Source organism: Syngnathoides biaculeatus, chromosome 18 (genome assembly GCF_019802595.1).
Source record: "Syngnathoides biaculeatus isolate LvHL_M chromosome 18, ASM1980259v1, whole genome shotgun sequence".
NCBI lineage: Eukaryota > Metazoa > Chordata > Actinopteri > Syngnathiformes > Syngnathidae > Syngnathoides > Syngnathoides biaculeatus.
The window spans coordinates 4,424,093-5,567,517 of record NC_084657.1 but is presented as its reverse complement, the minus strand read 5'-3'; the positions used below and the strand labels follow the sequence as shown (position 1 = coordinate 5,567,517).

Genomic DNA, 1,143,425 nt, shown 5'->3' with positions numbered 1-1,143,425 from the left:
GAGACACAGGTTGCTTCCAATGGATACCGCCACATGACGAACCCAGCCATTGATGAATTGGTTGGAAGCCTCCAGACCTTTGTAATTCTTGAGTTGGTCCACGGTATAAGCGCTTGTCGAGAAGAGATAGTGGACGATGTCTGGATGGGTTACCGACGCCCACAGTCGTGTGCTCCATTTGTGTTTCTCCAAGGCATATGGGTCGATATTGTCGATCAAAGCACACTTCTTGTCGTGACGGTTTCTTGAAACATCGAATGAGCCCCGATAACTTCCAAAAGTCTTTTTAGCCATCATGCGTCACTTTTAACAGTCGTACAAACATTTGTGTAACTCCTGTCTGTATGCAAAAACCATAGAGTGAATGGCTCATCAATAGAGTGAACCCATCCGACATGGCCAGGTGCCCCGGATGTTGTCACATGGTCAAAAACGGTCTATAGAAGTGACAATTTCTTTCACCATTCTCTTTTAAAAGTTGTCCGCACAGGGCCAAAAATGTCAGTATTTTCCTGTCCTCTAATTGGTTGGTCAGAGCAAAAACTGTTCCAGTCAATTATAACTAGCAAAATATTTATACTATAGTTAGCGTCATTTGATTGTCAGTTGATTCCCAGAACTTTTAATCTAACACTGATCCTTTTAATTTAGCCACTATTGTGTATTATCCTTAGAACAGCAAGATACATTCAGACAAAAGGATTGGCAAAAAAATACCGCACTCACTGAAACTAAGATTTGTCATTTGTACAAATTCCATTGCTTTTGTTTGACGTTAGTGAGCGCTATTCCTCTGTAAATTCACTTCTAACACAACTTTTATCACAAGGCAGCAAACAATCTGTGCACTTGCTACCTTCGATGATCCACTAGAATCATGGGTGTCAAACTCATTTTTGTAGCAGGCCACATTGTAGTTAGCTTTTTTCTCAGGGGGACGTTATGACTGCGAAACCATAAAAATCTTTAACCGCCTCAGTATATTTACACATGAAATTTATGAACCAATTTTGGAATCAGATAATAAGGGTGGTAGGTATTGTTGATGTTTGGCAATATGAAATGCTTTCAATGTCGCAACGTTATCATTTATATTGACAATTTGAAAATTTGGCACAGATTTTCGCAAAAATGATGGAAGTTGATGCATATGATTTGCATTCGCTGGCCACATTAAATCATGCGGCGGAACGAAGCTGGCCCCCAGGCCTTAAGTTTGGCACCTGTGCAATAGATAAAAGAGAAAAGTGGAAAAACTCATAATCTGATTGGTTACTGTAGCTTTCCGTTAGCAACAAATCTAGATCCCTCTCTCAACTGGCAACACATGGCTCGAATTGATTTGGCAATTTAGGGAGACTAAATGGAAAGGTAAAAAGAATAGACTCATGTTAATTTAAAACATATACAATGATGTACATATAACTAAGAACCATCCAGTATAATGCTGGTGTGGTTGTCAGCTGTAAAATGAATAATGTATACGCATAATTGTTTCATCATCATCATCAAAGTCAAGACTCGAGTTGAAATGTTCAACTGCAGTGTCCCCTTGTGGTAAAACGGCACGCTTCACTGAACAACCAGACACAACTTCATTATTGGTATCACTCAGCATTTGAAAACAGCAGTCTTGTTTTGTTTTGTTTTTTTTTAAATACAAACCATCAGTGTGGCCTCTCTTCAAAACAGAAAACATTGGGCAACAAAGTGGATTTGCTGCACAAGCAAGAGCGAAAGTGAAGTCTAAACACACATCGCGGCGAGATTTACGGCCCAAGTCAAGCTTCTTTTCAGCTCTTGTGTTTGTGTCCCAGGCCTGACTCCATCCTGCGCTCCAGCCCCAAATAAAGACACAGCCCGGCACGATGTTGTCATCATAAGTCCTCCCAATGTCAGCGCAGGGAGGAGAAAGCATTTTTCTTTGGCTGGTGTTTAGGAAAAGAATTATACGGGCAAAGTCCATGGAAATGAAATGTTTGTATGGTGGTGTCATACTGGACTGTATTGTGAATAAATGTCACCCCCACAAACGCCACTACATTATTTCCCTTTTAAGAATTCTCAGATGATGACATGGCAAATACATCTTCCAGTTGTGTGTACTGTCTACTTCCTTTAAGCGCCACATTGTTTGGCTTGTGAGTTGAATGAATTTTCAGATTCGATTTATTTGCAAATTCAACGGCTATAACTGAGTACTGAAAAACAAAAGGACATTCAAAGACATTTGTGTCTGTTTCCACTTGATGGCAACGCATCAAGTCCCACAAATCAGCCTTTTCCACTTTAATTCAGGTTTAGAAATCATAAGTCACTCACAACTCCAGTTGTCAAGTCTCACAGCTTAAACCAACGACGACACACGTCGTCATCTCAAATCAGTTTTGGGCACACAGCAGATGAAAGATCAGATGTTAAGATGGTTCATCTGCAACTGAAACCTCAAGTCAGTGCAACCGTGGGAGAAGAAATGACAAAAGTAAGCTGGCTTAACATACGTACATACATTTTCAGGTAGGCACAAAGTCAGAGAACTCACACTTTGACCGTCCCGTCAGGATGTTGCTCATTAAGGCGTACCTAATGGTGTTTAAGACCTTGTAAAAGCTAGAATGCAAGCTTTACAGATATGATTTCATCATTGCTGGCTTCCTATGATAAAACAAAGTCACATTTTAACTCAAGCATACATTTCCTCTCTGCTCTAGTTCTTTTTTTTTTTTTTTTTTAACAACAACCACCCGTTAGGTTTAAACAGCTACAGTAAAATCCACATTTGCATGAGTAATAAGTTACATTTTGAGACACCCACACATACATACACATACGGGTGGGGTGGGGTGGGGGGTGGCTGGATGTTGCTTGGCACATTCACATGCTTCACCGACCTCTTACAATCTAAACAACAATACGAGACACAGTAAGACAGGTCTTCCCCACACCAATAGTTCAGTCTGGAAGCTTCAGCATGTCCACAAGATGATAAATCTATATAACAGGAGCTGTACAGAGCATCCTGACATAGTGATAATAAAGATTAGATTCATAATTTAATCTGTATATACTGTATCTTAATATGCTGGTACCAAGTATTCACAGTGACTCTAAAATAACATTACAAGAGAAAGTTTTTTTTTTTTTATATACTAACAAGAGCATTGAGAGTCTTGAGTGGATGTTTGTAACACAATTGATACAAGGGTCTCATTTCGGCTGGAACTCGGAAGAGCTGCCTAGGTGTAAGTTGGCACTGAGGAGAAAGAAGCAGTCAGTCTCTGTCAACACACCTTGTTAGTGGTGCCTTCAGCAGTGGGCACAGAAAAGGTGAGGTAAGAGGGCAAGAAGAGTACAGGCAGGAAAAAAAAAATTACAATACGTGCCTCTGTCCAGTGCTGATTTGACCCCCCCCAAAAAAAGTGCAAGAATGAATCCAGCAAAACACAAAAACGCACATTGTTTGGAAGATTTCCTCTCATTGCTACCACTCATAAGCCAATACAATATTATCGTTGGATTATCGTGTGTTCCACTATCAGGTGTTTCATTGACACCGAAAGCTATAAAAGCTGCCGTTTGGGGTGGTGAGGCCAGCAGGAGAACTTCTACAGTGTGGCTGCTACAAGACTGAGTGAGGTTAGAGGAAAAACAAATTTGTGAAGGAAGTCCTTCTTTCCTGCCATTGTGTCTTCCAGTGCACGTACACATCGGCTCGGCTTGTTTTTCCTCACATGTGCAAGCGTCCTCGTTTTCATCTAATGAAGGGATTATTAGGAGAATCCCTTTCTAATAGTTGAATACAGTTAGAACTGAGAAGCAAGAGATTGGCAACTTTACATATGTAATCTCGTGGTTGCCGACAGAGACTTGTAAATTGCCTCCTTTTTATAGTTTTTTTAAAATATTGTGTCTTTTGAGACCTTCCACACTAGAAAGCAATACTATTCTTCACATTTTAAGTGGTACACACACACACATACACACTAGTGTATGTGATACTATATTTTGAACGTGTACACTTTTGGTCTATTTTCAGATAAACATGCTATACGGTGTCTCTCAGTCGTAACTTAAAATGGAAGAGCTGATCAGCCCAGGTTGTCAAGTATTTGAAGCAAAGTACAGTAAGAGATGCACGCGCATGCTGCTAACACGCACGCACGCACGCGCACACACACACACACGAGATCACACTGGCATTGCACACTAACAGCAGCCAGAAGTACACACTTGTAAGGGAATGTCGTTACTTTGCATACACCTTAACCAGCAGGCAGGTCCAGCCGTCACTGTTTACGGAGGATGCGCACGTGTGTTCCAAGGACACACGTGACATCATTCTGTTGATTGTTGTTGGCCGAGGAGCATTTAGTCGAGGCGGCGTATTTAACAGGGCTTGTTGACGTTGCACAGTAGCTCCGTGACTTTGATGAGCCGCGCCACCGTGCTCTGCGACTCTTCCTGCAGCCGCTGGTTGTTCTGCCGCAGGCTCTGCACCTCGGCCTGCAGCACCGCCTTGTCCTCCTTCTCCTGAAAGACAGGGGCACACAGACAAAAACAGAAAGGCCGTCTCTCAGATCGCTGTGTGTGCCAGGGACGACAAAGAAAGGGAGGCGGAGGCGGAGTGGAAGTTGAACTGAAACAATACACAAAGTGAAGCAGTCAATCACATTACTCTATGATCAATGAAAAAGGGTGCGGAGAGAAAAACAAAGTAATTATTTTTATGGTAGGTCTCTGCTTTTATCATATCTACACTGCTGCTTAGTTTCAATTGAATTGCAAACAGACGAACATTTTCAGTAAATCTCGACACAGTTGGATAGGGGAATTTTCAAATGGACAAGCTGAACATTTTTAATGGGCATTAACAAGAACTACTGGCAAATAAAGGTGTTATTTTCAGTTTATAAATGAGAAAAGCCACTGCACCCGAGGAAGAACAACCTATCAGAAACTGATGGTGTGACTGACAAGGTGTTAATCATTTGCCAGTCGCACACCCCCACAGCCTTGCACGGACTTCACAACTACAGACTTTTTTAATTGAAGCCTTTACGAACGTCCATACTTGAAACTTGTCAGTGACGGGCACTTGGGTTGGGCCTGACGGGTGAGGGATTAGTGAGAAGAGGCTATGTTCAAGTCTCACACTGAAAGATAAAGTTAAAAGTTGTAGTTTACAAAGTATCTGGTGATTCGCATAAACTCCCCATGTTTTTGCTGGTCTGTAATTCCCTCTCGTGCCCATTGAAAAAAAACTGGAGCTTTAAAATTCCTGGAATTTGGCAACCTTATTCCTCAATGGCAAGCAGTCACTAATCAAGTGGAAATGTATTGTTGTACATTACAACGATGGAGCCCACTGAGCATCCTCCAGTTTGTTTGTGCTGGAGACCTTAGGTGTCTAACTAAAATGATTTGGTTAGGTTACATTAAACGGTTAACTGTGTTATACTACATACAATAAACTGACAGTTACAATCGTCGTACACAAAATATGAATATTATGGTTAGGTATCGCATCAGAAACAACTCTTCCTCTGATGCTTGGTCGACGATACCCCCCCCCATAAAAAAAAAAATTACATATTTTTAAATGACTACAACTTGTGTGTTCTCATTGTGCCAAGTATACCAAGGCAGGGCTGGTGTCAAATAATTAAAATCATCAAACAACTTATTGTATATTATTTGAAAGCACTCCGGGTTCTCCGACATCTCGATCTATTCAATATACTCATATATGAACAAACTATTAATCCGCTGTCAAAACCACTTTCATTAGCTGTCAATCGTTCCATCAAAATGTGTTTCTATAAGACAAGTTTTAACACTAATAAACAGGCTAATCAATGAAAGTCACCAGTATGATGAGTCAAAATTGAAGAGTCACAGTAGCGGTCCCAGTCAAGAACTTTTATAAATAACTTTCCATATAAATTATAGGAAGAAATGAAAGGTTTGTACACACATAAGATAGACACACATTCTGTACAATATTGACAATTCTCAATGCAAGGCAACTTTGTGTTCAAAGTATTGTTGTCAAGCAGCAGTTTGCTGAATGAAAAAAGTCCATAGAAAATATTCCGCTTTAACACGTACAGTTTTCCAAACAATTTTCTACATGAGCATAACATGGACTAGGTTCAACCGAATGTAAAAGTAAAATATTGATAACAGCTTTCGAGATATTTAAATTACAACAGGTGTGAACATTTTACATTATTAGTGCAAAAAAACAACAAACAAACAAAAAAAAGAACACATTTTGCAATGAGTTAGCTGTCTCGAGAGTAAACGTTGCCGTATTGGCTGGGAGGCCTTGAACATATAAACAAGACACAAAATCATCCACCTCAAGCCCAAGAATTGAAAAATGTTAGTTCCCACCTGCAGACTCTCCTGTGCAATTCATTGGATATACTACTACAGTACAGCCAACATGAAACTCAAAGCACCTTTTGCAGGTCATCCTGCAGCTTCTTCAGCATGGCCTCCAGCTGGGACACCTTCTCTTCCAGGTGGCCTGGAGAGTCACTGCAGCACAGACGAGCAGTGGCACGTCAGAAAAGTGATGCCACGGATTGCTCTAAATTAGACTTTACAACGATCTGATCGGCTTGAATGGTATCGCCTCGTCATTAGCATTAAATACATGTTGATCAGCTTTAATGTCATAACTGGGTGATCCAATCATTTGCTATCACTGGGCTTTGTTAAATAAATGTAACCGGATACACTCGTTATCACAGCCACAAGAACAACAATGGATCACACATGTATTGTGTTGGTCCAAAAAGAACAAAATGGGGGAAATCGTGGAGGTCGCTGGGGCTTGGGAGAATGCGTTCGTTCAAGGATTGCTTGAGATATGTTCACGCTCTTTTAATATGATACGGCTCACAAGTAGCCAACAAAATGTTCTGCAGCCTAGCAAGTTAGTGTTAGCACTCACGGTTGACGCTACATGTATGGTGTCAATGATTTATGCTCATCTGTTTTTAAATGCTTTGCCGGCATTTTCTGTCATGAATATGTAAATACCTTTACAGGCCCCTTTTAAGAAGGGTGTCAATTTAATAGTCTAAGATTTGTAGATTTTTGCTATCCGTGGTGGATAGAGATGGAAATTAGTCCACTGTATGGATGCATTCTAATTTCAAATCACTATAGCAGTCATAAAAGGGTAAGGGGAAAAACAATGACATGGACGATACATTTAAGCAATTGACGTTCTTCTGCAGTCTCTTGTGCCGCTTATGTTCCAGCCGTCACACTCAAACCTTCACGTTGGCATCTTGGTGACATTAAACTGCTGTGATTTGTTTCAACTGAGTGAATGCTGTTATTTTTTCTAGAGTGGGGTAGACATCCATCTATGCATCCATTATCTGAGCCGCTTATCTTCAAAAGGTTCGCGGGAGTGCTGGAGCCTATCCCAGCTATCCCTGGGCAGGAGGCGAGGTACAAACTGGACTGGTTGCCAGCCAATCGCAGGGGACATAGAGACAAACAACCGTTCGCAATCACAATCACACTTTAGGCCAATTTAGACTCTCCGATTAATGCATGTTTTTGGAATGTGGGAGGAAACTGGAATGCCCCGAGAAAAAACGTGCAAACATGGATGGGGAGTACTTGGAAATTCCACACAGGGAGGGACGGGATTTGTCACGCCACCGTGCCGGCATTGTGTAAACATATTCCATCCATCCATTTTCTTTGCTGCTTATCCTCTCGTGGGTCGCGGGAGTGCCGGAGCCTATCCCAGCTGTCAACGGGCAGGAGGCGGGATACACCCTGAACTGGTTGCCAGCCAATCGCAGGGCCCATCGAGACAGACAGCCGCACTCACAATCACAAATAGGGGCAATTTAGAGTGTCCAATTAATGTTGCATGTTTTTGGGATGTGGGAGGAAATCAGAGTGCCCGGAGAAAACCCACGCAGGCGTAGGGCGAACATGCAAACTCCACAAAGGCGGGGCCGGGATCGAAACAGAGTCCTCAGAATTGTGAGGCCAACGCATTACCAGCTGATCCACCGTGCCGCCTGTAAACATATTGTCTATAAAATTTATAGAGAGATGATGTAGGTACTGAGTTAGACGTGTGAGTGTGTTATTGTATGGGTGTGCGTGTGTGTTTGCATTCAGCAGGATGGTTCTCCCACTGATACAAGGTAACTCAAGAGACTATCTGTCTCGACAGAGAAAGAGATATCTGTAACTGGGACAGTATTTGTTGCGCTGCAAATGTGACTCACCTCTCCCTTGCGTTCAACTTGCCATCTGTATGATCGGCTCCTTGTTGGTCTCCAGCTTTACGATCTGTGGCAAAAGAGACATTTATTTGCAGTCCACTCCAAAAGTATTGCAAGAGCAAGGTCCATTCTTTTGAGTGACACAAACAACAAAAACGAAGAAATTAACCTTGCCGTTCCAGTACTTTTGGAGGGAATTGGATCACAACCTAACAATATGTATATATATATATATTAGCGTTTCTCCTCAACAGCGAGTGAGCAAGTGAGCTGGAGCCTATCCCAGATGACTTGGGAGAGAGCTGGGCTACAGTGACTCACAGGACACATATCGGCAAACAACCGTTCACACTTAACCGTAACACGACCAATGAATTTAAGAGTCTTCAAATAACCTAACGGATGTTTTCTGACTGTGAGCAAAAGGCCGAGATTTGAACCCAGAATCTAAGAATTCAAATGTGGACATGCTATCCAGTACACCACTGTAATGCCCTCCTAATTTAACATCCATCCATCCATCCATCCATCCATCCATTTTCTGTACCGCTTGGGATCAGAAGCACGCTGGAGCCGATCCGAGCAGGGTACACGATAAAGTGGTCGCCGGCCAATCGCAGGGCACATCCAAAGTATAAACAAACAACTGTACACACACATTCACAGCGACAGACAACTTAGAGTCTTCAGTCAACCTGCCATGCATCTTAATTTTGGGGCCACCATTATTTGGGCAGTTCACATCAATAATGACTGGTCACCACTTGCTTTAAATACAGCATTGGAGTTTTGCTAAAAAACGAGCATGATTATTTTTATAATTCTGTAAGTATAACTAATATTTTGGCTAGTGAGTTTGTGTGTACAGAACACAGACAGGATTACTGATTGAAAAGCCATTCCCTTCTTTTTAAAATAGTTTTTTTATTGCACACATTATAAGACCACAAATTAGTGGACATGATGATGTCAGTAACAGCCCCCCCCCCGCCCCCCAATGATTATTTGGCATTCAAATCAATGCACGGTTAAATAGTTGCTCACCCTCGCGTGACAGAGCCTCTAGGATGCTGCGGCAGGCCGTGGCCAGGTCGGCGATGGACTGCCACTCTTCTTCGGTGGAATCTGTCGTTTCTGAGAGAACTGAGAGCAAGGTTCTATGATCAGTTCAACTGCAGTATGAAACACGTCTTAATAATATAATGCATCTGGGGCACGAGAACACTGCGACAACAATTTTTCGAGCTGCTCTCATTTTGAGTTTTTTTATGCCACCACCAGGTGGTGCTGCCATGTTAATGCTGACCATTCAAATCAACGGCTTGATTCTTCTGCAGATGTTTTAGCCCATTCTAGACTAAATGTAGGGCAAATTGTAAAAACAATTTGTGTTAGAGGATATGTAAAATGAGGATTTTAATATTCTGTTATTGAGATATGTTACGTATGGCCACCATAACTGGACAAAATTAATTTTTATTGGCATAATTATTATTATTATTAATTAGGTACATCATAATTAATGATGTACCTTATTGACATTAAGGTTAAAAAAAAAGGAAAAAAAAGAGGTTTTGTTGATGGGCCCCACCCATATGATTATAAATCTACAGAGGGGGTGTCAACTGATGGCTGTTAAATGGTGAGGTTGATAGTCTCAGTGGAGGCACAGCAGATGGTATTAGGAGTGTGTCTTGAACTAAAACTCAACCCCTCCCACCACCCATCTGTCCCCTTTTTTTATCCCAGCCCTGGCAGGGGGTGGCAGCAGAGTAGGGGTGAAATTAGATTAGCAAAAAAAGGGGGCAGTGTGGATGGGAGTATAGGAGGAAGGACAAAGGCGATGCAATGGGGAGCAGAGGGATAATAATGAAGAGAGAGGTTTAACACAGAAAGGATATGGGGGGGGGGCTTTTGAGGCACAAATCAAGCAGAGATGACTTGCAAACATGCCTAATCGTTTCATTTGGACCTCGAGCTCAGGGTCAAAATCGGACTTTTGTTTTAAAGCACTGGACATTGTTAGAAAAACAGCACAGATAAAACACTGGTTTATAAAACATTAATTACACACCTACGTTAATGAGAGACAATAAAAGACTGATATTAAACGATCTCTCTTTTTTCTTTAAAAATGATATTTAATTGTTAAGTGTGGTAATGTGATGTAGGCCCTGATAATCTAAATTGTGGATTATATATGTAAAAGCAGATTTTTCTTTCTCTTGTAGTGGAACTAATTGTCCAGTGTGTGTGTGTTGTTTCAATTGCTTAGCTTTGAAAGTCTTACTCTTGGTGATGGAGTTGTGAAGACTTAAGGCCCGTGAATTCCTCTCTGCGCGGTCCACACATGACAACCTTGAGGAGGAGAGAGGGGATTCGCTCGCTGAAGCTTTGTCATCGCCGAAGTCTGCAATGAACTGTTGACATAGAAATGGAGACCAAGATGGAGATAAAGGCAAAGGGCAGTATTTAGCAGAGATCTAGAACATCTCTCTGCGTCTATCTTGCCAATTCACCTCTTTCTCTTCTGGGGCAAATTTGGGCTTGACAGCCAAGATTAGATCAGGTGTGGCATCTCTCAGCTCGCCGACATTCTCGTAGATGCGGTGGTCCTCTTTTAAGGGCACATTGTCGTAAATGTGTCTTTAAGAGACATAGATGTGGCATGGGAAGGAAAAAAAAAAACAAACAAATGCAATGTTAAGGAGTGATGACATTTGCATCGACTGCAGGCATCAGAGGTCAACAGAATTTGAGGCACTCGAGCAAGTAATCCACAGGAATGGGTTCTACATGTGCTTCTTCTCTTAGACCTGTTTTCCTATCCTGCTCTGTGGAATTATCTTCTCTGAAAAAAAAAAAACCCAAAAACATTGCAATGCGCTTGTTTTATTGTACCTATCAAAAAATACAGCCTTGTAAATAAATGTGTGTTTCTGATAGCTTGGAATCCCCTTTTGCTTAAAACCAAACAGTATTCTTCAAAAAGCAGTTCATTTTTCATGTTCTACTCCTTATTATTCTGAATGTAATCATGCCATCATCATTATTTTATTAATTAAAAGAATTGGCAAGTCTTATTTCTGAACATAGTCGATACCCACACTTTGGTCCTTTGCATGAAAAATGACACAGGATTAAATTTCAATGTATCACGAGCGGCATGGGGAGACCTTCAGGCCTGCTATTAGATGGATCCTATTATGAAGTTGTGTTTACAACCTGAAGCAATTCTCCTTATTTTTCTGTCGGGGCCAGTACACACATCAAGGTAATCGCATTGCTTTTGTTTTTGACCATTCACCACCAAGGATGACAAAACCAAGACCACATTATGTTTTAAAAGATCATCATATAAAGCTGTCATCTGATTTGAAGTTTGTGAAGAATAAAGTTTTCCCAACACTCTAACCCAAACCACATTATGCTTAAAATTGTTCAATCTGCATTTAAAAAAAAAAAAAAAGTGATTGTTCCTTAAGACTCACCTCTCATAAGAATCTCCGCAGGATGAATCCCTCTCTAAAGAGAAGCTACGTGTGAGTTGCGAGCTCTCGTGGTCCTGATGGGAGGTTTGGTCCTGCAGGGAAGTGGCCCGCAACAAAGGTAGGCTTGGCGGCGCCAAAAGCAAGTCAGTATCACCTCTCTCACTTTGCCCTTGATGCTCTTCTGCCCCGTCGGCTTCCACCTGGACCCCCACCGTGTCTGCTTCGATGACACTATCCCGCTTTATCAGGTTGTCCCGCTTTTGCTGCTCTTCCTGCCTCTCATCAAGTACCCAGGCCTCACCGGACTGGTCCTCGCCGGGCTTACACTCTGCATCTTTAATGGCTTTCTGGTACAGCTCAGAGAAGCTCCTAATGAACACAAAATAAGTCAATGATACTTTTCTCTTCTTGACATTTCACCAGGAAATTCTTATTCCCTCAGAGATGGTGTCAAATACATGGAAGACTCTAACGCTCGTTGATGAGTCACAGCCCACAGCGTTGTGAGCGGCATACGCATGATGCCAGAAGAATCTATAAATTCTATGCTCCTTAAAAGTACTGAATGCTGTGGCATATTTCTGTCTCATGTAAATGGGCCACAACCCCCCCCCCCCCACACACACACACACACCACTGCGTGTTGCGCTAACATGAGAGAGGCTATGATTGTCAATACGTGATAAATTCTAGTGGTGTTCAGACCAATGATATGCTCACTCATCTTCTATTTCTGCTCTAAATCTTGTTTCACTTAAATGCAAATTGGGATTGGGATTGATTAGTACCAGTAATGGGCGGCACAGTGGAACGACTGGTTAAAGCGTCTGCCTCACAGTGCTGAGGAGCAGGCCTCCCCAGTGTAGAGTTTGCATGTTCTTCCCGTGCCTGTGTGAGTTTTCCCCGGGCACTCCGATTTCCTCCCACATCCCAAAAACATGCATTGATTGGAGACTCTAAATTGCCCAATGGGTATGATTCTGAGTGTGCGTGGTTGTTTGTCTCTATGCGCCCTGCAATCGGCTGGCAACCAGTTCAGGGTGTACCCTGCCTCTTTCCCGAAGAGAGCTAGAATAGGCTCCAGCACTCCCGTGACCCTTGTGAGGATAAGCGGCTCTGAAAATGGATGGATGGATCATACTATTCAATCAGCCAGCTGGTTTTAACCCTGAGAAATTATTGATGTTAACATCCTTCCTAGCTTGTTTTGTCAAAAACAACCTCTATTTACACACTCCCTTGCTTTGTTTTGCTCTTATTTCATGGATTATTCTTCCCATCATCTCTTTCCCCATCGACCCTGCAGCTTCACCCACCTGCGGGGTTTCCCATTCTCATCTGGCGGGATGACGGTGATGTGGATCTTGTGCGCCGTGCGGAGAAGCCTGGTCCTCTCTTCCGTGCTAAGGTGGACCAGGGAGCGGCCGCACAGGCGCACCACCCGAGCCCACAGCTGCAGGCCGCCACTCTCGGCATAGCAGAACCGCTGCAGCTCTGTCACAAAGCCCTCCTCGTTCATCAGAAAGCCAGGCTGGCCCACACCGTCACGTAGTGGGGTAACTTCCAGGGCCTCGCACCCACGGGTAACCAACTGCAGATCGAAGGAGGATGCAGACTTTAATGGGCTAATATTATGCTGCCCTACAAATCCGACCTCACGGGCAAAAGCAGTTATAGACTGAAATGCTGATTAAAAGACATGACAATATGAAATGAGATCTTTAATTGCCTAAAGGTGTGAATGTGGGTGAGATGAGTTCTCTGTCTATATGTACCCCGACCAAAGTCAGATGGGAGAGGCTCGAGCTCATTCGTGACCCTCAACGGGACTGGAAGTATGCAAGGATTTGATAGACAGACTTGATTCCAAAACATTTTTCATCATTTCAATGCCAGACCAAATACATTCAAGGAAAAATATGGAAAGCAGTTGCAGGAGAGGTGAAGGTTCCCTCAAGACAATAAACTGCCAACTGGGTGGTTGTGGGACACTGGTTGCATATCCTTCGTAATCGGACATATTGCAATGTCAGCCCTAACACAGTGGAATACAGCAATTAAATACACCTTTCATTAATGTGAGTATTTTACTTCTTGGGTGGGCTGGTACAAATTTTATGGTTCGGCTGTCTCATAGTAAGGCATCAAGGATTCATTTTAATCTAATTGAGTAACCAGCGGTGTGTTAAACGCTACGGATGTAATGAATGAGTCATAACGTGACGATCACCCACCTCCAGCCTCTGAACCACCTCTCTTAAATCCTCAGCTTGGCTCTCCATCACGCTGATGGACACTGACTCGCCACGCTCATAGAAGATATCCAAGAAGGGCCCTCCCTCTTTTGTTTCGGCCACCGCCTTCCAACCGATGACGTCCCTGCATGAGCAGTTGAACACCACCCTGCGCGTGTACCTCTCGATGAGCACCACAGACTCAGCTGAGATCCCCAGCAGACAGGGCAGTTTGTGCTCTCCTGCCTCCCCGTCTTCCCCACCGTCCACCAAGACGGCCCATACCAGCGCCCCGGCACTGTGCAGCTCCGCCCCCTTGGCGCCCTTCAGCTTGTCTTTTCGCTTGCCTCCGAGGGAGAGCAGCGGGAACTTGGTGGAGGAGTCGATAGGCGTTGTAGTCACGTAGTTTTCAGCTAAGTCCTTCAGGTATTCTTGTCGCGTGCGAGTGGCCATGGAGCGGAACTTCTCAGACTTTTCTGCGGCATTCTCAGCGTTGACTGCCTTGGCCAGGAGAAAGTCTCTGAAGGCTGCTGAGCGAGGGAAGAGAGCGCCCTTAGGGAAAAGTGGGCCAAACAATGGCATGTCTTTAGAGCGTGTCACAGCCACCCTGTGAGAGAAAGAGAAAAATTAGAGTTAAATTACATTATTCATTCATTTATTCATCTCCAGTTCCGCTTATCCTCACTAGGGTTGTGGGCGTGCTGGAGCTCATTCCAGCTATCTTTGGGCGAAAAGCCGGGTACACAATGAACTGGTTGCCAGCCAATCAGAGGATAAACACCCTATAGACAAACGACTCATCGCACTCATATTTACATTTACGGGCAATTTTGAGTCTTCAATTAACCTACTATGCAAGTTTTTGGGATGTGGAAAGCAACCAAAGTACCCAGAAAAAAAACACCAGTCTTCAAAACTGGAAGGCAGCTGTGCTAACCAGTCGCTCACTGCACCGCCTAAATTTAATGAAATCAATTAATTATAGCAATTAAATCAAAAGACAGGCAGCGTTTGCGCTGTTTGCATTTGAGAGGTTTGTGTGCAACTCCTCTTAGTTCATCCTTTATTAGCTCACTTCTCATTCGACACTGAGATAATCATTTGAAAACATATTCATTATTGGGGCTTTAGTACAATGCATATGCTACATTTACTGCTTTCCCCCCCAAATGTTTGTTTAGCTACATGAGCATAGTTGTCACGATCCTGCCGCTCCAGCCCGGGCTGTGCGGGTGCCCGCTCGCTCGTGCTAATTGGGAGGCACACACCTGCGCCTCATGCGGGCTGATTATCCCGTGTATATATAGGACCCCGATGACGACTGGTGCTCCACCAGATCGTTAAGGCTCATGTCCCGTTCCAGCACTTTCGTATCCCTGATCGTCAACCCGTGTGTACCGACCTTCGCCTGTTCTCCGACCAAACCCGTAAGCCTGACTCCTTTGAGACTTCTGCCTGCCTTGATCGATCTCCCGTCTACCGACTCCTGCCTGCCCGCTCACCTGCTCTCTTCGCTCGACGTCCCAACTACCGCTGCTGCACCTGTCTGCCTGCCCGATCCCCGACCATTTAATAATAAACGTTTTTCCCCAAACGACCTTGCATCTTCCGTGTCCTCCTGCATTTGCGTCCTACCTCCGTTCCGATGGGTTGTGACAGAACGATCTGGCCAAAACAGGACCCAGCAGGAAAGACCCGACGCAAGGTAGACCGACTGCCGGAGGACCAAGCCTGTCCGATCTGGGTAGGCTCCATGACGTCCTCCGCTTCCGTGCCATATGCTCCGCCGGCGGGCTACGAATACGTCCCGACCACGACCTGTCCGGCACCGCATATTCTTCTGGACTCTGACTTTTCGGACTATGAGGAGAACCTTGATTTGTATGACCGGCTGCCAGAGTACGACTACGAATCTCTTCGCCCGATTTTCAATCCCTGCCAGTTTGTTTCACCTCCTCGCGTTTCCAGCACCCGAGCGTCTTTGCCCGGTACACCAACCCGTTTGTGGGAACCCGCTTGGCCATCTACCCAGGACCTCCGCGTGGCGGCCAGAGGAGACGCCCCGGCCGGGCGCTCCCTTGTGCCTCCCGCTGCGCGGCAACTAAGACACCGTCCCACTCCTCGCCGGCAACGGTGAAACCGGCAGACCCGCAGCTGGTGGCGAAGCTTCCAGCCCAGAGGGAGGAGGAGCCGCCAAATCACGAGGTGTTCTGACGCGAAATGCGGGCGGAGATAGAGCGGCAGAGCACCAAATTGGCGGCTTTCACGGCCCAGGTTCAGCAAGGATTGAAGAACCAGCCGGGCTACGCCGATGTCACGACTACTACTGACTCGCTGCTGACGCAGATTCATGCTGCGGTGGGAACGGTTTCGCCACTTTGCCAAGCGCACGTTGCAGTTTCGACGGACTCGTTACTGACTTTTGCTCACGCGGCAGTGGCAACTGATCCACTACCAAGACAAGCGCTCGCTGCAGTGGGAACTGATCCACCACCTCAACACGCACACGTTGCGGTTTCAACGGACTCGTTTCTGACTCATGCTCACGCGGCAGTTGGAACTGACCCGCTCCCGAGACACGCCCACGTGTCAGTTTTGACTGACTCTCTGCCTACTCTCGTTCACGTCGCCGTGGAAACGGACCCGCCACCGCCGCACGCCCACGTTGTTTTATCAACTAATGCACTGCAAGCACACATGACAGTGGGAATGGATCCGCCTCCTCGCCATTCCCACGTCGAAGTTTTGGCTGTTCTGAGCAGAGCTCAAGTGGCAGTGGAGACCGATCCGCCGCCGCCTCACATTGCTGTCCAGGAGGTGGCGACGTCTCTGCAGCCGCTTCTCGTCCGTGCCCTGGAGTACCGGTGGCGGCCGCTCCACGCTCCTGCTTCGTCGGCAACCGGTCCGCGGTCGCCCCCTGTTCCTGCTCCAACGGCGACGGGCATGTCCATAGGTTCCCGTCCAACAGGTGGCGATGGTGCCGCCGCCTTCTCACGTTGGCGTCCAGGAGGAGGTGGCGATGGTGCCGCTGCCTTCTCACGTTGGCGTCCAGGAGGAGGCGGCGATGGTGCCGCTGCCTTCTCACGTTGGCGTCCAGGAGGAGGCGGCGATGGCGCCGCTGCCTTCTCCCGTTCCCGTACAGGAGGAGGTGGTGAGGACGCCGCCGCCTTCTCAGGTTGCTGTCCAGGAGGAGGTGGCGATGCCACTGCCGCCGCCTTCTCACGTTCCCGTTGAGGAGGACCGGCGGCGACCCATCCGCGGCCGTCCCACGCCCCTGTCTCGACAGCGACAGGAGCTGGGGAGTTCTGTTGAGCTAACCCGGAGCTGGAGAGACTTCAGGGTGGCGGTCATGGCTCTAGTCCTTCTTTCCATCATCCTCTTCGCTCCTGATGGCTCCCAGCCGCTTCATGATATGGCCTCGTTGGTGACTAATCCACAGCTGCCTCCTGACCAAGCCTCGGTGGCGACCAATCCCTGGTCGTCTCGCAATAACAGCGTGGGAGGTCCTCATTTGGCATAGTTGCCTCCCTTGGTCTGGTTCCTGCTTCGCCGTTTGGTTCCTCACCGCGGTCGTCCACCCCGAACGCCTCGCGTTTGGTGGCCTGGATGGCCACCAGACTGGGGTTGGGGGAGGGGGGGTGCGTGCCCTCCTCCGGACCCCCTTCTGCCCACCCCTGCATGTGTTAATTGTCTGTGTTTCTTTCGTTTAGCCACATCTGGGTGCCGTGGCTTAGAGGGGGGGTACTGTCACGATCCTGCCGCTCCAGCCCGGGCTGTGCGGGTGCCCGCTCGCTCGTGCTAATTGGGAGGCACACACCTGCGCCTCATGCGGGCTGATTACCCCGTGTATATATAGGACCCCGATGACGACTGGTGCTCCACCAGATCGTTGAGGTTCATGTCCCGTTCCAGCACTCTCGTATCCCTGATCACAACCCGTGTGTACCGACCTTCGCCTGTTCTCCGACCGACCCCGTAAGCCTGACTCCTTTGAGACTTCTGCCTGCCTTGATCGATCTCCCGTCTACCAACTCCTGCCTGCCCGCTCACCTGCTCTCTTCGCCCGACGTTCCAACTACCGCTGCTGCACCTGACTGCCTGCCCGATCCCCGACCATTTAATAATAAATGTTTTTCCCTGAACTAGCTTGCATCTTCCGTGTCCTCCTGCATTTGGGTCCTACCTCCGTTCCGATGGGTTGTGGAAATAGCGAAATATTACATACTGGAATGATGCAGTACAGATACACATGAAAGCATGTCATTGTGTAGTTTTTACTATTGTTGTAACTGGAGAGTGTTTGATGTGTATGACTGTATAAGAACTTTTATACACTCATGACAGCAATAGAATGTAATAAAAGGCACCACACCAGACCTGTAATAGGTGTTGTCTGTGCAGGGCTCATGAACCTGGACAATAATGAAGACGTGTTGGAAGTGGGAACGGATAGACTTTGGCGTGAAGGGCAAAGCGCCCGGCTCCTGGAACACAATGGTCACGATGTCGTTTCCAATGTGTCGTTTCCTCAGCAACTAAAAATGAAAAAATTGTATTAGTAGACAAACATGACCTAATTAAATGACAACAATGAAAGTAATCCAAATGCTTTTTTTTTTAGCTATCCCTAATAAGTCACTAATTAAACAAAAGTCAAACATCACCAATATGCATTCGAAACTACAAACAGAAGACACCGACAGCTATAAATAGATTGAAATGTAAACCATGAGTACACCTCTTCTTCTTCTTTTCCTTTCGGCTTGTCCCGTTAGGGGTCGCCACAGCGTGTCATCTTTTGCCATCTTAGCCTATCTCCTGCATCTTCCTCTCTAACCCAAACTGCCCTCATGTCTTCCCTCACCACATCCATAAACCTTCTCTTTGGTCTTCCTCTCGCTCTTTTGTCTGGCAGCTCCATCCTCAGCACCTTTCCACCAATGTACTCACTCTCTCGCCTCTGAACATGTCCAAACCATCTAAGTCTGCTCTCTCAAATCTTGACTCCAAAACATCCAACTTTGGCTGTCCCTCTAATGAGCTCATTTCTAATCCTATCCAACATGCTCATGAGTACACCTGTACAATTTAAAAAATCTAATGAAAGAACTGAATAAGAAAAAGTATCACTTTCTCCCCTTATAATGATAATAATGAAAAATATTGCTGTCAAGGAACTACTAATTGAAAAATTGAACTGAATTATGACTTGCTAAAACCAATAAAGTTTATCAGTTTGAACATTTATCTTGTTTTTGTAGTGTATTCAGTGAGATACAGGTTGACCATGATTTGCAAATCATTGTACTTTGCTACTAACACATCTCAATTTAATTAGAATTGGGTTTGTAGAACTGCACTGTCAGACTGAACCATTGCGAGATGGGTTTCGACCCACTGAACCGCGATAACAATCACATTGTTGAGAGAATATTTCTCTAGGTCCACTGACGTTGAGCAAAATTATTTTGTAATGGTAACTTGTTGCTGCGGCTCTTGGCGTTAACGCCCCTTCAAGAGTATTGGAACAGGGAGACAAATTCCTTAATTTTTAGTAAAAACTGGAAACCCAAATGTGCAAGTCTACAGCAAAAACAAAGGAATTAGCCTCACGGTGGATTTTGAGTTTATGTAAAAGTATCAAACCATACGACCTGAAAATGCCAATCTGCAGCGGCCTCTTCCATTTTTTTGCATCTATTTCAGCATCTCATCTCAACTCAATCTGTATTATTTTTGAACGTCAAGAGACCTCGGAATGTATTTCTGCTTGGAGTGAACACTGGGGGGCAGGATTTTCATCTGATGTCCTATTGCATACTACAAAGACTCTTAAGAAATAAGTCTATCGAAATTATGAGTTGCCTTAGTTCCATGTTATAAACATGTTAAGTGTAATGTCACTGTCATGTCACTGTTTTAATTTTACCTGTTGAGTGTTGTTGGCGGTGTACGGAAGCATGGTGGAGACATGGAACATAATCTCATAGTCCTGGTAGCGTGTGTAGAGGGAATGTGTCCCCGTTGAGTCAGCTGTATGAATTCAAGAAATACATGTCATGCAAAAACGTGGTAATGTCATATTTTCAGCTTGTCGCAATTGTGGATGTAAACAGACTGTGAGATAATCAGCAAGACGTGAGTAAAATGATGTCTTCAGTCATGTCAGAGTTACACTGATGCTCTTCTGATAGTGGTGTTCTAATAAACAGTGAACACCCAACGAGTAGATCAAAGTATAGTGAGCGTTTTCACTCACTCTTGTTGTCCAGCTGAGCTCGGTATTTCTCCCAGCCCTTCAGTCGCACGCGATCACCGAGCAGGTCCAAAAACTCCTCAAACGCCGGCCCAGAGCTCTCATTGTTGTACATGTCCTCCTCGGAGCTCTGTCCAGCCCGGCAGTACATGACGCCGACCTTGCGCTGGAAATTTAGCTATAGTCCAAGATAGGGGAGGTGAGAATTGTTTCGGATAAACACATTTTTAATGTATTGAGACTCCATATCTTCACTTCTTTCAATACCTTGTTTTAAGTCTTTGCTCAAGAAACACCACTTTTATTTGTTTTAATGTACTGGAACAGACAGACTAAAAGGATAATAATTTGTAATTCGTAACAAATCCTTGCCTCCCAAGAACCCCGTCCAGCCTGTGACGCTTTGACAGTCATTGACTTTCCCATTTTTCTTTTGTGATGCTTTTCCAGGCATTCATTGCAGCCTCATCCAGTTGTTTGTTTCATTAATGGTAGGTCTGCAAGTCACCTCTGTAGCTGTTACAATGCATGCGCTTAAAGGTTTAAGGCAACATCTTGTAGAAAATGTACTTAAACGCCATATATAATTCAGAGTCTTCTTCTCCTTTGGGCTTGTCCCGTTGGGGGTCGCCATAGCGTGTCATCTTTTTCCATCTAAGACTATCTTGTGCATCTTCCTCTCTAACACCCACTGTCTTCATGTCCTCCCTCACAACATCCATCAACCTTTTCTTTGGTCTTCATCTCACTCTTTTGCCTGGCAGCTCCATCCTCAGCGCCCTTCTACCAATATACTCACTCTCTCGCTTTATGGACATGTCCAAACTATCGAAGTCTGCTCTCTCGAACCTTGTCTCTAAAACATAAATTGGTGAACGCTCATAATGTCTTTGGCACAGTTTTATGCTGACACAACCCTTTGCATTTATCTGGGCTTGGGACCGGCCTACCGATTGCACTGACTTGTGCCACCCATAGGGCTACAGATAGTCAAATAAAGACAATCAAATAAACAAAGTTCAACACACAAGGTACACAATTCACATCCTACCTAGGCTAAGTTTAAGGGTCTGAACACAAACGAAGATAGAAAAAAAAAAGGGGGGCTAAAAGAGATTCAAACAACAATGTCCCTGCAGTGCAAATATTATGTATCTGTAATTGGTCTGGACACTGAGCCGTTCTGATTTGCGCTGGATTATGACAGAATAGTGCAGACAAGTATAGTTTGAAGGTGATAAAGAAAAACAATTCATGCTGTTTTTGTGGATGCTCGCGTAAACTTCGCAGTGCACACCTGCTTTTTTAAACCTGGGGTTCAACGTGCAAACCCTAACCCTAGATACAACATTTTTGTCATGGTGATGACATCCTCACTTGCTATTGGCCCCGCATTATTTGGGGCTGGGTGAGTGGTCGCTCACTTGCATGACGCAGGGTTGCCCCCACAAAGTGGCAACATTGTCTGCAAAAAATATCATAAACTGTACTTCGATTTTTGATCATTGGGCAGTTTTGGCGAAATCACGTTGGAAACATGTAAATGAGAACAGAGCTGTAAAACTGAGCTTCTGTAGTGCGGAAAAAAAAAAAATGCAAAATATGCTTTCTTTAAGTCTGAGTACTGACTTTTTAATTCTCTGAGTACTCTTCTCAACAATAGCTTTTTAGATTTTACCTCCCAAAAACCATTCTTTGTCATAAATAAATATTTGGACCTATTTTCAGATCAAAAGCCTAATCCTACAGCAAATATGTGCACCTGTGTAGCTCACATAATTCCATCTAATCCCCATCATCTTCGACTTCCAACAACTGCAAAAAAAAAAACAATTTACTTGTTCCAGTTCATACAGCAGTTTTATCCACAGAGAATGTCAGCTTTGTGTATATGTATTTTTGTCAAATAAAATACATGCACAAGAGCACTCAAAGCGTTTTTAACATTTGTTAACTGAAAAATAAAAAAAAATTGGATCCAAGGGAAGAGCTGCTACCTACATAAACATAAAATATTCAAACCCAATCTGAGCATGTTTCATTGGATTTTAATTGCTACATTTAAATCTGGCATTGAATGCATAACTTGGATGAAAGTTGGTTTGGCAGAAATTCGATAAACCTTGTAAATCGGAATTATATGGAGGAATTATAACCCTAACAACCCTAACCCTAATATTAAAAAAAAACATAAAATAATGAATTTGACAATAATTGACTGATGCAATCAATGTAAAGAAAAAGAGACAAAAACAAAGTTTGCAATACTCAACAACGGGTATTCCAAATGCTTCAGGTTTCTCTGGTTCCCCTTTACTTACCCCCTGTTCATCCAGCTTCAGCAAAGTGTCGCGGACCTTGGGGGAGTTTGAGGCCAAGCGAAGGCAGTGCAGGTTGAGTTCGGGCATGATGAACTCCAGCAGCCGCTTGGGAGACAAACCTCGAGGGGTGGTGTGACGGGCGGCAGAGGGAACAGACTCTTCCAAGATGGACCCTCGCAGTGTCTTCATCTGAGGAACGGATTCAACCCAGAATGCAAGTTCCGTCACCTGGTCACTACAGTTTGAACTCAACAGAGTAGGACGTTTACCTCTGTGGTGCGAAAGATGATTCTGTAATTGTACTGAGCTCCACTGGTGCCTTCTTTCTCCTCCCTGCGGAAACTGATAGCCACTGGCCCAAGGCGATCATCCATGCCAAAGAAATTCTGATGTTCTGCGACCAAAATACACACACACATTTATTGACCACAACATCATGTACTCGAATACAATAAGCCAATAAGAGTCTACGCGCTATTAACTTCTCAATGTGTGGATTATTGTGACTACGGTTTTCTTCAGGAGAATTTATATTTGAATTGTCCGAGTGTACCTGGTAAAGTGACTGCTTTAGTGAGTGTACCTTTATTCACTGAGTCAGATTTGAATATTTTAATTTTCTTTCTGTTTCTTACCTTTCATGTAGAAATATTTACGATAGTAATGCGCTCCCAGATCTGCATGTTCTATAAAGTAGTTGCTTTTGCCCTGTTGCTGGACGTGACTTTCTCTGGGCTCCTCCAGGACCGATGCTGCATCGTTGGGAGTCCGCGGGCTCAACCACATCCCCCGCTTGGCCTGCGATCGGCCCAGGCCAACCTGTTCCTCTCCGCCAGTCTCATTTCGAAAGTGGGGGCAACTGAGCAGGAGCTCATTGTCGTTGCCGTCACCTTCATCCAGTAGCAGCGACTGCTCGGGGTCGTCCATGCCACCCCCGTTACCCACTCCGCCCTGTGCAGGTGAGGAAGGGGTCCCCTGGGAGAGGGGTCGCATCTGGGAAGCAGCGGAGGCCCCTGAGGTTATATTCTTTTTGCGGCCAATGCTGTCTCTGTTGGTGGCTGCCTCTGTGAGGTCAAACAGGATGCTCTGAACGTCATAATGGGCAAAGTTCCTCACCCACGCACCACCCCCGATGTTATCATAAGGACTAGGTTGAGGGATTTGAGGGGGCACAGGTTTCGACTTCTTACTAAGACCTTCAGGCTTGGGCGGCTTTACTGGTTTTGGGGAGTCTCCTGTGGCAGAAGACAGGCCTCGGAAGAAGCCATCAGGTTCTGGTGGGTTGCCTTGTAGTCCTAAAAGCAGGAAGGGGTCTTTAAAACGGAGGGCATTTGGACTAAGGGGCCCCTGGTTTGTACTTCCTGGATCCTGGATTTGAGTCTGTCTCTCCAGTGAAGATAGACTGCCATATTCCCTGTGTAGCAGCACCCCAGAGTCCCCCTGAGCCCCTACCCCCACCTTCTCACCAACTGCCCGAGCAGTTTTGCCTCCAGCCTTCCCGCCGGAGTCCAAATCTCCTAAAGTCACATCGCTGTTACTCCTCTGCATGATGTGGCCACGGCCCACTGCACGCAGGGTGAGGCCCGCCCGGCTCGGGGTCAGGTTGTCTGCATCTGACCCATCTCCCCCCCTCCTGGGTGGCCACTCCACCAATCCCACCTCTCGTTTGGGATCGAAATTGACGGCTGCGACAGGTGGCCGCACATTCTGGCGCCGAAATTTACGGACGAATAGGTCGTCGGACTGCATGTTGCCTGTGAGATTCCCTCCAATCCAACAATAAGCTCCCCAATGACCCAGATGTGAAATGGGAATGCTTCGAAGGAGAACCCACACTCAGTGGAAGCAAAACATAAAGTCCTCCTTCAAATGGTCTCAACTGTACACAAACAGGGCAGTTCTGGCATATGAATGGTTAAGACCGGAGCAGTGAGAATGCAGCAGAGGGTCATCCGGGTGTGCAGCTGGGTGTTTTGTGAGGTGCCACTTTCTGCAGACTGAGGTGGACCATCACTGTGGCCCGATTCGTCGTCCTCCTAGACAAGGCCCTGCCTGCACCCCCAACATGGCATCCACTGATTTTTCAGCAACTGCAAAGAAAGAATACATCTTTAATATTTTCCATATTGTCATCACTTAATATTTAAAGTAAAATTGACAAAACAAGAGAAATTGTTATTGCATTAAGTTGCCAGCACCCTCAGACCACTGAATGTGTCACATGGGTATGTTACGACAGTCCAGTACTAAGACTTTTGGGGTTAAGACGCCCACTGTACTTCAAGTTCATCTTCATCTGAGCCAAAACAAGACAAAGTCCGCCCATGTAGTAACAAGCCACGGAAAATGGCATCAAAGATGTACCTTTAATGGCGTGGGATCTTTAACTACAATTGTTTTAAAAAATAGCGTTTCCATGCAAAAATATGCTCATCAATGATTAGATTTTTCCTTGATTTACTGTCATTACAATCATATTAAATACACTATTACAATTGACTAAAAACAGAAAATCTATCACGTTTGAGCTGAATGTGTTTGTTGCAGTGATAGTGTCATGGAATTTGAAAAAAAATGGTTGCAAAGTATCTCTAACTAGCTTCATAAGTCTGAATATAACCAGCCCATTAGTGCAGACTCAGTCTTAACACTGGGAGGGACTGGAAGTGAGTGGGGCGGGGGGGTCTTCCTGGCTCATTGGAAGCCCGCCAACATACAATAAAAGAAGACTTGTCTTACTTATTTATTCCATCAGAGACGGATGCATAGCTTTAATTCATGCATGTGCAATCAAATCTACAACTACTATATTACAATGTATTTCAAGGTAGACTTCTTTTAACTGTGATAAACCCATCCTCATTTGAACTCCTTAGATTACAGTATAAAAAAAAATAAATACTGCGACACCCATTTCTGGTCATATATTTTCTCTTCTCTGCCTGTGTTTTTACCACACAAACGTCAACCACCTAAAGCTGAAACCTTGTGAGGCTTCTTCCTGTCACGCTTTTTCACAAGCATTGCAGCGCTCAAGACTTGCATCCTGAAGAGCAGGTGCAGTGATAAACACACACACACACGCGCGCACACACACACACACACACACACACACACACTATACTGTTCAAAGAATATACGTCACAGTGGTCTGCTCTGTTACACTTTCCATACAAGTTCAAAGAGATACAGAGGAAGCTTTATATTTTGGTAAGATGCATTAAAAAAAACAAAAAACAGAAGTTGTGTAAAGTGACACGATCAGCAGTTTCAGTCGTGCAGCAAGATATGCAAACGTGCCGTGGCGATTCCTTGAAATCCTGATGAAAAGATTGAGCAGGAAGTGCTGCTGACTTCATATTGTGTGTCAGGTCCATGTGGACTGTTGATTCGCATCATATGACTCAGCATTCAGGCACCCAGCTTTGTGTTCTATGACTCTGCAGTAATTAGTAACCTTGGTGTGGGAAAACTCACTGTTTAGTGTGATACTGTAACTCCATTGCGAGAAAGAAAACAATACGAGAAATAGTCTACCACAGTCACGTATGTATAGGTATACATACTGTATGCATATCATGTTCGAGTGTATGCGAAGTGTTATTCGAATCAGGTTTTATTCAATCTACTTTGAAGAGAAAGATTCCAAGGGTCCGGCCATTATAAGCAGCACTTCAGCTGTAACCCTTTTTGCTCAGCTATTAATTCTTTTCGTCTAGGTTATTGATTGTCCTACTTACGATTTATAATTGAGACCAGAATAAATCCCACTCACATGGCTGAATTAGTACCTCTGCACTGGAAAACATGGGCACCCTTTATGAGTTTGTTCACAATTCTTTTAGGGATCAATAAACTGCAATAAATGGAAAGTACTGCATTGTTTTGCCAACTAAGTTCACATTTGACTTTAGGCAGCACGGTGGATCAGTTGGTAAAGCGCTGTCCTAACAGTTCTGAGGTCCCGGGTTCAATCCTGGACTAGCCTGTGTGGAGTTTGCATGTTCTCCGGTGTCTGCGTGGGTTTTCTCCGGGCACTCTGGTTTCTTCCCACATCCCAAAAACATGCAACATTGATTGGACATTCTAAATTGCCCCTCGCTTTGATTGTGAGTGCAACTGTTTCCCTGCGATTGGCTGGAAACCAGATCAGGATGTACCCCGCCCCCTGCCCGCTGACAGCAGGGATAGAATCCTGCACTCCCCGCGACCCTAGTGAGGATAAGCGGCTAAGATAATGCATGAATGCACGGATGGATAATTATTATTATTTCACAGCACTGCACATGTACAATATGTAGTAATGACAAATGGTGGCTGTTGCAATACAGTAGTACAGAGTATTTATAAAAAAAAAAAAAATCATAAAAAATGTAAAAATATACCTTCAGAAGCTAGCTTCCATTCTAAACCATGTCATCATATTGGTCCATTATCATTATATTATTAAAAAATGAACCGCACAGTTTGAAATAGTACTTTGAAATTGAGTGAGTCTCAATCAAGATAGATGTCATAAATTTTAGGATAATACTACAAAAGGTTGCTGGAAAGTGGCCTAAATGTTAGCACGTCTGCAGTTTAGCTCACAAAACTACTGGTGTCTGTAAGCCCACCAAATCAAAATCAACCAGTGCAGTCAACGGCGCTGAATCAATTTTGAGCATATGTGCATGTAGCAAGTCTTTTCAACCACAAGTTAGTCCAATCACATTTTTCATGTCATTCCAACAACCAGAAGCTGTGGAACTCTCCACCACTTTAAAGCTACTTTGAAACTGCCTTTGACACAGAACATATGCCCAAATTTCTTAAAACCCTCCACCCCACACATCCCATAAATTCCTGGTAACTCTTGTTTCCATGACAACATGTCTTGTGTCAACTCTAAATGAGGTATAGTGTCCACCAGGACTTGGTGATCACACAACCTCACACTCACTGCTTTGAATTGAGCGATCCTACCTATTCAAGATGGTCAAAATCGATCATTTAGAACTGAAACTTTGATTTCACAACAATAGGAGCTGCTGGTCTAATTGGCAGCATGCCTGCAACTGTTTAACTTTATTAAAAAAAAAATTAAAACATAACTTCAGATTTACACTGAAATCTGTAAGACATTCACGACAGCACTAAATGCATAGTCAGCCTAATAAACAGGACAAATAGATCTCAAGTGGATTTTGTAAGGCCAATATAAAAAGAACTGTGTACTGTGCCGCCTTTCTACCTATTAATATGTACATTTTTTGTCTGGACACCTCTTTAAATTCTACGTATTTTTTTATTGAATGGAAGAAAGTGTTGCATTTAACATTACTTTGTTAGGATGATTAAAAAGACTAAAAAATTTAAAAAAATAATAACCAGTCAAATATTTCCCAGCAAGCAGTGTTGCACGAGTCTGGCTTTAACCATGCCCCGATATAAACAGATCAATGAGGGATAGCAGGAAGGGCTGAGTGGCAATAAAAAACAACTTAAGGACATTATGGGAATAAACAGCAAATGCATTTTGAAAGGCTCCTAATACTACAGGCTACAAGTTGCGCCTTCACAGCAAGCTCATACCGCTTCTTATGACGTATGGACTACGGCTAAAGCTACAATAAACACCGATGTTATTGCGGTATGCGCATGTTTTTATTATACTACCTAATGATTTCACTTCCCGTGTTATGCCTGTGAAGAAATTGTTGTAGGTGATGTGGTCATTAGCAAACATCACTTCATGCAGACACGGTATAGTCCAGTAATAGGAGTGCTCTCACAGTAACTCCACTTCGTCAGTGTGGTGGATGATGAGAGTGGAGCATGACCCCTCACGCCATTTAAGCCACAGGTCAACAGCCAGATCAACATTAACTCAACACCGGCTTTTAAATAAACCAGAGAAGGAAGTGCACTAAAGAATGCTCAACTTCTTGATTTTGACGCATCACTAGTTCCACCTGCACATTATAATGCAATCCAATGTAAGATCACAAATTCGCGGCGGAACATGCATGGTGAGAGACGACCAAAATGCAACCCATTGGGCAACCTACAGCTTTTCATATGCATTACTGTATTTATTTTAAATTGTGCAGGTTGATCACAACACAATTAAGAACGCAACTGCTCGACCCATCCATGCATCCATTTTCTGAGCTGCCTATCCTGACGAGGGTCACAAGAGTGCTGGAGCCAATCCCAACCGTCAATGGGCAGGGAGGCGGGCTATGCCCGGAACTGGTCGCCAGCCAATCGCAGGCCTTATGGAGACGGACAACAGTCACACTCACAATCACACCTAGGGGCAATTTAGAGTGTCCAAATAATGTTGCATGTTTTTGGGATGTGGGAGGAAACCGGAGTGCCCAGAGGAGACCCACGCAGGCAAGGGGAGAACATGCAAACTCTACACAGGTTGGGTCCGAAATTTGAACCCCGGTCCTCAGAACTGTGAGTCCAACGCTTTACAGCTGCGCCAACATGCCGCCCCAATTGCTCTACAACCATAATGATAAATGTTTGCCTCTATAACTAAACGGAGTATTATTGTTAGGGTTGGAGATAGTTTGAATTTGAGAGATTCCCATTCCGACTTTGGTTACTTATTTCGATTCCAGTTCCAAATGATTCTTGTTTCCAATTGTTTTAGGGTCAAAAGAGTTTCCATGGTTCAAATAAAGGGTGTCCACATTATAAACATCCATTTTCTTGGCACCCAGTAGCATAGACTAAAATGAAAGTTTGACTTGGGATTCCTTTTAACCAGTAGCAATATCAAACGGTAAAGGCAAAGTTTGTGGAATGAAACCAAATGGCTTAATGCTCATTTATTAATCTTTCAGATAAAAGTTAAATATGGCATTCTTAAAATAGTTATTTGGGACTATTTCATCACATCAAATGGTTTCTATGTGCAAGTAGTATTAATTTGACTTTGTTTTCAGCTTGGAGCCTTTTCATTCTGAAGGGTACCCACTGGAACTCAGCATTTTGATATGAAAAGTAACTTCACAAATCACCGGGTGATTTTTCTTTTTTTTTTTTTTTCCCAGTGGATAGAAGCAAACCCTATAAAACACTGATTCCCTTCCCTTTCCACCGATGAACACAGGGTTAGTGTTTGTGATAAACTGAGACATTTATGTCGATTTTGTCCCAATTCATTGTGATGTAAAGTTGCTACGGTGAAGTTTTAGCCCAAAGTTAAGCCCCCCCCCCCCCCGTCATTGCCGCTGATGTTGGTATGAAGACCAAAACCCATCAATCCATCCATTTTCTGGACTACTCATCATCAACAAGGCCGTGGGCGTGCCGGAGCCTATTCAAGCTATCTTCAGGCGAGAGGCAGAGTACACCCTGAACTGGTCGCCGGTCAATCTCAGCGCACATAAAACCGAATCAGCTTTCACACTCACATTTGAAGACTAAAATAAACGTTAAAAACCATCAGTGCAAAAGTGCAAACAACTGTTTTTCTTGTTAGCGGTCTCAATGTTGGCATAGACGTATTTTAATGTTTTACTCACCCAATTGACTGAGACTTGATGACACTGAAGCTTTGTGCAGTGGACGCTGAGGCTCGGAGCGCGTCAGACGCTACACGTTGCGAAAACCACCTTTGCGCAATATAATCTAAAGAGATGTAAGGCATGCATTTGGTTGTATCCTGAAACTCCTCAAACACACGCAGTACTCACACACACCATCTCAACGATTTGCTTATGCTAAAAATCACAAACCTTTCGTCTTTTAATACATTTAATTGGAAGAGTGCAGACATGCACACCATTTTGGGGAAGTCAGTGTCACTTGACATCTTTTGTACACCACAACCGTGCGTCCTGTGAAACAGGAAGAGATGACTGACAATTGAACCCAGAAAGGATGACTGTCGTCATCATTTGGACTCCAAACTTCCACACCTATAGCAACGGACCACCAGAATCATCTGTCATAATCAAATCAGTTTTGTCTTGAGGTGAACCCGTGGAAAATGTCTTGAATGCTTGACGGCAATTACAGTCACACAATGTAGAGTTCTCTATATTGCACATGAATATCCCCTGCTGACCATTTTGCATGTCAGTGTTAATCAAACATGGGATTCCTACAGTGCACATTCTTAGCCATTTGACCAAAACTGCTCCAAAGTCAATTTTCAATGTTGAATGTGTTCATAGTAGTAAAATGCTGCCCCATCAGTTCTTGGGTCTAACAAAACAGATTGATTGCAAGAAATATAAAACCAGCACTATTTATTGATCCGACGCAACAATGTTACATTAGATTCAGTTGCACCTCTGCATTACTGCTCAACCTTTTGACACTGGCTTAATCTGTTGGTGATGCTTTTAGATAAAGTAAAAGTGTATTAATGTAACGGTTTGACGGTCAAATTTAGTCCAAAGAACGCCCCACGGCTCCCCTCTCCTCACAAGCCCCACCCCTTTGAAGCCACACTGCGGACAGTGAACTGGACCCCTTCCAAAAGCTGTTCAGTCGATTGGACTGCACTACTCTCTTTTTCTGTGGACAGTTGCCTCCCCTGTTTTGCTCCGACAGTTTTGCCAGTGTCAGTCTAAAATATAAACACAAACGCCTCTACGGTATTCCAGTGCACCTGAGAGTGAAAGGATTTTAGATAGAACTTTTACCAAGATGCCAAAAGGTTTCATATGACAACCGCAATCCTGTTCTCATCGTACCTTTTCTCATCTTCTGGGATTTTTATACTAAATACAAAATATACACTGTCCATAGATATTTTGTATATTTGCTTTAATATTTCTAAAAAAAAAAAAAAAATCAATGCTTTTTCTGAAATGAAAGGAAATTATGATTTTTTTCTCCCAAATGAACTATTAGAGTGCGGGGGATCTGGATGAAGACGCAGATACAGGATTTCATTTTCATCATGTGAGTCACTATGGCTTCAGTGGAGTTTAGAATCCTAATGGCGCATTCCCGTCTGTTCATCGCGACCCTCTAGGAATCGGGAAGTAGTCTGCTGACTAACAAACAGATGGACAATAAAACAGAAACATGATGCTCCAGGTTTATCTCACAATTTTCTAAACAGTTTAGACTCATAGAAGGTCTGCAGTGTTTTTGGTGACATTTGAGGTAAAGATGGTCGCTGCGGCATTTAAAAAAAAAAAAAAAAAACTGAAACAATGGTGCCTAAGAGTTGAACGCTATTGTTGGCGTTTTCACTGGAGAGTCATGTGTGCAGACTGTTTGCCTTGGTGGAAAAGTCTGGTGCCACAGAGCAGATGCTGTATAGATGGAAGTACAGTATATCTGTATGCAGTGGTGTACAACTGTACAGCGTCATACTAACAGACGTGTCTCACGTTTGGTTTAGCTACAGTAAATGAGGTAGGAGCGCAATCCCCTACATTCTGGTCGTTGCACAAAAATACATAGGCTGTTCCACAAGTCTTCCACATATTCCCACTTCTTGTAAATCTGGGATTATTTATTTGCGCATGTTCCCCCAGAAATGTTTCCCTTTGCAAAATTTAAAAATCTTAGGCGTGGTTTACAGATACGTTTCGCTGCATGTTAATCAAGTACAGTACGATGTTACAAATTAAGTGAAAGAAAAAAAAAAGCACAGTACAGTGCATACTGAATCAGTCAGAGTTACATATTTTTGTAAATTTGGGCCCCAGCGAGGAAACACATTTCTAGTTTGGGTCTTGATCTGAAATGCTTGGGAAACTCTGCACTACTGTATGCGTCGCATGTGTAAACCACTGAACGAGAAATTCTCCTTTACATTAGACTTCAGTCGTGCCTGCTGCAGTTTCAGTTCTGTATCGGTAATTTTTTGTGTGACATAAGGCGATTTTAATTCTCTCTCTCTCTCACACTATCTACGTATATAAGGTTTTGCTGGGGGGCTAGGAAGGTAAACGATAGATACTGTATTTCCACAACATACAGGCACATAGAGCAGTTACATGATCAGTGAACCTCTTGCATCAATAAAAACACAAAGCAGGAAGCAAGGTAAAAGACGCTCTTTCTACAGCACTGTGGGTATTAATAACTACAGTAAGTTCCTCTTAAAGTTAAAAAAAATAATAAATAAATCAGCCAAGCTTAGTAAAAGCTATTGTTTCCAACGTGGCCTTCGTGCTGTGGGTAAAAGAAAGCACCTCTATTGTTTGATGTGAATTTGCCATGACATCAACATGGCACTGTGACAGAGAACCACCACTTCCTCTCTGTATCTTGAAATATACATTGCAGCAGGCAGCGTGTGTGAGATGTGTGTTTGCGTGAGGGACACTATCAAAAAGTGTCCAATGGATGTGGTGCACGGTCCTCGTGGTGACAGGAAGAGCAGCTGTCCTGTCCCTCTGTGACTTCGTGTTTGTGTGTTGAGGGGCGTGGCTGACTGGCAAAAAAAGACGGGAAAGAAACTCACCCTCGACTTCATGACTAAATCTATTATGCTGATTTGAAATGCTTCTCTTTTACTCATTACCATGCAGAGGAAGAGCGCGACTCGGGCTTTAACACTGTCCTTCTGCTCCATCCACTTCCCGAGGAAGACAAGCAGGCCGCCTTTGCTTCCTCTTTGTTTAATCCCATAACGTGATTGCAACTGTTCCTCATCATAAAATTTTCATTGGCCTGAGGAAATCAATTTGTTTACTCTCTGTGAGTCTTAGGACTCCCTAAGTGTTTGACTTAAACTGATGTTGTCTTCAGTTTGTGCAGAATAGGTTTCTATTAGCCCGCCAAAGGGGGGATTCTGTCGTGTTTTTTTTTTTTTTTTTTTTGTTCAGCATGATCCGAGAGGATGTCATTATTTGAGGAGACTGACTCTTTTGTTGACTTCCACAGGCAGATTTTTTTATCCTGTTTGTGTGACGTGAAATGTTTACGATAGTGCATTGGATGCACTTTCCCTTTGAAAACTCCCCATTACCCGTGGCTTGTGTGGCTATAAAACAAATTGCTGTCCAACATGATTACAATTTAGATTTAATACAAATAGATTAATCGCACGTTCCCCCGGAAATAGTCGTTTACAAGGAAATTGTGAATGCGGAGAAGAAATCAAGTGAGGACTACGACGCTGGTCAATATATAGCATAAAGAAACACTGTGCAAAAATGTTTTGCTGTATTTGCGATGTTATGGCTTCAGAATCGAGGAAAGCTTTTGACGTAAATGAATCGCATACACACATCATATTCCATTAAACTGTAGATATTGTGCAAAAAGTGTATGTACTCAAATGGCTACAAACAGAATAGGGCTGACATGATAGCATGCTTAAGCAAATACTACTGACATGAGAAATTTACATCATTGCGTTATCATTGCTTTTTTTGTCCAGGAGAAAATATTGAGAATGGACATCTGGTATCTTTGAATCCATACATCCAAATCAGTCTCTTGTTACTAAAACAACCTTTTCAGCGCACAATCACACGTGTTCAAAGGCAGACAATTAAGCATCATTCCAGCGGCTTAATATAACGCATCAGCTGTGTACCTTCTGACCTACATATCGCATGAGCTTGCATGCTCACAATGGTGCTGCGCAAATCAAATGGTTTATTGAAGTATTCCATAAAGATAGGACCACGCTGCCTCGTACATACAGGATGCAGAGTTGACGAGTGCTTTTAAATGCATTTCAGAGCAAATGTGGCCCCCCTTTGCCACTATGGCCGCGTGTCTGTTTTGTGCAGACAGACACAGGCAGCAGTGCAACGCATCTGCTCCAGCTGCCGTGTCCTCTCGTTGCTGGATAAACGACATCTTAGCATGGGAGGGAGGCAAGCGGCTGCCTAATAGAGGCCTCTGTGCATTGGCTGACAATCTATTATTCTTGCAAAAATGTATTTTTACATTGGTCTCCGGGCAGGATGTTTTGTGCCCTTTCGATTTGCAGCTATTTGCAGGTGGTGATGTGCTCTCTTTCAGTGGCTCTGAATGGCCTTGAGTGCACTTCTCCTGTGTAATGGCAACTTGAACAATGAGAAGGACCGCCACTGCGGGGCCTAATGGTCTAATGTATGTATGCGGGACATTATTGAGAGGGACTTTTGAGAACACACACAATGGATCTCTCTAAACGACTTTTTCCAAATATAGTGAGGTTAAGCAGTATTTAGATGGAAATAGACATGCTGTGTCCATGCATTCATTTTAATGGTGAATGTAAAAGGAGGAAATGGACATTTTAAAATTATTCCTCATTTTGAATAGATTCGCCGATAGAACACTCACCGGCTACAACGTTAGGCAATAATCTAATAACTAATGGAAAATGAGCGGCATCTTTCCAAAGATGGTCAGTTTGGACAGACGCTGTCAGAGAGGTACTCACTTAGTGACGGTTTTATTATTGTGGTTGGTAGTTTGCAGCGCTGTAGAACGACACTACATCAGACCGAGCTGTTCCTAATATTTTGGTTATTCTGCAAAAATGAGAGGAAACCACCAAAGCCATGATAACATCACATACAGAGCTTCTTAACAAAAGAGATACTGTACCTGGGGAGTTGTTCACATTTTCCTTCCTACTGCAGGTTTGTGCAACATTGCTGATTAATGGCTGCAAACTATTGGTGCTGTTTTAGTAGTCAGGGCGATAACAGGACGAACCATTAGAGCTGAAGTTTATTTCCCCTGAGAGTGACTCACTTTTACTGCACATTGCAGCTACAAGACACAGAGCACACCATTGTTTACACAGAGCAAACAATAATGGATGCTGATGATTGGCAGAAAAACTTCAAAATGACACTTGACGGGGTGCCCTTGGGGAGTTTCAACACGCAAATGAAGTGCTCAGTTGGCCCTGAACAGTAACTTCCTGAGAAAGTCTGCTTCTACTGACTCATGTGAAAAGTACACTGAGTCTACATTGGGTATACCTGTATATTTCATTACTGCTAAAAACCCACGAGTAGACAACTACAATCTAATATGTTAATAGCTAAAAGGAGCTACAGTTCTATCAAGGAGAACATGGAATAAAAACCATAAACACGAGGAAGTACCACTACTAGTACAAAATTTTAATTTTTAAAAAAAAACTGTTTATATTTGTTGTTATTTTAATTGTTCCTCCCCCCCCCCCGTTTTAAATGTTTTATTTTGTTGTATTTGAATCCTTTTAAATCATATAGAGCACATTGAGTTACCTTGTGAATGAAGTGTGCTATATAAATACATTTGTCTGATGACATGATCAATTTCAATTACTGCCAAATAACTAAATTAGTTTTACATTTTGACTTTTAACCTTGTATATAGTTAGCTAATTTCATACCGTCAATCCAACCATCCATCCATTTTCTGAGCTGCTTATCCTCACAACGGTCGCAGGCAAGCTGGAGCTTATCCCAGCGATCTTTGGGTGTCTGCTCGATCAATGATTATCAAAGTGTGGTTTTCTCTAGTGGTAAAACCTTGACCGCACACAATGAATTTAAATGTGCATAAAGATCGCACTAATAAACTATGAATTGCAGAAGATTTGCACCTTGCCTGCCGTAAAACGGTCTTCAACGCTGTAAATTTGAGAGACATAATTAAAGACCGTCAATGTCAAAGTTGACAGAGTACTACGCAAAACACCACTCCACCAGTCCAGAATTCCGCAGATCCACAGACCTTTAACAGTCCCACGAGATGCCTGAAATCAGGTCATTAGAATTTCTCGGGCTTATTGACGTCCCCGGTGAAAATCTCTGCCTACCTCACGAGCCAGCGCTGTCAACATACCAAATGCGTGCACTCACAAGTTTCTCTTTAACACAGAGGCTACCGATCCTACATAAATATGGACAAAGTGGACACAAAACTGGGTCAAACAGAAGTAGATGTAAGAGGGGCCTTTTCTGGACACACCTGTGACAAAACTAAGGCTGTTTTTGGAAATGATATGACATTTTTAAGTTTATTTAGAGTCACTCAATAAAGGTCTAACTAGACAAAATAAGGGAACTTTTTTTCAAGGCAACAAATTTGAATTTAAGAACAACATTTTATGTACAGCTTTTATGTGCAATACAGTATAATTGAATAATTATTAATAATGATTAGTAGATCTATTCATTTTCTTAGCTGCTCATCCTTTGTTTTTTACATTTTCCTGTATTTATACACAGGGTTAATGTACTTTTTAGGACCAGACCTCCAGCTACATCTTAGAGTTGGTCATGATGGAGTTACTTGAAGTTTGTATTTTTAGGTGGTACTTGGTGGAAAAGGTTCGAGAACCGGTGTGTACAGTACAGCTCCGTTTATTTGATCTTTTAGTGTTTCTAAAAGCCAGAACTGCAGAGCTCAATGCGGACCCAAAAATAATCTTTCTTCTATGTACAACATTTGTGTTCAAGACTTCATGAAACAGTAATTTAGCAACGTCCTTGCTATTTAAAGTAAGAGATATAACCTTATTTTGTCACAGTATGTTTTGTACAGAAAAAAAAATCCTGCTGTACTGAAATGAAACATGGTTGTGAATCTAAAATGGATGAGAGTGGTATTGGGTGGGATATATTGTGGCTTCCGTAAAAACAAAAAAAGTCCTAAAAAAATAAAGTTTGCAAGATCAAAAACTGTAAAAACGACGTTGAAACCAATGGAAGCGTCGCTTAAAAGTGAAAACAGAAACTCATTACATCTTAATTTTAAGTAACTCAATAAATAATTATGGTTCAATTGCACATCAGCAGGCCGAGCTACAATGTCAGGGCAAACTTTGTAGCAATAATATTCATGTATTTTTTTTTTAACCTTTAGCGAGTCCTTCTGTCATTGTAGGTCAAAATGCATTTTGCGGCCTAAAACGTTGATGTCAACCACAATGAATAGCAGTGGGAGAGTGCGGCTCAATGTAAATTAAATGCCCTGTCCTTTGAGTGGCCTGCCTTATGTAAGTGACTGCTGCTGCTGCTGATGTTGTTTTGTCTCTATCACTGCATGCTAAATCCTGCATCTCTGCATCTTTTCTCCCTACAGCATCAATCTGAAAGCCCCAGGTCTCTCTTTCTCTCTCTCTCTCTCTCTCTCTCTCTCTCACGTGTGCATGCGCGCACACACATACAAGCCCCATCTTAAATTACATCAAAGTGGAGGAGGGTGGTGTTGGGGGGGGGGGGTGTACCTGACTCCACCATCCCTCATTCTGTGCCACCTTGAAAACAACACCCCCATTCATTTCATTAATCATTGTCTTTGGACGTCACATGCAATGATATCACCACATGACCTTTAATGCGCATAAAATCTTGCAAGCGAAAGATGGAAGTTCATTTTTGTTGTTGTGATTGTCTTTGAAAAATAAGGATTAGGGACCAAATCCCACTGCTGTTTTTAGCCATGAATGTTCGGCTCATCTTGTCTGGCGCTCGCTCTCCATCCCCGCCTCGATCCACCGCACCGCAAGGCTTTTTTTTTTTTTTTTTTGCACTGACTCCTTGACTGTGTCATAGTGCTGCTTTTTAAAAGACAATTGGGCCTCACAATAGAGAGACAGAGAGAGATGGGGGTAGGTTGGGGGGGCAGTGATGAAATGCGACAAAGGGTTAAATCCCTCAATTTTGGGTACAAATGACACACAAGGTGCTGTGGGATGGGGTGCGGGGGCACCTTAACTCACTCAAACACCTCATAGTTAACGCACCAACTGGAGAGACAAAAGATGAGATGAGGGGATTGTATTTCATGCCCTCTTGGCTCATACATTTTCTGTGGCTGGATCGTGTGCATGCCGACACACACTCTAGTTGTGTGTGCACTTTCAAACGTGCGCACCCATTACGGTCAGAAAGATGACATGGCCGAGGCTGAAACACGAAGAAAAGGCTCTTACCTCCCAACATTTCAGCTCCGCTCCACCCGGTCTCGTTTCATCCTCTTCCTCTCTGCCGACTCCCTCCCCTTTTCTCCCCATGGCAGCATTTTTCTGCTATCTATCTCCACGGTCGGGCTCGCTCACCTCCTCCTCCTCCTCCTCCTCCACTTGGCTTAGTTCCTCCTGTCTGCTGCTCTCTTCCTCTGTCCCAAAATAAAATACACACACACACACACACAAAATAGCAAACAATAACACACACTTCCCAATACGTGTGGCTCTTTTCTGGTCGCTTAGTCAAGAGGCAGGTTGATGTGTGTCGTCCTCCTCCCTTGCTCCCTCTCTCTCTTGTGCCGATTCTATTCCATTCACATCACACTAAAGCCAACCCCCTCTTTCTCGTCCTCCTCGCTCCCTCCGTCTCTCTCTCTCTCTCTCTCTCACACACACACACACACACACATCTTAGCCTCAGTCCTCCCCCTCTTCGTCTCCTTGACAGAGAGAGGCAGCAGTGGTCAGCTGGAGCCAAAAAGAGAGCTCATAAATGGAAATAAGCGATTGGTGAGAAGTGTTATATTTAAAAGCAGGACACACTGAGTGATGTCACTTGCCATGATGATGTAATGTTGTGTCACATCCTGCAGTCAACAAAGCATTTTTTTCATGCTGCTTATTAATGCAACTAATCAATCTGAAACATTGACATTCCTCTTAAATCTTGATTCCCCGCTACCAAAGTAATTTTAAGATGTGTATTTGTGTTTAGCAGGATCTTATCACCTTTATAATCATGTGGATCACACGATTGATTTAAAAAAAAATTTTCCACTTTTGTAAAACATGCATAGTTTTGTGTTTATCCAAACAAGCATAACTGTGTCATCGAATGATTATTTTTTGGGGTGAAAGATTTTTTTCACTTCTGAACAATAGATTATTCCAAACCGATAATATTGAAATTAAATAATTTTTTTTCTGCAAAACCCAATGCAACTTTGTGGTGGGAATCTATAAAAGTGGAGAATGTGGTTCTTTTCAATTATATGATATTTTTGGGGTCTGTGGTCGAACAAGCAGGATTATACAAAAACCTGACAAAACTTTGTGGAGGACATATTAAATTTAAGACATGATCAGTATAAAAAAAAAAAATTGTATGCAAGCTTTTTTTCTTTACACAAATCTTCATGTTTGTGTCATTCTGAAGTACCGTACAGTATATACGGTACCTTAATGACAAAATGGAGGCATCCGGTGAGTATGAGATGCTCCTGTCTGCACGCTATGGCCCATTCTAGTTTTCTCTTGACATTTCTGCATAGACTAGATAAAGGCTGAAAATGGGGAAGAGTTTAGAATAGTGCACGTGTGTGTGAGAAAGACACTGTTTGTTTGAAGATACTTTTGCGTACTCCCCAAACGAATGGCTGAGATCATTCCAAACAATCAACCTGCCCAAGGAAAATGAAAGCACTGACTGGATCCGGACAATGTTTTTTCTTTGACTCCACATCAGTAGATAAATCTACTTAAAAACCCACCAACACCTTATAAGATTTAAATTAAACATTTTAGAATATTCCAGGGGAGGGGGGGGGGCAGTTTGCAATTCCCCCCCCCCCCAGCCCGCCTCCCTCCCAACCCCTTAATTACTGTACGCAGTCCCACCCTGGTCAGACCATATGGCTTTTGTGTGCTAGCAGGTCAGTAGTGCTGGTCAAGCTCCAAGCGGCCTGTGCGTCTGTGTGTGTGTGTGTGTGGGGAGGGGAGGGGCGGGGTGTAAAGGAGATTGGGGGCAGGGAGGGGAGTGAGTGGGAGGCTGTGTTGTTGGTGCCATGAGTGTCATGAACAGATAACCATTAAAAAAAAAACACACACATACACAGCCATGTGTTGATAGAAGCAAAACCGTTTAAAAACATTCATATTGTCGCATCGCTTGGTTGTCGGTACTACTGTGAATCTAAAATGTTTTTTTAATCATTTATTAATGTGATTAGTATCTTACTGCATTACCACCACATGTGTAGTCTACACACTTTAGATCACGATACTGCGGATACAGTACTAGCTAAGCAATTAAGTCATGAAGACAACCTAGCTTTGTTATTGAGTGGACAAATTAAGTTCCCACAGTAAATGTAAGCCGCCAATATCTAAAATATTTTCGGACAGAAATTTTCTTAAGCAAATGTTTTTATGACCAATTTTCATCACCAATTGAGCAATTCTTCCATCTTAACAAAAATAGTTCAGTATTACTTTTGATATTCTAAATTATAGTTTGGATTGACATTTTTTAAGTTGTTTCATGTAAGATGGTAAAATGTTTAATATGCGTACCAAACAGTATCAGTGCAGTCCTGTACTAATCCAAACTAAAAATATGACAATGAAACTGTTGTTAATTTATGGCCAAAAGTCGATATGAAAGTCTACACACCCCTGTTCAAATGGGCAGTTTTTGTGTTATAAAAAATAAACCATCCATCCATTTTGTGAGCTGCGTATCCTCACGAGGGTTGAAGAGTGCTGGAACCAATCCAGCTGTCATCAGGGAGAAAAACCCTGAACTAGTTGCCAGCCAATTGCAGGGTACATGAAGCCAGACAACAGTCGCACTCACAATCACACCTCGGGGCAATTTTAGAGTGTACAATTAATGTTGCATGATTTTCGAAAGTGGGAAGAATCTGGAGTGCCCGGAGAAAACCCACCCAGGCACGGGGAGAACATGCAAACTCCACACAAGCGGGGTTCGGGATTTGAATCCGGTCCTCAGAACTGTGAGGCCAACGCTCTGCAGCTGCTCTACCGTTCCACCCAGGATAAATCATTGAGGGCAAAAAAATTCCACCACGTAGGTGACCTAGCAATCACATTCAACTCACAACAGCACAAAAATGCCAGCAGCTGGGATAGGCAGCAGCAGTCCCGTGACCCTTGTGAGGATAAGTGGGTCAGAAAATGGATGGATGGAATTTTCAGGGCATTAAATCCACCACGGACCACATGAGAAGAGGGTCATCATCAACTTGAGAAAATGTGGTACAACAGTGATATTACCAAGAACTGGACATCCCTCCAAAATTCATAAGAAAACTGGTCAGGGAGGCTGCCACAGAGCTATAGCAGCAACACTGAGGGTAGTGCAGGAATTTCGAACAAGTGTCCTGTTTAGTACATGTGACAGCAAGACAGTACTGTATTTTCTTCTTCTTCTTCAGTTGTCTGGCCTATGGCAAAGGGAGCAAGACAAAAGCCTTTCTGACATCTCTAATTTATCACATGTGGGAAAATATTATGCTCTGATGAAATCAAGGTTGATCTGTTTAACCATGATTACAAAAGTTATGATTGGTGGAAAAAAAAAAAAAAAAATCTTGCTCATAACATGAAGAACACCATTACAGTAAAGGTTTGGGGCTGTTTGTCTTCAGGTGGAATTTGCCTGAAGTCAAGGTGGTGGGAATTAGACAGTATTACCAAACATCAGTCAGTGTCTGCTTGAAAGCAAAACATGTCCTCACCCCCAAAAAGGCACTAAAAGGATTGATGTCCACTGAATCCTGGTTAATATAAAGGTGAATGTCATGTGGTGAATTCTGACCACCACATCCCCGGTTGTAAGATGTGTTCAGGTACGACCACCTTATCTCAGTTTTCTTTTCACTCCCCCCTCCAATCCACTTTATCTTGGTTCTCGGTCACATCAATGCTAGAAAAAGCTTTGAAATTAATGATCGTCTAATTTCTTTACGTCACAAAAACAAGGTATTTGAATAAGATATATGCTGTGACCAAAAATCTGATTTGATGTTTCGATACAGTTCTGGTATTGGAGTTTGACAGAGTACATCTTAAAACACAGAAATGCCCGAACTGAAGTCATTTTCCTGATTGAGTGGTTTGCAAATAATTTAATATAAAAAGGCCGATTACTCACTAATCCTCCACGAGACTAAACGTTCCCGAAATGATTCCAGAGAAGCAGAATATCATCGAGCAGCTGTCCGAGATGCAGTATTTCTAGCACGCATTTATTAGACTGTGTGAATTGCTACCGCCCAGGCCCATTTAAAGCCAATTGAGTGCGAGACGTCACGCGAGCTTCATCCCGGCAAAGGCCTTCTGAACAAAGACACACTTCAAACCTTACCTTTGTATAACATAACATAACTGAGTAACGCTTATTTGGAACTGCGCACGAGCTATTTTTACTTTGGTTTCACACAACCGTCATTAGCAACCGCCGATTCATTCGGAGAGATGAGGCCGGATTAATGCAACGAAAATTGAAATGTTATGCCTGAAGTGACTTTTACCCATTTGGTGTTGAATCTCATCCAACTGTTTCTCCTCAGCGTCAACGGAAGATACATCATGCATCATTTGAACTTCAGCAAATGGTCACACATGCAATAAAATGTAAAACGCTCTTCCACCTGATGGCGATTACACGAAGAGCCACTCGTGAAATCAAAGGTTAGAAAAACAATAGCGCCACCCCGTGGTCACTTATCAAACTGCGATGACAAACAGAATTTAGTTTATTCTGCCATAAATGTCACGCAGGGTCACGCGAAGGACGCTTTCATTCATTTCATAGATGATGAATGATAACATTTGTCAAAAATACTAAAGTAAAATTGAAATGGAAAAGTACGTTAAACCAGACTTTCAACTCGTTTTTGAAACCCCATGAAACAATTGATAAACTGTTCCGCTGGGATATACTGACACGGTTTCAAGAGCAAACGCAACAACTTTTCAGACAGGCATAAATCACACACTAATAGATCACGTCTCTTCTCCTAGTGCGCAGTTGGTTTACTTAAAAAAACAAACAAAAACAAAAAAACAACCACACAACTGTACACAAATGTACATGACTTTTTACAGTTCAAATGGCTTGTTAGGTATACAATCAAATCTCGTATGGAGTTACAAAACATGGAAGTTATTTCCCATTGTATATTGAAAACGAATGATAATGGATCAAGATGGAAATAACCACCATAAGGGATGCATAAAACTCTTAATGTAAGGAAATGTGATTGTTTTACCACTATGGAAGTATAAAATATTGACGATACGGGTGCTTTAAAATTCACAAAATTATATTTGCTTTAAGTACAGTGAAGAAAACAAGTATTTGAACACCCTGCTATATTGCAAGTTCTCCCATTTAGAAATCATGGAGGGGTCTTAAATTTTCATCGAAGATGCATGTCCACTGTGAGAGAGAATCTAAAAAGAAAAATCCAGAAATCACAATGTATGATTTTTCTACCTATTTATTGGTGTGATACAGCTGCAAATAAGTATTTGAACACCTGTCTATCAGCTAGAATCCGAACCCTCAAAGACCTGTTAGTCCGCCTTAAAAAGTCCACCTCCACTCCATGTATCCTGAATCAGATGCACCTGTGTGGGAGGTTGGTAGCTGCATAAGACACCTGTGCACCAGTAAGACTCAAACTTGTAACATGGCCAAGACCAAAGAGCTGTCCAAAGAAACCGGAGACAAAATTGTACAACTGCACACGGCTGGAAAGGGCTATGGAGAAATTGCCAGCTTGGTGAAAAAAGGTCCACTGTTGGAGCAGTAATTAGAAAGTGGAAGAAGCTAAACATGACAGTCAATCTCAATCGGAGTCGAGCCCCATGCAAGATATCACCTTGTGGGGTCTCAATGATCCTTAAAAAGGTGAGGAATCAGCCCAGGACTACGCGACAGGACTTGGTCAATGACCTGAAAAGAGCTGGGACCACCGTTTCCAAGGTGACTCTTGGTAATACACGAAAAGGTCATGGTTTGAAATCATGCATGGCACGGAAGCTTCCCCTGCTTCAACCAACACATGTCAAGGCCCGTCTTAAGTTTGCCAATGACCATTTGGATGATACAGAGGAGTCATGGGAGAAGGTTTTGTGGTCACATGAGACCAAAATGGGACTTTTTGGTTACAACTCCACTTACCGTGTTTGGAGGAAAACGAATGATGAGTTCCATCCCAAAAACACTATCCCTACTGTAAAGCATGGAGGCATCATGCTTTGGGGTTGTTTTTCTGCACATGGGACAAGACGACTGGTATGTATGAAGGAGAGGATGACTGCGGCCATGTATTGTGAAATTTTGGGGAACACCCTCTTTCCCTCAGTCCGAGCATTGAAGATGGGTCGTGGCTGGGTCTTTCAACATGGCAATGACCCGAAGCACACAGCCGGGAAAACCAAGGAGTGGCTTCGTAAAAAGCATATCAAGATTCTGCCGTGGCTTAGCCAGTCTCCTGACATAAACCCAATATCAAATCTTTGGAGGGAGCTGAAACTCTGCATTTCTCAGCGACAGCCCAGAAACCTGTCTGATCTAGAGAAGATCTGTGTGGAGGAGTGGACCAAAATCCCTCCTCCAGTGTGCAAACCTGGTGAACAACTACAGGAAATGTTTGACCTCTGTAATTGCAAATAAAAGCTACTGTACCAAATATTAACATTGGGTTTCTCGGGTGCTCCAATACCTATTTGCAGCTGTATCACACAAATGAATAATTAAAAAAAAAAAAAAAAAAAAAAAAATCATACATTGTGATTTCTGGATTTTTCTTTTTAGATTCTCTCTCTCAGAGTGGACAGGCACCTACGATGAAAATTTCAGACCCTTCCATGATTTCCAAGTGGGAGAACTTGCAATATAGCAGGGTGTTCAAATACTTATTTTCTTCACTGTATATGTACAGTTGAGACAGCCTCCAGCAAATAATTTCTTAACTTCTGAGACATCTAAAATAGCCATCATAAGTGGGAATTCAAGAACAAATATGCCTGAAGAATTCCTAAACAACATAAGGTGCCGAGATGATTTGAAGGCTGAACACATGGAGAAAAGTTCGAGAAATGTGGCACATGATTTTGTTGCACACTCAAGGAATGAGCCTCAGAAGAATGCTGAATTTTCAATTGGTTAAAACATTTCTTTTTAGAGGCGGGACAGTAGACCAGGTGGAAAGTGTTGGCCTCACAGTTCTGAGGACCCGGGTTCAATCCCAATCTGCCTGTGTAGAGTTAGCATGTTCTCCCAGTGCTTGCGTGATTTCCTCCCACATCCTAAAAACATGCATTAATTGCACACTCTAACTTGTCCATAGGTGTGGCTGTGAGTGTGACTGTTGTCTGTCTCCATGTGCTCTGCGATTGGCTGGCAACCAGTTCAGGATCTACCCTGCCTCCTGCCTGATGACAGCTGGGATTGACTCTTGTGACCTTCATGAGAATAAGCAGCTCACAAAATGCATGGATTTCCTTTTAGAAGGAGGTCAGGTGGTATGGATGCTGCTGCCCCACTAAGAAATTCATTCCATTCATGAAAGTCATTTCAAAAATTCGTATCCAGAACTTCCCTCACATTAGATACTGAGCAAGTTTGTAATTTGATGTACAGTACATTATTTCACACTGTGTATGAATTGTAGACACTTCTTAGTTTGGTGAAGGTATGTACACAGCAGAGGGAGTTTTGAAGGTTTTGCAGAAGTCATTGTTCATGTCTCTACATTTTAGATTCCCATTATACAGTATAGAACAGTCACAATAAAAACCTATGCAGGTATATTTTCAACTTGTCCTCTCTTGTCCACTTTGATCCCAGCTCGACATCTTCTCTCCAAATGGAGAGAATTTACCACTTGCCCCTCTTGCTCCAGTCCTTGGGTGTGAAATGAAGACATTTTGGATCTATACGGGTGTGTCTCTTCTGCATGGCTCTTTCGTGTCCATCCACAATGTCCTCTGACAGTGTCAGGATGTACTGGCCCTTCATTAGAGGCAAAACAAACAGGAAAATGGTACACGTAATTCTACATTACAGCTCGGACAGGAAAATGCCAATTCTTCCATCAATAAATAGATACATAGATGGTATACCATGTGATATCGACGACATAAAAGTTCACGTAATTGGCATTTTTGTTTCTGTGGTTAGCAGTGAGATTTTCCCCATTAAAATTGCCACCTTAGCTCCCCTCCAAAAAAGGCAGGAAAACACTGATCTTAAACATCACTCTTCTAAATAAAAGCTCAAGTTATGAAATAAATCTCATGTGCTACAACTAGACTAACATGCTCATACGGACGGAGAAATTTCCAGCCAAGTGTCATATTTCAACAAGATCGCTGGTGGATAAAATAAATGATTTTGAACTCCGTTTTATGCACCACACCAGAGATACTACGTTAGAGAGATACAGACTCATTAAACTACCGTATTTTCCGCACTATAAGGCTCACCTAAGAGCCTTTAATTTTCCCAAAAGCTGACAGTGCGCCTTATTATAATTCAGTGCGCCTTATACATGGATCAATATTGAGCTGCGACAGGTCTCGCAACTACAGTAAGCAACCGCCGACTCCATTTTCCCCTGTAGAAGAACGAGCGGAACGTGGTGCATGCTGGGATATATGACTGCACAAAGCATGCCATTTCATTTCCATTCGTGTGTTTGTGTAAAGACCCAAAAATGACTCCTATACTACACTACTACAATACTAAGTCACTGTCTTTGTTTCGGGGAAAATAAAACTGTTTATTCATTTTGGGAGTGAACAGAGTTGTCAGAACGCTTTGTAATCTATTAATAAAGTTTAACTGACATTCCCTTTAGCGCAGCGCCATCTAATGAATGCTTAACGTAACCTCAGCCTCTACTGTAGCCTCTATTCTATGCGCCTTATAATGCGGCGCACCTTAGATATGAATAAAGTTTTACAATAGGCCATTTATTGAAGGTGCGCCTTATAATCCAGTGCACCTTACAGTGCGGAAAATACGGTAGTCTCGCGGTCATCTGGGATGCTATGCGAGTATATAAAATCTGATGTGATAGTATCTGATGACTGTCACCAATATCTTCTCGGTCTTGGTGGGTGGAGCGAATGTTCAGTTCGCTTGCATGAACAAGCTTGCTCCTCTTCGGTGAAGAGGAGAGCCATATCCTGCTGCAGCATGATTGGAAATTCCACTTGAGTACAGTACTACGTAGGACGCACCAAGCTGCAAAATGGTTGGCTGCTGTATTGCTCGTAGAGCATGATGCAAATGGTCTGTCTTGCCTCGGGTGCATTCAGAAATTCAATACGACACACTAAGTGAGAGTGCACACGTTGAGCCATCATCATCAAGGCTAACCTAATGCAACCGTATGACATACACAAATAATGAAAACAAAGGAAAAAAAGGAAAAGGAGTTGCATGAGCCGAACCGAACGGGTCATATGGTTCCAATTAAAATGGGTTACCTAGCCTGTTTGGACAGTATTCAAAATAATACAAAATTCCTTGATCGCTCACCTTATAATAGTTGATCAGATTGAGGTACTGCAGTGTTGAAATAACATCTTCTTTCTTAACACTTGTGATCTCACTGATCTCACTACAGGTAATTAAAAGAAAAAAGAAAAAAAAAAAAGAGTTGGGAAATTGTGCTTCACAATCAAAATGTTGATTAAAATCCAACGCTTGTGTACTTGATGGTAATCTGGGGCCTCTCGCCATTGTCAGGTTTCAGGTCCATGAGAATCTCCAAAATGGTCTGTGACCAGTAGGAGCGATAAGACAACAGGCCGAGGTCCGAGAGGGGCTTCTCTGGCGTGCCCGTCTTTCCCTCAACCTTGGACAGCTCGTAACCTGAAGGACAAGATGAGGTAGCGTTTCGGAAAACATGCCCATTTGCTGATCACAACTCTTTGTGCACTCACTAAACTCGATGAGCAGTTTCCCATAACCTCTCCGCTGATAAGGAGGCAATGTCAGGATACAAGCCACATTATAATCCTCAGTTGACTCTTTTTCCTAAAGGAAATAAAAAAATAAATAAATAAAACACAATAGGAATGTATCCATGTGTACTGCAGATGAACAAGTGCATACCTTTGAGAAGTATCCAACTATATGGAAGCCTTTGGAGTCATATTCTGTCATTACATAGAACAGGAAAGGGTCTGTGTCGTAGTACAATGTTTTGTGGTCCAGGAAACACTTCGCAAGTAAACACAAGTTCTGGGAATAATTCTAAAAAGATTTGATAGATGTAGTGAATGAGCAGTGGAGAAACTTATAATGCAGTTTAAAAGGCAGAATATTAAATATCAGAACTAACTTTATTTTTTCTGCCATCAATCTCAAAGAATGAGATGGTCCCTTTGCGGTAGATCTCGTTGCCTGGAGGATGTCTGAGGTTACATTTTGTCTGATCAAAGATAGAGGAAAATGCAATCAGACTAACCAGCAGGATTTGGAAGATTCAACCAGTTTTCTAAAGATGTTTTGTTTACCAAATGTCTCTGGAGACACTTTAGACTTTTGAGGTACTTGAGGCAGAATTCACAGAGGTAGAGAATGGGCAGTGACGTAAGTTCCTGTGGGTATGGAGAAAAGTACCACGGCTTCAGCCGGTGACGACCGAGTTCTATACACTCAATGTTTTTCATTCGGGTGACGATGTCGTCGTGGCTGCGATCCGACACCAGACTGCCTGTCATACGGGGTGCAGAAGGGATGCCATCAGAACTGTCCTGTGAATCCTGTGGGGGGGGGGAGACATTGGCTATTAGACCAAAGCATAATTTCTCAGATTTTTGGGACATTTCTTACCCCCCAAATTAAAATGTTTCTTCAATAAATTAAATGTTTTGTTTCTTTGAGCCACATGTAGAATCACATTGGTTGTACATGTTACCAAAAACACTACACTTGGACCCAATTGGGCACAGCATCATTTGGCAGCAACACACAAATTGTCAATAACAGGAAATCAAACAGACCTCTGGCGGTGGTAGAAAGACACTGGCACTTTGAGGCTTGTTATACTGCAAAACCTTTATCATCTAGCAGAAAGAGACACACAAAAACACGGGCTTTTGGAAACTAAAGGGGAATGTAGTTATTTGTATTTTACACCGTCAACAGTTTGGTGACTGGGGCAGATGGAGATCAGTCTGTCAATCAAACATTGCTGTAGAATATTTAAGAAGGGTTATCAGGAATGGGTCTGCATTGCGGATAAGGAGTCTGGATTGGAACAGTTTTCTACCTTGTGATGTTAAATTGTCTTTGGTGGCTATGTTTACATGAGCCCAAAATGAGACAAGCTCCTCTTAGTGTTTATCACGTAGTACTGCAGTTTGAAGTCATGTTTAGTAGAAATATTATTCATCGTAAACGTTAGCTTCATCATGAGAGTCAAAACTACATTAAAAATAGCAACAAAAGATTCAACTAATAAACAATGCTGGGAACTGGAGACAAACTAGTAAGTACAGTAACAAAATAAAAATCAAATCGCGATGAAGGATGTATGCTTCCTTTTGTGTGGGTAAGCATTTTTAAAACTATACTCACATCATTAGTCATAAAGTAATGAAATCCAAGAGCTGTATTAATTCTGCAATAAAAAATGTTCAGTATATGATTAGATATTAATTTGTCACGTCTATTTTTGTATTTTAGAATGGCAGAGAACATTACTGCATAAACCAGGGAGGGTGTTCAAACTTGTTGCTGCCTATCATAAAACACCAACATTTTTGTAGTGGAATAATTTTTAGGGGCTCACGGGGGTAATTAATATGAACATTAAGTGTAAACGAAAATGTTGTTTCTCTAATTATGAAAGACTGCTTCTGTCTTTGTAGGGCATGTCCAACAAACCAAAGAGGCAATCTGCTACAATGCTAGCCTTGATCAAATTTATTTTCAAATGTTTCCGGTATGAGTGAGGTAAGGAAGCACTCGTGTTTAATCTCCTTTTACCACAGATGACCAATAAGGACAAATATCTTCATGTTATCTAAACTATGAAGAACAATCTTGTTTTGCAACACTGTGAGAATTCATATTTACGTGGAGAAAGAAGCAGCACATCCTGACTCATCTTTGGACAGTCCTCATGTTTATATCGCTAAATGTTTATCTTATGTTGGGCAATCTATTTTGGTTTGCCAGAGAGAATTGTGACATGACTGTTTCACCAATGTTATGCAAATAAAAGTGATGCTTCACTGCATTTTACAAAATCAAATGGAGCCAGGAAGTCACGTCTGTACTCTCTGCGCAGCGGCATGGGCCACACAGAATCCCACTTTTTTAAGATGACTTATTTACATGAAACATGGAAGGAATCTGTTTACCTTAAAAAATAGGCTTACCTGTGACCAGAGTAAGGATAAGTGGTAGGGAAAATGGATGGATGGATTACAAAAAGAACACCCATGCACAGTCATGATAACCTAAAATGTCACCATTTCATCTTACAAGAATCCACTTGAGAAAAATGAGACTTTTTCAGTCTGCATTTGCAAATTTAAATGCACAGGGGAATACAACCACCAGGTCAAACACAGTACATAAATGCAAACTGCAGCTCACTTGATCCAATCAAGACACAAAGTTAGTTTGTTTGGTGCGGTTGAAAGGTCTGTCTGTGCATTCAAAAGGAGCAGGGAGAAAAACAATCTGCAACCTCCACACAGCATCAAATATGTATATTTTTTCACTGAAATGAAATTTCCACTTGTTTCTCATCTACTGTACTGATTGAGGATTACTTTTTTCTTTTACTTGAATCATATTATCCTAAAGGATAAGTAACTGTTACTCGGGATCAATTTTTGGCTACTCTACCCACCTTTTTATGCGTGTTGAAAAATGAGGCGCCAGATGAGACAAAATAACCAATCATCTTTAAAAAAAAGTCATTCAATTACAACTATCATATTTAATCATTGAGGAGACCAGCAATTTCTTTTTCTCAGGATTGTGACTGGTGAGATCGGCACCAACACACCTGTCCTCCTAGTGAGGATAGGTGGTTCAGAATATTAATGAATGGATATTGTAGAGTAATTTCCCTTTGTATTGAATAAAGGTCTAAATATCGTATGGTGTCCATTGTTCTGCAAATATTTGTAATGAATGCAGAAAATATCCACATGGATATAACATCACACCTCTACAAGGTGAAAAATTAATGGACAACCAACAGGCACGCAAGTAATCATACCCTAGTGGCATACCTCATCTGTGGGTCCACAATTGGCTTTCCTTTTCCTGCCGGGTTGAGAGGGGATGAGCCTTCGAGCAGTGCCATTCTTCAGAAACAACAAAGGCATTATGCAGGTGAAATCTTTTTAAAAAGATCTTAAAATATAAGATGGATGTTTATTACTGTCGTGAGGGAAGATATCTGGTCATGGTCTTCTCGGGTCTTGAAGGTGTTGGTCTCTCTCACAGCGGGGTAAACAGCTGCCGGAGAAGCCTCAGTTGAAGCTGGCAGGGAGGGCACAGGGGGGGCAGGCGGCACCTGCGGTACCAGAGGGACCGGCTCCACTTTTCTCTTCTGCAGTGAACAAGTTGTTACGACAGACTGCTTCATTCATGATCGGCAGCGATATGCATCTTTCCAAACAAAAAGGTAACTTAATGAGATGTTGGCCCGTTTTAGTTGGCATCAAGGAGTACAACCTGCAGCCTACGTGAGCTGAGAATGAGTCTGATTCATTGCCACAGCTGATTCAATCAAGTATCTTAATTTGTTTTGGCTGTCTTTGGGTTAAATGGAAATGGCACCTTATTTACATCTGGTGTTAAGATATGATAAAAACAGGTCAGGTACAGTGTAAAAACATTAAAAATGTCAGAAAAATGTACTCGCTGGATTTAAATATAATTCCCTAGTAGAGTGTGCCCTTGCCCATTCGCAGTTTACCATTCGCAGCCCTGCTTATTCACAGATTTTGGGCCCCAATTTTTGTAAAGTTTTTTTTTTTTTTTTAATGTACCATTTTTCATGATCATAGAGGTCTTAAATTATTTTCTGAATAGACGAGGTGCCACATTAAACATGGCGACTTACAACGTGGCGCAATTTATGTGCACACTTTGAGTTCCGACATTTGCAAATGTTGTGTGACTTTTCCAACAAAGTACACTCAAACACACTTGTTACACAATTAGCAAGCATGCTAGCACGTGTACGTAAGCTACCATATGATGGAGGCACTGCTGGCACAAAGAGTTCCGCAAAGCATGCTGGGAGGAAGTAAATAGCGCTTAAAGTGCATGTTTTCTGTCAATTATTTCTTGAGTCATTCTTTTATGTTTCATCATTTGCTAGTTATGCTATTCTCTTTGCTGTTGTGTGACAATTTTAGTTTCGATGTCACACAGTGAGTGTGTACAAATTTGTCAGTAGTGGCCTGTAGGGTAACATTAACTTCTTCTGCGAACAGGTGAGAAGTGCAATTCTTCTTTGCTGCCTCATGAGTGCCACCACATGTTAACTAACATAGATGCTATAACACATGCTGGCAGGCATGCTCAGAGTATAACCAGTGTGTTCAAGTATACATCATTGGACAAGTCACACAACAACTGTGCACAAAAGGTATGTTGTCCATTTTGGAGAAAAAAATTTAAGACTTAAATGCATCCTATGGTTGCAAGAATATGGTACATATGATACATTAGTATATTAATACTGCATCCATTTTTTCGCAGATTTTTGTTATTCGTGGGGGTGTAAGGAATGTAACCCCATCGTGAATAACGGGGACCACTGTATTGTTAATGTTGTAATGTTCAACTGTAATGTCTCAAAATAATGTATGAATACTCATAAAGTGTTTACTAGGGGTTATACAGACTAGTCGAGCTAACTTCTCAACAGTTATGATTGTGAATTTTTTTCCAGCCCACACTATCAAAGTAGGAGAGTAGGAAATTACTACACTGCACAAGAAGAGGTCCTTGATTACTTGCAAAGACTGTAAATTTCCACCATACAGAATTCGCTGGCGTGGTGGGCGCAGAACGAGGACAGGTTCCTCCACTTGTCCAAATTGTTCAAATGGCACCTGGCTGTACCAAGAGGCAAGATCTCTGTCAGTGACTATAGATTACTGCAATGCATCCCCCTCTCCTGTGACCCCCCCCCCCTCCCAAAATGAAAAAAGTTATAGTACATCACTCCTAACTTGTCAAAGTTTAATCACCTCAACGCTAACTTAAAAAACTCAAGCTTTAAAAAAAAGCTTGTACATACTGTACAAATGACGGGATCAGATCTTGGTCACTTACATCAGGACTTCCTACAGTGTACCCTGACCCGTTAATATACGGTAAAACAAGATGCATGTTAACACCAGGAGTAAACAGGGTCTTTTGCTCTTTCGGTAATGGTTAAATTCAAGTTGTACCGGAGTGGGGAGGGTTTTGCCTCTGGAAGGAGCTGTGGCAGATTGTAGGTTGAGATCTAGACTCTTCCTCTGAATTGAACAGAAAGGAAGAGAAGCAGGTTGGGTTAACTGACATTCGTATGGGCCTTGAGGTCATTACTCTGATGGACGCATAGTCCAACTGGTGGTTGTTATTCACCATTAATACAGCATTAGTAACGGGTACGTTCAGAAACTCAATCTGACACTGCGCTCTTCGAGTGCAGTGTTCAGAGAAGCACAGCGCGCTCCATATTGTGTGATTTCATGATAAAGCCAGTTAGGCATTGGCAGGGACAGGTCAGTCTATGCGCCGTACTGAATCTGTCAGTTCCGTGACTTCGATCTCGTCCTGCTTGACGCTCCGGCCGCTCTCAGTCAGAGCGGCAGGAGTGTGCACCAGTGCTCGCAGAGTGCAGTGCTCTGAATAACCAAACTTTTTAAAAGTTCCAGGGTGTAGAGAGCGCTCTTGAAGTGAACTTCTGAACATACCCAACATCTCTAAGCACTTAATACCAAGGCACAAATAATGGCCTTCCACTCAAACAACACATTTTACTTAGATAACAATGGTTGAGATACACAGTGACAGGACCAACTACCAACAGATGAACCAGCTTTTAAATTACTCAATTTTTCTTACATTAGTAGCTGTATATAACGTTGATAATTTTAATCCAATTCTCTACATAGAAGGTGTGTCTAAAATAAAGCTGTTAAAGATAAATTGTTAACGCTTGATTAATCACTCCCCAAAAATGATTCCATTAATATAGTCAGATTAATCACAATTTCTTCTTCCTATACTTAAATTGCAGATGGATATCTGAACTGCAGCGCCGGGTGCTAAATGGTCAGTGATCAGCTCAATGCTTAAGCCGGTGCAAAGATAAGCGACTCCAACGGGTGTGCTCAAGAAATTTTGCTTCAAAAGTCAACCCGCATGGTGAACAACTGGTTAGCACATCTGCCTCACAATTCTGAGGACCTCGGTTCAATTACAGCCTTACCTGTGTGGAGTCTGGCTGTTCTTCCTGTGCCTGCATGGGTTTCTCTGGGTATTCTATTTTCCTCCCACATTTCAAAAACATACAGCATAGCTTGATTGAGGACTCTAAATTGTCCAAAGGTCTGCATGCGAGTGTGAACGCAATAATATACATAATTATTATTCTTATATACAATCATATAAATGGTGATCTTCCAAACAGACAGCATTCAAATGGCAGTCTGACACTTAAATTCTCTGTCTGTACGTAACAAAAAAGCAGCTGGTCCATCACAGAATTCCCTTTAAATGTGTGAATGGCCTTGATCTAAGCAGTGAACGCATAGTTCAGTATAACCATTGGAAATAACTTAAACATTTAAAAGTGGCATACATGAAAAGAAATCCACTGACCAATTCAGGTGAACTGGGCCGGGAGCCTGGAAGCCCATTCTTAGTTGGAGTTTTAGCTTCCTTTTTTGGAAACTGGAGTTTCTTCATGTCCAGCCTGTCTGCTGTGACCCACTCATCCAGACGTTTATTGACTGTGAACAAATGTTTTTCTGAATTGAGCCAACTCAGTTGTTTGAGACAATATCAGAGATGTGAAACAACAGATACTCACAGTCAATGTAGTGAACATAGTAGAGCTTTCTTCCCGACACTTCTTTCACACTTAAAATCTCAGCCAATGCTAGACAACGAGAGAGAAGTTTAAATAAAATACACAGTGTGTACAAGACCCATTTGCGCCCTAGCTTTCAACTTCCTGGCTCTGTCTAGAGATGTTGCTTTGGTATTTCCACATAATGGTCTTTTCTTTTGATGCCATCCATTTTTTGATGTGCACTCGTCTCTCTTCCTGCAAAGCACCAGAACAACATGATGCTACCACCTCTGTATTCAGTGGCATTCTCAGGCTTGCTAGCTTTCTGCTTTTTTTTTTTTTTTTCTTCAATGATGCTCATAATGATCAAACAGCTCAATTTTGTTTCATCAGAGCAGAGGACATGGTCTTTTTTATGTTTCTTTTGGAGTAATGGCCCCTTCCTGTCAAAGGCCTTTGAACCCATGTCTGTACGATACTTGTTTCACTCTGGATAATGACACTTTTTCCAGCTTCAGCCAACATCTTCACAATGTCTTTTACTTTTGGTCTTGTGTTGATATGCACATTTTGGGGGAAAAAAGTATGTTTATCTCTGAGCACAAAACGCTACAATCCTTCCTGAGCTATACGATGGCTTGACAGTCCCATGGCATTTTGACTTTAAGTATAATTGTTTGAACAGATATTCGTGACACCTTCAGGCATCTGGAAATTCCATCCAAGAATGAACCAAACTTGTGCAACTTCACAAATTCCTATCCTGATAGCTTGGCTGATTTCTTTAGACTTTTTCCAATTATTTTACACAAATAAGTAATGGGCTTCAGATGTGCCTAGTTTCAATACATCCACAGGTGTGCCTCAAATTCACTAAATGGTTGACAATAAACCAGTGAGAAGCTTCTCAAGCTATGCCATTGTTATCTGGGGCTTCCCAAATTGTTTAAAGGCATGGTGGTCTGTATCTAAATTTCTGACATTGAAGCAAATAATAAAATTTGTCTTAAAAAAACTAATTTCATTATTCTGACATTTAGTAAATAGAAATAATGTTGGTAATCCTAATTTACATAAAACAGGACAAGTCTGTTTTTGTCAGACATTAGGGGGGGGTGTATGTCAACAACATTTTCGAACTGTAAATACACATTAATGTAATGACTGATGATTGTAGTAGTGGTACATGGGAGGGGGCAATGTATTGTAGTCCACAATAACTGCCGTAAAACACTGGCAACGACATGAAATTTAGAGTTGGCGAAAAATGAGAACTGGATAGTGTCAAGAGTACCGTGATGCTGACACTGAACGAGACGACGAGTGAGTATTGTCCTCCAACTTTTAACTAGGTAAATCAATTAGAAATAATGACCACAAACAACACAAACAGACCAAACGTCAAACGACATCGATTGTTTAATTCATACATTTATAGCCAAAGTCAGTAATGGCTTTGCATGCCCCTTTTTGAGTCGAATGCCGGTGAGATTTGGCCATCTCAGCCACAAGAGACTTTACAAATGTCCTGAGCCAATAAAAGGTTATTACGAGACTGGAGCAACAACCTGGAGTGTATTAAAAACAACCGATGTCCGCTAGTTAGCGTTAGCTCGTTTAGCATGTAGGAAAAACAACCGAACAATGCTTACGCCACTCGTCTTCGTGTTCCTGGTTCTTACGAAGAACGGGAAGGCGACAACCCTCGACAATTTCGACCTGTCGAAAATAATGAGCTCGTGTTACACGCAGGGAATGGGCAATGACTGAATAATAACAGTACTTCGCTAGGAAACTAACCGATGATCCGCCGTCCGCCATTTTCGTCATCCTTGCTAGCCGGAGTGGGGTGTTGTGGGAAAATGCCGGTCGACGTCAAAGGTAAATAAACCAATCAAGAAATACGCTGACAGTATACGCGCTGAGCGGAAGTCAGCTAAAAACAAAACAACAACAAAAAAGTCAGTGTGCGTGCCAAGTTAAAATGTATTGCGTTCATTGTTTACATTTTATTTTTTAATCCATCTTAAAATAAAAATAACAAATTAAGAATTAAATTCAGAGTTAAGTATTTCCGGAAAGCATTTACTTACCATTTCAACAACTACGAGTAGGTTTTGCACCAAGTTTACCTCCTGAGCTAATATGGGAGCAAAACTGGATTTTGGATTGAATGAAATGTAATAGTTGGTGATGCAAAACGACATTCAAGATACAATATTCCATTGAGTTGTACCAATGATTGAAGAGGTACTTGAAGGTGAAAAGTGGCTGTGTTTTTTTTGTCCAAAACGTTTAGCTTCATTCAAGATCATGAACCATCCATTTATGCACATAAGATAGATGGACAGTTTTATCATAAGTGTTTGTGTGGAAACCCACATATTTGTCCTCTAGTTCAGAGGCACGCCGCAATCTTCAACTCCGACACATCTCTACAGAGAACAGAGGATGCGGATTACGACAACACTCCGCATACAATGCAATCCTGTAGACAACACTAAAGTCACAAAAAGTGGATCCACAGGTTGGTTAAGTACCACTGACATCAATGGCAAGAAAGTTTGATTGTTCTACTTGTCACGATACATTACTGGCATAGATGAGCTAGGATACATCTTCTGCAGTAAATTTCTTTTATCATTTTCTGCGAAAAAGTGAAAGTGGACAATGTACTGCAACAAACCTGATGATCTTTCACGGCACACAGACATCGGTAAGAATCACTAGTTTTATAGTGGTTGGCACATTTGTCTCACAGTTCTGAGATTTGTTGTTGAAATAGTGGCTCCAGCATTTCAGTGTTGAATACGCATACTCTCCCCATGCTCGTGTGGGTTTTTTCGAGGTTGTCTGGCTTCCTCACTCACTCACAGATTTTGCATGCAGATCAGGTTCGAAGACTAAATTGTGTGGGTGTGAGTGTAAATAGTTGTCTATTTGTGCCCTGGAATTGACTGGCGTCTAACCAGTCTAAAGGGAAACGATAAGGAGAACAAGCGCAAAACAAAATGGACGGACGGTTGCTGGGCTTCTTCCTATTTTTATGAGTGTAGCTTTGTAACTTCATGTGCAGTACATGCATCCATCCATTTTTGATACCACATCATGTATTTCCCTGGACTAGTCATCAGACGATAAAAGGCCACATATAGACAAAGAAAACGTTAACACTCACATTCAAATGGATACTTCAGACTCTTCACTCCAAGAGATTAATCTCACATGCATGCTCTGGGAAGATGGGCAGAACCCTGAGTACTGTGAGTTTTGAGGGTGCAATTGGACCTAAAATCGGATTCTGACACCAAAGTAGCAAATGAATCTTTAATTCAATAAAGATACAAAGTATCAAAAAAGCCTCGCTCTCTTCACGGTGGGTCTGAAAAAGAAGTACAAGAAGCAATCAGTCCAAGCAGACATTGCTGAGAAAAATCAAGGGGGAAAAAACGCTCAAAATTCCAACAAAGTAATGAACTGAAAAGCACTAATGAACACTAAAACCAAAAGTTAAACTAAGGGAGGTATTACAACTCGAAGCAAGCAATTCAAACAACTGAGAAGATAAGCAATGGGAACCAATACTATGCAAAGAACCAGCATCTTCTGGTGAGGAGTGGAAGTCAGACAGGAGGTTAAATGCAGGGGCTGATGAGTAATGGGGGACGGGGACAGCTGTAAGAGGAGAGCAGCGGACTTGGCCGGCCCTATCCAGCCCTGATACAAAAAGACAGAGGCAAAACAGGAAAGAGAACAGAACCGAAAATGACTCACAAGTATGTCGAGATAACCCACATAGGCAGATGTAAACTCCACATAGGAAGGCTGGAGGTGAGATTTAATCCCCAAGCATCAGCTGTGAGACAGAGGCATCAACCACTACCCCAACGTGCTCCCAATACTCCATGTAACTGTGTTTAGTAAAACAATTCCCTATTTACAAGCAATGGCAAAGGTTATAAATGAGCTTTATTTTTTATTTTTACAGATTTTAGTATGCAGAACTACATTTTCAATGAAAATGAACGTTAAATGAGACTCAAATCATAGACAAAAATCGGTCCTCACAAATCTGTGTGTATGACAACGTGTACACAAACAAACCATACATGACAGAACATCTGGTGACTTTGCAAAGTTATCAGGGGCAATAGTAAACATGACACGTAAAAGTATGTGAAAAGATACTTTCTGACTTGAACGTGCATTTACAGTAAATGCTGCATCCCTCCAACCTTTATACGTAGTCCCTTAATACAGCTGATATGATAAATGATATGATTCAATTAATAGATCTAAATAAATACTTTGGAGCATCACCCAGTAAGCTACAGAATAACACAAATTTAGGACAGTATAATCCTTTTGCATTTTGAAAGAGCATCCTTATGAATGTTGAATTATTTATTTTTTTGTCATTTTTGCTTTTCTTCAGAACTGCAGAGGCCAAGACTCTCAGGTTAAATGGTTCATGACTGGTGAGCACGGATTAATGACTTCAGCGCTACTGCTTTGTTCCTGTGTTGTGTTTCCTCCCCCCGCCCCCACAATCTCTGCATGTTACTTTCTTTCTTTCTTTCTTTACTTCTTTCTTTCTTTCTTTCTTTCTTTCTTTCTTTCTTTCTTCTTTCTTTCTTTCTTTCTTTCTTTCTCAAAGAGATCTTGCAGAGTCAGCAACCAGCTATGGGTTTTGATCTAATTTGAGGATGGTGAAAACGCTTATCTGTTGTGTTGGCAGTAAAATGACTCTGCATTATCTCCTTTTCAGTCACAATCTCCTGCACATGAGAGGCAATTATCTTGACAGGATCTGGCATTAAAGGCAATACCTTCCCTGTGGCATTAACATTTACATTTTTGCTTCCTCTCCTTAAAAGCATCGATTAACGTGTACATTAAATTGCATTTTTACTGAGCAGTCACAACTTTAAAAAAAAAAACATTTTCCTTACTGAGATGTGTCATTGAGCGTTACGTTAGAAATGCTATTGCAAACAATGCCATTGGCAATAAATTAAAGTGCTTAAACAGAGTTTGTATTTTAAAACATACAAGTGATGATCGTGAGGTGTCATGTTTGACAATCAAACGTCACAATATTTTCTATTGCTATCAATGACAAAACCGAACCCCCTGCTACCGTAATATTTTACCCAATTTCTAGAAAGGGAGTTACAATTCTTTTCATACCTGTGAAATGAACCGCCATGTACGAACCAGTGAGAACCACCTCTACGCTTCACACTTTTCACCTTAACACATTTTAAAAATAAAATGTATGATTGTTATTACAGTTATGATTATATCATAACAATACTGTATTTGTTGCTGTTATTATTACATATCCTCTTTTCACCAAATGCATCTCACAGACATCTGCAATGTCATATTTTTACTTCATTTCCCATTCACAGCAGTAATCCATCAGCTTTTTTTTCTTTTTAAATGTGATGCAAACCTGCCAACATTGCAAGATGATTACATTTAGATGGGATCATTATTATAACATGAAATTTCAGGTCCTATAGCGAACAGGAAACACTCTGTTTACTTTACAAGTAGCGCTCATCAAACTTTAAACGATGAAAAAAAAATGAAATATAATACAAATAAATAAGATATTAAAACATATACTGAAAAGTGCATTGTACTTGTATTTTTTCACAGCATAACATATCCACTGTACAATCATTGATTAAATACCTACATTACTTTATACATTCTAATAAGGATTACTAAGTAGCATAGATTGAGTAAGAAATATTTCATAGCAAGTCTACAGGAAAATAGTTGCATTGCCCTGAAACAAGGATGCGTGTGTGTGTGTGTGTGTGTGTGTGAAAGAGAAAGAGACAGACAGACAAACATGTATGGTGATATACTGTAAATTGTGTGCGCAAACATCCAGCACTGAAGCAGACAAAGCTTGTATCATTCTAGTTCAGAGGCACACAATCAGCCCAGCCAGCATTTCAAGTATCGAGCATTGTTTTGGAAAACGCGCATCGGTCAGACATCAGCAACGCCGAGTGATGCAGAGGAGAAAGAATAATTCCATCGTAGCTCATAGAGGGGTGGGAGGCAAAGGAATCAAACAAATACTTACACGGACTGCTTCAGAGTACAGAGTAACAGCGATTAGACGAGCATCTCTTTTTCTTTTTTTTTTTCCTGACCAAAGCTATTGCACTTCTCCTAAGTGCAGCCAGTACATTTAGGATAGCCCTCTGTGTCCGACTGAAAGGCGTACTCATGCCTGTTTTCTCCAAGGTTGTCTCCATGCTTTCTGGATGCTTCAGAGTACAAACGAGAAGTTATTGTCCTGGCAGCAAATGAGTAAGACTCACGAATGACATCTTTTACAAATCCTTAGTCCTCATCCGGTTGTTCATGTTCATGGTCCATCGAGGGGAGGGAGAAGTCATCCAGTGGCAGTTGGTACGTTACGATTGTATCCTCGAAAATGAGACACAGGATTCAAGGAAAGTGAGAAGCTCATAAAAGGTCTGGCACTTGAAGTTTCCACTTTCCCTGGTGACAACAGGAATGTATTTTTCATGAAAGACAGGCATCTTTGTTTCAAACAGAGGAGATGGGATTTCCAAAGAATCCAGGATGATGATCTAGACATTGAGAAGCAAGAAGTACTTTCTGTGCCACTTTTCTCTGAAATGAGTACACATTCCAAGCCTTTAGTTTAAATGAACATGCTTTCCATATCGTTCATCAGGATTCATATGTATGGTGTGGATGAACAGTCTTTCTGAATTGTGATGATGGCTGTGGATGAAATCCAAGCTAAAGGACAGTTTATGAGAAGAATATTTACAGGAAATGTTCATGAATAACAAGCAGTTTCATGGATAATGATCTGATATTTCAACCTGATACTGAGTTGATCTCCTCAACGCTCAGACTTGACTTTGTACCGCAGAACAAAGTAAGTGGCAAGTCTGAGAATGAGAAAGAAAACGCCCAACACCATGAAGTCTACATAGAGCTTTGCATCCTCCACATCGAGCAGCTGCAGGACCTCCTCTGGCTTTTGAAATTTACACACCAGACCCGGACATTCAAGCTCAGTGCGATTCATCCCGTAGATGGAGAGTATCACTCCCTCGAAGCCGTACCTGGAAGCGGCAAATCATAATGAGTATAGGTGTTTATCTCTCAATGATTGTGTAAAAGTCAGAACATACCTGACATAAGATACGTAGGAGCTCCACTGTAAGTATTTAGGAATGGTGTCAAAATTTACAAAGAAGCCAGAGAATAATAGCACAGGTATGGCTGTGACTGGACCGACAAACGTCGCTACCTGTGGTAAAAACATGACATGTAATTTTCCCAAAACGGTTCACCTCGTAGCGAGATACTTTACCGACCGGAAGACTTGCACCAGGGTCTTACCTGCAGAGATGTGGATGCAGCGCCAATAAGTAGTCCCAGGGACTGAGCTACCAGGGCTGTGGATGTGGACAAGGCCATGAATAGCAGGTAGCGACCAGCCTCTGGAGGCTGTTCTGTCATCCAATACACAATACTGCAGTACATGATTGGACAAATCACCTGTGAAGGATGATGTGCATTGTTAAGCTTTTGGTATATGCCATAAGTGAAAAAGTAAAGTGGCAACTCATGTCTTCTGGGATCTGACACTGTTATTATAAGAGTGTTTAGAAGTTTCTATGGAAGCCATTTTATAACAATTAGCTTTATATCAATTTCTGGCAAGTCCAAATCACTAAGAACCAAATATATGAAATATTACCTGGAATGGTACGTCCGCCATTGTTTTTGCTAAATAGTAGGCCTTTAAGCTGTACCAATAGTTGAGGTGTTCTCTTACAAACACAGACATTTCCAGAGGAACTGTGGGGGGAGGGGAAAAAAAAAACATCCATGGGACTGTCCACATCAACAGGAATAATACGGTGTCAGTATTTCCAGGCCACAGCGAGATGTCTTACAGGTTAGAACGGTGGGCATCAGGGCCGCAAACATGAGAAAAAGCATGGAGAAGAAGAGGAAACCCGTGTTGTTGAAGACTTTACTGGCGTCGTTTCCAATTTTGAGATAAAGTAGCCCGATCAGCACGCCAATACACAGATGGGACATCACTCTGAGATGGGTTAGAACCTATGACACCATGACAAGTGGTTTTAGTTGAACCTTTACATCAAATGCTCAACAAGTCTTCCCAACTTGCATGTATACATTATACAGTCCTGCTATTGGATTCAGTGTTTTAGGATGCAAACCGATAGGCATGCCATTATGATTCTGAGAAATCTGGGCTTCGATAATGACACTGATGCCATTGGGACTTATGAATCCGAACATTCATACAAATACTCACTGTATCTAACTGTAACTAAGCTGTACAGCATGTATGTCAGTCACACAAACTGGATACAGTATGCATGTAATTTTGCTGTACTGTCAACTTTCTGTATCCTATTGCCTATTGAGTTAGCGTGTTACAGTGATAAAGCTGATAAATTTGGCGCTAGTCTTATTTTACTGATACATCGGTGAATTTGACATACTGCACAATATGTCGTTGGAAACATTTTACCGTGTCTCTGCATATTGTAATGAAGGTTCTTTTGAAGAGGATGCAGAACTGCGTGAAAGAACTGGTGGCAAAGCTATGTTTCTCAAGGGTCCCCGTGTCCTGTCACGAGAAAGAGAAGCCATCTAAATGTAGAAACATCAGGAAAGACCTTTGTACAAATTTTGTCGATAGTTTGCAAATAAACACTCTTTCAAACTAAATACATTGTGATACACACAAAAGCATTTGGAGACAGTTGCCAAATTATTATCAAGAAAACAATACTTTTGTCTAGAGTTATCAGCAGTATTTGAAAAAGTATTAGAACACGCATTTGTCATTGTGCACATTCCAACACAGGGGTTTGGCAGCTCATAGTGCATATTGTATATAAATTAGTCACATTTGTTGGTTAATTCATCCAGCAATTATCTGAGCTGCTTACCCTCACAACGGTCACAAGCGTGCTGGAGCCAATCCCAGCGATCATCGGGCAGGAGGCGGCGTACACTCTGAACTGGTGGCCAGCCAATCGCAGGGCACAAAGAAACAGGCAACAGTCACACTCACAATCACACCTCGGGGCCATTTAGAGTGTCCACTTAATGTTGCATGTTTTTGGGAGGTGGGAGGGAACTGGAGTGCCTGGAGAAAACCCACACAGGCACGGGGAGAACATGCAAACTCAACACATGCAGGGCCGGGATGAAATCCCTGTCCTCAGAACTGTGAGGCCAATGCTCTAAGCGGTTGCTCCACTGTTCCACCTGGTTATTCCGTTCATTCCTTTTCCGTACCGCTTATCCTCACTAGTGCATAATGGAGCCCGTTTTAGCTATTTTCAGGGACGAGGCGGGGTACACCCTGAACTGGTCTGCAGCCAATCAGAGGGCACATACTGTATAAACAAACAACCATCCCCACACACATTCACACCTATGGGCAATTAACCTACTAAACATGTTTTGGACGTTGGGCAAAACCTGAGTACCTGGAGAAAAGCCACAAAGCCACAGGGAGAACATGCAAACTCCACACAGGTGAGACCGGATTTGAACCCAGGTCCCCAGAACGGTGAGGCAGATGTATTAAACATTCGCTCCATCATGCCGCCTGACATCCGTTAATGGATGCTCCTAAATCAAATCTGATTCATATGCACTCTCCTGTCCCACTACTTCTTGGAAGTAAACAAATGCAAACCAGAAAGACCCGATCTTATAATATCCTTTCTTTTGTGCCCGTAGTGCTATATTTTCCAAAACCATGTATTGTTCTCATGGATTCCACTGTGTGCAGTAAATGACACGGCCAGCATCCCTCACACTGTGGCACTGAGAAGGACAGGAAGAGTCGCTCTTGTCTCTTGAGTTCTTCTTGCCCTCCTCGGAGCACAGTCCACCTTGGACCGCCTCAAACAACACTGGGTTCAAGTCTCCATATTCTCCTGATGCCACCTCGATGACTGGAGGGAGATGAGAGCAGCAGGTTTTAGACATCCTGAAAGATGACGTCACGTCAAGGTGTAAATGAGGAGAATTTTGACTCACTGAAATCAGCGGGATTGTGATATGTGGGGCAGTGGAGGCCCAGGTTCTTCAGATATGGAATGAGGTAAGGGACTGTGCCCTTGTAGATGCATTGACCTTGACTGAGGATGTACAACTAAGGGAAGAGATATACCACTGACAGTTGGGTAAATTAACTACACATGGGCATTAATTCCAATACAGTAACTATCAAACGTGATCAGTAGAATCTCAGCAGATCCAACAGAATACATACAAATATTTTAAAACGTGTCATTTTGATTTTGGATTAGACTATAGTATTCATGCAAATCTAACTCCAATAGAAGAAAAAAGGAACGATCAATGAATAATGAGTCACAACTTTATCCGGACAAAATTTGATGGATTTAAAAAAAAAAATAAATCAACCATTATCCTAGGCCTCAACAAAGTTTCGCAGAAATCAGTCAGGTCGTTCTTGAATAACCACTAAAAATTCACCAACCGACAAATGGTGCTCAAAACGTAACATTGTTAGGTAGACAGTTGACAGTTTGAGAGTGGTATTCATTTTTCGTTAATTTAGTTAGCTACAACAGAGGAGCAAAATATTAGGAACAGCTTTCATTTAAAACACAGTGCATTTTTACACTACACTTAACTATGCCCACAATTCCATTACTATATTAGTACATGACTTTTCTTCAAAACTAAGCATTATGAGCTTTATGAAAGCAGAATATAAAATGTCGCTTGTACATCATCTCATTAGTGTATCACTATTGTCATGGTCACATGTTAGACAAACAAGAAATCTGGTCAACGATTGTACTTCTCCCTTTGTCAGATAACATCACTCAAACATTACTTAGTCTTATCTGAGCAGCAGCTAACAGAAAGAAAGCAGTGGAGGCACTCATCATACCTTATCAAACATCTCAAAGAGCTTGGCACTGGGCTGATGAATGGTACAGATGATTGTTCGTCCTCCCTGAGCCAGAGACTTCATGAGAGAAACCACCTGGAAGCACGACGCGCTGTCCAGTCCGCTGGAATGTGACACAATAACGAAAGGTGCGCGCTTAAAGATGGTTTGGTGTGGAGATTATGCATACTGTACTAGAGATAAATTGATGTCATACCTGGTGGGCTCATCAAAGAACATGACGGGAGGGTTGTTGACCAGCTCAAGGGCAATTGCCAGTCTTTTGCACTGACCCCCCGAAAGAGAGTTGGTACGCGTTTGAGCACAGTCTAGAAGCCCTAGAGCTGTCAGTATCTCATGCACCTGAAGAATAAGAAATGTGATCATATGTCTCGACCTATATCATGTACTGCACCAGCCATCTTTCCAAATTCTGATCTGTTGACGGGACTTACTAGTTCCTTTTTGACCTGCATGCTCTCATTGAGTTTCAGGTTGGCAGAGACCTGAAGGAAAGAGAAAACAACAATAACGAACATCCATCCAGTTTCTGTAGCGCTTACAAGATGATTATGAAGCATTAAATTACAGGCTAGCAGGCGTGAGCTCACCATCATGGCCTCCCTGGTTGTAAGATGCGGCAGCAGCATGTCGTCCTGCATGATGTAGCAGGACATCTTCCGGAAAGTCCGCAAATCCCTCGGGCGGCCATTCACCAGGATTTGACCCTTCATGCCTGTCTCCCTGCATCCGAACAAAACCAATGAGTACCAGTGCAGATGTAACTGCTGATAGACAATCGTCTCACCTGTACCCCGCCAGGATATTCATTAGGGTGGACTTCCCAGCCCCAGACGGCCCCATGATACCAATCAACTCTCTGCTGTTAAATCTTCCAGAGAGACACTTGAGGAGGGCTTTGTACCCTGATGAAGAGGAAAAGGACCAATTCATTTTGCTGCACGTTGTGTTGATCAATTGGTCAATGAAACTTTTATTCAATTTTGGGATCACTATGAGAAAACCTCTTTGGAAAATTGAGCCTATCTCAGCTGAATTTAGCATTTTGTCTAAATGGCTGCTGTGTGTGTTGGGGGGGGGGATGTAAGAAAAGCAACAAATTGTAATGGTGTAAGGTGTAGGACTAATGAGACATATACTTTCAATCATTTATAATATAATTTCCGTCACTCATAATGAATGGATACTCTTCTTAATCAAAGATGCTTATAACATGAGCATGCCAACATGAAAATTTGATCTATTCTCACATAAAATAAACAAATGCTGAATATATGCAAGAATGTAAATTTACAGAGGTTTATTTGATCCTTGTTGTGAAGGGATCATTTCTCCTTTTCTACGTGGCGCATACTGATGCGTCAGACGACTGCTGGAGCTTGCGCATAATAATGGTTTTATCTGTGTGACACTGCAGGGACATCTTGATCATCGTGTCTTACTCAGCCACTTGGCTCAGTGTCCACTACTGACTGCAAAAACATTTACAGTCAAATATACTAGCATACAATGAACCTAATATTGTAGTAATGGCTTGCAGTGGCCCAGAATTGCACTGCAACATATTGAGTAGTATTCCTAAAATTCTCAAGTGAAACTATTAGGAGATGATAATATTGCTTCACAAACTAGGAATATGTCACTCACAGCTGTGATATAATGCCTGATCTCTCTTTCGCTAGAGGAGCGTGACACTCCAGCCTGACTCATGAGACAATCAGGTAATATCTACATTCCACGTCACTATTCCCTGCAGGGCAAGGGCATTGCTTTATCATTATTAGATACTTTCTCAGTAAATTGATAGGGAGGTACATGAATTATGCAATACGCTGTCTACGCGTCCTTTTACAGCAATGATCTGATTGTCCCACCATCTAGTGAAAAAGGCTCAATATTTTGCTACTGCCAGGGATTCTCTACCTGTTTAACCCCTTTCACAACTGAAGGAGTGTTCCACGTCCTACCTCCCCCGAGGGTCACCTCTTAAGATGGAAGCAGGTTTTAGCAGTTTTATGCTTAAAAAAAGACAATGACTCGTGTCACCAAATTCAGTTGAAATATCAGTCCGTCAGCTTGTACATCACTTCAGTTGCCGTACTGTACCACTCCGACAAAGGGAGTGAACGTAGCATTATTCCACAGAGCAGGATGATTATCATCCATAGCACTTTCTGCGTATTCTCCATTTGCCATAGTCATCTCTTGAAATAACTCACAAGCGATGTCATTGAGATAAAGATGTCTGATCTGTTTGTCCCGTCTGACATCACAGGCTCAAGGCTGGCGCACGTCATCCTTCTGTGCTCTTGTATACCAATGAAAGGCCAGCATTTGGCTTTTGCAATAATTCGATGATAGGATAAAAGAACCACAGGCTACATAAATGTCTACTGAATAACAATCAGGATATGCTTTCTTTTATTGCAGCTTTTTTAGGTACTACAACAAAGACCACAGGGCCTGATTTAATAAAGGATTGCGTGTGCAAAAATGGTCTCAAACTTGATTGCACACGCAAAGAAGCTGAGCTCCTAACCGGGGACAAGCAGGATTGCATCTGTCAAATGCCGTAAAATGTGACGCAATTCAGTTTGGAGCATAGTACATGCAAATAGATTTAATTTAGCACATAGACAAACTGTGGTGGTTGATTTTTGTATCGTTATATAGCGTAGCTGCAAAGCAGCACGCGAAAGGAGTGGCAGGACAGGCTAGTGCGGCCAAAATGAGGGGAGGCCAAAAGAACTTTTCTTCTGATGTAAACATTTTTGAAACACAAACAAAAATGATCAACAGATCGTGTATTCAGCAACGCAATCTTTGAGCTTTTGAGGGCGGACTTGGAGTCAATCACAAAAAAATCCATCCATTTTCTTAGCCACTTATCCTCACAAGGGTCGCGGGAGTTCTGGAGCCTATCCCACCTTATTTTTTTATTTGCATTACAGTATGTCGCTGTGAAGGTTATATACAATATAATTTTGCTAAATCAGGTCACGGCTGTATATGGAAAACAGAACCTCACTTTTCAACATACAGCATCCATTCATCCATCCATTTTCTTAGCCGATTTTCCTCACAAGGGTTGCGGGGAGTGCTGGAGCCTATCCCAGCTGTCAACGGGCAGGAGGCAGGGCACACCCTGAACTGGTCGCCAGCCAATCACAGGGCACATGGAGACAAACAGCCGGAGTGCCTGGAGAAAACCCACGGAGGTACGGGAAGCGCATGCAAACTCCACACATGCGGGGCCGGGATCGAACACGGGACCTCAGAACTGTGAGGCCAACGCTTTACCAGCTGACCCACCGTGCCGCCTCACAGGAAAATGTCATTCCATATAATCAACTCGATGTCAAAACTTCATCCAAGTCTGCATTTCCTTGCAGTCTTCTATGCCAAGTCTCAAATGTAATATTATGCAGGATGGCCAGATATATGCATATGTATCCAAGTGCCATGGATACGTGTCGAGTTATCCAAAACATAACGTGGCTTTTGGGGCATTTTAGATAATGCTGATGGGTTATAAATTGCTTTGTGCTTATGATGAGGGTAAGAAGACATAGTGAGCCTAGTTCTGAAAGAGTCTGCTTAATTAGGGAACAAGTGGAAGACTTCCTGTTCGCACATCCTCCGCATGATGAGCCGAAGAGCCCGTAGAGAAAACACAAGCACATGCGGAGAGCGCAGGCTGGATTTGATGACCGAAGGAAAAACTGTATTGACTTCTGCTCAATACTACCCGTCTGTTCTGCTCTACTTTATCAAGACGACCCCCCCCAACCCCCCAATAAATACGCTTGATGGGACAACACATTATTATTGCAGCCACTGCCTTAAATAAAAAATGTCTTGCCCCTCATAAGCGCACATGAATGGACTGTAACCCTACCCGGCTTGTTAAACCGACAGAAGAGGCAAACATCAAATACAGAGTAGGTAGACTGTTCCATCAATCATGACGACCTCATGTTGGACATCCTTTCATCGTTAGTATGGGTGTTGTTTCAATGCTGTTCATATTTCATGAGGAGATCAATCATGTCTGACTCACTGACAACACAGGAAAAAGAGATGCAAACAGTGTGACAATCTGGGAGTGTGAATTATTTACTACGGCTGAACTTTGCTGAGCACTGCAAAGGCACAGGTTGCTTTGCGCACGTCAGTGTGTGTATGTGAGAGGAAGAGAGAGCAAGACAGACAGGGAATTAGTGAACACAGCGAGGCGAGAAATAACAAAAAAGAAAATATTTTCCACCCAAATGTGACAGTGTTTAAAACCATCTCCATGACAGTGTGTACTGAAACTATTGATCAACATCCATCACTTTTACTCAGAGCGGTGCACTGTACCTCTCCTCCTCCACCAGGGACCCTCGCGGATGGTGTATGACAGCTCATTGAATTCCAGGTCCACGGCGGAACGACGTGGGAGGTGGGAAAATCGCTGGGCCTCAGTGATGTGATTTTCCACTTTCTTTAGGTGGGTGAGCAGGGGCGCCTCCGGAGGTGCCCCGCTGTGGAGTTTGGTCTCCTCCATGGGGATGCTGACCGAGACCTGGTCCGTCTTTTCGGCCATGCTGAAAGAGTTATGCAGACAATCAATGCAGTTTACATATCTGCATGATTCAAAGAGTCAAAAGACAGAGGGGGCACCAAGAAGTTGGTCTTTACATCATATTCTTGCTGGGACATGGAAACTTGTCACACACAGACTCAAATAATATGATTTTAAATCTTACTGTTGGCCTATAAAGTTCTGAATGTTCAAGGACCTAAATATATTTCATTTAATTTTGATTGACACTGACATAGAGGTATTACTTTCACAATATGTTCATCATTGCGGTTATAATGTGCAGTGGTGTGATGTAGAAGTATTATCATGTGCACTCATAAAAATTACATCTTGTGGTGCTTTTTGTGCGTTCATTTTTACAGTGTCAGAACTGTTTTTGAGCCATGGAGTACAGTAGATCTATACTGTCAAATAAGATGCACATTATTGTGGATAATACCTTATAGATGAGAAATGCTAAACAGATATGGAATTAAAACCAAAATGAATATAATGGGTGGTTATATTTATGAAAGCAGAAGCCGTCATGCACATCTTGTACTGGATCCAATTAGACACATTTGAAAATATACCTGAATCATTTGGGACGGCTGTTAAATGAACGCAAACAATCAATTTGATTTCAATATGATTCAGTTGATTAACCAATTAGCCTCACCCACTGGTGTTGGATGGAAATGAGTCACCCTGTCAAAAATGGTGCTGGGCATGATGTGATTACTGTTAATTGGGTTAACTGGTTGCTTGAAGGCAATGGAATTGCCAGGGTTAAGAGCTGGGTTCTGCTTTCAGTCTGTGCTAATTTAAATATACATTTCCTGTCTGTAATATCTGCCAATAAATATGCTCAACAACAATTTGAACAAGGAACAAAGTGTTCACAGCTATCACAGGAGTCTTTTTATGCTGCCACCATCAATTACATCATTTTTTTTTTTTTTTTTTTTTACTAGTACACTAAGGATGCTGTTTTTTTAAGATTCTAGAAACTTATACATCATATTGACACTAATTCAGGACCTACTGTGACAGTATACAATTTGCAGTACAGTTAGCCTACATTCTCTCTCTAACAATTTTTTTCTTCCTAAAGGCAAAGGGTCATTTTGTGTTTCATAAACATATGATGGGATTGACTGGCGACCACTCTAGAGTATACCCTGACTCCCACCCAAAGGCAGCTGGCATTAGACTCCAGCTCACCCATGAAGCTAATGAGGAAAAGGTGCTATATGAATGGATGGAATATACACACAACAAAATAAGATATATAAATAATAAGTTTTGCTAAACTGGCTTGTGGTGGCACAGTAGATCATGTTATTAAAATAACATTCAAACCATTTTTGCCCTTGAGGGCACGCATTAAGACATGAAACTAGTATTGCATCACAATTGTCAATATGGTACCCAAAGATGGAATATTTTCAGTTTAATTACATTGGCATTTAAAAGGCCACCATTTTCCCTTATAGTCACTTATTTTCTCCACCGGTTGGCAGCAGAGAAATCACATGGGTCAATTATTTGAATTAAGGCCAATAATTTCCATGTCAAATCAAATCCGTGACTGACTTCACAGGGGGGGGGGGAGTATCCATTTTTTTGTATCCACATTCTTACCACAAGACACTTCCTCACATCTAACATAGTCACATATAAAGATAAAGTTGGATTTCTCAATGGACATGCATCCCAATTAAGTATATAATTTCAATAATAATTGAGGTCAGAACGTGGATCTCATATTGTCCATTGTGTGGATTTACTACAAACTGTGTGAAATATGTCATGATTGTAATTTTTATGATTATATGTTCAGCTCATGAAACCCTGAAATTCACAGATTCAATAAATTTGAATATTACATAAGAAACAATTTGTGATATCTACAGAAATGAATGTAGGAAATGACCGTTCAAAAGGTATTTATCATCAAAGATTCTGTGAGTTTCGAATTTAAATACCAAAATATTTTTTTTCCTTTAATATTTTACTGTCATTTACTGAAAGTTATGGGAATGTAACACAAGAGTTTGTGTACCTTTGAGAAAAGTGCAGTTGTTGACCAAATCTGTGTCTATGTGTACAAAATATGCACTCCCGCCTGTCTTGTCTTTTATAAAGTGTACTAAAATATTCCCACATTAAGAATCTTGACCATGACTCTTATTGATCACCATGCCATTAGTGCATTTCCATTACCAGGCTGCATATAAGCCCTGTAAAAGTGACTTTAATGGCCTCTTACGCAGATGACGGCCTCCCTGTTTTGTCATCATGTGTGGCCCGCACAGCCAAGACACGTGAGCACACCAACCCCATAGTAGAAAGTCCACTAGACACGGATGACATACTATTAATGTATGCTGATTAATCATCATCACTCCATCTTTAGTTGAAACTGATCATCCTGGGGGCTGAGCTGGGGCCTGTCAGCTGACTTTGGGCAAGAGGTGGAGTACTCGGCGGACTGATCAACAGCCCGCACACACTGTATAGCGAAAGAACTATTTACGTTCACAATCACACTTAGATTTACGATGAACCTAAAAAGCACATTTTGGAATGTGGCGAAAAGCCGGGTTACCACCCAAGCACTGGGTTTGACATACAAACTCCACACAGGAAGCCCAGAGCCCGGATTCAACCCATAATCTCCAAACTGTCAGGAGGATGTGCTAACCACTAGTCCACTATGCCAGCCCATATGTGATTATTAGTTCAGCTGTACGACATGGATAGAGAAATTCATGTAAGCGCCAATGGTCATAACTAAAACACTCTACGTAGCGGAAAATGTATTAATTACGACAGACTAATCATGAATATTTGTACTGAGACCACAACAGTCTTAAGGTAGACATTCCTATGCATTCCTGCATCCCACACGCTCACTGCACTTACTTATCGTTGTGTGTTGAATTGGGAAAGTGAGACGCCTGTTTTCCCTCTTTGGGTGGGATAGCAACAACCCACAGGAGATCCCGTCAGGTAAAAAAAACAAAACACCCAAAACAACAACACAATCCCAGCACATCAGAAGCGCCAACAAACAGTCTCTGCAGCCGGCGCTGTGATGGAAAGTCCAGGGCAGAAACAATCCAATTGGCTTAAGGGTGCAAAAGGAGGACAGCTGCTTCTCGTCAAAAGATCTCCCGGGGTGCGGCAGCCGCTCATGGTGTCATCATCATCCTCATCCCGCATCCTCCGCACAGGCAACTCCCGAGATTAAAATCATGTCTACCGTCAAACTACAGCTGCATCCCACTGAGACAACCTCGCTTTATCTTTGAGCATATCCACCCGCATCACAGTTCTCGCTTGATCTTGTTGATGGAGGATGCTTGACAATCCTCCGGCCGGCTACTGGGATGGAACCAAAGTGCTGCAACAGTAGCTCGTCGTGCGGACGTCGGACGCTCCGTCGGTCGGCGAGCATGTGAAGGGCGGTGGGGGGTGGGGGGTGGGGGGTACGCACTCGGGTCTGCGAGGTTGCAGGGCGTTGCTGCCGGAGATGGAAGAGTAGAATGGATTAAAAAAAAAATAAAAAGCAACATAAATACGACTGCGTCGTTTCCTACGTGTGCGTTCGCTGCGCGCTAATGCGAAGACTAACATTTACATGAAAATACAATGACTTAAAAAGACGATTGAAATCCTACTCGCTTGATTGTATTTCTTTTTTTTTTTTTTTTTTTTTTAAAGCAAAAGTGCATAAACATTGACGGTAAAGAGTTGGAGATTTGCTTGCTCCACTGTCTCTTTAACCGCCGCACCTGCGCAGCTGCCCGGTGCTGATGCTGCAGTGGCCGGGTTATTTTCGGTACGTCAGCCGGGGTTACTCGCGTTCAAGTGGGCTCAACATGCCTTACATCACCCCCCTTTGAGGACGCCAATATCCTCTTCTAACATAAGCTTACACACCTGTCACCATGTGAACAATTTCACATGTATCTGATTTGATCGCCACATTATTTTAAATGGCCCAAAACCATATCACGTCTATTTCAAGTTTCTTGCTAATCGTTTTCACTTTTACAATAACTATGATATGGAATTTTTTTTTTTTTTTTTTTTTTGTTGTTACCCAAACCCATTTTTTTTTTCTAATAAATTGTAGGAATCATTTCCAGAGACTTGATTTTAGTAGTTTGGTGTGAATTTCAGAACTTGTCCCAATTTCCTGAGCTGAATAAAGTCCTATCATGCTTGAGTGCTTGCTTGCTTTTCATTATTAATCAACAGTAGTATTTCAACCAGTTTAATACTCACATCTTAATGATGAAACGTGGGAGTCGTGTCACTCTCCACCTTAATAGCTACTGCATCGCTCTTGTCCGACGCTGACAGCAGTGCTACCACAACCTTATGTTGTTCGTGGAACGAAGATATATTGTATTATTCGGATAGTTTCCATATTGGAATCACTGGTTGCAAATCACTGTCCTAAAGAATACATTTTAAACAAGTGAAATAAATATATGAGACACATAACCGCCGCTTGCACAGTTTTGTGAAAGCTATGGCCCGAAAATATCTGTGATAAATATATGAATGCTCATTTTTTAATTTGCATTACAGTATGTCACTGTGAAGGTTATATACAATATACTTTTGCTAAATCAGGTCACGGCTGTATATGGAAAACAGAACCTCACTTTTCAACATACAGCATCCATTCATCCATCCATTTTCTTAGCCGATTATCCTCACAAGGGTTGCGGGGAGTGCTGAAGCCTATCCCAGCTGTCAACGGGCAGGAGGCGTGGTGCACCCTGAACTGGTTGCCAGCCATTCGCAAGGCACACTGAGACAAACAGCCGCACTCACAATCACACCTCGAGGCAACTTAAAGTGTTCTATTAATGTTGCATGTTTTTGGGATGTGGGAGGAAATCGGAGTGCCTGGAGAAAACGCACGCAGGCACGGGGAGAACATGCAAACTCCGCACTGGGATTGAACTGTGAGGCCAACGCCTTACAAGGTGAGCCACCGTGCCGCCAACTTACAGTATATTATTTGAATTTACTGAATGAATCTATCCATAATGTTTTTCATGTACTGTTAACGGAATTAAAGTTGCGGGTGTGAAGATAACTATCTGAGTTGACTTTGGGTGAGACGCAGGGTTTATCTCAAACCAATTGCAAGCCAATCACAGAGCACCTCAACACAAACAACTACAGTACTCACATTCACATCGATGGACAATTTTGATGAAGCTATCATGCAAGTTTTTGGAATGTAGGAGGAAGCCACAGTACAACACACAAACTCTACTCAGGAAGGCCTGAGCCAGGTTTTAAACCCCAAAGCCCCGAATTGGGAGGAGGTCACACTCACCACTATTTTCACCATCCAGCATGTGTGATGCAAAAAGCAGTGGAATTACGAGGCAGTGTACAACTTCCTTCTATTATGTTCAAAGGCGTAAACCTGATTGCATTTTGACGTTTTGGAAATCAAAAGATAGCATTTGTTTGCTTCTTTTTGCAACGACACACCTTTTTATCTTATAGGTAGGTGGAGAAATAACTCAACCTGCTATAAAGATTGAAAGTAATTACTTTTAGATAGGGTGGTTTAATATTCAACAAAGGATGTATTTGTAATGTGGTGATTGCGTAACCAAAGGCGGTTGCTGTACACCCCCTCCGGCCAAGTCCAGTATAAATACAGTACAAGTGAAATGGAAAGACAGGCTCAAAGATGGTATCAGCAAGAGTGGCACTCCTCAGCGTGGGCATCCTGCTCCTTTCCATTCAAGGCACGCGCACAACTGAAGGTGATTTTATTGCAATAATTAATCACATTCTTAAGAACCTGCACAAGAACAGTTGAAAAAAAAATTCCAAGGACAATATACAGTTAATTGACACTGCTCGTGACTTATCTTTGTTTATTACTGTGGAGTGGCACGGTGATGACTGGTCAGGACCGCTTCCTCACATTCTGAAGACCTGGGTATGTGACGTAACATGACTAAGAATGCGTAACTGGATTGGCTGGGTGTTGGGTTCTGATATGCTTTGGTCTGTGACCTGGAGAGACCCTCCCTGTTTTACACTGAATTTAGACGTTGAATTTCAGACAGCCAATTTTACCCAGTTGAATCTCAGGAGACTGAAAATATTTCGTTTGAATTTTGAAAGGTTGATTTTTTTTTTTAATATGGCAAATTTTTTAACATTGAAAAGTCAAACTGAAATACAGCTATTGAAAATGTGATAACTTTGAAATAATGTGAATTTTAAAATGTCAACATAGATATATATATATATATACAAAACTACAACATAAAATTTTCAGTGGTATTTTTAATTAAAATCCTAGTGGCACATATTTACTTCCATAGTTCCCTGGTAAAATTCTGCAAATAGGTGATTCGCAAATTCCAATCTGCATTTTATTGTTTTATTTTTAAAGTTTAGTAACTTTTTGAGACCATTTGTATGTACTGAGATGCACTTTTGTGTCATGCAACTTGCTCTGCAGGACAAGCAGCTGTTCCTATTAAACTGTCTGTTGTGAATGACGTGTCCAACCTGCCCGCTGAGACCTATTTCACCCATGTTGTGGAGAAAGGGGTGCTGCTGGGGGCTCTGAACCGAATCCAGGAGACACAACCTGGTTTCAGGTAAGACATACAACTCTGATATGTTCTTCCAACAGACTGCAGCACATGTGTTGCACCCACTAGGTTCACCACAACGGTGAATCCAAACTTCGGCCTGTTTCTGGAGAGCGTGAATGGCGTGGCTGGAAGTGACAGCGAAAAAACTTACTGGCAGCTTTTGTCAGAAGACGCAGGGCACCAAACGCCGTTGAGTGTGGGTGAGTACCCCTCCTCCCCCCAGAGTAAATCACATCTGAGGGAGACTTAATGAGCTGCAATGAGACAAGTGGGCTTTGGTTTTCATCAACCTGCAATGTTTGGGACACTCATTACTGTGACACTTTGGCTGTAATCAGTAATGAACAGGTTTAGGTACATCTGAATAATGAATTACATTAATAATCTTAGATCTGCATGAAATAAATATACCTTTACAAAGACTCAAATGTAGTATAACCTTTTTTCAAATAAGGTGTTACATACTTATTTACATATCTAAAAGGGTCTTAGGGATTTGAAAAAAAAAAGATTGCAAATTGTGGATACGCAATAACTGGTGTTATGGCTAATGAGTGTATTACTTCATTTTATTGGTGGATATGGTTTTTCTTCTTCTTTTTTCCTTTTGCAGTAGTCGCTGAAAACCACATAAGTGATCATTCAGATTTTTTTTTTTGCTCGATTGTAATGTGTATGTAAGTAAACGGAATAGGCAGAACTATGCTTATTTGCTTTGAAGGAAAGTTTTGGCAGCCAATGGAGATCCTGGTTAAAACAATGGTGTTTAATTTATTTTTTTTAAATTGCCTACTTTAGGTCACTTAGCAACACTTTTAATCAGAATCAGCTTTATTGACCGAGTGTGTAAGAACACACGAGGAATTTGTCTCTGGAGGAAAAAAAAATCCTTTTGTGTTGTTTAGTACATACTTGGCCAATAAAACTGATTATGAGTCTGCTTGGTTTTGAAGATGAGCAAAGACTCAAAACGTGGTGAAGACCAAAGGCGATCGCAGTGACTTTATTTAGGATCATTCATCTTGGATAAGGAACATGTGTTATAAAGCCATGTACTGTGTAACACTATCCAAGCATATCCGTTGGCCTTAAGAAATATCCTTCAAAACATACATAGTTCTTGTTTAGACCATAACAGTTTGAAAGTTGATCACTGTTACCTAGTTTGAGTAAACAATGTCCCTCATTTATTTCATGTTTTCACAGGAATTGGCTGCTATATTCCATCAGCAAATGAACACATTGTGCTGAAGTTCACCACGTGGGACAAATAGTTAAGAAAGACCTCCTCAACAAGTCATCTGAATGATTTGCAAGAGTGACAAAAGATGATATAGCATTAAGAAAAACCAAAACAGCATCATTTGATGGTTGACAGCGGCAATATATGATCGTGAGGTACACAAAGCCGTCTTTTAACCACAATGTAAAACCAACATGCATTTAAAGTGAGGTGAGCTGCAACTGTGCCTCGGCTTTAACATAACATATTGACGAATGACATTAAAAATACACACTTTGCAAACCAAATAATTGTTTTGGTGCCATTTTTTCATACCTTTCTGTGGCTTGCTGCATATTGGTCAACATTTTCTGTGTTAAATGTGAACCCTGAGCTTGCATTGATGCTCCTCCCTTTTGTAATGAGATTAAGGTTTCAGCTCTCAGAGGGACAGATGGATGAAGCGCTGAAGCCACGAAGCGACACCATTTCATTCCTCTCTTGTATGTTTAGCATTAACTCACAATAAACCACAGCGTGCGCTACACATCATGGTGTATCCTATGCTAGTTACATTATCATGAATACTGTATATTTAATGAGGTTAAAACAACAACAACAACAAAAAAAACCAGATCTCTTGGGATATTTTAATTTTTTTCAAAAGAGTTCGGAATATAGAAATAAAGAAATGAAATGACTCAATGTCAAACATAACTCGGCTCAACTCTACAGAACACTACACACCAGGTGAACAATAGTTGTCTTTGTTTTTTCCATGTGATGTCTCCCTTCTTTATTTTAGCCTGTAAACACTGAAACACACAGAAAAGAAGTTTGGGTTCACCCGGGACTAGTTGCCAGGCCATCACATGCACATTCAAAACTTTGTACAATTTACAGTATTAATTTGATCAAAGGTGTGTTTTTAAACAAATGCAACTATGGTCAGAACATGCAGACCCCACACAGAAGGGCTTGAGTCAACTTTTGAACCCAGAACCTCTCGTCTGTGAGGTAGAGATGCTAACCGCATGCGCCACCGTGAAAAATGCAGTGCTTGCATAAATTAAAAATACATGAATTTCAATATTTCTATACTCAACCACAACGAACTTCATTGAGGTACTACTTACATACCGGTTTAGGACCACAGTCTTACAAACCAGTGCTAAAGGGAAAAAAAACAGTAGCAATGGGGAGTATATTTGACTTAATTAACTACTAAAAATGGGATAATTACAACAACTCGTCGTGACAAAAACAGTACTGCTCATAATAGTTGTAGCTGTAGACACATACAGTAGGTACATATTTGAGGGAAGAATTTATTGGATTTGTAGTATATTAAGGTTCGAAAGCTACTCACGGCATGATAAAGCACAGTCACAGATGCAAGGGACACACTGAGCAAAGAACCGCTTCCAGCCAGTCTCCTTCTTCTTGCAGTTGTGTATCTGAGTACAGCCTTGCTTTGGAGGGCCCGAGTAGCTTTTCTGTGCACAGCTCGAGTTGCATGTTCCATTCAGTTCTCGCTCACTGATTTCAATGGAGCCCTTTTTGCACATTCCTGCAAATAAACATTTTCAAAAAGGCTGTGATAATAAAAGGTGAAAGGTGGCGGTGCTTCGTACCATTTTGTCAACATACTGAGGCATGAAGGTTTCGGAGTCCAGAGACCATTTGCTTGGCAGGTCCCGGTGGCGTTTCCAACTAGCATGAAGCCAGGACGACATGAGTACCTCAGCACAGATCCCACCCACCAGTCATTTCCGTAGACGATGCCATTATAATCCACATCTGGCTTCCCGCAGTTCACTAGCATAAAATGTAAAGCACGCACACACACACAACACACACACACACACACACACACACACACACACAATATGACATCAAGATGCATTTGAACTTTGACTGTTCAGTATCCCTTCACTCTTGTATTACCTCGGCAAAGGGACTTGTAGCCCAGCCAGCAGCAGCTGGAGTCTCCACAGGGGTCTCGCCCAAGCTCATGGTGGCGCGCCTTGCAGCCGGCCAGGCAGAGTGGAGCTGTCCCGGACCAGTAGATGTCTCCCAGGAAATCTGGCTCCGCAATCCATTCTGTGTCCCCTACTGGAAACGCTGATTACTTTTCCCCCAAAATACCCAAACAGTACAAAACTTCTATTACAGTGATCCCTAACCACTGTGCCTTTGCACATTAGTGGAAGATCATTAAGTCTTCCCAGAAAACTACTGTATTCAAATTCACATCATGGGTCTTAATATTGTTTAAACATTATATAAAATATTGTTTTTTTGTTCTTCATTTTTTCCCCAAGTGATAGGTGACCAGATGACAAAGCTGCTGCAGATCTTTGTGTATTTCTTAAATTCCGGCAAGTACATCAACTTTGAGTTCAAGTAAACAGTCCTAGATTTTACACTCAGCAAGTACATTTGTGAGTAAACTGAGAAATAATCATTTAGTATACAAGTGATTTAAGAGACAAAATATAATTGTAGCTGTTGTAAAAGTGATTCAAAAATATTAAACAAATAGCATCTAAAACAGCCTTTTCCCTCCCCCATTCTTTTGATGACCAACTTATTTTTTAAAATACGTTTGTCTAATTTTGTCATATCTTTGTAATTGTTAAAAATATGTTTCACCATACACTGTACTTGTATCTTAATATTTCAGCAGTGTCTCTCCATATATAAGCAATGCACTGAAACTTAAAAAAAAAAAAATCCAATTAAGTGTAGAAAAAAAAAGCAAGCACGTCACATCAACAAGCCAATTGCTATGATCATTGGTACGGCTAAAGTAACTCCTCTCCTCTTTTTTGTTTTCAGACATAATGGAGTATGGCCCTCAAACCAGCACAATCCTGTTGGCCTTGTAACATAAAAAAGAAAAAAAAAAACAAACAAAACCGCCAGTTAGCACAGAAGCTAACTCAGGTAGCCTGTATTCGAGAGCAAAAACACTAAAATTAGCATTGATTAATTTGGAACCCTTCTACTTGTGAGCCCATGACTGTAATTAATACGAAGTAGTCCAGGTAATACAAAAACAGAGTTAGTGTTCAAAACAAAATGTAACATTATTTAATTACAAAGGTCTTATTGTGCAATATTTGAGAACTGTTTTTCAGGAGGCTCAATATCTTCACAAGTGTTCATGACAAAATCTCATTAAAAATATAGCATTGACAGATGATCCGGATGAATAAAATGTGACGAGCGTTTACGACCTGTCTTTCTTCCAAACAAAAAAACCCAACTCATTTTTTCTCAAAATATTGGTGCCTAAATTTTCCTCCAACTATGCAAAGACAATACACCTGATGTGAGACAGGATGTGTGTTTGGTGCTATGAGATTTACCTTATGAAGTTTGGGAACTTTGACTCATCACATGGCAAAAAGTCTTACAATCTCATCAAACCCATGGTTCCCATTATGAAAGAAACGTTGTCAGCGAAACAAACGTGGCAGCATAATAGATCTTACCACTAACTTCTACCTCTTCGATCCATTCAGACACCTGAGAAGTTGCCCTCTGCAAGGACGTTAAGAACAGCAGCAGCAGTGGATTAAACCTCATGGCTTTTACGCTCCTTTGCAACATTTCTTGCAAAAACCCTGGAGACCTGGGAAGTCAGTCAAGTCATCATGTCCAGTAAGGAGTCAATACATTCCTGTCCTCGCATATTTAGCTGAGCCAGAAGGGCTGCGCAACGACGATGAGATGAGAAACACACTAATCTTTGTGTGTTGCTTAATCTGCTACACGCAGCCAATACCACTAAGATTGTGCAAAAGGAGCATGCGGTGTTAAAATCGTATTTGCATTTCACTACAATTACATTTTAAAGTTGACATGGATCAGTTTGCTTGTACATACATCTCAGAAAATGCTTTCCTTAGCACTGTTCGATTGGGTTAAATTGTTGAGCTGTATGGAAGCAAATAAGTGCAACCAGGATTTGAGTTTGAAATGCCACAAAAAAACAGGATTTGAATTTGAAATGTTAAGCGATCACATTTTCAATAGTTGCATTTCATTGTAACTTTTCAATGTTAACAATTCAACTGGGTACAATTTGCTGTCTGAAATTCACAGCCAGCCAATCCAGTTACGCTTTATTAGTATGTTACATCACGTGACTAATAAAGCGGAACTGCGATTGGCTGGGTGTTCGGTTCTGACCCTGAAGTAACCCTGCCTGCTGGCACAGCCGGTGAATTTCAGACAGCGAATTGTAGCACCTATTGAAAATGTGATCACTTTACATTTCAAATTCAAACCCTCTTTTCTGTGGCATGTCAAATTCAAATCCGATTTCACTTACACTTCAAATTCAAATCCTGGTGGCACTAATCTACTTCCATACTAATTTCCTTCCATAGAGCTGCACTAAAAGAAAGGATCTGGGTCAAGCAAGACACCGATCCTGCATAGTTGTGTGTTCTGGAATGTACAAACACTTGAACCTGGAAAACAATCAAATATAATGTAGGAGCTGTCAATTTTGACTGCCACTTCAGGGGTCAACATTTATAACAGAAATAATGTGTTTGGCACTGTATAGCAAGGAGAGTTTTTAATCATTTACCTCTCTGGCATAGCAAGAAAAGGTAAACAAATACCACTCTGGTCTGTGCCACTGTACTCGAGAAAGTCATAATCCAATTTAATACCCTAATTTTTCAAAAAGTTTGTTAAAAAACCATTTTGGGGTGTAGTCACCTGGGATAGGCTTCTGCTCCTTGCAGCTCTGAACAGGATACGCTGTATAGAAAATAGATGGATTGATGAAAAACAAACCTTCCACTGCTTAATATTTGAAACCACGTTTTAATGTAGGTTTTGTATACATAAATAAAGATGTGGTGGTTGTTAAACATCACATCATACGGTGGATGTCATTCATCATTAAGTCAACAGTCATGTGAAAGAAAATTATCATACAACTATGTGAGGTTTCTATGTAGTAGGTAGGACGCATTCACATTGGATTAATTACAATTATAAATATACAAAAATAGACAATCCAGTTGTCCACATTTGCAAGCAAGATGTGGGGGCAGGGGGTTGCCTAATTTAGGCTCGTCATTTTGATGAATAAAATAATTCCATTTCAAGACAACATTTTACTGAAACCAGGTTTCCGTTGAGTGAGAAACAAAATGTATACAATGGTGCTGCAAAATACAAGTTTAATCCATTCTGAGATCGCGCTTGGAACCAAAACGCTCATATTGCAGATTATATTTCCCCATGAAATGATTAGAAATGCTGTTAATCAATTCTGTCCCAAAAAAAAAAACAACCCAAAATTAACAATGTAATAGCAATCTATAACACTGGACTTTACAAAAAGAGTCATAAAGACAACGCAAAGAATTTAGAAGTTTGTGCATCATGAGTCAGTGCTTGAATTCAATTAACTGTGCTCCACATTCTCGTGTGCCCACTGTGGCCACTGGGCGGCACAATATCCATGCATTTTCTAAGCCGCCTATCCTTACAAGGGTCATGGAAGGGGGCAAATTTAATACAGTCAAAATGACACTAACGAAGTCGCCACTTCTCTCAGTGACTCACCAAGGTCGCAATAATAATAGCCCATTTCCACAGAAGATAAAGAACGCATGCGAGTATCATCCAAATTTGTTCCTTCATTGCTTGTCTTCAAATATCTGTTTCAAGGTCGTCTGTCAATATTTTTGATTATGGGTTTGCAGATTTTTTTTGTCTTCCTCATCTTTCTTTTTCTTACGTCCCCCTTCTTTTTCTCACTCTTATTTCAAGGGACCACTGTATTAACATTTGGATCACCCAAGTGGTGGAGGAAGTCAAACTGTCTGCATGTCTTGTTCTTGAGCAGTGTCTTGATACTGGAGTATGACAGCATTGTCCGCTACCTGTGCCAACCCCCCAGTAAGGACGCAGTACAACATGCTCTCTTCCTGACTGCCCTCATCACAGTTGACGGCGGGGGCTTCAGTCCTCTGCCCCTCCAGCCTCAGCTCTACCTGAATCTCTGAAGGAGCGGCCAGCGGAGACTCTTCGCCCCCTTCGGTGTGTCCACTTTGCTTCTCTCGCATCAGCTGCTCGGTCAGCTCCACGCTCTCGTAACGGATCAGCTGCAGCCGCAAGAAGCCGTCTTCGTGCTCCTTGTACCTGGTAGCATTGAGTAGGAAGGTCAACAGGACATTCCACACATCATTTCTGTATGCACTTTGATATCAGCATCGTTGGGAGTTGAGACATACCTGAAACGTGGGTGTCCAGATGGCCATTTGAATTGGTGCTTTTTGTGTAGGTGGATCGTAAGGTTATTGCCCCTGGTGAAGCACTGATCGCACACGTGGCACTTGTAACGAGCTATAAAATTCCCCTGAGGAAGACAATTTGCGTATGAATATATGCTATATTACAGTTACAGTTCATTACTGCAGATACGGTCCAAACCTACTCGCTGTTAATTTTGTGAAAATAAATACAATCCAGCAGGTTAAATATCAGCACAAATCTCCAAAATAATAATGACACTACATCTGAAGCCAACCAGGTAAAACTATTGCCCTGTAAAGTGTAAAGAAAAAGGTTCAGCTGAAACCATCAACGAGCTGTCTTGACTCAATATCATCTAACTTTTTTTTTTTTTTTTTAATGCTACTGCAAACTTTTTACTAGCTGATTTGGAGAAAATAATCAACTGTTCAGTTTTTTTTGGCAAGTTTCCTAAAGCTCTTATAGTAGCTGCCATTAACCCTCTTCTGGAAAAAAAAAAAAAAAAAAAAAAAAAAAATAGAACGCTTGGAAGTTCTCACATTAGCATCTCAAATCTCCCTTTCATAGAAAACACTGTCGTGAAAGTTATTTGGAATCCACTCAGCAAGCACACGTACTGAAATGGAATTCTTTTTTTTTTTTTACAAATTCCAATCAGATTTACAAACTCATCACAGTATAGAATCTGCTCTTATGAAAGTGTTAAATGATATTTGGTTGAATACTGACTCAGGAAATTTTTGGATGGATCTCAGTGCGGCTTTTGATATGGTGGATCACAATATACAGCTGAACAGGTTGGAAACTTGGGTAGGACTAAATCAGGGGTCTCGAGCTGGTGTCTCGTTGGGTCGATATAGACGTTAGTGCGGCCCTTTAGTTTTATATGAATGGCACTTTTACGGTGTTTTGTCTGCGGAGCTGACGAGCCTACCAATCACAGCAGGTTATATGGCTCTCGGGGGCGCGATATCGACCGGGCTTGATGTAAGCAGAAAAACAATTTTTCAATGAGCGTTGCCATGGAGAATTTTATTAGTTTTGCACACAACATGTTTACACCAGCATTCTTGTTTATCATATCTTGTGTTTAAAAAAAAAAAAAAAAAAAAGAAAAGTGGTTTCAGACGATTGCATTTTGTTAAAATTTTTCATTTAAATTGTGCTTGCGTGCATGCGTGCTGAGGCTCCCGCCCAGCCTCAGCCAGAAAAAAAAAAAAAAAAAAGTTTCAGACCCCTGGACTAAATGGAACAGTGCTTGAATGGTTCAATTCTTATCCGGAGGAAAAGAGTTATTTTGTAACCATTGAAAGTGCTCAATCTTAAAACACGGTAATGATCTATGGCAGGGGGGCTCCATGCATCAACCGCAGTAGATCGCGAGGCAGTTATTGGTCGATCGCGGGATGGCGTGCCACGAAAGGAAAAAAAAAAAAAAAAAAAAAAAAAAGATATCAGCCAAAGTTCTCGCTAAACTGCGCACGTGTTCCAGTACTTACACAGCCCATCAATGTGGTTTATAATAATAATAATAATGAATTAGTTGGCAACACAGTCTGGGCAACGTAGAGCAAAGACGAGCTAGACACGCTGCTGATGTTTACTCTCGATATTAATGGCAAAAGTTAATCAAGAAATGCTGTTGTCTTAAGTTGCAATGACTGTGGGAGTATGTGCATAATCAAAGAAAAAAATGGTGAAACTGGACGAGATTCTTTCTTTTTCAAGTGAAAAAGGACTGGTCTGAAGCCAAAGTAAAAAAGTACAGGATGAGATGGTGTGTAATTTTAAAATTCCACCTTGGCACAGGCTGATCGAGGATGAAAGCACAGACAATACAGTGCACAAAAAGCTAATTCTGTATTTTAAATATAATAGGCAACATAACATTAACCTTAAAAATGTTAGGGACCAATCATCATTATCCCCCACCCCCTCACCCCCACTCGCCGTCGGTAGCTCGCGAGAGGCTGGCTGCTTGAAAAGTAGATCTTGGGGTAAAAATGTCTGGGCTGGACCCCTGGACTAGACACGCCCTAACTCACGAAATTGTTGCGGAACCCCGCCACTGTTGAGGGTTAAGGCCAAACTCAACTGAACTCTCGCACGGTATATGGCAGGCTTTAGGTGTATTTGAAGTGTCTCCGGGCATTCAAAACACTTCAAACACATTTAAACTTGATAAAACACACTTTGGACATATTGTTAAACATACTCACACACATACACAAATTGCAAGCACAAAACGTACAGACAATATTGAGCGTATTGTAATGGCTGCCAGATAAGTGCTTTTAAGTGGCAGGGCCTGGTGGGATGGTGTGTGACATCCGCGATTCTCAGGATGAGTGGGCACCAGCTGCTGCTGACAACAGCTACTGTTTAGGTAAGACTCAATCTTTAGAGGGGGGAGAATGACATTGATGCAATTTCAGCTGTTTATCAAATAAGAAAATCTTTTGTAAAATTGTACTATGTTATTGTTAATGGAATAATTCTTTTTTTACTAAAAAAAAATATGAAAAATGGGTAATTTGTTATGAGGGATTAAAAGGTTTTGGTATATGAATAATCAGAGTTATGAAACCCCATTAAAATAAAAAAAATTGCTATGCACCAAGATTTCTGCAATATGCATAAAAATTCTTTCCACAGAAGAAAAAATTGCAGTTGGCGAATTGCAATACAGCGGGGAACACTGTAATGCCTCTCTCACCTCATGCTCCTTTTTCTGGTGAAACTTCAAGGTGACAGGGGTCCGAGAGGAGAAATTACAGCCAGGAACGTGACAGCGGTAACCAGGTCCGCTGCTGTGACTGTCCAGATGTTTACGCAGATCCACCAGATTCTTACACCTGCAAAAAGAATATCAAGTGCCGAATTAGGGCTTTTCAATGAAGAGAAAGCTGTAGATACACTTTCCTCAAATTTTAAAAACAAATGACAGTATATCCTTGTGGGAAGTGGTACCTGTATTCACAATATTCACAGCTATATGGCTTCTCGTTACTGTGCCGGAATTTAATATGGTTGCGCAGCGCTGACGGCGATGGACAAGTCATGTCACACAACGGACACTTGTAGTAACTCACTAAATAAAGCAGAGAAACAATAAGGTCATTTTGGTCAAATTCTTGTGAGGATAAGCGGAACGGAGGATGAATGAATGAATCATATGGTTCATGGCATGGAAAAATTTACATTTTTAATCATTGTTCCAATCAATCAATATAACTGGCTCGTAGTGTTCATCTGTTACACACATATTGGCAACAGTGACCAGTTAAATTCAAATTAAAAAAACGCAATCATTCTTGGAAAAACAAAAACATGTATGCTTTTAGATACGCTCTTTGCATGGCTTGTGGCGGCTGCCCAGCAAGTGGCTCGCTTTCTTCAAACCTAGATATGCACTACTGTATATTATTTCACAGAGCCATTCTCCATGTAATAGGTCCCAACAAAGAAAATTTCTTGTTCCTAAATGCTTTGGAATTACTCCCCTCCCACCCCCGAAATGCAAAAATGTATCTGTATTACTGATTCAAAAATGTAATAAAAAGACTAATAGTCAACATGCAACAATTCCTCGGGTATAATGCATACGCACCCCCAAAAGTTGACGCCAAAATTCTGGATAACTGTTCTATGTATAATGAATCTTTACAAACAATGAATTTGCTAATAACCATATGATCAAACGATGAATTATTTTAATTTTGTTAGATTTTGTTAAAAATAAATAACTTTATTTACTTGCTCTTACATTTAAATTCACGGCCCTTCTTTTATTTAGTAAAATACAGAGTTGTGCTCATGTTGGATTACACAGGCAAAATTCGGAAGATGGGTACAATTCTTTAGAGAAAACATGAAGGACCAGGTGAAATACATTTTATTGGCATTTCAATTAAACGGTCAAGTGATCATCTATCTCATAACCTCTAGATCACTTTGGCACTTTGGAATGAATGTGTACCGTTTTTAAATCACTTCTTGATGTGACATACATTTACAAAAGCAAAGTATTTTTCCATTTTTCCTCTATACTTATGTATAATGAGCACCATTGACATTTGACATGTTTGTGGATAAAAATGTGCATTATACATGAGAAATTACACTAATTGGTATTTTTATGGTTTCCATGGTATCAACATACACTCCAGCATCACCTCACTTTTGCCTCATTTCCAAAAGTAGAGTATTATTAAGGTGGAATGGATGCAGTACCCTTCTAACCCTGACATGAATATGAAGTTTAACACCAGGGACCAGGTCCTCATGTCTCACGCCCCCTTGGGTGTGACGCATTTGGTGGTGTCGCACTAGAATTGGAACCCCTTCAATTATCATCATGGGGTGAACCCCAAAGGCCGTGTGAACCTTTACTTTGGACACAGCAATGTCCCTCTATGGTGAGTTCTTACAAAAAGGGAAACCAAATAAATCCCAGCTCTATTGTTATGACTCTGATGTGGAGCCACTTGGGAAGGCAGTGTGAAAGCATGATTATGATTAGAATTTTCTTATATTCAAGAAAACTACAACAAGGATTATTTTTTTTTACGACGTGGCTATGGAACGTGGTTACTAAAAAATTTTGAATGAGCAGTCAATTATTCTTCCTTCTAACCCCTGAAGGTCATCACAAGTGCCCAAAAAATGACTCTGAGGCATGGAAGTATTTAAACTACTAGCTAGCTACTGACCGTGGTTCCTCATGTGGTCTCTGAGCAGTCTCTCTGTAGCAAAGCATTTGGAACAGTGGGAACACTGGAATCGTTGACCTAAACCAAATATAAATCCACGGAAACAATGCTAATGGTCAGTAGATGCAACTGAAAAATTAAATATCTTGCTTATGCATGTCCTTGTCTGGTGTCTACATTTTCACCTTCCATGGCACTCTGTCGAATGATGTGGTCAAAGAACTTTGTGTTATTGGCATACATCCCTCCACAAACTGGACAGGCCACTACCTTCTCCTGGGTGTGGCTGCGTAGATGCTCCCGTAATTTATAACGCCCTTTAGCAGTAGCTTCGCAACCTATACAATGAGTAGCAGGAACTTACAATACTATTGTATTACTCTACATAGAAATAAACAGGCATTTCTCACGAATTATAGATAAGAGTTAATAACTTACCCTTCCAACCACAACGTACTGGGAATTCACAGCCACCTGCAGGAATGTCTATCGAGAAGCTGTGAAGTTCCACATGTCTGTAGAACCACTCTGGATTCTCATAAGGTGGTTGCTTTAACAAACATGCAGAAAACGACGCATACATTTTAAAACCTGACATATTCTGTGAGATCTATCACAGATTAGGGTTTGGATATCACAAATATTTGATCAATATTTCAGGCTTACCTCACACTCATCCCACAAACAGATAAAACTGTCAGGGATTTCAGGGACAATGTTGTGGTTCTGGTGGCCAAAAGTGCACGTGCCAATTTCTGCCTGCCCATCAAGCGCCTGTTGACCCAACTGTTTCAGCTTGGTATGGTAGCAGTGAAAGAAGAGATGTCGCCGGAACTCTTCGGGACCTTCCACAGAGCAAAACCCGCAGTCTCTCCAAAGACAGTTTCTCTCCCCTGGTCAGAAAAATAGTACAATACAGTACTGAAAACAACAGCAGCCTGGGAGAAGAGGTCTCTACTGATGTCTACAAATTTATAAAAGAATATCAATAAATCTGATTTTAAATTGAAGTCAGATGTAAAGTCTGAGTCAAATTTTTCATTAATTGCATAGACAGACATTCACAGGTACCTTCTATATTTTTCTACTCATGTGTGTGTATTTCAAGGAGTTGTTCATCGAGCAGTTTTCAAATGTAATGGAAGCGTTTCAAATGACATTGCACCGATGAGAGATAATGTAAAACTTAAAGAGGTATGGAAAATGGTGGAATGGATGTTTAGTAAATTATTTCTAGCACCATCAAAATGTGTACTGGTTTCTTAACAAAATTTGATGATGCCTCATTTACTGTCTGGATTGAATTTGGACTCTTTAAACAGGATTACTTATTGTTTGGTCAAACAGTAAGTACTTAATGAATTTGTATTATATTGATTATATTAATTGATCTACTTTGCTCTAATACATTCTTAATTTTTGTATTTTTCATTTTATATTATTCTTTTAATCCCATAAAGTGACCTTGAGTGACATGAACGTTGTCCAAAATAAAATGTACAGTTAAAGCCACTGTTACATACACTGTGCAATATATATATATATAATATCTCAAATATTGGGGAAGGTGCACAAAAGAATCTGCTGATAAAAATCAAACTCCTTGAAGGAAAATCGTACAAGAACTGTACTCCCATTTGTTGCAGAATTTAATACAAACGGTAAGCACTGTTCTCGGGCTTTCTAGAAGCATTAGTGTTGACTTTTCAAGGGTTAGGCTCGTATAATGTACTCTGCCATGGTTTTAATCAATGCAATACTGTATGTAGGCTTCCGTTTGCGTAGTCCTTCATTTTCAAGCAGCACACTAGCCAGTGAATAAGTACAGATAAAGACCATACGGGTTTCAACTCACCGAGTGGTTCTTCTTCATCCTCCGCCATGTTCAGAGCATCCAAGTGAACCTCCACATGCTTGCAGAATTTTTCCATTTGACTGAACGACTCCTGACACGAACCCCACTCACATTCTAATTCTAGCGGTTTTTTCTGTAGCCGTTTATTGGGAGGCATCTCCTAAAACGACTGTTTGATGAAAAATAACAGAAAGAAAACCTAATCTCAGACAGGCTACACTAACACCTGCCGTAACAACAAGGCGCGACGTTCGTAAAATTTTACATTGCCTCTACAAAACTCAGAGACTCGACGAAGAAATGACAACTGAATAAGAAAAAAATGTTCGAAATTATTAGAGAAATACAAGCTCTCCTGTCGAGTCCATCTGCTTGATACCAACATCCATGACAAGTTGCCGTTCACTAGCTGTGCAACGCTCTTAATGGTTCGGCGGAAACAAGAGTATTTATTAGCTCCCTGTGGTAAATGTTCCGCAGGAATGAACTGGCTCAGAGGCGTGCTAAGCATCAAGTCGTAAACGTTTTGAGTTAAATACAAACGACATTATATTCACAAAACTTGGGAAAAAAACGGAACAGAAAATACTGATGTCTGAGCCTTTATTTTACAGTTTGAGCGATCCATATTTACAACCACCAGTATTCCATTTCAAGTTACATTCCAGAACATAGTAGTCCAGTGCCTTCTGACAAAATATTTAGTGCTTGGTGAAGAAGAAAAAAAACAATAAGAGATCAGAGAATACCTTTACCCTTTTCAGTAACTTATAATGTTATGTTAATGTTTAATGACATTATTTCCTAGTTGCATATTCTTCTGCTCACTATGCAAGTTAAATATAGCTACCCACCAGAGACCATGATTTGTAAGTAACTTTTGTATTTTGTGCTTAGCGAGTTGTTTTGTTTTGATAATCATGTGTTCAGTCTGCTCTTCAGTTTGGTGCTGGGACGTGGATTTCCCCAATGTACAGGTAAAAGAAACAATCAAATTAAAGCCCCTTCTATTTACATTACATCCCCATATGGTGACTGAAAGTAACAGGTACAACTGAAGTGTACTTGCTGCTTTCTATATAATTTCACATTGAATTTTTTTCTATGAATATCATGTAGGTTGGTTCAAAGAGTAAAACACAGCATTCCTTACAAACAGAGTATAAAAATAGACATTTTTTGGTGGAAAGAACAATTACACCAGTAAGATGGTGTTAAACATTTCACATGGGAATTGAAATTAGAGTTACAAACTGTAGAATGATTTATATCATGACACTTGAGCATGATGTGAACATATTCTTGCCAAAAGTAATCACACAGACACTGGGTCTTTGTTGTTCTGTAAGACTGAGAAACAAATGTAACTGAGGTAATAGAATATTTGAAAAGGCACACAAACAAAGAGCCTTTAAAATTGTTTCAGAAATAGAGTTTCCCTGCCATCCTCCTCCTTGTGTTCTTGTGAGTTGTCTAAACGTCATAGAAGAGGCGCACCAAATGGTAACGGATTGCAAAAGCCAATGTGCTTCCCATCACCTGGAGGAAAAAAAAAAAAGAAACATTCATGTTCTCCATAAAGGTAGAAGAGTGTTCAGGCTGTTTTGGGTCTACCTGTATCAGGAGCATGATGGCAGTGAGGTTTCTCTCGTGGGTTGGGCCAAGGAATTTCAAAACCAGATTTATTATGGTCATGTTATTACACTCAATAAATTCATCCTCATCTTTTTGGCCTCTGCGCACCTCAAGAAGTTTTAGGAACTCTGCAACCTGTCGAGGAGAAAAGGCATTTTTTTATTTGATAAAATCAAAAATGGAAAAAAAAAGCAACAAGAAGGCTTGCATTTCATGGTTTGTATTGGCACTTACAAATTATCTTGACTTTACAAAATAAGCAAAACCTCAACCACTTAAGGTACAACCGCAAATGTCAATCACCTCTATTACAAAAGATTCTGCCTTTACTGGAGTAAAAATGCTCAATCAGAATCCACCCTATAATTTCCAGTTTGTGTTTGCGGCGTACACCAACACTGCCTCATCTCAACTAGTAAGTTTCAAATATTTTTCTCCATCATGATTTAAACTACAACCTTTAAGATAAAAAACAGCACAGTATGATGCAGTGCAGTATTACACCACTGTTAACTACAACTGATAAATAACATTAACTCTCTGGCAGTGTCACATGAGCTCTTGTATTGAACGTTACCTGCAGAATGAGATGTCCTAGTTTGGAAAGGTCCTTTTTCTTAAATTTTGAGTAACTCATCCCTAGTTTGCCCGTGTCTGGATTCAACCTTTCATGCGCATTATATAATGACAGAAAAGGGGAGAAAGGATCAAAGAAGATATCACATTGATTTATTTTTTTTCATTTCGATTAATTAGAGGAAATGTACCTGGGAAGTCTATGTCTAGGACATGGGATGATGTGGAAAAGCTGAGGCAATGAATAGATAAAGTTAATCACTTGAGGAATAAAAAACAATAGCATTGTTTTGCTGAAGTGTCCCAGGATGCCAACAACAGCAAACGTCATCCCTGCAAAGTAGCAGAAAGTGTCTCCTACAAATACGGACGAGGGGTACCTGTGACAAAAAAAAAAAAGACCTGAGGAATATAAAAACAATAGTGTGTTGTTTTTCATAAACTGCACAAGATGATAGTTGACGTACCAGTTGTGGTAAAAAAGTGCTAACGTGGTGAAGAAGAATGGCATCATGAAATAGAGAGAGAAAACATGGTCATCATGGTAGTCCCCTAAAATTTAAAAAAGATGACAATAAAAAAAAAAGTTTAAACTCCATTTCCCAGACAAAATAAACTTTGTGGGGCAGATAAACTGTGACACACCGCTGAGCTCCAACAAGTTGAAGATGATGATGGAGCCCGAGATAAACAGAGCTTGGCCTGACTCAATGCCGTTTATACCGGCCAGGATGTTGATGGCATTCGTGCAGAATACTGCCAGCATACCCATGTAGACGTAATAAAGAATACCTGTCAAAGAATGAGCAGTTCAATGGATCCTTTGTCAATCAACTGTGAGAAGCATGAGGGACAAGGGACAGTATTATATAGTCACCCAAAATATTTTTCATGGTCAAAGAGCAACAACAACAACAACAACACAACAACAACAACAACAACAAAAGGCTTGGATAGACTGTTTTTGACAAGGTGACTACATCCGGGGCACCTGGCCTTGTTGGATGGGTTCACTCTAATGCTTTTGGGGTTACACAAATGTTCGTACGACTGTTAAAAGTGACGCATGATGGCTAAAAAGACTTTGGAAAGTTATCGGTGCTCATTAGATGTTGTTCCAAGAAACCGTTCCGACAAGAAGTGTGCTTTGATCGACAATATCGACCCATATGCCTTGGAGAAACATGAATGGACCACACAACTGTGGGAGTCGGTAACCTATCCAGACATCGCCCACTATCTCCTCTTCTCGACAAGCTCTTATACCGTGGACCAACTAAAGAATTACAAAGGTCTGGAGGCTTCCAACCAATTCATCAATGGCTGGGTTCGTCATGTGGCGGTATCCATTGGAAGCAACCTGTGTCTCCACAGGTTAGTTTCCCGCACAAAGCAATCGAAATATGTACCGTGTGATTATAGTCAGCGTTGTGTTAAATTATGTTGATTATACCAACGAAAGAGCTGTAGATTGTTATTTTCGTTTTTGTTACCGAGAGGGGGAGAAAGAGAGGTTCGACCGGGCCGAGTCCCAAGTGGAGCCCGCACCTTTTTCACCACTTCCACTAGTACATTTTTAACTCAACTCACAAAACAGCTAACTCGTTTTTGCAAACTTATTATAATGAAACAGAAAATACAGCTTTTGGAGACATGCATTCCATTCACACACGAGTATTGTGCTAGGCTGCTAGATCGGCTCTGCTAATACGAGACAGCCACAGTTGTCGCCGTTTGGTTGCGAACTGCTCCGTTTTCTCGCACTGGTTCTTGATCATAGCTAGCAGTCGAAAGAAAGACGCTTTACAACGCCCGTTTGAGCAACCGATAACAAAGCAGCGTGCCCCCATTCATACGCCTTTCCAAAATGATTCGTGGTTAGTTATGTGTATTTACGTGAATTCACCAAACCAAGATGGCGACCGTGTTCTAAATTGGAAGGTGTGTGACGTCAATCGAAAACAGTCTATAGGTTGTTATTTAAGTCGTCAATGAAAAGGACGTGCGTGCATCTGGCTAGCCCATTTTTCCGTCATGTTAATGTTATCTTAATTTGAATGAATACACTAGGTGCGGAGAAGCAAAATCTCCCTCCTTCATCTTCTGACGTCATGATTCTGATAATGTGCGTATAAAAAAACGCCAACAATAGTCAACACTTTATGAAACAAAAACCTTAAAGTTGATGTCAGCCAAACTGAACTTCATTATCTTTGTAAATGCATATTTTCTAATACAGCAGTATTGGCTTTCATCATTTGGAGAAGATGTACCAAATGCTTTGGCTGGTGAACCCTCAGCCCAACTCACCTAGATCCAGATGCAGCCCCAACAGTGCTCTGAATGGTTTGGGCACCAAAATGACCGTGTTGCCAAAGTTGGTGAAATAGACCATGAGGAGTGGCAGCGAGGCCATGGTGGGAAGCAGGAGCTTGTGCCTCCAGCGCAGGTTCAGCACGTCATCAGCAAATCCAAGGAAGATCATGCAGCAGATGGCGAGCAGTGCACCGATCAACTGCACAAACTGAAAAAAAAACAAAAACACCCAACTAAGAAGGGGTCGGAGTTGGAAATGATCTAATTTAATCAATGTTGATATGCATACTACTTAGAAGTACAGATTCAACTGTTGAACAGAAGTAAAAGTCAAAAAGTAGAGACTCTTGAAATGTATTGGGCAGGAGGCAGGGTACACCCTCAACTGGTCGCCAGCCCATTGCAGAGCACGTTGAAACAATCAAGTATTCGCACTCATAATCACAATTAAGGGCAATTTAGAATTCCAACTTAATGCATGATTTTGGGATATGGGATAAAACCAGAGTGCCTGGAGAAAACCCACGCAGGGACGGGGAGGGCATGCGAACTCCAAAGAGGCGGGGCCGGAATTTGAACCCTGGTCCTCAGAACTGTGATGCAGATGCTCTAACCAGTCATTCACTGTTCCGCCTAATTTGACGCAACAGAAAAAAATAGTTTACTTTTCTGAAATACTTATTGCCAATGGGCAGAGGTGTGAAGAAATGGCATATTGTACTTTGTTACTATCCTTGGGTGTTTAGAACATTAGCCCGTTGAAGTCTGTCTCGCTGAAACGTTTGAGCATTAACAAAATATTTCCAATACATTTTTTCCCCCACTGCCTTCCCTCCTCCTAAAAGAAGGCAAACACAAAACAAAAAATAAACTTCCAGATAAAATTAGCCTTAATTTGCTTTTTTTTTTTACTTGGTTCAGTCATTTAATTTTTATTGAGCCACACACAACATGGCACAACTGTCAAGGAAGAACTGAATTTTCCAAGCCAGTGTAGCTATACTGTAAGAATTACGGATGTGCCAATCACATCTTTTAGCACTCAAAACCAGGTCACTTGAGTTTGAGTACCGGCTAATACCAAGTCTCTATCTGCTATGTCTGCAATGCATCAACAAGAAAAAAAGACAGCAAATCCAAATTGCTTCCACTATTTTTTTGTTTTGTTTTTTCAACCAGAGGTATCCCAAAACAATAACTTTATACATGCTTTAAATTTAGTGCAGCCAGTGGTTGAAAATAACAATGCAAATAGCATATATTTAAATATCCTTCCTGCTTTAAAAAATCTTTAAACTATAAATCAGAAGTTCAACTATGCAGAGCTGTTCTAAAAATGGTTTGGATAATGTAGTTTTCTTACTGTTGCTGAGGAACCATGTCAGTAGGCACCATGTGATGGTTGGACGCATCTGATATAGTGCCTCCTTTTTTTGTCTATCAACTGAAATGTAATCCTACTGAGCATGTGGTTTGCTGTGTGAACAAATAGATGTACAATTGGTCTTAAAAACATTTGCAGCTTGAATAAACAAGTATTTTCATATATTCCCAGCAATGCTGACGATGTGGTTTTCTTCCTCATGTTTTGTTTTGTTTTGTTTTTTTAAACCCTGAAATGTTACATTAGGTATGTAAAATGAAGGGATCACTCTTCTAATTGGGAATATCTTTGTACATCAGGATTTTGCTGTTGCTTTAATGCATTTAAAAAGTAAGAAACTAAACAAATGTGATTTTTTTTTTTCAACCCAATACCAGTCAGAGGAAAATGAACTAATAACAGTAAACTTCTTTTTTTTCTTTCAGCTAGGAGTCGCCACTGCGTGTCATCTTTTTCCATCTAAGCCTATCTTGTGCATCCTCCTCTCAAACACCCACTGTCCTCATGTCCTCCCTCACAACATTCATCAACCTTTTCTTGGGTCTTCCTCTCACTGTTTTGCCTGGCAGCTCCATCCTCAGCACCCTTCTACCAATATACTCACTCTCTCGTCTCTGAACGTGTCCAAACCATCGAAGTCTGCTCTCTTTTACCTTGTCCCCAAAACATCCAACTTTGGCTGTCCCTCTAATGAGCTCATTTCTCATCCTATCCAACCTGTTCACACCGAGCGAGAACCTCAGCATCTTCATTTCTGCTACCTCAGGTTCTGCTTCCTGTTGTTAATAGCAGTAAACAATTATCTTAAATAGCGTCACACTGGTTGATGCTCCTCTATTTTGCTGGGAAGTAACAGTAACAACAAAAGTACTTGGTTACTTCTCACCGCTGACTTAGTGTGGACCTACCTCATCATGTGGGAAGCCGTTGCACTGATCGCCCACAAGGCAACTGAGGAAAGGCACTGGGATGAAGCAAAAGAGGATGATGAGGAAGACTGTCCCACTGATGACACCTTGCGACTCCGGACTGGATGGAGAAACATTAAGTGGATCAATAGTATATTTTGATATATAATGTATTTTCGTCTGAACACCATCAAGAGCAAGAAAACGTTACTCACACTTGATATTTTGTTACTTTGTTGAGGTCCATCCCGTACAATCTGGCCGAGATGAAATGTTCTCTGAAAGCCGGAATCAGCTTCATCGTGGCCAAGCAGCCGAGCGCTGACATGAAGCAATTGGTGGCCAGCGGTAGGAATGGTGACGGCGACATTTTCTAGGCGGTTTTGGTGCTTCTTCCCGAGTCTTTAAGGGTCACTGGACTGCAAACTTAATGTGACGTCGCGCAATGAACTAACTACGGCTGACTTCACCCGAGTAAAGATACGTCATGCTTCCATTTCAGGACAGTACACTACAGCGTTTAGCAGGTACAAAAAAAGGAATAGGTCCATATATCAAAACAGTAAATCATACTCGCTCCCTTCGGGTGTTTTTATGCTAACACCTGAGCCCAGGTTTGATAAAAATCTACGACTAATTATTTACACTGACCGGTTCCTAATAGCAGACGGACAATATACTTCCGGATGTTTTTTTTTTTCAAAATAAAAAAACACCGTTTACCCACTCAAATTAGTCCAGATAGTACGCGCTGTACAAAATTGCACGAATTGTAAAGTAAGGCTTTAAAAGACAAAATATATCGCCATGTATCATACTGAACGGGGTTTCAAATGTTTTGTTAGAATTTCCAATAAAAATGGTGACACAACAAACCACAGTGATAAACATACTCCTAAATTGGGAATGGAATTAGTAAAAAGGACTAAAGTTATTTCTGTAAACGCAGAATAGTCCTATATTCAGTTGATTTCCCCGAAATCTTGATTTATAACAAACCAGTGGTCCAACATAAAACGTCCCTGAAAAAAATAGGTCATGGGAGGGCAAAGTATGGGCCATAATAATCAGTTGTTTTTGTGATTTAATAAAGCCCTTTTACATACACATTTTCATCTACAAATGACCTGGTAAATCTGTCCGTTTCAAAATGTATTTGTTCACATTTGAAAGTTTGCCCATACCGTAATCGTCTCATTGCAGGATGTGTCGAGCGCTTTTATTGCAAAAACTGGTTTCCTCTTCCCTTTCACCTTTCGCATTCCGTTCCTGCAGCGCCACCTGCAGGTTGACGTCATTCTTCCCGTGTTCTCATTGTAGCGGTCGTGGTTAGTCTCGTCTGTCACCCGGGGAGATCAGCGGAGATTTGAAACGGAGTGGAGATGGTACTTCACGAACATTGAGCGTTGTATGTGAAGTCAAACGGTCGTTTTTGTCCGAGAAATACAGTGGCACGAGGAATGCTGAGTCTGCGATGGGACAAAGTCATGTGTTGTTTGCGCCGCTGTTTATCGCCATGAAGGCAGCAGCTTCATGTTACTGCGACTTGCTTTCGATTCCCTGCATGCTGCAGCCAGGACCGACCAAGTTAAAAGGTGGGGGTTCTTTTAAATCTTAACATCAATAACACATTTGACCTCCATAGCTTCTAATGCACCTTAAACACGCCTTACGCATTGATGCACATTCCCACCATATATATATATATATATATATTTTATATATTCTGACCTCAAAAAGCATGGTAGGATACTTCAAAAGCACCACCTTTCATGTTGTTGAGTCATATTTTAGCACATTATGTTATTCCAAAGTGGTGCAAGGCTAACACTCTGTTAACTGCCTTTCACAGGTTAAAGGCTGCTCGTTTGCCCTCCTCTGACAGTCCCTAACATTTCTACACAGAGATGAGAGGCTGCTGGAGATGGTAATGGAGCTCCAGGATTTGGGCTGGCTGGCTCTGGTGGGGCTCTTCCTGGCCTCCCTGCTCATCGTGTTAGCTTGGCTGTTCCAGTTCTTGCTGAGCCTCCTACGCCCGTGGAGAACCAAGGAAACAGAGCAACATCAGCGGTGCCTCTCCCTCAGGCAGCAACTCTATCACGGGTGGGCCGCAGTTGTGTGGGGCTTCCTGCTCAAGATACGCCTGGCTCGGGATGGAGGAGCTGCGTCCGAGGCCGGGGTTAAAGGGTTGTTGACCTCCCTGTTCTCCTTCAAGTCCTTCAGGGAGCAGTGTCGCAGGAGCTGGGTCAAAACTCTGAATGAGCAAGCTTGCAGGAATGGGGTGAGTGAGAATTCATTTTAGCTTCACCTGAGGAGGCACTCAAGCGCTGAATACGCATGCTGCGAGTGTGTAGAAAAGCAGCACAGGTGTCAGTTTTGATGTTCTATGGGTGCTGGAAATGTGTGTAGAATGAAGAAGTGGGTGGTGGAGTGTCAAATGGGTAAGAGGATGGGGTGGGTTGGGGGGGGGAGTGAACAGCCTTGCGTAACAGCTCTGAAGCATAAGAGTGTAGAGGCAGGAACAGCCAACATAATCGCAGTATGAACGCCCACACCTTGTAAAAATAGCCTGCTTTTCCCCCTGCCTGGTATGAAGTAGTGGGCTCTCCTTTTCAGAATTATGCCCAGGACAGAGGAATGTCTGTCTGTTTGCCCCCCAGCATAACCTTTGGGACAGGTTGCATAAAAGCTCAAATCTCTCTGATATTGTATTACATACACGTTGGGAATTTCGACTTTGGGCTGAAATTTCAGGATGAACATAAAATACATTGGTTTTGTACCAGCAGGTTACAACAGATACACAGAGACTTGACGTGGATGTCCTTGGAAATTTTCATGGATTAAATACATGTATATTTTTCACTTCCTTGTTATTGAACCACAAGTTGTAGCAAAAATACTCAAACACTGAACAGACCTTTAAAGCTTGTAATGCATTTTGAGTTCATCTTGAAATGTCACCATAAAGCCAATTATCTCAAATATTTCTGAGTATGTTTTGGAACTGCGGTGAATGCACGTTTGAGGCTTCTTGAACAGTTCCATAAAGGCTTCTGGCCTTTTGAAATTGTTCATTTTATCCGTGAATCAAAGTCCGATGTTTGACCCGCTGTCTTATAAAGTGTTTGAGTCAGGTGATTCTACACAGCACTTTACAGTCATACAGGGGTTAATTAAATACTGGATGGAAAAGGTCCACCTTTTTTGAGGCAAAACGCAGATCCCACCCAGAAGAAAATCAAGTCAAAAAGCCTAAATAAAAAGGAAGTCTGTGGAGAAAATAAACGGGGCTTTCTGAGAATAAAAGAGGATAAGTTACCTCCCCTGCAAAAAAACAAAACAAAACTGTCCACTGTAATAAGTAAAAAAATGTGAAAAGGTCCCATTCCATCAAGATCTACAGCACTAGAATGACAATGGTGGCACGGTGGAGTGACTGGTGAGAACGTTTGGATCACTGTTCTGAGGACCCGGCCCCCACCGTGGCTGTTGGGGTTTTCTCCGGGCACTCCGGTTTCCCCCCAAATCCCAAAAACATGCATTCATTGGAGACTCTAAATTGCCCTTAGGTGTGATTGTGAGTGCAAGTGGTTGGTTGTTTCTATGTGCCCTGCGATTGGGTGGCAACCAGTTCAGGGTTTACCCCGCCTCCTGCCCAAAGATTGCTAGGATAGGCTCCACCACCCTTGTGAGGTTATGTGGCTCGGAAAATGGATGGATGTCCATTAGTTGCACACTGTTAGTCCACCTGTTTCTTAGTTTGCAGGCTACTTCCTAGTTCATGTAGGGGTTAAAGACAGCGTTGGTACCATTAGATGCTGGGAGATGGTATCAGCATATGCATCCTGTGAGTCAAGTCAATCACTGGCGATGAGAAAAAGATATTATTCACTCAGCAATAATGAAAACGGATCATTTTTCAAACAGAATTTCAGGAATGGTAAACAAGCTGGTTCACCACAGTGTGTCCTTGTGATAACTCCGGACACTTTTTGAACTGAGTGCGAGCCAAGGCATTTTTACTTGTTCATTAGTAGAAAAACATTTTCTCATCATTATGCGTCTGTGCACAGCTGTGTTATTCTAGATGCGTCTGCAACATAAATGCTAAAATCACTTGGCTGCAAATGATACCGGATCATATTACTGGCTGAGATTACAAAACACAATCATGCTGCCCCATTAATTTGATACGCTGACAAAGGCTAATATGGGTGGAATGGAATGTTGTTGACTTTTAACTTGAAAAACCTGCTGTGAGACGTCACCAATAAAAGCACATCAGTCACACCCCTTTCTTTGCCTGTCATGTTGAATGTTTTGCTGTGCATGTTGTCATGGCCACTCACCCAAAAAAAATAAATAAATAAATAATGACACCGATGATGGTCCCTGAACTTTCTCCACTGCTTCCCATTTGCCGATTGTGGCTGAGCCACAGATCAGAAAAACAAGAGTCCCCTTGAGGCTGTGCTTTGAGGATACCCGCTGCACGAGGGATTAGCATGTCAATCCCCTAACTTTAGCAGTTCTCTAGTATTGACGGTCTGCCTAGCTCTTGAAACATTTGTATTATTGCTTAGAGAGGTAAGCACTTAACACACATAGAGTATATGATATCCAGGTATTTAAGTGAGAGGTTATCTCAACATTATTACTCAGTTCATTTCTTCATTGTTATCTCAAATAGGCATCATCATTACGGATGTTTCCTGATTGTCTACTCCCCAACATATTTTTTTTATTAAAGGAATACGGGTCACGGTTGTATTTGTATGACATTTCCATTTTGTCGTAGTAATTATCTTAATGTTTAACATGGGCAAAAATCAGTTTCTCTTTCTTCAAGTTAGATAAAGTTGAAGTAAAATGACTTTATGATTATCTATCCATCCATTTTCTTAACCCCTTATCCTCATAAGCGTTGGGGGAGTGCTGGGGCCAATCCAATCATCGGGCAGCTGAACTGGTTGCCAGCCAATTGCAGGGCACACAGAGACAAACAACAGTCACAGTCACAATCACACCTAGGGGCAATTTAGAGTGTCCAATTAAATGTTGCATCTTTTTGGGGTGTGGGAGGAAACCGGAGTGCCTGGAGGAAACCCACGCGGGCACTGGAGAACATGCAAACTCCACGCAGCCGGGTCTGGAATTGAACCTGGGACCTCAGAACTGTGAGGCCAACACTTTACAGCTGAGCCACCATTCCGCAACTTGTAAAAATATCAATTAAAAAAAATGTTTTTAAACTATTTGCATGTGGAAGGGCAACAGAAAAATGTCTGGAACTCGGGAATGCCACGATGATTTTAATTCATATTTCACATTTACAGAGGAACCTTAGGGACAATATTACATCACAAATATGGAAAAAAGGTCGTTGGGCAAAATGTGGGAACTTTAACAGAACAAAGTGTTAACTGTTAGAACCTCAGCATCCAAGCTAATGCGTGTTTGAAGGTTTATGGGCTCAGTGCTTAAAAACAAGATTCAATCTGTTTATTTCACTTGAACAACTGTACTCAGAAAAAAAACCCATCCATCTTTGTGGCATCCCATGATGCAGCTTGTGTCATGATTCACTTGGATAGAAAATGTCTGGTGACGTATTGCCACAGGAGATACAGGATACACTGTTTCTTTGGCAAAGGGCTTAATGGGGACTCATTTGGATGGTTGTTGCTGGATTGGCTGGAGGCTGGTTGACCTTTTTTCTTGGCTACAGACCATAATAGCGTCATTTAATGGTGTTTTTACGCGTAATTTTGACATTGATTAAAGGTGATTGATTCTCATTGAACAAAATAGAAGATTTTGGTCCATCTGTGACATGCAAATATAAAGTGACAGGGGAAGAACTGAAGCCCGCAGTTCATGTCATCCTTCACTGCCTCCGTGCTGCTGGTAGATGATTAATGGCCTGTGATTATGCACAAGTAGTTTCATCTTAAACGGCAGGGGACATTAAGCACTTACCACTCATTTACTATGATAGCACAGGAAACGGACGTTTTCATCTTGATTTATCACAGCTGTGAATCACGACTGCAAGCCAAGATTCAATCTGTTTAGTTCCCACTTGGTGACCGAATATGAGTGTGAATGGTTTTATCTCTATAAAGTGTTTGACCGGCATCCAATCCAGAGTCCAGTCTGTCTTTTGCCCGAAACCAGCAGCAACCCTAAACAGAAAAAGCGATCTAGAAAATAGTTCCTTCCATGTTCCAGGTTGCTCCAAGTAGAAGTCTTGTAAACAAGAATCGGATATGGCGTGGCAAAACCCACCTTTTAATTAACTGCTGAAAAAGAAGTTGATTACACCCCATTTGCATGTCTTTAATTGCAGAAAACAAGGATTAGTAATACAGATGTTACACTTTGCATGTGGTCAAAAACTGTTTGGTGCAGTAGAATTTGGCCTGCATGCTCACTGGAACACCAGGAGGTGGGAATGCTGGGAAGTGGCGTAAACCCAGCTGCACATATAGACCATTGTTAGCAAATGTACATGCCCGAAGTACAACATAATGAGCAAGTATTTAAAAGGGGGGAGGATAATAAAATTTTATAGCATTAGAACTATGGCTCCTTCAGATAACGGTATGGTTGCATTTGTCAGTTCTCAATATATGTGGAACATACAGAGAGCTAAAATCAATTTTCCAAATGACCACTGTCCAAAACTGATACAAATAAATAAATAAATAAATAAATCGCCCCTCCAATCTGGAGGTCTGGAGTCTCCCACTTCAGTTGATCATAGATGTGGTGATCACATCCTGCGTGAGGTCACTCCCGTTTGCCACAAGCAAAGTTCAGACTGACCAAGCAACTGTAGAGTCGAGTAACATACATACAGTACAAACAGAATGTCTCAATATCCAGTCGACATAACTGTGTGAAAATATGCCCTGTAATGAAAATGAGTTTGACACCCCTGTAAATTGATATATATATATATCTATATTATCAGTATTAAATCTACTTTTTTTTCTTTTTTACCAGTATTTCAGAAACTAAATATAGAAAGTCACTGTTGTGACCAGAGCTTCTCATTGAGAAACTAAAAGGACATGGCAGGAAAGCCAACTGAAGGTCAACAGAAGCCACGGGCTGAGTGTATTCCTGGTTTACCCTCATGCTTTTCAGAAGTGTGCAGCCCGCAAGTCCAAAAGCAAATGTTTCTGACAAACCTGAAGTGACACAGTAGTAGTCCTTGGGGTATCCCACAAATAAACTTCCACATACACATGAGCAAAGACAGAGGTCACAAGGACAAATCAGTGGATGTGGCGCAAGCATTGGGCTGGTGATGACAAAATGTGCTGGAAGGCTGCACAGCGCAGAGTTGCACCAGTTGGCGATGTGGGAACCCGATGGAGTTTACTGACTCGCAGCTGTGTTTCCACATAGTGCTACAGTTTTGTTTAGTGCAGTTCACCACAGTGTGGTTTGGAACAGTAAACCCTGATTTGGATTGTCTTCCCGTTTGAGCAAGGGTGTCAAACCAATTTTTATCGCAGGCCACATTGTAGTTACGGTTTCCCTCAGAGGGCTGTTATGACTGTGAAACCATAAAAATATGTAATTGCCTCATCATATTCATTTCATCATATGAACTAGTTTTGGAATCAGAAATCAAATATAATGGATTTCTCAACTGTTGTTCACTTTTTGTAGCATAACATGCTTGTAATATCTCAATGTTATCATTTATGGTATCTGACAATTTGAAATTTTGGTACAGATTTTCACAAGAATCATGAAGGCTGACACAATAGATGTGCTTTTGCGGAGCACATACAATCATTTAGTGGGCCGTATCTGGCTCCCGGGCCTTGAGTTTGACACCTGTGCATTTAGAGGGTGTGTGAGTGTAAAATTAATAGTACTGCGTCATTTAACTCAAGTCACGTGGTGTAACTCACTGATTAATTTTAAAAGGAGAAATGCACCACAGATAAAGTGTTACAATGGAGGGGATCCATCATTTTGTGACATTCTTGGCGTGTAAATTGTTGGAGAGAAAACTTTGTGTGTTTGTTATTGCATGGAAGTTGTCAATTAGGTGAATTAACCCTGACTGAGTGATTTCGAATTACTGACCCAGTGCACATTGAAGACCAGTTACCAAAACCTCAACAGTAACGACTGAAGTATGGTTTTGAAAGGGTTGTGATAGTCTCATTGCAGTCTGTTTATTCCATTCATCTCTTTTAGTGAGTTGGAGCCAAGCCGATCATACTTTGGGGGGAAAGGTGAGGCGCAATCTGGATAGTGCACTCCTTTTGAAGCAAAAACTTTTCTGCCTTTCTCAGTGAACATAAGAACAATCTGCAGAAAAAAATGTGAATTCAGAAAGGACATTCGAAGTGTTCTAACAAAAGGCTGTTTCAATTAAAACCCAGTTGCATGATATATCTTGAAAAAGCCACTTAAAGGATGCGAGCACATAATTTTTTTTCTTTTTGCCTGTTCATGTGAACAAGAATAATTGTGACGTGTGCACATACTAGATTGTCATGTAAAAATACCCATTCCCCTGTCCATGAGCAATTACACTGATATAAAGTCCTTCATCTGACCCATCTTTCTTACAGACATTGACTAATCCAGGCAACCCTACCCCCTGCGTCTTAATTTGCTATTATCTCATGGGGTCACTTTGTCTTGTCTAAGCATGATTAGCACTGATGTTCAGGGGAATTTGTTCACGATGTCATAATGATCCTAATTAGCCTCACTGCAAATGCCAGTGCTCTTTGGCTGATTGGCACGCAAACTTTTTGTAATACACTTATGTGAGTGTGCACACAACCAGAACCCTTTTCTGGACGCCACACAATCCGAGATACATCACTTTGTATTTGCTCCGCTCTTTGAATGCGATGAATGGTTGGCTGACTGAGCAGTTTTAGAGGCTTCGGCCAAGCAAAGTAAACATCGCTGTTTGTAGTGTGTAGTCATGTGATTGTAGTGTTGGTCCAGACCTACGTCAGCCTGCAGCATTGCACTTTGCTTCCTGCCACTTTCGCACATACACAGCACAAACTACTGTACAGTATATTATATCATCTTCCCACTTTTGCCCCACCTCCGCTTTTCAGTTTGGAAGAGATTGGACTTGGATCTAGAGAGACATATGCTCTGACAATGGGGGATTTGTTTCTCACACTTACATCTCCTGAGCCAGACAACACTGTCCACTGAAGCAGATATTTCGGCACTTACACATAAACATAAAAAAAAACATTGATATGATGATCTGGCCACCAGTGTGAACATATTTCTATTAACGCCGTTTGATTTTGAAAGAGTGTTGAGGAGTTACGGGCCATGCATTTGACACCTGGGCCATCAAGCGGAGATTTACCTGACTTAATCAACACAAAACTATTTTATTATAGAGCAACTGTGTCACATACATCCTCTGGAGTGCTTCACAATCGGTATCTTTCTTAAAAGAGAAAAATGTAACCCTTCTACTCTACCCGATGAACACTTGGGTAAAGTAGATGCAATGATTATTGAAAATGTTGCTTATTTTTCAGAAATGAGAACATTGGAAGGGGTGACAATAGCTATTTGACAATATCTTAACTTGATTTTTATTTCATTCTATTGTAATCCTGTCCAGTTTGTTGCTTTTTCTTATAAAACCATTCTTACATGTTCAAATTAAAGCATTAAAAAAAGACCCTGAACATATTGAGTGACATGGCAGCATGTCGGTCATGTAATACATCTTAATTTTGAAAATTCTATAATATATAAAATTGCACTTTGAAACGACAGCAAAGTAATAGTCTATATACAGAGTTTTTGGGGAGAATCTTGCTCAGCACTGTTTCAGCTGTAGTGCAGGGAAGTCATTGGAATCTGCAACTGAAGCTTGGTCTCAAATGAACTCGAACCTGCTCCCTACCAGCCTTTGGTCAAACATATGTTGTTATTTTCGTGCCAGCATCCTCGGGCACCGATCATCATTATGACTGCACAAGTGCAAATTGCCACTGCCCATACCACGGTTGATAGTCCCATGTCATGCACAGTGACTGCAATAATCTCTTGGGGTTTTTTTTTTCATAAGAGAATTAAATTGATTGCATAAAGATGTTTATCTTGGTTTGCCGTATTAAAAAAAAACAGGAACCTTTGGCATGAGATGTTACTTTTAGGTAGTATTGTAGTCATGCCGTAGCAATGAAATGAGATCAGTGCAGTTCTTGGATGCCTGACACCATACGTGCTTAAAATTCATAAATTGCCCCAGTTAGTTGTCGTTCTCGTGATACAGAGGAAGTTTCATTAGCCAGCTGAGGGGAGAAAATATCCTTAATGACTAATTGCTCACTCGCTGCAAGCAAGTCTGTATATCACTGCAGTCGTTAATGTTTTTTGTCATCCACAAGTGTCTTTGGTCTTCGTGTTGATGAACACTTATATAATATTTATTATATTTTGTTTGTTCTCTGGCTTCCTCTGTCTCTCCTAGAGCTCAATCCAAATCACTTTTGACAGCAGTTTCCAATTTACTGCTAACCCTGCAATAGAGAGTGTGAGCTGCACTCACCAATCAGCAGAGAGAACGGTGGGTAATTATCTTCTCCTTTTAAACGAATAACTTGGGTTGAACATATTTGTGCATGTGTGTACAAATGTAATGTGTACATGAATACCCCACCCTGTCAGTCAGTAGAGTGCTGTGTATGTGTATAGTACCCACCCTCTCTATCAATAGAAGTCACTAAGCGTGGTTTAAGATTATAAAAATGCACTAAAGTTTGGCGTTTTCTCTCCTGGTATATCCCTCACACTACCACAAAGTCTTATGGAACTTAGGCTAGTTTGGTCTCATCTTGCTCACGCACTTAAAAAACCCAAACGGCTGAAAGAGGTTGAGGTAATTATATGGCACACATCCAAATACTGAATGGGAACCATCACTATAAACTGAGGTTAGAACCACTAAACCAACTTTAAAATGCAGTGTGCCCAATGCCCATTCGCGTTTCACCGTTCGCGGCCCTGCATATTCACTGATTTTTCTCTCCCAAGTTTTTTTTTTTTAAATGTACCATATTTTGACGATTGTAGAGGTCTTGAATTCTCGTATAAATAGACGGGACGCTACGTTAGAGATAGCGCCTTACAATGTGGTGGACCTTATGTGCACACTGAGTTACAACATTTGCAAATGTTGTGTGACTTGCCCAACAAAATAAACACACTGGTTACACTGTCAGCATGCATGGTAGCATGTATTTTAGCACATACGTAAGCGAGGCTCTGATGCAGTGAGGAACAATTGCATTTTACATCTGTAAGCAGAGCAACCTTACATTGGCCCAAACACTGCCTGTGTAGGCAGGTCATTACTGATGATGTTGTACACACGGTGAAATACATGCATTTATGAACATATCCATAACAGCATAAAATAAACATGGTTAATTGTACTATATTTTGGCATAGATTTTTTTGTCTTAGAATTATTTTAAAAACAAATCTACAATGAATTACTATGCCACTTAGAATCAGAGGCATTTAACCTTGGTGACCATCTGCATTATGTACATAAGTGCTTGTGGCCAAATGAAGAACAAATTACATCTTTCAGTCGACTTGTTGATGCTACTCCACAGCTACTACTCATAATCAAAAAAGGAACAGTCCTTCACTGTCATTTAAGGGCTATGAATGCGTAAGTAGGTCACAAATACAGTACACCTGTGTACACCCAACTATGGACGTACTCTAAGGGAAAGACATCAGAGTATTTTTGTTGTTTTTGTTTATCGGCATACTGTGAAGTCTAGCGTAGTAAATTGTGATTTTCTATGTAAAATAGAAAAAGACAGGCTTGACAGCTCATCCGTGTGAATCTCTGTTTTTATGCATGATAGGTTTTACATTGTAAATGTCGGGTGGACACTGTGGTATTTCCTGTGACAGTCACACAGCAGTCCCCCGCTGCCGTTGCCATGGACACCTATCAGATTACGATCGCACCTACAGTTGCAAAGGTACTGAGGCACACCACCTGGTTTCTTTGGGTTTGCATGACACTTTTTCAGGGGAGCACATAAGATCATTTGCTTTGTCAAATATCAGTCAAGTATCTACTTTGACGAAAGAAAGTTACAGTCCCAAAGTCCCTATTACATAAACAACTATGGAACACTATTATAGGCTCCACGTCATGTACACTCCTTATCAGTATACTCTACACTGCCTGTCGACAACAACTCAAATCAATTAATAACATCCCGACAGGTAATACTGTTGTAAAAATGGAATTGTGAATATACTCCACCCAATGAAGTATCAAATTTCGTTTTTGCTCCCTCAACTTCCTCTAGCAATAGATTTCTTTCTATCTTGTAAATATTGTGCCTGCAAGAAAACATCATTTGACTTGTAAACTTATTGTGGAAAGATTAATCTCCATGGAATAGTCATAATATTATTGACAGTATTACTTATTAATACGGAAACTGCACAGGGTCTACAGTCTGCCTCCGTGTCTAACGTTCTCTGACCACGCAACCTGTGTCTGACTCCATCATCAGGTGGTCATATGTCTGGAGGAGGCGGAGGACGAAGGACTCTTGGTGTCCTGGACTCTTTCCAAACAGCTGTCATTTAAACTGACTGTGTCACGTTGCAAACAGCAGAGACACGTGAGAGAATTAAATATCAGCAGTCTTGTTGATATCAGTTTTTAAAGAGAAACTTTATGCACTTTAAACATACAGGAAATGGCACCGCTATTGGGTTTTGCTTGACCTTCTCAACATCAAATTTGACAGTTTGATTTCTCAAAGCTAATAAGAAAATGTTAATAATGAAAAATGTTTTCCCTCTTGTGTACTCTGCCAAAATAAAGGTCCATCTTCTGTAAAATGTTGTATAAAAGGATACAAAATGTTGAAATCTGATATCATTCAAGCTAAAGTTTCACAAATCAGTTAAAGGGGAAATCCAGTGATTTGCATGAACAGTGTATCCAACAGGTCATGTAATATGTACCCTATTTTGATAATGTGATGTTAAATCCTCTCTCATTTAATAGTGTTTTGAGAAGATTTTTATCGAAAATTATGAATTTTCAGGGACGCTGCCGTTTTCGCGAGTCACATGACCTACATGTGACGTGGACTGTGCCGCAACAAAGGCTCGATTACATGGGACACCATTTATGCCCAGCGCCGATTTCTCTGATTTGTCCTCATCTGATGAAGAAATAGCAGTATCGGTTGATTGGGAAGACAGAGGAATACTTCCATACAGATTTGAACCTGTGGCTGTAAATTAATGTTGAATATTCGAATGGTTCTCCGGACAGGAATGACACGGAGTCTGATGAGCGAGCTCCGACGGAGGCCTTTAGCCGAGCTTTGGTGGTGGCGGAGGCCTTTAGCCTAGCTTCGGCGTCCGGGGGTAACGGCCTCCGCCGCCTGGAAGCTCAGCTTGCGGCCCGCCGCCGGCCCTCGCTAGTCAGACTCCGCGTCACTCCCGTCCAAAGAACCATCAGCGGCTGCTGGCCCGGAGCTCTGGGGCCTTTGTTTACGCACTTATGTCCCGCGCGTAGGCCTCTGAGTAGTCAGACTCTAATCGAGCCTTTGTTGCAGCACGGTACACTTCACATCCACGCACGTAGGTCATGTGACTCGTGAAAATGGCAGCGCCGCTGAAAATTCATGATTTTCGATTAAAAGTCTTCTCAAAACACTATTAAATGAGAGAGGATTTAACATCATATTGTCAAAAGAGGGTACATATTACATGGCCTATTGGATACACTGTTCATGCAAACCACTGGATTTCCCCTGTAATGTAGAAAAGTATGATATATTGTTTTTACTGCCGTATTTGTTGTCTTGTCAATGTTTTCATTGGTTGCTACTTCCCTTTAGGGCACCGATGACAAGGGAGATTTGGATGTGATCAGGAGTCTTATAGAGGACACTTTGTTCAGCTCTCATCCAGCCGTGATCCTCAACCTCAGGACTTGTGCAACTAGTTTTCCAGTAATTTTTCTCCTTCCTTTCTCTCTTTGCAGTAAAAAGTACAATATGCGTAATTAAAATAGGGTTCATGAAATTTATTGCAGACTCTCAATCCATAGGTTGGAATGTTAGACTGAATAAAATGTCATCATTATCTCGTCCAAAGTCAATAACAGACTCTGGCTTACCCCTGAACCTAAAAGCGGATGAGCAATATGGAAATGGATGTTTTTAATGCCTTTACAGTTATTTTCTGCCCACAGGTCCCTGCGGAACATTTATCAGTAGGATTAAAGCCTGTACCCCATAGTGTCTTTGTGCGGCGATTACTTCTACGGCAGCTCAGAGCGACCTTAAGTAAAGGTCAGATGCATTCCCTCGGTGGCTTTTGATCGTTTCTATTTAACTTTCTGCAAATTCCTTGCGCCTCATTGAGTGTGCATGTGTTTTCAGACCAGTGGTGTAGCTCAGAAGAGCTGTGCTGCGTCCTCAGCTTGAACCAACCCCCCTCAGAAAGGACAACCTGCTTCCTGCCTGTACCCTACAACCCAAAGATCCCAATGGAATGGCGAGAAGAAATTACCCTGTGAGAAGACATCTGTGATGTCATTTTAATAAACAAGGATTTTTCATACGTGGCAACATTAAAAAGAAGTGAATGTTTCTTTTCTATATTGAAAAGTGGAATTTCATCCATGATAACTCTTACACAGCTGCACCCTTTGTGTTGAAGGGAGCTAAGCCCAGAAACCAAAGAGCTGAGAGTGAGACTTCTGGAGCGGAATGGCAGACATGAGCGTAAGGCACAGTGTACTCTAGAGCTTCTGTCCAAAAACAAATTTAGCATTAATGCTCAGACCACTACAGTATAGTTACATTAAAGTCGAGCTATACAATTCGCAATGAAATGCTATTTGTAGGCATTTTGAAATGGAGGGATGTGTTATCATGGCTTCACGAATACAGTCACACAGTTACAGTTAGTATTTGGACAATTTCAGTGGTTTTATGAATCAGCCTTAATACAGAACCACCACCTGTAATACGGATAGAAAAAAAATAGAGCATAGGTCTTTTACTGTTTAGGAATGCTATTACATATGTACAACAGAGCATCATAAGAAATTTGAAAGTACATATTTTGTTTTCAAGCATACATTTAGGTACTCTTTTTTTATTACACTTTTACATGAAATACAGTGCAGAAAATAAGTATTTGAACACCGTGCTATATTCCTAGTTCTCCCACTTAGAAATCAGGGAGGGATCTGAAATTTTCATCGTAGGTGCATGTCCACTGTGAGAGAGATAATCGAAAAAGAAAAATCCAGAAATCACAATGTATAATTTTTTTCATTTGTGTGAATCAGCTGCAAATAAGTATTTGAACACCTGTCTAGCTGTATTACACAAATAAAGCGTTAAAAAAATCATATATTGTGATTTCTGGATTTTTCTTTTTAGATTATCCCTCTCACAGTGGACATGCACCTATGATGAAAATTTCAGACCCCTCCATGATTTCTAAGTGGGAGAACTTGGAATATAGCACAGTGTTCAAATACTTATTTTCTTCACTGCACTTAATCATTGTTTAAGTAGTCCCCCCCCCTGCATTTAAGGTTATGGATAATCTTCTAACTGCATCTTAGTTACTTGCATTGGTATTAAATTGATTCTATTTAATGTTGGGTCATTTTGGTGGTTCTTGGTGTAAAACAAAATGCTGTATTAGCGTATAAAGACAAAATCACCATCTTCTTTAGCTTACTCTATGTTGTTTTGTTCTTTTCCCTTTGGTCTGCTAGAATTCCTTCCAGGCCATGCCTCCTTCACCTTGGACCTCCAGTCCAAAGTTCCTACCTCTGTCGTACTCACAATAAAGCCAAGCCACGCCTTGGAACCTATTGCCACAATCACTGCAGAGGTTCGTGACAAGCTGTTGAATGCATGGCAACCTTTACAAAAACATGGAATAATTTATTTTACAAGTGTTATAAAGCAGCTGATAGGGAGCCCAGTTTTACCTTTTCAGCAGCTTGTGATTTTAGGTTACTAAATGCAAAATAACATTGTTCAAACACAAGAAAGGCTTCCCTGCAAATTCCTCTTGTCTGATCTCAGTGCACACTTAATTGCTAAACGAGACGTTCACAGCCTGATTTGCTGCAACGACGTTTTAATTCACTCAGCTGCTTTATGTGGAAACTGAGGAAGTTCGCTCACCACTGCGTTCCTCGCTCACCCCCACCAAAAAGGTCGATGTGGACAGGACCGTCATGCCGGACGGAACAATCGTCACCACTGTAACGACGGTCCAGTCCAGACTGAAATTGGAGCACAGTCCAGGTATATTTGAAACATGAATCATTGTGTTGGTTACACAACAAATAACAGGAGTTAATGTTTTAGGGGATTCTCCTTTGCGGTCTCCGTCCAAAGTTGAGGTGACAGAGAAGAAGCCCACCATTCTGTCTGATGGAAGAGGGACCCCAAGCCCTGATCCGAGTAGTGAGTTAGAAACCATAAAGACAACTGTACATGGATGAAAAGTACTGGGACGTGCCTCTTAAAAATACTATTAATCATTTGGGGATTGGACCAGAACCCTTAGATCTTGGATAGTTCTCAGCTTTTTTAGAAACTGTTTTTAGAAGGCCCTTTTTTGTTCAAGCATTGTCCTTAGACGCTGAATGAATTTCGTGTTTGAGAACTTGAGTGGCCCATGAAACACTCAGGGGTAAATTAGAGATTGTAAGCGAGGCCTTGTTGATATGCCACACAATGAATTTATTGGAAAGAGTAGTGAAAGGTAGACTCAGGACAGTAGACAGTATCTGTCCGCAACAGTATGGTTTCATGCCTAGAAAGAGTACCACAGATGCATTATTTGCCTTGATGCTCGTAGAAAAGTACGGAGAAGTTCAGAAGGAGCGACTTTGTGTCTTTGTGGATCTAAAGAAAGCCTATGACAGAGTACCAAGAGAGGAACTGGGGTATGGCATGCGTAAGTCTGGTGTGCGGGAGAAATATGTTAGAATAGTACAGTACATGTTGAGGGCAGCAGAAGAGCGGTGAGTTGTGTCGTAGGTGTAACAGAAGAATTTAAGGTGGAGCTGGGACTGCATCAATGATCAGATCTGAGCCCCTTCCTGTTTAATGTAGTCATGGATAGGCTGACAGATGAGGTTGGACAGGACTATGATGTTCGCAGATGACATTGTGATCTGCAGTGAAAGTGATCTGCGTATTGCATGCCCAACTTTTCAGGTTTTTATTTGTTAAAAAAAGTTCAAGATATCGAATAAATTTCATTCCACTTTATGATTGTGTCCCACTTGTTGTTGATTCTTCACAAAAAAAAAAAAATTATATCGTTATGTTTGAAGCCTGAAATGTGGCGAAAGGTTGAAAAGTTCAAGGGGGTCGTTTACTTTCACAAGGCACTGTATGTGACAGAAGAGTCTCTGCTAGGATGAAGGGCAAAGTTTATAAAATAGTGGTGAGGCCGGCCATGGTGTACGGATTAGAGACGGATGGTGGCACTCGAGAAATGACAGGAAGCAGAACTGGAGGTAGCAGAAATGAAGATGCTGTAGTTTTTGCTTGGAGTGAACAGGTTGGATAGGATTAGAAATGAGCTCTTTAGAGGGACAGCCAAAGTTGGATGTTTTGGAGACAAGATTCGAGAGAGCAGACTTCGATAGTTTAGACATGTCCAGAGGCGAGAGAGTGAGTATATTGGTAGAAGCGTGCTGAGGATCGAGATGCCAGGCAAAAGAGCGAGAGGAAGACCAAAGAAAAGGTTGAGGGATTTTGTGAGGGAGGACATGAGGACAGTGGGTGTTGGAGAGGAAATTGCATGAGATGAGCTTAGATGGAAAAAAATGACATGCTGTGGCGACCCGTAACAAGACATGCCGAAAGAAAAAGAAGAAGAAAGAAGAAGCGAGGCCTTGTCTGACCTGAACAAAATTTCCACAGACACACTTGAGAATCTTCCACATAATACTAATCTTGAATGTGTAACGGTCATGTGTCCCTCCCTGTACTTTAGTCCATAAAGTGCGCTGAGAAACAACGCAGTATAGGCTTTTTTTTTTTTTTTAACACAGAAGGCAGCCGCTTGTCTAATGGATTGGATCCTGTTGCAGAAACAGCCATTCGACAACTGACTGAGTCCAACTCCAAAATGGCTCGAAAGACTCCAACAAAGAGAAGCACACTGATCATATCAGGCGTCTCAAAGGTCAGACAATTAAGAGTTGTAATTATAGACGGAACATAGTGGGATGACAACTAACTGCATAGAAATCAAAAACGAATTTTAACAAAGACATGGGGCCGAACAAAATGAGGTACTGTATACCTAAATTTAAGTGGTAGTCTCAGGCACTTCATTACCCCAGCCCCACCCCTCCCCCCACCCTTTCAGATCACATTACAGCAGTCTTCTGACCTGATTTCTGACTGAAAGACTTTGGATACTTTGAGGCTGCAGTGGCAAAAGAAGTCACTGCCGATAATTCCACTACAAACGAATGTAACCATAAAAAAAACATCTTTATCCTTATGAATTTCTGCCAAATTATATCTATACAGGCGGCACGGTGGATCAGCTGGTAAAGCGTTGGCCTCACAGTTCTGAGGTCCTAGGTTCAATCCCGGACCCGCCTGTGAGGAGTTTGCATGTTCTCCCCGTGCCTGCGTAGGTTTCCTTTGGGCGCTCCAGTTTCCTCCCACATTCCAAAAACATGCAACATTACTTGGACAATCTAAATTGCCTTTAAGCGTGATTGTGAGTGTGGCTGTTTGTCTCTATGTGCCCTGCGATTAGCTGGCAACCAGCTCAGGGTGTACCCTCCCGTTGACAGCTGGGATAGGCTCCAGCACTCCCCATAACCCTCGTGAGGATAAGCGGTGAAGAAAATGGATGGATATATCTATACATGTGTATTTTTGGTCCTGTCCTGTATTGGAACGGTGGTCTGATGTATGAGCTATGCCTTTTTGTGGCAGAACAGATTTGCAGTGGCCTCCTGTTTGGATTAAGCACCACTGAACAGCACGTGATGACAATTACAGCAGAAAAAAATAACAGTCATGCCCGATATAACATTACATTAGCATCAGAATATCTTTCATGTACAAATGTTTGTCATCCCATTAGTGCAAATAGTAAGATTGCCTAATGCTACAAATTATTTGCACGTGTTCAAAGTTCAGACACATTATTTTAAACTGAAATTTATTACATAGTCAATAATGGTGGCACAAACACTGTAGTGTGTAATAGAGTTCAGTCCAATAAAAAGCAAGGATAATAAAGTTTAATTGCATCTTTCCATGCAAAGTCTATCATTAATGATTTTAAATCAGGATTACTGAAGCAGAGCTTCAAACCCTGAACCTAACCAGGAGGTAACTATGCAGTTTGACAGTATGTTTTACATACAGTATTTAACTTTATTTATTTTGGAAGGGTTGTCTTTTTGTTTTGTTGTTGTTTTGTGATTATCTTATTGAGTAAGAACACATTACCTTTTTTTTTTTTTTTTGCTGACCTTATAATAAAATAAAAAAAAAAAACCTAGTCAAATGAAAATTATGGATTACTCCTCTTCAGGTTCCACTCTCTAAAGACGACTGCACGCTGTCAGGTGGCTATGCCGCAGCAATGGACGCAGCCATGCAGAGCAACCATTTTGGGGCACGACCTCAGCAAGATCCAGATGAAACCACACCTTCCGATGTCTCAGAGCGTCCCTCCGTGGATGATGTGGAATCGGACACTGGCTCCACCAGTGCTTTGGAAACACGCAGCCTCAAGGATCATAAAGGTGACACGATCCTCCAGATTTTGTTTTAGCATTGCAGGTGTGAATAAACCCTCAGCAATTGGACTGTTTCTTTAAGCAATCAGATCTCAAAAGTGCTTTCCAATCAAATTAACTTTTTTCAATCTTCTGGTTGGTTGGTCAGAGCAGGGGAATTTCAACAAAGAAAACAGGGCATTCATACATTTAATAACATCTCCGGTGAATGTTTTTGTGTTATTAAGTAAGTACTGATTCTGAACTGCTCCAAATGATGAACGCACAATCTCATGCTCTTGTATTGTTTTTGCAAATTATTGATTGCATCTATAACTGCAATGTGACAATGGTGATATTAAAAGGTGGATTAAGTCATCTAAATCCCTGCTGAAGCCCAGGTACCAAAGTCAAAAGGTCTTGCTAAAGAGCAGTTCCTCAATTTTGAGTTTGTACTACATGTTTTAATTTAGCCTACTTCAACCCCCCCCCCCCCCAATTTTCTCTATCCGATATCATTTGGGCTTTTACGATGTAGTTGTCATGTAATAGTTGCCTTTTTAGCACTAATTGCTTTTATCCTCTAGCTCTATCAGAACTTTATTTCAAAAGTGCTTTATGAATTATTATGTGGCTACAATTAAGACATTTTGCTGCCACCTGTAAGCCAATATTGATAATATACAGATTTAAGGGCAGGACAGTGAAGCAATTGGTTCACGATCTGCCTCACTGTTCTGCTGTTTGGGGTTCAAACCTCACATCCCTCAAAGGTAATCTGCAATAGCCTCCAATTCACCTGTGACCCTGATGAGTATGCGCAGTGTAGAAATATGATGGGTGGACATTTGAAGCTATATTCTGTCTACATCCCCCAGTGGGATTTCTGCAGAGCGGATCAAAGCTGTTGTTCCGCAGAAGACATCGGGAGAAGGAGCCCTGCCTCAGCCAGTCCCACGAAGATGTCTCCAAACTGGGCAATAACTTTGCCGCTGCAGCGGACAGCAGTCGAAAGAAGTCCGGCAGCTTCTCGCGACGTCTCATCAAACGCTTCTCCTTTCGCTCATCAGGGAAATGGAAAGGCAAAGCTTCAAGCACCAATGGAGGAGCGAGCTCAGCCCATAATTGATCGTTTCGGCTGTCATCCTCTATCAGTAGTCTCGAGCACACGACTATTTATTCTCTCCCATTCGAAAGTCTCTTGGATGGAAGACACCTCTGTGAGTGCTTTTTGGATTGGAGAAATATTACTACTTCAGGACAGAAGTGGTTATTTATCAAATGATTAAAGCTGAAACAAGATGAATTCCATTCTTTGGAAGTTTTTTTTTTTGTGGGATGGGTACAAGGGAACAGTTGCAATGAAATGCTGTTTATTTTTTATTGACAGATGGTGGAAGAATGATGTCAGTACAGTGGCATTGGTGCACTTTGGACTACATTTTTATTTTACATTCTACATACACGTAGAATAATGAAGGTAATTTATGATTATGTGAAGTGCTATTTATTTCATCTAGACCATGGGTTGTCATAGTTGCATTATTCTGTAAAGTAGAGAAACTACTGTGATTGTTTTCCACGCAGAGGTAGTTTTAAAAATCAAGTTGAATTCCATGTTAAAATAGTTGTATTTACCTCTAAATTGCATTAAGACATTGTTCAGTGTAGGTTTAAAATAGGAAAGGTTTTTGTACTCACTCTTAAATGATTTTCAGTTGCCCAAGTGCATCCTCAGGAGGAAAGCAAGCTGGCTTAATATTAAAACAATGTATGCAGTCTATGATGAGAAACTGTTTTTGTTTTTTTAAGATTTTAAAAATGTAATTTCCTGGAATATTTTTCAATAATAAAAATTACTATTACTGTGATTGAACAACTGCAGTCATAAGGACAGTGACTGATATGTACAATGTGCTTTAAGAAGCTAGGATCAATTCTTGATTAGTAGAAAGACACATTGCCTGGCTGGAATGTGACACCAGAAGTGGTAGCTACAACAGGTGGCGTGTGATTTCTGCTATGTTTACTTTATGTTTAATTTATTTCAAATAAATTATTTAAAAAGCAATTTGTGTTTAGATTTGGCTCTTAAATAGAATAGTCTTAAAATTGTCAGGCACTGGTTGATTGCTTCATAGTCGTCAACAGCAAAAGGCACTACGTCAGTGCTGCATGATGCCAGGGCTGCCCCTAAAGGTTTTCTCCGCTCATAAAGCCTATAGAGCAGGGCACAAGTGCTGTTCCATCTGGCATCGTTGTCTTGAACAAGCTTTTTTGGGGGCATGCCAATATTAGCTCAAACAGAGCACAACTATTCCTTTGCTTTTGAGCTGAACTTGGAAGTGTGCCACTATTTTGCAGGCTCGACTTCACATTTTTCAGCTGAGAAGTGTGACAGATTTTTTTTTTTAGACAATGACATTCACCATATGGGCAAAGCAATAAATACTGTTTGTCAAAAATTTAACTGAGTAACACTTGCTACAATATCGTGAGCTCCATCAGTAACCATCTCACAGACCTTTTCAGTGATTCTGCACTCCATCAATAAATTGACAGTTGCAAGTGAAATATTAGTTGCTGAGTGGGTCAAAAGAAATCACGCAAAAGCACAGTATCCGGAGCTTGGCTGTGTGACACATGTACTGGCAAGTGACACAAATGTATGCATCCATGTTGACTGATGTTCACATCCTGGGTTATCCTATGAACTCATTGCGTGTGCAATGTGCAGTTTACTAATCTGCAATCCGAATTCCTGCAATCCGAGTTCCAGCAATCCTTAATATGTCTAAAAGTACTCACGTGTTACACGTTGCACTGTTTGGGGCACAGTCAGACCCAGTACTCCATACTCACAAGAATGTTGTCGGACTGAGGTTCTGCTACTGCCAAAGGCAGGGAACAGTACATTGATGGGCTTGGAGGTGCTTCAGTCATAAACTGTTTCGATGTCTTTGCTTTCATTGCTATTGTACAGGAAGCTGAGAGGCTCTCAGATGTTGCAATCTTTAACCGTTTTGATGTCCGACTTGCCCTGGACTTCACTGGCTGTAATGGAAAAAATCAAAACCACAAAAAAAAAACCCACTTCAAGTCCAGATCTATGCCTCATGCAATGTCTTCGAAATACTTATCTAACTTTATTCTTCAACATGTACCTGACAAAATATCTTGGAAAACTGTAGAATTGTTTGATCTTCGTCACGTAGTGATGCATCTAATCTTTGAAGTTGAAGACTGATGGCACTGATCTGGAGAGCCTGGCCTGTCCTGTTGAAGTCCTCTTCTCTGGAAATCCTGGAAGGTGGACTGGCGGTTGAAAGCCTTCCTTTCTTCTTAACCCTTGGGAAAAATAAAATAACCTTTGGTTGAATGATTTTTTAAAAAAAGTTCCTATTTCATGCACTGACAAAACCAGCCCCAATGGTTACACCACAGACTACGCTACTGCACATTTGTATTTGAGAATCCATGGCTGAATGGGTCCTTAAAGTAGTCATTCAATGTGTTTTTCCCCTTCCTAAATTTTGAGTTAGCAACCCCTTCTCAAAAACTTTGGGTAAGGTCAGTTTTTCAAATTCATAGCCTGGTATTTATCATATTTTATCTACATTTCTGACCAATTTGATGGGAATTGCTTGAGAAACAATCTTCTGGACTCGGAGCTGGCCAGGCCCCTTGTGTGTCATCTGACCTCCCATGATGGCTCATATTTTGTCACAAGAAACTGTATTTAATGATTTTTTTAATCAACAAGTGCCTCTTAATTGTGGTATATTTATACCTTAGTATGTATATTAACAACTTAAATGCTTACTCATTCGTAAACGTTTGGTTTTTTTTTCTATGGATGGCACGTGTTATAAAAATTACATATGTACAGCATTAAGTTATTATGCAGTCTTATGTTTGTTTATATTACTTTGTATTTGGAAAAATATTACGTCAAAAATGAGCTCTTCAGATTATTTTACGATTAAATTTAACATTGTAATTTTCAAACTAAGATTGCCATTTTTTAAACCTGAGATTTAATAATTTCTGAAACGCGATGACTGGTAGTAGACATCTCAAACATTTTATCCTATCTATTTCTATTTGTATTAAGAATTTGACCAGAAATAGGTCAATTCTCACCGGGTTTAAAGAGTCCTAATGTTGTTAATATTCGTCAGAGTAAAATAAGACTCATACCATTGGAATTTTATTTAAAACATGTCTTATATAATGCTGCGTTTTGCGTTCGTACATCAAAGCAGGTATATCGTGTTCAGCTTGAAGAAAAGAAAGGATAAGACAAAGGAAAAGGTCCTCACATGTTGTTCAAATGCATTTGTTTCTTCCTAACATCAACGCATCAGTGTGTATCTTTATCTGATCTTTTAAGCAGACGATGTTGGCGCAGCTTTTCCATCTTCGTGATTAAAGACCTATGACTGCAGCAAGATGGCGGACACTTTGACATAGCTTCACAAGGCGGCGGTCACCATAGCCCCAGACGAATGACTGCAGCAAGATGGCGGGCACGTCGTCATATCTTGTTCCTCGTATTTAACGACGCTTTACACAATAAAATAAAATGTGTGCTTTACCGCCACCACGAGACTGCACTGATGAAGGCGTTGGTTTAAAATGTATTATCTAGAATCGTTGTTCTATTTATTCTATTCTATCACATAGTTTACATTTTCCTGTTTTTACTCAATGAAGTTTTATTTATGAATGGATTTCCAGTGACGTCACCGCCACCCTTCGACCAATCGGATAAATTAACGATAGAAAAAAAACTTCACGCTTCACCTAACACCTGTGTTGTTTGCCCTCCTTGACACACAAGATGGCGTAATCGGAAACCTATCTTTACCGACATTCTTATTTCTCACTACCTTGCCAGATCTCAATTCTTGTTTTCTTTTCTGCTTATTTCTTTTCTCATAACTAAAACGTTTCAATTATTAACCACTTGCTAAACGTTTCCCAAGCTTCCATTTGATTTTAGAGTTGTGATTTTATTTTGATACACCCCCCCCCCTTCCAATCGATTGGTTCAGAATTTGTGCTTATTTTTTCTTCCTGTTTTCTTCTTATATTAGTGAGTACAGTTGCACACTTCAGCAATCCAAGACAATAAATTATTTTTAAATCCTGTACCATCCGAGAGGTGACAGGACATATTATTTAACATTATAATTCATGTATTTTATATTTATTGAGCTGGGACTTTTCCTACCATAAAACTCAACTAATACAGGTCATCCACTTTTACCACTTTCCACCAGTTTTTCATTCCCTTCAAATTTACTACATTCTTTTTATATCTTATTTCCATGTGTTAATCTTTTGTGATACTTAAACTAATTTATAATTACTTGTCTGTTTAACCCTAATTATTTGTGTTCTGCGTTTGTATTTGAATTGAATAGTTTTTCCACGTTTTCCTCATTTGTGCATAATTGTCAACAAATTCTTCTCTCGCGTTTCTTATTATTCCAGGTGTGACTTGCAAATATTCCCATTTTTCAGAATTTCATCATTATTTTTAATCTTTCCTTAGAATCAAGTCTCTCATTCTCGGTGTCTTTTTCAGTTTTACTTTCATGCGCTTCTTTCCTGAGCGCCAAAAATTTGAAACGGGAGGGAATTCACACCATTGGCTACAGAGTCCGCGAGGAACGGAAAGGAAACACAAGAGCCAATCGTCTTTCTTTTTTCTGTGATTCGACGGAATTAAGACACAGTTGACCAATCGCTGCTGACTCGTTTTTTTTCTTTAACTCAACCAAGCCAACCACACGATGCGCCCCTTCGTCATAGAAACCAATCACGTAAATAGGCGTGACAATAGCAGTGTTTTATATCCGGGTAGTAGCTCGGAGTAACGTTCCATTTATTCTGGAGAACGCCTGCGTGTAGGTGTAAAAGCGAACTATGTCTGGAAGGGGAAAATCCAGCAAGGCCCGTGCCAAGTCTAAATCTCGCAGCTCCCGTGCAGGACTCCAGTTCCCTGTCGGGCGAGTCCACCGTCTTCTCCGCAAAGGTAATTATGCCGAGCGTATAGGCGCCGGAGCGCCGGTATACTTAGCCGCCGTGCTGGAATATCTAACGGCGGAGATCCTCGAGTTGGCCGGAAACGCGGCCCGGGACAACAAGAAAACCCGCATCATCCCTCGCCACCTCCAGCTGGCTGTTCGGAACGACGAGGAGCTCAACAAACTTCTCGGCGGCGTTACTATCGCCCAGGGCGGTGTCCTCCCCAACATCCAGGCCGTCCTGCTCCCCAAGAAGACCGGCCAGTCTGCTCCGAGCTCCGGCAAGGGGGGAAAGAAGGCTTCATCTCAGTCTCAAGAGTATTAGCCACATGGCTGGTCATTTCCCTCACAACGGCCCTTTTAAGGGCCACCCACGCTGCATTGAAAGAGCAAATGTTCTTTGTGTTGTTTTCATGCCAATAAACTGATTTTGTTAAAGGTGAATATGGTGAGTAGGCTGCTGCATTTACGTTATGTATCGACATTAGCCTAGCATACCTGTCTGTACCGTCAAGCTAGCTAAGGTTTCTCCCTTGCAGACTCAAGGAGTATTTAAAAGACCAAATTAAATGTTTTCCCCTAATCTTACCACAGCAGACAGCCGACTGAGCCCCGGTAGGCTTTAATAGTATATTTTTAGAGTGGGTTGCTGCAATCCTTCTACATTTGCCTTTTGTCTGCTGTGCTGTAGATAAAGCAGAGCCCATGACGTCCTATTCCTGCGCCATAGACTAATCAAAAAGACTTAATATAAACCCAGATAATGGCGTTGCGAGCGATCCAAAGGACTTGTAATTTTTTTTTAATTAGTTTGAAAGTGGCAAATTAGGATCAGTGTTGTGACGTATACGTATGTGCCTTGACAAGCACTGGGCCATCAGCTTTGTGAAGTTGGAAAAGACCATTGGGGTGCATAAATCTGATTTATTTTATATTCCGACGTCACATGCACTGCACTTAAAATGAATGCGTGAGATGTTTAACTTTAGGTTCACAGTATGCCTTTAAATGGCAAAGTGCTAAAAGCAATAAAACTGGATAAATAGATACAAAAGCAGTTTAGGCAAAAAATGTGAACCTATATTTGAACTGTGGCCCTTTCTGCCACCATACTTACTGCACTCAACACCTAACTTTTCTCTCCCAATTCCTTGACTACTTTTATTTCCAGTTTTGTTTTGAGGTTTTGTGCATTCAAACTCCATGGCGTTTCCTGTGGGAATGTACTACAGTACTGTGCCAACACCTGTCGAGCTTCTCCCCAATTTCGTCCCCTCATGGTCACTACTCTAATTGTGAGTCACATTGGAAAATGCTTTACAGTACAGTGTTGTCTTGGAAAAAATGACACGTTGTAATTGTTTACTAATACCTGAGCTGCTTCAACATGAAGGACAGACTGCCTCTTGAGAATTCAAAACTCAAGCAAGACAATTTTGGGAGACTGTCCAGCGGGCGCCACTGAAGCCCACAGGACCCAGGGATCTCCTCAGCCCAACCAGTCTCAAAGGAGGGGAATGGGCCCCGACTTTGACTTTTGTGAATATGTAGAAGTTGTTTGGACAGCACTGCTGTCTAGTGTTGTTGAAACTGAACACAAATAGATGACCTTTGTTTTCCAACACTTTCAGGCGCTGTTTTCCAGACGTTTGAGGGAACCGCGGTAGAGTACACAAAACAGAAGCCTCAATTGAATTTTTGTAGCTGTCGAAAGATAATTCTCATTAATACGGTATATAATGCTTCCTTCTTAGAACTAAATGTTAAGTGAATGGACTAGTATCATCTACTAAGTCAAGTCTGGTTTTATAGACTTATCTGGGCAACACACACTGTCTACAATGTAGGACATATTTGCATTTCTAAATCTTTTTAGAAATGTAAATGTTGAAGTATGTTAGAGTGTGGCCCTGACCCCTGTACGTCAGTACCTCCAAAATATAAACATGATTGACCACAAATATTGGTATATTTGTACATTCAGTGCAAGACAGTTGACTGCAGGAATAAATTTGTATGCACAGTTCCATAAAACCACTAATTTGTTCAACAAATTTATTAGAAATGTTGCCTTGGTGAGTAAAAAGTGATTGTTTTGTAGTATGCCCACTTTTTCACTAGATGGTGTAGTAGAGTGAATTAAAAAGTGATTCCCAATGACGTGGAATAAAAACTAGACTGCGCACAGACTCTTTCACGTGGTAATTCGGCCTCGTCTTCCGGTCAGGGCAAAACGTTGCTTTGGGTACTACTTCACGTGAAAGTTGATATCCTTACAATTGTACATTGTGAAATGTAATATTGAAATACGTTAGGTTTTGCTTTTTTGGTGCCAATATGGTTATTTCCTGTTGCACTGTTAGCTGTCAAAACCGTGCAGGTGGTCCCAAAGAAGTAACTTTTCACCAGTAAGTGTATTTCAGTTTAACATTCATAACTATCCATCCATTTTCTTAGCTGCTTATCCTCACGAGGGTCGCGGGAGTGCTGGCGCTTATTCCACCTGTCAACGGGCAGGAGACAGGGTACGCCCTGAACTGGTTGCTAGCCAATCGCGGGGCACATCAAGACAAACAACCGCACTTACAATCCCACCTCGGGGCAATTCAGTGTCCAATTAATGTTGCATGTTTTTGGGATGTGGGAGGAAACCGGAGTGCCCGGAGAAAACCCACGCAGGCACAGGGAGAACATGCAAACTCGACACAGGCGAGGCCAGGATCGAACCCGGGTCCTCAGAACTGTGAGACCAACGCTTTACCATCTGAACCACCCTGCCGCCCCTTCATAATTAATTATTATAATTACAATTTAATGAAGGTCTGTCTAGGGAAGCCGTTTTGAAGATGTGGACGACAAGTTCCAGGGGTATTACGTGGAAATGGAAAACTTGTAGTTTGGATTTTAAATGTATCTTTTGTGATACCAATTGTGGAACTTTTGTGACACAGCCTCTACCTTTGAAAACGCAGGCCACACCATCCTCCCATTTTCTATACTGCTTGTCCTCACAAGAACTGGAGCCTTTCCCAGCTGACTTTGGTGGGGCAAACCATGAACCAGCTGCCAGTCGATCGCAGGGCACACATAGAAAAACAACCATTCACGGACATATTCACAAGTTAATCCAGAGTCTTGAATTAATGCAGGAAGCATTGTTTTGGAATGTGGGAGGAAGCCGGAGTAGTCGGGAAAGAATCTACTGCCACATCACAAAATAAAAATGTCACAAAAATTACACAGTAGTCAAAGCTGATACACTCACAGAAAGCCATGACTTTTTCTGTCTTATTGGCTGCAGAATACACATTTGTACGTTTTTTCCATCTATCAAAGAGCATTTTGTTGTTTTATCTCTCACATTACAGTGTTTGTAGTAAATGAAGTATATTTACATACGTGATAATTGGCTTATTAGATACTGTTAAGTGGTGTACTGTATGTCTCTCTTAGGGTTTGGAGCAGTATGATAGGGCTTGTCTCCAAATGACATTATTTGACTTATTTTTAATCCAAAATGTGACAAACGTTGACATCTTCCACTTGATTAAGCGCTTTAATACACATTTGAGTGGCGCAATGATGAACAGCGTCAATATGCAAACAAGCTATGTCATGGGACAGCAGGAGGCGGAAAAATAGAGTAATAGCTGTGATTGAGCACCATGTGCAATACAGATGCCGCGTTCCCTCTAATGGCTTTTCCAATGGGTGTAGCTATTGCAGACGTTTCTGACATCTCTGTTTTATTAGCAGAAAAAGCAACCTGAAACGCTCTCAGAAATAGTTAGCGCTAAGTACCGGACAGACTGAACCAATTACGCCAAACTTGACAACGTGTCCACGAGCACAAACTGCCAAGCTAAAAATTCCAGCCGGGGAGGAAATTTCAAAATATCTTTTGGCCGCAATGACCGCGATTTCCAGCTGGGCACTTGTCAACTGTGACAAAGCAAAAGTCTGGGTTGTTACATGAGAGTGTCTGTTTCACGCAAGTTGCAGACGGTGCAGGTCCTAATAGGGTAAACGTTCTCGTAAATGTGATAAAAAAAAAAATCATTGACTAAGGAGAGCAAAGGGCTTTTGAGCACATATCCGGATAAGGAGACCACAGGGTGGATTTAACAATAGCATATAAATGATAGGTGAGGGGAGTGAGAGTTGGAAAGAGGGACGGGCCTGGCAGCAATATGCATGTGGATGTGCTGAGCGGAACATAACATTTTTTCCTCCTCTGGAAGAGTGAGAGACTTGCAAGGATTTGAACGGCTGTCTCATCTTGTTTGTTCATCATTTTTCATCTAAATCGCTTGGCAGGCCACAGGACGATGCTTCCAGCCAGATAAGGTAACGAGAAGTTGAAACATTTGCTTGTTGGCGTATGGCAGATTGCATGTGGGAGAGAGATGGGATAATAGGGCTATTGTACTACTAGCTTGACATTATACTGATGGTTTTCATACAATTATGACCCATTCACCATTTTACTTCTGTGAAATGTTAATGTACCATTGATCTATCATTCATTTCTATATATTTTTTGCCCATCTTGCAGATGTTTTGACAACTTAAAGTGAATTTCGAGCAGATGGAATCCTCTCATTTCTGCGAGTCAGATCATGAGCCGGAAGCTCTATGAATGGACGCTTTTGTTATAAGCTTGCATTCTCTTCAGGCTGCCTTTGGAGCTCATGGATTCAGTAATGCACTATTGAAGAATTTGCTCCAATAGGATTATGAGGCGCACACGTGCCTGAGTGAGTTCAGTCTATTTTTTTCAAAGCAATTTTATGTTGCAAGTACTGTGAATATTTTGTGAATGGAAATGTAATCTCTTAGCGTAATGGACCTAATTAACTCGATCTGGTTGAGTACATTGCTGTGCTGTATTATAAGAGTCAATAATGCCTCAAAAAACAAAAATGGAGGGATGCCATTGAACTTCATATTCATTGTATGTTTACACTGTTAGAGATGCAGATTGGTCCAGATTCCACACTTTTATATAACTAGATAACTGCAAGCAGGCAATGTACATGCAAACAGCAAAATATGTGAGCTTGCTGAGAGCTTGGCGAATCAGAGGGTAGACATTTTCGGCTAGGATTATAATTTTATGAGGACCTTTAGCAACATATTACTTTAAAGTGGGCATATCAAGTTTGACAACATCCACTGCTTCATCCTTTATTGAAGAAAGACAAAATGATGGTGGTAATGTCACTGCAAACATCCTCTCTATCATAACATGGTGGACAGCAATTTCAAATGCAAAATGTCCAATATGATTATGAAAATAGAATAGAAAATTCAATAGATTTTTTTTTATCATGTAACAGGCTGTGGACGGTAAAACCATGTCGATTTTTTGGTCATTTAGTATGATTTAACCACTTATTACACACACTGTAATTAGCAGCCTTTATGAAGTTAATGTATGTACCACCCTGATAGCGTCGTGCACAGCTGCTGTCATAAAAGGCCCTTCACCATCTGGTCTTGTGCATCCAGCCTTCTTTCACCTTTCTGTGGTCGTTCTTGCAGACATCCAGTGCACATCTGGTCTCCTGCTCAGCGAGGAGCACTTTGCGACAGCAGGTCACACAAGTTCAACAGCTTTAATATCCCGCTGGAAACATCATTCCTCAGAAACCTCAGAAACCACTGTAACCAGTTGGCATGCACAGTAGTCCAGTTCAAAGTTCAAAGACTATGCAAGGATGAAGGTTTTTGATAGCTATGTGATCAAGATCATAGTGCAATCACCGTTTCATACCTTAATCATTATAAAAATAGGACTCTACCAGTTTAGAACCAGTACATTAAATCGTCATTTCATATAATATTGAGGGTAAGCCACTGATTAGAGTTTTGCTCTGGAAATGATATTTGTCCTTCAATTTAAGTAATGTTACCTATTTTAGCTTGCATTCACTATTTCATGCAGCATTTCTTTGCAAGTGTGTGCTATACCGATTCAAAATGTTTTATACTATAGAATGGAAATAGATTGAAACTATGCACTGCATAAACACTGTCGTTACGCCCAATAGCACTTTCACAGCTTCACATGGAGCTGAGAAAAGGATGAGAAATGAGGGGAAAAAAGCTCAGCTATAAAGTATGATAAAATAAAGAAATAATGTACAAAAACCCCCCCAAGAAAATAAAGTGCATCTTAAATATGCATTATTAGTTTGTGGTAAATAAGATGGTGTTAATATTATCACACAAAGTTTATGACAATTAGAAGCCTCAATGATGATTTAAAACACTTTCATCTAAATCTTATTTGTGGGGCTTTCAGCTCCATAATGGGCATTTCTTTTATAAATATGTCTGGCTTCTTCACTCATTTTTGGTGGTGTAGTTTTCCTCCATGACTCATCATCTGTTTCATTTCCTCCATCTCCCCTCTGGCCCTGACCATGGGAAAAGACTAGCGGGACCAATCGTGGGCTCCCACTCACTTCCACTCTCGTTTATTGGCCTTTGAGCCCATCCCTTCCCGGGGGATCTTTGGAAAGTTTGAGCATAAATTTGCTCCCTACCGGTGGCTTCTCTTTCCTATCTTGCATAATTATGTCACCATGGATTATCAATTCATCATTTTAAGAAGAAAACTCCCCTTTTTGTTGCCTCAGACTCGGGGGTCTGAAGTCATATTTTTTTTTTTTTTAATCTTCTCCTTCAGCACATGCTCTTCCCATCATGTTAAGCTGTTGACACCTGCTCCACTATCAAACAATTCACGGAGAATGATTTGGCTTGAGCCCCTTCTGATCACCTGGGGTGGTCCTTGAATGTTCTCACATGGGATTTTCTGTCATCAAAGAGAGGAGAATTAAAAAAAAAAAGTTGTGTGAGTCAGAGAAGTAACTCTGCACCAGGATGGGGAGGAGAAGTGACTGGGAGGAGGGAAAATAGTCAAGGAACTCAGTGGGAGAACGAAAACAGCTTTAGGCCAGACATTCATAACAATGTGGACGCTGCTGCGTGGAATACTGAGCTGCAGACTAATTCATGGATACATATAACTCTTTTCAGGACTTTGTGAGAGTAGCGAGATGGTACGTGTTGCATGTGGATCAGTGTAGGTAAGAAAACCGCTTGCAGAATGCTGAGCTGCTTGCTTTTCTATTCTACGGAATTATCTCCAGAATTCATAATTCAAAGCATATATTTCCTCCCATTTCTCCCTTGTTTTGCCACCCGAAGCAGATGTGATTTCTCTTTAAAAGTCACAGCCCAGACTGTGCGGCTGGCGGTGTCTATTTTCAGAAGCTCTTGGCTGCTCTGAAGGACATAACCGGCCCAATAATGACAGGTTGCTGTGGAAGGACCCGCATTTGCACGCATTTAAAAACTCCTCCATGGCTTTGGGTGTGTTCGTTGAAATGAGGGAGGCTTGTGGGAGGTGGCGGGTGCATATGTGTGTGCATGTGTGAGTCACACAGACAAGACAGACCGACTGGCCTGGCCGCACTATGCTGCTGCGTGACTGCGTGGCGTGCATGAGGGTGCAAGCGTTGACAGCTAGTGGGGGAGAGACGTGAAGGCTCCGATGTCAAGGCACGCTCTGTTCTATGTGTCACTGGGTCCACTCGGACTGAGAACACACTGGACGGGATTGTCATGTAAAGCGGTTTCGCCCGGCATTCTCATCTGGAGTGACATCAGATGCAGACACAACTCCCTGTTGTCTCACCCAGTGCAGGCTAAACTTAGAAGGGCAGCTGTAGTTGGTTTGGGGCTTTTTAATGCATTTCTGTCAGTCACCGATGTTGGGATACAGCAACAAAGTGCTCTGATATTTGGTTTGATGTAACAGTCATGTGATGTTGCGTCATGAAGCTGCTGCGGTCATTTAGTGACTCTTGCAAGATCACTGGAAAATGTATTTCATCAAGAGAGCCATTCACATTGATGCTACTCTGTGTCAAAGCCTAACGATTTTCTTGATGGACTGTAAACAAGCGTATGAGAATACTCATCAATTCAACTTAAATACGATCTTAAATACTTCTTTCTTCACTGACATCCCAGGTGCGTTTATTATCCAAGGCCTCAGGAGTTTACATATTTTTAAACTTGTATGACGCTTAAAAATGGAAAAAAAAATATCTCTTTTCCACCGCATAACACGTTCTCTGCTCGACTTGGCTGTACCCATAGTTGATCATTTACCCTGGCAAAAAAAAAAAAAAGTGGGTCCCACACGACGTTATTTCTAGTACAAGGTCAACTGAGGTCCGCAGCGCTTCAAATGGATTCCATATATGTGACATAAACAATTCCTGGTCACTGATTGGTCGAGCTGTCATTCGCCCTCCTTTTTGTTGTTGTATGCTAGCCTGTCTTGTTTTGGAATCGTCAATGCAACACTGTTTTCACAGTTTCCCTCTGTGCCCAAGCAAAGAAAAATTTCATACACAAAGTAACTCACGTGATTAAAAGCTATTAAAAGCAAAGAAAAAACAGCTAAAACATTTCAAACAAAGCAAAAAAAAAAACAAAAACAACAACCCAAAAATACAATTTTAAAGCCTACAATACAAGAAAAATGATTTAGAACTGGAAATACTGAAAAAACCATGAGAAAAACAAAGAAAAGCTTTTAACCAGGACTTAAAAATATTGACACTTGGGGCTGACTTCACGTCTGTTGGTAACTTCTTTCGTTTGTGTGCAACATAACATCTAAATGTTGCTTCCCCATGTTTGCTTTGAACTCTGTGCTCCACTATTTGAACTGAGTCTGTACATCTCAGAACCCTACTGGGTTTATATCACCAACATCCTGGAAAGGGTTGTGTTCAATTTAATAAAAGCATACACAGTATTACGCAAAGTTGACTTTTTAATTCATTTTAGAATCTACTGAAACATTGTCAGAAAGTAATCAGAGCTCCATCGAGCTTTCCTGGATCCTTACATTAGCATTGCCTAGAAGATTCAGATTCTGATAAGTGACACAAACACATACGAGATTGTTGGATAAAGGTGTTGTGGTGAGATGTTTTTGTTTGGTACACCCACATTCACGGATTGAACAAACACATGTAATTCAGCGGCATGGCGATAAAGTGCTGACTCCACCAAAAATAAAAAATAAAAATACAATCCATGCTGACTTTGTGAGGGCTTGCCTGTGTTTGGGAGGTTGCATTACTTATTTTTTTTTTCCTGCATGGGTGCCTAACACGAAGCCAAACGTAACTCTGCTTCTAGTCATCAAGCTAATGAAATCCTTACCGGCCATTGGCCCAGCAGTTTATGGGGGCGGGTGACCAGTGACTCATTTCCGTGAGAAAGGGCTAATTTCATCAAGACAAAATAGAGGGTGTCTAGCATGCAAAGATTCTTGGTCCTTGTGGTCTTTTGATGAAAGCATGTCACAGATTTGTTATCAAGACACTCAGCAACTGTTTAAATAGTGGGGGGAAAAATTCTAACAACATTGTGGACATACAAAAATATTTAGTGTCCAGGCCAGTTACTCTGATGTCATTCCAAAACTTCTCAAAGCACCTGGGGGAATGGTTAGGGGTTAGGTGCATGATAACTGGGGGGTTGCCATTTAAACTACAGTCTTCAGTTTTGGGGTTTTAAATTTCCTCAGTAGAATCAGACAGATGCACTATAGGTGAAATGTTCACCATTTTCTATTAATCATCCTATATATCTTACTAAGACTTAAATTGTTTGTGTTTATTGTTAATCTGAAGGTAGTGTGAGTGAAAGATGCAGCTGTCAGTTATGAATAGAATATTTTGAGGAGTAACAAGGGTGTTTATGTGTCCACATGTGGCGGTTTGAGTCATGTCTGGATCTTGTCGAAGGTTGTTTCCCCTGTCTTCCTCTCTTCTGATGTGACCATGATGTGCAGACAGCCGGGTGTAATCTGCAACATCTGTCTCCAGATAGTTTGCATCTATGTGAGTCATCTTAGGTGGGCAATATGGGATGTGAGCCTCATGTGTTAAGCAGCTACAAAGCAAGTCCTGGAATGCCAAAGTGCAACACTCCAGCTGTGTTATCCAATCTATGTCTATCATCAGGAATGTTGCTTGGGTTGAAGCGTAAATCAGTGCCACCATTCTACCCAACAAGCTCTGGAGAAACAATCCCCCAGTATAATGGGCAGTGTCACGTGGCTTTAGAACTAGGGCATGAGGCTCTCTATGGAAGGCACTGTTCCCATTGTAGTACAACTGTAGTGGCAGGATTCCCAGCTCTGCCGTTTATTTCCACTCATCTCTTTCCATGTGCATCCATCGCCGCGTCGCTTTCAGGAGCATCAGGTGTCAGATAATTTGGACATCGGCTCAGCGGACATGGAACGCAGGGGCGGGAGTCAAGTGGCGTCTGGACGGGAGTCACACCAAGTCCTGCAGGTGAGTCATTTGTCACGTCAGGGAAGATGCAATCGGGACAAAGCAATGCAATTTCCCATCCAAATCAATCAAATGTGCAATAAATTGAAGATTGTCGTCAACCTGGCAGAGCTAGCTCCAGTGATGTTCTGACAATAGGGACTGCAGTTTTTGTGCATCAGTTTACATGGCATATTTATATGGTGGGGGTGAGGGGGGGTATCAACAATCAATTACTCCAATTAATCTTGTTTTGACAGGGTACTCCCCTAGATCTGATTGAGACTGGCAAGTCCCTGAAAGTCCAAGCGGAGCGCCCCCACCTGGTTAGTTTGGGAAGTGGACGCTTGAGCACAGCAATCACGTTGCTGCCATTGCAGGAAGGTAAAAGATGTGTGTTGCATGTTGCATGCGTGTTACATTTGCTTATTAATATATTTATATTGATTTACATGAATGTATCTACCTACACACACCTAACTAACTTCCTCAATCAGTCTGTTGTTTTATCTGTCAGTCTGTTTAAAATAAAACAGCGATTCCCGAACAGGTTGCCGTGAGCACACCAGTGTGCCATGAGAGATCATAAGGGGTGTTGAAGGAAATTTTCCAATTTCCCTTAGTTTGTCCAGAATGTATTTATTCATTACAAATATATGTTTGTTCCTCTATCAATGTCACTGATGTATAGTGACCGGCAGAACAATGAAATCCTCTTCCATGAAATGGCAAATGTCACGATAAACTTGTGCATGCATCTGTTGCCATTTATGCAACACAAAAATATCAGCTTCCTGTTAGCATATCATAGTTTTCAATGAAAGTAGGCCCAGATTTCACACAGAGTACTGTAAGTACATCTATGAGAACTCATCACGTCATGGTTTTTGCGATGTATTTAATTATTATTTTGGGGTGTTGGCAGGCCATGACATTTTTAGTTGGGAAACCCTGGTACAAAACATTATACTGCATAATGTAGCAGCAACACAATGCATTGGTTCACCAAAGGAGCAATTCTATTTACAGTCAGTTTTATTTCACACACAAAATACACGTAGGCCCATATATGTGTTGACAGCACAGTGCTCAGGAAAATAAATACGATAGGTCACTTTCGAGAAAATAGTCTCACTTCTGAGAGCCCCCACTTTGCTGACTGAGTCACTCAAATGACATCAGACAGTGCCATCCCTGGCATAACTCCACAGCGTGCCACCTGTCACTCCCCACTAAACTACTGTATGTGTTGACGACATTTATGACTCCGCCCATGTGGTCTTGACCTCTGTTACGAGCGATCACCAGCGCTGGCTTTGAGCTGCGTGTCTAAAAATACATCATAAAGGTATTCACGGCTGCACGTGGCCCTCCAGTAAGTGATGCTGGGAAAATGTTGTTTTTGTCGCAGGGAGAACCACACTGGGAAGTGGAGGCACAGACATCTCTCTACTGGGTCCTGGCATTAAAGTTCAACATTGCTACATCGAAAACGTGGCTGGCACCATTACCTTGTATCCATGTGGGAACCAATGCGCCATAGATGGACTCCCCATCAACAAACCTTATCGTCTGTCGCAAGGTAGAAGAAAAACACCTTCCTTAAAGTAACACACACAAATATGTACAGTAAGCATTATTGAATATAACTTATCCTTTAGTTTCCAAACCTCTTACATTCTCGAGTGTCCCAGTCTAAGGACTCTGGTTTACAATCACACTCATACTTACAGTAAAGCACAGTCCCGCCCACTCAGTTGAACTTTTCCTTGGGATCTGAGCCAGCAGCTACACTGAATGGCATTCGAACCCAGCTATCAGGCGATGTTGTGTCGTGGCAGCAGCTGCTCAACAACAACAACAAAAAACTTTTTTTCACCCTGAGGACCAACGCATCAAGAAATGCGGAATCTGTTTCTTTTTATTTGAACACGAGGAACTATGTCTCGATAATGCCACCTGAATATATAATGCCTTTTTTTTATTTCTCATGCTGAATGTCAACTGGATGTAAACCATCATCTCAGGAAGTAGACACACCACTGGAAATGCTGAGCAAGGAGCACGCATATTCACTTATTGATTGCTTACACGTGAGTTTAAAGTATTTGATGACCAAAGGACTTTGGCAAGACAATTTAGAAAAAACTGTTAATATTAAACGGCATGTTATGCTGTTTGCCAATTTACTTTAGCTAAGAGCACAACATTAGGGCACAGGTAAATCTGCACTCTCAGATCGAATATTCTGGCTTTCCAAGAAAGGCTACTGCTTGCTTTTGATGTAGAATACTTTGGTGATTTATCTAGGTACCTGACAGTGGTCAGGCAAGGTGTTGGGTCTAATCGTTAATGTACAGTTTTTGTCACCTTAATGCTTAAATTGGTATTTAAATGAGGGTTATTTTTTTTTTTATTTTTAGCCAAATGAATTGAATTAACTTGCTTATTGCAATGTATGCACACGTAGACCTAACGTAAACAATGTGGATTCAAGTATTGGAAGGATGTATCTAAGTTGGCATAAAAGGACGGATTTAAGATGTCAGTGACATCTTGCTACCTGCATGATCTTTTTCCTCTCTTGACAGGCTGCATGCTGTGTTTCGGTCAGTCAACATTTTTCCGCTTCAACCATCCAGAAGAGGCCCTGAGGATGAAAAACATGCTGCCTGGAGGAAGCCATGCACTCAGCACATCAAAAACCCAGCACTCTGGTAAAGATTCTGTATCTATATGAGAGCAAGATGGTCAGGAACAAATGTGCGGATAATTAGTTTCTTCTGGGCATTTGCTCTTATTTTGTAAAAGCGTCACTTCTCGCAAATGCTCGACAGGTATTTTATTTGTGTTGATTTTAATTACTACTTATGCTAGCATGGTACCAAGACTCAATGTCATGCTTAAAAGCAAAGAATGGATTAGTTTCATAACATCGGATGAATGTGCCTCAAATTATAATTTCTATGCATCTGGTGTAGCTGGTTTTAGGATTTAGAAGAACCTTTGGGCGTCATCCATGAATTGATTCCAAAATAGCTCGTTGAGAACTAATTATCTGCGGCCCAGATTCATTGGGATCCGGTCCATTTAAATAGCTGCTTTACACCCGAGGTGTGTGCCCATTGTTAAACACGATAATTGTTCCGGAATGGGCTACAAACTCAGGATTTACATGCAAAATGTGACATTTTTCTTTCTTTATACAATTATTGGGCACTTTCTCAGGCGTAATTTAATAATCTTTCAAATAATAACATCCATTTCCACTTTTACAAGGCTTTGTTGTGTTTGTTTCAGAGCACAATTAAGTTTCTTTAATATTTTTTTTAAAAAAGCTGTTCCTTTTACAATGTTTGTTATTGACGTAGTTTGCTGTGGGCTACAACTGCACTGTGTTATAGTGATAGCAAAGGAACATAAGTTATCCAATACAAGAAACAACTTTGAGTATGATGCTATGATCTACACAACTGCAAACTTTAGCCACAATGATTTAAAAAAATCTTGGAGCCTGTTAAACTGGGACATACTTAAGTGGCTGGTGTGTGTAACCTATTGTGGCTGCAACTGCTTCTCTTTTGCACTCAGAGATATTTAGTATATTCTACACTGACCTTATTGGACATAAAGAACCATTTTAGGCACCACACCCTGTCTAGTGTTGGACCCGTTCTTTCCTGACCGAGCCCTGATTTCATGTGAGGCACATGGCTGCAACTGTTATATTTAGCCACTCCAGATCCCTGAAGGATTACTACACAACTGAACAGCATAACATCCCCACCACAGAACATGGGCCCCTAGACATTTATCACTACCTTAGCCAACAGAGAAACAATGTCTGTACATGTGTGCAGTAACAGTTCTAAGCAGGAATATTCTTCCTTTTAAGGGGTTGCCAAATGCGACAGAACAGATTCCTTCTCTGTTTGTTTACCCATCTTTGCGCAACTGTTCTTCCGAGTGTGCCTTGTTGTTTATTTAACAGCAATCCTCATGCACAGGTGTTTCTTGCCCTCCTCCTGCAGACTCCAGTAGCATCCTAAATGGGACACATCAGTCTATTTCCAGAAATGAGAGCTCAAAAATCAACAACTTAGCAAAGGACATCCATGGAAGCCTCTCGCAGAAGGTGCCATCATCCCCCAAAACAGCTAGAGCGTCACCGCATCCGCCCTCTGACAACGTGCTCAATGGTAGAAGCAGGACCAGCAGAGAAGAGAGCAATAGCTCTGTGGGAAATGTGCCACTTGTGCTTCCCCGGTCCAACATCCCTGTGCCCCATCCACGGACATCCCTCTCTATGACCTCAAGTTGTACTAGCGACGGGCAGCGAGCACAAGACAGCCCAAAGCTTCTTAGGAATCCAAGATCAGAGATGATATCAAGCAACACATTGCCCGCCGGGGGGTCCGTACAGGCCTTAAGTCACAACTCTTCACCGGCGGCTCCATCCAGCCCTCGAGTGAGAGGTTCCTCCCTCCAGAGGAGACACCCAAGTCCCAGGCGAGACGCGCTCCCACATGCTGACGTCCCTCAGAGCCTCAGGACGCCCGAGCCGACAGGATCCACCAGTCTTCCTCCTCTGAGTCCTTACATGTCCCGCAGAGGGACTCCAGGATCCCAGAGTTTGACCACCAAATTAGTCCAGCAGAGCCCGAAGACCCATCGGAAACCCGCAGTCCCTTCTACAGCTGACGCTATGAGGGTGTTGTACGCCCAGAATCCATCCTCTGTGACCGCACTGGAGACTGGAGGCAGACCTCAGACTACCAGCCTCATCTCAACACCTCTTTCTGGTTCATCTCCTGCCACTAGCCCTCAGAGCCAACGAAAGATCTTCTGTGAGAACACTATTGCATCCTCCAGCAAGGACTCCAATTTTATGAAACCGTATCCCCGAGGACGCAAGAACAGCATATCTGCCATCAGCGACAATGAGGATGAACTGCTGGAATACCACCGCTGGCAGCGAGAGGAGAGGTTACGTGAGCAGGAGATGGAGAAGCTGGTGAGTGAGGAACCACAGAGTAGACACCAGAAGCACTTAAATATAAAATACTTGATTACAGATCTAATCCTGATTGGAGCTTTACTCTTTTGGGTGTCCCAGTATCTCTTGCAATGTTTGTGAATGCATCAAATTGACTGAAAATGTAGCCAAGTATGTGCTTAGTACGTTTGACTCACAGTCCAGATTTTCTCTGTTGGAATTCTGGCTTTGACCTTCCTGTATGCATCATCGATTGGTTTATACATTCTCCCTATGCTGACATTTCAAAAAGTTAATTGGAGACCCTAAATTTCCAATGGGTGTTAAGCTGTAGAAAATGGAAGTGTGGACAATACAACCGACAGAAGACAGGCACCACTACTACAAATTAAACCCTCAATAATAAACATTGTTAAATAAATGGCTGATGGTAAAAATCCATCTATTCGTTCAGTCATCTACATTGCTTGCCCTCATTAGGATCACGGGTGACCTGGAGCCTCGCGGAACAGCTAATTGCAGGGCATCCACAGTAGAGCACATTCACACTGAAGGAGGATGTAGAATTTTCAATGATCCGAACTCTTTTGGGAGAAAGCAGGAGTTCCTAGAAACAACTCATCCAAGAAAATTCCCTGCAGGAAGGCAAGGATCGCAGATTCAAACCCCCAACCTCAGACCTGTGACCTGAATTTATGCTAACTACGTGCCACAGTGTTGCCACAGTGTAACCCAACACTTATCATTACTTAATGCTGGCTAGTTGGGGCTACAAAGCTATCTCAGCTGAACTATTTAAAATCACTTTTCAAATCATAGTAGTGACACAAGAGTGGCCCGAGTGTCACTCGCACCCAGAAATCACAAGAGTGCAGTGGGCGGGGCTGCTTATTGTTTAACACTATATTTACTAGCAACATGAAATGGCGTTTATAATTTTAAAGCGGTGTTTATTTGACCGAGAGCCAATACCCAAGTGTCATAGACTAGAGATGACATACTGGCTCGCCTTCACCCATCAATCCACGCCCACTGAAGCCCCCGCCCCAGCTGGCTTTTGACAGCTGAGGGGTGGATGATAGCTATTTCAAGAACTCAGAGGGCTCTAGTTACTGGCAATATGCAATTGAATTGTACAGGCAAACACGTGAAAGCCATATTTCACACTCACAAGCCACAACATTAAAGTCATCGCTATGTTTTGATCGCTGCTCTCATGCAATAATAAGATGAATTAAAAAGGAAATGTTATGTACAGTACTGTATATAGTATTCTATACTGTACTTGTTGTATAACATTCTCAGTGTACCCATTTTTCATCTTGACATCCAGATGCTTGATCAGCGGGATTTTCCGCTCCTGGCGATGCTGGTAGTAAATGTAAACAAAGGATGTTTATTATGCAAGCAGTAAACCACTCCATTCTGGGCTTATTGGAACTGTTAGCAAGAGCAGAATATGAGAAAACAATTTAGAGGAAATATTTTCATTCTGTTGGGACACAAATTCCGAATTTTACAACCAAATTAACCAGTCAGAAAACAAATCGGGAAAATGCATTTATTGACTCACTTGTATGGAGTTAGAAATTCAAACTTTGGAATGGATTAAGAACATGATACGCATTATACAAATAAGAATAACAGGACCTTATAACCAATGTGTAACATAAATTCGGCTAAATTGTGAGAAAGCTAATTTGGAACTTAAGTTTACATGTGTGCAGCTGTTCTAAACACATTTAATGATACTGTTTGTGTCGTAAACATCTTTGAGAGAAAAATAGATTCAGAATAAATGGCAAAACTATAGGGGAGGGGATAAAGAGAGGATTTCCTCATAGTTTGCACAACCTCTAGGCTGTATATGCATGTTGCACTTCACCTCTTGATAAAAACCAAAGGTCACTCACTGCAAGGGAGAAATTGACGGAATAAAAAAAAAGTTAATTTTAGAACAATATCCACGGGGAAATTCCCTAACTTGCGACTCCGTCTGATATTTCAATTCTTACAAAATGACTCATGATTCTTAAATGAAGGTTAAATGTTACAACCTATTGAATCCAAAGAGGTCTCTATCTTCATGACTTATTGACTTAACATTTCAGTCCGCAAGACAAGATGTCATTTTATGACCACTTTTTATAATAAGACTGGACCTGAACGCTTTGAAGTGTTCATTTTGCTCTCAACTTAGTGGGTATTTTAACAACGTAGGTCACTTAAAAGCCAGCTGCTAAAAGTAGTTGTTTGTTTTGCTCGTCCATTTATTCTTGCCTGGACTCTAATTTGTGTGCAACAGGAATGATAATTACATATTCGCTTCTCCTATTTTGGTAAATGAGAGCATTTACAATTTTTGGGAGGGACGACTGTCAACCAATTGTCACTTTAACGCTTGAAAGGGCAAATGGGATTTAAAAATCTCAACTTTGAACATTTATTACCTTACCTTAATACATTTTTGTAACAGTGCCAATAAATAGGATGATTGTTAGTTCAATATTGTATAACAACTGAACAAAATCATAGTTATACATATGCACACTGTTCGGTTATATAATATTTGTGTTATATTGTAATAATAATAGTTCAAGTTTGTATAGTAGTTTTATTGGTAATTTTAATAAAGCACTATTATTCATTATTATCATTTGATGATCATCATTATTATTCTTCACTTATTGGCTTGGGCGATAAAGTTTTTGAAGCCAGTCCAGTGTTCATTTGAACACTTGGTTTCCAAAAATGGTGCTTTCCCTGATACACGACTCCAGTATAGTACAATTGACATCAAAATAAACAAAATTAAGCATTCAGACTGAATTTTTAAATAACACTACAGTACCCTTGTTAGAAATTCAATAAATTTTCATTGAGCAATCAAATCAAATCCCGGCAAGGTTTAGTCATGACAAATTCATATTGAATTCACTACGCTTAGCCCCTCCTCAGACAAAATACACCATCTTTGGGCCTCCCACTATCACATTACCGGCGTCTAGCCGGCACAGCTTTGGGACAGCTGCTCAAATGCGACAGCGTGTCTCAAGCACTCATCGCAATAGGATCTACTCTATGTACAGTATGAAGTCCTCTCAATGTCTCGCCGCTCTTCTCTAGGAGCAGCAGAGGCTGGAGACCATCCTGAATCTGTGCGCAGGCTGTATCCATGAGGACAGCGGGGTGGAGCCGGCGGAGGTGGTGAGGAGCGGACTGCTAAGGGGAGGGAGAGGCGCAGGTGGAGATATGCAAAGAGGGAAGGAGAACGACGAAGAGGCCCAAGCAGAGGAGTCCAGCAGCACGGAGAGCACACACCAAGAGGTGATGTTCTTTAATTGGGAAACGCCACATTCGAAACTTTCGAGAGATCACGACATATTGGACAGAAACAAAACAACGTCAAGGCGCACTTTTACATATGAAAGCAAAATGCTTCTTGACCACATTCCGTTTGAGTCACTGTAGCAGTGGTTCTCAAAGATTTTACAGCAAGTACTTCCCAAAAAAATACTTAGCTCCTCCAAGTACCACTATTATAATCAACAGCAAAATGCAGTAGTGTAGTAGGCCTCCATGTTTCTCTAAAACAAGACAGAGATTTTATTACTAAACAGTATATTTATTATTATCGCAAAATATTGTTAGATTAAGCACAGTTTGAACATTAACAGGGCTTCGATATATTGGAGTTTTTAAAGAAATGACTGAAATAATGATTCACTTCAAATGTGTTGCACACAATGTAATTGCTGAATGTAAGTAAAGGGACGTTTATGGACTAAAGTACAGGGAGGGACACATGACCGTTACACATTCAAGATTAGTATTATGTGGAAGATTCTCAAGTGTGTCTGTGGAAATTTTGTTCAGGTCAGACAAGGCCTCGTTTCTTCTTTCTTCTTCTTTTTCTTTCGGCATGTCTTGTTACGGGTCGCCACAGCATGTCATTTTTTTCCATCTAAGCTTATCTCCTGCATCTTCCTCTCTAACCCCAACTGCCCTCATGTCTTCCCTCACCACATCCTTCTCTTTGGTCTTCCTCTTGCTCTTTTGCCTGGCAGCTCCATCCTCAGCGCCCTTCTACCAATATACTCACTCTCTTGCCTATGGACATGTCCAAACCATCGAAGTCTGCTCTCTCGAATCTTGTCTCCAAAACATCCAACTTTGGCTGTCCCTCTAATGAGCTCATTTCTAATCCTATCCGACCTGGTCACTCCGAGCGAGAACCTCAGCATCTTCATTTCTGCCACCTCCAGTTCTGCTTCCTGTTGTTTCTTCAGTGCCACCGTCTCTAATCCGTACATCATGGCCGGCCTCACCACTGTTTTGTAAACTTTGCCCTTCATCCTAGCAGACACTCTTCTGTCACATAACACACCAGACACCTTTCGCCAGCTGTTCCAACCTGCTTGGACCCGTTTCTTCACTTCCTGACCACACTCTCCATTGCTCTGTATTGTTGACCCCAAGTATTTGAAGTCGTCCACCCTCGCTATCTCTTCTCCCTGTAGCCTCACTCTTCCCCCTCCACTTTTCTCATTCACGCACATATATTCTGTTTTACTTCGGCTAATCTTCCTTCCTCTCCTTTCCAGTGCATGTCTACATCTCTCTAATTGTTCCTCTGCATGCTCCCTGCTTTCACTGCAAATCACAATATCATCTGCGAACATCATGGTCCAAGGGGATTCCAGTCTAACCTCATCTGTCAGCCTATCCATTACCACTGCAAACAGGAAGGGGCTCAGAGCTGATCCCTGATGCAGTCCCACCTCCACCTTAAATTCCTCTGTCACACCTAAGGCACACCTCACCGTTGTTCTGCTGCCATCATACATGTCCTGTACTATTTTAACATACTTCTCTGCCACACCAGACTTCCGCATGCAGTACCACAGTTCCTCTCTTGGTACTCTGTCATAGGCTTTCTCTAGATCCACAAAGACACAATGTAGCTCCTTCTGACCTTCTCTGTACTTTTCCACTAGCATCCTCAAGGCAAATAATGCATCTGTGGTACTCTTTCTTGGCATGAAAGCATACTGTTGCTCGCAGATACTTACTTCTGTCCTGAGTCTAGCCTCCACTACTCTTTCCCATAACTTCATTGTGTGGCTCATCAACTTTATTCCTCTATAGTTCCCACAGCTCTGCACATCCCCTTTGTTCTCAAAAATGGGAACTAGAACACTTTTCCTCCATTCTTCAGGGATCTTTTCGCCCGCTAGTATTCTGTTGAATAAGTTGGTCAAAAACTCCACAGCCATCTCTCCAAATTGCTTCCATACCTCTACCGGTATGTCATCAGGACCAACTGCCTTTCCATTTTTCATCCTTTGTAGTGCCTTTTCTGACTTCCCCCTTAGTAATCATTGCCACTTCCTGGTCCTTCACACTTGCCTCTTCAACTCTTCCTTCTCTCTCATTTTCTTCATTCATCAACTTTTCAAAGTATTCTTTCCATCTATTTAGCACACTACGGGCACCAGTCAACACATTTCCGTCTCTATCCTTAATCACCTTTACCTGCTGCACATCCTTCCCATCTCTATCCCTCTGTCTGGCCAACCTGTCGAGATCCTTTTCTCCTTCTTTCGTGTCCAACCTGGTGTACATGTCTTCATATGCCTCTTGTTTAGCCTTTGCCACCTCTACCTTTGCCCTACGTCGCATCTCGATGTACTCCTTTCGCCTCTCCTCAGTCCTCTCAGTATCCCACTTCTTCTTCGCTAATCTCTTTCCTTGTATGACTCCCTGTATTTTGGGGTTCCACCACCAAGTCTCCTTCTCCCCTTTCCTACCAGAAGACACACCAAGTACTCTCCTGCCTGTCTCTCTGATTACCTTGGCTGTCGTTGTCCAGTCTTCCGGGAGCTTCTGCTGTCCATCGAGAGCCTGTCTTACCTCTTTCCGAAAGGTCGCACAACATTCTTCCTTTCTCAGCTTCCACCACATGGTTCTCTGCTCTACCTTTGTCTTCTTAATCTTCCTACCCACCACCAGAGTCATCCAACACCACCATCCTATGCTGTCGAGCTACACTCTCCCCTACCACTACTTTACAGTCAGTAACCTCCTTCAGATTACATCGTCTGCACAAAATATAATCTACCTGCGTGGTTCTACCTCCGCTCTTGTAGGTCACTATATGTTCCTCCCTCTTCTGGAAATAAGTCTTCACTACAGCCATCTCCATCCTTTTTGCAAAGTCCACCACCATCTGCCCTTCAAAGTTCCTTTCCTGGATGCCGTACTTACCCATCACTTCTTCATCATCCCTGTTTCCTTTACCAATATGTCCATTACAATCTGCACCAATCACAACTCTCTCGCTGTCTGGGATGCTCAGAACTACTTCATCTAGTTCATTCCAGAATTTCTCTTTCAACTCTAGGTCACATCCTACCTGTGGTGCATAGCCGCTAACCACATTTTACATGTTGTTGTTTTCCTTTCGGCTTGTCCCTTTCGGGGTCGCCACAGTGTATCATCTCAGATGAACGCATATATATGTTTGGCACAATTTTTTTACGCCGGATGCCCTTCCTGACGCAACCCTTCTCAGGGAGTGGAGGCCCCAGTGGGGTACGAACCCACAACCCCTGGTTTACCAAACCAGTGCTCTAACCACTGAGCTACGGGGCCTCTGTAAACTTCTAGCCTTACTACCTTTCCACCTGCTCTCTTGGATGCACAGAATATCAACCTTTCTCCTAATCATCATGTCAACCAACTCCTGAGCTTTTCCTGTCATAGTCCCAACATTCAAAGTCCCTACACTCAGTTGTAGGCTCTGTGCATTCCTCTTTTTCTTCTGACGCTGGATCCGGTTTCCTCCTCTTCTTTGTCTTCGACCCACAGTAGCTGAATTTCCACCGACGCCCTGCAGGTTAGCAGTGCCGGGGGCGGGCGTTGTTAACCCGGGCCACGACCGATCCGGTATGGGATTCTTTCGATGAACGCTCATATTTGTTTGGCACAGTTTTTACGCCGGATGCCCTTCCTGACGCAACCCTCTGCATTTATCCGGGCTTGGGACCGGCCTACAGATTGCACTGGTTTGTGCCCCCATAGGGCTGCATTGTCTTTTAAGTATATTGTCGTACAGATAAAGGTTTCTGTCCATTGATGACTGGAATAGTTGATAATACTAGTAATGAATCAGAACACAGTCCAGTAGGTTTAGCGTGGAGACAGAGACAGGTCTACAGTGTACAATTGAAACCAGAATTTTACATACACTGTGCAAAAGCATTTCGTTTTTTGTCTCACTGTCTGAAGTCAAATCAGACTCAACCAGGTCAGTCAGGATTACCACAATTAGGTAATTTTGTTAAATGCAACAAAAATGACAAATAATTTCCAAGATAATTTTATATTATTTTCATCAAAGTCAAAAGTTTTTGGCAGTATGCTTATGGTCATTGTCCATCTGGAAGACACATTTGCACCCAAGTATTTGCTTCCTGGCTGATGTCTTGATATGTTGCCCAAATATTGCCATATCATGTTCTTTCTTCGTGATGCCGTCTATTTAATGAAGAGCTCCAGTTCCTGCTGAAGCAAAAATGTCCCACAACATGATGCTGCCACCTCCATGCTTTGCAGTTGGCATGGTGTTCTCAGGTCTACGAGCTTCCCCCTTTTTCCTCCAGATGTAACCTTGGTCTTTATGGCCCAACACCTCAACTTTAGTTTTATTTGACCACAGGACATATCTCCGGAAGTTAAGGTCTTTTCGCAAACTGGAATCTGATTTTTTTATGTTTCTTTAGGAGTAATGGTTTCATTTTCGGTGATTAGCCTTTCAGCCCATGTTGGTCTAGAATTCATTTTTCTGTGGATAATGACACTTTCCTACCAGCTTCATCCAACATCTTCACGAGGTCTTTTGCTGTGATTCTGGGGTTTATTCCCACCTTTCAGATTGAAACACATTCATCTCTGGGACACAGAGCCCTGAGTGGTGTGATGGCTGGATGTTCATCATTGTGTAAAACTGTTTGAACAGATGAATGTGGCCCCCTCAAGTATCTGGAAATTGCACCCAAGGATGAGTCAGACTTGTGGAGCTCCACGATTCTCTCTCCGATGTCCTGGAAAATTTCTTTTGAATTTCCAATGATTTCAAACAAGGACGTTTTTTGAGGTGTGGCCTTAAATACATACCAAGATGTGCCGTCAATGAAATCACATGTTGTTAGTTAATGTATCAGGAGCTTCCAAAGCCATGATCTCATCATCTGGACCTCCCCATGTTCTCTAAATAAATAGTGTTTTTATGTATGTACACCTTTGGCCTCGAAGAAAATAACATAAAATTCTCTAAGAAATTCTCTCTTTCATTATTGCTGCATTTAACAAAAAAAAAATGTATTTTTGGCTGACCTGAAAGAGGAGAGGTTTAGTCAGATTTGACTTCAGACAGTGAGACAAAAAATTAAATGTGTGTGTTTTTTGCAGTGTATGTAAACCTCTGGCTTCGACTGCAGGTAGTTTTGGCACAATCCGAAACTAATAAAAAGACAGCTTCAACCAGCTGCTTTCTAGCAGGCACTGAAGGCAGAGGCAAATTTGTTTTGTTATGGTCTAAATATTCACTTTTGGTCTCACCAAGTGACCAAATATTTGCATTGTGACTCGTCTGATACTGTCTTCTGTTAGCCTGGTTGTACTCTGACCGCTCTCAATATCTATTTGACATCAGTGTGAGGATGTGTGGGTGGGCCAGGAGCAGATCTACCTGGAAGAGGAGAGGAGCAAGATGTTGGCCAGGGTGGATGACCTGAGGCACAGAGTCAGCGAGCTGGAGCAGCAGCTTAAGGAAACAAAACAAGAGGTCGACGCTCATACACCATTTATCAATTCAGTCTCAAAGTTAGCCATCCTGTGTGTGCAGACGGTGACTCCTCATGCGCCCCCTCAGGTGGAGATGGAGCAGGCTCTGCTTCAGGCCGAGAGGCAGACAGAGCAGGAGCAGGCGGAGGCCGAGCGGGAGCTCATTGCTCAGCTCCAGCTCAAACTCAGCCAGTTGAACAAGTCCACCCAGAGGGAAAAGGAGAAGGTTTGCGCTCTCGACCACAACACTGCGGAGCAGAATAAACAACACACAATTCACTGCTACTAAATTGTATGCATGTGACTGTTTGATATGTGCTGAAAATTTAATAGAGCACCACTTTCTCAGTTCTCAACTGATCGCCTGTTTTGTGGTCAAAAACAGACATTTCTCTTTACATCTTTAACTGGATTTGATTAACACTTAAGTGGTGATTCAGAACCTTGTAAGTTTTTAATTTATATTTCCATCCCATGAGCAATTTTACTAAAGCTTATCAACCACTAACAATGTGACAACAAGCTTCATTCGATTGACTTAAAGTACTTTGGCCAGCAATGCTAGGTTGCATGCATTTGAGTTGACTTTTTTTTTTTTTTAATTGTCTTTTCAGATTTATGTGTGAGACTAGAGATGGGCATTTATACATAATCCCATGGTCGGTTAAAAAAAGGGAAGTTTAAAAGATTGAAATACACTCATTTTTTTCTATCATTATTTTTGGATGCCATAAAATACTAAATATTGCATAAAATATTAAGCATCCATGCATTTTCTGAACCGCTTATCCTCGCAAGGGTCGCGAGAGTGCTGGAAACTATCCCAGCCATCAATGAGCAGAAGGCAGGGCACACTCTGAACTGGTCGCCAGCCAATCACAGTTGCACTCACGATCACACCTAGGGGCAATTTAGACTATCCAATTAATGGTATTGCAATCCCTACAACAAATTCAAAACGTTCTCTAAATAATCTTTGCTTACTTTATTCCAAGTTATGTAGATATAAAGAAAATACTAAATTTGCCTGTGCGCTCTATCTGCCCGGCCTCCGTGACTTGCTTACGTGGCTGCCACATTAGTAGGGGCAATGCATGTCCATCGAAACTAAATCAGAATTTGCTCATTTCTCAACTGCTTTTCATGAGCTTTACTTTTTTTGTCAACACCAAAGCATGTGGCAATATTGAACATTTGAAAAGAAGATCCCACAAAATATTTTCTCTGTGAAAGGTTATCACGAACTGTAGTTCATTTTTTGTGATTGTACAGCATTGTATGAAACTGTATGCGGGTGTAGGACAGGAGCCCTTATGGACAGGAGCCCTTAGGACATACGTCCTTAACCCTTATTTCAAATCTGGACATGAGCCCTTATGACTCCCAGTATAATCGTAATTTAAGAAAAATAAGAACTAAAACTTACTGTTTTGGACATTTATTTTTAATGATAGCACAAATGAGTAAAACCACATATTGGCACACTTTCGCCCTTTTTGAGACGGAGTTAAAATAAAGCACAAATGACAGCGGTAAAGAAATCTGTGAGGTGGCATGTAACATTTAACCCATTACATATTACAACACATTTAGGACTGTTCACAAGATGTTGATATTTGAATTATAATTTATTTATATTTCCTTCACAAATCTTTTAAGTGATATTGAATGAAAATTATTAATTTTTGTTTGTTTACCAGCATAATATTGAAGACATACAGGAAGTAAAAATTCAGACAATAAAACAAGCTTCAAACAGACTATATTTGACAAGCAACATTTATTTTGTATGTTGAAAATAATTACGTTTTTTTTTTTGTGAGCGTTTGATTTATTTTATCAGACAAAATAAATACTTAAGAGCTTAATGTTCAGATTTGAAATAAGGGCTAAGGACGTATGTCCTTAGGGCTCCTGTCCATTAGGGCTCCTGTCCTACACCCGCATACAGTTTCATACAATGCGCTTAAGTCCTTAAGGACAAATGTCCTTTACCCGCAGCACAATGTGTTGGAATCTTTGTTATTTTGTTAAGAGTTCTTGCCTTCCATAAAGATGGACGGCACCGGTGCTTTGCTTTGATGTTTTCATAGCCTCAATGGGGCATGTCGTATCTACCTATCGTACATAACTATGATTGGAAATGCCGCAGAAAATGTTTCATTTCCTGTTTCAATTTGTCCCCCTTATGGCTTATTGCTTCTGCAACTGAACAAAACACTATATAACTATTGAGCAGATTTATCGCGCCCATCCCTAGTGTGGACACAATCCTTTTGCCTGTGCGTGTGTGTGTGTGTGTGTGTGTTTTTAGGGGAGGGCTAATGTCTCGGCTGAGCGGAAGGTCCTGGAAAAGCAGAGGAATGAGTACAATGAGCTGAAGAGGCAGTTTGATAAGTGCCCCTTGTCTCTAAGGGAACAGTTACAGGAGCAGCTCAGCAGGGTCAGTGTTCTCACGCAGCCCACTGGCTGGCAACAGTGAGTTTACCATATACTGAACACCCAAAACAGAGCCATATGCAGACAGACTTAATACAGTAGAATATATCTTGTATAACATATGAATTATGATAAATGTGTGTTATTTCTTCCTTTCCCCCCCTGTCTATCATTTTTTAAATATCTTACTAGTCAATGCCTTTCGTAAGTATGACGGTGAAGGCTACGCTTTTGCTTCTCCAGCTGCTTCACTTCTGCTTCTTCCCTCGATTGGAATGAAAAGAAATAAATGCATAAAACATCCGCTTTTAATCATTAATCTTATTAACACATTTGCTCAAAAACTGCATGCACCTTACTACAATAATCACTTCGAAAGATTTAATATCTTCAGGTAATGACAGATATTATTTGCATTTACAGTAATGGAAAATGTCAATACTTTGCCAACTGATCTTGGAGCAGGATATGCAAAATTAGCACATTTCGTCACAGATGGGTGATGTTTTGCGATTACTGATGATTCTTAGCGGAATCCTTCATTCAACGTCGTGTTTCTGGGTGTTAGAAAGCTGATGCGCTGGAAGCTGGAACAAAGCAATTTGAGGAACTGGAGTTCTGCCAACTGGAGGAAGAGAGCAGTCTAGAGGAGAGAAAGGAAACCCAGTACTCACAGTTTCTTCAGGAGCAAACCGAGTACCACTGCAGCGTGGCCAGGCGGAAGGTGAGAATTGCGAGAAAAACAACTCATGGCAGATTTTGAAACAATTGATTATTTTTTTTCCGTGTTTTTACATCATACTCAATGTAATGCCCATGTGGAAAAAAGCATCACGGTCGCACTTTTCACCCATGTATCGATTGCCGGAAGAGTAGTACATCATACAAAATGGGCATGCTGCTGTTGTCCACAGTTCACGTGCATCTATTCAGGCCCCGCCTCTTAAATACATGTGCATGTATTTTACACAGCCGCTTCGTTATGTGCAGTATTTATGTCGTATGTTAACAATGTGTTTAGAAGAGGGGCAGGAATAAAAGTTTTTTTTTTTTTCAAACAATCTATTGCTACATTGCAGATTTTCATCTATTGTGAGTAGGAACACTGCAAACGAAAACTAGCAGGCATTCCAACAGCTTCTTCCCTCTTGCAATTAACTTCTTGAAGAGTTAACATACAATTCAACTTTTCTCCCTTGAGTTTGTTCCCACATTCTGCCGGGCCAAATACCATATTTTCCGCACTATAAGGCGCACCTAAAAGCCTTCAATTTTCTCAAAAGCCGACAGTGCGCCTTAGAATCTGGTGCGCCTTATCTATGGCTCAATATTGAGCCTTGAGTGCAACTCCATCTAATGGATGCATAACGTAACCCCGGCCTCTACTGTAGTGTCTATTCTATACGCCTTATAATGCGGTGCACCTTCTAATCTGCTCCACCTTATATATGAAAAAAAAAGTCTTAAAATAGGCCATTCATTGAAGGTGCACCTTATAATGCGGTGCGCCTTATAGTGCAGAAAATACGGTAGTATTATTTATCTTAGCTTAATCGTGGGCTCACTGTGGTGTTCTGAACCACTCTGCACCATCTGCACCTCTGTTGTTGACCAATACTAGCCTCGTGTGCATGAGTAGCATCTGTACCACTTGCACAATTTGACTGAAGAGACCCTGCAACATTTACCCACTCGACATTGTCCCAGACTATCGCACAACTAAGCACGTTAAAGAGTACACACTTGAGTCTTAACACCCTTTGCACAATGATCATTACACTGCACCGTTGCGCTCATTGGCATTCCGACTTCTCTAAATTCTAGAAGACTCTGCATCCTTTCCAAAAATGTGACTTAAAAATAATTTTAAAAAGTGGCAATTGACTGTCTGTCTGCTGTCGTACTAAACATGTACATCGTACTAGGGCGGCTCCAACTCTTCTTCTTTTCCTTTCGACTTGTCCCGTTAGGGGTCGCCACAGCGTGTCATCTTTTGCCATCTTAGCCTATCTTCCTCTCGAACCCCAACTGCCCTCATGTCTTCCCTCACCACATCCATAAACCTTCTCTTTGGTCTTCCTCTCGCTCTTTTGCCTGGCAGCTCCATCCTCAGCATCCTTCTACCAATATACTCACTCTCACCTCTGAACATGTCCAAACCATCTAAGTCTGCTCTCTCGAATCTTGTCTCCAAAACATCCAACATTGGCTGTCCCTCTAATGAGCTCATTTCTAATCCTATCCAACCTGGTCACTCCGAGCGAGAACCTCAACATCTTCATTTCTGCTACCTCCAGTTCTGCTTCCTGTTGTTTTTTCAGTGCCACCGACTCTTCTGTCACATAACACACCAGAAACCTTTCGCCAGCTGTTCCAACCTGCTTGGACCCGTTTCTTCACTTCCTTACTACACTCACCATTGCTCTGGATTGTTGACCCCAAGTATTTGAAGTCGTCCACCCTCGCTATCTCTTCTCCCTGTAGCCTCACTCTTCCCCCTCCACTTTTCTCATTCACGCACATATATTCTGTTTTACTTCGGCTAATCTTCATTCATCTCCTTTCCAGTGCATGTCTCCATCTTTCCAATTGTTCCTCTGCATGCTCCCTGCTTTCACTGCATATCAAAATATCATCTGCGAACATCATGGTCCAAGGGGATTCCAGTCTAACCTCATCTGTCAGCCTATCCATTACCACTGCAAACAGGAAGGGGCTCAGAGCTGATCCCTGATGCAGTCCCACCTCCACCTTAAATTCCTCTGTCACACCTAAGGCACACCTCACCATTGTTCTGCTACCATCATACATCTCCTGTACTATTTTAACATACTTCTCTTCATCAACTTCTCAAAGTATTCTTTCCATCTATTTCGCACACTACCGGCACCAGTCAACACATTTCCATCTCTATCCTTAATCACCCTTACCTGCTGCACATCCTTCCCATCTCTATCCTTCTGTCTGGCCAACCTGTACAGATCCTTTTCTCCTTCTTTCATGTCCAACCTGGTGTACATGTCTTCATATGCCTCTTGTTTATCCTTTGCCACCTCTACCTTTGCCCTACGTCGCATCTCGATGTACTCCTTTCGCCTCTCCTCAGTCCTCTCAGTATCCCACTTCTTCTTCGCTAATCTCTTTCCTTGTATGACTCCCTGTATTTTGGGGTTCCACCACCAAGTCTCCTTCTCCCCTTTCCTACCAGAAGACACACCAAGTACTCTCCTGCCTGTCTCTCTGATTACCTTGGCTGTCGTTGTCCAGTCTTCCGGGAGCTTCTGCTGTCCATCGAGAGCCTGTCTTACCTCTTTCCGAAAGGTCGCACAACATTCTTCCTTTCTCAGCTTCCACCATATGGTTCTCTGCTCTACCTTTGTCTCCTTAATCTTCCTACCCACCACCAGAGTCATCCAACACCACCATCCTATGCTGTCGAGTTACACTCTCCCCTACCACTACTTTACAGTCAGTAACCTCCTTCAGATTACATCGTCTGCACAAAATATAATCCACCTGTGTGCTTCTACCTCCGCTCTTGTAGGTCACTATATGTTCCTCCCTCTTCTGGAAATAAGTGTTCACTACAGCCAACTCCATCCTTTTTGCAAAGTCCACCACCATCTGTCCCTCAAAGTTCCTTTCCTGGATGCCGTACTTACCCATCACTTCTTCATCGCCCCTGTTTCCTTCACCAACATGTCCATTGAAATCACAACTCTCTCGCTGTCTGGGATGCTCAGAACTACTTCATCTAGTTCCTTCCAGATTTTCTCTTTCAACTCTAGGTCACATCCTCCCTGTGGGGCATAGCCGCTAACCACATTATACATAACACCCTCAATTTCAAATTTTAGTCTCATCACTCGATCTGATACTCTTTTCACCTCCTAGACATTCTTAGCCAGCTCTTCCTTTAAAATAACTCCTACTCTATTTCTCTTCCCATCTACTCCATGGTAGAATAATTTAAACCCTGCTCCTAAACTTCTAGCCTTACTACCTTTCCACCTGCTCTCTTGGATGCACAGAATATCAATCTTTCTCCCAATCATCTTGTCAACCAACTCCTGAGCTTTTCCTGTCATAGTCCCAACATTCAAAGTCCCTACACTCAGTTGTAGGCTCTGTGCATTCCTCTTTTTCTTCTGACGATGGATCCGGTTTCCTCCTCTTCTTTGTCTTTCGACCCACACTAGCTGAATTTTCACCGACGCCCTGCAGGTTAGCAGTGCCGGGGGCGGGCGTTCTTAACCCGGGCCACGACCGATCCGGTATGGGATTCTTTCGATGAACGCTCATATTTGTTTGGCACAGTTTTTACGCCGGATGCCCTTCCTGACGCAACCCTCTGCATTTATCTGGGCTTGGGACCGGCCTACAGATTGCACTGGTTTGTACCCCCATAGGGCTGCATTAGTAGGGCGGCTCCAACTACTGGAGGCAAATTCCTTGCGTGTTGTTTACGTACTTGGCCAATAAAGATGATTGTGAATCTCAGGTTTGGATCCTCTCCTCCGCAAAGTACATGGGTTCACTGTACTACATTAATCAGCAACTGAATATAACACGACATCACGTCTTCCCAGGAGAAAATGGCGACTCTGGACGCTCAAGTGAAGCAACTGGGCCTACAAGCTACTCACGAGTGCGACAGGATGGCGAAAGAAAGGGCAGCCGCTTTACAGCTATTACACAAGGTCCTAATAGAGCCGCACTAACTGCAACTGAGACCCACGTTGTACGATACCGCATTCACACTATAATGCCGTTACATTTAGGAGCGGGAGAGGTTATGCGCCCTGGAGAACAGATACCACACCATGACTGGTGGCAGAAACTTCCCAAAGTGCAACAGCAAAATGAAAGAGGTGAGGTGGAACACAAGAGTGTGTTGTTATGGAGGAAGAGCTACACACGCACACGCACACACACGCGCACACACATTCATATGCTTTAATGTTTGAACTCAATGACCTTTTTGAACAGGATTGTCTCCATATCAACGAACCTGACCTTGTTTATGAGGACGACCCCTCTCATAGCCCCTGTACCTCCTCTACCTTAAACATCCCTTCCCCTGAAATCTACCCTGTTAGACTACAGGAGGTAAAAGCAAACAACAACAAAAAGAACATAACACAAATTTACTTCCAGGCATCTTCATTTTACATAAATCCAGCCGGGTGTTTGCTTTCTGGTTGGTGGCATGTCTTATCGACCACACTGGCTGCGATATTAGATGTACCAGCATACAGAAATGAGATTCAATACAAGAGCGCTCAATTTAATGTGGAAAATTGACATTGTCACAATAATTCTTATAACAAAAAATCACGATATCTATTCCCATTGAAATTCATGGCAATGACATTCATTGTTGTAAAGTTTATTTTCAATGTTGAAAAATAGCACTCCATATTACTGTCTTTGCATTGTGGACAAAAACATACAGTAATGCCGTAACTATGAAATTCAAAATTTCATGCTGCTCTTAGTGTCAATTCTTCTACATGCGTAACACATACAGAGGATTTGAAATTAGGGTACTCAAGGGCCCGCGGTGTTATAATAGACTGTACAAATAATATCAATACAAAATGCTAAATCGAATGTGCAAATATCAAAGCTCTGGTGACGTGTGCAATATAGTCAAGATCAGAGAACGAAGGCAAATAGAACATACAGTGTATAAATTAGATGACAAAACCCTCTAATCGATGGAAATAAAAAGTTTTTGTCACATTGCATCATTGTATGGCCATCGTGCTGCTCTTTCTGATATGCCCACCAGGGAAAGTATAATGCAGACAGAGAGATTGAGTGGTCTCAGCAACTCTCACCGTGTAGATAGTGCTAATATTAGTTGTTCTTCACAGTAGATAAAGAATACATGACTTAAGTGTTGATATATTTTCTGTCTAAATGTGGTGCTGCACCATTTGTTTCAGTCAGTTGCTTAAATGATTAATGCTGTGCTAAATAGATTATATTTAGCTTCAGCATTAGACTAGCCGCCTAAAAGGCTAAGATACATGGCTCTTTTAAGTACACAAAGTGTAATTCTTTTTGCGTTATGTATTAAATTGAGAGTTAGCTTCAACTGGGAGGTGCGATGAACAGCTTGAAGCCTCTATTGTGAAGAAATGTTCAGTCTTCGCCCAAGTGCTACTTATTGTCAAGTGAGTTGAGTTTACTACCATCATACAGTGCTCGGATCTCAAATCTTCGTTCGCATCTCAAAGCAAAGGAATGAATGGCAGATTGTATGTCAAAAAACTAGACTTTTGGTTTACCTTTGTTCTACACTCATCTATGTGACATGCTATTTGCTGTATATTAAACACAGAATGTTTGACACAACTCTTGTATTGGATCTCACGGGATGATGTCGCCGTAGTTGTGGATAGCGGTTTATCTCTGCTTATGGTTGGCTGTCGATGCAGGAGTACCTCAGGATGTCTGATGTCTATAAGATGTATGGAAATGCTTGCGTGCACCCTCCCTCTTCTTCCCCTGCTGCTCTTGACTGCCTCCCGCTTGCTGTCGCTGAGGCCGTGCATTGTGAGGTAGACAGCCTACCTGATCTTTGCCCTTGGGCTACGTGTAATTAGTCCTCCTAATGGTAGCCTCCTCCTTTTCCCTACTTTCTGCTCTTCCCTTTTTGCTCTCCCCTCATGTGTCCGTGTGAAGGACTACATCACGGTCGGCCAGTTAAGCCACATTATTGGAGTGCAGAGACTTGCTCCCGCCTCTTCCTCATCTATTGCATTATTTCAACTTACCTCCTCTGACTCCAACTTCACGTGCCACCCTAGTGGCCCTTCCTCCCTTCTCTCTGCAAAGGTTTGTTGTCCTCCGCCAGGCGCGAACTTCTCAACGTTTCTCAGAAGCTACGGCCTAAATGAGTCACCCGTGTTTATGTTGGCACTCCTGCTGCTTTATGGGCTCTTTTCTCCTTTGGCTGTTCTGCTTTTCATCACTTCAGAGCCAGCCTGACCTGAGCAGGAATGCAATGCCTCCTATTAACCTCGAACGCTGGTATCAGGACATCATGGCTGCGGGAGAGCCTCGGTCCTGCCCGCCGCCGCTGCCTGTGAAATCTTTTTCTGCACGTAGACATGGGCAGGTAAACTCATGACGTGCACTCACCTCCTGCTTTTGGTGCTGTAATCAGTGGTTGTGGTATAATATGCCCCTAAGAGCAAGCTCAATGAAAAGGAACATGACCACAGCAACAAAGTCTGTTTTTTATATTAAGATAGTGTGTGGTCACAACTTCCATTTATTAGGTTCTTTTGATGTCCACTCAGAATAAGAAAAAGGAAATGAATCAATGAAAAACGTCACCTAACAGTGTTATTCATGTTTTAATCAAACAGGAATTGGTTTACAGTATCTTCGGGTGCATGGATTGTTCTGACGTTCTGTGAATGTGGTTACAAACCACACAGTCTTGTAAAAAAATTACGGGTCTGGGGTTTTTAATCATTTGAAACTGTTTCAAGCACTGGTTCTCAAACAGGGGCGTGTGGACTCCCAAGGGTTCACCATGTAATCTCTCCAGTCTTATAAACATTACAACCCCCCCCCCCACCCTCCCCAGAGGACAGATAATTCATTTTCATTGAATAACAACAACAAACAATCTAATATAAAATGTATTTGGAATCAAGTATAACATCTTTCTTAGTGTGCATCATTTGAAAGTGCTGCTTTTCTGAGATAAAGCACTTCATCCCTTCAGAGACAATGATCATAAGTTTAAAGTCAAGTATTTACGCTATAGTGTATTTCTGTGCCTCAGTGGTTCCCTCATAGTTTGAATAAAGAAGTGTTTTTTTAATCAGCTGCTGAAGTCCAAATCAGACGGTGAAGTTGGTCACACGGCATCGTGTCCTCCTGAAAGCAGTGTGACAACTGAGCTTCACTCCACACTTACGCGTGATAAAACCTCAAAGGTGAGTAGGTCAAGTGACGCAAGTCAAACAGGACCAGGTGTTTACATTGTGAATGCCTCTCGCCATCTCTTAGGGGTTACAGTTAATGCTGAGAGAGGTGCCAAACCTATTGGACCTGGACTCCAGGAAGCTGGGCAAAGGTACTTTGAGTACTCTTGAGCAAACGTATCAAACTCAACAACCTACCTCAAGGTCCCCCTTGTCATTTTCAGTGGACTGCGGAAGTTTGCCACAATTTTCAAAAGTAACCACAATTGCTGTATGATAATAACAAAATGTATGTAATATGATTGAGTTATTATTAGGGTTACAAGATAAATGATCAAACTCTCATGTCGTACACTTGTGGGAATAATTTGACTTCACCAGTAGATGGCACTATGCGTCTATGACAGCCGACTGCCCATTTTCCTCTTGGCAGATCCATCTCCCACACTACATCATTCCATCCTGCATCATCAGTGTCCTCCTGGCATCAACCAGGCCTACGACACTCTGAGCTTGGAGAGCTCAGACAGCCTGGAGACCAGCATCTCCACGAGCAACTCAGCATGCACCCCAGAAAGGTGAGAGACAGATTCCATGGCCGTGTCCCTCATCGCGCGCTGGTGACTTGTACTCTGTTTGCTTGTACTAAGTGTAAAGTTGGGATAGCGGTGTTCATTAGCTTTGGTCCTTAGGCTCCAATCTATTTTGTGTGAGCTGTTTTTTTTTTTTTTTTTTTTTTTTTTTTTCCTAGCGCTTCTGGGTTGGAGACTCAGAGGTTAGAGGAGATGGAGAAGATGCTGAAGGAGGCGCAGCAGGAGAAAGCCAGGATCATTGAGCACAGAGTAAGATTTCAAAATATACCCCTGTAAATCCTGCCGTGGGATAGCGTCACTCTTTTTGTGCTCAACGTGGAATACCTTATTAAACTAATTTATCATATTTGCTACCGTACAGCCCCGTTCATCCATTTATACATTTTGTTCTTGTTGTTGTTTTGTTTTTTGAGCTTTTCCACAATACCACAATTGGGTCACAGCTGAACTGGATCCTGCCCCAGCTAACTTTGGGCAAGAGGTGGCGTACACCCTGGACCTGTCCTCGACCCATCACAGTATGGCACATACAGAATAGATTAACAAGCATTCACCCTCACATTCACACCAATGGACAATTTACAGTCTGCAATGAACTTAACATGCATGTTGTTGGAATGCTGGAGGAAGCACTACAAAAAAGAAAACAACAACATGCAAACTCTTGAGAGGAAGGCAGGAGGCAGATGTCCTTCTTGTAAAGTAGTCATCAGTTGAAAGACTTAAAATCAAGCACTATTCAGAACCTCAATTGATTTTAGTTTACACAAGAACTTGCTAATGAAGTTTTCCCAACAGTCAAACAATTTCAATAAATTGGGAATGTCATGTTTCTGAGTAGCTTAAAGTAAAACTCCTTCCCATTGTATTGGGCCGCGTCAAGGTGGTGAAATGCCGTTGTAAGTTTGATTTTGCGTCTTTGAATTGTTTCTACATGTTGACACAGAGCACTTTCAGCCCTGAAAGAAGCAAAGGATTAGTTTACATCAGCAAAGCATCCTCTTTTGTACACAGACTTCAGGGATGTATTTGACAAATCCTGCGACTGGGACTTCAACTCTCATGTGGCCCCCATTCACTTTGTATTGCAATATTTCCCTAGCATTAACATATTCTCTGCGTTTCTCCTGTGTTTTCTGTTCTCCTCTCCCCACCGGCTTCTCAACGCTCCCAGGAGAGGGAGGCGCAGACTAGGCGGCACCTGCTGGAGGAGGAGCGGAAGAGGCGCGAGGAGGCCGAAAGGAGGCTCCTGGATGAGACGGCCCACAGGAGGAGGCTGGTAGAGGAGGAGGTGAAGATGAGGGAGAAACACTATTCCCAGGTCAGTGGTGGGAAGGAGAGATTGGACAATAACACGAAGGGGAAAGAACAAAGAAAGATGGCAGCGTTGAAAAAATAGACATCATAGATTAATACAGTATTTCCATTTAATGGTCTGGTTCTCTTTAATGACCAACAAGGGGGAAAAAAATTCTCTCAACAGCAACAGCAAATACATTCATCCCAAATATGAATAAATGAAAAAGGTGTACAAACGACATTATTCTAACTAATATCATTTGAATAATATTACTGAACAAAACGCGATGGGGCATGTTGACTTCTTACAACAATTAAATTAACAGGCACTTTATTAACATCTACAAGCCAATGAGAGCAATCCAAGATATGGAAAGAAATTCTGCGTTTACAAAGGGGAAAAAAAGCTCAGTTGTTATTGTCATCGTGATATTGATTTAAATGTTTATTGCTTTGGTTGTCGTTTATAATTCGCAACACACGAGACTTAATAATAGAACTACACTTTGTATTTTGTATGAAAATTAAAAAAAAAACCGTGCATAGATTTGCATGTATGTATGCTTCTCATTTCACTGCGACAAATATATTGTTGGAGGTATCATCAAATTTTGTTCTGTTTCAAAAATGTATTCTATAAACTGCATGAAGGACTCACCCTACAGTTCTAGCAAATTATTTACAATTAGGTTAATGCCTAGCTGATGAATATACAAATATCATCAAAGTTATCTGTCTTCAGAACATAATTTCTTGAAATAAACATTGTATGATAATGTAAATGTGGAGCTAGTTTTTTAAACACACTGCACCCAACGTTGAACATTAACGCTGATGCAAAAGCAAATACAATAAGGATAGTATTCTAGCTGGTTGTAAGAAAACACAAGCAAACCACCCAAGTCCCGATCGAAATGATAAAATACTCAAGTAATGTGTAGTTGCTTTACTTTTTTAAGAACACTTGAACCAATTTATAAAATTAATAGTTAAAAATTAAAAAGCTCATTGATCATTGCAAGCCTCTTATGATGCCACCGATGAGTAATAAATGTATAAGGTTATGAACTTTAGGATTTGGAGTCCTGTGACAAAAATATATCCCCGTTCAATGGTACACATTTCTAAGGCCCCGTCAGTCATAAATGCTGCGATTAGTGTCGTTTCTCCCCTTTCCCGCCGTCATGGTCCCCCCTGGCCTCCGGCGTCAAATATCCAATGTTTTGCTATGCAGGCCCGTCCGATGACGCGCTACCTGCCCAACCTGAAGGAGGAGTTTGACTTGCGGGCCCACGTGGAGTCGTCGGGCCACAGCATCGACACGTGCCCCTTCGTCATCCTCACCGAGAAGATGTGCAAGGGGCATCTGGTCAAGATGGGCGGCAAAATCAAATCATGGAAGAAACGCTGGTTCGTTTTCGACCGCCTTAAGAGGAACTTCTGCTATTACGTGGGTAAGTGTGGCGACACTGCAGGACTACATATGGGATTACGTTCAGTGTTTTCTAATCTTCATTGAGCTAAGGCACATTTTTTTTTTTACACTTTAAAAATCTCATACCACCAAAACAAAAATTCCAGAAGCTGTATACAGTATTCCCTCATAATATGGCAGTTGGGGATTCAGGGCATTCCACATGTTTTTTTCCTATTCATATTATGATACTTTGCAGTATGCCAGGATTTTTTTTAATGTATTCTGTAAATTTTCATTAAAACCTACTACTTCATAGATTTCAGCCATGGCGTACCTACGATAAACGATGGATTACAACATGATGATAATAATAAATGATTATCCTATTGTACACAATGAAAACATGTGGATACACAAGTTCAGTGTACCTTTTAGCATCTAGTGGGACATTGTTCTGCCTGTCACTATTTGTATACCTGTATATGTGACTGGCTTCCATACATAGCTGAACAAAGATGCACTGTTTGTCGTAAATAAAAAAAAATTTCTGGACCATGAAGTGAAATGGCATGGTTTCAACTAAAAAGTGTAGAGAAGAAGTGCATTCTTTTCTTCTGAATAACTCCAATAGCTCCATCAGGAGCCCAGACGAAATTACAGAAAAGGTTTCAGATTAAAAGGGTCAATGTTGGAATCCGATCTTCATTCTAAACTTTGAACTTTCTGTTCAAAACTTTGGTCCTTCACCAATGTGATGCATCCAATAGAGCCAACAGCAACACAGAGGCTGTTCCGAAGCTCGTTATGTTTTCTCCTATGTCAACCAGCGTCTGGAAGCAGACACTAATTAAATCTCCACTCAGCGGACTTTTCTCGCATTTGTGATTCCAAATGGATCCCATCGAATTATCATCCGGATTTGGCATGAGAGCAAAGTGATCGGAACAACTCATCTGCGTGCTTGGACGCGTTGCTCTACAAGGCCAAAAAGAAAGTGCGCGTGTATTGAAATCATTGGCGGCCATGTTCTTGCGTGCCTGAGCTTACTTGTCTAGCCCTTTCACCCAGCTCACTCCTGACGAAGACGATGGTGATGATGATGGTGATGAAATAAGATGCAATGGTTTCCTGAGAAGTGTTTTTCTTGGGTGAAGGCTAGCTCCTGGCTTGTTCGTGACTGATAATATGAAACTTGCGTTTGAAAAACATTTATCTCATTACTAAGCACTTTTGGCTCACGGAAAAAAAGCAAAGCGGGAAAAAAAAAAAACGGCCGTTAACATCATTTCAAAAGGTTGCCTTTAATTGTCGTTGGATGTTTGTCTCTTCTTCATGCATGCTTTTTTTTTTTTTTTTTTTTTTTTGCTTATTTGAACAGTAGTGTAATCTCAAAACACTTTTTGTTGACAAAAAAAACATCTGGGAGCCTCAGATGCTTCATCCTTGGAGCATCTTTGGGTTTGACAACGACATTGTTTGAATGAGGGAAAACAAGTCAGATTAATGGGATGTATTGGTCTTCAGGCTAGGCTTGAAATAAACTTGTAATTAACTTTCACCCTGGCTCAGCATAGATTGTATCTTCTAAAAAAAAAAAACAACTTACCCATCAACCTCTCTTTTTATGTCTCATGTTTATCCTCCCACAATATTTAACTATTATCTTTTACGTTAAGGAGCGTATTCATGTGTATAATAAGAGCACTTAACATTTGTTGTTGAGTCGAAACATCATCTTTAAAAAAAAAATGTTCATGATCTTGATTTTCTCTTCCTTCCCAGACAAACATGAGACCAAGCTGAAAGGACTCATTTACTTCCAGGCCATTGAAGAGGTTTACTACGATCACCTGCGTATTGCTACCAAGGTAACAAAACAATAGTGGGTTTGATTTCCAAATTTAATTAGTGATGACAACATCAATCCACAAATGGATCTGTAGTTCATTAGACCACTTCACAAGGCACAAGCCATTGCAAAAAAAAAAGGTTTACATTTTCTTTATGGTAATCTGTATGAGGATCTATTAATACTGCATGTTAATTACTTTAATTGAATTAAATATCTCTTGGAACCGGAAGCAGCCGGGAAGCATTGGCCTCACAGTTCTGAGATCTCTGGTTCAATCCCGGACCCGCCTGTGTGGAGTTTGCATGTTCTCCCCGTGCCTGCGTGGGTTTTCTCCAGGCACTCCGGTTTCCTCCCACATCCCAAAAAACGTGCAACATTAATTGGACACTCTAAATTCCTAAGTGTGATTGTGAGTGCAGCTGTTTGTCTCCATGTGCCCTGCGATTGGCTGGCAACCAGTTTAGGGTGTGCCCCGTCTTCTGCCCGTTGACAGCTGGAATAGGCTCCAGCACTCCCCGTGACCCTTGTGAGGACAAGCGGGTAAGACAATGGATGGCTGAATCTCCTGGAACCTAATAAATGACCAATATTATTACTTTTGGTTAAGATTAGGCTGGTTTGAGTTCCTTTTGCTCCTTCTCAATTCAAATTACTTGAACTTGTGCTGATTTAAAAAATAAAAATCAAAACAAAAATGTAAATGTGTCACTTTAGGTCAGGATTTGCCGGACCTCATCCACCTCTTAATACCACCAAGATCACATTGCAATCAACCATCAGCATTACAATGTTAAGAAAAAAAATGCAACAACATGCAACTGTGCCACAGCATATTTAGAATCAATATTTTTATGACGGTTGGCATGATGGTTCAGCTGGTAAAGCGTTGGCCTCACAGTTCTGAGGTCCCGGGTTCAATCCCGGATCCGCCTGTGTGGATTTGCATGTTCTCCCGGTGCCTGCGTGGGCACTCCAGTTTATTCCCACATCCCAAAAACATGCAACATTAATAGGACACTCTAAATTGCCCCTAGGTGTGATTGTGAGTGCGGCTGTTTGTCTCTATATGCCCTGCGATTGGCTGGCAACAAGTTCAGGGTGTACGACAACTCATACCTCATGACACGTGGGATAGGGTCCAGCACTCCTTGCGACCCTTGTGAGGATAAGCAGATGAGAAAATGAATGGATGGATATTTTTATGACAATGTGACATTAGCAACAAACTGAACTATATCACTGTGTGAAAGATCACGACAGACGCATTTTGCTAGTTGAACTTGGCTCGCTGTGCCCGACCAATCAGAGGACAGAGAGCGCTTCTGTTATTGTTGCCCTTGGGCCAATTGGAAACCTGCTCCCATTGGTTCCGTCAGCCAGCATTAATGATTCGTAATCGCTACGGGCTGAAATGTGATTGGATGAAAAAGATCTAACACGAGCCTACACGCACTGGAAGCAGTGCAGCCAAGCGGGCCGAACATCGGGACTATCCAAATAAAGTTACATGGAAGTAGTATTTGAGCTGAGGTTGTAAATGTAGGTCAGCGCTTCTGGTAGTGTTGATGCCAGCAGAGGAGACCTGAGTACCCACCAGTGGAAAAATATTCCAGGGGCCCCTAACATAATGATTCCATAAGGTTTGATATTTTCCTGTTGTCAAACGTCTCATAGAGAAAACATGCAGCAGGTGCATGCTGCTTTTTTTTTTTTTTAAGACGAAGAATGAAAGAATCTCCCTCTCTCCATTAAATCCTTCAGAGCCCCAACCCGTCTCTGACCTTCTGTGTGAAGACTCACGACCGCCTTTACTACATGGTGGCGCCTTCCCCGGAGGCCATGCGCATCTGGATGGATGTCATAGTAACAGGCGCCGAGGGCTACACGCAATTCATGAGCTGAGGAGACCTTGTGGAAGGATGACAGAGGGCGCCGAGCCTGAAAGCAAGATGGAAGGTGAAATGGATGTCACGGAGGACGCCGGCTATGTGAAGACCTGATGAACCGCTGAGGGCTTTGAGTCCCGACTGAAGTGCTCCAAAAGAATTCAGGAGGGGGTTTCAGCATCCACGAGGGAGGGCTTTCACTCCATCCATCACATTTTGGATAATTACAACATTGTTTTATACACAAAAAAAGGAAAAAAAAAAACACTTCAACAACGCCAATCTTTTGATTGCAGTGTTTTCTTTTTTAAATAAATCTTTTCTATACCCACTTGTGTTACGTTTAACCAATTTTTAACACTACCAAGTAAAAGAAAGTCAGTAAATATTTTTTTTGTCATGTTGCTTATTCATTTTGAAACTTCCTGCCAAATGTGTTGCTTGCTTAATCGTTTTATCCCAGCTATATGACATCGCCCAGAAAATAAATTATCACACGTCTGCATTCTACACAAATATGTGAAAAAAATTATCCAGATTACATTTTAAAGTCTTATAATTGTAAATCCACATATTTCAAAAAAATAAATAAAAATGATGGTGCTTCTCTTTTGTCTGATAAATGGGGTTTTGTTGCAAGCAAAAGTCTCAATTAGTGTTGCACAATAGTCTAGAAACTGGTTGTTGATTATCACATTACTAATAATAACTTCAAGTAATCTGTTGAGCGGCATGTTTTCTCATTTGAATAAACACACACACAGCGTAAATTATTAACATAGTATTTGCATCAAAACAACGAGGTTATTTAATGAGTTACTAGTTTGCTCCATCTGCAGTTGTCTACATTGACCTTGTGAATCCAATTGAAGTGTAAGCTTCACTAATAACTCACTGATAATACTTCAAGAATGCTGAAAAACAAAAGAAACTTCAATTAACCTAACACATGATTCAATAGCAAGTAATTTGAATGAAATATCAATACAAAATGTCTTTTCCATCCTTTCTTTCAGCAAATAGAAGGAAAAAAAGAGCATGCCACTATTCCCAGGTGTAGTTCTTTTTTTTTTTTTTGGGGGGGGGGTGTTCTAGTGCAAATCTCTGAAAGTTGTATATCATATGTGGTCTGTAATGAACTCATAGCAGTGCAATATCTGAAGAGACGCGAGAGCCGGAAATCACACAGACACACATCTGACAGGTGCGAATTAAATTGTGCACACGGAATGTTACGTTTTCCGAGTTTGCACTGAAATCGGTTGCTGAGGATTTATTCATTTACCTTGAATGAGCACCAAACCAGGGTAATGACCATTAAAAAAAAAAAAAAATCTATATTTCTATATACTACTATATATTTCCGATTTCTTTCATATGTACCCATAAGTGAGTGACTTTCTGACCAGCGTGTATTTATCGGTGTCCCTGCAGCCCAGTTCGGCATCACTTGACTTTCCTTTGACCTTGGGAGAGGTTTGGCACATCTTTGAGCCTCATGCCGCAGCCGGCGGAATAACAAACAGATCTTTAAGAGGGACGTGTGAGCTTATTAGCCGTGTGATAAGTAGGACTGACAGCCGGGCTTATGGCTGGTGAAATACACGCACCGGCCACAACATTTGGTACGCCTACGCAATCTAACGAGATTTAACACAAGAGCTTTATCATGTTGTTCGTGTGTTTATGAGTGTGATTGCAGCGGCGTAGTTGTTTAAAATATTTGGAGGACCATATTCAGACACATGAGAGGGTCAAAATATTAGAAAGTATGCATCACAAATGACATGCACAGTAGTAACCGTGTTATTAATGTCTAAATACCAAAAGATGCTGAAGGAATAAACGAAGAGCTCTAATGATGGTTAATACAATACAGCAAGACATGCAAATTACTAAATTCTGTCATTGCAAAATCTATTCTGTCAAAATTCTCACTTTTGCTCTTCCTAGAGAAAAAAAAACCCCACATTTTCTAAATTTGGATCTGTCTTTAAAAATGTTAATAACAACCATCCAGTCCTTAAATTAACAGTGTTCTGTTTTGAATAGCATTTATTAATATTTGGGAAAACTATTGCAAAGTAGGGGTTTCAAACTCGTCTTCTTCGGGGAGCACATTGTGGTTCTGGTTTCTGTCAGAAAGCTGTTATGAGTGTGTAGCATAAATATGAATAATCACCTCTTTATATTACCACATATATGAAATTGCCCCAGCATTTAATTTGACTTTGGTGTTGATTTCCTGGCAAAATTTAAAGAACAAACCCATTTTGCAAGATGATTGAGATTTATTTCGCGGGCCAAATCTGGCACCTCTGCCCTGAGTTTACCCACATGGTGTAATTACATGTAATGTACAATTTTACATAAAAGGGCAGCACAGGACTTGGGCTTTGAACACAAAGGACATTTGTTTGAGGACCAACCATCACAGAACCAGAAAGGAAACATTTCATTTCCTCGTGGGAACTAGATGTTGCCGAAAGGATAGTTTGCTTGCTGGCTGCCGAGATGCCCTTGAGCAAAGCATCATCAGCTCAATAGGCGCAAGATGACTGGAATTGAATTTCCTTTTGATGGGTACCAATGAGTACATAATAATAACCAGTCCAGCACAATGTGTAACTCAATTTAGTTCAGTCTAACAGAATGTTGTCACCACTGACACGTAAAATAGAATAACATTTTATTTACTAAGAAATAAATAAAAAAATTACTGACGCAATGGAGCTGTCATCGTAATCAGCTGTCAAAGATTTCCTTTCTGACATCCTTCATGGTTCTACACCTCAGACATTTGTAACATAAGAAAGCTCGACATCTCAACATGAGATGAGACTCATTAGGGTCATTAAAGAGAAATATTTTCTACCTCGCCCAGACAAGCCCCTCCATCCTCCCCCGCCACACGCACACACACACACACACACACACACACACACACACACACCAGATGAAAGCATCTCGCACCAAACGCAACGAATACCGTTCCCCTCGCTCCCCTTTTGAAGGCGAAACTAAATAAATGTCATTAATTCAAAATGGGATACACAAATCATTAAATCACAATACAAGAGACCTGTTTTTGGATTTCATGGCAACAACAGTGTTATTTTATCCGGGGGCCAAGTAACACGCACCACGCGGCACTGACCTAATGAGGCCAACCAAAACATCTTTACGGAACAATACGGCTGCACGCACTGCTGACACTTTTTAACTTCGCTCACTTGCGGATATAAAAGTGGAGAACTTCTTGACACCAGTATCGGAAACAGAGCTTCGGGTATTTGCTTCATCCATTATCTATCTATCTATCTATCTATCTATCTATATCTATCTATCTATCTATCTATCTATCTATCTATCTATCTATCTATCTATCTATCTATCTATCTATCTATCTATCTATCTATCTATCTATCTATCTATCTATCTATCTATCTATCTATCTATCTATCTATCTATCTATCGCAGCAAGTTGTGACGCGATCCATCCAGTGGCTATAAAATGTCAACACACCCACCCAGGGCTCATATTTTATTGTTTTTTTGGGGGGTGATATGAAAATGGGACCAAGTTCAATCATGTCCAAAACCTTTTTCATAATTCCTGTGACCGACGAGCTATACTTTTATGCAAGTCCAACTCAATCGAAGTAAAAACAGTTTGAGAGCAGGAGTTAAAAGAAACAATTGACACTCTGTTTGCAAAAAATGCACACACCCTCGTATAACTGAGCTGTGGCTCTGTTCATACTTATTTGAAATAGTACACAGCACATAACGTTCCTCTGATTTACCTAAAATAAGTGCCCTTGTTTTAGCAGACTTTTCCTGACATCTTAATATTTGGAACTGTTCATCCTTCCAGTCACCTCGACTCAGTTCCAACCAAGGAAAAACAGCACCAAAGCACAACACCACCGCCAACAATGCTTCACTGTCGCCATGGGGTTATGTTGGTCATAAGTAGTACTGTATATGTTTGCATAGAAGATACCTTATGAAATGACTGCCAAACAGTTCAACTTTTGTTTCATCTGAGCAAGTATTTTCTGGTATGCGTTTATAGGATTTCACGTGCGTTGTTGCGCAATGTTTTGGATGTTTTAAGGCTTCCATTTCATCACACTAATAACCCTTAACCCAAACGTACTGTATGAAGTTGATGGGAGATTATTGTCACATGTACTTTAAAGCCAGTCCTAGACCACATTCCTGAAGATCCTTCAATGTTGATTTTAGCCTCTAAACAGCCTCCCTAATGAATTTTCTTTCTTTTTTTTTTTTTTAAACAATTTTAGAGAGAAGTCCGGTTTATGGTAATGTCACTGTTGTACCACAGTTTTTCCACTTGATGGTGATTGTCTTCACGGTGTATTGAAGGCCTTGGAAATGATTTTTGTACCTTTGTCCTGACTGGTAACAACGAGACGCTTCTCGTCAGAGGCAGTGGCACAGGGGTGGGGGGGAGGCGGTTGGGAGGCGGTTGGGGTTGCACTGGAGACACCAACCGCCCAACATCTTGTACCCCATTTACTCCTTTTATCACATGTGCTTTCACACCCATAACTGATGGTGTACTTGTGTTAGAATTGCCTGATTTAGGGTGCAGCATGGGCTCGTTTCCCACTCTGTAACGGTGTGAATATGAGATCAAATTTGTATGTGCCCTGTGAGTGATTGGCGATCACTTGAGGGTGTCGTCCGGCTTTCACCTGAAGTCAGCTTGAATAGGCTCCTGTGACCGGTGATTAGCAGTATTAACAGTGGATAGATGGATTTCTTATTTATTGCACTGAGTGGTGCCCACCTGACAATTTGCTGCTCATCACTTGCATGATTATAGTACAATTTGTTCATGGAAGAACGCATTCACATCTTCATCATCGAAAATGTCTATTCAATTTCTCAGCATGATGGCTCTCTTCATTCACACACATTTTTTTCCACTGCCTCTGTTTTTAATGCTGTGGATTCTCTTTTGTTTTCTAAATGTGACTAACATGTTAGAAAAAGCCACCTAGGGATTCTGAACTTTATTTGGGGATAATTAATAACATTAAAATAGTGCCAGGAGTGTGGGGACTTCCATTCAACATGGGTTTGAATGCGAGAGGTTACTGTAATTCCTGGCCTACAGAGCGCACCCGGCTATAAGCCTCAGTACACAGAGAGTTTAACTCTAGTGCAGCGCTAACGCTAGCGCAGCGCCAACGCTAGTGGGGCACCTCATAAACCAGAGGGCTGAAAGCGTGTGAAAAAAGTGGCGGCTCGTAGGCCGTGAATTATAGTAATTCTGAACACAGTCGTGTTACAGTTAACAGGGTGTGCACACTTGTGCAACCACATAATTTGTGTTGTATTTTGTTTGAATTTCTTCTCTTGAAAATATATTTTGTATCCCACTGTGTTTTACAGGTTCTAAGTTCCATTAATGGTGGGGAAAAAATATGTATTGAAATGATTTATGTGGGTCTCATTTCTTTATATCACCCAAATCTGACAATACATTTTTGTTGTTTGTTTACATTTACAGTACACGTTTTCTTTCTAGTTATTGTGAGGTCCCCTAGTATATTCCAGTGTCTTAATCTTTGTGCTGGGTACGCATATGGTCACATTTGACAGGAGAGTTTCCGTTTTTGTGCTGATTTCATCTTTGAGATTAAACAGAGTTCAACTGTAAATATATCCTTTGTCAAACGCCACCGGTTACATCAGGCTGGGGTGTTTCCGACATGATGGTCCTGACGACACGATATGACACAATTTCCCAGGGAGTGGCCTGCTGGAACAGTAGCATCTCGGTTGATGACACAAGAAATCTGGACAGGCTGATAAGGCAACCCAGTACTGTCCTTAAGTGTCTTGACTCAATGTAAGGGGAGGGGGGAATAGGAGCCAAGCTTGGTAATCTCTGACACACTGACAATGACTCCCACCCAAAACATTACACCATTAACGTATACTCGGCAACTCTTTTAGTGACACAAAAGCCTGTATATTTTCACTTCGGGGTGTACTCACTTTTGTTGCCACTGGTTTAGATATTAATGGGTACGTATTGTGTGATGGTGAGGGGACAGTAATTGTACAGGGTCGTACAAACGCTGCATTTACATTGTAGCAAAGTGTCATTTATTCACTTGTGACGTAAAAATACTGTGTAGAATCAAATATTGACAAAAATATGAGGAAAATGCTCACTTTGCGCATCCTATGTAATAGTCATGTACTTTTGAGGGGACCCATAAATATAAAAAAAGTGTCATTTATTCACTTGTGACGTAAAAATACTGTATAGAATCAAATATTGACAAAAATGTGAGGAAAATCCTCACTTTGCGCATCCTATGTAATAGTCATGTACTTTTGAGGGGACCCATAAATATAAAATAATCATTCTATTCTACTGAAAAGAAGAAAGAAGAAAAACAACAAAAAGGATGAGAGAGTATTTTGTCATGTTCTTCTTTCTCCAGTGTTTCCATTGCAGATCTTGTGGCCTTTTGTTGTTGTTGTGTATTTAGGGGACACTTAAATGTGTTTTCCATATACGGTATATGTGCAACTTGTGTTTTAACTGATTGAATAGGGCGAGGGGATGATAATACAAACTTATGCCATGATTGGACTACTATTACATGTTGTGTCATGTGCATGAAGCGTATGTGATGAATGAATATTGTCTGTGTAAAATTCAAACGTGACAGACGATAAGTTTCTGGGGATTCGTTGAGTGTTACAAGAGACTTCCAAGGACCCTCTGGGACCTTTCCCCCCGTGTTGCGTGCAGCAAGTTTTAAAACTGAGAACAGTGCAAAACTCTCCAACCAGTACGTGCAATCGTGTTTGACCTTTTTCATCGCAGAATTGTTGGCTCCATCAATCAGTGACTAGCAAAAAACAAACAAATAAATAAAAAATGTGTGTTTTTTTCTTGGATACGAGTAGCTTTGTTTCATATGCTATATCAGTGTAACTATCTGGCAAATAAAGTTGAGAAATAATCTTCTTCCCTTTTAAGGAGTCTATATATAAAAAGACAATCTAAGAAATGTTTATACACATTCTGGTCCTTTTAAGAATGCAGAAAATTCAATTAATTCAATCTTGTTCAAAACTTTTCTATTTTAAAAATGTAGATTAAAACGCCATTCCATTAAAGACATTGCCCTCAATTGTACCGTACGCTTAACGTTTAAAAATACTAAATGAAAATTGTAATACTTGTCACATGTGTCGGCTGGACACCCTAAATAAAACAAAAAAACAAAAACAAAATTGACAAGTTGCAAGGGTGCTGTGCTTTCACCGTGTGTTCAAAGAGTGGCAAAAGTTGAGGACAATAAATTGTGAGAGCGCCGCTGATGAAACCGTGGCGTAACTTTCACTAACGTGCCATACGTGCACTTGGCATGCAGCATCCAATCTGCTGCCTTCTCCTGCCATCTTCCACAACCAATAAGCCTTAGGTCACACAATTTTTTCTTGGGCCTAATCCACAATTACTGCGTTGTTTAGCAGGAGGCTGAAATGTATCAGCAAAAAAAAAAAAAAAAGACCAAAAAAAAAAATGTTGCTTTTGGATCCTGGTATAACCCACACCACTATATAACAATACTAAGTGGCAAAATATTTTTTTTTTTCTCAAAAGGAAATTTAAGCGATCGTATGAACAGCACCTTGGTTTTCTCTTACGATACGCAAACATGAATCTCCCAGTGGACCAATTAATGTGGACTCGCAAAGCAGTCCCGGGAGACTTAAATCTACAACCCATCTCAATCTCATCTCCGTTACAAATGCATCTTTCTTGATTGCGTCAGGTCTTTACAAATCTCGCTTCGTTTGTAGTAGTTACCGTGTACTGGATGTAACACTTGAGCTACTCTTTTGCAATTAATCAGAACTAGACTCCATCTTAATATGGACACTGAAGATTTGACTTTTGTTTCTGATGTTATTTGTGAATGATTTAATGTCCTAAACACGATGTTAAGACATTAATCTAATTCTGTCAAACAAAAACAACTTAATTCAAAGTTATCTCCCGAATCCATCTGTATTCAAAAATTTTCATTCCGCCAAGCCACAGTGGACCATGTGACTTTGTGCAATCAATTCAAGTGAGACAACTCAATTTTCCTCACTGTAATCAATACATAGACAAACTAATTGACGGCTAAAGGCTTCCTGGCCATAAGATTATTATGAAGACTGCTGCAAAGTTGGTGGAAAGGAGCCATTATTTTTGGCAACTTGATAATTGCACCGAGATGCAACTCAGCAAATGCGGGTGTGGAACGGAAACAGAGGTGAGGTGGGAAGACAAAGACCATCCCGGGCGAGGAATGCAAATCCCATGGCAACAGCAACCGGAAAACAAGTCGAAAATAGGGGCAGTGTCCACTATTACTATAGCAACAGAAGAGAAGCATGGCGTTTGCTGAATGGAGGAAAAACAAATAGGGCTCACGTCTTTGTTACTTTGAGTTCACTGCATAACAATACACAATACAGCATATAGATAAACTCTGATGTAAATAATACAAACAACAACAACAAAAATGTTCATATGAACCCACTCTATTGTAGATAACGCTAGATTCCATTGCAGCAAAGGGCTACTCTGATAACCTACGATACTATTCACTTTACTCAATCGAACTACTCGGGGGGGGGGGGGGTTATTATTGTTTTTTCTAAATAAACATCAACAAGTGAAAGCTTTCGCTGGATTAAAAATCTCCACCGCGGGTTTGTTTACGCGCACCATGTGCGTGTGTGCACCCGCTGCACTCGCAAGTCCTTCTCCTTGCCGACCAACCACCAATCACAATTTACACACGGACCTCTTCAACCAATCACGGTCCGGTAACTTGGCCAGGCGCGGCCAATCGGCGCTCGGTTCCGACCACTGATGCAATAGCGATGCAACAGCTCTCCCACTTTACACTTTTTTTACTCACCGACAAAGTGTTGGAGAAGTTTGAAGTGATGACGGACACTTTAAAACAATAATAGCGTGCGTTAATATGTAAAATGTGGGCTCTAATCGCGCCCGTAGTTGTGTTCTCGCGAGGATTGTTTCCCGGAAGTGAAGGTGAACACACGACACAGAATCCAGTAACAAGCTTCCGTCGTAGAAAGTCTGGGAAGTAAATGCATCCACACACAAATAAATGAATACTTGAAAATTAAATCTTGATACATTTCATCTTGCAATGACGACGTGATTGATGTTATTAGGTCCCATTGCCAGAGTTTAACACGAAAATGAGTCGATTACTTCTCCCTTTACAGCTTTTGTGTTTTCCTGACGTACGAAACGTGGCTTATTTATGTAAAATGAATACAAGCTTCTTGTGTTATTTTGGCGAAAAGCCGCACGTAATTGGACGGTTGAGCTTGTACGGGAAACTGAGGAGGTGGAGGGATACGGAGCTCTGTAGCGATGATGTCATTGGTTGCTAGGTGAAAGTGTCCCTGATGCTCTCACGAAGATGCTTGTTGCTCCCTCAGTTTACTCGTCGAGCGCAACGCTGCAAGTACCCCTACACGCCGTCGTCTGGGCCGAGCTGACACGATGGCTTTTTGACTTTTGCAAGACGTTTTAGCCCGAGAAGACGCCGTGCTTTGCTTTGGCAACGCACTCCCAAGCTCTCTAAACTATTTCTCTGCAAGAATGGAGTAAGTAACCCTCACTTTGTCTGATTTGTCATTGTGCAACTTTTTTTTTTTTTTTTTTTTTTAAACATGCTCTCTTCTCACATTACGTCGCTTCATATCGTTTACTTTGCTTTTTGACAAGGTTCCTGTTTGGGCAGTTTTGATAACACCTCAATAATATGTTTTCAATGTAATATAAGTGCATTATATTTATATACACAAAACTTTTAGCTTTCGTCATTCCTGGTTTAGCTAAAATGCTGTCACATGGTCATTACTGTAACTGATAAAATGCTTACGTGATTAATTTGAAATGACGAACAAGCAGCTTTAATCCAATTTAAAGATCATCTCACCCTTTGTGTGCGTTGCTCACTCACAGGGATCTCCTTGGCAACCATTAGGCCCTCGACAGCCTCATAGTTCCCAAGTGGCTTTAGGATGTCATATGTCAAGTTAGATAAAGAAGCCCACGGGACAGTAGTACTCTGTTGCTCTCAAATTTTTGTGCGCTGTAAATGGACCTCATTTGTCATCCTTGTCTACGTGCATCATGTTTTTTTTTTTTGCACCCCCACCTGTTTCTCAACACTGTTTTCGGTCTCTTGCCCTCCTCCAGGTTTCACTATGCCCACCCAGCTCTGCTCTCTGAGGCCCAGCTGTCCGACCCCGACTGCCCCCAGCACATGCTCCGACTTGGACTGAACCGAAGCGCCGATGGACAGAATGATGATGGTGACACAGGCTCCTGTTTGGAAGACGCTTCGTGCGTGCCAGGGAGACCCCCTCGCTCTCTCTCACCCACAGGCTAACCACAGCCAATCACAGGGGTGCAGGGGGGAGGTGTCAGAGGGGAGTCAGCACTTAATTGGTGAGTTGCACTAAGTGAGGTTTTTTATATTTTGCTACATCTCAGGTGGGCTTGGCACTGCAGCACATACTTCCTTGCCAGCGAGTAAGTAACATTGGTCAAATACACTGGGCCTTGCTTTGACTTTCTATAAATTTGCTGTATTTTTACATAATATTCGAATTGCTTGGTATTTATGGCATATTTACATAGTTTTTTTTATTGTTTTTAATGTGCTTATTTGCAACAGGTGATGTTCTCACCGACTGGATGACGGAAGAAGTGGATTTCTCCTCGTACCTCCCAAACCCTCCCTCCCCTCCTACATCCACCAATGCCTCCCTTCCCCCGTCACCCCTTCACAATGATATCCATGTGCCCTCTGACTTAGAGGTTATGACCTCTCTGCTGCAAGAGGAACTCGCCCAACTGGAAGACTACTTCCTATCGGAGCCACTACCGGAGAAAGGTCCGAGGCTGGGGAAATGCGACCGGGGACCTCCGCTGACGGTTCCTCAACCGTTCGGACAACTTCCCTACACATCGTACTCCACACCCAGCCAATCGGAATCCAGCCCATTTCTTCTCACCTTGGCAAGCGGAGAACTGGACTTGCTTGGCGTGTGCGGTGGGCCTGTTGTCCGATCAAAAATTCCCAGGCACACCCCGTATAGCTGCGGCCGCCCCAGCCCGTGCGTTAGGAAAAGAATCCCAGACACGGTGAGGTTAAGTGACAGTTATGACAACAGTTCAAGTTCCAAAGCAAGCAACTCAGGTAACTCGGCACTCACTTATTGCTGCGTGGAAGAGGAGCAGTTAATCGGGAAAGGCTACTGTCTGGGCAGTGCGGCCGAGCTCCGAAAATGCGCCACTCTAGCGAAAGAAGAGAAGAACTGCTGCTTCAGTCACAACGCCGTTGGCAACGCAAAGGTCGCCGCTGCCGCTGGTGGATTCCATTTTGGCGCATCACTTGACGACACGCCAAAGAAGGAAGATCTGTTGATGTATAGCATGAGAGAAGTGAGTGCCGGCACTGGCAACAGCGAGGTGCTCGCCAGCATCAAAACCGGTGTGGAGGTGGCAAAAGCCACAGTTTCCTGGAAAGCCCAGAGCAGCGAAAGTTGTTATCTTTCGGGAGCACCCCAGTCCGAGACCTATCACAGCTTCTTCACCGAACAGGTCAAAGCAGAAAATCTGCAGATTGGGCAGCATGACTTGCACTGTAATTTCCTGGAGGAACCGGGCCCAGAATGTCTTCTGATGGCGAGGGACAGTCTGAGCTTAGAATCTTGCAGGCTGAGGGAAGACCACTGTGCTGTGAAATATCAATTTGATGTCATTCCCGCAGAAGGTGGAGGGGAGCGCAAACAGAAGAAGCGAGATCAGAACAAAACAGCTGCTCACAGGTAAACTACAGATTCTCCTTGAACAAATGTAATTTTTGGGTATGGATCTGCCGGAGGTGTCATCTTTCATTTTCTTGATGCAGGTATCGGCAAAGAAAAAGGGCAGAATTAGATTCTTTGGAAGAACAGCTGCATTGCTTGGAAGGGAGGAACCGTGAGCTGCGGGACAAGGCAGAGTCTGTAGAGCGTGAAATCCAGTACGTCAAAGACCTCTTGATCGAAGTTTACAAGGCCAGAAGCCAAAGGCTAAAGCAGGACACAGGATAATACCAAAGTCCAGCCAAGAAGTCAGCACAGGGAAGTTGTGGAGCTTTCAGTGTCATTTTGATTGTACAGGATATCATTTTGCTCTTCTTTTATTTCATGCTGAATGTGTGTGTTAGTAATGAGAAAAAAAAGGCAATAGAAGTGATATTGCCGACACACACGCGCCACCGCTTGAGGCCAGCAATGCTCCGATGACAATCATTTTCATGCTGTTACTCGACTTGTTTAAAAAGAAAACAACATTGATTATGCGGGTTTAAGATTTTACCAGCCTTACATTAAAATTGATGTCAACAGTGAATCTTTTTTTTCCCCTCAATTTTCTTTTTAGCCATTTTCTGTAGAAAAGCCAAATGCCTCAATTTATTCATTCAAACTTAAAAAAATGTTTCTACTGCTCTCTTTTCAATTGTATGTGACTTCTTTGCAATATTTTAAACTACAGCAATTGTTTTGGAATAGAAATTTACCTCATTAAAAAAAGTCATCTACTTTTTTTCAAATGTTTAATTATTAATAAATTAATACATTGTATTATATTACAGTGTTTAATTCACAACAATATTATAAGTTAGAGAGCACTTCTTGACTTGAGCTTTAAGGAAGGACTCCTAAATAATATTTTATTGTTATGAGTTGGATTTTCATTTTTGTAGTTTTATGATTACTCGTATTTTGAACCCGTTTTGGTATGACATTGCCTCCCAACCAGTCATATGACAAATTATACAATATATTCATGCAGCTCAGGATTTACAATTTGCTCTCCAATAAATCTTCTTAGTGACAGAAGAGGAAAATATTCTTAAAAAAAAAAAAAAAAAAAAGTCTTCCATTTAACCTGGGAAATATTCCACATAAGCATTCTATTGTAAATACATTTCTGCTGCATCTTTTTGAAGGATAAATTTAAAAAAAGGTCAATTTTGGGATGAATCAGGATTATTATCAACGCAATATGTCTCATGCGCCTCAGGCTAATCTGCACTAATTTATACAAACTTTTATATTTTAAGTGAATAGAGTGTAATAGTCCTCACTTAATAGCAAATTAAATGAGAAAAGCCTCATTCGATAGTTTGTTAACAATGAGCCAGCATGCATAAGTTTGATTCCCACTGCTTGCAGAATCGATTCTTAGTGGGCATCTCTTCCTATGCATTTATTTGAAGACAATCTTGAATAGAAGATTGAAAATTATTTCGTCAATTTAGAGGACACAAAATCCCATGAATTTGTCTCCTCGCTGTGTACGATCAAGTCAAGTTGTGTCAATACTGGACCAAAAATGTTCTCATTTAAATTCCATTTCACTGCCAAATCAGTCTAGTTGTTAATCATGTAATTTTTTTTTTTTCTGTTGAAAATAAAAGTGTGGCTTTACAAATCGTGTGTGTGTGCTTTTTAAAAGCTGAATGAATTACAACATTTCATTCTAGAGAATTCCAAAAAACAAGAATGATCACATTAAAAATTTTTTTGCATTTTACTAAAAACAAACAAACAAAAAAAAAGGATTATTTAGGGGGAGGAAAAACACAGACAACAGGCCTGCTGAAAGCAGCCAACGAGGATCTAATACAGCGAGTTGGTGTTTCACACTAATTTCATTTGGCAAACCCTCTGAAAACCATGGTCACCTAGCTTATCGTGGACTGGTTCCCAGTCAGTCACTCACAGGAGGTCACATGGACAATAGACCAGAGTTCACGCTCACATTTTCACTATTTTCAAGACAGAACTGATCCCAGACTGCCCGCGTCTATGATCTGCAGCACCACATTTTGTTCCTCATCCACATTTGCAATAAACAGTCCTTTCAATTTTACATGGCAAATTATAAAGTTTTTCTCTTTTAAAAATTTGCAACATTTTTAAAATCATGGATCTTAGATCTTATATTTACCAGATTTTTTTTTTTTTTTGCGGCATTTGTAAACCTGTATAAATGTTTTGACAAGAATTACATTTTCGAGACCAAAATGGTTTTTATTAGTGATATTATTAGTGCATAAACTTTGAAACATGCTTGATTTAGTCGTTTTCTGGCAGAAACAACAACGGTAACTCACTTATCTGTCTGGACCTGTCTAATAAGGGGAAGATAGTCACATTGAAGAAGTGCCTGTTGGGTCTGAAGTAGTTTCCGTCTGGCATCCAGTGATACTAGCACCTTCAAATAAAGTAAAAAGAGAGGATACAATCAGATTTGACATTTAAAACTTGCTTTCCTTGTCTTTTATTACCTGCCGTGATGCCTTCCGTTGAGCGTACAAGCGTAGAGTTGCAATGGCGGCTTCTCTCACTGCATTGTGGGAATCTGTGCATGCGGTTCTCAGAAGTAATTTGGACGCGTTCTCTTCCAGCAGCTCAGGTACGGCGCCTTCAACGTGTAGCAGGTTTCCCAGAGCCGCACAGGCGTAGAGACGAGTGTGGGCATCAGGGTCAGAGGTCAAGGATGCCAGTGTTGCCCCCGTCATCCTGGCTTCTTCAAGCCACGGTCTCATCTCATCATCAGCTAATGTGTTCATTTCTGTCTCCACTGCGACGCAGCTCTCGTTGCCTGAACACTTGTGTGTATCTTCATCAATCCCATTCAGTTTAAACCAGTCTGGAGCGTTGGCTACATTTCCATTTGGCTTTCTTGTGTTCGCCTCCAGTGCAATAAAAGCCAACCATTTCCCCACTGACAAGCAAGCTGCCCGCCGCACATGGACATTGCAATCATCAAGAAGCTCTATCATACTTTTAAAAATGTGAAATTGTAAATTGGGAGTTTTGGAAGACCACAATGGGTACAAGTTTCCCAAAATCTTGCAAGTGGCAGTCTTGATCGGCTCATAAGAGTGAGTGAGTGCCTGGTGTAACACAGAAGATTCAAGCTGGAGGCGACCGGGGTTAGGGCAAAAACGCGTGATGAGGTAGAAGAGCGATAGGAGCTCCACCGCAGAGTCCCCCAGCTCATCCAGCTGCAGCAAATCAGAGAGCAAAGAACTGGCAGTTCTGGTCGATATCTGCTGACACGATGGAGTGAGCGCCGGTGCAGAGAAAAAGCCATGAGCAGCCTGACTGAGGTGGGAAACAAGACGTTGACGGTCACACAGCAACAAGCGGCGCAGAAGTGACAGTGGCAGCTCCACTAATGAAACGGGAAGCATTTGAATCACCTGCCAAAGAAAGAAATAGAAGAAAGAAACAGACATCAAAATCAACAGATCAAAAAGAAGACTCAATATAACCGAGACATACAGACACAATAATATGCCTGATGTGAGTTGTTTTTTTTTTTTTTGAAATGTTATCCTTTGTTGCATCACTGAATGATGTTTGCTCCAACAGTCAGCAAGGTCCAAATTGAGCATCTCTGTATCAGCCTCAACGAACCCTCAGGGAGATCCAAAATGGTCCCAACATTCCTTGTGCTAAAGCAATATATTTCAATTGCACTAAAGTGTTGTGTTCCTAATGATATGAAACATTATGTTCACATTTTCGGATTTGGATTGTGATTTTTGTTGTTGTTTTGCGAGAGCATCGGGACAAACTAACCTGCAGAAGCCCTTGAACAACACGACAGCTGTCGTACATGTGCAATATCCGCGAAGTGGTGTGTGAATTCAAGTCCAAAGCAAATGGAAGGCACAGCAGGTGACAGCTCAACTCGACAAAGCCCTCGTGACTCAAACCCTCCTCAAATGTACCTGAATGGCCTTCGGCAAATATAGAACTGTCGGGGGGAGGGAAATAGGTCACTTTTTACTTTTTGTGATGCTTTACTCCTGTCAAAAATGAAACTTGAACCAGACATCTGAACAAAATTATGAATGCCAACCATTCAGAGCTCAGCAGCCAGCCAAGTGTATATACAAATGTTGATTTGCTCTCATAAAAGAGTGAAATATATGAATATGGATCCTTGGAGAACACCAACAATGAGACATTCATAATAAGATGCAGTCCTGAAAGAAGAGCAAGGAGAATGAAGACAGTATTCTCAAGTCTAGTGTAGTTTGTTTAATGAATTCCATGTTTACCATTTGTTGAACAGAATTCAATGTCCGGTTTTGTCTTTGCCAGTGTGGTGCCGATGCCTTCCCAAATGTGATTAAAAGTGAGTGGATCCCAACATAGAGAGGCACCATCATGCTGTGAGGAGAGAGTTTTACAAGGACGCCATATATACTCTCAAAACATGTTAACAATTTGCTGCGGCTGATTGGTGCCAAGTGCTATTCAGTTATCAATGAATATTTCTCAAGACGGCATCCAAGAACAGCATTTATTGACTGACCTCAGAGAGAGTGTGTAGTAGTAAAGAGAGGAGGCCATCACAGAGTCCCCAGCCAGGTGGCAGTGGAAGCCGGAGCTGGCGAGGTAGAAAAAGTGCAAGTGAGACAAACCAAAAATACATCGCAGTAAAAAGATTGTGTACCTGATGTGGACCAGAGACAAGCGCTTTCAGCAAGGAACTGAGCCTGTTGACATCGGCCTTAACAGCAACATCACGTTGACTAAAGAGAGATAAAATACTTGCAGCCAAAGGCTAGAGGCAGAAAGATAACATAATCAGCTGTGGACAAAGAAAGGCAAGATGACTGTTTACTGTTTATTGCCTACTTACGGCTAAGGGGTCGAGGTCTGCTTGATTAAGAATTGTCAGGAACGGCTTGATGAATTGTTCAGGCCTTTGTGCAGAAACAATGAATGAGCTAATATACAGTGGCTAAGAAAAAGTCTTCACAACAAAACCTATGTTTATATTTATTATAATAATATTATATTATATTAAAAAAAGAGACAAGGATAATCATTTCCAAACTTTTTCCACTAAATTTCCCAAACACAAGAAAATGTGTTATTGTCTGAAGAAACAAAAAATGGGCTCTTTGGTCATAATTCTAAAAGGTTGTGTAAACATGACACTTTTTGCCACGAAAAGAACACCATACCAAAGTGAAGCGTGGGGGTGGCGGCATCACGTTTGGGCCTAACTTTCTTCAGATAGTTCTGGAGCCTTATACGAGGAAGAGGGAATTATAAAAACTTCAAAATAACAGTTAAGTGTTACCACAAATCCTTCAGGCTTTTCCTACAAGAAAATCAAATGTCAGGAAAAGCCTACTAGAACAGCTGAACTTTATGGGGGTCATGGCAGACACTAAAGGGAGCCTGGTGCAATCTTTTTTTCCCCCCAAAACATAGTTCTATGTCTTTTAGAACATGATCATCTAATCCCACAGATGTAGTTTCATGCCTTTTACGTTCCTGTGTGTCATGGGTTTTAGAAGGGGGCTGACGTCACTTCTCGCCATTGGATTTTTGGCCTGAAAGCAATTTTAATCCCCATAAGAACAAACATAAAATGGCAGCAGAGCAAAATACAAATTAGGATTTTGGTATGATCTGCAATTGGCTGGCAACCAGTTCAGGGTGTACCCTGCCTCCTGCTCGTTGACAGCTGGGATAGGCTCCAGCACTCCTCGCGACCCTTGTGAGGATAAGCGGCTAAGAAAATGTATGGATGGATGGATTTTGGTATAATTTAGTTTAGTTTCCCTACAGTATGTTCCAGCACAAATGACCAAGTAATGGAAACGGTTAAGATCATTCTCTTTTTGTACTGCGGGTAGTGCTACTGTAGTGTACTGCTACTACGTACTAAAGAGTTACTGATTAATCTGAGTTACAGTTGAAATAAAATAATCAGTACAGTAACCAAGTTACTTTTATTCGCAAGTAAGCTGCAAAGTAACTAAGTTGCTTTTTCAAGGTAACTGTGCCAACACTGGTTATTAGAGGGTGTGCACAATTGTGAGACCCCGTTATTTCAGTTGTTGGAAAAGATGATACAAAATCTATTGAGTTGTACAGGTGATATGTCACATGACATGGTGGACAAAGTTTTGAAATGATTTATCTTGCTTTCAGTTTTTTTACATCACAAAACCTAGCATGACTGTATAGGAATATGAATGATCAAACCTATTTTCTGCTCTCAACCCATCATGGTTCTTCTCCCAGTAGACGAGCAGAACGACAATCATTCCTCTAAGTGTTGGCAGACTCAGTGGTTGCTTGCTCAGTTTGAAAAAAAAAAAAAAAAAAAAAAAAGGTTGGATAATAGTTTTGATTATCAGTAGTAACAAAATGTACAGAATCTGTTTCTACTTGCCACCTTGATGAAATCGCTGTTTATCACGGAGTCGTGAACCAAGCCAACGAGGAGACACGGCAGTCCAAGTTCAGCGCCGATGTGCTTCGTCGTGGCAAGGTCTGAGGTCAGAATCAGGTTTTCCAGGACCTTCAGCGCAAGGCAAATGGACCGCACGTCTTTTAGCAAGCCATCCCCTATCTTACCATGGAGACAGGAATGAATTAATCAGATGAAATGAAATGGCTAATTTCACATTTTGTTTCAAAACTGCCAAATTACCTGCTGCTTCAACACGACAATTGTAGATTTCAGTTTAACAATAACGGTGCTGTAGTTTAATGGTTCTTGCTTTTGTCGGTTTGGATCCGACTCCTCAATAAGCTTCTCCCAGCATTCCTCACTGTCGACTGTCTGAAATGAGTTTTATTTGACAAACGAATCAATTCACGAGGCTGGCATTTTTTAAAATGAGCAGAACATGAATTAATTAATTGCCCTTACTGTAGAACTCAAAATATTTTCAGTGATTTCAGTTTCGTTCTTGGGTGTCCTTAGTTTTAGTCGTGGCCCAACCTCTATTGAGGGGAACTCTCGTTCGTAGTCCTGACTAATTGGACCCCTTCAGAGATGAGTGAGTGAGTGAGTGAGTGAGTTAGTACACACGGCTATAATGGTAACACACCATCTTTGGTACCATTCACATGTTTGATAATCACCTTTTTTGTATACTTGCTCTCACACCAATATGATTGTTGGGATATGTATTTGTTGGAGTGACAGTCAAAGTTGACCGAAAGGAGGCGAAAGAAGTCGTCCTCTGGGGGGCACAACTTTGCAGTTCATCAGTCATATCCTGTAAATGGACATATATCAGGTACAAGTTTTTCTTTCTTTCTTTCTTTTTTTTTTTTTTAATTAACAATGTTCTCACTTTAGCATCGTCAGCTGGATCCTTTGTGTTAATTTTACTTCTCTGTTCCTTGACCTTTCTCAATATTCTGCTCTCCCCAGAGTTCAGTGACATCTTTTCTGCCATTTGCTTCAGTTTCAGTGCCAGCATGTCTTGGTCAGGCGTGACAGTTAGAGGACTGACAACATCTGTGTCTGGAATTACTGCCAACAAATCGCTCTGTTAAGTATTAAACTCGATACGCAGCAAATAAATAGAAATGTCATTGTCAACACCTTGAACACCATCGGCAACAAAAGGATGGTGCAGGAGGTCTGGCCATGACAGTCGCTTCTGAGGGTCTTTGGTCAACAAACCTTTCAGGAAACTCTGAACAGCAACAACAAAAAAAACGTTAAAATACAGTATATCAATATGCATTTTAAATTGACAGGGTAAATACAACTGTAGTTGCATAGTACCATGCATGTGCTGCTCATAGTGTCTGGCCATTTGACAGGGTCTTTCACGATGAGCTGCACCAGCTGGAAGATGGAATTGGTGTAAAAGGGGGGCGCCCCTGTGTGGAGTTCATAAAGAATGCAGCCCAGCGACCAGAGGTCAGCGGTGTGGTCGTAAGGCTTCTCTGCCACTAACTCAGGGGACATGTACAGGGGGGTTCCCTTGATAGAAGTCAGCACCATGGTGGAGACGCTCATTGCCCTTGCAAACCTAGTCAAGAATTTCTTTTTTACAAGTCTATGCGGATGACAAACAGCCACGTTTGCCGTTGAGTCGATTAATGTGCATACCCAAAGTCGCACAGTTTCACCACACCGTTTTTATCAAAGAGAATATTTTGCGGTTTCATGTCTCGATGAAGAATACGGCGGGAGTGCAAATAATACAGAGCTGAGACTAGCTGGCAGGCAATCTCGCGAACCTCAAAGAAAGAAAGAAGAAGAGAATGTTACAAATATGAAATCATGCTCTAAGCCGTAGGTGTTATGAGTGCATACCTGACTTTCTGGTAGACTGCCGTCATCTTCAATGATCTGAAACAATTGACCCTCTGCGTACTCGGTCACAACAACAACCTATTAAAAAAAGGTCACTTATGATCATGGAGTAGCAAGCTTTGATTTGGTTTGAAAGCAGCTTTGCGTTCAACGAGCCAAGATTTCACACTCAGTAAATTTGAAAGTCAATTGAGAAAAAAATCCATAGATTAAGAGCCATCAAAAATATTGGGCCTATTTCATATTTTTCCATAATTTTCCCATTTCAATGTTTAAGATGTAAACATAGGACAATGTAACTTAAATGAACATAAAATGCTGTTTTTAAATGGTGATTTCATTTATGAAGGAAAAACAAAACAAAACCCATGTGGCCCTGTGTAAAAAGTAACTAGAAGAATATTATATGGACCAACAAGATGAAAGTTGAGCTTTTTGGAAGGTGTGTGTCTTGTGACATCTGGTATAAATGTAACACGGGATTTAAGATCAATTAACATCTTACCAACAATCAGACGTGGTGGTGCTAGTGTGATGGTCTTGGGCTGCTTTTTTTCCATCAGGACCTGGACAAGTTACTGTGATTGATGGAACCATGAATTCGGCTATTTAAACAAAATCCTGAAGGAGAATTTTGCGACCTCAAGCTGAAGTGCGCTTGGGTTCAGCAACAGAATAATGATGCAAAACACTCAAGCAACTCAAATTCTAAATGGATTTTTTTTTTAAAAATGAAGGCCGATTTAAATGTTTTATTTTAATTTTTTGCTGAATTCAAACCGTTGTGTAAGGTCGAGTGGACCTAAAAATCTCTACAGAGATGTGAAAGACTCATTCCCAGTCATACAGTATGTGCATATGCAGTTGTTGCTGCTGAGGATGCCCCAACCAAGCCGTTACTTTTTCACACAAGGCCAAGTAACTTTGAATAGTTTTTTCCCCCCTCTTTGTAAATAAAATTGCCATTTAAAAGAAGGCATTTTCAGTTCACTTGGGTTATATTTGTATATTTACATTTGTTTGAAGATCGTAAAGTGGGGAAACTATGCACACACACACAATGATTTAAAAATGGGAACAGTACTCTTTCACGACACTGTATATTGTATGAAAAGTACCTTTTGTGATATTTTTATTTTATGGTGTACCAATTTTCTTTCTAACGTAAACTAAAATATGTGTCTTGGATCAATAATGTTTGAGAAACTTGAATTAGGCAAATACATATAGAACACACCTCCGTTTCGGTTTCAAAGCTATCACAAAACTGTACAATGTTTGGATGCTGAAGTTTACTCATGATTTCAATTTCCTTCTTTAGACTTTGCAGTTCTTTCTTTGAGCGACCCATCTTCGGCATTAACTTTAGAGCCACCACCTGGACATGGATATGCAAGGAACATTATTTTCCTAAGAGGGGGGAAAAAAATGGTGTGTAAATCAAGATTTTCAGACAACTTACTTGGCCTGTAAATTTCCTCATTCCTTTATGAACCCGTCCAAACGAGCCCTCTCCCACAAGTTCCAAAACGTGATAGGAATTCATTTTAATTTATAGTAGATAATAGGCTCGTTGGAATCGTTGGTAAAATGGAAACCTAAATGAAATAACGGATTCCGTATCTAATCGTTCACACCCCACGAAAAATAGTTTAGTCCCGTATATATTGCCTGAAGCTGACGTTATCATTAGCGCGGTGACAGTTTTTACAGTTGACGCTGTCATTACAACTTGAATCCTATAAATCTTTAAAAAAGAAAAAAAAAAATGTTGGTGTGCAAGAGCTGCCATCTCACAAAATCACTGGCATAAAAATTCAAATACATTTGTACTTGAACAATTTAGATTAAAAAAATACCATGTGGTGGTAATATATAAATGTGTTTTTACGAAAGACCCTTGCATAGACTACTTACTTTAGGTAGTAGGTGACAATTAAGTCAGGCTCTTTTATGGGCAGCTAATAATATGGGGTCCTTAGCATAACAACCGAAGGTGCGTTCCCAGCAACAGCCTAAAATTGTAAACAAACCCGGCGGCTACCTTCGGGCTACTCGTTTCCTAGATGAAAAAAAATTCAAATAAACCTTGAAAACAGTTAAAATTGATATGCTGATACTAGTCCCTGTGCATATATCTGAAGTCGTTTTCGAAAAGAAAATCAGTGTCCGTCGTCAGAACGAACAATGAACATTTGTAATGTATTTTATAAATATAAACATGTCTCACATTTCTAATAAGTCATCTAAAATCGGATCAAACAATTGGAAGATATATAGTTGAATATGATTCTATGATGTGTTCGAAATACGATCGTCAACTCGGGACTTTTGAAAATTCTTAAAATGTCCACAAGATGACGTGCACGTCCCATGTACAGGAATGCAAAGAAACACTCCGGACATACAGTAAAACCATGTGGAATATCCGTTCATTCATCCATCCATTTTTCATTTATTTGTTTTTTTTACTGAAAAGGGGAATCATAAAGGACCCAGTGTGATAGATTCAGGCAACCTGTATAAAATATCGTGGTTTATTTGCGTCTTTACAATGCAATTTTGGGTTGGATTTGACATAGAGCTATTATCAAATAATCTATATAACAGCCATGGTTTCCACAGTAGCTGTCTCAGTTGCCTTTGAGTTGTCTGATGAAAGATTCACATTCAAAAGGTACATGCTCTGATGCCAGAAGAAGTTTCTTTCCAGCACTTTGGGATTGCAGAACCTTCAAAACAAAAAAAACAAAAAAAAAAAAAAAAAAAAAACAAACAAAAACAAACCAAACATTTTAGTTTAGTCCAAATAGGAGAGCAACGACGATTCAGTAAAACTGTGGTGTGCGACGATGGAGAGAGGTATGTGTTTGCACATGACGAGTTGGTAGGTTTTTTTTATTAAAAGCCAATAAATAACTTTACTGGTTCAATTTCGTACCTGTATTATTGATTCTTGCTGAGTGTACAGGTTCAATGTTGCAATGGCAGCTTCTCTCACTGCCTTGTGGGAATCTGTGCATGCGGTTCTCAGAAGTAATTTGGACACGTTCTCTTCCAGCAGCTCAGGTACTGCACCTTCAATGTGTAGCAGGTTTCCCAGAGCCGCACAGGCGTGTAGACGAGTGTGGGCATCCGGGTCAGAGGTCAGTGATGCCAGTGTTGCCCCCGTCATCCTGGCTTCTTCAAGCCACGGTCTCAACTCTTTAGGTAATTCTTTTTCTACTGTCACCATGGCAATGTGTGTTGCCCTGCTTGAACCCCTGTGTGCATCGTTGTGCTCTGCTTTTAATCTCTCTGGATTGTTGCCTACATTTCCATTGGGACGTCTTGTGCTAAACCCTGCCTCCAGTGCAATATAACCCAACCATTTCCCAACTGATAAGCAAGCCGCCTGCCGCACATGGACATTAGAATCCTCAAGAAGGTCTACCATACTTTTGAGTATGTTAGGATGCAAATTGTGCGGTTTAGGAGAGTTGAATGGATGCAGCTTTCCCAAAACCCTGCATGTGCCAGCCTTGATCGGGTCATAAGAGTGAGCGAGCGCTTGGTGCAACACAGAGGGTTCAAGGTAAACATGGAGGCAACCAGAATTAGGACAAAAGGAGGTGATGAGGTATAACAGAGATAGTAGTTCTACAGCAGAGTCCCCAAGATCATCCAGTTGCAGCAAATCAGAGAGTAAAGAACTGGCGGTTCTGGTCGATATCTGCTGACCCGATGGAGTGAATGCCGGTGCTGAGAAAAAGCCATGAGCAGCCTTAAAGAGGCGGGAGAGAGCATGCTGATGGTCACACAACAACAAGCGGCGGAGAAGTGAGAGTGGCAGCTCCACTGATGAAACAGGTAGTGTTTCAATAACCTGCCAAAGATTGAAATGGAAAACAGAAAACAGAAAATGATCACAAAACAACAACAACAACTACAAATTGGATGTTTCTATAAATTACTGAGGCCTGTCTTTGCCTCATTTCCTTGCAAGGGTTATCCTTTGTTTCACCATTGAATTATGTTTGCGGTGCGTTTAACCTGCAAAAGTCCTCTCACAACACCACAGCTGTCATACAACTGCAGTATCCTGGAACCATTGTGTGCAGTTATGTCCAAAGCAAATGGAAGGCAAAGGAAGTGGCAGCTCAACTGGATAAAGCTCTCGTGTTTGGAACTCACTTCTGATTTCACTGGATTGGAGTCAGCAAACAACGAAAGACTGAAAAAACAAGACACATTACTATGATTAACATTAGAATGAATGTATGATGTAGAACCAAAATCAACACGAACCATTGAGAGCTCAGCACCCAGCTTAGAGTGTATATGAATGTTGATTTTCTCTCGTAAAACAGTGAAATATATGAATATGGGTCATTGCAGAAGACCAACAGTGTGGCAGACATGAGAAAATAAAGTCCTAAAAAAGAAAATAGGAAAATGGAATGACCTGCTACAGTGTAAATATTTTCCATTTGAAGTTTGCATAAATAATCATGTATGTTTACCGTTGATGGAACAGAAATCTGTGTCTGGCGTAGTCCATGCTAATGACGTTCCAGTCCTTTTCCAAAGATGATGAAATGTACATGGATCCAAACATGAAAATCCAGAGCCATCCTGAGAATGGTTATATGTAAAACTAGTTAAGTTATTGTCGGTAATTGTAAAAACATCAAGAAACAACAGCATTAATAAGAACGTTGACCCCAACTCAATTTCGCAGGCAGAGACTGCGGCTCATAGCAAGCACTCAAATACGAAAAAATGTACCACTGACATCTGCCACAATGACTTGTGTGGTTGCTCAGTAGCAGACAGTGAAATCTGAGATGGTCCAATGACTTCGTTACGGGACACGACCTCTCTAAATTTCATCTGTCCAAACACTATTTGTTTGCTCACCTCAGAAAGAGAATGCAAAAGTAAAGACAGGAGGCCATCACAGAGTCCCCAGCCTGATGGCAGTGGAACCTGCAGCTTACGAGGTAGACGGGAGAAACAACCATCCAACAATATTAACCGGATGTCAGATTACCTCCCAAAAAACTGATTGTGTACCTGATGTGAAGCAGTCACATGTTCTTTCAGCAAGGAGCTGACCATGTCCGTGTCAAAGCTGACAGCAACCTTGTGTCGAGTAAAGAGGGACAAAATGGAGGCAGCCAGCGGCTAAAGGAGAACAGAGAACAATCATGTGTCAAATGGCAAGCTAAATACTAATGTCGCCATAAAACTTTACATCAGTCCTGCAAAATGACAAGAACAGTTTGAGTCAACTGTGGCTCTCAGTGGCTTCATTGTATCAGTGATGTAACCATATAGAATCTGGATCTGGTACTTACAGCTAAAGAACTGAGGTCTGCTTGATAAAGAATTCTCATGAAGGGCTTGACGAATTCTTCAAGTCTACATCCAGGCAGATATTGAGATTCAAGGATGCACTACTGTCAAGGGTGCATATACAAAGCTCACTGTGAAGGAAAATGAATGATCAGACCTATTGTCTTCCCTCAACAAGTCTTGGTTCTTCTCCCAGTAGACCAGCAGCGCAGCCATCATTTCTCGAAGTATTTGTAGACTCCACGGCTGCTGCTCAGTGAATAGATTAAACATGAGCTTTCATCATACTATTTGGACATTTTTTTTAAAATCAGGAGTTACAAAATATGTTTCCACCTCAATGAAATATGAGTTTTCCAAAGAGTTGTGGACCATGTCAATGAGGAGACATGGCAGTCCAAGTTCAACAGCTATCTGGTTCGTCGTGGCACGGTCAGAGGTTAGAATCAGGTTCTGCAAGACCTTCAGCGGCTGGCCAATGCGCCATGCATCTTTTAGGACACCGTCACTCAGCTTAAAGCGAGACTAAATGAGTGTGACTGAATGAAATCTGACATTTTGTCCTCACGTGAAAACCGCACGTAATTACCTGCTGCTTGAACACGAACATGGTGGATTTCAGTTGAGACACGATAGTGCTGAAGTTGAATTGGTCTCGTTTTTGTCGGCTTGGATCGGACTCCTCAACAAGCTTCTCCCAATATTCCTCACTGTCAACTGTCTGAAAAAAATAAAACGAGTTAATAATTTCAGATAGCTATCATGCATCAGTGCACGTGAATAATGATGTTTTATCCATATTACTGTGACACTTTTGCGTGTCCTTCGTTCTAGTCGCGGGCCGACCTCAACTGAGGGGAACTCTTGTTCATAGACTGGACTGATCGGAGCCCTGCAGAGGTAATGCACATGTGAATTGGTTTTGCAAACAATGAGGGCGTATGTAGTCCCCGTGAGGTGATCAATGATTAGCTTTGAGTAAATCTGCACCATTATGACATTTGACCGACTCTACAAAGAGGGTTAGGTGCTGAAAGGGGCCCTTGGTAGACCTGACTTGATGACTTGATGTAACCACAGGATAGTCGATTTGTTCCAGACTCGAAGATGAAAGAGTTGAATTAGCGGAAGCGAATTCAACAGGGGGGGTCGTCTCTATAAGGGGCGTGACTACTGCCGCACAATCTCTTTCAGATTTGAGACCATCTTTCTTTTCCTGTAAGGCAGATCATCCTTTTACTCAATTTACGTGACACATTATTTTTGCAATTTGCTGATTGAAAATGCACGTCTGGCTAACTTTAGCACTGTCACCCAGTTTCTTTGCGTGACTTTTGTTTCTTTGCTCCCGAATCTTTCGAAATATTCTGCTCTCTCCATGACCGGGTGATGTCTTTTCTGCCATTTGCTTCAGTTTCAGTGCAAGCATGTCTGGGTCAAGGGTGGCCGTCAGAGGACTGGAAACATCCGTGTCTTGAATGACTGCAGGCAGAAACAACACTATTAGAAAGTATCACAAATGAAACAAATACACGTTCAAACATTACAATGTTGTCACCTCGAACACCATCGGCAACAAAAGGATGATGCAGGAGTTCAGGCCATGACAGTCGCTTCTGGGGGTCTTTGATTAACAAACCTTTAAGGAAACTCTGCAATAAAAATACAATATTTTAATGTGCATTTTACATTTACAGGATAAATAATACCACAGCTGCACTGTACCATGCACGTGCTGCTCATAGACTTTGGCCATTGGATAGGGTCTCCCACAATGAGCTGGCCCAAGTGGAAGATGGAATCGGCACAGAATGGAGGCAACCCGGTGTGGATTTCATAAAGAATGCAGCCTAGCGCCCAGAGGTCAGCGGTGTGGTCATAAGGCTTCTCGGCTACTAGCTCAGGGGACATGTACAGGGGTGTTCCCTTGATAGATGTAACTACCATGGTGGAGACGCTCATTGCCCTTGCAAACCTAATAAAAACCAAAACAAAAGGATAACATGCAGATAATTCGAATTGTGATCGCCCATAGATGGGACTGGAAGTCAAAAATTGTACGTACCCAAAGTCACACAGTTTCACCACGCCGTTTTTATCAAAAAGGATATTTTGTGGTTTCATGTCTCGATGAAGAATACGGCGGGAGTGCAAATAATACAGAGCGGAGACGAGCTGGCAGGCAATCTCGCAAACCTCAGATAAAAAAAATATATATTATTGTAATCATCTCAGATGATGTGATGTGTAATGTCTGGCATGCTATTACCTGACTTTCTGGTAGACTGCCGTCAGCTTCAATGATCTGAAACAACTGACCCTCTGCATACTCGGTCACAACCACCACCTACATAAAAGCGGGGAAGAGGTTAGTGTGTGCGATATAGCAGAAGAAACATTTGGAGTATGCAAGAGAAACACACCTCTGTTTCAGTTTCAAAGCTGTCAAAAAGTTTCACAATGTTGGGATGCTGCAGGTTACTCATTATATCAATTTCCTTCTTTAAACTTTGCAGCTCTTTAGTTGAACGTCCCATCTTTGGCATGAACTTCAGAGCGACCACCTAATGAACACACAGACAGGGAGAGGTCGCGCAGCTGTGGTGATTTTTTTAATTTTATTTTATTTTTTAATAAAAGCCACATTTCACTGTAACAAAGCAACTTACTTGGCCTGTAAACTTTTTCATTCCTTTATGAACACGACCAAACGAGCCCTGGCCGACTTGAGCCAAAACGTGGTAGGAATCCATCTTAATGTCGGATTTCAGGAGATAGCAACCAACAAGATATTGTAAAGGGAGGCGTGAAGTGAACACTTAGGACAAGTGGATGGAATAAAAGGGCCTCGTCACAAAGGTGACCGACTCTCTTTAATCTTGCCCATCGATATATCGAAATATGTGCATTCATTCAGCATCAAAGCCACTTAAATATTTGCTCATGGGGGGGTTTATTATAAAATAAAAAATCTGATTTTAAAATTCAGTGACTGATAAATATCACAAATGTTTTGGCACCTCTCGTAAAAAATATATATTAGAGAGACCTCTAAGTTACACAAATCCTCACTGCAGCCATCACAATACACATAATGTTAAATTCATCCATCGCAAAATTGAGCATTCTCATTTTTATAAAGGCGGAATTTGTCATATAGCTCTGACGGTGTTTGGACAAACTTGCCTCTTTCTCAAATTCTCATTTTATTTAATCATAGTTGCCTCACTTTAATGTTTAAGCTCATCAAACGCATGCTAATAAATATCACCAATCCTATTTTGAAATGGTGACTTTATTTTTTAAGGGAAATAAAAACTTTTAAAGCATCCTGGCCCCTGGTGGGAAAACAACTCCACCTTTTGTCAAATCGTGAATTAACATTTTGGGAAAAACTGAGTTAATTTTCACTGACCACCCCTAAGGCTGATTACCGTTATTCCAGACCTGATCAATGAAGACATGACAAATAGAACATGTCTTACAAAATTATGTCAGCAAAAGATCTAAAAAAACAATTGTACCAAAATACCCCAAATCAAAGGAATTCAAGAACTGGTGAGAAATAAATCAGTTGAGAGCGTCTGTTATTAGGCCTCAGAAATTTATAGTAGATTTGCTAAGTCACAAGATTCACACTCCTCCGAACTTCCTCATTTGAACACTAGAGGCCGCATGTGATTCACAGCTCCTTGAAACTGTTCAGTAAAGCGTAAAGTTTGAGCAGTACGTGTCTGTTCTGTTCCAATGATAAGTACACTGTTATCTTTGGTGTATTTAAATATATCGGAAACATTTTTCAGTCGATAGTGCCAAAACACAACATAGTCAAGCATTAGGTGTACCTGCTCGTCAGACCTGTGTCGGTGATTGTGCCTTTATAAACACTGCAATACAGTAACAATACAGTACAGGAACAATTTACACATTATTATTGTTTGCTGTAATGTAAAATTGTACTGCATCATATTACAAGGTGTATCTAACTAAAAGACACTTTTTTTTAATGCAGGTCTTTTATTGGAATTCATAGTCTTGTGCAGGTTTTATTATCTTTGATGTCTAACTGGTCTATGTACTAGTACACACTTTGTCTTCACTCGTATGACAACTTTGGCATACTAGTCGGTTAAGTATGTGTTATGAGTGAGGCAAAACTACACTGCTTGAACATTGTTTGCTACTAGTACTACTTGGGATTGAAAAAAATGTTCTAGTCAGGATCTAGTAGTACTTTACGTTTATTACTCGTAATGCATTTTTGGCATGCAGTTTTGCCTTAGTAACATGCAGTTGTCCTATTAGTATACAAAAATTGTTCTCCTATTTAGAAATGTTATGCTAGTAGTGCAAGTTGGTGGTAGAGGAAAACAATTTAGTAGCAAGACACAGTCATTCTACTAGTATGTCATAATTGCGATACTAGTGTGCATTATTGCCTTACAATTTGATATCCATCTTAAGTTCCTTGTTGTGTGCTTTGTCCTCACTGGTAGGACAGCTTTGGAATACTCATAGGACCAAATGTTAGTAGTGAGGGGGAAAAGGCACCATCTGACAACTGTTAATAATACTTGGGACAAATTATCTTCACTAAGAGGTCCACGAGTGCCCAATTTTGCCTCACTAGTAACATGTATAATAATCCTAGTAAGAAAGCGGATTCAATATTGTGCGGAAATGTCATATACTCTTAAAAAGGGAATTGTGGAAACTATAGTGAAACAGTCATTCCACGAGTGGACAGAATTATATTTCTATTAAAGGACCAAAAAAACCTACGATGGATCCTTGAGCTAACTCTCAAGGACATTGAATAAACGGCCAAATTGGTCTGTTAAGTGAGTACAAAAAATGAAAAATGTCGCTGAAAATGAAGTTAACTGTGTCGTGTAGCGTTTAAAGCACTGAACTTGGATGACTCCAATGAGTCACCCCAGGCTGTCCGCTGGGACTCGACGAGCGCCTGTGCAGCCATAGACATCCAATGAATGTGTCCTCCAACGGACTGCCCCCTCCAAAAGTGAGATCGAGTTTCCGTCATTTCACACAGGACGAAAACGCATAAAGTGCACGGAAGGCAGCAGTGGAGCGAGCACACAGGTGCAGGCCGGGAATGGGTCAGGACCTGGAGGACTTTGCACTCTTGTAAGCCCGCACGCCGGAATATGCTCTCCCTGAGCTTTTGGTCATTGCATTCGAAGTTGAATGCAAATAGCGTCATGTGGATCAGAACAACGTGTCTGCTCCACGTCGTGGTGTCGCTCTCCGAACTGGTTCGCTGCATGGAAACCGAACTTTGCTTCCCGGTTGTATTGGACACCCGACAGCAGTATAATGACAACGACGTGGAGACTCTCCGCAGTAAATGTGTGCTAAGAATCCGCGCTTTCCACCAGGAATTGGAGGTGGATTTACGGCAAGATTCCAATTTCATTGGCTCTTACGTCCCCGGCCGGGACGCACCGTGGCTCACCGCTGCGGACGTCACCATTGACCTGAGTGGTTGCTTTTACTCCGGCTCCGTGAACGGTGACCGCTACTCGTACGCAGCCTTGAGCCTGTGCAAGGGCGTGCAAGGTGCACTTGGCTACCAAGGCTGGGAGTATTTCATCAACCCGGTGCGCAATGACACCTCAAGCGCGGGCAGCGCGCACGTCATCCGGCGCCGACACAACAGCGACCTCCAGCCAAATTCCACTTCCAGGTGTGCAGTCAACAATGACATCGGTTTCCACCACGCACACGTATTGGGGAAATACAAGAGCGCAAAGGACAACGGCAATGTGACCACAAGCGCGCTGAGGAGGATGGGGAGAAGCAAACGTTTTGCGTCAGTTCCCAGGTACGTGGAGACGCTGCTGGTGGCCGACCAGACGATGGCCGAGTTCCACGGCGACGACCTTAAACATTACCTCTTGACACTCATGTCAGTGGCGGCCAGGCTCTACAAGCACCCGAGTATCCTCAACTCCATCAACATCGTTGTTGTGAAGATTGTCGTCCTATCCGAGGTGGACAAAGGACCCAAAGTGTCCGGGAACGCAGCCATGACGCTCCGGAATTTTTGCACTTGGCAAAAAAAGATGAACAAGAACAACGACAAGCATGCAGAATATTGGGACACAGCGATCCTCTTCACAAGACAGGTCAACTCAATTTTGCATCATCATGGCACACCGTCACACACAAAAACTCACAAAAATATATATAATATACTGAAATAATAATGATCCTTTTCTCAATTTACGCACAAATCCACTTAGTGTTAAATATGGGCCTGCCTACTTGAACACAAAGATTTTCACTTGTTTGAATGGCAACAGGTGGATGGACAGGTTAATCCCTAATAACTTCTGCCATCGGGTGGAAGAACTTTTCATCGTTATGTCTCTCACTACAGCTATTATAAATAGATGCACAAAGATACATTGTTTAAGTAAAATTAGCCCCATTTAATGAAGTTGAATAATTTACTGCAGCACACTTGATGATCTCTTGAGAGTGTTTGGGAATCACTGACCTCCTCAAGAAAATGAGATCCTGTACTGATATTCTGCCTTTAAAAAAATATAATTCTTCCTCTTGATTGACATGCAAAAAGTGCTATATGCATTTAACAAATTGTTTATTGTTCTGCTTGTACTTTGAAGTGGTGTACGCAGAGTGCATCTAAAGTGTGGAATGTGCAAATGTAAAGTGTGTTATGAGAATGATAAGAGTGTAGACATGCAAAAAATTCATGTGTTTGTCTTACACCCTACTGAAAAAAAAACCCCCACAAGTGCACAAAAGTAAATGTTTAAACAAATGGGTGCTCGGATTTGTTTGTGGCCACAAACTTAACCCCATGACGCACATTTGTGCCAAATTGGAACAAAGATTTGCGCCAACATGCCCATCAATGGCCCTCGACCTCAAAAATGTCCAATATCTTGTCGGAAGTCTTCACGCGTTACAGGGGAACACATGCCCCTCCCCCTAATTCAATTCCTGTAGGTGAAATGGCCCAGTGTTCCAATACTTTTATCCATGTCGTGTTTCTGGAATGAAATTTATAGGTTGATCGTACTTTTATTATCTGCTGGTTTTGGGCCGCAATTAAAAAATATGATCTACAAATGCACGAGCAACTTTGCCAAAGAGAAGAAGCACGAGCACCCTTGGCGATGTCAGAAGTGTAAAGTTTCTCACAGCCGTTCCCAGCCCCATCCTCCTCCAGCTGTGGTTTTTTCCCCCGCCAACTTGCCCTCCTCATTAAATAGAGAACTGAGGGAAATCCAAAGGGAGGAGCTATGATGGAGATTGTGCTCATTCCTTATGTTATACCACATTTATACCCCATCTGGACAGTCCTAGTCAGAAACCTCCATGGTGTCACTTCTCCACAGCTGTGGTCGGCCTACATAGTGCAACAACATCCATATTCATTTAAAGTCCATACTTCCGGTCTCCTTGCCGTCTGTATTTTGTCACCTATGGAGGAAACGCAGCATATATCATCAGAATCCTAATTTTTTTCATAGCGACCTTTTTCTAAAACCAGTGATTGCGTGCTCATCAGGGCATAGATAATAAAACCTTGCTTTTCGATAGTGAGTCACTTGGCTGTTTTCATTCCATTTGGTCAATGCAGGACCACGTAGACACGGCAGTATAAGTCCAAGCCTCTCTCGGCCTCCCTTTTACAAATGGCAAAAGGCCAGGTACTTTTTCAATGTGTAAATGCATGGAAACACTGACATGTTTCTTCTGGAATACAACTTGCAAATTGTATTCACGTTGCAGCAGCCCACCAAAACGGCAAAATGAGATGACAGATGTGGGAAGTAGGTCATTGCGGAGAACCAGCCCAGAGGTTCTTGCCTCTTCATTTTTGCCCCTAATTTTTTGTTTTCTCACTAATAACCCAAACCATCCAATCTGTCCCCATGAACACATCTGGAATTGATTTGCATTGGTGAACAAATTTAGTTTTGCTCATTTTTATTGTCTATTGTATATATATGCGCCTTCTTGTTGTGCATGTACTGCACTCATGTTCCTGGAAAGTTGAGGGCCTGCGACGCTATCGTGTGCTTCGTACGCAACAGCTGCCCAGAGCCGTTTTTGCTTTGACAGTGGATGCAACCAGATAGGGAGAAGGCAGTCGGGCGGTTCTGCGTGGTTAACGTTGCGAAGTCGTCCTGTGATTAAGACGCTCAGTCAAGTGCTCCACTTGGATCCTCGCTCGCTAAGATTAGGTTAGGGGGGAAAAAAAGGCCATTTGGAAAATGCTTTCACATGAAAATGCTAAGACTGGCGACAAGTGCCATGACGTCACATGTCCTCCAAACACTCGTCATTGAAACGCCTTATGAACATGTGGTCTGTGCCGGGAAAACTTGACGTCACTGTCTGAATGTCGACAAGTAAAATTAATATCAGATTCCAATATTTTAATTAACATTTTATGATTCTTTCACGTGCGATGGTTATCGTCTAGTGTGAAGCAGTGGGGGGAAAAAAGATATGAAGAGAACCCAGACAGGAGAAGAAACAAATATTTAGGTAAACAGACACGCTTTAAACAAATCTCCTGAGTAGAAAAACATCTTTGGGATAACAAACAAAACCGTCTGTTTGTCTAGTTTCCTTGCTGTAAGTGAGTTTTCCATCAATTATATGAACTATTACATTAACAAAATTCTTGAGACACGTTTCGTATTCAATAAATATCAATGAAGGGATCGCTCCCAGACTTTTGGGAGTTTCGTGTGGAATATCTTAAGAGCCCTGACCTTTGGAATGAAACAGAACAGATATAGTGAGCCAAGTCCTCTCTTGGGTCCAGCATTCGTTACCTCTGACCTCGCACATCTGGATGAATGGACAAAAATTTCCAGAGACACATTCTAAAATCTTGTAGAAAGTCTTCCCAGAAGAGTGGAAGCTGTTATAGCTGCAAAGGGGCCGTTGCCTTATTTTATTTTATTTTTTTTCCTCCTATTCTCATATTTCCCCAAGTGTCTCAATACTTTTGACGAAAGAACGTGTCAATTGGGAATCATAACAGACTGGCTTATTCTGTGTACTTTATGCTCCAGGACCTGTGTGGGGCTTCCACATGCGACACCCTCGGAATGGCCGATGTCGGCACCATGTGCGACCCCAAGAGGAGCTGCTCTGTGATTGAAGACGACGGATTACCTTCGGCCTTCACCACAGCTCACGAGCTTGGTGAGCGACGCCAGCTCCGTGAATCACACATTAGAAGGGGATTTGCGGTTTTGTGGAAAAAAAAACAAGACACAAATCTCACTTTCACGTCAATGCTGCAAATTATGCTGTCCAGCCCGTGTCGATCACTAGCCCTTAGAATCAGCGTGACGTAACCCCCTACTTATGCCGCCCCTGTCTACCAACCTCACACCGATGACTCCCTAAGTCTCGGCGTCTGTGCATGAACGTTCACAGGCTGAATCACCCAAGGGTTTGTCAAAGACATCTGTCATGTGGTTCCCTGTTCACAGGACACGTCTTTAACATGCCGCACGACAACGTGAAGGCCTGCGAAGATGTTTTTGGCAAGCTGCAGGACAATCACATGATGTCTCCCACGCTCATTCAGATTAATCGCACCAGCCCGTGGTCGCCCTGCAGCGCTGCCATCGTCACTGACTTTCTGGACAATGGACACGGTGAGTCTCCATGAACTCCCTCTCCAAACAGTGTTTATGATTCATGTGAAACCCAAGACGTAAATCAACACTATCTGTTTTAACGGCCCTTCAAGCAGCACCGTGCTTACCGGTTAAATATCTGACGATGACCACATTCATAAAACACATGTTCAATGTGTATGACTATCCCGTTCGCAGCAGCATTGCCAGTGAAGGACATTTGCAATTTTTTTTTTTTTTTTTTTTGCTGAGATTTTTTTTCTCCTCTTCATCCGCAACTTGAAAACTGTACAATCATTTCAGTTTAATGCATGGCTGACTATTTGCATTCATGCGTTCTTCAGAAGAGCAAAAATGGAGTCAGACTTTTCTCGAACATGCCAGACCACAGAGCCCGGCCTAGAAGCGATGCTGAACTTTTATTTTAAAAACTTCTCCACATCTGTCCTTAATTAGTGGGTTTGTTTGGAGGAGCGTCACCACAGTGGTTTAGAGAGCATAGCTTTGACCATCAAGTGTTTCCCCTACAGGTTAAATAGACGGTCTTTATTCATGCTCTGACAACAGGCGAACAAGAACCAGTCAGGATTGCATTTTCTTCCTTTTCAACGTCCTTTTCTCCACATTTTTGACAGTGAGTTTCATAATGTTGTAAGAGGTTTTTTTTGGTTTTTTTTTTTTTTTTTGCACCACCGTTCATAAATCAGGACTTTGACAGAGCAGCTGGGAGAATGAAGACATGCCGCGGCACGTTTCAGGCACTTCTCATGCTGTGCAGCAGCCGTGATTATTTGTAACATTCTCAACAACCCCAGACATTTTTTTGGGCAATTCCTCTTTCAGGAGCAGGTGCTTTGGAAATTACTCAAAATGTTTCTTCTATCATTCAAATTTGCAGCGAAATAGGAGAACACAAGTTAACATTCATTCATAACTGCTGGGTCTGTGCATTTTTAGCGTCATTGACAGGTACGGGGCTAGGGAATCAAAGAATTTCCTGCTAACATCTTTCGCGATACAGTTTTCTGGTTTTAGCAAATTCCTCATAAGAGTGAGAAACTGTGCATCAGACAGCAGTGATGAAAAAAAAAAAAACGCCTTCTGGAACTCCTCATCTGTTGACGATCACCTTTCATTTTTCCAAGCACCTGCTCATCAAACTCTTCCCATTATTAGCCAGTTCCTGGAAAAGTGCTCGAGTGCCTTTTATTGTAAATGGATCTCACTTTAATTTGACTTTTAGTTCAATGGAACATTTAAAGCTATTAAAACGCAATCTGAACATTTGGAAATTATTCTCATCCTGTAACTCATTTTATTTCAACGTGAGGGGAGAAATTTCGACTAGAGTTAGACAGATGAAGAGGTCGGGGGTTGTGCGTGGTATTCCTCATACAAAAAGTTGTTTGTAAGGGACACCACCCAGCACCTATTCATGGTTGTGAACAAAATTCTTTGTAGAATGAATTGTGTGATTTATCTTTTTATGAGGATATGTACATTTGGTGAAATAAGATTTGCGCATGTGATCTCAGCTGTTTGGGCCAAGAACTGATTTTGGGAGTCTCTTCCAGGGGAATGTTTGCTGGACCAGCCCCAGAAACCGTTGAGCCTCCCTAACGCGCTTCCCGGAGTATCCTACATCCTGGAACGTCAGTGTGAGCTGGCCTTCGGTGAAGGTTCCAAACCCTGCCCCTTCATGCAGCCACCATGCATTCGCCTATGGTGCACGGGCAAGTCCAACGGCCAGTTGGTGTGTATGACCCGCCACTTCCCCTGGGCCGACGGCACCCACTGCGGAGATGGCAAAGTTTGCGACAGAGGCGTTTGCTCACCCAAAGAGGACCGAACTTTTAAAGTAAGGCTGAGCTTGTCATTGACATGTCTCTGTTGTGTTCAGCTTGTGTTTTCGACTGAAGACGAGAACTACTCAGAGTACAAAATACTACTCCATAAATCAAGCGGATTCAAAACAGAATTTCCTTCGGGGAATTAAAAACTAATGCCAGTCATAATGTGGTGGTACATTCGGTGACAGTCTGAATGTCAGAGTGAATGGCTGTCTGTCTCTATGTACCTTGCGACTGACTGGCGACCAGTCCAGGGCTTGGTCCCCCTTTTCGCTCCAGCTCAACAATGTCCGTGTACAGGTTAACTGGTATAGAGAATGGATGAATTTAAAACTTTCACTAGCTAGTGTGTGGACTTTTTGGCATGGTTGAATAACAAGAACAACAAGGTTGTTGATGAGGGACCGTACTATTTCTTTCTTTCTAGGGCGGGGTATCTATTCTATTGCAGCTCAAAGAGCAACATTTCCATAACTAAAGGAAAATGTCTACCTTCTATTTGTCTGTTTTCATGAAAAAAAACATAAATGAGGCTATCTATTGGCATTCGGGGATGAGGGCTGGGGGGCTGATTGACACATAATCAACAACTAAAACAGGGAAAAAAAAAAAGAGTAAGAAAATTATTTTATCTCCATTTTGGACCACTATTTAATGGATTGTTGCTTTACAGCTGCCACCTATCTGCAAAGTTTTATTGTATTTTGTTGTGTTATTTTTACGCATTTGATTCAAACGAAACTTTTCAACAAGCTAATACACTTGAAAAAAAAAAAAAAATCTCGTTTGTGTATTTTCCAGGTCGACGGTCGCTGGGGTAAGTGGGGTTCATTTGGTCTGTGCTCCCGGACTTGTGGAGGTGGCGTCCAACTGGCCAAAAGGGAGTGCAACAACCCGGTTCCCTCAAACGGGGGGAAATACTGCCAAGGGGTTCGGGTTAAATACCGCTCCTGTAGCCTGAACCACTGCCCTGACACAGGTTTGAATTGGACTACAGTATAATATATCAAGAACAGACAACTACATCAAGTTTCCTCCTCTAGTTCCTCATTCCCCCTCTCTTTTCTCTGTTCAGGTAAGACTTACCGTGATGAGCAGTGTGAATCCAGCGGCCGCAGTTTCAGCAGTAACCATATCGCCCCGTCTGTGGTGTGGGTGCCCAAGTACTCTGGAGTAAGTGTTGAGGACAGATGTAAACTCATCTGCAGGGCCAATGGAACCGGTTACTTCTATGTTATGGCACCCAAGGTAAGAAACTGCACATTCAATTCTCTCATGAAACAAAGTCTTACGATTAACCACTTAATAAATGAATCAAGGCTCAGACTAGATCGTTAGTCTCCCCTCAGACGTTGTTGACTTTTTCAGCATGCTTCCAGCTTTGTGGGAACCCAATTTGTTTCCTTAATTCGTACAGGAAAAAAAAAAAAAAAATATATATATATATATATATATATTTAAATTTATTCTTTTAGACCATCTGCACAAACTGTATTAAAATTGAGATCTGTCCGTCAGATCCCTTTCTGGCCAATCAGATCGACAAGAGTAAAGTACCTAAGCTTGATGAGCAGCCAGTGTCTCTTGTTGGGGCCTGTTGGGAAGGAAAACCATAATCCTTAACAATCTTAAACCGGGACATGCCACACATCGCTCCAACACAGTAGTCGTAACCGCATTCTCCAATATCTACACTTACATGCCAAACCTACAAGTTAGCAGCTGTGTCATTTCCTTTCCCTTGCACTATTACATTGCAAACCGTATCTTTATTTTGGGTTGATTTTTTTTATGCTTCTTGTCTTTTCCTCCTTTTTAAAGCTTGTTCATCGTTATCTCATTCTTATGTTTGTAAGATTATTTTATTTCCTTTCATTTTACATTTTGTCATCGGGTATTTAGCAGTTAGCACGTCCTCGCAGTTTTGAGGCTCAGGGTTAGGATTTTTGGCTCTGGTCTACCTTTTCTCCCTGTACTGCGCTGTGGATCCTCCTACAGTATGTTTCAAAATCCAAAATGACTTGAAATGAAATGAAACATAGTTCGAAATGTGAGCGTGAATGGTTGTCCATCTAGTATGTACCCTCTGGTCAGCTGTACTAGGCTCAATGCGAGCCAAATGCGGACAAGTAGTACACGAAATGGATGGATGGAGATTTAACAGATACTTCAACTCTCAAATGGTTTTATGTTACTATAATGATTGCCTGTTTTCCTAATGGCGGGGTGGTCAGATTACGGTCAGATACAGTTTCTTCTCCTATAGAGGGCCTCTGAAGATGTGATGAAATCAGGAATGAACATTTTCAGAAGCTTGCATGTCATGTCCTAGTACTTTTTTTTCAAATAACTTTTGACCCATTTCAGAGAAGGATTGGCAAGTTTCATTGCTGTATATGTCTTCTCATCAACTCACATGCCTTGCAATGTTAGGGCACAAGGATACGTGTAATAATTTGAAGAATGTGGCCAAAAAATGATTTCACTTGTGAGCTACGTGACTTTATGCGAGCCTCTGAGGGAAAACAGCAATGCATGGGACGACGGAGAGGAGTGGAGGGGGTTTATCTCCCTGAGATAATATGGGCGTGGAGTGAGTGTGAGCAGCCGTGAGAGAAAGTTCACACTACATCATATTGAGTTAAGAGGACATGAAAACACAAGGGACATATACCACTGAATCATAGAGCAGCTGCATGCTTGTTTGAAACATCTGAACCAAATATCATTTTACACCACATCCTGTTCCATGGCTTCGTAGAAATACACTAATCACAGGTTTTGGAAATGATTGCAATTTAATAATAACGCCTAAAAATATCACAACACAGCATTAAAATGACCTAAATGAATTTGCAGATTTTGGGCGATGTGTTCAAAAAGTGTTTTCCTCTAACAAACACTATATGTGTACACCGCAGGTTGTGGATGGAACCCCGTGCTCTCCAGACTCCACAGGAGTGTGCGTTCAAGGAAAATGCATCAAAGCTGGGTGTGACGGAAAAATTGGATCAACCAAGAAGTTTAACAAATGTGGAGTCTGCGGGGGTGATAACAAAAGCTGCAAGAAGGTCTCGGGACTCTTCACCAAGCCTATGTGAGTCCAATAATCCCTCGCAGTCACAAATTCACTTATTTGCTAAAAAGTTCACCTATGCGACAGAGGCGTTTGCTCACCCAAAGAGGACCGAAGTTTGAAAGTAAGGCTGAGCTTGTCATTGACATGTCTCTGTTGTGTTCAGCTTGTGTTTTCGACTGAAGACTAGAACTACTCAGAGTACAAAATACTACTCCATAAATCAAGCGGATTCAAAACAGAATTTCCTTCGGGGAATTAAAAACTAATGTCAGTCATAATGTGGTGGTACATTCGGTGACAGTCTGAATGTCAGAGTGAATGGCTGTCTACTGTATTATTTTTTTTTCTATTTTCTGAAACGCGCTAACATGCCATGTAAGTAATGCTGCAAATGTCTGGTCCAAATAGAAAAGCGGTACGGTAATCGCTGCTGTTGAAGTGATTCATCTCAAATGAGAGACAATTTATTTGTCAGGAAGGAGCTAAGTTTAACCTGGGTTGTTAGAGGTAATTACTGTGTCTTTACCGCATGGGCTTGTGCATGGGCACTTCAGGTGCGTTTTTTCAAAATCAAATCTCCTGAGAGAGATTCATTTTTAGGGATCATATTACAGTTTATTTAATATGACTCCTGCTCCATGTTTTAAAAACACCGAAACTTATTTAAACACGCTAACTCTTATTCCTTAGTGCCGGTCCTCGCTCTCACACTGTCATGAAATTTGAGACTCGGGCATAACATCACTTTGAAGAAATGAAAACAATAGGATGTTCTCGCTCACATAGTTCTCCGAAAAACAGGCAAAGCTGTTTCTTTGTCACTCCCAAATGATGTTTACTGTGAAACAAAAGAGAATCAAAGTTGCATAGTTCAACAGCAAAATGTTTAATCAAAGCATATGAATTCTGATGACAAAAGTCTGCAAGCTTGTTGCTCAAATAATAATGCAAAAAATGCACTCGACAGACCAACGGAAATGAGCATACTGTAGATATTACAATTGTGATAAACCTTCACACAACTCCTATTTGACACATACGGAGTAGCAACACATACAAACAACCATACTCAAAGCTATATGTTAAGGTTATGCCTTTTAATGGAGAACCTTCATTGCCTCTTCCTCTTGCTCTTGTTCACAGTGCATATACTGTCGGTACATTCAGAGTAGCTTAGACCTGCTTGTCATGTTCCATGAGTTGAGCATTGCTGCAGACTTCTTTGTTGGATCACTATGGAACGCTTCATGGGCTGTGTATGTTGTATTTTGGAATCCAGGCACGGCTACAACTTTGTGGTGATGTTGCCAGTGGGCGCAACCAACATAGACATCCGTCAGCGTGGCTACCAAGGAATGCTGGGTGACGACAATTACTTGGCAGTAAAGAACAGCGAGGGTCACTACCTCCTTAATGGCGACTACGTGGTGTCAGCCGGAGAGAGGGACATCATCGTTAAGGGCAGTCTGCTGCGCTACAGCGGCACCACCGGACTCTCCGAGACCCTCCAGTCTGTAAATCCCTTGGGGGAGACGCTCACTGTGGAAGTGCTGTGTGCGGGCAATTTGACGCCCCCTCGCATACGCTACTCCTTCTACCTGGCGCGTCAGAACAACAAAGAGGACAAGGCTCTGAAGAAGGAGGACCGCGAAAAATCCCACAACAGTGTTCTGGCTCACGATAGCGCCAAGGAGAGGGGTGCGGCAACCTTGAAGAAACCTTACAGCAAAGAGCAGCCCCTTCTTGAGAAATGGACATCCGCAAGCTGGGACACGTGCTCGGTGAGCTGCGGGAACGGTTTCCAGAGGCGAATGGTGCAATGTTTGAGGACGGACGGCAAGCCGGGCTTGAAATGCGATCCTACCAAAAGGCCCTCGGCCACCAGAGCCTGTGGGGACCCGTGTCCGGAGTGGAACGCCGGACAGTGGTCACCGTGTTCCACCACCTGCGGGAAAGGCTTTAAGAGACGACCGCTGCACTGCAAAGCCCAAACAGGACACTTGCTTCCCAGGGACCACTGCAGTGGCTTACGCAAACCACAGGAGCTGGACTTCTGTAAACTAAAGCCTTGCTAGGGACTTGAAATCCTTTATTATGACTGAACTTTATCCAACAGCACATTTCCACAATCACAAGACCGAAAAATGGATGGTGCAAGATATTTTCCCCACCATTTAAACTAAACCACCTGCATCCACTTCTGACGGACGAACAACGCTCTACGATATTACTCTGAAGCGAAATAAAAGGTTCCATCATTTTAACTGTCAACTTAGAGTTGACACGTAAGTTTGTAAGCAATTTATCTTACTGATGAGTCTGGAAGTCATTTTTATGTCCTATTTCTTTTTTAAGTGATTGTCTTTATGGTGTTGTTAAGAGATTTTTTTTTTTTTTTTGTAGCCTGCCAGGTGCTTTAAAAACAATGCCAAAGGTCCCGTTTCATTTTACAGATTCATCCTGAAAGAGATTTTTATATAGACAGATATTAAAAACAAAAAAATTACTTCATTTTGTAAGTCACATTGGTGAAATGAATACATTTACCCTCTCCCACATCATGAAAAGAAAGCCACAAACTATACTAAACACCTGCGCTGTAGAATTTCCGAACAATTTTCTGCCCAACTTGTTCAACATCAAAAATGTTGCTTTCTGTGCACTCCTTTATTATATTCTTGTTATTAATTCAAAGGGCCCGCATTGTCCAATACAACATCCCGCCACAGGATGGATCCTTTTATAGTCAGACTTCTCTTTCTGTTTTTTATTTGATCCACTTTTGCACTTTGTACAGCAAAAGGACCAGATGACTTATACGGGCTGTACTGTATACTATGTATACATTTATTCAGCTCTCTGCAAAATTCAATGTAAATACTTTTAATACAGTTTTTTTTTTTTTTACACACAAGTGAAATGTCTGAATATATTTATTCCAAATAAAGTCTTGAATGAAAAGTTATTTTTCCATTTACATGGATTCTAATGTATTACTGTTCATTTATGGTGAATTTACAACAGTATCTTATTGTGTAACATAACAATTGTAAATATTGTGAAATAGACATCCCTTGGAGGTATAATGACTGTTATATCGGCCATTTAGAATGAACAGTAAATTAATTTAACATCATAAAAAAATCTGTTTTAATGAATCTCTACAGGTTAAAGGTGATTTACAACAGTAACTTACGGAATTTCATAATAATTGTAAAATACAGTTAAACCATCATCCCTTGCAGGTAAATAAACAGTGAAATTAGTAATTTACCATCAAAACTAATATTTAATAATAATAATAAGTATATTTAACCATATTTATTTATTTATTTATTTATTTTTAATGATGCTAAAACTGTTAAATAGTCATCCTTGGTTAACATGAACAAACCAACAATACCACACTGTGGTAACATACGCAAAACAAATGACAATTGACGTACGGGTACGTTACGGCAGCATGCTCCGATCCATGGTATGATAGTATACTTTTGTTATAAAGTAACACTAAACACTTTGTAAAATACTTTAAATTAGTGTAATGTGTGGAGCCATCAACTGAGAAATGTCTGAAGATGCTGACATGAAACACTAAAGTATATATATATATATATATATATATATATATATATATATATATATATATAGATAGATAGATATATATTCTGTAATATATAAAACATTTTTGAGAGAAACATACATATATCAGAAAAGTCTCTGACCTACATAAGAGTCATTAGATGGAAGAGAACCTGGAGGGCAGCCAAAGGACATATTTCTTTGTTCTCCCAGCGGCCTCTTCTCTGAGTCCACATTCAGATCTTGTTGCAGGTTTGATGGCATTAATCGTACAAGACAACTTCACCCCCTCAAAAATGAAGTGTTTCCAGCAAAGTTTTACATTTGGAATGATGTAAGTCTCCAAGTTTGAATTGCAACCTGTGACAACAGCAACAATCTTGATCCAACTGACAGAATACATTAGCTGGAAACCTCATAAAGTGTCATGGACCAGCAGCACGGGGGCGGAGACAAATGCAGGACTTCCAGGCAAAGGCCTAATGGTCATTGTGGTTTTATTACAAAAACAGGTCAATACCAAAAGGCAGGCCAAAACAAGGCAAAGGCACCACAACGCTAGGCTAGGCAAGATCCCAAAAATGGGCAACAAGGTCTCTGATGACTATGCAGCAAACCAAGAAGCATAACAAGACATGATCATACTAAAATGGATATAGAGACAAACAGTCTGTAACGACTCACGATCCCATCTCGGGGCAATTTAAAGTGTCCAATTATTGTTGCATGGTTTTGGGATGTGGGAGGAAACCGGAGTGCCCGGAGAAAACCCACGCAGGCACAGGGAGAACATGCAAACTCTACGCAACCAGAACTGTGAGGCCAACGCTTTCCAGCTGATCCACTGTGCCGTCGATGATAATACAGTACTCAGAGAAGTTGGCACCTTGAAAAGGTGTATTGTTTTTCCGCGTCACCCATGTCGTCAATAAAACCTTCCTGAGCAGAATTACCCTCGTAAACATCAAACTCATTTAAAACAGGTGACGGCAAACACTTCTAAGCGATTCTAATTAGAATGATGACATAACCGACGCGGTGGCCGTCGGTCTGTTGTCCGTCTGCGTGATCAGCAGCAGATGTGCGTCAGCAGATACCGCCGATCCCAACGGCCGGCGGACCGCCGTCACGATCTCAATGATCCGCTTTGTAGCCGCGTGGTGCGACGGTGAATGGCTTCATGGAAATGTCCAATGCGGAGCCACATTAGTGCGCATCACCGCCGATCCGCTGACTTCAGCAGGAGCGGGATCTTCCCGCAAACAATGGATGTGACACATCCAACAGCTGACCTCGAGGCACTGCCAAGCGTTCTCGTGATTCAGGCACGGTTTAACCCCAGAGTTGAACTTGACCAGGTTGCCCTGCAAATTATAAAGACATTGTTCAATCGCATGCTGCCTTGGGGCGGATGTTATATTTCATCAATTTAGGTCTTTCGTTCATTGGTGTAACTTATAACCATTTTAATATGCGCCTGTAAGTCACCAGTGAATGTCTTAAATTTTGCCAAGTTTATTGATCAGGTTACATATTTTAGAATTCCATCCATCCATTTTCCGAGCCGCTTCTCCTCACAGGGGTTGCAGGAGTCCTGGAGCCTCTCCCAGCTTTTTGGGCAGGAGACGGGTTGCACCCTCAACTGGTTACCAGGCAATCACATTATTTTAAATCTTTAATAAAATGCAATTTTCCCTGCCTTTGATGCGGTTGCTTGTTTGCTCCTTTTGAGCACATTTACAATTCCACATCGCATTATTTTTTTCTCCCACTGGATGGTTCTTATCTGATCATACAATATGTGGCTTATCAGTTGTATAATAGCATGTAATAAACCATAAAAGAGATGTGCATTTAATTTTTGAGCATGGTTGGCCTCCTTGTTGGGACTGTCGCCTCGGGGGGATATTTTTAATGTTGTTCAAAGTATCGTACCGTGCCATATCCACATACTCTATTGCATGAATTTTATTACCACAAGATCTACTTTTCAAGCAGCCAGCCCCTCGCGATCGACCAGGGGAGCGTCAGGGGTGGGTCTTTTTTTTTTCCAGGTCTTTTTTTAATAGAACGACCAAGGATGAAATAAAATGACCAAGCCACAAAGATCTACCACTACAAAAATGCAAAACAACTTTATTTCAAAGAATATTGAGGATTCCTTATGTGTATATGTACAGTATGTTTGTGTGCCTTCCATAACAACACAAGCCAATATTGCACAACACAACAAATAGTGAACCACAAAATTTTTTTGTAACCATCTGAGTTCATGTTGATGATCACTAAACGCCATACGAATGAAAATGCACACCACACCTGTGGATTCATCAAACTGCACCGAGAAACACTTTGATGTTTCCGATGTCCTTCCACACAGTGTAACGGTACTCCTTTACAGCTGCAGAGATTTTATTGAAAATAATATTTCCGCCTTATTTTTAAAAGATCAGAACAACGAGTCAACTATGCCTCTTTTACCATCTCTCGGTCTTGGAAGGACTTCTTGTTATTAACGATGATGTGACGAACCCGGAACGACGCTTCGTCGCTGTTGAACTATATTGTGTGAAAAGTGACTGCTGTGCTGCCAATTGGGATTTTAGTTTGTTCACTTTTCTCATTCTCAGCTTGCTTTTCGGCATAATGTCGGTGTCGTATTTTCCATAAACAGTTCGAAAATGCCGCTACACATTTCATTACACTGGCAAATGAGGTAAACGCGCTTTGAAAATGACATCGTGAAAAAAAAGTCCACCTCACATTTCCAATGAAAGTGATACATTTTTGTCTTCTTTACTCCAGCATCCATACTCATGTTTGATATGATTTCTTAAGCGAGGGCTTAAAATAGGGGGGTACTCGCCGACTAGCGTGTTTTCCTGTACTGTCGTTGTTTGCACATGTGCGGTGAGCTAAAGGTCAGAAAAAATGGCCGATGTCTTTTTTTTTTTTTTTCCCCATGGTACGCCGTCGCCATCGACCAAAACTTTCTCGACGCATTGAGCACCCCTGCTCTATTGTTTTGAAAAGGGCCTGCTGCAAATGCAGCCTGATGTCAAAGTTGGTCAAATCTGTTCTTAGGGAAAAACTTGTTTTGTAACTGTTTGACTTGTGTGTGATTGCGCATGTGGACACCAGGACATGTCTAACTGTTTTTGACATGTAAATTCTCAAGTCATAATTCATCTTACTTCTAGTGAAAATATCTTACTCTTTCTTTTTATGAATGTTTTGACTTTTCAGAATTATCAGCAACATAAAAAACAAACTTGTTTTAAGATACACAATCTCATTTTAAAAATCTTACTGTATCAAGTCAATTGGAACTTTTTTTTTTTTTTTAATATTTGATTTACTTGTTGTGAGAGGGTATTTTTTTTCCAGCATAGCTTGCCATTCTTGGGTGATATATTAGTATTTCCATTTACCTTAAAACTTCAACTTACTTAAATATGACATTAATAAGGTTAAAGATGTGTAGCAGCAATCACAGCAGTCTAAGACAATAGTTACTTTGTATTTTGGGAAGCTGAATGGAACAACAGATGCATTTGGGTTGCAGATATTGACTGGAGGACATCCAAATCATTTCTACATAGGAGCAACAATAAGTCACTAATAAAAAACAGAATGCAAGAGGCATGTGAAACAATTGCGTGTGTCAACTGATATTTTCATCTGCTCACATTAAAGCGCATCATATTCCAGAAAGAAACTAAATATGACAACCGATGTTGCCAGTTTAATGAGGTTTTGAAGAATGAGGTAAACCATGAGTAAGTAATAAGGACAATATTTTAAGTCGGGACATGCTGCTCTATAGACGTTTAAACACATCTTTCATCTAATTTATACCTCAAACTTAAAAAAAAAAAAAAAGAAGAGGCAAATTTAAAATTTGACACAAACGCTGTGATCATAATCCAAGGGAAAAAAAAATCTTGAGATGACTGCTTTCTTATAATCTCACTCATTAATCTTTTGGGTGGTCCAGCGTCTTGAAAGGATCTTTTTTTTTTTTTTAAATTCAAGTTTAGCTTCCCAAAAATGAGCCTGAGAGTGGTCCGGAGCTCACAGTCCATTCTTGTGGATTTCATTTTATTTTGTACAAGGAAAAAAAAATGCAGTTATTAGTACTGATAGACAGGTGTGATTTGCCATTTGCTGGTTGCTTAGTTACTTGGTCATCTAGAAACTACACGACTTATGATTGCCAGCCAAATTCTCATGAAAATAGTTTTGTGAGGCGCACATCTGAGGAAGACGTGCAAAACGTGATTGTGGATTAAATGGGAAGCAAATGTTTTAGCATTGTCGTAAGATTGCGGCTGGCAAATTCTCTTAATTTCCACAGGCGTTTCGAGGGCAAATCCATCTTTCTCCTGTAATGTGAGGGAAAAGTTCCTGGCAGAGGCAAATAATCTGCTCAATTTCAAAACACCACCTTATGCCTTTAAAAGTTGGCCCAGAAGACGAGTAAAGTATTGCTGCTTGAGATTAGAACAGTTTTTGGATTTTGGCCACATTGGTCTGTTTCTCAACAGAATGAGTTCACGTCTCATTGGCCAAAACACCTTAAAAGGGAGCAGTGGGACGATGAAGTCATTTCGGTCATCTTTTAACAAAAACTTACCGTAAAATCTCACTCAGGTCATTCTATTGTGATTCTATTGTGCTTGATTAATATTCGGACAAAGACAGGGTGACTTTGTAGTGCCTGCACGAGCAGACCTCTAATTGTATCTCGTGATTTATGAACGCGAGCAAAGGAGGGCGCGATCCCGCTAATCGAAACCTGCTGTAGGCTAAACACTGGAAAACATACTTGGAAAATGTATCAAATCTGGTCTTGTTTAAGGCTCGCTGCTCAGCTCACACACTGCACAGCCTGCTACGCTCTGTTTGACATCATGCTAATCATGCAAATTTCAAAAGAAGCACTGATGTTACATTTATTGTATGTTTCCACATTTGGGACCACTACCTGGGCCTTCAGTGGCAGCTTAAAAGACTTAGTCCACCTCTTGATAGCACAACTATACATTGCAAGTACAGAAACCATCAATACTATATAAAACCGCAATATAACAGCTCTACCACTGACATTATCTGGAGGAGTTTATTATCAATAGTGAGGTAAAAACACAACCCCAAAAAAGTTTAGTAGTGGAATGCGTCACACTCACAGGCATGCTGATTATTAAATGCACTTACATGTGCAGATCCTTGCAGACCTGTTTGGCTAGTCGTGCTTCACTTTTTCTGACAAACTAGTTAGAGGACGGAAAAATGCTGACGTTATCGTTGGCCCACCGAGACCAGCGCTACTGATTCTGAAGGCCCCGGGCACATATTGAAATGGGAGCATATAGTGGCTGGGATCTTTATTGGACAGCAACAACAACAAAAAATCCACATACAGGCACTGGAAGCTCTGCAGCCAAGACAAGCGGCAAGTAATGACGAGACGAGACCAGACAGTTGGCAATAAATTAATACAATGTTTGTGAAACAAATATTAGAATTTAACTTGTAAATGTAGGTCAATACTTCTCATCACGTTAGGCCCACAAAGAAATGCATTATCTAGGCCATGTGATCACTGCACTAACAGATTGGGGGGTGTCCTATTTGCAGCGATGACAACCTTCACTCTTCTGAGAAGACTCTGCAAGATGTTTGTGGCGACATTTGCTTGTAATGGAAGAGCTGATGGCTCACTATCTCTGTTCTAGTTCAGCCCAAATGGGGTCAATGGGTCATCACAGGCATGCTCTCTGTGCAAGTTCTTCCACAGCCAAACTCTTCCAGGCATGCCTTTATTGACCTTGTTTAAAAGGACCGTCTCTAAGTTGTTCACACACATTTGGAAACATACACTTGATGAAGGAGGCAGCACAGTGCATCAGCTGGTAAAGAGTTGGCCTCACAGTTCTGAGGTCCTAGGTTTGATCCTGGACCCGGCTGTGTGGAGTTTGCATGTTCTCCCCGTGCCTGCGTGCGTTTCCTCCGGGCAATCCGGTTTCCTCCCACATTCCAAAAACATGCAACATTTATTGGACACTGTAATTTGCCCCTAGGTGTGATTGTGAGTGCAACTGTTGTCTGTCTCTATGTGCCCTGCGATTGGCTGGGAAGCAGTTCAGGGTGTACCCCGCCTCCTGCCCATTGACAGCTGGGATAGGCTCCGGCACTCCCCGCGACCCTTGTGAGGATAAGCGGCTAAGAAAATGGATGGATGGATGGATGGATGGATGGATGGATACACTTGATGAAGAATTAGGATTGACGGCTGCAACGGACCCTCGTCCATCTCCTGATCGATTGCAGAATTTTTGAAGAAGTGCGTTTGGACATTTTTGTCAATACAGTGTATTTTCCCAAGTTTGGCCAACAGGGGCCAACACAAACATGCCACGGGAAGATGTTTTATCGAGTCATCCTGCCAAGAAGAGCGAAATGGAGCAAAGCAAAGGCAAAGAGGATGCAAAAACCTATCAAAACAAAAGTGAATCTTTGCGCTTCCTGTTGGCGTCCAAGTGTCAGCATGGGGGAAACTGGAATTCACATCAGAAAAGCAGCGGCAGCAGTCATTAATCGTGCTTGTGGATAAATTGCAAATATCCCTGCAGGTCTCTCTCATGTTTTGCCAGAGCGTATGGCCAGCGTCTTCCTGGTCAAATTTCTTTGTCCATTTTAGTGGCGTATTTGGAGCCACAGTGTTGTCACAAACAATCACAAGTAGAGTTCCCCCGTCTACGGCTTCCAATAAAGATGAAAACATTCCAGTGGGAAAAAAACAAACCAGATCATTTGATACAATGTTTCAAATCGGATGTTAAAGTAACGTTTCCTCGAGTTGCCATTGTGGAATTACATGTAGAGGAAAGCAAAGCAGACACAGAACTTGATTAATTATTCTCTGGTGCATTCCGCTCAGTGGGTGCTTTGAGGCTACATACGACCACGTAGTCCTCAAAGTTCACCTCGGATTGTGAAACTCTAGAGACTGACTTGAATAATGATTGAGATTACCCCGATGAAAAATTTATGGAACTATAGGGCTCCAACTATAGCGTCATGGCCCACAGCCAAAGGTGCTCGGGGCGAACACCAAACAAGCAATGAAAGCTCATTTCTTAGAAAAGGAATTTACAAAAAGAAACTATATTTGTGATGTGTTTAAGGGAGAGTCCCTTGAGTTCCTGGAGAGAAGCGAAGAAACTTCCTCTTAACATTCTAAAAGTAGGGATACGTTACATAAAAGAATGAAAAGAAGAGAACCGGACATGCTGACGGTGGAGTGCCGACCAAGACCAACAAAAAATTATCATAAATGACAGGATGTGAATGTGGAATTTTGATTTAGGAAGTGAACTTACACTATCAAGTCTCTATATAGTGAACAAAAAGTTTCGGAAATATCTTACACTGACCAAATTTCTCTCAGTCTCCAATAGAATGGTGAGTTAGCAGTATATATTAGTTCACGATAACCTAATGTTAGTCACCTAAATAAACCATTTTTTTCTTTTTTTTTTTTTTGGAAGAATTTGTTTTATGTGCCAAACTTTAGTTTTCTGATAGGTATTCTCTGTGTATGCTTCAATAACTAGTATAACTATGGTCTAGTGAAATGGTTTGCACAAGATTGGAGAGAGTTCGGATTCATTGGAACAAAATTTTAGCATGTTCAGGTTGAAACCGGAGTACTGTACCCATAGAAATCCACGTACCCACAGGGAGAACATGCACTCTCCACACAGGCCATGTTTGAAACTGTGTCTTCACATAGCTTCAAAAACTCATTTTATAATTAGAAACAAATCTATGCATTTATTTTATTGGGTCATAAAGAATACAACAATGTTCTTTAAAACATTGCCTGCACAGTTAATCTTTTTTTAAGCAATTTATTCAAAAATAATTAATTGATCAATACTTTATCCACCCATTTGCTATTATTACACTTGTCGTCATTAGCTTTGTGCGGGAGCTAGCTAGTGTCTTCGAAGGTTCCACTGTGAAGAGAAAAAACCCCCCAAAACAACATCCTTACGGTAAATGTTCTCAAGATGCTCACCCAACAACAATGGAGCGATTCACCCTCCACCCCATTTAAAACCCACCGAAGTTCATTCATTTCAACCTCTCCCACAAGTTGATGTGGCCATTGTGCGGTCGATGGATGTTACAAACGCGGGGCCTGCTGCCGGCGGGCCCTTTGCAAAAAGAGCTTGGGTTGCCAAATGCAAATCTAGCACAAAAGAATGAGAGTGTAACCGATCCGGCCGCTTTACAGATGGCCGCACTCCAACCCGGGCCGACTTGAGGGGCTCGTTTAGCTCTACGAATGTGACGTGAAGGCAGCCGTAAATCAGTCCACGGCCTTACACAAGAATGAGGAAGTCGGCCATCAAAAATGTGAGTCAATCAATGTGGACGTAGAAGAATAAGTGAATGTTTACATGCAGCTATAAAAGCAGGTCACCATAATACGTTACAGAAGTGTTCAGGCGACGCTGAATCATCCGTCGTCTACTTGGCTGATGCCGACGTCCAACATGGGAAAAAAATATGATGCCAGATGTTGTCATTTGGCAACAGAGCAACGAGATCCTCAAGATCCCAGTTATTATCCATCCTCACATTCTTTATTGGAATTGATCCCGGGGTTTTTTTCTGCTTTACGTTGCCCCTTTGCGGCCCTCAAAAAGAAGCGTTTAGTGCGTTAACATCTGCTCATTAGCACAATTGAGGCGACGGCGTTTCGGCTTTCGCACCCACTGAAACTGATAATTGCACAAAAATAAACACGAATGAAGTCTTTCCAATGCTAGCAAACATCACGTTTTATTTCAGTCAAAACATACTTTTTCAATGTTTGGGTTTCTTCTCTTATGAAAACATTCATTTGGTCAGAGTTGTTTTTTTTTTTTTTTTTGTCCCATTCTTATGGTTCTTATGTTGCAAGTATTTCCATTCCCCCGGGGCAACATTGTTTACTGATGAAAAACTGCTGCTTCTTGAACATACCAAGAAAAGTCCTCACCCACAAATCACCTCTGGTGACTCACGGGGGGAGTCTCTGCATTCATGTCTCCAACATCCGTCAAATACGCTAGCTGTACCCATACAAATGCGAACGGCCATCACTTTTATATTCTTTCATGTTCTTGTTGTTGCTCACGTCACAATGAGCTGAATTGTTCACGGCGTTTTTGCACCATAGTGCTTGTTCGGACCTGCAGTCAGGGCCACGTAATTACTATGATGGACTTAAATTTGATCCAGAATCACAATATGAAGCTTTCTCTTTTTTTTTTTTTGCTTTTGACCATAATAGATGACATCTTTGTTTTCTTTTTCAGTCTCAATACAGACACAGCTATTAACAAGAGACAGCCTTTGTGTGTAAGGACACAAGTATGCAGCACACGCGTGAGTGACAGAAACAAGAGCACCTCCTGTTTTGGTTGAAGGTGAGGTAGTTTAAGACCCACTTTTTCCTTTTTTTTTTGTTTCAGCCAAAGTCTGCTTTACGTCCACACACGAGCACGTCTGCTTTTCAAACATTCTCTTTTCTTTGGTGACCCCTCTTGCTCAAAACCACACTTGAAAAAAATATGACTTCTATCAGTATTGATCAACGGAGGATGGCTGTGACCAATCAGTCTCTTGTACACTTTTCCATTTCAAAGACATTTCCGTTAGAAACCACAAAACCTTTTCACCTCTTTCAAGGTCCACCTCAGGAAGGAGTCCTCTTCCGAGTCGGCTTCCAAATTGTATATCAGCATTGTTACCGGTGGTGAAAACTGCTGGAAGAAAATGTATATTTTGGGTACATGCATATTTGATTCCAGAACTTTCTGGGTAATGCACGAATCTCAAGGATAAAAACGGGTTCAGAGTGTCCTTAAGATGGTGTAAAGAATTGTTTGGTTGTAGGTTGTGCTCATAAAAATAAACCGAGGAAAAGACTGCAAACATTTTGCTAAAGTTAATTCAGCAGAATTATTGAAGTTCTTAAGGCCTTAAGCCATATAAGGTGTGTCACAATGCTTCTGCTATTTTCTTTTTTTTTTAAATTTCAACTCTTTCCCCAAGCACAAGGGGGTCATCATTGTTTTGAAGACATGGATGACATCGAAATTGCCGAGAAAGTGCATTAGCCTCCAGGGGGATTTCTTTGAAGGGGAATACTTGCGTTTTGTAGTTTGGATTTGAAATACATCTTTCTTCACACTAGTCCTGGAGGTTTTCTGACACACCTCTTACGACTGGAAAACAAAACAAAACAAAACAAAGAAGTCATATTGCATGCAGCGGAACCAAATCTCGTAAAGTTTGCATATATCATGAGAGTTAACTTTTGTTTTATGAATTACCTTCAAACACTGCTTGTACAATTAATAAAAGTGTTATTACGGCTCAAGTTTAACTGTCTATTTCCGTGATCATTTCAAAATGATTTGAGGTTGATGTATTACGGAGCCCCTAACGGGACATTGAAAAAAATAAAGAAAAAAAACCCAACTGGTTTCTCATTGTAATGTGTAAATTTCTCATTGTAATGAGAAACTTTCTTATTATAATGAGTAAGTTTGTCATTGTAATGAGTAAGTAGGCCATTACATGTGTACATGTTTAAAAGACCCTTATTCCTTATTCAGGAAGCTATCACTAGCAGGTAAATAAGCTACGACTACCTGAACGCAGGAAGTTACCACTAGCAAGTGAATAAGCTACAACCCATAGGTAGCCGGTTTTCAACACTCTCATTGTATGGGTCATAGCTTATTTACCTGCTAGCGGTAGCTTCCTGCATTCAGATAGTCAGAGTTTATTTAACTGCTAGTGGTAGCTTCCTGAATAAGGATTAAGGGTCTTTTATACATGCACACATGTATGTAATGGACTAGTTACTCATTACAATGAGAAACCAGTTAGTTTTATTTTTTCAATGTCCCTTTAGGGGCTCCGTAAAGTATATATGATGAACTCCATGTTTTTTTTTCTTCGTTTTTTTCATTTTTTTTATTTTTATACAATTAACACATCGTTCAACTTCTTTTTAGAGAAGATTTTGTTCAGATGGTTGAAGGTCCAGGAAAGTTTTAAGATTGTAAACCCAACTTTGTTTTGCATTTGTCATGTTAGCAGCAATAAGATACATACTGTATGTTCTGTTTTTCCTCGAATACCAAAAAAAAAAAAAAAAAAATACAAAAGCCACAATTTTGTCCACGTCAGTGTGGGAGCGAAGCAGGCAGTAACAACTTACTTCAAGACGAACTGTTTTGTCTCACAGGAGAAGGTATTCTTCAAAGGGGCCAAATTATGAAATGATTACAAGAATAAATCACTGCTATCGCCTTATCAGCACTGTCAAAAATGAAATATTTTTAGGCACAGGGAAGCCAAGTGCTGATTACAAAACTTCTCATAAGAATGTTTATTGCATATAACAGATCATGTGAGCAGTTGGACATTTGTTGGGAATTCCTCATGGTTTGGAGCTCAGCCTGAGCTGCTTTTCTTTGACCATTTGTGATTGATAAATGTCTCTGGAGTCTGGTAGTGGAAAACAAACAACGGTGGAGGTCTCTCAATATGTGCCGCTTTGTTTCAAAATATTAAGTATGATTAATGTTCATGTTGGAGGAGTGGGAATGGTCCCTGGAGTCAACGTTTTGATACTGTGAACTGGAGAACTTTTTTTTTTTTTTTTTTTTCAGATGGGAGGGGGGGGGGGGTGCCCTCACAGGAAGACTTTGAATTTTGACAACATTCCAGCTACAAGGTCTGGCTTGCCGTAACCGGCCGGCGTGCACCCAAGTGTCCAATAGTTTCAGGGCATTAGTACAGACACAAAATGCTGATGGTATACGTTTTTCATTATTGGCTATAATGTTAATAAAGAAAAACCTGGGAGCATAGGCGTTGTTGCACAATAATTGAGCAATCTTTAATATTTGGTGTTGTCGACAGATGTATTTTTGAATCATTTTTCACACCAACAAAAAAAAAAACCATAATGATCATATAGGCACAATTCAATTAGATCCAATGTAAAAGCAGTATTGAATATTCTGCCATGACAAAGATCATGATCTTGAATTTTGTGTTGACTTGAATTAATTAACAAATGTTTTTTCATGCATTCTGCCAAGCATTCTCATTATCAAGACTCCTGTAATATTAGTTGCATTATGTTTCTTTTTCCAGAAATGGACTAATTAGAATTAATTAATTCATTCATTAATTCATTCATTTATTTCATTGATTGATTTACTTAATTGATTTGTTGTGATAACGTGACAACATTATATACTTCAATATACATATATATTTTTTAATATGTTGAATAATTGTTCAGTTGATCATGCTTATATTTTCTTTCAATTACGGAATTTAAATGAGAATCAATTCTTATTTTATTATTGTAATAAAGTATTTGATATATTTTACAAAGAGATGAGCTTCTTTTTTTTTTAGCATATGACGATACCTATCTGTCCCCAGAAGGGTCAGGAAGAAAAGGAATCGTAGTTTTGTGTGAGCACGCTTCAGTTTTTTCTTGAGCGTGCAACTAATGTTCGTGTTAGTTTTACTTGCATATCCTTTCCTTTCATTTGATCTATTTTAACAGACTTGTCAAATTGATATTTAGGGACTGATAATACAGTAAATAGCAGTATTGACGTACCTCATAATCCTGAAGTATTTGACAGGGCTGTAAGTTTTTTTTTTGTTTTTTTTTTTTTTGCATTTTTCATCCCATTATGTCAGTCTGACCGATTCACCCCACCAGTAAGTTAAAACAACTGCACGTGTTAGTTTCGTGAGAGCATGCGAAACAAATTTAAGGGCTCAGTATGAATTTAACAATATGTTTATTATTGTGGTTGTTATCTGCAGTGGTGTGGAACTATGAGGCAGCTGTTCCTAATATTTTTGACTATCTCATGTCCTGACTAACACTATTTTAGTGAGCTATTAGTAAAACCTCACTAATTGAGGTAACCAAAGCATGTGACCTCGTTGTTTGCACACCACAGCAAGCTACACCCAGAATAATCATTTTAAAATGATACATTCAAGCTTTGGGGTTCCAATCCCAGCTTTTGCGTATCTCTGGGTAGTTTGACTCCCTCCCATGTTCCAAGTTTTGTCCCAATTCACTGTGATGTAAAGTTGCTTGTTTGAATGTTAGTCGAGTTTTATCTCAATCTCAAGCCTGTTATCCGACATGTTTCAATCATAATTGATCTTTGATGCATTCATTACGATCATGTTGATACCATATGTCAATTGATACCTGCATGATTATTTCCAGCATTAGCATGTACATTTTCAGCTATCCCTATGTTGAGTGGACGTGGCTATTTTTAGGGGTTTATAAATGATTAAAAACTCCTTTTAGGGCAATAGTTTCCATTCAATCAGCAAGTGTAATTGCACAATATCAATGAGATGTTTTAATTTGTTTTTAAATGTCAGTGGAAGACTGTCATCTCATGGTTTCATGCAGCCCCCTGTGTGCATTTTTTTTCCTGTGGTGCACATGTGCCTGACTGTACGACTATTATCAGATTTTCTTTTTCACTTGGCTTGACAAGACTAAATATAAAGCAGATGGCTTCTTTGTGAAATAAAAAAGAATCCCTAAAGTATGACAGGATTTCCCCTTCTATTCTATTCTATTCTATTCTATTCTATTCTAGTCATCAATCTTCTACCACTTATCTGAGGTCAGGTCGCGGGGCCAGTGGGTTTAGTAGGGATGCCCAGACTTACCTCTCCCCAGGCATTTCATCCAGAGCCTGAGGTGTTCCCAGGCCAGCCGAGAGACATTGTCTCCCCAGCGTGTCCTGGGTCCCCTTCCGGTGAGACGTGCCCAGAACACCTCACCAGGGAGAGTTTGGGAGGGAGACAACCAAACCAGATCCACCAGCCACCTCATCTGGCTCTTCTCAACGACTCTACTCTGAACCCCTCCTGGATGACCAAGCTTCTCATCCTATCTTAAAGGAGGAAACAAATTTTAAGGCGTTTGTATCTGGGATCTTGTTCTTTCGGTCATGACCCACAGCTCGTGGCCATAGGTGAGGGTAGGAGTATCGATCGACTGGTAAATTGAGAGCGTCGCCTTTTGACTTACCGCCTTCTTCACCACAGCAGACCAATACACAGTCTTCATCACTGCAGATGCTACACCGATCCGCCTATCGATCTCCCACTACATTTTTCCATCACTCGTAAACAAAACCTAAGGTACTTGAACGTCTCCACTTGGGGCAAGATCTTCTCCCCAACCTGGAGAAGGCACGCCACCCTTTTCTGATTGAGGACCATGCCCTTCTTCTTAAAAAGGGGGACCACAACCCGAGTCTGGCGATCCAGAGCCACTGTCCCTGGTGTCCATGCGAAGTGGCAGAGGTATCTCAGCCAGGACAGCCCCACAACATCCAAAGCCTTTAAGAACTGTGGGCGAATCTCATCCATCCCCGGGGCCTTGCCCCCAAGGAGGTTTTTAACCACTTCGATGACCTCAACCCAGAGACTGGAGAGCCCGCCTCATAGAATCCAGTCACTGCTTCCTCATGGGAAGGCACATCGGTGGAATTGTATAGGTCTTCGAAGTATTCTATTGTATTCTATTCTTTTCTATTCTATTGTCTCACTTCTCTATAACACTTCATTAAGGAGCTTGTATTTTCTCTGAACGAACAGTGAAAAACTACTGAACCCATTGGCGGCTGGGTGGAGCATGATGGAGATCTTTTTGTAGTGTATAATTGGGTACTGATCCAGTAAGAGATAGCTGGGCTATGGTAGAGGTTAGCAGTCTATGTGACATTTTAGTTGTCAGTAGAAGTTGAAAATGGACTCTCCATAGTTTCAGAGTTGCAGTATTACAGCCCTAGGAATTTGCATTGTAGACAGTATCCACATGTTTATCAAGTACACACATCTGGGAGGATAGTCATCTGTTCTGGGTCATTCACTTGACGTCTTTTGACCCACAGGCAACGCGTGGTTGGCTGCCAGAGGCGTCCGTCAGAGTTCATAGAAAACGGATGCGGATGTCTTCATTACGGCTGTCATAGCACCTCGGGGCCCTTTCAACATCACATCACCTTGGTGCAGGTGTGGTTTGAGTCTAAGACCGTGTGCCGGATAAGGAGATGACATAAGTGCTAGAAATCATGTCAACACAGGACAGAATGCTTCATTCTTAGTCTTCATTGTCGTTGGCCTGTATACATAAAACAACCTTTTGTACATCCTGGAAATTGCCCTCCAGGAATTTATCCTCATGTGAGGTGTTGTATTTTTTTCTTTACGAGATGATACATTAAGAGGAGGGTCTAGTGGGGAAAAAAACTTGGCTTTTGGAGCCAAATCTACTAGATTTATTCACTCCATGATGTCGAGAAAATACATTTATAATGACTACACAAACAAGTGATAAACTATCCATCCGTTCTTTTCGATAGCGCTTGTCTTCATGGGATTCAGGGCTCAACTCGAGCCTATCCCAGCCAACTACCAGTCAATCATCCGTGTACTGTCGACAAACCACCACACACACTCAATTTCACAGCTACAGTCCCTTGTGAAAATATTTGGCCCCCTTGAACTTTTCAACCTTTTGCCACATTTCAGGCTTCAAACATAAAGATATGAAATTTATTTTTTTGTCAAGAATCAACAAGTGGGACACAATCGTGAAGTGGAACGAAATTTATTGGATATTTTAAACTTTTTTAACAAATAAAACCCTGAAAAGTGGGGCCTGAAATATTATTTGGCCCCCTTGCATTAATACTTTGTAACGCCACCTTTTGCTGCAATTACAGCTGCAAGTGGCTTGGGGTATGTCTTTATCAGTTTTGCACAACGTGAGATGGAAATTCTTCCCCATTCTTCCTTGCAAAGCAGCTCGAGCTCAGTGAAGTTGGATGGAGAGCGTTTGTGAACAGCAGTCTCCAGCTCTGCCCACAAATTCTCGCTTGGATTCAGGTCTGGACTTTTAGTTGGCCATTCTAACACCAGGATACGTTCATTTGTGAACCATTCCATTGTAGATTTGGCTTTAGGTTTTGGATCATTGTCCTGTTGGAAGATAAATCTCCGTCCCAGTCTCAGGTCTTTTGCAGCCTCCAACAGATCTTCTTCCAGAATGGTCCTGTATTTGGCTCTATTCTTCTTCTCATTCATTTTAACCATCTTCCTTGTCCTTGCTGAAGAAAAGCAGGCCCAAACCATGAGGCTGCCACGACCATGTTTGACATTGGGGATGGTGTGTTCAGGGTGACGGGCTGTGTGGCTTTTACGCCAAACATATCGTTTTGCATTGTGGTCAAAAAGTTGGATTTTGGTTTCATCTGACCAAAGTACCTTCTTCCACATGTTTGGTGTGTCTCACAGGTGGCTTGTGGCAAACGGTAAACGAGACTTTTTATGGATATCTTTGAGAAATGGCTTTCTTCTTGCCACTCTTCCATGAAGGGAAGATTTGTGCAGTGTACAAGTGATTGTTGTCTATTGGACAGACTCTCCCACCTCTGCTGTAGATCTCTGCAGTTCATCCAGAGAGATCATGGGCCTCTGGGATGTGCCTCTGATCAGTCGTCTCTTTGTTCGAGGTGAAGGTTCAGAGGGACGGCCGGGTCTTGGTAGATCTGCAGTGGTCTGATACTCCTTCCATTTCATTATGATTGCTTGCACAGTAGTCCTTGAGATTTTTAAAGCTCGGGAAATCTTTTTGTATCCAAATCCGGCTTTAAACCTCTCCACAACAATATCTCGGACCTGCCGACTGTGTTCCTTGGTTTTCATGATGCTCTCTGCACTTCAAACAGAACTCTGAGACTATCACAGGACAATTGCATTCATACGGAGACTCGATAACACACAGGTGGATTCTATTTATCATCATCAGACAACATTGGACCATTCAGAGATCCTCACTGAAACCTTTGGAGTGAGTTTGCTGCACTGAAAGCAAAGGGGCCACTTGTCAGTTTATTTGTTAAAAAAAAAAAAAAGTATAAAATATCCAATAAATTTCATTCCACTTCACGATTGTGCCCCACTTGTTGTTGATTCTTGATAAAAAATGAAAATTTTATATCATTATGTTTGAAGCCTGAAATGTGGTGAAAGGTTAAAAAGTTCAAGGGGGGGGGGGCGAATACTTTCACAAGGCATCGTATATGGATAGTTTGGATTCTTCCATCGATCTGCTCATTATGTGAACAACTTAGAAATGTGGAGTCTTCTAAGAAGGTAACATGCATGTTTTTAGAATGTGTGCAGAATTCTGAGTACCTGGAGAAAATCCACACCGGAGGGCCATCAAAACTTTGAGTCATATCCGATAACTGCTAATACACCTTGCTGTAAGTTTAACTAGAAGCAGGAAATCGTGTTTTACGTAACAAATTTGTCCTTTGGTGTCACTTTGGCATTTTTCAAGACGAATGTTTCTTTCGGAACTCTCAATTTACACACATACACACACACACCTCAATCTGTCATGAGAGTTTCTGGAATTTATGTGTATTAAGATTAAGATGTCATCAAGGTTCCTCTCAATGATGACAGGAGACTTGTGGATGAAAGAGCAAACTGAAGTGATTAACGTGGGTATTGAAACTAATTTCTGGTTGTCCAACACAAACCGTTCCTGGTTATTTTTACAGAGACAAAAAAAAAAAAAAAAAAAAAAAAAGTGGGTCATGTGGGAAGTGACTCATTGCGTGAGTCCTAGAAATAAAACCAAAATCTACAGAAATTGGAATGTTCTTTTTTTTTTTTTTTGGAGGACTGTTTTGTCTGTTTGCATGTCAACAACACATAGTTACCATCTTGGAGGATATCCTTTTATTTTGTTATTATTTATTTATTGATTGGTTTTGTGGGACAGAACCGGAAGTGGTTTATAGCTTGAAGAGTAGTGCATGGAAAGGCATGAAACTTATTTAGACAGCAGAGCAGGATGTTTGGATGTGTGTGGCTTTCCTTTTACATGCACTCAAACACATTATCCATAAACAGATTGATTGGGGCCTTTTTATGTTCGTTTTCAATCCATCGAGATTAAATGAAGTCAGAGCTGGGTGGATAAGAGCGATTATGTTTTTGTATGCTGTCTTCTTCCGCATTGGCTCACTGTCTGGTTTTTGCCCTGAGGCCTGAAGCCATCATCAACACCTCAAAGTCAACTATTTGTCAGGAAAAAAAAAAAGAAATAGTGACTAATCAGACTTAATCATTTCCATATGGTGTGAAAATTACCTTTAGTTTAGTTAATATTATTTTTGTAACCAGCACCTTGACTATTAAGCTAATTTATGAAAACCTTTTGCTTGTTTTTCCATTTTAAAAAAAATTGCTGTTCTCGGAACTATTTAAAAAAAAAAGACGCAATTCCTAGAATTGGCTGTGTGTGCAATGTAATTTCCATTTCAAAATTTTTTCATGTTCCACAGGGGCTCCAGGACTCCTGCAACCCTCGTGAGGATAAGCGGCTCAGAAAATCGATGGCTGGATAATGTGGAAATGAATACGCTTTTTCACCACCTCTCGATTGTTTTCTGTCATACTGGGATGCCTATATTTGTGTTAAACGTTCTAATTACTTTTGACATGCAAGTTGATGTAGTAAGTATAGTTTACACACTGCATTTTACAGGAAGTTTGCAGGTAGTAGTTAAGCTTCTCATGACCCACTATTTATCTTGAAAATACAGAAATGTACCTGGGTGGTCTTGTAACGCATGAAATTCAATATGTTGCATTTCCATCACATCACAAAATAATGAAAACAAGTCCAATTAGTTGTCGATGATGTGCCATTGTTTTCCAAATCAAATATTTACAGACAGTTCTTTCGAGGAACAGGTGGCTGATGTTCATCATTTCATAACAAACGAAACATTTATCATCTTCGGCTGCGCTGCGGACAACTGCTGCACTCAGTCCACTCAGCAGATGAGACTTGTTTGCAAGAAAAAGGAAAATGAGTTTGAAAGCTATGTGACTGGTGTTACTATTAGAATAAATCAGCTTTTTACTATGCATGTGCTAATGAAATTGTAAAACATTGTGCGTGCACTCGTCTGAGCTCTTAACAGCAGCCAAGGTCCAGAAGGCCCCAGCGACAATCATGGTGCCAACGCACTAAACACACACACTCACACACACCTACACACACACACACACACACACACACACACATACATACGCACACATTGGCTCAGTCGTGAGGACTGGGCTGACATCACCCCACCAATCACCCAGTGACTCATTCACAGGAAATGCAAACTTCCCTTCTTGTTCTCCAAGGCTCAAATTGTCTCTTATATCTTGCAGTGGCCCTTTGTCAAATGTAGTGCAACAACACTTTTAAAGTCACGCGTCAGGAGCAGTGGAAAATGCTATACACCCAAAAGCCCGTCACACAGACGCATACCAATTTTCCCCATCCCAATTGGGGTACATACTGCACATACTTATGATTGCCAGAGTTAAGTCAGCTAATGCCCCTTTGAGCTGATTTTTCCCAAGACCATCCTGAGTTCATGGAAAGCACATATTGTCTGTCCGGTTGCAGGTGCAGCACTGCAGCTTGTCCTGTAATTTGTACCTCTCCACCAACCTCCAATTAACGCTAATAAAGTTGCAACTTACTTCGACCTGTGATCTCCCTGCTTGCACACTTTCTTTATTCAACCTGATGGCTTCAATTACTGTTATAGACTTGAGTATTTGGGATGTTTAACTCGCCATCACATATTTCTCTCCAGGTGTGAACCCATAGACTTGCCTCGTGGCTATCATTTAAAAGTCTCTTAGCTGCGCACAGATGGGCCATAATCTTACTTACTATAATAATCTTACTCTGTACCAAGCATGCACACGCGCGTATGCAAACACGCACTCTCACATATACAAACAGACACAAAGTGGAAGCACTTCCTTGGAAACGAAGTTCTAAACATTATTAACTGCATCACAGTGGGTACATTTGTCCAATGTGCGTTTGGTCAATTTCACATTAACGAATCTTAAAGATGGGTCAGACACCATAAAGATCTATTATTTTTTCAAGTATTTTTTGATTTTTTTACAAACTATTGACCAATCTCAAATTAAAAATGGCTTGCTACCTTCCACCATGCAATCTTTATGGCTCAACGAAGGTCATTTGTTTGGTGACCTGAAAAGTGATGGTTTTGGAAATGCAAGCATTCCACCCAATGCCAATGATAAATCACAAAGCACATTAACATTAAACTCAGCCCATGATCGGTGTGTCACAATTTTTCACCAAACGTATGGGACAGGACCCAAAAGCACAATGATACAGAAGAGGCTGTTGGAAGGGGTTTATTAGGATTAGTGCATGGTCAAGGACTTCAAAGCTGTGATTGTAGGAACAGGGAGCGTGTGGAAGACTGGAATATGAGATGGCGGGAAAGGGACTTACACCATTTGGGCATCAGAGTAGAAATACGGACTACTTACTGTGTGAGGGTGGTAATGGAGTCCATGGTTTGCTGGAGAACCTTATCCTGTCGCGCGACATCGGTGCCTTGGTGGATGGGTGCTTCTTTCATTGCTTCCAAAGTTTCTGGCTCCATTGAGGTCAGAGTATTCTGCCCTAGTTAGTCATCAAACAGTAATGGATCGGATTCATATGAAGATTGAGGGTTTTATTAAAATCAAGCACAAGTTCAAAGATTCCAAGGCTTGAGCTGGGTCCCGAGGACCAAAGAGCGTGTGGGGGACTGGAACGTGAGCAGGTGAGTTAACTTGGCATCGTGGTAGGGGGCACAGGAGGGCACTTGACAGAGAGTAAGTTTAGACATAGGTAATGACTTACTTTATCATAAGAGCACTGCGTTGGAGCTGGAACACGGGAACAGCTAACCTTAAGTGGGGCTTGAGACAAATGCTGATCGGATCCAGCTGCGCAGGTGAGGAGATAACTATTGCTGGAATAAATGAGGCACAAGGCACCACAAATGCCTCTCAGAGGAACTGCTGGGCACACATCATGACAAAACACTCTTCATTTTACCGTTAACCTGTGCATGTGACAAATCAAAGGTTAATTAAATCAGTCCCAGGGATTGTCGCTTGTAATTCTTCCTCTCAAATTTCACACTGTTGCACAGATAAATATTATTTTTTTTTATTGATATTATTTTACAGAGGAAGCTTAACCACATTAAGTACTTCAAGAGACACAAACAATACCGTTCTGAATTGAGTGAATACCACAAGAATCTACCGCAGAGTATGACGGATTGTTATTGTTCTGTTTGCATAAACCTATTCAAATGTAATTCTTCAAAGAATGAGTTCTGCAAACATATTTTTTTTTTTTTCTAGGGGGATTCCACGGCAAGTAATCTGTGCACCGGCTGACTCAAATTGTGCAATACTGCAAGAAGAGAGTCGTAAATGTAAGCCACATGGAATTGGCAGAACTACAGAGGTGCTTTTTTTCTTCATCTGGCATGTAAAAAAAACATTGCGTCCACATGTTAGTTAGACTAAGTTCTTAGCTTTACACAAAGCTTAAATTAAATTAAAAAATGTTTAATGCTGAAGTTTATTGAGTGTTTCACACTGAAAAGAAAAGCTACATTTTGTAACGTTCAGCTCTAAACGATGATTGAAAAAAACTGGTGTGTTTTTGAAAGTCACTTCTTGTAAACACACAGCAACGTGCGTCAAATTAGAGAACGATTGCACAATTCATTCAAATACAAAATGTTACACCTGTATGTTAAATCTCAATGATAAATGTTACATTTATTTGCTCGTGCTTTATAAAGGGCAAGCACGTACGTACGTACGTACACGTGGTGAAATATTGTTTTTGCCATGTGGAGACTTAAAATCAAGACACAATGGACGTTGTTATTAATCTCCTGAAGAAAATTCCGTAGGTTTCCTCATATGGGTTTTTGGAGTACACATTCACACACAACTATGATGAAGCACACATTTATGTACAGTATATAGATGCAAGAAACAAGGTTAGCTGGGGAAAGAGAAAATCATCACTATCGTCGTTCTCACACTCTGGGCTGAATGTAATCATTCTTTTGATTTTGGTTTTCCAACCAGGATGAAGGAATCCGCCCCAAAAGCACGTGCCTTAACTTGAGTGTATTGCAACAGAGGGTTGTATAATATTATACAAGGTGCCACTCAATATGTCAACTCGCTCTTCCCATGCAATTAAAGGTTATGTACAGTATTTTGGCCCCAAGACAATGTGGGGAAACAGTTCTGAAAGGTTCAAAGATGCCAATATTTTGTGTATGTCCTCGAGGAAACATTCAGTTTCAATCTTCCGTCCAAATACTGTATACAAAAAAAGGACTTAATATTCGGGACTTTTCTGATACAACGAGGACGTATTGTTCAGAAAAGCGGCTGGAAACTTACACGACAGTATTATTGGAGACGCGGAGACAGCAGGAGATATTCAGCCCTCCGTGTCCAGACTACAAATGAATGGCACGTGCGCAACACCACCACAGGCGCATTTGCTCATATAAAGTCCAGAACGGCTTGCTCACAAACACATTTTCAAAACCAGGCAGTTAACAAAAGATTTACTTGTTGTTGTTGGTGGTGGTTGTGTAATTTTACACTTGGTGGGTGGGCAGACATTTCAAAGAACCTTTTAAAAATTCCGTGGTCAAAATATGTCAACTTTAAAGTGAACAGTTACATCATTCATGACAAAATAATGTTTTGGGATGGGTTTTTTTGACCAATTGTCACTGGCTGTTTGGTTGTGTTGTCACATATGATCGGAACTTGAAATGCATAAAATCGACAGGCAGGCGGAACAGCATCTGACTTGTGAGCACATTTTTCTGCCACAATCTCAACATCGACAAAAGTAGTTTTGGGTTTTAAAAACCAGTTCTAGACAACCAGAGCTTTTTCGTTCCCCAAATTCAAACGCAAAGCAAGATGTGTAGTGATTTTTTTTTTTTTTAAATCAAAATTTTAATGGGATAAAACAGGGGAATCTACAAGAAAAGGCGCAAAGCAAGACAACAAACAAGATGGACAAGGACAGGTGAACATTAGGTGGAAACTGATTTGTGATGCAAGGGTGTCAAATGCATGTGGGATGGCCATGCGAACAGCTGGGATTCCTCTTCTCGTTACATTAAAACCAAAGAACAGGTGCTCGCCAGAAGTTCGGAGCAGACGCATGGTGTCCACTTCCGTCCTTATCCCCATCAACCCATTCACTGTCCATCTGGGGGTGACCGTGAATTAATTGAGTGCAACAATGCCACCCATGGCTACACAGCCTCTACTGTGATGTTCTGGTTGGAGTGCTGAAACTAATGTCTGTCTCTTGCCATGGCCGACTAAGGACATTGATACAGTTAGCATTGGTGTGCAAGAGCAACGTATCTGTGGTGTCCGACCTCGCCTTCCCGTGGAAACATGAGGGACGTCCGCTGAGGTGCAAGGTGTCATCCTCCTGCCGCGTGTTCATCACATTATCAACATTGTAAAATTATGTTCTCGGAACTGTTCAAGCTAAACAGGACAAAGAGAGAAAAAAAGTGATGTGCATGATTGCAAATTGGCTCAATCACAGATGATGACAGAAATAAATAGTAGCAATCAACATTTCAGTAGGTAACATCTTAAAATGACAACTAGACCATTTTTTATTTGTTATGGACAAAAACCAAGCGTTGTACTCAACAGCCTCAACATTTGTTCACAATGTTTTGGCCCAAAAAGACCACTACGTGCAGATGGACTGATCTTCACCTTCTAAATAATCCCACTACGTGAGATAAACAACTTCCTGCACAAGCAGACCAGCGGCAGCTGCAATCAGTGTACTTAAACTGGTTAGTTTACTTTAAGACGGAGTTCGAGGAAATATTGTCAGTGATGCACAACTGTGCGTGGTCTAAACAGGAAGGAATGTCCCCGTTCAGAAACTTGACATTGTCAGGAAGGAGGGCGCTAGCATAGACTCTCCGGCCACAACATTAGCCACAGAGACTGCAACAGAGCAGGAAACTGGGCACTTGAAATTTTGTACATTTCAGTTTCGTGATTGCATTGTTTTTCAAACAAAAGATGTGAAGTCTGCTTTCTGTGCAAACTGTTAATTCTTATTTACTTTAAATGAAAGCTATTATTTGCTGATCCACTTTTCATGTTTTTGTTGCCAGCGGCCGAAGGGGGTCCAGAAACACCCCTGACATTAAGTCCAGCTTGCACAATGTTAAAATGTTAAAAACACCTCTCAGTGGGTTGATATGCAGATCTACACTACAGTCATGTAGCTGCCAGAGGCTCACTGGTTTGAAACTTGGCTCCGACAAGCCGCCGTTGAAGTGTCCTTGAGCAAACGTAATTTGCTCTCAGTGGGCCTGGCAGTGCCCTGCATGGTGCAGGAATGTGTGCGTGAAAAGGTGAAAGTGAAGCTTTTGTAAAGCGCTTTGGACACCATGTGGTGTAGGTATCGTGCTATCCAGTATGTGCATTCCATTTACCATTTTACCATATTATATGCTTGTCCATTTATTCCATGTCAATATTCTGACTGCACATCAGATCCATGTTGTAGTTACTATATTTTACTCAGAGATGCTCTACAAGTCTGCTCTTTAATAAATGCTCCGAGTGAGGGAAAAGAGGGGCGGGGTCATCCTCTCCTTTTAATACAGTGCAGTCGTCCTGTCCCAGGTGCAGAAAAACACCCCCAAAGCATAATGCTACCACCCTCATGCTTCACAGTTGGGATGGCGTTCTTGGAATGGAACTCGTCATTCATCTTCCTCCAAACATGGTTCGTCGAATTATGACCGAAAAGTCCCATTTCGGTCTCATCTGACCACAAAACCTTCTCCCATGACTCCTCCGTATCATCCAAATGGTCATTGGCAAACTTAAGACGGGCCTTGACATGTGTTGGTTGAAGCAGGGGAAGCTTCCGTGCCATGCATGATTTCAAACCATGACGTCTTAGTGTGTTACCAACAGTCACCTTGGAAACGGTGGTCCCAGCTCTTTTAACCAAGTCCTGTCCTGTAGTCCTGGGCTGATTCCTCACCTTTCTCAGGATCATTGAGACCCCACAAGGTGATATCTTGCATGGGACTCCACTCTGATTGGGATCGACCTTCATGTTTAGCTTCTTCCATTTTCTAATGTTTGCTTCAACAGTGGACATTTTTTTCATCAGGCTGCTTGGCAATTTCTCCGTAGCCCTTTTCAGCCATGTGGAGTTGTACAATTTTGTCTCTGGTGTCTTTGGAGAGCTCTTTGGTCTTGGCCATGTTACAAGTTTGAGTCTTACTGATTGTTGATAATACATGGAGTGGACTTTTAAAAGTGGACTAACAGGTCTTTGAGGGTCATAATTCTTGCTGATAGACAGGTCTTCAAATACGTATTACCACACAAATAAATCATTAAAAAAATCATACACGATGATTTCTGGATTTTTCTCTCTAGATTATCTCTCTCACAGTGGACATGCACCTACGATGAAAATTTCAGAACTTTCTATGATTCCTAAGTGGGAGAATTTGCAATAAATCAGGGTGTTCAAATACTTATTTTCTTCACTGTATAAGGTGTGGCGCCTAAGATGACTTTTCAGCTCAGTGCAGCCTACAATTTATGCTTCAACAGAAAAGAGTGAAAAAAAAAAACATCCATTGAATTGTGTTGTATACAAAAAAAAAAGAACCGTCTGGGCTTCATTGAAAAAGGAACGATGAAATTTTGTTCCATAACACTAAGCTCCAGTTGGAAAATGCAGAAAATTGATGGATGACTGGATTTACCTAACTGCTCTACAATAAAAAGCTCCAGCTACAGCTACTGTGTTTCACCCCAAGTTCCGATGATTGTTTTGTCACGAATTATTGCCACACTTTGCCTTGTGTGTAATTTCTCTGTGCAAGTATTTAACCTTGCCTTACATTGCAAGTCTTTTCCAAGATTTCTTCACTATTGTCCTTCTGCTACTGGTCTATAACTCACTAAATGATTTAGGTCCTGAATACATGAAAGAGATGCTTAGGGAATACAAACCCAGCAGAGCTCTGAGATCGACTGACTCGGGTCACATAGTGGAGCGCAGAGTCCAAAGCAAACATGGTGAAGCAGCATTTAGCTATTATGCCGCCCACAAGAAGTTGGAATAAGTTGCCAACAGAGGTGAGGTCAGCCCCAAGTGTGAATGTTTTTAAATCCGGGTTGAAAACTCTTGTTTTTTTCTCATGCTTTTTATAATATCTCCACTTTTTGACACTGGATGTGGTTTTGATTGTCTTTTTTAAAAAATATTTTGTTTGTCATTTTTATTGCTTTTATGCTTTTTTTAAAAAAAAATGTTTTATCTCTTTGTTTTCAAATGCCTTTAATCATGGAAAGCACATTGGGTTACCCTGTGTATGAAATGCGCTATACAAATACATTTGCTTTGCTTTGCTTTATCGGCCATGTGTTTTTGTTTAGTTTTGGGTGCGTTTTTGGGAGGTCTACCTTGCTCGTCTTAAGGTGGACTTGGAGTGAAGATAGGATGGGGAAACAAAAAGTCAAAAGCTGAATAAATCCAAAGTTGTATTGAATGCGCCAACTAAATTTGGAAACGACTGCTGCACGTGTTCTGTGTCACTCCACACAAATGTCTCACTTTCATAACCTTTCGCTGAAAATAAATCATTTGATCCTGCCAGTGGACAACGATATGCAACTGGAAGAAGCAGCAACAACCGATGGATATAGAAGCCAGTTTTCCTCCCCGAACACAGCAGCGGCCGTGCATGTCGTTTCCTGGTGTAAGACTCTACTGTGAAACGTGTCGTCAATCTCTTGTTGGAGGGAGTCGGTGAGTTGGCAGGGAGGCTCCATACGACACACAGCAATGTGCGGGCCAGTCTATGACATAGTGTTGATGCAGTGGGTAGCAACGGCGCTCAAAATCTGATGTCATGACGCAGCTCCATGTGTCAAGTGTGGTCATTTTCCCCAAAATATGTCACGTTCATTGAACTAAGGCTAACTGGAGAATCCTCACCCGCGGATAATCAACCGGACATCATCTACAGCGTTGACTGTATCTTCATCTATTTTGACATCTGTTTCGATTCACTTTAGGGATGTTACTGAACATCATCTGGCACGAGTTACACTGACCTGGAAGCCATAACGTTGTAAATGTAACGTTTTGCGACTGAAAATAGATTTGTTTAATAGAAAGCTCAACCTCACATCGGATGCCAGCCTTGTAAAGGCTCGAGTTATTTAAAGGTATTTATTTTAATTTGAAAGTATGGAGCCTAAAAGAATGACTGCAAACTGGAATGATGTTCCCATTAAACGAGCAAGCCTGTTTCCATTAACCGAGAACCCCAGTGATGAAGAGCGCTTTATTTTGCTATTTCTGAAGAAATAAATGACACAATAGTAATCTTTGGACTCAGCATAGCTCCATGTAAGGGCATTTTATCTGGTGGGGAAGCAGATTGAAAGCACCTGGTTGTAAGTGCACCACACAGACGCTCTCCAGGCAGTTGTTGGCTGTTTCCACTGTTGCAGCGCGGCGACTTTGCCCATTTTGACATATTTGTCAACCTGACTTATGGCGTTATGAGTCATGATGATGATATATCTTGTTTTGCATGGACGTGCTTCCCACACATGTCAAAAAGGTGTCCCGGAGCAGCGCAGACAGGACGTCTGCTCCCTAAATTGAAAGCACGGAGAATCCCAGCATTAAGTGTTCTGTCTTTCCAGTGACAGAGGACTCATAAAACAGCATCCAACAGCGTGTGTTACTCAAGTTCTCTTCGTAAAGCAGCACTTTCCGGCAGCGCACGCCCATTCATGCGGCCGATGACACAGGGAGCATGCCACGAGCGCAATATTTTCATTAATTTTACGGACACCATAACAACTTGAAGCACTTCATGATTTATCTCCCGTGGGGGGTGGGAATAAAGGGAGTTTCGTCATAAAACTCAGCAGCATGTAAACATGTCACACACAGATTCAATCAAAAGGACTTTTATAGCGCGAGAGTCGGGAAACTTCCACCGTACAGTAATAATAGCATGATATAGTGTATCACAGGTACTGTATTACATAATCGGTCTTTCTGCCGTGGACATAGATGCGGCTCGTTGTTGAAGTTATGGGAACCTCTGGCAGTAAAAGAATCCTTCAAGCGTTCCTCACAAGGAGTAACATGAGCTGAACCCAAAGACTACATCATCACTGGCATAACGACACATGGATGTAATTAAAATCATAAATCCAGTAGATTGCCATTATATATTATACTGCCGTTCTCTCATTCAACCTCGGTGCAAATCGTGAGAGGCTTTATTAAAGGCTTTTAAAATGATGTAGAGAGCCCTGAAAAGATGATCATAATAATTCAAAACACTTGCATTCAAAATTAGTGTAATGTGAAATCATAGTTTTAAATTGGCCTGCGGGTGCAGTTGTTAGTTCACGCTGCTCAATGGCCAGTATTAGATTTGTTATGTGAGCAATCTTTTCATCCCAAAATACATTTTACTTCAACTAAACGAGGATTTTCAGGAACACCAATGTACAATAACAATAATACTGGAATAGTAACCAATGTTTTTGCTGATATTTGTGTATCTTTGTCCCTTTGTTGTTGGTCAGCAGACGACTTCCTGCTTCGTGGATGCTGATCTGATAGCCGACGAAAACATGACGATGCACCATCGTGACTCAAACTGCTATAAGGATTTCTTTTATCTGCACCTTCATCTCGATTTCCACAGATATTAATGTGCTTTTCCTATCCAACAGCGCGAGGTGATGACATCCTTCATCCTCCTCTTTCACCAGTAAAATGGTTGTTTTATAGGGTTTAGGTCTGATGACTGACATAGCCAGCAGTGTAAAACCTTCCATTTCTTGAACCCGGTGAACTTCTTTGTTGTTTTGGCTGTTTGGCCATGAGCGAGCTGAATGCTGAAGGATTTGCCAATAAGTTTGTTGCATCGTTCTCGAAATTGGCCGACAAAATATATCTGTAAAGTTCTCCGTTTGAATTGCTGCTGCCATCAAATGTTGCATTAATGAAGATTAATGACCCCGTCCAGGAAGAAGCCATGCAAGTGAGCTCGTATGTTGGGAATCATGAACAGATCCCTTTTTTTCTCCACATTTTAGCCTTTCCGTGCATCCCTTTGGTAAAAGTTCAATTTTGTCTTCATCCAGCTATCAAACTTTGCCGCGAAAAGTTTTTCAGGCTCGTCTCCGTGCTTCAAATTCCAATCTGGCGTTCCAGTTCCGATCGCTAATGTGCTATTTTCAATTCCTCGTGTGGCATTTGTACTTTCATTCATGTTCATGACTGGACGTTTTTGTTTTTGTCACAAAGAGTTGTTTCAGCATCTTTCTTTCATGTTAAAAAAAAAACAACAACAACTTTTATAGAGACCTACTGCACCTCAAACTCCAAATTTTGTCTTTCCGGGCAAAACCCAAATGTGAAACATCAACATCCCTGTGTCATATGTCCTATTTCATCTTGTTTTGTTCATCGTCTCCCTTTTCACTGTGTTGCCTCTTCAAAATTTCCATTGGTCTCTTTCAGGTTATTGCCAGTTAATCTCTTGACTCATGTTGCGTAGCTCAGCCATGTTTTTCAGGCCCCGAAGCCCCGACCTCGGTGTTCTTGGAGGCCGATACGGAGCCCAGCTGTAATGGAGTCACATCACGGCGGCACGTTTCCAAAGCTTGGCAGTAAAAAGAGCCATCAAAGCAGAAAACACACACATGCACACGAGTTCCAGCGAGAGTTCCAGCATCTCTGATAAACCTCAACTGGCTCTTTGCCGCACGTCTTTCACCCCTGGAAAGCAAAACCAAATGTTCTGAAAGCACAGAACATTTTGGACGTAAGACAACTTTGCGGGATGATTCATCGACTCCTCACTTTTCTAACCTGGCAGCTGTAACCTGCCTGGCTACACATCAGTATGAGTAAGTAACACATCGATTTTGTAGGATCCATTTCTATGATAGGAGTTGAGCCACGATGAGGTGGAAGTTCCAACCTCATTAGACCTGTATAATTTCTGCTTATCTAAGGTGACAATGTGCAGCTCTGACTGGCGGAACACTTTCAAACTACAACCACGATAATAAGCATATGGTTGAAGTTAATACCGCTCTCGCAGGGCCAATCCAAACTTGAGCATTATTTTTGTGAAGACAGAATCGCATTCGATCTCATTACATTTGTGTAGCATTTCCGTAGCATTGTGGCCATTTGTCTAATTGCATCGAATTGCTACCACACAGCATGTTTATCAGCATCTGCAGCTGACGCAACAGCATACATCATTTGGGTTGGGATCCGCAGAAAAACACCAACAAAGCCACCATTGTACCACTAAATGGATAATGATGATAATGGGCTTGTTTGAGCCACTATGGCTCTTTCTAAACAAAGTGTTTTATCTAGAAAGGACAATAATGTGGCTTTTCGTCAGTATTTAATGGCTGAATATCAATCAAGTTTCACATTGCAAAGACTGCAAAACATTAATGGAAAATCCCAAAACAAGTTCTCCGTTCAGTGAATGACCAAATTCAGCCTCAGTTCTGTTTCTTGTACGCTTTAAATGTTTGTCAAGACAGAGATTTAAACACCACTCGTATTCTGAGTTCAAAGCCAGCCCAACAGTTCTGAGTGACAAAGTGTGGAGCTCAACAAACATGGTCCTCATCTGCGCCTAGAAAGTTCACCAGGTCACCTCTGGCCAAAAACTCCACCTCCCTCATATGCGGGTGAGGAAAATTCCCGCATGTGTGCGATATTACAGTGAGGAGGCCCACTGTGTGAAAGCAGAGTACTGTGTTTCTCATGCGAGTACCCAGCAAACATTCACTCATCGAAGGATTACTGCTGATTCGTCAAAGTCACAGCAGGGCCAGTGAAGAATCATCTGCCATTCCAAAGTATTACATTTTAGCCGTGACAAATAAAAGATTATACGGAAGAGGGCCTATCACGTAACCAACGGGGTGAACGAGACCCGACATAAGTTCTGGAGCGAGCTTGACCCTGACAAATGTTGATGGACAGAAAACGACATAATGGTTTGTACCACGGCCCCGTTTGAGAAGCACCGTTCTCGTTAAATGAAAGGCTGCGTTAATGTTCTGTGACAAACTTGACAGCACAACTCTGAAACTGGAAGTGCAATACAAATGATACAAATAAAACATAATCCGTGTGATGACGTAGTGCCTTTTATAAAGACTCCTCTTGCTCATGACGGGACTGCGTGAATAAAATGACACTCACCACCCAAAATCTGCCTTAACGATGAAATTAAGGCTTGACTCTGTCAGTGGATATAAAAAGTTGACACACCCCGGTTTAAATGTCAGGGTTGTGTGCGAAAAAAAAAAAGACAAATTAGGCAATAAATCATTTCAGAAGTTTTCCCACCATATTTGTGACCGATCTATATACAGTAGGATCAATTTAATTGAAGGAGAATAAATCTTTTTGAGGGGGGGGGGGATGCACTCAGATAATGTGATTGCACAAGTACACACACCTTTTTATAACTGGGGAAGTGGCTATCTTCAGAATTAAGCCATCACATTCAAACTTGTGTTAGATGTGAGTCAACACACTTTTTTTCAAATGCCCAATAATGGTGTGTCTAGTTTTGAAATTATTTATCCTAGTCTAATTTCACCAAAAATTGGCCTTTCAGCAGGGGTGTGTAGATTTGTATGTATTTGTAATTATCTGACAATGCATTTTGTCACCTTAATCAGGTAGATGAGAGATGCACAGGTGGCACAATGGATCAGCTGGAAATCGCTGGCCTCACAGTTCTGAGGTCCTGGGTTTGATCCTGGACCCCCCCCCCCACCACCACCACCACCACCACCACCCTGTGTGGAGTTTGTATGTTCTCCCCAAGCCTGCGTGGGTTTTCTCTGGGCACACCGGTTTCCTCCCACATCCCAAAAACTTGCAACATTAATTGGAGACTCTAAATTGCTCCAAGGTGTGATTGTGAGTGCGACTGTTTGTCTCAATGTGCCCTACGATTGGCTGGCGACCAGTTCAGGGTGTACCCTGCCTCCTGCCCGTTGACCAGCTGGGATAGGCTCCAGCACTCGCCGCAATCCTCGTGAGGATAAGTGACAATGAAAATTTATGGATGGGGTGATGCACAATATTGTAAGCAGCTCTAAGCATGCTGCAGTGCAGTTCTACATATTCTACACCACCGGTGCCACAACTACTATTTGAAAGATTTTGTGAATATCTCTGACAATATCATTGTGCTTGTAGAATGGTTGGAATGCAGAAGGGTTGGAAAGTCGTTGCAGTATATTGTGCAGACGTGCTGAAAGAAATGTTCAAAGACTTTCTCAACATCCACCGTTTTGGATACATTGTTTATCAAGGTAAAGAGCTCCTTCACAACAATCGGTTTGAATACACATTGGAAAGTAAAACCAGTGTACATTTTGAGGCACTCAACATTCTGTACATTTTAGTCAATCCATTTCCTTGTATACATAAAATGTTTGTCAGGATGGAGATTTAATACCTCCGGGCTGAACTGTACACCTCTGGTGGAGGTTTCCATCATGCAGACTAACTACACGATGTTTACAGCTGAACAGCAAGCTTATCGCCCAACCTCATCTGTTCTGAGGTTGTTGGGGTTTTTTTTTCTCTCTCAACTGTGTGAAGTCATGGACCTGCCTGTGTCTGTCATCTCCTTGCGGGAAGTGGACTGATCAAAGGCCTCACCATCATTCACATCACACATTTTTACCTTGAGAAAGGAGGCATGCCGGGGGTTCGCTCGCCACCCACATGAGGGATTCCAAAATGTCTACCAGGCACGTGCACAGACATTTTTGAGGGCAGGTGCTCAAGTCAAAAAAAGGCTGCCAATCACTCAGATTTGTCATACAATTGAGAAAAAAACAGCAGTATATATTATCTTTATGGATTTATTTCTGTTAACACTCTACACAATGCCAAAAGTGACAGTGACAACCAACAGCACAGCAGGTCTCGGGTATTGTGAATATTCCCCTCCGGTTCAATGTCTCCCACAATGTCGAGCAGCTCTGTTTGAGCGGCAATATGGCGCCATGAAAATGGTGACGTCACATGCACGAGCTCTATAGAACGTCTACACACCCCCAGTTCCAATCGGAGCTATTTTGTGGTATAGAAAAATGACACCATGATAAATCATTTTCACACTACATCCACTGTTAGTCAATTTATAATCTGAACACCTCAATTGGGGAAGTAGAAGATAGATAGATAGATAGATAGATAGATAGATAGATAGATAGATAGATAGATAGATAGATAGATAGATAGATAGATAGATAGATAGATAGATAGATAGATTAGATAGATAGATAGATAGATAGATAGATAGATAGATAGATAGATAGATAGATAGATAGATAGATAGATAGATAGATAGATAGATAGATAGATAGATAGATAGATAGATAGATAATGGATGAAGCAAATACCCGAAGCTCTGTTTCCGATACTGGTGTCAAGAAGATAGATAGATAGACTGTGTGCGCAAAAATATTTTTGGATGTATGTATATATATATATATATATATATATATATACACATATATATATGTGGGGGGGGGGGTTGGTTCAGTTGAATTGCGTTGCACTTTTTTCATCCAGGGGAAAAGGGTGATGAGCACAGTTTGAGGTCTATCTGCGTGTGTGATTCATGTAAATATGTGAACATGTGCTTTGCCCTCTGCTTCCACTTTTTGTTACCAGAGGTTAGCAAAGTACTCGCACTCTGGACTCAAGTACAGATATATATTTTAAAAAATAATTAAATTTAAAAAAGTGAGAGAGAAAAGGCTTTGTAAAAATAGAGCTTCTAATTATTAATTTATTGTAATTACTAACGCAGCTCCTTTACTTAAAGTCCAACTGACATGCCTATAAACATTCTAAAATAGATATTAGAATGAAAAATACATATAACTTTATTCACCTCAATGTTGTTATGAAAAAAGAAATATGAGCGTAGAGCGTGTCATCCATACGCAAATTTGCGGAAGTCTCACTCGACGTCGAAGTGGTAGCCATATTGCCTCCAACATCACCAGCAGACGTCATACTGGGACAGTCGCCATTGAAAACATGTCGTGGCATCTGCTATGGGAGGGGAACAACAGACACGGAGTAGTCATTCTGATGAGAGGGAAAAAATGGGTTAGGGTAGGTTAGCTAGGACTGGAATTTTAAGAACATTACATCATTTCATTCCAAGATGTTCCCATAGCTTTGCTAGCGATGAATAAGGTAATGATAAAAACTGAAGAACACCCGTTCTTCAGTTGAAAGGATAGAGTTTCAGAAGTGGATGATTTTGGGGCTCGAACAAGATCCTATTCTGGACCATGGATGGGAATATCCTGCTTCTCCAAATCTGTTGCCATCATCATCAATACTTTGCAGTTCATGTTCCTTGATGTCGCTGCTGTTTTTCTGAATCTCCAAATTCTAAACAGCGGGTTGACTCAATTTACATTTTTTTTATTTTTTTTTTTTACAAAGCACTGTCATCGGTGGAAGGTGGAAAAAAAAAAAACCTAAATAGCTTATTTTGATCAAGTAATGACTAGAATGTACTATAAATATTAATAATGAAATAAATGCCAGGAAAGTACAGTCGTCAGAATCAATAAGAACAGATACCTGAAAAATATCCTTCTTCTCAGGAATCAACTCGCAGTTTCCACCGCTGTTTTTTGACATTCAGCTGGACGTGTTTAAGGTTGTATGGCGCATTGGCCGGCCCAGGGAATTTCCCCAAAACATCAGATTCTTAGTCATCCCTGTTCCTGTGCGCGTTTTTGAAGTAAACCATTGCATTCATCTGAATTCTCTGTAATTATCCAATGTCCACATATTGATATTGTTGTTACAAATGTACGTCAACACTCCCTCTGCCCGTTTGCAGTCATCTGACAAAGCCAGGATAATGAAATTTATAAACAGGAAAGGTGCTAGCTTCTTGTCTATAAAAGTTTTAAACAGAGCGCATGATGACTTACGTAAATGTTGCTCATACTTTCCAAACTCTACAAAGGAATTCAATTATTAAAACATGGAAAATTTAACCTGTAAAAATCAAGTCACAGTTTATTACACCAAACTTCCTGAGAGTTTTTGGGGTTATTTAATTTATATATATATATATTATATATATATATATATATATATATATATATATATATATATATATATATATATATATATATGCGGCACGGTGGCACAACTGGAAAGCGTTGGCCTCACAGTTCTGAGGACCCGGGTTCCTACCCGGCCCTCCCTGTGTGGGTTTTCTCCTGCACACTTGTTTCCTCCCACATCCCAAAAACATGCATCATTAATTGGAGACTCTAAATTGCCCCTAGGTGTGATTGGGAGTGCAACGGTTGTCTGTCTCCATGTGCCCTGTGATTGGCGGGCAGCTACTTTAGGGTGTATCCTGTCTCCTGCCCGTTGATAGGCTCCCACACTCCCGCCACCCTCGTGAGGATAAGCGGCTAAGAAGATGGATGGATATGTATTTATAGATATAGCTGGAAGTGGCAGAAATAAAGATGTTGAAGTTCTCGTTTGGAGTGAGCAGGTTGGATAGGGTTAGAAATGAGCTCATTGGAGTGGGAGAGCCAAAGTTGGGTGTTTTGGAGACAAGGTTCGGGTGAGCAGACTCCGACGGTTTGGGCATGTCCAGAGGCGAGAGAGTGAGTATATTTGGTAGAAGGGTGCTGAGGATGGAGCTGCCAGGCAAAAGGGCGAGAGGAAGACCAAAGAGAAAGTTGATGGATGTTGTGAGGGAAGACATGATGGCAGTGTGTGTCAGGGAGGAACATGCAGGAGTGACTCTGACATGGAAAAAGATGACCCACTGTGACGACCCCTAACCGGACAATCTGAAAGGAAAATAAAACGATACCAACGGACAGGAGACCCATGACTCCATCTGTAGAACTAGAGTGTAAGTGAAATTCCCATGGTTATCATTTCTTGTTGCAGTGACTGAGTGGCTTCACACGCAGTGGAAAAAGTCCCAGGAGTGTGTGTCTGTGGACACATGCAAGTGAGTTGACACCGTTTTGCATGCACAACAGCAACCTGAGAAGTGCTCTGCAGAGGCGAACGAGACTTACATGAAAGTACCAGAGTCGAAGTTAAAGTTTTAATCTGTGATACGCCATAAAGCCAAGATGCAAAAATACATAGAATGCAAACACGAGATTTGAGGAGTGCAAATGAATCCCATGAGTCCCTTTTTGTGCATTTTTGTGTCTTTGTTCAAGCACTGAAAGTCAATGATGGTGCTCACAGCCAACGAGCATGAAAGCAAAGTGTTCTCCACTGCCCACATGTGCCTCCTCCTCGAACCACCTCGTCATTGTTTTATGGAGAAACTGCAGCTCGCAGCCTCCCAACACCTCTACAATAAATCACCATCCCACTATGCAAAGCGTTACATAACATCCGTACATTTGATTGAGTTTCAGAATCAGCTTTATTGGCCAAGTGTGTAACAACTCACAAGGAATTTGTCTGCTGCAGTCGGTTTTGTTGTGTTACACATTTTATTTGTCTTTATTTATATTTATACCATTAAAGAGAGCCTGAATACCACTAATGACACTCATATCATACTTTGTCTGTCACAGACAAATTGCATTTACAAGCTGAAAAACTAAAATATATTCGACTATGCCTAATTTATCATTGCTATCCCTCCCAATTTTCCCTTTATTTCACTGCCCATTTTCAAGTACTGAGGTCACATTTCCCCCAATGTTTGGAGTTGTCACATTTACGTGTTCATTAGTGTCAATGCTCCCATTTTCACCCAGATCATAAGAAATATCACTTTGCAGCTTCCTTCCACATGTCAAAATAATGTGCGGTCGGTTAATTCAATCCTCCAAATCAGGTACAGTAATTATTTGGGCACAACTCTGCGAAACTTTCCTCGTTGTGGGCCCACACCACAGCAGCGGGTACTGAATGGTGGCTTTTGCGACGTTCGCAAATAATCGCCGACCTTTAGATGAGATAATTCCCAACTCTCATTCCACCTGGAAAATTGTTGAAATCCTGGTGTAGGCTGGCCTTTTTTTTTTTTCTATTTTACTGATTCTCCCTCACCCAATAAAACAGCAAATTCAGAAAAAGATGACAATTTAAATCAATTGAGGTGACGGACTAATTTTATTGAGCATATTCGATGTCACACCTAATGTTTCAACTTAAGTCTGATCCTCTTTTAGGGATCAAACACAGAGATCTAGAAAGAATTCTTTTCTCTTCTTTGTGGGGCAGTAAAGTCGATAATTCGACTAGTCTGGACAACTCTAACTTAAGATGCAAATTCTTTAGCTTTTCTGTGAGCGTGATCAAATTTGGCAGTGATGATCGAATCCTCCCATATTGAACCAAAGGAAATTATTGCTATTTGAAAACTTTAATGCATGGACTATGTGCATGAATACATGTTTATCTCGATCCAAGAGCCCTTTGTTTTCAATTTGAGTTATACTGAACCTAAGTAACATAACTCTCCAAAAGAAGAGGCGTGCCACCCCTCCGCAGTCTCCCTTCCTTTTGCAGTGGAAAGTGTCGACGAGGAGGCCAAAAAAGGCAGTAAGACGGTGACGTGAACCGATAAAAATCACAAGCTCGTCAGAACACAATGTGTTCCTTATCATAAAGAACGCGGCTTGATGTTTTTCTTCTTTTGTTTTTCCTAGTTACTTTCTGCTGAGACGCGTTGCAAAGAACAAGATCTGTCTCCGAAAATCTTTCTCTGCAACGCCAATACTTGATGCAATCCTGTAACGGAGAGCCGGGAGGACTTGGCTGCTGCTCAGAAGCAATACCCGAGATCTACTCTTTCTTCATCGTTTGCCTTTTCGTACAGTATATGCTTGTAATCACACTATTAAAAATATTGCGTTAGAACACCTGGCCATCGCAAGTAAAGGAGGTGGAAATCCCCTTGGCTGCCATCGAAGTGTCCATTCTTCTGGGAAAGAGCTTTTGGAGTGTGTCTGTGGGAATTTATGTCCATTCATCCAGTGGAACATTTGTGATGACAACGGTTAGAAAAAAAAGACATAAAAATTACAACATTATGACTCATCATCATTGTCATAATCACATATCCGGCATATTGAAGGTACACACTCATAGGCATAAAAAAAACAGAGATTCAATTAGTTTTTAAAATGTGTATCTGTTAATTTTGTAAGACATTTTAGCGGTGCCTTGATGAAATTTGTCACCACACATCTGTTTTTCAGCCAAATATGCTGATTTTTGTTGTTGCGCATACAATATGCACAATTGATTTAGTGTTCTGGTCACCCTCATTTCAAGTCTGCAACGCACTTCCATTTTCTTTATTTCTGCTGACTGACTATATATTGTGGGCTGCAGAAATGATAGGAGAAAAAGTGATTTATGTTGCCGTATGGAAACACTTCATCCATGCTGTTAGTTCTGTTCCTCATTTATCTTAATCAATAATTAAAGTCTAGTATAAAAGGAACATTGTTAGTTTCATGGTTTGTGCAGATCAGACAGGTGCCAAAGAATAGTTTCAATTTATAACACTATTATTAATACTTTATCAAAGTTGTCTGGGGAAAGGGTCAAAAGACCATGGGAAGATTACAAAACTGCCTGGAGCAGACATTGACGTGACTGATAAAAACAACACTTGGCTCAGTGGACTTCCAGCATCTTTTCACATATGCTTTGCACATTCCTCACCAAATCGCACTTTTGTATTCGTACTGACATAAATTATGCATAAAAATCATCACTCCAGCTCAGTCGCACAACTTGAATGCTATCGCTAAATGCGTTTGGTTTGCTTTCAAACGAACTGGTCAACTTTCCAAAATGATTCTCTTTAAATCATTTAGCGGCAATGAACAATTCCAAATGCATTTCGGTGCTGTATAAATGCAAATCTGTCTTGAAGCTGGGACGAATAACTGAAGGAATCACAGCCTGCATCTCACTGAGCGGGTAAATCGCTAAAGGTAAATTATTCATCAACGTTTAGGACAAACTGAAAGAATTCAAAGGGTAAAAACTGAGCCTTATTTTCCCATTCATCTCTTGTCTTGGATCTTATTTGTGCAACTGCACCTAACGTTGAAAACTGAGGTGTATGCGGAACAATAAAATAAAAATAGCCGGTATAAAAGCTGCTTTCACCGTCCATACACAATATACAGGCGCTGAACTTCATGCCATTAGAGTCAGTTAGTAGAGAGCTAAAACGTCCGCTCTAAGATGGAGCAAACAAACATCAAGTGTGTCCTCCGATGCAGTTGCACCGTGGCCTTAGTTCGCACAGTCCAGGTATGAATGCATCAGGTCCGCCTCAACTTCAAGCTGTGAGACAGCTGTGATGAAACGTGGCCATCAGGGAGGAGTATCTTTGCACAGAAGAGACCTCTGGAAGGAATCATTGCTCGATTCTGGTATCAGAAACTCCAGTAGCAGGTCACAAATACAGTAAATCAGATGCCTGTACACAATCATCCAAACATGACAGACTATGAAGAAATACACTTTTGTACTTATGAATGCTTATTATTCAATTGACAAAGAGTTGATACAAAAACACAAGTAACTCTCAGTTTCATGACAGTATGAAAACGGCGTCTTACCTCTTCCAAACAATTCTAAACATGTTGATCATCCATTGCTTCAGTCATTTATATTTATTCCCTTTGTTTTCTGCGTGTTTTTTTGCTTGTTTGTTGTTGTTGGTTTTTCTTCTGTAAATGCCATTCATCTTGGCAAGGCATCGAATCGACCACAACTGTATTCTTCCATTTGTCTTAGATGTTGTTTCGCCTCTCATGGGCTTCGTCTTGGGACACACAAGTCAGTGTTTGTGTTTGTGAAGAGTCAACTATTTATGCTCCAACTTAGAGGGAATATCAATGAGGGACTTTCTAACCGACAACTCCGGTGGACTGACAATGGTCTCTCACCCAGGCGCGTCAAAGGCTCGCTCACTTTTATTTTAATTCCAAAAGAATAATTCTTTATGTGGTGTGGGGCATGCCTTCAAATTGGACAATAGTTTAGAGATAGTTGAGCCTTCCACAACAATATTGTCGCAGGAACTGATGAGGCCAGCACTGAAACGTCTTCTTAAACAAGCTGAACAGTCCAGTTGTGATCGAATCAATGACCTGAGAATGTTATCCCATTGGACATATTGGTTCAGTTTTTGTATATTTCCAATTAATTGGAATTTTGTTCATGGATTATTCCCAAAATCCCAGCTCCCAGTGTATATGGAAATATAACAAGAGTATCACGCTACCGTCAAGTCACAATGTTTGAATCGTTCACCTGTTAACGTGGTGGTCCTGTAAAGACTCGAGCATGGTCTCCAAACTCAATCTGTACTTGTCACTGCCTAACATGTCAGTGATGAGCTCTGCAGCCACAAACATCAACACAAACCAGACAGATTAGGTCAAGATAAATGCGTTGAGCATTCCGTGAACTGTCATTTGCGTCTTGAAGCCGTAGAATACCCGGAAGTAGCTCCACGAGACATTCAAGACATCGCATCTTGGTTTCCTCTCTTTCAGCGGCGCTGCGCTCCGGCTGTGGGTGGGCGGGAAGAGCGCCTCCGGGCCACACGGCCTCTTGCAGCACTTGGAGGTAAATGACCCAACAGGGGGCGCTGGTCAGGTGGGCCACACCAATGTCCATCCATCTGGGGCAAAAATCAGTAGAACACGGGTCACATTTGCAGGACTATCTGCTTAAGACATAGCTGCGACATCGTTGAGCCCTGCGTGCAAAGTGATGGAACACAAGCTAGCGTGTTGACGAAGGTTAAAACATAACAGCAGCTTGAATTACTTACTGACATGCTCATTGAACACAAGGCAAGCCAGTGATGTTAATGACAGCAAAACACTGGAGCCTAAACAAGGGCCGTACCAAAGATGTGGTAAAACAAGCCCATTGTTAATCATAGACATGCCTTTGTTGAAATCTGCATTTCCAATTTGGCATCGACATTGCATACAACATTAAAACATTTGAGTGTATGCCATGCGAGATTTAGAAGTAAAGTGGACCCCCGCTTTTCGTAGTGAATGCTGACTGAGCCGGACCTTGAAGGCCGAAAATTCCTGGATCATGCCCACTACGTTGGTATTGTAGATTTTTGTTTTGTTTTACTTTTAAACCCCAAATATTTTTAAAGAAGTGGAGCTCCACCACCAGTGTTTAGTGGGGTCCCCCCCCCCCGACCAAAAAAAAAAAAAAAAAACAGTGAGAAAAATTAGAAAGAAAAATACGTGAAAAGGAAAGTGAATGCAAAATCAAAGTCAAAATGCAGGTACCGATCAACGTGAATATAGTGGTCCACTGTATCTCATTTAACCCTCCTTACTGTGGAAAAGGCCCAACAGAAGATTATCTGTAGAAAGGAAACATTCAGGTTTTTGCTGTATTACATATTACATTATTCAAAATTGCAAGCAAATGCTCAGATAACGCGGAAAGAGGTCAAAGAAAAACAGTTGCATCTTGAATGATGAGTTTGTTGACCAGTCTTTGAATTCAATTTAATGATGTATCAAATCAGTTTTCCCAACTGAAATGAATTAAGGTGACACAGTTGTGATTGGGTAGCACATTTGCCTCACAGTTCTGAAGACCAGGGTTCAAATCCCAGCCCCACCTAATGTGGAGTTTGTATGTTCTCCCCCTGCCTGTGTGGGTTTCCCCCAGATACTCCATTGTTTTTCCCCACTTCCCAAAAACATGCACGGTAGGCTGATTGAAGACTCTAAATTGCCCATCGGTGACAATGTGAGTGTGAATGGTTGTTTGTTTCTGCGTGCCCTGCCATTGGCTGGTGACCAGTTTGGGGTGTACACCGCCTCTTGCCCAAAGATAGCTGGGATAGGCTCCAGTACACTAGCGACCGTAGTGAGGATAAGTGGTACAGAAAAGGGATGGATGGAAATGAATTGAAATGCCATTAAACTCTTCCAGTCCACCACTTTTTGTACGTTTATAATTAAGAAAACTTATATTGTATTACAAAATATAAAACTATATACCGTATTTTCGCACTATAAGGCGCAACTAAAAGCCTTTAATTTTCTCAAAAGCTGACGGTGCACCTTATAATGCGACGTGCCTTACATATGGATCAATATTGAGCCTTTAGTGCAGCTCCATCTAATGGATGCGTAACATAACTGCAGCCTCTACTGTAGCGTCTATAGCTATGCGCCTTATAATGCGGTGCGTCTTATATATGGATTTTTTTTTTTTTTTTAATAGGCCATTCATTGGAGGTGCGCCTTATAGTGCGGAAAATACGGTAATAAAACAAAAAGAAGGTAAGAAACACACACATTCACGCCTCGAGGGGCGTGGCCTTGTGTGTGACATCTAGAGCCAGGAGTCAGTCCATTGACCTCTTGTCAGGTTAGTTGAATGCGAGCAACTGCTCCGCGCTCCGTGCAAGTGTTTTCATTTTGCATTTGCCCTGTTCAACAAACAGCCGAAACCGCATCGGCCACTGTCGCTGTCCATTTCTTTCTGACTTCACTCAAGACCGTTTAATACTTGCAGCATGTTGCAACAATGCAAAACCACATATGTCTCATAGTGGTTGTGAAAAGTTCCAGCAGGGGTCACCAACGCACAGTTCCCCATGAGTACCACTTAAGGCGGGCCTTGAAGCATGTTCTCAAGATAGCACAGGTCACAGGTGCTCGGTGTAATAGTAATATATTTGATAAAATCTAAAATATACCTATCTTGGACGCACAAACCATGCTGTATTATTATAATTGATGCGTGCACCATGTATATAAGTTGTTAACCGGAAAAAAAAAAAACATTTCTGAAAGATTTAAGTCCCACCTCTCAATAAAAGTGCCAAAGATAAGTCTGATGGCCTTCTGGATGTTCTCAGTGCACAGCCAACTCCACTGGTCCTTCATCAACAAACACAAAATGTTCAGCGCAACATCCGCCACAGCTGTGTCTGAAAATATCATATGAATAATGACATTAATAAACAACGCCTTAGTGCAAGACCCACTGACACGTAACAGTACTTTTCAATGAAAATGTGGCGTTGTGCTGCTCCCAAGTGACACTAGACTGCACTACACAAGAATTCTGTTGAAGTAGTGGAGCAAAATTATTAGTTATGGAAGTACGGAAAATTTAAAATGAGTCAAAATCAGATTGGAAACACTGCTGTATGCAGTACAATTACTTCTACAAACTATAACCAGGGTGACTTTTTTTTTTTTTCTCCTATCACGCATATGTGCAGTGATGTGGAATTGTGGGTAAGAGTAACCGGTCCATACCTGTACCGTGAATTTTCCCACAAGTCTCCTTGTTTGTGCCCAAGAACTCTGTCTGCTTGTCTTGCTTTCTGCCTTGGGGCTCACATAAAAGTGTTTCCTGCTCCAGGACGAAGTTCTCTAGTCTGGACAAGGGCATGCCATTGAGCACCTCGAAAGAATTGGAGAAATGCGGGAGGTCAACGATGAGAGATTTTTTCTAGTATGAGGTGAACGTTGACTCAAAGTCTATTAATCGATGATTAATTGATGATGCCAATCAATAAATGGCGCATTTGATCAGAGTATATTCTGGATGAAAACTTACAGGGCTGCCTTCATTAAAGCAGTAAGTCACTTTAGGGTGTAAATCGGGTATATTGAGCGATGGAGACACTTTGCTGGTGAATATGAGCCTCCTGTGGCAGGGAGTACAATCACAAATATTGCATCCCCATGAATTGAAAAATGGTTCGATGATTTAGCGACGTTACCAATGTTTGACAGAATCCATAAGGGTGTCACACAGACAGTAACAAATGTCAAAAAGTCTCACCTGTACTTTTTGTTGTCAAGTGTTCTCCCTTCAGAGTCTCCTTCAAGGTCCTCTGTTGGACTCATGGCCTCGGGGTGAGGAAAGGCTGTCTTCAATGTGTCTAAAGCATTTTCCATCATCTGTAATAACAATTATAAAATGAACTGAACAGCTATGCTTCGATTACTTAAATAAACACTCTTGGCCACATAACCATGTTCAGTTGCATAATCTGATGACGGCTATTTGTGAATCCATTAGTTGAAAGAACACAAATTTCTGTGTGCACGATTGTGTCTTGTTGTTATTGCGTCCCATTTATGTGCGCGACCAGCTGATGTTAACTGAAACTTTACAGAATGAATCAAAAGAACACCAGCATTTTTGCATACTCAAGTTAGCGTTAGCACTAGGTAGCCGCATAAAGTTATGTTGCCTGCTTCCGAGCCCTATTATAAATACATGAACATTACCCCAAGCTCAAGGACTGCGCCACACCTCTCAGTTGCTCTGTATGTGTTGTTTGAAGGTTTTATAATTTACCATAACAACGGAGCTAGCTTTCTTAGCATTTTATGTTGGCGCTAAGTTCAGCAAATATTTGTTGTTGGATCATTTGATTTACGTGACAGTTTTACGGTAAACTACACCTAAGAGTGAAAAATAAACAACTTGAAGCAAAGTTTTACCTCTTGTATGGATTATAGAAGTAATTAACACACCGTTCAAATTAATGTCTCGTCTGCGGATATTTTCAGTCATCCGGATCGTTTCATTCTCAGAGTTGATCGCAAGTGAACTGTTGTGTTTGTCTTACAAAACATTTGGCCTCGGTTCACCAGGTTCTTGCAGCAAGGCTTAGTTAGGTTGTACTAGCCGGGGTTTGTGTGAAAGACACTTACATTTCTAAGAATATCATTTGAAATTCACTATTTTTCACGCTGGTCCACAGTCGATGCATTCCTTTTCACCTTATCAATTCTTGACTTGACAAAAGGCCTTTTTCCAAAATATGTGCAAACCCCTGAGTTCAGAGAGAGGAACTCCTGCATGTCCTCACTCCTCGCTGTCTCTGGTATGCTGTTTAGTTGCTATAAAATAAAGAAATAAAATTCCAGTCATACAGTACACTTATTGATCCCACAGACTTGAGTGTCCATGGCCCATATCTACCTTAAGGAACGTATCCAGTTGGCCTTTACGGGCTTCCACCTTCTCACCATCTGTGTTCCCAAAGGGAAGATCAGGAAACATTTTCTTTGGACCTTTTACACCTGCAATAAAAAAAAAAAAAAAAAGTCAGTTGCTGAAAATAGTGTAAACATGTCAAGATATTCCCCAGATTGATTTTGATTTTTTTTTCCTCACTTTTGACAAATTTCTTCACTTCTGGGTTCTCCTCCAAACGTGTTTGCAAGTTAAGGAACTCGCTGTATCTGCGATTGACTGAATGACAGGTCGCTGGTTGCAAAAGGTCACCGCTTTCGGGGCAGGCTGCAGTCTCAAACTGCAAAAGACATAATATTGTTTTGTGTGGGGAAAAAAAAAGCTTCAGGTCAAAAACAAGTGGCCCAGTAAAGTTACCGTGATAGTGTAGAGAGTGTAAGGATGCATTCCAGTACCGCGCTGCTCCTTTGCACTGACTGTTCCAGCAATTTGGACATTTTGGATGCCCATTGATGGTTTGTTTGGCGTGTCAAAATTTAAGGGACTGAGGCAAAATCTTCTTGAAGGCCCTGCTGGGGATTTTTCTTGAACAATACCAGCAGGCCAGGTCGAATTCACGGGCACCACCTTCGGGCCCAGATTTTTCAGTGTACCGAAGCAGCCAAAATCATCAGCGTCGTCTTTTAGATTGGTGTTGCAGAAGTTGGTCGAGGGACCGCATTCACACAGGCGTCTGGTTGTGCCATCTTCCGTGTCGGACTGCATCATAGAGTCCAAGGACAGCATCTTGGACTCTGGGAGGCGAGTGCAATGCCCAGACGTGAGGGAACAGCAGTTGACCTTACCCGGCGTGAGCAGACCAGCGTGGCAATTCTCAGCTTTACCAGAGCAAGTCTCAAGGCTCAGCGTGCTGCACCTCGAGGAGTCTTCCTCACTCATCGGGCTGAGGAGAACACGAAAATCAGAGTTGCTCTCGCTCACGAGGCTCACTTGATCAGAAGACGACAGACAAGTGATCCATGAATCATAGAGTGCGCACTTGTACAGGGTGCCATCCGGTGGTTTTTGTGACCTGGTGAGGATGTCGACAATAGTTTGGTTGAGCCAGTCGGGGTCAGATAGCCTGCTTATTAGTGGCAGAAACACATTGCAGGTGATGAGTTCAGTTACCATGTACCCACCGGTCCTGGTTTCCATCTGAGGGTACGGAACAAGCACATGCAAGACGAGGTTAACCAGAGCTCTGGCGTAGCTGAGCTCAGCGTCTCCGTCGCTCACGGCTGGATGAGGGCTGTCTATATCCTGGTATAGCTGCCAAAGCGTAAGATTCTCGTCCTGTGTTTCCAGCAGCATGTGCCTGGCTGTCATGTAGCTCTGCAAGTGACAGCCGTACAGCTCTAAAATCCGTTGGACCAGGGCCTTTCTGTCTACTCGTCTTGCACGCTCCTTCAGCTCCATCACCGATTCCAGCATGGAATTGCGCACCGAACGCTCAAACTCGCCTTCCACCTCTGGCAGAAGTGTGCGATACCAGGAAGACACAAAGTCCCGAACCGCTTTGTGGACGGCGCTGTGGATCTCGTGATTGAGTCTCCACTCGTGTTCAGCTAAACACTGAGACGGAGTCGCCCCGCCCAGCGGCAAGAAATGCTCCAAGTGGAGAAGGCTGTTGGCATTGAGAATGGCTCGCGATCCGAGCCAACCTCCCAAGACAACCAGGAGACTAGTGAAGATGCAGAGGAGCCAGACGTTAACGAGGAGATGGAAGAGGATCAACCAGGCCAGTAGAGCGCCAAGGCCTAGCAGCCATCTCCGCTGGCCCAGCATCTCTGACAGGGACCACTGGTTAGCCCTCTTGGAAGAAGGCAACATAGCCAACAGATGAAGTGGAGCCTGCTAGGAAAAACGTTTTTTTATTCTTAATAATCCAACTTTTACTCTAGGATTCTTGAATGAGTTTCAGGACTGGACACATGAGTCAATTAGTTATGTTTTAAACAGCTTCAAATACATAATATTTCATTGTAAAGTATGGTAGTGTACACCCCTCCCCATTAAAAAAAAATGTTTTTCCCATATCCCTTTCTAACGTTGTCTTTATTTAAATATATGTATCACAATTATATGTTTCATACCATCAAACCAAATTTATTAAATCAAAAAAACAAGTCAAGTGAATACAAAATGCAGTTTCTAAATGATGTTTTAAAAATGAAAGAAAATCCAAACCCATACAGACACAATTTTTAAAACAACTCGCGCCCTGTACCTCGTAACTTTTTCTTTCAATACTCAGATACATTTATATCTTTCCCCCGAGCTTAATAAATAAAATCAGGATTTACTGTATTTTTTTCATTTACCTATATTTGTTTACCAAATGGGTGAACCATTCAAAATTTTAAAAAATTCCGAGCGCACGTGAATGCAGCACCTTGCTCCGCAGTGACTCGTTGTTGTCATGACAACGTCAATCACTCAGGATTCAAAAACGAGTGCGCGTGCTCTGTTTCACCTCACAAAAAACGACACTTTATAATTTTGCTACAATACGAACCTGAAGCTCGGCCTATTGAAGGCAAGTGTAGCTCTTTAGACGTGAATTTATGTATTTTTTAATTAGAAAATCAAGTGATCGTAGGCTAAAGCTTAAATTTACTTACATGCTTAATTTACGTACCACGTTGCACACTGATAAAGGTTAAAAAAGAAAAAGTCACCTGAATAGTTAGAGGTCCATGTCTCGAGCTCAAGCGAGCTTCCTCCTTATGTTTTAATCCTCCAACAAAGATTAGGAGGATTTGTCTACTCAACTCGGTTTAGGTGTCCAATTTACCTGCCAGAATATAATTCTTCTTTTTAGTCATTCTTTACAAAATACATCACGGCTATGCTTTTTCTGTATTCTACAACTGTGAGACTACTGAATACTATAATGATTTTTTTTTTTCAATTTTTGTCTTCATCCCATATTAGACAGCTATTGTACTAATGGGACCACGGACAGCCATTTATTTATTTTTTTTTACCTTTTTGCAACAATTTGTAATGTGTGTTGTATTGATTTAGAGTTCTTTTCACCCTCAAATTGTTGAATGTTCATTTTATGAATAATCCATCAATTTTTCTTAGTTGCTTATCCTCACAAGGGTCAATGGCAAAGCCTATCCCAGCTGCCAACGTGCAGGGGCGGGGTACACCCTGAACTGGTTGCCAGCCAATCGCAGGGCACATTGAGACGAACAGTTGCACTCACAATCACACCTCGGGGCAATTTTAGAGTGTTCAGTTTTTGGGGGGTGGGGGACTGGAGTGCCTGAATAAAACCCACGCAGGCACGGGGACAACATGTAAACCCCACACAGGAAGGGCCAGAATTGAACGCGGGTCCTCAGAACTGTGAGGCCAACGCTTTACCAGCAGACGCACCGCGTCGCCACTATTTAATTTATTACATAATATGTGCTCCACTACGATTACATTAATTCAAAAGGGTTAGAGAAATAAGTTAAATAATAACCAATATTGTGGGTTTTTTTTTTTCTTCAACGATTGGAAAGGCAGTTCTGATAACCGGGGTTCAAATCCCAGCCCCGCCACTGTGGAGTTTGAATGTTTTCCCCGTGCCTGCGTGGGTTTTCTCCAGGTGCTCCAGTGTCCCCTCACATCCCCAAAATGTGCCACAGGTACACAGTTGACCCCTCTTGTGAAAATAATTCAACATTACCCTCTAGTGGTAACAATAGGAGCTGCAGGTCTCGACAAATAAAAAAATATATATCGTACAAGAGAGAAGTGCGCCCAAAGAACGTGGGAAAAACATGTCAAAACCGGTTCACTAAAAAAAAAAAGATATATGCTTAGCGTGGCATTGCTGTGTGAGGACTTGCGCAAACAAAAAACAACTTGTAGTATATGCAAGCGAAGCATTGAGAGCTTCTGAAATAACATCTAGTCTACATACAGAATGTGTAAACACGGATCATGTTAGTAATTTCTCACAGTAATTAATAACCAACAATGATTTAACAAAGAGGGCGGCACGGTGGATCAGCTGCTAAAGCATCGGCCTCACAGTTCTGAGGACCCGGGTTCGATCACAGCCCCGCCTGTGTGGAGTTTGCACGTTCTCCACGTGCCTGTGTGGATTTTCTCCAGGCACTCCAGTTTCCGCCAACATTAATTGGACACTCAAAATTGCCCCAAGGTGGGATTGTGCGTGTGGCTATTTGTCTCTTTGTGCCCTGCGATTGGCCGGCAACCAATTCAGGGTGTCCCCCGCCTCCTGCCCGTTGACAGCTGGGATAGGCGCCAGCGCGACCCTCGTGAGGATAAGCGGCAAAGAAAATGGATGGACGGATTTAACAAAGGCGGAAAAGGAGACATGGCAAACCTCTATTTCTGTAAGTGTTTATTTTTCAAATGTTCACTTCTACAACATTGCTGGGAAATCCCACTGTGCCATCACTGGGAAGCTACTTTCAGAAAAGCCCCGTGGGTCACTCGTGGTCCTTGGGGGACATCTCGGTGACCTCTGTGTGCGAAGAACGGAGCGCCAACTGATTCCAAATTAAAGGAGTGACAACCAGTCAGCAATCATCTTGAAATAAACACAGTCAGATGATGCAACTCTCAATACACAATAGCAAAAATAGCAATACACTTCCTAAATGGTGTCTGGTCTTCCAGTCAAAAACTCGTTTTTCCCCTCAAACATTCAAATAAAATCATATTCCTCCCGGTTTTGAATGCTAAAACGTTTGAGGTGTTGGAAGAGCCAAAGTGCCACAGTCGACATGCCCCCTAACGACTTCCATGGTGTCTTCAACGCATCAGCTTGAATGTTACATTTCCTCAGAAAAAAAAAAACACACAATCGAATACCAGGTTAGGTTGTTGTTGTTGTTGTTGTTGTTGTTGTTGTTTTTACCTGTCTATAGCTTTCGGATGAGCTCATAGCATAGAGAACTTGACATTAACAATGGATGCCATATCCAAGGACAATAACATTGGCATCAAAACCAGGAAGTTAAATACAAACAGATCGGCGAGCCAATGAGGAACAGCTGGACAGACGCGATTGATTGGTTGACACAAGTTGGCGGGGTTAACGACGACAGGTGAACACAATCAGGTGAGCGCAGAAGACAAAAAGTGAACCTAAACATAGACCATGACAGATATTTTAAATATTATTGTAAATGTTATGTTGAACACGTACTATACATATTTAAACAAAGAAATAATTGGGCCACTTTAATGCTGCGGTAAAATTACTACCACGTTGTTGGAAGATTTAAAGTAACTGAAACGAAATACATCTTTCAAATAGTGTCACCACCTAACCATCCGTCTCAAAGCAAAATGGGAGGAAAGAAGGGGACATGTGACAAAAGATTTGCAATGGCAGCAGAGGAATATTGTAAGCATCTCCTCGTGGTGCGACATTTAATCGCCCGGTTGCTATGCCAGGCCAGGCCAGGCCAGGCCTGAGTGGGTTACGTAAAAAAAGATGTTACATAAGCAACGGCGGCAGCCGCAGTCGCTGCAGCGAGCTCAACGGAGCGTCGTACGCCACTCGAGTCTGACTGGTTGTCAAGTGACTTCAGCACAAGGGCGACGACGCTTGGATTAGTCCGCTACAAATGGCCCCCGTCAACCATGCAGGTAGGACGCTTCTTGTTATGTTGCTCATGTCATCACAACAGCGTGCAGGTCATTTCAGGGTTCGGTGGAAAGTGGGACGCCGCTACGATGATGGCTTGCTGTGCTATCCCATCACTCGTTGCTTAAAGGCCACATGTGGAGGAAAAAACAAACAAAACAAAAAAAAAACCTGTTTGGCGTGCACTTTGCTTCAAGTTTGTTCTGCTTGAAGTTGTTTGTTCGTGCTTTTTACAATAGATGAATGCAAAGTAAGCCGATTGGACCATGCAGCATGCTTTTATTGCTTCTTGTATACATATTTAACCCTTAAATACTGGTGGTCCCCCATGTGTAGAGCCTTAACATGTCTTTTAAACAAATTTGAGTGGCATAGAAAATTCATCAATGGGTACTAACAAAAGCAAACGACCAAACCTTTGTGGGAATAATTCCTCATTTAATATTTTGTGAGTGACTGCAGTTGCCAGCAGGGTCCAAACTGGAAAGTGGAGAGTAAATTGTAAACAGACTTTGTGGACACACTGTTTTTTTTTTTTGTTTTTTTTTTTTAATTTGTGTAGTTTGCAATCCACTAATAATGGCTTTTAATAAAACTCCGCTTATGTATACTGTATTCCACTTCTAATCAATTTTATTATATTAATATAAAACTAAAAGTAGAATATTGCTGTTTTGTAACTTGCAGTTCACCCGTTCACTGAATGTGTAAAATATAATTTCCCCACTATACGTGTAGCCAACAGTTTGGATGTACAAGTTATGTTTTACATTTCTACAATTGCTGTGCAAATGTTCGCACATGCTCGATACATCTAACTAATACTAATTGTAGCATTTTGGTCCCAATGTTTGAATGCACAAATACAAATGTTATGTGACTATTTTAAGATCCCTGTGAAGCATTGACATGAAATGCAAATACAGTAAACAGTATTACAAATGAAAAAGGGGAATAAGGATGAATATGGGATTAGCATGCGCAAATGAAGCACGGCGTTTATAAAGAATGGCTTGCATGCAAAGTCCAGCTGAAAGCGATTGAAGATGAATTCAAATCAGATGTCTTCTTTCTTCAAATAATTGTGCTTTGAGAATTTGTTTTGTTTCCTCCCCCCAAAGCCACGTTTACATCATCACGCGTTCATGCCCGACGGGGGCAAATGCTCTGAACCCCCCAATCCCGCAAAAAAAAAAAAAAAAATCTCAATTTCCTTCCCAGATTTTATTTTTCTGGAGTTGCTATTGCGGAAAATGACTCACTGCATGGATATCTGCTCACACAAAAACCGGTTTTGTCCCATTTATTCATGACTCTACACGAACCGAACACTCCACCCTTCATAAATTGTGCTGATTTGCCATAAGTGTGCGCAGAAGATGCCAACAACAAGGGGGAGGGAGGCACCGCTACAGGACCGAAGGGGCTGGAGACCATCGCTCCTCTGGTCCGCTCTGTGGAGGAGACCCCTGATCCGATCCCTGCTCAGGTAGAAGGGACAATACCCCCTTGGATCAGTGGCAGCCTGCTCAGAAACGGCCCAGGAAAGTTTGAGTTTGGAGACACTCAGTGAGTTCAAGCGGTCCCTTTCAAAAGCAGCTGTGTCTCGGGGGGGGTCACAGAGTACATTAATGGCTTTCCTCCACGACAGCTTCAACCACTGGTTTGACGGGATGGCCATGCTCCACAAGTTCAAGATAGAGAAAGGCCAGGTGACGTACACGAGTCGGTTCCTGCGCAGCGAGGCCTACAAGAAGAATAGCGAGCGAGACCGGATCATGGTGTCAGAATTTGGCACCATCACCATGCCCGACCCTTGTAAAAACATATTCCAGCGTTTCTTCTCTCGCTTTGAGATGATAAGTGAGTATGAACATGTCAGTAGTATTCTTGTCAGTACTCAGTGCTTATCTTTTGAGAGGGAAGTTGCTCAAGTTTTAATGAACACAGTCCAAAAGTGCTTACTTTCCACGATCACTTAATTTCCAACTTTGTCAATTCAAATGTGCCCAACCTTTCATTTCCACCTCAGGCATCCATCTTAGTTGGGTGTTGCTGAATATTTCCGATGACGACACGAGATCGTAGGAATCCTGTTGTCAATTGCTAACATCTGTGAGGATTACATTTATTTTGGGTCCATTCCTTATGACGCACGCAAGCATCTGTTATAAAGCAGTAGCGAAATGTCACGTTTTGTGTTTGTGTGAACTTTGCTTTCAAGCTCTAACTGTGATTGAGGCAACTATAGACGGTGGTTCTAAACAGAATGTGCCGCATTAGGAAAACTAGAAAAGGGGAGCAGACATTTGTTTACAAGCCTTTCAGAGTGATGGCCTGCAGAACCCATGCAGCAGACTTCCAGTAAAAGAAGCGTGCTCACACTGAGTATTGTGTCTGTTTCAGAGCCCACAGACAACGACAACGTCAACTTTATCAAATACAAGGGAGACTACTACGTCAGCACAGAGACCAACTTGATGCACAAAGTCAACCCGGAGAATCTGGAAACATTGGAACAGGTACAAATGTACATTCCCTGTGACGTAAGTCATCATTCAGAGTGCCACACCCTTCATCAAAGGCAATTTAGTGTCTTGTTACATTTATATATTTAAAAAAAAAAACAAACATAATAGGCTGACGAATGCTCAACTTCGGTTCGAGGTTCGCTCGTACTTCGGGCAAACAAATATGGGCAATTTCTTCCAATTATCAAATGTTTGGAAATGGTATCCAGCCTGCAGTAAGATAGTTTTTACTAAATCATATTTTTAGGGCACAGGGTAACATACAATGTAAATAATCCATAAATCCAGTTTCTACACAGCTGACTAAGTGCGTTGCATACCGAGCAAAGCGACTGAACACAATGCACTCACAACAGGTTTTAAGGGTGACGACTGTCTGCAATTCGCCAGTGAGCGAATGGCATCGCGCGGTGTTCGGGGCTCAATGGTTCAAAACAACAGATGTTCTAAACAGCACAAAGTATATGGTATTTCTCTCCGGGGATGTATCCAGGAGAAACTTGGAATGGGTGCGCGACGGTCTTGAAACATGGTGACAAGGTTGAAAAGTGAACTTTTTTTTTTTTTTTTTTTTTTCATCCATCATTCACACTCTCATTCTTCAATTATCCAAACATTTTTTTTTTTTTTTTTACCATTACCAAAACCGGAGTTGTACATTATAATTGGTGCTTTCCTTTGTAGGTTGACTGGAGCAAGTTTGTTGCTGTTAATGGGGCCACCGCCCACCCTCACTATGACCCTGACGGTACATGCTTCAATATGGGCAACTCCTACGGAGGCAAAGGTAAGTCCTTTGCATTTTGTCTCGCTTAAGTCTCCAACCTTTTCATTCCACACCCCCCAAGTGTGTCCATGCCTTGGCACGTCAAGTTTGTTCCTTTTTCAGGAACCACGTACAACATCATCCGCGTTCCTCCTGAGAAGACCAACGCCGACGACACCCTGCAAGGAGCCAATATTCTCTGTTCCATTGCACCTGCAAACAAGTCCCACCCCTCCTACTACCACAGCTTTGGTGAGTCGGCGCACGTAGGCTGGCACAGCTGGTGCCTCATCCGAACACGTTTCTCTCCCCCAGCCATGTCCAAGAACTACGTGGTGTTCATTGAGCAGCCAGTTAAAATAGACCTCATGAAGATAGTCACATGCAAGATGAGGGGCAAGGCCTTTCGTGATGCCGTTTACTGGGACCCCAAGCTGGAAACCATCCTGCATCTTATCGACAAGCGCACAGGCGAGGTGAGAGCTCGCAGTCCGCTTTGACGGCTCACTCGATTTGGGTTTAAGTCTAAGAATGTACTCTCCGCTCCCCATCCCTAGGCTAGCCCGGTGAAGTTCTACGCCAAAGCTTTCTCCAACTTTCACCAGATCAACGCCTTTGAAGAGGGCGGGTTCTTGATGCTGGATCTGTGCTGCTCTGACGACGGCCAAGCCCTTGACATCTACTCCCTGCAGAATTTGCGCAAGTCGGGAGAAGCGCTAGATGAGGTCAGCTCGTTGTAAGAGAAACGTTTGGTGATTGCGCCTCGCGTTAATGCTTTGCACAAAACAAAATATTAAACGCATAACATTCGGAGATGCTACATCTGATTTTTAATTATTTTTTTCCCACAAGAAAACGTAATCATAAATAATCTGAGGGGGTAATCAATTTGACAGGACATGTTTGAAGAACAATTGCAAAAACGTATAACCGCAAATAAAATGAATATTGGTTTATGAGATGGCATGACAGGTGACTGGTTAGAGCGTCTGCCACACTGATCCCAGGAATGGGGTTCAAATCCCAGCCCCTGTGTGGATTTTGCATGTTCTCCCCGTGCCTGCGTAGATTTTTCTAGGGGCGCTTCGGTTTCCTCCCACATCCCAAAAAACATGCTCTAAATTGCCCCTAGGTGTGATTGTGAGTGCGGCTGTTTGTCTCCATGTGTGCTGCGATTGGCTGGCAACTAGGTCAGGGTGTACCCTGCCTCCTGCCCAGTGACAGCTGGGATAGGCTCCAGCACTCCCCGCGAACCTCGTGAGGATAAGCGGCTCAGAAAATGGACAGATGGTTTACGGGATAGATTGGTCTGAACACCCCCAAGTCCATAAGAAATGTGTTCTTGTGCCACATGAGGCCGTGGTCTTGTGGTCCTGCACAAGCTAGTTCAGTTTGCAATTTCAAAGCGTCGTATGTCATAAACTAAGAACCATGAATACTAAAACTCAATGGCGCATATTTGTAGAGGAGCCACACACACAAGTTTTTTTTTTTACTGTGCAACTACTGTACAACATTAAACATTCTACCTGAACTTTTACCATAACGTGGTGGACAAAAATATTTGCACCACATTTGCTATTGCCACAAAATTTGTTACTCTAACAGTGGCTCATACTCTGCACAATAATGAGTAGTGTCGACTCAGATTTGGTGTCATTTTAATACCGTTTGAAATGCATACACGGCATTGTTTTTCATCCAGGTTTACAACAACATGAGCAGAGTTTTCCCTCGCCGTTTTGTTTTACCTTTGGACGTGAATGATGACACAGCGACCGGGCAAAACCTCAACACTCGTCCTTCCAGTACAGCGACATGCGTTAAAAAGAGCAACACCAGAGTAAGTTGAAATAATTTGAAATTTCTTGACCATCCTTCAAGGAGTTTCTTTTTCGATACGTTTCCATGTGTACTTACTGTATGATCACTATGTGCATTTGGTCAGTTTCATCTTCAATCTTGCAACCGGATCCAGGCTGACTTTACGTGACAATGGGTTGTCGATCTCTTTTTTTTTTTTTTTTTTTTTTTTGTCATCAGGTATTCTGCCAAGCCGAAGATCTCCATGGTGACGACCTTTCCCAGTACGGCGGTCTGGAGTTCCCTCTCATCAACTACGAGCGATACAACGCGAGGCCTTATCGCTATTTCTACGGGTGCGGCTTCAGACACATGTTCGGAGACTCTCTTCTCAAGATGGACCTCAACGACAAGACGCTAAAGGCGAGTACGTGCTGCGTGTGGCCTTTCCCATGACGCAGTGCAAACTTGTCCGCAGCATTGCAGAAGTCACAGAGATTTAATTTTATTTGATGACTTCTGACAGTTTCTCTTGATTTGTGGTGCATGAAGGATGGTATAAACTCTTCATAACTGACAAATTCTCCATCTGGACTTTAAACCAGAGTTGCATCTAATGTACTAACCACAAATTTTGTCCCCCACCTTTTCACACGAGCTGTCAGAGATGTGTAATACACGATATAACTTTATCACAGTGGGAGTTGGCAGTTTAAAAACTGCTAGGAAAATGTCATTGGGGCCTCACTTCACAAACCCCCCCCCCCACCACCACCCCCACGCTTTGTGTCTCTGAGCAAAAGCCACACCCCTAACAAATCTGCAAGCTGACATTAGCTACAGTTGTTACGTTGGTGGCAAGACTTATTCGTAATTGAGTGCCCTAATTTTGAATGGCACGGACCAGTTTTGGTCATTTCGTCGTCTCCTCTGGCCGGTGTGGCACGTGGCAATGTGAGCGGGTATGCAAAATGTGCCGGCCGCTTAAATATGTCTGGGGAGCTCATTATCTGTCTGCCTGTGCCTCAATCAAATTCCCCCAAATGACGTCGAACCACATCCTTCCCCGGCTGCCCTATAATGAAGTTATTGAACAGGTATTTGATACAAGGTGATAAATATCATTTCACTCTCTTGGCTTCAGGTCTTAAAATCATGTGTGAAAGTGTAAACGCTTCAGTAAACTACTTTATAACATTGTTCCTCTGCTTTTCCTCAGTTCTCCAGGCCCTGTTCAGTATGAATTGCTGCTTTAAGAAAACTACTGTTAATGCGCATGTGACCTCAGGTCTGGCACCAGAAGGGTCTCTACCCATCGGAGCCGGTCTTTGTGCCCTCACCGGATGCCGTGGAGGAGGACGACGGCGTCATCCTCTCTGTGATTCTCTCCCCGTCGCAGGTGAGATGCTTAAAGGAGGCTCAATATCATGAACACCGCAGAGCCTACTCGCACGGGTTCTGCGTCTCTTCTTCTTCGGGAAGTTCTTCACAACTCTGTTGTGCAAGTTCCCACAACTCGTGTGGCACTTGCACCTTGCGTTGCTTCCACTCTTTTGTCCACTTCCAAGTTTAAATCCAGAGACTGGGACTTTCCACAGCACAAAAGGCTTGGAAGACTGCAGAAGCACAAACGGATCACGGCGATCAAGTCCGATGACCGGACTGAAATGCTTCAAGCTTTGATAAGCGGTGAACTTGCAGAGGCGGAAAAATCTGACGGTTAACAAATACGGGCCGGAATTGGATGAAAATCTCTGGCAATAAATTTCAATTCAAAACCCCCCGAACCACACCCATTTCGGGGGCAGGGAAAATCACCCCCCGCCCCCTAAAAAAAAATCTCTGGAAATTAATTGAAATCACCCCAAGACATGTTCCTGTAAGGAAATGAAAAATTCACCCCACCCATCTCCGGAGGGGAAAATCTGAATGTGACCCCACCCCCTAAGCACTCCCTCATATCTGGAAGCAAATTAAAATTCCTCCAATCTCTGGAAATGAACGACTAAATTTGCAACCCTTCCTCTTTAACTTTAATATAGACCAGGTAACCTGTGAATTGTGCACCTTATGTGCTGACTTTGTTTATTTGATTGCTTTTATATGACTATCTTGTAGGCCGGTCCCAAGCCCGGATCAATGCAGAGGGTTGGGTCAGGAAGGGCATCCGGCATAAAACTGTGCCAAAATCACATATGAGCGTTCATCAAACGCATTCCATAACGGATAGGTGTTTGAGCTTCCAAATGTCATCATGCAGTACTTTTTTGGGGGATTGTTTTAGTTACTGTAAATGTGACTTTATGTCTGCATTTACACTTTTTTTTTTTTTTTTTTTTTTAAAGTTATGACCGTAACGGGAAAAAGGCTCGTTCAACAATGTAATTTTGTGGGTATTTCAGTGATTGCCAGTCAGCCCAATCTCTAATATCTCTCTGAGTTTGTCCAGCTCTCCCAAGTAGCTGTGTCAAGTTTGCTTAACTAATAATTATTTTTTTACTTCTCCCCCACCCCCCCAACGTTAGGACGAAGGGACCTTCCTCCTGGTATTGAACGCCAAGACGTTTGAGGAGTTGGGAAGAGCGAACGTGCCTGTCAACATGCCTTATGGTTTCCACGGTGTCTTCAGCGCATCTCCTTGAATGAATCTCTTCGAAAATGTTTCCATCATAATGATATTAACATTATTTCAAGAACACAAAGTATGTTGACTGATCACTTTTATAAGGATGGTATTCAACTGATTTGATGCTTTATGCCTTAGAAATATATTGTGCTGTGAATCCATTTCTTCTCGTGTTGAGTTTTGTGTGACTACAATTTGCCCAAGATGTGGCAGCAAAAGACTTCATCTGGTTTTTTTTAATTACTCAATATCATTGAAAGTTATCTTTTTCTACGTTTACTGCTTTTCTTTTGTACAACATTCTTGTGCCAATATAAAGCACACAATGAAAGCCTAAAGACAAATGAATTGATGAGTTCATAATAAATTCACTTTTCATTTAAATAATTTGAATGGCCTTTTTACTTATTCACCAATGGGTTTTGTTGAATATATTCATGCATGTATGTTATTATATTTTACTTATTTTAATAACAAATCAAGTTGGCAGTACGGTGAGGGCGCCTCACAGTTCTGAGGACCGGGTCCAAATCTGGCCTCGCCTGTGTGGTCGACCCTGGTAAGGAAAAGCGATATGGAAAATGAATGAATTAATGTTTCAAGTTCATTTTCATTTGTAATAATAAATTTTTCAAAATGTGTAAAACAGTTTTATGTAAAATAGTTTAAATGAATATTTTGAAATAGTTTGAATAGTTTTAGTAACATTTTTAATGGTGAATCTAATAAAAAAATCTAAAACAGCTACCTAATCCGGACACTTTTCTATTTTTAATAAATTCTCCAGGCTCTGTTTACCATTCTGGGTCATTGCTGCTTACAATTAATGCTGACCATGTGACCTGAAAGTTCTCTTCCCATTTGTGCCCTCAACCACAAAAAAACGTTTTGTGATTGTCAAGGAAGGGCAGGTTGCCACAGGGACAGAAAACGGGGTGACCATGAAGGAAAAGCTGTGGATATTTTGATGCTATTGCCAATTTTGTTTCTTCTGATTGTTTAAGTGTATCCATGTATAAATGTTTGTGTAACTCTCCAAAGTTAACATTTCACACCAAGAGAGATGTCCTGGCGAGTCCAACAATCCACCCCCGCCTCCCCAACATCAGAATAAAGGCACATTCGTCCTCACTTCTGTCATGATGAGACTGGAGTGATTTTCTGCTGTATGGATGCCTCAACTTTTGTACGAGCACAAAACTGCTTTAATGCGTCCTACAAGTGCATTGAAAACTATCGTCATATTAACGTTTGAATGTGACGCCTATTTTTATTTTTGCATAACATTCTGAATCCATTACAAGACCCATCGTCTTTATTTATTTGCTGTCTGCTGTTAAAAGAGGTTGAAAATGTTTAGCAAAAGCATTGGTTAAAATCCATGATGGCTGCCATTAGTACCACCTTTTATTCAAAGGTATTATGATTTTTTTTTCCCCCTCTACCAAAATGTTGACCTCAGGCAACCTTTGCTTGAATTAGCTCAAGAGACAAGCAAGAAAGGAATGTTGTTGGACAGCAGACTCTTCAATTCAGCTTTATTTCAAGCTCAGTTATGTTCAATGTTACGCAAGTGAATAAGAAAATAGATTTTTTTCTTGCTGGACAAAATATGGCACAACAGCTGAAATGGCTCCAAAGAGAGGCCACAGAGCCTGTCCACAGGTCATCTTTGCAATTCTTGACACTATTTGCGTCAAACGTGGGAAATTTAGCAACCCGTTGTACCCATGTACAAACTACAGAGTTCTATACAGACATGGAGCGATGAAGAATAATACCATAAATAGGCAGAAAAGCCTCCATTTGTGTAATAGTCAGATGATAAAATACTGTTCTGTTATGATGCTTAAATTTAGTAATATTATCCCGAATAATGAATGAAAAGTTGTTGTTTTTTTATGAAACACTCACATTGTAAAATATTAAATTAGACTGGTCTCAAATTGGACCCTGTGAAATGTGCAATAATTATGTTGCCACATTTTAAAGTGTATAACAACATATTAAATCAATTTTGAGATTTGGGCAAATTAAAAACTCTCATATGTCAATGACACCATATAAATATGTCATGCATGTAGAAGTCACTTTTGAAATGGCTGATGATGATGAAAAGAGATTAAAATACATCAAGTGGTGCCCAACCTAAACCATCTAGATTGAGATAATCATATTTTGGCTGAAATGTTTAAAAAGAAATCCTATGGCATTTATGGGTCCACAATATTATCCTAATGGAATACTTACCAAGTTACTCTTGCCAAATCAATAAAAAAGTAATATCAATCGTGACATTTTTTTTTCCTTTTTTGCTCTCCCAGGAAAAAAAAAATCAAATAATTCTTAAGTAACTATGCTATTTGGCAGACGACATGGCAGTCACAGTACCCCAAAGAAAACAGAATAGTAAAAAAAACTATTGTATTTTGATTGATTTTTTTTTTTTTTCAGCCGTTACCGTCGGGAGAGTGCCACACATGGCCGCTAGAGGTCAGCATGTGAGCCTCCATCCAGCATGTGAGAAGAAAATGTGGAAGGGAAATTCAACCCAGGGGGGAATTAACAAAAATTTTCTGTTTTTGAGTGAGTGTGTGTGTGTGTGTGTGGGCGGGGGGGGGGGCGTTTAGTGGATATAGTATTCAACATATAACTGGGTAGTGGATTGATTCACTTACATTAAAGACATGAGACAAGCAGAGGCTATAGGAGGACTTAAAGGGGGATCATTCAAAACTGTGACTCTTTAATAACAGAGACAATCTGTTACCCCCACCCGCTCATTTAAAAAAAAAAAAAAATACCACTGGAACTGGTTAATTGCTTCTTAACAACTAAAAAGCTGGCCGTGGAATTTTTTAGTTCGAGCGGTGTCACATTGAATTCATTTCAACAAAGTTCCCAGCGGGGGATCAATGAGACTTTTTGGGCCCCTTGAAAACATAATATATCACGCTCCATTAAACAATTACCATCGCGTTCTGCTGTGAGAGAGCATCTCGGCTATGTGGCAATATTTTCAACATGCATGGGTAGAAGTTTGCTGCTTGTAGTTGCATACAGTGTACTTGTCGTTTGAAGCGTTATTCATTTTTCTTAGCCCATATCATACGTTCATTGCGCTGGGTAGTTTATTATTTTCTGCATATTTAAAATACCACACATTTGTCGTGTGAATACAGTACAACATTTATGAGAGGCTAATTTCCATTTTACGTCTATATTTCTCCATGTCATTTTTTTCTGGCTTAAGATAACAACACTTTTGTTGCATTAAAAACAGAACGTCATTCTTACAAAGTGGAAAATGAAATAAACGAGTGCTTTAGTCAAAAACTAAACTACATTATAATTAAGCTTTAACTTAGATTTTGAATGACTTCAGCTCATTTTCATTTTGGAGTGGGTGTGTGTGTGTGCACGTCCAAGGAAACCAAAGTAAAGTAACACGTGCCAAACACTGTAAATCCCCAAACTATTTGTCATTTTGCCATGTCATTTTTTTTTTTTTTTCTTTTTTGAGGAGTAGCGGGGAAATCAGTTCAAAGATACTGATGGAAGGTGGTGGAACATTTTACACAGTATGAAAGATTAAATAATATTTGAAACATAAAAATTAATGGATTAGCTGCATTTGGTTCGACATTCAATTTTCACAATCTTAATGCAGACCTCTGAAAATGTAAATTTTGGGGGTTAATTGCAGGCACAACTAAGGGCAAGACAAGTGTCAGAGGCATTCGTGAGTCCCGAGCAAGTACCACAAAGTAAAATCCCTAGAGATAGCTATATTGTAGATTATAAGGTTACAAAACCACAATATCACAAAGACCTTTCAATGTGTAACTGATAACATTATTTTTTACATTATGATACATTCAATACACTCATGATGGAACAATGTCATAGCAACAATGGAAATCCTATATATTTGTTGAACTTCACACTGTCTATGAAATCTGATAACTGCTAAAAAACAAAACAAAACAAAAAAAAAAACACTTGTTTGGAACATTCCACAAGTGAGCAGGTTCATTGGAAACAGGTCCGTGTTGTGATTGGGTAGAAAAGGGGGCATCCCTGAAAGGCTCAGTTGTTCACAAGCAATTATGGGGTGAGCTTCGCCACTTCCTAAACAACCGCGGAAGCAAATAGTCCAACGGTTTAAGACGGTGTGTGTGTGTGTGTGTATGTTATATAAAATTATGTAAAGATGAAAATAAAACCTCATTGTCAGCCATGGTTGAATAATTGATTGATTTTACACCCCTGTCAAGTGAAATGAAAAATCGCCTAAAATAATATTATTGGCAAGCAATCTTAAATGATTATTTAATTTTTTTACGTTTTTTTTTAATTATTTGTATGCATACAATTCATAACCTCCTGCTTTGTCCAAAGAGCTTATTGGAATGATTGACATGCAAATTGTTTTCATTGGCTTCGGGGCAGTGATCGTAAAGCCCAAAATGAAATCCGCCTAGCAACAGATTTACCAGCCAGGTGATATTAGCGAGCAATTACATTGATTTGTTGATGGGTCACTGACCATTTAACTGTGAAATATGACTTTCGTAATTGGCAACCGAAAACATGGAACATTCACGGTGCAGAAATTTTGATGCAAAAAACATGGATTTGATTGACTTGTTGTTTTTGCGCTTCACTGACAAATAATAATTGCTCTGTAGACATGACGATCCAGATTTCATTAAAAAAAAAAAAAGAAGAACAATCCGCTTCGTGTTGAGCGTGCCTACAGTCGTGGGCACAATGTGTTTGAAATATACTACTGTGAAATAAATTTGCAAACAGACGTTTTTCATTGCACTCGGCATTCCCTCCCGGTAATGCTGCACATGTGAAGAATCTCATTTCCTACTCGCGCTCTGCACCAGCCTGTTTTCACTTATTCCGTGACTACAATGCATGTGAGTGAACGTGCGTCGTCCCTCTGACCTCACGGTACTGTATAATCCCCTCCACTACTCCCCACATCCCCAGCACACACATTGTGTCTGCCTCATCCAGTCAGCAGATACAATGTCCATTCCCTCCATTTTCTATAATGCTTATCCTGATCAGGGTCGCATTTCCCAGCTGGGGGAAAGGACCCCCCCCCACCCACTGATCACCAGTCAGTCAGAGTTAGCGTACGGGGACTGGCAACCATTTCCTCTCACAATCACACTGTCAGTGAGTGAGAAGCGAAATCACGCTGGCCGCACCAAAGTCAGGCGACTGTACCACTACACGACCCAGTCGGATTCTCATTAACCCATAAAACATGTCTGACATATTAATCAGGTCTGCAAGTGGGGGGTAGCTCGGCTGTTGCTCTCATTGGGCCGCGCTACGCTGCCTCGTGGCCAATAAGAGAAGATTGGCTTTTCTCCTTCTCCTAGCAACAAGACTCCTTTTCTTCAGAGCAAAGCGGCGGGCAAAGCGACACCCCTAATTTGATATGATGAATAATTGCAACTTAATAGCTTTGCGGCAGAAGGCGGGAAGCGGCAGTTTCGACGTTTTAGCGCGGCAAGATGATACAATTTCACTGGCCGGTTCCCTCTTCGACCCTCCTCCTGCTTTCAGGCAGCTCTGAGCCATCTTAAAGGAGCAGCCCTGTATATTTTAGGGTTTTTTTTTTTTCCCCTGTCCAGAGGCATTGTGGGTGATCATCTGGACTTGTTGACCTCACAGCGCTTAGAGTGGTGGGGCCTCTCAGGAGGGAGAAAGAGTACCTTGGCACAGATGCTACACTGCCTTCCAAGCCAGTTTTTCCCAGCCTTTATTGAGCCAAGGCAGCATATTTGCCATTAGAAAAATCTTGCGGCACACCACCAAACAAAAATGCCTCCAATGTATACACTGAAATAATTGCCCGTTCAGTTAAACGCAAAGCTATTGTTAACACGGCTTAGTGTACTTGTTGTACCTTCTGCCAGCTCATGTGAAATATTTTCAATTGTTTTTGCTCGTCATTATGCTTTGGCACGGATAAAAGAAAAAAAAAAAACACATTATTTGGGGTCAAGAAATCTTTTTTTGGATCCATTAAGAGAAATTGGATAATTTTCCATGACACTAGTACCAACCATACTCTTTTATGGGTAGATTTAACAACTTTTTATTCTAGCAATTACTTCCACCCGCCCGAGTGATTGTATTATTTAGAAACCCTGGAGAGTGTCCGTGGCATCTGGTGAGGTCTCGCTAGTTGGCTAAATTGTCCCTTGTAAGAAAGAGAGGGGGAGAGACTGAGAAAGAGAGAGCGAGAGAGAGAGAGAGAGAGAGAGAGAGAGAGAGAGAAAACTACAGTAAACAGCTACAAGCAACTCCTTAATGTAGTTGGTCACAATTACAAGTTACCCTTTTGAAAATGTAATACTAATATAGCTAACCAAATAATTATAATTGAACAAGTTCTGGATTACTCTTCTTAATTTTCAACGGCTGCCGTCAACATGACAAAAGCAACTGTAATTTAAATCCGCATTCATGTGATTTTGCAACCCTTGGTACCAAACAGATCCCTCTTGGGCAACATCCCGTGAAAATTAGTAGGCGCACACACACACACGCACAAACAATCCCACTCCAAGCAGGGCTCACTTGTTGAAACAGTTTGAACGCAAAGCAGAGTAAAGAAAGGTGTGTCGATTTTGAGGTCCGGTAAGACAGCAAAAACAATTCCGATTTGATGCGAGGAGGGCTCTTTCAGCACCTGTTGCCACACTACAGAAGCATACTTCACGTGGCTGTCCGACCCCTGACCTCCATTACATTCCTGCCCTCGCCCCGCTGGGACTCGCATATTACACAGTCCCCAAGATGGCCTCAAGGACCAAGGAGTGCACAACGTGCAGTGAGCTCCAGTAATGCTACCACAACCAACCACATGAGTGTGTGAGGTGAGTCCGTTCTCTGTGTTTTGGGAGAAAATTTCACTGAATTGGTTGGAAAATTATTTATTTCCTGTGCAAAAAACAAACAACATATTTTTCGTAAACTATCTCTGCCAGTGACATGTACTTAACGGTGTTGGCAGAACAATTATGCTCTTGCTTTGTATGGTAGAAACTACTAGAAACCTGTCAATCCACCTGTTGTCCTTCATCCAATACAATCATAGTTTGCTCTCAACCAAGATTTCAGAATAACAAAATGAAATTTTCAGTAACCCTGTAACAAGGCAATTTCAGTGGTCCCTCCACAGCAGGGGTGTCAAACTCCTTTTTGTCGCGGGCCACATTGTAGTTCTGGTTTCCCTCAGAGGGCGGTTATGACCGTAAAAATCGTTCACCTCATCATATTGACAGGTGAAATTAATTAATTACTTTTGGAATCAGAAATCTAGCGTGATGGGCTTTTCAACTATTGTTGATGTTTGGTAACATAAAAACACTTGCAATACCTCAGTGTCTTCATTTATGATATGACAATTTTAAATTTTGGAACAGATTTGAACAAAAATCACAGAGGTTGACAAACATCATTTGCCTTTGCGGGCCACATAAAATCATGTGGCGGGCCGGATCTGGCCTCCGGGCCTTGAGTTTGACACCTGTGCTCTACAGGGAGTCCTCAGACTACGACTGAGATCCGTTCCTACAGTAGCGACTTAGCTCAAATTTCGACTTAAGTTGGATTCCACCGTTAAAGTCAGAATTTACATCAAAATATGTTGTATAAAAAAAAAAAACAAACACATTGAAATAAACAAGATGATGTACTGTACTGCTGAGAGGTGGATGGAGAAGAAGATGGGGAGGCTGCGCTTAGCTATTGCGAAGGAACCTGGACCTCAATCCTTTCCACATCAAAAAACCTCATTTTGCGATCATTGTATCCGACAGAGGAACGGAACCCTTCATCACGTGCGCTAAAATACAGGCTTTGTCTTTAATAATTGTCACCACGGTCGACCGACTGAAGCCTTGATGGTCTATTTATCATCTTGAGCTTCGTTTCCATGGGAATGGATTTTCGTTTGGCAGCAGAAGCCTGGCTAAAAGACAGAGCTTTCTTTTTTGGGGCGATAATGTCTAAATAGGAGGGCGAAAAATGCGATGATACTCCCGGCGCGTAAACACGGACAAGCGTTAGCTGGACAAAATGGCGGACGGGGGACGGGCGTTGTAAAGACGAAACGTCTTAGGTCGAGACCGTTTTAACCCGAGGACTCCCCGTAGTTACGAATGTGTCTAGTTATGAAAAATTCCGGTTACAAAAGGCCTCCTCTGAAAAATATTGTCTATAGTTACAAAGAAAGTTCAGGATACGAAAGGGAAAAATAGGGGCAGGATTCGTAGCCCCCAATTTCCACCGAACGTAAACATCGTGTATCTTGGTTTGTGTGGTACCATACAGCTGCTCTCCCATTGGCTGTCGCCGTGGGATCTTCCTGGCATCCCATTGGGTAGCATTGCTCATGATCTTTTTTTATCTCCCTTGGACACTTCAGTGTCACTGAACCACGACTTCCTGAAGAAATTATTTTCATAAGTAGAGCTACCACTGTATTTCACTCGAGTTCATATATTCATGATGGAAAACTTCGACCTCGTACTTGCAAGACCTTGCAGTTGATAAGTTCAAGGTCAATGGCGGCGGCATGCAGAGACTGAATGGCAGGCTGACGAGCAGATAATTAACTACACATATGACCTACGCTATTTTTCGGCATCCCTCATCGTGCCTCTCAATTGTCTAACAACAGGAGTGTCCCCCCCCCCCGAGCTCATTTAGGCTGCTTTCAATGAGCCTCGACGAGGAAAAAAAAAAATGTTCCCTCTCCCTTTGAAGTGTGTTCAAGTGTGCCGTCCTCCCCAGGCCCTGCCTCCTGTCCAGACCACTGGACCATTACTGTACTAGCAGCTCAGCGCACAAGCTCTGTTCAACCTTACGTGACCCTTGCTCTGCACACCCACCCTGCCGGAATGCAGCTGATGTGACTTTTTTTAATATTCGCCCGCGCTGCGAGCACTCAAATTTGGCAGTGCAGCGTTAACACAAGCTGACACCACAGATTAGCCACAGACATTAGGAATGCTTCAGCTTTTTTGTGCCACGTGGACTTTAGCCAAAAGAGCCGTGGGCTGCAAAGGCCACGGCAGAAAGATGGACGCCGAGTTCTGTTCTTCCCACATCGCAGGAACGATTTGGGAATGAGGCCTACAGAGGCATTCTTGGGTTCTGTTTGCTGTGGAAGAACGCAATCAAACATGCTTGGGGTGCACTACTACAGATTGTGGATCAACATTATCGCAAACATGCTCCAAAACATTGCAAGTCTTCCCAGAAGTTATTGTAGCTCCAAAGGTGTCACCAACTTAATATTTTCTTACAATTTCCCTTCCCATAGGCAAGGTGTCCCAATACATGCTCTGTATTTTTCGTTATACTACAGCCTCATTCCAAAAGGGAATCATCCATCCATTTTCTTCACTGCTTATCCTCACGAGGGTCACGGGGAGTGCTGGAGCCTATCCCAGCTCTGTATGGGCAGGAGGCGGGGCACACCCTGAACTGGTCGCCAGCCAATCGCAGGGCACATAGAGACAAACAGCCGCACTCACAATCACACCTCGGGGCAATTTAGAGTCTCCCATGAATGCATGTGCGCCCGGAGGAAACCCACGCAGGCACGGGGAGAACGTGCAAACTCCACACAGGCGGGTCTGGGATTGAACCCAGGACCTCAGAACTGTGAGGCCAACGCTTTACCAGCTGAACCACCGTGCCACCCCAAAGGGAATCAAATCATTGTTTTTTTTTTTTTTTTCTATAATGAAATATTTATTAATCAATTGGGACTCTAGTGCAGGTCCTCTAAAAACTGGCAACAGCAGTAGACAGCAGATGAAATATTGACAAAACCAAACATTCATCCAGTTTTACGAAGGCCGCAGGTGACCAGATCTTATCCAAGCTGATTTGGACGCAAGGTGCGGCACACTCTGGACTTCCAATAACCTAAAAGAGGTGTTTTTGCAATGTGGGAGGTAACCGGAGTACCCGGAGAAAACCCATCCAAGCACGAGAACGCGCAGAAGCTGAGATTCAAACCTCCAACCTCACAGCTGTGAGTCAGACATGCTGCCTGTAATGAAAAAAAAAAAAATTGGTTCAATTGTATTAAAAAAGGAAGAGCAGGCAATGGAGTAGAATATAATGTAAAAAGACACAGACTGACGTTTTTGTATGCACAAGTTCTAATACTCGAGCTTACCGAAAGAGCGTGCGAGAAGTTAAAGTTAGAAGCAGGAACTTGAATAATATACAATCACATTTTGATATGTCGTCTGACATCAAACGCATCCAAGTTGAATGGATTTGCACTGAAAACAAAGCTAAGTCGCCCCCCCCCCTGCGCCCCCCAAGAGTTAAATCCCTCTTCATTCTCAGACGTTTCTTTAGTAATGTTACCTTTGTGTTGGCATTCAAAGCAGATAAGCCATTGACCACCTCTGAGGAGTCGGCGGCTCACCGCACTCGCAGCGTTTCTGTCATGTGCAAACAAACACTGAGGATTGAAATTCTACCGGAGTCTTTTAAAATTCATTCCATCGGCTAACAGGAGAAGGTCAACGTAAGCCGCGATGAAGGAAGAACTGCTTAGCAAGGGGAAAAGGGTGAAAAGATGCAAAGTGCGCGGGGGGTGGGGGGCAGCAATGGGTTTCCCTTTGGGTTCACAATTATATACAGGGGCCCTGTCTCATTTCTATGGCAACCTGGAGGCCATTATCATACTTTACCTTTATTAAGAAAGGAGTAAGGTTGGCGGGGGTGACGTGTCATTGTGGTGGATTTACTCTCTTTACAGCAGGAATACGGAATGAGACACCATGAAGGAGTGTGAAAGAGATTTTGCAAAGGTAAAAGAGACTTACTGTAGAAAAGCTTACAAATGGGTTTCCTGTTCGAAAATGTAGAAAAATCTGAATGAGTGGAAAACTCAATGAGGCCCCCCAAAAAATTCATCTTTTATTTCATCGGACCATGACATCAAACATACATTTCGAGCCATATTGTGAAACCAAACAATAAAAACATTTTAGGTAGAAATTCAGCAAGAATTTACCATCTGAACAGGATTTTCCCCAAGTCTTTCATTAATCTATACAATGTACCAGGAATCATTGAAATAGATTTTCAAGATGATGTTTGGCACAAAACATAAAACTGTTCAATCCCCCCAAAAAGAAAAAAAAAAAAAAAAAACACCGTACAGTACCTACAGTGAAGTAAGATGGGAGCAACATCATGCTTCGATGTGGTGGATAGGAACTCACGACACTACATTTACACATGACCAATAAAATTATTGGATGTAGGTTTCCCTTCACCACCTGTGGGAGGGGCCATAAGGGTTGAGCTGGGTGGTGCCCCGAAAGTGGGGACCTTGGCGATCCGATCCCCGGCTACAGAAACTGGCTCTAGGGATGTCGAATGTCACCTCTCTGGGAGGGAAGGTGTGTGAGGTTGTGAAATTCTGGCTAGATATAGTCAGGGCTTAGCTCCTCGCACGACTTGTGCTCTGGTACCAGTCCTCTCGAGAGGGGTTGGACTCTTTTCCTTTCTGGAGTTGCCCATGGTGAGAGGGACCGAGCAGGTGTGGGTGTACTTATTGACCCCTGGCTTGGCAACTGTATGTTGGGCTTCACCCATGGGGGGAGAGGTCCTGATTGTGGTTTGTACCTATGCACCAAAGAGCAGTTCAGAGTAGCCACCCTTTTTGGAGACTTTGGAGGGGGTTGCCGGAGAGCACCTAACCGTAACCCCCACTGGGGAATAAGAAAGAAAGAAGAAAATGGATGGATGGACGTTTTACTTTGACTCAAGTGTTTACGTTAAGAAGAAACGACTTTTACTCCGTCACAATAATCGACGTGCTCCTCACTGAAGTACTTTCCTTTATCAATAATTGTGTGCGCGATCTAGACTTCATCTTTGAGTTGTGCATCGGACGCTCCAATGCACTGCAATTACCACTTTGAATGATTAATGTTGGATTCACTTCCAACAATCAAACAACATAATAAAGTCACATGTCCGCACACAAAGTCTTTTATTGGCTCTGTGGGCCAATGACAGCTACTTTTACATTACAGACTCTGAAAACCAGGAGCTATAACATCCAGTGTCATTTTGTCACGACCACGTTTGGACATTTCAGCCCATTTCGATGTTGAGAAAACACCTTGCAGTAAGTTGCTGATATGTTTTTGTTTTTGTTTTGGCAACATTAGCACTACTTTAACAGAACATCTCCTTTGCAAGGGAGACCCGGTCAAGAAGGCGGCAAGTTCAACTCCAAGTCCAAGTAAATCACATTGAAGTTTATTTCAGTTGTTCGTTTTCACCTACTTTCGCAAAAACATACAAAAACAAATGAAAGAAATTCACAGCAAAATCTAATTCACTTTAATAGTGGGAGAAAACACGAAAAATGATTTTCCTTGGTCAAAATTTTTCCAACAAAAACATCTGGCATTTGAACAGAGGTGTGAACACTTTTTATATTCACTGCAGCCTGGTTCCTGTTTTGTAATCTACCTACAAAGATATTATTTTATCAGGATTATATTTTATGGGATGAACCGATATTGTTCAGACGTATCTGAATTTGCACATTGATATTTTATATAGTTATTTTTACTTGATTTGATATTCACACCCTGACATAAAAAGTAAATCAAAAGTTACTTACTAGTTACTTAGTACTTTTTTTTCACTCAGCACTGACTCAGTTACTGACATACTCAAATAATTATTTGTAGAACTACATAATATAGTACTTTTGTTTGAGTCATAATATTCTATTGCGCTTACTTAAGTTTAATATTTGGCTACTCTACCCAATGTGATTAGAAAAGCCTTTGTGCTAGCAAGGCTATAACAACCTTCTATGCATTTTCTGAACCGCTTATCCTCATGAGGGTCGTTGGAGTGGTGGCGCCAATCCCAGCTGTCAACGGGCAGGAGTAGGGCTACACCCTGAACTGGTTGTCAGCCAATCGCAGGATAGATAGAGACTGACCACAGTTGCACTCGCAATCAATTGAGAGTGTCCAATTCATGTTTGATGTTTTTAGGGCGTGGGAGGAAACCGGAGTGCCGGGAGAAAAGCTACAAAGGTACGGGGTGAACTTGCAAAGTCCAAACAGGTAGGGCAGGGATTTGAAGACCAGACTTCAGAAATGTGAGGTAGACGATCTAACCAGTCTACCACGGTGTCAAGATGACTACCATGCATATAGCAGAAAATTTTCCTCAGACAGTTGGAGGAATAGATTTGTGGCAAATTTGGTAAAATGAAAAGTGACGTTTTACGTATCCTGGCTACGACATGTGGCCTGTTGCTTTGGTTCTTCAACACTTCCACTTTACAATAATACCACTCACAGCAGACGCAAGCTAAGCCATTTCCTTAACTGTTTGCACTATTTTCGCTTGTGGCATCCTATTACAAGATCACATCCCAAATTCGGTGATCTCTGACCCCTATTTCCCAAATGTTTTGCAGAAGCGGACTGCTTGATTGTACAAGCCTGCGGCTGTTGGGGAGAATGGCGCCACAAAGGGACAAAATACATTTAGAGCCCAAAGTATTTGGAGGGTGGCACATTTTATTAACGGTGTCGCTTTTATTCGACACTACAAAGGATTTCAGCACACTCGATAGACTTTCCTATGTGATGTTTTAAGTCAAAATGATGACATTTATTTTTGCGTTGATATGAGTATTTGTATGGAGTGGACCTAAGTCATGATTTCACTTTTGAGACGAGAGCGGGGATATGTTGTAATGGGGAGTCGGAATCGTTATTCTCTCCCCATGCGATGCTCTCTCACACACAACTTTAAAGGTCAAGTGTCATCAAATGGATGATTTTTGGTATATTATTAATGAAAAACCCACAGCCAATATGGTCCCATGGGTTTTTTCACCACAAAATATGATTTTGATGTACACCGTTTTTTGTAACTCCCGCCATGAAAATCCTCTCGAGGGATTTGTTTTAGAGAAGAAGCAGGAATTGACGTATGGGACAGAGGTGCCCCCTAGTGGACTCGTTTGTTTCCATTAGTTTTACCTCCGGGAAGGCAGCTCGTTGTTCCTTCGTGTTAGCCAAAATGCCGGCTCATTGCATTGCTGGACATTACTTGAACACTCGGGAGAATGGATTTAGCCTTCATAAGTTTGAAAGAGACCCTGTTCGTTGTGAAAAAACTGCGCTGAAACTCAGTGACACCGGCTGAGGCACTGCGTTCGACGGTCACAGCTTCTGCGAAGGCTGCGCGTCGGGCTTTGCGATGGGGGCGGCTCTGAAGAACCCAGCCGAGAATGCGTTCGTTACTCAGTCGCGTGCGCGCATAAAGTGCCCCGGCTCGACTGTGAGCACCACCCTAAAGCAGCACCGGTCGGCTCTGCCATAAGCCACGATGAGCCGCGATGGCTCATCTCCGCTGTGGAAGTGGATCGGATGGGATGAGGTCTGGCCGTGATCGGATATCATCTGAATATGGCTCGAAACACTAGTGTAATATTGTGGTAACTTCACTCGGTTGTGTGGTGTTGTCCTTTTCGAAAAGAGCTTCGGTGTCAGAAGGGGCGTCGGAAAAATGCAAATATCTCTTCCATAGTAGCAGCCACTGCGCGTTTTCAACGGCGGAAGTGACGATGACGTCAAGGACAGAGGACGTGACTAATATGGCGATCACTTGGATGTCGAGGGACACTCAATTGCGCAACTCTGTGCATTGATGACGCGCTCTCCGCTCACTTTTTTTTTTCGTATAGACATTGTAGTGAATACTGTTATATGTATTTTTCATTACAATATCTATTTTAGAATATTTGTAGGGATGACAGTCCCACTTCAAACTTGAAATAAACACTAGTGTACAGGTAAGGAGTGCTGTTGTTGGAATATGCTTAAATAATTCGGCGGATCATCCCCTCAAAGGGGAGCACAAAGGGTCGGCGAGCGGGACTTCACGGTGGTGGCTGCCAGCGGCCAGGATGCCACTTTGCGAAGTGGAGGTCCACTCGGCCCATGGGTCAGCGTTTGCTGCAACACGTCCAATCAACTGCGACGCAATGCTCAGAACGACACCACGGCTACGTGGTAATTTTCGGGAGCGACTCGAGCCACTGGATTCTTTCCGCATCCCTCCCAAAACAGCATTTGGTCATGTGGACCAGTCAGCCAATCCTTTTATTTCGCTACATGTGTGCACAACAAATGATTGACACCTTCTTTGGGTTGTTTTCACGTGATGTCACCCGTTGGGCCGCCTCAAACGGCGGCGATTTTTCATCCCTGAGCTGCGTTACTCATACATAGGCAAGGTGGACGACATTATGTTTCTAACTGCATTCATTGAAGACGCGACCGACAGCACATCAAGCCCAGACTGACTATTAGGCTACCTGGCATACGCACATCATGGCACTGAGGACTGCGTAACAAGGGCACAGTATTGTGCCCTTGATCTTTTACTCTATGTGGCAGAAATCACGAAGGAGGAGCACTTACCTGTACGCTAACATGGAAAACGAAAGGCGGTGGAATATTATTTTTTTTAACATCGAGGCAAACTCCATTTATTCCATTTTTTTTCCAAAAAGTAAAACCTGTATATTAGTTCACCACAAGCAAATCGAAATGTTCATTATTTGTTTAAAATTTGATGACAAAGGCAGAAAGACAAAAGAATGAACAAATCCAGTATTTCACAAAATTCTCGAATCTTTCAAGTGACTTAACAAAAAAGGATGTTAACTGTAATGTTGGCCTGCTGAAAAGAGTATTGATTAAGCGTGTTAGCTTAGATCGGCGAGACATCTGCACGATGGAGGTTGAGACCGGACAGCCTGATATCAGCGTCGGGTAATCGTCCACAAAGCCAAGTCTCCGTGAAGCACAGAGCCGCCAGAACGTCCAAAGTCTGTCCTCGGAAGCGTTAGACGATGTCCCCGCTTACGCAGCCGGACTTGTGTACCGGATCGCGAGGCTTTGAAGAGCGCGTCGACTAGCAACTCTGGAAAAATTGAATTGGCAAGAGTTGTCGAAAAAAAAGTCCGAACAAAGCTCTCTGATGGTTGGCAAGTCCTCTCTTGTGTACTTGAGTCCCGAGACGCCCGAGAAACACAAAAACACAAACAGTAACCGAGAGTATTCCGTCAACTTCCACACTGGGTACGCGTCAGCTAGAGAGGTTAAATGGCGGCGCGCGGTGGTGTGTGGGTAATTCAGCAAAAAATGTGACGTCAGTGAAAACAACCCATTGTTTGTGTTTGCTTGGGCACTTTGGTTTCTTATATATCAAATTAGTGGCGCAAAATCAGGTCAGACACACTTGATTATTGTCACAAAGCAGATTTATCATGTACTACTGTCAAGTCAGAATGACGGTTTTAACTAATCTGACCCCCAAAAAAGTCGCGTTTACTCTCAAGTCCACTTAAAGTTTAGTATAGTGGCAATACCACCTTCTAGCTTGCTGCTGCTCATGCTAAAATGTGTGTGAATACGTGTGCTGGGGTAGTGTGACAGTGCATTAGCAGCCAGAGTCCATTCGCTCGGTCCCCAGAGAGAGAAGCAGAGCCATATTAACATTCTTCTCAGAAAGGCCACAGGATCTCCTCTCAATGCTGTCTGACTCCAAACAAAAGTCGTGTGTGTGTGTGTGACACAGAGACAGGCTGGCGGTGTATGTAAGATGAGGAGGAAAATACTGGAAGAGCGAAATGAGGGAAATGGGCTACAGTAGGAGGAGGAAAGGATTTTCATTGCTTAGTACAGTTGTACAGTATCGATTTGTCCACCACTATCCATGATACCGTCTCTATGTGTGTGAAGAAATAACAAACACCTATTTATGTTAATGTATGTTTGTTAAATGACTTCTCTGAAAGCATTTGTGTTTTCAATTACATTTTTTTGGGAATGCTGATTTGTTTTAATAGGCAGCGCTTCATGTTTAAAGAGTGTTATTGGGAATTCACGGCCGACTCGCTTACACATTTATGCTCTGTTTCTATTTTTGCCCGTGCACTTCCATAAATGTGTTGTGCTGCTTTTAAACAAGCAGTAATATGAGAGAGGGTCTTCGTTAAATCTGATTATACAGTAAATACGAGCACTGGTGCCTGTCTGCATCATTGTCACAGGCAAGTGTAGACAATTGATTTCCTATGCATAAGGCCGACATCTGGTCTTCATTATCGAGAGGTTGAAATTCAAAACAAACTCCAACGCTTGTCTTCATTTAAATGACTTTATGAATATATTTATTAAAAAGCTTTTCACATTTGCAACATCTTAGTATTTTCTTCCCTTCTATCCATCTATCGATATCCCCCCCAACAAATGTGCATGGAGCTCCTGTACGCATGAGCATTTCTTTTAATATTAAATTCATTCAACCATTTTTATTTTTTTTTTCAGATAAACAAATAAATCAATCACTGAATATTTCCCAGAAATAACTTGATCTATTATTGAATTTGGTATTTTTTGAAAATGCCGATGTCGATATGCCAAATATCGGTGTCAATAATTGGCTGGAGCTGAATAGGTCCGTGCTTAAAAAGATTACCACTATGCATTTTATTAAACATAATGACTTTGTACACTATGATACAAAAGCATTAATTACAAATGAAAAAGTAAAATGACTTTGCCCGCCAAATTTTAATCTGCACAAATTAATAGCAGAATAACGATTTTGGCGACAATTTAATTCAAATATGAATATCTGAATTTTCAGTGGAGCTTTTCTTCCATACACTGTAATAATAATAATAAGCATTACTATGATATTTGTGTGGTCCCCCACCCAAAGATCCACTCGGTTGAACAGCATTAAAAAAAAAGTCCCTTCTAATTTGCTGTGTATTTGATTAAATATAGGCAAATGCATCATCATTAAGATAAGAGTGAATTATTTTAGCGTTTTAGTAAGGCTATGCTATGCATGTGGCACGAGAAGCTGTTAAAGAAGTGTGTGAAACCATTTTGAGTCTGCCTGGATGCGACACTTAAAGGCGTTATAAGTGACGTATGTAAAATAAACATATTAATCATTGCGAAGGCACATTTGTCTAAAACGAAAACAAGTGAGCTAAGAGCACGGGCAAATACTGCTGGGCGGACGATTTCAATTGAGTGCCGAAGAGGCGAGCAGGCCAGCGGCACAGTCACTAACAAGATGGCGGGGCTCTGCAGCAGAAAGACTAGTGAGCTCTGTCCAGCGAGGCCAGACCAAAAAAAAAAAAACCTCTGTGAGCTGCTGATGGCACCCAGATGCCAAGTATCACAGTGATTTGGAGCATGTCCATTCCACAGGGCGGGGTGGACCCAGTGGCGCCCCCAGCTCCCTTCACCTAGAACATCCCTTTTGCTCCGAACAATAGAATCGCTGCCGCCCAGACAGAGCTGCAACACTGCAGTGATAAGGGAACAGGAAGGAGGGAAAGCAAGGGGGGGGGGGGGTGCACATAAGGTAGAAACACCTGCCCCTTCTTTTGCTGCGGCAGACATTTGTGGACGTTGCAGCAGCAGAAGGGGGACACATGCACATTGAAAGGATTGAGCCGGCTGAGGGCATCTCAGGACGCTGCCTTAACATGGGCGAGGGAGGATATAGCTGGAGGGAGGACAGCGCCCCAACAAAACCACACTCGCTCACATGTTGCACGCTCATATCATGAATATTGAGAAGAGGGAAAGAGTGCAATATGTGCAGCGTCTACATGCAACAGTTACATCTGTAGGCACACAATGCAAGCGCAACCCCGTAACATAATAAATAAACGTCAAAACAGCCACGATCATTTTGGGCTCTATTTTCATGACTAACGTAAATTCTATGCTGTGCTTGGCGTTACTCGGCTCGGAGGTGGGCTACACCTGCTTTTGGTAATTTCGTGCACTTGCATATATCTTTATTGAATACAGAATGAGCTTGTGAAAGGAGTTTCAACTCCCACATCTCGATGGGGGAGACAATGAATCAGAGTGGACCATGTGCTGCCTTTCCATTGTGGAGGAAGCCAACTGGAGCGGTGGCCATATGGTGATATCCCCCGAACCCGTTGGTGGACATCAGCAGTGAGGGATGCAGACCAGGTGAAGAAGGGGTCCTCTCAGGCCTCTTTTGCATGTTAGATTACGGACGCATCTGATGGGTACCAGCTGGCCAACTGGAATGTAGCATTGGTGGTCGGTCAGGCAAAAACTTGGACATGGGCAGAATTTGGTGAGGCCATGGAGAATGACTTCCAGATGGCTTCAAAGAAATTGTGGTCCACCATCCGATGTCTCAAGCAGTGTGACATCAACCTGGTGATCTCAACTTGGGATGTTATGAATCAGTGGTCCAAATACTTTGAAGACCTCCTCAATTCCACCTACACAAAAGGAAGCAGTCTGGGGACTCTGAGGCAAATTCTCCCATCTTTCGGTTCAAGATTAGTAAGGTGGTTCATAAGGTGCTTGGTGGCAGGGCTCCAAAAGTGGAAGTCCCAAAAGGCTGTTGATGTTGTGGACCTGACCCAATCGACAAGCCACTGCAACATCATGTAGAATTCGGGGGCAGTGTCTCTGGATTGGCAGACCGAATTGATGGTCCCCTTTTTTAAGAAGGGGGGCCAGAAGGTGTGTTCCAAATAAAGGGGGTTCACACTCCTCAGCGTCCTTGGTAAGGTCCAATTGGAGATGATGAAGTTGAATCTCAGATTCAGAAGGAGAAATGTGGTTTTCATGCTGGCCGTGAAAGGGCGGTCCAGGGAAACTTCCTCTCCTACCTCAGCAGGGTCCTCCAGGGTGCATGAGAGTCTGCCCAACAAGTCTCCATGTGCTTTGTGGACTTGGAGAAAACATTTGACAATGACCTTCAGGAGGTCTTGTGGGTGCTCCAGGAGTGCAGGGTACCGGACCCAACCAAATACGGGCTGGTCGTTCCCAGTAAAACCAACGTCGGAGTTTTGTCCCCATTGCCTGCAGGAGGTCAAATCCGTTTCCAGTCAGGGTAAGGTTCAGCAAAACGATACGGTAACGATGCTTCATCGGGGACTCACAACTGAAATGATTGTCCATAAGTCTCAACGTTTGTCTGAGACACGCATGTCGGATCCAAATATCCAATATATCCCTGCAGATATAACTGAGGTTGGCATAAATTGAAAAATTCACTTGTACATGAAGGTATGATACTGAATATATAATCAAAGCAGATGTGAGTTTGGCAAGACAGAACCTCAAATTTCAAATATCTGCCTACGATTGGCTGGCAACCCAATTCAGGTTTCGTTGGTTGGAGGGAAAAACATCGACAGGATCTTCTGACACTGAAAAATGGAAAGTCGGCTCTGTGAGCTTGCACACATCCAATTTACTGTTAACAAATGGGGTTCCTGCACGATAACTACGGATAGTTAAGGTACAGTATTTGAAGGTGTCACTCCTTGCTGTAGAAGACGGCACAACGTGATCAAATGGTTTTTGCATCATTCTCATATTATGGAGGTTTGCACTGTACACATTTTCATGCAAAGCTTTTTTGCTGTTTTTGTTGACGATTGTATATTTTCTGTCTGTGGTATCACTGTATTGACCATAACAAACTTTGACTGCCGGAAAAACCACTAAACATTCATTCATTTTCTGAGCCGCTTATCCTCACGAAGGTTGCAGGAGTGCTGGAGCCAATGACAGCTGTCATTGGGCAGGAGGCAGGGTACACCCTGAACTGGTCGCCAGCCAATTGCAGGGCACATGGAAAGCGATAACAGCCGTACTCACAATCACATCAAGGGGCAATTTAGGGTCTCCAATGAATCCATGTTTTTGGGATGTGGGAGGAAACCGGAGTGCCCGGAGAAAACCCACGCAGGCACGGGGAGAACATGCAAACTCCACACAGGCAAGCCCATTGTGCCACTCACTGCTAAACATCCATTTATAATTTCAATGATCTTTTCTACCATGTCAGATTTAAATTAATACAGTTTTGTGACAGAAAACTGACATTCTGACTCAGGATAAGGTAAAGTTTGTATAAATTTCACTCATTTTGGAAAAACAATTGCTGGGTTATCCCAAAAGGACTTTTAGCATGTTTACTTTCCAGGAATGACAGAGTTTAAATTGGGTTTTAACATCGACTTGACAGCTCGCAAATCAGTTAACATCTGGAAAAAGATACATTTATGAAAACTCTAAAATGAGAGTCTGCAATGGTTGACATAACTGACTACATCCAATTGCTTTCGGACTAGAAATCCAAAGCCTCGATGTTAGCTTTATTTGTATAGTCACACGCTTCACTCAATCATCAGGAGCTCTCATAAGCTTGTGTGTTGTTACTGCGTGATCACTAACCTGCTCTGGTCATTCTGGATCAATGTTCCTTACGGCCACATCCTCACAGTCGAGCTGAAACTGTAGAATTATACGCCAAAAAACAGATAAGTGGCGTGGAACGGTATCCTGTTTCGTATACATGTCACAAGTACTCTTCAATGGCCACAGTAAAGTAAAAGAATAAAGAGCTGTGAACACATGCTCATTGCATTCCATCACAAAAAATGAACCCAGCACCAATCCTGTTGAAATGCTGCAGATCACTCAATGATTGTGATTTACGCAAGAAGAGTCGGAAACAAAAATGTGCTTTTGTGAGAGCTGATAACAGGGGGACAAAGAAATGAAGATACCGAGATCACAGACCAATCATAGAAACAGACGTTTGCCTCAAGACACATTTCGTTGCACATGACAATAGTTTTGGGAGAATTGAGCACTGAGGCAATGATCCTGAATGACCCACGCTGGCTGACTTCAGCGAAAAAAAAAAAAAAAATGAAATGTGGCTCATGTTCAAAACGCTGCTGATGCTCTCACCCAACAGGCTAGGTACATATTACACCTTTTCGCTGATTTCAACATCAGAAATCCCATTGTCAAACGGCTTGGCGCACCACGCAATGAAAACGTGCACACGAAGATCTACTGTCCTGTGTATCTTTTGCACATGTGGCAAATTGTTGGAGGTGTGTTGCGTTGGTAGTGACAAAGGACGGTGATTGTATGAGGTCAAACACACATGTACCGAGCTTTAAGTGTCATGCTCTCAACAGTACTTTGTGCTGCTCTCAAAATTAATCAGATAGCCATGGGGATGGAAAAGTCATTAATACTTCAATTAAAAACCGAGTCTTATGATATGCCAATGTGATGCAACATATTTCTGCTTCTACATACATTTTTGGGGGCTTTTTCCGAACATTACCATATGTACAGTGTGACTATTTGGACGCTACTTCAAGAAACGTCACTAACAGAGACGTTTCTCGAAAATTCCTTCTTTATTTATTGTGCCCATGAATGTGGCACCATTTGCCATATCACCCCACCCTGTGTGGACGGACATCCCTCCATCTGAGTCACGTGCCCTTCATACCCACATTCCTCTATACCCCCCCTCCCCCCACCCTGCCCCTCCTCTTCCACCCAGCACCCCACATGCTGTGCTTGGCTCTGGGTCCAAACCCCTCCATAACCCGAATGAAACCCAATTCCTACATCGCGCACCCCCCCCCCCCCTTCGATCACTCACTGTGTGGCCGGCTCAAATTAACATTCCCTGTCATCATCTTGTGTTGCTCAATAAATGACGGCGTTCCTTCTTTGTTGCGCTTTGCCTCTTTCCGCCATCTTTGTTCAGTTTCTCCTCGGGTTTGTTTTACGATCAGGAGATGTGTGAGTGCCCCTCGCAGCTCCCAAGAACCCAACCCGTGCACATCACAGCAAAACGTCACAAGTTAGGGTCTCAGGGAATGAGAGAGGTACAGATTGTTTGTGTCTGGCCCTGCTTATGCAACTTGGGCATAAAATCATCCTCCAGAAGACTATGACTGTGACTGAAGCAGACAATGGCTCTTTCCTTTCTCGCCAGATCTTCGCTTTACTGTACTCCCTTTTGGCACTTGAACTCATTAAGTTCGATCCTGCATACGCCACAATACTTGCTTTCGTTTATTAGCTATGTAATATGTCGAATTACATTTTATGCAGAAGGTACAAACCGATGAAGGCAGCGAGCCGCAAGCTGACAAAAAGGCACGCTTTTGAAACTTGCTGTAAATGACTGCAGTCACCGCTGAATGGCCATACACACCCAGACAGAGATTGCTCATCACATGACATTCATGAGAATGGCTCTGCTGCTTCTGCATAATCGAGCTTCTCTGTCGCTGAAAAAGCTTGGATCGAGTGAAGCATAGGATGTTACTCCATGAAGCCCGCAAGCATGCATACTTGCAGGTGACAAGAGCATCACAAAAAAAAATCCCCACCCTCACCCCCAAAAATAAATAAATAAAAATAAATAAATAAAATCTCTACTGACGAGAGTCAGGGCTCCTCACCCGTTACTGTTTTTATGTGTCTCCAGAAATGCAAAGCTTTTGAGCCTACACAGCCTCCACGTGTGCCATCATGCATTTCACGAAGGGGAGAGCCTATTCCACACAGAATGGGATGTGAGCTTGACGAGGGCCGATGAAGTATAGGCGACAACTCACCCAGCAGGCTGCTGTCTCGATGGCGGCCGCAGTCATCTCTACGTCTCTCTCCACCGGTAAAGCCTAGCAGAGGAAGGAAAAGGATGTGGCCTGACGGAATGGAACGAAAGGCATCTATATGAGTAGAGAACGCCAGAGAGAAAAAATAAAATGAGCGCCGCTTGCACGGGCTTTGTCGAAAAGGATGAGACTAGCACATGAAGCTGCTATAGCAGATTGCTGCTGTCTAGCCGTCTGCCGCTCAGACATGCAGGACTGTACCATGTGCAGCCAGCCAGTGAGACAGCGAGAGCGAGAGCGAGAGAGGGAGACAGAGAGAAATACAGCTAAAAGGGTTAGATTAGGTGAACAAGAAATAATGTCAAAGTTTACCTTTCAAGAAACCAAGCCAGAATGAGATGATGGAAATGTACAAACTATGGGACAAAGTTTCTTTTCGAATCATGAAATGAGAAGCAGCGTCAACTATAGACAACTGAATTGACTTATCGGATAAGATTAGTAAAGTAGTCCTCTGCGATACTTCACGGTTGGCAGATAAAAGCAGACAGGAACAAAGAGTAGATCAATGAATCCATGCAGCTATTGCAAAATACATGACAACTAATGAATCAAAGCAAGGAGGCAGCACGGAAACCGAGTCAAGAAATGAAAATCTTTTGTAGGCAGGCTAAGTTGACAGCCGAAGCAAATGCGGCCAGAAAGGCATGTCCACATTCAAACAATCCACTAAAGTACCCATGTGGCCAGACTTGCATCTTTTTCCTAAATTACAGCTTTACATCAGTCCTAAACAAACAGAATTCCTCTTCACAAAATGAAGAAAAATACAAAAAACATGACTAATGCCTGCTGCTGTATGTTCCTCCGATCCTTTCCTCTCCATGTAACTTTACATCAGTGTTTCTCCCCTCACTGCATGTCTCACACTTTTTTTTTTTTTTTTTCCTGATGTCGGTCTGTCTTGCAATACACCTCTATAGTTTGTTCCCTTCCCCTACGGTTAGAGATTACAAACGCAGGTCCCCGAGGCAGCAAAACTAGGGAGCCTCTCCATTCTGCCGACAACATTGAGCATCAATACAGCCCAAGAATAGAAGGAAAAGAGAAATTCATCAACTTTCATTTCCTCACAGCTGAAATCACTTTAAGACTCAAAGGGCCTAATATATGCAGCAAAGGAGCGATAAAGAGAGGAAAAAGAAGGAGGGACAAAAAGAGAGAACGAGAGCATGCAGAAATACCGCAGGAGACAAAAGAAAAACATGGAAGGATACATTTATCTGACAACCCGCTCCTTTTTTCATTTCAGAAATGAAAAAAAAAAAATCTGAATCCTTCCCCGATCAAAAACTCCGGTATTCTGTTCCTGTCTCTCGCTCCCTCTGTGTGTGAGAGTGAGTGCCTAATACAGCATGCGTGGAGGAAAGGAGGGCGGGAACATGACGGAGAACGAAGGGAACAGCACTGAGAGATGAAAGGAGGGTGCAAAAGAGAGAAAATGTAAAAATTCCCTAAGCGCTAAAGGGAAGGTATAGCTGCAAGTTGGATGTGGTGGTTTTAAACTGTAGCAATATTAAGTGCTGTAAATCAGCAGCGAGGGCTCATGAAGCAGACAAGATGGTAGAGGACCAGGACGAACCAGGAGATGAGGGAATTTTGGTCACAGGGTTCCTATGACGGACAACATTTGAGGCCGACATCAGTGACGGCACAAATACTGTATGCTGTCCCACAGATTTACAAATACTGGATTTTGAAAGCTGTCATTAGAAATGATGCACAAGTGTACATACATTTGGGGGGAAAAAAACAGTTCTCACTTCGGCTACAGTAGATTGTAGGGTGTCATATAACACGACATTTACAAAAACAATCTGTGGAGATTCTGACGATGTTTTGTTAGCCTTACAACTATTATCACCTAAACTTAGCTCAGCTACTGTTTATAGAATTATTAAAAATATGTAGACTTTAGATTCCAAAAAGTGGGGAGAGGATGTGTGCTGAGGGACTCTTAAAGTAGTTCCCGATTACCACAATCTCACACAAACATCATAATTATGTGTAAGTAACTATAGTAGAATCACATTGACTGTAAGTGACTCCTCGCTCACTTACACTGCAAACGACTGCCCCGTACAGTGGGCCCCTGCTTCTTTCTGGCTGAAAGAACTCGACGACCCCCCCACCCCCACCCCCCTCCTCCCCACCTTCATCGAACCCGGTGGCCTTGAGACAGAGAGCGAAGAGTTTAAGTGGAAACACCACAGTCTTTCATCATCATACCACTCCCTGGACTGCACATCTGCACACAGCAGCCCACCACGCTACGATACATCCTTCGAACTGTTTCAGTCTTTGGATTTGTTTAGATAAAAACCTTTTATAGGGGAATATGTTTAAATGTGCCTTTGTAAGATAGAATTGAGGGGGAAAATTGTCCACTGGGAAGATTCACAGTATTACAATCCAAAATATTAAAGAAAATGGAAAGCTCCTTTGTGACCAGAACATTAAGGTAATTTAACAAAGATCAAAAAACAAAAACATAATTCCCTGTTATCGAGAGCATGATAAGACTCGGATTGTGTGGCTTTCTCGGTTTGACTGCATTAAAAGTTATTACTGGCTCTTTGAATCACACCATAGGAAATATGTACATTGTTTTGGTTAAGTGAAACTGACCATTGCACATAATTGGGCGCCAAGACACAGTTCTTCCCCCTGCGGCTGTATGGTGGTTCCCCTCAGTTGCATCTTTTTCATTAGACCGGCCCACAGAACTTGCTGGCTGTAGCATGTTGTTGGTCCTGTGCCTCAAACCCCACATTTTCTTCCTCTTTTAATTTCCTTACTTTCATTTGCGTCCTGACAACACACACACTTTGGGTACTTTTAAGGCAAAATATGCTAATTAAATAAGCGCCTATTGTAAATATATTGATAATGTGTAAAATGTATGTTTCCCCAGGTAAAAGAATTCTTGTGAAGTGAGGCGGTTCCTCAGGGAAAGCTAGGAGGCTGTACAGTTATCTCCTGTGGTGTCACTCTGAACTATACAACCTACTACCTCACCCTGCGGACCACTGGAGTAAACTGCAGCAAGAATACACCAAAGTGCTCAAATAGGCCATCGTGTACAATTGTGTTAAAAATGATTGAAAATCATTTCGATGTTAGTTCCAGAGAGAGAACAATTTCTCTGTTAACCAACTGTTCTATCAAAATTAGAAAATACAAGTGTAAATTTTAAATAAATTATGACCAATGTTTTGCTACAGTATATTGACCTCACGGCCTCATTTAAATAGAGACTAAATTGTCATCACATCATCGTGAATTAAGGCCTGAACAGTGAGTGGATAAAAAGGGACACGTGAGACATGTGAGATGTGGTTGAAATGACCCTGCTCGCCCAACTTTCAAGGTCACTAAGGGACGCTGTGGTTTCACCTTGACACTTTCAAGAGGCAAGCAGAGCTTTGTATTCCAAATGAATTTTCATTATTTACGCTTCTTGTCTGTACTTTACAGTATGAGCATTTTTAGAGACAGTCGCTGTGCAGTTGTTGCTTCTGCCAAGCAGACACATACCTGTAGATACGAGCTTGTGCAGCCTGTCACCACAAGTTCGGATCTACGGGTTTGTGGCAGCTGGCATGACCACTTCAGGGACACATGAAAGGATAAAGAACAATTCTTGAATCTGTCGACCGTAATGTTTCTATTTTTGTGCACAAGCGGCACCCTATGATCGCAAAAGGAAAAAAACTATGCTGAACTGTTGATATACAAAACCAGGTTATCTGATCTATCTTTGCAGACGTGAATCAGATGTTCTTATATTAAACCAAGTTGCACTAAACAGGACAGAGCTGATGTCTATAGTTTATGTAAAAATGACCTTTCTTTCGCGGTCTTGGATGTTATATTATATATTGCATGTTTCTTTGACAATGAAATGAGAAGTCACGATTATATATCATGTGAAAATGGGGGGAAAGAAGTAAGCACATTGATTAAAAAAGTGCAGAAAAAAAAGACATTGAATACTTAACATTTTTGAAATATCTCATCGCGGGAAATTACGCAAAGCAAATTCGTAGTCCTATAATAAGACTAAGAAAGGCTGAAAAAAGGAATACATGAAGTAGTGATGCAGAAAAAAAAAACATAAATGAATTATATTATTAAAACTAACAAGTACAAATGAACTCATGTATTATTAGGTATGGTATGTGTACGCGCACAATTTATATTGACGTCGCTACCTGTGAATATGTCTGAAAAATGTGTGGACAGAAAAGCAACCTACTGCAGCGCACACCAGATTGAGCCAGACAGACGCAAGTATTGCAAATGGCCAACATACCAACAGGGCACAGGCTGGACACTGAAGCTCAAACATCCTCCGGTGTCAAATGGACTCCGGCTTTGACATCCGACGAAGGCCAGCGAGTCAGCGTAAATCAAGAAGCCTGTAAGCAAAGAGAGAGTGTCACAATTTGACAGTAACACTGTAATAACCGTAAAGTCCAACATTCACAGACAGAATACCACTGGATCCAAAACTTTATAACACCTCATTTCAAACAGTTAAATCACCTCGGGCACTGAAAACTACAAGCACCAAAAACATTTTACTAACGACATCAAATTAAACAGCCAAATAACACGCAAAAGCAATAAGAGAACTGCCTCTCGTTTATCCTTGTCACGCCCAGTTGTTCAGTCCCCATTTTCCGGGCTAAAAAAATCCTTGAATTGGTTAAAAAAAAAAAAAAGAAAGAAAGAAACGGTATGGCAAAAGGTTCTAACTGGTAAGATATGGATAAGGAGGAGTCGCAGAGCTGGCCACAGAGAAAGTGGAATTTGTGACTAGGCAAAGGGTGGTGTTTTTTTTTTTTTTTTTTGTGCCTCATTTTGCATGGCTCTTTCGGAGCCCAGCAGGATTCTTGGCTGCAGCTCTGTCTCTCCTTAGTGCAGCAAAACTTGGATACATTCCTTTGTCTTTAAGAATGGGAAAAAAAAGTAATAAGACTTAAATTGAGAGATGAGACATGGCAAGAGTTAAAAGTGCATGGCATATAAGCGCGACAAAGCACGAGAAGCAAGAAAACAAAAGGTAAATACAATCAAAAATGAAGGTGGAAATTGTTTTTCTTACAAACATTATCTCCCCAGTACGAGCTGTAAAATATGCCTCCTCAACTACTACTTAAGCAGCAAAGCCAGCAGTCAAAGCCTTTTCAAATCTACGCCACGTAGTGAGAAAATGAGAAGCAAACACTTTTTCCCTCTCTCCAAAATGGCTGAGGGCCGGGCGAAAAGCAGCTCTGAGCATATGAGAGCAAGAGCGGTGCTCCCCGTCCCACGTCGGGGAGGGCTGGGCAATTCACTGAGCATCTCTCGCCGGTTTCCCTCTCCTCTCTCAAAATCTTTGTCCCATTCACATTGGACCAAGGCTGTACAGCTGGGCCACCGGGCCAGAAGAAACGCTGCAACTCTGCTTATGGAGGACTCATTGAGATTAGTATTTGTCCCTCATAGCAACAATCTGCCACCTTAAGTCTCTTCGAACGATTTGGGTTTCATGTTTTATTGTTTAAAGTCTGCTGAATGTCTCATAGGACATGAATATTTTAGGGATATTTAGATGAAGATATTCAACACAATGACATTTTCAACAATGCACCCATTAAGCTTACATTTTACGTTTTAAAAAGACAAAAGATTTTGAAGAACGCTGGTTTACATAAATTAAGCCTTCTCGAGAGTGTCCTGCTTTGTCATTAATACTAACGTCACTATTCCACTATCAGAAAGCATTTTACTCAGCGTGACTAAATACGACAACATCCAAAACTTTGGTGGAGTACCTTCTCCTGTATTTGTTGAAATCTGTAGTCTTGTTTGTCAACTTATTAGAATGCATGACTATTTTCTGTAACTCCGGTGGAGCAGCACTCCAGTGCATACCTATCCGGCCCAACCATCGTACATATAACGAATACATCACATTTTGAAATGTTATGAATTGAAGAACTGCACAGGACATTAAGTCTCCTGCATGCTAGTTTAGCCACAGCATGACAATGGGCTGCTGTCTGCTGTGTGGTCACCACTTGAATCTAAATGAACAGATTTGACTTTCAGGATATTGCCAAAAACTCTGTCACAGTGCCGCCACGGACAAGGGCCTCTCCAAAACAGAAGGTTGAAGAGAACAGAATCATTGACGTAGCCATGACCGCAATCCGTAAAGCCACTCACAGAGCCTGAGAAAGAGCGAACAAGAATAGCAGCTAAACAAAAGACCACATTTTTAGGGCAATGTAACATGAAGGGTAAAACAAACAAGCAAAAAAAAAAAAAAAAGGGAGTACATGAATGTGCAGAAAGTTGAATAGATTCATAGATTTACTACTACTTGTACTTTACCTTCATTAAACAAGGAGGATGTCATTTTATTTATGCTTATGGTGCATATGATTTAGGGTCATAGAGGTTCAAAGATCACACTTCAGCATCTACTTATCCCACAAGAACTCATCCTCCACTTTCCCTTTCAATACTAAAACATTTCCACTTTACATCCAAGGTTTGTCTTATTAGTACAATAAGAGATCTCAAAGTAACACCGGATCCTCTAGCTACAAAACACTGTAGGTACGAAAATATTACTGAGCCTCATCAATAAAGTGTCAGTTCAGGAAATGTAGGTATTATTGTTATACATTGTGTATTATGTCTTCTGGTTGGTACACCTACTTTTAGTCCAACAACAGTCCACAGGAAAGCCTAAAACCAGCCCAATAATTGACTGATGAGTCTCATTTTAATTTTTTTCTACGGAAATCACCTTGCATGGGATACAGCATGGACTTACTCCATTGTCAAGAAATCATAAATGTGTCCTTATCCCGCATAGTTATCTCCTATTTGTTTCTGAGCTCAAGGCATTTATTAAAATAATATTGTAATAAATTTTGAAAGAATTATGGGCAGAATTAGGCCCCCATGGGACAGGAACAAGTAGTGACCGAGTCCAATTATTTGGATATAGCAGGTAAAAAACGAGATAACCGCCTACGGTCCAGCCTGTCATCGTTTGGTGCTGCCTGCACAATAGGGCGAAACTGGTAAAACTACTGAAATCGCATCAGTAAGACTGCTGCATTGGAAATTACTGGCTGTGGGTAATTGCTATCAATAATCCAAGCTAAAATGAACAGTCAAGTTTGAGGACAGCCATTTGGGATGGTGTGCATTTTGAATTACCCTTGACTGTCATCAAACTACTTAATCCAATTGCTCTAATGCATTAATCCCAAAACATATGATCACCCAAGTTATAAAACCAGGTAAAGTAGTTTGTCGCGTTTTCAAGAAGTCTCAACCCACCTGAGAATGTATTCATAGGTTGCCAAGCACATGGGAAAAAAACAGGTGGGAATATATATATCTGATGATGTAATGAGAAAGCATCACACATACTGAAGGGCAAAGTAAAAAAAAAAAAAAAAAAAAAAAAAAACAGGGTTTTGGAAAATGAAAGGCTTGTCCAAGGTTTTAGAAAAGGCTGCACTTAGCTACCTAAAATTGAATTAGGATTTGGTAAAATGCCAAACTCCATTGGAAAACTAGAAATGTGTGGTCATAAATGCCTAAAGACTTCATTGGAAAAAAGAATTGCAGTATATGTCCAGCAACAGTTTCCATACAATTTTTGGTGATTTAATAAAACAGCAGTACCTCAAAGTTCAATCGCACATTTGTTCTGTGGTACAGGTCACATTTTGCTTTAGGCAGAAATTTAAATACTTTTAAAACAAATTTTCCCATTGACTTCAATAACAGCTGAACTAATTTGTTCCAGAGTCCAGCATGTATATTACAGTTTTTCCTCAATTGCTAAAGCACATCTCTTGAATCCTCCATCCATTTACTGAAGACCTTAAACATAAATAAACCAAACTACTGCCTCAAAATTTATCCTGAGTCAATCAAAATGAAAAATGAAAATGAATAGTCAATACACTCAACATAAAAAAAAGCAAAACACAGTTATCAGATTATAAAACTACAGAGATAATCAGTATCAGAGCAGTCCAATTACAATGGAAAATTGATGAATTGAAACACCTTTTACCTCACCTTCACCTTTTCTAGAGTCATACTGTGAACTGTTACGGTCCATAACGACAAAAGCAATTTGGCCTGCTTGTTCACATCTCTAAATCTTCAGACTCTGGTGCATAGAGTGAATCTGTTTAGGTTCGGTTGCTGGTTGGGCTGCACTTGTCGCAGTCCCGCTTCCCTCATTGTCAAATTGCGGAAAAGCACATGGTTGACGAAAGCGGCCCGTGTTTGAATTAAAATACTGTACAATCTGTCATTTTTCTTTCTCTTCCACCCCCTCTCTACTCTTCCACCAGGACCATCTCTTTCTCTCCCTGCCTCCATCCGTAACAAAATTTCAACCAAGCTTATACGTACCTGAATCTGATACCTGTCTATTGGTTTCTTCAAATCATTAGCATCAAGTGTGATCGATTTGGAGTTGTTCTGTTTTGTAGACAGTTGTGGTTTAATTTAATTTCACTTTTGCCACCTGTGCTTATCATTTTTCAACACAAACGCATCAGAGTGTAAAATGTGATTTAGTGGGTGGAAATATGTTAGCAATTTGTGTCTCACAAGGCGAAAAGCGATTTGGGTTCTATTAAAGGAGTGACAAATTCAATGAAATACTAGAGTCAACGGAACAGGCAATGTATTAAGTAACATTTCAACATTTTCTCATTTCCTACTTGTCATACAAGTTCAAGCAGAACTTATGCAATCAAATATTAATCAGTTAAAACTAAAACTCTTAAAAATCCTCTTAAATTTAATGAGGAAAGGAGTGACAACAGGTGCATCACTGATGGACCTCTCAAATCTTATACTTTAATTGTATCTGTTACAGAGGTATAGAATGAAACTGATGACCAAAGTATAGTAAACTTTTTAGACTTTACACCAATCTGATTGGCCAGATCGGTAGGGGCTGACAAATAGCGTTTTATCATGATCCACTTTATTGTCATAATTTGTCGATCCGATCAACAACATCATTGATCGCCTCCACAAAAGACATTTATTCCTCATGTCCATCGTCGACAGTATACTTTAAACTAGAACCTGGTTTATTTTTAGCCTTGTTGCATAACTTTTAATGTAGTACTGTAAATATCTGCTAGCTAATAAAGTTATTTTAAAAAATAACATGTCAGCGCTGTGGGACAGACAACACGTAATGCCCAGATGAGAGCACGAGACAAAATTGGTCTTACGATTCCAATTTCTCAGACTACTGCAATAAAATCTTGTATTCCGATGCCACTGCATCCCGTCTTTTACGATCACTAGGCTTAGGCCTGTCAACTCAAATGCAAAAAGATACACTCGTCACTACAGCCACGACAACAACAATGGATCATGGCATGTATATTACAAGAACAAAATGGAGGAAAACCTGTGGTGGTTAAATCTTTACTTTAAATGAAGGGTAACTTGACGTACGTTCATGTACAGTTAGCATGATACGGGTCGCAAGCAGGCACAGAATGTATTGTGGCCTAACAAGCTAGTGCTAGCCCTAACCGGCGTTCTGTCATATCATGCGTTCAAGTTGAAGTAATTTGATTACAATACAGTAATTTAATTACAGTAAGTTAATACCCATAATTTCTGTCATGTTGTAATGTTGGTTTGACCTGACTGACTAGAATACATGACCTGACAAGATACTGTATTTTTGAAGATACAAAGAGAACACAAGTATATCCAGTTAATGAGCAAAACAGACGCATTGCTCCATTGTGTGATCGGATTGGTGAACGGTTATCCCTTCTTTTTTTTTTTTAAACTCGCTGATCGTGATTGGCCCCAAAAATCCTGATGATATAAAGGCTAAAAATGTACTACTTTTCAATGTCCTTTGTTCACAAAACGCTGCTGAGCCTCCTATCGAGTCACTAGCAATGGATCACAGAGAGGAAGTAGAAAACATTACCAGTGTTGATCATAGGTGACACGTGTATTCAGTAACACCCGACAAAAGCACTTCGACCTTATCAGAGTCATGCCAGTTTAGAAAATGCTAGGATTTAAATACTCTTATCAAGACAATAGCTGTATCTTGACACTGTAACTTTGCAGATGGTAAAAATTGTTCCATATAATCACAAATCTTGGAAGTGAAGCCCATAAAATGAATTGGTAATTTTTTGCTATGGTCCTTGGAGAGAAACAAATAAAGTAGAAATGCAGCACAGTATTATTACAACTTCTATTTGTTGCCAACTAAACTTCCCACAACTTTTTTGTGATACTTTTCTAAATAATGAGCATAAAACTTGAAAAAAATAACCTTTCATACCTAGCACTGAAATGTTACTTGCAGAACACACAGAAAATCTAATCCTACTCCTATCTCTGCCTGTGAAGCACACTACTGCCACTTGCTGTTCAAATAAAGCCCAGATGAAAAGTTTGATGGCATCAACCTATTAATTAGGGAAAAATGTCATAACCTCATCAAACTTGAAAGAAGAGTCAGTTTACAATTTTGGACCCATGTGGAAATCTGCTGTATAAAAGCATCGCTACAAAAACAAACAAACAAAAAATTCTGCGCTCTGGTCATTAAAAACATTGTGATGTTTCCTTTTATAGCTCATATCCATGTGGAAATGGAAAAAGTCAATAAATGTTGCCTTTTGTCCAAAGTACAATCCTCTAGTTCCCATAGTCAATAAAATGAATTAATTTAAGAATGAAAGTGAAATAACGACCTACTGTAAACTGAAAGACGACTAACTCATTAAATGCTACACCAGCCATAAATATCAGTATCCAAATGTATTTGATACACAATAAACTATTACAGTTATAAATAAGCAGAGTTCTTGCAAAAACATTTGTGAATTGTTCAGTCCCCTTTGTTACATTGACAGGATATGTTGTCTTTAGTCAAGCTCTGTGAAGTCACAGACATTTGGGGGTGTTTACAATGAACTTGGCAGAGAAGTCTGTTTGAGCAGTCTGTGTGGGAGGCCAGTGGATAAATAGTATTCTAATATGTATTGCGACCGAGGGAAAGTACCAAGCCTACATTGAGTTGGTTAAAGTAACAGCCAGGATCTAAGGAGCAATAGTATTTATTACTGCTTTATTACTCTTCTCAATCAAAGATCTTTAGTTCATTATGTTTCTTTCATCTTGAATGTATTTCCCTGCTTTCATCTCACCCATCTTTTGCAGTTGCTTGTCTTGACTGTTCCCTCCTCTCACTTCCCCTCTCAAATATTCTGCTCACGCACAACTGCGGCAGCGTTTCTCCAGTCCTCCCATTAATCCGCACCACAGACATCTTGGTCCACTGTCTGGGCCTGTAAGAGTCTGGCCCGTTTCAACAGCAAGTGCTTACTGCTGGCAATACAGTACATTGAATACCTCATATAGTAAGTCCACCTAGATCACGCAAATTAGAAAAAAAAGGGCGTCCATAGTCATAGTTTATGATCTAAATAATACTCAAACCCCAACTCAACCTGCATGTTCAGTAATGTTCCACAGGTTTGCTCCTTAATTCAAGAAAAAAAAAAGTCCTGCCATCAATATTTATGAGTAACTAAATTAAACACAATAACGGCTTGCTGATCTTCTTTTGGTTTTTACATTATTGCCTCAACACCATCATAAGTGCAACAGCCGATTTGGATGTTTCTCTTGAAAACTGTCAGTCATCTCATAGATTCATAGGTATACAGATGTGGTACCTATATTCACCAGACTAAAGTACATATATTTCCATAATATCACTGTATGTTTTCAGTGCGTAAAAGATTTTATTAGTGGCTTCATTCAGTCAAGTGCACAAATTCCCTGAGTACAAGCCACTCAAAAAAAATCTACGTAATCCGCTTCCCAACTGTTTAAATTGAGTTAACAACCCAAAATCTGCAATAACTTTTTAACGCTCTATCTGTACCTATTAACACCCCGCAGGATAGCCTTATAAATGTTCTTGCTGTCCAGAAACAGGGAGGTGGACCATAAATTCTCACTGTGAGAGGCCCTGTCTATAAAATACCAAAATTCAACGTGACTTGATAATTCAGGATAAACGTTCTATGGACCCAAAAGTCAATATAGAAGAAGGCTTTGTTCTTACAACTCTTAACACCGAAAAGAAACAAGTGTAAACAGATATCCAGTGTTCACTTCAAATGCAACACATGAGTCGGCTCAGGTGTAACTGCACTTAGGCTGCAACCATTTTTTTTTTTTTTTAAAGAATGTTTGAAGACACGGGAAGTCATAATTCTCTTTTGGCCACTATTTTTGGCGTGGTAACCGTTAAATCAAGAGGAATAAGTCAAACAAGCAAAGTACAAAGAGAGAGTTAAATGACTTATAACAGGTGGCCCATGGATACCTCTGAGAGGGGATTGAGAGAAGAACGCTCACAATGACATAGCAGGGATAACGCGGGAGGAAGAAAAAGCTGTAATTGACTGCACTACTTTTTCTGTTCTAACTCCGATAATTAACTCAAAGAATGCAGTCAAACGATCCATATTAACACGTTATGATATATACAGGAAATTAAACTGACAAAGCCCATTAGGGAGAGGAAGCATGTCATCATAAACACAAAGTCATCTTGAAATGCTTCTTGCTCCCACTTTTCTCTTGCACACACAGTGAGGAGGAGAAACAACAAACCCAAACAAAATTGGATTTTGGCCATCATCTTTGTGTATCCCTAAACGCTTTGTGATTTCTTCCTGATATCATGGGTAGGGTAAAAACAATAATAATAATAAAATGTAAAAAAAAAAAAAAATCCACAGTGCTTAGAAATTGCTCACAATGCCGTATCAGCCACCCTCCTCATTTAAAGTTTCTTTCACCCTCTACTTCGACCATTTCAAACCCGTATCAACCCCCCCCCCTCTCTCTCTCTCACTCTCTCATTCTCTCCCTCCCTTTCCCTCTCATTCATTCAGCTAATTTTGAACTCATTGGTAGACGGGCAAAGAGGGTAGCTCCATGGTTACCTGGCACCAGGCCATCTCATTACACTGCCAATTGATTCTGGCCTGCTGCCATGTCCACTGCCCCCCCACATCCACCACAACCCCACACACCATCCACCATCTCTGCATCCCAGACTGTCTGCAGCACAGAGGGGATTTCAACACACAGGAAGGGTAGAAAACGCTTGACAAACATACAAAAAGCTCAGCTTACACTCCTGTATGGCTAACTGCAACAGCAATTTACATACAAAGTGTACTGAAAGCTTTTTTTTGGAACAAAAGGTGTGTTACAGTTTGGAGTCAATTCAGTGTGAATTCCAACTGTTGCTCTAACACCACCCACCCAGGCCATAACCTTATAAAGTAATAAGATTAAAAAAAAATTATTCAAACAATCAAAATTGTGTCAAATACACATTCCACGCTCCACACGACTGAAGCACAAAAATAATTCATAGTAGGAAGATTAAATGAAATAGATTGAAAAAAAATAAAAGATATAGTTTATGCATTGCATGCTAGTGTTTGAACAATTCCTAATTCCTTTATTTTTGGTGTTTCAAATCTCGGCTTCGTCTGTGAAAACTACATTAATAATAGCTGTAACCAACATGAAAACCAAAGAGCGGGTTAAAAAAAAAAAAAAAAAAAAAAAAACAATCACGAAGCTGAGACTATGTGGAAAATCAATCGTAGCCATTGTAAAAACATTGCCGTTAGTTATTTGGAAAAGCCTGCTGAAAAAAGGGGCCACTGCTGTACTGAGTAAGAGACGTTAAAAGAGCCGAATAAAGAAAACAAAATATACTACTTGGGCTGTAAAAAACACATACCCGCAGACAACAGTTGGGCAAATCAGCAACAGATGGATATGGATAGATGAATAAGATATACAATGGATTAAAACTAGTTGTAAATGAATGAACAAAAGCCACAGGTCTCTTGAAATTGCATTCCTTGTAAGGATACATTGAGCAAATACGATGTGATTTCTAAGTTTTGGTTCAGTTTCATATTTCCATAAAATATATTGGGACAGATCATAGACCAAACGGAATCCTTATATGGTGTTCTTAATGATTCTGCTGTCTACTACAAATTATTTTCTCCAACTTGGAGAGAAAGTCAATGTCTCGTGAGTCATGACGCCCATCGAGAATCAGGCAGTAAGTGGAGGACAGCTTCAAGCACTTTTTCAGAGCATCTGTCTGGGTGACTCAGAGTGGTACAGTAGCTGCCCGCTCCTCCTGCCACAACTAACAGATGCCGGGGTCGTGGCCTCTTGTGCCCTGGGGATTTTAGGGGAGCACGAGTCAAAAGGATCATAAAGCCAAACGACAAGAATGTCTACAAGGCTTTCAATATTATCTACATCTCTTCAAATTTTAACGGGAAAGACAGGCTGATGTAGCCCGAAAAAGAGCAACTTGATGACCCGCGCTGGCTCGATTAACCATCCCATTGAATGATAAGGAATTTGATGCTACTCTATAGTCATTTATTTCCCCAACGACTTGCTATTCATACTGTGGTGACTCATGTTACAATCCAACCTTTAGGCTGTGGTCATCCTGTTTAATTGTGGCCACACAAGAGTAGTGCTGAATTTTTAAAGTTGTACAAACAAAGGTACAAATAGTGTGTGCCACTATAATGTAACAATCAATGTGTCTCTCTGGGCACTTTCAGGTTAAGGTGTTTTATAGATAAAAGTTGTATAAATTTGAATAAGTAGACGATACACTAGTATAATACTAGAGGCCCCGTAGCTGGTTAGAGCACTGGTTTGGTAAGCCAGGGGTTGTGGGTTCATATCCCACTGGGGCCTCCACTCCCTGAGAAGGGTTGTGTCAGGATGGCATCTGATGTTTTTTTAAAAAAAAAAAAAAAAAAAAAATTGTGCCAAACATATATGTGTGTTCATCTGAGATGACACACTGTGGTGACCCCAAAAGGGACAAGCTGAAAGAAATGTACTATACTATATAAAACTTCCCCACGTGAACTTTAGAAGTAACTACATTATTTCGATTTTTTTTTAAATCTCTTGTGATTGCTGACTGGTATCCAACAAATACATCCAGTCATTTTCCATACTGCTTATCCTCTCTAAGATCATGGACGAGCTGGAGCCTATCCCATCTGACTTTGGGCAAGAATCAGGGTACACCCTGAACTGGTTGACTGCCAATTACAGGGCACATACTGAAGAAAGAAACAACTATTTGCTCTCTCATTCACAACCAGGAGCAATTAAAATTTTCAATCAACCTACCGTGCATGATTTTGGGATGTAAGAGGAAACGGGAGTACCCAGGGAAAACCTGCACAGGCACTGGAAGAACATGCAAATTCTATTACATTTACTTCAACTCAGCAATGGTGTGGGCATGTCCTAAAATTATATATATATAAATGCAACATTAATTGGATACGCTAAACTGCCCTCTCGGTGTTATTGTGAATGTGGCTGTTTGTCTCTATGTGCCCTGCGATTGGCTGGCAACCAGCTCAGCGTGTACCCCGCCTCCTTCGCGTTGACACCTGGGATAGGCTCCAGCACTCCCCGCGACCCTCGTGAGGATAAGTGGCAAAGAAAATGGATGGATGGATTTTTTTTTTTTATATCAATGACTCCTGTCCCTCACTGACTGACTGAATAAAGGCATTTTCAAAAGCAAGTCTGTAAAGGCTCGAGATTTGACTCCCCATCTTCGGGCCCCCTTTCTGTATGTGTGCATGGGTTGTTTAAGGACACAGTGAACCAGGCTACCCAATTGAGGGAAGGGGCCAGGCAAGGGGAGTAAAGACAGGACGGCCAAGTGGAAGAATTTTCGTGGAATCCAGAGAGCTAAAGCCTTCGTGTGAGGCAGAGGGTGGGTGGGGTGTGGGGGGGGGGGCTTTGGAAGAAAGGGAATTGATAGGTTGAGCTAAACATAGAGGGAGGAGCCTGTTGCCAGGGGGAGGGATCCCTAGGTTTGTTGTTAGTGGAGTGCAGAAGGTGTGCAAGTGCCTACCAATATGACAAAACTCAAAGTGAAGCTGTGATGTGTTTTTGTTGCTTGTTTTTAAATTTTTTTTTTTTTTTTTTTTTTTTTTTCAGAAAAGGGCTGACAAAAGAGATGATAGTTGTTTTGTTTCTTCTTTTAAACTTGAGATTCTGGCTAAGTTATGAGCAGGTATGCATTCATCCAGATTTGCAATAGATCCAATCACACCTTCACTCTGGAGGGATATGAACCTCCACAAGGACAGTTTCCTTTTGCCCCCTCCTACTTTACACCTCCCACGCCAGCCCTTGGTACCTTGTCTCCCCCTTTCCAACATCCCTCTCCTGTTGCTCCCCTTTCTGTGTGAGTGTGTCTGGGTCTTGCAGGAGAGGCTTTGTCTGTGAACACTGAAGCCTAGACCAGCTCACAGGGGCCAGATCCATGAATACCCACACTGTTAGAGCCGTTCTTTCACTTCACACCACTTTCTCGACTGAAATGCCTGAGCAGTGAGGTAAGAAATACACATACACACACACACACACAAACACACTTACACGAACCCACTAGACAGAAACTGAGTGAGTCATGCAGTGATGAAAAGCCAGTGTTTTGTGTGTGAACCCTCTCACCCTGGACTCACATCCTGAGATCCTTTCTCCTCCATCAGTCCCTGCCAAGTTCTCCCTCTAATTAAAGACTATTTGGTCCAATAGCCGTGGCCCAATCTCCCCCAGACCGTGCCTCATCTCCAGCACATACAAGTCCCAAAGAGAGTAGAGCCTCCATGGAATGTGAGCGATTAACAACTTCTCAGGGTTTCTAATTCCACTGTTAATGGTGTACTTAGTGTCAAGATCCATGCTAGCTTTAGAGCTTAAGGAAGACAGTCAACGAAAGCCAAAAAAATGTTGGTTGATTTTTATGATTTTTTTTGTTATTTAAGAGCTAATCATGTGTTCAGAAAATGCAATGGAAGTGTGACATCTGATGCCCCAGGAACTCTAAGGCTGGATCTCTACTACGTACTGTACTTGTTAAGCTGCACAAGTTGGCAGCACCTGGGGGAAAAAAAACGCATGGAATTGCTTATTGTCAGATAAGAATTAAATCTTACTTAAATCTGGATGAAAACTACATAAGATAGGAAATAGATATCAGTTAATACAGTCTGCATCATAAGCAGACAGATCAGATAACATGGTGATCAATGATATACGCCAACCCCCAGAATCTTTCCAAGAAACACTGATAACAAAACACTACTCCCAAAGTCAATTCTGTTCCATGCCATTCCATTTGCCAAGATGGTTATCATCACAAGGGTCACGGGCGTGGTGAAGTTTATCCTAACTGACTTTGGGCAAAAGGCAAACTACACCCTGAACTGGTCACCAGTCCGTCGCAGGACACATATCAACACCAGGTTGCCCACACCAGAGTCCGGCGTGTATACCACGACGCCATCAGTGAGGATAAGTCCATTATCTTCACGCTAAAAACTTGTACATAAAAACCCAAGAAAAAAACTAAAATGACAAAAAATTCTCAGGGGCCTAGGACAGTTGTCCCTTACCGTGAAATCCAAAAACATGTGTCCAATAAACCGAACAATGACGTGTGTGTGTGTGTGTGTGTGTGTGTGTGTGTGTGTGTGTAGGTGTGCGTACGTGGTGTAGATTTGTGTGTGTTTGTATGTGTGCGCGCTGGACGGAGAAGGTGACATTTGTTACGTCTGAATATACCCGACGATAGCTGAAGAGGGGAGGGGCTAGATTCAAAACGCAGATGACAGATTCCGGAATATTTATCTATTAAACTGCTATATAAATGTTATACAATCACCTCAAAATGGCAATTATGGTTTGTAAAAGGGTTCGAGCGATATCAAGACGAAATTTAAAATGTTGGAAATCTCGTTAAGCACAGTAGAATCTTGCTATTATATGCAGCACATATTGGAAAGCAGCCATTCACATATATTTGTCATTACACAAATTCATCTTTGCATGGAGCCACCTTTTCCGGAATGTGGAACATTTATTTCAAGTACCAAATTTCGATAAAAAATAAATAAATCATTCCAATCATGTATTGTAAACTATGATATGATAATATGAAAAGCTGAATTTTTGTTGCTGCTACTAGAGAAATGAGCATTTGCATTGCTGTTTATAGTTTGCCCTCACTTGATATGAACCTTCCATTTCTGCAGAACCATTTCTCACTCTCTCGCAAACTTTCAGCACGCAGGTGTCAGCAAGGCATCCTGATTTGTGAGCGTTAAAAACATAATTCCTCAAGTGGTTGTGGTACAGATTAACTGTGTTTGTTTATATAGTTAAAATACTGATTTCATTGGCAGCATAAGGCAGCTATAAACCAAGGGGGTTTTATATACTTCTGTTGTCAAGATCCTTTAAAGATCAATTATAGATGTAATATTTGTTATTTGCTTAAAAGAAGCACCAAAAAAGATTCATTTTCAGATGTACTTGACTCCCCTTTTCCTCACTGAAATCATGGATGACGTCTCAAGCTTACTTTCATTTGTTTTTCCCGTTTGTTTTCTTTTAACACATTTTTTTAGTATTGTATAATTTTGTGTTTACAGCAGTTTTCTTATGCGTCCATGCTTTATCCTCACAAGGGTCGCGGGAGTGCTGGAACCTAACCCAGCTATGCTCAGCAGAGTACCCCCTGAGCTGATTGCCAGCCAATCACAGGGCATATACAAACAAACAACGATTCACACTCACATTCACTTCTGTGCTTCTATTGTCAATGTTCTTCTAAATTCAGTTTTTTATGGGTGCACAACCTGAATTGGTCACCAGCCAATTGGAGGAACATAACATTCCAAAACATAAATGAAATTGTTGATGTGTTTTGGGAGAATGCAGATCTAGTATTTCAGTGGTATAGGTGAAAATACACTAAAAACAGATATTGGTAATCAATCAGACTTGAGCACCGAGCAGTACCATGTCGCATGATCCTAAACATTCACATTTTTAAAGTATACAAAATACTGGAAATCTAAATTATATGAATCTGAACTGAAAAAAAACCAAAGTAAAAACATCATTTGTTCATTGTTACAAACATGCTATGTAGTCTTTCTCTGCCATTAATCCTGATTACAGTACAGTATAGGACTATGCTGTATTCTCTTTCCATAAAATTGAAGTGAAAAAGAAACAGCTAGGTTGGAAAGTTCCCTTTCACAAACCTGTGGATGATGTAATAAACACTGGTCCTTTGTAGCATCTGCACTCTGTGGTCACTCATTTAAATCTCAACAAGCTTCTCCTTTTTCATTTTGAAGCTCGCTCTCGAGTAGTTGCGTCACCTTGACATTTTAGTCAACAAATTTGGAATCACTCCTGTTTGGAAAATACCAAATGTTACACAAACATGAGCAGACTGTTATTGTTGTCTGGTGTAGAGGCGGATTACACCAGCCAATGATCTGTGTCTATGAGATTCCACTAATTAGAATGAAAGAATGAGACCCAGAATGAGTGCAGAGCAACAAACGAGTGCCAATTAACTTTCTCAGCTTGCCCTTCTCGGGCAATAACTGTTCAATGACCGCAAGTTCAACTCAAGTAAGAATGGTGGGATCAACATTAGACAATAAATGGAACTATTATTCACAGGTCCTTAAAGGTTAAGTACTGGTTATTGGTATTGATGAACAAGCATTACATTTAACGGGGTACCGACGTGATCTCGTAGGTTAGTGTATTAAACAACAGCAGATAATTACAGCTCCTGTTAGTTCCCAACGCAATCCTTTGTATAAATGTTGAATGCAAATGTTGCTGATGTTCAATCATCTCAGCAGTATCAAACTCGGGCTCTCACAAGTGGGTCTTCAATCTGAGGAAAAGTGTGATCTTAGCCACATACGGACATAGCAGACGTAAAACTGTGTCAAACAAGTACCGTATTTTCCGCACTATAAGGCCCACCTAAAAGCCTCAAAACCTAACTGTGCGTCTTATAATCCAGTGCGCCCTATATCTTCTTCTTCTTTTCCTTTCGGCTTGTCCCGTTAGGGGTCGCCACAGCGTGTCATCTTTTGCCATCTTAGCCTATCTCCTGCATCTTCCTCTCTAACCCCAACTGCCCTCATGTTTTCCCTCACCACATCCATAAACCTTTTCTTTGGTCTTCCTCTCGCTCTTTTGCCTGGGAGCTCCATCCTCAGCATCCTTCTACCAATATACTCACTCTCTCGCCTCTGAACATGTCCAAACCATCGAAGTCTGCTCTCTCGAATCTTGTCTCCAAAACATCCAGCTTTGGCTGTCCCTCGAATGAGCTCATTTCTAATCCTATCCAACCTGGTCACTCCGAGCGAGAACCTCAACATCTTCATTTCTGGCACCTCCAGTTCAGCTTCCTGTTGTTTCTTCAGTGCCACCGTCTCTAATCCGTACATCATGGCCGGCCTCACCACTGTTTTGTAAACTTTGCCCTTCGTCCTAGCAGACACTCTTCTGTCACATAACACACCAGACACCTTTCGCCAGCTGTTCCAACCTGCTTGGACCCGTTTCTTCACTTCCTGACCACACTCTCCATTGCTCTGTATTGTTGACCCCAAGTATTTGAAGTCGTCCACCCTCGCTATCTCTTCTCCCTGTAGCCTCACTCTTCCCCCTCTACTTTTCTCATTCACATATATTCTGTTTTACTTCGGCTAATCTTCATTCCTCTCCTTTCCAGTGCATGTCTCCATCTTTCCAATTGTTCCTCTGCATGCTCCCTGCTTTCACTGGATATGACAATATCATCTGCGAACATCATGGTCCAAGGGGATTCCAGTCTAACCTCATCTGTCAGCCTATCCATTACCACTGCAAACAGGAAGGGGCTCAGAGCTGATCCCTGATGCAGTCCCACCTCCACCTTAAATTCCTCTGTCACACCTAAGGCACACCTCACCATTGTTCTGCTGCCATCATACATGTCCTGTACTATTTTAACATACTTCTCTGCCACACCAGACTTCCGCATGCAGTACCACAGTTCCTCTCTTGGTACTCTGTCATAGGCTTTCTCTAGATCCACAAAGACACAATGTAGCTCCTTCTGACCTTCTCTGTACTTTTCCACGAGCATCCTCAAGGCAAATAATGCATCTGTGGTACTCTTTCTAGGCATGAAACCATACTGTTGCTCGCAGATACTTACTTTTGTCCTGAGTCTAGCCTCCACTACTCTTTCCCATAACTTTATTGTGTGGCTCATCAACTTTATTCCTCTATAGTTCCCACAGCTCTGAACATCCCCTTTTGTTCTTAAAAATGGGAACTAGAACACTTTTCCTCCATTATTCAGGCATCTTTTCGCCCGCTAGTATTCTGTTGAATAAGTTGGTCAAAAACTCCACAGCCATCTCTCCAAATTGCTTCCATACCTCTACCGGTATGTCATCAGGACCAACTGCCTTTCCATTTTTCATCCTTTGTAGTGCCTTTCTGACTTCCCCCTTAGTAATCATTTCCACTTCCTGGTCCTTCACACTTGCCTCTTCAACTCTTCCTTCTCTCTCATTTTCTTCATTCATCAACTTCTCAAAGTATTCTTTCCATCTATTTAGTACACTACCGGCACCAGTCAACACATTTCCATCTCTATCCTTAATCACCCTGACCTGCTGCACATCCTTCCCATCTCTATCCCTCTGTCTGGCCAACCTGTCGAGATCCTTTTCTCCTTCTTTCGTGTCCAACCTGGTGTACATGTCTTCATATGCCTCTTGTTTAGCCTTTGCCACCTCTACCTTTGCCCTACGTCGCATCTCGATGTACTCCTTTCGCCTCTCCTCAGTCCTCTCAGTATCCCACTTCTTCTTCGCTAATCTCTTTCCTTGTATGACTCCCTGTATTTTGGGGTTCCACCACCAAGTCTCCTTCTCCCCTTTCCTACCAGATGACACACCAAGTCCTCTCCTGCCTGTCTCTCTGATCACCTTGGCTGTCGTCGTCCAGTCTTCCGGGAGCTTCGGTTGTCCATCGAGAGCCTGTCTCACCTCTTTCCGGAAGGCCGCACAACATTCTTCCTTTCTCAGCTTCCACCATATGGTTCTCTGCTCTACCTTTGTCTTCTTAATCTTCCTACCCACCACCAGAATCATCCTACATACTACCATCCTATGCTGTCGAGCTACACTCTCCCCTACCACTACTTTACAGTCAGTAACCTCCTTCAGATTACATCGTCTGCACAAAATATAATCTACCTGCGTGGTTCTACCTCCGCTCTTGTAGGTCACTATATGTTCCTCCCTCTTCTGGAAATAAGTGTTCACTACAGCCATCTCCATCCTTTTTGCAAAGTCCACCACCATCTGCCCTTCAAAGTTCCTTTCCTGGATGCCATACTTTCCCATCACTTCTTCATCGCCCCTGTTTCCTTTACCAATATGTCCATTACAATCTGCACCAATCACAACTCTCTCGCTGTCTGGGATGCTCAGAACTACTTCATCTAGTTCCTTCCAGAATTTCTCTTTCAACTCTGGGTCACATCCTACCTGTGGTGCATAGCCGCTAACCACATTATACATAACACCCTCAATTTCAAATTTTAGTCTCATCACTCGGTCTGATACTCTTTTCACCTCCAAGACATTCTTAGCCAGCTCTTCCTTTAAAATAACCCCTACTCCATTTCTCTTCCCATCTACTCCGTGGTAGAATAATTTAAACCCTGCTCCCAAACTTCTAGCCTTACTACCTTTCCACCTGCTCTCTTGGATGCACAGAATATCAACCTTTCTCCTAATCATCATGTCAACCAACTATTCCCTATATATGGATCAATATTGAGCCTTTAGTGCAGCTCCATCTCTTGGATGCGTACCATAACCCCAGCCTCTACAGTAGCATTTACTCTATGTGCCTTATAATGCAGTGGTGCGCCTTATATATGAAAAAAAAAGGTTTTAAAATAGGCCATTCATTGAACGTGCGCCTTATAGTGTGAAAAATACGGTAGCTGTCAGAAGAGGGTTTTCTGGATACTCGTATGCAAAACCAAGGTGTTTTTTTTTTTTTTTTTGATTGAAATTGACCCTTTTCTAGTATGTCCATGTTAGAGAATCACTCTATGGAGGTCTAAATAGCAAAAAATATAGGACCTATAAAACTGTGGTTAGACATTAAGCAAAAGAAAATAATTTAACAAATTATGACGGAAGAGAGTGAAAGACAGAGAGAGTGTGTGTGTGTGTGTGTGTGTGTGTGTGTGTGTGGTGTGTGTGTGTGTGTGTGCGTGTGTGTGTGCGTGCGTGTGTGTGTGTGTATGTAGACACTACGCCATTCTGGTTTCCTGTACTATTGTGTCTATGTTTATATGACTCAGTTGCACTTTCACTTAGGGTGAATAATGAATCAACTTTGTCATGTAATAACACCACCCAGCATGCGTGTGCGTGCATTTGTGTGTGTGTGAGGGGGGCTTTGAAAATACAGTAGTATTTTACCATTCGGCATTGAAGTGATGGGACCCAAAGTGATATTTTCTTTTCAATCACTGTGCTCCAAATCCTGTGAATGAAGAAACCTCCTTTATTAGAGTAGAAACATTATATGCTTCACATCAAAAGATGAATATGAGACATGAGCTCAACAAGTCATCTTGCAGGTAGAGTACATCTTATACACAACATTGAAGAAGGCATTGCATATGTATAAGTAATACAACTTTTTGAGAGACAGATTTTCTCGTTCATTGACTCTTGAGGTCTACATAGTAACACACCACAACAAATAAAATATGCCACTGTTAAGTGAAACCACAATATCCCTATTCTGACACACGTGCAATTATTTCCCAGAATGTTTTTGAGTTCTGTTCTTAACTGTTGTTGTTCTTCTTGCATGAGCTGCAGCCTGTTGTCCAACAGGCTCGGTTTGATTGACCAGAAAGACTACATAAAGCGTTCGTTGGTAGTTAACAAGGGTAGTAGCGAGTGTTGGAACACTTGAGATTGGTGTTGATGTGGAAGGGTCTTCCTCTTGTCTCAAACTCAACTCCAAAGAGTCTTGGTCTTGGCCAGACTTGGGGCGCTATTCTTTAACTTCAACTTCAACACCACCCCCATAATGACTACAACCTTCACAGTGTTGTGACAATCTCACACTCACACACACACACACACACACATATGGAAGTAAAATGTGCATGACGTAAGTATGAAACTAAGCGAGGAGAGCCAGGAGTAAGATGTGTATTATTAGGCAACGGTAATTAAATTTGGCTACCTGAATTGGCGTTACATGTATTATGTGATCCCACCATGCTTGGTTAGGTAAAAAAAAAAAAAAAAATGCTTTCATGTCTTGTAAATCCACCCAGGCGCTTCTTTAAATTTTCATTTTTAAATACATACAAGATTTAGTTTATTTTACAAGTATTTTGTTGGATGCTTATCAACAAAGTATTTCATAAATACCAGTTGCATGTTCAATACTTTTTTCCAGTGTCATTTCACATTATTACACACAACTTAATTTCTGATATTATGTGTTCTACTTCCTTTGTATGTATGGTTACTTACTATCTGGTGAAATATTCATCTCAAAGGTACGAGTTGTCAGGCAAGCGGATTATCTATCTCGTATTTTTAATTGATTTTACATTACGAAAAAAAATACAACCTCAAACCAGTCACATTTAATGTAGCATTGCCGATTATTCTCTGGCTTTCAACGTAAGACTCAGCACCTGTTTTAGTGTTTGGGTTGTTTTTTTATTTGTTTTCTGTTTTAGTTTTGAAAAAAAAAAATTGAATTTTTTTTTCTCTTAAATCTTGATTCTGATCTCTGTACAACACTTTGTTTTCAGATGCAGTTCCACCGGTCCATTCATTGTCCATGCCACTTATCCGCAGTAGGGTTATGGCCGTGTTAGAGCCTATACCAACTATCTTCCAGCGAGAGGCGGGGTACACCCTTGACTGGTCACCAGCCAATTCCAGACCAAATGTAAATAAACATTAAAAATGGGCAGATTCAAACAAAAGGCGTCATCTTAAGTTTTTTTTTGGGATCTGGATATAAATACCGGGAAAAAAGCTGAAATGTCGATCTCCCATCTCTTACTCATCTTTTGATGGCCAACACAACTGTTTTCAGTCCACACAATAAATAAATGAATCAAGGCTTCTAAGATCCAATATTTGAAGTGTACATCCTTAGGTGCGCATGGGCAGACGGAAGCGCGCGCACACACACACACACACATACACACACACACACACTATATACATGATACATATTATATATATATCAATGTAATAAGATTTGAACAATAAGTATGTTCCCACCATGTGACTGCAATGGTAATACGAGCATGTTGGGTTTTTTTTAATGGATTTTTCATGTTAGTTATAAGGAAGCAGTATCGACTGTAAAATCGCATGGACCCCAGTATTAAAAAAGTGAAACAACACTGAGGGAATAGCAACACCCGAGTAAGTGTTTTTCCTTAGAAAGCTCCTTTCTAGCCAATGCACATGCAAGGCAATAGTTATTTTTCGACTGTAAATGACATGACCTCCACTAATACAATATGTGACGGAGTAAAGATATGGCCACAAAATAGCAGCAGGAAACGACCTCCCCCTTTTCAAAATCACAAAGTTTTGACCTTATTACAAACGGGACTTTTCTTTTAGTGGTGTACCGTAATTGTTTATTGTCTAATTATATGGTTGCAGATTTCTTCCTTGAAGAGGTTTTGTGGGTAAGGATTTCCTATGAAGTCATGTAAACATCTTTTCATTTCGATAATACAGTATGGTTTCCTTTTAATGTTCGCATATGCACGCTTCTGCGACTGTAGAAACGTGTTAAAGTAAGGAATAATGATTCCACTGGACATATTCGTACTGTAAGCACTTCATTTCAAAATGGTTCTTTTTTTCTCTCTCTTTTTTTTTTTTTTTACAACTGCTGCTGTCTTTGCTGCAGTGCGCTGTGATTGGCTGAATATATGACTCTAGTGACTTCAGTGCTGTCAGGATAAGAAGCGTTATTGGCTAGTGCTCCTCCTCCACTCCACCCCTGCCAGCTCCCCACCTCTGTCATTCTTTGGTAGAAATGAACAGGGATGCAGATGAGTGCATCAGGTGGGGCTAATTTCCTGCGGGAACAGAAGGAGGAGGGGGCACTCAGGCCCACCCAAGTTATAGTCTCCTCAGTTTGAGGACAGTGAAGCAAATGTATTAGCTTTTTAATCACCATGCCGTATTTGTATTCACAAAGGGGCTAGAAAAAGGATGGCTGGGAGAGTCCAACCACCTCTGATCAGTGCGTGTATAGTAGAAGGTCCACCACTAAACTAGGCCAAATGGGGATAAAAAAAAAGAAAATATAGTAAATGTTATGTTCTGACTCACTCCAGGGTAAGACAAGATACAGTATGTTTACTTCCGTCAGATAAGCGTCAGATAAGCCCAAAACTCTTAATTCGGGACTCACAGACAAGACACTTACTTGTCCCAAGTTTTCCTCAGAGCATATAGTCAGGCTCAACAGTATTAGTACAGCTCGCCCGCATCTCATAGAGACCTCACGATGACACCATACTAAAAATATGTGGGTCAGGTCAGTGCTGTGAGCCACTTCAAGTGATCTCCTGTCATAGGCTCAGGATAAAAATAGCACAAACGCAACAAAGACAAAACAAATCTGACAGACTTGCACTCGAAATGGTGAAGCCAAGCATCAAATTGGACAAACATAAGGTGACAATGGTGTGAATAAGAGTGAAGAGTTTTCCAGAGACCTCTGTTGGTGTTGTGATGATTTCCACATTAAGCTAAAGAAGTGGTGCCTGGTCTGAACTTACTTGTGTAAATCATGGCTGCCGCCGTTTATCCAATACCGACTTTAATACAGCTACCCCTGCAGAAAAGACAAATCATAACATAATTCTGTGAATTGAGATCAATACTGTGGGACAAACTCTTCAGAAAATGGTTAAAGCTACGACTGCAATGGCTTAAAAGTATTTCCTGCTGCACTGCATTCTCCTGTTCTGATATGGAGATTTTTAATCAGCGTCTGTTGAGCAGATTGAGGTCAACATTTGATTTGAGTGTTACATAACCTGCTATATGGCCCTGTATAATAATAATATTACATCTGAGATTGCAGTTCAGCCAGGAGTCATGGTGCTGAAAGGCAGGCTGATGCAGACTGCTGCAGTGCTTTGTGACACGCCCCTGGGGTTTTTTTTTTTATAGACTAATTACGATTCACCCTTTAAACATCAGTTTAGCCTCTCCCTCTCCATGACCCATGTTTCAAGCATTTGTTCAAATTCCGATTTACTCAACCACTGCACTCAAATACTTTCACTTCCTCATTTAATGTAAATGTGACAAATTATCAGTATCAATAACAGAATGATAGATGGTTGTATTGATGACATTATTCCATCTTTGCTTCTTGGATTTAAATCTAGGATCATTTGATTTGTCATTGATGGTTTTTTAATCACCCTTGGTCCGGAAGGGTGGGATGGTCTGAATTGGTTGCTATGGCACCAGACAGCTCTTCATTTCCTCAGACAACAACTAACTGTGATTGTTGTCTGTGTATTTCCAAGAGTGTGCAATTGTTCACAAGAGCAATGGCAATACATGTAAGCCCCCCTGAGGATAGTTTGATGAGGTGAAAAAAGCGATTATGATCCGCACCTACGCCTCATTTACTATCAAATCACTGCAGATAACATCCATTTGGTATCATCACTGAGGGAAATTGGATCCAGTGTTTGAAAAAGATCCTTTATTCATTAATTCACAAGATGTGTGACAGCAAGAAAGCATTGAATTTATTGCATTGTATTAAATAACACTATGATAATACTGTTTTTTTACTTTTACTGTTTTTTACTTTTTTTTAACTGTATTTTACTGCCAAGTCACATTGGAATGCGTCTATGTGGTCTCACAAACCCCACATGTGCTCCTGTCAGCCATTTTCTCCTGTGATTAGTCCTCCATCTAATCTCCAGCAGAGGGCAGTGTCTATTATAGTTCCTGACACCGTGTAGTAAAGAGTGAAAAAAAAAACTAAAATGTGCTGTAAATAAAACCCACCCAAGAAAATATTTTCTCGCTAAATTTCCATTGCAACTTTAAGACAAAAAGTGCAACTTAAAAAAATGAATTCAAAACAACCTTTGAGGAAATATTAACAACTTTGTACCTGGAAAAACAAATTTTCCCTTTTATGGAAAATCCAATGGTCCAAAAGATCCATGAAAAGTATCAAACTGATCCATCTATTAAAAGGTATTGGACTTTCAAAACATTTTCTATGAATCATAAGATGGTGTATGCGTTTGTGTGCGAGTGCATTTGTGTGCGTGTGTGTCTCCTGCCCATTGATAACTGGGATAGGCTCCAACACTCCCCGTGACCCTCGTGAGGATAAGTGGCAAAGAAAATGGATGGATGTTTGTGTGTGTATACACACAGTGAAGAAAATAAGTATTTGAACACCGTGCTATATTGCAAGTTCTCCCACTTACAAATCATGGAGGGGTCTGAAATTTTCATCATAGGTGTGTATGTGAGCGACATACTCTAAAAAGAAAAATCCAGAAATCACAATGTACGATTTATTTGTGTGATACAGCTGCAAATGAGTTTTGATCACCTGTCTATCAGCTAGAATTCTGATCCTCAAAGACCCGTTAGTCCGCCTTTAAAAGTCCACCTCCACTCCATGTGTTCCTGAATCAGATGCACCTGTGTGAGGTTGTTAGCTACATAAAGACTCCTGTCCACCCCCATACAATCAGTAAGACTCAAACTTGTAACATGGCCAAGGCCAAAGAGCTCTCCAAAGACAGCAGAGAGAAAATTGTACAACTCCACATGGCTGAAAAGGGCTACGGAGAAATTGCCAAGCAGCTTGGTGAAAAAAAAGGTCCACTGTTGGAGCAATCATTAGAAAATGGAAGAAGCTAAACGCATTGGAGCCCCATGCAAGATATCGCCTCGTGGGGTCTCAATGATTCTTGGAAAGGTAAGGAATCAGCCCAGGACTACACAACAGGACTTGGTCAATGACCTGAAAAGAGCTAGGACCATCGTTTCCAAGGTGACTGTTGGTAATACACTAAGATGTCATGGTTTGAAATCATGCAAGGCACGGAAAGTTCCCCTGCTTTAACCAGCACATGTCAAGGCCCGTCTTAAGTTTGCCAATGACCATTTTGGATGATACAGAGGAGTCATGAGAGAAAGTTTTGTGGTCAGAAGAGACCAAGATGGAACTTTTGGTCATAATTCGACTAGGGGTGTTTGGAGGAAGACGAATGATGAGTTCCATCCCAAGAATACCATCCCTACTGTGAAGCATGAGGGTGGTAGCATCATGCTTTGGGGTTGTTTTTCTGCACATGGGACAGGACGACTGCACTATATTAAGGAGAGGATGACCGCAGCCATGTATTGTGAGATTTTGGGGAACAACCTCTTTCCCTCAGTCAGAGCATTGAAGATCGGTCGTGGCTGAGTCTTTCAACATGACAATGACCCGAAGCACACAGCCAGGAAAACCAAGGAGTGGCTCTGTAAGAAGCATATCAAGGTTCTGGCGTGGCCTAGCCACTCTCCAGACCTAAACCCAAAAGAAAAAAAATCTTTGGAGGGAGGTGAAACAATGTGTTTCCCAGCGACAGCCCAGAAACCTGTCTGCTCTAGAGAAGATCTGTGTGGAGGAGTGGGCCAAAATCCCTCCTGCTGTGTGCACAAACCTGGTGAACAACTACAGGAAACGTTTGACCTCTGTAATTGCAAACAAAGGCTACAGTACCAAATAATAACATTGTTTTCTCAGGTGTTCAAATACTTATTTGCAGCTGTATCACACAAATAAATCATTAAATCATCCATTGTGATTTATGGATTTTTCTTTTTAGATCTCTCTCACAGTGGACATGCACCTACGATGAAAATTTCAGACCCCTCCATGATTTATAAGTGGGAGAACTTGCAATATAGCAGGGTGTTCAAATACTTATTTTCTTCACTGAATACATATATCACCTTCCATCCATATTTTGAGCCATTTATCCTCAAAAGAGTCGCAAGAGTACTGGAGACTATCCCAACTAACTTGGGGAAGGAGGCAGGATACACTCTGAACTCGTTACCCGCCAATCACAGGCCACATACCGTATATTGTAAATAAACAACTATTCAAACAGACCTGTGAGCAATTTAGGTTCTTCAATTAACCTGCGATGTATGTTTTTGAGAAGTAGGAGGAAATCGGCGTGCCCAGAGAAAGAACGTGCAAACTCTGCACAGGGGGTGCTGGGATTTGAACCTCAGTCTCCAGAACTGTGGCGCCACATAAAGCTTGCCTGGAAGTTCTCATGGAAGGTTCAGTGTTATATTCAAGAACATCCATCAATGCATTTTCCAAGCCACTTATCCTCACAAGGGTTGCGAAAGTGCAGGAGGCAAGGTACAGCTTGAATTGGTTGCCAGCCAATCGCAGGGCACATACAGACAAACAGGCGTACTCACAATCGCACCTTGGGGCAATTTAGAGTGTCCAATTAATGTTGCATTTTTTTGGGACGTGGGAGGAATCTGGAGCACAATCTTCCCATTTGCTTGAAAAGAAGTTTTCGATCAATGTATTTTAAGAGTCCTAACCTATGGTCCTGAAACTTGGACTACAAATGCCAAACTTACACAAGGACTACATCTAACCCAAAGAAACTTGGAACGCCCAATGTTGAAAATGAGCGTTTGTGATAAGAAAATATGAAGTTGGATAAGACAGCTGATGTGAGTTACCGATAACATTAAAATGGAAATGGGCTGGCTTCATCGCATGAAAAGCTGACAAAGGTGGACCACAGAAACTATAAATTGGGTACCACTGGGCAGAAAGTGACCATGGCATAGACCTAAAAGTAGATGGATAGATGAAATCATTAAACACACGGGAATACCCTGTGCAGCCACTGAATTGCAGTTCTTGTTAAATTAGCCAGATTGACCATATTGGCTATATTGTCTACCAGGCACAATGTACACATTTTAGACAGACCAGTTTATTTATATGTATGTCACGGATGTATAACACATCTGACAATAAAGTCACTTGAACTTGAATACACTGGCAACAAATAGCAAAATGTCATAGTCAATTGGAAACAAGAAGCCTTTATCCTGCAGTCGATAGATAATGGTTGATGATGAAGATGATCATGAGATATATAATATAAATATGTGCGTGTGTGTCTGTGTGAGCTTAGCAACTCTGAGACTGTCAGTTCAAACACAAATGATCAAGTTCTCAACTTTATTTCATCATTTCCCATTCATGCTGAAGATGGTAAATATGAAAACCAATAACTTTGGATTAACATGTGACTCTATTGCAATACTGTAGTCCCATTATTCTCTCCCTCAAAGGATGTACAGTGTTAGAAAGAAATTTATGACAAATGCTGAACTTCATAAAATCTAAAGAATGTACATGAAGACAATTTTGAAACTAAGTTGTTCCTCTGATAGCTGGGCGGGTAAAGAAAGGCAGCGTTTTAGCACCGTTCCAAATATGTACGTGTGTACTGTACTGTAATTGTGTGTGTATGTGAGGCTGCTGGTGTTCAGTAAAAGAGGTGGGGAAGGGAGTGGGGTGGGGGAGTCCTCCACCCTGAGGGGCCTCAAGCTGGGGCAGGGATGGGGTGGAGCTTCAGTGAGAAGCTGCATGGGGCGGGCTGTTTCGGCTGAACTCAGTGCACTGTAAGAGGACTCGCGAGTGGGGTCACAGAGTCCAGCATTCCTCTGGAGTGCTGTCTGTTTACATGGCTGCTGAGCCTGGGGGAGGTGTTAGTACCGCATAGCTACTCGGTCAGATAGCAGCTCAATCGCTTACGTTCATCGGCCATGAAGATAAAGTTTAAAAGTTTCAAATATCATAGGTAGTAGAATAAACGCTGTGTGAAAATGCACTATCAGAGAAAAAGTGATCTAACCTGCACCAAAGATCTTCAAGTTAGTTTTACGGGAAGAAATTTGGAAGACATATGACTTCTGCTTCTGTGTTGCTGCTTTCAAAGCCTAGAAGCCAGATGGTCAGCTCTTGGGGAGCACAACAGAGATGGGGAGTGACACCCAAGCCCTGGAGAAACAGTGCTCTGAGTGTACTGTGGACTGGGGAGTCGGGGTATGAGCGTCAAAGGCACCATTGTTACACATACCAGCATGGTCTCACGTGAAGCGCATGATTCTTACTGCAGGTCTGAACTAAAGCCCGGCCTGACCTAAACTGTCCGTAGGACATAGCCGTGGCCTCCTACGCGGGTTAAAGTGTAACTGTGTCCGTGTTTTCTCAGGAAAGTGTGTTTATCTAGAGGACCGACGTGGGGCCCTTTTGTTTAACTAAGTAGCGAGTCTCGCCCTATAAGTAAAGCTCTGTGAAACGCACAGGAACCAGGTGGCCCTCCGGTGTTCATATTACTATAGGTTTGGTAAAATATGCTTGAGCTTGTGCTTGCTCAAATACTTGTTTGCTTGTGCTGATACAGTACATATCACATCAGATATAGAGTGTCTGCAAGAGAAGCAGTACTTGACATAACAATAAGGCAGTAATACAGCATCTTTCCTTACTTATTTCTGATCACAAATGTATTTACTATTTACTCGAGTTTAAATGTACAGTCGCAGGTCTCAGATTTCACTAATTAGTCCTTTCTGATTTAGTGAATACTGCTTTGCATTTACTCATTTATTGATTAAACAGTAATGTGTTGTTTTTATGGTCAACTTATTTACTTTGCTGTATTATCACTGGTCAAAATTTTCAAAATGGTATGAAAATTTTCGAATTAGTTACGGAATAAGATGAGAACAGTTGCAATGAATTGTTTTGATTCTCTAGAAATAGGGAAAACTCATAGGTTTGTGTTAATGTTTTTGCACTAACTTTGATTTTTACAAATGAATTAGGCATACAAGAAATTGTACAGACAAACTAACATCTGCAAAAAGTTCCATTGAATATGATTAAATAATGAGCAATCCATCTATTTTTTTGTACCACTCATCCTGGACTCAATCTCAGCTGACTTTGGTGAAAAAGCAGACTCCACCCTGGAATGATAACAATAAGAATATGGCTACTCCCGCTTAAGATACAACATTCCATAATTAGCTTTCAGATGATTTCATCATAGTCACAAAATTTCAGAATTGGGTGTTGGCTGCTGTTAAACGAAATCCCAAGAACTTTATGCTTTCACTCCTCAGTCCACAATCACACATAAAAACTCTGGAGCAACGGCAAGTTTCTTATTTAAAGATTTTATTTCTATGCAATGTGTACTTACACGTAATAGACTAAACTAAAACTTAGTTTCATATTCAGTGGCTTTGGATTAAAAGAAAAATTACGTGTTTGTAAATGCACACAAATAATATTATTTAATTTTCTCCTTCTTACTGCCAAGCACTGCACAGGACATTTTTTGAATTTGACATTGAACATTTTGACATGATTGGATTTTGTCTGATGTCACCAAGTATTAATGTTTTTTTTAATTGATATTATCTATCCATCCATCCATCCATTTTCTTTGCCGCTTATCCTCACGAACGTCGCGGGGAGTGCTGGAGCCTCCCGAGCTGTCAACGGCCAGAAGGCGGGGTACACCCTGAACTGGTTGCCAGCCAATCGCAGGGCACATAGAGACAAACAGTCGCACTCTCAATCATCTACGGGCAATTTTGAGTGTCCAATTAATGTTGCATGTTTTTGGAATGTGGGAGGAAACTGGAGTACCCGGAGAACAATTATTGTTGAAGTTTTGTAGGTGGAATTCGTTCCCATTCATGCTTCTTCAGTAGACCTAGGGGCAATTTAGCGTGTTTAATTAATGTTGCATGTTTTTCGGATGTCGGAAGCAACCAAATTGTCCGGAGAAAACCCACACGCAGGCACGGGGAGAACATGCAAACTCCACACAGAGAGGGCCGGGATCAAAACTGGGACCTAAGAACTGTGAGGCCAACACTTTCCACCGTGCCGCCTAATTGATTTAATTACTGTAAAAAAAAAAAAAAAACCTTGGCAAAAGCTAATGTAACCGTGTAATTTTAACTTTGACTCAGGCATAATTTAATAAAGGCAGCACAGTGAAGCAACTGGTTGGAGCGCTGTTCTCACAGTTCTGAGATCCAGGGTTCGATTCCAGCCCTGCCTGTGTGTAGTTTTCATGTTCTCCCCATGCCTGCGTGTGGGTTTTCTCTGGACAATCTGGTTGCTTCCGACATCCGAAAAACATGCAACATTAATTGATTGTTTCCGACATCCTAAAAACATGCAACATTAATTGAACACGCTAAATTGCCCCTAGGTCTACTGAACAAGCATGAATGGTAACGAATTCCATCTACAAAGCTTCAACAATAAGTGTCCTCAGTTCCCAGATGTTTATTGAATGTTGTTAAAAGGTGATGTAACAGGCTAATAATCATGACCCTTTCCGATCTTTTTTGGTACGTGTTGCAGCTATAAAATTCTAAATGAATGATTATGTTCTAAAAACAATAAAGTTTATCAATTACAACATTAAATGTTTTTGTATTGTTAAATTAAAATTAAGTAAAATAAATATAGGTTGAACATGATTTGCAAATTATTGTATTCTGTCTGCTGTGATAAAATGAAAAAAAAACAGAAGAAAAAAATTTCCACCTGGAATAGTTTGCACTGCTAAAACCAATGCTTTACACAGATATCCATCCATCCATTTTCTATTATTCTTCCGACATACCAACTTGAACTCCACACAAACGTCAATGTAATAAAAACTATCCATCCATTTTCATAGCTGCTTATCCTCACAAGGGTCACGGGAGTGTTGGAGCCTATCCCAGCTCTCATCGGGCAGGAGGCAGGGTACACCCTGAACTATGCCATGGTCACTTTCTGCCCAATCGCAGGGTACATAGACAGACAATAGTCACACTCACAATCACACTTTGGGGCAATTTAGAGTCTCTGATAAATGCATGTTTTTGGTATGATGGAGGAAAGTGGAGCACCCAGAGAAAACCCACGCAGGCAAGGGGAGAACATGCAAATTCCACACATTGGGGCGGGAACTGTGAGGCCAAATCTCTATCGCTGTACCACCGTGCCATCTCAATGAAATATCTACAGGATATCCATCTGCCCATCCATCCATTCATCTTTTTTGATAATCCTCAAGAAGGAGCTTGTGGACTTTATAACGAATTTTCCAAATTCAAACTTTTTGCAAGAAGATAAAAAAATAATATTGTTTAATATTAATATTACTTATATTCCTACTTACTTACTTATAGTACTATATATATTCCCTCCCACATCCTAAAAACATGCATTCATTGGAGACTCTAAATTGGCCTAAAGTGTGATTGTGAGTGCGACTGTTGTCTGTCTCTATGCTCCCTGCGATTGGCTGGCAAACAGTTCAGAGTGTATCCCGCCTTCTGCCCGTTGATAGCTGGGATGGGTTCCAGCACTCCTGCGACCCTTGTGAGGATAACCGGCTATGAAAATGGATGGATAGTTTTTATTACATTGACGTTTGTGTGGAGTTCAAGTTGGTATGTCAGAAGAATAATCTTTGCTGCTTATCAAATTTTTGCGTATCTGCAAGGCCCCCAAAAAATGAGGACCACATGTTGCTAAAGAAAGAGAAAAGAGGAAAAACAGCTCTGGGAAAGGAAAGATGTTGGGGAAAAAAAAAACAAAGGAAAACTTTAACATGGATGGACATGGTGCTGGGCAATAGGGGCTAAATTTAAAATCACAATTTTTTCCCCCCTAATGCTGATATTTGATGTGACTCCATATTAATTATATTAAAGTATATAAATGTGTACAACTGAACCAGAACAAATTGATTTACATCATAAAGCAGAAGGTTTATTAAGCATAATGAACTTCTATTCATTTTCTGTACCGTTTGTCCTAACTAGGGGCGCAGACGTGCAGGAGCCTATCGCAGCTATCTTCGTGTGAGAGGCAGGGTACACCCTGAATTGGACGCCAGACAATGGCATGGCACAAATAAACAAACAACCATTCACACTCACACCTATGGGCAATTCAGAGTCTTCAATCAACCGACCACCCATTTTGGAGATGTGGGTGGTACCTGGAGAAAAACACCAAAACCACAGGAAGAACATGCAATCTCCACACAGGGTGGGGTGGGGGTGGCGGGGTGATTTGATCCCCAGGCCTCAGAACTGTGAGGCAGATATGCAGCCGTGGTGACCATTATAATTGTCACAAAGAAATACATTACTTTTCCTTGCAGCTGTTATCAAATGTAAAGATTTGGTGATGCCACAAGAAAAGAAAAATCTTGATCAAAACAAAACAATGAAAATGAGAAACCTGAGAGACTGCAGAGCCACCAACCTATAGAAATTCACTTCCAGAACAATCTGGCTGAATTTCCACCTTTTTAAAAAATTATGTACAGAATATTACCCCAGGACAGTTATTGCAGTTTGTTATGTATTATGTGTATGAATAGGATAAAAAATAAATTGCATACTATTCAGTCTTGCAACATAGTAATTATTTTACCATAGTAATCATTGCTATATTTTGTCTTCAATATTTGTAATTTGAATGTAGAGTATTTCTTAGTGTTTGGTTCTGCAGTATTTATTCATCATGTAACTATTAGGTGGCAATAATGCACTTAAACATGCCCAGTCTGCTAATAAAAAAATCAAGAAGAAATGAAGAAGAAATATGTAACAAACCAGTGATCAGAAAATAAAGCAAATATTAAAAATGAAATGGAAAAGTGACCGTTTACAATGCCACACTGTCCAAACCCAGCTGTCTAGAACAGTTAGCTCAGACAGCACCAGCCGAGCCACTGTCAAACTATTTGTGTGGTCGCCGATCACTCATGCAACAGAGTTAGCTCGCAGCTGCTAATGCTAATGTAAAAAAAAATCTGTGAACAGTGTCTATCTTATCAATGAAAGACAAACTACAATCTTGTTCTCGTCCTGGATATTGTTCAAACACTCGGGAGGATGGATTTACTCTTCATGTGTTTCCAAAAGACCCGGTTCGTCGTGAAAAATGGATTGCACAGGTGCAAAGGACGAGAGCGTCGTGGGTTCCAAATAACAGGTTGGTGTGTATACAGCTATTAAAAAAAAAAATAGTTGAGGGTGGGGGCACGTAATCCTCTCAGAACGTAATAAAAGATCCGTGTACGTAAGTCAGGGGTGCTAAATGTGTCAATGTGCGTGTCGGTGCTGCATCTGACGATCACAGCTTCGGCCGGGGTTGGTTCATCACAGCGCCGAGGTGGCCCATCGCGGTGCCGAGCCGGCCCGCTGTACGGCGTTGAGGTCGGTCGCGGCTGAGGATGCTAAATATTGTCATACATACTGTCTGGGAGTCTGTTGTTAGTTAGAAGTGATCCGCATATCATCTAAATATGGCTAGAAACGATAGAGTAATATTGCCCCGGTCACTTCACTCGATTGTGAGATGTTCTCTTCTTCGAAAAGAGCTTCCGTGTTAGAAGGGGCGTCGGAAAAATCCAAAAATCTCTGTTGTTTCTCTCCCATTGCAGGTGGCACTACCTGTTTTTAATGGCGAATGTCCTAGTGTGACGTCTGCTGATGAAGTTGTGGGCAATATGGCTACCACTTCGATGTTGAGTGAGACCTTCTCAACTGTGCACGTCAATGACACGCTCTCCGCTCATGTTTATTTTTTCGTATAGACATTGCAGTGAATAATGTTATATGTATTTTTCATTACAATATCTATTTTAGAATGTTTGCAGGCATGTCACTTGGGCTTTAACATGATACCTCCATCGCACTGGATAACGTGCTTCATCTTCAGGAGATTTTAAAAGGATATGCCCATCCTTATTGTAAAATCTTTTAAACAAGTTTTGCAAAGTAGGTTTGTTTCCAATTTATAGATGTGACCTTTTTTGGGCCTTTCTATGGCTCGGTAGTCGCTACCATTTTCTCCTCCACATTCGTGGAAGTCTTGCAAAGTAGCAAAAAGTATAGTAAGTAAAATTCATGCTCTCCCTTTTCCAAATCAAGCATTCATAAAATATTGATGGAATTGAGCTTATCAATATGTCGCGCAGGACCAGGTGGAAGTGGAATATGAGCTTAAGTAGACATTGAACGAAGAGAAGTGGTCAAATGGACAGGGAGGGAGGAAAAACGAGGAAGCCGCTTATTGTGTAGCCAATGACAATCTTGAGGGCTGGCAGGTGTTGTAGGTTTGGTGTTGTTTCTTTTACAAAGCGATGTCCAAATTCAAACAGTCATTACTGTTCAGTACAATAACATAATCCACTAATAATTTTGAGGTTGCCTAGTTAGTTAAGATAATTACTCCAAATTGAGGTAAGTAAGTGCAATTGATATACTGTAGATAACATAATAAAATGGAATTATGTGCAGCATACAGTCACACATTGACAAGAAGATGTCAGAGCTTTGTTGTATCTTATAAGTACTTAACAATAGTCAGAGGTTCATCTAAAGCCATAATGATTTGTTGAAAACAGATTGCGCAGTAAGAGTCAGATCTGTCCTTTATTTTGAACAAGCACACTAGACGTTTTACCTTTGAACCAGCTGAAAAATTTGCTGCTGACCACAACTTGTCTAAGGCAGCTGCTGTTTTCCAACTGCAAAAGGTGGATGGACTTCCAGGGTTTTCAAGAACTACTTAACAGACCAGGGCCAGATTCACCAATAAAGTGGATATAAAAAGTCACACACCTTTGCAAATCCAAGGTGTCTGTGATGTGAAAAGTGAAACTAAGACAAAACAAAAAATTGTTCTCACCATTAATATGACTTAAAGTAAGTTTCTTTCGGCTTGTCCCTTTCGGGGTCGCCACAGCGTGTCATCTCAGATGAACGCACATATATGTTTGGCACCATTTTTACGCCAGATAACTTGTGCAATTTCATTAAAGACTTTAAAATCCTAGAGAAGGAAAATAAAAACTAAAATAACCAAAAAACGAAGCTATGCTGTTGCACAACTGTCCAGTCTCTAATAACTAGGCATGTCACTATGGTGAAAACTAATTAACCACATTCAAATTCATGTTAAGAGGGAGTCAGTGCACATCTGCCACCATTAAATGTGGATCTGATCAACCTCAAGTAAAGTTAGAATTTTCTTGTTGGCTTTTCTTTCTTTCTTTATTTATTTATTTATTTATTTGGAAGTGTTCACAATTCCCTCTGCCTTGACTAAGGCCCAGTTTCAGTTGAGGAAAAACAGCCACAAGCATGTTGATCAGCAGCAACGCATTGTTGCAATGTCAAAAATACCCAATGTACATAAATATATTTCATTTTAATATAACACTTCAGGGTGAAGTGTCCGACTGGTTCGTACATGTGCCTCACAGTTCGAAGGTCTTGGATTCAAAGCCGCCCTCAGCTTTGTAGAGTTGGCATGTTTTCCCTGTGGGTTTTCACCAAGTACTCCGCTTTCCTCCCACATCTCAAAAACATGCATGGTAGGCTAACTCAAAACTCCAAATTGTCTGTAGGTATTCTTGTGAATATTATTGTTTTTTTGTTTATATGTGTTATACGCAGAGCTTGTGGAGACAAACAACCATTTGCACTAAACAATCATACTGAAGGGCAATTTAGAGTCTCAAATTAATGCATGTTTGGGGGATGTGGGAGGTAACAGGACAAACCCACGCAGGCACGGGGAGAACATGGAAACTCCACACAGGCGAGGCTGGGATTTGAACCCTGGTGCTCAGAACTATGAGGCTCTATTCAGTTGTCCACCATGCTGCCATATGTACCCATCGCTGAAAAAGCAAAACAGGTTGAATCTATGCCCAAGATATACAGCGTAGTCAATGAAGGGGACGTTCATTGCCAACAGCTTCACAAATATCACTCTTTCTACCAATCTCTCTCTTTCTCTCTTAATTCAAAAATTTCCTCTCATTGTATTGTTATAAGATAGCTATAATATAGCTAGAGGGCTACGACGCGTGTTTTCCTTATGTTTGTGATTCAATATAAAAATTCTGTGGTAGAGTCCAGGATATGAGCCTTCTCAAAACATTCTTTCCCGATAAAAACCTTGTTGGTCACACCTTTTCCTTTACAGCGAATTGGTTTCTGTGCAAAAGGCAATCATCTAATGTGCGGATCTGAGTTCACTGTATTATTTTTTACAACTGCCCACTTCAGACACACTTGGCTGTGCAACTCAGTGTATGACAGACCTTAGTGGGACTCAAAAATCATTTGTTCTTTAGAACGCACTGCCCTTGACATCACCCCTGAAAAGAAAATCCCAAGCATTTTTCAGTAAATTTGCTTCATTATGGGGAACGAGAAATATGAATCCATATCAGCCATTATCTTACAAAGCCTGAAGTAGGAAGTCCTGTACAGTCTCTTGAAGGCCTATCCTCATGCCCATGAATCTTGTTTATACCCAAGACGGGGAAACCATGAGCAAAAACAAGACTCATTGTCAGGCGGGTCGCTGCCTTGACAGGTTGAAGGAAAATGAGAGAAACAGAGGATAATAAGATGGGGAGGGCAAAAAGAGAACAATGAATGGTGTCAAAAGCGCCTTTTTTACTGCTTGTAAAAGCCATAATTTTCCTGCTTTTTTCTAAATCACTGTTCTAAGAAAACATCACATGAAACCAAGACCCTGCAAATGTCTGCATTCCGGGGTACTATAGAGGTAGGATGTAGCCTGTGTGTACGAGTATGCCAATGCTAGGACTGGGCTGTGGTGGTTGACATTTGACACCACTTACTTCTCGCGCAGAGTCTTGTATGAAAGCAATTGTTACTGCCCAACAAGAAATATGTCACACCAGATCCTGGCGACTGAAGGATGTCCCATTACTGCTTTTGAATAAAAGGAGAAATGCAACTCTGACAGTGAAAAGTTGCCCACCCATCTCTGTCCTGGTTGTTCAGTACAATGTGTTGACAGGATTGACACTAGACACTTAGTTTAATATTTAAGTGAAGCATCTCTCTTTTAAGACCCACTGAAATGCAATGGGTCCGACGACAGAGTACAGTATTTCATAATATGAATAGTATGAGTGTGTGTGCACCTTTGTGGGATTTGTATAAAATTACACTTTCCGTGAAATGTGATATTTTAACTGTTTTATACCAGTAAACAAGGTGTTGTGGTATATTAATGGGGAGAACTGATGTTTTTTTCTTTTTTTAATTGTATGGGCCTTGGACGTGGTATTTTTCTTCAAATAAAGCTGATGAGGAGTTTTCATGTTCTCCCCATGCCTGCGTGGCTTTTCTCCGGGCACTCCGGTTTCCTCCACATCCCAAAAACATGTATTTAGCTAACAATACAATGGCACTCAGTAGTGCACAAACCTCCTTCAAATGCTCATAGATCCAAAATGTCCACAGTTATAGATACCAAGATGTATGCCATTTCTCACTGACAAATGTAATTTCCAAAAAAAAAAAAAAAAAAAATCTTGGTGTGTTATTGCAGGTTATTTTTTATACCATTATCCCTTGAAATTATGATTTTAAAAAAAAATCTAACTACGGTTGATTTTATTGTTGACAAATTCAAAGTTTAAGACCACTTTGAATTTTTGTGATCAAAATGATTAATGAACAAAACAAATCCAAACACAAATCTGACATTATGCCAGGGGAAAAAAATGTAATGTAAATTCACACAATGTTCTTTTGTCACCCTTAATAAACTTCAGTTTCCCATGAAGCCCTTCTGTTCAGTTAGCATGCTACATAGTAGCCATTATCGAATATCTGTACTGCAATCACATGTAAAAAAAAATTTACACTCATGGTTTTTGGAACATCTTCCAATGCCTTGAAGTATTTTGGTTCTGTACAGAATATGAGTAGCAGATCCATACCATGAAAACTTTTCAACTATCCAACACCAGTTGGATTTACTGTAATCCATCAACACAGAAGAGTGAATGGATTGTACCCAATATTTCTACACATGGAGGCAGTAAAACGAATCCAGATGTTATGTTTGATAAATGTTGTTGCTAGTTATACCCACAGAAATCTGTTATGAAGCAATACACCATGCTGTCATTTTACTTCCTGTTTGTGAGTGTGTGTGCGTGCGTGTGTGCGTGTGTGTGTGTGTGTGTGTCTGTGTGTGCGCACGCACGTGTGTCCATGCGTCCGTGTTTATTTCTGTGCACAAGAGATGTAATAAACCAAGGCAGCCAAGTTTAATCCAAAATTGAACCCGAGCCTAGTCATCATAACATTCAACAAACGCAGCATACACAACACCCACAAATCTATACACACACACACACAAAGACTTTAAAAGCTTGAGTAAAGACGTGTTTCGGCAATGAATCATTTGACAAGCTAAAAGCTTCACAAACTAAACAACCTACAATCACTCCAATTGTTTGTTTGCAAGTAACTCACCATTCACGATACAAGTTATGTTGTTTTCAGACCTTCACTGCTGCAAGGAAAGTTGGTCCCCCTCAGATTTCTTTCAACTCAAGATGGAGGCGCAAACTTCTCAAATACATTCCTTTGTTCACAGATTTTGTTATGTTCAGTCTGTCAAGTCCAGTTCTGCCTCTCCCCTGCAGACTGCTGCATGGGCTGCTAACATGACAGCATGGGTAAACAACCAGTTGGATTGCGAGACACACACGCACACACGCACTCACACAGGTGCATGCTGACTCCCAGCGAATACAAACAGAGATGCATGGACAGCCAAGAGCAGCACGAGCCAAGAGTAGCACAGTATGAAGTAGCTCCTTTCCCAGTCCTCTTGTGTGGAACTCCAACCTTACTCCACCTCCCTTCTCCTCCTCCCCTCCCTCTCTCCCAACTACTCCAAGACACAAGACAAAAACAAAAAGAGAAAGTTCCCCTTACTTGTGCTTTAGACGCCTGTTGCTGGAAAACAAAGTGAAAAATCTCGTTTAGTTGTCATAAGGAGCATTAAAAAATTATGGTTATAATCATCCATCCATCCATTTTCAGAGGCGCTTATCCTCATGAGGGTCGCGGGAGTGCTGGAGCCAACCCCAGCTGTCAACGGGCAGGAGGCAGGATACACCCTGAACTGGTTGCCAGCCAATTGTAGGGCACATCGAGACAAACAGCCGCACTCACAATCACACCTAAGGTCAATTTAGAGTCTCCAACTAATGTTGCATGTTTTTTAGGATGTGGGAGGAAACCGGAGTGCCCGAAGAAAACCCACGCAGGCACAAGGGGAACATGCAAACTCCGCAGAAGGGGATGCTGGGATATGAACAACAGTCCTCAGAACGCACTACAGCTGTGTCACCGTGCCACGTGGCTATTTCTAATGATTTATTAAGGTTTATGTTGCAGTTGCACTAAATGTTTTTTTTTATGTTTATCTAACGGTAAATGGGCCAAAACGTGGAACCGCTTTAGCAGAAATATGTTTAATGCGAAATTACAAACATTCTTGAGGAACACAAAACAAATGATATGGTTGAGATGCTTGATTACGTTTTGATTTCTCAGTCTCGTGAGCTGCCTCAATTTTAGGTATAAAAAGGAGGAATCTGTTTGAAATTCCTCATTCTTGTTCAACAATGTCGAGACCTAACTGAAAATAAAGTGTCTGCATTAAAACACTTTATGATGCTGGACCTCTTATTTTTATTCATTTATTTACTGACCAGTGATCTAATAAACTCTCTTGAGAAATGTATAATTTTTAACATATTTTCAGGTGTTTGCCAAAAGCAACAAAGAAACCAACATTTTGTTATCGCGTTAATTTTGGGAAGAATTGATGTCACAGTGGGTGTTTTTATTGGTGAAATCAATTTGCCGATAAGATGATCTTTAGTCATTCAGTATAGTTACTGAATTGTTTCAACCAAAATATAGTGCACAACGTTATTAGTCAATAAAACAAGCTATGTGTGTATTTGACATGAATTCATTTGAATTGTCTTTCTGCGTGCTGTTTCACGATGTACCTTTTTGACTTTCTTACTACTTTGATGAGAATTTTAAAGTTTCATGTTTAAAACCAACAAAATATTACACTTTAAATTAATATCCACGTCAGAAAATGAACTGCCAAAAAAAAATTACACTTTAAATTAATAACTACATGACAAAATCAAGTGTAGTTTTTTTAGAATTAATCCTTAACATAAATAAATGTCTTTAACAATAATGACTTAGCGATTATTAATTAAGATCAGTGTAAAAATTGTGCCAAACATATATATGCGTTCATCTGAGATGACACGCTGTGGCGACCGAAAGGGACAAGCCGAAAGAAACTTGCTAAGCACATTTAGACAAATTTACATCACAAACCTGATCGAAAAATTTTTATGTACTGTTCATTCTTTTATTCTGAATTTTTGAAAATCAGTCTTGATGTTTTTTATTGTCTAAAAGACAATGGTGTCAAGGGAGGTTGTTAACACTAAAAATTGGGTATTTTATTTTAAATACCTGTCATGTTTGGAAATTGCATTATTATATTTGCCTTCACCAAGTTCAAAAATACTAGTCGTGATTATGATAAATACTAAAATTACAGTCGCTTTGTTTAGGTTAAATGAGATGTAAACTGCACGGAAAATAACCAACCCAGTTTAGTAATGTGTTGTATTACATAAAGGAGATTGAAAATTGAGTTGTTGATGGTGACAAGTTTGAGAGACAAGCATGTGTGGAGTGTTTGCCCCACGTAGTTAGACTCAGACGTGCGCTCAATCCCTCGTGAGAGGTGGCCCCAACATCTCGAGACAGATTAGTCAATCTCCATGTTCAAACCCCTCTGGCCCTGTCTTGTGCATCTTTACTCAAGAACATACCAAATAAATGTGTCACTGGGATATCCTCAAGAAAGGTGTCTCCAGTATATTTATGCGCGTAACGTCTGTCAACTCCAGTGCCCCAAAGAAAATAATAAAAGGTCCAGCGGATATAAGAAAATACATGGCCTATATCTTGAAGTGCCCACAGGGGCCAAATCTCTGTCCAAAGACCGTCATGGCTCACAAGTGTCATTTCTGTTTTTTTCTTTTGCTATCTTTGTTTAGTTTTTTTGGTGTGTTTTTTTTCCCACAAAATAACATCAGCTCTGCATAGACGAAAGCCAGACCGAACCCTCACTGAAACCATCACTATGGAAACCAGACTTTCAGTTCCTCCAATCTCCTACCTGATGTCATTAGCTGCAAGAAGGCGAGCCGACTTGCATGACAGGCCCTTCACAAACAAGGTCTCACCTGAACTGAGAGATTTCAGAGGACCATTATACGTCCTGACAAAATGACTGAATCACAACCGAATTTAAGGATGTAGCTTCCAAAAACGCAGGGTCAACAACGTTAAGAGAACCATTGAAATTGAGTTGGAAAAACATATTAACCACATGAGCTAAGATCAACAATATACAAAATGTTTCTATAGTGTCGATAACAACAAGAGGCCAGTTGTCTCCCTATGAATTTTTTTCAAGTGTGTAAGAATATTATTTCACTATAACAAGATAACATTCTAACAAAAACGAAACACCATATTATTTTGTAGACACAATGTGATGTATTTTTTAAACCATCTTTGCAAAATTGTCGTTTCAGGATTATAAATACAGTAAACCTCATACCTTTCTCATCTCTGAACGTGAGTGATGCTGCCACTGCTCTCTGCTGGTTAAGACCTGAAGTACAGTAGAGGTATAAAAATAAAACAGCGAACAAGACAATAATTCCATCCTAAATTCGGTCTTCTTTGATTTTTGTATAAAATTAGTTGGATTTTCAAGTAGAGGACATTTTAAAGTACAATTCACTCGCATTTAATTTTTAGTCATAATACATTGAATTTGATATGTTTTAACACTTATGTACAGTTCTGAATTCACTTTTCTGTCTATACACTTGCACATACAGGTTTTCGCCTCCATATTTAAGTGCAGTGTTAATGTTCAAACTGTGCAATGTCACAGTGACTTGCAACAAAGAATACAGGTATATTTTTAGGAACCGGTGAGCCTAACCAGGAAAAGCTGTTGAAAATGGATGGATGGATGGAATTTTTAGGAATGAAATTTCAGCCTTTCGATAAACACTTAGTCGTGCTATCTTACTTTATTTTCATTTTCACCACTTTGGGGCTACTTGGAGAACTAAGATTTTGATGCGATATTGTTCTAAAATGTTTGATATTAGCCTCTTCAGTTGTATGAGAGGACTGAATAAATTAGCGGTTCATTTACAGCATTGTTGTTGTTTTTTTGGGTTGAGGCCTAACATTACTAACATTTATATGGGTAGTTATTACATTTTTCATTGTTCTTTCATGGTTTTACTGTTCCTCCTAAAAACAACCAATTTCAGTCGTTGCAAGAACTTAATTGTGAACGTTATCCTATCCTAAAACATTCTTCACATCTGCGTAATGTAAAAACCAAGAAGCAGTACAGTAATTTTGAAAATAACTCGATTTTAAAGTGATTGCGTCAGGTCCACTTCACGATAGGCTGTTAGGTGACCCTTCCACCGCTCTATTCGGTAGCACCAGATTTGAGCGCCATCTTGTGCCTAAACTGCCTACTCGTCAAGTTTCATGGCTAATATTAGAGCGACTTGAGAATTTTATTAGACAGCTTTTGAGGGGCAACAAATACAGTACATGATTCCGTAATTGTCTTACCTGGGTTGGCAAGTATCTTGTGATGTTTGTCCGGTTTTTACATCAAGGCTCCACCTGTTTGACCCACTATTTACCCACTACGGGTTAGCTTTACACCATAATCCCCACCCCCACCCCCATCCCCCCCAAAAAATAAATAAAATTTTAAAAAACCATAGCTGGGATAAGCTCCAGCACTCCCCGCGACCCTCGTAAGGATAAAGCGGCTAATGAAATGGATGGATGGATTATGTACATATATAGATATAAACTGTGCTGCAGGTGTTGATGGGTGCAAAATATCCCTGGAATGAGTCCTTCTTGACAACGAATCAGCTAACCTCGGTTGCTAAATGTCAACGAGCTAACTAGCATATTTTTCTTCCCTTCCTTAGACGTTTTAATTGAAAAACGAGTATAACCCGACGTAAAAGTATTAAAATTACAAGTCATCTTGGTTCCATTTAAAGTTTAAAAACGTTAAATGTTTTTAAATTGGCTAGAACAACTGCCCATGATAGACTTAGATGGGGAAAAAGACTACACGCTGTGGCGACCCCTGATCAGGACAAGCCGAAAGGAAAAGAACTGTACGTGAGATTGAAAAGCTGAAACCGTGAGCTCTAATACAGTGACTCCACCACCTTTATTCATGTGTAAACCCAACGGGGATGTTTGTATTCATAAAACATTTTGTCTGATATCTCTAGATTTACAGCTCAATGAATTGATAAAAAGTGAAATGGAAAAACAGACGTTTATAAAGTATAACATTTCATTGCAACAAAAACAATTGAAAACATGTACTACATTAAGTTCCAGTGGGGGTTATGACGGCATTGTGTCCTGAATAATAATAATAATAATAAGAAGAAAACGCTGGGACAACAGAATGGCTAATGGTGCAGTATTACATTTACTGGAGTAAAATTAGGTACAAGAAACAACTCGTTTCCATCATGAAAATAATATTGGTCAGTTCCTCCCTGTCAACCTTCCTTTTGTGCTTCTTCCTGAATTAAGCTGGAACCACAAGTCAAATAATACTTTGTTACAGAGGAAAGCATTCCTGTAGTCACTTTCATATCATTCTTGTCACAGTGTATATGCGGGTGAGAGAATACAAAGACATGAGTCCAGCTACTGTTTGCTGTAATCTTCACATTCCTGAGCTGCACACCTCAATATATTTGTCCCCAATAAAATGCATGTTTTTGACAAGATGCTGTTCATGGAAGTTGGACATGCTTGTTAATTTTTTTTTGTTTGGTAGCGGTTTAGGTAAAAAATAAATATTGATTATGGTGTTCAGAATGATAACAGAAATGTGTGTGGTATTCGTCAGTCTTGCATTAGCATTTCCCTCCAGTTGAAGCTGTGATTGGGTCCATGTGTCAAAGGCAGGATGGGAGGGTCAACCAGCTGCCACACGCCCGTCTCTCCCATTTCTTCACAAGCACAAAATCCCAAGTAGGGAATCTGTAGAAATGTACAGAGCAGATGCACTTCTGTGTTATTGAAAGAAAACAATTAGAAAGCTTATTCAGTGTGATGTAACCAGCATCTGGCCGACCTTTCGCACAACTTGAACAAAGTCCTTGGAGTTTTGTGGGCTGAGTCCTTGTATCTGCCGAGTGCAGGCCTCCAGGGAGGAAGCATGGGCCACAAACAGGACCTTGTTTCCTACGTGAAAGAGGTCCGGTACAAGAAGAAACAAATTCGAGAGACACTATCACTACTTTGTTGTGAAATGACACCCAGCACTTTATCATATCATATCATATAAAATGTTCAGCACTTGTTAGATTAAGAAAGACAGAGAATAGTAGGAGTTTAGAATAGCTGTCAGAAAACACTAAAACATTACTAAACATTAAAAACAATAGTCTACTGTACCCATATTTTTGCACTCTGAGAGGATTTCACGAGTCACTTGGAAGCTCCGGCTGATGTAGGTGTCATAGGACTCAGACGCCACTAGTTTGTTAATGGGAATACGAGGTCTAAGAATGAGGGAAATACAGATAAGAAGGGGAATTACAGCCTCACAGTTACTAGCATATTGAGGTCAGAGCATAGGAGCTCTACCTATATGTTGTGTCCACACTCAGATTCGCAGCAGCCAGTTCCGTTGGGGGGATCCAGGTGGGTAAACTGGTTCCTGAAACCCACTTGGTCCATTCAAAAAGCCCAGGCTCCACACGGATTTTTGTCTTTCCCTCTTGTTGGAGACCTGAAACATTAAAAACACAGAGATACGTTTATATTTATTAATGTTTCTCATCTTGGTGTCTTTTAAAGAGAAACGATTGCTTAGGTGAAATTCAAATGTATTAATAGTAACAGTGTCAACGTGTCAAAAAAAATGTTTCGGCAGTTGTGATGAAGGTATGAAGCCATTTTTTTTCCTCAGATTAAGCTATTTAAAAAAAAAAAAAAGTTCAATTTGAGCTAACCCTATTACTATAAAAGATCACAATTTTAATAAGAGAAATGACAATGGAAATAAGGCAAGCTGAATATGCGTAACTGTGGTACTGTTGAGAAAAATTAGGACAGGCTCCTACCCTGCAGAATGTGCTGAGCAGTCTGGACGCAGCGAAGTGAAGGAGAACAATAAACAAAGTCGATTGTGGTGTGGCTTTCCAACAAGGCCTCGCCTGAGACAGAGCACAACACTATGATTATATCTGTAGGAAATAATATGACTGGAAAGGCGTCACTGTGTTAAACAATACACACGCCACTCTAGAGGACCTTTGGCAAAGGTTACCAACCTACGAGACGGGCTTGAGAGGAACCAAACACAGTAATTGGACAATCTTTATCATAGTCCCTGTGACCGCCGCTTCTGGTTGGCAGGCTGGATGGCATATTGAGATTTGAGCGAATGTATCTGCCTATAAGCAAAAGAATCAAAGTTTACAATAAAGAAGCAAACAGTGTCACGTGTTCACTCTACATCCATACCTTTGGCGTCAAAGCACTGAGTGACCCAGTGTTTCCCAAACACAACATCCATCCTTTCCCCGTGTCGACACACAAACAATCTCATTTTAGACAGAGAGGATTGACCAGCTGACCGTGTCACCTGAAATAAGGAAGACAAGAGGATACCAGTTGCAACTAAATGATATGACACACAAAATACAATCAAGTGATGAATGTATTGGGAGGTAAAAAAGAAAGAACATATGGATATCCGCGCCTCCTTTTACTCTACGAATACCAAGGTGTTGGAGTATGGTGGAATTTGTGTTCATTGATCCAGGAGGAGGCCACTGATGTTGGCCCTGAGAGACTGCCTGCTGGCTCAAAATCTGTTTGTTATTCATCCAAAAGATGCCTCATGGTGTCATCCATGTATCCTTGCTTTGTGCACTAGAGCAGAGAAAATACCTTCCCCACACAGTGTCTACTGAATGAATTAATCAAAATAATAGCCTTAGACCTGATTGATTAACTTAGTGATAAAAAGGGGTATTCAGAAACCTCTCTCCATACAGTGGATTAGTAGTCATGAGGTGAAATGGATGTCTTTCTACCACACAGACAAAGGAATAATGTACCTGCATGGGAGGACAGAGTGCAGCCAGGCTGGGAGGATCCACCAGACTGTCAAGCAGACTGTCAGTGTGCTGTTCATCAAACAGTAACCCACCAAGGGTGCTGCCAGTATTAGACGGTGCGGTGTAATTGAGAATAGAATGAGACCTGAGGATTGGTAAAAAAAAAAAAACACACAACTTTCAACATTTCATCATGATGAGTCGGATTAAGTGACTCTGAAGGGGGGATGCTATCCATCCGACCATTTCCTATTCCACTTATCCTTACTTTGGTCGCGCTGGAGCCCATCCTACCCGACTTGGGCCAAGAGGTGTTGAACTTTGGGATTGGCTTAATGGCGAGCCAATCGCAGAGAACATAATAGACGAGTGGTTCTCGAGGTTATTTTGCAGCACTGCCGTTTTTTGGAAATGAAATTTTCAGCACCCTGACACCCCCTTGGAAATTTTCAGCGTCACCCACCCCGGCTGCAAACTGTATTCTTTGCGAATGAACAAAAACATGAACAACATGAGTGTAACTTAATGTGCCAGGGTCATGAAATGCATGATTTTTAGTATTATATTAATGAAAAAAACGGCAGCCGACATGGACCCATACGTTTTTTTTCCCCACCACAAATCATGATTTTGACGTATCCAGCTTTTTGTAACTCCCGCCATGAAAAACCTCTCAGGGATCTGTTTTCGAGAAGAAGCATAAAGTGATCTACATGGCAGGACCGCCCTCAAGTGGACTCGTTTGTTTCTATTAGTTTTACCTCTGGCAAGGTAGCTCATTGTTCCATCATGTTAGCCAAAATTCCGGCTCGTTGCATTGCTGGACATTGCTTGAACACTCGGGAGGATGGATTTACCCTTCATAATTTTGCAAGAGACCCGGTTCGTCATGAAAAATTGATTGCACGGGTGCAAAGGACGAGAGCTTCGTGGGTTCCAAATGACAGGTAGGTGTGTATATAGCTACTAAAAAAAAAAAAAAAAAAAATAGTTGGGGGGTGGCGTAATCCAGAAATCAGGGTTGCTAAATGTGTCGATGTGCGCATCAGAAGTCTTCCATGCAGCGGCCGCTGAAGGACGGCCTCCGCAGGCCTTCTGGATCACTACCGGTCTTGTCGACAAGGCCGAGCCTGCCGCCGGCCTTGTCAGCCGGGGTGGCTCGTCACCGCAGTCGCTCATGTCTGCCGCGGAAGTGGGCATTTATCAACGCTACGCGGACGTGGATAGGGCGGGGAGGTTGTTTGGCCGTGAACTGCATGTCATCTAAATATGGCTTGAAACAATAGGGTAATATTGCCCTGGACACTTCACTCGGTTGTGAGATGTTTTCTTCGAAAAGAGCTTCCGTGTCTTAAGGGGCGTGTCCCACAGTAGGGGCCACAGCGTGTTTTTAATGGCGAATGTCTGGGGTGATGTCAAGGACAATAAATGCAGCCAATATGACGACCACTTGGTTGTCATCGAATGAGACTTCCGCCAACTTTTTGCATGGATGACGCAGTCTCTGCTCATATTTATTTTTTCATATAGACATTGAAGTGAATAATGTTGTATGTATTTTTCATTTCAATATCTATTTTAGGATGTTTATAAGGATGACACTGGACCTTTAAAGGTCTACCAACACGTATGAATTTATTTTTAGTATGTTTATAATTTAAAAAAAAAAAAAAAAAGGCAACAGGAATGGACCCATCCGTTTTTTCACCACACGTCATGATGTTGTCGTATATGGATTTTTGTATCTCGCGCCATGAAAATCCACTCGAGGCATTCGTTTTGGAGAAGAAGCAGGTAGTAAAGCTTTTTCCCGACGCCCATACTGGCAGGTTTGTGTGTTGTTACCAGTTTTACTGGCGGGAAAGTACAGCAGCTGTTTTTTCCTGCGTGTTAGCCAAAATTAAAAAATATTATTTATAATTTTCACAATATTAATTTTACAATGTATATAGGGATGTCGGTAGCTCTTAAATAAAAACTGTTCATGATAGCCCTGCGCGCCCCCACCCCATTGGAGATAGTGTTGATACCTTGTGTGTTTTTAACATACCTGAGAAATAAAGCTAACTAGTAGTACCACTTGTCATTTTAGACTAAAGAAGGTGACGCATTTAGTTAACACACCAAATATTAATTGAGACAATGTCTATTAGAGCAGAGGCCATTATGGTATACATTATGGCATCTGCATGGGGAAAGGCCTCAGAATTCCTGTAATGAATCAGAAGGTTAAGAGTTGTGTGGTGCATGCGTTCTTACCCATGAACAACCCACGTGTCAGACTCATCAGCACGGCTGACATAGTTTTCGGGCAGCAGGCCGGACAATCCTGTGCCCAGGGACGTGCCGTACACCCAACCCTCACTGGCGCTGCTTTGCTCCATAGGCGACATGAAGATGAAGTCTCCAGGCACCAGCTCAAGTTCATCATCATTTTGAGGCACGTAGGGATACATGACTTGCAGTGTCTTGAGGGGACAAACAGACATTTTTGAACAGTACAAAAGAGGTAAAACAATTCCAGGAATAATACTGATGTATTGAGCTAATTGTAAACATCTGAAAGGCCAGTGAACCATCAATATATTTGAGAGGACAAATTTCTACCTCATGATTAGCAAAACGAATATCCCGGGAGAAGAGGACAGCCAGCCAGTCACACCCTGACGACACATCCACATTCTTGGCCAACTTTTCTAAGACTGGAAGATGGCTGCCTTGAAAGTGGTATGCCAACGTAACATGCAGTTGCTTCTTATGGTGCTCAACATGCACATCTGGAGATAGAACATGTGCACAATGATGATCAGTATCCAACCTTCTGACTTGATATTGACACTGTACAAAAATAGATAAATAAATGGGAACCTGCTTTAGTTTCCGTTTCATTGGCAAAATCAGCCGCAAAACTCTTGAGCACTTCTGCTACTTGCTCTTCCACAAAGAGGCCAATAAAGGTGGAGGAAGTGTACAGCTCCAGTGGAAGTGGCATGGGTATACGACCTTTCCACTTCGAAACTGAAGACTGGAGGGCATCTGTCAGAGCCTCCACTTTCCCATCGGCGCACTGTAGAGATGAAAAAACAAAATCCATCAAATCCACGATCGTGAACTAAAGCAGGATAAAATTCAAATCATTTATTTACGACTGAAAGAAAGCATGCACATTTTCCTCACTGAGTGAATCACTTGCATGTGTTCTGAGGTCCACTTAAAAAAAAAACGCAGAATAATGCCAAGTGTATGTTTTTACTTTACACACACACACACACACACACACGCAATTGTGTAAGAAAGTGTAGAACCTCCGAACAATCACCACACACAGACACACACACACAAATGAAAAGGAATATATGAAAATGCACAAGTTTTAAGTGAGATATGACTACCAGTTAATCAGAAATCTTGACATTTAGAAAAGGCTTCACAATGTCAGCACACGAAGACATGAGACTGAGACTGACCATGAAGAACTGGCAGAGAGTGATGTGAGGGAAGATGTTGTGTGCCTTGTTTTTGCCGCAGGTGAGGCGAGATTGCTGCCAGAAGAGCGAGAGTTGCTGGAGCAGTGGGCCACTAGGTCGCAGATATAACACATACTCCCTGGGCAGAGGGTCATCCAGGAAGGGGTCGTCCACATGGGAAAAGAGCCTGGAAACACACACACACACACACACACACACACACATGGGCACAAGAGTTAAAAATGGTAAAAGGCTACAATAGAGCATTTAGCCATTTGTTTACCATGGTCTTTATTCACATTCCACAGGTGAATTAGTAACTTGCGAAAATGGTTACATCTTTGTGTCCTTTTGTGTGTCTGTGCATGGGTGTACGTGCAGTTCTCACCAGTCACAAGCTGCCTGGACGTTTTTTCCTCCTGTCGAAACCAAGGCTTTCAAGCTGTAAAGATCAACAGGAAATGCGGTCACAAAAATAATAGTTCTTCTTGCAGCCCATGTATATGAATTGGATATCTTTGCATACCAAGAGACAGTGAAAGAGTGAAAAGAGAAGACAAATCAAATCCCAAGAGAGCAGGAGAATGACGAGGGATATAGCAAAAAAGTCTTACCAGGAGCTCATGAAACAATATTTATATGCGAACACAGGTAGAAAACATTGATGGAAAAGATAAACTCTTCTTGACTGGCTAAAATGTATTTTGAAATGTGTGTGAGTTCATGCAAACAAGTGCGTATGTAAAAATACTAATCAGTATCTCACAGATAACATGTCGAGATAATTAAGACTCATTCTTTTATCCTCTGTCTGTACCGCTTAAACTCACTAGGATCGTGGCAGTGTATACTCTGGACCAATGTTCCCTCAATGTATGAGGGATGACTGGTTGCTGCAACCAATGGCAGAATTCACATACGTACTGTAAAAGAGGAAAAGGAGTCACCACTGGTTTCTATGAGTATCTTTTTATTGAACACTTCGGCAGCACACCGAACTCTAACAGAGCTCGGCCACACCCACTCTCCCCCCTAGTTTACTTTACCCCGGCCCGCTACGCTCTTAAAGTGGTACACTTGTAAATACAGATGTTACAGTACTTAACCAGCCCATTGGTGTGATTTACAATGACAGCATCCTTATGCGGCGCCCACCAATGGGTGCTTTAGTTAGCAACGCGGTCTGGGCAATATACAGCAAAGACGAGCTAGACACGCTGCTTATGTTTACTCTTGATAATAATGGAGAAAGTATAAAAAGAAATGCTGTCAATTTAAGATGCAATGACTAAGTACAGTGGTACCGCTGCTTACGAACGTCTCTATTAACAAAAAAATTCAGGTTACAAAACGCCTCCTCCAAAAAATATTGTCTCTAGTTACAAAGGAAACTCAGGATACGCAAGGAAAATAGGCACTGGATTCCCCAAGTTCCACCAAACGTAAAGATCTTATATCTTGGTTTAGTGGAATTAAGTTGTGGGCCTGCATACATTCGTACGTATGTTTTCTCTTGGCTGTCAAACGTTTGCCCCTCTTTCGTCCCCCAAAATGCCTTTTGCTCATCACTCACCCTTCTCTCCGCAAAGTCATCAATGCCAAAGGTACATGAACATAATCTTTGTATTATTCTTAACATTATGTACTTTGAATGCTTTATTTTGGGTGGTGTGTGTTTGTCGGGGGGTCGAGTGTCTTGGACGGATTAGTCCATTTACATATAAATTCCGGTTGTACTTGTGAAAAATTCACGTAACGAAATGACTTCCGGAAAGGATTAATTTCATAAGTAAAAATACCACTGTATGTGAATAACAGGAGAAAAAGCGGTGAAACTGGACGAGATTTTCTCTTTTTTAAGCAAGAAAGTCAAAGTCTGGTCTGAAAAAATGTGTTGCGAAGCAAAAGTAGAAAGTGCAGGAAGAGACTGTGTATAAAATTCCACCTTGGCACAGCCTCATCAAGGATGATTAGAAAAAATATGAGAGAGAGAGAACGAGAGAGAGATTTTGTTCAGATTCACAAAAGTTAATTCCAATAGATTTACACTTTTATTGTGTTGATTTGTCGTTTCTAGGAAAACTACAGCCTCCCTTTACTCCATGAGAAGACAATAAAACCTCCACACACATCAAAGGCTTATTCACCCCAAGATACTCTCTGTCCCCATTCTGAATAGACACAGTAAGTCACTATCTTCTATTGGGATGGAAGTCAAATGAACAGACTAGGGTATTATGGTCTAATGAATTAATGCGTTTGCATTGTGCCACTTGCATTCACATTCAATAAGCTATATTTGATTTTGGCTAACAGAGAGGTCCCTCGATTCATTCGGCTACAGACCCTGGGGCAGTGTGCCCTTACTCAGCCCAGTGTGCACAATGGAGACTCCAGAGGCAAAAGTGTCACAAACAAATTGCTCGTACAGCTACTACATGCTTGCACTTGCACAATAGTTTACTTTATAGCTGATCAAAGAAATGTAGTCAAATGCCCATCCCTGATGAACTCAATTGTGCCATTTATTATGTTGCTTCACAGATGTGTTGTCTATACAGTACAATGGGAAGTTCACCTAGTGCTGAGTGGAGAAAGAAGGTAAAAGTATTTTTCTCAAGAGGACATGAACGGATTACAGCCAACTACGATAGAGACGTCACAAAATCTAACCTAAAATGCAACATGGGAAGGCCTGCTTTGTTACCGCAACTATTTAAGAGTCATGAACCCTCGGTGACACAGCAAACAACCCAAGCTACGTAGGAATCCCTTCGAGATGCATTCTTAAAATGGACAGCAGGAGACTCCACTAGATCCAAAGAGAATGAACAAACGCGTATGAGAGAGACAGTGGTGGTGTCTGATATGGATGATGTGGGCAGCCGCCTGGGTCAGCAAACTGTGTGTCTGTGTGTGTGGGGGGTGTCACTACATCCCCCGTTGATGATTGGTCAGGGTAGCACAATCGACTGCAGTGACACAGGGCACATAGACAAAATAGACACTTTTGACAATAATATTAATGTTCCCAGCATTTGTCTGGCAACCAATCCAGGGTGGACCTTGCATCAAAATCACCCAGGATAGACACCAGCTCAGTGACGATGAAAATTGGAGAAAATGGATGGATGCCTGGATATACTGTAATAGGATGGGAGAATTTCTGTCTGAATGTTCTGAAAAGTCGTTTCGATATCACTGTTTTATTGAGCAGAATAATGTTGCCTGGAGAAGAAGTGATTGTAGATGCCTGTGTGAATGGAGCGGAATTCAGCCCTTGTGAATCACATCTGCCGTTTAATCCTTTAAGTCTTTAATTTTCCTGAGATGGATGCTTTTAGTTTTATGTAGTCCACAAAGTAGAAGCAGCCATGGACCTATGGTCCTCAAGAGCTGGGTAAACCAAAGGCTTCCCTTCTCCCTAACAAAAAAAAAAAAAAAAAAAAAAGACCAAGTTATCTATAAACTGCATTTCCTGTTCACAGCCAAACAGAGATGGGCTGGGAAAAAATACCGCTGCAATTATTTGGCTTCCACCTATATAAATAATCATTATTAGATAATGCATCATTTGAAAGTGCCTGTCGCTTGTCATGTCAGCAAAACGTGGTAATTTTTCCACACACACACACCACACACACACACACACACACACACACACACACACACACACACACACACTTACTTTTTTGGCACAAGAAAAATTAAAGTTGATTGTTAAATTTTTGTTTATACTGAAGGGGTGCTATTAAAAAAAAATATGTGTAATGATGGGAGAAGTTCAGCTGTAATTGTGTGATGCCATTACTATATACGGGGAGATGCCACAAGGGCGGCTTGGTGTCACTGTTTACACCTCATAAACCTGTTTTGTTTTGTTTTGTTTTTTTTAGCCTGATTACAGCTCATGTTCCCAAAAAGCCAGTTGTGTATAGTCTGTGCCTGAAACTGATTCTCTTTTTTGTGCCTCATTATTTTTGGAAAGAAAGACATTCAAAGTCACGTTACAACAAATAGCGTCAGACACCATTAAGGAAGTGAGTGGGCCATTGCGTGGGTGAAGTATGCTTTATTTTCCAGCAGTTTGTGTGATCAAACCTGACATGGCTTGAAAGTTAATGAATGAGACTCATTGTGGAACTATATCACTTAAATCTAGAAATAGAATAATTATGAAACAACTAAGAGTTTATCACCGATTATTTTCTTGTTTTGCAAAATCAATACTTTTGGCTGGATGTTCAATCTTTCTTCACCAACTCACTGATAAGATAAAAGTAAAACATGAGAGCTATTTTTGTATGCTTGAGTAATTGCAACCTCAACTTCTGCCACCTTCAAACCACCGTCCCGACAGAGAGCACAAGCCACTTCAGGAAATGGGTGACTTCCGCTTAGCCGCCTTGAATTTGTTCATGAAAAATGTCTGCATCAGAATGTATCTCAGTCTCAAGTATGCACAACTTCTGTGTCACTATTAGGACAGTCGTACCTTCACTTACAATTTTATTTTGTTTCATTACCACAGTTACTCAATTTACTCATACTGTATAGCAAACCAATGTTCCCATCTAAATTAGTTTTTAACCAAATTTTATTAACCTGTTCCAACTGCTAGAAAACAACCATTTTTTTATATTGTGTGTGGGACAAGCCGGAAGAACCGTGCGCCTAACCTGCGTGCCTTTATGGAAAGTGGCCAAGTCAGTGATGTCAGGAATACAGCTAGTTAGAGCGTCTGGATGTAATTTTTGGTGAATGTGAATGGTTGTTTATTTATATGTGGCCTGCGATTGGTTGGCCACCAGTTCAGGGCATACCCCGCCTTCTGCAGATAGCTGGGATAGGTTTCAGTACTTCCCCAACCCTCGTGGGGATACGCGGCTAAAAAAAAGAAAAAAAAAAATGGATGAATGGACTTCGCTCAAATTATTTTAATTGTATGGTTCTATGAATTGATAATTCATCTATGTGAAAACACCTTAATTATTTCCCATAATAATCACAAACCAAGATTTGGCAATGTAGGAAATAGATGAATATCCTCATGCTATACTTCATAAAGTGTTTATAGTAAAAATGATCACTTCAACAACAATCCAAGGAAATGTTCCATGTGAGCTATTTTTAGAACGGACCCCTTGTCACCACATTGGTGAACACAACTGTACAACAATTCTGTCTGCCATTATGATATTTTAGCAATGTGCATCCTATTGTAAAATGAGAACAGGGTTAATGTTACCAATACTTTGGTTACCTTATTTTGCAATGTGCGACAGACAGAAATATTAGAAACAAATTTGTTTGATACGGTGCACAATAAGTTATTTTATGATACCATTGTCATTGTAGCTTCAATCATTGCCATTTGCAGGTGTACCTGATATTGTGGCCAGGGAATGTGCATTCTCTTAATGTACTGCACTGCTGTGGTTTCCTGAATTCTAAAACCATGAGAACCCACACACCAACTTCCTCTTGACACAAAAGGTTAGAGAAACTTGACAGCAACCCGAATCGGCTAACTAGATTGTCGATGCATTAAGACCACTCTCATGGTCTCTGTCCATTTGATCAACACAAATGGACTGCGTGTTGACTGTGATAGACTTGGATAGCATTTATACATGTACTGTATGTCAATGCCTTGGGCCCCACCAGTGAATCACTGACCTCCTTCATCCCTTCTCAGAAGCTGCAGTCATTGTACGCTGGCCATGGAAGCAAATATGTGCCACCAGGTTTTGAATTTGAAATGCCGCAGAAAACAGGATTTAAATTTGAAATGTAAAGTAGTCACATTTTCAATAGTTGTATTTCAGTGTAACTTTTCAATGTTAACAATTCAACCGGCTACAATTCGCCGTCTGAAATTCAACCGGCTACAATTCGCCGTCTAAAATTCAACCGGCTACAATTCGCCGTCTAAAATTCAACCGGCTACAATTCGCCGTCTAAAATTCAACCGGCTACAATTCGCCGTCTAAAATTCAACCGGCTACAATTCGCCGTCTAAAATTCAACCGGCTACAATTCGCCGTCTAAAATTCAACCGGCTACAATTCGCCGTCTAAAATTCAACATCTGTGCCACCATGCAGAACACCCAGCTAATCGCAGTTACCCTTACTTAGTCACATGACATCACATACTAGGAAAGCATAACTGGATTGGCTGGCTGTTTGGTTCTGACCTGAAGTAACCCTGCCTGGTGGCACAGACGGTGAATTTTAGACAGTGAATTGTAACCACTTGAATTAACATTGAAAAGTTACACTGAAATATAACTACTGAAAATGTGATCACTTTACATTTGAAATTCTGCTTTCTCTGGCATTTCAAATTCAAATCCTGGTGACGCATATTTACTTCCATAGCTGGCCTCCCCTTCATCCAACACAGCACATTGCAGATATTACATCTATAAAAATGCTCTGATATTATGACACCTGGTACCATATACACTGTAATATAAATCTAGTCTAGTACTGATGTACCAAAAAGAATATGAGTGACCAAAAACAAAAAACTAAAGAGGATCCCAAGCCTGAAAATGGAAAGCTAAAACATTTGGAGAAATTATCAAACGTTATTTGTAAGCACTTCTCGTGCTAAAAAGTACTTTACATTACTTAAAATACAAAAATAAATCAAACCTACCACTTATTAATTAGAAAACTGTCAATCATTAGTAAAATTGCATTTATAGCAATGACAAAAACTGCAAACCTGTAGGAATTCTATTTCAAAACAATTTTTCTGAATTTCCATACTATATTTTTAAAATTTCCAAAGACGCTATGGGGTCATATATATATATATTATATATATATATATAATGTAATAGTGCCACACGTTAGCTCCAGCAAGTTTTCAACTGCAGTTTAGCTAAAAATTGGGTCATTATTACGCATAGTGAGCCCTCCGCAAACATACCCGAAGCTCAAGACACCGGGGTGCGGTTACTAGAGCCACCGCTCGCCTGTCAGGGCACACATGGACAAACTACTCACACCTATAGACAATTTAGAGTCTTCAATTAACCCAATGCACGTTTTGGGGGATGTGGGAAGAACATAAGAAAACATGTTAACTCCAAAGAGTGTAAGGTGAACATGGCCAGCCGAACATACTGCTATGACGTCATCCTCTTTTTTTTTTTAAGTGGGACAGAATAGAGATATTTTGAATAGAAAATTAAACCACAAAAAAAGTGTGGGCTGTTTTCAACGAGCAAGAAAACAAACCACAGTACTGCATGGAGAAACAAATTAATTATTTATGGAGGATTTTAAGATCATTACGTAACCTTCATATTTCATTCACACAGGGCTTGTTTCTTGGCAACCCTCCCCTCTCAAAATTGAATGGCGGGGGGGGGGGGGGTGCTATATTTGACCAGGATCGACTGAAACCGAGAGGCTGGCAAGTGCAACATCTGAGTCACACAGCATCTTTCTGCAGGAACGGAACCAAAGTCCAAACGCCATTTTCGAAAACGTAGTACAGGACAGTAGTTAAGTGATGAGCGTTTGCGTTGGGGCAGTGTAGCAGTGTACTCACGCCCTGGTTTTCGGGAAGCCCATGGACAGAAGCACGTCCAGAGTTGACCCATGTTTGACGGTACCTGCCCGGGTCTGGCGCTGTCTCCGCGGGGTCACTTTGGCGTAGAGTTCCTCTTTAGCTGCCATCATTTACTGCTCCATCGGTAAGGTCGGTCTTCTGGCGTATTTCGTTTCATTTAATTAAAAAAGATTCGCACTTTGGGAAAAAAAAAAAAAAAAAAAAAAGGAAGCAACAGTCTCCCGAGGGTCCGGTTAGGTGCAGACAACACTGGTTTGTTTTCATCCAGCAGGTCTAAGCTCGGACCATCCCATGAGAGCCATGGTGAGTCACCTCGGCTGTTTGGGCCAGCCGTGGTCGCGAGCCACCGCCCCCAGCCGCGGAGGGTAACATGTCGGGGTCGAGCTCGCCTCTCGCATCCGGTCCGCCTGATGAGAAATCAGATGCAACTAAAAAGCTAGCTTCGTTCCTCCCACCACGGTCATGTCTCCCGGGAGGACGGAGAAGCTTGCCTCGAAGGCAAGAATCAACGGCCAGTCGAGTTCAAGAGCCAACAGAGCGTTGAAGAGCGAGTCGGACACCCATAAATTCACTCGTAGAAATGACAGCAAAGTGATCAAGAACTACAGCGTCATTATTCCGTTGAGTTTGAGCCCGTGTGATCCAGAGCCCATTTGGGGGCGGAGGGTGGAAAGAGTGGTTCACACTTCCTGTCTGAGAGGACGTCAATACGCATGCGCTTAAAAGCGCAACTTGGGGAAAAAAAAATAATCTGTTGCCATGGTGAAGGGAGGCAAACTAATTTCGTTTTAATTAGGTCGCTGTAGCTATAGCAGTGACGTATCTAGGACGAATGAAATGTTCAGTTAATTAGCTTTATACTTTCGGTATTTTAATCAGCAGCAAATAGTTCAATGACATTTCATTGTTCCAAGTTATTAATGGTCCCGCAAATGTGTACACTGCAAGCGGTACATTTTAGGAACAAGGACTTAAGCCCCCCAAGACAACAAGAAAAGAAAAATGGGAACTTGGAATGTGCAACAAATACACTATTTTTCACTGAAATTTGAAAGCTGTAGCCTACTTGCCATTTTAGGAGTACGTTATGTGAGAAGCTTTATCATTCAAGTTCAGAACAGTAACCTTATAGCAATAAATATTTTTGTCACTGTATAACATGCTACATCTGATTAGTTCGGGGGGATGAAAAAAATTGTCATGTAGCCACTCCCCCTTTCCCCCAACACACACGTTGCTGGAAATGAATATTTTTAAAATACAGTTCATTACAGTTGTGACAGAATAATTTACTAATTTAAAAACGTTTTATTTAGAATAAAGCAGTTACATAATTATGTTGATTCATCAGCTCCATTTAGCAAACACTGGAAAACATACTGGTTCCCCAAATAAATATTCAATATCAGTAAGTGTAAAGTCTTAATGTATTTACCAACATCTGCCCATATTAACCCTGTACACACGATTGTTAGAGTACCGTATACACTACCAGACAGTAAAAGCAATCTTCAAGAACAGAGATCATAGCTGTTGTAAGATTAGAAGGTGCTTAATATATATATTTTTTAAAAATGGTTAAAAGCACACCATTAACACACTCTCTTGTAGTTCACAGGTAATTCTGAGCTTTTAACAGAAAATAAAATCACAGCACAGGAAATGTACGGTAAATCTACCCTGTTTAAAACCGTTTAATCAATGAGGTTCTTAAGCTCAAGTCACAGGAAAACAGATTTTGAGAATGTAAATTTTCTGGAAGAATTTGTACAATATTTAAAATGTAAGTTTAATCTAAAATATTACAAAGGCTTGCGGTCATAAAAGACCGCTAATAAGGACTGATTTTACAAACAGCACAAATGAAAAAGGCTATATTTACAGAAGGTTTGTCAAAAAAAAAAAAAAGTTTAAAAAAAGGAAAAAGCACTATAGCATATATTACATGACGTAAAAACAGCAAAAGCACACATTCAGTTAAAACCAGGAAGGACGGGTGCTTGCAGCCTACACCACAAACGATGACTTCTGCTTGAACTCGGCCTACGAAACAAACAACGTAATTATAGCATTTTATTTTTTCTGTATGGACCTAAATCTGGTAAAGGCAAAGAAAACATTTGTAGAACATAAGTTGTGAAAATGCAAGGTAGAGTCATACTTACATCATCCTCACCACCATATACCGAAGGCGGCTGGTAGACCACATTTTTTTCCTTGCTGCGAGACATTTCAGAAACAATATCATTTTACATTCATACTCTTGGGGGTAAAAATTACCCATCAATTTAGATAGTATCGAAATTGACTATCTGATGTAATCCATTGTGTCTAATGGAAAAAAAGTATTCTCACCTTTCAGTCATGCCTGGAATAAGGACACAGAGTCAGTGGTTAGACAATTACGTTTAAGTTTTACAAATGACTCTATAGAGACTGTAAAGTTATGTTTGTTATTTTTTTTTTTAATTTAAATACCGTAATTTCCGGCTAACAGAGCACACCGGATTCTAAGCTTCACCCAGTACATTTGTAAAGGAAATACTATTTGGTACACACACAAGCCGCACCTGTGTAAAAGCCGCAAGTGCCCACATTGAAACGAGAGATATTTACTAAGACTGTGCACACCGCTAAAACTAGCACGGGGCTAACAGGGATGGTTTAAAAAAAAAAAAAAAAAAAAAAAAAAACATACCAGAGAAAATCACTGAGATGTGGCGGTAACACCAGGAAAACGCTAGCACAGTGCTAAAGGGCCAGTTTAAAAAAAAAAATAAAATAAAATAAAAAATACCGGTTTAAAAAAAAAAAAAAAAAAAAAAAAAAAAAATCACTGAGAAGCGGCAGTAACACAGCAGCAACACGTTAATATAGCGCTAACGGTAGCACAACGCTAACAGGGGCGGTTTTAAAAAAAAAAAAAAAAAAAAAGACATACCGGTAAAAGTCACTTCCTCAGCACATATATTGCACTGGTCTCACTATTACATTTTCCGCTCGAGAGCCCCCTTACGGCCGTTTGAAAAAAATGCACAAATTAGTCGGATCACCGAATAAACCGCAGGGTTGAAAGCCTGTGGAAAAAAAGTCGCTGTTTATTGGCCAGAAATGAGAATACATTAAATACTATGTTTGGAGATCAGTGGTGAAAACATGCAGAGACAATTTAGTACTAAACTGCTGAGATATTGCACTAAAACAAGGCCCGATGATGCATGAGTAATTCATCCCTCTCCCACTATACAAGTAATAAACCGCCCTTATTCCATTCAGTGGCCATTCTGCGGAATCCCATTCTCCTATTGATAACTTGGGCTATCAATAGGAGAGTGGCATTTCTATATGACCTTGTCATAATAACTACAATAATGAGGAAAAGAACACTGTCCAGACACACACACATACATACATAGAGATATGCAACACAGTATATAACAACTCCCCAAAGAATGCACAAGTGTATACTCACGAGGCAGGTATCCCTTCTTGTGAGCATACCAAATTCCCAGCGCAAGCAGGACGAGCAACAGCAAAGCCACAATTACCCCAGCAACAATGCCTCCAGTGTTCACGTCGCCTAAAAGAGTTGTATGGTGATGGAAAGTCATTTTGAGGCTCTTTCACTTAATCATCATAAAGCATATTCATCCTACTGCACATGTACATAAAAGCTCGCAACTCTATGAGGTGGTCCCGCTGCATCATCACAATGTACAATTTATGATATGCAAAATTAGCAGCTACTTTCAGTATTATAAGACTTGTGCACTGGTCTATAATAGTGAACTGTGAACGAGAAGGGGCACCGTGTATAAGCTTGACATAATGTGGAGGGTTGACACACTAACTGCTCTAAATTAATAAAAAAAATAATGAAATGGAAAAAAAAAAATGTATCACCCATATATCTATTCTGTTATTTATACATATGTTAATTTTTTGTGAACCTCCTGATCTTAAATCGGAAAACTAGCGCAAGTAAGTGGAAGCCGCCATATGTGCATAACTTGTAAACAAAACTTTCTACTCTTCTAATGTAGACTATGCATTTGATTTCTTGTACGCATTTTGTCCTGTTATTTCTTAAAGCTACAAATCCTTATACAGTATCACAAAAATAATTAAAAGACATAAAAACAATACAAAATCAACCCAACTGTAAAAACCAGTGATATACTGAAAATACATATATTTTGATGGGTCCTCTTAAAAAATGTGTACTACAGTGAGATTGTGAAAAGCGAACTGCAACATGATGGGGATGAGGATGTTGAAGTCGATATTGCAGCATTTAGAGCAGGGATGTGAGAACTACAGTCCCCGGGCCACATCCAGCCCATTGATCATTTCAATCCAACCCACCCAAGATTGGTATAGAATCACCTAAATTATATCAAAATCATAACTACATTCATTTGATTTTGTCCTGTAATGCCCAGTGGTTCCATCAGGTTGTGCTGTCATGCCCAGTGGTTACACCAGGTAGCACACAAGGTACAGTGATACAGTGACTGGACTTTGGCTTTTCATTCTGCTACTGCTTCAAATTCTTCTTTAACTATGAGTGGGCCAACAAAAACAAAAGTTGACACTGAGTGCTGGGTGTTTAATATCGAATGGACCACTAAATACTTTTTTTAACCCAAACTACAGTCTAGTCAAATGCTAATTTGACAAATCTAATTTGCTAAGAAACAAGTGTGGTTTTAAAGGAATATAACATTAGCTATCACTTTTCCACCAAGCATGCTGATTAATAGATCTTTGAAACTTCGCATACTACGTTCCTATTTCAAACGCTCCATCATCCCAGTCCCCAACAAACCTGCAATTTTGGGACTCAATGACTACAGGCCTATTGCCCTGACATCTGAGGTCATGAAGTCCTTTCAACACCTCGTGCTGGACCACCTCTAGTGTCAGAGGACCTCCTGCAGTTTCCTTACCATCCAAACAGGTATGTAACTTACTTTTGAAAGAAATGTAAAGGAAAAAATTGGCGAGTAGATAAGTACATAAAGACTGTGCAGTTTTTTTTCAGAGGCAGTTTTGTAATGAAAAAATCTTGATACATTAAAAAAAGTAAACAGGGACAGAATGCAACCATGGTATGAAAAAAATCAAAATTAAGTGTTGTAAAACGTTTGAGTATTAAGAAAAGCTGTACACAAATCTGATGTATTATAATCACCATCAATTGACCCTTTTCAGGCTTTTAGGCACAAAATAATGTGGCCAGATGGATTCACCCCAGATGCCTCAAATTGGATACCCATGAATTACTGTAGATTGGCAAATTCATTGTCTGAAAGGGCTTGTAGCACTTTGCTAAATAAGACAGTTTTGAAGACTGTCTTACTGCAGTTCTATGATGGAAAATGAATAAGGTGCAACTTACGGACTTCCATTTTCACAGCTCTACAGCGCTGAGGAGGACCGGCAACGTTGAAAGCCTCACAGGAGTACTGAGCCGTATCTATCTTTTTGACAGAGGGAAACTCCTGAGAAGACATAGGTATGGTAGGGTTGAAAAGAGTTCTTCTTTACATTAAAAAAAAAAAAAAATTCTGTAAAGATGATGAAGAGAACCTGACCAGGTTGCCATTCGCAGAGTTCAGCATATAGGTACTGTTCTGGAAGCCAGAAATCTTGCTGGGCTCAGGTGGCAGGAGGACATCATTTCGGTACCACTTGTATTGGGGAGGGGGTGAGCCATCACTATCATGGCAGGACAGGATGGTACTCTTGCCAGTTGTCACTGAGGTGGGGATCCTACACAAGGGTGGCGATGGCGGTACTGTGGGGAAAAACAGTTTTCTTTGGCTACACTCACTCATTGTAACATGGTGTTGACAATTGAAGGTATGCAGGTATGCAAACTACTTCATCACTTAGCAAAACAGGTAAAAAGACTTCCATCTAGCTTATGTGAATGGGGAAGGAGACCACGTAAACGCACCAGCAGAAACTTTAAAATTATGCCATTGTTTTGGTTTTTTTTAAAAAAAAAAAAAAGATCTCACCATATCCAAAGGTGACCATCAGTCTTGGCTTCATTCATGTTGACAGACATGACGTTTGTATAAATATGCTGTACTGTAATTTCGTATGCATAATGCACATTGTGTAAACTTGCTGATGTGCCAGTGGAGATATAAGAGTTGGAAAATACCTACAATAAAGCTGTAGTGTTAAAACTAAACACTAGAATGCACCACAGTAGTGAAAAAAAAATACTATTGAGTATGCAAACCTTATTATTAGTAATAATATTGATCAGAATTTATTTAAAAAAAAAACTAAAATAAAATTTAAAAAAGTTAAAAAAAAAAATCACATTAGGTACACTACATTTCTCAATAATGTCGCCATTTCAACATCAAATATCTTTACAGTAGTTAAGCGTCTTTCATGGTCACGGTTACAGCAAAGTAGCTTTCCCGCATTAGATGTAAACATTGAAACCAAATAAAACAGACACTGTGGTAAAATGTCTAATGATTATTTAAAAACATCAAAATATTACTATCGTTAAATGAATTTTACTGCTAATATGAAAGAAGACTCGCTATCACCACCAAACCCCAATCACCATTACAATAAACAGTTTTTGTTTGTTTCTTGAGGTGTAATAAAAACTCAAAATGTTCAAATAAAATTATCATTTAAAGGGTTAAAAACTAATATTTATATTATAAACTTCATATAGTTGGGAGTTTTGAGCATATCTGAGGATCGAATAGCTGTAAAAATTTGTTGCCAGAAACCGTAACACAGCTACAATAAAGCAAAAAGAAAGAAATTATAATGGAGATGTTTACCAAGAACTGTGAGCTTCACCCTGGCCTCCCCAAATTGGCTATTGACACCAGACACCTCACAGTCATACACTCCATTATCCTTACGGGTCACTTTGCTGAATCTCAGATTGCTGCCATATATCGTGACACGGTTGGAATATGGTCCTGTTGGAAAGTTTGCAGATTAACAGCCACGCAAAATGTACATCTCTGCCACCTTGTAGCATGCCATTTTCTTTTTTGTTACTTGTTTGGCAAATCAGGATTTCTACAGTTTGTACAAATGTATCAACTAGATAAGGCTCAGCAACATTGTAGATATTTAAGAAAAAAAACAACTTACCTGTTGGTTTCCCATCATAATAGACATATTTCTGTGACCCTGAAAGGTCCTTGAACTTCCACTCCACTCTCGCACTTGAACCAAAGTCCGCAGAATAAGAGCATGTAAGATCAATCCCTGTAACAGTAGGGACCACAAAAAATATTACACATAAGCTTTGAACAAATATGAATACAGTGGACCCCCACATATTCGCAGTTCAGCACCTGTGGCTTGACCTGTACACTAATACAAAAACAAATTGGAAATGTTTTCATCATCAACTAGTGTACCTTTTTTTTTTTTTTTTTTTTAAACCATCAATCCATCCATCTTCTTGCGCTTATCAGGGGTAATAGCTTGAGCAAGGAAGCCAAGACTTCCCACTCCAGAGCCACTTTCTCCAGCTCTCCCGAGGGGATCCCGAGGCATTCCTAGACAAGCCAAAGGATTTCTTGACAAGCCAAGGAGACCTAGTCTCTCCAGCATATTCTGGGTCACGTGTGGGGTCTAGTGCCGGTGGTATGTGCCCGAAAAACCTCACCAGGGAAGTGTACTGGAAGCATCCTAAATCGAGGCCCGAGCCACCTTATCTGGCTCCTCTCAATACGGAGGAGAGGCAGGTCTACTCTGAGCTCCTCCCGGATGGCCGCTTCTAACCTTCTTTCTAAGCGAGAGCCAAGATACTCTGAGGAGGTTACTCATTTTGGCAGATTGTATCCAGGATCTTGTTCTTTGGGTCATGACCCACACCTCATAGCCATTGGTGAGGCTTGGAACCTTAATCACCCAATAGATAGAGGTTTGCATTTTGGCTTACCTCTTTCTTCACCACAACAGACAAATACAAAGTCCATGTCACTGGAGTTATGTCAATCACCCCTTCCATTCTTCCCTCACCCGTGAACAAGACCGCAAGATATTTGAACTCCTTCAGTTGGGGAAGAATCTCATCCCCAACCTGGAGGAGGAATTGTTCCCTTTTCCAACTGAGGACCATGGTTTCAAATTTGGAGGTGTTGATTCTCATTCCAGTCACTTCACACTCAGCTGCAAACCCCTCTAGTGAGAGTTAGAGATTACAGCTTGATGAAGCCTAGAGAAGAACCACATCATCTACAAAAATCTAAGATGCAATACTGAGGACACCGAACTGGACCCCCTCTATGCCTCAGCTGGAGCCAAAAATTCTGTTCAGAACTTTCAGTGAGAAAGGGCAATGCAACCCTCAAAGGAAACCAATCCCACTTGCGGACCAAACTCTGACATTGGTCGTTCAGGGACCAAACAGCCTGTATCAGAGGGTTCGGTACCTCATACTCCCGAAGCACCCAAGGTAGGACTCCACGAGGAACATGGTCGAACGCCTTCTCTAAATCCACAAAACTATGTAGACTGCCTCTCCTTGAGCTGTTGCTTTATTGTGGTGGAGGGGTTTGTGTTTGGGAGTGCAAACTTGTTCATCTACTTACAAAAATAAAGGTCCAATTGTTCCTCACTTTGATCGTGAGCACCACCATGCCTGCGCCCAATAATACCCTGCTCCTTATGTATGTTAAATACAGAAACTTCACCCAAAACTGAGACTGCGCATTTCAATACGATGCGCCTTATGGTTGTGAAAATACAGTATATGGTGTAATTAACAAGGAAGGAAACCGTAACTATATGTGACCCATGACACAAATGATACAGCTGAGAGAGAGTCAATGGGAAATCAGAAGGTAAAAAAAAAAAAAAAAAAATTGCTATAAAAAAAGCATGAATAGAATCATTGATTCTGATTACATAACTAAGTCAAACAAAAAAATACACTAAGACAGACCATCAGAAACACCGTCCCTTTCAATTAATGCAGAAAAACACATTCATGATGTGGCACATCATATAAATGTTTTGTATGTGTTCCATGTACAGACCATTATGCGTGTGTGCGTTTTTAAACTCACCTTCATTTTCTTTAACTTGCACATTTGGATTTGAAGTGGTAACTGAAAACCCACTTACACCTGTTGGAAAAAAAAAAACAAAAACATATATATGCTACTGATTTTATTACAGGAAAAAAAAACCTTTAGTACAAAATACACACATCCTGGCCACAATATTTGGTTACCCTGCACACTTAAATCAATGATTCTCAGTGTGATACAGGTACGACAACTTATATGCCTGCTTCCATATTTGATAGGTTAAAACCACTGCTTAAGTACAGTTCTGTTGTAATTAAAATGTATGGTAAATAATTAGAGATTGAATCTTTAAACCTTATTTGACTTTAAAATGCCTTTGAATTTAATTAAGTACAGACTTTTTCTATTTTCTTTTATTTAAAAACCAATATTAATGTTTAGTCTACAATATATAGTGGTATGCAATAATGCATATCTTTTAGCAAAACAAATGTACTTATATAGCGCATTTCATTCACAAGGCAACTCGATGTGCTTAACATGAATTTAAAATAGAAAACATTTAAAACAGACGGACGAAAAATGACAAAATATCTGTATTAAAAAAAAAGTGCAATTAAAAATAGCGTACAGTACAAGAAATATCATTAGAATTAAAAATACTATAAAATGACCCCGTAGTCATTCCCATTTGTTGAGATTGAGCACTTCCAATGGTTACAAAGTAGCTCGTTTCCTCCAGGAAGGACCAAAACCATTTTAGGACCAAGTCATTTAGTCCTTCCCACGTTTCCAACATGTTTAACACTATATTGTGATCTACCGTATCAAAAGCCACACTGAGATCCAACAAGACGAAAATTGACACCTTTCCTAAGTCAGTATTCAACCCTTTATCATTTATCCCTTTGATCAGAGGAAATTCTGCCCTGTGATGAGTTTGGAAACCTGATTCAAATTTGTCGAAAAAGTCGATTTAAATTCAACAAATTGCTGAGTTCATTAAAAATAACATTTTCAACAATGTTGGCTATGAAAGGTAGATTTGAGTTGGGTCTATAGCTTGCTAACATGGAATCGTCCAGTGCTGTTTTTTTGTTTGTTTGTTTGTTTTGTTTTATTAAAGAAGCTTAACCACAGCTACTTTTAAGAGCTTTAGGAAACTTGCCAGAGTGAAGTGAGCAATTGATTATTTGTTGCAAATGAGCTAGCACTTCACAATAGTTGAACGACTACTAGGTCAAACACACAACAGTAGCTCACCACAGCGACGACAAGTTTGAACAGTGTTTGTCAGACTCTGGTCCAACAGGGCGTCGACAAGGGATAAAACACCACCCACTCCAGGTTATTGAACCACCGTTGAAACGGGAACAATCTAAGTGAAACCATGTCTTACGGGGACAGTAATGCTGGCAGACGAAGCAAAATATGGACAAATCAAAATAGTAGAAAAAAAAAAAAATACTAAATTCTGCCTTTACTACTCAAACCATAGGTGTTTGCATCCATGGTGGAGGAGATTCTATCTATTAAATTAGAAAACAATGCAAAAATGAGTGTTTAAAATATGTTATTTAATACTTCGTGGGTTTGGGTGTACCGAGTGTGGAACTGCACTGCATCATATTGACAGCCGTAATTTCAAATTCGTTATTTAGCTAAATGAAAGGAACACGTAGTCTACAGATCACCTCTGTGGCACAATATTGTCAAACATTTTATAACGTTCTGATAGTGTCAACCAACACTAACCGAGCACATAAATTCAAGAAAAATGTTTTACATATCTTGTATTGAATCTTTCATTGCACTACTGCTGTGTCGAAACCAAACATCTCAAATTGTTGGAATTCAGATCCACTTTCAAGGTTGAATTGATAAAAGTCCCACAAACACTATTTGACATGTAGACTCTTTCAAGTAGATCCATCTACTGATAGTATACAATGTTCTCAACTTCTTCCACACACCTGAAAAGAAATGGGCAGGCCTCCATTTTGAAAATTGCCTCAACGTTTAACTTCATCATGTACCGCAATTGATTCGGCAAGATATTCACGGCTAAGTACAACATAAAAGTTTCAAGCATTAAAGAGTTCGTCGAGTGAACAAAATAGTTTTAATAACCCACCTGTCGCTGCGGACGCGAACAAGAAGAATACCGAAACCAACCGACCAGAAAACATCTTCATGATGGTTGCGTCCTTTTTTTCGATAAAGCCAAACGGAAACAAAGATCCAAAATGTTATCCACTTGAACAATAGCCAGGGGAGTCAATACTTCCTCAGCTAGTGTCGACTATTCTGCCGTGGGGGAGTGCAGCGGCGTCGGTGGAGTTTCACCTGTTTCGTTGTGGGTTCAGGTACACCATCTAGTGCATACCTCACTTCCGGGTTTTTCAAGTTCCGCTCCGGTGGTGGAAAAAAAAAAAACAAAAAAAACAAAAAAGCGGTGGCCGGGCGAGTGGACAAACAGGTTCGACAGTTACTGACAATTTTCACCAGTGACGGAGTTGGAATCAAGCAGTCATGGGTTGCTGCAAGTTTTGGTCAACCTGAAGGGGACCGGAGTTGGCTTTGGATTCTTTCTTGTTTTGAGTACTAACTCGCCTCCCTCCAATGGATAGGTGTCCAATGACGTCACACAGTCCAATCGGATAAATTAACGATAGAAAAAAACTTCACGCTTCACCTATCAGCTGTGTTCTCTGACCTCCATGACACACAAGATGGCGTAATTGGAAACCTATCCATTAAGGTCAAAAGTCTTCGAGATGAGTCAGCACGGTGTTATGTTGTTGTATGACTCATATTGTATAAAATGTATCACAATGTGAAACTACCAGTTGTGGGGATCTAAAAGCACTCGATCTAGTACTACTGTGATTTGGAACGTGCACTTTCATATTCAGTAGTGCAGGCCAGCGGTGTCACATCACACTTATTTTTGTCGTGGGCCACATCCAAGTTAAGGCTTCCCTTGTCATCGCGACTCTAAAATCATATAAATGTATTGTAAGATCACCACATATTAACACATCCATCCTTCCATTTTCTGGCCACTTATCCTCACGAGGGTCGTGGCAGTGGTGGAGCCTGTCCCAGCAATTATCAGGCGGGCTGCAGGGTACTGGTCGCCAGCCAATCGCAGGGAACATGGAGACAGACAACAGCTACACTCACAATCGCACCTCGGGGCAATTTAGAGTGTCCAATTAATGTGGCGTGTTTTTGGGATGTGGAAGGAAACCGGAGTATCCGGAGAAAACCCACGCAGACACGGGGAGAACGTGCAAACTCCACACAGGCCGGTCCGGGATTGAACCCAGAACCCAGGAACTGTTAGGGCAACGCTTTCCAGCTGAGCCTCTGTGCTACCTGGTAGAAAACAATTTTTTGCAATCAATAATAATAATTTGAGCAAGAAACATGAAGTTCACACACATGATTTGCTTTCATGAGCAACAAAAAAAAAAAAAGATGCGGCAGGCCTAATCCTGAGTCTGACACCTCTGCAATAGGCCTTGAGACAGAGATTCCCAATCAGTGTGCGGCGGCACGTTAGTGTGCCATGAGAGCTTTCCTGCTGTGCCGCAGGAAATTATCAAATTTCACTTAGTTGCTCAAAATATTATTTATTAACAAGAATGTATCGTTATTCTCCTGTCAATGGCAGCAGCATATAAAGACAGACAGAACAAATAAATGTTATTCTATTAGTTGTCAGAAAGTCAATACAGTAATTGACTTACATATCCAGTTTTTGTGACATTTTTATTTTTGTTGGTGTGCTGTGAAGCCATGTTGGTGGACACCAACAGTGAGGGATACCGTCAAGTTGAAAGAGTCCTATCGGGCATTTCTGGCCTGCAGGACTCCCGAGGCAGCTGATAAGTACCAGCTGGCCAAGCGGCGTGCAGCTTCAGTGGTCGCTGAGGCAAAAACGTGAGCCTGGGAGGAGTTCGCTGAGGCCATGGAGAATGACTTCAAGACGGCTTTGAGGAAATTCTCATCCACCGTCCGGCATCTCAAGAGGGGGAAGCAGTGCACCTTCCACACTGTATCGTGGGGATGGGGCACTGCTCACCTCAACCTGGGATATTGGGTGGCGGTGGGGAGAATACTTCGAAGACCTCCTCAATTCCACGACACGCCATCCCACGAGGAAGCAGACTCTAGGTACATACTCTTATCAAACAACTATTAGAATTTAGACATAGGTTGGTCATGCTTTTTTTTTTCAATAGTGTTTTTGTTTTAGTGCTCGCTCACCACTCTGTGATTACCAGGCACTGATCATCAGGGTTGCTGCAAAGAATACTTCAATTTCATCCTTGTCTTTTAACAATATCACCCAGAGAATGTCACTAATTGTCATGTGGTGTATACAAAGATGCTTACTCATATTTTAGGTTACAGTAACACTATTAAACTGGAAAACAGGATGATAGTGAGAGTATTGAGTACTGGGGGAAATAAAGGGTGTACAGTATATCCTTTTTCCTATGGGAGACAAATACACAAAAAATAACCATCGTAATATGCTTTAGATGAGGCTAAAATATAAGAAAAGTCCATAAACACGATACAGCTGATACATCTTTAAACATCCCATACAGACAACTAACTCTCAGCCAACCATCTGTCCTTTGCATCATGGATTAAACATTGCTTTTGTCTGTTATCCCATCTGTAATTGTCTTCTTCTATTCTTTTAATCTTCAGAACAGTAAATTCAAACGGGGCCGTTTTCATGCAATAACACTTGAAGGCTGTTGTCCTTATTCACATCACAGCAGCCAGAAGCAACAACATCCTTTGCAATACCACACATGACAGTCAGTCTTATAAATGGAGTCCTGTATATATTGATTGATCTACATAGCTCATGCATGCATGTATTTCTCTGTATTATTGACATACAGTGGTACCTCTACTTAGGAACGTCTCTCGTCACGAAAAATTCAGGTTACAAAACGCCTCCTAGGAAAAATATTGTCTCCAGCTACGAAAGAAAATTCAGGATATGAAAGGAAAAAATAGGCGCTGTATTCGCAGCCCTCAAATTCCACTGAACATAAACATCCTGTATCTTGGTTTAGTGTGGCGCAGTAGAACCGCTTTCCCACTGGGTATCCCCATGGCATCTTCCTGGCATCCCATTGGCTTGGAGGGACATCAATCTTTACCCATGATGCGTTTTGTTTCCCTTGGACAGTCAACTGTCACCGAATCATGCTAGCGCTTCCAAATGCTGTCACGTGCTAGCGCACATTGGAAAAGTATAACATTTTTTTGTGTGTGTGTTTTTTGTCAATTTTGTTAATCTATATTCACCATGGGCCCCAAGAAACTTTAGCGGAATTAAACATTCTTTGTGCATCCATTTGTACACGTTTCCTCTCAGCTGTCAAATGGTTGCCTCCTCCCCCGTCCCCCACGATCCCTTTTGCTTGTCACTCACCCTTCTGTTCACATAGTCACCCATCGCCAAAGGTAAATGAACATATTTTTTATTATTCTTTACATTAAGTACTTTGAATGTTTATTTTTGGTGGAGGGCTTGGAACGGATTAGGCTATTTACATGTGAAAAGCACATTTACTTACGAAAAATTCACATCACGAGACGCCTTCCAGAACGGATTCATTTCATAAGTAGAGGTACCACTGGAATATTTTTGGGGCAGATTTGAGCAGATGTCTTCCATCACTCAGATTTGATCACTCTTGAGCTATAGGAATCACTCGTTGGATGGAACAGAGTCACCATAAGGATCCATTCAAATGGCGATACTAAAGCCGATGTCACATTTCACGTCTCTATTTCTGAGATCGTGGTTGAACTCAGCTGAAGATAGAATAAATACTGTTGTACATTTGCACACTTAGCCTAGATACACTGTATATTGTATGCGCATTCAACTCAACAGCTTTTAGAGTCCACCGGCAGCCACCAGATAATCGGCTGCAGCATCTTGGGTCCCGTTTTCAGAGCCAGTCAAGTGCGAGCAGCATAGGAAATGTCATCAAGGTCAACAGCAGGCCATTGCAGCTTTGTAACAGGACACTCAAGGCAGAACAAGGGAGGAGGAGCTCTGCAATAATGACAGAGAGGTGTTTTTGTTTAATAGCTGTCAATCAAAATAGCATGTGAACAGCTGACGGAACTTACTTTTTTCCACCACCGATGTTTTAGATGTACTAGATGAGTTGGCAAATTTGATGTTGCAGGTGAAGTTCGACTTGCCGTTTGGCAGGTTTTTAAACAGCAGCCGGCAGACGTTGCCCGGGAAGATGCGAGCTTTGGCTCTCTTCTTGTAGGAGGCATGCTGCTTCTCGTCCGGGTTGGTGGTGTCCAGGAGTCTTTCCCCTTGAGTGTACTTGCAAAGTACTTCGGGTGACTCAGCGGGAAGCGAATATTTGCAATCGAGCCTCACGTGGTCCTCGTCTATCGAGCAGTAGGATAATTGAATCACCTTCTGAGCTGACGCAAAGCCTGCAACACAGAGACGTACTCTTGGTTTACAAACTCATGACAAATTTAGAACAGGCTTAAACCATCAGATTTGACAATATTACATGCTTAACATCTGAATGACCTTACCGAACAAAATAATCGCGGTAAGGAGGAACATTCTCGCAACTTCCCTGGGAGCAAAAAACAAACAAACTGAAATTAACATGTGCAGGCAGATCTCAATATCTGTCGTTTTCATGTTTTCACATAGATTGTCTTGTAGTCTTGATAGTCACATAGATGGTTTTGAGTTTCCACCCCAAAAATCCTGACAACGTTCTGGGAAGATGAGCTGGGTTATGTTTCAAAAACACGAATGATCCTATTGTGTCACTCAGGTCCTGACCCTGATTGGCCAACGGTGCCACGTTTGTGACCAAGTGCAGTGTGTTGGGTTACTTTTCATGCTGTGCAGTGAAGAGCTAGAAAGTTCACTGGACATCTGCCAACAGTGATGCATTCCTCGACATAACCACACCTACAGCTGCTGATTATTTGACAACTTTAAAGTCATCAGTGAGGTTTACAAAATACATAATCTGTACATAATGTAAATAATGTTGACTTTGTGGCTTTTCTGTTGCATGCTTTAAAATGTTGACTTGAAATGCTGAAAGCATTGTAAACTAATTTAGATCATTATTTGCACACCAAAATAATTCAGTCCAGATGAATTATTTCTGTCATAAAAGTCAGTATTTCCCCTACGTAAGCTTCTGTGAGAAATTGCGTATGAATCATCCTCACCTTGTCTGATGCAGTTTTATTGCTCTCCTCAGTGCTCTGCAGTGATGCCAGGGGTTGTTACAGTAGAGGTCGGCTCCGAGAAGAAACACAGGCAAGAGGATGGGAGGGGGACAGTGGGGGAGGGGGAGAAACGGCTGCTCCACTCCAGTTAGGAGACATTTATCAAAATTACATAGGCATATCTCTTTATTTTTTTTTTTCTCCTCACCATCTTTTACCAGAGAACCGAAGTTTACCAGCTGACACACTTCGATGGCTACATGCTGTATGTCCTCGTTCAATGTTGGGAAAAGTTCAGTAGGTCCTTGGGACCATTTAATTGTAATTGAATGCACAGTAATGCAAAGGCTTTTGAACTGTTTACTTGTTTTACATAAAAACCAAATGCGCAAATATGTATATGTAGCCAAATTCCCCAAATTTTCTACCTACCACCATAAATGTACTCTACCTCAGCATCATTTTATAGATTTTATAGATTTTAAACAGTATGAGTTTCTTTATGATCCACTTGGTCTCCTGTGTTGATATTACTCTCTTGGGCAATGAAACTGTCAATATTTTTGAGCAACTGATGTGTGAGACTAAGATAAGAAAGGTGCGAATACAAATTATTCAGCACAATGAAAGTGACTGCCATTGCAGCCTTTTATGAGGGTGGTGTGCGCACCCTACATCCCAAACATTCAACGGTTCAACAACATTTTAGGGAAAAGTCACATTAAAACAGTATCTTCTGTCATCATGGTTGTTTTTAAACATTGAGGATGTTACCCTAAATGCTAAACTTACTGTTTCCTCTGTCGTACTGCTCATCCATCTTTTCAAGGACATTTGCTGAACACCTCCCTGGCCAAAGTAGTCTCTAAGGAATTTGGCAGCAATGTTGCAACCTCTCCAAGACACAAACCCTAGCAGCTAATTAAAGCAGCTCTGCATTATACTGTATAATGCAATTTTGCTCGTGTTAATTGATGTCTGTCCTCACCAATCTGCACTGAAATATTTTTTTCCACTGCGTTCATAAAACCTTGTTGTTTATTGTAAATTATTTTTGTAGACTAGTCAACTATTGTTGGATTTAGTTTGTCTTTACTTTAAAGAAGCAAAATAATTATCCAGCTATTTGCTATGCCGTGTAGAGCTATAACCTGACCAGCACAGTTCCTAATGTTGGGAATAAAAGATTATGATAGTACGTTAATTGCAACAAAACAGGTACAATGTTGCATCAATGTTACCAGAAAGAAAGGGAGTCATAGAGAAACTACTGCTGTGGTATGCCTGAATGAGTCAGGAGATAGTTGTCCCAGAACCCTATCCAACATCTTTGCACATGTTCTTTCATAAACACAGAATTACGATTACAAATTATTAAGAATTAATGTTTTAACAGCTTGTAAATACTGTATATAAAAATGATTCTTGAAAAAAAAAAAACATCTATGGTGCCTACACCCACAAAGCATGTTTGCGAAACTGATTTCTGAACTGATAAACAGAGTGACCAGATCAACATCTATGAGCAATTTACATCGATCCATTTTCTTTAGGCCTTTTCCTCATCCACACGAGTAAAGGGGGTGGGCTATACTGTGGACTAGTTGCCAGCCAATTACAAGGTACATACTCATTACATAAACTGGCAATCACACTCACAATCCCTCCTATGGACAATTTAGAGTCTACAAGGAACTTAAGGCTCACCATTTTGGAACATGGTATTCAGAGTAGCTGTAGGAGAACGTGAAACACCACACAGGAAGGCTAGACCCTGGATTCGAACCCCCGACCTCAGAACTGAGGCAAATGAGCTGACCCCACGTAACCACTATTGTGCTCTCGGTGTGCAGTACCCAAAAGAAAAGCAACCCTCGGACAATCAGTTTGCAAATTTGACGCAATAACAAACAAGGCACGGAATCCCAACTTTATTCAAAAGCTGCATGGATTTTAAAACGTATAAAGCATTCTACAGCTTTGGAAAAAAAAAAAGACCAATTTGATCAATATTTTACTATTTATAGTTTTTTTGTGTGTAAAATTTTCATTTTTGAATCCTATAAACGAGTGGTAAAACAAATTCCAATTTAAAATACCGTACCAATATTGGCATTTAGACGAGAGCACTTAGTTGCAGAAACCAGAATTGTATTTTCTAATATTATTTCCACATGGTACCTACCAAACATACCATACATATAAATGTTTTGTATAATCTTTTTTCACCGAATGCATTCTTTCAGTTCACATTAGATGTCAGCACAACGGCGCAGTCTTCGCGCTTGACACTTTTTATTTGTCCAGCAGAGGGAGCTCATGTAGTACTGCGGCATTCCTGGAAGACTGTGCTGGCGTTGGCATGTTATGTACAGTACTGTTTTTCATTTAATTGCGTTGTTTTGGGGGAGGGGTGCGGGTTGAATGCTCATACATGTAGAAAAAAAATCAGTATAGTGTCTTTTAAATGCCTGCCGTTGTCAATCGTCTTTCTCTCTTAGGTGTCATGGAAAGTTGAAATGTCTTGTGCATGTGCCCGCCTGCGTGTGTCATTTTGAGCGTTCAGTATCCGGCTCGGAAGCGGCGGGGGATTTTGTCGGACAAGCAGGTAGGACGCTCGAGCTATACAATCAAACATTTTGACATCAGGAGAAATATCCTGGTATGTGGTCGCACGGGGTTGCAGACGAGATGTGAGCATGCATGGAGGTGGTCAGTTTGCTGCAGTGCAAAGTCACCGCCTGGGCGTCGTCACATCTGCAGCCTGCACTGTCCTGCTATTTTTGGTGCTTCCAGAAACTTCCCAACTGGTGATGATGATGTTGCATGTTATGCTGTATGTGTGGTTTTGTTTTTTTTTTCTTACTGTCGTCACTACTGTATTTAGGCTTGTATGAAAAAAAAAAACCTTTTATCAGGTCGTACCTAAGGTCCCATGTCACTCTCTTGTCTGCAGGTGAAAACGTGCTGTGTAGGTTGTTGATGTCATCTGGAATTCAGTACTGCACACAAATGGCGCCTCACCTGTTAACCACAGCATGCCTTCTCCTTGCCAGGATTGGAATAACCCACCAGACTCACAGTAAGTCACTTTATTTAAATGATCGCTGGTGCCAGATTATTGGTTTACATTGTTGGAATGCAAGATGTTACATTATAAAATTTGATTATCTATCATTAAAGATGTATGTACTCTCTGACAGTGAAAAGTTGAACAAAATGGGACGATGTTGTCATCTGTCATGTAATTCCCAAGACATTGATGCCTCTGTTGCCATTATATAATCCCAATGGAAATATTATAGAAAATAAATCAACCACTGATGTGATTATTTCTCTGCCAAACTGTCTATAGTCTGGTAGAGTATTTACAAAGAGGGGGGGGGGGGGAATCAGTCATGAAAGCAGATGACCTCATCCCCAAGGGCCTGTTTTGCAATGAAGACATGCTCTTCAATTTATGTGTTCTGACAATCAATCCACGTTGCATCTGTTGTTTTCCTCTCATCATGCAACCATCAAAAATGTTGCAAAATATCCAATTTAAAGAAAACTAAAAGGGGAGGAGGTGGCATAGGGTCCTAGTTTTTACCAGATCTGCCTCACAGTGCTAAGGTTAGGGGATCAAATCTAGGCTTTGGCGTTCCTATGTGGAGTTTGCATGTTCAACCCGTGCTTGGTTTTCTCTGGGAAGTCTGGCTTCTTGTTACATCCCCAATACATGCCTGTTAGGTTATGTCAGTGTTTTTCAAACTTTTTTTGGGGGGGAGACGAACTTTTTCTGCCCCCTAACCACCTGCTATAAATCTTGCCCTGCCTTTAGCTGGCAACAAGTCCATTGTGTACTGAGTGTCATGCCCAAAGTCAGCTGAAATAAGACCCAACTCTTCAATGTCAATCTCTGTCATTAAAAGCGACATGAAAATGAATGGAACAATATATGGGAAGCAAAAAGGGCAGCGAACTAATCGGAGTGTAAGTTAGAAAGTACAATACATTCTTGAACTTGCAATTTCTCTTTGCAAAGCATTGTGCTGTTGTCTGTCTCCATGTGCCCTCTGATTGGCTGGCAACCAGTTCAGGGTGTTCCCCGCTTCCTGCCCGATGACAGCTGGGATTGGCTCCAGCACTCCCGCGACCCTCGTGACGATAGGCGGCTCAAATATGAAATCGATGGATGGATTTTATGTATGGCATAGACAAGTTCAAGAGCAGGGAGAGTTGGCAAGAACAGAAATCACTTGGCCTTTTTTAATTACAGGACCATTGCACAATTGCAACAAGGCATGAGTACAGCGAGTGGCTGTTTGCAACATCTGACATAGACGCTGCTGTCCTGAAATGTCCAGAATACAGTATTATTTAAGATCTTTTTCCTGCTGGAAATATTCCTTCCAGTCAAGACGTACTTTTCCCTATGTAAGGTTCTGCACATCAAAACTGAAGATGATTGCATTTCTCTGTGTCTCTTCTAGTGAGTTCCTTGTATACATTTTTTTTCCCTCCGCGTGGGCCTCAAATATTTCCATGCCTGACTTACTTGGAGAGGAACGTCAGGGTTGACTGTGAGTTTCCCGCCACCAACGAGTTACCGGGGCCCTACTGCGAGTACCGTCAGGATAGCAGGCTGGTGGGCAGCACCTACCCCAACGCCGTCATCTACGTGTCCACCGAGGACCGCAGGCGGAGCAACGTCAGCCTCTTCGCCCCGAACCTGTGCCGCCTCACCTGGGCGCCAATGGCCGATGAGAAACCTTACACGTACACGTGCAGGGTTTACCAAGGCACCAGCTGGAAGGAGAACAGCATGGCCGTGCATCACCGTGAGGAAGCTTCTTCTTCACACACTTCCCCCTAGGAACTAAACATAAGCTCACATTTTCTCTCGTTGCAGGAATTCTACCAATCTGCTCGGCTATCAGCGTAATGTTTGAATCGGCGCCATGGCTTTTGTCCGTGGTGATCTCACTCCCTGTGGCACTGGGTCTTCTGAATCTATGAACTCTCCCTGACAACACGACGGACCTGGTTTGTGACTCACTTAAATGGCAAACTCAATATGAGATGATCATGATTTAGAACACGTATTTCAAAACAAGACAGAAAAAAAAAATACATCACCAAAGCCTTATTGTAGCACCTTTTTTCCAACTCATATTCAAATCTTAGTTTTGTACCAGATACATCACCATATGTATTCCGTCCCCCAGTGAACATGATATGATGTTTATCTTAAAGCCACATTCATTTTGTCTGTGGCCATAATTGGGTCTTCCTTTATCAATGAGTCACATTCATCTATGAATTCATCTACAAACGATGCATTATGTTTAACACAAACACTCATATCGCATGTTTTTTTCTTGCACTGAATAGCTTAGGCGTGTACAATAACTGGCCACATTATTGTGTACGCCTGCACAGAGCCAATACAATCCCCAGTATCAAAAAATCAACACGTCTTTGTTTGAGCTAATCACATATAAGGAATCATCAAAAAAGTAAATTTAGCATATTAGATTATTAGGCGTACCTAATCATGTGTCCAGTAAGTGTATTTGCATCACTTCATGGTCGAGCTTAACACGGTCCAAAAGAAGACCTTATCTTTTTTTCCTTTTCAACATTAATAACTAGTGGAGTCTCATCTTTTTGCTAAGCTGCAATTTAACATTGTCCTGGATGTTGTGGCTTTTTCACATTAGTCAGAGCAGCACAACTGTGTCATAGCAAGTGGAATTTAAATTGCATTAGGGCAGGAGATATTTGATGGGATTATCTTGATCTTTTTTTTAAAAACCACACGACAGTTTTAATACTCAGTATTTCAATCACTGTATGGATGCTAATGTACCCTAGTAGTAAACTCTCCCCGAAGACAAGGCAAAAACAGTACAAGTGATTGTGAAGTGAAAAAAATGGGATTGCCTTTAATAATCTTGTAATGTTTAAGATCGGCATTAAACTACTCTTCTCTTATTATACTATTTAAACACAAGGTACAAGTTTCAAAACGGCTTCAAAAAAATATTTTATATTGACATGCAACACCCATCACATGTATTTTTTGGCTCCCCCCCGAATGGTTATCTATAATTTTTAGGCTTGATGCTGTGAGTATTATTTTCACAGAAGCACTTTTAATAAAGGTACTGTATGCTTTTTTTTTTTTTTTAAACACAGCTTTATTTAAGTACATACTAAAGTATTATCAAATGTGTACAAAATGCTATAACGAAGTTAAAGCAATAAAGACGTAAATCCACACTTGTAAGTTTTTCTCTTCACACATTTTGACATGCACTGTAATTGGTTGGTGTGACCCAGTGGTGACTAGTCCTGAGTTACAGTAGGCTCCAAGACTCCAGTGACACTCGTGAAGATTTGTGATACTGTAATAGATGGATTGATGGATTTTGATATGGCACATCCTGTATGAGAGCAATGAAGCTGATGTTTTGTGGTTGGAGTTTGTACTATATCATTATATTCTGATTATATTCTATTTAGCGGCCAGCAGAATACCAGACAATGCAACTACAATTTCAAGCAACAACATCTAGATTTTTTTAAATAGGACCTTTACATATAATTACATTGAAACACAAAAGTAGCGATGAAAATGTGTCGGTTAGATTGCTTAAACATCAGTAGTTAAAAGACTAAATGGGAATACTGACTCGGCAGTGAATTCGTGTTGCACTGACATGTTGGGTCCGGAGGAGGGCGCGGTTAGTTAATGGCTTAAATTCTTTTACCCCATTGAGGTCAGTGCAAATACCGAACTGAAAAGCTTTCATGGCCTTCTGTTGTGATTTGGGGAGCAGCTTTTGCGGGAAATAGCTTTAATTCATTGCAGTATATCAACAGCAACACACCGAAGATGTAGTGGGGGGCTATAGGAGGACCAGGACCACCAATAAGTCTGTAAACATCATTGCATCAAGATATTTGAATATCTTTGAGTAGACTACTGTGCACTAGATGAATTTCCATGACTTTTATCGCTCAGTGAGGTGACCACACATCATGTAATGTGCAATAAATACATTACATGTGTGCATTCAATTGGCTTAATGTACCTAACATTATAAACATTATATGCTTCTCAAATGGCACTGAGTGTATACAATCACAACAGATCATGGTGAACAGACCATACTACAGTAAACAAAGTTCATGGGTGAGTAACCAAACCCATAAATGTTTACAATGGCCCATAGATGCAAATGATGGTGTCAAAGTACTTATAAAATACAGGAAAGAAAATAAGTATTTGAACACCCTGCTATATTGCACATTCTCCCACTTAGAAATCATGGAGGGGTCTGAAATTTTCATCGTGGGTCCATGTCCACCGCGAGAGAGATAATCTAAAAAGAAAAATCCAGAAATCACAATGTATGATTTTTTTAAATGATTTATTTGTATGATACAGCTGCAACTAAATATTTGAACACCCGAGAAAACCAATATTAATATTTGGTACAGTAGCCTTTGTTTGCAATTACAGAGGTCAAATGTTTCCTGTAGTTGTTCACCAGGTTTGCACACACTGCCGGAGGGATTTTGGCTCACTCCTCCACACAGATCTTCTCTAGATCAGACGGGTTTCTCGGCAGTCGCTAAGAAACACGTAGTTTCAGCTCCCTCCAAAGATTTTCTATTTTGTTTAGGTCTGGAGATTGGCTAGGCCACGCCAGAAACTTGATATGCTTCTTACGGAGCCACTCCTTGGTTTTCCCTGCTGTGTGCTTTGGGTCATTGGCATGTTGAAATACCCAGCCTCGACCCATCTTCAATACTCTGACTGAGGGAAAGAAGTTGTTCCCCAAAATCTCACAACACATGGCCGCGGTCATCCTCTCCTTAATACAGTGCAGTCGTCCTGTCCCATTGTGCAGAAAAACACCCCCAAAGCATGATACTACCAACCCCCGTGCTTCAGAGTAGGGATGGTGTTCTTAGGATGGAAGTCAACATTAGTCTTCCTCCAAACATGGTTAGTGGAATTATAACCAAAAAGTTCCATTTCGGTCTCATCTGACCACAAAACCTTCTCCCATGACTCCTCTGTATCATCCAAATGATCATTGGCAAACTTAAGACGGGCCTTGATATGTGCTGGTTTAAGCAGGGGAAGCTTCCGTGCCATGCATGATTTCAAACCATGACGTCTTAGTGTATTACCAACAATCACCTTGGAAACGGTGGTCCCAGCTCTTTTCAGGTCATTGACCAAGTCCTGGGCTGATTCCTCACCTTTCTAAGAATCATTGAGCCCCCACGAGGCGATATCTTTCATGGGGCTCCACTCTGATTGAGATTGACCATCATGTTTAGCTTCTTCCATTTTCTAATGATTGCTCCAACAGTGGGCCTTTTTTTCACCAACCTGCTTGGCAAGTTCTCCGTAGCCACTTCCAGGCGTGTGGAGTTGTACAGTTTGGTCTCTGCTGTCTTTGGACAGCTCTTTGGTCTTGGCCATGTTACAAGTTTGAGTCTCACTGATTGGCTGGGGTGGACAGGTGTCTTTATGCAGCTAACAACCTCCCACACAGGTGCATCTGATTCAAGATAATACATGGAGTGGAGGTGGACTTTTCAAGGCGGACTAACAGGTCTTTGAGGGTCACAATTGTAGCTGATATGCAGGTGTTCAAATACTTATTTGCAGCTGTATCACACAAATAAATCGTTAAAAAAAATCATACATTGTGATTTCTGGATTTTTCTTTTTAGATTATCTCTCTCCCAGTGGACATGTACCTACGACGAAAATTTCAGATCCTTCCATGATTTCTAAGTGGGAGAACTTGGAGTATACTGTAGCAGGGTGTTCAAACATTTATTTTTTTCACCGTATATGTGTATGTATAAAATCCATTTTCCAAACTGTAGACATCCACCTCAAACTAATGTCCACCTCAGAAGTTCCACAGTATTTCATCATTGCCAACATGTTTGGTTCTAAGTACAACAAACAAGTGAGAGTGCCACAAACCCACTTGACCACCCACTTTGAGTCATCTCATAGTCTTAATTGATGAGTCAAGCAAGAGAGGTGACCTGATGTCCAGTTGAAAACAAATCCCACCCACTCAACAAGTTGGACCTCCAGTACATGGCTTGCACTGTGGGATGAATTAAGTGTCAAGAGACTTTGTTTTGAATGGCAATATATGGGAAAGTGGCCTTGAATGAGGCCATTTTGTGACTTCATATTTTTACAAACCTTTAATTGCTGACAACAAATGAACTATTCTATATACACAGTGTTTTCGCATTGTTTGCAACTCACAGAGTCACCCCTATCCGTTCATTTTCTTCACCGATTATCCCCATTAGTGTTGCGGGCATGCTGGAGCCTATTCCAGCTAATTGCCAATGAGAGACGGTGTACACCCTCAACTGGTCGCCAGCCATTCGCATTTATATGACATACCGATTAGCAGTTTCCTTTACACTATAGAGAAAACCTTTATTTCCTCGCATTTGAAGAACATGTAAAACTTTATTACATGACAGTACTTATTTTTCAAAAATATTACAGACAAAAATTTTGCAAAATAAGAGATTTTTGTTTATTGTTTTTTACTGTCAGAAAATACAGCATTTACTATAAATATATAGTAAGCAATGGCTTTAATCCTCATAACAAAGAACACATGCAAAAGAGATGTAGAGAAACAATTTTCTGAACATGTTCATTCAGAGCTGGTTTCAAATCTATTCAGAAACAGATACACAACAACAAGACAAACATTACAGCAGGAGCAAAATAACTCAAAGCTTAATAGGTAAAAATATTTTGAGGTATTGAATGTTCATATATTTACTGCTATAATTTGGATTGAGTTACAGAATTTTTTTAAACAATCAAAAATAAAATGCAATATTTGGGAATATTTATAAATGATTTAAACATTGATATAAACTACCAAAATACTGAATATGTACAACAGTCTGAGAGCACTTGTATATAGATACAGTAAATCTGATTTTGTGTTTCGGGAGAGATCAATTTTACATAAAACTGATGCTGCTAAAAACGTAAGGTTAAAAAAAATCCAGTGCGGTGTTTGCTCAACAATTACGAGTAGCATATCTTTCATTTTAACATAAAAACACACTGCAGCACGACAACCCGAAATATATTTGCAAATAACTCCATCTTCTTTGCAATTCAATTCTGGCATTCATAAAAAAAAAAAAAAATACAAGCTAATAGCCACAAAGACTAAAGCCAAATACAAGAAAATACACACACAGAGGTAAGATCCATCAGTCACAATGAAAACTAAACAAATATAAATATCACACAGTTTGTATACGATGGGTTGCTCTGAAGCAAGAACGTCAAACTAATTTTGGTCACGGGCCACATTGTTGTTAGAATTTCTCTCAGAGGGCCGTCATGACCGTCAAATCATATAATGTATCTTCTGAGTTGTGTGTTTCATCGCCACATCATAGTATTATATTTGGCAAAAAAAGATGGATAATTAGTTTTCAAATCAAAAGACAATGATACATATTTGTTCAATAATTGTTCTGTAAAAAACTGTAACTGTAAAACTGCTGACTAAAAAAATGCCAGTCACATCTGAATGTTTCCTTGCGATGATTTCCAATGTTGAAATTCTGATGTCTTTTATTGGACATTTGATTCATCACGTGCTTATAAAATGAAAAGTTGCTTATTCCAGATTCAGTGAAAATGGTCATGTTTTACATTACATACATACCTGTAGAGATGGCAAAGCATGGACAATGGCACTCAATGTTCAATAAATATTGAGTTTGGACAATGATTCTGTCCCACTGTGAATTTCAGTTTGACACCACTGCAAGTGTTTATTGGTCGGAATGGAGTTACTATTTAGCTGTGGTTCTTTTCACACCTGACCTGTCCCCTTATTCATCATTCTGACAGTGTTCAAAAGATTCTCCTAACCTTGTATCATTTCTTTTGGATATTTTGGGGTAGATAAGGACAAGCCTGGCGAATGAAAACTACTGAGCTAGCCTGACACCCAGCTGTGTGTGGTGGTCTTTACCCTCTGGGGGAACACTTGCGACGCGGCAGCTGGGTCAAAATTGAAGTCCAGCACCTCGCCGTCCATGAGGGTGTCATGGAGGACAGACTCCATGTCACATTCAAACCTCTCAATGGACATATTGTCCAGGTCGCTGGGCAGCCGCTCCTGGTGATGAGCATGTGGATGAAGCTCCCTGTAGCCATTGCTGCGGTAGGGCGACGTGACATCATTAGTCGTGACCGGGTGAACACGGGATAGTTGTCTGTGTGTCCTCAGGCTCGTCATTTGAGGAGGGGCCCCTGGGAGACTACTCGGACTGGTCAAGGGGATCATGTTGCCGCTATTCAAGTCTCGGGAAGTTGGAGGACGCTGATGATGTATAACATGCGGATTTACATGACGGACAGACACACTGTGCACGGGATGGATCATTTTAGCGCCGTTATGAACCCTCAACTGGCTCTGGCTATCGTAGGTAGGCATGGGACAACGGCCCCTACCGACATGAGAAATTAGTGGATCCTTAAAGGGAATCATGTTTCTGCTGGTGTCTGCTTCTGAGGTCAGCAACTCTTTCAGTGGGCCACCAGGACAGATGTATTGGTTCTCATAAGCCCCAAAGTCCCGTTTGTTCTCTCGCAGCGGGTGCATCGGGACAGGGGACATTGAGTTCATCCTGGCCCGATCATACATGCATTTTCGGAAGTCCGGTTGTGGCTGGGGGGAGTTGTAGGGACCGCTCTGAAGCATGGCAACATTAGTGGAGTCAGAACTCATTTGGCGATTTTTCGGAAACAGCAGGTTCATGTTGTCCGCCAAATTCTCCATGTCCATCTCTGAGCCACCCATGGATCCAGACACTTCAGACAGGCTGGGGAGCGGCGTGGCAATCTTACTCCCCCCAGGGTACATCAGGTGACCTTCAGCTTCACCGAGGTCGTCCTGTTCAGGGGAGAAAGGCGAACGCCGGCCACTCAAGGTGCTGGCGTCTGAGCTGGCGCGTGTTCTGAAGGAGCTCCAGGACTCAAAGTCCTCATTGCTGTGGGAGCTTGGACTCCCCAGCCAGGTGGAGTACTGGGAACCAGGACTGCTTGCTTCTGCTTCAGGCCCGTCCTGTAGAGACATCTGGGTTTGTGGAAAAGACAAACAATTTACAGATACAGACACTATCAGTATAAAAGGGTTTCCAAACTTTTTTGGTCCAGGGAGAATTTACAGGAGAGAACTTTTTCCAATGACGCCCTCATAATACATACATAACAACCTTGTGTATCCCTAAATGTCATAAATATCAAAAGGATGCCTATTTTTGAGGAAGAAAATGGAAACATTTTGACAACAAATTCAATTTGTGAAAAAGAAAAAATTGTAATGGGTAAAACATCTTTTTTTTTTTTTTCAAGAACAAATATGTCTTAAATTTGGAAGAAAAGTTGTAATCTTAAAAGAATAAAGTCCCATTTGCCCAAGATAACGTATATAATATGATAGAAAAGTTAAAGTTTAACAAAGAAAGAAGGTCCCGTTTTAGGAAGTGATTTTAAAAAATGCATTTAATGTCATAATGCCACACCTCGTAAAAAGTTGATTTTGAGAGGTCTTAAGAGTTGTGTTCGAATAATAGGACTATGTTCTCAGTAAAATCCATCCATCCATTTTCCATACTGCTTATCCTCACTATGGCCCTGGGCCTTCTGGTGCCTATTCCATCTTAGAAACAAGGAACACAAAGAACAATTCACATTCACACCTTAAAGCAATTCAGAGTTCTCAATCAACCTAAAATGCACGTTTTGGGGGTGTGGGAGGAAACCGAAGTACCCTGGAGAAAAGGCACACAGGCATGGGAAGAACATGCAAATTCCATACAGGCAGGGCTGGGATTTGAACCTCGGTCCTCCGAACTGTGAGGCAAACGCGCCAACCAGTTGCCCATCATGCCGCTGTTCTTGGTAAAACACCTCTTTTATTCTTGGAAAAAAGTATAACTTTATTTCTGTAATAAAATGCTTCCGTGCATCTCGAGGACCCAAGAGACCCGATTCCATCTATTGTAGTAGCAGTACAAGAATAAAGTATAATGTAATTGAATTAGACTATACTTTTTTCTTTGTGGCTCTTCCTCGGCTCTTGGAGAACTTGCTGCTGTTGTCCATTGAGGCAGCTCTGCGTCGAGGCGACTTGCCATTCTTCCCCCCTTCTGGGTTCAGCATCCACCACGAACTTTTTCCTGTTCCTTCATTCTGAATGCGCACGAAGCGACTATGGAGAGAAAGGTTGTGTCTGATGGAGTTCTGGAAGGGAAGGACAGTGAATCATTTGCATGTCACCGGTATATCCATCCATCGAGCCAATCAGCCGTTTATCCATTTTATCTGTTCGGGGTTGGGGCACACAGCTAAAGCAGATTATGTACACGATGGATAGACTTTCCTTTTTTTTTTGGTTTTTGAGACAAATAACAATAGTCCAATGAAACCAAATTTTGGAAATGTTTTAGTGGGGCGGGCGGCTTACATACGTAGTATGGTATTGTGTGAATGCTGAAAAGTCAAACATCCACATTAAACCCTGGCTCTGAAATATTGAACTTTTTATCTGTAAAATCAAATTAGATAATATGATAGCTCCAATGTCCGATGCTGCTTCAAGCTACTTTGGGGCATATTTTCCTCAGATTTGCTATAATGTGACGTGATACGATGCATGACAAGCTTTTTCCCCCTTAAATAATGTATTTTCCTTGGCATTTTGGCTTGGCCACACTGCACAACATTCCTACAGTCTCTGAGGGAATTGGAATATCTAGTTATTTATGAGGGTTGTCATTCTACTCCCTCTTCACAGGAGGTGATGATCATATGTTTCCTGTGATGTCAATGCACTTTTATCAGCACATCACTATCCCACCCAAATGCTGGCGGCAAAACTACTCCACCAAAGTGGAAAAGCATGCAGAGAAAATTTTAAAAAGGGAGTCATTTACCCATGGGTCAACATGAGTAGGACAAGAAACTGAAATCACCACAGAGAGGACAGTTTAAAAGCACACTTGCAAAGGAGACAAGGCTGCATTACATTTGGTTCCCCCCAAATTGCTCCCTTTGTTTGCAGCCGTTTTAGTTCCCCTTGTCTACAACTAAACTCTCATGTAGTTACTTCTCTCCAATGATATTATACGAGTCTAAAAAAAGGAATCCAGCGGTGCCTCCTGTCGTAATCTCAGGAGGGGAGGGGATTGCGGCAAAGAGGGTAAAGAAAAAAAAAACTACCGTGCAATACACATGCAGATGTATTATACAATGAAGGTCTCTCGGGACAAAAATCTTCCAAATACGACAATAGATGTCTGCCGCAGAACAACATGTTGAACACAACATAAGAGTGGGGAAGTTCCCCTGCATTGCCACAATGACACAAAAGCACCTCATTCCAGTTACAGCGGAGCCAGATGTCCTTAACCACAGAGTTCGTCAGGGCTGAACAAGCAAGGATGTTATGATCCTTGCATTCAAATCAATAGATGAACCCTACGCGTGTATTATTGAGAAACATTACAGGATGTGTTTGCATTAAAGTGGTATTGTTTTACTTGTACCCAATCACTTTGAAGAGGTGGTCTTCATGTTGGGATATGCTTTGTAAAGTAAGGTTTCGTCGGCCTTCAAATCAAAATAGATGAATCTACAGCTACTCAGTCTATTCATTTTGATGACTCTCCCCATGAGAGAGCGCTTAACCACAGTAAGTTTGTCTACGTTCATGTGAAGAAGCACAAAAATGAGAGCAGGCTGGCGGTTACAGGGTTTGGATGTTGAGAAGGGAGGTTGCTAGCGTGAGCTGTTGCTATGTGGCCAGGATCAATGAGTTCACTGCTCACTGAACACGAGACTGAAGGAGACATGCAAACAGGTTGGATGGAGGCTCATATGTAATGTACTACTTTCTGACTCAACTTCCCTTCTGGACCCAACTTTTATGTAATAAGGCGTCCAGTCTGGAATATCCTGCAAATGCAGAATGGAGAGAGTGAGGTGGCTTGAAAACAATATTCAATCTGTCTCTGTTTATTTGAATTAAGACTTTTTCCTCCACTCTGTATGGATGCAAACAGGAAATAAACCATTAAGGCTGAGTGGCGCTGGCTCACTTGAGGACCTTAAAGCAAAAGTAAGCAACAAGTAGCAGCACAGCCAAGATCACTGGCAATATGCAAATGTCCGCACCCTCCGATTAGTTCTAACAATAGATTTGCATACACTACATAGCTGGTCCCCGGGAAGAGGCATTCTCTCCTCAATCTGGGATAATCCTCGTCTGAGACAGAACAAAAGGCATCCCCAGCCTTGTTAATTCAGGACGTGTCCGTCACACACATTATTCCCCTGAACGGTGTCCAGGGATGTTTCATTATTGCCGCACATCTGCTTAAAAATCACACAGCACCCTGTAGCCTATTTTAAGCATTGAAATATCCGAGGCCACATGACACGTTATCTGAATGTGGGCCATTCACAAATCGATTAACTCAACTGACCTATTTATGCACACCAAGGGTTATTCCCAGGGCCAGATTAGGGAGGCCTGAAAGTGAGAAATGTTTGAGAAACAAGCTCTACTGAGTAATTTGAGCTATGACCCATATAATAGTAGTCATATAATACGGCTGCTGTGTATGAAACACCTAGCAGGATTATTACCACAACAAAGGCAAGACGGTTGTTAGTTTATTCCCAGGTTCAGACAAAAACGAGTGCAATTGTCGTGAGACTCTGCAATGAGCAAGAGCTCATTACATTTTCCAGAATTTCAGGTTTGATGTTACATATTTCACCATTTGAGTCATAAACGAACAATTCCCTCTGCCCCAGAACACAAATAGAGTCTATTCCTAAAATGCTGTCTCATTCTCCAAAAACCAAAGTCTTGGGACTATCCCATCGGTCCACTTGTCACTTTTGTCAACTGTTAATTGCTGAGCGCTGTTATCGGACTTAAAATGAATTTTCATGATGGGTTTGCTACCACAGAAGATATCTAAATATATTGTATCATTCCTTTTAACCACCACACATCTGTAAGGAAAGCTTTAATTTTCACGTGAGTGTGTCACACTTGTCCTTGTTTGGGTCATTTGGTGCGAGGCCATCGGACTTGCGCCCGATCTCTTTGCTGCCGACAGCCGCTATTTTCAATTAGCACTCAAGAATGCCAAATGTCGAGATGCAAACTGCAAAGGCCGTCGGCTGCTAAAATCCCCATGCAGTCCTGCATTCTCACAAAATACTCAACCTCTCTGTGCTAATCAATCAAATCATTATCATCAGAAATGCCACACTTCCTGGGCTTTCGGTACCACTGGTTGACCTCAACTTGGGATGTTCTGAGTCGGTGGGGAGAATATTTCAGAGACCTCTGCAGTTCCACCATCACGAAATACATTTCTAATCTTTCTTGGATATATATATATATAATATATATATATATATATATATATATATAATATATATATATATATAAAAAAGCTTCCGGCCCCTCCTACTAGACCTGAAAAACAATCTCAATGAAACAGCTGCTGCTCCTTGCACAGTCAAGCATGAAGCTTGCAGTAACGGTTACAGGATGAGCAAACAAACAAGGCCTGGTCTGCAGGGTCAGGTGCAGCCAAAGTGAAATTTGACCCATGTGGAGGCTATACAGATGTTGAACATATGTACAGTGGGAGAGAAACATGTAAACACTTTCAACTTTCTTAAATTTCTGCATAAATTAGGCAGAAAATGTAGCCTGCCTGGTGGCACGGTGAACGACTGGTTAACAAGGTTCTAAGAACCGTGTTCAAATCCAGCCTTGCTTGTGTGGAGTTTGCATGTTCACCCTCTGCCTGTGTGGATTTTGTCTGCGTATTCAGGTTTCCTACCACGTCCCAAAAACATGCATAGTCAGTTCAGCAAAGACTAAATTGACTGGGTTTTTGTGAATCTGCTATATACTGGATGCCATTAAATTTGAATGGCAGGGTAGTGCATTAGTGAAAAAAAAAAAATCAGCTTTTCAAAGAAATTACTTTAAGCCTGGATATATCAACTGAACCAACTCAATAAATCAACAAGGGCAAAACTCTCCAGCATTTCTTCAGATAAAAGCTATGACACAGGTATGTTAAAAATGACATTCTGAGTAGTGGTCGGACTTGCACTCTAAAACCACAATCAGTTTTAAAACTGATAGTACCTACAGACGAGTGAATAACAGTCCAATTGTTACTCCTTCTACGCTTCTGAAATAAAAGTCCAGCATGGGAAAAATTAAATTCATTGATGAAAAAAAAATACTGGGAGGTTTTGATTGACGCGTTTTAGCTCCCACGTCATTGCACAGAAAAATTCATTTTTAAGTTTAAAATGGCTTACTTTAACCAGCATTCCTCATTGTGCCTTAGCCACAGGTAGAATCGCGGGTCTGTTTTACCCTCACCCCTGCTATAAATCCTCGCAGACTGGACCGAGTTGCCAACTTTCCAGCTTGCCCGCTTCAACTTGGACTGCGCTCTACCTAACAGCTCAAGATTCATGCTGTTTTGAAACAACTTGCTCCCATTAAATCTGCCGCCATGCCGCAGTCGCCTTCTACAGCGATGGCTCCTTTCGACTTTGGTTGTGGTGGTTCCATGTTAGCTGCACAGCTCATTGGTTACCTAAGCTAAATGCAAGCCTCCTTCAACGGGGAGCTGTTTTTATTAATACAAACTTTATGGCGCTCTTGCTGAAGCTGCAGTGCATACATGCACAGAAGCGATGTGCAAAAAGTCAATAACACCGAGCGTCACGTTCCAGGGTGACCTACTTCTAGCACCACATCAAAGTGGTATTGACAAGAACAAAGAGAGATATGTGTGATAACAAATGGGGTAAATAATGTTGGGTATATTGTATTCATACATATATTTTAAAATGTTTCTTGTGAACTCTTCAAAGGATTTACAATATTGCCAACTAACAGTGTGATGCTATCCATCCATTTTCTGAGACACTTATCCTCACGAGGCTTGCAGGAGTCCCGGAGCCAATCCCAGCTGTCATTGGGCAGAAGGCAGGGTACACCCTCAACTGGTTGCCAGCCAGTTGCAGCCACATGGAGACAGACAACAGTCACACTCACAATCACACCAAGGGGCACCTATTCTCCAATGAATGGATGTTTTTTTGGAATGTGGGAGGAAATCGGTGAAAACCCATGCAGGCGAGGCCGGGATTTGAATATGTATATAAATTGCGGCTGATGGTGTAGTGGTACACACGCCTGACACTGGTGCAGGCAGTGTGGAATCGATTCCCACTCAGTGATGGTGTCGATATGTGCCCTGCGACAGGCTGGCGACCAGTTCGGGGTGTAGTCTGCCTTCGCCGGAAATTAGCTGGGATAGGATCCAGCTCTCTCCCCTGATAAATGCAGAGGGGTTGCGTCAGGAAGGGAATCCGGCGTAAAAACTGTGCCAAACAAATATGCGCATTCATTTGAGATGACACGCTGTGGCGACCCCTAACGGGACAAGCCGAAAGAAATACATACATATATAGATTGCAGCACTGGAGCAGCTGTAGAGCATTGGCCTCACAGTTTTGAGGACTATGGTTCAAACCCAGACCTCGCCTGTATGGAGTTTGCATGTTCTCCTGCTGCATGCCTGGGTTTTCCTCAGGCACTCCGGTTTGTGATCTTTAGTCACAGGAATGCCGGAGCCCATCCCAGTTCACATTGGGCAAAAGATAACCTACACCCTGAACTGGTCGCCAGTCAGTCGCAGGACACATATCGACACCATCACTGAGCTGGAATCATTCCCCGGTGGCCGCACAGAAGTCAGGCGTGTGTAACACTACACCATCAGTGACATCTGGTCTTTAGTTTAAAAAAATGGAAAAAATCAAAGTGATGAGAAACTCCTTTGCCAGGCTTATCTTCTGAGATGCACTCTTGCAGGACTGATCAATCATCGCAATTCATTTAGATTCAGTTACTCTCACTTATAATGTGGCTTCTCTTCCCGGCCGTGTCTGTTTTTTGCATCATGGTTTTACAAGGTTCTTTATATGAACATACTATGTATGAAGGGCAAGGGGGATATGATTGTTCTGGGCAGTAGCACACATGCCAAAGATTCCACAGACTTACAATGGGTATACAGCAGTCTGTATGCAGGCCTCTGAGTCAGCTGAGTGCTTCCCTCCTTCCCTGAAGCCAGAATAGTTCTTGGGAAAGGGGGGAAAAAAAAAAAACAGGCCCCTGCCCTGAACATCCCTTTCTTCATGTGGTGAAATGAAACTTTCAGCAGCCTCTAAACGCTCAATCCTTTTTTTAACGTAGTGATTCACAAAACAGTTGTTTTTCATCGTTACGCATTTAATCTTGTGTCTCTCATCGGCACCGTGTTCCTGAATGTCCTGGGCCAAAAACGTGGACCATTGATAGAGAGCTCAGCAACACACAAATAAATGAAGTTTAAAAAAATGAATACGCAATTATTATTTGTTTTGTTTTTTTGTCACAGCGTTTGTGACATTTTTCAGCTGAGAGTCTGGAAATCGGGTGATTTGAATTTCTCGATCTTATCTACGTCACTTGCAAACCTCTCCGCCGACCTCTCAGTTCCATGCCAGCACTGTCAACATAACAACAACGCTACACGGAACTGACCAATTAGAGGAAAAGGGTGGTTTTAGCTAAATATGGACAAAGCGGATACAAAACTGGGTCAAACAGAAGTACACTAGCTGTCAGAGGGGCTGTATGACACAACCAAGTTTATTTTTTAAATGAAAGTGAAACTTTTATACTAAAAGGTCTAAAACAGCTAAAATATGGGACCTTTAATGATGTCTGGTGGGCTACATATCCTTGTCATTTGCATTTATATGGTGGCATTTTTACCAGCAGAGATGTCATGAAGAACTTCAAAAAATGTGCTTAAAAAGTGCCACGAATTCCTCAGGACGTACCCAAACATGGCACAAGATCTCACTTCAAAAGACTGTACAGAAATTAAGGGCACTAAGATCGAAGGTGGCTTTGAACAACTATTCATGTTCGCATTCTCTGATTTAAATCGTATCCCGTGCTTCGTTTTCATTTCACAATTCACATGATGAAAAAAATCCAAGCGAATGAAAATGCGCAAACTCTTATTTGTCTTAAAAATATTAACAAGGAGAAGGTTTGTCCAATGGACTCCAAATAAATTCCAAATCAAGCGTTCCATCTATGATGAGTTATACACATCAGAAACACTATGGGGCAGTACAGTGGCCGAATGGTTATGCGAGTGCGAATGCATGTTTGTCTCCATATGCCCCGTGATTGGCTGGTGGCCAGTCCTGGGTGCACCCTACCTTTTGCCCAAAGTCAGCTGGGATAGGCTCCAGCTTACACCAGACCTTAATGAAGATAACTGGGGTACTGAATGATTGCATGGGTCGTTGTGAGGATAAGTGGCTCAGAAAATGGAGGGATGGTTGGGTGGATGGATGGATGGATGGATGGATGGATCAACTCTACGCCAGGGGAATTGGGGGCTTTCCTTCCCCTTTTCTTGAAGAAACAACAATTGTAGTAACGTCATGGTTAGCCTCGGTTGCACCCAGCCATTCTCTGACCCAGCACAATCACGAGGGGGAACCACTCCTCGCCCCCAGTGAGGGGCCCTTCTCTGTTGCCAAACACATCTTGCGACAGGGAAAATAAAGCAGTGTGAAGCAATCCCGACAGGAAGGCTGGAGGCGGCAGCGTTGCCCTCGCCCTTTTCTCCGCCCACCTTGGGTCGTTCACAGGCGGGGCCTCCAACTCAAACTCAATACCCTCCACCCACGATGAAGTCGCCGCCTGCCCTCTATCTGTCATTACTCTCATGGATGCTCAAGCGTGTGCATTTTTAAATCTACAACTAAGCACTAAAATAACGGAAAGCATAACATTAAGAAATGTTGAAATGGAATAACTAACTAAATAGCTCCGATTCAAATGAAATTCCCAAAACGTATACAGTCTGGATCATAGGTTCCTCCTCCTGTTTTTCCAGGCCGGAGCCTTGTGTTTTGCCGGGTGGGGATGTTAACACATGGCACTGTTTTCCATCCACTTGCCAGGAAATGCGTCATAGTTCATTGTGGGGGGACAGCCGTGTTTTTTTAACAGGAAAGTGTAAAAATAACTGTTAACACTGGTTCCAAGGTCCAGGGTGCGCGGCAACAATAATGCGGTTATTAGTAGCGTCAACTAGTTTTCTTTTATGAAGACACCATTTGCTAGTTTTTCTTACAATACAATTTGTCGTCATATCAAGCTACTGTTATTTGGGGCAGGAGAGCCAGTCCGCGTAGAAATATTTGCAGTTAATCTCCATCAAGTCTTAAAAGAATGTCATGAATGTTTTGGCAATAATCAGAAGGTGCTATTTGGACCAATTTAATCAGACCAATTTAATATTCCATAAACGGGGACGCTTGTGTGTAAGCTTTAAACATTAAATATGATATACTCTCTGATTAAAAATGCAGAAGGGAGTGGGAAAAAAAATTCACGTGGTCATCATGCAAGGTAGATAAGAGGGACAAAACTATGAGACCACTATTCATGCTAACCAATCCTCCCCCAAGGCTTTATAATGCTAATGAATCAACACTGAATTGCACACCTTCATGAAAACGCCAACTTCTGCACGTCTTATTCACTTAAAATGCTTTATAACCTCCTTGCCCATGAAACGAAAGAGCTCTTCTTTGTACCCTTTGGTAGAGTATGAGTTTGTGGACGTCGTTAAAAAGTGAGGCCAGAGGAGGAAGTGACGCAATAAAGAGCATCCCTCTCTTTCCGTCGGAGCTGTCGCATCCGCTAAGGAAACTCTAGAAGACACGGCCACGAGGATGTGAGCACAGAGCTCAGGAATGGAGGATGTTTGACGTTCTTCCTGCCATCCCCTTCAGCCAACCCCTTTCCCCTTCGACACTTCGACTCGCCAAACTCTGATTGAGCTCTTTGTGTCTCTCCGCTCTCCTGTCATTGGCAACGGGAAGCTATGGCGAGCTCACTGCATGCTGTCTGCATTTTTAACAAATACTGCATCGTTATTTACAGTGGTTGCAAATGACTGCTCGAACAAAACATGCAGATTTTTTTTTTTTCCTTCAAGGGGGTTGAACAATGGAAACTATATTTGATCGCAATGGCATTTCCTGCCGTGGACAGGTTCCAGGAAGTGCTACAAAGTTGTAACATAAAAAGGTTTACTATCCAATGTCTCTTATTTTGGGGCATTTTCATCTGGCGAAGATAACGCTTTGTACATTACATCGGTATAACAGTTTCAATGCAAATATTATCGACTACCGTCAGATTATATACTATGTGGAAATCATGGCCCGACCCGAAAACCATGAGGGCCGCGAGGAGTTGTCACAATTGTTTGTTTTTTTAGGGTAATACATGTTTGGAGTTCTGTACATCAATGAGTTTAACTCAAGTTATAAACTATAATTCCAATGAAGTTGGGGTGTTGAGTTAAACGTTAACTAGAAGAAGAAAAAAAAAAAAAAACTGAATCCAGTGATTTGCAGATTGTTTTCAACATACATTCAGGAGTGCCACGATTGGGTATAAAAGTAGCATCCCAGAATGGCTCAATCACAAATCACAAAATAAAATGTGTGATTGTGGCCACTGGCCACACAGACTCGTTTAAACGAATGTGATGCTGTCATCCAAATATAATAATATACTAATACCTGCTCTGAACAGTGATTCCCCCCATCGTGTTGTGGCAGATAGTGTGACATCAGTCATCATCAAGTGTGCCAGGGGAAATGCCCCCATTTCCTTTGACTGGTCCCAAAATATATTTATTAATTTATCTTAAATAATGAGTCTTTGTTAATCTGCCTAGGCCAGTGATGCATGTGACAGAAACAATATTTCAATGAACAACTCATCTGATGTGGTGCTGGATAATAATATATGGTTCTGTACTTTCTATAGTGTAAAATATTTATGCAGTTGCTCCTGTGCTTCTAAGAGATCACATTGGGTGAGAGGCAGGGCACACTTTAAATTGGTCACCAGACCACTGCAGGGCACATGCAGTACAAACAAAAAAAAAATACTTGCACTTAGTTGGAGCAATAGGTCACCCTTTGAGTTAGTCTAAAACGAACCTTACATGTATGCTTTTCGGGGGGAACGTGGCGGAAACCTGCGCAAGCACAGGGGTGAACACCTACAGGCCAAGATTCGAACCCCAATCTGCAGATTTGTTTTAGCAGATGTGCTAACCACAAGGTCCAATGTGCTGGCAATATTTTTATACAGCACTTCCATCCATTTTCTATACCCTGCTTAGCATCCATGCTACCAATACATAAGACGTGCAAATTTTATTCGTATACAAATTAGACTACCTGTGATTTTCTTGAGGGGTATGGCAGAGGGTTTGGTGTATGCCTTGCTCAAGGTCAACTAAGCACTGTTTAGGTAGATTTGGTGTAATGTACTTTACTGTCCATATACTGTAAAGATGCAGCTGGTCTTGGCGGGGATCTCAAAGTCAACATATCTGAGGGCCGCCGTAGATCCAGGTGAGTCTGGGCTGCATGAAGTATTGCACAGGAAGGCTTTCAAGTATTCGAACAAATTTCCAACTAACCTAATCTTCTCAATCGTTATATTTAAGATTTCAGAAGAAAACTGTTGACTCAATATTCCCTCTTTCATCCTGCTATTTGCATCTGCCTCATCCTCTGTAGTTGAGTAATGACGTCTGATGCTGTATTCCCTGAGCACCGCATCTTTCAGTGTGCACCTGTGCTCAACAAAAAACGATTCCATCTCCCACTTTCATCGTCAGTGCTCGTCACCATCCTTTCCCTTCGCGGCAGGTTGTGAAAAAGAGACAACTGGGAGAGGCTGAGTGACATGTTGCGAATTCACTTGGGGTAAATTGTCGGGAAACAGCGCCAAAAGCTGTCATGAACTACGAGAGCGACGGTATCTTAAAATAAAAAAAAATAAAAAAAAAAGGTCTTAAAAAAGCACAAGGCCGACCAACACTAAAGGTTGATGCCAAGTAGAGGGTCGCAAAATGTTGTATTGCGGGTCTTAATTGGCCCTCAGACTCCGAGTTTGAAACCCCTGGTCATCGTGTAAAGACCGAACTTGCATTTATTTATTTCAGTTTTTTTCCCCCCCTTCTTTTTATTTCTCTTCTGGCAGCTCTTGCTGACTCTTTACCGTTTTTAAACGTAATATAATAACTGAATAATGCAAAAAATAAAAGATTTTCTTTGAAAATTGTTTGCATGTACAGCATTGATGTATTTATCTCTATGAATGATAGTTTGAAATTCCCCCTCACCTTCCACCCGGCAGAGCTGTTGCTGTCTCCCTTATCCTTGAAGTAAGGCACGCTCTTCACCATCCAGTCGTAAATCTGGGACAGGGTCAACCTTTTCTCGGCTGAGCTCTCGATGGCTCTGGTGATGAGGTCGGCGTACGACATGTTGCCCCAAGCGTTGCGACGGGACGCGCTGCTCTTCCTCTGGCTGGAGGCACCCAAGGGCGCCGCCCCAGACGGGACGACCTGTTGCCGGGCCGCGAGGTGAGGAGCGGGCTGCTGCAGGTGTTGATGGAGGTGCGCCGCCCCACACTGGGACGGGTGCGAGTCGCACTTGGGGTCCTCTGCATAGTTCTCCTCCAGCAAGCAGAAGTTGCGGCCGAACTCGCCGTTTATCGCAGCCTCCTGTTGCACCGACGGGGCCGGGGAAGGTGAGCTGGAGCTAGCCGGGTCAATGAGCTCCGGCAGCGGCCAGGTGCAGGAGCGCGGCCTGGCGAGAGGCTCAAAGTCCGGGTCTACCCGGAGCGGCGGAACCTCAGCCATGTCACGGTCAAGGACATGAACGTGAAGGACAATAAATGCGAGGACTCGAAAGGTCCCACACAAGTCAGTCGGGCGAAGCTGCTCGTTTTCAAGTCGTCGGTGACGTCCACAGCATCTTCCTGCGCCCGGTTTGAACTTCTCAAGCGTGGCGCTCAGTGACAACTTGACGAGAACAGCCCACATGAAGGCTGCGACGATGCCTTCACGTCCTGTCACATGCTCGGTCGTCTGGCTTCTTTGGCGAGATGAGGACTCCCGTCGTATGTTCACCAGGCAATGAAATCACGATAGCATTTACCATAAACGGGAAATGTTAACTGAAAATGTTACAGAACATTTCGAATCTGGGGATGAAAACTTCAAATTCACATTACATTCTATATTCAATTTAGGATCGCCGGAGCCATTATTATGACATTGCTTCTTCCATCACAGCACATGAATGCCACCGGATTTATTTCCCACAATATTTGATTTCTCCACAAACACAATTACTTGTTTTTTTTTTTTTTTTAAATAATGGCCAGTGTAGCTGGTCAAACATCAGGTACAAAAGGTACATTGGTTCAACCATGTTGGCCCATCGACAGTAATTAAAATCCCCATTTAAAATATGACTTGTGCCAGTGCTGCTCCCTAGCGACAAATATATGTCTATATTGAAAGCAACGTCCAGTTTCGCAGCAGTTTTACAGCCGCGACTACTCCAAACATGATTGTCAGCATGTGGGCCCAGGTGTATAAACAAACATGCATATTTCCGCCGCAATTATCCAAATTACCAACACCTCACCGTGCCGCTCATGGACATGTTTAAGGAAAAGTGAACAAAATGTGGAAACGGGAATGTTTTCAAACGTCAAGTGCTCCTTCGTACAAGCTTTTTTCAGACAATAAATAAAGCGGAGGGTGACCACGAAGAAACTGCACGCTTCATTGTTCATATGTTCCCCGCATGAGGAGCACTTCCGCTGAAAGGCCACAAGGTTCAATTTCTACTTCAACATGTAGCGTAAACGAGCCGAGGTCCAAGATGCGACGTGCCAACAGAAAGCTATTTCGCTGCCTGCCAAGAAAAACATCATCAATCAAAATGACAGACGGTTCTCAACACCCCTTCGAAAACCGCGACGTTCAACCAATTCATCCCATCGACAAATAATCGTCAAACATCCATTAAGGATGTTGTTTTAATGATGTTGCCGTCACAACTGAAAACATCTCATTTTTATACTCCTCATACTGAATTTAGTTGCCAGTCTTTCCTCTGCGGTGCTCTTTCAGTTACCTTCCACAAATATTAGTTCTACCTCTTTTAGTAAGGTGAATTTTCCAACAAAAATAAATGATTGTGGACTAAAACTTTTGACTGTACAATTGCTTTGCCACCCGCATTTCCACTTTATTAATTAAGAGCTTATACATCATTTGAGTTTCTGGTCCAAATTTAATTTAGGTAAACCTCAGCCTCGTTGAGGACATCCTGTTTTTGATTAAAGTAGTCTCTGAACCAGGAAATGTGCTCCTTCTTCTGCTGGACGGTCAGATAGGGGTTTCTGGACAAACCGGTCACCACAAGCTCCATGAAGTGCCGTATTGGGCCCTGCTTGGGGAAGCCCTCCTCCAGGTGCTTCTCCAGGAAGACGTGCTCATGGAAAGGGACGCTGGCCTCCTCCTCAAGACCTAACAAAAGGCCGGAACACTGTCAGTCATGGTTGGCCAAATCAAGGACAGCAGTTATAGGCTGACCTGCTTCATTGTCGATCGGGTACTGCCACAGTTTGCCCTCTTTGGTCCACTGGATCATTTCCTCAAAGGCATTTCGAGGCATTTGGTTGGCAGAAGAAGTCAGCTGGTTAGCAAAGTCCACGTCCCACAGGGTCGGTCGAGCTAAGAAGCAGAAACGTGAAGATAGCATATTCAAACATCTGTAATATATAGAATATACTTTATAACGGTTAACATATCTGCATCACAGTCGAGAGGTTCAGAGTTCAAAATCTGAGTTTGTGTAACCTGCCCGTGTGTGCCTGGGTTTTTGACAGATATTCAAGCAGCCTCGCACATCCCTAAAACATGCACGTTCCGTTTGCCGAAGATCTCAAATTGTGCATAGTTGTGAAGAACAGTATGTGGAAAAGGTTGTTGGTTTGTCTACATGGGCAATTGGCTGGCGACCAGTACAGGGTGAAGCCCACTGGTGGCCTGCGGTCAGCTGGGATGGAGTCCACTTTACGTGGGACCCCAACAAGAACCAGCGCTAGAGAAAATGAATGGATGGATGGATGGATGGATGGAAGAATCATTTATTTGGATATCATGACTGCAAAATGGACACAGTGGTTCAGTTGGTCAAGCATTGGCCTCACAGTTCTGAGGTCCTGGGTTCAATCCCAGACCTGCCTGTGTGGAGTTTGCATGTTCTCCCCGTGCCTGCCTGGGTTTCCTCCGGGCACTCCGGTTTCCTCCCACATCCCAAAAACATGCAACATTAAGTGGACACTCTAAATTGCCCCGAGGTGTGATTGTGAGAGCGACTGTTTGTCTCCATGTGCCCTGCAATTGGCTGGCGACCAGTTCAGGGTGTACCCTGCCTCCTGCCCGTTGACAGCTGGGATAGGCTCCAGCACTCCCCGTGACCCTCGTGAGGATAAGCGGCAAAGAAAATGGATGGATGGATCGCCAAATATAGTGGAACCCCTTAGGCCAAACAAAATCTGTTTCAACTTCTTAGTTGTTTGTATTTTACCAAAATGTTGGTGAATGAATGAATTCTGGTATAAATAAAAGAATTATTACCAAGTGTTGCTTCCACTCTGTCTTCATCAGGCGTGGTAGAGAAAATGTTGAGTCTTCTTCCTGTAAACAAGTGCTTCCTTAAAAAGAAAACAAAACGAACATCAGCATCTTCTCAGCATCAGAATGTGATCGTCAGACCCAAATCGAGCAATTTACTTTTTGCGAACGCCGTCCAGCTCTGCAGTGATTCCTCGATCTTGTGTGTAGCCCCGCCCGTCGTCGTCAAACCTGATCTGATTGGCTGGTCGAGCGTTCTGTCGGTTGTAGTATTTTCCCACCTTCATGTCAGATATAATCACTCTAGAAAATCATTGAGAGATCGCAAGGTTAGTGTTGAGCAAGTGTGCCACTGCAAGTTGGATTGGGAATGTTCTGCAAATCCTACATCAGAAAGAAGTATGGACACATTTTTGTTTTAGAGTGATGGTAAAGAAAAAAAACATGACGGGCATATAATAACTGCTGACTGCTGCGGATGATGAACAATAGGAAAGCCGCAACCACGCGAAACGTAGAAACCAGTAAGGTCAGCGAGATTTTCTTCATGACAGGACGATCGAGACCTACGAGGTTGGTGAACGGGCCAAATGAGCCACCGTACAAAATTCCATGACAGACATTCTGTAACTACGAAACTATAACTATGAAACAAAACTACAACCTCAACACGATAGTGGTTGTGGTGAGGTGGTTTGACATAAATCTACCCCAGGTTGTTGACGTCACCCTTCTTGTGAGCTTCAGTGATGGCCTCGTGCCGCCTCAGCTGCTTCAGCAGCTCGGACTCTGCCCGGATCCGGTTAGGAAGAGTGGAAGCAGCAGCGGAAGCGGCTGCAAGCAGTGCTGGATCCAGTGTACGACTTGGAAAAAAAAGAAAGAGAAGCGGAACTGGTGAAGAAAGAAAGATCGTAACCAGGAAATGGCAAAGTGACATGGCAAAAAACGAGTGTCTGTCAAAATGAGGACTCTGTTTGGAATGGCCACCTTAGCCCGAGGACGATGCAGCAATTTTTGGGGGGAAAATCTGATGTTGGATTCCGAAGGGATTGAATTTTTTTTTTCGTTTTGGGAGAAAAAAAATGCCTTTTTGAATATTCCTTTTGTGTGGCATTGCCTCTAGAAAATATGGACAGACAATGCTCGCAATTTATAGAATAAAACGAATTTGTTTGTTACTTTGGGAACAAATTTCAAGTTTTAATTAAAAGGTATTCACCAATCACTCGTGCTTGCAGAAATTCCAAGACATCGGCAAGTCAAAAGTTTCAAAATATTTCATTGAGGCCTACCCTAAAAACTTCACTTACTTAGCTGCTTATTCCATGTGTTGTTGTTTTTTTATTCCACAAAGATGGCAGCCACTTGTCACGTTACTCAATGTTGACAACAAAAATAATTTATAAAAATAATCTTACGTCTCAGATGAAGCCTCCTCTGAAGCCTTCTGAAACATGCTAATGGTACTCTCCATAGCAACCGGCGTTGACTTAGGCTGGTTCTGCTTAACGTTGACACTTTTTAGCCTTCTTTTGCTGGTGACGTCCACCTTCATGGCTCCGAGAAGATCAAGTAGACTCTCCTTCCCACTCTTGGCTAAAACTGGTGCCCCTTCCTTTCCTTTCTTAATATTGTCTCCGTGATATGGCTCGTTAAGTTTGTTGACTTCACTGGAATCTTGGTTTTGTTGTTTATGCGCTGTTTGGGTTTCAGTGGATTCTGGCACTATTACTGCGTTATTGGACTTCTGTGTGTGTTCACATACTCGAGCTGCACTTGTCCTGAAGTATTTTGCGGTACAGACACTGGACATCCTTCGCGAAGAGAAAAACATAACAAACATTGACCAAAAACACAACAGACACAGACAGCAAATTACTCGGTAATGGATAAATTTAGATAAATACGCATCAAATATATATTAGCGACTAATACTGCTGAAAACGGTATGCATCTTTATGCATGCAGATGTCGAAATTACACAAGAAGTTATATATGGGGCAGCGAAAAGCAACGCACCGTAACATTGAAACCGTCGACGTTTCATAATCTGTTGGAAAAATACGCGACACAGATATATTCACTGATGACTTTTGAGCCGCAGTGAAAGCCTGCGATATGAATCTAAACATGATCATTTGAAAACGTCCTTTTACGGACCCTCACTTGCGTCTTTGTTGCAACCACAAAAAGGTTCCCTTTAAACTTGAACGATGGTAAAAGTTCCACAAAAAAAAAAAAAACCACATTGAAAACATAGGTATAAAGTAAAAGCTACGGGCATCAATCCAGCTAAACAACATGGTTACGTCGTGGCCATGTTGGAAAGGTCGACTTTCCGATTAAAAGCAAAGCTTTGCCAGGATAGTTTGGTGGTAAACTGGCTCGTCACCAAATTTTCTTGACATTTTCTTTTTTTGCCAATACCAAAGCATGTACACATACAACATTTTAAACAAGTATTAGTAATAAGTGTACAACATGTGAGAGTTCTCTGGGTGTAAATAAAACTTGATAACATTGTGCATGCAGAACAATTTACCGGCATCCTTGCTATTTCATTTTTTTTTTTTTTGCCGTCGTGCTTTGCCCTTCATTAAACTTCACTTCATTCGTTACCGTATGCACGCAATTCAAAAGAGGCGTGTCGAATGTTGATTTTTTTTTTTTATGTTTAATACGTTCTGCCACAGATAGGCATTATGGGAAAATGGAAACCTATCCACATCCACGCATGCATCAGTACATAAAAATATTTAGAAAATGAACGCGGCTCCAGAAGATACATTATATTTATCATAGGGATAAACACGAGTAATATTCATGGCTTTTACTGAGTTTTACAAACGGTTAAAATCTGTAGTTTGGCAAATGCAACAACCCAACCGGAAGTTGCCTCAAAATGGCAACGGAACGGAAAACAAGTGCTCCATCACGAATGGAGCTTCCTGTTGCTTTCAGCGGTCTGGCTAGTTGAGTCTATGGAATGGATTATTTCGGCGAACGTTTAGTTTTGCGAAATATGTGTCGATGCACATTTCAATAGTAAGTGCTCATATTCGTGGAAGTTACCGCTTACCCCCTAAAAGGAGGACGCTTTACGCAGGTAAATTGAAAAACGTCCACTCAAGTAAGCGAATTAGCCTTCAGGCTAACACACATCCGCAAACTCAAGCTGCTACAGTTACAGAAACATAATTCAGGAACGAGCTACATATATTTTTGGAGGGGTTTTGAGTTATGCAGCATTGTGTGCCTTAGTATGTTATGTCTGTTAGAGCGATATGTCCACCTTGTTTTGACTTCACACGAGTTGATGCACAGACGGGTATCCCATTCATGATTTAGGTTTATTCCATGTTATTGACTTAAACATGAACTTTATATATTCCTTTCTGAGTATGAAACCGCTACATCACGAAAGCAGTAATCTTTTAAGTGGTCTTTTTTGGGGCTTTTATCTCACTGACTATCCACTTGAATCAATTTTACTTCCTGAACGCATATTAAGTAGTAATTATGTTTGCATACTGTTGTGGTACTTCAACTTCCTGTTACTATCTCTATGTACTTTGCACCGTGCATGTGACCTTCATCCTGGAAAGTATTGCATTGACAGCGTGTGTAATTTGTCAGTGATGGCGGAGGAAAGGCGTCAAAAGCCGTGTTCAGTGGTCCTCCCTACAGAGTCCATGAAGGCGATGGCAGAGTCTGTGGGAGTAGGCCAGTTACAGGAGGACAGCTGCACAGCCCTAAGTGAAGAAGTCAGCTACAGAATTAAAGAAATTACACAGGTACACCACAACCATTTGAGGAAAATGACTGAAAAAAAAAATTATTTTGTGAGTCACAGTTGTCACTGTTGTCAGGCTTAATGCTATAAAATCTTAATGTTTGTTATGTACTACTGCTGTTTTTTTTTTAAGGATGCTCTTAAATTTATGCATCACGGGAAGAGACGTAAACTAACTACCAGTGATATTGATAATGCCCTCAAGCTTAAAAATGTAGAGGTAAGTGAAAGCATTCTTTATGTAAAACCACTAAATTGATTTATTTGTAGGACGTGTATCATCATCACTTGCAGTAGTTTTTGCATCAATTGTGCATTTTAAGTCAAGTTTGCTCTTTGCAGCCCCTGTACGGATTCCAGTCCCAAGAGTTTATCCCTTTTCGTTTTGCAAGTGGTGGTGGAAGAGAGCTCCATTTCTACGAGGAGAAAGAAGTGGATCTTAGTGATATTATAAACACACCACTTCCCAGAGTTCCTTTGGATGTGTCTCTTAAAGGTATCCGTCTATACGCCTTTGTACAACATTACTTTGTGTTTTATCAGTCTTCCTGTACATCTTTCAGCCCACTGGTTAAGTATTGAGGGGATTCAACCTTCTATTCCGGAAAATCCACCACCAGGTAAAGCTGTTTGGAAAAACAAAACATAAGAAGAAAAGATGGGAAAAGTCAACAGCTTAATTGCAATTCACTGCTTTGTAGCGCCAAAAGAACAACAAAAGGCTGAATCCACTGAGCCCCTCAAAGTTGTCAAACCTGGTCAGGAGGAGGTCGGGGCCATTCAAGGCAAAAACCAGGGGACGACGGCTGCTGATAGTAAAGGTCAAAGCACTGTCTACTTATTATTGTAATCAAATGTAACACAAAGTGAATTCCTCTTGCTTCAATAGCTATTTTGTTCTTAAAATTGTCTGGTGACGTTAACTCTGTTTCAGGAAAGGAGAAGGGTCCCATAAGGTTGAAACCTCGCAGTACACATGAACTTTCTGTGGAACAGCAGCTGTACTACAAGGAAATTACTGAAGCATGCGTCGGATCCTGTGAGGCCAAGAGAGCTGTGTGTACTTTAGCTGAACTTTAATATCACTAACTTGATGTTAAATGATGGATTTTATGATCAGACCACATAAGGCACATTTCAAGCAAAGAAATTATTTACATTGTTTACTTTTTATTTGCTCTCTTTGTGCACTTCAGGAAGCTTTGCAAAGTATTGCCACAGACCCGGGACTGTATCAGATGCTACCAAGATTCAGCACCTTTATTTCTGAAGGAGTGAGCATCTTAAAAAAAAAACAATATCACTTCCACCCTCAATACATATACACTATGAGGATATAATCTTTTTGTCTTTTTTCTTCAGGTTCGTGTTAATGTAGTTCAAAACAACTTAGCTCTCCTGATTTACCTCATGCGGATGGTCAAAGCACTGATGGACAATCCCACTTTATACCTGGAAAAATATGTGAGTAACAGCATCAGAGTTATGATTGATTGGGACGTAAAGTGGTTTCTTTTGACCATTTTCTGCACATTTTTCTTCTGTTATTTCCCTTTTAGCTACACGAGCTCATCCCAGCTGTGGTCACGTGCATAGTCAGCAAGCAGCTGTGTTTGAGGCCAGATGTGGACAACCACTGGGCTTTGCGTGACTTTGCCGCTCGCCTCATGGCACAAAGTTGTAAAACCTTCAGCACCACGACCAACAACATCCAGTCGCGCATCACCAAGACATTTACAAAGGTGGCTTTTGTTTTCACTTCCACAATTTTAAACCACAAGAAGGTTGTACTGCAGTTTAAAAGTTGCATTGAAGACAAAGTCCAAAGTTTTGCTGTGGATTTTATTTATTGTATCTCCTCAAAAAGTAAGTGCTAATATTCGCTTATTTGCATTTTTTGAAAACCACAATCCCCGGTTTATTTGCTTGATTTATATATATTTTTTTTGTTTGTTTTTTTTTTTTTTTTTTTTTTTTTACACCTAATGCCTCGCAAATTCACACGTATGTAATTTTTCATGGCAGTTATACAGAGTATCTCTTTGTTCGGCTGGCCTAACCCAGGCAAATAGGGAGTCCACTTTAGTCTTAACTATACTGCAGTTATGCAGTATTTGTATGAGTGGTGGGTGGCGCTATTTGAGTGCTTAATTTGGGAGTATGAAACCATTCACTCAGATATATATTGGAACCGTAATTAAATGTCCCGTATTTTTGGCTACTTAGTCCTCAATACAGTGACTGTAACATAGACTTTGCTAGTTGATGAAAGGAACAACAAAGAATGTTTGAATGGATTTCGTCCATGCACGCAAAACCCAATTAATTTCAGAAAAAAATGGGAAAGAATGTTACCAAGGTAGCCACTTTAGTGAGCGTTGTTGTTGTAAAAGTTCTGCCCCTGATAGCTCATAGTATGCTCTCTGCTCGTGAGTAAAGAAACACCCCTGCCTAGGTGCCAATCAGAGAGAATACTGACATTCTGTCAGGCAAGCATGGAACAACAATTGAATAAAAAAGTTGGAAGAAGACAGGTCAAACACAATCAATATGGCCGCTCCAAAGAATTGTCTATTTCCGTGAGGTCACATGAACAAAGCGTTGCTATCTGCCTTCTGCAACTGGGGCCCAACCACAGTCGTCTTGCTTTGTTTTACAGCAACATGATAACTCAACACGATGGCAGGACCAGTAACAAGGCCAGTATACTGTATATGTTTTTCCCACCCTTTGAATTTGATTTGTATTTTCAGAGTTGGTTGGATGACAAAACCCAGTGGACAACGAGATACGGCTGCATTGCCGGACTTGCCGAACTGGGACCTGATGTGAGTACCTGGTTCGGTTCCTTAAACTTGAACACTGTTTCTTTTTCCTCAGCGCCGACCTTCTAGTTTTGTCCCTGCAGGTGATAAAGACGTTGATCCTTCCTCGGCTTACTGTAGAGGGCGCTCGCATCAAAGCAGTGATCGAAGGACCCGTGATCTCCAACATTGATAAAATTGGAGCGGACCATGTTCAAAGCCTCCTACTCGTAATAATTGATTTTGAGTTTGTATGTGTATTACTGCATATTTTTGTATGACATCTGAGAAATGTTTCCTTTCAAAGAAACACTGTGCCAGTGTCATTGCCAAGATTCGGCCTCCACCTGACAACGTGGAACAATATCGAATAGATTATGGTTACCTCGCCCCCATGCTGTGCTCCCATGTAATAAAGGCTAGAACCCAAGCCGCAATGCAAGCCCAGCAAGTCAACAGAACCACGTTAACAATCACACAGGTACACTGACACTTGTACGTGAACTTCCAATTTTTCAGGGATACGAGCCTTCACTCAGGGTGTTTTTGTCTTGAATTGCTAGACAAAATGTAAAAAATAACTTTTTGGATCATATTTATAACAATTGGAAACCATTGACTTAAACTGTGACTGTTTATCATGCAGCCACGTCCGACACTCTCTGTCTCACAAAGTGGACTCAGTGGATCAACAGGGCCTCGCACTCCCAGCATTATTAAGGTTCCAAGTTCCCTCACCCTGATGTCGCCGAGACCAGGGACCCCATCGCAGCCGTCGCCACCTGCCACTAAATACATCGTCATGGGAACCAGTGCAGGAGCCTCCTCAACACAGCAGGTATGTCACCATTGTTTTTCCAGAAATTCAAATGGAAAATTCAAGAACCATCGGTCTCGTTTCACCAATCGCTCTCACGTGCAAGTGGATTAAACCTTGCCATCGATGGCAGGAAAAAATGTTTCTAGTTGCCTATATGAGTGATGAAAGTCCTCCGGATTTTCAAGTTTTCATGACAATTCCTCTGGAAAATTGAGGAAGAAATGCCTAAAATTAATCGGGATATTAGTTGACAACATTGAACGAATATGCGTTTGAGTTCGTTGTTTTGCTTTCACGAGCGTAGCGATGTTGAAGCACTAACACGAGTAACAGTAATAATGCCCCTCCCCTCGCATTCTCTCTCGACGTTGCTTATTTTGTGTGGTCTTGACATTAAATTAAGAGTTTATTTCATAAACGTTGTTAACTAAACACGGCTGCTTTAAAAAACAACCGGTATTCACCCGGAAACAGGAAATGCAAGTTAAATGTACTGAGCATGTACGAAAGCGCACATTCAGAACTGCTTCACGTAATGCGAGCGCATTTAAGTCGAAAGTCATCAACATGAGCCATGTCAAAGGAAATTCAGTTGCTCCAGGCAGGGATGCTCTTTGCGTCGATCGCGAGGCAGTGTGACAGCATTTAAAAAAAAAAAAAAACAGACTATCATCCACCTCGTCGCTTGATTCAGGTGTGGCCAACGCGTCGAGCACATGCAACATAAAGGCGCGTTCTAGCAAACCGGCCTCCTATTTCCGGCAGTCCCGTGGTGCGTGCCCCACCGCCACAACAATACGTCACGATTGCCGACAGGAATGTTTGTTCCAATGTATCGCTAGCTTGTTCCCACGAACGCCGATTATGATGAAGTAAACTTTCAGAATTTTCAAAACATTGCGGGTATAAACCATTCGTGTTTATTCCTTGACAGGCCAGTGCATTTACATTTTCTTCAGATAAAGTTTGTCGGATCAAGAATTTTTATTGATGAAAAAATTTAAATACCGTTTTATATCCTGTTGTACTAATATCATTTGAAATTGGAAATGATCATTTCTGAGTTTTAAATGTTAGTTTTCGATTTTAGTTATATATTTGTTTAGTTTATTTCTAATTTACAGTTATGTTATATTAATCCAGTTAGTATTTTAAGGCCATCCCTAATCACACTCGCAACTTTATCTGCGAGCATGACTGACCACACCCGTATATTTTTGTAATGTGTGCGTGTGTGTGTGTGTGTGTGTGTGTGTGTGTGTGTGTGTGTGTGTGTGTGTATGTGTATGTATATATATATATATATTAAAGGGTTTGAGACTTAAACGTTAATAGTAATTACTACAGATCAACTTCTTCATGTTTTTCTGTACGGTGTAGAAATTCTAGAATATATTTTCATGTATATTCTATATCTATAATATGTATAATGTGGGGGAAAGGACAATTTTAGATGCCTTTTTACTGAATAGTTCACTTAAATTCATTTGTCTTGAGATAAGATGGCATATTTTAATGACAAATGTGATTTTGTACTATCCAGTGATAGGGGGATGGGGGGCAAAAAAAATTTGGGCTTGGCCCTTGGGGAACTTCTGCCCAATTTTTTTTTGGGTCAGGACTTAGAAATTTTAGTTTCAATTTTTGTCTGAATTATATACACAGATATCGCCAGAATGCACCACAGCCATTCATTTTTTCAAAAATTTCCCAGGGTGGAGAAATGCCCCCGGCCCCCCTAGTGCTTGCATTTGTATTTTCACGAAAGTTCACTTTCATCTCTACTATATTCTATAGTTTAATTTGTCAATGTAAAACAATCATTTTAAAAGCATTGGTCCTAAAAATAAATGGCTTACAGATATCTGATTTTGGGAAAAAATGTACTTGAAGTACACATGTAGACGCATGTGCGACGAAGATTCTCTAACTTCCACTAACAATCCAAGCTAAACCGAGCTCCTCCCAGACATACAAAGCCTGTCTCTCAGTGTAGGTACGTAAACATACGTTTTTGTTCCGCTTCTATTTTCCAGTGGCAGCACTGCACGGTGCTGTCGAACCCAATTGTAGCGGACCATCGCGTTAAAATGAGGCTTGCCAACTCGCCCTCCGCGTATTGAACAGTTGGCTCTATGGACGTCCTGAACAGCGAGCATTTATTGGCCTTTGTTGGTGTACATACAATATACTCATTGTACTTTCTCACATTTATTACAACATGAAAAGATAGCCCAATAATTTTGGAAGAAACGGGTTGCCAGAGAGATTGGATGTGGGCAAGAATAAAAGTGTGTATATTTAAAATCATTTTGCATGCTGATTCGTTTAAACTCATTCACAGGCCAATTAGAAATTCTATAGCAATATATTATAACGTAGTCAAGTATTGTTATAAAACACAATATTAGATGCTTGACATACTGTATTTATATGGCTCGGCAGTGGAAAAGTGGATGTTCGGCATTTCACTTGCTCAAAACAGAAAAATATTCTTTTACGTGTGGAAGTTTACCTTCATTTTGATTGTATACCATTTACAAGGGGGTGTGTCGGAGATTAACACTTTGAATGGCTCTTTCAGAAAGAGCATGAAAAACACTGATGGATGGTTTCTCAGCAAATAACTGGTCATAAGACGCACAGAAAAAAACGGAATTTGTAAATGGTGTTGCACGAATGTGTGTGGAATTACAAGCATATACAAGCATGCATTCATATTTGTATAATTCCCCCAGCAGGTAATCACCATCAACTCTTCCCAGTCTGCCTCAACGGTTACGAGCACCGTCCCCAGTGCTTCTTCAACCTTGCAACCCTTGGTGAAACTGGATCCAGGCAGTGGCCCTGCGCTTCCTGGTTCCCGCCCCATGCAGAAGTATATTGTGGTGTCGCTACCCTCGTCCGCCTCTTCCATAGAGAATAAAAGCTCTGCAATCCCAACCCCTATCTCAACCACACTAGAACCAATGGTGAAGACAGACCGAGCAGAGTCTCCGTGTGTGAGCACACAGTCACCACACTGACAAGAGCTTCAACGCGCATACAGGGACAATTTTGGGGGGCTAAACTCAAAACTCTTGAATGGTGTAGAGGCTGTAGTTAGACCATAAATTGTAAATATATTAACGGCCAATGAAGAGGCAGTGTCACAGTGTTTCATCCGACTGATCTCATGCTTTTGTTTTTTACCCAAAAATAAAATCACTTTGTATTTGTATTCCTTGTTGATGACGTCTAAATTGTAATTTTTGCCATCAAGTTTTTAAGTAATGGCCCCCAATTTGTTATTTTTTTTTCCAAAATAAGAGTGCTTAAAGAGGAGGATGTCATTCATGTGGCGCAGCTTGACGCAGGCAACGGGTGCAGGTGGAGAGGGGCCTGGCTTGAGCTGGAGGCCAAAACAAGAATCAAAGGAATTTTCCATTTTTACATCAATCTGAACTTGAGCAGTATAAATGAGTTTTTCTGTGTAAATATATACAGTTGATACCGGAAGTTTACATACACTGCAAAAAGATTTCCGTTTTTGTTTCACTGTCTGTGCTCAACTCAGACTAAACTTTTCTGGTTTCAGGTCAGTCAAGATTACCAAAATTATTTCATTTTGTTGAATTCCACAATATCCATCCATCTATCCATCCGCTTATCCTCACGAGGGTCATGGGAGTGCTGGAGCCTATCCCAGCTGTTGTCGGGCAAGAGGGAGGGTACACCCTGAACTGGTTGCCAGGCAATCCCAGGGCACATGGCGACAGACAACAGTCGCACTCACAGTCACACCTTGGGGCAATTTAGAGTCTCCAATTAATGCATGTTTTTGGGATGTGGGAGAAAACCCATGCAGGCAAGAAGAGAACAAGCAAACTCCAGACATGGGGAGGACGGGATTTGAATCCTGGTCCTCAGAACTGTGAGGCCAAGGTTCTACAGCTGCCCCACCGTGTCGCACAATGCCATCATAATGAGAGAGAATTTCTTCAGAGAATTTTACATGATTTTCCATAAGGTCCAAAGTTCACACACACTTTAAAGAACACAGTGTAGCCCAGATGATGAGATCATGGCTTTGGAATCTCCTCACTGAACTGGTTAACTGACAACACAGGTTAATTAACGGCACACATGGGGATGCATTTAAGGCCACACTTCAAACACTCTGCTTCCTTGTTTGAAATGGCAGAATCTAAAGAACTCGGCCAGGTAATCAGAGAGAATCGTGCAGCCCCAAAAGTCTGGCCCATCCTTAGGTGCAATTTCCAGATGCTTTAGGGTTTTAGAATTTTACACAAGTATGAATCTCAAGGGAATGTCCACCCATCACACCCCTCAGGAAGGAGATGGGCTCTGTGTCCCAGAGATGAACGTGTGCAAATCAACCCCAGAACAACAGTAAAAGACCTTGTGAAGATGCTGAATCTTCTTCTTTTCCTTTCGGCTTGTCCCGTTAGGGGTCGCCACAGCGTGTCATCTTTTGCCATCTTAGCCTATCTCCTGCATCTTCCTCTCTAACCCCAACTGCCCTCATGTCTTCCCTCACCACATCCATAAACCTTCTCTTTGGTCTTCCTCTCGCCCTTTTGCCTGGCAGCTCCATCCTCAGCACCCTTCTACCAATATACTCACTCTCTCACCTCTGAACGTGTCCAAACCATCGAAGTCTACTCTCTCGAACCTTGTCAGCAAAACATCCAACTTTAGCCGTCCCTCTATGGAGCTCATTTCTAATCCTATCCAACCTGGTCACTCCGAGCGAGAACCTCAGCATCTTCATTTCTGCCACCTCCAGTTCTGCTTCCTGTTGTTTCTTCAGTGCCACCGTCTCTAATCCGTACATCATGGCCGGCCTCACCACTGTTTTGTAAACTTTGCCCTTCATCCTAGCAGACACTCTTCTGTCACATAACACACCAGACACCTTTCGCCAGCTGTTCCAACCTGCTTGGACCCGTTTTTTCACTTCCTGACCACACTCTCCATTGCTCTGTATTGTTGACCCCAAGTATTTGAAGTCGTCCACCCTCGCCATCTCTTCTCCCTGTAGCCTCACTCTTCCCCATCCGCCCCTCTCATTCACGCACATATATTCTGTTTTACTTCGGCTAATCTTCATTCCTCTCCTTTCCAGTGCATGTCTCCATCTTTCCAATTGTTCCTCTGCATGCTCCCTGCTTTCACTGCATATGACAATATCATCTGCGAACATCATGGTCCAAGGGGATTCCAGTCTAACCTCATCTGTCAGCCTATCCATTACCACTGCAAACAGGAAGGGGCTCAGAGCTGATCCCTGATGCAGTCCCACCTCCACCTTAAATTCCTCTGTCACACCTAAGGCACACCTCACCATTGTTCTGCTGCCATCATACATGTCCTGTACTATTTTAACATACTTCTCTGCCACACCAGACTTCCGCATGCAGTACCACAGTTCCTCTCTTGGTACTCTGTCATAGGCTTTCTCTAGATCCACAAAGACACAATGTAGCTCCTTCTGACCTTCTCTGTACTTTTCCACGAGCATCCTCAAGGCAAATAATGCCCGCTAGCATTCTGCTGAATAAGTTGGTCAAAAACTCCACAGCCATCTCTCCAAATTGCTTCCATACCTCCACCGGTATGTCATCAGGACCAACTGCCTTCCCATTTCTCATCCTTTGAAGATGCTGAATGAACCTGGTAAAAAAAAAAAAAAAAAAAACAACAAACTGTCACTATAGTGAAACGAGTCCTCCACTGACTTGGGCTGAAGGGCCACTCACCGAGAAAGAAGCCAAAAAAGCCAGATTACAGTTTACAAAAAGACACCAAGACAAAGATCTTAACTTCTGGAGACTTGTCCTGTGGTCTGATGAAACGTAAGTTGAGCTGTTTGGCCATAAAGACCAAGGTTACATCTGGAGGAAAAAGGGGGAAGCTTGAAGACCTAAGAACACTATTCCAGCTGTGAAGCATCATGTTGTGGGGCTGTTTTGCTGCAGCAGGAACTGGAGCTCTTCATAAAATCGACTGCATCATACCGAAAGAACATCAACTGGAGATATTAAGGCAACATCTCAAGACACCAGCCAGGAAGCTAAAACCTGGGCGCAAATGGGTCTTTCAAATGGACAATGACCCTATGATTAAATCCCAGATCTGAATTTTGGGAAAAATTTGTGGGCAGATCTGAAAAGGTGTGTACGAGCAAGGCACCCGAGAAACCTGACTGAGTTACACCAGTTCTGTCAGGAGGAATTGGGCAGGATTCCGGGAGAGTGCTGTTGAAGGTTGTGGACGTTTGACCTCAGTCAACCAGTTCAAAGGCATCTATGTAAACTTTAACTACAGGATATAAAATTCTCTCAGAAATGTCCTCTCATTGTTGTGGCTTTCAAAAAAATTTTATAGTTTGGGTGAATGTGATATTTAGAATATTGGATCTGATTCTACCTGTAATCCTCAATGTTTACCCTTTATCCATATTAGGGTTGTGTCATCCTGGTTTTAATAACCTGTTTGTCTTGTACACTGCTGAACAGGTTGGAAACGTGGATAGGACTAAGTGGAACGGTCCTTAAAGGGGAATTCCGGTGGTTTGGATCAACAATGAATGTATTCAATAGGTCATGTAATATCTACTCTAGCTTGACAATGTAATGTTAATCCTCTCTCTTTTAATGGTGTTTTGGGAAGATTTTTATCGACAATTACAAATTTTCAGGGGTGTTGCCATTTTCGCGAGTCACATGACGTACGTGCGCGTATGTGACGTGTTACGTGCCATTCCAAACGCTTGATTACATGGGACACCAATATGACCATCGCTGATTTCTCAGATTTATCCTCATCTGATGAAGAAACAGCAGTATCGGTTGATCGGGAAGACGGAGGAGTACTCCCGTACAGATTTGAACCTGTGGCTGTAAATAATGTTGAATATTCAGATGGTTCTTCGAGTGGAATGACAAGGAGTCTGACGAGCGAGCCCCGCCAAGCGGTGGGGCCGTGAGCCCGCTCCCCAAACCCCAGCGAGTGAACTCTGCCGGGGAGCGAACTCATGTCTCCACCACTCGGTGGAGCTCGCTTGTCAGACTCCGTGTCATTCCACTCGAAGAACCATCCGAATATTCAACATTATTTACAGCTAGAGCTCACTCGCGGCCTTTGCCTACCCTTGGGTCAAATTCTTCAAAACTTTAATTTTGACTACCATAGCAGATGACAAACTGTTATATTTAGCAGTGTACTCTGGATGACTACAGTTCAGTTGAAGTATTGTGCCGTTGATTAAAGCAGATAAATAACTGGATGAGCCAAAATTTTCTTCAACTACATCACAACAAAACTGAGACAATTGTTTTTGCCAATAAAGAAAAGAGAATTGCTGTTAGTAAACACCTGGACTCTCTATCTTTAAAAACCAAAGACCAAGTCCGAAAACCTTGGTGTTCTGATTGATTCCGACCTGACTTTCAACAATCACATCAAATCAATCACAAAAACTGCCTCCTACCATCTGAAAAACATATCTAGAGTGAAGTCTTGTACGTGTCAAGCAAACCAGGAAAAGCTCATCCATGCTTTTATCTCAAGTAGACTTGGCTACCGTAATGGTCTTCTGACTGGACTCCCCAAAAAGAGTATTAAACAGCTGCAGCTCATTCAGAATGCTGTACCTCAGGTTCTGACCAAAACAAAGCGGTCAGAGCATATAACTCCAATCCTAAAATCCTTGCACTGGCTTCCAGTCAGCTTTAGAATAGATTTTAAAGTTCTGCTACGGGTCTATAAATCACGACACGATTTAGGCCCTGAATACATGAAAGAAATGCTTACGGAATACAAACCCAGTGGAGCTCTGAGATCGACTGACTCTGGTCAAATACTGGAGCGCAGGGTCCAAAGCAAACATGGTGAAGCAGCATTTATGTCACGACCCATATGTGACTCGCGAAAATGCCAACACCCCTGAAAGTAGGACCCAAATGCAAGGCTCGGAAGATGCACGGTAGTTCGGGGAAAAACGTTTATTATTCAGTGGTCGCGGATTGAGCAGTCAGGTGCAGCAGCGGTAGTTGGGACGTCGGGCGAAGAGAGCAGGTGAGCGGGCAGGCAGGAGTCGGTAGACGGGAGATCGATCAAGGAAGGCAGAAGTGTCAAGGGAGTCAGGCTTACGGGGTCGGTCGGAGAACAGGCGGAGGTCGGTACACACGGGTTGACGACGAGGGATACGGAAGTACTCGAACGGGGCACGAAGCTCAACGATCTGGCGCGGACCAGTGGTCATCGGGGTCCTATAAATACGCGGGACAATCAGCCCGCATGACGCGCAGATGTGCGCCTCCCAAACAGCACTCGCACAGCCCGGGCTGGAGCGGCAGGATCGTGACAATTTAGCTATTATGCCGCAGACAAATGGAATAATTTGCCAACAAAAGTGAGGTCAGCCCCAAGTGGGAATGTTTTTAAATCCAGGTTGAAAACTCTTTTTTTTTTTTCTCATGGACTGTATGCGGTTTTCTCTTCTCTCTCTCTTTTTTTTTTTTTTTGGGTGGGAGGGGTAATTTTGTGTAATTGTTTTTAGCACGTCTTAATTGTTTCCAAATGTTTTTAATCATGTAAAGCACATTGAGTTTACCTCCTGTATGAAATACACAATACACAAATAAATTGCTTTGTTTTCTTCACATGCACGTTACTGTTTTGACTCGACCTGATACTTGTTCAACCGGCTCTTGATTTGGAGCTCAAGAGTTAGGATTACGACAGACACTACTCACAAAAGTTAGGGAGTTTTTGGTTGAAATTTCATGATGAACCTAACATATACTATAACGGTTGTCGTCCAGTACATGGTGAACTTAATTTGGCCTTCTCAAACTTAAATGCAGGTTCAATGTTTGACAGATGAATTTGAACATTAAATTTCCTGGTCCAATTAGGATTTAAAGAGTCTTTACAATGCTGTCAACATTTGTTTTCTCATCAAACAGGATGATCTCAGAGGGGCGTGGCCACTGAGTTTACCGCATCGTCGGCAGGTTGCAAGTGCGACATGGAGAGACAAGAAAGGTAACAGAAAGGTATTGTAGTGGATGTACTTGGAAACTGGTTTAGGCATAGCTCAAAGTCAATTTTGATGATCAGCTTTTTTTTTTTTTTTTTTTACAGAGGAAAAAAAAAAAGAGGTGGAAAAAAAAGCTATTGAAAGACAGAATGGTTGGAGATGCATTCAAAAGTTTACAGAGTGTCAAAGGAAATTCAACTGTAAATATCCTTAACAAAAAATATATATATATATTGTTGACAACAAAGGTCTGAGAAGATCCATTAAGTAAAGGTAAATAGAAACCAGAAGAGCAGGTTTAACTTTTACTTGGCCTTCCCAGGCCTGTCGTGGGCAGGTTCTGCTTGTGCTAGATGCAAAATACTATAAAAGCTCCAGTTCGAATAGATGCAGCTGATCCACAACAGTTCGCTGACTGTCGCCGTAAAATGAATTTCACAATCCGAACGGCAACCAAAGCAGACTGTAAAGACATATGGCGACTGATCAGGGTGAGTTTGATGCTTTCACTGCCTTTTTGCAGTTTACACAAATATATCTAAGTAGCCATTTTTGTTCTATGTCCAGAGTTTGGCACTTCATGTAAACATGCTGGACCATATGAAACTGACACATGAGGGTATGTTTTTTGATTTATTTCACATAATCCAGCTGAACTATATATGTGAATTTTCTGCCTTGTGAGGTCGCATTATTGATTGCATTATTGATTGTGGAAGCACAATCTACGCCATCAGATTCTCAATCTGAATTAGTACCTCTGAGTGCTAATTACCATGCAAATATGTATTCAGCGTAGACTTTTCAACTCCAGGAATTCCATATAATCAGATGCTAATTCAGTATTCAAGTTTTCGACATATACTAGCGGGCGAAAAGATGCCTGAAGAATGGAGGAAAAGTGTTCTAGTTCCCATTTTTAAGAACAAAGGGGATGTTCAGCGCTGTGGGAACTATAGAGGAATAAAGTTGATGAGCCACACAATGAAGTTATGGGAAAGAGTAGTGGAGGCTAGACTCAGGACAGAAGTAAGTATCTGCGAGCAACAGTATGCTTTCATGCCAAGAAAGAGTACCACAGATGCATTATTTGCCTTGAGGATGCTAGTGGAAAAGTACAGAGAAGGTCAGAAGGAGCTACATTGTGTCTTTGTGGATCTAGAGAAAGCCTATGACAGAGTACCAAGAGAGGAACTGTGGTACTGCATGCGGAAGTCTGGTGTGGCAGAGAAGTATGTTTAAAATAGTACAGGACATGTATGATGGCAGCAGAACAACGGTGAGGTGTGCCTTAGGTGTGACAGAGGAATTTAAGGTGGAGGTGGGACTGCATCAGGGATCAGCTCTGAGCCCCTTCCTGTTTGCAGTGGTAATGGATAGGCTGACAGATGAGGTTAGACTGGAATCCCCTTGGACCATGATGTTCGCAGATGATATTGTCATATGCAGTGAAAGCAGGGAGCATGCAGAGGAACAATTGGAAAGATAGAGACATGCACTGGAAAGGAGAGGAATGAAGATAGCCGAAGTAAAACAGAATATATGTGCGTGAATGAGAAAAGTAGAGGGGGAAGAGTGAGGCTACAGGGAGAAGAGATAGCGAGGGTGGACGACTTCAAATACTTGGGGTCAACAATACAGAGCAATGGAGAGTGTGGTCAGGAAGTGAAGAAACGGGTCCAAGCAGGTTGGAACAGCTGGCGAAAGGTGTCTGGTGTGGTATGTGACAGAAGAGTGTCTGCTAGGATGAAGGGCAAAGTTTACAAAACAGTGGTGAGGCCGGCCATGATGTACGGATTAGAGACGGTGGCACTGAAGAAACAACAGGAAGCTGAACTGGAGGTGGCAGAAATGAAAATGTTGAGGTTCTCCCTCGGAGTGAGCAGGTTGGATAGGATTAGAAATGAGCTCCATAGAGGGACGGCTAAAGTTGGATGTTTTGCTGACAAGGTTCGAGAGAGTAGACTTCGATGGTTTGGACACGTTCAGAGGCGAGAGAGTGAGTATATTGGTGGAAGGGTGCTGAGGATGGAGCTGCCAGGCAAAAGGGCGAGAGGAAGACCAAAGAGAAGGTTTATGGATGTGGTGAGGGAAGACATGAGGGCAGTTGGGGTTAGAGAGGAAGATGCAGGAGATAGGCTAAGATGGCAAAAGATGACACGCTGTGGCGACCCCTACCGGGACAAGCCGAAAGGAAAAGAAGAAGAAGATTCATCTGCAAATTCAACATCAAGCTTCAAATTCAACATTCAGCTATATATGAATAGCTTATATATATAATATAATAATGATTATATATTTTTATAATTATGTACTGTAGTATACGGAGACATTTTTTTTCAATGTTCCTTTAGGAGGTGGATCAGTTGGTAAAAGTGTTGGCCTCACAGTTGTGAGGACCCGGTTTCGATACTGGCCCCGCCTGTCTGGAGTTTGCATGTTCTCCCCGTGCCTGTGTGGGATTCCTCCGGCCACTCCGGTTTCCTCCCACATCCCAAAAACATGCAACATTAATTGGACACTCTAAGTTGCCCCTAGGTGTGATTGTGACTGTGGCTGCCCTGTGATTGACTGGCAACCAGTTCAGGGTATACCCTGCCTCCTGCCAATTGACAGCTAGGATAGGCTCCAGCACTCCCCGCAACCCTTGTGAGGATAAGCGGCAAATTAAAATGGATGGATGGATGGATGGATGGATTACAGACTCAGCAGGTTTGGTGATTGACTGCACAGCAACATCAGAGTGTACCTTGAGGTATCCTTAATGGAGACCGCTTAGTGGGATATAGTGGAGTTCTACATTACACAACGAAATAAAATTCAATTATGTTGGTTTGCCCGGGGACGTTTTCAGTGAGTGTACTTTTTATGATTAGTACAACAGCACTACTTGTATTTGCAGACCTGGAGCGGGATGGTTTCAGCCAGAATCCTTGGTTTGAATGCCTTGTGGCAGAAGTACCGGAGAAGAATAAATCAAAAGACGGTAAAATATTTCCCTGGTAGTCTCTCTCCATACAGTGAAGCCCTGCTATTCACGGGGGTCGGAGGACTATGGAAACTAACACCCTCCGCTCCACAAAAAGTTTTAAATTGCCCTTAGATGCCACAAGATTGGCAGCAAAGAAATACGTTTGTCAAAATGAAACTCCTCAATTCACTTCAGGTTGGTGTTTTGGCACCCTGAATCCATCAGATGGAGTTAAATGAAGTTCCTTAGTTCACCTCAACATAGTTCCTTGGCATCAAGGTACCACAAGGAATTCTTCTGGCTGGAGCACAAAAAGGCAAAAAAAAAAAAACAGGAGAGGTGAATTTGTGATTGCAGAACCGCAAATATGGAGGGGGTCTCACTGTACAGCAAGGGAGAGGAGAACCGTGTTAATTTTTCTCATGAAATGTTCGTCTCATTAGGTTTCAGAACGGTGGGTATTGCAAATTACTGCTACAAATACAATACATGGAGGGGACGCTCAGTGTTTTTGGAGGATTTTTACGTGATGCCAGAGTTCAGAGGTAAGATATTTTTGTTCAATTCCTGCTCCCATGAATCATTTTTCAAACCAAGACTCATGTGTACATTTTTCAGTGGAATAGCATTTCATTATTCTGCCTGTCACTGGCATAGATCCATTTCCATTGTCCAAGTTGCTTATCCTCACAAGGGTTGCGGCAGAGCAAGCGCCTCCCAAGCTGCCCGCACCACTGCACCATCAGCGACGAGATCCGTTTCACAGATACATTTTTTGTCGTCGGAAATAAATAGTACTGATCCTCATTAAGTTCATAGCTGATTTGGAGCGAGAGGCGGCATGCACCCTGAACTGGTAGCTAGTCAGTTGCAGGTCACGTAAGAACAAACTAGCATTCAAAACTATGGACAATTTTGACTGCGTCTTCAATGAACATAACCTGTGTGTTTTGGGAATGGCGGAGGTGGGAGTAGTACCTGGGGAAAAAGAAAACACACACAGAAGCGCAACATAAACATTCCACAAGGGAATATTGGGGACGGGATTCACACCACCAACCTCAGAACTGTATGAGACCATCATTCTGTCCGATTTTCATATTTAAAACTGGATAATTTACCGCAGCGCATTAGTGGCTGTGAATTACTGCTTTGAAACAAGTAAATATAGGAGCTGCCACTAATTTCTCTGATTGATTTCTATGTCAGGTTTTGGCATTGGAAATACTCTGCTGAGCACGCTTGCCAAGGTACCGTCTTCAATAATCATAAAAAAAAAAAAAAAAAAAAAATATGTACTCTTCTAAATGTTTCACGATTCTCGTGTTTGTGCAGGAGGCGAGACAAAAACAGTGCGTGCACCTGGATTTGATGGTGACAGGCCAAAACGGTCGCTCTCGAGCTTTCTACGCTGCAAAAGGAGCTCAGGACATCACTGTCACAGATGACTGGCACGTGCTGCGCTTCGACGCGCAAAGCCTTGACAAGATCGTTTCAGGAGGCCCTTTTGCAAAATGAAATACAGAATGCCACGTGAATGGCATTTGTGCGCAGAAGGAAAAATAAACGTGAACATTTCAAATCGGGGTTCCCACTGTCGTCATCACGTCTGCTGCGGTGCATTGTCGTTCATGTAATTATCGATTTTATTAACCGTTTTAACATATTTATGTTAAAACGAGGAACGACTCCTACTAGTTTCCTGGATATTAACAAAATGCATTTGATACAGCTATACTACTATACTGATAAGTTTGTAGTGGGAGTGCAACTCTGCTAAAAATTTTCTAAAGAACTTCTAAAGAACTTTCGGACTTTCTACAGAAATTCTATAAAAAAAAAAACTCACAGACAAAATTCTATGGAACAAGTTGTTCTGCTGTAAAATTTCAAAATCCTAAATATCACTCATTTGGCAGTGGCTGCAGTACTTCCAATATGTGGCAGGAAGGAATGGAAAACTACAGAATTTTGCTAACACGTCATCGGCACTGTGAGAGTTTGGTCAGAAGAGGGCGATATTTTTATAGATTAAAGACAATGTAGCAGGGGACGTACATTTAAGAAACAAACAAACAAACAAAACCAACCAACCAAACAAACAAACAAAAGATTTCTCACTTGTCCCAAAGCTAAGGTAGGGAGGAATTATTCTCAACGTATGTACTGTATTATCGACACGCCGGTCCAAGTTTGAACCCCTTTACACCCCACATAAATGACTTCAATGTTACAACTTGCCCGTATTTGTGGCTAGAGAGAAAATTTCGTCAAATTTGTTTGTAGATCCACTTTTTGTTCGTAGAGAACTGTAAATCATTACAAAGTGAGTTGGTTTGGCTTTTATTTCTCTAAAAAAAAAAAAAAAAAGTGGAGAACGTTCACATTTATATTTAGCCTCAAAATTACAGTACAGCATAAATTCTTCACAAGGGAAAAAAAATACACTTTGACTTTTATTTTGTCCTTATATGAAAAATACCAAATAGTATTACTTAGTTTTTGCAGTATTAACCCCCCCCATTATGTTGCATACCTCATTAGAGCAAGGTTGGCTTTGTACAAAGCAGAAAAGGGCCTTTGCGCGCAGAACTTTTTTTGAGTTACATGCATAGAGGCCAACTACATAAATCACCCTCTTCATCATATCGGTGCAGTGGGATGCGTGGAAGAGGTTTGCGCCTGAAACACAAAGGGCGGCGGGGGTGGGGCCGACATTTCAATCATTTACTTTTGACCTCCAGCCTATTTAGTCCCGAGTGTGGTTTTCCTTTAAACAGTGGCGGCTAACAAATTGACATCTGTGGTGATGATTTTTGTACAATTAACTATCACAAATATGGTGCGTGAGAACATTTGGACTTAAAAAGAACCACTAACCTGAATAGACTTCAAAAAAACAGACTCCTTAGAGTATCGCTTTAAATGCACAGAACTGTACAGGCACAGATATATATATATATATATATATATATATATAGATATTTAAAATAAATAGGGCTAATCTGGCCAAGATCCAGTGGGGAGGGAATGTCTGTTTAAGAAAAAGACTCATTCAGATCTTTTACCCACCCCCCCCCCCACACACACACACACACTCACGCGCAAAGCCAGAAAGACGTACAAAGGAAACAACAAAATTATTATAAAACATAAATGCAGTTGCTGTGGAATGACCGCGCAGGGGGACAAAGGTCCACGACGCATTCCCGGCTCGATCTTGTGCCACGGCGCCAGGCTGTGGCCTCCGAAAATCGCTCCTCTTTCGCAAAACTGAACCAGTGCAGTCCCCGAATGGAATGGAATATCATCTGCTCGCTGCGGAGGCGGCTCGACTCTCCTCATATTACAAAACGTGACTTTGATATGGAGACGACCCGGAAAAAATGTCACCGTCGGTGCTGAGAGTGAAGGTCAAGGTGGAGTGTGCTTGTGGGGGCCACACACTGTACAGTCGAGAGGAGATGCCGTTTGCAGGACCGGGGGTCGTACGCGGTCCCTCGCGCTCCGAGGGAGGCGAGATGGGCCTAAACGTCGGTGGAGAAGTAGAGCGTGTTCCGCTTGAGCTCAGCGAAGGTGATGGGAGGATGCTGAAGGTAGTAGAGCAGCACCTGCACCTGGAGACGCACAAATAGGCACACGTACTACTACACTGTCCCCATCTTGTTTTTACGCATTAGGGTGGCGGCCTTTTACTGCAACTTCATTCACAAATCGGTTTACATATTTGTGTTTGCCCCTTTTCATATTTGTGGCTGCAACGCCACTAAAACCATTTCAATGACTGCAAGTTCCAGAAAACCGTTTACGTTCTTTGCGTGTCATGATCTCATTTGGTGATCGGGTGCTTTTAGACTGCAAGAAGAACGAGGACAATTTCAAATGATGGAATGTTTATGGCTCGCTTTATTATGTAATGTGTTTCCTGCGAGGAGAATGTGCCTCACTCGTTGCCCCAGTTTGACCAAGCATGCAGTCAGCTTTAAGCTTTTATGTTTCGAACAAAACGGAGGGATCTCCAAGACAAACGCAGCCTTATTGGAATGAATTCATGAGGCTTTCTATGTATTTTGTTGGTTTTTTTCTTGTTTCGGTTTCGGTAATTTCCAGCCTATAAACCGCAACTTTTTGCACATGCTTTCAACCCTCCAATTTACACGGTGATGCGGCTAATTTGTGCATATTTTTTTTTTCTAACGGCCGCAAGGGGCCACTCGAGCGGAACATGTAAGAGTGAGACGGTGTAATCTTTGACCGGTCTGCTTTTTTTTTTTTTTTTTTTTTTTTTTTTAAACCGGCCCTGTTTAGTGCCAGGCCAGCATTTTGCTGCTGTGTCTCAGTGATTTTTACCGGTATGATTTTTTTTTTTTTTTTTTTTTTAAACCGGCCCTGTTAGCGCCGCGCTAGCGTGTTGCTGCTGTGTTACTGCCATGTCTCACTAATTTAAATACAGCTGCGGCTTATGTATGTACCAAATGGTATTTCCTTTACAAATGTACTGGGTGAGGCCTATAACCAGGTGCACTCTGTAGGCTGGGAATTAGAATGATATGGAAACTTGATATCATAACCAAGCTTGTTTAGAGGACAAGAAGCTTTCTCAGAGTGACTATGTGGAATCTGAAGTTTGAGAGCCAAGCTGCTCAGTTTATGACAGGATTCTCTTCCTACCAGCAGCAATGTAACCCGCATTATGTAAAAATTGTAAGACGCGGATTAGTGAATCACTATGCAATATTATTATTTTGAGTATTATGTTAAGATGTTTTTATGTATTATGTATTGACATATCAGCTCTTTTGTGATAGCCCAGCTGTGATTGTTCATGGGCAGAGAGAAAAACTGCAATACAATGTGCATTATTGTATGTAGGGTTACCTGCCCCATGACGTCATGTGACCAGATATCAGAGGCGGAGGTGATATTCTGCCCTTTTGTGCTCTCGGACTCTGAAGGTCTGAGCAGAGTGGGCCCAAAGACTGTTGCCAGGTTATGGAGGGACATCTTGTTGAGGGGCTCCTTCTCCGCCACCCTGTGGAGTCACACAAGGCGAGTGCTCAACACGAGGCACACAAAACAGCCAAATCACTAGGTACATTTCGACAATCTAATACGATCGAGATCTGGCGCGTGGAGGCTGCGTGGAAAATCTGTCAGTAGAGGCTCCATCCACTTTCTATTGCACGTGTCCTCATGACTGTTACTGACGTTGGGCGGGGGGGCTACATCATGCCAAACGCAGGGCACATTTAGAAAAACCGACACTCACATTCACACCTTTGTATAATTTGGAGTCTACAATAAACCGAACAGTCATGTTTTTAGAATGTGTGAGGAAGATGCTAGCTTGAAAAAAAAAAAAAAGAAAGAAAAAGACAAAAGAATGAAGGGAGAGAGTCCAGATTCAGCGTGAGGCAGATGTGCTAAACACAATGACACCGCACAGCCCAAGATGGACGCCCATCAATATATGACGACCATCTGCAACTAATGCCTGATGTCTGAGTGGATTGTATATATATATATATATACACACATATACGCATGCATGTATGTATGTGTTGTATATACGATCACTAGATGGCAACAAATGGCTATTAAATGGGATGAATTGTCTGTTATGAGAGCAACCAAGTAAGGACAGCATTTCCCCGTAATTCCAATTTACAGCCAACCCTCTCCACAAATTTACGTTTCTATTGTTGTTTAGTTCCTGCGTACAAACTTGTATTCAAATTGTACCGAAATTGAAGGCACATTCCCTTCACAAAGTAACCAAGTCTGCCTCACTGTTGAGACGTTTTGGGTTCAACTCTTGGCTCGGGCCCTTCTGCGTGAAGTTTGCATGGAAATAAAACTTACTTCTGATTTTGGTAACAGATTTTATTATTATGGCGATATTGTTTGGACTCAAGTACAGTAGGTGAATGATGTAACTCAAATATGAGAAACTACTCCCAGTGTCCAGTTTACGCTGCAAAGCTGCAGCCGCAATAATAAACATTGGAAAATCCCCTCAACAGTTAAGAATCGTAAAAGTATATTTAAAAAAAAAAAAAAAAAGACTTAATGTTTTGTTGGATTAAAAGACGACATTGCATTGCAAACTTCTTTTCCTTTGGAAAACAATAATCCACATTTTTGGTGAATTTCTGAGTTGACCAAACCAGTTAAGTTTTGAAACAATGTCCTGTTTTGGAATAAAGGGATAGAAATCCATCCATCCATTTTCTTAGCTGCTTATCCTCGGGATGTTAGGGTCGAGGGAATGCTGGAGCCCATCCCAGCGGTCAACGGGCAGGAGGCGGGGCACACCCTGAACTGGTCGCCAGCCGATCGCAGGGCACATAGAGCCAAACAGCCACACACACAATCACACCTCAGGGCAATTTAGAGTTTCCAATTAATGTTGCATGTTTTTGGGATGTGGGAGGAAACCGGAGTGCCCGGAGAAAACCCACGCAGGCACCGGGAGAACATGCAAACAACGCAGGTGCGGCCGGGATCGAACCCGCGTCCTCAGAACTGTGAGGCGAATGCTTTATCAGCTGATCCACCGTGCCACCAGAAATATACATTCTTTTTTTAAAACTAAATCAAAGTAATATTAATATATATATATACATATATATATATAATACAAATATTATATAACAATCATTATCATATCATTATCATCAGAGTCTCAGCCAAAACAGAGCATCATATCTTTGTCAAGGCAGAATTTCTTCAATTCGGCTCGTCTTACATCACCTTAGAATGTGTACGCGGTGGTAATGTTTTTGACATTGAATCAGCACACAATCATTGGGAGGCCATTGGGAAGAATTTACCGTTTGAGGTGCTCCAGCAGAGTGAGGAAGGTCATGAGGTTGGGGTCAGGCAGCGAGCGCAGGAGGTGCATCATGCAGTTCTCCTTGGCCGCAGGGTCGGACAGAGCTGAGTGCAAAAGAGGAAATACACATTCTGTCCAACTGTGTTGAGCTCAAAAGTCCTGCACAGAGGTAAAAACCTGTCTCACATATTCCCTCCATGAAGGCCGGGTACAGGCGGTCAGTGAGCAGAGGTTCTGGCAGCTCCCTGAAGTACAGCTTGAGGGTTCCCGCGATGGCGTTGATGTCCATGTCGCTCAACATCACCAGGATGTCTTTGGTATCTAAGGGTCAGCCAGACCCAGTTTCAAACCCGAGACAAAACTCTGAAGCCCAAAGTTGCTTTATACTTTTCTGGTTAGTTGGTCCATCTCGCAAAAGCGGCGACTCGTGCAGGCGAGCTCAAGAAGGGCACGCTAAAATCACGCCAGGAGGCGCTTACATAATACGCAACTTCACCACTGCCAGTTCATATAAATCACTAAAGTGTTTCATTCAATTTCACCATTTGGCCAACAAATCCCTCAAACAATTCTCCTTTCATAAATTAGTTGCAACTGCAACGGTTAAAGAAATACAGAACAAACCGAATCTCCTCAGTCTCCCAAAGAAAATATATTTTGAAAATGGAATTTGAGGTTAAATACGCATCGATAGTCACACATTTTCAAAAAGTTAGTTGCCTCAAGTTCATATGAGTAGATTGTTTATTGTTTTGACATCTTCAAAATGACTTACACCGTCACTGCAAGTTTTGGAACAGATTATTTCTGTTTAGCGATTGTGTTTTTTCGATGACTATCTAAAAACCATTTAGGATGCCACGCAAATCAGATTTTGACCTCCGTTCTGGAATGGATTGCATTCCTTCTGTAGTATGTACGTGTTGTTAGCGAGACAAACATCACCCAGTTCGATTTGGTTTATTTATTTTTGCATGAAGTTTGACCAACTTTGTTTCCGTAGTGCAGTACTGTCCTGTATTAAAACTGTGAGTGAGAAAAACTTCTTACTGGTGTCAAATGCCGTTTTGAGGGCCTGGATGTCAGTGGCCACCCCTGAGATCCTGTAAATTCCCACCTCGTCGATTCCCCTCTTTTCCACTTCCTCAATGCACTGGCGGACGATGTAAGGCACCTTGGAGCGCTCGCGCCTGCAACCATCGCAAACATGTCATTATACACATGCTGATAACTGTCATGTCCTTTTCTAGTAACAGGTAGGAAAAGTACTGACTACAATGGTTGAAGTACATTCTGGTTTGAATAAGAAAAGACATGCTTACTTTGTTACTACATTGATTTTGACTCCAAACACACCACTCTGTTTTTTGGACGGCGTCCTCTTCAAGCTCAGGTCCCGACTCGTAAACTTCATGGAGAATTCCACCTTGATCTAAAGGTGAAACAAAAACAACAACAGCAAATTCTATGTGTCTATATGTCTACACCCACGCCAGGGCCTCAGTGACCCAAATGTCTTGCAATCGCTCCGTTAATTTAATATTTAGTCTCCTTCGAAACATAGTTTAAGACTTCAACATATCAGGAGAGAGATTGGCTTTCAGAAAATCAGCCAAAGGTCATTTTGCTTGATATCTCATATCTTACCCCGTTCATCTCAATGACGTCCATGTGCCAGTTCTTGGACTGCACCGTCTGAGGATCCAACTGGAAGACAAAACAGAGACAGAAAGACTGAGTGACAGAAAACATGCTGGCTGGATAACGGATCGTTATCATCTTGCAGGGCATGTTGCCTCGTATCATCATCAGATACCCGTCACAAAGAATGATCTGACAGTGATTCCAAGAATTTCTTTCAGGACGAACTTTCAATGGGAAGAAATACATTATCAAATGCTTTCATCCAAAATCTTGTTAGACATGAATCCCAGCGAACAGTTCCAAGAAAGGGTAGCCTGTCATGATCTGTGAGTTATAGCGCTGCTTCATAAAATAAAATTTTGTTCTGGGTAGAGTTCAGGTCTAAAGAGCTTCCTACGCAACAAACTGGAGCAACATTTCCACTAAGCAGTACAATTCAGTTTAGTTTGGCATAGTACACATTTTTTGGAACTGAAAATTAAATCAAAACACATTTAGGAAACTACTGTAATTTCCGGCCTATAAGCTGAGACTTTTTTTCCCCACACGCTTTCAACCCTGCGGTTTATGCGGTGATACGACTAATATGTGCATTTTTTTTTTTTTTCTAACGGCCAGAAGGGGCACTCGAGCGGAAAAGCTAAAGGCTCCGTCACACCAGATGACAGATGTGGCGTGTGATTAACGTGTCTAACGCATGACTTAACGTGTGTCTAACGCACAAAAAGGGTGTAACAGCGACCAAATAAGATACCCCTAAAAACCATTAGCGTGTGCAAACGCGTCATTGGGGCGCGACGACCGATTTGTCAACGTAAGACGACTGTGTTGAGTGTGTGACCAATGGGTGAATAACGACAGAAAAGCGTTTTGCTGGCGTGTAATTTTTACAGTGGAACCGGCACTAAAACGTTGGAAAGTTCTTAGTCACTTAAGTTGTTGTCGTGAGTTAGAACAGTGAGCATCATGCCGCCGAGAAGAAAAAAAGTTAGGGCGCGGACTGCAGCAACTAGCGCTGCTAGTAAGAAAGCTAAGCCTCTTTCATCACCAGCAATGTGTTTGGAGGAAAAACAACAGCAGGAGGAAGAGCACGTCCGCGAAGTCACGCACCATGTGTCACCCCCTGGGGACCCTAAAAACCTTGCAAACCCCAGTGAGGACGGTCCGACAAAGAGACAAAAGAAGCAGAGAAAGGATTGCAGGATCCTGGACCGGGTTGATGAGGATAGTCTGGTGGAGTTTTTCCGCGAAAACGAACTGCTGCTTTCTGGATCTTCCATAGTAGGTGCTCTCTACTGTATCTTAATATTAAATGGACCTTGCTTTTACAAAGCATCGGTTTCTATACCCATATGCATGGAAGTTCGGGAAACGCGCGAACGACGCTCAATGGACACCAAACGACGTTCGTTTCACTTTGGTTACGCGCTGTGTGCGCTAGGGGATTGTTCAGTGGGCGTTGACAGGTCGCCAGTGAGTCGTTCACTGCAAAGCAAACGATTAAGTAACAACCAAGTAAAGCTCGAGTTACGACTGACTAACGATAGGCAAACGTGTGGAACACTCGGCGAACCTTAGTAAAACGTTCCACGGATCTTCTTGAACGTTCTGCAGCGTTTAAAATTAAATCTTGTCGGTGAGAACTTTTGTGCATGTTCCAAACTTTTTTTCCGGACCGGCGTTCTGCGCCGATTCCTAGCGATCATTGACGTTCACTGGCGTGGAAACAACGCTACTCTGGAGCTATCCCGGCGACCATGGGCGACTATCAACGTTTCCTCAAACGCTATAGGACGCTGGCTAGAACGTCATGGTGTGACGGGGCTATAAGCGTGAGACCGCTGGAATAAATGTGCCGAGGAAGTGACTTTTACTGGTCCGGCCCTGTTAGCATGGCGCTAGCGTTAGCATTAGTGTTAGCGCGGAGGTGTTAGCATTAGCCTTAGCGCAGCGGCGCTAGCGTTAAGCTCTCTGTGCCGTCTTTCTTTGTAAATATCTTGTTTCAATGTGGGCACTTGCGACTTCTACACAGCTGCAGCCTATGTATGTACCAAAATGGTATTTCCTTTACAAATGTACTGGGTGAGGCTTATAAAGAGGTGCGCTCTGCGATATTCACCTGGATGAGGTCCCGGGTTCAATCTCGGTCCCGCCTGTGTGGAGTTTACATGTTCTCCCCGTGTCTGCGTGGGTTTTTTCCGGGCACTCCGGTTTCCTCCCACATCCCAAAAACATGCAACATTTATTGGACACTAAATTGCTCATATGTGTGATTGTGAGTGCGGCTGTTTGTCTCCATGTGAACTGCGATTGGGTGGCAACCAGTTTGGGGTGTATCTGTCCGTTGACAGCTGGGAAAATGGATGATATGTGTGTATATATATATGTATTCTGTACACACACACATACATACAGTATATTTATATACACATACTGTACACACAGACATACATACACACGTACACTATCTGACTGATGACAAAAGTTGAACAAAAAAAAAAAAGTTTCCAATAATATTAGGGGAAATGCAATAGTGAAATATCCTGAATCTATGACATCTATACCGTGAATCCACACGAATGGACTGAGCCCTGCTGCCAATAGCGATTGGCTACAGATGACAGGATGGCAGCAAAGTACTTACTGCAACATAATTCATTAGCACCAAGGACCCAGAGGACGGGGTCAAAGCAATCCTGTTATGAGATCATACTTGAACCTTAGCAATGAAAGGAACACAAAAGTGTGCCTTTCACAGTGAATAATGGAGGTGCCCCCCCCCCCCCCCCCCCCAAAAAAAAAAAAGAAAAATTCTGTTCTGCAGAGGTCAATTCACAAATGCCAAACAGAGAAAATCCAGGAGTACCCTGTAACATTTTATTTGCACCCATGTTGAGATTTTTTCAGTCAATGGACAATTTGGTTGATTAGTAGTATTGTACCTAAAGGGTACATTTAGATACTAAAGGCCACAACAGCTAATGTCTTTTTTAATAATCTGGTTTAATGTCTGCACTATGTTTGTCAACACAACCTCTAATAATGACCTTTGGCACACAATACACACCTATTGGCAGCATTAGGCTTCAGCCATTGTGAATTCTCAGGAAGCGTATTTCATTGTCTCGTAAAATGTTTCTTATGGATTTTGGCTTTGAGATGAGGGACATGTAATCATTGCCGCTAAGTCTTTAAACGGCTACCGACATGAGGGATGACTCTTGTATCACCCAGGGAAAATACAATGTAGTAATAAAACAACATATTTGAAAGAGAACATCGTGGGCTCTCGTTGACCCTGTTGCCGGTAAATCACTTCTAATAAGACTATTTGTTTAGGTTTGTATTTCAGCCCAAAGGGGGATGGAAAAATCCCACCCCATGAAGCAAAGCTTTAAATGGATGATGGTTATTATGATCATATGAGAATCTACAATCCAAGTGTACATATGCCTTGTGTTTCATATAAATAGATATCCTGCAGCTACTACGCTTGAGATGAGGATGACTTTATTCCAGCATTAAGGTTCCCTTTATGGGGGCCTGTGAAGTAAATACCTGCACGGAGGAACATACTGCACGTCTGAGCAAAGAACACAAAAACTGCAGGAGGCACATACTTTTCACTTATGTACAAAATAATCAATATGAGTGAGCAATTAATTTAGCATGTCACACAATGACAAAAAACGTCAGAACTCGAATATTCAAGTTGTACTAGCCCTGCATTGTTTCGAAAAACCACATGCACTGCAATTTTAACAACCACGACAATACACAAAGTTTACCGTACTACACATTCATTCATTCATTTTCTGAGCCGCTTATCCTCATGGTGGTGCTGGCGCGTATTCCAGCCATCATCTGGCAGGAGGAGGGGGACATCCGGACTGGTTGCCAGTCAATCGCAGGGCAATCACACTCACAGTCACAACTATGGACATTTTAGAGTACCCAATTAATGTTACATGTTATTGGGATGTGGGAGGAAACCGGAGTGCCCGGAGAAAACCCATGCACGCATGGGGAGAGCAAGCAAACTCCACACAGGCAGGGCCAGGATTCCAACTGTGGTCCTCACAACTATGAGGACAACAGTCCAACCAGTTACCTCCACTGTATGTAGTCCAATTTTTTTAACTGCATCTGGCTAAAATGAACAGTAATTGTACGCATCTTATATACCTTACAACTTTACAAATCTAGTTGGGGATTTTCAACATGAAAAATCAATTACGTTATAGGATAGTTGGTATAAAAATGTGCGCTGACTGGGTGGATCAGCTGGTGGACCGTTGGCTTCACAGTTCTGAGGACCTGGGTTCAATCCCGGCCCCGCCTGTGTGGAGTTTGCATGTTCTCTCCATGTCTGCGTGGGCACTCCGGTTTCCTCCCACATCCCAAAAACATGCAACATTAATTGGACACTCTAAATTGCCCCAAGGTGTGATTGTGAGTGCGGCTGTTGTCTGTTTTGCTGCCAACCAGTTCAGGCTGTACCCCGCCTCCTGCCCATTGACCGCTGGGATGAGTCCAGCACTCCCATGACCCTCCTGAGCATAAGTAGCAAAGAAAATGGATGGATGGATGCGTGCTGACCACATCCTACAGATGTGAGAAATTGTGCTAAGTAGCTCAGTGCTTGAAATGGTGGGTAAAAAACAACACTAATAAGTGTGCTCAAGACAACATTTAAAATGCATGAGATTTAATAAAGGAGATTAATTTAGTTTGATTCATAACATCCCTGTGCTTATAGTACTGTACACTGTATATTTATTAGCTTTACGGAGTTTATGATTAGTCTCCTAATTAGATGTAAGGCTCAAACTGCTCAGCTTTGTTTAATTACGCTCACGGGACCAATGGGAGCGTTGTTCCAGATGTGACACATCCCGCTTTGGTTCTTCACAAAGTGTAAGCAACCAAACTATTTTTAGGTACGTGAACTACATCAGCATGTTTTACATGTGCGGCAGCAGCGAGGAGTTTCTTCCCTCAACAGCAGCTGATGTCACCCGGGCCATGTGAGCGCTATATAACTTGGTTACTATGTTGACGTCTTTCACCACATTGCCGCCCGAGCCAATCGGCGAGGGCTTGCAGCCTGCCGAGGCTTATGATTTGTGGAGCACGGATATCTCTGCGGGCACAGTGGGATTCTCTTAAAGCGCAAATTACAGTTATTACGCAACGAGTCTCGTCCTTCAGCCTGAGTGACTAAGACTGCCTAAGCACACAGAACTGAAGTTATCCGACATGCATAAAGTAGAAATGAAAAAAGATCGGGAAGCTTTATCGTGGGTTGAGTAAAGATCCACTACTAATTCCAGCATTAAAATGATACTCCAAACCAATGAAACTATTGAGTCCAGTTTAATTAGCTGAAATTAAATTCCATACAAAACAAAGATTTAATTTAAGCCTAAACTAATTAAAAAAAAATAAAAGCAAAATCCACCCAACTGCAAAGCGTGAAGTGTTTCATAATGAACACACAAGCGAAGACAAATTCACACTTTACTTTAAATCACCTCAAAATGGTAACGGTGCAGAAGCAAAAATAGAGTGATGTCTCGAATCTTGACCACAATCCATTCCAGAAAAGAGTTCGAGAAAAGATTTGTTCGAAAACCGAATCAATGTTTCCCATTACAATGAATAGAAAAAAAAAAAATAATGCGTTCCAAGCCTAAAAAAATTTGGCTTTTTAAAGCATTTCTTTAGCTTTTCCTGATAATAATAGTAGAATAATAGAAATACATGTATAGTTTAAATACTTAATATAATAAAATAATTAATAAAAGAAATATATATATTTTTGGCTTAAAAATATGCTTTCGTAGTACCCCCAGCCTTGTAAACATTTTTTTAATTAACAAAAGTGCAGAATAACTTTAAACAAGCAAATTGCCTTCTTTGGAGCCATGATTGGGGGTTAATACGGTCGTCCTCAATAAGAAGAAAAACAACAGTCACTGTCGGGACACGTCTGTGTACAGAGACTGCGTTATACAGAATAACAAAAGTGCGCTGGTTATGCCTCCCGCGTTATGTCATTTCCGTTTTTTTTTTTTTTTTTCCGGGGGGCGTTCGACTTGACAGTAACAAAATGCGTCGTGAATGGGTCAGCTGCTCGCGCCACACGCATGATGTTATTTCCGTGTTTTTTCGCCGGCGTGGGAATTCACAACCAAGTGCGTCGTGGGTCAGCTGGCCTGGCTGTGTGCAATATGTTATTTCCGAGTTTTGTCAGGGGCGTTCGATAAGAGAAGCAGAAAAATCTCGAAATTTTTGTTCGAAAACCGATTCGTTCAAAAATGGGGACGTTTGAGAACCGAAGCTTTACTGTATTTCCAGGTTTAATGTAGTGGCTTAGAAATACTCAGGAACTAACATTTGCCAGCAAAAGGGCAGGATTTAGGACTGCGCTTCTCGCCTTTGATGAGTCAACAGGATCTTGGATTGTTGATAGTCACCAATATTTTTTTTGTGGCCTGAGAGGAAAATTCGGTAGTCTGACTATTTGTCTCTCACTTATGGTCTTTACCAACGATAACACATATCAAGTTGAAAGCTATTTGGTAATCCTGAGGTAAATCGCCTCTGAGGAGTTGACAAATCGATCGAGCAGCTGTTTGACAGCGGCTCCCCAAAACAGCGTGCCAACAAGTACAACTTCAGATGGATTTCCTCCTGTCAGACTGGATTTACAAGCAAGAGCAAATCTTCACTTGTTTTTGTTGTAGTTCTGATCAATTTTAGCCATAAACTATCAAGTCACATGCAAAACTACCATTTAACTGCCGGTACTGTTGAACGCTGATTCACCAAACAGTGTGATGTGAGAAATCATCAGGTGGGCGTGAAAATTGCTAGCAACAGTTACAAAAGCCAAAGCATATTACCAGCACTGTAGAAGGAACAAAAATCTTCTTCTTCAAAACTCATCATTCCATACCATTAAAATAAAAACATAATTGTTGAAACGGATGGAAACAAACAAACTAACCCAAACCCAGAATGGACCGATAACATGAATTAAATTTCCCCTGTGTCCCCTCAGAACTCATCAAAATGTATTTGGGCTAAAATGCAGCAGGGGAAGAAAGTAGAATAACTGCAGATAAAAATGCTTGGATCTGGTCGTTTTCCACGGGTAAGCTGTTACGACAGCTCTATTGTTCTCAACTCTAAGCTGCCTGAAAGGGGACAAAGGAAAAAAAAAAATCCAGCAAACAGGTCATCAGACTGAAAAAAAAGTTGAACAGTCAAATCCCTGGCAACAATTGAGTATGAGCATCATCAGATTTTTTTTTGTCAGTTTGGCACATTCACACAGTCTTGTTTTAGTCCAATTACTCTTCAAAGCCAGCAATTCCATCCTTTTCCTCATCAAATCTCAGTTTGTCTTAACTAATGCTTAAGGACAATTCCTGTCTGCTTCTTATTCTTTATATATTGTGTGTGTGTGTGTGTGTATATATATATATATACACACACACACACACACACACACCACACACACACACACACACACACACACACACACACTGGTCAAATCATTAGGTACACCAGCACAATCTAATGGCATACAACAGAAGAGATGAGATGACAAAGGTATTCACCAGTATGGATAATTTACTGTGGTGTAGCGCTGCACTGCATCATATCGAAGAGATGTGAAATGTCAAAGAATGAATATTTCAGTCACATCAATAATTACAAAAATATTTCACAAAGTAAATTAAAACATCCATTCATATGTATCTAGTACTGCTTTAAAATCCGTCTCAGGACCTTTTGTAGGATTATCACTCAGAGAGAAACTTGAAAAGCTGCAGCAGCACATAAGGCTTTTTTGTTTTTTTTTGGAACAGGGAAGGTATGTGATCCTCTGTCAAACAGCAAGCGCCATCATGCTGCAGCTGACACGCTGAATCGGGGTGGTAAAGAAAGAGAGAATTGTAGCAGGCTTGATAAGATCAAAAAGTAACCGAGCCTCAAAACGAAAGTGAAGCACTGCAAGTGTACTCATAAAAACGGCTTTTCAAAAGCCTCTTTGAATATGGGTGAGGGGATGAATGGGACCTTCACATGAGAGTTCGGTACACATTGGGGGTGACATTGGCACATTTTGACTCTGAAGAAACGCACAACCGCAACCTTCCACATGCCGTCTGCTAACATTTAGGTGAAGGGAGGAGATTGGGACAGGAAAGAATCAATGCAACACTTATGGGTCAGAACACGGAGGCTACTATATTAGGCAATTGTTTTATCCCGTTAAGTGTAACTTTGTATGCCTCCTTTAGGCCTTCTGTTAAATACTGGAGATAATTTATTCATCATTAGCATGTTGTTTTGAATTGGCAAGTGTGGACACAAATTATAGGTTATTTGTAGGAAACACAAATGAAAACAAGGTCATTCACTTCCACATTTCACCTTAATCCCAATAATGGTTTTCTATCACAGTTCCACAGCAACATTAAAACCACTAATTTTGACAATCATATTCTCAAGAAGCACTTATGAACACCCACCAAAACAATGCATCACGTGCGGATATACCCAAGACGACAAAACCCTGTGTGTGATGAACCAATTAGCAGCAAGACCAAAGTTGAAACCTCAATGTCCCCTTGGGAAGTTAGTTGCATGGAAAACAGAAGGCAAATCTGCAGTTAATTAATGAAGAAGAACAAAGTTGCAGCATGTGAAATGCCGAAGGGGGATTGGATCAACTCTGGCAAATAGGCGACAGTACTTAATTTGAGCACAAGGGGGCTCTGATCTGTCACAAAGTCGAAATGCCACTTGCTGTACAGTTATATTTTCACCAACGTTCTACCATTACATGTTGGACTTTTTTTTTCTTTTTTTTTTTACATTTTCACATTCTCCTGATTAAAGTCCAAGTATTGTTTCAATTAATTGTTGTCATGATGGAGAATAAATGTTTAGTTCATTTTACATTTGAAAAGAGTACAGTCACAACAATGTAGTGGCGGCGATTAAGACCATTAACAGAAAAGAACCATTGACATTTGAAATTTGAAATTGAGGTTTAAAAAGATGCTTAAGACGACTGATAAAAGACTATTCAGATTGGTTGAATAAACCAGATGACAAGAACAACCGTCCACTCTGTACTGAATGACACCAGGAGGGCAGGACAACACTAAACTAAAAAGTAGACAGATGCATGTGACATTGGGATGAATAGGAGCAACAAATCAATGATAAAATGATAAAAGGAGTTGAGCATGCATGTGTCTGCGTGCGTGTTCGCGAGCATTTCCGGGCCAGAAACCTTTTGTCTGAGTAGTTTGCTGCGGACGCGACCCCACAGCTTGGCCCCCGTGTTGGTGTGTCTCTTGAGTACAGGGGTCTGCGGTTGCCCGGACAGGTTGTGTTGATTCTGGTCCACACAGCACTGCTGATCCAGATGCTCGCATAGCGAGTTGATATTTACATCCGACACGAGGATCTCAGTCATCCCAAAACCTCAGGTGTCCTCTTCCAACAGACAGAGATTACGGAAGCACGACTACAAAGAGGAGGAGAGGATGAATCCTTTCGTAGACTCACACTGATAAATGGGGGGAGAGAAAAAAAAAAGTCTCCAGTAGATTCTGCTAGATCTTTACTTCCAAAATGACAAAAACAGGAATGGCCTGAGGACAAGATGTTGCCATGGTTTCCTAACAAGCTTGGCGATAATTCCAACTAGGAGCTTGATCCACAGTCTGCTGCCAACATCTCCTCGCAAGTGCAGTTTGACTACCAACACAGATAGCGCAAGCGTGACAGAGCGGAACCAAGCGAACGAGCGAGCGAGCGAGCAAGAGAGAGGGAACAGGGAGGGAGATTGGGGGAGTGAATGCGCTCGGCCGTGCTTCTCCAGATGTTGGTGGACACACCTCCAAAACAGAGGGGAAGCCACGGAGGGGGGCAAAGACCCTCACTGAGCCGGAGTGCTGTACAGTGTTGCTGTTCAGCCATTTGACCTCTTGTCAACCTTTCCCAGAGTGGGCCACCATAGCGGGAAGTGAGCAGCCAACAATGCGACACATAAAAGCTATCGTGTTTGATGGAGATATATGCTTGATGGGAATAATTAATATGGATAGCAGGAACATTTTCATATGGATGTAATGTAAAAAAAAAAAACAATTAAAATGTGCTTTAGATGAACTCAGTTTTCTTTTCCTCCCCCCCTTCCTCTCTCTGCCTGCCTATTATTTGAACCTTTTGCTACAGATACCACGGTGCAATAGTTCTCATTTACAGTGTTCCTTCCCCACTTGGAAAGTCAGTCACCATGAATGTGCTTCAAACCTTTTACGCTACGCCTGTCTGCTGACATCAAAAAGTCATCCGTGCACACACACCAGCTCACATCATCCATGACAAGTCAAAAGCAAATCACCGTCTTTATTGAGAAAGGGCAGTCTGCTCTTAAAAAGGGGCCTAAATTGATCGATGGAGGCGCAGGAGGCTGCGCATGCCTGTCAAACTCCATCTCCATCTGATTCCTCGCATTCCATTTGTACGAGAGGGCGAAATATTCCACTCAAGAAAAGACACTAGGTTACATTCACAAAGTCTTCCTGCCGGCCTTAAACGTCATAATGAGGTAGCTTGTAAAATAAGACTTACTCATGGTAAACACAACCTACAGTGGAAAGTCTTGAGTCGAATGCATTGGAGGATGTAATATTTTGAGTGTACGTAACTACAAGTTTGTCAAAATATGCCTCTCAAAAGGAGACATGCCCAACGTAAAATTAGAAAAATAAGATTGGGGGCTGATGATATGATAGTTAAATTAGTCAGCGATGGCTTTGCCCAAGCTAGGCATACTTGCATGGAGTTTTTGGGACGCACTGATCAGTAATAACCAGAAGTTAATTGCTTGTGACATCATCGACAAGGCGCCAATGCTGTGGATATCAAGGTAAGTTTATGTGGTCATACGTCACATATACAGTGTATGAATGGCTGCATTAAAATCTTGCTTGTTGCATCTCCCCTTTGAATGTTTCCACTATTTTTAAGTGCACAAAAAAAAAATCTCTCTTTATAGATACACACACACACACACACACACACACACACAACACACACACACACACACACACACACACACACACACACACACACACGCGCAAACATGCACACTCCCTCAGCAAGATCCAGGCCGTTATTTGTGATTGTAATCAAAGTGCGCACAGAATGTATAGAATTCCAAATGTAATGGAAAACAATTACTGAAAAAAAAAAAAAAAAGTCTCTACAATTTTCCTAATAGTGCAGCAGATATGTTATCATAGTGCCAAACAAGTGAGGTTCAACTGTGAAAATGTAGGCATCTTGTTGGTACAGAGACCTTAGCCAACCCCTGTTGGAGCGTATTATTAACCCCAAACATTTACAAGTAGGAGACGTACATACTTCTTGCGTCAATTTTTGGAAAGAATGTCTGGGAAAACGTTTTTTGTGGGAGGTGGGATGATGGGGAAGAAAAGCCCAAGAGAGACGTGATATTTTTGGTTTAGATGAGAGAAGAGGGGAAAAAAATAGATGTATATCTATCATCTGGGTGGATGTCTTGATAACATTCTTTAGCATCCATAAAACACAACTTACAAATAAAATTTGTTTTGACACAAATGGAACGCTCAAGAGAGGGGAATGTAACTTATTAGATTTCCATGACAGTGAATCACCTCAAGCTTGCCTTTTACAATACCGTCTTTCTCCTGATTGGACAACTTATTGAGGGGCAGCAGCCAGTGCTGGCAAGGAGCTGAACTTTCCTCCACAAAACCAAAATACATTTAGCAAAACATTTTAACAAACCCCAAAATGTGAAAACCAGTCCTGGGCAGAGCGGTTCAAAACACTGGGAACCAAACTATGCATTTCAGATCCATGATTTTGATGGTCAAATGGGTTTTTCCACTCAATGAACAGGAATCAATAAATAAAAACGGACTGCAGAGATGAATCAGTCGACAGCCTGACCCTCTACTCCACGTGAACACGGTGGAACCTCTGAAATCAAATGCCTGACATTTGATGTAATAGCATCCATATATTCGTCTGGGTTGCTAGCTGGATTTTCAAAGGCACTCCAGACTCTGCAGTCAAAACCACTTTGAAATCCTATTTTTGCCTCGTTGGTCCACTTTTTCCAATGGCTTGACTGAAGGCGTCGTGCATTTAAGCACTTGCCTGTATGCACGTAGGTATGAAGTAGATTAAGCAGTGATCATAGGAGCCCAGGAAAGCGCAAGGATGTCACAATGGGTTTTTTACTGTGGTATAGCATGGTCGAAAGAGTTATTTTCCCAGTCTGTGCGCTGCTTGTATTAATGGAGTTCGTGGTTGTGTTTAGCCATGTTAAAGTCTCAGAGAATAACGAGGAATGATTCTGGGTGTTTTTTTCCTCACTTGTTTACTTGTTCCTAGAGCGTTAGCAGTGCTGCGTTCATGCTAGCTTAAGGCGAAAAACAGACACCGACAAGGATGAAATAGGCAAACTCACGTGGTGCGAGGATGGCTTACAGTTCAGGAACAGCGACTCTAAAAGCGGTCTGCAGCGTGTCTGCTGAGTTGTGTCACATTCGTGCACCATTTTTTTATTGATAAAGATATCTCACCGCCTTTTGTTTTCCCCAACAACTCCACGACGCGGTCCGCCTGGTGAAGTTCAAAAGCCAGGGAGCATAACGACTTAGTCAGGGATGTATTTGCACAGCCATGTCTCTGTGAAGCACAGGGCGGCAGAACATCCCAAATCTTTGCTGGTCTTTATCAGAAGAAGCAGCTAGCCCATTTTATTGGGAAGGGAGCCTAGACTCGTGAGATGAATCGATGGGAACGCCAATTTGTGCCCTCTCTTGTGTAGCCTTACTTAGATCCCGGCATGCTTCCCTCTGTCATGTTGCCTTTGCTTCCGTGGTCAGACGTGGTCGCAGTCGCTGCGCCGGTGAGTAATTCAGGGAAAAAACTTTGCGAAAGTTGTTAAAAAAAAAAAAAAAAAATTCCGGGGTAGACTCCCTAATGGTTAGCAAGTCTTCTCTCGTGTGTGTGTGAGTGCAGTGATGAATGAAAAACACAAAAACATAGTAGTAGGGAGCACCAAACTGAAGCGGCTGCACAGATAGGTGCCATTTTGAGGTCTAATTTATAGACGCATTAACCATTTACACTCTTAGCCCCGCCATCTCTGAGGAGGAACTTCACCCATGCTGCCTACACTGAAGTCAGATGACTGTACCACCACACCGTCAGTAACCACTTATTGTATGGTTTGCTTTTTCAAATGGACACAGACGGCTGTGTAAGAATAAGGTGTAATCTTCACTGCTCCATATGTTGATCTGCTTTTGTGAGGAGTCAGAAAGGAGTTGTCTTCGGAACCATTCTCGCTCTCAAGTCAAGGTTATACCATTTGCATGACTTCCCTCTCTTTTAGCAGTCTATAAAACGGGGTCAATCGGAGTCCAAAACGCCCCATCACATCAACATCATGTAATGAACATCTATACTTCGTTGAGTGATTCCCACCCTCTCTGACGGGGATCATACCTTATTTCCAGTATTTAGAAAAAGTCTACATTATGTACAGCGTACCAACAGACAAGATAACACAAGACTGTGGTTCACACCACTGCCTGTATGACAAAATGTGCTGTGGGCAGACTTTTGCCACAGCTGCCCCAAAGCCAGCTACACCCTACAACATATTTAATTGTGGGCTATGAACATGAAAGCAATGTGCTGGGATAATATTTGTCTGAACCAAATCATTTCATGCTACTTGGGTTTAGTGGGTAGTGCGATTTACCATGCGCAAGAACATATTTTTGGGAAGACGTTCACACAGAAGTATTTTGTAGCGATAAATACAAGGGAGGACGAGAGCTGTTTGTAACATCAGAATGATAAAAAGACGAAATGCGAAGAGAGAAGTTCAATAAGATAAAAGTGCCAGTGGTAATAAGCGTATAAAAAGTGGTTGCTGCTAAATGTGGTCTCTGTGATGGTTGCTGGTGCCGGCTGGGATGCTGAGCACTCATCTCTGTGGGTTCGGCGTGACCTCACACATCAGCTGACTGAATGATTATGACGGTTTGGTTCATCGTAACTATAATTTTAGTTCAACATACAGTACATTATACAGGCAAAGGGGTACACATTCAGTCATTTCATTTCATTTATCAAACACCAAGTCCGAAACCTTGGTGTGCTGATAGATTCAGACCTGCATGTGTTGAGCAGACCAGGAGAAGCTCATCCATGCTTTTGTCTCAAGGAGACTTGACTATTGTATTGGTCTTCTGACTGGGCTCCCCAAAAAGACCAAGTGCTAAATGTATTCCGATGAGTTTCAACGTATTCTATACACAATGTTCCAAACTATCCTTAACTGGACCCTGTTATATAAAGTGAGGACCCCCCGCTGTAAGAACTGTGATTGGTTTATAGGTAGAGCTGCATTGCATCAATAGCTGCGAGCTGTTAAGATCAGATAATTCAATCAGATTTAATTGGAACGGTCTTTGAAAGGTGACCCATTCCTCCTCTTTGATCATTCCTGCTGCTTTCGTTTAAACACGAGTTTGTGTTTGGTGTGCATGTGCGTATGAGTGAGCTGCCAATAGAGCCCCCCCTTAAGGTACTGTGGGAGTGCAAAAGTGGGAGGGTAGAGGGGTTTGGCAGAGTGGGGAACCAGCCCCAGGCTCCTTGAAAGATTATTCATATCTTCTTTTCATCTAAGGCTTTCGGGGTGATCTTCAGCGGCTTCACCGCTCCATCACTTATTAAACACTTTCGAACAAATGTAGAAAAGGCAAAGGAGGAAGCAAGAAAATAGAACGAGGATTTCATTAGCCTGTTTTGGGTTTCAGGGTGTGGTAAGGATACATGGGTGATAGACAAATACATTATTTAGATTTTAGAAATACTGATCTTCCGGAATTCACATCATCCATCCATTTTACACAAATGAATTCATGCAGCCTTGCAAAGTATTTAGCATGTGGCAATGAATAAATAAAGAAATAAAAGAGAGGATTGAGGACAGCCAACATTCAGTGTTCCTGTTCTTGGCTTGTGGAAAGCAGTTTGTGTTCTTCACATTCCATTTCCATGACCACACCGATCAATGAACGGCATTGTGTAAAGCTCCACCTTCTTTAAATTACTTTCCAATGAGATTGGTACCCGAACGGAGTGCTAAAACAGGATGGTTTTTGGTAAAGTCTCATTTGGTCCCTCAAAACCTGTGAAAATATGCATCCTGTCAAACTGTTCCTTACCATGAAAAAAATCCTTACATGATGTCAAGGGAATCTGGAATAATAATACTGACAGCATAACTAGTGATTCCATGATGTAGGTAACAGTCTTTACTAATCCAAACATCCATTTTCCATCGTACGCAGCCAATAAATCAGGCCATCTATTGGCACAAGGAGCATTGCAGTGTAATTGTAGGACAGACGCAAAGCACAACAACAGACCAGCGAACATAGTGAAGGCACTTGTTTGTGGCAGTGTACTTGACACCAGTAAAGTCTTCCTTTTCCCATATGAACTAGTAATACATCTGTCGTTATCACGTGCTACCGAAGCACTAATTTCCCTTCATGTGATTATCATGTTCACACGAGTCAGTGGTCCAACAATGCTCGGTTGAGGAACAGTTTCCTTTGGAGCCAGCTGCTAATTCTTCACCTCGTGTACCTCCTGAGCCTATTTTTGCTTCAAGTGATGGAACAAATCCGTCACGTTTCCACCTCTAGCAGTAAGATTCATTCAGTGTTGCGACTGTGTATGTTCGTGTTGTACCCTCACAGAGACTGGGACCAGGCCATCTGTACAGCATGACCCATTTTGAGTGACGAAGAGAAGAGAGGGCAGCTTCCCAGGATGACATGCTACTGATCTGCTTGAATTATTTACTCGGGAGAGTAAAACTACAATTGACTGCATGCAACCACCTGGAAGATTACATGAGCACAGAAGAGGAGGGAGGGAGCGGCGATGAAGAGGTGACCAGATTGCGCAATAGAGGCGGGAACAAGTGCTTATTATCAAAGTCGTATTGCATATTGTATTCATTCATGTACAGTACATGTTTCCATTTAAAAGGCCTTTTAAGGGTAATGCTGTAAAATGATACCCATCTAGCTTGTTCTTTTATGATGCCGAATTATACAAAATCTATTTTTAGACTAAATTATGAATAAATTGGATCAATATAGATTTCAAACGTGACCAACATCAGTAGGGATATACATAAAGGAGACATTTCTTTCCTACAATGTCAATGTCTATTTTAAGCTTTGCTCAAATTCGCCTGTTTTGAGGGGGCGGTCCTCTCGTGCTGCTGCTACGCCCCCACACCCCCCTGCCCCCTGCAGCTCACGAGGGCATACTCCACCAGACCTACAAGAATGCTGAAGGTTTTTCATTGTGATAATGGGATGTAAAAACCTCCGTTTTACACATAAGCCTCTATTTTGGCTTTCAGTGCCAAATACACAGAAAGCAAGTTGGCTCGAGCAATGCCTCGTGTTTTGCAGCCAGAATCTCACCTACTCTTACTGCCACAATGTGTCAAATGTTCGACTGCCTCATTCTTTCACTTTTAACCTAATTATAAAAGACGTCATTGATTTTCCCAACAGTCCACTTACACTGAACCAAAAATCATGACCACAAAACTGAGAACTGTCATTTTATGAACCATTCCACTTGTAATTGAAGCTGAATAGCATCCAAAGCTACTACAGTACTCTCGACTTCATTCTTCAACCATCTCAGAGGCCACCCACAGGCTCCGTCCTCTTCTAATCAGCCCTTTTTAATCCAAAAATTTTTATATTTTCCTCTGGATACTAAAGAAAACCATTTGCCAAATATAGTATGTTGAAATAATGGTACAGTATAGTCTATATTCTCAGACAATGACAATTATGGTGATATTAAAACTAGTCAGTCACACGGTATGACCCAGTGACCCAGTTCTCGCTCATCATACAGACGGATGTGTCAATCACATCAAAATGGAATGGAGTGTAGCTCCTCATTAATACATGCATTGTAACCTGCAATCATTTTATTCTCAGTCTCATCCAGGTCAGTAATTTGAAAGCTAATGGATGATAGGTTGAGCATCTAAAACCCATGTCAGCTTTCCCATTTTTCTTTTGCCTATAACAAAAACTGGGGACCAAAAAAAAAAAAAAAAAAATGGTCTGCGATCACAACCTCATTACGAGATGAAGTCTACTTCAGATAAAAATTAATTGAGGGATCAAATGAGAGTTGAGGACAATCAGCCTCTATCCAGCATTGGGAGAATTGTGTTGTCACGACAACTGGCGTGGAAGTGGCAGGCCAAGAAAACCTCACCACGACGTTTCAAAGTGGAGCTAAACATTTGTCCGTTTTTATTATATATTTACACAGACACACTTACACACCGGAGCCTTGAATTTCGATCATAATTTGTTGTTGTGAAGTGTTCGAGGTCCGATTTGTTCAACCTCTGAAACATTTCTTCCGCACAGGAAATAATGTTAAATCAGTTGAATCCGTTCCCAACCTTCAAATAGTAAATTCCCATTTTAATTCCAATTTATGTAAAAACATGTACACCCTGCATTCAAACAATTAAAAATGCATACATTTAAAGCAACTTCAGTGTCCGTCATTTACCTTTTGGTTCGCAGTGTTTTGGCATTGGTGGAGGGATGTAGAGAGGAAAGGAGGAAGTGCTACGCCGAAGTCACCCTCCATAATTTGACAGGGTAATTTTCCAATAGGTTCTCCATTTCTTCTATTCTCGGGGGGCTTTCCTTTGTAATGCTAGTCACTTCTTTATATTTTTATTTTTTCAGATAGTTGAAATAGTCGACTTAGCCATATGACAACAATAAGCAAGAGCCATAGAAAACACGCACGCCATTTTCGTGCTTTGCGATTATCTCCTTGAATAAATCCACTGTAGTTTCCTCAACTTTCCTTTTCCTTTGCTGCTGGTAGGACTGTTATCTTTCTTTGGGCCCATGGCAAAGAAAGTACTGGGAAAAATAAAATAAAACTTTGAAAAATCTTGAGAAGCACTCCCGAATGTGGTTGCTCACACTATGACTGCCGAGCATTGGGTCGAGCTCAGAGGCATCTTTTAACGCCGATTTTTGGGTCGAAGTCCGTTTCGGATTTCGAGATTCCACTATGTTGTATAATTTATTTATTACTTACCTAAAATGAGTGGCCTGCTGATCTACTTGCATCATACTGACTCCATTGAATTTACTCATGTTACAACTGAAGTGAGCTAAGGAGATTCAATATACCCAAACACCACCTCTACACATCGTGAAATGCAAGAGATCCTTCTCCCGGCGGTTACGCAACACATTACATAATCCAACCAATGCACGGCTGTGAAATACAAATGCCTCCCTCATAAACGCCTCCTCACCTCACTGAAAGAGAGAACAGGTATACACTTGAGATAGCGCCCGGTCAGATCAACATTTGATGCATCAGCTAGGGACATTTTAGAAAAGATTGCTGCGATACTTTCATCACTACCCGTGGTTACGCAACAGGCTGCTTTAAGTGATAGAAAGGGACCACTTGAGATGAGCAGGCTATGATGTTCTCTGAAGCAATTTAAACTGGTTTATAGTTAATTAGTAGCGTTACTCAACTTTGGCAGAATCCTGTAAGTTGCCAACAGTTAAGGAATTTCTCTCTGTTGCTGTGTTAATGAACTAGAATTAGAAATGAGTAATATATCAATGTCAGCATTCCCTAGCATATTAAGAATCCTTAAAATGTTACACGTGGTGTCAGTTTGCATTGCAGCGCCATAGTTGGATTCTGTCTGACCACTGACGTTGAATAACTGCAATGGCAGTGAGCTCATTTTTGAAACAGCTAGCAATTTAAAAAGTATCTCCAAAAACAATTTGGAGACAATTACTTTAATCCTCCAAGAGACAACAATTGACTCATTGCACATGTGTAATTTTAACTGACAACACCTATGGTTATAACTTGCCAAAATGACAAGTGAAGATAAGGACTAGGGATTAAACTATGATTAGCTTCAGTTTATAAATGAGCCAGTGCTATAAGATAGAAGACCCACGTGCCATTAATAATACCTTGGCAATAAACAAGCAGCAAGATAAGTGCACATTATTCACTGAAAATCCATCTTCATTTGAGCTTATCACAACATGCAGTTAAGTTACAATCAATCAAAAAATATTTTGGGCTGGATATACCACTCCAATAACGTAATCAACTGGGGGAAAGGCCTGGGCAAAGCACCACCAGGAAAAAAATGTCACTCTTCTGATTTTGTGAGACTGCAGACAATCATTCACTACAAAATTACTTTTGTCCCGCTGAAAGCAGAGGTACTCCTAAATAGTAAATGCATTTTTTAAATGTAGCTGAAAGATTTTTTTCATTTTTTTTTTTTTAAATCTGTTATGATGTTCTACCAAGGAAAATTTGACGCGGAAAATGTTGTTCCAGAAATACTTCTGAAGCAAATGAACAGTAGAAAGAATGGTGCGTTTTTTTTTTTTTTTTTAAATGTTTTATGAGCAACATTTTATGCATAGTGGGAATTGAACGTTCTAAATCAGCTGTGAATGCAGATTGTAGAAAAAATATGTAAGCACCAGTTAGACATTGTATATACAGAAAAGTATCCCGATTACTGGTAATAGTAAAAGTAAAGATGAATCAGTAAAAGACAGACAGCTTAGTCTGAAGATGAAATGGATATTCAGCCACCCCTTTCTCATGAAGACAGAAAAAAAAAACAGGCATGTCATGGATTTTTCTCATGGTCGTGTTATATGAACAGCAAGGTAGATATCAGGCAAATTATGAAAGTGCTGACAGCCTTTCAAAGAATCCAAACTATGACATTTTAATCAGAATGATGGTTGTATACATGAGGCTCCAACTTGATAATGAACTAGTGAGTAGTTACATTTAGAGTAGAACTGAAAAGATGGTCAATGCAAATGGAAAAAGAAAAGACTGTGGACATTGGGCTGATTTATGCAAATAAAGCAGGAATAACTGTTACTTTGGAATTACTGCATTTAACTGCATGAATAGCAAATTGAATGAGATTAAGATGATGAAAAAGGTGGCGCCCATTGGACATGGTACATCTACTGCGGATGAAGAGGGGAAAAAAAATGGTAGTGCGGAACTTTATGTATCCATAGTTTGGAAATGGGCAGCCAGTAGAGATCTGTGCCAAAACTGCTCGTTAGTCTGTTTAGTGGGAGGATGGAACTAGAAAAAAAAAAAATGTACTTCACTCTCCTCAAACAGAAGGACAATAGATAGTGTGAGGCTTAAGGATAAAACACAACATGGCTCGTACATAAATAGTGTCAAAAGATATATACGAGATAATATTTTTATAAACTAGCTTTGGTCACAATGGATTCAAAGCCCTTAAGCCCTTTCAGTGTGGATGTTTGTCGCTTCATGGAGAGAGTTACATGACTAGGGGAGATCAGACCAGATGTCGTCCCCCGTTCAACACAAACAGCACAGCAACCAAAATACAACAGATGGCGCACCTCTGGCTACGGATACTGACTAATAGTTGACTACTGGTGTATCTTCACTGAAAGAAGCACTTAACTGTTTTAATTCAGTCAAGAATTCCCAGGGAGTGAGTCTAAGGTCCTAAAAGTTAAACTGAGATACAGCCTGTCTCAGCTGACCTTCGGTGGAGCCAGGGATGCAGCCAGGGACTTAAAATGTTGCAAACTGAAAAAGACTATTATCTCAGCTTACAACCAATCATGAGGCTCTTTGGTAGGGTACACCCTAGACTGATTGCCAACCATCTTTTTCTTTGATAAACTTAGTAAAGCACAACATGGCCAGGCACAATTGTACCTTAGAGTGGTGGCTTAAAAGCGGAGTAGAATGATACATTTCTAGAGTTTACATTTACTTGCGGTTCCCCCAAAAAAATCTTAAAGTAGAACGGGAAATCCAGCCTTTAGCTATCAGGCACTTCTCCTGTGGAACAATCTTCCAGACATAGTCCAGAGGGCAGACACAGGCACTCTCCTTAAGAGTAAACTTCCTTTATAATGAAGGTTAGAGTCAGGGATGACGCAGGCTTGTCCTGGCTCATCTCAGTTATGCTGCCATAGACTTCCAGCGGATCTCCCTTGATGCACCAAATTTCCCTTCCTCTTCTCTTCCCGCGATCCTCAACTCATCATGAGCCATGTATGTTCCTAACTGGTTTCTCTCAGTCTTTCTCTGCACCTACTATGGCAGTCAAGGTATGCCTTGATATTTATCTGCTGCTTATTGGTGGTGGTACTGCTGACGGTGCTGTTGGTATAATTAGTATCGTCTTTGTTACTGCCTCCACCCCAAAAAAAACTTACTATATTTATATGTACTTTGCGATTGGGACCAGTTCAGGGTGTACCCTGCCTCTCGCCCAAAGACAGCTAGGACAGGCTCCAGCACACCCGCGACCCAAATAAGGAAAAACGGTACGTAAGATGGATGGGTGGATATACTAGCTTAACTTTGACACTGTATAGAGATGCATAGTAACAGTGATGGAGATGCAAATCCTAGGTGTCCAATTTAAATCATGTAGCTAATACTAGAAAAGGTCTCAGTTCTACAACAGTGCTCCTCCAGCCAGACTGAGAGTGGTGATTAATGAACGTGGTCATCTTTGCAAAAGCAGATATGGATCTAAGATTATGCAAGTGGTTACAAATTTATAGTCATGGTGAGTATCGGAACTGTGTGTTACACTTACTACTTCTCATTTCTAAAAGGAAATCCTAGAGGCTAAGCACTAATAATGAAGCACAGTCTCACATCGCTTCCTATACACAGAGTTGAGTTTTCAACAGAAAGTGGTGAATGAGTGTTTACATTCTTCTGTCCAAGATGATCACTTCCTTCTCCATGTGGGCCATAGGTTCAAAATACAATCAACCAAGGGTCGATGTCAGCTAAACATGATATTACTCAAATTCATTCAACTTGGCAAGTGAAACCAAGAATTGACAGTATTTGTGGGGAGAGTGAGAGAGTACCCTTGTTTCGCTTGGTGTTTAATAAAATGGGGTGAATGTCAAGCTGAAAAGTCAGCGATGGCAAAACCCGTGAGAAAGCGCAACAATATTCTTCCAATAGCAAATGCCATTAGCAACTGTATAGAGTGTGGTCACACATAGAGGACACCAATCCACTCAGGAGTGATTTCACAGACCCACAGCTGAAAAGAAAATGTGAACTGGGCTTCGCAGCATGCATGCATGGCAGATAGTCAAATGCATGAAATGAGCTTTCCTACTCAAGGAGCCAGGAGCTAGTGCTGTGATGGGAGTAAAGGGGTGACTTTCTTTCACAATGCCAAAGAGATGTTTCAACAAGAACTTTGTTGTAGCTTCAGATTTTATGTTGTGTGTATAGCAACAGAGTGACGACGAATTGGAAGGAAACAATAACAGAAACAGAAGTTGGTTACACTAGGGTGTTAACTATGACTGATTCGCTGAGTTCTTTGCTAACAGCAACCCCCCACTCCGATTTTGTCATTACAAAAGGATAAGTGTGAGTTTGTCAATGTTATGCTCCATTTTCCCAACCACAGTATTAATCTCATTACATCTCATCAGCTGAAACAATAAGAAAAGCTACGGGAAAATAAATAAATAAAAGGGAGCACAGTTTGATGATAAAAATGGAAAATGTATTGTATGGCTTAACTGAAGGTCGTTGTCGGTATTATCTAGGCGTAGAATTTGACAGCCGCCAATATGACTATCATTGTATAAGCAGGCCCCGCTTTAGACTGTTTCCAATTACCTTTCACACAAAGACTCCATGAGACAAAAAAGCTCACTAGAAAATGTGCAAAAGGAGTCGCAGTCTCTCTCTGGAGAGCATTTCATTTCTCTAGCTCCGATGGGCTCCTTTGTTCTTGTGTTAACCCTCTGCATGCAGTGATTTGCCACCATCTGGGGCTCTCATTCCAATTCCCTTCCTCCTCTGCATCTCGCTTACTGGCCTCTCCCCACGTGCTCCATGCTCAGAAACCAGACATCTGCAGTCAATCTCTCCTCGAGCTTATGCAATGCAATAATGAGGACCAATTACTTGGTCATCTTGCCTTTAACATCTCCAAGGTTCATCCATTATTTTTTGGACAGCGTGTGCTTTAAGAGTGGGTTTCAATCTTAAATAGTTGGCAAAACAAACGGGATGGATGTGGAAAAGTGAGGAGGAGCAACACTGTGCCGGAGAGCTGCTACACAGGGTCTACACAGGGTCCTAAGATCCAAAACAGCTTCTGAAATGTCACTTCAACACAATTTTTTTACTTTTGGCTGACAAACAATACCAATAAAACATGTCATTTGATGCCCTATATGCCAGAATCCAATAGCACACTACAAAAGTATTGATTTTCCTTATTAAAGTCAAGGACATGTACCTAACTGCCCGTTCGTAATATAAAGTACTGCACAAAGAGAGCAAAGCATGTAAGTGGACAAGCTCAGGATATACCATGATTGAACAATATTTAAAGCAGAGCATGTACTGGAGTTATTTCAGGAATAAATCCGTCATGGCAGAATTTTAAATTGGATGCACGAACCATTTCTAAGTCAGGGGTTTGACAGTAAAGCTTCTTTGTGGGGATAAAAACAACAAAACAATGCTTAAAGACAGAATACAAGCTAAATTAAAAACGCAGTGCTAAAATACATTCATACCGTAATATTAATGTATGTAACGTGCTGTATTTTACATCATTTACAATACAGCCCTGTCCATATGTGTGGAAGCTGAATGCAAATAGCACAAGCTGTGCGTGTTGTTGACAGCTGTACGTGTGAGCATGTGCGTTCGTGTGTGCGCGCGTAACTGTCGGGAATGTTTTGGACAGAAACGATCATGGGCTTGAAATGACAGTGGGTAAAAAAAACAAACAAAAAAGAAAAACAAATGCCACTTGAATTTAGTGCATATTACTATAATACATAGAGTACAATCTTACGCTCGCAGATGCACATGAAAATGCAAACCTAAAATTATAACTAGTTACACCGTGTTATTGGCCTAATGTTCAGTTGAGGCTTGAGGTTTGCACTTGAGGCTTGCATATGACAAGCTTGTCTAGAAGCTTCACAAGACAATACGCAATTAGCCGAATGCAGAGCCTTTCACCAATAAAACCTTCACAAAGCATATAAATGTCAATCCTTGCATCAAATACTTAATGACGAGGCAAGACGACAGTACTTAAGTGGGAAAGAGAGTGCAGACAGATGCTCACCACCAAGTTTACAACCCCTTTGCATCCGTACGCTTACAATAAAGTCAGCTAATGTACGCATCCCTGTCCTGCTCCTGTACTTCTAAGAGGGGGGCGGGGTCAAAGTAGCAAGTTCATCTGTTTTCCCTCTTTTCATTTCCTTATCTGGCTCTTGTTATTTCCAGGAAACTAGTCAGGTTACAGCTTACAGCTTACTGGGGCCAGTTAACGCTCCAGAGTTGCCAAGAAACGAGCGTGCGTGGACTCAACCTTACAACCTAAATACAAGCCAATAAAAAACAACCCCCAAATGCGTCTGAGAGTGGTGGTGATTAGTTGGAGACAAGTAGTAACAGGATGAAACATCATTTGTTGTGATTTACCATGTCTATGTATATAATAAGGGCATAATGGACACGGACATAATGAAAAGAACATAGTTTTCTTATCGACGGAGTGGGCATGGACACAAAATCCATGTGAGGTCACATTTAATATCTAAAAGGCATCAGGACTGCTTTAGGATCGGACATGCGCCTATTAGCTGTATTTTATTTTTCTCTCCAGGCCAATTGAGGTCACCGGCGGTTTTTAAAGGCAACCCACGTGACCCCTGATAAAAGAAGACTGAAAACCTTTAAGAGGAGAGCCTAAAGGGAGCCTAGAATTGGGTGTGTGTGAGGGTCGGGTTACCAAGATTAAAGTGCTCCGGACACTGAGCGACAGGATGGATCACAGCTACAAAAAGCTCTGGGATTTAGATGCTAAACAGTTACTCAACTTGTACTCTGGAGAGAAAAAAAAAAAAAAAAAAAAAAAAGCATGGCAGTCACGCTTCTGCGTCACTTGGGACAACTTGCAAAGTGGTCAACAGAGAACAAGTACGCTTATAAGCACAGTGACCGTTTTTTTTTTTTTTTTTTGTATTTCTTTTAGTATAGTTTTTTATGTACAGCATTATTCATTCAACAACAACCTGTATTCATGATAAGTCATTGAATTCTACTATAAAAGTTAAAAACAGGTGCCACTGATTATGTCATCTTAAATGATTTCTGATCCCAGTTTGCTATCCTAATACCTCCTGCAAGGACAAGGCTGGGATTGCCAAAGAACTTGGTTTTGACTCACTGTGGAACGCAAGGCATGAAACCTAAAACTGGTTCAGTCCTGTCTGCACCTTCACTTAGTCACTAAGCCATTAACTGAATTGTCCGCATAGACCAGAAATTCTAAAAATGTCACCCGCCTGTGAACCAGTAAAAAGCTCGCTAAAGAGCAAATTAAAAACACACATTACATCTTATTCCACCTTTGTTAACAATATTATGGCGGGGGTCTGTGCTCTGTTAAGTGTCATTCAGGTTTTCAAATGTGTAGCGTTTGTATTCATAAGGAAGGTCACAGTGTTTACACAGAACCTACAGCCAAGGGGAGATGAGTGGCAAAATGCCAAAGTCATCACAGAGTGGAGACAGCTCTTTCCTTTGACTGGCAACCTGGAGAGCTGATATGGATTGGGAGGGTCGGGGGGATGTTTTCAGAGAAACTTTGAGGCTGGCGTTTTGATGGACAGGTGGAGTATAATCAGACATTGCTGCTGGTCAGAAAAGGATTAACATTGTGATCCCAGAGGTCAGAGGCTATCTGTTTGTAGGATGTTACTGGCTCAAGGTTTGCAAATAAATGATTTCCCGATACTGATCAGCAATACAACAGTTTTGCATGCATGTGCTCACAGGTGGAAATCATGTACTGTGCATTTAAACTATCCAAACAAAAAAAATGCTACTTGAAGTTATCCCAATTACAGAAAAGGCTATCAAAAAAAGATTACTACAATTTTAACATGTAGCGTAGCACGTGATCACATTTCTCATCAGTTCTAGATGAAGCGAGAGCAGTGTGGGTAAGGTGGAAAAAAAAAAAAAAAAAAAAAAGAAAACTTCCACCCCTGTATGTCCATCTATGGTAAATCACTAATCCACAAATGAGAAGGCCTCGAGAGAGGAAAGCAAAACATTGAAGTCCCCTTCTAACTTGACTTCTAAAAAAAAAAAAAAAAAAAAAAAAAAAAGCTCGAGTGAAAGTATCTATACTCTGCGTAGAAAAATATCCGTCATGGCATACACATGAAACAGTATGAAATGCTATCATTATATTTTACCCATCAGTGCTTTAAGCAAAAACAATGGAAACCCTAAAATTCCCCAGACTCATTGTTTCAACAGGAGGACAATGGGTGACAATAGCCAACAAAATGTCAATATATTTTACAGTTTTACTGCATACAGTACTTGAAAACCAACTGAATACCTAATCCATTCCAAATGTGAATCATTTTGTTTCTCAAAAAAAACCTTCCCACTCGTGTAACCGAGCACAAACTGTTCCCACCCTCTCAAGGGTCTGGGACATGGCACACACTCACACTCTCCCTCTCTCCGTCTTTATATTATGTCTCAAACATGTGGTGTATTTATTTGCTCCCCCCATCCCACCCCAACCCCTCTGTTATTGGCTAGAAGTGGATGTTCCCAGCCACATTTGTCTCTTGACTGGCAGCCATACTAAAAGAGGGGGGATTTACTGTCAGAGATCCTAAAATCTTCAAGCACGAAAGGACCAGAGTATGCAAATATAACAAGAAGTGATAAACAGAAGAACCTCAAAGGTGGAACATAACTGGTTAACCCATCCAGGACACGAACAAATTGCATTCACATGTGTTTGTATCCTGAAACTATTTACCACAGGAACAAATGATTAAAGAACATTTTAACCTTAAACGTAAGCAGGAAAATGTAACACGGATTACTACATTAAATATGATCCCAGTTCACTTCAGTTATGATAGCAAATTACATTCTATTTTCCTCATTCTCTTCTCAAGTAGTTCTCTCTCTGTAGTTGGCCATTCATTTGGGGGAAAAATGTTGTGAAAAGGCCAGAAAACCAGCAAAACACTTGAATACGGTACTCTGCGCTCACACAATGTGCCGATTGCTATGCACAACTACGGTTTGAATTCCAAGAGTTAGTGGAATTTTTCTCTCAAAATTGCACATCCTCAGTACAGCATTGAACTGTGATTTGAATGAATCCTCATGACTATAGGTTTGTAAAGTCACACCAGATTAAACCTAAGGTCAAGTTAGCAACTGGAGCATGCGAATTGAAGAGGAATAATGTATACAAAGTGTGCTGTACAGATGACTCGTGTGTGACTAAGATATGCAACAAGCAGCGCAGAGAAAACAGGAAATACTGAAAGTTAGTTGAAGTTGTTTTTCTAAACTGAAATGCATTTAATGAGAAGCAGCACACACTCAAAGGTGTTATTTTGGAGTTGAAGCTTTTCCTTTATCCAGAGTTATGTGGGTGATCGAATGTTTGCCCCAATTTTCAGCCTAGTTTGACACAAATATGTTTTGCTGCTGTCATGATGTCACCTAGATTGCTGAAGCAACAAAGAAACAGTGATTTTTTTTGGTCAACAAGTGTAACATACAGGCTCACCAACAATCTGCTCAATGTTTCAATTCAGTTAATTGATGATAAGAGGTACTTAACAGCCTCGGAGGAGACTGATTCATGAGGTGAACCTTGAATGAATGTGATAGCAACAGCTGCAACTTGATACAATTGAGGGGAAAATGACAGGAGTCGGGCTTCACTTGACCAACCAATATTTCCCTTGTGGAAAAAGTCATGCATAACTCCCCTGGAGGTGGCACTAAAAAGCCCTCATTATCTATGGAAGAAGAATAGCAGTTTGCCTCCATCAAGTAACCACCAAGATTCCATTGTGGAGCCAGCGTACAGTTTACAAAGCCCCAAAAGGGATTTTTACGGTACATTTCTCACAACGAGGCGGGGGAAACCCCATTTGACTAAACTGACTTTCAGACACTTTTACTCCAACTGGAGCAATTAGAAGTGAACCGCTACAAAACATCGCTATTTTGCCAATAGGCTAGACAGCTAATAAAAAAAAATAATTCAAAAAAGTCACATGTTGGGAAATGTCCCCAAGAGGACACAGGCGTCTCTATTTTTGTAGGTACATGACTCAAGGCTCCTCTCTTACCTGAACCTGCCCTTTGCCCATGATCTTGTCCACAATCTCATTGTCATTCTTGTTGAGCATGCTCTTATCGTAACACTTCTCATAGCACAGGATTCGCAAGAACTGGGATCCCTCCAACTCTATCTCAAACTCCTGTTGAAGGACGAGAGGAAGGTTAATGGAAATGCCTGCATGACAACGCTGAAAACCTGAAGGAGACGTCTTTTTAACTGACTTCATTCCATTGAGGCTCTGTGGTGTCTCTGAAGACTCTGGTCTTAGCTTTGCTCACAAAGTATCCGTAAGAGTCCACTTCAAGGGTGCAGTACAGATCTATGAGGAAACAGAAGAAAGCAGTATCTCAGAATAATGTAATTATCTACCCATCAAATTTAATCCATGAAGAGTATTTTGCAGCAGTTCAACTAAAAACTGAGTTTCTATATGGACAATATAGCAATAACCCAGCAAAATGTTTGCAGATGCATATTGAATGTATGCAGACTGAGGACTCTTCATTGTCATTCACTCTGTATACTGGTGAGGTACAGATCAGAAACTACGATGGGGCTGGGGTTGGCTATTAAAACAAAAGACCAATGGGAAAAAATGTTGAGCGCAAGTACAAAAGTAATCTACCTAATCTAGCAAAGTGTACACAATACCAAAAAAGATTCTTTTAGAGTATTTCTAATTTTAATTATATTTATTGCGCTGAATGCTGTTTTAATTGTACTTTTATTTTTATCTTTTTAATATTTATGTATTTTGTTGTCCCCCCCTCCCCCCTTTTAAATGTTCTCTCTTTTTATTCAAATCCTTTGAAGCATGTAAAACACTGAGTAACCTTGTGTATGAAATGGGCTATATAAATAAATTTGCTTTGCTTCACTTCCTAAAAAATTTTTTTTCAAGGAGCTATCACTGAATTTTTTCAAGTCTAATTTTCAAAGATTGTTTGGGGTATTGCTGATCAGATGAAAAAAGTTGAATGCTTTTCATTAGGGAGTAACAATATGCAAAATGATCCTTTATTACCCAATGCTCATATTAAAGTTAATATATTGCTCATCTTTCATTCCATATCCCACTATATTTGCAAGAGATCATTTTCAGTAATTATATTACATCTAGATAGAGTGTAATGCTGTCACGGTAGGGCAAAGACACGTTATAATGATAATGTACAACACTGAAGTTACTAATAAATGAATGTACCTTCATTACAAAGCTGAAAAACAATGCACCTCAAAAGTGACATGGGGTTGCTGTTGAATATTTTCATCCATTTTAAACATGCATGTTCGTCACATCTGAACACTGTCACAAAGAAAAAATTGTTTGAAATTGTTAAAAAAAAACCCATTGTGTTTCTTAAAAGTGAAACAGTCCTTCAAATAAAAAAACCAATATATCTTTATTTTGTGGGCTGAAAGACATGAATTTTCAGGCAGTTTTCATACTGCTATTGTGACAGTCCCTCTCCTGGGATGTGGCCACTCTTGTCTCTTGCACAGAGCAATTATATTGGTTAATGTTTTTTTGTTTTTGGAGGCTGCAATACCGCCTGTCTGTAAAGTGTCTTTCCGTCCCGTAGTCGGGTCCTGCTCCCTCGGGTAAGACTCCACCTGACGTGATGATGGATGGAAAGACGTATGGCTCGACCTTTCACCAGCAGCGCTGGTTGAGCGAAGGATCCACTGTGTGTGTGTGTGTGTGTGCATGCGTGTGTGTGCGTGTGCATGTGTGTGTACACGCATTTGAGCCTCGCAGAATATGTTTATACAATGAACCCATGTTGACTTTAGGGGATATGGTCCAAAACAACCCGCAAAAAGTGAAAATCTGTGATGTAGAGAGAACAGACAAGCAAGTTTTAAAGACAGAGTTGTGCCACTTGCTTACACACACACACACACACACACACACACACACACACCACACACACACAAAGTGTAATTCACTTTTTTTACGTTTTGTTTTCTAGTAGTGTTAACCTGGAAAATGTGTTAAACAACTTGAACCAAGCACTTGTCTCGTTTTTTTTTTTTTTTTTAAGAATTGTTCATCTGTCAAAGAGCTGTCCGTTTGTAACAAGTTTTTGCTTGCAACTCATTCATGCAAAAACTTGTATCTCAGAAAACACAAGTCCGGTCACTCATAAGTCGAAGTACCACTGGATACTGTTAAAAAAAAGGCTTGGTTATATAAAATACACAATAGAGCAGAAGATACAAAAAGGAGACACAATGGAATTTTGGGCTGGTAGAAGGTATTAGAGACAACGTATCTATCTCACCCATATGCAAAAAAAAAAGTAACACGTCCACAAAAATAATCGGCCTGCACGATATAATAAACCTTTTTCCCCATCTGGTCTTGTTCTATCGTTTTTTTCCCCAGCCTTCTGAAAGGCGGGCATACTTACTGAGAGGGAGGAAGATTAGTGCTGATGATACTAGGGAAGTTCATTGGAGGGGGAATTCTCTGTGGCCATGTGGGGGATATTTAATAAACAGAACAAGCTCTATATATATATTTATATTTATTAAACTGACCTTTTTTTTAACAGAAGCATGACAGCTCATACCTGACTGTTACCTATTGGTGGACCTCTAAAATCCACAGTAGAAATTAAATTCCCAAGAGTTTAAAAAAAAAAAAAAAAAAAAAAAAAATTAGACAGAGGTGCCGTGTGCGCCAAGCTCTAACAATGCTGACAATCTGAAATGGTTGTCTGTGCCCAGATTCAACTCAAACAAGGCCAGGACAAAAAAGGAAAAAAAAAAATTGTGTCCACACTCAAGTAGGACAAACTAAAAGTGGCCTGGAACTTCAAGAATTTCTATTTCCCTGGCAGGTCAAAAAAAGGCTGACTCTGAGGGGGATGAGTTGGTCTGCATGGGGTATCTGAACTCTTAATACAGAGGTTAATGGATACCATCCTTTTCCATCTCACTTGACTGAGGGCTGTACTCTCGGTGTGTGTTCTAATACAGGATGCTAATCTTCGCCTGGGGTTGTGTTAAATTCTGGGTCAAACGAAGGTTTCATGGAATCAGTTGACAAGTTAAACAAATAAGTATATTTTCAGGTTTAAGAGCCCTCCTCTAAGTTGCTACGTCTATCCCACTTAACTGCTGAAAATACTAAGCAAAGTCATAATTTAATAGTTGAAAAACGAATAAAACCATGAGACACAACAAAGAGCATCTACCCACCCATGGCTAAATTTGTTTAGAACTGAAATCATGTGTCCATGGTGACAAGAGTTGGGTTGCGCATTGTTTGAATTAGAGAAATTCCGGTTTCAGTTCCTTATTTCAATTCTGGTACTAAACAATTTTTTTGTATTCATATTCTTTCAGGGGGCTGTGTCAAAAAGGTTTGCATGGTTGCACGGATTGTGGTGCCAAACACTTTTTGATTCATATTCTTTTAGGGGGCTGGGTCACAAAAGTTTGCATGGTTTAAATAAAGGGCGTCCAAATTATTAATTAGAACGTACTTGCTAGCGCACAGCACAGACTAAAATGAACAATTGAGGGGTTTCTTTATAAACAGTTTCAGAATCAAACCCATGATCTAATAAGCTTGCACGTTATATTCATCTTTCAGCTTTTGTTAAAATCATGTCAAATAGTTTATATGTGCAAGTATTAGTTTGACTTCCTGTTTTAAGCTTGGAGGCTTTTTGAAGGGTACACACTCGAACTCAGCTTTTTGGTACGAAAAGCAACTTCCCATGGAAGCAGTGATTATTATTTTTTTTCATGCATGGACACAAATACAATAAAACATTGATTCCTTTGCTTACCCCTAGATGAGACACAAGGTGAGCGTTTGTGATACTGAGATATTTTTGGATTTTGTCCAAATTCATTGTGATGTTAACTTGCTGCAGTGTTAAGGTCCCCCCCCACCCCCCCCCTACCCCCGGTCATCGATTCTTACATGGCTTGTAGACTAAAATAAACATTAAAAGAAATCAGTGCAAAGTGCAACCAACCGTTTACCTTGTTAGATGTCTCAATATTGGCGTAGATGTATTTTATTGTTTTGCTCACACAACTGACAGAGTTGACTTTTCTGAAACTCCGTGGGGTGCAGGCTGAGGCTCGGAGCTTGTGAGACGCTACATATTGTGAAAGCCTCCTTTGCACATTGTAATCTTGTTCCAAATGTTTGGACTGAAGCGAATGGTCATTAATTTTGACAAAAAAATAAGACACTTCTGTTCACCGCCACCGCTATTGGGGACAAGCACACATTCACACGCATTCTTCTTCATTGGTTTTCACCACTTCTTCGCTGGTCTTTGTTGCTTCTTTTTCTGGATTTGTGGAAAAGGCACCAAAACTGGTAACCAAAAAATTTTAATTGGAACGATTCAGGGAGAACCTAAATGTTATTCCGTTCAGTTCTTGATTCCCAAGCCTACTCAAGAGAAACACTCATTTGTTGCTTTATACACGCATTTCTGTCCACTTTTTCAGACCTCACGTAGCAAAGCAAAGTGCACCATTGATATAATATATTGATGTGCTGCCTCAACGCACAGAAGGAATGTTTGCCACCGGGATTGCAAAATGTTCAAATCAGGTCCAGTGCCACCATGAAAATAGATGGTGTATCCTTAAGGAAAGAGGGATGTGTCTGAGCAGGATACATTATGGAAACTTGTAGAAGTGCAAGGTACACATTGAAGTTATCTACAAAAAGCTGTAGCCCACAGAGGAGACCGCTCCACACACAGCAAGGCCAACTGTGCCTTAATTTGCAACAGCGTTTGGCATTCACACATTGAAGAAAATTAAAAAAAAAAAAAAAATTCACATCACGGATTATTACGTCATGTTTTTAAGTAATATGGAATTCATTTTTGACGAGATTGAACTCCTAGCTCCTCCATCTTTGACCCAGTTTGACTACTATGCCCAGAGTAGAATTAAAAGCCTGTTCCCACGGGAAGGAGACACAAAAATTCACAAGATGCACATTTTTTAACAATACAGATTTCTGACTGCACAATGGAGGGTGTGTGTGCATGAGTGTTTGTGTGTGTGACAGGATTACCTTTGAAAACACATCAACTCAAAAATCAGCACTGAAAAATGGCTGCTTTTTGCAGTCATTAGATATGCTGACTATAATAATACCATGTGTAATGCCACTAATCACAGTCATGTGTTATCTTTTATAGGCCAGGAAGTGTGGCTGTCTAAAAAAAGGAAATGTCTTAAGTAGAAATGATGAAGGAGACCACAACAGCCATGCTAAATCCTCTAACGACAGGGCTGCTGACAATGTAGAAAAAAATCCAAACTAGATCTCATAATTGAATGGAACACTATGACTGGTACTTTTTGACAACTTATACAAAAATAAAATATCTTCATCAACTTCTATCACCGCTCCAGGCACGAGGAGAACATAGAGCATTCCTATGGACATTATACCGTAGTACAACATGGTCAACATTGGATTTTTCGTCACCTCACCACTTTACTCTGTACTAAGGTAAACCGGCCTTCGGAAGATGTCATGCTCCAATCTGTTACCTTAAACATTCTCATGGGCGCCTTCCTACACTTGTGGCTATCTTGGTACAAGAGGAAATCATCTATCTGTTTTGAGTTACGAGATACTTTGTGTGTGTGTGAATACATGTGTGAGTGTGTATGCATATGAGAGAGATAGGAAGACAGATGCATATGAGAGAGCAAGAGCGAAAGAGAGACTGGCTACAATGTGCACTGAAATGCCAGCTGTCCATTCCTGACACATCCGAAATAACCTCTGTGTGGGCTTGGAAACAACCCACTGGCTGCACACACACACACGCACACGCACGCAGACAGACACACATACAAAGCTATGTCGTCACAATGACGACAGGATGCAAAGTAAAACAGGAAATACACTTCATAATGAAAAAAAACCTATTTATGGAATTGTGATTGTGTTGGATTCTCAGTGCTCAACATCATGATGTCTGGGAGGAAAAAAAAAAAAATATTCTAATTGAGTGTTCCACTATTTAGTCCAGCAGTCTCTGCCCATTTTTCTGTTAGCTGTTTTTGCATTACCCTTCCTACTTTACGTGGCCATCGCCTGATGAGAACAGCAGGTGCACAACGCAGTGATTGACTAGTTCAACTGTGTCCTCATGCACTCTATAGCAGCTGTGTGGAAGAAGTACTATGCATAGCTGAAGTGTGCGCACAAGTGTGGTGAAGAACAAGTTGTTTTGCTGTCAGACTTACTGGCTGACTCCTTGAATCCTTTGGCAGAGTGGACAATCACATGAAGGAAGCCGTACAGGCCTGGAGTCTCTTCATCTGGGGATACAAGAATTGCATTGACTTTAATTGCACTAACTTTATATCGTATTCTTCCGTATAACATTGAGACACTGCATCACGTAAAGAAATTCTGACTCAGCTCATTCATCTAACAAAACACCGATCACACAGATCCAGATTTAGAAGCCATGTATCACTCTCTTTCCATTTCCAGTTTGGAAAAGAGGATTGGAAAAAATAAGTGAATATTTTGCTCTCTTTGTTAATCGAACAACAAAAAAAATGTTTTTTAGTTTTTGAATTTGAAGATTTAACTGGTTGAATTTAGGTAACCCTGAAGTTTGGTCATATGCATTAATAAAGATTCAGTATGTTAGCTTGACAGCCTTTACAATCAGGCTTGACAAAAATATGATTACAATATAGGAAATCAAGGACAAATATATTTACACTGTGTGGTGTTGGTTCCTGGAATTGTTTCGTTAAAAAAAAAAAAAAAAAGAAACGGTAATCACTGCACTCACAAATTAATCGACTGACTGATGTAACCAAATTAAAAGCAACTATTATTTTGTGACTTCGTAATACTGTATATCAAAAGAACTGCACTGGTTATCAGGTCCAAGTGTGCGTGCGTGTGTGTGCGTGTGTGCATGTGTGTGTGTGTGTGTGAATGAATGTTTTGGGTGGGCCTACCATTTGACAGTTACAATTTTATGTAGGGTTTACACTCATAGGAAGAGGGTTCAAATATTCAGCTTGGAGGTGGCCAGAGAACTGTGATTATCCACACCACATATCTATTTTCTACCACTTATCCTGTTCAGGGTCACAGGTGAGCTGGAGCCTTTCCAAGCTGACCGAGTGCAAGGCGGGGTGGGACTCCAGACCTAGACCATGCAAATTCAATAACAAAAGCCCCTAGCTGATACTCAAACAGAAAGTGTGACTCTGATGCAAGATGCGAACAAGTTGTTAACTCAATCAATTACATTTTTTTAATTGAAAATACTTAAATAATAGTAATAGTAAGCAAATATCATTAATGCTTCAGTCACAGGATAAAAGTACTATAACAACATCTGAGTTCCAGTTTTGGCCTCAAAGTGGGTCTCTTGAAATGTTATCCATTCAAGTTAATTATGAGAACATTCCTTTGCCAGCTGGTCTCAATTTAAACCCCTACTGTTCTCTGTTAGGTCCATGTCATTGTGCATGCCTGCGTGTGAGCGTGTGTTTGTGTGTGTATGCACATGCATGTGTTTGTTGGCTTTGTAATGATTGACGCTTAAAGATATCAGGCAGCCAACACACATGAGATGGAACAAATGAGTACCACAATGTCCCCCCCCCCCCCATTTATGTCTCTCTTTGCACTTTGTAATATGAAAAAGTTAGATAAACTCTGAATTTAGTGATCCTATTTTTTTTTTTTTTGGCGATTTATCTAAAAAGTCAGAAGACGGAGTTAAAGGTTCCATAGGTCAGACATGTTTTCAAAATGATAAATGTTTTATTTTTTTAGAAATTTTCAGACCTGGTCAATTATACTAACTGTTCAAGAATAGAATTTGACTTGGGTTGATTGTTAGAAGCAGACTTAATTTAAAGCATGACTGTAATATTTTTGATCATTTACATAAAATAATTTACCAATACGTGAGTGTAACTCAGAGAATCTGGCAGAAATGTATACACAGTGCACATTGGTCACACTATATACCATATAGCCGTATATATAATTACAGTGTTGAGCAATATAAAGTTTTAGCAGGGCAGAGTAGCAGCTGCCCATCAGTGTGTGTAATTAGTGTTAATGTTTCAATCCATATAGTTTTCATTATTATTTATTAAAACTATTATTTATTAGGAAGAATAAACTTGGAGATTTAGGATGAATTAAGGTACACATTATGGAGTGAAACATGTTTGATGGTTTCATTTGGAGATTTGAATAATGGGTCATCTGTTCGATTTGACTTTGGGGCGTGGGTGTGGTTTTGCGTATGTTAAAGAGCGAAACAGAATGTCTGACAGCGTGAAAACAGATACACTTGCAGCATTGAGAGATGTCCGAGGACGTCGACCAGATGGCCTTAATGTCAGCAGTGGGTCCTGAAAGGACGACAATGTGGGAATGTGGAGTGAAAACAAACATATAGACTGAGCCAGCAGTGTCGGCCACCACCGGCACAGTGCAGAGCATTGTGATAGCCAAGACCCAGATGAAAAACATTTTGTAACCTAGATTTAGCCACACTCACTTTAAATTAAGTTTTTAAGAATTTTCAATTTGAAGCAGAGTTGTGTAGGTGGGACAGAGCTGAAAGAGCCGGACAATCCATTTATATGATCATGTGTCTTACCATCTTTATTACTGGTGACAGGAATGTTGTGGACAGTTCGGAGTTTGAAACAGGAGCTAGTAAGGACCTGCAACTCGACCGAGGTTAGTACACATGCTTGAAGGTCTGAAAACACACACAGTATACACACTGCTATAGTTGGACGCAGACTTATTTGTCAAGCAACAATCATATTAGAGTAAGTGTCACCTTTCTTCTGGAGCTTCTGTATGCTTTCTCGCCATTCTGACCTCTCATAATCAGATGAGAGAAGGAACAGGTAGCTCTATGGAAAAGAAGCATAACACAGTCGTCAGAGCCAAACCAAAAAATAGAAATCTGTAACTTCTTGAAATATATCGCTATCTAGAGGTAACATTGGAGCACTGCAACAATTTGATATGAGTGCCAAGGCAGGCAGAGGATTACCTTGCCATGTTTGTTATGAAGACGGAAAGGAATTGTAGGAGAGTGAAGCAGCAGCCAAGATTCCTGTTCGTTCATCTTCTTCCTGAGACGCTCCACTCGGTTCTGACCCTTTGGTGCTTTCTAAACAAAATTATAACAATAATGTTTATAATTCTTATTAAAAAAAAAAAAAAATCTGGAAACTTTTCAGACATTCAAGGACGTCAAAACAAATTAGTCTGAAACGGATAATCAAATTGACCAGTAAATATTGGGGAAAACAAAAACAAAAAAACTCGTGACTGGAAATGATTGCTTGTAACCAGACTACAGGAGATGTTTTGCATGTTTAAAAGATTCATTGGCATGGTGGGTCAAGAATTCAGTTTTGTCTCTGAATAAAGACAAACATCACAACCACTTAATACTGTGCAGAAGAGTTAAATATCTTTTTCCATGCAACGTAACACCTTTTCAAAACAATTTATTCTACCTTCTTCATTACAGACAATTAGAAACTGCTGAAATTCCAAAGAAAACCATCAGAGTTCTTATCTTACGTAAATCGTGTGTTCTGTTAATTACACTATGCTATTTATTCTTCAAGGACCAAAGGAACAGGAACAGACATATCCCTCCCAGGAAGCTCTTAGTGAGAATCAGGGCATTATCAAATGAATCGCTCCTCAGCTAGAAATTTGCCCCGAGTGGGAGACTTTAGCAACATGCAGGCAGGATAACAGGAATTTTCTGCTCCTCCTTCAGGCCAACATTATTGCCAGCAAATCCGTTTTTCCAACTGACACAGTTCTATTGCCTGTCCTTTTGACCCAAGACACAAATCAGAAGAATAAACAGTTAATAGTTTAAATGGAAGCTTTTATATGTTTATTTTTAAAACGCGATACACTTAAGCATGTGTTGCCCTGAATAAGGGTACTTTGGCATCAGCATTTCAAATTTCCATACATTCATTGTGTTCATTGCAATAACAGTGATGGTATACTCATGAGTCTGGGGAAGGGGAATATGGTCACTGGAATAAATGTGCAGTTCAGAAAGGGAAGAAATTTTGGGTCAAACTCACACCATTGTTTCCTGCTTGGAATGGTGTCCTCAGGAAGGGACGATTATGCACCTCAAATAACAACACTTATATCGCCACGTTTCGGTTCTGTCAGTGTTATTACTGGGAAACATTGAAATATGGGAAGCCTAATCAGCATTTATTCTACATCATTGATATCCATCTTAAGGTCCCTGTTATGTTTGCAACCGAGTGGGGAGTGTGTGTGTGTGTGTGTGTGGGGGGGGGGGGGGGTGGCGCTGTTTTATTGCAAACCCCTACGTCGCCCCGAGGGTGGGGGTGGCGCTGAAAATTTAATGTCCAAAAAGGAGGTTGCTACAAAAAAAAGTTTGGGAACCACTGAACTAGAGCTATAAATGTATTACTCTGGGGCCACCTGCTGGACTCAGCATTTTTGTTAGTTTTTAATGGCTTTAGTGATAGCTTTGTTCACCGACATTTAAAATGTGTTTTTTTTTTGTTGGCGGTGCTTCAATGCATTTCATACACGGTCAAAAGTGGAACAAAATGTTTCTGCTTCTCTCCTGATGCATCCACTACCAGCCCATGTAGTCCACTTTGCCGTTACAATTTGCATTTATTAATGTACAAATGGAAAAAAAGTTAGTTTGATAACTTGATATCATTTGTGTACGGTGCTGGTGCGCACATTTGTTTGTCCATGTGTAATCTCACGTAAGCGCGTGTTTGTGTGTTATTTAGGCTTGAATGGCAGTTAATACTTTTGATGTGTCTCATGCTAGTATGGTTTGCTCGTGTTGAATGATTCAACTATTGAATACAGTCATTTATGTGGCATGGATTTATGACTTTGTACATTTTAGATTTCTGATGTTGGCGCTTAATGGTCCTCCGTTTTAAGAGTTTTCTCTCCACCTTGTGGCAACCTCTGTTTTAGGGGGTGCATCACACCCAAAAAACAAATCTGCATATAACACCTCAATTGAAATAAACTGGCTGAATCTGAATGGAATTTCATTCTTTTACATGGTGTGGAATATTCCTTTTGCCAAACGAATCAGAAGCAAATTTTCGTCATGTAAACAGAATTGGAACAAGTTGTGCTGCGCTGCGTCTACGCAGGCTTTGCCTTGACGACAATTCACGGTGATGCCATCGTTTGCATGTGTAAATATGGTTGAGTCTAAACAAAGCTCGCATGCGATGGAGACCCCGTTTTAACTGTGCAGAACTTTTTTCAATCAAACTGTTGACTGAAAATGAAGATAAAAGTGTCAAAATAAATCCCAACTACTGTGGTAAATAGATGACTGACTGTCCTGATAAATGACGTGATGTCTATGTCAATGTGCAAATGTCCTATGGAATTTCTGATTAACTGTATTGCACATGTATTATTATGTATTGCACCGGAATAGATTGTGTCACTTGTAAACGTTTTGTTTTATTGCTGGAATAATACAGAACTATAAATTACAGTGACCAAAGCTTACCTTCTCCTTCTGTATCTCACTCTTTAAGAGTGATATCTTAATCTTGATCTCTTCAATCTCGTGCTCAGGGAGGACTTGGATACTATGGCAAGAGTCGGACTCCTCCAGTGTCTGGAAATTCAAATCCGCAAGAGGGATGTACCACTTGCATTCATACTGCTGGTGACGACTTCAGAGAGACAAACAAAATGAAGGTGATAGAAATGAGGACATCAGTCATAACATCTGAAATTTCATCCCGTACATCTATAGGTAATTAAAAAAAAAATAATAATGAAAAAAAATACACACACACACACACCCCAGAACTGTGACCTATTGATATCTACTATTAGCCTTGGACATTCAATTGGTATATCATAAAAGGCAAGCCCAATGTAATTGATTAGAAAGGAAACAATTCAGTTCAATAAACAAATGAATTTATTTCAAAACAGCATAGTTATACAAAAAACACAGCTTTTAAAAGATGTTTTTTAATTCAATTGAATTATCAAGTCTATTGGTCTATTTGTAGATGTAATAGTAAACTGGCTTCGGTTTTCCTCCGTGATTATTTCTTGAGGTAACCCAATAGACCCAGTTTGAGTAGAGTTAGTACTAATGAGTGTCTATTCGGGAGTGGTATAAGGATATTCTGGCTTCATTCTGTAAAAACAGAGCCTTCTGTGATACTTTTTATTTAGTTATTATAGCTAGTAACAGAGCAGTATAAAATATTTAGTACTCTGCTCTGTTTTAATGAGGTATTATCCATCCATTTTCATTGCCACTTATCCTCACAAGGGTCGTGGGGAGTGCTGGAGCCTCTCCCAGCTTTCAACGGGCAGGAGGCAGGGTACACCCTGAACTGGTTGCCAGCCAGTCGCAGGGCACATTGAGACTAACAGACGCACTCACAATCACACCAAGGGGTAATTTAAAGTGTCCAATTAATGTTGCATGTTTTTGGGATGTGGGAAGAAACCGGAGTGCCCGGAGAAAACCCACGCAGGCACAGGGAGAACATGCAAACTCCATGAGGCCAACGCTTTCCAGCTGAACCACTGTCCCGTCCAATGAGGTATTAATTTAACAAAATAATAATTCTGGTTGTAGTGTGAGGAGATGCAGAACTGAACTGCATCATAAGAACTGTTTAATATTTTGGTTACCTTTGTTTTATGAAAGTAAAAAAAAAATAAAAAATTCTGTAGCATCTAATATTGGATTTAATTATATTGTAGAAGTGCTCAAATTGCTGTAGTTGGTTGATGTATAAACAGTATACTGTAAATTAAAGAAAAATGAAAAAAGCTCACCTAGCAGAGGTCTTTTTCATTTTAGCACAGAGCAGCAGGTCAGTGAAGAGGAAGACATGTCGTAGCTTCCTGGAGCTTTCAGACACCTCCACAAGGAAGCCATCCTTCACCAGCTGACGAGCCTGAATAAATTAAATATTACTTGTGATGAAGAATGAGATTCATAAGGACTTATGAAAAACATGTTTTCTGAGATACACACATATTTTTTATTGCTTTACTTATATCCTCAATGATATGCAGCGATCTTACATTGCCTCACAGTGGAGGGAAAAAAAATGAGGCAGCAACTGTGCGACCACATAAAAACATCCATGAATTCTTTTTCCATACTGCCTGCCTTCTTTGGGGTCATGGGTGAGTCCACCCTGGATTGCTTGCCAGTAAAATGCAGGCCACATTCAGGCAAACCATTCACGCTCACATTCGCACCCATCGACAATTTAGAGTATGGCGCAAGGACTTCACACGAATGTTTTTGGAATGGAAGTTGAAGCCAGAGTAGGAAAATCCTTGCAAGAACATGTGAAATTCACACAGAGGAGCAGAGCCAAGATTCGAACATGAGACCTCTCGACTGTGAGACCGCTAACCACTATGTCACTGTGCTGTCTGTCAAACAGGAGCAAAACATATGAAAGATGTGAGGTCAGAAATGTCATCTCTGGACAGTGTATATACATCCATACAACAATTTTCTTTTTGCTTGATCTCATTTCCAGTCATATGTTGGTACACATTCTACACGAGTTCAAACTTTTCAATGGTACAGTCATTGACCCCTCCGTAGAAATTGCGTTATCCGTGTCACTGACCAATCAGAGGCCAGAGATCTGCATAAACAACGCCCCTTTTTTGCACCCGCCGTTCCCTCAGACAACGTTGCATGGTCCAGTATAGCTTTTGTTAGCGTTTTATAGCATATTTGTGTTCTTTAACAATAGATATGGTTAAGAGGTGTAGTCACGGACTTTGTAATAGTGACGACAGGTATCCTGAAAGGCTAGTTGGTGGAGTTCAATTCGTACGCTTTCCAAAACCAAAGACCCAGTACGAAAAATGTATTCGATGGATCAAACTTTGTGGAAGACCGCATCATCAACTGAATCCATCTAAAATCAACCGGAACAGAAGACCGAGTACGAAAAATGTCTTCGATGGATAAAACTTTGAGGAAGACCGCATGATCAACTGAATCGATCAACCGGAACAGATATGTTTGCATGAAGGTAAACCCTAAATTTGATTTTCAATACATGTCTCATATAAATGAATTAGCAGTTCTTCACTTGCATAACATAGCTACGTGTGAATGATTGACACACTTGATCTGTGTTGAGCGATATTTTGCGATGATCTGACTGCACAAACGTGTCTCTGTTCGGCGCTCCCGAGCTAAGCTAAACCGGACGAGCGAGTCCTAAAAGCCTTCGACGTGCACCGAGAAACCAAGACTGAAGGAAGGATGTTTGAGGACACTAAAAAGTAGTGATTGTCGTGCTCTGTCGGGACTTGCGTAGGTTCGGCACTAATTCAAGAATAATTATTGAGGGGAGCGCGTCACGTTACACAAAGAAAACGAGAGAAACAACTTGTAAATCAAGCCTCGCCTTCTTCTTTTCCATCATACGGCGGTTCACAAACGGCTATACAGATACACAATCAGATTCTGCACACAAGTGTGATATGTAACACGAAAATAGGAAACTGTCAATGACGAATTCGTCTTTGGGTTATAATATATTATATTATGTGGCTTCTCGGTCTTCCTCTGACTCTGGAAAGATCTCGCGCTAATATCAATGGTTTCTCCGTCGATATGCATGTAAATACCATTGAAATACCGCTCGCTGAAATACTTGAAGCCCTGCTGTCTGCTTTTCAACGATATTTCACTATTCGCTAAGAATGCGAGTGAGAAATCAATTTCGCTCTAGTCTTTTCTTCCTGCGGCGGCATTTTTGCTAATTGTTTGTCTGAGGTTAGCACACGTGGGGTGACGTAACTTCAGGAGGCGTGGTTAAGTGCCATGTACGGCGGGGTCAATTATTACACAATGTTTTAAAAAAAAATGCATATGTATTTTGCTTGATGAGTTATTTTGATACACATTTTACAAATTCTGCCAAGGTATCCATCCATCCATTTCAAACACCGCTTATCCTGGTTAGATTTGCAGGGTGCTGGAGGCCATTTCAGCCGACTTTGGGCGAAAAGTGGACTAAACCCTGAGACATGGACAACTATTTCCACTCACTCACATTATCAATGAGTGGGAACTGAACCCACACTACATGCAACAGGCAAATGTCCTACAACACCAATGCAAAATGAAAACTACTAAGATAGTGATGTCTAGGTTGCAACCTCATTCAAAATGTGATGTAAATGCTTTTGATGACACACACACTAACACACCTCTCCTTTGGGCGTGGTGACAGCGGTGCGGCGAGGGTCAATCTCCTCATTGATGGAGGAGAGGAAATTCTGAGATATCCGCAGAGCGTCCTGCAGGAGAGGGAAGTCTGGATGGTCTTTTGGCGTGTGTTTTAGCAAATCCTGCAGAGCATATGTCAAAGATTAGAAAGACACATTTGACTCTTTATAACTTTGGTTTGTATTGCCTTGAGAACACAAAAAGCAGCAGTTCTAATCAAATTGTGAAGTAATCTCATAGAAAGTGCTTTGCTTGCTGTTGTTAAAGCAGATTTCATCAGTACATAAGGGGGAAAGTATCTGCCCACACAATAATCATCAGCTGTCTTTGGATATCGCTAGCGTGTTTGCTTGAATGACACGTGAAGAAACACACACCCTTAAATAGATTTACCAGGTAAGTTGCTGTTCTGACTTAGCTGAACAACTAAACCTTTTAGACAAGAGTGACAAATTTTGAAATGATAGCCAGGTTATTGATTGATTGGAGATCTATAAACTGTAATGTACTAAAACAAGTGTTTGTCTGGCAACTTAACGCTCGATTTATACTGCGCTGTTTGTGTGATATAATTCAGATTTTTGATTTTCGCAATTCAGATGGGTGCCATGGTAGCATAATGACAACAAAAAGATATATAGACACACACAACACCTTATGGCAAGGCAAAATTATTTTTAGGAAGTTGGTGAAAATTTATTCAAAATAAAAAACAGAAATAATAAACAGAAGTATTCTCTCCCTTTTCTCAATACTTGAAGTAGTACACTTTCGGTAGCAATTAATATCATGACAAACACTTGGTGCACCTATATTTGGCCTGTTTTGTCTATTGTCCATTGCAAATTTGAGAAAACTATGTTCTTTTCAAGGAATTTATGAAGATTTTTTTGGGGGGGTATGAAGGGTATTCCATTTTAGAATAAGGCTGTAACATAAAATGAGGGGAACAAAAAAGGAAAAGTGGAGTGCTGTGACTATTCTCTAGATGCATAGCCAAAAGAAAACTAACAAAAGAAATAAATCAGATAATGGCATTAAATTGTATTTTGGCACTTGGACTAGATTTACGTCTCCAAGCAGGGTGAAAAGGGTGTACTCACGTGAAGAACAAGGGTGCTTCTTGTCACACGGTCAATGGGTTTATAAAGAAGCGCTGTATGGAGAGAAGTAGCCGTTGGTCAACATTCTGTTTTTCAACAAGCTACATTCATACCCAACTGTCCTTTAACGAGACGTGTACTTGACCTGGTACCATTGAAGGAAAGCAATCGAAAAGATTTATGATGAGATCAACACATCTGATGGGGTGAGCAAGGGGAAATGCAGTGCATGCACGCACACACACACACACACACACACACACACACACACACACACACACACACAGACACACACACACAAGTGTCTGTACGATGCAGGTCACAGGATCAGCTTTCCTGTTAAGGTAGTGTGAAGAGCAGACGCTTTGACATCACAGCTCAAGGTGAGAAACTCCCACAGAAAAACACAAAAAAGGAAACTAGCTCATAGATGTTATACACTCACCAGCTACAACTTTAGGTAAGCCCACACAATCTATTGAGATTCTAGACAAACAAAATGTGTATTACGGCGCAATGATAGCTATATTCTTATGTCACAAATAAAGTACCCAAAATATACATTTCTTGTCATGGTACTGTGCAGTGTTAGAATCACTCGACTAATGCTCTACTTTTGGAAGCCCTCGTATTATCTTACTGGTCTCATTTTGTGGGTGCATGCATATAGATTAACGGTGAGGTTAAAGGATGTAAAAGGTTATCTGACATGATGTTCTGTCCGAAAGGCTCATCAGTCATCTCACTGAAACAAAATAGTAAAATGAAAGCAACCCAGAAGAACATTGAAAAAAGAAAGTTGAAATTCCAACCTGTCATACAAGCTAATAAATTGGAGACTTCAAGAAACATTTTTAAACACCAGAGAGTCTAAGCTAGTCAAACGCAGGGAAGCAGCGAGGCTTCGGTGTGTAGGGAAGGTTAGTTTCTGCTCCTACAGACAGGTAGAACACAGCTGCAGTTCCCCTTGAAGATTATGCCCATCAAGAACACTAAACATCACTCTTTGAGGAGCTCAGTGCTTAGCTGCCTCGCCACTTATTTCCATCTCCTTTCTTCTATTTCAACTCTGATATGAGAGAGTGAAAACCTACTGGGAAAAGGTTCAGATCTTCTGAGATATTAAAATAAACACACTCATGCAAGGTCAGATATACGTTATTCACACATATATGCAAACAGAATATAGTATAAGTACAGTATAAGGCCAAGATTTAGTTTTCTTTTTTCAAAATATTTTACTAATAACCTCTGTAGTTCCACCACACTCAGGCCAGTCGACAGGCTTTCTCCTTTTAAGATCACATTGTATGTATGCAAAATATAGTGACTGCCATAAATGGCCAAAATCCGCAAGTAATCCATGCCACCCCTCCCCCAACCCTTAAGAAAAAAAAAAAAAAAAAAAGGTTCACAGTGGTTTTCCTCGAGGACAAGTGGCGACCCTGCGGCTTTGGCCATCTCAGTGGACTCTATATCTGTATGTCTGTATTATAAAGGTGTACAGACCAAAAGAAGCAGTACAATGTCTGCAAAAGTGAAGCAAAACATTTTTCTTTTTCTTCTTTTCCTTTCGGCTTGTCCCGATTAGGGGTCGCCACAGAGTGTCATCCTTTGCCATCTAAGCTTATCTCGTACAACTTCCTCACTAACACCCGCTGTCCTCATGTCCGCCCTCACAATTTCCATCAATCTTTTCTTTGGTCTTCCTCTCACTCTTTTGCCTGCCAGCTCCATCCTCAGCACCCTTCTGCCGATATATTCACTCTCTCACCTCTGAACATGTCCAAACCATCGAAGTCTCCTCTCTCTAACCTTGTCTCCAAAACATCCAACTAATGAGCTCATTTCTAATCCTACCCAACCTGTTCACTCCGAGCGAGAACTTCAGCATCTTCATTTCTGTTACCTCAAGTTCTGCTTCCTGTTGTTTCTTCAGTGCCACCGTCTCTGATCCGTACATCATGGCCGGCCTCACCACTGTTTTATACACTTCGCCCTTCATCCTAGCGGAGACTCTTCTGTCACATAGACCACCAGACACATTCCCCCAACTGTTCCACCCCGCTTGGACCCGTTTCTTCACTTCCTTACCACACTTTCCATTGCTCTGTATTGTTGACCCCAAGTATTTGAAGTCGTCCACTGTTGCTGTCTCCCTGGAGCTTCACTCTTCCTTTCCTCCGCCCCTCTCATTCATGCACATATATTTTGTTATACTTTGGCTAATCTTCATTCCACTCCTTTCCAGTGTGTGCCTCCATCTTTCTAATTGTTCCTCCACCTGCTCCCTGCTTTCACTGCAGATCACATCATCTCCGAATATTATGATCCAAGGGGAATCCAGTCTAATCTCATCTGTCAGCCCATCCATTACTACCGCAAACAGGAAGGGGCTCAGGGCGGATCGCTGATGCAGTCCCACCTCCACCTAAATTCTTTAAATTCTATTTGGTTAAGTAATCATTGCATATTTTTTATAAAATAGAATAGTGTTAATTTTCCATTTAAAAAAAAATGCTCTCTTGATGACTTTTTCCTAACTCATTGCTAACCCACCTTGCTGTTTGCATTTGTTTTCAATGAAGGCTCTGATTACTTTGTTGATGGGTGGATTATTATATGCATGTTAAGATGTGTGTGTTTCTGCAGTTAATCATTATAAACAAGAGAACACAGTTGATGTGCACTTCAAAAAGATTATTTGAAACTTTATTGAACAGTTAACTACAACTGAATTTATTTTAGAAATGTACTTAAGCATTTAAAGACATTTTGTTCAGTGATTTTCATTACCACTGGAGGAAGCCATATTATCGCTGACCTAGATGAATGTATTGAATTTCAGAAAGGTAATGGAATGTTAACAGACTGATTTACATGCACTATTTTAGGTCGCGAAATTTACTGGAATTTTAATCGACTATTAACTACACAAACATTTTAGCTTACAAAATCAAAAGTTAAATCACATTTTAATCAAAACACTGACTAAAATCTAAATTTGTAGTCATTCGCAGCGTGTTTGAGCTTGACGTCATACTTTTGATTGCTTCAAAAGATTGTAGAATGTGCTAAGAAAGAATCAATGTGTGATGAGAATTTGAATAAAGGTGTGGTTAAAAAAAATATGATCCAGTAAATAAAATGATGAACTAACTAGCCAGTTTAATAGGTGGGAAAAAAATCTGTACGTGCTAACCTTTGTGGCTGACCAGTTCCTTCTGCACTGAAGCTCTGCAGCAAACCATTTCTAACAAAAAAATGCTCGCCCAAATGTATATAACCATTTTCTCTCAGTATTGTCTAAAAACATTCACACTTTCAACATAGAGGTGAAATAATATGATGCAGCTAATGCAGAGTGAGGGAAGAGGGGGAGTTGAACATTCAAGAGAGTGAATAGATTGCTCTCAAGCTATTTTCAGCTCTTTAAATTGGTTCCCAATGCGTAAAAATAGACCACACCTGTGGGGACCGATCAATTGTGTTGATTTGGGAAAAAATATTAAATGTATACATGTCTTACACAGTATGTCCTTATATGGTTTGTTTGAACATAAGGTTTCTGCACGACAGGAATGAAAAATTCTAATGGATCTTGAACTCTGGATAACATTTCTCCTTGTACTCCAATGAATCAATGCTAGTCAAGCATACAAAATAAACTACAAAATTGCAGCAAATACCAGAACTACAACAATGCTGTAATGAACATGCGCAAAAAGACAACATGGGCAAATAATCTGCATCCCTCTATGAAGCATAACATAATAATGAGGTAATCAATATCTGTTAGTTCTCAATGGCAGTCCAAACTTGGAGGTCGACAATAAATGAAGTAAATCTCTCACCCAATCATCGCCATAGCGCACAAAATTAAAAACATTTCATCAAAATATCAACACACTCTTTACCGTATGTGCAGTTACAACACAGTCTGAAGACAAAAAGCACCTCCATCTTCTCTCCTCAATAAATCCTCCTGCACACTGCCTACTTTTCCAGACACAGTCAGCGAGAGCGTGAATGCAAGTTTGTGTGTGTGTGTGTGTGTGTGTGTGTGTGTGTGCACGCGCGCTTCCTCACTGCATACACAATTAGAAAGGGGCAGGACTGAAGTCTTAAAGCGCCAAGCAGGCAACAACACGACACTTACCTTCCATTGTAGCTGTTGAGGTACAGTCTTTTGAATCTTTAGGACCTTTAACTTTGAGGTTCTGGAAGGAAAAAAAAAAAGTGTCAGTGTTCTCATGTGGATGATTATCATAATAACTGAGCATGAGTAAGAGGTTTTACACCACTGGAAACTCCAGCGCCAGTAATAGAAATATTGCCAGTTTGTCCGAAGTGAACATAGAAACAAACAATACCCTCATATGCATTACCGGTACATGCTTTGTATCCTACATTAAAGACCCAGTGAGGACAATTGAAGGACTGCCAAAGATGGAAGGAAAATGATGTTTTCGCATCAAGAAATCGATTTAAAAAAAAAAAACCACATTTTTATAAACACTGCTTCCTGTTGGATTTTTTTTTTTTTTTTTAAGTAAGTCTGTTTCCCCTCCAGTGTCACATGTGCATGTAATATCTCATTCTACTGATGATGTTTTTGTCAATCAAAGAAACCTCAGATGTATGCAGTATTAAAATGAAATGTTTATGGTACATTAAGGTATTGCAAATAAATAAATCACGTTAACATTTTATAATCCATTCTAGTTTTTAGAATAACATACCTCAGATATCTCCTGGAAATGACTGTTGGCCTGGCTGCATTTTTCAGCTGTCTCCAGTGCCAACTTATAGTTGTCCACAAAGGCCTTGTACACTCCCAACTGGCTGGCCTGAGGCAAATAAAATAAAGTAAATGAGGCAACCAGGGAATTGGACATTTAGTTTCCATTGTTTCATGGGGAACGGAGACAAAACAATGAACACTGACATTATGCATTTATTTAATGGCGTCAAAATACAGTGGAAAGTTTTGAACTGACAAAGCCGTACAATTGTCGATCGTGTTTGTCTTCATTAGGGCTGTGAGTGATCTTGAGCCAAAGCCGGCTGACTGAAGATTTGAACCTCATGACTGTCAGGAAGATAATTTTGTTAAATTTCACATTTCCATTGCATAATTGGTCATGGCACCTAATTGGTAGACAACCGATTAGCACAGTTGTCTCGAATTCAGCTTTTACCCACACTGGGGTCGTAGGCGTGTCAGAGCCTATCCAAGCTGACTCTGGGCGAGAGGCGGGGTACACCCTGAACAGGTCGCCAGCCAATCATAGGGGATGTACAAACAACCATTCGTACTGACATCCACACTCATGGGCAATGGAGAGTTTTCAATTAACCTACCATCCATGTTTTGGGAATGTGGGAGGAAACAAGAGTATCCGGAGAAAATCTACAGGGAGAACATGCAAACTCCACAAACGTGAAGCTGGATTTGAACCCGATTCCTAAAAATTATGAAGCAGCTTTTCTAACCAGTCCTCCGCAGCACACTGACTAATGTTTGCTTAACTGGCCATTTACAGTTTACAGTCGGTGCACAGGCTTATCAGTTTCCTATCATGCCTTTCTGGTGATACTCATTCCTGCACATTTTCTTGGCTAATCCTTTTCATTAACAACGCACTACGTATAGATTGCAACAAGCTTCATATTGGCACTGTATGAATATGCAACATGTTAAAAGCTTGAGAAAGACAGCATGATTTTTTTGAGCAGGAAGTTTGGAACCAACTGAATAGAGTGATTTATTCCCCTACTTCCATGTCCTTTCCTTCCGCTTCCCCTTAGACTGCAACACAAAAAAATGGTGGTCTATTGAGTTTAGAAGGAGCTTGTGCATGGTTTGCAGTGTCTTGAAAGAGCAAGAGTTAAATAATTGATGAATGTCTGTTAAATCACCCTTGTTTTTTATTCTTTCAACGATTTCATAAATTGGAGAGGCCAATTAAATCGCAGGCCACAGCTGATATCGCTTTTTTCTTGTGGGAGAAAAAAAAGTGGAGCTGTAGCTCTCTGTCTTTTTTTTTTTTTCTTTTTACAAGCTAGACTTTTTCCTAATGTCTCCCCTTTGTGCACAGAGGGCAAGCCACTGACAAGCACAAGTGAGGAATAGGCCAATTAATGACTCTGCCATCTGCACTGTGGCTCTGCCATCCTGACTAAATGCTGCACGTCGCCACATGATATGCCCAAGCAGCAAGCACAGATGGGAACTAAAAACAACACTAAATGGGTGCCACTTGGTGGAGCGACTCCAGGAGTTAACAGTGTGGAATGTTACGTACTTTACAGTAAATACTACTACTATCACACGACGTACGTGAAAGTGCACCTTCTTATTTTTCTAACAACAAAAAACAGTTTCCAATTAGTATTATTGGCGATCCCTCACTCAGTTATCACAGGTGACTTTGCATAATTTGCTAATTAAACATTTTAAATCGTATGAAATTACTGACATGGTATATATACGGAAGCGTATTACAGCCACACCAAAAAAAAAAAACGAAAAAAAAAAAAAAAACGGGACCTTATTTGTTGGTGTGGCAGTAACACGCTTCTGTATTATATATATATATATATATATATATATATATATATATATATATATATATATATATATATGTGTGTGTGTGTGTGTGTGTGTGCCCTGTAGTGTTTTGATTCTGTGTGTTTCTGGAGAATATTGATTGTGTAGAACTGACAGTTGATTAATCATGACTTGAAAGAACTAAGCAGTGAATTCAGCTGAGGCACTGTGGATTTAGTCCCAAGTGAATTGTGGTCCCAGTGATACGATATTGCACACAATTTTAATTTTCAGTATTATTTGTTTCATCATTTTTGCACAATGTTAAACTATATACATTTTTGGGAAAATTAATCTTTCCTTTGTAAAATGCTTTAAAATACCGTTTTAAAACCCAAACCACTAGTTAAATAATCCATTGAATGTTATCATTCTACTGTATCCCATCCCCATCCCCATCCCTACTGAAATGTGCGACTGGCCACTCCTTTACATGAACAGAAACACACTCCCTATATCGACCTATATTGGACTCACCAGTTTCTGGAACAGATGGCCCACAGTAACCTTCTCATCCCATTGCCGGATGTTGGGTAAGAGGGCATCGTAGAATTCCTTGTGGATCTCGAAGATGTCTTGGATTTTGTAGAAGATGGTCTCGATTTGCTGGATGGTAAGGACAGGCTGCGAAGTCGTGGCTGTCGCTTTCAGGGGACGCATGGGCTGTACATGCACAAACGCAGACTCAATCAACATAATTGAGCCACCTGTCCATGACTGGTGTCAGACAACAGTGACATTTGTACAAGCAATTGGTTAAAAGGAAGGACTAAAACCAACATTGAATGCTTGTGACCTTTGTTCCTTCAGGCTGCGGTGCATTAAAAAGTCGCAGCATTGTATCAAGGTCATTGCTACTTGGGCATGATTATTACAGCATTTCAGAAGACATTTCAGTTAACACTTTGTCGTTACATCTGTACATGCAACTTAAAAACTATAGCATGAAAAGTGAAACCCATATAATACATGTAAAAACGCTCCATGTGTCTCTGTGCCCACGGTCATTTATAATTGACTGACAGAGTTGAAAAGTGTGGCGTGCTTTCACATTTCAATTTGTTTTTTTTTTTTTTGAATTCATGAACATTATGTCCTCTGAGCAAAAGAGGAAAAGGATCATCCTCATCAGTGTGAAGTAAAATTCATACTTGATTTTTTTTAACATATAGCAGATGGTGCAAAAGAATTATGTTGTGTATTTTACCAGCAGGAGGGCCTCCAGTTGGTTAATGTAGATCTCCTCACTGGCCAAGAATCCAGACAGCACCAGTTTCTTCATCTCTAGTCCTTTCTCAATGTCTCCCTGTGGACAAAAGAAAATCATTATGTAATATTACCGTAATTTCCAGCCTACAAGCCGCGACTTTTTTCCCCACACGCTTTCAACCCTGCGGTTTTATGCGGTGACGAGGCTAATTTGTGCAAGTAAATATCTCGTTTTTGAATGTGGGTTTCAATGTGAGCATTTGCGGCTTTTACACAGCTGTGCCGTATGTATGCACCAAATGTTATTTCCTTTACAAATGTACTCGGTGAGGCTTATAACCATGTGCGCTCTGTAGGCCGGGAATTACGGTGCATTAATATCCCCCGGAATATATGATGCTTTAGAAGCAAACTGCACTTGAGCTTAAATTGACTTTTTGACAAATTTCAGTCATGTTTCTGAACTCATTACAGTACAGAATCTGCTCTTATCAAAGTGCTAAATTGTATGAGTTTGAATACTGACTCAGGTAAGATGTCTATTTTGGTCTTGTTGGATCGCAGTGCGGCTTTTGATGCAGTAGATCATAATACACTGCTGAACAGGTTGGAAATGTGGGTAGGACTAAATGGAACAGCCCTGAAAAGATCCTACCTGGAGGAATGGAGGTACTTTGTAAACATTGGAAGTGCTCAAGCTCAACAAATGACAATGGGATATGGGGTCCCTCAAGGGTCAGTTTTTGTAACCCTCCTGTTCACCCTGTATATGCTACCTTTGGGTCAAATTTTCCAGAACTTTAATTTTGACTATCATAGCTGTGCAGATGACACACGATGTTCCCTCTAAGCTGCCCACATGCGCAATTGCATACTGCAGATGTGGTCTCTGTGCTCAGACATTCTGTGTTGCACACAAAAATAAATAAATGAAAAAAAATCCAACCCAAATTGAAACTATAACATACAACTAATCTGTTTTTGCCATTCTGCAATGTGACGCGATGAGTGGGGGCGCCTGGTTGTTACATCCAATGGCAAAATTCACATACGTATTGTAAAAAAAGAAGTCAGCACTGGTTCACTACACTACAGCAGCACAGTGAACTCTCTAACAATGAGCTGCTGCTCAGCCACACTTACTCTCCCTCCTAGTTTACCTTACGCCATCCCCCTCTGCTCTCAAAGGGATACACTCATAATTATAGAACTTACGTACTCCATGGATGTGGTTTACAATGATAGCATCCTTATGTGCTGCCCACCACCAGTGCTTTAGCTAGCAACACGGTCTGGGCAACATAGAGTGAAGACGAGCTAGACATGCTACTTATGTTTACTCTCGATAATAATGGCGAAAGTAAAAAAAAAAAAAAAACATTTTTAAGATGCAATGACTGTCGGAGTAAGTGAATAGTAGAAGACCAGACCAGACATGCACCCGAAGTGCATGAGTTGCATGCACAAGTCTTCCATAAAATCCCTGGTTTTACAAGTGGATCAGTGCTCACTTTATCCTCAATCAACAGAGGTCCATTTTCACAGTTGAATGTAAAAGAAATATGGCTCTGAACTGTTACTTACGTACTCAATGGAGGACAAAGAGCAACAATTTTGCAGGGTGTGGGATAAATCATTAACAATAGTTCAAATCCATAGAAAGATATGAGTGTACTTGTGATGATACAAGGTGAAAGCTATAATAGTTTTATTTTCACCCACACCATCTAAAACTACATGGGGGTGTCTAGTGAAGCACAGTAATATGCAGAAAAATTCCATGAGAAACTAAGGAATTTAAGTAAAAGTTGTCATTTCATGATACTGCAATTGATAATTGTGGGAACTAATGTGAAAAATACAGAAGTATTGTCATAAGTACATATCCATAAAATTTTGGCTTACAATAATAGTCGAAGTACTTCTCAGAAATAAAACCTGTGGCTTGTTTTTGTTGAACACACAGGCCTACTATATGCAACTATCTTAATATTGGTCATTATAGTTGTACTTGGAGGGCTAAGAATTTTTGTAGGTGGCATTGGTTTTAAAAGTTTGAGCTGAGAGATAAGCTACAATAGATAGACAAATATAGACATTTGTTTCCAAAGGTAATTTTTGATGAATAAATACTTAAAAAAAGTTCGTTTCAACTACTATAAAAGTGGCTCATGACATCATGACACGATATGAACTCCTTTTGTAGCTCAAATCTCAAAGCATTCAGAAATGCACAATGCTTCCATGGAACAATGTATTGAAATTTAAATCTTATCAGGGTATATCCGAAAATGACTGCTTATAACAGCAAGTGAAAGGTGAAATTCACAAAATTCCATGTAGAACTCAATACACTGCCAAAGCAACACTGTGACAGAATCATTAAATAGGAGTTTCTCATCTGTAACAAAAGCAAATCGCTATGGTAATTGGAGTTTTTAGATTGCTGTTAGTGTATACATCGTGTGAACAAAGTGTCTGTCACATTAACCATAGTCACCTAAAAGGGCTCGAGACATTGGTGACGTGTAAAAGTTTGTGGCAGCAGGATGAGAAAAGACAGGAAGTATTTTTCTCACCCCAACAGTGGAGATATTTTCCCCTCAGTTGTACAAAGACAGCCCCTGTCTGGTAAGAAGGCCAAGGCAAGAAATATACGACAGTACATTTCCTTGACAACCTGCTCCACTATGAGCCATGTACAGTGACGGGTTTCACATCAGCCTCTTCAAAAGAGGTAGTAGCGAAGAAGCATGTACTCTGCCTCATCAGGCCATACTCATACATCACACACACGCTGTGCAGTTGTTTTCAATGCCCACGTTGCAGCACACTCCATACAAAGAAAATAAATGACTACATGTCACCAAGCATAACCAGCCTGCGAAGCATGTGAGTACAGTGTGTGTGTTTTCCCTGCAGCCAGCTGCCTCACCTTGAATTGACTGTGTAGCGGAGTGATGGGCTCCAGTTCCCCATCTCCATATTCAAACACCTCCTCCTCCTCCAGCACCCTGTCCAGATAGCACAGCACCTCCTCCTCTTCCTCCTCCATGTTTCTCGCTCTACTCCAGCACTCTCCTCTTCCTGCTTGTGTTTGCCTTCAACAGGGCCTGCCCGGACACATCAGTGTTTTCACTCCGTGTCTGGACGGCGGGAGTGAAAGACAAATGACGCCGCCTACTCAACCCCACCCCCTGCCTCCGCTTGGCTTCCTGGTATGCATGTGAGTGGTGCCACTGTTCCACTACAGTCGACGAGGACTACCCTCCCACCACATCCACTCCGCCCCCTCACCACAGTGCTGCTCCTTCACTTCCTTGATGGCAGCAGAGGTGGTTTTGTTTTAACTACTACTTCACTCAGAAGACATTTTTTCTCTTTCTTCATTCTCTTGAGGCAAAAAGTCACTTCCTCATCGTGCAACCGCACAGTTTCCCTTGCCTGTGAACTCTTGCCCGCAACTGTATTTTACGCTTCTTGCCGCTCACACGTTCACACTCGGCTGCCTCGCTATTGATCTGCTTAGAGCCTCAGATGTTGATCTGAGGGCAGATCATGTGCAACTATGGCAGCTAATTCCAATTACAGGCCACATATTGCAGCAGGTCAACAGATGTAACAATTCCCCTTTGCCAGAATACATGATTTCAAAATATTAGAAGTTAACAAAAGACTTAATGTGCCAAATCCTAAGCAAGTGCATTTGTGAAAGAACACTGTCCATTTACCAAAAGCTCTCACTGTGCACTTATCCCTTTAGAGGAAGTGACATCCACTTACTGCTCTTCCAGCTTTACTCTAGATTAACCTACCTACTCCCCAACTTGAATATTCGACATTTGTTCTTCTGTGGGTCCAAAATCTCATTTGCAGGCCTTTTGTGCAATTTAGTGTTGCAAAATCTGTGCTAGTTCTCACACGTTTGCATCCACTCTTTAGGTCAGACATTGAAAAGTGAGGGAGTTAGGGTTATCAAATTTGGAAGTGATTCTTTTAAAGTGAATGAACTTTATTATTAAACAAAGATCAAGCTGAATATTTGCATGGTGCATTTACATTTATTCAGAAAATAGACTCTCAATACATTTAATTTGAAGTAGTTTTCCTTTCTGCAATAGATCTTAAACACTTCTGTTAATTGGTTGATTTAGCTTGGAAGTCCAAGTGTGCACTGGTCTACTCCTACCACGTAATGCCACTAGATGGAGACGTTTTCAAAAATAAGATCACTTGGCTAAGGTAATGAAACGAGTTGGATTCTGTTCATTCTGTTCATGTATCAAACGAGTTTAATTCCCCAACCGCTGACCATAGATTTAAGAATTAATAGGATGATTGTAGAGAGGAGAGTATTTAGAAAGGGATGGCATAAAACAGACATTTATATTTTTTCAGTTATTCAAAATTCAAATGTGTACAAAGGTTTTCATGCTTTGAGAGAGGGACAGTCATGTTCAGGTTTAAAATGACTCCCACTAAGCCCCCAAGTGCTGAAGAATTGACAATGAAACATGCAGGCACAGACAGTGAACTGCAAACATCTTACCCACTGATATGAGGAAAAACAGGCACCCAATGGTGACAATGGTAACAATATTAAAATAATAAACAAAATAAACTAACAAAAATATTAATTGAAAAATTACAGTTTTCTATATAAAATCCAGATGAAGGCTAAACCGCCAAAAATATAAATGAATTGGAGATTCAACCACTTTCAGTAGGTTAAATAAAAAACAGCGTTCCCAACCTTTATTGACCCAAAATGACCAATTTCATATTTGAAAAATCTCACAGCAAATCAACAATCCAAAATTTACAAAAAGGTTTTAAATGTGTTCATTTTTTGACTTTTTTGGGCTTATTATTCATTTACTATTTATTCTATTTGTTCCCATGATTGCTTATAAACAAAAAAATTACCATATCAAGCAATTAAAATTAAATAAACTAAAAAAATAATACAAAAACGAAGGAATTGGTCTTCTGAAAAGTATATTCATGCTCTAAATTAATCTGTATAATCTATTTTTAATGAATCTTCTAAAAATGAAAATTTCTACAACATTCTGATTACACATTTACACCCGTGGGCAATTTAGAGTCTCCATATAATGTAATTTATACACATTTAATGTTTTTTGCATATACAGTGTTCCCACGCTACAACGCAGTTCAATTTACGTGGTCTTGGTATTATACATTTGTGTGTGTGTATAATTTTTTTTAGAGTGTAGCAGGCTTTTTTTTTTTTTTTTAAACTGATTACAAAAAAACAAATGAAAAACTCACAAAAGGTTGTACTTTACCAATGTGCACAAGCTTGTGAAAGCACTAGTGTGTGATGTAGTGACACTTGAGTGTCCAAGGGTAACCAAAAGTATCATGGGTAAAAATGTAGGTCCCTCCTAGCCAATGGGATTCCAGGAAGATACAATGGGAGAGCAGGTCTATCGCGCCACACAAACAAAGATACAGGATGCTTATGTTCGGTGGAATTTGGGGGCTGTGAATCCAGTGCCTATTTTTTTTTTCCTTTTGTATTTTGAATTTTCCTTCATAACTAGAGAGAATATTTATAAGGAGGCATTTCGTAACCTGAATTTTTCGTTACAGCCATTCGTAAATAGTTGTACCACACTATGAGAAATGGAAAAAAAAAAACCCATAGTAAATACCAAAATAAAAAAGGACTATAAATGATCCTGGTGTAAAATACTGCAACGTTCCTTCCTAGTAGTGTGCAAAGATCCAGCAGGAAGATCATCTTATTTGTGACAAACTAATCAGCAGTTTATACTGTATTTAGAATGGCGATAAAACGTTTTAAAAGTTGTGAATCCTATAAGACATTGTTCATGTTTCAGGGGACAAAAAAAAAGAAAATAACCAAAATCGCTATAACAGTTAATTGTACATTAAATACCAAATACGAACAGCTTCCACATCAACTGGCAAATTGGTGCTTGTACCGTTAGTCCCCATCTGGATGACTTGTAATTTCCTGCAGAACTGAAAGAGCCACCTGCAATGTGCTACAGGCACTCCATCTAATGTGGCTAATCGCTAACAATTACAGAAGGTCAAGATCTGCTGCATCGCTTCAGGAAGAAACGATTGACAGCCCACAAGAGAGACATTGGAGTGAATAAATCCATTGTGACACTAATGACAACAACAAACAATGGCGATCAAGGGCCTCAAGTGTCTGTAGCACAAAATATTATTTGTGATCATTTACACCCCCATCTCCATCCTAACATTATTTCATTATGTGGCAATATGTCAAGCACGTGTGTGCGTGAGCCCTCTCTTACCCCTTGCAGGAGGCTGTCTGGCGGAGTGGGGGAGACCATTTCTCCGTCAGGTCCTTGGGGTGTGCACAGCTGGGGAGACATGGTGGGGGATTCATCTATATAGGGCAGTGTCTCCGAGCAATCTTGAGACTTGCCATCCTCTGTGCCGTCCCCCTCGTAGCCGTCTGTGTTGTAGTTAAAGTCTAGCAGAAGGAGTAACACAGAATTGGCATTTCAGTATGACTCACAGGGACATTTTGAAAGCAAAGTGGGAGAAACAAAATTAACGTGAATGGTGGTGTTGATGGATAATCAATAAAAATATAAATAAGTAAAATAATGAATAATAAAATTTTGTGGATTTCTTTGCCAATACTATATTTAAAAAAAAATCCTTGTAAAATACTATAGATGTAAATTATATGCAAGTAAAAACAAGACAAATTGTGCTTCAATCTGAATTATCCTTAACAAACAATATTTGGTAAAAACCTAAACAATACCATAGACTCATATTTGATTATTTAAAAAAAATGCTTTGTTGAATTTTTAATCCATTTGTATGTTGCCATCCCTTAAAAGTAAAACAGTGAACCACTGTATAGAATCAACCCGTGACCACATCCAAGGAGCATCTCGGTTAGTCTTCTTTTAGCATAGTCTCAGCTCATTTGAGAGTTCGCTGAAATGCTGACCAATCACAAACAAGCTGAACAATACCCAATGAGAAAACACGCTTGCCCTTTTCACACCAGAGGCTCATAAAAACAGGGCTTGAGCTACTCCGGATCCATTGGGATGGCACACAGTCACACTTCAGAGTGCAAAGAGTCTCCGGCATCTAGCTGTCTGACATACATCATAACCCACTGTAATCAGAGCAGCCACTAGTCGATGCGAGTAAAACAAATCCCTCCATCTGTTAAATGCACATAAACTAGAAGAAGCCACCGCTAGTACGGTTGAGTCAAAGCAGGTGTGCAAATTGTTGACATATGCTGCATTTTGGGGGGAATGAAGCACAAATAAAAAAAAAAAAAAAAAAAGCAGTGATAAGTTGCCATTGAAACTTGGTTAAACTCCTAAGGGAGGGAAGTTTTTTTTTTTTTCAATAGGCAAAATAAATTAAGCAGTATATTAACTACTGAGCACAGCAGAGTAAGCCAGTCATGTTTGCATGGTAAAGATAAAGTTGAGCTAATCAGTTGAATCCTACAAGAACCTCATTTGTGGTTTAGTGGATCTATAGTCGTAGATGAACTTTATCATCAGTGACACAATAATAATGAGTCACAGGAATCACACAGGATTAAATAAATCTTTGTGTGTACGAAATGTTTAGCGTGGTCCTCATGGTTTTCACCACAACAATCCCATGCCTTGACAGGTTTCTACATCTATGGATGACACTTTATTAATACCACCATAAGAAAATTACTCTCAAAATCCTTGTTTTCCGTACTCCTTCAGTGTATTGTTCAACCTCGAGAAGAAGAAAAGTGATGAGCTAAAATGTAGGCAGTATTTGCTTATACATTGACAATATGTGAGAAAAATAAATGCTGTTCATATGGTCAACAAGAGGATTCAGTGGGAAGGATTCATTGGTGCAAACCAGTAATTACAGTTCAATAAGCAAAAGCATGCACACATTACTCTAGGGTTAAACTAAATATAATGCCAAGGAGCACAGCACGGTGGAACATGTGGGGAGCATGCTTGAGTGCAGGTACTCTAGCTTCCTCCCACATTCAAGTGCATGTAAATGCTCGGTTGATTAAAAATTAAAAATTTTCCCTAAGAGTATGAATGCAATGAGATCAGGGTGTAATCAACCTCTTACCTTAACACAACTGGGCTTCGCTTCAACTACTCTATGACAATGGGGGGGGGGGGGGGGGGGTAAAATAAATAAACAAATAAAGCATAGAATATGAATTACCTGTAATAAGGCAAAGCCAAAGCATACAGAAAAGGAACATTCTATATTCACAATCTAAAATCCAATTTCCCAGGCAACATTTTATCATACTGTAAGATTAACCAACAATTCGAAAACCCAATATCCAATGCATGAATATGAATACTACTGTACTACCTTTTGTGGCAGCCCAACCCTTAACATGAAGAAATTCAAAACTGGAGTGAAGGCTCATTGACATCCTCAGGTCCAATGTCAACTCACATTTTTTGTGCTGTTAACCTCTTCTGATGGACAGCACGTCACCCACCTCTCAGTCTCAATATCTATATTGTATTTCTTCGGTGAGGACATTGACACATGACAAACACTTGTTGCCTGCCATTGGTCCACACAAGAGCTAACTACTGGATATTTATCAAACTGAGTTATACACTAGGCGATGACTCCAAAGAGGGAAAACATTGAGTAAGTTGGTGGGCGTTTGTGCTTACAATCATTCAAACCAGACATAGGCATGTTTTGTGACTGCTATGTCAAGAAAGACTTCATGAAGTTGAGTTGTAGCGGTTCCTGCAGATGGTAAAAACAATTGGACAACAGGGTAGGATGATGAATAAAGACAATTTAGAATTGAGTTTAGAATTCTAATAATAGAAAGTCAGAAACATATCTGAAACACCACAAACATACCTCTTTTGTCCTCCCTCCCACCACACTGCACACTCCTGCAGAGAGCGGCAACAGAAGGATGGGCTATTTCTAGCTGGTTGACTAAAGTGAGAATTCACCCCCCCCCCAACTTTCAATTGTACAGTACATTATATTCATACATGAAATAATAATTATTTTTATGACCCAAATATCTATTTGGATTAATACCAAGTCAAAAGATCAAATAGTATAAAAGCTATTGAAATGTTAATACAAATCAGTTGTCACCCAAAAGTGCTAAAGTGTAATCCAATGGACCTTTCCGACGGCGATATTAGGCTCTGCCCCCTTAGCCATGTCCCACTCGTCCACCTCCACTCCATGTATTATCCGGAATCAGATGCCCCTGTGTGGTTCCGCTAGCTGCGTAAAGACACCTGTCCACCCCATACAATCAGTATGACTCAAACTTGCAACATGGCCAAGACCAAAGAGCTGTCAAAAGACACCAGAGACAAAATTGTACAACTCCACACGGCTGGAAACGGCTACGGAGAAATTACCAAGTTTAGTGAAAAAAAGGCCCAATGTTGGAGCAATCAATGGAAAATGGAAGAAGCCAAATATGACGTTCAATCTCAATCGGAGTGGAGCCCCATGCAAGATATCACCTTGTGGGGACTCAATGATCATAATGACAAATCCTAACACAAAGTTACAAAAAGCAGTATATCTTGCATTATATACTTATGTAGGATGTCAAGTGACACGAAATTGAGGCCTTAATTAGGGGATGAAAACTCAACAATTTTTGAAGACCAAATATATCTGAGAGGAGTCCAGTAGTCTCAGTTAAGGTATCATACATGTGTTGTAGATATACACCTGATATGCTACAAAAACAATGATTCCAGATCAAAATTTACCAGGTAAAGTAAGGGGAAAACACATGGCAAATATCACCATAAAACTGGATAATCTCAGGAAACCAAAAAAAAGAGGGACAAAGCCACACCAATAAAATCACTATAAAAATGGTCAGTCTAAAAGTATTCTAGCTTAATTAAGGAAGATAAAAGTAAGTTTCTTTCGGCTTGTCCCTTTCGGGGTCGCCATATAAAAGATAAATTAGTAGAACAAATGAATATGAAAATTTTAACTGTGCTCATGATTTACTGCAGGATGTGAGGGCTATCCACATTTTCAAATCAATTCAGGGAAAATAAAAGTCATTGCTTCAAGGTAAGCTTTAACTCAATGAGTTGCGGTGCCTTGCTCTGCAACATTTTCTAAAGAGGACAGCGATTACATCATATCCTACAGCAAGCCAACACTGTGTGAGCAGCTAAGAAAATCTCAGTAATGGGGCATGCCGAAATGCACCCAACTAGCACATGTACGTACGATGTGCGATCTGGAGCCTGAGCCACTGTGCACGACTTGCTTCATTTTTGGTCGGTGATAACTGCGTAAAATAGCACGGCTGTAACAATTATTCAAATACTGTAACTCAAATACTTCAATGAAATGTTTTTTTTGGTCTCTTATTAAATGCTTTTCAATCATGAAACCACCGAGTTGCTTTGTGTATAAAATGCACTGTGTAAATAAAATTTGTGTTCCCTTGCCTTTTGGGGGAAGAAGGGTCTGTTAATTGCAGAATTTCCCGATCCACAGCAAGGCTCGGTTCCTATCCTTCACAAAGCAGCAGCCCGTTGTACGTTACAAACTTTTTTTTTTTTTTTTTAATAACTTGAGGCACATTTAACTCTAAGAAAGATAGGTCAACCAGACCAGGTGATTGCCAGTGCAATAGTAAACTGACAAATATTTGCTATGTGACATGTACGTATTGAATGGCTAACTTGTGGGCTGTTACACATATGATCATCAATAAGGAGGGTACCCTGGGGAAAAGTAGAATAATTTGCGAAAGAATATCTGTATATCCACTACGTTTCCACTCTGATCATCATCGTAACAGGGGTAACTTATCATCGTAACAGGGGTAACTTCATATGAGAGATTGAGGCAACGAATAAGGTCTGTTTAAAATCTAAATAAAAACAGAAACACTAATGAGAAAATGGGGAGATGCAGTGAAAAGTTAAAAGTAAAACATCTATCCTGCAAAGTGCAGATTCAGCTTCTCCTAATTAAGGCTCCCGGGAAGGAACTTAAAGTTCAAATAAACCACTTGCACCTAATTTGCTGCTTTTCGGCTTCCCCTGTATTTTATTTCCCCAGAAGTAGACTCATGAATCACCAGGTGCAGAAACATCTGTCTATTCAAGAAAACATACTTTCAGAAGCGGAGGACAAACAGCCGCAAGTCATATTAGCAGAGCCAAGGCAGCAAACATTGCAAGCCACTTTCTCCAAGAGACATCTCAGCAGTGATCAATCCAATTTACGTAGTGATCAATATGACAAGTGAATAAAACCACCAAACCACCATGATCATTACAGTATTTATAAAGTAAAGTATATAACTAATTAATAAGGAGGTTCAATTTGCAGGGTTTCTTCAGCGTTAAAACTATTAAAAATATTTTTTTTTACTTGTATAACACTTGAGAATGTTACAGTTACTTGAAAAGGTACTTGTAGAGTGAAACTATGATGACGACAGTTTCACACTGACAAATTCACAGATTTTAAATTGTACAAGTACAAACAAATTGGAGATTAATTAGTGCTATGGAATATATTGTTTGAGGGCAGAGGTTGTACTGTATATTGCTCATTTACACCTTTGTAATATTCAACCTATTAGACAACATGAATAAAAAAAATATCTGCATTTACACAGGAAATGTTTGGTGTTGACTGACAGTCAAAATAGTACTCATTTAACAATATGTTAATTATAGTGATTGTTGTAGTTTATATTTATCTTTTCTGAATGCATCATACAGCTATTGGTTGCAAATAATTCAAACTTATGTAGCAAACTAAGGGCACAAATATTACTCAAGCCACCATTGAAAAACTTTGAATTAATACCAAAATTTTAATATTTGATTTAGTCAATGCAAACTTTTTGATATAGCTTTTGCACTAGATGCTATTAGATTGTACAAGTGGTCAAAATTTTGATTATTGTAAATACTACACATTGGATTGATAAAAGCACTGTTCTAAAAGCCTCCAAATCACCCATCTGGGTTTGGAATATTTATTCAGTTCTATCTCATACAGCCTGATCAAGATGATACTAGGCTGGTTATAGAGCTCTGATAGAGATATGCTAAGCGCACTTTAAAGCTCAACAAGATGTGACTTCCACACATTGGATACTGTTGTAAAAACAGCACACACAAAAAAAAGCACTGACAGCAGGGAAACTGAGGTGGGTACTTAAGAATTTAAAGATGGCTGTAGCACTTCCAAACAAAATAAAATGTATCATATCAACAGATAAGACTGCAGTCTATATACTCCAATACAAATGACGAAGCTATTGCCTGCAGCGTGCCCTCACTATCTGTACTAACCCCCCCACCCCTCAAATTATCCACTTGAAGGGTTATAGGTTGACATTTCCACAACACCTGGATATCTTTATGACCATATGTCTGTTGGTAGACCAAGATAAACCAACCCATTCCATGCATGATTTGCTCTTACCCGCTTCTATGCACAGTTGTGCACCCCAAACACTACTGCAGACAATCACTTTACATTGTAATTAGGTACTCTAAATCCCCAAGGCTCACGATGCTTGGAGCCAAACCATTTCTTTCTTTCTTCGATTACCCCGTGTGTAGGGCCCGAAGCAGACAAATGTGTAAGCACACACAGTCTCATTCAAGTTCTTTCGGCTTGTCCCTTTCGGGGTCCCCACAGCGTGTCATCTCAGATGAACGCACCTATATGTTTGGCACAATTTTTATGCCGGATGCCCTTCCTGACGCAACCCTTCTCAGGGAGTGGAGGCCCCAGTGGGATATGAACCCACAACCCCTGGTTTACCAAACCAGTGCTCTAACCACTGAGCTTCAAGTTCAGTCACCTTTTTTTTTTTTTTTTTTAATTTGAAAAAAATTGCAACAGACTATCAATTTGCCCTGAGAAAGCAGTGGCAGTCTGCAAATATCCACAAAAGCAGAAAAACACAGCAGGAGACATGACATACCCTCTAACATCAACCAAAACATATTTCGTCTTTCTAGTTCTCACCTCGCATCTCAGTTATGCTGTTTGTGAAATGATATATCTTATATCAATTGTTTACACGTAGACAGTAAATGCCCAGACTTTGGACAGGTTGTGTTGTTCAGCAGCTTTAGCGAGTGGCCATCAAGACTACCTTGGCTTCAGTGCCCCCATGCATCGGGTCATGTGTTAACGGAAAAGGGTATTAAACTGTGCAATGAAGAACTACAAAGAGCGAAGTTATTAAAATTAAAGCATCTGTTGACAGCCCTGCAGGCAACGCAGAGGGTTAGATACTATGTGCCTGTAAACCAATGCCATCATTATGTTTGGAATTGTCTTCAGAAACCTCTCTGCTGTTACCAATCATAAAATGTGTCATGACTCACATCTTGGCAATGAGACCTTTTTGAAGAACATCAATTAGGACTGAACGCGCCGATATTCATTCGCACTGACAAGAGGCTTAATTGGTATTTCATTATTGATACATTTTTGCTGTCGTCTTTGCTTTACATGCGTTTTTGCACCTACTTTTGTTTGTGTGTTGAATAGTTTTTTCTGTGTCGTTTCACATTTTTACACAACTTAATTTTTTATCTTATTTTTCTACTTTGTACCTCTAGTTGTTCCAAACATCTGGTGGGTTTTTTTTTTTTTGTTTTTTTGTTGTTTTTTTTTTTTTTTGTCAATTGCACTTTTGGAAGTTTATTTACTGAGAAAAATTATAATGTGTTAAACACTCCGCTGTATATACTGTATATGGATAGCTATACGACAGTGTGCGAAACTGAGCGAGAGTGTGAACATAGAGCTTCTGGTATGACTCTTAGTATAGGGAATAAACGTTGTGTGTATATTGCACCCATTGATTTTTTGCATTCTCCGTCATAAAGACACCATCTGTTAATCAGAAACTGAATAGTAAGAAAATGAACTGTGTAGCCATGAAGATTCTTGTCAGCGCAAGCATTCTGGATGTTAGCAGCGTTTTTTGACCTCTGCAGACACAAACGGAGAAGAAAAGGCCAAGCTTCACTGAGGCCATCAATCTTTAACGTCACACATACAGGGTTGAGAAATCTAGAAAGCTCAAGAGAGTCTGGAAAAGCCAGGTTCTGTTACTGCCATAAGTAGACCAAACATTTACATGAAAAAAATAAAATGAAAATCTGTGATTCAAGTAGTTAAGAATTTCAGTCTCACAGAGAATTGAGGTGATAAATGACTTACAGTATACACTTTTATTCACCTGAGACGGTCTGGTTTTTGCTCCATCCATCGACCTGTCCTCAACTCATAATGGCCTCATCGCTCTTGAGCTGTTTTGTTGCGCTCTCTTCACCCGTTTTTGCTCATCATCTTCATTCTGCTCGACTACCCTGAATGCCTAATCAAGATGCCGGCCTACCAAGAGCATGCAAACATGTAAGATGTCCTATTGGTTGGTAGGATGAGGCTCTTTGAGCCTATTGGCTGAAAGGAACATGGCATGAATGGCAAAAGAAGATGGTTGGTAGTTACGATGATAACCACTGACGATAACTGCCATCTATAGTATCGTAGACAATACACACACACGCGCACACGCACACACAAACACACACACACACACAATGTGCCCCAGTCCCTAGGGGCATAGCGATCTTCCCCAAAGAGCCACAAATGCAGAAACACACACAGCCATGACACACCCTATAACAACAAGCACAACAAAGGATTTTCAGTGCATTATCAGTTTGAAGAGGGAAACACATTGAAAACACCATTAAGAGACAAAGATTATGCTGATAAATACAGTATTCCCTATCTAGATCAGTGACTGTGCCAATTTTAATCTTATCCTGTTGGGGGTAAAACGTTTTTATTAAGGCTGGGCATTTGATCAGATTTCCTTGACTAGGTAAAATTAACTTTTATTCAATGCATTATTACTTTTTTTTTATGTATTCCGATGGCTGGCATTGATGGAGGACTATTTAGCACATCTGCCTCACAGCTGTGAGGACCGGGGTTCAGATCCAGTTTCGTCTGTGTGGAATTTCCTTGTTCTCCTCCAGTGTAAGGGGACTTTCTCTGGCTTCTCCGGTTTCCTCCCACATCCCAACCACATCCATGGTAGGTCGGTTGAAGGCACTAAATTGTCCATAGGTGTAAATGTGAGCGTGAATAGTTGTTTCTATGTGCCCTGCTATTTGGTGGCAACCAGTTCAGTAAACCCCAGCTCTTGCCCGTGGGACACGCTGCACCATGACCATGACCCTAGTGATGATAAGTTGTATGGAGAATTAATGAATGATTATTACCAGAGTGTTTTCTAAGAAACTGATTACTCAGTAATTCCAAAAACAGCCCACCTTTTCATAAGAGAGGAAAAAGTCAATGCATCACATAGCCCATCGCAATATAAAAATATAAAGCATTTCATTTCTCACCCTTATTTTCTGTGCGTTTGTGTGGAAGGCTGAAAACAACATAAGCAGCTGAGGCAAAAAAAAAAAAAAACCAAAAAACCCATCTATTATTCATATAGTTGTCACTGAATTAACCCAGACAGCTATAGTTCACAGGAGCATAATCTTAGCAAGGACCGGACAAATTAGCGTTTTGATTTTGTTCCACATCTGTCACTCACTGTTTTTGACTGGACTCACTTTCCTGGGTGGGGGGACCATAAGGTTTTTTAATATGTCTGTCCAAACACTAGTTGCACTTGTACCTATTCATTGCAACTGCACTAATCTACTGATATGCCATGCATGAACTGTATAGTAATCATGACGTCAGATGGATAATAATGCTGTTTTAACTGATGGTTTGAGAGGCTTTGATTTTAAAAAATGTGTATTACTACCTCTATCAATAACCTGTATTGTTTTGATAACCAATTATTGGTTGGTTGATATTTTGCATGATTACACAAAAACCTCATAACCTCCAAAACCATTTGTGTGTGTGTGTGGGCGGGTTGGGGGCATGAACACAGAAAAAGTCATTAAATTTGGGTAAAAACTAAATAACATTTTTTTGTGCTAATGAGTCCCGTTCACCAAAATTTTACAACATTATACAAACGCAGAAAATAATCTGAAAATATGACACTCCTCTATTTGTTTTCAAATGTAAATGGGAGGTGTAGTTTCCAGTGGTGTATGATTATACTGGACCCTACACTGAGAGCTGTTCCATATGTATTGTTTTTCTCATGCAGCATAAAGAGGGTAAATAAAATATTTGAATTATTTGATTTGTTTAAATAAATTCAATTTTTATAGTCCTTTTATTGGATCACATTATATTGCACAGGTGTACCATAGTATCTGGTGAGTGTACGTTACCATTTTGTTTCCAATGGCTTTTCCTGAAAAAAAAAAAAAACATTAATAATGAATACAATTTAGCAATTCAGTTGGGACCAATAATCCAGTCCTTGAGCAAACTATGGCAGCAAAAAGTACTGTAATGACATTGTATTCATTTTATTTGTTTATTTTGGGGGGAACAAAGAGTGCTGCAAAGAGACGTGTGCACAACCAATCCTTCTGTTCTGTTTGCTGTCTTAATTTCCCAGTTAATTCCCCTTTGGCTGAAAATCTGAATTGTTCATCTGTGCCTCAGTGCAATAGGAATCCTCATTTCCAGCCAGTGTAGGTTTAATTTCATACACAAGGTTCAATAAACAAAGTAATCTTTCCAAACCCTCCACTCCCCCCACCCGACCCTCAAAAAATAAATCCAGGTTATGGTAAAAGAAGAAGAAGATGGTAAAAACAAGGATGGCCAAACACTCATTTACTTCTAGCTTTTGTAGAATGAGCGCAGTACTAAGAATTTACCACAACATGAAAAATGTCTTACTGTTGTGAGAAAATTAGACAAAGTGGATTATATAAGCAAGGATGTAGCAGGTCCAATGGGAGGGAGGAAGATGCTTCAAGACAAAGCAGGAAAGCCTTGCATGGTAGAGGCTGTACAGATTATGGTATTACATAACTCAGCTTTGAGCTGACAAAAAGATTTTCTCCCTTGCAGTTTGTGTGTGTGTGTGTGTGTGTGTGTGTGTATGTATGTGTGTGCGCGCGCGTGTGTGTGTGTGCGTGGAGAACTGAATATCTGTTTCTATAGCTACCACGGGCATTTGCTTCATCTACTGATCAGGATAATAGAGGTGTTTTTTTCACCGAGAAAAAGATTCAAGTATGGAATTATTTTTTTGTTTAATTTTCAACCAAGCAGTGGCACGGACAAACACATACACACGCGTGCGCGGACATATTTTTTCCACTCTGCTTTGTTTTTAAGATTGATGTATGAGGTTTGAAGGTGATTTGATTATTTTGTCCAGTTTCGTGGTCAAGTCATCAGATCACTTCGATCTGCAGTCATTGGCCGAGGGCTGCTAAACGACTGAGGCAAAAATTGAGTGGCAGATAAGGTTCGTTTGTCCAAAATTGATTTTGAAGGGTGAGATAATGTGATTCAATTCGCCTAGATGTATTTATTTACTCTGCTGGGATACTATTCAGAATCCCTTCTGCATTGCTGTTTGCGGTCGCAGGTCATGTGACAGTGAAATAACTGAGAACATTAAACACTTAGAGACAGAAGTAGAACTGGGTCAAAGTCAGCTAGGAGGAGCAGTGATGTTGGCTGCATTTATCACAGATGAGGCTGCGGACAGGAACCTAGGGTTTGACAGACTGTGACAAATATGTATTTTGTGTGGCTGCAGGATGCGATATTCTGTAATATAAAATAACTTAGAGCTAAGGTGTAGTACATACCGAGAAATAAATTTTAATGAAACATATGGGAGAACATCTTATCCCAAGATACAAGTAGTAACACAAACATTGAAGAATCAGTAAAATACGATATGTCAGAAAAAGTGTTGAGCCATGTGGCATAAGGTTGTGGAGCATATATTATTTGTTCATAGCTTTTACTCCTGCAATAACATACCTTGATTACCTTATTTTTCCTTTTTCCTTTCCTTATTTTTCTGTTAAGCTGCATGGTCACAAATAATGGTGGGTCTGTATGTCTTTTCATGCTTGAACTGTTATTTTGTGCACTTATTAAACCCAGTTAACTACCTAAAACAAAAACAGTCAATTACCCATGATAATCTCGATTTTGAATTTTTAACATGTTGTCCTCCAATGTTTTACACACAACTGCATTTGCCACCAAGAACAGTACATTGTTTATGTACTTAAGCCTTCAGTTTAGACCACACTTTGTTTTGCTGATTCATAACACTTAAGAAAGGTGCTTAGTCATTGACATTGCCAACCCCCCAAAATAGATAAATTTTAAATATATATATATATATATATATATATATATATATATATATTAGGATGGATTGCCACGGTATGCATGTTTATCAAATATTTGGGGCATCTAAATGACATTGCACATCGTATTACATACTGTATCGGCAGAAACTGGATTTTTACAAGGACTATGTTAAACTACCCGGAACAGAAACTAGGGATAGAAATTAATCCATCTTCTATACTGCTTATTCACACTCCCGTTCCATAAAAATATATTTAATAATCTAACCAAAGTCCAGTCATTGATCCCTTTTCTATGCTAGTTGACCTCATTATATTCACAAGTAAGTTGGACTCTATCCCAGCTGACTTTGGGCTTCAGGCAGGGTAGACCCAGAAATGGTCAGCAAATTTTGGAACATGACATATATACTTACAAATCAGATTAAAAACCTTGAAGTCTACTACTTACATGGCTAGTTACTGATGGTCTGCTTCCTGAGTGATTTTGTTTTCCACTTACACAAGTGCAACTTTAATTCTACTATAATTCATAATCAGAAGCATCTTTATTTGCAATGTATGTCAAAAAACACAAGAAATGTGTCCGCTAGTTGGAGCCGCTCTAGCACAACAACAACCATTTGACAATCATTTTTGAGACATAAAAACATAGTACGGAGAGTCGCTCAGCAAAATCACCGATAATGCTGATACTTTTTTGGGGCTGGTGGGGGGCGACATTTGTGGAAATGATGCAGAAAATTCAAGAAATTTAAGCAGGTTAAAGTGACTAATTGTACGAAAATCTGAATGAGTGTCAGTTTTGCAAATGGTTCAGATACTTCACAAGCACACATGACAAGTATTGGTCAGTAACTGATATGCAAACAGTGTGATGAGATGACTATACTGAGTCCACGAATGATAACAGGCCCGAAACTGATGTGACAATAATTTGAAGAGAAAAATTGGCAGGATGTTGCAATGGAACTGCAACTTACCTGTTTAAGAAGTTAATGGCAAGAGGGAAGAAGCTCTTGGAACATCTGCTAATTTTAGTTTACATTGTTTGATTTTACCTACCTGAGGGAAGGAGCTGGAAGAGGTGGTGACGAGGATGTGGAGAGTCCAAGAGGATTTTGCATGGTCATCTTAGTTCTGGGAGCGTGTAAGTCCTTATTTTGTTGATATCACACATGATGGCCAGACAATAATTGATACAGTAGATAACTATACAAAGCGAGTTTAGAATTCTACTGTTTAAAATTAACATTAACATGGGCCAGATGGAACTTAAGCCTCACATAAGGAAATCTAAAACAGAAACATCTTCATGCTGCATTCCAGAAAGGTTAGATGGCTGCTTCATCCCACTTGAATAGTACCAGTTCCGACCTGGAAGTACTCCAGACAAACGTCAACATGGTTTCTTTTTCTTTTCCTTTCAGCTTGTCCCCTTAGGGGTCACCACAGTTCGTCGTCTTTTCCCTTCCAAGCCTATCTTCTGCATCTTCCTGTCTAACAACTGCTGTCATGTCTTCCCTCACAACTTCCATCAAGCTTCTCCTTGATCTTCCTTTCGGTCTTTTGCCTGGCAGCTCCATCCTCAGCATCCTTCTACCAATATTCTCACTCTCTCTTCTCCGGATATGTCCAAACCATCCAAGTCTGCTCTCTCAAACCTTTTCTCCAAAACAACCCACTTTGACTGTCCCTCTAATGAGCTCATTTCTAATCCTATCCAACCTGCTCACTCCTAGAGAGAACCTTAAAAATCTTCATTTCTGCCACCTCCTTCTCTCTTTCCTGTTGTCTCTTCAGTGCCACCGTCTCTAATCCGTACATCATGGCCGGCCTCACCACTGTTTTATAAACTTTGCTCTTCATCCTAGCAGAGACTCTTCTGTCACATAACACATCAGACACTTTCCGCCAACTGTTCCAACCATCTTGGACCCGTTTCTTCACTTCCTTACCACACTCACCATTGCTCTGGATTGTCAAGTATTTGAAGTCATTCACCCTCGCCATGTCTTCTCCCTGGAGCCTCAGTCTTCCCCCTCGACCCCTATCATTCACGCACATATATTCTCTTTTACTACAAATAATCTTCAGTCCTCTCCATTCCAATGCATGCCTCCATCTTTCTAATTGTTCCTCCACCTGCTCCCACTACAGATCACAATGTCATCTGCGAAACATCATGGTCCCAGGGCATTCCATTCTAACGTAATCTGTCAGCCTATCCATTACCACTGCAAACAGCAAGGCGCTCAGACCTGATCCCTGATGCAGTCCCACCTCCACCTTGAATTCTTCTGTCACACCTATGGCAGACCTCACCACTATTTTGCTGCCCTCATACATGTCCTGTACTATTGTAAGATATTTTATCTGCTACACTAGATTTACACATGCAGTACTATGCTGATACTAACTTTCCAAGCGCTCTTTCCCAGAATTCATTACTATTAATATTACTGTATCAAGTTTGGACAGCATTAAAATGCATCTGCATTGTTTTGTATACACTGTTTGAATAGTTGAATTGGTGTCGTTTTTAGAAATGTATCATTCGATGGGTCTCGTTTTTAGTCATTAAATTACTCCTGCTTTTGTTAGCTATCCAGCACCCTTTCTCAGAATGGTGAGAGTCATGTAGCCCAGGGGCGCTCCATGCGTTGATCGCGATCGAGTCAATCGAGAGGGCGTGCTGAAAAAAAAAAAAGACAGCCGTATTTTTCTGACCTTTGGCTCACCGCGAATGTGCAAACCGCAACACTTGGTACAGGAAAACACACTAGTCAGCGAGTTCCACTCTATTTTAAGCCATCGCTAAAGACATCTCATCAAACATGAGTATGGATGCTGGCGGAAAGAAGAAAACAAAAACATTTCACTTTCAGAATGGGTGGCGGACATATTTTTCCCAATGTCATTTTCGAAGTGCGTTTGCCTCATCTGCCAGTGGAGTGAAATGTGTAGCGGCAATTTCAAACTGTTTATGGAAAATCCGACGCTGACATTCCACTGAAAAACACGCCGAGAATGAGAAAGTGAACGAACTAAAATCCCAATTGGCCGCACAGCAGTCACTTTTTACACAATAGTTCAACAGCAAAAGCCGCCAGCGAAGTATCGTTCAAGTTTCGTCACATCATCGTTAATAACAAGAAGTCCTTCCAAGATTGAGCGATGGTAAAAGAGTGACACAGCCCAAGTGTGCATTTTCATTCGTATGGTGTTTAGTGATCATCAGATAGTTACAAAAAATGTTGATAGCTAATTATGTTGTGTTGTGGAATATTGGCTCATGTGGTTATGCAAGGGGCACAAACTTACATCTATCCTCAATCCTCAACATACTTGAAAATATGCATTTTGTATTTTTGTAGTGGGTAGATCTTTGACTTGGTTATTCTATTTCATCATTGGTCATTCTAAAAACAAACAAAAAAATATCACCCCCCTCCCTCAAGTCGATCGCGAGGGGCTGGCAACTTGAAAAGTAGATCTTGGGGTAAAAAATTCTGGGCACCCCTGATGTAGCCTATTAATAAGACCCACAGGCCCAGAGCTGTATGGCCGTCAACTAGTACACCCGTGTCTGTTGTGTTATGTGCGCAATGATCACATTAATCAGTTATTATCAAGAAGCAATTTTTTTTTTTTTTAAATCTAATTATTCCATTGGATTGTTAACTTTGGAACAGATTTATGGTTTTTGATACCTAGTCATGGTATATTGTCACAAGTGATAAGGATACTCAAGTGATTAAGAATTTGGTCTGTTGAATGTAATTGATTGTTGATTAATAATTTCTGGGGCAAAATGAGTGGATTTCTGAGCTGAGGTGCTGTTGACTGAATTTCATATTTCCGGGCTGAAAAACATGATAATAGCAATGGGAAGTTGAGTTATAGCTGCAAAGATGTCCACCACGGCTACTTCTCTGGGCAGAATTATTGTGCCCACTACGACACTGGCATTAAAAAAAAGAAAAAAGACTAAAGGCCCCTTATACTCCTGCAGTCACCAGTTCCACAATGCCTGTGTTGCATCATGTGACCCACGCACGCCACATGCAGCACCTCTGCATAGGGTGCCGTGCACCGGTCCAGAAAAGTTCCTGCGCAGAGAAAACCACGAAGCTCATCTATCATGATTGGTCCGTTTTAGTCACCTTCTAACCCTTCCACACGGCTCCACATACCACAAACGTCACTACCTTAGTCAATTTTGCAGTATTGTGAAAGGTATGGCGGCACGGTGAATCAGATGGTAAGCGTTGGCCTCACAGTTCTGAGGATCTGGGTTCAATCCCAGCCCTCCTTGTGTGGAGTTTGCATGTTCTCCCCCGTGCCTGCGTTTTCTCCGGGCACTCCGGTTTTCTCCCACATCCCAAAAACATGCAACATTAATTGGACACTCTAAATTGCCCCAAGGTGTGATTGTGAGTGCGGCTGTTTGTCTCTATGTGTCTATATTGGCTGGCAACCATTTCTGGGAGTACCCCGCCTCATGCTCGTTGACAGCTGGGATAGGCACTCCCGCGACCCTTGTGAGGCTAAGCAGCTACGAAAATGGATGGATGGATGAAACTTATCATCTGCTCATTTAGGTCCATTTGTTAAGCAGACACTCCTCCACGGTCACCATTGTTGTTGTTTAATTACTTGTTACAGAAAAGAAAGTAAAAACGGCTCCCGGAAATGACAAAAATGTGCTGAGGAAACTCCACACGTGTCATCCTAGCCTAGTGATTCTCAACCTTGATTGACCCAAGGCACATATCTTACATTTGAAAAATCTCAGGGCATACCAATAAACAAAAATGTCACAAAAAGTGGATACACAAGTCAATTATACACTTTCTGCTGTCTAATAGAAGAGCCTATATATGTTCTGTGTATATGCCACTTCCCTAGAATGATGAACTTAAAGATACATTATTTGTTGTAAATAAATAATATGACCAATTAAGTGAAATTTGATAATTTCCCACAGCGCACCGCAAGCGCTCTCAGGGAACACTAATGTGCCACAGGACACTGGTTGGGACTCAATGTCCAAGTCAATACAAGCCGTAGCGACACCTCTGACTTGGAGAAGAACTGCAGCACGTTTTTTTCCAAAACTGTGCATGCGAATTGCACTCAAGTATAAAGGCTAGTTTAGCACGGGATAGCCGCAGTGAGATAAGCGCGGTCGCCGCACACGTGAGTAATAAGATGCATGGAGGCACCTTTACAGGAGATTCCCCCACTAAAAAATGAGAATTACATTGATTAATTGATTGCTTAAGGCAATTGGTACAGGAACCCCCCCGAAGTCCAAGTACATCTCTAATTGTTATTGTCAGTTAGTTCTTAATACTGGTATTTAACAGTTCACTCAAACCTCTTTTAAGATCATGCTAAATCCGGAGGGAAAGTAAGGGAATTAGTGGTCACTCCTGATGGGTGAAAACACAGCCTAAGTGGCCAAACAGTATTTCAGACAGCACAACAGGAAGAGCAATAAGGACTGGATTAAAAATTCAACACACAGCCTGTGCCTGCGCCTTGCTTTTGGTAGCAAAATGCCAGCAAGAATAAGACCTACCGCTAGCCTGGAATGGGGACAAAGGGGTCAATGGGGTTATGGAAAACTACAGTAATGCACACTAATTGAAAGTCCTACAAAAAGTGCTCCACTACCACTGTGTGGAGTGGATGTGTTCTCAGACAAACAAGAGGCACAGGAGATGGAGATGGCGCTAGAGCCTAAAGACATGCACCGACACAAATAGGAAGTGATGTATTGAGGGGGTAACAGATGAGTACCTACTGCTATATAGGGTGTCAATCCAAGAGAGTTGAGGAAGGCCGTGAGCGCTAAGGGGCTCCATCCTCCTTTTCTCTACCTTCCTTCGCGCTCCCCCGAGCCCAGTCAGCCACTCTGCTATTCTCCTCCTTCGTCCGCCCCGTTTCAAGTTGCGGCGATTCGCCGTCTCTCTCTTCCTGAATTTATCCTCGCAATAAAGATTTCATCTCGGAGCAAACAGATCAAAGAGGAATTTGGTCAAAATGTCAAGAGGCACCCTGGGGTCCAACAGGAAGACTGCAAGCGAGTGAACCAAAGGTATATGCGTGAGGTTCCGTGTGTGTATAGCCCAGAGACAGTGAGCAAAAACAACAGGCTGGAAACGGCCAAAGCCAACCGTTGCTAGGGGAAGGGAGAAGCACTCCCTCTTTCTCTATGGCTTGCTCACTCTTCCATCCACCCCTCTCTCTCCCTCCCCCCGACTTCAAGCAGAGACAGTATTCAGAAGCGACAACGCTTTATGTCTAAAGTGATTTCTCCCATTCGTACAGTACAAACAAGCATGCTTAGTTTCTCTTCCACTTTTTTCTGGTTCCTCAATTTATTTATTCATTTTGCTTTGTATTATTTTTAGATAAGATGATTCTCACTTAAATTCTGAACACAGTTGGCTTAAAAAAAACCTTTACACAAAAAAGTACAAAAGTACAGTAACCTTGGGTCACCAGTAGATTTACGTTTAAAGTATTATGGAACAAACATTAAACATTGTATAATTAAACTCAGAGTGCAGACCTCTGGTGTAACAAATTTTAAAGACAGGATAGATCTGCTTGTCCGTCAAACTGTTGAGTTTTATCTGTAGGATGGTTTTCAAACAGTCAAACTTCATTCCTGAAACTGCACATTTATCTAGATCGTCACTATAATGCAATTGGTTAGTACCCACCTCACCCCTCTACAAATTTCCATCACTGTTTCTAGCTTTTATGTAATCCTTCATCCATTAAAGTATTTTTTCCCTTTTCACAACAAAAGTAAATCCACTGCTTGATATGGTCGCACTAGTCCTGAAGGTGTAATAACGCACTATATACAAAGTGGGAGACACTGCCAAAGAACAGCTGTGGATGTTCAGTCAATTCAATTTAGTGCGTTTTCTATGATAAATTAACACTTCCTGAAAGTGGCAAATCTCTAGGATTTTAAAACTTTAGTTTAGAAATTAAATTGCTGGGTCCCAAACAATTATTTTGACAGATTCAAGTGGAGAAAATTGGTGCAAATTTTTTAACTGATTAAAATAATAAATATAGCCTCCCATACAGTAGGCTATTTGATCTACTATTCAAGTGTATTTAATAAACTAGAGTAAATGTTATACAAATGTCTTTAGGTGCTCAGTGAAATGCAAATTTTCACCAAATCAAACGATATTTGCAATACTTCAGTAACTGATTCCAAGGTTTATTTTGACACGCATCAACACCAATAGCAACAAAGCATGATTCTAAAGCCTCACTTGAAACCCCTGCCAGGTCCCACAAACAGCCGTCCTCCCTCTGTTGACCTCTTCTTAAAACTTCAATTAGGACACAAAGGCTGACAAGAGGACCCCCTCCCCGGGCAGCCCCACCTCAACTAGCAGCAGGCCCGAAGCGTCACTCTTTGTCTGCTCTTTGTGAGCCAGCTGGAGAAAACGCACAACAGTGGCGTGGTAATGCATCTCAGGCAAGGCGTTTGGAATATGTATGTATAATAATGGAGAGAAAAAACATTAGCATGTTTTATGGAGAAAAACCCATGCATACAGATTTATCCAAAGGGAAAAACCACCCAAGCAAAGAAAATAGCAGACACTTCATCAAAAATACATTTGCCCACAATAGACATCTTTTGTCTTAAAACTGTGGCAATAAACTATCTCTCACAAAATGCATAACCATACAAACTGCAACCCTCTGGTTGCAGATCAACTGTCTGGCTCTTTTAAGTACAATAAAAACATGGAATTTCGGTTCATTCCATATAAAAAGGTCAACATTCAGGACCACTTTGCCAAATTCACTGAGCATGTTTGGGTCAATTATGTGAAAACATAATACAAGTAACTTGTGGCTTAAAGTCCCACTGACATGCCTATAAACATTCTAAAAAAATGAAAATGAAAAATGAAAAATACATAACATTATTCACTTCAATATCTATAAATATGAGCATGTCATCCATGCACAAAGTTGTGGAAGTCTCACTCCACATCCAAGTGGTAGCCATATTGCCTGCAAAGTCATCAGCAGACGTCACACTGGGACAGTCATCATAGAAAACACGTAGTGGCACCTGCTATGGAAGAGGAACGAGAGAGATTTTTGGATTTTTCCAACGCCCCTTCTTACACGGAAGCTCTTTTCGAAGAAGAGAACATCTCGTAGTCGAGTGAGGTGACTGGGGCAATATTACCATATCATCTTGAGCCATATTCAGATGATATGCGGATCATTTCTCACCAACAACAGACGCCCCGACAGTATGTATGACAGTATGTAGCGTACTCAGCCGCGAGCGACGGCAACATTGCAAACTGGCCCGAGCCCGGCCGCGATGAGCCACCCCAGCCCACTGCGCCACTAGCGTTGTCGTCGCTCGCTGAAAGAAGGATTACATCGTTCCCCTAAACTATTTTTTTTTAACAGCTCTATACACACCTACTTGTCATTTGGAACCCACAAAGCTCTCATCCTTTGCACCTGTGGAATCCATTTTTCACGATGAACCGGGTCTTTTGTAAAAGTATGAAGAGCGAATCCATCCTCCCGAGCGTTCAAGCAATACAACGAGCCGGCATTTTGGCTAACACGAAGGAACAAAGAGGGTGTCTGTTAATAACGTCACGTCCTGCTTCTTCTCCAAATCAAATCCCTAAAAAAAAGAAAAAAAAAATCATGCATTTGGTGTCAGTGGAACTTTAAATAGCTCTTTCAAATCAAACAATTTACTTTTAGCTTTTTACATTTTCACCAGGCTCATATTCAAGCAATATTTTCTCATTGTTCAGCAAACATTTACCTATCCGTGTGGCAGTAAGTGAAAAACAACAACCATAAAACACACACACACCACAACATACATGTCACAAATACTTGTCTGTATGTGTGTGTCATTGTCCTGTGATTAAATCATATTAAAGAGCATCAGGGCCTCACCGTTAACTCAAAGGCAGTAACAATAAAATTACACATTTTCGAACCCTAATTCTAAAAGCATAAACTCCCTCAGAAAATTTGCTCTTATACATTGAAATATTTAAGTACCAGTGTGTATAGGTTCGAAGCATTTTGAAGTTTTATCCATACACACATACATTTATGAGGCTATACAGTGATGAAAACCAAATACTGGAGTATTTATAACAGCACTTTTTTTATTTCCAGTCCATGAAGAATTATAGAGACAATAAAAAACATGACTAACACAAAAGGCTGCTGGTTTTTAACAGAACATTTCAATAACTACAGTAATTGTTGTGAAGCCGACAGAGAGACGGATGTGTGCGAGCGTGATTGTGCGTGGGTATGTAATGCATGCATGCAAACATGCGTGTGGGAATATGTGTGTGTGTGTGTATATGTCTGCATGCATGCGTGTGGGAGTGTGTGTGTAATTAGGCCACACAACAGCTCACCAGCCAATCAAACCAGTATTCACCATCCTCCCACCTACATATTCCCCACACCCCACCACACCGACCCAAAGCACATCCACCCATCCGATGCTTTCCCAATATTTCGACTCTTTCCCCTGAGGGAAACGAGGGTGTCTGTTAATAGCACTAATTTTCCAGTCACCACCCCACATTTGCTCCTGTCTCCCCACCTGCTCCTCTCAGCTTCTTGGTGGAATACTAACTGGGAGATGACTAAAAAAACTATCCGAGAAATATGAAAATCCCTGTTCTACACAGGCTCTCCATCCCCCACTCAACTCTTCAAAGGTTTTTCCAATGTAACAGAGTTGTTCATTTATGAGAGAGGGTGAAAGACGGTGGATGTGCACACACAGGAAGAGGAGAGCTTTGAAAAACCTTAATGAGGAGTAGGAGTCAAACAGAAAAAGAAAATTTGAGGACACTGAATCGCCTATCGGACCAAGATACAAAACCACTAAGAAGTATGAGCATTTCAAATTGGTGTGAACCTTAAAAACATCTAAAAAAAATAAAAGTGAAGTAGAGCAGCAGACGTATAGTGAGGCTCAACAAATGCAGTGCAAAAAAGTGGTAGCGGTTAGTTTAATTCGGTCCATGACCACACATGTAATTAAAAATACTCCTGTCAAATCATCCTTCCCCTTTATAGTGAATGGAAAATGTATGAGATCATTTGCTTATACTGTATTGTGATGTTCACTGCCACTTGTAACTCAAATTTTTGGTGGCAACTCGACTAAAACAACCGAGAGATGGCTCGTATCTGCAAACATTTTTAAGTCGTAGTCACACTATTTGTCTTTGTCCGACACCAAGTGTGCCCAGAATGAGCAGACAGGGATGGACAGAGAAGTAGAGGATAAAAAAATGGTCCTTTATTGAAGCCACACACCAATGTACCTCCATTTAGGTTATAAATATAAACAGAAACTCTTATTAACAAATAACATAGGTTAAGAAATCAATACTAACGCCGTAACACCAGCAAGAACATGTAGTACACTGGAGGTTTTGGTCCATATGGCCAAAAGCAGGCTACAGTGAAGTATCTAAGACTTTTTTTATTTTATTTTTTATTTATTTATTTATTTTTTTTTACACACACCCGTTCTTTTGCAAGATAACAGATGGCGATATTGAAGTGTAATTACTGCCATTCTTAAATAAAGTACTAGCTCATCAGAGGGTAAACCATTATCAATATAGTATTTGTCGCACTGACACAAATGTCTTTGTGAGAAAGTGTCAACACTCCTTAGAGACAAGTGTAAATGGTCTTCCCCCTTATCCCTTTGTTTTAGTAGTGGCAGAAATGGGGGCAGGAGGGACCAGCAAAGATGATACATTATTAAAAAGCTCTGAGTGCACCAGTGATGAATATCTGCTTGGTAAATGAGACTTCCTGTATCTACGGTGTTTTTTTATTGTCTGGTACTTGTTTTTTTTTCCTTTTTTAATCAGGGGAAATGGTCCAAAAAGGCCCTTGGGACAATTTTGATCCCATATGCACAAATAAGTCATTTGTCTTCTTTCTGTGCCGTTTCTCTCCCACTTCAGGTTTTACTCTCATAAGATCACACTCATAAAGCTATTTCTTTATTTATTTATTTATTTAATGAGTGCCTGTGTGTGCAAACAGATGTTTTAATAGACAAAATCCTCTCTCGCCGTATTTGCACTGACCAGCCCCCAAGTCCCTCACCATCCAATTTTGTTAAACAACCGTGCCTGGACATCATTATGACAAAAGTGTATGCGTGTTTGTTATTTTACCATAATAAACCAGTTTCTCAATTATGATCAGAGAGCACTGTATTAATACACAACTGTTCTTATTCACATAATGGAGGAAGACCAAATTAAAAAAAAAAAAAAAAAAAAAATTGTGCTGAGGGAGTGGTTGCATGAAGTGATTTACTTGCATAATTATTTTATATCTATTAAGGGCAATGTTAAACTCATCTGAATCATGCTGTGATTTGGTGGGCATCAGAAACACACGCTGCGTTCAACACGTTGTGTTATTCATACACTACCTGAATATCCTGCTTCCACATTTCGTCTCGGGCAAAAATAATGTGTGTGACAGTTACCAAACGAGCAATAAAAGACTGGCATCAATGATTTTGTGTTGTAACGTGGATTCGTTGGGCATATGCAATCTAAGTAAACTTTTTTTTTTTTTTACAAAAAGGGAAAAAAAGCCAGCATCAGGGAACAAACTTACCCACTTTACAGAACTGTATATTGTCACCATGGTAGACTACTGCACTCTAGTGTTTAGTTTCAGCCAACACAATTTCATATACATAGAAGAGGACTGACTGTCAGTTTTAAAAAAATTAAAAATAAAAATAGTATATTAGACAAAGCAAGAAGACATCCATACTTACATTAAGATAAAAATTTAGTATACAGCCAAAGATAACACCTCTCACGATATGATTACAATTACAACAGTATTATTTCTGTAAACCCAGATTCTTTCCCCAAATAAATTTACCCATTTAAAACACGAGGGCAAGCATGTCAACAACCCACAGGAAAAGTTTAAAGTAAATTAACGCACAGTACACATTCTCACTAAAGTTGCTAGTTAGTTGATCAGCATAAGTGATTGACATATGATAGCCAGTATCAATGTGACTGATGCATGATGGAAGTTGATCCACACTAGGCTACTAAAAACAAGAAAAGGTTTCCCTCCATTTTTTTCCTTTTTTGCCACCCGCGGCGTATACACCTCTGAAAATAGCATTTGACACAGATCGTGTCAAGTTTGCCCGCAAAGGTAGAGGTGGCAAAGGCTAAACAAGAGGCATGTACACCAGGTTGGACACGAAAGAAGGACAAAAGGATCTCTTCAGGCTGGCCAGACAGAGGGATAGAGATGGGAAGGATGTGCAGCAGGTAAGGGTGATTAAGGATAGAGATGGAAATGTGTTGACTGGTGCCAGTAGTGTGCTAAATAGATGAAAAGAATACTTTGAGAAGTTGATGAATGAAGAAAATGAGAGAGAAGGAAGAGTTGAGGCAAGTGTGAAGGACCAAGAAGTGGCAATGATTACTGAGGGGGAAGTCAGAAAGGCACTACAAAGGATGAAAAATGGAAAGGCAGTTGGTCCTGATGACATACCGGTAGAGGTGTGGAAGCAATTTGGAGAGATGGCTGTGGAGTTTTTGACCAACTTATTCAACAGAATACTAGCGGGCGAAAAGATCCCTGAAGAATGGAGGAAAAGTGTTCTAGTTCCCATTTTTAAGAACAAAGGGGATGTTCAGAGCTGTGGGAACTATAGAGGAATAAAGTTGATGAGCCACACAATGAAGTTATGGGAAAGAGTAGTGGAGGCTAGACTCAGGACAGAAGTAGTATCTGCGAGCAACAGTATGCTTTCATGCCAAGAAAGAGTACCACAGATGCATTATTTGCCTTGAGGATGCTAGTGGAAAAGTACAGAGAAGGTCAGAAGGAGCTACATTGTGTCTTTGTGGATCTAGAGAAAGCCTATGACAGAGTACCAAGAGAGGAACTGTGGTACTGCATGCGGAAGTCTGGTGTGGCAGAGAAGTATGTTAAAATAGTACAGGACATGTATGATGGCAGCAGAACAATGGTGAGGTGTGCCTTAGGTGTGACAGAGGAATTTAAGGTGGAGGTGGGACTGCATCAGGGATCAGCTCTGAGCCCCTTCCTGTTTGCAGTGGTAATGGATAGGCTGACAGATGAGGTTAGACTGGAATCCCCTTGGACCATGATGTTCGCAGATGATATTTTGATATGCAGTGAAAGCAGGGAGCATGCAGAGGAACAATTGGAAAGATGGAGACATGCACTGGAAAGGAGAGGAAGGAAGATTAGCCGAAGTAAAACAAAATATATGTGCATGAATGAGAGGGGCGGAGGAAAGGAAGAATGAAGGTCCAGGGAGAAGAGATAGCGAGGGTGGACGACTTCAAATACTTGGGGTCAACAATCCAGAGCAATGGTGAGTGTGGTAAGGAAGTGAAGAAACGGGTCCAAGCAGGTTGGAACAGCTGGCGAAAGGTTTCTGGTGTGTTATGTGACAGAAGAGTCGGTGGCACTGAAGAAACAACAGGAAGCAGAACTGGAGGTAGCAGAAATGAAGATGTTGAGGTTCTCCCTCGGAGTAAGCAGGTTGGATAGGATTAGGAATGAGCTCATTAGAGGGACAGCCAAAGTTGGATGTTTTGGAGACAAGGTTAGAGAGAGCAGACTTAGATGGTTTGGACATGTTCAGAGGTGAGAGAGTGAGTATATTGGTAGAAGGATGCTGAGGATGGAGCTCCCAGGCAAAAGAGCGAGAGGAAGACCAAAGAGAAGGTTGTGGAGAGGGAAGACGAGGGCAGTTGGGGTTAGAGAGGAAGATGCAGGAGATAGGCTAATATGGCAAAAGATGATATGCTGTGGCGGGACAAGCCGAAAGGAAAAGAAGAAGAAGAAGAAGGTAATGATGTATTGACTAACTTTCTCACTCTCAGCTACATGGACACGAGTCTTCCAGAAGTTGCATCCTTTAAGGTTTTCTTTTTTTTTTTCCCCCTTCCCCCCAGTTTATGTTCCTTGAACGCGGCATATGCCTCGCACACATTCTTCAATTGCCCAATCAAATTTGTTCTGTTGAATTTAGATGATGTAACCCATGGCGTACTTCAGTTGTGCACAGACTGCAAAAAACACGAAACACTGCTAAAAATGCTTCAATGGCCATCAGATTCTTACAGCACTATACCACAAAGACGTGACGAGGCTAAAAATAAACTAGCTTTTTGATTCATACGTGACAGCGACGCAGTGTAAACGTCTTTTGCGGATTGCAAAGTTATTACATGAAAGCCGATTGGCCATTCAGCATATAACGGTAATTATCAGCCCATACGAATCAGATGAAAAGTCTCATTCACGGGTGCCCATTGCATTGGTCGCTATCGTCAAGTCGATCGCCGAGGCACTTTTGGTTTATTGCGTGACTGCATGCCAGAACAAAAAAAAAAAAGACATCAGCCTATCATCCATTTTGTCGCTTGATTCAGGTGTGGCCCAATAGCTCGATCATGCACACGATCCACTGACAGTCAGTTTGACCAATCCTGACCTTTTCTGACGTGTCACAGCTCATGTGCATATTAAGGCGTTTTAACAAGCTTAACCGTCTATCTCTTGCTTTCTGCACGGAAATCGCTTCGACCAGCCGCCTATTTTCGTTCATTCCGCGGCCTGCCCACACTTCCTGGATCGCTTCCTTAAAGGTAACTGACATGAAAAGCATGGTTATTAGTATGTTTTTAAATTTAAAAAAAAAAAAAAAAAAAAAAAAAGGCAGCCGAAATGGACTAATCTGTTTTTTCACCACAAAACATGATTTTCATGTATATGGATTTTTGTAACTCCCGCCATGAAAATCCTCTCGAGGGATTTGTTTTGGAGAAGAAGAAGGAAGTGACGTTATCAGCGGGAGCCCAGTCAGGCGGCCTCGTGTGTTTATACCCATTTTACCTGCAGGAAGGTAGCTTTGTGTTCCTTCGTGTTAGCCAAAATTCCAGCTCGTTGCATTGGTAGATATTGTTCGAACACTTGAGAGGATGGATTTACTCTTCATATGTTTCCAAAAGACCCGGTTCATCATGAAAAGTGGATTGCAAAGGTGCAAAGGACGAGAGCTTTGTGGGTTCCAAATGACAGGTAGGTGTGTATAGAGTTACCAAAAAAAAAAAATAATAGTTTGGGGCGGACCACGTAACAAAAAATCCATGTACGTATGACAGGCGTGCTAAATGTGTAGTGCGCGTCGGACGGCTTCCGCGTCGGGCTCGCCGGCGAAGGCTGCCGCATTGGCTCGCGGATGGCAGCGGCTATGAACAACGCTGCCGACAATGCCGCACTCAGCCGCGTGCGGCGACAACGCCATAAGGCAGCCGGCTCGGCTCCGTGATAAGCCACCTCGGCTTAAAAAAAAATAGTTGGGGGGGGGGGTGTAATCCCCTCAGAATGTAACAAAAGATCCGCGTACGTAAGTCAGGGGTGCTAAATGTGTCAATGTGCACGTTGGCGCCGCGTCCACCGATCACAGCTTTGGCCGGGGTGGCACATCACGGCGCTGAGCTGGGGTGGCTCATCGCATATCATCTAAATATGGCTCAAAACGAGAGGGCAACATTGCCCCGGTCACTCACTGAGATGCTCTCTTCTTCGAAAAGAGCTTCCGTGTCAGAAGGGGCGTCGGAGAAATCCGAAAATCTGTGTTGTTCCTCTGCAATAGCAGGTGTCGCTACATGTTTTCCAATGGCGAATGTCCCAGTGTGACATCTGTTGATGACACTGCAAGCAACATGGATACCACTTCGATGTCGAGTAAGACTTCCGCAACTTAGTGCAAGGATGACACGCTCTTCGCTCATATTTATTTTTTGGTATGGATATTGAAGTGAATAATGTTATATGTATTTTTCATTACAATATCTATTTTAGAATGTTCATAGGCATGTCACTTTGGCTTTACCATCACCAATAAACTGTCGTACTACATCTGTGTCTCATGGGTCCTGCTCTTTTCAACTCGTGACAAAGGGGTTCCCAACCAAATATTGAGGATTAACATCCTTTTGAAAGTACCATATTTCTATTTTGATTCAATGTGACCCTTATTTCTCTGGGGCGATCTGCAAAAACTGAGAAGTATGATTTATTCAAGGTATTTCTTTTTTTTATTCCTGATTTTGTGAGTTTTATGAGCCGGAAACCCAAATTATGAGAAAATAAACATACCGTATACATCTTAATTCTTTAAATGGAATTATGGAAATAAACATTTCCATGATATTCATTTTTGGAAAGGGTCTATGTATATAACTTATTTTAAATGTGTATGTTATATTATACATATGGAAACAATTTCTTTAAATACGTTTACAAATCAAGACCCAGTGATGTTGTAGTGTTTGATACATTCACCCGACTTCGGCTCAGGCAGTGTGGGCTTGGTTCCGACTCAGTCATGGAGTGAATGGTTTTCTGTCACGAGGCTACACTATGTGTGTCCTGTGTCTGAATGGCGACCTGTCTCAGCTGTAATCTGCCTTCCATCACCACCACCACCACCCCACCCCGACCCCAGAGTCAGCAGGGGTAGGTTCCAGTCCCCTACACCCCTAAACAGGATAAATGGTATAGAAAAACGCAATTGCAATGATAGATTGTTTAAACTGTGTTTAACCATTAAAAGGTGAAGTGGAAAGAAGGGCCCCTTGGCTCTTTCATTTTTCTGCATGAGTCTTTGGAGGAAAAAGTTCAAACACTGCACACCTATCCTTTCATTCTTCAAGGAGAAGGAAATGCAGTAGAAAAAGTAAATTATATGATTTGAAAATCTTTAAAGGCAGCTCGCTATATTCATCCTGTTACTCCGTTTCCTTATGATTAACAAACCAATTCTGGGGGCTTCACTTCTAAAAAAAAATAAAAACAGAAACAAAAACCTTTTTTTTTTTTTTTTATGTTTGTTTAGGGTTGCTCGGCGTCGTAGTGGTCATAGCTCAAGTGAGAGGTTTCCACATCAGGCCTCAGTTTCTCTATTCTGGCCCAAGATACACAATCCAGTGTGTGATCGGACATACAGCTGAAGTTCAGTTATATTAATTGCTGAAAAATATTTCAGAAAGGTTGGTATAGTGAGCAAGCGTATACAATGATAAGAAAAACAGTTGTTTTTAAGCAGAGCTGTCTTGATTTAAATATAATGTTATCATGACAAAAACAATGCTGAGTGGCTAGTGTTTCCAAATGGGATCCTACTGACACTTAATACGCACAGTGAGGGCGAGCTCTTGTAAACTGACACTCTCCGTGTTTTTTTTTTTTAATCCAAAAAATATTGTTGGGATGATGAGCACATTGTACTGCTTTCTCTACACTTGTTTTGTATTACTACACGGACCGCACACATCACCTGGCATGCAATGCACAAAAACAGTTTAATTGTGACAAAGGCTTCAAAATATACAAATTCTACTGTAGTGTAGTCATAAAAAGTCCACTCTCTCTCGACCACCAGGGGCCAGCATGTAAGCAGAATATGAGCGCAAATCTATTAGCAGAAATTTAGAAAGCGCCTGCTCAAAGGGTTTAACTGTCATTTTACCTTTGGATATTTTACGATACAATCCAAATGTTTGGGTGGTAACAAAAATCCTCTCCATCACAATAATTCACTAAGGCATCTGAAAGGGAAAGTATAATGGAAATGTGTGTGTGTGTGCGCTAAATATTGAAGTACAAAAATATCAATGAAGAAATGTTTCTAACAAAAAAAGTGCATACATTTTCCTGAAAATTGATGCAAATCATGTTCGGGGTCTCACACGTGCCCCTGGCATGAGGGTCATACCTCACTATTTGAGACGCACTGAATTGAACAGACTTAAAATAGGTTATAGGTTAAAAAAAAAAAGTTATGTAAAGTATAGACTCTGAAATTACTCAAGTAGAAAAGTAAATGACTGTTGCTGTTAACTATATGCAAAACCTTAAGTACAGCAACAAATTATCTGTGCCTTGTTACTTCGACTTTCCATTGTACTCTTTAAACAAGAACACCAGCGATTCTGAGATAGAAAATGGTGTGTTGGGAAGGATGAAGCCTGACAGTATGTTGTGGCTAGAGAATAGCAGTAGCCATGTGTAAGTATTTGACAGGTACAAGGTCTAAGCCAGTTCTCCTGTCATAGATGATGACTCATGCAGCACATGAAACATTTTCCCCATTGGTCTGGCCAAGGTTACCGTCATCACATAGTAATTCCAGAAATCCCCACACTGAATTAGAAGAATGAGAATCTAAACACTGATATCTGATCAGAACGAGTTATAAAAGGTGAAGAAAGTTTCTTCAGAGTCCTTCCATATTTGAATTAGACCCATTTCCTGTTACAACCAAACTGGATTTGAAGAAAAAAAAATGACAGACAGCCTGGAGAACATTTTTGCATGACATCTTGAAAATCTAGAAAAAGAGATGTTGTAAAAGCATGTCCAAGATATGTACCTCACCTACAAATGGATCAATATGACTTTTAAGACTCTCAAAGATGCCATGGGTGAAAGTAACTGAAACTGTGAAAAAAGTGACGGTGAATGCATTGCAAGCATACAGACCACATTGAACCCGATCTGGAACCAGGTCTCTGTATTTGTAGTACATGTTGTTCTTCCAAACACCCACAGACAATGAGGGAGGTTGTGGTAATATCTGTCTCTAAAATGATTATCTACCAAGACGAGTGTAATGTAGTGTGATTATAGGCAGTGTATTCAGTTCATTTTCTCATCGCAACACCATAGCTACATTGTCCAGCAGTAGTTACAATATTTGCAATTAGTTGTGATTCTGTGGTGACTGTCACACTTTTATTTGTTGCTTCTGCATTCTGTAACAGTACCTCAGAAATACAAATAAAAACAAGAACAAGCACCACATGTCTCTTATTTATGAGTGAAGCCAGGTTGAACCCAACATTAAAAAAAAAAAAAAAAAAAAAAAAAAAGACACTTGGCGACTTATGTCCACATATTGAGTTCTGCACATCTACAGATGTGCTGCAATGGAAAACTTCCACCCAGTATTGGGTTTTGAGGCTTGATAGGCACTGTAATTGTACTCTGTTTTATTAAAAAATAAAACTGTGATTTTCAAGGAAGAAACTGTATCCCACAAAGAGAGGTAGTAGGTTGTTGAAGTTGGAAGTTCTCACTTTTCAATGTAAATATTTAAGATAAATATGTAGGTCCTCCAGTGAGAAGCTCCTTAACTTCCATGACCAACTGATGACTCACTTTGGCATGACCCACGATCATTGCACACTAAATACACCTGTAAAACTATTATATTTGTAAAAAAATGTATTTGGTTACTTTTTTATTTCCACAAAGGACAAAAAAATGTGTGGCAAAAGTGAAATAGTGGAGTGCAATATCATAAAACTGGAAAGAAGCAGTTTTATGATATTTCAGCATCACTGTGCATTGTAGACTATAAAACCACATCCAAATCCCTTCCGTTCCATGTTTTAGAAATTATACAGCCTTTATGATTGGTGAAAGATCTTAAATGACTGAAGAATAACAGCAATAATTTATTATATTTTGAGAGAAAAAAATGACACAAAAGTAACTGTTATTGTATTAACGTGACATCTCAGATGAAAGCTCATATTTGTTTGGCACGGTTTTTTCGCCCGATGCCCTTCCTGACACAACCCTTCTTGGGGAGTAGAGGCCCCAGTGAGATACAAACTCACGACCCCTGGTTTACCAAACCAATATTTTAACCACTGAGCTATGGAGCCTCCTAAATGTAACTAAATGTAATGTAAAATAAATGCAACGATACCCCTCATCATATTGTTAAATAAATTTGTTACTCATTTCCCTGGTACGAATTGGGACTGCCGATGTCAGCCATGAATCCTAAGAAACACGCGTACCTCCTTCAATCAATCATCAAACTATTTAAGTAAATAAAGAACAATATCTCCAAGCCCGGCGGATCAGTTGGTAAAGTGTTGGCCTCACAGTTCTGAGGTCCTGGGTTCAATCCCGGACCTGCCTATGTGGAGTTAGCAGGTTCTCCCCCTGCCTGCGTGGGTTTTCTCCGGGCACTCCATTTTCCTCCCACATCCCAAAAACATGCAACATTAATTGGACACCCTAAATTGGCCCTTCGTGTGATTGTGAGAGCCAGCCAATCCAGTTACGCTTTCTTAGTATCTGACGTCACATGACTAAGAAAGTGTAACTGCAATTGGCTGGGTGTTCGGCTCTGACCTGAAGTAACCCTGCCTGGTGGCACAGGCTGTGAATTTCAGACAGCGAACTGTAGTCAAATCCTGTTTTCTGTGGCATTTCAAATTGAAATCCTGGTGGCACTAATTTATTTCCATAAAAAGCTTTGTGAATCAAATTTTCACTTCACATTTTGAATGAAATGAACGGCATTAAAGCAAGCAAAATGTCAGTCTTAATCCTTGCACCTTAGAAACCTGCTGTTGTGATCATGTGGGGTCTGCATGCCATCCAGGTGCAACTGGATGGAAGTGCTGGAGTGGCACATACAATGGACTGCTTGTATCTTCTTCTTTGCCTTTTGGCTTGTCCCATTAGGGGTCGCAACAACGTGTCATCGCAGATGATTGCACATTTGATTGGCACAGTTTTGTAAGAGTGCTACAATCTGAGATTTTAGATCCATTTTCTGACCTCATCTATCAGATTAAATTTCACAAACCATTTTCAGTTTCGAGGGCATTCAAATGTCTATCTTTTACTTAATTTGGAAAATATCAAAACAATAAATCTACAATAGGATGAAGTCACATCCTCAGTGGTATCTCATGGAAAACATGAAGTGACAGAAAAGGGTTTGGTGGTCAGACAAGCAAGTCATTTAGGTTGAATCAGTCAATTGACGAGAAAACAGGAAAATACTCTCGCCCCCTTCTTTCATTTTAACTGGAAGATTAGCAGATCAGGAGCAGCTTCTTCCAAATCATGTTACTCATAATGTTTCTCTTTGAAAGCAATTCATCTGAGGCTTAGACTTTCTGGTTTCAAAAGCACTTTTTGTGTGTTTTACAAAATTTTAGGGCACCTGCTTCAGCAAAGTTGTACCTGATCCACTCAACTTATTAGTAGGGCTTAATATCAATTATTTTGTGTTTGCCCCATTCGATGCATCGACCTTGCAACTCTACTGTGTTGTTGACAGCTGGAGGTTGATTAATCGCCAATCACATGTTTTGGACATGGATTATGCACTCCTATCACCAGCTGGTGACTTACAACAGCAAACTAGCTAAGGTGCACGGTGGAAATATTTTATTAAAAACAAGACCAGCAGCCCAGTCACTTGAAAAAAATTCAAGACTATTCTCAAATACAAAAAAAGCACAAGTGCTTTGCACACCCATCATAAAAAGGCACTCACTAGCTAGCTGATGAGCAGTCTTAAATATTTACATCAGCTGTCTGCAAATGTATCCTCTTTTAAGAGCAGAAACACAATATACTGTAAAACTGGAACACAATAAAATGGAGAACAGCTATGATTGATCTGTAATCTCTGAATTGTACAAGTTAATAGTTAATGTCAAAGAAAACATCCAACTAGTGTTTCTCTCCACAGTCTGACTGGGTCCAGCAAAGACATAAACAACGCTTTCTCCTTGCACTATCCCCAATCCCCCAAATTACCCAAGCAATCAGAGTCACAAATACATTCAGGGTCTCAAAGACAATCCATGTAACAACTGATATTAACAAAATGGCTACGAATGGAGAGGAGCTAATTTACAAAACCAGAGTAGGTGGTGTCAAACGTATTGATTGGACTGATATATTTAACCTTTCCAACCTATCGCTAGTTTAAAAAAAAAAAAAAGCGACTGGAGCGTCTAATTCCCCTCTCTGAAACAGATGATGATCAGCATTTTCACACAACTGACGATCTGTAAATATTTTAAAAGGAGTATTAGAGCTGGACAAGAAACATGGATCAGCAGAGCCATGTAGTTTGACTGCTCATGGGATAAAGCATATCTCAGAAGGGGAAAGGCCAACCCCCCGTGCAAAGGAAAGGTGGGGAAAAAAATTGGTTTTCGTGAGAGAAGGGGGTGGGGGTGATTGAATTTTAAGGCTAAATAACCCATCCCTACTTAACATACTTCTACTTTCATCAGTAAAGGATTGGGACTGCTGATGTCAGCCAGCTCCAGGGGGACAGTGTGTCATCAAGCAGAATGTCAGTATAGACTGGTCACTGGCAAGCCACTGCAGTGCCATTACCGTGCCAATCTAGGCTGTTTGCGATGGCTTTAACAACAACAGTATATCATTAATAAACACGGGCAGATTGTGACTTGTGAGCATGCACCTGTTCTAGCATTAAATCATGTTTTAACACAGATCACGTCACACATTGAACTGTGCACAAGACAGCATGCTTTTTCACATCCAAAGTAGCAATTGTGTCACACCACAAATGCAGAACGCCACTTCTTGCACACAAACATTCTGCTCTGCATCAATTTTCTATGCAAGCAGTGACGCAGCAAAAGCCCACATTTCTGCGTCACAGATCCTGTCTGCCTTCCTGCTCAGCCCCAACAGAGAAATTACCGGTAATATTCATAAGATCCATCACACAGACATCTCAAAGACACCACAGAATTAAAAAGGACTCATTCATGGCTTTACTGCACAAAAACATCCATTTATTATCTGAGCCACTTATCCTCACAAGGTTTGCGGGAGTGCTGGAGCCTATCCCAGCTATCTTTGGGCAGAAGGTGGGGTACACAATTAACTAGTTGCCAACCAACCACAGGGCTAATGGAGACAACCATTTGAACTCACAATGACACCTAAAGGTAATTTACTGTGTGCACAAAAACATTCTAGACAGGAAGAAAGACATACGGAATAGATTAGTTCCATTCTTTAGTAACCCATTGAGGGTCTTTGCATACCTTTTGGTAACATAGTAAACAGGTTCTATCTAAGCTACTCTGTGATACTGTCGTCCTACTCACCCTCGGTTATGTTTAGAATGTGTGGGATGCTTTTGTAAGGACAGTGGAACAACCAAGTTGAAATCATATTGTTCTAGTCCAATTCAGATTTTCAACAATCTTTTCCTCCCAACAGCAAATAAAATGTTTCACAATTAAACTGCTATAATTTAACAGTCAATGACATTGCAGTATTCTTAACTCTCATTATCAAATCCTAAGATGTCAAACCAGGAAAAACAAATGATAAAGGTTGGCACTACCCACACTAGAGCTGGCTTTTAAATCAAGTCTCAGGTTTCCATTTTTTTTTTTTTTTATGTGATTTTCCAATGCGCATTCAAAATGTTCAACAATTTAAATGACTGAACACTGCACATAATGTGCATTCAACATTCTAGGCTGCAATTTGCACGACACATTGTTGCTCTCCCTGTTCCCCAGTTGCACTTCCAGTCCAAGACGAGCCTGAACAAGTTTTGCTTATGTGAGGAAAGAGAGAGTCGACCCGGGGGAAAAAGAAATGTCTGACATGCAGTATTCACTCTAGCTCTCCCAACAAAAAAAAATGTGCCATCTGTACCCTTCAAAATATATTTACAGAAAATTACAAGTCCTATACAGTTAGCTAGTTTGAAAACTCAGCAGGCAGGGCCCACCAAGACTAACATTAACATCCCAATGTGGACAAAAGGACAAAACTGAATAAAAGTCATGTTTTACGAGATCTAGTCTGGTTTCAATCTGGGGTCACCGACCTTTTTGAGGCTGAAGGCTACTTCGTGAGCACCGATCGTATGAAGGGTTACCTGACCTGTTTGGGCAAACTTCTGAACTTTCGGAACTCCTTATACTTTACAAATATAACCAATTTATATTACCTTTTTAAAAAAATAAATAAATCATGTAAGCAAGTCAGATTCAAAATTAAAAACAATTTGTGACCTGTGCTATTTTTAGAACATGCCTCATTGGCACCTTAAGTGGTCCTCGTGGTCAACCATCCGCTCGTGGGCACTGCATTGGTGACCCCTGGTTTAGATCATCTGTTTTCATTTGTGTGCCTTACAAATTTAAGGTAAGAGTGAAAATGTGTATTTCTTGGTTTGCGTTTTATCTTGGCATTTTGCATCATTGGATTGTCCATGTGTTCAAGGTTCTTCCATTTTAGCAATCCTGTTGGTAACGTGCTTAAACCAGAGGAAATTATTCTGAAGTGGGTGTCTGTTACACAACTGCTACACGGTGACTGTGGATGGTGACTCTATATTTGAAACAAAACTATGCTGTTAATAAGGAACACTAAACACAGGGGATAAACATACTGTAGTTTAACGTATGCATGACTGATGGATAATTATGTACAAATACATTGGTCATGTGAACATGAACCCTGGCATGAACTCTCAGCTATTGCTGGGTGACCATGAGTCAGACATCTACTGTTGCTACGACAGCCAAATGGACACAGACCATAAAATACATCTGACTGTTCCTCTAACTTCCCACACCTCCCATTGGCTTTAGCAAGACAAGGAACAAGACTTTCTAAACATTCGTCCAGCTACTATACCACAGGATGAAACAATGTCCAATTTATAGTAAGTGCCTACTAGTAATTAGAAAAAACAAAACAAAACAGTAATTAGTTATTACTGGCATAAAGGTTCATCATCTGTAACTTCACTGGACCGCTACAATAATGGGACACCAACAATGCTATCAGAATGACAGTAAAAGGAAACTTCAATGATCATAAATCGTAACATTAAAAAGGTGTACTGTTGATTAAGTCTGAACAATACATCAGCTATTGCATTTGTTACATATTTAATCATCATGCTTATCATGTCAGTGTTTTAAAAAAAAAAAAAAAAAAACTCAAAATAGACATCCGTGAGGAAAATGTTTTTCCACAGTATTGTCTAAAATGAATCATAAACAATTTGCTTGCTTAATCATTTGTTTGTTTTTGCAAATCAAGTAAATACAGTTAAATTGTGCTTGTTCTCACATTGGAGCATTAAATATTATACATATTTAAGGTGGAGGTGGGACTGCATCAGGAATCCGTGCTGAGCCCCTTCCTGTTTGCAGTAGTAATGGATAGGCTGACAGATGAAGTTAGACTGGAATCCCCTTGGACTATGATGGAGCAGGCGGAGGAACAATTAGAAAGATGGGGGCACGCACTGGAAAGGAGAGGAATGAAGATTAGCCAAAGTAAAACAAAATATATGTGCATGAATGAGAGGGGCGGAGGAAAGGAAGAATGAAGGTCCAGGGAGAAGAGATAGCAAAGGTGGACGACTTCAAATACTTGGGGTCAACAACACAGAGAAATGGAGAGTGTGGTAAAGAAGTGAAGAAACGGGTCCAAGCGGGGTGGAACAGTTGGGGGAATGTGTCTGGTGGTCTATGTGACAGAAGAGTCTCTGCTAAGATGAAGAGCAAAATTTATAAAACAGTGGTGAGGCCGGCCATGATGTACGGATTTGAGACAGTGGCACTGAAGAAACAACAGGAAGCAGAACTGGAGGTAGTAGAAATGAAGATGCTGAGGTTCTCGCTTGGAGTGAACAGGTTGGATAGGATTAGAAATGACCTCATTAGTTGGATGTTTTGGAGACAAGGTTAGAGAGAGCAGACTTAGATGGTTTTGGACATCTTCAGATACGAGAGAGTGAGTACATTGGTAGAAAGGTGCTGAGGATGGAGCTGCCAGTCAAAAGAGCGAGAGAGAGGAAGACCAAAGAAAAGGTTGATGGAAATTGTGAGGGAGGACATGAGGACAGCGGGTGTTAGAGAGGAAGATGTACGCGATAGGCTTAGATGGAAAAAGATGACACGCTGTTGCGACCCCTAACGGGACAAGCCAAAAGGAAAAGAAGAAGAATCCGATACAGATATTGCAGCCTTGAGTTTTGCGCTATGCCGATATCGGTCCAATTCAATTTCAGCAATAATAGGACTTGATCTATTATTTTGTAGTATGGATTGTTAGAAAACATTTGATGAAGTGATTACTCAAACAGAGAACAATAATCTACAACTGTAGTTATCAGAAAATCTGACCCATTTATTAACTAATTAAATGTAACTGCAGTGTAGGTTTTTAACAGTGAGGGGCCGTGTGGTGCACGCAACAAGATACATGCAGTCAAAAAAAGTCACCATTGAACTTTATTATGTTACATATACATTATATGTAATGTACATTGCATATACATATTATTTTACATATTATTCTACATTGAACTTGCTTTCCACAGTTTCAAGAATGTGCCAGTCAGTTGTTATATTGTCCATCTTGTCTCTGTATATCGAGCATTCATGCAGTAATATTCATTATTTTGAGAGATAAGAGAACTCTGAGCCCGTTACTTTTGTGAACAAAAACGAAGAAACTAGGTCTGAGACTGATTTGAAAATTCAATAAGTGGAATTCTTTTGTTATGTCTTAGTTCTACAGTGAACTTCCATTGGAGTGTTAATAAATAACCAAGCAAACAACAGCTCCATTAACTCCTTGCTAATATGTTAGCATCTTAGCAACCTGTTGTTGTGGTCACATGGGCTCTGCATCCTGTCTTGGATAAAAGTGCTGGAGCGTGGAACCGACTGCTTTTATAAGGATGGTAACAGCTGAGCTTTTGGCTCCATTCCAATCTGATCCTTACTTTTTTTTTTTTTTTTTGCTGACATTACACCAATTTCGAAATCCCAAAGCTCGATCGGGGCACCTCTTACTATGTATAAACACCGACAACTGCAAGTACAGTATACTCCCCAAAACAGATGTCTGTTGTGGTAACAAGACTAACCTGTGAGAGGCAGCATTGTGTCTGGGGATGTCAAGACTACTGGAAAACACAATGGAGTAGTAGCAGACAAGAAGAATCTTCAAGCTGCTTTCTAATTGGTTATCTTTAGGTTTCATGCCACAGAGACGTTTGTGTTGATTACGCACAAGGATTTGAACTTGTAAATTATGACCAGGTCTAACATTTACAATTGTCAGGCAAACAATTTTCAGAACAAAATCAGACAGGAAGAAAATAAAGACAAATCACGCTTAAAACATCACACACACACCATAGGATAATTTATCAAGATAATCATTTGAAAACATCCGACAATTGTACCGTTTCCATCTCTGATATAGAGCATGGCCGGGTGGGGGGAATCTCTGTGTACCACCCGATCAAGCGAAATGATCTTTGTCAGTAACCAACTGCTCCTGATCCATATGCATCCATCCATCCATCCCTTTTTTGAGCTGCTTATCCTCACAAGCATCACGGGAGTGCTGAAGCCTATTCCAGCAAAATAGTAATCCAATGGAACTATGTACCTTGATGAAGGTTATAAAAACTGTTACCATCCCCTGCCCGTCTGTTTAATATACCTTGTTTAATAGCATTTGGACCACATTAAACTTAAAAATATCAGAAGAAACGATTGGATATTACACTATGAATTCATTTGTGATCCTAAAATATTAAAATGGAACCCATGTGTCACAAGAGACATTGTCTGCTCCTAAACGTCTTCCTTAATTCTATTCTCATCCCATTTCTAGTCAGCAGCACTTGACACATGATATGCAGGCAATCTCTTAAGGAAGTAAAATTGAGGCTGAACCAACTTCTGTGTCCAAAACTGAGTTTCTTCATCATATGACACTACTGTTATATGAATCAGCATTTCCCTAAATTACTGTTACATCAGGAAAACATGCTAAACTATCGGAGTCAAAGCCCAAGATAAGCCAATGGTTTTAACTAAAATGCTAAAGCAAAGGCTGTTTTTAATTTAAATTTGCTGTGATACATTAACAACTGTTGAGTTTTCATAACTAATTTGTGTGTAGATGAAAATTTTTTATTTGTTTTGAGTTAAATATATATATATATATATATATCCAAACAGCAGAAAATGTATTTCCTATGATCAATAATATAAACTTTAAGAAAAACCCAAACTTTATTTAAAAAAAAAAAAAACAGTTTGGATTATTTACCGTTAACTTTCAATGAAATAAACCAGAAAGTGTGAGGACGACAATGGGTTTGTTGCAGTTTCATGGGCAGTAAAAATACTAATTATTACTTTCTGCTATTTTCCTCACTACAGACAAAATGTATACAAAAAAATAATAAAATAAACTACAAAATAACTTGAAACGAGTTTTTGGAGAAATGCAGATGAACAAATCTGCTTACTGGCTATTCTTGAGGTGCCCTTGAGCAAGGCACCATTCCCCACCTCAAGTGATCCAGCACTCTTTGCACATTTCTTTCCTAATCTCTTCGTGCATGCTTGCATATACGTCATCTGGTTTTATGTATGGTGTGCAACACAAAGTATGCATTGGAGTATGACTTTAATTTCCCCTTGAATGCCACCAATGAGTATAATAGAAATGTTGCATTAAGAAAGAAAAGGTGCACCCTCCATTGCACAGCTAGCCATTACCAATTGATCAAACATTGAGTTTCACACATTAAAATAGCAATCTGGGCTCATCTGCCTCATGGACCTTCAAAATTCGGCTAGCTACCAGCTAATGGACAATGCTAGCTACTCCACCACAAACATGTCGCCTTACAAGTGAGCAGTGCTTTTGAGTTTGGTTTTGTATTTAGGCTATCTTATCATTTTTAGTTCACACACACACACACACACACACACACACACACAAATATGGTGCTTATGAAAACTATATATTTGGGAATTCAGAATTATTGTTCCTGAGCATATAACTCCAATCGTAAAATATTTTCACTGGCTTCCAGTCAGCTTTAGAATATAGATTTTAATGTTCTGCTGGTGCAGGCATGAGGAGTTCGGCAAGTATGGTAACCGATCTTTTGGTTCCGTTGATTTTTGTCCTGGGAAAGCGTGGGAAACGATTTTTCGGTTCCCATTGATAATGCTCATGGGAACCGGTTTTTACATGTACTTCAGAATAAGAAACTGGTGCTGTTTGTAAACCACACTGACAAAGCTGGCCGTTTTAATCTTTAAAAATAAAGGGGTTCATGTTGGTTCGTTTTATACAGATTGTTGTATTTCGTTGAGAACTTGTTTTACATTCCACACATGGGCGAATTTTATTAAAAGTAAGCCTGAGATCTGGGAAACGGACTTTCGGTTCCGTGTTTTCTCCGGCTGGGTAACGACATGGTAACATCGTTTCTGTGAAATGCTCATGCCTGTGGTGCTCTGTAAATTACTAAATGGTTTAGGTCCTGAATACTTGAAAGAAATTTGTATTGAATACAAACCCTGTGGCGTTCTGAGATCGACTGGCTCAGGTCAAATAATGGAGCAGAGTTCGAAGCAAACATGGTGAAGCAGCATTTAGTTAGTGATTATGCTCCACAAAAAGGAATAAGTTGCCAACATTGGTGTGAATGTTTTCAAATCCAGGTTAGAAACTCCCCCCCCCCCAATACTTGCACTGTATGCTGTTTTAAATTGTACTTTTTATTTTCAAATATTGTTTTTGTATATGAATGCTTTTAATCATGTAAAGCACATTGAGTTACCTTGAGTATGAAATGTGCTATACAAAATTGCATTGCTTAAATATTGATTCTGAACTGTTGCGTGTTGTTAAATTCCATTTCTTGTTGGCCCTTTATGGTTTCTATACTTGTGAGGTCAGGGTGCTGGTATTAAGAGGTGGAAGAAGGCCCATGCAGGCACCAAATACAGACCAGTGAGAACTGAGACACGCCAGTGTGCATGGGTTTGGAGTGAAATGGACCACTAGATCCAGATAAACCCCAGGCCATCATCCAAGCTCAAACGAAGCAAATCATGTTGCAAAACTGTACAGTGTTATCAGAAGAGTACCTGCAGACGAGGAGTCTTCATGCTCGGAGCTGAGGTAGCCATCACTCCTCCTGTCAGGGGTGCTGCAGCCCGAACCGCGTCCAATATGGAGGAAGGGCGGCGACATCCGACCGTCGTCCCCGGAGTCGAAGTCTTTACTGAGGCGGAACGGCCGCCGGGTGTCCGGGTGATGGATGCTGGGTGTCTTCGGAGTACAGCCGCTGGCCGCCTTTGGTACCAACAGGTTATTCCTGACGAAATTCTCATTCAGTTCCAAATCCTCATACTCCCGGTCGCTGTTGACATCATTGTTGCTCGTCTGAGTTGTGTTCAGTCTCGGATTGCTGGGCTTCCGAGGTGGAACGGGGATGGGAACGGGCTTGCCTGTCTTGCCGCTGAACCTGTTCCGCTCCCGGCTGAAGGAAGTCGCCGCGTCAGACACATGGGCCCTTTTCCCCTCGCACTCGTCGCCATGTCGCTGCGATATCCTCAAGTTTCCACTCTTGGGAGTTGCGACTGTGTCGGCTTGACAGTTGACGTCTTTCCCCAGAACATTTTCCGCCTCGTCCTTCCGCTGTCGTGCCATGGTGGTCTGCAGGTAGATAACCTTGAATTTCTCCTCGGACAGTGCCTTTTGCAGCCGCTTCAGGTTGACTTTGGAAGCTTCCAGTTGCGACTCGATGTCCTCTATCGAATTCAAGTTCATTTGTGGGACTTCACCGTCGGGGAATTCGTTCCGCCAGTGTTTGGCAAATTCCTCCTGCTCCCACATCGTTGCTGTCGTTCACGGCCAAAAGCAGGCTCGCGGTGGTCACAATAATGTTGCCGTTAACTCGTCTTTCGTTCTCGTGCTCACCTGGCGTCCGTGGCGTAAACGACCGTTGTTTGTTTTGTTTTGTTTTTTTAAATTACAAATAAGAGTCCGTCGCTCTCAAACTGACCACTTTACGACCATTTTTAAACCTCCGGCAGACGAAGGCGTGCACCTTGTGTGCGGAGATAGTTGGGACTCACAGCTGAAAAGTTTCAACACTTCCTGTATCGGCTGTGTTCCCTTCAGGAGCTAATTGTTCAAATGTGTGGGTTTGATTTTGTTTGTTATTTTTTTTGTGTGTGTGTTTCGCGTGACTACGAGCAACTGCATTTGGACTTCACATTCAACGCTTGTTTAAAACCATCAAATAGAGCTTGCTTGCTTGCTGATGCATGACCACCAGAATTCGCTCTTAAAATAACATCTCGAATTGTAAAAAGGTAAGGACGAAGCAACGTTACCGGAACTGTCATTATTTACAATTAAAAAAAAAAACATGCATCTAATATGACCTCCTAAATAATTAATCAATCGAGCGATCGATTGATCAAGCAATTAATCAATCACGTGGTCGTTGATAGCTCATTGATCTTGTCTGGAACGCTATTACGGTGCGATTTCCAAAAGTCCCAGCTACCTTGAATGCAATTTTCGTTTTCTTCTCGGACTCATCAGCTTTGGTTCAAACGTCAAGTGACAGAAATCACGTGAATGCAGTGTACTAATACGAATGCATATATCCAGTTATTAAATCACTGAAATAATAAAACAAAATGTCGGTAACCTTGCTAAATGAATTCACTGTTCTGATGTAATTTTAAAAGCAGGGTAAACGTGGTCAAGCGGGGGAATTTTAATGCAAAAGTTGGCTATCATCTAACAAGATGACAGTGGTTCGTCTCTTTGAGTTGGAGGCAAAACTCAAATCTCTTAAAAGCATTTCTCTCTTTTGCCAGGGGGAAACATCAAGTGTCTCAATTAAGGCCCGATCACTACCAACCCTTTTAGATTTTAGAACATGAACTCATGCTGTGATAAACCAGGAAGTGTAAGAGCCACACAAATCTGCTCGCTCTCAGTTCCTCAGCAAAGACCAGTTTTATCAGTGATCTCAGATTTCATGACTTCCTGCAAGGTTGGTTACAAGGGTGTCTTTTTACTATTTAGCACTAGTTACAATGGAAAATTTGAACAAATGCGAAAATAAAACTGGAGCAGTTCGCTGTTTGTGTAGCTCTGGGATACGGACAGCGAAATTAGATAAGGGCACGTTTGCCCCCCTTCATGTTGGGAAATTGAAGGCTATACATTTTTCCGGGGGAAAGGGTTAAGGGTAAATTGGTTGGGGACCAGTTCAGGGTGTAGCCCAGCCCGCCTCTCACCCAAAATCAGATGGACGAGGCTACAGCTCACCCGTGATCCACCCGACGAGGGGCGTCACAGAAAATGGATGATGGATTTTCTCATTTTATGGACACTTGAATTTGTGGCGCTGTGACGCCCTCGCGTGGCTGCTGTTGCTGTACACTGAAAGACAACCTAACATTAAAATCACCACATGAAGATGACAGCCAGCATCAATATTTTACATTTATTTGGGGGACTATTTCCACAGGATTGAAACAGTGAACTTTGATTATCATAAACATGGTGGTAACATGTATAGTAATGAAACATTATAATGAATCACTATGATAAGACAAGTACACCCTAGATGACGACAAAGACATAAAAACATGTAATAACAATGTACAACTGACTTAACAGCTACACAGCACTTCAAACATACAGTACAAGAATATCAAAATAGACATATATATATATATTACTTTTTCATTGTGTAAAGAGGGAAAGAGCATAAAGTGTATACTATTCTTCTTATTATTATTAAAATACCTGTATGTTGTCATCCAACACATCATGTTCAATTTGGCAGTGCAATTTAGTCTTTTTTAAGGCAACAATAGGAGTAGGAGCACCATAGATGCAACCCGAAAAGTTACAGGCAAGTAGTTTCAAAGGCCACAAATAACCTCCCAGGATTTTACAATTATATGAATGAGGAAGACAAATCACTACCGCTGGGGGTCAAAGGTTGCAGGTTATGATCACCAAAGAGCTTCCTGAGCAGAAAAAGAAAATATACCGCAACTAATTGTAAAGCAGTAACTAATCAGGCCTTTAATGATTAAGATCAAGATTTAATCTCATAAAGGAATTGATTTCATCAAAAGTATATTTTTAAATAACAACTGTATCATAAATAACCACAATATACTGTACCTTTAGTCTTCGGATTAAAGACTAGTCACAGCAAAGACTTTGCCTTGCAAAGATTCCACATTCTTTGCATAGTGAACTGATTTGCTGTCAGTAAGTGCACAAAAAAATAAAACCATTGAGCCGGTGAGGGCATCGATTGTTAAGTGAGGAACAAAGTGCAAAAGATATATACAAATTGTTGAGGTGGCACACGTGCGCACATGAGATCCACATTTTTTTTTATGCTTTTCTGATGGCACTTGCCACGAGAGTTTCCCGTCTAGTGGTAACAAAAGCCTGTTGTTTTTCATAATAGGCAGCCTCATTAATGAATGTGGGATAAACAGTGCCGGTGCCTTGGTAGGGTATGGTTTTCCCATCAAATGTTTGGAACATTGGGTCACCTGGGTTCAATGGCTCCCAGTCGCAGTCCTGCAACAAAAACAATCAGAGCAAGGGAGAGAAGTGACTTGAGAGCACTAGTCAATATAACATTATATTGCTTGTTTTCACAACAAATACAAAGTTTTGATTTCTGCTACAATAATGATTTTTTTCCATCTACCTGCAGATTGGGGTGCACCATGGCAATGATGTTTCCATTGGCGTCTCTCGGGTAGTCAACCCTTTCTGAAACCCGAAAAACTTCCACTGTGCAGGACGGAAATTCCATGCCTAAACGACACACACCAAACAACATTCCAAACATGTTAAAAGCCTCTCTGTACCAAAAAAAAAAAAAAAAAAAAAAAACATCAGGAAAAAAAGGTCTCATTGGCTGAAGTTGTGAGGTTAATTCATGGTGATTGTTCCATATACAAAGGGAATAGCTTTACTCTTTTTTTTATTTATCATACAAATTATGACACTTCAAGTTTTTTTTTTTTTTTTGCACTGCAGATGGAAAATCAGATCATGCATATACAAAAATGCAAAGACAGATAAGAGTGAAAGGGTGAACAATTGGTGCTGCACTCCTCAAGACGAGTTTGGGTAGGTTCAATCCCTTACTCAAGGGCACTTCAACAGTAGTCAAGAAGCAGACCAGTTGTCCATAGCAGGACTCGAAACCGGGGATCGTCCAACCTTTTATGTGTTGAACATTTTTGTATCGCCGAGAGACAGTTTTAAGAAAAACAATATTTATCAAATCTAGAAATTTTGAGCGTTGGATTTGCCTGAATTTAAAAGGGGTATGAATCATTTTTAATATAATTTGCCTCTGAGTACAAAGAGTAATAACAGTATCTACTGTTAACTAAAACATGTAGAAAAGTGAAGCCCTGTGAACACTTTCCTAATGCAATATTTATAGACAAAAGCACAAATAAACACGGGGAGGAATAATAAACAGAACCACCTTATAGAATAAAATGATTACAGCAAAAAAATCTATCATTTTGAGTTTAACAAAAAAATCCCCTTAGTACGACCTTGTACACCTGAACAAGCGCTTTCTCCAAGCAGCTCAGCTTTTGAGGGAAGGAACATTGATTCATCACCAAGTCACACCATTCATCAGCACCGCCAATGTGGACCGGAGACAGATTACCACACCAGGGACCAAAGACACAAGCTGACCAGCTCCAAACAAGCACGCTATTCAACAGGAGCCCAGTTTGGGAGCAAAAAAAAACAGACTGACACTTGGCACACAGAGCTTGTTTATGTAAAAGACCGAGGAAATGATGGCTTCGTCGCGCGTAAAAACATTGCACATGCTGCACCAAGCCAGAGGGTTGCCATCGAGCCAGTTAGAGGTCCTAGTGCAGGTGCACGTGGGTGAATTGGCGGTGCGCCTGTGGGCAACTTGTCATCTCTCATTGTGCGTCTTATTAGAGGCATGCAGGCGGACAAAACAGACTGCTTATCATGCTATTGCATAACACTTTGTGAAGAACCAAACTACATTCAACAATAGTACAACCTTGAAACAGAAGTTACTGTTCTCAAGTGGTCAGTAGGATTGGGTACTGGCCATATTTCCTCAATCGACTATGGAAAAACGAACAATGAATAGAGGAAATTTTATTTTTATATGTTATGTTGTTTTGACTGTATTTTCCACATTTGGACAGTAAAAAAAAAAACATACAATAAATAAAAGGCCTTTGATTGGCTGGCTAGCAGATAAGCTAGATAGCTGGATGGAAAACCATCTGTTGTGTTTTTACAATGAGAAAGGAAGTCGGAGTACCCGAAGAAAACCCAGGCTTGGTCAGGAAGAACATACCAACTCCACACAGAAAAGCCAGAACCCAGATTGAAACCCCCAAGCTCAGAACCGTGAGGCAGACATGCTAACTACTGCCATTAGTAAGTTTCTTTCGGCTTGTCCCTTTCGGGATCTCAGATGAACCCACATATGTTTGGCACAATTTTTTATGCCGGATGCCCTTCCTCAGGGAGTGGAGGCCCCAGTGGGATACGAACCCACAACCCCTGGTTTATCAAACCAGTGCTCTAACCACTGAGCTACAGGGCCTCCATGCTAACTACTGCCATTATTTCCATAAATCCTATGTGCAATATTACCTTGCAGCTCTATGATTGCAATTATTATTATGGTTATGATGATTATGCCCAGAAGTCTGGCACAAGACTAAAGCTGCAATGCAATGTCCGTCTTACCTTCATTAAACAAAGCGATGAAGTCCAGAGCATGTTTCAGTATGACCCTCATTGCTTCAAATATGTTACTCCTCAAAACCCCTTGGGGCTGAGGACCCACCTCCAAGCCTAAAACAATAATGACAATGTATGCAGCTTTTCTACCCGCTTTCCAGCCATACAGCTGCTTGCGTTTTAAGAAACTCACCAACGGGATGTTTGGCGACGGAGCGGGAAGTGGAATACTTCAGAAGAGGATGTTCGTTTAGCAGAACAAGACAACTGGCGGGAGCCATGGATTTCTGCAACGCACCCAAAAATCAGCCTTTTCAGGGCACTCAGTGAAACAATTCAAAATTAAAATATAACAATACCCCCACAAAATGATTGGAGTACAAGAGTACAAGATATTCTTCTTTACATTCAAAATATTTTTTAAAAGATGCATAAATACCTAAATAATCATTCTTCCAGAGTAATGTTTTGATGTTATGTGAATCAAGACACAAGTAATATTACTAGTAGTGAAGGAGAAATAGGAGCAGATTTAATTTTCCCGCAGTGGCTGTGGCATGCGGTTCTTGCACCACATGATACAACTGTGCCTTAAAAGCCTAACAAACTTCAAGGATATGAAAATTGTTTGCGCTGGTAGGCCGTTTTCCCTCTGTGTAATCAGTCAAGATAGACTCAACCACTTTCAGTTGGAGCTTAACTAAGGTCACAAGGGGACAAGTAATGAGTAATGACACACTTTGTGTCTTTGTTAAACAGTAAAACAGCTTACTTAAACGCTCCATGGACACTTGGAGCACGTTACACATCAACTGGCTAGCAAATGCAATAACATGAACGATTAAGACGAGCAAAATCAATTAAACTTGACGCGCCACTTGTGGATCCAAAAAAAACATTGACAAATGAATAAAAGGTAATACTAAACCTTGATGTAGTTCATCATCTGCAGATTGAAGTGGTCTTTTGAGTTCTCCAGAATGAGAGTGCAGCCCATATTAGATGTGGTGTTGTGGAGGTCAAAGATGACATCGTAGGCCTCCGGGCTTCCTTTCGGGCCAAACAGTCTGTTGATCTCCTGAGCTCTCTGCACCTCGTAGGGCAACTCCTTGCCCCCAGAAGCACTGAAATACACACACGCACACACGCACGCACGCACGCACACACACACACACACACACACACACACACACCATTAGGATACTATTGCTGACTACTATTCCATTTGCATTTGGTGCTAGTTGATTTACAGCACGGAGAGCTACAGGAAAACTAAGCAAAGAAGCCGGATGGTAAAAATGTGGTTTCCGACATCAGGGATATTTTTTTGTAATGATGTTTCTATTTTGCAGATCTATGATAATTGACTACACTACAGCCCTGTTTGCGATGAATCAAGTGATATGAAGATTAACGAAGAAATCTAGAGTCCAATCCAAGTACAGAAGTCAAATGTTACACAATGCTATCCACTAGTGACGAGCACAAATGAATGAATGAACCAATTAAATTGTTTTGGAATTGAGTGCTTTACGTATGAATATTTACTGTAATCATGACTTTACAACTGCGTTAGCCTAGTTCGGTGATGAAGGCATGTCCTGACAAATGCGTACAAATTTTTGTTTACATTGCCAACGCAGGAACAGAACTCCGTTGTAGTCTAGGAGCACCCTGACAGTCTTCATTCCACCCAAACTTAACGTTTTTAAATTCTGCATGAAATATGAACAACTCTACCGGTGACGATACATTAAAGTACTTGCGTTAATGTAGAAACCCACTTTTTCTATTATGGACGACCTGTATGAGACATTGACCTCCTTTTCCTCTCTGTGGCCTATGTCCTCCAAATTGTCCTTAAGAAGCCCGTTTTGAGCCCTTGGTGGAAGTGACCTTTAGTGCTAAAATGAGAGCTGCTGTTATTTTTGTCACTCTTATCTGTTTTAAAGCATTTCAAAATGACACCACGTCGAGGACGTTCTCCAACTTACTGTACAACAGCACCTCTCCCGCCCATATTGTTTCTGCATGCACACATCTGCACTTTGTACTCCTATTTTCAGTGAATATCTGCTATTGTCCCGAGCGCCCGTGCATGGGCACACAAGCACAGTGGCTGTTGATGACTTGTGAAAGCGCATCGATGGAAACTAAAAATGAGGTTGAAGTTGTCAGTCCGTCTGTTGCAGGCTGTTTTTAGCAAACATCTAAGCTTCTTATGTTGCTTTCAGGAAAAACACCAAAGCATTTTTTTAAAGATGGATAAGATATTTAAAGATCAAACTATAAGAACGGTGAAGCGATAACAGACTAATTCTAGCTAGGCTTGGTGCAGCCTTTCACTCTTGATTAGCCATTGATTTTCAATCGTGCTTGTTCTCATTACAATCACAGGGGTAAGCTGGAGCCTACCCCAGCTGACATTTGGCGAGAGGCAGGGTACACCTTGGACTGATCGACCAGTCTACCACAGGGCAGACAAAAATCCACATGCACACAAATAGGACAATATAGTCCTCAATCAAACTAATGAGGGTTTTTTTTGGAATGTGGGATGAAGTTGGAGTATCTACAAGGTTGGGGAGTACGTGCAAACTCAAACATTGAACGTCAGAAGTAAGAGGCAAATATGCTAACCAATAGTTCACTGTGTTACTCCGCTCTCGATTATCCATTTTCTACAGCGCTTGTCTTCATTAGGGTCACGTTTCATTTTAGGCGAATAGACCGTGGACTGGTCACAAACCAATCACCAAGCGCATTTAGACTTCACTTAACTGAACATTCATGTTTAGGAACTGGGGCACCCCTAAGCACATGGAAAGCATGCAAACTCCATCCAGGAGATTTGAACCCTTTACCCTCTGACTATGATGCAGACGTGCTGAGCACAAGTCCAGTTATTCTCTGAAAATGTGCTGGGGTTCATTCACGACATTTCACCACATTGTAGGGCTGTGTATCGTTTGAACATCATGATTCAATTTGATTTGGTTATTAGTGTTGTGATTTAGTTCTATTTTGGCTTACGGCCTTGCTACCCTGAGAACGCCCGATCTCGGAAGCTCAGCGGGTTTGGCCCTGGTTAGTACTTGGATGGGAGATCGCTTGGGAATACCAGGTGCTGTAAGCTTCTCTCTCCAGCTAAATGCAGAGGGGTTGTGTCAGGAAGGGCATCCGGCGTAAAATTGTGCCAAACAAATATGCGTTCATCTAAGAAGACACGCTGTGGCGAGCCCTGACGGGACAAGCCGAAAGGATAATAAGATGAAAGAAGATTTACTTCTATTTTGATTTTAATTAGATTTGATAATGATATAATTCCTTTCATATTCATTTTGTAAGATGTATTTTTTTTGGGGGGGGTGAAGGTGTGAAATGTCACATTACATTTTTGAGGACTAAAACACCTGGAAAATTGAACAAATATGATATACACGATACAATTTGCACATACGGAGTGCAAAAGTGAAATGCATGATAGTTCTGTATAATCGCTGAAAAACTAAAGTGCCTGTAAAATAAAATATTCTCTCTTTCCTCTTGGAAATTGCAATGCAAGTAAAAAAAAAAATCTGTCTGACATAGTTGACAAAACAGCTTAGTTTTTTTTTTTTTGGTCAATTCCCTGTGTTACAGTTTGACAGGGAATCCCAAAATTGAAAAAAAGTTGAAGGCGCTTGCATCACGTTTTTGGTCCTTGCTCTATACAACAGGAATCTACACATACACGGGGGGAATTGAGTTTTGAGAAATCAAAACTGAAATGGGGAGAGGGATATCGCGATGCATCGATTAATCGATATTTCTACCCACCCTTACTTCATTTCTTCAAACATCTTTATTTCGTACAAATGTCGCTCTGTGCTAGCGACATATGGTGATAGTACTTATATGCTCTTCCACTAGATGGCAGAAGGTGCCTTAACCTGTGGATCAACCTGTGATATTTTTCACGAGACTTTTTAAAATGTAAAACAGGTGCCTTGGGAAACAGTGGACTAGTCCACCTTGCCACCATTTGATCAGACTACTGCTGAGGGCACTTCCCTCGGAGAAGGAACATGAACAATGGCATCAATAAAACGACTTGGAATGTTATTACGTGATGATGCTTTGGGCGGGGGTTGTTTTGATGTTTTTACCCAGCACATTAGGCTGCTGTTGCATGCAGACCGATTGCGTGTGCCAGCCAGGCCCAGGGCTTTGCACAAGATTTCATTTCCGCTGTAGTGCACGCGAAAAGGAGCACATAGAAGGACATTGGGGAGAGGGAAGGGGGATTAAAGAGTCCGCGGGTGGGATTGTCTTAAATCATTTGCATCTTGGTCACGTTTCGGCACCGGCTGCCAGTCAGCCGACGACCAGGAGACGGGCCGCCCTCTCTCCCCGTCAGTTCTATTCATGCTGGAACACGTAAACACTACATTGGCACGATGTCAATCGATCTGAACCACGTGATCTGCTCAATGAAACGTTCTGCTAAAAGTTCATTTTGTTTGTTTCTCGGGCAGACGACAATAATGTGTCACGAATTAATCTGTTACTTAAACTTATCACCGACACTGGAGCACGTCATTGCCGTCCACTAATACTGTAATAGACACCATATAAATGGGAGCTAAAAATGACGATAATAGCATTTAGTCAGTCCATTGGCCAGCTAATGTCGCCGTGTTGTTGTTGTTTACCTGAGGTTTTCTGGGGTGAAAGCTCGGTTCAGGTCCGTGTCCACGTATCTGGCGCATTTCTCCACAGCCCGGGGGTTGGTGATGAAAGGTTTCGTGTCGACGGTCTTCCTTTGGATCTCGGCGCCGTTCTTCATCCACAGGTTAACGAGTGTCACGCCGGACATCTCGTTGCCGTGAGTGCCGCCGAAGATCGCCACTCTCCGGGCCTCATTGAACCGCGCGCTGCTGTTGTAGGAGGAAGACATGGCTGGACGAGTTGGGAGGAGGTACGAGTCGTTCTAGAGCTCAGGACGAAACCAAAAGTTTCCAACGGGATCTTGGCAGTTGCGTTACGTTGTTTATTTTTTTTTTTATCCTTTAAAAGCTGACCGCGTCTCTGCTTTGGCGTATGGTGCCCGCCTGCTCATTGGAGTCAGTCGCCGTTAACGACATAATATCCACCTGGACTGCTGTGCCTCCCTACTGTCAGGTGGCAAATGTTACAGAAGTAATCCAGTATCATTGACCAATTTCCGGGAAAGTCATTTCAAAATAAACTCAAATTGGACCGGACAAAAAACGATGCCGTGACTTCCGGTACCTTCATATTAAAGCATCGTCACACTCCACAAGAATACAGAGCTGAGTGTCAAATGTGCAACTGCACGATTCAAGCAAATCTGTGCGTACGGTTACCGAATAAGGTCCATCATCTTTTGTTGGACATAAGACGACAGTTGATCATGTTTTGGGCTTTGTTTATGTTTACACAAAGGGTTGCACATTTTGATCAATTATCTCTGAAAATGTTGTAACCCTGTAGGGAGAACAGCATCAACATTAGGAATGAGCTTTAGCACCACTTTAGTCAACACTACAGAATTAATTACCATAAATCTGCATTAGGGTGAAGTTTCTATGGGGGACATTTTTGAATTGTAGTCTCATTTACTACAGCACATGAACCCATAATTATATCTCAATTATCCATCCATTCATTGAGTTCAGGACTTGTCCATATTTGAGGTCAAGAGTGGACTGGTGGTCATCCTATCGTAGGGCAAATATAGACAACAACCATTTATACTCACTTTCCCACCTACAGACAATTTATTCTTCATTGAAACTCCCTAACCTGCATCTTTTTAGAATGGAGGAGGAGGAGGACCCATCACTTATTTTTTTTAAAAATTCATTCAATACATTATTGAAAAATGAATACAAAGTAATAGTTTGGGCCATATTGAATTGCACACAAAAATATAATTTACTGTCTACACACCCCTGATGAAATGTATGTTGTGAATGTTCTTTTTGTGATTATGTGTATCATTTAAAAACATATTCCAACATTGTAACCTCTAATCTGTAGTGCTTCATTGGAAAGAAATGGGGAAAAAAAAAAAAGTCTGCAAGACCAAAAGAACTTTGTTTGGGGGTAATCTGAAGCACTCTAAATCATGGCAATTCACTGTAAAAAAAAAAACAAAAACAAAACCAGGTTAACAGTTTAGCATATGCATAAACAACAACAACAACCTTTGTACATCTTTTACCCAAGGTGCAAAACCCATTGAAATTTATAAAAGCAGTACCGGTAATAGTTTTCACGAAGCAAACCAGGAATTTGCTAATGGTGTGGAGTGAGAACATTTCTTCATACAGTATTTATTAGTAAATGAGCACCATTGTGGATCTTTAAAGTTCTTATTGGTGCTTTTATTTGGTGTCCTGCCGCAGGGTTCCACCAATCACCTGAACTATATGTATCATCCAAATTTCTCAAAATGTAATTGAGTTGTACAGGTTATACTTGCCACTAGTGGTTTTTGTTTTTTTTTTTTAATAATTTGGATTTGTCTTAAGTCTTGTTTATTATATTACAAAATGTGGCATTTGAACATGAGTGTGTTGACATTTTATATTTGCAATATGCACCTACCATAATATGGTTTCATAAAAACATTTTGATACAACACAAACTAGAAATAAATTACTGGCCAATACCACTATGTCTCTTATCAGGCATCGTCCAAATGTTCATAACAAACATTCAACCTAAAAATCCCTCTATCATTAGTTGGAAAGATGGTGTGTGAGGACTGCTTCTTAGCTTATGAACTCTCTTTCTTGACAAAGCAGACATTTTAAAAAGTGACTATTTGACGTCACCGTCGCCTTTTTAAGATGGACAACCTCATCAAACGACAACCCTTCATCACGGACAGCAGTCTTATGTGCTGCCTTTTTCTCTTCTTCTTGTCTTTCCAATTATCCAATGGGTTATCTTGGGGCATTTTCGGTGCTTCCTTAGCAGATGTGCTACAACCGTGAGAACTTTCAGCATGGTGAGCTTGATTCGGTGATAACGATGTACGTTTCTTCTCATAAGGGGTGACTTTGGAGCTTTCAGATTCTCCAGTCTCAACAGGTGAAATCTTCATTGTCTGACTGCAGCCAATCCTTATTTTTGTTTTTTAACTTGTCCTCATCAGGTTTGAATTGTCCAGAAGCAGCTGCACTTTCCTGTCTCTTCACTTGACTGTCAGTTCTCCTCTTCTTACTTTTCAAGCCCGTCTCAATGATTTCAGGCAAAGCACAGCGAGATGATGCACCCTCAAAATCCTCTGTGCTCTCGTTCCTGGCTGACTTCTTTTTCTTCTTCTTTTTCTTGAAGATATAGTGTGAGTCGGCCTTTAAGGTACTGCTTTCCTCCACATCAGCAACAAGGAAGGAAGAGGTTCCGTTGTTTTTCTTTTCCTTTTCAGACACAAACTCATCATCTTCTGGGACCATTCTTTTGGATTTTTTCTTCCTTATCAGTTGCACCTCTTTGTCATCAGTCATTTTCTGAGTTTCACCAGCAACTTGTTGTTGTGTCCATGACAGATGATTTTTTCTTCGTCATTCCTATACTTAGAGACAAAGCTGTGGCATCACTGTAAGACTTCTCACTAATGTCATCTTCTTGAGATGCATCAGCAAACTTTTTTTTTCCAGTTTCTCGAGGGTCTGCGGTCATGTCTAAACTCCCACATTTGTGATGTGATCCCTTTTTCTTCACCTTTTTCCTCTGCTCGTTATCATTTAGAGATTCGTTGACTGCACAGCGCAACTCTTCAACCTCACCTCGTTTGGTTTTCTCAGTAAATTTGTTGTGGCTGAGGGAAAATACGGGATTTTCTTTTACGCTGAGGTCAAGCTGCAAATTAACCTCTGGTTCAATGAGTTCTTGTCTTTCTTTTGGGAAAGGAATCCTCTTGCTTGTTGGAGTTTGTATTTGTACCATATTAGTTCTTAGCGGTTCATTATTTCCGAACACGGCAGGAATGTTCCAAGGTGAAGAGGAACATACTGGATTATTTTTGTCTTTCGGGAGAGGCATACTTGATGTGGGCAGCTCACTTGATAGTTCAACTATTTTTTCTCTTTCTTGAGGAACAACTCCTTCCTCCTGCTGATGTTTCCCCTGCTTGGTACACTGTGATGGTGTGCACCAGGGTTGCTGCTTTAGTTTGGATTTGACCACAAAACATTTTTTGTCCTGCAACACAAAAAAAATGGAATTTAGTTATTTTTTTTAGAATATAAAAGTGGGTGAATTCCTTTTTACTTTGGAGTTATGTTCCGGACCCACCCGTAATAAATGAAAATTCATAACAAAGCGTTGACCGCACAGTTCTGAGGTCCCGGGTTCAACCCGCCTGTGTGGAGTTTCCATGTTCTCCTCGTTTTCTGCGGGCACTCCGGTTTCCTTCCACATCCCAAAAACATGCAACATTAATTGGACACTCTAAATTGTCCCGAGATGTGATTGTGAGTGCGACTGTTTGTCTCTATGTGCCCTGCGATTGCCTGGCAACCAGTTCGGGGTGTACCCCGCCTCCTGCCCGTTGACAGCTGGGACAGGCTCCGGTACTCGGAAGCGGCTAAGAAAATGGATGGATGGATTCTAACCTTGCTATGGCCACAGTTGACCAGCAGAGGTTCGACAATGCATGAAAGACGACGATGCGTGGTGCAAGAACATCTTGAGACACTCCTACGGAAGTAAATAAGTTATCTCAGGATTTGAATTTGAAATGCCACAGAAAACAGGATTTGAATTTGAAATGTAAATCAATGTCAATAGTTGCTAGAATGCGCTGTCTGAAATCCACGTTATGCTTTCTTAGTCAAAGCGTAACTGGATTGGCTGGCTGTTTGGTTCTGACCTGAAGTAACCCTGCCTGGTGGCACAGACGGTGAATTTTAGACAGCGAATTGTAGCCAGTTGAATTGTTAACATTGAAAAGTTACACTGAAATACAACTATTGAAAATGTGATCACTTTACATTTCAAATTCAAATCCTGTTTTCTGTGGCACTTATTTACTTCCATACACTCCAAGGAGAATGGAACATTATGCACGTATACCACACTAACATCTAGTACGGATATGCCACCACGTTTGGCCAAGTTAGAAATTGGACAAAGTTTTATGTATGTACTCTTCATCACACCCTAACCTTGATGCATTTCCACTGGACGTGAATCTGATTGAGAGTGTGACAGAATTTGCTAACATATAGACAGACAGTATTTTATCATTACATTAGAAAAGGCAGGAAAAAGAAACAACAGCAAATCCAGGGTTCCAATGTTCCAGATGGCCTAACAAATCTGGAACATTGGAAGATAAATGGCATTGTCATTAATTGCATGGTTAAATGATGCTGAGAGCAGACACCGTTATCAGTTGGGGTTATTTATGAATACAGTGTAAAATCTTGGGAATCCACAAATGAAGACATATCAAGCATGCGATCGATTCTACTGGAAAATACAATAGTTTTAGACAAGACGTTTGTGTACATTCGTTCCTGACCATGGTGACGATGGGCAAGAAGTGGCTGCCACCATACTGACAATGAAAGGTGTGAGAGATGCTCAAACATGAGATTTTGTCAACAAAGGATTCAATCCCTTTTCTTGGTTTATGTCAGGACAGGTGTGCTCCTTAAAATTTTCACTCTAATTCCAATAGTTCCATTATTGGTTTGTCTATTTACTGATGTGGCATGATGACTGGCACCATGCCCAGCAATGAATACATGTCACTCCTGAAGGAAGAAACGACAAATGTGTAATGAAATGTCATACATTATGCGTGCCACAGAAACCTGCAAAAACAAAATGTTGTATTTTGATGTCAATGGAATGTTCATTTGATAAACACAAGACGTGAACGATATTGTACATAAGTTATCAAATGACTCCACACACACACACAGACACTTACTGATCTACCTACAATGACTATATTAGGGTGTGTTTTTTGTACTCTCATACTATGTAATGTAACCAGCCACCAAATGTTAATAAAAAAAGAGCTGCTAAAGGGCAGGAGCCTTAGAGGAGTTGGGAAGCTAAGTGTGCTTGTCTTTGGGGTCTTGACCCCCCAACACCTCAGTGAAACCCTCGGGAGGTAGTCACACGCACCACTGACACGGGACAGGGCCGGAAAGGACCCTGGTCACCAGTATAACTGCCAATGACTTTTTTGTTGTTGACTATATGACATGATTTCCTTTGTTACTATACGTCCTCCGTACATGATGTCATGCCACAAAAACGCCAGGAAACATGAGCTTATATTGTTTTTACTGAATATGACTTAAGCTTAAAAATGAGTTAGGTCTAGCAATTTTGTCTCAACTTTCCCGACAATGATGAAGTTAGTTTATGTCACGTATTGCCTTTCACTTTTAATATTCAAATTTATCACTGAGTTTAAAAGAAAAAAAAGTTAACCACCATAAAAAAACGACAACCAAACCCACTGCCATAAATATCAATAAGTGATGGGAAGTAATTGATGCTTCAATCTTACTGCTTATTTGTCTTTTCGAAAGTTAATTCTATATTTTTTATCAAATGAGAGGGACAGTTTGCTTACCACCACTTTGATGTCCTCGTCACTAGATTGGTCTTCCCCATCTCTGGAAGATGACAGATATTTCACAATTATAATAATAATAATATCATCTTTTACATGAATAATAATCAGAGTATACAGGAAAGGCAACCCACAATGAAAACAGAGGGTTTACAGTGAGCCCTTGGCCATAGCCGGTTCACTGTTTGCAGTCCCGTATAGTTGCGGATTTTGGTCTCCAAGTTTTTAGATTTTATTTTAAATTTACCTTATTTTCACAATTGTAAAGGTCTTAAATTCTCGCCGAAATTGACGGGGCGCCACGTTAGACATGGCGCCTTACAATGTGGTGCATGTGCACACCGAGTTCCAACATTTGCAACTGTTGTTTTTGTGACTTGTCCAAGAAAGTACACTTAAAGGTCAAGTGTCATCCCTATAAACATTGTAAAATAGATATTGTAATGAAAAATACATATAACATTATTCACTTCAATGTCTATACGAAAAAATAAATATGAGTGGAGACCGCGTTCATCCAAGCGCAAAGTTGCGGAAGTGTCATTCGACATCCGAGTGATCGCCATATTGGCTGCATCTCCTGTCCGTGACGTCACCCCAGACATTCGCCATTGACAACACGCTGTGGCCCCTACTGTGGGAGACGAACACGTCCCTTCTGACATGAAAGCTCTTTTCGAAGAAGAAAACATTTCACAACCGAGTGAAGTTACCGGGGCAATACTACCCTATTGTTTCGAGCCATATTTAGATGATATGCGATCACAGCCAATCCGCCTCCCCGTCCGATCCACTTCCGCGGTGGAGATGAGCCATCGAGGCCCGGCGCCTTGTCAAAAAGGCCGGGAAGGCTGAGCCAGCTGCCGGCCTTGTCCGCAGGGGTGGCTCATTTTCTGCGCTGAGGTGTTTTATCATGGCCCAAGCTGGGCCGCTTTACGGCGTTGTTCATAGCTGCCGCCGTCCGCGATGAACAACGCCGCTGAGCCGGGGCGTTTTACTGCGTTGTCGTCGCACGCGGCTGATTGCGCCATTGCCGGCAGCGCTGTTCATAGCCGTGGGCATCTGAGAGCCCGACGCGGCAGCCTTCGCCGAAGCCGTGACTGGCGGATGCGGCGCCTCGGCCGGGGTCGCTCATTTTCGGCGCCGAGGTGGCTTGTCACGGAGCCGAGCCGGGCCGCCTTACAGCGTTGTTGTCACACGCGGCTGAGTGCGCCATTGTCGGCAGCGTTGTTCATAGCCGCTGTCGTTCACGAGCCCACGCAGCAGCCTACGCCGGCGAGCCCGACGCGGGAGCCGTCCGACGCGCACGTTGACACATTGAGCATGCCTGTCATACGTACGTGGATCTTTTGTTACGTTATGAGAGACCGGTTACGTGGTCCGCCACAAACTATTATTTTTTTTTAGTAGCTGTATACACACCTACCTGTCATTTGGAACCCGTGAAGCTCTCGTCTTTTGCACCTGTGCAATCAATTTTTCATGACGAAACGGGTCTCTTTAAACTTATGAAGGGTGAATCCATCCTTCCAAGTGTTCGAGCAGTATCCAGCAATTCAACAAGACGGCATTTTGGCTAACACGAAGGAACAACGAGCTAGCCTCCCGCAGGTAAAAACAATAGACACAAACGAGTCCGCTGGAGGGCGGGTCTGTCCTTTACGTCACTTCCTGCTTCTTCTCGAAAAAAATCCCTCGAGAGGATTTTCATGGCAGGAGTTTAAAAAAAGCCATATACGTCAAAATCATGTTTTGTGGTGAAAAAACGTATGGGTCCATACCGGCTGCCGTTTTTTCATTAATAACATACTAAAAATCATCCATTTCATGACACTTGACCTTTAAACACATTGGCTACACTGTTTACATGCATGCCAGCACGTGTTTTAGCATGTATGTAAGCTACCATATGATGGCGCTCACGAGGCAGTGAGGAACAATTGTATTTGACATCTGTAAGCAGAAGAAGCTGACATTGTCTCACAGACTGCCTGTGTAGGTAGATCATGATGTAGTACATACATCTAAACTAAAATTATCAAACCACAGCAAACAGAATAGTATGACTATCAAATAATAAAGCAAATAAAAGAACGAGTCACAAAATAATTGACACAAAACATGCACTTTAACTGTTGTTCACATGCTCCCAGCATGCTTTGCGGCACTATGGATGTCCTGAGTGCCACAGAGCAGGGCAATTTGGTGTCTCCAATTAACGCATAAACGTTTGCAATGTGGGAAGAAACCGCAGTGCCTGCAGAAAACCCACCAGGCACGGTGAGAACATGCAAAATCCACACAGGCGGGGCCGGGATTTGAACTCTGGTCCTCAGAACTGTGAGGCCAACGCTCTAACCAGATAACGGCAACCTGCCTCCTATCTGTTGACAGTTGGGATAGGCTCCAGCACTACTGCGACCCTCGTGAGGATAAGCGGCAAAGAAAATGGATGGACAATCCAGCCATTAGAAATAGGAGCTCTCACTGTACATGGGAGATCGGGGATGTGACTAACATATTTTTCTAATTAACTTCAAGTACGATGACGAAATGAATATTAGAAAAAAAACAAAAAAAAAAACCTCACTCTGTAAGTGGAGATATGTCCTCATCTTGGTCAACTGTTGGTAGAGCCATCCACAAATCGTCTGCTCCCTGCCACAACTCTACACATTTAAAGAAGCCCCCCATCACATAATTCTGTAAACAGAAAGACAAATTACTGAATGTTGTTGCAGAATGTGATCACATGAGGGTGAACCATTGGACAATCCTTACATGGAGTTTTATATTGTCTCTGGTGGCTAAATGGGTGCCTCTGGGGCTCCTTTCCCCTTTCGGGAGAAAATGGAAGCTATATTTTGGTAACTTGATCTTTGGTTTCTTTTTCTTTCTGCTCATCCCGCGGTCATGTTCATCTCTGTGAGAGGACGAAGAGTCCCCCCCACTGTCCTCGTGCTCGGTGGCATAGGTGTGCCGTGATGATTTCCGCTCCCTGATTGCTCTCACAGGCTGAGGCGCTGGCTTCTGTGTTAGAAATAGGCTGTCTCCGGAATCACTGCAAAGATGCACAATCACAAATTTACATTGGTTTGCACTTAAGGAACCGTTGTAACTTCTGTGAGATCACGGATCACTAACGCAGTAATTCCCAACTACTATGAAACGTGACCTCAGAGTTCTTGTCACACTATGGTTTTAAAAAGCTCTTCCACTAAAAAGCAGAAAACACAATCATACTATGTGACATCCAACTGATGTCATTCATACAACAGCACAGCTTTAGGAGCATCTAAGCAGGCCCAAATTTCACACTCAGTAAGTACATCTGTGAGTAAATGGGAAACGAGATTATTTTTGGATGAAGTGGTATCTTCACTGATGAGTGCCGCGGTCGGAGTTTTGGAAGTTACATGCTGTTGCTTGATCGTTTCATTGTTTTGTGCTGGGAACTCAAATTTAAGTTTAAAAAAAAAAAGGAGGAATTAAAAGCAGTCTACCGACGATGACTTCTGTCACTACATCTATCAAGCTTCTCTTTGTCATCCTCAAGCTCTCATCCCACCCAATATAGCTACTCTCTCTCGTCTGGAGGTGTGCAAGCCATCAAAGTCTGCTCTCTCAAACTTTGTCCCCAAAACATCTAACCTTGGCTGTCCCTCTGATGAACCCATTTCTAATTGTGTCCAACCTGATCACTCCTTGCGAGAACTTTAACATCCTCGTTTCTGCCACCTCCAGTTCTGCTTCTTGTTGTCTCTTCAGTGTCACAGTCTCTAATCCGTACATCATGGCTGGCCTCACCACTGTTTTCTAAAGTTTGCCCTTCATCCAAGCAGACTTTTCTGTCACGTAACACACCAAAAAAAATTCCGCCAGCTCTTCCAACCTGCTTGGACCCATTTCTTCACTTCATTACTACACTCACCATTGCTCTGGATGGTTGACCCCAAGTATTTGAACTTCTCCACCCTCACTATTTCTTCTCCCTGGAGCCTCACTCTTCCCCCTGCACACACTGTTTTACTTCATTCCTCTCCCTTCCAGTGCATGCCTACATTTTTCTATACTATTCCGTTTCTCCACCTGCTCCCTGCTTTAACTGCATATCATAATGTCATCTGCGAACATCATGGTCCAAGAGGATCCCGGTCTAACCTCACCTATCAACCTTGGGAACACATGTGCTGTAGTAGGTATTTTGCGTTACGACCTTGGCGAATGACGGCAACTAGTAAGTCACGACAGCACTCTATATGCATTCTGTTATTGCTTGGGTGTTTGTCTTTCGATGGCTTCGAATGTAAAATGTGTCCCTTGGCTAAAAAAAGACTGGGGCACACTGTACCTGTCGACTTCACTGGAGCCTTTTGATGTTGGATTTTGGCACTCGTGATACTGCGATATATTTTTCACATAATCGGGATGATTTTCCAGGACATCTTGAAGTGATTCTGATGACATCAAGTCGGCAAAGGCGTCCTCTTGAGTCAATCCAACATTCTTGTGTATTTCTGACATTATGGGCTGACGTTGAATCGTTGTCATCAATCTCGATTATGTTTAATATCGGAAACGAGCACAAACTACGGAATTATCTCCTCCTCATACATTTTAGTTAAATAATGGGCAAAATTATGAAATATCTTATTTCCATTGCTCAAACAACAGGCGAAGAGTTTTAAAAAAAAGAAATTACGCGCTACTAGCTTCACGCGTGGTTTCGGATAAACCAGGAAGCGTTTCACGCGTCATCACGTGACTTCCTGAACAGTCACCAAAGAAGAAAATCTAAGTCAAGAATTACTATTCAAAAGGGTTACTTTTGCTTTAGTCTACCCGTTATGTGGACTGTCAACACATAATACCGTGAATACATACTCCACCGGACACGTTTTTGAAGTTCCATACGAAAAATATTATTACCATTAAAAGATACATAATCGCTCACAGCGATAGAGAGGATGGACGAAATGGGTTTTAATACATTTTGGGCATTAACCTTGCTCCCCAGGCAATGACAGAGAATGAAGAAGCCTCTTGCTGCTTTTTAAAATCTTTGTTTGTACTTTACTCAGGCATTTTCTCTGCAAGCTGCACACAAGTTTTCATTATTTCTCCGTCTTGTCACCTATTTTGCACTTAGATACAGTCATGGCCGACGTTAGCAAAACGGAAAAAGCTAAGTTGTATGTCCCAGACCTGGAGGAACTGCGTGCTGGTAAGGATTTGAACTTGTATGGACAAGGTTAGTGGCTTCAGAGAATTAAAACAATGCTTGCTGTTTGTAGTATTACAAACAGGACTGAAAGATAACTTTGCAGAAGTTAAGGTTAGTGTTGTGGAATGTCCGGATCTCACGAAGGACCCATTCAACTTTCCCGTTAGAGGTAAGATTCTTTTTACACACACACACACACATTAAAAAATATAATTAAAATTTCTACACTTTTTTTTATGCATAGGCTTGTGTGGAAATCCTCGGGTCACAGATGTGGGAGGAGTACCTTACCTCGTCCCTGTGGTTCAAAAGCACAAGGTACAGTACCTTGGTCCACTCCTCACCCACAAACTAAATGCACTCAGATGCCATTGACTGATACCTATTGCCATTGTGTATTTGTTCAATCATATTTTCTCATCAGGAATATGACATGAATGCAATATCAAAGGAGCTGGAGCTACCAGGAGCGTTCATCCTAGGCGCAGGTGCTGTTTCCTCGAGGATCGTGGGGATGAATGCAGAGGTACCCTCGATATTTTCTGCACACTAAAAAAAAAAAAACCCAACAACTCCATTACACTTGCAACCGTTCCCTTCAGCGCCACAGTCCCTGTTCATTTTGTATTTTCGCATCTATTTTTCATTTTGCAGCGGAACCTCCGGTGTCACACAGCGTTCAGCTTCTCATGCTTGCTGAACAGAGCTCATGAGATTTGCTGAGGTCTTGTGTGACGTCACGCACGTTGACGGTCCATCTTTTAGAAGTGTTTGCCAAAAGCAATGACCAGACTTAATATTCTGTGATGTGACATCAGATTTGTGCCTTTTTTTTAAAAAATCTCGAGACATATTTTTTTACCAAACATTTTGATCAAATTCCAAATTAAAAGTGTATACTGTATAATCAATAATGTAAAGAGGTAAGACAGTAGTCAAAATACTAAAGTAGGAGAATAACCTTGAGAAACCTTTGCATGGCAGTGGTTAATATGTCTGACTCCCAGCCGAAAGGACGTGGGTTAGAATTTAGTTTGGGTCTTCCTGTGTGGAGTTTGTATTTAATCCTAGTACTCTGACTTTCCCCCACCTTCCAATAACATTCATGTTGGGTTAATCAAAGACTGTAATGAGTGAGTGAACGTGAGTGCGGCTGTTTATTTACTTGTAAGTGCGCTGTGATTGGCTGACGACCAGTCCGGGGTGTACTGTAGCCTAAAGTCTGCTAGGTGAGACTCTAGATCACTCACGGCTTGAATGAGGACAAGCAGTACAGTATACAAAATGGATGGAGGTCTTATCATAAAACAGTGCTTTTGTAAACCTAAGGGCTAGGTTTCATGTTCCTGGTCATAGGGAATAGAAAATGGACCATCGATAAATGGATGTCAAATCAAATTTGCGAAACCATTGATTTCTAGGCCTCAGTCATAACTGCTTTGTAGTTTATTGAAAAATGGCATAGTGGGCATTATTGACAGTTTGGAAATATGAACTAGGAGCTAACATGAAGGAAATTACAAAACAGAACAACGTGAACATAATTTTGTAAGTGGCTTACCACTAAACAGATCAGGCCTCTTGCTACAATTTTATTCCTTGTCATTTGATTTAGTTAAAATTAGGGCTGTACTGAGAAGAAAGACTGGGCTAATTATCTGTATATATTTTTTTCCACTTTTATATACGGCAGATTGTGCTTCGATGTACCTTATATTTCCTATCCCAGTTGATACCACTGGTTCTGACTGAAGCTGATGGAAGGCCTGCAGTGAACAGCAGCTACTTCTCCTCCATCAATCCATTGGATGGCCAGTGTCTGCAAGAAAGCTACAGCGAGAAATTCTCTGACTGCAACTTCGGACTGCTCGGGAATCTTTACGCTTGTGAGGGGAGGCCAGGAAAGGTGATGATGACAGCCATGGCAAGCTGTTTGAGCATATTTTAGTTGTGCGCTGAATTATCTATGTAATGTGGTTGCACACTGTTTATCCACACTTGTAAGACTTTATAAAGTTCTAAAAACCCCATTTCCAATGAATTTGGGATGTTGTGTAAAACATAAAAACAAAATACAATAGTAAGCAAATCCTTTTCAACCCACAGTCAGTCGAATACACTAAAATACATTTCATGTTCAATTTAAAAAAAAACAAATATTCACTCATTTCAAATTAGGTGTCTGCAACATTTTCAGGAACAGGGGCAACAAAAGACTAGATAACTTGAGGACTGCTCAGAAAAGACCTGTTTGGAACATTCCACAGGTGAAGGTTTATTGGCAACAAGTGAGTTTCATGGTTAGGTATAAAAGAAGCATCCGCAAAGGCTCACTTGTCCACGAGGAAAAATGAGATGAGGTTCACCACATTAAGAGCTACACGAGCAAACAGTTTAAGAACATCATTCCTCAACATAAAATTGAGAGAAGAAGCGAAGGGATTTCATTATCTACAGTCCATAATATCAAAGGTTCCAGAGAGTCTGGAGAAATCTCAGCATGTAAGCCACAAAAATGAATACCATGACCTTTGATCCCCAGGCAGCACTGCATTAAAAACCGACATCATTGTGTAAAGGATACCGTCACATGGACACACATCATTGTGTAAAGGATACTGTCACATGGACACAGGAACACTTCAGAAAATGCAGTTTGCTGCTACAGCTACAAAATCAAGTTAAAAAGCTACCATTTATAATGAAAGCAGCGTATAAGCGAAAACCAGAAATGCCGCCAGCCTCACTGGGCCTAAGCTCGTCTGAGATGGGCTTGCACACAAAGTGGAAAAGTTTGCATTGCTCTGACAAGTCGACATTTAAACTTTTTGGGGAGGAAATCATGGACGTCTTTTCTTCACGTACTAAAAAGGAAATGGAGTATTCAGATTGTTTTTAGCGCAAAGTTCAGAAGCCAGCATCTGTGATGATATGGGAGTGTGTTCAACTGAATATCGGTTGAAAGGGGTTTGCAAATCATTGTACTGTATTGTGGAAATGTGATGACAAGAGAAGACTTTATCCTTCAATACAAACTATTTTCACATACAACAGACAACCGTTTGCTTTAAAGACCACAACTCCTTTTGACTATTTTATCTCTTGAAGATACACCATCCCTGATGAATGTCTGTTTTAAAACACCACAGCATTCTGTTTTTACACCAGTCAGACATACAGTATTTGTTATGCTAAATCTTACTTGCAAGAACAAAGCACGTATTAGTGTATGAAAAGGTAGTGCACTACACTAGGATGTCAAACAAATGCTAAAATTGCTTTCCAGAATAGAAGCTTAAAAAAAACTACTGACAAAAACCTGTAGTCGGTGTGCATGTTGTCAATTGCAAACCTCCGTAGTTTCTTGTGTATGAACCGACACATACATTATGACTTGTTTTAATAACTAGGTTCTTGTGTATGAACCTCAGCCCGATCCCAGTTGAGCGCAACATTAACGAGCAAATTAGCAGTGCAAGCTGAAAAATCCGTCTCCTCCTCTACCCCAGGTCATTGAAGTGCGGGCAGAAAAGAGAACGGGAGATCAGAGTATTGTGACAGCCTTGAGAAAGACTCTGGAGGTTCAATACCCTGATCAAAGCCTGGCTCTTGGGGGCACCTTCATCATCCAGAGGGGCAAAGCTAAAATCCACATCATGGTAAATATGAGCATCCTAATGCAGCATCTAACATAAATGTTTCCACGTGCCAGACCTTCTGCCCCACTCTGACAAATGGGGCCAATTTACGTAACAACTGCCGCCACACAGATTTGGGTGATGAGCCAGTCATGTTTAAGGAACTGCTGTCTTTAAAATGACATTGAAGCCAAAATGGCAAACAAAGATGCAATTATTTTTGTTGGCTCTTGTGTTTGGTAATTGGGCCCCTTAGTGCTGCTTCCATGGTGGAATCTCTTTCAATTCCCCATGAAAGATGAGCATAGGGATACTCATGCTGACTGTTTTTGCACAGCCCAGAGAGTTCTCAGCCTGTCCACTCAATTCCGATGAAGAGGTCAACAGCTGGCTCAAACACTTTGAGGTGAAAGCCCCGCTCATCTGCCAGTCAGTGCTTGTATCCAAAGATCCTGTAAGTAAATATCTCATCAATGAAAGCATATGCAGTAAGTCTTAGGCCACCATTATATTACTTGTTTTATCGATGTGGTAATTGTTACTCATACAGTACATGCGTGGCCAGAATGTCTCAGTAGAGCACAGACTTCTATGTCAAAGAAGAACTGTCAACAAAAGTGAAAGAACTTATCAATCGGGGTTTCTTGTATCCTCACCTTTATCCAGGTCCTTACTGCTATTGGGTACCGCAAAGGCAGTCTGTGTTGTCTGCCTCTATATTTACTGTTTTAGATGGATGGATATTAAAACACTGCTGTGGAAGTCATTGAAACAACAAAGTTAGTGGTGGCGTAAGACTTTACCACAATTTTGTACATTAGGGAAATGTTTCATAACCTCTATTGAGCCAAAGATAGATAGTATTTAAAGATATATTGTACATGAGAAAATCTCACAGCACACTACTAAACAAAAAATTCACAAAGTACACACAGTGGCCCCCTCTACATCCCGGTTTAAATATTGTGCCTTTGTAATATTACACTTTTTAAAGCCATTTTTTTTTTTAAAAGGATTTTTCCAATATAGAGCTCGTGCACCTACATCACCAAAGTCACGGGACTGGCCACACTGCCGGTCAAGCAAAGCATACAAATACTTCGTTGCTGGATGTGTTCTCAATGGGGAGACGGCTCGTGAACGCGGAAGTGTGTTCGGCTACACGTTAACCTTTGCCGAAATCCATCGATCTTTTCAGCTAGTATTCAATCCAAATACCAATATTTAAATAAATGACTCCTGGTTTTACACAAACTCGCATTCATTAACTATGATTGGGTGGGTTGGGGGGGGGGGGGGAGACAAGCGAATCTGCTCCTCTGTACCGTTTCCCAAGAAATGCTTATAATGCCAAGTTGGCTCATTTGAGAACAATCCGTTAAAAAAAAAATAAGACTGAGTACACGGAAGCATGTTGCAGCCCCACGTTAAACTTCGGTAAACCTCTCCGTGACACTTTTTTTTTTAAATATGTATTGTTCTCAAAAGAGTCCAATGCGTCTTTAAAAAAATAAACCACTGGGATAGGCTTCAGCCCCCATACACAGAAGCGTGTTGCGGCCACACGTTACCCTACGCAAACCTCTGTGTGACCGACGGCTTATTTTCTTTTTTTAAATACGCATTGGACTCATTTGAGAACAATGCATATTTAAAAAAACAAACAAAAAAAAACATCTGTCGCGGAGAGATTTACCGAAGTTTAAAGTGTGGCCGCAACACACTTTGATGTACGTTGGAGACGACTCTGTCATTTTTTTTTTTTTTTTTTTAATACGCATTGTTCTTAATTGAGCCAACTTGGCATTATAAATACTTCTTGGGAATTTGAGATTGAGAAGAATAATTCCTACCTGAAATGAAGTGATGGCTCCACAACCGTGTGTATTTGGTTAGGCACCATCAATCACGTTTAATTGCCGAAATCTATTGATCTTTTCTGGTCTTTTCAGCTAGTATTCTATAGAATGACCTCTTTGAATATCTGTCTTGTCTGTTGCCACAACCAACAGCCCAGCAGGTCTCGGGCATTGTGTATATTCTGCTGCGATTCAATGTCCCCCACAATGTTGAGCAGCTCTTTTTGACTGGCAGTATGGCGTCGTGAAAATAGTGACGTCACGTCAGGCTAGTGTGAATTTAAAGTTGAGTAGCTTCAGTGCAGTATCATGTCTTGTCACAGCATGCTAGACACCAGTGAAGAGATGTACCATCCCAGAATTAAGAGTGAGAAGTAGCAGAGAAGCTCCCCAACTAAATTCCAGTCGTAGACATTTTCATCCACAGAACATAGAGAAAGCTCTTTGCCCGTGACTGATGTTTTATCCCGTTGTTTGAATGTTTTGCTCCTCTGGGTGTATTACAACAGCAGTTGTTTGAAGGTTTATAATTACACCAGCTAATTTGCATTAGGCAGTCTATGGCATTTTGTATTATCTGTGAGCATTAAATTAGTGGATTTTTATAGACTGCATATGGTTTGGTTGAACATTTGGTGTCACCTGTTACACTCTGGCCATGTTTAGTTTTGTCCTTTGACCACATGTGAAAAAAGTACTGCCGTAAGGTAGCCACAGCAAACATAATTATCTGCCAACTGTTGAGCAGAACATTGGTACTTTAAGTGCAAAGCATGCAAAGCAATCCTACCACGAGTCTCTGAGGTATTTTTTAGTTGTGAATAGGTGCAGAAATTGTAAATGTGTCAAACATTAAAGAACATTAAAAGATTTAGCATTTCATAGTATTCACATGGTCTGTTATTCATTGTTTCTTCAGTTGAAAGCCCAAGCCCACTTTATCCATCCTAGTGGACATGATACAGTATACTTACTTTTATGTTTGTAGTACTATAATCTCTCATTTTTGGTGTGCCCTGAGATTTTTCAAATGTAAGTGGTACAATAAAGGTTGTTCTAAACAACCTAATTGTCAGTTTCAACATTTGCTGTGCTTTGTATTAAGGGACTAGATCTACGTGTGGAGCACACCCACTGCTTCAGCCACCATGGAGAAGGTGGCCACTACTACATAGATACCACACCTGATAGTGTGGAGTACTTGGGCTACTTCGTGCCTGCTGAGTTCATATACCGCATTGACAGGCCCAAAGACACCCATGCTGTCAGAAGAGATTGAAGGAGGACTTCACCGCACCTCTCAACGCGTGTCGATTTTAAAATCCAGAAATACACAAATTGCAGTTTTTGTGAAGGGGTGTGGGGGGGGGGTCTTGGAATGGATTCCGCTATTTGCATGTAAAAGCTAACCCTAACCCTGACAAACACTACTTAAAATAAGACTGAAGAAAATATATTTACATATACGAGTTCTTTTGTGATCATAAATTCCAGTGAATTGAAAAATAAATGTGATGAAAAGACCATACAAGTTTTCACATAAATACTGACTCTTATTAGCATTGATCATGGAGAAAAAGAATGTCTAAATGGGCAGGTTTCACAAACGACTCATTCTTTACATCGACCGGTGGTTTTCAAACTTTTTGGGGTGCTTCCCCTATTCGGAAATTAACACCCCACAGCACCACTTAAAATTTTCTTCAACGGGGGGTGAATTGAAAGCACTGAAAATTATAAGAGAGGGGTGGGTGATAGTCCTGAAAACTGTAAAGTGGGGTGGGGGTGAATTGAAAAATTGTCAAGCAAGGGGCGCTGAAACAATCCACGCCCAACCTGTCATAGAAGCTGACATACTCATTTCCCAACAATTTAAAAACAAAGTATAAGTAAGATCTTTCCCTGTCTACTTACAACAACCACATATTCCACAAATCACAATTCTAACTGGCTTTTGCACCACTCATGAATTTGCAGACTGATGGGTCGGCATCTCTCCTAGTTGGTCTGCACAGGCTCATCCAAAGGGACTAATTCCGTGCCCACAGAGTCACTTTTGTGGTTCACCGCAGATAATACTCAATGGCTGCAGAAAAAGCGGCAAAGCCTCCGCATCCTAGGACCCCGGCCTTCAGACCAGCTACGAATGCGAAAACAAAAAACAAGCGTGGACAAAAATATATATATATATATATATAACATACAATACCAATACATATATCAGGGGTGTCAAACTCATTTTCTGTCGTGGGCCACAATGTCGTTACGGTTTCCCTCAGAGGGCCGCTATGACTGTGATATCATAAAAATCTCCGACCGCCTAATATTTACACGTGGAATTTATGAAGTAGTTCTGGAATCATAAATCAAGGGGTTTTTCAACTATTGTTGATGTTTAGCAACACAAAAATGCTCGCAATATCTTGATATCATTTAGGATATGACAATGGGAAATTTTGGTGCAGATTTTTGCAAAAATTGTGGAAGCTGCTACACATGATTTGCTTCCGCAGGCCACATAAAATCACGTGGTGGGCCAAATCTGGCTCCCGGGCCTAGAGTTTGACACCTGGGACATATATAAATATAGCTTTACTTACCACGAAAGCCAATTGCTCCTCCAGTTATGCAGCCACTGTACACTGCATTCTTCCAGTCAGATTTTCCTCTGTGCTGTAAATAAAATTGGTCAAACGTTACAACTGTGTCTCATTCTGTTAAATATGGAAATATGAAGGAAAATGGTATATGAATGTTACAGGAACTGGACTTTGTCCTAAAAGAACCAGTAATGCGAATTCAGAGGTTTGTAAATAGTTGTTTTTACCATTTCAGCTTTCCGGATTTTTTGGGGTGTGACTAAAATGACGCCAAGTAACGCACTTGGGCGTCTACTGTGAGTCACCCCACCCACACGACATAAAAACTTGGCTTACATCAGTGGTTAACCATGGCATTTGTGAGTTACTGAGGCGTGCCACACACCGAGCGATGCATTCAAATGTGACTGAAGTGGACCGTCGCAAAATATTCCCATCAGCACCTCTTTGCAGCACACGAAGCAATTAAGCACCACACATCTACTCGCACACTGCTGTGGAAAATCTGCTACTCTGTACAGTCTCTGGTTTTGAGGGGCTCCATCTAATTTACTACATTGCATTATTTTTTATATTGAAATACATAAACATGGTGCAAATGCGTTGGAAGGAGGTGGTCCCAGAGAGTCTGAATATTTTGAGAGGCTGTTGGCAATCAGCATCCAGTTCGCTGTGAGAGACACTGGACTTTGGATTCTATACAAATACATATGAAATTACAAATATACCCGAGTATGATCGTAAAAATACTGGCTCGGCCACCAGCCACCAAGGCTTTCAGCAGATATATTTTTGAAGCTGAATGACGTAGTGATGTGGAGCTGTAAGGAAGAAGAAAGTTGTTTATGCACATTCAGTGGACTTACCCACAGCAATGGATAGGTTTCCATTTACGCCATTTTGTGTGTCATAGAGGTTAAAGAACACAGGTGATAGGTGAAGCGTGAAGTTTTTTTTCTGTCGTTAATTTATCCGATTGGTTGAAGAGTGGTGGTGACACACAAGATGGCGTAATTGGAAACCTACCCATACCACACCGTGATTTGTCATGACTTTGAAACCTCGTTTTGTATTTCTGGTGATTTTTTTTTTTTTTTTTAAATCATTCAAATTTGGCACGGTTGTTAAAAACATCTCTCTGAGTTGTGTCAAATTTACACTTTCCAGGGATCCCAAACTTCTACAGTGGATGTCATGTAGGCAACTGAGCACTAGGTGGCACAAGTGAATCAACTGAGGGGACAAATGACATCTGAGACAACAGCTGAAGTGTGACGGGAGACACCCAGAGACCTTGCAATTTAAAATTCTCCCAAAATTTTCAGTAAATAAATTACCCCAGTTGTGTCTTAGAAAACCTCTTCCATACATAATATGTGAAGAGGAAGAAAAAGAAACACGATTTAGGGTCCACTGTACAGTAAAAAACTGAGCTGTGGGGAAAGGGAATGTCGTACTGTTACTTTTTTTGCCATTATGACTTCTGTACCATTAGATATTTGTGATTTTAAACCAACCATAACCGTAACCATAGTCACTTAGCCGATAGTTGTAGATATTTAAGAAAGTGTGTTACATCTTGCAGACAATGCACAAAATGAAAAGTTGCAGAGTTATCGTACCGATTCTATGATGCACTCTGTACAAGAGAACATGGCTCCCACAATGGCAAAGTTCTTAGCGTAGGACATGCCCCTCTGGCCCATGTCTTTGAGGACTTCTCGTGCCGTGGGGGTCCTTAGCGGGTCTTTGGGATCGAAACCAACATTCGTGTCTATACCTGCAGTGAAAACACCAAATGCTCCTCCGAGGACAAACCCTGTGTAAAACAAACAATATAAATTGTAAACAGTGACTGGAATGATAGTAGGAACTATTTTTGTATTATTATTATGATGATGAGACTTGGAAAACAGACTTGTTTAAGACCTATACATAAATTGTCCCCTCAAATCTTTCATAATGATCAAGTTCCAACATGGGTTGGGCATCTATTTGAATTTATCAAATCATAAGATTTAATTTGTAGGATAATTTTTGTGTGGGTTGCAAAAGCAGAGATTTATTGATACGGAAACTTTTGACCCAAGGTATGTACTTTCAAGATGCAAAAATTTTGTCAAGTTCGCTTGCCTAACCTGTCCAACTGTACATGAGAAAAGACTAAGGGAGGTGGAAGGGGTGTGGTAATGTTTCATCCATCCAGTTTGAGACTGTATTTTAATTATGTTAAATTATTTGACGTCTTGGTTGCAAAACGAGGAATTATTTACATATAGCCAAACAGATTGCAAGTCAAACAACATCAGTTTCTGAAGAATTACTCAATGGTAAATAGGCTGAGCTCATTCTACCATTTCACTTTGTTTTAGTTGAGCAACAGCATGCAACAACTAAAAACCACAACCTAATCAATGCCCAAAACCATGATCATGGTTAAGACATTTTATTGATTGATAAGGAACATCTTCTCGACTAACACTTCACACATTCAAAAGACGGCAGTAAGTATGAAGGCTAAAATCATCATTCCAACGTATAATACCCTTGCAGTAACACGTAAGGGTTTGTTTACTAGTATCTAGAACAATCTCTGGCTTTTCCCACCCTGACCACATGTTTATTTCATATTAAGTACGATGCAGACAATCACGTTTACCTCCAACGCAGGCCAAAAGCGTCTTGAAAGCGCAGCTCTCCATCGCCCTCTCTATCATCTTCTGCTCCTCGCTTTTAGTAGGCACCGGCAGTCCCCCCATGACGCCGGGGTTCAAGTCTTTCACCGTCCTTTTGTCCCCAATAAGATGATCCAGAAGCATACTGTACTGAATCGGCGAGCTCTCCATGCTCGGGGCAGCTGTAGGAGAACTTTTAGAATCGGAGACGAATGCTTCAGCGGGACTCGAGGGGGCCGCCATGTTTGTCACTGACAGCGGTTTTTAGGTAAATGTAGTTCAGGGTGCCGATAAGGAGATTCTTGCCAGTCGTAATTATTTTTCGTGGATTGTTAATTAGATTTGTAAAATGTTATATGAAGACCTCATCAGAAGAAATCAGAAACCATATAAAATTAATTATGAGACAAATTCTTCATCGTCAAAGATGGATCAATTATTTGTGAAATGGTTTCATATACTGTACGCACATTCAAGCCAATGTGGAACGGTGATCACCGATGACGCAGGATAAAATTATTTACGTCATTAGTGATCGCCGTTTTTAGCGTTCTGTAGTCGTGTATTGTCCAACCACGGCAAGCTGTGAGACTACATTTCCCACAATGGCAGCAGAGCACTGCGCCAGGCGCTCCACCTATCCGGCGGCCAGCTGTTGACTTGAGCCGCGGCGGTATCGGCGGCTGCATCCTGGCCGGATAACAGCAGCGCTTCAGCACTACTGAACAGGTGAGAAGGGGGGGAATGAAAACCACACACATTCTCGCCTATCTCTCACACTCCTTGGACTTGAGCTCGTCCGTAACGCTTGTCTAGCATCCATTTGTTGAAACTTTACCTTTCGTGTGGAACGTGTAATTGAGAAGGCGAGAGCCTCGCGAGCTTCATTTAACGAGGATGACAGATGGCTAGCGCGTGTTCGATTGATGACGATTTTGTATTCCAGTCCAATAAACTGAAGCAGAGGACGGGAAACCTGTTTTTTTTTTTTTCCCCCTTTCAATTTGTGTCACCGCGTAAGTGTGTTTCAGCAGCCATCAAGGGAAGGGAATCTCATAATTATGTCTTGGGACTTTATTGCCACTGCGCTTATCCAGTACACTGGTATGTCCGTACCTATTGAGCCGGGGCAAATATTTCAGATTTATCAAATCTCACAAAAATATGTAGGCCTGAAGTATGATGAAATAATTGTGATTTTTTTTTTTCTCCCCATTTTACCACCAATTTAATTGAAACCCGTGCCTGTTTAGTTGCATACAAAGCTATGATTTTATTATAGATAGATAGAGGTAAATTATTGGTGGTAGCTAAAAATCATTTTCAAAATTACACACCTCATGATCACTTTATGAGCCATTACAGTCAATTACAATTCAATTATAATTACAAATACAATTACAGCAGTAATTAATCAATGCCTTCATCTGCTCTGAAAAGGTTTCTGCTTTTGCTTGAATATTATTCTGATTAAAATTGACTGTCTGACTCCTGCAGTTCGGTGATAACTCTAAATGCAAACTACCACTGTGTAAAGTTCCCTCAAACTGAATACCACCTGTTCTTATTTACATGGTTGTCCAGCCATTTGTTCGTCATTAGTGAAGCTTCCAAAATAAGGCAGCGTTGTGTTTAATGTGCTTTGTCAGTGAAAGCTTGCAGTTTTCATCTTTTAATGGCTCATTTTCTTGCAGCCAGCAGCCTATTTGGCATGACCACATCAGTGTTATTTGTCTGATTAGTGCCATAACATTAATTCATGTAATTCGTTCCTCGTGTCTCCTGCAATGTGACGTTTAAAGGGCTACTTTGTATGGGCGAGATGTCTCTATTGCTATTCCTTGAATCAACACTGGCCTTATCTCCATAAATGACAGCTGTAATGGTGGATCTCTTCCTTACTTAATTCTATAATTCCACTGAGCTGGCATATCTGATTCTGTTTCGATAAACCAAAATACAGTATAAATTGTACCTTTTTTTTAAGATTAGCCGTACTATAGGGGTTTATTCTACAAAACCCATGTAATCAACAATACATACAGTACATGCAATGTGATTTAAAAACTATGATAACCACCAAGAGAAATAGTCTGACTCACATATTTCATCAATGATTTCTGTAATTACAGGAATGTTTTCAATTGTAAAGAGTCTGTGGATTCCCTGTTCCTTGATTTTAAGTGAGTTTGCATTCAAGTGCTGTGTTTATGGAAGACGGTGGGTGCGGAGTGGATCTTGCAGGCATTTTTTTTAGAGGGAACCCAGCTGTGCAACAAATGAGAGCTTTCACATTTCTCATGCTGGTTTTGAAATGTCAAGGGAGGAAAAAACAAAGATATATGCACCCAGTAATCCAGTGTGGTTGATGTATATGTTCTTTGGCACTAAATAAAGCCTCCTCCTTCACCTCCCCCTTATGGTTTACCTGGCCAGAATATCAAATCGCTGGAAGTCAGTTTTTCTGTTGTCGAACACAGTTGAAGAGGAGCCCATCTTAATATCATGGCGCAGAATTTAATATCTTTTGACATTTGAAATTAAAACGGTTTTGGGTGTGCCACAAATATACTTGCCTGTGTTGAAAATTATACCGATTTATTATATATTTTTAAATTTCTTTTATGATGCAGTGCTGGAATAGAGTGTCGTAGACTTGGCACGTCCTTGTGGAAACTGGAGTCGTGAGCCTCTCTATTATTATTTTTCTTTGGCTGCTCTCATCCTCTGTCTGAGTCCTTACCCAGGCAGTTCCTGTCATTTTCTTCCTATTTATAGTTTATGAGTTATCTGGGAAGGACCCATGTTCCATGCATGTTTTTGCACATACTGTATGTGGGATACGACGATGGCCCGTGGTCTGGAACACTGTTCATCGTGGGAAGAATTGAACATGATCGCCTGATTCTCTACGGGGCATTCAAGTTCTCTTCTCAGTGTTCTTGTAATAACAGCACACTGAGGGAGTAAATGGAGAACAAGCCGCTGTTCTCGAGTCCTACATCTACATGCAGCGATGACGTGACCTTGTGATGCGGTACAGCGGGTGGAAGGCTGGCTATTATGAAATGTGGTAGGAGGATGATAATAATAAATCATAAATCATATCAACTGACTTTTTAAGGGCCTGCCCTTGAGCAAAAGCAAATACAGAAACGCACAGTAGTTCCTTTTTGCCCTGCAGTACGTTGGTTATATAACATTAATAGTTCCATCAGAAACATTTTCTCTTCGGTGGCGACAGTGACTCCCTTTCAGGCAGAGCAATGTGTGTGATAACAGAATTGCCGGTACACAGGAAGCCATGTTTGCCTGCGTGCAGCTGGACGGACATCCCCTTCGCTAAGGTGGGGGAAGCTTTAATTGAGGAGATGGAGCGATTGGAAAGGAATGACAGCTTGCATTTGAAATGTCAATTATTTGGATGACCAAACCAGACCGTGCGGAGGTGGGGGGGAATATTATTTCCAAGATGTGCAAAATGTGACACAACCATTACGCCAGCCTGTCAATCTGCATATTTTCCATCTGAGAGATGTTTGGATTCGCTAGAAAAGTTATTTCTTCACCTGGAAAAAAGAACACACATACTGTACTCGACAAGCATAGTCCAAGGAATGCTGCTGCTGTTATGGATCACCGGGGTCATATTTTTACATGACATTTGACTTGTTTTCACAGTTGCTGCTGCCTGAATGCATGGAGAGTGTCTTGAAAGTAATGCTTAGATATCATTAGTTTGTCTGTGCTTGGTAAACAGGACAAGCAAGTTTACAAGTGTTATGTGAGAGCAAGAGCAGGGAAACATTTGAAATATTTGTCTAAGAGGTCATTATAGACTTTAAGTAAAGATGAAGAAGGTGAAACGATAGTTGGAGGGCATAAGTTTTTCTGCTCTCGAAAGCCAGAGGGGAACTCTCCTTGGCCTGCCTGGCCCTCGCATTACGATCCTCCGTGGTGGAAAATCATTGAGCTTTGTTCTCGTGGATGCTCTGCAAAATGTTTCTATGGAATCCACCCACTCAGTCTACATGCACACAGGAAAGCAGCAGCACTTTTTGCAACTTGGCTCAGGCTGTTTATCAGACTCGAAGTTTGACACCATCAGCGCAGGAAGTGTAGTTCTCTGGGGAGCCTCGCTCTAAGAAACTTGAAACACAGCCTCTAGCTGATGAGCTCTGCTTGAAGATTATTACTTGTACTGTATGTGTGTAATGCCCACATACTGTAACTTTGAGGATGGTGGTGCCTTGTCCTGCGAAATGAACTTTAGATCTTGGTCTGAATTCAAATGTGCCCTCAGGATACATTTATCGTCATGAAAACCTCATTGAGGGAAAATAGCAAAAAATGGCTTCTTTAATTCTCAGGGGATGGAATTGATCACAGCTGGACTGCTTCTGGTTCTTTGAGAAGACGTTTTGCCTCTCGTCTCAGCAGGCTTCATTAGTTCATGCAACAAGGATGGTTGGGACAGCACGAGCCAGAGTTTTTACTGTGGAAACTGATGAAGCCCGCTCAGCTCTGATGGGAGATGAAATGTCTTCTAAGACAACTAGAACAGCCTGGTGCCCTGTGAATGAAATGAATGATAATATGGACAGCCGCGTTGCTTCTTTAAGTTTTTGGCATTTGCTAACTGCTTTGTGATGTAAATGACCATGGAATGAAACGTTATTACCTGCAAATTATATTTCATCAACCTCTATGCTTATGCTTGTGTACAGCATAGCGCTAGCCACTGAGCTACAAATGAGCATAGCTAGACCACCTGGATTAATTTTAAGTGATTGATTTTTAATGTGTACATTTCAAGGAAGGTGTAATATTGATATATGGCACTAAATGCAATTGGTGACTGATCTAAGAGGTGTTTGGATTCGCTATAATCATATGAGAGTAAGTTTTTAAACCTGGAAAAAAAACACACATACAGAACTTGACAAGCACTTTTATAATACTTTGTGAATTCAATCAATAGTAGAAGGGCCACAGAGATTGAGAAGCAGGGTGCAGCCAAGCTCTGTCACCATGCACACAAGCAGACAGACAACCATCTGAATTATGTAGGTCTGTGGGAGGAATCTGGAGAGCCTACAGAGAGCCAACATGAAAGGGGAAAAGCATGAATACTCCAGTTAGGAAGGCCCCGGTAGATTTCAGTCAGTGCTAACAGCTCTCAATGGAAACCAGGGTTTGCTCCACTAAAATGTTTGACAGATTAATATTTACATCCTGATGAATTTCCATGGATTCTCAAGCATCCTGATTCTGATTTTGGGAAAGTATCATGTCCAGTTGCGCATCAGTTTCACGTCTCCCCAGACTAAAGTAGAACACAAAAGGAAAGTAGTGACTGTCTCACAGCATGAGGCTAATAATACATTCTTCTGCTCTCATTGTAGCTGAGCTCATGACTCTTAGAAGACCACCTCCCGAGACCTAGCCGCTATACAGTTGATGATGTGGCCACATGGGCACTATTCATAGCTCATACATGCGTGTAAAAACACATTTCAGAATCAAATATTGATATAATGTATTGGACATTGTTCAGACCTCATAATATTTGGTTGCAAAAAAAATTGGACTCACCATATGATATTCTATTTTTGTAACAAGATTATTTTCGGTGGCACACCAGCCAAAATTGCATTAACCTGTGTTTGCATCAACGCTTGGCTAACAGCAGGACACTGTGCGCCAAAATACGGCACAACATGAACAGAGAATATTTTATCCGATGGAACTTCAACTCGACCATTGAATTTGTCAGCATCTCTCCTACCGCGTTAGAATTATGTGTATCGTTGTGGACGCTGTGGTTAGTAGTTAGAATGGTCATGGAAAAGCAGTACTGTACTGTATTGGAGAGCCACCCACTGATCTGAATCACCACCATTGTGCATGCATTCTACATTGGCGTTCAGACTCCATGAGCAGAATCTGACTCAGGTCTTTTTCCTGGAGAAAAGACAGGTGGCAGGGACTCAGAAAAGAGAACTCGAGATTTTTGTTCCAGGATTCTTGGTGATATTCCTGCCAATCCTCTTTGCCTTTGGTATCAGTGATTAAATATTCCAATATTAAATCATCCAGGCATATATTATCTATATTATCGCTTATCCTCACAACCTCATGGCAGCTGTCATCGGGCAGGCGGCGGGGTACATCCTGAACTGGTTTCCAGCCAATCACAGGCCACGTGGAGACGGACAACTGTCACAATCACACCTAGGGGCAATTTAGACTCTCCAATTAGAGCATGTTTTTGGGATGTGGGAGGAAACCGGAGTGCCCAGAGAAAACCTAATCAGACACAGGGTGAATATGTAAACACCACACAAGCGGGGCTGGGATTGAACCCTGGTCCTCTGAACTGTGAAGGAGAAGCTCTAACCAGTCAGCCACCAATTCCACCATATTAAATAATTCAAATGTTAAATTATTAAAATGTGTTCTTTGACTATATTTTTACGATCCTCTTAATTATCAGCCATTACATGTTTCAAGTAAAACAAAAAAGAATCAAGTACAAGGCAGTGGAAAAAAGTACATAATTAAGAAATCATCAATTTTTATTCTGCTTTTTCACACAACCACACTGCTGACTCCACTTTCTCTATATTTTACATTAGTTGAGAATTTAAGAAAGATAGTTTCAAACAAGCTGAACCGCCCTGTAGAGATTGCTTAGAATTGAGTAAAACAATGTCAAAAAGTCATCTGTCCAAGTCAAAAATATTTTTTTTTACTCGCTTTAGTCGTCTCAGCCTGGCAGCTCCATAAAGGGACAGTCCCATCTGTATCGGCAGCCAGATTCTTAATTTCCTTTTAAACTGTTTATAGTGTGGCTCTGTTCTGAACAGTTTGTGTAGTGGCGTAGGGGTGTGGTTAGACCAAATTTAGCTTCTTGCCACAAACTAAGGGCTGTTTCATTCCTCGCCAAAGCACAGTTTGCATTCTACCCACATGCTACAGCCTTGGCATACCATAGGATGTGGGATTTACTAAATTACACCAAAATGGAAGAACATCAAAATCTGACCCCTCCAGAGTGACCCACCCTCACATTAAGGAAGACTGCAGCCAACCATGCTATACATTTCAAATATTTTATGCATTACTTTAGAAAAGCAATATTGCATCAAATATACTAGTATCGTATATTACAGTATTTGTTGTATGTATATAATGGGCCTAGTGATGAGAGCCATCGTGTCTCGGTACAACGCTTCCTTTCATTTTAAGAGAAAGATGGCGGTATATGAATCGCAATATGTACTTGTGTACTTCCTCATGCTGCGTTCTATATGGTGAGTGTTGAACGTGCACTGTTGGAAAGGTCAAATGTTTTATTTTTCAGTTGTCGATAGCTTTTGACTTCATATTGTACAATATTAACTGAAGCAAGTGAGTGAGTTTCTCATCGATCACCGTCTTTCATATTGGCATAGAGCTTCTTGCAAGCATCATATATTTTTAATTGCCAAATTGAAAAGACGAACTTGAAGTCACTGTACAAAAGTAAACATTTGCTAGGCTTGTTTCGGCCCGATTACTCATGTTTGCCTGCTGCATTCTGTGTTGTACGTTTCTGAGGCAGAGCGACATTCTCAGATGAGTCACTTAGTCTTTGTTATTCACGATTATACAACAGTGGCTATGCAAATATTGCCATATGGTACTTATGCTACAATTGTTTATTTCTTGTGAATTGTATCCTCCTATCAACTGGGCCAGTCAGGAAGACAAGCACGGATGAAGGCAGGCTCAACACGATTCAGCATTTTATAGCTTTACTGTTGTTGATTAAGTGTTCATGGTGTATTGAGCATCGTCTTAAGTATACAATATGTGGTATTTAGGTGCTGGCCGGAAAGACAAACATTTGTTCATGTGGTTGGTCATTGTACGGTGTATTGCGGCGCATGTGGTTGGTGCGTGTATTGTTTTGATTTCGACTCAACCTTTCGGTCTGAAGTTTGCGTGAGTTTTCTTTTTCTACTCTGGCTACTGAGTCCAAAAATGTACGCTAATTGTAACACTAAAGAACTCATTGGTGTGCACGTGAGTAGGAATGGCCATGTAGCTATGGAATGTGATTGACAGGCAACCACTACGGGGTGTACACCGTTTCTCACCCAAAGTCAGGATATTGGTCCCACAGTTTCCCTTCACTGCTTGCTGATTTCTTTTAGGAAGATTTGGAAAGATGGCAGAACATTTCCACACACTGCAGAGATGTAGCTTCTGTGAATAAAATAATCCGCAACATCCATTATGTGGTTAGGGTTATCAGTCTGGAAAATAATAACAGATGAGAGCTGTGTTAAAGATGATCTCTTTCAGTTAAATGTAAGATCATCATTTAATATATTGAATCTGTTTAAGACCTACTATAGTGAGCTACTTGAATGTTCAGCTTCCTTTTGTGACTACAATACACCGCCCTGTCCCGTCTACAAACAATCCACTCTCCTCAGATTAGATGTGCAAGATTGTTTCATCCACACCCAAGACGATAACTGCTTGATCTTCACTCATCTATTCGTACCACGGCACTTTAGTTCAGCGGCAGCAATTTAGCTTCCTTAAGAGGCAGCATAATTAGGGCACATGAAGCACATACACTGTACTTTATAGGTCCAATATGACTGCAGGCATATTAACAATTCGACATTTACTTTCTTAGAAGCCTGGTTCCAACTTAATGTCAAATTGCTAATTTTGTGGTACAGTTCAGTAACAATTATAGTTTGTGTTTTACAAGATATATATTATATTTATACTGTATAGTTATAAAACATTTAATAATCAAGGGAAATTCACATAGTGATCAGTTTCTAATACTGTAGCTGAGCTGTTGGATAATTTCAGGTTGTCTTGGAGACATCTGGGTTCTTAACTAGGCCACCATAAAGTAAGTGCGACACAGTTTTGGCTCAAGAAGAGTTGGGCTTGTATTGCTGCAGAAAGTTGGGCCATATTTCACATTCCCCCTTAAAAACGCCTTGCAGTGATCCAGAGTATGAAAATAACTCGTGACCTGTTGCTTTTGCCTTGTACAAATTCATATTAGAAAATGTAAGGTAGTGGTGTTCCTTCACACGGAGACGAGAGAACATCATGTTGAGAAGAAGGTTCTTGTAGCCGTGGCAGCCAATCTGAGGAGAACATAGCCGTCACATCGGTTGAACTGTGTTTTAAGTACGAGGAGCCGGTCATAGGATGTTGCCTGCAGAGGACTTGGAGTCATATGATGGTGGTGTTCACGGGACAGTCAACAGTACAATCTTGTTCACGTCAGAGTACAAGCACAAGCAAACATTATTAAGGTTCATCGTAAAATCTCGTCAATGTGCTCTAATGGGCGATGTGTGTGCAAAATGGTGCGTAATGCTTGCAGCCTTTAAGTAAAATTACATATGGAGCCTAAAATACATGCAATACAACAGTTACCGGTAAGTTGTTCTTAGTTCAAGTCTGCTAGAAGGAGAACCAGCCTCTTTTTTGGGGTTTGTTTTGTTTTGGGTGGGGGGGGGGGGGGTTCTTATGATCAAAACAGAGGACGAGAGTGTTTTTATAAGACTGCAGTTGGGGAGTGAAACCAATGTATGCAGACAATTCATATTTTTAAGTACATTTTATTGAGTTATTTCAGTGTTAGTGTTTACAATTTCTAATGTGCAAAAAGGGGTTAGGTTTGTTGAATGCTGATTTTATATTTATATATTCAAAGCAACTTGCAATTCTGTAGTTGTTTCTTTTCTTTTCTTTAAGCAATCAATAACTGGTAATGTTAAGTATTATCTTGATTAGGAGTTTGCATGTGGTTTCATTTGCTCACGGGAAAGGTCAAGTTACTGCTGCCCTGACCAATGGCACAGCCGTCCCCCTGGGGCATATACAACTATGACCCACACTTATTCTCCTTTGTTAAGTGCACTCCCACTTCCTTCCATTTTCCACATCTACTGTGGCCAGCTGAGTAATGCAAAACGTCTCGCTGTCACACTCTCAGCCTGTGGCCACATCCTGTTGGAGTTGGAAAATGGGGCTATTGTGACAGTCAGTTGCTTTAGTTCCAAAAAGGATGTTTCGATATTGCTTGCTGCATACCTGTCAGGTGACAGTTATTATTGTTTGACGATGGCACCATTTTGAAGCAACTTCAAACAGGAAATTATTTACTCATGCTGCTGCCCTCAGGCTAGTCTTGCTTGAATGTTTTTTTTTTTTAATTATTATTATTAATGCTTTTTGCATTTGCTTAGAGGAACCATGTTTGACATTCATTTCTGTGGTCTCTCTACAATTTTAACAAGGTGTGATATTTGCAGAACAGGGCATTGTAGTGTGAAAACTATACACTATAGCAATATAATTCTTGGTCAGTGTCAAGTGTTTTTCTGTAGTCATTGTAGCTCTATACTGCCCCACAACGGACAAAGGCCAAAACTTCAGCTTTGGTTTAAGCTTGGCATTGTAAAACTTTTTGGGTCCATGAGAGATGTTTTCCCCCCCAACACACCATCCCAATGCCAGAAAAAAGCTATCACGTGGGCCTCTGAATATCACATTTATGAGCTGTCATCCTTCACATGCAAGACCTGATTACTAGAAAGAAGCTTAACCCAATAATCTGAATTAAATTCATTATATAGGCATTGTTTCGAACTGACATGCACTGCTTCCAATAACTACACGAATGTCAAAAGAAGAAGTGCTCGTTTGCAGAAGTGCAGTCATTGTTCCTAATTTAGCAACATTTCCAACCCCTTGACAAACATTTTTCAAAAAAGCAATTAGAATTTCCCCAACACCTGAGCCGATTGATTTAATTTGTGTTCTTTGTGACGACAAAAGGCCCCCTAATCAGGTAGTCAATTGTACTTAATGGTTCCAAAGACATTGTGTTAATTTGATTTACTGTAGTTTGTTTTATTGGTACACCAGTCCACCTATGTTGCTATGCACTATTTATTTTTAAATTATATGACATAATTTATTAAATCACTTTGTATACCCCCGAGTTGCATTTTGACCCAATTTTGAGAAAACATCAATTAAAGTACTTTTGTGGTTGTGCTTCAGAATAACTATATTTATGTTAACTTGTTTATTTGACCCAGCTAGAAAGCATTCAAATGATGATGATGATAATGATGATGATGATGATGATGATTATTATTATTTTGTGCAGGTGTCATCAACTGTCACAGTCATGATGAAAACAGGTGCCACCAAGTTGGGGATCCCCAAGGCGGCACTGCATGAACGGCCTAAGCAAGCTTCTTCAGCTCCCTCTTCTTCATTCTCCACGACCACCTCCACAGCCATGAGGACTTCCAGATCGTCCAATATGCTGGCCTCAGACCAGCGCCTCAGCAGGGTGAGGTCCAAACCTGATTTCCCTAAACCAACCTCTTCAGTATTACAGTATACTTATTGAATGAGATCGTTCTCACACGCACACAGATTACTCATGTTATTGGTACTAACAGCGGCTATGTTTTCAGATGAAACGAGCCAACAGTGATGATGCTCTGACTAAACCTGCACTGGGAGCTGCTGCGTCCGGCTTACGCATGAAGAAGACTGTGACCACTGGAGCTATCTCAGATCTTGCTGAGGCCCGGCCACGTAGTCTAGCTGGTAAGTCATATCCATCCATCCACTTTCTTAGCCTCCTATCCTCACAAGGGTCACAGGGAGTGCTGGAGCCTATCCCAGATACCACCGGGCAGGAAGTGGGTTACACCCTGAACTGGTTGTCGGCCAATCGCCGGGCACATAGAGACAAACAGCCGCTCTCACAATCACACCTAGGGACAATTTAGAGTGTCCAATTAATTTTGCATTTTTTGGGATGTGCGAGGAAACCGGAGTGCCCGGAGAAAATGGAAATTCCACATAGGCGGGGCCGGGATTGTACCCGGGACCTCAGAATTGTGAAGCCAACGCTTTTCCAGCTGCTCCACCGTGCTGCCCTAAGTTATATCTTCATATAATTTTAACTAATTCTATACATAATTAAATTCAATTCAATACTTCATACGGTTTTGTAGGTTTTTTTTTTTTTTTTTTGTGTGATTTCAGTGTTTGTGGTTGGGGATTGTGCTTCTCAAAAGTCACTACACACCTCACTTTCTGTATTTTTACATGTTTTATTATTTGTGCAGTGTTTTTTTTTTTTTCATTGGCAATACTGAAGAAAGGCCTCATTTGTACAATCTATAGTAGTCACTATGTACAGTACCGTATGTTGTTTTGATGGGACACTATACAAGCTGTATGCTCACTATTTTACATTGTAGCAAGGTGACATGTATTCAGTGCTCTCCCATGAAAGATAAAATAGCTACATACATTTGATGTCTGTATTCAGATTTGCACATGATTTAGGTTGCTCATGTGAGTTGTACAGTTTTCCACATCAGCCACTAGAGGACCACACACACTAATCCTGAGCATCCAGAGAAAGGGCTCTTCATTTTCTGTACTTATCTTTTTGTCTTTTGGTTGGCTGCATTGTAGTGCAATGTTTTGGTTCTCACAGGATTGACTTATTTCAAAACACAGACACTGGAAACATTCATCTGCTCCTCTGCTATTTGCTTAGCTGTGCAAACAGCAGGTGTTGTTTTAAATGACAAATCAACACAAAGGATTCTTTTTGAAGGAAGTGAAAATGGTTTTCATTCTCTAACACAACACAATAAGTGCCTTATTTGAAACATTTTACTTTAAGCCTTATTCATTTATCAATCATAGTCTTTGCAATATGGATGATGTGTTATTTACATCTCTGTGAAATAAGAATCGTTCACTCTTCTTTGCAGAATTGTTTTAACTCAGTCCTATTGGAGGGTTTTCGAACATCAATTGTGTTTACCGGTGCATCTCAATTGGTTTAAATTCCGGCCTCGAAAACCTTAACTTCAATTTTTTAGAGCCATTTAAATGTGGACTTGCTGATACACTATGTTTCAGTTTATTGTCCTGGTTTTACTCAGAGCGCTTGGTGACATTTGCCTGGAAGATTTTCTGGTGAACAATAGAATGAGTTGTTCCATTAATCACAGCAGGTTGCTCAGGTCCTACAGTAGCAAAGGAGCCCCAAACCATCACAAAGCCACCCCCGTGTTTGCGGTGGCCTGGAAGTTCAAAACATTATAACAAATTGTAAAACACTAACATTTCATAAAACATAAAAACAAAAGACTGTAGGCATGAGGATCAAATGATAGGATGGTGATGCGGAATGGGCTACAGGCCACAAACCTTCCAAAAAGGTAGTCACTTGTTCATATAGTGTCAGAAGTATACAGTATAGATTTTTTCCCCCCTCAATAAAATAAAAGTTGATGCAGAAACTGGGGCGGCACAGTGGAGCAGCTGGAAAGCGTTGGCCTCACAGTAGTGAGGTCTTGGGTTCAATTCCGGAGCCACCTGTGTGGAGTTTGAACATTTTCCCCGTGCCTGTGTGGATTTCCTCCGGGCAATCCGGTATCCTCCCACATCCCAAAAACATGCAACATTAATTGGACACTCTAAGTTGCCCCTAGGTGTGATTGTGAGTGTGACTGTTTGTCTTGATGTGCCCTGCGATTGGCTGGCAACCAGTTCAGGGTGTATCCCGCCTCCTGCCCGTTGACAGCTGGGATAGGCTCCAGCACTCCCGTGACCCATGTGAGGATAAGTGGCTAAGAAAATAGATGGATGGATGGATGGATCCAGAAACTGGATTTTGTACTTACTTTGGTTGTCTTTGCTGAATATTAAAAATGTCTTGATGATCTCAACTGTGTGATAAAAAGGCCAAAAATAATAAACAAATTTAGAAGGGGGCAAATATTTACTGACGACACTGTATGCAACATCCTACGGGTTTGAACTTGAATAGTTTGTAAATCATTTCATACATTTGATTCATTATGGGTTGCAGTTGAAGAATGAAATCAAATGTATAAAATTGCCCATTTTGAAAGTCCAATCTTACATATCATATGCAGCTTGCTTGTACTGTGAATATTTAATTAAAGACATCTCTTCAAGCTATTCAACCCATTATCCCAATTGTAGCCACAGTTGCTTCTGTAATTTAACTAAGCAAGGTTAAGACCTTTTTTTTTTGCATGGGGAAGTTCAAAAGAGGACCTTTTATTGAAGATATTTTAGTTTTCATATGAATTTGGAAGATTCTCATTATACTTCTCCACAGCCTTAATTTTGAATGCTCATCTGTGTTCAACTTTGCATATGGTGACTCATCCACAGAAGTGGATTCTTAGCCTCTGTGCAGCTCTTCCTCAAGGGGCTGCTTTGCTGAAGCAAAGATAATTGGGTTGAGACTTCAAACGGAAAGAAAAACCATGGCAAAGAAAAGTTTAGACTTCTGAAAAAGAAAAATAAGAGAGTGGATTGTCTGCAATTAACAAATGGTTATTTTCTCACTCAAATCAGAAGTGTGCTTGATAAATTCATCATCCTCAGATCGTCACATTGGCCTAGTTTTGTGAACTAATTTCTGGTAAGCAGTCATTATCAAGGGAATGAACCTTGCTAAATAATTCTTTTTCATAAAGACAATCTTATGGACCTATGGTGTAAGGGAATTTTGTTGTTGCCCTCAGGCAGAAACGTGTCCTGTTTTGAAATGAAGGCACTGGTCTTTTTTGTTGTTGTTGTTGTTGTTTTGGCCTAATTTATCATTCCAGGGGAAGAAAAGTAGGTTACAGTTGTTAGTATATAGTTTTAGCTATACTATTCAGTAGTTTTGGAAAGCTACAATCAAAAATATGTTTACATCTTCTCATCACTGGCAGTAAAGTCTTGCGTTGCATACGCCACCTCTTGTACGTACCCAGTTGCTTCTCTTCAATATGATGTTTCAGTCAAGCCTGATGTGTTGAAACACATCAATGCCGTCACACTTACGTGCAATGGATGTATATCAGTCCTAAGAAGTCAGCACATTAGTCAGATGAGTTGACTCGCACTTGGCTGCTCCCCCAGTACTTACTGTACATAGGGTACACAGACTGTGAATATGAAATATGAAAGGCTCTTTGGTAATTCAACTCAAAATGTTGCATTGTAGGACTAATCTGATTGTACTTTGGAAAAGTCATAGAGACCTTTTGATTTGGGACTGTCAGTTTTTACTTTTAAAGCTTTCAAATTTCTCAACAGAGTACGTACAAACCCCAATTCATGAATATTTCCTGTAAAAACGGGATACAATTAATTGCTAATCATTTTCCCCCTACAGTATTTTCAATTGAATATCCTACAAAAACATTTTGTTGGAACAGTTTAAAATTGAAACTGATGGTTATTGTTTTGTTTTTTTTTTTGCAAATATTCTCACATTTTGACTTTGATGCCTGCCACACGTTCCAAAAAAGCAGGTACAGGGTCAACAAAAGACAGGGAAAGTTATGAATGTTAAAAAAAAACAGACCTGTTCAGAGCATTCCACAGGTGAACAGGGTAACTGGAACGGGTGAGTGTCATAATAAGGTATAATAGGAGCATCCCCGAAAGGCTCTGTTGTTCACAAGCAAGGACAACATTCCTCAGTGCACAGTTGTAAAGAATTTGGGGATTTCCTCCTCTATGGTCTAGAATGTCATCAAAAGAGTAAGAGAATCTTTAGAAAATTGTACGTGACGGGCAAGGCCAAAAACCATCATTGTTTGTGACCTTCGATCGCTCATGCAGCACTGGATTAAAACCAGCATCATCTGTAAAGGATATTGCCACATGGGCTCGGCAACACTTCAGAAAAACATTGTCAGTAAAGAGAGTTTGTTGCTACATCCACAGTATAAACACAAGTTAAATCTACCATGCAACACAAAAGCCCTACCTCACAGCTTCCTTGGAATTGGGGTTTTGCATTAAAACATTTAATCACAGCATTTATTGGGGTTCATTTTTTTCAATGATCCCAGTTGATTTTAACATCCACAATGCTTTGCTGGAGGTGAGTTGTACACCACAAATAGGAAAAACACTATAGGTTTACCTGAGACACAGCAGGATTTCCAATCTTTGTTTTTGGTAATGGGTTCAGACTTGGCACTTAACCAACTCTACCATGCTGTCAGACAGTAGGTTCCCGATGACTTATTCAAAATCCCTTTTTAATAATTCAGTCAAGCTTTCTTTGGAGGAGGAGTCCGGATGGAGCGTGCACAAGGACATAAACTATCCTGCTCTATAAATAAAATGGCCTGGTGAGTGAACAAATAGGCATTACATTGAAAAACCTGAATATGTCATGGGTGCCATTCACCTCTGAGTAGGTCTTTAATTCTGTAATCGTTTGTCTGTGAGTCCTTTTTGACTTGAATCGTTAGCATGGGTCCGGCTGATATCTGGTACGTTTTATCACTGCGTGTTAACATTTTCAGTTCAAATTTAAAAAGTGAGCAAATGTGAGTGACATCTCAGTCTCTTGTCCTTTGCTAAGTCATGAATGCCAACACAGTAAATAAGTAATAGACACTGAAAAGCTTGCTTTCATACACAATCTCATTTACAGATGCAAGAAAGAGGTCAAATCTCTGTCCCTGTCATGTCCTCAATGTCATTTATTTTTAACTGTATTTTCTCATGCCTCTTCATACACAGTACTTGAATTAGACAACACTCAAGCGAAAACAACTTTTGATAACCTCATCTGTTCATATCTCGTCCCTCATTTGCAATTAGACTAAAGGCAAGTTGAGGGACAAGCAGCCAAAGTGATGTGATTCAGGAATATTATTTGTCTGGACTATATGTCGGTTATATGAGTTACATCTGAGATACCAGAGAGAGTCCTTCTCAGAGGGTGATGTACGGTTCTTGAGACTCTCGTGTCTTTCAGATGAATTAATCACATACGCTTCAGTCCTCTGGGATGACTCGGTCTGCATATGCATTCAGCCGTGACCGACACAGTCTGACACAAGCACTAAAAACATATTAATTAAAGATAATAAAAAGATAGGGAGTGGTTGTCCTTGACACACAGATATGACCGGAAAATGAACTTTAATTTCTCCACTACTGTGCAACCCCTATGTAAATTCTGGTGCTGTCACATCTTTTATAATGCATACTTGCATGGAATTAATTATTAGAAGCAGAATGTGTGTACTCTGGCCTAAATGTAGACGCGCTATCCCTCCTCAAGGTTTTGACATCAACGCTCAGATTTTGTAACGTGGCTTCATGACAAAGAAGTGAAAGAAATTCTTTAAATTACTCTCTCTAGATACTCATAGAAAGACATGACAGAGAGAATGTCTTTCCACATTTTGAGAAAGGCCTGTTGTGCCAGCAGAGATGGAGGTCCCGGGGTGAGGAGAACATTCTTGGCAGGATTAAGGATATGTTTGTTTACCAAAGTGGATGTCCTGATCTAAGTGGGGGTGAAAGCAGCATATTAATAGAGATGGATGGAAATAAGAGTTTCTGTAACATTTTGGTGACTTATGAATCGGCTTGGAAGGACCCAGTAAGGTTGACTGTTCAAGCGGATGTGGGCAGGAAAAAGACTGAGAGCAACAGCAGTATTTTATAATTCAAATCCGCATGAACCAAAAATAAAGCTTCCACTCAAAACTTGCTCTGCTGTATTATTATGTGACTATTCCTAGTCTAACTTGTTTCATAATTTTCATCGATAAACTGCTGCTGATAGAGTGGTTACTGTAAGCATAAGACTTCAATTATAAGCGTACTGTAATCATTAGATACTTCTGATTAAAAATACGACTGAAAATTTGGTTCAAAAAGAGATCATGCAAGGAAATAACGGGTTATACAACATTCCAGTTTTCACAATAGCTCCTCAAAGGGTTGCTTAGTTCAGCATACTGAATGTGGGGAATGAATAAAGTAACAAGCAGAAGAAATGGTGACCATCATTGTTCTAGTATGGGCTGGCAGGAGGTGGTGTGTAATTCTGCGTGTGTGTGCATGTGAGAGAGCCAGAGTTTGTGTGTGAGTGTGGGAAGCCACACCTCCTGAACCAGTTGTTATCACAGCAATAATCATGTGCATCTGATGCTGCCCGCATACCCGCCTGCCAGCATAGCATACTGTCGCCCTCGTGGAGGATACGGACAGTCTTAAGCTTTGACACACACTAGCAGCCACTGACTGTCAGGACGCGTCGTCTGCCTCAGCGACACATGCGCGTTCACCCAACACGCGCACACTTTCACACAGTCCTGGGAAGCATCGCATCGAAGAAGATCCGTAGTGGGAAAGAAGAATAGGAACAATTTGATGATCCTTCTGTCTCGCCTTCGCTGTGACTAAGTGGTGGTGGATTGTGGATGGTGAACAAATGCGACCACGCTGACACCCCCCACACTCATACATCACAAATCCTCCGCAGCCACAAATTGTTGGATTTGTCTTCACTGCGTGGAGTGTGGGAGTCGCAGACTGGACCGACATGGGGAACCAAACAGGGAGACAGGAGGAAAGCGAGCCAGGTCTGCTTCAGTTGCACCTTTTGTCTTCCACACCTCAGTCAAATTGTTCAACAGAGATGAGATGACTTGATGAGCTTGGGCTGACTAACTTGCATGTCATGTGTTAGTGCATGTCTGAAAGACAAGTTTAGGCTGATGATGAGTACTGCTAGAAATGCCCTGGAGCTATTGGAGACATTAAATGTGTGTAAGGTATGCTCTTATGACAAATTATGCAGTTTACCCTTTTATTTCATGGCGTGCAGTCATTCAGCTGGAACAGATGCGTTTGTTCACCTCCGTGTAGTCTTTGGAAGTAGGGCAGGAGTAGGAGTATGCTTTGTCTGCCTGCAAGCCTGAGAGTAGCTGCTAGAGAAGCTTGGATCATCACTCTCAAATCTCTCTGCTGCCTTGAGCAGAATATGCCTGTGCCAGTTTCTATTTCCTTTCAAGTCTTTCTTAAAGGCAGCAATTTGAAGCTCATCACAAGCGTAAGAATGTGTGTAAAATGTAGTGTAAATCTGCTGTGTTGTCTCACACAAATATACAACAGCTTCAAAAACACCCAAAAGAATATAGCCCACTTGGTGAATATTTGCTGTTTTGTAATAGCACATGCACATGCACAGACACATTCAGTAGTACTGTATTTTTAACAGAGTGGGTTGAGCTGTACCAGATTATTTTGTAATGCATTTCTTAAGGAGACTGTAAGGCAGTTTCTTCATACTCACTAACACACACACACAGTAAATGGCCCCAAAGTAATTATGAGTATCAATTAATATTATGAGGGAAGGCAACACAGTGGCGCAGCTGTAAAGCGTTGCCCTCACAGTTCTGAGATCCAGCCCCTCTTGAGTGGAGTTTCCATGTTCTCCCCGTGCCTGCGTGGGTTTTCTCCAGCCGCTCCGGTTTCCTCCCACATCCCAAAAACATGCAGCATTAATTGGACACTCTAAATTGCCCCTCGGTGTGATTGTGAGTGCGACTGCTGTCTGTCTCTTTGTGCCCTGCGTTTGGCTGGCAACCAGTTCAGGGTGCCAGTTGACAGCTGGGAGAAGCTCCAGCACTCCCGCGATCCTTGTGAGGATAAGCGGCTAAGAAAATGTATGGATGGATGCTTTTGTTCATACTCATCACCTTCACTCCTGCCCTATGAAGGTTGTTGGAAGGTTGTTTTAGGGTCTTTCTTTACACCTCTCAACAATATTTTATTTGTCAAAAGTTATTGTTTTCCTTGGTCTACTTGTTTGACATTTGTAGACTTATACAGCAGCTGTTTCTTCTTATGTGGCATTCCAAATGATTGTGTAGTATTTGCGATGCCTCTGGACAATTTTTGTGCAGTCACTGATTGATTGCTTCACAATCGCTTTGTTTTCAGTGGGTGCTCTCTGGTTTTTATGTTGGTTACACCTCTGACCCATATAAACACGCACAGGCAAAGCCCCACATCTGGAACTTAACTTGGAAAATGATCTCCATTTATAGTTTTTGTTTTGGACAGGAAGCGTGTCCATGCAAGCTTTCTGACACTTGGTAGCTAGTGCTGGAGGTGCAGCGTATAGACAAGTGTGGGAGGAGGAGAAATGTATCGAAATATGATGGATGCTGGTTTCGCTAAAGTGGAAGGCTGAGGGTTAAGCTGTGCAGAGATAAGACATCATTATCACAACCAAACTGCAATGGCTCCTGCAACACTGAGCCTTCTGTCTCCCCACTAGCTCACCAACAGTGTGGCCCAAACTATAGACTGTGGTTTGAATGCTGTCAGCTGTTGATGAATTGACACTAAATTATAGTCCAATAACAGTGAGTCTATTTTCAGAGCTGTTATTCAGTCTGTTGTACCTTTGTGAGCTGGGGAGAGAAAAGGAACGTTTCAAGCATATTTGTCTAGTAAGGTCAATTCGATTGTCCTGACGTTCTCATGGACAAAAATGGTCATTTCACACATCTGTGGTTTCTCTACACAAGTGATCAGGATGTTTGATGATAGCTGTAATATTTCAAAGTATGTTGGTTTCTTTCTTGAATTAGGGATCTGGATCACTGCTAGGCAAGAATTTCATTATGTTGTCATTGGAATGTCATTGTTTCATTTTGGGTTTTTTTTTCTGACCATACCAGTTTTAGCAATAATGCATCCGACTTATTGCACTGAGATGGTTTCGTGAAAATGGGCTCTGTGTTTTAAAAGTTTTTTGGGGCAGGAAACTGGAGTCTCTGAGAAAACCCACGCATGCATGGGGAGAACATACAAACTCCACACAGGTCAGGATTTAAACCCTGGTCCTCAGAATTGTGAGGCAGATGCTCTAACCAGACGGCTAGCGTGTCGCGAGTCCAGTCGTAGGCGTAATGCAGATTGTACAATAACACAGCATCTTAAGAGAATACCTATTAGCATTCACAATTAGACACTAACAATACAAAATATTAAAGTGTTATCGATTCATGTGCTGTGGTGATAAACTCTACCTGGCATCCGCTTTGTCGAGTTCCCTGGGAAGGCATTGTGTTATTCTCTGCCTACATTAGTCGTCTCCTCCCTACAGATGTACGCTGACGTCTGTCCTCTTCCCAGAAGTCCTGAAATCTTTTCCATTTTGACATTTCCATTGACCCCCTGTTGACACATTTATTAGTTGGATCTCAGGACAAGGTTTGGTTAAATAACACTGGATTTTAGTCTCTCGGTGGGGCAAAGTCTTTTCCATCTGTTCAACAATTGGACGTAGGTTTTTGCGTCATTTAGAGGAAGTTGAGGGAGAAAAAAAATCTTGTCTTAAAAGGAAGCAACTTTGACCAAGCTGTGATAGCTTTGGCACTGAGGACATTAACTCATTTGCACTTCCATTAAACTTTGGTGACAAAGTAACCACACTGATCTTTTAAAATTACCTATGACTCTTTTATCGGTATGCAAAGGCAGGGTTTTAATCCCTATAATTTTGGCTTGTGCAAACACACAGTTTGGGACAAAAATCAGTGCTACGGCTTGTAGAGTATGTGTAAACCATGATTGTCTGTCCTCAACACCGTTTTTGTGACAGCAACCATACATCTAAATGATCACACTCTGAAATACTATTGTTAATGCACCCAAGTTCCTGTAAAGCTATCATGTAAAGTAATGAATCAGACATAGTAATAATTATTCATACAACCTTTTTTCCCATATTCTTCATCCCATTACATCCTGGCCCTGCCAGTATACCATCCGGTTATAACGTGATCTCTTTAGTATCTGTGAGAAGTCAAACGTCAAACTCCCACTGTCCTTTTTAATAGCACAATTGTTCCGTCAGTAGGAGGCCCAATTGATTACCTACAGTTCATACTACACAACAACTGCTGACTACGGCATGTTATAATCCCAGGGTTGTGAGTTTTATTCTTTTACGGTTAATGTTTTCATTTCAGCTGCCTTGTAAATTTAATAAATTCATTAATTACTGCAGATTTTATTAATAGATTTTGGCATTGTTTCTCACAAAAAAAAATTGTAAGTGCTAGTTATTTGATCTTTAGCAGCCCATTGGGTTTTTGTATTTCATTTAACCATCTGACTCATCTGTTCTCAGTCAGTGTGTCATGCAGCCTCGTTCCAGAGCTCTTTAGAATCTCTTGATTCTCGTCAGAGGACAGAAATGCCCGTGGGTGTCAGTGTCTGACTGATAGGGGCCTGTTGACCCATTTCATGGTCTTGTCAATCAAACAAAAGGAAAGCCCCAAAACACTGGCTGCTTTTTATAGTCGTTCCTCACAGTTTCCATCTGATTGAAAATAACTGCCCACCATACTTTCTGGAACAAAAGAAGACAAACAATACTGATGCATTCTTCCAGGTGGGGTTTGTGTACGATTGTGATAATGAACACACTGAAGGTCCCAACTGGCTGACACTTAGCAGCCTGCAGTCATTGATTCATGGTGACTCTTCACCCACGACCCTGCTGTTGTGGTAATTAAAGACTTCAAGCACATTGCTGTCCACCTCCAGGCTGGCATGTAGGCTAGCAAGCTGCAGTTAACTATATGTTTTTGGACAGTGTCCAGCCTTAGCCTTCACATGTGATTGGAAAGCCTATCTTGATAAAAGGAAAAAAGCCAATACATTACTGTAAAGTGTTTTTCAAGAATGAATGTCTTTGAAATATTGCCTAGTTCATCATTTAACTGTCACAAATTTCCCATGTTTTCTGTTGCTGTATCAACTGTGTACTGTACTGCTAAATATCAAACCCTATTCCAGTGAAGTTGTGATGTGTGTAAAACATACACAAAAACAGAGGACAATGATTTGCTAATCAAAGGCAGGATACGCAATGTTCAAAGTGATAAACCTTGCAGATTGTTTTTGCAAATGTTCACTAATTTTGAATTTGATGCTTGCAACACGTTCCCCAAAAAGCTGACACAAGGGCATATTTACCCCTGTGTTATCTCAGCTTTCCATTTCACAACACTTGAGTAATTGTTGAAGCTTTATAGGGAGTATTCTTTCACATTATTGTTTGATAAACAACTTCAGTTGTTCAGCACTTGGTGGACTCTGTGGATGTATTTTACGCTTAATGCACCAAAGATTTTCAATGGGAGACAGGTCATTCCATCTTAGTTAAACTCTGTGCCCAGAGAAGGCAGCAACATTTCCGGGTTTTGTCGCTATATGGCTTTCACTTTGCATAGTAGAGTTTTAACTTGGATTTATAGGTGTAGCGAAAAACTGTTAACTGATGACTTTGGTCTTCTGAAGTGTTTCTGAGCCCACATGGCAGTATCCTTTACATAGTAATGATGCTTTTTAATGTAGTGGCGCCTGAGCGATGGAAAGCCACAGGCAGGCATTCACAATCTTGGATTTTTGCTTTGCCACTTTCATGCTGAGATTTCTCCAGATTCCCTGAATCTTTCATATTTTTTTGGGTGTCGTCATAACTTATTTGCTATCCATGGTAGCTTGGAACAGCGATTGTGCGTGAACCATGAAGTCTATGTAACACATGTGTGCTGCGAAAATCCCAGTAATAATCATATTTCATCAGTCTTATAGTTTAAAAAAAATCTCTTCTCTCTGGTTTTAAGCAATTCCATGTAAAAATTAGGTTTAAAAGTGATTGGGTGGATACGCAATGCTTCCACATGATCTCAGCTTTTTAAATAGCACAGGTGACGGGCAGTGATTTGTAAATGAACACATATAGCAATGTATCCTTTGCTATCATTGGCAGATGATTCACAGTCACATATCCATTTCAGTTGTGAGCCACTTTTGTCCATAAACTTCATCATTCTGATATCTGGTGAGCCCCAGGCATCTAGACTGGTGTTAGATTTAATGGTGGTGCAACTGTTTAGAGCACTGGCCTCACAGTTCTGAGGACTGGGGTTCAAATCCCCGCCCCGCCTTTGTGTGGAGTTTGCACGTTCTCGCCGTGCCTGTGTGGGTTTCCTCCCGGCACTCCGGTTCCCTCCCACATCCCAAAAACATGCATTAATTGGGGACTCCAAATTGACCCTCAGTGTGATTGTGAGTATGACTGTTGTTTGTCCCCATGTGCCCTGCGATTGGCTGGCATCCAGTTCAGGGTGTACCCCGCCTCCTGCCCGTTGACAGCTGGGATAGGCTCCAGCACTCCCGTGACTCTTGTGAGGATAAGCGGCAAAGAACATAGCTGGATGGATGGATATGTGTGTGTGTGTGTGTGTGTGGGTGCATGTGTGTGTGTGTCTATCTGCTCAGTGACAAATTGTTGCATGTTGTCCTCATTGTGTCAATCATTGATTTATGCTCTTATAGATACAGTCTGGTGAAAAGTGTCGCCTTCTAAGAACTGTACAGTTGCAAAAAATAATCTTTAAGCATTTGGTGATGTTTGCTTTATTATACTCTTCTGTCGCATATTGTTGTTCTATCAAACATCACACAATGATTTTAATTCCTCACAACTCTACTAAAAGAACCCTTCATTTCTCCCAAAACCAGCCATACGTGCTGGAAATGTAAAAGGGTCTTGGCAGCTTCTACCACTCTTCATTCAGTAATGAATAATCCGTGTAGTGTGCTAAATCAATGGCTGGCTTTTTTTCTAACAGACAGACGTTTGAGTATTTTTTTCTTAAAACTAGGATGTTTTTAAGTGCAGATTATAGTTATATTTGTGTTTGATGCTTTATTCTCTCTGTCATTGCACTGATATGTTTGTCTATGCAATCTGAGTTTGATGATGCATGTGAGAGCATTGTTGTTTCATGCCTGAATTCACTATAAACCAAGGGACAACCCTCAATCATTGAACCAAGTCCCCCTGATATGCGTCACTGTTTGTTGATGAACTGAAAATGTACAATAAAATACTTGTTGGAATTCAGATAGTCTAGAAGAGGCTTGTGCTTGTGATCCACATTAATGCTTTTTGAAATCCCATAGTAATGCTCTGCTATCGTAATGAATGAACACAGAAAAGAACACTGAGACAATACCAGCAGATGCTCGATTGTCAGAACAGCAAACAATGTCTGAATAGGGCGCATTATGCTGAAACAAAACAAAGACAAAACAGAATGTGACCCATTTTGCATTTAGTTAGTGTCATTTACATGATGTAACCAAATGTGTGGAAATGTGTCTTTGCTGATTCAATTTACTGTTTTCTAAAGATGCTTGATCCATGGTGAACATAAGGCTTGACTTACAATCGTGTTGCAATCTGATCATATAGAGTTTTAATTTGACAATAAATACATGCATCTTATTGACAGTTATTTATTGTAATGTGAGCCAGGCTCCCCCCTCCCAAGTTGCCCACTTTGGATTTTGAAATTGAAGTCGCTGATGGTGCATTGGTACATTCGTCTGACTTTGGTGCAGGAAGCAAGGCTTCAGTTCAGTTGACGGTGCGAATGTGAGTCTGACAGGTTGGTCCATCCATGTATGTGCCCTGCGACTGACTGGCGACCAGTTAAGGGTGAAGTCTGCATTTCACCCGACAGGCTCCAGCGCCCTGGGGTGTCGAGAATGGTTGGATAGGTGGGTGGATTTGCAAAGTTATCTAACTCACTTTGGTGTGTGTCACAGGTTGTCAAACAACTAAGAAGTCCGGTATTCCGGCACCAAGAGAAATCCCATCTTCAATTACAAGGGACCGCATCTCCCTGAGGGACCAGTTGAGGAGCTCATCCACTAAAAGGATTGTTTCAAGTGCCAGCACATCCAGTCTCTCTACCCTGGCAAAGCAAACACGAAGTTCAACAAAGTGCCGTGGAGAAGCAGAAGGACAGGAAAAGAGCCTCCTGGAATGTCAGGTTAGAGAGCTGTTAGCTGAAGCCAAGGCTAAAGACTTGGAGATCAGCAATCTCCGCATGGAGTTGCAACGTTGCAAAGGTAAAGCCACCACTTCCTCCCCGTTACCATCAGCCGTCTCAGTATCACCTCAAGAGCTGTCTCTAGAAAAAGAGGGAAAGCTCACAGAGGCTCTTGTACTCATTCATGAGCTGAGGGAAAAAAATGCAAAATTTCAGCGAGAGCTAGCAAACCTCAGAGAAGAGAACCAAGTGCTAAAGAGAAGAGTTCTTTCTTTTGAGACCTTACCATTGTCTGTTAGCCCTCCTAAACCTCAAAATAGCCTACTGCCAGACACCAGCCCAACTACCAGCCTCATTAAAAAATCTGTCTCCCCCAGTTCTGTGAAGGACTCACCTTCACCTGACTCATCAGAGTTTGAGAAGATCCCACGTTCAGAGTCGATCAGCAGCAATGTCAGCAGTGAAGCCACTGCAGGTGGGCATGATGTATCTGTACGGAGCCTAACTGAACAGATCCACAAAATGGAGGAAAACCACCACAGTACTGCAGAGGAACTACAGGCCACTCTGCAAGAGCTTTCTGACCAGCAGCAAGTGGTGCAAGAATTGACTACTGAGAATGAGCGCCTGGCTGAGGAGAAGCGCCTCCTCCAGACCTCACTCCAGCAGCAAAGAGATCGTTTAGAGCTTCTCTCCCAAAAGAATGAGGCATTGGCTAGCCGACTTCAAGAGCAGGCCCAGGCCCAGGCCCAGAGGGAGGATGAGTTCAGGAGCCAAGGTCCTCGACTTGTCGAACTAGAGCAAAGGTACACTGAGCTGGTTGAGAGCTCACGATTTGAACGGGAGAAGCTGGTGAACATCCAACAGCAGTTAACAGGCAGCCTACGAGCTCTTGAGGAGGAGCACCAGGAGGCGCAGGGCCAGGTGCATGGGCTCCAAGAAGAGATGGATAGGCTGCATACCCAACTAAACCGGGAGCTGGAAGCCAGGGGTGAAGGTGCACGGTCAGCACAAGAGCAGAGAGCTACAATTGAATGTCTCAGAATGGAAAATAATAGGCTGAAGGCACAGGTGGACATAGAGAGGCAGAAGGTGGGTGAGTTGAAGGCCATGCAGAGTGCCAGCGATAGTACTGAGCTGCAGAGCCTCCTCAAGACAGCCCACGCTGAGAGAGACCGACTGGAGCAGGAGTTGACAGAACTGAAGCAGGACCTACTGCAGGCCCAAGATGAGACTGAGCACGTACAAGCTAGCATGTCCAAGGTATGGAGGTGCATTTTTGTCACCTAGATTATGTTACAATTGTGATTCTTCGTTTGATTCATCGAATGTATTTCCAGTATAAGATTAAGCCATGACTCGCATATTTTTCAAAGTACTAAAGTCAGAAAAGGCATGCAGCTGCGCCTTTCTCTGGCTGTGCAGATTTTCCCCACCACTTAATAGGCCAGTCATGCATCCTCATGTCAGCCACACGCTCTGAGAGGAGCAACCTGAAATTTAAACATTCTCCGTTAAAGGTGGACATTCGCACCTTCTGGCGTTAACTTAAAGCTCAAGTGTTGTTAAACGGATGATTTTTGGTATATTATTAATGAAAAACCCACAGCCAATATGGTCCCATGTGTTTTTTCACCACAAAACATGATTTTGACGTATACAGCTTTTTGTAACTCCTCTCGAGGAATTTGTTTTCGAGAAGAAGCAGAAAATGACATACAGGACAGTGGCGCCCCTTAGTGGACTCCTTTGTTCCCGTGAGTTTTACCTCCGGGAAGGTACCTCGTTCTTCCGTAGTGTCGGCTCATTGCATTGCTGGACATTGCTTGAACACTCGGGGGAATGGAATTACCCTTCATAAGTTTGAAAGAAAAAGTCCACTCAGGAATTGATCCACATGTCTAGCGATGGTCAAAATTTTACACCAGTTAAAAGAGCAGGACAAGGTCACCACAGAATGTTTATTTTATTGAATATTCTGGACAGTAATTATCTTTTACCTGCTTGTCCTGGAAGGCCGATGAGTGTTGAATTGGAGTGAGGAGGTGGCATGACATCCACTAGCTTGTAAAAAAAATCAAAACATGGAATTTGGAAGTGACACTTTACCGTAGGTAACAATGCTTTCAGTCATGAGCACAGTATTTCTTAGCAATGCAATCAGTGGGGGTGTGAAGCAATGACATCCCCACGTGTGACGTACAATATTTCCCCAACGGATTTCTATGTTATTCACATCATTGGAAAACGTCACGAGCCGGAAATTACAGCCACCCTCAGGTTTCATTGAGTCACGCCTCTTTGCTGGGTAAACACACATTCGAGGCTAACGCATGCAGGTGTGTCAGAAGTCATTATGAAAGATTTCAAATACTTTGGTGCGCAAGGCAGGTCCATAAAAAAAAAAATGGACTTGGACAAGAATGGGAGAATATGCCCTTTTATGCATAGGACTTAGAAATCCAATACTGTATCTTAATTATTTGGAGGCTTTGATGACACCTCCATCCATGCGATGCCATCACCAGTGGGCTGCAACTGGGTTGACAACATTGAGGTGATTCATCAGTGCGTGATTCTCAGACAAAATTCCTGAGTAGTTTCCGAATGGGCCCAAAATAGTGGAAATGTGGAAGACATAGCGAGTTTATGTAGATATGAAGTTCAGTCCTTTTTTGGGGGGCTCTACATTTGTAAACAGTCAGGCACTTATTTGCTCTGTCTGCATGACTTTCTTTTATATATGGTTTATTATATACAGTACTCGCTAAACCAAAAAACACAAACCTTTGCAGGGTACAGTATATACTGAATGAGTTATTAAATTTAGAAAAATTCTTAAATTTAGTGGGTTCCAATAGTTGTTATTATAGATACAGATAATTTTCTGTACATTTTCTGCCAGCTGTGCACTACATACTAATTTAACAATCTACTTGTAGAACTGTAATTTTATTGTATAGTATAAATTTACAGTGCTCATCTTCAGATGCTTAATTCAGAAATGTACGCACAGGTGGAGGCCAAAGGCCAGCAGGTCCAGGAAAGAGCCGAGATGAGGGAGGAGGAGCTCACCAGGCGGGTGAGTGCCTTGGAGGAGGCGGGCATCCTGGGCGAGAAACAGGTGAAGGAAATGAAGGAGACCATCTTTGAACTGGAGGACCAAGTGGAGCAGCAACGGGCCATCAACCTCCATACGAATCAAACAGTCGTCGACTTAGAGAGTAAGTTCCTCTTGCTTTATATTTCATTCACGTCGTGGTCTTCATTCCCGAATTATGTTAACTGTATTTGTGGATAGCTGTTGAAAGGAGCCCATGCTTTATATTTTCAATGTTGATATTTCATTGTTAAAAAATTAATTCCTGAGGAGTCACTGATGGTGTAGTGGTACACACGCCTGCCTTTGGTGCGGGCAGCGTGGGATCAATTCCCGCTCAGTGATGGTGTCGATATATGCCCTGTGACTGACTGGCGACCAGTTCAGGGTGTAGTCTGTCTTTCCTCTTAAGCTAGCTGGGATAGGCTCCAGCTTTCCCGCAACCCTTATGAGGATAAGTGGCTTGGATAATGAGAATGACAACTGATTCCTGATTATATTGGTTTTGGACAAAATGTAAATGAAGATGCATCCCATCACTCTCTTCCCAGTATTATGTAGATGAATTGACTGTACTACTGTTTATTCCAGCCATCTGTAATCACTCATTGTGTCTATTTTTCTTTGTGATTTAATTTCATTCACAAAGCTCCCCTGCACTGTCCCTGATGAATGCCGTCACAAACTAGGCCACGGTATGGTAAATCTGAGACTTGGAGAAGTGGTTGTCAAAGACCTGTTATTTGTCATTGCAGATCTTGTTAAAAACATCGAAGAGCAGAAAATTGAAGCAGAACGACAACTGAAAGTTTTTAGTAGGCAGATGAAGGTAAGAGTGTTTGGAGACTCGACTCTCACTTGTCTATTATCTGCTCTTTTAACTGCTATCATACTCCCTCTGTCACATTACTGCTCCATTAAGCCTCTCTCTACTTTCCTATTTAAAGCACAGTTGTTTATATGTGGTGTGAAGAAAGCACATTGCACACTGATTGGAGACTTGTACAGAATATTTTGTGTAGATCTTCCCATGACAGGTGCCTTTCATTTTTCTTTTTTCTTTTTTTCATAGGAGGAAAAAGATGAGTGGCGTCGGTTTCAGGCCGATCTCCAAACAGCAGTGGTGGTTGCCAATGACATCAAGGTGGAAGCCCAACAGGAGCTCCGTACACTCAGAAGGCAGCTGCAGGAGGAGCAGGATCGCAATACCAAGCTTTCTTTGGACCTGGAGACCCTGCAAGGTGTCAGGTACGATGTTCACATCTCACAGGCTTCCATCGGACTCCCACTCCATCCTTTAAACAATGGGATGGTGTCCATTTTTTTTCCCCATGGAAATGCTGCGAGATCCGTGCCAAATGGCCATTTAATGTGATATTTTACAGATGAATGGAAGTATCGGTGAATTCATTACAAACAGGTTTTAGTATAAACATTGTAAAGCTCTTATCTTGTTATCCCTCCTGATATTTACCGACACTTCCGAGTTTGTTTCTTGGGATTTATCTGATTCTACATTTTGTACATCTTTTAAACTGCTTTCCCCCTTTACACTGACCACTGACAGACAAAGGCACTCAGACCTCAATATCCACAACCACTACGCATGGAATTGTTTCTTTTTTTTTTCTTCTTCGTTTTCTCCTATACTTACTACATTTACTACATATTGTACATGTTGTACTGATGACTCTACAATACTGCAATTAACATTTAACTCAGACTGAAGCTATCCAAGATGTAATGGTTGTGTCTTTGGTCTGCAGCGTGTTGATTTTCTTTCAGTAACGTACTGTAACTGTCACTAAACGAAGGCTTGAACTCTCCCACCTATCATCATCGTACCTCTTTCAATAATTTGTTTGTCTTATTTGTGCTTGGACTTGCTGCTGTGGTGAGATGCTGATCTGTGTGCCCCGTCATTGTGTAAACCACCTCGCCACTCCTTCATCCACGTCTGCATGAATTTGCAGTCTCAACTCACATGCCTAACAGTTGCCTTTAAAATAACGTGACATTTCGTGTCGTGTACACAAAGATATTTAGATCACTAGAGGTAAATCACAGCTAATTATTCCCGAGATTAGCCGTTATGCTACGTCCGCTCGTCACGTCCAGCAGCACCCTGCGATGCCTCCCAAAGATGTCTTTTGTCAAGTCCAGGTGAGTTCCCTGCCCCGCTTGCCTGCCTTTCCTTGCCTGTGTCCCACTGCTGCTCTCATCTCACCTTCCTGTCTTTGTCTTGAGTCTCTCTCACCTTCAGCTTGTTTGACTCCTGTCTTTCCGCTACACTGACTAGCGGCACCTTGAGGACGCGCTCATTTACTATTATTATTTTGTTTCTTTACATATTTTGCATTGCTTTGCCTGGTTCTAGTCAAAACGAATGCCTCTTGTGCCACCTGCTGTTCGTTGTTTGAATAGGCCGTAATTTTTCCATGCATTAGTAACTGGTGTGACGGCAGCATGACCGAATCCAAATTTCAGGCAAATGCATCATCCCTCTCAATTGTAGTTAAGCAGTGGAGCATCTTTATCAGTTCGCATTGTAGGTTTGATAAATAACATAGTGATTCATGCATGTAGTACACTTATGGTTATGGCTTGATTTAAAAATGGACATCAGAACTCTTTTAAGGTCTGTAGTTTTACTGTAAAAGTACCAATTACATGACAGAAGTAAAATATTTGCTGATCTCTCTTCCTTTCTGTTTTCAGAATTGTCCCTGGAGCAACCTTTGATACCAAGACAGCAGTCGAAGGACACTAGCGCTGCTCATTTCAGCATCTGATGGAGATCAGGCGATACTGATACACCTAAGTTATTACTTAGAAATGGAACATGGTGATTGACAAGCATCAATGCAAATCGTGTATGCACGTGTTTATGCATCATAAATATTGTGGTTTACATTTTTGTACGTCATTAAAATGGACCGACCTAAGTCATTATGATGATGATATATTTATTTTATTTTTTTTCATTGAGAATCTACTGTATGTTTGTCTTTTTCTTTTGTGGTGTTACATTATTTGTGAAATATATTTGATGCTTTCTTTGACTGCAAAGTTATGTGTGCCTTTTAAAGCTGTGGTGTTGCCTGTACAAAAGAAGTGTTTCCCATTTTAATCTACTAACCCTTTGACCTGCTCACTGTTACGGTAAGTTGAGCAACTACCTGTCGTTACACACTGTTTGTTGTTCCCAACCATTTTACCAGAAAAACTCTACATTATATAAACCGTATTTCCATGACAAAGGAGTTGTTGGACTAAGGATTATATTTAAAAAAAATATATTATTCTTTCTTTTTCTGACTTTTTTTTAATAACTCAGGTTGTAGACCATCAGTGTAGATAATGAATAAATGGCTAGAAAATGGAGTGCTTGACTCACCAATCTAAGAAGGATCTGTAATTATTTTTTTGAATCATCAAAAGATCCAAGTCGGATTAACGAAGAGTTCGTAAATCTAAACTTTTTTTTTTTATGATGATGACAGTCATCCAATACTTTTATATTACAGTAAAATTCTGTGACAAATTATTTTTGCTCACCCATGACGCCCTTGATTATGTAACTTTGTAAAAAAAAATATTTATGATTAATCATGTGTGTACAATTTGGACTCAACTTGGAACAAAAGTGCACTTTAGAACGCTTGGTGAATGAGGTCCAATGTGTTCTGGCACCCTTGTGTCTAAAAGAATGCAATGCCATATTTTGCCAATAGATGGCTCTATGTAACAGCATATCGTTAACCACTGACGTCCTGGCTCCTGTACATTTGTTCAGTGTCTATCCAGTTATGTGCTCATTCTGGATTGTTCAACTTGATGAAAAATATTTCTCACTCAATTTGAATAGATTTGTAAAATAACATAAAATAAAATAAAAAGACAAACGAAAAATACAGAAACAAACAAACCTCAGTTATTTTGACTGTCTTGGTCCTTTCATTTTGGTCCCTACCAGCAAGACCAATATGACTGTACTACATGTTACTGGAAAGGTTAATCATTCATATTGTGAATTTGGACCGTGAATTGAAAAAATATGTCATCTGTCAAATGTCTGACTTATATGAGCACAATTCTACCCATGATGGACCACATTGTTACAGGATGTCAGGTGCGACTTGGAGTCCCTTAGTTTTTCCAGTTGTAATCATTGTCTTGGGCTGTTTTTTTTTTTTTTTTTTAAAGCCATACTCTTCTATGTGCGATTGCTTTTATTTTCTGTAACAGTTGTATATGCGATTGTTTTGTGTTGTGTCTGTGTGTGTGGTAAAAATATGCATTTTATAAACAAATGTGAAATTAATTTGTTCCTAATAGGATTTATAGCAAAGTGGGGGGGGGGGCGGGGAATCACCTTTTTGGCAGAGGTAAAAGCAGATGCTCATGTACTCAATTTGTCTTTCGTAAAGCCATATGTGAAAAAGACCACAAAGACTGCATACTTGTTCTTGTGTAAAAATTGTCATTTCATGTTTGTCATTCGTAACATGAACAAATAAATTTTACAAGGCCTGTGCATACGTGCTTTTATCTGTCTGTTACCCTATCACTTTTGAGTCCAATATTAATGAGTGTGGAAGTTTTGCGTTAACCATATTGTTCCTTTCAACCAGTTTGTGAATTCCAAATGCAGCTAGAGGCGCCGGTTTAACAACACGAGCCACTCACTGTACTCTGTTCAATGTGTCTGTCAGATCTCAAGGTGATGATTTACAAAAGTCCCCTTGTGACAGCAGTCGTAAGTGGGGCAGTGTGATCCTAAGCCCCCCTACTGATGCCAATGGTGATGCCGGTCAGGAGTCTGGAGCTACTGTGAAGTCCCCTGATAGGCCTGCTGGAGGACAGAGTGAGTGACATGACGCACACCGAGCCACACCAGCGCATCCTTTGTGGAGAACAGAATACTGGTACTCGAGAATCAATGTACACGGAATGTTTAGTTTGACCTGAACTGACCTCGGTCAATTACTGAATGTTCTTTGTGATGAATGACATTTCATTTGTTGAAAGACAGGTGTTGCACTTGGTACCTGAGCCTTCATTGAAGACTTTCCCGACTTAATCCAGCTGTTAATACCACATTGCTGAAAATGCAATATAGTAGCATGCCACGTGCATCACCTGGCGCAGTTCAGAATCAATATTTATGGTATCGTATCCAATGAGAAAACATGAAAAAAAGCTACATACTTGCTAGAGGTGTTATCAAATATATAAATGCTTGCAGATCACTGCAGACCTGTTTTGCCAGTTGAATTTGGCTTGTCGGACCAAGACAATCAGAGGACAAGTAAACGGTGCCCGTCTTGTGGGCCAGCTCCGTCCCTCTGACGTGAATTTGAGATTTGATTGGTTCAAGGAACAGCCCGATTCCTGATGTAGATTAAGTCACATTGGTGGGATGGATTGACATGTTAACGCAACAGAAGCCGAAAACTGATTGCATGGAACATGTAACATCCACATGCATGAATACGTACTTACACATGTATACATGCACTGCAGAGACATGTGCGACCCATCCCTATTTGTATTTATCTACTACTACAAATCTTTATTGGGGTTAGACTGTAAAATGTTGCCTTTATTAAGTTTTCACCTTCTGACGTAACTGCTGTACAAGATAAAACCAGGCACAGTCTTCTTTCTAATGAGTACAGTAAAAAGAATTTCAATTCATGATTTAATATATGATGCTGCTTTTATGTCTCTCAGATGGACCCAGCCTGACAGTTCAAATCCACAGTTCGCCGAGAAGTCCACTAAGTGGAATCCCTACGCGCACAGCACCTGCCGCTGCAGTCTCGCCAATCCAGGTTAGACAACGTAGCTCCAGACCTTCACTAAATCAGCTGCTGTCCAGCTATGGCAGGACTGTGCATGGCCGGGGGGAAATATGACGTGACTTGATATTATTTATGTGTTTGTCCCTTCTGCAGTGTTGACCTTTAGCTCACTTTAATACAACTGTGAGCCTTCTTTATTGTTCCATCCTCAATCATTATTTGATAGGGTCTGTTTTTATTTCTTACAGAGGCAGTCGTACATAAAGCCCTTGTCAGAGTTGTTGGAAAAAAGAATCAGTCACAGAGACTTTGTTCATCCTCACAGTATGTACTGCAGTTGATCCTAATCCCTTTTTAACATATTATTATTCTTATTTACAATATTCGGAGAGGCGTATTCCACATCTAAGTCAAATTGCACACAAATAGGTGGAGGCTGTTATCCTGGCAACACAAGACAGACGTTGTAGAAAGACCAAAAGGTCAGATGTGCAGTCGCTAGTGCGGCTCTTTGACAGATAAAATGATTTCCAACCTTTTGGAGAGTAGCTTTATGACAAGGGAGAAAATGTGGTTACCAATCTTTTATGATAATTTCACGTTGGTACTTCTTCCATCATTACTTGACACATGCAACCACTGACTCCATCTTGTTCAAAGTGAATTTGCGGTAGCCTCAGTGCTATAACTCAGACGTCCTCAGGTGACCACGGTGCATCTTTGGGCTATTTATTACTCTCTATGCATACCGCGTGTGACATGTTATTCCCACTCACCTCTTCAATAGTTTTTGTTTTTAATGTATAATACATATACCTTATCACTCAAATTTGATAAAATACTGGACATTATCGCACAAGACTGATTTCTACATCCTCGTATTCCCCAGGAAAATTTTCAGCCAGTGGAGAAGATACAAAACCAAACATCCTGATGAGGAAGAGTCCATCCCTGGAGTCTATATTCAAAAGTCCCGCGTCCCTGAGGAGCCGTACGGCTTCTTTTGGCTGCAACCAGGCCAACAGCATGTTCAGGTGGGGCACGGTTAGTTTAATACAGTAATTCTGTCAAATATCTGCACAGCAAAATGCACATTGTGTGGACAAGTGGTCTACAGGTGCACCTACAGTATATGAGGGTTTTCTACAAGATTTTAGATGATAGTCTCCTCAATTTGAAGTATGATGTCACAGAAATTAGACCTGAGGGAGGGCCTGCTCACTCACGATCTCGCTTCTAGTTCATCCCAAGGATGTTTGATGGGGTTGCGGTCAGGGTTCTGTGCAATGTACTCCATGTCAATGTCTTTGCTCGTGATGGAATTGAAAAAGAGCCTTCCCCAAGCCTTTTCCCCAAACCTGGAATTATACAAAAGGGCTTGTTAAAATGAGGAATCAAGACACATGTGGAACTAAGGTGTCTACTTCAACTCCTCATTTATTAATTCATTTGTTTTTTAGAAATTGTTTCTTTTAGTTGGAGGTAAAAGGCACCAAATGTCAACACAAATTATAGAAACAAAAATGTTGACTTGTTTCTTCCTGAACCATTGTTTATGAAATGTAAATGTTCAACTGACACCGGCAGATGTCCTTTTCCCAAGATGAGCATGACTCAGACAGTCCCCTCATAAACTATTAGCGCTGTCCATTTGTTTTTGCTGGATGCACAACTGCAACAGGCAACATTTAAGGATGATGACTGCCTGTTGACTTTGTGTATGCAAACAGACATTGTGCAGTGTCTGAGTTTTGGAAACCCCTACGTTGTCACATTGTGGGTGGTTGAAGACTTCTACTTTGGCATCCCTCAGTCTCGAGGCACCCTCAGTTCCGCAATCCTCTTTTAACGTTGATAAACCCGCCTGACCAGTGTCGCGTTAAATATCATCCACGTGCCATTCATTTACAGCGATATTAGAACTCCCACTTGTGCTTTCATTTGGAGAATGTTTATCAGTGAAGTGTTGTTGTTCTAGTTCCTTATTTGAGTCTATCCAAACAGCAGTGTATTATTACTGTTTTTGGTATGGCGCTTGGACGATTACGCAACGAATACCATTCATTGGTGATGAGCGTGTGCACACGTAGCTGTGCAAAATTTGCAATGCTAAGCGGCGCCTCAAAGGGAGAGCTAATGAATTTAACAGCCAAGTGGGAGTGACGTGTTTGCCATTTTGAGAGCAATGACCGGGCGTCGTGGTCTTCCCATGGCCCGAGTTACAACACAAACACCACTCAGATGACCTTGAGAACAATATTCGTGACATATGAAACGCAGTTCATGTACTGTGCGTGTGTGTGTTTGGAATCTTTGTGTAGGAATAATTTAATTGTTTGGTGTTATTTGTTTGTTTTCCGCCATTGCCACGTCAAAGACCTATACACTGTCGGGGAGTGTGAACTCTGTGATCAATAGACTTATCGCTTCTCACACCATATGTCCCTTTCTCACTGTGTACTTGTGCTTTGTGTTTCCCTCGTGATGGTGTGGAAAGTACGGACCCCTTGGCTGCACTCGCGCGGGAGTATGGGGGATCTCGGAGGAATGCTCTACTGAAGTGGTGCCAGAAGAAAACACAAGGCTATCCGGTAAGGATCGCAGGCCACAGATCTTTCTCACATCCGAGTAGAATCCAAGTCACATCGTGCCTTGCTGCTCATTCATTCTCTTCGCAATTCTTCTCCAGAGGATTGCAGTTACTCTTTCCAATTGAATTGTTTTCATTTGTTCCACGCATCTCAAAGTTCCAAAATGGTTTTCTTCAGGGTTGTGTATTTTTTATATCCGTGTCTTCTTCCTCTGTGTGAGGAGGCAGTAACCTCAGAGGTGTATTCAGTTTTCTTTATTTAAAAAAAAAAAGAGTTCCAGCCAGCTGTCATATTTCAGGGGAATGCAGCAGTAAGGGAACCTGTTGAGCATTGTTGCAGACGTTGGATTTATATAAATATGTATAGATGTATATGTGTTTATCCAATGGACGCTGGTCTGCAGCCTAGACAGGTACATTCTGGTTTTGCAGAGAAATAACTCCTGGTTCATTTCCCTCACAGAAGCCAGACCATTGATGGGAAATATATTGTCCATGCACGCACAATAGTATTTGTTATCTGCTTTTCTTAAAAATGTATTATAATGGGTTTTAATCAAATTAAATAATTGGCTAATTCATTCATCCATCCATTTTCTGAGCAGCCTATCCTCAAGAGGGTCACAGGAGAGCTCGAGCCTATCCCAGCTAACTTCAGGTGAAAGGCAGACTACACCCTGAACTGGTCACAAGTCAATCACAGGGCGGATATCAACACCATCACTGAGCGGGAATCGATCCCACGCGTGTGTACCACTACACCATCAGTGACTCCGCAAATTTATTGTAAATATTTGTTGTAAAACATACATTTTCTTTACCATAGAAGATACGATTTGTGAGAACTGACAATAAAAAAAAGTCAGCTCATCATGTAATATTTTCAAAAGGCGATGTGACACATCACTCCCGTGACCCTTGTGAGGATAAGCGGCTCAGGTAATGGGTGGATGGATGAGTGACACTTCACCGTCCTGCAAAGTTTGATCCGGTTTCACACTGACACTGTGTGCGTTCCTGTCTTTGAATGTGTTGATAAAACACAGAATCCTCTGTGATGACAACATCTTGCCTAATAAGGTTGACCAGCAAGCACACGCTAATATAATAGCCCGTCTAATAAGGTGCTGGACCATTAGACAGAGAGTCGCACAAATGTGTGTGATGTGCTCCATGAAACATGAGACAGCTCATATGTGGAATTGAATTTGGGTTCCACATTGAGGAGGAATAAAACAAATCTGTTTCAACCAGCTGTCTCAGAAGGCATCTGATTTCAAACAAACATTGGGGCAGTCCCGTGTTCCCAGTGTACACAAATTCAGGATTATAAAACAAGTAGAAACGGGATTAAAAGATTTCGTGAAGTCAGCTGTTCGAAGGTCCTCTCACGGTTTCGCTAACCTCTGTGCATACCTCATCTTTGAGATTATTCTGTTCGGCGCCATATGTTTGAGTATCTTACGTCATACTCACCTCAAATAAAATATAATAATATGCAAATAAAGCCAGGCTGAGTGAGACAATGTCATTACTTTGTGTGCAAATGTGAAAAATGCTCTCAGAAAATTCTCTGCTGTCTGTTATACTATGTGCTTGCTGTTGATTCAGACAGTGATCCTTGCGTGTTTCTAGATTTAGTCCACATCTGCCATGTGCCCAACCTCTAATTGGATTCTCTCCCAGACAATCAGGCAGTTACCAATAAACAAGCTCCGTTCTCAAAGCAAGTGTAACGATCATGTACTCAAGCAAAGCAAAGCAAATGTATTTGTATAGCGCTTTACACGATTAAAAGCATTCAAATACATCAATAAAAACATTTGAAAAAGTACAATTAAAACAGCTTTTAGTGCACGAAATATCACTGAAAAGTGGAAGTACTCCAAAACGCATTGGAAAAAAAAAAAGGTTTTATTCTGTATTTGAAAACAATCACACTTGGGGCTGACGTCACCTCTGTTGACGACTTATTTCATTGTTTTTAATAGCATAGTAGCTTAATGCTGCTTCACCACATTTGCTTTGGACTCTGCACTCCATTGTTTGACCTGAGTCAGTTGATTTCAGAGCCCTACTGGGTTTGTATTCTATGAGCATTTCTTTCATGTATTCAGGAGCGAAACAATTTAGTGATTGATTTGGTGACGTCAGGAAGATGCTACGGTACGATAGCCATTGTGAATGCAGCCTAATGGTCCCACACAAACCAAGAAACTGTCATGAGCAGGGCTGGACCACTGCCAGGAAGGGCGTGGCCTGGTCACCGCACTCGTCCCAGCTCTTGCGCATTCGGCATGTTAATTGACCATGTATTTATGTTGGAGCTTTCGTCACGGGCATTTGCCAGTTCATTGAGTTTGCACCGGGTCACCGGGTGCAGACACTGCTTCTGGAATAAAAGCCACTGGACATCATGCCTTTGCCTCGGAGTGCTGCATTTGGGTGCTCCCTCGCACCGATGGCTCATGACCGAAACAGGATGTTTAGATTTGGTGAAATTTGGGGGCTGCGAATCCAGTGCCTATTTTTTCCTTTCCTATCCTGAATGTTCTTCGAGACTACAGGCAATATTTTTCCAAGGAGGCGTTTCGTAACCTGAATTTTTCGTGACTAGAGACATTCATAAGTAGAGGTGCCACTTTAGTGAGTTTACAGATACATACTGCTATTACAAAGGAATTCTATGCCATGCCGAATAGGGAGATTTAAATGTGTGGTTGTAATTTTGCCATAATTTACAGTGAAATATTTGCAGTAAAATTACTGTGAAAGTAATGCAACTAGTAGCCTGTAATTTCATGTAAATTTACAGCCACATGACGCCACATAAGGTCTTATGTGTCTTGGGAAATGTCAGGCTGTTCCAGTGTCATAAAGCCAGACACCAATTACAGGTACTTTACTTGCATATTTCCATTGTCTGTCTAGAATGAGTACTTCTGGACAAAAAGACAACTACCAGCATCATCGTCTGGGCTGGTCTGTCACGGCCATGTTGGGCAGTGATAAGGTCAGTGCAGGTATCAGTACATGCCATTAAAGTCGTCTCAGCTGCAATCTCGAAAGAGTAATACTTCAACATGAATGCCTTCTGTTTAATCTTTTATACTGTTTGTGCCATATTTGACTCTTTTCGGCATTTGACAGAAATAAAAAAAGGTGCTAAATGTAATTCTTTCACCCTGAAATTTGAGGACTTTCCCAACGGAGACGCAAAATACGAAAAAAAAAATGAAACATTAAGAAAAAGTTATTCTTTTATACACATGCTATATGGAACTATAGGAACATATCAAGGAAAGCAGTGGAAAGGTGAGATGTGTATATTTTTTATGTGACAATGACAAATTTTCAAAGTGGCCGCTGTTTCCACCGCAGTTGCAGAAACATAAATCTGTCTTAAGTGTTCACATAGTGTTCATTTTCCCTGCATATGACATAATGTGACCCAGGGCGAGAATATTGTCAGAATAATTGTCGATATCAAAGTTTGAACTCCAGATGTTTTCAAAATGTATTAATAGCCTGTCTGAAATGAATCAATAGGTGATTAAAGCTTAATCAATTTTTAAGAAAAAAAGCCATTTTGGGGGGTATCGCCATCTACATACTATGAAGCAATGCGATGTCCTGTTCTGATCGCCGTATGACTTCTGTTTCTCATGTTAAGTATTTTGGATCATTCTTATGCTTAATTACTGTTTTGTGAATTTTGAGATTCCCTCATGATCCTTTAAAGAGGAAGCTTTAAAAGAACCTGCAGCTTCCAGACGTCGTATTTTGCAAACAAGTTCTCTTTTTGTATCTTTTGCTTAAGAAACTGAAATTGGTAGTCATTTCCAATAATACCGTATCACTCCATTTTGGAGCAACCATTTAGTGACTAATTCCCCCTGGAGTGCCCCTTCTACACCGTCAAACTCAATATGTCAATGTGTCATGTGATTTCATCAAGACAACTGGAGACCAGTTTGTCACATAGCCTGTGTGGAAAAAGAAATCTGCTGTACTATAAACTGGTAGTATTTACTCATATTTTCTATACCGTTATTGGGCAGAATCTTCACAGCTCCAAAATAACAACTTCTCAGAAAGAAAAGAAAACTTCTTCTTTCTTGAGTTTTCCAAGCACTGGTTTGCTCAAGTTAGTATTATGACGCACATGAACACAACGGCATCCCCACAATTGTGTTCAATTTCAATGCAAAATAATATGATGACAAAAAAAATGAGAATAGAACATGGTATGAACACGGCGCCAGACTTAACGCTCAAAAAGCAAATGCTTGTGTTACATCATCTTCCCAAACTCTTTTTCGAAAGTTTTAGAGCCCAATAAATACAACAATGAAGTGTGTAAACTGGTGTATGAGGCAGAAATTAATCTACACATGCAGTACTTGTCTCCATATTGACTAAAAAAAAACCTCAAATTGATGTCACTTCACTATTTTCCTTTGTTATTGTCTACGAAATGCAGACTTTCAGTCTACTGTAGGAGACAATTAAAGCACATGGCTTACGAAGAATGAGAAAATAAGCAGCGCAGCGTTTTACAACACTTCTCACACACTTTGAGTGTTCAGGAGCATTTTGTAGATGTATTGTCAAACTGTTTTCACCACTTGAAATTGGTTAATATTGCTTAAAACTAATCAATCGTACCAATTTGTGAAACAACCAAGAACATGTCGTGGTTTTGTGGTTGTGTTGTTGACGTCAGCAAGCTGATGTGTCATTTGGGAATGTTTTGACCTAAATGTGGGTGGGTCCCAAAATCTGTAGACATCTGCAGACACTTTTTTTTTTTTTTTATAAAGTATAGAACTACGGAATAAAGGGCAATGTTTGCAGTATTAGGTCAGCCCTTTCAAAATCTTGCTTCACTTTTTGCTGCGTTCCTCACCAAAGTGGAGAGTGCGCATTTGCCAGCAAAATGCCTGTGAGGAACAAAGTCAATAGGGAAGCTCAGTCCTGCACGAGTTGCACCTACATTCCCACTGTCGACAAAGACTTCCATCCAACGGCAGCCAAATTATAAAGTGCAACAGGAAACGGGGGCTATTGTGAGCGGGTATACATAGCTCGTGCTGTACAAAGCCAATTTCTGTGATTATATCTGCATACAAAGCTTGATGTCACATGTACCTGAATCAATAATGAAGCAGAAGACAAGCGTGTGTGTGTGTGTTGGGGGGGCTGGGGTTGTCATCACAAGAGGAACAGAGAGCACAGTGGAGCTTGTGAACTGATTGTGTCCTATCATCTTTCATGGGGCTGTGCAAACACACATGCTTATTTACTGCATGTGTTTAAGAGTTGGGGGAGGGGGGGGGGGTATGATGAAAGGAGAGACAATGGCCTACGTGCCGTAAATCAGGCATTGGTCTGAGCCTCAGGTGAGCTTATACATGTGTGCTTGGAAGTGCAAGAGGTGCGTGCACACGCGTGGCCTCAAATCAATGAGTGATGATGTTAAACTGCCTCTGATTGACTTTGCCCTCAGGGAGATGTCGAGGGGCCACTCGTGGGAAATTACAGGTCAAAAGGGGTCGTTAACACCTTGGATCTGAAGTCCACCATCTTCAAACTCATAACCCTTTGACTTACTTTTTTGTCAATAACCTTGATTAGAGGTGTCAATCCCAAGTGCCGTCTGGTGGCACACAAGTGTGTCATGAGAGCTCATCGGGCAACCCACAGGAAATGATGCAATTACTCAAACTGGTTTGAAAATGTTTTCTTTCTATGCCAGCGACATGTAGTGACAAGCAGAACAACTACATGTCCTTCCACTGGCAGAAGGCCCATGATTAAGCTGCTCATCCACATTTTTAGAACATTTTTCATTGGCATTGGCGTGAGGGGTAAAATGTGCACCTTGGCTCAAAAAAAGTTGGGAAACAACATGAAGCAACTTTTGGATGAACTAGCAATGTGTCATGGAAAGTTGCTTCATCCATTTTCTGTTTTTTCCCCCCTTACTCTTTACACCAGTGATGGGTATTTCATTAAATGACAAAGTTATTTTAATGTGTTGGCATTTTTAATTACAATTTGAATATCCACAGAAGAATACAGACATAAACTAATGTGTAGGAAAAATGGACTCATCACAATAGAGTTCTTAATCAATCAATCCATCAATAAATCAATCGATGGTTTACTTTGGCTATCTCGAGTTTATATCATTACTGATGCCGTGGGTTATACTAGAGGTGCTGTTTTGATTGGAATGTGTGCTTCTGTGCTTATTGGAAACACATTTGTCTCCTGTGGATTTATCCGGCACTTTGTTGTCCCAATTTAGTCTGCGGACGCTTATAAAACGTTTTCTCATTAACCGTAGAAGCTAAACAAAAATAAAAGCCCTATTTGTTTAACATGGGAACAATGAGCAAAGGCTCGAAGCGTGAGGCTCAGCTGGGCCTGACAGAGCACGACTCATCCGGCCCTGTCTGGGAAACTCTCTCTCTCTCTCTCTCTCTCACAAACACACACACACACACGCAAACCCGTAAAAATACCCACCCCCCACCCGGAGTGGAAGGAATGATGGTCAGACACTGAATGAAAAAAAAAAAACGAAAAAAACGTCCAATCATTCCTGTAAATTTCATTTGATATACTGATAGGTACAGTTCAGAATCAAGATTTACGGTATCTTATCCGTCCATTTTCTCTGCCGCTTATCCTCACGAGGGTCGTGGAGTGCCCGAGCCAATCCCGGGTTCTATCGGGCAGGAGGCGGGGTTCACCCTGAACTGGTTGCCAGCTAATCGCAGGGCAACAGTCGCTCTCATATTCACACCTAGGGGCAATTTAGAGTGTCCAATTGATGTTGCATGTTTTTGGGATGTGGGAGGAAACCCGAGTGCCTGAAGAAAACTCAATCAAAAGCACCGTGAGAGCGCGCTAACCCCACACAGATTTGAACAACAGTCCTCAGGTCTGTGAGCCCATTGCTCTAAGCTGCCCCACCAAGCCCCCTGGTGTAAATCCATGATGTATAAATAGTATCATTTTTGCCCTATTAAGAGGCAGCAGTTGTCAGCGTTCAACAGGGACATACTTGTGTAGCTATTTTCGACACCCGGGATCTCATTGAGTAGCTCCCCCAGGTGCTCGCGATTTTCTGGCTGATGATTAGAGGGGGCTCACGTCCGCTGTCTGAATGCATCGAATGCGTACGGTACTAAGATGGAGATATAATAAGATTATCTGAAGTATTTCAAGCATGTGAATAAACCATAGCGTACGTGCTCTCGCTCTTCATGGAAATTTAGCGCGTAAACCACGCTACTCTGCACACTCATTTGATTTTAGAATGGGGGACAAACTTTGACCTTCGTTCGGCTTTCATTCCTTCTTTGTGTTTTCTTGCTGTGATTCTCCTCTTCAGGTCTCCCACTTTTGTCATCCTTGTTTTTTTTCCTGGTTGCTCCTGCGCCCATGATGGTGAACTAAAGTGATTGTGTGACAGGAGATATACTGAGCTCATTCGTCAAACAAGGCTCTCAGGCCGATGTCCCCTGCTTTCTCATCGCTATTGTCTGCTGATGTTTTTCAAAATCATGCATGTTACGTCAATATCATTCTTGGAATGGTGCTGTGGCTTTTTTTCCACCCTTTTTTCTTCCCTACACCGTCGGAATTGAACAACTCGATGTTGTTAAATCAGATGGCACAATGATATGTTGAATTTGGAAATCTGACAATTGGATTAGTGTTCACCACGATAAGACTTTTTAATTTTAAAGCAGTCGGTCTCTATGCATGAATTACTAGTATCCTAAGTCAGTGATTCCTAAACAGTGTGCCATGGGAAGTTATCCAATTTTATGTAATTGCTAAAAAAAAACATTTATTCCAAGAAATAATGTATCTTTATTCATCTATTTATGCCAGTGAGGCACAATGACAGACCGAACAAAAAAATCCTCTTCTATTAGATGGCAGGAAGTACATCCAGTAATTAAGCGATCCATTTTTGGTGACATTTACTTTTGTTGGTGTGCCGTGGGATTTTTTTCAATTGTAAAATATGTGCCTTGACTCCATCAAGGTTGGAAATCACTGCCCTAAATGAGTTTTCAAAGTTAAGAGACATTCAGTTGTTTAATTTTCATGTTGCCAGCCTAAACGTGAGTTCCAAGCAAGCTTCAAATAGGATCCCGCTCGAGTGAAGTCGGAGAAAAAATTGTGACTATCGCCGATGGTAACGGAAGAGAGACGCGGTTGTTGATGCACATTTTTTTGCGAGCCAGGAGAGCTAGGTAACACCAACCCAATGAACACACCCACGTCGGACCTGCTGTGGGCCACAACTCACACCGAGACCTCACGCAAAGACTCGCCAGTGTAACACATCAGACCGCTCGCCGCCTCCTAAAGCCATAGGCATGTACATCGACACTACGGTATGTAGAGTATTGAACATGGAATTTTTGTTGTTGAAAAAAAATGTTAATTGTGGTTTTAATTAAAATGCTTGCACATGTGCTTTATGTTTAAAGCTAATGGAATGAATCTATCATAAAATGTTTTTTACATGGTCACATTATGGTGTATTTATGAAACTGTTGAAGTGGTCTTACCACTAGTAACCCAAGTAGCAAATAGTCTCTGGCCTTAAGCTTGCCCACTGGCAGGACTTTTGAAGTTTGTCGACTTAAAATGAGTCATGAAGTTTGATTTAGATCTCTAATCACGCCACTTTAACATGTTGGGTTGGTCATCTCTGCGAACAATTCCCCTTTTCTCTCTTCAGAGCATGGGGGGGGGGGGGCGGGCAAAAAGCTGTGGCTTTCCCTTTTGTGCCAAGCGAGGCGCTTCCTGTCGCTTGATCCTGTGTTTGCTTTTCCGAGCCAGCTTCCAGCAACCTGCTCTTGTCTCACTGCTGTTTTAGCATGCGCGCCTCTGTCCCGAAACTCCACAACCACCACCGGCCTCTCCTTACCATCCCACCCCAGATCATCAGCTCGGACTTACACACATGCACGTGCGGCCCTCTCCGGCCTCCCTTATCAGTTCATTCTTCATTATCTAGCATTCTGTTTCCTCACCTTTAATCGCTCTGTGCCTGTCTACAATAACACACATGCAGACACGGAGCTGCTGTTATTACAGCAAAAAGGGATCATTGGTGAATGACGGCCGACATGACTGCACGTCTGTCCCTCAGACTTAACGTGACTGATGGATGGTCGAGGGTGACAGGAACCCACTCGCACTCGCACTTGCAACCTCTAATCCACTGTCAACCACTGTGCAACATGAAAATGACACTGGGCGTGATGAATAAAATATTCACCCAAGATTAAACATTGTTGCTATAAATTCCAATTAATCTTTGAATATAGATACACCATGACATCACCGGAGGTCCGAAAGTCAGCTCGTGTCTAAATGAAGACAAATTAGTCTGCTGTCATTTGTAAATCAGCACAAATCCTTCCAGATATTGGAGGGTTACTGTGGTATTGGACCAAACCAAAAAAATGATTGCGACACGGTGATTCTTCGGTCATCGATGGTCTGTTGCACAAAGTACACAACTCTTTTCTTTTGAGTCACAGTAAATTGTTACTCAAAGCAATGGAGAAATTGAATTGATGCCTACGTTTCAGTTAATAAATAGTGGACTTAAAACTGACCCCTGGCCACCTCTGTCTTACATTCTGTTTGATGATCCTCATTTCGTGTGTCTTTAAGATGGCGTTCAGGTGAAGCCAAACATGTCCCATGAGGAACCTCAGGCATTATTCATGGTGTTGTGGTCTTGGAGTTGAGATTTTGCTTTTGTATTGGTTTCTCCAGGACCCTAGGAAGTGTGTAGGCTTTGTCCAATCAGGCAGCTAATTGCATTGGCCTGCAGTCAATGCTCCGGATCAATCCTCTGATTAGATATTTGGAATGAAAATAAGCAGGACTCTGGTCCTCTGGGCACAGACTGATGACCAGCAGCTTGGACTGTCAGTAAACAAATACACAAATGCATGTCTAATCTGTCACTTGTTGTGGCGCTACTACGCTGACTTACGGATGCACAACGGTTCGACAATCTGGCTCAGCCTCACATCTCCGATACTTGCTGTTGATTAACTCATTTATTTGCTGATATTATACAAGTACCACTCTTTAAAACATTGTTCTGTGCCAAACACGTATTAATTCATGTTTAACACCCTCCCGCCCTCTACTGGAATTGTTAGAGGAAGTGCTGACACAGCACCATAGACAACAGAGATCTTGGAAACAATTTTACTAATAGATAATCGCTCGAAGAGGGCAGCAATGTACTATTTTAGATGTAACATGCCGCCTTAATTGTATATTCAGTGTTTGCAGGACAAAAATGGTGCCAAGCGCAGGCTGAAAGTGGACAAACACAAAGCGATAAAGTAAATGTGTCGTATTCTCAGAATGTGAATTGTGGTAATCAGTCAGTTGAGTCAGAGGTGTGCGTGAACTGAGCAATTAATCCATATCCGTGGGCTGTGGGAGGAAACCGGGGTGCCCAGGGAAAACTCACGCGGGGCCAGGGTGAACATGAAAACTCCACCACACAAACAAGGCCGGGATTTGAACCCCATTCCTCAGAACTGCTCTAACCACTTGCCCACCGGGTCTCGGAAAGTATCCTATGAATGGTTGTTTGTTTAGATGTACCCTGCGATTGGCAGGCAACCGGTTCAGCGTGTACCCTGCCTCCTACCTGAAGATAGGTGGGGGGTGAGGACTCCAACATTCCCGTGAGGATAAGCGGCTCAGAAAATGGATAGATGGATGATTATTTCCCACTCAAAAGCCAATCTTGAATGTTGATTTTTAGATGGCTTATACAATGAAAACGTTCACTTTCACACTTTCAAATGTCCAAGTTGGGACAAGAAGCAAAAAGATATACAAGTGTCAAAGTTACTGTTGCATGGTTTTAAAAAAAAAAAAAAGATTTATCTCTATATTCTGAGAAGTGACTCGAAAATGTGAAATGTTTGTTCGAATCTTTTTTTTTTTGTGTGTGTGCTGAAAGAAGAGTTCATGCTTTCTTTTGGTATATTTGGTAAGTATTTAACCATAGAACACCGCATTCTGTGAGCCTTGAAAATCAAAATCCTAACACGGCTGGCATTGAGTGACGTCGCATTACTTCAACAATGCCTTAGCACATGAGTATGGAAACTAGACCAACTTTCCACATACTCATTGGCCTGCAATTGGAGGTACACAGCACACAGCTCAGACCTGACTTTGATCAAGTCTCATCTCGCCAATTCACCAAGTGGCTACAGGACAAAACAACACACAAAAAAAAAAACCCACCTGCATATCAAAAGGCAGGGCACCGCTTTGGTGTCGTGGTCAGCAAGAGGCAGCGCGGGCAGAAACAGAAAAGATGAGAACATCCTCCCGAGTGTTCGAGCAATATCCAGCAATGCAACGAGCCGGCATTTTGGCTAACGCTAAGGAACAACGAACTATCTTCCTGCAGTCTTGTGAGTCCATTTTCTTCCAAATTAGAGAGCGGAACTGATCTATTCAACCAGGAAGGAGGAAGTCTTCCCCCCTCATAAGCTGTTGCGTTATCAGAGCCCCGCAGTTTGAGATGGCAACGCGCTGTGAATTGCACATACACAAACTGGACGTGCTGCAGAGCACATTCTCCAGCCGGAGACCGTTCTCGGAGGCGTCTCGGGGCGCTGAGAACAAGCGGTTACGTTGACGTGGTCATAAAGATGCTGAACCACATTATTTATGAAATATCACCATTACTATTCCGTTGACGCTGGGTAGACTTCAGAAAGGGCAGCAGAGGATTAAAAAAAAAAGGATCCTAGAAGATCCTGACAACATTGAGGACGTCTTGATCTAGGACTGAACAACCGATTCTCTGGGATCTCCATGCGGCTTTTAAATTGTTGTCAATTTGTCTTTGGCTTTTTTTTTTTTATTTTCTTTGGATCTCTATGTTCTTGTTTTGTTTTTTTTTTTGTACAGAATATTGACGTGACCAACTTCAGCAGCAGTTGGAGTGATGGTTTGGCTTTTTGTGCCCTCCTGCACACGTATTTGCCTGCTCACATCCCTTACCAGGAACTCATCAGTCAAGATAAGGTACAAAACTACAGAAAGCTCAACTAGGAAGGTGAAAATGCGTGAGGTGCTTTTCATAGTTTAGCCCACAATTTGAGCGCATAAGATATGAGAGTAAATGGTATTTTGTACGTTATCCTTGCTATGACTTATTGTTTTTCATAGTTTTGCAGCCCACACCCACATTGGCGCATACTGAACATACTGGACAAGATGCCAACTCCCTTGCATTCTTGGATCCAGTCACCAGTGGGTCGTGAGCTCCCACGTACAAAACTGAACAAGTCGGTGTTCGTGCATAGATTTAATGTCACAAGTCTACTCGTGGCTCTTTCGGATTGGAAGTTTCCACAGGAAAATCTTTTCATCGGATCAAGGTTAAGGTCAAGAAACACTGCACATACCAAAGGTCTCCTCTAGACTTCAGGCATTCAGTACTCCTTTCTAAAAAATGCTTCTTTACAGGAGCTGCAATACTTTTGAGCGTTTGTCCAGATCCAAAGACTTTCCAATGTAGTATTTGGGTGTTGACTGTCACATGGTAAGACCAGCATCCCAGTCCTGTGGCTGCTCCTTTAAAGCAATCGTCCGACACCTCAGACCAGCACTGATTCATCCTTTGTGACAAATGAGTCATGTGTGTTACATTAAGCCGGCGACAGAGGCACGGCGCTGCCATCGTGCTGAATAATTCAATAGGCGAGAGTTAACTTTAATAACTCTTGCTGAGTGACTTCAGCCTGGGGCCCAAACAGCCGAGCAGCTCTTTGCAGTGTAATCTGTGCTTGCACTAATCCCATTACTGCCCCTCTCGCCCTTTATCATCGGATGTTTTTACCCGAGATCCTAATGGATGGCCCGAGTTTGAGGCAGAAAACAGGGAAACGGGCTCTTTTCCAGACAGAACACATCAGAACTGATTTAATAACATCAACGATAGTGTTGTACATTATCATCCCAAACGGAGCTGGCTACTTTGAAGGCGAACACGATGAGTTCAGGTGCTTGCTTGCCTCTTCATGATGGGATAGTCGGGGCAAGCCAGGGGGGGGGGGGGGGGGGCGGAGTGCTAAATACTTGTACACAATGTGGTGATTTTGTGGTATTTTGGAGATGTCATATATAAAAACAGAATACAATTATTTGCAAATCATGTTCGTCTTATATTGAATTGAATACGCTGCAAAAACACATATTTAGTGTGATAAACTTGATTGCCTTTACCAAATAATTGTTAACTTGGAATTTTATGGCTGCAACACGTTCCAGGAAAGCTGCGACCCTCTTGAGTTACACAATAAGGGATGAAATATTGTAAAAACAGTCCAATGCAATGCATTTAATTTTGTAAGCATTAAGGTATATAAAAAGTCATTTTATTTGTTACGTATTTTTTTTTCATCAATCGGCTGACTAATCGGTTATCGCAATTTCATTTTGCCAGATCTCGGCATCATCTTAAAAAAAAAAAATATATATATATATATATATATATATGTCATTGTGGGGCCTTAGTCTTGCTGTTGCCATTTAAAAGCTCGGTTGTGTCGCGCGGAAATGTGACGGCAGGCAGGCAATGTGACGTGTTTTTCCTTCAGATCCGCAACCTGACGCTGGCTTTCCAGGCCGCCGAGAGCATCGGAATCAAACCTTCCCTGGTGAGATTTTGATTTCACTGTCTGGACTTCTCTATTGGTTTGTTCTGCTGTCCAAATGTCCCTATTCAGTAGTACTTTCTCATTCAATCCTTTCCAAGATTAGCTTAAACTGATCTTAAACTTGAAGTGGATCTCAGGCTGCTATTTCATCCTCCTCCTGGTATAACTTTGAATTCTTTCCCCCAAACTGTTTAGTCTTGAGTTCCTCCAAAGCATCCCGATGTGGCTTATCGCCCCCCACCCCCACTCGTCTGTTTGACAGCAACCCCGCCGAGTTAAATGCATGAAATGCCAGAAAATGTGAATTTGTGCATTCGTGAGGGCTGTTTGTTCTGCTACTTTTAAAGCTAGGTTTACACCAAGTGCTTATGTTGAAGGGAAATGTTTATGGGGATGATTTCGTATCATCTTGCAGCCAGTGGGGAACAAGTAGATACTTTGTCGCAATGCAACTACAACTGATGATGCGTGTTATTTTTTGCACATCTTTATGTGTGTGCCCTTATCACGGTAAATGAATCCAGTACTGTACGCATGTCAGCCAAACAGCTCATTTTCGACGAATCCTCAAGAAGCAGAAAGACCCCCACGAGGGCTTCGTAATGTAAAAGAAGGTTCCGTCAAGATTGGAAGCGTTCATCTTCTCACTTGTAACTTAATAAAGTAGAATCTTTTAAACTTACCACAGGACCCTCTGGTTGGATTTGGACTTAAAATCAATTTCTTTTTCGACAGGAAATGTTCCAAGCTCAAACTCAAAATGTCGCCATCATAAAACTTTTATTAGCTCCTCCAGCAAATTGATCAAATGGCAATCCACAAACGACGTATGGACAATGAAAAGTCCTTCATCATCTTTAACCCATTCATGGGCAGGGTGGAAATTTGTTGCCTTATTGAGATAAAAGTCTCCTAACAGGCCACAATCAAGGAAATAACACTTCTTTTTCGTTTATGGTTAAGTTATATGACAACTTTACGAATTTATAATCTCGTCCCAAAAATGGGACGCTGCACTCGAGAGGCTACTTGGGTTTTCTAAGTAGATTGTCCCAAAAACCAGCATCAGACTCAGATTAAAACACTTAAATATTTTGATATACTGAAGGATATAATGCGTGAAACTCATGATGTCCCAAAAATCAAATGCTGTCCACGAATGGGTTAAAAGCATTTTGAAATGTGCCCACGTGAGATTCCCCTGACTGTAAAGCACACGTGATAACCACTATTCCACCGTGCAGGTGTAAAAATATAAGTTAACCACGGCTGTTGAGGACATGGGTGAAAAACAGCACATTAATTCATTTTAGTGGTGCTCAAACTCTTTACATGAAGTAGCGCCCCCCCCCCAAAAAAAAAAAAAAAATAGCTCTCCAAATACCACCATCATGACCAATATACAGTAACAATGTAAGACCAAGTATCTCACGTAAAGGTTTAAAAATTATATACAGTAAAAAAAAAAAAAAATATGTAAAGATGTTGTACGAAAAGGTTAAATAGAGCTGAACTGTAAAGTCAGATGATTTGGCGTACCACCAGACACAACCCGCCTCCCACTTGATTCTCAGGAGAAGAATCCCCAAGGCCACTTGCTCACGTGACGTTTTGCTCTAAGCAGAACATCGAGGAGCTGATGAAGACCGACAGGCCCGACTGGCAGAGTGTCATGCAGTACGTCTCGCAGATCTACAAGTACTTTGAGACCTGATTGGTGTCCACGCCGCCTTCGCCTTCTTGACAGACTTGCCTCCTGTTTGGCGCTGGACACTAGAGCGCACCTGCTTTGTACTACAAAGCGTTCAACAACAAAGTGCCCACTCAGCACATTCCTGGTCTTAAAGTGTCAAAGTCGAAGACATGAAGCTCACTAGCGCTTGATAGAGATTGCCAAATAGTTCGTAGAATTACTTTTCTCTTTGAAAGGTACTCTGCTTTGTGTAGCCCCCATCAGCAATGATACTGTGCCTGCTTTGAAAACATGTATAGTAAAGTATATGAAACGTGTCATTCAACCATGGTAAATGTGGGACATTTTCCAATGATCATCAGCCCCGTAGCTCAGTGGTTAGAGCACTGGTTTGGTAAACCAGGGGTTGTGGGTTCGTATCCCGCTGGGGGCCTCCGCTCCCTGAGAAGGGTTGCGTCAGGAAGGGCATCCGGCGTAAAAATGGTGCCAAACGTGTGTGTGTGTGTATATATATGCGTTCATCTGTGGTGACGCCGAAAGAAACACACACATCAGCACATATTGTTGCTTTGGAAATCAAACATTTATTTATTTACGTGCATCTTGAGGCGTTAACACGTGGACATACTATACATTTGTGATTTTTTTTTTTTTTTTTTTAAGCAATGATGTCACATTTCAAGAGCTGTTGCATTAATAAAGGATCGTCAATTTGTATTTATTATTAATACTCGTGCAAAGCAGATTGTCCCAAGGGTGAGCAGGAACCAAATTGCCTCCCGGATGAACCGATTGTCGTAGGAAATTTAATATTTTAATGACTGTCCAACAGACATGTTTTGATTACGTAGAGGCTTTTTAGGTCCTCTGTTAGGCAAGCGGTGGAAGAAGTACACATACTTAATTACCAGTAGAAATAGATGGGAAGAAAAGGTAGTGGTTTTGATTCAATACTAGAAAGTAAAGGTTAAAAAAAAAAAGGAAACAATTTTTTTTTTTTTTTTTTTACTCTGGATTATGTACAAAATGTGTTTGGATATTTTAGCAAATAATTGACTGGTCATACTGTCAAAATATGTTTCGGCAACTAACAATTGGCGCAATGCACTGCTGTGAATCATCCATCCATTCATTTTCTGTACTGCTTATCCTCACTATGGTCGTGGGTGTGCCAGAGTGCATCCCAGCAATCTTCGGGCGGGGGTACACCCTGAACTGGTCGCCAGCCGATCGCAGGGCACACGGAGACAAACGGCCGCACTCACAATCACACCGTGGGGCAATTTAGAGTGTCCAATTAATGTCGCATGTTTTTGGGATGTGGGAGGAAACCGCAGCACCCGGAGAAAACCCACGCCGGAATGGGGAGAACATGCAAACTCCACACAGGCGGGGACGGGACTTAAACCCTTGTCCTCAGGACTGTGAGGCAGATGTGCTAAACAGTCGGTGGGATTCCATCCCATGACTCATTTTTGGTCACACAATCAAACATTTCATAAGGCCACGAATGGGGAATATCTTGCTTTTCCAAATCTTTTGCTGCCATTGATGCTCCCTGGTTCAAGTTACACCACAAACACACTTTTTTGGTTTTTAATTTTTTCTACACCTTATAAGGCAAGATTTCAACCATGTGTAGTTGATGTTACCTCACCTCTTTTTCTGTGGCGTTAAAAAACGTAACGGGGTTCTTTTGACGATGGAAGGCATGGAATGTGCAGAATATATAAAAAGTTTACACATCCCTGTTCATCTGCCAGGTTTCTGTTACAAAAAAAAAAAAAAAAAGAGAGACCAAAGTAAACCACCGATAAAACCTCTTCTGGCATAAATGTGACTTATAAGCTTGTATTTGAAAAAAAAAAAAAAAATTTAAGAGGAAAGTAAAAATAACCAACTGAGAAAATATGTTTTCAAAAGTGTGCACACCCTATCGCAACTGTGGCTGTGTTCACAGTGAATTTCAGCGCGCACACAATTGAAATGGTCTCAGTTTGGACACCAAATCAAAGTTTAGTGGCTCTAGTAGGCTTTTCCTGACATTTATTTGCTTTCTAGCAGAGACCGAAGGTTTTGTGGTAACACGGACTGTTGGAACTGTTGATAAATCCCTCCTCCTCTTTGACTAAGGCCCCATGAGTTCCAGCTGAAGAAAAGCAGCCCCAAGACTGCCACCAAGGATACTTCACTTTAGGTGTAACGTTCATTTGATGATGATTTGATGAAAATCACTTTCAATAATCATCTCAAACTCGAAAATAAAATAGTCATCTTAAAGAGATACCACGCAATCATGTTTTCATTGAAACAAATAAACATTCAGAGGATGGGTGAAATAGTAAGTAAATTTCAACCAAACATTTCCTGTCGTTACATTTTGGACGTTCCCAGCAATTATGTTGAATTTGGACCATTCCTCTGAACTCGACTGTTGCCGTACATCAAAATGTGGCACATTTCTTGAGGTCACGCCAAAACCTCTCAATCAGATTGAGGTCAGGACTTTGAATGGGCCACTCCTGAACACTATTTTCTTCTCCTGAAGCCAATTTGTTATTGACTCGCTTCTTTGTCTTGGATCGTTGTCATGTTTGAACACCCGTCCTCTTTTGCCCTTTGACTAGTTCTTCTGCAAAATATCTTCATACACTTATTAATTCATGTCCAGGCCCTGAGATAGCGAGGCACACCTATGCCATGACGCTCCTGCCACCATGCCTGACACTTGGGATAAGGTTTTGATGTCGGTGTGCTATTTTCCCTTCACACCCTGTGTTGTGTGTTCTTCTCACACAATTTATTTTTGATTTCACAGAAATTTTTGCCACAAGTGCTGTTTAGCAAATCAAGTGCTCTTCGTCAAACATGCGGCAAAGTTTTTTTGTTTTGTTTTGAGACAGCAACATCTTCGTCCTTCTTCTTTGATGTTTTATGAATGGTCAGTTTGTCAACAGAGATGTCTGCACGTGACAATGATTTGTGTTCATTCATTCATTCTGTGCAACCCTCTTCACAGGAAGTCCACTCATTGAAAGAGAAGCAACGGAAGTAAGCCCCCCCCCCCCCCACACTTACCTTCCATACAATTTGTCACTTTGTACAGAAAAACGAGAAATTCCAAACTTTTGAACGGGTGTTATGTAGACTTTTTATATGCATTTTTATTGAAAGTGCTCAACGGAACCAATGATGCCCAAACCCGAGAGGACAAAGTGATCCACCCGTGGGAAGTGGCTCACTTCCTCTTTCCTCATCTGACGAACAATGCGTGATTGAATCGTGTTCCTCTGCGCGTCGAATCTATGATGTGGTCTCGTTCGTTTTTTGTCTCTCGGGCTGACCGTCAGTGGCGAGTGGTGTGCGCGTGGGTTCTGCGTCGTGCGTAATTACGCACGGTACGGTTGCACTTGATGGATGGAAAAGCTTTGTTGGGCGTGGGGGGGGGGGGAGCGAGAGAGGGAGGGGGCGTGGCTTGAGTGCAAATGTCAGCCTTCGCCCTCCTTTGCGCTCGCCGTTCCTCCTCGACTTGAAAAGTGGCGTCACGCAGGAAAGTTGCACCGCATTCGGAGAACCCCCCCCCCCGCCCCCCACTCGGCGTGGACAAATCGGCCGCGGACGACGCATAGCGCTGCAAAGGTAAGAATGTCAGCAAACGAGCGCATTCACGTCAACGCTCACTTTTCTTTTTCTTTCCCTCCTTTTTTGCAGATGGCCAGTTTAGCAGCTCGCACTTGTGGACTATTCTTGGACCTCAAGCCCAAGAATTGCGGCCTGCCTGTCGACTTGTAGTAGCTCCTCGTCTCGGAAGAATGCACGAGCAGGGAATAAAGACGTTTTACATCATCAATGAAGTGGTCATCGCGCTGTCCTCCATCGCTGGCAACGTTCTGGTTTGTTGGGCCGTGGCCATCAACACCACCCTGAAGAACGCCACCAACTACTTTCTGGTGTCTCTGGCCGTGGCCGACATTCTGGTGGGCTGCCTGGCCATCCCCTTCGCCATCACCATCAGCATCGGCATCCGACTGGACTTCTACGGCTGCCTGTTCCTGGCCTGCTTCGTCCTGGTTCTGACCCAGAGCTCCATCTTCAGCCTGCTTGCCATCGCCATTGACAGATACCTGGCGGTCAAAATCCCTCTCAGGTCAGCATACAGCACCTTTTCGGAGGGATCCGTCCTCCTTCTGCTTCATGCCTCATTGTGATGTGGAACAGTGGTGTGAAAACTAAAGTTGCAGGGCCTAATGCAGACCCCCCCCCCCCCCCATGCAATTTAACAACAATTTAAAAAAGAAAAACTGAGAGGAACTTTTAGGAAAAGACCAAAATCACGTAAGCTGCAAATGATAGTTCTGAGGACCCGGGTTCGATCCTGGCCCCACCTGTGTGGAGTTTGAATGTTCTCCCCGTGCCTGCGTGGGTTTTCTCCGGGCACTCCGGTTTCCTCCCACATCCCAGAAACATGCAACATTAATGGGACACTCTAAATTGTCCCTCGGTGTGATTGTGAGTGTGGCTGTTTGTCTCCGTGTGCCCTGCGGTCGGCTGGCAACCAGTTCAGGGTGTACCCCGCTTCCTGCCCTTTGTCAGCTGGGATAGGCTCCAGCACTGCCTGCGACCCTAGTGAGGATAAGCGACAAAGAAAATGGATGGACGTTTGTTTCAAGTCAATGACGGCTTAGTGGTATACACGCCTGACTTTGGTGCAGTCAGCGGGGGATCGATTCAGGCTGCCCTGTGACTAACTGGCGACCAGTTCAGGGCTGCCTTTCGCCCGAAGCTAGCTGGGATAGGCTCCGGCTCTCCTGTGACACTTGTGAGGATAATGGCTGGATGGACAGTTTAGTGTTTAATGAACATGACGTGCATGTTTTAGGAGAGAGAACAAATCACAAGTGTGGGCAAGGAATGCTAAAACTGAGATTTCGACCCGGAACTGAGAACAGTGAGACGGATAGGCTAACCAAGAGCCCACCGTGCCATGTAATGGAACCAAAGTGTGGAACGTTTCTTTCCAACACACAAAAGCTTGTTACACATTTGTAGGGATCGCCGTCTTCCTGGCAAAAAGTGACGCAGCAGAAACTAACACTGAACCTGTCTTGACGGTGTTTTTTTTCCCCCCAATTTTTTGGTGAAGGTCAAAGCTTCATATGAGATGCTCTGGCAACATTCCATGAAAAAGAAAGTTGGCGCGGCCACTCTTCGTGTACTTTAACAACAATTTCAGCAACGAGACTGTTGCACTCATTTGCACTTCAATTAACCTGTGTGGTGGGTTATCATGACACAGATGCACGGACAGGAAAAAAAAAAAAAAAATTTCAATACCCGTGAGTATTATTTAATACTTATACAGTTTGCAAATATGATATGTTTACACTTAAAATCAGTTCACAGTACATATGACATTTCTTAATAAATGGCTTTTTTTGTGGTGGGGAAAAAATGAAATCAGGTTTAATCATTTGTATACCTTTGATGTCAGTACTGGTAGCACAAGGTAGTGGAGGTTAGTACTACTTGCATCACAGGCAAACACAAGCAGTTTAGGTTAAGTGTCAACATTTCCACCTGGATTTGCGTCTTCCGGAACTCGAATCTTCCTCTAGTGAAGGCATGTTTTTGTTGATCGGCAAGTAGACTCTCGGGCCTCGTATTCATCCATACGTTTAGGTACATTGGAAAACTGAAAACGGACATATTTGCACCAGTGAGCGACTAGGAAGTGTCCCAACGGCCTGAAGTAGCCCGCTTTTCTTTTGTTTGTTGGCAGATATTTCACTTATTTCCTATCCAGAGGTGACAAATCCTTTATCACATCAGCGTGTTTGCTGTGCTCAGAATCACAAATCTGTATACGTGAAGGAGTCCAAAAATGGACAAACGAACAAGCTCTTCAAGAGGTGATCCCACGCTGATATTTTCCGGCTCGTTTTAAAGCAACACAATGTCGCTGCGGCTTCCCGCGGGGATCTTTCTCTGACTGAGATGCGCTGTCGTTTCCATTAGCCTCAAACACTGGCAAGAAAGGACATTTTGATGCGTCAGGGAGGAAAGTCATCTGCGGCCAACTAAGTGACTCACAAAACGTGTCAATGTAGCCTTGGAATTTCTATACAAGCCACGCCACAAACCAGTTTGGATTTTTTTTTTAGTTTGAATTTCCATTTAGATATCATGGACAATATTAGAACTATTGGAATACTTTTGAGCATTCAGATGCTGCTGAAGCTTGCAGCAATAAAAATTTGCATTCAAAAGTGTCCATCCATCCATTTTCATAGTTGCTTATCCTCACAAGGGTCGCGGGGAGTGCTGGAACCTATCCCAACTGTCAACAGAGAGACAAACAGTCGCACTCACGATCCCACCTCGGGGCAATTTAGAGTGTCCAATTAATGTTGCATGTTTCATCGGGATGTGGGAGGAAAGCAGAGTGCCCGAAGAAAACCCACGAAGGCACGAGGAGAACAATGCAAACTTCACACAGGCGGGTCCGGGATCGAACCCGGGTCCTCAGAAGTGTGAGGCCGACGCTTTACCAGCTGCCCATTCAAAAGTCGTTCTCCTAAAAAAAAAAAAAGTGTACTTGCCACACGCCTAGTTCATAAACTCACACAGTGGAGCTGAACTTCTGCCTTGTGGGCATCATGGCTATGGATGCGCTTTTGGCAGAACATTAAAGCTGTGAACTCTTTGGAAATGGAGTCACGCCGACGTGAATATGTGGCCACTTCCAGTGGCATTCAAAGAGTAGCCCCGCCCACTGCAGAGAAAGCCAACGAGTGCCATTTTGTTTTTAGAGCAGAAACGTTGACATTGTTGCTCGCAGTGTAACCGTTGCCCTTCTCTACAGCCTTTATGTCACGGTTAATGTTGCACTTTCCTAAAAAGCAAACATTGAAATTGTTTCATTTTAAATCTCATCAGATAAAAATAAGATTTTTTTTTTTTTTGCATTTGCTTTCCCGTGAACTGAGCCATGACCTCGAAACCAACTGTTTTGCATACTGTTACATGCCCACAGGTGAGACAAAACCTTTTGTTTTCTTGAATTTTTTTAGTTAAAAAAAAAAAAATACAACAAGTATCCCCATTGTCAAAACACACATATACATAACGCTAAAAAAAAAAAAAAAAATACTGGAAGGCAAGGGAGTGAGAAAAGTCAGCTGGTGCTTTACTGCTTTGTTTCTCCAGGCAATAACGTCCCGTCAAAGCTAATAAACATTTTAGCCTGTACAAACACGACTGTGTTAGCACCATTGGTAACACTAATGCGACATGAGAGCTTTTCAAGAAAAAAATAAATCAAGATATTGTACTGTCCGCGCATGTGATCACCGACCGCTATCCATTTTGCACGGATGTCTGCTTTCAAACAAAAATAGTGTTTAATTCCGTTCAAATCACCCTCAATTGCCAATTAATACCCATAAACCTTCCGTGACGTTTACTGGAAATGTTCCACCCCTTTGCAAACGCCACTCACAACAGACACACACACGTGACGTTAGTGGACTTGAAAAGGCCTCCCATCCTCACTCGGCACATGCCCGTTAATAAGATCAGCGTGGCTCAAATTACAGAATGACACACACACAAAGTCCTTTACTGTACGTGCGTGTGTGTGTGCGGTCTGCAGCTATTTGGGGGTCCAGTTTCGCTCTCTAGATAAGCTGTTTTTACAGATGGTTGTTGGACAAGCAAACGGCCCGGCCCAGATGTTTAAAGCCTCCTGGGACTGGCGACACACACACACACACACACTGGAGGCTCCCCTTGAGACCCGGTCTTCCCGTTTTGCATCACGTACTAAAAGACCCTGTTGCTGTTTTGTCTTGTTATGATGTTTAAATACCCTTTCAACACATATTGCATATTCAATCCAGACCGCAGACTGCACATTTGACCTCACTGTTTATTTCCTTTATGGGACGCGTCGTAATAGTGCCGATGGCCAATGTTGGGTTCATTGAGGTCACAGATGACATTCATGCTCTTCACCGCATACTTTATATAGGTGTAGATTTTTTTTTTTCCCATGATTATACACTGCAAATACATTAATTTATCTGTGGATGGCTCTCTAAAACAGTTAATGAAGTTCATAAAGGCACCTGAAGCAGCCATGGGCTCCTTAAAGGTCAAGTGTCATGAAATGGATGATTTTTGATGAAAACACGGCAGCTGGTATGGACCCATCAGTTTTTTTACCACAAAACATGATTTTGACGTATATAGCTTATTGTAACTCCTGCCATGAAAATCCTCTCGAGGGATTTTTTTTTTTTTGACAAGAAGCAGGAAGTGACGTTGGAGGCAGGAGCGCGCCCACGTGGACTCGTTTGTTGCTCTTAGTTGTACCTGTGGGAAGCTAGCTTGTTGTTCCTTCGTGTTAGCCAAAATGCCGGCTCGTTGCATTGCTGGATATTGCTTGAAGAACTCGGGAGGATGGATTTACCCTTCATAAGTTTCCAAGAGACCCGGTTCATCATGAAAAATGGATTGCACGGGTGCGAAGGACGAGAGCTTCGTGGGTTCCAAATGACGGGTAGGTGTGTATACAGCTACTAAAAAAGACAATAGGTGCGGGGGGACGTAATCTGTAAATCTGGGGTGTTAAATGACGACGTGCGTATCGGAAGGCCTCCGTGCAGCAACCGCTGAAGGACGGCCTCCGCAGGCCTTGTGAATCGCCACTGGCCTTGTCGACAGGCCTTGTCGGCCGGGGTGGCTCGTCGCGGCGCCGGGCCGCGGTGGCTCATCTCCGCGGCAGAAGTGGATCGGACAGGGAGGCGGTTCGGCCGCAGCTGTTTTTATCACCGCCGTCCGGAGGTGGATTGGGCGGGGAGGTGGTTTGGCCATGATCCGCATATCATCTAAATATGGCTCAAAACAATACGGTAATATTGCCCCGGCCACTTCACTCGATTGTGAGATGTTCTCTTCTTCGAAAAGAGCTTCCATGTCTGAAGGGGCGTGTCCCACAGTCGGGGCCACAGCGTGTTTTCAATGGCGAATGTCCGGAGTGACGTCACGGACAGTCGATACAGCCGATATGACGACCACTTGGATGTCGAATGAGACTTCCGCAACTTTGCGCATGGACGACACGCTCTCCACTCATATTTATTTTTTCGCGTTGACACTTGTTCTTTAACACCTGGAAATAAACTTGTAACATTTAACACAAGCAAAGCTTTTGTTGTCATGGCAGTGCCCCACTGGCTCTGTTGCAAACGGTAGTTCAGTAAACTCCCACATCATGGCGAATTGGGATTAAGTCTTATTTTGATGCCATTTTATGGCTTCTTGGTGTTAAGGGATTACGTTGAAGTGAGTCTAAGAGTTTCTTGGACATAAATAGTGCTTTGTCAGCATCTAACAGCATCCGTGAAAAATTATCAACATTTTGGGGGCCAACGAGTTGACCCCAGCCCCACTTGCAAACATTATTCCTTGGGAATCAACAAAAACATGAACAAAAACAGCTGGGTGTAACGGAATAAAAAGTTTCATGATAGTTGACGGTTACCCCGTCCCTCTCTCATAATGCCCCCGTAGGGGGTCACGCCCCCCACTTTGAAAACCATTCCTCAAATCCACTTGCAAAACAAACGTGATAAAAAAGATGCACTGGTGTAATTTCCTAATGCTATGTTCATCCATGTACTCTGACCAACTCTCGGTGTCCTTTGGCTGCTTGTCGGGGAGAGGACAGGGGTGGGGGGGGGGGGGGCTTTGTTGCCAAAGCAAGACACAATGCACAGAATATCTTTGTCATTGTGTCACGGACAAGGAAAAGCGGTGCAGTCGTCAGGAGGGATTTAGCTCAATAGCTCAGCAAAAGATCGTTGCAAGATTGTTTTTTTTTTTTTTAATCATACAAAAATGAACTTTTTTCGTGTTGCAATTGAAAAGGGGGAAAATAATACACGTGCTTTTACTTTTCATTCCTCCATGAATGATTACAATTTTTGACAGCACGATGAGGCTAGTGGTTTGTTAGCACGTCTGCCCTCAGATTCAGAGTTTGAATCTCGGCTCTGGTCTTCCTGCGTGGAGCTGGAATGTTTGCTGCATTGATTAAGGTGCTAAATTGTCCATAGGTGTGAATGGTTGCTAGTCAAAAATGTGCCCAGCGATTGGCTGGCGACCAGTCAGGGTGTACTTGGCCTCCAAGCCAAAGTCACCTGTGACCTCCTGAGGAAAATTGCCATTGAAAATAAATGGGTGGATTATTAAAAGGAATATAATGCAGAGTTAGGAAGGCCAAAGTGTGAACTAAATAAACATTGTGTGACATAAAGAGCTTCAAAGATGCTTCCTGACAGCACTGATGCAACTACAGTAAATCCACTTCCTGTATGACGATGTACACACGGATGATGATGATGATGGCGTTTACTTTCCCTTCCCGCCCTGGAAATGCTCATTGACGCATGAAGGCTCTCCAAATTCTGTACAGTGGGAAACCCGAACATCACATGTCATACAAGGATGTGTGATTCGGGTTGTAGAAGGGATGGAAAATTCCCAGTAAAGTCAGGAAAGTTTCTGGAAAAAGTCAGCTGGAATTTAAGATGAGTGAGATAAGGGAATTTTTGGGGGTGGAAAGACAAATTGGAAACTGTTTGGAAATCGACTGTGAATTGAGGATCATTTAAAGGAATGATTGATGCCTGAGTGAAGGGGTGACACCCCCCTTGAGGCTGTGTTAGGAAGGGAAACAGAACCAAGAGTGGAGTGTGTGAGGTCTGGCAGAGCTTCATGGCCTCAGGGTGTGGAAGTATGCTTGATGTTTTAATGGAGCAGGCTGGATTAAAAAAAAAAAAAAGAAAGAAGAAGAAAAGAAAAGAACGGCAAAGATAGATGCCAGCAAGCTGTCGTCATGCCACAACTAATTCGGTCAGCTCGTGAGGATGCGGGCAGATGGTGGAAAAAGAGGGCGGGTGTTGTTGATGATGGTGGTGGTGGGTTGGGGGGGGGGGGGGCTCTACTACGAGCAAGTTTCAGAGGCCAGTGTGGTGCATAATTCATCTCGCTCCCCCTCGGGGGCCACACTCCGAGGTGGGGATGTTGCTTGCCATAGGGCAGAGTTCACGTGCCGCACAGGTCCCGGAAGTCCCGACTGGGCTCATTTACAGCTATTAGGAAAGTTACAGGGCGACAAACCGGGCTAATCATTGACAGCGTGGTAAAACCTCCTGCAGGCGTAGATTTCTTGTAATTCCATTGAAGTCTGCTTAAAACCGTTTCATCACACCGTTTGTTCAAAGTTGCAATGTCACTCACTAGAGTGCAAACTGCAGCAAAACATAGGAGGAAAAATTACGTGGTATTATACTTGTTTGTTTGTCCCAATTTACTATACCTTCATCAACTTCTCACTTTATGGGGAATGCTGAATAGATTCTGGGGAACAGGAGCTGCCACTCTTGGGAGGAAAAAAAAAAAAAACCTCTTTGTGTTTTTTTTATTCAATATTGCTGTTTTGCCTAATTTTTCAACTCATTCTCCGGCAGCCATTTTCAGCAAAAAGTCACCCATTCTGCATTTTCGAGCATTTGGAGTGCTACCGATTGCGGCACACACTTTCGAGTAACTTAGGGCGATATATACTCTACTATATATATATATATATATATATATATATATATATATATATATACTATACTTTATACCATCAATACGCATACTCTCTTCTAGTACCGGGTCCCTAAACCTGTCTGACTCCCAACGTGTTGGCGTTTTTCTTCCTCATAATACTTGAAAATATTTGTTAGTGGCAGTAATCATTTGGATTCCAGTTGGCAAACAGAAATGTCCCGAAAAAGCCACGTTGTTTGGGCTGAATCAATTGGAGTGTTCTTGTTTGTTGAAGAGATGTAACCTATAATACAAAAAGTTGAGGTCTGGAGTCACCCGACTAATGCTTCGGAGGGTGTGTCCCCTCGGGTTGTTCGGCTCGCTAACACCCTCAGACAAAAAGCTGGTTCACCAAACAAGTGATGGAGCCTTGAGGAGGGCAACGATCTCTACCGTGAAGAAACTAAGTAGCCGCTGTACAGGCGGATCGCGGAGGATTGGGGGCAGCTTCTTGCAATCCACTATCAGTAATTCATTTATATCTCAAGAAGAAGGGACATCCCTTCGAGGACAACAATGTCCAGATACAGGACAGGGAGGACATTTGGCATGTGGAACTAGAAAAAGCCACCTCTAAACAGAGGAAGAGGTTTGAGGTCACGCTTACAGTCTGCCTGGGACAATGTCCTGACATCTCCTCCCACAAAGATCATCTCATTCAATGGGAAGAGGGGCCCTGACGAGCTGATTTGTTACAAAACTTCTTGGTATGCAGGGCACGCTCATTTCACCAACCACAACTGGGCAAAAAATAACAACACAGTGTGGTTGACCCCACCCCGCCCCCAGGGGACACACCCACCAAAGCAGAAATCCGCACCTACAATTTAGAACTGAATAAGTCTTTTGAATTAAAGTGGAAAAATCTGCAACAACAACAACAAAAAAAAAAAAGAACAGTCCGGTTGTCTTGATTCAACCGTTGCAGATTGTTTTGACCGAGATGACTGAGAAGCTACATAGACATGTTTGGGCTGACAAGTATAACTGCACCCCAACAAGCTGTGCTTTTTGTTGTTGTTGGAATGCAGGGTCTCTACAAAGTCTCTTGTGTTGTTGCGCAAACTTTAAATAAGCTTTGACGTGTGTCGCCCCCCCCCCCCCCCCCAGTAATTGGGTCTTATGTGGTGAGCGTGCGTACACGCCATGGCTGCGGAATACATTACTCAGCATTTTCATTGCGACAACAGTACCTCCTAATTCAAGATCATTTTGAAGCTGACCACAGCTTGGCTCTTGGGCAAATCTGTTTATTCTTCGCACTCCTCTGTCAGAAGTCTTGTGAGGATCACTTGAATGAGGCAAATTTATGGTGGCATGATTGGCTTCCCACTTTCAGATTATGACCCCAACTGTGCTCACTGGAACATTCAGCAGCTTAGATATGCACCTGTAACCTGTGCCATTGTTATGTTTTGCAGGTCTTGAAACAACTCTCTGATCTTACCCATCATGAAATGTGTCTTGACTCACACCTTAGCGAAGAGACCTTTTTCTCAGCCCTTAATTACAACCGAACATGCCGATATTCAATTGCACTGACAAGGGGCTGGATTGCAATTTGATTATTTATAGATTTTTGGTGTCGTCTTGGCTTTCCAGGTCTTTTTGCACCTCCCTTTCTTCAGGTGTTCAATACTTTTTCCCCTGTGTCATTCCACATTATTACACAACTTAAAGTCCCACTGGAATCCCTATATACATTGCAAAATAGACATTGTTATGAAAATTACATATATTATTATTCACTTCAGGGCAGCACGGTGGATCAGCTGGTAAAGCGTTGGCCTCACAGTTCTGAGGACCAGGGTTCGATCCTGGCCCCGCCTGTGTGGAGTTTGCATGTTCTCCCCGTGCCTGCGTGGGTTTTCTCTGGGCACTCCGGTTTCTTCCCACATCCCAAAAACATGCACCATTCATTGGACACTCTAAATTGCTCCTAGGTGTGATTATGAGTGCAGGTGTGTGTCTCTATGTTGCCTGCGATTGGCTGGCAACCAGTTCAGGGTGTACCCCGCCTCCTGCCAATTGACAGCTAGGATAGGCTCCAGCACTCCCCGTGACCCTCGTGAGGATAAGCGGCAAAGACAATGAATGGATGGATGGATTATTCACTTCAATGTCTATGCGCAGCGAGCGATGTCGTCACTCGGTGAAAGAAGGATTACGCCCCCCCCCCCCCTCCCTTTTTTAATAGCTCTATATCCACCTACCTGTCATTTGGAACCCACGAAGCTCTCGTCCTTTGCACCCGTGCAATCAATTTTTCACGATAAACCGGGTCTTTTGGAAAAGTGAGAAGAGTAAATCCATCCTCCCGAGTGTCCTTCCGAGCCGGCACGAAGTAACAAAGAGCAACCTTCCCGCAGGTAAAACGGGTATCAAGACACGAACCCGCCGAAGGGGGCGTCAGCAAATAACACCACTTCCTGCTTCGTCTTCAAAACAAATCCCTCAAGAGAATTTTCATGGCGGGGGTTACAAAAAGCCCTGTATGTCAAAATCATGCTGTGTGGTGAAAAAAAAAAAAAGATGTGTCCAGTCTGGCTGCCTTTTTTTTTTTTTTTTTTCTTTAAATTAAAAACATACTAAAAATCATGCTTTTGGTGTCATTTGGACTTTAATTTCCGAGTTTATTTGTTCTAATTTCTTAGTATGAATGAATTATTTGGTTTGTTCACAATATCTGTTGAAATTTTCACATCAATAGCCCCTTTGGAACTATATTTAGTGAGAAAAATGATCACGTATTAAAATACTTTTTTCAGATGCTGGATATATCAGAATAATAGATGTGAAGGCTTGATCGTCTTCACATTCACCTAGAAGTGACTGTTGATGATTTCGTAGCAGGAGTCAACGTCATCTCTCGGGAAGTTGCGGAGGTCAGAAGGATTTCTTGGTGCTACGTGTGTGTCAGCATGTGTGTGTCTCATTAAGCAAGCGCAAGCCTGATGTCCCGACAGGAAACAGCCTGCGGGCTTCAGAGGATACCGCCGACCGGGACATGCCATTTGTCCCTTGCGCTCCTGCTGAGTGCGAATAATCTGGTTCATTAGCCTCTTTTTGTTCGGACACGTGAGGAGCCTTGCTCCTTGGTGACACGGATTGGATTGAAATCCTAAAAAGGTGGGAAAGATGGCGTGAAGTCACGTTGAAAACTGAAACGACACAAAATAGATCACCAAGAAAACTTGAAAGGAGCGTGCAGATCCCTGCAAGTCATCAAGGATTTACTCGTTTGCCTAACTAACAAACATAGTGGAATTTTATTGAGACATTTATGTCCTTTGGTCAGATGGGGTCCCATAGCCCAGTGGTTAGAGCACTGGTTTGGTAAATCAGGGGTCGGGAGTTTGTTTCTCACTGGGGGCCTCTACTCCCCAAGAGGGGTTGCATCCGGCGTAAAAACTGTGCCAATCGAATATGAGCGTTCATCTGAGATGACGCGCTCTGGCGAGCCCTAACAGGACAAGCCGAAAGAGAGAATGTGCTTTGGTCAGTGTTGAGCAACTAATTAGCCACATTACTTGGGTTGTTCCCAACATTTTATGAACTTTTCCGGTCAATAGCACCTTTGAAAGTATAAATTTAGCGAGAAAAATGGTGACATATTAAATATAGTGGTACCTCCACTTATGAATGTCGCTAGTAACGAAAAATTCAGGTTAAGAAAAATATTCTCTCTAGTTACGAAGGAAAATTCAGGATGCGAAAGGAAAAAAAATGGGCGCTTCAGTCGCAGCCCCCAAATTCCACCGAACGTGAACATCCTGAATCTTGGTATGTGTGGCGCCATGCAGCTGCTCTCCCATTGGCTATCGCCGTAGCATCTTCATCCCATCCCATTGGCAAGAAGGGGCGTCTATCTTTACCCATGATGCTTTTTGTTTCCCTTGTCACCAAATCACGCTAGCGCACATTGGAAAAGTAAAATTTTTCGAGTTTTTGGTTGTTTTTTTTTTTTTTTTGTGCAAGATTATTCATCTTTCTTCACCATGGGCCCCAAGAAACTTTAGTGGACTCAAGCTGTGTGTGTGCATCCGTTCATAAATGTTTTCTCTCAGCTGCCAAACGTTTGCCTCCTCCTCTGTCCCGCATGATGCCTTTTGCTTGTCACTCACCCTTCCCTTGGCATAGTCGGCAAAGCTAAACGTACACAATTTTGATTATTCTTCACATTATGTACTTTAAATGCTTATTTTTTGGCATGGGGGAGTGTCGGGTCGGCTTTGGAACGGATAAGTCTATTTACGTGTGCTTCCACTTGGGGAAAATTTACGTTGCGAAACGACTGAAGTAGAGGTACCGGTGTACTTATTTCAGCTGCTGTACTGTATACATCCTTCAAGCGCCAGGTGCCTAAACTTGTCTGGCTTCCTAAGTGTTGGCATTTCTCCCCCTCATAATCGAGGTGACAAGATGAGATTCAGCCCCCGAGATTTAATCTTCAAATCAAAAGCTGTGCTGATGTCAGAGCCACCATCTTCAGGTATCGGTTAGTCATTACAGTGGTTTAGAAACCTCAATTTCCCAGAAAATCTGAGCACACCCTTGCACCACATGATATATAACAAGAGCACAACAGTCCAGCACATTTTTTCCCCCGCTTTGTCTGCAAGTTTACATTTGGTTTAAGCGAAGACTGGCATAAAGAAAAGTATGTCTATTTATGTCTTGTAGCAGACTAGTTTTATTTCTGAGCCTACGAGCTTGCCGACCTATCCCTGCCCTTTCTGAACGCGAGAAACAAAAGACTTATCTGGAGTGGAATGATAGATGATATCATACTAGAAGAGCAGTTGTGGCCACAAACTATTGCAGCACGAATTCCTTGTGACCAGTACTGAATATTGGGTCCCAGTGGTTGGTTTCATGATGTACTGGTCGAGATCATTGAGTTGACCTCTCACCAGTAAAACAAGGTGCCCAACCCATCCCGGCCTCAAGCCAGAAACGTGTTTAGCAAATCCGTCCGTTTTTAAGCATGCTTATCCGCTTTAGGGTTGTGAGTGAGCTGGAACTTATCCCGACTGACTTGAACCTCTTAACGTAGAGCACATTTAGACAAACAATCATTCATACTCACCTGGATTTAGAGTAAGGAGGAACGCGAGGAAAGTCCAATCTCATCTAAGTAACAACAAAAAAACATCAAGATGCTTCATGTTGGTACTGTATGTATTAATATAAGGAACAAACATAATCTAATCTAAAGTGGGAAGTATATGTACAATAGGTTGTCGGTTTTTACCATGGCATTCCGTGCTTACAACATTGAAGTTTATCAGAACAAGTAGTATTGATTACGAACCTTTGTTGATGCAGTAGTAAAGTCAGACTGCATCTCCAGTAAATATGAATAAAATATAATATAAATATATATATATATATATATATACATTTTTTTTTTAACCCTATTTTTAACCCTTTTACTGTATAGTTCATTTCAGGGATACTCTGACAGATGTCAGGCCATCAGCATTTGACAGCTTGGGCTTTTTAAGTTTTTGCCAAGTATGTCATTCCCTTGCCCGTGGCTCGCCCTTTGACATTGGAACAGTATTGCAAAATTGCTGCCTGGCATGAAGATTTTCTGTCCCCGACTGCAGTCCAGCACCAGTTGAGGAAGATTTATGGCCATCACACTGCTACAATTAATGCAAGTAGATCTCAAGTTTGCTCAAAGCAGGACCTGTTCTCGGTGGAAGGCCTGTTCCGGCTCACCACTGATAAAAAAAAAAAAAAAAAACCGCTGAACTGACCGAGCAGGCATTCGTGAAAACCCAGGAAAAGTTTATTCAATGGGCTCCAGTGAAGCCGAGCATCGGCAAACGCTAGATTCAGGAGCTGCTTCAGAGTAATCAAGACTTACACATCAAGTTATTCAAAGCCTTCAAGGACAAGAATGTGATGCTCGTGTTCAAAAGTGAGAATCATGATCATATCATATCATTATCATAATCATTGAATCATCATTACAAAACCATTCTCAGCTCTTGAAAAACTTGTGGTTCAGCCATGAGACTTTCATTTCTCTGGTTAGGTAAAGTGACACAACTGTCAAAGTTTGGGGAAAATCAAATGCAGCAAAAAAATACTGAGCGTGAAGGCGACCTTTCCAAGCTGGTGGTTTGGCCCCATTTCACAGGGCTGATTGGGCCATTTTTCTTCCACGAGGTACCCAGTCACACGACTGCCGACACATTAGACCACCCACTTCTGGCGCTTAACTGCAGTCAGGGACAGAAAAACTTGCAACACTACTCCAATGTCAATTGAGGATCCACAGGCAAGGGAAAAGCCCAAGCTGTAAAATGCTGATGGGCTCACATCTTTTGGAATGATACCCAAGATTTCTTGGCCATGAGCCCTGTGGTTGGCTGTGGACCCGCTTGAATGTCTTTGGAATACAAATATAAGCGAATCTGATGTTTTTGTCGTCAACTGCAGGTACAAAGAGTTGATGACAGGAAAGAGAGCCAGAGAGATTATCGCTATTTTATGGATACTGTCCTTCGTGATCGGGCTGGTCCCTTTCTTCGGTTGGAACATCAAGCACTCGAGTTGCGGGAATGTCAGCTCCACAGCGGACAACACTACGACCAGCCAACTGGACTCGAGTCGGAAAACTGCACACTTACTACTCCCGAGCTGCAAGCTCAAGTGTTTCTTTGAGAGTGTGGTGGACATGGAGTACATGGTCTACTTTAACTTCTTTGTGTGCGTGCTGGTGCCGCTCCTCATCATGCTGGGCATCTACATGAAGATCTTCACGGTGGCCCGAATGCAGCTGAGACAGATCGAGCTTAAGTGCGTGTCCAACGGGGACAACCACCATCACAGCCTGCTCCAGCGGGAGATCCGCGCCGCCAAGTCGCTGTCCATCATCGTGGGGCTCTTCGCCATCTGCTGGCTGCCCGTCCACATCCTCAATTGCCTCACGCTCTTCTACAAGGAGCTGCACAAGCCCGAGGAGGTCATGTACGTGGCCATCATTCTGTCCCACGCCAACTCGGCCGTCAACCCCATCATCTACGCCTACCGCATCCAGGACTTCCGAAACACCTTCCGCAAGATTTTGGAACGGCACGTGCTGTGCCGCAAAGAGGAGCTTTTTGTCAGCTCCAACGGCAGCAGGCGTGCCGGAGACCAGATCCACATGACCGTAGATCCCTTGCTATAGAAGACCTTCCACTATTTCCACTGAACGATGTTTACACAAGAATGTATGTGTGAGTATGATGTCAAACTTGCCTCGAGGGGTCAAACTTCACTTTCATAACAAAGGATTTGTTGTCCTTACTGTCGCTGATTAAGTAACACTAACTGGATTATAGGACTGTGAACAGGACCCAAACTTTGAAACATTCTAAAATGCTATTTATCGTTCTAAATTAGCCCTGATAGAACTGCCAAGAGTCAGTGCAACTGTTTATTTATTATAGGAACGTGTTTTTGTGAATGTGAACATCAAAAGTCTTGGCGAGTCTGGACCTGTACTACCCGTGGACCTCAATAGGTACAATAGAAATACTTTTGAGGTTATTTTTTAAGTGACTTTGACTTTCCGTTTGTTGGACTAAATGCCTTAATAGCTGAGAATGATGCTGTCACTTTTGTGTCTTGAGCTGCTTTCTTTGATGATGTCCGTCAATTAATTCAAAAGGAAAATTACACAAATCCTGCATCTATGACTTGTGGAATGAGTGCTACTATTGCTACCAGGAAACAATTTCAAATTCATCATCTGGTGTACAAACTTGGGTCTCAAAGTGCCACATCGGTTCCAATGATTTGCCATTGGGAAGGTCGCTACAGAATTTCAGAAATTGTGGTTTGAGACGTTTATTAGTTAACTGATTGGCTGCTTTATTTATGCAGTAGAAGAAATATGTAATGCAAATTGATCCATTTCAGGGCCCCATTTTGAGAAAAACTGAATTTGCATCAGTTAAACTGGTATATTCTGGCTGCAAATGAATGTATAAAGAGGTTGTTTCTACATTATACTAAAAGTATTCAAATTGTGAGGGAACACATTCTTTCTTTCGTTTTACAATCTCGGTTTACACCTTTCTACGTAGACTTTGCATGCATTTTCTCCAGGCTCTCTCGTTGTCCCAAATTCAAAAACATGCATGTTCGGTTCACTGAATAGTGTTTTTTTTTTTTTTTTTTTTTTAAAGCTATACATTTTTGGGATATAAGGTAAGTCCTAAATTGAATCTGAAATATTTGTTGTAAATTTTTTAATCACATAAAGAGCAATTGTTTTCCATTTTTGTATCGTTCTCTTGACACAATGTCTTTGGGTGTCCCGCCACTTGTGTGACTTCCAGCTAAAAGATACCCATCCAAAAAATACAAGTTTACTTAAAATTTTGTGGCCAGATCTGTAATGGGCGCAGTATATCAGTTTTACAATCTTAAAAAGATTGATGTTCATAAAATAAATGTGTGCTACGAGATTCCACGTTATAGAAAGATTTGCATTGCATTTCAAAATTCCGTCAAGTCCTGTTAATTCTTATGAAGAGTATCCATCCATCCATCCATCCATCCATTTTCTTTGCCGCTTATCCTCTCGTGGGTCGCGGGGAGTGCTGGAGCCTGTCCCAGCTGTCAACGGGCAGGAGGCGGTGTACATCCTGAATTGCTTGCCAGCCAATCGCAGGGCACAAATAGCCGGACTCCCGCCTAGGGGCAATTTAGAGTGTCCAATCAATGTTGCATGTTTTTGGGGTGTGGGAGGAAAACGGCATGCCCGGAAAAAACCCACGCAGGCATGGGGAGAACATGCAAACTCCACACAGGCGGGTCCGGGATTGAACCCGGGACCTCAGCACTGTGAGGCCAACGCTTTACCAGCTGATCCACCGTGCCGCCCCCATGAAGAGGAATCAAATTTAAAAAAAATTACCGTAAGTAGTGAAAGTGAAGCATGAAACACCGACGAGTCCAATGAACTGGACCAAACGGTGTGGCCGCATTGCTCTTTTCTACTGAGTCCATTTTTAAAGTGACCCTTTTTTTGCCGGATGTGGTCAGCAGCCACGCGCACAATTGTGTTTCAGCCTTGAAACAATTTTCAAAGACGAGGAAGAGCGTCTGTTAGCTAACGGGAACTCCAGCACTGTTGAAACGAGAAAGCCAAAACAAAGTAGAAGAAATTGACATTCCGCTTCCTCATTTTATGTTATTTCTGTCATTATTTTAAGGCTCCAAATATGAACACGCCCCCCCCCCTCCCCCCACTGTGTGTACCACCTGTGCCATCATAAGGGCTAAAAATACAGGAGTGTGTCAACATTCCAATGGAGACATTGATACTGTAACTGCACTGTAAAGTTGTGTTGTCTTAGGTGACTAATGTGTAGAAAAACAACATATGTATACTGTATATATAAAAGAAACATGAAACACACACACACACACACACATGTACTGCGGGTGTCACTTTTTACAAGCTATTTATGTCTGGTGACTGCAATTCTTTTTTTCTTTTTTTTTTTGGTGACTTTAATGGATCCAAATCGATTTTGCTTCCCTTGAGCATCTGTCGCTTTTGTGTCCTGACTATAATTTTCAGTCCCCACAAACAGGTGCAATCTGTGTGTATGTACGGTCAAATATTTTGTGAATAAAAGCCATGTTTGTATTGTCCATCATCTGCCTTTATTCCTTAAATCGTGTTTGTGTATTGACAGATAAAACGAGCTTTTCAAAGAGGAAAACAAACATACTAGCATGCAGCGTCTCACTGTTTCCCAACAAGGAAGCTAAAAATAAAGCCGTGCAACCTCAGTGAACAGATCTTTCCCTGGAAACAGATTAGGAACTCTTTAAGGAGGCCAAAAATAACGGTGTCTTGAAGAGAGGAGTAAGAAAAGCACCGTCACGGTGTTCCTGCCCTCCATCATTATCAGCATCCGAGCGGAACGTACGTGGGGCTCACAGTGACGGGGTCCCACTGAGCAGCGCTGTCATCTGCTCATCTGACGCACTTTGCGGGTGAGTCACCCCCATGGCCTCACACAGGTACACGGCCAGAATGTGCTTACACTGCAACGAAAGAGCGCATCGCAGTCACGGCCACGTCGCAGCAGCCTCGATGGCACACCGTGAGACTTCTGGTGAAATGAAACTCTAAACCTTAACGACTTGATTTAACAATAGTCACATGTTCCACTATTTGATCATTGTGGATTTAATGTTCTACGACCGTGAGCCATTTTGAATGGAGCATAAAATACGAGGTGGGCCGTCTTGCACAGGCTGTACCCAAGCTTTCAAAGTTCAAGTCTTGCACAGCGAGTTCATTCAAGCATGCTTTTATGGACTCGTGTCAGGTTGGAACAGACAAGGGGATATCCCACACCCCTCCCACCCAACGTGGGAAGCACATGATTGTCCAAAATGGCTCAGGCCCGCACCACACCTCAAAGGAGGAAGGTCAAAAGGAGGAATAACAAATATCTGACAAGAATCGGACTAGCAGCTAGCACTTCCTGCCACCCGGTTGTGATTTATGAGGTTCTAAACTGGGCTCTGGCATGTTTTTTTTTTTTTGTTTTGTTTTCCCCGCCAGACACTCCAGCTTCCTCACATATCCTAAAAAAAAAAAAAAAAAAAACATACTCTTGGTTTCATTGAAGATTGGCAATTGTCCATAGCGTGAATGTGCCCTGTGATTGTAGAACTGGAGTGCACTAGTAAACTGACTGAGGCACAATAGTAGAACGATGGTTTTACTCGTGACTTTTTTTCCCCCCACTACTGTATGACATTTCTGCACACAATAAGAATGACAAGGGTGCGCTAGGAGACGGACTAAGGCATGGTACTAGAGTGACATGTCAGACAACGAGGAAAAGAAAAGGGCATGTGTCCTTTTGTGTATATATAAGCATCTAGTTGCAAATGTATGTCCTACTAGTGATGTTATTCCACTACTGTATGACTTTTTTGCTTTTTTATAGTACAGTACATGTTGCTAGTGACACAGAACTCCACAAAATGACACGTCCGTGCTACTGGTACGACTGAAGTTCTAGCTCACAGGTGTTAAACTCAAGGCCCGGGGGCCAGATCTGGTCCACCACATGATTGTATGTGGCCTGCAAAGCCAAATCTAGAGTGTTAATTTACATGATTCTAGGAAAAATCTGTACCAAAATTTCAAATTCTCATATATCGTAAATGATAAAGTTGAGATATTACAAGCATTTTTGTGTTACCAAACGTGAATAGTTGAAAAACACATTACCCTTGATTTCTGATTCCAAAACTAGTTCATAAATTCATGACGTAAATATGATGGGATGACTAAATATTTTTGTTTCACAGTCATAACGGCCCTCTGAGGGAAACCGGAAGAACAATGTGGCCCGCGAGAAAAATGAGTTTGACACCCCTGTTCTAGATGTTAACCGATAGAACTTTTGAATTCACCAGGTATAGCAGTTATCAAACAGTGCACCGTTTTACCCCACATGTTGTCATTCCACTATCACACTCTATTAGTTCTACACAGAAATGCCGGAGTCTCGTGGGAAAAAAAAAAAAACCCACATAACTAATAAGATGGATGTTCTACTAGTGCGCTGAGTTGTCTTATTAGCGAGGACAAAGCGTGTACTAACACCTAGATAATTCAGCGCAGTAATCGGATATGCTCAAAGTGTTTCCGCTAACGAGGACGAGGGAAAAAGGTTCAATCAAGAGGAACTACAGTGTCAAGTCCAAACCCGGATTGATTGATTCATCACTAAATAAGATATCCTTAAAATATGTCACGTTGTGATGTGTGTCAGCCTTGTGTTGCGGATGCAAAGAGTAGCTGAGCTCTCTTCAAAAAAACAAAAAGAGAGAAAAAAAAAAAAGTTGGGTTAACTGAGGTGGAGAACTGTGAGAGCAGGTGTGAACAAGCTGAAAGGAGATCATTTAGTGGTCAAGTGTTCCGGGCCGCCTCCAAGTAGTGTCAACTTAAACGTGACCCAAGCGCAGTGACAGGATCCCCTCATCACTGGCACTTGCAGTCCAGTCTCACATTTTAGGATCATTACAAGCCGTCTAAAGAGGTCCGAGAGTGAAGACCGGTTACAGTTTCCATACGTAAACATGGAGGTAAAGTGTTGATGAGATTGAAAAAAAGAGAAGCCTTGCTTTTGTTGCGGCAAAGAATTCATTTTGAAAGACTACCTCTCCAGGTGTTTAAAACCTAAAAAAACAGATTAGCTTGTTTTGACCCTCAACACCAAAAAAAAAAAAAGCAGCCGTTTACCCCTTTCAACTCTTCAAAAGCGTTTCGTTTTGGGAAATGGGCTAATGGGAACTTTCCAATTACATGGATTAGCACACTACTATCATATACTATACAGTATGGTGATAATATTAGCTACAGTAGGACTTACATGAAAAATTCTGCTTTTACAAATCATCCATCCATTTTCTTTGCCGCGTATCCTCACGAGGGTCATGGAGAGTGCCGGAGCCTATCCCAGCTGTTTACGGGCAGGAGGCAGGGTACACCCTGAACTGGTTGCCAGCCAGTTGCAGGGCAGAAATAGCTGGACTCACAATAACACCTAGGCGCAATTTAGAGTGTCCAATTAATGTTGCATGTTTTTGAGATATGGAAGGAAACCGGAGTGCCCAGAGAAAACATGCAAACTCCACACAGGCGGGTCTGGGATTGAACCCGGGACCTCAGAACTGGGAGCACAATTCTTTCCAGCTGATCCACCGTGCCACATTAACAAATCATGTTTACAAAATGATATTCCTCATGGCATGGATCCACACCTATGGACAATTTAGTGGCTTCAATAAATCTGACTTTTTTTTTTTTTTTTTTTTAGGTAGGAGAAAACCCACGAAAGCACGGCGAGAACCAGCAAACTCCACAAAAAAAGTCCCAAGGTGAGATGCAAAGCTCAAACTTGAGACCTGTGAGGCACAAGTGCTAACCCACTTTCAACTCTTATCACATATTTTGTTCCTCTGTCCTGTCAGAGGTACAGACAGGGTCACTATTTCCGCAAACACTGTGGAGTCAGCAAAAGCCCTGAAACAACAATGTGACCCCGGCATATGTCGAGGTTCAACCTCACAGAGCTTGACCCTCACTGACGTTCACCGTCCATCTCATTTTTCTCCCGTCACAACCCAAAATCAACGATCCAAAAACCTCGTTCGGCGAAGTCTCTCTTGTCTTGAAGTTAAGTCGACTTCTATTTCTTTGTTTTGTCATGTGGATTTTTAGCGGAACTCTTTCAAATGATAAAGTACAGGCAGCCGCTTGCTCGCAAGCTACAATTCAAGCGAGAGGAAAAAAAGGTGATAAAGCCGGAAGACCATAGAGTGCTGCCGTGGCCCAAGTGTGACCTAACCCTCAAAACACCTGTTAGACACATTTCAACTTATAGATGTAAGTGATACCCATTTGTCTTTGTTTTGCAGGATGCACATCCGGGTGACGAGACACAACAACGGTTGCACGACAGCTACACACGTAAACAAAGTAACCCAAACGGCGGCCTGTGACATATACAACGAGAGTTCCTCGGAAATGAACCCGTTTGTCTTCCTGTGAGATCCTCACCAGCAGGCAATGATTCCTCCGCAGCACCGTGTAGGCGAAGGCAGGACACGGGCAGTAGTGGCAGGATGAGAAGCAAGTGTACACAATCCCCGAGCCTCCCGTGACCTGCAGCAAAATCGGGCAAGTTACAAAACGCAATGCAAAGACTCGAATGTGTACGCCGCCTCTCCTGAATGACACAACGGATGGCTGCAACTACATATTCGCGCTGTACAATATATCGCGATGTACGCGTATGCCATAGTCACATCGCAGGGTCCTGGGCAACATTGTTGTATTGACACGGAGTCACTCAACTGTCATATTAATAAGTGACTAGCAGAGGGACCTTTTGGTTATCCCAATAAGATTACCACTCATGTCATGGGAAATTATAACCCATCAAATAAGCCACATTGAGCCGCCCAGAATACAACATACTTTTTGAGTATTATTGAAGTCACAGTAACTAATGCACTCAAATATAAAAACACATAACTGGATATTTTGTGGTCTACTGAGCATCATTTTTCGAGAGGGAAGAATACAAATGTGTGCCGGTTTTCATGTTTCGTGTATGTGTAGCCGTATTTTTTTCAACATCACAATATCCAAGTATATTGCAGAGTTAAAAAATGGCAATGTCATTTCATTCCAATAGTGTGCAGCTGTACTTCATATTTTGTTTGTGTACTGGCCACATTTGGATGCTCGCAGCTGAGTAAGGGGCAGTCAAAGATCAGCGATCACAATATGAGTATGGAAATACATGAAGATAAACCCATTTTATTGCATTCCTGTGGGTCCAGTGGTGGCCAAATGTGGAGATCAAAAAAGAATTCAAAAGGGAGCTTGAAACTTGAACTGATTACTTTGAAAGAATATCATTGTAATGAACTATTACAAACTCAAAATGGTCCAACAGGAACGTCGAGCTTCACGAAATGCAACTGTAGGAGAGAAATGCACATCAAAAGATGAATTCTCAAGTCGAACGTTTGGTCTCGAGAAAACAAGAAAGTCATGATGTTCAACTTTAACAAAAGAAAAAAAAAAAAAAGCATTAAGACCCTCGACTCCGTGTGCATGAAAAGGGGAGCACTTGTCGCTGCTTTCACATCCCAAAAAGAAAAACAAACAAACCAAAACTGACTTTCAAATATCAGTTTTAAAAAGGCAGCTTTTGGATCATAGATCATATAAACAATGCAAAGATACACATTCAAAAATGAAATGCACATTAAGTATCAGTCAGGGTATCATCACGAGTGTATCACAGTTACAACAGAAGACTAGACGACAATAGAATAGAATTAAACGGAGAACATACAAACACAAGTACTATATAAGGATGAAGAGTTATAGAAAACTTCACATCCTCTTCTTTGATCTTTGCTGAAATTACACTGGCGATGGTGATGTTTCGTGAAAATGCCTCACCGCAACGTTTGCTCCAGCGCCAATGCACAATGAAGGCCTTTTTGTTCTACAGAAGTGAGCGAGCGCAGCCCAAAAAAAACTTCCACTAAGACAGTACAGTCTCTGTATTTTTACTAGTGGAGGCGACATTACATCACCGGGCCAGTGAATTACATTCGTCAACTTGTGTGCATGTCACAGACAACCTCCCCCAACAATTCAGAAGATTTGGATCTTAAAATGTCAGTTTTCCAAAATATGTCCCCTCGAAAATAGATACCGTAATTGCCGGCCTACAGAGCCCACCTGGTTATAAGCCTCGGTACGCAGAAAGAGTTGAATGCTAACCAAGTGCGGTAACGCTAGCGCCGCATCACCGCATTAACCGGAGGGTTGAAAGCGTGTAGGCCGGAAATTATCGTATAGTTTTAAACTCTGATGAATACACATTTCAGGAATTTATTCATTCATGTTGAACTTTAGAGGTTCCGGTTTAGTGCCATATTTTAAAAAAAAACAAAAACAAACAAAAAAAAAAAAACCCTAAAAGTAAGTAGCGCTGATGGTTTTTGTCAACTTTTGGGAGAGTTAAAAGTGATGACTTTGGAAGTGTTAATGAGATACTAAAACTATCATTCCCATAATTTAGGGGAATCAAGCAAGCTCATAAAGGTTGTTTTTCGTTTGACTGAACTTATCCGAGTTCCCATGTTGGGTAAAATTGTTAAAACAAGTGTCAAATGCGGGCTAGAGAACATATTCATTGGTATTTTTTAATCAGTAACTGGCTAACCTGTACTGCACCTCGACTGTATTTTTTGATGTATAGATTTATGAAGGTATGTGGCTAACTGCACGCTTTAACTGAATAGTCCCCACTTTAGTTCATGTGGTATGATGAGTCAGATGAGGGTGTCTGATGGACGTGAAAATGTCGGTAAGTTGAAAATAATTTCAACAACTGATCCACTGATCTTTGAATTGCGCATTATTAAATTTAAAAAAAAACCACGCTGATTTATAATGCTGTTGAAATTGCAATTGTTTTTGTTAAGAGGTTTTTGATTGCTCATATGGCTTACAACATTTCAGACAGTATTTTTCAAGTCCACTTATAATTATTTGCACCAAAAACCATGTGAACAATTCGGAATAGGTGTTATTTATAATTTATTAAGCCACAAATCTGGCCCACTTAAGGAGATGCTGGAGTGAATGTGGGCCGCTTACTAAAATGAGTTAGACGCCCCTGCCTTAGATCATTTCATAGATCCAAAACTGCATTGCTGTATAATAGACGTGTTGCGAGAAATTTGGTTTGCACTTCACAGGTGTTCAAATGAGCAGAGAAGTTCCTTTTCCCAGCGCTTCAGCGCCGCCGCTTTTCACACTGTCGTGCATTCCCATACCAGACGCATTATTTCAAAAAATTGCCACCGCAATTCACTGGATTCATTCATTCATCTGAATTAGAAAAAAACAATAACATGCATAGTAAATTCATGTGTGTAGCTCCTTTTGCAAAGCCCAAAATGAGCTGCAGCAATTTAGCCCATTTGGCAGATGCAACGCTAGTTGTATCTCGTTGGTAGATCATCTTCCACATCCGTTTGCAAGCGCAACCACGTTCACGCTGCTAACCTTCAGTAAATCAGGCCTTCAGCCAATAGCTTGACACGATAATTAACACATTCTGAGATACAGTACTAGAGCAGGCGCCATTATTCTCCAGGGTTGCCATAAATTACCTTGGGCGGTGACCTACAGAGCTATAAACACCTCGTTTCTTTTAACGTGACATCGCATTATAAATTAGACACAAAAGAAGCAAAGACGCGGACTGACAAGACCTGGATTTGTGTGAATAGAGCAGTGAGCAAGGCAGGATGCGGCAAGAAGCTGTAAAAGCGAGAAACTAAGCCAGGAAATGCTAGAGAAAGAGCTGCAGTAGTTAAAAACCACATCACGCTTGGGGTTCTGTTTGTTCACCTCCAGCGTCACACAGCACGTGGCTTTGCTGCGTCTCACGCAGCAAAGTTTGGCAGCTTTTCCCTTCAACTCCGCTGCCTGGCCCAAGTCCGGGACTCCTTGTGAGCGCAGGGCATCGAGTGCGGCCATTCAGTCGCCGCAGAGGGAACGCTGAGGGTTAAAGCCTGACGAAAGCGCCAGCTTTGTCCGGGCCTGGAAATCTGGCTCTCACGGGAATACTTCTTGGGAAGCCATCGTACGGCTGTGAGCCAGGATGTTGGATGTTGCTCTGTCCGCAACCGCAACACAAACAGGACTTCAAGGAAATGTAAAGCTCTTGGGGAGTGACCATGACACACATGGACCTTCCGCTGTGCGTCAACATGCTGCTCCTTTGCATCGTGAGACTCATAAATATGCTCCAGGAACCACCTAATTGAGAATACCAACATTGAGTCTAGATTTTTTTCGTTTTATAGCTCGACTATGAGAAAAATGTTGCTCATCTGCTCAGCAAAAAATACTGAAAGCGTGTCTTTCGTCAGATTCTGGGGTAAAATTGTATCACTTGCATGATCTAAACGCGGCTAATTTACACGAGATCACCCTGACGTTGAGTTTCTCCACCGATGATTTCAGAGCTAGGCTGGACTTTTTAAGCAACTTTGGGACTGAAACAGTCATGTTCATCGTAAGGTTAAAAGGTAAGCAGAGCTGTGCTGAGTATAGCTGGATGCATGGATTAGACACTGCTAGATTCTGAATTCGTTTGGTCTTTAAAGGGCTACTGTCATGAAATGGATGATTTTTAGTGCGTTATTAACGAAAAAAACGTCAGCCAATATGGGCCCATGCGTTTTTTCACCACAAAACATGATTTTGACATATACAGCTTTTTGTAACTCCCGCCATGAAAATCCTCTCGAGGGATTTTTTTTTTCGAGAAGAAGCGGGAAGTGACGTAAAGGACAGCGGCGCCCCCAAGTGGATTCGTTTGTTTCCATTAGTTTTACCTCCGGGAAGGTAGCTCGTTGTTACTTTGTGTTAGCCAAAATGCCGGCTCGTTGCATTGCTGGATATTTGTTGAACAATCGGGTGGATGGATTAACCCTTCATAAGTTTGCAAGAGACCCGGTTCGTCATGAAAAATGGATTGCACGGGTGCAGAGGATGAGAGCTTCGTGGGTTCCAAATGACAGGTAGGTGTGTATACAGCTACTAAAACAAATTATAGTTTGGGGCAGACCACGTAATCGGTCTCTCATAACGTGACAAAAGATCCGCGTACGAAATATGACGATGTGCGCGTGGGACGGCGGCGAATCTGAAGAACCGAGCCGAGAATGCCTCACTCAACGGCGTTGGCGCAGCAATGCGCACCGGCTCGACTGTGTTCATCAAGTACTGCGGCGGCTTTGAACATCCCCCTGAAAGCAGCACGGCTCGGCTCCATTATATGCCACCACGGCGGCGAAAATCAGCCACACCGACTCAGGCGCCGCGTTCGGCGGTCACGGCTTCTGCGAAGGCTGCGCGTTGGGCTTTGCGGACTGGGGCGGCTCTGAAGAACCCAGCCGAGAATGCCTCACTCAGCCGCGTCCACACAGTAAAGCGCCCCGGCTCGACTCTGTCGTTCATCGCGTACTGCGGCGTCTATGACCACCCCCCTAAAGCAGGAGGGCTCGGCTCTGTCAAAAATCACACCGGCCGGCTGCGATGAGCCGCGATGGCTCATCTGCGCCGCGGATGTGGTTTGGCCGTGATCGCATATCATCTGAATATGGCTCGAAACAATAGTGTAGTATTGCCCCGAAGGCTCGAAACAATAGTGTAATATTGCCCCGTTAACTTAACTCGGTTGTGTGGTGTTCTCCTTTTCGAAAAGAGCTGCCGTGTCAGAAGCGGCGCGTTTGTCTCCTATGGTTAGGGTGCACCGCGTCTTTTCATTGGCGAATGTCCGGGTGACGTCACGGACGGAGAATGCAGCCAACAAGGCGACCACTTGGATATCGTAGAATGACACTTCTGCAACTTTGTGCATGGATGACACGCTCTCCGCTCACATTTATTTTTTCGTATAGACATTGAAGTGAATGTTATATGTATTTTTCATTACAATATCTATTTTAGAATGTTTATAGGGATGACACTTGGGCTTTAAAGTGGTCCACGTAATGGTATGCGAATGTGTGTGCGTGTGTGTTAGGGAAGTTTGTGGTTGTGTTGTTGCATGCACAAAACACATTAATCCCTGCAAAACACACTATTTGACAAGTGTGATTCAACAGTTGAGGTGAAATAAGTGGCAGAAAATGAATACATGAAGGAAAAATCACATATGAATGAATGTTTTGTTGTTTTTTTGTCTCTTGATGTCTGTACGGCATTCAAAATGTTCCATATAATTCTCATTATCTGGAATGTCCACAGAAAATGTCATTAATGTGTTCAAGCCTGAATATGGCAATGCTCCGGGACTTCCTCCTTTTCCTGCTCATTTACCATATTTATGCCGACTTAAGTGTTTCCTCTTTCAGTGCAACCTCAGCATGTTTCTCTTGGCCCACGTATAGAACAGCAGGTGGTCCTTTGTGCCGAAGTAACGGTACTGCAAATTTGCAGTTGATGATGATGCTGAATTCAAATGTGTCCCAATTCATCTGTCTGCCTGCATACGTTCTTCACGTTTAAGATTTTTGACAATAACTATATGGCAATAGGCAACACTTTATTTCTGTCAATCTCTACAAGTGTTTTCACTTGAAAATGACCCCTTCTAGAGCATTCTGAGGAAATCACAATGGTTTTTTTTACTGGTGAGCCCTTTTTTTGAAGAAGAAGAACAGTCCCTGCAGTCTACTTTTGTTGTGTTGCGGGGCTCACTGGTGATATATTACCGTAATTCCCGGCCTACGGAGCGCAACTGGTTATAAGCCTCACCAAGTAAATTAGTAAAGGAAATACCATTTGGTACATAAATGGGCCGCAGCCGTGTAAAAGCCGCGAGTGACCACATTGAAACAGACATTGAAAGACGAGATATTTACAACGAAAGACAGTACACAGAGAGTTTAACGCTACCGCCGCCACGCTAACAGGGCCCGGTTAAAAAAAAAAAAAAAAAAAAAAAACCTATTGGTAAAAATCATTGAGACACGGCAGTAACACGCCAGCGCAGCGCTAACAGGGGTGGACCGGTAAAAGTCATTTCCTCGGCACATATATTCCACCAGTTCCACTCTTACCTTTTCTGCTAGAGTCCTCCCTTGCGGTTTTTAGAAAAAAAATGCACAAATGAGCCGCATCACTGCATAAACCGCAGGGTTGAAAGTGTGTGAAAAAAGTCGCGGCTTGTAGGCCATAAATACAGAACTGGAGGTAGCAGAAATGAAGATGTTGAGGTTCTCGCTCGGAGTGAGCAGGTTGGATAGGATTAGAAAATGAGCTCATTAGAGGGACAGCCAAAGTTTGATGTTTTGGAGACGAGGTTAAAGAGAGCAGACTTCGATGGTTTGGACACGTTCAGAGACGAGAGAGTGAGTATATTGGTAGAAGGGTGCTGAGGATGGAGCTGCCAGGCAAAAGAGCGAGAGGAAGACCAAAGAAAAGGTTGATGGAAATTGTGAGGGAGGACATGAGGACAGTGCGTGTTAGAGAAGAAGATGCACGAGATAGGCTGAGATGGAAAAAGATGACACGCTGTGGCGACCCCTAACGGGACAAGCCGAAAGGAAAAGAAGAAGATTATATTACTGGTAATATATTAGTGACCCCGACTACAGTATACAACAATTCCACTATAAAATCCTCATGTGAAAACAATATTTGCATACAAGAGAGTAGATTCCTATTCACGGGGAATAAGGACCGATAAGAGACGCTGATTATAATTGCATTGAAAACAAAAACTCTTTCCTTTAAACCCCACAAATGTTTGAATAAGCGGGGATATACAGTGCTGCCAATAAGTGTTCTCAATGACAAAAACAAAACATGAACAGGTAAATCCACAGCTGCAGTACCGCAAACATTGGTAATACGAGCTGTCTTTGGCAAGTTGGCTGCAATGCAAGTGGTTCCGAATACCATGTATTGAACAGTACCCACCGCGCCCCCCCCCCCTTCTAACAGGCGGCGGCGCAACATTCCTTATGCGAAGGTCAATGAATGTTCGGAGGTGAAAAATCCCAGCGGTAAAACGTCACGTTCTCAAGCGCTAAGGATTGTCTCTGAGGAAACAACAGCTGGCGAAGACTACTTAGTCCTCCAGATGTGGTAACAGGAAATGACCAACCTAGTGAATAAGGTGATGTATGAACTTCTATTTCAACATCTGACACAGTGCCAAGTGAGCACACACCACAATGCGCCTCTTCCAGGAAGATTCACGTCGATTTAACTTCCTAAAAAGTCTTCTGTTTTTCCAGAAAGGAATAAACATTGGGGGGGAAACAAATGGTCAGTTTCATCATAGGCAGTGTCTTTGAACTGCCGTCATCAGACAGAACATGAGGATGATGTTTGGAGCCTGAATCCAGAGAAGGGCGTAAGACACCATAGACCCGGGCCACAAATCACAAATGAACTTCTCATTTCTGCCATCCATTCTTACAAAGCCTCACACACTTTGAGTCATAGCGTCAATGAATTTGCTGTCACATGCACTCCTAATAAGGTATACATGAGAACAGACAGAAGGTTTGCCAAACAAAGCTGAAACACTACAACAACATCCCTTTACTGCATACTACCATTGAGTCTGTAATTATATGCAATCTACACACACACACACACTACATGATTATACACAATCCAAATGATTACGGTACTTGAGGTAGTTTGTGAGACAAAATCCAGATATGACAGTTATCTCAAACACTCCGCTACAGAAACAGCCTTGATGTGATGTGAAAAGTCCAAAAAGGTCAACAAACCTGTTCCAAAAAGAACACAATGCATGTCTGGATTTAGCAGCACTGTAATTTATAGTTCCTCCTATTTTCTTTAGTAACCTGAAGGAGTTCACAGGAAATGTGGGTCCCAGTGACCACAAATAAAGTGGATTGCCCCCTTTCTACGATTGTTTGCTGTGCAAACATTGTTTTTGTTCCCCTTTTTTTCTTTGAGGATATCACTAGAGGGTAGCTGTTACAATAAGTGCTGATGTCTTTTGTCTCATGGCATTAAAGAGTACTAACATGAATTCATTTCTAATTATGACTAAAGTTCTTAAGTGGTGAAGACTTAAAGTGGTAAGTTTTGTTTTAATGTTCATTTGACACCGTTTTCACAACATTACGCTGACATAGTCGTGAACCTATGGGGCACGCAGGGTCCACCTGTCCAGTATTTGGCCATTTTGACTCTTTATTGCCACCATGGTTACAATTGAAGGAAAAACAAATACCCCAGCTAATACCACATGATATACAGGTGACTCTAACCAGGTAGGGGAGAAGAGACGCAAACCGAAGGAAGAGATGCACCCAAAATTAAAGCACACTATATAGCCCTGGCAATCAAACATCAGGCTAATTATACATATATAGTTCATCGAGTAAAAATGGGTATTTTTCTCCTGTGTCATGTCACAGGCAGGATGTGAGCAGGTTCATTAGATACCTGGAAGGCTTTACGTCCACTGGGAGATGACACACAGGTGACGGAGCGCTGGTCAACCAGATCCAAAGCTTGTATTGCACAGGGCCCAAAAACAAATTTCAGCCTGACAAACAAGAAAACGTAACACGAGAGGGGAGAATTATTACCAATATGTGTGGTTGTGACACCCCCTCTCCACACACCCTCTCATTTTGTAATCTATACTACAATGGAATAAAATGCAGTGCTAGAAGTGCATGGAACCTATAGAAGATATTAGAAGCAGTATTTGTGTAAAGTATTGTCACACTTCATCCTTTGATTGATCAAATGAGGACAGCATAGTGGAATAGTGGTTAGCATGTCTGTCTCACCTGCTGTGTTTGCATGCTACCCCTCTCCAGCCTCTTCCCATATTCCCCAAAAAGTTGTTACTATCCATCCATCCAGTATCGAAGCTTCTTATCCTCACTAGGGTCACGGGAAACCCGGAGCTTATCCCAGCTAGTTTCGGGCAAAAAGTGGACTACACCCTGAACTGGTCAGCCAGCCGCAGGGCAGATATCGACACCATCACTGAGCGGGAATCGATCCCACGCTGCCCGCACCAAAGTCAGGTGTGTGTCCCACTACACCATCAGTGACTATGTGCAATATAACTGACTGGTGACCAGTCCAGGGTGGACCACCTCTCTTTTTCCAAAGTCAACCGGGATAGACTCCAACTCACCCAGTGCCCACAACGCTGATAAGGGCAAGCCCTATTGAAAATTAAATCACTGCCGTAAAAATAATCTAGTCAAAGTCTATAAAAGGCTGTGTTTTTCCAGACATGTGTTCAGTGTCAGTTTTGGGAAGATTTGCTCATGAGGTGAAAATATGAAGAAGGGCCAAATAAAACCATGCTGACTAACAGACAGACAGGATGTGGCTCCACATTGAGGACTAAGTCACTAACAATAAGTCAAAGCGCTACGTTGGGTATTTCTTGGTATTCGAGCATTTGGGTTTCAGAGACAATTTGTCATTGTAAGTAACTAGTCTTCCTTACTGTGGGCTCTCACGCCCACTCAGAAGACCTTTCAGAGGGGAGCACACCCAGTTGGATGGTCCAGACATCCGTCCGGCCATATTCTACCGCTTATCAGGGTTTGGTTGCGTAGGCAGTAGATTTAGCAGGGACGCCCAGACTTCTCTTTCCCCAGCCGCTTCATCCAGCTCTTCCGAGGGGATCCAATGGAGATGTAATGTCACCACTGTGTCTCGAGTTGTCCCCAGGGTCTCCATCTGGTGGGACATGCCCAGAACACCTTACCAGGGAGGCGTCCAATATTTGGATTTGTGACAGGTGTTTATGGAGCTGTACTTTGTCTGGTCTCTCACCTATGCCCTTTTTACTGTGGGTGACCGTACCAGCGGCGTGAAGCCCCAGACAACTTAGATCCTAGGATCATTGGGACACACGAACCCCTCCACCAAGATAAGGTGATCTCTCAAAGAGTAGCCAAATGGATGATGTACATTAAAAAATATATAAATAAATAAAAATAATAATTAAAAAACTAACAGTATAACCAACAATCATCCTCATTTGGAGCCACTTCCAACTGCCTTTAGATGCACCTTGGACTAGTTGCCAGCCAATCCCAGGAAATTAGCAGACAAACAAACATTTACACTCATGGACAATTTGAAATCTCCAACTAAACTAACATACATGGTTTTTAAATATGTGAGGAGTACCCGGAGAAAAACCCTCACAAGGTTGAGGAGAAAAATGGAAACTCCACATGCGAAGATTTAGATATCTGGAACGTCAGAACTGTGAAGCAGACATGTTTATTAAGTGTTTTTATATTCCTCTAAAAAGCCCCCCCCCCCCCCCCCAAAAAAAAAAATCAATTAGGGCCATATCTTAATTTAAAGAAAGGACCACAAATTAAAGAAATCAATTAGAATTTTGAACTCTGAATTTTCTGTTTAAAACCTTTGGTCTAAATGTGATTTGTGCACCCAAGACAACGGCAACACACAGGGTAGTCTAAATATATTTCTCACGTCAATTAATATCTGTTCATCTGGAAGCAAAGACTGGAACTGAAATATATTATTAAAAAAGAAGCACAGAATAAGAAATCAAAATGCAAATGTAAATAAAACTACAGTACGTGTTTAATCAGTAGCTGATGGGAAGCTTGGTACTCACGAATTCAGTAAGTCATCAGGAACTGCAAACGAAAAACATGAAAATAATTATTAATAATTGTTTTTCATATAGTGACAATTATCATCCTTAGCCTGGTATTTGTCCAGTCACATTTATATTAAACAGTCCAAGTGGCATACAAACATAAATATTATAAATAAATGAATTTGAAAAGGAAATTCATTGATTTATCCATCCATGGCATTGCGCGGAATGAAACAGCAGCGCCGTCTACAGGTACAAATACGACATTTAGTCTCATTGGTAAACATGCCGAGCAACTCAGTCGTAGTGTATTCACTTAAATATAAACAGATAAGACAATTAGGAAAACTATTTGAATTTCAAACCAAGAGAACGAGGATGAGGTATCCTAAACGAGGTAAAATTAAGCTCCGGCGACCCGGAGTGGTATCGATATTTGCGTTTAAAAAAAAAAAAAAAAAAAAGAGGGAGTACAATAAACAATTGCTCCTACTTAAATGTATCAATATCAACTTACTTTGAGAAGTTTCTTGGTATATTTTACGGATATCACGGAAAAGCTGTTCTGCCACCGCAGGTAATAGGACGGGCATTTTTCGCCGCGAAGACGTCTGTTTACGGAAGTCATTCAAAGTCCTCCACCAATCGAGTACGTCTTCCGGTTAAAAAGATTTCGCTTCCTGTGTATTTCCACGTAGTTTATGTCAATTCATTCTACCCAGAGTAAATATTTTAATTACAATTTCAACCGCTATTGCTTACACCCAACCAAGTATTACGTAAATTATCTTTTTGAGTAAATTCCTACGGGTGTTTTTCTGACGACCTTGGCTGGATGGATTTACGCGCGCATTCGTGTTACGTCACCGTCGCAAACGCATGACCCCTGTCTGTGTTAACAGGCATTGCACGTAAAACGGGTTCTTTTACATTGCCCTTGTAATCGTCCCCGCTAGAAATATAAATTAACAGAAAATAGTGATATTATCAGCGTTTTCCTGGTATAAATATCCGGTGAGTAAACCCCCACCTTGTGCATACCCAAATGTATCCATTTACAGTAACTGTCTTATTGCATACATGAGCATAAATGTGAATGTGGACAGCTCATTAACCAACAATTTTGCCAAGGCCACATTGGACAAGATGAGCAGCGTTTCAAGGACTGGTATTTTACTGTGGCGGACAAAAGAACCACTTTGATTGGTCAAAATAAACTATTGTATTAGCCGCCGAAATGACACTGTGCCATACAATAATTGCATATCAACATCAAAATGGATAAGAGTTTTCAAGTTTGAATTTAAAAGGAAAAAAAAAAAAAAGTCAGGTTTTTGGTTTGAAAAGATTCTCAAATTCTTTTTCGGCTTCAAGTCGTATTTCTTTTCAAATTCAAGTTTGTAAATGTTTTCTGCCATTGCCTTTGTAAACAACAACCATCCCATCCAAACAACAGAAAAGAAACATCTTTACATGTGCAGTGACAAATGATTGAAAAGCTTTATGAAAGTTTCAGGAACAAGAGCCTTGATAACAGCAAAGGGAAAGGTGAAAATGACATCCGCGGGGTCGGTCGTTTCTTTTATTCTCGTTATTTACCATAACGGTACCATGAACTCAAAACTACAAGAACTATTCAGCAGGGATCTTACTATGACAGGTCTGCAAGTGGTGAGGAAAAACAAAGAATATTGCCCATTACTCAAACACTCTGCAGAACGGTAAGTACCCCTTTTGGTATTAATATTTGAAAGACAAAAGTGCAAAAATGGTGCAGACCATTGTGTTTGGTAAAGTGGTCTTAATTTTATAAGACATTCTACAGTTTGGATTTCTTAAAAAAAAAAAGTATTTTCAAAAGGTATTGGGAAGCAAGTACAAATAATATTGAGAAAATTTGTTAAAGCTGCCTTTAAATCTCAAGTCACAAGGCTTGACAAGACCATCCCTCCCCACAAGAAAAAGGTGGGTGGGGGAGCACAGGGAAGCGGAAGCAAAACAGATAATTGCAGATTTAAATTGTGACATTTTAGGGCAGACCATTCCGGACGTGTTGAAAACCGTAGACATAGTCGGGCTCTACTTTGGGAGACGGAGGACAGACACATTGGCTCACTTCACTATTTAAACAGGGTCCAGAAATAGTCACCTTATTCATCACATGCGCTACCCTTCAGTTCTGACACCAATGTGGAAGACATTCCCCCCATCTAGAATTTAGTGTGATGACCAGCATTTTGTTTCAGTGTGGTAAACAATCAAATATCGAGACTGTTTAAAATTTGAGCAGTGTATTGTAATGTCTACCGTCTTCAGACAGTGGTGCAGGGGGACCGCCACTTATGGGCAACAAGAAACGGGTTGAAATGAGCGCTGATGGTGTAAGACCATCGGTGACATGAAAGATTACACATCTTCACTTCGCATTTAGAGTGGATCAATTTAAAAGCAACATTAAAATAACAATCAAGTTATGAAAAACACTGCAAAAAAGTTATTCTATTTACATCCAATGAGTTTCTTGATGAATTATATATCTTTACAGAAATTAAACAAAGTCTCTTTTTACATATCAGCTTCTATATCACAAGTCATCCCCTCAGTCAGGTTTAAGTTCCCCAAGAGACTAAGTGAGTGCTTCCGGACTAAAAGTGAGCCTAGATCTGGAGAGCCCAGTCGGTTGTCAGCTGCTTGTACACGTAACTGACGGTTAGGGGGCGCCATTGCACCAGTAAAGAATTGGACACCACCACGTCTTCTTGACGCTTTTTGTGTCTTGGATGGGGGTAGAAGAGATGCGCCTCAGCTGGGGTCTACTTTCATCCCTTCTTGCGGGCCAGGCTCAGTCATCGCTGTCCGACAGAGCCTCGTATTGCTCTGACAGCAGAGATTGCCACACACGCTGCTGGCCCACTGGAGCTCCAGCAGGAAGCGCCTGCTGCGGCTGCTGCTGGCTCTGTATGGAGGGGGAAGATATGGAGGTGGGGGGCGTGGTGCTCATTATGCGCATGGTCAGTGGGTTGTAAGGGAACTGCATGGACCCTGGAAAGAGAAACCCAATGTTAGATGTGTGTCGAAATTATACAGTAGCGTGCCTTCATCAAATGTTAAAAGGCCTTGACCGACTAACCTGCAGACGAAGGTCGGTCATCCCAACTCCATTGGGCTTGTGCTTGTCTGTGATAGTCTCCCTCAGAGTGTACGGAGGACACTGAGGAAGGACGATCCCCTCCCGAGAAGGCCTGACCCAGGTTAGGAGACTTCGATTTACGGCTGTTGCCTTTGCCCTGCTTTTGCTTCACTGTGGACGGGGGCAAAGAAGCAACGTGTTGAACTTTTGATTACTGAAGAACCTGCAATATATCATCCAGGTGTGGGGAAACGTTTGTGCTCAAGGGCCACATATGACTTCACTCATAAATAAAATAATAAATGAAGTATACATAAAATATGTATTTTATTTTAAAATAGTTCAAGCTCATTTCTTATATCCAAAGCTTTATAATTTAAAGTTTCTTTCGGCTTGTCTCGTTAAGGGTCGCCACAGCGAAACGCTCATATTTGTTTGGCACAATTTTTATGCCTGATTCCCTTCCTGACGCAACCCCTCTTGGGGAGCGGAGGCCCCAGTGGGATACGAACTCACGACTCCTGGTTTACCAAACCAACACGCTAACCACTGAGCAATGGGGCCTCTAAACTTTATTATTTAATTAATGTAATTATTGAATATAGAAACACAAGAGAAATTTATTTTAGAAATATACTGCATTTTATTGGTGGCACGGTAGCCGACTGGTGAGCACGTTTGCCTTAAGTTCTGAGGAGACGGGTTGAAATTCAGCCCCATCATGTTCTTCCCTGAGTGGGTTTTCTTTGGGGATGCTGTTTTTTCCCCACATCCCGACGACGTTAAAAGAAGATTTTATATAAGCTGTACGTTTGAATGTGAGTACAAATGGTTGTTTGTTTGTATGAGCCTTGCAATTGACTGGCAACTAGATGTACCCTGCCTCTCCTTGGGATAGGCTCCATAAAATGGATAGATAAAAATACATTTCAAACAACAAAGTTAGAGGGAAAAAAAGTCAAGTTAAACAGTATTTTATAGTTGCATTATTTTAGTACTAAAATAATCAATGCGTTTTTATTTATAATGAAATCCCAAACCAATTATTTTTAAAAGTAAGTTACATTATATGTAAAATTGTTTATTGTATAAATGCTTTAATTACTTTATTTATAATAAATAAATTTTATTTTTTGAGGTAAATAATACATTAATGGAATATACGATTCTTCTTACTGTAACTCAGGGGTCTCAAACGTTTTTTGTCATGCGCCACAGTGGGGTTACGGGTTCCCTCAGAGGGTCATTATGATGACTAAACTATAAAAATGTACTGTCTTATTATATACAAACAACAAATTGATGGCTAACAAGTTTTGAAGTCAGAAGGCAAGTAAAATAGTTCAACTATTTTTCATTTCATTTGATCATTCATTTTGGTCTGGGCAAAAAATGCTTGTAATAACTTTAAAATTTTTACATTTTAATCAAGATTTGAGCAAGAAACATGAAGTAGACAGCTAGATGCCTAAAATTTGTTTTGCCAGTTCACAAAAAATTATGTGGCAGGCTGCAGCTGGCCCCCACGCTTTGAGTTTGGCATCTGCGGTGTAACTGCCCCAGCGGCCCGTAGAAAAGAATCAAACGAGCCCCAAATGGCCCACGGGTTCTAGTTTGTACACTCCTTGTGCAGAATTAGGAAAGGAAATATACAACACCTGCTGTCCTTACATTTTAAGGTTAAGGTCTATCCAGCATGGAACAAGGAAATATGCCCAAATGTGACACTAAGGTCAAAATAACCCTCCTAATAATTTCCCACACGGAGTGACTTCACAATTCGCAAGTACCTATACTGGGTGACGGGTTGGCTTCCTGACGAGTGTCACTGCTTGTGTTGGATGTGCTGCTAATGGCACCGACGCCACCTTGGTGCTCTTCTGGCCTGTCCTCCAAATTGCCCATTAAGGCTTTACGGATTATGTCCTCTAGGCCCAGGTTACTGGCAGGGTCACTGAAGGAGTGGTTCCTCGGGTTAATGCTGCCTAGGAATCATAATGAGAAATTATGAGCGAGACCACAAAAATGCCCCCTCGCTACCGTGCTCACATTTGTCCAGTAAAAGTCTTATAACTATAATGTCATTATATTCTATTAAATTAGGCATATTCAAAAGTATCCTAACTTACTGGAGCTGGTAACAGCAGGCAAGTTGAAAATCTCAGTGCCCGGTTGAGCATTTCCTGCAAGACATAATTCATATTTAGCTGTTTAAAATCACAAAGTATATAGTTAACTACATGCTTAATTGAAAATGAGATGAGAAGACGACACACGTGGCTTCCATACACACAGTTTGCTGAAACCTTCCGTGCATGCATTTTAGTTCAAGTGAAAAAAACAGGACGCCCCACTTACCAACATCAGAATCACCAACACCAGAGGTGGAGTTCAACTTACGAAAGATTTCCTGCTTTTTGGATTTCACCATAGGTGAAGTGTTCTCTAGTTTGGTGAAGAAGGAGGGCAGATAACTGACACTGCCAGGGGACCGTGAGTCATTCCTATAATTCAACAAATGAAAGTGTCGGGATTCAAATAAGCAGATACAGTTGAAACCAAAGGTTTACACACATTGTGCAAAAACGAACATTTCATTTTTATCTCTCTGACTGAAGTCAAATCAGACTGAACCTCTCCTGTTTTCATCAACAAAATTATTTCATTTTATTAAATGCCACAATAATGACAGCAAAAATTTCCAACAATTTTATATTATTAAAGTTTACATACATTTCCTTATCATGGACTAGCATTTCCTTTGAACTGCATGACTTGGGTCAAACATTTTGGGTAACCTTCCACAAGCTTCTGACAGTACTCTCCCGGAATCCTGCCCAATTCCTCCTGACAGAACTGGTGTAACTGAGTCAGCATTCTCGGTTGCCTTGCTCGTACACACTTTTTCAGATCTGCCCATAAATTTTCGATGGGATGTGATGACCGCTGCAAGACTTTGTTATCCTCGCACCACTTTTTAACCATTTTGGCAGTATGTTAAGTGTCATCCTCCATTTGGAAGACCCATTTACACCCAAGTATTAGCTTCTTGGCTGATGTCTTCAGATGTTCCCTGAATCTCTCCAGTTGATGTTCTTTCTTCATGATGCAGTCAATGTTATGAAGATCTCCGGTTCCTGCTGTAGCAAGACTGCCCACAACATGATGCTGCCACCTGCGTGCGTCACAGTTGGCATGGTGTTCTTAGGTCTTCAAGCTTCCCCCTTTTTCCTCCAGATGTAACCTTGGTCTCTATGGCCAAACAGCTCCAGAACAGGCCATATCTCCAGAAGTTAAGATCTTTGCAAACTGTTATCCGGTTTATGTTTCTTCAGGAGTAATGGCTTCATTCTCGGTGAGCGGCCCTGTTGGTCCAGAACTCATTTCTCTGTGGATAATGACACTTTCTTACCAGCTTCATGCAGCATCTTCAAAAGGTGTCCTTAGCTTTTGTTCTGCAATTGAGTTGCACATTTCATACCAAAAGCTGTTCATCTCTGGGACACAGAGCCCTGAACGGTGTGATGGCTGGACATTCCCATGATGTTTATACTTCGGTATAATTGAATAGATGAACGTGGCACCTGCAAGCATCTGGAAATTGCACCCAGGGATGAACCACACTTGTGGAGTGCTACAATTCTTTCTCTGACTTACTGACCAGTTATAAGCTGCCATACAGCAGTGAGCTCTACTGGATCCAGACACAGTATAATTAAGAGAAGCAAAGAAGGGCGCTGACCAAGCAGAGAGAATATATGTTTGTGAATAGTGTTGTAGTAAATGGTTTGTGTCCATATTCTGGTGTTTTAAAATTGATATATATATTTTTTGAGTGTATGTGATGATGTTGTGTGCATGATAAAAGTAGCAGTCTGAAAGTTTATACTTTATATCAATAATATCTATGGTAAATGGCAATATGCATTTTTGGTTACCATTATGCTGGAGGAAGTTCATTAATACTGTATATTTGTTTTGCTTTATTCTCCCATGAAATACTAATACTAGAGACAATTTCTAAAGTGTTTTAATACATTAGAATGAGTTTAAAGCAAGTGAAAGGGGTAAAAAAAAAAAAAAGCTTTTCATATCATGTCAATTTCATGGCTTTTCACCTATCACAGGTGGTTTTGGACCATATCCTCTGCAATAAACAGGATTCACTGTCCATCGAAAGTATAAAAGTAACCTAATCAAACCATTATTTTATTCTACGCATTGCCTGATTTTAAATACGCCGAACTGATTGAGATCATGCATTTAGTCTGTGCAGGTCATGTACCTGATCTCAGAGTTGTCTGCCTCACGCCTTTGGGGTGCAGGCCCACCAGTCTCCTGTTTTTCCATGGCTTGACAGCTCTGTGGCGGCGAGATGGGTTCATAGCTCTCCATCTGTCTCCCACCTCTATCTGGAGACTTACCAGGCCTGGCCAGGGGACAAAGTTCCAAGGTAAGTCTTGAAATGTTTGGTGATTACTTTGGCTCAGCATGATAATTAAATGAATTATTCAGTACCTGGACCTTGGTTTGTCTGTGGCGTTTTCCGGGGAAACCCTGCTGGGGGGACGGTGGTGATGTTGAGCCTGGATTTGATTCTCAGGGCTGTAGCGGCTGGGCACCTTGGGTCGAACTGACGAAGACACGGATGGCATTGTGCTCTGGAATGTGGCAGCGGCTGAAGAGGAAACTGTGGGAGGGTCTTGATTGCGTGCAAAATCCTGGGTTATAATGTGCTGCATGGGGGAAAGAAGTTTCACAAAGCTAGTCACTTTTGATCTTCATAATATATCATGTTTTAAGAATGTCACAGGCATTTCCTACCGAAATGTGGTCTGCCAAGGTCATGACCCGGTGAGTCTTTGGAATTTGAGAGTAACTATCGGCCTGGGATAAGGGGGGTTGCTGGGAACTGGGCTGTGGTGGCTCTGCTGAAGGTCGGTATCGACTCATGTCATAGACTCGCATTCCAGCTAATCAAGTTCAGGATCAGAGCATTCATAATGTGGAGAGAATAAGGGTCACATGATGAGTAGATTTTACAGTACTCTGGAGCATACAGTTAAGGTCAGAAATGTACACACATCTTTGGCAAGAATGTAATCAATTTGGGTAGAATGATTATCCAACATCTTAAATTAGTTGGGACATGGTACCACCTGTCAAGCATGATGGGAGTAGCCTCATGCTTGCTTTTACTGCCAGTGGTACTGCACAAAGTATATATATTTTATGTATAAGTAAATAATTAAAAGTCTTCAAATTTGACCAAAATTAACAACTAGACATCTGAAACTTGGGCAGAATTACTAAGATCCCGAACTGTACACTGATTTTGGAATGAAAGAAGCCAACATTAAGCTTCTGGAATAGCCTTTCCAATCCCTGTCGTAAATTCTGTGGACTATGCTTAAAAACCAGCCTGTGGCAGGAAACCAAACACATTAAATTAACTTTACAAATTTGGCCAAGTGTGGTAAAATATCACAAGTTATGTCAAAAATGAATGGGAAACTTCCTAAGAGATATTTATCCAAATATTCAAGGGGGTGAATGTTATGGATGTACAGTATATTTATGAACTTATGAAGAATTTTGACCCTGTGTGGATTTTGGCATTGCCTTGTCCATGTGTGCAGCTCAAAAATTTCCGCCAAGTTGTCTCTTTTTTCGTCTATACTTTCCATGTACATGGCGACCTACTGTAAAACTTGCCCCACTGTGGATAGTTTTAATTGTGTTTCAGCAGTTTATAGCTCATGGCATGCTTGAGGCATGGTTATCCATGAACATCCAAACCAATTTCCTGTCATCTGGCTGTGACAGCTGCCAGATCTTGGCTAAGTGGTGACAAATTTCAACATTGGATTTTTAAAAAATCTAATCCTGGAATCTGTAGTTGTTTAGAAAATACTATCACAGACTGTGCAGTCTCTATAGTCTATTGTCCTTCAATGTTCACTGCCTTTCTTGGACTTTTACCATTGCTCTGAATATCGGTCTTTTCGGCAAATACTGTAAAATATATCACTTATATGCAGACAAAGAAAAACTACCAGCTTCAGTCAATCATGATCACTAACTCAAAGTTACCGGGCTTGACCTTGTCAGTTCAAATGATATTCTAGAACCCTCAGCATAACCTATTAATAATTAACTTGTTTGATCCTGACTGGATTTGATACAATCCTAAATACATTTAAAATTCAACCCTTATTTTGAAATTCATCCAGATTAATTGACGACTCTAAATTGCCCATAGGTGTGAATGTTATTGCGAATGGTGGTTTGTTTATGTGTGCCCTGCCTCCTATCCGCAAATAGCTGCCATAGGCTCATGCACGAGGCTCATAAAATGGATGGATGAATGAAAATGTAGGTGGAATGGTGGAACACTTGTAAGCAAATCTGCCTCACAGTTCTGAGAACTGGGGTTCAAATCCCAGCCTTGCCCGTATGGATTTTGTATATTCAAATAAAATTATTAAAAGCCTCAATTTGAAATTCTCGCCGTTAAGTGCAAGCAACCATCTGACTTCTAAAAAAGGAAAAAAACATTATAGCCATTATTGAGATGCCAAATTTACACCTCTTAAACAGCCTAGGTTGGGTCTGTCAAAGTTATCATTTAGTTCTCATTACAGTGCAAAAACAAAAGCGGTTGCCTGAGTGCTGTGTTCACACCCACGCATTAATCTATACCTGCTGTCTGCTGTGGCTCATCTATTTTTTCAAGTTGGGAATGGACTGGAGAACTCGCAGGACTTATCACTTCAATGGCTCCTCCCCCAGTGTTGTCATATCGATTTGATGACACTGAGGATTAAAAGAGAACGTTTTTAAGATTCATTTCTGTAATGATGACAAATACAAATATGATGAGTCTCCACATACTAACAGTGTGGCACCTGCAGATTCACCTATTAGCTGATTTTTTTTCCCCCTTTTTGGTGGGGAGGGCAGCCCTACTTATTCAAGGATTATTATTTTTTTTTTTTTGGGGGGGGGTGTAAAAAAAAATTTTGATATCAATGTGATTGTAATGAGTGTCAATTATCTGCGGATTTTCACTATTTGCAATCTGGCCCAGTTCTTACCCCCTGTGAATAGCAGGGTTCCACTATTCTCTATATTTCTTCAGTGACAAGTTGCTAGAACTTCTCATATACTCACAGCTACTCGAGGAGTCCGAGCTCTGTGAGCCTCGCTCTCGGGAGTCTTTTTCTGGGGCAATTTTTCGGGTGATGATAACGTCAATGAAGTTAGCTGCTGTAATGGTCGTTTTTCCACGGGTTCGAAGCTCCTCTTCAATGCGGGACTTTGGGGTTTGAGGGCCCTTATCTTTTATGCCAACACCCTCAGGGTACGCTGGGTGGGGCTTCCCGCCTGGAAGTGACATGGAACCATATGGCACGGATCGCCGGTCTGGGTCCTGCTGCTGTTCTGAGAGGCTTGCTGGTCTCCGAGCTGCTGAACATAATTCGTCATCCCGCTCATCTCGTTTGGTCTCCTTTACTTTGGCCACATCAACAGGTGGAGCAGAAGCTGCAATATCGACCAAAGCGGCCAGTGCATCAGCTGCAGTACTGTAGCGAGAGTTACTCTGGGCAGCTGCTGTTACTGCTGCTGCTGAATGGGGCCTAAAAACAAAATTAGGAGGATTTCAGAATACCTGTTATGATATTATGTGTTTAACTTCTTAATCAATTAATCAGATACACTTTCACAAAGCAGCTACACACTGTGTGAAACAGAAATAATATAAATAATAATCTGTGTAACTCAATGGCCAGTACTGTTCAACTGATATCGGTACATGAGGAACACACACATTTACTGGTACATATATAAAATACTCTTTCATTCTAATATGGGTATTGTCATCCTAACATGCAAAGGGCATTATTTTGTAAACCATTAGCTCATACTAAGGATGACTGTATATACAGGGATGTTGCAAAATGTCACTGATGTTATATTGTGTGTGGACAATTGTGCTTGTAGATCGTGTACTTTTCTAAAAGGGTTCAATATCACATTGCAGTTTAATGAATCCTAGGTAAAGGTTTTTGTTTTTGGTAAACACTTTACTATCAATTTGAGACATATTTGTGGATCTCATGTAAAGGCCAAGTGCACACACTAAAAAATTACCATCAACAAACTGTTAGTGGTGTGGCAGGGAATCAAGATCAGCTCAAGTTAGTTAAACTTACATTAGAGAAGTGATTACACTCTTGCCCTGAAAGATGCTTGGTCGCTGTTGAACAACCACTTCCTGCGTCCTGAGAGAAGGGGAAGGAGAGTGCAGATAGCCTCGGCTTCCTGGCCGACCTGGCTGCTCAACTCCACCTCAAAAAAAAAACAAAAAGTATGCATTAAAAAGATTTCCGCTTTGCTGATATTTATTTTATTTATTTTTGATCCTCTTTAAAACCAAAGAGGAAAATAAAAAAAATTATATTTGGAACCAAATTAGCAGCTACGACCACAACAAATTAAGTCTAAAAATCATAGCAACTCCTCTGCTGGTTAACTAGCAAATACTTACTTCCACGCATGTAATCATTTGCTCGCTCTCTTTCCCGGTCCCGTATTTCTCGTTCTCGCTGTTCCCTTTCCTTTTCCCTCTCCTTCTCCTGTTGCTCACGATCACGTTCTCGCTCCCTCTCTACATTTGCAGCTGCAGCAGCCGCAGCAGCAAGGTGGGCTTGGTGACCTAAGTGGCACATAAAAATCCACATCACACAACCTATATAATAAAAGGAGTATAATATGGTTCGCCAACAGTCACAGGTTGAAGGTCATGTCATGAAGCTTCCTGCTGGGATTAAAAGACCTTACGTTTGCTAACGGTTTCAACTTGAACTGGTAGGAAGCTGCACATCAATATGTATGGCTGGGATGTGATGGCCCAGGCTCCAAATTTTACTGTGGGGTCGCAGGGCGTACTACTACTCCATGAAGCGCAGGCTAATTACTGGATAACACCGGCAGAGTGCTCCAACTGCCCGACTGAATCAGGATGTGGTGATGTGAATTTTGCCCATGTTTACATATGCTGGCGAATCAAAATCACCCATGTCACAAGACTTTCCTGATAAAAATTAAGGTGTGCGCTCTCATTCTCCAGTATGTAAATAGTGTTAGTTGTCTCGACCCCCACTTCGTTAAATGCTTTAATTCAACACAGAGCAGGGATTCGAGAAAGCCGCCATCCTACCGCTGTAGGTGAATGGACTTTCCCAGCTGTGGGGAGCAACAGAGTGGGTAAGGTAATTTTAATTTAAAACACTTTGTTTATTACATTAAATGTGTGCATGTATAAAACGTCCTTATACATTTTGGTTTGCACTTCTGTGTGATTTTCCCATGGGACTTGTTGATTTGCTTACAAGTCCTCACCATTGTACTGTGTCTGAGAGATATTTAAAACTAATTTTGAAGTCTTGCAGTCTGGTTTGGTTGTAAATGTAAGTTAATAGTTAGTAAATAAGATACCCCAACGCAGGAAGGTACCACTAGAAGGTAAATAAGCTATCATTCACAGGCAGACGTTTCCCATTTGAATGATAAACATTCTCATGAAAAAAAAAAAAAACATTCTAGAGAGAAACTCATTCTCATTCAAATGAAATCAGTTTCTTGTTGGAATTAGTTTTTTGTTTTTTTTGTCATGTCCCATAAGGGGCTCCACACAATTGCAAATAATGTTTCTAAAAAAATAAATCTTGTATTTATAGTATTTTCCCAAATTAATCATTGAGTCATGATTGATGAGGAGGCAGTTTTAATTGGGTAGACAATGTTAAAAATCCAGTGGTTGCCGAGTGACAAGGACTGGCTACCAGTAAGTGTGGTTACACATGATAGAGTGGATAAATACACACGTGTGGCCAGGAGGTTTTCATACTGTTTAGACATTGGGAAGAAAGTTTCATGACCCAGTGCCAACCCTGGGCAAAATTTTCAAATCTTTTCCTTTTGGCTTGTCCCATTAAGAGTCATCACACCATGTCATTCTTTTCTAAGTAAGCCTATCTCCTGCATTGTCTCTAAAACACCTAACCTTGGTTTTCCCTCTGGTGAGGTCATTTGTAATCCGATCCAATCTGTTTACTCCTAGAGAGAATTTCAACTTCTTCATTTCTGACACGTACAGCTCTCCTTCCTGTTCTTTTAAGTGCCAATGTCTCTCTTGTGAACTTTGCCCTTCATACGAGCAGAGATTCTTCTATCGCACCACACACCTGACACCTTGCTCCATTCGTTCTGATCTGCTTAGAACTGTTTTTTCATTACCTGACCACACTCACCATTGCTCTGGACTGGGATATCCATGATGCAGTCCCACCTCCACCTTAAATTCCTCCGTCACACTTCACCACTGTTCTGCTGCCCTCAGACATATACTTTACTATTCTAACATACTGGCATGGCCTAAAGTTTTGAGAATGACGTTCATTTTTACAAAATCTACTGCCCCATTTTTTATGATGGCAATTTGAATGTACTCATGAATGTTATGAAAACTGCACTGCAAACCAACCTCGACACAGAAGGACCAGTTAACATTGTCAGCGATTCTGTCTCAAACACAGGTGAGAGTGTTGATGAGGACAAGGCTTGAGATCACTTTGTCATGCTGATTGAGTTAGAATAATTGCTTTAAAAGTAGGGGGGTGCTTGAAATCATTGTTCTTCCTCTGTTAACCAGGGTTACCGGCAAGGAAACATGCAGTCATTATTGTGATGCACAAAAAGGGCTTTACAGGCAAAAGATATTGCTGCTAGTGAGAACTTCAAGGAGAGAGGTTCCAGAAAGTCCAGCAAAAACCAGGACTGTTTCCTAAAGTTCATATAGCTGCAGGATCAGGTCACCACCAGAGCCTTCTCAGGAATCGCAGGAAGCAGGTGTGAGTGCATCTGCACGCACAGTGAGGCGAAGACCTTTGGAGGATGGCCTGATGTCAAGAAGTGTAGAAAAGTAGACACTTCCCTCCAAGAAAAACATCAGGGACAGTGATATTCTGCAAAAGGTACAGGTATTGGAGTCCTGAGCTCCTCCTGTCCAAGTTCCTATCTCACCTCTTCTTGAAAAAGCTGCACAAAACTTCCTCTCATCTTCTACCACATGGTTTTCTGCTCTCCCTTTGTCGTCTTCTTAATACAGTGAATACTCGGTTCTCGAACATCGTCGTTCTCAAACATATCGGTTTTCGAACGAAAATTTCAAGATTTTTTTGCTTCTGTTTTCGAACGAAAATTGTTACTCAAATGCCCCCGACAAAACTGGGAAAAAAAACGACACACGTGGCCTGACCAGCTGACCCACCCATGACACGCACTGTTATTATGAATTCAAATGCCCCCCTCCCAAAAAAAAACGGAAGTAACATACCGCGCATGGCGCAACCAGCTGACACACCCATGACACACTTTGTTATTCTGTATAACGCAGCCTCTGTACGCAGACCTGTCCCGGTAGAGACTGGTTTTTTCTTCCTATTGAGGACTATTAACCCCCATCATGGCTCTAAAGAAGGCAAGTGGAAGCTCACAACCGAAGAACTCCTGCACCTTCAGGAGGAACAGAAGACGACATTGGAGGACGAGATGTCGTTTGACGAGGCTGAAGGCAAGAAGGATGTCCCAAGTAGTTATATTAAAAGCTATCTGTGCCAAATGGAACGAAATCCATAATTTCGTAGAACTTCTGCCCAATTAAGACGAATGTAGCAGAGCACTGCAAAACTTTAATGAGGTTGTGATGAGCCACTTCAGAAAAGTCCTTAAAAGACGGCAGAAACAAGTGACAATAGACAAGTCCTTTGTGAAAAGGGGGGCAAGTTTCTCTTGTGAACTTTAATAATGCTCTGTTCCATTAGCATTTCTGCATTGTTTCAAAGACTTCATTAACTCAAGTTACGAGTTAGTTTTTGTTACTTTTTATTAAAAAAATAAAATAAAATAAAATAAAAAGCTTCCCCCCATTATTGCTTGTTTAAAGTTAGTCTGCACTTTTGTTTACAAGGCTGGGGGCCGAGTTACTACAGATATGGCAATGTACTCCCAGCCTAGCCTACTCTACTACTAAAGCATACATTTTAAGCAAAAAATAAATATATTTCTTAAATTATTTTATTATATAAAGTATTTAAACAATACATGTATTTCTACTATGCTGTTTATTATCAGGGAAAGTTAAAAGAAATGCTTTTGAAAGCCGATTTTTTAGCTTGGAACACATTGTTTCTTTTTCCATTAATTGCAATGGGAAATATCGATTCGGTTTTAGAACAAATCACTTCTCGAACCGGCTTCTGGAACAGATTGTGGTCAACAACCGGGGCTGTAATGTATTCCTCCCCACCACCCGCGTCGTCTTATACACCACCATCCTATGCTGTCTTGCCACACTCTCCCCTACCACTACCTTAAAGTCAGTAACCTCCTTCAGATTACATTATCTACCTGCGTGTGTCTACCTCTGCTCTTCTAGGCCAGCCTATGTTCCTGCCTCTTTTGGAGGGGAAAAAAAACTGTCCACTGTGACCATTTCGATCCTTTTTTTCGAAAATCTACCATCATCTGTCCCTCCTAGATCCTTTCCTGGATGACAAAGTTATCCATCACTTCTTCACTTTCTTCAACATATTTAGTACAATCTACAATCTCTGTCTGGGATGCACCGATCTAGCTCCTTCCAGAATTTCTCCTAATAATCATGTCAACCAATTCCCAGGCTTTTCCTAGTCCCAATATTCGATGTCCCCACATACAGTTCTAGGCTCTGTGCTATCCTCTTCTCTTTCACCCTCAGAATCTGCTTTCCACCTTCCTTTCACGTTCAACCAACAGTAGCTTAATTTTCTGTGGGCCGAAGATGAAAGAGAGGTGGAAAGCAGGTTCTTAGACAGAAAATGTTTTTTTTTTTTCATTTCAAATCACATTCATTTAATCTGTGGAAGGACTACAGTTGTTTACTGTTCTCTTTCAATAAAATGGAATATGAGTGCAAGAAGCTTCTTAGCTGATTTGGTTGAATATAGCCCAGCCTAGACCGTGTACTATTATTAGATGTGGCACAGGGCCACTCAGTCACAGGATATCTAAGTAGTGATGCATGTTTAATACCAACTGTGAACACGACTGTCCACTTTTGAGTGGATCATTCAGGACTAATGCTCACACAATGGCTGGATGGGAAAGTACTAACCTTGGACTGCCTAAGCAGGTCTGCACACCAAGAGAGGTGTGAAGGAACAGAAGATTGTGGCGAGGAAATTAAGGGAACGCGGCGTGTAGGTATTGGGGAGTGAATCCTCACCTGGCGATATGGAGGTTGGGTTGAAAGCCCTAGTAGTGAAAGGGGGCTGAGCTCCAGGGAGGTAGGCGATACGTTCCAAACTGGGAGTACCTGTTCCCCCAGGGTGAGGCAACAGGATAGTTGGAGGCATCTGGGCTAGATCAATTATCCCTTTTACAGACAGAAGCAAAGGGCCAATGGTGAAAAACAAATCATTTATTTCTCAATGTATTAGCACTGCATATACCCAATCACCATCATCTGTCAGTGCTCCCAAACGCAGTTTTGTAATGGTTAGGTAAGGAGGGCTGCAACAAAGTTTAAAAGCGGTAAACCTGAATGAGGCAACCACTTGGCATGTGGATATTTGAGTGTCAGTTATTGTTAAACAACGCCAGAAAAATTGCAGCCACAATATAAAATCAGCAAAATGTGTCTAGGTCATTTGCTTCTGATTTTCTGCAAAAGGTAGCCACGACTACTTGACAGCAACAGTGTATTCTAAATCCCATCCTAACCAGGATCCTGCCACAGCTAAGAGAGGGCCAGGTAGTGAAGAACCATACCTCTAGCTCCAGCTGGATATGGCATAGCAACAGGCTGTTCCCGCGGTGACACCCCACGGGCCATGTCAGGCCGTGGAATGACTTGCATCTGCTGAGAAGTGATGTAATCGTTGAGGATTGTCTGACGCGTGTTCTCCATGGTGTATAGCTGGTATGTGTTATGGTAGCCAGTTGGCGATGGCTGTCTGGGGAACATGAAGGCTGCAACACATTATAGGATGTGGGCAAAACAAACAAAAAAAAATACATATCAAAATCCACATTAATTGTTTTCACTGCTTTGTTTTCCAAGCACCTACTAATGCCGCATGTTCCTAGGTGGTATTCTCTTGTTGATTTATTATTATTACAACAGTAGCTTTGAGATTTTGTTTTTAACAAATTGCAGTGAGCTCACAAACACCAACAGGCTGCATTTACCCATTTCCACCTTTCTGTCCACAGGTTGCCTAAAACATTATTAGCCATTTTGACTCTTTGGAACAATACCGAGGGCTAATTTAGAACTAAAAAAAAAATTTGCAATGTGTGACCTATGGAATCAATTATGTTTCCACGACACAAGAAAACATGCAAAACTGTGCCTTCCAAAACAAAAGCAGCTTGTGAACAGAGGTAATTTTTGTTTTAAAATGTATTCATAAACTGACTTGTTCATCAAAGAGTTTTTTGTAAACCAAGATCTTACTATCCTGACAAAGTAACATCTAAAATGCATTTACTTTACGGCTGTTGTACCGAAAGTAATGTGGAAAAAATTCAAATAAAGTACCAGGATCAATCACTCGGTGGAAGGCAATACTTGGGTCAAGATGTGGAGGCAGGTGAGCTCGGTACACTTCCCCAGGAACAACCGGTCTGTGGTGAGGGTCAAAGGGGCTGTGAGAAGCCCTGGGGTCAGCACCCGACACTGGGGACTTGGCTGGGACACATTCTCTTTGCGTGGGTGTCATGGCATTCTTTCGTTCATGTGCAGCAGATTTTGTTCCTTTGTGGTTGAGAGTGCTTGAATTAGGTAAGGCTTACAATAACTACAACTAGAATCATATTCAGTTCAATATATAATTTAAATGGAAATTAAAGGTAAACTATATGGCAAATACCATCTGATGAACGTCCTAGCATGGGTGAACTTCTGGTCACAGAATTGGAGCTGTAGTTCACAGGGGTCCTCCGAGCATTGGCATCCTCATACATGCCTGGGCTATGTTGAGATTTAGCAGCTTCTTGGTGTGTTGAGCGCAAGACAGAGGTGGTTGAGTTAACCACCGAAGTGTGGCGCACGGCCTTGCTCTCTTCATATTTGCTCCGTTCCATGGCCTCAAGTTGCGGTAAGCAGTGGGGAAGCTTATTGGGACTAGTAATTAACGACTTAACATTGTGCTTGATTGTAGGTTGGTTCAGAGAATGAATCTAGAAAAAAAAATACACAATACTGATTAAACAGTCAAACAAAGTATAGCCAAAAGACTAAGAAAGTCATTTTGCAATTCCTCTAAATCCAAATTAAAGTGGAATGGGATTTTTAAAATGAAATAATTCATCACTACAAAAGATCTAACCTGAGACATGGATCCATCTATGATTCTCCTGTCTGATAGGTCAGGAGTCTTTCTGAGGTCCTGGCCAGACTGCTCCTGTCGAGGGATTTCATGAATGGAGCGCCCAGTCTCTTTAATGGTGTTAACTCCCTCATAGGGTTTTCCTTTGCCAATTCCCCCATCAAAGGAGCGGATTGGTGGGCTCTCTCGTTTTATCTGTTTTCCATATTTCACAACATCTTCATATGTTTCTGCAGCCGTTCTAGGTGTTCCTAAAAAGTGGGGGAAAAAACCAGTTTAGTTCTTGAATGCCCAACAAAAATGGGGGAGGTCAGGGTTTTTGGGGCCGATCAGTGAGTTAAAAAAAAACGATAACTAATCACCATTCCAATCACAAGATGGAGCAATGTGTCTATTTAAATGATTTGTTAATTTACTTTATATACTAGTGTACTGTATACCGAGTATCTTAAAATATTCACTCTCAAGTCCAGTGATTCCCAACAAATGTGCCATGGCACATTAGTCCGCCATGAGCAATCTTCAGAGGTGCTGTGAGAAGTTATCAAATTTTAATTCACTGCAATTACTCATTTACCAGAAATAATCTCTATGTTCCTCTATTTATGCCAATGAGGCATCGCGACAGCCAGAGCAAATAAACCTATTAGATGTTGGCAAGTACATACAGCAATTACTGTACATCTACTTTTTGTGACATTTTTGTCTGTTGGTGTGCTGAGCCATTTTCCAATTGTAAAATATGTGCTGTCACTCCATAATGGTTGGGAATCACTGCTCTCGTCAGGTTATGTATTCTAATGAGTCAGGTCAAACCAACATATGAGCTAACTTGCTGTAGTTGAATTGCTTTATTGTAATTCAATTACTTCACACAATGAAACTGTAGAGGATGATTCGACGTAATGATGCCTGCAAGTTTACCACACGACTTTTGTTGCCTGCTTATGAGCCATATTGTATTAGAAGTATGTGAATGGACTTCAAGCAAACCTGAAATGAACGTAATCTCCCAAGTACTGGTGACCACCAGCATGTTTTCCCCGTTTTGTTCTTATAAGATACACACGACGAAATCGATTGCTGTCGTGGTGGCCGTGGTAACGATTGTATCGTGTCGTGTTTGAGTTGGCAAGATAAATCCCGCTGATCATTAAAGACGGGATGTGGTGGTATCAGAATGCATGATTTTATTGCAGTAGTCTGAGATAGTGCCAAAAAAGACCAAATTTGTCTCTTAGTCTGATCCGTGATTACACAACTGTCTCAGAAGTGTTGTCTGTTTTTTTAAATAACTTTATTGGTTGTCAGATATTTACAGTACTACATCAAAAGACCTGTGATGTGGCTAAAAATGAATTAGTTTTGGTATTCAAATATACTTTGCACGATGGCAACGCGGAGTAAATGTCTTTTGCAGCAAATTATTACATTAAAGCATAAAATGCTAATTATTGCCCGATACCGATCGGATTGGTGTAAAGTCTAGTCCTTTGTTACCTTGCATGATAGAGCCAGTTATTATTTGTCTGTCTTTAGAATCTCCATGGAGGCCTTCTCTGGGCAAGGCTCTGCTAATCAGCCCTAAACACAAACATGCATACTCAGTCACAGTGATACAGAAATGTCACTTAGAAATACAATAATCCATATGCATTTGTTAAAAAAAAAAAAAAAAAAAACATCAGCACAGTACCTTCAAAAGGAGCTCCTTCCCTGCTAGGGTGACCCCTGCTAATGGTTCCCTCCATCATTTCAAAAGTGCGTTTCAACTCATGGCCAGTTCTTGGACTACGGGTATTTTCCCTTGGGTTCTTGATGGCTTTGAAACAGATACAATTAAAATTACATATGTTTTGTCAAGGAATGCAGACACTGTTAAAGATATGATCATAGGATGTACCATCATAGGAAAGAATGTGGCCGCTCTTGCCCTCATAGATCACATGACCTTTAGCCAGCTGGTCCCTTGCCTTGTCACAGTTACTCAAGTCCTCTGTGGCTAGCTTTGTGATGGTGCCTTTCAGCAGGTCAGCAGCAACAGTAGATTGGGAAAGGGCTGGTGTGCCCTGAAAAAGAAAGCAAAAAACATAAAGCACCGCTGACCACCAGTAAAGGAGTTTAACACTTTTGTAGTATCACGTCTTCCTTACCTGAGTGATTGAGCCTCTGAAAGCTAGGTTGTCACCCATTTTTGCTGGATTTCCTCGACCATCATGTATTGATGAAGCTGAAACAATGTGTTAAATTAGTTTTTACACCAAAGAATTATGTCAGGAACAGTTTCTCAAAAATTTTCATTGCTCAGTAAACACTTATTTGCAAAACAGGCACTGTCAAAGAATTATTGCTGCTAGTAATAACAGTTTTGTCGTGCCATTTATATTTTTGTGTCAGTGTAAACAGATTGTGACCATTGCAAAAACATTTAATCTGTGTTGTGGGTTGAATCATTTTGAGAGCATTGGTAGTCATGCGGCTGGCCTACCAGTCTTGTTTGGATCTTGGTGCCGAGGCAGGCCCAAAGAGATTGAGCCGACAGTGTTTTTACTCCCATCGGGCCCATAAATGGCGTGTGAAGGTAGGTATGTGCCTGGGGTTCCCTGAAATAGCCGAAACATAACACGTGAACACTTGTGTCCATCAAATCTAGAAACTGGTGTCAAGTGTTAAAAACACTTAAATGTGGCATAAGGTGAAACAGCTAGTACATAAAATAGCATGTAAACAGTACAATAATGGAACAATTCCAAACTACCATTGGCTGTATCTCTATAGACTCTTACCTGAGATATTGAGCCCCCATGAATGAAGGATGGCTTGTCAGTGGGTTTGGTGGTTGGAATGAGAGGAGGAGGAGAGGGAATGTTGGGAGGTCGACTGGGTCTGCTGAAAGCCATTCGGCCTCCATCTGGCAGACTCTGGATCAGCTGGTTGGGAGCTGGGTGGAGGACTGATGAGAATATTAAAAGAGGAAAAAGCAGTGACTCTTTCTGAGTATTAGACAAATAGAAAACATTTGACCTCTGTCATTGCCGGTAAAGGGTGTAGAACAAGTATTGAGAAAAAATACTTTTCTACCACAATTTGCAAATAAATACTTTAAAAATCAGACTGATTTTTTTCCTCATTTTGTCTCTCATAGAGGAGGTGATGAAAATTACAAGGTTCTCATCTTTTTAAGTGGGAGAACTAGCAGAATTGGTAGCTGACTTTATACTTTTGTACCCCACAGTATATATACAGTAGGTACGGAGTTTTCAGACCCCCTTACATTTTTCCCTCTTATCTCGCTGTTACATGTTAAAATAATTTATGTTAATTTTTTCCTCATTGTACCCACAGCAAAAATACACAAATGTCTACAAAAAGCATTCACACACTGTTAAATTTTTCAGTTTTATATTGTAGCCATTTGCTTAAATCATTTAATTTCATATTTTTTTCATTGATGTACAGACAGCACCCTGTGTTAACAGAAAAAATGCATTGTTATTTTTGCAAATTTATTAACAAAAACTGAAACATCACACAGCCATTAGTATTCAGACCCTTTGCTCATATTTAACTGTGGTGCTGTCCATTTCTTCTGATCACCCTTGAGATTATTTTACACCTTCATGAAAGTCCAGCTTTGTTTGATTATACAGATCGGACTTCATTAGGAAAGCCACATACCCGTGTATACGAGACCTTACAGCTCACATTGCATGTCAGAGCAAATAAGAAGCCAGAGTGCTCAGAACGTCTGGCCCTTTAAACAAGACAATAACCCTCAGCACACGGCTATAATAATGAAGGAGTGGCTTCAGACCAACTCTGTGACTGTTCTTGTCAGAACCCTGACTTAAACCTAATTGTGAATCTCTGGAGAGACCTGAAAATGGCTGTCTACCAACATTGACCATCCAACCTGACAGAACTGGAGAGGATTTGCAAGGGGGAAAGCCAGAGGATCCACAAATCCAGGTGCGAAAAACTTGTTGCCCATTCCAAACTCATTTCCAAAAAGACTCATACCTCAAAAGGGTGCTTCTACTAAATACTGAGCAAAGGGTCTGAATACTCATGGCTGTGTGATGTTTCAGTTTATCTTTTTTAATAAGTCTTCAAAAATGTTAAGAATTCTGAGGTTTTTTTCTATCAACATGGGGTGGTGTGTTTCCATCAATGAGGGAAAAACTCAACTTAATTGATCTAAACAATTTTCACAACGCCAACATTTTAAATGTCGAGAGAGTTTTAGCTGCTTAGCTTGCTAGCGTACAAGCTTACAATGTAATAAATGGTTAACTCCTAATTATGCACACCTACGAAGCAAATCCCACTCTGCAAACAACTTGCTACATCGTGAGCGGCACGGCAGGTGTTACCACAAGATTGAAAGTGTAACAAGTCGAGAAAAAAACTCTTATCCATTGTATTAGTTGAATGATGACCATACCACCTACGCTGCTGCTTTCTCGATCGATTTTGCAGCATAATTAAATATATCACCCCGTCCTTTTGGTCAGTTTATTCTGGCAGACACTCAACCGCAGTCGCCATTGTTGTTGTTTTGTTCCTTGTCACGGAAAGAAAAGTAAAAACAGCAACTGGAAATTACGAAAACGTGCTGTGGAAACTCCACCCTATGGCGTCCGAGCCAATACCAATATGTAGCGACATCTCTGACTTGGACAAGAACTGAAGCACATCTTCAAAACTGTTCCCAGGGACTGTGCTGGAGTATAAAGCCAAACTAAGCATGGGAAAGCCGCAGTTACAGTATGTTAACGTGGTCACCGCTCAGGTGAGTATAATCGTTGGATTTACTGTGTCTGGAACCGCTTCCCCTACACCCACATGGCAGGTGTGCATCATGATTTTATGGACACATACATTGTGCAACCTTACTAATTCTTGTGCGTCTCAGACACAGGACACACATCAAACGAAATCTTTGTATTGACATAAAATGACATCTGAATACAAAATGTCTACATTGCACAGCACTTTGGGAAAATCTTCAACAGCAGTGAAAGTCATGTTCTTGAAGTGTTTAAGGTCTGGACTATATCACAAAATCAATGGTAGTGTGAAATAAAATCAAAACAAAACTTTTAATTTAGTCTGTTCAGGTAGTCAACAGACCCAGGTTTGAGCTCATAACATTCTTGAACGTTGATCTGATAAATTTAAGCACTATCCTTAGCTCTTCCCGTGCATTGCTATAGTAAGCGAGCCATATACAGTCGGCGAATCACTTCGTCCACCAAACTTGAAGTTGGACTTATCAAACTAGATGGCTTTTTTTTTTTTTGCTAGCTGCAGATGCAATTATGTTACACAATCTTGTTTCACTGCAAGACCAAGCACAATACTGGACCATATTATGATCTTAGAAACTAGGGTTTTTAGACCCCAAATATACATTTAGAACAGAACAAACGAAACTATAATTCTCAACTGCTTCAAGTTTCCAAAAGCATCACTCTCTCCCTCTTTTCTATTCTGACTTTGACTGATAATTCAAGACCAAATCAAAACCAGTGGCAACCTACTGAATTCGTTAGCAAGTGGGAATAGAAAGAAAAATCTTTTACATTCTGCATTGAGGTTGTTTTACTAAATACAATTAAGTGTCTCAAAACATGAGACAGGTTTTGGTTTAGTCAAGGGAAGCTATGTATTATGAGCAAGGCAAAGTACTGTTGAATGTTTTGGAGGCATCTGAGACAGCAGACGAGGGGGGAAGAGAGGGAGGTGAAGATGTGTGCTTTTACCTGGCGGCACACTGTAGCGGAAAGCATTGGGGATGTTGGGGTCAGGCTGGGGTGAGGACTTGCTTAGATCCCTGGGGGAGAGTCTGTAAGGAGAGCCTGGCCGACCAGAGAGCGCCTCCTGGTCCAGAGCCAACATCATGTCATAAGGCATGTAGGGTAGGGGCTTACCTGCAGTACACAGGTATAAGGACAAAGGGAAGACGACCACTTTTAAAAACTCATTGCCATTGAGCATTGAGTGTGACCCAGATGAAGAGGGAGCGAACACCTTTAATGGCTACTTGGACGGCGCACATTGAAACCTTTGTAACAAAAGTTGTGGTTTCACAGCTCAGTAGTTTGCTGACAGCTGTGCCACTTTTCTGGCACTCTGACTTAAGGGTGCTAAAAGCTTTGCATTAAGCTAGAAAACAGCATAGACAGCGGCTTCACTGCTTGCCTTTCAGATGTTATCTTGTGCATAAAAGCAGAAAACATCCTACGATGACTTGGTCAAGTCAACAGCAAACATCCCCACAGCCTTGTTTCTTCAAGGCAATCTCAAGCATTGCAGCAATACAGGCTTAACCTCTGTGGTTGCAACAGAAAGCACCTTCTTTGTGTGGGATCAGGCTGAGCAGCATTACAACAGGCAATATCAACCCCAAGGGTTTTGTTTTTTTGAAAATGCACATAAATGAACAAGGCCTCAAAAAGTGCATCCACCATAAATAGTTGCAGACAGCAGCAGCACATGCAGCGGAAAGAGCTCTGAACAAGAGGGAGAGGAGATGAGGACAAAGAAGGTAGTTTTTGTTCTCCTACCATCTCTGTCAAGTAAACTTGGGCTGCGTGTGTTGAAGGGCGGTCTGCGCTCTAGGTCACCCTGGTCTTGTCTCTGCTTCTCCTCCTGGTGTGCAGATGCATGCACTGCTTTGATCTGGTGTTGCAACATCGCAAAGCCACTGATGGGCATGGGTGCGGGGCCATAAGGACCAGGTACCTTGAGACAAATAAAATAAATCTATTAGTTTCATTGAAATGAGCTGACAAATGCAGCAATATGCATAATGTACATTTCCTGCAAATGTTTACGCTTCATAAATTCTGATACAATCACACTTCTCACAGTTGCATTTATAGCAAGCTCCTTATACTACCATTCTAAAGGACTAACCATTGGTGGGATGGCAGCTGCACGCTGATGCATCTGCTGGATGTTGTGAGGATTTTGCTTGGGTGAAGACACCAGGACCGTCCCTGCAGGGCTGAGCAAAGATGGCTTCTCCATAGAAAGTATTCTGCAGAAGCAAGAAACGCGCTGTAAATTGTGGGCATTCATTGAGAAGACAAGCACAAATACCTCTGTCTTTCAGGCTCTGCTTCTACATCTTCATCAGCACTGCAGGTGGCGCTGGAGTCATTATCAGAGTGAAGCTCCTTCTGCCTCTCACCATGTTCTCCTTTGTCGCCTTTCTCCTTGATCTCCGGCTCCATTTTAACCTGAATCTCTCCGGACGTCATGTCCACATCTTGAGGTTCAGTTTTTGGATGGACCACACCTGAGTAGGAAGCCAGCCTGCTCTTTTCCTCATGAGAGGTAGCCTCACCCTCTGGGCTTTTCTCTTCCTTGACATGCAGGCCCCCATAGGAGGGGTCCGTGGGTTTTGCATTGCTAGCCTGTAGCATGTCCTGATCAGAGCACGGAGCATTACCAGCAGCGCTATCTGGTCTCTTGGAGTCACCAGACTTGGTGGGGTCACTTTGAGAGGGGGAAGGAGCGCTCTCTGTATCAGAGCTATTGTCTCCTCCTAAAGAAACAAGGGGAAGAAAATTAATGTCTTTAATTAAATGCTTAAACTACAGAAGATAAATACTTTTGGAATCAAAATAGTACAAACTTCAGATCACAAATTTACATTTTAACTGAGCTGCAAACAGTGGTTAAATAAACCAAGTTGCTTCTACTGGATTCTACACATTTCTTTCCAAAAAATACCATGTGACTACAAATGACAACAGCATCTTGTCTTTTTTTTTTGTTCTTCAACAAATCAGTGTTAGGCTATGCTAAGATCAAGGCTACAAAAATACAATACAGAGGAGATAAAATATCGGTTGCCTTTTACACCCGACTTCATGAATCTTATTTGGTAATTACTCAAAATAAATCTCTCCTAAACATATGCCCATTCAATATAAAGGCAAATCTTAAGCAAACACACTGTATTAAAAAAAATAATCCACACCGTTTTGAATATTGGGCTCTCTAGTTGCCATGGTGACGACAAAACATTTTAAAGATGCGATTAACACAAACACACAAAAGAGAGCTGAAGATGCAAATAAACTCATTAAAATTATCTGATTGCAATTGTTTAAGAGTAAACCCAAATGAGGTTTAGATACTATCCTTAAGAATGAATGCAACATGAGATTACGCTGATTGCAAGGCAAATTAGAGGCCATTTCAAATAAACGCTTGTGAGGCCCTCTTGTTGCCAAAGCTATGGAAATGGATTTCATTTTCAAATTATAAACAATAAATGCCTGTAATCAGCCAGAGCTATGAATCTATTTAGAGAAGCATTATCACATGCACAGTGTCTGTCTTCACTGTACACTGACCATGAGCAGGCCTTGTGAACACAAAGAAAGAATGCCAGACCTGCAGAATCAAGCGTGTGGCCCACCCAGCACATCGTGTTCAAGTAGCAGGATTTCTTGATTCTTTACAGGCAATAAATGTTATGCAACCGACAGCACTCCAATCCGTATCCTTTATCTTTCCCTAGCTTCACGCTTATCATTCTTATAAAAACTGCAGCACATTGGTTGGATCACTAAGTGCCAAATCAGCTGACAGGTTGTCAAGTTTCCAGAACTTCACTCTAAATTCTGCATCATGTTACATTTTACTTTTAAACTTAGCACTTACAACTCATGAAGGTTGACAATACAAGGAGAAATTGAGACACATTACGTCCTTCACCCTGTTAGCCCTTGGACTAGCTGAGATAAACAGTAAAAGTCCAAACCAAAGTGTCACAGCATGTGTTGAAAGAGAGCACATGCTTTGTATCATCTTTTGCTCTAACCTTCACTGTCATCTGCATTGTCGTCATCGTCATCTGGTGAAGTTGTGGTTAAACCTTCACCTTGAGACCTATCGGCACGAGCCCGCCGTGTGTCCTGGATATGAGAGTTACCAATTACACTACGCTTTAAATGGTGTACCACACTAAGTGACAGTAAATGGCTTACCTGCTTATGCTGTTGTAGCAGGTTGTCCAAATTGTGACGTCTCTTGTAATTGAAATAAAAGTTTTTACACTGTGCCTCACTTTTGGTGCCTACCATTTTGGCGATAGCGGTCCAGTTTCGCCCATGCTCAACTAAACCTGATGAAAGACAAGAGTCAATATAATCAGATGACATAGGGACTGTATCGTAAGAATGAAGAATATTTTGAAAGGAACAAGAACAGCCAGGTTTGACTATTTAATGGTTAACGTTGATGTATCAGAATAAATTCTTCGGATATAAGCATATGTCAAACATAGGCCCAGGGTCCAAAGCTGATCCGATGTAATACCCCAAAAATGACAAAAGAAAGATGGAAAATAATCACAACAACGATAGATTTTAGATTTCAGATCTACAACGATTATTTAAATAAACTGATACCACTGATGCCTTTCTTTTGTACATTTGATTTCTCATGTTTGTAATGGTTTGGTTATTCCAGATTCGGATATTATATGATAAAGTTACAATTACTGTCAATTATCAATAAAAATGGAGTGTGGCCTGTGACTTTGTACTAATTTTTTATTTTGGCTCACTCCAAATTTGAATTTGACATTCAAGATGGAGTTTATACTGTACCTGTATTTTCTGTACTACTGTTTTCAAATTAATGATGAATTATTCCATCATTTTCAACTAAGCCATTAATAATTGGTGTGATCAGCGTTTTTTTCCCCCTTTATTTTTTAATTATACTAACGGCTACCCAATGTAGATGAATTGGAATTCTACTAAACCTTCCACTGTGTCAGCCATGTACAGTACTATATTTTTGTTAGATGTTAGGTTTATTACAACATGTTCTGTACTTTGCTAACCTGAAAGAAAATTAGCATTATTTACAATCATTCACCAATATAAGCATAAGGTCAGCTATGGACATTTTTAGAGCTTGACAGCTCTTTGATGTACCTTTATATTCAGGATTACAGGGCTCACGGATATGGGGAGCAGATAGTCACAAAAGTGAACACAGAACACTATTACTGTCCCTGAGACAGTCAGAAACTTTACACCGATCTGATCAGCGTGATCGGTATTCAGCTCCAGAAGACGTGTCTTTTGATGTAGTACTGTAAATATCTGACAACCAAAAAAAGTTATTTAAAAAAAAATGACAGCAGTGTGGGACAGGCAATGCATCTGAAACAGACTGCAGGTAATGCATGGATGAGACTACAAGACAAATTTGGTCAGACTACTGCAATAAAATCTTGTAGCCCGAAAACACCGCATCCTGTCTTTTAATATCACTAGATTTTATCTCGTCAACTCAAACTCAACTGGATTCACTCTTACCATGGTGACGTCAACAACAATTAATTGCACTGCGTGTATTACAATAAAAAATGGGAGAAAAAAAACGGTGCTGGTGGTCTGAAATCTGGAAACAAACCTGGGAATTGGTGAAAATGGAGACAGTAAAAGTTGTTGTTGTGTTTTGGCTTTTTATTTTTGTCCTCTTATTTTTTTGGGCTGTGATTTTTTCCTCACATGGCTGCTTTGTAGTAATATCAATTTATTAGACAGATACAATTCTAACTGTATAGATCTAATCACGTGTTTGGAAGTCAGGGCCGATCATGTAACTTTCAGATTATTATGGGTGAAAAACATTGGAATGTTTTTAATATTCTTAATTTTCAAAGATCATAAAGTGACAAAAAAATCCTGAAGTACAAAGATTTTATCAAATGGAACAGCAATCCCCTAATTTTACATTAAACAATGTGACGTTTATGGTTTGTGTGGTGGTGTGAATGACACGTGGCAGAAAACCAGGTCCACAGGCATGCTGGAACACTACAAAATGCTGATCGCTTATTCATGCTGTAACTTTTGAAGCCTGATTGCACAGCACAGATTTGTTCATACATGAACCAAAAATAGAGATCACGTGTTACGGGGTGAGCAGAATGAGTAAAGAAAAGAGGAGTTATATCAAAAGCGTCACCTAATATCGTGCTCATCAAATGACCAACTATACAAAGGCAATGCCCGATTACCTTGTTTTGAGGCAACACAGTAAGAGAACTACATGACTGCGAATGACAATTACACTAATGCTTGAATGGTTATTTTGTGTTGCATCACTGATATGGTCCAAAAGGTTGTTTGGTTGAACCACTTCCTCACGACACTGAGTGTTGGGAAGCCTCATGTTCTAAGCGACCTACTTCAAAGTTCAGTTTTTACCCCACACTCTAAAATGCGGGGGGAAAAAAACAACTTTGCTGCTTGGTCTTTTTTTTTTTTTTTTCAAAGGAGGAACAAAAAAACCAACAACTTTTTACCTTAATTTGCAAACAAAAACACAAAACGGTAGTTCGGGTTATTGCCAAAACATTCTATCTTGTCCAGTGTTCTATTACCAAAAAAAGAAAAAAAAAAAATCAATATTGCCAGTATTTTAACTAAAGCATTCTGACACAATTCTCCTCACGCAGAACAAATTCCCATTTACGAACAGTCCCTAAATGGACCTTGCGTATGTAAATATGAATGGCGCCGCATTGAATAGGTTGACAAATATGGCGCGTATCCCACAACATATGTAGGCTCGTATCTAATGTGTTCGGACAGGTTTTGTCTTGGATGTCCCAAACAAAACCTGGCACTCTTGAATGAAAATAAACTTTCATTTGAAAACCGTTCACTGGCGCCACAATCAATGAGTTTCCAGTAACGTTTATCAGGCAGAAATGAACCAAGTTCTGTTCACATTCACCCAAAATATGAAGTACTTCGTAAACTTTTATTCATTGAACTTGCTCAGGTACAACACTGACTACACCCAATGCCATAAAAAAAGTATATATGTAAGGATACATTTATTCAAATAAAACCAAGACAATTAGAAAAAATTGGATGAGCTCTTTCTTCCTTCTCAATGCACTGCCGAAGTTTCAGATCAGGATTCGGTATTGGGAGATACTCAAAATCAAATGAATTAGAAAATATTTAAATCGGGACAATGCTTTGTTTATAATGTAACCATGATACGATCATTCAATTTGGATACCTAAATTACTAAAAAACTGCTCGCCAAGTTCCCATTCATGAGATTTCTTCCCTCTCGGAAATATTAATGTAACCCGAAAGGCTCAATGTGTATTTAAATAGCACAGCGGATTACAATTTAGTTGCAGTGGGGAACAGAATTCAATAGCATGACTCTAAATGGTGGAAAATGTACCATATATTGCATGAGATTTCAAACCCCTCTTAATTGTACAATGAGCAAAGATTGACAAGTCTCTTTATTCACTATTTCAAATGTGTCTGAAACAGAGACCTGGGTGCTAATTATCTCCGAGATTTAGACTTTAATTCATCCAAATAATCTCCCAAACTACTGCGTTATACCAAAAAAATACTAAAATGAAACAAAATTGCAACACATCTGAATTGGATTAAAGTTCACTAACAATTGGTGTACTCTGAGCAAGAGAGCAATGCCAATATTGTTTTGAGAAAAAAAAAACATCTATTTTCAAATACTGAGATTATCTGAATTTAAAAAAAAATAATAATCATATTCCCTGTAAAAAACTGCAGTGGTCACGCTCTCTTGCTTCAAGCGTGGTCTGAATAGATTATTTCTGAGACACCAGCTGAGCAAATCCAAATAAATGAAATTCATAAATGAGACACTCTAAAACCCTTCCTGGAGTGGTGAACCACTTGTACAAGCCTCTATTTGTGTGGGGGGACATGCATATTAATTCTTCTGTGGGGTCATGATTATTCTTTCTTCCAGGGGTGTTCGAAATGGGTAGAGCAAGGTAGCTTCACAGAATCATAAGGGGGAGAGGGTAACGGGAGTGAAAAAAAAAACAAGGATCACGAGGAAAAGCAAGGTCCACAAAAAGAACACGGAGAAAGGTAAAAGAGTATGAGATAGATAGTAAATAAGTCAAAACATTACCTTTTTTGGCAATCTCCATCTCCTCCTCGGTCCAGCGAGAAGTTTCTCCAGATTCACCGGCACCAGCTAAATCAGAAAGCAAAGAGATCCAGCCCCATTAGCACTGACAAGACGAATAGAGTGGAGAGTACGGGTAGGGGAAAGTGCGAGAGAGAGAGAGAGAGAGAGAGAGAGAGAGAGAGAGAGAGAGAGAGAGAGAGAGAGAAAGAGAGAGAGACAGAGAGAGAGAAAGAGAGAGAGAGAGAGGCTGTCCTCTTTCAGGCAGTCTTCTTCTCATGGCCTCTAATCTAATAATCTGTTTACATTCACAAGCTGCTGAGACCTACTCCCCTCTCACTGTCGCTCTGGGTCATTCTCCACCTTGCTCAGTAACTCTACTGCTCTGACCCCCCTTCGCAAAGACCTCAAAAAAGCCGTCCACCTCTATAATCCACAAGGGGAGGTCCTTAGTCAGATGATATAGAGCCAGACAGTGGAGGGACTTTGGGAAATGGCCTTGGATGGAGGCTAAAAGACAGAACAGCCATGCTGTCCCAATCCTTGCATGTCATACAAACACACACACTCACTGATACACACTCCCACTTGCCTTGACATGGCTGCATATTTTGTCACGCCCCCACCCGCCTATCAAGCACACAGACAAAATTCACAGAACTGAGTTGCTAGCATTAAAGTGAACTCTGGCTCAATCTCCCCTGTAGTGTCGATTGAATCTGTGTAAACATTTTGACCAATATAGAAGCAGATAATGGATGATCCAGACGAAGTCTTCTTACCCTGCACTCAGTCCCATGAAAGAAACTGCACTGAACATTTATTCGGCCTCCACTCTCAAAAACTTGGATGTTCTCCCCATGACAGGCAGTTCTGGGTGGTCATTGATCTATATACTATAAAACGGGCTGCGTACAGCATATCGTTTCACCTCATGACAAGACCCCACCTCTTGTACACCTTCCCCATCCACTACAACTTCAAATACAAATACAGAAAGGTGAGTGGATAAGCAAAAGGCATCGTGGGGGACGGAAGAGGAGGCAACCTGAGAGAAAACATACGTACGAATGGACGCCCAGACACAATTTAATCCCACTAAGGTTTCTTGTGGCCCACAGTGATAAAAGTTTAATTGACATTAAAAAAATACAAATGAAAAACTCGAGAAAAGGTTGTATTTTTCCAATGTGCGCAGCGTGTGTCAGCGGTTGAGTGATTTGCTGACAGTCAAGTGTACAGGGGAAACGAAACGCATCATGGGTAAAGATTGAGGTCGCTCCCAGCCAATGGGATGCCAGGAAGATGTTATGGCGATAACCAAAGAGAGAGCAAATCTATTGCGCCACACAAACCAAGATACAGGAAGTGCATCATGGGTAAAGACATCCCTCCTAGCCAATGGGACGGCAGGATGATGCTATGCCAATAGCCAATGGGAGAGCAACTCTACTGTGCCACATAAACTAAGATACAGGGCGTTTACGCGTGGTAGAATTTGGGGGCTGCGATTCCAGCGCCTATTTTTTCCTTTCATATCCTGAATTTTCCTTTATAACTATAGATAATATTTTTCCGAGGAGGCATTTCAGTATCACTGTACTGTATGAACCGCCATTCCCCCCAAAAATTGCTGCTTGAGCTTGCCTGGCCTATAGCAGCACAGTGGTTGCTTGAAGCTGGTGCAGACAAAACAAGTGGCACACAAAAGCCCCACTGTAATAACTGAGGGAGATTAGAGGTGACACTCCTTCACACAGAGAACACAGCCAGAGGTCAGAGGGTTCACGGGACGGTAGAGCACACTTGCAGGCTAATCACATTACGGGACATGCCTTGCATAACATTACAAGATGTAGAGCTCAACAAACAGCGAAAGGAGCAGGTGTCAAGAGACGGACAGTGCAGGTACAAATCACTGAACCGATGATAGAAATTAATGCTAAAACAAGATTACCAGATAAGGACTTGGATACCTGAGAACCTAAGCAGTCACTGTTGGAGTGATGGGCTCGTGAGGGTGAAATAGTAGGAAGTGTGACCGAGTAACATGACAACAGCCCAAACAGCCCACTGCCATGGTGATGGATAGACAACATGGGGGATATTGAGTGCTTGTCTGTTTTAGTAAAGGACCAAAACCTCATTTTCTGTGCAGGTTGCCAACAAACATCTGCTGATATTATTAGAGACAAATGCATGATATCTTTAAGTCTATAAATTAAAACAAACAAAAAAAAAACATTTAAAAGGAAAAAGATCTGTCATCTCCATTAGAACACCCAGTAATGATATCTAGAACTGACAAGTGCAGCATTACTCTGTGTATTTCTGGCCAACTCTGTTATCTAAGTAAATGTTATATAGAATGCCCAATGCGGACATTTGAAGGCAAGGACGTGATGTGTATTGATTTCAAATGTTCATTTACTTAAATCTAGATGTTTTTGCCCCGGTTAGATTGATTCAAGAGAATTAGTATAGTTTCCTCAAGTGTGGTCACCTTTAGCATCTAGTGAAGCTACTGGAGTAGGCGGTTTCGTAGGTTCCTTTATGGACTTCTGAGCTGGATCAGATTTAGTGAGATGTGGAGGATCTGGCACAGCAGCCTCTGAAGTAGTGGGAGGTGCTTCCTCTGCCGCCACAGTGGCAGCTTCATTAGCCATGGAGCGTGTGGTGATCCTTCCCTTACGTCGGCCCTGGCTGTTGGCAGTCTTCCTGCCACGCGGCGTGTTTTGCTCCTTTCCGTCCTCGTCCTCCCCAGCGTCACACTTGTCTTTGTCCTTGCCAATGTCCCTGTGGTTTTCAAAGAGGAAAAAACAGCTTTAGAGACTGCTCGGAAAGAAAATGTATCTCCAATTGACTCAGCAAATACAGGCCCGGACTGTCTCCCTCAATTCCACCGCACGGAAGTACCGTAATTTCTCAAAAATAACAGGCAAATTTTTCCAAAAATATTTTCAAAATGTTAATAGAGCGCATTATATTTAGTAATGGATGAAAAAATACAATCACATTGTATAGTTGTACACAAGTAGATAGAGTGGTAAAAAAAAAAAGGTATAGGTAGGTAAAAGGTATACATATGCATTTCAATATGATATTCGATGTCTTATGTTACATATTTATAGCTATTACGCTATTATATGCACCCCCAAGGTGAACTCTTTGACCTCCTTGGGGAGTTTGCATTTTACGATCGTTAGTGTCGCATGTTTGTTGCTACTGCATCAAAGCTCAGAAGCGACTGCCTGTGAGTTTGAACGGCTAGTTGTGCAGCTGCTTTTAAAAGAAATGTGTCATCATTCGTGCCGATGACGCCGCCAACCCTGAAGTAGTCCGGCAGTCCAAAACAATGATAGCTCGTTTCAATGGCTTCAGGTGGGTATCAAAACAACGTCAGCTCAAACTACGTAATATGAGCGTCATGGGCACTAAAAAAAAAAAAAAAAAAAAAAAAACGTAGAAACGTGTTACGAGCTCACGTTGTTTTGATAGCCACCTAACCCCTTAGGAAAGCTATGGTGTCAGGTGGGTGAGAGGCTGCACTGCGGAACCAAAACTCTTGGGATTCAAAAAATGTTTCCCCACAAACGCCATGCATAGCACAGAGGATGACATGCTGTGGGAGCAAAATAGGATCACCGTTTATGAATTCAGGAGGCATGAGAACTGGACTAAGTCACCAAAGGTACCTATGATGGATATTTTTCAAATTGGAGACTAGCAAGATGTTGCCTTTGAAGTCTTGGCCAAGGATGTACATTGTACATTGGTAGAAGGGTTTTCCTGATTTTTTTAGGTCAAATTTGGGGGTGTGCATTATACTTCGGGATGCATTATACTCGAGAAATTACGGTATATTAGAGGTTCACAAGACAATATAACTAAGAATAAGTGTGGTTTTCTCTATGAACATTTTTTTTCAACTGTGGAAGAACACTTTCAAAAATATGAAGAGATTTTGAGAATGTTTTTTTTTCTTTTATGCACACACACGGACACAAAAACCAGAAATTCAGGTACTATATATTACATATTGACCATTTTAAGCAAAAACTATATTTGTTAGGGACTTCCCTTTCCCTCTTAATTGATGGATTATTCTTTGTTTCTATAATTGATACCTGTAACCAAAAGACAGTAGTATTATACCTTCTTGACGAAATTTACGGGGACAATTATTATTTTTACAACTGACCTGGACTCCTCCTTTTCATCTTTCTCTTCCTCCTCCTTTTTTTCCTCGTCTTCTTTTTTCTCTGACTTCTCAGATTTGTCCTCTTCGTTCTTATCTTCAGACTTTTCTTCTTGTGTGGGGCGTGTTATTTGCTGCAAATGGAAAAAAAAGATTATTTTGCACGTCTATCTATCGATAACATTGATCATCATGAATTTATTTTGGTTATTAAACCTGTACAAACAGGGATTTGCTTAAATAAAAACAGCCTGTCATCCTAAAGTGAAGCCATTACTCAGCATTAATTAATCACCCTCTCACCATGTATTCTAATTTTCTTTCCTCACAAACAGGAACAGCTTAATTTCATCAGTCTGACAACACTTCTGTTGTCGATACATTCATGCACTCAGTGGATGCCATGAATTATTCACAAGATTTTAAGATAGCTGTATTCTTCTCTTTTCTTCTCAATCATTGTTTATGCCCACAGTAGTGTCTTTCCTCATACTAAAATGCTGGTTGCTCAGTTGTTTGTGCGTCATACGAGCACGGCAGGGATTTGTGTTTCCATCACAACAGGGCTATGTTCTTTAAGGTGTGTCCTTAACAACTGATGGGCTTGTCTACAGACAATGTTTCAAAGTAGTGTGCTTAGCCATAACAGTGTTGGTTAGGTAGGGCATTTTTATTCCCAAACAGGTTCCCTGAAAATTTACTTGTACTTAAAATTGTGTTTTAAGGATGAGCAAAAATAAATAAAACACACACATATACTGCTTTACACAACATGTTGGTGTTGTAACACCAACAACACAAAATTGTTTTCAGTAAGATAATAAGGGATTCACAACTGGCTAACCAGGTGGACGTTTTTGGCAAGTTTAGTATGCTTGTTAAAAAAAATAAATAAATAAAAAAGCTCATCTCCAGAGCTGACCATCTTTGTGCCTTTAACCTATTACTGGAAATGTAACTTCCTTAAGTATAATTTGACTAGTAAAATCCAACATGATCAAAGTTGAAGATGATTCAAGTGATAATAGGAAGACTACTGGTTTGTGTTTGGGTTGAACCTGTGAAATTTCAGATGGCCATGAAGAGAAAAATAGGATTTTCCTGACTAGACCCCTTTATTATTGAATTTGGCCCCAGTTAGAGCGAAACCAAACATTTTATACTGCTCTAATTAAAAAATCAAAGATTGGATTCTAGACAGAGCCTTACCAAACAATGTGCGCGGGTAGATCAACCATGGATAAAGCACAGTACAACTATTATTTCTGACAGCTACCACGGTATACCACAGAACACAAACATCAGATCCATTAACGAACAGTAGTGTAATAATAAATAAAGCCATGCCACAACAAGCCAAAAGTCCAGTACTGATATGAAATGGGTCTAAATGATGTTCTTGCCTCAATGATTATAGTGCACACTAACACTCACACACGCACGCGCAAACACAAAAGATGCTTGTCGTGGTCTAGTTTCAGAACAATATGGTTTTAGCCAGTGTATAAATTTGTCTTATGATAGTACAAACAATAATAAAAACAAAAACAAGCAACAAGTATTGTATAGCAACAAAAGTATTGCAATACTTGCTCAGTTCACCTACAATATGTAGTAGTTGCAATCTGATTGCAAGCTGATTATTAGACAAAAGTTCTTATTGTACTGACTTAACCATGTTTAGGAGTCTTTGCCACTTATGTCAAATTTGTGATGGGATGTTCAGTACTTCTTTTCTAAGGTTAAATCACAGCATAGATGCAGACAAGTAGTCTTTGGAAGGGGCTTGTTAACATTACAATAACGCCACTAATAGAGCTCTTACTGTCAAAGGAAAACTTCCAAGTTGAGATTCTAGGTTAATGTATGCAGGGAGCCCTGCATCCAACTTAGACTATGACATTCCCTCTATACTCATTTCCTGACAATGACAGCTTGTGTGTTTTGGCACTTGACATTTCAAAAATAGTTTGCTGTCTGTTCAAAGACTGAGACGTTCTCACAATACTTGTACTTCAGTGGGATGCTGTTTTGATTGGCTCAGTGAATGCTCATGTGTTTGCTTTGGAAGCGATTTGAGAACTGTGGCATTCCTGCTTCTTTTCCAACACTCTGCAAAGGGCCTGCACACAGATGTTAGACAAAATGACTCTGTGGTGATGTGGTTCAGTATTTTTAAATGAAGCCCTTTCCTAGCTAGACTGAATAGTTCTCAGTTTTGCTGATTCACAAGTCCTGCTTCCTTTTGTAATATATGTCATGCCAGTATTCAAAAGAAAAAAAAAAAGATCATATGAAATAAAAAATGGTCTTCTCCAAACTGCTTGCGGAACATACAAACACCGTATGACAACATTTCATAACGGGACCTGTCTACATATTTCCTAGAAAGCCTGGCTTAAAATAGCTACGTTGTACTTTAAAGACGGCCAAATATCGCTGCTATAAATTGCCATAGCAAAATAAGACACCATTAGCCCAGAAAATAGACGAAATTATTCTTAGGACATGGGAAATATGTTGACTGAGTATGTCACGGTGGTTTGAAAGCTAGTAAACATACCTGCAAAGTCATTTGTTGACCATAAAAACCTCTTTTCTCTGCTGTGAGCCACATGTTACTGGTGCTGTAAATGTGCCTCTAACCTCTATGCTTCCATAGCTGTGGTAATGACAGCCGGAGAGGGGCCGGAACGCGCCACAGCAGAGCTCCTTAGAAGGGCTGCCTAGCCAAGGCACTGCCGCATATATTCCGGGAAAGCGTGTCATCGGGCTGCTTAAGCAGCCAAAAGAATTGTCCATCTCACATGAACGCACTGATCTATGCAGGGTCATTCAAGGTAATCCCTATCAAGCAATCTTTGATTGGCACTCACAGCAGCACGATGAGTTTTGTGGTCTGCCAGATTGGTGGGTTGTACCAAGTGAGTGGTTTCATAGGGGGGGTTCTGATAAGAAGTGTGGAAATGAGGAAGTGGAAAACAAGAGCAGCATAACTCAATAGATGAGCAACTAGCTCTGATTCTATCCCGTGATCCCACTCCTCAATTCTACTTGTTCCCCCTATACGTAATTCACAGTGTTTTCTTTTTTTCTCCAAGTCTTCCTTCCCTTTCAAAATAAGAGTGTTCTCAATCTAACAAATCAAACTCACAGCATTTTAATGGAACTACAAAAGATTAGTAATTGGGGTTATAGTAGCTTTCATCAAAGATGACAAAGTCGAATGACAAACCCTACACAATTGTTCAAATGTCACTAAACAGTCGGGATTACCCGACTTCAATTTTTTTTTTTTAATTTATTAACAAATGTGGTGAAAGTACAGTCCACTAGTCATTGATGATTTAGTAATTACAGAAAAGGACAAAAATAACTGGAGGATGGAGTGCTCTGCAATTCTCTATAAGAAGTGGACCGATTACATTGATGAATTATTCCATTCACCCTCAATGCACGACAGACAGATCCCACAACATATTTCCTTAAAATATACATGCTAGAATGCAAGAGCTGTGGATGTAAAAGATTTGGACTGTGGCAGGATGAAATTTACAGCTAGGTAACGTACACTCAACGGAAACCTCTCCTCATTTTGAGCCCACAACCAGAGCATGTCCTGCATGGTGGTCATTTGTAGCGTTTGCAAAATAATCCAGATTTCTTTGTTATGCAGTGGAATAATTCCCCGCTCCATTTTCACACAAATCAAGAAGTTAATGTACGATGCTTCTACTTTTTGCTACATATCCTGTGATGTTTTGCTGCATGTTTTCCATCTCACCTCCGGTGACACTGGATCGAATGATCATATGAACTCATTGAACAATCTGTTATCTGACACAATTCAATTAGTCCGACAGCAAATTTGACAACACTTCCAGTCTGCACCTGATGATGATTTGCCCTATTTGATGAATTACTGTATTACATTTAATTCCTGTTCTACGAATGTTAATCAAAGTATGGTGTTCTCCTTTAAACATACAACTTTTCAATCAGATTCGCACTTTCAAAAAAGTAATGGCTGCTTGCAAGATAAGTTGTGTCAAGCAATTTACTCCAATAAAAATAAATACAATGTTCAGTGGTGCGTCAATACTTTGGAGCGAGAATTTACATAAAGTTTTTTTAAAAGTCCTCATATATTCGTGTGACACTTCACCTACAAATGAAAAAAATTAAACTGATGCAATCGGACTTTTTATCTTTAATTCTGGGTACATTCTGATCTCTCAATTTTCTAATGCTCCCATATACCATAGCCAGTTACAAAACATGAAGCTATCAGTCACATTTTCAGGCTTACCTGGTTCCTTCCCCTCCGTCTACCGTAGTTGCGTCTCACCAGCGTCTTGTAGTTGTGGTTCTTTTTAGTCAGGTAGTAGTACAGGACACAGTCAGCAACACACTGAAAATTGAAGGAAAGCATGTACTGTATAAATGAACATGATACTGACACTAGAGGTTGAATTATTCAAGCAAGGCCTTTGAATCGTTCATGTCTCTAGGTTCCCATATGTGTACTATTAACTGTCTTTTGTTCACCTTTCTGTCGAGATAGGAGGCGATCAGGCCAAAATTCTTTGGGTGCTGGACAAACCTGCCAAGAAATGCAATTGTGCCAGTGTGAAAAACCAATGAATGAAAAGAATAATGAGAGGAAGAAGGTAATATGGCTAAAGTTCTACTTCACTGTGAATCCAGTGAGAAGACCTGGTCAGGAATACAACAAAGGTAACATGTTTGCATGATATACGAAACCCACTCACTTGCAAAACACGAGAAATATGGCATAGGAAACCTTATCTTTTAGTAAAATAACTATGGAACAATGGGGGGGTCAAACCCCCCCCCCCCCCTCCATTTTAAATCAATTTAAATAAAATCATGGAATTCAAAATTTGCTCCAAACCTGAGAGCGGCCTTTATCCTCACATCAGTTGGTATAAAATCTTATGGAGGGTATACATGTCAAATTGAATCTATTTCTTGTCCAGGCAAAGAATAAGTGTTACACAAGCAATAGCCCACAACCTCAAAATTGAATTTTGAATTTAAAAGTATGCCTTGTCAGGGTTTTAAAACGTTATTAGGCAAACTGTACTCATACAACTACAATTTGTGACATCTTGTAATAAAAGCATAACAACTTACTTGTCTTTAAAGATCTCTTTTTCATGTTCTGTCCAAACGTTCATGAATTGTCGGGCTTTGTACACCTTCATTGGGTCATCCATCAGGCCATTCATGTTGATGAATTTCACTCGCCTCTGCTCCGAGTCGTACATCATGGGAGGGATGACTGACAGCTGTCTCATCTGTTTTTCGTTATTCTACAAAGTATGGAAATGCCATCATATGTCTCAAATAAAACCAATAAAAAAATACAGCTGAACACAAAGCTATTATATTGGTGTGTATTTTAACCAAACAGTCTAATTTATTGATTTTCAAAGTTTGTTTGTTTATTTTCACTAAAATGAATACAAAGCACCAAACAGGAGAACGGTGAAATTCTGCACAATCTGTTTTTTAAGTTACCCACCTCCTGCTCAGAAAGACCATCAATGATTTCAGAAATCTCATGCTCGCTTCTAGCAATTGTTGCAGAGAGACCTGTTCCTCTTTGGCCAACCCTAGTAAAAACAGAATATTTATGTGTAAAATACATTCAAGATTTGTTGTTGTGTATCACTTGTTATTTTACACCTCATCACGCATCCCATCAGAGTCAAAGGAGAAAACTCTCAACTGATTGTGATTATATACTTACAAGAAGTTGACAGAGGACTCCTTGCCAGAATCTGATTTCATGCCTGTTCTATTACCATTTTATTAGAGCCCTATGTTGTGAGTCGTTCTTCATTGAACTACACAGGGGAGATTATGTTTTTTTCAAGTGTTTGTGATGTGTACCCATTATGCCAATCAAATTTAAAGGAGTAAACTGATTTGTATTCCCAAAGCCAATTTTGTGCTTCACTCTGTATGAAAACAACTCCACCCTTTTCTAGTGAAAACCAACAAACTGTAGGGACAGGAAGTCTGGAGGCAAAAGAGTCCAATACCCCACAGAGTTCCTTCCACAAAAATTAATACTATCCCACAACAATGGTGTATCGTGAAAGATTACAGCGTTTAAAAAGCTTTTCACCTTTGGAAGCGCTCCTGCTGCTCTCTCTGCTTGCGAATCTCAGGGAATTGCCTTTCATAGTATTCCCGTGTTCTGCTCTCCTTGGCTTTTCGCCTGGGGTTGTTCTCCATGCGCTCCACCTTTTTCTCCCAAGCTTCCATCAGCTGGTCATAGCGTTGGCAGATCTTCTGTTCCTGAGTATACAGTATAAAAACTAATCAAATACTTTGCTACAGGACAAAAGAATGTCTTCGACAATGGAATGAGTAAAATCAAATACGGGGGGTAGGTAAACATTTTTTTGTATACTGTGAGTCAGACTTTTTTTTTTTAATGTACACAGGTAGGCAAGTAAGCTCATGAGGGAAAAACAATACTGCCTTAGAGTAATGCCACCATCATAGTGTGGGTTAGTTACTGCCAAAATCGAATGAAATAGCAAAGAATTTAAATGACGGGAATTAAACTGTAAGATGTGAATTATATTTAATAAGGCTGTAAGTAAATAAGACAAAAATGAAACTGATAATTAATGAGTGATTTGTGTGAACAGACTACAGTAAAAATGACCAACAACTAGCTCTTAAACATACTGTATGGCTGCAGAGAATAGGAACATACTAGTTTGTGGAGGGATCGTGCCGCTCGATATACAAACCTATTCAGTGGTCTTACACAGCACCAGTAATCAATTTTAAATAATCATTACCACGTGAATGCAGGAGCATTCATTTTACACAAGTTCCCTAGTCCTGACAAATTAATATAAACAAAATGATTATATTCTTATATTCCTCTTCTTTTATGTGGAATATAAAAAATAACCCTGACATCTACTTTCCAGAGGCTTAACAGTTAAATTGCCAATATGGGAAGAAATTTGGACTGAGAGGACAATGCACCCTCACTTCCACACTGGAGCAAGAGACAACTTTTTTTCTTGGCATGAGGCCACAAGCTCTCCCATCATTGATCAGAGTCCAAAAGAATGCCAGACAGCTAGAAAAAAAGGTGATATTCACTGGAACATTTGATTTCAGTTATAGCACAATGCTCCTCTCATTTGATGGGATTCTAATATACAGTGTTCCCTCGGTACAACACGCTTCACTTTACGAGGGCTTGCTATTACACAGATTTTTTTTTGTGTCTGGGTGTAATTTTTTACAGTGTACCAGGCTTTTTTTTTTTTTTACAGGGTATAAATGGGCATTGTGTTCTGTATCCTGATTTGCTAAAGAAAACCCCGCATAGTGTTCTGTGCCCTGATTAGCAAAGGGACTGTAGACTTCCCTAAGTACTCGGACCCATGGCATTTTGATGGACCCGCAGAAAGCGTCGCGGCTTCAGTTCTCAAACATATTTGAAGGTGGGTTGTCTGTTGATAAGAATATTCTTGCCCAGAAGAAAAAAAGAGCGCCTACAGTGACCAATAGCGCCAACCGGCTAGAGGAACTGTAAAATGTAAATAATTCTTGAGTCCATCTTCATAGATTGGTCTTTAAAATTAAATTTATTTCTAAAAACTAAAATTAAAAACGTTTCATAGGAACATGCTTATACCTGGTGCTAGATAAAGAAATAAAATGAATGGAGGGACATTTATATATTTATTTCTCAAACATTTTGGTCTCAAACAGGTTTTGATCTTTGGTTTCAGTATTGTATAATAAATTTTAATACAGTAGTGTCGTTTTTTTTTAATCTAAAATGTTTGAACATTGAAAGTGTTTAACCAAGACAAATGTGAAAAAAATGTTGTCTGCTGAGAAAAGTTTATAAAGTGTGTGTCTAGGAGTTTAACAGCCTTAAAACATAAATAAGAGATGGAAAAAAACCAACCTAACCCAGAACACTGTACATGGGGAAAAAAACAACCTATGAATTAATGAAAAAATGGGAAAAATGAAAAAAAAAAGCGTTGACTTCTAACAATGAACAAAACTGACGGTAGCTTAACCCCTTGCAATTATTTTATTCACTATCTTGATAACGAGGTTCATAACTTCCACACATTTGTGGGGGAATATTTGTGGCACAGTGGTTCACTCCCTGAGAAGGGTTGCGTCAGGAAGGGCATCCGGCGTAAAAATTGTGCCAAACATATGTGCGTTCATCTGAGATGACACGCTGTGGCGACCCCGAAAGGGACAAGCCGAAAGAAACTTACTTACTATTTGTGGCACAGTGGTTCTTGATGGGGGATGCACTGAAAAGTTATCAGTTCTCAATCCAGTGACTTTTTAAGTACCGTATTTTTCATAATATAAGGCCCACTTAAAAGCCTTTATTTTCTCCTAAATCAACAGTACGCCTTTTAATCCAGTGCATTTTATGTGAGCATTGACTTCCAAAAACTGTAAAAATGTTGCAGTCTGACTTTGGGAAGCACTCTGCTTGATTGACTCTCGGACCATTTTCAGCTGACACGGGGACGTATACATACATTACGCACACTGGCAGCGATAAAGCAATCAAACAACATTACGTAATACGTACACTACGTACGATGGAAGTGATAAACTAATCAGACAACATTACGTAATACATACAGTACATACCCCTTACCTCCGCCGCGCCTTCGATAGGTATAATGGTATGCTGCAAAACAGCATCTCTGTCTAAAAACACCTGAAGATGGCACCAGTGATGAGACATGCTTACGAGGCACAATTCAAACGACAGGTTATCAGTTACGCGACTGTAAATGGTAATAGAGCAGCCGCGAAAGAATTCAACATCAATGCATTTATGGATTACAGAGTGGCGGAATGTAGAAAATGAACCGTGCCAAGTTAAGAAGATGAAACAAAGTTTCCACAGGAACAAAGCGAGGTGGGCACAGAAAGAAGACCAACTTCAAGAATGGATTATTGACCAAAGAACAGCCGGGAGAAGCGCCTCTATAGTCAACATTCGACTGAAGCTATTAACAATACCACAAGATAGGAAGATCGAACACTTTCGTAGTAGGAAAAGGCGACAGCTCTCCATCCGCCCCAGGACTACAGTGATGCAACAACTGCCGGCGGATTACAAAGAAAATATTGATCAAAAACGAATGTGAGCGTATTGTTAACGAGTAGAATAAAGTTGGATGAAACTCAGTTTTGTGTCCGTTCCTTTTTTTTTCTTTTAGCGTGCGGCAGATCATACGATGTCCGTTATGTATGTGGTAAATACAGAAAAGACCCCGTAACAGAGACTGCGCTTGATAATCTGGTGTCTTTTATGGTGCAGAAAATACGGTAAATTCACAAAGCTCTTGTGTGCTCCTCTCATACTGGGTACCCCCCATCAAAAGACACTAACACCAGGTTGAGTCTTCTTTATTCCTGTCGCTTCGAGACAACTCCCAGCATCGCAAATGTCCTGCCCCCCTTTGGCTCTTTACCGATATAAATTCAATCAGTTCTTCCTGCGGCCAATCAGAGTTGACCCATCTGCATGATATCTGCTCAACATCGTTTGTCAATTAACTCATCACAGGCAATTGAAAATGCTACAGCTCAATTGATATACAGTCGTCAGTTTGCAGCCATTTTAATGGTCCTGTCCCTGACAGTATTTCCATAGAGGGCTATTTCTCAAATTTTCCAATTTCCTCAGAGAAGTCAGAGAATAGATGCTCTGATACTTTTACAAACCATTATTTCATACATTCGTCGTCTGTGAACGGCCTCCCCCTCTTTATTACTTCCAGAGCTGCCAGAAAACTAGCAGTGCTAGTTGACACTGGAGAGGTAATCCACTTTTACGTTTTCCTCTCTTCAGCTTTTTGAAGCGGTCCCGAAATTGCTCGCTTTTGCTAATCTTCAATTGGGTATTTTTCGGTGAATGAAGACCGCATGTTTCGAAAATGTTTTTCAACATTATATTTAAGGCCAAAGGGAGACGCTACAATGAGAGCGAAGAGCTCGCTACAGACAGCTGCACGATTAGTAGCTGTACAAGAAAAGATTTTTGGAAGCACTAATAGACATGGATGTGTGAAATGCAATTGATTAGCAATTAAAGAATATGTTTCTGCTTTCTGTAAACAGTCCCTAAGTCAAATCCACTGTGTATTTCTATTCATGGAAACGACTTTCAGCTTTAGTGTGCTCAGAGAATCAAGACAACTGTAATACATGGGGAGTATTATTTGTCCTTGGCAATTTACAAACACAAACTGGGACAAGAATTTTCACCGTCATTTTTGTTGACCTCATTGCTCTTCAACACATGACGGTAATCTAACAAACATTTGCCTTCCCAACAGAACAATGTACAATTCTTTCACAGATGGACTTGTGATTCAAAAACTATTATGGGGGTAAAAAAATAAATAAATAAAAATAACAGGTTACCAAATCCTGGGCTCTACTAAATGCTTCATAAATGGAGAAAAACTTACCCTCTGTTTACGAGCATGGTTCCGCCTCTTAAAAAACAGAATCAGCTTCTTCCTCATGACTTGATTGCTTTCGAGAGAAAAACAGTACTTTTGTTTTATGTTGACATGGTAAGTTGTTTACAAAGGCAAAGTAAAAAACAAATCATCTTTCTTCAGACAGTAAATACTAAATGTTTATGCGCAGTGGCACAATACAAGTAATTGTTTACACATTAAGGTGGTGGTTGTTAGAGAATGGAGAAAACTCCCTTTGAAAGCTTGACTTGCAAGACATGTTTATGATCAATGTCTTGTTAAAAGACTATGATGCGGCACTGTCACGTGACATAGTTTTTTTTTTTTGCTTTAATCATACACACCTAACATACCCATGTCCAGCCTTATTTGCACTTTCCTTTGCTATCCTTATGCGCCAATGGACACACTGAATGATCATGAGTTTTATCACACTGCAGTTAAACATTGAGGTTAAACCTTTCAAAGTGTGATGAGTACTGCATTTCTTTAAAATTGTTAAGACCCAAAGATTTGTGATGTACAATTGATGATACTCACGTTTTAATGTTGTCATGGTAAACTTTTGTGTCTGATGGTTGATTGTAGAGGGGCTAGGCAGTGCAAACAGAAGTCATTAAAAGATTCACAAGCAGTCATTTCTGAATTGCTAATGAGCTAGAAATCATAAAATGTAGTATAAATCAGTGTCATACCAGCTCAACCTTGGGACCAAGTCCTTCCAGTATTTTATGGGCCTCTTCAGCTTTTTTCTAGAAAATTCGGAACATATGGTAATAACACAGACAACATTAATAATGAGGACAAATGATCAAAAATATACAGTGAACCCCCATTAAATTTTATTCATACAGTATCAAATTAAAACTGAGGTTGTCACAAAAAAGTTTAAAAATGAAATGGGTATATAACTACAGTGACTCCTCACACATTAAGAGACCAGATGAACTGAGACTTGCACGCCTTCATTGTAGTACCATGTTATGTGCTACATGATGGGTCAGAGCACTACTGGATGTAGTGTAAGACCAAGAAGAAGAGGTAGATAAGGTCCCCAAGTGAGCTGTAGCTGAGCAGAGGGAATTTGAGTCGAGAGAAAATGAGCAGGGAAAATGTATGCTGGGGTTTACATGCGTTGCTGCTCTGTGTCTGTTAAAGGGGAAATTCACTGGCTTGCATTAACAATGTATCCAATAGGTCATGTAACATGTACTCTATTTTCACAATGTGATGTTAAATCCTCTCTCATTTCGTAGTGTTTTGAGAAGATTTTTATCGACAATTAGGAATTTTCAGGCGCGCTGTCATTTTCGCAAGTCACATGACCTACGTGGGTGGATGTGACGTGTTACGTGCCATTCCAAACGCTCGATCACATGGAACACCATTTATGCCCAGGGCTGATTTCTTGGATTTATCCTCATCTGATGAAGAAATGGCAGTATGGGTTGATCAGGAAGACGGAGGAATACTTCCATGAACAGCCGTGGGCGGCTCCCCGAGCCCTGGAGTCGTGCAGCTCACGGCTGTGTATGGTTCCTCCGTCTTCCCGATCAACCGAGCGGCCGAGCCGCTCACGGCTGTGTATGGAAGTATTCCTCCGTCTTCCCAATCAACCGATACAGATATTTCTTCATCTATTTCTTCATCAGATGAGGATCAATCAGAGAAATCAGCGCTGGGCTTAAATGGTATCTCATGTAATCGAGCCTTTGTTGCAGCACGTAACACGTCACATCCGCAGACGTAGGTCATCGCGAAAATGACAGCGCGCCTGAAAATTCATAATTGTCGATAAAAATCTTCTCAAAACACTATTAAATGAGAGAGGATTTAACATCACATTGTCAAAACAGAGTACATACACATTGTAAATGCAAATCAGTGGATTTCCCCTTTAAGGTAGCAGTTATCTGAATGCTTATAATTATCGTAACAATATGCTAATTTCTGTTCGCGGGTTTGTGGCTTTTCACATGATATATAAGTATTGAGCTATTAGACATTTATTAGGCCGAACTGTGTCTTAGTTGAACATTTGGGTGTTGAATTGTATAGTTAAATCTTGTTTGCTTTTTTTTTTTACAATTTTACAGTAGACCTCAACTGAGAGTGGCAAACAGCCTGAAGCAAACAGGATATTTGGAGAACTGTGCCAACAATAGTCTTTTCATTTCCTCATAGAGAACTTAAGATGACAGTATCTTATTTTGGAAAGCAAGACTGAGAACTGGTGTGAAGGAGTATTTTAAAATGGTGTTTGATAAGTTTAAATGTGTTGCGAGTTAACAGAAAAATAATTATTTAAAGATGTTTTTTAATGATCTGTCAGTGAAGTGGGTCTGGAACAGTCTCAGTGAATAATAGGGTTCAGTGGCACAAAAGCAAGTGCAGGTATCGCAACAGGCTACCAGATTACTTTACTTTCGATTATTATATCAACTTTTAGTTTGAATTTTAAAAATTATCTAAAAAAAAACCTATAAAAATAACTTAGTTAAGGCAGGAGAATAAAACAAATAAATGTCTTTATTCAGACATTAACAGTCTAAAGGGTTAACTGCTGACAGGAAGGAAGGCGTGTCTTCCCTCAAAATGTAACAGACATGAACTATAGTAACCTTTCCCCTTATTCAAGCAAACACATAGTAGTCTGCCAGTGAACTTCATTTTAAACTTCCTAATGATGAACAAAAGATATCTAAAACTAATATGCAGAACTAAACTGAAACTGTCAAATGCTGTTTTCTTCCCTACGTCATGATAATGTTTGTTGGTGAAATGTAGAAAGCACGCTGGTGTGGACACTGCGCAGCAGAGTCAGTTCAAAGAGGTCAATTCTATGGAGCGTGAACACTTGTTACTAATACGTCTTGTTATTCAAAACAAAAACTCACCCTGTTCTCATCATAGATTATTTGGACTATGCTGCGGTGCTTGTGCTCCACAGGGGGAGGGGTCACTGGCTTTTCTGGCTCTACTGGCTTTGCTGCTTCCTCCTCCAATTGTTGCTGGGAGACAAAAAAAAAAAAAAAAAATCAAGTTCACAAAAGTACACAGATAACACAAGACCAAGACATGCAGCCAGCCTATCTAATAACGACCCGTGTGAAGTTGATTTTTTTTTTTTTCATCTGTCCTGTGGCGATACAATCTTAGCCGCGGACTTGGAAACATACAAAAACTCAAGGGTTCAGCCACTGAGATCATGTTGATGACTTGGGACAAGTTGAACTGAAAAATGTTTGGTTGGTCAATATTTCCAAGATAAAGGTTATGTACACAACCAGGTTACAGGCTTGAGATTAGGAGTTCCTGAAATGCCTCAACCAAATAGATCCCTGAAAATCTTGGGAAAATGCACACTTGAATATATTCTCTCACAGCAAAGACGATCTTACATTCCTATGAATGCGCAAGAATCCCAAAACAGACAGCAGGACTATGTAAATAAAAATGAACGGGAAGATTAGATTGAATTAAAAAAAATGAAAAAGCTACCCTGTAAATTCAAGCAATACTGTATATGCACATACTTGTGAAATATATCGTAGCTTTTTGATAGTGATAAACACCAAAAGGAACAATAAGTGTTGATCTAAATATAAAGGACAGATTTAATCAATTTTACTGGGGAATATTGTAGTGTTCAAAGCTTTGCTTCTTAAATTATATGACATTGATGTAAAATTTATATAACATTGATACAACCAGTATAAAAGTGTCAAGATCTTATTTGAACTTTGAGAGGCCAACAAACTGCAAGATCATGATCACCTATCCCTTTTCAAATAGTTGTTACTGTGCTGATTAAAATACAGGTATATGCCAAAAAAAAAAGGTAAAGTCAATTTATTTCAATAATTTGTTTCGAAAAGTGAAACTTCCGTTATATTAGTTCAACGCGCAAAAGTGAAATAGTTAGAGCCTTTACTTATTTCAATTTTGGTGGTTATGGCAGAAAGTTTAAAAAATTCCTATTTTTTACAAAAACAAATATTTCATCTGACCAACAAAGGATCTTAAACACAAACATGTTGGCCTTCTGAAAAGTGTATTCAAGTAATATGCCCCAAGTACTTTGTTGGGCCTCCTTTTGAATTATTTAGAGCATCAAGGTGGAGTAGGATGGAGGTGATCAGCCTTTGGCACAGTTCAGGTGTTATTGTAACTCAAGTTGCTTTAATATTGGCCTTTAGCTAATCTCCAATTTGCAGTTTCTGCTCCTTCAACGTCTTCTTGACATTACCACATCCATTTTCAATGGGGTTCAAGACAGTCGAGTTTGCTATCGTTACATGGCTATTAAACTAGCTATTGGTACTGGAAAATAAAATCATTGCCTCCAAAAAGGTCATCCCCAGTGGGAAGCATGAGGTGTTCTACAAAATCCTGGTAGACAGCTTCACTGACTGTGGACTTGATGAAAGAAAATGGACCCACAGCAGCAAATAACATGACTCCTCAAACCATTATTGATCGTGGAAACTTCACATTGGACTTTAAGGAGCTTGACTTTTATGCTTCTCCAGCTTTCCTCCAGACTCTAAGATCTTAATTTCCCAATATAATGCAAAATGTACTGTTATCTGAAAAGAGGACGTAGTACCACTGGGCAGCAAACCAGTACTTTTCCTCCTTAACTGAGCACAGACAGTTGTGACATTGTTTTTGGTTCAAGAGTGAGTGGCTTGACAAGTGGAATTCTACAGCTGTAGCCCATGTCATGCAGAGGTCTGTATGTGATGGTTCTTGATGTACTGACACCATGGTCAGTCCACTCCTTACGAAACTCCTCCAGATTACTGAATCTGAGATGCTTGAATTTCCTCTGAAGGCTGCAGCCATCTCTGTCACTAACGCATCATTTTCAGTCACATTTCCCCCCTCTTCTTAACATTTTGTTAATGTGCTTTGATAACACCCTCCGTCAGGATATGGAGGGTGTCATTCATGGTTTTCTGCACAACCATCAAGTCAGCAGTCTTCGCCACGATTGTGAAGCGTACTAAGCCAGACTGACACCATTTAAAGCACAAACGTCAAACTCAAGGCCCGGGGGCCAGATCCGGCCCACCACATGATTTTATGTGGCCCGTAAACGCAAATCTAGTCTGTCAAATTCCATGTTTCTTGTGAAAATCTGCACCAATATGTCAAAGGATCGTATACCATGACTGATAGCGTTGCGATATTACAAGCATTCTTGTGTTACCAAACAGTAACAAGAGTTGAAAAACCCATTATTTTTAATTTCTGATTCAAAAACTAGTTCATAAATTGAATTGAATATGATGAGGTGATGAAATATTTTCATGCCATTCACAACGGCCTTCTGATGGAAACTATAACTACAATGTGGCTGACGCACTCCCTCACATCCTGAGCCTCATCCTACACCAGACAGAACTTCATTGAAGTCAATTGGGTGAGTAAGACAATAAAGTCATCTATACCAACATTGATGCAGCTAACAAGTTAAACAGTGGGTTGCACTCTTCTTTGCACTGATGGTTTTTTGTTTATTTTAGTCTTCAAACCAATATAGGAGCTGTTGAAAGACACGAAAATAAAATATGAACTACTTTACTACACAGGAAAGAAAGTAGAATCAGTCGTATTACATGCTTAACATCGCACTAAAAATTCACCAAAGGTTAGACCAACAACTTTGCATCACAATGAAATGACAAAATTTACAAAAAAGTCTCACAGTATGACAAACACTAACCTAGTGTCACTTTGTGGGTACGTAAAGGAATAAAAAATTTACAAAGCATTTGATTCTATTCATTACTCTTTTTCTTGCTGCCGTTTTACTGGTTAATTTATTTTTGTGTGCCCAAATGCTGAATTCCAGTGCATACCCTTCAAAATAAATGGGTACTTGATTAAAACACAAAGCTAAACTTGCACATATAAATCATTTGATGTGATAAAACAGTCACAAATATCTATATTAACAATACTGTATGAAACTTTCAGATGAAACTATTAATGACTATACAGTAAGCCTTGGTTCTTGAACGTCCCCGTTTTCAAACAAATCGGTTTTCGGACGAAGATTTCGAGATTTTTTTTGCTTCTGTTTTTGAACGAAAACCAGCACTCGAACGCCCCTGACAAAACCCGGAAATAACATATTGCGCGCGGCCAGACCAGCTGACCCATGACAAGCGTTGTTGTGAATTCCCACATCGCCGGAAAAACCTGGAAATAACATATTGCGCGGGGCGCAAGGAGCTGACCCACCCACGACGCGTTTTGTTATTGTCAATTCGAACACCCCCCGAAAAGACCTGGAAATAACATTGCGCACGGCGCAAGCAGATGACCCACCCACGACGCGGTTTGTTATTGTCAATTCGAACGCCCCCAAGAAAAAAAAAACGAAATTACATAAAGCGCGCAGTGCAATCAGCGCACTTTTGTTATTCTCTATAACGCACCCTTTGTACACAGACGTGTCCTGGCAGCGACTGTTGTTTTTCTTCTTATCGAGGACTACCGTATTAAATCCCAATCATGGCTCCAAAGAAGGCAAGTTGCTTGTTTAAGTTATTCTGCACTTTTGTTAATAAAAAAAAAAGTTTACAAGGCTGGGGGCTGAGTGGTTCCAGATACGGCAATGCACTCTCAGCCTAGCGTACTCTACTACTAAAGCGTACATTTTAAGCGAAAAATAAAAACATATTTCTGGAATAATTTTATTATGCAAAGTATTTAAACTATATATGTATTTCTACTATGCAGTTTATTATCAGGAAAAGCTAAAAAAAAAAAATCCTTTAAAAAGCCCAATTTTTTAGGCTTGGAACGCATTACTTCTTTTTCCATTTATTGGAGCAGGAAACATCGATTTGGTTGTCGAACAAATCACTTCTCGAACCGTTTTCCGGAACGGATTGTGGTCGAGAATTGAGGCATCACTGTATATAAGTCTATAATTTAGACACTCTTTATTTAAACCATCCAAACTTTTTCGACCCAGAATTGAGAATCATTTGGAACTGGAATGGAAATGAGGACCTGGAATCGTTCAAATTCAAACAATGCCCAAACATAGTTGAAATAAATACAATTTCACTCGATATTCACATTTTTTTGGAAGATACCTGTAATACCACAATTTTATTTCATTTTATGTTGAGATACAATAAAGCCAACTGGACAACTAACTTGCTTTTTCTTCAGCTTGAAAATCTGCTGCTCCACTTTAGCAATCTCTCTGTCCACACGGTCCATACTTTGAATAAGCTCCTCCTTGGATAGCTTGGATGGAGACGTGTCATGCTCTTCCCCGAGGTGTAGCGTAGGTCCTCCTGGGGAAGGGCATTCCACTTTCACAGTGAAAGGCGACTCCTGGGGGAGGTGGGATGGGGGACATTTCATAAAGCTACTATATAACAACTGTTAAATACAATTGGTTTATTATAATAGATAAGGAAATTGGGTGAAATAACAGACGTAATTCTGCCCAAAATAGCTGTTATCGCTGGCTAAGAAAGATCATTTGAAGTGTTTGTTAACATCTTGAGCAGAAAAGACACTGACTGGACAGCGTGAAGACAACAAAAAATTTAAAATGCTACAAATCCACACAGTTAAGCGACATAGTTCACCACATTTGGTACATAAGAGAACCTACCTTTTTGACCTCCACAGTGGCTCTGAGACTATCCTGTAGAGTATGGTGCATGGGCAAGAGAATACCCCCAGCAGAAGAAGAGCTACGGGTCATGTGGGCCTCAGCAATTGACTCCATGCGTGGGCGCTTCGTTTCCAGTGCCTCGTGTTCAGCCTGAGAAGTGATGGAGTGGTACTGCTGCTCATACCCATGGCGTCTCTCCGGAGGCCTGGAAAACAGAAATAAACAAATAAAAAAGTCCCAACATACAATAGGTGCATGAATGCTCCATTGATCCAACGGGGATGATATTTGAGGAAACAATTACCTTTCAGTACCAGGGTGGAATTCAGACAGTAAAGATGGTCTTCTTCGACCCTGCGGATCTTGCGTATGAGTTCGATAATCTGGAACAGTGAAATCCTGAAAGCAACACAAGGAGAAACACAAACAACAATTTACAATGAATTACTTTTGATATTTATTACAACTTAAGTATGCAAGTTAAAACGACTCATACTAGGTGCCCTGTGCTAAAACGTGTTTATGACAATGACCATGTTGTTGGAAAGCCCCTCAATGAATAAGTTAGCTGGGATAGGCTCCAGTACTCTTGCAACCCATGTAAGGATAAGTGGCTTGGAAAATGGATATGGATACGAAGGGCAGTGAGGAGGATATTGCATTTTAGAGCTGGGGTTATTAAATGTTTTGGAACCCATAATTCTACCAATTTTACCATATTCAAACAAATAATGGATTTTGCATTACTAAACAATAATACTAATATAAAATGTGCATGTGAGGTACAATATAGTGGCAGCAAAATGGTTTATATAGATGAATTATGTCATGCTGACATGGATAGCATTAATCCTCACTGAATGTGTTAATCATAAATCACTCTGATGATTAGTCCAGAGTGTTTTCCACCCTTAACAACGTCAACTTGTACAGATAACAGCTCCTCTCGTGACCGTGAACAAGATAAGGCAAGCAATGAAGAAAATTTATAGATGGATGAATTGTTTTGACACTGAAAAATATGAGATTAAAGGTGAGAAAATCCACGATGAAAGGCAAAGTCAAAAAATAACTACAGAAAAATAACTTGGCCATGTTCTTTGCTGATATCATTTAACACAACAGGGTTATTCTGTAGGTCAGGCAGTAATCTGGATGGCAATAATCCCTCAATATCTGAAGGACTGAGAAAGTGATAATCAAGATATAGATATATGGCAGATGCGGTCACAGCAGACTTCCACCAAACGCAAGATAGTACCATCATTTTGTGCGGGCAATAGTTGCAAATTAGAATTAAATACAAAACAGTACAGGCTGGTCTGAATTTCATAAATCACATCTCGCCTAAAAAATTTCAAGTAAATATAACACAGGTATGCACCCTTGAAAAAATAGAACAGCGAAAGTATTTGTTTCAATAACTTGACTCAAAAATTTAAATTTGTATATTTGTTCAACACACACACACACAAAGTGTAATATTCCAACCTTTTGTTACAATTTTGATGATTATGGCAGAAAGACCAAAAAAAAAAATCCTGTATTTCACAAAATGATATTACAAAATTCAACACTGGAGGCTCCCAGTGTCCCAATCTTAGCTAAAAATAAAACAAAACACCTGAACAAATTTTTCTAAGCCTTTGCATTGGTCTTAGTCTGGCTCAGAGGCCTCCTTTCCTTGTCCTGTTCTACTGTATCTTGTCCTGCCCTTCCCTCACAGGGTGTAGCACTACAGCCCCTCCAACACACATATATAATGTTTCATTGTTGTAGATATCCTGTTTACAATTAGTGCTTTGTCTCCATTTCTCTCTCCCCTCTACGAACTTTGTTCAGTTTGACTGATCAACTCTGATTCCCAATAAACATTAATTAGAATACCAAGAAACCAAAGCGGAATATTAGAAATGCAACTTTGACGCTGTAAAACTGTTACAGCATAAAAGGCATACAGATCCTCCATTCTCCTTGACTTAACAGTCAAACAGGACCAAAAAAAGAAAAAAAAATGAGGCTTCAGAATCATGGGGAAGACTGCTGACTGGTCAGTGGCTGGGATGACCGAGCCTTAAGAGGATTGTCAAGCAACGGGGATTCAAAAATCTGGGGGAGCTTCATAAGGAGTGGACTGAAGCTGCTGTTAATGCATCGACAACCACCACATACAGACGTCTTCATGACATGCGTTACACCTATATAAATTCCACGTCTCAAGGCACTCCTGAACCAAAAACGTCACAAGTGTCTGTGCTGGGCTAAGGAGAAAAACTATGGTCTGTTGCCCGATGGTCCCAAGTCCTCTTTTCAGATTAAACTAAATTTTGGATTTCACTAGGAAATTAAAGTCCTAGAGTCTGGAGGAAAGCTGAAGAAGCATAAAAGTCAAGCTGTTTAAAGTCCAGTGTGACGTTTTCACAGCCAATCATGGTTTGGGGAGCCATGTCATTTGGTGGTGTGGATGTGTTGACTTTTATCAAGTCCACAGTCAACGTAGCTATACACCAGAACATTTTAGAGCACTTCATGATTACTGCTGGTGACAGGCTTTTTGGAGACAATGATTTTATTTTCCAGCAGGATTTGGCACCTGCCCACAAAGCCAACTTTGGCAACAGAAACACCTGATCTGTGCCAAAGGCTGATCACCTCCATGCCACACCACCTTGGCGCTGTAATTATTGCAAAAGGGGGCCCAACAATGTACTGTGGGCATCTTACTTTAATACACTTTTAAGAAGACCAACATTTCTGTGTTGAAGATAATTTTTTGTTTGGTTCCATGAAATATTCTATTTTTGTGGAATGGATTTTTTTTTGTCTGACAATCACCAAAAAGGCTTGAATTACTTCCATGTGTGGTGAACTAATATAAGTTTCACTTTTTAAAACAAATTATTGAAATAAATGAATTTTCACATCAATATTAAAATTTTTGGACAGACTTGCATTAGATAAGTGAAACTGCATCAAAAAAATTATGTTTAGTGGAAAGGTGATTTCCACAGAATTATACCAAAATACTTTTGTAATGATAGGGTCAAAGTTTGAAAAATGTATTCAAGTTTATCTTTTTAAAAAAAAAAAATGAAAAGAACACAGTTGTCAGCCTGCCATGACCTCCACAAAAACCTGAAAAAGCTAGTAGTTACAGGAAATATTACCAAACTCCAGTTTTGTTCCAGATCTAAGCAAACAATTCAAATGCCCACAAATGAACCACAGAAACTTTCTGTGAAAGTAAGCTTCTAGGAAACCTGACCACCAAAGTAGCTGGGACATATCCAATATTCACTTTAGTGATAGAAAAGTGACTTTGAAACAAAAATGCCATCTATGATCACAACTAGGCTTTACAAGATCAGGACTTTTGGGGCCAATCATACTGTTTAAAAAAAAAAAAAAAAGGATAACCAATCACCAATCCAACCACAAGTGAAGCAATGAGTCTATTTTAATGCCTGGTTCATTTACTGTATATAGTTGTGTACTGTAAAATATCGTGGGTATTTTCTAAAGCATTTGTTAGTGCAGTGATTCCCAACCAGTGTGCCATGAACAATCTTGAGGTGCGCTGTGGGAAATTGGACTGCTCAAAACATTATTCATTTATGAAAAAATATCTTTGTTCTTCTATTCATGTCAGTGAGGCATAGAGATAGAATAAATGCTCTTCTATTAGATGGCAGTAAGTACATAATTACTTTTGATCTCCTTTTTGTGGCAATTTTGCTTCTTTGTGTGCTGCGATTCTCCAATTGTAAAATATGTACCTTTCCTCCATAAAGGTTGGAAATCACTCCTCTCGTCATATTATCTATTCTAATCAGTCAAGTCAAACCAACATTAAAAAAATGACAGGTGCTAATGTATGCCTTATTTGGCTGTCATATTTATTGTTGATTTATGTTGTACTTTTTTCTTTTCTTTGGTGAAACCATTACTTTAGTTAGTGTGTGAAAGAATGACCTCTTGGTCAATTACCATGGCATTTCTAGCAAAAGGTAAACTGTTAAAACATAAGAACTAATTACACATTAGCAATAATGGCATGGGACTCTTTGACTTTCTAGCAAAAGGTAAACTGTTAAAACATAAGAACTAATTACACATTAGCAATAATGGCATGGGACTCTTTGACTTAATAAATCTTTACAAAGACCTCCCACATTATTGTCACAAATTATAACTTCCTTTCAGTAAATTACACATATAGCTGTGGAAACAGAACGGTATAAAGTGTTGGTTTCTCAGTGCTTTTTGTTGAAGTAGCAATTACAGATCCAAGTCAACTTGCAAGTCTTTTAAGATATTGTCAAGTTTGAAGTCATTAAATTCGTGACTCGAGTCAGCAACACTGGAACACTCTGCCTTAACGGTGCCACAAACTTTAGAGTAGCAACATGATAACTTGCCACCAACTTTGTAGAATTAAAGAAAAAAATGGAACAAGCATTTCTAAAGGTCACGTTATACTCCAGTAGTCATCAGCGCCCATATTGCATCACGTAACCTACGCATTACCTCGCACAGCACCCCTGCATAGCTTGGAAGTAGCATGCCATGCACTCCAAAAGTTGCGTCATCTCTCGTGATTGGCCCATTTCAGTCACATGCTGTGATGACGTACACAACATTCATTCCAGCTCCAGATAGTACCTCCACCACCGCCTTCCCAATCAATATGGCAGCCTAAATGTATCATCTGGTCATTTAGCTCAATTGACCCCTCCGTGGATGTTGTGCAATCCGCGTCACTGACCAATCAGAGGCCAGAGATCTACATAATCTCAGACAACGCTGGCTGGATGGTCCAGTATAGCTTCAGTTGGCGTTTTATCGCGTATTTGGGTTCTTTAACAATAGATATGGTTAAGAGGTGTAGTCACGGACTTTGTAATAGTGACGACAGGTATCCTGAAAGGCTAGTTGGTGGAGTTCAATTCGTACGCTTTCCAAAACCGAAGACCCAGTACGAAAAATGTCTTCGATGGATCAAACTTTGTGGAAGACCGCATCATCAACTGAATCCATCTAAAATCAACCGGAACAGAAGACCGAGTACGAAAAATGTCTTTGATGGATCAAACTTTGTGGAAGACCGCATGATCAACTGAATCGATCAACCGGAACAGATATGTTTCCATGAAGGTAAACCCTAAATTTGATTTTCAATACATGTCTCATATAAATGAATTAGCAGTTCTTCGCTTGCATAACATAGCTAAGTGTGAATGATTGACACACTTGATCTTTGTTGAGCGATATTTTGCGATGATCTGACTGCACAAACGTGTCTCTGTTCGGCGCTCCCGAGCAAAGCTAAACCGGACTTTGTTTGTTTGCACGAAGGTATGCCGTATATTTGATTTTCAATACATGTCTCATATAAACGAATTAGCAGTTCTTCGCTTGCATAACATAGCTACGTGTGAATGATTGACAGACTTGATCTGTGTTGATCGATACTTTGCGAGGATCTGACTGCACAAACGTGTCTCTTTGTTGGCGTTGAGCTAAGCTAAACTGGACTGGCGAGTCCTAAAAGCCTTCGATGAGCACCGAGACACCAAGACTGAAGGAAGGATGTTTGAGGACACTAAAGTAGTGATTGTCGTACTCGGTCGGGACTTACGTAGGTTCGGCACTAATTCAAGAATAATTATTGAGGGGAGCGCGTGACGTTACACAAAGAAAACGAGAGAAACAACTCGTAAATCAAGCCTCGCCTTCTTTTCCTTCATACGGCGGTTCACAAACGGCTATACAGATACAAATACAGATTCTGCACACAAGTGTGATATGTAACACGAAAATAGGAAACTGTCAATGACAAATTCGTCTTTGGGTTATAATATATTATATTATGTGGCTTCTCGGTCTTCCTCTGACTCTGGAAAGATCTCGCGCTAATATCAATGGTTTCTCCGTCGATATGCATGTAAATACCATTGAAATATCGCTCGTTGAAATACTTGAAGCCCTGCTGTCTGCTTTTCAACGATATTTCACTGTTAGCTAAGGATGCGAGTGAGAAATCAGCCAGTAAATCGGACAGTTTCGCTCTATTCCTTTCTTGCTGCGCCGATATTTCTCCGAATTGTTTGTCTGACGTCAGAGCACGTGCCCTGACGTCACTTCAGGAGGCGTGGTTAAGTGCCCTGTACGGAGGGGTCAATTTCAATCAGACACTTTTCCACAGTCACCATTGATTGTTGTTGCTTTGTTCCTTGTTCCGGAAAACGAAAGTAAAAACGGCTACTGGAAATGACCAAAACGTGCTGAGGAAACTCCATGCTGTGTCGTTCTAGCCAATACCAGCCGTAGTGACACCTCTGACTTGTGAGAAGAACTGCAGCAGTGATGTCAACGCGGTCTCTGCACATTTGAGTATAAAGAGGCCTTAATGCTTCTGAAATCCTCCCTAACAAGTTAGGTCAAGACAAACAATTGCTACTTACATACTATTTGATTCCCCCCACTGTTCTTTTCATGAATAACGTTACATTTGTGCTATTAATGTCAGGTTTTTATGATAAGCGACGGCAATTTTAAATATCACAGTAATTCTGACATTTAAATGGACAAACTCTCAAAATTTCACTCAAGACAGACTTAAAAGGTACATATTTTTAACTCAAAATTGTCAGTGAATTGAAGAAGATTTCTGAGTAGCAGATGAAAAGAAATAGTCAATGTGATATGAAATAATCAAGTAAAAGTTTTAGTGTTATCCGAAAGTGTTTTTGACCAGTTTTCCGTAGGCGAAACAACACAAAAAAATTTCCAATCAGGCCATTTTTTACTCCCAACAAAATTTCTCTGGTACCCATCAAACAATTAAAAAAAAAAAAAAAAAAAAACCTTTCTCCATTGTATTCTGGTTAAAATGGCCTTCTGCTGAGAATAGCTTCCACGTGTGTGTGTGTGTGTGTGGTGTGTGTGTGTGTGTGTGGTGTGTGTGTGTGTGTGTGGGTGGGGGGGGGTTTCCACAAATGTGAATTACTGTAAATAGGTGGGTTTTACATTAGTAGAATATATACCAAATAAACTGTATGCAGTATAATACTAAAACGTACCATATCATATTTGTATGCATTATGTCCATCCATCCATCGATCCATCCATTTTCTTTTGCCGCTTATGCTCACTAGGGTTGCGGGGAGTGCTGGAGCCTATCCTCGCTGTTAACGGCCAGGAGGCGGGGTACACCCTGAACTGGTTGCCAGCCAATCGCAGGGCACATTGAGACAAACAGCCACACTCACAATCCCACCGAGGGGCAATTTAGAGTGTCCAATTAATGTTGCATGTTTTGGGATGTGAGAGGAAACCGGAGTGCCCGGAGAAAACCCACGCAGGCACAGGGAGAACATGCAAACTCCAGACAGGCGGGGCCAGTATCGAAACCGGGTCCTCACAACTGTGAGGCCAACGCTTTACCAGCTGCTTATCCATGCCGCCCATTTTGACTTAATTTTCAACTCTTGTCACGTTGCTTTTTTTTTTCCCCCTCAAATCCATTCAACTTCAAAACCAAACTGGTAGTGTATGTACTACACCAAATGTGAAGGAATAAAAAATAAATAAACCAAAAATTAAATTAAAAAAAGCATCACTTAACGTATGGGTACAATATATTTCTCGCTGAAACAGTAGAGGGAAAGGCTGACCTGTTGGTGCCGCGTGCCGCTGAATGTGTACTGGACAGAATGGGATGGGTAACGGCTCTGCTCACTGCTGAAGCTCCCCTGGCTAGGGGGGTAGCCAGAGCTACTCGACATCCTGTAAGTAGGCTGCTGCTGCTTCACCAAAGGCTGAGCTACACCATGTTACAGGATACAAACCACCTATAGCCAGACAGGAAAGGTCAAATTTAGAGGTTTACCTGAGCATCGCTTTACAAACAAAATAATGCAAGTTACCGTCAAATAAGATTGATCTTATTTCCCGGATAAAGACTGAAAATATGCTTCAGAAAATACCACATTTTAAGTACACAACTTAAAGGGGAACTCCACTGGTTTGTATTAACAATGTATCCAATATGTCATGTAATATGGAATCTATACTGAGTATGTGATGTTAAATCCTCTCTCATTTAATAGTGTTTTGAGAAGATTTTTATCGACAATTACGAATTTTCAGGGGCGCTGCCATTTTTGCGAGTCACATGACCAACGTGGGCGGATGTGATGTGTTACATGCCGCAACAAAGGCTTGATTATGTGGGACACCATTAATGCCCAGCACTGATTTATCCTCATCTGAGAAAGAAATAGCAGTATCGGTTGATCAGGAAGACAGAGGAATACTTCCATACACAGCTGTGCGGCTATGCTATGCTATGCGGCCACTTGGTTCATCCCGTCATCGGGAAGACGGAGGAATACTTACATACACAGCCATGAGCAGCACAGCTCCTCGGTTGATCGGGAAGACAGAGGAATACTTCCATACAGAGCCGTGAGCGGCACAGCTCCAGGGCTTGGAGGAGCTCACGCCCCGGCCCCGGCAAGGCTCACGGTTGTGCCACTCATGGCTGTGTACGCATCTATTCCTCCGTCTTCCCAATCAGCCGAGCCGCTCACGGCTGTGCCGCTCACAGCGGTGTATGGAAGTATTCCTCCGTCTTCCCGATCAGCCGATACTGCTATTTCTTCATCAGCGAGGTTACCTTCGGCTTGTCCCTTTCGGGGTCGCCACAGCGTGTCATCTCAGATGAACGCACATATATGTTTGGCACAATTTTTATGCCGGATGCAACCCTTCTCAGAGAGTGGAAGCCCCAGTGGGATACGAACCCACAACCCCTGGTTTACCAAACCAGTGCTCTAACCACTGAGCTACGGGGCCTCTGTGCTATTTCTTCATCAGATGAGGATAAATCCACAAAATTAGCGTTGGGCATAAATGGTATCCCATGTAATCGAGCCTTTGTTGCGGCACGTAACACGTCACATCCAGGCATGTAGGCCATCTGACTCGTGAAAATGACAGCACCCCTGAAAATTTGTAATTGTCGATGAAAATCTTCTCAAAATACTTTTACATGAGAGAGGATTTAAAATCACATTGTCAAAAATAGAATACATATTACATGACCTATTGGATACATTGTTAATCCAAACCAGGTGATTTCCCCTTTAAGAAATCTGGCCTTCTGTACGCTACAGAAATAACACAAAAAATGTTTGACGTATTCACAACAGGTAGGGAATAGCAGAAGAGAGCTGTTCATGTCTCCTCAATTAAACTCTACCATATGATGCATTTTTTTTCCGCCATGGTCAACGAAGGCTTCTGAATTAGATGTAAACAAAATACAACTATTTTCTTGTGCTATTTTATGCATGCCAAGATTTTCTTCTGCAAGTTCAGGGCTTATCTTGGAACAAATGGTGCATGAAAAACATGCTAGTATTTTCTGTGCAGCTGCAGTGGACAAGACGCATACAGTACACAACAGCCTTTCGTGGGTGGAAAGAACATGCCGTTCTAACTGAATTAACTTGATTTGATACCAGCCTAGATTGAATTTGTTTTTCAGAATTGTATATAATGTATTTCAAGATATCCTTCATGCTTCACATAATCACAGATCCTATTCAAAAGGTACATTGTCCTTTATTAGAAAAATGACAACCCCCTTAATTTTTTTTGTGTGTGCGTCTCATAGAATGTGTTCACACCTATCAGTTGAATTTGTTTTTTGACCGGAAGCAGTTTGTGGGTTGTGCCTACATTGCCCTCTTTCTCCCTGTTAAGTTTGTGTTCAGACACAAATAATTCCAAGCAAATTACGTCACAACACAACGTGAGGTGGCGCTCTTTTCTTATTGGTCAGAATAACGTAAACAGGAAAGCGAACATGTTTGATTAAAGTGATAAGAATTCTGCCATCTGTGGGAAATGGAGTGATTAATCGTGTGCACAGAGGAAAAAGTCTGCCAACGAGCAGCAGCGCTGTTAATTTAGTCTAAACTACTTTCAGTGGAAAAAACAATTTGACATCAGCTCAGGCAAGTAGAGCACCATCTACAAGCACAATTCCACAGAGCGGGATAAAACTGGGTTCACATACACAATCATGATGATATTTTTCATCTTTCACCAAAGAAACCAAAAGCCCAATTTGTTTAAAAGAAAATCCTGTGATTATCCTGCTGTGTGAGGGGTGTTAGTGTTTTTTTTCCCCTCCCTGATCTGCTTGAAAACAGGTCACCGCACACAATCATAAATGTTCGACATTTTAGGTATTTATTATGTCAAATCCCTACGTGTAGGGTCATCACAGAATCCAGCCGAGCTATGGAGTCTGTGAATGTGACAGGAGACTGAATGCTAGCCAATTAGGAGGCAATCTAAAGCTTGTGCTATGGTTCCACGATATTTTGTGCGCACAATAGTGACATCGCAGGGTCTGGTGCGATATTGGTTGACTGTAAGATACAGAAACTCAACTGTAATATTACAAGTAACCAGCAGAGATCCCTTTGGATACTATTGAAAGATTATACACATGCCGGATTCCCTATTTCGCTCTTCCGAATGATACATGGCACTCCGTGAGGTGCATTCACGGAGACTGAGTTAAAGAAAGTGAATGTGTTCTTTCGTAATAGAGTTCATCCATCTAACCATCCATCCCATATTATGTGAGGCGCATTGATACAACGCGGATCATGGCCTTGTCTCGGCATAAAATTTTGAGCCGTTATTATTAAAATGTAGTTTTGTGCCATCTATACGAAGCCAAGCAGCTTAGCTTGAATTCCCCTAGCTAGAATTCAGATGCCTACACCTCGGACAATCTATACACAATGACTGCAGGTTCAGAGTAGCTGGACTAATGCCAGTACTTTGCAGTAGCACACCGACATCACCTACAAATGCTTGTTTAAGGTGCTGATGGAAGACCAAGAATGTAAACAACATGCCAGAACCTGGGAACTTGTGTTAGTGTGCAAGTAGAGTCACACGCATGTGCATGAAACTCCTCCTTTATTCTATTAATTATGACACTGTTATTGAAACAGGAGATGTGGGTACTTTGGAAATTCAGTTATCGAGTCATATAAAGTTGTTGGGTATGAACAGGAAGTACAAAAATAGTTCAGGTGCCAGTTTAAGGCATCTCAATTACTCTGCCACCGCCAGACATGTCATTCTCAGACATGACAATCCAGACGACAATGGAAATTAGGACACTCAGCTGTCCTAGATGACGCACACAACATGGATTGTCATAATCAAAAGACTTCATGAGAGGAGAGTGTGTAGATTGCAAGATCATATTGCCTTTTCTTACATTTTAAATCGGCAGAGATCAAATGTTTTCTCATTCACTACCAACACAGACCACCCTGTTGGTAAGTCTGACAGACAACTCTTGTACAAAACAATTTTATACCATCTGTGTTGTACAGCTAAAACCAACATTTGAGAGCTTTTATTGAGAGTTTTCATCTAGACACATTGACTCCATTCCACAATGTAGTCCACAGAAGACTCAATCGGGGTGCGTTTTGCTGAGTGATTACTTTAAAATTTCTGGGAACCAAATGATTCCTCGACTGACCTTCTGCCAGACCTCAGATGAACATGAAGGTAAAGGAGCTAGCTATTCCAGAGTTGGCAGTTCTACACTCGCTGCTGATGTAAGCCCTTATTTTTGCAGTGGCACAATAATCATCTCTGATTCGACATGACATCAATGCGGTCAGTAAGGAAGTTGTACGATTTCTTCATTTTTCAGGCATCTGGATCATGGTTAGTTTGACTGTAAAAATTCTACATTCCACAGAAGCAAATTTAACAAAATTCATACAGAACACCAGTGAAGCAACTGAGGCTTTTAATCAACATCTTTAAATCGTAACGTACCCGGTATAAGGATAATCTCAGACTATATTATTTATTAAATCTTGTGCCCTGCTGGCCGGGTTAGGGTTAGTTACAGAGTATAACTCACATTTCAAATGTCAGTACAGATGTACGGCATTGTTGCAAAGTCAGCTGGGATATGTGCTACCTCGGGATAAGTGGTATAGAAAATGGACGTCTGAATGCCAAGTAACCGCAACAGTCTTTGGTCAAATAGTGCCAAATTTTCTACCAGACGTCTATTTGCAAAAGGTCCCACTTTGATAGTCTAGCCATAGGTGTCAATCTCAAGACCTGGGGGAAAGTTGCGACCCAACACGCCATTTTATGTGGCCCGAGACAAGAAATCACGTTCATCAACTTCTGTGATTTTCACTAAAATCTGTCCCCAAATTCCAGATTTTTATAATAATAATAATAAACTATGTGGAGATGTTGCATTTTACTGTTACCAAACCTTTTTTCTAAAGTAACTTAAACAATCCTTGAACAAACTATTATCCTTGTCTTCTGGTTTCAAAACGAGTTATCCCTCCATTTGTTCTGTCATGGTAAGAATATTATTTGACATTTATATGGTTTGACTGTTCTAGTGGCCTTCTCAGGGATATCATAACTACAATGAGGCCTGACACCAAATGAGTTTCACACCCCTGGAACAGTATGTTGAAGTCCTTAAATGTGCTACTGGTTTTATATCATGTAGAAATACTTTGTATCCTATACGAGTTTAAAAAATGTGAAATTATTTGTCTCACTGTAGGAAGTTAAATCAGACTAAACTTCTGTTACAGGTAAGTCAGGATCACCAAAATAATTTCAAGTCTGTTCGATACCAAAATATTGAAAGAATTTCTTAGAGAATTTTATATTATTTTCTTTGAAGTCAGAACCTTACATACATTTCCTCAGTATTGAGTAGGGTTTTCTATGAACTGCATGACTTGGATCAAACATTTTAGGTAACTTTCTACAAGTATTTTGCTGGAATCCTGTCGCATTCTTCCTGACAGAACTCGTGTAACTGAGTTAGGTTTCTCGGTTGCCAAGCTTGTACACGCCTTTTCATATCTGCACACAAATTTTCAATGGGATTCAGATCAGGGCTTTGTGACAGCTACTCCGAAACATTGACTTTGTTATATTCAAGCCACATTTTAACCATTTCGGCTGTGTGCTTAGGGTCATTGTCCATTTGGAAGATGCATTTCCGCCCCAAGTTTTAGCTTCCTGGCTGATGTCTTGAGATGTTGCCTATATATTTCCATATAATCTCCTTTCATCGTGATGCTATTTATCTTATGAAAACCTCCAGTTCCTACTGCACCAAAACAGCCCCACAACACAACGCTGCCACCTCCATGCTTCACAGTTGGGATTGTGTTAACAGTTCTACAAGCTTCCCCCTTTTTCCTCCAGATGTAACTTTGGTCATCATGGGCAAACTGCTCCACTTTAATTTCATTAGACCACAGGATATGTCTCCAGGAGTTAAGAGCTTTGACCATGAACTCATCATCTGCGCTTCCCCGTGTTCTTTAATTACTTTTTGTGGATGTAAATATTTGATCTCGAAGAAGAAAATACACAATTCCCTACCTCATTTTTATGGCATTTAACAAAATTAAATAATTTTGATGATCGTGTCTGACCTGAAACAGGAGAGGCTTTTGTCAGATTTAACTTCAGACAGTGAGATAAAAAAATGAAGTGTGTTTTTGCAGGGTATGAAAATGTGTGGCTTCAATATACACACACACATGTACATACACACATGCATATATACAGTAGCAAGTGCCTAGTAGCACTTTTAGATATTCATTAAGTTACACGATCACCCATTGAAAGAATAAAAAAAAATATTGATCGCAAACATTCATCCACTATAAGAGACGGATTTAAAAAAAAAAATACTGAATATACTTCTGCAGTGGTGTCACACACGTGACAGACTGTTTTAAGTCCTGAAAACACCTCTCAACACAGTTATTGTCTTATCTCATTTTAATTAGACTGGACTGATGTACTTAATGAAATGGCCAACAAGAGTATACATGTACAGTACTGCACCCGGAAAATAAGACTGCAAAATGTTTCAATTAAGCAGCTCAATTTGGACCTCTCCCTTGCAAACGCACCACACGCTGGCCTCTTCCAAAACAGATTTGCTACTTCCTGTGCTGTCCTTTTAACATTAAAATTAACAGACTATTCCGAAAACACGGACATGCTAGCCGGCTAACCGGCTAACATTTAATCTGTTTCTCGTTCCACATTTGTTTAGAGTTCAAGGAATTGAGCTTTACGGTAAAGCGACCCCTTATACTGTACTCACAAATGTTCAGTAGATTAGGCAGTTTGGAAGTAGCTTCATCAAGTTGTGGTCATTCGTAAGAATAATGCGTTTACTATGTCTATCATTTCTAAGTGATGGTTTTAACATTACTGGTTTTGATCAGTATTCAACAACCGCAATGCTGTTCAAGGCAAAAAACCCAGCTGCGATGCATATGACATATCATATCATTTCATATCATATCATATCATATCAACGCTGCTGCAAATGTTTATCATTCTACTTAAGGATACTCATCACATACACAAGTCGTCGCTTATTGGGAGGTTGGCCCTACTATCCCAGTAGAAACCTTTCTCAAGGATCCAGAGACACACGCACCATAATAAATTAAGCAACAATCGTACGTGTCTGGGAGAGGACAATATTGAAGGTGTTGTTGTTGTCGCTAGCAAGCTAACTTACGCGTATTTCACCTTTGAATTCGCAACCACGTCGCCATCTTGCAAGCAGATTTTCATCTTACACCCGAGGACTGGAATGGCATAGCCCTACGCATGTTGCTTTACTGAATACAAAATAAATAAAGGTTTGCACTCACCTCATATTTACGGAGTTTACCGAAGATGGGAACGGTATTAGTCGGAATCAAAGTGTAAAGTTGTTTGATAGAAATCCCCGGGTAACGGGTAGTGGACGTCTGGGCAGACGAGGCTGCGCCGCATTTGCCGCTGTAGTCCTTACAGGGCAAAGTAAAGGCTCCTTGTTTTATTGAATTCATATCCTTGATTATGATTATTATTCTTTTATAAATAACCAAAATTACTATTTTTAATAAACTTTTACAAATACTTTGAATGATTTGTAGCTTTTTGTTTGAACAGTTGCATTTTTAAATTATTGATATTTATGTACCTGCAAGGATATAGCCGTGTGCTTGCTAAATCGTCCCCCCATACAACTGTTTTTGTCTGTAATTATTTTTATAATAATCTGCAAAAATATTCACTTGACGAATTTGGTTTTCTTATTTGGCTCTGTAAATAAGTATCCTGACAGACGCCGTTATTTTTCTTACCGTCTTTATATTTACATTGTTTATCAAGAAAAATGGACATGACTTGAAATGGGGAAAATACTGCAATTCAATAACACTTGTCATAAAAGATTTTTGAGTACATTTATTATTTTTATAAATTAATTTAACAATTCCACGTCATTTACTTGTGGAACTAATCTTACTACCCATGTCCTACTACGGTTTGTTTATGAGTACGGTGAAAAATAATGTTCCTTTGGTTGTTAGTGATCTTAGCTGTGGCATATGTGGTTTGTTTGAAATGCATTAATTATCGACATTGGCGATCGTTAAAACATGAAATCAGTGCTTTACCCATTTTGGGAAGACAGGGGATGGATATTGAATGTCTTGTTGTAACCGCGCATCCTGATGATGAATGCATGTTCTTTGGACCAACGATCATTCGCCTTGTTGAATTTAATGTCGTCGTGCATTTACTATGTTTATCAGAAGGTACAGTAAACTCCACATTCTTCTTTTTTTTTTTTCGTATGAAGTCTACTTTATGATGAGTAGTCGTGCGTTTGGTGAGTTTCTGTGGAGCTAGATTACAGCTATACAGTGACATGCATGCTGTTGCAGATAATGAAAATCAATGTGAAACCTTTTCAAACACAGAAAACCTACACGTGCAACAGACTTAATGCTCACCCCAATCATGGAAGAGAGTAGTGAATATGATGGCGTGCCATTGATGTAAGATATCATATAAAAATAAAAAAATACAATTGTGAAATATTTCACTATTAAGGGAATACACTCACACACACACACATACGGAATTCAGTGTACATACATACATACAGTATATAGTATCGTTTTTTTATGGAATTACTTAAATTAATGAAGTTTTACCCCCTATTCTAATTTATTGACAAACTCTTCCAAACTATACTGTAGATACAAACAAGGCGGTAACTTGGCGTCCCTTCCTATTGTGATGATTGTGCACCCTTCTTAACTTTGAAAGATCATCATTTCAATGAATATTTGTATGAAAGACTCTTGGAAAAAAGGTTAATTAAAAGGTGTAACCTATATCAGGTGACTTGATTTGACCTTTTTTAAGCTTTTGAATGCACATGTCCGAATGCTCAATGTTTCAGTCATTTGTGCCTTACTTGCTAATCTTTTAACAAAGAGTTGAAGAGCAAATTTTACAACAGGTGTTTGATCCATGCATCGACCGAGGAATTTCCAAGTATGTAGGCAACCCACTTTAACTTTATATGCCTTTCTCTTTGTGTCTGTTGCAACCTGTTGATTAACATCCGGTTTAAAGGCTTACAATGCCAAGTTACTCGTAATCAATTACTACATAGGCTTGGTTTTATGACGTCAAACTATGAACATGATGAAGAGCACTGTTAAATACCAATTATAACTGAGCGGGGAAATGTTTTGGTCCCTTCATTTAGCAAACACCTGTTGTGAATTTTGCAGTTCTACTCTTTGTTAGGGAACATCCAGGTGTGAAAAAAATTACGGAGATATTGAACAGTGCATTACAGATTCAAGTGTGATTTAATCTGAAAGCCACATGCCCCTAACTTGTTTGCCTATAGAAATGATGTCATGAAATCATAGATGAATATCGCAAAACTCATGGTTTATACATGCTTAGTCTATGCTATTACTCAATGAATGAATCAGTCTGTGTATTCGGGCTAATACCCAAACGGCCATTTGCTTGAGATCCTGATCAAATGGCAATCAGCATTAGAGTAGTTTGAGCAATACAACATTTAATTTTTAAAAATCTACGATGCCTTATGTTTCATTATATTTTACTAACATTTCCGTACACTGATTTGTTTACAGGAAACTACTACAATGAAGGTGTTCAGCGCAAGCAAGAACTATTGAACAGCTGTGCTAAATTGGGGATACCATCCTCCAGAATTACCATAATAGACCACAAGTAAGCGCCACACACATTATACGTAGGTGTAGAAGAGGTAAAATGATACCGTTGCTTATAGAAAGTGACTCTGTTGTATCACATTTGACGTGAAATGGGAAAAATGCCACTGTGCACTTTTGAAATGCATATTAGATTTTTCATCCTCTCCCTAATAATGACCACACGCTTGATGTTGTGTAAAGAGAATTTGATATTTCTCACAGACCAAAGCTTCCATCGGGAATGTTTCTCAAAGCACCTCCAGGCTGCTGCCTACATATGAATCTCTATGGATTTACTTGTGCGTCTGGATGAGTATGTGCGTGCGTGCGTGTGTCTCTGCGCAACTCTTTCTGAACTTTGATCTCACTTGGATTGCAGCCCGTTTTCCCCTTCTGTGTATTTTGGTGTTTGAGTACACATTTAATCAGCACTTTGCAAAGTCCAAGTTTTGACTCTCTCTCTCTCTCTCTCTCTCTCTCTCACTGCTTTCCTATTCCTATTCTGACCCTTGCAACCCCCACATTCCCAGCTCACGTTGGCTACATTTTGGCAAAGCTCCGAAGCACTGCTAATGTAGGTCATGTCTCAGTACAGTATTTGACTTTGCGGGAATGTGAGTGCCTCCTGCTTTGAGAGTGTCTTTGTGTGCATGTATGTGGCCAGGCACACTGGCTTTGCGCTTAATCATCTCTTTCCATGTCTTGAACTTCCATTGATCCCAAAAGACTAGTGTAGAAATCCAGAGACTAGGCTATTGTTTGGTCTGCCAATAAACTAATGTGGAAATTTGATGGATTCGACATAGTCATCAGATGATCAGCAATGATGGTTTGAGTTCTAGCAGAAAAGCATTCAGACCTTTGAGTATGTCCACAAGAATTTCCATTGAGGATAGTTATTCGCATTCATTTTGACATTGGATGGGATTTACTTGCGGCAGGTAAAAATTTCAGATAAAAAGGGCGGCCGACTACTTGTTATAACATCCTTAGTGGATCCCAGCTGCCTATCAAAGCAGTCATCATCTGCAACTGTACAATGAAATTAGGGAAATTTTAATTTACCATTGGAATTACTTGCTGGCAGATTTACTTTACTGTCAAAGGGGACTTCTGATGGAAATACCTGTACAGTATTCTCTTGTTTGTTCACTTTCTCTGTTACAACTGTTGCTTGGAAGTCTAATTAGACAGAATGTCGGATCGCATGTATATCCAGCTTGAAAATGGGATTTCCCCATTATTCCTCATGAATGGGACAGCCGTGTTGACAGAATTTGGGGCCCCAGTGCATTTTGTAGCCATTGTGATCATGCTGGATCGGAACACGCTCTGCTGCCTCTCCACTTGTACTGGTTTGACCTTGGTCTGCTCCAGGCAGACTGATTGTAACTGCTCACTGCACAAATCCAACATCGCCGGTCTTTTATCAGACTGAACCAAGTCTTCCCTCACCATTTCTCACTCATCTCTAGTTGCTGACTTTTCCTATGTCTTAACTCATACCATATATTTGACAAAAAACATTTACAATTGTCAGCAACTAAAATCTGCAGCCAGTCACAAGCAACTAATTTGCAGGGTAATATTTGAGATATACAGTACACTATTCACTAAAAATGAAATGAAAATAAAATTTGAAGCTATTCGATTTACGGGTGCAATTTCAGAATGACGCTAAAATGCAGTATCTTCTTTACGTAATTTGACCTCTAAATCTGTCCAGCTGTTCAACTTTTCAGTCATTTTAGCACAATTGGCTGTTATTGAATGGCAAAATTCACAATGGGTGTGTGATCCATTGATTGACCGATATTTCCGAATTCAGTTGGAATTAATTGTTGTAACGGTTGTCTTCATCACACATTTCACATCATGAGACCAAGACGGCACTAACGTTGGACGTGATGCATCGCAATTTATTAAAGCGTTCCAGGTGGAAAGGTTGGATGACTGTAAAAAAAACTTTAATTACCTCATCATATTTACACACGAAATTTATGAACTAGTTTTGGGATCAGAAATCAAGGGAAATACATTTTTCTACAATTGTTCACGTTTGTAAACAGAAAAGAGTTTTGTAATATCGCAACATTTTAATATATATGACAATATGAAATTTTGGTACAGATTTTCACAAGGCTCATGGAAGCTAACACACAATTTGCCTTCGCGGGCCACATAAAGTCATGTGGCGGGCCGGATTTGGCCCCCGGGCCTTGACTTTGACACCTGTGGTTTAGACTGTCACAGAGTGTCTGCAAAATTGGCTGAAAGATTTTACAGCTTGATTTCCACACCAGTGTTCATGTCAATGTTTTGCTGGATTTTAGGTTTGTCCTGAAATTTCATCCAAAATTCCAATACTGGTATACTTTTTTGTGAGTTGCATGTATCGTGCAATGAATTGCTGTAGCCTACCCTGTGACTGTGTGCACAGACATTTAACTTTGCCACAGGCCAATGGTCCATGTGATCAGACTAAACAAGCCCTGTTTGATACACACGCGCACACACACAGACACACACACACAATCCCTTCACTGGGCTAAAGTTCAGCAACTGCGCACAAACGCCTGCAAGCAATTAGACATCCACAACTAAAGCTACAAGTGGTGGATGGGTAGGTTATTTTAGGACATTTTTCTGTGTTGCCATAGTGACGCCAACACTTGGTCTGCTTGAGGAAAGGTCTGGTGTCTTGTGTCTTTTGGTAATTTCCAACATCCCTCTCACCCTGAAGCGAAATGTCTAAAATAACAGCTGAATGAAGGCAATTCTGTAGTGGGAAAGAAAGCGCCAACACGCTGCAGTATAAGGCATAAAAGGCTTACGAGCAAATCGTCACTTGCCGGTTATCGGAGAACTGGGTGGAGGGGTGTAGCCGAGTCCAGGAAAGAAACTATAAAATGTTGAGCTAGATTAATTTAAGAGTGAAAGAGTGAATAAGATATTGCTTACGGCAGAAGCCAATGTCTGTCAGGCTCGCAATTTCAACGATTTGTTAATTCGAGCCGTAATCCATTTGATTATTCTGGTTGCACAGATATCCTGTTCAAAAGGTACAAGCACATGATGATGGGTCAGTACACAGTAGTGCAGTCCCATGACGACAGACCTCTGTGAACTGCAGCCCCCGTACACCACCTCTTACACCAAAGCCTGACCCCTCACTGGCAGGCAATGGATTTGTGACCTAATCCATCACTATATCGATTTACTCAACTGTCCTGACTCATTGTTTGCGACAAAAGCAAGGGAAATGAGAATAGAGGTGACCCCACAGCCAACCCCTACTTTATGCATAACTAAAAGAACAATATCTACCCCGTTATGTGACATCACTAGCAATTCGGTATGTTAGTGTTCTCCACCTCTAATATGCCACATTTATAACTATTTTTCACCCTTGTTGCAATTAATATATACTTTTGTCACTCTTGTGAGGTTACAATCCAGACATGAGGCATCTCAATAAAATCCTGATGTAATATCACTGCAACCAAGTGAAGCTAGAGTGCTTTTTTTTTTTCTTCCAGGAAACTTCCTGACGATCCCAAAGCAGAATGGAAGGTCTCCCTAGTCACCTCAATAATTGCAAAGCACTTGAGAGCTCACGCTTTCAACATGGTATGCATAACTCAAGTCATAACTTTCCTTTGATTTCCTTAGAGAGAACTCAGTCGTTCCATTCTGCCAAAGGAACCTATGTATTATTTGCTTAAGTATATGCTTTGGAACCACAGCGTTATTGCCCTACTTTCCCATTTTACGGTGGTTTCTGTAAAAATCTTGCAAGCTACCTATTATTTCTGTCCAAGCATGACTTTATTTGGGAGACTCCGGGAGCGTTTTGGTTGTATTTGGCTTTACAGATTCATGTCAACCAAGATGCAGTTCTATGCTATGGGATTAGCTAATGTGTGAAATGTAGGATCGAAAGAATCAGTATCTAAATGATCTCAACAAGGGGTCAAAGTACTGAAAACGTCAGAGAAGCAGGACAAAAATGTAGCTCATAAATGAATTCCTAGTGGGTTACATGCTGTGTGCAAGCCAAACCTATATTAGCATGATTGCTGTTATTTCTATTATTTCGCCATTAATTGTCCTTTTACCTAATTTTGTAATCTTTATCATTTAAGTATGTTTTTCTGAGTGCAAAGACGAGATTTACTTAATACCAAGTTTTGAGGTCAGCCTTTTTTTTTTTTTTTTTTTTTTGCACAGAAAAAGACTTCTAAATATCAGATACAGCTCCCAACTACACCTACGGCGTCAAAAAAGATGAAAATAGTTTTTCCTCCACATTTGTTGTCATCATGATTGCCTTGGACTCCGAAATTCTGTGTTTGCACCCACGTAGTGACATTTTTTGTTGTTTTAGGTGCTGACCTTTGATGAAAGAGGAGTGAGCGGCCATAGCAATCACATCGCAATTTATAAAGCTGTCAGGTAGGCTAAATGTCAAGGTTTTGGTATTTCTAATATACCAACTGTCCCCTCAGTTAATATTTAAACGCAGTCTTATCTTGGACAACATGGAAAACTAAGGGCACATGAAAACATTAATTTTGCCAAAAACATTTCCCCCACAAAGACACACACACACATTTTCACCATATTTCTCAGGATTGCAATTTGTCACGTGGCAAACAGAATCCTCAAAAGCAGTCTGCTGTGCTCTTAGAGAGCAGTAATAAATCTTAACACCACAACAGTGAAGTGAGAGGGCAGCTCTGGTTGGGGAAGTCTTACTAAACAAACTTTTCTCTCGGCATAAATGTATTTTTTTTTAACATAGATATATCTTCAAATTAGATCAGTCGACCATTCTTGGTCACAAACCTTTCACTTCGACATATGGCTTTCCATCTAACTGCAGACCTCATTTGTTCTAAACGGTGACATCATCACAATACAGCTAACCTTATTTTTAGGACATTAAATGATTTTGTGTTGTAATCAGAGAAAGCAAATCTCTTGTTGCGCCCCCCTGGCAAGTGAATGGTGCTTATTTCTGTCCACATTATTAAACACGAGCTCCAGACTTTTGATCATGTTTGCTTCCTGAATCATTTCAACAACTTGTTTTTCCTCCATCTACAGACACCTCGCTTCCACTGACCAACTGCCCAAAGGTAAATTTGATACCTTTACAATAGTTTGTCATTATTTTTCCACTTTTGACTACATGAGGTATTTTCTGACTACACATACATCTCACATGTATAATCCACTTCATATCAGTTTCTTTTTTGAACTAGAAAAGTGTCTTCAAAAGTATGTTCCTAGTGTACATCTGCAGCAAGATTGACCCAGAAATAAAATCGATTGAGAACAAGCTACGCTGTGTTTGTTAATCTATAGCGCCCTCTTCAGCACACTACAGTTGCAAGGCATCATTAAACATTATCCATGCTTTTTTTTAACCTCCCATTTTCCAAGCCCCTTATCCTCACAAGGGTCTTGGGAGTGCTGGAGCCTATCCCAGCTAACTTCGGGCGAAAGGCGGATTACGTCCTGAACTGGTCAGCAGTCAGTTGCACGGAGACATATTGAGCGGGAAATGATCCCACTCTGCCCGCACCAAAGTCAGGCGTGTGTACCATTACACCATTAGTGGCACAGTACCATGTTTATCTGTACTGTGCAAATAAAACATTTTATTCACAAGGTAATCCAATGTGCTTTATTCCAGAGGTTGTGAATATTTTTACCCATTACAAGGCTGGTTTTCCATCCCAATGCCAATTAAACAAAACTGACATATGCATAAATGCCATAAAAATTCTTTTTGAATGTTTCATCCTATACATTTATGACCTGTTTCATAGAAAGGAACTTAGCAAATTCCATCTAATTTAAGGCAACCTTTCGGCCATCATTGCTGGCTGATGTGCACCGCTTCAACTAACAATTACTCTTGTGTTGCCGGCCTTTCCCTATACATTTAAAAATATATATATACATCATTAACTAAACAAAGATTATCGGTGATATCATGAAAAGTTGAAGTTATGAGAATTGGAAGTAAAAATAAGCACCCAAAAAAAATAATTGCAATAAAAGTGGACAGTTTCACCAATGAATTTTACATTGATTGCATGTTTTTCTATCGCTTAGACCCCATGCTCACTTTATTTATTATTATAACTTCATTTATTATTCCAAGTTTTTTTGTTTGTTTGTTTTTTTAGTAGTCACTTAAAACAATTAATTGTTGATTCTGATCTGTAACTCTTAATATGCGCCTGGCATGGAAATGAAAAGGCCTATTTCTAATGTCATTGAGGTAACTGGAGGCTATCCCATCTTGGGAAGGGCAGGGGACACCTTGGATTGTCAATCGCAGGGCACATAGAGTATACATACAACCACTCACACTTCAATTAACCTAAAATGCAATTTTTGGGAATACGAGAGGAAGCTGGACTACCCAAATAAAAGACCATGAGAGCAATCCCCTCGTAGGAAGGCGAGAACAGAAATCGAACCTTGAACCTCTGAACGGCAAGGCAGACATGCTAACCACTCACTCACCGTGCTCTGTAATGTAATTTATTAAATGTAAATAAGAGGGAAACTAGGCAATCGTTGACAGATTGAGCACTAGTAAGGTCAACAGGTTTCTTTAGTCTAAGGCACATTGCCAGGAAATGATATCTCAACATCTTTTAGTCAGCACGGTTGCCAAGGTACAACAAACACAGCCTTCAGTGAGTCATCTAAAAATGAAGTGTCGTAAATCATGCTCAAACTGGTTTCACAGTAACTCACTGGCCCGTTGAGGGAATTACCACCGACGTGATTAAGCTTCTTCACGTGGCTGTACAGCATGAGTTATCCTCCCATGTTTCAGTCTTTGCTGGATCACAAGTATGGTTGTTTGTGTTTGATCTAAAACCCTGACAAGTGATCTAATTTGACATATAAGTAAATGTATGAACTTGTAATTATTTTATACTCTATAAAAGCATGTGCAGTAAATCCATTTTTTTCACCCTTTGAAACTTTACCTGAGGTGGGAACCCCATATTAATTTTAGCACCAAATTATCACGATTGTGGCAACGCCACTACAAGTTGTGGCTGTATACTCTGTTCCTGTAACATGCCAGAAATCTGCAGCTGTAGTGACCTCTAACGTAAAACTGTCTCTTTGTTCCCCAGACTGCTGTTTGTTCTCGTTAGTGACTGTCAGCCTGCTCAGGAAATATGTTTCATTCTTAGAACTTCCTCTCAGCTGGCTGCTTCCCTCATCGCTTTGCTGCATCATAGGCTTAAAGGGCTACAGGCAGTGCAAAGTAAGCCTTGGACCTACAGGTACATCTCGATAAATCAGAGTATGGTATCGATATATCCATTCACTCGGGCAAATTCTGCCTAATCCCTCCATTTGAAACGTTTTTATTATTTATTGATATGGTGAATGTTTGGGTTTGTTTGCTTTATGCGATCATCTAAATCAGAGGTGCTCAGACTTTTTTACCCCAAGATCTGCAAAGTTCATTTTTCTCATCCTCAGCTTGCTTTTCGGCGAGATGTCAGTGTCATATTTTCCATAAACAGTTCGAAAATGCTGCTTCACATTTCCACAAACGCACTTTGAAAATAACATTGTTAAAAAGTGGACCACCTCCCATTTTGTATGAAAGTGACACGTTTTTGTCTTCTTTACTGCAGCATCCATACTCGTGTTTAAGATTTCTTAAGCGAGAGCTTAAAATAGGGGGTGAGCTCACTGACAGCGTGTTTTCCTTTACTGTCGTTGTTTGCACATGTGCAGTGAGCTAAAGTACAAAAAAATACGGCTGACATCTTTTTTTTTTCTCGACACGCCGTCGCGATCGACTGAACCTGCGTTGATCGACGCATTGAGCACTGCAGATCTAAATCATACATCGTTTTTTTTTTTAAATGACTATTTCACAGTGAAGTACATCTGTATGAATTTCACTTTTTGACTTTTGCCAAACATTTTACAACCATTTGAAACTTTTAATTTATTGAGATGTACCTGTACCGCTGAGAAAACCGTACGCGTTGCTGTCATTAACTGCTAAAATGCTTTCAGGTTGTATTCTAATCTCTAAAGTTTCATCTTTTCAGGCTGCCATGCTTTGTCATCACACCCAACTTGTTTGGTTTCGGTATCTGTACATCACCTTCTCACGCTACATGTTTGTCAACACATTCCAGATGATTCCACGAGGACCAAAGGTTCATAAAATATATTAGGTGACCAACATTTAACATAGCTATTTATGAATAGAATAAACTGTTAATATTGAAGGGGTAATAATTAGGTCACAAGTGTAATATAATCAGTGACCCAAATCTACTTAGGACATGAATCAGTTTTGCCTCAAGAAAAAAGAAAAAAAAAAAACTTTGCTCAGTCATTGTTGTTTCCAAAAAAAAAAGAAATTTTGTACTGTTTCTGGCATATTGCTGATTAAAAACAAGTGACTGTAAAATGATCTTGTCTCTTGTAATTGAATGTCTTTCTAGTTTTTTGACATGTCTTTGATGGTCTTGTGTGCTTGCATGCTTTCTTCCCATTTGTCCCCCAAAAATGTCTCTACTGTGAGACTTTGCACAGTGCCTGGATCCAGACAGTGTGGACTGATACCTGCAAAAGAGATTATAGTGGGAAAAAGATGAATGACAAATTTGAACCAAAAGGCTTTAATCCTATATTTTATAAACCTGCAAAAAACGGGGATGATTTTAGCATTTGGAGTGCGTTCCCCTAAAAGTTCTAAAAACTTTTGTTGGTCTACAAAAAACACACAGCCTGATCAGTTTAGTGTTTACAGTATAAACAAAATACTGTATGTTTACATCACATGGAAATGGTGTGAGAAGCATGTGATGTGTAAGCAGTTCTCACTCGTACCATATCCATCAGGGTTGGAGCGTGGTGTGTAGAAACTCTGAACTCCACACACTTTACAGAAGGTGTGCTTCGCTGTGTGAGTGTTAAATGTGTACGTGGTCAGATGATCCCCACCCTAGAGCGATAAAAGGATGAGATGAGAACATGATTCTTCTTACATTTCAAGTTATTTTTAAGACGAGGGATTCTACCTGTATAAGTGTGAAGTTGGATCTGGGGACAATGAAATGATTGTTTTGTTTCTTAGTGCAAATACTACAGCTGGAAATGACAAAAGGATTCAGAAATGTAAACAAACAGTACTACAGTACAAGACTATAAATTTATGATAGACTGAAACACATTCAAGCATTTTTCGGATTGTCGCGGTAACACTAATGTCGAGTGTACCCAGAAAATATAATAATCAAATATTCATACTTGCAATTAAAAACATGGAGGTTTGGAGAACTCCACACTTCAAACCTAACAGCTCCACAATGGCAGCCACCCTTATGTTTCACAAGGTCCATTCTGAAAGAACAGGAAACCGTCACAATGAAGTCAGCGGATACTTGAGAAATGTGATTGTAATTAGGAAGTACGTTGTCCTCATTCACAACAAACGATTCTGTCAACTCTTCAAATGTGATAAGCTTAAACATCTGTCATCCAGAGCCCTGAATTTCATTCTTTTAAAGTAATAAACGTGTTTTTTTGTTTTTTTTTTTACAAGTGCAAGGGATGGGCCTTTTTCCTGGAACACTTTTGAGGCCCACTGTAATTATTTCCAAGCAAAGGGAAGGGCAAAATACAGCAGACTTGGACAAACAAATTCCTGCAGGGTTGAACTAGTTCAGCCTGACCCACAGCTCTGTGTTGGAAAAAATGACGTGCTGGGTGTCATCTGACGTCCTGCTAAATGATACGTTGTGACCCAAATACACGAATACGAGCCGTATCTTAGTATATCAGCCACAAATAGAAAGTCATGGGGCCGCAAAGCCATATCTAAGTATTTGTTTTAGTTTATTACTTTATATGACAAAAAGAATGGTGTCAAGAGAAAACTAGGTGTCTATATACTTTTATTCTAGTGTTTTCCTGGACACATGCGAAACACCCCTGTACACGCTGTACAACTATAGATGCAGTCTATTATTTTCATCCATCCGATTTCTGAATTGCTTACCCTTGGGCTGACTTTGGATGAGAGGCAGCCAGCGGACATACAACACATACATGTATAAACAAACAGCCAATTACATTGATACCTATGCACACTTTATGCGTCAATTAATCAAACCATGTCTTGGGAACGTGCAGGATGCAAAATAATAGTGCAAATATCTTATGTAGATGTTTCAGGTATCTTTATTTTACTTGAGCGGACCACGGTCATTTTTTGATTACATTTGACTTTTACAGCCTATATGTTAAAACAATGACCAGTACCAGATTTCAGAGGAGCAAGAAACTTTTGTCTTTTGTATCTTCGTGCCAGATTATCAAAACGAGTATTGTACATAATCGACAGTACAAACGCATTTTTATTTTAACTGTAACCAGTTGAAGCAGTACCTCTATCACGACTAGTATTTTACTTAAAAACTGATTGAGTAGCCTACCTTTGCCATCTGCTTTGCCAGGGGCTTTATATTCAGGTATGGCTACGCTAAATGCAATTGAGTTAAAGTGAGGCCAAGTGGAACGATAGCATGTTTACCAGTCACGTTTCCATGAACTGGCAAACACATTTCACGTGGCATGGAAAGAATCGCTGTCGGCATTTAGTCATCTCGGTGCCGTTTATACATTGACACGTTAACATTCCGCAGAAAGAAAATAGCACAAAACGAGCCATTCAAGAGCCCCGTATAATGTTTGACAAGGTTCACGTTCTTGTTTTTTCTTCTTAGTTGACGAAATCACGAAAGTCGTTGACCATTGACTTACAGTATTTACTGCTCAGCAACCAATGACAAGTCAAACAAACCATACTTCTATCCAATCAAAACCGGAAGATTCGAGTTGCCGCAGGTCCCTTCTAGAAAATTCTGGTAAGACGGACCTTAGTGCTACTTTGTATTATTCCGCGCGGCCACCCGGGTCAAATTTATTGATATAGAATTACTGTATTTTTTTAAAATGGATTGAATATATTCTTAAAAAGCTCTTGAAGTCTCACGCGTGTAAACGAAATAAATGGAACACGTTGAAGTGCTGTAACCGAGGAAGGAGGGAACTATTTTTAGTGCGGATGGATATAGTCTATGACGTGTCCGCCTCTCATATATAAAGCTGTTTACAGCGAGAGCGTAATCAAACGTCCGAACTAAATCGAGCGACGACTAAGTGTTGAATACAGCTACTTCTTATACGTAAGTAACTTTTTTTTCTTTTTATAGAGTTCTCCAGCCAACTGTCTGGCGTAAATTGTATCTGGTTTTATTTCTTCATACATGCATAGATGTACATTTTTTCCTCCTCCATTGTAAGTACTGCCTGTTGTGGTTTAGTAGTTAAGCATTTTAAAATTTATTTCACGATACTTTGGTCTACGCTTTGGGTTAATGAATTGTATAAGCGTTATAACTTAACTCTCTAATTTCGTTTTTTGGTTAACTGTTTGCTGTTGGCGGTAGCAATGACTCAACGTTTTCAGTGGCAGCGTCCATTATGAGAGACTCCAACTCTACAAAAGGGAGTCAACAACTTCTCAAAATGGCGCCGTCGACTGGAACGTTAATGGCAGATTTTCCTTTTTCCATACAACTTGAACTAATGGCAGATTGCTTCCTTCATTTTCCATACAACTTGCAACTGAAACTAAATGACACTAACTGAACTTTGTGTTAAATTTTCATGGCTAATGCTTTAACAGTTTCAGCAAATGACTAACGTACTCATTTTACTTCAGGTGCAATTATGCAGATCTTCGTGAAGACTCTCACTGGCAAGACAATCACCCTTGAGGTTGAGCCAAGTGACACCATTGAGAATGTCAAAGCCAAAATCCAAGATAAAGAAGGCATTCCTCCTGACCAGCAGAGGTTGATCTTTGCCGGCAAACAGCTGGAAGATGGTCGCACACTCTCAGACTACAACATCCAGAAGGAGTCGACCCTTCATCTTGTCCTGCGTCTGCGAGGTGGCATGCAGATCTTCGTGAAAACCCTCACTGGCAAGACCATCACTCTTGAGGTTGAGCCCAGTGACACCATTGAGAATGTCAAGGCTAAAATCCAAGACAAGGAGGAATTCCTCCTGATCAACAGAGGTTGATCTTTGCCGGCAAGCAGCTGGAAGATGGTCGCACCCTTTCAGACTACAACATTCAGAAGGAGTCCACCCTCCATCTTGTACTGCGTCTGCGAGGTGGCATGCAAATCTTCGTGAAAACGCTCACTGGCAAGACCATCACCCTTGAAGTTGAGCCAAGTGACACCATTGAGAATGTCAAAGCCAAAATCCAGGACAAGGAAGGCATTCCCCCTGATCAGCAGAGGTTGATCTTTGCCGGCAAGCAGCTGGAAGATGGTCGCACCCTTTCAGACTACAACATCCAGAAGGAGTCGACCCTTCATCTTGTCCTGCGTCTGCGAGGTGGCATGCAGATCTTTGTGAAAACACTCACTGGCAAGACCATCACTCTTGAGGTCGAGCCCAGTGACACCATTGAGAATGTCAAGGCCAAAATCCAAGACAAGGAAGGCATTCCCCCTGATCAGCAGAGGTTGATCTTTGCCGGCAAGCAGCTGGAAGATGGCCGCACCCTTTCAGACTACAACATCCAGAAGGAGTCCACCCTCCATCTTGTCCTGCGTCTGCGAGGTGGCATGCAGATCTTTGTGAAAACCCTCACTGGCAAGACCATCACTCTTGAGGTCGAGCCCAGTGACACCATTGAGAATGTCAAGCCAAAATCCAGGACAAGGAAGGAATTCCTCCTGATCAACAGAGGTTGATCTTTGCCGGCAAGCAGCTGGAAGATGGCCGCACCCTTTCAGACTACAACATTCAGAAGGAGTCCACCCTCCATCTTGTACTGCGTCTGCGAGGTGGCATGCAAATCTTCGTGAAAACGCTCACTGGCAAGACCATCACCCTTGAAGTTGAGCCAAGTGACACCATTGAGAATGTCAAAGCCAAAATCCAGGACAAGGAAGGCATTCCCCCTGATCAGCAGAGGTTGATCTTTGCCGGCAAGCAGCTGGAAGATGGCCGCACCCTCTCAGACTACAACATTCAGAAAGAGTCCACCCTCCATCTTGTCCTGCGTCTGCGAGGTGGCATGCAGATCTTTGTGAAAACCTCACTGGCAAGACCATCACTCTTGAGGTTGAGCCAAGTGACACCATTGAGAATGTCAAAGCCAAAATCCAGGACAAGGAAGGCATTCCCCCTGATCAGCAGAGGTTGATCTTTGCCGGCAAGCAGCTGGAAGATGGTCGCACCCTTTCAGACTACAACATCCAGAAGGAGTCGACCCTCCATCTTGTCCTCCGCCTGAGGGGTGGCCAGTAGTAGATTACAATTGTTACTCTTAAAGTTAAAATGTTAATTTCTCAGGCTAATGCCATGTTGACCAAATGTTATGTGAAGGTTGGAATAAATAATAAAAGCTATCATTCTGGTTTTTTGTTTTTATAAATGTATGAAAGTGTTCTTCTGTTTAAGTTGTTTATAAATACTACATTGACAGGGGTGGGGTGTGTTTATTTGAGTGTAACTAGATGCATAGGCTTAACTAATGTATATGGTGCAAGTATTGAAGATGAAGTTTAAAGGAGTGGTGATATTTACACTAAATGTTAAAATTCATGCAAGGAATTTGAGGTATGACTTAGCGTGAAGAGCAATAATTAGCTTTAAGTCTGATGCTGGAATACAGGTACACACTATTGTACTGTATATTGAATTTCATCCATCTGCTTTTCTGGGTTGGGGGCATTTCCTTTGGCGGTGATGCCCAGACAATGTTGAATTGTCAATATTTGAAGGTGCTGTCAATCCAAAATTTATATGGTAAAATTGTTAGGGGCAATATAGGTTTATGTGGGTAGGCAATGAAATTGTCATTGGTGACAGACATAGGGGGCAAAGGTCAGTACCAAGAGGAACAAATTAGATACAGGAGACATCTTTGTCCACACGAGGGCATTACAGTTAAATATTTAAAATTATGTATTCAGACACCTAATTGTCAATATGTACTGCCCTAGTGTAGCCATATGCAATGCAAACAAAAGTCAGACTGAAATCAGGTTTTCAGTGCCTATATTAACCAGTAGATGGCGCTACTACACTACCACTGTCTTTGGACCGTCAACGTCTCATTTCTCCGCACCTCGTCTGAGTGTGTTGTATATTTAATTACACTATGCATTATTCACTTTCAATAGTTCTACAGTGGAACAATGGCATGGCTCTGATCCAGTTTTGAATTAGAAAAATGAAAACCTTATCCTTCAGACTTCAGATTCAAATTGTTCATCTGTGCCCCAAAGTGTCAAACTCCAGGGGCCAGTTCTGGCCCACGGCAACATTTTGACGTGTTTAAGAAAAACATTGCACAAATATTTCCAGGTTCTTCGTAAATACCCTCCCAGCCATCCATTTTCTGAGCCACTTATCCTCACAAGTGCCACAGCTATCTTTGGGCAGTAGAACGGGTCCACCCTGAACTGTTTGCCTGCCAATCAGAGGGCACATAGGAATAGACACCAGTCACACCGAGAGCCAATTTAGAGTGTTGACTAAAATTAAAATTACATTTAGAGTGTAAATTGGAGTCTTCAATTAAGCTACCATGTTATGTTTTTGGGAAGTGGGGGGTGACTGGAGGAAACGCTCAGAAATCCGGGGAGAACTTGCAAACGCCAAAGAGGTGGGGCCACAATTTGAACCCCAGACCTCAGTCCTGTGCCACTTTATAAATTCCAAAATTGCAAATTTTCTTTACTTCGAGTAATGTTTTTGCCACTGTCTTTGATTAGTTCTTTCAAAACCTTTAACAAGCTTCAGATTCCAAAATTTGTCATCAATTTGTAACAAACCCCCCAAAAAACGAAACGTCAAGCTGCTTAAAGTCCGGTGTGAAGTGTCCACATTGAGTCATGATTTGAGGAGCCGGCCGGTATTTGCTTGGTGTGGGTCCATTTTCTTTCATCGAGTCCACAGTCAAAGCAGCCATCCCTGAAGAAATTCAGATCACGAAACGTGGATTAAGCAATGAAATAGTGCTAAAGTGCCACCAAACTCACCTGACTTGAACACATGAAAATTAATACAGCGTTGTCAAGAGGACAATGAAACACAATCTGGAAAAAAAAAAAAAAAAAGATGATCTGAAGGTCAATAAAGCAACTTGGGCTACAATCGCACCTGAATTGTGCAAAAGGCTGATCACCTCCATCTCACGCCACCTTGATGCTGCAACTTATGCGAGAGGAGCTCCCTCCTTCCGCAGTATTCATCCATATAGTTTCAATAATTCCTCATTATTCTAATTTTGGGCACATACCTGCATAGGAAGCTGGAAGAAGAATGATGTGCTTCATAAACTTGGAAAGCAGATAATTTCAAAAAGGTCAGGCAATCTTAAAATTTTATGAAAATAGAGTGACTTTAAGACTAGTCTGCCAAATTATTATCTTCAACCATTTTCTCAAGTTTAGATTTTTTTGGAGGGAGGAGGGAGGAAAAAAATACAATTATAGGTTTAATCATTTATTCAACCATGTGCATTGAACAACATCATGGAAAATGCATTTGAATTTAACAATTATATTCAACTTTATAAGATTAAGAACTCAGATTTGTGATTGACTACTGGCCACCCCTCAGACGGAGGACAAGATGGAGGGTGGACTCTTTCTGGATGTTGTAGTCTGAAAGGGTGCGACCATCTTCCAGCTGTTTGCCGGCAAAGATCAACCTCTGCTGATCAGGGGGAATGCCTTCCTTGTCCTGGATTTTGGCCTTGACATTCTCAATGGTGTCACTTGGCTCAACTTCAAGGGTGATGGTCTTGCCAGTGAGGGTTTTGACAAAGATCTGCATGCCACCTCGCAGACGCAGGACAAGATGGAGGGTGGACTCCTTCTGGATGTTGTAGTCTGAAAGGGTGCGCCCATCTTCCAGCTGTTTGCCGGCAAAGATCAACCTCTGCTGATCAGGGGGAATTCCTTCCTTGTCCTGGATTTTGGCCTTGACGTTCTCAATGGTGTCACTTGGCTCAACCTCAAGAGTGATGGTCTTGCCAGTGAGGGTTTTCACAAAGATCTGCATGCCACCTCGCAGACGCAGGACAAGATGGAGGGTGGACTCTTTCTGAATGTTGTAGTCTGAGAGGGTGCGGCCATCTTCCAGCTGCTTGCCGGCAAAGATCAACCTCTGCTGATCAGGGGGAATGCCTTCCTTGTCCTGGATTTTGGCTTTGACATTCTCAATGGTGTCACTTGGCTCAACTTCAAGGGTGATGGTTTTGCCAGTGAGGGTTTTCACGAAGATTTGCATACCACCTCTCAGACGCAGGACAAGATGGAGGGTGGACTCTTTCTGAATGTTGTAGTCTGAGAGGGTGCGGCCATCTTCCAGCTGCTTGCCGGCAAAGATCAACCTCTGCTGATCAGGAGGAATTCCTTCCTTGTCTTGGATTTTAGCCTTGACATTCTCAATGGTGTCACTGGGCTCAACCTCAAGAGTGATGGTCTTGCCAGTGAGGGTTTTCACGAAGATCTGCATGCCACCTCTCAGACGCAGGACGAGATGAAGGGTGGACTCTTTCTGAATGTTGTAGTCTGAGAGGGTGCGGCCATCTTCCAGCTGCTTGCCGGCAAAGATCAACCTCTGCTGATCAGGGGGAATGCCCTCCTTGTCCTGGATTTTGGCTTTGACATTCTCAATGGTGTCACTGGGCTCGACCTCAAGGGTGATGGTCTTGCCAGTGAGGGTTTTCACAAAGATCTGCATAATTGCACCTGAAGTAAAATGAGAGTACGTTAGTCATTTGCTAAACATTTGCTCATGAATGTTCACTTTACACAAAATACCATTTAAAACATTTTGCTGTAATAATAAAAAAGGTATAATTGATTAGTTGAACAAATCAGCCATTATATTTTTTATGTCGACAGCGCCATTTTGAGAGCTTGTGGACTCCCTTTGTTTAGCTGGCGTCTCCATAATGGACGCTGCGACGAAAAATGTCGAGTTGCTCTTATTACTCACAAAAAAAAAAAAACAATTGCCCGAAATATCAACTCAACCACGACGAAATGGAACACGACGTAACCCAGTTTGTTAAACAAATAAGATACTTTAAATGCGCCATCATAAAAATTCGTCACCGCTGCTAAGCTTGAAACGAAACAAACTTTAAAATCCAATTAAGAGATATTGATACTGATTCAGGAGCGCAACTAAAATATTCGTTACTTACACTAAAGAAGTGACGATATTGAAGCAAGAACTCGTGGCTCGTCTCTTCTTGTTCAATAAGGGCGGAAACGCCAAACAACTCTATATAAAGAGGCTGCAACGTCATTGACAATACCCAACCGCACAAAAAGATAGTTCCCACCTTTCCGCATTTCAACTTTTAAGCTTTAATTTGCCGATCCTCATTAACAATTTAAAGTACGTCTAAGAATATCTACAATACATTTATTTGAAAACGATTTATGTACACATGTACGGGATTATTCTTTTGAATATTGATTTGGTTAGCCCCGCGGAATAATATCACATACCACTAGGTCTCCCTTGCCGGAATTTTGTAGAATGCTCTAAACAATGAAGTCGAATGAAAACTTGACTTCGCTGCGTCTAACATTGGTTCCGCCATGGTCAACAGGCTCTGATTTCCGGTCAGGGCAAAAAGCATTGTCAACATACACACATTGCCATGGAAAACGATGCGATAAATCTATTTACTTGGGATGTTTTGGATCTCTAGCGACATGAATATAATCTAAACATTTGCAGCATGGCCAGGAAGGTTTAAAAGATACATTGACGCATACATATCTAATTGGAGGTACAGACCTTCATAATATTGTAATTATATATTTTCCACATTCATAATTATAATAATTAATTTTGAAGGTTAAACTGAAACACACCGGTGAAAAGATAATTTGCAACCGCCCGCACAGTTTTGATAGCTAACAGCGCAACAAGAATCAACCATTTTGACACCAAAAAAAGCTAAATCTAACTCATTCCAATATTATGTTTCGCAATCTACAACTGTAAGGACATCAAAGGATGTCAATTTTCACGTGAAATAGTAGCCAAAGCAACCGTTTTGCCCTAACCGGAAGTTTAAACCGAATTACTACGTGAAAGGGGTGGGTCTGTGCGCCGTCTAATTTTTATTTTACTTCATTGGCTGTGGCTAAAATATTTCAACTGTGATTGGATGGAAGGACTGTTTATTATTATTTTTTTTTTTCATACAACAAACAGGAGCGTGGCAAACGTTATACAATGCCAATAAAGTCCCTGTAAAGTGAAGCTAAAAAGGTAATAAAAACCTGACTTTCACCAGGATACAAAATTTTATTGAGATATATATATATATATATATATATATATATTTATTTATTTATTTTTTTTTTTTTCAAGTATACAAAACGAGGCTCACAGCAAACAAAAATGTTCCCTAAAAGGGTGACATTTTCTGAGATAGAAAAACTCAATTTCTGTGGAAAGCATCACCCAATGTTCAAGATTCTTGGTGGGCCATACTCAGGTTGAAGTGGCCATTCCAGCCAAACTGCATTTTGACAGTGTCATATTTTTTTTTCCAACTCTCGTCGCATTGCAACTGGTATTAGGGACTGTTAATTTTGTTTTATTCTGCTGTCTACTGTGACGTTGGCATCGTATATGAGAATGTTCTCAATTGACCCTGATAAAGGTTCAATTAATACACAATGTGTCAAGGTGGAACTGCATGTTACTAATTTCATCTCTGTAAGGCAACATCAAAAGTCGCATGAGTTAAGTTTTTGTGTGAAGTTCACGTTTTATTGGCTTTGTTATTTGAACACATTCATTTCGTGTGCTAGATGAAATATATGCCAGACGTTTTAACTCATTACTTGAACTTGGCTTTGCAATCCACAGATTTATGCTGGTTTTAAGGAGTCTGAAAACAGCCATTTTAATATCTAAATAGATTAACATACTTAAAATTAAGATGTGCAATGATTAATTTCTCTTTGTGCCAATATTATTGGGGTGCATTCACGCCTCCCTAAACGAAGATTCCCAGCTCCACACAAGAAAAACACTGCAGTAGAGTTCAGAAATTCAGTAATCATCTTAAAGCTTGCCGGACGGTTGAATGTGACGTGTGCTCATGTTGCCTTCAGGCATGTTGGAGGAGCACACAGCGTGACATTGGTCCTGACGAGTCAACCAGCTGAGCTCACTCCCGGGATCACACGACCGCCGACATGGCCGGCTGGGGCTCCTTCTTCTTCTCGCTCCTCAACTACAAGACGGAGAAGTACGTCATCGCCGAGAACAGGAGGATCGGAATACTCTTTCGAATCTACCAACTGGCCGTGCTTGGATACATAATTGGGTATGGTGCAATCATTTGTTGGCCCCTATTGTTTATGTCCATTGGTCCCTTTGCACAAACTAACCTTCCACAAAGTGATTCACAAAGTTAAAAATAGTCCTGCGTATTTGCTTTGCTCGGTTAAAGTGCCAGAGCATGTGCGTGTGTTTATTTTATTATAAATACATACTAACTCAAAAAGGGGTGGCTATACTAGTCAGACTACATACTGTGTGAATTCACAGCAGTCTTTAATGAAATTATGTGAGAGTAAAAATGAAGTATATAAAGAATGAGATATCTAATTGTATAGTTGATTGGAATGCTTGAAAAATATCTGACATTCAGCAGCGCAGTTGATTAGTGGTTAGGCAATTGACTGCCGCACAGTTCTGAAATAGAATTTAGGATTCGGCCTTCCTAGATTAAGTTAACACCGTTTTTCTGTAGGTTTTCTTCTAACTTTCCAAAAAGACGCTTGTTATGATAATTACACCGTCTGAATTAGCCATAAGTGTGGAAGTGAGTGTAAATGCTGGTTTACCTCCTGTATATGTATCCTGTGATTGGCTGGTGACCAATTGAGGGAGTACCCTGACTCATGTTGAAAGCCTGGCTCCAACCCACCCGCAGTGAGGACAAGAATGGGAAAATAGATGGACGGTCACTCTCTGACAGCAACTTGATTGCTGTTGTCCTAATAACATCCCAGGGATGAATAATGAATAAGTGCAATAGAGGCAGCCAAAGTTCTGCGGACCTGGATGCAAATCCGGCCTCGCCTGTGTGGAGTTGGTATCTTCTCCCCATCCTCCCCCATCCTCGCGTGGGTTTTGTCAAGGTACTCCAGTTTCCTCCCACTTCCTAAAAACATCCATTGTCACAGGAACTCTGCTTACATTCTGGCTTTGACATAATAGCAGTGGCATTGTACCTGTGGGGCACCTGTTTCTGGTTGACAGTGTCTCTGCATGATGGTGTTGCAGACAGTGTAGTCTAGGAGCAGTGGAATGAAAGTGACTCTCGATCTTTGCCCAGCCTAGCCCCGGGTTATGTTATTGGTGAAGAAACTCAGGGTGGGGTCAATGAACCCCAGGATCACATAACAGTAGAGTTTAACTGCAGAATAGTTATTCCAAGCACATTCTCAGAAGTAGGCCTAAACCATGCCAAAATATTTATTTGATTGTTTCATTTCAACAGTGGAACAGTGGACCAGCTCTACACCCTCGGCAGAATCCTTGAGAGTTCGCCCAACCAGTCTACGTGTTTTGTGGACTTGGAGAAGCCACTCAACCGTGTCCCTCGGGGAGTCCTGTGGGGGGTTCTTCGGGAGTATGGGGTACCGAACCCCCTGATACGAGCTGTTCGGTCCCTGTACGACCGCTGTCAGAGTTTGGTCCACATTGCTGGCAATAAGTCAGACTCGTTTCCGGGGAGCGTTCGACTCCGCCAGGGCTGCCCTTTGTCACCGATTTTGTTCATAACTTTTATGGACAGAATCTCTAGGTGCAGCCGAGGCGTAGAGTTTGTCTGGTTTGGTGGCCTCAGTATCGCATCTCCGCTCTTTGAAGATGATGTGGTTCTGTTGGCTTTATCAAGCCATGATCTCCAAGTCTCACTGGAGCGGTTCGGAGCAGAGTGTGAAGCGGCTGGGATGAGAATCAGCACCTCCAAATCTGACACCATAGTCTTCAGTCCGAAAAGGGCGGCATGCCCTCTCCGGGTCGGGGATGATATCTTGCCCCAAGTGGAGGAGTTCAAGTATCTTGGGGTCTTGGGAAAAGGAAATCTGGGTATCCTTGCTGAAGTTAATTCTCGCGCGACCCGACCTGGAAAAGCGGTAGAAAATGGATGGTTGTTTAATTTCACACTTGATATGCCAGCAAGCACTCAAAATACCCAAGCTTTTGCAAATGACCGGACCGACCGGATAGACCGGTCCCACCGGTCCGACCCAACCGACCGGTCGCTGTACCAAGCTATCTATTGATGGATACCGCATGTCTTGCATGTCTTGTTCAGGATCACACCGTGGAGTGGAACGGAGCCTGTGGGCATTGGGATGCATGAACGTTGGCTCCAGTATGTAAACCACTACTAATAAAGACTTGTTGACTAAACACATGGATGAACTGTGACTTTTCCTTTGATGCATTAGGTGGGTGTTTGTGATGAAGAAGGGCTACCAGGAAAGGGAGGAGGCCATCCAGTCCTCGGTCATCACCAAGCTCAAAGGCGTCACTCTCACCAACAGCTCTGAGAGTGGGCTTCACCTGTGGAGCGCCGAGGACTATGTCATTCCGCCAAATGTACGTACTGTATGCTTAAAGTTCCACCGACATGTGAAGCATGCTTTTTAATATGTTTTTAATGAAAAAAAATGCTGCCCAAATGGACCCATTTGTTTTTTCACCACACGTCATGTTGTCATATATGGGTTTTTGTATCTTCCGCCGTGAAAATCCTCTCGAGGCATTCGTTTTGGAGAAGAACCAGGAAGTGACGTTTTTTCCAGATGCCCACACTGGCGGCTTCGTGTGCTTATACCAGTTTTACCAGTGGGAAAGTAGCTGTTTTTTCCCCGCGTGTTAGCCAAAATGCCGTCTTGTTGTATTGCTGGATATTACCGGAACACTCGGGAGGATGGATTCACTCTTCACACGTTTCCAAAAGACCCGGTTCGTCATGCAAAGGACAAGAGTTTTGTGGGTTCCAAATGACAGGTAGATGTTTATAGAGCTATTAAAAAAATAATAGCGGGACTAATTTGTCTCACAGTTTATAGCATATGTTATGTGTGAATTTAGAATAAATCTCCTTGGTCAAACCTTCAACATATAATAAAGCACTTGTATAGCGTTTAAGGTAATTTAATCACACACACAATACAATACAACACAAAACTATAAAACGGAACTAAAAAGACAGTTCAGCAGCGTGTAACACAAGCTAACCAAACAACGTATAGTCACCAAACTCAAACAACTTGTCCAATAGCAGCAGGATGAATAAAAAGCTCCATCCGGGTTCCACGACATAATCTTTCTCTCAGAACGTAACAAAAGACCCACATCATAACAACTTCATGAAGTACATAAGTCAGGTGCTAAATGTGTCGAAGTGTGCGGCCGCAGCGTTGCTGTTGTCGTCGCTCGCCGCAGAGGTGGGTCGGGCGGGGAGGTGATTTGGCTGCATGCGGGAGGAAGATATATATATTTTTTTTAACGTACAGACATTGAAGTTAATAATTTATGTAGTTTTCGTAACAATATCTATTTTAAAATGTATATAGGCATGTCGGTGGCACCCACTGTATCACCCTTCAGGAGAGATTTTGACTCGGTTGGATGTCATTACCAGCAGCATCTGCCTAAAAAGATTTAACAGTATTGATCTTCTCCAGAGCGTAATTCATTTAACCTTTGGCTCCTTCACCCTTCATCCCTAATTTTATTGTGCAGGGAGAGCAGGTTTTCTTCGTGGTAACAAATTACATCGAGACCCCAAATCAGAGGCTGGGCTTCTGTGCAGAGGTGAGTGCACACAAGAGTGGTCTCCATGTTGATAAATGCGTTATTCCAATATCGAGGGACAATTCAGGCACAAATATGTTTTTAAAAGTGTAGAATAACTCAAATAGCAAGGCGTTGAATTGGATTTACCTTTATTTCATACTGTCGTTGTTTTTGCATCGCAGAGTTTCAAGGTACCAAATGGCCAGTGCCTTAGCGATGATGACTGCATCGAGGGGGAGACTGTCACAGCAGGGCATGGTGAGGACCAATTCATGCGTAGAAATTCTTTTGCTGGGAGATTCCATTCTTAGAGCTTGTGAAGAATTTGTACTTATGCAGGTTGGAATCCACTGTAGTCCATCACTAATCTACTTTAATGTCGTAGTAAAGTCCTCAAGCCCTTCTCGGCCATGAATCTGAAATATCCATCCATCAATTTTCTACTCCACCTATCCTCACTAAGGTTACGGGAATGCCGGAGCTTATCCGAGCTAACTCTGGGGAGGAGGCAGGGCGCATCCTTGAACTCACACTCACATTCATACCTATGGAATTTCTCTGGCCCAAAACATTTGAGCTCATGAAAATGGTGGTACATACAGTACTGTTGGCCATCGCTTCTCAACTGGTGGGTCGGGATCCCAAAGTGGGCTGGGACCCATTTTGTGTAGGTCATCGACAGCTAGTAAAAAAAATGACACATTTGTATTCAGAATGTAGTCTTCCCGCAATGAATCCATTCGATAAACGACAGGCAGTGTAACTGCTCCAAATTCTAGCCACTAGTTTACTCTGACACCAAATACACTCCGTCTCAGCCTTCGGTGGTACAGAAAACTCATTCATATACAGATCTCATATAATGAATAGACTTGTGTTTTCTGAGGTTGAAGTGAGTGGCGACTTGGCAACAATTGCAAAATGCAGGTCCCAAGATAACGGAGTTGAAAACCACCGCTGTAGCCCTGTATGTACTGTATAGTGTGTGTCACAGGGTCACTGTTGGCGTAGTGGTACACACGCCTGAGTTTAGTGCCGGCACTGTGGGTTCAATTCTCGCTCAGTTATGGTGTTATGTTCCCTGTGAGTGACTGGCGACCAATTCAGGGTGTAGTCCACCATTTGCCCGAAGTTAGCTGGGATAGGCTCCAGCACTCTCGCGACCCCTGTAGGGATAAGCGGCTTGGAAAATGGATGAATAGACTGTATGTCTCTATGCCTGTTTAATCATCAGCAAATGCCTCTTTCCAATTTGTCTGATTTTGGAATCACCTCTCTCTAAGCCCCACCCAGCCAAGAATCTTTGCTCTCTCCATCAGGAATTAAAACAGGCTTGTGTATAAACAGCACCGGGACCTGTGAGATTAATGCCTGGTGTCCTGTAGAATACAGCAAGAGACCCATGTGAGTACCTCAAGACATTTTCACACATTATATATATATATATATATTTTTTTTTTTTTTTTAACCGATACAGCCTGTCTGAAAGTGCAATCTCTTTCGAATGACCGGACCACACGTTCAATGTTCCCTCCCAGAGTGCCGCTCCTGGGTGAAGCTGAAAACTTCACCGTTTACATCAAGAACTTCATCAGGTTCCCAAAGTTTGAATTCTCCAAGTAAGTGGTGTTGTGCCTCTGGTCTCATCAACGCATCATTCCGTAGCTCAGTAAGTGAACGGAGAAATCTGTGGCCCACGGGTGCTTTAAATAGTGTGCATAGAGCCTTCTATTAATATGGCCTGTCCGTTGCATTCAGTGAGACAGTGAAATAGTCGTGTGAGATGCCCTTGAGAGCGAGTCTGACTGTGGACAGGTGTCACACGAGGTGGACTCCCCCTCTCTCCGCTTTCAAGCGTTATGAAGAGATAACACTCGTCATGGCAATTATGAACAAGATGAGCTCATTGAACTGAGGCACCCGTCATTCTTTGGTTTCAAGACTGCTCTCAGTCTTTATACGACCAGATGGAGCTAGTAAACTCAGCACTCTCTCGTCTTGAGTTTCAAATGAAGCCAGGCATGCTAATGGTATGGTCACAGCTGAATGACAGAGACGCTGTACTATACATGACTGCTTGTGAGCTGGAAAAGCCTTTTCAAGCTGCTCAGCATTCGGCTCTAAACTCACATCAACAAGCTTCACAGACTAATTATTAGAATTATTTTTGTTTGTTTCGGGCACGTATGCCAAATAAAGCAAAAGTACGAGGAAAGAGAAAGCAAATATGCTGGTTAGACCATTTTAACACAATGTCATAATATTGTTCTTTTTGTTTTTGCGGTCACGTGGAACACAAGCCCAGATCAAAAAAGTGTCTTTCATCCCTTATTTGTTGTAGTAGGTGTCGTACTTGTCATGACCGCTGTCATCACTTTCTTAGGTCCAACGTTCTTGACACTGCTGATGACAGCTACTTGAAAAGATGCTCCTACGACCAAGTCGACCATCCTTACTGTCCCATCTTTCGCCTGGGAGATCTGCTCAAATGGGCTGGACACGACTTTCAGGACATGGCTGCGAAGGTACTTCTTCTTCTTCTTTTCCTTTCGGCTTGTCCCGTTTGGGGTCGCCACAGCGTGTCATCTTTTTCCATCTAAGCCTATCTCCTGCCTCTTCCTCTCTAACCCCAACTGCCCTCATGTCTTCCCTCACCACATCCATAAACCTTCTCTTTGGTCTTCCTCTCACCCTTTTGCCTGGCAGCTCCATCCTCAGCACCCTACCACCAATATACTCACTCTCTTGCCTATGGACGTGTCCAAACCATCGAAGTCTACTCTCTCGAACCTTGTCTCCAAAACATCCGACTGTGGCCGTCCCTCAAATGAGCTCATTTCTAATCCTATCCAACCTGCTCACTCCGAGCGAGAACCTCAACATCTTCATTTCTGCCACCTCCAGTTCTGCTTCCTGTTGTTTCTTCAGTGCCACCGTCGACTAATCCGTACATCATGGCCGGCCTCACCACTGTTTTGTAAACTTTGCCCTTCGTCCTAGCAGAGACTCTTCTGTCACATAACACACCAGACACCTTCCGCCAGCTGTACGCCTCGTTAACATTAGCTCGTCGCTAGCCTTAACCATGGCTATGGACATGGCTGCGAAGGTACAAAGCTCCATAATGTCATAATTAATGAAGCAAGAGAAAAAAAAACCTCTTTTGAGCAACAAGCAGGACATAAAAGGTATTCCACCACTCCCCATTTTACGATTCTGTTTTGTTTTTAGGGTGGGTCTGTTGGTATCTTAATTGAGTGGAACTGCGATTTGGATAAGGACTCCTCTCAGTGCAATCCACAATACAGCTTCACCCGTTTGGACATAAACTTGAACAACTCTGTTACATCGGGATACAACTTCAGGTGTGTCATTTCAGTCCTCCCACTTTTCTTTCTCACTTAAAACATCTGACGACATTTCGTTGCAGATATGCCAGATACTATAAGGATCAAAATGGGGAAACCTTTCGCACTTTGTATAAAGTGTATGGAATTCGCTTTGACATCATGATCAATGGCCAGGTAGTACTGTTGCTGAAATTTGAGAAATTTTGGACAGAGGCTTTCCAGTAATAGTCAATGACATATGTTATTTTTTTTTTTCCTCTCTTGCAGGCTGGAAAATTCAACATCATTCCCACAATAATCGCCATTGGTTCCGGTGTTGCTCTTCTAGGGATAGTGAGTTATCTTCATAATATTCCTTTGGAGTATGTTAGAATGACATTGTTGCACTGTACCAAATCAATTGTTGTGAGGACTTTTTAAACATTATTTAAAAAATATGTATATCTTTTTCCAGGGAGCCTTTGTGTGTGATATGATCCTGCTGTACATGATGAACACAAGCTCCTTCTATCGAAACAAGAAGTTTGAGATCATCAATTTCAAGTACGTTTTATGCTTGCGCGCTCCTTCGCAGTGGGGGCGGTGACAATCCCCACCAAGAAATCTCAAAGGCAGCAAATTTTGGAACATCCCTCTGTATACAATGTTGCACCTCATTTTATCATCCTAAAATAATGTCATTTTTTTTTTAACATCTTCTCCACAAAATCTAACAAGAATAATTGTTGTGCATTACAAGAATAGTCACATTTTTATGTATAGTCATGCACTGCAGAGACTCAACTATTTACAATCTGTGATATAGAGCCCATATAAAAAAATATTTTCATAGTTTTACCACTGGCAAATGCTTTAAACACATTATGGTAACTTATCAAAAGACTCTTTTTAAAATATTCCTTAGTCCTTGATCTCCCGCATGCTCACATTTCTTCAAATAAGATACAAGGCGTGCAAGCGCATTAGTTATCGGACCCAGTTAAAGTTTACTGTAAAACTAACACAAATTAGAATTCAATATTATATTTCTCACCACCAAAAGATTGAACTGAACCATTTAATAATGCAAATATACTATCTTAATGTGAACATGAAATGTGAAATGCCATAGACTGGCGAACAACCGATACTTTAGCAAACACAATAGCAACGTACAAAGGCTGCCACAATGGACCTTTCCGATGGCGATATTATGGTCCGATCAGAGTTACAGCGAAATGTTGGCGATCGATGCAAAAAAGTTTGACTTCTCACAAACTTCACATTGAAATCTAACAGGATAAAACAGTGGAATTGTACTGCGCATGCAAAGCAGGGTGAGTACTTTTTACTTGGAAAGATCAGCAGTGAGTTAGGTTCGATTTTCTACAAGTGCATTTATACAATGGTTAACTCAGTCGGTACCGTAGTCACCAGATGACAAAAGTTTGACTTGGCTCGTAATCGAACCCAGTGCTCTGTCTTGAAAGTCTGATGTGATACAAATTGGCAAATGGACATTTCTCTTGCATGACATCGCGCATTTACGTATCACTAACCCGACTCTTCGGCATAAAACACTACACACTTCATTCAGCAGGTCAGTGATACGCTAACAAAGTGAAAGTTGTTCCCATGCAATGTATAAAGCACCGATAATAATGAAATCAAACCCAGAGAAGATACCTCTCCCTCACTAACCTTCGAGCATACAGCCTTGTGTTTGTTGATATTGTCCACATTTAGTTGTACGCGCGCTCTTCCGCAAGCCTTAATCCATCGTAGACACTTCGTCGACTGTGTTTTAGGCTTTAGAAAATGACTCAACCGGGCCCCTTGTAACCTAGCAGGATATCTTTCATCAGAATTGCACGTTCCCCAAGCGCATCTGAGGACCATTTTCTTCGTAACATTAACTTTTCCAAGCGCACGCTACTGACAACCAGCATTGCTTGTGGGACAATACGGCGAGAGGGGCGTGTCAAGCCAGGGGTTAAGACAATGCGGCTATCTGATTGGCTATTATTGTACGAGTGATTGACATGTCGGAAAGGTCCATTCTTACTCACAGGCATACACTTTCTCATCTCTGAGGCAACAATGACTGTTACTAGAGCTCAGGGACCTTCTCTGCCCTGCCTTTAGAACTCTGTGATGCCCAGCACGTTGCAGGATGACGTCTTACTCCAATGAAGGCGTGTAACTCTAAATCTGGACATGGCTTTATTCTATAAAACCTGTCGCCTAAAAATATGCAATACAGTGGGGGTTCACTGTACAAGCAATCCACCACAGAGTTTGAAAGCGCTAAGAAAATGTAATTTATTCTGGTTTCAAAGGGAATGTTTTTCATCCAAACTTAAATCGTCTGTCTGATCTCTGCCACACCAAATATTACAGGAAAGAGCGGAACTCAATCAGGGAGAAGAAGGCTCGGGAAAGGAAATCTAGGAAATTAGCCGCAGAGAAAGCGGCTGTCAACTCTGTGGAAAAGACAGCAGATATTGAAGCCTTAGCGGCTCAGAACAAGCCATTTGACGACAAACGGGGTCCCACCATTCCACGCAACACGGGCCAGCGGTACGCCTCCGCCCTCTCCCCCCAAGGTGCAGAACCAAAGCATCACATCACATTCGCGCCACGCAATTGAAAATGCAAGGAAGGTCTCAAGAGGTGGAACCCAAAAGTCTAACTCACTTTTCGCATTATTTGACGTGACTGTCACCTCTCCACCTGCTCAAGCGATTCTTTTGGCTTGACTGCAGAGAAACGAGCCTTGACCACTGCACCTGAGTAAAGACACACAGCGTCACAGTTGCAGCAACAGTAACGGCGGGCTCGAGCATCTCAACGTCGATATGGCGTCGGGTGGGACGACTAAATGAACCCGGTGACCCAGAAACCTGGCTGTCTTCATTGCCATTGTTTTAGCCAATGACTCCTTGACAGTCTATTTGCATGGCATTTTGAATTGTGTTTAATGGTGCCAGCTGAAAATGGCAGCGGGTCACCTGGGCTGTAGAAATCGTCATTCAAACTATTCTATTACCCCTCGTGTTATGTTGCTGGTATAGCTGATCCATTAAAAAAAAAAAAAAAAAAACTAGAAAATAAAGTGAACCAGCCCCTTGTACCACTTAAAGGTAATTCATTACAGCAGCGGTTCTGACCAACATTAATGTACACTACTACTGTACTTTTAAAGAAACATTTGTTGTAATTGTATATTACACATTCAGCAATTGTGTTTAAAAATGATTTCATCATCTCTACTTTTTAATGACCGTGAGTTGTTTCAAGATTCAAATACTTTTAGATTTCAACGTTTTAACCATCCACAGATGACTTCCTCCGATCTGTTTAATGTACTAAACAATCTTGCCCACCGCTGACTGAATTGCCTTGTTGCCGTGATTCATGTAATGAATTCAACAGCTAACCGATCTGCCTTGTATTGTGTGCTCCTGCTAAAATGTGAGCGTATTCCTATTTCGAAGGTCTTATTGTTGGAAATGAATGTCTTCGACGGTATTTAAAAAAAAAAAAAGACATGCAAATAAGTATAGAAGAATTTATTCCAATTAGTGCGATAATCACATTTCTTCATATAACATCTTTACTGTACAGAAAGGTGTAATACAAAGTGTTTACACCTTACTTAGGATGTCATGTGCGTGAGCCCATTACACTACAAATCCAAATAAGAATTTCGGGCAGGATCATACATGAGGAGAGGTCTGGAGTTAATAAAAGGCATTGTTGAGTGTGTGAAGAAGGGGCTGGAAAAGTATATTGTCTCAGCAGGTCATAATGAATAACATTAAGCTCTATTTTGGCTCATCTACAGTTCAAACAAAATGTAATTGGGTGAAGGAAAAACTCGGGTAATTTTAGTACACGTGCACCATTCCATAGAGGAAAGTCCAGAAGAGGACGTAGGTAAAAAGACCTCCAACCAGGCCCCCGGTGAAGAGCAGCCGTCTGGATTTAAAGCACTTTTTCCATCGTCGTCCGGCCTTGAGAATCAGCAATAAAGACAGGAGGAACGAGGACAAAAAGTAAAAAATGAAGCCATACAGTCCAGTCAAGCCCAAGATACCGGCGGTGGCTCCGGACAGCGCTGACACGGAGGTGCGGCAGTAGTCCAGCACAGCCGCGTTCCCCCTCATGGCCACTTCGCTGATGAACTGCGGCCCTTCTCGCTTGGCGACTACGGCTGCCATCTTGGCTCTGGTCGTGGGTCACGGGAAGATTCTGCAGATAACCGACAAAGCTGATGATGAAAACACCACTATTTGTAAAACTATTCTGAAGCACTTCTCTACATTCACAAGTGCATTCGAGCAAATATAAACATCTACACACACATACACGCGCGCCTGCTCAAATGACCTGTTTTCATGACATAAAAAAAGCAAAAATTATTCCAAGACGTTGCTGTGTTTTGTACCAGGTAAACCTTTTAGGTAGCATGGCCAAAAAGTTAATCCTTTTTTCCACATTCTCTCACGTGTTTAAAAAAAAAAAAAAAAAAGTGTTTCTTTGAAAAATGCAGCTTTGACAGGTTTTTCTTTTCAAGATTGGGTTTCCATTTAGACGACTTAGCACATAGCTCAGACAGGAAAAAGAGGACTGGAAATTGCACTCAGTCAGTAGAATAATTTCAATAACACAAATATCTCATATTATTCGATCAATAGGTATACAAATTGGTAAATATAGACAGGTCCAGAAATAATAGATTAAGAAAAGTGACAAGTAGCTGCTATAGATAATACAATCACCATAAATCAGTTCTAAGTAAAATAAGAATAAGTGCACACTTGACGTAAAACGTTAATGACAGCAAAATGTAATTATCCATCTCCATTGAGCGATGTTAGCTTGGTGGCAGACGGTTTCCTCCGAATTTCAAATACGTTTCTGCTGCCGACAATAGTTAACTGCATTTGACGCAAAAAGGAGGAATGATGTTCATGGTAACCCGACACTGGCGTTGTACGACTTTCTCCCGTCTTACTTGAACACTGACTTCATACAAACGCCTTGCTAACACTGTGTTCGTGCTAACGCTAAAAGCCGTGTGGTTCTTACCAGCAAGACAAAGAAGGGGCTTCTCAAAAAAGCATCATGTAGAAAATATTATTTCGTCGACTTGAACGTAGAGCTGCTATATATGACAAGGAAAAGCCATATTCACTTATTTTCAAATCGAATGGGAATCCTTGCCACTCGGTCCGCGTACGTACCATTTGCAATGGATTGTGGGAACATGACTCGCGGGAAAGCACTAACATGCGTACGTGGCGGCCATGTTGGAAAGGTCGACGCTCTCATTCAAAATAGAGAAATCAAGTCGTAACTTGCACATTTCTCGACCGCTATTCCCGAGTTACTTTTTCGTCAACGTTCAACGCATTTGATGCACATAGACAACGACGAAAATAAGTATACGTGAAATGAACTCCCATTCCCCTTTGTCGCAATTATACTGGGTTTTACGCAATCGTGTGCGTGTTTTCTTGCCGTACAAGCGGCATGAACGACTTTGACCTCCCTAGCATAGCGCGGCCTTCAGTGCGGAGCTCAAAATGGGCGTGTCGTATTGAAATCGATCTGCGGTCGTACACTAGAAGTTGCTAGGCTGTCATGTCTGCTTCATATATTCTGGGTTTAGATGTAGGTACCACATCAGTTAAAGCAGTTTTATTAGAAACGGAATCACGGCGTGTTGCTGCACGCCAGGATTTAGCGACGACTTCTGACATTGCCGATTTGAACGGGATCAAGGCAAGTGCGACTCGCTGTTCCACACTCGAGTTAAAAATGGGACATGTAAACATCTGGTTGTTTATTCATTACAGGCAAAGGAGCAGGATACCGTCCAGATTTTGGACACTCTCAACCGGTGCATGGGTCTGCTACCGAGGGACAAACTGCAACATGTGTGCAGGATCGGAGTATCTGGACAGATGCATGGAGTTTTATTTTGGAATGCAGAGAGGGGTAAAACACGTTCTTTCTCTTCTTGTTTTCATGAATTTTATTTTTTGATTTGCTCCTTTGTGTCATTTGTAAAATATCTCAGTTTCACATTGGCGTAACAGGACCTCTTCGCGCAAGACAAGATTGCAGGCTTGCGTCCTGTTTGTCATGTTTTTTTTTTTAATGTCCTTTGACTTGTTTTTCAATACATCAATTTTATTTTTTTTAAGTTAAAATGTAACTCCTACTGCCATCATGTCTTTCCACAATTTTAGCATCAGTTAACTATGACGACTGCCTTAAAAACTTAGTAACCACGTTATTACGTATTATGAATACACCAACATTTAAAATTAAAATATAATCATAATACTCTAATACAATGCACTAATAAATGAACTACAAGAAATTAGTTAAAGTTGTAAAATACGCGAAGGAAAATGAAATGTGAGGTAAATGAGCTGGTTTTAACTGCTGTTACTCAACATGTGTGGCGTCACTCCACAAATACCATGGAAGGCCCTCGAGTGAGTTTTTGCAAAAAGCCTACCAAAACAAACGCACAGTTATCATTTATTCAGAAGGATTCTAAAGAATGAACATTTTGTTGCTGCAGGCGGCCATTGGTCCAGAGGCAACTTCAGTCATCTTATCACCTGGCAAGATGGCCGCTGCAGCAACAGCTTCTTGTCCTCCCTTCCAAAACCAGATTCACACCTCGCTGTAGCCACGGGATTCGGCTGTGCGACAATCTTTTGGTACATGAAGCACAGGTGACTCGAACACACATACAATGAATCTGTATTATTTTTAACCCATTGTTAAGTGTAGTTCTTTTGCAGGCCCGAATTCCTGAAGGATTTCACGGTCGCGGGTACTATCCAGGACTATATCGTATCCATGTTGTGTGGATTAGACAGATGTCTTATGACGCCGCAGAATGCTGCCAGCTGGGGTTTCTATAACACAACTACTAGCCGGTGGAACGTGGACATGTACGTAAGAGTTTGTATTTTTCATTTTCGTGCTAACTGTCTGAGGTTTATGCTTTTAAAGCTACAATCTTGACTATATGATGCCGCCTAATGCTGGAATTCAGCATTCCAACAAAACAATTGTTGCTTCCCTATGATGTATGCTAAATGCTTGTCCGGCCTCCTCCTCCTCTTCCTCATACTTCTAACCCGGCACTACCGTTCTTGTCTTCCAGGGCACATCTCAAACATTTTGACACTTTTCTTCTTTACTAATAATACGTTAGATGATTGAGGAGCATGCTTTTTCTTTGTGATAACATGCGCTTCTGCACTGTGCCCTGGGCCTTTTTTGGGGATCTCCTTCGATGTGTTGCTTCAATAGATTTCTGCTTTCTCTAAGGCTCAGTCAACTCGCGTGCTGTCCGTATACAGTGTGGGCTGGTTCATTCATAGGTAAAGTACCGTAATTGACCCCTCCGTACGGGGCACTTAACCACGCCCCCTGAAGTGACGTCACGCCACGTGCGCTGACGTAAGACAAACAGTAAAAATGGCAAATACAATACAATACATTCTGACCTGAGACAGACTCCATGCTTCTGATTTCATTCAAATCAACGATATATTATAGATTCTAAATACAATACATTCTTAACTGAGAGAGACGCCATGCTTCTGATTTCATTCAATCATTCACACGTAGCAATGTTATGCGAGCGGGGAACGTCTCATTCATTTATACGAGACGTGGATTAAAAATCAAATTTAGGGCATATCTTCGTGCAAACACAGTCTGGTTAAGCTTCTGGCCGCGAGCCAGCAAGAAATCAATACGTTTGTGCAGTCCGATCATCGCTAAATATCGCTCAACAAAGAATAAGTGTGTCAATCGTTCACACGCAGCAGTGTTATGCTAGCGAAGAACTTCGAATTCATTGATACGTTGATTGAAAATCAAATATAGGGCATACCTTCGTGCAAACATATGTGTTCCGGTTGATATTAGATGGATTTAGTTGATGATGCGGTCGTCCACAAAGTTTGATCCATCAAAGGCATTTTTCGTACTGGGTCTTCGGTTTTGGAAAGGGTACGAATCGAACTCCACCAACGAGCCTTTCAGGATACCTGTCGTCACTATTACAAAGTCCGTGACTACACCTCTTAACCATATTTTTTGTTAAATAAGCCAAATACGCGATAAAACGCTAACTAAACCTATACTGGACCATTCAATGTTGTCTGAGAAAATGGCGGGAGCCAAAACGGGCTTTGGTCTATGCAGATCTCTGGCCTCTGATTGGTCAGTGACGCGGATTGCGCAATATCCACGGAGGGGTCAATTTCTGGCCTATAAGCCGTAACTTTTCTCACACGCTTTCAACCCTGCAGTTTATTCGGTGATGCGGCTAATTTGTGCATTTTTTGTAACGGTTGCAAGGGGGCGCTCGAGCGGAAAAGGTAAGAGTGAGACAGAATATATGAGTCGAGGAAGTGACTTTTACTGGTCTGGCCCTGTTAACGCTGCGCTAGCGTGTTTCTCCCGTGTCTCAGTCATTCTTACCAGTATATATATATTTTTTTTTAACCGGCCCTGTTAGCACGACGCTAGCGTTAGCACGGCGGTGCTAGAGTTAAACTCTCTGTGTACGGTCTTTCTTTGTAAATATCTTGTGTTTCAATGTGGGCACTTGCGGCTTTTACACGGCTGCGTCATATGTATGTACAAAATGGTATTTCCTTTAAAAATCTACTGGGTGATGCTTATAACCAGGTGCGTTTTGTAGGCCCGGAATTACGGTATATAATTTCCGCGCTGTCATTTTAGAGCATCACCAAGTGGGGGAATGTGTAGGGTAGTCCATCCATCCATTTTCTGAACTGCTTATCCTCATGGAGACAGAGCATGTTTTTGGGATGTGGGAGGAAACCGAAGTGCCTGGAGAAAACCCACTGGGAGAACATTCAAAGTCCGCACAGGCAGGGCCGGGATTTGAACCCCAGTCCTCAGAAATGTGAGGCTGACGCCGCCTTGTAGGGTATTCAGTAAATGTAAAAAGATACATTTTGAGGAATATAGCGAGATGTGTCAGAAGCTGGCAGGCGTAATCAGAATTCTGTCATCTACTCTTGAAGTGGCTTTGGTGAATTTGTTACATTTTTTTTTTTTTAAATTTAACAAAAATAGTTCCGAATTGAGCTTTAAGTGGCAAGTTTAGTTCCAAATGCATGGTATGCTGTTCAAACTGCGTGTTACATATAACAGTTGTGTGTGTGTGTGTGTGTGTGTGTGTGTGCATGTTCTAGTCTGAATGGCATGGGCTTCCCTTTGCACCTGCTACCACAGTGTGTCCCCTCTGGTGAGTTGGCGGGCCACACCCGCTCTGACTGGCATGGCATCCCCGCGGGTACGCCAGTAGGGGCCGCTCTGGGAGACTTCCAGTGTGCAGTCTACTCTTGCCTGAGTGCAAAGACAGATGCAGGTGAAAGAGGAAGTCCTCTCTTCCAGGCGGGGGACCACGGCACATAGTCCTATAAATAAATGCTTCAATCTCACATCCAACCACTCTCCACCTAATTATTATTAGATTTTTGTTCTGAAAATCTTCCAATAGACCTTTCCGATGGCGATCTTAAGATCCGCCCCCTTAGCCAAGCCCCACGAGCTTCCAAAATGGCGATTGAACAGAACATGTTTGAAGTCGATTCTCTATCGCGTATTTCAGATAATATTGGGCTATGTTTTTTGCCAAATGAGTCAGACTTGTCCAAGAGAGTTCTACAGAGAGGTCTCAACTATTTCACACAAAGATATGTACACAGAATTAAGATTTTGGGCGGGGCAGGACGCAATGTCAGAGTGACAGCGAAACGTTGGCGATCGATGTAAAAAAGTTTGATGCCTCACAAACTTCATATTGAAATCTGACGGGATAAAATTGTGGAATCGTACTGCACATGTAAAGCAGGGTGAGTACTTTTTACTTGGAAAGATCACGAGTAATATCTTTGTTGTCTTTATAAGTGAGTGGGTGTATTCATTTGACTCGGCTCGTAATCGAACCCAATGCTCTGTCTTAAAAGTCCGATGTGATACAAATGGGCAAATAGGCATTTCTCTTGCATGACATCGCGCATTGAGGTATCCTTAACCCAACTCTTCGGCATAAAACACTACACACTTCACTCAGCAGGTCAGTGATACGCTAACAAAGTGAAAGTTGTTCTGCAATGGATAAAGCGCTGATAATATTTCAATCAAAGCCAGAGAAGATACTTCTGCCTCACTTACCTTCGAACATACAGCCTTGCGTTTGTTGATATTGTCCACATTTAGTTGTACGTGCGGTCTTCCGCAAGCCTTAATCCATTGTAAAAACTTTATCAACTGTGTTTTAGGCTTTGGAAAATGAATCAATGTAGTAGGATATCTGTCATCAGAATTGCACGTAGCCCAAGAGCATCTGAGGAGCATTTTCTTCGTAACGTTAAGTTTTCCAAGCGCACACTATTGACAACCAGCATTGCTTGTGGGACAATACGGTGAGAGGGGCGTGTCAAGCCTGGGGTTAAGACAATGCGGCTATCTGATTGGTTGTTATTGTACGAGTGATTGACAAGTCGGAAAGGTCCATTGGGTTACAGATTCAAAATGGACATGCAAGGACCTTCTATAATGAGGCCCATACAGAGCAGTGAAAAAGTATTCTCTATTTTACTTTGTTTATAATTGCAAAAATATAACAATGTGAAAAGCGGGACAATATATTTTCATGGCACTGTACGTACTGATTTTCCACATTTGAACCAAGACCAGTCCAGTTTTATTTTCACACCATCGTTTGCGAATACCCCCAGCAGTTATGCTAACGCCTAAAACCTGCAGCGATTCTTCCTTTCATGTTATACCTTTATGGTTTGTTTTTTAATCCCAACTCATACCTGCATGTTTTACACTCTTAACGTCCTAGTTCTTAACATAAGCACCTCAGCCCAGCTGACCTTCGCCATGCCAGCTGACTTCAAACCTCCCAACTCTCCTCAGCCTGACTCCTCGGTTGCCTTCTTCCCATACTTTGGCTCCTTATACTTGGCAGTGGCGGCGGCGCTCAATGGAGGGAACGCGCTGGCCACTTTTGTGGAGATGCTCACTGGCTGGATGGACGAGCTCGGTACGTGCTTTTGTTAGCCACACGTTCGTCTCATTGTCCCCATATTTGCAAGGAGGGTATTTCTATGCCTCTGTGGAGTAAGGTTGAATTCATCGATGAGGTTTAGTTCAATTTGATTTCAAACCCACAAGTGTTCGGCAGACGCGCAATCCATTTCAACATAAATAATGTTTTCCAATTTCCACATCTTGCAGGTGTGGAGCTACAAGACCAATCCATATATGAGAAGATGATCAGTTGCGCTCTGAAACAGGAAAGCAGCAACCTCGTAGTACGTCCGACCATCCTGGGAGAGAGACACGACCCTTTCACTCTGGGTCAGGTGACCAACATCAGTGCCTCCAATTTCTCTCTGGGTCACGTGACCAGAGCACTGTGCCGCGGGATCCTGGAGAACCTGGTCTCCATGATGCCCGCTGAGCGGTTGCGGGAGGCGGGAGTCAACAGGATAGTGGGGAGCGGCAGCGCCCTCGCCCGTAACGAGGTGCTGAGGCAGGAAGTGGAGAGAGCGTTCGCTCAGCCGGTGATATACGGACAGAATGCAGAGTCTGCTGTTGGTGTTGCTTTGGTCTTCTGTGACCGATGCAAATCCACCAAGGGTGCTGCTTCTATGGTTCAAGGGCTCGTGTGAGAAGCTTCTTAAAGGCGACAAAAGGCTGATTCAGTGAATGGAGATGGACGTCTGCTTGTTATGTATCACATGGGTTCTATTGTTACGTGGCTGATATTTATTTTGCTTTTCCCCCTGCCAACCTCTCGAGCTCACTTCCTTAATTATCGTCCTGTCTCGTCACGCCCCGCTGACATCGACACAGCCACAATACTATTGCTCAATCTAATGAGCCGATACTTGCTCTCGAGTTCCACACGTGGCTTCTTTTTTTTTTTATTTCTCACTCCAGCACAAGTGCCTCAATCACCTCTGGTTATAATGTTCGTTTGTCAAAGGACTTTCAAGATAAAAGATCAAATGATAACTGTAGCCAAAGCATTACAGTGTACACTTATTGCTTCCTAACCATGATATGTAAATACGATCTTGCCGTCCAAAATGGCGTTGTAAACAAAAAAAAAAAACACGTGGTCGGCGTAACATCAATGAAAAGTATCTATTGGATTGAAGTCCAGACTAGAAGTAGGCCACTTCAAAATCTTCATGTAGTACACGTAAAATGTTGTATTATTTTCAACAAAACTGAGAAAATGTACAGAATTATAGTATATGAAAAGGCACATTCTTTAAATTCCAAACTTTATTTTCATTGAGCTACTTTTGGATAAACTATGGTTATGGGAACTTTGGAAGATGTTTCTGGGGAATATTCAATTTCCATTGTTGAACGAATGCTATGTGTTAAGATGTTATATGTGGCTTTAATTAGTCAATGTTTCCAATACATTTTTTCATTGATTGATGACATGATTGGGTTCTTCTGTGAGACGTTGAACTGCTTGAATTTCATTTACAAAAGAACAAACAATTGGGGTGTTCTAAAACATTTGACTGATACATATGGATATCTGTATTGTACCTGTTTACAGTGCAATCTTTGCATTTTAACAAAAGGTTTGAGGTTCATAATCCAGCTCATTTGTGAATAGAGGCAAATAAAATGGTGTAAATATGTGTTTGATTACAATACTCTTAAGCATTATTTGAGACGTTTCCGGGATGCTTGAGAATGCTGAAAATGTTAAGGTTTTCCTTCAAAGCATCGACGCTCCGTGATTTTACCACTCCCGCCATTGACATTCGGCGATGCGACGTGAGAAGCGAGTGAACCCCGAGGAGGGCAACCTTGGCCCCGGAGAACCTCCCCTGGGTCTCCCGACCACGCTAAGGCCACCGAAGCAGGAACGGTTAACACTGGCGACCACGAAGGGACTTTCTCACGTTGTCTAACGAGTGGTGAGCGTCGTCTCTTTTCACCAGAATCTGTAAAGTACTTGCTTTATTCACCGGAGTTAAGAGAACAGGCGATGGCCTCTGCAAAAGGCTACTCGTAAACCTTTGCCGGAATCCATTGATCTTTTCAAATAGTATTCAATACAAATACCAATATTTAAATAAATGACTCTGGATTTTACACAAACCACATTCAATAACTATGATTGGAAAAAAAAAAAAAGAGGACGGGGAGTCGGCTCCTCCACACACACACACACACACACACCTCTAAACCTCTCTGCAACAGACGTTTTGTTTGTTTGTTTTTAAATACGCATTTGTTTTCAAATGAGTCAATTTGCTCATTTGTAATTTGAGATTAAGAATAATTCCAACCTGAAATGAAGTGATCGCTACACAGGCGTGTGTATTTGGTTTAATTGCCAAAATCCATTGATATTTTCTGGTCTTTTCAGCTGGTATTCCATAGAATGATCTCTTTGAATATCTGCCTCGTCTGTTGTGACAACCAACAGCACAACAGGTCTCGAGTATTCAATGTCTCCCACAATGTGGAGCAGCTCTGTTTGACCTGTGATATGGCGCCGTGAAAACGGTGACGTCACGTGCATGAACATCCTCTCAAGCACTCCCAGCTCCACACTAATGTGCTCTGATGAGATTCTCCAGGGTGGGTGGGTCACTCCCCCCCTCCCCCCTCTCCCCTCTTCCCCCTTCCCCCCTCCATGCTCATCTTGGGACACAAGACACACTTTGCTGTCTACAGCAGACCTAATGGTCATCCTATTGTTTTCTTTTATTTATGTGAAGACAACTATCACCGGGAAGCTGAATCTCAGAAGCCTGTGGTGAGTCAATTCACACACACACACACATACACATATATATATATATATATATATTGTATTTGTTTCTTGAGATCCTAAGGATAACGTGACATCACAATAGGAAACCCTTTGTGGTGGATGTGATCCTTTTTTTGGAACATTTCCAGTGCGCTGATTCGACTGTGGTCGTGTGTTGAGAAGGGAAGGGAAGGAAGGGAAGCACACTTAAATCCATTTTTGTTGCTATAATGGCAATTTTCACAATGCTCATTAGTGTATAGATAAGTGTGTTTTACGTCTACACCCACTCCCAATTATTTCAGACCTTACTGTTATATACAACCGTGAGAAGACGCCCTGGCACACACCACAGTAAATTGAACAAAACAAGTTCTATTGCAAAGTTTAAATATGTTTCGGAATGAATGAACGAACATCGATGCAAGATTTATAACAGTGTTTATCATTTACATTTTGCCTGCCGTAATGTTCCTCTAATGGATCTCTGTTTCCATGCTGAGTCATCGATTCCTCCATTTTAAAATAGAAAATAGGAACAATAATTTGACTTCCTACTTTCAGTCACGTATCCTTTTCCAATTTTTTGTGTGAATACAATATATATTGAAACTGAATGATCCACCCAGCCCAGACACACACACACACATTAATTTAATGTGACACATGGAACAGAAAACGCTATTGCTATGTCCTCAGCTCAACTAGTGTGTCCAGCAATCATGAAGAACTTTTTTTCCCCCTTCTGTTTTTCAAATAAATTCTTTGTTAGTCCGTGGCAGACAAACATCACATGTCTGCTGCAGAGGTTGTGGTCATGGTAACGTCACAGCGCCTTTTTCCACATTCCACACAAACAACTTCTCAGACTTCGTAAAGAAGAGCAGAGAATGTTTTCATGTAACAGTGCAATGCAAACATGCAAGTAAAAATGCAGGTCTGCAAATGAAACCAAGCACATGATGGGCAACAGTGATGTGTCGTGCGAGTTGGCTCCGCTAAAATACCGACACTGTAGAGCTGACTTTATTTGCATGTTTTGCACAGTGCAAACTAATTCTTACAAAAGAAGAGAGCAGGACTGTAATGTGTGCTGTGTTGCATGTGCAACCTTTCAACGTTAGGGGAAGAATTTATCCACACTTTGTACCTCGATTTGTTCATTTGCTTAAGCTTTTGAGCGATCCATTAGCTCTTGCCGTCACTTCAACTGCTTGCGGCAACTTGGGATCTGAACCCATCAAAATGTTTGGAGGAATCTGCAGGTGGGCCTGCACCCATAGGGCCTGGCCAGGTGCAGCCCGAAAGGGTAGTGTGGGTCCCCCTTCCCGTGGGAGGGGCCATAAGGGTCACTTGTAGTTTGCTCTTGAAAGGTGCCGCACTCCCTTCCACTCTGGATACTCATGGGCTTGTTGCCTGTAAGTTTGGGTTCACCACAGTGGACTAGTGGGTAGCCTCCAACTGCCTTTGGGTGGGGTGGACGGGTCCTGACTGTATCCACCACTTTTGGAAGCCTTAGACGGGGTACTGGAGAGCACTCCCTCTGGGGAATCCATCATTCTCCCGGGGGGACTTCAAGGCTCACATGGGCAATGACTGTAAGACCCGGAAAGGTGTGATTGGAAGTAATGCATTTGTGGTTTATACAGACCTCTGAGTTTCCGAGATGAAGAAGTCAGAGAAACCCGCCTTCTCTCTGGAGGCCGATGACCGGACAGACGCCGAGAAATATCGCGCCAAAGGACCAAAACAAGATGTTCTAGGATCTGTTTTAAGTGTGGGCCACGAGGCACCCAAAGCCCCCATGGACACAGACTACCAGGAGGAAATGGAAGAGACTGGACCTCAAATACGATTTAACCTCAACTTTGACAAGTGAGCTTCTCCTTTCTGTGTAAAATCACCATCACAAACAGTACCATGCCATGGAATGGAGCACTATGGTTGCCATGTTTCCGTACCATTTACTCTTATACAGTGAAGAAAATAAGTATTTGAACACCCTCTGCTATATTGCAAGTTCTCCCACTTAGAAATCATGGAGGGGTCTGAAATTTTCATCGTAGGTGCATGTCCACTGTGAGAAAGATAATCTAAAAAGAAAAATCCACAAATCTGAAAGTTGACCAAAAGATTCCCACAACAACAAAAAAGTATCAGAACAAAAACTAAAAAAAAAAAAAAAAAACCACACAACAAAAGCTCTCAAAAAAACCCTAAAACTCTCACAGGAAAAAAAAACAAAAACTCACTTTTAATTTAAAAAAAAAAAATGAAAATCCTTAGAAAATAATGCTTTAAATTAATTCTCACACACAAACAAATCCATGATCCCAAAACTATTTCACTAAACAACAAACTTTCATACTTTTCTTTTACTCAGAACAGAAAACTTTCATGCATGCCAAAAATGACTCTCACATACCCCAAAACCTTCACACTAAACTAAAAAACAACAAAAAAAGAGAGCCACTAACATTGATGCAAAAACCTCTTACATACAAAGCCTCCCTCAAGGATAAACATAAAAAAAATAGTTTTGTTGTTGCACCCCAAAAATTCTCACACATGACTAAAAGTTACAGTATGTTACTTTTTATACATTTTTCAAAATTAAACAAAACAAAAACAAAAAACTCCCTCAGAGAGAAAATCCTAAAGCATGAAGCAGACATTGTCCAATTTCTTGTTTTTTTTTTTGTTTTTTTTTTTTTTTTTTTTTTTTTTATCAGGGGGATCCGAGGTGTGGCTCAGGACAACACCAAGCGAGACAGTCAAACATTCGACATCGGCAGACTGTTCGAAGCCGCGGCCAGTGGGGACGTCACCAAGTTAGAAGGCCTGCCTCAGTATCTGCACCGAAACATGAAGAAACTCTCCGACTCTCTGTGTAAGTGTGACCAGTCCCCGGAAAATGGGATGATTCAGGAAAAATAGATGAAGGGTACTTACTGCTCCATTCGTGCGGTCAAACAAGTTTCACACTGACCATTTCCAAATCAATTTTCCAAGCTGATCAGGAAGAAACAAAATCCCTCCAAACAGCCCACACCGTACCACAAAGGGTCAGGATAATCTTTCCGAGATATCTGATAATTGGGCTTTTGCTGACGTGGATTGGAAAGGAGGGAAATTCTGGGCGCACTGACATCTGTAAACTGCTTAATGAACTTTTGTGGCTTTTTCCTGGCAGATCAGTCGTATGGTAAAACTGCCTTGATGAAGGCCCTGCTCCACCTCAGAGACGGCAAGAACCCCAATGTTGAATTATTACTCGACATCTCACAGAGGATGGACGACATTAAAGAGTTTGTCAATGCAGCGTACACCGACAGTGTCTACAAAGGTAAGTCGGGATCCATTTTTTTCGATCATGCTTATCCTGTTCAGGGTCACGGGGAAGCTGGACCCGATCCGGTTAGCATGTCAATACCAGGGCACGTAGAGAGACGAAGCCTTTGCACTAACATTCGCACAGTTACTGGATCTCAACCCACACTGCCTGCAGTCAGTTTCGCACTATACCATCAGCCGCAATAACAACATCGCTTGTCAAAGTTTGTGACTTTGATTTTTGCCTTGATATGAATTCACAGGCCAGACGGCACTGCACATAGCCATCGAGCGGAGGAGTCTGAGCTACGTCAAGCTTCTGCTCAGCAAAGGAGCAAACGTCCACGCTAAAGCCTGTGGGAAATTCTTCCAGCCCGGTGACGACGGCCCCAGCTTCTACTTTGGTGAGTGTCGAAGAGGGGCGACCCCGACCCCACCCCCGCAACGTCAAGCGAGCGTCACACATCCAACTCAGACGAGAGGAAGCTTGCCGTGCTCAACTGGTTGCAATCTTGAAAAAAGTTACAAAGCATTCCTTTATTTAGTCACTAGATGGCAGGAAATCACTTAGTTTGTTATTCTAATTGAAACGCCTCAACTCACTTCAAAAGCTTGTAAGCAATAAAGTGTGCCAATAGGAGAGTTTTTCAACAAATAAAGTTTTGCTTCCCAAATGTAATCAACAGATATGGGGAAGGGGAGTAGCTGGGCCGAGGAGGGGTGGCGGGGGTTGCGCACCCCTGTCACTACATACAATAGTTCACAATTTATCACGTTTTCATCAAACCACGATTATTAACCATTTGCAGTAAGTAATACAAGCCTTGCACTTCAATTCTATTTTTGGGCTTTGGAAGTGTCCTGGGTGGCAATGGCGGAGCATCTGGTTAGATCGTTGGCTTCACAGTTCTGAGGTCCCGGGTTCCAATCCCGGACCCGACTGTGTGGAGTTTGCATGTTCTCCCCGTGCCTGCGTGCGTTTCCTTCGGGCACTCCGGTTTCCTCCCACATCCCAAAAACATGCACTCTAAATTGCCCCTCGGCGTGATTGTGAGTGCGACTGTTTGTCTCAATGTGCCCTGCGATTGGCTGCCAACCAGTTCAGGATGTACAGCTGGGATAGGCTCCAGCATTCCCCGTGACCCTCGTGAGGATAAGCGGTGAAGAAAATGGATGGATGGAAGCATCCTGTTTCCTGACCTCGTCCTGATCCCTGAACAGTACCGTGGCGATTACGGATTGGATTATTATGTAAATTCGGCTCAATAATCCATAACTTGCATAACACTTTCAGAAATAGACAAAAGTTTTCCGTGGCTCATTTCACAATGACGGACGGGGTGGGCAGGGTCACCGCAATGTAGACAGATGTCGGACTGATGTGTTTCCCTGGACTACGCCCATATTTCAGAAGTCCTGACAATAAAGTTAATCCAATGCCCGCAAAGGGAAAACGCTCTCTTCTCTGCTTCTGCTCCCAGGTGAGCTACCTTTGTCCCTGGCAGCGTGCACCAACCAGCCCGACGTGGTGGAATTCCTCATGGACAACGCGTACGACCAGGCGTACGCGAACGTGGCCGACTCTCAGGGCAACACGGTGCTGCACGCCTTGGCGGTGGTGGCTGACAACACCGAGGAGAACACCGACTTATTCATCACCAGCATGTACGACCGCATCCTGACCGCCGCGGCGCGACTGAGGCCCGAATTCAATCTGGAGGAGATCGAAAACAACAACGGCTTGACCCCGCTCCAACTGGCTGCCAAGACTGGCAAAAGTGGGGTGAGTCTCAAGAGCCACAACACTGTGAGATCCACGAGTAGACGTGAAGTGTCACAAACGGGCAACGTGCCTCTTTGCAGCTTTTCGCACACATCCTGAAGCGGGAGTTTCAGGAGAGCCACACCAAACATCTGTCTCGCAAATTCACAGAGTGGGTTTACGGTCCGGTCCAGAGCTCCTTGTACGACCTGGCGTCGGTGGACTCGGCGGACAGCAATTCAGTCCTGGAGATCCTGGTCTACGGCAGCGATATCCCCGTGAGTACCCGCGTGAAAGCCGGCGCCTCGACTGCGTTTAAATGTGGCGGGACTGCTCCCAGAACCGCCATGAGATGCTCCAGACGGAACCTCTGCGCCAACTCCTGGAGGACAAGTGGAAAAGGTTTGCGGGGCGAATGTTTTGTCTCAACTTCCTGGTCTACTTTGTGTACCTGGTCATCTTCACTGCAGTGGCCTACAACAAGAAGGACGGAAAGGTGGCCGCTTCAAACTGAAATGTCCCATCCTGGTGACCAAACTCACCCGGTGTTAATTTTCTTTCTTTCTTTCTCGTGTGTCTGTGCGTGTGTGTTCAGACACCATTTCCTCTGGAACATACCGCGACAGGTTACCTCTACTTTTCAGGGCAGCTCTTGATAACGCTGGCAAACTGCTATTTCTTCCTTATGGGGGTAATGCATCCTTGCATATGCACTCGCCCGATGTCTTTTGTCTTTCACCAAATTGTATTCATCAAGGTTTCATATGCAGTTTTTAGATATGAAGCGGAAACGACCAAATCTGCAGACCTTGCTGATTGATGGATATTATGACATCCTTTTGTGAGTAACGTTGAGTCGCACGTGATCATTTTGCCTGCGAGCACCAATTTAGTGATCCAGTTTCATCCATTCATTTTCTGTAGTGCTTATCCTCATTAGGGTTATAGGTGTGCTGGAGCCTATCCTAACTGACTTTAAACAGGTGGGCGCCAAGCCAATCACAGGGCTGATCATTTCAACCCTATGTTATTATTATATTATTTAAGTTAGCAGGCAACTTTGTGATTGATGGAGGATGCTAAACAGATGGCCTGTACTATTATATATTGAGACCAATGTTTTCAAACTTTTACCGCGCCAAGGCACATACTGTATTTTAGAAGAATATCATGGCACACCACTAAACACAATTTTATATATATATATACATACATATTTTATGGATGCCAATAGGTAGTTGAATTCATTCTTCTTGTCGTTCCTTTTTCTGCCATCTAGTGGCAGAGCAACCGCTTTGCATGTAGCAACATAATTTGGAGCAAATAATATCCATCCATTTTCTGAGACGCTTATCCTCACAAGGGTTGCTTGGATGCTGGAGCCTACCCCAGCTTGTCCAGGCAGGAGGCGAGGTACACCCTGAACTGGTTGCCAGCCGAAGGCAGCAAATAATATTCCGAACAGATTAAGTGGCAATAATTGAATACACACGCAATAAAACAAGCGTGTAGGTCGGCTTTGTGGCGTTGTTGAGCAAATGCCTGTTGTGTGATTTTTTTTTTTTTTTCCAGCTTTGTGCAGGCCGGCCTGTTCCTGGCCGCAGCCGTCTTCTATGTCTGTGGGAGGCAAGAGTATTTGGGCTTCCTGGTGCTGTGTCTTGCTCTCAGCTGGGTCAACCTGCTGTACTTTGCTAGGGGCAGTAAACAATGGGCATCTACAGCGTCATGATACAGAAGGTTCTGCAGCTCACCGGCAACTACCGTGCAGTTAATTAGGCTTACACGGCGACCGTTTGGACCGTATATCGGAATTACGGCGGTTGCTCTTTGCAGATGATCCTCAGCGATATCCTGCGCTTCCTGTTTGTCTACGTCGTCTTCCTCTTTGGCTTCTCGGCAGGTACCACCCTTCCGTCCACTTACACTGAATATTTTCACAGCAGTCACGGGCGAGTGGGAGACTACAGTATTTTTTTTTTTTTTTGAGGTGGTACTTGATGTAAGAAGATTAAAAACAATTGCGAGGAGTGTCTTAATCCTTTAGTCCATATGATAGAGTTGACGTTCTATCATCCGTAACAGCGGTGGTCACACTGCTCGTTGAGCCCCCCGTGAAAAACACCACTGCTCAGAGGGGCCGCCTCTTCGGACCACTTTACCCCGACGCCGAGTGCGTCAAGCCCACCTTCCGGAACATCTCCTACACCACGCTGCAGCTCTTCAAGTTTACCATCGGCATGGGCGACATGGAGTTCACCGAGCACTACCAGTACAAGGAAGTCTTCTACGTGCTGCTCATCTTTTACATCATCCTCACCTACATCCTGCTGCTCAACATGCTCATCGCCCTCATGAACCGCACCGTGGAGAAGATCACCATGGAGAGCGCGAGCATCTGGAAGCTTCAGGTCAGCCATACTGTCGTTGGCCAGGCAGGTCAGGCTCAGCAGCTATGCTTTGATGTTTTACTTTGTCCCCACCCCCCCCCCCCCCCCCAAGAGGGCAATCACGATCCTGGACATGGAGAAAAGGCTCCCACTCTGTGCGAGGAAGCGGCTCCGCTCTGGGGTGGACAAAAATCTGGGCACGCCCTCTGACCGAGATCACCGCCGCTGTTTCAGGTCAGCTTCATGCTGCGATGGAGACGACCTTGAAGCCTTCTAGGAAAGAGCCCACGGAAACAATTAAGATTAAGAGGCATGAAAACAAAAAATTGTGGCTTAAATGTCCAAAAATAAACTATTCAGAAATGTCCCCATTGTTTTGGGGCAGGCGGCACGGTGGGAGCAAATGGTTAGAGCCTTGGGTTCACAGTCCTGCGGACCAGGGTTCAAATCCTATCCCGAGTTTGCATGTGATCCCCGTGCCTGCGCGGCTTTTCTCAGGGCGCTCCGGTTTCCTCCCACGTCCCAAAAACATGCAACGTTAATTGGACACTCTAAAATTGCCCCGAGGTGGGATCGTGAGTGCGACTGTTTGTCTCTATGTGCCTTGCGATTGGCTGGCAACCAGTTCAGGGTGTACCCCGCCTCCTGCCCCTTGACAGCTGGGCTAAGCTCCAGCGCTCCCGTGACCCTTGTGAGAAGAAGTGGAAGTGTAAAATGGATGGATGGATGGATGCCAGATAAATCAGTGGTTCTCCATCGCCATGGGCTGGATTGGACTCTCTTATGGGCCAATTCTGGACAGCACGCCCTACGTTTGACACCAGTGCTATAGGTTCCATCCATTTTCGTCGCTGCTTATCCTCACTAAGGGTCACGGGGAGTGCCGGAGCCTATCCCAGCTGTCAATGGGCAGGAGGTTGCCAGCCAATCGCAGGGCATATTGAGCCAAACAGCCGCACTCACAATCACACTTCGGGGCAATTTTAGAGTGTCCAATTAACGTTGCATGTTTTTGGGACGTGGGAGGAAACCGGAGTGCCCGGAGGAAACTCCACACAGGCGGGTCCGGGATTGAACCCGGGACCTCAGAACTGTGAGGCCAACGCATTACCAGCTGATTCACCGCGCTATAAATTGTCAGTTTAAATGTAAGCGCGAAAGGTCTTGTCAATGTGCGCTGTGACTGACTAGCGACCAGTCCACGGCGCACCCCCTCCTCTAAGTCAACTGGTTTCAGGAGTCCAATCGTATGGCCTAGCATGTCTATCCATCCCTTCTGAAGAGCTTATTCGCATGTCAATTGCAATCAATAACTTGGTATTGAATGAACCTATCATGAACATGCAAACTCTACAATGCGTGGTCAGAGATTCGAAAACTGAAGCATAAAACGGTGAAGCACAGACGCGCTGCCTGGTGGAACACAACGTTGCCCAGTTCAAACATATTTCCTACCTGTTGCAGGCACGTGACCTTCGGTCGATAATGAGCCGACGATCGCATCTCGCGATGCTGTGCTCTTCACTCCCAACAATTGGCCTCTAATTGGAGCATGTGTCCTCCTGTCATGGCAGAGTGGAGGAAGTCAACTGGAACAAATGGAACATCCACCTGGGTAAAATCAATGAGGAGCCCGGCTACTGGGATCGAACGCGACTGCCGACGTCAGACAACCCGCCGATTCAAACTAACCAAGGTGCAGAAAAACAAAATGCGTGATGCGGTTTCAGTTCCTTTCAATTCCTCTTTGTTCCACAGGGAGGAGCCGGAGAGGCTTCTTTGCCGAGCGCAGAAAAGGGCCGCAGTCCACCGAAATGAGCAATTTCCCAGTGTGAGCGCGCAGGAAATGGACTGATTATCAAATGCAAATGGTTTCTAATTTCAGTTTGTATGCAACAATGCACATCGTTAGTAAAAATAAATAAAATGATTCATGGTATAAGCCGCGTCAGAGAAGCATCAGAATGGCCTGTAGCGAGATTGGTCACAAAGGTCCTGAGCCCACCATCTTAATGTGCCCCCCCTTCTGCAAGTCCCATTGCATCACAGACAGACAAGCTTCATTTAGTGCCCTGGAGCAACACATTTAGTGCAGCCACATACAACTTGCCATGCCATTGTTCTTGTTTGGAAACGAATCCACGGTAAATCCAGACAATGGCTCTGACACGCATGAAAGCATAAATTAGAATTTTATTTTATTATTACAATATTACAAAAAGAGTAGCACAACTCTCACGCTCTTGCTTCGGATCCATCTTGAAATATGATAAAAGGCTTTGGACCTTCTTCCTTTTCACAGCAATAGAACAGGATTGGGGGGGGGGGGCAACGACACATAAATAAGCAAATCAAGTCTCATAAATAGTCAACTGCAAAAACTGAAGCTTTGAAACTTGAGGGGGGAAAAATGTTAAGTTCAGTAACTACACACTCCTAAAATAAATTGTATAATTAACGTATCGCTCCTTTTCTGGCCTCCCATAACAAATCTCTAAGGAATTGCTCTGTCTAGTCAATACAATTTAATTCAAATAAAAAGGGTAGAACCCCCCCCCCCCCCCAAAAAAAAAAAAAATGCTGTTTGTTGTATTCTTACCACCATCTTCCTTTTCATTATTTGGGGTTTTCATTAAAACCATGCTTGAGGAAAGTCCAAGGACCAAACAATTAAGGCTTTTTAGGGGTTGGTAGGTGAACAAAACATGGGCGTCATCGTGACCACGCACAAGCACGTACACGTGCGCGCGCACGCACAACCCGGCAACACTCACACAATCATTGAAGTTTAAATGTTACAGTAGTCTAGTAGGTAAGCCAGTGTACAATAAAATAAACAATGCATTTGCTGTTCAATGTAAAATGTCTGCTTTGATTCCGTCACCTTGCAAGTGATCAATTTGGTCTTCACATCAGAATCAGTAGCAACCACACTTTCACCCGGGATCGAGTTTGATCCCAAAGGACATTAGTAACACTATATACGCACATCTATTATAATCGCCTTCAACACCAATTATCTCCACATTCAAGTAATACATTTGTCATGGTTCCGGAAAAATGCTTTGTAAAAGAAAATGACACACCTCCCCCTACCACAGCACTCAACATAAACGGCCATGTCCCTCCTTTGGAAATTGAGCTTTTTAATACCGCAGTTACATTGAAAGTCGATGACTGCGCTCCTGTGGTTGAATTATTGCGGATACTGCGGAGATGGGGTAAATTACAACATGAGGAGATGAGAACCAGTCCTGTTACTTTCCTCTCCACATTGTATTTTCACATCAAACAGCCAACCACTCCCTTTGAAGCCAAAGAGTCCATTTAAATCTTTCATCTCCTGCCCCTTGCAGCCCTGGTCAATGTGTGCGTCTTGTGGATCACCGCAATTATATTTACAAAGAAAAAAAAGTTGTTTTTTTTTTTTAGCCCCGCTAGACTTCCTTTGGCGTGTTACTCCATCCATCCATCCATCCATCCATTCTCTATAGAGCTGAGTCACTAGCGTCACCGACTCGGATGAACTGACGTGTATTGAAACTTACTTTGGGTATTCATTCGACACAAGAACGCACACTGGAGAGAAACCTTTTGCCTGCACCACAGTAAGAACATTATCTTTTCTGATAAATCCGTTGGGAGTGTTCTCCTTTATGTTGAGCGCTGCAGAAAAGTCAGTGTTTGACTAGGGCCGTCTTTAACGCTTCCAATAACCTTACCGCGCGAAACTTTTCACGTCGTCGTCCCCCGAACCCTACCTGGCCTGGCCGCGCGGGCGGATTTTTTTTTTTTTTTTTTTAAACACCTGAATTCATTGCAGCATTTGAAGCAGGACAGAGCACATTACCATGGCAACACGCACGCTCCCTGCTGGGTCCTTGCTATCTACAAACAACCTGATTACGTTTGTCATTACGCGACGGCAAGGAATCAAGTTTCAATAGTCCTATTACACAAATAAATTACATCTGAAAATAGTAAAAGCTCTGCATACGTACACACACTTTTACGGCTGTTCTCTAACAAGATTATTACACGCAGAAAAAGTCTTTCCCTGTCGAGTTAGACAAGTCGGAGCCTCGGGTTCCCGACAGCACATCCAACAATGGATGTGGCCGCGCTTTTCGGGCAAGCGATTGAGTTATGTTTAATTGCTCTTGAGAAACCTTACAAGCTTGCGAAGAGGAAATAACACAGGATCTGTCGAAATCCAGGCACGCACATGTATGGTGGAGCAAAAAAAGCAGGAATGACACAGTAGACTTGTGAGCACGCTTTCAAACATGAATCCTAAATGTTCCAGGTAGAAGCATTCACTAACAAACAAACAAAATAAATAAATAAAACAATTGATCACTTGCAAGATTGATCAAAAAAAAAAAAAAGAACTATTTGACTTCATGAATTAAATATATTCATTCACCCTCTTTAAGATTTACAGTTTTGTCAAGTTATGTGTTTTCTTAAGACTAAACAAAGGGGGTTGATAACTTGCGGAGACAAGGCCATAGCTTATCTGTACCCTGGATGCTGGATGAGAGCGCTTCTACCATCCCCGACCTCCGGCCCCACCCTGCTCACAGGGGGCCTGTGCATCTTGCCCATTAACCCCAGATTCTGATCGCGGAAGTAGGGCGTCTGGAAGTCCCCACCCACGTAATCTGCGCTTTGCATCAGATTAGTCTGGGTAGAGGAGGTGGAGGAGCTCGCCGGTAGCCTGTAATGGGGAGCCCCCGGGGGCCCGCATTCGATTGCGGCGCACCCGCCCGGGCCCGCTCCGTGGAATGGCATGGCTACGTCCTGAGAGCCGGAGCTGTCACTGTTGGGCGTGGGGAGGATGCTGCTGTTCCAAATGTGGGATTGGAAGTAGTGACCGTTTGGGTAGTGGGCCACGGGGCCCGTCACGCCGTTGTGGTTGACGGGTGGCGAGGGGGTCGGCCTATCTACTGGAGGTTTCAGCATGTACGGATGACCCACGCACACGTCGGCGGGGTAGCCCATTCCCTTGTGGAAGTGGAAGGTGACTTCCCTAGTAGGCTGCTTGCAACTGTTCTGCGCGTGGGGCAGGTGGGTCAACGGGTGCTGATTCCAAGAGCGCATCTTTTGTTGCTGTGCGTTGGGTTGCAACTGCTGCCGGGGGTGCCGTTGCTGCTTGAGATCTGTGCGGTTGGAAGGCAAGTGGTTCATGGTCACACTGGGTAAAGGGTGGACCCCCATCGCGATAGTCGCTTTCTCTCGAGGGCCGACGATACAGTTGTGCTGGGGAAAGCCGACGGCAGCGGGGTTGTTGTGCATGGACACTCGAGAGCAAGCGCTGATAAGCAGGTTGCGACTGATGGGGCTGGGGTTGGCGATCTGGCCCTCGCACACGGAAGCCGACCCGGCGCCCTGGGCCCGAGCTTGGCAGAACTGGTTGATCTGGTGCACGATGGCGCTCAGGTCTGGCTGGCGCCCCTGGTGCAGCCCCGAGGCCATCGGGAGCGGAATGGTTGAGGTAGAGACGGTCACGTTAGGTGGTGCGTCGCCATCTGGCAGCTTTCTGCTCGCCTGCAGGCCAGGCTGGGGCTGCTGCTGTTGCTGCTGAAGCAGGACAGCAGGAGGGACGTGCGGGTGGCCGAGGGATGGGTGCTGAGAGACAGTCTGCAGTCTAGTTGGGCCCTGAGAGTGCTGGGCCATGGGGAGAGGATGTCTGAGGCTTTGTTGCTGAGCGAGTGGCATCTGTAGAGTCTGAGGTGCGTCCTGGGGTTGCACGGTTAAGTTCTGCTGAGGTTGGGGAAGGTTCGGCAGAGTCAGGTGGTGGTGGTTTAAAGTGCTGGTCGAAGCCACTTGGTAAGGTCCGCTCAGGTGGTTCATGATGACTTCGGGGTGCAAGCGAGCCCGGCTGCCGGCGAAATCTTTGAGGATGCCCTTGACGGTGGGCACCTTGACAATGGCGAGGAGGCCAGTCTTGGCGCCGGGCTGGGAGGAAGGATAAGGACTGTAGCGCTGGCCCGATGTGTCCAGCCCGTTTACGGTACGCCGGACGTGATTCCGCTGCGGGACTTTGACACTGTTAGGGAAGATTTTGATGGTGAGCGGATTGTTGGCAACTTTCTTAGCATAGGCATCCAATTCTGCAGGGGTTGGGAACGGAGTGGATCTCATCCTTTGTGTGGTGTCCCCTATAAATGGAAAAAAATAGAAAAGGACCATTGACTGGACAGGTTAAGAAGTAGAATTCCTTGGTGGGGAAAAAAAAAAAGAAAATTAGGGTGCGACCAATATGGATTCTTTCAGACCAATTTCGATATTTGCTCAGGATAAAAGCATGTTATAAAGCTCCTCGAGCACATACTATGAAGGAATACTGCATACTTTGTAAAAGCTTGTGCTGGGCGTGTCACTGAAACATATATAAATATACAATAAATAATAAGAGATCAAAAATATTGTCACCCCCACATGCTTTTGACATGCAGTCACATGGACAGTGGCTACTCTCTTTTTCTGTTTGTGCAGCTGCTACTTGATCGCCGTCACTGTCAGGTCGCAAACTCTTCGTCGGCTCAGACGATATGTTTGACGATGTCGACTCGAATGCTCCTGTACGTTGAGATCGGGCTCAAATTCCAACACGGTGCTCGCTGATGCGTAAAGAACGAAGTGCGCTTTGTTTGGAAAGTGCAACGTCACTTCTGGTAGCCCTTGTGGTGGAAAGCATGATCACACCCTGGTCTTGAGCTTTGGGTATGATCTGGTAGTGCTCAATATGTATGATAATAATAATTTTTAAAAAAAGTAATTTTTCACTGAAGAATAGTTGAAAACTTTGTGGATGCTACGTGCATATATCACAATGTAAATATGAATTTTAAATAACCCCATAACATCTCTGTCATCTGACCTTTAAATGTTTGTTTAAATGCGGTTATCTTTACGTAATGATAAAATGCTTCAATATGTTTGAAAAATATGTGCAAAAAAAAAATAAAAAATTCTTCCGATATCAGAAGATTAAATCTAAATGGTCGCGCCCGATCGATAATAGTCGGTAATGGCTCATGATTTAGAGTATAATTACAATCAATTACATCGCAACTGACATCATCCTTGTTTTAAACAAAACTATTCACACGTTTAAGGGGTTCTTGTCCCCTTTTCATGAGAACCATCCGGGTAGTTTTTGTGTCACACTCACAAGCGTGACAAACAAACAAAGCAGTCGACACGGGTGAAAAATAACCTCTGGGGCTGAGGTAAAAAGCGGGTATGTGGCAATGATGCTCCCCCGTGGCTGCGACTGGGAGTAGGGGGAAAAAAAAAAAAAAGACAGTGAGCTCGACATGACAGCAGACGAGTAATCAGACACAGTCTCTGATCTGCGGGGAGACTTTGCTTGCTCCAGCTAGCAGACATTTGTTACACCTGCTCAGCATCCAAGGCTAAATTTAACCTCTCAAAGTGACAGTACGAACATGGTGTTTGTATGTGGTGGTTCACCTATGAGCATTTTTAAATGGGTAATTAGAAAAAAAAGATACTACAGAGGTTAGCTAATGTGCTGGACCTTGTGCATCCTTTTTTTTTTTTTTTTGGTCTGGAAGCACAGTTTTTTTTTTCATGGGCAAAACCGAGGAAACAAAACTACCCAAGCAAGATTTGTATTGTCGTTTACGATTCAGAATTTCAGAGTCAAGTTGGTCTATCGGCATGTCAAGGTGGATCGTGACGACGTCGTCTGCACACTTTCCCGTGGAAACATTTACATCAGCATTTGATTGTACCATGGCAAATTGGAATGAACTAACTTCATGTTTTGTTTTGGCTTTTTTTTTTTTTTGTGTTAGACTGGCCTACTCGGTTAATGTAAAGTGGACAGTAATGGCCGTTTTACAAGAAGTTGATGCGGCAGCAATGTGAAATGTCTCAGTGGCTGGCAGCATTCCACGCTTTCAATATGTTCTCGGCTGTTCCATTCAGTCTCACAGTGAGCTGACTGGGCTTGAGGGATGAGGCGCGGGGGTGAACTCGGAGCTCGGAACCGTCTGCGCCGGCCAACTGTGTCAACTGGCTAATTAATTCCCCTTTTATTCGGGAATGGAAAACAATGGGGGGCAATGCGCAGGGTCCGCATCGAGCGGCACACGGGGAGCAGGGGGGAGGCGGTGCTGCTGTGACTTTAGTGTCCGGCCAGCCTCATTAATGCCGGGGTCTGGGCCAAGGCGCCCGAGCTGACATCCGCCATCACATAGGCCTAATGCGTGTCAGTGAATAAATGCCAGCATAAGCAAACACAGACAGAAGCGCGCACCTTCAACAGAGTATACACATGGTGATGATGGACTTCACCTGTCAACCGCTACTAATGATAAACAGCCTTTGTGACATCAAAGCCGACTACAGAAAGACTAAATGGTATTCACAGCGTCGACATACATTACATATTGGGCTTAGCAAGAAAAGCCACTTTGGACAAACGTACTGCCACTGTAGGCACAATCTTTTCATTTGATATTTTTGTTGTACAAAGAAAAAAGTGCGTTTGTTAAGTTCCAAGACTGGCATCACGAGACAATTAGTTTTCCCTGAGAATGTAATTGTCCTTGGGAAGAGCACTGTGACCTTAATTCAACTATTTCTCACGTGCTTTTAAATCCATATCCTCTGTGTCAGGTCGTCAAGGAAAGAGCAGAGAGTGATAATGACTTGCTCGGGAGAGTCGTCATGAAATCATGGATGTACCAGTACGGCCTGGAGGCCAAACGCCAGCGCCTTCAGTGGAAGAGTCCGATGTCGTCACGGCCGAAGTAAGAAAGACAGTCAAAGTCTCAAGTCAAAGTAACAATTGCTTCTATTGTATTATGCGTAACAGTGCCAGAAAAGTTTTATATTACAACTACATTAAACAATGAAAATGATTCTGGTTCTTGTTGCCAGTGGTTGGTACTCAGAGTAAAAATATGTCAGTCAGAATGTCAATAAAAAAAAAAAAAAAAAAAAAATGAACGTTTGTAAAGGCAGCTCATGTCGGCTCCCACAAGAAATGACAGTTGACATTTCCCCCTTTTATGTATACTGTAGGCGGCACAATGGCGCAATTGGTTAGAGGGGTGGCCTTTTCTGATGTCCAGGGTTCGATCCCGTCCCTCCTGTGTGGAGTTTGCGTGTTCTCCTCGTGCCTGCGTGGATTTTCTGTGGGCACTCCTGTTTCCTCCCACATCCCAAAAACGTGCATTCATTGGAGACACTAAATTGCCCCAAGGTGTGATTGTGAGTGTGACTGTTGTTTGTCTCCATGTGCCCTGCGATTAGCTGGCAACCAGTTTTGGGTGTGCCCCGCCTCCGGCTCGAAGATAGCACTGACTCTCCATAAGCGGCTCTGAAAATGGATGGATGTATACTGTAAATTAATCATATGTTGTACTTTGTATTCATACATTGTTTATCCACAAGTTTTTTTTCCCCTCCAGTTCCAAGCTCTCCAGTTCTCCAATTAATGCATGTTTTTGGGATGTGGGGGTCGGGGGGGGTGGAACCAGAGTGCCCAGATAAAAAAAATTCACGCAGGCACGGGAGAACTTGCAAACTCCACCACCCGTAAATATGAAACAATTAATTGAAAAACAGTAAGTACAGTGGAAAGTTGCTAAGTCCTAGACCACAGATGTCAAACTCAAGGCCCGGGGGCCAGATCTGGCCCACCACATGATTTTATGTGGCCCGTGAAGCCAAATCCAGTGTGTCAATTTCCATGATTATAGAAAAAAAATCTGTACCATAATTTCAAATTGTCATATACCATAAATGATAAAGTTGATATAATTGATTACTGATTCCAAAACTAGTTTATAAATTGATGATGTAAATATGATGAGATGACTAAATATTTTTGTTCCACAGTCATAATGGCCCCCCGAGGGAAACCGGAACAACAATGTGGCTCGTGAGAAAAATGAGTTTGACACCCCTGTCCAAGACCAACATGCAAACTAGATCACTGCGTGCCGTTCGGTACCATCGTGAGCCCCATGCCTTAATTTAAGCTTTGAAAAGGGGGAGAAAACGGTCCATAAAGTATTAAATATATTTTTTAAGCTTGCTAACACATCACAACATGAAAACAGTGGCATTGGCAAGTAATTACAGTCACAAGACTTAAAAAATAAATAATCTCTTGTACAGTGTAAAAAGGCCAGCCCGTAGATTGTTTGCACTCCAGAGTGTTGCTTATTAGCGTTTCAACCTTCACCTCAAACCTGGATTAATTGAAGGTCTTAAAGTATCAAGGGAGGGTTAATGAGGATATGAGTGAAGTTTGCAGGCGGGTGCTGCTGGTGACAGGCGCATCATCTCTCACATCTCCAGCTAAGCACATTCTCCAACAGAAAGGAGGGGAAAAGGGGCCAGTTTGGCCATGTGTTAATTACTCCTCTGTTGGCACACAAGTGCATAGTCAGCAGGCTCTAATTAGGGCTTCTTTTATTCAAACTGCAGTTTTTATTGAACATTGTTTAAGCGGTGGGGGGCTGACGCGCTCACGCTGTTGTAAATTGCAAATTTCCAGTCAGGAGCAGGAAATTGAGTCTGAAGCTTCAGTTTCAAATTAGACTATTGAATTCAGTTCCACGCACGCAGCCGCCTCCTTCAAAAAGCAGCTGAACACAGCATGTCACGCCAACAGGGCCAGAGAGGAAGATCATCAAAAAGGAAAATATCATAAGGAGTACAAGAAAGATGGCTGCGTTTGATCTCTGCGAGATGCAAAATAAATAAATAAATAAATAAATAAATAAATAAAAAACTCCCCCACTGGGCTCCATGTTTGTTCTGCTTGGTGGAACGGAGAACCAAGGGCCATTTCCTGGTATTTGAGACATCCTGCCGGCAGGATGAGCCCCTTGCTTTGTGACCCCCGTTGTATCTTTGTACACCTGATATACTCCTTGGACAGCTTATGGCTTTCACAAGCCATCCTCTGCGAAGAGTCACTCCCCGATGATAAGCAGAGCAGCTGCTCCGGCCTCGCCTCTGACAGCAACCTGCTAGCTCGTAACTTTTAAACGACTTCTCTTATGCGCAGACTCGGTCACGGTAAAGCGTAGCCAGCCTGGCGGTCTGGAGCTTTTGGTAAAAATAGAGGCAGCGGAAAGTGTGAAAGACAGAATCCAGGCCTCAGCGGGATTATAGTGGGAGGGTAGTGCTAGGACGGCAACAAAAATAGGAGCTCATTATGCCTTTAACTCGATTTCAAGTGACGACCAAAGCGTGGTCAAGCAAGGGTCTTTTATAAGATGTTCGAAGCCAGGAATCTCAGAGCCATGTTGTGTTGTTCTCTGTAAACTGCACAGAGACCAGGGATGGGAAAATTCATCTGCAGTGGTGGTACCAGTCAATTGGTAGTGTAGTGGTTCACATTGGAGTATGGCCAGCACGCTATCATGTCCCATTGATGCCCCAATCATAATTGCCTTGTCACTGACTGGCTGACTATCGCGGAAAATAGAATCACATATAAAGTGCATAGCTGTGTGGACCAGAACAAAGGAGTGAACGAAACTTTGATTTCCAGATAGATTTTTCGATAGTTTGTAATGGGGTTTAAATTAGCTTTGGGTTGTTTTTGCTTTTGCTGCAAAACTGTGACCGCTAATGATGCAAAATCGGATGCTATTAGAATTACGACAATGCAACAACAACAACAAAAAATAAATAAAATGACATCTCAAAAACCAAACATACTGTGTGACGCATGCTCGCCACCAAAAAAAGTGTTTATAGAGTTGGACAGAAAAACACTTTCAACCCGTGAGCTCGGCTGTGTCTTGGTGAGCAGCACAAAGGGAGAAAAGGGAAACAGTCCTGCTGATGGCAGCCCCATGCCACAGGCCTGCCTAAGTGAGGCAACAGACGCTGGCACTTAGCAGACTCCCTCATGCTTGCTGATCTCCCAGGGGGTTGCTTGATTACTGGGTTTCTGAAATTACAGTCCTGATGAGCACGAGGTTTTTACAAGAAAAAAAAAAGCGCTATAGAAATGGGTCACGCTGAGTTTTCCACTGAAGGGGAAAAAATGGAAGAGCGGTACTTTTTAGGATTGAATGGATCACGTCGTGAGCTGTAATCCATGTCTGACAAATGACTGATTTATGTGGATGATTTGAAAAGCATGGTGGACTACTACAGCACATATATGAATATGGTTAAGGAAGCTTCGGTAATGTCTATGAAAAGGGTGATATTTTGACTAAATGCATTTCAGGTCTTTGAAGATTGACTGAAAACTACAATTATTAGGCCCTTTCCCTGAAAAAAAAATGTCTTTCAGAATTGTAACAGCTGAAATCCAACTGAGACAGGAAGACATCACATTTCTCCATTTGTGGTAAAATGCGAGTGAACTACTTTAATAAATGTTTTGGCATGTATATGGCAAGCATGTCCCACTTAAATTATTGCTACAGCATATCAGATGGCACCATCTTGATATGCCGGGTCACCGTGGCAGACAAAAGAAGGCTTCAGTCCAACAACTTGTCCCAAGTGTTTTTTAAAAAGCTTCCAGATCCAAACTCAGGGAGCACTTGAGATATTACTGAAGCTATTAGCATTTACATTTCAACAACTACGTGCCCAGTTGTACATGACGCGGTATTTATTTTACGTGCTTGAGCCTCATTTAAATGTCCCATCCTCAGTGCACACAAAACTCTTGACAAGGAGTGAATTTCAGTCCACCTCTTCCGGATAGAAGACCAAATGAAGCCATGTCCTGATTTATTTGTTTACTTATCCTCTATTTATTTACGCAGGGCAATTCAGAACATTCTCTTTTTTAATGTTGACAAACAGCAGAGAAAAACAAAGCAAAAAAAGCATGTTTTATTTACAATTTGACCAGATTTTACCTGGTTGCACCTGCCACATCAACTCCCCTACCGAAAAGGTTTTCTCAACAGCACGTGACTGTTTTAGTCTGCCCTGACAACTGACAAAGGAGACCCACCATCATCCCCCATTGTAAATGGAACTGTTCACAATTGACTTACCTTAATGACATGTTAAATTAATTAGCATAAGCCAGTTAAGATTACCTTTAAGTTGTATATACAGAACCTACATCTTATTCCAATTGATGTCAGATAGTTCTAATTCAACTATTTACACTATTGTCTGCTGAAAATAAATGAAAAAAAATTTGAATTACGTATATGGAACTTTTTGTTGCTTTTCCCTGTTGTTGAAACTGCCTGTGAACCATTGCCACCCCCCCCTTCCTTGTTCCAATGTACCCATCTTTCATATATTAACTCATTTTTAAACAAGACACATGACAAAGACAAAATTGCCAGGTGTTCTTACTGCTTTTAAGAGTGTGCGGTGTCTTTGAGATTAACTAGCACAACAAACCAAACAATATATGCACTGAAAACCACAAGATGAAAAACACAGATGTTTACCATATAGACTAACCTGTAAAAGTTAGCATGTGTCACACATAGGTGATCCAAACTGCCAGAAAATACAAAGTAGCTGTGCTAACTGTTACCTACAGGGGTGTGAAATTGTCTGATTTCTTTTTTTTTTTTTTTTTTGGTCACAGAAATGTTTCCCATCAAACATTTAAAGAAAGACAACAAGTAAAGAGTACAGAGTTTTAAAATGGTTTTATTATTGACAGAGGGAAAAAAAATCCAAACCGATATGGCCCAGTGTTAAAAAGTTATTGCCCCCGACACCTAATAACTGGTTGCACCGCCCTTAGCAGCAAGAACTGCAATCAAGCATTTGGGATAACGTGCAATGAGTCTCTGAAAAGCACTGTGGAGGATTTTTGGCCCACCCATCTTTGCAGATTTATAGTCATGCAGCCACATTGGAGGGTTTTCGACCATGAACTGCCTTTTTAAGGCCATGTCAGCATCTAAGTAGGATTCAGGTCAGAATACCAAAGTCACTCCAGGTCACCAAACCCACTCCAAATATTCATTTTGTTTTTCCTTCAGCCATTCAGAGGTGGACTTGCTCGTGCATTTGGGATAATTTGTCCTGCTGTAGAACCCAAACTCGTTTTAGCTTGAGGTCACCAAAAGATGACTGGACATTGTCCTCTTGGGAAACAGCAGAGTTCATGGTTTCATTTACGACAGGAAGTCATCCAGGTCCTGAAGCAACAAAACAGCCACTGACCATCACTATTTCTGAAATGCAGAGTTATTTTTTACACCAGATGTAATGGGACAAACACTTTTGAAAAAATTCAACTTTTGTCCAACCACAGAGTATTTGCCCAAAAACCTTGGGGATGACAAGATGATGCTGAGGAAAATTGACATAAGGCTTAATGTTTTTTTTGCTCAGCAACGTTTTTTGTCTCAAAACACTGCAATGTAGGCTCTTTCTTGTGGTGGAGTCATGAACACTGAGTCAAGTGATGCCTGCAGTTCTTTCGATGATGATGTTGGGTCTTTTGTGACCTCTTGAATGAATAATCGCTGCGTCCTTTAGGTAATTTTGGTCAGCCGGCCACTCCTGGGAAGTGCCATCATTTGTGGATGATGCCTCTCGCTGTTGTTCGCTGGAGTCCCAAAGCTTTAGAACCATTTCCATACTGACAGATCAATTACTTTTTCATTCTTTCCTTAATTTTTTTGATCTCTCCAAAATGTCTATCTTTTGAAGACCTTTCAGTATACTTCGCTGTATCAGGCTGGTCCTACTCGAGTGATTTCTTGATTGAGAACAGGTGTGGTAGTCTCTGGCGAAGGCATGGCTAGATAAATTGAACTCCGGTATGATAAACCACAGTTATGATCGAACAGGGGGTCAATCACTTTTTCCACATAGTGCCATCTAGGTTTGGGTCCCCCCCTTTACCTGATAAAACATTTAAAAACTCAATTTTTTGGTTACTTGTGTTGTCTTCGACATTTCAATTTGAGGATGGGAAAAATGTAAGTGTGACAAACGTTCAAAAAAATAATCAGGAAGGGGGCAATCACTTTTACACTGTATCTAGTAACTCCACTGCAGTTGCAAACGTTTTTCGTCATTTTTACGTCATTTTAAGGCTCAGACTAACCCTCTAAATTCTGATTGTTATTCATATTGACAGTATTGAATGACTTCTGAATCAGAATCGTATCATTACACCTTTTCTAAAATTATTCTATTCTATTCTAAAATAATAGCCCAAAAAAATGATTGTCTGAACATATTGCAATCCAAGAATCAGATACTGAATTTTCCAATTTTAAAGCACAAACCAAGCTAAGGCTGGCATGGCACGATTGAACCAGGTATGTTTTCTGTGTCGGATCTCTACTTACATTTCTGAAGTCCAGTGTTCATCTGCGTGTGGGGGAGATGCTGGAGGGGGAGGTCACCTGGCCCTGGCAGACAGGCCAGCATTTCACACAGACACTAATGCAACATGGGACACACACTTCTCCTCACACTGCAGAGAGAAAGCAAAAAAAAAAAATAAAAAATAAGGGGGGGGGGGTTAGGTTGCTTAGCAATACAGAAGCAGCACTGATTAAAAGAACTTATCCCCACAGGCAAACACCCTAGGAAGTCTGCTGAATTACACACTAATTCACACCTGGAGCTTCAGGTAAGGTGACATTTGATGCTGTTAACGACTTGAATTAAACATCCGATGATTCGACCTCTGAAGTAAAACGAGCCTGAGGGGGTTTAAATGGAGTCCCTCCATCTCTTTGCCGGACGTGTTTGACTGCTTGCAGGACCCTGCTACCTGCGCTTTACCTTTTCATTCCCACAAGACCACAGCAGAGCAAACTGATGACTCCTGTACATTTTAAAAGGACACCCTCTTTCAGCCTCGTGCTGACAAGCTAGTATCTGATCGATACTGCCGTCTTACTGACCCAGGGAGGCATTTGTTTGGAGACATTAGACAAGGGAGATGATCAAAGAGTGAAAAGAAATGAATAAATGAGGCTACAGCTTCAATAAATGCCTGCCACTCTGTGCAATAACCCTGATGTAATAGAGAGGGAGAAAACGTTAGCTATGCTCCACTTGGCTTACTGCTGGTTTCCAAACAACACAGATGCTTGCTTAATCAGGACTAAGGAAAAGTCAGGGAGCAAATTAAGTCTAAAGAGTCAGTGCCCTCTCCTTTTACTGCTTGTCATCAGTGGAGTGTAGCAAGTGTGTGCAGATAAATGGAGTCTATGAGGGAAGCAATTACCCACAAAACAACCTTGGCATGCCTGCGATGGCTTCAAGGTGTCTCTACCCCATGCAGGGGAAAGAGACAAGTATAGGGAAGGGTGACAAAGTGAGATAGAGAGGTGGAAAGATAGAAAGGGCAGGTGGCAGGTTTAGGGTGGAGGGGGGGGGGGTGTCTGAACTTACTTTAAAAAGCAGGAGCTCAAAAAGGTCAGGATGACAGCTCATTTAAATCCTCCTGGCGAGAGGAGGAACAAAAACAATCCTTAATGAAGCTGCTACTTCAACAGAGATACCTGAGATTGTTGCACCTTAGGGTGCTGCAGGGGCACAGTGGCAGTGTGGTGGTAGGGGGCAGAGGGTAGAGGGGGAAAAAAAGGTAGATTGGTGGGTGTAAACCGCAGTCTTGAGACAGACCGTTATTTTGTTTGGACAGTTGATGCTGCATGCACCCTGTCTAGTTGCTGAGCCTCCCACTCATCCCTTCCCTGGCATTCTGATTTACAGCCTGGACCACCATATGGGAGCAACCCCTGCTCTCGATTCACTGTGTCACCATGCATTAACTTTAATTGGTCTGATATGTTATTCTTTTCCCTCGGCCTTGGAAGGAGTTTAGGAACACAGCGCCTTGATGTCAGCAGGCAGGATTTCCAGCTCTCATTTATCAGGGTGCCAAGATTTCACATAAAGATAACAGTACTCTCTTTGACAACAAGCCCAGGTTGGAAGAAAACCACATAAATACAACACCGCCTTTGCTCAGTCTTTCGAAACGAAAAACGGTGACAAGCCAGTTTGATTGATGCTGCGGAAAATAAAACGCCGGCGTAAGCCAGTACTGTCTGTTAAACGAACACACAGACGCCAGACCACTACAGACGAAAAACAGCCACCAGGCCATCAGTCCACTCCCTTCCTCTATCCCCCATAGCGCCCCTGAATGTCAGAAAACGCTGCAGTGGGGAGTGCGGCGGCAAAGGTCATCCTATGGTAATGCCCCAGCTGACACTGCCTTACAGCGCAGAGCAAGGAGGGAGGAAAAAACCAGCCGTCAGTATCAGCACCACTGTTCGGAGAAACTTGTACATTTACGTGTGGATCTATTTCATGTCACTTTTCCATCAAGCAGTCCTGTATTGTTCGGCTCGGCACGATACGGTTTGGAACACCTTTCATTTCACTGGAGCTAGTCAAGGACAAGCTGGCACTAGAAAGATAGCATGACACCATGACCAGTGCAACAGAGAAAAAAATAATGAAAAGCATTTTAAAAAAAGGGGGGGGGGGACAACAATGATGGATGACATGCAGCATACGTTAGTGTCAATTAGAAATAATTAATTGGAATGCTGTCGTTTGTGTGGGATGGACGAGCGCCATTTTTTTAGGTAATGTAGTTCACTCCATTGGTGTACCTAATAAAAAGAGCAGTCAAGATTTATTTTGTTCTCAATATGGAAATTGGGAGTATTGTATTGAAGTGAACTGGAGTGCATGGTAGAAATTGACATTTGTTGGCCTTTGCAAGGCTGTAAGTCTCAACTATTTATAGAACACTAAAAACCAACCGCACCAGAAAAAGTGCTGTAGTTAAAAAATTACAAAGACACTAAATAAATAAATACATACATAGCGCCATCGAACTTTACCAGTTTATAGTGAGAGCTGTTCCTAAGACTGCTATGACACAGACGACCCAGACAGCGCCTGAGCTGTCTCTGGCACCACTCTGCAGGTGGTCCCCAGCTGACTGGCTTGGCTGCGGGCTGCTTCTTGTTCTGGATTGCCCTCTGACCACCACGCAGGGGGTTCTGTCTGGTCTGACGTCTACAGCCATCACCCTCTCGAGACAAAACTGGGGCTTTGTAGCCTTTGTGACGCAGGGAGACAGTTTGTGGAAACTGGATTGCATCTGTGGAGGACGGGGCCTTAGCCAACTGAGCAGGCCAACCGAGCAGGGATCGGTTCAGTGGAGTTTAGCCAGGCATCTCACACTATCAGCCCCGCGCAGACAGTCAACACAGGGTACTCCGAGTAGTGGGTGGGGGGGGGGGGTGGTGTTGTGACTCGGCAAGTCGCCACCAGCTACTTACAGAAACACAAACAGTGAACAAAAAACAGTGAGGCTTGCATTTTCAATAATGCCGAACAACAAAGCAGGGTTTGAACAAGGGATGTCGTGTGTGTCAAATTGCTTCCATAAAAGATGACCTATATTTCAGCAATATAAAGAACAAAGTCAAAGTTTAAGAGAAGTAACTGCTGATGTAGAAAACATTTAGAAAGCCAAATTTGAGAATCCGTGCTGAGGAAAAGAAACTGGCAAAATCCGCCAGCATTTATAAATAATAAAAAGCCAAAGAAGCTCATTTTAAGTAGACACACAGCTGTATAAATACAAAAAAAAAAAAGATGATGAGAACATATCATTGGAGCAATATTTGCAGCTTTCTATGCCAATTAAAACCAAAACCAATTAGGAGAACCAAGTCTCTTGTTCAGTTCTGTTGTTCAGTGCTTGTGCGAACTGCCGCTGCAAAGAGAGTATGGTGGGGGAAGCAGGCTGATGTTATTTTAATTCCATGTTTACCCCCAGGTTATAGGTCTGAAATAGAGCCAAGAAAAAAAGGCAGAACTTCAATGCAACTTCAGTGTGTTGATTTTCTCAGGGGCAGAGAGAAAAATGACAGTACTTTTCTTGCCAACCGGCTCCGTGAATAGGAAATAAAGAAAGAAAGAAAGAAAGAAAGAAAGGGAGCAGAAGGAAGAGGTTTTTTTTCTTCTTGAATGCTTGAGCATTTTGACAAAAGAGAGAGGAAAGAGCTTGGGCTCTCGAGCTTAACAAGAAATGAAAACATTACCATGACCTTCGTTAGGCTTTTCCAAACAACAGTGTGTATAATTTATATGTGCGAGAAGAAAGCCAGAGCAGTGCGAGGCTGTGACAAAGTTTTTTTTGAATCTGAAAATATTTCACACATTTGGATAACTCGAGCACACTCAGAGGCCTTTCAGACCAACTTTTTTTCTCTCTCTCTTTTTTTTTTTTTTTTTTAAAGAGACATTCTCAATTGTGAAACTGGCATCCAGATTTGTTTTGAACCATGACAGTGAGTCGAGCAATCAGATGAGCGCCATCTCAATGCAAGCATAGAAATTTGCGAAATTACACCCAGGCACGAGGTCAAATTATTGAGCAAGTCAATAACTGCAATGTGAAACATCTCTGCTGTGGCCAGCAATTGCCTTATGAGCAATTGACAACAAAGACAGACCCCCAAACTAATCTGAACCTGAATTAGTTAAATATGCATATAACTGCCACATTTGGAATGCTGATTTCAAGATATCTAAAAAAGCCATCTCTTAAAACAGTGATTTTCAACCAGTGGCACATTAGAGTCTCGTGAGTGCTCTACAGGTGTGCCCTGGGAAAATGAACTTTTTTTTATATAATTGCTCAAAAAAATATCAACAAGAAATAAGATATTTGTTCATCTCTTTTTGCGCTTCGATTAGATGGCTGGAAGTACGTCGTGATTGATTCACTATTTGTGATATTTTGTGTTTTTTGGTGTGCATGAGATTTTTCAATTGTAAAATGTGTGTCATCGGTCTACAAAGATTGGAAATCACAGTCTTAGAGAAGTTTGTTATGCTTCCTATTATCTTAACATCCTGTGACCGCCAACTCTTAGATTGCATTGAGCAGGCCCTAAAATGGAAATGATGATCGTTTCGGTGGTTAGAAGACTGAAAGATAGCGTGGCAGTGAGGGTCTTAGCCCAGCTTTTCCATCAAGGCCAGGACCATTTTAGGACCATTAACCGACCCCCTCGATAGCAACACGAGGACAGCCAGCTGAGGGGCTCTCTTTAGCATGGGCCCGGCCTCACGAGCAGCCACTTAAGCCCCACTCAGCTTCATAAAGTGTTCTAAAAATGTGCGACGTGGAAGAAAGTGTGCTCAGTCATGCATAGTCTGGCCAAGGTCAGGTGGGCAGACTCAAAGTGTTGGCAACCTTCCACGCTTGGTGTCCTGAATGCAAAGAAATGCAGAGGCACCGCAAGCCATGGAGTTTGACAGACATGTTTACACCGGAGAAAATGTGGTGGGGATCTAAAGTGAGGGTATCAGCCAGGTCTGCTGGAAATCCATCCAGAGCGCAGCCTGGAACTTGCTGAGACAACAGCCACTCCACTCTCAGACACGACGTGTGAAATGCGACCGTGAAGAAAGGATAGCTGCCCGAGACTTACTTACTTAATGTAAACACTTATTAACGCTTGAAATGACACTATAAAAAATAGCTACACAGGTCACAAGCTAAGATATCCCTGACTAAACACTACAGCAATGAAACTGAGGGTCAGTTTATAACGGGCTGAGCAGACATTCCATTTGTAGATCGAAAGGAAAAACACATCAAAGGGGTTGTTCTCATTTGAATGTAAACAATGAAATGGTTATCTGCAAAAACACACATGCAAGTTTATGCCTTTGTTGAAATGAGTACATCACAACCCCAAACCAAAATGGTGAAACCACATGGCTGCTGTGTTTGCTGCTCAATGAGTTTTTTGATGCTCCAAAAAAAGCAGACATTTAGAGCGACAGTACTGTGAGCACTTGATTTAGGGATGTCACAGTTAATGACAAATAATGAACCATCAAATTAACCAACCACTATTTTGATAATTGATTAATGAATAATTTAAAGCCATTGTCCAACTTAAAATGGAGCAGATCCTCTGATTTCAACCGCTCACCAATATATATTCCATTTTCTGAGGTTTATCAAAGAGGACTTATCTTTTGCCTTCGATCAAAAGAAGACATTTGCAAAGATCGCTTTTACTCTAGAAACCAATACTCAACATTTTTGCACACTTTCTAACATGTTAAGGACCAAACTGGGAACTGAATCATTTATTCATTTCCCGAGTTGCTTATCCTCATGAGAGTGCTGCAGCCAATCTCAGCTGTCATCGGGCAGGAGGCAGGGTACACCCTGAACTGGTTACCAGTCAATTGCAGGCCACATGGAGACAGACAACAGCCGCACTCACAATCACACCCAAGGTCAATTTTAAGTTTCCAATGAATGAAAATCTAATTATTAGTATTATTTCAAATCATGGACAAAAAAATGTCATTTTAATCTATAATGAAAATCGTTTTGCTGCATGCGTAGTACAACAATCAGTAATCAACATGTAGTTGAACCTAAAGCAACCTCAGAAATGTACATAAAACTGTTTTTGGCAATAAAGAAAAAAAAAGGATTGCCGTTCGTAAATACCTGGAGTATCTTTAAAAAGTGAAGACCAAGTCCTAAAACCTACGTGTTCAGAAAGATTCAGACCTGACCTTTAATAGTCATATCAAATCATTTACTACAACTGCAGTCACTCACATTTGAAAAATGAACAGGTGTGGTCGGTCATGCCCGCAGATATAATGTTACGGGTGTGGTCCACCAGTCATGCCCACATATATAAAGTTGCGGGTGTTGGTTATGTTTGTAATTATGAGTGTACCCCTTTAAGAGCGCAGGGGGGCGGTGTCAGGTAAACCAAGAAGTAGAAGTAGGCTGAACAGCAGCTCGTTATAGACCATGTGCTTCCGTGTTAAAAAAAAAAAAAAAGACGTCAGGCTGTGGTTCACTGCGCTGGATTGGTTTTCATGTATGCTGAGGGTGTGCGACAAGTGCGCAATTGCGCAGCTTTGAGGGAACATTGGCAAGACTACACAAAATAAGAGAAGTCTTCCAATATCTATGTATTTCTACTTGTAACAAACTTTACGCGCTCGACTGTGGAGATTTGGGAACGCGCTGGCGCACGGACGCATACGCATACAAATACGGTAGGACTCTGAGGTCGACTGACAAGTGTAATAATGGAGTGCAGTCCAAGGCAAACATGGTGAAGCAGCATTTAGCTATCATGTTGCAAAAAATTGGAATATGTTGCCAACAGAGGTGACATCAGCCCCAAGAGTGTTTCCAAATCCAAATTAAAAAATTTTTGTTCATACTTTTTAGAGTACTTCCACTTTTCAGTGCTATTCCTTTCATTAAAAGCTGTTTTAATTTTTTCTGTTATGTATTTGAATGCTTTTAATCATGTAAAGCACATTGAGTTATTTTGTTTGAAATGCACTATACAAATAACTTTGGTTTGCTAAAACTATTTTAATAAAATGGTAAAAAAAAGTAGCTTGTAGCATTTATGAGTACTGTACCCAGGTAGTATCATTTGGTTTGGTTTCCCATCAATCAGGTTACAATACCAAATACTAATCTATAATTGGAAACCAATATTTTGCAATAAAATAGCACACAATTAATTTTTAGCCCATTACTTTCTATTCATCAGATGGAATAATTACTCATCAATTCTAAAAATACTCAATAGTGACAGCCCTAGTCAGTGTGCATTTTCACCTCATTGTAGCAAACACCATAGATAAAAAGGTATTTAAGGGCATGTCCACACAACGTGAACTCCCTGTGATAGTATAGTTTGTTTGGTCAAGTGTGAGCGTTATCACTGGAACCCTCATGTGCACCAAACAGCTGCTTGCACATGCTTGAGCAAGACTAAAAGTTTTGTTTTTTTTTTTTGTTATGAAAAGTCACAGTGCCAACTACTGGCCTCTCATGCATGTTTCTTCATTGTCAGAGCTCTAATCAAAAGTTTTTCAAAACCATCAGATAAACATACCGTACGATGGTAGTAACTGGATTCAATGTCCAATCTTCAAAACTTTCCGACTCATCTGACAAAACCGGATGGAGACAGTGGCACCAACTAAAAAAAAAAAAAAAAAAAACCCAACTGCTACTACATACTGTATGTATGCAGTTGCGCACGTAAATTTGTAGACCAAAAAGTGCAACCTTATGTATTGTTTGCATTGAATTGTAAACAGCAGTAACCAAAATGTTCATGTTCCTTTAATAAAAAATTACACACACCACACCATAGTTTCAGCGAAGAACGGCATTCTTTTGTTATTGGTCACAGGGTGGAAAACAAATAATGACAGGGAATAAACATGAAATGCAGTAAAATTGGCGTTTGTGATAACTATCAGGAAGATCTCGCTGGCAACAACATGAACAAATAACTGCATTTGAAAAAAGCATGGGTAAAAGACATTATTGGCGTGCACACGAGAAAAATATGCAATTATCATACATCTGAACAAAAAGCAAGGCAGCAAATATTTGAGCGTGGATGAGGGTACTAACTGCTAGCATGCTAAACAGAGACATCCATCTACTCTACCGTCTAATCTGTTTACAAGTCACCTGTTTTTACTTCACCATAATGACTTTCAAGTATTATGCGAGTCCAATAACACCCTTCTCCGTCAGTGATGAATGCTGATGCTATCGCTAATGTTCAGGATCAGGATTAACTTCATTGTCCTCGAGGGAAAATTATTCTTGGACATCAATGAGTTGTTGTCCTACTGCACATGTGCTGCATCATTGAATAGAAACGGAATACTACTCTGTTGGATGCTAAATACAATATTAACAATAACTACAACTGGAAGCTATAATAGCAACAGTTTTTCATATTCAACCAGTTTAAAATCGTAAACCGTGAACTTCTTTAATCCTACTTGTAGGGCTGGCCAATTAATCACAATGCAATTGTGATTTTGGATTCTCACAATCATAGAAAATTATAATAGAAGAAAAATGATTAACTAATAAATTTCTACTTTGTAAAAGCACCCTGATTCCAGCCTGTGTTGCTTGCAGCAAGCTTATGACCTATGTTATTATCCCTAAGAATTGTGCTTGAAGTTGTTTTGTGACACATCAGTTGCGGTTTACTGTAAAACTAAACTTCACAAAAATAATTCCACAAACTGTATATTGAAATTACAAGACACTTGCTTTCAGAACCCATCTTAATGATAACACTCAATGTTAGCAGGGATAGGCTCCAGCACTATCGCGATCCTTGTGAGGATAAGTGGGTTAGAAAATTTAATGGGGGTGGGGGGAATCTAAAAACCTATATATGGGCTGGGAAATTACCATTACATCAGGAAGAATTTACCTTCATATAACACACACAAACGCTGAAGTAAACGTAAATATACTGTAATAATATGCGTCGATATGTTCGTGATCTATGAAAAACGGGATGCATTAACCAAGTTTCATTTTAAGGTAAGTGTGTCACTCCATGAATGAACTGCACCCTTATATATCAATAAGCGGTTCAGGCCCGCAAAGCAGGTACAGCAGATGCAGTCATGGCAAAAAAAGCATTGGGACGACTTGTCACGACAGTATAAAAAGAAACGTTTTGTTTTTTTTATGTCCGGCATGAAATCAAACTAAACTTTTACTGTTTAAGGTTACCGTAATTTCCGGCCTATAGGGCGCGACTTTTTTCCACACTCTTTGAATCTGCGGCTTATGCTGTGATACGGCTAATTTATGCGAGCGGAAAAGGTAAGAAAGAGACTGGTGAAATTAATATATGTGCCGAGGAAGTGACTTTTACCAGTATGCTTTTTTTTTCCCCAACCGGCCCTGTTAGCGCCGCGCTAGCATGTTGCTGCTTTGTTAGTGCCATGTCTCAGTGATTTTTACCAGTATGTTTTTTTTAACCGGCCTTGTTAGCGCCGCGCTTGCGTTAGCACCACGCTACAGCCCTGTTCGTGCTACCGTGTTGTTGCTATGTTAAGATAAGTGAAGGTATTAAATCTTTGAAAACTCTTTCAGTCTACCATCTTTATTTGTGAATATCTCGTGTTTCAATGTGGGTACTTGCGGCTTTTACACGCGTACAGGTTATGTATGTACCAAATGGCATTTCCTTTACAAATGTACCGGGTGAGGCTTATAATCAGGTGGGCTCTGTTGGCCCGGAAATTACGGTAAATTAGGATGACCAAAATGATTGCTACTTGCTTAATACCAGAATAATGAATATTTTTTGACAGACATCACTCTCATTTCTCTTTCAAGTTTATATTTAAAGTTAAGTTTTGGTAGTTGAAAAGTTGGATTGAAATCAACCAATAATCATGTTTATTAATCATGATTTCAATGTCAAGCAAAATAATTGTGATGATTATATGTCACAGTTAGGGTCACACTAGACAACAATGAGCTGAGTCACATGGTGTCAGATGCCAGACTGTGGGGGTTTGGTAGGGCATGATCAGTCAGAACAACATTAACAAACGGATGTTATGCTGCCATGAATGTCGAAGTGCACGTGCGGGAAATCTGTGTGATATAATCAAGACACTTCAGACGGATGTCTTATAAGCTTGTTTACAACTTGAATGTTCTGATGTGAATTGCATAATTGCAGTGCAATGTAGGCATAACGAGAAGATCTAGACAAATAGACGTATGAATTCCAAATATGGAGTTTGTATATATTTTCCTCATCCGAAGATGCTCTCCACAATCTTGGATTCTTTCTTTGGGAATTACTCTCCCACCTACTGTACATTGAAAAATGTTTTACTGAACTTCAACAGGAACAAGTATCAAGCATGTTTCTGCTTTTACTGGTAATTCCCAAAATGTGTCACCCTGAAATGGACCCAAACTTCATAGCTTGTTCAAATGAACTAGGTAGTCTTTACCCTTGTTCATCCGATACAACATGCGTACAGCTAAAGAGCTGTAGAATTTTTCCAGGTGGCAGTGCAAAGCCAAATTAAGACGGCGATGTTTTCATTTGTTAGCAGGTGCATCCATTTTGTGTTTCTACTCACACATCCTTTGCATTGCTCAGTCAAAGCGCTTACGAGAAATTGGACACCCTGTGACAAATTGAGCTTGTGATTATAGGGAGAAAGAGAAAAGCTTCGTTAAGTGTTGTTGATTGGGATTCGGGGCTATGCTTTCACATCCGAAGTGTGTGCGTGTCTATTTGTGTGCATTTCGCTTGGTAGAGATCCAAAACCAGAACTGATACCGCCACTGCCTCATGTACAATTTACCCTCCCATCCAGGTGTTCCCACAGCTTGTCTCAGCTTTGAGTCCTCCATAAAGAAAACTTTATCAAAAGCAGCTGTTCCCACAAGTCTCTCTCCCACACAGACTTGGAGACAAACAACCCACAGACCACCTCTATTTCCAGTTCTTTCTTATTGACATACGTACTAATTTAACAGGGAAAGCTGTCCTGCCCAGTCTAAAGTCCTTTCCAGACCCATATTTGTGACCTAGAGTTAACTAACTCTGATTTGTTTGTGAGGACAGCTGGGGTGATTTTAGGTAGTGGTAAAAATGAATTTGCGCTGATTTTTACTACCAAACCTAAAAGTGGCAAAATTTACAACCCCCCCCCCAAAAAAAAAAAAAAAAAAAATACCAGTGTTTTAAAAGGTTGGGAGAGGGAGATTTATTAGGGCCCCCCGTTGAGAATTTCTCCAATCTTCGCTTTATGTAGTTTAATTATCCCCTAGCAAGTGAGGTGGGTTTTCGTTGAGAACTGGGCAAAATGTTTTGCTATACTGGGAATTGCAGCTATGACCCCCCAATTTTAAAATCCTGTTCTGCGTGTGTTCAGTAAATGCTGATCTGGCCCCTTCCTATGCCTACGTAAGGTTGGTAAGGTCAGCCGCCTCCGTGGCAGCTCTGACATTCAGTCTAGCCTGCAGCCACACCCAACCAGTTTTCCCGTGCATAGAATAAAAGTGATCTTTTCTGTGCTTGTATGCAACATGTGCTCCTTCTGCCAATGGCCAATCACATGAGATTTGTGGTTCTCTCCTCAATCTCCCATTTGTTGAGGGTGCCTCACAGCCCTCGGCTCGTCCGCCAACAGACGCTGGTGGTGGTCATCCGGCAACGGTCAGCCAACCAGTAACTCTGTGGAAAGGGAGGCAAAAACAGGCCAAGCATGGCAAACATCTCACCTCTGTGTCTGCAAGGGAACATCTGGTTCTCTGTGGGCCCTCAGTCTGTTGAACTATGGGCCCACACAAGTGCTCAGTTGTGTAATGGCGTTGTCATGGCACTGGAATTATGACTTATTCACAACCACAGATTTAATAGCCAGACAAAAATCACAACGTGGAAATCAAAGCACATTTTTGTAATGGCTTCTGAAACAAACTGGTGTAATCCAAAACATTTTTGCTTTTAAATATTTTTGAATTTAATCTTGTTTTGTTTTTTAAATGTATGGAACAGGAAGAAGTAGTAGTACACAACAACTTAGTGTGTTGTGGGCTGAATAGAGGAAGCTTAACTAAATAATAATTGCTTCTCCCCTGTGAGACTAATCAGTCACATGAGTAATAGAGTTAGTTCAACTGATAAAACTCCTTTACATATCCCACTCTCATACTTCTTTGCATCACACATCTCCAGTGACCATCAAGACTGATGAGGTATGCGCAAAGGTCTATGCAATTGAACGGCGCATTAATGCACCCAGCAGCGAATTTTTGCCATCGACCCCCATTCCTTGCAAATAAGGACAGCGCCATCAATCAGGCCGAGATAGCCGACACGAGACAGGGGTTGATAAAGTAGGAGACTTTGGAGCTAATGACAAATGGATCCTGAAGATATGGTCACATGTCTGTGCCTTCTTAGTATGAGGGTCTGGGGGGGGGGGGGGAACAAAGTTTGCTGTATAGTGAAAAAGTGCTTATTGTGTTCTAAATCCGGCTGAGACTCTCAGAGACATAACTCAGGACCATTCCTGTACCTCCCAGAACACTTCTGTTCCCACACCATTGCTTTGGGATGGAGTGACCTTCAGGAGGCCCGCTAGTCCTACTAATTGGGGTCTCTTCAGAGCACAGTGGTCTACCCTCCAAACAAGAGCGGAGGAGGGACTGAGGGGAAAGAGGAGAGGGAGACAGGATCAGCCTGCTCTAACTCCAAGCAGGAAATAGACAAAAAGCAGCTTAAAAACTTCATGGAAAATTACGGCATGAAACTGAAATGTGGCAGTGAATATTTTATTGGTGTATCAATTGTTGGGACAACTCATTCATCCATCCATCCATCCATCCATTTTACAAGTCGCTTATGTTCACAAGGGTTCCGGGGACTGCAGGAGCCTATCGCAACAAATCAGTAAATACTTAATACTTTTGTTATTTGTAATATGGAATTCAGTTTAAATGATGGAGAATGAATGCTTAATATTGTAATATAAGCTGGATAAACATTCACACATTGGGCTGTGACCATCCATCCATCCATCCATTTTCCAAGTAATTCTGTGAAATGCTGACGTCCATCACACGCTCCTATCAATGCAGGTCAGGACATTGCACTTCTTTTTTGAACGTTATCAAAACACTAAGGGCATGATTTATGTAAGGTTTTCACATGACAACAGGGACGCAGAGTTGATTACTCACGCTAACATATGCAGAAGCTAATCTAACTGGCTGTGGCAATCGGAATTGTGTCTGGAGAAATATGCAAAATTGCTGGAGTGTAAGCAAATACAGTACATTAACTCAGCACGTGCAGTGTGAATTTTGAAACCTGAGAAATTGCAATGACTGATTTTGCATCTTTGAATACAGTGTTTGAAAGCCAGGTGCAAAAGGGCACGCAACGCGTGAATGAAACAAAACATGGCATTTCTCAGGTTGCGGGCTTCCCCACAATTATAGGCGGAATGGATTTCCTTTGAATAACTGAGTAAAAATGTTTGCTTATCTTCAACAAATGGTTACAATTCCAACACTTGAAACTTCAATTTGTTCTTTCAGCAGCCTCCAAAGTTTTTATGGTGACAAACCATCATTTAAAGTGAAAAAACCCTTTTCAAATACAGTGGTTTCCGCCACTTTTAGACCCGTGGCGAACAGCACGCACAATCTCCAAACACCCCTAATTTGTGATCATAGGAAAAAAAGACCGTAATGATAGAAGATCGTACGGAACACGGCCACCGGAGATTATCCCCGAAGTTTAGCGGCCTCCATTTTGGATCTTAGTAAATTAGGCCCACAGTGTTCTATATCTCTGGGTAAAATACAAACCAGCAGAATCAAAACCCAGAGTCAATAGGAACCGCTTTGAAAATAACGGGCACTTGGAAAATGGATGGAAGAATGTTCTGTTTATCCCTTTCATTGAAGGCAATCAGATCATCAAGTAGGCAAACTTCCTAGCACTAGCGTGACTGTCTCAAAAAAGGTCAAAAGAGTGAAAACCTATCTAGCTTTCTATTATGAAGAATTTACAATGCCTTCTTTACTGGAAAAAAAAAAGTTTTAATTTATACAAGTGCTTCCACGGGCAAGATTCATTCTAATCTCTTTGAGGGGGCTCATAAATTTGCAATACAATCTCTTAATACTTGGGTACAGCTAGCTAAATCACGGCAAAAGCTTCTAAATGTATTTCCTAAATTTTGTTGTTTGGTCTGCTGACTGGTACCAAGTGCATCAATTTGAAGATTAGCAAGATTGGTTGACAAGATTGTGCCACTTTTTAACCATGAGATATAAACACAACAAGAAGAGTTTAGATTTGTGAAAGGGGGTAAAGGCAGGTACATATCCTTGTACCATTACAGACATGGAGGAGAAAATGACAGCGATCATTTATCACGTCATGGTCACTGTCCGTCAGTGCGAGAACAGTCATAAAAATGGAACACAGAGTCCAAGATTTAAGCCCGAGTACAAACGATGCCCAAGACTTTATGATGGCTGAGGCTCAGTGGAATACTTTTGACAATGAAAGTTAAAATACACACAGTTAATGAGCTGAGAATAGGTATGGGATTGATCCTGAGAAGACTTTGCAAAGAGGGTGGCCATGAATAGAAAGGTCTGCATTTAATTTGCTAATCCATCACTGCAATTGTGCTGGGTAACAAAGGCGGAGAGGAGAGTCGTGGGGCATTCAGAAGCAATGGAGCATGCTGAGGGCTGAGTGTGTGGTTCTCCATGGAGCAGGCAAGGCCACAGCCTGTGGCCCTTGGCCCTAAAAGCCAAGCCGGCGCTTGGGAGAAAGGGCTCTGATGAGCTCAGGGCAGGCAAGACTAATCTCTTCATGTCCAAAGAATTGTTTAACTATGTTTGACTGATTAACCCAAAGCCCTCTATTTCAGTTGCAATCTATTTGTTCAATCAAATCTCCGCAACATCATTGCAGAGTGAAAAGAGAGGAGCAGGGAAACAAAAGGGCCTGCAAAACAATCTATTTGGAGGATGCACACAGTATTTTTTAGCATCTACATCCACACAACACTGCTGCTCACATTAAAAGAAAGGTCAGAGGAATCTCGAAGCACTCCGAGCATAAACTGTACCGTCACACTGGCTTTTACCATCTTCATGGGAAAGGGAAATTTAAGGCACTCTCCCCTGCGTGGAAACGAGGTTGCCAGGAAGATTAACCCAGCTTCCTTTTATAGCCTCTGAGAAGAGGTTAAATCACATATTACATTGCCTGAAATGTCTCAGAGTAATTAGATCAAGAATATTACTCTCTCCTCTTCCTCTCGCAGACTGCAGCTGATCAAAGCCTAATGATGGTGTCGGAGCCTTTGGCAGTACTGGCTGGATAAATCTCCCCATCGGGACGGCAATCTGTCAGAGCCACGAGCTCTGCTAAACAGCACAAGACATGAGTGGAATGGTGCTTGACACAAAGTGGACTAAACGAACCACATCCTTTACCAATAAGCTTTCAGTCAGCAGTGCAGCATTAAAATTCACAGGAATGATTAAAGCTCTCTTTGTTTTGGCTACGACCTGCTTGTTTCTATGTACACAGTCAGCCGATATGTATACAAGGAGAAACATCACTGCGTTGCACCGAGCAGACCAGACCAGATCAGATCCAGGCAGCACCTGGTCTCGTGATGGCTGCGGGGGCTACTGGCTATTAATTACAGAAAGCTGACACTCAAATCCCTGCAATGAGACCTGGGAAGTGAGCTACTCGACAAGACGAATGCTGGCCTGTCACACAGCAACATGACCTGCCTCAGGACTCCTTACACATGAATACTTAAGACTCTCTTTCAAATTGGACCCCAACCCCACTTCCATCTCCATCCCATTGTACGGCTGGCTGTAGCACTACTTCAGGGGATATTTTCCAACTAATGTAAAATGGTTGTGCAGTGGTGTGATAAAAGTCGACATTTTCCTTTTCTAACTCAATGCTTCCTTTGTAAACAGCCTTGTGGTTTTGTTTGTTCGCAGGCTGCGAACACATTACACATTCTATAATGGTCAATTTTATTATCTGCTCTGAGACTGAAAGGGTGCAAACAAAAGGTGGAAATGGCAGGAGCTATGCCAATCATTTATCATTGAAAGATGTCAGACAAAAGAAGCCCTAAAAACCTGACAGTTTCTCTTTCTGTGGCATGTTCTATGTCAGTCCCTTCTGCCTGGAAAAAAAAGGGGCCACTGAGACTCCTGTGAGAGATCTGACCCAAATCTTAACCCTATACAGGTGCCACATGACAACAGAGCCGATGGGTGAATACATAACCCCTCAAAAAAGAGCCAAGTATATTTATTCTAGAACAAAAAAGGCAATCCAATGAGAACGAGTTGCTACTCGTAAAGGTTATGAAATCCCTAATTTTAGATTTAAAGCTTAGCTTGCTTAAAGGTCAGAGAATAAACCACCCAGGTTCACATATTAAACCATCTTCAAGTCCATGAAACTAAATGCTCTGCTTGTATGCTGCAACAGAACATCCTGTTAATGCTGGTATCAAGTGTGATCCTCCCCTCTCAAAACAATAACTAGAGTTGAACTATGAACCATGATTTGAGCCAGCATCCCCCCCACGGAGTGACAACTGCACCGCTGCACATTCCAGGAAACGCCACTTGCTGGAGACATAAACAACATGGGCTAGTTGGAGCTCTGCACAGATGCTTACAGTCTCACTAAGTGCTTTTCAATTTGCAGCACTGGTAGTACCAGTAATTCAGAATGGTGTAGAGCTGATACTACAAGTTTCACTCAAATACTGGAGAGACTGCGTGAACAATGTAGCTGTCAGAAGCACTGTCTGCCTTGAATACTGATTTAGTACGGAACTTATAGGCTTGTAGAGAAAAACTGTCGAACATGCCATTCGAAATTTAAACGTCGATTGACTTGGGTTCATGGCTATTGAAGAGCGGTCCGCATTTGCTACAAACAGCCCAGTGAATGACATGCCAGAGATTAGCCTGTGAAGGTCACAATCTGAGTCTATCCTTTCAGATGCTTTTCACAACACAACCACCGAGCCCTCTCCAACAACAGGAGGAATGTCCTCTGGTAACTTTTCAAGGCAGGGAGATACCATTCACTGTGACCAACAACGGGTGCAAACAGGACCAGAGGTTGAGGAGGTTATAAAGAGCCCCATTCTAAGTGCCGCCTGCTCTCCAGCACACTGCATGCGCACACAAAAATAAAAATACAACCACACACTCAGGCTCAGGGAAGGGTCACGGCAAAAGGTAAATACTTCCTCACCTCTGCACCTCAAAGGAGCCTCCACAGCTTCCTAAGACGGTACAGTATAGCCTCATAGCCGCCCCACCCGCCAAGCCTTTTGAGACGAACCACGATTACATACCATTGTTAGATTATTTTGTCATCCCAGTCAGGATCACCAATATTATTTAATTTTGTTATGTACTACAATAATGACAGAATTTTTTTTGTGTCATTATCTACAGTGAAACGAGTCCTGCACTGACATGGGCTTAAAGACCACTGACTGAGAATGAAGCAATCACTCCTAAAGTAACACAAAAAAAAAAGAGATTACAGTTTGCCAAAAGACAAGACAGATCTTAACTTCTAGAGACATGAGAACATCATGCCAACTGTGAAGCATGGAAGTGGCAGCATCATGTTGTGGGGCTGTTTTGCTACAGCAGGAACCGGAGCGCTTCGTAAAATAGACGGCATCATGAAGAAAGAACACGACATGGAGATATTAAGGAAACGTCACAAAACATCAGCTGGGAAGCTAAAACTTGGGGGCAAACAGTTCCTCCAAACGGACAATGACCCGAAGCATACTGTCAAAATGTTTGAAAAGCAGCTTTAGGATGACGAAGTCAAAGTCTTGCAGTGGTCATCACAAAGCCCTGATCTTAATCCCATTGCAAATTTGTGGTCAGATCTGAAAAGGTGTGTACGAGCAAGTCAACTGACAAACCTGACTCAGTCACAACAGTTCTGCCATTAGGAATGGGCCACGATTCCGGCAGAGTACAGTAGAAGGTTGTGGACGTTTAACCAAAATGCTTGACCCAAGTCATCTAGTGCAAAAGAAATGCTACTCCATACAAAGAAAATGTATGTAGTCTTTTGACCTCAAAAAAAAAAAAAAATTCTGTAAGAAATTCCATTTTGGCATTTAACAAAGTTACATAATTTTGGTGATCCTGAATGACTTGAATCAGGAGAAGTTTAGACAGATTTGACTTCAGACAGTGAGACAAAAAAATAAATGTTTTTGCACAGCGTATGTAAACTTCTCTCTTCAACTGTGTATATAGAGAAACATAACAACATAGAAATAAAAAAAGTCATTCATCCAGAGGGCAAATAAACATAATTCATACTTGGTAATGTAAGGAATACAATAATTAGTGATGATAGCATTTCACCATTTCCACATTATATTAGCAATGATTAATGAATGAAACAATCATTGGCCATCCTTATTTACCAGCCTCACAGATTTTGCTAAAAATATCACTTGTGTGAATAGCTCAGGCTTATTGCTGCTAACACAAGTGAATTTAATAATTAAAAAAAAGTAATCAAATTCCAAATCAAGTGATGCAACTAAACTTCCAATGAAAAATCTGGTCTTCCATAAGTTCTATTTTATAACAAATCCAGATATTTGTTATTGTGCCTGTGAAGCCTGTGCCAAAAAAAAAAAAAAAAAAAAAAAAGACTCACAAACAGAGTCTTAAAGAGTTTGAAATATTAAAAATAAAGCCTAATTAGCCAAGAGCCTTTTACATTTCCTCCCCCTTCTTCTAATCCTCTGGAAGCTTTATCTAACATTTGTGCAAAGTATGACATGAACTGTGTTTATGTGTGTGAGACCACCAGCCGGAGCTTTACTGGTGCTTGGTTACGGCATTCTTTGTGACCCTACAGACTGGGTCACCCTCAGAGCCTCGGTAACTCCAGCTAATGATGCCCTGATATGTACGCTTGGCAACAACACTGGAAAACTGCAGCAGCAGACACAATAATGATATTTATTAGTGCTGCCTAGAACGTAATATGGGGCTCGCCTTGCTGTCTCTTACGTGAGCGTAGTTTTGGGGGTGGAGAGGCTCAGTGATCTGATTGAGACGGCCTTATCTTGTGCCATAAACAGATAGCTGCATCTGGCCTGCTCCTCTGCTGCTGATGGAGGCTGATAAACAGCTCTGTTGTCTCCAGTGACTCCGTCGAGGCTGATCACACCGAGATGCCCTCGTGCCTCCCGCTGCTATGGTTGTTTCTGTTGTGAATGTCACAGTGTGGCAGGCATTCTTCCACGATTGCCCTCGAGATGAACACACAACAATTGCTAAAAGCCCTCTTTGGTCTTGGGTGTTCAGTTTCATCCCTCCCTGGCTTGGGGCTTCAGGTTTGTTGATTTAGCAATCTACCAAGCAAGGCAAGAGATTTTTTTTTTTGCCCTAATTAAAATCCACCTGCTAACATGCTAATCCTCGCAGAACAGAATTTAAAAAAAAAAATAAAAAACACCAGCATGCATTGGACAGGAAGTCATTTTCAAAGTAGGCATAGTGAGTGCCCAAGTCATTTGGCCAAACATAAAGCAAATGCCATATGACCCCACAGCCCAGCAGGTCATTTCCTTGCTCTCAGGCTCAAGCACAACTGGGCCACGGTGACCACGACACCCCATTTGCGAGGATAATGCGCTGCCACTTTTTTTTTTTTTTTTTTTAACTCCCTGACCTGTTTTTGACCCTCACACTGTTGCCCCCAAAAAACAACCAAACATCTGCTATGTACCTGATACCGCAATCCCATAAAAAGCTGAGAAAATACAGGAAAAAGGTATTAAGGGGACAACCTGCTCTTCAAAAACTACCAAGGTGCAGAAAATAAAAATCTCCTATATATGCACATAAAATTCACAGACAACACCTGCTAGAGATTTAACATCCGCTGGCCCCTACAGGGAAATGAGGATTGGGGAGAGAGCCTAGTTGCACATTTCCAATTCAAATTTTCTTCCATCGGGCTCGTTCCAAAAAAGACATGCTAGTTAGCCGGGCTGTTTCAGGCAACTATAGGGGGGGGGGGATATGACAGCAACTAATCATTGGTATTTAATGAGCTCCGTGTGACTGCAACGTTCTCGACACTCCTTGTACCCTTCTGATATGTTATTCACTCTTTCCTGGAGGTCTCAGAAATAAAGTAAGGCTTTGATATCCTCTTATTACTGCAGTGTGCACCAAATTGTTCTGCTGACAAGTGCAGGACCTTCTGCAACATAAAGCATGTGGTCTTAAATGGGAGCCACTCAAGAACAATTGTTTTGACTTTGTGAGAGCAATCATAGGTCGCTCCTAGTTCAATCCAGTCAATTTAGCATTTGGAAAGATGCGTGTGGATTCACATAGTGCTCTCTTCATTGCTCTCAGCATTCCGCTCAAGTGAGCTAAAGAAGTAGCTCGCCCATATGCAATATTTACCCCTGCCAAGGTGGTCTGTTCATGAGAAGGTTATTTTTTGGCCCCTCTTGTGTACAGTTTCTCGTATGGAAATCTTGTTAAATTTGTAATAAGTATGATTTTTTTTATAAGTATTCCCATTACATTTGGAAAAATATGCTGACTGACTGACGATATAAAAACTCAATCCTCCTCCTTGTTGCCATCCTTTACACGCCAAAGTTAATCACACAATATCATCTTAAACTTTGTGTGTCAGTGGTTTACTTATTTTCACAGTTGAGACGAGCATGATCTGGTTTGAAGAAAAAGATTAACATGTTACTGTTTTAAACACAAAGCTGTGGTTAATTTGTGTAGGAATGTTAAAATTCTATTGATTTTATAAATTTCATAAAGGTGACAGTAGACTAGAACATAAAACATTGAAAAAAAAAAATCACCTACAAAATCTCTAGAAACTCATAAGTCATGTTTAATACTAACCGCATGGAGGTAAAGGTTCATCATACATAATTTTGTTTGGATATCAGGTAACAAATTTCAGAAGCTGATAAGATTTTGCATGACAAATGTTTTAAGGCTTGGCATGCGATACATACTTATTTTTATGAATCCTTGTATGCACACACCAGCAGGGCCAAAAAAAGCCAAGATGCGGCACTTTAAAAACAAAATGTGCCTCTTCTGCCTACACTGTAAATCAATACATTCCAACACATTTGTCAGCAGCTGGCAGGAAAGCCTAAAGGCAAACTTGCTTTTCTGCCCTCAAGGCAAAGACTCTCAGTTTGTGGTGACAGGTCAAAGTCAGCACATACTCATGAACGAGTGCAATTTCCCTTTGGTGGAGCGCACTCATTTTCTACCGTGTTGACCAGTGTGACATGAACAAATGATCCAGGTGATCCTGACATTCAGGCTCGTCTGCTAGCTTTATAGGTGACGAGCAACGCACGAATCAGAGTAAACCGAAGTTGGAAAGCCTCACGGCCGTGTTTGGGGGGCGAGCTAAAATGTGTTTGTCTTTTAGCAGGGGTCGTGGGTGGAATTAATACAAAACCTGTCAAGCACAAGTCTGGTATTTTCCTTTTTTTTGAGGGGGGGGGGTTATTTTGTAATGACTTCAAGGGGAGCGGTGTTAAGTGAACTGACTTACTTTCCTTCGTGAAGCATCCATGGTTGCAGAGTATTCTAGTGTTATGCAAGTCACCAATGATGCAACACTGAGCTAGGACATGATCACAAGTGGCCATAAGTAAAGCAAGCAAGTCAAACTGTAGATGCTGAAAAGGCAGCAACTCAGCAAGCGCTGAGCGCTAGTCAGGTGACTGGGTAGCTTCTATTGTAAGTTTAAAAAAAATAAAATAAATACGGAAGGTTCTACAATGTTTCAAAGGGTATGCAGTAAAAGAAGCAATTTGTGCAGCAGCGGTATACGAATATGTGGTCCTGTGGAACTAGAAGAAACTCATTTACTGCCATACTTATTGGTTTTCAATTCATTGTTTGATATTTGGGGACTGGATTTTTCTTTTTTTTTTTTTTCCCCCCAAAGAAATAGCTACTCTGCAGCAATTATTACTTCTGTAAATAATGGATTGTGGCACTTTTTTTTCCACCTTGCTTCTACATTTCAGTTAGGCCCCTAGCGTACGCACAAAACCGTCATTACCAAGAACCTCTGGGAAGAGTTTGTTTACTTTATTGGTTACCTCTTGTTAACACTGTGTTAACATTATGTATCCTATCCACTTTTTTTTTTTTTTTAAATACAACCTCCTCCAATTCCCATTGCTCCACTTCCTATGGAAAATTTGTTAATTAAATTGAAGGTTCCCGAAATCAATCATGCTCGACCTTTGAAGTTTCACGTCCTGTACAGTGAGTCCCTGTTAATCATGGGGTATAGGGACCAAGCACTAACACAAATAGCACAAATCTGTAACTATGAGCCACCAGATGGTGCAAAAATAATATTGTAGTTCCTTTGGCCTCAACACAAAAATGGCGACTGAGTTGTCCAGCAAATATTTTTTCCCCAAAACATCTGTGATTAGTCAAATTTGTGAAAACTGAAACACAAATATGACACAGTTCAAGGTTCACAGGCTTGTCAACATCACAAATCTATTGTAAAGGCTTAATCGTGGTCGGTGTGACAGTAGAGCACATTCCAGATGGGAGAGGCCTTAAAGTCATTTGTTTCTAAGACCTAACTAATCTTCATTGCGCTGGGAAACGTAGCACCCCGATGCAAAAAGGTTTCCTTCTACTCGATAATTACACACAGTCCGGGGGGCTGAGTTTCCCCGACGACACACTGAAATTTAATCATCTGCTCTTTGGAAAATGTAAGTGGAGAAAGTTGTGTTGCGAAAGTGTACTTTTGGACAAGTAAGGTCAGGTACTATCTCTGCACAGATCCTGCCAAAAATGTATTTTAAAAAAAACTTTTATTCTACTAGAAAATGATTCTTTTTAACTGACCACACCAAATATCCATTGAGGTCAACGCACACAAACAGTTCAAACATTTCACCATACAGAACGCATTCCTCTGCATTATTCAACCATAGTCCAGTTTTAGGTATAACGCCGGACCACGACATTTCAATAAAACATGACTCACAGCGGACCAATACATAAATAAACAAACAAATAAATACAACAGCCACGGCATTAACATTCCGCCGTGCAAAGATCAGACTCGGAGGGGGCAGAAACATCGATAGGATCCCATTAGTTAAGTGCGCCCTTAGGATACCCGAAATGTGATCATGGTCAGACTTCTCCTGTCCAGACATAGACCATTAAACGCTGTGGTAGAAGAAGAAAAAAGGGCTGCTCCTCACATACTACATCGTCGTCGTCTTGTTCTTCACTCTCCACTCTACCTCCGAGGTCGGATTTGTGCGGCCGGGTGACGTCAACCTTTTGTTATCACCTTTAACACTTGCCTTCGCAGGTGGATAAAAAGCCTTCTCACTAGCCCATCAACATCATTGCAGTGAACAGTTAACAGAGGAGCTACCAAGCGACAACTTCATTCTGGTGAAATAAAAGCCTTGACACGGGGAGCAGTGGCAACTTTAACCAAATAGGACGCCCCGGGGCACAACGGAATAAATATGAATAAGGATGATTTTGTAGGAAAATGGTCGTAAATCCAAAACTGTTGTCACAAGAACAAGCTAAGCGTCTTAATAATATTAATAATAACAATCAAAGAACCGGTTTCGTTTAATGCCGCTTTGCTTCTAGCATGAACGCAATGCGAGCTGAAATTCGGCTCACCGTGAGCCCCTGAGACGGAAAGACGAGCCACAAAGCCGCAGGTTGCTCGTCCTAAGAGTGCCAGCTGAGTGGCCAGCTCCAGGCTAGCTAACCTAGCACGTCTAAAACGTACACGGTCCATTGTTGCCCTCTCTTCCTCCTCGCCTTTTCTCAAATACGCGTACGCCCGAATGTGGCGGCGGTGTCACCGACGGGAAGGCACGAACGCCGCGAAGCAAAGGCACGACTACTTACTCTCCGTCAACCTCTGCGAAAGGCATCGTTTAGTCGGTCGCCATGGTTCGAAACGGACAGATTTAGTCCCGTCGCCGCGCGCTACCGAATCACTGCTGCCGCCGCCGCCGCCGCCGCTGCTGTCTGCGGCAGCTACTTCCGGCGCATGCGCGCTACACGGCTACGTCGACCCGCCAGTTAAAGAGACAGGCGCCTTCTTCACAAGTACGCGCACAAGTACTCTACAAGGGATGACAGTACTTGTGAACAAGACGACTGTACTGTACTGTATTGTATTGTACTATACTCAAGTAACGCCGCAACGTCCTATTTTCAGAGGTGGCCAAGGTACTCACACTCTGCACTTAGGTTAAAATATAAATACCTGTGTAAAAAAAAAAAAGTCGAAGTAGAAGTACTTATTCAACTCCTCTACTTAACTAGGATTTTTTTTTAAGTAAAAATGTAGTTTTACTGTCACATACGAACTCACTGATTTTGGTCTATAATATGCAAAGTCAACTGGGTTCACATTCTGTTGCCCCGTGACCCCTATTCAGAACAAATACGAAATATACTGTAGTACTTAATAATATTGTACTTTCGAAAGACATATGGTAATCCTTCTTTCCATTTTCTTTTCTTTGACCTGTGACCTTGGGCTTCAGGAGCTTTACTGAAAGTATGAGAGAGAAAATGAGTCTCCTGAAAAAAAAAGAAAATTGCAAATATATCTATTGGACAGAGGTGAGGTCAGCCCCAAGTGTGAATGTTTTTAAATCCAGTTGAAAACGTTTCTTTTTTATCATGCTTTTTAGAATATACCCGCTTTTTGATCATTTTACTTGTTTTTGTATTTTGTTTGTCATTTTTACTGTTTTTATCCCGTTTTAAACGTTTTATCTCTTTGTTTTCAAATGCCTCTAATCATGTAAAACAGACTGAGTTACCTCATGTATGAAATGCGCCATACAAATACATTTGCTTTGCTTTGCTTATTGCCAATAAGTGGGTGTAGAACTAGCAAGCAGAAGCAGAATTGGACAAATCAAACCTTGTACTTCCATAGCACTCAAAATGTGTCTAAATTTTACACTTGTAAAATGCTCCCATGGTTTCATACTTAACATTGAGACTGAGATCTAATTACATAGTTATAACAATGATTAAAAAAATAACTTTTTTCCTTGTTTTACAGTACATATAACACGTCTACACACCCCTATTCCAATTTCAGGCTTCATGTGATGGCTCTTTTTATAGGGCCTTTACTAACCCTCAACAAAGTTCAGATGTTCTGGTTGGCTTTTTATTTTTTAATGCCTTTGTTAACTTATTGCAGAAAGCCATACATAACAAACCCTCCAAAATGGATCTGGGGAAAATTGCATGTTATGGGACCTCCATCCATCCATTATCTTTGCCACTTATCCTCACAAGGGTAGTAGGGAGTGCTGGTGCCTATCCCAGCTGTCAACGCGCAGGAGGCGGGGTACACCCTGAACTGGTTGCCAGCCAATCACAGGACACATCGAGACAAATGGCTGCACTCACAATCCCACCTAGGGGCAATTTAGAGTGTCCAGTTAATGTTGCATGTTTTTGGGATGTGGGAGGAATGCGGAGTGCCCAGAGAAAACCCACGCAGGAACGGGGAAAACATGCAAACTCCACACAGGGATCGAATCCGGGTCCTCAGAACTGTGAAGCAAACGCTTTTCCAGCTTATCCACCCTGCAGCCCACATCTAGTATCGACTATATTAAATATTAATGATAATATTAAATAGAATGTATAACACAGCAAAACTTTTTGTTCCTCAATAGATGTAGTAGGCCCATCATCCATACAATACATGTAAATAATTGTGCATTCTGAAATGAGATTGCCAAATTAATAAACTTTTGTTTTAAAATACAATGACAACACTATGGAAGTAAATATGCGCCACCAGGATTTGAATTTGAAATGTCTAAAATTCACCATCTGTGCCCCCAGGCAGGGTTACTTCAGATCAGAACCAAACAGCCTGCCAATCCAGTAACGCTTTCTTAGTATGTGACGTCACGTGACTAAGACAGACAGCGAATTGTGGCCAGTTGAATTGTTAACATTGAAAAGTTACACTGAAATACAACTATTGAAAATGTGATCACTTGAGATTTGTAATTCAAATCCTGTTTTCTGTGGCATTCCAAATTCAAGTCCTGGTGGCACAGATTTACTTCCATACAATACCATTATAATTTGTGAAAAAAACAATACAAATGTCATACCTCCACATCATGCTTGTACAATGATTGTAGTGATCTACTGTAACTAAGCTTGTTATCAGAGTGGAATCTACCCTAAGGTATCGATGCGAGGGATCTTTGTATCCCTTTACAAGTCATGTTTAGGGTAGCTTCAGTCAAAATGGATGCCACGAACCACCCTAAAAAGCCGTTGGTGATAATGATAATTTTTTTAAAAAGTTTTCCTTTAGTATAAATGAAAAAAAAATGTACATGCAACCATCCATTTTCTTTAGCACGTCAGCCTTTACAAGAGCACGCACAACAGTATCAAGATTTGAATCTGAACCTCGAAACTCTGAGGGAAATAATAAGTGAATCCCTTTAATAAAATTTACTGTCCATGCCTGAGTTGACATGTTTGAAGAGCCACCAAACTATCATATACTTGCTTCTGTGTATTTCATAGGAGCTTTGTGCACTGATCTACAACAAGGAAACGGGGTTTTCATGTGTGCTTGTCTATGTGTTTGGGAACGCTTGCACAATCGATTGTGCCCAACTCTGCCCGATTTGATTAAAGGTTGTGTTTGTTTAAGCCCACCTGTCCTAATCCTTTTAATCAAAGATGTCTATTTGTGTGACGACTGCCTGCAAAGAATTGCTGCATGTTCATGAGCAGATAATGCACTCTTACTCCAAAATTTCAACACGTCAAGGACAAATGACACGTAGTGGGCAGCATACAGAGCAATGGAGAGCGTGGTAAGGAAGTGTAGAAACGGGTCCAAGTGGGGTGGAACAGTTGGCGAAAGGTGTCTGATGTTGTATGTGACAGAAGAGTCTCCGCGAGGATGAAGGGCAAAGTCTATAAAACATTGGTGATGTACGGATTAGAGACAGTGGCACTGAAGAAACAACAGGAAGCAGAACTGGAGGTAGCAGAAATGAAGATGTTGAGGTTCTCGCTCGGAGTAAGCAGGTTGGATGGGATTAGAAATGAGCTCATTAGAGGGACAGCCAAAGTTGGATGTTTTGAGGACAAGGTTAGAGAGAGGAGACTTAGATTGGTAGAAGGGTGCTGAGGATGGAGCTGCCAGGCAAAAGGGTGAGAGGAAGACCAAAGAGAAGGTTTATGGATGTGGTGAGGGAAGACATGAGGGCAGTTGGGGTTAGAGAGGAAGATGCAGGAGATAGGCTAAGATGGCAAAAGATGACACGCTGTGGCGACCCCTAACGGGACAAGCCGAAAGGAAAAGAAGAAGACGATTTTTGTTAAGTTCTCAGTTATAACTAATCTACCATGTTTCGATGATAGCCGGAACAGGCTCTGGCATTCCCGTGACCCTTGTGAGGAGAACCGGTTCAGAAAATGGATGGATGGATGTTTTTTTTTTTTTGGTATTTGTTTCTACTCATTTCAGCTTTACTCCAGCCACTAATTCTCTACATCTTAGTCCCATTGACTCATTCTGTCTTCGCCCACCTATGTATGTCCTTTGCCATTTCGTCTTGTCTTCTGTCACATCCTGAACCAACCGTCATCTGAAGAATTATTATTCAATGTTAGTGGAGTTAATACTTTATATCTTGTACCTGGTGATATTTCATTTAAAAAAAAAAAAACTGTGAAATGTGCACCATGCTGATTGTTCCCTTTTGCATCCGACTCACTGAATGGTCCAAAAATTGACAACGGTTGTTTGCTGTATCTTCTTTTCCTTTCGGCTTGTCCCGTTAGGGGTCGCCACAGCGTGTCATCTTTTTCCATCTTAGCCTATCTTCTGCATCTTCCTCTCTAACCCCAACTGTCCTCATGTCTTCCCTCACCACATCCATAAACCTTCTCTTTGGTCTTCCTCTCGCCCTTTTGCCTGGCAGCTCCATCCTCAGCACCCTCCCACCAATATACTCACTCTCTCGCCTCTGAACGTGTCCAAACCATCGAAGTCTACTCTCTCGAACCTTGTCCGCAAAAGATCCAACTTTGGCTGTCCCTCTAATGAGCTCATTTCTAATCCTATCCAACCTGCTCACTCCGAGCGAGAACCTCAACATTTTCATTTCTGCCACCTCCAGTTCTGCTTCCTGTTGTTTCTTCAGTGCCACCGTCTCTAATCCGTACATCATGGCCGGCCTCACCACTGTTTTGTAAACTTTGCCCTTCATCCTAGCAGAGACTCTTCTGTCACATAACACACCAGACACCTTTCGCCAGCTGTTCCAACCTGCTTGGACCCGTTTCTTCACTTCCTTACCACACTCACCATTGCTCTGGATTGTTGACCCGAAATATTTGAAGTCATCCACCCTCGCCATCTCTTCTCCCTGTAGCCTCACTCTTCCCCATCCGCCCCTCTCATTCACGCACATATATTCTGTTTTACTTCGGCTAATCTTCATTCCTCTCCTTTCCAGTGCATGTCTCCATCTTTCTAATTGTTCCTCTGCATGCTCCCTGCTTTCACTGCATATCACAATATCATCTGCGAACATCATGGTCCAAGGGGATTCCAGTCTAACCTCATCTGTCAGCCTATCCATTACCACTTTTCCCTGCAATTGACAGTCATGGATGGAAGGATGGAGGGATAGATTGCAGGACAGACAGACAACTTCGCCGATGTTCCTGCACCCGGCTTGCGTTATATGTACAATAATGCTCCTGCTCGATTCGCCCTGCAAGCCTGACTCTCCACATCAGTGAGTGAAAGAAGTGAAAATGCGGCCCAATCATACGCAATGCATACGGTTCAGCAGGTGGGGAAAGAGCAGTCGCAGCGGGCTCCATCAGGAAATAATACAAAGTTAATGATGCTGAATGGCGCTCTCTCGTTCCCGACCAAAGACGACATCAATACGGGATGTTAAAAGAAGCCTGTTCTCAATTATGCTTTCTATATTCACCGATGACATGAGTGATGATTTCAAAGGGAGCCATTATTGATTCACTCGGCAGACAAGTCCCATCGATTGGAAGTCTTTACTTGATCTCCCCCGCTGTGAAAAAGATTGTACAATCAGAGCGTGAGTGCGACCTATTTGGTTAGTTTGGGGGTTAAATTGCCTCCTCAAAAAAAAAAAAAAAAAAAAAAAGGAGCCAGAGCTGTGTCCAGAGACCTTGAGGGTCTGTCGCATAGGTCAAACATGATTCTGAACTGTGTCTGATTGATAAGATGTTTTAAATCAGATATCTTTTGATTAATCTGTTAAGAATGTGCAAGAAGGGAGGAAGGGGCTGCTAGCAGGTAGCCAGCTGTGCAGCATCACGCCTCTCAATGCAATCACAGCGTGATGGATGCTCTGATGCACTGACACATGATTTTTTTCCCCCACCTCTGCTCCCCATTGACATGCCTCCGTGGCTTATGTGCTTATTATTCCGTGAACTTTGTAATTCTTCATCCGCAGCAAGGTTTCACGAGTGGAGACACTGCCAGTTATTGCATGTCAAATCCCAGCCAGTGTCAGCGCCGGAGTATAAAAGCGGACGCCTGACGTTACCTTGACCACCGACTGTTACGTACGCCGCGTTAATTATACTGAGTTGATCGACGGAAATGTTGCAGCACGGAGAGGTTTTCGTCGGAATGCGTGAAGTCTCATTGGCAAGTGCTCTTCAAATGGCAATGTGGGCTATGGCTGATGATTAAATGGCCCGCGGGCAAAGCCTTTTTTAGCGAGTGCTCTTCCTGAAGGCCAAAGTTAATGCAGTCATAGAGAGTAGTCTGATACGTGCCCACATGAAGCGACCATGTGAGGGAAGCCCTGGGGGAGAGCAGGCCTTGAATGAATATGAGTGAGGGGGAGAGCGGGAAGAAAGCAGCGTTGCGGGGGGGGGGGGGGGGGGGGGTTACTGATCCTTAAATATGCTTTTGGTGTCTGCTTCAGTTAAGTGTCACCTACGTAAAGCTCCATTTTTGTCTCGCTCATCTGTGCAGAGCTTTTAGTGTTTGATGCTGACAGATTGCGAGCTACCTGATATCCTTCATCACCCTTCCCCACTTGGAGGTGCGCGCTGCACCCCGAGCGAGTCCTCCAGGACTAACAAACAGCCGGCGTGTTTGGACGATGCAGAGACATCTGCTCGGCTTGCCTTTCGCACGCCAAGTGGAAACAACACGTTCCCTTCAACAATTAATGCACAAAACAAATCCTGTCATTAACATCACATAGATTTTGTTATTCTGCGAATGGCTGACGCCCGGTCCATCGTATTATATATATATATTTTTTTATAGGTGTTTTCTACTTAATTACAGAGTGTGATGCCTTTTACCACCTCCCTCACAACTGTGCTCCAAGGCCCCTCAGGGACACAATCTGTTTTGTACACTCAAGGGAGATGAAGTAGAGAAATCTCTGCATCGCAATCCGATTAATGTCTAAAGACGCTGCATCCCTCACATCGAAGGGCGCGAAAGGAACTTTTGAGCAGCGTTATCCATCCATTTTAAAAGTCAGCAGGTGTGTTTATGCAATGCGATACGGTGAGAAGGTAATGCTTATTTTAGCCTCTGTAAAGCCTACCTGCTTTTGACGGGTGATGACTGAACTGAGGCTGCAGTGTTCCTGAGAGACTTGCTCAGAAAAAAGGGAAGAGTCATTCATTTCCGTTTTTGTGCAGTGTACGTAAACTTCTGGCTTCAGCCGTACATGTGAAATGCACATATGTGACTTAAGCCACGTGCACAGATAGACCTCAAGTGGTGGTCAATCACCTTCCCGTTTGCCACGGATGAAAAATGTGGCATTTTTTGTTGCGGCCCATTTTTTCCTTCATTCGTCAATATTTGAAAAAAAAAAATATATATATACTCTGTGCCATCAGTTCTACTCAAAGTGTTTCAATATCTGAAGGACATTTATTTGTGTCTTTGGGAGAATGCTATACTGAATGAGATTAATGCTGTGGGATTTTTTCGTAGCCTTCTACTAACTAATTCTTTTGAACAACGAGACTACTCTGATCCTTCAGAAGCTCTCTGCGGGCCGTGGCTTCTGTTGTAAAATGTGTGTCAAAAATGTCAGGAAAAGCCCAGGATAACAACTGACATTTATTTGGGGTTATTAAGAGGGGAGTTTAAATGGCGGCTACTATGTGGTTATTCGCTTTTAAAATGAGTTTGAACTTCAAGTAACTAATTCTGAGCACAGGCACATCCCCAAATGTAAGGAGGCAGGTGCACTTGTGCCACAATATTATCTCAAATGTTGATTATTACGTCCCTCTCGAAGATGAAGTTCCACAGGTTACAAAGTAATTAATTAATAGTGGATTTTTTTTTTAATTAGCGTGGGCTCATTGTTGTATAGTACAAAAACCTGCCTTTATGCATAATTGTAATTTGAGCACCTGCACCCAAAGATTTCATCGTATGTCCCTGAGTCACTTCCCTGTCTCCTTATTCCTGGTGAAATCAAAACATTTTAAGGCGCTCGTGAGCGTTTGCTTTGAAACAATACCGCTAGGGGGTAATGTTGCCAATGCGAAGACTTCTGAAAACCGGAAATCTTGCGTCGTTGGTCAAACAGCAAATATGGCGGCGCCCTGCAGATGTTGGTCAGTGTAGCGGGGTAACGGCCACCCAGATTTTATTTAGACATTTAATCATATCCAGTGAAGTGAAACAGTTCTTCGACATAACGTGTAATGGCAGTCAGATTGTGTGGGCGGTTTTTGAGGGACTCTGCTGTCATCTCCAGACGATTCTTCGTGTCTGCTCGACAGGAACCTCCGCAGTGGCTTCTCTCCACAGGTTGGCCAATGTTAGGGTAACGTTCACTGAACGTATCCAGAGCTTCGGAAATATCCTGTGCCAAACTTTTGCTGTCGTTGTCATCATAGCTTGGTTAAATAAGGTATAATACACAACCAATAAGCATCCATCCTCCTGTCGCTTCATTTTTTTTTTATTTTAACTGTTTCAGCCGTACCTCGAACAACTATATTCATCGAGCAAAAATACACACTGATACCTTCACTTTACATGGCAATGTGATTCATTTACTGAATCAGTCAATGTCAACACTAAAGCCTTATTATCCAATAAAACAAGGATCATACAGAGTACACTGGGTATCGTGTCGAGGACTGCCACACACAGCCAAAATATTTAAGTAATGCTTGCCGCAAAATTGTATTATAATATTATTCATTATTGAGTTATTAATATTTGTTAAAACATCTTACTTTAAGTATAATAATTATAAATTACGTTACATAATTCTAACCAACATTTACATGTTTTGGACAAGACAGTTTTAGACTGTTTTCAACCACGTGACTACATCCGGGGCACCTAGCCATGTCGGATGGGTTCACTCTATTGACGAGCCATTCACTCTATGGCTTCTGCATACAGACCGGAGTTACACAAATGTTCGTACGACTGATAAAAGTGACGCATGATGGCTAAAAAGACTTTGGAAAAGTATCAGGGCTCATTAGATGTTGTTTCAAGAAACCGTTACGACAAGAAGTGTGCTTTGATCGACAATATCGACCCACATGCCTTGGAGAAACACGAATGGAGCACACAAATGTGGGCGTCGGTAACCTATCTAGACATCGTCAACTTTCTCCTCTTCTCGACAAGTGCTCATACTGTGGACTGACTAAAGAATTACAAAGTTCTGGAGGCCTATAACCAATTCATCAATGGCTGGGTTCGTCATGCAGCGGTATCCATTGTAAGCAACCTGTGTCTCCACATGGCTAAGGTTAGTTTAACGCGCAATCCAATTTAAATATGTACCGTGTGATTATAGTCAGCGTTGTGTTAAATTATGTTGATTATACCAACTAAAGAGCTGTAGATAATAATTTTCATTTTTGTTACTAAGACGGAGCGCGAAAGGTTCGACTGGGACGGGTCCCAAGTGGAGCCCGAACTGCTCTCTACACTTCCACGGCTACATTTTTAACTCAACTCACAAAACAGCTAGCGATACGTTAACTCGTTTTTGCAAACTTATGATTATAAAACAAAAAATACAGATTTTGGGTGGCATGGTGGATCAGCTGGTAAAGCGTTGGCCTCACAGTTCTGAGGTCCCGGGTTCAATCCCGGAGCCGCCTGTGTTGAGTTTGCATGTTCTCCCCCTGCCTACGTGGCTTTCTTGTGGCCACTCCGTTTTCCCCTCACATTCCAAAAACACGCAACATTAATTGGACACTCTAAATTGCCCCTAGGTGTGATTGTGAGTGCGGCTGTTTGTCTCTGTGTGCTCTGCGATTGGCTGGCAACCAGTTTGGGGTGTACCCCGCCTCCTGCCTGTTGATAGCTGGGATAGACTCCAGCACTCCCCGTGACCCTCGTGAGGATAAGTGGTGAAGAAAATGGATGGATGGATGGATGGATGGATACAAATTTTGGAGACATGCGTTGCCTTCACACACGAGTATTATGTAGGGTTAGCAGCCACAGTTGTCGCCGTTTGGCTGCTAACTGCTCCGTTTTCTCGCACTGGTTCTTGACCACAGCTGCCAGTCGAAAGAAGGACGCTTTACAACGCCCACTTTCGTTTGACCAACCGATAACATTGCCGTGCGCGCCCATTCATGCGCCTTTCTGAAATGATTCCTGCTTGGTTACGGTTTTTTTACACAAATTCACCAAACCAAATGACGACCGCTTTCTAGACCTGGAGGTGTGTGACATCAGGCGAAAACTATCTATACAGGTGTGTCTCTCTCTTTCTCTTTCTCTCTGTCTCTCTCTCTCTCTCATGCACACTTCCTCTCAAAATCAGCTAATGGGGTATTTGCAAACCTGCGGATATGCAGCAGTTTAATGTGTGTCAGTTTCTTGGCAGCGCGGTAATGGAGATGCTGGTGTCTTTACAGGAAATGTTGCACGTAGCTGTGGAAGGAGTCGCTTGTTTATCTTCAATCCGGCCTGTTCTATTACAACGGATGCATTTGTGAGCAGACTGCTGAAAGGCAGCGTTGCGGAGGCAGATAACAGCCATTATCGCCTCCCTGCCTCTGTTCCTCCAGACAGAGGTGACTTGATCAATATCTCCAAGATGAACATCCTATCCTTAAGGGATCATGTGGCTGTCATCATCTTATTTATTCATGAATTTGTATCTGCTTTTTTTTTTTTTTTTTTTATGATAGGTGAACACATGTCGTTGTTATTGAGACATCCTGATCAGCCTGAACACGCCAAGGTTCTGAAAGTGGCTATAATTGGTTCGCCGAATGCTGGGAAGTCTACTTTGTCCAACCAGCTTCTGGGCAGAAAGGTTTTTTCTTTTAAACCTGTAATTATATCTGAAATGTTATAGAAGCACTAAATTGGGGTACATCCATGCCACATATTTTCTAACTTATATTTAAAGCGTAAGAGACCCCACCTGATGATTGGGGGGGGGGGGGGGAATCACCGTGTTTGCATCCTATATTACTGTGTGGTCAATTTTTTGAAAATAATAACATTGCTTTTTAAAAAAAAAAAAAAAAATTCCATCTTTATTGAGAACAATAAAAAAACTAATTTCTTGAGGAAAAACGTGATCCGCTTTAATCAGGGGTGTCAAATATATTTTTGTCACGGGCCACATTGTAGTTATGGTTTCCCTCAGAGGGCAGTGCTGACTGAAACCATAAAAATCTTTAACCGCTTTATCATATTTACACATCAAGTTTATGAACTAGTTTTGGCATCAGAAATCAAGCGTTCTGGGTTTTTCAACAATTGCTGATATTTGATAGCACAAAATTGCTTCCAATATCTCGGTGACAATTTCAAATTTTTATACAGATTTAAACACGAATCTTGGAAGTTGACACGCATGATTTGTGTTCGCAGGCCACAAAAAATAAAGTGGTGGGGCCGATCTGGCCCTCGGGCCTTGAGTTTGACAGCTGGGCCTTGACTTAATAACTGGTTGACCCAACACCACAGTTCGGGCTGATGTGCAGACATTGTCTCATATACTTGATAATTCCGAGCTGTCCAGGCCTAAACGTCTTCTATGCTATAATTTCTGGTCGAGATGATGTTGATGAAGTCTTTGAAATAACTTCGTAACCCTTGCTCGCTTTATTTCATTCAACAGCTGTTTATCGTATAACCTCCAAATGTTTTTTTTTTTTTTGGGGGGGGGGCTGTGGCTCACATAAGCCTGTTGTTGTTTCGCAACGCAAACTCCAAATGTCTATGTAGCTGCAGTCCACAGCTCCAAACTCATTGTCTTATCTCGAGATAATTAATTGAAAGGGCTCACATGCCTTTTCCTCAAGCACTGTGAGATTTGGGGTAGGGGTTGTTCTTTGTTTAAGAAATACAGAGTTATTTACTCCAGTGTCCCTCCTACAGTTGAATATTGTTTTACGTTTCAATCCCTATATATTTTGTCTCATGCAAGGTGTTTGCTGTCTCTAAGAAAGTACACACTACACGGAAACGAGCGCTGGGAGTGCTAACAGAAGACGACACGCAGATTGTAAGACTTTGTCTCCTTTCCTTTACATTTGATTGAAGCTCAATGTTGAATCCAACATGTGTTCATTTCAGATTTTACTGGACACACCCGGCCTCACCACACCGTCAAAAGTCAAAAAGTACGCCTCGTCTTTTTTTTTTTTTTTTTTGAATTGTTGTGTGTGCTTTGTTTAAATTATTCCTAACATGCATATTGGCAGACACCAGCTTGAGAAGTCTTTGCTTTTGGATCCTTGGAACACGGTGACAGAGGCCGACCTAAGTAGGGCTGCATTTTTCATTGTTTCTTTCGTTCCAATAGTGAAATACAGTAGCTGGATGCCAAAGTTAAATCACAGCGACTTTCCGTTCACAGTGGTGGTCATCGTTGACGTGTCAGACAGATGGATGTGCAGAAGGCTGGACTTTGAAGTTCTCAAATGCCTCGCACGGCACCCGAACATCCCAGCGATACTTGTCCTCAATAAGGTATCCTCTCCTCGGAGCACAACATTCACACCGTCTCAGCCTAGTCTCAAACTAACACTGTGATACTTAGCTCTGCAATTAAGTAAATAAACACCACCCAGTCACAATTTGAGGAACCAAAATCATACGTTACCCATTGTTAGCTGATGGAAAATTTTCCAGCTACAAAAAGTCCTGTGGGATTACTAAGCCTAATCAGACCAACTTGGTCAATGGAAAATTGACTTTTTATGTGATTTGGGTTTGTGTTCTGCGATGTATTGATGTGCCACATGCACTCAGTGTACTCTATGAACCGCTTCCTCCACAAGTCAACACGCTTATTGTCGTTATGAGCACTTGACCGCCACTCCCCACGCTTTCAACTTTGCTTACACAATTAGAAGGTGCTTGTAACAATAAAATAATAATCGTTTTGTATTTTGAGAAAAGTATGTCGGAGAAATTTTATAAACAGACACGTGAACTTTTTTTTTTTTTTTAAATTGTGAGAATAATTACAACTGCGCACTTGTCGCACATTCTCAGCGCACATGATCGCAGTGAACCACAGCCTGACTTTTTTTTTTTTTTTTTTTTCCCCACACACAACACGGAAGAACACGGTCTCCTGCTAGTTTACCTGACTCGGCCCCCCTTCGGCTCTTAAGGGGTTACACTCATAATTACAAACACCGTCCACCCACACAGTCTGGGCAACATAGAGCAAAGAGAGTTAGACATGCTGCTTGTGTTTTCTCTCGATAATAATGGTAGAAGTAAAAAAGAAGTGCTGTTGCTTTAATGAATGTCGGTTAAGTGAATAATAGAAGAAATAGTGGTGAAACTGGGAGAGATTTTCCTTTTTTTTTTTTTTTTTTTGAGCAAAAAAAAAAAAAAAAATTCGTCTGAAGCCAAAGTAGAAAGTCCAGGATAAGATGGTGTATAATGTTAAAATTTGACCTTGGCACAGCCTGATCAAGGATGAAAGCACAGACAATACAGTGCATAAATAGCTAATTCTTTATTTTAAATATTGGAGGCAACATAACATTAACCTTAAAACTGTTTAGGGGCATCATTCAGCTTTCACCATGCATTGCTAAAGATATTCTGCAAGCAATAATTCAGTTTCACACCAAAAAAAAAAAAAAAAACAGACAGTGATGTCATTGTGGGTTAAAAAAAATGAAACAAAGTTTGATGCGACTTTTCAAATTTACAGTTCATAGTTGGCTTGGTTTGGTTAGCAATGTATTTTCTTGTTTGTTGACATTTTCATTGTAAGTTTGCAAAAAGACAACATTTTTCTTAGAAATGTTCAGATGGGAATGTAAATGCTTTAATCTGAATCTTTGAACGAGTCATGTCGCTTCAATGGATGACACAGATCTGACCACAGTGCATACGTCTAATGTTGCTCAGAGTGGTCAAAGGGGGCGCTCACGGGCTTAGAGTTTTTTTCTCAGACACAAGGTGAGAGTTCGGAAGCAATTTCTTGTTAAAATGTCTGTATTATTTACTGATAACGAAACATGGCGTCAATAATTGTTGTCAAATTCATGTGTTTCAGTCATTTACAAGAACAAGAATTGAAATGGTTTTGAAGGGATACGATATACACGCTGTGAAAGCACACTTGCATGCCATGACGCAAATCTGAATTCAATTTAGTTTTACTTCTAGTAGTTTACTTATTTGAATTTGGAATTTTTGGGGGTGCAAATCATATGCCTGTAATTAACATGTCTTTTTTCATAGGTTAGGGACAGCAAGTGTCTGTCACATATAGGCAAAAAGGACTGTTTGACTTCCAGGAATCTCACACATCTTCCCTTAAAATGTTTTGTCTTTAGGTGGACCAGGTGAAGGTGAAGGACAAGTTGCTGGACGTCACAGCGACGCTGACATGCGGCGTTGTAAATGGCCGCAAATTACGCATCCGACCGGTAATCAAGGCCCCCCCGGTGGAAAAGAGACCAGAGAGGGAATTGGAGGAGTCGCAGGACCGGGACGCCATCGGAGACGGTGCTGATGGGGACGAGTCTGTCCTGACCAAAGAGCGGATGAAGGTGCTCATGAGCCAAAAGGGATGGCCTCGCTTCAAGGATGTCTTCATGCTCTCATCTTTGGACAGAGAGGATGTGGAGACGCTGAAGGTGGGGAAAACCCTACACGTATTTGATCATTTTTCTAATCTGGCTTTCAATTCGACCTGCCAAATTTAAGACTTTTTAAAAGCAAAAGCTGTCAAACAGACAATCAATTTATTTATTTTTGTTTCAACTTAAAATAAAATCTTATTGCCGCTTCCATTTGACGTTTACCGTAAAGCTAAACATACACATTGGGTATTTAAAACAGCCGCATAGCTTTGCCTTTGCTAATGCTAAATGCAAACACCGCCGATAAAATGATTGAAACCTCAAAAGGAAATACGTAATCTGAAACGTGGAGGAGGTTTGGTTAGTTACGGGGCTGCTTTGTTGCGTTTGACACAAGGTGACTTGAATCTGTGCAGGGTGCAATAAAATCGTAAGGCTATCAAATCATTCTGAAGTCAAATACTGTGTGGGTCCTTCAACAGGATAGTAACTAAGAACAAAAACATTGAGCTATTGTGAGTGAGCCCTGGTCTAAACTCTATTGAACATATGACGCTGGAGGATTGTGCACAAGTCTCAATGAGGGTTGCAAAAATCATTGCCTTGCGGTTGTGCAACAACAATTTTAAATTGAAAATACCATATTTTTTTCACATGCCAGTTTAAGTGTTTTCTCAGTTGGAATAAAGATGTTGCTACCGTTTTAAAATTTCACAAATTTTTAGTTTTCCTAACTGATACTGTTATGACCCTGTCAGTTTCAATTTATTTAATGACCACTGTGGATTTTTGTTTCTTTTCTTCTTCTTTTTTTTTTTTTTTTTTTTTTAAAACAAAGGTCACCATGTGGCTTCTGGTTTGTGTTTTGGAGTAGACTGTAAATGTTGGGCGTCACCTTTTGTAAGGGTTAAACTGAATGTTGTTTTTAAGAAATATATAGCAGAAGGGCGACACGGCGGAGAATCTGGTGAGAGTGTTGGCCTCACAGTTGTGAGGGCAGGGGTTCAAATCCCAGCCTCGCCTGTGTGGAGTTTGGACATTCTCACCGTGCCTACGTCTTTTTCTTTCTTCGGGGACTCCCAATTTTCTCCCACATTCCAAAAATATGGAATAATTGTAGACTCTCTAAATTGCCCCTAAGTGTGATTGTGAGTTTCACCGTTGTCTGTCTCCATGTGCCCTGTGATTGGATGGCAACCAGTTCAGGGTGTACCCTGCCTCCTGCCCGGTGACAGCTGGGATCATCTTGTGAGGATAAGCAACTCAGAAAATGAATGTATGGATAGCAGTTAGGGAAGAGGTAAAAGATGAACATGGAGGGCGGAGGATAGTGTCCTGAGGAACGCCACACCGCTACTTTGTTCAATCTATGTTTAAAAGTGCTGTAACTCAATATTTTTTTTGTGCATTCCCTCCCGTTTTTCTATCACAGAACTATTTAATGGTCACAGCCCAGTCTGGAGCCTGGAAGTACCATAGCGAGGTGCTGACAGACCAGAGACCAGAAGAAATATGCATCAACATAATCAGAGAGAAGCTTCTGGAACACCTGCCCCAGGAGGTGCCATATTCAACGACCCAGGTGATGAATGAATGAATGACGCTTGGTCATGCACGCTGATGAATCTTGTCACGTTAATTTTGCCTTTAGACCTGAAAGAAGTATTTGTTTTGAATGTAAATGGGTTTCTGGTTGCAGTCTGTTGAGCTCTGGGATGAGGATGAAAATGGACAGCTCACCATCTTGGTGAAAATTCGCACCAAGAAAGAAAGTCACACGGTAGGTCACTCACGGTTTTAATGTTTTTGCGCTCAGGCCAAAGCAATCAAAGCATTACTTTGGCGCCATCTTCTGGCATTTGTGTATGTACCGTATGCCGTATTTTCTCGAAGCGCACTCTAACAATATGCAATATAAGAGCTCTGTGTTTATACCACACTTACATTTGTACACGTACTTTAAGCTTTTGAGTATTCTTTGTTTTATACTCTAAGTATTTTTTTTTCTTTCTGCATGTTCAGAGAATGGTGATCGGCACGTCAGGCCAGATGATCGCACGTATCGCCCAAGAGACGAGCGAGCAACTCACGCACATCTTCTTGAGACAGGTCGACCTGAAAGTCTCAGTCAAGATGAAAAAGTGATGAATTTCATTCTTTGGAAAGGCAACCGCAACTGAACATTTTCAAAAGGTTGCAAAAAGTGTCTGGATGGGGAAGCTGCAGTCGACTCCAGCAAAAAGTCAGAATAAGATTGAGAAAAGATTCAACATGGTGGTGACACTCAAGAAGCGGCAAACCATCAGAACAGGCCCGTGCACCGGGACCCACCCGGCAAAAACTTTTGCAAAAGCCATGCTCGTTCACGGTTTTGCAGGACTTCCAAGGTTCCACGATGGACTATACAAGAGACAAAAGCTTCAAAATAAGACCGGGGTGGCATCATAATGGTATCGTGGTTAGCCTATCTGTCTCGCTCTTCTGAGGTTTTGGGTTCAGATCTCAGTTTGCATACTTAGCACCATACTTGTGTGGGTTTCCTCCGGGTACTCCGACTTCCTCCCACCTTTCCACTCCTCTCCACTCGCCTGTTCGAGCCATTGAAGACTCCAATTTGATCATAGTTGCGAATGGGTCTTTGTCTCTACGTGGTCTGCAATTGACTGCCGACCAGTCGGGGGGGTGCCCCGCCCATTTGCCAAAGTCAGCTGGAAGAGGCTTCAGCTCATCAGAGAAAAAGAAAACTAATCATAATCATAATAATCATAATGGTTGGAGGCTTGTACCTCATATTGCCACTGCGCAACATGTGTATTTTGAAGTCATCTTAAACACCAAATATTAAAATGGCCTTAAACTGAATTGCAGTGAGTATTTGTCGAAGTCGAAGGCAGCCTTCATTGGACGTTATCGGCTTCTGATAGTACTTTGCTATCGTGTTCACAGTCGAGCGGCTTTGGGGAGCTGATGGTTTATCAGCGGCTGGCAGGTTTCACCAGACGCCGCCTACCGTGCTCGCGCACAGCACACGCGCTTCTAACGTCAGTGAAAACAAAAACAGGAGCGCTTCCAAGGGAATTAATGGAATTGGGGGTAAGGGGGGGAATGAGCAAATTTATAAAACACAATATATACACTGCTATACAAATTTTGCTGAAATTCTTCACAGGAATTAATACAGTTAAAGCCAAAATGATTTGTACTGTGGCCACATTTTTGTTAAAGTGGGATTGTATTTGCTAAATAGCAATTTTTATGTGTGTGGGGGGGGGGGATTAGCGGTTGTATTTGTTTTTTTAATTAGACTAATTTTTAAAAATCTCTTCAAGTCAGGCTAAATGCATAAAAGCCACTCAAGTATGGGGAAAAGGTGTAAACGCCACGCAACCAACATTCAAACCCAGAACCTCCTGACTGTGAGGCAGACATGCAGACCACTCGCCAACTGTGCTTACCCCAAACAACAAATTTGTACATGACCTCAAATTTCCAGGATTTTTATTGTTTAAATGTCTACATCACCACTTCTGAAGACAAGACAAGGTTGCGCTCAAGAACTTTATTCCACTTCTATACAAAACATATGAAGAATCTTTTTCCTTGAGTCTCGCGGTCCAGATGTTAATGAGCAAGAGCCGTAGAACCCTTACCATTACTAAAACTCAGTAATGGTAACGGTTTGACGGCCCCCCCCCTCACCGCTCTCTCTCTCTCTGAAGTGTACATGCAGCGTGGGTCCAAGGGCGAGGAGCGAATGACCCCCTGGATAGTACATCATCTATACTGTAGTGTCTTTTCATCAAACTTACAGTATAAGATGATATCCTGTCCAAGGCACAATCTTCTTATGTGAGTTCCTCACATGAATCAAATATTTTCAAAAGCAAACACTCAATCTTCATGTGTACCATACTCACTCATTTGCGCAGGGAGCATCTCCATGCTTGTATCCGGGGCCCCTCCCCATGTGATCCCCGCTATTAGAAGGCTCCCACGAGCTCATTAGCATACAGTGATGACACAAGGGTTGGACTCCCCCCCCCCCCCCTTATCTGGTACCGACCCGCTTGCCACTGTCCACACCCTGTCTTCATTTGCACAAAGAAATATACACCCAAAAAATTGCAATCATTTCAAATGCTCTTACATGGCCTAAGGCAGTGGTTTCAAACGTTTTACATGTAGTACCGCCATATTGCACTGCACTGTATTAAACATTGTGTCAACGGGCTTAATAAATTCTGTTCATATATTTGTTCCATTTGTATTGTGTGTTTTAAGCGCGAATTGTATTTGTATTTTTTTATTTAGTGATGCTTACGTATGCCACTAGGGGAGAGCCTGCGTAGCACACTTTTAGAGTCACGAGCCAATGCAGAAGAAATTAAATAGACTTCATGTTGAATAATATAAGTGATCGAAGCCCCCAGAACATATTCAAAAGGATGGATTTGGTAAGTCCCACAAAATGTCCAACAAGTGCTCCCAGACACATTTTCCTTTTCTTTACCGCTTTAACTTTGCTTTGCAGTTGGTGTCATTCGATTGAATTTCTTGGAAAAATTCACACTGCACTTCTTTCATGTAACCCGCAAAATGCATTTTGTATTTCTTGTCTTTTTTTTTTTTTTTTTTTTTTACATTTATCTTAAACACTGTTTTGTGTTCTGTTGCCTTGACGCATCAACAATGTTTCTTTTCAGTAGTGTGTCCACCCCCCCCAAACTATTTAAAAACAGTTTCATGGTTTAATAAAGTTTCATTTTTGAACACGATTGCAATCTGACATCCCCACGGATTAATGCCCGATACTTTTATGAGATAAAAATAAGTAATACGATATGCCAGATGATGATAGGACTTTTTCTACTTAATGGATTTCTCACCCTGAAATGTGAGGATTTAGATTTGTGACGGATATGTCACGGCTCACATCATATGTCAGATTTTTGTAAATATTAAATGAGAAACTTTGGTGGTGATTTCCCCCCCCCCCCATTACTAAAAAGGAAGGAAAGCAGCCAAAGCTTTTAAGGTGTATGTCAATGAAATCATCGAAGGACTCTTTTTTTTAAGATGTAATAACCTTGATCACGACACTAAATGGTCCCTGGCCGTTTCCATGGCAACACACTCCCTTGTTAGGGTGTGCCACCTGCTTGAGTGTATCTGCAGACCCAGATAAACAAAGATGTCAGGCTATCAAGGGTGGCTGGGTCTTGTCCTAACTTATCTGCAACAGAAAGCCTCTTTTTTTTTTTTTCTTCCCCCATCATATTTCCACTCTCGTTAAATATGATTTCTTAGTGGAAATTATTGCGGGATTTTAACGTCTTTTACGTCACTAAAATGAAATATAGTAAGTTGGCTATTCTCCATCCATCCTCTCCTCAAATCTAGAACAGTTGCACAAGAGGGATAGGCCAAGCCATTGTCTTTAGTTCCTAATAATCATTTCGCAGTAAGTCAACTGGGATAGATTCCAGGTTCTGATGACTACATAAAAATATTTACATTTCTTCTGTAGTGATTACATACAAAAAAACAAACAAACAAAAAAAAAGGCAGCATCACATTCAAACTCATGGTGTGGAAGTCAGCACACTTAATGCACTTTAAAGTGCTTCCGATTAACCCAAGTTTTTTTTTCTTTCTGACAAGCCTGAAGATTTTTTTTTTTTCCTGCTATTGAGTGCGATTTTGAAACTGTTCATAATTCCTTCCATCAGATTTAAGGCCCCAAAGAACAAAAGCCCCCAAGTATTAAGATGGCACCGCCGTGCTTCGGTGTAGGTATGGCGTTCTTTTAGTGATGACCGGTGTTGTTTGCGTCCAACATACTTTTGGGGATTATGACTAAAAAGTTTAATTGGGCGGCACGGTGGCGCAGCTGGAAAGTGTTGGCCTCACAGTTCTGAGGACCCGGGTTCAATCCCGGACCCGCCTGTGTGGAGTTTGCGTGTTCTCCCCGTGCCTGTGTGGGTTTTCTCCGGGCAGTCCGGTGTCCTCCCACATCCCAAAAACATGTAATTTTAATTGGACACGCTAAATTGCCACATCAGTGTAATTTTGAGTGCGATTGGTTGTCTTGATGTGCCCTGTGATTGGCTGGCAACCAGTTCAGGGTGTACCCCTCCTCCTGCCCGTTGACAGCTGGGATAGGTTCCAACACTCTTCACTACTCTTGAGGATAAGCGGCTAAGAAAATGGATGGACGAACCATAACACACCATATTCCCCCCACATCCATTTGGGAGGGTTTGTTATGAATGGCTTTCTGCTAAAAACCAACAAAAGCATAAAAAAAGCCGACTAGAACATCTGAACTTTGTTGAGGGTTAGTCAGAGGTAAAAAAAAAACAAGAAAAAAAAGTCTGTTTTATTAATGTTGTAACTATGTAATTAGATCTCAGTCTCAATGTTAAATACGAAACAAAGTGGGCATTTTACAAGTGTAAAATTTAGACACATTTTGAGTGCTTTTGAAGTACAGGGATTGACCAGTCCAATTCTGCTTGCTAGTTCTACACCCACTTGTTGGTAATAGATGAATTTGCATTTTTCTTTTGCTTTTAGGAGCCTCATTTTCTCTCTCATACTTCCAGTAAAGCTCCTGAAGCTCAAGGTCACAGGTCAACATGCGGATTTTAATCAGCGATCACATTTATGACTTATTGCACTACTGTCAGGTTGCACTAACAATCTTAACAAATATGACAAAAGTGTTTTTTTTTTTGTTTTTTTTAGAAAGTTGCAAGCTTCCCTTTATCTGAAAGCAAATGTGCATTTTATTGTGTTTCAAATCTGATGGCCTTCCCATGTGGCGTTTGCATTTTATACTATTTGTTCTGCCTTCCTCCCACATTGTCAAAGACACAAAGTACACAAAAAGGCTTCAGGCTTGTGGTGTATATACAGATATATATATATATATTTTTTTTTTATTAGATGATGGCGCACAACAAAGAGTAAAATGGACACATGCTTCATATGTCATGCTGGGTCAGTTTGTCAAAACATCAGATAGGAGAGTGTAATTTGAAATCTTGCAAATAACAAGAGATGTTTTTTTTTTTTTTTTCAATGACATAAAGATGATTTTAAGGCGTGGGTCTAAAGTTTGGTCTTCATCCAAATGGTCTCCAAAATGATAATTAAGAGGAACACAGCTGCATTTTTTTTTTTGGCACCAAATACACATGCCAAAAATAATAAAATACATGAAATACAAACAGGTGATATGAACAACTACAAAAGAAAAAGCAACATTTTAGTCAAAATCCTACACCTACATATGTCTTGTGTTCCCATTCATGTTACCGCCCAATGTTATAAAGTACAAGAAGCTGAACAACTACAAAAGTAAATTGACGGTTACGTATGTAGAACGTTCACATCGACAGGTTACAACGGACAACGCGCAGCGGAGAATGCGGAAACGAACAGCAGCTCGTCACTAGCTCTACACGCATACGTAGGATTGAAATCGTCACAGCACAGTCATGACCTCTTCTTTGACAAAGGCACTGTGTACAAAAACATGGTACAAACAATACACGCCACTTCAAAGCCAGCAGCCAGCTTGATAAATGATGTGAGATTAAAATCGGGTTACATGAATGACAGCTCATCCTCAAAATGGAAAACATAAGAACCGTTTATTTCCAGCACCTAATTTCATCATACACAGTGAACCCCTTGCATATTCGCAGTTTGGTATTCACAAACTTTAGGGAGTTTTCTTTTATTTTTTGAACCCAACAATTATTCACTAAAAAATTCACCTAGTTGCTGTGTTAACACCCCATCTGGTGGCATCTTAGCGCCAAGGAAACAATTGGAAGTGTATTGAGGAGCTTTATTTCGACAAAAAAAAAAATTCTTTTGTTGACATCTATAAGCAATTCTTCTCATAATCCTCCGTGAATTGATGGGGTTCACTGTATTTTTGATTTGAACACATAACATCACCATTTCGGCAACAAGTGAACATTTACATTGGATTTAAAAGTTCAGAAAAACAACACGGTGCCGACGGGACTGATGGAGCCATTTTGACTTCCCTTTACAGTAACATAGCGTCAGAAGTTTGTCAACGTGAGGTTACGCATGCAGCACTTGTTAGTTACTGTTAGTAAAAGTTTTTTTTTTTTTTTTTTAATGGCAACAAACTAACCAAAATTTCCATTTTCATCAGTTAAAAAAAAAAAAAACACACACACACAGCAGTACTGTGTGAACATTCCTGCGATAAAGTAAAAAATGTGTTTACTCGTGTATTAATTTTGCACAGGAGAATTTTGGGGTGCGGGTGGAGACAACATTTTGAGTAGTGGAAATGGCCCTGAGCATCTACCAGCTGCTATGTGACCAACTACACGAGCGTTGTTGTGAGCCCGGCCGTGTGTCCAGGCCTCACTTAAGGCTACCCTTCCTGAACATGGCTTGGTGTTATTTAACAACATTTTTTGTGTGTTAGTAAAAAGGCAGACGCGACAGACAGCGGGGGATCCGGATGACACGGTGAGCCCGAAGCGCTGTCCGAAAAAGTTTTAGGGCACTTGAGTGGTGATCGGACAGGCACGAGCTCACCGGGAACCACGAGAGGACGGGTGAGGTGATATGACGAGCTAATAGTGGTTCTACTAGTACAATCCTTGTACAGTAATATGCTGTAGACGCAAGCCATATTTCAGTGACGGGGGGTGAAGATTGGGTGGGTGTAACAACGGATTATCATATTCTTTTGGAGGTAGAGAAAGAGATAAATGGCAGCCAATTGTAACCAGCTCAGACTCAACTTTAAATGGCTTTTGGGCTCTTTCCAGTCCCATCAACAAGTTCCCCTTTCAAAAAAATTGATGTTTGCTTTCGTTTGGCTTGCTGAATTGAATGGGACTGCAGCAGAAAATCCTGGCTGACCAGGAAGCCGGTATAAAACAACAACAGGTTACATTGCAATACCTCTTTTACCTTTTTTTTTTTTTTTTGTCTGTCGGAAGGTAAAATCATAAAAATGGTCTCAAATCTCATTTGGTGTTCCTGGCAGTTTGCATAAGTGGGTCAGAGGCTAGAGAAAGTGTTGTCATGCTTGAGGCAGATACTGTTTATGTCCAAGGGGGGTTGAGATTCATCAGATGGCTGTCTGGCCGGTCATCTTCTGCAGCAGTGGGATCTGTGCGAGGAGAACGGCTGCGGTTAGCTCACGTGAACGTGTGAAGACCGAGCAGGCGCTACACATGGCCAAGCACACTTTGCTCATCGGTCACTGGGAATGCCAAAAGGATGGCGTACGACATAAGGAACTTCAGAGCCCTCTGCTGGACAACAAGGCTGCTAAAATCACCCGAGTGCCGATTGCGCACTGCTCAAATGCCATTCAAATACATTTTTAATAACTTGGGAATGATAGGGTTGAAATTGTTGGCACTGTGGATAGGAAGAACACGCAGTCACAACAAATTTAAAGGGGAAATCCACTGGTTGACATTAACAATGTTTCCAATAGGTCATGTAATATGGACTCTATTTTGACAATCTGATGTTAAATCCTCTCTCATTTTATAGAGTTTTGAGAAGATTTTTATCAACAATTCCGAATTTTCAGGGACGCTGACATTTTTGCGAGTCACATGACTTGCGTGCGCAGATGTGACGTGTACCGCGCCGCAACAAAGGCTCGATTACATGGGACACCGTTAATGTCCTCAGCGGAGGGAGCTCCCTGGCAGAGCGAGCTCATGGCTCCGCCACTAACCGATACTGCGATTTCTTCATCAGATGAGGATAAATCAGAGAAATCAGTGCTGGGCATAAATGGTGTCCCATGTAATCGAGCCTTTGTTGCGGAAGGTAACACGTCACATCCGCCCGCGTACGTCATGTGACTCGCGAAAATGGCAGCGCCCCTGAAAATTCGTAATTGTCGATAAAAATCTTCTCAAAACACTATTAAATGAGAGAGGATTTAATATCACATTGTCAAAATAGGGTACATATTACACGACCTATTGGATACATTGTTCATGCAAACCAGTGAATTTCCCCTTTGACCATTGATGCTAGTTTCCATAAGCCTGTCTTGAGGATTTTTGCGTCATCTTTCATTTAGAAGTCATATCCATGTTAACTGGGAGGGCTGGTATTGGATGAGTCAAAGCATGTGGGAGGGGTAAAATAAATCTATACAAAATTGCATGGTCTCTCTCTCTCTCTCTCTCTCAAACATTTTCACCTCGAATGTATCCCCATGATAAACAGCTTCGCTGCGGTTAAAACTAAACAGTAGTGGCTTTGCGCACATGCCATTGGATGCAGAAAGTCTTAAATAACCCGACCATGCTATAGTTTTCAGATATTCAGGTGTCAGTTACAAAAAAATAAAACAAAAAAAAAAATGCTTCTTGTGTTGCAGCGGTGGTTGAAAAAGCAGGAAGTCATCCTGACAGTGCTCAGACCACAAACTCCATCAAATAATGCCAGAAGCAAGCAAGCCTCATCTGAAGCTGGCGCACATAAAGGAAGTCGACCAAACGCTTCCTGAGGACAAGTAGTCACGGTTGGGGAATAGCTTCTTTCTTAGAATCACTCGTGTTGTCTTGGTTCATGGTTCACGTTCCTCCACATTGCCGCTCTGCTGGCCCCATTTTTGCTGCCGTGTACGAGGTGCGGCAGAGAAGTCAGATAACACTAAACTACTTGAAATACAAACTAAACTCACGAGTCCTGCTCTTCACCGAGATATGACTCTAATAATAAGGCTGAGGAGCGACAAGGGTGATCACACTTACCTTGGTCACATCCACCCCAGTGAGGGCGTTGATAGAAACTGGGAGTTCGGCTAATAGACGGTTCACCTCTCCGGTCACGCGGCTGCCTTCGCCGGTCAGGATCACAATCTCATTGGTCCGGGACAAGGGTGCAGCTACCTTGCTGGCGATCTATAACAACACAATGACCATCTCTTAGCATTCACCCTATAGAGGTCAACATGACGTGAATTTCATCTTTTGCCCTTTTGATTTCTCCCGAATTGATGAAGGAGTTTCGGATGTTAAGTTTTAATCTTGGAGGATCATCCCCATGGAGAGCATTGAGACGCGAATCATACAGAGTGATAAGCGGGCTGGCAACAATTGAATGATTCCTAACACACCTAGTGGCTTAAATGCGAGTTAAAAAGTTCCAATTGTACAATTAATGAGTCAGATTTGTGATTTGTGTATTTTCCCCAATTGAGTCACATTGTTATGGACAAATTTCAAAAAAAAAAAAAACTCGCCCGATGCACCAGATGATGATACTAACTTATTGATGAGTACTGTTGCATCTTTCTACTTCGATATGTCAAAATGTCTGAAATATAAATAAACACAATTGACCTCGGGCAGCGCCTCCAGAACCAAAGCAGTCTTAGCGGCCTCGCCGTACTGCTGGTAGGCTTCAGCTTTCAGCCTCATTTTCTCAGCCTCGGCCTTGCCGACAGCTTCGATGGAGGCGGCCTCCGCTTCGCCGAGGAAGCGAATCTTCTCGGCCTCTGCCTGGGCTGTCAGCACCGTCTTGATCCTGGTGGAGGGCAAGGAAAGGGTTGTGGACACATCGTGTCACAATTATTCAGCGGAGGTCTTACAGTGTTCCCACCATGCTAAACAGGCACAATCAGTGTCGCATCAAAGACCAGCATGAGAATATAATTGCAAAGCACATCAACAAAGGTTTCTCATAAGGAATGGCAGAGGCAGCAATTTCACTCACTTCTGTCCCTCCGCCAGCTGCTGCATCTTGTACGCTTCGGCCTCAGCAGGTCTCTTCACTGTGGCAATGAGCTCCTTCTCAGTGCGGTCAATCTCCTTCTCCTCAATGGTAATTTGCTTCTTCCTCTGGACCACTTCGATCTCAATCTCCTCCAGACGGATCTTCTGCTGTTCTTTGGCCGCTTGCAGCTCGTAAGCCAGCTGAGCTTCTGCTTTCTGGAGAGACACCGCGGCTTAAATTGAAACTCGTTCGGAAATTGATGTAAATATGATGAGTCGATTAAATAGGTTTATGGTTTCTGAATCATAACAGTCTTCTGAGGGAAACCATAACTAGATTGTGAAATTTGTTTGACACCTCTGCTCCAATAGAACACTTAAAGCATTTGTTTGCAGGTTTTGTTTTGTTTTTTTTAAAAGAAAGATCCACCTCTGAAGAACAACAACCTATTAGAGACAGAAGGCATGACCCTCGAGGTGTGCAGTTGTGGGCACACTAATAACTGGATCACGTCTGCTATCTCGGGCTTCAAGAGCTTTGCTGAAACTATTTTGGAATATTCACCTCTGGAAGATGAAGAAAAAAAGAAAAATAACCAATTCCTTGTTTGTTAGCATTTGTGCATTAGGGTACCCAATAGAAGCAGAGCGACGAGACAACAGGCAGGTGAGAGCATTCAGAACCAATGCGAGGTTCGCAACATTTCAGCCCGCCATGCAGGTTTAGCACATATTTTTTTTTTTTTAATGGTTTGTATTTTCTGTAAAATAAAACTCAAAACTGATACATTTACTGTTATAGAACATTCCATTACAAATAGGTCATGCTAGCAAAATAGCACCCAGGGCTAACATTGATTCCTGGAATAATGGATGCGACTACATGCTCAAGCTGTGAAAATGTATCCCCTTAAAGCCCCCAGTGGCTGGACTAAATCCCACAGGTTCGTCATGGGTCTTTTCAATGCCACGACAACAATGTGCTCGGTTTTGAAAAAGCCTCGCCAGTGCAAAGCTCCTGCCCACAAGCGTGTCACGCAAGACTTAATTTTTTATATATTTTTTTAACCTCACTCCACCACCAAAATCTCTCCGTGACTTGTGTGCACTTACGGCTAACAATCAAGTGCTTTAAAGCGGGCGTGCAAAACCAAAGCCCCAGTCCATAATCTGGCAGTCAAATTGGACTTTGTTTTAAAAACAAAACATTCTGGAATGTATCCTTAGAGATGGGTTCACTGTTTTCATCCCAATCAGCACCTTTGTGTTGACTTCTTGATTGAAGGCAGCTCTCTGCATTTCCAGCTCTCGTTTGGAATCTGCCATTTTTGTGTCTGCCAGGAACTTAACATCCATCATTTCTTTCTTACACTCAGCTTCCTGTGAAAAAACAAAAGAGAATCTTGTACTGCTCTGAGAAATAGGGCTCTGGGACGATATCTCCTTACCCTGATGCCAGCGTCTCTCTCGGCCTCCGCCACTCCAATGTCAGCATCCCTCTGCACTGCAGCTGTTTGTGTTTTCCCCAGTGAGCTCAAGTACTCCACTTTGTCATACACATCCTGACAAAAACAAATACAAGCTGCTTGTGAATACATGCCTAGAATGATTTAACGGCGCATATAATGTGCTTTCAATTTGGTGTTAGCCACCACTTCTATAAGTCTCAACCTGATTACCTTGGCCTTGGTGAATTATATTACTGTAATTTCCTGCCTATAAGCAGCGACCTTTTTCACACGCTTTCAACCCTACGGTTTATGCAGTGATGCAGCTAATTTGTGCATTTTTTTTAATATATGTATATATAACGGCCGCAAGGGGGCGCTCTAGGGGAACAGGTAAGAGTGAGACCGGTGGAATATTTGTGCATTTTTTAATATAGTGAGACCGGTGGAATATATGTGCAGAGGAAGTGACCGGTGTCTGGCCCTGTTAGCGCTGTGCTAGCATGTTACTTCCGTGTCTCAGTGATTTTTACCAATGTTATTTTTTTTTTTTTTTACCTGGCCCTCTAAGAGCAGCGCTAGCATTAGCGTTAAACTCTCTGTGCACCGCTTTTTTTGGTAAATATCTTGTGTTTCAATGTGGGCACTTGCGGCTTTTTCACAGCTGCGGCATATGTATGTACCAAATGGTATTTCCTTTACAAATGTACTGGGTGAGGCTTATAACCAGGTGCGCTCTGTAGGCTGGGAATAAGTAGGCATCGGAAAGATCAATAACAAATCTTGCTGGTCTCACACCTTGATAGTGAAACTGAGGATTTCGATGCCCATACGCCCGACGTCAGGTGCTGCAACTTCTCGGACCAGGCATGCAAACTTGTCCCGGTCTTGGTAAATCTGCTCCACCGTTAAAGTACCTGTAATGTGAACACAGGCGTCGGCGTTTTCTTTTCCAAGTTTTGTTTTACATAATGTAATGACACACGATAAGACAGAATTGAAATAGCTTAAATCTTTACTGTTCACCTCACCGGTGATGGGACTGACCAGACTTTATGTTGGCGACAAACTGCTTAACACATTAACACTCAAGACAACTTGAAGGAACTAAATCTGCTACCTCATTTGAGCTCAACAACCATAACCCAAATATCTTAATCAATATTGGAGGTAAAAAAAAAAAAAAGTGATGATCTACCCTTTAAGCGGATACCTACCGAGGATAGCACGTAGGTGACCTTCAAGGGTCTGCAGGATGACGCTTTTGATCTCCATGACCGACTTCCCTAGGAACTGCTCGCAGGCGTAACCAAGCAGTTCATTTTCTGTCATCACCTTTACCTGCCATTTGTGTGGACAAACATTGTCAGCTGAGGATACACAGACCAATTCATGACCACAAATGGCCTCTAATTTTTTTGTTTCATGAGTTGGGTAAAAAAAAAAAAAAAAGTTCAATTTTTTTTTTTTTTTTACATATACCTGTGTACGTGTACAGCATCTTGGCTTGTGTTGTTTTGAAATGTGTCACAATACCTCAAGCTATCTTACGCTATATTTAATAATAGAACATATCCAATAATGTTGCCTTATGGGTGCCAATTTCATTGTAAATGTGACTTTACACACAAATTAGAAATGTTTTCATTTATGTCATCTGCATGTAGACAAACACAGTGAATTATCTATGAAAGATACCATTACGGTATCTGATTTTGCATTTTTGGGGTTCTGATTGGCCAAAATATGCATGGGAGCCAGCTAATGTTTTTTCGTTTAGCAGGAGATGTCTTTAAAGCCCCGTTCTGAGCGTCTGAACATAATTTTTAGCCAGCAGCTAGGAAAATACACATTTTATTAAATCTGCGTACGTGTGGACATAGCCTTAGTCAACCTGGCTCAATAGATAGATATGTTGAATCATATTTCTTATATTTATGTGCAAGACTTATTGTATGATTGTTGCTCATAATATCTTTTTTTCATATCATGCTCATTACCCATGCACACAAAAAGAAAGTAATGGGGGCATCGTTGACAGCAAGAGTTTGTTGTTATGGCAAAAAAAAAAAAAAAAAATGCAACCAATGGGATGATGCTGTACTACACCAGGGGCTCTCAAAAGAGACAGACGTGAGCTGGGTCCTTAGGCAAGTGGTCACACCTTTTGTTTGGGTAACATGCACTCATACCAGGATTGAAGAACACACAAATGTAAAGGAGTGGTAATTGTCATTCCACGTAAAACTGATAAAGGGTACAAAATGGACAACCACAGGGCAGGCCACCTCAAAAGACTCAGCAGGAGGAGTTGTGCTTTGGCCCAATCTAAAATAAACTGCTGTGAAAAAAGTGATTCTAACCCAAAACTGCAGACCTCTAAACCCCCCCCCCCACCCCACCCCCTTATCAGCCTTCCTCATGAACTGAACAGAAACACTAAAAAGGAAAAAGTCACACAAATAATGTCTACACTTTTCTGGAAATGTATATTTAGCGATGTCAGATCAAATACACATTTTGGTCAGCAAAGTGTTACTACCGTGTAGTTATCCTATAAATGCATCTCAAGTTGGAAAAGGAAGTTTGGCCCAGTCTCTCTGTTCCCTTTAGATTACTTCCCGTGAAAAATGTTTAAAAATTCAAGGTCATGTCAGTCCAGTTGCCATGAGCCCCTGCAATGGCTTTGTGTCCACTTGAAGCAAATAACACAGAGGCTGAGTAAATTGTGTACTAAAATAAGAGTGAGAGAGTGAGGGGTCGTTCCACACAGTGGGCTCATTGTCAGCATGCAAGTAGGAAAACACAGAGAGAGGAACACTGAATGGATCACACGCAGAGCAAACAAAACAGCTTGGAGGCCAGTTCAACACATATTGTCAATGCTTGGATCAAAACCTGACCACTCTGTGTATGGAACTACATCTGAGGTAATTATTAGGCCATGCCAGACCAACGGAATTTGGCGGGATGCGGGGGAGACGACAGGGTGGGAGTGTAGGGGTAGGTCTGAACTGGCATACTGCATTCCTAAAAAGAAAGTGTGGTGATTTACCTGAGCCACCCCTGTGACAGTAATAGCTACACCCTCCGCTGTCTCTACATCCTCACACTTGGGCTGCAGGGTCATAATCTCAAGCGTTATCCTGTGAAGAATGTGGAAAAAATATAAAATAAAAACAGGCATGTTTGGAGGGAGAGCAAATGAAGGGAGGGGCCAGAACACAAGGAAAAAAAATAAATTGAGAAAAAAAAAAAAAAAATCAGGACAAAGTGAAACCATTCACCCAAGGACTCCAGAGCACTGACAATGGAGTATGTGATGCTCCGTGGAACCAACCTTAACATTGGCTTGTCTGTTGAAATTGTTTTGAAATGCACCTCTATTAGCATAACTCAATGTGGATTAGTCCCTCTGTTTCTAAAGCCCAGCCTTCAGAACTAATTTGCCATATATTTTTCAGAGGGCAGCTCCACAGCAAAAGGTAGAGGCTCCTGACTGCCCCCCCCCCCTCCCACCGTTTGACTGCACAAGACAGAATCCACATGGATGACAACGCACACACACAAACGCACACTAACAGCTAATTAGTTGAGCCAGTTTTCCTGCATCTTCTTTTGGTCTTGCCCACCAGCCACTGCTGGGTTGTTGGTTTTTTTTTGTCTGCTGGAGGGGTTCTCCTAAAAATACATTACCTGGGCCACCCCAGTCACATCCAGGGGAACACCCTCCGAGGTTTCGATATTCTCACAGCGACAGAGGATGGTCATAACCTCCAGAGACATTCTACGCAGACAGGAAGGCAGGCCGGAGTAGCAGAAGCAAAACAGTAAGTTGGACAACAGCTGTTAGGAAGGTCAGTTACCAAGGTTAAGAGAAAGAGGTCAAAGTCAGGACCTGAAGCCCTGCTGCTCCCGCTTCAGCCACAAAGACTATTCTCACATTTTGAAGTGCTGCCGTATCAAATATTTACAAAAACAAAACAAACAAAAAAAAAGCACAAGATGACTTGCATCTTAAATTAACATTCTATTCTCAATATAAGTAAAATATTTAAATAAAGATCCATAGATGAAAATATATGCGTTGTCCTCTTATTAAGCATAGAACAAGAGGTTTTTTTTTTTTTTAACCATAAATAGCCAATACAGTTTACAGGGAACTTTATGGTTATGCAGCTATGTTGTTTTTATTGAACAAAACCAAAATGATGATAGCATTTCTTTTTGCAAATTTACTCCAAATACAGTGTTAAAAATTATTCTGGACAACAGTTAAAAACAATTTTGTCTGAAAAAGAATCTGATTTCATAATTTTTTTTATGAGTGGAAAATATTTTTTCAGAATAGGTTACATGTTAAAATCGTATTTCAATTTCGGTATCACCTTGACAAATCTGTCACCAATGGAACTTAATGGAAAATTTCTGAAAGTGCTGTTTGTACTGTAAATAATAAACATTTGTCTGTATTGACCTCAGGCTGATTATGATTATTATTTTTACATTATCTGATGACACATAGGTCAGAGCTGTCCTTTTAAAATGAGGAGGGACTTGAGCCATGTTCGTTCTTAGCAGCAGACCGCAGCAGGCTGGGACTCTAGTAAATGGCACCGCCCTCCTCCTCTCCAGGAGAGCTCGATCAATGAATCACGGCCCCAAACATTTTAACGTGATTCCTGCATCAGAAGCGGGAAGAGAGTGTGCCCTCCCCCACCATCCACTTAGCTGCCGTCTTAAGAGCATCAGGCTTTTAGTTGAAGTGCTGGTGACTCTGGAAGTGAGCGAGAGCTTTTCTTCTGCTGTCATCCTCCAAGAAAAAAAAAATAAAAATACTAAACATGACCAAAATATTGATCAATAGCTAGTGAAGGCGTGGTGAATTTATCAGTGTATCTGTGCACCCACTGCACCCTTGTGTTTCCAAGCAACACTGCTGCACAGTTCTTAATTGGAAATGGGTAACCTGAAGCGGACACAGTCAAGCTGAGACACACACGCAGGAAAGCGGCTACCCAGAAAACCAAGCAAACATTAGGTTACCAATACATTCAAACCAGGTGCACCGCAACCAAATGAATATCAGTGCAAGTTAGTCCAAGTACGTGAATGTAACAGGCAAGATGTTTTGAAACAAGCAGATCAGTAACTGAACATAAACAGCCAACCTTTGGGGTGAGAATGAGCACTTCTAAAATACTAAGCTGCAACATCTGCAGGTTAACTTAAGTCAGACAAGCGGTGTTCTGTGTTGCATGTTTCACCGCAGAACCTGGACCACAGAATGAAGTTATAGGAGAGAGCTACTGAACAAGTATGACATTTTATGAAGTTGATCAATACAGGAATATTCTTCATCCATTTTTAACTTGGTCAGTTAATTACGCCTGTCTAATGCTGATAGTTATAAAACTGTCAGGTGTTGTCATGGATTATTAGAACCCTAACCCTAAACTCCAAGATTCTATCTAATACCATCTCTAGTACGGAGCCTTCTCGGATAATAACAGAGCCGTTTCCTGGAAATTTAATCCATTTGACAGCGGTGAGCAGTCAGCAAAATTTAAACATTTGAATAAACACACAGTATGTTTATAAAAGACCATTCGGCCACAATTGACTATGAATAACGTAGGCTGGGAATATATAAGCACGTGATGAGTAAAATATTATTTTTACGTGGCCCACCAGGTCAATTAAGATGGCAATCAATGAGAAAATAATGCACCACAGAAACTATCATCCATTGCTAAGGGGGCAATACGAAAGGTGGCAACAGGTTAAAACACCCCCTCTACTGGGAATGTAACAATGTCCTTGCTGATTGCTTTCACTTCAAACCTTGACAATTGATTCATTCTCGCTTTTAGACGTTATCAGTCAATAGATAGTTTTCGCCTGATGTCACACACCTTCCGGTTTAGAGAACGGGCGCCATTTTGGATGGGTGAATTCGAGTCAACAAACCCTAACTAAGCATAAATCATTTCAGAAAGGCGTATGAATGGGGGCGCAGTGCTATGTTATAGATTGCTCAAACGAAAGTGGGTGTTGTAAAGCGTCTTCCTTTCGACTGCCAGCTGTGATCAAGAACCAGTGCGAGAAAACGGAGCAGTTATCAACCAAACGGCGACAACTACGACTGTCTTGTATCAGCAGAGCCGATCTAACAGCCAAATCATTCCCTTATGTCAGAGGTTGCTCGGAGCATTTTGTTCTTGGTAGGGATTGGATACCTTTTAGAATTTCACACCCAAGTTCCGTGAAGGAGAAGTATTCTTTAGGGCCAAGGGCCTACATAATACTCGTGTGTGAACACAATGCATGTCTCTCAAATTTTGTATTTTCTGCCAGCCCACAAAAGCAACTAAAACTTAACTGAATACCCCCCCCCCCCCCCCACAATGAATCACTCTTAATCTTTATTACATTGCTTCACATATTCGGTTCGCACTTGCTTTTCTCATCCCCCCCCATAGTGAACGTTATGTGCAGGTTTGCAAAAACGAAAATAATAATCTACACCTCTTTCATTGGTATAATCAACATAATTTAACACAACGCTGACAGTAATCAACTGGTACATATTTAAATTGCATTGTGCGGTACACTAAACTTAGCAGTGTGGAGACACAGGTTGCTTACAAAGGATACCGCCGCATTACAAACCCAGCCATTGATGAAATGGTTGTGGGCCTGCAGATCTTTGTCATTCTTTAGTTGGTCCACGGTATAAGCGCTTGACGAGAAGAGGAGATAGTTGACGATGTCTCGATAGGTTACCGATGCCCACAGTTCAAAATTCTTGCTCCATTTGAGTTTCTCCAAGCCATATGGGTCGATATTGTCGATCAAAGCACACTTCTTGTCGTAACGGTTTCTTGAAACAACATCTAATGAGCCCCGATAACTTTCCAAAGTCTTTTTAGCCATCACGCGTCACTTTTAACAGTCGTACGAACATTTGTGTAACGCCGGTCTGTATGCAAAAGTGATAGTGAACGGCGCATCAGTAGTGAACCCATCCAACATGGCCGCGTGCCCGGATGAGGTCACGTGGGTGAAAACTATCTATTGTTCGGATGAACAGATTTGTTTTAGCATTAATGGTTTCTATGATTGCAATGTGATAGTGGTGGCACAAGCCTAACATACCAAATGTACGGCCCACAACAGTTTTTTTTTTTTTTTTTTTTTTCCAATAGTAATTGTTTCAACTAATATTGCTGAGACAATTTGCAAGCTGCTCTTACCTCTGGATGTCTGAGATGAGCCACCAGGCCCAAGCCCAGCCTCCCACTACATACGTTTTCTCATCTGAGCCACAGCAGCCACCTTGGAAACAACACAAAAGAACATGAATGTCACATTGCCATAATATACCCCCAAAAAATAAATAAATAAATGCTAATGTGAGCTTGCTTTAGAACTTTGACTTGATGAATTTCAAATCCATCTGGCACAACAAGAAAGTGTTTTGTTGGTGGGAAATCATCAAATTATTACTTGTTGATAAGTGAAACATTGTTTCACTTGGAAAATGTTTTTAAACAGCAATGCCACATTCTATGTAGAAAGTTAATCTTTATAAATTACATGGATTGTAACTTTGTAAGTGCCAGTTTGCTATGAAGTCAAAAAAGAAATGGTTCAATGTCTGCTTAAATTTGAACGTCGTGGCACACATTTTATGTATTTCTAAGGAACTGTGGTTGCGCGATGGAGCTCAGCTATGGCAAATTTTTAAAAAAATGAAAGAGAAAGATATTCCTCAAGATTCCTGAGGGAACGACATCTGAAGAAATCATGCTGGTGTATCAAGTCAGAATACTTGAGAAACATGAAAGATAACATGTCTTAATTTAAAGTACATAAAGTTTACTATAGCAACACATCACAAAGTCAAGTCTCGTCCATCCCCCATCTCAGTGTTCAGGGAAGCATTCCCAGCTGTCACATGTTGACTGGCAGAGAGAAAAGAGGGAGGAGCTGGACAATATTTGCTGACACACATACGTACATGCCCTTATATTCACCCAAACAGAATCAATTAGTGGTTTTATATTTCCTTCGACAACGTTATCATGCAAACGTTCGCAAGCTCAAGTTTCCTGAACATAACGTTTTTGCACCGTTAAGGTTTTAACTTTTTCTTATACAAATACTGGTTACATTAAACTTACACACAAATTAGATGCTGAGCTTGTCACTTCTGATCAAAAGATGGACTCTTAAGTCTTTGTTTACTTTACATTACTGGTTGATTTGATTTACAGTTGTGGCGGACAAAGAATGACATGGGATGCAGATTAGTAAAAGTGGAGAGTGCTTAAAGCGCCTTTTGTTGATGTCACGTTTAATAATATATGTTCATACGTGATCAGATTAAGTTCAAATGACAGTTTGAATACGGCTCGCAAACTTTAAATGAAGTTTTCATAAGGGTTTGGTCTCAGGGATAAATTTTTCCAATTAAAAATCTCATGGAATGGATGTTTTTTTTTTTTTTTTTTTTTTTTTTGGACTGAAGGTTTCATTGTACTGGCTATCTTAAACTTTGTAGCTGTTCATTACCCACTATGGAAAACAAGAGACAGTCATGTGTTTTTCAGCAGATGCAACAAGTAGTTGAAGTATCTCTTGCACGAAGAGAACTATGAAAGTTTTTGAGCACATGATCTTATTCCTGTGGTATTTGTATCACCAAAGGATGTGGGTGCCACATGCTTTATGGTTAAAATAAACTTTCCGTCAATGGCAATCAGAGTGAGGACCTTTAGAGATGCACACGAATGTATTCGTGTCTTTCCAGCACTGGCATAACTGACATTCCTAACTGTATTCAAAGTGGGGGTGGGGAGGTTTGATTCAATCCCAAAGTTTTGCTCGGGGCTCTAATCAAATGTGGCTAAGAGAGGAAACTAGTTGCGCTGTGTCACTTGCAGAAGTGTAAAAAACACAGCCAATTCCCAATTCTAAATTATGCAATAAACAGGTTTTTCAAATAATGTGTACAAAATGCTGTTCAAACTGAGGCAAATATAAACTCCCCAAAGTCAAAGTATCAATACAGACTGCCGCGACACAAGACTAAAGGTGATCATAAAACAACAAAAATAAAAGGTAATTGTAGGCCAAATGTTTCTGAATTGAACCCATGGAGGAGTAGTGCGGAATTCTGATCTCATCAGTAAAGTACCAAGGTTGACGCACGGACTGGAAACTAACCTGACATGTTTTAGTTGTAGGAAAGAGGAACATCTGCAGAAAGCCCATACAGACAAGGGGTGAAACTCCACACAGAAAGAACTTCTGTCAGGTGTTGAGGGTATTTAAATGCAGCCTTTTTGGTGACAGGGAGCAGTACTAGCCACTCTCCAACATGCGTTCCAAGCTACATCATACAGCCTTCCGGATAGTATGTTTTGCTAATGTAGTTTGAGCTGTCTTTCTTGGCAAACATTATCAATCTAACATTTCTTGCTTTGTTGACTGCACCACTGCACTCCAAGTAATCAATTGTTACTACTGCTTTCCAAGTATTTGGCTGGTATATGCATTCCAAGTGTGTGGCTGGTGGTGTAGCCATGTAATTACATACAGCAGTACCTAGTTCGAATTCAGTGGTTCCCAGCGACCTCTTTTTAGAGATACAATTATTTTCAAACCCACCCACCCACACACATACTTTTTCAATAAATACACATACGCTTAACTTGCACAGATCATTCCTTGGGAATCAACAAAAACAACAAACATAACTCCAATAATCATTGCAGTGGTCACTTTTACAGTTAAAAGAAATGACACTGCCGAGTTTACCAAGCCACCAAGAATAAACAAAAACCTAAACGTTTTTTTCTGTTCATATTTACCATCTTGAATTCCTGCAGTCATTTCAGTGGCTCGTGTGGGCTTGTGTGCTCATGAGTAAAATGAGCTCCATCTGCTGGGTGTAACTTAATGAAAAGTGTTCATGGTTGCCCCGCAGCAGCCCCTGTCATAACTACAGGCCCACCTATGCCCCCCCCCCCCCCCCCACACCCTTGTTTGAAAATCTGAGTTCTAATTCATCAAGTTCAAACAAAAACAAATGAAAACATCCATCCCTCCATTTTATTGGGCCGTTCATCCTTATCTTTGAATTTCTGTCATTACCATTTCAAACAGCTATTTGTTGTAAACAAAAATGTACAGGACTGAGGGGGCATGGGTCAGTCACCCGTCTTAAATGAGAACCATGAAGGTCATCATTTGACCCACAGCTCAGTGAGCATGAAGGTGTGAAGTGTCATACATTAAACCTCTTTGAATGATGACACAGTGGGGCCACTATGAGGATCGGGGTTCGAATCCCGGCCCCGCCTGTGTGGAGTTTGCATGTTCTCCCTGCGCCCGTTTCCTCCCACATCCCAAAAACGTGCATTAATTGGAGACTCTAAATTGTCCTTAGGTATGATTGTGAGTGCGACTGTTGTCTGTCTCCATGTGCCCTGTGACTGGGTGGCAACCAGTTCAGGGTGTACCCTGCCTCCTGCTCGATGAGAGCTGGGACCTTTGTCGGGATAAGGAGCTCAAAAAAAAGATGGATGGAAATGATTATGTACGTACAGTGACATAAGTAATCAGATAGAACAATGGTTGTAATTAAGAACAACAAATAAATTTGACTCCCAATCAATCTGGTTTGGTATTAGTCATCTTTTATATATACACCAAACAGGAAGCGTTAAAAAGAACGAGAAGCTAAATGATGCTGACAAGTATAATTTTGAGTTGTTCTTCAGAAAAATTATTTGAAACCAAAGCCTTGGCATTCTGAAGACAAATCTAGAATGAGTTTCTAGATTAGTTAGAACTCGAGTTGGAAATCTACCCCTCCCTCCCCCCTAAATACACAATGGATTAAGGATGGCTTGTATTTGTAAAACTTCAAATTGGGCTGTTAATCTGTGAACAATCACGGAAGTAAATAAATTTCAACAAAATATAATAAAGTCACATTCTAGGTATTTTGTTGATTTACTTTTTGTTATTTAAATACAACTCATTCTTTGTTTTTCCCTCATTCCTTCTATTAATTGCTGGGGAAATACACCAACATGGGGCAGTGGGATGGGTTCATTTCTTTATTCTGTTAAACTGTCCAATCAAATAGCAATGTGCCGTTTACGCCATGAAACATGTAAAAGTCATGGTTTAAAAATGAGGAGAACAATGACATCTCCAACTACGGTACATTATTAATTTGGTACACACTGTTCAGTCATCAGTCATATTAGAAATTAATGCCTCGGTCGTAGTAAGAAGCATGATTATCTAAAGCTTTTCCAATTAAATGTTCATTTGCACCCACCATAATTATTTGACAATTTTGTTTTTTTGTAAGAGGCTCCACCCATTTGGATATCTTTGATGTAATTTACCTACATTAGTTATTTCATTACGATTTAGGATGCTACATTTCTCTGTCTGGGAGTAGATCTTGGCGGAGCGAAGCTACATATAATTTAGAATAGGTTAGATAACAGCTCACGACATTGCTTGGCCGACACTGCAGTCGTGCTCCTGCAACTACACTGACACTGGGAGCACTTCATGGGCCTCTCCCCTTGAAAATCTAATTGTTCAACTGTACTGTTTTCCTTATGCAAGAAGCTAACCGCATGTCCTCCTCCTCATAAACTCGCCAAGCTCACAAAGCGCTTCTATCTCATAATTTGTCGTGTATTACTCTTTATAACGCCAAAAACATTTTCTTTTTCAAAACAAACCGAAGAAAACATGAGCACATGAAGGTAGAGGAAATACTGGAGTCCGATCATTGTCATAAATCATCCCGGTCGAACAGCAATTGAATTAAATGCTAGAGCCCGTTGATATTTGATAACATTTAAAGAGAAAAATGTTTTGCGTACGATAAAACGTAAAAAAGCTGCTTTGGTCGCAAAACTCGACTTTTATGTAATCAGTAGTAGCGGGAATGTCTTTTTTACGTCAAATAGTCACAGTTGGCTACACAAAATTTATGCAATTGCGTTGTGTGGATTAGTCCGATGTTATTGTTTGTTTTGAACAAAATAAAGAAGAATTAGTCGAGTGAAGGTAAGCGTAAGGCTCCCCCAAGGCCCGCCTCTTAAATCCCCTCACGGAGCTCAAAACAGGCAAAGGCCGCGGAGCTTTCAAAAACAGACACATTTTAACCACACTCTTGTCGTTACCTGAAACCACAAGGGCCTCGTTTGGTCCAACGGTGTGACAGTTTCCCATTTTAAAACGGTTTAAAATACAATGATATATACGTGGCACAAACGAAGTTCTATGAGCGATTAGGTTTCCCCCTTTCCCCTCACGATTATTTCATCACAACCTCCGTGCAAAAAGCTCCCGGTCACACCCACACACGGATCGATTGCCATCCACAATACGGAAGCTGGATCTGAACCTCCGCTTCGAACTTTCAAAACAAAAAGACACCAACGTCAGTGCGGCTGGTTTGGATTGGAGGCGTGTTCTGATCTTTTATTTTATTCACAGCACGTTTTCTTGCTTTGCGTAAAATTGATGACTGTTATTCATTTGATGGGTAGCGTTACTTTGCCATGTTTTATGATTCACTTGATCTACAGACCTTATATTTTATTAAATGAATATCAATTCAACGACATTTCAACGTTCATCCCCCCAAAAAATGTCAGCAGGTACCGGATAGCTTTCCCAAACGCTCAAACAGGATATGACGTGAAAAAGGAGATGGGCGTGGCGCCCTCGTGAGAGAGATTATGACATTTCAAGTCAAAATAATGGAAAGAATTGTGTTAATACCGATAACATCTCTCAGGGTGATATACTGCGGGACTCTAAAAAAAAGACGACAGTGTTTTTTCCTTCAAAAAAAGCATTTTTTTTTTAAATATCGCATGAACAGATGACAAAGTACAGTATATTCCCCTTTCAAAGAAAAAAAAAAAGTCTTAACAGACAACTCATCAACAATGCAAATGGTTTACACACACACACAAAAAAAGGATCTCTTAAAATGTCCCTCCCCCCTTTAAAACGAGTTCGAACCACCACTGTGCACTAAACCCACTGCCCCTCGAAGCAATATTGTCATGTGGCCAGGAGATGGCTCACAAATACCAAACAGCATTGGAGCAATTTTTAATTACGGTTCAGGGTGTCCTCACTTGTGGATGAGCCGACGAGCATTCACGTTAATCTGCTCTCAATTCATCATTGTTGTTATTCTGTCAATCTTCATTTTTCTGCTCCTTCCTCATTCCCCCCATATTTCTCAAATTCAAACTTCAGCCACAATTCCGCATTTTCCATGAACATTTCCCTTGTTTGTAGTTTTATCCATAATTTACGGCTTTGGGAGAACACGCAAACGCCTCGGGGGAGATTTGAACCCAGAACCTCCAGCCGTCAGGCATATGTGCCAAGCACTTGAACACCGTGCTTCTTTTATGTGAAGCAGTTAAAAAAATGTATTATAACATCCTCACTCCCATCTTCTTACAGGTCATCTTGACTCTAAATGATCAAGCTTGTGTTTGTTTGCCTACTTTGTTGGGGGTTAGTTACAATACGTGCAGGAGACACGATAATGCTTATCATATCTTTATAGTAACACAGTTGTGCGTACTCACGTGTAAAAAAATATGCACTTTGTGTCACTCTGCAAGCGTGAGCTGACGGGTACAATCCTTGAAACATTAGGTAGTACAACAAAGTATATTAACACAGGATGCTTTCAAGTAAAACAAACTAAAAAGAAAAGCAGCAACAAAGTCTATGTTAACCTTTCAAATTCATGAGAAATAATAACTAATATCATATTGTTTTCATATTATTATACTATACTATGTAATAACATATACATATAAAAATCTATCTATCTATCTATCTATCTATCTATCTATCTATCTATCTATCTATCTATCTATCTATCTATCTATCTATCTATCTATCTATCTATCTATCTATCTATCTATCTATCTATCTATCTATCTATCGGATAAACGTTGTGGTATTTTTTTTTTTAAATTGTGAACAGTAACTTACACATGACTTGAGCAGTTATGCGTCGTATACAGTATACCGGCATATAATCTATTGTGTAAACTAGTACTGAAATTCTGGAACTAGTGAGTCCAGATATTTGGCTTAGAAAAATACTTTCCACACTAACGTGCTCATTCCTAATACAGTACTGTATACTCTATTAAGCACTTAATTCTAAATACGATTTTGAAAACAATACTGTATATCATTTAGATTGGAAGCTGGTGGTGGCAAAGAAAGTCTTCCAAAGCCGCTGAGTGAGTTTATAGCATCTGCCTTCAGCTAATCATTACTGATAATAAAAAGTTATGTCACCCAGAGTGGCTTAACTCACCGGCCCCTTTTCCATGGAGTTTGGGCCCAGAAGAGCGAGCGCTTCGACACTGGCACCAGACATGGACAAGCAAGGGAGCAGACCGACGTGGGGCAGGCAGATCGAGTTCACCCTGGCGGGCATCGGCTCGGCCGTGGGTCTGGGCAACATTTGGAGGTTCCCTTACCTTTGCTTCAGGAGTGGAGGAGGTGAGCAATGAGTAGAAACCTTTGCTACCAACCTGGCGGGAGCAAACATTTCATTTGTAAAACTGACGCGTGGGCCAGGGCATTTGAACAAAAGGTAAAAAAAAAAACAACACAAAAGAAAACGGATGCTTTTGAAATTGCTTTATTTATAATTTTATTCTAATTGATCAAATATTTTATGTAATCTTTTAATGTAAGTTATCTGTGTGTGTATGTACAATTGTTTGTTTAAAAAGATAAATGAATAAAAACTAATTACTGGCAATACATTTAAATTGATCATTTTTAGGGAAAAAAAAAATACCTAAATGAATGTATGAAATATTACAGGACTCTTGTGCATGTAAATTCTTGGACGGTTGGATTAATGAATGGAGAAGGTCACTTGGCATTCTTTGCCCACCACTCTTCCAACCATGTGATCCAAAAGTTTTGCAAAACATTATTCCCACCAAAAAAAAAAAAAAAAAAAAAGTTGACTGGACAAGCACATGCAGTCAAGGACACACGTTTTACACCAACAAAGATATTGATCTTTCTGACATGGGAAACCACCCCAGACTGGTTACAAATGAGGATTGTCACTCACAATATGTCTAAAAGTGATCATTTTGATTTTTCTGATGAGTTGACTTGCAATCATTTCCTTGCAGGTGCATTTCTGGTTCCATACCTTCTTATGCTGGTCGTGCTGGGGATCCCTTTGCTCCATATGGAGTTGACTGTTGGACAATACACAAAAAGAGGGCCTGTCCATGCGCTTGCTCAATTCTGCCCACTTTTAAAAGGTATGACCGGCTGTCACATCCTTGGCATGGCGTAATACTTTCTTAATTGAATCCATATCTCTATCGCTCAGGTGTCGGAATAGCATCGGTGGCCATTTCCTTCATCATGTGCACATATTACAATGTGGTCATTACTTGGGCCCTCTACTACCTGTTCAATTCGTTCCAAGAGCCGTTGCCATGGGAAAGTTGCAACAACACGTGGAACACAGCGAACTGTACTGATCACGCCACAAACGGCAGCTACTCTTCTATGGCCAGCAAGGAGTTCTTCAAGTATGTTTTATTGTGTGCAAGCCAGAAACACTTACTGCGGACACCAACTTTTTGGGGCCTAGGGACCGAGCCGAACCGCGAGTAGTGAAAAATCTGTGGTAAATCGACATCCATTATAATTGCATTGATTTTTCTCTCTCTTCATCTCTCTGTCTCTGTCTCTCTCTGTCTCTCTGTCTCTCTCTCTCTCTCTCTCTCTCTCTCTTCTCTCTCTCTCTCTCTCTCTCTCTCTCTCTCTCTCTCTCTCTCTCTCTCTCCTCTCTCTCTCTCTATATATATATATATATATAATATATATATATATATATCCATCCATCCATTTTCTTTGCCGCTTATCCTCACGAGGGTCGTGGAGAGTGCCGGAGCCTATCCCAGCTGTCAACGGGCAGGAGGCAGGGTACACCCTGAACTGGTTGCCGGCCAATCGCAGGGCACATGGCGATAGACAACAGTCGCACTCACAATCACATCGACGGGCAATTTAGAGTGTCCAATTAATGTTGCATGTTTTTGGAATGTGGGAGGAAATCGGAGTGTCCGGAGAAAACCCGCGCAGGCACGGGGAGAACGTGAAAACTCCACAAGGTGGGGGCTGGGATTGAACCCGGGTCCTCAGAACTGTGAAGCCAACACTTTCCAGCTGCTCCACCGTGATCCCCCCCACTCTCTCTCTCTCTCATTCTCTCTCTCTCTCTCTATATATATATATATATAAACGCGCATACTAATATGTGTGTGTTCACATACGTTAAACAAGACAAAAGAGTGAGTGAAAGTGACATAAAATAACAGTGCCACACAGTAATGGAAACTTCCATAGCAGACTTGGGAAGAACAATGAAAAATATTTGGTTTCCATTTCAGAGAGAATGCCACAAGCGTACATACATTTGTGTTTTGTCTGCTAGTATATCACCGTTGTTGACATACATCTTTCTTGAAAGATATAAGATGCTGCAGCAAACGGTGGGCGTGGAGGAGGTGGGAGTGATACGCTGGGAGCTTTTCCTTATTCTTGTGCTGGCTTGGATCCTCATCTACCTTTGCATCTTCAAGGGGACCAAATCAACGGGCAAATTGAGTGGAAAAAGAGAGAGATGAACAAAAAAAGGACAAAAGAAAAACTCTTCATTGCATGCTGTCTTGGTTTCTGTGTGCAGGTGGTGTACTTCACAGCGCTGCTCCCGTACGTCATCCTCATTGCGCTGTTGATCAACAACGTGCAGCTTCCAGGAGCCATGCAGGGTATCAACTTCTTCATTGTGCCTGTTTGGGAAAAGCTGCTTTCAGTGGAGGTGAGGGGGGGAGGGGGGGGTGGATGAATGGTACATTTATTTGCTTTCCTTATTGTCGTTATTACTTTGTATTCAAATTAATAGTGGTAGTAGAAGTAGTAGTCCTCTGTTTTATGTTTTGTTTTTTAATTTCCGTACAACATTTTGTTTCAGTTGCAGTCAAAATCCCAGTTAAATTGCTAGTAAAGCAGTCAGGTTGTAGTACTAGCTTGGCAAAGGGTGTCTTGCTGCACGGAACTTAAGCTTGACATTATGTATATTTTTTTTTTTACTGGCCTTTGTGGTTTCAGGTTTGGGTGAACGCAGCAGCCCAGATCTTCAACTCCATTGGAATAGGGTTCGGATCTCTCATGGCCATGGCCAGCTACAATTCGTTCAACAACAACATTATTAAGTAAAAAGCCCACCCACTTGCTACACCCATCCATCCTCGTGTGACGTTTGGACACATAAAGATGTCGGCCTCTCTCTCCCCACACAGGGACACACTGACGATAGCCATCGTCAATTCCCTCACGAGTATTCTGTCAGGCTTCGTCATATTCTCCGCTTTCGGATACATGTCCCACCTGCAGGGCGTTCAGGTGCCCCAGTTGGCTGTGGATGGTAAGTCGAGAACCACCATCCGCATTATTATGCCCCATTTAGGACAATGCAGCCGCGACAGTCAAGAAAGTTGTATTCCCTTTGGAAAAAAAAAAAAAAAACAAACCCAAATCTGTTACAAAGTCTAGCGATATGTCACACCAGGGATGAGACAGAGAAAGAGAGAGAGAGAGAGAGAGAGAGAGGAGGGAATAAAGAGATGTATAATGTATACGATACTACTGTACACTGTCTCTGTAACCGGTGCAGGATATTACATGAAAGCTGATTTTGTCCCCCCCAACATTAATTAAGTCCAACCCAGCTTCCCACGTAAGGGTCAGAGGTGAGCTAGAGCCAATCACAGCTGACCTTGGGCGATTGGGGCACACACTGGACTGTTTGCCAGTGAATTGCAGGGCACGTATAGACAACTATTCACACTTACATTCACACATGTGGACAATTTAGTGTCTTCCATTTTTTTTTTTTTTTTTGACATGGGGTAGGACACCATATGTGAATATACAGCATTTGGATATGTACCCTTTGTATGTTATCCAGGTCCAGCACTCGTGTATGTTATTTACCCACAAGCCTTTGCCGGTATGCCGTTGCCTCAGCTGTGGGCTGTGTTGTTCTTCTGCATGCTGCTTTTTCTCGGAATCGACAGTGAGGTAGCCCAAATCATACGCTACTCCTCGTTAATATTAATGCACGAGAAAAACATCTGTCAACAACGAATCCCTTTCCTTCTTTTTGTCCAGTTTGCCATGGTTGAAGTGATGGTGACCAGTCTGTTGGATCAGTCCAATCAGTATCTGCTGAAATTCTTCAAGCGGAAAGAGCTGTTAGTTCTTGCAGTTTGCGGAATCGCGTGTCTTCTCGGAATTCCAAATGTGACACAGGTAACGGCAGTCCTTTCCTGTACTTTATGTGTTATCACATGTATTATTGTGGTTTCCAGAGTGTGAATATCTTTCCAGGCAGGGATTTATGTTTTCCAGCTGATGGATCATTACACTGCCATCGTGTCAATCATGTTCCTCGCTTTCTTTGAGGTCATCGGCATTTGCTGGCTTTACGGTGAGCGCAGCAGAAATATTATTCGAATTTGCTCAGCTGTGCTTGTTTTTACTTTGAAGTGCTTTCTCATGTTGATTTTTTGGTTTAGGTGCCTATGCGCTTGTTCATAAAGATGTATCGGATGAATATTGTAGGAAACGATTTCAGGGGTCCGACTCATTAAGTTTAAACTGTAGATTCACTGAACTGAGAGCGAAATACATGATGTTGTTTGTATAATTTTGATGATAGCTCACAACAAACAATACAAACTTTACCTTCTCATCAATGAATGAATTTTACATAATTAAATCCAAATAAATTAGACAAGAATAGACCTTTTGAAGCTTATTATCAAGTTATTAACCTGTACAATACATGAGTTTCACAGTTTGAATGGAACTACACTGGTGCGTTGAGATACGAGTGATTCAAGCTGGACACTTTTTATTTGAGTTGTGAGCCCAGACTTGCGATACAAGTGCTGCATGGGAAGAGGGAACTCAAGTCACTTCACATTGAGCACCATTTTGGCAAATAGTGTACAATTTTCCAAAAGCATAGAGGCTTCAAGATCTTTATTGCCACTGGACAACTATAAACACTACACATGACAACAAGAGAATTTTCCTTTGTGTATTTAATTTAATGATTAGCTTTTCAGTTTATTATCTTCAGGCCTATGCTAAAAAGAATCTATGTTACTATAAACCTTTCGGCAATGGAGTGAACACAAATGGTGCAACAAGACACGTAGACATCTAGTACCACGGTACTCAGTCATATATTCTTGTTCCTTCTATTGAATTATGTCATCCTTTTATGTTTTTATGAAGCACAATATACTGTAATGGAGTTCTAGTTTTCCTCATTAAAATAGAAATATTTTTGAGAAGCCTGGACTGGCTTCATGGCTTTTCCATTCACCAGAAAAGATGGTTTGAGGTAAGAGCACGGTCGGTCACGAAATGAATTAAACTCCTATCGCGAGGCACCGCTGTATTCAAATAACTCATTGAATATTCTAATTTATTGAGATGTACATGTTCAGGTGTCGGTCGCTTATCTGACAACTTGGAAGAGATGACGGGGAAAAGGCCAAACATATTCTTCAGGCTGTGTTGGCAAATCGTTGCTCCTTTTCTCGTCACTGTAAGTGAGCAGAATGTTGTAGAAACTCTTTCTAGGATACAGCCCAAACTAAATGTGATTCTTTTTGGGTGTGGGGCAGGTCATCCTCATTTTTTCCATCATCCAATTCAAACCGGCTCGCTACGAAAGCTACGTCTTCCCCCCCTGGGCGCAAGGGCTGGGCTGGGTCATTGCAATGGCTTCCATCATTTGGATTCCTCTGGCCACCGTTCACACGCTGTGGCTGCTCCCCGGCTCTTTTGTGCAGGTGATACGCCATACTTTTAATTCAAATATTTGCTGCATTTATGACTTTACTACTGCAATAGCGCAGGTGAGTGTCAGACTACGGCACGGTCCTTCATATAAATCTGCATGACGTCCCTGCCACATGAGGACAACCAGTAGTTGTAGTCCGTTGAATCGTTACTGATTGACTCTGGGTTTTCACACAACAAAGCTGGTGGTGGCCCAAGACCTTTGCACAGTGGTGCTGTACACTCAGGCGGTAAATGTCAAAACATTTTGGTGCCCCCCCCCCCCCCATTCCTACACAGAAACTAAAGCTGTCCATCACACCGAACGCCCTGAATGAGATGTCCAAAATGCCATACTATGAAAGGGGAGGAAGTGCTCAATACCCACCAGCCGTGGCAGTCATCAGCACAACCATCAATCTACAAGACAAACTACCGAATTAGGCCACTTAACGAAGCGTCTTTGCTTTGTGTAGTTGGAATGGTCAGGTTTTTTTCTTCTTCTTCTTCTTCTTCTTTTTATGTACACAGTCAGTGTTAAACTGTATTCTCTGCTGACACACACACTCAAAAGGTGGAGTCAGAACATTTACTACCTTGACCCCAGGAACTGCTGTATCACATGTAACTGCAGTTGTGTAAATAGTTGTACTGCACTGTATTTGTATTTAACTATTACATTAGAATGTGATGATAGTATTTAAAAATGACAAAATAACAGCTGAGACTTGCATGAGCACAAACATTTATGCTCTAATGCAACCCGTACAGAATGATGAATAAACCACGATGGACGAATTTAGTGTGGGCGATTCATTTATTAGGCCAAATGCAAGGTGGCTGAGTGAAAGGCTAAATGTGTAATCATAATCAGCAGTACACGGGTCATGCTGCTCTGATGCATTATGTAAAGTGTAATAAAAACTTACTACACTTGACATGCAATAGATTTCCTTCACACTTTACATGTACGTACTCAAATATCTAAAAACATACAATATAGGCAGGCAATAGATAGGTATTTATTTCCACTGAAAGGACAGAGTGCCACAAAAAGGTATTTGCGCCATCTCAAATTATTATTTTTCAGGAATTTTTTCACGCGAATGTTAAAAGTGGATGGAGAAAAAAAACATTCTAAGTTACCTGGCCATCTGTGAAGAAGGAACTGCCCCCTTGTTGAATCAGGAATTAGATGGGGCTTAGTCACTTTTTTTTTTTTTTGCTGTGTTAAGTTTCACTGACCACACCCAAGCCTTATTATTTCCAGACCTCTTCAATCAAGAAATCACTACAATAAAACCTGTTTGACAAAATATAGCCAGCCAAAACTATCTCAAAAAGCTGCATTGAAATTCCAGAATACAAAGAAATTCAATAAACAGATGAGAAATGAAGTGACATCTATCATTCTTTAATGGCTTCCTGGACTTGGGATTCCAGTGAACCACACTAAGAGGCATTATCCACAAACTGAGAAAAGATGGAACAGTGGTAGACCTGTGCAGACGTGGATGGCTTACAAAAAAAATTACCCCAAGAGTACAGGAACAATTCATCCAGGAGGTGACAAAGGAACCCAGGACATCTCAAGAACTGCAGGCCTCCCTTGCCTCTGTTAAGGTCAGTGTACATGAGTCAACTATGGAAACTGGGCTGACATGGCAACCATGGCAGAACTCCAAGGTAAAAACTACTGCTGAAATGAACAACCAAAAAGAACGAAGGCTCATCTTGGATTTGCACACACATACAAACCTCAGTGATTCTCGAGAATATTATATGGACTACCGAGATGAAAGTTGCGCTATATGGAATGTGTGCATCCCATGAAATCTGGCAAAAATGCAAAATAGCATTTCATAAAAAGAACATCATACCAAGTCAAACATGGCGGTGGTACTGGGATGGTCTGGGGCTGCTTCACTTCTTCAGAACCTGGATGACCTGCTGTGACTGATAGAAAGATTAATTCTGCTCTTTAACAGAAACAGAGACTGTTGTGACCTCAAACTGAAGTGCACTTGTGATCTGCAGCAGGACAACAATCCAAAAAACTCCAGAGGGTCAATTTCTGAATGGCTTAAAAGAAAACAAAGTGAAGGCTTTGGAGGGGCCTAAGTTAAAGTCTGAAATGGTGGATGGACCTTAAAGGCTGTTGCTGAATTTAAAAAGTCTGCAAGGAAGAGTGGGACAAAATGTAACTGATAGACATGTGAAAGATTCATTGCCAGTTACATATTAAAAAAAAAAAAAAAAAAAAAAAATCCAGTTTTCAGGGGTTTAAATTTTTTCCAAGTTTTAAATTTAAATTTTCACATAGGGCCATTTTGTTTTTTTAAAAACTACATTTCATGTTATGCTACATTTGTAATATATATATATATATATATATATATATATATATATATATATATATAGGTGCATGTCCACTGTGAGAAAGATAATCTAATCTTAGAAAAATCCTGAAATCACAATGTATGATTTTTTTAAACGATTTATTTGTGTGATACAGCTGCAAATAAGTATTTGAACACCCGTCTATCAGCTAGAATTCTGACCCTCAAAGACTTGTTAGTCCGCCTTAAAAAGTCCACTCCGTGTCTTATCCAGAATCAGATGCACCTGTGTAAGGTTGTTAGCCGCATAAAGACACCTGTCCCACCCATACAATCAGTAAGACTCAAACTTGCAACATGGCCAAGACCAAAGAGCTGTTCAAAGACAGCAGAGAGAAAATTGTTCAACCCCACACGGCTGGAAAGGGCTACAGAGAAATTGCCAAGCAGCTTGGTGAAAAAAAATGTCCACTGTTGGAGCAATCATTGGAAAATGGAAGAAGCTCAACATGACGGCCATTCTCAATCAGAGTGGAGCCCCATGCAAGATATCCCCTCGTGGGGTCTCAATGATCCTTAAAAAGGTGAGGAATCAGCCCAGGACTACGCGACAGGACTTGGTCAATGGCCTGAAAAGAGCTGGGACCACCGTTTCCAAGGTGACTGTTGGTAATACACTAAGACATCATGGTTTGAAATTATGCATGGCACGGAAGCTTCCCCTGCGTAAACCAGCACATGTCAAAGGCCCGTCTTAAGTTTGCCAATGACCATTTTGGATGATACAGAGGAGTCATGGGAGAAAGTTTTGTGGTCAGAAGAGACCAAAATTGAACCTTTTGGTCATAATTTCACTAACTGTGTTTGGAGGAAGACGAACGATGAGTTCCATACCAAGAACACCATCCCTACTATGAAGGATGGCTGTGGTTGCACCATGCTTTGGGGTGTTCTTCTGCACATGGGACAGGACGACTGCACCGTATTAAAGACAGAATGAGGCGGCCATGTATTGTTAGATTTTGGGGAACAACCACTTTCCCTCAGTCAGAGAATTGAAGATGGGTCAAGGCTGGGTCTTTCAACATGACAATGACCCAAAGCACACAGCAGGGAAAACCAAGGAGTGGCTCCGTAAGAAGCATATCAAGTTTCTGGCGTGCCCTTGCCAATCTCCAGACCTAAACAAAATAGAAAAGCTTTGGAGGGAGCTGAAACTACGTGTTTCTTAGCGACGGCCGAGAAACCCGTCTGATCTAGATAAGATCTGTGTGGAGGAGTGGGCCAAAATCCCCCCCTGCAGTGTGTGCAAACCTGGTGAACAACTACAGGAAACATTTGACCTCTGTAATTGCAAACAAAGGCTACTGTACCAAATATTAATATTGGTTTTCTCAGGTGTTCAAATACTTATTTGCAGATGTGTCACACAAATAAATTAAAAAAAAAAAATACACATTGTGATTTATAGTTAGATTATCTCTCTCACAGTGGACATGCGCCTACGATGAAAATTTCAGACCATTATTTCTGAGTGGGAGAACTTGCAATATAGCAGGGTGTTCAAATACTAATTTTCTTCACTGTATGTATTTATATATATATATCTTAAACATTAAAGTGGGGCGACTATCCAAAAATTAATTTGAGGCGGCAAATACTTAATCTGTTTAATTCTGCCTTTAAATACCTCATTTAAAGTGAATTGATTGAAAGCGCTGGACTGAATTACCAAATTGTTAGAATGCAGGAATTGCACATGCACAAACAAATAATTAGTACGTCTATTTTTATTTTAGAAATTATTTGAATCTGCACATAAGGGTTAAATGTGTACAGTTTAAATTCATAGACAAGTGAACATGTCAATATTGTATGTAAAGGTGGCAGGCCTTAAGAGAATGTTAAACAGTTAAATAAAGTGAAAACAACAGTACTTTCTACAGTTATTTTTCTATCCCAGCAGCTCTGCCTATCATCAAGTCAAACAATTATAAAAATAATAACACGAATTAATATAAACAAACAATTACCATTTAAATTGAACTTCAAATAGATATGTAATATGACCTTAAATGTGCAGTCAATAGCAGAGTCATTCTCTAAAGTTATGGTCGTATACTGTACAGTAGATGACCACATGACACGGCATAAACCGCCAACAAACTTTGGAGTCGGCTCAGTTAACGAACAACTGGTGGCTCCATTCAGTAGTATTTTCACTGTGGTTTTAGTCCACACCCTTCATTTCTTTCATCTATCTGACCTCCAGCCCTCCTTGACTCCTTGCGGTCCTCAACATCCAAACCCTGTCGCTGATTCATCACCCCACCCAACTCCCACCCGCGCTCAGCAGAGGTCGCTAACGAGTCGCCGTGGCTGCTGACTTTAGGGCTCCTCCTGCAGCGTCTTCCCCTCTTGTTTCACAGCTAGGACACCTGCTCAACCGGCCTCATCTGAACATCTCCAATCTGAGGGCAAAAGGTGATGACTAGTCAACACGTGCGCCACCTTATCAGAAAAAAACGTGAAAGAAAGGACAATACCTGGACATGAGGAGGGGCACTGAGGACAAATGTGACTGCGCTCGCTATGTCTTCTGCTTTTAAACACTGCACATTTGAGGGAGGGAAGAATGTGTTTAAATTGTACTGGTATTACTATTGCCAATGTAAATGAGCATTGTTGCTTACTTTCATACTCTCGTACACTGCAGCTGCTTTTTCTGGATCGTTGTTGTGGTGACGGAAGGCAAACTCAGTCTCCACTATCCCGGGGGATATACACTACACGAAAAGGAAAAGAAAAGTACCAGCGTGCTGGTTAAGAATTGCGGGAAAAATTCAAAAGGTGATCGTGTTCCAAATAAAAGTGACCCGAGGTCTGCAAAATTTCTGTCTGGGATTTTAGTTAAGCCCCTCGGGGCAAAATAAGACAAACAGCCCTTAGTATGATGTGTACAGTCCAACACCATCACCACCATTATAACCGCATTGACAAACATCTCGGAGAGTCTCAGTAAAAACTTGCAATTGCTAGCTTTCTAAACATACAGCTGTTGCGCTGGATCTCCTAAAATAGTCCAGGAAAATATACTGGGGGTGGTTAAGTGTACATAAGCCTAAATACAAATGAACACGCACAGATGGAAACAGGAAAAGGTGAAAAGGACACCATTTTGAAAACCAATATTTCACAGTATTTCAAATGACCATATTACATGTATTACACACTCACAGTTGCTCTAATGTGGGTGTTGGCTTCCCTCAGTTCTTGCCTTATTCCTTCGGTCAGAGCAGTCACCGCATATTTGGTGGCACAGTAGAAATGCTCGTCAGCACTTGGCACCATTCGATGCCCACCCATACTGTAAGAGGAAGAAGAGGAGGAGTGGCGTAAAGCATGTGTGAGCTCATACTGCCCACAACAATTCAGAAGCACAGATTTTGTGACACATGATAGCTTCAGATGGACGCACGGTGAGATAACGGTTAGAAAATCTGCCTTGCAATTGAGAGGTCCTGGGTATAAATCTTGGGCTCCAACCTCAGGTCTTCCTGTGCAAAGTGTGGTTGTTCACCCTATCCTGTGCTTATGTGGCTTTTCTCCAGTCACTGTGGCTTTCCCGAAAAAAACATGCGCAAATGTTCAATAATAAAATAGATCCATTCCAAATCGCTGCAAAGCAAATTCCTCCATCTATCCATTTTCTGTCCTGCTTAACCTCATTAGGGTTGCGGGCATGCTGGAGCCTATCCCTGAACTGGTTGCCAGTCTCTCGCTGGGCACATGGAAACAGCCAACCATTCACACTCACAGTCAGACCTATGGGCTATTGTTTGTTTTGGGGGCGTGGGACGAAAATTGGGAGTATCTGGAGAAAACCCATGCTGGTGAACATGCAAACATAATTTCAGATATTCAGAATCCGGCGTCAGCTGTTCGCCCCAAATGTACGGTCAACCTTAGTGGAATAGTCAGTTTTCCCACAGTAATTAGCATACTATGAGATTAATACCATGATAACATTGAAAAGCAAAAATTTTAAAAAATTAACTTCAACTTCTTCTGGGAATGACCCAAATTTAATCCTGATTCTTGTCCATGTCTGATATTCAACTACAGCACAGGATTGGTTGAGGTGATTGCTGCCAAAAGAGGTTCAAGCAGTTACTAAAGCCAGGGTTCACTTAGTTTTTCCTCCCCAGCTGGAAAGCTTTACACTGTTGTAAAAAAAAAAAAAAAAAATTAAATTAAAAAAAAGAAAAAAAATAAGAGAACATGTAATTTGTTTGTGTGGTATTAATTTAAGGAGACTTTGTTTATTATTTTGATTTAGATGAAAATTAGATTACATTTTCTGACCAATTCATGCAGGAATATAAGAAATTCCAAAAGGTTCACATACTTCTTCCTCCTGGTGTAAAAACAAGTACAACATGTGTGGAAAAATAAGTTCAATAGATTCTTTGGTACCGTACTGTTTGTCTCCCATCTATTCATCCATCCATTTTCTAGACTGCTTGACCCCATTTAGGGTTGCGAGTATCTGCCCTGACTTTGGATGAGACTTCCAACCACCGACTTACCTGTTAATATTGATGATGTGACCGTCATCCACATTCCTCTCTTTCATTGATTTGTAAGCCTCCCGGGTGCAGATGGACAAGGCTAGAACATTCACCTGGGGTGCAGGACATGAACTTCATTTAAAACAGTGAGTTGAGAAATACAGTAAAGGAAACAGAAGAACACATCTAGTTTATGGAACTTTACTCTGTTAAATGATACTCATGGATAGAAGTTTAAAGTCCACAGTGAAGCAAGATTGGGCAAGGTGACCAAATTGGGTCAGCGTGCAGATCACACAGGCTAAAAATAATACACTGGTGCAATACGCTCATTTGGGCTCCCATGACAACTGATGGATGAGCGTTACGAATGCTGGACCTTGAAAACTTTGGAGTTTCGTGGTCTTTCGTGGTAAAGAGCTCAAATGAATCAGCGTCTTTGGGTCTAACAAGAGAAAGCGCTGGCTTTCATGGGCCTCTGCTGTGCCAGCGCTACTCCTCAGAGCCAATTTAGTATTTTCTGTGAGGAGGGGAGGGGAAGGGGCGAGGGGGAGGGGGGCAACAGTGTTTGAGCAGGTACACACATTTTTCCATGTATTTACCGTGTGCCATAATTCTACACAGGCAAACATTATGCTCACATTGGACACGTTTTACTGCTTCCTGCTTTTGGGCTAAAATGGAACAACCACTAAGATCAATATTATGTAAACAAGCATCTGCACTCTAAATGTCTTCATAATTTTCCTCCATTTTTTTTTTTTAGCATAAGTATTGATGTGTTTATTGTACATCACCCACGTCGATCATATTTCTCCAGCCTTCTGTTTTCCCACTGAGGAGAGGCTCGTTATGGGCTAGCCCGGCGTTGTTAATGCACACGTCCACGCCTTTGTGGAGTGTTTTGATGGCTGAAAACATAGAGAGGATCTCCTCCTCGTTGGATAAGTCGCACTTGTACGGGATCAATGTCCCGCTGTATCCTGCGCTCTGGCATTCTGCCGCCAGCTTCTAAAAAATATAAACAAAAAACAAAAACAAATCAAAGCAATATGGAAATGTATACAACACTGACCTTTAAAAGACACTTTTTTCACTATTTAAAATGATTCTGAGGTGAGGCTATTAACAAAACACTTCAAGGAACAATAATTTTACACTTCATACGATGCTTCAAAATGCATTCAAAATTTTTGTCCCTCACAGGAAAAATTGCACTTAACAAAACAGTGGTACTTCTTTCCCAATGTGATATTTTTTGTACGTAAAAGTGCTTTTTACATATAAATAGCCTGATCCGTTCCAAGCCCCCTGACAAAAGAATAAGCATTCAAAGTACAAAATGGAAAGACCAATAACAATTTTTAAATAATGTTCATTTACCTTTGGCATTGGGGGACTATAAGAAAAGAAAGGGGGAGTGAGAAGCAAAAGGCATCGTGGGGGACAGAAGAGGAGGCAAACGTTTGACAGCAAAGAGAAAACATACGTATGAACGTATGCACGCACAGAACTTAATTCAACCAAAAACAAAGATTAATTAACTTGCAAAAAATACAAATGAAAAACTCATGAAAACGTTGTACTTTACCAATGTGTGCTACAGTGAAAGTGGTAGTGTGTGTTACTGTGACGCTCGAGTGTCCAAGGGAAACGAAAAGCATCACGGGTAAAAATTGACATCCCTCCTCAAGCAATTCTAAAGTCAATTTTCCATGAAATAACCCCTTTATAAGAAGATTTAATGTGAAGGACTGAAGAAGTTCAGATAATGCACAACCTACTGCAAAATGCCAACTAACACTTTGATGATGGAGTGGAAATATTCAGCCATAAAATCAACACCATAATCAGTCTAATTTCAGCAAAAACTGGATGTAATGAAGTATTGGTGAAGTGACGCCGTGCTTGGGACGCAGCATGTGAAGTCTGAGCAGGCAACGCTCCAACCAGGTCAGCTGTCCGTCTAGCACAGTGGGAGTAGAAACAAGCTGACATGGACCCCCCCGCCTGCCAGGCACAGCTCCACCAATCACCTGATCTCTGGCTCCTAGTGCCAGTCCGACAGAAGGAGCCACATGCACGTGGTAAAGGCGGGACGGCTCAGACACTGAGACGAGGCAACCATACCGGGGTAGCATGCAGCTTCCTCAAATGCACAATTGCTGCAGGAGCTTTGCTTGATAACTGATCAATTACTGCTCGTGCTGTCATTAACTCATTTTTGTTCTGTACACGTTGGACTTACTTTGACCAACAATGCGGAATTTTTAATATTATAATGGGGGTACAAGGTGGACGAGTGGCAAGTCCGGGGAACTTAAATAGCTGGGGAAATTTTAGCATAATTCTTATGTAAGCAACCAGATTTCATGCAAGCATGTTTGCATATTAACAATATTCCTCAATCAATTGCACACACTACATTGCTTACTGCAGGGCTCTCGAGACCACGCCTTCTAAAGGCACCGTATATTCCTCCGTCACGTACACCGATGAGTTCTAAAATCTAGATGTTTTTTGAAGGGAGACGGGCTCTTTTCATTTAACACTTTGAATTACACTTTGCTGATATTTTTAGACAGGGTGGCGCATTTTAGGAAGAGGAATGACATTTAATTCGACATTCATGTATTTGTTCTTCAATGAACAATTTAAAATAATAAATAAATTTAAAACCTGATTCTACTTTCAAACAAATCTGTTGAAAACCCATAATTGTATCATTTTACACTGACAAAATGTTTCCATTTATGCGTGAATATGATACCTTCAAAAAAATTCTACATCTTAATTTCCACAGATATTAACTGGAAACTTTATCTACACACTTTTGCAACCTTATTTCTAAAACCTAAAAGTGAGACCTATTATTCAGTAACGTCATTAATGTTTTATATTTATCTTAGTTCCCCCCTAAAAGTTTAGTTCAAACCTAATTGGTTTACGTGTACATTGCTGACCAGGTTCATGATGACATCTCCAGCAACACATAAAAAAAGTGGCATGCACCGAAAGTGTTGTCCACTTAAACAACATTGGACTGATAGATAATTTTGGCATTTGTTGAAAGATCTACTGTAGATAATTGAGCAAACGCGCCTCATCTCAAAATTGAGAGCGCAGATCTCCTTGCTTTGCCTCTAAGCCGTTCAGCCTGGATTATCCAGAGAGAAGGCATTAGCCGAACAGATCTGTCAAAACGCTAAAACACTGACATTACTTGTTTCAGCTGTGGAGAGTGAGACTTTTGCCCCGTTTGCCCCCTGTAGGAAATAGACCCCCTAAGGTGAAGCTGTGCTCAAGAAGGCCAAAAACAAGTTAACAGACCTTCAGACAGAGAAGAGGGAGCCCGACCAGTCTTTTGAGGGCAAGAGAATTGGTTATTTTATTAGGGTTAAAAAGCAGGCACTTAGCCGAGGAGTATCCTGGGCTTTGATCCAGCTCCAACTACAGGAAGTCTCAAGCTGTGAATCTCTGTGTGTATGCGTGACTTCAGGGCACCAGGTGTCTAACCGCCAGCCACGCCTACTAAAGCGGCAATAGGCTACACTGCGCTATGGATAACCAACCAGCCCTAAAAATCCACACATATACACAAATAATTAATCTCTGTCCAAAGCGTAACAGGATACTATCAGGTGAGTGTTCACACCTCTCAGGACAAGTATGAAAAATGTAAGAGAGCAAACCACAAAACAACAACATTTGTCAAGACATACTCTCTGTAATAGTCACGCAAACACCAAATGTTACATTGGAATTCAATGCAGAAAAAGTGCACTCAAAAGTGCCAAGATTCGCCAATGCTAAACTGTAAACAAAAATGTTTCATACCCATGGAATAAGCAGTAATTACATAATCCCACGAACACACGCCAATATGAAAACATTACCACGCTGGCAGAGGTAATAATGCAAACAGCAGAGGATATTGTTAACATATTGTATATTATACTCTTGATGCAAAATTCCAGCTCTGCATTTTAAGAGGGAATTTAATTTTTCCATTTACTTGTAGCTGGCAACAGAAAAACAGTGATGGATCCCCCAGACGTTATACAACATATTGTGCAGTTCAGTGAAGGTCAAAGGCACTTTGTATGTGTTTTGATTGTCTTTGTCTTTTTGCATTACTTATTCCAAAAAAATACAAGCCTCAACAAGGGGTGTTGTGAAAAAGATGAATACGGACTGCACTGGAAGTTAACTAAAATAAGCGAATCACATTTAAAGCAATAACACAAGGTACACACATACCGATAATAGGACCTGATTTGAGCACTCTTCCTCTTTATTCATCAGTCAGAAAATGTCAAATTGTTAGATGTGCCTAAAGATTACCTAGGCTTAATATCCTCCCATGTGGGCGTGTGATTTTTCTTCCCAATCGGCTCTATAAATAGTGGAGGCCAACAACTGTAAATGTTAAACCTGAACATTAACATTTTCAAATCCTTATGCCTTTGGTTAACGCCAAGTTTGGATTGAATTACAATTTGAAAGTGACCTGAAGCTCGCGGTATTATCGACACAAATGGAGGATAAATTGGTTGTGTTCTGTGTATGTATCATGTGTCTCCCACGTCTTGACACTTAGCACAATGAAAATGACATGCAGAAGAGTTTGCACCCACAAATTGGTTACCAGATAAGCTAACAATTAGCCTTGCTTGTTGCATTTCTTCTTCTACTATCGGTAAATCAACATTCGAGACCATGGTCCTCAGTCAGAAAAGGGTTACATGCCCACTCCGGGTCGGAGATGAGATTCTGCCCCAAGTGGAGGAGTTCAAGTATCTTGGAGCCTTGTTCACGAGTGAGGGAAGGATGGAGAGGGAGATTGACAGACAGATCGGTGCAGCGTCTGCAGTGATGCGGACTTTGTATCGGTCTGTTGTGGTAAAGAAGGAGCTAAGTCAAAAGGTGAAGCTCTCAATTTCTGGTCGATTTATGTTCCTTGCCTCACCTATGGTCACAAGCTGTGGGTCGTGACCGAAAGAACAACATCCCGGATACAATTGGCCAAAAGGAGTTTCCTCCTCAGGGTGTCTGGGCTCTGCCTTAGATATAGGTTGAGAAGATTGGTCATCTGGGAGGGGTTCAGAGTAGAGCCACTGCTCCTCCGCATTGAGAGGAGCCAGATAAGGTGGCAGGGGCATCTGATCCGGATGCCTCCTGGACACCTCCCTGGTGAGGTATTCCAGGCATGTCCCACTGGGAGGAGACCCTACGGACAACCCGGGACACGCTGGAGGGATTACATCTCTCAATTGGCCTGGGAAATTCCAGGGATCCCCCCGGAAGAGCTGGATGACATGGCTGGGGAAAGGGAAATCTGGGTCTCCCTATTAAAGCTATAGCCCCTCCAACCCAACCTTGGATAAGCGATGAATGAATGGATGGATGAAGTACTATAAGTAACACAAATTCCTTAATTATTATTATTATTATTATTATTTTTCAATAACAGCTGTGGTCTTACATTTAAAAAATTGCCATCTGGACCCTCCTTACAATGTTTATTATGCTCATTTTATATTGATTAGTTTATTCAGTGCTAAATTGTGCCACGGTTCTTTCTGTGTGTTGTAGGAGGAGAAAATGCAAAAAGATAAATTTAGCACAAATACTGTAATTTATGAAAACTGACACGAATTGATATGGCTTATTTGTCACGTTTAGGTACCAAGTCTGAAAGCCAGGTGCAAACTGCAACATTGTACTTAACCATGACAAGGAGGAGCAGGCTAAAAGAGGCAACGAGGAGAACAGACAATGTTAACCAAGATGGGCACTTGAGACAAATTAAATTAATCAAAGCATAGCTTTTATATAAGTCATGAGGTGCCATTCCAAGAGTGGAATGATTAATTCGAAAGCCTCTAAAATCCTCCATAAGAAATAAATTCTGACAAAAAACAACCGATGATTGATGTACATGACCTATTTTACTGCTCTTTGGTTGTTTTTACTCTATTAAATCAGGTTTTTAGATCAAGTGATACTGTTGGAAAAGTTAACGCATCAACATGGAGGATTCCCTGTAAAAGCTTATTGGTAAATACTAGAAGCAGACTCAACTAATGAGTTGAGATGTTGAGAAATAATCATGTTCTATTGTTTTATTCAAATTCTAAGACATTTTTCAACAGATTTTCTATTGGCCAAAAATCACACAAAACTGTTACCCCAAAAGGCCACTTTTTCCCAGAGAAAACTATTTGTGGAACCCATGAACTGATTTTTAAAATACTTTGTGGGTTGTACGCTGGTTGGAGAGACCATTTCAAAGGAACTTAGTATTTTGACAGATTTGTGGGAAATCTCACGTGTGTATATTTTTGCATGCAAACACTGTATTTAATTTTCCTGACATCTTACAGCTTGATTTCCTTTGTGTAGAGTGCACGTTGTCAGTAATACACACGGTGCTTATCCCTACATATGACAGTCAAACTAATTAGATCATTTCATGAATTTTTTTTCCCCACAAGCACCAATGATGTAAATGGACTGAAAAAATACTTTCCAAGGAAGTGAAAAGAAAATTAGCAAAGATCGACTTAAATGTAGAAGGCAGACACATTTAAAGTGGTGAGCCAGATCAATACTGAGAGGTAGTGTCTGAACAAAGAGTGAAGAAATTACATTTGTCTTAAACTGATACAATAGAACTCCCTGCCCAGTTTATACCCACTCTTCCTAGAAGACCTCTGGAAGGACATTTAACAAATGTCATAACCATAAAAACACTGGTCGGTTCATAAAAACTGACACACAGAAGTAATTTCGCCTGTCATAATGGATTTTTATCATCATTAATGAGAGTCATTAATGCTCTTAAAATAGTACAAGTGCAAGAAATGACCGAAAGTAAGTGAGACATAAGCTTTGAGGAAGACAATACGATTTAATGCAGAAAAAATAACTTAGTTATGCACCAGATGCGGTGTTACTCGCTCACAGATTACATAATGATTCAGTAGTAGAACTGGTGAGCTAAAAATGTGCATTGAGATACCGCAAAATGCCACTTGAAGATACAGAATGCAAAATTTTTGCTTTCCATAAGAAAAAAACCCCATACTAAATATTTATCAAAAATATTTTGGAAGTACATATCCTCCTGTAAGAAGTCCTTGAGAGACAAATCAATCAATACCATAAAGTGTCATTGTATTTGTAATAGTTCCTTGAATTAATTTGACCCATTTTTTATAGTGTGTCCTCATTGGGTCCTCAAGTGAGCTGTAACTTATCCCAGCTGACTTTTGCGCTACAGGCAGGTTACATACCAGTCACAAGGCACAGAATACAGACAGCCAACCATTCCCAATGACACGACTATGGATGAGTCTTCAATTAACCCAAGATGCATGTTTAGAGAATGTGTAAGGAATTCAGGGTACCAAGAAATTAACCAGACAAGCACATGTAAAATATGTATAAAATACAGGAGCAAAGATTCAAACACTGAACCTCAGAAATGTGAGGCAGGCATGTCTCTCTCATTAGTTCTCCCTTACCTAGACATAATAGGGTTAAAGGTGAGTGCAGACTGTTGGCTTTGCAGCCGTCCAGATTGTTACGTGATAATTTCTTAAAAGGTCTAAAGGTTGAACAAGACTATTTTATAGCACTTTGCTTAACGAAGTCTAATCAACATGAGAAGATAAGTGGCCAAACTGCCCCCCATATTTAAGTGTTCTCAGGAACTCATGGAAGATTGAGCAAGGAACAACATGAACCTTTAAGGATATCTAAAGCCTCACTTAACTGCCATTCACAGAATATCAAGCCATACAGTTTTGTAAGGCACTGAAACACTGCACTTAGTTTGCATGTCACAGGAAGAACACAAATTTTCCCATACATGGTGCTCGTTGTGACGCGAACAAACCGGAAGTAGCCTGGTGCTTTTCCTGCTGGTGTGTACCTTACAAAGGCCAACTCAGCAATATGCATTTGTCGCCATTTTAATGGAAAGCCTTGGTTTTACTTGCACTGTATCAGGAGGAGGAGGATGAGACGAGCAGCATCAAAAGGTAGGGTATTGGTTCATCATATTCTAATAGCACATGATCTGGGAGAGTTTAGACTTCTTTTGAGCTACAGCTCCTATCTACTCATTTTCCGAGGCACTTATCCTTACAAGGGTCGCAGGAGTCCTGGAGCCTATCCCAGCTAACTTGCGACAGAAGGCGGGCAACACCCTGAAACGGTTGCCACCCAATCGGAGGGCACATAGAGACAAATAGGCATTCACAATCACACCTAAGGGAAATTTTGAGTCTCCAATCAACACATTTTTGGGACGTGGGAGGAAACCACAGTGCCCGGAGAAAACCCACGCAGGCACGGGGGAACATTCAAACTCTACACAAGTGGGGCCAGGATTTGAGCCGCAGACCTGAGAACTGTGAGCCCAGCGCTCTAACCAAACACACCATCGTGTAGCCAAGCTACAGCTCCATGTTGACCATTTAAATGTCTTGCGTCTAAAAGCTCGGGACACTGGCACTCTGGATTAACGACTGCTTCTTCTTGCGGTAGTCAGTGTAGAACTCTGCCAAAATCTCCTCCATTATCGCATCACATCGTGCAGCTGGTAGCCATGAATCACAATCCAACTTTCATGGTGTTACGTTGCAGCCTTGTGCGACGGCAACACGTGGGTTGCTTGACAGTGCTGTGCTAATTGCAGTGGACGTAAAAGGGAGAGTCTATGATAATGATAAGCAGACTGAACGTGAGAGATAGGGGAGGTAGGTGTGCTATAACAGACAGGTGCAACCAGTGAGGTAAGGTTGTATTTCCACAAACAAAGAATAATCAGGGAAACGAAGCAGTATGGAACGTGTGTGTCAGCAGAAAGATGGACTATGAGAGCAGCCATTATACATATGTTCGCACGGTAATCATGTGACAAAAATGCCTCTTTTGTTTGGACTAGAGACATGCTGAGGCTTGAAGTTTATCCTAGCGATGCCTCCTCCATGACAGGTGGTTGAGATACTTCTGCAGTTACTGCTGTGAATTTCTTCAAAGTTTCTTCCAGTAAGACATATACAAAATGTAATTTGCAAAAATGCTTGCTCATTTTGGCCTCTTCAATGTATAAGTAGAATAGCAAAAAATTTATTCATCTATGCTTTTGTCTCCAGGACTAGTCATGTCCAGGGTGATAGAGGAGGTCTGAAGTTTATCTCAGATGATTCAGGGTGAAAGGCAGACGACATTTTGAACTGGATGCGTCAATCACTGGGAGATTTAGATTCGAGCTAAGAGGGCCAATTTACAACTTGTCCCACACCAGCTTGAGATAACATTTGATGTAAATCGTTAATTCCTTCATTCATTATCGTTTTCTTCACTAGGGTCTGCGCAGTCCTAGAGCCTGTCCCAGCTATCTTCGGTGCTATAAAAATAAATGTTTTGTGATGTCTGTTATACACTCCCATTATAGACCTGACTGGCAGCACCCATGCCTACTAGTCATCCCGTCATTCATCATGTAAAATGATACCTTCGAACAGAGCGCTCAAGGAGATGGTAATATAGTGGCTCTTCCTTCACAGATCAAGAATGTACTGTAACTTCATGAGAGCTCAACTCTAACTGGATCGCACAGAGCTTGACTTCTAGTGACCTTGGAGGGTTCATGTTTACAGATAAACACTATACACACACACACACACACATCGGTCTCAACTTAAAGTACACAAATTGAATGAGCTAACATACAAGAGCCATATAATTCCGTCATTACAAAATAAGACTTACATTTGATTGAATTAACTGATTTATTCATTTAGTGTACAAGAGATCAAGATCGTAAGAATTTCTTGACATTTTGCCCTTCTCACAAAGCTAAATGAGATCAAGAAAATAAACAGTTAAGTGTAAGTAGAGTTCTATACCTCTGCAAACTACAACCACAAAAACACTTATATTAATAAGTCTGCAGTCACTCAAAACTATGCATAAATCACCTCTGCCATGCCCTGAAAGATCATGCCAGTTAGTTCGTTGGTAAAATTACACAAAAACTACCCCAATCTATTAAACTGTGTAGGGGGTGAAATGTACAAGTTAACAAGTCTTTTCTTTTTTTTTTTTTTTTTTTGGGGGGGGGGGCTGCTGGGAACGTAGGTCAACATTTGGGTAGAGAGGATTTAATTCCCTTATTGCTATTGGTTCACTAGGAGCCATTCACCCAGGGTAGGAATGCAAATGGTACAGTCCTGTCCTTTTAATCCTAATCTGTCATTCTCCATTAAGCAGAAAGCAGCCTTCTTGCAAACATACAAACAAAAAAAGGCATTTGGTTTGTGAAGATTTTTTGTTCTGACATTGTCAATCTTGATTTGTTTTCACATCTTTACATTTGTCGCCCACCATAACTTGTTTGCAGTACCTTACCCTTTTGATTTCACGAGGGTTAAAATATCAATTTGCTAATGGTGATTTTGTGTTGGGTCCAAAAGTAGCAGATTCAGAAGATGGCCCTGCGGTGAAAAAGATGTGGCTGCATTGTATTTGTTTTGAGATTTTGTTCAATTTTTTTGTGTACTAGGAATTGCCCATACATGCAGCAGTGATACTGTAAAGAGAGAGTTCTATGAGAGCGCAAGAAAGGGATGGAACAGGCAGACAACCACAATCTGGACTTTTTTTACACATTGGTAGCGGTTTGTACTTTGTAAAAGCAATATTGTATTACATCTGTCATTTGTGCAGGTGTACTGAATGCTGTGGTTGAAGAGGTTTATATGTATTCCCTCATATCAGAGAACCTCCCTCAAGTAAGTGCATGCACAAGTTGACAGTGTACACAGTGTCTACAACAAGACAGGACAGGAAGCGCCCACCTATTATAGGAGGAGGTCCAACCGGGGAGTGTCAAGTCCAGTAAACCTTAAACCATTAAAAGTGATAAGCACAGAGAGGACAGCACAATGGTGGTGCAAGAAACAGGGTAAGTCATGGAGATCACGGTGCTGTTCAGCTTCATTAGGCTATTGACCTCATGATATTATGGTAAACAACTGATGAAAGCCACTACTGACAAATGTCAGCCCTCTCAACATAACTAAGATAATACAGTAAGAACAATAATAGGAATTTAAGTGGAATCTGTCATTTTGACAATTGCCAGGAGATAAAGGATCACCCAATCCGTAGTGCCTAAGTCTGTTCTACGATTTCATGGAAGTCATGAATTTTTTATATAAAGTTGTGTACAAAGGTAAAATATCTTTGTTTCCTTCATGCTAAGATAAAGAATTTAAGTGGAATCTGTCATTTTGACAATTGGCAGGAGATAAAGGATCACTCATTACGTACTTCCTAAATCTGTTCTATAATTTCATGGAAGTCATGAATTTTTTTTATATACAGTAGTGTACAAAGGTAAAATACATTTGTTTCCTTCATGCCAAGATAAAGAATCTAGAGTCTAAAACTAGCCAAACTTAGTGCAATTTTACCCACATTTTAAATAGTTGCTTTTAGTGTACTGGGCCACTTAGCCCTACAGCTGTGAATGGAGCTTTGCTTCATCTCCAAATACTAGGACATATGATGGATTATTATTGGTTCGATTGAAGACTTTGTTGACACAAACATCTCAGTGGAAATGTTGGCTCCTGAAAATATCCAGAGAAGCAGTCTGACCCACTTCAAATGCTTTCTAGAATGAAATCAATTCATTGTGCGATCAAAAGCACGGGCTGTCCAGACGGATGCACTTTAAAGTAGTTGAGACTTGCAGGCAAAAAAAACTTTTATATAACAGTAAAGAAGTAACAAAAAGGGAGTTACAATACAGTGGTACCTTTACTTAAAAAAATTATCCATTCAGGAAGTCGTTTCGTAACGTGAATTTTTCGTAAGTGAAGTGCATTTTACATGTATAAAGCCTAACCGGTTCCAAGCCACCTGACCCACACACACTTCTTTTCCTTTTGGCTTGTTCCATTAGGGGTCGCCACAGCGTGTCAGCTCTTTCCATCTAAGCCTATCTCGTGCATCTTCCTTTCTAACACCCACTGTCCATCATCCATCAACCTTCTCTTTGGTCTTCATCTCGCTCATTTGCCTACCAGCTCCATCCTCAGCACCCTTCTGCCAATATACTCACTCTCTCGCCTTTGAACGTGTCCAAACCATCGAAGTCTGCTCTCTCTAACATCGTCTCCAAAAAAATCCAACTTTGGCTGTCCCTCTAATGAGCTCATTTCTAATCCTATCCAACCTGCTCACTCCAAGCGAGAACCTGAGCATCTTTATTTCTGCTACCTCAAGTTCTGCTTCCTGTTGTTCCAGTGCGTGCCTCCATCTTTCTAATTGTTCTTCCGCCTGATCCCTGCTTTCAATACAGATCACAATATCATCTGCGAACATCATAGTCCAAGGGGATTTCCAGTCCAACCTCTTCTGTCAGCATATCCATTACTACCGCAAACAAGAAGGGGCTCAACACGGATCCCTTATGCAGTCCCACCTCCACCTTAAATTTTTCTGACACACCTACAGCGCATCTCACTGCTGTTCTTCTGCCCTCATACGTCTTGTACTGTTCTAACATATTAACCCGCTACACCAGACTTGCGCATGGAATACCACAGTTCCTCCATTGGTACTCGCTCATAGGCTTTCACTCGGTCTACAAAGACACAATGTAGTTCCTTCTGACCTTCTCTGTACTTTTCCATGAGCATTGGCAAGGCAAATAATGCATCCGTGTTACTCTTTCTAGACATTAAATCATACTATTCCTTGAAGATACTTACTTCTGTCCTGAGTTTAACCTCCACTACTCTTTCCCATAACTTCATTGTGTGGCTCATTTTCTTTATTCCTCAATAGTTTTGACAGCTCTGAACACCCCCTTTGTTCTTAAAAATGGGAACTAACACACTTTTCCTCCATTCTTCTGGCATCTTCTCTCCCGCTAGTATTCTATTGAATAAGTTGGTCAAAAACTCTACAGTGACCTCTCCAAATTGGTTCCATACCTCCACTGGTATGTCGTCAGGACCAACTGTCTTTCCATTTTTCCCCATTCTGTTCAGTGCTTAACTTCCTCCTTACTAATCATTACCACATCCTGGTCATTCACGCTTGCCTCTTCTACTCTACCTTCGCTCCCATTTTCTTCGTTCATTAACTTCTCAAAGTATTCTTTCCATCTACTTATCACACTACTGGCACCAGTCAACATATTTCCATCGCTATCCTTAATCACCTTTCCTTGCTGCACATCCTCTTCTTCGCTAATTTCTTCCCTTGGATGACTTCCTGTATTTTGGGGTTCCACCACCAAGACTCCTCCCCTTTCCTACCAGACGGCACCGCAAGTACTTTTCTGTCTGCCTCTCTGAGTACCTTGGCAGTAGTATTCCAGTCTTCCGGGAGCTATTCCTCTCCATCAAGAGCCTGCCTCACCTCTTTCCGAAAGACCGCACAACATTCTTCCTTTCTCAACTTCCACCACCTGACTCTCTGCTCTACCTTTGTCTTCTTAATCTTGCTACCCGCTACCAGAGTCATCGTACACACCACCATCCTATGCTGTCGAGCTACACTCTCCCCCACCACTACCTTACAATCAGCACCTCCTTCAGATTACATCGTCTGCACGAAATAAAATCCACTTGCGTGCTTCGCTCTTGTAGGTCACTTGATGTTCCTGTCTCTTCTGGAAATAAGTGTTCACCACTGCCAATTCCATCCTTTTTGCGAAGTCCCCCATTCATCACCAGCTCGCTCGAGCCCCGGAGCTCGCTCGCCGGGGAGTGAGCTCACGGCTCCACCACTCGGCGGAGCTCACTTGCCAGACTCCGCATCATTCCGCCCGAAGAACCATCTGAATATTCAACATTTTTACAGCCACAGGTTCAAATCTGTATGGAACTATTCTTCCGTGTTCCTGATCAACCGCTACTGCTATTTCTTCATCATATGAGGCTAAATCAGCACTGGGCATAATGGTCCTATGTAATCAACTGTTTGGAACGCCACGTAACACGTCGCATCCACGCACGTAGGTCACATCACTCGTGAAAATGGCGACGCATCTGAAAATTCGTAATTGTTGATAAAAATCTTCTCAAAACTATTAAATGAGAGAGGATTTAACATCACATTGTCAAAATAGGGTACACATTACATGACCTATTGGATACATTGTTCATGCAAACCAGTGAATTTCCCCTTTGACCATTGATGCTAGTTTCCATAAGCCTGTCTTGAGGATTTTTGCATCATCTTACATATTACATGACGTATTGGATACATTGTTACTCCAACCCACCAGAATTTTCCTTGAGGTTGAGCACAAAATTGAGGGTTTATGCAGCTGTTCAATTTCTTTTCCTATTCGTATCACCTTCCTAGTCTGAAATCAAAGGTTCCACTGTATTTTGGTGCCCTTGAAAACAACAAGAATTAAAAAGCAAAAAATAAAAATGCATGGGAGGTCTAACGTTGCAGCTCTGTTACTTCAGTAAGATTTGCAGTTCCCAACTTCAGTCAGGGAACTATAAAACAACCAAGAACACACTTTGTGCCCAGAGAAAAGAGCTGTCTTTCAGCAAAGTACTGTACTACCGTCTTCGGGTGCTCTCAAAAGAGTTCATGTGAAAGTGTAATGCTGCTACTTGGATGTCCAATCACTCTCATTCCTGCAGAAAGCCCATGGTGACCACACGTCTTCTCCCCACCGCCTACTCTAAATTATTACACATTCACATCATACAGCTTCTAGACAAAACATTTCTGAGTTGGAACCAAATTACATAAATGCAGCAAAAATTTGAATAAACTACCTACATTCACCATGGTTCCATCTGGTCCCTACTAATACTGTAAGAACAACAACGTCTTTATTCCTACTAGTGAAAGAAATACACACCAAAAGGAAGTGAGGAACAATTGCTGAGTGACAGACACTTGCATCCCCCACTTTGCTCTGGCACAGCGACAGCCCAGTTTACATAGCAGGGAGCATACAATACTGCCTTTGTCTTAAATCTCATACGCAACTTTTCAAGAACAAAGCTGACACCAGATGGAAGAGGACAACAACCAATCGCTCATTCCATCCTGCTATTGATCGCTATTCCATCATATTTAGTTATTTAAGTCTGCTAAAACACAATTATATAGAGAATAACTATGGATCCTCTGGCTGTAACATAGCAACATCTAGAATAATGGCTTTTATTTGTAGAAAGCCAAATAATTATTTTGGATTTGAAATGCAATGACATTGTTTGAGGGTTACACATACATGACAGACTGCTGCAGTTAACTATTGACAGGAGGGAACATGTGACCAGAGTAAGAATGGCGGGAAGTAGTCAATTGCGCAAGTCACACTCACTGTAGTGTAAGCATGTAAGGACATGCACGTAGTCAAGGTGGGGGACATGATTGCTTGTCAACAACACAACTAGAAATGACTGAAGAGTTAATCATTTACTCTTTACAAGTGTCAAACACAGGAAAAGAATTTTAAATGCACTTGTCTGTAGTACAATTGGTGAAAGGACAAAAAGGCACCACCTACCTAATACACAGTGACCCTTTGTTTATCCTTTCAGACCCACCTGCCATAGGTAAAATTTGGAATACAGAAAGATCTTATTAAAAAATAGATCACCATCCCCGCACACTTAAAACACAATTTTGAATGATTCCGCTTTCATTGAAGAAATGGGAGCCTATTGAACAACATCACTTTGAGGAAATAAAAATATGACTCTCGCTGGCACAGTTCTTCAAATAAGAGGAAAAATTAGCTAGCTTCAAAGCAAAGCAAATTTATTTGTATAGCGCATTTCATACACAAAGTAACTCAATGTGCTTTATATGATTAAAGGCATTTGAAAACAAAGAGATAAACATTTAAAACAGGATAAAAACTATAAAAATGATGAACAAAATATTAAAAAAGACAATTAAAACTGCATACACTGCAAGTAATCTGATCAAAAAGTGGATATATTCTAAAAATCATGAGAAAAAAAAGAAGAGTTTTCAACCTGGATTTAAAAAGATTCACACTTGGGGCTGACCTCCCCTCTGTTGCCCAATTATTCCATTTCTGTGCGGCATAATAGCTAAATGCTGCTTCACCATGTTTGTTTTGGACTCTGCGCTGCACTATTTGACCTGAGTCAGTCGATCTCAGAGCTCCACTAGGTTTGTATTCCGTAAGCATTTCTTTCATGTATTCAGGACCTAAATCATGTCGTGATTTATAGACCCGTAGCAGAACTTTAAAATCTACTCTAACGCTGACTGGAAGGCAGTGCAAGGACTTTAGGATTGGAGTTACACGTTCTGACTTTTTTTTTTTTTTTTCCAGAACCTGAGGTACAGCATTCTGAATGAGCTGCAGCTGTTTAATACTCTTTTTGGGGAGTCCAGTCAGAAGACCATCACAGTAGTCAAGTCTACTTGAGATTAAAGCATCAGTGAGATTTTCTTGGTCTGCTGGACACATGCAAGACTTCACTCTAGATATGTTTTTCAGATGGTAGAAGGCAGTTTTTGTGATTGATTTGATGTGATTGTTGAAAGTCAGGTCAGAATCAATCACAACACCAAGTTTTTGGACTTGGTCTTTGGTTTTTAAAGATAGAGAGTCCAGGTGTTTACTAACAGCAATTCTCTTTTCTTTATTTCCAAAAACAATTGTCTCAGTTTTGTTGAGCTATAGTTGAAGAAAATTTTGGCTCATCCAGGTATTTATCTGATTTAGACAGTGGCACAATATCTCAATCGAACGGTAGTCATCTGGAGAAACTGCTAAATATAACTGTGTGTCATCTGCATATCTATGGTAGACAAAATTAAAGTTTTGAAGAATTTGACCCAAGGGTAGCATATACAGGCTGAACAGGAGAGGTCCAAGAACTGATCCTTGAGGGACACCATAGGTCATTGCCATTTGCTGAGACCGAGCACCTCCAATGGTCACAAAGTAGCTCCTTTCCTCTTGGTAGGACCTAAATCATTTACGGACCGTTCAAGACATTTATTATTCACTTTCATTTAAAGTTTTCTGTAAAACTGGCACATAAAACAAAAGCAGAATTAAACTCTGTATATTTAAACACAGAATGTTCAACCATACCATATACTGTAATTTTCCATCCATTTTCCAAGCAGTTTATCCTCTTGTCTAATGAATGGCACCTAAACTTAATACTGACACGAAAAGCTAAATGTTATATAAGGGTAAATGGAAATTAGCTCACGTTACGGTGATTATAAACTTTCAAACAACTGCTACTTTAATAAAGGAAGCAGATACAAAATCATCATACAACAATACTGAAACACCTCCCTGCTTTGTGAAAACTATTAACTATTACGAAACAGTCGATGAGGACCTCCGCTGCCAGTTCTCTTTGCTCTTAACTCCGCTGCTTCTACATCCAGTAGGACTCAGTGCTACCAAGTTTGTTGCGCTGTAACATGGTACCATACTAAATGTGTGCAACTCTAAATTGGTTCTTGCCTGTACTGCATACTGTAAAAACTCCTAAAAACGCACAGCGCGGATAAGTAACTGATATAATGAGGGTTCAATGTACTGAAAAATATTTTGAATGAAGGAAACAAACCAACCATTTAAACACTGTGCTCATCAGTGGCATGATGCATGACCTGGTTTCACATTACTGTATTTTAGTGTGTCTTTGGAATATTATGTGACCTTACCAAGGTGGTGATGAATGGTAACGACCACATCATAAATTGTGTTCAGAGCAAAGACCGTTGGTAACATGTGAGGAACTTGTGGAATTTCTGTCGTATGTCTGCTTCACTAGTCCGAGATTCGTTCAAATGCCAGCTCTGGCCTTTGTGTATGGAGTTTGTGGCTCTGTGAGTTTTCTCCAGGTACTATGATTCCTCTGTGTTTTTTTTTAAACTACAATAATAAAAGATTCCTTTGATTTTTTTGTTTTTTTAAACTACTATAATAAAAGATTTTGATGGTTTACTTTGGTTGACTTAATCCATTTAAAAAAACATTACAGTTGGTCCAAGTTATCAAAATAAAAATCAACCTTAGGATTGTCTGCTGGTCGCAAGTTGTGTAAAAAGTACAACCAGTTGGCGATGTCACTGTCGCTTGTTAAGGTCATAGTGCATTTTAGATTCATTCAGAATTTGTACCTAATAGCTATCACTAACTTATTGTGAGTACTGTATAATAATGTTTTAATGTTGTAAAAGCCAGCTTGGTGAAAGACTTGTTAACATGTTGACCTCACAGTCAGAAGATTTAACTTGGAATCTCTGTTGAAGCATCTCGGTGTGGAATTTGCATGTGTGTGCTACCAGTTTCCTCTCACATCCCAGAAACGTGCTTCTTAGGTGAAGAATCAACAGTACCTATAGCTATGAATAAGAGTATGAATGAATTATTGTCTGTGTGTGAGTGTCTACATTTGTGTGTGTATAGACTCATACACAGACAATAATTCATTCATACTCTTATTCTACAAATGCATTTGTATAAATAAAGGCCTACCACCCAAAAAACCCACCCCTAACTGGTATTATCTGCAGTTCAGTAACTAAACACCCTTACCCACTAGTTGAAGAGATATGCTTATATGAATGATAGATGTGACAAGATCCAGAGATATACTATAGTCCATTACTAATAAAACAGTTGGTAACAATTGCAGGAGAGAAAGCAAACTTTACAACGGAAAATGCAGATCAGTTCACCTGTAGCACACCACTGATGGAGCTAAGACAGTTTGAGACAGAGAGGCTTAATTATTGGCTGAACAAGATAAGGAAGGTGCAGTGCCTTATGGCCTAGTGGGAGTATGCAAGAATGTCTATCATGAAGCCTAACTCTATTTATCAACAATTTAAACGGACTCGTCCGTGGTACAGTTGCTGAAAAGGACAGAGGCACCACCAGTCTAACTACAGTATACACAGTGACCCTTCGTTTATCCTTCCAGACTTAACTGATGGATAAAAAATTGGATAGCGAACAGTTCTCCAAAATATGAGGGGAAACCCACTTACAAGGTGTTTATCACTTGTAGTTGAAGTTTGCTGTGAAACTCCTGCATAAAATAATATTCATACATACATTTTCTGAGTCGCTTATCCTCACAAGGGTCGTGGGAGTGCAGGAGCCTATTCCAACTGTCAATGGGTAGCAGGCAGGTTACAGCCGGAACTGGTTGCCAGGCAATCACAGGGCATTGGACACTCTAAATTGCCCCAAGGTGTGATTTTGAGTGTGACTTATGTCTGTCTCCATGTGCCCTGCGATTGGCTGACAACCAGTTCAGGGTGTACCCTGCCTACTGCAAGTTGACAGCTGGGAGAGGCTTCACCACTCCCGCGATCTTTGTGTGAATAAGTGGCCAAGAAAATGGATGGACGGATTGACCGTAACACACCACTTTCCCCCACATCCATTTGGGAGGGTTTGAAAATGGATAGATGGATAGACATAAAATGATGCAGCCAGCCGGATCTGGAATCCCAGGCCTCAACTTTAACACTTGTGATCGAGAGCCTTCAATGAACCAAACATGCATGTTTTGTTTTGGTTTTTTTTTGGGTGGGTGGGAGGAAGTTGTAGTACATGGAGAAAACCCATGCAAACACCAGGCAAACATGCAAACTCCACACTGGAATGCCAGCACTGATGTTTGAACCCTAAAGCTGAGAATTGGGAGGCAGGCCGCAGATGGGCAAATGTCACAGGTGTCCATACATATCGCACCTCCTGCAAATCTAAGAAAAGTGTTTCATCAAGAGTCCAACAGGTCCCAGCACATATCATGATCCCAAGCAACACTAAAGAGTGTTGAGGCAATTTGCGACTACCTGAAGATGCGATCGATCGCTATAACCCTACGGTCGTCGCAGACACATTATCTCTCGTTTTGAAGTATTGGAGAGAAAAGTGTAGTGCGGCGGCTGCTCTGCCACCCAGCTCCTGACTCCGTGACCTCACTGCAGAAGGTCAACCAAAACAAAATGATCTCACAAAGACTAACGCATTAGCAGCATGGTGCCAAATGACACTTTGCAGGTGTGCTGCCTGATTCTCTTAGACATCAGTAAGAACATAGGTGATATTTTTATAAAATGTAGGCGAAAAAAAACTACAACCACCATCCGTTGATAGATAGATAGATAGATAGATAACGAAAAGGGATACACGAAAATAGAATATTCATGTACAAACACAAAGAATGTTGAAATGTTGCATAAAAGACACGTGAGCTTTAATTCTCCCCACCATCCACACAGAAATGTTCACCTAACGTTAAGAGAAGTTGTAAAGCTAATGGTTAGCAAGCGGTTTACGTGCGTTAGCTTGTTAGGGACTGTATTGCACTTAGCTATTAAAGGTAGCTTAACGGTTGATGATGGCAGTGGGGTATTATTGAAATACCTCAATTTTGTCGACATTCCTGGCACAGCCGACCACCCTCATGCCTTGTTGGACGAGTGCCCGGGCCACGGCCGCTCCAATGCCCACAGAAGCTCCGGTCACCAGGGCCACTCTGCCTTTCCACCGCTCCATCGCTAACAACGCAGCCCTCGCCGGCACTGGACGCGAACCCTCGGATTCTGCGCTGTTTCTGCTCGGTTCCGACAGATTCTATAGCTAATATTAAGAAAATGTACACCGCCTGGAGTTTTTAGGATGCTTCAATCTCGCAGCATCCAGATATAGTCGCAGTAGCACTGGTGCGTAAAGGCAGGTCCATGCGCTTCTCTGGATGACATGAAGAGTGATCGTGTTAAATGTTTGGTTCACATCGCCACCCACTTTCTTCTTGGGATCTGCGACGGCTCAACTGCTGTCCAGGTTTGGTTATCTTCCGCCACCTACCGGAAACACAAATTTAAGGCTCTTTTAATTCACTGGATTAAAATTTAAACGTAATTAATTTATTTGAAAATTGCTAAAAATTGGCTAGGCAACATTTAAAAAAAAGAATTCAATCCTAAAACTTGATTTTGAATTCATTTATTTTAACAGTTTAATGCAAAAAGTTTAACCCCAATTTAGTTCTATGTCAAATTGTTTTCCTGTCCTGTTTTAATTTCTTGGCGTTTTCATCATTAAAATATAACTATTTTAAAACTTTGAAACCATATTTCAGTTGAGTGTGGGGTTAATCTATGAAATACAAAACTAGTTTCAGGAATAATTTGCATTTTTTTGTACAGCGCTACTAATTTCTTTTACCTTAGAACACCAACCAATTCACGATCACTGACTGGGAACTGAACCCACACAGCCCCCGAGTGAGGCGAGTGTACCACTACACCATCAGTGACTTGTCCCCAACCAATTCAGTGAAAAAAAAAAAAATCACTATCAAGAAACAAAGGCCAACAAATGAATGCAGATTAATAAATACTTTATTTAGTAATTTTTCACATTCTGCACTTTTGTCACACCAAAATCCTAATTTTAACATGATGTTAAATTCTTTGTAAAATCTCTTTAGAATTTATTCCTGTTCACATTTAGAGTGCAACCTTAATCACCATGCTGATGTAGCCTTAGAGAACATTATCTTGAGACAACAAAACCCTCTTATAAGACACCTGTAACACGATGCATATGACAGCTCACAAAGGTAGATTTGAGTTTCCACTTGTGCTCTTATCCAAAAACCTTGTACAAGCACCACCAAGTCACACAGCTTGGTCAATGAGAATCAAGGTATGAGTTTGGAAATTAGAGGCAGATCGTCTTAAGTGCAAACTTGAGATGAGACACATTCATTTAAAAAAAAAAAAAAAAAAAAGTAATTCAGAATTCTATCTTTTGCGTTGTTGTAATAGTGGTCATATTGATTTTCCTTGAGATGTCATGAGAGCACTTAATTCACACTGGTGGTGGCAAACCAGTTGCCACAGGCCATCTTTCTGTCACTTGCGCAGGCAGCAGTAGTTGGTGAATTTCTCCTTCAGTAACTGTCGATACTTCTGACGGTTGTTGTAGAATGACCGATTTCTTTCTAAAAATGCCTGAATTTCATCTTGAGTGAGACAATTCTCGTCATCTGAAATTACTTCAGGTTCCTCCTGCAGGAAGAGTACAACCTGAGCATGGCATTTGACAACATAAGGCCTAATTACATAATCATTGTCACCTACCAGAAGGTCTGATAAACTGATTTTGGCCTCTGATGCTTTGGAATTAAGGCTAAGAATGTTCTTTCCACAGACGGCCCATGGTAGCTGTTGTGCAAAACAGTCCATCTTTCCACCGCATGAGGAAGAATTTCGATCTTTGGTTTGGCAAACATGAGATGGTGGCACGCTGTGACTTTCACCTTTGTGTCCCTGTCAAAGTATTTTAGACACTTGAGTGGGCAGACTGGCTCTAATGCAACTACTGAACCATCGAAATCTGCTAGAGCCCACTTACCTGATTTTTATGACAACCACTTCCCTTTCTTTTCTTCTTTTTACTTTTGCATTGAGGCTTTTCTTCCAAGTGTGTCCAGCAGTCAACACAGCTGTCTGCTGCCTCCTCTTCTTTGTCTTCAGTATAGTTGTGTTCATTGGGCTCGCCTATAGAGAAGCGGTGTAAATATAATGATCAAGAGGATCGAAGCTCCAATCGTTTTATGTTTCAACATGGTTGTGTGTCAGCGTAAAGCTCTTCATATCTGACCGGCTTCGTCATGATTGCAGAGCCCCTCAGAGCAGGCGACGTCGGAACCTTCTCGTGACCCGCTCTCACTGCCCTCCATGCTTGAGGAGTAGCCATAATCACTCCCGGTAGATTCTGGAAAAATGATGAAAAATAGAAAAGTGGTTTCCCTTTTTCACTTGTTCATGAGAATTTTGGATAATTGGTGGTTGTCTTGTGTGGATGTTGACCCTGTTTCCCTGGACAACTTGCAGAGGCGCTTGCTTTACAAGAACTGTTCTCCCCCTCGTTGTGGCTCCTGCAGGCAGTACAACTAACCTCTTCAGACTTGAGAGACCCCTACAACAAATAAGACAGTTTGAGTATGTGAGATAGGGTCTCAACATCCGTGTCCAGAGCTGTGGCTGAACTTACACTGTACAGTGCAAGTTATAAAACAGATTTCCTCCTACCGCACAATTCAGATCTGCATTATAGCAATGCAAATATCAGGAAAAAAACACAGAGTCAGATATCTTTAGGTCAGAATCAGCCCTCTTCCAAAATGTAGATACAAATCCGATACAGTGCCGTAAAAATGCACAAATTTCCAATTCTTCTATTTTTGCAGTTTGTGCGCATTAATCGTCTTTAAGATGAACCAACAACTAGAAATATCAGAAATGTAACCCAAGTGAACTTAAACTCTGTTTTTAAATGGTGATTTTATTGATGAAGGTAAATTTAAACTTTTCAAACCTTATGCGAAAAAATAATGGCTTTAAAAACCTAATCACTCATTGGGTCATCCTCAGCAGCAATGACTGAAATCAATCCTTCTTCCTTGCAGAGTTCTTTGAAATCAGCCAAAAATGAGGGTTTTTAAACATGTAAAGTATTCACCAAAAATCGAGGGGGTGGGGTTAAACACGACCGGACTTTTTAAGGTCACGACATTGGATATCAATCAGACTCAAGTCTGGACTTTGACAAGGCATGAAGGCGGAAGCTTCATTCTTTGGGGATGTTTTTTTTCCCTAATTTGCAGTGTTTTTGACTGAGATTAAGACCTGAATTGAGTACTTGGCCCTGCAGTGTAAATCCATCCAATTTATTCTTGGTTCTTACCTCATCATGACTCTTTTCCTTCATCTCTGCTTCCTGATCTGAGATATCAAAGCCACACTTGTTTTGGCGTCGGTTTTTCCGCTTTTGCCTCTTTTTCTCCTGCTTCAGCTGTTTCGCTCTCTCCTTCTCAGACAGCTCCTCGACAAACTGCTCCAGCCGACTGATCCCCTGCATCTTCTCCACTGCCATCTAGGGGACATAATGACTCCCATCGTTAGGAACGTCATCACATGCCACAAAGCAGTTTGTCAGTTTCAAATGACACTAACAACCAGTGTTTGGCTTTCAGAGCAAGTACCTCAAAGCTTTTGCGTAATTCATCAATGCCCACGTGGAACAATATCTGCCATGTCTGCTCTTCTGCTCGTAGTTTCTGCCAAATCCTATGCAGTCGCTCATAGAGATGAATGCCTAAACATGTCAGGACTTCTTCCTGCGCAACATCAATAGTCTTGGCGTGTCGTTCCCTATATATTAAGAACCAAACAACACAAAATGGCTCAGATGAATCTGACTACATTTTGTTGTAAAGTAACATTCACTTACTCATAGGCTCCTGCAAACTCAGGCTCTGCCCGGCTAAGGAGATGAGCGATGAAGTCAGTCTCATAGCACACGTGGATGTGGTGCTCACGAGGGCAACAGCACAGTCCCTCATACAAGGCAGCGCAATAGTCCTTCTCTTCACTGCTGTCGACTTCCCCAACCAGGATATTGTATGCCCTCAACACTTTATTCTTACAGTCACTGCAAAACCTTAAAGACGAAAGTTAACTTTAAAAAACACTTGAATAAAAAGTGTCATTTTGACAATCAAGGGTGTGCATCAAACATTACCTGTGTTTTTGCAAGTGTGTCTCTAACGTCTCTAAAAGACAGGCACTATCAACAAGTACCACTTCATCCCTGCACTCTTGAGACATCCGCTCCCACACATCCATCCAGCTTCCCCTGGAAGTGAACAACACTTTTATTTAAGAGCAACAGAGAGAGCAGAGTGGTGACTGGGACGAGTACATGCTTGGATCTTGATGGTTATCAGGATTTTTTTTTTTTTTTTTTTAAATCCAGAATTTTGCCTACATCCCAAGTGATAAGATACAATACAAGCCCAACAAATTCCACACTCATCTGATGAGATTTCAACATTTCTGAATATGTTAAATAGGACTTTCCATTTGCAACTAAATGCACCATCTCAATTAACCTGGATGAAACGTGGTTCTACAATAAATCTTTTGACATTGCATCTATTCAAATTTGTCAAAAATGTAAAAGTCTATGCAGCGGGACAGGATTGGGGTACTATATAAGCAGCAAGTATGCCCCAGTACAGAAGAAGATGTTTTTGTATGTATTGCTTTCACATTGTCACATGTAGACTTACCATAATGTAATTGCAATATCTTGGAAATGCAGGACGTTACCAGTCATTTGACGTAATTTCAAGATCAAATAGTAAATTTGTTGCTCAAATTATTTCAAAATTTAACAAGATGCGTAAAAACTCCCCGAGCGATCAAAAGGTATTTGGGAGGTTAAAAATTGTTGAGAAAAGGAAAATGAGAGTGCAGTGCAATTGAGGAAATTTGATAAATATAAACTAGAAAGAAGATTTGGATATGACCCACAAAGAAGAACACGGTGTGCAATAGCCACGGTGAAGCTTTGTCAAACCAGTTTGTTTGCTGGTAATCATTTTCAACATGAAACCTGTTGAATTTGTTTGCCTTAGTAGGACAGGTAAAAATCATACTGTACACTGCAGTCCATAATAAAGAGTTGAGGTTGGGGAAGAAAAGAGATTGCTTTAAGTCGTACAACAGAAAAAGAAACTGACAAGTAAAACAGGTCAGTGTGTAGACTTTCACGTGTAGACTCACACGACAATGTCTGCACATTTGCAGGTTCTGAGGTCCTCCAAGGTTCAAGTTAAAAATTCAGACAAGCAGAAAATAAGAGTTCCTCTCCCATACTGCTACTACTGGAACAGTTATTGTGATTGACTGTCCAGTAAGTTCTTGTTTCTCTCTTGCTTTGTTCCTCACTCACTACCTGCACTGTGTGCTCTTCTGTTTGCAGGAAAAGCCAATACAGTTAGCTTCTTTCCAATTGAATTGCTCTTGAATGCTACATGCAAAATCACAACTTTTTTTTTTTTTTTTTTTTACTTCAATGGTTTACAATTAAGAGTTTATGAATTATTTAAAACAAACTCCCACCTCCTAACTTGCTTAATTTGTTAAAGTTTCAATAATGAGAGTTTGATGTTCTGGAATCAAGTTTATTACATTTACTCCCAGCTCACACAACAAACAAATTTGACACTGCTTATTGTCAATTTTGGGGCGGGGGGACATGAACTTTAAAAACTGTGGAGAAAATGTCCCTTAAATCAGCAATTTAACAGACATTTTGGTTCCCATGCCATGCCTAATCTCGAGAGGTCATCGGGGGTGCTGTGGGAAATTAACCTATTTCACTTAATCTCTCAGAAAAACTTCATTATTTCACAAATAGATATCGGTTCATCAGCTACTGACAAACAGTGATAGCCAGAACAATTCATTGATTTCATTAGTTGGTAGAAGGTAAAATAAACTTGTTGATCCACCCGTTGCCATTCATAAAACAGAATATTGTAGAAGTCAGGACTTCTTTTGAGTACATAAACTTTGTGTTCAATTAAGTAGGCCTAGAGTAGAATTGAGATCATTATTTGATGACATTTTAGTTTGCTAGTGTGCCACGAAGTTTGTTGTGTAAAATGGGTACCTTGGCTTCATAAAGATTATGAAAGAGTGCAAATGACTAAAGCATTTCGTCCCTTTTAATGCTGTCTTTTGTCCATTGAAAAATGAGGTGAAGAATGGTGAAAGAAGTGTGTTTAAAGTATGTGGTTTCCATTTCTGCTTTGTAACCAAGTAAAAATAAATAAATAAATAAAAAAGTAATAAACCCATTAAAAAAAAAACAAAAAACAGGAATTTCCTTACCCCAAGGGTCTGAGTTTGTTTGTGTCCAAGGAGTGTAACTGGCATCGATTGCTCTTTTTACTTTTTGGAATGGCATCAATTACATCATTCAACTTTGACCTGTTAAAAATAGTGGGAAACAAATTCAAAAACAGGGAAACTATTTACATACACAACTGGCACCAAACAAAAGTACATCCTTGTGCAGTCACAATACTGGCAAAATACACTCAAGACAACAAGACACTATGGTGCTAGTAAAAAAGGAGGAAAACAAAGTTGAACAGATGAAGATTGTGAAAACAAACGTGATTTCTTACAGTATACCTTACCCTTGGATGTAGAAGAGTCTGTATAGCTTCTTTGCGTCTGCTAAACAAGCCTTTGTAACAGACAGCATACCCACGGGTTTCAAAATGAGCGGCTCCAAAGCCGGGGTCCCAGACTCCACCAAATGGGAGAATAGGCGCTCCACACTACGTCTGCAGCCCACGCATGGCACCAACTGGGACAATGCTCTGCAGACCTCTCTGTACACGACCGACACAGCCACAGTCAAGTCCTGCTGCTTCAGTTTGGAGTGACCCTAAAGACAGAGGGACGATCATTTCTGTTCAAACTGAAGCAAGAAATGGATGCATTAAAGGGAGGGGGTTGTAGGATCTTTAATATACCAACCTCTGTGAATTGTTTCCAATGGGAACTACTAACTACATGTCGGTCAACATCTAAGAAACCATCAGAAAACTCCATCACCATCTATCAACAAGAAAAAAATTACAAGTTCTTAGCCAGTCCACTGAAATGCTTTTCTTAGAATTATAGGCACAACTATGGCAAATATTTGTGATATTTATTAACTTCCAAAATTAGCGAATTATTGTTTGTTGCAAATCTCTCACTAAGAGGTCATTAATTTGTTTTAGGAAAACACTGTGCGATATTGTATCTTAAATGACCAGTTTCCAACAGCAGCCACACACGCGCGCGCGCACACACACACACACACACACACAAAATGTGTGTATACATAAGTTTCAGAATCCTCAGAAGCATTTATTTAAAATTCCACATTGGTTTAACAGATGGTACAATGGGGGCATGCTTGCCTCACGGCTCTTGGGAGTTTGAGTCTCAAAATACTGTAGCTTTAAAATAATACCAAATCAGCAACTGAGTGTTGTAGTTTGATGTTTAACATCAATGAGTATCTTAGAATAGCTGAAAGTCGACATCTTGTAAATTAAGATAACAAAAATATTTTGTCCTCGTCTTTCCTCTTGTTTCCAACCACACCTCAACATTTTAAGAAAAATGGGAGGTGAAAGAAACATTCTTTTTTTCACATAGGATGATCCATAATTATGGCACAGTGAACTCGTAGTTAGCACATCCACCTCAGTTCTGAAGATGGGGGTTCTAATCTGGCACCTGGCTCCCCATGCTTGCACGGGTTTTCTGGGTACTCCCCCCCCCCAACCAGAATAAATAAATAAACATGTTTCTTAGGTTAAGTAAAGACTCTTAATCTGCCCATAAGTGTGCATGTGAATGTTTGTCTTTATTTATGTGCACTGGCAATAAGTCCGGGGTGTAGTCCCGTTCTTGCCTTCCACTCTAGTGATATAAGCAGTATGAAAAATGGATGTATGGAGACCTTTTAACTTTGCCCCAGCATATGGTTACTCTAACAGTTTACTGTAAAAACGTCACTTTGGCAGTCTCAGATACATCCAAGTTTACCTACCGTCAAAGAGTCATCAATATACAGAGGAATCTGTCTGGGAAGAAATGGGTAGTCCTCTTCATTTTCTCTGCATACAGCTACCAGACGAGCCATGACGTTTTATTTTCTCAAATACAGCTGACCTGCAGGTTTCACATGAGATCCAGTTAATACATTAGACATTAGCTCGGGATAAGGCAAATCCATTATAGGTCACGTAAACTACGTAAATTACGTTCCCGCTAATATTTGTCTTTTTACAGATAAAAAACATAAACTCTGCATTTTGACAATACTATCACTTACACTTGACCTACATTTAGTGTTAAGCCGTTTAAGCAACAATTAGCTGAATAACCAAGAGAGCTGACACAAAAAAATGTCTCAGTTATTTGAGTCTGTGTTGTTTTTTTAAACGATATTTTCTTTTCTTTTTTTTAAACTAATATTTGATTTCCTGTACACAAGACTAATGTGCAGGTTACAAGGCAACGTCATGCTAACGTTACTCTGCTGGCCAGGAAACCTGGCGAATGGTCGTTAGCGGACTCGTGCAACATCTAATAATTGATGTAACAATTCTCGGGCGTGGTAACTATGCGTCGAGAAAGGTGGTAGATAAGCGAAAATAGTGCGTATTGCACTCATTTGGGCGCTTGTTATTTTTTCTAGCACGTAGATGCTAGAAAACCTGGTAACCCACTTGTTAGCTTTGCTACAAATGCCCCGCTAGCATTAGCAAGTTGGCTAATGTAAAGAAGAAGCCTTCGATCACCGTCTATTTTTAAACATTTAGCGAACTCTATATTTTTAGACGGAGGAGAATTACACTCCTAACTCACCCGCTTTGAAAAGTAACTTATCAGCACAAATAACCGCGGCGGACTGTGAGTTGATGTTGCGTTCCAGTTGCTCTCGAAAGTCGGATTTTCCGTTTTCCAGTCGGGAAAAGCGGTTGGAAACAACGCCCCTTGAACGTAGCAGGAATCTCACACCCTCTGACGTCATCTGTCAAGATGGCTGCGAGGCGTTAGCGCTAGCACGAGCCATTTTTAGATTTCTTCATCGCAGTTGCTGTCATGTTTGCATAGTACCTTATTGTAAAATAGACACGGAAAAGAGACCTACCATACCATATTAATTTTGAAGTGGAAAATGACGCGACATTCAAACGTGTCAATTTGTTTGGGTAATACAACCGCAGTAATCCCTTTCATAATTGCAACGTTACGTATGTCATTTTGGCGTGTTTTGATGTGTCCTGACAGAACTATTTGATGTCTTTGACGTTGATAGTACGTGTCGGTGGACATTTGGATAAAAACCCCGTGCTTGTAACGGTACAGCGTAAATCAGAATGGAGATGTGACAGTTGAATTGGCCATTAGGGTGTGGCCGACTCTCCTACCCGGAATTATTTTATGTACCCGTGGTGGAAAAAATGAGTACTTTTTGGGGGGATTATTTCATAGGGTTTTTTTTTTTTTTTTTTTTTTTTTAACCCAAGAGCTAGCTCGCACTGACTTGACTTTTATGTAATCCAAACAATGTGGTCCCACAATTCTGCTGTCAAAAAAAAAATTCAAATTTAGTTAATAACTGAGGAAAAGTCGGTGGATGAAAGAAATACGCCTTACGTTTTATGTGTTTTGTTTTGTTTCTCAGCGTTGATTGAGAATTTTTTAATTCCAGAAATTTGTGGTTTCAGGCAGGACAAGTCAACACAGTCCCCATGAACTATTATTCTAGTCATTTAACAGGCCACGGACAGGGAATATCTTGCTTCTCTGAATTTGTTTTGTTCCTCAAGTGTTGCTGCTGCCTTTGTTTTCCCCACCTTATAAATCTTCAAGATTTCAAGCACGGTTGACTTTTCTTGTCTTTATTCACATTTTTTTCATCATAAATCATCCTCACAGAAGTTGAAAAAAAGCAACAAGCCTCTTTTGACAAAATAGTTTCAAATGCCGCGTCTGTTTTCAAATGTAAAGGTAAAAGAAAATTAGATAATCTAGTAAAGTATATATATAAAACACTAACAAAGTATTTGTATTTCATTACTTCCTGCCAATCTTAGATACATACATACTTTATATGACTACTTATAAAATACAAAAGTTGTTTGAAAAATTGAACTAATTGCTGGAAAGATGCTCTCCTGCTTACGTAATGTTCACCAATGAGTGGATAGTAAATCCAACTTTGCTGTCACTCCTATGGTGGCAAATGGATAGAGCATCTTGCCTCACAGTTCTGAGGACCTGGGTTAAATCCCTGCCCTGCCTGCGTGGAGTTTGCATGTTCTCCCCCTGCCTGTGTGGGTTTTCTCCAGGCACTCTATTTTCCTCCCACATCCCAAAAACATGCAACAGTAATTGGACAATCTGAATTGCCCCTCCGTGTGTCTGTAAGTGCGGCTGTTGTCTTGTCTCCGTGTGCCCTGTGATTGGCTGGCAACCAGTTCAGGGTGTACACTGCCTCCTGCCCGATGACAGCTGGGATAGGCTCCAGCACTCCCGGAACCCTGGGTAGGATAAGCGGCTAAGAAACTAGATGGATACTGAAAAAAATTAATGCTGCACAAAATGAAGCAAAAAAAAAAAAAAACTATATAATTTTTCAGGAAAACAGCTGAATTATTACAACAAATGTTCCAAGACTCTTGACAATGTAAATGATCAATGGACTGGATCCCTCCAGCAAAGGAAGGAAAAAGCCATTCATTTTTCCAAAAGTACATTGAAAATCAACACAATTTGCTGGCATTTTTAAAACAGTTTTTTTTCTTTACCAAAATTTTATTGTAATTCCACAGAGGAGCAAAACATATATAATGGTGCAGTTTGTGAACATGTAAGACAGCAGGATGCACACAGAAAATATATCACTGCAATTAAGTGTGTCGACTAAAGCGTTAGTCAAACCTGTCAAGACATTTGAGAGCAGAAAATATAACAATTGATTCTTATTGATGGCTTGAACGAGGCACAATCCCTCCATCTCATCTTTCTTTTTGCGGAGGCCTGAATATGAATTCCACGATGATGGTATAAAGTGACAGCCTGATGTTGTTTTGGAAAAGAGTACAATCAAATCAACTAAACCGATACATGAAAGGAAAAAGAGAGACTGCGCAACACTCCAGAAGCAGAAAGGTAGATTAGCTACACGACGAGACACCGGCTCCACAAAGTTTTGGCACATGCACAAAGCAGCAAACAGTGTGAGAGTTACAATTAGGAGGTTAAAAACTGTTTTCAGCCAGTCCCTGACATGTGATCTTGGCTGCATCACGTAACATCCTACCTGAACTCCAGCCATGTAGATGGCAACATAGCCTGCTATGGAGAAAATGCCCTCTTTGTTAGCATGCAGCAAGTCTTTCTCTCTGTAATTATTGTGCAAGATGAAAGCCTTGAGGGTCGTTGTCTCCAGAGCAAACTGATAAGCACCACTTATGGCAAGAGCCAAGATCCATGAGTGTCTTGCCGGTACAACAACCAAAATTATGGATGTCAGAACCCTCACGAAGGCCAACGTGAAGAAAAAATTCCAATGGGCACCATATTCGCTCACATGTTCTTGGTACTCACTCATTTTGACAAAGGCAAGTCGCGCTGCACCGAGAACAACCAGAGGCCAGACAGACAGGAGCTGTTTGGTGATGTGTTTCATTTTGGAACCGTAAACATTCTTCCCACGTGCTTCTGGGCACACAAGACCATTTGCAAAGATGAACGCTCCAACACCAAAGTCCATCACGCCTGTTCCATAAGTTTCTGTTTTAGCATATCGCCTTGGAAAGACTCGAAAGTCTACAGCCAGAATACTGATCGCTGTTTGTACATTCACCATCACTCTAAAGATGGTCACAAAGGGAACCTGTTTGAAATAAATAGTCCTGTTGAGGAAGGTGCTGAGAGAAGTTTGCCGGCTACTCAGGTAGATGTAACAAAGCCCACAAAACAAAAAAAAGGTGAAAGTCAAAACCACAAGGAGAAGGTGGTTGCTCAGGACAGTGCATGACAGGATGAGGGGAACGACCAGCACAAAGAAATCAAGAAGCGGGTGAGCAATCCATGGAAACGGCAAAGGGAGACTCCCCATAACATGATGGTAGAGGATCAAAATGAGCGCTCGCTTGAGGATGCATAGTGGGGTGAGAAATGAACCCACTGCCACTTCCTGAAGACTCGTCCCATTGAGATTACTGACAAATGCTTCTTTCAGGTCCTTCTGAGACATGGCCTGCAAACACAAAATTATCAATTGACAACATGACAAAAAAAAAAAAAAAAAAAAACATAATTGTAGGATTTACGTTGAGTGTCAAGGGATAACCTTTCGGGTCCCTGTTACAAACCTCAAAACTCAGATTAAACCTCAAGTATTCATATTACCACAACCATCTATATTCACTATCTGGGTATCACACAAGGGAGGTTTGGCACTTTGTACTGTACATAATAACACTAATATAAACATGCAACTTTTTCTTGAGGGACTCACATAAGGCTAGAAGGTTAATCGATTTGTATCAATTAATTTGAGTTTAAAGATAATTGTAATCAACTTTTTGCTGAGGTGTGCTTCTCACACTACCAACATAGCTGTAAAGAGGGAGGAGCTTGCTTCCAAAAGGACAGTCAGTGTTTTCAAAGACTTTGAGTATTTTTTATTTTTTTAGATATGCAGCTTGAATTCTCTTGAGTAAACAAACGTGAATGGAATCATTTACCCATTGAGAAACCCTGTAGAAATACACACAAATATATTCCTGAGGTCACGTTGCCACACCTGTGACCTCTGACAAAAGACTGAGTAACCTGGAAGTGGTGTAAAGTTCCACCTACTAATCCATGCAGTTTGACGGCTCATTTTTTATGTTAGATTGCTGAACATTTTAATTGTTAATTTATTAAAGACAATGTTTACATACATGTTTTTTCGTGAGGAACACAATTTGATGTAATCGGAAATAATTTATGCGAACAGTGCCATACAAAAGTTAATGGCTAGCCTTAAAAATATCTGACAGTGAATAATAATTTATTAAACTTTTAGCATGTTTAAGTACGTTCATCTTAATATAAGAACGTATTATCCAATTCATATTTCATTATTCTGTTCTTCCTTGTACTTTCACTTTTGCTATTGAGAACGTTCCGCGTCCGAACCCTGATAACGCTCCTTGGTAAAAGTTATTAACTGCGTCATTAGGAAACGATTTCATCATCATTATTTCTAGCAATGGACCTACCGCGATTTTTGTCCAAATAAAGACTCACATATGTACTTTAGTTGTGTGTCAGCACAAGTTGGTTCAGACTAGGTCTGACTACAAGCACCAAGGATGCTCAAAGCATGAACCAGATTTCCCAAACACGGAAGTAGAGCAACAGCGGAAATTCTACGGCAGCTTCACTTAGTCAAACTAGGAGAATGGCTGAAATAATAGTTATTGGCGTGTCGAATGTCGGTACAACACGCGGCTTGTGAGTGAAGAATTTCTTTCTTTTTAAATGACCCCAAAATGCACAACTAACTGCCTTACTAAAACTGTATGTTATAAATACAGTTGTTTGTTGGAATCCATTCAATGTGTTATTCCACCGCCAAACACCAAAGGTAGCAAATGTACCCTCTCGAAGTATAAGTACAATATTGTCTATAACAATCCACAATTTATATTTATATATATACAATATTCGTCTATTGGAACTGTCGTGTGAACAATTTACATATTCAAGAATCTAGACTTCACCGAAAAAAATCCTTTATAATAAGACGTTTCATTCAAAATTATTCATGATTCTATTATATTGTTTTTATGTTACCTTTTAACATGCTAGAAATAAAGATTTCAGTTTGATTCATCGACGTTACTCCGTCAGAGCTTTAATTGTGCCTTGTGTGAGTCCCCTACTGCAACTGTGAAAAAAATAAAATCACGGCTCTAATTGATATGGCAAACGTGGCAAATCCTAAAAAATTCGTTGTGGTGTTTGGCCACATTCGTCGACAATGGGTGACGTCATCCGGAAGCGGCGTGAGGACCGTGTGTACTTCAGAAGCCACTCGGGTTCGCTCGGAGAAAAGACGGCTCGAGGTATTACGGGAGTTGCCCTTCAACTAGTATTATAGTAGCAATTTGTACAACATGGCAGAAGTTACGATTCCTTCCAGAGGGAAATTGACAGTGTTCTAAATTTAAAAAACAAACAAGCTTTGTGTACTTTGCAACTCCCCGTCTCAACGAACGCTTAAACCCATGAGTTCTGTGAGCGGTCACATTAATGGAGAACTCAGCAATGGAGGAGGTGGATCGGTAAGTTTGGAAAAAAAACGGGTCGACTGAGTCTGTGTCAAAAGCTCTACGACACGTAAAGTTTCCCGTGACTTTGGTTCATGTTTTGGGCGCTGTAAATACATTCTAATCGTTATTTTTTTAAAATAAAGCGGCAAAAGTTAAGTCTATGTAGAGTCTGAAGAAGCAGTTGGTCGAAAACTGTACAAGAAGAACAAATTTGGATGTTTGAATTCATCTGAAATCAGGAAACACCAACGTTCATTTACATTTAAAAAAATGTGAACGTGGACATGTGCCCAAAGGTGCCATGTCGGTGCATGTAAAGTGTGGCGTTATCTTGCTACTGTCCACAACATTGAGTGAGTTGCAGTCTGCTGAGAGCTAGTTAGTGTTGTAACGTATCAGGTGGTGGGAGCATCCTATACCATTTATTATATTAGCATCATGATAGTATATTGGTCATTTCATGTACCTCAGTGGAGCACATAGTGTGTATTAACCATACCAAGTGTTGCCTTACCTATTCTCTTAAAATATTAAGAAGTTATGAGGTATAATCGCCGTGTGTGATGAAAGATCTACCTCTACTGTGAAATTTGTCCAAACAGCCGAGACTGTCGAAAGTCCTCAGGCGATGTTGCACGTCCAGTCTATGTGATTCTAGAGGGATAAAGAAGTTGTCAAGCTGCAGTGAAAGTGACTGACTAGATTAAGACGGACATATTCACTACAGTAGCGGGATTATGTAGGTAAAACCCCGGCCTGTTTGCGTCTGATCGAAGAAGCCACTTCACAATAATATACACAGTAATGTGGTCTAAATAATTCAACAGTTACACTGAAAATACATTTGTTGTCAAACTCTTTGTCTATCTTCTGGTCCACTTGACACTGCATAGGTCCAAGGATCCATACAGAATGTTTCTTCCATGGATCGATGCTTTAATGACTCACTGGAGGAGGAAATTCTGGCCTTCCTGATTGATGATGAAGCACAGCTGCACAAATATGACGATCTCACAAAAGTCAACCCTGTGACGCCAACAACGGGTAATAGCAAAGGTTACATTTTCATTGAAGCATGCATTCTAATGCATGCATTTACCTTACTTTTTTTTTTTTTTTTTTTTTTAACTGCATGAGCATGGATGTTAAAGTAATTATACATTTTCAAACAACTGCTTCTTTAACTCACAGGGAGCATGAAAACATACTGTATCATACACAGAGTATATAATAATACCCACAGGCATATACAGTATTCTCTCTGCTCTGTTCAGTTTAGAAGGGTACCTACTCTGCCTCTCCTTTTTGCTCTGAACTACACTGCTTCTACATCCAGTGTACCTCAGTGCTGTCCAGCATTTTATGGCACTAAGTGGTAATACACTGGCGGTGCGTAATATACTTGTCTGTATATTGTAAAAACACATGGGGGGAAAAAAAATGGTACCTAAAAATCTGTGATAAAGCGAGGGCCTGAACATTGAAACACAATGTGGCATGGGTTCACTCTTTTGTGCTTATTCTTATGTTCATTGTTGAGGATTACTGCTTACTGTCAGATGAACAGGACCTGTTTTTTGTGATGCTCATTTCCTCAGGGCTAATGAGAACTTATATTTCTGTGTGATAGTGCTGAGATGCCTGCAAGCCAGGTACAGCGTCAAGGTATTTTACACCCATGCTGGGTGCACCTTGGTGGCTCTTAACCCCTTCCAACCTGTTCCTGACCTTTACACATTGGATGTGATGAAAGAGTACCACCATACTCAACAGCTCAAGGTATTGGCTTGCACACAACAAATGATTTCCAGTCATGTGGAAAGTAGATGATTGGGGGTAGTATGGTTCTGGTTAACACTTCATAGGCGTGATTTGCACTGCATGTCCAAGTGCCCAATTCCGATTTAATGCCCGTGTTTCTGCTGACGAAATGCCTGAAACAACCCACATGCACAGATTTCCGAATTGTATAAAAGTAATTCTACAAGTGTCAATAGCACTCAGAGTGAACACAGAATTCAACAATAATACAAATATGTACATGTAAGGTACCTTTTAGCTGGCTGGGGTTGTTCAGCACTGTTACTTCAAAATTACTCCACTTAATTCAATAATTGACAACCCTCTAATGTTGCATATTAGTAGCATATACTTTAAAATAGCCTTGACTTCCATTATTTTTTTTTTTTCTATTCATGCTGCTTTGATAAATGTGAATTGTCCCACTTTAGTGTTGAGAATTGTCTCACTTGTACAATGCAGTGCAAATCAAGTTAAATCCTGTTAAAACACCAACAATAACTTAATTATACCTTGATTTTTCTCTGTAAATTTTCTATAAAGTTTGTTTATAGAGAGCTAGTTTATTGCATTGTTTTGCATTTACATTTGTTCAAGGCTACATACAGTGGTACCTCCACTCACCAACGCCTCTAGTAACGAAGAATTCAGGTTACAAACACCTCCTCGTAAAAATATTGTCCCTAGTTATGATGGAAAATTCCGGATACGAAAGCAAAAATAGGCGCTGGATTTGCAGCCCCCAAATTCCATCCATCCATCCATCCATTTTCTTAGCTCCTTATCCTCACGAGGGTTGCAGGAGTGCTGGAGCCTATCCCAACTGTCAACAGGCACGAGGCAGGATATACCCTAAACTAGTTGCCAGCCAATCGCAGGGCACATAGACACAGAGAACGGTCACACTCACAATCACACCTAGGGGCAATTTAGAGTGTCCAATTAATGTTGCATGTTTTTGGGATGAGGGAGGAAACCAGAGTACCCGGAAGAAACCCACGCAGGCACAGGGAGAACATGGAAATTCCACACAGGCACATCTGGAATCAAACCAGAAATGTGAGGTTAATGCTTGCCAGCTGATTCACCTTGCCCCCCCCCCAATTCCACCAAACGTAAACATCCTGTATCTTGGTGTGTGTTGCACGATAGAGTTGCTCTCCCATTGGCTATAACTGGAGCATTTTTCTGGCATCCCTTTGGGTAGAAGGGAGGTCAATCTTTACCCATGATGCTTTTCGTTTCCCTTGAACACTCGAGCGTCACCAAATCGCGCTAGCGCTGTCACCTGCTAGCACACTTTGTTATAGTACAACTTTTTGTTCGTATTTTTTGCAAGTTTATTTATCTTTCTTCACCATTGGCCCAAAGAACGGATTAGGCTATTTACATGTAAAATGAGTTTTTAGAGGTACCACTGGATATATTTAAGCTGTAAACTGTAGGTTCTGTAGCAATATTTGGCAATGTTTGTTCGAACATTTACTGCTAAAACAAATGTTTGCCTTTGTCTAGATTAATAGTTTAAACTGTAAATAAACCACAAACTAAGATCCCGAAGCACATTTAATTTAACTTTAAACTAATTTTTCAACAATCGCTTTAAAAATGAATGCCTGGCAAATTATTTGATTAGCCTGAGCTTTTTAACAGACACTCCATGAAAGCTGAAGCCTACTTATGCAGTGGAGGATAACTATTATTCTACAAACATTCTTGGCTAAACGTAGCTCCTTCCTGACATATAAAGAGCTTAGAACTGCCAAGATGTATTACTGCAACATACTATTTTAACACCAATCACTACTTTCTTACAACCCAGGGGTTGAGCAGCAAATTGATATTTTAGGGTGGTACAGAAAAACCACAAAAATCCAAATAGGTGAATTTTTCAGCAAATATCTGAGGATGGTTCCAGAGGGGAAACAAATGGAAGTAGGCGAATTCATGAATAGCTAACTGCAAATAGCAAAATAGCAAATTTCACTGTCAATAAATCGAGACAAAACGTACAAACAATCCAAAATTGTTCAACTCATACAAACTTTAGTTTCATTTTTACATGATAAATGACAAATGAACACCATTCCAAATCTGACTTCTGTAGAGTCATATTGTTTTTTTTTTCTTTCATGGATCCCCGTGTCCCTGAGTGAAAACCTTATCTGCAAATAATGTCTCTGCAGGATCCTAAGCCACATATCTTTATTGTGGCAGAGGAAGCTTACAGGAATGTTCAGGGTCAGAGAGTGCCAGTGGACCAGTCCTTGGTGGTCAGTGGGGAGAGCGGTGCAGGAAAGGTAAACACTTCCTAACCCATAAAAGTCTGAATGTTGATGTGAATGCAAACGGTGCTTCTGAAAATAGAGAGTACTCATTGATAATTTGTGATGAGCAGGACTGTGGCTTTTCAGTGAATGAAGGAAAGATTCATTTTGTTGAGCACCTTGAAGGGCCTTTTTTTTAATGTGCAATAACCATGTTTCCATCTGTTAACACCACTGTAAAGTGTTACATCGAATATTTATGCCGCAAGTTAAGTTTGTGTTGTATATTTTAGCCAGCAGTCAAGCATTATGAGTTTGATTCTCTGCTCCAATGTTTCTGTGTGGCGTTTGGATGGTCACCCAGGGCTACATCAGGTTTATTGAAGATGCTGAATCACTTTTTATTGGTGGATGTGAGTGGTTTTCAAACAGTCCGCTCCCCCAGCTTAACCTGGACATGATAAGCAGGAGAAAATGGATAAATGATAAGTTTTTATTGGGCTTAGTCTATCATATTTTTTTCACAGACATGGACCTCCCGTTGCCTGATGAAATACTATGCCACAGTAGCAGCGTCCTCTTCAGTGGTGGAGAGTCAGGATACTGTGGAGAGGATAGAGAGGAGAGTGCTGGACTCCAATCCTATTATGGAAGCTTTCGGTATGACGCTGTGACTGCTGTTTTTCCCCAAAAAAATCACAGCTACCCTGTAGGCATGGTACTGTACATGAGTAAACATGTTGCCCTCCTTGCAGGCAACGCGTGCACACTCCGCAACAATAACAGCAGTCGCTTTGGAAAATACATTCAGCTCCAGCTTGACAGGTAATTACCACTGCTCGTGAGAAACTTTACCACACACGGTGAATGTTTGGCATGTTCCATAGGTAAAAATTAATTGTTTTTATATGTAGGTGTCAGCTGCTTGTGGGGGCGTCTGTGCAGACATATTTACTGGAGAAGACTAGAGTCGCTCACCAACCTGCTAATGAAAGGAACTTTCACATCTTTTACCAGGTGTCCTACAATAAACTCCATAATACTGATTAATTCAAATATATTAAAACCGTCCCATTTAAACCAAATGGGAAAATCATTTTGAGGTTCTTATACTTCAGGTCTACTATTGGGAAGTAGTGGAAGTACAGAATGGTTTGTTCACAGATATTTACTTGGTTGTTCAATTTCACTTCACTGTTCAATGCACTTGAATGCAGCCCTATGGGGGCACAAACCAGTGCAATCTGTAGGCCGGTCCCAATCCTGGATAAATGCAGAGGGTTGCGTCAGGAAGGGCATCCGGCGTAAAAACTGTGCCAAATAAATATGAGCGTTCATCTAAAGAATCCCATACCGGATCGGTCGTGGCCCGGGTTAACAACGCCCGCCCCCGGCACTGCTAACTTGCAGGGCGTCGGTGGAAATTCAGCGACTGTGGGTCGAAGACAAAGAAGAGGAGGAAACCGGATCCATCGTCAGAAGAAAAAGAGGAATGCACAGAGCCTACAACTGAGTGGAGGGACTTTGAATGTTGGGACTATGACAGGAAAAGCTCAGGAGTTGGTTGACATGATGATTAGTAGAAAGGTTGACATTCTGTGCATTCAAGAGAGCAGGTGGAAAGGTAGTAAGGCTAGAAGTTTAGGAGCAGGGTTTAAATTATTCTACCGTGGAGTAGATAGGAAGAGAAATGGAGTAGGGGGTATTTTAAAGGAAGAGCTGGCTAAGAATGTCTTGGAGGTGGAAAGGTTATCAGATCAAGTGATGAGACTAAAATTTGAACTTGAGGGTGTTATGTATAATGTGGTTAGCGGCTATGCCCCACAGGTAGGATGTGACCTCGAGTTGAAAGAGAAATTCTGGAAGGAACTAGATGAAGTAGTTCTGAGCATCCCAGACAGCGAGAGAGTTGTGATTGGTGCAGATTGTAATGGACATATTGGGAAAGGAAACAGGGGCGATGAAGAAGTGATGGGTAAGTACGGCATCCAGGAAAGGAACTTTGAGGGACAGATGGTGGTGGACTTTGCAAAAAGGATGGAGATGGCTGTAGTGAACACTTATTTCCAGAAGCGGGAGGAACATATAGTGACCTACAAGAGCGGAGGTAGAAGCACGCAGGTGGATTATATTTTGTGCAGACGATGTAATCTGAAGGAGGTTACTGACTGCAAAGTAGTGGTAGGGAAGAGTGTAGCTCGACAGCATAAGATGGTAGTGTGTAGGATGACTCTGGTGGTGGGTAGGAAGATTAAGAAGACAAAGGAAGAGCAGAGAACCATATGGTGGAAGCTGAGAAAGGAAGAATGTTGTGCGGCCTTCCGGAAAGAGGTGAGAAAGGCTCTCGATGGACAGCAGAAGCTCCCGGAAGACTGGACAACGACAGCCAAAGTAATTAGAGAGACAGGCAGGAGAGTACTTGGTGTGTCTTTTGGTAGGAAAGGGGAGAAGGAGACTTGGTGGTGGAACCCCAAAATACAGGGAGTCATACAAGGAAAGAGATTAGCGAAGAAGAAGTGGGATACTGAGAGGACTGAGGAGAGGCGAAAGGAGTACATCGAGATGCGACGTAGGGCAAAAGTAGAGGTGGCAGAGGCTAAACAAGAGGCATATGAAGACATGTACACCAGGTTGGACACGAAAGAAGGAGAACAGGATCTCTTCAGGCTGGCCAGACAGAGGGATAGAGATGGGAAGGATGTGCAGCAGGTCAGGGTGATTAAGGATAGAGATGGAAATGTGTTGACTGGTGCCGGTAGTGTACTAAATAGATGGAAAGAATACTTTGAGAAGTTGATGAATGAAGAAAATGAGAGAGAAGGAAGAGTTGAAGAGGCAAGTGTGAAGGACCAGAAAGTGGCAATGATTACTAAGGGGGAAGTCAGAAAAGGCACTACAAAGGATGAAAAATGGAAAGGCAGTTGGTCCTGATGACATACCGGTAGAGGTATGGAAGCAATTTGGAGAGGTGGCTGTGGAGTTTTTGACCAACTTATTCAACAGAATACTAGCGGGCGAAAAGATGCCTGAAGAATGGAGGAAAAGTGTTCCAGTTCCCATTTTTAAGAACAAAGGGGATGTTCAGAATTGTGGGAACTATAGAGGAATAAAGTTGATGAGCCACACAATGAAGTTATGGGAAAGAGTTGTGGAGGTATCTGCGAGCAACAGTATGGTTTCATGCCTAGAAAGAGTACCACAGATGCATTATTTGCCTTGAGGATGCTAGTGGAAAAGTACAGAGAAGGTCAGAAGGAGCTACATTGTGTCTTTGTGGATCTAGAGAAAGCCTATGACCGGAGTACCAAGAGAGGAACTGTGGTACTGCATGCGTAAGTCTGGTGTGGCAGAGAGGTATGCTAAAATAGTACAGGACATGCATGATGGCAGCAGAACAATGGTGAGGTGTGCCTTAGGTGTGACAGAGGAATTTAAGGTGGAGGTGGGACTGCATCAGGGATCAGCTCTGAGCCCCTTCCTGTTTGCAGTAGTAATGGATAGGCTGACAGATGAGGTTAGACTGGAATCCCCTTGGACCATGATGTTCGCAGATGTTATTGTGATATGCTGTGAAAGCAGGGAGCATGCAGAGGAACAATTGGAAAGATAGAGACATGCACTGGAAAGGAGAGGAATGAAGATAAGCCGAAGTAAAACAGAATATATGTGCGTGAATGAGAAAAGTAGAGGGGGAAGAGTGAGGCTACAGGGAGAAGAGATAGCGAGGGTCGACGACTTCAAATACTTGGGGTCAACAATACAGAGCAATGGAGAGTGTGGTCAGGAAGTGAAGAAACGGGTCCAAGCAGGTTGGAACAGCTGGCGAAAGGTGTCTGGTGTGTTATGTGACAGAAGAGTGTCTGCTAGGATGAAGGGCAAAGTTTACAAAACAGTGGTGAGGCCAGCCATGATGTACGGCTTAGAGACCGAGACTGACGGATTAAAGAGGCACTGAGTGACAACAGGAAGAAGAAATGGGGGTGGCAGAAATGAAGATGCTGAGGTTCTCGCTCGGAGTGAGCAGGTTGGATAGGATTAGAAATGAGCTCCATAGAGGGACGGCTAAAGTTGGATGTTTTGCTGACAAGGTTCGAGAGAGTAGACTTCGATGGTTTGGACACGTTCAGAGGCGAGAGAGTGAGTATATTGGTGGGAGGGTGCTGAGGATGGAGCTGCCAGGCAAAAGGGCGAGAGGAAGACCAAAGAGAAGGTTTATGGATGTGGTGAGGGAAGACATGAGGGCAGTTGGGGTTCGAGAGGAAGATGCAGGAGATAGGCTAAGATGGCAAAAGATGACACGCTGTGGCGACCCCAAATGGGACAAGCCGAAAGGAAAAGAAGAAGTTCAATTTCACTTGATTCTTTAGCAGGAACTCCAGAGACCTATTTGTATCGAAGCAATTTGAAAGTCATTTATCCATATAAAATACATCTAAATTGTATCTCCAAACTTACACTTTATACCTTACTAACTTTATCACAATCACACTGGTCATTCTGTTTTTCAGATGATAAAAGCAGCCACAAAAGAACAGAGAAAAGAGTGGAATATGCCACAAGGTCACACCTTTGTGTGGCTGCCAAATGTTGAAAATACAATAGAGGGTTGGTCTTAATTTAATTCATTTACTTTAAGTTTTGAAAGTTTTATGACTCCTGTCTATTGAATATCCTGCAGAGGACTGTTTTCAAGAGACCGTTGATGCGATGGTCCACCTGCGAATTAATACAGAGAGGCAGAGACAGATATTTAGGGTAAGATATCATCCAGTTGTGAGCAATATTTTTTTTCAGAATATATTGTTTAATGATATCTGTTCTGTTATTTTAGATACTAGCAGGTATTCTGCATTTAGGGAATGTGAAATTTTCAATATCAGCAGATGAATCCCAGCCATGTCACACTAAGGACCAATCCAAAGGTATTTCATGAAATCATATGAACAGGGATTTTGGTTCATCCCCTATCACATACTGAAGATAGACCAAACATCAAATGTGTTTAACTTGTTAATGTTTCATCAAAGAATATATGCTTGTGCAGGTGGATCTCAATGAATATCAAGGAAGACTTCATTTATTTAAGTAGTTCAATTGGGGAAAAAGTGGAACCCAGATTTTGTTCATTCTCTACACACAGTGTAATATTACACGATGTAAAAAAAAACAAAAAAACATCTTTATTATCTTACAACTGACACAAACTGAAATTCACTTCTTGCAGTTTTACACTAACTAGTTTAATACCCAAACCTGTCTGATAGTCAATTTTTTTAGATGTACCTTTGTGTTTTAGACACCTTGCAGAAGGCTGCTGAACTGTTGCAAATCCCTGCTGAGGAGCTTCAGACTTGTCTCAGTGTGAGGACATTAAAAGCAGGGAGGCAGAGTGTACTCAAGCCTTGTTCCCAGGAAGAGTGCTGCATGCGAAGAGACTGCCTTGCCAAAGTCATCTATGCCGAGTAAGGAGTCATCGTCTTTGTTCATCAAACTAATACAATAAACAGTCATGAACCTGCTTTTTCTCTGTTGTTAAGACATTTTGTCATCAAACATTCAAATGTGAAACCATGATGTCTTTTTGTTTACCGTATACACTAGTGAGGATAATGTTGGTCTTTCCTCACAGATTATTTGAGTGGCTGGTGACATTTATCAACAGCAGCATTTGTGCTGACAAATCCACTTGGTGCAACTTCATAGGTACATTCAGCACAGTCACAATACTGAACACAAAGTATTGCTCATTTGATGATTTAGAGGACTTTATTCATTTTGCGCATCCGGCTCTTCAAGTTACTCATCATTGGTCCATCTTTATTTTGCTTCTCCTCCAGGTGTTCTAGATGTGTATGGCTTTGAATGTTTCCAAAGTAATAGTTTGGAACAGCTTTGTATCAACTATGCCAATGAAAAACTCCAGCAGCACTTTGTTACCCATTACCTACGAGCTCAGCAGGTACGAATTATTGGTTTGTGATACTTTTTTTTTTTTTTCCCATTCTTTTTGTCTCTTAATATTCAGCATTTAGGTGATAGAAACTTTCTGTCAATCCATCCATCCATTTTCTGAGCCGCTTATCCTCACAAAGGTCGTGAAAGTGTAGGAGGTGGGATACAGCCTGGAGTGGTTGCCAGCCAATTACAGGGCACATACTGTATAAACAAACAACCATTCATGGACACATTAACACTTACATTCTCACATAGTCACATTAACTTTTAGAGTCTTCAACTAACGCATGGTTTGGGATGTGGGAGGAAATCGGAGTGCCCGGAGAAAATCCACACAGCCCCACGGGAAGAACATGCAGACTTGAAACAGGCAGGGCCGTGATTTGAACCCTGGTCCTCAGAAATGTGATGCAGATGCTCTAACCAGTCTTCACTGTGCTGCTGTAATTCGATTATTTATCAAAATTTCTATAGCACCTATCCTAGGCTTGCAGTTTTATTTCTAGCTAATGTTGAGCAAGAGGGAGGGTACATGCTGGACTGGTCGCTGGTTAATCGTAGCGTACATAAAGAGAAACAACCATTCCCACTCATTCGCAGCAACAGATGCATATAGACAGTTGTCAGTGAACAATTAATTTAAAAAGTGTTGTTGTTTTTTTTTTTTTTTGGGCACAAGGTAGAAATAAAATCACTTGATTTGAACGCAGAGCATCTCGACTGAGGCAGTACTGCGCACCACTTCTTTGATCAGAAATACTTTGACTAAAGTAATGTTCAGTTTTCACCTTCAGCATTGGTAGTAACGACTGTGCACAATTATGAGAAATCAAATATTTTACATTTAAGTGTGATATTTTGTACATGTCTGTATTTTCAAGGAAGAATATGTATCAGAGGGACTACAGTGGTCCTTTGTCAAATACCAAGATAATCAGAGTTGTTTGGATCTCCTTGAAGGAAGCCCTTTTAGTGTGTTTTCTCTTCTTAATGAGGTAATTTTCCCTAGTTTGGCGACTTCAATCTCATTCTTTGTTTCCATCTGCTGTAAAGTTTTTTCCCCCCCCCCCCCCTACCGGTATACTATAGGAGAGCCGTCTTAATCGAGCGTCTGATGCCAAGGCGCTTAGAAGTCGTCTGGAGAAAGAGCTTGGTGACAACGGCAACATCAGCTGGAATAAATTAAGTAAGGTGCCGCATTTTAGTGTGGCACATTACGCTGGCAAAGTCCACTACAAGATACAGGGCATGGTGGAGAAGAACAAGGTGTGTTAATATCAGCGGAAATAGCCCCCACCAACTCCCCCATCACTATAAAGCGGCCAAACATTGTAGAAAATGGATAGAGGGATGATGTTTTTCTCAATTTGTATTCCAGGACCCAGTGGCGCCTGAGATCATCAGCCTGCTTCAGATGTCAGATAATCCCCTCCTTCAGCAAATCTACACAGAAAAGGAGACTGAGAACTTGTCAAGCAAGGGGCTCAGTAAGGTCACTGTAGTCTCAAAGTTCAAGGTGGGGGCAATTCAAACATTAGGGCTGCTTGTGTTGTAAATCACAATTAGTGTTGACATCGTGTTCATGCGTTTGCAGAACTCCCTTGAGAGCTTGATGAGCATCCTCCACACCACAACACCTCAATACACCCGCTGCATTAAACCCAATTCTGACTGCAAGCCGTTCATCTTCAAAAAGGAGGAGGTAAATCTGGGGAGGACATTGAAAAATTCTCTTTTCTTGTAAGGGATTTCCCTTCTTGTTTTTACTTCCCGTCATTTGCAAGGTGTTAATGCAGTTGGAGGCCTGTGGGATTGTAGAGACAATACACATAAGTGCTGCTGGCTTTCCTATAAGGTAAAACAGTTTTTCTTATCACTCTGCATATCATATACTGATGAATGTTTGATAATTTACCATTTTGGTTGCACAGAATTCCATTCAAGGCTTTCATACAACGCTATGGATCCATAGTGAAAAACTCAAGTTTCGTGTCAGGAGCACCAGATCTTGGTAAATGCAACTTGTTGCTGAATCTATTCAAATAATAATAATTTTTAAAAAAGAGAGGGAAAAAAAAAAAGAAATTATTTGGCATGTTTACAATGGGTCTATGGTGATTTTGTTTCCTCTCTTTAGGTCTTCTGGTTTATTCTAATTTCTCCTCACTAGTGCGCTTAGTCAGTCTGACCCTCAGTTCTCTACTTGGGATAGTTCACTTATAAAACCGGATTGTCTAACAAAAAAAATGCAAGTTCTTTTGAACTTTCCAGGTAAATGCACGTCTTGTCTGGCTGTCAGAGCTTGCTTTGCTTATTATTTAATGTTGTTAAGTGTGCTCGAATTCCCGTTTGTTTTAACCCACTGTCAAGTACTTTTAGGTCTGAACAACTGTGCTTGCATGATTAAATCCATGTGCATCTGCGGTGTTGTCAATTAATTTGTAACACTCAATCTTTTTGTTGTTGTTGTTGTTGTGCTGAACACCCATAGTTATTGCTTGTTTTCAGCCTTGGTTAACTCCTAATTGTCTTTTTGTGTTCAAAGTAAAGGCTGGGAGAGACAATGAAATTAACCTACAGGAGGTGCAGAGGGTACTTGACTTCGTGTTCCAACTATCAGCACCTAATATTAGAAGGGAACCCAAATCTTTGGTGCATTGTGGACGGACCAAAGTTTTTCTCACCCAGTCCATGGTCAGTCATTTCAAATAATTCAGCCTCTTCATCTTACATGTATTTTGAATGCAGAGTTTGTAATTGAATGGCCTTGTAATCTTTCTGTGTTTGGCTGACAGTTAGACTTACTGGAAGATCACAGGAAGAAGATCCTCTCAAAGTCTGCTTTCTGCATTCAATGCTGCTGGATGCGCTACCAACGCCGCAAACGTCACGAGCGACGGCATTCTGCTACTCTAATCCAAGCAGGTAAACTTATAAAGCTGCCGCCAGGTAGAGCTGCTTGAGGGCTGCTGGCTCAGCTCCTCTGTCTGGCCCCTTGTGACCTGGCCGTCTGGGCAAACAAGAACCAGCAGGAAGCGCCTGATCGCCCTGATTACCTCGTCAGAAGCAGCAAATGTCAGACACAACAGTGGCACATCTAAAAAAACATCCATGTTTTTGACTATAATAATGTTTTGGCCAAAACTGTAGACAAATGAAAGCTATTTGGGATGTAATCATTTGTCCAATATATTATTGTGAAGAACCGAGGTCATTTTTATTTTGGACACAATTATATTTTGTACATTGATTACATAGGGTAATAGTAACCATCCATCCATTTTGTATAGGGCTTATCCTCATTTGGGTTGGAGGTTCGCCGGTTGCACCTTCTGGTCTACAAATTAACTTACTGCAAATTATGTATTGTTTCTTAATTCCGCTCTCTATGCCAACGACATATAGAGTGACAGGGAGAACAATTACATGATCTTCCACGAGATGGTAGAAAGTAAAATTAACCTGTGTACATTGAAACCCGCATATTCACAATTAAACATTTGTGAATTTAAAAGCATTTCAGTGGACTCTCCATACTCGCTGTTAGGCACCTGTGGATTCCCCCTTTTTTTTGTGTTGCTTTATTTTTTATTTTTTTGGGGGGGGAGGTGTAACCAGGACTGAAACACTTATTGGTAGTTTGTCCACGCGAGTTCCAATTTTTTTTTAGGTTGAAAAAAAAAAAAAATAGTTACTTAGTTTATTTATTTTTGTCAGGAGTAACAATCAGTGATGAAACATGTATAACACGATTCATGATACTTGAACTCATTCTATTCACTTTAATGTTTTTTTTTTTCCCTGAACACCAAATACCGGTGGTATATGCCTTGGAACAAAATTTGGGAAACGCTGTATAAGAACATTTCAAAAGTTCACTTGTGGGATATCCATCCATCCATCCATCCATCATCTGAGCTCCTTATCCTCACAAGGGTCACAGGAGTGCCTATCCCAGCTAACTTCGGGAAAACTGGTCGCCAGTTAGTCGCAGTTTGGAGGATACCCCAACATCATGTACTTATTTTCAATCCAGCATTTGTATGCTTCTTCCAGCGGTCCGTTCTTGGCTCGTCAGGAGGCGGGTACAGAAATGGGACAGAGCTGCAGCACTTATTCAGAAAGCTTGGAGGAAGTGGAGGGTAAGGTTAATAAGGGGTTGGCCTTACGTGAGCTGGAAATAATGTAATTGTTTTATTCTCGCGTCAGGCAATGTTGAAGTCCTTAGCTGAGGCAGAGCTCGATGATGCAGAAAACCTCATGCAGCAAGACGTGCCGGAATTGAACGACATCATCAGGGAACTGGGCTCAGTGCAGCTCTCTAGCGTCCAAGAGCCCATCACAGTGCGAGGGTGGCCCATGGGCCTGGCTTTGCCATCAGCACCATCGATCACGGTCTCCATGAGGGCCACAGGCCTTCATAAGATGATGTCTGTGGTGGCCTCTCTTAAACTACCTTCCAGAAGGGGAGAGTACAAGGTAAAGACCAACCAAAACATGCAGGGAATCACCTCTATTCGAGCTCAACCCAAGGTGAGGATATCTTAATGGAACTTTTTCCTCTTACAAATTCCTTCAGTGGGGTCTTTTTTTTTTTTTTTTAATTGTTCTTATAGAAGTGGTTTTCTCATGCATTTCAGGGATCTGTCAAACTACACTGCAAGCGTTCGCCCCTTCTCTATGCAAACAGGCAGCCAGAGATGAGGAATTACGTGACTGGCTTCAATGAAATCCTGCTGGAGAAGACTCAATAGTTCCTACTTGCGTGAACAAGCTGCTTTCTGGCACACAGGGAACCATATACATGTACTTTTGTCATTTCATTTTTCATCATAAGGTGCCTTTTAAATGCAGTCATGTTTATACACCAATGTAAAGGGCAAAAAGACTTGCCCTTACATAATTGGGTCACACGCCAGATCAGGTACATTGCTGTGAAAAAGTAATGGCCCCCTTTGCAAATTCTTATATTTTTGTAGTTTCCCCACTTTTAAAATGAATGGAAATATCAGGGACATACAACCAAAGTTTACTTAAAATACAGTTTTTAAATGGTGAGTTTATTAATAGAAAAAAGTATTCAGTTATCTGACCCTGTGTGGGGGAAAAATAATGCCCACCTTGTGAATGCATGAATTATGATTAATCACAATTTTTTGGGGGGAGTTCCTTTTCAGTTATCACTCCCAAGCCTGATTACCTCCAGACCTGTTTAGTCAACAACTCACTTAAACAGTCTGTCCTGACAAAAACAAGTCGGAAAAAAGGATCTAAAAAAAGCTGCAGCAAAATGACACAGTCCAAAGCAATTCCAGAATTGTCCAGTATAAATAAAGTCATTGATGTGTCAGTCTTGAAATGGTTACAAAAGCCATTTGCGAAGCATTAGGATTCCAGTGAACCATAAGGGGAGCCATTATCCTCACATGGATAAAATATGGAACAGTGGTGAACATTCCCAGGCGTGGCCGGCCTGTAAAGATAGCAGTGCTTTATGTCGGAGGCCACAATGAAACTCAGGACAATTTCTATAGAACTGCAGGCTTCCGATACCTTGGTTAAGGTCTGTGTTCATAACACAACACTGAGAAAGAGACGGCGCTAAAATGACATCCATGGAGGGGCTCCAGCGCAAAAACCACTGCTGGGCAAAGCGAATATAAAGGCTCATCTCACATGGTTCCCAAGACTTTTGTAGGGAATATTACTGTATATAAACTGACAAAATGAAAGTTGAGCTTTTTAGAAGGTGTATTGTTAGATATGCTGTAAATGGGGGAAAAAGAGCCCATCATACCTATAATCAAACACGGTGGTGGTAGTGTGATGTTCAGCTGTTTAGCTCTTTCAGGATCTGGACAAATTGCTGTGATTGATGGAACCTTGAATTTTGCTCTCTAACAGAAAATCCTGAAGTTGAATGTTCAGTCATCAGTTTGTGACCTTTAGCTGACACACACTTGGGCTCCACAGCAGGATAATGATCTCAAACACAAAAGCAAGTCAACTTCTGAATGGCTTTAAAAAAAAAAAAAAAGTTATGCAGTGTCCTAGTCAAGGTACAGACTTGAATCAGAATGAAAGGCAATGGCATGACTCATGTTCAAAAGCAGTCTATTTTTGCTGAATTCAAACAATTGTGGAAGGAAGGGAGACCCGAAATGGTCACTCAGGTGTGAAAGATTCATAGCTAGTTAGAGAATTTTGTTTTATTTCAGTTGCTGCTGAGGATGGCCCAACCGGTTATTAGGTTTAGGGGTGGGGGCAATAGTTTTTCACACAGGATCAAGTAACTTTGAATAGTTTTTTTCTTTAATACAGATAAAATCACCTTTCAAAAACCCCATTTTAAGATCACTTGTTAGTCAGTAGTTGTCGATTCGTATTTGTTTGATTTTAAAGGGGCAAAACTTTGCAAAAACATAACTCAAGAGGGCCAATACTTTTTCACAGTAGTGTAAGTGCTGCAAAGCTTTAAGAAAAAATCCTAGTAAAAATCATTCATCTTGGCCTTCAATCGTTGGTACTGTAAATGATTGTCAGTACACTACTGACTACAATGGTACGTGACATTTCGCTTTCAAGTGAAATTTGAGGATGAACCTAAAATGCACGCTAACCTGAAAAGGGGAACATTTCACTTTCTCTTAACTTCTGAATGCCAGGATATAGCCCACCTCCTGCCCAAAGTTAGCTGGGAAAGGCTCCAGCTTTCCCCGCGACCCTTGTGAGGATAAGTGGCTAAGAAAATGGATGGTTGGATGTTGCTTCAGGAAAATAACTTTTCTTCTCACCGCTGCCTTCCATTGAGTGTTGTAACTTTGTTAAAAATCAGAGTACGTGTAGTTTGAGTTTTTTAATGATTCTACATAGAATGAAAAAGACTGATTTTCACACACAATCATATCAACATAATTCTGCTTGTATGTTGCAGAACTAAAGATGATATGCATGTTTGCACAACTGATGCAGGTGCACATTCAAGCAACACACCAAAGAAACATTTGTTCAGACTGCTGCTTTAAAAATGGGAGGAATATTTGGAACTTTTTGTCCATTTATTTTTAATATATATATATATGCAATATTTTTAAAATGTCATTTGAATGTGTTATGTTAATACTAAAATAAGCATGCTGGAGAGAAAATCTGAATTCTGGATCTTTAACGGTGTAAATGGGACAAAATGGACCAAAACTCAATTACAGTATTCAATTGCTTTTGTAAAAAAAAAAAATTATTATAATAATAAATAAATGAAATGCAAAAAATAATTGTCATGTGTTACATGAATGTGTCAGTCTGGCATCCTCCAAGATCATTTTTATATTTTTAGAAAACCTAATAGTAAGTTTCTTTCGGCTTTCAAGCTTACCACTCCATAACCTCATTGAACTCCTGCATTTGAGCTTCTTTTTCTACAACCTTTAAACATCTATCTGAAAACTCCACAAATAAGGGCTCCTGCATAGCTGCCTTCATTGCTTCTTCCTTGCTGTCTGCGCTGTCAACGGTCCTTAGTAGTTCTCTCAGGTGGGGATTACAAAGAAGGTCCTTAAGCTCTTTTGACTGACCTGTGGAATTAGACATTGGAGAGAATTACTCACATCTGACTATTGGAATATAAAAATCACAGAAAGATATACGGTGAACCCGTGTTTTTCATGAGGTACAGTATGTTCCAGAACCAGCTGCATTAGGTTCAAATCTCTGACACACCACATGAAAGAAAAAAAAAAAATACTTGCTTCGTACTGCTCCCACAAACTTTGTTTCAACTCGTTAAAACAATTTATCATAGAAGGCCCCTTTTTTCCCCTCATCTGTGTGGTGAGTATACCTCACTGTATCCACTAACCAAACCCAACTACGCAGAGGTCCTGCACGGGGCAATACGTACGCCACGTGATGCAATGTGGGTGTTAATTAGCTACAGGAGTATAAAGAGGCCTATAGAGTAGTGTAGTGTCTGTGTAATAGATACACGTGCCTTGGAGATGTGTAGAAGCTGCGGTGGTGGATGATGTCGGCCAGTTTGCCTGTGATTGTCTGGGGAGAGCTGTGCCTGACAGCAGCTTCTGCGTGTGTGCTTGTGTTTTACTATTCTGATGTTTGCTAAATCAATGAAAAGTGTATCAGCTATTTTGTCTCTTCATTGTATGGTCATTACGGTAAATAAGCAGACTGTAAAAACAGGTATATGCACGAGAGTTGGGAAAATTTGATTTTTAAAATAATTTTGAGTAAATACCTAACAACTGAAGCTTCTCTAGAGGTACTAGATCAGTGATGTCCTCTTCGTGCAGAAGATCCTCCACGCTCCATGTGTCTGCAAGAAGATTTTCCATGTTCTTTTTAGAATCGTGCACCACATTTACTATTAATAGTGACATTTACAATATTAATTTCAAATATTTGATATATTTGCCGATATTTACAGGGTGAGTGAATCATACCAGTCCTGATAGCATTCTTTGTTCTGTTGGATATTAACTTCTGAACGGGACGGCAAGAGTCTGAGGATGCATTGACAGGAGATCATGTACTGTATTACTATTCTTAAAGGTCCCATATTTTGCCCGGCTAACTTCTTCGAGTATTTGGAATGTTATATTGTCTCTATGATGACTCAGTAAACGTGCACTATGAATTACAATCGTCAACGCAATCCTGAGTCCCAGAATATTTTCTGCCCAGAGGCCTGAAATCTGCTTTGCATTTCTCGAGCGCATCTACGTCACTAGTGAAGAGCTCTGCCTACTTCTCTGCTCCCAAGCCAGTGCTGTCAACATAAATGTGTGCTGTCTTACAAATGTGTCTTTTACACAGGCGACCAATCAGAATAAAGCGGGTAATGGTTGGTCTTAGCCAAATATGGACAAAACCAATAGAATAATGAGTCAAATAGAAGTAGCTATCTGAAGGGACTTTCTCTGGACACTCGTAAGCCAGGTGGTTTTTTTTTCCATGACATTAATTTCGTGATAATCACTCTACAGTAGTTGAATATAGGACCTTTAAAATTAACTTATTTCAGATGTGATTTGATAAAACAACCTGAAGATCAGCGTTTCTTACCTTTATGCCTCTTGTAACAGGAAAGAGAACAACTGAAAATGGAAAACATGTTTTTAATACTTAATTAACACAAAAGTGCAGTACGATAGTTTTGTGTAATTACTCCACTGACATGAAACCCATAAATAAAGGTATATAATTTCATTGAAGTGAAATGTTTTCTCCCGCTAATAGTTTTGTTGATACAGCTAACAAAGCTCAAATAAGACACTCACAAAAGTGTAATTAAAAAAAAAAAAGTGTATCTAAGCCAAATACCTGCAAACAATAAAATAGTTTGCGTACGTAGATCTAATTGACTAGGTCACAAGTGAACGTCAAAAGGAAAAAACAAGTTAGTTTAATGTGAGTTTGATGACTCGTTGTGGGCTCTTAATGTTACACGCGAAGAGCTCACGTGTTTTGCAAAACGCGGGGTAAAATTAAATTACTTACGGTTTACATTACTTACTATCTTATTTGGCAAGCTGGACATCGGTATTTTGGCGTCTGTTCGGTGCACACTTTGCATAGCTGCATCTTGAAACGACGTTAACTACGCTTAAAGTCAACAAATAGCTGATAATATAGCTCAGTCTAAATCTATGACCCGGAAACACTTCTCCATTTCCGGCCAATTTAGCCTTCAAGATAAAAGTAATTTATTCATTGGTCCCGAGTCCTGGCATACGGATTTAATTTTTTTTTTTTTTCAAACCAGCTGAATTACTGAACTACTGTACTTTATATTTCTGCTCTAAATTGCTGCAGCTTTACGGCTGCAGGGAAAATAAACGTGTCAAGGTTACGACACTGCTGCTTGACCGGTTGTGAGCCGAGAAGGAGTTGGACTACTCGGATAGAAGTAAATGGCAAAGTTACAAAGAGGATGTTAGAGAAGTGGTCTGCTCATTACAGAACTAAGAAGTACTGTAAAGCTTACTGAACTGCTAAGGATGCCGTCTTAGATAAATGAGTTTATTTGTACTATTGTATGATGTTTGTGCAGTAATATTCAAGACATTGAAAAGAAGTTTACAATAAATGTAAGGACCATTTTAAAGTAATCCGTATCTTTGAAACAAACTCATTTCAGTAACATCCATTTTATTCCAGTAAAATACAGTAAAACATTCATCCTTCCAAAAGAAATAGATTCATCTTTACATATGGATCAAGCACACGTGGCTGACCTACATACCAAGTTCAACACAAACTATTTTTGCACAACTGTAACTTGAAACCATTAGATCCTGTTTAAGAGAGCACAGAGAGCGACAGACGGAAAGACAAGATTTGCCAAGTGACAGATGATTGGCCATGTTTATCACGATCCAGTCGATAGGTCAGGAACAGAAGTCTCGGTCACAGTCAACATTAGGAATCCAGCATTAGCTCGAGACCTATGAAGAAATAATAATTAAAAAAAAAAAAAACATGGTAACAATATATTCTTCTGTTGCTCTACAGAATTCGATTAAACTGATTTATTATGCTTTGCTCATTTGGTGGTGAGGGGCAGTGTAAGAAATAGTGGTAACAGTATACACTTAACCTTCACAGCATTTTCTCGATTTACAACTGAGTTCTGTTCCTACGGAGCTGATGTAACGTGTATCTCGCTGTCGCCCATCGATAACGTGGGATTAAAGTCATACAAAAAATATTTGGATAAAAAGACTTTCAGCCCATCATTCTTCTAAACATTATGTACATGGTAAATAGAATTTAGCAATGCAGCAAATTTCAACAGTGGATTTTTCGGTTTTCGACCAAATGACTTAATTCACAAAACTAAAACGCCAAAGAAAACATTGTTTTTTGCTTCTAACTCACAGCTTTCCTCCCAGAAGCATGTGAAGTACACACAAACACACACACATGCAATGTGGGCCCGAGTATATGTGATCACATGGCACAAGAAGGAATGCTTACTTACAAACGTAGTTATTCTTTTGATTGCCTCAAATATATGGGTGAGAAGTGATTTTCTGACACATTTGCTAGAACTAAGTAATTTTGATCTTACAAACTTCACAAGTGACTAGTTTGTATGGTGGAGTCAATTATGCAGCACAGTAGGGCATGCCATATACAACCATATTTAGTTTTTATTTGACTCTTTCTTACCTTAGAAAAGTGCTATGTAAGCGGAAATGCATTATTATCTATAATTATAAACACGCAAGTAAAAACAAAGGAAAACCCTTCCAAAGAGCATGCAGAGGACACTTAGGCCTTTACCAAAAACTTTATTGAGGTTTTATTCATAGAAACTACTATTATTATTATTGCAACCCACTGTAGCATTGCACACAGTTTTGCATTGACTTTGCAATGTTTTATTTGAAAAGTATAAAGTGAAAGTTAAATGTAAACAAACAGTTCTTTAGGATTAAATGCAAATGTATTTGTACCATGATGTTAAATACTGCAGCTCAAAACTGTACTTGGGCAGTGATTCTTTCACATACCAATACAAGCACTAAGCAGCGATCACTAACTTAAAGCCACACTTCACACACTCGTAATAGTATTATTATTATTATTATTAAAATAAGACATACAATTTAAAAAACAACGGAACGACCCCCAATTTCAAGCCCGCACTGTTACCTGTAAACATGCGAAGAGGCGAATTGGAAGACATCACCAGGACGAGCTCTTGGTTCTCCTGCGTTTTATCTCACTGTTGTAATATTTGGTCGCAATCTTCCTTTCGTGTCCGGCGGGGCAATGGCGATTAGTGTTGAGCTCCGTTTCTCTCTTGGATCTTCCTTTGCCACCGACGTGACACGAGTATTCGACCAGATTGTAATAGTCGTATTGGTCGTAGTAGGCCTCCTCAAACGAGGAGAGGGTTTCGACGTCGGTCGCCATTTGGTGCAAGTTGAAAGCTCGGCGGCCTGTCGCAGTGTGATTCGAGTTGCAGTTTGTAAACAAATGACGTAACTTGTGGTTTTATACCTCGAGTCACGTGACGCTGGTTGGACCACGTGATTGATCAACAACTGCCTTTTCACGTCGAATGCAAGGAATAAATGTTATTTTAATGACTTTGCTAATGTGTAAGAAAAATATATACATCTTGCAAAGTAGGCAACGAAAATATATATTTTCATGTATAAGTTGGCTCATATGTTCCGCTGTTTTTGTGACCTCATAAAGGTTAGTTGATTTTAAAACATTTTTAAAAAATTGATCAATCATTCTATGCATTGAAATGTCTTTGGAAGGGCATGAATTAAAAATACAAATCATAAGAATAAAACTCCAAACAATATTGATTAAACATATCATCAATCAACTTCTTTTCCTTTCGGCTTGTCCCGTGAGGGGTCGCCACAGCGTGTCATCTTTTTCCATTTTAGCCTATCTTCTGCATCTTCCTCTCTAACCCCAACTGCCCTCATGTCTTCCCTCTCCACATCCTTCTCTTTGGTCTTCCTCTCACCCTTTTGCCTGGCAGCTCCATCCTCAGCACCCTACCACCAATATACTCACTCTCTCGCCTCTGAACGTGTCCAAACCATCGAAGTCTACTCTCTCGAACCTTGTCTCCAAAACATCCAACTTTAGCCGTCCCTCTATGGAGCTCATTTCTAATCCTATCCAACCTGCTCACTCCGAGCGAGAACCCCAACCTCTCCATTTCTGCCACCTCCAGTTCTGCTTCCTGTTGTTTCTTCAGTGCCACCGTCTCTAATCTGTACATCATGGCCGGCCTCACCACTGTTTTGTAAACTTTGCCCTTCATCCTAGCAGAGACTCTTCTGTCACATAACACACCAGACACCTTTCGCCAGCTGTTCCAACCTGCTTGGACCCGTTTCTTCACTTCCTGACCACACTCACCGTTGCTCTGTATTGTTGACCCCAAGTATTTGAAGTCCTCCACCCTCGCTATCTCTTCTCCCTGTAGCCTCACTCTTCCCCCTCCACTTTTCTCATTCACGCACATATATTCTGTTTTACTTCGGCTTATCTTCATTCCTCTCCTTTCCAGTGCATGTCTCCATCTTTCCAATTGTTCCTCTGCATGCTCCCTGCTTTCACTGCATATAACAATATCATCTGCGAACATCATGGTCAAAGGGGATTCCAGTCTAACCTCATCTGTCAGCCTATCCATTACCACTGCAAACAGGAAGGGGCTCAGAGCTGATCCCTGGTGCAGTCCCACCTCCACCTTAAATTCTTCTGTCACACCTAAGGCACACCTCACCATTGTTCTGCTGCCATCATACAAGTCCTGTACTATTTTAACATACTTCTCTGCCACACCAGACTTGCGCACGCAGTACCACAGTTCCTCTCTTGGTACTCTGTCATAGGCTTTCTCTAGATCCACAAAGACACAATGTAGCTCCTTCTGACCTTCTCTGTACTTTTCCACGAGCATCCTCAAGGCAAATAATGCATCTGTGGTACTCTTTCTAGGCATGAAACCATACTGTTGCTCGCAGATACCTCCACTACTCTTTCCCATAACTTCATTGTGTGGCTCATCAACTTTATTCCTCTATAGTTCCCACAATTCTGAACATCCCCTTTGTTCTTAAAAATGGGAACTGGAACACTTTTCCTCCATTCTTCAGGCATCTTTTCGCCCGCTAGTATTCTGTTGAATAAGTTGGTCAAAAACTCCACAGCCACCTCTCCAAATTGCTTCCACACCTCTACCGGTATGTCATCAGGACCAACTGCCTTTCCATTTTTCATCCTTTGTAGTGCCTTTTCTGACTTCCCCCTTAGTAATCATTGCCACTTTCTGGTCCTTCACACTTGCCTCTTCAACTCTTCCTTCTCTCTCATTTTCTTCATTGATCAACTTTTCAAAGTATTCTTTCCATCTATTTAGCACACTACGGGCACCAGTCAACACATTTCCATCTCTATCCTTAATCACCCTTACCTGCTGCACATCCTTCCCATCTCTATCCCTCTGTCTGGCCAACCTGTAGAGATCCTTTTCTCCTTCCTTCGTGTCCAACCTGGTGTACATGTCTTCATATGCCTCTTGTTTAGCCTCTGCCACCTCTACTTTTGCCCTACGTCGCATCTCGATGTACTCCTTTCGCCTCTCCTCAGTCCTCTCAGTATCCCACTTCTTCTTCGCTAATCTCTTTCCTTGTATGACTCCCTGTATTTTGGGGTTCCACCACCAAGTCTCCTTCTCCCCTTTCCTACCAAAAGACACACCAAGTACTCTTCTGCCTGTCTCTCTGATTACCTTGGCTGTCATAGTCCAGTCTTCCGGGAGTTTCTGCTGTCCATCGAGAGCCTGTCTCACCTCTTTCCGGAAGGCCGCACAACATTCTTCCTTTCTCAGCTTCCACCATATGGTTCTCTGCTCTACCTTTGTCTTCTTAATCTTCCTACCCACCACCAGAATCATCCTACATACTACCATCCTATGCTGTCGAGCTACACTCTCCCCTACCACTACTTTACAGTCAGTAACCTCCTTCAGATTACATCGTCTGCACAAAATATAATCTACCTGCGTGGTTCTACCTCCGCTCTTGTAGGTCACTATATGTTCCTCCCTCTTCTGGAAATAAGTGTTCACTACAGCCATCTCCATCCTTTTTGCAAAGTCCACCACCATCTGTCCCTCAAAGTTCCTTTCCTGGATGCCGTACTTACCCATCACTTCTTCATCGCCCCTGTTTCCTTTACCAATATGTCCATTACAATCTGCACCAATCACAACTCTCTCGCTGTCTGGGATGCTCAGAACTACTTCATCTAGTTCCTTCCAGAATTTCTCTTTCAACTCGAGGTCACATCCTACCTGTGGGGCATAGCCGCTAACCACATTATACATAACACCCTCAAGTTCAAATTTTAGTCTCATCACTCGACCCACAGTAGCTGAATTTCCACCGACGCCCTGGAGGTTAGCAGTGCCGGGGGCGGGCGTTGTTAACCCGGGCCACGACCGATCCGGTATGGGATTTTTTAGTTGAACGCTCATATTTGTTTGGCACAGTTTTTACGCCGGATGCCCTTCCTGACGCAACCCTTTGTATTTATCCGGGCTTGGGACCGGCCTACAGATTGCACTGGTTTGTGCCCCCGTAGGGCTGCATTAAACATATGATCAATCAACATTAATATCATATTACGATTTGAACAACATTAGTGGCCTTCATAAACTAAATAGCTCAATTCGCAAATAAGTATAAAAATAAATAATACATAAATAAAATCATAAATTGCCCAATGAATGGTCATAATTTGAAGGAAGCGTAAAATAAGAATTAAAGAAAAAAATACGAGCACCAACTATTGAGGAAGCATATTGTTTTTATGCTTTGAACAATATGAGCAGTCTTCAATTGTATGTTCATAACTGACTAGCTAACTGCTAACGAGTTAACTAATAAAATAATGCAATAAAATGAAAACTTCACGAAACTGAACTTTACTGCGTAGAGACGTTAATTAAAAATATATACAGCAGACAAACTGTATAATTTAACAAAAGAAAATACTGTTGAGAAACAATATGTATTCATTGTTTTATTATTGAGTATTATCATTTGTACGATTTGAACATTCTTCGTTCGTATGTTCGTGACTAACCCAATAATAATAGTCATAATAATAGTAATAACAATGAACAGGGATTAATATTTCCATCACACAAAAGAATCGGTCACTATTATTATTATTATTATTTTTTTTTTTTTTTTGCTGTTTGCTATCACAAGTAAATAAAGCCAAGGGTATTTCCTCCCTCGGTACGTGTGCTGCTTCTTCTGCGTCGCTCGACCGACCTGTCGGTGTGTTTTCGTTGTGGGCCTCTCGACGGCGGCGGGGGCAGCGGCAGGCGCAGCAACGGCTGCGGCGTCCCGCCCCGCCCCCTCGCCGTGTGGCGCGTCCTGACGCCGTTCCACGTCGCAGTCGAGTCCACGCACGGACCAGCGAGCTGCGTATGTCTGCGTGTCTCTGGCTAGGCTAGTTGAGGGAGTGATGGCGGCGCCCGTCCTGAGAGTGTCCACCCCGCGGTGGGAAAGAATAGCCCGGCTCCTCGTGTGCCTGCTGGGCATCCTATTGTCTGTTTATGCGTTTCACGTCGAGAGGGAAAAGGCTCGGGATCCGACTTACAAGGCTCTGTGCGACGTCAGCAGCTCCATCAGCTGCTCCAAAGTGTTCAGCTCAAGGTAATTTGAATTCAGACGAGGGCGCTCATATCTCATCTCCTCGCTCAATGACTGTAACTGCCATTCTATCAAATCTGGCCCCGGCCCTTCTTGCAAAATGCTCACCCCAAAAAGCTCTGCTCAGCTACCGGCTATATGGTTTAGCTTGCTAGCTGCATTTTTTTTTTTAATTGGGTAAACGCGTTAAATTAAACCCACATGGCTAATGCTCCTACTCGCTATCCTAGCATGATGAAGCTAACTGTGCTATCTGACCGTTTGTTGTCATTTCACTCCCGCTTGACCCCTGTGACTTCTTAATTTGTGTATTTCACGCCGTGCGCGCGCACGTAACGTCAGTAACTCTTCAGAGGTAAAAAGCGTCCTTCAATTTCCCCCTTTGCTTTTGGTTAGTTACCGGTCTCTCTGTAAACCCACTAGTTTGATCAAACTTTGTTGCTGCTGCTTTTTCTTGTGTTAGCTGTCATTAGCTGCCGAACTAATGTCACCAACCACCAACAAAGTGTTGTCTGCTCCCATTTATGTGACACAACACCTTTTCTCTGAGGTCTTAGTAGAAGTCACGTACTCATAGATAAAGGACATCTGCTGTAAGAGGGTTATTTTATCAATCCACATAAATCCAATTTAGTTGACCCTATCAACCATTTCAACAAAAATTTGTAATCTTAATGCAATTGTTATTATTATTTCTTGTACTACATTGGCTCATAAATGAATAAAACCCTGCCTAGTTAATGTATTGAATGAATCTCTACACTGAACAAGCATTGCTGGAATGTAACCTGTCAAGGCCTTGCAGCATAATGGAACACAAGTTCCCCAATACAGTTGTCTATGCATAAACATCCCTCTGCTGTAATTGTGTGCTGTGGGAGCTACCAAATTTGCGTATGCAAGGAATCTGCAGTTTACGGTGGTCTTGATATACGAAGGAGGGGAGGCTACAATGGTACTTGCAGTTTTTCTTTTTGGTTGCTTTATATTTATAGCCTAAAAGTGTTTTTCATACTTGTATTTATGAATTTCTAAAGTGGAAGCGTCAAACGTAGTTTTATTGCGGGCCACGTCGTCGTTATGGTTTCCTTGTGAGGGCCTTAACGACTGTGAAACCATATAAATATCGACATAATTGGTTCATATTGCAAATACACAACAAATGAATTTACCAGTTTTTTTTTTTTTTAAATCAGAAACTGATGAAAATTTAGTTCAACTATTTTAAAAAACATTTTTTTTTTTTTTTGGAGGGATTCGTAACATAAAATTGTTGCAGTGGTTCACCATTATGTGCACATGATTTGCTTTCCCTGGCCACATAAAATGATGTGCCTGGTCTTGAGTTTGACACTCGTGTTTTAAAGTTGCAAATGCTGTGCAATTCGTTGCAATGCCGTAAAAATATGTTGTCACGCGGCAAAAGAAAGCATGCTGAGTAACTACGTTACGTAACAGTTCTCATTTGATTGATTTATATTTTTGTGAGTTTTTCGGTGATTGAGTTCCCGCCAGTCTTGCTTCAAAAAGAATTTCCCTCAATTTTCACAAAAGTCTTTTTATTGAAGGTGGCACAAGTTTTTCCTTAACTGTAACATTTGTTATACACATGATCAAAAACAACAAAGTTTATTTGAGCATGTCAAAATTGCCACTCAAATATGCTGCTGGTTTTGAATGCGCTTTGGGTTCCCAGGGGACAATGTCAGGTGCGCACATGCAGATGTAGATTTGAAAAAACACTGTAACTGCAACGCTCGAGTAATAACACTATGGTTACAGAAAGTATTCAGTATGCACCTTTTTGAGCTAATACAGCCACGGGTCTTTGTGGGAATGATGTAACAAGGTTTTCACACCTGGATTTGGGGATCTTCTGCCATTCCTCCTTTCAGATCCTCTCCATTTCTGTCAGGTTGGATGGTGAACTTTGGTGTACAGCCATTTTAACATCTCTCCATAGGTGCTCACTTCAGTTTAAGTCTGCACTTTGCCTGCGCCATTCAAGGACAATCACAGAGTTTAGCTGTCATCTTATCATGGTGGAATGGTTTTTGTGTTCCAATGACCCTAGGAAAGGAGCACGAGCTGGTGTGTGATATAGAGAAGTTCCGACTAGATATAGTCGATTCACCCCCACACACGGCCTGCACTCTGGTTCCAGTCCTCTTGAGAGGGGTTGGACTCTTTTCCACTCTGGAGTTTCCCACGGTGAGAGGTGCCAAGCAGGTGTGGGTATACTTTTTTCCACCTGGCTCAGCTTGGTTCACCCCAGTGGACAAGAGGAAAGCTTCCCTCCACCTCTGGGTGGGGGGATGGGTCCTGACTGTTATTTGTGCCTATGCACCAAACAGCAGTTCAGAGTACCCCCCCCCCCCCCTTTATAGTCCTTATAGGGAGTGCCGGAAAGTACTCCCGCTGGGTACTCCATCGTTCCATTGGGGGACCTCAATCCTCACGTGGGCAATGCCAGTGAGACTTGGAAGGGCGTGATTGGAAAGAACGCCTGGAGCGGTTCGGAACCGTGTGGGAAGCGGCTGGGATGAGAATCAGAACCTCTAAATTGAAGACCATGGTCCTCAGTTGGAAAATGGTGGCATAACCGCTCCAGGTCAGAGATGAGATCCTCCCCCAAAAGGAGGGGTTCACGTATCTTGGTGTCTGAGTGGGAGATCAACAGGTGGATTGGTGCATCGTCTGCAGTGATGTGGACTTCGTATCAGTCCATTGTGGTATAGAAAGTGCTAAGTCAAAAGACAAACCTCACAATTTACCAGTTGATTTGCATTCCTACCCTCACCCATAGTCACAAGCTGTGGGACGTGACCAAAAGAATAACGTTCCAGATACGAGGTCCCGAAATGAGTTTCCCCAACAGGATGTTTGGGATCTTCCTTAGAGATTAGGTGTAAGCTCAATCATCCAGGAGGGGGTCAGAGTAGATAGAACCTCTGCTCCTCCGCATGGTGAGGGGCCAGATGAGGTGGGTGGGGTTTCTGATTTGGATGCCTCCCTGACACCTCCCTGTTGAGGTGTTTCGGGCATGTCCCACCAGAATGAGACCCCGGGGATGACCCGGAACACACTTGAGAGACTGCATCTCTCGGGTTGGCCTTGGAACGCCTCGGGATCCACCCGGAAGAGTTGGATGAAGTGGCTTGGGGAAGGGGAAGTCTGGACATCCCTGCTAAAGCTACTGCCCACCTGACCCAACCTCGAATAAGCGGTAGAAGATTGATACCCATGATACCCTTTCAGGCTGTGCCCGGCCGAGCCCCATGGGTGCAGGCCCGGTCACTAGATGCTCGCCTTCGATCCCCACCTCCAGGCCTGGCTCCAGAGGGGGGCCTCCAGTGACCCCCGTCCAGGAAAGAGAAACACTTTATGAAGCTCGTGCTTTGTCTGGTCCCTCATCTACGGCCTGTTTGCCACGAGTGACCCTACCAGGGGATTGAAGCCCCAGACAACTTAGTTTCTAGGATGATTGGGACACACAAACCCCTCCACCATGATCAGGTGATGGCTCAAGGAGCTCAATAATATGCTGTTTAAACTAATCAAAATGAATAATTTTTAAATGTGAACACTTAAGAAGCTGTTTTCTGCAATTCTTCACACATTTACTTGTATATCAAAAAGTGCTAAATGTGTTTAATGCTACATTGATTGCATTTGTTGATTTTTTTTTCCATTTTGGTCTTTTTTTTTTTTTAGGTGGGGTCGAGGATTTGGACTCCTTGGCTCCATTTTTGGAAATGACAGCGCACTGAACCAACCAAACAGTATCTATGGAATTGTTTTTTATGTTTTCCAACTCCTACTAGGTAAGCAGACATGAATAGCATTGTAAATTCTGCTGCTCCATGTCTGTGAACCATTGCGCAATTTGTGCTGACCTAACAGTTATGGCTAACGTCCCAGCTACATCTGACTCACTTGGACTCACATGACACTAAATTGAAAATTAGTGGACAAAAGAGATTTTGAGTTGCAGGCTCAGCTTGATTAGACCATCAGACAGCATTTAATCTTTTTCTTCAGTAAGTCATCAGTAATTTTGACTGGAAGCTTTTTGACTCCCTGGCAGTTACTAGTTTGAGCATCTACATGCACGTACACACACGCACATCCACACACACACACACACACACTGCCGTTAGTATACTTATACTGACGCCGCTTCTGCCATGCTGCTTTGGCATTTTCATCTGGCCACCTGGCACTGAAACAGGACAAGAGGTCCTTTTAGCTACAGCAGATACCACTCATTAGACTAACACAATAGATTCCCAGTGAACTGCTCTGGCTGGTTCAGATGTCTGTATGAAAAAGGGAGTTTCACTTAAGTTCTAACTTTTGATTGTCCTTTCAGCCACTTTTTTTGTGACATCGCATAGCGGTTTTATTTAGCATATACTGATATCAAATTATATACACTGTCATCTACGGTGAAGCTGAAATGAATTTGTTCTGGGAGTCTTTTCGTAATGTGAATTTTTTTGTAAGTAGAAGGGCTTTTTACAAATAAATGGCCTAATCCGTTCCAAGGCCCCTGAGCCTCCCACCCCCTGCCAAAAATAAGCATTCAAAGTACCTAATGTAAAGAATGATACAAACTATTTTCATTTAAGGAAGAAAGATGAATACATTTCCAAAAAACACAAATGGAAAAACTCACAACAAAGTTGTACTTTATGAATGCGCGCTAGCTTGTGACAGCATCCAAAAGCGCTAGCATGATTCGATTGTAATTCGACTGTCCAAGGGAAATGAAAAGCATCACGGGTAAAGATTGACGTCCCTCTGAACCAGTGGGATGCCAGGAAGGTGCTACAGCGATAGCCAATGGGAGAGCAACTCTCTGAGGGCCAAAAAAACGAAGATATCAGATGTTTACGTTCACTGGAATTTGGAGGCTGTGAATCCTGCGAATTTTCCTTCGTAAGTAGAGAATATTTTTCCGAGGAGGCGTCCGTTTAATAACCTGAATTTTTCATTAGTAGAGACGTTCGTAAGTAGAGGTACCACTATACAGTAGTCCCTCTTTTTTTTTTTTTTTTTTTTTTTTGCAGTTAATTGGTACTAGACCTACCCGTGAAAAGTGAAAACTTTTTTTTTTTTTTGCTTCATCTGTCCTTGTCGTCTTGCTGGGGATGCCGTATTATACCCTATCAATGCGGCTTTCCGCTACAGTACTGTACTAATGTATGCTGTCTTTTTTTTTTTTTTTCTTTTTTTTTTTTGCTTCATTCATTGTCACGACGAGGATAGCACATTAGTACATACCGTTCCAGCTTTTTTATTTTTTGGGGGCGTGGCGGAAATCCGCGATGCACTGAATCCGCGATAGGTGATCCGCGAAGTAGGAGGGATTACTCTATTTGGAACCGCGGGCTGCCATGCACAGTGAAAATCTGAGTTGGAGTATGTAGTTACTATATGACCCCTACTCAAAAAGGTTTTAATTTACTGAGGGTAGCCCCTCGAGATGCAGCATCTTGTTTTCAAGCTTGTCCCATGCATCAAATTGCCTATATTTACCATCAAATGGTGGCAAAGCACTCTGTAGCCCCTTTAGACAACGCTTTTACTCATGTCTACACACCCACAAAATTCAAAGCGAGAGCGCAGATTTGGGTGTGTATTCTGTACCAGAACAGGGCGATTTTCCCCTCAAGCAATGGAGAGGAGCAATCTGCCAAGTAACACTTCTTTGTCTTTAACTGGTGTCCCAGGTTAGGTTTGTTTTTTTTAGCATCACATGAGTCATTAGCAGATGTTATTTAAACATTGGTTCCAGTTTTTTGAGGAGGCTCCTGTTGGTCACAAACTGATTTTCGCACATGTAATGTGAGTTTGCACATTAACAATTACACTCGGCCTCATCGGATCAACCGATTATTGGCATTTTTTTGCTTATCGGTCTGGTCGGTTTTAATGTCATTCACCAATCCGATCAATGATGTCATTACCGTGAGGATGACAACGAGTCGATCACGCTGCCTGTATTATAACAAGAAAATTGGAGGTAAAAAATGTGTAGTGGTGGTCACCAGTGCCATGTTCTTTTAATAAAATACGGCTCGCAAGCAGGCAACAAAAACATTACGTAGAAGGAAAAAAAAAAAAGTCTTAATACTTCTTTTAATCTTTAAAAGATTTTTTTTGTCCCTCCCCCCCTATAGGAATGACTGTGAGTGCAATGGCTGCCCTCATTCTCATGACGACATCCATTTTGTCTGTAATGGGCTCGCTGTACCTGGGCTACATCCTCTACTTCGTCCTAAAGGACTTGTGCATCATCTGCATTACCACGTACGCGCTGAACTTCATTCTCTTTACCCTCAACTACAAACGACTGGTATACTTGAACGAGGCTTGGAAGCAGCAGCTCCAGGCCAAGCAGGACTAAAGCTGTCCACGCACAGCTAGAAAATGTGCCGCAAAAAAAAAAGAAAAAAAAGAAAGAAATGTGACTGACTGAACATTTGACTTGCCACCAGGAGACCTTGCTTCCCAACAATGTTTATTCTGCTGTGTGTTCTCAAAAAACAAAATGAAGAAATCTAATCTACATGTCAGGCCTGAATCCTCTTGATTGCGGAAGGGTTCAGAAGCGAGAGGTTTTATGTTCAAGTGGTTCTAAGTTGTTTAACATTTTAGTCACGTCAAGAACAAGTCATGGGCCTGAGCGGGAAAGGTATATGCCCACAACCGCGTGGCTTGCCGCTGGGTGGTTCTCCAGTTCTCAAACAAGAAGGATCTCAGAGGAGACAAGGAGACTCATCATAGCGCAGCAGATGCACTAAAAAGTAAGATGGTGGAGTTTAAAGTCACCGCAAAGTACAGTCAAGAGCTTGCTGATGTCTGAAATGTCAAGTTTGGAGGGAATGAAACAATAATGGAGAATTGTTTTTTTTTCCTTCATGTTTACACTTTGTAGTATGCTTTTTATTTTCTTCAAGAGGACCACTAAAAACAAATGTGTGTAGAGGGAGTCAGTTTGTTTTCCTATTCTGTACATAGCTGCTGAGCAATATTTCAAGCGAGATTGGTTGATCTAAACGGAAAAACAAAATGTCGGAGACAAAAGGGTGAGGAAAGACACGGTCGGCTGTGAAGCCACAAAAACAAAATGGTTCCCTTCACCAAGCTTGCAACAAAGTACTACCATCACCTCTGTTGTTGTGTGTTCAACATGCAAACGTGCCTGAAGCATTAATTCGATTAAATTTGAAAGTAAGGTTTCATTTGACCGCCACTTTTGCTTGTTGATTTTCCTATCAAAGGTCCAGAGGCTTTATTATTATTATTATTATTATTTTTGGAACACGGTTTTTGTAATTTAACATACCAGTTGAGTGTTAGTCCCTCCTTAAATCTCACACAGTAGCAGAGGCTGCTACACTGTGATAGCTAGCGTCAGTGTCCATTGAACAAGTAATGGTGATGCTGACCAGCTGAGTTACAGTTCATTTGATGGACAGAACTTGCCGGGAATGTTCTTTTGACATTTAAAAAAAAAAAAAAAAAAAAAAAAAAAAAACAGAAGCAAAACCAGTCGTTTGGGACTCCTCAAAATAGCAACGTCAAGCCATACAAGAATGAGTGGGTGCTTGGAAGATCAACAGCGGAATACTTCCCAGAGAGCTGGATCGTAGCGCGAGTAATCCATTGACACGAGTAGAAAGGTTGTTTCCGTTCTAAGAAGTGTTAGGGCCACAAAAGGAGAGAAAATCATTTTGGAATGAGAATAAATAGTTGCAAGTCGTAATTTTGTGAGGAAAAAGTCATTGATAGAATGAAGCAGCGTGAAGCACACTGAACTAGTGGTTAGCACACTTGCCTCGCTGTTCTCAGCTGATATCGTAGCTTTGGCCTTACTCTGTGGAGTTTGAATGTTTCCCTGCGCTTACGTGGGTTTTCTTTAGGTACTAGGGCTCCCTTTCACGTTCCAAAAATATGGAATGAGTCATTGAAGAATAAATTATGTGCCCTACAATTGGTTGATAATTACTTTTTTTTTCTAACCCATCATATGACTTTTTCATAACTGAATATTGGGTCACAAAAGTTCCTCCTCCTATTCCCTCGTGTATGACATTTCCCATGCCATTACGACTTTATTCTCATAACATGACTACTCTCTTTGTTTTCTTTCTAGTGTGGCCTTAATATTCCTTGTACACTTCCTTTCACGAGCCTCGCTTAAAATCATCCTGTCGACCACCGGACAATTTTAACACTACAATTATGTCAGTGTGATCCATTTAAAACTCTTTTGGAGTCAGTGGCCTGAAAAAGAATTTTAAGCGAGCTCTGAGCATTTTTTTTTTTCCACTAGAGGTTGGGCTGTTTTTAAATATGGGGATGGCAATGGTGAGAAAATTCAATCCAGTAACGTGCTTCCTGTAATAATTTAAGTAGATTGATTGGACTGCAATTTCCCTGCCCTGTGGTGTGGTCCAAAATGTTGGTCTGGTACTGGTAAATGCACAACATACCATCAACCTCTTCCCCTGTCCTGCAACAGAATGTCATTTTTATGGGAAAAAAAAAGATAAGCAGTTATACTGTACCTCGATTCTAGACAAACTGGGCTTTCCCATTCACTGAAGGAAAGTTTACTTGGAAGCAAGTAATGTCATGTTTTGGAGATCACTTGGTGTTTGAGTGGCTAGCACTCCCCATAGCATGCAATTTGTATATGACATGCCCATTAGAATTATCCTCCTCACATGGTATATTTTGTCAGTGTGAGATCACTCGTACAGTCCCCCCCCCCCCCAATAAAATTGTCTATTGGTTAAAACTGCTAACTATTGATGACCGTCTACATGTAGCTGACGACCTTACCCACAATCCTATGCCTCATTTCAGTTGGAGTGAAGAAGCTATTGCATGTTACTTTACCACAGATTCAAATGTATCTATCTGGCTGTTACCTGATTTTTTTTTTTTTTAATGATTTAATGTAAAAAGAAAAAAGATCAATGCTTACCAATAATTCATGTTTGTGCAATGTTGAGTGAGGCCCTGAGCATAACTGCCATGTTAGTTACATCACCAATGCCAACTTCAGTGCCTTCTGTTTGATCACCAGGCCTTGAGCCAAAGATGGGGCAAGTGATAGCCTTTCAAATTACCAGTGGAAAAGGCACTTTTGTTTGCTTCCCTTACATTAGAAATGGAGAAATTAGCAAATTTGCCCCCAAATGAAATGCCCTGACGCCCATCCCTTAAATTACACCTTTAAATGTTCTTATGTTGTCTAGTTATAGGACATGTATGTTAACAAGGGATCCACTGTTTCATGAAAAGGATTGTACTATTCTTCATCTTGAATTATGCCCTTTAGCTGTAAGGACTGTTAACATTCAGACAGTTATTTTAGTAATAAAAAAAAACTTGAGGGGTGGATTGCTGGGAATCTGTGTCAGCAAGTGTTTTTTTTTTTTTTTTTTGTGGAGGAGAACTCACTGGGTTTGCTTCTGTATTGCCAAATGTGTTTAAAAACACAATTTTCTTACTTGGAAAAGTGTTACAACCAATTGCAGGAGGGGTGCATTAAAACTTATGGGAAAACTGGATGAGACTGAGATGAGAACATTTGAAATTGTGGCACTGTCATGTGGAAGCGATCAACCATTAAAACATTCCCTCTAAAACAAGATGTCAGTGGAAGTCATTTCATAGGAAAACTTAAATTAAAATTTGGGTTGGAAATAAGATGAAGACCATGTAGTAACTCCTTTGTCTTGTCTCCAAAAAAAGTAGCCTTAAAAAGGATAACTTGGAGAACATTTCCTGAACACTTGCAAGACAATCACGCTCAGGAGGTGTGTGTTGGAATGCTGACATTCTGCAATGTTGAACCCTGCCCGTACAAGTCACTTTTGGAAATTCAATAAAAAGCACTTCATGCATGTTGCATTGATAACAAAAATCAGATTTTTTTTTGTTGGGGTTTGAAAATTGGCTGACATTTTTCTTGTCGGTTGTGGAACTTGAACTGTGGCCCAAAAGGCCCAAGCCCTGACAAATGAGCCACTGCTGCCCAAGGTTTGTTTGACAATTTTGCCTTTAATTTCACACTGTACAACTACTGCTCAGGACTTTTTCAATACACTTTTTTTTTGTGGCTAAAAATTACATTCAAAAAACATTTTGTTCCAGTGTGCAATAATAATCAAATATAAAAAAATGAACCAGCGCTTTCCAATATTTTTTTCGGGCCTCAATTAAATGGACATCATGCATGGACCTTGGCCACCTGGGAGCGGTATAACAGAAAACTGAGTTGGCACTGAATAATAAAGTGCTTAAATTTCTATTACAGATTATTAATGTGGTACTCTGAAATAACTTCACCTTTACCTTGAAAATAATCACATTTAACACATTTCATGTGCAACTTCTACAGTACATGTTTGAAGTATCTTCAAATTACACTTTTACAGTGAGGGTACATTCAATGTGCAATAAACTAGTTTGCTCTGTGGTGTAAGAATATGTGGTCACACAGCAAAAATACACCACTTATTTCCTTTATATTTATGGCCCAGGGTTCCCCCACCCAAGATTAAGAAAACAAAGGTAGAGCAGAGAACCATGTGGTGGAAGCTGAGAAATAAAGAATGTTGTGGGGCCTTTCGGAAAGAGGTGAGACAGGCTCTCGATGGACAGCAGAAGTCCCGGAAGACTGGACTACGACAGCCAAGGTAATCAGAGAGACGGCCAGGAGAGTACTTGGTGTGTCTTTTGCTAGGAAAGGGGAGAAGGAGACTTGGTGGTGGAACCCCAAAATACAGGGAGTCATACAAGGAAAGAGATTAGCGAAGAAGAAGTGGGATACTGAGAGGACTGAGGAGAGGCGAAAGGAGTACATCGAGATGCGACGTAGGGCAAAAGTAGAGGTGGCAGAGGCTAAACAAGAGGCATATGAAGACATGTACACCAGGTTGGACACGAAAGAAGGAGAACAGGATCTCTTCAGGCTGGCCAGACAGAGGGATAGAGATGGGAAGGATGTGCAGCAGGTAAGGGTGATTAAGGATAGAGATGGAAATGTGTTGACTGGTGCCAGTAGTGTGCTAAATAGATGGAAAGAATACTTTGAAAAGTTGATCAATGAAGAAAATGAGAGAGAAGGAAGAGTTGAAGAGGCAAGTGTGAAGGACCAGAAAGTGGCAATGATTACTAAGGGGGAAGTCAGAAAGGCACTACAAAGGATGAAAAATGGAAAGGCAGTTGGTCCTGATGACATACCGGTAGAGGTGTGGAAGCAATTTGGAGAGGTGGCTGTGGAGTTTTTGACCAACTTATTCAACAGAATACTAGCGGGCGAAAAGATGCCTGAAGAATGGAGGAAAAGTGTTCCAGTTCCCATTTTTAAGAACAAAGGGGATGTTCAGAATTGTGGGAACTATAGAGGAATAAAGTTGATGAGCCACACAATGAAGTTATGGGAAAGAGTAGTGGAGGTATCTGCGAGCAACAGTATGGTTTCATGCCTAGAAAGAGTACCACAGATGCATTATTTGCCTTGAGGATGCTCGTGGAAAAGTACAGAGAAGGTCAGAAGGAGCTACATTGTGTCTTTGTGGATCTAGAGAAAGCCTATGACCGGAGTACCAAGAGAGGAACTGTGGTACTGCATGCGTAAGTCTGGTGTGGCAGAGAAGTATGTTAAAATAGTACAGGACATGCATGATGGCAGCAGAACAATGGTGAGGTGTGCCTTAGGTGTGACAGAGGAATTTAAGGTGGAGGTGGGACTGCACCAGGGATCAGCTCTGAGCCCCTTCCTGTTTGCAGTGGTAATGGATAGGCTGACAGATGAGGTTAGACTGGAATCCCCTTGGACCATGATGTTCGCAGATGTTATTGTTATATGCAGTGAAAGCAGGGAGCATGCAGAGGAACAATTAGAAAGATGGAGACATGCACTGGAAAGGAGAGGAATGAAGATTAGCCGAAGTAAAACAAAATATATGTGAATGAGAAAAGTAGAGGGGGAAGAGTGAGGCTACAGGGAGAAGAGATGGCGAGGGTGGACGACTTCAAATATTTAGGGTCAACAATACAGAGCAATGGAGAGTGTGGTCAGGAAGTGAAGAAACGGGTCCAAGCAGGTTGGAACAGCTGGCGAAAGGTGTCTGGTGTGTTATGTGACAGAAGAGTGTCTGCTAGGATGAAGGGCAAAGTTTACAAAACAGTGGTGAGGCCGGCCATGATGTACGGATTAGAGACGGTGGCACTGAAGAAACAACAGGAAGCTGAACTGGAGGTGGCAGAAATGAAGATGTTGAGGTTCTCCCTCGGAGTGAGCAGGTTGGATAGGATTAGAAATGAGCTAATTGGAAGGACAGCCAAAGTTGGAGGTTTTGGAGACAAGATTTGAGAGAGCAGACTTCGATGGTTTGGACACGTTCAGAGGCGAGAGAGTGAGTATATTGGTAGAAGGATGCTGAGGATGAAGCTCCCAGGCAAAAGAGCGAGAGGAAGACCAAAGAGAAGGTTTATGGATGTGATGAGGGAAGACATGAGGGCAGTTGGGGTTAGAGAGGAAGATACAGGAGATAGGCTAAGATGGCAAAAGATGACACGCTGTGGCGACCCCTAACGGGACAAGCCGAAAGGAAAAGGAGAAGTTCCCCCACCCCGTGTAGATATTTAAATTAGTTATTTATAACTTTACCACTGCATTTATGTAGGTTACTGATAACACTATGGCTTTGGGTTAAGTTACCTGAAGTCTGTTAAAAACCATCCAACCATTTTCTTAGCCGCTTATCCTCACAAGGGTTACGGTGCTGCCGGAGCCAATCCCAACTGTCATTGGGCAGGAGGGAGGGTACATCCTGAGATGTTTACCAGACTTTCGCAGGCTCCATGGAGACAGACAACATTCCCACTCACAATGACTCCTGGAGGCAATTTAGAGTGACCAATTAATGTTGCAATTAATGTTTTTGGGATGCAGGGGGAAAGCGGAGTGCTTGGAGAAAACCCACGCAGGCGTGGGGAGAACATGCAAACTCCTCATGGGTGGGGCCGGGATTTAAACTCGTCCCCAGTACTGTGAGCCCAGCAGTCTACAGCTGCTCCACCATGCCGCCGAAATTAAGGACCCCAAACATTTGACGTGCATCCCCTGTTTTGAACCTCGTGCATCCGAAACATTTAGGGAGAGTGCAATGGTGCATGTATTCATATTTGGTATGACTCTGTACTATGGCAAGGTTCCATACAGAACATGAGGGGGGGAAAAAAAAAAAAAAAAAGAGTGCCAAAAAGTTAAAATTTGTGGCCAAATTTTGACCAATTCAATTTTCACCACAGGGAAAACTCAAACCACTTGGGGAACATGCAAACTCAATACAGAAAAAAAAAAGCTGAAAGTCGAACCTGGATCACTTTGGGTGTGAGTTTCCACAAATGGAAAAAAAACATTTTTTCAAAGAAGACAGTACATCTGAATGAGATTTATGAATCCAATTTAATAAGGTGCTTTTTAAAAATACATACAAAGCGTCATTAATGGTCAGTTCTTGAGCAGTTTATCCTTGTTAGGCTAAAATATGCAAAATGAGTTGTTTTGATCCATAGTGTACTCTTCCTGAAATTTGTCTAGAGTTTTATACAATTTTTTAAGTACTAAAGAAAATTGAGCTGGCATAGGAATGATCACAATCAGAGTGTGAGTGTTTTTTTACCGTTTTTTTTAAAAACTGTTGAAGTCCAACCATTTCCTTAGTACGCGTTCCCCCAAGCTAATCAAAACATCAAACAGCTATTTACATCACTGATAAAGCGTTTATTCGTTTATACATTCATCATTTTGCTGGTGATTCAACACATTCTGTAAACAGTAAAGATGAAATGTTAGCAGTTGAATAATGCTTACGCGGTGGTTTTCAGAACCCACAAGGATATTTGGTCCAAGGAGCTATCTTCCCAGTTTCATTTGCGAGCCTCCAGTATCGCTCCTTCAGGATGAACGCTGCGGCTTTGGGTTGTCTTTGCCTGGTGAAGACGCCTTTCTTGTTGCCCACCACACGTGTGATCCCTGCAAGACGCAAAGAACAGAAAGCTCAGCGAAAGGAGTAAAGGAAAGTGAAATGTCACTGGCCCTCAGCACGAGTACAACTGAGGTTTATGGCAATCTCGTAACATTTATTAAGAAACCAAAATGCACTGCGTGTAAAGGCTTCAATAAATTTCTTTAAAGTCTCTCCAGAAAACGATGAGGTGCAAAGAGGAGGACCAACTTCCTAGTTTCTTTCATTTGCATTTCCCGTGTGTGTAGTTCACATTTATCCCAGTACTTTTGTCCGAAAGAAAATTGTCTGACCAAATGACGGTATTGCATATACCAGTTAGTTTATTGCCATCATTTAAAAAAAAAAAAAAAAAAAAAGTCTCTAGAATTCAAGACTTATGTTACAACTGATTTTAAAAATGAAGTGATGTCCAGGTCTATTTGCCTTAAAATTTGTAAAATACTCAAGTTTATTCAAAACAATTATTGATTCTATTTTTTCCAATTTTGTATACATTAATGTACATTTAAAATGAATATGTATATTGTACTAGCATTTGTTTGTGTTCTTCATCAAGTAACCCATTATTTTATAATAGTAAAAAATAAATAAAGAATAAATACATTGAACTTTTTAGGAAACAACTAAACGAATGCAACAAGTACCTTGAACAGTCATGAAGTCGGCAAAGTTCCAGATGAGTTCTCCAACGACATATTTCTTCCTCTTCTCGTCAAACACGTTGTGGTAGCTCTGCAAGACCACATTCTGGTACTCCTCTGTAAACATCATGGGCGGGTCCTGCAGAGAGAGAAAACCATCTTATCCCCGGGCTTTGTCAACATGCTGCACTTTTGGCAGTGTAAATTCACACGCAAGCTTCCTCACACTGTGAAAGCCAGGCACGGTGTCTGCTCCGTATTCACTCTGAATGATGGGCTTCTGATACTTTCCGTACCAGTTCTCGAATTGTGTGTTGAGCTGGATTGGGATGACCTCCACGTGGCCTGGATCGTGGTACCAGGAGAAGTAACTGTTCACACAGATTATGTCCACATACGGGGCCTTGGCGCAGAGGACAAAAATGTGCACGGATCATATAAAGGCTTCATGTATTACAGAGAAGTGCATTCTGATAATATTTATTAGACAAATGAGGTAAGATAAGAAGAAAAGATTTGAAAAAATAACCACTGACAAATAAAGCATGAATTAACGAGTCATAGTCTAGTTGTATCCTTACAGAAAAATGCATGGGTAATATCAGTAGGTTCCTGATAATTTTTTGATCTAATTATGAAATAAAACAATCAAGATGTGACTGAGGTGTCGAGGTTCAGCTTTAATTGAAGAGCATAGCCAAATTCTTTTGACTTGTGCTCTGACAGAACTTAGCACGCATACGCCACTGAGCGTAAGTATACTTTAGTGACACCTCTTAAACTAAAGCAGAACTGCAATCGCAGTTGGCCGTTTTATTTCACTCCATTGTGGTGGTGTTAAAGAAATATTTAAAACGTAAAAAACACACTGTCAAAATACTTCTGGACCTGAAGGTACATGGTCTTAACCAGTTTATTAAAGATAACATATCCTCTTTTGTCATGAGAACAACCAATTGCAGTATTTGAGCGAAGAATGTTGAATATAACTTTCATCTTTGCAGTTACTTCACTTCGAGTGTGATAGTCTTAAAGCAAATACGCAAAAGTTAATACTTCGTCTTTTCCTTTCGGCTTGTCCCGTGAGGGGTCGCCACAGCGTGTCATCTTTTTTCATCTAAGCCCATCTCGTGCATCTTCCTCTCCAACACCCACTGTCCTTATGTGCTTCCTCCCTCACAACATCAATCCTCCTTTTCTTTGGTCTTCCTCTTTCTCTTTCCTTCTTTCTCTCGCAAAAGCTAATACTATAGTGACTCAATTATCAAGAAGGTGACAGTAGATAAAACTCACCCCTCTGTCTCTGGCATAGTTACTGTCTGTGACATAAGTCACAGGCCGGGTCGGGTCCAGATCTTTAGTACGAGTTATCAAAGTCCTGTGGGACAAGCAAAATGCACATTTTAGGGTCTGAATTGCATCACAACCTCAACAAATCAACCAATAGATTTGTGAATATGTTTACTCGGGGGGGAAGGACATGTGGGCTACTTAGTAAAATCGTGAAAAGAATTGCAGGAAGTATATTATGAAAACTCACTTGAAATAATATTCAGCAGGAGGCATCTCTGACGCTGGTTCATTGGCTACTGACCACATGACCACGGAGGGATGATTCTTGTCCCGACGCACAAGCTCCTCCATGACGTCGAGGTGATGAGCCAGGGAGGTGTTGCCAAAACTCCGACTACATCAATAGGAAACAAACATTTGCCACTGAAAATCTCTTTTACGGAAAACAACAACCTAACAAACCATTACAGTTGAAATTGGAAAACAATGGCGTACAAAAATATTAAAATACAGCACATGTATTTTATTTCTCAATGGAATCTTTTTCAGTGGCAACAAATCTTTTGCTACATCAGTAAAATGCAATTTGAATGGCAAATGTTAAATAAGTATGCGAGCGTCTTCCGTTTGTGGTGCTGTTGGACCCGAGGAATTTGTACCTACATGTCTTTGATGCCAACCCCTGGGCACTCGTCAATCACCACGATGCCATGGCGGTCACACATCTGTAGAATTTCTTCTGCGTAGGGGTAGTGGCTGGTGCGAAACGAGTTGACGCCCAACCATTTCATTAAGTTGAAGTCTTTGACAATCAAGGGCCAGTCAAAGCCTTTACCTCGAATCTACAATCCATACATCACATGCCTTATAGTGGATTGCAGTGCTGGATCCACATATAGAGCTCGTGCACGTGACATCACCATTTTCATGGCGCCATATTGCCGGTCAAACAGAGCTGCTCGACATCGTGGGACACATTGAACCGGAGAATATTTACAATACCCGAGACCTGTTGTGCTGTTGGTTGTCACAACAGACGAGACAGATATTCAAAGAGCTCTTTCTATGGATTACCGTCTGAAAAGACCAGAAAATTTCGATGGATTTCGCCAATTAAACATGATGGATGGTGCCCAACAAAAATACACACACGCCAGTGTAGCGATCACTTCAATTCAGGTACGAATTATTCTTCTCAAACTCAAATTACCAAAAAGTATTTATATTGCCAAGTTGTCTCATTTGAGAACAATGCATGTTCAAAAAAAAAAAAAAAAAAAAAAAACCTGCCCGTCGGAGTGGTTTACGGAGGTTAAGTGTGGCCGCAATCGCTTCCAGGTACGTTCCATGGAGACGACTCCGTCCTCCCCCCCCCCAATCATAGTTAATGAATGCGAGTTTGTGGAAAACCAGGGGGCATTTATTTAAATATTGGTATTTGTATTGAATACTCGCTGAAAAGATTGATGGATTCCGGCAAAGGTTAACATATCGCCGAACACACTTCTGTGTTCACAAGCCGTCAAAACTGTCACTACGTGGGATTTATTCCTGATGAGAACGGATCCAGCAACAAAGTATGCGCATGCGTCCAGACTTTTATACGCTTTCAAACTTTTCCGTGTAAATCTCGACGACGTACTCACCAGATCCACGTGTATATCCAGTTGTCCATGACAAGCGGAAGCGAATTAACACTCCAATTTCTTATCGCCGAAAACATCGACTTTGGCATTAAATACGGGTCCTCTAAACCGAGTTTAGCTAATTTTTCCACCTTCTAAATGTCTGACGGTGTCGGACAAGACTCTGGGCGTCGTGCTAAAAGACATATTTCCATGTCGTCTCCAACAGACTTAGCGCTGAGCAGTGCTTTAGCTTGACCGGCAATATGGCGTGGTAAACAAAAGTCACATAATTTTATGACGTAGGTGCAAGGGCTCTATACAGTACTGAGAATTTTCTGCACATTTACAGCGAACACAATGTAAATACAATCCCATATGACTTTGGCTGAGAGAGTTGATTGTCACAATTCTAGATTTGCAAAATGTGGGATTTAAAGCAGTCCTGTGCCACCCCTCTAGTAGTACTCACATCAGAGTCCTCATGCTTATTGACTCCATGGAAATAGAAAGGCTTGTTGTTGATGAGGAACTGAGCGTTGGTGACGTGAACAGTGCGGATGCCGACTGGTAGACTATATACATCTGTCGATGTTGAACTTTCATCTGCTGCCATCAAGTGAACCTTCATGTGGAATTGAAACACAGAATTCAACACACTTTCCTGCATTGATTATTTCAGTGGCAAAGAGACCTAATATTGGCTCACCTCCAAAGAGTAAAGATAAGCCGGATTTTCATGCATCAAGTACGGCCACCAGAGTTTGACATCGGTCAATTTGAGCACTCCAGATGGCTCGCTGGATGAAGCCACTGAGTGTCGGTCTTTATCCATCAAAGTGACCTTCAAGGTGGCTTCAGCGGCATTTTGGACCGATATCTTGTACTTGACAAAGCCTGAAACAACCGTGACGACCGAGACCGACAATACTTTGGTCCATACGCTCTCTGACCACAACATTTACCTGTACAATGCAACAAGAGCCAGTAGAAGATGTAAGAGCCTAAATATAATTTGTTATTCAAATATTTTCAGTCAGAATAATTAGTGAAATAATTTTAGCTAAGTTTAATTATGGGATACTGTGTATTGATAATTGTTTAATATACGTTTGCTGTGGATGATGAGTAATATTGCTTTCTGTGATATTAAAAATGAGGATTTGAGGTTTGCTACATAGTTGATACGTCGTGATGACGTAATGAACCGGAAATAGAACAAAGTTTAGATGGACCGTGGAAATATGGACGGTGGGGCGAAATAGTTTTTTGACCATCGTCATCATCTGCAATCCTCATCATTTTCTTTGTATTTTTGTTCATTGACCTGGATTTCCTTTGCCCATGTGATGTGGAAACAATTTTATTTACTTTATTTTTACAGTTTTAATTTGAGTAAACAGTTTTCTTTAACCAAACCGACTGCGTCACGGATTACTTTTGTTTCCTCTTTTTTGGTGCAAGTAAAGAAGGAACGATGCGCCAAGATTAACTCGTTTTGGAAAATACAGAACATATTGAGCAAAAAAAAAAGAAAAATTAAAACTGTACCTTGACAAAGATAATCCTCATGAATCAACTTAATTATGTTTGTTATCGTGGTTGTATTTTTCCATATTTTGACCCAAAGGGAGGAGAGAAAATATTGAATTGTTCCAAAACTCCTTAAAGGCTTAGTAAATAATGGGTAGAGCAATAAATCTACTTTAAAAGAAAAATCATAAACTGCTCCGAGTGCAGTTCTACACAACTGTGAAACAAAAAGTGATGATTGTATGTGAAATGTACTTAACAAGTACCTGTTGAGCACACATGTGATAAGATACAAATTTGCCCTTCTACGGGGACTTTTGGGGGTAGGGGTTTAGACTCAAGTTAGGGATTTGTGCCTGCTGCTGATTTGGTTCAGTATGTGTTTAAAGTTTTGTTTAATGTGAATTTAAAAAAAAAAAAAACAGACTACCTGTGCTGTCCAAGAAGTCCGTCACCACTGTGATGTCATCTACGTAGGCCTTGGGAGTAGTGTACAGCAATACAGGACGGTGAATCCCAGCATAGTTGAAGAAATCAAAGTTGGTGTTTTGCACAAAAAAGCCACTAGGATACCTGTAGAGTAATCCAATACCTGATTACGGATCAAGATGAGGTTTTAAAAAGGACTTGTGATATGAAAGTGTTTTTCTTCTTTTCTTGGGCCGTATACCAACGAAACCACATGTGCCATGTCCTCTGTATTGTTAACAGTGAAACAGGTGGAGGAGCAGGCATGCAGATGAGAGCAATATTCAAAAGGAAATGGTCACGGATGTTCAGAGGCCAGGACAAGCTGTGTATATTTCTGACTATTATTATTATGATTATTACGCCTATATTTATTTATTTCAACAATTATTTTATTGAAGTGTCAAGGGTACCCTGTGGTTAGAAAAGAAAAGCACCGTCTTCAAGCTGTTCCCACAAAAGATTCAGTGCAACTAAGAGTGCATTATTTGACTCATACGTTCTCCAAGAAACATGCAATTTCAATGATTAAATGGATCAAAACAAAGAGTGCGCTTCAAGTGGGTACAGGCACAAGTGCGCTTACTTGGTGGGGTCGTTGAGGTACTGGATGGTTCCAGGGGGTAGCGTCTCCAGTGTCAGAGTGTTGTTGACGGCGATGGTGATCCTGCAGGTGCTCGTCGGACCCTCTCGGATCACGCTGCCTATCTCTGCCTCAAAGGGAAGATGGCCACCGTTGTGCTCGGTCACTTTCACCCCGTTGACCCACTGCAGATCGTTGACAAACATCAACAGTGATTAACTACAAACGATTCAAGTGATTTATTACGGAACACATGCTTACCACGACTGAATAATAGTGGGCGCTTCCCACTCGGAGAAGCACTCTCGTTCCTTCATCTGTCAGCCAGCGGGCGGGCACCGTCACCTCTCGCTCGTACCACACCCAGCCAATGAAATCTCGTAGTTTGGGGTCCTGCGTAATGTCGTTGAAGCTGGCGGGAACAGCCATGTCCATCACGGGGCCAGTCTATTGCAAGATTGCCGTATGAACAAAATGGAGGGACATTGCGTGAGAACAGCCACACAATCTAATCTAATCAAACACATGAGCTGCTTAATTAAAGGTGTTCATTGAGAAATCTTTTCCATTTGTGAGTCTAATTTGCAATGGTGCATGACTGCACTCCATCATGAGGTACATTGACATAATATAGGTCTTGTAAAAGACGTTATTCCTAGGTTTTTCTTTCATTTGCATCTCATTTTCTTGACTACAAACCTCAACCCAATGGATTTCTTCTATTGGGGTGTTGTCACAGATAAAATGTAAAAAAAAACCATCCACAATTGATGACATATTGTGCGTGAGTGGAGAGACAAGATGGATGTGTAAACGCTTAGGGTTTTAAATTGAACAACATGATTAAAAACACATTTTTTCTTAGTCCTCTAATAAAAACGAATTGAAAATGTTGCATTGCATCATGACAGCCTTAAGGTCAATAAGTGCAAAAGAACGTCAACTCCACTGGCTGCACAGCCGCTCACCTCTGCCAGGCGACTTTTGTACCATGCCTTCTCGAAGCCTTGGTTCCTGTTTGGCGACTTGTCCGCTCGGAAGCTCCACAGTCCGCTCAGGTCCTTCACTTCCCGAGAGGGCGACTCCCGGGGGAAAAGCATTCCTGCGCCCACTAGGCAAAAAGTGTCCGGTAAAACTCCGCAGAGACATAAGCACCAGAGCCATCTGGGTCTCCCTGATGTAAACATCTTTAAACTTTCACGGGTCCACTAACCGGATGTGACGTTATTCCGTTGCCACAAGTAAAATTTCCCGTCAACTTCGCTTTATTTGTTCCACTTAGTTAACCAAAAAACACGAAGACAAAAAAAAAAAAAAAAAATACCAAATCTCATTTTGCATTTTTGATATACATAACATGTTTTTAGTTTTGATTTACTGTCCCCACTGGTTAAAACGAACAAAGGAACGACGTGACTTTTAGAAGTCATCTAAAAGTCATGAAGTCATAGTGCCGTACTCGAATGTAAAATATTTCGTACATCAGATAACTTGTGCTTTCCAATCAATGCCAGTTATGCATAAAGTCCACTTAAATATTGTTGCGTGGTCCTGTGTGCAGCGTGCAAGTTTGGAATAAAAAGGAAGCAATAATCTTGTTTATTGCTGTTTCGCTAAACAGAGCAGACTGGCAGAGCAATTCTTTCTGTAACACAAATACAATCACACTGGCACAACAATCTGTTAAAAGAAATGAATAAACTTCAACTAACAATAAAAAAAAGAAAATACTCAACCATCCACTTGTGTTTAGTCAATACTATGGACAGATTTTGTGAAGCCAGAGTGGATACTTCAGTCACTCATTTGTGCATTTTTTAAAAACTATTCGATTGTATGACAACAGTAGTACAACATCCCCCAAAAGAGGAATAGCTCGAGCCCACTTCCAGCAGAATGTAAAAATACATTTTTTAAGATTCTAAACAACATTGTAGAAATTGCGTGGCGCAGGTCCTCTTATCTGTACGAGGGCAAACAGCAATTTTCAATCAAAACATTTAAGTTAAATCATCCACATGACCTCACGTTTTTATTGTCCATTAGTTGAGTTCAGTTGATGATAAGGATGGTCAGCACCCGGTCTGCACGTCCATGTGCTACTTGTTTTTGCAGATCGACTCCAACCTATTAAGGAGTTTAATGTCATCCTCCAGCTGCTTCATTTCCACCTCCAGACGCACCTTTCGATTCTTCATTGACGGGGTGTCAATCATAAATGGGAGGCGCAGGTACTCTGCATTCAGCTCGTTGTATTTCTGCTTTAGGTCCTGGAACGAGAACCAGTTGAAAAATTCAAAGCATTGGCGTGTTATTTCATGCATCAAGTGATTTTTTTAAAAAAAAAAAAAAAAAACAACAAAATCATTAGTGTTGAGCAGACAAAATTGTAAAACTGTATTTCCTATACAGCTTGTCCTGATTAAGATTGCTGATGAGCTGCCGCCTATCCCGAAATTATTTAAATCGACCTGGCCCTGTGTGAAAATGTGATTGTCACCTTATTATATCACGAATTAACTGTGGTTAGTGACATTATTTTCGAGAGCTGAGTTTCTTTTCGGTGGCGTGGTGGACCCCTGGTTAGCACATCTGGGTCATGGGTTCAAATCTGGCCTGGCCTGTGTGGTGCGTGCATGTTCTCCCCGTGCCAGCGTGGGTTTTCTTCAGATACTCTGGTCTCCTCCCGCAATTCCAAATCCATGCAGGGTAAGTTGAGTGAAAACTCTAAAATGCCCAAAAGTGTGAATGTGAGTGGGAATGGTTGTTTGTTTATATGTGCCCTGTGCCCTCCTGTGGCAGACACTCAGATGGGATAGGGCTCATATTTTTAGAATCCAAAATAGTCAGCGAGCCCACAACAGATTGTTTGACCTCAAGAGGCTCCACTGAATCAAGTGGGCAATATTTTTGTAACGCAGCCCTGAGGTAACATACCTCAATGATGGCCTGACATTCCTTGTCAGAAAGGTATTTCATGGTTTCATGCTGCTCCTGCTTTTTCAGATTAATGTTGTACTCTTCCAGTGCCTTTTGATGCTTTGCTTTGCGCCGCATCAGATAGTTTGGTACTTCTCCATAATCCTGCAAGAGCAAAGAAAACATGATCTCCAAACCTTGATGACTTCAAGGTTTTATTGATTTAAAAAAAAAATGAAACTCTTAACTATTTCTGCTTTATACAAAAGATACTCAGAAATTTTTTTTTTTCAAGTATATCTGGAAAAATACCTTTTTCCATATGTATATAGGAACAAGTCCTGAGTTCCTGTTATGGTACTCCTTGTGTCCCTTGTTTGTGTCAACAACGCACGGAGGCTGTTTTGGTCCCTTTGGTGGGGTCGTCTTCCTCTTCGTGGGGGTGCTCACTGGCGGCAGAAAGGGTCCCGTAGGGATGGCGGGTTTCTTGGCTGTACAGGGGTAATGAGTCTTGACCTGTTTGACTGGAAAACAAAGTCAAGGTGGATAACAAGTACAGGAATGATTTAAAGCGAGGGTGGGGACCTTATGGCCTACATGGAATGCATTCGATCCACCTTTTCACCCATCCATCCATTTTCTAGAGCACTTATCCACACCCAAGAGTCAGCTGGCAGTTCCTTTTTTTATTTTAAATTATACTTTCTGCAATCTCCAATGGGGAAACTCAGCTCACGCTCTGCATTTTGTGTTGCACACCACACATACGTAAAACCCAATCCAAAGTCAAGAGTGACGGGGGCCATAAAACAGTGCTGTGCCATGAGAGTCGGGTGTGCTCCCTTGCTCAAGGTCACCATAAAAATTAGTCAGGAAACAGACAAGCATCTCTTCACAAATACTTGCTATTTTTCCATTTGCAGCAGGACTAGAACCGTCATCCTCTGGGTTCAAAGTCCAAGTCCTTGCAGCTGAATTACTAACACCCTGTAGGTAGCCTTTGCCCCCCCCCCCACCCCACACACACACCCACCCACACCCAACAGTCACACTCACAATCACACTTTGGGGCAATTTGGAGTTTACAATTAATGCATCTTTTTTTTAGGATGCAGTCAATTGACAAATTCTTCTGACGGAGCCACAATGCTTCTTGTTAGTGTTACAACGGTTTTACTATGTTTTAAAGGACACACATCATTTCCATTCCGTCGTTTGCAGTGCCCCACCAACTGGGTCAGTTGCGGATTTCACCTTTAACCCCAAAACGATCATAACACAGTGATGTCATTTTTGCATCAATTTCGTAGATTCACTACACAAACTGTAGCTTTAAGCAGTGATTTTCAACCAATGCGCTGTGAAAGATCACTTGAACATTATTGACTGCAAACAACTTATGTTTGTTCTTCGGTCTGCAGAACAATTGTGTACAACAGAGTATTTTCAGTGTATTCAACAAATGAATGATGACAGAAAACTCACTCTCAGGTAGTTTGGGTTCTTTGGAGTGCTTTTTCAAGTAATTGGTTGGGACGGGCACCTCCAGTTTGGTCGGGCCCATCGTTTTCATGTAGTTTGTTGGCCGGTTCTCTTCAAGAACTGTCGGCCTGAACTTTGACACATACCTTTGGAAACAGCCGTGTGAAAATAATCAATCATTTCCAACTGCTAAAAGAGTTTTGTGTCCGAAGACTAAATTGGCAATTTCTTTTTGTCAGTGCCACCAGGTGGCTACACGTTAACGTTAACTGTTACCTTTGTGGCTTCTCGATGATAACAGTCTTCTCAATGAAATTGTGAATTGATTCATGTGGGTACAATTCTCCAGCCATCTCTCTTGCATTCGACCAGGTAAGCTGTATGCTAACCAGAGGTCCAAGTCTCGGTCTGTGTCAGCTGAGGGTCACGGGTTCCGATCCAAATATGACTGAATAATACATGTTTCGCAAGTGTCTAATGCAAAGCTATGTATTAAGCCCATGGACATGTTACCGGTGACGTCACGAATATTTCTAACTGTGTATAAAGGCTGTAATTTCTCTCCGCACCGACACGTCACCGCCCAGTGAACGCATCGCTTGGACGCGTGACGTCACCGTTTACCTTGTAGACGCGTACACGTCACCTTGCCGAGTCACGTGACCGGGAGTTGCCCATCGGGCTTGTGCGTTTTGAGACTTGCAACGCCGACCTCGTGTTACTGTCAAGCAAGCGGTTCCAGTGCTACTGTTTCTCCCCCCCCCCTTTTTTTTTCTCCTTCAATACTCCAATTTCATTTCAAAGTTCGTTGTAACAACTTTGAAATATGACATCAAACATGCATAAGAGAACCGGAACCGTTGCTACGCTACAATGTGACGGCGCTTTTGCAAGTGTATGCAAACAATTGTTACGTTTATGCTGAAGTAATAAAAAAAGATGACATTTAACTGTATATGAAAAGTATGTGAAATACTTCACTAAAAAATGAATGAATAATGTAAATGTGTTTGTTGTATATCTGTTTGATTTATTTCTAAAGCAGAAATGAGAAGATCAATTCTCAATTGAAAATGTGTTCTCTAAATTATTACATTATTTATGATTAGAGGTCGTTCATTTTTTTTACAATGGTTGAAAAACAGTTTTCTCACATAAACGTAAACTTTCAAATTCATTGTTGTGGAATCCATTTTTAAACTTGACTGCAACGTCAATTTACATCAGAAATGTTTAATTTCCAAGAAATGTGTTAGATTACGATTTGCACAAGGACATTCTTTAAAACTGATTTGTATTCCCGCATGAAATCCAACATCTTTGGACCTTGACCTTGGACAGAGGAAGTGACATTAATCTGGGTGAAAAAAAAGCAAAAATTTCTGTTATCCCCCACCTCGCACATTTACATACAAAAAGTAATCTTATAGTTGAGAGAGAACTAAGAAGTGTTCATGTTAGTACAGTATGATTTACGTACAATCATTAGCCATATTCAGCTGAAATTTGTCATTGAATGTTTATAAAGCAATGTTTTTATTCATGTAATTCAATATTGTTCATGTTGAATTGGTGGTACGGTGGGGACTGGTTAACACACCTTCCTTAGGGTTCAGAGGTCATGAGTTCAAACCCAAGCTCCAGCTTCCCCGTATGGAGTTTGTGTGTTCTCCCCATGGATTCTTTCTCCTGGGACTCTCGTTTTCCCCAGTGTTCCAAAAATGTGGACCTTAGCTTCCCTGAAGACGCCGAATTGTGTAGTGGTTCTCATGAGGATAAACATTTGTATGAAAAACAAAGTTTTAGATCTTTGAGGACTTTAAATTAGCTTATTCCAACATTCAAAAATGGTTTACATGAAATCAAAACCTTCAGATTAAATTAAAAGATGATTTGCGTCAGTGGTGTTGCAAAACCCATTTTAAAGGACTGAAACCTTACACGTACCCTTACTTTGGTGGACTTTCTCAGTACGTCATACAACAAATCACAGGGGTGTGGTCAGTAGACTCTTAATCAATCAGGAAGTAGGCAAACCTCTCAAACTAGTTGGATTTTGGCCAGTGGGTCTCAAAGCCCAAGTCCTTCCAAATTATCCGTTTACTACTCCCACCCTTCTTGTGCATCCCAAAGGTTGTTTGGTGGGGTTTTCTTCACCAAATTCAGCGAAGTGAGCCTTTATGCACTGGATTTTTTGCATTCAGTCATGCAAGAATTTTTTTTTTTAGCTCGCTCCTGTCATCCAGGAACAGAAAAGTGCCCCCCTAAAACTTTTATAACCAAGTTAGAAGCATCCAATGGTCTTAAATCTTGATACAGGGGAGCTAAAGTCAAACGCAGCCCCGGCTTAATTAATAATAAGACCAGTTAAAGTAAACTTTATTGACTGAACAAAACATTTTACGTTCTCTTATCATAAACCTGTTTTAATCGATCGGAAATATGACTGCAACGGAGTCGTTCACGCGGTCGTTGCGAGTGGCCCTTTGCTATCAGATGTGAAAAATCTGATCAGGGCGCTTCAAAGATTGAGGTAAAAGCTCAAGTTGAGAACACATGAACTGAAGTTTTAACATTTCAAAAAAAACATGTAGTCATATCAGTCTTTCATCATATTCACAGAGGCAAAGCAGTGGGGTGGGGTTGAGGTCCCCCAGGCAGGGCCTGCCTCTGATTTGACTTTGATGAGTTTGTTTCGGAGCTGCCACATCTGCTACTTGTTGGACAGCAACGTTTCTAGGAGCTGGATGTCACTCTCCAACTGTTGCATGTCCCCCTCCAGTCGCATCTTCCGGTTCTTCAACGACGGCGTGTCGATGACAAACGGGAGGCGCTGGTAAGTCATATTCAGCCTTACAAATTTCTTCTTCAGGTCCTTAAAATTGTGGGTAAAAGAAAAAAAAAAAGGATTTGAAGTACAGCATAATTTTGCGGTGTTGATGGATGTTGAGCGGATGCCACATTGTAGGGAAAGCGCCATAATCTAATGTGATCCAATAAATGCCGTTAGCTAAAAGTGTATTGGCTAATGACAACTTGGAACCTCACTGAAAACAAAACCTTTGGCAGATGACCTTTGACAAACACCTCTCATAAAAAGTATCGAAACGCTGAGACCACTTCCTTTTTTTTTTCTTTTTTTTTTGCTTTAGACTGAAATCATTTGAGTTTGACATCAAGAGACAGCTCAACTTTGATTTCCAATGACCTACATCTTCATCTTGCTCCTGTTATTAATTTCTTTTATGAAGGGTGAACTTTTATGGCGCTTTGTATCCTCCAAGCTTTTTGGAAATGGATCTGGGGTCACATCTTGAGACACTGATGGCTCTTTTGAGTTGTAATCAATTAATTAACTCTCCTGTTTGTCTTTGGAAAAAATATTTTAAAGTAGCATTATAGAGTTCACTGTATTGTGAGTTCAGTTTACAGAGTTGAAGAAGTCTACAACACTTTAGTGAGATTCTGTGTTGTTGTTCACTTTTTTTTTTTTTGCCATAAAGGGGAAAAATAGAAACGACTCACTATTTCGTGCAGTTGTATATTACTGGATACAACACCACATTAATGGAAATATTGCTAAATTAATCTGTTTAACATTTCTATCTGTGTAAAGCCAGTGTTTTTTGTTTTGTTTTGTTTAAACTCTTGTAATGAATTACAAATACAAATGTATATGTACATCACTTGAGCGAATGAAATTAATTTGTGTACTATCTGGAAACTGAGGTAAAAAAAAATAAAAAATTATTTCAGACATGTTGCAGCTTTGTGGTCAATTACCTCAATGATTTCGCGACACTCCTCATCTGTAAGGTTTTCTATTTCGGGCTCCTCCGGGGGTGACAAAACCGGTTTTGTCACCTCAATAATGTTCTCCTCGGGAGCCTTGAGATACTTCCCTTTGCGTCGCAGCAGATACGCTGGTACTTCTCCATAATCCTGCAGTAGCAAAAGGTACCATCACAATCTCTAAAAAGTAGATGACTTTTAAGAAGGGAGTGCAGTCCAAAACGTGATTGCACATTTTCTTGAATCCTTGAACTGTTCTTAAGATAAACATGTCAGGAAAATACCTTTTTCCTTATGTATACCGGGACAAGCCCTGAGAATTTGTTATGAAACTCCTTGTGTCCCTTGTTGGTATCAACAATACATAGAGGTGGCTTGGCCACCTTTGGCACGGCTGTAAACATCCGTTTTGCCGGGAGGCCTGCAGGGAGCAGAAATGCCCCCGCCGACACCAGCGGCTTCTTTGTGGCGCTGGTACAAAAAACATTCCTGACATGCTGTTTGACTGGAAAACAAAGTGTCCGGTAAAGAGAAGAATACGTACGGCACAGATGCATAACAATTCAATAATGTCACATTACTCACTGTCAGGCAATTTTGATTCTATGGAGAACTTCGTCAGGTAGTTTGCTGGATGCTGCAGCTCAATTACTGTTGTTGTTATGTTATTTTGCCTTGAGGTGGACACGTACCTGAAAAATGTAGCACAATCGCTTCATTATTTGATTAACCTGAGCTTGTTCCAATCCATCCATCCATCCATCCATCCTTCCATCCTTCCATCCATCCATTTTCTCAGAGTTCACCTCGTCGGGGCAGTAGCTAAAGCAGGGAAGCCCAGACTTGCCTAGCCTCGGCCACTTTGACCAGGTTTTCTGGTGGGATCTCGAGGCGTTCCCAGGTCAGCCAAGAGACAAACTCTCTACAGCGTGTCCTGGGTCATCCTCGGGGGCTCCTCTTGGTGGGGTGTGCCTGGAAGGCGTCCAGAAGGCCTCCCAACCAGGTGTCCACCCAACCTCATCTGGCTCCACTCAATGCAGAGGCGCAGGACCTCGACTCTGATTCCCTCGCACATGACCAACCTTCTCACCCTAACGCATTTTGATCGATTGTATCGTGATCTTATTCTTACAGTCACGACCCACAACTGGTGACCATAGTTGAAGGTATGAATGTAGATCGACTGGGAGATCAAGAGCTCTGTAGCTCCTTCACCACCACTACAAACTTTTGAGAGTCTGCATCACCGCAGACACAGCACCCATCTGTCAGGCCATCTCCGCTCACTTCTTCCCTCACTTCTGAACAAGACCTTGACATAAATGGAATTCCTCCAAGATGCAAGGAGCTCCTCTCTGACCCAAAGAGGAAACTCCACCTTTTTCTGACTGAGGACCATGGCCTCAGATTTGGAGGTGCTGATTTTCATCCCGCCCGCTTCACACTTCAGTTTAGAACTGCTCAAGCTAGAGTTCGAGATTAGGGCTTGATAAAGTTATCAGAAAAACATCTGCAAAAAGCAATGACGTGATACTGGTGTCTTGAAACTAGGCCCCCTATGCACTTTGAGTGCAACTTAAAATTCTGTTCAGAAAGGTAATGAAAAGAATCAGAAACAAATTACAGCCTTGAGAAAGTCCAACCCTCACTGGAAAATAAATCCGATTTACTCCTGGCAATGCAGACCAAACTCTGACACAGGGACCGAACAGCCTGTATCAGGAAGTCCTGTACCCCCATACTCACGGAGGATCTCTTATTGGGCTTCCTGAGAGGGACAGTCAAATGCCTTCTCCAAGACCACAAAACATGTAGATTGGTTTAGCAAACTCCCTTGCAACCTCGAGGACCCTGCTGAGGGTGAGGAGCTGGCTCTCTGTTCCGCAGCCAAGACAAAAACTACACTGCTCCCCCTGAATTTCAGATTTGACTTCTCGACGGACTCTCCTCTCCAGCACCCCTGAAATGACTTTTCCAGGGGGACTGAGGAGTGTGCGCCCCTGTTGTGGGAACACATCCTCTGGTCTTCCATTTTGAAAAGGGAGCCCACCACCCTGATCTGGCAACTAAATGGCACTTGGTTTTTGTTGTATTTGTTGTAGTTTGTAATCTTCCTTAGTACAATTATCAGTATGTGATTTTCTTGCAACCCAAGTGAGGATAAGCGGGGTAGAATATAGATTACACCTGCATTGCTACTTATCAACTCGTTTAAGGTATCAGTATTCTCTTAAACACAATAAGAAAAATGCCCCAGCTGAGATTGGAATCTGAACCGCTGAAAACGACTTTATCCTGCTTTAGTTACAACATGATGAACATTTGAAAGGAACGCTGCCAACAGTCATATTTGCTTTGAAAAGGCCACGTACTTGATGCAGCTGCATGTGCAATGGATTGAGATTTTGTAGGTGGTTGTACGAACGTGACCTCTCAGTTGTGATGTTCGGGGTTCTAATTCCTCTATCATTGCAAGAAATATGCACGTGATAAAAAAAAAAAAAAAAAGTAGCCTCTATTGTCCGCAGATGTGTATGTGAGTGGGCCTGCTCGTTTAGTGTTATTACATTATGGCTCTCCCCAAGATTGTAGAAATGGTAGACCCAAAAAAAAAAAAAAACCCCACCTCTTAAAACTTTTGCCAGACGATGTTTAAAAATGTTTAACTTAATAAGATTAATGTAATATATGATAATGAAAAATAGAAATAATGAGCTACACCCTAGATAATAAAATAACCCTAAAATAAAATAAAATAAAACCAATATATCCATCCAACCATTTTCTTATCCTCACGAGGGTCGCGGGGTGTGCTGGAGCCTATCCCAGCTGTCAACGGGAAGGAGGCAGGGTCCACTGGTTGCCAGCCAATCGCAGAAAACTAATGTAATTAATAATTAATATACTAATGTAATAAAATGTAATTTAACACAAAAACAGGCCAATGAGCTCTGTTTGTTTTTTCTAAGGGGGAATAAGTGTGTGTAAGTTACCTCTGTGGCTTCTCCATAACAACATTCCTTTCAATGAAATTATGAATCGTGTCCTGTGGGTACATTTCCCCCCCACCCCGCAGCTCCAAAAGATGACTCCAATCAGCAGTCGAGCGAGCCCGTCGGTTCCGACCCAAATATCGCTGAGGAACGTGCGCTGCAAAAGTCGGCGCGTGTCATGCTGTGCAACGAATCTCACGTTTGACGATGCATTGTTGTGTCTGTGTATAAAGGCCAGATGCTGCACACGCGTTCAAATCCAACAGTCTCCAGCCGCATGACGTCATCGCGTGACGCTGTGTATTAAGGTGTTAATCGGTTCAACCCCAGTGGACGAACACGTCAACATATGTCCCGCCATCGCGAAATGAGCAATTTCCTTCCATTACATTGTCTAAATGTGCTCTAAAAATTTCAATTGAATATTTTGCAATGAACGCTGCCCTCCTCGGTTTACGACGAGCAACGCAACCAGAATTTGTACATGAAAGCAGTAGTGAAGTCCTCATTGTAGTAAAAGCGTTGGGAAATCATTTAAGCAATAAATTGTAAACATCACATGAAAAACAGTCGACGACGGCGACGATAAGTGCGCATGACAAGATGCTGCTGGGCCAACTATTAAATTGCACGCAGTTTGCAGCCCAGTTGCAAAAACAACCCATTGTATGAATATGAAGTACTTTTTCTATATGTGGGCATAACAGGTCAGACTAATGCAAAAAGGATTTTGAAAGTTAATCGTCCATACATGTACAGAATTTCCTTTCGAGTCAACTTGAATTCTCAGAAATGTTGTGCAATAACGCCAATTTGACACCAGGTGGAGCCAAATACTATGTTAACCCCCCCCCCCCACGGGTTGCGGTTTGGAAAGGGGCTCATTGAAAATACAGGTAGCAACGTTTTGTCATATTTAACTTCTGCGTTTTAAAAACTGGTGGGATTTTTTTTCTTGTCAAGTATTAAGTATTACCCCCAAATCTTAAAGGTTAAATATACAAACACAATCCCAATAAAGTTGGGATGTGGTGTAAAATGACAATAGGGTTAAAGTATAATAACTTTCAAGTCATTTTTAACCTATCTTTAATTTAATACACTACAATAACAAGATATTTCATGTTTGACCTGATAAACTTTATTGCGTGTCCCCCTTGCACTCTTTTACTGCAAAGCCACGCTGTTGAAACAATGCAGAAAACAGATGTATTGGACCTGCGGAAAGATGTACAAATTACTGAAATAATTTTAGTTGCGTGGTTTCCGTGTGACAATAAAGGTCTTGAATCTGATGAGATTTACAGTAGACATCTTACCATACTTTTGGAGGTTTTACTTAACTTTACTTTCAGATTAATGGCTGACGTTTTATTTGCGATTCCCTCCTTGAAGAGTTTGTTTCTCACGCTAAGTCAACATATATATGACATAATAGAACAATCGACAGTGTTTTATATGAATATTGGGAAAGCTATCCTAAACAAAGATAATCAAACCTTCCAACTGTGACATATTCAAGTATTAAATTCAAGTTGGGCTTTTGGCACTGGATGGTGGAATTAAATTTATAGTTTCTAAATCGCCACTAAATCAGGTTTGTGTTTCACACAGGGACGATCTCATCCAAACAATTCATGCTCCTGACATCTTGCTGACATTAATGCAAAGGTTAATGGTCATTTCTCCTTTCATATCCTGTGCGAAAATACGTCCAAGTCAGTTTCCCACAAATTCAAGGACTATTTTGGGTGCTTTTAATTACATTCCCTTGTGTTTAACATACACAGCGGCGCTTGGTGCCTCATTCTTGGCCAGAATTGCTTCTTTAGAAATAAAAACGAACATTTCTTACTGTTTTCACCTCATTTTTGGAATATGTGGTGTCGGTGGAATACCGGGAGTTGAGAATTAATCCTAAAATGCTTAACTGAGAGGCGGGTGTGCTAATCACTATTTGACCTTGCAACCACAATAATTATTGAAAATAATAGTCTGTCATTAATGGGAGACTCTAAATTGCCCATAGATGTGATTGTGAGTGCGACTGTTGTCTTTCTCTATGTGCACAAAGTGAGGTGTAAGCCCCAGGGTTGGAAAGGGGGGGCTAACAGGGGGTTCCTCAAAGACAAATCCTTTTGTTGGTATATTTCTATTAGTAAACGTATAGTATACCACTCCATCGTCCCACCAAAAGGTTGGCCAGAAAATGACCCCTAATTGCTTCATCTTTCAGGGGCCTCCCAATCTATCCATCCAGCCCCTCCCCTTCACTGGTGTAAAGTGGACAACAATGGACCTTTCTGACCTGTCAATCACTCGTGCAATAATAGCCAATCAGATAGCGGCATTGTCTTGACCTCTGGCTAGACACGACCCTGTCGCCATATTGTACCACAAGCAATGCTAGTTGTCAGTAGCGTGCGCTTGGAAAAGTTAATGTTATGAAGAAAATGGTCCTCAGATGCGCTTGAGGAACGTGCAATTCTGATGAAAGATATCCTGCTAGGTTATAAGGGGCCCGGTTGATTCATTTTCTAAAGCCTAAAACACAGTTGACGAAGTGTCTACGATGGATTAAGGCTTGCGGAAGAGCGCACGTACAACTCAGTGTGAAAAATATCAACAAACACAAGGCTGTATGTCCGAAGGTAAGTGAGGGAGAAGTATCTTCGCTGAGTTTGATTTCATTATTGTCAGTGCTTTATACATTGCAGGAGAACAACTTTCACTTTGTTAGCGTACCACTGACCTGCTGAATGAAGTGTGTAGTGTTTTATGCCGAAGAGTCGGGTTAGTGATACGTAAATGCGCGATGTCATGCAAGAGAAATGTCCATTTGCCAATTTGTATCACATCAGACTTTCAAGACAGAGCACTGGGTTCGATTACGAGCCAAGTCAAATGAATACACACACTCACTTATAAATACTACAATGATATTACTTGTGATCTTTCCAGGTAAAAAGTACTCACCCTGCTTTACATGCACAATACGATTCCACTATCTTATCCTGTTGGATTTAAATATGAAGTTTGTGAGGCATCAAACTTTTTTGCATCGATCACCAACGTTTCGCTTTAACTCTGACATTGCGTCCCGCTCCGTCCAAAATCTTAATTCCGTGTACATATCCTTGCGTGAAATAGTTGAGACCTCTCTGTAGAACTCTCTTGGACAAGTCTGACGCATTTGGCACAAAACATACCGCAATATTATCTGGTAGATAAGAGAATCGACTTCAAACATGTTCTGTTTGATCGCCATTTTGAAGCTTGTGGGACATGGGAAAGGGGGCGGAGCTTAAGATCGCCATCGGAAAGGTCTATTCGCCATGGGTGTGGACGTGTATACGAGACAAGTTTTCTGTATTAAAAGCCAGCAAGCAACCTAAATGATTCTGAAGTCAAGTAAGACCAGTTCCTCTCTTCTCGTGATTATATTGTGATTCTATCCATCCAGCTTGCCTGTGCACTTCTATCATCATTTTAAAAACCTATTGTGAAAATTACATTCTCACCCATTAAGGAAAATAATGAACCCATAATTGAGCGCACATAGCTGGCAGTCAACCTAATGAGGTGTCTAATATTAGCTCGCATTCAATTGGGCTGTGAGCTGAACATTATAAATGAGCAAGTTACTAGGAATGCAAGAAACGGTTTGACATTTCAGAGTGCGTCTTTCACGTCAACACAAAGGCATTATTGCATATCTATTATGCCATTGTATGTTCAAATATCTTTACACTCATTGTTTCATTTCGTCATCCCTGCAGTGTTAAAAGATTGGTTCGACATGACGACTCTGAGGACGCAAGGAAGTGCAATATTATGACAGATTGACTGTGTGGGCGCATGCACGACCGTGGAAGAAATTTCTGAAGACCCGCTGTGCCCCGCCGTGCCAACGCGTCTCACTGCCAGGACTCAGACTGATCAAGAGCCTGCTTCATCTCCGCTGCTCCATATTTCATTCTGCGTTCCATTAGTAATGCTTGTTTTGACAGTGGATGTTCATGTTGAATTGAGTCAAATTCTGTGATAGAACTGTATAGCGCACTTCTGCTCGCCAGACTTGACATTAAGCGAACCTGCACAAATAAACGGGCTGGAATAAAAGAGGTCAAACGATTAGTTTTGACTGATGCTTCATCTAATATACTGTAACAGTTGAAGGATTCATAATGTCTGTCATTGTTTTTTTTTTTTTGGTCAAAATACCCCAAGGATAAGAAATATATGTGTAAGTGGTGCATGCAGTGGACACATCACCTACCATCCCCATCCATCCATTTTCTGAGCTGCTTATTCTCACAAGGGGTACGGGAGTGCTGGAGCCTCTCCCAGCTGTCACCGGACAGGAGGCGGGGTACACCCTGAAATGGTTGCCAGCCAATCGCAGGGCACGTAGAGCAAGCAATCATGCAAACATCCGAGTTAAAAACAAACCGTTATACTTTGTGCACATTCATATGTATCAGAGTTGATAAATACTGCATAATTAAATGCATTTGTAGATGAGTGTAACACTGCCAGAGATGATCCCCCCCGCAACAGCTTGAAATACTGATAACGGAGTTCAGCAGATATATTAAAAAAAAAAAAAGTCTTTTCCATCGTCCCAGACTCCCTGAAGCCAGAACATTCACAGTGATTGGAGTGGGTAATTTCTACCAATTTGTTCCTACAGCGCCGTGGTGAAAATGTGTAAGAGTGGGTGGGGGGGGGGGGGGTCTCAGCCTGAGGGAGAGGAGAGAATTCAGACAAACAGCTTTCCTCATATCCTCCCTCACTGTTCTCATGTGGAAATACGAGCGTTGAATAATTCATTGCCTGTGGGAGGTGAATAATGAATACGTGCGAACAATTAATGCATGCGTGCTGATGAGCTGGAAGAGGAAAAAAAGGGGGCTTCCCCTTACCGAGCAATCTCACCTGCATGCCTCGCCAAAAAGATAACGAAGCAAAGCATTAAAAGGCTCCAGAAGGTGAACTAAAATAGCTCACGTGCATTTCAGGGAGTTTGTTCAGCCTATACGGTGACTTATATCTCCGACAGTCTTGACACTGTACATCCATGTGCTCATGTGTCACCCCCCCCCACAAAAGCACTTTGACCATCATAAATGAGACGTTGAAAGCGGCGGAGTGAAAAGAAGAATCGGCTTCAACAAGGTGAATAATGCATCAATGCAGCATCACGCAGAGTCGTTTCTACTAGCTGGGGTTTCCTCTGCACGGCGTGATAGAGCATCTGAGGTTTACCTCCCGAGTAGTGTGTGTGAGTGTGAGTGTGACTGTGAGTGCACGTGTGTGCCAGTCTCTGACATTGCCAGTGTGTATAGGTGCTGCTACACTGTCTGTGCTCATACATATGCATGTGGGGGTTGTTATTTTTCGCAGCGCTTCCAGTGTTAAAAGTAACTTTCATCCTCCCACGCAAACGCCCTTCTGCTGTGCACGGCTATTCTAAATATACACTTCGCATGTACAGTATGTAAAGAAGCAACAGCCCCCGGGCAAGACAAAAGAGCTCCCCGCACATTTGCCGATTGAAATAATGCAGGAAGGTCGTCATCATTAATGCATCATAACACAGAAGAGCTGTTTGTGTGTACTGTCAGGTCTTTATATTCTTGTACGCGAGTGTGTATGAGAGCATGTATGACAGAACACGGTATGTCGGCAGAAACTGTAGGACTTAATCGGTTCTTATGTAAGGAAGAGCACCCTCCTTAATGACGGACTCCGGGCACCGGGTGCCGCAGTAAGGATTCACGTTGCGAAGAGATGCGTAGGTGTAAATCTTTTGGATTTGCAATAAGGGTCACATTCAGGGTGGGCCAAAACGGGGCTGAAAGTTGAAGAAATGGATAGAAAGCTGAACCATAAAGGAGGCTTTGCGGCCAAGCCCTGCCTCCTATTGAACGGAGAACAACTGATAAGAAACAAAGATTTGATAGGTCTGTGACACTGCCAAAGTCTCGTGCCCGCCCACACATCTCCCGAATCACATTTCGTCATATTTTTGCATGAACCACATTGATAAGCATTGTTTTTCTGTATTTTATTATTTTCATTTTTCGTTTTGTTGTATGTTCGACATATAAACTACTCACAACATTAGGAATTGTGTATTGACACAATATTATTCATTAGAAATGCTTTATTTTGATTGAGGGTGCCATATTTATACTGAATTAACAAAATTTTTTTGCTATTGCAGTCGTAGTTTGCAGCGAGATTGACGAATACGCCTGTCACAATGGTTTCCAAAAATATTTAATTTATAATACGTCTGCGCTGGTCCGGGCATGTTTACAGCCCCCTTTTACCCTATCCAATCGAAGCGGCTCATCTCATTTCCTTTAAATGCGGCACGGCAGGCTAGGATGACCACATCTATACGGAAGTGGACGCAGCGATCTACGTGACTGGATCATTGAACGTTCGAAGGTGCTGTAATTAAATACAGAGTTGGTGAAAATCTGCTGGTGACTTCATTAGAATTTAAAAAGGTAGTTTAACAACATCCATTCTACTCACGATTACATCGTAAACCCAGAATTATATAATTTCAGGTTTTCACGTGATTATTGTCAAACAAATGTCACATTTTTTGATGTTTCCTTTTATTCAGCACTGAGTTGGACCCTGATAATTGAACTATTTTGATTGCAAGTGAGTAATGTTCATCACCCTTTCATGTTTTGCTGGAAACCTTCCGTATATCTCAGGAATGTCCGGCACAATGGCACTTGTTTTCACCTTGCCAAAATTACTGCCAAGTAAAGTAAATCCTCCTGGTTCGAATTCCAGTTAAAAATATGCGTCACATCACTTTTAAGGAAGGCGTGTCCATGCCAAAACATTTAGAGGAAAAAATTGAACCCATTGTTTTTTGAGGAATAAACACTTACGTTGGACACGTGAGAGTTTTGCCACATCTGGTTTCAACGGCACTCTTGTTTCATTTTAACCAGCGGTGTTGTGAACAATTCATGTGTTTTGAAAAGCATTTGATGACTTGCCAAAAGTTGCCTGAAGCCCGAGGGGATATGAAAGAAAGCATTTTCGTCTTTATTACTAAATACATTACTGTATTTGCATACTCACAGAGGTAGGGAGTATTTGGTGATTTTCAGTAAGATGGATTTAGTGTGGTAATTCAGCCAAAAGCAGGAAACATTCATTACGTGACGTAGACATCTTTAGTTTGGTCAACTGTCTTGCAAAGATCCCCTGCAGTGTCTGTTTCTGTAGTTATCAGTTAGTTTGTGTAATTTAGCAGGCTTAGAACAAGGAAGCCAGTCAGCATTAAACAGCATGAAAGTACCAAATGCCCTTCTGCGGAAGGAGGGAAACACAAGAGCAAATATTGCAAAATATTGCAAATATGTGATTAAGACTGAAGGGTAACGAGACACGGCCGACTTCAACCGTGCCAAACTTCGGGTCTCTTCTTAATTGGCTATTGTTCCGTTTTGTGTCGCGAGCACAAAGTCGGTGGCTCAGCCAAACAAGGAGTTTGACCACACACGGGTTGGGGTTTTGAGATCGCAAATGTTGAGCAGGTTTAACATTTAGAATTGTCAGCTCTGCCTGTTAGCCCAGCAGATCTGGGAGGACAAATCACTTTGAACACACCGCGCGTCACAGGATTATATTTTTGAGACGTTCAATAATCGCGATTGGATGCGGTGGAACGCTTATATCTGCGTGTACCGCACTTTAGTTAGACTAGTTAACTAAAAAAAAGACACATTTCCACAAAACTTTGTAAACGAAGACTGCATTAACCCACAAAGGATATATTTTGTACAGAGCTACGTAAAGATGTGCTCAGTTCTGTTACATTCCGTTTAGTGCTTAGTGTAGGGTTAATCCACCAGAAAAAGAAAAAATCATGGGATATACATTCTCACCACCTACAGAACTGAGTTGTTAGTGTTATACACCAAATCCTGTACTAGTTACCAGTTATCTACAGGGGAGAAATAGAGGCACCTACCATTCACACCCATTTGACACCTTTGGACAATTTAGAATCTTCAATAAAGTAACCAGGCATTGTACTGGAATGTGGAAGGAGGCCGTCTTACCCGGAAAAAAACTCACACAAGCACGCAGGAAACTCTACACAGGAAGGCCGATACGGAGAAATCAATTCCTGGACGTCTTGAGTGGAGGCAGGCAAGCTTACCAAAATGTCGTATTTTTAACCTGAATGAGTCACTTAAACAAGTGACTGCCTGGCAACCTGTTGGGGACACTTGGTGGAGGCTTGCCCTCTGCTGAGTTTCACTCTAGTGTGTTTATCTCACCATCCATCCATCCATCCATCCATCCATCCATCCATCCATCCATCCATCCATCCATCCATCCATCCATCCATCCATCCATCCATCCATCCATCCATCCATCCATCCATCCATCCATCCATCCATCCATTTTATTGTTCACTTATCCTCAGAAGAGGCCCCGTAGCTCAGTGGTTAGAGCACTGGTTTGGTAAACCAGGGGTTGTGGGTTCGTATCCCACTGGGGCCTCCACTCCCTGAGAAGGGTTGCGTCAGGAAGGGCATCCGGCGTAAAAATTGTGCCAAACATATATATGCGTTCATCTGAGATGACACGCTGTGGTGACCCCGAAAGGGACAAGCCGAAAGAAACACACATCCTCAGAAGGGTCGCGGGAGTGCTGGAGCCTATCCCAGGCGGGGTACACCCTGAACTGGTTGCCAGCAGGGCACATAGAGACAAACAGGGCAATTTCGAGTGTCCACTCAATGTTGCACTGATTGTGTAGTGGTACACCTACCTGCCTTTGGTGCGGGCAACATTGGGTTGAGTCCCGCTCAGTGATGGTGTCGATATCTACCCTGCGACTGACTGGCGACCAGTTAAGGGTGTAGTCGGCCTTTCGCCCGAAGCCAGCTAGGATAGGCTCCAGCTTTCCTGCAACCCTTGTGAGGATTGGATAATGACATGACACGACACTTAATGTTGCATGTTTTGGGGATGTGGGAGGAAACCGGAGTGCCCGGAGAAAACCCACGCAGGCACGGGGAGAACATGCAAACTGCACACAGGCGGGGCTGGGATTGAACCTGGGTCCTCAGAACTGTGAAGCCAATATTTTACAGCTGCACCACCGTGCCGCCTCTAAATTACCAACAAGTAATTCTCATCATCGTTGGAGGGGAAAACATACCCACAAGTGTACTGTGACACATCCCAAAGCTAGGAGAGGCTGTTCTGATTGCTTCGGTTTCAACCAAGAGGAGGTCGTCTCTCCCGGTGTGGGTCAGCGGCTTGGGGTCTTCAGCTGACAAAATAAAGCGCTGTTACCTTCCCACTATCCACGCCACCAGCAGACCTCTCCGGTCGCAATTGCCCAATGTGACCAAATTACAACCAAGGGGGAAGACAACTTGAGAAAATTACAAAATATCTCCCCGCTGCTGTGTCATCCCACCTGTTGATTTTCTCCCGTGACGCATCGTGACATCAGAAGTCGTGAGGTGGTTTTCTCATAAATGGACGGGTGACTCCTCCAACACAATCCAACATGTCGCTTCCTCTTCCTGCTTCTGAGGCGCTTGAGTCACAGGCGACAGTGAGGGAGAAAGTCGGTAGCGACACAAACACTGAGGATGTGCGCCGTGTCTCTGGTCATTGTGCTGTTGCGATCACACACATACAAACACACCCAAATTCTTTGGCTGGGAAAACGTGCATGTCTCGGACTTTCATTTAAGTCGAGATAGACGTCACAAGCATCGCATGCGGCAATAGAACAATGTGAAGAACTCAAAGAAAAATAGGCCTCCTCTAGCAGCGCTCCAAATGAAAACACATTGTATTGACACTCCATTACTCTGAATTGAACTGTGATTATTTTTTTGGGTGGGGAGAAACATTCAGGAAAAGCTTTTAATAATAGCTTTACAATGTCAGTCATTGTGATTTACTTGGATAGAGTGGCAACTGTCGTTAATAAATAAAGGTAACCTCCGCTAATAGACGGGGGCTATAATTTCACAAAATGCCGGGAATGAATTCAAAGGAACCAGATACCCATAAAAACGACATTTTTCAACATCATTTTTCATTTAGAGTTGGCTTCACTTGGCTAATGGCATATATGTGAAAACCGCACATACGCGCATTTTTGCCTAAATAGCACACTGAGAGAGTTTATCATCAATATCGTGTAGACCATTATGTGGCCAAACTGAATGCATGCATTCAACTACTCATTTGACTAGTGAATGTCTACAAGATTTAAAGGAAAACTTACCGTTTGACCACTACCAAAACCATAATTCTCCAAGTATAATTTTGTTAAAAAGTTTAAAAAAAAAAAAAAAGAGATGTTGCCTACGTACAAGGAAGTCATAGAGCTAGTGAGGAACATGGCTCAGGAAAACACATATGAAGAAGCTATTTCTGGTTGCCATCCATTCACGGAAAACGGCGCCAAAAGACTTGTCTTCTTGTAGGGGGAGTTCATAAATGCCTTTTTGGAGGAAAAACGCCCGGGAATGAGTTTAAATAAACCTTTATTATACATAAAGACGATATCTAAATGTTATTTCTCTCTGTGATTTGGCTTCTTGCGGCTACTTTCATTTGATGAAATACATGACCATATCCTTAAAATAGTTGAGGGCCTCACTTTCTTTTTTCTTTTCTTGATGATGATGCCATTCTTTGTCAACCTTCGCCTGACATCGTACTGAGCGATCACTTCTCATTGACTGGAGGTCCTGATAGTCTTCTTCTAGCATGGGGATTCCATATTTTCCCTCAAGTTTAGCCCTCTGGTGCTCATTTTTACAATATATATCAAAGAATTTGTCCTGTTTGGCCTTAAGATTCTGAAAGCACTTCTTCCATCTGTCGCTCTGCTTGCTTTTGTGAGTTTTGCTGATGTTACGAAACTCTATTGACTTCTGCCTTCAGTTTGGTTTTGATCATTGGCCTAAAAACTGTATATATATGTTTCTCGAAAACCCAGTGTTCCAGGAGAATAGAGGATACATCAGAAATAGCTTCTTCAAAAAGGCATTTATGAACTCCCCCTACAAGAAGACAAGTCTTTTGGGGCGTTTTCCGTGAATGGATGGCAACCAGTCCAAAAGGTGGATCCGGCTCGACAATGTCCCCAATTAATGGTTAATCTAACCTAATGAGTAAGCTAAAGGGATGCTGTTTCTTTATCCATCCATCCATTTTCTCTGCCGCTTATCTTCAGGAGGGTCCCAGCTGTGAATGGGCAGGAGGCGGGGTACACCCTGAACTGGTTGCCAGCCAATCGCAGGGCACATCAAGACAAACAGCCGCACTCACAATCACACCTCGGGGCAATTTTAGAGTGTCCAATTAATGTTGCATGTTTTTGGAATGTGGGGGGGAACCAAAGTGCCGGGAGAAAACCCGACCAGGCATGTGGAGAACATGCAAACTCCGCACAGGAGGGTGCGGCATTGAACCCAGGACCTCAGAACCGTGAGCCCAATGCTTTACCAGCTGCTCCACCGTGCCGCCGCTGTTTGTGTACACAAAAATTAAAGTTGTGGGACGCCACGGAAATTAAAAAAAAAAAAAATTCAACAAACCACTCTCTTTTGTCAGAAATTTTGACAGAAATTTTGTAATATTCAGTGTCTTAAAACATTTCTACACGAGCTATTTATTTTAATGGAATTGGAATGTGAAAATAGCACACCATTTTATATTTTTTTAGTCCTCCTGAAACTTGGCATCGTGTGGCCTTCACCAGTGCATCAACATCACAGTCAAAGATAAAATTCAGAACAAAAGCTACCTAAAAAAAAAAAAAAAAAAGAAAAGCAGTTGTGTTTTCCATTACCGCAGCCTGGATTGGAACTACTTCTGGCCCGCAGGCTGTATGTTTGATACCACTGCTTTAACTTGGCTCCAGGTACGAATGTAAATGTACAGTAAGTGGTTGACGGACTTTATGCGATCGGGAATTGCCCGGTGACCGGGTCAGCCTGTAGCCCGCCTCATGGCCAAAGTCAGTTGCGATAGGCTCCAGCTTATCTGTGACCCTCACGAGGACAAGCGGTAAAGGAAATAGATGGCTGAATGGCAAAACTGTTTACAAGAAACTTTTAGAGGGCTTGGGCATGGGCCAAGGAGGGCATCATTCCATTTGAGCTCTGATCTGGATAAAAACTTTTCCTTTCATTAGTTTGGCTTCTTTTTCGAGGTCTCCCCGGGTAAACGAGGTTTAGCCTTCAGTCTGCATCCTTTTATGGTCCGTACGTCAAAGACAACACCTTCCAGAGGGTACAGCACTTTATACATTATTCCATTGTTACTCTTCTCTATAAAGTGATTTTATCATTCAAATGAGGTCAAACGCAAACTATTCCTAGAATTAGGTTAATGACTGACTGACGTCAAAAGGTAAAACGAGAGATGACTTGTCAAGATGTCTGTACATTAATGAATAGTGATCGTATCTCACATGTATGATGCAGATCAGTTCCTTTACGAACAAGCTAATCTTTTATTGTTCTTGGCATTACCGTTGGGATTTCCTCACTCATTGCTTGTGCCAGCAACAACTTAATGAAAGCGACTTGATGAGCGTTTCGATCTTATCAGTCAAGGCAGGTGGCGCTGCCAGCACAATGCAGGACACCGCATCAACGCTGGCCCTGGGTTTTTCTTTTAACTCGGAGCAGGTTGCAAAAGTCTTTCCGAAGAGCGGCTCACCTCACAGACGACCTGCATTGAACTGGCTTGACCTTTATCCCCCCCCGCTCCCTCCCTGCCAAACGGTAACGGGCTATGAATGGTTGCGCTGTGACGCGACACAGGTTTGTTCCCATTGTCCCAGAGTGGACACACCGTCTCTACCTCTTCCTTTTGGTCATTTCAGGAGGCTGTGCCACACAAGCTAACATCTCGACGCTTTTCCTGTGTTTTCAGACAGCCAAGCGTCCACTTTACAATATCAAATAGTGGATATAAGATTAGTCACCTGATGACCTTCTGGGAAAGCCCGTAGGTGAGCTTTACACTATGTTCTAATAAAATATGTCAATTTCCTCCCAATTTCCCTTAAACACAAGAATGTGCTCTATGGCTCATGCAGGAAGATGAATACACAAATGTGGGCATTTGATGGCCTTTTTGGACACTATTTTAGACAAATCTTATCAATAGAGGGAACATTTGACAGGAAATATCACACTCTTGTTTGGATTCACTATACCGGGCCGTCTCTCTCCGAGCGTGATAAACTTTAAGACGACCGTGCTCTTATCTGACACAAGAGCCCATGCTCCTCATTGTCTGTCTTCACCTTGAACATGGTGGGAAATATACTTTATATCAGCAGCAAACTCCGTCAACATTAAAGGGATAGGGAGTGACGCATGCACGGTTGTACTCTATATAATGACATCCTACTTTATGTGCATTTCTGTTTCTCTATCCTGCTGATTGTGTTTTGAGCTTGCGAGAAGTCAAAGTCTTTCTTTGCCAGTCAATCACAAGGCAAACAGAAATAGACAGACAATCTACATCCGATGCCATCTGTGACGTCACTCAGTGCATTATATCTGCTATATCACATTAGATCACACATTTCGTACCTGTTCTGGTGCTAATTAGTACCGAAAAGTGGTTCCCCTATGTGTACAAGCCAAAGTACCACATTTGGGGACTATGCAGACGTTATCAAAATACATTCTTTGTCGTGGACCTGACTGTCGTTATGGCCTCTCTTTGAGGAGGAATTATGATGTGAAACCAAATGAATAATAACTACCTCACGATATTATTGCATACAGTATACATTACAGAGGAAAATTGTTGGGTAATTAGTTTAAAAATACAAAGTCGGGGAAAACAATATGTTGAAGTTGTTCAGCTAATGTTCAGTTCGTTTTAAAATGTCATTTGCCAACATGTCCCTCCCTCATGAGGTCACTTAAAGATGCCCGATGTGGTCACCGTTAAAGTTTTCAGCAGGCGGTCTGCTGGGGGTGGTGTCTAAATATGCAGTCAGGACATGACTCGTGAGAACGTTATGGCCTTGCGCACAGAGCACCTACAATAAGCTCTAGGGTGAAACATCTGTCTTTGCAATAAGCCAAGAATGTACACTTTTAATTACCCTCCGCTGTCTGTCAGGTGTTTTTTTCCCCACAGTTGTAGTAATGTGAATAAAAAATATGATATCAGCCCATGATGTATTGTTTTCCTTATCCAGTTCTCTCACAGGTCAACTTCCCCCAAACTGAAAATAAACAAGATTCTGCGCGTCTATCGCACATCCTCCCAACGGGCTTTGCGTATGTGATGTCACTGTGCCCCCGCCCTGCGTCCTATAGCGACCCATCACCTACTGTATGTTATCCTGTCGTCCCGGGAAGAGGGCGACCCGCTCTCTGTTCGCACAATGGCTTCCTGGCTCGGTGGGCTCGGGGTCGACAGTTCATCACTGTGCTCTGTTCGTCTGCACCAAAACAAACATTTGCAAGAAAACGTAATCTTTGCTGTGCACAAAAACGGTAAATCTCACCTTGGTGTCAAACTCGGTGAACGGTGTTTTAAAGATAGATGGCCAGGCCGTCCAAGCCGACGTCTCATGACTTCAATTCAACCTCCTAATCAGGGTAACTCTCAGAGATCATCATGGCTGCCGAAAACGATTAGTTATCGACTAATTTGAAGGGCCCCGATTTCATTTATCTATACCTGCGCCTTACAGTGACTGCCAGAACAATTACAGGTTTTTCCAATGAATGGCAGAAGGTGTAAGAAGTCTGTCACCATTCATAACAGAATAGGTCACAGGCTCCTGCTCTGGGCTCAGATTGCACAAGTCACTGAGGACATTTATCCGCAAATTGAAATGAGATGATCATGATTTCATAATTTTCACACTTTGGTAGTGTAATTCTATTTTTCAAGTGCAAAATGTGTGCTCTGTCCAGTAAGGCTTGGGAAAAACTCATCTACAGTCTGACAGATGATTTAGGAGACTGGTCAAATCCGGGTCAACTTTCCTCCCTATCAGCATCCCCTGCAGCTAATTTTCTGTTATGTCTTGTTTGCTGTAACCCCCCCAAAATGGGCCATGAAAGCGACAGCACACAGGGGGTCTTATGTCACAAAGTCTTCATTTGCCCTTTTGTACTTGCCTTGTATTTGGACTCGAGGCGATACAAGAAGCTGCGCAAAGCACATTTTCCTTGCGCAAACTCGTCCTCCATTCTTAGACGCGAATCTGTTTTGTCAATTGAGGAGTGTTTGTGCTACGTTATGTTTCTCAACTACCATATGATAAAATCTCGTTATGTAAGCAGATGGTGAGAGCGCAAAAGTGCACTGAATGGGTGTCAATCACAGTTCTTGCCAACACTGCCTAAAACACTGGAATGGTGGACACTCACCTCATGTTAGTGATATTCTTAAAGCAATATTCGTGAAACAATGTTTATTATTGTCAGTGCACTTGGCAATAGTGGATGATTGCATGGCATCAGACTGGAAGTTGTTTCTAATGTAAGGGTCATATAATGTAGTTTAATAGTGCACAAGAATATTTGGGGCATAAAAAAAGAAAAAAAAAACAGCTTGGTGTACTACCGGTCTGCACTGCTTAGACGTAGACAAGAAGTTCTGGGTTCGAATCTCAGCTCAGGCCTTGCTGTATAGAGTTTGGATGTTCTCCCCGTGGCTGTGTGGGATTTCCTCAGATATTCCCGCATCCCCAAAACATGCCAGTCAGGTTAATTGAAGACTCGAAATTGCACATGGGTGTGCGTGTTTGTTTGTTTGTTTGTTTTTTTTTCCAGTTCTTGACTGAATCAAATGAGATAAGGTTCAGCTCACACGTGACGCGACTGAGGACAAGTGCAATAGAAAATGGCCGGCTGGATGAATGATTTGTTGTCACTAAGGACACAAAAATACATTTTGGCGACTTTCACATCAATAGAACATGTTCAAAATATCATTTTCTAGAGCTCGTCAGTCATGTGCTCTTCAAATTGTCATTGTTGCCATGGCCCATCACGACAGCTTCCCCCTCATTTACGGCCCACCCGCTCACTGGCAGTTTTGATCTAATCTCATTAGAATTCCTTTCAGCGTGAAAAGAAAAGCTAATGAAATGCCACGGGTCTGTCTACGTGAAGCACATCATTGTCGCAGACGTCACCGTCAAGCTGGCGTAGGAAACAAGGGAGGAAAATGGAAGTTCATCGTCTAGTTCAAGGCAGCAGCATATAAAATATCAAATATTAAAAAAAATGTTTTTCTTGAGATCCGAATAATGCCTCATTCAGTGACGCCCTGTTTCCGCAAATAAACGCTGCCCCGTTTTCTTTCAGTTTGAGACAAAATCTCATCCCGTTGTGGAGAATAATTGAGGGCAGGATGTGTGAATGATAAATATTAATAATCTACGGAGCCGATGTTTTGAAAGTCGCTCATCAAAACCCAAACATGCTTCCAAAAATTCATACAAGGGCGTGGGAATGAGAATATTGGGTGAAAGAGGAACCTTCGTTTGGGTTGATATTTATTAGAATCACCCACTAAAAAAATGATTTTAATAATGCTGTCCTTGATGATTTTCTTTTATGTATACGGGTACGACATGAATTCTCTCTGTACCCCTTGCTATGACTAGATATTCTATTGTGCTGTTCACCGGCGTCAGCTGCCTCTGACCACATCGATTACATTTTTGTAACATTATCAGTTGATTTCAGTCAGATATTTCCCATCTGAGACAATATATATACAATATATACATACGTTCAAACAGTTAATGTTGCAAAATTTGCTTCCTGTACATTGAATACTAGACATTGATAAACGTAAGCGTCCATTTGTTTGTGTATTTAATTTCTTACAAGGAAGGACTCAGAACCCAGCTAGGGGAGCATGCCCCCCGGATTGAAACTTGTGAGATCAAACGAAAATACTTGTTCATGTAAACAAAAAGTGAAAAAAAAAATGTGGTCATTCGTTAAAAAAAAAAAAAAAATTGCTCAAAGTTAAAGTCCAAGACTTACACAATAAATTAGTTGTTCATTCAAAGTATCTAAAAATAACAAATCTTTTGAAAGTAATCAGAACATTCAAGCTAACTGGCCAACATTATCATTTTTTTAAAATCTATTTATTTAGCACTATAGATGCACTGTGGTCTCCTGTAAAACATTTCCATTACCACTAACTTTGAAGTCCTCGAGCCACAGCACATCGCACTGCACATTAATTGTACATCATCACGTCACCGACTGCATCCAGAAGCATCAGTGTCTTATTTGAGCATCCGTCCGCATCTCCGCGACGCTTTTGATGCTGACAAAGGCTGTTGTGTGTGCCTGTGTGGCATCGCGCCGGCTCGGTTGGAGGACAAGGGTAGAGCGAGCGAGCGGGCTGAGCAGGCTATGTCATGACAAGCGCTGGCAGAACACGGGGACAAAACCATTTGAAAGTAACGGTATGGAATAGTTTCAACTTCGAATGGCTTCTTCTTTTTCTTCCGGCTTGTCCCGTTAGGGGTCGCCACAGCGTGTCATCTCTTGCCATCTTAGCCTATCTCCTGCATCCTCCACTCTAACACCCACTGTCACAACATCCATCAACTTTTTCTCTGGTCTTCCTCTTGCTCGTTTGCCTGGCACCTCCATCCTCAGCACCATTCTACCAAAATACTCAACTCTCTCGCCGCTGGACATGTCCAAACCATCGAATGACAAATTGAAAATGTTCTTTTTTTTCTATGTTTGACCTGCAACAGCCTGGTGAACAGTCTAACCGACCTGTGACCCTAAATGGGCACAGGACATGTAGAAAGTCGATCGATGGACGCATTTACCCGTGCCTTCCATTTTCGCTGTGAGGTAGCTGGATATTGAACATTATTGAGCTCGTGAATATGAACTTAAACAGTAATACATGCATAATTGAACCCTTAGGCATGTCAAACTCCTTTTTTGTTGGGGGACACATTGTAGTCACGGTTTCCCTCAGAGGGCCAGAAAGCTCTTTAATCGTCTCATCATATTTACACGAGGCATGTTTGAACTATTTTTGGAATCAGAACTCAAGGCTAATGGGTTTTTCAACCATTGTTCATGTTTGGAAACACAAAAATGCTGATAAGTGAATGACTCTTAATGATGAAGCAAAAACAATAAACCATCTCAAGCTTAACTCTGTGAGTGAAAAATGCAGTGACTAAGATTGCTGCTTGTGCCTGGGAGGCGGGTCTCTTCATATCAGGCATGAAAGCAGTTGACGTTCCTTTCTTTTTTTTTTATTTTTTTAATTTATCTGTGTCCGCTTATTGTTGCTCGAGCCACAATTGTACTAGGACACCAGGAAAAATCCACGAGCATTCCTTTCATACATTGGAATTCCGTTTTCGGGGGGAGGAAATTGAGACGCCAGAGCCGACTATGACTCTGAAGTGTCCTACGGCTGTCGGACTAAATCTCCTACAACATTTCGAGCGAATTTGCTCTAAATATAACAATATTAATTTCCCACTGGTCTTGCATACACAAGTACCTGGAGCAATGCATTAATAAAGAACTGGCGTAAAGGGAGAGAAATGTGGAAAACAATGGAAAATTAAAATTTCATACAGCATCCAAGTAAAATATGTATTTTCATCCATGTATATAACTAATATTTCTGCCCATCTATTGAAGTACATCACACTTGGGGAAGTCAAGGTCCAATAAACCAAATGATTCCTTACTATCACTTTAAAGGAACCAGCTACCCTGAACAAGCAAGTCTTTTTTTTTAAGCGCCAAAATCAGCACAAATTCAACACAAGTAAGCAGCGGGGTGAAAGCCCCCCCCCCCCCCTCCCCCCACTACCACCCTCCCCTCCCCCCAGCGCAGGAAAACAGCTGAATGAAGCTAAAGCCGATATTTGAGAGCATGGCTGTGTCCACTATTGCACAGTGCAGGAATCGTGTGTGTGTGCGTGTGTAAAATGTGTCATAATCTTTGTACTGTCTTTCCAAAAACGCTAACTGATGATGACATTTCATGCTTGTGATCGGTTCCAAGCCTTTTCATGATTATTATTAGATGTCTTTGCTGATTGTCAAGGAGAAAGCAACTGTCCTGTTGTCAATCCATTTTTCATCCCACTCATCCTCATGAGAGTCGTGGGACAGCCAGAACTTATTGCAGCTGATTGAAGGTGACATTTACACCTATTGGCAATTTAGAGCCTTCAGCGCACGCAAAATTTATGTTTTGGGAACGCGGGAAGCAGCCACAGCACACAGGGACAAACCACGTACGTCCGCGCAAGGAATAACATACAAACTCCGAGATTCAAACCGCAAACCCCAGAAATGACGGACCGGCCAAAAACTTTTCCACGTAATGTTGCAGCCGTTTTAAGTTCAAAGGTTACCTAAAGGGACCTGTAAACGTAGTCTATGTGTGTGTTTCTTTCGGCTTGTCCCTTTCGGGGTCACCACAGCGTGTCATCTCAGATGAACGCACATATATGTTTGGCATGTGCTGCACCAAAATACTGAATAGAACATGATGACACATGATATTCTGAGCATTTACATTAATAAAATGCTTATCGTCACGTAAAGTACTCTCTTTTACAGGGTACCATTCGGCAGTGGGGTGTATTTGTTAAAATTCACAGAACGTGTGCCACCATTAACTTTAGGCTTTGTCGCCATTACAGTATTTAAGATAATCATAATTACAGCTCAGTATATTTGACCATCAAACACAGTCAGCCCATTTTGGAGCATCATGGAAACGATAATCCTCACCAAAGCCTCCAAAAGGGTGCTGATGCATTCTCGATGAAATCCATTTTAAGTGCTTGTCTCATGCGGTCCGAAACTGAACACGGTGGGCAGACAGGATGTTTACCTGTGAGCAACACTCCTGTCGAACTAATGACAACCTGCTGAGATGCCATGAACAGGAAGAAAAGAAAACAAAAAGATGGAAGCGGTTCTTTTTTTTACCATCCTGTTTTAAAAGGATGTCAGAAGTGAGGCTGTGCTCCTTTTTTTGGGCGCCCTGTGCACTTTCAGCCACTCTCGTGGGAAAGGTGCTGTAATAAAATAGGCAGGGCCTTTTGGAAAGTCACCGCTCTCTGCCACGGAGAGGTGAGGTAACATGACGGATACTGCTTCTTTGCGTTCCCTTGACAACCAGGGCAGCTTTGCAACGAGAGAGGCTCCGCGAGCTGCCTTTGATCATCTCGCTGGCAAGAGTTTGTGTGAGAGTTGGGCTGGACCTCTCCCGGTGAGTGCACACGGAGCGGTGGACCAGGCTGACTGTTTGTGGCAATCTGCGGAAGCTCAGAACGAGTTAAAAAAAGGGAAAACCAATCAGAACAATGAAGTATTTGAACTCGTGGAGACAGCAATTCATACAACACACTACACCAAACGACACTCCGGTCATCGCTTGAACGTTGCTCGGATCTTTGCCCAGCCCACGTGATCGTATCATGGCTGAGGCATTTATTGAGCAGAGGCTGGCTCGCTTATGGACGCACTTTTATAAATAAATGTTTACTCGGTTGTTAAATTCCACAGGCACTGCACAGATCGTCCCATTTGTTTAGGTGATGTATTTTGGTCAGTGTTTGTAATTTGTTCTTTGATCAAAAATAAGTCTGGAGGGGAAAAAAAACAAAGATTACATCGTAGAGAGATTTTGGAAAGCAAATTTGGTAATTTATGTGAATTTATGATCATTTGTCTTGTTATCCTTCAGATGTTTGGCAGTTAGGGTAAACAGTGGACCCCAGCATACTTGTGGTTCTGCACCCACGGATTCACCAATTCACTCATTTCATAATCTTTTTAATGTCTCTCTTTTTTACTTTTTTGGGGATAAGCAACCCCCAAAAATGCTCTTTGGTGATTTATCCTTGCTTCTGTAAAAATGTGTTTTTGGAAGCATTTGGCATGGGTGTGTATTATCTGTGAAATGTTGCTCGTCACAATCTGGTCCAGTCCACCCCCCCCCCCCTCAAAAAAAAGCATGTGTTCACTGCACCTCCAATATCACATACAATGCACACATGCACGTACGTAACCCAATGGTCTGGATAGGTCAGATCCAGCTCAACAAATGCAAAAGAAAACTATCCCCACAATTCCTCACAACATGGCAAACTGACAAGACATTTTTTTTCTTTTTTTGTCATTCTAAACATCCTACATCATGTTGAGGAAAATACATTTTGGTTCTTGGAAAGCACAATGTAAATACTGGCGTTTTTTTTCTTTTCTTTTCAAAGAGCCCACACCCCCTTGCTGGCCCGTCGAACAATGCCACCGCAACAAAACAAATCTGAGTTGGATAGAGAAGAATAAACTCCGCTGTGTTTGTCTTTGGGAGTGCTGCTGCTTAAGGATTGCCTCGTATCTTATCTCCAACCTCCTTCCTGTTAACACAATACTGTTAACACTTTCAACTCGGTTTTGAACACTCGTAAATGGGATCAGTCAACAGCTTATTTAGTGACTGCAGGTGAATGCTAAGCCCTTTGTTACGGCTTGAGATAATTGTGTGTGTGTGTGTGTGTGGGGGGGGGGTTAGTTATTTTATTTTATTTTTTTTTTATTTTGTTTTTAGACTCGGTGAAGATTCCTGGCTACAGATACATGCTCATAAAACCCCAATCTGAATCAGCTTTAATGGCCAAGTATGTAACAACACACATGAAATTTGTCTCCAGCAAGTCGGTGCTGCCCTGGTACGACATTCAGAACAAGGAACAAACACACTAATAAGAACAAAGACGAGACATTCAGTTACAGATGTACAAGATGCACAGTCTTCTTCATTTGGAACAGTTAAGAGTCAGTCAGTGCTCCACATTATGTTAAGCTAATGTACAGCGTGCCCTTACACGTTCGTGGTTCCAGTTATAAACCAGTGCAATGACAATTGTGCAAAGGGAGCAGTTTAAAGTGATGAATCGTGCGATAGTCTAAAGAATATATTACTAATGCTAATACGGATTTGACGAGCAGGATCTGAGGGTGTGTCCCAACAAGGGCACAAGGCAGAAACTCGTAGCTTCGCTGATCAAGAGTTAAATGACTTAATTGCCAGATGGAAAAAACTGTTCAAATGCCTGCTAGTTTTGACTTGCATTGATCTGTAGCACATAGTCAACAGAAGGAGCTGGAAGAGCTGGTGGCTAGGATGTGGAGGGTCTGTAAGCATCCTGCTCACTCTTGACCTAGTTCGCGTTGCGTGCAAGTCCTCAATAGTGGGTAGCGTGGTGCCGATAATCCGTTCAGCTATTTTGATTGTCCGTAGCAGTTGGAGTTTATCCTTTTTTGTGGCAGCCCCTTAGTGGAGGTACACCGTACTGATTGGTTGACTGCTGTGCATAACTGTCTCAGCAGCTCGCGCCACAGGCCGTGTTTCCTCAGAAGCCGCAAGAAGTATATTCATTGCTGGGCTTTTTTGAGGATGGAGTTGATGTTCGTCTCCCACTTCAGGTCCCGTGAGACTGTAATTCCCAAGAACTTGAAGGTCTCGACGGTTGACACAAGACCGTTAGTTAAAACACAAGTAATCATGAAATGTATTTATTTGGAGATAGAGGTGTTTATTGTTTCAAGTCACCGTCTTTCACTAAGGAAACAAAATGAAAAGGTCAACTTTGTGCAGACTTAAGCTATCTCTTCCGAAATGACAGTCTCATTTATTTAGTCCAGTACAGACAAACAGTACAGAAATAGCTGCTGGCGTGTGCTGAATCATATCATCAGGCCACCTCGGTGACGACGCTGCCTACTACGTCCCACGTCACACGTCGTATCTGTCAACGGTCAGGAAGGGTTAGCTTCTCTGCAAAGTCGCACACCCTCAGCACCCACACCCAAAAAACCCTCCTCGTTTCAGATGGATGGATACTGCAATAGAAGGAGCGCTTCAGAGTGAAAGATGTCCCCAAAAGCGCTAACCAATGGAGCTTGACTGGTGGTGACGATGCCTTGCTGGAGGGCATCTCGGCAGCACGTCTCCAAACTGCTAGTTGCCATTCTTTCCCCCCTTGATGCCTGCATTGTCTTCCAAGACTTCTCTGAGTCATAATGCCTCCTAGGAGCCTGCTTGAGCAAGGGGACCTAATTGAAGATTTCAGTCCCTGATCAGCGGCTGAGGTCCATTCAACACGTTCCTGCATGTACTTTGAGGCTACTCTCCTATCTTTCTCACGACCCTCCTCGCTCCATAAGACAAGATCAAGGAGCTCCAGACCCCAGACCGATCGAGGTCATTTTGTGACGCAACAGTTTTCACCTTCCCATGGAGTCTTTTGCTGAGGCTTTTGCAACTCATCTCAGCAAGATGGCGCACAGCTGTGTTTCACATGGACACCAGCCACTCTCTTGGGAGCCAGAATTCTGGTTGACTTGTAGAGAATCAAATGCTTAGTTAACTCAATAAAATTCCCAACATTTCATCACTTTCATATTGTGTATTTACTAATATTCCATAATCAACGAACAATAAAAACTGGAAACTGTTAAGTTTCTTCAACAAACTTGAGCAGGCAAGGACAATATTATTTCTCCCTGATTCTTGCATGTAAAGAAGGCTTTTTATACGACTTGCAGTGTGTTCTATTTCTGCAATTCACTCCGATCCCATCAGTCATTCAATCATTAATATTGAAAACGGAGTCACTCACGGTTTAGTGGTTGACTCGCAGGCTAAGTTCAGTTCAGTTCCTACTCAGTGACGGTGTAAAAGGGTTGCCTGGGATTGGCAGGCAACCAGTTTAGGGTTCCCTATGTCCTAAAACGGCATAAAAAGTACAGGAAATGGATGGATAGTTTTTGTGAGTTTGAGATCATTTACAAATGCATCATACAGAAAGCTGGTTCTAAAATTTGGAACATTTCTGCATAGCCTGTTGCGAGAGTTGTAATTAAAAGGCACACTGATAGTGCTCAAGGTACACTTGCTGATCATGTGAGCATCGAGAACAAATTCAGCTTTGAGGCCATTGTGTTCATGCTGACCTTGCTGACCTTTGACCTGTCCACCTATTGACGCTCACGAGTCCATGAAAAAGGGACATTGGTCTTTTGAAAAGTCCATTTCGAGTCATTGTTCCGGCCTGTGAGATCAGAAGGTCTCAAGTTACGAGAAACTCTTGGTGGTTATTTTTCATAGAGTTGCAAGTGCATATTGCATGTTGTTATTTGCTCTAAATAGAGATTTTAGTGGCCAACATTGGATATAGATGATGAAGATGTGAGTATTAACTTACTCTTGTCTTCTTGCTGAAAAAAGTCACTTGTGTCAAACTCCACTGCATCTCGACTGCATCCTTGTCGGACACTGACAGCAGCACTACTGCTACTGGCAAGCATGCACAGTCGTTGTCAGCTATGTGTCACTGAAAAAGGTCAAAAGAAGAGTTAGTTCAGATTAAAAATATGTTTGCGAGAGGAAACCTTTTTGGCAATCAGGCCAACAAGTTCAGTTTTCTGAATCACGTTTGTACATGTGCCGTAAGAAAATTGAATGGACCAGCGAAAGAGAAGGGAAAGGTGCGGAGCAGTCAAAACACATGAAATAGAGTAAGATAATAAAATTACTTTCATCTGAAGAAAGCTTTCGAAATCATTTAAAAGGAGATTTAAGTGTTTCACAGCCTATCAGCGGTCTGCCCAGGTTGTACGAGAAGTTATAATATTTCTGGATTGTACGATGAGACCCGCGTTCGATTCAGTGCCCTGAGAAGGCGACTCGTGTACTCTGCGTTAATGTTTCATCACCTGGCAGCGAGATGTTTAGACTAACTAGAGGCCTTTGAACTCACATGAAATTAAAATCTGATGAACTCATTTCATGGAACTGTCGGGAGTAGTTACGTACTTATTAAGCCAATTAATGGCTTCCCTTGATAGGTACCTCTGTTTTTTTCTCCAAAAAGAGAAAGCGGTCCTTTGTCTCCGAATGCAGTCACGAAGGGGACATGTAGGAGCGGCGGCAGACGGGTTGTGTAGCTTCTGCCAGATATTAAACATCCTCCTCTTTGATTCCCAGTCTTTCCCGACACATAAGTGCTGAAAAGTCCTTACAGGGATGAACAGGAAGCTTTCCTTCATGTTTTTTTTGGCTTTTCTCTCTCCATCTGCATGTATATCACCGAGAAGCTGATGTCTTCCTGCGTCTGCACATCACAAAGAGCCTTTTGATTCCTTAATGGTGGCAAACAACAAAAGAAGGGAAGGGCAGCGCGATTAATAACGTAAAAGGAGATAGGAGTAGGGAAACAACAAGCAGCTCGTGTGATTTGTGGTTGTGGTTGTGTAAATAGTCCGCTAAATGACATTACCTCGCATCAGTTTCTAAATGGTTGGAAAAAAAAAATGTCCACGCACACAAAACGTAGTCATGGAGTTTCACAAAGGTTTTTTTTTTTTCTTTGTTTAGGCCCTTGTAATAAAGCACAATCAAGCACAAAACAATGAGAGTGAGAGGTATTGTTATGTTTATCATATGTGTTGTTAGTTCAGTGGAGACGATGTACAGTGGTGCCTTGGTTCTCGAACACAATCCGTTCCAGAAGGCTCGTTGAAAACCAAAACGTTCAAAAAAACCAAAGCACGTTTTCCCATAACAATGAATGGGAAATGAAATAATGCGCTCCAAGCCTAAAAAATATTTTTTTAAAAGCGATTTTTTTCGTTTTTCCTGGTAATAAACTGCAGAGTAGAAATACATGTATAGTTTAAATACTTTAATTAATTAAATCACTTAAGAAATATATTTATTTTGTGCTTAAAATGTATGCTTTAGCCTAGTAGAGTATGCTAGGCTGGGAGTGCATTGCCGTATCTGTAGCGACTCGGCCCCCAGCCTTTTAAACCTTTTTTTTTTTATTAACAAAAAGTGCAGAATAACTTTAAACGAGCAATAATGAGGGGAAAAAAAACTAATTGTTTTTTATTTGCACAGAAGGTACGTTACGTAAAAAATAACACACTTGCAACTATAGGTAGGGTTAATGGAAAGAGCAAATGAAAAAAGCAATGCCAAAAAAACAGTTTCAGATGTCTTCGGTGGTGGTGACTCGGCCCTTTTTCACAAAGAACAACTCTGTTTGTTTCTGTCGTCTTTTAAGCACTTTTCTGAAGTGGCTCATAACATCATTAAAATTTTGCAGTGCTCTGCAACATTCAGCTTTATTCAGGTGATGAAGTTCTGCAAAATTATGGATGTCATTCCATTTAGCTCAGATAGCTTTAATATCAGCACTTGAGACATCCTTCCTGCTTTCAGCCTCATCAGACGACGTCTCCTCCCTTCCTCGCCAACATTATACGATTTTTTTGTTGTTGTTGAGATTATTGCTAAAATAAAATGCACTACTACAGTAAAGTAACATGTCATGGAGTAATTTAATTTTTCAAATGAGCTCATCCTGTCTATTCCCATAGTCAGCCGCACACCGAGCGATGTGGAAATAACGCAACTGAACAATTCAGCCGCATCACATGTATGTCCGCAACTAATTTTTATTAGTTCCGGACCATCTGCAACTAGTTTGGCGGTGATTCCTGAATGTGGAATTGCAGGAGAATGGGATCGTAACGGCCAATCAAAATGCCAGGTTATGTCATGTGATCTCTGACAACCAAAACTACATTTGCAGACCCCAAGTGAGATTGAGCCAACTAGCCAACCTAATGTGTCTTTTTTTTTTGTTTAAATATTTAACTATGTCATTTTGACCTGTCGCTAAAATCTCAAGCATTTTGGAGCTGTTTTTGCCCCCAAAATGAATCCATGGAATCCACGGTGTCATTGCCAACAGCCTCTCAAAGATGTCCTTGAGAAATTTGCAAAGGATGCGTGACCCCCATCTGGAAACCTGGTAAAAAGATTGAAAAATGCCATTTTACAGAAGCGGGGGCTTTATGCATGGCCTGTCCTTTCATCTCATTTGTTTCCTCTCTTTGTATTGTCGGCTGACGCAGAAATTTGTCTACAGTGGCGTAGGGGATCCGCAATTTCCTTGATAATCTTGACATGTTGCTTGTGGTCCAATAAAATAATATCGCTGTTGGTTCGAAACATTGGCAGGCCTCGCCTTGTTTTGCAGAAAAACGGTCTCCTATGACTATAAAATGGTTGCAATGTCAACACTTACAAAGAGGCCATTTATTAAAAAGGCATATGTCGTTTAATGTTCAACGGTATCACATTCTTAACATCACCTATGACACATTTCACAAGTTGACATCCTGAAAAGCATACAACTCGATATATATGATAATACATAAATAATACCATGACGGTGCAGCTCATGTCAATAGACACATTCAGTGCATAAAATACATGTGGATCATGTGCATTAAAAACAGCATAGAAATATAAGTTAATGCATCACGAAACGATGGAAAAAAAAAATACACAGCTTCCTTGGTCATCCTGACAAATCCGTCGGGAAGATGGCACCCATCTCCCGTCAAGAATACAGAAGCGGTCCCGCTGGATGATCAGAGAGGAGTCCGTAGGATGTAATTCACAGTCAGTAGCATTCGGTGCATCAGACTCTGTGATCCATGAAACCAGTTGCAGTCGAAAGTAAGAGATGGGGTGCTTCGGGAACGCTCGCTTATGTGTGTGTGAATTTGGATTGCAGCAATCATGGAGACGTGCTGATCCGTGCAATTTTCAATCGTTTGCGGTGTGTGCGTGCCAGAATGCAATGAAGTGCATGGGGTGCTCTCGCTTATTGGGTTACACTCTCCACTGTCACTGTTGCCGCAAGACTGTGGGGAGGGAGGGGGGAATCCTCAGCATGGACTCAAGGTCACATGGACAGTGAAGATGGGCAACACACGCCCTCTCTCTACCTGCATGGACTTTGAGATGGGGGAAAAAAAAAAAAAATAAGGCCAAGTACTGACTACTTTGACCGCTGGCTTTGAAACTGAGCTGGTTTTTATGACTCAGTTGTGCTATTCATAGCTTTGTGCTGTTCTCATGTGCCATTGAAAGCGAACGAGGCGTCACGTGTCGCGTTCACGCGACCGGAGCCACTCACGCTGATATTAGCGGAGACTTAATTTGCTTGACATTGTTCAAGGTGGATGGACTCCTGCAAAGTGCATGAGGATGTGTTTGTGTCGTGTATGTGTGTGTGTGTACTTTTGATGTGATGCTGGGAAATATCAGGGCAGGGGCCTGACTGCACTGGTCACTGAGTACTTCATGACACATTCATAAAGCGGACGTATTACCTGCTTATTCACTACGCATGCATGCATGCATCCTGATCAACCCTTATACACCTCCAGGGTGCTCTTTTTAGACCCTTGTCATGTGTGTTATAAGAAGACTGGGGCCACCCGGTGAGCGATGCATGCACTACGACATGTGTAACCGTTTTGGAGACCATGCGGCCACAAAACCAGGAATGATGTTCAATGTTCATGAGTGTCGCAGTGCAGCACGGGCGCTTCGTTCTTAATTGAGCCGGGAGAGTCCCAAGGCCATGGCCAGGCCGGCCATGAGGAGCCTGGAGCTGACCGAGACCACCGCACTTCCAGATCGGAACACCCGGCGGCCATTGAGGGGCTGCACTGGCCTGAAGGTCCCCACCATTGCCTTCCCATCATGAAACTTGAGCTCAGAGAAAGCCCGCAGCTGATGGAGAAAAATGGCATCAAAATTGTCAGAATATTTAGTCCATCAGATTTGGTATGTAGTGTTTTTTTTTTTTTAGACATACAGTACGAACAATATGTTAACAGAAGTTAATTGTGGCATTCCACAAGGCTTTGTGCTTGAACCACTATCACTCGCACTGTTGTTGCCATCCAGTGAAATTGACGGACTTATTTTTGTGTGCTACCTTTTTCCATTGAATAAAATAAATGACTAAAATCTTACATTGAGTAAGATTATACCCCATATATACGTAAAGCTTTTTAATGCACATGTATGAAAAATATATGTACACAAATAGTGTACACACGTGTGTGTGTGTGTGCGTGTACGTATGTGCACTCTACTTAAAAAAAACCTACAATTAGGAGTTGTATGTATGAGTTAATGTGGAAAAAAAAAACCTCCAACAGCATTATTTGTTATGCAGATGACTCCAAACTATATTTGTAAATGTGACCTTATGACACAGAAGCAGTTTTTCAAGCAGACATGAAAGCATGTCATCTAACGAGGTCTCTTGAAGGACTGAAGACCGTGAACATTTAACTAACTCCCACGAGAATCTGCGTCTCCCCCCCACATAACTGCATCGTCAAACCACACAATTTGTGTTCCCCTTTTGATTTTTTTTCCCCACTCATCCTAACCTGTTCAAAGCTCAGCGGGATGGGATTCTCAAATAAGGTCCAAACCACGGCCTCCGTGCAGCCCGGTGTGGTCAAGGACCCCTTATAGCGGTAGAAGGAGGTCAGGTTGTGCTCAGGTGGAATGAGCTGTGCCAAGGATGTAGGAGGCAGAGAGGTATTGGCGTCTTAAAAAAAAAAAAAAAAAAAAAAAAAAGAAGAAGAAGAAGTAACAACAATGTATCGACTATGGCCCATTTATTCACAAGTAAACCTGTTCGGATTGGACATCAGCACTTACTTGTGGTTTTGATGCTCCGCAGAGCGCTGATAATGGGGTCGTACTTTCGGTTCGCACTGTTGGACATCTTGAAAGTGGAAAGTTACAGATTTCATTTCAACTGAGCGTCCACCAGGCCGACGGTGTGATTTTTGAAAAAGTATGGGAAGCAAATGATTACCTCGTAAAAAAAGCCCAAGACTGCAACGCCTTCTGGATCTGCAAGTGCTGTCACCAAATCGTTGTATCGATGCTTCATGTGCACGATGTGCAGCTGCACGACAAAAAAAGTTACGTGACCACTTTTTCCACACCGGAGGGTGGGGGCTATTTTGTATCTTTCTGCAAACGGAATGACAAAACTATCCTAGCTTTATCAGCCTGTACACATTTCAACATTAAGTGGGCCAAAAAGTCACACTTCAACAAAAGCTAAAAATCTGAGGAATGCGGCTCGTGTGACGAAATTCAACTGTTAATAAAAACCCTCAGAGCTGCTCACATGCCCTGAAAAAAAATAAGAAAATGAGATACTGAATGGCATGGTTCAGCTAGGGCTATGTAATAATTTTACCTTTAGTTAACAGCTACAAAAATCATTTGGCTGGTACACGTACACAAAAATCCAACTTTGTTCATCAATCTCTGCAAGCAGCATGCAGTGGCAGGGAGAATTAAAAAACAAAACAAAAACTGTTTGATTAGATCACTGAAGGTACAATAAACCTGTGGCATCCACCAGTTGCCATTCACACAACAGAACAAGTTTTCCTATGAGTATTACCTTTGCGCGCAATTCAGTTTTCTCGGTGATAAAATCAAGTTGTGAGGCCATCATTATCTCATTATTTTTTTGTTTGGTGTTGTGCTATGAGATTTTTCTTGTGCAAAATTGGGTGGTTCGGCTCAATAAAGGTTGGGAAACCTTGTCGTCAGCCATGAAACACGTCATTTTTAAGATTACATGAAATTATGTAATTTGGTAGATGTTTGGGTCTAGAATGAAACTCATTTTACCCAACATTGTATGACTCAGTCCAATCAATAAAAAAATAAAATAAATTAACAATGTCATTTTGATAAGTGGCGGCATGGTGGATCAGCTGGTAAAGCATTGGCCTCACAGTGCTGAGATCCTGGGTTCAATCCCAGACCCGCCTGTGTGGAGTTTGCATGTTCTCCCCATGCCTGCGTGGGTTTCCTCTGCGCACTCCAGTTTCCTCCCATATTCCAAAAACATGCAACGTTAATTGGACACTCTAAATTGCCCCGAGGTGTGATTGTGAGTGTGCCTGTTGTCTGTCTCCATGGGTCCTGTGATTGGCTGGCAACCAGTTCTGCCTCCTGCCTGTTGACAGCTGGGGTAGGCTCCAGCAATCCCAACGACACCTCATGAGGATAAGCGGCAAAGAATTTTTTTTTTTTTTAATAAGTTTCAGTTGTGGCCACAAACGAGCCATAAGGTACATGCGAGGTAATCAGTATATTATTGGTGTTGTATATTTAATGAGCAGAATTCAGGAATTATAAAACCTTGGGAGGTTTTGCTATATCGACAATCAGAATGGTGACAAAAAAAAAAAAAAAAAAGGCACGTATATTTGATGAAAAGTACCGCACAGTACCTCCATGGGATACTGCTCCCCATCAATGGTGTGTTCAGATCCCGGGCCGCCATTGTTGCCCCAGTGCAGGTGGAACTGGACGGCCTTGTAGGTGCTGGGCAGACCCCCACCCGAGATGGTGCTGAGGTGAGGGACGCCAACTTGAACTGGGAGAAGACAAGACAAGCGTCACACGGCCACGCCCGGACTTGGCGACCCTCACAAGGCTGACTTGGCGCTCACCCGAGTGGCCGTTGTTCTTGATGGTTCCTCGGAAGATCTGCTGGTAGTTGGCGAACTCAACGGGGGTCAGACGCTCGTCTTTCAACGTCTTTCTGGTGACGATGTTGATGGGCGATTGGGACTTTCCGGCGCAGGCGCCGTTTGCGTGGTTCCACTTTTCCGGCGCTGCAACACACAGCGACGTGAGCTCTCTTTTTGGAGTTTGGTTATTTGATGTTCCAAAATGGGTTGTAATAAATCTTACCATTACACTGACGCTCACAGGTGAACTGTGACTGATAGCACCAGTCTGAAAGAGAAAATAACATGACTGAAACCATTTTGCGGATAATGAATTCATCTTTTCAACACAAGTGCTCTTCTATATTTAACTCCACTCTTGTCGGCGGCCATACAAATTCCCTACATACCGGATCTGTAATTATATTCTCAAATCTTTTTTTCCTTCCTATCAGAATAAACACAGATACAATCTCTTACATGAGTGGGGACACGTTGTCACATGCTTTGTCAGTAAAGTTTATTAATATTTCACAATCGGAGGGCATGTTGCCGCCCCCATACTCTGAGACAAATATCTGACCAATCAAATATTTATGTACAACACTCATGCCATTGAAAAAAAAAAAAAAAAAATTGCGAGAGGGTTTCCAGCTCTGTTAATAGAATTGTAACGAAGGCTTCTCGCAGGCTTTGAGAAGGAAGTCTTTGCCATGTGAACCTTTTCCTCTCACTCACGCACAAGAATGGTTGCTAAAAAACAAACTCCCACCAGCACTTCTGCAGTGGCAGGCATTGTGATTCATGTCAAACCTATCGAGTTCCTGATGTGATCTTATCCACTGCACCCTGTTTATTTTAGTGATATGGCAACCGCGGTCGGCGGGAGACTGGTTAGCCCATCCGTCTCGCAGCGCTGAGAACCCGGGTTAGAATCCGGCCGTGCCTGTGTGGAGTTTTACGTGTTCGGCGCGTGCCTGTGTGGGCAACAACAGCAATTGCTCATTAAAATTGGAATTGGATTAGGTCACATCCGCCCATCCATTTGCCATGACTGCTTATCCTCATGAGGGTCATCAGCCAATCGCAGGGCACCTAGTGGCAAATTAGAGTCTTCAGTTTAGCTACCATACATGTTTTGGGGACGTGGGAGGAAAGCCACGCAGGCGCGTGGACAACTTGCAAACTCCAAACAGGTGTGGCTGGGATTTGAACCCCAGTCCTCAGAACTGTGAGGCAGATGTGCTAACCACTGTAATACTATGACACACTATATTGTAATACAATACTACATTTATTTGTTTATTTGAAAATAATATTCTAAATTGCAGTGGCCCATTGATTCAAGAATTGGGCCCGACCAATGATATCACCCCTTTTCAAATCGCCAAAAATCGCTGGTTTTGTTGCTATTTTTTGCAGATTTATTTTTACACATTAACACATGACATTCAAACGGAGATTTTTTTTGCCCATTTTTCTTTTTAATAAGGTTTGATAAAACACTGAATGGCAACATATTGTAAAGCAGTCAAATTTTTTGCCTGTAATTCATATCTTCACAGTATGTATTTTTGTAGGCTTTAATGCACCAATTTATTCATTATACGTTTTAAAAAAACATTCTTCTGATTAATTGGTTCTTGGAATTTTATTCTGCCAAATATCGGAATTAGCTTTGGCCCGAAAAAAAAAAATAAAAACTCCATATTGGTCGAGCCCTAGTTCAGTGAGCCCCAAACTATAAAACTATCGAGTTTTAGACTGCCTTTTTGAGCCCACATTGTATTTGCTTATGTTTGTTGAACTGGACAAAGAGTTAAACACACAAATGAAAACCCTCACAAGGAGCACAGTTGAACCTCTTGACACTCAGCCACGCCCTTGGCTTAATTATACAAAATAAAAACTTTTTTTTTTTCCCCCCACGGAATGCTCTTTTCCCATCTTTTACAGTCACAATTTTACTCTGCAGCGCAAACATATGTTGAATGTTACTGAAATATTGTAAATTTGATCAATGTACTTTAAAAAGTAAAAATAATTTTATTTTCTCCGCAAGCCTTTATATTATACTGTGCACTTCAAATTCGATTTGAGTACAATGTTCAGTTTTGACGTCTCTCTCTCTCTCTCTGTGTGTGTGTGTATATGTGTATATATATATATATATATATATATACACACACACACACACACACACACACACGAATGAGGGATAAAATATTATATTAGCCTCATTCCGAATGAGGCACTTCTATATCACGGTGAACTATTAAACTATTACCTAACATTACCTTTGTAAAGGCATCGGTGACGTTATTGCAGGCTCGGCGCATTGTGCGCGTTCTTATAATAAACAGTGACTTAAAAGGGCTGTTTGAGTCAAGCCAATCAAATCGTTGTCCGCACAATTGTCGACCAATCAGAGGTCGTCACGAATCCGCCGACGGGCGCAGGAGCGAAAGGAACAATCTGAATCAGATGTCATTGTATCTGCGAGGAAACCGTCAAGAAAAGGGACAAAAGCAACACGGGAGGGAAAATAAACACTCCACGTCCCCTTTTAAGATCGTGCGGTACTTTTGGGGTGGGTGGAACAATCTTCCGGTCTACTGCCGTCTCAGGCCGCGGAGACAGACTTCAGACGCACGAACGCCGCATTTTCTCACGTAGCATCAACCCGAGACCACGTAAAAAAGGCACGAAAACAGGTGCCTTTATTCAGCCGTCGTTTGTTCGCCAATCAGTGGAAACGAGGGAGGGACACATCGCTTTATTCATCCATTCTCTCTCGCTCTCCTTCTCTCTGGATACGCAAACACTTCACGTGATGAAAAGTCGCTCACTCAAACCTGCCCGTCTGACTTTTTTAACTGTGACGTATATAAATAAAAAAAAAACACGGATAAAATGCATTATTAACGGAACAGAACACGAGTTACTCTCATTACCCAGCCAAAATAAGGCTCGTTTTGACAATATCGATCCCCCGCAAATGTTTATTTTTCAAACCCCGTCCTTTGTTGTAACACAACGGAACAGAAAATTAACTTTTCATTATATTATTAGTGGAAAGAGTCGTTGGATGCAGCATCGGCAATAAGCATATATCCTGCCAATTGAGCGATTAAATATTCTTTTCTTTTCTTTTCTTTTTTTTTTTAAATAAAAAGACCGGATTAGACCTTGTACAGCGTATTAGAGCTGGGGCGCGAAGGTCCATTTGAGGTGGAACCCCCGCGTGAAGGTTCTGCCCCAGAAAAAAACCAAAACAAAATCCAAACTCGTCATTGACTCGTGAGCAGGTGCGCCACGCAAGCGGGGGAGCGAGCGAGGCAATCACCCATCATCGGGTCTCTGGACCAGCTCGGTCCAGGACGCGGGACATCCACTCGAACCTGTTCCTTGTCTGCTGTTTTAGGCTTTAAAAAAAAAAAAAAAAAAAAAAAAAAGACATTCCGCAGGTACTGAATCAACTTTGTCAATATGGTTAAAATAAATAAAGGAAAAAAAATGGTGGGCAGCGGGTTGGAGGTGGTGGGCACTGTACTTTGTGACTCAACCTTGATCTGGACAGTTTTTACATACATTTTACTCCTGCATACATTAATAACGCAATGTAGATACATATATTTTTTAAAAAGGCATGTTTTTTTTCATTAATCTTATCTTTCACTATTTCCGTCAAATAGAAATATGAACAATAGTACATTGAAAATGCTTACATTTAACGCATTTAAAACATACAAAAAAAAAAAAAAAAAAAATCAGGTACCTGAACCAAATGGGGAATGAGGAAAAATACCCATTTAACCAATTAATTATTTTGCGGAGTCAAAATGTAAACAGAGAAAACCTAAAGTGGTTTCCAAGTGTGGATGAGGCAGGTCGACTCACCCCCCGCCGCGTCGCAGAAGGTCCAGCAAGATGCCAGGAGGGCGACCACCGAGGGGAGATGCTGCATCTGCATGTCGGGACAGGTGGAGGTAACGCAGTGGCTCGCTCGTGCAGGTCGCCCGCTTGCAGGGGGGTCTTATACTTTGCCATCAGCGTGCCACACGGCAGGGACGGGGGCTGGCCCCGCCCCCCTTTCACGGGCATCCTCCGCCGATGGACCACCTTTTCTTTTTTCTTTTCTTCCCCTTCTTCTCCAGTGAGCATCTCAGTGTGCGCGTGCGTGCGTGTGTGGTCAAATGATGCGATCAAGGTGTTGCTAGGGTAAATACATCCTGTTGCGAGGAAGATGAATAGCAGGCGAAGTGTAAATAAGCCACAAAAGCAGCTTTGTTCACATCACAAGCCCAAGACACTGAATTCCATACATATAGCATCGACCTGGAATTATTTCTTCAGCTTATAAGTACAGTAAAGGCGTTTTTTATTAAGGGGAAAATCATGATTGACAGCATTTAAAACGTTGGCGTCAATTCCTGATAGCGTTTGAAGCCGTGTAAAAGAGATATTGTCATAATCCGCATTGCCTTTGTGACGTGTGCTCTTAGGTAAGAGAATGACTTTGCACATTCGTAGGCGCCACTGATACGAGTGCCGATGAGGACGTTCGGTCGCTCAGGAGCACACAAGGGAGGAATCGTGCCGTGATTTCGCCGTTTGGTGACGGTGCCCTGGCCTTGAGTCAGTGCGCAGCGGCACACGGTTACCTCAACTGCAGCACGGCGGTCCCGTGGAAGGGCGCTCTCTAGCGGATAAACGAGGTTACAGCCACCCTAAAAAGGACCCAATTTAGCAGTCGGCAGTCAACATTGATGTACTGAAAATCATTACAAAACACTCCAAATGTCTAGTAGGCCCAAGTGTTAAAAAAAAAAAAAAAAAAAAAAAACGAGCAGGGTTTTATTTCCAATATTGTGCAGGTGTTTTACTTTATACACACAAGCAGGAATCTGGTGGCATGTTTGAAATCCACAGCAACACTTGGTGGACAAATTGAGAAGCTGCACCCTTGGGTTCATCTCTGATAATCTTATAGCTGCAGTATTTACACTGTATGCAATACCTTTTAATATATTTGAAATCTAGTTCATATAATTATCATATAAATGCCGTTTGTTACTTTACCACAGAAGCGTATTACCGCGACACCCCCAAAAAAGGGTCACTATCACTATATAATGTGAGACTTCATGTGAATAATTTCACATTTTGTAAAGTTTCACATTTAACAATTCATTTCACATTAAACGTTTCACGTTATAACATGATTTGAACCACATTATGTGTAATTTATCACCCAACGTGAAAAAAACAAAAATTTAACGACAAAACATTTTCTACGTTATAACATGAAAATACCAACTTTTTTTTTTTGGGTGGCAGCAATACGCTTCCATACATGCAAAACAGTGACTTCTACACATGTAAAATAAACTAGTAATAAAAAAAAAAAAAATGGTACTGCCCATCAGATAAATTATGATGCTGCTCCTTGTTTGAAGGATCGTTCGGAAAATGGATCCATTCCCGATTTTACAGTTACATTATTTTATGAATTTTGTGATTTCATTTCCTATGCAGAATTTATACCATTACTGTACAGTACATGTAATTTCTTTTCTTGTGTTATTACATAGTGTAAAATGCACTTAAGCACCATTTTATCAGGTACAATATAATCATTAATGAGGTACAATAGGAAATTCCATTTAATAGGTTTTTTTTTGTTGCTATATTTGAGGATACATGGCTCTGAAAAATGGATGGATGGATGGACATAAAAGGGGAAAAAAAAATTAAGTCACATTTGATGGATGCCGTGCACTTGTACAATAAACTGAGAATCACAGTTGGAACCGATTGATCTTGCGGCATTCCTAATGTCCATAATCTGAGGACCTACTAAAATACTGATGCTATTTGTTGATAAAAGCAGATGCCGCTAAATATTTATTGTAGAGATCAGTGCAGTACTTCAATTGAAACCGAATTGACAAACTCAAGCTGCACAAATGACTAACAAGACTTTTGAGGGGGTCTATAGCTACCCAATTTCTATAATTGCGTCAATCCAATTATTAAAATAGTTTTTAATCAAGCTTTGTAAAAATGCTGTTAGTGACTCCATATCATGTACACGTTTGACTTCAATTCATTTCACCAGATCATTGCGATAAGTGTTTAATGATCATTTATTGAGATGCACTTGTTTTCACCATTGACAACATTAAGAGGACCTGCATAACCAAATGAGCGCAATCTCGACTTACACTGTGAAGTGAATGTACGTTAGCCTGGTTGTAAAACCGCAATATACCTGACGGTGAGACCCGTTTAAAATATTAGATAAGCAATAATACCTCTGATGAACGGCAAGTGTACACCACTGGAAACATTACCCACGTTCATTTACAATACTGGTGTCTCATCCTTGTCGAATATCTTATGTATTTTGGAGATTTACTGCAGAATTGTTCATTTTTTTGTTGTCTAAAATAAACAGGCTGGGAAACAGATCCATCATATAATCTTTTATCTTAGCCAACGTGAATTAACTAACATTGCAGTTCTTTACAACAATTATTCATGAATTAAATTACTTCTTTTAGCCACCACCACGGATCAGATATTTTTGTGTGGTACACCTCAGAGCTTCTTGTAACAGAAGATGGGAACGGCAACAGAAGAAATATCCAAATTATTAGTTCAGCTAATTTTGTGACATGACCCAGTGACATCATGAGAACAATGTGTTAATATTTAGCAGCTAAATGTCTGTACCATAGCTGACATAGGTGTAAAATAGTAACCTGGTGCCATCTATTGGATTAAAAAAAAAAAAAAAAAAAAAAAAAACATTTAAGGTAAGGGTAAAGGGGGGGGGGGGAATGGCACAATTGAAACCCCACTTAGACAAGTACGCTGTAAATAGTGGAGCTGGGGTAGACCTCCCCTATTGAGGAAATGAACTGCCAATCACTGCTTCAGTCCCCCCCCCCCCCCCCCCCATCCCCCAGTACCAATCAGGACGACAATGAGACTTTTGGTGGCCGTTCAGTCAGAGGTATGGCAGGCCCCTTTGGAAAATTCTCAGTCATTTCCCAGAAATACCCTCAATGACATCAGAGAAACATGCCGTGTCAAGAAACAGACCTTAGCTGTGCTTCACATACCAACGACATACACCATCTCAGAGTCCACCCGCAACCCAGAGCTTCCAAACGCCAAAACGTAGCTGCAAAAAGCATCGCTGGAGACTCGGCCACATTGACGGTGCACACACAGAAAACACAAATGACGCATGTGAAGTCACTCCAACTGCCCATTCAACAATTTTACATTCAAAGTTCCAATGGCAAGGTCGACAGCAGATCTCTCCCCTTCGCTCAAGTTTGGTCTCAGGATTCCCTTCAATATACACGACGACATGTAAAGGTGCACAAAATAAGAATACAAAATTAGACTTTTAAATACAATTAGCAGCAATAACATTTCATTCCGAGCTAGAAGCCTCTCTCAGGTCAGGTCAAGGCTTGGAGTCGCCGGCAGATTGTCCCTCTCAAGTGTGACGACGGCATCTATATGGAGAGTGCAGGTGTTTGGTACTTAAGGTGGGCTCAAAAAGGGGTACCACTACGGAGCGCTGCCGTGCTACAAGCCGAAATATCCTGTTGTCCAAGAGTTCGTCCTGGGGGACACTTGTCACCTACCACCAAAGTGGACCTCCATTTTTTTTTTTTTTTTTTTTTTTTAGACAGCAACTCCTCCTCACCCCCGAGAGCACCCTTGCAGCAAAGATCCACAGCAGCACCTCACGAGTCCGAAAAAAGGACGAGAGCCGGAGCCTTCCTAGCTACACGAGACTCTTCCATCAACTTGAGGCCGTGGCGATGGCCTTTTTGAACTGCTGGCTGCGGATCTCACGGGTTCGTGACTCGAGGAGCAGGTCGTGGCAGTTGTTGCACACCAGCACCGGGTCGTACAGCTGCTGGTCTGGGATGGGCAGCTTCAGATGACAACAGTCCTTACAGAACACATTGCCGCAGTTCCTACAGCGGGACGACAAACACGGCTTGAGAAAAGGGCCTAATAGTGCAGCAAATTTAAAGGCAAGCTTACAGACCTAGTTTGCTTCAAGACAGTGTCAGCAATAATTGATTTTGTGGCGCTAATGTCACAAGGCAAATGGAAATTCTTTCACACAATTAATTTGAAGCACACGCCGTAGAATCTTACATAGCGGGCGTGACATCAGGTAATGCTGAGCTACAAAGACTAATCCGGAAGTTACAATAATGCACAGAACTCCAAGTCAGGGTTTCATGCAGCAAATCTAAAAAGAGTGTTAAACAACACACATTCAACAAACAAGGATTAGCATCCGTATTATGATAAAAACTCAGCATTTCTTGGTGCGATTGATACTGAAAACTATACTGACCACCAAGACATCTCGAGACAACGGCAAAGCAGATTGTTTAAATCTACTTAAATCACAAGGACATCCTGTATAGGTTGGACGACAAGCCACTACTTTTTTTGGCCTGTTTTCTGTTGTGGTTATGTTTTGTTTTTGTTCCCCCCCCCCCCCCCCCGCTAGCAGCTATGAGTTCAAAAGTACAACAAAACCTTGTTGTACATGATCATTCTCACGAATGCACTTTGGGTTTGTCTTTACATGTATAGAAGAGGAAGAATGTTTGTCAATTGGCCATAGAAGACAGTGTCCTCAAAGGAGGATGCTGCGCGACACTATAATAATATATATATATATATATATATATATATATATATATAACGTAATTTAAAAATCTTGCACAAAAACTAGCCGTATGCGAAGCTCTTCTGGCGGATTTTAAACACGTGAAGCATGGAACTTGAAAGAATCTACTATCACTAAGAGATTAAAAGGCTGGACTGCTGCATGAGGAAACAGCACAACTTCAGCGATAAGTCAAGATGAAAAGGTCATTAGGAGCGAAGGAGACCGAAAGGATATGTGAGACTTTCTGAGGCGGTTCAACCTTCATACTCGAGTGTTAACAGTGAACAGGAAGAGGATAGATAAAAATGACTTGTGGTACATTTGAGGAGTTTTACTGCGGTGTTAGTCACTGTTTGAAAACATGACGTGTAAATAAATATTTTACAAAGTGTTTCTGTGTGACTGTCTCATTTTTGACATACGGGATAATCCACGACGGATGGTTGGGCAGGGCTCGTGTATGGGGAAAAAAACAAAAACAAAAACCGCAATACAGACCGGGCGCGGTGTGCACTGTCGTCCAGGAAACACGGTAGTTCCTTGACACTAAGATGCCGCCAAAGAAATTCTTTTACAGCTTTGGCTTTCACACAAAATCAGTAAATATGTGACTTTCCAGCCTAGACCAGAGTATAGGTTTTGTAAATAAATAAAAAAGAGAATAAGTGACTACTTAACAGTGAATATGAGGAGGTTTAAATGTATTAGACTGAAACATTTGGTGAACTTAAGATATAAGGAAAGGTTGGCATGGTCATTTTTCCTGTGCTGCAAAAAAAACAATTGAAACAAAAAAGGAAACCACACCACTGATTTGATCTGAGAACATATAGAGATCAGTTAAACACTTTTATGGTGATAAGAGTTCATTTTTGTGTGCTTGCGTGAAAAGAAAAAGTTTCCCACCTGCAGTGGTGACGTCTCTTGGCTATCCAGAATTCACAGTCGCAGTTGAAACAATGAGAGGCCATGTGGTCAGGCACCCACCTTGTGACCTGCGCGCACACACATTGGGAGCATTAGAGGTGCGTACAGCCGAAAAGGGGTGTGTGTGTGTGTGTGAAAGTGAGGACAGAAAAGGATGCTGACCTCCGTGTCCTTACTCTCCACTCGATCCCAGCTGCCCTCAGACAGTCGGTCTTCACTCTGGGTAGACAGAGAGTCTTCCTCCGGACTGTTGTCCGACTCCCGTAAACATGTCTGAAAGCAGAGCAAGACATGGGGATGGGGTCAGGAAACAAACGAACAAAAAAATAATGGATGTCTGGCTCAAGTGCCATAAGGGGGAAAGCAACTACTAACAATATCATCCTCATAATCAATGTCGGGCTCTGAGGGAGGGGTGCTGTATTGTCTGCTCTCCAGTCGCATGCGCAGCTGCCGCACCTGCTGCCGCAGTACCTCCACTTCCTGTTTGTAGCCCGCCTCAATCTGACGCAGCCTTTGCTGCACAGCGTCCAAGGGCACCGGCAGCCCGTCGTCGTCGAGGTAGGCTGGAGTGTGAGGTGGGAGAGGGGAGCTGGACACGGAAGGTGAGGGGTATGATACAGCTGGAAGCTGGTGGCAGGCAACGGGTGCGTTCAGGCTCCTTGCTGCAGAAGGCCATGTGGGCTGCAGGGGGCCGCTGGGACAACAAAGAGCCTCCTTGCGGCAGCACTGGGAAGCGCCGGCGAGGGCAAAGCCATGCGAGCGGAGGAGCTTACAGGCCAGTCGGTGGCTCTGGGAGCCGTTGGCTTGGAGAGAGCGCCTGGCGCGGTAACTGGCACCGCCGCAGGCAGACTGCATTAGGCCCTGAACACTCTCCCAGTGGGGGCCCATCAGGGACATGTCTGACAACGGGCTTGGGGAGATGAGATTGTGAGCTCCTCCCTGGATGCAGTCCATAGAAGACGTTGCAGCGACTAACATCTGATCTCTTCCCTTGACAGGATCTGTCACCACCTCTTTGAGCGGCTCAACGGGCACCTCCGGATCGTCATTGGTGGAATGATTCAGAGTTGGGCCCTCGCTTTCCTTATTAGCCAGAGCGAGGGACACTTCTTCTTGATCTATAAGAGTCTCAGTGGAGTCCTCCATGGGAACCAGCGGCGTTAAAAGCTTCAGAGACATGAGGTCTGCTGATTCCAGGAGGCCGTTTTCCTGGTTGTCAAGCAAGGACCCGCGAAGCGTGGTTGCGGGTGGTGCGGTGACGTGGCTCAGCGGTATGCAGGGCTCTGATTCGGGAGTGGGTGGTGTGGTGCTCTCAACAATATTACAGGTGCTCTCGGCCTCCTGCGGAGGTGCTGGAAGAGTAGGCGTAGTCGTGTGTAGTAAAACTTTTTGTAGGACAGGAGCAAGGAGTGGAGTGTGAGCCTCGATGCTTTCAGATGTAAGGAGGACAGGAGGAAGAGGCAAGGAGGGCAGAGGCTGAGTGGTGAGACACGGCTCCTCTGGCGCACCCTCGCAACATTCGGCAGCCGAACCGCCATCTGAAGGCTTGGGAGGACTCCGCTGTGGGCCTTCCTCATCCCTGCCGCCAGGTACGACTTGGTCAGAGTCGTGTGCATCTGAACTATCGAGGGCGGGTGGGGCCTCCGAGGCGGTAGGATCCTCCTGGCAGTGCTTGTTAAGATTGGGGTCACTGGAAGTCCGTGTCAGGGGCATGTCATTCTCAAAAGCTGACAGAAGGTTGTCCATAGAGCGGGTCTTGGGAAGTCTACAAATGGATAACACAGGAGATTTAGTCCAGTGGCTCCACACGTGGTAAAATACCACAAGTGATACACAAGCCCCATCTGGTAATATGAAAACAACAAAAAAAAAAAAAAAAAAAAAAATCCCTGGATGAAATATTCAGGGCATATTGTGCATAATATCATCGTGACCTGAATTTTTTTTTTTTAAACCACTAAAGTACATGTGTTAAAGTTTAGTGCTATTTCACTTCTCGGGACAACTTGATTATTTAGCTACAATCCTAGTTTAACTTTTATGTGCAGTATATTTGGATTCGTTTGGGCCTCCATTAAACTTGTAGTTTTAGCAATTCTATAATGACCAATTACAGGGGGGAGTCAGTTTACGATGGCACCAAGAGTTGTCTCAAAATTGCGAATAGCATCCAGTAAAGTAGTTCGTCCAGCACATTTGTACTCTATCGTTCATTTATTGTTAGTACGTAAAATTTTAGTTGTGTCCCCAAGAAAAAAAAACATTTCTGATTTTCCCCACAGAGTTGAAAACATATGAGAAGAACCACTTTTGTACCCAACTGTGTGAAGGAGAATTGTTTGACAAGGCCACTAAAGTTAAGAGTTACATCAAAAGATACCTGTCAAGGGAACGGGAGGCAAGTTCATCCCCTGTGACACTTGGGGACAAGTAGAGCTCCATGGAGTCGTCCACAGCGGTGCAAGGGGAAGATGTGGGGAGGTAGACTGCCGTCCATAGCTGTAATGCGCGTGTGTGGCAGACAGGCTGCAGCACCTTGTCAAATAGTTTGAGAAATACACAACTATTAAACCCGACAAACGGCAGCATGTAGCCAGAAGCATCTAACGTGGAAGAAGGAACTTCATTAGCTAGACCTGAATATAGGTTGAGGTACATCTAACCAATAAACACCAATACGACTTTTTGTACTGTACAGGTAGAAAGGCAAGGGCTGTAATGTTGTGGCAGCTGGAATTAGATTCTTTGTAAATTGGTCTAATACTTCACTTTGAAGCGAAAACATCTTACTGAAGAAGTTACAGTGAAGAAGTATCTGAACACCCTGCTATATTGCAAGTTCTCCCACTTAGAAATCATGGAGGGGTTTGACATTTTCATCGTTGCTGCATGTCCACCGTGAGAGAGAACCTAAAAAGAAAAATCCAGAAATCCCAATGTATGGTTTTTTTAATGATTTATTTGTGTGATACAGCTGCAAATAAGTATTTGAACACCTGAGAAAAAACAATCTTAATATTTGGTACAGTCGCGCTTGTTTGCAATTAGAGGTCAAATGTTTCCTGTAGTTGTTCACCAGGTTTGCACACACTGCAGGAGGGATTTTGGCCCACTCCTCCACACAGATCTTCTCTAGATCAGATAGGTTTCTGGGCTGTCGCTGAGAAACACGGAGTTTCAGCTCCCTCCAAAGATTTTCTATTGTGTCTTGGTCTGGAGACTGGCAAGGGCACGCCAGAACCTTGATATGCTTCTTACGGAGCCACTCCTTGTTTTTCCCTGCTTTGTGCTTTGGGTCATTGGCATGTTGAAAGACCCAACCTCGACCCATCTTCAATGCTCTGACTGACGGAAAGAGGTTGTTAATCAAAATCTCACAATACATGGCTGTGGTCATCCTCCCCTTAATACAGTGCAGTCGTCCTGTCCCATGTCCAGAAAAACACCCCCAAAGCATGATGCTAACACTCCCATGCTTCAAAGTAGGGATGGAACTAGTCATTCATCTTCCTCCAAACACGGTTCGTGGAATTATGACCAAAAACTTCTATTTTGGTCTCATCTGACCACAAAACCTTCTCCCATGACTCCTCTGTATCATCCAAATGATCATTGGCAAACTGAAGACAGGCCTTGACATGTGCTGGTTTAAGCAGGGAAACCTTCCGTGCAAGGCATGATTTCAAACCATGATGTTTTAGTGTATTACCAACAGTCACCTTGGACACGGTGGTTGCAGCTCTTTTCTTTTCAATTCCTGTCGTGTAGTCCTGGACTGATTTCTGACCTTTCTAAGGATCAATGAGACCCCACGAAGTGATATATTGCATGGGGCTCCACTCCGATTGAGATTGACCGTCGTGTTTAGCTTCTTCCACTTTCTAATTACTGCTCCAACAGTGGACATTTTTTCACCAAGCTGCTTGGCAATTTCTCCGTAGCCCTTTCCAGCCGTGTGGAGTTGTACGATTTTGTCTCTGGTGTTTTTGGACAGCTCTTTGGTCTTGGCCATGTTACAAGTTTTGAGTCTTACTGATTGGCTGGGGTGGACAGGTGTCTTTATGAAGCTAATGACCTCACACAGGTAAATCTGATTCAGGATAAGACATGGAGTGGAGGTGGACTTTTAAAGGCAGACTAACAGGTCTTTGAGGGTCAGAATTCCAGCTCATAGATAGGTGTTCAAATACTTACTTGCACCAGTATCACACAAAAAAAATCGTTTAAAAAAAAAACAAACAAACCATGCATTGTGATTTCGAGATTTTTCTTTTTAGATTATCTCTCTCACAGTGGACATGCACCTACGCTGAAAATTTCTGACTCCTCCAAGATATCTAAGTGGGCGAACCTGCAATATAGAAGGGTGTTCAAATATTTATTTTCTTCACTGTATAGAAATATTCTGGTGTCCAATGCTGAGAGGGGGGGGGGAGGGGAGGGCAAAAAAAAAACTGACCATATCTTGACTGGGGATGTAGAGGAAGTTCTGAAAGTTCTTGTTTCCTGTGCGAAGCAAGGACCAGACGGAGCAGGTACGTTTGTCAATGTTCCTTGCCTCTCTCTCACGGGCGTTGTTGCACAGGAAAGTACCATAAAGACATGAGTATGTATGCTGCACCAACTTGACCTGAATAAAAGGACAGTAAAATGATTAAAAACAAAAAATACAGGCGAATGCAATGGCATGATTTCTGCTGGTAATAAAAATGCCTGGAAAGTCTGTGGTATATTGATGACAGTCATAGGACAAGAAAGACCATCATTAAGAAGGTCGAATGGTGATCACCTACCAAGAAGGCCTCATTGAACTCGAACAGGCAAGGGAATTGTTTTAGCAGCTGGTGAACACTGTCAAGCCACTGCAGAAAGACGGGAGACTGCTCGCTGACATCATCAGCATTCTCCTGGTGGCCACAGCGGTCTCCAAACTTGTGACCGTAGTCCAACCAGTCAGTCTCCACAAGCAACTGGAAACCCTATGGATCAAAAGTTGTCAGTACACCAGAAACTATAATGTGACAATCTATATACACAGAATGCGTCATTTTATTTCAGTGGTCTCAGAGAAAAGCACATCCAGCAGACAATCACCTCTAGTGTTCTGTAGTAGGGATCCAACAGGATCTTAGCTAGGGCAACAATCTGGGGTGTACGGTCCCATCCATCTGAACAGTGCACAAGGACAGGACGACCTTCTCTCTCCAGAGAGGAACACACCAGAGTGGCCGCCTTCAACATAACAGACAGGTGCTGCAGCCAACGGGTGCTTTCCAGAGCTGAAAGCCAGCTAGGAAAAAGAAGAGTGATCACTTTTCGAGAAAAGACCCATTAATCAACAGGACTGTGATGTCATGCTGAATCCTCGCATCTCCAAAAGCAGCACACTTCATGAAACCCACTCCTGCAATAATGGCACGTTTGTTTAGCCATTACTATTGTATCATAAAAGAGAGAGAGTCATTTTCAGCACTGTAGATTAGTCAATTTGTAAAAAAAAAAAAAAAAAAAGACGTAGAGAACGACCAATGGTATCGCAGAGGATTTTTTTTTTTTTTTTTTAAATTGACAAAATTTGGACATCAGCAATATTGACAGTCACAAGTTGGCAAGTGTCATACGAAGCCAAACCATTGAATAGATGCATCCAATCAGATTAGTTTAAAATGGAGTTATAGATGATGGGTGGGCAGTGATGTCCAAGGACCACGACCGGACCGCTCCCTTCTTTGCATTTACATTCCAAGAGTCCTGTAACATTTGTTGCATTGACCTTTTCACGCCAAATTGTTGTTGTAAATTAAATATAAAAGTTTTTATACCCGTTTTTCAGATCGTATTCAATAATTACATAAAAATTGTATAAAATGTTCAGTAAAATGCCTTTTTATGTTTAAAAATGAAAAAATTTATACATGTGCAGAGGTTTTATTTTTCATTTTTTACCTCATCTGCCAACACGTAGGCACATTTATGGATTTAAACATCAAATGTGGCAGCTTGAGTAAAAAAGGTTCCCACACAAGTATTACAGTAACTTTGCTAAATAAAATATCTAGAACTCCTCCCGTGTTAATAGACATCACAAGCTTTAATGCAATATTCCAGCTGCACGTACACAACGTAAACAAAACTGTATTAAAGATACATTCATGTAAAAACTGTGATAAACAAAAAGAAATGGCTCCAAGGTCTGATTCACCAGACAGACAGCTGGCCCACACAGCAGGAATGAGACTGGATGTGTGGCAGCTTTTCTGTGGGGAGGGGACACATTCACATTCTGAGAAAAAGGTCAAACGAATCAACTTACTTTCCTGGATCAGGTATCTGGCTGCAGACTGTCCTCAGGGCCTGAAAACTGTTCCGGATGGCGTGGATGTTGGCCATTCCCATAAACATCACCTCACAGTTAGGGTAGTACTCTAAACAGATAATGATAGTGTCACACGTGGATTCACCTTAAAATATTCCTAATTTAACAACGGCAAGTCTTCTACTGATTCTACCAGCAGTCCACCCAAGTTCAGTTCAGTACGGTAACTGTATGTAGTATTTTGTATTGTACATAAAAAGATGAGAGGGTACCAAAAAAACCCTTCCAGTGGTGTACAAATTGTAATATGTTAGTTACATAAAGGGCAGACCGAGACACTACAGCACTAATAGCTTAATAGACGTGAGAAACTATTGAGTGACAAACATCTGATGGGGGAAAAACCCAAACAACACCTTTTTCAGGAATTTAGTAAAACTTATTCCATGAAAACCAGAAGAACGGGAATTTCTGCATAGCACAATTGTTGCCCTTTTACGTTGTCACATTCCTGTTCATTGTTTAATTTATTGGGAGGTTACAGTGTGGCGCCATTTAGAGCAGGGACATAGGCCAGATCAGGTCTATACAAGCCACAACAATACTTGGTCAAAAGCAGATTTTCTTTGAAATAAAGAGCTTTTTAAGTAGTGAACAAATATAGTAAAGTCTGTTTACCGGAATAGTTAATTTTTTGGGGCATTTTTATCTGTTTTAAATGGTTTTATTTTTGTATTCAAATGCTTTTAAATTATGGAAAGCACATTGAGCTACTCTGCCTAAGAAATGCGCTATACGAATAAATTTGCTTTGCTTTAGTTAGGATGAAAAGATAAGGTTCACAAAATTATTCACTTTTAACAGGTGCCGGTGTATACACTATCTGAAGCATAGCTTCTGATGGAAAAAAAATTGACTAATGTGGATGAGCCATTGCATTTGCAAAGTGAAAAAAAAAAAAAAATCCAAATTAAAAATTTTGTGTCCTCAAATGTGTGCGTCCTATGTGACAATTAACCTTCACACTCGCAGCCTCCACCCTTTGCACGGTTCGCCACTGCAGCGGTGTAAGAGCGAGCGTCCAGAATCAGCAGCTTCTGTGGAACGGTGCTGTCGTCACAGCCTGAGCTGCCCGTCAGTGAGGAGTCTGGTGACATGGGACGAAGACACTGCTTGCATTATGACAATTCTAGCAGCCTGTGATATGAGACATAACCAGCAGGCAAAGCAATGGAGAGGAAAAAAAAAAAAAAAACATGTAAAGTGAACAGCAGATTCTGAGACCTCATAAGAAGATACTGAAGAGTCAAAGCTCCTGTTGGTAGTGATTGCACAGAACAAGTTTGCCACAGTTCCATTGGAGAAGTTCTAAAGCCGTTAAGATAATGTTGAGCTAATTCAAGCATCTCAAGTACAAACATTACACACCTCAACAAGTCATTGAAGAAAAACGGCAAACAAAAATAGACCGGGGATCTCAAGAAACAGCATAAACAGCTTTGATTGGGAGCCATGCTTGGTTGTCAGTTGGATCCAGCAGAAAGTCAGATTTTGTATTACACTTGAATTTCGTTTAAGCTTTTAATTGAGAGAACACTAATGACAACCTGACCTAAATAGATTTGGATTTGAACAAGTATATCGTGATTTTAACTGAATGAAAGGGCCCTACACTCTTCCATGTACACGAGTCAGAAAAGCTGGGGAGCTGTCCGCGCGTCTTGTTCACTTTCAACCTGTCCTTTAGACACACTTATGCTATGTACACACACTGGATGGAAAAACCCTAAAATATATGCCTTTCCTTTCAAATCTGGCACTGCAAGCATGCTGCACATTCTCCCGTGGACTTGAAACCATTTACGTCTTTTGGACTCCAAAGACTGTAGTAAGTCCAGCGCCCCACGAAGGTGAAACATCATATTGCAGGTTTTGATTCGGTTAACTACCCAGCAACAGTCCAAGACACACACGGCCATTCAACAGAACCACTGACGTGGCCGTCTCGACTAAATTACACCCAATTTTGATACCATATCTACTGGTGAAAAATATCAGTGTCGGCAAACCTTTTTTGCCCTGCAAGGAGGTTTTTTGCTTCTAATGTGCTACTGACATTTTAAAGTGTTTTTTTCCCCACTCTTTTTATAGTGTGGCTTCACTCTAATAAAGTTGAGCTATACATTGAAGTCAAAGCACTTGCTTGGTAAATTGACAACAGTTTGCATAAAATCATGTTGAGCTGGCCAACTATACGGATGTAGATGATGCTTTACCAAAATCACTGTCAGATGAGTCAGGAGCTTCCCCACGTTGCTGGCAGGCAGGTGCACAACACGAACCCTTGGCTCCCGTGTCCATTTGACAAGCTTTGGCAATGGATGTCACCAAGTACTCATCATCTGTGTTCCTCCAGCCCCACCAGCTAATCTCGGGCTGGCTGCAGCGTGCAATCACTGCTCCATTCCTCTGGTGCCTGAAAATAACAATCAGGGTCTGAAAATCCTAGGCCCTAAAAATGTAAATTCACATCAACTAGCCAACCTATAGACCACCACAGGAATCCTCTTCCAGGATCTGAAGGAAGCCACACTCTCTAGCTCCTTGTCTGTTATCCATATTGGGACCAGAAACTTCTGTGGATAACTGGAGCACAGCCTGAAGACACAAAATGCAGCTTGTAGTTTTATATAGTGCAGCGCGCGAGAGCTTGTGTGGCTAGTCTGTAATGAGCCAGTTAGCGGGACATAAATCAGTAGAAAATGTGAATTCCATGAAGACATTTTTGGTGCCAGTGTCTTGTTTTGTTGGTAAATGTTAGGTCACCTGCCAAGTGTCAAAAGGAGAGGGAAGAGACTGTGTATAAAAAAAATTACATCAAGTGCAGAGTCACGTGCTTCAGCAGGCTGCTGCTTATTAAATTAGCACATTGTCCTGTGCGTCTTGGTTCCCTCTGCTGGATACTCGTGAGCATTTAGGGACGTGCAGAAACACATTTCCATTGTATGGAATTCTTTTTTTTTTTTTAAATGTAGTGTGAATTGAATGAAATTCACTATCCAAAATATGGACTCAGACTTTTTTTCAGGGGGGGGGGGACTTAAGTATTCTAAAAAAACGTTTATGAAGGAGTTTTTTTTTTTTTTGGGAGTTTTACTTGTTAGACAGGAAAATGGTTATATCAATAACCACATAGTCAATAAGTCATATAAGGTGACTTTTTTATTCCAATTACCATTTAATATTTATGGAGCCGTGTTCAAGATTAGACTTCATAAAACATGGTTCGGCCAAGCAAGCGTCCACACAATGAACTGTTAACCAACAATACTATGGATGAAAAGGTGGTTCTCAAGCAGATAGGGGGAAAAAAAGAATACATTTAGATATTTTTAAACTCTAATACAGAGATGTATCAAGGTCCCATATGGAACTTATTTAGCAAGTGAAAGGAAGTATAGCTGCCTTATACGTTAACCACTAGTTTACGCCATGAACCAATACAGAGCAGCCTCTGGCTCGTGGATGTCTTGGTGAGCAGTATGCCGTTGGTAGAAGATCAAACAAAATTTGAATCAGCTTTTGAAAATATATATTACAAATGGGCTGTTAGAAGCAATTTTTTTTAAATGTTCTGGACTAGTATAAAAGTTAATCAGGACTTTGTAACAAAATTTAAATGCGTGTGCTGAGGGGAAACTAGTTGAGAAATATAGTACTGGTCTGAAGAACACACACAGCGGATACACTGGATACAAATGCTGAAAGCAGACTTGTCGAAATGCCCATAAAAGTCAGAATCGGAATCAGGCAGTCAGTGCCGCCCCGGTACGACATTCATGTTGAGTATTGAAAAGAAGAACAAACGAACAAGAACAATTGACATTCAATTAATAGGAAACTATGTAATATGTTATAAGAGTCATAGTTGCGGAAGATGCAGTCCTATAGAATTTAGAGCAGATAAGATTGTGTAAACCCCCCCACATTATGTTAAGCTTACGTTGTTCACCACTATAGACCAGTGCAATGACAATTGTGCAAAGGGAGCGGTTTAAAGTGACGAATCGTGCGCTAGTCTACAGCAGGGGTGCTCAGTGTCGATCAGGCAGTTCCGGTCGATCGCGACCGCGTGCCAAGAAAAAAAAGAAAAAAAAAACACAGCCGCCGTATTTTTTTTTTTTTTTTTTTATCTTCAACTCACCGTGCATGTGCAAACAACAACAGAACAGGAAAACACGCTGTCAGTGAGTTCCCCTCTATTTTAAGCTCTCGCTTAAGAAATCTTAAGCGAGAGTATGGATGCTGGAGTAAAGAACACAAAAATATATCACTTTCATATGGAATGGAAGGTGGACTTATTTTTCCCGATGTCATTTTCGAAGTGCGTTTGCCTCATCTGCCAGTGTAGTGAAATGTGGAACGACATTGTTGAACTGCTCATGGAATCTAAGACACCAACATTCTGCCGAAAAGCAAGCAGAGAATGAGAAATGTGAACGAACTAAAATCTCAATTGGCCGCACAGCAGTCAATTTTCACACAATATAGTTCAACAGCAAAAGCCACCACATCATTAATAGCAAGAAGTCCTTCCAAAACAGAGAGAGGGTAAAAGAGGCATAGCTGACTCCTTGTTCCGATTTTTTAAAAATAAGGCGGAAATATTATCTTCAATAAAATCTCTGCTGCTGTAAAGTAGTACAGGTACATGGCGCTGCGAAGCCATGGCTGATGTGTGGAAGGAGAGAGGTTATGAGTGTTTCTCACTGCAGTTGGATGAATCGACTGATGTGAGTGACACAGCCCAGGTGTGCATTTTCACTCGTATGGTGTTTAGTGATCATCAATGTGAAAACAGATAGTTACAAAAAATTATTATGGTTCACCATGTTGTGCTGTGCAATATTACATTGACACATAAAGAATCCTCAATATACTTTTTGTAGTGGGTAGATCTATGTGGCTTGGCCATTCTATTTCATTATTGGTCGTTCTTTAAAAGTCAGCCCCCCCAATTGGACCACCAGGATGTGAGGTTATCTCCCAACAACAGCGCAAGGTAGAAACTAGTAGGCTCGTTGAGCAAGAATTTAATGACTTAATGTTTGAATGCCTAATCGAATCACTCGTGATTTTAATGCTAGGATTTAAAAACGTGAAAGAGATGTCATGCTATTTATAGTATATGACGTACTTGTAGTTGCAATTAATGGCTGACATCCTCCAGATGTTTTGTGTGTCAAAGCCCATCCTTTTGACCTCCATTTCCATTCTCTGACGCACATGATCACCTACAGACATATGGAACAAGGGCACATTAAGAAAAAAGAGAAACATTTTCAAATTGTCTTACTGCCAAAATGTGCTGTAAAAAGAACAATTTGTATAAACCTGGGCGACACAGATGAACGTGCTGGTCCTCATCATCAGCGTTGCCTCCCAAACACCATGCATGATAAGCCAGCGCGAAGAGGTCTTCCAGGCGCGACGGGTGAGCTGTGGCCCTGCTCAGACGCTTGACCCAATCTTGACATTGCTTGAATGTTGTAAAGTGGCATCTATGTAATTTAAAAAAAAAATAAAATTAAAAAAAAAAGTGAAACTTCTGGATTAAAAAGTGTTTGAGATCACAGGATTTGAGTTATACATTGTGGATAATGGAAGAGACTTTTGTAAAAACGTCAATGTATTTTGACAACACCAACAACTGATTTAATTGATAGAAAGTGGTCAATTAAAAAGAGGCAGTTGCAAGCAATTATTCTGGTAGTGAATATAACTAACATTACAGGGAAACAGGGGTAAAAAAAAAAAAAATAATATCTCCACAGTCTAATGTTCTTTATTTTTTTCCCCCCCTCTACCTGACAACTTTGGAGTCTTTGCAGATAATGTGCAACTGCGCCATATCTCTGCTCTCCACACTCTCAATCAGCCTAAGGGGTACCTGTAGGGGGAGACAAAGAGCAAAGGTAATGAGCTTGATGGGCTGACAGAGAAGACCTCCAGCAAGCACATCTGCTAAGGTTACCGCACACAGATCTGCAATAGGCCAATCCAAGCTAGCCCTTTTCCATCACACTTTCAAAGTCTCTGTCACACAAACCAGAACAAGTAAATAAATCAGACTTTGTCCATTGGAGTGTCTACACTTTTAAATGTATACGTGGCATTAAGGAAAGTGCTTGCCTGTCCCAAAATGAACCTATTGCAGCACAAATACTGAGCAGGGTGGCAGGAAACGCTAGCACTGCGTTGTTTTGAATAGTTATAAGATGCAATGTGTTCTTGCAGTGTAGTGGAAAACGTGCCATTTCTGTGGCAACCTGGGCAAGCGGTGTTTTACATTAGGTACTCACAGATATTTCATTGTCCACATCTGGGTAGGTCTAAAGCACAGGGACAACATGGAGCACACAGAAAGGGGGGGTGTGGGGGGGACAAGACAAGAGGAAATGGAAAAATAATTAAAACCAGGGAAAAATAAAGAGTGACAAGTTAAAAGGGAAAGAAAAAGTGTGAGAGTTTGAAGGATGTCAGATAACAGAGTGGATCACGCAGTGTGCTCACACCGCGTGACCATATAACCTTGCAAAATTGAAATCATGGAGGGAAAGACAAACATGGACAGGAGCAAAGGGCAACAAAACAGCTTGAAAGAATGAGCATAACCTGTGAATGGGGAATGTGGGGGAGAGGTTGGGGATTGTTAGCATTCAACACAAGAGTTCATCTATACCGCAAGGGTCACAGTGGCTCGTCATATATGGTATAATGGCCTTTGTTAATATTGGATTTTTCTATGTCCTTGCTATCTGTTTGATAATACCAGCCTTTCTGGAAAAGGAGCCAGATATTTGGGAAGGAGCAGTGTTACTCCACACTAATGACGTCAGCAGGTCTTTATGGCTGGATTTACCCTTCATGGTTCAAGTGACGATACAAAATTTGGGGCTTTCGAGTGATGCACTTCATACCCTGAAATACATAGACTGGTGATTTCCCTCTTTAACCGTGGGGGTTATGTTCCGGACCACCCAGGCGACTGGTGAAATCCGCTAAGTGGTGGCCATTTTTTTTTTGTTATTTGTTTTTTTTAACTTCAACACATCTTTAAAGCTTTATGAATCTCACCAGTCCCTTAATCTTTACTACTTAAGATCTACCATACTCAATTTCCTATACTCATACAATTATTATCCTCTTAAACAACATAATATTAAGTATACAAATATATAAGGTTACTTACCATTACAGTTGAAATTGATGCCAAATTTGAATGTGGTGCACAGTCAGGAAACACATTAAAGTGGTCACCCAAATATTATTCATGTCATTTTTTTATGAGTAATTTATGCCATGAATGCTTCCAACAGGCACAGACCTTCTCCCTTCCTTCAACAGGTTATGAAATTGCCTCTTTACTGCTAAAGAGTTGCTACAACCTTCTTTGGTTGCTAACTGTATCTGTAATGTTTAGACAGCAATGTTTTCTGGAAATATTGTAACAAAACACCAACACAGGCTATTAAAATCTCACATTTAGTAATAAAGGAATGAAACAGTTACTGAGAGGCTTAAATGAGGCTATCAAACTCCATCCGATCTTCCCTCCTTCTTGGTTACCTCCACATGGATAAGTGATGTGTTCAAAGACACTGAAATCTCAGCGTTCAGCACAACTGAGCTCAAGTACGGTACAGATATTTTATTTGTAATACATAATTTTTTTATTTTTAATGAGGCTAGAAAATTCATACATTTCCACAATAATAAAAAATAAAACCCCAATTCCAACAAAGTTGGGAAGTTGTGTTGAATAAAAACAGAACACAATGATTTATAAAATCACGCCCAACCTATATAGATATTTATTTTTCAAACTTTTTGGCAAATCAACTTGGAATTTTCTGGCTGCAACAGTTTAAAAAATACTGGGAAAGAATGTTCTGCAAACACCTGTTTGGAACATCACACATGAACAGGCTAACTTGGAACAGGTGGGTGCCATGACTAAGCATAAAAGGAGCTTCCCTGAATTGCTAAGTTATTCACAAGCAGAGATGGGCCGCAGTTCATCTCTCTGTGAAGAAGTGCGTGAGAAAATAACTGAACAGTTAATGGACAATGTTCCTCAAATGTACAACTGCAAGGAATTTAGGGATTTCACCATCTACGGTCCATAATATCAAACAGTTCAGAGAATCTGGAGAAAGCACTGCATGTAAACAGCAAGGCCGTAAATTTAATGCCCGTGATCTTTGATCTCTCAGGTGGCACTGCATCAAAACCGACAATGTGTAAAGGATATGACCACATGGGGTCAGGAACACTTTAGAAAACCAATGTCAGTAAACAGTTGGGCGCTAGGTCCGTAAGTGCAACTTAAAACTCCAGTATGCAAAGCAAAACCCATCAACAACACCCACAAACACCACCAAGCTGACTTCTCTGGACCCGAGCTCATCTGAGATTGACTCATGCAAAGTGGAAAAGTGTCCACATTTGAAATTATTTTTGGAAATTGTAAATGCCATATCCTCCGGGCCAAAGAGAAAACGAACCATCCAGACTTATGAATACAAAGTTCAAAAGTCAACATCTGTGATTGTATGGGTTTGTGTTAGCGCCAATGGCATGGGTAACTTACACATCTGTGAAAGCACCAGTAATGCTGAAAGGTACAGTTTTTAAAGTTTTGTAACAGTCCCACTTTTGACAACCACATTATTTTACATGCTGCCACTTTTACTTTTTTTTTTTTAAATATCTTTATGACATGGGCAGACAAAATGGACAGTGAACCCCCAGGCATGAATTTGCACACCATTGGTATAGACAATTATGTAAATATGCTACATTAGATGGGTGCAATCATGAAATTATTACTGATGGTGGTCAGAGGGGCAGCATGTAAAATTAACAGCATGTGGCGTATAATTTATCAATATCTCATTGCTGCCTTCAATTGCCCCTTTACCTTGTCGACGCATGTGTTCATATCCAACTTGAGCACCTTCACAGGCATTTTGTTTTAAGTGTTCCATCAGTCTAAAGGCAACCGTATTAGATGTGTCACTAAAAGACCTGATACAGTCATTAAAATCAGAATTGGCCACTTGGACCTGCAATGTAAATCCAGCCTATGATTACTTAGCCTCATGCTGGTATACATTAGTACAAGTAGAAAGCAGACAAAGTAAAATTTATTGTCACGTTAAACCGTGACCACCAATGCAAATTGGTAAGAGCAAGTGTTTTAAGCTATGTTTCTACTGGTGCAGTTACATACCTGTACACAATTGTGACTGAAATTAAGAAACAATGCAGTTGTTTTGTATGAGTTTAGTCTCTGAGGTGGACTTACATTAATGACAGACTCCTTGAACTTGATGTGGAGTCGGTAATTTGAAATGGCAATGATAGCCTCATCTGCACGGCCAATATATTCCACCCCTTCCCCCTGAAGAACTGGGAAGGGGACCTGTAAAGACAAGACATAGAGATTAGAGAAACAAAGAGCAACAGTGCAGCACATGAGCACCTAGAAGACTCCTAGATTGTTTTAGACAGACATCTCGGACCAATGAGTCCCTGCAACTTATCGTCACAGAGTACAGATACACTAATTCTTCACTATATGACAGTTGGTGCTTATTGGCGTACAATATATATAGTGGACTTTCACCCCATGTCGATGCAGGACTCGTTTCACTGTGGATTATTATACTTTCATACCGGCTTCATCCAGCATTTTCTAAAGGTATGTAGCTTTTGTCCTGAGGTTGATTCGCATATTTCGAAACCAAATGCGTTCATCTCTGGCACACAGAACCAGTCTCCTTCCTGAGGAGTGTGATGGTTGGACATTCCACATATTTATACCTGCGTATAATTGTTTGAGCAGATGAACGTGGCACCTTCAAACATCTGGAATTTGTACCCAAGGATGAGCAGGAGTTGTGGAGCGCTAGGTTTCTCTATCCAATTTCCTGTCCGATTCCTCCCCCCCGCCCCCCATGATTTCAAACATGGAAACAGTGTTTAAAGTGTGGCCTTAAATATAACCTAGGTGAGCAGTCAATTGACTCACATGTCAGTTAATCTATCAGGAGCATCCAAAGCCATAATGTCAACTGGGCTTCCTGGTGTTCTTTAAAGGACATGGGACTTTTTGTATTTGTACATTTTGACAAAGAAAAGTGTGGCATTTAAAATGATAAAATAATTTTGGTGATCCTGACTCACCTGAAACAGGAGTAGTTTAGTCTGATTTGACTTCAGACAGTGAGACAAAAATTTAAATGTATGTAAACTTCTGGCTTCAACTACATATTACATTGAGGGGTTCCCTGCTTTATAAGAGCCACAAAAAAGTTCGATACTAATTATGGGAGAAAGGACATACAAAAAAAAAAAAATAACATGCTACATACAGTCCAGCTGTTACATAAATTATTCTACCATCATCAAGGTTTGATCATTTGAAGAGAGTCAATCAGTAGAGATCAAATGATTTCCAAGGAACTGAAATCTAAAGCCTGAGAAGCATTATCATTGTGCGATCATTAATCAGAATTTGACAGATGTTTCATCCATTTCGTCTTGACTCACATGGCCTCTTTACACTCGTCACATCTGAAGATGATCTGTCTACACCGCGTTTTCCTGTATCATCACAATCGGGGAATGATTGCAAGCCCAGTCCTGCCATTTAGCTGGTGGTGGGGACACACTAACTTGTCCAGCATCAGCATGCACTGAATGTTAAGTCGCGCAGGGGAGGACCAACTGATGCATGTTAAAGAGGACATGCAGCAGAGCAGATGGGGATTAATATAAAATATCAGAAAAATTAAGATCACTTAAAACTTCATCCAACTGGGTTAACGGTACAGTCTTAAGTCACATGGGGAAGCCACAATAGAAGGCAAAATAAAATTGGATTAAACATTTACAGTAACTACAAGTTGTCCTGACAGAGACAAATGTGGTGCTTCAGAGGAAATTCACCCCTGAAGTTCAGGGGTGCCCAGACTTTTTTTTTTTTTTTTTTTTTTTTTACCCCAAGATCTACTTTTCAAGCAGGCAGCCTCTCACGATCTACCGACGGGGAATGCTGAGGCATCTGGATTGTGTGTCCGTGTATCTGCTGGTTGAATGCATGTTGGTACATACAGTGCCCTCCGTAATTATCAGCACCCATGGTTAAGATGTGTTTTTTTAGCTTCTAATTTATTTTTTTTTCTAAATAATATGGGAACTTAATGAAAAAAAAAAAAAGAGAAAAATCCAACCTTCGATACAAGTGCATTTATTCAGTGGCGGAAAAAAAAAAAAAAATCCCACAAAGAAATAATTATTTGACATCAAATAATATCACAATTATTAGCACCCCTGGTGTTAATACTTTGTACAACCCCCTTTTGCCAACAAAACAGCACCTAATCTTCTCCTATAATGTTTCACAAGATGGGAAAAGACAGAAAGAGGGATCTTCAGCCATTCCTCTTTGCAGAATCTCTCTAAATCATCCAGAGACCTGGGTCCTTTCCTCTTCAGCTCACTCCACAGGTTTTCAATGGGGTTGAGGGTCTGGGGACTCAGATGGCCATGGGAGGAGCTTGTTTTGTGTCTGGTGAACCATTTCTGTGGAGATTTGGCCATATGTTTAGGGTCATTGTCTTGCTGAAAGACCCAGTGACAGCCCATCTTCAGCTTTCGGGCAGAGGGCAACAGATTTTGATTTAAAATGTCCTGGTATTTCAAAGCGTTCATGATGCCATGCACCCTATCACAGTTCCCAGGGCCTTTGGAAGATAAACAACCCCACAGCAACACTGACCCACCCCCATACTTCACATTAGGTATGAGGTGCTTTTCAGCATGTGCATCTCTTATGGCACACCAGACCCACTTGAGAGTGTTTGTTGCCAAAAAGCTCAATCTTGGTCTCATTTGACCAAAGCACAGGGTCACAGTTGAAGCCCCAAGACTGCTTGGCGAACTCCAGACGTTTGCAGTTATGATTTGAGTGAGGAAAGGTTTTCTCCATGCATGCCTCCCAAACAGCCTGTTGGCGTGTAGACAGTGCCTGATGTTTGATTTGGAGACTTTGTGACCCCAGGATGCTACCATTTGTTGTAATTCTGTAACAGTGGGCTTTGGAGATCTTTTGATTTCTCTTATCATCCTCCTCACCGTGCGTGGTGGCAAAATAAACATGGGTCCTCGTCCAGGCTTGTTTACCACTCTTCCAGTTGTTTTGAACTTCTTAATTATTCCTCTCACAGTGGATATGGGTAGCTGCAGTTGAGTGGCAATCTTCTTGTAGCCTCTGCCTGACCTGTGAAGGTCGACGCACATCTGCCTCACTTGTATGCTGTATTCCTTTGTCTTTCCCATGTTTAAGAGTGGATAAAAGAAATGGGCTCTGTGTCATGTCGTATTTATACCCCAGGGAAACAGGAAGTGACAAATTACTAATCAAATGTTCCTACATACGCTGGTAAACGTAAACTACTGTAGAAATGACAGAAATGCCTCAAATATATTTATTTCCTGGGAATTGTTATGGGTGCCAATAATTGTGGAACAGGTGATTTCATGAAAAATAATTATTTTTTAGTCAGGGATTTTTTTTTTTTAATTTTCTTACAATTCATTTGAGTGGAAAGGTTACATTTTCCTAAAATTTCCAGTGTGACAGTATTCTTCTGCAATAAACACTGAATTTATTTTAAGGCTTTTAACACACCTTAACCGGGGGTGCCAATAATTATGGAGGGCACTGTATTAACCTGCGAATTGGAACACATGGTACTCTGCACGTTTATACCAAAACAGCCAAATATAAGCAGTAGGCTGCCTGACATTGGCTCTTGAGCTATGTGGTCGTGACTATTGATCAAAGATTCATTTATGACATAGATAAATAGCTTTTATAGCTAAAATATCTGAAGAGTAAAGACTTGTTCATTGTGAAATGTTTAAATGTATTGCAGTGGGGTGTAACCCAATTGAATTAAATATTGATTCAACAGCAGCAGAAATGAGAATGTGGGGCTTTGGTCTGTTTGGTACTCTACAAAAGAGACCAGAGGTGTCCTGCTGAGAGGGGCATAATTAACATGTTGTACAGCTGACAGCATTAAACCAACTGCACTCCAAAAGTAGATGCATGAGTCACCGAGAGCCTGCAAGTGCAACTGAAGATAGTGTCACATGTCCTCCACAGGACTTCAGCAACAGAAATAATTTAGAAAAAGAGTGAGAGTGCGAGAATAGATGTTTAAGAGTGAGTGAGAGAGCAAGAGATTCATGAATAACAGCGGCTTGTGAGTCGTGACTTTCGGATGAGGAAGCTGGCCAATGAGAACATGCAAGTGTGCAGATAGCTGCACGCATGCATCACAGCTGAGAAAGCAGCAGCGTGTACTTTTAAGCAGTATTTTTTAGTGGGGGGATTGCCTGCAAGAAATCTCAGCAGTGAAATTATCGTGGGAGTGGAACCAACATATCATTAGGCCGACTCAAACCCAATGAGATGTTTCAAGATGCTTAAAATTGGGCGGCACCGACTGCCGGAGATAAATTCATTGTGTGTTGTTACATACTTGGCCATTAAAGCCGATTCTGATATGTGAACATTTACTCAGTATTAAGTTACTGCAAAGCCTTATAATCACATCTCATTTGTTGACGAATTCAATGTAAGGATATAATGTGAGAAAACATTTTCTGGTGTCAGATTTGTTTTTTTTTTTTTACATCTTTTTTTATGAAACCAAAAACAACCCGATATGATTATTAGGTATCTTGGCCACTGTACCTACGAGGGCTGGTAGATTGTTAGGGTATTCACAATTCAATTTGAACTCCAACATTGTAATTCAATTAGATTGAGTCTAAATTGAGATTCAATATTATTTTAAAAGCAATGAAGTTAATTGAGTCTGCAAGGATTAATCGATAAAAATGGATCAATCGCTTATTAAATCATTACACATTTTACCATGACATATTTCTATTTCAATCCAATCAATATGCTAAATTGTGATGTTAGCTCTGCTGTGTCATAATTGGATCCTGATTAGTCCATCACAATTACGTTCTGAGATGTAATGACTGTAGAGAAGTGATTTACAATCTTAATGGAGCAAAGGCATATATTTTACAATTTGGAAATTTCAAGGCACGCAAAAAACCAAAAAATAGTAATCACTATATGTACTACCTTCCATGTGATAGGAGAGCATTTTTTTTGTTCGGTCTGTCAATATGTATCATTACTTTGAGCATTTGAGAAAAATTTGATTCTTTCCCATGGCACAGCTGAAGTTTACTTATGGCAAACTGGTTCGGAATCACTGCTCTGGAGGCACGGAGCATGAGCAATCATCATGGCTGCACGTCAAACAAAAATGCATATTAATGCTTGTCCGAGCCAAACAAACTTGCTCTCTGGATAATTTTCAGAGTTTCAAGTGACAATATTCAAAGTTATTTTGAAAATATCATGTAATCAGCAGCGGTATATGCATAATTCAAATTGCGGCTGGCAAAACAAAGCAAATAACAGTAAAAGTCATGTCAAAATACAAAGAAACAAAATGTCCACCAGGTCTTAGACTTTAGAGGTGTTCCACTGCATTGGTTCTGGGCCCATGGTGAGTAACTATTTAAATTACTCACAAATAAATTATTTCCTACTAGAGAGAAATTGCTCTCTCATTTGTCTACTAGATCAGCTACAAAATGCTAAACCGTTTTTCTTGGGGAGCTTCTACATCCTATTGCTACTGAAAGTACTTAATCGAACATCAGTGCAATACAAAATAGAGGAGCCCATGTTGATCACGTGTGTGAGTTAATTTGCACACGGATCAGTATTTGTTTATCCTGTTATCAAATTACCTGAGCACAGCCGTGTGCGGACCTTTCACACTGATCATTTTGTTGTAATCTCTCGCCATGCTGTACCATGTCCCTGCGTGTGCGCAACAACCACCTGCAGGCACAACTTAATGTATGATTAATGTGCCCTTAAAAAAAAAAAAAAAAAAAACTAAAGTTCAAACACAGACTGCACCTCACTGAGATTATATGGAGTCTCAAAGTAGAGGCAAAAATGATCTATGTGAAATTTGTTTTAAAAATCAATTCACAGGACTGTAGCCAACTGTTTCCTGAGTGAATTAAACTTAAATGATTGTCAAGGGTTGGCGAAACTTTGTTCCATTCACCTGAAGACTTTCATCTTCCTTCACCAGCTCCTTCTGGGGGAATAGATCCTTGGCCTTGATGTACTCCAGACTGGGAGGCCCCTCTTCACCCTACAGATAAACAGTTAAAATAAATAATTGTCATCACTACAGGATCCTTTAAAAAGTAAGTATAAAATACAAATACTAATAAAACCATACTGCAACACAAAAAGAGCTCAGGAGTAGTCACTGAGCAAAGTAATGTCAGTATAAATCAAACAAAGTTAATATTCTCAGAGTTCAACAGGGTGCTTGCTTGGCCTTTGATGTGGATTATGGAATATTCCTGACAGAAAATTTCACAATGTGCACTTACGGCCCCCACAGACAACATGCAAGCGATTACACATTGACCATGAGAGAGCAAAACTTAAATATAAAACAAAAGTACAAAACTTGCAATTATTCCAGAGGGGACAAAACTAAAGTAGAGAAAAGGGACTGTATCCACTCTACATTATTAATATTTGTCGATGTGTCGGGCTTCAAGAAGCAGCGACTTCACTGTCTCCGAAATATGGAGCACAGCTGGCCCGAGCACAAGTTTTTTTTGCCTCGTCACTGTGGTTAGCCTGGACACCCTCCCCCACACCTTGGTCCAAGTACAAATGAAAGTGCTGAACTGGACAGACGTGTGCACATAAGCAAAAGCCTCTTTTCAAATTTCATCGTTAAGAGTAAAAGCACAAGCAGATTTAATGTCTTGATCCTCTGATAATAATGAATAACTAGAAGCCTGATGTAGCAAATCAGTGAAGAGGTTGCAGCAGCACGCTTGATTTAAAAAAAAAAAAAAAAAAAAAAGACTTCAAAATATTAAATAATCCATGCAACACAAAAGGTGGAGAGTGAGGGGGGGGGAATCTTGCACGGCGCCAACAATAAGAGTCCGGTTGTCATGGCGACAGCAATCGCTTGATTTTTTTTTTTTTTTTTAATTCGCTTCTTACTCAAAAGATTACTAAATCTGCTTGAGGCTTTGTGAGCAGATTAGAGAACCACTGTCTGTCACCAATGTTAAGTCTTGAACACGTGCAATATACCTGCATATTTCTAAAAGCCTGCTCTGCTCAGACTGAAGAAGAGGGTAGGCACGGGTTTTCCCCCAGTACTATAATAAATAATATAATTAAAAAAAAGTGTCAGTGAAAGCAGTTGAAGACCAAATGAAATTTGAAAGACTGTTTTCTGAAAGAAGAGCCAGGCCATATTGCAGACTACCATACATTAAAGGGTCAAGACCAAGGACGTCAGAGCATGAGAAATCTTGCCAAATGCACTTCTCTGCCCAACCCTTTTCTGGCATTATCAATATTTAATAGAGCACAGTGTTCTGGAGGTTCTGTCCAACTACAAACTCTGAACAATACACTATGTACGAACTAAGGACACAGGAGACTAGTGTTTCGAAAAGGATGATACAAACAATTGGCTTGAGTAACAAGCATTGCAGGCATCTTTGTATTTGCACATTCACCCATTTTCCACAAAGCTTGTCCTTATTTTAGTAATAGGTGAGCTGGATTTTACTTCAGGTGAAAGGTGGGATACAAGTTGGAGTGGTGCACAGTTTAAGGGAAGAGAACAAACAACCATTCACACAAATGGACAATTTCGAGCTCTCAGAGAATCGAACTTCAATTTTGATAACTACGAGACAGATGTGCAAACGAGTAATGTACCATGCTGTCTATATACGCTATGGGACCCCCCCAAAAAAGAACAGCATGCACAGGTACTTGTAAGAGATACAGAGCTGAAAACAAAAGGCATCAAGTATTTGGCCTCATCTGCAGTCTTAATTTTGTTTGTGTGCATAAGCAGAGGAAAAATATTTTCAATTCAACTCCAACAGCTTCATTTTGTTCTGAAAGCATATTGTGGAGAAAGTCAATAAAAGGGTTTCACAGCAGCAGTGTCACTGCAAAGATGGTGACAATGAGAGCAATATGCTACAAGCCAATTTCACGAAAGGACTGGCAGTGTTCATCCATTTAGAAGGGCACAGATAAATTATACAGCGAGTGACGTGGAAGAAGACCTGATGACTCAGCAGAACTGCAGACACTTCAAAAGCAATATAAAATACTGAAATCTCTGCGTGCGTGTGGTCACAGAAACAAAGAAATGGTTTCATTAAGTCATCAATGCTGAAGTTTGTTGGTTCACTCAAAATTATCCCAACTATCTGGTAGCATTGCTGTTCAATGACATCTGGGTATGTTGCGCTGTAATTTAAATTTAGTTTCAAGGGGGGGAAAAAAAAGGTTTAACAGCCAAGGCATGCACTGTGTTCTGTTCTTTGACAGCTTTAGCACCAGAAAAATATTTTTTCCTCCTTCTTCACTGCGGCAATGTTTGCTAATATTGTAATATGTTAAAGGAGACTTGCCCAATATGTTCCTTTTCCAAGCAAGGACACGGGTGAATGTAATCACAGCTTCCTATGATCGACACACTTTCGAGCAGCAAAATTTTCAGTTCTCAATGGGTGTCCAAGGTAAAAATGACTTTCATAAACCTTACATGTTTGTATTCCAATTATATTTGACTTAAAATCAGCATAATGCCTCATTTTAGACAATAATAAACATATCCATAAAACAAGATATTCAGAAAAAAAAAAAAAAAAACAAATCCTTCAAACTGTTGATTGTTCCCTCTCTTACAGAGCCTTGTGAAAGTATTCGGCCCCCCCTCGAACTTTTCAACCTTTCGCCACATTTCAGGCTTCAAACAAAGATATATATATTTTTTTTTGTCAAAAATCAACAACAAGTGGGACACAATCGTGAAGTTGAATGAAATGTATTGGATAATTTTTTTAAAATAACCTGAAAAGTGGGGCATGCAATATTATTCGGCCCCCTTGTATTAATTTATGGCGGCACGTTTCGCTGCAATTACAGCTGCAAGTCATTTGGGGTATGTCTCTATCAGTTTTGCACACCGAGAGACTGAAATTCTTCCCCACTCTTCCTTGCAAAGCACCTCGAGCTCAGTGAGGTTGGATGGAGAGCATTTGTGAACAGCAGTCTTCAGCTCTGCCTACAAATTCACGATTGGATTCAGGTCTGGACTTTGACTTGGCCATTCTAACACCTAGATATGTTCATTTGTGAACTATTCCATTGTAGATTTGGCTTTATGTTTTGGATCATTGTCCTGTTGGAAGATAAATCTCAGTCCCAGTCTCAGGTCTTTTGCAGACTCCAACAGCTTTTCTTCCAGAATGGTCCGGTATTTAGCTCCATTCATCTTCCCATCAATTTTAACCATCTTCCCTGTCCCTGCTGAAGAAAAGCAGGCCCAAACCATGAGGCTGCCACGACCATGTTTGACAGTGGAGATGGTGTGTTCAGGGCGATGAGTTGCGTTGCTTTTACGCCTAACATATCGTTTTGCATTGTGGCCAAAAAGTTTGATTTTGGTTTCATCTCATCCGAGCACCTTCTTCCACGTGTTTGATGTGTCTCTCAGGTGGCTTTTGGCAAACTTTAAACAATACTTTTTATGGATATCTTTGATAAATGGCTTTCTTCTTGCCACTCAATAAAGGCCAGATTTCTGTCGTGTACGACTGATTGTTGTCCTACGAATAGACTCTCACCTCAGCTGTAGATCTCTGCAGTTCATCCAGCGTGATCACGGGCCTCTTGGCTGCATCTCTGATCAGTCTACTCCTTGTTCGAGGTGAAAGTTTAGAGGGATGGCCGGATCTTGGTAGATTTCCAGAGGTCTGATATTCCTTCCATTTTAATATGATTGCTTGCACAGTGCTCCTTGAGATGTTTAAAGCTTGGGAAATCTTTTTGTATCCAAATCCGGCTTTAAACTTCTCCATTACAATATCTCAGACCTGCCTGGTGTGTTCTTTGGTCTTCATGATGCGCTCTGCACTTTAAACAGAATACAGAGACTATAACAGAGCAGGTGCATTTATACGGGGACTTGATTACACACAGGTGGATTCTATTTATCATCAGTCAACATTGGATCATTCAGAGATCCTCACCGAACTTATGGAGTGAGTTTGCTGCACTGAAAGTAAAGGGTCCAAATAATATTGCAAGTCCCACTTTTGAGTTTTTTCATTTGTTAAAAAAAAAAAAAGTATAAAATATCCAATAAATTTCGTTCCACTTCACAATTGTGTCCCACTTGTTGTTGATTCTTGACAAAAAAAAAAAAAAATGTTAATTTTATATCTTTATGATTGAAGCTTGAAATGTGGCGAAAGGTTGAAAGGTTCAAGGGGGCCGAATACTTTCACAAGGGACTGTATGACTCGGTGAGGCATCGCACTACGTGTCTGGTTTATTATACAGTGGCGTTAATTCTTTTATACTTGCACTAAAAAGTTAGTTAAGTTACTGAGACCATTGCCTCTGTAGTTAGTTTTTTTGTAAATAATGGTGACAGTTTGGTGTTGGGATGAATTCATTAACGTTACATCATATGCAATGGAAAGTGCCGCTTCTGAATGTAGAGCAATTTAAGCCATCCTGGATCACAAGTCCCAATATACATGCAGGAAAACATGAATGAGCATCACGTTATGTTGTAAAGTCAAACGTTAGTTTTCATCAACAAAAGGGGCCGTAAAATAGCTGACACTTTCCATAATTCAAAACAGTTCCCAAACGTTTAAACATTTGTTTAATTTCACAAGTGAGCGTGGGTAGGTACTCCAGAGACAATCATTTGTTTCAAAAGGAATTAATGTAAACTTTCCTCAGTATTTACCCTTTCAAAACCCAGTGTAACAATTGAAATATCTGTGTAGTGTTCAATGAATATGACCAAGAATTTCAAGCAAAATACATGACAAAAGGTTTACTAACTGTTCATCAGATAGTTAAAAATCCATAGATGAGAAAGTTCTATTCCTAACCCTTGTCACCCTTTTCATCACCAGGACCAAAGATAGAAACTCAGTGAGCCACCTGTTCGGTATCAGTCATTGTCATTAATAGCTTGGTACATCCCAACACTGAGCACTGCTCTGTACTGCAGTGAACGTACATGAGCGCTAAGAGTGACAGAGCAACACGTTTCATCCCGGCAGCGCACATTTTAACTGACAGCCTCCTAACGTCCAATCAGGATTCGTGAGCAGACAGCCCAGATGCCTGTCACACAACGCAGTGGCATGATGACTTAATAATAAGTCGCTTTTTCATTATCACCTTAAACATGACAAGACACGAGCTAGAGCACTCACATCTACCGAGCAGTAACACCCACCCCTCAGTGATTAGCCGGCAGGCCCACTAGCAAGTTTGGGTGAGCTGGGATTTGATCTACTACCACCAAAGAAAATGTCAGGAATTTAAAAGATGAAATTTAAAAATAATAATTAAAAAACAACCTCTGGACTTACAAAGCAGTTGAGCATGGAGCAGGATGGCCTTCCTGCCACGCTCATGTCGAGGTGACGTGGGGCTGTGCTTGGATGACACGCAGCCTATGGCGGAGCAGCACGACCACCGCACAAGGAGCCGGCACCACCATTCTTCTTAACCAGATCCTCTCAACCCCTCTTCCACTACGAAGCCCTGCGCTTCCCCTCTGCGCCCTCCTTCTTGACCGCTTCTCAAGGAGTGCTGCGGGATAACACGCCGGTCCGTCTTAAGTGAAGGATTCAAAAGCACCACACCCCCTTCAAGCCATGTGTCAAGTCGGCCCCTGCTGCACAGCTGAGAAAGACCCAATAATCCGAAAAGATACAAACACAGGGAAACAGTCCACTGGGTTAGCAAAGTTAAGGCGAAAACCAAAGATGGCAGATGCTCTCGGTAAGTAGACAGAGGGGGAAAAACATGAGGACAGTGAGAGATGGCAAAGCAGAGGGAGATGGCAACCAAGCTCCACCCTCTGCATTAGCATCAACATCCCTCTCTCAGATTCACACGCTCACATTTCTCCTCCAGTCTCCCTCTCATCTCTGTACTCCTCCCCCACTCCCTCCTTGTTCACCCTTCACCGACATTTCATAAATACGGTGCTCCCTCAGCAACGAGACAAGGCACAGCGGGCACTTGTGCCGCCGCACAGAGGATGCTTTGGCTCCTATGCATGCAGCACCAAACGTGTTTTTCTTGATGATAAAGCACACACAGATGTCAGTGGAAGCTGAACCACTCATCCTCATAAATGGTTGGACACGAGCACAACATAATTTCACAAATAGCACGTGATTTGGGCATGGGGAAAAAAAAATGACTTGCATTGCAGCGGATAGGAAGGGGAGGGGTTGCTGAAGAAAGTGACTATGCGGAGATCTCCAGTGACACAGCATTCTATAGACTCCACCGCTTCCTGTCCCCTAGCTAAGAATGTGGCTAAAGACAAAATACCATTCGGCTGCTTTCAGGGAGAGCATTTTGTTCATATTCTGAAGGTCCTAATATTTTAAATGGTGCTAATACTGTCCCGTACAACACAGACGCACCAAGACCTCATCAGTCACCGCCTCATTGCTGCACTGGCTGTCGTGACTTCCATTTGCCATCAGCTGTATGACTTCACATTACGTAACATACAGGATATGCAGCATTTGGGCTGTGTCTACAATAGCATAAAGCACCGGCGAAACGAGAGGTACATCTCACTGGAAAATGGAATGTAACTTTTGCTGTCATAACATAAAAAAAAAAAAAAAAAAAAAAGACAAAAAAAAATACTTTTCCCCAAATGGGAAGCCAATTCCAGGTAATTTAATACCTCTTCCAGGGATCCATTTTAAGGAAAATTTCCCATTAAAAGAAGATTTCTTTCAGATACCGAGGTAGAAATAAGTCTTTTCAAAACATATACCATCGTCAACACACAGGCAAGTCAAGTGGGCCAGCAAAAAAGTCAGTAGCCTGTGCTCTAAAATGTTAAGGGGTAGTATTACCATACACAATTCCCGAGCCAGGATAAAATAACACCATTGTCCCAGCTTCAATGCTGACATCCATCTTACAATACTGCAGCAGGAGTTGAAAAACAATATGAACTCAATACTTCCTTCATTGTTTCAGTGAGAAAGCTGGAAGCAATTAATCGCTGCTTCACAAGAATGGATTAAAAGGATCCCATTACCCATGGAGCAAAATGTCTTCTAATCTCACCTGAAAGAACTGGGAAGTGAAACCATTACACATTCACTACAACAATAGTTCATATATGAACACACCTAGGGGCAATTTACAGTCTCCAATTTTATATAAATAAATTGCTCCTAGGTGTGATTGTGAGTGCGGTGTGTCTGTCTCCATGTGCCCTGCAATTAGCCGGCGACCAGGTCAGGGTGTAACCTGCCACCTACCCGACGACAGCTGGCATTGGCTCCAGCACTCCCGCGACCCTTGTGAGGATAAGCATCTCAGAAAATGGATGGACAGCTAATGAGAAAACCAATGGCTATATCGCGAACTTGTACACATTTTCAAAACACAAAATGGACAAACTCAACTGGGCATCTTTTTTTGTGATCGGGTTTGTTTATTTCGCTGAACTGTAAAGTTGTATAGGGTACGTTTCACCTTATTTGAATGTCCTGAAGAACATAATTCATGAGCTCAGCAGATTGTTTTTGCTAATTTGATGCAACAGCACCATTTTTAATTTAATTTATTCTATTTTTTTTCTAAGACAGGATTTAGCAGATTTTTCACCTAAAGATGACATTTGTTAGAAAATTGATTGCACTATTAGTTTGATTTCTGAAAACCTCAATTTATTCCATGACTCATCAGCTTCCATGAGTACTAAAATTGGTTACATGAACCCATCTGCGGGGGTACACCTCTTCAGAATAAACTTAATTTACCACAAAAGAATGATGTAACACACACAAGGTACAAATGGTAGGGAGTCTGAACAAAGTCTTCTTGCATGAACTGATGAAGCCTGTGTGGATGGAAGGCAAAATATGTTCAAATAAAAACAGAACATTCAGTTGGGAGAGTCATTGCCCTGAGAATAAAATGACCCGGATGACAGAATATTCTCAGGACCGTTCATAGATCCACACACTCCATTAAAGGCTTATGTTGCATCTTTAAAAGAAAATGGGAGACTGAATAAATCAAATGAGCCAAACCCACCTCAAATGCAGGTATTGAGTGAAAGCATAGTGTGGCATCACTGCGGAAAAATGTATAAAACTGAATGCTGGGACAGGGCTCACCCTGGACAAACTAGGTTCTGTCTTCCCTCATTCACATGCATGGGTGGGCACATTATTTGCTCATCAACCACGCCTCCAATTAAACTAACTGCTTGATTGAATGCCCCATAAAAGCAAAGCACTGGGCGACCCGCCACGTTTGCATTCTGTCCACTCAGTTGACCGGAACTTTGGGACACACATCTCACCCCCCCCCCCCCACCACTCCTCCCATTTGTGCTGAATAAATGCTGTGCCTACATGTCTTTTGAAATAATTTGTTCCTAATCTGGTCACAGTTTGCTCTCTCGAAATACTGGCTGAGAAAGAGCAAAGAGACTGGCTTTGTCTTTTTACGATGATGCCCTTCCTTTCAAAGAGGAACTGGGCAACATGTTGAATGTATTCATTTATCTCTCCAGAAACTAGAGGTCATGTTTTCACCATTTCAATTATAAATAGTGACCTTTCAGTTATTTCATACTGCTAACCAGTTGTGGCATGAGAGAACTTGTACATATTTATGGAGCATTTCAGGCAAATTTGGGGGGAAATACAGCAGCTGTGTTAGTCCCTAGAAGGCTTCCATGAGGCATGAGAAACATGCAATATTGTTGTTAAGTCGCTATCCTGTTTAAAAAAAAAAAAAAAAAATGACAAAAATGACAACCCCACAGGTAGTAGTTGCAACAAGATCAAACAAACACACTACTTGTTTTCATATTAATACAGAAACCTCAGATATACAGTATGCAGCAATAGTGCTTGACCAGTTACTTCCATAACACATTTATAATATTGTTTTACTTTATCAGTATTTCATAAATAAAATTATAAATGAAGTGGGACACCCAGTCAGAGAGCCAAATGGGTGAGTTTCATTACCTTTACTTTGAAGTCCACATCATTTGACGCACTGCAACTCACTACCGACTGCTGATGATGCTCGAGACAGCAGTATTGTACACCTTGTTAACAAGACAAAAGCTCAACGCTTTCATAGAGCATTTGACCACACATTCGTGAACCTTTAGTTGGTAAAGGCAAATGTTAGTGCTTAAAATGCGCATGTAAGAATTTTAATAAAGATAATTGCATAATTTTATGACATTCATTCAACAAATATATTTCTACATTAAAAACAATGAACCAATGATTAATGAGAAATGAATAAATCATTTGTATTAGTTAATGTGGCATAGTTATGAATCTACAAATGTACAGCACTTGATCATGCAAATGTTTGAAGAATGTAGCGGGTCATAGGTTGTCCACTGACCATAATTTTCTCGCCCCTCCTTTAAAGCCACTATACTTGTGCTCGGTAAACCCTGAAGCAACTTTAACTTTGCGGATCAATTCCAGTACAGACATTATGGGAACATCCATCTTTCCACTCAAGACATTGTAAATTCACAAACATGTCTCTCAACATTGACCTCTCAAAAAGGTAAACCTCTCATTTTCCATTAACATTCAGCAGCTACACATTTTAAAGAATAATTAAGTCACATGATGTAAATTTGAGAGCGAGAGGGGACAATGTGTTTGTCCATTTTAAAGCGACTATCTTCTAATCACTTCCGTTTGTGCTGATCTTGGTCACAGTTTTGTCACCGGATAAAGGCAAGCTAAAAAAACTAAATATGGTACTAGCATCTAGACTTGGGGTGTCCAATGCGTCGATCGCGATCTACCAGTCAATCTCTGAGCCAGTTATGGTTGATGCTGAACGTGTGCCATTTAAGCTTGATTCAGGTTGTGGCCAATACATTGATCGCACGGCTAGACTGACTGACAATCAGTTTAACCAATCCTGGCCTCGTCTAGCCAGCTGGTTTCCTATTTAGCGACTTGCTTTCAACACGGCAGATGCAGCCGTGAGCATTACACGGAAACGATCGTTGCATTACCGTGTCGTTACCCAGACTTAGAAAACACGGAACCGAAAGTCCGTTTCCCAGATCTCAGGGCTTACTTTTAATAAAATTCGCCCACGTGTGGAATGTAAAAAAAGTTCTCAACGAAATACAACAATCTGTATAAAACGAACCCCTTTATTTGTAATGATTAAAACGCCCAGCTTTGTCAGTGTGGTTTACAAACGGCACCGGTTTCCGCTTCTGCGCTACGCATACGCAAGGTCGAGTTATTCATATCCGGGTCACTCAAAGGCTAGTCAAACATGTCGGTTGCTAAGCGTAAAAGACAAGAGACTGTGTCCCTAAAGAGGACTATATCTGAAGAATTTATTGCCGAAACCAATGAAGAAGGTGAGGTGATAAAGCTGAGGTGCAGAATATGAATATAAAATCGTTTCCCCACGACAAAAATCAACAGAACCGAAAGATCAGTTACCATACTTGCCGAAATCCTCATGCCTGAGATGTGCTGCTCCCCCTGTCGGTAGATTGTGAGAAGCTTGCTGTTTGAAAAGTAGATCTTGGGGCAAAAAAAAAAAAAGTGTGGGCACCCCTGAACTTGACAGTAATAAATTGCAGGTTCAACGCATTTTTAACAGCTCCAAGTTTGCTCACTGACATGTGATGATGAGTAACTTTGATAAAATTGACTAACCTCAGCACTCTCAAAGTAATGCTAATAGAGGTCATGAGGCACATACGAGCAACCAATTCAAACAAACCTACTGTTTTAAGTCTGCGCCTTTCCACTGTAGGGGGTAAGCAAGTCAGTCAAGCAATGTGAAAGACCACTACGTGTTGTGACAGAAGCAATGAGAGATCCCTCAATAGGATATCAGCCAACAACTAAGATGGATAAAATGTGTTAAGGTCTGGGATGTGACATCGTGTCACTGACTGAACCGCTGTTGGATTAGTAAACGGCTACATTATGATACAGAGAGAATAGCTAAAGGAGTACAGGCTGTTGCTGAACATGTTACAACATACTGCATTTTGTTTGGGCATGTGAGAGTGGAGTCCCACTTCCTGTTTGAGGGCAGCACGTCCTGGAATATTTGTGTGTGCGAATAGAGAACACAGTGATGAAGCAAAAGCATTTGGAATAAACACCCACACCACCCTCGTCATTGGCTCACCATACTGAAGTCAGTAAGGCGTGGGTGCTCCTTGTCCCGCCCTCTCCTCCTGTCTGCTGGGCTTGGCCTTGCCACTGAAAACTCCTGCCAACATGGGGAGGGGGGGGGGGACGGGACGGGACAAAAAAAAAAAAACTGAGATGCAGTAGGTGTGTGCGTGGGCAGTCGAATAGTGTGCATGGAATTGCAAAAGAGCTAGACTGAAAAGAAGCCCTTCCCTGGTCTAAAGTATAGGGTGCAGAATAAAAACTGCCGCTAAAATAATAATGATTAAAAAAATAAAGTAGTTTAAGCAATTGTTGAAAACTACAAGCGGGCAGTGATGGGTGAGGATTCCACATATAGACAGAACAAGTACTGCTGAGAGACATGCAGGTTAATGAATGTTTAAGACTGGAGCCAAGTAACTTAATTCCATGTTTCCACTCCACACGTTATATAAAAACTGGTGCTCTTGACTGTACTGCCACTGTCACTGACGTGGCTGTCCGGAACTGCACGATAAGTTGCTTCCGCAAAATCATTCTTGCTGGCTATCTGCTATCAGTATTTTGAACCGCTACACTGATGTGGAAATGGGGTGCGGACTTCAGCAACTAGCGCTGCAAGTAAGAATGCAAAGCATCGGTTTGTATACCCGGATGCATGGACGTTCGGGAAACGCACGAATGACGCTCAATGGACGCTCGTTTGACTTTAGTTACACGCTGTGTGCGCTACGGGATTGTTCAGTGGTCGTTGACAGGTTGCCAGTGAGTTGTTCACTGCAAAGCAAACGATTAAGTAACAACCAAATAAAGCTCGCGTTACGACTGACTAACGATAGCCAAACGCATGCAACGCTCGGCGAACCTTAGTAAAACATTCCACGAACGTTCTTGAACATTCTGCAGCGTTTAAAATTAAACGATGAACGCTGGTCTCGGTGAGAACTTTTGTGCATATTCAAAAACTTTTTTTCCCAGACTGGCGTTCTCCGACGATTCCCAGCGATCATTGACGTTCACTAGCGTTCAAACAACGCTCTTCTGGCGCTATCCCAACGTTTCCTCAAACGCTATAGAACGCTGAAAACGTCATGATGTGACGGGGCCATGAGCCAATGACAAGTCTGTTTGATTACTATAACGACCTGTGGGATAGATCTCGTCAGCCGACGGGTTATGTTTTGCAGTTTCTTGTTCGACCTCTTCCAGTGGATGAAAGCATTTTAACTTGTGGAGGTAGCAATTTATTGTGTCCAGTGACACGCCGGCAAAATTTATAGAGATCGTGCATGGGAGTCGTTTAAGAGGAGCAGAATTTTAACAACGACCAACACCCGTTGTGTTGTTGGTTGTCACAATAGATGAGATTATAACAATATCAAAAGATATTCTATAAAATACGAACTGAAAAGATCGATGGATTTCGGCAATTAAAGGGGATGGGTTGTGCCCAACGAAACACACGCCTGTGTAGCGATCATTTCAGGTAATAATTATTATTCTCAATCACAAATTATCAGGAAGTATTTACAACCCCAAGGTGACTCATTTGAGAACAATGCGTATTTAAAAATATAATAAACCATCTGTCACAGAGAGGTTTACAGAGGTTAACGTGTGGCAGCATTACGTTTCAGTGTAGGAGGCTACATTTCTTTTTTCCCCAGTAATAATGAATGCAAATTTGTGTAAAACCTTGGGGTCATTTATTTAAATATTGGTATTTGTATTGAAAAATCTGAGTGTGTCCATCACTATGTGGGGTTCATTCCTGATTGGGAACACATCCAGCAACGAAGTATTTGTATGACAAAGCGAATTAACAGTCAAATTTCTTCTCGGCAAAAACATCGGCCTCAGCATTAAATATGCATCCTCTATGCCAAGTGTCTCTAATTTTTTCCACGTACCTTCATTTATCATCACCTTCTAAATGTTTAACGGTATCGGACAAAACTCTGGGTGTCGTGCTATTAGACATTTTCATTTCGTATCAACGGAATTAACTTACAACAATGCTTTGTTTGACCGGCAATATGGCAACAAACAAAAATCACGTTTTTATGACGTAGATGCGCGAACACTATACTTGCCCCCACTATGTCAACAACTTCATAGAGCAATCAAATATGACAATGTTTAGTTAGCACTTATCTGTTGCACTCCCATTCAACCAACGGCGCTCACTACAGCTCTGCTTATATTGCGTGAAGCCACAACTCTTACGCAACAATGGGGTAGAAGTGTAGAACGGCTTACTCAGACATTTTCAGAAACTCACAGATAAAAGATTGACTTGGTTGTTTAATTTCACACTTGACGAGTGAGAAGACACTCAAGAGACCCGGCCACTTCTATGCAAATGTACCTTTTCAATTCAAGACTTCGATGTTTTTATAACAGTTAACTTATTTTACACTAAAATGTTTCTTCAAACATTGCTTTCATCGTCAATGAAGGGTTGATGTTGGCAAGGCTAAAATGTATTGAGTTCCAACTCAAAGGTTTCCGATGAAGTCGGGCAGTGCAGTGAGCAGAACAGATCAGTTGACCAGAGTGTAACATGTTACACACGTACACAGGGAGACGTAACATAGGCTGTTGACTTTGTTCCACTCTGGCCTTGATGTCATGCAGAACCAGCGGACCAAGCAAAACTTTAAAAAAAAAAAAAAAAAAGACATTTTTCACAGTGCAGAGCTGCTGTCTCACTTCCCTGCGCTTTCCCCTCAGACACCCCCCCCCCCCACCATCTACACACAGCTCCACAGAGGGGGGGGGGGGGGGGGGGACGGGACGGGAGAAACTCATTCACCAACATGCTAAATCTTAAAGTCAACTTCTTACCCCCGACAAACCGGCAAGTCCTTGGGTCCGAGGCTTGTATGTCGAAACTTTTGACAACTTATTTTTTGGAGTTTAAAGATCAATGCCTTGCAAAGTAGCAGTCGTTGCAGTTTCCCAAAACACACACACACACACACACAAAGTGTAATCCAGGGCATGACACACCCCCCTCCGCCTCCCTGCGGCTAGTACTTACCCTGGCCTCCCTCCCACTTTTTCACTGCCAAATTTGTCAATGTGAAACAAGCAGTAGTACTGGGCATTCTACTTCTTCACTTAATAGGAAAGGACTATTATAAGTTGACCATGAAAAGTAAAAAGCAATAAATGCAGTCAGACAAAAAGTTTATATTAACTCAATTTGCATAGCAATAATGCAAAATGTGTACACTCGATGCTTTGATCCTTGGTGTGTCAAGTTTATATATAAGTTTTATAGTTTTTTAGTTTGTATAAACCAATCAAGAGCCCAAGACGTTCAGCATGTGACTATTCTGGTTGCTTTATACACAGGTGCCTCCAAAAATTTGAATGTTGCAGAAAACATCTTATATCAGTAGTTTATTTCAACTTGTAAATTTCATATATTACATAGATTCAGTAAAATGAAACATTTCATGATTGCATTTTTTAAGAATTTTGATCTCAATGGCTTGCAGCCAATGAACACCCAAAATTTACCACCAAGAAAGTACATAAAAACAATCAATGATTTCTAATACAAATGACATAGGAACCAATCTTTGGAAAAACATTTTTAATCTGTTTGACGAATATATATAAATTTTTCCCCCCCCATTTGAACAAGTGTAAAAACTGTTTACAAAAATGTTTCCACCATTTTCATGATGCGCATTTTTAGATGTTGAATTCCTCCTTAGTGGGATCAATTAAGGATATATATATATATATTTATTTATTTTTTTTTTTTTTAAGATACTCCCATACACTAAAGTTTGGACAATAAGGCAAACTTTTTTGGACATATCAAACCTCTCCATTTTTTTTTTTTTTTTTTTAGAGAAGTGAAGCCCTAGTTAAACCTATTTTTCCATTTCCTTATGGATTTTTACCAAATATCAACTAAGGTATTTTTTGCAAAAGATGTACAAAAATAAATCAGGAATGTATTCAATATGGTAACTGGCCGGGCCTGCAGCTTATGACGTAACAAAATCACTCTACATTATTTATAAGTAAAATTCCATCCCTTTATTCAAAAACAGGGCATTAATTCAAATTTATGAAACAGGAAAATGCACAATGATTTATTTACTTGTTTGGGTCGTAACTGTTAAAATATCGATAAAAATGTTGAAATTTGAACCCAGAGTCAAAGGAAATTTTTGCAATTGTCATATTTTGATTTAACTCAAAGCAAATCACTCTGCCTTTATTAAGAACTACAGAAATGAGTATACACACTGTTGAGAGTTTGAACAATTCTATTTTAAGCAAGACCACCAAACACTTGATTAGCAAAATAGTTTATTCATTTGACAAATTAGTAAGCAATTGGTAAATTGAGTAACTGCAGCACTTCTGGCAACACAAACTTCTTAATAATTACTTCAGCAGCAAATTTAGCAGGTATTCCACTCTTATTTTAATTTTCGCACACAAATTATCAACAACCATTATTTTTCGAAACCGGGGTTCTCATTCGAGTCACAGGTGAGCTTGAGCCTGCTGACTTTGCGGCTCTCACACATAAAATAAACCAATTTGAGTCATTAACCAATTCTTGCGTGCATGTTATGGGGGGGGGGGGGGGCGAGTGCTACAAATGCAAACATCGTGCAAGGACGGGGAGAACATCCAAACTTCACACAAGAAGGCTTTGGCCGAGATTTGGATCCCAAACTTCAAAATTTTACAGCAGACGCCCTCCCAAAATTGGGCGGAAAAATAGTAATTGGGGGGGGGGTGGTCTTGTCAAGTGCACGAAGTTGGTAAAGTCGAAAACTGCACCTTCCTCTAAATGACATTCTCTTTACGTAGGCTAATCAATACCTGGTAAACGTAGTACTATTACTACAGTAGTAACCAGGCGACACGTAACTTACCAGGTACCTCTCACAATTTAAAAATAAACAACAGGTGTTGTTAAGAAAAAAAAAAAGTTTAGAGACATGTCAAGTGAAAAGACATAATAGCATGGATCAGTTGCCACGCTCGTACCACACATAATACGATAAGTAGACAAAGGGAAAGTATCCCATTGAAGTGGGCTGTGCTTGCAGACGTTAGCATGTTAAGCTAGGTATTACCGGCCCCGGGTACTACTAGTTGACTACGGCTGCATATTTTGACCAATCTGCACCCGTACATTCCAAAGCGGCTCTTGATTTAAGTCCTCAAATACATGCCCCGAAACTCGTTCATAAAATATCACGTGTTTAGAGTTTACTGTCAAGTTACATCATTTTAAAAGTTAAATCAAGTTACTTACTAGGAGAATCAGCTGACACGACGGTGACTCAGTAGACTGCACGACTTCCGCATTCTTGTGCGATGACAAGCATGTTGGCCTATCGTGAGAGAGAAAACTAGATCTTATAGCCCAATTGCAAAAGAAGATTCACAATGGCCAATGACAGTGAATAATGCAGAACCTTGCAACTCATACACACCCACAGGAAAGCCAATCACGTGTCAATGGAACCCCGGAGCCCACCAATAGAAAATCACAGCGCGGCAGAAACGGGAACACGTACGCGATGCTGCGCTTGAACTCAGCCATGCATATGACCGAAAAAAAAAAAAAGAACATGCTGTCCAAAATGTGAGAAATCGCGATAGATATAATAAGAGAATAGAGATAATGAACATCAATACAATAGAGACTTAAATCAAATAAATATATTGTTTAAAAAAAGAGAGTTCGCAACATTAAGTATTACAACCTTAATCAGAATTTCACATTAGTGTCAATTATTGATCTTTTTTGGAGAAGCTATGTCAAAGGTCAATATATATCACACATTTTGCCCTTAAACTGTGATAAGCGTGTGTAATTTTCTTTCAGTGATTATCAATGATTATCATTTAGATTAATAATTCACTAACAATTTGATTTTGTTTGCATTCTAGACTAACAGAAAATGAAACAGAAATAGTATAACCCACGTACAGAAATGTTTGCATTGGCTCACAAAGCAAATGATACAGTGATGATGTATGGCCTCTGTCATAGGTATGCTGCGTATGGAGTGTTATTTTTGTTGGTTGGCCTCGGGTACAGTCGGGAACTGACCTCGGATGCTCCTGAATACCAGTCCGGAGCCACACGACACTGCACGTAAACCCGATGTTTGTTATGATATACTTCACTGATATTTTTAGCCTGTGAAAGTAACCAGTGTTATAAGCAATGTTTCGTTCTTTTAATATACAAACACATACAATATGTCTCCATGTTGCAATTAAATGCATTTTCTTACCACATTGAACGATCGGGCTTTTGGATTAATTAATTGCAATGAATTGACGCCACAATTAAACTCATAAACAAGGAAACGCCACAATAATCTTTGTTTTATTCACTGAGCTCTCGTGTCATGCAGAATTGCGTCCTCTGGTGGCAAAAGAAGGAATATTTATTGTTTTACACAGCGGGTATGGAGGGCTTCGGCTGAGTTCAAATGGGAGAATCCTATCAAGAATCTGCCAATCGAAACGTAATATAATTACATCACATATTTAGAATGAAAAACACTTAAAAAAAAAAGTACTCAGCAGTTTACTATTCTGGCTACGCGCATTCACCCGTCCACTTAAATATGTCATTTACTCACCTGCAAACTAAATGGGGGAGCTTACCTACGCTCACATTACGGCCGAAAGTCGACATACTGTATTATATAACATCAATTGGCGAACAAATCGGGACCACCTTTTCTGCTTCAAACATGCTGTTGGTAGCTTGGAGTTGTTGTTTTTTTTTGTTTGTTTGTTTTTGTTTTTTGTAAGCACATTGCTCAACTATTACAACTACAGTTATTGTAATGAAGCAATGGTGAGTTAGATATTTTATCGTTTGTTTTCATTGGATTTTATGTCAGATGCCAATTACTGGTATATGAAAGTAAGTTTCCCGGTCTGTGACATAAGGGAGGTTGCACAGCAGTCTTTTTATTGGGAGACCTCAAAATAAACTATCAGTCTAAACACCTTATTTTGATTGCAAAAATTGTATTGGATTTATTTCATACAGAATTTTTAAAAATGCTCCCCTAAAAAGTGCACCATATTAGACTCAGTGGTGTGCATATCACTGTTGAGGCTGGAATGATGGATGGATGATGTATGGATGCATTTCTATGACATTTACAAAACTCTTGTTTTCCATGATTCACAGTCAACTTTGTTGAGTTGCGTATTTCTGGTGGGTGTGTGCGCCAATCTCCAGGTTATGCACATTGTGTGTGTCAGAACCCAGAAGTCTGGAGAGCAGAGATTGACATATAGATTGTCGGGCGCAAGAAAGGCATGCAAAAAAAAAACAAAAAACAACAAAAAAAAAAACCTTAAGCATGAATAGGAGAATATAGCGCATAACCATAAATATATATGTAAAATAATACCCTTACCAATATAAAACAATTACCACATACTGTACTTTACCAAAATAAAAACCATATCAGTATGTTCCACCCAACGCAATTAGTGTGTGCGTGCATTGGGGGAGAATTTGGAGGAGGGGGCAGGGGGGAGCAATCATTATTCCATGGGAACTCAGTGTGCCTTTTGTGCTGTTTGTAATAACATATGTTGGGAAAGAGGAACGCCTGTACATACTGTACTCTCTTATCACTTTATTGATTTACAAAAACATTAAACATCCATCCTTGTCCGCTCACAAAAATGTTTGTGCCCCCCCCCACACACACTTCACCCACAGCTCTCTTAAATTAGCTTTTTATTCTATTTTATCATGGTAGTTATTCTTGTGTAAATGAATACTTGTTGAGTTCTGAATTAATTCGTTCAAAACCAAAAGAAATAATAGCATGATCTTGTTTGGCTGATGGGAATCTAATCTTCAACAGCCTACCATGCTCACAGTGAAAATTATGTTAGGTGCATAGGTTTACATGATGAATACGTATGTGTTGGGATGCAACAGTACCATAGAGTTTTGAAAAATAAAAATAAAATAAAGTACCTGGATATAAACAAGGACACTATTCCCAGTACACTTCTCTAAACTGACAGATACTGTAGATAGATGGATGAATGCAAATTGTCCTCCATTGAGGATTGTAGCATAATCTGGTGGAAATTGTGGGTATTACAGACAAACTCCAAAGAATGTAGTCATGATTTTGGTATGATTCGTGCAACTGACCCCTCCATACAGGGCACTTAACCACGCCTCCTGAAGTTACGTCACCCCACGCTTGCTAACCTCAGACAAACAATTAACAAAAATGGCGTCGCAGGAAGAAAAGATGAGAGCGAAATTGTCCGATTTACCAGCTGATTTTTCACTCGCATTCTTCCCGAATAGTGAAATATCGTTGAAGAGCAGACAGCAGGGCTTCAAGTATTTCAGCGAGGGGTATTTCAATGGTATTTCCTTGCATATCGACGGAGAAACCATCAATATTAGCGCGAGATCTTTCCGGAGTCAGAGGAAGACCGAGAAGCCACATAATATAATATATTAAAACCCAAAGACGAATTCATCATTGACAGTTTCCTATTTTCGTGTTACATATCACACTTGTGTGCAGAATCTGTATGTGTATCTGTATAGCCGTTTGTGAACCGCTGTATGAAGGAAAAGAAGGCGAGGCTTGATTTACGAGTTGTTTCTCTCGTTTTCTTTGTGTAACGTCACGCACTCCCCTCAATAATTATTCTTGAATTAGTTCCGAACCTACGTAAGTCCCGACCGAGTACGACAATCACTACTTTAGTGTCCTCAAACATCCTTCCTTCAGTCTTGGTGTCTTGGTGCACGTCGAAGGCTTTTAGGACTCGCTAGTCAGGTTTAGCTTAGCTCACTAGCCGCCAACAAAGAGACATGTTTGTGCAGTCAGGTCCTCGCAAAGTATCGCTCAACACAGATCAAGTGTGTCAATCATTCACACGTAGCTATGTTATGCAAGCGAAGAACTGCTAATTCATTTATATGAGACATGTATTGAAAATCAAATATAGGGCATACCTTCGTGCAAACATAGTCCGGTTTAGCTTAGCTCGCTAGCCGGCAACAAAGAGACACGTTTGTGCAGTCAGATCATCGCAAAATATCGCTCAACACAGATCAAGTGTGTCAATCATTCACACGTCGCTATGTTATGCAAGCGAAGAACTGCTAATTCATTTATATGAGACATGTATTGAAAATCAAATATAGGGCTTACCTTCATGCAAACATATCTGTTCCGGTTGATGGATTCAGTTGATCATGCGGTCTTCCACAAAGTTTGATCCATCAAAGACATTTTTCGTACTCGGTCTTTGGTTTTGGAAAGGGTACGAATTGAACTCCACCAACTACCCTATCAGGATACCTGTCGTCGCTATTACAAAGTCCGTGACTACACCTCTTAACCATGTCTATTGTTAAGGAAGCCAAATGCGTGATAAAACACTAACAAAACCTATACTGGACCATTCGACTTTGTCAGAGGTCATGGCCCAGGGCCCTGAGCATTTAGGGGGGACCTTTGGCTGACTTGCTGAGGGTCCCTTACAGCTTACTCAGTACACTGACTGGATAAATGTGCACATTTTTACAATTTGCATTGAGGATGATTGAACTTTTTTCTTGGTGGGGGTTGTATGACGCAAGACGGATGACAACAGTTGAACTTACTCCAAAAAAGTGACAGGAAGAGGAGGTGGACACTGGACAGGTGGGTGTAGATATCCGATGACCAATCACAGCTTGCCATCAGGTCGCATATCAGCAGCAGAGACACAGACGATGATTTTGATGTTACTCCTGTTTAACTGAGGCTCCAATCGCAGCATGGTAAGACTATTTTAGTCAATTAATGTGATCAGATCTGCAAATGGTGACACAAACTGTAAATAATGAGAGGAAATATACCTTTATATTTGTGGTTTCTTCTTTAGACGAGCTACACTGATAAAGGAGAGAAGGTAAGTTTAAACAAAAGTGTGATGCTTTAAGGACTGATTGTACATTTTAGAATCAATCATTCACTTTTAGCAAACAGCAGATGCTAAATATAACCATTGATTTCTGTTTATCCTGTAAAATCAAAAATGTATTCCGTCTCTCTCTTTTTTTTTTTTTTTTTTAAAGCATGAAAGGGGAAAATTTGTCCGGTTTCATCATATCACCTTCTGGGTGGGAAATGCCAAACAGGTCAGTATGTAAATGCTGAGTACTGCCAAAAAAAAAACAACAAAAAAAAAAAACCCAATTGAGTCTAAAAGTATTGCTGCCTGCATTACTCTTCCCCCCCCCCAAAAAAAAAACAACAAAGTCAAATTGGATTGGTTGAAATTGATTACTGCAGCAGGAAATGTCACTACAAAACACTATAAGAACTTTATTTGAGATTCACATTTTCAAACAAAGTTATCCAAAATTATTCATACGTACATTTACTGTATTTGAAGGGTATAGTTGATTAAAATTGTCTAGATCAGGGCACACCACCATTTTGAAAGTGAGAACTACTTCTTGGGTCCTGATTTATCCAAAGAGGTACTAGACTGAAACACACTTTGGAAATAACGAATTTGCTTATTTGTGGGTAAATCATTTTCTAACCTTGTTTGCGCCAACTAGTTTTTCTACCCAGTGCACTCTAGTTTCATCATAAGCCACACTTCAGACCTTTGAACGATCCCGTTTTTGTGTGTGTAATATTGCCATTTTCATAATTAACACAAATGCAGGTGGACGATCAATATTATTAATGAGCTGACATTAGCTTCATGGTTCTGTCTCCAGGCGGCGTCCTTCTACTGTGACAAGATGGGCTTCGAGCCTCTGGCGTACAAGGGCTTGGAGACTGGCAGTCGAGAGGTCGTCTCACATGTCATCAGGCAAGATAAGGTAGAGTAGCATCAACATCCTTAAATCCCGGCCGTTCCCTGCATACCCAGCCTCTAATTTGACTGATCTCTCGACTCCAAACAGATCATATTTGCTTTTGAATCTGCACTCAATCCCGGGAATGAAGGCAAGGAGCTCGCGAACGCACATGTGAAAACAGTACATGAACTATGAAGTGTTTGGGAAATATCAACATGCTGGCATGTCCTGTCAGAGATGGGAGAGCACTTGATGAAGCACGGGGATGGAGCCAAAGACATCGCCTTCCAAGTGGAGGACTGCGACTTCTTAATTAAGGTAAAAGTGAAATCTGCCTCCGCGATTGCTAACCTGTTTAGTTCAAGGCGTTGGATGCAAAACGCTGGGTGATTTTCAAGTACATTCAATTGTCTGTCGCATCATGGAACCTTTTATGTAACTTTCTCAGCTGTCATACAAATGTAAAAAGAAGTATTGCGAAACCGAAAATTCGCCGCGGCAATAAGAGGAAGTGTAGCAAAGAGTGAAAGTGTCATCATTGTCATGATGCGAGCGAGCGCCACAAAATGAAATCTGCATCCGCTCACAACTCTATAAGTACATGTGGATGCTGATTGTGAGGAGCCTATAAACGACTATGTACAATGTTTTGAATGTACACTTTATCTATTTAATATAATACATATAAGTAAACAAAAACTGATGAAGAAGATACACTTTTTAAATACAACAAAGTTTTGACTTGCTTTAGTTCGCCTATAAAGATGTTTGACAGACAATAACGTGATGCGTTTGCGGAGAAAGGCTACCGCCCAGTGCCATTTTATAGGTACTACTAAAAAGAACATGTTTCGGCAGGCAGCGTAAGAGCAGTTATTGACGCAACTTTTTCCACAGAATAAAGTTATGACGTTGTTTTTATGTCAGTCATAATGCGTAATATATTTATGTAAGAATACGCTTGATAGAATAAATTACAGCATAAATTGTAATTGATACAATTGCTTGATTCATAATTTCTGGTTCTATAGTTCTCGTGACACTTTGATCTTCAGAAGTAGCATCACAGAAAAAAAAGTAATGAAACAAAAGATGTACTTTCAGTTTCACAAGATTTGATGAGAATCTTTTGAATCCCAGGATAAACTTAGAGACATTCGCAGCATTTTGTTTTTGAGACATTCGACCTCGGAGTCTCCGCTGTAACTGCACAAGGTTTATGGTAAATGGAAACAAATGAACAGGAATACCATGTTTACTCAGACTTAATGCAAATATTGTGTCAACTTCAGAGAGGTCACAAGCGGGAAGAATCTTTCTTTTAAGGACACAAACTGAGCCAAAACGGGAGTGAGTGTGTCCAGTCATTTATTAAATTTTTTGGGGGTTAGTGCTTTTTCCTCACATGATAACTTTGGCATCCTATTAGGCATTCTTCTTGGCTGATAGTTTGTTAAAACAGGGGTAAACTTTGAAGTTGTTATCCAAGCCAAGGTCAAATCAGGGGTTTGAGCAAACACAAAATAAATACAGACTCGACATATGCATAAGTGTTACAAGTTTGAAAGACAGTGGAAACTCCAAGCTTGAAGCGCAGGAGAAGTGCCAGAGAATATTCAGTGGGGTGACTAGAGATCCTTTTGGGCTGGTCTCAACATAACGCTGAACATGACCATCCAGCCATTTTCTGAGGCGCTTATCCCCACGAGGGTCACGGTAGTGCTGAAGCCCATCTCAGCTGTCATCGGGCAGGAGGCAGGGTACACCCTCAACTGGTTGCCAGCCAATCGCAGGGCACACGGTGACAGACAACAGTCGCAACTCACAATTTAGAGTCTCCAACGAATGTATGTTTGTGGGATGTGGGAGGAAACCGGAATGCCTGGAGAAAACCCACGCAGGCACAGGGAGAACATACAAGCTTCACACAGGTGGGGCTGGGATTTGAACCCCAGTCCTCAGAACTGTGAGCCCAACGCTCTACAACTGCTCGACCGTGCCGCTATCACTGCAAATAATTTATAGTAATACATTTTTGCCAGCAACAGTTCCACCAGACGGCAGAAGCCTCCGTAAGCTCCGTATCTGCATTTGTCTGCAACTCCTGGGGGGCACGCAGGCGCCCCCGTAGAGTGGAGACAGACGCGTACTAATAAGTCTTGCACGATTTCCACTGTCAGACGGCCAAGCAGCGAGGAGCTGTCATTGTGAAGGATCCCTGGGTCGAGGAGGACATCCACGGGAGGGTCAAGTATGCCGTGGTTCAGACGGTGTGTAAACACTCATTGAAAAATGTCTTATGGAACAGAATGCAGCCATAGAATTGAAACATTGACGCAATGCTTCCCATGCTCTGTCTGCAGTATGGCGATACCACACACACATTCATTGAGTACCTGGGGCCCTACAAAGGCTTGTTCCTGCCTGGCTACAAAGACCCTCTGTTTCGAGATCCACTCTTAGCCACACTGTGAGTGTCTTTAATATGACAGTGCTAATATCACGCGGCATTGAGTATAACCGGGAAGAATATATTCTTATATTGCAATGAAACATAATCGTGGCAGCACTTCTGCCTCAAAATTTGTTTTTCGAATCACAGCTCTGGCCTTCGTGTGTACCGGGTACAAGCACACAAAACAAAACAAAAGATGAGGCTGATTGAAGAAAATTGCCCATAGATCTGACTGTGACAGTTATGATTTTTTTTGTCTGCATGCGCCCTGCATCTGGCCGGTGAAGTCGGCACACCAGAATCATTCAACACATAGACGTATGCATATATTTTAGTGCAGTAAAATAATGGCGGGGGAAAAAAATCACAGGAGAATGGAATGCTTATTAATAATCTGCAAGCTGTAGTTTTGATTTTCCTCAGGGAAGCATTTTGATAGTGAAAGAATCTCCATGTTTAATCACCTCAACATATTACATATACTGTCCACAACAAATGAATGAAAAGCTATTTAAGAAATCTGACGTCACTAAAAATAGTTTAACTATTGTTTATTTTATTTTAAAAAAATCCAGGGCGTTAATTCAAAATATTTGCTCATCACGCACTCCAAAATACCATTAAAGCGTTGTCTTTCTCGTTTGTCTTTTTCTCTGCAGTCCAGAAGGAGGTTTGAGATTCATCGATCACATAGTTGGAAACCAGCCAGATGACCAAATGGTGCCAATATCAGACTGGTAAGGACCATGCGGAACTGCACGTACACATGCAGTTGACGCAGTCGTCCAAAGGACAAGGCCAAAGCACTACAGGCGCATACAGTTGCATCACTATACAGTACAGTATGTAGTTCATGAGTTGTGTGGCAGGTACATAGCAAGAAGTGCGGATTTTGATCGAAAAAAATAAAATTAGCTTGTATTCCAAAGCAGAGTGGGTTCTGCGGGCACATTTAATTTTTACAATGAAAGGATGGGACAGTTCAATTGCACCTGAGGTAAAAAGAAAAATAAGTCAAAATTTGTACTTAAAATAGTTGATTAAAAATATTAATTCAGCATAAAGTTTTCATTTCTTTATGACACTTAGAATTAACTCACACATTTTAACATAAAATAATATTAAATAAAAACATTTAAAATGGTTTTGTTTTCATGATTCCGTCAATAAATTGTTTAAAAAAAATCAAATAAAAATAAATGCAGAATATATGTGACTGTTTATTTTACCATGAATCAATTCATCAATTATTTATTGCAATAGCTAAAAAAAAAAATACTCAACCAATTTTAGGGAAAGATGGCTAAATGGCTAAAGGACAGGCCTTTAGATAATGTAAATTCTTGGTGGGACTCACTAAAGAACAATGCAATCCGGACACAAACGTGCACCCGCAGACGTGAATGCTAATTTGAACCTGTAACTTGTTTGCTTGCTTATGAGCCCTAATTTGAAAACCCAACCCTGGCTCAAAACCCTATTTTGAAACTCTAGTTGTGTCTTTGACCTGAACTTTCCGGGAAACCCACACACTCACCTTGAAAAGCTCTTTAAAGGGCTTTCCCGTTCATGACTTGAAATCGGTTCTCTTGTGGTGTTATTTGGTGCTTTCAAAATTGGACCGAATTCAACTTCCGTCCGTGCCTTTAAAATGAAAAACAGGTTCCCAGATGTCTTCTTTTTTTTTTTTTTTTTTTTCATACTTCCCCCACTTCTAAGGTACCAGAAGTGCTTGATGTTCCATCGGTTCTGGTCCATAGATGATAAGCAGATTCACACACAGTACAGTTCACTCAGGTCCATTGTGGTGACCAACTACGAAGAAACTATTAAGATGCCCATCAATGAACCCGCAATAGGAAAGAAGAAGTCACAAATACAGGTGGGGACACAGACAAGCACAAGCTCCATATTAATAATATAATCAATACTGAGAAAATCTTGGTTCTCCCTGTGTACATGCAGGAATATGTGGACTACAACGGAGGTGCAGGTGTTCAGCACATTGCCCTCAACACATCAAACATCATTCAAGCGGTGAGTGTTTGTACCTCATCAAAATTCCAGTAAGTCGCAAAAACCTCGATTGCCATCACGGACGGGTAAAGACGTGTTGTGTCTTTACCCGTCGCCAAAAGATTGTCAACCTGCGCGCCCGGGGAATGGAGTTCCTCTCAGCACCTGACAGCTACTACGTCACCCTGAGGGAGAATCTCAAAACAGCCAAGATAAAAGTGAAGGAAGACCTCGACCGCTTGCAGGTGAAGGGCACTTCATGTCAGTAACATTTGCCTTTTTTTTTTTTTTTTTTGCTGCCATCCAAATATGAATAATTGTATCTCTCTCTTCAAGGAACTGAAAATCCTAGTCGACTTTGATGACAAGGGCTACCTCCTCCAAATCTTCACCAAACCTGTTCAGGATAGACCCACCCTCTTCCTGGAGGTCATCCAGAGGAACAACCACTTTGTAAGTTTAAAACCGCTTTATAGTATACAAATGCACGAAACAAATTCAAGTAATGGGACAGCGGATCATTTGCCACTTATATAAATTCCAAGCTTTGAATACCTGACAATGATATATTTTTGGATTATTATGATTGTTTTTTTTTTTTTTTTTTTTTAGACGCATTACGGTCTTCATACTGCTCCCACATGTAGTACAATTTATGCTATCTACTGTAAGGCAAGTTTCTCGGAACAGGATCTCCTCTTGACAAACGAGGCCACAAAAGGCCTCCTACTACCGCCAATGATGAATAAGCATTGAGAACTGACAGTTTTATCCACATAGTGTGGTAGACAAGTGGTAGAATGTTAAACGGTGCTGAACACCTGCAGCTTTTAACCTTCACCGCCACGAAAAAGAGGCTGGGCAGGCTCAACACCTGTTTATGGCTCCCACCCATCGCGAGGACTCTGACACGATTCCACTTGTTAAAAGTTCAGTCAATCAATCACAGGCACAGATTAAAAGGCTGCGCGCATCACCACCAGGTTTTGGATCCTCTGCTTGGGTTGCACCCCCCCGCTGGCGCTTTTATTTCTCCTCGGGACGTCTCCCGAGAGTCTTGCCAAGTGTATAGACGAGGACACAAAGACGGGCTATGAAAATATCCACGTGTTTAACGTCCTCATGAGAATATTCCGCATCAAAGTAAAGTCCTTTAGTCATCTGCGTGGGTGTGTTCTCTCTCCAGGGTTTCGGAGCAGGAAACTTCAAGTCACTCTTTGAGGCCATCGAGAAGGACCAAGATGCCAGAGGCAACCTGACCGTGGTGACCCCCAAGGGACAGACCCAGGCCTTCTACTGAACCTCTCTAAAATCGCATCTCAGAGGCAATCAACAACAATTTCCATAAATTCATCTCAGGAGTTTTGGATCTCTCAAAGAGGAAAGGGTGAAAGGAATATTTTTGATAAACAGCCATCTTGATGAAATTTACAACACTGGAGATCATCATGTCCAGAAATGTAATCCATCACAGAAATATGGATGGAATTTGTGTCCTTATTTACATATGTGCAAAGGAGTTCATACACTTTAGCCATGAATAATAATAATAATAATAAAAAAAGACAACTGCTTCAGTTTGTGTTTTGTTTTTCTCATTAAGATCAACCACAATCTAGCAATTCTCCAATATTTAGTCTTCCAAACACGCATGCATGTTTTGGGATCATTATTTCATCACAAATCAAAACAGACTTGTTCTTCACCTTTGACCACACTTAGCCTGCTTTCCCTTACATATTTTACAATATCTTGAAATTGTTTATTGGCGGTTCCCCTTTGACTGGCCCTCTTATAACCTCCCAATGACACATTCTCAGACATTAATAAAGTCAGACACGAAAAGGTCATTCAGTCCCGAGCTTCAAGAGGAGTTTTGAATCATGCGATTAAAATCACTTTACAGTTCAAAAGTATTTGACCCCTCCGTACAGGGCACTTAACCACGCCTCCTGAAGTGACGTCATGCCACGTGCGCCTACGTCAGACAAACAATTAGCAAAAAGGGCGGCGCATCAAAAAAAGAACAGAGCGAAACTGTCCGATTTACCGGCTGATTTCTTACTCGCGTTCTTAGCTAACAGTGAAATATCGTTGAAAAGCAGACAGCAGGGCTTCAAGTATTTCAGCGAGGGGTATTTCAATGGTATTTACATGCCTATCGACGGAGAAACCATTATTAGCGCGAGATCTTTCCGGAGTCAGAGGAAGACTGACAAGCCACATAATATAATATATTATAACCCAAAGACGAATTCGTCATTGACAGTTTCCTATTTTCGTGTTACATATCACACTTGTGTGCAGAATCTGTATGTGTATCTGTATAGCCGTTTGTGAACCGCCGTATAAAGGAAAAGAAGGCGAGGCTTGATTTATGAGTTGTTTCTCTCGTTTTCTTTCTGTAACGTCACGCGCTCCCCTCAATAATTATTCTTGAATTAGTGCCGAACCTACGTAAGTCCCGACCGAGTATGACAATCACTACTTGAGTGTCCTCAAACATCCTTCAGTCTTGCTGTCTCGGTGCACGTCGAAGGCTTTTAGGACTGCTAGTCCAGTTTAGCTTAGCTAATTACCCGCGAACAAAGGGACACGTTTGTGCAGTCAGATCATCGCAAAGTATCGCTCAACACAGATCAAGTGTCAATCATTCACACTTAGCTATGTTATGCAAGCGAAGAACTGCTAATTCATTTATATGAGACATGTATTGAAAATCAAATTTAGGGTTTACCTTCATGCAAACATATCTGTTCCGGTTGATGGATTCAGTTGATCATGCGGTCTTCCACAAAGTTTGATCCATCAAAGACATTTTTCGTACTCGGTCTTCTGTTACGGTTGATTTTAGATGGATTCAGTTGATGATGCGGTCTTCCACAAAGTTTGATCCATCGAAGACATTTTTCGTACTGGGTCTTCGGTTTTGGAAAGGGTACGAATTGAACTCCACCAACTACTAGCCTTTCAGGATACCTGTCGTTACTGTCATCAAAGTCCGTGACTACACCTCTTAACCATATCTATTGTTAAAGAACCCAAATACGCGACAAAAGCTATACTGGACCATCCAACGTTGTCTGAGGAAACTGCAGGTCCAAAAAAGGGTCGTGGTTTATGCAGATCTCTGGCCTCTGATTGGTCAGTGACGCAGATTGCGCAATTTCTACGGAGGGGTCAATTCTCTCTGCTCTCCTTCGCCGTCAAAGAGACCCCCCCCCCACACTCCCATCTTCCAAGGAAACAGATGAAAACTCCTGCAGCTGTGATGGTGCGTGTGCATGCGTGCTTTCCCATCTAGGCTCCTCCACCAATATCTCAATATGAACATTAGCCTCCATGTTTTTGTTGACCAAACCCATCAACTCCTCAGCGTCCACCAGCACAACCGGGCAGGGAAGGGAGTCTGTTTCCCTCAGCTGTATGAGTGTTGTGCAAAGAAGAAAGATGCCGATATACCGCCAACAAAGTCTCATCTTTGTTTTAAAATAAGTACCGGCCCCGGCGCCTTCACACACACCTCAGCAGCCGCGTTGACATCATCGCTGACATAAAAAATAACTGCCTGAGCGCCCTGAGACATAAGGGCCTGCAAGAGAAAACTCAAGACGAGAGTTACACAACCAGTGGTGGGAGGTACAAATACTTTAATGGACGCATTTTTCATCAATCCGTACTTTATTTCACATGCCACTTTTTGTTCTCACAAGACGTTTCAAACCCCCTTCTAAAAAAAAAACCCACGTTGCCTGGGAATCTCATGGCCACCGTACCAACTGGCCGCAAGGCCAAAAACCTTCCCGTAACATTGGAGAGTGTGAAAAATTTCCCAGAGTGGGGGGAAAGAAGCCACAAACAGGGTTCATTTGATTGTTCACACTTTGTTAAGACTTTCATAAACTGCTCCAAGTCATTACCCTCACAAAGAGTTGACAAAATATTGATTCGCTGGTTATTCACACTTTGTGTAGAAAAAGATAATTAAAGTAAATAAGACTTTTTAGCCAGTTATAAAGTATCATGATGACTGTAGGATCACAGCAGAAGTTTTTCTTTCAAACAAACCCTGCAGTTGCAATTTAGTTTTCCATTTGTCAGGCTTTTTTATTTTCATTTATTTTTTTTTTTATCTTGACCATCATTTACTAAACACAAGACTTAAATGACTCCATAGTATGACCATCAAATAATTCTTTGCTGGAGTCTAGGCCTAAATATTAGGATGAACTGGGAAGAAAAAGACATCTTTATTTTGCTATTGAATTGCAAAAAGAAAAACATTCCATCGCACTATAATATTTGAACTTGATGGCTTGTAAAAATGGAAGGCTGTTTAACGATACCACGTGTCGTGAGTTCCAGAAGCCCTCAGTTTCTACTGCAGTTGACATTATCACTCTCTGTTTGCATCTTCTTTCTTTTTCTTCTTAAAACATTGATTCGTCATCCTCAGAGGGGGATTTGGATTTGATTTTAAGAGGGAATAAAAATGCAGGTACTGTACCCATTTTCAAATGTATGGTAGAGAGTATAAGTAAAAAGAAAAAGTACTCAAGTAGAGGGATTTTTTTTTAATCTTCTCAATGTGTAATGTGCCTTAAGAAAATGTACATTCCCACTTAATGCACATTAGTATTTTAGTCTTCCATTATTATGAATGTTTACAGAATGTGGCAGAAATGTATTTATTATTGTTTTGATTGTCTAACATTGCCTTTGAACTATGAGACGTATAGGCCTACAAATGCAGAATAGTACATATTATTTGAACTACAATATCAATTTGTGAGTTGATAAGTTGAAGTTGAGTTGAATGAAACTGAAATCAACTGTAGAGAACAATTTGTGTGGAGAGTTCATTTAAGCTTGGCAGTTCCCTGAAAATGACTGCCTGGGAGGGTCAAAAAGCATTAAGTGAAGGGCTCCATTGTAAAAATTTAACTTGTGGAGGAGTGATTTAGTCGGTAAATAATAAACTCGATATGTCAAATGTCACATCCTGTCTCAAACAGGTCCATTCTGCAGGTTGTCCATGGTCTAATGTTAGTAAAATAAAGTGTTATTACATTTAAAATGTACAACAATAGCTGGGTAACGCTTTGGCACATTAGTGTAATGAGGTAAGAAAGGATAGCCATAAGTTTTAGTTCAAAATAATTTATTTGCATATAATTGGAATGAAGACAGGTTGATACATTTGTGATGGCGCTGGTTAGTTTCCATACAGAAAGAAGGAAAAAAAATGGCCCATACAGAAAGCACCCATTCAAACTTGGACAAAATGGATAAATATATTAGTAAATAAATATATTTGTGACATGTCACCATATTGAAATGTTCTGTTACATATACAGTGTGTACGGAAAGTGTTCAGACCCCCTTAAATTTCTCACTGTTTTTTAATTGCTACTATTTGCTAAAATATTTTTTTTTCTACATTAATGTACACACAGTAGCCCATATTGACAGGGAAAAAACATGATTGTAGAAATGTTTGCAGATCTCTTAAAAAAAGAAAAACTGAAATATCACACAGCCATAAGTATTGAGACTTTAAGCTCAGTATTTAGTAGAACCCACCCTTTTGAGCTGATACAGCCATGAGACATTTTGGGAATGATGCAATGACTTTTTCACAGCTGGATTTGAGGATCCTTTTGCATTCCTCCTTGAAGATCCACTCCAGTTCTGTCAGGTTCTATGGTGAACAGCCATTTTCAGGTCTCTCCAGAGATACTCAGTTGGGTTTAAGTCAGAGTTCTGGCAAGAGCACTCATGAAGTTGTTCTGAAGCCAAATCCATTCTCCAGATCGGCAGCCTTTCCACAAGTATTTACCTGAGCTCTTCAGGCAGTTCCTTTGAACTCATGATTCTCATTTGCTCTGACATGAACTGTCAGCTGTAAGGTCTTCTGTAATCTAATCAAGTCTTACCAGAACCATCTCGAGGACGATCAGAAGAAATGCACACCACATGAGTTAAATATATGAGTGTCACAGTTAAGAGTCTGAATATTTATGGCTGTGTGATATTTCAACTTTTCTTTTTTTACGGCAAAACATTCGACAAGTCAGTTTATCTATTCAGTCAATATGGGCTACTGCGTGCAGATTAAAAAAAACCTCTTAAATGAGTTTAACAAATGGATGTAGTACAACAAAGTGAAAAATTTAAGGGGGTGGGGGTCTGAAAACTTTCCATACCCACTGTGTATATATATATTTGTACTCTTTTTGTACATAAGTATCTCAAACATCAGATCCCTTGGCGCTCTGCAAAACATTGCTGATACGCAAAATGCTCTTATTTGTGTGCTTTGCCTTTTTGGGCTTATTTCAAATACTTCTTGACTTCTTGTAGTAGTTTTGTTTTTCTAGCTTCTGCATACAAGCACTTCACCCGAAGTGCTGCTTTTTGATTCAGTCACATCCCTGGCAGAGAATGCCGCCACAGACGATAAGAGGCAAGGACGTCTCCATTATTTTGCTGGGGGGAGAGTTTGGACATATTCTGGGTATTTTTTGCATGATTGTCCTTTTGGACTCCAAAATGATTACTGTTCATTTCAACAGTTCAAAGTAATTTAATTTTAAGGACGGGGTTGCAAAAAAAAAAAAAAAGGGGGGGGGGGACATTCTATGAAGGCACTGTTTTCAAGATTTTGGTTGTCTGCAACGAGGCTTGTGAATACACGAGGCACATACAGTATGAGGTTCTAGTAAGTGCTACAAGTTCCATTGCAATGCCAGGAGCGTTAACGGCTATTGGCACTGAAGTGTATCTGCAGTTGGACTGCCATTTATTAAGTGAATCGAGGCAAGTAGGGACAAGAACTACTACTAGACTCGCATGTAGTAAAATGGTAAACCCCAAAATGGTGTCGCTCAGCTGTGTGTGCAAAAAGTTATGTTTTGGGTGATTAAAGGGGGACGGATCAAATCATATTGAAAAAAAAAAAAAATTGAAGTTGCACGCGATAGCCATGCAGAACAATTTCAATTGGATGTCCGTTCAAAAGAATTTCAACGTATTATGGTGAATGTCTACTAGGGAGTATTCTGGGCCACACTGGAAAGCAATATATTCAATTTCAGTTTCAATACTCCGGAATAAAGTCAAAAATATTGAGAGAAAAAAAAGGGCAAAATATTTTTTTAAAATAAAGTTGCATTTAGAAAGAAAAGCCGTTATGTCTTGAGAAAAATGTCACAATGCTACTTTTGCCCCATGTACAGTATAAATAAATTTTTTTAAATCTCTACCCATTACTACTTTAGTTCTTCTTGTAATACTTATCATGATGGTATTTTTTTTCCTGGTAAAATTGAAACTCTATTCTCACAAAAATCATTTCCCCCCTCATATTATACTCCACAATTTTTTTTCTTGAAATACTTGTAGTTTATGCTTGAAACAGTACAAGTTCATCTATGTGGTAATTTTACTCAAAATATTTTGACACGCTATCCCAATTTCCTTCTTGTAATTGTCTGACCACTTAAGATTTTTTTACCCAGCATGCAGCGTTCCTCAGTTTACGATGAGCCCAATATATGATATTCTGAAGTTATGTAACATATGCTGCTTAACAATAAGTTGTGTTGGAGCTAAAGACAGAGCCTTCAGTGACTGCTGTACTTGTTTCTCCATTTCATTGTTTTTGTATTTATGGCCTAGTGTTTTTCATACGAATATTTACCGTAATATAACTTAACAGAGGGGCACTGATGGTGTAGTGGAACACATGCCTGCCTTTGGTGTGGGCAGCGTGGGATCGATATCTGCCCTGTGACTGAGGGGCGATCAGTACAGGGTGTAGTCTGCCTTTCGCCTGAAGCTACCTGGGATAGGCTCCAGCTTTCCTGTGAACCTTGTGAAGATAAGGGGCTTGGATAATGAATGAATGGATGGATAACTTAACAGTTGCATTGTCTTATATTACTGATAGACTACGACTTGTGCACATATTTGACTTACGTCACTGCTGTTGGAACAGAACTGGTCGTAAACCGAGGTAGGACTTTTTTCAGTGTGGCCCAAACTTTTTTGAATTAGTTTCCAGTGTTGGGCAATCCCTGAGTCGTTCTTCGGGACCCTCCCCTCTCGAGATGATGTCACGGTGAACCACATGTGGCACTTTGGCGCTAAGGCACCAATCAAGGATAGATGCTAAAGTCTGCTTCTTGTGGCTTTATTCCACGTGTGTGATGCTTATTAAAACGGTAACGGGTCTTTTCTACGGATGTAATGCAGAAGAATTTTTAAGGGCTTCGGTTACTGGAGAAGATTACGAAAATAATGAGCTGAGCAGAAAAGATTGACAAAGGGCATCATCCCTCTAAAGCAATGTCCCAACCAGAAAGTCGCTTAGCTTGGTGGCAACACAATTCAGTCATTTTGAAAAATAAAAGAATATTGTACAAAAAAAAAAAAAAGAGAGACGCACAAAAATGCTGAATGGAGCTGCCATTATTGAAGTACTGTATTGAAAACAAGGCCCCCGGAAGGCTCAGCAACCACTTTCACCCAAATCAACCTTTCCCTCTGTCAGACGAGCAACATGATATCTTTTTAGGTTGTGAGAGCTACTCGGATACCATAAAAACCAAGAAAAAATAAAGAACTACAGCAGTACCTTGAAAAAAAAAAAAAAAAACCCCTGTGAGTGAGGCAAGACAAAATCTGAGTTGAGGTAGGCTTAGAGAGAAGTTTTGTCAGCTGAGGTTCGACTCAGCAGAGAGGAAGATGGCAGATCACGTAAGTGAACGAAGGTACTGCGGTGAGCAAATCTAGTTTTTTGGAAAGCGGGCAGGCACGCACACATTGAGCCTAACTTCATGAGGGGTCAACAGCCAGAACAAAATTGCTTTGCTTCCGAACGGGCAGGGCAAATCACAACCTTGAAATGCTTTTGTGTTCCCACTCCTGATCGCCATTGAAAGGGATTTAGCCTAGAATCTTGCCATCAATCATTCCAAACAAAACAATATTATTAAAAAAGGGATCATGATGTGAATCCTCAGGGAAGTTGGGAGGGACTAAGCAAGCGGTATGACTGTACGTGGCGACAGCCGAGAGACCACGAGCAACTAAGAGGATCGACTATTGTGGCTCCTGTGTAGCAGCGTCATAATTCGGGGAAACAAGTTCTCACACACCGGACTCCTCTTCAGATCCTGCAGACACACACATACAAAATAAAAGCTTCATTTACCCACACACTGTAGTAGGAAACAATGACTCTGCCCCCAAAAAATCTCAAGTATGTAGACTGTACAGTAAAAACTCAAAAGTCTAATCACAGTTCATACAAGGAGGTAAAAACCATAAAAGTCTGAAACGATGACTGATGATGGCGTCATGTGAAAAAGATTCACCTGGCACATGCATGACATTTTTAATTGTCAACAACAACACGTATAAAAAGGTCATGAATGTGAAACATTCCCTGTTGATGCTGGCTCTTCTCTTGGAGCAGAAAGCAAAATCGCAACCAACCGTAAACTATTAAGATCGCTGAATTGAGGTCCACCCTGCTCGATTTTAAATTGTTCGGCCTCAAAGACTTAAGATGTTCCATAATCTGACTTATTACAATTCTAACAATAAGGCTGGATTCAAACTACAGATCCAAGTGCCTAGTGGCGTATATCAGTTTTCGACGATGATATTACCGAACTCTTCTTTACTTCCGTGTACAATTAAATTTGCATATATCGGCTATGACTGTGTTGATACTACGGGAGCATGAGACACTTTCATGTGAGGAAACCAAATGGCACGTAAATAACTCCAAAAGCGTCAACACAAGGCAGTGAGAACACGGGCGTAAACAGATGATACATATATAATACAAATATTAAATGTTACATAATGTTTAGTTGGTCTCGCATTCTTGATAACCAAATGGAGGTGGCAATTATTTAGTAATTGACATCTATTGTAACACATGTTGACATTATTTAATCGCAGATATTACATAATCTGAAGATATCTGATTCCAATTCTTTTTTTTTTTTTAGGCTTGAATTTTAGAGCAGAATTTCAAAATTGTGTCAGTCAAACCATGCAGTTTACATTCAACTTTAAATAATATGTAACTGTGATAAGATGCCAACAAGAATAATATATTCTATTCTATGAACCCTAAGAAAGTTCAGCACATAATCGGTCATGTTAAAACGCGTTAAAGGAATGACGACACCCACCCTGATTGTGGTATATTTTTTGGCAGTATAAACAAAATTCTGTGTTGCGGTCTGCGGCGAAGCTGTGGTGGGACCTGCAAGGAGGTTTCTCAACAGAGGTCCTGGTCCCCAGAAGTTGAGGCTCAGAGTGGGCCTCCTGCACCCGCTTTTGCCACACAACATGGGCTCCGGCACAGCAGGGCCAATCGTCTATAGGTCCCGAGTCCAGAATTAGAGGTACTGGAAGGAGGGCGGGGTGCAGTTCAGGGGGAGAGCAGCAGAATCCTGAGCCTTGGCCAAAATGGATGCGGACGCTCCGATCCTCCTGAAGGTCCAAGCTCTGGTGGAAGCGAACAGTGGGGGGGTTTCGCACACAGCCCCGTCCGAGAGCTGCGGGAGTGTTTCCCTGGTGGCAGCAGTGGGTTTGTAGATGTAAGGGGATGGAGGACACCAGGAGAGAGGGCCCTGAAGACGTGCTCGGGTCCTGATCCCGACCCTCTGTCCCAGAACTGAGCAAATGTGTACAGTCTGGTTTTTGGCACTGACAGTGACTGGGCTTAGGCGGGGCAACAGGTGAGTCTTTCCCCAAGCCCCGCGGAGGAGGGGCTGCTGCCGCAGCGGCCCCTTGCTCCTCGTCTGAACCTCTGCTCGGGACTTGGCTGCGCTCGCCGTCCTCATAGTGGTGGTGTCTATGGCGGTGGTAGTGGATGTGGCTAAACACAGTTTGAGGTTGTTCCTCAGGGCAGCCCACTTTGTTCACCACAGAGTCCAGAGACCTAGGCCGTGCCTGGGCTTCCACCTCCACAGAGCCCGGCCCGTAATATACAAACGGGTCGTAGTCGCTACTCAGTGAGCTGCGGAAAGTGGACCAGCTGCCGTAAACTCCCTGCAGGGACACATCGGTACAGTTCAAAACCGAGTCGCTGGACGAGCCGTGACACGGCCCAGAGCTGGAGTCGCTCGCTGGCCCGTCGGCCAAATATCCGCTGCGGTCCGTGTGGTAGCTGCCCCCGGAGCAGCTGCCCTCGTCCAGTCGCCCATGGGCTACTGCTCCGCGGGTCTGCGAGGTGCCTGAGGCGATGTGGTGCACTCTGGAGTTGGAGGCGCTGCGCTGAGCTGGGCAAGTTGAACGATAGTTGTGACAGGACCCCCGGGGGGTGTAGTGGTGAGAAGAAGTCCTGCAGTTAGCGCCGGTCCTGTGCGGCCTTCTGGGACCCTCTGCTGGATGGTGGTACCCACAAGGGGTGCCCAGGGCCCTGCTGGTGAGCAAATGTAGCATTTGGTTGTCCATGGGAGATGACATATTGTATTGACCAACAGACGGATAGGAGCCTGAAGGTCCACGAGGATATTGTGGCCTCATAGAAAAAGGTACGTCATGCTGGGGGAACAGGTGGTTTCGTGGGCTGCTGAAAGGCCGAGGGTGGAGGAACCGTTGTTCTGGACTAGACTGTAGTCTGTTCCTCTGGGCATGCCTCTCTGCCCCTGTGGATTACAATCGCAGTTACAATGACACTAAAATCGGTATTCTTTCTCTCGTTTCTTCAATTCATAATAAACTGATGCCAACTTAAAGACAATTCATATTCTGAAATGCAGACATAACTTGACGATAGTTGTAAAGAAAATAGAACAATTTATAGAACAACTTTGAGAATGGTGCAGATCTATAATTTTTCCATCCGTTCAAGCACGTGCACCAAAACAATATAGTGTGGTTGCTACACTTCATTGAAGCTGAAGCCCCGCCCCCCAGAATAGGCATAATGACGCCACTGGGCTTATCCTCACCCATGATGTTGTGCATGCATAGAGGGCAGGTGCGGTGTTGCAACAGCCAGGGATCCACACAGTCTTTATGAAACTCATGAGCGCAGGAGATGATCCTTAGATGCTTGGATACGAAAAATAAATCAAAGTGAATCAAAACCACACAACTTGAAATACATGTGCCGCAACGCTAGAGTCCTCTTACCTGACCATCCTGGAACTCCTCCAGGCAAATAGCACACACCGGGGTGGAGTTGGAGCTGCTCGCTGACCCCCAGGCTCCACGGGAGCGCTGTGAGCCTGCGCACCCCTGAGAGATGTAGGTTTTGGTCTCGAGTCGATTAATAGCTCGCATGGTCTGCTGATGTACAGAGTCCTGCAAGATCGGGGGTACAAGATGGAAGGCTCATAGAAAGCATTCATTTGAACATTGAGTCAATATCTTTGATGTTGATGCTGAGGATCCAAGTTCTACATGACTAACACTTGCAGGTTTCACTTACCCAAGTTCTATTGGCCTTGCACTTATAGCGGAAAGCAAAGATGAGGATGATGGTCAGGACGGCCAGGACAATGGTGAGCAGGATGCCCACGTCGTAATGTGGCTGAAAATGGAGCAAATATTGATTAGAATATTGAATGCTTCATGCAATAAAACAAGTAAACAAGAAAAGTGTTACAGTCACCATTTGATGTCCATGCGAGTGTTTGGAACCTTCTGAGGGGCAGTCAAAAAGAAACATTTCTGAAATTTTTTTTTATTTCTAGGACGTTAAATTAAATTAGGCTCATTACTTTTGGACGGCGGAACAGCGGGGAAACTGGTTAAATCGTTGGGGCTCAAAGTTCTGAGGACCGGGGTTCGAATCCCGGCCCCACCTGTGGGGTGTTTGCATGTTCTCCCTGTGCCTGTGTGGGTTTTCTCTGGGTACTCCGGTTTCCTCCCACATCCCCAAAACATGTATTCATTGGAGACTCTAAATTGCGCTGAGGTGTGATTGGGAGCACGACTGTTGTCTGTCTCCATGTGCCCTGTGATTGGCTGGCAACCAGTTCAGGGTGCACCTCGCCTCCTGCCCGATGACAGCTGGGAAAGGTTCCAGAACTCCTGTAACCCTTGTGAGGATAAGCACCTCAGAAAATGGACGGAGGGATACATCTTCTGCCCCTCTTAAAAGTTCGCAACGACATGTTTTCAGACATTAATAAAGTCAGACACGAAAAGCCAATTCAGCCCTGAGCTTCAAGAGGATTTTTGAATCATATGATAAAAATCACTTTGCAGTTCAAAAGTAATTCTCTGCTCTGCTTCCCCTCAAAGAGACCCCCCCCCCCTCCCACTCCCCCAGAGCCCTTTTCCAGAGAACAGATGAAAACTCCTGCAACTGTGATGGTGTGTGTGCGTGTGTTCTTACCCATCTGGGCTGCTCCACCAATATCTCAATACGAACATTAGCCTCCTCGTTCTTGTTGACCAAAGCCATCAACTCCTCGGCATCCTCGGCATCCACCAGCACGACCGGGCGGGGAAGGGAGTCACTTTCCCTCAGCTTTATGAGTGTTGTGCAAAGAAGAAAGATGCAGAAATACCGCCAACAAAGTCTCATCTTTGTTTTAAAATAAGTACCGGCCCCGGCCCCTTCACACTCACCTCAGCAGCCGCGTTGACATCATCGCTGACATCAAAAATAACTGCCTGAGCTCCCTTTTTCAGTGCCATGAGGGCCTGCAAGAGAAAACGTAAGACAAGAGTTACACAACCAGTAGCGGGAGGTACAAATACTTTGAATGAATGATACTCATACATTTTAATTAATCTGTACTTTTTTCAGGAAGTATCACTATCACTATTATTATTATTATTATATTGCTCGGCACCTCAAAGCATCACTCTTGCAGAGGCCCCTAAGTGTAAATATACTGACAGCACTAAATCGTCACTAGGTGGCAGTGACACAATGTTATTCTGTTCTCACAAGACGTTTCAGCCCCCCCAGCTCCAAAACGTGTTGCCTGGGAATCTCATGGCCACAGTACCAACTGGCTGCATGGCCCAAAACTTTCCCATAACGGTGGAGAGTGTGAGGAATATCCCCGAGTGGGGGAAAAGAAGTCACGGAGAGGGTTCATTTGATTGTTCACACTTTGTTAAGACTTTCATAAACTGCTCCAAGTCATTACCCTCACCAAGAGTTTACAAAATATTTATTCGCTGCTTATTCATGTTTGTTAACACTTTGTTAAAAAAAAATAGGACTGGTTGACGGTTATAAATGATCATGATGACTATATATATATATATATATATATATATATATATATATATATACATATTTTACACACAGACACACGCATGCACACACACATTATTCGAAAGCATAAGGACAATATTGGCTATAGCCAAGAGTTACGTCTTTACTGGATGCCAGGCAGAACAGTCATGATGAATTGACATGTAGGACTCATCTTTATTTTACTATTGAATTGTCAAAAGAAACACATCACAGTGGAATACAATACTGACATATTGATTCAACGTCATGTTTTGCAAATTTCGAACACCGTTTAATGATGCTATTATGAGTAGGGTTAGCACTGGTGTCAGCGTCAATCAAGGCGAGAGATAATGTGGACAGGTGACATGAGTGATATTTTTCACTACCAAAATGTGATTGCAAAAGCGTTTAAAATGGTAAAACTATATTACAAGTGAATTCACGTTCACGTTCCACGAACACTGTTCACACACCTCACTTTAGGTTTTGACACAGCCAATTTTGATCTGCCAGTGTGGCGAACGTGGGCAAAATTTGCTCCGCCACATCTTGTTTCAATTGCCAATGGCGAGGCAGCGAAGGCGTAACGGGAACCCTGTATACAGGTATCACTATTGTAATGGTACAGATTATTTGAAGTTTTAAAAATAAGCTATATTCACAGATTCTGTATTTCCCAATAGCCCCTTTCACATTGCATTCCCAGCCAGTGTCTGTTCGACGCCCCTGAACTGACTTGTTTGATGCCTCCAGAGGAACAACATAGCTGCTATGTCTCACACAGAAAAATCAAATTCTAATTTACATTTTCTCCATAGAAACTGAGGAAATGTAGTCAAATGTCAACTGGTCAACAGTAATCCTACACAAGTGCATTAGCAGGTAATTCAAGTTTTGAACATCAGAAACTTTTGATTTTGTTTTTTGTTGTTAGATTCCTGTCAGTTTTTCCCAAGCGGTTGCTTTTGTTTACTCATTCCTCTGTCTGGCTCTCAAGTGCGAGGCTTCTATCGCAAAGCAGCTGCCTGCTGCAGCTGAAAGCATTGCTAAGAAAGCAAAGAGAGCGTAGCGGAGCAGACGGTGGGGCGCGCCGCACAAATAGAGCAATAAACCTCTGGATTTGCATACAAGTATAATATTGATCACTGTAATGACGCAATGTGAGTGCAAATTTCCATATTCTTTCCTTATTTGGGATGAAGGCATTGGAACAGAGAAAAAGGCCAGCGAAAGGTGTATGGACCTGAGAGGCCATCTCTGTGTGAGGGCGTCTTTTTCAACAATGTTTGAACGATCGCCCCGCTTTACAATAGCTCACAAACGCTTTTACAGGCGTCCCCAGAGGAGAGCATGAAAACAAAACGCCACCTTTTCGTCAGTGTTTCATCACATGCCGTCAAGCGCCAGGCATCTGCCTTACGCTTAATGAGGGGATGCGAGCGAACCAGTGGGGCACACACATTCGCAGGGAAGTCATGCTCAGGTAAAAGCATCACTCACTTGATCCATTTAACAAGTTAATGGAAAACCTAGTTTGTTGAGTGACAGCGGTGAACTCCGAACATTTTTTAACACTTCAAAAAGGGAAAGTTAATACATGACGAGCAAGGAACAGAAGCGTCCTTTGTGAACATGCAAAGTCATAAATGAAACCCGTTTTTCGCGCATGTCCTCTAAGCACACGTAAAAAAAGTTTAGAGATATCCATCCATCCATTTTCTTCACCGCTTATCCTCACGAGGGTCGTGGGGAGTGCTGGAGCCTATCCCAGTTGTCAACGGGCAGTAGGGCAGGGTACAACCTGAACTGGTTGCCAGCCAATCGCAGGGCACATCGAGACAAACAGCAATCATACCTCTCCAATTAATGCTGCAGTTTTGAGGATGTGGGAGGAAACCGGAGTGCCTGGAGGAAACCCACGCAGGCACGGGGATAACATGCAAACTCCACGCAAGCGTGTTCAGGATTGAATCCGGGACCTTAAAACTGTGAGGCCAACGCTTTCCAGCCAATCCACTGTGCCGCCAGTTTAGAGATATTACAAAATGAAAACAATGAATTGGACGCGGAAACATTCACACTGACAGATTTTTAATTTTTAAAGCTTTTACGACGGATATTTTCTTTTTCCATCAGAGCAGGAAAAGTTGTGGCCATGTCAGAAGTGGAAAAAAAAGAAGAGAAAAACAGAAGCAAGACATTTTTGGACACATCATGGTTCATGTTACAGAATTCAAATTTTCAAGTGGTACAATTCAGATATACGTCATGTCAGAATACATTGCAGAAAAAAATAAGCAAAATTGGAACTAAGCTTCTTCTAAATGTTGATGAAAATCTGATATCGGCTGGACCATTGCGAGTGGAGGGTATTTACACACACCCCGATGCATTAGCAAAAGCAAACAAACAAACATAAAAAAACAACAAAAACACTTGTAAATTGAAGGTGAACACAATTATATGGTGTATAATAAGTTTGTAGTGCCCATCGCGAAAAGGGAACTAAACCTCATTGTTTTCCTCCTAGAATACATTGTAGAGCCCCCCCCATTGCCTCAAAAATATTTTGCTCCACTCTCTACCTCACCCTTCTCCCCAAATGGGCTCAGAGAGCTCTACCAATAACACACTATTTGGATTACTAGTTCTCATTTTTGCTGCACTTAATTGTAGGTCACTGATTATGTTGTTTGGTAGGAGTTAGCTGATATTTTATTTTTCTAGCTCAAACAATATTAAAGCCAAAGTGCTACAGAATAGCTTACTGACTGGCATCAGCGCTTCTAGCCCAAAGACCCCTAAAATGAATTGCAGCACTCCTAAACATCTGATGCTTGACGCGCCCACGGTGTGCGTCGGCACCTGTCAAACTATGATTAATATCGCAATTGTAGAATAAGAAATAAATGTGATAATATTGGTATTATATGGATGTAATGAATGCCTGCGTAATTACTTGGAGATTTCAAAAATTAACGATTGAACATTGGATGGTATTGTGTTGATGTTGGTTGCACCAGCATATGCTGACAATATAAAATGTGATCAGGCCAGCCGAAAATCAATTAATCACCATACTTTATGTTCTATCAGCGTAAGTACAACAACATCAGATATCTGTAATCGGAACTATATATTTAAAAAATTGGATAAGGACATCCAATCTGGAGTTGATTCCATTGCTCACGGTTCCTTGGACCTGGAAGATAAATCCAAAATGCAGCTTTAACTATGCAGGGACAAGCCAGGGTTCAAAATCTCTCACCCAAACTTGGATTTTCTATTTTGTCGTCCAATATGCACACACTAAAATGTTTCAAATAGCTCCAGTTGAGAGCTAAGTGGCCAGTTTGAGGGCAAATCATAACACATGCCTGTGGCCTTACTGACTCTCGGGATCAGACAGAGGTCACAAACACACTCCCATATGTCTCTGCTGTGTGAGGCAGCCGGAAGTTTTTTTTTAGGGATCTGATTACACTATTAGATGGGGTCATATTCAACCTCTGTGGGAAAAGAGGACAAGAAAAGTTATACATAAACTCGACAGGTAAAAAGGAAGCGAAAATGGCAATTCAGTCATACTGGCGAATCTGAACCTGTACATCTTTTAATATGATGTGCAGGAGTGTATTAAATATAAATATGAAATACCCTGCCTCTTACCCAAAGTTAACTGGGTCAGACTCCAGCTAAGATGTGACCCCTGTAAGGATAAGCAGTACAGAAAATGGATGGATGAATCGAGTACTGTACTATACGGATCAGCCACCTACAATTTGGATTTTAATGAACAGTTGACAGCAAAATGTTAAACACAAGTTGTTGGTTACCACCTATACCCGAATACACTATGTACTCGTTTCTAGCTAATGCTGTTTATTTCCAGTAAATTGGAGGTCAGCGAGGATTTTGTGTTGCTCAACAAATGAGATTTTCCGCGCTGCCTCCAGTTGACTTTGGACAGAAACCGATTCACAAGCATGAAGCACACAAACAACGCAACCAGGAATCAGCATGAGCATCACTCTCTGGCCGTTTGCAGTCATCGCAGTTGCGATTGTGTAAATACTACATTGAACCAGTAGTGATTGGCCCTCTCCTTCGGTGCTTCAAAAACACACACTGGAAAAGCATACAATGTGACTCACGGTATATTATTCTAGTTATTTATTTAATTCTTGTTTTTCCTGACACAAGTAAACTGTTCCAATTCTATGACAGGCCTTTTTAATTTATGTAGTCATTGTGGCACATTGTTTAAACCATAAATAAAAACATAGAATTAGTGATTCCTTTGGACCCGATATTCAATTTAATACAGTAGAAAGGCAAAATATTTAAATTCAATAGTTTCAAATCCCCCCCCCCCACCCCCACACTTTTGAAACACAATAAGTGTGTGTAAACCCAGAACACTAATTGTTGATGCTTTGCAGGCGGAATTCTTTCCTATGTACAATTTCAGTTGCTCCACAGTCTGAGGTCTCCATTGTTCTGTTCTGTGCTTCATATTGTATCGCTGTAAATGACAGGCAGATGTACGCTGAGATAAGTGAGTTAACGCAAGACTGCTGCTGTACGTTTGACGACCTTGTACTTATACTGCATGTACATGTTCCTGCTGCCCTCTGCAGCTGTCCGCTCTTCTCACATAAGACGACCCAGGAAGTTGTCGTCAGTCAAAATATGACTGTCAAACATTATGGCCTAATTGTAATGTGCCAGTCTGCATGTGTACTTGTATGAAGAAGCAGCAGCAATTTTATTCAGATTTATTTTCTATAAATATTAGATACTTGCCATTTTTAGAGGTAAGATTTTCCACGTCAAGTAAGACATTTAAAAAAAGAAAAATGAAACCAGGCTTGTTATCCATCTAACCAATCAAGCGTAACGGTTCTTGTGGGGACCGGGGAGGTCTCCTTTCTCAGTGTGAGTATCCACATCATTCAGCGCACGGCAAATTACACAGTGGAATCCCATGTGTGGCGCGACAGAGTGAGAGTGAAAGAGGTCCGGGGAAAAAAAAAAAAAGGGGGGGGGAGAAAGGCCGCGAGGCGAGTGGAAGAGTGAGGCGTGCATGCTGTGGTGCTGCTGTTGCATTAAAGTATCTAATGACAGAGTGCAGACATGGGCCTACAGGCCCGAAGCCGACTCTCCCTGCCCTGTCATTTCTCTGGAGTGGCTCGGCACACGGGAAGCATTACTGTGGCCCAGGGATACGCCGCTCGGCTAAATGAGGAGCAGACAGGGGTGTGGGCGTGTGGTGATGATAGCGGGGTTAAATGGCATTGAAAACAGGTGCAGTCTGCATTTATGATGCGGACATTGTGTTTGACAGAGCATCTACTTTAATGTAAAGAATTTGAGCCATAAGGACTTCTGCAATTTAACATAAAAGGATTCCCCCTGCACCACCGGCTCTCGGGCTCCCCCTAAAGTGGGTAAAGTGTAATGTCACACAAAACTCCAAACCGCCTGCCTGCATGACTTCACTTGAGATGTCAGAGCTCCTTACGAGACACAGGCTGTTTTAATTTTTTTTTTTTTTTTTGCGACGCACCAAAAGAAAACCACACCAACATGGGGATAAAAAGACGAGCAACATGAGAAGAGAAAAAAAAAATTCTGTGTAACTATACTTGATCTAAACAGTGAGCCCCGTGCATCTTCGTGGGTCGTCATCACTGAACTCACTCATCGTCCGTTTTTTTTTTTGTGCTCACTTGTACGGTACTTATGAAAAAGCCCGACACTAATGCCCCTTGTTTGATGACTTGAACGAAAGCTAGGTGGAATGGCTGAGATTCATGGTCCAGCACTGACATACAGGTACAGGCAATAAAAGTACTACTTTGGCACCATATTGTGTCATCTTGGTACCAATGAGCAATGTTGAAGGGAGTAAAGAGAAAAGTAATGCTCTGATGACCCGAGGCGTTCACACCTGTACAGGAGTTTGCTTTCTCAAAATCACTTGATGGGTATGGGACGTCTGTGTCACCCTCGTTCGATTTGTGGTCGCACAGTAAAAATTCCGAACGTACTAAAGGCGTCGCCACAAACCATTTGAAGTTGCTCTCTTCTTTGATCGATCACAAGAATGTAAACAAGAAGAAGCTCGCAGTATGGACAAGTCAGTGATAAGCGAATGAGGTGGAGGGCTTTGTTGATTTTAACAATCATCTGAACCGTTATGCGGGCTACAAAAGACAAGCAAATAGACAGACTCCAGTTTAAAAGCACGACTCAAGCGCGTGATCCTCGTTAGCGTGGTGAAAAGAAGATGTGCTGCTGTCAGACGTCTATGCGGGTGCTGACTGCAAACGTGAAACCAAAGCCGCGTCTGTTAGAACAACACTCTGATCTGTTTGGATGCCACATGTAGTTACGTCAACATCATGATATGCAAGCATGGTTGAAAATTATTATTAACATGCTGGTGTGTCATGTTAGCTGCATGATGGTTCACATAATACAAAGGAAGAAGCACGCTACATAGACATCCAGGGTAAAAATGTACACGCTCATACAGCATGCCGGATCGAGGCCCCAGCTCGGGTTTGGAACCTTATTAGTTCACCAGTTAATCTGATCAACGCCTAAATTTAGTATGTTCACACCTGCCCATTAGATGCGCACCAAGCAAGGAACAAAACTACCAGTAGATAAAAAGAAAGCAAAAGGGGCTAGTGTGATACATTGATTTTACATTTGACCCTTAATAGAGCTCCGCTTCATTTGAATGTATGCACGACTAGTTGACCAGCACCCAGATGCAGATTATGGAGGTTTCACTGTATTTTATTTATAAATTGTCACCACAACAAAGTTGTACAAGGACTGCAAGTAACTTTTATATTAGTGACATGAGCACGAACAAATGACCAAGTTGAAAAAAAAAAAAAAACTCATATTGTTCATCAGAACATGATGACTAGGCTCACATTGAGGGACTCATTAAAAAGTTAGGTCTAGGTCGCTGACCCTCACTGTCAGGCTTTTGTTTACGTTGTGCCTTTCCAGTTTAATGATTTGTGAACAAACGTGGTATTCGTGTAAGTCACAGTTGGGGGCTACACTTGTCAACAATGTACAATAAACTATTTTTTAATTGAGTATATAAGTCAGAAGAATGCGTTCAAAGACGTCTCAAAGCATCACACGCGATGGTATGCTTCACTTCAACAACTCCCCACTGCTGGCATCCGTTCCACGTTATTTCCACCATTAAAATAACAATCTGGTCCCGTCATGGGCACACTTAAGCAGTTTTATTACATGAACAATTGCTCCCTATAGGATGACGTTCTGCCTATTAAAAATACTTCTTATCCTTATAAAACCTTTTGGACACAAAAGCAGTAGTAAAATTAGAAATTTTCTGTTCGCTAATCACTGAATTGGAGGCATTATCATTTTCTTGTATGTGCTGATGGAAGTGTAGATTTCACCCATGTCAACCAATCTTAAATGGGCACTGTCAAAAATTCCAAGTCATGTTTATGAGTTTTCTCATGACATCATACATAGTTTAGAGGATAGTATTTGTCATATGATCCAGTAATTATATTGTTTGACTTTTCGACTAAAATAAATACAGCGGTACATTGACTTAATTGAGTTTAATCCATTCGGTGACCAAGCTTGTACCCCACTTTACTTGGATATCAAAAAACGTTTTGAATGAAAAGAAATGTCATAAATGAGTTCCCAGCCCCCAAAAGCACCTTTTTTGTTAACAAAAATTGGCTAGCAACACAAATCAAATTAATTGACCAAACGACATCTCCAAACGTGAAAAATTCACAAGTACAATATGAAGTAAAAACAGCAGTCATAAAATGGTTTTTTTTTTCAGAAATTTGCCATTTTTTTTAGTATAAACACTTGTTTTGTGAAAATAGGTTTGCAGTATTTTCTAAAATGTATAAATAAATAACTGTTGTTATTGTTGTTTAAGCCTATCCACTTCCTGTCAGCCATTTTTGAAATGTCCCCATCACGTGTCATCACTGATGACATAACGTGAGCCGCATACACATTTTGTTGACCTCATGAAAATATTTACTGGTGATTCCCCTTCCAAATCAAGAAACTCAGTCACAGTTGTACTTCTGATGGGGTCCAACAATGACATCACTCCCGAAAAAGCTGACAGGAAGAAAGAGGACAGACTTAAACAAAACGTTTTTGAATAAACTTTCAAGCAAGTATTTCAACTACAAACTGTGAACATTTCAGAAAAAAAAACCCCAATAATTTTAGGCCAACCAAAATTGGTGTAATTACTTTTTTCGGGCCCCTTGTACAAGAAAATAAAAGAAAATACTGGTAATGTTAATCCAGTAATTTGGATGTTTTTTTTAAGGAGTGGGTAGGATCTTCAGAATTAAGTCAAGTGTGACAAGATAAGTGTAACTGCACAACAACTTACGATGTGTGTGTGTTGTGTGCAAGCGATTGACTGACTGACTGAATGGCAGTTGAATTGGATGAAGGAGGGAAAGGTGTGGCGCTTCTGGGTATCCGTTACATACTTTGATGTGGGGCCACTGGAAAGGGTAGATCGGTTGAGGGGATTCGAACGTGAGAAGGAGGGGCCGGGCGGCATGTTGGGGCAGGTGAGGAGATGCACTCTCTGGTAAAGTATTACGCCCGAGGGGCTGGGTCTGAATCACGCACTCCTCCTACTTCTACTTCTCATTCATGAACACATGATTCTGCGACAGGCAATCTTGGGGAAAAAAAAGGACCTCAAAATGTGGTGAAACGATGTTTGAACCAAACCTCTCGCTCCGTGCTCGTCATTTGCCTTCTCTCGTTTGTAGACTGCCGGGTGCTGTGTGACACGGACTTGAAATACACAGCAAAAGGTGAGAGGAGAGAGCCAAATGCGACCTGATATGTGATACGGAATCACTTGCTAAACACATCCCTAAGGCTGAAGGTGCTGGCAGCGTGCGGCGTGAATGGGACTGATGTTGATGCCAGTAATACGTGCTGATGGGCCTGAGATGCACGACTCAAATACACACACATTGTATGGGTTCCAATTTTTAAAAATGGCCCTGTTATGCAGCCCTGTGGGGGTAAATGAAGCTCTACGGGGCCACAAGCCAGTGTAATCTGTAGGCCGGTCCCAAACCCGGACGAATGCTTTTGGTTGCATCAGGGAGGGAATCCGTCTTAAAACTTTACCAAACAAATATAAGCATTCATCTAAAGAATCCCATACTGGATCGGTCGTGGCCCGGGTTGACAATGCCCGCCCCCGGCACCGTTAACCTTCAGGGAGTTGGTGGAAAATCAGCTACTGTGGGTCGAAGACAAAGAAGAGGAGGAAAGCGGATTTGTCTCCAGAAGAAGAGGAAAGCACAGAGTCTACAACTGAGTGTAGGGACTTTGAATGTTGGGGCTACTGTATGTTGAATGTTCAGTATCTAAAAAACACCAAGAATGTTCTGAAAATTAAACCTTTTTTTCAACAGAAATTCCAAGAAGACTATACTTTGGATTTGTTTAGATTTGTATTTCTTTTGATTTGACATATTTCAGTTTTTTACTTATCCGTGAAATCAAAAATGTGTGTCAACCTGTATGTCTGTATTTAATCTCTGTGAAGCACTTTGTGAGCCTCTATGGGTAAGTAAAATATCAATAAAATGTGCTCACTTAGGGGCACTAAAGTCGGCCTCTCTCACTATATTTATGGTCTTTAAAGGCTCCGTCACACCATGACGTTGTGGTCAATGTCCTCTGAACATTTCGTTCTATTTTTCAGCGTTCTCAAATGCGGATGTGTGTGTGATTAACGTGTGTCTAACGCATGACTTAACGTGTGTCTAACGTACAAAAAGTGTGTCTAACGCACGGAAAGCATGTAACACCGACCAAATAAGATACCCCTAAAAACCATTAGCGTGTGCAAACGCGTCATTGGGGCACGACGAGCGATTTGTCAACGTAAGACGACTGTGTTGAGTGTGTGACCAATGGGTGAATAACGACAGAAAAGCGTTTTGCTGGCGTGTAATTTTTACAGTGGAACCGGCACTAAAACGTTGGAAAGTTCTTAGTCACTTAAGTTGTTGTCGTGAGTTAGAACAGTGAGCATCATGCCGCCGAGAAGAAAAAAAGTTAGGGCGCGGACTGCAGCAACTAGCGCTGCTAGTAAGAAAGCTAAGCCTCTTTCATCACCAGCAATGTGTTTGGAGGAAAAACAACTGCAGGAGGAAGAGCAAGTCCGCAAAGTCACGCACCATGTGACACCCCCTTGGGGACCCTAAACACCTTGCAAACCCCAGTGAGGACGGTCCGACAAAGAGACAAAAGAAGCAGAGAAAGGATTGCAGGATCCTGGACCGGGATGTCGAGGATAGTCTGGTGGAGTTTTTCCGCGAAAACGAACTGCTGCTTTCTGGATCTTCCATAGTAGGTGCTCTCTACTGTATCTTAATATTAAATGGACCTTGCTTTTACAAAGCATCGGTTTCTATACCCATATGCATGGAAGTTCGGGAAACGCGCGAACGACGCTCAATGGACACCAAACGACGTTCGTTTCACTTTGGTTACGCGCTGTGTGCGCTAGGGGATTGTTCAGTGGGCGTTGACAGGTCGCCAGTGAGTCGTTCACTGCAAAGCAAACGATTAAGTAACAACCAAGTAAAGCTCGAGTTACGACTGACTAACGATAGGCAAACGTGTGGAACACTCGGCGAACCTTAGTAAAACGTTCCACGGATCTTCTTGAACGTTCTGCAGCGTTTAAAATTAAATGTTGTCGGTGATAACTTTTGTGCATGTTCCAAACTTTTTTTCCGGACCGGCATTCTCCGCTGATTCCCAGCGATCACTGACGTTCAACTGGCGTGGAAACAACGAAACTCTGGAGCTACCCCGGCGACCATGGGCGACTACCACCGTTTCCTCAAACGCTATAGGACGCTGGCCAGAACGTCATGGTGTGACGGGGCCATAAGTTTATTCAAAATTTGAACAAATCAAAAAGTTGAAGAGCCCTTCTGGAACAAATCGCATTTGAGTTCAAAGGGTCTTCTGTAATTTCAAAAAGCTGTACAAACCTGAAATATGTCTAGAATTTTTCAAGGCTGCAAACTACTGGATATACTTTAATTATAGTGGTATTTGACTGTAATATGTATAATTTAGTAAACCACCTGGGTTACTTGTCAGGCCGATGCTTTGATCATCCAGGGATTAAGAACACACCAAACTCCCACCTTTGGTTGCTTTTTTTTTTTTTTTTTTTTAAATTCTTCTGCTTCGTCATTCTCCCATAACAAACCGTCTGATCTCTCAGAGGAATCTCTATTATATGTCATGCACTTGCGCAAGCTATTAAGTAGGAATACAACTTTCTTTTCTTTTATGAGCGGTGGACAGACAGGAAGTCCATAATAACTTCTTTCATTTTCGGGGCCGGCCAACACAATTTTGACTTCAACTGACAGGCGGCGTCCCCGCAAATCTGGGAAGCCAATTACAGAGAATTTCCTGGCCATTCAAGACACAGATAATGTCCTTGTTTTCACAAAGCATCCTGTTGTTTAATCAGGCCCGTAAGTGAGAGCTTGCCACCCCTCCAACAGTGTTGAGCTACCTCCCTTTGACTCCCCGCCTGTCATTCCTGCCCTGAGCACTGACTGCATCTTATTCAACAGCTCTTGTAAGCTTCCAGGAATTCATTCTTGGAATAGGCTAAGCAGTAAGCCGTGTCTTTCTGCAGATCAAACACACACACCGAACGCAGTCACACACGCTGTCTATAAACACACAGCATGAGAAAAACAAAGCTTTGAAGATGCGCTTTATAGTCAACCGTGCCTGCCAGCCCAGTGCGCAACTGCAATAACATGAATTGTGTATTTGTTCATAAGTTCCAGAGATCCAAGGTTAGAGACGACCACAATGCGTGTCACTGAGCATACGCTGGTTGATTTATTGCGTGCCATAAAAGTAGGCGCTTCGACAGAGAAATCAGGTTCCACTAATTAAGTTGTCAGGGTTTGAATGAACTCTTTTGCATTCTTCAGTGAATCTGGTGTCAATCTGGTGAGATACAATTATAGCAAAGTTCAATAATCGTGGACAACCAGAGTCAAATAAAAACAAAACAGCTGTTTGAAACCCAACTACTTACTATTGATCTCTTTATGCAAAATATAGGTCATGGAGTTTGGAAACATGACGATTTCTGTGGTGAGGGATGTAAAATGAATTACTTCAATCTTCTCCAACTCTGAAGGGAATTCAAAAGTCCAGAGTCAAAGAGTACAGAATTGTAGCGGTGGTTGTTGCGAGTGGAAAACATGGCAGTTGTTTGTCAAAAACAATGCAGATTTTACCGTCATTTAGAGGCTGGGGAGCATTACTGATCCAACATTTTAGAAGCATTACGTTACTGTTGTAGATGTAAAATTACATGGATATGAATCTGTTTAACATACAGCCGGAGTGGCAAAGTTTGCAGGAAAATAAATTCACGCACACGATCATATCGTATGATGGTGGACACGCTTTCAAAGTATGATCATAGAATCTCCAAAGGACTTGGTGAAGCTTTAGTTGCACCGTAAAGAGGAACCCTTGATTTGTGGGCGTATCAAAGCCGTACTAATTTGACTTCCAACAATCCACATGCTTGTGGGCCTACGGTCTGCACTCCACATCTTTTTGTCAACCCCTCGGTGAAAGTTTGAGGCGGTGGGGTGGCGCACTTGGCACTGACATATCTGAGTCACACTTCAACAGCTTTACACTGAAAAGGAGAAACTAACTTTGCCTGAATTGTCCGTTTGGTGGTTTGGACACTTGCTTCCCTCCTTAGGGAGGGACATTGAGGTAACACTGAACTGTCTGCGTATAGCAGCACTGAGGGCTTGCCCCAAAACTTTCGGTGCGAACAAGACAAAAAAAAGACAAAAAGAAAGAAAGCAAAGACGATATGGCCGTCAAGTGTGAAGGTGTGTCTGTCGTTTTTTAAAGGAATTTTTCACTTAATCTCATAAAGGCACCGTGAATAACCTCCGTCTGTTTTGTCAAGAAGTTCAAAAGAGGCGCCACATGCCTCCACTTGCTGCTGTATAAAAACAACATAGGGCCGGCGGCTCAGCGTGTACAATGAGAACTGGGATGTGCCAGACTGGTCGATTAAAGACGGGAGGGTAAGGAGAGAATTGGGTGTACATGGGAATGTGACTGACAACAACGAGAAACAATGGGAGGGAAAAAGATGTGAAAAATGGAGAGGAACGTGACAACAAACCTTCCTGTCAACAGGCCTCATTTTGACCTTGACCTAGAAGGAGGAGACGGTCTGGTTCAGCCCCAATGCCCTCCTCCCACGAATCAACTTATCAGACGGATTTTCTTTCTGAGTGAGGTGGAACCAGTGCCATGTTTTTGGTCAAAATCATGCCTTTCAAGTTGCGTAGAATTTGTCGAATGTTCTCAAGTCGGCATGTCGCACAACTCCCTTGATGTTTGCTATACTGTTAACAAACATCAAAGGATTAATTAAGGAATTAATTGCGTTTATCTTATTTTATCTGTTTGTCTGATTTTAATATTCAACCGGTCATGTTCATGTGACCCAGAAGTTTGACAGTTAGTAAAGATACGTTAGCCTGTCAGCTGCCACAGTCATTCAACTGGGACGTACAGTATATATAGTCATTATCACTCGCATATATCAAGACGCACCATTTGTAGGACTAATTAAAAAAAAAAAAAAAAAAAAAAGCTCTGCTGTTGAAGTTCTTTGCCCCAAGTCGACGAGTCCACATGTGGACATCATCATCAATATAGTCAGACAAACGGGCGTGACCGCAATCATCATGTCTTCCTCCTTCAGAGTCACATATGCATAGTTCCTCTTGAAATAAATAATTGCCGTTTTATAATTTCACTGCTGGATGGCTGGGATAGGCTCCAGCATGTCCGTGAACCTCGTGAAGATAAAGCGGTACAGAAGGTTCGTGGTTGCGGTCCTCACTGACTGTGGAGGTCACCGTATTTTTACTAGTGTTCTTCTGGGTCACATAAAGCCAATTAAATGTTAAAATCAAACTCACTCCTGTGGCCTGTTTTTATAGAGCATTTTTGTAAAACCTGAACCTAAAAACAAATAAAACAAAACATTTTCTTTTTAGTTTTTGATCATCAGATGAAAATGGAAAAAATGAATTATACACAGATCTCCTCCTCCAACCCAAATCCATTATTTCTTTCGGGAACATTCTTTTTCTTTTTCTTTTTTTTAATTTGAGCAAATCGGAGGTTGTCCAGTTTCTTGGAAGAGATTGAGTGTGGCAATATTGACTTTAACTGCAACTGTGTCTCATTAGAGTAAGTGTGAGGCAAAAGATGATGATGAAAGAGATAAAGAAGTAGTAAAAGAAAATATGAAATCGAAAATGGATGGCTGGATGGATATTACAGTCCTTGGAGGAAGTAAACAAAAACAAAAAAATGGTAAGTACACCAGGGAGAATCTTCAAGCTATGCCATATTTTAAACGTGATGAGACCACCTTAGTGCAATGTTGAGGAGTTATTCTTCACCAACTGCCGTAAGCGTTCCTAAAATCGTAATGTGTCACTGATCAACCAGTGAATAATCTTCAATTGTTATCCATCTTGGAAGAACGACACAAGCCAGGGATCAGACGTTTGCAAAGAGGTGACACATGGTGACAGAACAAAAGCATTTTTACTTAAGTAACTTAGAAATGACTAATTAGATAATGTTATGTGGTTACAACTTGAAACTTTCTTGGTGAAACGGATGCGTTGTTGTCGGCTTGCAGCCAAAGAACCCGACTTTCAGCTCTGTTAATATAACGACCAACAATAAATTCAAGCGGTACAGTAAATAGTTTCTTCAACTGCTTCTCCTATGCGCTTAATAATGAGTAATGTTTGATTTTTTTTCCCCAACCAAGGAAGCTAGAATGAGACCTTCCTCTAAACTTGCATTCACAAGGGGGCGCAGCCACTTGAATGCAAAAAAAACAAAAAAACAAAAACAAAAAAACCATTGGGTCAAGTCCTTTAATCGTCCATCCATTTTTCATACCGCTTATCCTCACTAGGGCTGCAGATAAGCTGGAGCCTATCTCAGGCAGATGGGCTAACCAGATGATCATTGTGCCTTTAATCACTGTTCAGTCAATCAATCTTTACCTTAACCTTGACCTACAACCTGTCCTGACATTGTCCGCACTCTGTATTCCCATACATGGTCCAATTGGGGGAATTTTCTGCCGATATTAACCTGATCTCGTAGAACCAGTCGACAGTAAACCCTTGCTGCCCCCCGTAACCATTTTGCATTGCACGTGTTTCCATCATGTGGTCTGACAAAATTCTGCGACCCGTTTCCTGGTTTCCGAATGATGGTTTGTAATTATTAGATGTATCCAATCCATCAATTTTTATTGTGATATTGTGCACAGGGAGCACATGGATGAAAAGGGAAGCAGCGGATAACTCACTTCTCTTTCTCTTCCATCAAAAGAAGACATTTGTCTTTGTCATTATGAAAAGGAATTTCTTGGCTAAAATGTTGATTGTGGCTCCAGAGAAGCAAATTAAAGCCAGCAGTTCAGATGACAAAAAAAAAAAAAAAAAAAAAGCCTTTATAGTCCAACTCACGACAGACGGAACAAGCATTACAATCAGTCTCATTAAGGAACTGGGTTATGTTATAATACTGTAATTTATAGAAGGTCCATGGTAAGACTGCAGTATCACTATTCTGTAGTCATCTTTTCCTTTCTCTAGGCTTCTTCTAACCTTAGCTGATTTCAATGGCAAAGCTATTTGGACGAGCCGCCTCTTGAAAAACTGAGAAGATCAAAAGCTTATAATGACCGGTTGTAATATTGTAAAGCCATATGAAGACACAGGAAGGCAATGTAAACGCACACGTGTCACAGCAGAATTAAAATGCGCTTACCGTTGTTTTTGTGTGCCTGTGAGTAGACAATTGTGTGAGACAATAATTGGCGAAAAGAAAGAGACAACTTGAAATTCTAAAAATGATGTAGAGGAACAGGTTTTCCTACCAGTAAAATTAATATATTCTGATGGCCACTTTTTGACAAGTGTCATCATATCGTCTGGCTTCTGTCTCTGTTTAGGCCTGTTACGCAGCTTTCTATTTTTAGGATCTCATTTTCGTACAAACCTCTGCGGCCAGCGGCGATGACAGTCTGATGAAATCCTGACCCATGCACGCTCGCTTTGAAGTTACAAATGAGGGATGTGCCCCCGAAATAAGAAGGCCTTCAGATGCAAAGTCCGCCTTCAGAAGAAAACCCGTGTGTGACTGCCCTCCGCAAGGATGCAGAAAAAGTACAATAGAATGTTGTCATATCGCTTTGAGAAATATGCTGCCTTGCAAGAGCAGTAATGCTGCAATAGCCAAAACAACTACATTACTTTGACCTCCAGCAAGGCCAAACTGTGAGCAAAATATATTCGTTTGTTCCTCAATCCGTTTGTTATTTACAAGGGTACTCCCTCATTACAGTGTCTAATAGACATTACAGCTGATCCTTATCTATCATGATAGTGGTGGTGAGATTCAAAAAAAAAAATCACATGCTGACACTATTGTTTGACGCATTCATTATTAATTTCAACCTCAATATTGCTCCAAAACATTTCTGACATATGTCGACATTCAGTTTCATTCGGTTTGTTATCAGGAGAAACAATGTAGACACCAGATGAGACCCTAAGCACCCCCCGGCCCCTCAAAAAAAAACAGTTGTTTGGAATAATGTCACTCTTATTTGATTTTTCAGTAGGGAAAGAATCAAAATTCATATATATTTTTTTTTGGGTGGGGGTGGGGGTGGGGACTTTCATTTGGTGGCCATATTGTCCAGTTCGAATGTAAGACAAAATGGTTTACATGTGTATCTTAAAAAAAAAAAAGTTACAAGATATTTGGCGATCCGCACATACACACATGCAGGTGACATTCCTAACGCTTCTATTTTGGAGAAGCACTTCCCACTGCACGGCATTGCAGACATCTCACTGTTTGTGGATAAATGTTTTGTGGTGACGGTGACGACAAACTCAACAAGACTCCAATGACTTTACAGAAGCTATAGTATGTGTCATTTCCATGAGGGCAGCAGAATCGCGAAGAACTGAAACGAAAAAACATGATGCTGAGAGCCTGTCGAGAAGAAACAAATCTCCCCAAGCAGAGGGCAGGTCACATAAATAAAACGTGCTGCGCATCAGTCAGGAATAAACATTTAGCTCCACAATGCCAACAACTGGAGGGAAATCCAGCAAGGACAAGAAGAGGATGTAGAGCTGCTGGTGATGGGGTGTGGCCTGCTGTTGGCATGCCCCGCGCACCTTTAGGCCACAGAATTTTCCATTTATTTAAGGTGTCAAATGACTGGGGAGAGAGTGCGGCGGAGGGGAGCCCTCCTGCGAATCACTCACAGCTCGTTGATCGGGGTGGTGACAGCACTGAACTGAGCTAATGACAACAACGGGGCAGGTCGAAGTGACATCTGTTTAGTGTTGACCTGGAAGACCTTTTTGGCCCGCAGTGTCCTGGTGGTGCAAAACGGGCGGTTCACATGCTTCCGATGTGCATGATTGCTCTATTTACTGTAGATATGCTCAATGACAGGAGGTTTGCGTGCTGTTTAACAGAAGCAAGGATGTCGGCTTCCTGTCCAATGATGGCAATGACGACGATAGACATAATATGATTTGATTACAGATTTCAACAGCCAGTACTTAACATTTCCTAGCTCGTTGTAGACTCTACTTGTTGACCTTTAGGTCAAAATCATCACACCAAGCAACCCAGGCCATTTGGCAGCAAAATGCTGTTTTTGAATGTACCCCGTGAAAAGTCAGTCTCCCACCTGCTCATTTCAACACTCGTAATTATGTTATGACTTCCTTAGTCTTCTCCTTGCCAGCCTGAGAACACACCAAAGCAACCTGCGATGGCAAAAGGCGCCAAACAGAGGAATGCACTTTCCCTTTGAGGAGGGGAACATTTTTCACATTGTTGAGCTAAGGCCTCTTAATCTCAGTGAAACCAGCTCATGCCTGCAAGAAAACACAGCTTTCTCCAACAACTAGCAAATCAAAAGAAAAGAGTAGCAGCATGGAAATTAGACCTCAACCCTCCCAACATATACTGCAAGCCTATTTTGGCACTTCTCGTGTTTGGGTGAGGACAAAAGCCTAATCTCTTGGTTGAGTTGTCCTTGGACTTCTGACATAGCAGATACTTGACGAGATGTCCCGACAACTGTCTGTGAATTTAAACTCTAAATCTCTTTTGTGTGTGGCGCTGTAGGATGCATACACGCAGTACACGCATTGTTTTTTTTGTAATCTCATGCATTTTCTAAAACATCTCCATTCTTTTACAAGTGAATAAAGCATGAATCCTGCTGACAGACTCAAGCCAGAGGTGGATATATGAAATTGTAAAATTCTGTGCTGATGGTTGTTTGCTTTTGAACAAGTGGTTCGTAGACCTGCCTATCAGTCCCGAGGTCTGAAGTTTGAATTTGAGATTGAAGTTTGAAATTATGTGGAGTTTGCAGTTTCTCTTTGTGCTTGCATTGCTTTTTTTTTTTTTTTTCCTGTGTACAAAGTCCAGTTTCCTGCCAGATTCCCAAAACACATCTCTAATTAAAGACTCTAAATCAGGGGAACTCAATAGGTGGGCTACCAGTCGCCTATTTGTGGCCCCCAAACTGTAGAGGTCCTTTCCAAGATCAGATGAGATCAAATGTTGACAGATGTCTGCCCGTAAGCCACACTTCACTTGGTAGAGTCCAGTGTGCAGTCGAGCAGCCCATTCATTGTGTACGTGAAGCTTACTCGCATGCGGTGGCCACCTACCGCGTGCCAGGCGCGCCTAGATTGAAAAATATTTTTCTTCACTATGTGTTTCGCTTTGGTCAGCACGTGTAGACCAGTACTTGTTTATACACAGACAGCCTTAACAAAGGCCCCAAGGACATTCATTATTCGGGGAAGTATTTTCATCTTCATAATTAAGTGCCTGCAGCAGTTATTACTTTTGTGCTCTCTTATCCATTTAATTATTATCATTTTTTTAAATTGCAGTGGGCTTGTTTACGTGGGTTGTGCAGACTGGAAGCAGAGGTTGCGACTCACTTGTAATGTCTGTCGGATTATACACTTTGTTTGGCTGTATGTGTCAATAACAAAGTTAGTAGTGGGTCACGGGTATTCCTTTGCATTCCTTTTTGACTTTCGCTATTACTTGTTTGACCAAAATGTGTTGTTAGAGCATTAAAAGCGGGTTTTATCACAAAATATTATAGGTGTTGATTTCTGTCAGTGACTTCCGTTGAGGTGATGCTCTTTGTCTTTCAGAATAAGAGCATAAGACATAAAGTGTTACTTATGTAAATGTTACTATCAGTATTCTTGCCAGTTATCATAAAAGTGAATGATGATGATGATAATAATAATAATAATAACAATAATGATGAACTGCCTCATTTTATTACTTTTAGCTTTTATCCTAAAGTCACTTACTAATTTGTATTTGGTGATTATTTTGGTCATGTAAAACCACATGCATGCATGCAAGCATCCACACACACACACACACACACACACACACACACACACACACACCACACACACACACACACCACACACACACACACACAGCTACGCAAGTGCACACACAAATGCACGGTCTTGTGGTTCTTTGTTTTTTTTTTTATCATGTATTTTAAACCACACCTATATTTTTGGTATTCAGGACATGGGTCATGTTTTATTCAATGATTTATTTGCCTTTATGTAAATTGCATTTTTCTTTTAATTTGTTTTGAATACAAATGTTTTATTTTGAGTATTATCAACCGCGCTCAATGGACGTTTGACTCTCTGAAAACGTTATTCGAGGCTCAATAACATCTGTATTTGAATAACCCTGTGCTAAATTGTTTGTCTCGATGTGCCCTGCGATTGGCTGGCGACTAGTCAGGGTGTATGTACACTGCCTCTCGCCCAAAGTCAGCTGGGCCAGGCTCCAGAAACTGGAAGCCATTGGGACAGGTAATATTTTGGGGTTAAATGTACCATATTGTGTTTATAGCATTGAGTTTAATTGTGTACAAATATAGTGGCGGCATGTAATGTAAGTGAAATGTAGTACCGGCACTTAAGTTAGATGTCCTGTATAGTATAGAGTGACTCAGTTAATATCAATAGTGTTATTGTTGTGGAAGTTCAGTGGCAATTACAGGAAAAAGGATGATTTGAGGTTATGTTGGTCATGTGGTATCTAATTGGGAGTAAGTATAAGAAACAGAAGACACAGATACCCATGGATCTGCCTGGATAAAAGCAACTGTGGTTTGCCTGGTAGTATCATTATGACAGGGAAGGAAAAAAAAAAAGTCCAAGTGAAAGGAAAGTACTCAAAGTCAGATGGCTGTGCCCTAAAAATGCCGACAAGGGTTGACATCAAGTACAAAGCCAGCTGAAGTGTGGAAGAAAATACGCTAACCATTAGACTACATGAGGTACTTACTACACAGTTATCTTCACATTGATATGATGGACTAAGACGTGCCTAACTTTAGCAACAGAGGAAATGGGAGGGAAAAGCCCGTGGCATAAAAGTCAAGCAGGCACAAACAGGACCGAAGGAATACATTGAAGGAATCTAGCAAACTGCACTGCAGGCTTTGAGCAGTTAAAAGTTGAAGAGGGGAAAAAAAAAGCATTTGTGAGGGATGTCGAGAGATGAGCCCGAAGCTACTTTTACATGATAATGAAGTTTGTGCATTTGAGATGAAATGATCAAAGCAGAGTCTAGAAGCACAGAGAATTTGGCCCTCAGGCAAACAGGAAGGAACCTTGAAGAAAGCATTTTTTTTTTTAAATTTTAAGCAGTGATTAACAGTATTTACGATTTTTTAAATATAATTCAGAGGTCGATGAGTTTCAGTGTGTGGAGATTAAAGTACCAAAGGTTCCTGGTGGACTAGTCACTATTGTAAAAAAAAAAAAAAAAAAAAAAAAAGTTGGACGTCAAACTTTGCAGAACAGGTATCGTTTATCCGTTTGAAGATGTGTGCAAAATTCTGGCACCGGCAAGCCAAGAACACATTTCATGAGAGAGAAATGAATGTAAAACCCAGATCTCATTCTTTGTGTACCTGCTGCTTTTAAGATTTGCTCCCAAAGTCCCCCCCCCCCAAAAAAAAAAAAAAGAAAAATCCAGCCTTTTCCAGATGTTGCGTATGTTCTTCCGCCAATGAAAGAGATATATTGGAAACAGTCAATAAAGTGATTGCTACTGCTGTTGCTATTCAAGCTCTTAACTGCAAAACAGCAGGCAGCTATAGACTAAGGTGAGAGGCCCCCATCCTACAGATAATTGAGACACGAGAAGACAAAATCACTGTCATGAGGGTCATTCTTCTTTCGGCCTTCCCTTGTTTTTACCCGTCCTGGGCTGACCACCAATGGAGATCCTATGACCGAGTCTGCAGAATGTGTATTATGTGAAGTCAATCTGCCGGTGTCTTGAGGTACAAAGATATTTTGTTCTGTCACCACGTTCGTAAATCGAAACTCTCATATTGCAAATCATTTTTCTCCATTGCCAAGAGAAGTGAAATCAGCTCCAAGCGTTATTTTTAAGTCCAGGTTATAAAGCCTTCTTTTTCCTCATACTTGAGAGTGAGCGTTTTAGAACATTTTACACAGTACGTTTTCAGTAATTTTAGTAAGATAGCTTTAATTTTCTGTACTCAGTTAAATGTCCTTTTAGACTGTTTTAAATTACTTTTAACCATGTGTAGCACATTGCCTTACCTTGTGTATGAAATACCCGATATACTGTACATAAATGTACCTTGCCTTTGTTTGTTAGCATGATTTCCATGATAAATAGCCTCTTGCATATTGCCACCCCCACCACAGCTCGCTGTCCTGTGTGTAATTTATGGCCACAGGATGGGGGATTGAACCTGACGCTGATTTTCCAGCTTGCCATGTAGTATCAGAGGCATAACAGAGATGGATCGCCGTCAAATCTGAACAGTGTGAAGTTGAAGACCCGAGATTCAAGACTCGCACCTTATTGTGTTCAAAGCAACTTCAGCGGTCACGGATGCGAGCATGAGCGCATCTAATTATCCAAAGGCGCAAAGCCGCAAGGTCTGCGTGAACAAGTTCTGGTGGAAATAGCTGGTACAAGCGAGTTTGTTCCTGTCTGCAATTTTTAATGTGTAAAATGTGCTTGGGGTTGCAGAGTTTGGATTTTTTGCATTCAGGATATATTTCCATCTGTATTTTTTGTTCATAATTCTTCTCTTCGTATTGTTTCCTCAACAGCTGGGTGCATAATACACTTGAACAAATGAGAGCCTCTTCTATCCATTCAAAATGATCTCTATTGTCAGTAACTTATGTTTTATTTCCAAAGAGTCTTGAAATGAAACAGGATGAACACTTATGTCATGATTATAGTGAACTAAATGAGTATTATTACAACATTGCCAAAATAAAACCGTCGCTACTATAGTAGCAGTAGTGCTTCCTCATGCACAAATGGATTCAGCGCAACACATTCCCCTGAATACAGTAGCAAAGATCAAATCTGCAACATTTAGCACGGTCCACCAGTTTCATCTTTACAGTGCTACCTGACCTGGAGGGACTTGTTTACAATAATAACATTGCACTTTATTCAGTTAAATCCAGCAGTGAGGACTAGGTCGAAAAATAAACACTTAACACTTAAACCAAATCATTTTTATCCCCCCCTAAAAAAAAAAAAAAAAAAAAAAGAGACAAAAGCCACATCAGCATGGTCTTAGTGGTGCAGCAAGCGCAGACTTGTAAAGGCATATGGCAGTACAACTCACATTTTATTCAATCTAATGCTTATAACTAATGTAATGTGTTGAGGCTTGCTTATGACTTCAAAAAACAAGACAAAGCAAAACACATCAAACATACATTTACTTGTAACTTTGCCAGAGCATGTGTAAAAAATGCCTTTAGTCACCGTTTGAGGAGGTGCAGTGATGCACTGATGCAAAAAAAATGTATCCATACTAAGCAAGTGTTAGCCCAAGTTTGCTACTTGGTGCTAGTCCAGTTAGCCTCGGTGGCAGTGACATTAACATAGTTAATCCACTCACTTTACTTTTGGTATGTTAGCCTTCTCTTATCAGTGCTACTGTGTGTCGTTTACATGGGATTATTACACAAACGATCAATTTGTGTCCAGCCACCAATTTCCTTGAAGCGTTCCAACAATTTGGAGAAGTTGTCTTTAAGAAACATCCAATAACACACAAAGACCCAAAGCACATGCACAGGAAAAGCCTGGTTGACGACAACGGGATTAGAGCACAATCGTGGCAAAGCCCTTTTTCATCAGAGGGGAGTAGAATCAATAAACGAGGCTTTCTATCGGAGTCAACAGGTTCAGACAAGGGCCACACAATCAGTGTGAGAGCTGTTCCACCCCCCCCCCCCCCAAAAAAAAAGGCTTCTTTGTGATGGTTTGTGTGTGAATGAAAAGTCAGCGAAACCTTCCAAGCATAAAACTGCGCTTTGAACTTTGTAGATTACAGCATTTATTCAGGGCAAAGTACAGTCAGCCTTGTGTGGAGTTTAAACTCAGCCACTCGGCGCTGCTGCAGTGTCTTTGCCCAATGAGTCACGGGTTGCTTTGAAAACAGTTTCAAGGCTTTAAGTTTACACACAAAAACCAATAAGAGATCACCTATAATACAGTCGAATGGTTGGGTAAGATAGTGGTTAAAAGTTGCTTGAATTTTGTTGATGTAATGCCACTGGAGCAATAGGGTGTTGGATTCAGGTACTTGAATATGAAACTGTGATAAAACAGAACAGAATATTCAGACCGTTTGGAATCATTAGAAATTCGAATATCTTTTTAAATGAGCAAAAGTAGAAACCACACCAAGTGATTTAACAAGTTTACCAAACCACAACACTCAAATTGAAGGGCTATTGTTTTATGTTTCCAACCCAAAATGAACCATTCCCCGACACCTCCTTCATCTCCTATTACTTTTGAAGAGGAAAGCTGCACCGATGCTTGAAACATAAAGGCATTCCAGAATGTTGTCCTGATTAGCTACGGAGGTGGTAACAGTCATATCGGTTTCTATGCAAGCGGGACAGCTGGAGTGGTCGATCTGTGTAAAAACAGTTTTGATTTCAGTCTCAAATTGGACCTGACTACCTTAAGATGTGGGCGGTCAGTGAACAATGTGTCATTGTCGCATTTACATTTCACTGACTTTACAGAATCCTTCAATGTCCGTTTGTGATCATCCCACAGGGCAAAATCTGAAGGTCGAACATACCGACTGTCCAGTTGGAGAAAGAGTTAAACTCGTTGATTGATATGACATCATAATTGTGTTTCGACATACTGGATAAGCCCCAACTAAGCAGTATCGACAAAAGATTTAAGTTCCTGCTATTGTAGATACCAGAATGCAAGTGAACAGCAATACACGTTTTGGCCTCAATTATTGTGTACTGAAGATCGACAGCTACAAAAAAAAAAAAAAAAAAAAAAAAGACTATGTATAATCATAAAAATTGGACGCTTCATGTTATTTAGTTTCCAGTCTATTTTTAGTGTGTGCGGTGCAAAATGAACCCTCTGTGGGCGTCAGAGTATCTATAGATCAGTGGGGTGGGTTACAGTCAGACTAAACTGTAAACAAGTTTCATTCAAAGAACCACACATCCAAACCATCTGACTCATCCTTTTCAAAGGAGAGTAAACTAACCAGCAGCTGCATGATGAATCCGTTTTTTTTTTTTTCTTTTTTCAAGTCCAAGACTAAAAGAGAGGAAGCCAGGATGCAGGTGGTTAGAGTGGAGCTTATATTGGGACACATATTTTACAGACAACAACAACAAAGACACCCTCCCTTCTTCCCTCCTCCTGATTTCAAAGGCGGGAGGGAGGAAGCACTCAGAAGCAACAGCCAGAGTGTTTTGTTTATGGAACAACACAGTGATGCCATTAGGCTTTAATCAAAACCATTTCTGCATTAAGCCTTGAGTGACAATCCCCCCCCCCCCCCACACACACACACACACTTGCTTTGGTTCCCACTGAGAGAGGGCAAACAGGCAGAGAACGAAAGCGGCGGGGAAATGTGTGGGAATGTGTCTACATCATCACCACGGTGGCCAGCTCTACAACATGGCTTTAAATTAGGGGAAAAGAAAACACGAGCTAAAAAAGGCAGTCCCCAACTATACTCCTGCTAGCTAATCTGCCACCACTTGAAAAAGGAGGAAAATAGCAACAGTTTTAAATCACGCTACTTATAAGTTACTGTGTGTATGGAAGAATACTTAAACACAAGGGAGATCCAGGTCACTTGCATATACATCTTAACCATTGTGGGTGCAATCTATCTATAAGTTTTGGCTGCTCTCATATTAGAGGGAAGCAGAAATGGAGATGGCCCATGCACTGGTTCTGGTGAACTGAGGTGGGACTAGTGACAGCTGGTCTTGAAATTCTCATATCCACAGCCAGGGCTCACTGCCACTTGCTTCACAGTAGTTCTGATCTAAGCCCACTCCCCTGTGCAAAAGCCATCACCGTCCTCAACAAAACCTAGCTTTTCCAAATCACTCCCATCCTCTCTTTAAGTTTAAGCAATGGAATGAAGAGTGCAGTGATCGCTTGCCACGTTGGAAAGGGATTGGAGTCTTTGAAAGTTTCAAGATGGCATGTGTGGATTTTATTTCTACCTTTTCCTGTAGCGGCAGACAGCGGGGAACCCTCTGCTCCAGTTTGACAATGGTGATGAAGTCACTCTCTTGCCGTTCATCTTCACTCGTGTTGCACAGGGACAGTGGGTGGTACTGCAGACAAAGGCACAATTTAGAATCTTCAAACGTATTGATGAAAAAAGCAAAACAAAGCAAAGCCTAAAAACATGCACGGTAGGTTGATTGAAGAACCTACCTGAAGAACCAACCTTGGCCAAATTGCCTAAATTGTGAATGTGACTATGAATGGTTGTTCATATTTGCCCTGCGATTTGCTGGCATCCAGTTTGGGGTGTACCCCGGATCCTGTCCGTAGATAGCTGGGATAGGCTCTAGCACTCCCGTGACCCTGAAAATGGATGCATGGAAGGAATGCCAGTAATTCCTGTAAAACCTTCCAAATCGGCTATGTTAAGGGCGATGTTAAATTCTACACAGACACTTGAGGAGTGAAACAAAATTTGATCTTCCTTAAAAAGGAGGACCCCGAGAGTTGCCGAAAGTCTGAAATTAAGAGCTCCAGGGTCAGCAGTTGTTTGTAAGTCAGAGGTACAATATCATGGATATGGTGAACGAGCAAAAGCCATCTTGATATTCCTTCATAGCAGCATGACAGCGGAGCCCGCCACTGAAGAGGACATCAATAAGGTGACAAAAGTAAACAACAAAACAAAACAAAATGGCTTGTGTGATCCGTCCATTTTCCAAGCCATTAGTCACAGTATTTTCTTTTCTTCGCAACCAATCATTGGACAGCAGTGTATGTTGCTCGACACAATACGGGCACTACTTCAACTCGTACCTTAGCAAGAGATGAAATCCATCCATTTTATTACACATATCTGAGGTTGGGTAGCGGGATCAGGAGCTTTAGCAGGGAAGTACAGACTTCCCTCTCCCGGGTCACTTCCTCTAATTATTTTGGGGAGATTCTGAGGCTTTCCCAGGCCATACGGTGTGTCCTGAGTTGTCTCCAGTGATTCCTGGATCATCCCCAGGATCTCCTCCCTGTCTGACATGCCCGGAACACCTCACAAGGTTCTAAACAAATTCCTGAGCCACTTCATCTGGCTCCTCTCAAGCGCAGGAACAGCAGCTCTAATCTAAGCCTCTCCCGGCTGACCAAGCTTCTCCCCCCATCAGCGAGAGACACACAGCGGAGGAAACTCATTTCAGCTGCGTGTATCTGGGATTTTGTTCATTCGGTTACGACCCAAACCTTCTGACCATAGGTGGGGTTAGGCACGTAGATCGATTGGTAAATTGAGACCTTTGCCTTTCTACTTGGCTCCTTCTTCACCAGAATGGTGCTATAAAAAGTCTGCATTAGTGCAGACGGTCCACCGATTTGTATGACTCTCATTCCATTCTTTCCTCACTTGTGCACAAGACCCCAGGATACTTCAACTCCTCCACTTGGGGTAGGATCGCATACCCGACCCGGAGAGGCCACTCCACCCTTGTCCGACTGAGGACCAGGGTCTCAGATATGGAGGTGCTCATTCTTATCCTAGCTGCTTCACACCCAGCTGCGAACCGTTCCAGTGAGAGTTGGAGATCATGGCCCGATGAAGTCTGCAAGACAACATCTGCAAAAAGCAGAGGTGCAATATTGAGGCCACCAAAATGGACCCCCTCTACATCTCAGCTGTACGTAGAAAACTGTCCATAAAAGTTATGAATAGAATTGATGGAGTACTCACCGCAAACGTGTCTGACTTACTGTCAGCAATGTGGAACAAACTCTGATAGGGAGCGAACAGCCCATATCAGGGCGTTTGGAACTCCATACGCCCGGAGCACCCCACACATGACTCCCCAACGGACACGTTCAAACGCCTTCTCCAAGTCCATAAAACACACGCAAACAGGTTGGGGGAACTCCCATGCATGGATCCTGCCGAGAGTGTAGAGCTGGTCCACTGTTTTACGGCCAGGACAAAAACAACACTGCTACTCCTGAATCTGCGATCCGACTTCCCGACGGACTTTCCTCTCTAGCATCACTGAATAAACGTTACCAGGGAGGCTAAGGAGTGTGATTCTGTGTGATCATTTGTGTTTATGTTACCTGTCGTTCATTAAGTGAGTGTCTTGTTTAACTTTTGTTTTACTTTTATGTTGCACATTTTTTTTCCTCAAGCCCTGACTGGAGGTTCTGTCCAATAAATTGATATTCCAGTCAGTTCTGTGGTGAAGCTAAGGCACGGTTAGTGTCACCAGGTGACTTATCAGCTGCATTACGTACGAGCGTCTCCTTCCCTCGCATTACTCAACTTGGCCTACTTCTACTGGAAGCCAAAAGAGCTCCCGGTTTCCTTGTGTGAGTCATCAGCAGCACGATCAATCAAAACATTGATTTGACACTATTGCCAGTTACTGCAATTCAAGTTTATGGTAATATATTGCGCTATGTGAGTAGTAGAACAAGTAGAGTGTACTGAAACTGAGTTAAATAAAAAGTAGAATAAGTATATGGAACTTATCTAGATTTATAGTGTATTTTACAATTACATGTAAAGTTAAAACAGTGGGTGGCCAACTATTATTTGTAACCTTTTTGTAGCTTTTAATTTTAAAGCAACGGATTACGTGAGTTTTTCTGCATGAACGCTATTTACCTGGGTTTACAGTGCTGTGTCGCTAAATTAAAGACCACAACCCAACACATTATGTTCAATGTACTGTCCATTCATCCATCCATCCATCCATCCATTCATCCATCCATCCAGCCAGCCAGCCAGCCAGCCAGCCAGCCAGCCAGCCAGCCAGCCAGCCAGGCATCTTCTACTCCATTTCCAGGTCAGGTCATAGGGGCAGTAGTTTTAGCTGGGATGCCCAGAGTTCATCCCATCCAGCAATTATGGAGGGATTCTGAGGCGTTCTGAGACCAGCTGACTGACAGTCTCTCCGGGGTGTCCTGGGTCGTCCCCGGGTTCTCTTTCCAGTGGGACATGCCCGGAACACCTCACCGGGGAGGTGTCACCAAAAGGAGGATGGTGGAAAAAAGATTTGGGAACCACTGCTCTAGGTGATGTTATTCAACTTTCCCAAATTTCTTGACAGTGAAAGAGTGAAAATATGCACTGAGGAATGTTTTAAAAAGGCGGTTTTAGTATGCTTTCATGCACTTTATTTGTGTGAGGGGAGTCTTACAACATTGTGGGTGGGTCTGGAATGTATGGCCTGCGATAAACGGATTCACTGTATACACTTTATCACCATTTATGAGAAAACCGTAGACTCTTTCATCCCTAATGCGACAAACGTGATTAAACGTATGGAGCGTATTTTGACATGTGCTATAATGAAAAAAAAAAAGGCGGCAAGGTGTATGACTGGTTAGCATATCTGCCTCACAGTTGAGGACCAGGGTTGAAATCCGGCCTCACCTTTTTGTTTTCCATGGTCTCCCTGTGCCTGTGTGGGTTTTCTCCAGGTACTCCAGTTTTCTGCCACATCCCCAAAATATGTGTGGTTAGGTTAACTGAAGACTCTAAATAGCCTGTAGGTGTGAATGTGAGGTTGCATGGTTGTTTGTTCATTTGCTATGTGCCCTACGATTGGCTGGCGACCAGTTCAAGCTGACGCTGGGCGACAGGTGCCTGCACGCTTGCGGTGAGGATAAGCGGCGCTGGACTGGCCCACTGCGGCTTGGTCCTGCCGAGGGAAAGGCCTGGTCTTGCCCTGGTAAGCCTCTTCATGTGGCAGCAGCCTGAGGACAACAGGGCTCCCCCTCATCTTACCCAGCGGAAATCCCTAAATTAAAACTCCCAAGGGTGACATAAACAGCTGGCACCCCGGTCAAGGGGGATTTGACGTAATGTTCTGCAAAGGGCTGGTGCTTGTCTGTCAGAGAGCGGAAGCAAAGTGGGAAGGAAAACAGCAGGCTTTGAAAAGAGGAGCGGAGGAGTAAGATATAGAAACACGGTGTGCAGTGGAGCTACGTTCTACTCATTCAAGCCGGAATGAGACTTGCAACAGGAACAACATGGAATGATCTAACAGACAAAGGGGAGGCAGGGAGATGCGTCTTTTTGAGCGTTAAATACAGCAATGCTTGCCTTCACCCCATCAGGAAGTAATGCAGCAATCCCTGGCCTGGCCTGGCCTGCATATTTTGTCAGCTGCCCTTAACAGGCCCCATTTACTAGAACAGAATAAAGTTTTAGTTTAACTTTGCCGCTAACAAACAAAAAGATGACGATTTTACAGTTTACTGACGGCTGACCTCAACTTTTAAGTACTCGCTCTAAGGGAGTCATATACAGTAAAAAAAAAAAAAAAAAAAAAGTTTTATGTAACATTACAGAGTCTTTTAAATCTTAACGGCGCTCATCGTGCAAATTGATTGTGCTTTTGAGATATCATGAAAGGCAGGAATGTTGTCTAATAAAGTAGATAAGATCAAAGTGCAGAGAAATGTCTAAAGTAAAATGTCCCTGAAGTCGTAACATTCAGAATTCAATCAACTACTTCAAATGAATAAATAAATGAATCAATAAATCAAATGTTTGCCTTTTTTTTTACGATGCCACCACAAAAAGGATAACAGTGACACAGAAGGGAAAGAAATGTGATGACCGTAGTGCACACATTCTGCCTGCTTTGTATAAAAATGGCAGTTGTGGACAGTGCGTTCACATATAAAAGTTAGATAAAGTTCATTCTTTGGTCACAATGTGCAACAACATTTCATTACCATTTATGAGTCAGAAAATCTTTATATATTATATTTTTATTATCTTTATACAGTGTGGAAATTCTTTCTAAAATTGTATGACTATTCCAAATGTTAAAAAGCGCAAAGATGCCGTTTGAAATCTTGAACTAAGTCTGAGTACACACATACATAATCTGCCTAATTTTGCCCGTTCCTGTCCAACAAGGACAAACGCCATATTCATTTAAATTTTAGAAATAAAAATTATGGTGTGAGGTGTTTTATCGTGAATATGTCCCAAAAATGGATGTTAAATATTTATGATCAAAATGCTACGTGCTGACGACTCCCGAGAAATGACTTTAGTCTTAAAGGACTACAATCTACGTGTGTGTGGGGTTCTCTTTTGATATTATCGGCGCACACCACAGAGTAACATCAAAAGTGTTAAATACTCTCTCTCTCTCTCTCTCTCTCTCTCTTTTTTTTTTAATCTTTCTGTGTGGGGTCCGTAACAGATAATCTTTTAAGATTTACCGAGCCTAAGGTGACTCACCCACCTCAGTCTTCTTGCTACACAATCTGTATTTTTACACTAGTTAGATGTTAATTCAAGACACTGTTTGACTCTGGAATTCTATTTCAATTATTTGGAAGGGGGAAAAAAAACTAAATCTGAACAAATCTGAAAATGACAATAATGGCTTATGTTTGACCATGCAGGACATGCAGCAGCTGCCTTGGCTTTCTGTCTGGCTTTTTGAAAGCAACCACCTTGTGGATAGGTGTCACCACTAAGCTTCTAGCTGCAATCACTCTTCAAGTGCCACCCTGGGTGCCATCTAGAACTTAAAACACATCCAGCCATCAGGGTACAAATGGCATCAGGACAGAGTGCAACATCTTCATTTGGTTTGTGTACGGCCTTGAGAAAAAAGGGGCCTGGGAAACCAAATCACCGAGTCTCCATTTCACAGAGACAAGAAACCACAGGGCACGCAAACAGTTCCCCACAGACTGTTAACAATGCTTACTCCTCCATTCCGCCTCCTCCTCATCTGTCTAGATCTGTTGCAAACTGACGGGGACGTGTCCCTTGGCTCTTTTGTAGCCGCGATTAAAGGCATTCCTTTCCAGTTCAATCAAAGGCTGTTACAAAAATATTCTGAGGCAAGAAACTAACAGCTTGAAAAACAAATACATGGATAGAAAAAGAGAAAAATAAATAGAAGTTGTGGTGAGAAGTCAATAATATTTTCCCCTTGCTTAGGCCCGCGGATGTTCTTTTTTCATTTGCCAATAATCAGCAAGGGCTTTCAAGTTCATCTGCTGCCAGTCAGTCAGCAGGGAGGAAGCGCATCAGGCTCAGTGCATCTTCTGATGAAAAACAACTACAGGATTGAAAAATGTATGCAATGTCATTTCAATGATGTTGAGTCTTTTCTTTGTTTTTGTTTTTTTTTTTGACCAAGCACTGGAATATTTTTTGTGTTGCGAGGTGAAATCTGAGGTCACCTTTAGATACACCAGTGCATGAGTGTAGCGCGGCAAGAAAATGGTGCAATTAAAATATTGCAATGTCCTCGAAAGTAGGCAAGAGGAGCAAGAGTCAGCCATGTACTGAAGAGAACAAACAGCCAATCACAAAAAATACAAAATAAGAACACTTAACAACCTGACTACAGTGCCAGATGGCCCTTAAACACGTGAATACAACAGGTAAACAAAATTGTAAACATTTACCTGGGTTCTAGATTGATTGATTCTGTGGGTGACTGAGCCTCAACTAAAAATGTCCTGGCCTGCTTCAAAACCTTCATTATGCAATCACAATAATTATGCAATCACTCAGAAGGAACTGGCATCAGCTGCTGCAGAGGTTGGCACCTTAGCTGCCTTTTGAATGGAAACCAGTCTGAAATGATTGCTCCATAACATCCCTTCAAACAAGTTCAATAATTCTGACGGCTTGACATCAAGGTGAACATCAAAGGTGGACGCGTCCAAACAGTCGTACGAGGTCTCTTCCTGAAGGCCCACATGTGTGTGTTGGCATATTGACATCCAACATCTGCAATGCTGCAGAATCGTATAGCGAGACACATATCTAGTTAGTTAGATGGGATGGCTGGATGTGGTAAAATGCGCTGACAAGAGATCAAACACTGTCTGCTTTGATAATTGGATAAGGCTTGCTGTAGCCAAAGACTGTGTTTTCATTTGGGTGGTAAGTTCAAAAGAGAGCACAGAGTGGCACGACCGAGGCCTTTCTCAAATGTCACATTTGTCCTTGGACTAATAATCAACCAGCAGTGGCGTCTGAGCAGTGTCTTAGGCACAAAAACATCATCAACCTCATTTTATTTACTGTGTCAATCATATTTACCGCTCAGAATGACTTAAAGAGACGTCAGCCCCATCACGAGACTTAGCACCAGGCATTAATTTACTTGGGGCCATCAGAATGTTTACATTGTATCAATGAGATGAGAGAAAAGAAGTGAAAAAGGGGATATGAATGATGTCACTTTTTAATCACATTTTTTAATACAAATATGTTGTGCTTCCCTAGAGAATTTATTTTGTTTACTGTATTTTTGCCCCCCAGAGGCATTCCATCCATCCATTTTCTTTGGCGCTTATCCTCACAAGGGCCACGGGGAGTGCTGGAGCCTAACGCAGCTGTCAACGGGCAGGAGGCAGGGTACATCCTGAACCGGTTGCCAGCCAATCATAAGGCAGAGGAAAACCCATGCAGGCACAGGGAGAACATGCAAACTCCACACAGGCGGGGCTGGGATTGAACCTGGGACCTCAGAACTGTGAGGCCAACGCTTTACCATCTGAAAGGAAAATTTACATTCCGAGACAACTAAATTGCGTAAAATGTATCCGGTGTTGATTTTCAATTATGGTAATCCACAAAAGTTACACAGAGGCTCTTTCCAACAATTTTGGATGTCTCTTTTAAGATTCTCCCAATCTATCCCTGCCCTCTCTCATACTGTAGGTCTTATAATGATGACCCAGCTTGCTGCGACGATGTTGAAGTAGGATCATATCATAAATCATAAAAAGTCAACTCTTCTGAGTCATCTCCATGAACACCACGCAGAATTGTACATCAAGGTAAGGCATGTATGACCGGTCAAGTGAAGGTGATATCCCAAAACGAGGCCTTAGCGGTGGGTAAAAGACAGACTCCGCACTGGGCTGCTTGCCAGACAGTCACAGGGCATTTGTGAAAAAGCTAAAAGTGTGAAATGATCCCGCACCAAGCATGAAATCACTGCACTATCTAGTTGAAATAATCATATCAATCGGCATATCTCTCACTGGCTCAAAGCAAACACTATAGCTTCTACCGAGCAGATGAAACACATGCCTCTCCTGCTGCAAACTCAAGTACAGATGTCATGAAAAGATTAAGCAGGATCCCTGACCAACTTCCTGCACATGTTGGTTTGATTCCCTTACAATGTACACGCTATAGATGTACACACTAAAGTATACATGCCATCAACAACTCCGAACACTCCATCAGCCTCAGGCTAGCACTGCACTATACGTTTCAAAGCGCTGAGTTAAACATAAACACAACACTTCCCTGTCATAACAGGTCAGCAGCTTGGTAACCCCGCAGTTTGTTAGTATTGCAGTGATCCCTCTTCCCTTTAGACGCGGAGGCCACATATACACGTCCTCCAGGCTTCCTCTGGCCCGTCACCGGCCTGCAGGATGACTCCACCTTGCTCACGTTTCCACAACAGAGAAAATCAGAACTTCATCAAGGTAAACGGGTGGTTGGGCTTTTCCATTGATCGTTTTTAGGGGTTATTTTAGTCTTCAAAGCTATGTAAGAGGCAATGACAGAAAAAAAAAAAATGAAAAATAGCTTGACACTCAGCCAAAACTTCGATGAATTCAGATAAATGTTGTCTTACAGTGTCTCATCGATGGCTAAGAAAAGGAATCCGTATTTTATTTGGTTCCAGGCATCGAAAAAAGAGAAAAATACCGGCTTTTGTGTGAATCTCGAGCTGCTACAAATATGGAAAGTTTACTTCGTTGGAGACAGTACAGTGGAAAATACGACATGCTGCTCAATGTATCATAATTTATATGCAGTGCTGTGAAAATCTTTGTACCCCTTTCTCATTTCTCTCTCTCATCAACAAGTTAAAAAGCGCTGCGTTAAAAAGGAATTGTCCCATAAACTCAACTGGTTGGGTCAAACGAAGCAGAAAAAAATGAAAATGAAGCGTTTTCTATTCCTGCAAATGAGTCTTTCACATCTCTGATGATATTTTGGCCCATTCCCTCCTTGAAGAATTGTTTTAATCAAGCAACGCCGAAGGGCTTTCGAGCGTGAAGCCTTTTTCAGGTCACGCCACAGCATTTCAATTGGATTCAAGTTTGAACTTTGACTAGGCCACTCCAATACCTTAATTTCATATTGTTGCATTCAGACGTTTTGGTGTATTTTGGACCATTCTCTTGCTGCAGAACACAACTGCTCTTCATTTTTAGGTTGCAAACTGATGACCTAGTTTTCTCCTTCAGGAATTTCTGGGAAAAAGCAGAATTTTTGGTTCGAGTCATCCAGGGCCTGAAGGAGAAAAAAAAAAAAAAAAAAAAAACCCTAAGATCATCATACTACCACCACCATGTTGGTATGTTGTTCTCCTCCAGACATAATGAGGCACACACCTTCAAAATGATCAACTTTGGTCTTGTTAGTCCATAAACTACTGTCCCAAAAGTCTTTGCAATCATTCAGTTGGTATTTGAAAAGGTAAGATGAGCCTTTATGTTCTTTCTTCATCAGCAGTAGTTTTCACATTTCAATTGTGCGATTGATGCCATTTTTGCCCAGTCTCTTCCTTATTATTTTCATGTCACAAACAGTGACTGTCATTCACAGCCTTGGACAGCTGTTCAATTCAAATATCCATGTTAGCATGGAGGAATGCCAGAGACTAACAGAGAAAAGGGAAGCCAGCAATTCTTCAGATGCCGTGACCACCGTTCTATATTTTTTCCATTTGCGGATAATAGTTCTCACCGTGGCTTGCTGGAGTCCTAAAGCTTTAGAATTGGCTATGTAACTGTTTCCAGACTGATAGATATTAATTACTTTAGTTCTCATTTGTTTGTGGAATTTTGTTGCAGTTATTTGATATCTTTTGACCGTACTTTCTGTTGTCAAACTTTTTAATTCAGTCATTTGCTAATTGAACAGCTCTCAAGGTAACCAGGCTTTGGTGTGGTCAGCGAAAATAAACTTAGCCTTCCAAGAAACGTGATTAGTGACTATTAATTCATGATGTAAGAAGGGGGAATTACTTATTCATACAGGGCCAAGTAGCTTTGAATATTTTTTTCAGTTATAAATGTGACAATTTAAAATCAGTATTTAATGTTTACTTGGTTTAATGGATGGATTTTTGTCATATATTTACATGTATTTGATGATCTTAAACCTTAAAGTGTGGAAACTATGCAAATTTATTTTAAATATTTGTCGTGATCCTTCAGCTCCAGCGCGGGCTGTGCGGGTGCCCGCGCGGTTGCGCTAATTGGGAGGCACACACCTGCGCCTCATGCGGGCTCATTATCCCCTGTATATATAGGACCCCGATGACGACTGGTCCTCCGCCAGGTCGTTGAGGTTCATGTCCCGTTCTAGCACTCTCGTATCCCTGATCGTCTACCCGTGTGTACCGACCTTCGCCTGTTCTCCGACCGACCCCGTAAGCCTGACTCCTTTGATCGTTCTCCAGTGTACCGACTCCTGCCTCCCCGCTCACCTGCTCTCTTTGCCCGACGTCCCAACTACCGCTGCTGCACCTGACTGCCTGCCCAATCCCGACCATTGAATAATAAACGTTTTTCCCCAAACTACCTTGCATCTCCAGAGTCCTGCATTTGGGTCCTACCTCCGTTCCGATGGGTCGTGACAATATTTGAATTTGAGATTGGGCCCAATACTTTTTATGGCACTATACCTTGTTTATATTTTGAAATCTTACAGGTGACAGATCTCCCTGTGTATAAACACTGTCAAATATGCTATGCTAAGCAAATATACAAAACACACCACAACGTTTCTTCAGTAAATTATGGAGACATCTCCAATAAACAAAAGTCAGTTGACTAAATTAGACTGTACACATGGATGTGGTTTTAAACAGAAATATTTCAAGCTAAGAAAAAAAATTTCCAAGATTCAAAACTAAAAAAAAAAACCAAAACTTTAAGATGCTTAATTTTACCCTGTACATTATGACGTAATATAATAAACAGCCAACAGGAAAGGACTCCTTTTTTCCCCACATTGGTGTCAGAAAGAGACGGTGACGTCGAGGGAAAGGAAACACAAAATACACAAAATAAATTAAAGGCTTTTCCAGATTACTTGTGATCTTCTCCAGTGTTCATGTGGCCACACTGTCCGCACACATAGCAACTCCTTAGCAACTTGCCAGTAAATAGTTGCAAAACAGCATCTCTGATGTGGCCCCTGGCTACTTAGAACAGTGATTTGCAACCAGGGTGCAATCTGAGATCACGAGGTGTGTCGTGGGAAATTATTCATTTTTACTGAATTTAACTAATGATAAATAGGCGGAACAGTGGAGCAGCTATATGTAGAGTGGCCTCACAGTTCTGAGAACCCGGGTTCAATCCCGGCCCCGCCTATGTGGAGTTTGCATGTTTTCTCCGGACACTCCGGTTTCCTCCCACATCCCAAAAACATGCATTAATTGGAGACTCTAAATTGCCCCCTAGGTGTTATTGTGAGTGCGACTGTTGTCTGTCTTCATATGTCCTGCGATTGCCTGGCAACCAGTTCATGGTGTACCCTGCCTCCTGCCCAATGATATCTATGGATTGCCACCGGCACCGTGACTTTTTTAAAAATACAGTCAAGGAAAAAATTATTATGACCACCCTATACTAACTTTTATTTGTCTATATATAATGATCATGACAAAAATAGCCATTTTTCATGATTTTCTTGATAATCAAAATCACTGTGGATACAATTAAGCTCAAGCATGTCAAAAGGGACAAACTATCATGGAATCAGTTGGATTTTGTCAAATTTATTTTATTTTTAAGGGTAATATAACTTTTGCGTTACCAGGCATTAAAATGAACAAAAAATTGAAGAAACAATCATTTTTTTTCTCCATGAGAGTATGTGCCTTGGCCCAATCAACCGCCTTGGAAAACACCTTGTAATTGGCTTACAAAATTGTGTTCTATTTTCACTTTGGCTCTAAGGCAGGCATTCGAGCAAGCTGATTGAGACAAACCAGTGTAGTTGTTTCAATCTCATGTGGGTCTGGATCCCCACCTGTGGCTATAAACAACAGGGTGTCACAGAATCTCTTGCCCTGCTCCTGTTGTCACACACATGTGATCACTCCTTTCGCAGCTTTCCTGTAAATGTACTGGCTGGATTGGATTCCACACCAGTTCCAAGTGTGTCGTTTTCATGACTAGACAGTGTTCGACATGTACTGTACTTTGGGCAGAAGTCTGTATGCTCAATACGGACAAGGGTAAAGGGGGCATGTAGCCAAAAGCATGGAAGTCCTCGTGGAATGCCATGGAAAAATGAGACAGAGGAATGCAGACTCCACTGAGCAATGTAAACAGGCTGGGCTGAGAGAAATGTTGCCACACCACTTTAAAGTCGTTTCAAACTCCCAACTACACGCACACAACTACAGTACACTCGTCTTATTTTTATTTTGCAACACTTCATTCCAAAAGTGGGGAAGAGAGAATCTAAGAACCTAAATGGACGCACCTCCAGTCTTTTGCATGAAACCAAATGTATGAGGGTCGGGATGGTGGTTTAAGTGGCTATCACCTCTGCTTAATAATCGGAGGCTCTGGTTAGGTTAATAGTCTGATCTACATTTTTATTTTAGGTTCATGTTACGATTTCAAGTACTGTAATTTTTTGTGTATCATGCACATTTCCCCCCCGGAAAACGTTCACGTCAATAGTACACAATATACATAGATCTAAGAGAAAATGGGGGAAAAAAAACTCCCATTTTAGAAATGCATTCCGCCATCAAGAGATGATGAAAAATGTGTAACCTTTCATTCCAAAATGCCATTGCCAGCTAAAGGTAAAAGCTGTAGCCTATGCTTTCATTTCAATATGATGGGTATGTATGACTGCATGTGTAGAGTTGTGTTCATACGTTTTACATATCCTGGCAGAGTTTGTGAATTTTTTTTTTTTTAATGATTAATGACTCAAAACAACCATCTTTGTTTTTTATGCTCATGTTTTAACAATAATGTGTTTCTGAAATGCCTGACTGTTTAATTAGAGTCACATTAAAGTAAAATTAAATGTTTAGCCTTGCCCTTCAGGTTTTTCTTAAATAATTGTCCACAGCTTACAAATTCTGCTGAATCAAACAACCATGTTTTTTTCTCATTCACTAAATTTCAAAATAAGAGAACGTTGAAAAAAAAGTTCCCAAAAAAAGTTCAAATAAAATGTTTCACTTCAAAATAATTTGAAAAAAACTAAAAAAAATAAAATAAAATAATGTTTTAATCATGTGGGTAGATACAAAATCATGAATTGTAAAAATACATTATACATAGGTAGAAGGGTTTTCAGAATTTGAGGTCAACCTTGGGGATGTATATTATACATGAGTGAGCATTACACACAAGAAATTATGATAGTTATACAGACAAAATGTCATCATAATTCAGCATTTCACATTATATATTAGCATTAAGATGCCATATTTTTGTTAAATGAAATATGATTTGGTTGAGTGTTTTTGTGTTTCAACATACATGTGCAATGACGTCATATGTATCAGTTGTACAGCAAACCTCAGCTAGGTGTAACAAACGGCTTGAAGAAAACATTTTGCATCTTATCTGGAGAACTGCAAGCGTAAGAGTGAGAACAGGCATTAAGGATTACTTTAAAAAGTGTGTTTCAATAAGTTTTAAGTGATTAAAGGGTATGGGAGGGATAAACCAATGAAAATTGTTGCTCTTTATATAGCGGGTATTCACCTACAGTGGTAAGGTCAACAGGGGTTCATTGTACAACAAATCTACGACGGATGGGATGTCAGCAGACAGACTATAAACTCAAAGTAGTCACAGGTGTTTGTATCCCTTGGTGGAATACAATAAATGATGTACAAGAACAACCAAGCCCACAGTTTTTACAAATACTACAACATGGACTTCCCCTCTGAATTTCCATTCGCTATTCGTATTGATAGTGAGAAATTAGAAAATTAGAACTGAATCATTTCTCCTTGTCCTATGCCCAAATGACAGTCAGACAAAAAAAATTAAAAAAAAAAACCCAACATGGTGCACTTCCCTCAGGAAAAGATGTTCTTTTTCAGTTTATTTAACCAGGATCCTCTGAGGTTTTGCGCCTGATGGTGTCGTAAGTCTTTGCTGCCCTGAACCAGAAGCTTCCTTTCCAGCTAGCTGTCTGACTAGCTAGCATAGGGTATCTGACTATCTGCCGTGCTGTGTTAAATAAACTTTCTCCCATTTATCCTGACCCGGTCCCAGTCGAACTCGGCGATGGCTTCTTTTTGGATTTTGTTGTGGCACTGCCATCCAAATCTCTGCAACTCCTTCGGGCGAGGCTATCAGACGCCTTCTTCCGTGGAGAAGAATCCATTCTAATCATGATTTTATCAACTTCCAAACATTTTCACAGGTTCACAGGAGCTTCCGAGAGCCAGGGCTCACAATGGTGCTATGCAGTCACACACAACACATCCCAACATAGATATAGAAGCCTACACTTGTTGTCTCCTTGAACACACAACAGGTCAAGACATCGGGCCCATTGACCAGAGAAAATTTCAAGATGCGACCTTTGTTATTTAACTGCCTCTCCAACCCACCCCCACGCACAATAAATATTCCCACTTTTACGTACTACTTCAATGTGGCCTTTCAAAATCTTTGTTGAACATGGAGCAGTCATATCAGACTAAGAATGTCTCCAGTGTAGACTGCAGACACGCAGGCACCGGAGCGGAGCCTCTACCTTAGCGTCTGGGCCAGCAGGCTGTGGAATCCACTGAAGTGGCCAGGTAAACACTCATGCCCTTTGGAACGCCACTTTTGTCATGATGGTGTGTGTGATAGGAAGTGTGGACATGAACTTTTTTTTAAATTCATTTCTTGTTAAAGGGTTGTAAGTGGACAAGGTTTTGGAGACATACTGTAGTTAATGATGGGTACAGTATAGCGTTTAAGGCCTTTTCCATCAAAACACGGTATTTCTAAAATGTGTTTGGGCCACCAACAAATTCTGTTTTAGGTCAGTGAGAATGGACTTTTAGATAAACAGTATGAAGACTTTTTAAATTTGTAGTTTCAAGCAAAAGTGTTGAGTGCAGATGTTTCAGTAATGGCTAATACATGAAGAAGCCCTTAAATTGCTAAAATAGAATCATCCACCCTATCATGCTCGTATAAATAACCCTGAAAAAAATAATAAAGTCAATTGTTATTTTTGATTAAGTTATTGTCACTTTTAGTGGATGAAAATTATGCTTGATTTATTTCTGACTTCTTAAAGGAACCCAAGTGCGTTTTCAGCATAAAAAGGGGAACTCTCTTCAAAGTATTTTGTATCAAGATGTACAATACTTATAGTTTTACTTTGATAAGAAATGTTTAATTTTTTTGCCCAAGAGAAAGTGTTATATGAATCCATCCCCTCGCATATCCCTGGTACCATGTGAACACACCCTTAGAGACAAAATTTGCTTTGGCAACCAATTGCTTCAACTTTTTAAAGAGATGTAAAATAAAGCTCGTTACAGAACTGCAATCTGGGGAACGTTAGCTGAGGTACACAGGCACACAAATCACCAGCACTTAGTCTTTGCATCCATTTGTACGAAGCCAAAAATGTTAACTGACCGTGTCTCAACCAAGACATTGAGCAAAGTGGTTGACACATCCAAAATATCTCCCCCAAAGTCTCCAGAGAATGAGGTGGTTTGACAAAGATGGCATTATTTATACATTCTTTCTGATTCAAATATTTTCGGCACATAATTACAGAAGAGGCTACGCGTAGTGAGCTTAGAAGAAATCTCCTTCAGACTGCAAAACACATGGCGCCTTTCTACCACAGTGGCAACATACTGGTACAGTACTTCCTACATTGAGGAACTTTCAGCACTTCTCTCTGCTGCCTCTGTGGGATGAAAGGTAACAGAGTCTAGAGTCAAGTCTGTCATCAGTGCTGTGAGGTCAAATCGCATGCAGGCTTTTAAATTGGCACTTGTTGGTGTATTCTAGTATTCAGATAAATCTTTTCACTAAAGGCAGTTTGACTGTGGTTTTACAGGCCAGCCACCACCGTAAGTAGACGCCACTCTCCTAGGCCACTTGGCTAGCAAGAGAATGGCTTGCATATATCGTTGCTCTGTCTGCTAACCTAAAAGCTCTTAGAATGTGCAAACAAAATTCGGTTTATGGGCCGAGAGCAATAGTGGCTGCAGAGTTGCCACTGCATAACTGAGGAGCGATGAAGTTGCTGAACTGGTGCATCTGGGAAAGGTGTGGAGTTCATCCTGGAGCTTTAGGAATGGATTGGTGTGATTTTGTATGTCATCGTACCGACCATGCAACCTGAATACATGCTCAGAATCAAACGGTCTCTTATTCGTTGGGTGTATTTTGTTGTTGCGATGCCAACACAAAAGGATACCATTGATGGAAAACAGTATGAAGACTATATTTTACTATAGAACCAGAAATATAACTTATAAAGGATGTGGTGGAGTAGATGGAGTGTGGTAGTCTTGATGAACAATTGTTAACTTTTTTTTACACTTTTATGACGGGTTCAAATCTATCCTAACCTAATCTAATAATGCTCCTTAGGTTCAAGGCTGACTTGGAGACATTCTCAGGTAACTTTGGGGAAGCGGTACACCCCAGATGGATTGCCAGCTGATTGCACGACACATATGTACTCTATAAACAAACAACTATTCAGGCTTGGATCTTTATAGAAAATGTACAACTCAATATTTAACATGTATGTTTTTTGCCGTTTGGGAGAAAACTAACAGGAAGGATGTAACTCAAGATTTGAAGGACAATGTGCTAAGCACTCAGTTGCCAGTTAGCGATATCAAACGTTACTTATTTGCATGAACATAATAAACTGCTGCCAGACCCATCAAACACATATACATTGTCACATATCTCATTATTCGAATGTGCAAAACGTAGACTCCAAACACGGCAAGAAGCTTCCGTAAGGGCCAGGAAAACTCTCCTGCTACCCCTGCAACCGCTAATTCAGCAATTTGCCAGAAAAGCACTCTTAAGGAGGCTCAAAATTTCATGAGGATGACAGTTTGACCCTGGAACTGATTAATGCAATTTCCACTCTGTCACACAGGGGGAAAAATATTCTTAAACAAATTGGAGGTTAACCTGTTTACGAAAACTTTGTTTTTCCACCTCACCGCTTCTGCTTGACCAAGTCGGTTGGTTGCCAGAAATCATGACTATAACCACAGCTCTGGTTTCCTTGCTTTTTCCTCATAGGAGTTTTTCCTCATTAAAAACATGGAGATTTCCCCTTCTCTGAGGTGGCATTTTCTTCAGCGATAGATTTATTGGTGCCCCATTCCCAATTTGTCAGCTATTTGCTGTCATCACTGAAAGGCATGACACGGCAACCGTAAAGGTCATAGCCGACCGACTAAAAATAGGTTGAGGAAGCGTTGACTGAAGATAAAATGTTGTAAGGAAGGAAAAGAAAAGAACGAAAGAACGAGATTAGGCCTTGCTGTCCTCAAGTGTGGGAACTGCTCAACATCAGTAGGGCACATGAAGAGTTGTGGATGGACAGCAGAGAAACACGAGGCTAGAGTCATCCGAAAGGTAGCACTAGTTCATGACTCCAAAAGGTAGGACTAGTTCATGACTTTTCTTTAATTTACACATCCTGTAAGTCAAGCCAAAAAAAAAACCCCCATATGCATGTTACATTCTCCACGATACCTTTTTGATACCAACATTTCCACGACACCATTAAAGGAAAGAGAGGCATGACCCCAAATATAAAGAGCGAGACTGTGTTTTGGAGGCCTTTTCAAGTTAGACAGTTTTGCTTCTTCTTTTTTACACAATAGTGGCAAACATCATATCCTAAGTATTGCTTTCCTAAACTGTCCCAAAGTCCTAATTAAAGGTCCTTTGAAAAAAAAAAAAATAAAGCATTGTTCTATTTGTGTTTAGTGTGTCTATCATTAAATGGCAATTATAGTCAAAGATAGACTCAAATTAAACTATATTTAATCAAAACTGAAATCAGAATTCGCTTTCACAGAAATGTACTCGAATATGCGTGAGTAGAGTGAAAATGCAAATATTCCATGCAAAGAAATGGGTTTGGAGTCCGCTGTCTAACAAAAGTAACAAAATACAAAGACAGGCTTTAATCGCCTCAACAATTCATCAATTTTTGGCTGGTTAAGGTTACACTTTTACACATAAATTTGAAACCCACCACATACACGTTAGTTTGACTGCAGACTAGAAAGTGTTAAAAGTGTGAATGCGTGTTTGTCTTGATGCGCCCTGCAATTGACTGGCAATCCATCAGCAGGGATTTGACAAGCACTGTAGAAAATGAATGCACGGGACGGTACAATTTCTCAATTTTCTGAACTCCTGATTCAATAACACTATTTTATTTAGTACACAAATCCTCCCTGTAGGACTGCCATTGTGGTAGTCTGCATGGATGTAGCTCAACTTCCCATAGCTGATGTCATTTTGTTCTTCTTTCAAGGGGAAATCCACTGGTTTGCATGAACAATGTATCCAATAGGTCATGTAATATGTACTCCATCTTGACAATGTGATGTTAAATCCTCTCTCATTTAATAGTGTTTTGAGAAGATGTTTATCGACAATTACGAATTTTCAGGGGCGCTGCCATTTTTGCGTGTCACATGACCTACATGGGCAAATGTGATGTGTTACGTGCCGTTCCAAACGCTCGACACCATTATGCCCAGCGCTGATTTATCCCATTCTGATGAAGAAATAGCAGTATCGGTTGATCAGCAAGACGGAGGAATACTTCCGTACAGAGCGGCGAAGCCGTGAGCTCACTTCCTGCCGAGCCAGGAACGCACTTGGCTGGGGAGCGAGCTCACGGCTCAGCCGCTCAGCAGGGCAAGCCTGTCAGACTCCGCGTCATTCTGTCCGAAGAACCATACGAATATTCAACATTATTTACAGCCGAGCGGCGGAGCTTGCTCAAGGGGGAACGAGCTCACGGCTCAGCCACTCGGCGAAGCTCAGCTCACGGCTCCGCGGCATTATTTACAGCCACAAGTTCAAATCTGTATGGAAGTATTCCTCTGTCTTCCCGATCAACCGAGCGACCGAGCCGCTCACGGCCATGCCGCTCAAGGCTGTGTATGGAAGTATTCCTCCGTCTTCCCGATCAACCGAAACTACCATTTCTTCATCAGATGAGGATAAATCCGAGAAATCAGTGCAGGGCATAAATGGTGTCCCATGTAATAGAGCCTTTGTTGCGGCGCAGTACACGTCACATCCGCGCGCGTAGGTCATGTGACTCGCGAAAATGGCAGCGCCCCTGAAAATTCGTAATTGTCGATAATAATCGTCTCAAAACACTATTAAATGAGAGAGGATTGAACACCACATTGTCAAAATAGAGTACATATTACATGACCTATTGGATACATTGTTCATGCAAACCCCCTGGATTTCCCCTTGAAGAAGAAACTAGTTGCAGCAAGTGTCCATACATTTAATCCATTCATGGGGACATTAATCAATAACCTAGTCCATACATGAACTACTACTCAACTACGCCCATTTTTAGCAAAGTAACCTTGAGAGAAAAAGTGTTGTCAGGACTACATGAATGGCATTCCTCAATGATACAAAGGAATTCAGATTTCCGCTGTCAGTGCCTCAGGGCAGGTAGGCAGTGGCCAACAACAGCAGCACCCCAAGATAAGATCCATTGAGTAAGGCAAATCAAGCCATCTTTACAATAGGGAGCTAGCTGCCCCTGCAACCCGATCTAGCATCCCTCTATCAGCAGTCTAACATTAGACCTTTACACTTCCTCTGCTGGCTCTCCTCCTCTGGCCCTGAGGGTGCAAGCACGACGGGGAGCTGCACGGCTCTGTGACGCCGTGTGAGCAATCGACACAAAAGAGGGTGACCTCATGTGGCTTGAAAGGAGACTCCTCAACGATGTCTCAACTGGAGTCAACTGGAGGCTCTACAATGCCGACAGTCCAGATTATTAACCGTCACCTGAGTCAGGTTTAGTCTGCTGGGATGAAAAAAAAAAAATAGTCCTGTATCAGGTTTTCCTGTCTACTGTCTGAATGCTCACATCACAGCGCTAATTGAGCGATACTGGGAGGAAACGGCCTACTTATCAGCGGGCAAGTGAGGACAATGTGGCAATAACTTTTCAGCACATTTTCTTTTACTGGGATTAGTTTGTGGGTTTAAAGATGTGAGGAAAGGGAGTAGGAATAAGGGGAGAGCAGAATATCCTGATGCTTTGTAGAGTAGCCAGCAGATCTCCTCGGCTGACTGAACACACACCTGCAGCAGCAAAAACGGAGAGGAGGGAAAGACTACGGGAGTCAAGTTGTAGACAGTCGTAAATGAGCACATAAAAGTAAAGTCATGGCAGGTAAGCAACAAAGACCGAGGGTGAAGCGCTGCATTCCCTTTCCTAGGTTCATTCAAATGGCGCTGGTGTGTGGGTGGCCCGCAAATCAGAACCAGCTTTAACAGGCTTTCATATTCCTGGAATCAGCATTGAATGGCAAAGGCCAGCTGCCACTCTGCCAAAATGCAGCGCGCTGAGGCTCTTTTCCTGGGAAACCACATCAGAGGCAAACCAACAACAACAACCCTGACCTTTTCGAGCACTCAGCGTCCCTCCTTTTCACATTCACACCTGCTTATCGTTGGGGTAATGTGAAAATAACACAGTGGCAGATAGGGGGGCAGTGCATCAACATTGGACGCTTTAAGTAAACAGCAAGACACTAACCTCTGGCTTGTGTTAACCTAATTTTGAACATCTGCTTGAAGGCTGGAAGGTAACACTAAGGAATGCACCGGCCACTTTCATTTTAAACACGATGCTGGCTTTCTTTCCTCCGTGTACGGCATTTGTTCATCTGCTTGAGCGGTTCACAGGACACCTGCCCAATCTAATTGGATTGACATTAACGATTAAAAACAATTTTCAAGTGGCTAAAAGCGGTGGCCAATAGTTTACAAAGACCTCTCAGCACAATGCAGACCACATATTGTTCACACCAATTAACGATTTATACTGCCCCCACCATAAAAAATTAGCACTTTTTCATGTCGTGATGAGCAATTTAGTGAGGATTATAAATTTATCAATCGCCTCGTTAATGTGATTTCTCTCAAAAGATAAGACCCCAAACCACAATTTGCTGACATTTTTTGTTTGATAGCTGTTCAACTTTGTTTTAGGGATGGGAATTAGCACATGTCCATGATTATGGGCACTATGTAGAAAATGAAAGGGCCACTGTCATGAAATGCATGATTTTTAGTATGTTGTTAATGAAAAAAAAACAACACCTGACATGGACCCATGCGTTTTTTCACCACAAAACGTGATTTTAACGTATATAGCTTTTTGTAACTCCCACCATGAAAATCCTCTCGAGGGATTTGTTTTCGAGAAGAAGCAGGAAGTGACGTACATGGCGGGACCGCCCTCAAGTGGACTCGGTTGTTTCGATTAGTTTTACCTCTGGGAAAGTACCTCGTTGTTCCTTCGTGTTAGCCAAAATGCCGGCTCGTTGCATTGCTGGACATTGCTTGAACACTCGGGAGGATGGATTTACCCTTCATAAGTTTGCAAGAGAACCAGTTCGTCGTGAAAAATGGATTGCACGGGAGAAAAGGACGAGAGCTTCATGGGTTCCAAATGGCAGGTAGGTGTGTATACAGCTACTGAAAAAAATAAGAGTTTGGGGCGGACCATCTAATCGGTCTCTCATAGCATAAAAGATCTGCGTAGGTATAACAGGCGTGCTAAATGTGTCGTTGTGCGCATTGGATGGCGTTGGGCTCGCCGGCGAAGGCTGCTGCATCGCCTCGCTCGCGAAGGCTGCCGCGTTGGCTCGCGGACGGGAGTGGCTATGAACAACGCTCCCAACAATGGCGCACTCAGCCATGTGCGACGACAACGCCATAAAAAAGCCTGGCTCGGCTCCGTGATAAGCCACTTCGGCGCCGAAAATGAGCCACCCCGGCCGAGGCGCTGCGTCCGATGGTCACCCCTTCAGTGAACGCTGCGCGTCGGGCTCACGGACGGCGGCGGCTCTGAACAACGCTGCCAACAATGGCACACTCAGCCGCGTGCGACGACAACGCTGTAAAGCGCCCCGGCTCGGTGATGTTGTTCATCCCGGACGGCGGCGGCTATGAACAACACCATAAAGCGGCCGGGCTCAGTGCCATGATAGGCCACATCAAGGCCGGGGTTGCTCATTTTCGGCGCCAGGCCGCAATGGCTCATCTCCGCCGCGGAAGTGGACCGGACAGGGAGGCGGTTTGGCCGTGATCGCATATCATCTGAATATGGCTCGAAACAATAGGGTAGTATTGCCCCGTTAACTTCACTCAGTTGTGTAATGTTCTCTTCTTCGAAAAGAGCTTCCGTGTCAGAAGGGGCGTATCCCATAGTAAGGGCCACAGCGTGTTTTCATTGGCGAATGTCCGGGGTGACGTCACGGACAGGGGATGCAGCCAATATGGCGACCACATGGATGTCGTCGAATGACACTTCCACAACTTTGCGCATGGATGACGTGCTCTCCGTTCATATTTACTTTTTTATATAAACGTTGAATAATGTTATATGTATTTTTCATTACAAAATCTATTTTAGAATGTTTATAGGGATGACACTTGATCTTTAAGGATTCAAGAATAATTTAATTATTAATTATATTGTCAGATATCCTTTTAAAGACATTTTTGGAATGGATGAGAGAATTTCTCCAAGTTGAAACTGGGTCGTCTCAGTGGAGGGACTGGTAAAAGCCTCTGCCTAACTGTTCTGAGTACCAGGGTTCAAATCCTGGCCCCATCCCTGTGGAGTTTGCATGTTCTCCCCACGCTTATGTGGGTTTTCTCAGGGCACTCCGGTGTCCTTCCACACTGCAAAAAAAGCAAGGAATGGGTCAAGGTTCCAGCAGAGTCCTGTCAGAAGCTTGTGGACGGTTCCCCAAAACATTTCACTGAGTGAGACAAAAATGAAATGTTTTTGCACGGTGTATGTAAACTTCTGGCTTCAACTGTAACGATAGATATTGTCTGTTATCATCAATGGGAAGGCAACATTGTTTTATAATTTTACTAATAACAGTGGTTACTAGGTGATGATGTGTGCGGTCCAGCTGCATTATGACTCTTATTATACCCGTTGCCATAAAAGTCACCTGATTTGTATTTATGTTTCAATATTAAATGTGGTCAGTTTTTTCATCATTAGAGGCTCCACTGTATTTCTTTGGCAAAAAGTAGACAGTGTTTCTTTACGCACAGAATAACTGCAAAGGTGTATATACATGAGAAAATTCTCACTGTCATGTAATGAATTTGTTGTGACAATGCAATTGCTTGCTGATTTTCAGTCATTGCGCAGAGTGCCCCTCGGCTGCTAAACCAGTGACTCATCAGATTCAAGACAAGCTCAGTAAGTACTGAGGAATTGACATGTGTAATAGGCATACTGCGTTAGGTAACTTGTAGGTGTGTCCCTTTGAACATGTCTGTGTGGAGAGCACTTCCACAGCCGTGACAAAATTATGAAATCAACAGCGGCACATTAAAGCCGTTGTTTAGTCATCTCCGAGTGGTCGGCGGTGAAACGTAGCGAGATCCAAAGGTGAGTCGTCACTATCGTGCAGATTGTTGCGCAGTTCATGCTACAGTAAGGCAGTCTCGCAATCAACGCTTGCTTATCTCTGCTCTTTCTGTGATTCTTGGCACGTGAGCACGAGAGATGTGATGCTTTTTCACCAAGCTAGCAGTCAAGACTTCACGTCAGTCAGGTTCAGAAATAATAATTCCTCTTAATTTGCTTTTGAGCTCTACAATTGGGGTGGGCATATTATTTATTACTAACTGTTATTAAATGCTGTATTAACTTCTTTTTAATGAACAAGTAATAATGGGTGTCTCTTATTAACTTAAAAGAACCAGAGCTGTGCAGTTTCGTAGACCTCCCATACAGGAAAAGGTTTATCACTTGCCTGAGGGGCAAACCACTAAAACCCCAGCTGCTCAGAATATAGATCAGGTTGTATAAAGCAAAAAATAAAAATTAAAAAAAAAATTAAAATGTAATGTCTACATAAGTCTACCTTCTTATCATGCTACACACTCTTAGAGGAATTAAATGACATGGAAAGATGTCATTACTTATGAAATGGAACACACCAGTATGACCCTTTTCAACATTAAAAGGTAATGTTAATTAATATATTAGCTCAACCAAACGTCATCAGCCTTAGCTTGTGAACAAAGCTTAGAAAAAACTAAGAGGTTTTACAATTTTGGGGTAATATTTATAAATGGTAACCAATACAAATACTCCCTTAGACTTTCTGTTAACTCCCCTGTAAAGCTTACACCAGATTTAGCAGATTTCCATCTGTAGCCCAGCAAATACACAATAACATAAAAATAAAATATAACCTAAACATTCAAAATCCCAAAATTGGTGTCCACAACAACTAACACAGATTCCGGGTATAAAATATGAATGGATCATCGATAAAATGATAAACCATACGGCGCAAGGATGAGCACAATGTCAAAAGGTTCAATGAATACCAATTTGACAGCGTGAGAACAACATTAAAACTCTTACATGTTCTACGTATGGGACACGTGCCAACATATGGTTCGACGACTGTGCTAATTTATCCGTTACATACTCCGGCCTGTCACGTGTATTCCCATTTACACTTACAGTTTATTTTATTCCACACTTAAAAGATAAAAACTTTGGCAAGATGGATGTCTAATCCTTAAAGGCACAAATTCAATATGGCATTCATGCCCATTGTGAGCGTTTACCCATAAAAACAAAACAAACAAAAAAAAAAAAAACCAAAAGACTAAAGTCAATGGTGAGTAAACACCACTTGGTTATGACCAGTATTGTCATCCAAACATCTGTGCTGACAGAGAACTGTAACAGATGAAGACAACTTACTCCATGTTAACAGTTTATTTTAGACTTTCCTTTGAGATAGAATATGAAGCTGCTTACACCTGAGATCATGTTGGCGCTGTTCACAACTATTGTATGTTTGTCTCATCGAAAGGTCCTCAGAAGCTAGACAGTTTTACTAAAAGGATTCACGATTGTCGCCCCAGGAGAGATGAATATGTTGGGATATCTGCGCATGGGGTGTGAAAGGAAAGCAGTGAGGGAGAGGGGAGGGGTGCGTCTCAACACGCAGCCCCTCTGGGTAGATGGGCAATGACATCCAAAGCACTTCCTCCCACCAAGGGAACATGTTGGTAAGTTGGAGAGACAGGTAGGGAATCTCAGACATTCATCACAAGGGAGCGCCGTATCAGTGGAAAAAAGTGGGGTGGCGTGGCTCTTCTTCATCTGGGCGTGCCTACTTGGTCAGTGCGCTTTTTTTGGAGATTATTTTGTCCATATGATCAAATGAAAAAACGTGGAAAATCCCCACTGATTTCAAACTCCAGTTTGTTCATTCAAAGCAAACACAGGGTCATTTTCCAGGCAATCATGAAAAATCCAACGGCGGGAGAAGCCCACTTGTCCAACAAGGAAGCACTGCTGGCTTAGTGTGCTTTCTGCATTCGGTGTATTTTCCACGTGGTATGCAGCACTAATATTAAAAAGGAGATGATAATTCCATGTGCTCTGCTGCCGCTGCTACACACTACACATCTGGGGGAGTCACTTTATCAGGCCAGAGAACATGAGGAAAATACTGACAACAACCAGGACGACTGCTTCTAAACAGAGTTAGCAGATAATGAAAGCTGCCACTCCCTTCGAAAGCTTAATTAGAGGCTGAAGTAGTTGAATGTGATGAATCTGGCCCTAAGCAAAGACCTGCAACACTCCTTTGGTGTGTATCCAATTGGAAGCGCACAGTCAACGTGGGCCTTCAGGCTCACGATACAGAAAGTAGGAGGCAGGTGAATCAGAGAGGAATCAAAAATATGCCCGATCAGCTCTGAGAGCCCCAAGAAAATCAACAGTCCATCTCATATTTTGACACGTACATAACAGAAGTCCTAAAAACTTGTAGAAACGAGAGAAGGATAAATCTTTTTTTTCTACGATGAGTGAAAATAGTGAGGGTTGCTCCATTTGAGTAGGCTGTCTTTGTTAAAATTGATTGCTGGAATGCTTTGTTGCAGAAGAAAAGCAGCCAGTATGAGGTAAGTGCTGCAGATTTATCCTCCCTACAGTATAAAAATGGGTTTGATCAGCTCATTGTTTTATTGATTAAATCCCAAATAGCTCGAGGACCTTTGAAAAAGAGTTTAGGCTCTTTGCGTCGTGACTTTGATGGCCACGGCTCACTGATTTTGTCTTTGTACCATTTTGGTCAATGACACTGTAATACATTATTTTTTTTATAGCATATTGAATTAGCGATTGAACATAATTTTACGGTGCTGTTGTGTTGGTGTGAGAACGCAATGGTATATGATAGCTTGGCTTGAGCGAAGCTTGCATTGAGGACAGCTGGCGTCCAGCGACTTGTTTGTACCATTTTAATATGACACCGTAATACATTACAAACCTTTTTGTGTTTTGGGGGATCTTAAATTAGTGATACAATGTACAGTATTTATGGGGAGCTGCTGTGTTGATTTGACTGTGCAATTAATGGTATAAAATAGCAATATTGCGCACAATACCAACTTGAACAAAACATTGTTTGGAAACTCAAGCAAGATAGCCTGACAGGGATGGGATGCCACTTTATATTAGAGTACATGAATTTGTCCACCCACCCTGGCTATGCAGCGAATTTGGTCTCCACTTCTGTCCTTACACCAAAACATGGCGGCGTATCCATTTTGGCGATGAAACCGGGGAGTTCCCAAAGCAATTCGTTTTTACAGATTGCTCCAAAATGGATTGATTTTATTGGAAACAACTGGCAGTTTAATTTTCTTGAGCATCGAATACAAAGAGAGGGCCTCTGAATGCTGTAAGTCATTTAGATTAAAATGCATTGCGGTGCACATGGCTGAGATTGTAATAGTATAATATTATTGTAATGCTATACGTAATGTCTTATATCACTGCTCTACAGCAAAAGGTCACATGTTACTGTAATTACATTATTTATTGGGTCCTAATGACCACCATATGAACAGATGGCGAGAAACGTATTGTGGCCTTAGAGCACTAGAGTAGGAGTTTACCATGAAGGACACAGTTGTAAGAAACTGTGGAAAAATATAAGCATAACTAACAACAGACGTGGAAAGAAAAAAACGGGTACAAAAGGAAACTGATAAGCAATGTAGATTGACGATAAGACACAAAGACCGTACGTGCAGAAACATGCCAACATCGGGGAGATGAGGGAACTTGGACAAAACACGGCAAGCTGAAGGTGGCAAAACACATGTGTCTGAGACGGAGACAGGAGGCAGAAAGAGACTGAGGTGCGTGTCTTACAGTTGCACCTGTGTGTAATCTGGGCTTTGTCATGGTGCTTCGACAGGCATCTCTACAGGCTTCACTTCCTCTAAATTGGCCAGATGAATATGTAATCTATCCTCTTTCATCCCTATCCTTTCTTTCCATCCCAGCCATTTACTTAGCTTAGCCTGTTCTGCTGCTGATTAGAGAGGCACGAAGACTGCAGACACGACGTAGTGTTCTAGAACTCCACAAGATCGACCTCCTGGAGTCGATATGAAACCGGGTAACTTCCAGAAGTGCATAACCTCATATTTGTGACAGTGGATAAATGTCACACAGTGAAAGTTCAAGCATATTAAATCATTTTTTTTTATAATTTGATGTTCCTCTCTTTAGAGAATTGACGCTGATAATTACCAGAAAGTATTTCATGATAGGCTTTACTGTGGGATTTCCAAGCAACAACACCCAACCACTTGAATCTCAGTATTGTGCTCCAACACATACACTACTTTCAAGGACAAAGCAAGAGAAATATGAAACCCATAGTTGATGTCAAAGAAGATTTATAGAGTTTAACACAGACTACAACAGTTGAAGAAAAGTATTTGGATTGATGGAGATAACTGATTTGCGTTTCAGTAGCATCACAACTGAGAGGAGAGTAAAGCCCACAGGTTGAGTTCAAGGTTACAGCACCATGTTGTGTGATTTTGTCACAGTTACATACTTCAGCAAGAGAGAAAAAAATCTGCTTTCACTTGTTATCCAATTTTCCATGGCCGATCCCCACCAGCATTTGGTTTCCAAGTATTCCTGTCTACACGTAGATTAGGAAAGCACTCGATCTGGCAGGCGGTCTGCCGTCCACATCAAGAGCATCAAATGTGTTGGCCCCCGTCTCATCATCCTAATAGAATCTGAGGCTAAAGACAGGCACAGTGCCAAATACACGAAATAGTTTCATCCACAGCTGCAAAAAGCTGGTTGAAATTGGAACAATAGGATCTGCACATTAAAGCTAACCCAACTCTGTCAAAAACAAACATCCAGATATCAGATATATCTTTTAAACTAGCATATGTATTCAGGAAGAATGACAGATGGTGTTGCACTCCATGACAAATAGTTTTTTGATATAATGTGCAAAAAAAAAAAAAAAAAAAAAAAAAAAAAAAAATCTGAGCTCTGTAGTTGATCAAGGAAATGTAGTCAAATATTTCAGCCAGCCATCCATTTTCTATACGATTTAGCCTCCCCTGTGTTGTGAGTGAGCTAGACTCTGTCCCAGTTGACTTTGGATAAGAGGTGGGTGCACCTTGGACTGATCACCAGTCACAAGGGAGATATAGATATACAACAATTCACACAACCCCCCCCCCAAAAAAAAAAAAAAACCTAGAAATTGAATCTTTGTAGGTTCTATTTTCATGAGCGGTGTAAATCCACTGCGGAGGACAGCGTAGCTCTGTTTAGACCAGTGTCGGTAATTTCGTAAAGACGAGGCCAAGCCCACAGATATGAGAGTGGGTGAGCTGTACCACTGTGGGAGTGTTTATACCCAACTTCAGTCACCACCAATCAAAGCAGCTCCTCTCATTCCCTTAAAAAGTGACGCAACTGACAATCTCAATGGAGAAATGGCACTGTTCTCTGTGCGTAAACGAATGTTGCTTTTTTGCAGTGAGCGATGAGTGAGTGTAAATTAAATACAGAATTAAGCAGGTGACAACTGCCTGCATGCGTCTTAAATATGTCTGCAAAGCTCAGTAATTGTCTGTCTCCATCCCGATCCTTGAGGTGGTCTGAGCAGACGTATGTTGATATTGACTTTCTGCCACAAAAGTTGTGGCTCCAACAGTTGCATCCCAAGGACACTCCCTCTGCTGCGCCGGAATGCCTGGCTTGATACCGACTGGTCTGCCAAATTTGCAGACACCCAGGGAGCTATGCGCTTGGACACAAATCAGGATTCACCAGCGTACGCACCCTGCTGCAGATGAGCAGTCTACAAAAATAGAATATGTATTGCATTTGTTAAATCACAGTCACACAATACGTAGGGTGGTAGAGTGGTCGGCACCCAACTCGTGACCATGTCAAAATGTCCTTGAGCAAGACACTGAACCCCTGGTTCAAGGAAATGGTCGTCACTATGGTTGTGTGACTGTACTTAGTAGTGCAGCTGCACAAATGGACATTGTGTGATCATCTTTAGTTGGAACAACCCTATGGCTGAGGACAGCTGTCTTGATATTGTCTCTGTCAGTCAGGCGGTGACTTCCCATAATCTGAATTGTTTAACAAAGGCTCTGGCCAGCTGCTTGTGATGTCTTTAGGATATTAACAAGTGCTTCATTCTATTTGTATTTTATGGTTGCACAACGGTGTCCTGACAAGACGCGGCCTTGAGAACTCTGTGAACCAGCACATGCTGGGTGTGTAGTAGCACGTCCTGAGCATGTTTCCCACCACTTTCTTGGTTAGCAGTGGGGGTCAGAGCTTGTTGCTTTGTAACTTGATGCACGTTGGTAATACCGTTTTATGCTTTTGCTCAAGCCTTAGGACTGGAGTGTGTGCAAGTGTGTGTAGGGCAGACGAGTTGAACATTGAGCATCTATCAGAGGCATGGTCTGGCCGGCAGAGGGCGAGGAACAGCTGGCCTTTCATTGACAGGCTTTAATTGTGAGCAGTTAAGATTTCACTCTGGGGGTTGATAACGTTCCAACTGGAGAGACCACTGCTCCTGATTGTATGCTTCAGACTAAAGCCTGGAGATTATTGAGGGTGTTGTATTCCTACGCAGGCAAGGGAACTATTCTGTCTCTTCAGACTCGGGTTACGGGGGAGACCAATGATGTTAGCATAACAGGCGTCAATGTTAATCAGCGATTCTGAAAGAGCCCAGAAAAATACTGGTGCGCAAAGAGAGCAACAACAACAGTAACAATGAAATGTCTTAAATTCTTTACAAAACACCTTTTAATGATACAATGCAAAAGTACAGAGTAATTGGTTGAATGAAACAGTATTGATTTTGTTAACTGACTTCAGGTGTCGTCAGTTCTCGGAAGCTAAGCGGGTTTGCTGCTGGTTAGTACTTTGACGGGAGACCGCCTGGGAATACCAGGTGCTGTAAGCTTCTCTCCACGTCTAAATGCAGAGGGGTTGCGTCAGGAAGGGCATCTGGCGTAAAACTGTGCCAAACAAATGTGTTTGCATCTCAGATGACAAACTGTGGCGACCCCTGACGGGACAAGCCGAAAGGAAAAGAAGAAGAAGGAGAGGTGTCGTTAGGTGACGCGACAGAACTCTGATATGACATTTTATGGAAACTCATTCATGTCAGCCTGCATCATTTGTACAGAGTACAATAACAATAAAGAGATTGTTATTTTTACTTATATTCTTTATATGAACTATTACTGGAATGAACACGTGTCCCAAAATGCAAGACAGCAGTGTTTGCGGGTCTTAAAATACACATACAAAACAAACACTTCCGCCCTTGGTTTGCAACAGGTTTTTATGCATGGTATGAAGTTGAGTTCATATTGTGACACCATATTGATCCTCCTTGTTATATTTAGCCAAGAGTGCATCATGTACCAGAATGGTAGGTACAGTTTTGTGTATCCTCCCTGTTCAAAGCTCCCAGCAACCTGCACTGTTCTGTAAACCCCCATCCAACTACGCCGACCATCTACATGCTGATTGTTGAACTCCAGAATCTTTACATCATCTTTCACCCCGACCCCCACCCTTGGCGCCAGTTGGTTCCCACACTCCTGTTCTGCATAAGGCTATACTGCTCTTCAACATCACCCCCATAAAAGGCCAATGAGCTCTGACCTGACCATATAGACCCTCCGTGTTCATGCTCAACTTCACACGCACAAGTTGTCAATCGTACACACCTACTCACCGCAGCCATCACCTGTCCCACAATGCTACATTCACACACCTCGGGTGAAATGTTGTCTTCGGTGATACTTGTGTACAAAGGCAATGCTATGCCATAATCAAGCAAACTAGCAAACAAGCACTCATCTTTTAAGCAACCTGGAACTCAGACACAATATCCTACATCAGAAAGCATCATCTAACCAGATGCGCACTCACAGACACGCACATTTAATTGTTTTTCCATTCTAAATAACCCAAGGGAAACACCAGTATTATTGTCATTCGGTCAATATTTCCGTTTGATTTCATGCAACAAACTCAAACGCATTCTAAAATGTCATTGTGATCACATTTCCCTCATATTTGCTGCTCTACTGGCTATACTCTAAAAGCTTTTTCACAGAAAAAAAAAGTGCCTCTGATCAAAGGAAGGGGTGATAAGATCTGACTGACAAAACAGATTACTTTGTTTACTCAGCATGGCAACATCAGATAAGAGATCTAAAAATATAAGGGAAGATGACAGTAACGTTTGAAATGAACTCAACCTGCAAGACACTTGGAGTGAAAACTGTTATCCTAACTCTAAAGTTTCCATGAGTTATAGTAACGAATCAAGTGTAAAACAGTCATGATTTTCTCCCTTTTTTTCAACAGTTTGACAAGTTGCATAATGTTCTTTACTGAAGAACATTCTCATTTATCATCAGCGAAATGATTCCACAAATGGTGAAACAAACAGGTTGACTCAGTGTGTGTCGGATCACATTAGATAAGCCATTTCAATGAAGCGCTAAACTGCAATCTTCCCATGTCTTAGGTCACGAGGACAGTCGCCATTGCAGTAACGGGTTGCCCACACTGTCGGCCAACTTCAATTGTTGCACACTGAATCTTCAAATGCTACTGCGGACTTGCATGTGCATGAGTGCTTGTAACGTCACAGCAGGAGGTACAGCAACGGTTTTTGCGAAAGCTGAGCAAAACACAGTCCAATGCCAAACCCAAGTTCTCAAGCAGCTGTCTTATCACACTAAATCTTGAGTCAGTGCACCTGTGTCTTCTTGGCACCAGTGCTGAAGGATCGAACGGAAGACATCTGTAGAATTTCAATTTAAATTCCATTTCAAACAACTCTCGTGTCATTTGGTGCATTGTTGCAAAAAATATCATCTCATTTTTGCTGTTTATACTTCACCAAATCAAGTTAGAAAAATCTGATGACAAAAAGAGCTGGGCATACACTGGAAACTAACCTTTAATGAACTAAGCCTTATTTTCTGGTTTAAAGTTGGTGTACAACAGTAGGAAAAGTATCTTTGACAATGTACTCTTGGTCTGCGATTTCATGTTGCTCGTGGATAAATTGCTGGTACAAGTCAGCCATATTTTGTCAACACCAAAGCACACAGCGTCCATGTGTCGCCCCAAAAGGCAGCATGCAGAGGGCGGTCTAGTGGAACACACCCCTACCTCTCGTAGCCAATGATCTACGAGAAAGAAATCTCTCTGAAAAATTATTGACAAGCCAAGGTTTTGAGTGTTGGCACGAAGAAGTGTTGCACACCCAGTGCAGATAGTGAAGAATAACTCCCAGCTAGAGTTGCCTCCCATGTCTCCACAGTCTCACATTCAGACCACAGCCATGCAACACTATACGGACTAACAAGGAAGCCTGACATTCTGCTCAAGCTATTTACTTTCCACTGTATTTATGATCCTCTGTCTCTTCTGGAGCCAACTCTTCTTATGTTTCCTTTTGATTTGCCGGTACATTCCTTTCCATTAAAATGGTGTGGAGCTTGACTGAGTCAATGATTGGTGGGCCCTGTGCTTGAACTTTGAACCGGTAAGGCAAAAGTAATCTCGCCGATACACTGCGGTGTTGTTTGAGGTATAGTATAAGGGAACTTGGGGTAGGGGCTGATTTGTTTATGATTCACAACGTTAGGATTCCTGGACGGCTGGTCTGATCGAATAAGCAATTGAATTTCAACCTTTCACCTTCCTGTGCAAGCAGAGGAAATAGTAACATTAGTGTGTGTGTTTTTGACATTTTGTTTGCTGACACCTTGGATATCAAAAGGCAAAGCAGACTCATCCTTTTCATACTAAAAAGCTCGTGTTTATGCAAGCTGTCCCCAGAGAGGCACCACGGTTTCAGTATTGTGAGATCACTCCCACCTGTGAAGATCAAATATGAGACATTTATTACACAGAGGGGACTTATCTAGCCCTGCCTATCTGATGGGCTATGTAACGGAGAGGCCCTGGACAGATCCACTTTCACTGCCCTGAAAGGCTGGAGAGGTGACCCAAAAGGAAATCATTATTCAAGAAAACAAAAGTCTCGCAGGCCTCGGGGGAGAGAAAAAGAAAGGGGGGAAGAACTTGCCTCTCCAAGGTGATCATCGTTTTAGATGACAGTACAACCACTAGGTCACGTGGATTTTTGGTTTTTATTGCATCACATTGTCATGTTTCAGCAACTTCCACTTCCGCACAGTCATCTGGTTTGTGATGGAATAACAGGGAAATTGACGTACTCTGTTGTGAAAATTTCAGGTAAGGTGTTTTGAAGATGCGATTTTGGCTGAATCAGAGGAAAGAACTTGTACTTGATTAGAGAGGAACCAAAACGAGGCTGCGTGGAGGAGATATTTTTCTCTGCAGTTTTTTTTTCTTTTTCTGGATGAACAATCTAGAACACACGTCAAACTCAAGGCCTGCGGGACAAATACCGCCCTCCAGATCCTTTTATGTGGCTCGCAACATTAAATCAGATACAGCTCCCATAATTATCGATCAAATGTCCACCAAAATGTCAAACACTTTTTGCTCTTTACACTAATTTGAAAAAAACTAAACTAATTATTATCCCTAAATTTTGATTTCAAAACTAGCTAGCCATCAATTTGATGTGTCTATGTAATACCACGAGGAGGTGAAGAAACATTACTATGGCTTAATGGCCCTTTGAAAGAAACCATAACTCCAATGCGGCCAGCAATAAAAATGACTTTGACACCCCTAATCGAGGACATCCAGCAGGGAAGTGAGCATAGTAGAAGTATCAGGGAGGAAAAGATGATCTCTTCACGTTAGCGTTTGACTCACGGATAACAAAATCAGACTTTCAGATAAGTATGGCACACCCACACACACGAAAACACAATTGCCTTTCGTTTACATATCACCAATGAAGACTGACTGCATATATACATATACACAAAACTAGCTACACTTGAAAAGATGTATTTACATGGCAACAAGGACACCATGAGAACAGGCTGAAGCTAATATGGGTGCACACCTGGCGGAAGTTTGATGAGGCTGCCACCTGATCAAATAAGTGACATATTACACTAGAGCAACCACAGGCAAGGACGCAAACACACATTCATACCTTAGATCAGGTCCTTGTATCCGTATCTATTTAATAGTAAAACATGACACTTTACATACCTTACTATGCTATCTTTATAAACTCGATGTGACAAATGAGTTTTGCAACATTGAATCAATTCATTACATTATGTCACACGGCTTATCAACTGGATCTAAATTAACATCCGCATCAAATCGAATTATGATGTAAGCAAGTGGCCTGCAGCCGACTGGAGATTAGATGAAAATATAAAGTACCATACATTTTCCAAATTCAACACCATAGTTTCAACACACACTTATATGAAAGACGACTAAAAGGTCACACTTCGCAGACTCCATATTAAGGTCCATGTGTTCTGGAGAGGGGGGTCTGACACCAAGTTCATCCTCAGTAATGGGGGTTTTCTTTTTGACAGTGGAATCAGCTCGACACCCTAAGCAGGGTCTGCAGATGAAATGGCACAACCATTGTGCATGTGCTTTGTAGACAGGTAGTAGACATCCCAACCATGTCCCCCAGGGAACGATGTCAGTGGTGTTCTGGGAGTTTGGAGTACAAGACATTCTGCTACAGGCTGTTTGGTCCTAGTATGGCCAGTGTTCGAGTTTAGTCCATTTTGCTAGAACTGGGATTGGTTTTCTGTGAAGAATACACGCTGCCAAGGCTGCTGTTTGTCAGTACCTTCATAAGGACAAAGTTTCAGGTGGAGCAGAGATGTTAGTGAGGTCTGGTCAGTTTGGTACCCTCAGTATTATCCATCTGCAGGCGTACTGGACCCTATCGCAGCTATTTTTGGGAGAGAGGCAGGGTACGCCCAGAACTGGTCGCCACACTCACCCCTGTGGGCAATTTAGAGTCTGCACTTAACCTCCCATGCGTGTTTTTTGGGTGTGGGAGGACACCCGAGCAGCCGTAGAAAATTCATGGAGGCACGGGGACAACATGGAAATTCCACATATAGGCGAGGCCGGATTTGAACCCAGGTCCCCCAAACTGTGACGCAGATGTGCTAACCAGTCAGTCACCATGCCACGTTGACTATTGCGCCATTCAACATTTCCATGCGTCATATAAATTGTCCCACAGCAGACTGCAAGCAGTCAAAATTGTTTGATAACAACTTGGTTACAGCCAGCTCCAATGTTTATATTTGAAGACGCCTCGTTGCCTTGATGTAATCGGAGATGGCCGGCATTTTAGTTCATGAGGAACTACAACAGCTCACATCGCGCGTAGATAGCAGCAGTTAAGGAGTAGACTGGCATATACAAAATGTAGTTCACACATTTAAGCATGGAACATTTCAATTTGCTTTGATGTTTTACTCTTGGTCTAATTATATTTCTGTGACGCCTCTTGGTTGTGTTTTACTTTCATTTAATACAATTTCTGTTGCATTTTTCCATGAGTACAATCTATATTGTATATGTACAAAACATCTATTATTTTAAAAGCAATTACAAAAAAATAATATCCTCCAATTTGAATAAAAAATGAAGACTATAAAGCAGGTTGCTAGATGTCTAAATAGATCACTGGGAGCATGATACTACAAGGAACCATAGACTTCTAACAATTCCCCCCAAAAACGCATTTTTTTTTTTGTACCTTTGTAATAAATATGAAGAAAAATGAAGGCAGGCATGAAAGATATAAAAATAAGTGTGCGTGGGTAAGGGAGCTGCCAAGTGCAGTTTAACCAATGTGCATGTTCAAGCAAGGAGATTAGGAGAAAGAGAGTTGGGAGAAAACTATGAGGCATGCAATGGTGCCAGGTTTGGTCTTGGGGTTGAAACTATGGCCTTTTGGAAAGCCTCCAGAGCTTGTAGTGCAGGTCTCCTTTGATAATGGGCCACAGTATGTGTAAGAGTTTTGAGCTGGAGCCAAGATACACAGCCTTTTGGTAATAGTTAACAGAGTGGGCAAACAGTAGAAGTCAGCGGCATGGAGGCAGGTCAGAGAACTGCAGTAGACGCATTGCTAACACCCCCTTTTCCTTCAAGTCCAAACTTCCCTCGCTCGCTTCATTCTCACATTGATCTGGCAGGGAATTGAGCGCTTGGCGCGGCTCCTGACTCTTGACTTTCATGAACAGGCTGCTAACTGATATAAGACAGTTCTGTAACTTTCTCCATAAACTACTGTCGGATAAAGTAGACATGACACATTCAATATGATGCATAGAAATTTTGAGTGATGCTCGCGTCAAGGCGCCACAGGGAGATGACTGGTTAGCAGATCTGCCATGGTGGAGTTTGCATGTTCTCCCCGTGACTGTATGGGTTTTCTCCACGCACTCCAGTTCCTTCCTACATCCCAAAAACATGGTTGATTGGAGACTCTAAATTTCCCATAGGTGTGGTGTGAGTGTGAATGTTTGTTCGTCTTAATGTGTCCTGCGATTGGCTGTCGACCAGTTCAAGGTGTACCCTGCCTCTCTCTGGAAGTCAGCTGAAATACATGACCCTAGTGAGGATAAGTGGTATGGAAGATAAATGGGCTACTGTCAAAACTACTACTACTTCTTCTTCTTTTCCTTTTGGCTTGTCCCGTTAGGGGTCGCCACAGCGTGTCATCTTTAGCCATCTTAGCCTATCTCCTGCATCTTCCTCTCTAACCCCAACTGCCCTCATGTCTTCCCTCACCACATCCATAAACCTTCTCTTTGGTCTTCCTCTCGCTCTTTTGCCTGGGAGCTCCATCCTCAGCATCCTTCTACCAATATACTCACTCTCTCGCCTCTGAACGTGTCCAAACCATCGAAGTCTACTCTCTCGAACCTTGTCAGCAAAACATCCAACTTTGGCCGTCCCTCTATGGAGCTCATTTCTAATCCTATCCAACCTGCTCACTCCGAGGGAGAACCTCAGCATCTTCATTTCTGCCACCTCCAGTTCAGCTTCCTGTTGTTTCTTCAGTGCCACCGTCTTTAATCCGTACATCATGGCCGGCCTCACCACTGTTTTGTAAACTTTGCCCTTCATCCTAGCAGACACTCTTCTGTCACATAACACACCAGACACCTTTCGCCAGCTGTTCCAACCTGCTTGGACCCGTTTCTTCACTTCCTTACCACACTCACCATTGCTCTGGATTGTTGACCGTAAATATTTGAAGTCGTCCACCCTCGCCATCTCTTCTCCCTGTAGCCTCACTCTTCCTCCTCCACCTCTCTCATTCACGCAGATATATTCTGTTTTACTTCGGCTAATCTTCATTCCTCTCCTTTCCAGTGCATGTCTCCATCTTTCTAATTGTTCCTCTGCATGCTCCCTGCTTTCACTGCATATAACAATATCATCTGCGAACATCATGGTCCAAGGGGATTCCAGTCTAACCTCATCTGTCAGCCTATCCATTACTACTGCAAACAGGAAGGGGCTCAGAGCTGATCCCTGATGCAGTCCCACCTCCACCTTAAATTCCTCTGTCACACCTAAGGCACACCTCACCATTGTTCTGCTGCCATCATGCATGTCCTGTACTATTTTAACATACTTCTCTGCCACACCAGACTTACGCATGCAGTACCACAGTTCCTCTCTTGGTACTCCGGTCATAGGCTTTCTCTAGATCCACAAAGACACAATGTAGCTCCTTCTGACCTTCTCTGTACTTTTCCACGAGCATCCTCAAGGCAAATAATGCATCTGTGGTACTCTTTCTAGGCATGAAACCATACTGTTGCTCGCAGATAACTCCACTACTCTTTCCCATAACTTCATTGTGTGGCTCATCAACTGTATTCCTCTATAGTTCCCACAATTCTGAACATCCCCTTTGTTCTTAAAAATGGGAACTGGAACACTTTTCCTCCATTCTTCAGGCATCTTTTCACCCGCTAGTATTCTGTTGAATAAGTTGGTCAAAAACTCCACAGCCACCTCTCCAAATTGCTTCCATACCTCTACCGGTATGTCATCAGGACCAACTGCCTTTCCATTTTTCATCCTTTGTAGTGTCTTTTCTGACTTCCCCCTTAGTAATCATTGCCACTTTCTGGTCCTTCACACTTGCCTCTTCAACTCTTCCTTCTCTCTCATTTTCTTCATTGATCAACTTTTCAAAGTATTCTTTCCATCTATTTAGTACACTACCGGCACCAGTCAACACATTTCCATCTCTATCCTTAATCACCCTGACCTGCTGCACATCCTTCCCATCTCTATCCCTCTGTCTGGCCAACCTGTAGAGATCCTTTTCTCCTTCTTTCGTGTCTAACCTGGTGTACATGCCTCTTGTTTAGCCTTTGCCACCTCTACCTTTGCCCTACGTCGCATCTCGATGTACTCCTTTCGCCTCTCCTCAGTCCTCTCAGTAGCCCACTTCTTCTTCGCTAATCTCTTTCCTTGTATGACTCCCTGTATTTTGGGGTTCCACCACCAAGTCTCCTTCTCCCCTTTCCTAGCAAAAGACACACCAAGTACTCTCCTGCCCGTCTCTCTGATTACCTTGGCTGTCGTTGTCCAGTCTTCCGGGAGCTTCTGCTGCCCATCGAGAGCCTGTCTTTTACTACTACTACTACAAAACTATTGCTACTTGAGACTAAGTAAATCCCAAAACCAGGTTCAGCTCTGTATCATTACATTTGTAGAACTCTGTAAAATATGAGGAAAACGGTCCAATAAAAAAATTTCAGGAGATGCAAAATCATCCAATTACTTTTATTAAATATTTTTCAAATAATTTCTCCATGAACGGATGGCTGTGAAAATACCGTATAATTTACAGTACTTGATATGGGTTAGCCATAAAGTCTTGGTCTTGACTGTTCTCAAGTAATCCCATAGTCCTATGTGTTTGAGACATGAAAATACAAACCATTCTCAAATGCCAAAATTGACTCAAGACAGCTGTACAGTAAAATATGTTTTTTTTCTGTATGATCCTTGCAAGAGTATGGAAATATTTTCATTTTTATTGGGTGTAATACACATTGTAACGCAGTAGTGCCTTGAATTATTACTTGAATTTGTTCTGTGAACATGCTCATACACACACACAGACACAGACACACACACACACACACACACACACATATATAGCACTCATTCATCATAAAGCCTTTCAGGTCTGGAAAATATGATTAGGACTTAATGTCATGAGCGGAGCATGATGTGTCATCTGTATGTCACTGACTATTTGTGGCTGACCATACCTCGTCCCATTTGGCAAAGATCAAACGGTTTATATTGTTTTTCTTTCCGCAATGTTAGCCTACCATGGTGATTCTATGAGGTCACATATATGCCGTTGTGAAGGAAGTGCTGTGCTTACGCAAATACTCTTAAGTGTGGGTCCCTGCACTTCCAGACTGCCCAAGGACTTCGGCGATAGACATGTCATTAACTAAGCTTGCGGCAACCTGCTGCGCTAATCACGGAACGAGCGCACCAAACACCAAACCACTCGCAGCTCTGCTGTAGTCTTTAGATTTTTTCAACTTCTAGCGATTCTGCTACGTAATGCTGTGCTTAGCCCTCAATGAACAGTTCGAGCAACACCATGCAGAACAATATGAGGATTTAAATAGACAAGGCTAAAAGAGTAATTAAGTTAAATGGGTTCAAAAGAAATGTTCCAATGACTCCATACAGTCCCCCCCCCAAAAAAAAAAAAAAGAATGGCGCGCAGACACACTCCCACAGTCCCACTGCAGTGGAGTAGCTTCTGCAGTGAAGGTTATCGGGTGAGCGGCCCTGGCAAGATACCATGGCCTGCTATTTCAAATACAGACTGCCTTTCGAGCTGTCCTGGATGAACTGTTTTTTTTTTTTTTTTTTTTTAAACAAGTGTTCAGAGTAAATGTAAATACACAGGTTATGCAATCAAGATATACAGTCTATGATACTCTTATCAATTCCCTCCAAATTCCAAGCCCGTGGTCAAGGTCATTTGAAGAGAACAGCTTGAAGCGAGCTAGCCAGACAATGCATATCCTAGGTCCACTTTAGCTGTGTTCTCCTGGACATATATAATATTGTCTCACTAAACACCCCTGGCAACTTTGTCTTGTATATCTATGTTGCGTTTTTATCCAGTACTTCTCATTGCACCTTCAAACATACAGCATACATCAGCTGGAGATCAATCCATCCCCACAAGATCTCTTCACTCTTACTTTGTTTAAAGTGCCACTGTCATGCAATGCAAGATTTTTAGTACGCTGTTAATGAAAAAACGGCAGCAAACATGGACCCATGCGTTTTTTTTTTTTTTAATACCACAAAACATGATTTTGACGTATACAGCTTTTTGTAACTCCCGCCATGAAAATCCTTTCGAGGGATTTGTTTTCGAGAAGAAGCAGGAAGTGACGTACATGGCAGGACCACTCAGAAGTGGACTCATTTGTTTGTATTAGTTTTACCTCTGGGAAGGTAGCTCGTTTTTCCTTCGTGTTAGCCAAAACGCTGGCTCGTTGCATTGCTGGGTATTGCTTGAACACTCAGGAGGATGGATTTACCCTTCATAAGTTTGCAAGAGACCCGGTTCGTCGTGAAAAATGGATTGCACGGGTGCAAGGGATGAAAGCTTTGTGGGTTCCAAATGACAGATAGGTGTGTATACAGCTACTAAAAAAGAAAACAAAACAAAACAATAGTTGGGGGGGGGGGGGCGTAATCCATAAATCAGGATTGCTAAATGTATCGATGTGCACATCGCAAGGCTTCCATGCAGCAGCCGCTGAAGGACGGCCTCCGCAGACCTTGTGGATCGCTACCGGCCTTGTGGACAAGGCCGAGCTGGCCGCCGTCCTTGTCGTCCGGGGTGGCTCGTCGCCATGGTGGCTCATGTCCACTGCAGGGCAGGGAGGTGGTTTGGCCGTGATCCGCATGTCATCTAAATATGGTTCAAAACAATAGGGTAATATTGCCCCGGACACTTCACTCAGTTGTGAGATGTTTTCTTCGAAAAGAGCTTCCGTGTCTTAAGGGGCGTGTCCCACAGTAGGGGCCACAGCGTCTTTTCAATGGCGAATGTCTGGGGTGACGTCACAGAGAGTAAATGCAGCCAATATGGCGACCACTTGGATGTCGAATGAGACTTCCGCAACTTTGAGCATGGATGACATGCTCTCCGCTCATATTTATTTTTTTGTGTAGACATTGAAGTGAATAATCTTTTCTGTATTTTTCATTTCAATATCTATTTTAGAATGTTAATAGGGATGACACTAGACCTTTGAACAAGTGTTAAAATGCTTCCTTTTAAAAAGATTGTTATAATTGTGTTTATTTCATTGTAAAATATAAAAGCAATGCTTGGATGACAGTGTGGTCTTATTGCCATCCATCGCTCAGAGTATCCTACAGTCGACGAGATTTTCTGTCATGTCTTCATCGGGTCATTACATCCCAGACAAATCCTCTGAAACATTTACAGACGTACACGTCCAAAATGCACACGCTCGTGAAAAGATAGCTTTATATTTCTGGTGCTGAAGCTATTAACAGTTGACAGAAGTGCACACGGTTGTCATCAGACACCGAGGATATTCTTCATTTGGGAGAACACTGTCTGTTGCTGACAGACGGAGCAAGTGTCGAACCTAAGCAGCTCTTACAGAGCACCCAAAACAGCGGTCTGTCAGCATTCCAGCTGGGTGCCAAGTTATTTACTTTGGACAAGAGAGGGAGGCACAGCGAGGGACTGCTTCTAATTACGAGCAGCCAGTCAGGAAGTCATAGCCGATTGGAACAACTCTCCGAGATACACGGTTCTCTCCTGATGCTTTTCAGACACTCGGCTCACGCTCGTTTGCTTTTAGTTGTTTTTGGAGCATGCAACAAGGTCACCGAATGAGTTTGTCCAAAAGAAGCAGACAAACAGCGGAAAGGCGGCACTGTTATGACGGGTCGCATCTGTTTGCAGCCAAGAGTGTAGCGGGGCGCCCTAAATGGCCCAAGTGAGGCTACAGAGTAGGACTTCGAAACATATTGTTGTAAAGATCAGGCTGGGAAGAAGTCATAGACTGCCAATCAGTTGACAGATTGATGAAAGACAGAAACGCCGTAGAGGTTTTGCATCCTTCTACAACCTTGAACCCTTTTATCACTTTTGTTCAATTAATTTGGTGACCTATTATGTGGCATGTAGGCATACATAGTCAATGATATTTATCAGAGCTAGGACCCAATTGGACCATCGAGTCGCCAAACACATCATCACTTGCTCATTGTTGTTTTAAATTGTAGGGCAGCAACTAACGGTTATTTTTGGGTGAACTACATGAGAAATGCAAAAACAGGTGATTACTTCAAATTGAAAGTGCAAAATAGTCGTAAAAATTAATTGTTTATGATTCCGTTTCTTCTTTGGTTCATTACATGTCAGAAAATGGGCAAAACTGTTCATTGTTTTCCAAAGTCAAAGCAGATATTGACAAATGTCTAATTTTAAGAAAGCAAAGATGAATCAGTCTGCTCTCATGAAGGACAACAGAAATCGGAGAATATTTACTGTTGAGAAGCTGAAATTCTGAGGCAATGAACACTTTGACTTAAACAAGGTGTCTAAAAAAATGATTAATTTGATAATCAATTAGTTGTCTGTTTATCAATGAATTTCTGCTGTTTTCAGAATCACACACAATCGCTTACGTCCATGTTGTTGCAAAAGGGTACAAAACAACCCACTTGTAGTTCTGGCTCACATGTAAGCATTCGTGTATATATTGACCTCATGACCTAAGAGCATAACCTCTTCTTTACATCACTTCCTGGAGACCAGAAAGAGAAAAATTACATGTTATCACCAATTTCCTAGAATTAATTTCCAAGGGCATCTGCACACGGTCATTATAGTGTAAAAGCTGCATAGAATCCAACGCTTGCCGCAAGACGTGGTTAGCATTCAGTGGTCTGCCATCTCTGTAATATCACCCACATCTACACAGGGGATTTCCAGAGTTTGATGCGTGTGTGTAAACCATCGTACATTTTTGCCTTTGTTAAAAGCCAAACGTATGAACACTCCGCGCCTGTGTCACCGATACCAGCTTTGTAATATCTTTTTGCGGATATCTAATGTTAGTTTGAGGCAAACATACTTTTCGGAACGTGGGTGTAATTTATATTTAGAAAACCTAATCACCTCGAATGATTTTTTTCCTGACATGTAGACACAGACACTACTTGCAAATTGTTTTTCGTAATGCAGAAAAAAAAAAAATGACAAAACTGATGTCAAGACTTGTTGCTTCCCAGAACACAAAAAAACGGATGCACACTACACTCCAAAGCGAACACAGATGTTTCCACATAATTTAGGACTATCTTTAATGTGTAATAAATAATAGGGTTATGGGTATACTTTTGGGTCCAAAATTCAACCACAACTGGAACTCCACGCCAAGCTTCGCACTGACACACTGTAACCAAAACCAAAAGAGTTCCCATATTAATCAAACTTTGGATCATGTAATGGTCATTGCTAGATTATTCAAAAGAGGGAGCAATAAAATAAAAAATCTTAAAGCAAGCACGTTTTGCCTCTTATTTGGAAAGTGTTAAAAATGCTATTTAAAACATTAATCTGTGTCTGTAGATTACAGATTTTAACCTATGGCTGGTGGGTCAGGAATGTAGGTCCCGCGATAAACCTGAGTTTACTGAGTTTCCCGACAATTTCTCAGCACATCTTCTCGGCAACTAATAGAGAAGGCAAAATGTATTTTCGTTGTTGTCTGGAGAGGAGTATGTAACGCCTGGAGATATAAAGAATTTCTCGTTAGCAGGATTATCCGCTCGGACCTGAAGTTACAAAATGGCTTTTGTAGTCAGGCACTGCTGGAAGATCTGAGTCACTTTGATCCCACTTAATAAAGTTTGGTAAATGATCTCAGTCAAGGAGCTGTGCCTCTTGTGTGCACCCACACACACACACACACACACACGTGGTACATTAACAAAGACTCACTGATGCTTGTACACACATTCATAAAAAAAGAAAACATCTCACAGGTGGAAAGTTCTCTCTCTTGGATGGCTGAGGCAAGTGTTCAAGCAGAAAAAGAAGAGACTTCACTTCCACTCAGACTGCTTTGAGCTGACTCCAGATTTGGCTCTCTGTGTGCAGTCAGCTCACCGCCGCATTGGCCACTAATTTACTCATCATAAACACGGAGTACAAATAGCTTTAAGCATGTCACAGAAGAGCCAAGTAACTAGAAATTATACTGCCGGGACATGTTTTGCAAAATCAACTCGAGTCAAACAAAAAAAAAAAACCTCCAAAGTGAAGGAGCAACAGGGAATGTGCGAGAGGGAGGGAGTTTGTCAGAGCGTATTTATCTGTGGAATGGTGATGACTCTTTTCCTCCATCCTCTCGGCAAAATAAGAGCTTCCTGCCTTTCGAGTGCACGGAGCCATTTTTGTCCTTGAAACTGAAGCACCCTCCGTGAATTACACCCGAGAGCTGTCAAGCAACAGGAGAAGCCTGGTCGGCGGAGAAGAAAAAGTGACTGCACTAGTGGAGCGAAGAAAGATGGTAGAGAAACTCCACCTTTGGTGTTGGTATGGAGCGGGAAAGACACTCAAAAGAAGAGACAGCATCATTTAGTTCACTCCAAAGTCAGCAGCTGATTTTTAGCCGGTCAATTGATCATTACACCAAGACAAACAATGTGTTGTTTTTTTTTGGCAGTACAGGAAGTCCTCATCTTACGTCGCTGATATACGACTCCGGGTCACCAACGGCGCAGAATGGATTCATTTGCATAAGGCACGCTCCGTGAATGCCATTTTTTTTTTTTTTGGTTTATGGCCTTGAAGTGTTTACCAATGTTTAAAGTAATTATGACCCAACTGCTGCCTTAACACTTTCTGGTACACGTACAAATTTTGCTTAAGTGGCCACCATAGTAACGGAATTCTATCCCAAACTGAGGAAACCAGTAATTGGCTTATTTTGACGAAAAAGACCATCTTTTTACTAGCACATATCACGAAAAGTGAACTTTATCTGTCTTTAGGCTACATCAATCCAAAATTCTATTTTAAATATACAAAACCTTTGAACATTTTCCAAAACTCCTATATATTTGACATGAAAGTGTGCATAATTATCATGCATAGGGCAACTGCATTTTTTAATAATCCCTTATTTCGGAAGCTTCTATTGTTTTGGTGCTCTTCCTGGGAATGACTTTTTAAAGATAGGCAAAAATGGCCCAGCGATAGGAGATGTAGTCCAAAAAGACTAACTGAACAACAAGAATGTATCGCAACTTGAGAATTCCAGACGTGTTCTGATGACTTATAATGGAGGTCAGCAGGATTGAGAGATTTGCCATGTTCCTCCTCCCTGACTCTTCCAGTCCCACAAGAAACATCTTACCAGCCATTATTCGTGGAGGAGGTTGGACGGATGTGCGAGCACTACGCCTCCTTCCTGTGCTGCAATATGTGGGATCCCTGGACTGCCCATGAGTTACATAACCATGACGCGTTCAAGCCAAAGCTAAGTTAGGGGCAATAGATATGTAATAATGGGCCGAACTAATGACAATAGTGTAGATGTCAGTGAGTGAGTGAATGCTATTTGGCGTAAAGAGTGAATGTGAAGAGGCACATTATGCTTCACTAAAAATTTGAGAGGTTGACAATTGCCCCTGAATGGCTTTTTTTTTTTTTCTTGGTGAGGGAAGATGCTGCTCTGACCTGGCACGCCAAACGTAACGGGAGGGTCAGCTGGGAACAACTGGCAGAATCCCGTCAGAAAGAGTTTCAAGTCCCACCTCCGACAGAACCTCAACCCCATTCAGAGGGAAATGGGGACATTGAGTTCGAGTGGACCATGTCGGGCAGCTGACCGGTTCTGTGGCTGTAAAGTAGTTGGTGCCTGTCGTGGAGGCAATCCCATTGAGGCCATGGAGAAAGACTTCTAGATGGCTTTGAGGAAATTCTGCTCCACCATCTTGTGTCTCAGGAGGGGGAAGCAGTGTACGATCAACAATGTATATAGTGGGGATAGGGCACTGTTGACTTCAACCTGGGATGATGTGAGTCGGTGGGGAGAATACTTAAAAAAACTTCAATTTCAACAACACACATTCCCATGTGGAAGCAGAGTCTGGGGTCTATGAGCTCTCCTATCTCTGGTTGAAATCACCGAGGTGATTGAAGAGCTCCTCAGTGACAAACCTCCAAGGGTGGATGATATAATCTCAGAGTTCCTAAAGGCTCTGGATGTTGTAGGGGTATCCTGGTTGACACACCTCTGCAACGTTGCGTGCAGATCGGGGACAGTCCTTCTGGATTGGCAGACTGGGATAGAGGAGGGTGCTTTCAAACTACAGGGCGATCAGACTCATCACCCTCTCTGATAAGGTCTATTCAGGGGTGCTGGAGAGGACGGTCCATCGGGAATATGAATCTCAGATTCAGGAGGATTGATGTGTTTTTTTGTCCTCGGCTGGAACAGTTGACCAGTTCTTCCCCCTGAGCAGGGTCCTCGAGGGTGCATGGGAGTTTTCCCAATCAGTCTACATGTTTTTTGTGGACTTGGAGAAGGCGTTCGACCATGTCAATGAGGGAGTCCTGTAGGGGGTGCTTTGGGAGTATGGAGTACCAAACTTCCTGATATGGGCCGTTTGATCACTGTACGACCGGTGTCAGAGCTTGGTCCACACAGCCAACTATTTTCCGGTGAGGGTTGGACTACGCCAAAGCTGCCATTTTCCATTCCTAACTATAATGGAAATAATTTCTAGGTGCAGCCGAGGTGTAGACAGGGTCTGGTTTGGTGGCCTCAGTATTGCATCTCTGCTTTTTGCAAATGATGTGGTTTTGTTGGATTTATCAAGCAGTGATCTCCAACTTTCACTGGAGTGGTTCGCAGCAGAGTGTGAAGCTGCAGGAATGGGAATCAGCATCTCCAAATCTGAGACCACGAGATCCTTCCCTAAATGGAGGACTTCAAATATCTTGGACTGTTTTTCATGAGTGAGGGATGAATGGAACCGGAGATCAACAGGTGGATCGGTGCATTGAGAGGAGCCAGATGAGGTGGCGAGTGCATCTGATTCAAATGCCTCCTGGACACCTTCCTGGTGAGAGGTTTTGAGCATGTCCCACCGGGAGGAGACCCCAGGGAAACACCAGGATACACAGGAGACTATGTCTTCCGGGTTTCTTGGGAACACCTTGGGATCCCCTCAAAAGCGCTGGAGGAAGAGGATGGGGAGAGGGAAGTCTGGGCTTTCCTGCTAAAGTTACTGCCCCACCAACCCAACCTCGGATAAGCGGAAGAAAATGGATGGGCGGATCAGTTGCTGTGCCACTTTCAAAAGAATGCTTTGTAGATAGTCTATCACTTTTGCTGCATCCATATTTGGCTTTACACAATCGGGATTTTTGGGGCTGATCACCAATCACTGAGTTTAAATAAATGAGAATTGATCCCTGATCTGATCACAAGACGGACCAAAGACCTCATTTAAATGACCTGTTCATTTACTATCTATACACTTCAGAATCAGAATCAGCTTTATTGGCTAAGTAAGTAAACAACACACAAGGAATTTGTCTCTGGTAGTTGGAGTAGTGCACTTAATTGTTCTATAAATATACATTGACAATAAACAATCTATCTTTATTCATCTATTTAAGCCAGTGAGGCATAGCGACAGAAAAAATTAATGGTCTTCTATTAGATGGCAATCAGTACACACAGCAATTAATTTATCTACTTTTTGTAAGGCGGAGTAAATGTCATTGATCTGCTCTGAGAAAGACATCAGTGATCGGATCGGCAAATTATGACATCAATACCGATCAGCAAAAAAGGCTAATCCGATCAGATCAATCAAATCGGTGTAATGTCTAATCCATATATTACAAAACTTCCTCTTCTTTCCTTGTAAATCAATCTTTATGGACACCACAGGGACTTGAGCATGCACAGAAAGTTGCCTCAGATGGAAGCATATACTGTAACTTGCAAGGGAAATTTAGTATGGTGTGAGAGTCCAACAAAAGCGCTGTTATTCCTACCATCGTGAAATAGAGAAGTTAGCTGCAGAGTAGTTACAGCAAAGGAGAACAACAATTGACCCCTCCGTGGATATTGCGCAATCCGCGTCACTGACCAATCAGAGGCCAGAGATCTGCATAGACCAAAGCCCGTTTTTGCTCCCGCCATTTTCTCTGACAACATTGAATGGTCAAGTATAGGTTTTGTTAGCGTTTCATCGCGTATTTGGGTTATTTAACAATAAATATGGTTAAGAGGTGTAGTCACGGACTTTGTAATAGTGACGACAGGTATCCTGAAAGGCTAGTTGGTGGAGTTCCATTCGTACCCTTTCCAAAACCGAAGACCCAGTTCGAAAAATGCCTTCGATGGATCAAACTTTGGGGAAGACCGCATCATCAACTAAATCCATCTAATATCCATCTAATATCAACTGGAACAGATATGTTTGCCTTATATTTGATTTTCAATATATGTCTCGTATAAATGAATTTGAAGTTCTTCGCTAGCATAACACCGCTACGTGTGAACGATTGACACACTTATTCTTTGTTGAGCGATATTTAGCGATGATCGGACTGCACAAACGTATCGATTTCTTGCTGGCTCGCGGCCAGAAGGTTAACCAGACTGTGTTTGCACGAAGATATGCCCTAAATTTGATTTTTAATACACGTCTCGTATAAATGAATGAGACGGTCTCCGCTAGCATAACATTGCTACGTGTGAATGATTGAATGAAATCAGAAGCATGGAGTCTGTCTCAGGTCAGAATGTATTGTATTGTATTTGCCATTTTTACCGTTTGTCTTACGTCAGCGCACGTGGCGTGACGTCACTTCAGGAGGCGTGGTTAAGTGCCCTGTACGGAGGGGTCCATTGTTTATGATGAGAACTCATATGGTCTCCATACATGTGGACATCGTAGGGCTTTGGATGTCAGATGTCTGTCAGTATCATCTGAGGCTTACAGCGAAATTCAAAACAGACATTTTGCACTCTGCTGTCATTCTCCAAGTTAATAGACCACAGGAAAATGAGAGAGTCGACAATCATTTGTACATGTGTGTGTTTTTAGGATGTAATTTAAGGCTTTGAAACTTGGTGAACATCCAAAAACATTTGCAATCTGGCCTAAAGGTTAACTGCATAAATGCACTGGTTCAAGGTAAAGTAAAAAAAAATAATTGTCACAACATACAATTTCTGTCTAAATTGGAAAGCTGAGTAAGAACCCACCAAAATTGTCCCACTGGGAATCTAACTAGTATGTTTTACACACAAAAAAAAACCCACACGTTTCGTCACATGGCCCTTTAGTAAATCATGTCAGACATCAGTGTATGAAGGGACAAACTGTACACTTTTTTTGCAACCAACTCCACACGTGGTTTCAAGTGACAATGAGTAATAACCGTTGCAGTTGAAACTAAAAGTTGACAACCACTCTATAAAAGAGAAACCAATTTTTTCCCCTCACAATTTGACAGGAAATCAGATTTAAACTCTTGTTTTATGTCAATTAGGATCACCAAAATTATTAGTATTTGCTAGATTTTTTTTTTTTTCTTTTTGAGAAGAATTGACTACTTTCTTCAAAGTCAGATTACTGGCACCTTGCTTGCACATAGCTTTTCAGCTCTGCCCATAAATTTTCAAAAGGGTTGAGCTCGTGGCTTTGCGATGGCTGCTCCAAAACATTGACTTTGTTATCCTTAAGCTACTTTGTAAGCAGTTTGGCAGTCCGCTTCATGTCATTGTCCGTTTTTCAAGACCCATTAGCGCTCAAGCTTTAACTTCCCGGCTGATGTCTCGAGTTGTTCCTACATTATTTTCACATCATGATGCCAAGTAACAGGTTGAACCAAGTATGGTTTCCGCCACATTTCAAGAGTTGCTTGCGATCTGCCGCACCGCGCACAGCTTGTTCAGGAAGGGTTAGGGTACAAGAAGTTAACAGTACAGTCTTAAAAGTACTGTGAAGGAAAACATGTGATAACATGTCTTGTTTTTAGATAGCCATGTATTGTGTACTCTTCTTCCACCAGTATACAGTGTAAACCCATGTCAGAGAGTTTACAGCTGGAGCTGTCCTAAAGTTAGGCAGAAGTGGTTCCCTCCAAATTTTAGACCCAGGAAAAGCTCCGCATAATCATAATGACATTTCAACTGTCACAGTAACTTGACAAGAACAAATCCCAATGACTTAAAATGCACCTGTTGCTGTTTGATGTGTGTCAGAGCGGTATGCAGTATGTGTCGGGAATTAGCAACACTGCTAAGCAGCTGCTGCCACCATTGTGGCGGTCTGCACACACGGGGAGCCCTGGACAGGCTTTTATCTCATCCAGGGAGATAGGAAGTATGAACAGGAAATCTAGAGGGAGGGGGAATAGAGGGCCCATATGGGAAGTGCAGTGTAAACACTCTTGGTTTTTAATCATCCCGGCTCACGTTTGGAACTGGACACACTTTGATGTTCTCCCTAAGAGCCCCCTCCGCCCTCCGATCCCTCGTTCCCAAGTGCCTGTGCAGATGGTTGAAGAAGAAAACACAACCCATAGTAGAGGGCGCGATCAGGGTTCAGGCAATGGAAGGGAGGCAATCAATACCTTACGGGCTTCAAAGAAGGCGAAGTGGTGCAGATTTAACTGGAAACTGCGTGCCGTGCTTTAATTGCGGGTTCAAAAAGCCCAAAAGTCAACTCTCAAATATACAAACACCAAAAAAAAAAAAAAAAGCCACGTTAAGATAGAGAAAAAAAAAGCCTGAAGTCAGTTTATAGCTTTCACATTGTTTCGCCTCCACTAATTGGCACAAATCCCATTGGAAGATGAACTCCAAGTCCTTCTCTCAACAAAAGTCAGGATATCGTTGACAGTCCTCTCAAGTTCAAAGGCATCCCGGAAGCCTCTGCACTTCTTCTACGGACATCTTATAAGCTCTACGTCTGGAAAGGGGATACAGTCGTAATGCCTCTGTACTTTCTCTTAATAGAGTTGCCAGACTCTGGCCAAGTGCGCCAATGAACATGTGCATTCAGGGGACAGGGCACACGTCCAGCACAGCCACTGTTTAATAGACCACAGGGAGACCTGGACCAAAGCGAGGTCTTATGACTTCAATACACAAACAGGAAGTGGGAACGCAGTCAATCAAATTTAGGCCCATATTCAACACAGGATGACAGAGAAAACTCCATTGGAAACATTGTATGGTGCGGTATCTTGACTTGCATTGAATTTATTCCACAATCAAAATTAAAAAAAATGTAGATCATTTGAAAAGCCATTAATACGATCCAGTCCCACCAAAACCAGAACTGTGTTGTGTAAAAACAAAAGAATAGAAATGATTAAACTGGTTTTATAAAGCAGGACCGTTGTGGGCTGGGCCAGGCTGGGAGTCCACAATGACAACTGTCCAGTAAGTTCGTGAGTGTCATCAGATTCAAGGCAGTTTGTCTGGAGCGTCTGGGTTAGCTGCTACTGGGGTTTTTCATTTTGTATTTCTATCTGTGACTGCTTGTACCATCGTCAATTCATCCGTCTCCTGAGCTGCTTATCCTCACAAGTGTTGCGGGAGTGCTGGAGCCTATACCATAGAAGGGTACGAATGACAGCCAGTGGCAAAAGTTTGGTTGATCAAAGAACCAGAAATGGAGCTTCTACTCGGTGAAAAATGTTTTATTTTTGTTTTATTAGTGCGACATTGCTGCGATATTCCTTTTTTGTGTCTTTTGATCAAACTAATATGTTACGTGCACAAGTGTGCCACACCACCCCCAAGGAGGGCGGTACATTTGTTTTGTGGATAAGATATACACTGTATATATTTGAATGAAAATTGAAAGGCACCTTCAATGAATGCTTTAGGTTTTTAGCGATCTTTAATTAAAACAAATCACCTTATATGAAAACTCACAACTTCTCATGGCATTATCAAGTAGCATTACTCGGTAATGGCAAGTGTTAAATGTAAGTCTATGTACTTGTACTAGGTATGGAAAAAAAAAAACCTGATATCGGTGCATCCGCATCTTAAGAGAGGAAGAATGGAATGCACACCGCAGAGTCGACTGTCAAGCCCAATGTGCCAAAGTCATTAAGTTCATTGCAATGCTATTATGCACTTAATTTCCATTAAAGCCTGTTAAAAAGTCAACTGCTTTCAGCTCGCTTTTCTCCCCACTTCTTTTATACGGTACACTTCCATCCTGTCTTTTATTGTACATTGGTTCATTTCTTTTGACATGTGTTAAAATGTTGTGTGTAAGTTAAAAAAAAAAAAAAAGCCTTTATGATAGCAACAGTTTGAGCAGGGAACTTATAATTTCTATTGGTTTCAACGGGGAAGTGGTGGGGTGGTGCTCGGGGTCCTCGATTTGCAGTGGAATTGCGTTCCTGGTTCCTACGGTGGCAGTATAGCTCAAATTCACTATCATATTCACTACCAGTCTTTGCATTCAGCAAAATACAACTAAGCGCTTCCATCTGTCGCCGTTTAGTGGCTGTACAGTACATAATGTGCAGTCATATGTCGAAGTCACATTGGAATGAAAATGGTAGGAACACTTTTCTTATATAGCTACGAGGTGGCAGTGACGTATATATTAGCACTTTTTCCAAACTTGCAGATGGCAGCATACATTTATAACAGGAGTCTTAATTTTCCCCTATACCCATGTATAATGCGCATCATTGATCTTTGACATTTTGGAAGGGAGCTACAAAAAAAAAAAAAAATGCACACTATACATGAAAAATTACGGTATATTTGTAAAAATAATGATATACATGTATGTAACTTTTAAGGAAAAGAAAATGACATTTTAGCAAGTTCAGCTCCAAACCATTATCTATAGTTATGCTGGTTGCTCAGGAAGTGCTCTGAACTGTTTTCTGATTGGTCACCCGACATTGCGCATGAATTAGAACAGCCTGTAATCACTACTAACCTATGCTTAATGCAAAAGTAAGAACTTCGAAATAGTAAAAAAATTTGTCTGGGAAACACCGCTGGGCCGTAAATACAAAACAATTAAATGAAAAACTGTTACTTTACGAAGTGTGCCTTTTTACATATTCTTACACCACATCAACATGCGTAAACATCGATTCCGTTGCAAGCCGAAGACACCCCGTATTTTTAAATATGAATACATCAAATGTTAATGAACATTCAGGAGCAGATTGAGTGCAGCACCCTTGAATTCCACTTTTTTGTATCACAGAAATTAAGTGAACAGTTGTGCCGCTTTACTGGGACAGATTCGACACAAGTCATTCAAGGGAGCCCACTCCTCTCATCCAATGCAAGGCAAGGACATAAAGCACGAGCCTAAAGTGGTCTACACAGGCCCTTGAGTACCTGCTGGAACAAGCCTGAGCCGTAACAAAGAGCATACTGCAGGGCCTGACAAAAGTGAACCTTGCACATCTTGGACAGGACAGAACTGCCATGGCTGTCAAATTGTGAACAAACTGTTTTATGTACTCCTTACAGTATGGAGCATGCTGCAGAGACTCTGTGACAGCACTATTGACACATGAATCATCACAATTGACAAAATCTTACATTTCTCTTCACAGTTTTCCAACTCCAGTGTGAACTTTTACGAGGACTAATGAGGAATGCCGGAATTCCCGGAGTGTGTCTGATCTAAGCAATGCAAGATCAGAACTTGTTTTCCAACAAAGGTGCGTTCAGTTTTAAGCAGAGTGGCTTGCCGACGGCTTGCCTAGTGGAGAGCTATCTCGGAAAAGGGGCTGCAGAAATGGTCAGTATCAACAGTGGCAAAATCTCACATATTTTCCTGGGAGACGGTAAATAAATTGACACGGTGGCGCTTTATGGCCATGCAACCTTAGTCCAAACCGCAATGCTAAATACGCATGCTGGATAAAAAAAAACACATTTCTACCTCGCCTTGCAGGGTACCAGTAAGCTTAAAAAACACTTAAAGTCAAATTACAGTATATGGGTTAACATGTGTCATTTAACTGTCTTCTACCACACCTCGATAATAAAGTTGTCGAATTGAAGAGTAGATGTTAAACATTTTGGTGCGAGACGAAACTGCCGCCCGGGCATGACAGATGTTTCTGCGTGAGGTGTAAAACTAAATTGAGGTCAACGGCACTTTAAACAACGCCTGCGTCATCGTTATTGTTCAAATACATTTGGCTGTTCTGTCATCACGTGCCGAGTGGGAAGGCTGAGCAGTTGGTGTCTAGATGCGGGGGTCAGTGCAGGATGAAATCCTGCAAGGAGTATTTTAGGTTTCCGCTTCTTTGATACGAAAGTATTTATTCATCTTGATCGGAAGCACATTGTTATTCCTTCTGGCTCTTTGGCATCGTATTTTAGCTACTGGACAGCAGAATTTCCACCTTGAAGTATTATTCTGTCTGATCTGGTGTGCTTAATATTCAGGTTTCCTTCACTCAGCTCCATAAGTGGGGCACTTATTTTTAGAAACAGAATACCAGGGCAAACCGCAAGAACAATTGACATTACATAAGGAATGCCATGCTCGCAGTGCCTATCCAAATTGGATCCGGGACAGTTCTTGCATGGGGCAAGATTAGAAGGTGTGCCGAACGCGGCTGATCGGTGTTTGATCCTATTCTATCGCTCTTGTCCTCACTCGGGTCATGGGCGAGCTAGAGTTGTACCGGTTGACTTTGGGCGAGAGGAGCAGTACACCATGAACTGGTTACCAGACAATTGTGGAGCATGTTTCGCTTGGTGGTGTGCCATGAGATGTCTTTTTTTTTTTTCCCTCTCCTGAGTGTAAAATAGCTGCGTCGGCTCAGAAAAGCTTGAGAATCATGACTGGTTTGTGTTGACCGAGGAACCTGCTAAATGGAAGCAGGAGGTAAGTAAGGTTCCTGTCAGAGTGCAACAATAAAGTATTTTTTTTAATTCCACTGATATTATAGTGCATAGTAATTCAAGTACAACCTTTTTTTTTTTAAGGACAATTAACTTTCAGTTCTTAAGAAAACTTAACTGTAATGTATACATAAAATATCTTGGATACACTCAATATAAATAAATCATACTCGGGGTCTGTTTGCAAAAACTGCACTTAAACAAATGGAATATTAAACATTTAGCACATAAGCATAGAGCCATTAAACCACTAAAGAGACCCCACCAAAAAACAGCTGGGGCAAGCTCCAATTCACCCACAACACTCTTGAGGATAAGCAGCACAGAAAATAGATAGATGGACTGGATAATACTTTAGACAAATAGTACTTGTATGTTAGTGACATATCGTGCCAGGCGGAACAATAAAATGTTCTTCCACTAGATGGCAGAGGGTCAATCCAGGGGTCACCAACCTTTTTGAAATTGAGAGCTACTTCTTGGGTATTACTAATTAACGCAAAGGCAAAATAGTTCAACACACACTACTGAAGTAACATTTATTTAAATGAACTTTTACCGTTTACACTGCGGGGAATGCACTTCATTTTGTATTCCTCGAGATTCAAATGTGGTCAACTGAGAGATACTGGATGTAAGATATATTATATGCTACAATGAAGTTAATTCAAATGACAATTTACAGTGTACGTTATTAATCACAATTACACTCATGGATATAAAGAAACTGATCGTGTTAATGACCTTTCACAAAAGCTATCAACAGTCACTAAACACGGTAAGATAAGATGATTATCGATGTGCGACACTTTAGGTTCGAGAAATCTCTGCAAGCGTTTACGTTTTCAAATGAACACTGCGACAACATTGTGAGGAAATCACAAGGTGCTCTCTCTGGTAAGCTATTTTTAGAACAGGTCCTTGGGGAGCCCATGTTGGTGACCCCTGATTTAACCTATGCGTCCACCTGTTGCCATTGACTCGGAACAATAACAGCTCTTGTGCACAATTAAAGCAACTCAGATTTGCCAGGTATCAAGTCTACGGCTAAATCCTCATATGGGTAAAAATCGAGCCTTCATTTGTTGTGATGAGCGGACGCGTTTGTTGTTATCGTCGATGGTTGACTTTCTCTCACCTGCATGAGTTTGCCCTCCGCGTAGCCGGCGCTCCCTCCAACGAACACCCCCTCCAGAGTGATGGGACTGTCCGCCGGGTCGTTCTTCAGCAGCGTCACCTTGATGAGCGCCCGCAGGGCCGGCCGCTCGGACTCCGGGCCCGGCTGGCCCATCACCACCTGCAGGGCCGCCATGAGCAGCCACGGCCAGAGCCCGGCCAGGCGCCACGCGAGGACGCTCATGGCCTCGGCTGCAGCGGCGGAGCCCGGCCGCACATGGTGCACTTCAAAGCAGTCAGCAGGAAGACACGCAGCAATCGCTCCCTCTGTCTTATTACTATAAATATTCGGATTATTATTAATTGTCCACTCTTCTCTGCCACTTCTTTAGGCAACGCAATCCAAGCTCACGCGTGATCCTTCCATTCAGTTAATATTCAATCGTGCATCCAGCACTTTTCCTCCTTTTTTTTTTTTTTTTGCTAAATATTATTAATAATAAAATCTCTTTTTAGATTAAAACCAAACTCCTGTTTGGGAGTGACTAGTCCGTCCAATAATAATAATAATAATAATAATGGTAATTTAAAAAAAAAAAAAAAAAAAAAGCTCCTCTCCACGCATGTGTCGAAGTTCATTTAACTTATTATGAATAAGTACAGCCCAAATATTAAAAATAACATTGATAATACTAATAAGCACTTTGTGTGGGCAGTTGACGAGCGGCGTTTGGAGATGGCGAGTCCCGAGGGCGCCGCATTCGCCGAGCCGGGCGCACGCGGAAGGGACGGGTTGAACTTCATCGGCGCTCTGCGCTTCCAGGTGGAGGCCACATCACGGCCCGGACCGACGCTTAAGTAACATGTTTACAAGTTGTACGCTGGCAACGCGCGTGCTCCCAAAGCGTTTCAGAACTCCCTTGGCTGCCTCGCTCGCTTCCTCGCGTCCCTTCAGAGTTAAACAGTATTCCCAGTTGGATCGGCGCTGCGGACCAAAGTGGCTCCGGTTCCTACGGAGTTAGGTAGTCAGCGGCGGCCGCACGGCTAAAAACGCCGCCGTGTGCGGGACACGAGTGCTCCAAACTCCATGTCAAGTCGGTCAACTTGAGAGAGCGCGTGTACACGTCAAACGCGTGGACGAATCCGTGCCACTCATCCGCTCTCCCGTGTCCCTCTCCCTCTTGCCTCTCCACCGGGGGGTGTGTGGGGGGGGGGGGGGAGATCTCTCATTTACAGCCGCTACCTGCTCGCCAGGCCCGCTGCCTTCAGGGGCAATTCGACATCGTCCATGATTGGTTGGTCTGAAAAAGAAAAAACAAAGAGGCGATACAAACTTCTTCTCAGTTTGGATTCAGCCACATAATTCTACATATACACATTATATTCAAGCATGCGCATGACTACCCGCTTACAGATGTCAAGCTGTTAAGAAAAGATTTCGTTTTCCGGGTTTACATGAAGGCAACGAGACAACACAGAGGGCGTATCGAACACAGGAATGGGCACAAAAAACAACACGCGTGTGGCTCCCTCTAGCGGTTAAACTGTAATGAAACTCCAGTTAGGTACACACGATTACCATAAATCTCAATCACGCTTGTCACAACACACACTTCAGGGCGTACCCCGCCTCCGGCCCGAAGTTAGCTGGGATAGGCTCCGGCGCTCCCGCGGCCCTTGTGGGGATAAGCGGCTCAGATAATGGATGGACAATATTTTAGGGAATTCGTGAAACTCAAAACAAACAAATGAATAAAACGAAATGGAACCAGTTCGTCAGAATGTTGCATACCCGATATAGTAGTTGTCGAACTTTTTTTTTTTTTTTTTATACCAAGTACCGCCCCACAAAAATATTTGGCTCGACAAGTACAACCATAATGACCGACATTTAAATAAAGTGGTGTACTCGGCCCAAGTGTTCATTAAAAAAAAAAAAAAAAAAAAAAAAACTCAGCAGAAGTTTTGTTCCTAAAAGTTATACTTAATATAATCGTAAGACACTGTAACATTTTGCTGCGTTTAAAAAAAATGGTCTGAAAAATCTGGACAAAAAATACTTAACTCACTGTAACATGCATTGAATGTAATTTGGAAATTGTTTCATGCATGTTAGATGGAGCCCACGTACCACTAACTGCGCTTGTACCACACTTTGAGAACAGCTGCACTATTACACATATTTCTATGTAGAAATTTATTCTACAGAGAACAAAGGGAACAAAAGTGAAGGGAATAGTCACACAGTAAAATTGTAATAAAATTATTAAATGGAATGGAAATCAAACAATTTACGGATCCTGATTTCATGCATTCATTTTTGCGTTATTGTTACTTGTTCTCGTTTTTATTCCAATTTCTGTGTTTGGTCGGTAGATATGTACCATTTGCAAGGCCGCCGGAATAAATAGGACAAGACCCCCCAAAAATATGCTTTTAATTTTATCTTTCAGTTAATTACTTCAGTATTCAATCACCAAAGACTAACGGACAACCTACAAGAACGTGACCAAGACTTGCTTTTTGAGTATTACTCAGTAGAGTAAAACAAAACAAAAAAAAATGCAAAAAAGAAAGAAAGGAAACCGCCTGGATTGATATATTTTATCAGCAGCTGTTCATGGAACACTTTTTGGCACGTTATTTGAGTCTTCGTGAGGTGCGCAACTTTCTAAACAGGCACGTGAAAAGGATGCCTAAATAAAGGTCCTTCGTGGCCACACGGGCCTGATAGTGACGTACTAAAGTTGCGTCGTCTAAATTGAAGAAACCAATTTTTTCTGGGCTATTTTCATAAGGACTAGCGATAATGGCTCTGGAAACAGTTCCTAAGGACCTTCGCCATCTACGAGCATGTTTACTTTGTTCCTTAGTTAAGGTAATTAAATGACGATGAAAGAAATGTTTGCTAGCTTTACTGCTAATAGGTAGACAATAGCCATTAGTGGACACCGGCTACAATTTTATTATAGATAAGCACTCGTATGAGGCAACTCTATCATCGTCCTACACAGAAACAATCAAATTGGCTTCTCTTCTAGACTATTGACCAATTCGAATATGATGGCTGTGACAACTGCGAGTCGTTCCTTCAAATGAAGGGGAACAGAGAGATGGTGTATGAATGCACCAGTTCTTCATTTGATGGGTAAATACTAACTTGGCGATGTTGAAAAATAATTCAGCATGAGGTAAATGCTGCTCACCCTTGTTTCGTGTTTATTCCCACAGCGTGATTGCCCAGATGAGTCCTGAGGACAGCTGGGTAGCAAAATGGCAAAGGATAGGTATGATTTGGAGACATCTTATCGGTCATATCAGTGAAGAGAATTACAATGTTTCTTAGTGGTGACACAATTTAAATGCTTTGAAATCTTGACAACACTTGAAATTTTATTGTTATGTTTTGGTACTCTATCCTTACAGGTACCTTCAAGCCAGGCGTATATGCAGTGTCAGTGACTGGCAGACTACCCCCAGGTAGAGTTCAGTCGATGCGTATTTCTGAGCGTCTCCGTAGCATGGCTTGACCAGGTTCCCTTTGTCGTATGCTGTAGCATCAGCTTTACTCTGTATGTGTCGGTAATGTTGAACTCTTTTCTGTTTCTGGAGGTGTGGTGAGAGAGCTCAAAAGCAGAGGAGTGATCTACAAGTCCAGAGACACAGCAGTGAAGTCCTAACCATGAAAGCTTCAAGTATGACATCATGGCTTCATTGGAAAGAAACCATAACATATTTGTACAAAAGGACTTGAAATAAAAGGCATCAGAGGTCTTGAGACGCCAATCAGACATTCGTTGATTTTCATAATGTATTCTGTTTCCCTTTTATTTTTTCTAAGAGAGAAAAATAAACATCTACTGTTCTATGTGCTTGTGGGTATTGTCTTGGTAGTTCTAAGTACAAACCGCAATGAAGACCACTTGCTATCCTGCATTTAAGAGAATTATAGTACAATATTCTCGACTGTTCTGCAATTTCTTTTGGATTGTGTCATTTTGTTGCAGCAATTTTACTCCTGTTGTCCAACTTGATTTTTTTTTTTGGGATGGATTCTGTATAAATGATTTCTTGATTGAGCAGGTCTGTACGTAACCAGGCTTGAATGTGATGAGTGTCATTTAAAGAGAAATTGTGATTTAACAAGGGGGCATAATTTATTTATTTTTTTTTTTTAGTTTTTTTACTTAATAAATTAATTAAATACCATATCAGGTTCACTTGGGTTATATTTGTTTGATGATCTTAAAGTTTGGAAACTTTGCTTTTTAAACCAATACTTTTTAACGGCACTATATGAACTTGCTTCTTAGCTATTTTAATGTCTTTTCAGTCTTTATGTTGAACGTTTTCCCAAACTTTTAGACTACAACATAAACTTGTGCCTTGGACTTACTGCCTTTTATTATCGCCTGCCATCTCCCGGTGGATCTACAACTTCCTGGTGGGGAGGACACAACAGGTAAGGCTGGGAGACACCACCTCATCCTCACGC

The 1,143,425-nt window shown here is 41.4% G+C and overlaps 58 protein-coding genes and 5 long non-coding RNA genes across 178 annotated transcripts; 26 read left to right on the top strand and 37 right to left on the bottom strand.

Annotated features, from left to right (window-relative positions):
• Window positions 1–1,586: 1,586 nt before the first annotated feature.
• sipa1 (signal-induced proliferation-associated 1) lies at window positions 1,587–42,887 on the bottom strand. 6 transcript variants are annotated; one of them, XM_061802625.1, is made up of 19 exons: window positions 38,420–38,604; window positions 34,922–35,256; window positions 30,306–30,407; window positions 30,093–30,198; window positions 23,205–24,659; window positions 22,839–22,963; window positions 22,570–22,758; window positions 20,252–20,426; window positions 19,922–20,025; window positions 18,370–18,527; window positions 13,993–14,599; window positions 13,075–13,349; window positions 11,759–12,127; window positions 10,787–10,913; window positions 10,558–10,687; window positions 9,312–9,410; window positions 8,271–8,334; window positions 6,465–6,543; window positions 1,587–4,530 (listed from the first exon to the last, which is right to left on the bottom strand). In XM_061802625.1, exons 5-19 carry the CDS (start codon window positions 24,316–24,318, stop codon window positions 4,387–4,389), a joined length of 3,759 nt encoding a protein of 1,252 aa, XP_061658609.1. In that variant the 5' UTR covers window positions 24,319–24,659; window positions 30,093–30,198; window positions 30,306–30,407; window positions 34,922–35,256; window positions 38,420–38,604; the 3' UTR covers window positions 1,587–4,386. The 6 variants fall into 6 exon arrangements, 5 of the variants coding, with proteins under 5 accessions (XP_061658609.1, XP_061658608.1, XP_061658605.1 ...); XM_061802624.1 differs by lacking the exons at window positions 30,093–30,198; window positions 30,306–30,407; window positions 34,922–35,256 and adding exons at window positions 41,471–41,640; window positions 42,351–42,634; XM_061802621.1 differs by lacking the exons at window positions 30,093–30,198; window positions 30,306–30,407; window positions 34,922–35,256 and adding an exon at window positions 42,730–42,887.
• Window positions 42,888–43,040: 153 nt separating this feature from the next.
• On the bottom strand, window positions 43,041–57,140 carry LOC133491888 (histone acetyltransferase KAT5). Of its 5 annotated transcripts, none has more exons than XM_061803593.1 (15): window positions 57,073–57,140; window positions 56,925–56,991; window positions 55,291–55,359; window positions 55,080–55,210; window positions 53,660–53,728; window positions 51,631–51,801; window positions 51,479–51,553; window positions 49,229–49,291; window positions 48,740–48,988; window positions 48,565–48,654; window positions 48,336–48,476; window positions 48,164–48,257; window positions 47,933–48,092; window positions 47,757–47,838; window positions 43,042–46,223 (listed from the first exon to the last, which is right to left on the bottom strand). In XM_061803593.1, exons 1-15 carry the CDS (start codon window positions 57,100–57,102, stop codon window positions 46,089–46,091), a joined length of 1,626 nt encoding a protein of 541 aa, XP_061659577.1. In that variant the 5' UTR covers window positions 57,103–57,140; the 3' UTR covers window positions 43,042–46,088. The 5 variants fall into 5 exon arrangements, with proteins under 5 accessions (XP_061659578.1, XP_061659581.1, XP_061659577.1 ...); XM_061803596.1 differs by having other exon boundaries at window positions 55,291–55,527; window positions 57,073–57,114; XM_061803594.1 differs by lacking the exon at window positions 49,229–49,291 and having other exon boundaries at window positions 43,041–46,223; window positions 57,073–57,134.
• Window positions 56,391–60,831, top strand: LOC133491889 (uncharacterized). Of its 5 annotated transcripts, none has more exons than XR_009792507.1 (4): window positions 56,391–56,595; window positions 57,670–57,799; window positions 57,931–57,988; window positions 59,708–60,831. It is a non-coding gene; the product is annotated as an uncharacterized LOC133491889 (long non-coding RNA). The 5 variants fall into 5 exon arrangements; XR_009792508.1 differs by lacking the exon at window positions 56,391–56,595 and adding an exon at window positions 57,178–57,233; XR_009792510.1 differs by lacking the exon at window positions 56,391–56,595 and adding an exon at window positions 57,211–57,233 and having other exon boundaries at window positions 57,675–57,799.
• A 1,345-nt stretch (window positions 60,832–62,176) lies between these two features.
• abcg4a (ATP-binding cassette, sub-family G (WHITE), member 4a) lies at window positions 62,177–70,874 on the bottom strand. 2 transcript variants are annotated; one of them, XM_061803590.1, is made up of 14 exons: window positions 70,649–70,874; window positions 67,074–67,191; window positions 66,877–67,009; window positions 66,721–66,771; window positions 66,483–66,628; window positions 66,266–66,389; window positions 65,380–65,494; window positions 65,137–65,294; window positions 63,851–63,949; window positions 63,243–63,411; window positions 63,044–63,144; window positions 62,683–62,841; window positions 62,472–62,590; window positions 62,177–62,402 (listed from the first exon to the last, which is right to left on the bottom strand). In XM_061803590.1, the coding sequence occupies exons 1-14, from the start codon at window positions 70,872–70,874 to the stop codon at window positions 62,177–62,179; spliced, it is 1,944 nt and encodes a 647-aa protein (XP_061659574.1). The 2 variants fall into 2 exon arrangements, with proteins under 2 accessions (XP_061659574.1, XP_061659575.1); XM_061803591.1 differs by having other exon boundaries at window positions 65,155–65,294.
• Window positions 70,875–78,945: 8,071 nt separating this feature from the next.
• Window positions 78,946–82,328, bottom strand: si:ch211-117m20.4 (CUB and sushi domain-containing protein 1). Its single transcript, XM_061804310.1, has 5 exons — window positions 82,235–82,328; window positions 80,682–80,846; window positions 80,385–80,552; window positions 80,104–80,304; window positions 78,946–79,549 (listed from the first exon to the last, which is right to left on the bottom strand). Exons 1-5 carry the CDS (start codon window positions 82,326–82,328, stop codon window positions 79,536–79,538), a joined length of 642 nt encoding a protein of 213 aa, XP_061660294.1. The 3' UTR covers window positions 78,946–79,535.
• A 1,266-nt stretch (window positions 82,329–83,594) lies between these two features.
• Window positions 83,595–92,030, bottom strand: hinfp (histone H4 transcription factor). Its single transcript, XM_061804160.1, has 9 exons — window positions 91,593–92,030; window positions 90,404–90,630; window positions 90,176–90,287; window positions 89,923–90,075; window positions 89,738–89,815; window positions 87,996–88,116; window positions 87,742–87,880; window positions 85,004–85,128; window positions 83,595–84,911 (listed from the first exon to the last, which is right to left on the bottom strand). Exons 1-9 carry the CDS (start codon window positions 91,747–91,749, stop codon window positions 84,584–84,586), a joined length of 1,440 nt encoding a protein of 479 aa, XP_061660144.1. The 5' UTR covers window positions 91,750–92,030; the 3' UTR covers window positions 83,595–84,583.
• Window positions 92,031–92,180: 150 nt separating this feature from the next.
• Window positions 92,181–99,733, bottom strand: dpagt1 (dolichyl-phosphate (UDP-N-acetylglucosamine) N-acetylglucosaminephosphotransferase 1 (GlcNAc-1-P transferase)). 2 transcript variants are annotated; one of them, XM_061804484.1, is made up of 10 exons: window positions 99,596–99,733; window positions 98,627–98,837; window positions 98,412–98,532; window positions 96,114–96,327; window positions 94,449–94,595; window positions 94,271–94,355; window positions 93,995–94,183; window positions 93,805–93,892; window positions 93,207–93,362; window positions 92,181–93,131 (listed from the first exon to the last, which is right to left on the bottom strand). In XM_061804484.1, exons 2-10 carry the CDS (start codon window positions 98,779–98,781, stop codon window positions 93,066–93,068), a joined length of 1,221 nt encoding a protein of 406 aa, XP_061660468.1. In that variant the 5' UTR covers window positions 98,782–98,837; window positions 99,596–99,733; the 3' UTR covers window positions 92,181–93,065. The 2 variants fall into 2 exon arrangements, with proteins under 2 accessions (XP_061660468.1, XP_061660467.1); XM_061804483.1 differs by lacking the exon at window positions 99,596–99,733 and having other exon boundaries at window positions 98,627–99,589.
• A 132-nt stretch (window positions 99,734–99,865) lies between these two features.
• On the top strand, window positions 99,866–121,299 carry c2cd2l (c2cd2 like). 5 transcript variants are annotated; one of them, XM_061804482.1, is made up of 15 exons: window positions 99,866–100,006; window positions 100,317–100,692; window positions 108,913–109,008; window positions 110,324–110,443; window positions 110,990–111,100; window positions 112,337–112,450; window positions 112,693–112,792; window positions 112,883–113,015; window positions 113,163–113,227; window positions 114,238–114,356; window positions 114,688–114,778; window positions 114,842–114,940; window positions 116,545–116,678; window positions 118,056–118,269; window positions 119,121–121,299. In XM_061804482.1, exons 1-15 carry the CDS (start codon window positions 99,945–99,947, stop codon window positions 119,369–119,371), a joined length of 2,085 nt encoding a protein of 694 aa, XP_061660466.1. In that variant the 5' UTR covers window positions 99,866–99,944; the 3' UTR covers window positions 119,372–121,299. The 5 variants fall into 5 exon arrangements, with proteins under 5 accessions (XP_061660466.1, XP_061660463.1, XP_061660462.1 ...); XM_061804479.1 differs by having other exon boundaries at window positions 114,827–114,940; XM_061804478.1 differs by having other exon boundaries at window positions 114,622–114,778.
• A 2,794-nt stretch (window positions 121,300–124,093) lies between these two features.
• On the top strand, window positions 124,094–124,721 carry LOC133492322 (histone H2AX). Its single transcript, XM_061804485.1, has one exon. It carries the CDS (start codon window positions 124,177–124,179, stop codon window positions 124,600–124,602), a length of 426 nt encoding a protein of 141 aa, XP_061660469.1. The 5' UTR covers window positions 124,094–124,176; the 3' UTR covers window positions 124,603–124,721.
• Window positions 124,722–126,531: 1,810 nt separating this feature from the next.
• phldb1a (pleckstrin homology-like domain, family B, member 1a) lies at window positions 126,532–166,528 on the top strand. 9 transcript variants are annotated; one of them, XM_061804471.1, is made up of 26 exons: window positions 126,532–126,685; window positions 128,833–129,034; window positions 134,573–134,674; window positions 134,914–135,037; window positions 136,065–136,235; window positions 137,245–137,370; window positions 138,685–139,667; window positions 142,776–142,976; window positions 148,366–148,497; window positions 148,585–148,722; window positions 150,811–150,939; window positions 151,504–151,659; window positions 155,525–155,635; window positions 155,717–155,806; window positions 155,925–156,044; window positions 157,382–157,504; window positions 157,629–157,781; window positions 157,924–158,064; window positions 158,786–158,896; window positions 158,970–159,036; window positions 159,318–159,462; window positions 159,636–159,726; window positions 160,652–160,798; window positions 162,011–162,230; window positions 163,976–164,061; window positions 165,807–166,528. In XM_061804471.1, the coding sequence occupies exons 3-26, from the start codon at window positions 134,615–134,617 to the stop codon at window positions 165,945–165,947; spliced, it is 3,966 nt and encodes a 1,321-aa protein (XP_061660455.1). In that variant the 5' UTR covers window positions 126,532–126,685; window positions 128,833–129,034; window positions 134,573–134,614; the 3' UTR covers window positions 165,948–166,528. The 9 variants fall into 9 exon arrangements, with proteins under 9 accessions (XP_061660455.1, XP_061660453.1, XP_061660454.1 ...); XM_061804469.1 differs by lacking the exon at window positions 126,532–126,685 and adding an exon at window positions 128,432–128,624; XM_061804470.1 differs by lacking the exons at window positions 126,532–126,685; window positions 128,833–129,034 and adding an exon at window positions 131,206–131,374.
• An 8,380-nt stretch (window positions 166,529–174,908) lies between these two features.
• atf5a (activating transcription factor 5a) lies at window positions 174,909–179,512 on the top strand. Of its 2 annotated transcripts, none has more exons than XM_061804389.1 (5): window positions 174,909–175,046; window positions 175,466–175,633; window positions 176,232–176,483; window positions 176,713–177,868; window positions 177,952–179,512. In XM_061804389.1, exons 3-5 carry the CDS (start codon window positions 176,330–176,332, stop codon window positions 178,133–178,135), a joined length of 1,494 nt encoding a protein of 497 aa, XP_061660373.1. In that variant the 5' UTR covers window positions 174,909–175,046; window positions 175,466–175,633; window positions 176,232–176,329; the 3' UTR covers window positions 178,136–179,512. The 2 variants fall into 2 exon arrangements, with proteins under 2 accessions (XP_061660373.1, XP_061660372.1); XM_061804388.1 differs by having other exon boundaries at window positions 174,927–175,101.
• A 154-nt stretch (window positions 179,513–179,666) lies between these two features.
• stk36 (serine/threonine kinase 36 (fused homolog, Drosophila)) lies at window positions 179,667–188,574 on the bottom strand. 4 transcript variants are annotated; one of them, XM_061803840.1, is made up of 20 exons: window positions 187,660–188,574; window positions 187,435–187,575; window positions 186,198–186,275; window positions 185,991–186,121; window positions 185,661–185,910; window positions 185,475–185,568; window positions 185,221–185,402; window positions 185,006–185,142; window positions 184,791–184,908; window positions 184,569–184,700; window positions 184,311–184,487; window positions 184,118–184,209; window positions 182,757–182,820; window positions 182,568–182,678; window positions 182,427–182,501; window positions 182,170–182,281; window positions 181,968–182,094; window positions 181,685–181,862; window positions 180,382–181,302; window positions 179,667–180,308 (listed from the first exon to the last, which is right to left on the bottom strand). In XM_061803840.1, exons 1-20 carry the CDS (start codon window positions 187,741–187,743, stop codon window positions 180,204–180,206), a joined length of 3,309 nt encoding a protein of 1,102 aa, XP_061659824.1. In that variant the 5' UTR covers window positions 187,744–188,574; the 3' UTR covers window positions 179,667–180,203. The 4 variants fall into 4 exon arrangements, with proteins under 4 accessions (XP_061659824.1, XP_061659825.1, XP_061659826.1 ...); XM_061803841.1 differs by lacking the exon at window positions 187,435–187,575; XM_061803842.1 differs by lacking the exons at window positions 187,435–187,575; window positions 187,660–188,574 and adding an exon at window positions 186,703–187,415.
• A 144-nt stretch (window positions 188,575–188,718) lies between these two features.
• Window positions 188,719–194,385, bottom strand: LOC133492002 (serine/threonine-protein kinase 36-like). Of its 7 annotated transcripts, none has more exons than XM_061803832.1 (20): window positions 194,204–194,384; window positions 193,958–194,098; window positions 193,804–193,881; window positions 193,600–193,730; window positions 193,260–193,509; window positions 193,093–193,186; window positions 192,835–193,016; window positions 192,587–192,750; window positions 192,339–192,426; window positions 192,124–192,255; window positions 191,871–192,059; window positions 191,692–191,783; window positions 191,537–191,600; window positions 191,253–191,363; window positions 191,097–191,171; window positions 190,700–190,811; window positions 190,485–190,611; window positions 190,230–190,410; window positions 189,139–190,062; window positions 188,719–188,929 (listed from the first exon to the last, which is right to left on the bottom strand). In XM_061803832.1, exons 1-20 carry the CDS (start codon window positions 194,285–194,287, stop codon window positions 188,831–188,833), a joined length of 3,318 nt encoding a protein of 1,105 aa, XP_061659816.1. In that variant the 5' UTR covers window positions 194,288–194,384; the 3' UTR covers window positions 188,719–188,830. The 7 variants fall into 7 exon arrangements, with proteins under 7 accessions (XP_061659816.1, XP_061659821.1, XP_061659817.1 ...); XM_061803837.1 differs by having other exon boundaries at window positions 190,371–190,410; XM_061803833.1 differs by having other exon boundaries at window positions 191,097–191,165.
• A 2,211-nt stretch (window positions 194,386–196,596) lies between these two features.
• On the top strand, window positions 196,597–209,100 carry LOC133492131 (A disintegrin and metalloproteinase with thrombospondin motifs 15-like). The gene is made up of 8 exons (XM_061804105.1): window positions 196,597–197,683; window positions 200,621–200,753; window positions 201,047–201,214; window positions 202,771–203,054; window positions 203,848–204,025; window positions 204,122–204,294; window positions 205,968–206,143; window positions 207,405–209,100. Exons 1-8 carry the CDS (start codon window positions 196,703–196,705, stop codon window positions 208,198–208,200), a joined length of 2,889 nt encoding a protein of 962 aa, XP_061660089.1. The 5' UTR covers window positions 196,597–196,702; the 3' UTR covers window positions 208,201–209,100.
• Window positions 209,101–248,530: 39,430 nt separating this feature from the next.
• LOC133492177 (sorting nexin-19-like) lies at window positions 248,531–260,003 on the bottom strand. Of its 8 annotated transcripts, XM_061804226.1 has the most exons (14): window positions 259,870–259,938; window positions 255,979–256,835; window positions 255,824–255,882; window positions 255,357–255,733; window positions 255,141–255,279; window positions 254,946–255,046; window positions 254,744–254,863; window positions 253,794–253,912; window positions 253,566–253,656; window positions 253,262–253,409; window positions 252,804–252,927; window positions 250,442–250,626; window positions 250,254–250,341; window positions 248,531–249,414 (listed from the first exon to the last, which is right to left on the bottom strand). In XM_061804226.1, the coding sequence occupies exons 1-14, from the start codon at window positions 259,894–259,896 to the stop codon at window positions 249,309–249,311; spliced, it is 2,541 nt and encodes an 846-aa protein (XP_061660210.1). In that variant the 5' UTR covers window positions 259,897–259,938; the 3' UTR covers window positions 248,531–249,308. The 8 variants fall into 8 exon arrangements, with proteins under 8 accessions (XP_061660210.1, XP_061660206.1, XP_061660207.1 ...); XM_061804222.1 differs by adding an exon at window positions 257,660–257,775 and having other exon boundaries at window positions 255,357–256,832; window positions 259,870–259,964; XM_061804223.1 differs by having other exon boundaries at window positions 255,824–256,835.
• A 254-nt stretch (window positions 260,004–260,257) lies between these two features.
• On the top strand, window positions 260,258–268,675 carry LOC133492074 (carotenoid-cleaving dioxygenase, mitochondrial-like). The gene is made up of 12 exons (XM_061804006.1): window positions 260,258–260,606; window positions 261,972–262,173; window positions 262,256–262,467; window positions 263,011–263,126; window positions 263,820–263,922; window positions 264,025–264,153; window positions 264,217–264,377; window positions 264,459–264,626; window positions 265,607–265,744; window positions 265,945–266,127; window positions 266,993–267,103; window positions 268,230–268,675. Exons 1-12 carry the CDS (start codon window positions 260,585–260,587, stop codon window positions 268,344–268,346), a joined length of 1,662 nt encoding a protein of 553 aa, XP_061659990.1. The 5' UTR covers window positions 260,258–260,584; the 3' UTR covers window positions 268,347–268,675.
• A 16,709-nt stretch (window positions 268,676–285,384) lies between these two features.
• Window positions 285,385–338,899, bottom strand: LOC133492075 (uncharacterized). Of its 3 annotated transcripts, none has more exons than XR_009792553.1 (6): window positions 338,819–338,899; window positions 337,770–337,823; window positions 318,889–318,944; window positions 296,305–296,410; window positions 289,726–289,785; window positions 285,385–288,496 (listed from the first exon to the last, which is right to left on the bottom strand). It is a non-coding gene; the product is annotated as an uncharacterized LOC133492075 (long non-coding RNA). The 3 variants fall into 3 exon arrangements; XR_009792552.1 differs by lacking the exons at window positions 337,770–337,823; window positions 338,819–338,899 and adding an exon at window positions 334,562–334,868 and having other exon boundaries at window positions 285,385–288,342; window positions 288,423–288,496; XR_009792551.1 differs by lacking the exons at window positions 337,770–337,823; window positions 338,819–338,899 and adding an exon at window positions 334,562–334,868.
• A 520-nt stretch (window positions 338,900–339,419) lies between these two features.
• Window positions 339,420–354,132, bottom strand: ubash3ba (ubiquitin associated and SH3 domain containing Ba). Its single transcript, XM_061803027.1, has 14 exons — window positions 353,402–354,132; window positions 346,222–346,275; window positions 345,834–346,020; window positions 345,235–345,433; window positions 344,974–345,143; window positions 344,626–344,834; window positions 342,367–342,511; window positions 341,768–341,888; window positions 341,575–341,697; window positions 341,365–341,457; window positions 340,886–341,030; window positions 340,694–340,800; window positions 340,371–340,480; window positions 339,420–340,276 (listed from the first exon to the last, which is right to left on the bottom strand). Exons 1-14 carry the CDS (start codon window positions 353,530–353,532, stop codon window positions 340,139–340,141), a joined length of 1,932 nt encoding a protein of 643 aa, XP_061659011.1. The 5' UTR covers window positions 353,533–354,132; the 3' UTR covers window positions 339,420–340,138.
• A 578-nt stretch (window positions 354,133–354,710) lies between these two features.
• Window positions 354,711–365,039, bottom strand: f11r.1 (F11 receptor, tandem duplicate 1). Its single transcript, XM_061803029.1, has 9 exons — window positions 364,595–365,039; window positions 362,497–362,556; window positions 360,569–360,685; window positions 360,247–360,390; window positions 359,020–359,222; window positions 358,824–358,926; window positions 356,895–357,002; window positions 355,588–355,790; window positions 354,711–355,465 (listed from the first exon to the last, which is right to left on the bottom strand). The coding sequence occupies exons 1-8, from the start codon at window positions 364,653–364,655 to the stop codon at window positions 355,774–355,776; spliced, it is 813 nt and encodes a 270-aa protein (XP_061659013.1). The 5' UTR covers window positions 364,656–365,039; the 3' UTR covers window positions 354,711–355,465; window positions 355,588–355,773.
• Window positions 365,040–366,228: 1,189 nt separating this feature from the next.
• On the top strand, window positions 366,229–375,996 carry si:ch211-215c18.3 (uncharacterized). The gene is made up of 5 exons (XM_061803028.1): window positions 366,229–366,642; window positions 372,231–372,337; window positions 372,686–372,811; window positions 374,205–374,552; window positions 374,624–375,996. The coding sequence occupies exons 1-5, from the start codon at window positions 366,437–366,439 to the stop codon at window positions 374,728–374,730; spliced, it is 894 nt and encodes a 297-aa protein (XP_061659012.1). The 5' UTR covers window positions 366,229–366,436; the 3' UTR covers window positions 374,731–375,996.
• Window positions 366,652–369,844, bottom strand: thy1 (Thy-1 cell surface antigen). The gene is made up of 4 exons (XM_061803030.1): window positions 369,730–369,844; window positions 369,070–369,113; window positions 368,638–368,961; window positions 366,652–368,560 (listed from the first exon to the last, which is right to left on the bottom strand). The coding sequence occupies exons 2-4, from the start codon at window positions 369,098–369,100 to the stop codon at window positions 368,454–368,456; spliced, it is 462 nt and encodes a 153-aa protein (XP_061659014.1). The 5' UTR covers window positions 369,101–369,113; window positions 369,730–369,844; the 3' UTR covers window positions 366,652–368,453.
• Window positions 375,997–379,310: 3,314 nt separating the features above from the next.
• On the bottom strand, window positions 379,311–394,993 carry LOC133491717 (forkhead box protein O1-A-like). Of its 2 annotated transcripts, none has more exons than XM_061803239.1 (3): window positions 394,171–394,993; window positions 382,874–383,065; window positions 379,311–381,896 (listed from the first exon to the last, which is right to left on the bottom strand). In XM_061803239.1, the coding sequence occupies exons 1-3, from the start codon at window positions 394,873–394,875 to the stop codon at window positions 380,754–380,756; spliced, it is 2,040 nt and encodes a 679-aa protein (XP_061659223.1). In that variant the 5' UTR covers window positions 394,876–394,993; the 3' UTR covers window positions 379,311–380,753. The 2 variants fall into 2 exon arrangements, with proteins under 2 accessions (XP_061659223.1, XP_061659224.1); XM_061803240.1 differs by having other exon boundaries at window positions 379,311–381,884.
• Window positions 394,994–395,929: 936 nt separating this feature from the next.
• On the bottom strand, window positions 395,930–400,158 carry mrps31 (mitochondrial ribosomal protein S31). Of its 3 annotated transcripts, none has more exons than XM_061803244.1 (7): window positions 400,031–400,158; window positions 398,907–399,302; window positions 398,199–398,351; window positions 397,648–397,791; window positions 397,492–397,568; window positions 396,442–396,582; window positions 395,930–396,375 (listed from the first exon to the last, which is right to left on the bottom strand). In XM_061803244.1, the coding sequence occupies exons 2-7, from the start codon at window positions 399,299–399,301 to the stop codon at window positions 396,140–396,142; spliced, it is 1,146 nt and encodes a 381-aa protein (XP_061659228.1). In that variant the 5' UTR covers window position 399,302; window positions 400,031–400,158; the 3' UTR covers window positions 395,930–396,139. The 3 variants fall into 3 exon arrangements, with proteins under 3 accessions (XP_061659228.1, XP_061659227.1, XP_061659229.1); XM_061803243.1 differs by lacking the exon at window positions 400,031–400,158 and adding an exon at window positions 399,508–399,707; XM_061803245.1 differs by lacking the exon at window positions 400,031–400,158 and adding an exon at window positions 399,649–399,703.
• Window positions 400,159–400,238: 80 nt separating this feature from the next.
• taf6 (TAF6 RNA polymerase II, TATA box binding protein (TBP)-associated factor) lies at window positions 400,239–408,125 on the top strand. 2 transcript variants are annotated; one of them, XM_061803242.1, is made up of 15 exons: window positions 400,239–400,594; window positions 401,125–401,282; window positions 401,415–401,501; window positions 401,624–401,777; window positions 401,845–401,901; window positions 401,983–402,102; window positions 402,216–402,337; window positions 402,478–402,555; window positions 402,644–402,745; window positions 402,841–403,023; window positions 404,035–404,109; window positions 404,190–404,315; window positions 404,393–404,566; window positions 404,732–404,923; window positions 407,647–408,125. In XM_061803242.1, the coding sequence occupies exons 1-15, from the start codon at window positions 400,519–400,521 to the stop codon at window positions 407,929–407,931; spliced, it is 1,989 nt and encodes a 662-aa protein (XP_061659226.1). In that variant the 5' UTR covers window positions 400,239–400,518; the 3' UTR covers window positions 407,932–408,125. The 2 variants fall into 2 exon arrangements, with proteins under 2 accessions (XP_061659226.1, XP_061659225.1); XM_061803241.1 differs by having other exon boundaries at window positions 407,644–408,125.
• Window positions 408,126–414,112: 5,987 nt separating this feature from the next.
• LOC133491572 (diamine acetyltransferase 1-like) lies at window positions 414,113–419,901 on the top strand. Of its 2 annotated transcripts, XM_061802856.1 has the most exons (6): window positions 414,113–414,445; window positions 414,522–414,573; window positions 416,857–416,940; window positions 417,369–417,470; window positions 418,135–418,175; window positions 418,261–419,901. In XM_061802856.1, the coding sequence occupies exons 1-6, from the start codon at window positions 414,308–414,310 to the stop codon at window positions 418,441–418,443; spliced, it is 600 nt and encodes a 199-aa protein (XP_061658840.1). In that variant the 5' UTR covers window positions 414,113–414,307; the 3' UTR covers window positions 418,444–419,901. The 2 variants fall into 2 exon arrangements, with proteins under 2 accessions (XP_061658840.1, XP_061658839.1); XM_061802855.1 differs by lacking the exons at window positions 418,135–418,175; window positions 418,261–419,901 and having other exon boundaries at window positions 417,369–418,107.
• abr (ABR activator of RhoGEF and GTPase) lies at window positions 419,787–527,386 on the bottom strand. 3 transcript variants are annotated; one of them, XM_061802850.1, is made up of 23 exons: window positions 526,395–527,386; window positions 484,441–484,622; window positions 478,119–478,217; window positions 477,389–477,574; window positions 475,041–475,148; window positions 474,458–474,518; window positions 470,299–470,351; window positions 469,177–469,317; window positions 466,759–466,880; window positions 465,458–465,626; window positions 462,938–463,057; window positions 462,719–462,794; window positions 462,530–462,634; window positions 460,125–460,199; window positions 454,094–454,191; window positions 453,880–454,011; window positions 425,408–425,467; window positions 425,083–425,192; window positions 424,811–424,950; window positions 423,947–424,081; window positions 423,759–423,864; window positions 421,804–421,957; window positions 419,787–420,542 (listed from the first exon to the last, which is right to left on the bottom strand). In XM_061802850.1, exons 1-23 carry the CDS (start codon window positions 527,143–527,145, stop codon window positions 420,453–420,455), a joined length of 3,273 nt encoding a protein of 1,090 aa, XP_061658834.1. In that variant the 5' UTR covers window positions 527,146–527,386; the 3' UTR covers window positions 419,787–420,452. The 3 variants fall into 3 exon arrangements, with proteins under 3 accessions (XP_061658834.1, XP_061658835.1, XP_061658836.1); XM_061802851.1 differs by lacking the exons at window positions 484,441–484,622; window positions 526,395–527,386 and adding an exon at window positions 481,056–481,259; XM_061802852.1 differs by lacking the exons at window positions 453,880–454,011; window positions 454,094–454,191; window positions 460,125–460,199; ... (11 more) ...; window positions 484,441–484,622; window positions 526,395–527,386 and adding an exon at window positions 434,721–435,248.
• Window positions 527,387–528,764: 1,378 nt separating this feature from the next.
• aspa (aspartoacylase) lies at window positions 528,765–537,237 on the bottom strand. 2 transcript variants are annotated; one of them, XM_061802853.1, is made up of 6 exons: window positions 536,769–537,235; window positions 533,003–533,198; window positions 532,268–532,361; window positions 532,081–532,188; window positions 530,015–530,124; window positions 528,765–529,881 (listed from the first exon to the last, which is right to left on the bottom strand). In XM_061802853.1, exons 1-6 carry the CDS (start codon window positions 537,011–537,013, stop codon window positions 529,690–529,692), a joined length of 945 nt encoding a protein of 314 aa, XP_061658837.1. In that variant the 5' UTR covers window positions 537,014–537,235; the 3' UTR covers window positions 528,765–529,689. The 2 variants fall into 2 exon arrangements, with proteins under 2 accessions (XP_061658837.1, XP_061658838.1); XM_061802854.1 differs by lacking the exon at window positions 532,081–532,188 and having other exon boundaries at window positions 536,769–537,237.
• A 2,367-nt stretch (window positions 537,238–539,604) lies between these two features.
• On the bottom strand, window positions 539,605–547,444 carry LOC133492231 (uncharacterized). Its single transcript, XM_061804309.1, has 6 exons — window positions 547,038–547,444; window positions 545,468–545,747; window positions 545,277–545,389; window positions 542,687–542,729; window positions 540,385–540,501; window positions 539,605–540,291 (listed from the first exon to the last, which is right to left on the bottom strand). The coding sequence occupies exons 1-6, from the start codon at window positions 547,235–547,237 to the stop codon at window positions 539,605–539,607; spliced, it is 1,440 nt and encodes a 479-aa protein (XP_061660293.1). The 5' UTR covers window positions 547,238–547,444.
• Window positions 547,445–547,478: 34 nt separating this feature from the next.
• On the top strand, window positions 547,479–554,723 carry c18h11orf54 (chromosome 18 C11orf54 homolog). Of its 3 annotated transcripts, none has more exons than XM_061802816.1 (8): window positions 547,479–547,910; window positions 547,981–548,079; window positions 548,155–548,228; window positions 548,335–548,436; window positions 549,601–549,816; window positions 551,420–551,569; window positions 551,886–552,002; window positions 554,513–554,723. In XM_061802816.1, the coding sequence occupies exons 1-8, from the start codon at window positions 547,844–547,846 to the stop codon at window positions 554,684–554,686; spliced, it is 999 nt and encodes a 332-aa protein (XP_061658800.1). In that variant the 5' UTR covers window positions 547,479–547,843; the 3' UTR covers window positions 554,687–554,723. The 3 variants fall into 3 exon arrangements, with proteins under 3 accessions (XP_061658800.1, XP_061658801.1, XP_061658802.1); XM_061802817.1 differs by having other exon boundaries at window positions 547,480–547,910; window positions 549,604–549,816; XM_061802818.1 differs by having other exon boundaries at window positions 547,482–547,910; window positions 549,640–549,816.
• A 121-nt stretch (window positions 554,724–554,844) lies between these two features.
• On the bottom strand, window positions 554,845–559,107 carry timm22 (translocase of inner mitochondrial membrane 22 homolog (yeast)). The gene is made up of 4 exons (XM_061802830.1): window positions 558,667–559,107; window positions 557,630–557,826; window positions 556,008–556,080; window positions 554,845–555,547 (listed from the first exon to the last, which is right to left on the bottom strand). Exons 1-4 carry the CDS (start codon window positions 558,923–558,925, stop codon window positions 555,471–555,473), a joined length of 606 nt encoding a protein of 201 aa, XP_061658814.1. The 5' UTR covers window positions 558,926–559,107; the 3' UTR covers window positions 554,845–555,470.
• A 151-nt stretch (window positions 559,108–559,258) lies between these two features.
• On the top strand, window positions 559,259–613,222 carry specc1 (sperm antigen with calponin homology and coiled-coil domains 1). 11 transcript variants are annotated; one of them, XM_061802716.1, is made up of 15 exons: window positions 559,259–559,411; window positions 569,889–570,077; window positions 570,205–570,340; window positions 584,252–585,741; window positions 587,495–587,702; window positions 588,334–588,407; window positions 588,651–588,826; window positions 592,294–592,445; window positions 593,315–593,415; window positions 593,634–593,709; window positions 594,275–594,419; window positions 595,883–595,976; window positions 607,979–608,095; window positions 608,240–608,451; window positions 608,540–609,099. In XM_061802716.1, the coding sequence occupies exons 2-15, from the start codon at window positions 569,910–569,912 to the stop codon at window positions 608,589–608,591; spliced, it is 3,201 nt and encodes a 1,066-aa protein (XP_061658700.1). In that variant the 5' UTR covers window positions 559,259–559,411; window positions 569,889–569,909; the 3' UTR covers window positions 608,592–609,099. The 11 variants fall into 11 exon arrangements, with proteins under 11 accessions (XP_061658700.1, XP_061658699.1, XP_061658702.1 ...); XM_061802715.1 differs by having other exon boundaries at window positions 608,240–608,457; XM_061802718.1 differs by lacking the exons at window positions 608,240–608,451; window positions 608,540–609,099 and adding exons at window positions 609,673–609,732; window positions 611,357–613,222 and having other exon boundaries at window positions 559,260–559,411.
• A 1,260-nt stretch (window positions 613,223–614,482) lies between these two features.
• adora2b (adenosine A2b receptor) lies at window positions 614,483–632,590 on the top strand. The gene is made up of 3 exons (XM_061802815.1): window positions 614,483–615,064; window positions 615,137–615,572; window positions 629,537–632,590. Exons 2-3 carry the CDS (start codon window positions 615,238–615,240, stop codon window positions 630,267–630,269), a joined length of 1,068 nt encoding a protein of 355 aa, XP_061658799.1. The 5' UTR covers window positions 614,483–615,064; window positions 615,137–615,237; the 3' UTR covers window positions 630,270–632,590.
• Window positions 632,591–632,738: 148 nt separating this feature from the next.
• Window positions 632,739–648,688, bottom strand: zswim7 (zinc finger, SWIM-type containing 7). Its single transcript, XM_061802841.1, has 5 exons — window positions 648,365–648,688; window positions 647,863–647,884; window positions 645,678–645,780; window positions 636,690–636,794; window positions 632,739–633,148 (listed from the first exon to the last, which is right to left on the bottom strand). Exons 1-5 carry the CDS (start codon window positions 648,438–648,440, stop codon window positions 633,038–633,040), a joined length of 417 nt encoding a protein of 138 aa, XP_061658825.1. The 5' UTR covers window positions 648,441–648,688; the 3' UTR covers window positions 632,739–633,037.
• A 727-nt stretch (window positions 648,689–649,415) lies between these two features.
• Window positions 649,416–716,716, bottom strand: ncor1 (nuclear receptor corepressor 1). 8 transcript variants are annotated; one of them, XM_061802635.1, is made up of 46 exons: window positions 716,575–716,716; window positions 709,465–709,641; window positions 702,093–702,187; window positions 701,786–701,993; window positions 701,317–701,499; window positions 697,035–697,148; window positions 694,833–694,889; window positions 694,678–694,730; window positions 694,123–694,189; window positions 689,748–689,920; window positions 689,139–689,229; window positions 688,748–688,926; window positions 688,139–688,193; window positions 687,900–688,001; window positions 683,594–683,724; window positions 681,896–682,188; window positions 679,396–679,461; window positions 675,423–675,559; window positions 675,257–675,350; window positions 673,522–673,969; window positions 673,336–673,459; window positions 672,984–673,161; window positions 672,180–672,347; window positions 669,201–669,367; window positions 668,903–669,017; window positions 668,568–668,644; window positions 668,318–668,483; window positions 668,111–668,236; window positions 667,915–667,998; window positions 666,415–666,665; window positions 665,956–666,265; window positions 665,625–665,840; window positions 664,853–665,053; window positions 664,308–664,457; window positions 659,529–659,696; window positions 659,194–659,329; window positions 658,151–658,617; window positions 657,680–657,793; window positions 655,802–655,950; window positions 655,496–655,713; window positions 655,263–655,406; window positions 653,336–653,481; window positions 653,107–653,160; window positions 652,768–652,962; window positions 650,978–651,148; window positions 649,416–650,889 (listed from the first exon to the last, which is right to left on the bottom strand). In XM_061802635.1, exons 2-46 carry the CDS (start codon window positions 709,573–709,575, stop codon window positions 650,690–650,692), a joined length of 7,152 nt encoding a protein of 2,383 aa, XP_061658619.1. In that variant the 5' UTR covers window positions 709,576–709,641; window positions 716,575–716,716; the 3' UTR covers window positions 649,416–650,689. The 8 variants fall into 8 exon arrangements, with proteins under 8 accessions (XP_061658619.1, XP_061658624.1, XP_061658625.1 ...); XM_061802640.1 differs by having other exon boundaries at window positions 653,378–653,481; XM_061802641.1 differs by having other exon boundaries at window positions 664,308–664,397.
• Window positions 716,717–717,239: 523 nt separating this feature from the next.
• On the top strand, window positions 717,240–727,210 carry pigl (phosphatidylinositol glycan anchor biosynthesis, class L). The gene is made up of 7 exons (XM_061802822.1): window positions 717,240–717,507; window positions 718,876–718,975; window positions 722,499–722,589; window positions 723,347–723,414; window positions 724,069–724,100; window positions 726,132–726,265; window positions 727,071–727,210. Exons 1-7 carry the CDS (start codon window positions 717,261–717,263, stop codon window positions 727,197–727,199), a joined length of 801 nt encoding a protein of 266 aa, XP_061658806.1. The 5' UTR covers window positions 717,240–717,260; the 3' UTR covers window positions 727,200–727,210.
• A 244-nt stretch (window positions 727,211–727,454) lies between these two features.
• cenpv (centromere protein V) lies at window positions 727,455–729,927 on the bottom strand. Of its 3 annotated transcripts, XM_061802838.1 has the most exons (6): window positions 729,468–729,789; window positions 729,032–729,042; window positions 728,281–728,373; window positions 728,052–728,121; window positions 727,861–727,975; window positions 727,455–727,593 (listed from the first exon to the last, which is right to left on the bottom strand). In XM_061802838.1, exons 1-6 carry the CDS (start codon window positions 729,474–729,476, stop codon window positions 727,469–727,471), a joined length of 423 nt encoding a protein of 140 aa, XP_061658822.1. In that variant the 5' UTR covers window positions 729,477–729,789; the 3' UTR covers window positions 727,455–727,468. The 3 variants fall into 3 exon arrangements, with proteins under 3 accessions (XP_061658822.1, XP_061658823.1, XP_061658824.1); XM_061802839.1 differs by lacking the exons at window positions 729,032–729,042; window positions 729,468–729,789 and adding an exon at window positions 729,796–729,927; XM_061802840.1 differs by lacking the exon at window positions 729,032–729,042.
• A 136-nt stretch (window positions 729,928–730,063) lies between these two features.
• Window positions 730,064–732,475, top strand: LOC133491518 (polyubiquitin-C-like). The gene is given in 5 exon segments (XM_061802765.1): window positions 730,064–730,220; window positions 730,760–731,098; window positions 731,101–731,757; window positions 731,760–732,152; window positions 732,155–732,475. Coding segments are annotated over 4 exon segments (1,593 nt in total). The 5' UTR covers window positions 730,064–730,220; window positions 730,760–730,767; the 3' UTR covers window positions 732,367–732,475.
• Window positions 732,476–734,555: 2,080 nt separating this feature from the next.
• Window positions 734,556–736,384, bottom strand: LOC133491537 (polyubiquitin-B). The gene is made up of 2 exons (XM_061802814.1): window positions 736,286–736,384; window positions 734,556–735,824 (listed from the first exon to the last, which is right to left on the bottom strand). The coding sequence occupies exon 2, from the start codon at window positions 735,814–735,816 to the stop codon at window positions 734,671–734,673; it is 1,146 nt and encodes a 381-aa protein (XP_061658798.1). The 5' UTR covers window positions 735,817–735,824; window positions 736,286–736,384; the 3' UTR covers window positions 734,556–734,670.
• A 917-nt stretch (window positions 736,385–737,301) lies between these two features.
• Window positions 737,302–748,718, top strand: p2rx5 (purinergic receptor P2X, ligand-gated ion channel, 5). 8 transcript variants are annotated; one of them, XM_061802788.1, is made up of 14 exons: window positions 737,302–737,370; window positions 738,225–738,439; window positions 740,444–740,503; window positions 740,580–740,730; window positions 741,883–741,954; window positions 742,119–742,194; window positions 743,220–743,340; window positions 743,475–743,555; window positions 744,320–744,461; window positions 745,168–745,301; window positions 745,367–745,460; window positions 745,554–745,619; window positions 745,741–745,829; window positions 747,666–748,709. In XM_061802788.1, exons 2-14 carry the CDS (start codon window positions 738,309–738,311, stop codon window positions 747,913–747,915), a joined length of 1,467 nt encoding a protein of 488 aa, XP_061658772.1. In that variant the 5' UTR covers window positions 737,302–737,370; window positions 738,225–738,308; the 3' UTR covers window positions 747,916–748,709. The 8 variants fall into 8 exon arrangements, with proteins under 8 accessions (XP_061658772.1, XP_061658771.1, XP_061658768.1 ...); XM_061802787.1 differs by lacking the exon at window positions 737,302–737,370 and adding an exon at window positions 737,480–737,584; XM_061802784.1 differs by lacking the exon at window positions 737,302–737,370 and adding an exon at window positions 737,550–737,677.
• A 104-nt stretch (window positions 748,719–748,822) lies between these two features.
• On the bottom strand, window positions 748,823–750,663 carry emc6 (ER membrane protein complex subunit 6). Of its 3 annotated transcripts, XM_061802846.1 has the most exons (3): window positions 750,515–750,663; window positions 750,360–750,435; window positions 748,823–749,519 (listed from the first exon to the last, which is right to left on the bottom strand). In XM_061802846.1, the coding sequence occupies exon 3, from the start codon at window positions 749,486–749,488 to the stop codon at window positions 749,156–749,158; it is 333 nt and encodes a 110-aa protein (XP_061658830.1). In that variant the 5' UTR covers window positions 749,489–749,519; window positions 750,360–750,435; window positions 750,515–750,663; the 3' UTR covers window positions 748,823–749,155. The 3 variants fall into 3 exon arrangements, with proteins under 3 accessions (XP_061658830.1, XP_061658827.1, XP_061658831.1); XM_061802843.1 differs by having other exon boundaries at window positions 750,360–750,524; XM_061802847.1 differs by lacking the exons at window positions 750,360–750,435; window positions 750,515–750,663 and adding an exon at window positions 750,089–750,300.
• A 193-nt stretch (window positions 750,664–750,856) lies between these two features.
• shpk (sedoheptulokinase) lies at window positions 750,857–758,042 on the top strand. Its single transcript, XM_061802800.1, has 7 exons — window positions 750,857–751,055; window positions 751,130–751,271; window positions 751,867–752,023; window positions 752,093–752,245; window positions 754,535–754,710; window positions 756,199–756,399; window positions 756,594–758,042. Exons 1-7 carry the CDS (start codon window positions 750,915–750,917, stop codon window positions 757,028–757,030), a joined length of 1,407 nt encoding a protein of 468 aa, XP_061658784.1. The 5' UTR covers window positions 750,857–750,914; the 3' UTR covers window positions 757,031–758,042.
• A 990-nt stretch (window positions 758,043–759,032) lies between these two features.
• Window positions 759,033–769,195, top strand: trpv1 (transient receptor potential cation channel, subfamily V, member 1). Its single transcript, XM_061802746.1, is given in 17 exon segments — window positions 759,033–759,156; window positions 760,803–761,028; window positions 761,886–762,043; window positions 762,347–762,499; window positions 762,750–762,890; window positions 763,968–764,269; window positions 764,350–764,526; window positions 764,589–764,744; window positions 764,844–764,939; window positions 765,019–765,089; window positions 765,821–765,951; window positions 765,954–765,985; window positions 766,082–766,148; window positions 766,331–766,656; window positions 766,748–766,869; window positions 768,210–768,331; window positions 768,394–769,195. Coding segments are annotated over 16 exon segments (2,340 nt in total). The 5' UTR covers window positions 759,033–759,156; window positions 760,803–760,819; the 3' UTR covers window positions 768,471–769,195.
• Window positions 769,196–769,332: 137 nt separating this feature from the next.
• fam222ba (family with sequence similarity 222 member Ba) lies at window positions 769,333–806,160 on the bottom strand. Its single transcript, XM_061802758.1, has 3 exons — window positions 806,024–806,160; window positions 781,944–782,071; window positions 769,333–772,799 (listed from the first exon to the last, which is right to left on the bottom strand). The coding sequence occupies exons 2-3, from the start codon at window positions 782,023–782,025 to the stop codon at window positions 771,151–771,153; spliced, it is 1,731 nt and encodes a 576-aa protein (XP_061658742.1). The 5' UTR covers window positions 782,026–782,071; window positions 806,024–806,160; the 3' UTR covers window positions 769,333–771,150.
• Window positions 806,161–813,752: 7,592 nt separating this feature from the next.
• On the top strand, window positions 813,753–824,697 carry eral1 (Era-like 12S mitochondrial rRNA chaperone 1). Its single transcript, XM_061802802.1, has 11 exons — window positions 813,753–813,995; window positions 816,086–816,244; window positions 816,362–816,489; window positions 817,615–817,692; window positions 817,764–817,810; window positions 817,892–817,953; window positions 818,047–818,159; window positions 819,995–820,297; window positions 821,676–821,825; window positions 821,943–822,023; window positions 822,266–824,697. The coding sequence occupies exons 1-11, from the start codon at window positions 813,890–813,892 to the stop codon at window positions 822,386–822,388; spliced, it is 1,350 nt and encodes a 449-aa protein (XP_061658786.1). The 5' UTR covers window positions 813,753–813,889; the 3' UTR covers window positions 822,389–824,697.
• Window positions 824,698–827,389: 2,692 nt separating this feature from the next.
• On the bottom strand, window positions 827,390–845,878 carry LOC133491531 (flotillin-2a). 2 transcript variants are annotated; one of them, XM_061802804.1, is made up of 11 exons: window positions 845,669–845,878; window positions 840,701–840,782; window positions 837,141–837,231; window positions 834,662–834,785; window positions 834,243–834,361; window positions 833,445–833,558; window positions 833,257–833,376; window positions 831,998–832,212; window positions 831,625–831,808; window positions 831,034–831,183; window positions 827,390–829,418 (listed from the first exon to the last, which is right to left on the bottom strand). In XM_061802804.1, exons 1-11 carry the CDS (start codon window positions 845,715–845,717, stop codon window positions 829,377–829,379), a joined length of 1,290 nt encoding a protein of 429 aa, XP_061658788.1. In that variant the 5' UTR covers window positions 845,718–845,878; the 3' UTR covers window positions 827,390–829,376. The 2 variants fall into 2 exon arrangements, with proteins under 2 accessions (XP_061658788.1, XP_061658787.1); XM_061802803.1 differs by lacking the exon at window positions 837,141–837,231 and adding an exon at window positions 836,500–836,590 and having other exon boundaries at window positions 845,669–845,875.
• Window positions 845,452–854,839, top strand: si:ch211-283g2.1 (sodium- and chloride-dependent GABA transporter ine). Its single transcript, XM_061802755.1, has 15 exons — window positions 845,452–845,552; window positions 847,731–847,774; window positions 847,837–848,039; window positions 848,693–848,827; window positions 848,899–849,103; window positions 850,048–850,180; window positions 850,264–850,398; window positions 850,689–850,792; window positions 850,880–851,004; window positions 851,548–851,660; window positions 851,751–851,891; window positions 851,970–852,069; window positions 853,100–853,200; window positions 853,280–853,447; window positions 853,737–854,839. Exons 3-15 carry the CDS (start codon window positions 847,865–847,867, stop codon window positions 853,878–853,880), a joined length of 1,779 nt encoding a protein of 592 aa, XP_061658739.1. The 5' UTR covers window positions 845,452–845,552; window positions 847,731–847,774; window positions 847,837–847,864; the 3' UTR covers window positions 853,881–854,839.
• Window positions 854,840–857,547: 2,708 nt separating this feature from the next.
• Window positions 857,548–881,710, bottom strand: dhrs11a (dehydrogenase/reductase 11a). The gene is made up of 8 exons (XM_061802823.1): window positions 881,612–881,710; window positions 880,808–881,247; window positions 861,148–861,357; window positions 860,365–860,459; window positions 859,013–859,142; window positions 858,469–858,561; window positions 858,322–858,387; window positions 857,548–858,246 (listed from the first exon to the last, which is right to left on the bottom strand). The coding sequence occupies exons 2-8, from the start codon at window positions 880,937–880,939 to the stop codon at window positions 858,205–858,207; spliced, it is 768 nt and encodes a 255-aa protein (XP_061658807.1). The 5' UTR covers window positions 880,940–881,247; window positions 881,612–881,710; the 3' UTR covers window positions 857,548–858,204.
• A 59-nt stretch (window positions 881,711–881,769) lies between these two features.
• Window positions 881,770–889,809, bottom strand: ggnbp2 (gametogenetin binding protein 2). The gene is given in 15 exon segments (XM_061802752.1): window positions 881,770–882,317; window positions 882,319–882,459; window positions 882,532–882,720; window positions 882,806–882,951; window positions 883,055–883,168; window positions 883,264–883,372; window positions 884,141–884,329; window positions 884,439–884,607; window positions 884,687–884,896; window positions 884,978–885,091; window positions 887,137–887,235; window positions 887,448–887,701; window positions 887,794–887,874; window positions 888,863–888,984; window positions 889,684–889,809. Coding segments are annotated over 14 exon segments (1,971 nt in total). The 5' UTR covers window positions 888,956–888,984; window positions 889,684–889,809; the 3' UTR covers window positions 881,770–882,254.
• A 596-nt stretch (window positions 889,810–890,405) lies between these two features.
• pigw (phosphatidylinositol glycan anchor biosynthesis, class W) lies at window positions 890,406–896,131 on the bottom strand. Of its 7 annotated transcripts, none has more exons than XM_061802794.1 (3): window positions 896,000–896,131; window positions 895,734–895,811; window positions 890,406–893,089 (listed from the first exon to the last, which is right to left on the bottom strand). In XM_061802794.1, exon 3 carries the CDS (start codon window positions 893,084–893,086, stop codon window positions 891,629–891,631), a length of 1,458 nt encoding a protein of 485 aa, XP_061658778.1. In that variant the 5' UTR covers window positions 893,087–893,089; window positions 895,734–895,811; window positions 896,000–896,131; the 3' UTR covers window positions 890,406–891,628. The 7 variants fall into 7 exon arrangements, with proteins under 7 accessions (XP_061658778.1, XP_061658782.1, XP_061658780.1 ...); XM_061802798.1 differs by having other exon boundaries at window positions 895,989–896,007; XM_061802796.1 differs by lacking the exon at window positions 896,000–896,131 and adding an exon at window positions 895,883–895,924.
• LOC133491504 (unconventional myosin-XIX) lies at window positions 894,296–912,174 on the top strand. 5 transcript variants are annotated; one of them, XM_061802733.1, is made up of 25 exons: window positions 894,870–895,169; window positions 895,760–895,896; window positions 896,051–896,201; window positions 896,788–896,936; window positions 899,144–899,257; window positions 899,752–899,884; window positions 899,980–900,049; window positions 900,139–900,241; window positions 903,733–903,829; window positions 903,903–903,979; window positions 904,056–904,146; window positions 904,521–904,686; window positions 904,854–904,927; window positions 905,062–905,183; window positions 906,061–906,174; window positions 906,269–906,445; window positions 906,558–906,695; window positions 906,774–906,881; window positions 906,964–907,034; window positions 907,111–907,190; window positions 907,725–907,873; window positions 907,975–908,104; window positions 909,236–909,321; window positions 909,389–909,712; window positions 909,820–912,174. In XM_061802733.1, the coding sequence occupies exons 3-25, from the start codon at window positions 896,081–896,083 to the stop codon at window positions 909,931–909,933; spliced, it is 2,808 nt and encodes a 935-aa protein (XP_061658717.1). In that variant the 5' UTR covers window positions 894,870–895,169; window positions 895,760–895,896; window positions 896,051–896,080; the 3' UTR covers window positions 909,934–912,174. The 5 variants fall into 5 exon arrangements, with proteins under 5 accessions (XP_061658718.1, XP_061658713.1, XP_061658717.1 ...); XM_061802732.1 differs by having other exon boundaries at window positions 895,760–895,900; XM_061802734.1 differs by lacking the exons at window positions 894,870–895,169; window positions 895,760–895,896 and adding an exon at window positions 894,296–894,336.
• A 232-nt stretch (window positions 912,175–912,406) lies between these two features.
• znhit3 (zinc finger, HIT-type containing 3) lies at window positions 912,407–914,879 on the bottom strand. Its single transcript, XM_061802837.1, has 5 exons — window positions 914,709–914,879; window positions 914,258–914,289; window positions 913,636–913,695; window positions 913,431–913,508; window positions 912,407–912,753 (listed from the first exon to the last, which is right to left on the bottom strand). The coding sequence occupies exons 1-5, from the start codon at window positions 914,774–914,776 to the stop codon at window positions 912,551–912,553; spliced, it is 441 nt and encodes a 146-aa protein (XP_061658821.1). The 5' UTR covers window positions 914,777–914,879; the 3' UTR covers window positions 912,407–912,550.
• A 6,095-nt stretch (window positions 914,880–920,974) lies between these two features.
• vkorc1l1 (vitamin K epoxide reductase complex, subunit 1-like 1) lies at window positions 920,975–931,076 on the top strand. 2 transcript variants are annotated; one of them, XM_061802833.1, is made up of 3 exons: window positions 920,981–921,408; window positions 925,120–925,229; window positions 927,591–931,076. In XM_061802833.1, the coding sequence occupies exons 1-3, from the start codon at window positions 921,218–921,220 to the stop codon at window positions 927,815–927,817; spliced, it is 528 nt and encodes a 175-aa protein (XP_061658817.1). In that variant the 5' UTR covers window positions 920,981–921,217; the 3' UTR covers window positions 927,818–931,076. The 2 variants fall into 2 exon arrangements, with proteins under 2 accessions (XP_061658818.1, XP_061658817.1); XM_061802834.1 differs by lacking the exon at window positions 925,120–925,229 and having other exon boundaries at window positions 920,975–921,408.
• Window positions 931,077–934,906: 3,830 nt separating this feature from the next.
• On the bottom strand, window positions 934,907–943,784 carry gusb (glucuronidase, beta). 2 transcript variants are annotated; one of them, XM_061802754.1, is made up of 13 exons: window positions 943,643–943,784; window positions 942,583–942,725; window positions 941,876–942,061; window positions 941,618–941,799; window positions 940,994–941,136; window positions 939,740–939,927; window positions 939,503–939,655; window positions 938,069–938,247; window positions 937,653–937,799; window positions 937,406–937,490; window positions 936,339–936,515; window positions 936,116–936,251; window positions 934,907–935,476 (listed from the first exon to the last, which is right to left on the bottom strand). In XM_061802754.1, the coding sequence occupies exons 2-13, from the start codon at window positions 942,712–942,714 to the stop codon at window positions 935,325–935,327; spliced, it is 1,860 nt and encodes a 619-aa protein (XP_061658738.1). In that variant the 5' UTR covers window positions 942,715–942,725; window positions 943,643–943,784; the 3' UTR covers window positions 934,907–935,324. The 2 variants fall into 2 exon arrangements, with proteins under 2 accessions (XP_061658738.1, XP_061658737.1); XM_061802753.1 differs by lacking the exon at window positions 943,643–943,784 and having other exon boundaries at window positions 942,583–942,874.
• Window positions 943,001–946,685, bottom strand: LOC133491546 (enkurin-like). The gene is made up of 5 exons (XM_061802824.1): window positions 946,292–946,685; window positions 946,019–946,161; window positions 944,846–945,057; window positions 944,552–944,698; window positions 943,001–943,884 (listed from the first exon to the last, which is right to left on the bottom strand). The coding sequence occupies exons 1-5, from the start codon at window positions 946,366–946,368 to the stop codon at window positions 943,714–943,716; spliced, it is 750 nt and encodes a 249-aa protein (XP_061658808.1). The 5' UTR covers window positions 946,369–946,685; the 3' UTR covers window positions 943,001–943,713.
• Window positions 944,131–949,629, top strand: LOC133491568 (uncharacterized). The gene is made up of 3 exons (XR_009792437.1): window positions 944,131–944,323; window positions 948,638–948,851; window positions 949,168–949,629. It is a non-coding gene; the product is annotated as an uncharacterized LOC133491568 (long non-coding RNA).
• Window positions 948,641–952,951, bottom strand: LOC133491551 (enkurin-like). The gene is made up of 5 exons (XM_061802829.1): window positions 952,801–952,951; window positions 950,393–950,499; window positions 950,092–950,312; window positions 949,799–949,957; window positions 948,641–948,890 (listed from the first exon to the last, which is right to left on the bottom strand). Exons 1-5 carry the CDS (start codon window positions 952,863–952,865, stop codon window positions 948,729–948,731), a joined length of 714 nt encoding a protein of 237 aa, XP_061658813.1. The 5' UTR covers window positions 952,866–952,951; the 3' UTR covers window positions 948,641–948,728.
• A 20,049-nt stretch (window positions 952,952–973,000) lies between these two features.
• Window positions 973,001–978,135, bottom strand: LOC133491565 (uncharacterized). Of its 5 annotated transcripts, XR_009792434.1 has the most exons (5): window positions 977,770–978,135; window positions 977,123–977,251; window positions 976,872–976,969; window positions 976,538–976,644; window positions 973,001–973,165 (listed from the first exon to the last, which is right to left on the bottom strand). It is a non-coding gene; the product is annotated as an uncharacterized LOC133491565 (long non-coding RNA). The 5 variants fall into 5 exon arrangements; XR_009792432.1 differs by having other exon boundaries at window positions 976,538–976,969; XR_009792433.1 differs by lacking the exon at window positions 973,001–973,165 and adding an exon at window positions 973,194–976,258 and having other exon boundaries at window positions 976,538–976,969.
• A 2,869-nt stretch (window positions 978,136–981,004) lies between these two features.
• On the bottom strand, window positions 981,005–988,607 carry ca4a (carbonic anhydrase IV a). The gene is made up of 8 exons (XM_061802819.1): window positions 988,191–988,607; window positions 984,535–984,579; window positions 984,291–984,455; window positions 984,069–984,214; window positions 982,625–982,717; window positions 982,465–982,531; window positions 982,188–982,351; window positions 981,005–981,516 (listed from the first exon to the last, which is right to left on the bottom strand). The coding sequence occupies exons 1-8, from the start codon at window positions 988,261–988,263 to the stop codon at window positions 981,337–981,339; spliced, it is 933 nt and encodes a 310-aa protein (XP_061658803.1). The 5' UTR covers window positions 988,264–988,607; the 3' UTR covers window positions 981,005–981,336.
• A 2,158-nt stretch (window positions 988,608–990,765) lies between these two features.
• Window positions 990,766–1,032,326, bottom strand: mtmr4 (myotubularin related protein 4). Of its 8 annotated transcripts, none has more exons than XM_061802679.1 (21): window positions 1,032,214–1,032,326; window positions 1,032,033–1,032,111; window positions 1,026,747–1,026,830; window positions 1,026,044–1,026,127; window positions 1,015,507–1,015,596; window positions 1,009,629–1,009,745; window positions 1,006,126–1,006,208; window positions 1,005,653–1,005,819; window positions 1,005,456–1,005,552; window positions 1,002,803–1,002,916; window positions 1,002,535–1,002,734; window positions 1,001,277–1,001,405; window positions 1,000,256–1,000,367; window positions 999,037–999,232; window positions 998,736–998,921; window positions 998,402–998,572; window positions 996,323–996,477; window positions 994,315–995,707; window positions 994,102–994,212; window positions 993,919–994,007; window positions 990,766–992,296 (listed from the first exon to the last, which is right to left on the bottom strand). In XM_061802679.1, the coding sequence occupies exons 1-21, from the start codon at window positions 1,032,321–1,032,323 to the stop codon at window positions 992,119–992,121; spliced, it is 3,945 nt and encodes a 1,314-aa protein (XP_061658663.1). In that variant the 5' UTR covers window positions 1,032,324–1,032,326; the 3' UTR covers window positions 990,766–992,118. The 8 variants fall into 8 exon arrangements, with proteins under 8 accessions (XP_061658663.1, XP_061658666.1, XP_061658665.1 ...); XM_061802682.1 differs by having other exon boundaries at window positions 1,032,298–1,032,326; XM_061802681.1 differs by lacking the exon at window positions 1,026,044–1,026,127.
• Window positions 1,032,327–1,032,813: 487 nt separating this feature from the next.
• On the top strand, window positions 1,032,814–1,043,650 carry hpda (4-hydroxyphenylpyruvate dioxygenase a). Of its 2 annotated transcripts, none has more exons than XM_061802812.1 (15): window positions 1,032,814–1,032,881; window positions 1,036,386–1,036,568; window positions 1,036,673–1,036,699; window positions 1,036,866–1,036,928; window positions 1,037,523–1,037,627; window positions 1,037,712–1,037,754; window positions 1,037,842–1,037,924; window positions 1,039,787–1,039,876; window positions 1,039,970–1,040,076; window positions 1,040,721–1,040,798; window positions 1,041,781–1,041,943; window positions 1,042,027–1,042,098; window positions 1,042,200–1,042,322; window positions 1,042,414–1,042,530; window positions 1,043,264–1,043,650. In XM_061802812.1, exons 2-15 carry the CDS (start codon window positions 1,036,566–1,036,568, stop codon window positions 1,043,375–1,043,377), a joined length of 1,188 nt encoding a protein of 395 aa, XP_061658796.1. In that variant the 5' UTR covers window positions 1,032,814–1,032,881; window positions 1,036,386–1,036,565; the 3' UTR covers window positions 1,043,378–1,043,650. The 2 variants fall into 2 exon arrangements, with proteins under 2 accessions (XP_061658796.1, XP_061658797.1); XM_061802813.1 differs by having other exon boundaries at window positions 1,032,826–1,032,881; window positions 1,036,492–1,036,568.
• A 3,571-nt stretch (window positions 1,043,651–1,047,221) lies between these two features.
• Window positions 1,047,222–1,142,268, bottom strand: LOC133491507 (E3 ubiquitin-protein ligase RNF43). 7 transcript variants are annotated; one of them, XM_061802739.1, is made up of 10 exons: window positions 1,142,137–1,142,268; window positions 1,138,953–1,140,231; window positions 1,082,167–1,082,280; window positions 1,055,689–1,055,763; window positions 1,055,453–1,055,587; window positions 1,054,541–1,054,642; window positions 1,054,243–1,054,413; window positions 1,054,059–1,054,161; window positions 1,052,289–1,053,752; window positions 1,047,222–1,051,256 (listed from the first exon to the last, which is right to left on the bottom strand). In XM_061802739.1, exons 2-10 carry the CDS (start codon window positions 1,139,172–1,139,174, stop codon window positions 1,051,231–1,051,233), a joined length of 2,412 nt encoding a protein of 803 aa, XP_061658723.1. In that variant the 5' UTR covers window positions 1,139,175–1,140,231; window positions 1,142,137–1,142,268; the 3' UTR covers window positions 1,047,222–1,051,230. The 7 variants fall into 7 exon arrangements, with proteins under 7 accessions (XP_061658723.1, XP_061658724.1, XP_061658726.1 ...); XM_061802740.1 differs by lacking the exons at window positions 1,138,953–1,140,231; window positions 1,142,137–1,142,268 and adding exons at window positions 1,085,580–1,085,639; window positions 1,085,749–1,086,388; XM_061802742.1 differs by lacking the exons at window positions 1,138,953–1,140,231; window positions 1,142,137–1,142,268 and adding an exon at window positions 1,088,594–1,088,753.
• Window positions 1,070,711–1,078,766, top strand: LOC133491569 (uncharacterized). The gene is made up of 2 exons (XR_009792438.1): window positions 1,070,711–1,070,818; window positions 1,078,356–1,078,766. It is a non-coding gene; the product is annotated as an uncharacterized LOC133491569 (long non-coding RNA).
• supt4h1 (SPT4 homolog, DSIF elongation factor subunit) lies at window positions 1,141,609–1,142,798 on the top strand. The gene is made up of 5 exons (XM_061802842.1): window positions 1,141,609–1,141,808; window positions 1,141,972–1,142,078; window positions 1,142,162–1,142,217; window positions 1,142,357–1,142,410; window positions 1,142,543–1,142,798. Exons 1-5 carry the CDS (start codon window positions 1,141,740–1,141,742, stop codon window positions 1,142,608–1,142,610), a joined length of 354 nt encoding a protein of 117 aa, XP_061658826.1. The 5' UTR covers window positions 1,141,609–1,141,739; the 3' UTR covers window positions 1,142,611–1,142,798.
• The last annotated feature ends 627 nt before the right edge of the window (window positions 1,142,799–1,143,425 follow it).

What these genes read in the sequence shown, in the direction of transcription:
- sipa1 (XM_061802621.1), bottom strand. Translation starts at nt 24,318, where the DNA reads ATGCAGTCCGACGACCTATTCGTCCGTAAATTTCGGCGCCAGAATGTG. An exon ending in AGGTGGTTCAGAGGCTGGAG is followed by an intron (nt 13,350 to 13,992) that starts GTGGGTGATCGT and finishes TTCGATCTGCAG; the next exon opens with TTGGTTACCCGTGGGTGCGA. An exon ending in TGCGGAGATTCTTATGAGAG is followed by an intron (nt 10,914 to 11,758) that starts GTGAGTCTTAAG and finishes TGTCTCTTAAAG; the next exon opens with ACACATTTACGACAATGTGC.
- LOC133491888 (XM_061803593.1), bottom strand. Translation starts at nt 57,102, where the DNA reads ATGACGAAAATGGCGGACGGCGGATCATCG. An exon ending in TGGCGGACGGCGGATCATCG is followed by an intron (nt 56,992 to 57,072) that starts GTTAGTTTCCTA and finishes TATTTTCGACAG; the next exon opens with GTCGAAATTGTCGAGGGTTG. An exon ending in AGGCCCCAGATTACCATCAA is followed by an intron (nt 47,839 to 47,932) that starts GTACACAAGCGT and finishes AATTACCTGTAG; the next exon opens with TGAGATCAGTGAGATCACAA.
- abcg4a (XM_061803590.1), bottom strand. Translation starts at nt 70,874, where the DNA reads ATGGCCGAAAAGACGGACCAGGTCTCGGTCAGCATCCCCATGGAGGAG. An exon ending in TCCCTGGTGGAGGAGGAGAG is followed by an intron (nt 67,192 to 70,648) that starts GTACAGTGCACC and finishes CCTCTTCATCAG; the next exon opens with GGTACAAAGCCCTCCTCAAG. An exon ending in TCCTACGTATCTTATGTCAG is followed by an intron (nt 62,403 to 62,471) that starts GTATGTTCTGAC and finishes TGCCGCTTCCAG; the next exon opens with GTACGGCTTCGAGGGAGTGA.
- si:ch211-117m20.4 (XM_061804310.1), bottom strand. Translation starts at nt 82,328, where the DNA reads ATGAGGTTTAATCCACTGCTGCTGCTGTTCTTAACGTCCTTGCAGAGG. An exon ending in CGAAGAGGTAGAAGTTAGTG is followed by an intron (nt 80,847 to 82,234) that starts GTAAGATCTATT and finishes CGTTTCCAGTAG; the next exon opens with GGGACACAGAATGGATTGCG. An exon ending in TCCGAAACCTTCATGCCTCA is followed by an intron (nt 80,305 to 80,384) that starts GTATGTTGACAA and finishes GTTTATTTGCAG; the next exon opens with GAATGTGCAAAAAGGGCTCC.
- hinfp (XM_061804160.1), bottom strand. Translation starts at nt 91,749, where the DNA reads ATGCCTCCCAATAAACGGCTACAGAAAAAACCGCTAGAATTAGAATGT. An exon ending in TCGACAGAGTGCCATGGAAG is followed by an intron (nt 89,816 to 89,922) that starts GTGAAAATGTAG and finishes TATTTGGTTTAG; the next exon opens with GTCAACGATTCCAGTGTTCC. An exon ending in TCTGGACACCCACGTTTCAG is followed by an intron (nt 84,912 to 85,003) that starts GTATGTCTCAAC and finishes CAATGCTACCAG; the next exon opens with GTACAAGGAGCACGAAGACG.
- dpagt1 (XM_061804484.1), bottom strand. Translation starts at nt 98,781, where the DNA reads ATGTCGCCGTCACCATTCCTACCGCTGGCCACCAATTGCTTCATGTCA. An exon ending in CAACTTGTTGGAGCTCAGCG is followed by an intron (nt 94,356 to 94,448) that starts GTGTGTCACAGT and finishes TTTAAATTTTAG; the next exon opens with GGGACTACCATGATGACCAT. An exon ending in CCTAGACATAGACTTCCCAG is followed by an intron (nt 93,893 to 93,994) that starts GTACATTTCCTC and finishes TGCGCATGAAAG; the next exon opens with GTTGAATCCAGACACGGGCA.
- c2cd2l (XM_061804477.1), top strand. Translation starts at nt 99,945, where the DNA reads ATGTTACTGCGACTTGCTTTCGATTCCCTGCATGCTGCAGCCAGGACC. An exon ending in CTTGTGCAACTAGTTTTCCA is followed by an intron (nt 112,451 to 112,692) that starts GTAATTTTTCTC and finishes TTCTGCCCACAG; the next exon opens with GTCCCTGCGGAACATTTATC. An exon ending in TCATATCAGGCGTCTCAAAG is followed by an intron (nt 116,679 to 118,055) that starts GTCAGACAATTA and finishes ACTCCTCTTCAG; the next exon opens with GTTCCACTCTCTAAAGACGA.
- LOC133492322 (XM_061804485.1), top strand. Translation starts at nt 124,177, where the DNA reads ATGTCTGGAAGGGGAAAATCCAGCAAGGCCCGTGCCAAGTCTAAATCT.
- phldb1a (XM_061804468.1), top strand. An exon ending in TACAGGAGCAGCTCAGCAGG is followed by an intron (nt 150,940 to 151,503) that starts GTCAGTGTTCTC and finishes TCTGGGTGTTAG; the next exon opens with AAAGCTGATGCGCTGGAAGC. An exon ending in CCTCCCTTCTCTCTGCAAAG is followed by an intron (nt 157,782 to 157,923) that starts GTTTGTTGTCCT and finishes TCATCACTTCAG; the next exon opens with AGCCAGCCTGACCTGAGCAG.
- atf5a (XM_061804389.1), top strand. Translation starts at nt 176,330, where the DNA reads ATGGACAGAATGATGATGGTGACACAGGCTCCTGTTTGGAAGACGCTT. An exon ending in GGGGAGTCAGCACTTAATTG is followed by an intron (nt 176,484 to 176,712) that starts GTGAGTTGCACT and finishes TATTTGCAACAG; the next exon opens with GTGATGTTCTCACCGACTGG. An exon ending in AACAAAACAGCTGCTCACAG is followed by an intron (nt 177,869 to 177,951) that starts GTAAACTACAGA and finishes TTCTTGATGCAG; the next exon opens with GTATCGGCAAAGAAAAAGGG.
- stk36 (XM_061803840.1), bottom strand. Translation starts at nt 187,743, where the DNA reads ATGAATTCCTATCACGTTTTGGAACTTGTGGGAGAGGGCTCGTTTGGA. An exon ending in TAAACAGCGATTTCATCAAG is followed by an intron (nt 184,210 to 184,310) that starts GTGGCAAGTAGA and finishes AAACTGAGCAAG; the next exon opens with CAACCACTGAGTCTGCCAAC. An exon ending in TTGTTCAAGGGCTTCTGCAG is followed by an intron (nt 181,303 to 181,684) that starts GTTAGTTTGTCC and finishes TTTCTTTGGCAG; the next exon opens with GTGATTCAAATGCTTCCCGT.
- LOC133492002 (XM_061803832.1), bottom strand. Translation starts at nt 194,287, where the DNA reads ATGGATTCCTACCACGTTTTGGCTCAAGTCGGCCAGGGCTCGTTTGGT. An exon ending in GTGAAACTGTGTGACTTTGG is followed by an intron (nt 193,510 to 193,599) that starts GTACGTACAATT and finishes GGTTTTTATTAG; the next exon opens with GTTTGCAAGGGCAATGAGCG. An exon ending in ATGTGACTGCTTCACATCAG is followed by an intron (nt 191,172 to 191,252) that starts GTACACAATCAG and finishes CTACCTCGTAAG; the next exon opens with CTGCAGGTTCCACTGCCATC.
- LOC133492131 (XM_061804105.1), top strand. Translation starts at nt 196,703, where the DNA reads ATGCTCTCCCTGAGCTTTTGGTCATTGCATTCGAAGTTGAATGCAAAT. An exon ending in AAGAGGACCGAACTTTTAAA is followed by an intron (nt 203,055 to 203,847) that starts GTAAGGCTGAGC and finishes TGTATTTTCCAG; the next exon opens with GTCGACGGTCGCTGGGGTAA. An exon ending in GGACTCTTCACCAAGCCTAT is followed by an intron (nt 206,144 to 207,404) that starts GTGAGTCCAATA and finishes TTTGGAATCCAG; the next exon opens with GCACGGCTACAACTTTGTGG.
- LOC133492177 (XM_061804219.1), bottom strand. Translation starts at nt 259,896, where the DNA reads ATGAGCTCATCCGAAAGCTATAGACAG. An exon ending in TGGGAAAATTCACGGTACAG is followed by an intron (nt 252,928 to 253,261) that starts GTATGGACCGGT and finishes TGATATTTTCAG; the next exon opens with ACACAGCTGTGGCGGATGTT. An exon ending in CAGGACCACCACGTTAACAG is followed by an intron (nt 249,415 to 250,253) that starts GTGAACGATTCA and finishes GATTGTGTACAG; the next exon opens with GCATCTGATTTACTGTATTT.
- LOC133492074 (XM_061804006.1), top strand. Translation starts at nt 260,585, where the DNA reads ATGGCCCCCGTCAACCATGCAG. An exon ending in TTTGAGTTTGGAGACACTCA is followed by an intron (nt 262,174 to 262,255) that starts GTGAGTTCAAGC and finishes CCTCCACGACAG; the next exon opens with CTTCAACCACTGGTTTGACG. An exon ending in CAACTCCTACGGAGGCAAAG is followed by an intron (nt 263,923 to 264,024) that starts GTAAGTCCTTTG and finishes TTCCTTTTTCAG; the next exon opens with GAACCACGTACAACATCATC.
- ubash3ba (XM_061803027.1), bottom strand. Translation starts at nt 353,532, where the DNA reads ATGATGGCAGCTAAAGAGGAACTCTACGCCAAAGTGACCCCGCGGAGA. An exon ending in GGCTTCCCGAAAACCAGGGC is followed by an intron (nt 346,276 to 353,401) that starts GTGAGTACACTG and finishes TGATCTTTACAG; the next exon opens with CTTGAAAGCCTTGGTTTCGA. An exon ending in CACTCTGTCCTCCCATGCAG is followed by an intron (nt 341,889 to 342,366) that starts GTACATTATTCC and finishes TCCTTATTTCAG; the next exon opens with GTGACACGGTCAGCTGGTCA.
- f11r.1 (XM_061803029.1), bottom strand. Translation starts at nt 364,655, where the DNA reads ATGAAGATGTTTTCTGGTCGGTTGGTTTCGGTATTCTTCTTGTTCGCG. An exon ending in TTATGATGGGAAACCAACAG is followed by an intron (nt 360,391 to 360,568) that starts GTAAGTTGTTTT and finishes ACTTTCCAACAG; the next exon opens with GACCATATTCCAACCGTGTC. An exon ending in AGCTGTGAAAATGGAAGTCC is followed by an intron (nt 357,003 to 358,823) that starts GTAAGTTGCACC and finishes CAACTCTTTTAG; the next exon opens with GCGACGTGAACACTGGAGGC.
- si:ch211-215c18.3 (XM_061803028.1), top strand. Translation starts at nt 366,437, where the DNA reads ATGGAGAATGACTTCAAGACGGCTTTGAGGAAATTCTCATCCACCGTC. An exon ending in CACGAGGAAGCAGACTCTAG is followed by an intron (nt 366,643 to 372,230) that starts GTACATACTCTT and finishes TTTCTCTCTTAG; the next exon opens with GTGTCATGGAAAGTTGAAAT. An exon ending in CAGCATGGCCGTGCATCACC is followed by an intron (nt 374,553 to 374,623) that starts GTGAGGAAGCTT and finishes CTCTCGTTGCAG; the next exon opens with GAATTCTACCAATCTGCTCG.
- thy1 (XM_061803030.1), bottom strand. Translation starts at nt 369,100, where the DNA reads ATGTTCCTCCTTACCGCGATTATTTTGTTCG. An exon ending in TACCGCGATTATTTTGTTCG is followed by an intron (nt 368,962 to 369,069) that starts GTAAGGTCATTC and finishes TCTGTGTTGCAG; the next exon opens with GCTTTGCGTCAGCTCAGAAG. An exon ending in AACATCGGTGGTGGAAAAAA is followed by an intron (nt 368,561 to 368,637) that starts GTAAGTTCCGTC and finishes TCATTATTGCAG; the next exon opens with AGCTCCTCCTCCCTTGTTCT.
- LOC133491717 (XM_061803239.1), bottom strand. Translation starts at nt 394,875, where the DNA reads ATGTGGGCTGTTCTCGTCAAGTTGTCACTGAGCGCCACGCTTGAGAAG. An exon ending in ACAGCTCTGCCGGGTGGAAG is followed by an intron (nt 383,066 to 394,170) that starts GTGAGGGGGAAT and finishes CTTCCCTTCCAG; the next exon opens with AACTCCATCAGACACAACCT. An exon ending in GAAGAGCCACAAAGAAAAAA is followed by an intron (nt 381,897 to 382,873) that starts GTATAGTCTAAT and finishes CCACAAACCCAG; the next exon opens with ATGTCTCTACAGGACGGGCC.
- mrps31 (XM_061803243.1), bottom strand. Translation starts at nt 399,626, where the DNA reads ATGATCATGTTTAGATTCATATCGCAGGCTTTCACTGCGGCTCAAAAG. An exon ending in GGTGACGTCAACAACCTGGG is followed by an intron (nt 397,792 to 398,198) that starts GTAGATTTATGT and finishes ATGATTTTCTAG; the next exon opens with AGTGATTATATCTGACATGA. An exon ending in CTGGACGGCGTTCGCAAAAA is followed by an intron (nt 397,569 to 397,647) that starts GTAAATTGCTCG and finishes TTTCTTTTTAAG; the next exon opens with GAAGCACTTGTTTACAGGAA.
- taf6 (XM_061803241.1), top strand. Translation starts at nt 400,519, where the DNA reads ATGCACATTTCAATAGTAAGTGCTCATATTCGTGGAAGTTACCGCTTA. An exon ending in GAATTAAAGAAATTACACAG is followed by an intron (nt 401,283 to 401,414) that starts GTACACCACAAC and finishes TTTTTTTTTAAG; the next exon opens with GATGCTCTTAAATTTATGCA. An exon ending in ATGTTCAAAGCCTCCTACTC is followed by an intron (nt 404,316 to 404,392) that starts GTAATAATTGAT and finishes TTCCTTTCAAAG; the next exon opens with AAACACTGTGCCAGTGTCAT.
- LOC133491572 (XM_061802855.1), top strand. Translation starts at nt 414,308, where the DNA reads ATGCAAAATACTATAAAAGCTCCAGTTCGAATAGATGCAGCTGATCCA. An exon ending in ACATATGGCGACTGATCAGG is followed by an intron (nt 414,446 to 414,521) that starts GTGAGTTTGATG and finishes TTCTATGTCCAG; the next exon opens with AGTTTGGCACTTCATGTAAA. An exon ending in TATGAAACTGACACATGAGG is followed by an intron (nt 414,574 to 416,856) that starts GTATGTTTTTTG and finishes TTGTATTTGCAG; the next exon opens with ACCTGGAGCGGGATGGTTTC.
- abr (XM_061802850.1), bottom strand. Translation starts at nt 527,145, where the DNA reads ATGTGGGAGCAGGAGGAATTTGCCAAACACTGGCGGAACGAATTCCCC. An exon ending in TCACCACGCCCAAAGGAGAG is followed by an intron (nt 466,881 to 469,176) that starts GTGTGTTAGTGT and finishes TAATTTATTCAG; the next exon opens with GCTCGTCAGCTGGTGAAGGA. An exon ending in CAAAACGGCATTTGACACCA is followed by an intron (nt 424,082 to 424,810) that starts GTAAGAAGTTTT and finishes GCTGACCCTTAG; the next exon opens with ATACCAAAGACATCCTGGTG.
- aspa (XM_061802853.1), bottom strand. Translation starts at nt 537,013, where the DNA reads ATGTCTTCCTCCTACAACAGCAGCGCGCGGTTCAATGAGGCCCGGAGA. An exon ending in CATCGCTTTGTTTAATGAAG is followed by an intron (nt 530,125 to 532,080) that starts GTAAGACGGACA and finishes TGTGTCGTTTAG; the next exon opens with GCATGGAATTTCCGTCCTGC. An exon ending in TGGTGCACCCCAATCTGCAG is followed by an intron (nt 529,882 to 530,014) that starts GTAGATGGAAAA and finishes TTTTTGTTGCAG; the next exon opens with GACTGCGACTGGGAGCCATT.
- LOC133492231 (XM_061804309.1), bottom strand. Translation starts at nt 547,237, where the DNA reads ATGACAACGATTCAACGTCAGCCCATAATGTCAGAAATACACAAGAAT. An exon ending in GACATATCTCCACTTACAGA is followed by an intron (nt 542,730 to 545,276) that starts GTGAGGTTTTTT and finishes GTCATCTTCCAG; the next exon opens with AGATGGGGAAGACCAATCTA. An exon ending in TGAATTTTCATTTATTACGG is followed by an intron (nt 540,292 to 540,384) that starts GTGGGTCCGGAA and finishes TTTGTGTTGCAG; the next exon opens with GACAAAAAATGTTTTGTGGT.
- c18h11orf54 (XM_061802816.1), top strand. Translation starts at nt 547,844, where the DNA reads ATGGCCGACGTTAGCAAAACGGAAAAAGCTAAGTTGTATGTCCCAGAC. An exon ending in CTGTGGTTCAAAAGCACAAG is followed by an intron (nt 548,229 to 548,334) that starts GTACAGTACCTT and finishes TTTTCTCATCAG; the next exon opens with GAATATGACATGAATGCAAT. An exon ending in TCGTGGGGATGAATGCAGAG is followed by an intron (nt 548,437 to 549,600) that starts GTACCCTCGATA and finishes TTTTATATACGG; the next exon opens with CAGATTGTGCTTCGATGTAC.
- timm22 (XM_061802830.1), bottom strand. Translation starts at nt 558,925, where the DNA reads ATGGCGGCCCCCTCGAGTCCCGCTGAAGCATTCGTCTCCGATTCTAAA. An exon ending in GCTTTTGGCCTGCGTTGGAG is followed by an intron (nt 557,827 to 558,666) that starts GTAAACGTGATT and finishes TGTTTTACACAG; the next exon opens with GGTTTGTCCTCGGAGGAGCA. An exon ending in CAGAGTGCATCATAGAATCG is followed by an intron (nt 556,081 to 557,629) that starts GTACGATAACTC and finishes TTTTATTTACAG; the next exon opens with CACAGAGGAAAATCTGACTG.
- specc1 (XM_061802715.1), top strand. Translation starts at nt 569,910, where the DNA reads ATGATGAAAACAGGTGCCACCAAGTTGGGGATCCCCAAGGCGGCACTG. An exon ending in CCGGCCACGTAGTCTAGCTG is followed by an intron (nt 570,341 to 584,251) that starts GTAAGTCATATC and finishes TGTGTGTCACAG; the next exon opens with GTTGTCAAACAACTAAGAAG. An exon ending in AACTCATCAGTCAAGATAAG is followed by an intron (nt 608,096 to 608,239) that starts GTACAAAACTAC and finishes TGTTTTTCATAG; the next exon opens with TTTTGCAGCCCACACCCACA.
- adora2b (XM_061802815.1), top strand. Translation starts at nt 615,238, where the DNA reads ATGCACGAGCAGGGAATAAAGACGTTTTACATCATCAATGAAGTGGTC. An exon ending in GCGGTCAAAATCCCTCTCAG is followed by an intron (nt 615,573 to 629,536) that starts GTCAGCATACAG and finishes CGTCAACTGCAG; the next exon opens with GTACAAAGAGTTGATGACAG.
- zswim7 (XM_061802841.1), bottom strand. Translation starts at nt 648,440, where the DNA reads ATGCCCGTCCTATTACCTGCGGTGGCAGAACAGCTTTTCCGTGATATC. An exon ending in CCTGATGACTTACTGAATTC is followed by an intron (nt 645,781 to 647,862) that starts GTGAGTACCAAG and finishes CTTGTTTGTCAG; the next exon opens with GCTGAAATTTGTTTTTGGGC. An exon ending in GTGGACGTAAAGCCTTCCAG is followed by an intron (nt 636,795 to 645,677) that starts GTATCTAATGAA and finishes ATTTTGCTGCAG; the next exon opens with GTCACGGGAGGCTCGGGGAT.
- ncor1 (XM_061802635.1), bottom strand. Translation starts at nt 709,575, where the DNA reads ATGTCGAGTAGCTCTGGCTACCCCCCTAGCCAGGGGAGCTTCAGCAGT. An exon ending in CCCAACCTCCATATCGCCAG is followed by an intron (nt 659,697 to 664,307) that starts GTGAGGATTCAC and finishes TGTGCCACTTAG; the next exon opens with GTCACCAAGCCCACCTTGCT. An exon ending in AGTGTAATCACTTCTCTAAT is followed by an intron (nt 658,618 to 659,193) that starts GTAAGTTTAACT and finishes TTTTGTTTTTAG; the next exon opens with GCCCCATTCAGCAGCAGCAG.
- pigl (XM_061802822.1), top strand. Translation starts at nt 717,261, where the DNA reads ATGTTCCTTTGGTTGTTAGTGATCTTAGCTGTGGCATATGTGGTTTGT. An exon ending in GCAATTTATAAAGCTGTCAG is followed by an intron (nt 723,415 to 724,068) that starts GTAGGCTAAATG and finishes CTCCATCTACAG; the next exon opens with ACACCTCGCTTCCACTGACC. An exon ending in AGGGCTACAGGCAGTGCAAA is followed by an intron (nt 726,266 to 727,070) that starts GTAAGCCTTGGA and finishes TCATCTTTTCAG; the next exon opens with GCTGCCATGCTTTGTCATCA.
- cenpv (XM_061802838.1), bottom strand. An exon ending in CTCCATGTTTTTAATTGCAA is followed by an intron (nt 728,122 to 728,280) that starts GTATGAATATTT and finishes TGTCATTTCCAG; the next exon opens with CTGTAGTATTTGCACTAAGA. An exon ending in CCAACTTCACACTTATACAG is followed by an intron (nt 727,976 to 728,051) that starts GTAGAATCCCTC and finishes TTATCGCTCTAG; the next exon opens with GGTGGGGATCATCTGACCAC.
- LOC133491537 (XM_061802814.1), bottom strand. Translation starts at nt 735,816, where the DNA reads ATGCAGATCTTTGTGAAAACCCTCACTGGCAAGACCATCACCCTTGAG.
- p2rx5 (XM_061802788.1), top strand. Translation starts at nt 738,309, where the DNA reads ATGGCCGGCTGGGGCTCCTTCTTCTTCTCGCTCCTCAACTACAAGACG. An exon ending in GGCTGGGCTTCTGTGCAGAG is followed by an intron (nt 741,955 to 742,118) that starts GTGAGTGCACAC and finishes TTTGCATCGCAG; the next exon opens with AGTTTCAAGGTACCAAATGG. An exon ending in TTTGAGATCATCAATTTCAA is followed by an intron (nt 745,830 to 747,665) that starts GTACGTTTTATG and finishes CAAATATTACAG; the next exon opens with GAAAGAGCGGAACTCAATCA.
- emc6 (XM_061802846.1), bottom strand. Translation starts at nt 749,488, where the DNA reads ATGGCAGCCGTAGTCGCCAAGCGAGAAGGGCCGCAGTTCATCAGCGAA.
- shpk (XM_061802800.1), top strand. Translation starts at nt 750,915, where the DNA reads ATGTCTGCTTCATATATTCTGGGTTTAGATGTAGGTACCACATCAGTT. An exon ending in ATTTTGGAATGCAGAGAGGG is followed by an intron (nt 751,272 to 751,866) that starts GTAAAACACGTT and finishes TTGTTGCTGCAG; the next exon opens with GCGGCCATTGGTCCAGAGGC. An exon ending in GAGTGCAAAGACAGATGCAG is followed by an intron (nt 754,711 to 756,198) that starts GTGAAAGAGGAA and finishes TTAACGTCCTAG; the next exon opens with TTCTTAACATAAGCACCTCA.
- fam222ba (XM_061802758.1), bottom strand. Translation starts at nt 782,025, where the DNA reads ATGCTGGCCTGTCTGCCAGGGCCAGGTGACCTCCCCCTCCAGCATCTC. An exon ending in GAACACTGGACTTCAGAAAT is followed by an intron (nt 772,800 to 781,943) that starts GTAAGTAGAGAT and finishes TTCCATTTATAG; the next exon opens with GGGACACCACACAAAGGATG.
- eral1 (XM_061802802.1), top strand. Translation starts at nt 813,890, where the DNA reads ATGGCAGTCAGATTGTGTGGGCGGTTTTTGAGGGACTCTGCTGTCATC. An exon ending in CAGAAGACGACACGCAGATT is followed by an intron (nt 817,693 to 817,763) that starts GTAAGACTTTGT and finishes TGTTCATTTCAG; the next exon opens with ATTTTACTGGACACACCCGG. An exon ending in CCAAGAAAGAAAGTCACACG is followed by an intron (nt 822,024 to 822,265) that starts GTAGGTCACTCA and finishes CTGCATGTTCAG; the next exon opens with AGAATGGTGATCGGCACGTC.
- LOC133491531 (XM_061802804.1), bottom strand. Translation starts at nt 845,717, where the DNA reads ATGGGAAACTGTCACACCGTTGGACCAAACGAGGCCCTTGTGGTTTCA. An exon ending in CGAGGCCCTTGTGGTTTCAG is followed by an intron (nt 840,783 to 845,668) that starts GTAACGACAAGA and finishes GTTGTTTCCAAG; the next exon opens with GTGGCTGCTGTGGCTCAGAT. An exon ending in TCCTCAGTTTCACTATCAAG is followed by an intron (nt 833,559 to 834,242) that starts GTGTGAGACCAG and finishes TGTTTTTGTCAG; the next exon opens with GATGTGTATGACAAAGTGGA.
- si:ch211-283g2.1 (XM_061802755.1), top strand. Translation starts at nt 847,865, where the DNA reads ATGGAGTTTGGGCCCAGAAGAGCGAGCGCTTCGACACTGGCACCAGAC. An exon ending in GCCCCAGTTGGCTGTGGATG is followed by an intron (nt 851,005 to 851,547) that starts GTAAGTCGAGAA and finishes TATGTTATCCAG; the next exon opens with GTCCAGCACTCGTGTATGTT. An exon ending in GAATTCCAAATGTGACACAG is followed by an intron (nt 851,892 to 851,969) that starts GTAACGGCAGTC and finishes ATATCTTTCCAG; the next exon opens with GCAGGGATTTATGTTTTCCA.
- dhrs11a (XM_061802823.1), bottom strand. Translation starts at nt 880,939, where the DNA reads ATGGAGCGGTGGAAAGGCAGAGTGGCCCTGGTGACCGGAGCTTCTGTG. An exon ending in GGAATGTCGACAAAATTGAG is followed by an intron (nt 861,358 to 880,807) that starts GTATTTCAATAA and finishes TATATTTTTTAG; the next exon opens with AAGCTGGCGGCAGAATGCCA. An exon ending in GTGCCCCTCCTCATGTCCAG is followed by an intron (nt 858,247 to 858,321) that starts GTATTGTCCTTT and finishes TTTTGCCCTCAG; the next exon opens with ATTGGAGATGTTCAGATGAG.
- pigw (XM_061802794.1), bottom strand. Translation starts at nt 893,086, where the DNA reads ATGTCTCAGAAGGACCTGAAAGAAGCATTTGTCAGTAATCTCAATGGG.
- LOC133491504 (XM_061802729.1), top strand. Translation starts at nt 894,807, where the DNA reads ATGGCAAACGTGGCAAATCCTAAAAAATTCGTTGTGGTGTTTGGCCAC. An exon ending in ATTACCTACGAGCTCAGCAG is followed by an intron (nt 905,184 to 906,060) that starts GTACGAATTATT and finishes TGTATTTTCAAG; the next exon opens with GAAGAATATGTATCAGAGGG. An exon ending in AAGCTTGGAGGAAGTGGAGG is followed by an intron (nt 909,322 to 909,388) that starts GTAAGGTTAATA and finishes TTCTCGCGTCAG; the next exon opens with GCAATGTTGAAGTCCTTAGC.
- znhit3 (XM_061802837.1), bottom strand. Translation starts at nt 914,776, where the DNA reads ATGCAGCTATGCAAAGTGTGCACCGAACAGACGCCAAAATACCGATGT. An exon ending in CCAGCTTGCCAAATAAGATA is followed by an intron (nt 914,290 to 914,708) that starts GTAAGTAATGTA and finishes TTCCATTTTCAG; the next exon opens with TTGTTCTCTTTCCTGTTACA. An exon ending in CTGTTACAAGAGGCATAAAG is followed by an intron (nt 913,696 to 914,257) that starts GTAAGAAACGCT and finishes ATGCATCCTCAG; the next exon opens with ACTCTTGCCGTCCCGTTCAG.
- vkorc1l1 (XM_061802833.1), top strand. Translation starts at nt 921,218, where the DNA reads ATGGCGGCGCCCGTCCTGAGAGTGTCCACCCCGCGGTGGGAAAGAATA. An exon ending in TCCAAAGTGTTCAGCTCAAG is followed by an intron (nt 921,409 to 925,119) that starts GTAATTTGAATT and finishes TTTTTTTTTTAG; the next exon opens with GTGGGGTCGAGGATTTGGAC. An exon ending in TGTTTTCCAACTCCTACTAG is followed by an intron (nt 925,230 to 927,590) that starts GTAAGCAGACAT and finishes CCCCCCCTATAG; the next exon opens with GAATGACTGTGAGTGCAATG.
- gusb (XM_061802753.1), bottom strand. Translation starts at nt 942,801, where the DNA reads ATGTTTACATCAGGGAGACCCAGATGGCTCTGGTGCTTATGTCTCTGC. An exon ending in GGACTTCTTGGACAGCACAG is followed by an intron (nt 939,928 to 940,993) that starts GTAGTCTGTTTT and finishes CGGTTGTTTCAG; the next exon opens with GCTTTGTCAAGTACAAGATA. An exon ending in CCGTGCCTGGCTTTCACAGT is followed by an intron (nt 936,252 to 936,338) that starts GTGAGGAAGCTT and finishes CTCTCTCTGCAG; the next exon opens with GACCCGCCCATGATGTTTAC.
- LOC133491546 (XM_061802824.1), bottom strand. Translation starts at nt 946,368, where the DNA reads ATGGCTGGAGAATTGTACCCACATGAATCAATTCACAATTTCATTGAG. An exon ending in ATCATCGAGAAGCCACAAAG is followed by an intron (nt 946,162 to 946,291) that starts GTAACAGTTAAC and finishes CTGTTTCCAAAG; the next exon opens with GTATGTGTCAAAGTTCAGGC. An exon ending in AATGTCAGGCCATCATTGAG is followed by an intron (nt 943,885 to 944,551) that starts GTATGTTACCTC and finishes TTCTCGTTCCAG; the next exon opens with GACCTAAAGCAGAAATACAA.
- LOC133491551 (XM_061802829.1), bottom strand. Translation starts at nt 952,865, where the DNA reads ATGTACCCACAGGACACGATTCATAATTTCATTGAAAGGAATGTTGTT. An exon ending in GTTATGGAGAAGCCACAGAG is followed by an intron (nt 950,500 to 952,800) that starts GTAACTTACACA and finishes TACATTTTTCAG; the next exon opens with GTACGTGTCCACCTCAAGGC. An exon ending in CGGTATACATAAGGAAAAAG is followed by an intron (nt 949,958 to 950,091) that starts GTATTTTCCTGA and finishes TTGCTACTGCAG; the next exon opens with GATTATGGAGAAGTACCAGC.
- ca4a (XM_061802819.1), bottom strand. Translation starts at nt 988,263, where the DNA reads ATGCAGATGCAGCATCTCCCCTCGGTGGTCGCCCTCCTGGCATCTTGC. An exon ending in CTGTGAGCGTCAGTGTAATG is followed by an intron (nt 984,456 to 984,534) that starts GTAAGATTTATT and finishes TGTGTGTTGCAG; the next exon opens with CGCCGGAAAAGTGGAACCAC. An exon ending in TCTTGGGCTTTTTTTACGAG is followed by an intron (nt 982,532 to 982,624) that starts GTAATCATTTGC and finishes TCCACTTTCAAG; the next exon opens with ATGTCCAACAGTGCGAACCG.
- mtmr4 (XM_061802679.1), bottom strand. Translation starts at nt 1,032,323, where the DNA reads ATGGCTGAGTTCAAGCGCAGCATCGCGTACGTGTTCCCGTTTCTGCCG. An exon ending in TGAGGATTTCGGCAAGTATG is followed by an intron (nt 1,015,597 to 1,026,043) that starts GTAACTGATCTT and finishes GTTTATCTGTAG; the next exon opens with GGTGAAGAGGGGCCTCCCAG. An exon ending in ATTCCTGTGGTGGTCTATAG is followed by an intron (nt 1,002,735 to 1,002,802) that starts GTTGGCTAGTTG and finishes TGTTATTTTCAG; the next exon opens with GCACCAGAGGAATGGAGCAG.
- hpda (XM_061802812.1), top strand. An exon ending in GGGTGGGAAATGCCAAACAG is followed by an intron (nt 1,036,929 to 1,037,522) that starts GTCAGTATGTAA and finishes TTCTGTCTCCAG; the next exon opens with GCGGCGTCCTTCTACTGTGA. An exon ending in ACTGCGACTTCTTAATTAAG is followed by an intron (nt 1,037,925 to 1,039,786) that starts GTAAAAGTGAAA and finishes TTCCACTGTCAG; the next exon opens with ACGGCCAAGCAGCGAGGAGC.
- LOC133491507 (XM_061802739.1), bottom strand. Translation starts at nt 1,139,174, where the DNA reads ATGAGCGTCCTCGCGTGGCGCCTGGCCGGGCTCTGGCCGTGGCTGCTC. An exon ending in TGGTGGAGCAGCCCAGATGG is followed by an intron (nt 1,054,643 to 1,055,452) that starts GTAAGAACACAC and finishes CTCCATTTTCAG; the next exon opens with CCACATTACGACGTGGGCAT. An exon ending in ATGCATGCACAACATCATGG is followed by an intron (nt 1,053,753 to 1,054,058) that starts GTGAGGATAAGC and finishes TGTAATCCACAG; the next exon opens with GGGCAGAGAGGCATGCCCAG.
- supt4h1 (XM_061802842.1), top strand. Translation starts at nt 1,141,740, where the DNA reads ATGGCTCTGGAAACAGTTCCTAAGGACCTTCGCCATCTACGAGCATGT. An exon ending in TACTTTGTTCCTTAGTTAAG is followed by an intron (nt 1,141,809 to 1,141,971) that starts GTAATTAAATGA and finishes CTTCTCTTCTAG; the next exon opens with ACTATTGACCAATTCGAATA. An exon ending in AGCAAAATGGCAAAGGATAG is followed by an intron (nt 1,142,218 to 1,142,356) that starts GTATGATTTGGA and finishes CTATCCTTACAG; the next exon opens with GTACCTTCAAGCCAGGCGTA.